Genomic DNA, 1,056,279 nt, shown 5'->3' with positions numbered 1-1,056,279 from the left:
GTGCCCGATCCAGAGTCTGCATCTCCTGACAACGATCCAGAGCCTGAGCCGCCTGTGCCAGTGCCCGATCCAGAGTCTGCATCTCCTGACAACGATCCAGAGCCTGAGCCGCCTGTGCCAGTGCCCGATCCAGAGTCCGCATCTCCTGACACTGTCCCAGAGCCACCAGTGCCGGTGCCCGAGCCAGAGTCAGAGTCAGTAGCAGAGTCGGTGCCAGTGCCAGTGCCTGAGCCACCTAGGCCAGTGCCCGATCCAGAGTCTGCATCTCCTGACACTGTCCCAGAGCCTGAGCCGCCTGTGCCAGTGCCCGAGCCAGAGCCTATATCTCCTGACAATGTCCCAGAGCCACCAGAGCCGGTGCCCGATCCAGAGTCAGAGTCAGTAGCAGAGTCGGTGCCAGTGCCAGTGCCTGAGCCACCTAGGCCAGTGCCCGATCCAGAATCAGCGCCAGTGCCAGAGTCGGTGCTAGTGCCAGAGCCTGAGCCACCTGAGCCAGTGCCCGATCCAGAGTCTGTATCTCCTGACACTGTCCCAGAGCCACCAGTGCCGGTGCCCAATCCAGAGTCAGTGCCAGTAGCAGAGTCGATGCCAGTGACAGAGTCGGTGCCAATGCCAGAGTCGATACCAGTGCCAGTGCCAGTGCCAGTGCCAGAGTCTCCCACGCCAGAGCCGTCACTTTCCGCATCCACACTGCCAGTACCTCCAGAACCGCCATCGCCATCGTTGAGCCCGGCTTCTACTTGGGGATCACCACCAGACCCAGTGCCAGTACCTCCGGTACCTCCATCTCCTGTACCAGAGCCATCGACACTAGGTTCGGTTTCCAGGCCGGAAGTTCCGTCGACGTTCCCAACACCAGCGTCGAGTTCACCACCGGTAGCAGTATCAGATTCCGTTCCACTGCCTCCAGCACCAGAGTCGTCACCAGAGTCAGCACCGCTTCCACTGCCTCCACTGCTGGTACTGGAAACAGTCTCGTCGGTGTTTCCAACACCAGCGTCCGGCTCGTCACCGGTAGTAGTATCAGTTCCGGTACCACTGTCTCCAGCACTCGAGTCGACATCGCTCCCACTGTCCCCAGCGCCGGCGGAATCGAGTGTCCCATCGCCATCGGTGTCTGACGCAGCATCGCCCGTGCCACCACCACCAACACCAAGGTCTGGGCCCCCATCGTCGTTGACGCTTTGAAGCTCGGCTACGAGCTCATCTCCAAGGTTGAGATCGGCAATGCCATCGCCATCTGGGTCGCCGACACCAGTCACTGCGCCTAGTTCTGTGTTGGTGGCGCCATCGCTATTGGTGTCTTGAGAACCACCACCAGTGCCGGCGCCAGGATCAGGAACGTTGTCGCCGTTTGTATCAGTAGCAGAATCAAGGGATTGGTCTGTGCTGGCTCCACTGCCTCCATCGGACCCAGCATCTCCTGGGGGTGGGACAGCCGAGTCCAGCAGCTGGTCTCCGAATGCAGGCGCGTCAGGGTTGCCATCGCCGTCGTTGTCGAGGGCAACGGGTCCTCCACTAGGACCAGCATCTGCAACGCCATCATTATTCAGATCAAGGCCATTGGGAGTGCCAATGTCAGGTTCACCATCGCCATCCGTGTCTGGCAAAGGGTCATTGGTGTTGATTCCTGTATCTTCGCTGCTGCCCGCCAGGTTACCTTCGTCGCCAGTGCCCGTACCACCACCGCCGCCGGTGCTGGTCAGGCTGTTATCACCAGGGTCGCCTCCGGCGCCAGAGCCAGAGCCAGTATCAATCAGAAGTCCGACGTTGGGACCATCGGGGAAATCGTTCAGCCAACTTGGGTCACCGGCAACAACCAGAGGTGAGCCACGGAATGGGACCGCAGGGAGGGTGAAATCGCCGTCATTGGCGTCAGCGCCGGGAATGAATACTCTATCACTGTCGATCGACGCAAGGTCTCCGATAATAGCGACAGGGCCTTGAGCGTTGCCAGAGGGAAGTAGAGTGACCTTGGGGCCAGTGGCACCAGGCGAGACACCAGGTAGCGTGACAGTGGGGATGGCATCTTGGAATCCAGGCGTACCAATGACAACGGTGGCTGGATCTCCGACGTTGATAGGACCGAGGGTGATGCGAGGTCCGTTCTCATCCGCGCCAGAGAGCAGCGTGGTGACAGCTCCCGGGATGTCACTGCCCGAGTCTCCATTGCCATTGGGCTCAGTGCCAGCAGCTGGGTTGCCGCCTTCGTTGTTGTTGTTGTTGTTGTTTATTAGATTCGAGTCTCTGTCGTTGCTGACGCCCAGCTCGCTTGGGCTACCCGCCAAGATGAAGGGGGTACCTCCAAGGCCGCTTCCAGGAAAAGTGACAGCTGAATCGCCGTCCTCGGCACCTGGCAGTGATACGACAGGCAAGCCTGAGCCTGCCCCTAGCCCACCAGTAGCAACAGCCTCGCCGATGACAACGACAGGCGACGCGCCTGGAAGAGGCTCGCCATTGTTACCGGTTGGCAGCAGCGTCCTCGTGGGGGCACCAGCACTGGCACTGGCGCCAGGGGCAGTGATCGTGGGAAGTCTGTCTGTGAATCCAGGCGGGCCAATGACCACAGTCAAGGGGTCACTGGGATGAGCACCAGGAATCGCGATGCGAGGCCCATCGGGACTAGCACCGGGCAGTATAGTGGTGACGGCGCCTTCATATTCGAATCCCCAGGGGGTCTCAGGGTGGTCCGGGAAAGATGTGATGTAAGCAGGCTCGCAGATGACAACTGTGCCCTCGCAAACATGGCAGTCTTCCTCGGGCAGAATCGTAGAAATCGTCGGGTACGGGCCGTGGCCAAACGTTGTGGTTTTTGTCACGTATGTGAGGTCCGTGGGCTCGTAGTAGAAGACTGTCTCCAGGCAGTCGTCGCATGCAGCAGGCTTAGTTTCGATCTTGCCCTCCTTTTCACAGATAGGAAGTGTGAGAGTGACTTGTGGAGTGTGTTGGGGATGGTGCTGATCAAGAACAGGAGGGCGGCCCTGGTTTCCTGGATGGCCGTGACCATGATGGGGCTTAGGATGCAGTGGAGGCGGCCCCATGGATCCGAACGTGGGTTGTGCAGCGCACACGTTCATGCAAGCATTGACGTCGTGGTAAGATGTGATCTCGACTGTGACAGTATGTTGTGCCTGGACCACTGCCAGTGACGATACGACCAAGATCGCGCCCGCTAGGGCCTTGTCGCTTGTCATTCTCGCCATGTCAGTGCGTACAGCAACAACTGTTGCTTTACCGAGGCGAAAACTAAGTAAGCGAAGGACTGTGTACGACAACCACCATCCGAGCCCAACCTCAACACGATGGGACGCAATATATGCGGGCCGCGCTCCATCGCGTAGGTTCATGTTGATACTATGAGAATATGAGCCATACCAGCGGGGACGGCAGATCACCAGGGTTGGAATGCTCGCCAGAGCCCATTGGATTTGTTATCGAGACTCAGAAACAAGTGATGCCGATACATCACAGAGTGCCAGGCGGGTTCGAGTCCCGCGGCACTCCACAGAGACCTTTCCAAGACATCTGAAATGAGGCTTTTCGGTTTCTGGCAATACGTGGATTCCACCGGCTCGATGATGGTGGGGTTGAAAGAACTGTCAAGCCTTAAAGATCTCTTGGAGATTGCCCATCGGTCTCTAGTGGCAGTGCTCGACCGGCCCAAGTTCTAGCCGGTGAGCGACAAGATACGCGGAGCGGCCATACGATCCATCCCCTTGCGCCATCTCGGGCCCATCCGAGATCGGGTATGGAGCCAGGTCTCGACTCTTCAAGGGGGTTCTCGCGTCGCGCTCGAGGAGTTCGATTGCCAAGGCGAAGATACCGAATCGAATGCCGAAGACCACTTGCTTGCTCTCAAGTTGCAGACTTGAGAGTGTCTATACGCACAAGTTCAGGGTCTCTCAGAGTGCGTTGAACGAATTGCTGGATGGAGTTACGAGTTGTGGCCATGGAGCGGGAAGCGCGCGGAGTGCGAGGGACGTTGGTGAAGCGCGTGGGCACGTGATCTCAGCATTTTGGTCAGGTGCACTATTTCTCGAGTTCGTTGGCATCCATTCAATGTCTGTTGTGCCGGCGGATTGCACTCCCTTGCCAAGTGTCTGGTCCCTGTCGTCAACACTCGCACTGGAATTGCCCACGATATTATATGCCATTTGCCTGCTTCCGCTCCGCTCTTGGTGGCCACTCGACAGACGCGTCGCGTATCGACCCACGACGCATTCAAGACATTGCGATCATACTGTTGATATTTCCGTGGTATCGAAGTCCCCATTCAAGCACCCACCATCCGCCTGAACCCGACGTTGGACACGATCCACGATCCACCGACCCTCTCCACGCCCTTACCCTCAAACTTGCCCTCCATCTTTCCCATGGCCATGTCGACCAAACCCCTGCCCAGCATCGGCGTCGGCGAGTGCTGGCTCGGCATGAAGCCCCTTATCAACGGTCCCGCCACGGCCACCATAGCCTTCATGGAGAATGGCACCGCGGGCACGTAGGGTAGGATGGCCTCGTGACCCTGCTTGTCAACAAAGGATGGCCGCACCGAGTCGATTTGGATGTGACCGCGCGCAGATATGACTGCGAGCTCCTTCTCTGTCTCCCCCTTCACGCGGCCAAAGATGGGCGTGAATCGCCCAGGGTTGTGTGTTGTGCCCTCGCCGGACACGTACACCATGCGGAATTTCCCTTCACTGGCCTTGATGTCCTCGAACACTCTCGCGGCGCTGAGCGCGTAGTCTTTGGTGATTTCCACATAGTCTTCTGCGCTAACGAGGTTTTGCGATATCCCCAGTGCCCACACGCAGCCATTGGCCCCTTGTAGCTGCTCCAGTAGGGACGGGTCGTACTGGTTGAAGTTCTGATGGAGGATGACGTTGACGCGAGGATCCGAGGCCTCTTGTGCGAAAGGGATGGGTCGTCGCGATAGGATTGTGATTTTGGAGATGGTGGGTGTGTGAAGCATCGCGTCCAGAGCAGCAGAACCTACAAGGCCTGTGGCCCCGGTGAGGATGAGATGCATGGTCTGTTTAAGTTTGATTGGAACTAGACGTGTTCGGATCTTGGGTTTTGTGAGATTCACTGGACTCTACCCACATGTGCGATGTGAGAAGTTGTCCCTATATACATGTGGTCGACGGGAGGCTGGCGTCAGCCGTCATGGGCAACCCTGAGTGCAGGCTGGAGTTAACAGCACGTATATCCGACAAGGTCCGTCGGCGTGCACTATGATCTCCGCTATCATCCCTACGAAGATGGTGAAAGAAAGTTATATATAATTCAATCAATAAGAGAGAACCACTGGACGACAGGAGTTGGGACTGCTAATAAAGCTTGTACGCGTCTAAGATTGTCAGTCAGGCCTCTTGTTCTTATGCTTACCCTGCACTAGTTCTTGCCGATCTTATTCTGACGGTATCGCATATTCTGACGGTATATACAATACAAAGAGGCAATTTGCATCATAACAGTACTTTATTGAAAAATACATAGAGCTCGAGACGCGTATGCATTACGTTTGACCATTCTTGTCTTGTTTATGTGCCCTCCTGCGCGATGCTTCCAGTCGATTATGGAGTGGGCATTAAGGGTCGAAGACCGTGAGCAGCCGTTGCCGGCCGTATTGCTAAGGCTACTCACTCCTGCAATGGCTACCGAATCCACAATTGCCCGTGTTATATCATACGGCATTCTAAGATCCTTTCAAATGTATAGATTCAATTCCACCGCCATCCCAATGCCACCCTAGACTCTGGTCTGTCCAGCCCATGCATCGCTGCAGGAATATCAAACGGCCCTCAAGATCCCAAGTCTACCCAAGCGGCCGTCCTCGCATAGCTCTCGTATAACCCTTCAGAACAAGTGATTAAAAATGTAGAAAAAGTCCGCCCCCTCACCCCTTCCCCCAATGAAGGCTCGAATAGGTCTAATTTGTTGTTTTCGCTCCCCATCCACTACTTCACAGACAACCGAGCCTGCCCCTTAGAAGCGGTGCTGGCGACCGACGGACTCGACGCGCACACCCAGCTTCTCCATCTCGCGCGAGTCAATGACACCACGGCCGTCAAAGACCCACCGGGGCTTGGCCATGTTGTCGGCAATGTGCACCCAGTCGATCCTCTCGCGGGGCTTGTACTCCTCTGCGCTGCCCATGCCGGTCGCGAAACCAGTGTCCTTGCTCTCGCGGTACTGCTTGCAGTCGGGGCAGTCCTCGGGGCAGTCGGGTTCAACGTTGTACCGGTCGAGAGGGTCGTCGTTGTCCTGGCCTTCGAGCTGGACCAGGTGCTTGTGGAGGGCGAGGAAGTCGTTCTCGGTGGGCACGCTGGGGGTAACAAAGGGGCGGGGGTCGGCCTTGGGGTTAGGCTTGCGGCCGAGCATCTTAGGCACAGGCGCGTCGGCAGCGACAGGCTTGGGTGTGGGTGCGGGCTGGTTGCGGAACTCGTCAAACTCGGTGGCGATGACGACGGCGGTACTGTTGTTGCAGGCGTCAATGGCGTTGCCGTAGACGTGGATGTTGCCCTGCTCGGCGACGGGGCCGAGAAGGAGCTGGATCTCCTCCTTGACAACCAGGGGGTTGCAGCAGGGGTCGAACACGGCGATCTCGCGGGGACGCTCCTCGAGGAGGGTCTTGATCATCTCTAGAGCGGGAGCCTCGCGGGTGTCGGACGTGTTCTTCTTGAAGGCGAAGCCCAGGATGGTGACCTTCTTGCCGACAAGGGTGTTGTTGAGGCACTTGATGATGCGGTTGGTGAAGCGGTCACGCGCGTACTCGTTCATCTTGACGACCTGGCGCCAGTACTCGCCGACCTCAGGGAGCCCCATGGTGTCCGCGAGGTAGACCAAGTTCAGGACATCCTTCTTAAAGCAGCTGCCACCGAAACCAATACCAGCGACGAGGAACTTGTTGCCGATACGGGGGTCGACACCGACGGCCTTGGCGACCTCATCCACATCGGCACCAGTCTGCTCGCAGACAGCGGAGATGGAGTTGATGGACGAGATGCGCTGGGCGAGCATGGAGTTGGCGACCAGCTTGGCCAGCTCAGAGGACCAGACGTTGGTGGTCAGGATGCGCTCGCGAGGCACCCACGAGGCGTACACCTTAACGAGAGCCTCGGCCGCCTTCTTGCCGGACTCGGTGGGGGCAGAACCGATCAGGATACGATCGGGGTAGAGCAGATCGCCGACGGCGGTGCCGGCAGCCAAGAACTCGGGGTTGGAGAGAATCTCAAAGTGAACACCGGGACGGTGCATGGAGAGCTAATGTGTTTGTTAGCAGGTAGCTGGAAGGAGCTAGTATATAAAACTCACGGTATCCGCAACCAGCTGAGCTGTCCTGCAGGGAACCGTCGACTTCTCGACGATGATGGCGCCCTCGCGGGCGTACTGAGCAACAACACCAGTGACAGCCTCGAAGGCAGTCATGTCTGTCGCGCTGCCAGCACCGACACCACGGTATTTGGTGGGGGTGTTGACGGCCACCAGGACAATGTCCGCCTCGGAAATACTCTTGCCGACATCAGTAGTGAAGAAGAGGTTGGCGGGACGGTCCTGGACGGTGGCGTCCTGGCCCTCGGCCGTGGGCTTGCTGGCGAACGAGGCCTTGCGGCCGCCGTCACGGGCGATGCGGACAATGTCGCGCAGGCCAGGCTCGTAGATGGGAGGGTGTTTCGAGTTCCAGCGACGAATGCGAGTCTCGTCACGGTCGACGACGGTAACTCGGATGTGAGGGTTCTGGAAGGCGACAACGGCAGCGGTGGGACCACCTGTGTCGTGTTAGAGATCTCGCGGATCCCACGTGTAAGAGGGGGGAGACGCACCGACATATCCGGCACCTACGCAGCAGATGTTCTTGACGACAACGTCGCCGAGCGTGCCATTGGTATGGGCGGAGGAACCATTCAGGCCAAGGCTCTTGACAGAGCTGACCACGGCTTCGGGGATGGACGACATGGCGAGGAGCAGAGCGAGCGGTAGCGCGACTTGGAGTTTGGCGGGGTGGTTTGTCGCGTGTCGGAGCGACGGCACAGGGTATCCTCTGGAAGGAACGGATCGAACGTTATCAGGTTGTGCAAAGACGAGGAAGAATACACGCAAATCTCCAGCAAACCGAATGTGAAGATGAGAATGAATAGGAAACAATCCGTCTCGAGAAAGGCGGAGGGAAAATTTCGGCGAGCCAAGAGCCAAGGGGAGTTGGATGGATGGTTGGATTGGACGTGAGCACTATCTATCAACGCAGCCCGGAAAAGGGGCACACCGCCGCAGGCAGATGCTGCAAGCATGCATGGCATTTCGAGGGCGGTCAGGCCTGTTCTGCCACCCAAAGGGTCCCCGCATGCCCGCTTTGGGAGAGCTGCCCCTGGCATTTCTGGTATTTGATTGGTTGGACGCCCTCTAGCGTGCTCTAACGCGCATTTCAATGTCGACTCACCCACCAGTAAGCTCATCCGCGTCCGTCGAACTGACCCCAGGTCTACCTTCATGTCAACGAAGAACCTGTCGAACCTGTCTTAGAGCGAGCGTAGATAGCTGTTGCTGACTATGGATAGGTATTCAACTATTTTCTGAGCATTCGCTCATAGGTACGACTCTTCAGACGGTCCAATGGGCGTCACAGGTGATACCCAGAGGCGGACTGTGGCGCCAAAGTGCTCCATGTCGTCTCGTGTCGTATCAGGAACATTATCGACAGCCTTATCGCTGCCTCGCCATCATCTCTCCCGAACACGGACAACCTGGCTTGGCGCTGGCGAGGGAAACGCGGCCTGTGGAATCGATGGACTGGAATGTGACGGCAATGTTGCGAACAGTGTCTAATTAAAGTCTGCGTTCGTTTGATCGAATTCGTGATTAGGCGTTGCTCTGAGGTGATTGCAGTGACCATCACTCCGTAAGTTCGTATCGAGGATCTTGGTGCTTGGCAGGGGCGGATAATTAAAATAGCTCGCCTAGCCTGGAGGCTGGAGGCTGGAGCTGATGTGAGCAAGATGGGCTGCGCGGCAGCCTCCATTCATTCAGCCGGCTGCAACCGACAGACCGGAAATGACTTGCTGTGCCGTTGACCAGGATGCAAAATTTGCCCTCATCAACAATTGACAAACACCCTGAATTTCGTTCATGTTTTGCCACCAGGGCGCGGCAATGTTGTAAATGCAAAGCCACAAAGGTCAAGGCGTCCGTCCATCTGACGCGCCTGCCTTATCCATGTGGCTAATCAGATTCCAGCGCGATCGCAATCTGAGGCCCGTGCGTCCTCCCGACTTCAGCTCCACTGCGTCTATGTCTGAGACTTTGAGAATCCATCGCTCTTCCGTTAACAATCATGAATCTCATGCCTCCGTTTGCCGAACGCATGGCGCAGGACCTCACAATCATTATTGCCAACCAGACCACATGAGTTTGCTCGGTGATTCCCGCAAGCATCGAACCTATGGTACTTCTTGTCAGGCTGGTTCAAGTGACTCGTCGTCCAGCTTCGACCATGAGAAACATCGTCAACCAGACAGACCACATGAGCAAAGTGTGGCCATCGCTGGAACATCCCTCAGGACTCCCCAAGCCAACCAGCTATGGCACGCGCCTTCACACAGCCATCCCAGCCGTTCGTGGTGTCCGACTTATCGGTTGGTTTCTACAAGCAATGTGGCCGCGTCCGACGCTCTGATTGGCCGCGTCAACGACACGTCGAACTCCTGTGGGCGCATCGCCAGTCTTCGGGCTGTACAGATAGTGTCTATGTTCATGGTTGCCAAAGCGACGAAAGGCTCGGATGGGCAAGCTTTTCGTCTTGCTATTTATCTGCAGAGACGAAGAAGATTGTTCTTGAGGCTGTGAGATCAAGCGATCTACTGTCGAACAACCGTCCTTGGGGAAGGGATACGATGTTCACCAGAACTTCCTATGCCTACCATAAACGTCAAGCTCACAAACCCTACCTGATCACCGGACCTACATACATGCCACTGTGCAGGGCGGTTTTCGTGCGCTAGATTGCCCCTCCCCCACCATCCCGTCGTTACAACGAACTGGAGCAAACTGCCGATGCTCGTGCCACTGCTTCCTCTGCTATTGTGACTTTGCCACGCGAGGCTAGATCCCTCCATCCCGGCGCATCGTGGGCCGCAGATTCAAGCACGTGTCGCTCCCCACGCTCCGAATGACCTCTCTGCCGCTGATAGCACTGGATAGATATGCTGGAATGCCCTCTTACACTGACTATGGACGGACCTACAACCTTAACGCATTCGAGACCATGCTCACCAGCTTCATGGCTTCACGAGCACTCATGTCGACGTCTTCGCGGTACCCCGAGCATGATCTCTCGGAATTTCCGACCAGCCTCAAGGGCAAGCGCATCTTGCTGTGCACCGAATCCTTCGGCCCCGTCAACGGCGTGAGCAGAACAACCCTCATGCTCGTCAACCACTTGCGCGCAAACGGTGCGCAGGTCGCCGTCGTGGCGCCTCACAACCATACCCAACACAATACTTTCACGCCGCCTCCGTCCCCATCGTTGTCGCCAGTCGACAAGCCGCAGCCGGAGGTGCGTGTGACGGGCTACCCGTTGCCTTTCAACCCCGAGTTGAGCATCGTGTATCCTGTGCGCAATTCGACACTGTACTCCAGAACCTTTGGGCTGGATGCGCCACCCGACTTGATCTACCTCGCATCACCAGCCAGCCTTGGCTTCCAGGTAATGCTGCAGCTTCGACAGCAACCCAAGGAGAACCAGATCCCGATTATCTGCAACTTCCAGACCGACTTGGCCGGGTACTGCCAGATTCTGTTCCCAGCGCCCCTCAGCCACTTTGCCGTCTTTGCCTTTGCGGCCGTGCAGAGCTACCTATTCCGCCACGCCTCCGTCAAGACCATCTTCTACCCCTCGCAGTTTGTGCGTCGCTATCTCGCCAGCCAAAATGTGCAGGAAGACAAGATGGAACTTCTGACGCGCGGTGTGAACACGGACATGTTCAACCCCCGGAAACGGAATGATCAACTACGCAAGCAGATTGCCCCCAACGGCGAGATCATATTTGTCACTGTGTCGCGCATCGCCGGCGAGAAAGGGTTCAACTTCCTCGCGCATGCGGCCAAGGAGCTCGACAAGCGTGGGCTGCCCTACAAGATGCTCATTGTCGGGGGGAACCGCAACCCCGACGTGGAAAAGGAGGTTCACACAATGTTCGAGCCGCTCAAGGAGCAAGGCAAGGTCATCTTTGCCGGGTTCAAGGTCGGCGAGGACTTGGCCGAGGCATATGCCTGCGGCGACGTCTTCCTGCACTGCTCTGTGACAGAGACATTCGGACTCGTCGTGCTCGAGAGTATGTCGTCTGGTGTGCCCGTCGTTGCGCGCGACGAGGGTGGTCCCTCGGACATTGTCCACGATGGCGAGACGGGCTACCTCGTGCCGCCGAATGATCTTGACGGTTTCGTCACCAAGGCAATGCAACTTGGCCAGGATCACATTTTGCGAGCACGCATGGCGGGTGCATCCAGGCGGGCGGCTTGCGAGGCGACATGGGACAAGATCAACAACAAGGTTGCGTGGAGGATGAGCGACACAATCGCTGAGCATGAGCTCGAACGGGGCAAGCCGCAACCGATCACGAAAGTGCCGAACGCAAGCCTCGCGGCGTCCCAGCTGGTGCCGATCTATGGATGGCTCATGATGAACGAAGCTGTCCGCCAGCAGATCACGCGAGCGATTATCGATGCCCGCTTGATCGGGGGTCTGGGTGTCATCCTCTCAGCGTGGGCCATGACCGGTCTGTACGTGCTCTTCACGGAGTGCCTTCTGTGGGCCAAGGGTCGCATGAGGAGCAGCGAGAAGAAGGCCGTTTAGCATGAAGGCTAGGTTCGTTGTCTTTGCTGGGCGAGTGATGCATTTGGCGTACGGCTGGCTTGTAGATGGTGGAAGCTGTGGACAGCTCCTTGATATTCTTGGATGGAATATGGAAATGATACCTATGACCGTGTAATAGAATGCCTGATGAATCCCGTTTTGATCCTTTTCAATTTGCCTTCGCTACCGCGTGATGTATAGTGCCAATTTCAAATGCCTGCTCCCCCTACTCCTCCCTTGACTCTTTCCCGGTAGCTTTCCCTGAACCTCCACCTCTCCACTGTGCCGAACGCGTAGACGCCGACCCCCAGTAGAGCCCAAGTCCCCGTGATGATCAGCCCAATGGGGAAAATCAGGATCTGTGTGCCGGGGAGGATGAATGCAACCTCGCCCTCGTCAAGCAATGCCAGTGATGACGAGACAGCTGCTTGCGCGAGCGAGAAGGATGACTGAGGCGTCAAATCGGAGAAAACGCCAGTGATGAAGGACGCCTCATTGGGGGAGAGGAGAGTCGTGAGGTTGTCTGAAGATTGAGGAGAGAGCGCGGTGAGTGAAAGTGTGGGCATGAGAAGAGCCTCAATCGCAGACCTGTGAGATTTAGCAGTGGGCCTTTGCCTAGGGGCACTATGCCTCCATAGAAGAATACGTACATGGTCATATTGGCATCCAGTTTATCCCCCTGGACCTGTCCGACGAGCATGTACCGCTGGAGCTCTTGCACTCGGTCGTCCGCTTGTCGAGCCTGCAGCTCGCCGACCATGCCAATGCCCATGATTTCTTGCTCGGTGACATTGCGGACTCTAGCATTGGCGAAGCCCACATTGACGTCCACGTCACCTGGCTCAATGCCTTCCCATGCGTCGCGTGGCTCTGTGACTTTGTAGAGTCTTAGATCGGCCTCGAAGACACCACTGGTGGTGTTGAGGGATGGTAGGTTGAAGCAGATACTCATGCCCGAGGGGGATGTTGTTCGTCGGAGGTTGGAGAGCCTGGACAGGCATGTAGTTGATGTGAGCTCTAAGAAAGAGGTCATATTGATCGTTCCGTCAGGTTTGAGCAGATTGTCGGGTACGTCGCCATCTGTCGTATCATTGTTGCTACTGGATCCATCCTCCTGGCGAGCGTCGAGTGGCGAAGCCAACAGAGAGGCATAAGGTTTGAGGAGTACATCGTCAGCCGTGACGAATGTAGCTACGGTAGATGCGGCAAAGGCGAGAAGAGCAGACGCGAGAAGCTGCATGATTACAAAAGAAGAATCTCAGCTACCAGAGCCGATAAAGAGATATCACACAAGGGACCGAACTAGCGGTACAAGAAGTAAAGAAGGAGCGCGCTGCGCCGAGACCTGTCAAAAGAGCGATGATGATGATTTGAGAGAAGACATCGTGAAGAGAGGGACGCGAGGAATTGACCAGGCCAGAAAAAGTGCAAGACACATGTCGGACTGGAGCCCTCTCCTGATGTGGGAAACAAAGGCCTGGGCAGTTTGAGGTGAGGAAACACGCGATGAATGAGCGTCAGGATACAGACTCCTGCGACAGTGACTGTAGGCGCAGTTGCAAGAGCCGCCCGCCTCTGACACTCTTCATTGCGAGTCACTTTTTGACTTCTCGACGTCTCGCCAAAGGCTGCACCAGTATGCCTGTTGAATCATACTCAAAGTCCCGACAGACCTACATGATTAGATTGGAGAGTATTTGGAGCTCAGCAAATGGAGATGCCCCAGAGAATCCTGTTCATCCGGTGTACGAAGGTGACGATTACCTCAAATGACGGACTGGATGGATGTACGTAACAAGGGGGTGTTACAGAACTGCCGCAGATGTGCATGGGCGCTCTCAGGTAGCCTCGCGCACTTGCTGAGTCATTTCCTGATAGTTCCGGTCCGTCGCGACATGTTATCAATCTCGTGGTCGCGGTCGGATGGATACTTTTGAGAGTCGGTTGGACAAAGGTGAGGTTCTCTTCTCGACGCGCGTTATTAGGATCAAATTACGTACTCTGTGCCAAGATAGATCCGAGTAGACGTGACGACCACGTGATGCCGGTTTAGGCCAAGTATCTACTTACCCTACGGCTGCATCAATATAGATTTCACGTCTCTGAACATTGAAAATATGCGATTTTACCCCTTCAAGACCCGGGTCGTTTCCATTGATCCGATTTTATCGGCCTAAGAGAAAGATCACGACTTATGGCCGATGGTTTTGCAAAAACGACAGACGGGTGCTTCCTCTGTGTAGTTTTTACGCTTCAAATTTACGTAATCTGTTCTGATGATTGCAGCTAAATGAATGCGAAATGCAATCTTGAACCACGGTGAACAGGGTCCGATTGTCACCGACGACCATTGCTTGGATGCGACGTGATGAGTTTGTCGAGCACGAGTGTCGCGAGTACGCAGACGCGCGTTTCTAGGTTGAGATTGTTTGCTACGCGTTGCGAACCCACGAATGCCACGGCTTGCAACGGGAAAGTGATGCATTTCGGGTGAGATCACTCACTGATCAAGTCGAAAATCGCCATTCGCGTTACACACTTAAACCTTACGCGTGCACGCCCATAGTGAACGATACGCGCGCCAGAGCTGGGTTCCGAGCAAGTGATGGCTTGGGTGGTTTGGAAACAGAGCCAGATGGTCAGCCAGATCACTGCTTCTTACGGCCAGCACCGAACCCGTTGCGGCCCGGCGATCATAAGCATTGGAGGAGCCACTGCACATACATACCACGAGAGTACGGGATTTCCCATTCCCCGCGAGGCCTTTTACTGGCATGTACAGAATGCAAGGCGTACTCTCGAACAACCTGCCTTGCAGGTCTTAGAGCCACAGCGCCAGAAGGCATGGGATCGTGTTCCCTCTTTGGATACCTCGTGTTTAGACTTTCGAGAACTCGGATCGAAACAGCATTCGGAGTGCCACGTTGGGTTAGCGAATTGCCCAAAGGATGCGCTCCGGCATATGCGCCCCACCGAGCTTACTATGCCTACTGGACCCCCAAAGCTCTACTACCCAATATTCAGTGATGATACACAATTAATACCGGCGAAAGGACCAAAAATTAGAGAGACATACTCATCGAGCTCAGAGCAACTATGGTGTTGGGATTGAAGTCAAGCCAAGCGGGACCTGAAACATGACTACGGTACAGATAACCTACGCACAAGCAATTCCAAAGTGCCGAGGCGGATTACGCGCGCTGCCCTGGGAACACCACACGTGCATGTACTCGGAGCTGTTATCAACCTAAATCTGCACGAGCGTATTATGCGTCAATTGGCCGGGGTTTAGGTCTGCTATGTTTACGGTGCACTGCAGATTGTTCCATGCAATACATCCTGCAGGAAGAACACCAACAAATTGGCGGGCACATGTCCCACGAGCCCCTGTCCGTGTGGAAAAAAAAAAAAAAAAACCTAAACTCAACTACTTCTTTCCGCCGGAGTGACTGGAGTTGAATTGAGCACCCTGTCGGCTCCATGTGGTACCTAACGGTTTTTGCACTAAACATTTGTCTGTAGGTGAATGTCAGTCCGGCAGACCCAAGTTTCCCGTGGCCCAATGGTGGTGCTGAATAACCTATAGTCTCGGGCAGTGCGAACCTGAACGAATCTCATAGCGAAGAATTTCGTGAAACCCATCAGGGTTCCATCAAGCATGTTCCGCGTAAGAGTTTACTTACACCGTAAGCACCTACTGATGTTCTACGCGCCTAAAAGATCGCAGCGCGAGTATTCCTGGGTGTGCATGAGCACCACCGCCCCTGATGTCGAATGTCTAGATCACAACGGTGTATAGCCCAGCAACTATGGCAATGTCGGTAATTAGGGATCCTTCCCTACTGCACAGTGATAAAAGGCGACGTGGATCTACAATTGGTTGCAACCATTATAATCCATTCCCGCGCGGATATCCTCGGGTAGCGCATAGTATATGCATGCGGTCCACAGGTCCCACATGCGAAGCAAACGCCACACGACGTGATCCGATGTACCACCCGCTGAAACCATCTGCTAACTAGAAGGCATGAATGAATGAAAATTATATGGCGTGGGCTCTCCTCCCCGTCGTCACAAGTAGTAAGCACGGACTTGGAAACAAAACCCAGCCTTAGCACCTGAGTGGACGTATTCGGTTCCGCATATGTATCAAAGGTGGCAAAATGTCAGCACTAATTCGAAATCGTTTGTTTAGCTTCGGAAAGACAGCCAGTGTCACCTTTGCACAAGCACAACAGGACTCCGCCGTGATTAGGCGCGAAAGACGCAATACGTCTGTGATGCACGTATGCACGTATCTCACTGTCGATAAGGGGTAAACGAAAGCCTGGAGTGACATTAGTCAAGAATAGAATTCATAGCATTGAGCCCTGTTTGTACCCATGAAATCGGTAAGCGGCGCCATGCAACTGAATCCTCCTCGGCCGCAGGCTGATGGAATCGGATCCTAACCCTAGGCCGCTCATTGGATTCCCGCGAAAAGCGGCGTTCGCAACGTGTGCCGATAAGCGCCCCCCGTCGTCATCAAGTTGGCACTGAAAGCCTGCCTGTATCCCTAGAGTGATTTTAACTTGATCAGTGCAGCTCTGGTTGCTGCCACCACTGTGATATGCTAAAACATGATTCTGAAGTCTGCGGCTCCAGTCTAGTCAAGGTGCTTCAGGTGAATATGGATAGAGAAGCTAGTAAAGAATAATAGCCAAGTCTCTGTTCTGCGCAGTTCCGAGCTGGGCTACGAGAGACGGCCTCATCGCACTGGGAAGACCGATAGAGTTGTAGACTTCAAACTGTGTTGTATTTATGTAGCCTCCGCAGTATGTACCGAAATATTCTGATAGCTTATACAAGAATGTATCTGTAAAGAAGCACGATCTCCTCTTCATTACGTATCAATAAGCTCAGTGACAATGATTTCCCTATCGAAGCCTTCAGCTTCTAACGACTCTAGGTCAATCTCCGGTGTCCTCCTCCTCACGAGGAGGCGTGCTCTGGGGTCTGGGAGGATGCCCATGCCGACAATTAGTGGTTTCAACTCGGGCGAGTCATCGAGGAGCTTCCACTCGTACTTGAGAAGCAGGTGACAGAGGGCAATCTTGATCTCGTTGGCCGCAAAGAACCTCCCCGGGCACGAATGCTGACCATGACTGAAGCCCATGTGATTGGCGCTCGTGCTCACCAAGTGCCCTAGGTGCTCCGACGACGGGTCCTCGCGCATCTTCACCCAGCGCCAGGCATCATAGTCAAGTGGATTCTCGTAGTACTTTTCGTCCCACATGTGCGTGTTTTCAAAAACGATGCGGGTGTCTTTTTTGATCAGAAAGCCATCGGAGAGCCGGACATCTTGGGTGGCCAGTCTGCGGAAGGTGGCGATCATGACGGGCTTTAATCGCTGCGACTCCTTCAGGACGCTGTCCATGAGCTTCAGCTTGTAAAGAGATGTCTTGCGAAGACCGTGCTCGCCGAGCACGCGGATTATCTCCTCACGCAGAGGGGCCAGAAGCTCTGGGCGGATAGCCAGGTCGAGCATCGTCTGCAGCGTCAGATCACTAGTGGTGTGGTTGGCGACCAGGGACAGCGTCATCTGCGAAACAGCGACGTCGTAGCCCTCTTCGTATTCTTGGCCGAACCACTCAATGCAGTCGTTGTACTTGAGGATCTTGCCCTGCTTCAGAGCGGCGGCTTTGGCATCTTCACGACGCTGCAGGTGCGGCTCTAGGGCCGCGCGAATGCGCTTCAGCATTTTGCGCAACTTCCAGCACGAGGGCATGAGCCAGTGGATGTAAGGTCTCATCCAGCGTGGGTATTGTCCCATCACGTCGCGTAGGTGGAATCCCAGCTTGATCCAATCGCTCGATGCTTCAATCCACTCCTGGTCGCGACACAGCTCTTCTCCCATGAAGACGAGCGAAGACATTCGCGCGACAAAGGTGTGTAAATCGTTCTTGGGTGAGATCTCGTGCCATTCTAGTAAAATTGGTTATTATGGGTCTCTTTGGATATTCGATGCCACAGGGGACTGCCATACCGGTTGAATCACCAAACAAGTCTCTAAGGGCACGACCAGCCTCTATCGACAAGGGTCCGGCTACTCTTGCTGCATGTCCATTGTCAGCATTATGATTCGTGGTTATTGAAAAGAGATACTCTGGCAGGGAATACTCAATGCTTTGGTCAAATACAACCTCACTACCCTGGCGAATCCATCTGTGGCAATGAAAGGGTCAAAGCCCGGGATGTACGAGTGCAAGTCGTCCGACGTGGGTATCGCAAAGTTCATGTGAGGATTGTTCCTGATCTCGCAGATATAGTCTTCATGCAGGACCACGACGTCTCCCCACTCACAAAAGACCCTGAATGGACTCTTGAGAAACCTGGCTCTCCCCTCGAGGAAGATCTCCTTACTTCGGCGACTAAAATCGACGAGACGGCCACGCATTGTGAGCTCAGTCATCCGCTTCGGGTTTAAAAGGTGCGGCTTGCTGCGCTCGGAAATGTATGACCATAATAGCATGGGAACTGCAATCAGCGCAAGTATTCCATGGATCCCAATCTGCTGAAGGAGACTCTGCAGCAAACCCTTTGGCGCAGAGACTAGCTGTTGGGGGCCATCAAGGCTGCTCGATGACGAGACGTTGCTCATGGCGCTGTTGGAAGGCACAGGGTGTAGATTGACAGGAAAAAAAAAAAAAAAAAAAAAGCCCCAACCGAGGAAAGATTCTACATGTTCATCCACGTGCTCTTGATCCTCGATTAATACTTATGCATGGAGGATGCGCGATAAGCCTCGCTGCGCTCTCCACGACGCACCGGGCAACTAATGACCCGCTTCCTTCAACAGGGCGTGGGGATCTCGGCTGAATCGAGCCCAGAAAGGGATTTCAAGGTTATGTATGTATTCTATATGTATTTCAATGCACTTGTCATCGGCTTCCACGAAAAGGGCACCCTCCGAGGGGTTCCAAATCTATTTCCTAGGTGGGCAATGCCCCTTCGGGCGAGCATCCTTCGCCATGAAAGTGCTATACCGACATTGCAGCTACCTAATCCAATTTACCGAGACCAAGACTTTTGGCGTGGCTCAGCATTCTATGGCAGGTGGGACTTGAGTTCATTCCTAGTCAAACTGCAGGCACCATGGTAGAGAGCACCATCCGCTAGGCAAGAACTTGGACTTGTGTTAGGGTAGTAAAACCATAATGCTTGATATCACGCGTGATATATCTCCACCCAAAGGCTCGTCCACAATCCCAGTAAGATAGAAGTCCGTTGGCGGATGGGGCTCACGCTCGGGGTGTACAACTAGTCTGACGCTGATATTTGACACTGTTGCGGAAAGGCCGATAAGTCCTTCGAGGTCGACAGAGGTGATCGTAGAGTCATGTCAGTACTTGGTGCAGTCAATTTAGGATTGGCAAGAAAAGACGACTCTAGCTTGATCACCAATCTTTGCACCGTGTTTCGATTATTATTCCATTGTACACCGTAAACATCACAATCATGACAACGATCATTGAGGAACAAGTGGCTTCTGGCTTTGGACACATTCGCCCTTGTTCCCACTCTTTTATCTCCCTGCCCCAAGAGAGCCAGCCACTTGACAGCAGCTGGCCTGCTTCCAAAAACGAGTCAGATGCGTCAAAGCCAGATACCTTCATGGCCGATGTGACTAAGGAAGCACAGCACAAACCGGGCGTTCCTGATACATACCACAGCGGACCAGGGTCTGAGGCTGCGGAAAAGGAGCCTCCAGTAGCCGACAATCAGACTGAAATACCGCCACACAGAATACTCAATGCACCGGAGGCTCTCAAATCCTTGCTTAACGACATTGATCCGCGTATTGAAGGCAGATGGACGACACACAAGGAGGAGACCATTCGAGGACCTTACGACTACATCAGCTCTGCGCCCGGCAAAAAGTTTCGAACACAACTCATCTGTGGCCTAAAACTTTGGCATCGCGTCCCTGTCGAGAGCCTAGAGACCATTACCAGTGTGGTGCGGATGCTGCACAACGCCTCACTCCTCATCGACGACATACAAGACAACTTTACGCTGAGGAGGGGGCGCCCTGTAGCCCACAGCATTTATGGAGTTGCTCAGACCATAAATTCGGCCAACTTTGTCTATTTTCTTGCTCTCGAGGAATTGCAAAAACTCAGGAACCCGAAAGAGGCCGTGGAAATCTTCACACAGGAGATGCTCGCTCTTCATAGGGGTCAGGGAATGGACCTCTTTTGGCGCGATAGTCTGACTTGTCCTACCGAGGCTGACTATCTCGAGATGGTCTCCAACAAGACTGGTGGTCTATTTCGGCTGGCGGTCAGACTAATGCAGAGCGAGTCCGACATGGGCGTTGATTGTATGCCCTTGATCAACGTGATGGGGCTCATCTTCCAGATCGCAGATGACTATAAGAATCTGGCGGATGACAATTACACACAGAGTAAGGGTTACTGCGAGGACCTGACGGAGGGCAAGTTCTCCTTCCCTGTCATTCACAGCATCCACAGTTCTCCGGGCAATCAGGTCTTGCTCAATATTCTCTCTCAAAAGCCCACCGAGTTGGAGATCAAGAGGTACGCCGTGGAGTATATGCAGAGCACGGGAAGTCTTGAATACACGAGGCGATTTGTGGAGGCTCTCTCAGTCAAGACCAAGGCATTAGCTGTCGAGCTTGATCTCAAGTGTGGCATAGACAGCAACGTGACCCTTGCCCTGGTGGACAAGATGGCACGGATCTGAGGAGGTTGGCCAGGGAATAAGTCTATTCTCATATTTGACAGTTCCAGTCAGAACGATTGGGTACATCTTTTGTGGAGTCGGGCGTTCCATACTTCGATCGTCCCGTCAGATCAACGTGAGGCGAGAAATAGATTGCATTGATCTCCACACTCCATAACAATAAGCTTTGCATTGCTAGCACTTGGTTCTATATAACCTTTTTTTGAATCTGATGCCCAATCTCACCGTAGATTACCTCTACTAGAACCGTTTCCTAAACACCATCTTTTGACGAGGATCAGGCTGGATGAGTCCTCCTCTGTAAATATTATCAGGTCGTTGGCTTTGACCCTTTGGAAAGGAAATGTCGTAGTTCAAGATGATGCTGGCTAGAACAGTCTTGATTTGCGTGCCGGCGAAGAATCGACCCGGACAAGCGGTCTTTCCGAACCCAAAGGCGAGATTGTCTGGGCCAATGGCGGCAAATGACTGGCGGTTTGCCTCCGACTTGTCGATGGTGGTGGACCTCTTCTCGTAGAAACGGAAGCCATCGAACTCGTCCGGGTTCTCAAAGTACTCCGGATCGCGAGAGACGGCCACGCTGGGCATTGTGATGCAGGTGCCTCGCGGGAGGACCGTTCCGTCTGCAAACTTGAGAGATTTTGCGAGCTTGCGATTGAACGTCACTGCGGGTGAGAAAATAATTGTTAGCTTCAGTCGATGAAAGGACACTCTGCTGGTTGGTCTTATTACTTACTCAGTACAGTCTGGTTTAGTCGTTGAGATTCCTTGATGAATGAGTCGACCTTCTTGAGTCGGCTCATGGCCGCCATGGTCCATCCATCCTCATCCGTAACCTGCTGGATCTCGTCCCTCAAGGGCTGTAAGAACTGCGGGTTTGCACAAAGGTCAAAAAGGGCGTGCATGGTTGTATTGGCGCTGGTGTGGACACCAGCTAGCGTCATGAAGAGCATGTTCATGGCCAAGACGTCCAGGTTTCTGTCGTTGCCTTTCGCGGCGTCGACCATCCATTGAACCATGTCGACAGGCTTATCAGAGTTGCCGGATTTCTGGTCGCTCTCCTGCTGCTTCTTTCGTTCCGTGAACTGACCACGGAATGTCTTCTGGGCGACTCCTAAGTGTTTGCCTAGTTTCTTCTTGCTGTCTAGAAAGGGTGACACAAACGGACGAAGAAGAGGGTGGAAGTGTCGCAGAGTCTGGGCGACCACGACAACGTCGTAAGAGTACAGCGCAGCGCTCTCGAGCCATTCTGGATCGCGACTGGCAACAGGTCCGCTGAGCATGCGGGTGGCTGTACCTGAGATGACACGAACGATGATGTCGTGGACATTCAATTCGGACTGGCCGTCACCGGGAATGCGCTGCTTGAGCCAGTACTCGGCTTCCTCGTGAAGGGGCGCTACGAGCTTGGGCAGATTCTGGGTCAGCGGACTCTTGCACACCTCGATGTGCATGTCGCTGTTGAAGACAACATCGAGCTTGGTGTAAGGCCCCATGAGCCTCTCAGAAAGTCCGTCTGTCACATTGAGTGTTCCTTCGGGGACACTTTTGTTGATTTCCTCAATGTACGACGGGCTCAGGACCACTCGCTCCTCGTTGAGAGTCTGCACCCTGAACATCGATCCCTTGTGCTATTCGCTCCGTCAGCATGCCTCCTTCGCTTCCACTGCAAAGATATGTGGATCAGAAAATTGCTACTCACCTTTAAATACGCTTCATTGAGAATTTTCAGGCCATTCTTCTTGAAGTCACGTTTCGCATCGGCAAGGCCAAGGCCAAACAGACTCCCGAGGAAACCCGGATGCTTACCAGCTCTGGGGATCTTCCGCAACGTGAGCGCGGGTAGCAAATAGAAATAGCTCCAGAATAATAGTGCCAAAGTAGCGCCGGCAACAGCGAAGCCCTGAGCCTGTTCCCGCTCCATCAGGCTACGGATGATGGCTGCCAATGCCTCCATCGTTTGAATCACGTTGAGACCTCGTCAAAAGACGTTTAGTTGGGAATAAGTCAGTGTATCTACGTAAGCAATCGATGTACTAAGATACCTGGGGCATCTTCACGAAATGGACGAATCTTGATGGCAAGGATGAAAGAACTTGGCGGTGGGCTGGTGACTCTCTGGCTGGCTCGTATACTGCCGCACGTTGTGGCGTGGACGGCGCCCAACAAGGACAAACCGCCCGCCTCAGTGCACCCCAAATCCTACAGTAAGAAACATTTCTCCCCTAGAAGAGCTCGTCAGCCGAGAGTGGCTTTCAAACATAGATCCCGACATGAGATCCGTTTTTGACTCCTAGAACGTGCAGGCCGAGGGGAGGGGCGGATGCCGAACCCTGCATTGCCTAAATAGGAAATTCTCTTTTCGGAGCGCCGAATGCCGTCCGTGTAAGCCGGACGTTGCTGCCGAGGGAAGCTCGTCAAGAGATAGACGGGACAACCATCGGAGTAAAACGTGAGGACTGAATGAGAAATGGATGAGACCTGCCATGTATAGAGGCCAAAAGGTCGTCTGACTGTGGCATGCAACGTGTAGCTTGCCTGGTCCGGCCTCCGCTAGCCTGGAATTAGATTATACCACACACTGGGCCGCATCGTAGTCTTCAGTTATTGATCCAATACAACCGTGAAAAGAATCAGAAGACAGTTCAATAGCAATGGGAGAAATCAATTCTCTCGTTGACGGCGTCAAGTCGCTGATGCAGCGAGCCTTGCAGTACTATGGTCGCGAGACAGGCTTCGGCACAATGAGTGCTGCGCCCTACGACACAGCCCGGGTGGCTCTCGTGGCGAAGGAGGTGGACGGGAGAAAGCAATGGCTTTTTCCCGAGTGCTTCGAATATCTTTTGGCCACACAGTCCAGCGCGGGAGGATGGTCGTGGACAAAGAACGCGGGCGACGCGAGCATTGACTCTATCCTCAATACGGCTGGCCCCCTCTTGGCTTTGAAACGTCACGCTGCCAACCCGCTTCAGCTTCATCACGATCCTCAAATCCTGGCAGAGCGCATATCAAGAGCAACAGAGACTCTCAGGTCGCATCTAGCCAACTGGGATGTCTCGACCACGGACCACGTTGGCTTTGAGATCATCGTGCCTGCGATGCTCGAATTCCTCGAGCAAGATGATGCTTCTGATTCCTCGGTCTTCGATTTCGACGGCAGAGCGCCTCTTATGAAGATCAACCAAGCCAAGGTGTCTAGGTTTCGACCAGAGTACCTGTACGGGTCACACTGCATGACAGCCCTTCACTCCTTTGAGTCCTTCATTGGCAAAATCGATTTTGACAGAGTGTCGCATCACAAGACGGGAGGCTCTATGCTGGGGTCGCCTTCATCAACTGCGGCATATTTGATGCATTCATCAACCTGGGATGACGAGTCAGAAGCCTACCTCAGGACAGTTGTCAGGCTTTCTGCAGGCCAGAACACAGGCGCCATCCCAAGTGCGTTCCCTTCTACGTACTTTGAGACGTCATCGTTGCTGTCGACAGTGTTGAGGGCTGGGTATACACCTGCTGAACTGGAGTCAGCCGAGCTTACGCAGATGACTGAGATACTACGCGAGGCTTTTGAGCATGAGGGTGGCGTGCTGGGCTTTGGTAAGTTTTTCTTTTGTTACCCCCAAGACGGTTTAACTCTCGCAAGTCTAGGATGAAGAGCTGATGGTGCCCCTCACAGCTCCGTTCTTTGAGCCGGATGTCGACGACAGCGCAAAGACAATCACATGTCTCACGCAATTGGGACAACCTTCCAGCTCACGAAAGCTTATCGACGTCTTTGAGGCGCCAACTCATTTCCGCACATATGCTGGAGAGCGGGACCCAAGCCTGACTGCCAATTGCAACTCACTTATTGCCCTGCTGCAATCGGATCCACTTGGTTCTTCTAGCCAGATCCTCAAGATTACAAGGTTTCTCAGTGATTACTGGTGGAAGAGCGACGGAAAGATCAAGGACAAATGGGTGCGTATCTTTCGCCATTCGCAATATCAAGACTCGTGGCAGTCGTGACTAACCGTGGTGTCGTAGAATACGAGTTACCTGTATCCATCAGTCCTGCTTGTGGAGGCACTGGTTGATGTCCTGACGGTAGTAGAGCAGGGCAAGTTACCAGACGTCCTCGACGAGGAGACTTTGAGAAGACTCGCCATCACTCTTTTTCAAGCCTGCTTCCGCCCACTTTTAGACCAGAAGCCTGGCGGCTCATGGAACAACTCGGTCGAGGAGACGGCCTATGGCGTCCTCATCCTCGGCGAGGCTCGCAAGTTGCATATGTTTGACGACCTCCTCGAGCCTCTACACACGGCTATCGAGCGCGCTGCCGCATACATGCGAGCCAACCAGGACCAGCCCGCTCGGTACATCTGGATAGAGAAAGTGAGCTATCCCTCGCCCGTTGTTGCGCAGTCATACGTCCTCGCCGCCCTACGCGTCGCCAGCGACACCTTGTCGCAGCGCAAAGCCCCTTCTATCGGCTCAGGCGTGTGGGACAGGTCTCACGCATCAGGCCTGCGCAAGCACGTCGAGCTCTTTTCCCAAGCACCCCTCTTTGCCGCGCATCCTCGTTGGGAGCTCGCCGGCTCCATGGTAGAGTCGTCCCTCTTCACCAACATGGTGCGCAACCACAGGACGGCCGTGTTTGACCGCGCCGACGTGGGCGAGGACAAGTACTTTGACGTGATACCTTTTTTCTGAACCAGCTCCAACAACCGGGCGCGCTGCTATGTGTGCACCGAGTTTATCTACGAAATGTCCATCATTGCGTTGCTGAACTTTCAGGTTGATGAGTTTATGGAGGCGACTGCTGGTCCAGGTTTCGTCGGTCAATTTGATCGTCTCCGTAAGCTTATCTGTGAAATGCTCGCTGAGGACCAGCCTGTTCCCATTGTGCCATACGAGACCCCAAAGTGCGTTGAGGACACCAAAAGTACTAACGGCACCGAGGGTATCAATAGTATCGATGATACCAATGGCACTCATGAAGCCGACGGCACACATGGCACCAACGGCACCCATTCCACCAACGGTACTCATGATACCAAGGTAAAACTTGCCAACGGCACCAATGGAATGAATGGGACCAGCAGCGTCAATGGAACCAAGTGCAACCTCCCAGTCAACGCAATCGACTTAACAGGCAGAAACCCTGCATACATCCGCGTTTTCTCCCACCTGTCCAAGTTTCTCAACTTCATCTTGGAGCACAGGTGGGTCAAGACGGCCAGCGAGTGGGATCAGAAGCTCCTCCGACGTGAGCTCAAGACGTACGTCTTGGGCCACACCCAGCAGGCAGAGGACAATCTTGGACCTCGAGACCCTGTCACTGGACGATCTCAGCCCGTGTCAACCAGGACAACCACGTTCTTCAACTGGGTCCGCACGACCTCGGCGGACCATATCTCTTGCCCTTACTCCTTCGCCTTCATCTGCTGCTTCATGGGGTCCACGCTCACCCCACAAGGTGGAGGCTCTGATTGCTTCCCCTCGGCGGGCGAGAAGTACATGGGCAACGCCCTGTGCAGGCACCTCTCGACAATGTGCCGCATGTATAACGACCTAGGCTCTACCGAGCGCGACCGTGACGAGGGGAATCTCAACTCGATTGACTTCCCCGAGTTTGCGTCTCACAAGGACGTGAAGAGTATGCAGAGGGCACTGTTGACGCTGGCCGACTACGAGAGACAGGCCTATATGGACACGCTGACGAGGCTGGGCAAGATTGGGTCCGATTACTGCGCCGAAGGTGATGTGAAGGATAATGAGGGAGCGAGGCTGGGGGCGAGACGCATGGCTATTTGGTCCATGTTCTGCGAGGAAGTCGACTTGTATGGGCAGGTGTATGTGGTGCGTGACATTTCCGCCCACATTGGCAGTGAGTGAGATGGACCGTGGGGATGTTTGTGTTTCCAACCCTTGGGTAGATGTAGATATAGATGTTCGTATCAGCGGGCAGATAGAAAAATCCGAGACCTTGATGACCTGCATATAGCCTTGCGAACATCCCTTTGCCATGAATTAACAGCCAGGCATGGAAGATTGGAACTCGGAGTATTTAATGACTAATTACACCCGCTCAACTTGACTTGGCAGCAGCCAGTGTTCGCCATCTTTAGTCTTCTTATCATCATAAGCATTAGTTCTGTGTTATCATGAAGAATCGCATCAGTTCTACTTCATTCCTTCATGATCAGAATGTTTATTCGAAACCAAGGACCCCAGGAGCGAGTGTTTGTTTAACGATAAACAACAGTCAACCAACCAGGTTCATATCATGCCAATTATCTAATCTACAAGCAATACTTACTAGTGTACCTCGGTAAACTGTGCAATCTAATCTCGGCGTGACGATTGGTCCCTCCAGCTAGTTGTCGTTCAACAAAGCAAGAGAACATCACATCCGTCGGAAGTGCGGAAATAAAACGACAGGAGAGCATGATAGGGTAGGTCAAAGCCGAGTACGAACGGGGGATTTAACACTGGCCGTCTCCAACGGCGTCAAAGCTTAATATGATACACAGTCAGACAAACAGCTTGCACATGCAGTATTTTGGATTCATCCAGAACCAAGATGCGATGGGAATGCAATCCTTTCGGGGCATTCACCAAGAACCGACACGATCTAAAGCTCAGGCGGCGTGCGCGCAAATCTCGATTCCATGCGAGCCGCGGAGATCGCGTCATCGAACCCCGACATGTCGCAGCTCCAGCAGTACCAGTAAGCATCTCGCATGCAATCATCTTCTCGCATTCTTCTTTGCCTCTTGCGGAACAGGGGGGCGAAGGATCATCAGAACTGTGGAACGAGCCAATAACTAGGTGCCGATCTCCCGCTTCCATCGCTCCTCATCCAAGTACTTGAAGAAGCTCATCGTCCAGCGACAAGCTCGCTGCGATCCAACAATGTCTCTGCGCTATTCGACCTTTGACAATACCCCGCGCCGACTCACGGGCGACGACACAATGGGCACTGACGACAATACCAAGGGGACACCGCCCACGTACGACCCTAAGGGCGAGCATGGCTCTGTTGCGCCGGACCCTAGTGTCGAGGATTCTGCGATCATACCAGCGGGCGTGCTGGATCCCGTGTACGACGCCAAAGCACGTGTGTTAAATCGTGCAGTACGTCTCATCCACCTCCGCTGTCTCACAGAGACAAACCAAACTGACGAGTCCCAGATCCAAGACATCGGCATGGGCTGGTACCAGTGGCAGCTCTTCATCGTCGTCGGGTTCGGCTGGGCCGCGGACAACCTCTGGCCAATTGTCACCTCCCTCGCCCTCACACCTATAGCCAACGAGTTCCAGCCTGCGCGCCCCGAGGTCTTCACCCTCTCGCAGAACATTGGCCTGCTCATCGGCGCGGCCTTTTGGGGATTCGGCTGCGACATCTTTGGGCGCAAATGGGGCTTCAACCTGACGCTGGGTCTGACGGCCGTCTGGGGTCTCGTGGCGGCTGGCGCGCCCACCTTTGGGGCGGCCTGTGCCTTTGCCGCCCTCTGGTCCTTTGGCGTCGGCGGCAACCTGCCCGTCGACTCGGCCATCTTCCTCGAGTTTCTGCCCGGCTCGCATCAGTACCTCCTGACGGTGCTGTCGGTGGATTGGGCGCTCGCGCAGGTGGTCACGAACCTGATCGCGTGGCCGTTGCTGGGCAACTTTACCTGCCAGCAGGACGCGGAAACGTGCACCAGGGGCCAGAACATGGGCTGGCGCTACTTTATCATCGCCATGGGGGGCCTGACGCTGCTCATGTTCTTCATTCGCTTCGTGCTCTTCACCATCTTTGAGTCGCCCAAGTACCTCATGAGCAAAGGTCGTGACGAGGATGCCGTCCGCGTGGTCCACGAGGTGGCGCGTCGCAACGGCACAACGTCTGAGCTGTCCGTGGAGGATCTCAAGGTCTGCGAACCACCGGGCTACGTCCGTAACACAGACGTGCGCACGACGCTCAAGCGCCACCTGGACAAGGTCAATTCGAACCAGATCAGGGCGCTCTTCTCCACGCGGAAGTTGGCTCTCAGCACGGGACTGATCATGGCCGTCTGGGCGCTCATCGGCCTCGGATATCCCTTGTACAATGCGTTTTTGCCGTACATCCAAGCCACCCGGGGCGTCGAGTTTGGTGACGGGAGCACGTACATCACCTACCGCAACAACCTTATCATTGCCACCCTTGGCGTGCCTGGAGCCTTGCTTGGCGGCGTTCTCGTCGAGTTGCCCCATGTCGGTCGCAAGGGCGCACTGTTTGGCTCGACAGCTCTGACAGGGGTCTTTCTCTACTGCTCCACCATTGCTCAGTCCTCGACAGACCTGCTGGGATGGAACTGCGCGTTCAACTTTACAAGCAGCATGATGTACGCAGTCCTGTATGGGTACACGCCCGAGCTGTTCCCGACGCCGCAGAGAGGCACAGGCAACGCATTGACAGCGACGTGCAACCGCATCTTTGGTGTCATGGCGGTATGTTCCTTCAACAAGTGAGACTCTGAAATTCCACTAACGCGGTTCCAGCCCATCATCGCCATGTTTGCTAATCTGGAGACGTCGGCACCTGTCTATACATCCGGAGCGCTCTTTATTGCCGCAGGCCTTTTGGTGCTGGCGATGCCATATGAATCGCGTGGCACGGCCGCCTTGTAACAAAGAAAACTACACACTCATCAAACACTCGTACATAACAGACACGAAGGAGGCGGTGACAGAGTCGAGGGGTAGTGGCTGGGGTCACTTTGGAAATTTGGCTAACGTGGAATCATATTAGGACATACTGCCTTAGGCAGAAAAATCTGGTAACAATCGAGGAGCCTCGTGCTCCTCTCCTTGCTCCCTGGTCATCCAGAGCCGTAGAAAACCCGTCGATGCGCACGCAGTAGCGACACGTCCGTGCGTGACATGCATGCGGGACGGACACAGTGACAATGACCAAGTAGATGGCAGGTCATGATAGGTACCGGTGAATGGGATGAATGTATTCAATGGTCCCAGCGCCTCGCTCACAGGCCAAATGCTATGCAAATCATACATGTTCCGTCATATAAATCATCCATCATTGCACCATTTTGATCCTCCCCTCCAACACCGGCGCAATCGTGCGTGTCCAGTCCACACTCATGGCAAGGTCCACACTTGGGTCACACGCGCTCTCCTTGAGGCCCGTCTTCCTAGCCCATCGATTGAAGAACTTTCGCATGAGCAGCATATCAAAGTCCATCTTGTCGTCGTCTACAGCCTCCGGGTCGTCATCCTCGCTGTCCGAGTCAGCGTCGTCGTTCACCGGCGCCTTGCTGAGTCCAATTCTTGACTGGAGAAATCTCGTCCACTCGTCTCCCGATTCAGAGGCTGCGGCCTGCTCTGCTGGATTCCGCACCGGTGGGCGTGTTTTCTCCCACTCGTCGCTGGCGGATGTGTTGGTGATGACGGGACTGAGCGGCGTGCATTCGCTCGTGGCTACGTCGCGCCAGTGGTCGGGAAGGTTCTTCCATTGCCCGACGGTGCGAAGGCCTGTAAAGTACTGGCGAAGCATGGTGGAGATGAGAATACCACTCTCCTCGTCGATGATCTCTTCCGCTTGGCCACCCTCGGATTGGACGAGGAGAGGCATGTAGCCATCTGGGCGTCGTTAGCATTTTCTCGCAATGCTACGCAAGAACCACTCACCCTTTCCTCTGCCCATGTAGCCTCTCGTCGCGAGCCTGTATTTCCTATCCTTCTCCCACTCCTCGCCATTGATCTTCAGCGATAAGATCCTTGAGCCGCTTTCCCTTTTGGGATCAAACTCGAATTCGATCCCCGAGACCTGAGGAAACCGTCCTTCCAGCGCAGGATATAGACACACGCCATTCTCAAGCGCATCCCAGATCATTTGTCCCGTCACCCTCAACAGCACAACAGGATCTTCAAAGGGGAAACATGTCGTGATATCCTTGATCCGGATCGCGCCGGGCGGATAGATCTGTCCTCCTCGAATGGTCCCGGACGCCATGATTGTGCAGTCGGCGCCATGATGCTGGCGCATCACATCACAGACGAAATTGCCCATGTTGGACTCCTTCATCCGCACCGTACTGAAGCGAGCGTCGAGAGGCGTCGCTGTCCAACCCAATGGCTTTGACAATGATTGTTTTAGCTTCGACGTCAGCTGACCGACTAGTTTGACGGCGGCAGGCTCTTCGGGGATCTCCGACGTCACGTCTCTCCTGGTAATGTCAAAGTCCCATCGCCCGGCGTCGTTCCTCCATGCTTCAATGTAGCTCATCTGCTGAAAGTCCGAGCCTGATCGAAGAACGTGGCTACCCTTGATCAGGGAATGTGAATAGTGATGGTCGTGTCCTCCGAGTATAATGTCCATCAGCCCGTCCGTCTTGTCTGCAAGCTTGTTGTCGTTGGGCTCGCGTTGGTGGCTGAGGCAGATGACAATGTCGGCCCCTTGCTCCCTCAGCCCAGGTACCAGCTCCTTGGCCGTTTCGCTTGCGGATTTGTAGATCAGGTTTGGTGGGAGACTGTTGATTGTCGCCAGCCACTCGCGCTCGCCAAGGCCGATGAGACCAATCTTGAAGCCATTCGAGGAGGTGAGCATGTGTGTACGTTTCGCGTTGCCCAATGGGACGTCGTTGCCGAGTGCTGGGTCGAGGACGTTGGCGAGAAGCCAGGGAAAGTTCGTCTTGGAGGCGAGGTTTTCGAACTGGCGGACGCCAAAGTCAAAGTCATGATTCTGGATTTAGTCAGCTCTAGTCCATTACATAGAGGGGACATGGGTGCAGTAATACGAACTCCAACACAGGCACAGTCTGTCCCAATCGTGTTGAGCACCGGTACCATGTGCCGACCCTTGGTGACCGTACTTTCCAGGCTGGGATTAAAGACGTCACCAGAGAAGAAGGTCAGAAGCTCGGGCTGATTCTTGAACTGCTCCCCCGACTGGTAGTCCTTGATGAGGCTCATGAAGCGCGCAAAGCCGCCCACGGGCTCGGCGCTGGACGGATCGACGTGGTAGACATCGTTGTAGTGCAAAATGCGCAGGTCGGGCGCTGCCTCATGCGGTGAGGCATGTGTCTTGGAGGAATTGGGCGGTATCTTCTGCTTGGAGGGCATGTCGAAGTTTTTTTTTAATATAGCTCTATGGGAAAGCGTCTCGACGAAAGTGGAGAGGAAAGATGAAGTTATGTTTGGGACAGTCTTGCGACGTAATGGTGGAATCAGCCCACGGACTGGAATGGAAGCTGGAAGCTGGAGGGGGTGTGGACTTGGAGGGGGTTCTACGGTGGAGGGGCAGCGGAAACTTGCAGCTGACCATTAACGATACAGACGCTGTGACTCGCTGCAGCCCCTGGAGAGCGCTCCACCAGACGCGGGGCTCGGGAGGACTGGAGTCGCTGGACCCTGAGATCCCTGAACAGGTGCTTTTCCAAGGTGGGATTTATTGTGCGAATGATCGTGAAAATGGTATCCTCACTCCTTGTTCCTCACTCTGTGTTAAATCTTTAAACCTCGCACGCTTGTCATCAGTTCTTGGACCCCAATGTCAACCCCAGCTCTTCCACAGTCTGGTCCCAGATCCTCTCACCCGCCGCCCGTCCTGTCATTGTGTACATGCAATTAGGCCACGGCTTGATCACGCCCTCGCTCACAAAGCTGCCATGCGACTCTTCCCCAGCCAACGCAGCGAGCAGATTAGCCCTTGCACCATCCTGGATACTGCGCCCTACGGCCTTCTTGAACAATCCAAACAGCAACGCGCCAATGCCCTCAGCAGCGCTTGTCCCCATGTTGGTGCCCTTGCAGAAACCAGGATTGGCTACGTTGAGAATGACATAATCCGGGTCAACGCTCTCGGCGAGTCTTGTTATACCTTGCTGAAGGAGAAGCTTGGTCTTCATGTATTGCTCGCTGGCATCTGACGTGGGGGAATCGAGGTCCCACAGGGACGCTGGTAGTTTCGCCCAGTACATGGTGTCGCTCCCCACCACTGTTAGGCGTGCTGGTGCAGGGCCTCGTCTTTTCGTGGTGAGAATGGGCACCAGCAGAGATGTGAGCAGGACGGTGGACAAGTAATTGACCTGCAACGACAATTCGTGCTTGGTCTTTTCTGCCTGGGCGTATGCGACGAGCTGCACGCCCGCGTTGAGAATGGCAATGTCCAGGTGCCGTAACTTCTCGCAGTCCTTGGCGAACTGCACGACGGATGAGGGATCGGTCATGTCCAGTATCATGACCTCCACAGTAGCGTTGGGGAACTCCGTGCGCAAGATTCGCGCAGCGCTCTCGCCTTTTGACTGTGAGCGCACGGCGAGGATCAGATGCGGCAGTTGGAGAAATAGCATCTGACGGGCAAGTTCGTAGCCAAGACCAGTGTTGGATCCTGAGATGACTGCTGTCTTGTTGGCGAAGTTTGTTGATGGGGGAGTAGCGGGGAGACGAGCGATGAGTTGCCTGTGGAGGAAGCCTGGGAAAGAGGTCTCCCATTTTGCCTGGGATTGGAGTTTGGAAGACATTGGTCGGATGGGCAGATGATTTTCGGTGGAAGATATGTTAATCGTTCTGTGCTGAAGGAAGATGGCAGTCACTGTTGTTGCAACGGCGACATGTTGCGGACTATATATGTGTAGCCGCTTTCAGCCTATCCACTCACTTGTTTCAGTCGGTAGCCACATGTCAATTCAAATTTCAGTATATGATTAAATAGCTAGAGCACAACGCTGGTTTGTGAGTGTTCTCGCATCGGGCCGCCTGGGCGTCATCTATATGTTGCTCGATTGGGAAGAGGTGCCCCACATTCGGCCGCCGAGTCGGCCGAGGACACGGACGAACCGCCCGGCCATGTTAGTGGTGACGTTTGTCCGCTGACCCTATGATATTTCGCGACAAGAACGAGATAGGACGTTTTTCTTTTTGTTTTTCGTGCGAGCTGGGTTCAATTTCGATCAATGAAGGGTCTTCGCGACCGAGTGGGCTCCCAATCAACGCCCATACACTCGTGATCACTGACGAGCGCCGTCACTAACAAACTTACAGAGTGCCATGTCCGCATTCCCTCTTTGGCGCCCTCAATGATTTAATAATCAGACAAGTCGTTGTAGGTACCATAGTACTCGTTATCCGGAGCCTCCGGCTCCCTGCTTCTCGACTTGTTCCTGGTCCTCATAGGAATAGCCTGCTCCACGTCCCCGCCGCGTCGGCCAATCCACTTGTTCCACCAGCCTTTCAGCATGATTCCGATAAAGACAATCGCCATGACGATCAGAACCGCAGCGAAGACATCGCATACCTCGACTTCGTTGTGAACGTTTAGGTGAGACGTAGCGGGCTTGAAGTGATGGAGCTCTGATTGAGGCATCGACGGTGGTCCCGTCTTGGCGGACTGCAGCGCGAACCGGCTCTTGGTGTGCTTCGAGACGCGCTGCTGGCCGAGCGCTTGCTTTGTAACTCTGAGGCGGCGACCCTGATTGGGTTGGTTGAACTGCTGCTGCACCACCATCTTGGGGGTGTCCTGCTCGACGTTGGAGTTGGGTGCCGTGGCCCTCTTTTCGGTCGGCATATTTTTCGTGGAAGAGGGAAGCATTGCGCGTCGATTTTGTGCCATATTAACGAATAATGGCTTCTTTGGATCCGAAATGGGGTATTGTTGCGTTGTCTTGGTTTTTCGGGACTGATTTTGGGAAGAACGTGATGATGGGTATTGCTCGTAAGTGGATTGCCTCCTGCTGATATAGAATTTCTTGGACATAAATGTTTTGCAGAGACGTAGCCTCAAATAGTCGATCAAGGGGTATTTATTTCTCCGTTGGACACTTGTCGACTTGCCCTGAACTTAAAGAGGCGAAAAGCTTAGATGGGCAGGGCTTCTGAGGCCCACGATGCCCTGTATCTCGTGACTTAGGGGGAAGCTTGATACGATGCCAGCCGAACGTAAATCTTGCAGATATGATAATTTCGTTTAACCTTTGCGAATAGTTGTACGCTGACGTGCACAAAGCGGCTTTCTGTTGAGAATCAATGGGGGCGGTGCATCATCGGAGGAGACGTCCTTCTTGGATTTCCAATATATACGCAGTGATACTCTAGATTGGCGACTAATAACATGCCAGGAATCGATGTGCATCATTTTCCACTCTAGGCACGGTATAATGCGATGCCATCAGGGTTATACTACTTCTAAGGTTTCGGACAGGCAGGGCTTCTTTAGTAGGGAAGAATTTGAGGATCAAGTTCGGGTTCAATTTGCACAGTCTCTGGGACATCTTTACTTTTTGTCTTGAATTTCTACATTCATAGGCCCAAGTCAACAGCTGCTATGGCGACGAGGATGCGAGAGTGCGGCCAGGCTGCAACCTGCGAAGGCGTTCAGACACGGGAGGCTCGACTAAAGGAAACCCGTATAATCTTTCAGAATAAAGGCGAGAGTAAGGAAGATGAAACAATTCCGGATCCTACCAGCAGTGCGGACTGCGCTTCACAGGAAGCTCCAATACCTACCGTGGTCGATATGGCAGCATCCGCCGCAAACAGAAAACACTCACGGTCTCCAACACGAGCTAAAGGGTTTTCCCGTGTTGCCCCGACCAACAATCACGATTCCCCTGATCCGCTTCCGCTTTCCTCTGTGGGTGTAAGAGTATGGCGTGGCAGCTGGGAAAGCGGGACAGTGTACGATGACGAAGATTTGCTCCCCAACGAAACGGCAAAGCAGCCTGGGGCGTCACAAATTGGCAAAGAGGTGCCGTTGGAAAGGGGTACGCATCGCTCCACATATGAAAGATTAAAGAAACCGCCCCTTCACGAGTCTCTTGTTGGCTGTCACTCACCTCCCATGACATGCGCGGATGAAGGTCGCAGCCAACGCGAGCCTCATGAGGATGCCGGATTGGTCTCAGAGTCAGGGCCCGATGTCCAATTTCGTCCTTTCCAGGTGGGCTTTGAGCACAAGCTCTACAGGTGCGAAGCGGAGACCATGATGGACCTAGCTAAGGTCCAAGAGTCCCACGCTGTGCACGATGCCCCGCGAACTGAGGTCAACCGTGAGGGCTTGGTCGTTGAGGCAGCAGCGTTGCCCGGGACATCTGGGGTTTGGAGGAATTGCCTTGAGTGGAACATTGTGCCATGTCCGTACCGATGGGCCACATTGATCTGGCGGGGACTCAGAAGCTTCCTTGCTCGATGGTCGCGAGCGAGGTGAGTTCAACCGCCTGGCTTCAGGATTCATAAGGGATGACAGTATGAAAGCGCCAGCACCTCGCCTGTCTGACCCGCTGGTAGCGAAGTAGACGTCGCTGAAGACAAAATTGGAACAGATAGGTATCGTATTGGTGAAATCACATCTTCTGCAGCTTGTAGGTAAGGACAATCCTGTCTTCCCAGCCATCCGCCGCCATCTTCAGCATCGCCCTCCCGACCTGCTCGGTTTTGATACCAAACACAAACGGACTCGCCATCTTCATCAAGAGCGACGCCTCGGGCGCTAGCAGATGACTGGGTCGCGCGATGAACACTTCGAACTCTTGGTGCCCCTCCTCGTCGGCCAATTCACAGAGGCCCTTTTCGACAGCGCCCTTGATCTTGCGCGTGTCGTTGAGGAACCATAGCTTGCGCTCCTGGTCCCACTCGGCCAGCATGCCGCTGCAAAAGACGAAGCGAAATGGCTGTTTGAGGGGCAGGTCTGTGGGCAAATGCGCGACGAGATGGTTGCGCATCGCCTTTGCAGCTGCCAGGGTGTAGTCTACGCCTACTTTGCGCGCGAGGGCCGCATCATCGCCAAACTGGTCCACGCGCCCGCCAACAGCCCTGATTCTTTCGTTAGTCATCTGTCACGATTGTCGCGCGGGAGAAGGACGCACCAGAGACACGCTTCCGCGCCCTCGAGCTTCTCAAGAACCGACGCGGGCCATGTGGAGAAGTCTTCGTGGATAATGACCTCGACCTTCTTGTGGGAGGCCACCTCTTTGCTTGGTTGGCGTCGTGTGAGGATGAGGATTTTGGTCACGCGGGGATCGGCCAGGCAGACTTGCGTAATGCCTCGGCCGGCGGTGCCTGTGGCGCCAGCGATGATGACCTTCATGATGCTGGCGGGGAATGATAGCACGCAGTGCGTCCGCCACTACTCCGCAACCGTGACTGGTATACTGGGTATTTTCAAGCTGATAAGGTGTCGACGGAATGAATCATGAAGAAGGAAAGGGACTGGAAGATTGGAGACTGCGTGTTTTTCAGCCCCCAAATGGGGAGCCACGCGCCGAGACTGCAAACTGCGTGTTGGTTATGCACACTGGTCGTGCTCACTGCTAATATGGTGTGGAAATCGCCTCGCCTCGCGTGGCCGAGGCCAATGCACGTGTGAACGCTGGGCGGCCCCCCTGTCTAAGGGGGCTTCTTGACCCATGCTCCGCGGTGATTCTGTCATGCGAGTCGGGGATTGAATTGAGGGGCGGACTGATGGGAGATTCCGATTTTGCCTGCTGGAGATTAACGGAATTACAATTGTAGGATGAGATTAATCTTGCTAAGGTACATGCAGTCTGGGCTCAGGGTCCTGTCATCATCATGGATTCAATGTTTGTTAGCGTAGACCTCGCCTCTGGTACGTACGTACATATGCTACGTAGTATTCGTTCACGCCGCTGACTCAAAGAGAGGTGCCAATCAGCGCCAGCAGCTCCTCGCGTGGCACATCAATAGTTTCGGCCGTGCGTATTGATTGATTGATTTATTGACATGTCTTAGATCTAGCCCCACCCGGTAGGCTAGTCGGTGACAGGCATGACTAGCATAAGCGGATGAGCGAGCGGACTGGCGGGGTGGATCCAGGTCCAGGATATACGAAGTACGGCGGCGTGAAGAGCGCTCTGGCCGTAATGGAATGCCAAATCTCACTTCTCGATATGGACGGAGAATACTAACTTGGAGGTTCTGTGGCAGACTCGCCCACGAATATGACTAGACTTACCATACTTTGGGAGAGTATATTAGAGGTGGCTTGGAATTGATCATAGGCATCTGGAATGTCAGTCTCTGTACATGGTTGTCATCATCGCGCTTGACAAAAAGGTCTACACATTCTCAACCACGCGTGCTGGGATGTGATCTCATGTCTCACACTCTTGAGAGTATGTTTACAAAGGATCGTGTTGATTCAACTCCATTGGTGATACGGATGTCGCCATTGGCTCTGGTATAGGGTAGGCGCTAACCTTAATTAGGGAGTTGTTAAATGAGGTACGTTTGGCATCACGGTACATGTACCGAGAGTGTTTTATAATTAGCAAGGGGATTTTTAAAGATTCTGCACGATGGTACTTAGTGTACCGGAGAGTGAAGAGATCCACAGCCTCAAAGTTGCTATCTATAGACACTGTAAGGATCGAGTGTTATGCCTGTGACATGGACGCGAGAGTTCACAGACTCCAGGAACACGCATGGAACTGTCCCTACCCGATTCCGCACAACAAATTGGATATTTGAAACTGTTGGCTACATCTAACGTGGTCCGTTGCCGAGTCTAAATGGAAACCTCATGCCAACATCTACAAGAATATAGACAGTGAAGGACCTCGTCCCAAGCCCCATTGCAGCCCTTTACGCATTGCTGTTGATGAACGAGATGAACTTGGCAATGCGCGTGTAAACACCAGGGTAGCCAAGACGAGCGCAGCCCTGGCCCCAGGAGACAACACCGAGCAGGTCACCCGAGTTATCGACAATGGGACCGCCAGAATCGCCCTGGCAGGCATCCTTGCCGCCCTCGGGCAGCCCAGCGCAGAACATGGCGTCGGTAATGTCGCCACCGTACGACGCGTTGCATTCGCCGCGGTCGACGACGGGCACGGAGACCTTGAGCAGTCGCGAGCTGCTTGCACCGCCCTCGCGGGTGATGCCCCAGCCCGCAATGGTGGTGGAGGATCCGGCGGCGGGGTCGGAGCCGGAAGAGGGCAGGCTCGCGTAGCCGATGCCGCTGCCTGCCGCGATGGGTCGGGACAGCTTCCAGATAGCGATGTCGTTCTCGAGCGAATAGTCGTCGTACTGGGGGTGAACGGCGATCCTGGAGACACCAACCTCAGTGCCACCGGAAGACCAGGTCTACAAAGGATGTCAGCGTCACTAGCATTGGGCAAGTGTGCCACTCGGAGAAACTTACATTGGTACCGGCGGTAACAGACAGGATGCCGACATTGACGTTGACGGAGCAGCGAGCGGCAGTGAGGACAGTGTCGGCGTTGAGGAGAGCACCGCCGCAGGAGTGTCTCCCAGAGCGCTGAAGAGAGACGATGTAGGGGAACTCGCCTTGGGCCGCAGGCTCGCCGCCCACGATCTCCTGGAGAATCTGGGGCACGGGGACCGCCCAGACACCAGTGAAGGTGGACAGCGCAGCGGCAGCGAGAGCGAGCTTGGAAACCATTGTGCTGGAGGTCAGCAGGATGAGATTAGGAGAGATTTGAGCTCCTCAAATCTCTCCAATGGTCTGATGGATGGATAGTCGAGTAGAACAGATTGTTGATTAGCGACGTCCTCCTGTTCTTATATCCAAAAGTCATCGGCACTCAGCCAACATTGCCCGCATCAAGTCCCCCTCGTGATGACCTTGGTTTGACCCAGCAATGGAGTTACATGGACGCTGCCGCGCATGAAGCTTTGCTCTCAACTCCCTCGTGTGGACAAGACTAGGAATTTCAGCGGTGCAGCTTCCATCTTCGTCGCCGCAGCGCAATACATCACAAAAGTGCCCGTCCATCCGCGTCGTGGACCAGAAACTGTAACCATATGATAGGCATGCATATGTGAATTCGACAACCAATCTCGTCAAAATCGATGAAAACTTTGACTAGAGCTTTTGTTGAAGCTACAGAATGAGCTTCTCTTAGCCCACATCATACGGTGTTTAGTAGCGGCAGTTGTGAGTCAATGGCGCAATTGTACTTGTTAGTTGCAGCTGTCAATGGGTATTGATGAATCTCACGCTGGGCTCCCCAATTTCTCGAAGGGAGGCATCTGTTCCGGTTGTTGCGTTTCGTCTGCCGCAGCATCGACCATTGCTCAAGGGCCTGTCCTCTCAAGCACAAGCTTTGCAAACATTGTAGATCATTTCCAACCGTCGCATCTCCCATTCGAAGCTTTGTGACAAGCGGGGGTGCACGTGCAGCCGGGCGATCACAAGCTTTTCTTATGCAGGTCACATCGACTGCTGATCCCATCATCAACCTTCCCGATATCGCCAGGTGCCGAAGGCAACTAGGAGCTGCAATACGACAGTGACTGCGGTAAGCAAGCAGAGGATCTGTGCGTGGGGGCACTCTGCAGGATTTCTCGCGTGAGGTCCTTCGGGGCTCATGGGGAACCGTTATCGAGCTGGTCGGTCGATGTTTGCAATGGTGTTTGTCATGCAGCTGTCTGTCCCTTGATGGATTTCGCAAAAGTGCACCAGAACACACGACTAAACAAAGCCTCTCGCTGGGATCTGCAATGCACGCATGCTCTTCGTGGGCCGAATGCGGCAAGTAGAAGTCGATGGCCTTGGATGATGATTTGAAGCATAAGCGAGTTGCGATGATCGCGAGAGTCTGGGCGATGAACTCGTCAAATGGACAGCAGAAAGTGGGATATTCCAGAGAGTCCGTTGGGATTAGCTGCGCAGCAGGTAATGAGTATTCTTTTATTATAATTTCTCCTCCACTCACGAGCCTGCCGTACTCAGTTGAAGCCAACGTTAGTGACAATGCCCTGCTCGTCAGTGTGGACTGTCAGCCGGTCTGGATTGATGTCTCTCGTCGTCCTTGTGTTGGGGCCAACGACGCGATGCCCCTCTGGAAGATCCTTCTTGGAGAAGGCCTAGCCATTGTAAGTATATCTTCCCTACAGAAATTTCTTCTCCAGAAACTCACGGTGGCGCTCGACTCGGAGTCTGAGATCGTCTTTCCCATGAGCTTGTTCATCCACTCCTCCGTCAAATCCTTGGGATTGCTCTGCACTGGGTTGATGAGAGGCATCTTGGTATTGTATATCGCGTAATATCGGGTCTAGTAAGTGCAGCTGGTATCAAGTATGGTAGTTGGTAATAGTTGATCACATGTCAAAGTAAGGTGCGGAGTCACTCCTTATAGGGTTGTGAACTATCGGCAGTCGAATAGAGCGATGACGTAGCCTGTCAGTCAACGGCTCATGCAAGTCACACAGGCGACAGAATGCCAACATCCACACCATCTCTACATCACACACTCAAGAAGTCATCACTGTCTTTGTCTCACTTTACTTCTGAGGCTTTACTAATCTCCTTCATAGATTTGAAAACCACTTCACCCGCCCCATATATAGCCAGCTCAGAGCTCAAAAGCATACGCAGCCGTGTTGACCTGTGGCTCGAATCAGAATGTGACCAAGTTATCCTGAACGAGGTGCTCATGCACTCCCATATCCGTGGGCTTCGAAACAATCGTTTACACATCTGGGCCTTTGAAGCGCAGGGTCTTAACCTGGACGCTGTCACCCTGGACACCGAGAGCGTCGAGCCCGGTCAGCGTGAGATCATACCTGCCCGTGGCCGCATTTGGGCGGACGGAAGCTAGGACCTTGGGCTTGCCATCGTCACGGGTGGCATAGACCTCAGAGGTCATTGTCAGAGGGCGCGGTGACCACAAGCTCTCGGTGGTGCATGAGACGCTGCCGGAATGGTGCTTGAGCCTTTTGGGCTGTACATGGCCACGCTAGTTCTGTGGGCGTACAGCTCCAGCCTCCAGCTGCCCATCGCCAGAGAGGCATAGGACAATGGTGGCTCGAGCTTGAAGACCCCGCCACGCCGTGACTCGAGAGACAACTCCGACCGTGATCCTACCTTTCTACATCTAGATCGACCGCTGGATGACGAGCTGGTCTAGACCTTTGTCAAGAGAGGCTCCCAGATGGCGGGTCATCTCACTGGCGTGGGTAGCATTCGCTCTACAGGCGCGGCCAGCAAGTTCCTACGAATTGGCGCTCGCATGCTGCCGGATGGACATGGACTACAGCAGCGTCTAGAACTGGGCCGTGACCACGCACGAGCCCAAGAGAGCGCGGCGGGGGCCGGTCCAACTCCACAGCAACGCAACCGGATCGAATCTGGGGGATTGGGGATGTCCATGCTGAGCGATTCCAGCGATTGATCCGGCCGACGGATAATTGAACGGCGCGGCGAGGTCACAGGACGTTGCGTTGCTGTTTCAAGGTGGGTGTATTGGTTGTCTGGTTCTCCGATGGGGATGGAGTTCCCCTTTTCCCCGAACCTTGGCCCCCGTGGGGACGTAAGCCATCCACCATCACCTGTACCCCGGATCGTTTGAGGCTACTGACTATTCGGCTGAGCTGCACGTCTGGAATTGCCAAGACCTAGGGGTTGGCTGCTTTTATATAATGGCAAGGCGTGCCACCAGCCAGGCCACGAGGCCAGAAGACAGACAGACGACTCAAATCACACTGCAGCACCATGACTTTCGGCGATGCAGAGAAAGCGACCCGTGGAGCACGCGATGGCGATCGAGAATGCTCCCCAAGGCTCGGATGGGACCAAGGAGAGGAGCATGGCCCAGGAGGCGGCTGACAAGGAGGACGCCCTGGGCCTGATCGATGCACTGCGACGCTATCCCCAGGCGGCCATGCGCGCCATCCTCGTGTCGGGCGCCATTATCATGGAAGGCTACGAAATTGTCCTCATCAACTCCTTTTCCCGCAGGAGGCCTTTCGCCGTAAGTACGGTGTCTACTTAGCCGGCACCGACTCGTTACCGCTGTACCTTTACTTGAATTTTGACTACCCTGTACCCCTGTTCACCCAGACACGACCGCTCTAGCTGATATTGTAATGCCCCAGGAGATAGACAGCACAAGTTGATTATGGGCGTCTGCGTGCTCTTTCAAAATAGTAGTCCTCTCGGTCCATGCTTTCTTCACTTGGCAACTTCGAGACATTGCCTCTACGTGTAATTACTCGCATTTTCTTCATCACCGTGTCTCAAGTCCTGGGCGGAGAAGGACTTGCGCTAATTTCCGCCGCGTGCCATCTCATGCGTTCTTGCGTAGTTAATAATCCATGAGCCTCAGATCAAGCCACTGGTTTCCAAAATTAATTTGTGAACAGCGGCTTCCATGCAGTTTTTGGAGTTGTTCCGAATCGCATGCAAGACTCCGACATAACGGGAGGCTGTGGCTCCGCGACTCCGGCCACGAGCAAGAGAGTACAAATAAGAGATCTTTATCGCGGGAAGTGACATCATGGAAGTAAGAATTGGGGTTGATTTTTCCAACTGCCGCCCGCGCGTCAGATACTAGTGGGTAGGTTCAAGCCTCATTATGCAGCTTTCCACGTGCGCAGTGCACTCCCGCTATTTGGGGTGCAAGAGAGAACATTGACCCTGAGAGGCACAAGGCACTGTGTACTGGATGGTTCTGACAGGGCTGGATGTGCTTTTCAATTTGATGCCAACGAGGACCAGGTGCGCTGTCGTATCTGTTGCAGGACACTGCGTCGACGTCGACACGTACTACGTACAATGATGACTTCGGCTCGATTTCGAGTCAAGCGGGAGGCTGCGATAAAAGCGTATCAGGAGTTATTGATTGGTCAATTCATTGCCACGATATCTTTGACAGGTGCCGGCCCGATGGATGGCGCTGGCTACCGAACTTGGCATCAACGAAAGCCAAGCGATCTTCTGCTTCCCAGTTGTCCACCATTCAATCCTGCAGTAGCGTCTCTCTGGAGAGGAAGATTACAAATACCGAACGAGAATGATCAATGCTCAATTTAACGGCGATAAGGCTTCATGATAAACCCAACCTCGCAGAATTTCAAGGACGGGCGAGTATTCCGGCTCCGTGACTCCGACACAAGATCTTTGCGCAATTATGGAGTCGCATAGACATCTTGCGAAAACCTCGACTATTATGGGGACATGACGAGGACGATTCTCGAAGCGTATATATAGAGCAACATGGCTTTTGTCAAAGAAGACTTGTCATCAGCTTCCACAGCTTCCTAGACTTCATCTACTCGAACGCCTCTACTCCCTCCTGAGCAACAACCACCTCTCTCCTAGACGACCTCGAAACCCACAGCCATGCCATCTTTCACCGTGTTCAGAGGCTCCAAGGAGGGCACCCCCAAGCAGGACCAGACCACCAAACCCGACCAGCTCACCGGCACCCAAGTCTTCGTCAAGGTCACCGCCTCCGGTCTCTGCGGCACGGACCTGCACTACCTGGCAGCCGACGTGGTCCTCGGGCACGAGGGCGTCGGCGTCGTCCAGGACGTCGGCCCTGACGTCCAGAATTTGAAAAAGGGCGACCGCGTCGGCTGGGGCTACGTCCACGGTGCCTGCGGCGCCTGCGAGCAGTGCATCAAGGGCGAGGACGTCTTCTGCACCCAGAGGCGCCTGTACGGTTTCCACGACACGGAGCAGGGCAGCTTCTCGCACGGCGCCGTCTGGCCCGAGAGCCACCTGCACCCCATCCCAGACTCCATGACCGATGAGGTCGCCGCGCCGCTGCAGTGCGCGGGCGCCACCGTCTTCACACCCCTCCACGACGTCCGCGCCGACGAGACCGTGGGCGTCATTGGCGTCGGCGGCCTCGGCCACCTGGCCATTCAGTTCGCGGCCAAGATGGGCTGCCGCGTCGTCGTCCTGTCGGGCTCGGAGAGCAAGAAGGACGACGCGCACCGCCTGGGCGCCACCGAGTTCATCGCCATGAACAAGCGCGACGAGAACACCAAGCCCACCCCCATTGACCGCCTGCTCGTCACCACCTCGGCGCTCCCCGACTGGGACGTCATCATGCCCTGGATGGCGCCCAAGGGCACCATCTACCCCTTGACCGTGTCGCAGGACGCTCTCAAGATCCCGGCCATGCCCCTGCTGCTTAGTGGCGTCGCCGTTCAAGGCTCGCTTGTGGCTACGCGCACCGTGCACAGAGAGATGCTGCGCTTCGCCGGTCTGCACGGCATTGCGCCCTGGACCGAGACGTTCCCCATGACCGTCGAGGGAATCAAGCAGGCGACCGATGCGCTGAACGAGGGCAAGGTCCGCTTCAGGGCCGTGCTGCTGCCCCAGTAAGGGCGTGTCTTTTATTGCATAGTTTAGCGAGCGTGGTATAGACTGTTGGTGTTCAGTGGGATTAGACATAGACATGGAATAGACAAAAGAGATATAAACGTTCACATTGGCAATGCTCAGGAACCTGCACGACGAACATACATCATAGTGTACAGCGACCGAAAAATGCAGTCCGAAAATCATGTCATCATTGGGTATCCGATCACGACTCTTAAGCCACACGGCTGCCCTCCAGGTTGTTGGCCGCACTCTTGCTCTTGGGCTGGTCTTCCCCGCCAAGGTGGCCGGCCTCTCCTCCGAGGCGCGCAATCTCCTCCTCACTGTGCTTCTTGCTCTCGTCGCTGGTGTCTGCGCTGCCAGTCAGTATCACACCTCATCGAACAGACTCATGGTAAAGTGCATACTGGGGTTGGACAGGTTCGCCTTGTGGCCCCGGATGGCGTTGGAGACGTCTTCCTTGCCCTGTCCGAGCTCCTGCATGTCGTTGGACATGACGGAACGGGCGCCTGCAGATGAAGACATTGTAATGTGTTGACGGAGATGGATAGACGAATAAATTGCTGGTGATTTGTTGTTGTTCTGAAGGTGGTTGATGAGCGCGATCGTCTTGCTTCTCGTCCACTTCTTATACTGAACGGTCATCAGCCTTGCGTCATCCCTGAGCTGCTAAACCTGTATGATATCTGCCGCGCCAGAATGCTGCCGATCGAGATGCACAGGACCCTTGGCTCCCACGCCCAGGGTCCCCTATGATGCAATAAGCCCCGTAAAGTTGGCGGCTGTGGAGTAGGAAGTTGGATGCTCCAGAGCAGGGGTGTGTGTGGCTACAGCTCAAGCCTCAATCGCAGCGCAAATAGTATATGCGGGGAAAAGACGTGAGATACGCGATAGCCTGGTAGTGCTTGGGAGGTTGGTTCGCTGCTCACGTAAATATCGCCGGAAGCGCCTCGCCGCTGATGCGCTGTCCAATGGTCGTGATAAACATCCACGTCGCCTTGGACAGGCTGCTGTTCGGCGCGTCCTTGCTGACAATCTTCAAGCGACTCGACGCCAAGACATAGCCGTTGGCGGCAATCTGCACAACACGCACGCTGGGATGGAACAGGTTCAGCGCAAGGTGGTGATCCAGATACCGTGCAAGAGCATTAGTGAATGGCTGCTGCTCGGTCGCTTGACCCGACAAGAGCCATGCCCAACCATTGTCAGAGTCGTTGCCCGCCAGTCTGCGACGTTCGCGATGATCGGTCTCCCAGGAAGCACCTGTCTTCGCTCGTGGCTCTGCGATGGCCTTGCCCGCGCGCACGAAGCGACGCAGATCTTGTGGCTGCATTGTAATGTCGATGGACCGCAGACCTGACTTGTACGACTGCGGACCCTCGTCTTCCTCGTCGTCGTTGTCTGCTGCTCTCGACGGATCTGCCAAGGGCGCGTTGAAGGCAAGCGTTATGACAAAGTCCGAGCCTCGGGCCGCAATCCCAATCGCGTCGATCCATTCTTCCCAGACGGTCACCAGGGTTCGCGTCCCAAGCGCCAGCTTGCTCACGCGGCAGTCAAAGGTTGTAGACAGCCAGTCGCTGATAATGTTCCTCAGTGCGAGAGGCATTCGGAAGAGCATGAGTGGGAGGTGAAGGAAGATGTCGTCTCTGGACGCGCTCTGTTTTCCTCTCAATCTGCTGTTGCCGGGCTGCATCTGCCATGCCTGGGGTGTAGCCTTGTCCTGTTGTTGGATGGTTGGGAGCAGGAGTGCATGATAGCTTGTATTCTCGTACTGGACGCTGATCCACAAACCTCGCTTCTGCTCGTCCGACAGGGCAGCCCATGCACTGCCTACGTCCTCGCTGTCCTGGACGCCCGTGCCAAAGACATCTTCGGCGCGGAACAGACGCACTCGGACGGCCTTGAGCACGCCAACCTGAGCTCCTGCTGCCGTCGCGCTCGATTCGAGTCCAATGTGGACACCACGCACAACGTCGCCGACGAGGACGTCCCGCAAGCGTCGCGACAGTGCGCCGAGTCGTGCTTCTGTCAAGGGCTCGTCGCCGACATGGAGAGGTGACACGCGGTAGGTCGAGAAGCTGTGGTTGAAGAAGCTGGGGATCGGATCTTCGGTCTCGATGTCGGTGAAAACGGTCGAGGCGTTCGAATCGCGGGGCGTGCGACGTCGAGACATGACGGCAGTCGGGGAGCAAGCAGACCGGCTGGCTGCTGGTTCACAGGAGGCTAGAAGAGCCGATGCATTGGAGTGTGTGGCTTGTAGATGTGGTGGTGCTGGTGGCAGTGGTGCAGGCGCGTGGGCGACGCGTTTTTGGAGTTTCATCAATTTGGTGGTGCCACACTCCAACCATCCCACTTTGCCTCACCCTACCTGACACGGCTCTGGCATGGTGCTCGCAACTTTCATATCAACATTATTTAGGCATATCAAATTGCTTTCCATCATTACAATGGCAGCGTCCTTCAGTATGCGTACCGCGTGGGCGTCAATAGCGCCCTTTACCTCGACAAAGGTCCCGATCCACCTTCCCGTTGGGGCGCCCTCTTGATTTTTACGATGCCCGTGAGAAGATGCGACACTTCCGTGCATGTTGCGACCGTATCCTTCACGTGGTACAACGGTCGCCAGAGTTTCTTCTGTCTTTCTGGAACCCCTAACGGAGTCCCGAGCCACGATTGCACGCCTGGGCTGAGATTTGAACCCGCCACCATGACGAGAACTACATATGGCGACAACCTGGTCGTCACAGACCGCGGCGGCGTCGTCGAGAACACGCACGAGATCCACGCAGCCGTGACAGACGCGGACGGCCGTCTACTCTTCTACGTCGGCAATCCCCACCGCATCACGCTGATCAGATCGGCGGCCAAACCGATGCAGGCCCTGGCTGTGGTCGAGACGGGTGGCGCTGACCAGTCTAGTTTTGACAGTGTGGACCTCGCTCTCATGTGCGCGTCGCATAGCAGCGAGGAGCGCCACGTCCAGCGGGCTCGCCAGATGCTTGTCAAGGTCGGCGCCACGGAAGACGACTTGCGCTGCGGTGGCCAGCCGTCCATCACGCCCCAAGTGACGGAGGGCTGGTGGAGGGACGGGGTCACGCCCACGGCGGTCTACAACTGCTGCTCAGGGAAACATGCTGGCATGCTGGCGGGAGCGAAAGCCCTGGGCGCGCCACTGACAGACTACCATCTACACGACCATCCCATCCAGCAGCGCGTCAAGAGAGCCGTCGAAGAGGTCGCCAGGTTGCCGCCCAGCGAGATCATATGGGGCATCGACGGTTGCAACATGCCAGCACCAGCCTACCCGCTCATCTCTTTGAGCCACAGCTATGCGTTATTCGCGAAAGCATCAAGCGACCTGGGGAGGGATGCAGCGACCACGGAGCGTGAGAGATGGATGGGGCGGATATACGACGCTATGGCTCGACATCCTGAACAGGTGGGCGGCGATGGTCGATTCTGCACGATGCTAATGGAGGCTTTTGAGGGGCGGCTCATCGGGAAACTGGGCGCTGATGCATGTTATGCCATCGGCGTCAAGGAATCAGAGGAAACGAGACGCCTCGGTGCCAGGGGCGCATTGGGGTTGGCCGTCAAGGTTGGCGATGGCAACTACAGCATCCTCTACGCTGTCCTGGCTCACCTGCTGGAGCAGCTCCGCATAGGCTCGTCGGGCGAGAGGGAGGCTCTCAAGGCGTTCCATGAGCTGAAGATGGTCAACAGCGTGGGCGTGCAGACTGGCACCGTCAACTTCCAATACAAGCTGCACTCGGTGCTCTGATTACTCGGTCATGATACTACCGCACAGGACTAGAGATCCGAAAGCGTCCGTTGCTCTTCCATGAGCATTCTGCCTTGAAATGCCACAAGGACGTTCCACGACAGAGCCAAGATGACTGTCCCGACACATGTTGCCATTGCCTTTGAGCACCATCACCATAGCGGCCTTTGGCATAGGCTACGCAAAACGTCGCCTCTCGTGGCATTTCGGGACAACGAATTCGACGACAACGTCATGAGTGCAGACATCCTATGAGGTTGGAGCGTCGTTTCCTGCACAGAAACGCGGACCGGAAGCTTATCACGTCGCAAGTGCAGAGCCCGTCCTCGCAGGGACGGCCATCATCTTCCACGGCCCTGACGACAATGTGCCAGCCACAGCTCCCCCCTACTGCATGCCTTCCAGACGCGCTGTTCGCGCTGGCTCTACCCGGTAGTCAAGAAGAACGTGATGGCCGTCTAGAAGCGTTAGGACAGCATGAGACCCGGCAGAAGGATCAATCGCAGAGACATGACGAGGAGCCAACCAAACATGTTGGGCCAGATACTCGCGAGTTTTGGGTGTGACTTGATGGGGAGTGGCCTCTTTCTGTGCTCAGTCCTTGACGCATAGTGCAGCCTAAATTAGAATCGTTTGCAGAGCCATCAAAGGCCACGACCTTCTTCATATTCATATAGAAGGATTGTCCGTTCTACCTGCTCCCTAGATGTCTTCCTCCTGGAGTCCTGATGAGTGTATAAGGTACTGAAATAACATGGATGTCTTGGAACATAACTATGGGGGAGTGCGTACCGGGGGCCGCCTACATCCACTGCTGCACACCGAACTAGCAAAGCGGGCCAGTCCTGTCGAACTTACTTGACTCGCAGCAATTGATGTGAGAAGAACTAAAACCGCAGGAGCCAATGCCATTGGTGTCTATCTCTCTTTGGCAGGCGATGATGAGGAGGGATGGGTGCACTAGGTGGTGGGCCCCTTGTCTCCAATTCCCACCCGCATTTTGATATCAGTGGATCTTCAACATGTGTGTCGCCGATTGCGGCTTGGGCCTCGACTCTCCATTCAGTTGACGTTCTTTCTCGGATGAACCAGCAGCGCATCGTGCGTAATTGACCGACTGTCAAGCCCCAGCTCGAACCTCACTTACGCCAGATCATTCCCTGCCATGGACCCTCAGGAGCTACCCCCCAACTACAGCGGCGACATATCCGAGGCCAACTCTCAGCAGCAGCCGTCGGCCCCGCGCAGTGGACCGAACCTGACCCGTCAGCGGGCAGCGCGCGCGTGAGTCTCGTCAATGCTTCCCTGGCATTTGTCCTCGAGCTGACAGTGGGCTGTGACAGGTGCGACGGGTGCCGCAAGGTCAAGGAAAAGTGCGAAGGCGGCCTGCCCTGCCGAAGGTGCGTGCACCTCCAGCGACGATGTGCCTTTACCAAGTCGACGGCGCGGGCCAGGGCGGGCGCGTCGGAGAATGGGGGCACGAGCGCACGGCAAGGCGCGGACGAGGATGTCGCGGAGATGACGAAGCGCATGGCCAACATGGAGCGCCTGCTGACGCACTTTGTGGGCAACGTGAAGCTCGATGGGGACACGCTCCAGCATCTGGCCGACTCGGTCGAGAAGAAGAGGCTCGATCAGATGCCGCCCGAGGAGGATGCAGAGGTCAAGTCCAACAGCTCAGGGGACGTCAAGCTCGATGAGATTACGGTACAACCGTTGGAGAACAATGCCACACGTGAGAGATGCTCATCCCAGACCGGGTACGATCCAGCTGACTGAGACGTGTATAGACTACTCTGGAGAATTTTCTCATTGGAATTTCAGTATGAGGTGAGAAATTGCCTTCAGTGGACTTGGCCCCAAGCGCTGACAGAGGCAGGATCAAGCAGTGGATAGAAGCCACTGGCCCTCACAGAACCGTAGGAAGCAGTGCACTCTCCTCACTGGATTTACTCTGACCGCAATACACAGGACGCCCCCGACGCCCCCAAGATCAAAGAATTCTACCGCTTCGATGAGCTTCAAGCGCCCCCCGATGCATCAGGCCTGTCGTCCTCGTTACCTCCTCGCCAAATCGCCGACGTTCTCACCCGAGCCTTCTTCTGCCACGCCGAGGGCGACTACTTCTTCGTCGACAGGACCTGGCTCAATCGCAAGATGGACGTTGTCTACGAGAATCCGGCATCACTGTCACGCCGTGACGTGCCAACGCTGGCAATCATCTACATGGTCCTCGCGGTGGGCACGCAGTACGTCTACCTGGACTCTCTAGGCGGCAAGACCAACAACAACGCGTCATTCTCGGAAGACGCGATTGGCATCAAGTTCTACCAGCAAGCCTGCAAGCTACTACCCGACGTGATCGCCATCGCCTCGCTCGAGAGCACCCAGGCATGTCTCCTTATCGGGCTGTACACGCTTCCTCTCGATCCGTCGGGCCTGGCGTGGACCTATATCAACCTCGCAATGAAACTTGCCATCCAAAACGGCATGCATCGCAATTACCCGGGCGAAGGTCTGGAGCTGGTCATTCGCGAGACGAGGAACCGCGTCTGGTGGACGCTGTACGCCCTGGAGAGAAGGGTCGGCACATTTCACGGGAGACCCGTGTCGGTGCTGGACGGCGAGATTGACGCGTCGTACCCAGTCCACAGGCAAGACATCTGGCCAGGCTCGCCCCCTCAAAACACAGCACAGTTCCACGCCTCAATTCATCTCTGCGGTTTCATCGGCAGGGTCAGGCATGAGATCTCCCTATTCAAGGCTGCCGATCGGCAAACCACATTCTGCGCGCTCGCACGGCTGGTCGACATCAAGGACGAGCTGCACAGGTGGTGGCAAACCCTACCCAGCGAGGTATGTTCGCAGAACCCTGCCATGGACGGCGCCGTGTCCCGCGCAGCAGTCCACGTGCGTCTCGAGTTTTGCGTTTTGCGCATGTACGCCGGCCGCATCTTCATCACGCCCCTCAACAACAACTCCATGGGACCCCGGTCCTCTTCCAAGGGACGGCCTTCCGTGGAGCCTGCCAGCAGCGAGGTTGGCGAGCCCAGCCCACGCTCCGTGTCACTAAACGCGCGACGGCGCTCCATCATGATCACCGACTGCGTGGACGCCGCCCTGTCCATCGTTGACCTCTGCCGTCTCCTGCAGAACACAGTTGGTCTCGCGCGGGCGTCCTACACTGAGTTCAGCGGTCTCCGCGTCGCGCTGCTCGTCATACTCTCCCAGTTCATCGAGAAGCAGCAGCAGGACGCCACCGAGCGACTGCGCCAACCGCTATATGAGGGGATCGCCATGCTGAAGAACATGGCTGCGTGGGGTGCTTCTGCGCGCTTCGACGCCTCCCTCATCGAGGCGTTTGAGCACGCCATTGCCCGTATGGACGTCCCAGACAACCCGCAGGAGCCCGCTTCTCGCGAATCCGACTACGAAATGTTCAAAAAGTGGCAGATGGAGTGGCAAGGCTCGGGCGTGACGTCGAAGCACGTCAACGGCGGCAGCGTGGGGGACGACAAGGCGTTTGATCCGTCGCTGGGGATCCCGTCGCTCACGGGGAACGCTGCCTCGGGCGGCTGGGGTGGTGTTGCTGGTCCCAAGGCGACGACGCCCCTGGCGATGCCGTCTGTGAACAATGCTGGTGCTTTCGGGACGCCGGCGGACTGGGGATCGAGCGGTGTGGCGACGCTGGGGGGATTGTCTGATATGCTCGGCCAAGGGTATGGATTCGACATTGACCTGGGGCACGCGCCTGTGGAGGGAGATGGGCGTGGGCCGGACGGGTGGACGGGGATGTTCTGAGGGTTTAGTTACTTGATTCGTTCGTCGATACTCAATTCAGCCCAGCGATTGCGTGCTCATAACATCGTCTTTTCATTCCCACGTTTCGCCACGACCGCTTCCAGTACTGTACAGTCTATAGCTCATCCTTCGCATCTGTCTTGTCCTTCTTCTCTTCCAAGCCCCTCTTGACCATGCTGGTGATCAGCTCGTAGCCAAGCTGGGCAGCCGCCAGCGCCGTACCTTCGACGCGGTCATCGTATGGAGGGCTGACTTCCACAATATCCGCACCGACAAGGTTCAGACCCTCCAGCCCACGGATGATGCGGATCATCTCGCGCGTCGTCCAGCCTCCAGGCTCCGGGGTGCCAGTGGCAGGCGCCATGCCCGGGTCAATGACATCAATGTCAATGGACAAGTACACGGGTCTCTCCGTACCGAGCTTGCCCATGATGCGGTCAATGACAGTCTGGACGCCAATGTCGTCAATGTCGTCGGCTGGAATGCGATACCAGCCCTGCTGGGTGTCCTCCTCGTAGTCAGCCCAGTCACCACCCGACAGACGGGTGCGCAGGCCAGCATGGACAGACGAACCGTTGGCGATGAGGCCCTCTGCGCCAGCCAGCCAAAAGACGCTGCCGTGGTTGAAGTAGCTCTGCGCAAACTCGACGTCGTCGTCGATCCAGGCAGAAGGGTACTTGGCTGGGTGCCAGGTGTCGAGATGGGCGTCAAAGTGCAGTACCGAGATGGGCTGGCCATAGCGTTCTTTAAGCGCCCTGAGCGCAGGCAAGGCAATGCTGTGGTCGCCTCCCAGACTCAAGAGACGCGACTTGCCCCTGTACCCGTCTGATGGGTTGGGAGCGTTCCTCTTGCCGAGCTCAATGTACGCCTCGCTCATCTGGTGGAGAGCGAGGGCATTGTCAAAGGGCGAGGCGGGAATGTCCCCACAGTCCACGATGCGCGCCCACGAAGTGTAAGGGTTGATGCCAGCCCGCGCATTGAAGCTGCGAAAGGAAATTTGGCGAGCCGAGTTGGCACGGATGGATCTGGGACCGAAGCGCGCGCCAGGTCGGTAGCTGACGGCGGTATCAAAGGGCGCACCGATGATGCCAATGTCAAAGTCCTCGTCCGGCTGTGTGAGACACTTGAAGTGTGGTAGATGGGCAAAAGTCGAGATGCCGGAGAAGGACCACTGCAAAGCACATGTCACTGCGTTAGCAACGGCGCGATTCACGAGTCAAGAGACTCAAGACTGAAAGCTGGGGAAACGTGGAACTTTTCGGCCTCGCCGGGGAGTCGACGTACATCTGTGCCCCATTTGGCGTGAAGCTGCTCGAGATAGGCAATCTTGTCCGCGTCCAGGGTGTCTGCGTGAGCGTGCGCATGGCCGTGGGCATATGCCAACGATGGGAGTAGGCATGCTGATGCCAGCAGGGTTGGAATACTGAGCAAGTACATGATCACGGACGGCCAAGGGCTTGTTGGGGTAGGGGCCGGGAGAAGAGGCCACTGAGAGGATTTGCGATAGGGACTTCCAGAGGCTGCGTTGACAGGCAGGCCCAAGAAAGATAACGTGGACTGCAAACCGGTCCTAGCTTGAACGTCAATATAGGCCTAACTTTGATAAAGAGTCATGGATAGGGTTTGTGTCAATTCAACGCTCAATTGAACAATTGAACATAACAATCTCCACTGTATTTGCGTGGAGTAACCGGGGATTGAGTCGCGCGTCCCTTCATCCGACTCCGGCCAGATCCATCCATCAGGTCTCGAATTCCCGGTTGATTCCTGGCTACATAGGAAGGGTGCAGTCGACAGAGCCTCCACGGTTATCGACGCCTACCTGAGGCTGCCGGTAGAGCCGGTCGGTCTGGCGAGGCCCGCAACCGGGGGGGGGAGCACGACTCGTGCGCGCTGTGCTCTGTTCTCGGTCCGTCACCGAGCTTATCGCTATTCTGCCGTGGCTTTGGTAAGGGAGCATCCTGTCCGAGCACGACGAGGAGCCGGTCAGGACGTCAGGGCCGGTATCGCCAACATCCACCACACAAAACCGGCCACCTCTGCCGGTCAGCGACTCCACATACACCTCCCACTACCGGTCCACGGCCGGCTCTTGGGCGACTGCTCCCCTACGCCACCGGGCATGGAATACGCTTAAACGAGATAGTTTATCAGCGTGGCAGCCAATGAGTAGAACCCTCGGATACCCTTCGGGGCGCTGAGTCGAATATTGCAGGCTGTCTCCTCCCTGGCGTTGCTTGTACGTAACACCCCAATACCCCACAGATCTGCCATGGAACACTTCCATGCGTTATCTGGCGCTTCCCCAGTGCAGCAGGGCTCCGCTAACGGACATGGATGGCTTGGAGTTCTCATTCACATTAGGTTGTGGGTTCCTGAATCCTGGCGTCGACCCGCTGATAAGACGCCATGGCCGCGACTCAGCTGAGGGACACTTGGGAACATGGTGCTGCTTGACATATCTGTATAAGAGCCAGGGGAACGACGCCTCTTCAGGAACCGATTTCGCCCTCCAACGGCAGTCTCAAACTTTAAGTCCTCCCTCCCACGCCTCGTCATCGTCCCTCTGTCGACCATGACGACAACAGAAGCCAAGGTGCCCCAGGGCCCCAACGACATCGCTCGCGTCGAGAGTGCGCGCCCGACGTCGCAGGTGGACGGCGACCTCAAGCAGCCCCAAAATGCCATCGAGGAGCAGTACGGCTCTACGCACCGCGGTCTGAAGCCTCGACATGTCCAGCTCATGGTCATCGGTGGCTCCATCGGTGTCGGCCTCTGGGTACGCAGCACTCCCCCGAGCAGACGTAGACGCTCTCATACTGACTGCGACAGGTTGGCGTCGGCACCGTCCTCGCCAAAGTCGGTCCCCTCTCGCTCATCCTGGGCTACGGCTTCTGGGGCCTCTTCTTCGTCTGGCCTCTGTTCCTCTGCGTCGCTGAAATGTGTGCCTACCTGCCCATCCGTGGATCCATCTTCGAAATCGCCTCGCGCGTCTGTGGCCCTGCCATTGGTCTTGCCATGGGTTGGACGTACTTCTTCGCCGGGACGATGCTCATCTGCGTCGAGTACAGCGCTGTGTCGACCGTCATGCAATACTGGGACCAGGACACCAATCCGGCCGCGTGGATCGGCATGGCCATGGGCGTCTGCATCTTTCTCAATGTCGTGGCCGTCAAGTGGTTCGGCGAGGCCGAGTTCGTCATGGCCTCCACCAAGATCATCCTGCTCGTCATGCTTGTCCTGACCACCATCATTACCATGGCGGGCGGCAACCCCAAGGGCGACGCCTATGGCTTCCGCAACTGGGACTCTGGTGCCATGAACTCGTACTACGCCGAGGGGTCGACTGGGCGCTTCCTGGGTTTCTGGTCCGTCGCCATCTACGCTGCCTTCACCATTGCCGGACCCGACATGATCGCTCTCGCGGCCGGTGAGATCCAGAACCCTCGTCGCACCATCCCCCGCGTTGCCAACCTCGTCTTCTGGCGCATCGTCGGCTTCTATGTCATCGGTGTCTTGGCCGTCGGCATCATCTGCTCGTCCAAGGAGGAGCGCCTGACTGGCGAGTCCGGCACCGCCGCTTCCCCCTGGGTCATTGGCATCGAGAACTTGGGCATCACCGGCTACTCCCACGTCATCAACGGCTTCATCCTGCTGTCTGGCTGGTCGTGCGGTAACGCCTACCTCTACTCCGCCTCGCGTACCCTCTACGGCCTCGCCCGAGAGGGCCAAGCCCCCAAGTTCCTCCTCAAGTGCACAAAGAGCGGTATCCCCATCTACTGCGTGGCGGCCGTGTCTCTCATCACTTGCGTCACCTTCATGGTCAGCTCCAACTCCTCTGTCGAAGTCTTCTTCTGGTTCGTCGACTTGACCACCACGGCTCTGATCATGACTTTCTTCCTCATGCTCATCACCTACATTTGCTGGTTCCGCTCCCGCAAGGCACAGGGCCTCACCAACGACATGCTGCCCTACATTGCGCCCTACACCCCCTGGACTGCCTACTGGGCCCTGTTGCTGGTCACCCTCATGATCATCTTTGTTGGCTTTGATGTGTTTTCGCCCTTCACCGTCCGCGGCTTCATCACCCGCTACTTTGCGGTCGCCTTCACCGCTCTGGTCACGGCTGTCGGCTGTCTCAAGTACTGGAGGGAGGGCCGCAAGCTGTGGATCGGTCCCAAGGAGGCTGACCTGTGGAGTGGAAAGGCTGAGGTGGACGCCGAATGCCGACACTGGGAGGAGGGTGGCATTGAAGAGAATGAGAAGGCCAGGCTGGCCGAGCTGCCTCTCATGAGGCGGACGTGGGAGAAGGTTTGGTCATAAACCGCAAGCTTACAATGGCCTGCGATTCCTGTTTAAAACATGCACTAGAGTCACTGCTATGCAAGAGTCGAAGCGAAATATCAATGCGTACTTTATTTCTCACAAGCAAATTGTCTTGGACCCCTTCCCTCCATCAATCCACCGACCACTCTTCCCTGGCAGCGACAACCAGCCTCGAGTTTCCTCGGGAGTATCCCACTTGATATGCACACGATTCCCATCCACCTTGAAGCTCGCTGAGAACTTGCCCAATTTTGTAGTGAAACCTGCCTCAGCCTCACCCAGTCCGTGGACCCCGGTCTCAGGGATAAATTGCCACTCCTCTCCGGCGGGCGCCGTCACCTGAAGACCAACAAGGCGCTCCGTCAAAGAAGACGTGGGCCCGCTGCTCCAGCAGTGCGCGTGGGACATGTACGTCTCGTCCTTGTATCCTCGATCAATCCGGTAGCCCCATGTCCCATTGACGCGGTAGCCTTCTGCGACAGTAGAGCCCGTGCCGTTTGGGTGGTTAATGTACCAACCCCATGCGTCGCGCATGAGCTGCACGGCACGCTCAGGGTGACCAGCTCGGAAGTGTCCAAATATCTCGATGCTCGTGATAAACGGGGAGATGTTTCCCAGTAGTTCGGGAACTTCGGGGCCGATAGGTGTCCAGTTCGACTCGAGATACGAGGAAACGCGCTCGGCTTCCTCGCTCCCTCTCTCGAGCACATCAAAGGCAAGGGACATGCTGTTGGCGTCCTGTGGGAATAGAGAGACGTCGTCAGGGCTCTCCCGGAAGGCTCCCGTCGTCTCGTCCCAAAGCTCGGCCATGATAGCTTCTCTGAGAGTTTCTGCTTCTTTTGTCCACTGTTCAGCTAGCGAGGAGGCATCAGGAAGGTCTGGATACCATGTGCCAATCTCGGCACCCGTCTGGAGAGCTCGATATAGGCTTTTAACCATCAGCATGGTTGAGCAGGTATGTCAAGGCAAAACTTACAGCACGCTGGCAGACGAGCGCTCGCTTGAGTACAGCCACCGAGCCCAGTCAGCTGTACCCTTGACGCTGACGATGCCCTTGTCATTCACGAGCCCGCGTGCATAGTTGAGGGCTCTGATATACTTGGGCCAGATTGGCTTCAGCCAGTCAATGTCATCTGTGTATAGCACGTAGTTGTAGACTCCAATCATAGTCCACATGTGGTAGGCTGTCACCGCCGTCAGCACTTGCAAAGATTCTGGCCCACAGCAGGGAGCTCACTGTCACTATTGTAAGCCAGGTAGGGAGGACCTGCCTTGGGCAGAACGTCGTCGTCTCTCAAATTGTCAAACATGACCTGCAGGGCGTTCCGCGTGCTCGCCATGTCGCCCGTGCTGACAAACGCGCTGGGGACGGCGGTTCCCATATCGCCAATCCAAACCCATCGATCACGTTTGGCGCCGTCCAGAAGCACCGTGCCGCCGGGGCCGACGAATGCGTCGTTCTTCCATCCTTCTTCGATGGTGCCGACGTCCACTCGCCCGGTGTTGCTGGGCACGGAATTTGTCTGCAGGGTGTAGGCACCGCTGTACCAGATCCTGTTGAGAAGCTCGTCTTCCGAATAGAAATAACCCTGGTACGCGCGCATGTCCGGCCAAGTAGGCTGGAAGCTGATCTCAAGTCGAACGTTGCGAATATGCAATGGCGCCGCACCGTCTTCTTCTTGGTACAGTGTCAGGTATCTGAAGCCACCCCGGAGACTGGCATCTGGCATCGTGTACGTCCCAGGACCAGTCGAGTTGATCTTGTGCTTCAGGTGCAGATCTGGGTACTCTGGGCTGCCGTTTGAGCTGTCCGACTCGTGACTGATGTAGTTCTTGGCTTCCGTGAAAGCGAGAGCCAAGGCTGAGGGGCCCTCCCCAAGCTGGTCATAGTCGAGAGAGATAATGCCGCCCACTTCACAGCCAAAGTCGAGAACGATCTCGGGAGTCTCGCTATTCAGCGTCCATTTCGCATTCTCGTCGTATGCGGACACAAACTCTCCGTCGGGGAAGGATACTACGTTGACTGGTGTGACAAAGCGCGTTGGGGGGGCAAAGTTGTACTTGTCCCACGGACCTGGGAAAGATACTGACCTTGGTCCATCACAGGGACCATTTCGCCAGCACTCGCCCAGAACGTGTGGGAGAAACGAGCCCAGCACCCATACGCCCCGATTGGGCAATGAAGTGAGCATGACTGGACGCTTTGTGCGTGAAATGACCGTACATGCAGAGACCCGAAAGTTATCATACAGGCCTTGACTATATATGGACGCAGTGTACTCGGTTCCTGGCCTTGATGATAACCCGAGAAGATCTTACCAACTCCCAGGTCCAGACTCCATCTCTGGGCCTGTAGCACTCCACCAAGCCGAGTAAAGAGTTGAGCCGTTCAGGCGACCCCATGGTCGCGCAATAGTTCGTAGGCTGACGCGGGGTACAACGTTTCCGTGATGGTCCTGCTGGGATCGAGCCAATCTATACAGTGCAGGATCAGCGTCTTGCAATCCCCGCATTGTTGCTCGACTGGGATATCGCTGGTGAGAATTCGGAGGTCGCGCTATTGAAGGCCGACTTCTTAGACTCTGCCATTTGAAATTATTCAGAGACTTCATTCGTCATTTCCTGCCCTTCTGTGCAGAGAAATGTGCGCCCTCTCCCCGCTCATGACAGCCTTGGCAAGGACCGCGATCGGGTGAAGAGGGAGCTACAGCCTGCAGTCCATGGGGCTATGCTGGAGTCTCTGACAAATTCAACTATCTACACAGGCGAATAGCGGCCAGTATGAGCAGCTGGCATGAACATGGGTACTTGCGATGAGTCGAATCGCAGGAGATAGTTGCTGCAGCCTGTCGTAGTGTAGGAAAGAAGGTGCGACGGGCCATGGACACGGACTCACGGCACTCGGCATCGGGGGGTCAGATATGGAGATGCGCAGACCGACCTAAAGCGGAATGGCGACGGACATCTACGGCCATTTATTGGTTCAATTCATCCAAGTCTTGGGGCACAGGGGGTCTACGGGGTCTACATGTAGCTCTGCATACGTCACTTGACTCTTGAGCTCGGCCCAAATTCGTCGTGTGTGTGAGTCTGTGATGGGCATTATGGCTAAATTGGACTTCCATTGTGATCCTCAGCATCCAGCAACAATGAGGACTGCCAGTGGGGTCACGGTGATGACAATCGACGCAATATATAAAGGGGATGCATACACATTCTCAGTGTCAGCATTCACACTGGTTTTTCTCAACAACTGCTGAATCACTGCACCGCAAGCTGGCAGAACGTCCTCCAAAGTCGCATAAAACGCGACACGGACTATTCTCACCAGCAAACCAGCCTCACACCCGTGCTGTATACTCGTAAAGCTCCAGCTGTTTCTAAACTTCATCGACCGACTCAACCGTGTGATGGCCGACAGCCCACCCGTCCAAGTCCTTGGTCTTGTCGGGAATGTTGTAGGTGTGGTGCCGCTCGCCACAGGGTAGGCAGACTATCTCATCGCCGGCCGACGGTCGCAAACCGACGACGGCCGGACTTCAAGAAGCCGCTCCCCCTCCCAAAAAAAGGGTTTGACCTAATTAGAGTCTGAGGAGGACATGCTTGATCCTTAGTATCTGTACTTATCGTACGAGACAGTACCGGCTTAGGCCCCGAAACGCCAAAATGGATGCGCTCGGAACCTCCACAGCTTGCATATGATCGCTTGCCCACTCAAAGTGACAAAGGCTTGGCCTTGAAAGAACGAGAATGGGGAGAACAGGAAGTGAGAGCCTTGCATGATACATTGCGTCAGTGACAGTCGAACGAGTGCTCACCGCATGTGACACCGCGATTCATCCCCGTCGACGGAACGGGACGGACTACGCGGAACGGCAGCTCGCATGCTAAACCCTCTTGAGACAGACCATCGGCTTTTCGTACAAGTATGGGCGTCGCTTAGTCGGTCGGCATTTGACCAGCCACCAGTGACCTCGATTTGAGAACGCTTATTATTGTCGATGACTTTGCTCTTGCGACAGACTCGATCCACGTCCCGTACGGTCAGAGAGAAGGGATTGTTGCGCAATTCGTAGGTCATGAGCAATCACCGTCACTCACGACTCATGGTTGTTCTGTTGCAGCCCTGAAGGATCGTCTCGAATAGGAAATACAATCCCGGCCCTCGGGAAGTTGACAATCGAGCCACATGGTTTTGACCGCACAAGCACATTCGTTAGTACAAGAGATTTTCACTAGCATATGACACGCCCTAGCGCTGGAGGTTGGCCATCATCACTAGTGGCTGAGGACGCCTTGGCGTCACCGCGAGGAAGGACACCACCACGAAGAAGCCGGCACCTCACTAGTGGGCAATGACACCATGCGAGCTGACAGGGCATCGATCCTTGACCTCGGCATGGCAGCCTATAGTTGAGTCACTACGTGTTCTAGCAGACACTATAAGATGTCCTTTTGTTGTCCAACAGGTGCAACGCCCTTGTGGTCTCGCTCCATCGCCAGACATTCAGACATATTTGATATCTACACATATCCACTGCAACCATGGCCCGTCGCAATTATGCTCACGTTGTCGAAGTGGCTTTCTGGGATTACATGACACGCATCGTGCAGACGATACTTGCACTTGCCTTGGTCATCCTCTCGGCGTGGCTGGTCGTGTTTGTCAACACCTGGCCAGACCGTCTGTCCCTCTTCGCCGTAAGTAACCAACAACCTGTCCTCACGGGCCAAACTTCACGCTCATTGCTAACTTTTTGGCACAGGCTGCCTGGGACCTGACGATTCTGGGCTATTACAACATCGCAGTGCACGGACTACCATTCATCTACAACTGGGCTGCCCTCGTCGTCACCGAGAGCCTGACACTGATATTCTGGGCTGTCTCATTCAGCTCGGTGGCTGCGTACTATGCCTATGATAAATACAACGGACGACTGAACGAGAAGATTGTAATCGCCGTCATAGCATTGAGTGTTTTTGCATTGTGAGTATCTTGGACCCCTCCCTGTTGACAATTACTGACCGAATCAGTGTATTGCACCTTGCAACGTATTGTATGTTTGCACGGGGGATTCACAAGCATCGACGAGCCGGCAGGCCACTGTTCAGCCCCCAGGGTAAAATGGGATCGTCATCGGAGGTGTAAGATAGACGGTCACAGGACTTTAAAACAAAAGAGTTTCGACGAATAATGAGGAGGATGTAATGGGAGGATCGCACAATTAGATAATTAACAATGATAAGGCCAGATCACAGGCCAATTGAAGTAAAATCGTAATGATAAACTAGACTTATTCTCATCGCTCAATCAATTTCACCCTGAGGAGTACTCGACCACACATGATGCACTCCAGCCTTTACTTCAGTCTGACAACAACCTTTGTGGCCGATACTCCATCTCGCAGCTTATCCAGCCCGGCCTGTACCTTTTCCAGTCCCTCGCCTACAATCTCCGCCTTTGGCTCAGCCTTCAGCTTGCCTTGGGCCAGGGCCTTTGGCACAAAGCCATTAAATATCTGGCTCGCGAGCGAGTTCTTGTAGATACTCAGGGACAGAATGGGCTGCGCCTTGACGCTCTCGGGAAGATTCTCCGGGGGCGCCCTGACGCAGACAATGTGTCGTTTCCCATCTGCATGCTCCACCGCCCTTGCTGCTGTCGAAATGGCATCAGGGGCGCCAATGGCGTCAAGCACACCGGCGAGCTTCTTGCCCTGGAGGAGCTTCGCGATATCGTCGACAACGCTAGAGGACTTGTAGTCCAGTGTGTGGTCGGCCCCGAGCCTCTTGACGTATTCGTGGTTCTTGGCGGACGCGGTGGTGATGACCTGGTAGCCGGCAGCCTTGGCCAGCTGGATAGCCGTTCCGCCCACACTCGAGGAGCCACCCCACACGAGCACCACCTCATCGATTTTCTCAGGGTTCAGGGAAGGCAGACGCAGCTGGAGGGTATCATCTCCAAAGAATGCATACGAAGCCGTCGCCACCGCCAAGGGCAGAACGGTAGCCTGCTCATAGGGCAGATCATCTGGGATGTGCGATGCACAGTCTGAGCGAATGATGGTGTAGTTCTGGAACGCGCCCTCGGCATTGTCCTTTGTTCCCAGACTAGTCGCGTAGCCAAGGACTCTGTCGCCAGGCTTGAAGTGGGAGACACCGGATCCGACGCTCTCCACGACGCCAGCGACGTCGGTGCCAATGATGGCTGGGTATTCCACCTCAAAGGCGGCGAATTGCTGGATGGCAATGTCCACGGGGTTAATCGCCACGGCGCGGTTGCGCACCAGGATCTGGTTGTCCTTGGGCTCCGTCCATGGCGCGGACTTGACCTCCAAGGGGATCTTCTTGGGCTCTGCGATATAAGCGGCGTTGTTGGAAGGCATGGTGACGTATCACTTTGGACTTTGAATTATTTACACGGACACAGATTGGCGATCAAGCATGGCAACACGGAGTCTATATATGTATGAACCGTCATCATTCAATTCCGAGAGTCCGTCATGGCAAGAAACGTCATAATTATCGACATTCAGTCGTTTGCAGGTGCCGGTGATACCGAGATCGAATCGGCTTCCATGCCGTCCACGGGCGTACCCGCTTCCAGTACATTCCAGACTCCAGATTTCGATCAAACGCAATTGACTTTTGTGTGAGGCTTCATTAGTATTCCATGAGGGGCGGCTCAGGAAGCATCGCAAGGAAGACGACGAAGTGAATCCAGTCTATTGAACGTGCCCAATTTTTAATTTTTAAATTAAATTTTTTTTTTGGTTATTACGAAAGTACCAAACAATGAAAGTATGACAGCATCTGATTCTCGCGGAGACAAAAGCAATCTCCGAGTCGTCCAGCTACGATTCTATCAATAACCGTACTTCCGTTATTGGTGAGTGCTCAAAAATGCGAAACTGATTGACCAAGAGATGACAGAAGGCTGAGTAGCACCCCCTTGCCGTGTTGCCTCGATACGCGATGCATGGGACGTCCAGCCAGCTGGGACCTTGTTGCACGATCCGCCTGGGATGAACTGTGATGAAAGAAAGCACACAATCATGAATATCTCTTCCCGAGCTACTCGTAATCAGCGAATAACCCCAAACTTACCTACCTAGCAAAAAAAACCAGTCTCACCTCATTGAGATGCGTGCATCCTCGACAACCCCCTATCTTTAGTCGAGAATCATTGACACGGTACCAACAATGATCAAGCCCACACACGTAAACGCGAGCAACCCAAACACTGGCCAGAATTTGCGACTCTGCCTAAACTCTCTTATAATTGCGACATGGTTTCGGAGCGCCGTCACGAGTCGTCCATCTGGTTCAGATGAGTCATCATCTGACTCTGCGCGGAGCTGGACAACGGTGGGAGCAGGGGCAGCGGGAACGCGGGCAAGGTTCGCCAATTCAATATCACCAGGGGCGACAGCGTCTTCAGCGAGGTTGATGTCTTGCCACCAGACGCCTCCCTCCATGGGAGCTGCAGAGTTATTGGGGCGAGACATGGTCTGGGTGGCTGTAAGTAGATAAACGACTGGGAGACTTACTGAAGGGGTATGATGTGCTGATGCTGTGTTATTTCTTGGGTTGGAAATTTGTTCGAATGTGGAATAGAACGTGGAATACAGATCATGGTCCGTCTTTTTATAATTCTCCCTTGCCATGTTTTCGAGCCACGAGGGGCAAGGTGACAGGGTCGACACCATTCTCTGTTGACTACAGTCTGTTCGGTTGTTCGCGATCAAACTATGTCGGTGTTTACACTGCTTCATTCGAGTTCTGCAAGGAACAGGTGGCTGAGTTTGGCCTGTTCGAGCTAGTCCATAACTCTATACTGCTTCTTGCCACGTTTCCAGCCATGTTGTATACATGTTCCCACGGCTGTCCCTCCGCGTCGGGGTCACCTTTCTGCATCGCGTCAGCAAGCCCTTGAAAAGCATGTTGCTACCACCACCCGAGCCACTCATCACCATTTTGAACACAACAGTACACTTGAACACTCATATAACATATATCATTATCTACATGGACTCATGCATATCTACGCAGTAGGCTCAGCCGTAGGCAAGCACGAGCACGCCGAGCTCACCCTGGAGATGACGTTGGTCGGGCACGCCTTCTTCAGATACGTGGGCACAGCGGCGACATCCGCATTCCAGCCGTCCAGGAAATCACCGCAGAACTCCTGGCTCTCCTCGAGACGGCCCTCGATGCTGTTGGCGCGCATGGCGCGGAGGCAGTTGTCCGCGTTGCAGGCGTGCTTCTTGGGGCACGACTCCTCCTTGGTCACCTTGACGAGGTAGCCGCCGCGCTCAATGGTGTTGATGAACATGTAGCCGGACGGCAGCTGGCCGTAGGAGGACCAGGAACCGGAGAAGGCGATGCCGCCGCCGCCGGGCAGGTCGTCGTCCTCGGGGTAAATGTCGAAAAAGGCCGTCTCGCAGACCGAGTCGCCGCTCGTGTCCTCGCCCGAGACGACGGACGAGACGTCAAAGATGCGCATGCCCGCGCCGTAGCAGGACTGGATGAGCTTCTGGCCGTCGATGCTCATGTACTGGTTGTGATCCACGCCCACGACGTTGTGCTTGAAGAGACCGGTCTGCTTGGGGGCCTCGAGGTCGGAGATGTCCCAGACGTAGGTGACGGGGTATCCGTCGAGGGCGGGGCCGACGACGTCGTACTCGTCGTACTCGTCGTCCATGAAGATGTACTCCTGCCAGTTGATGTCGTTGACGGTGCCCTGGTGGGTGTAGGAGGCGCCCTCGTACGAGGTGCGCGAGACGAGCTTGGAGTTCTTCTTGTCCGTCACGTCGTAGATGGTGAGGGTGTCCTCGTTGTAGCCGTAGCAAATGTCCTTGCCGTCGTAGCGCGAGTCAGGTCCGCGGTAGATGAGGCACTGGACATCGTGGACGTAGCCATCTGAGCCGTCGCAGCCCAGGTACTCGGGGTTGGAGGGGTCCTCGAGGTTGAAGAAGACGAGGCCGCCCATGCACCCGACGGTACGGGGGGCAGCGCCGACGGCGACACCGTACTGGGCCTCCTCGTTGACGTGGACGTTGTGGGCACGGCCGAGGGGCAGGGAGGTGTTGAAGTGCGAGGTCAGGTCAGCGTCGTTGCTGAACCTCTTGGGGGCGTCCTCGGGCGCAATGTCGAGCAGCTTCTTCATGTCAAAGATCTGCACACCGTTGCCCTCCAGCTCGGAACCAATGACCATGTAGTGCTTGTAGGAGCGGATCTCGGTCCAGTAGGCACGGTCGCTGAGGGGGGCGAACTTGGGGAGGAAGCCGAGGGACAGCATGCGACCCTCGGGGAGGACCTCGATGAAGCCGACGCCGTCGTACATGCCAGTGGCGATGAACTCGCGGCCCGACTCCTCGTCGACCCAGCCCCACGAGGAGCTGCCACTCTTGCCGCGGTAGTCGGCGCTGGGTGCGCCAAGGGCATCGTGCGACAAAAAGTCGTAGAGGTCAATGTTCTTGCACTTGAAGGTGTAGAGGGGGTTTCCGGGGATCGCCTCGGCCACGCCGTTGATGCACTTTGTGTAGTTGAGGCGCGGGTGCTGGGACGAGTCCATGAGACCAGCCTCCTCCTCTTCCTTCCAGTGGGCCTGCGAGGGTCGTGTGAGCATGGTCAGCTAGGAAAGGGGACAAAGGGCACTCACCATCTTCTTGCCCATTAGTTCCTCGTGGATGATGCCAGAGTCGTACAGGTCACGGCCACGGGCCTCGTCCTTGGGCATCTCCCTGCCCAGGGCGGGCGCGGCCATGGCGACGGCGCCAGCGAGAGTTGAGAAGCGCATGTTGGCGGTTGTGTTGTACAGGTGATGCGTAAGAACAAGCAGAGAGGGATGACGAGTGCAGAGCCTCTGGATGACGGGCGAGCTTCGCTATTTAACCCTTCCCGCAAGGCCCAGTCACTTGGCACGATGTGTGCTGTAGTATTGGGAACATGAAGGACCCTTTGCGTACGACAGGCATCGTCGTCCTGGAGAGGAAGCTGCAACATAGTCGGCCCTTGGCGTGCATGGCAGACCTCTGGGACAACAAGGTCCAGGTACGGGACTCGGAGGAAAACAAGGTGGTTTGCGCCCCGCGTAGCTGCGTATCTGCCGGGGTCGAGTATTGCCTCTACGCCGATTGGGGAAGGAGACGAGAACATCTTGGAAGGTCAAGAAGCTGCAGTGGTCCCTGGGTGTCGCTGAGGGGTGAAGGATGGCAGGTCGCACAGGGTTTTGCGTCGTGTTCGTTGAGGTGAGTGATTCGCTGACGGAGGGCGCAAGAACTGGCCTGCTGATGGATCCAGCTGGTGTTGTCTTCATCTGGATGAAGGAACGGAGTTCGTCCACTGTGAACGTCCAAGTCCCCAGCCGACAACAAGGCATTGATTCCCGTCCACCGGGAGTGCCCACCGAGATAAGCAAAAGATCCTTTCTACCCCATCTTCCACATCCGTTTGCGGTCTAGACGCCTCGGCGCCACCAAACAACCTTATCAAGGCCAAGTAAGCTTGCTTGCCCCGCGACCAATCAAGGCGTGCTTGAATCGCTGACCTTGCGGGTGGTGATGCTTAGGCCGCAGGCGTTGAGGAATAATGTTCTTTCTTTGTGGATGGCTGCAGCCAAGCCTCTCTTGATCCATCGCTCGCTGGGTGGATGCGGCTGGCGGCGGGACTGGAGAAAAGAAGTCGAAGAGGGCTTCCATGCGCGTGCATGCAGTCGGAGGGGCAAACGGTCGAGCACATGAATACGACGACGACCTTGGCGTTGCATGCTAATTCATAATTCTTCGGATTTGATGTCTGTCCTGAGAGCATGCTGCGATCAGTGGATGAGGGTCACCGTGTGAATGCACCAGGTCCAGAGAGGTCTAGAGGGTATGCTTTCCGCGACATCTCGCCAAACAGGAACCTCAGGGGGAATCTGTCTGGTGTGGATTTCGGTATTCCAGTAATTGACGGACATGAGGTTCGATCGTGCGGCGTGGTGTTGTTTGTGGATGATGATCAGCAACAACAAGTTCGCGTCTCCATTCCGTTGGTCCAGGGACCAGTTTGACTTACCCTAAATAGATCAACACATCAACTCTTCCATGCCCCCTGAGGGGGATCCAAATTCTTTAATAATCTTCTGGAATCATATTACTTGAGCATGCCGACGTGAAAAAAAAAAGGGGATCAATGCTTCCCATTCCTGCGTCTTTGTGTGCATAAATTGTCCCAGCCTAAAAGTGTTCGTTTGCCCAGTGTGCGAAAATCCAATGCAATGCTCATGCTCGGAAGCAGACAGAACTCGCCATCACTCATATGCAATGTCCAATGGCAGTCATAGCGAGTCTTCACATCCATAGCCTCATCTCGAGGCCTCGGCTTGTTGCGACGTCCATACCCGATTTCCCCAAGTCCTGCTGACACTTGAACGCGTCTCCTCCACAACGCGGGGACAGGGTGCGGGGACGCCTCGAGGCTGGAGGCTGGACAGTGGAGGCCCGCTGCGCTAGCTGGAGATGCCGAGGAAGCGACTGGAGTCACTGGACTCGCGAGGGGCGAGCTAACAGCCACAAAACTCCGTCATTCCATCAATGAGACACTTTGTTGCTGTCGGGGTTTCATATAATAGCCAAGGTGACCATCTCACACACTCACCATCCGCCTCACTTTCACCTTCCCCCTCCTCTCAGCCATCAACATGTCCGCACCCGAGGTCATCACGCCCCTATCAGAGCCCCCCTGGCTCTCGGGCGCCCCCTCGCCATACTACGACGACTCCCATCGTCGCCTGCAAGCCGCCTGTCGCCAATTCATCGGCGACAACCTCAGCCGCCACGCGCTCGAGTGGGAGACCGCCGAAGAGGTGCCACCTCACGTCTTTGGCGTCTTCGCCGAGAACAACTACCTTATTCCCGCGCTGCCCGCGCCCCTCCCCGTCGAATGGCTCAAGCGCATCGGCATCACCAAGATGCCGGGTGACGTCCCCGTCGAGCAGTGGACGTACATCCACAGCATGATCTACGGGGACGAGATGAGTCGCGCGGGTCTGGCCGGACCGGGCGCTGCCATCACGACAGGCATGGCGTTTGGCGTGCCCCCGCTGATCCACTACGGCTCGCGCGAGCTGCAGGAGACATACCTACCCGACCTTCTCACCGGGAAAAAGAGGACGTGTATTGCCATCACCGAGCCAGAGTAAGGGGACACACACAAGACACCTTTGAGTAGAGCAGGGACTGACGGAAGCAGAGCCGGCTCCGACGTGGCCAACATTACAACGACCGCCGAGACCAGCAAGTGCGGGAAGTACTATGTCGTGAATGGCGTCAAGAAATGGATCACCAACGGCGTCATGGCCGACTATGCGACCATGGCCGTGCGCACGGGCCCCGAGGGCTCGGGACCCCGCGGCATCTCCCTTCTCCATGTGCATCTCAAGGATCAAAAGGGCGTCTCACGTCGACGACTCAAGGTAGCAGGCCAGATTTCCGCCGGTACTTCCTTCATCGAGCTCGACGATGTATACGTGCCCAAGGCGAACTTGATCGGCAAGGAAGGCGAGGGTATGAAGTACATTATGACAAACTTCAACCACGAGCGGCTGTTCATCTCCGTCGGTGTCACGAGACAGGCTCGCGTCGCGCTGGCGGCCGCGTTCGAGTACACCATGAAGAGAGAGGCCTTTGGCAAGACGCTCATGGACCAGCCCGTCGTGCGCCACCGTCTGGCCAAGGCTGCTGCCGTTCTCGAGGCCCAGCAGGCCTGGGTCGAGTCGTTTGCCTACCAGCTCTCGCAGATGCCCAAGGCCCAGAGCGACAGGGAGCTCGGCGGACTGACGGCCCTGTGCAAGGCGAATGCGGGCATTGTGCTTGATGAGTGTGCGAGGACGGCTGTGCTGCTGTTTGGTGGTAATGGATACACAAGGACCGGTCAAGGTGAATTAGTCGAGAGTGAGTCTTCCTCCGTGTATCCTTTCAAGGCGGGATGACATGCTGACTTCCACATAGAGATTTATCGCGACGTCCCAGGGGCCAGGATTCCGGGCGGTAGCGAGGATGTCCTTCTTGACCTTGCGATTCGACAACTGGTCAAGTTGTTTCAGGACAAGGTCAAGACAGCCAAGTCGGAATCGAAGCTGTGATGAAGGAGTGGGAGTATACGTCTGTACTTGATAGCAATGGTCTTTAGGCTCTTGAAAGACGCTGGTCATGGCGTGCTCGTGTGGAGGATCTGCGTCCTCTGGCCTGTTAATTATCCAACTTCCACTGAACCACCCCTCCTCAATTGAAGCACGTCGGTTCAATCACAGGCTTACGGGCGACAGTCACCCGTCCCCACCTCCGGGTCACAGATCCCCGAGTGTGCGGGATGATCTCATTTGATGCGGGACGCCCCCTTTATGAGGGGTGAAAGTGCCCCCTCCACATCGGTCGCAACGGTCAATGACACGATTGAGGACACACTCAGTCTATATACCATTTAGAACCCGTTGCATTACATTCTCATTGTTACCCAAACCAGCCATGAGCGACCGCGACAACCTCTCCAAGCGGGCCATCCCGCACATGACCCTCTCCAACCCGACCACCCACCCCGTCCTCCCGTCCTCCGCCTACGCAGCCCCCTTTGACTCGAGCGCCGGTCGCTTCGCCGTCACAGGCACGGCCATTCTCACAGGAGGAACCGGGGAGATTGGTTTCGCCTCGTCACGCGCGCTGCTGCAGCATGGTCTCCATAATCTCATGCTCTTCGACCTCGCCCCCTCCGCCGACAAAGTCGACCAACTCCGCCAGGAATTCCCCCAGTCCAAGATTGAAGTTCTTCCCGTCAATGTGTCCGACGAGGAGGACGTGACCAGGGCTGTCGACCGCACAATCGAGCTGTTTGGCGAGCTGAACGCTCTGGTCTGTTTCGCCGGCATCGTCGGCTGTGTCCACGCTCTGGACATGCCTATCGCGCAGTGGCGCAAGGTTGTCGACGTCAACACCACGGGGTCCTTTATATGCGCACAGGCCGCGGCCAGGAAAATGGTCGCGCAGGGCAGCGGCGGGCGCATCATATTCACAGCGAGCATCTCTGCGCATCGGGTGAATTACCCGCAACCACAGGCCGCGTACAACGCGTCCAAGGCAGCGCTCATCAACCTCAAGAGCTCGCTGGCGGCTGAGTGGGCGACGTACGGCATCATGGTGAACAGCATCAGTCCAGGATACATGGACACGGTGCTCAATGAAGGCGAGGGACTGAAGGAGGCAAGGGACAGCTGGTGTGGGCGCAATCCTATGGGGAGGATGGGGTTGCCGGAGGAAGTGGCGGGTTCAGTGGTGATGCTGGTCAGTAGGGCGGGTAAGTACATTAATGGGGCGGATATCGTGATTGACGGAGGTGGTATCGTCTTCTAAGGGGCAGCGGGAAAATTGTACTGGTGAGCGAGGCATGCTCGCCTAGCGCTGTAGGGCAATCTGACGCCATGATACCTCTCAAGGCGTTCAAGAAACAATCCCTTTGTCATGTGATTTATTCCGTAATCAAAGAAGACGCTACACAGCAAAGAGAGCCATTACACCAAGGAGGCCGACGGAAACACTCACACCCACCGCGCTACCAGGTGGCAGCTGAGGTGTCTCCTCGCCGCCCTCCCCTTCCCTAGGAACTGGCATTGTAGCCCCATCTTCCGCGACAACACTTGCCAGTCCACTGCCCTCAATCTCTTCAAGAGGGGCGACAAACGCCATCTGGCTCCAGCTGAACTGTGTGTTCTTCCCGCCGTACACAAAGACCTCGAACCGACCAGCCAGTGTCCCATTGACCCACGCCACCGCACCATGCTCGACATTGGTACGGATGACAATCTCAGCGGGCGTCTTAACGGTGACGAGCTCGTGGGTAGATGTCTTGTTCACCCAGATGCGGCCAGGATGACCAGGGTCGAGCATCAAAGCCTCTTCGGCGGTGACTGAGCGAAGAGGGTAGATGTACCCGTCCTCGTTCCAGATCAAGTTACCATTTTCGTCGAGTGAGAGCCGATTATCATTGCTCTTGAGGACGAATGGTCCATCGGCGTTGAGGGTCATGGTGTAGTTCATACCCTTACTGCCGTATCCAAGCTTGACCTGATCCTCTGCATCGCCTTCGAAACGCTCCCAGCTGACAAGCGGACCGTCGCCATCGCTTTTGATGACACGGTCCAGATTTTGGTCAGGGGCTCTGGCTGAGAAATAGTCGACGGTTGGATTCAGAGTCTCAGGGTTCACCTCTGGCCCCCTTTTGCCACTCCATGACCGGGCGCCGACGAGAGCAATGCCCACTCGCATGGCGTAATACATCTCTAGCTTTGTCGACGCGTCCGGACCGTTGTCATTCCAAGCCGCCAAGATGGCACCCTTGAGCCTCTCCTCGCCCGCCTCCACCTGCTGCGTCGTGTTCACTTGGTTGAAATCCCATGGTGTCCATTGCCAGCCCTCCTCGCCTGCGAACTCGAGGATCCTCGAGTCGTTGAAGAATTGCGGGTACGTGGCCGGGAAGATGGGGGAGTGGTCGTTTTTGATACCCATGTACGCCCACCAGTCGTTCGAGTTGATCACGTCGTGACCCTTCTGTATGAGGTCAAGTGGGTCGGACTGTCCAAGCTGCCAGTGCTGGACGATGATGTCGGTGTCAATCTCAATGTCCTCAGTCGGCTCGTCCATGGGCGTGCCCCAGATGCGGGTCCTCTTGCCCGATGTCTCATTGATAAAGGTATTCATTTCGTTGACAAAGTTGATGTAGTCGTCTGCAAGGGTGGCGTCATACTCGTCCGCACCGACGTGGACTTCATTGACTTCGAACCAGGGGAGGAACTCTTCCCAGATGCTCTTGATGGTGGGGATCGTCTCCGGGTGGGATAGGTTGAGTAGGTCGCGCTTCTCCAGCGACAGCTCAGGCTTCCACTTTGTCACGTACAGACAATGGCCAGGGGCCTCGATCTCGGGGATCACAGCGATGCCACGTCTAGCACAGTGTGACTGCATGTCCATGTAGTCCTCCTTGGAGAGTGTCTCGTTCTCCCTGCCGTGTATGATGCCCAGCAGCGATTCATCCTCGGGCAGAAGACTAAAGTGGGAGTAGACGTCCTGCCAGGTGTCGTTCTTGCCACGGTTCAAGGGGTAGTTGTCGCTCAGATGGTAGTGAAACTCGCTCATTTTGAAGAAGGACGCGTACGAGCACATCTCCTTGAGGAAGTCCTTGGTGTACCACTTGCGTCCCGCGTCGAACATGTAGCCTCGCGTCGCAACGGCTGGAGCGTCCACAGCCGAGCCAGCAGGGATCGTCTCGTTGAGAAGCAGCATTTGCAGAACGGTCCTTGTGCCCCAGAACACACCCCTTGATCCAGTACCCAGGATGGATATGCCAGACGGGGCAATGCTGAGAGCATAGCCTTCCGTGGTGGGGTTGCCATTCTCATAAGTCAGTTCGTCGTCGCCGTCGTACTCCCCCAACAGGAAACCACCATCTCCTCCCTTGGGCAGTGAGTCAACTTGTTCGATACTCCAGTCGTCCCCGGTGATGGAGTGCAAGTCTTCTTGCAGAACCTCGGCAAAGTCGAGACCAGATGGTGGGATAAGGGTGAGGCCGTCGTCGTCCCTCAGCTCCGCCAAGCTGGTTGTAATAAAGATCTTGCGCGACGAGTCCGCAAGTCGCCACGATGGGTTTGAGTGCGAGAATGAGATGGCTTCCTGCTTGATGCCAGGAGCAGGTAGGAGCTCGAGGCTCAATACCACTGCGGGCAAGAACGCGTGCAGTAGACGCATTTCGGCGACAACGGGCAATGCTGGAAGAGGATTGTGTATCACATTGCGAGACGGCATGACTTTAATCACTTTCTGTGTCAGTCCGACATTTGACCTTTCCCCCACATTGTGATACCACTGGTGCGGAGACTGGAAACGCCGTCCGTTCAATGTAACGATGCTCAGGACGTGGGGTTGAGGATCGCCGTGATGTAACGTGAGGGTACATGCACCTGAACACGACTTGGCCTTATCTAGATCGCTTTGGGGAGGAAGTAGCTCGCCCAGCAACACCAGTTGTTCAACTCCACGCCTGGACAGATCCAATAGAGAATACCGAGCCTTCGGCAATGGGGACGTGTGACGGAATTTGGCTGGGCGTGGTTGTTGCATCTAGACCATATGGACAAGGTTAAGCTTGCATGGCTCACCGTCAACGGAATGTTGCTGTTGAAGATCAAGCCCATGATGGTAACAACGGGGAGCTGTGGATGTAGCTGTGCTGTTCAGAATTATCCTTGATGATATTGTGGTGAGCTACTATCTGTTGAACAGGTCGTCACATGAATACCTCACAAAGGCAAAATGGTATGTGAAGTTTGTTGCCACCTACCTGTGGGCAAGCAGCGCGTGGCTATGTCCAGCTTATAGGCTAGCATGAAGCTCGTATAGAATCAACCAACGATGGCTTGTGCTGCATTAGCCACGTATTTATAATTCTTCCGCGTCAACGACCAGAGGAGCTATCGGCGGCTACTGTATGCCTGCCGTTTCATCCGACCTGACAACGTCCATGCTGCAGCATCAATGCCGACTACCCCGTATGATGAGTGGCTAAGAACCAATTGCATATCGAGCTTCTGTATGCCATATGATGTAGCATCAATAGAGACAATCCAGTGTCATGGACAATGCACTCGAATGTCCTTATATGTACCTGTCACTTATATAGTAAACGACGCGGGGGCGTTAGGTTGTCGCCGCACTGCAAGTTCACCACTAACGTACATGCACGAGTCACGATCTGCTGCCCCACGCGCCCCACGGTTGTCCTTTGCGCCCTGTGCATTAGATGGCAAACGGGAAGACTTCCTGTTTGCTGTCATTTAGAACCGTCACTTTGTCCTTACATCTCACACACCATCAAAATGGCCAACCAAGCAATCGTGCGTCACGCACGCAAGGAGGGTACGTAGCGCCTCTCATCAATATGAGACGGGAAGCTCACCACACCAGACTGCCCTCTCATCCTGCAGCTGATCCAAGAGCTGGCCGACTACGAAAAGGAATCGGCCGCCAACCAGGCTACGGTGCCCACGCTCGAAGCCACCATTGCCTTTGCGCCCTCGGATGCCACTGGACCCAAGACCTCCACCACCCCCAACACGGAGCCCACCAGTTCGACCAAGCCCGCGCGATGCCTCCTCCTCTTCACACCAGAGGGCGAGTCCGCGGGTATGGCGTTATACTTTTACAACTACTCCACGTGGCGCGCCAAGCCTGGCATCTACCTCGAGGATCTCTTCGTGCGTGAGACGATGCGCGGTCGTGGGTACGGCAAGAGATTGCTTGTCGAGCTCGCCAAGGAGACCGTGGGCATGGGTGGTGGCCGGTTGGACTGGGTCGTGCTGAAGTGGAACGAGCCTAGTATCAAGTTTTACGAGAGCATTGGTGCAAAGGCCATGAGCGAGTGGGTGGGCATGCGGGTGGACAACGAAGGACTCCAGAAATTGGCCAAGTTGTTAGATTAGGTAGTCGATAGACAAGTCAAGAGCGTCCTTTGCTGCTGACCTCTCCTCGTGCTCTCACGCCTTGGAAGACGTCCATCTGCTCTGGGGCCGGACCGGGTGCCAACGGTGGTGCGCCACCCCAAGCGAACTTCTTCTTGAGTTTGTTTGGGTCCACTTCGACATACGCCGACTTGCGCCATGCTTGGCCATATGTGCGTCTGTACCAGCGATCGCTCACGCTATCCCTCTTGGCCCGGCCCAGGTACGGGTTCCCGGACAGGTCCCCGTGCCTTTGTCGCTGCTTGACCTGAGCTGCGCGTTCGATATGGGAGGTGGGCTTGACGGCATATTCCTTCCAGTCCCAGGCCGCGTCCGCAGTCTTTGCCGGCGTTCGTTTGTCAGGGATCCTGTACTCCTTGTCCCCCTCCGCTTGTAATCCGATGCTCAACTTCTCAAGCATCTCCCACTCTCCCCGACCCAGCGGTGGTAGAATCTTCTCGACGTTGCGCTTCCAGAATTTCGCTTGCTTGGCCCTCACGAGGGTCTCACCCGGGGGTTTCCCCCACTTGTTCAGTTCGGGGACTTCGTTGTCCTCCTTGACTGATTTGATATCACCAACGTTCCACAATACGCCGCGATCGGCGCTGGCAGCCCCCATTTGATCTTTCTGTGATTTGAGAAATCTGAGGAGTTTGGGTCGGTCCCATGCTTGCAGAAACCCGTATTTTTGCTTCTTCGACTTGAGGTGTGTCGCTTCGGGATTCTGTTCTCCTTCTGTTGCCGCCGTACTTCGCTGCACTGACTGCTGGTTGCCGCTGGTGAGGGCTTCGAGCGCATCCGAATCCTGGGGGCCCTCTGGGACCAAGAACTGCCGCAGCAGGGTCGCCCGTCTCTTGCCAGACCTGCCAAAGCCCTCATCTATGAGATGGCGCATGCATTTAGAGTCGCCATTGTTGGCCGCGGACAGCGTCCGAAGGCTTGCTTTTGCGCGAGCAATTCGTCGTGGAACATGGGTTTTCTGGTATCGGTTTTGTCGAAATGTCCGGCGTAACCGCGCCCGAAAGGTCGGAGACAGAACGGGTGGAAGATATGATGTTTGTCGAAGGAGATGACGGTAGAGATGGAGCGGATGCGAGGGCGCTGGCTGGAACATTGTGTGGTTTTGATGGCAAGATGATGTCTTGGAAGCGTCAAGAGCTGGACTTTTCGGGTCGGCACGATGTTCAGGGTAAGTGGAATTTTATGAGCGGCTGCGCGTGGCTGGCATCATCCATGGTTGCTGTGAATAGGTACCTAGCATTTGATCAGTACGCGCTTGCAATTGCCCACAAGCACTTGGTCAGATTGAGGAAAAAATGAAGCCAGCAATTTCCTAGCTTTAGGAGACCATGCGTTTGACTGGGCCAGTTTTAATTCTTCCGACATCTAGATACTTTACCGTTCAACTGACGAGCAGTGCTCCGCTGACTCAGCCAGGTTACGCGTGGTTGACACGGTATCACGAAAACGACACGTCTTTGGCGTCTCGACGCCAAAGAGTTTAATTGAACTGGGGACGTCGACGCGACTTTACATCGCGACCCGTGGCCCACGATTCGCATTCTTGGCATGACCGACGACTTCTCACTGATGGTTCACTGGCATCGGTAGTTTTATACGAGCTCCTCATTCCATCTGTTGCTGATATCGCCCGTTGTTCTCACCATACGCTCGCCATCTCATAAACTCCATCGGTTTACGAAGTGTTCGACTGGCGATTTAGCGGTTATCCGTCGGATTTACAGTTCGTGCTAGCGGCACAAATTAATTATTGCGTGCATTTGCATTTGCATTTGCTGCACGCACTTTGGCTGCACGCACAGTGTACCGCCGCCGCAAGCCCCGGTGACCGCATCCAGTCTGTCCATTGGCAAGGGCCGGCCAGTCCTGAGTCCAGCCAAGCTGGTGCCAACGAGCGTCCCGCTCCGCTGCGTCAAGGTCCACGCCCGTCATTTCTGCATCGCCATACACTTACCAACACTTCATTCTCAATCCTTTCCATGCCACGGGGTCGGACACTCCGCTTGTGAGAGCAACGAAAGCCACGAATTCGAGGATCGATTGAACACAAACTGCTCTCTGCGTCTCGGCGCGGTTGGTCCCCCAGAATGGCCTCCCAATCGTCACATCAGTCGTTCAGCATGAGCCAACAGTCGCAACCAGGCGCCATGGGCACCGCCTCCTTCAACAATCGCAGTTTCGCTAACAATATGTCTACGACTGCGGACCCTCAGATCTTCACCGCATCCTATTCGACCATTGATGTGTACGAAATGGAAGTCAACGGCATCGCCGTCATGCGCCGCCGTCACGACTCTTGGCTCAACGCCACACAGATCCTCAAGGTCGCTGGCGTCGAGAAGGGCAAACGAACCAAGATTCTCGAAAAGGAGATACAAACAGGCGAGCACGAAAAAGTACAGGGTGGCTACGGGAAATACCAGGGTACATGGATCAAGTTCGAACGAGGGGTCCAGGTCTGTCGGCAATATGGCGTGGAGGAGGTTCTTCGCCCTTTGCTCGAATACGATATGGGACAAGATGGCGGCGTCGCGGGGGGCGGCAACCTCAACACACCCACGAAAGAGCAGGCTATGGCTGCGCAAAGGAAGCGACTCTACAACTCCGGCGCCGACACTCGAACCAGTGGACTTTCGGGGACTTTCTTCAAGAACATTTCGAGTACTGCCTCGCATGCCGTGGCGGCCATTAGTAAAGCGCGCTTCGACTCGCCCGGTCCACGCTCGCGCAACGGGCCGACACGGGCACCTAGCTTCCAGCGTCAAACCTCCATGCAGAACCCCGACGAATTCCCCGGCAACTCGCAGCAAAGCTACGTTTCGGACCAGCAGCAACAGCCGGAATCGGCGTACTCGACGCAGACACAGCAGATGGTTGGGTCGCAGGAGACAGAACCCCCCAGGAAACGGCAGCGCACGACCATGACGCCGGTGGAGAGCTTCAATGGAAGCGCAGGATACGGCCAGAACATGGACATTTACGCCACGGCCTTCCCCGGATCACCCACAGAACCAAACGAGTCATTTGTATACACGCAGCAACAACCTCCTCATGACCAAACTCCCGACGACGAGCAAACGGGTGGCGCTTTACCACCCCTCGCTTACGAGATGTCACCAGACATGGAGCACAAGCGTGGGCTGCTCATGGGTCTCTTTATGGAAGACGCCGGCAACGATACTGCCAAGCACGAGATGCTTCGCGCCTTTGCACCAGCCGAGCTCGACATGCCTATCGATGCACAGTCCCACACAGCCCTCCATTGGGCCGCCACACTGTCTCGCATGCCCTTGCTACGTGCCCTCATCGCAGCCGGCGCAAGCCCACATCGCGTCAACAACTCTGGCGAGACGGCTCTTATGCGCGCCTGCTTAGTCACCAACTCTATGGACCACGGCTCTTTCCCAGACCTTCTCGAATATCTCGGTGCGACGATCGACGCGCGCGATCACAAGGGCCGCACCGTGCTCCACCACATTGCCTTCACCAGCGCTGTCAAGGGGCGGAGCGCCGCAAGTCGGTACTACCTCGAGTCTCTACTGGAATGGGTCGTCCGGCAGGGTAGCAACCCGTCCACCTCGGTGATACCCAAGATGGGCATCGCGCGTTTCATGAGCGAAATCGTTAACGACCAGGATTCCTCCGGCGACACAGCTCTCAACATTGCGGCAAGGATAGGCAACAGGAGCATAGTATCCCAGTTACTCGAGGTGGGCGCCGATCCCATGATTGCCAACCGGGCGGATCTGAAGCCTCTCGACTTTGGTGTCGGGGGTCAGAGCGAAGAGGAGAAGATGGCCACTCAGCAGAATGGGGAGCTAAGTAACGGGGTGGCCGCCTCTTCCAAGACCAGGGAAAGCAGCGATGAGATCATTGCGTGTGAGTATCCGGCCATCCAATTTTCAGATCATGAACGTCTGGGCTGACAAAAACAAATAGCAATCACACATTTGGTCACAGAGACGAGCACCTCGTTCCACCAGGAACTCAAAGCTAAGCAGCAATCTGTCGATGCACTCCACTCCCAGCTGCGGTCCACGTCGTCACAGCTAGGCGAAGCCAGACGGCAGCACGAGAACCTCACAGCCACCCTCAAGAAGCAGCAGGTAGCACGACAGATCATCTCCAACCTCGCCCAGTCGCGGCAGGAAGATCAACTACGCACCATGCAGGACGCCAGAGACACCAACCTTGGATCGTGGGAGACGGAGCTCAGCACCATACTCGAGTCAAACTCTGCGGACTTTTTGCCTTCGGCGCATGTCCTCAAGGCGCGCATCCAGGCTCTGCAGAACACGACGAATGGGACGAGGGCCATGGTCAACGGGCTCAAGTCGCGGTCTCGCGATGTGGAAGTCAAATATCGCAAGGTCGTCGCGTTGTGCACGGGTGTCAAGGAGGAGGAAGTGGACGCCGTCATTGACGGGCTGATCAAGGCTGTCGAGAGTGAGCGAGACGGCCTGGACATGGGACGCGTGAGACGGTTCCTGGGAGGTGTGGAGGGAGTGGTGCACTAGTGATGTTGCCCTTTGCTCTTCTTTTCTTTCTTTTCTTTTCTCTTTTATGGTTTCGGGGGATATATACCTTTTGAGTTGCATACGGCGTTATCACGGCCCTGGTATGGATAGGCATTCTGTTGCATAGGCATCTCTGCTTTCGCACGAAATGGATAGGTCACTCTGGAGTAATCAGATATATTGACCGGTTTCAAATTCTCATTGCTAATAGACTGCCAGTATGCCCGCTAGACAAACCCCACCAGAACGCCGGGCCAATGCGTGGGAACTCCCCCTCGTCACTCGAAATTCAGCCGGCATCCGTGTAGACACCTGCAAAGCGGTCTTCCAACTCGCCCACTTTGCCTCGGACGTCGCTAATCTCAGCGTCCAGCTCCTCTTGGTTCCGCGTCAATGCGCTGATCTCCTCGAATCGCCGACCCTTCGTTGCACCGCGCAGCATCTCCTCGACCATGAATTTTTGCTCCTCCAGCACGACGAGCCGCTCCCTGAGCGTCTTCTCCTCCGACTCCAGAGTGGACACGATGGTGCTGGCTTGGTCTTCTGACACGTCGGACTGCAGGTCGGACGGTGTGGCGACCTGTGAATGCCGCAGACCGGATGGGCCATTGCCGCTCGGGGACATGAGCCTTGCTGGCTGCGATGTCCTGGACGACGAGCGGAGGAGTGAAGGCAGCGACTTCAGAGGTAACATGTTGACGTGCAGAAAGGAGCTCGCGTATGTATACACGCCCATTTGCAGCTTCTTCTGCTGCGGTCCGCCCTCGAGATCACGCATCCGTTTCGCCGCCAAGCCGTATTTACTAAAGCTATCGACCAAGCGTTTCCGTATTTTGGCAGCTTCTTGGATCTGGGCATGAGTCGGCGGCGGCTTCGAGAGGTCCACTTCACCCGAGCTCGTGGTTTGAGGCTGTAATGCCAGCAGAGTGCGGTGAAAGGTGGGCAGTAGTGATCGGATGCCCCGTTCGAATTGGCGAAGCGTCTCGTACGCACGTTGGTCGGGGGGTTTATGTGCTAACGACACCGCAAACTCGCGCGACGAGAAGATTGTGTGCTTGCAATCGCGACACATTCTCACGTCTATACCGACCGTCGATTCCGACTTCTCCGTCGAGCCGTTCTTCCCACCAGCTGCCACGCTCAGTCCAACCTCTGATGAACATGCCGTCTGCGGATCCGCGCACACCACACGACCGCAAATCCGACAATGGTGCCTTCTAAAAGTCCACGAGCCGAATTCTTGCTGACACCACGGGCATTTCGGGACCGTGCTGTCGTCTTCCCAGGTGACAACCGACTGCTCGAGCAGTTTCCTTGTATTTTTCTGGCCAGCCAGATTGGTGACTGGCGAGAGTATCGATCCATTGGATGCCAGGCGCTCTGGTGGGTTGGCCAGTATTTGTGTCAGCTTGGTCAGTCTCTTTTCCAGCCTGGAAACTTCCAATGTGTGCCGCTCCACCCGTTCCCTTCGAATGGCGGCGAAAGCGCTCGTGTGGTCCACCACCAGGCCATTATGGTCATTATATCCTTCTCTTGATTTGTAACACGTCTCGCAAACCCGCGCCCAGTATCCTCGAACAGGCTCATGCTTCGCGCTCCGACTGAGCTTCATCTGATACATGGTATGTTCCTCGCAGAAGAGCAGTCCACAATGCCGACAATTGATACTGCCGGTGATGGGACCAAGATTTCGTCCGCATGCCGGGTCCGTACAGTGATCGTCCATCGTTGTGCGCTGCCAATGTTTCCGCGTGATGAGTTCGTCTGGGTCAACCGCTCCTTCGAGAGGTAGCTTCCCAGCTGCGACCGGCCCATGATGCGGTACAGGTGCTGGTGAGATCTCGTTTGACTCAAAGACCTCGAGGCCGCGCAGCTTCTGGTTGATCAAGGACAAAGGCTGGAATCGCTTCGCTTTCGAGACCTGTTTGTCGAACCAAGTCTTTACTTCGTCTTGTTCCTCCTCTGGTAGCTCCTGATGGTTGTCGTCGATGTGTCGGTTTAATTGTAGCAGTGTCATCATCTCTTCGTTGCATATCGGGCACACCAGCGCCGAGCTGTCGGCTGCTGCTCCTTTGGATGTAGCGCCAACGCTGATGCTGGATCCGAGGTCCTGCTGCGAAAAGAAAGCATCGGGCGAGCTCCCTGTCGCAGGCGGGGACATGGACACCGAGCCGATCGAGACGGTGCTTTCGGACCTCGGAGCAAAGGGACTGACGGAGCGCTGAGGATGAGGGATCCCATTGCTGGCGGGAGGGGTGGGTGGTGCGAGGCCCTTGCCGCTGCCCAGGATGCGCCCACCGCCGAGCGTGCGACCGGACATTGCGTCGTCTTCCCTACGAGGGTTGCATCTGAGGTGTTGAGGGGGAGCCTCAGTCGTCCTAGCCTGAGGAAAGGACGGTGTGGCTGGCAGTGGGACAGCCTGTGGATATGGACAAGGTGAGGAGTCCAGGAATCCGATGTTGGTTCTGGACGCTGGAGGCAGGCGGCAGGCGGCAGTGCAGACGAGGGGTACTTGGTGTGCCGAGCAGTGTGGGCGGTCGACCAAGTACCGCCCTTCGCTCAATCGGTGACGTTTTCGTCTTATCGCTTATCGCAACAGTGTCAGGCTCATGGACCCTGAAGCCCAAAAAGATTGTCGCTCAATCGTGCCATCCTCTTTACCTTTGGACCACAACAAACATGGCCAAGAACTTTCCACAGGTGCAGCCAGGAGGAAGCTTGATCCTCGCATGGCAGATCAAGGGCAAGAAGGTTCTTGTCGTTGGTGGCGGTGAGGTACGTCCAGTCCAGCTTCTCGCCATCCGTCTTGCTGGAGCAGACCACTGATGTTAAATGCATAGGTCGCTGCCGGGCGCATCCTCAACTGCCTCGACGCCGATGCCGTTGTACACGTCGTGTGCCCTGCAAGCGGCCTCAACGATGAGGTGGCCCATCGCGTCGCCCAGAACCAAGTCACGCATGTCGATCGCCTCTTCGAACCCTCCGATCTCGATGGCGCCGAGATGGTCCTCGTAGCGGTGGACGACCCGGCTGCCTCGACGGTCATCTGGAAGCTGTGCAAGGAGAGAAAGATTCCAGCCAACATCGCCGACGTGCCACCCGAATGCGACTTTTACTTTGGCAGCGTCCACCGCGACGGACCCTTGCAGATCATGGTCAGCACGAACGGGAAGGGCCCAAGGGTCGCCGCCGCCATTCGAAAGTTCATCGCGAAGCAGCTGCCCCGGAATGCGGGGAATGCGATTGAGCAGATTGGCCAGCTGAGGATGAAACTCCGAAAGATTGCACCGGATGCGGAAGACAGCCCCAAGCGGATGGGCTGGATGTCAAAGGTCAGCGATGCGTACAAGTGGGAGGAGATGTGCGATTTGACAGAGGAGGACATGGAGAATTTGCTCTTATTCTACCCAGCGAACAAGGTCCCCTCAACCGATGTTCTGAAGGCACTGAGGGGCGGCGAGCGAGATGTCCACGCACTGGACGTCTTCGATGGTGCTTTCGGTTTCAGTGTCGGTGCATGATAGGGACGGTACATAGCGAGCGAGCATGCCAGGCGTTATCATTGGTTTGACTATGCGCGGTGGTGTATATACGCTAATCAACTGTCCTCGGTGTTTCAACCGACTTGTACAATAATCTTGGCAAAGTGTTTGTGCGCTTCCATCCTCGCCAATGCGTCCTTTAGACCGTTCAACGTGAGTGATTGAGCGTCAGTGGCCATCTTGATCTGCTTCTCGCCCACAAATTCAACCATGTCCCTCATCATGTTGCGTGTTCCCAAGATGATACCTCTTGTGGTACACGGGTTCAGCAGGATGCTCATCAAAGGCACCGGGTCATCACTCTGGCCGAGCATGCCCGCCAACACAACCAGCCCATCAACTTTGTTCGCCTTCATCGTCTGCGACAGAGTCGAATGGCCGCCGACATCGACAATAACATCGAAACCTCGACCACCGGGCGTCAGCTTTCGCGCCTCCGCGCCCCATTCAGGGGTCGCTCGGTAGTTGATGACATGTTTCGCGCCCAGCTGTCGCAGTCTCTCCTCCTTCTCTCCGGTGCCTCCTGTAGTCGCGACGACATTGGCACCCACTGCGACCGCGAATTGCAGAGCTGCCACGCTGACACCTCCGCTCCCCTGGACGAGGACCCAATCATCCTTCTTCACCTGACGTCCTGGCAGGCCCATCAGAGCGTTCCAAGCCGTGATGCCCGAACATGACAATGTGGCCGCCTCCTTGAATGACAGAGCGCGGTTGTCAAACTTGACGAGGCACGACGCAGGAAGGATAGCGTGGGTTGTCAAGGTTCCGTTCAGCGCGCCGCCCAGTCCAGCCGTGATGTGTGCCATGAGCGGCAGAGTATCGTCGTCCAAGGCGTACAGCTCCTCAGATGGGAAATTTTCAGGGACGAGATGCGTCACTACAGTGTCGCCTTGGGTCAGTCCGTTGACGGACGAGCCAAGCTGCAAGACGACACCTGCTCCATCAGAGCCGGGAATTACACTGGGCGCAGTTGGTATGTTCAAGGATCCCTTGGGCATATTAGTCTTTGAAAGAAGAGAAGCACAGTTCTGACTTACCTTGACCATAACCACATCGCGGTAGTTGATTGACGCAGCCTTGATCTCGACAAGCACCTCGTTTTGGCCAATGCTCTCAGGCAGCGGGAGATCCTTCAAGACAAGGCCGGAGAGGTCCTCAGTTTGGGTGTCAACGACCCATGCACGGCGTGTTGATGTCATCTTGAGATCAATGAGATATGACAAAGTTCCAAATCGAAGAGATGTTGCTTCGCAATGGGTTCCCGAATTTATGGACAGCTTGTTCCACGCTGGAGATGCGAATGACTCGCGATTTGCTCCGCGGAGATCAGGGCATGAGTCGCGTGTGCATGCAAGTGGAGGTTTGGAAGGCGATACTCAACAGAGCATGTTCTTCACCAAAAAGTCTATGAAATGTAGTCAAAGGACGTCAACATATGTTGCTCAGCCATGGATTCGCACCGTCATGAGACTGAGCACATCAAAACACACAAACGCCCACAATGCTCAGTTCATATATGCCTGACGTGCTCCGAAACTCCGACAGCCACTTTGTTCATGATGGAGCCCGAGCACGGACAACATGTCCCGCAACTCGGGTATTTATATCATATGTCTCCCAGGCGTGTGGGGTTAGCCGCGTTTCTTCTCCACCTTACGGGTCTCCGCCAAAAGGATATTGTTGACGTTGCTCAAGGCGCTATTCGTCATGGCATCATGCCTTCATGCTTGCTCTCGCGAAAGAGGTCGCAACCACCGCTTCCTTCCGCTGCAGAAACCCGCTGAGCGTGCGCATCCTCACTTCCATCGGATTCTCCAGAGAAGATTCCAGAGGATCGCAGGTTCGTGGCCGGGATGCATTGTTGGATCTTGGCCTACTGCTTTATCGTCTACCTTGTCAAATATCACGACCAGACAAATGTGAACAATGCCTACGTCTTAGACTTGGAAGAGGATTCATACATGCCGGGCAAGTAGCTCAATTATCTCAGTACGTTCTGGACCGCGGGCTACATCATCGCCTAGCTGCCTTCACGGATCATCAATAGGCTGCCCCTCCATCTGGCTTCCTGCTACTACGCTGCCATGCAGTGTGGGTGCTCCCGTGAATCCATGTTAGTCACCTGGATTTGACAAAATTCTTGAGTGCCGGACTTGACCTTCGTCCACGTTTCTGATCCAAGCACAGACAGCCGTGACGAACTAGGCTGTTCAGTCACCCAAATTACCCGGCGATGACAGCAAGTGCCGCTTGGAAGAAAAGGGGGAATATCTTCCGTTGCCTAAGCTGTGGAAGGCCCCCTTCTGACATTGGCGCGGGAATATGACAACCCCGCCATGTACCCCATGGGGGAGTCGCTCATTCGCTCGGCAGTGCTGTGCATATGCATGAAGATCAATTCCCGACTGCTGGCAAGAGTATGGATTCATTCATAACAAGAGTATAAGTAAAGACACGATCACACGAAGAAATGGACATGTTCTGAGACATCCTACCTCACCAATCTCATCCATTCCATCATGAAGCTGCTCAACATCCTCAGCCTGGCGGCTGTGGCCGTTGGCCAGTTCACGAACCCGGTCATCTACCAAGATCTAGCGGACCTTGACGTTATCCGCGTGGAAGACACCTTCTACTACTCCGCGTCGACCATGCACTACTCACCTGGCGCACCTGTTCTCAAGTCGTACAACCTCGTCGACTGGGAGTTCATTGGCCACTCCGTCCCTCGTCTTGACTTTGGCGAAGCATACAACCTCCCTGGCGATCAGTCTGCTTACGTGAGGGGTATCTGGGCCAGTGGCCTGCAGTATAGGAAGAGCAATGGCCTCTTTTACTGGTATGGCTGTATGAGCGGCACCAGCAAGACCTACGTGTACACCGCCACCGACCCAGCTGGCGAGTGGACTCTGGCAGGCTCTCTGGACAAATGCTACTACGACTTGGGTGTCCTAGTTGATGACAATGACACCATGTATCTCGCCTACGGTGCTTACACCATTGGCGTTGCCCAGCTGTCCGACGACGGCCTGAGTGTCGTCAGAGACCAAACAGTCTGGGAGGATTTATCCTTTTACCTCGAAGGCGCGCGCTTCTACCACATCGATGGCCGGTACTACATATGGCTCACTCATCCGGCCGACGAGCAGCACGTTCTGCGCGCCGACAACCCTTGGGGCCCATACACGCAGCACACGATCCTCCAGAGCATCGCCGCGCCGATTCCGTACTCCGGTGTACCCCACCAGGGCGGCATTGTCGACACACCCAATGGTGATTGGTACTACATGGGCTTCCTGGATGCCTACCCAGCTGGACGTGTGCCCGTCCTTGCACCCATAAGATGGGAGGACGGCTGGCCATACCTCGTCACGGACAGCAATGGTGGTTGGGGGCGTGAATACCCAATGCCCGATATTCAGACCGACAAATCCGTAAACCCAGCAGGACCATTTACCGAAGACTTCCAAAACGGAATGAATGTTGAGTTTGAATGGAATCACAACCCTGACAACTCGGCCTGGTCCACTGGATCGGATGGTCTCACGCTCAACACGGCTTCCGTCACGAATAACTTCTACCAGGCACGCAACACTCTCACCCACCGGACCATTGGTCCCAAGAGCTCGGCCACCTGGCGACTCAACGTTGGTGACATGGTCTCTGGAGATGTTGCAGGCGCGGTCCTCATCAGGGATGAGTCTGCTTACATTGGTGTGTCCAAGGGCAGCTGCGGCTCAGTGTCCCTCGTCTTTGTCAACAACTTGATCCTTGAGGAGCAAAACGGTAGCTGGCAGACGACAGCGGAGGGCAACATTGTCGCCACCGAGACCCAGGGCTTACGGGATATCGCGTCGGGCGATAGTGACATCTGGCTTCGCGTCACTGCTGATGTTACGCCCACGTTCGGACGCAGCTCTACCAACAGCGCCATTTTCGAGTGGAGCACGGATGGTCAGAGTTTCACCCAGCTGGGTCCCGTGTTCCCGGTGCACAATCGCTGGCAGTTCTTCATGGCCTTCCGTTATGGCGTGTTCAACTTTGCGAAACAGCAGCTGGGCGGTAGTGTCTTGGTGAAGGAGTTTGACTTGCAGTTAGCGTAGTGTGAATACATACACAGATTGACAGTGATTAGAATTAATGACCCTATTGAGCTGTAATCAAATGCAACGAATAGGCAAGATAAACGGCAAGGTAGTCAGCCGTGACCGGACATGTGTCTTGTTGGATTTGGTAGTAGACGCTAACCAAGAGGCGGGTTCGTCGAGAGCAAGGGCAGGTGAGCACATGGATGTGCTCTTAACTATTGGGGCGTTTGGAATAAGCAGCGGCTCTCCCGGGCCAGAGGATATATTTTAAACCGATGCGGAACTCTTATTACTATGGCGTCTGATCTAGAGTTATACTTGGCATTGGCTAAGGTTAATTAAGCCCTCGCGTCCCGACTAGCCTCAGGACGAAATGTCAAAGTGATCAAAGTCAAAACAACAGCGTCACGCACAAACCTTCAGTAAAGTCCAAAATCATTAGAGTTCAGTGCTCAATGTTTGTTAAGGCCAGTAGACGCAGCCCAATTCCACAATCCATTCCAAATCTTTCATTTCCCGATATTTCATAGTCCAAAAATCTATTACAACGACACACTTTGGCACTCGTCGACAATATGAATCCATCATCTACGGTACTCTTCTTCGACCTGGACGACACTCTCTTCGATCGGTCCCGCTCGATACGGGCCGGTCTGGAGGCCGTCAAGGCCACCCAGCCTAGCCTGGCCGAGTTTGGGATCGAAAGGCTCGAGTACGTCTACCGAAAGAACGTGGACATGGGGTTCAAGCCTCATCTTGGGAGAGGAGCCAAACGCAGTGACGCCTGGTCGGAGCGTCTACGTCAAGTGTTCACCAAACTTGAGGTCCCAGCTCCGAGCAACGAAGAGCTGAAGACGCTGCTGGAAATCTACGACGCAGCGTACAAGGCCAGCCGACAAGCCACATACACCACGATTCAGACGCTCGAACAGCTGAAGAACAAGGGCTTTCGGCTTGCTCTGATCACAAACGGAGTGCAGGAGACGCAAGCCGAAAAGGCGAAGGCGATTGGCGTCTCTCACTTGTTCGAGGAGCTCGTCTCTTCAGAGGCGGCGGGGCATTCGAAGCCCAATGAGGAGATATTCAAATGTGCGCTGAAGAGAATGGGGGTCGTCAATCCGTTGAAATGCGTCATGATCGGGAACGATGTCGTGGCCGACATGAACGGTGGTTTCGCGGCGAACATGCAGATTGTCTGGTACGATCGCCGCGCGCCAGAGCCCGAGATCATTTTCTTGTTCGGCAGCTCACGGCCGGTTCCCGTGGTCAAGGAGATGCGCCAGCTTATTGGCTACTTGAAGAACTTGGGATACTGCACTTGAAGCAGGGGACAAGTTTCCGTCATGTGGCGTCTAAGAAAGGGCCTAGGCTGGTCAGGGCGGGCATGAGTATGTCAGCGCATCAACGACCGCACTGTCGACACATATGTATCACGAATGTATAGCAAATTCAATTTTCCAAAGGATCTTGATAGTTTTTCTTCGGAGTTGTTGACCTAGTTCAACCAGCGGAGTCCCTACACGCTTTCTTATCAAATTTTCCACGAGTCCACCACCACACTCTCGGCCACGCAAATATTGACGTTTCGAAATGGTTCAAATTGCTGGATCCTTGATTTCCCCGACGATAGAATGACTAGCGAGATTCGAGAACTATACATATATTCTCCTGTTTCATAGTCTTGTCTTTTTATTCCAATCCATTCATCGAAAGATATCTAGTGCCGCATTTCGATAAGTGGCGAGTGCCGGACAACTTAACTAGTTAACTAAGTATCGTCTAATGAACTACCCTATAGCACTACCACATAAATCTGTCAAGGGCTTGCAAGAACTCGATATTCATCGAAACTCACCTGACATCGAATCACCATATGCGAATCCCTCAACTCGGTCTGCGGCCCAGCCCGGGTCTCGCAGCGCCGAGCTCGCACCGATATATCCGACCACCTACCCCGGACACGGGCCACTTGGCACTCTGCATCTCGCCCACGCGCGGCACCTCCGCCTTTCGGAGCGTTCGCTATCAGCCGAAGCGCTGATATAGGGAGTTCCCTGTCCTTATTTCTTCTCTTTCTGCTTTATCATCACTATGCTCTAACCATGGCCGTCCCCAAGTCACTTGCCTGGATCTACCAAGAGTCGGGTATTGCCGCTGTCTACACCACCGGTCGCGATGCCTGGCTCCTCATCCTGTCGCGGACGATCCGCATGTTCGCCTTTGGCGCCGTGTCGCTTACAATAGCCCTCTTCTTCAGCGAACTCGGATTCTCTGATTTCCGCATCGGCCTCTTTCTGACGCTGACGCTTCTGGGCGATGTTGTCCTCGGGACGCTTATTGCGCTCATGGCGGACAGCATAGGCCGTCGGCGGGTGCTCCTCGCGGGCGGCATCCTCATGGCCGTTTCGGGTCTTGTCTTTATGTACTTTGAGAACTTCTGGGTCCTCCTCATCGCGGCTGTTGTCGGCGTCGTCAGCGCTAGCGGTAGTGACTTTGGCCCCTTTCGTGCGATCGAGGAGTCGATGCTGTCGCATATTACCACGCCCCAGACGAGGCCGTACGTTCTGTCGTGGTACATTACGGGCTCAGCGCTCGGTTCTGCAGCCGGTACGCAGACAGCGGGGCAATTTGTCGAAGCCTTGAAGAGCAAAGGTATGGTGCAGATCTACCATGCCACCTTTGGCATCTACGTCATCACTGGGTTCATGAACATGGTGCTGGCGTTTCTCATGAGCAGCAAGTGTGAGACGGAGAGGCAAGACCTGGTACCCGAACATGTGGATGAGCTAGCACAGGGCTTGCTCGAGGACTCGGACTCGGACGACGAAAGGGTTGGTCTAGACACAACAATGAACACGCGCCGGACACCTGTCGCGCAACAACCACCGTCGTCGTCGAACTGGACGTCCAAGTTTGCTCAGATTTCGGTACCTACGCGCAACACTATGTACAAACTGTGGTTTCTGCTCTGCATTGACACCCTGGCGGACGGCATGTGCAACCAGACCCTGACCAACTACTACCTGGATCGCAAGTTTGAGATCCCCAAGACGACCCTTGGCAACATTGTCTCGGCAGGTATGATTCTTGGAACAGTTGGAACCCTGTTTGCAGGTCCATTGGCGCACCATCTGGGTCTGCTGAACACCATGGTTTTCACACATCTGCCATCCTCCATTGCGGTCGCGCTGTTCCCTGCCCCGTCGAGTCTGGCCATCACAGTCATCCTTCTGATTGTCCGCATGGGTTTGAATCCAGTGGACCAAGCGCCACGGTCAGCCTTCATTGCTGCCGCCGTCAAGCCAGAGGAGCGGACAGCCGTCATGGGAATCACAAGTACGTTGCGGACTCTGGCGATGGCGGTTGGGCCCTCTTTGACCGGCATGCTAGCCGGAAGCAACAAGTTCTGGATCGCTTTCGTGGTCGGCGGTATGTTACGGATCATGTATGATCTCGGACTGTACGCAATATTCGTCAATGTCGAGCTGCACGCCCACGAGACGGCTAAAGACACACCGACGCGGGTATCGCTGGACGACGAAGAAGAAGCTGTGGAAATGCAATCTCATCCGAGGTGGAACGAGGGCCGATAGGGAAATGACTCTGCCGAACAATAGCAGTCTAGCAGTCTTCGAAACCCATATCATCAGGCACAACTTTGATCTGTACTGAGATGAGAATCACATCCATGCCCATCGCTGTGCGCATGCCCCTTTTGGGATCACCGTCCACCCTGATTACATCAAGTATATAGTCGACTTCAGTCCGCCTCAGAGTCGTGCCTTTCTCGCTTTCAAGCAAATGCTCGCTGTTCCCAGTTATCCTCCCAAGCACCCGTTGCGAGATGATTTGTCCAAGAGTGCATATCCCTGGTCAGGCGGTCTCCCACCTTGTCAATGTATTCACCCAAACCACTCTGCCAAGCGACCCCAATGCACAAATCCCCGTCCTTGACGCTCGCGGCGCTGACCATGAACAGAGACCTCGCCGCGTCGACGACGGCCGTGAAGACGGCGTGATCAATCTCCCAGCTGTCATTCGCCTTGCCGCTGGATTCCGTGGCCGCCCTCTTTCCGTCAAACACACCCAGATTGGTCACGCACCAGGACTCGACTCTTGCCTTCTTGCAGGACCGCTTCTTCTCCGACCGCCAGTCGGGCGCGAGCCACATGAGCTTCATGACATCGTTTTCGAGGCCTGCGTCGAGTTTTTTCTCAATATCACCGCGTGCGCTCTTGGCCACCGCCCATACGATATCCTCATAATGTCGGCAATCCTCCGCGATCTCGTCCAGGGGTCTCGACAGCTGCAACAGCTTCATCACAGCCACTTCATCCCATTCGTGGTCCACCGTGGAGAGCATGTTGACAATGGTCTTGCGTGGATCCATCTCCACGTCCGGCATTGTCCGTGGTTTGTTTGGCATGAACCTTCGGAGATTCACAGCACTGGAGGCAACAAACGACGGCGACTCTACGACAGACTTGCACTCCCACAGCAGCGACGCAAATATGATGCCGTGGAGGAGTCCCGTGATGGTGGTCTTGTGAGATCGGCACACGTCGACAATCTTCCGACTGTTGACTGCGTCTACGCGGACGATCTTGCGTTCCGTGCCGTAGTCGTTCGGTTTGAACGGCCCCCATGACGTCTGTGTCGCTGTCGGCTTTTGCATACACGCTGGTTTCAATTCTTTCCATGCTGTCGAGAGGACATACCCCAGGTCGATCTTAAAATCTCCAAATTCTTCCATGGGCGGCGGGAATGCAGGGCCATCGGTAGGGTAGACCAGCGTGTGTCCATTGGAGAAAAGGGGCGAGAGCTGGTCGTCCTTGAGAGAATGGTTGAGATGATCTAGCAATGTCCTGTGGAAGACCTTGCGGCTCTCACCGTCGAAACTAGTATGCCGGACGGCAAGGTGCGCGTCTAGAAAGGGTGACTGCTCAGCGCTCGTCACCACCAGCCTCCATCCGGGCAAGGCGTCCGGCCTGTCAAAGATCAAGTCCACTCGCTCGTTGACAATCTTGTCCGTGGCCATGGCGTAGTTACTGCATTCGGGGATTCTGTGCCATGTGACCAATTCGTCGAGGTTAAGCGAGTCCCGCCTCGCGAAGCTGGGCGATTTTGTATCGCCATGTAACACGACAGCCTGCAGCATTGGGTGGTCCAGTACTGTGAGAGCAACGGCCCGGAGGAAGCGCTCTTGGATATCGGCATATCTAGTATGGCCTTCTAGTTCCGAGGGCAGTTTGTAGCGACACGAGTAGCTGCTGCCACGAAGATAGCCCCAGTAGTAGTCAGCTTCCAGGTACCGCTCGCTTCCACGAGGTTAGTACATGGGACCATTTTTCATGAGGGTACTGCAATAGTGAACACATACAAGTGCCCAAGCGGCCGAATGACCGTCGGGGACGGCGCCCTTGGATCCTTTTCTTCAGTCATGTTCGTCGACAGCCTTGATCACGGCCTACTGGTCTGGCGAAGCAGCGAAATTTATTGACGAGACTGCCCATTTTCTTTTATAATCATCCAGAAAACTCCGACGGCTTAGTCAATGCTTGTGGAAGAGATATCCCTGAGGCACACCAAAGTCCGCTCCGATTCAATCATTTCCCCCTTGATCGGGCGGAGTCTAGCATTTGGTTCAGCGGAGTCTGAAGTTTTTGTCTCCTGTGTCAGCAGCTACTCCTGCACCGCCTTTCCTTTCTCACACCATTCTCCCTCGACCGCGAGGATCACCAGGCCGAGACCGCCAGCGGCAGAATCTCATTGACGTGCTATGACCACGCGATCCCACCGAGGGGCAGCGCATCAAGCTCCGCTAGATTATCAGCGGCCTCTTCCTCGACACACCTGTCACACGTGCACTTGAAGCGAAACTGCTCTCGCACATGCTCCTGTCTACTCGCCACAGTGTTACGCGCGGCGAGGTCAAAGTACGTGATGGTGAGCTCCTCGCCCTTGCCAATGTCTCGCGCCGCTGTATATACCATGCACCCATGCGTGTCCGGAGCATGCGCCACCTGTGTTCTCGGTTAGCCCACGACGCCATGCCTGCTCCCGACAGCGGTAGTACCTACACTTGGCTCACACGAGTGGTTGAACATGGCAGCCCTCGGATAGAGACTGAGCCCGTAGGATTCGCCTCTTGACAAACGCTGCCCGGATGCGCTCAGCGGTCCTGTCGCAGTTGGATACAGCCCAAAGGTATTCGTCTCTTCTTTGCAGATCAGCGCAACCATTTCGCTGAGATTGAGGGCACTCGGCAAGCACTCTTTATCCATCAAGTAGGTCTCCGCCAGTCGTTTCCAATGCATCAGCTGCTCCTCGGGCCAAGACTCGAGATAGTGGCAGCATTGCAGGACGGCTTCCCAGCCCCAGGCAAATCGGTCGTTTCGAGGGCGGCGACTAGCTGCCACGCCCGGCTGGAGCTCGAGGTTCCAGCCCGCCAGCAGTCGAACGACGTGCCATAGAGTGATAAAGTTGTAGTTGGACTCGTCTCGACGGCATTTCTGGCCTTGGTGCTTGAGCCATCGGCATTCATAGTTGTGTCGCTTCAAGTCGCCAGTGTGGCATTTTGATGAGCACCAGATCACATCACTGTCGCAGTTGTGGGCGCATTTCACTGTCGATGAGTTGAGAATTGAGCGTTGTGAGCACGATAAATTACTGCATAGTAACGACTGTCTGCTGTTGTCTGATACGGGTATCGGTACAGTGGCGTATGGTGTGTCTCTGAGAAGGATCGTGCCCGCCTCTATCGATGCTGAAGCGCGCAGCAGTCTGCCCTTGTGCGCATCGTTGTCTGGGATTAAGGTCGGATGGACGAAAAAGTCCGAGTCTTGTCGGTTGGCTGATGGTAGTACAGGTCTGAGACCCTTTGTGAGCCTAGGAGGCACCGCAACCTGTTGGGTCTTCATATTAGCGCGAGGTGATGATTGTGTAGAGGACAGGAAATGAGGAAAAGAAAAGGTAAAGGAAATGCCGCGGCAACTACAGATTACAAGCGGCGGTCAGGGAACAACGAAAACAGGCACAGTGATCGAGGTGTTCCAGGCCCTGAGGCTTGAGATCTGGTCCCTGAATCAGACCCCGTTCTACTGATTAGAGGCGGGACCCTGAATTAGAGACGAAGCCATCGAGGGATCCGCTCCCTGGCGTCAATCTTACCAATCAAACGTTGAGAGAATAGGAAAGGCCAAAAGAAACAGGGTAAATCCTGATGGAGGACTTTTCAAGTGATGGCTAACTGCATCCGGTCACAGGGAAGACCCGTGTCTTGAATGGACCGTTTGATTCGCGTGCGTCGACGATGCATTCTTTTCTTCCCAAACCCACCAATCCACTTACTCTTTTCGCCCTCCTCCGATCAAGGCTCAACATCACGAATGGCACCTAGAGTCATGTCGGTGAAGAACGTCACACCACCCGTCTTGGACGTTGTCGCCGCCCCGTCTGGCAGGTTGCAGAAGTCCTCAAACGCACCCGCCTCCTCCCACTTGGCCGCCAGCACCTTATCGTTGTACTTGTCCAATGGGCATGAGCGACCAGGGCCACACGCACAGCCAGCGACCGGGTACACGGCATCGTTGAGCAGCAGACGCAGGTACAGCGTGCCGTCGCAGTTGAGGCGCTCAAACGCAACGGTGCCGCGCATGGGGTTGTTGCGGCTGGACACGTAGATGCGGTCCTCGTCCATCGCATCCGCAGAGAGAGGAGCCTGGTGGTCAAAGACGCCGAGGCTAGACGCCAGTTGATTGATCTGGTTGTCGTGGGTGAAGGCGACCGTCAGCCTGCCCACGACGTCCTCGCCATTGTCGGCGCCTTGGAGAGGTGTCTCGGGACCAGATTGGAGAATGTCAATGACACCCTGGAGCACCGGCAGCATCACGGATGAGTTTTGGTAGCTTCCAGGACCGGTGCCATAGTAGTAGCGGAGATCCTGGCGGTATTCGTACTGCATAATCTCCTGCTCGGTGAATACACCACAAAAGGGGCTGGTCTGGCGCATGATCTGCGACTCGAATCCGCAGAGGTAGGGGAAGTTGCTCACATCGTTCGCAGTGAGAGTCAGGTCGCCTTCAACCAGCTTGTTGAGGCGCTCCGCGATGGGGGGCAGGTAGATCTGGTCCCAGACGTTTGTGTACCCGGCACCAGAGCGGTCGTTGTACGTGGGACAGGAGTCAGAGGTCGCCAGTGAGTTGCCCACAGCGGACGGGTCCTTGGCCGCGATGGGCTTGACAGTGCCCAGTGCGGTTGCGTTGGGCCCTCCATAGCCACGAGCAAAGAGTCTGGCCGAGTCGACGGTCCTCTGGTAGTCATTGGCCCAGACATGGAAGGGCGAGCCGTACTTGTACCAGCCTGGGTAGCGTGTTCTCAGCTCGACGCCAAAGTGGTATCTACTCTGTTAGCATGCAGGCCAGAGGAATGCATGTTCCATACGACTCACAACTCGTCATAGCCTCCCGGCGACACCTGCGCTATCTGTTGCGCCGGGTCCTCCAGGACTGGCTCCCAGTTCGGCAGGAATTCCAACGACCCCGAAGCTGTGAACTCGTGCGCTTGAAACTACTTTGTTCAGTGCTGTGTGCACATGATGATCATCGGAACGCTTACCTTCTTGTGCAGTTCAACCCAGCCATTGTAGGCACCAGGATCGGGGTAACGGCTCCCATGGCGCGTGATGTACACAGCCTGGTCAACCTTGCAGCCCTCTGGGGCCTCGCTGGAGATACCAAAGACGTTGGGACCTTTTCTTCTCAGTTTTGGATCGTCTCTGAAGGCTGATCTGGCGGTCACTTACCGGCAAACCAAGGACTGTTGGCACCAAGGTGGTGCAGAGGGTTGAACTCGGCCGCAGCAACGCCCACGAGTGTTGTGAAAGCAGTGATGGACTTCATGATGGTGAGTGTATCCTGTTTTTTTCGCGTGCCTGTGCCAGAAACATGCAACTGACGGCCAACGTCTTTGTTATATGCTGGCACCTTTGACCCTGGTCGGGTCTGCATTCGCCATATCATCACCCTTGGCCTCATGAGATATCACTCGTGGCATGGGTATGCTCCATGGACATACATACTTACATAGTGATTACAATGCAGTCCGAGCCACGTGGGTGGATGCCATATCCAAACGCCTCTACAGAGACTGTTCCTGCTGTACTCTGCCCTTTGGGTGACCAGGTTTCCATGGTTGTGAACCATCAATACCGCCTCTTCTTTTTGGCCGGCGATAAGAGATCATCTCTTGCAAAAGTGCAAAAGGCGCAACTGGCTCTGAGTTGCAGCACGATCTAACATCCACACAGGAAATCTAACGTGCAAAGGGAGGCGAGCTCGTGGTGTTTTCCGCCAAATGGTGCACGTTTTCTGGAGGCGGCTTACAAGTGGTTAATAATGCGTCATTGCATGGCATAGCATCGGAGATTGAACCTGCATACGTTATATGTCCCGGAGCCTCCATTTACAAAGGACGATGGCGGCAGATCCCACGGGTTCATGTGCTCAAGTTGGTTGGGTGGCCAAGAACACCGCAAAAGCCGGCATGAGGATGCTACCCCAGCGGCGGGAGCCAGGGGTATTGTGTGCCACATGTCAGGAACTTCGGCACAACAAACCAGCGATCGCGCCTTGACCCTGGATAAAAGAACTGCTGATCTGTCGATACCCCTCACAGATGCCCCGCGACATACATGCGTTGCCCTCGCAGGCAGTCCCCTCCGTATAATACTCAACTGCAATATCACGGCCTTCATGTCCGTATTCGGCAGTTGTCCAAGTAGTTGCGCACGTTGATGGTCATGTGCAGCACTGCCGCATGGATTGCTGCGTTTAACCCACCACGCATGCTCAATTGTATCTTCGGGATACGGCGAGTCGCCATGGCGTACGCAGATGACAACCTCATCTCAATCGCATATAAAAGATGGTAGTCGTCGCTGTCGTCAGTCCTTGTATCGTGAGGGAGACCAGAGTCCCCAGACAGATTGCCTGAGCCAAGAAACCATGGTCGCCCTCTTCGCATCTCTGTCCACGGCAGCCGTCCTGCTCCCTCTCTTCGTCCAGGCCTCGTTCGCCCAGTCCTCCGGCACATTCAACTTCTTGACCTACAATGTCGCTGGACTACCCCCCATCTTCAACGACAACGGCGTGCCGGGCGACAAGGGCACCAACTCCAACCTCATCGGCGCCCAGCTCGCCAGGGGCGCCTATGGCATTGTGCACATGCAGGAGGACTTCAACTACCACGCGTACATTTACGCCACGGACAACCACCCCTTCCGCACGCCCACCACGGGAGGTGTCCCCTTTGGCAGCGGCCTGAACACGGTGGCCAACTTTGACTGGGACAATTTCCGCCAGGTCAAGTGGAACAGGTGCAACTTCAACTCGGGTGACTGCCTCACTCCAAAGGGCTTCTCGTACATGCGTATGAAGATTGCTCCTGGCGTCGAGGTCGATCTGTACAACCTCCATGCCGATGCTGGGTTCGTGGTGTTGCTCGCCCTTCGAAATGTCGTACTAACTTGTCTTCAGAAGCGACACGGGTGATTCTAATGCCCGTCGCGCTGGTATCGAGCAGATCCTGAGCCACATTGACGCCAACGCGGGCGGACGTCCCGTAATCATCGGCGGAGACACCAACGACCGATGGACGAATGCCGCGCGCAGCATCGACCTCTTGACGGACGCAGGGTTCGCAGATCCCTGGGTTGAGCTCATCAAGGGTGGGAGCTATCCGACGGCTGGCTCGCCTGCGGATGCCTGTGCGGTGCCGGCAGCTTCCAACAGCTGTGAGGTTGTTGACAAGGTCTTGTAAGTTCCGAATCCTGACTCGATAAGAACGTGCATTGGAGAAAGCTGCTGACGGATCTTTCAGTTACCGCGCTGGCGATTTAGTCACGCTTGAGGCGACGGAATGGAGCTACCAGTCGAGCGTCTTTGTTCAGCCAGATGGTAATATCTTGTCGGACCACAACCCTATTCTGGTCGAGTTCTCGTGGACTTCGTGATTGGAGAGAGGGCTGGTCAAAGTTTTTGATGTCATGTTGCGTATATTTTGTCTTGAACAAGAGTCCGTGCGACTTGAAAATACAAATACGTTGAATCTGCTGGTTCTGACGTGCCAATGCCACGCATCCATCCCATTGCGATCCTGTGCACCATCCTCTCCAGTTACAGTGATTGCAGAATCCCTCCTTTTTGACCGCCTCACTAGACTCACTAGTCCAGCTCTACTATCACCGGGTTTCCGTTGAGCCGACTGATCCACTTGGCGCAAGATTTTATTTCTTTTCCGACTTCCGCCCCAACTTCCCAAGCCTCGACCTTCGTACCTGCATGTGGTCACTCGCGCTAAGGGCGCACCATTGATTTTGATGGCGATGGACTGATAATTGTCCAATTGGATCCTAATCTTCCTTTCGAATGCGGCCAGGCCACTACGAAAAGGGACGACCCAGGCGATAGTTGGTCTCGGATTCTCAGAGCATTTCCGAATGTCGCGCGTGGCGGTCTGGCGATCGATGGGCGACTTCTGGGCCGGTGAGCATCATGCCCTCATTGTCTCGTTCTTCTCAGACCCATCGCACGGACGTGGTGGTATGGAAATTGCTGGCTATAAGTTGCAGGTATCCCTCTGTGACAGTCTGCCATCTTTCCGCGCCCGAGCGAGCACCAACTCGACATGACTGTCATAACCAGGACCAACCCGATCGCGGGCCACCGCGCAGGAGGCGAGATACTGGTCACCGGCGGCGCGGGCTTCATTGGATCCAATCTAGTCGACGCCCTGTTGAGCGAAGGCTGCTGGCACGTCACAGTCCTCGACAACTTTGAGGACTTCTACTCGCCAGCCATCAAACGAGCCAACCTCGCGGCGCACCATGGCAACCCAAGCTTCACATTGTACGAGGTCGACATACGGCACAAGGAGGACCTGCGGTCGGTCTTTGAGGAGAACAAGTTCGACACCATTGTCCACCTCGCCTCCAAAGCCGGCGTGCGGCCCTCGCTGGAGCGCCCAGGCGACTACCTCGACACAAACACCACGGGAACGCTGAACCTCCTGGAATGCGCAAGGGAATTTGGCGTGGGCACCTTCGTCTTCGGGTCGTCCTCCAGCGTGTACGGCCTCAACGCCAAGGTCCCCTTCTCCGAGGCGTGCAAGACCTCGCAGCCAATTTCCCCCTACGCTGCGTCCAAGGCGGCCGCCGAGCTGCTCTGCCACACGTACGCGCACCTGTACGCGATCCGCTGCGTGTGTCTCCGCTTCTTCACCGTGTACGGCCCTCGACAGCGTCCAGACCTGGCGATTCACAAATTCGCAAAGTTGATTGCCGAGGGGAACCCCATCCCCGTCTTTGGGGATGGCAGCACGCGGAGGGACTATACCTATATCGACGACATCATCCAGGGCGTTCGGGCGGCGATGGACTATCGAGGCTCGTACTACGAGGTATTCAACCTCGGCGAGTCGCAGACGATTGAGCTGGGTCAGTTGATCGCCTTGCTCGAGCAGAGCATAGGGCGCACAGCTAAAATTGATCGTCGCGGCGCACAAGCTGGCGATATGGCTGTGACATTTGCCGACGTATCCAAGGCGAGTCGGCTGTTGGGGTATAAGCCCACGACGAACATCAGTCAAGGGATCCCCAAGTTTGTAGAGTGGTTTCTGGATCAGCGAGCGTAATACTGTAAAGACCAATGCACTAATATTTTCTTCTCTTTCCCCCAATCTGTCGCTGTGTGTATATCCATATATCCCCTTGCCGTCAATGTGTAGATAGACTCATGCATAAGATCCAAGCAAATCATTGCGCGCTCGCCATCACATACAAGTCAAGGATGTTGCCTCAAAGGGCTCATCCGGTAGATGTACAAGATTTCTCTCTTCGATCTTGCCCCTTCACAGGCAATTTGGTATATTCTCAAACGGGTTGATGTGGGCATCTTGGCGCCTCACTCTCGACTGGAAGGCTTTGGGGGGACCTGCCGTCCGTCCGGACATGACAGTCTGGTCGGGCTCGGATTGCTGCAAGTGCGTTGTAAACGTCTTGTGGCAGCGAAAGCCCGAGTCTCACTAGACGCAAACGCTAGCACCAGGCACCCTCGAGCAGTACATCTTCACGATGCTCGCCAAGAATGTCCCTTAATTGGATGCCTGCCAGGTGTCAGCATGAGTACCAGCTGGGCTAACACGCACTCCTCCACTCACTCGCTTGTCGACGGTAGATCCCTCCACAGTCTCCTCAGACGACTCGTCAGCCCTCGACTCCGTGGCGTCCTGTGCGAGAACCTCCAAGTCCTCATCCACCCGTTCCTCGCCGTCGTGCTGCTTCAGATAGTCCTCGACCAGAGCAGGATCATGCTCCTCGGCGGCACCCTCAATCGGTGCGGCGACAGAGGCATCAGAGTGCTCCCCTTCCTCCTCATCGTGCTCCGCGACATAGTCGGCCTTGGTGCCCGGCTCCGACTGGCCCTGGGTGGTGGTCTGGCCCGAGTTCTCAGCGAGGTCCTCGTGAAGCCCATCCCCGGCATCGCCATCCTCCAGGTGCTCCTCGATATGATCAATCTCCTTGAAATGCTCCGGGTCATGCGCCTTGACATATTGCTCCTGCGTCAATTCGGCGCCGACCTTGGCCTCCTTCTCCTCGGTCACAGAGTCCTCCGCCGCGGTCGCATCATCAGACGCATCCTCGGCTTCCGGAACGCGCAGCTCGGGGCCTGTCTTCTCGACCTGTGGCTTCACGACGTTGGGCTGCTCGCCATCCTGCTCGGGAGCCTGCGCATGTGACTGGGGACCCTGAGCTGTGGGGATCGCCACATCAAGCTGGGCCCGGGGCAGAGAGATGTAGATGAAGAGCGAGAGGGTGACCACTATGAAAATAATGAATGTGCGGGACACGCGACGCATCCCTACGAGGTTACTCATTGTTCACGTCCACCGAGACGTGTTTGATGGAAAGGTTCAATGAATGACGGGGATCCAGCCAACGCCCCTGAAAAAGGTGTCGCGGCCGGATCAACGTGCTCGCCGGATGTGTCGCGTGTCGCGCAGTCACGTGCTCGCAATGCACTACCTCATTCAGACACTGTTTTAGGGCATGTGATCGGTCAATGTGAAGGACGACATACTCCTTAGTCACATTGAGATTCAGACATATTTCATGTTGCTCATCCAATTCGCGTCAATCTCATAGATTATTCGATCGCTAGCTAATCACCGCCCACTACCAATAGACCTGGGCGCACCAGCCACACTGTTCCTCTCATCTAAGCCTGGGTCAGGAGACCAGGGCGGTAAGGCAGAAGGACATAGTCGCCGCCCGAGTTGGGGGCGTGACCCTGGTACAGGAACTGCAGCCTGCAGGGGTCCACGGGGAACGTCTCGTCGGCCGAGGTGCTGATCAGCTCGCCGTGGCTGATGTCGTTGGTCCAGGTGACGCCCGTGTTGGCCTTGCCGGCGAAGGGGTCCTGCTCGGTGGCGGCGAGGGGCGTACACTGGCCCGACAGGCTGCTGGCGGTGAAGGAGCGGAAGTAGCGGCCTTGCGAGCCGATGGCCTCGACGATCATGAGGCAGCCGCCCTGGCCCTGGAGGGAGTAGACCTGCACGGCCTCAAACAGGTTGTTGGTCGTGTCGCTCATGATGACGGTCGAGGAGCTGCCAAAGTTGCCGGGAAAGTTGCCAATGGGCATGCTGGTCCTGTAGAGCCATTGTCGCCGGCGAAGAAGAGATACATGTTGTTGGCGTCACCGATCAGGGTCAGGTCGATGCTGCCGGTGCCCGAGCCCGACATCCTGCCGGTGAAGAGAGGACCACCCGTTGGGGTTCGTGGGGTTTTTCGACGTCTTGTAGGAGAAAACGGTCGGTCCCCACTGGTACGCCAGGACCCAGATGTTCTTGGGGCGGAAGAAGAAGAGAGTGGGCTTGACGGTGCCCTGGGACATGGCGTTCTGGGACACCGAGCCTAGCTGGGAGACATCGCTGACGGGGCTGAAGTTCATGGAGCCCCACTGGCCATTCCAGTTGGCGGTCGTTCCGTACACGAGCTGCTGGCCATTGTAGGGCGCCCAGCCGTTCTGGGGCTGGGCCAAGGGACCAGACAATGTCCAGCGGAAGGACGAGGGCAGAGAGCACTGGGCCACAACCGAGGTCACCGGCGCAAGGAGCGCCAGGGCGTTCAAGACGCTGAACTTCATTCTGCCGGAGGCTTGGGTTGGAGAGTCGGATTGTCGATCAGGGTGGGAAGATCGTCTGGGTCGAGGGCATTCGGGACGCCGACACGCTGCGCCAGGTCATGCGCGATCACATCGCCACCGTGGCCGGCCGTTACGCAGGCAAAGTCAACGGCATGTTGTCCATGGTGGAACAGCTCGTCAACGCTGGTGTGCCTATTGACGGCATCGACTCCTAGACGCACATCTCGCCCGGTATGGGCTCGGCTGTCCAGGGTGCTCTCGAGCAGCTGGCGTCGGCGCCCGTGGACGAGGTGGCCATCATGGAGCTCGACATTGCCCAGGCACCCTCGGAAGATTACACGGCTGTGGTCCAGGCTTGCCTGAACATTGAAAAGTGCAGGTCCATTACCGTCTGGGGCGTGAGTGATGCTGTGAGTCTCTGGTCTTTGACGTGGATTGTGAATCTTGCTAACACCCCCGAGGACTCCTGGCGTCAGGGAGATAACCCTCTCTTGTTCGACGGCAGCTTCAACGCCAAGCCTGCTTACGATGCCATTCTGAATATTCTTTAAATGCGCTTTTCGTGATGGAGAAACATGCTCGATGCAAAGCTTTCCGCATTTCGCTTCATGTTTTGTACAAATGTTGGTGCTGCAGGGTTGTGCCCAGCTCGTTCAGTTATGACCAGTGTGACGAACTGTGAAAACACCACCTTTTTGAGCTTCTTGCGGTGCTCCGTGTGTGCTATCTGCATCTGTGATAACAAATGACTTTAGCTGGCTGGTACAGAAATGCATTGTTTCTGCCCGGAATCCTACTACTGAATTGGTGGTTTGGCGACTTCTCATGATCAGTGCCTGTCTGTTGAAAAGAATTGATGACTTCGCAAGGCGACAAGACGAACAGGCCTTTGATAGAGCTTACTCAACAATTCGTAATACTGACAATGAAATGATCAAATGGATGAGTGGCTCTTTAAGTTTCCATATGCGTCTTCTCGAGCCGCAGTTCAGCTTATACCCCTGGTTAATGCATCCCGCGTCGGAGGTTAATTCGTATGTCGTACGTATCCATAGTTCGTACCGTGTCCCCCACATGACCTACAAGGCCCTTGAATTAAAATTCCGATGGACTGGAGTCCTGGACCGAGAGCGACAGCGGTTCTGACTCCGACTCTGACGCCAGCGAGCCTTCGGAAACCCTCCCTACGACCACTGTCGAGGCGCCAGCCAAAGAGCCCACCGCAGAGCCTGCCGCAGAGCCCGACAACGAGCAAGGCGACGCCCCCGAGCAGGGCAATGGAAATGGCAAGGACAACACGGACGACGGAGCCGTAGTCGACAAGCCCGACTTTTGCATCCGCCGTCATCATATGAAGAAGCACAGCCGCGCGTTCAGACACGGACGCCGCCACCACCACCACCACCACCGTTGCTAATCTGGCCTTGCCAATCTCGACGTTGGCAAGCTCATGATCAGTGGCCGAAGACAGATTTTGAGCTGCGCCCATGCGCTGATTTATAGGTGTCCTGCTTGACAGGCGCGCCTTGGCTTCAGCAATGTAGATCTTCTTTTTCTTCTTGGTATACAGCACCAGTTCAACTCCAAATACATGTTAGTTGCATACACCACCAATGGTTGGTATGCTATTTTCTTGTGCTGTTCCTCGCCCTCGTGAACTAGTCTTGTGATACGTTGGATTCCACGTCGTACTTGACGTCGTGAACAGGCTTTGATGGCGTAGGTGTAATCATCGTGTGTAGTCGTGAGGCACGCACGTTGCGCTCTGTGTCCTGCGTAGGTCGCCCTCGAGTTATGCAGTTTCAAAAAAAGATCAAGAAGACGAACGATCATGGCTCAGAACATTCATCGCGCAGGACAGAGGATGGTCTTGTTCATTTTACTTTGCCATGATGATCCACGCGGTTCAGCTGCATGAGGAGCACAGGACAAGACTGATTTTGTCAGCGTCAAACTATCGAAGTGGATGACGAACAAGGAGCTGAGACGTGCTTTGTCAATGTCCTGACGAAGGCTATGATGAATTAGCATGGGACAGTCAACGACAATTTCTATCGGCAAATGCTGATCGATGTGCCAGCAACTTAGAAATTGATAGATTCCCCTCGACCGAATCGCACGGATATCGCAAGATGTAGCCCAGAGATCAGTCCGCCTGCCTGGCGATCTTATCATGCAGGATCAAACTCTGATCCCCGAATGAGCCTCGCGTTTTCCGGCCACCTGTTCTTTCGAGAAGACTGCGATGTAGTCGCCACTCACTCCCTGTATGAGCACCTGCCGAACAACACGCCACGATAGCTTCAATTCCGCCACACGTCAAGCATCGGGAAATTGCCACGGAGCGTCGATGATTATAACTTATGCGTCGGATGTGAGCCTCGTTGATCCCCGCCGTCCGTGCACTTTCGGCACCAGCCGCACCGCCAGTCTTCGGCTTACGGTGAAGATCTTCGTCGAATCGGCGGCGGCGAAACTGCCCTGTTCAGTGTTCACTGCACTTCCCTCGCCTGGCCTGTTGGTTTGGTTTGGCTTGTTCTGACGGCACGAGCTGACACGATCCAATTGGTGGGCTTGGTGCATCCGGGCGGGCTGCGATCCTATTCGATGCCAAGGCCAGGAACAAGGGAACGAACCAGATTGGGGACAGAATCACGGCTTCCTCCAGCTGACCGTGCCGCGGTCTGCCAGTTAACTTCGTTCATGCTGCCAAGGCGAAGGGCTCCCAGATGCAAGCCACTGGCTGATCAAGGCATGCGGTTGGCGGCCGCTCGACTCATCTCGTTGAGCGGCTCTTGTCGCGAGCTTGGCTTGCGTGAGCCGTATCCGCCACTCATTTGATCGCCCAGCTTTGATGCGGGCAGACACGAACGACATGGCAGCGTTGTGAGAAGCAGTGAAAATGTGGCGTGTCGCGCAAGGAAAGCGATCAACTTGCAAACATGAACCCAGTACAGAATATATATATATATATAAATTTTATTTTATTTTTTTTATTTTTTTTTTTCAACAAAGTACCTCATGTTTGATCTTTGAGAAGTAGGAGGGGCTGCTGGGGTTCGTGAGGATTGGGGCGTCTAAGATTCGACGGTCGATGGCCCTGCATGATGGGCTACAAACAAGTACGTACTAATTAATTAATACACAGTGCCCGCTGTATGTTTGAGGCTCCCAATAGAATTGTCGGTGCGAGAGAGACTGCGGCTGATACACTGCCGAGCAATGTACACGTAATTAATAGCACCTGACTGGAGGCTCGAGAGGATGCGAATGTTCCGTGTTCTTCGAGTTTGGCGATGCTGCGCGAGGGTGCGGTAGTGAAGGCGAAAGCACTTAACGTATCCGTACTGTACATACTTACGTAGCAGGAAAGAGGCACAGGAATGCATGCAGCTCGCTGGCGGGGGCCGATGCAAAGTCTGAGACACTAGACCGACCAACAAAGCACTCCGTAAGGCAAGGTATTTATTTATCAATCAATGGTCAGTGTTGCTTGTTGGTGATTGAGCCTCTGAGGTAGTATTATCAGAGGACAGCCTTGCATGGACTCGGCTCAGCGACTCGAAGCTGCAAAGATGGGCATCGCTCCCATGCGCGACTGGAGAGTTCTGTTCACCAACAAGACTGCCTGCCCATCGATGAGGGATGGGACCGGGTGAGGAGACGCTGCATCCATCCAAGTTACGCTGCCCCTCAACCTCCTCTTTCCCTTCCTCCATATCGCTCCAGTCGGGCCTGCCCCGACTCCCCAGTCCCCGGTCGCACCTGCTAACGATTAGGCCCATGTCCATGTCCCGTCTTCAGCCTTCGAGCCCACTTCAGTCAATCAATCCCCTTGCTTTTTCCCTTCCAACAACCACCCACTGTCCATTCCATTCCAATCGCTGCCTCCTCTTCACTTCTCCTCCTCAGATCTGGTTCTTCTTTCTTTTCACTCTGTTCTGTAAAAATCCTCCCGACCTCGACGACATCTACGTTTGCGAATTTCTCTCCGCCCAGAGACCCGCGCCCACGCAAACCTCTTCTCCACTGTGGGGGCAGCCATAGTGCTGTACCACAAGCACGACGCCCGCATTACGTCGGCCATCAGTTCAACTACCGAAACCGCGATCGCGCAAGCTCTCTGTAGGCGCAGATAAGCCACACGAACTGCCTGTCAACCTCCCCCCGCATCACCGACGTGGGACAGCATCGCCAACCGCACTCACCACGACACGCACGCCCCTCTGCCCGTTACCATGGCCGTCGTCAAAGGCACGGGCAGCCATGACCAGGCGCATGACCCCAACCTCCGCGACACGGTTCTACTCGACCAGCTCCCCTCGGACATGTGGACGGAGGGAATGGTGGTGCGCCCCAACGGCGACGTCCTCACCACGCGCCTTGAAGAACCCGATATGTTCTCCATCGACATAGCTACGGCCGCGCACTTCGAAAATGACGATGGCACTGTAAGACCGCGCTTATTAAAGCGCTTTCCCGACGCCAACGGGTGTTTCAACCTCTGCGCTCTCGAGGGCACCAAGCGCGAGGAGTACGCTGTGGTCACAGGATTTGCTGACCTCGCGCGGGGCCAGTTCCACTCCTGGGCGCTTTGGCGCATGGCCTTGCCGCCAGATGAGGGCGACGACAAGGCAGAATACACAAAGATCATGGATATCCCCGACGCTGGGTTTCTCATGGGCATCGTGCCCGTGTCAGATAGCATTGTCGCCATTGCCGACTCGATCCAAGGACGCATATGGCGCGTCGACTTGGCGAGGTCCGAATGCTCCGTGCTCTTTGAAGACCCGTCACTGGCCGCGCCTAGCGAGGCCAGCATCTTTGGCATAAACAAATTACGGTTCAGCGAGCGATTCGGCTGGTTCACCAACACCGGCACCGGCAAGCTCTATCGCTTCCCCATCGAACGCACAGACGATGGCAAGGATATCAAGCCTGTAGGCGACGTGGTGGAATTGGCAGCGGATCTCGAGAACGCAGATGGTCTCGTGATCACGCCCGATGGCAGCTCAGCATACGTATGCAGCTACACCGCAGGTCATCTTTGGCGAATCGACACAGATGGGGAAGCCGGCTCCGGCAGCAGCACCGTTCACTTTCTCCGCGACGACCTGGTGTCGCCTACGGCGATGGACTTGGTGTACAAGAAGAACGAGAAGCCAACTCTGTATATTATGTGCTGTGGCCGCGTCAACTCGGAGGTGTTGGAAGGTGAGAGGGGCCACTGGCTCAGCCTGGCCAATGTGGACAAGGATCAGCTACAGATTATGGTGACGGTGACCACAGAAGTCACATATGAGTACATTTGAGTGAGGTATTGGCCCGCCCGACCGTGGACACACCGGTTTCCTATCATCTTGGATAGATTTTGGCCATATATATGTTGTAAAGAGCAGCAGACAAGCAAATATACCCCCATATATGAAGTCGAGTCAGTTCCTTGTGCCCAGCTTCATACTCCGTGCTTCACAGCGGTTGTGCGTTGTCATCAGTGGAGACCGGCGTTCCATTTACCTGGGATTCGGCCCATTGGGTCACGGTGGGCTTTGGGTGGGGGAAGCGACTGGAGATCATACGATTTTGGTTCGACATGGAGGCGGCGAGTGGGGGATTTCCCCAGGTTGGGGATGGGGCTGAATCTGATCGACCTGGTCGTGACTCGTGCACATCGCGGCGGTATGTGACATGTCTGTCCCCTTGACATGTGCAAATCCCTCGTTGCGCCGTTGCAGACACGCAGAAAGAAGGCTATCCAGTACACCAGCGGTCCATTCATCTAGCATAAAGTACACGGGCGTAGCTCATACGTGGCCTACAAAAAGTCACCCCGGCTCACCAGTCATACTCCAGCGCCTGCTCTTTCCCTCCAACCACATCAGCCGCATAGGATCCAGGACCACACGGCCGTGTTCCTGCAGCTCTTCGAAAGACTTCCAGCCACACGCTTCCTCCTCCAGATGTGCCATCAACGCAGACAGCAAGCCGAATTGGCTGACACAGTCATCGGCATTCGGACAGTGATACCACTCAAACTCGTGAAACTCGCTATTCATGTGATCTGTGAGGGCGCCGACGGTCTGGAAACCACGTTCGCAAAGTGTACAGCTGAAAACCTTCGTCTCTGGGTTCCAGGAGCTCTCGCGCGTGGGCTGATGGAGCTTCAAGTTCGTAATGGTGCCCGTATCGTCGCACAGACATACGGCGTTGAATATGTCGCTGCGTTTGAGGTAGGTGTCTGGACAGCTGCCTCGCTCGAGATGCATGAGCACTGCGCTGATGCGGTCGTGGCCGACTGGGCAAAAGGGACACTGGACAGGCTGTCCGGGAAGTGAAGCAGCCACATGAACTTGATGCGGTGGTGTTGGCGGTGGAGTCGGATTCGCAACCGCACTGACGGTTGCTGGACCTTTGTTGCGCCGGACGAGGGAATAATTGCGGTCGCCTTTGTGTTGCTGGGAGTTCAGGTGCTGTCTCGAGTCAGCGCTAGTTGCCAACGATGAAGATGCCATGCGCGGGGGCTTACGCTCTTCACGTTGTTCACATTGTCCATAGTCCTGCCGCACGAGCCACAGAGGCAGTGCTTGAACGCCTCGTGGTCGTTTCGGTGCCTCGTGATGGCATGTCGTTTGCTGCATCTGAGAAGGCGGCAGGTGTACCCGTCATCTTCCGTGGCGAGGGCCTCGCACCAGCCTTCATGATCATCTTCCAAGCCGCATTCTACACACTCAAGGTCGGGCTTGCAGTGGCCTGTGTCGTTACAATGCTGGTCCCGTGCATATTCGCCAGCGGGAAAGGTTCGATCACACTTGCCGCATCCAAACATGGTGGAAGAACGGTTGGCTGACAAGATGACGAAAGTGTTGGCGCGACTACTCGTGGCTCACTTGCTAGGAGCGCGATGACGGTGATCAATGGCTGTGGATGTGGCGTCTCTCCTTCTCACGCCTCGTGATGCGCGTTCAAGATGGACCAGACTTACTGTCGGTTCAGTGGCTATGCTGGGGAGTGAAGTAGAAAGCAGGCTCATCGCAAATTGATTGAACGAGTCGATGCACTTCTCGCTGGACAAGCAAGACGCCCTCTGGTCACGATGAGGCGTTGAGCAGAGATGGTGGCTTTGGGGATACAAAGGTCGCACAGTATAGGATGGTTCGTTGAAGATTCAAGACAGCCTATAGGGGCTTAGGAGCGTGTCCCGGTCTTTTTAACTCATCTGCATGTGAAACGTGCCGTAAGGTGTACTGATCAGGTGCAGCAGAATTGCAGCGTCGTGGCCGACAGCGACCATTCATTGACTGCTGCCTCCTGGAAGGCTCAGTACAAAAGCCATTTCCAGCGTCTATATGCTAGTACTCAGGCAATCTTCCTTTGGCCCGCCGCGGTTCTGCCCATGACTTGAAGCTGGCAGTACGCACCTACACTTGACTTGACAGGCTGTGTTCCGATGGTCCACCGCTTCCTGTCGATAGTAAGACGGGATAAAAGCATTTCGTACTGTTCACGCCATGATCACTGAGTGACACCCTGGCAGTTTCAACAATGCCTGATGCATCCTGAATCCACCACTCAAGCTCAATTGATCAGAAAGTGAGAAGTATGTGAAGCAAGCATGCACAGAGACGGGGCACGTACGGTCGTCCGAAGCCTTGTAGTGTATCACGTATCACGTGCTTTCGTGCGTAGTACCTTCTCCCCCGACCTTAGTCATTCTCACAATATCCAAATTAGGTCTAGCGTCGTACTCGCAACGTGAAAACTCAAAGACCCTGGCAGCAATCTCACCTCCACAAACAATTCCATCCGCACGTCACAGCACCATCAGATTCGATGGACGACACTAAGCGACCAGGGCCGTATCGCCGCCCAGGCAAAGGAGGAAGAGGCGGACGTGGAGGACGCGGCGGAGGCGGACGAGGCAGAGGTTCGCGAAGCAACGGACAAGGCCAAGACCGCCATGCGCCATCTTACGATGACTATCAAGTTGAGCATGACCATGAGCAGTCGGCGCCAGTCAAGAAGGAGGCGTCCGCCCCCCAGGCGACGGGTGCGCCTACGACAAGCGACCGCCGATTTGCTGACCTACAGGGCGTTCATCCCCTCATCGTCAAGGCCATCACGGAGGATCTCAAGTTTGAGAACATGACGCCCGTCCAGGCCGCGACTGTCGACGAGCTGTTGCCGCCTAACCGCCATGACTGTCTTGTGCAGGCCAAGACTGGCACAGGCAAGACGCTCGCCTTCCTCATCCCCGCTCTGCAGACCATGATCACACAGAAGCGGCCGGCTGACGCTGGCATCTCGCTGCTCGTCATCTCACCAACGCGCGAGCTCTCCATGCAGATCGCCACTGAGGCGACCAATCTACTACAGAGGCTGCGGCAGTACCGCGTGCGCGTCGTCATGGGCGGCACCAACAAGAACGCAGAGGAGAAGCAAATTCTGGGTGGCTGCGAGATTCTCATTGCTACCCCAGGACGTCTCCTGGATCATCTTTCGAACCCGGATATCGTGTGGGCGGTGAGGAACGTGGACACGCTTGTCCTTGATGAGGCGGATCGCCTCCTGGACATGGGTTTCAAGAGGGATCTGCAGGAGATTGTGCGTCACCTGCCGGACAAGCAAAAGACTAATCGCCAGGGCATGCTCTTCTCGGCGACCATAGCTCCTCACGTACAACAGGTTGCGAGCCTGGTCCTGGACCAGGGCTACAAGTTCATCTCGACGATCCCCGCGGGCGATGTGAACACCCACCAACGTGTTCCCCAGTACCTCATCGAGGTGCCTGACTTTGGGTCAGTTACCCCTGCCATGGTGGGCTGCATTCAAGAAGAGGCAGCGCGGATGGATCTAGGTGGACCATTCAAGGCCATTCTCTTCGCCCCTACTGCGGCTCTTGCCGACTTCTACGGCAACATTCTCTCATCGCTGCCTGGTGTGCCCCCTATCCATATCCTGCACAGCCGCATTTCACAGAACCGCCGCACCAAGACCACGGATCTGTATCGCGCCTCGCCGTCTGCGATCCTCGTGGCCACCGATGTCGTTGCTCGCGGTATGGACTTCCCCGGCGTCACCACCGTGTTGCAGGTTGGTATTCCCTCCGACAAGCAGAGCTACATCCACCGCCTGGGTCGCACAGCGCGTGCCGAGGCAGATGGACACGGTGTCTTCATCGTCGCTGCTGCGGAAGCCTGGTTTCCCAAGTATACGCTCAAGGAAATTGAGTTCAAGCCAAGGCAAGCCAACATGTCGTCCGCAGAGAGGGTGATGGCGATCGCGACGAGGATGGAGGACCAGGAGAAGGGCAAGGTTTACCAAGCTTGGCTGGGCTACTACAACAACCACATGAAATCTCTCAAGTGGGACAAGGAGGAGCTCGTCCGACAGGGCAACGTGTATGCGCGCAACGGTCTTGGCGCGCCCGAGGTCCCGGCCATGGCCAAGTCGACGGTGGGCAAGATGGGCTTGAAGGGTGTCAAGGGGCTGAGGGTCGTCCCCGATCCGCCTCGACAGAGCAGGAACGGCGGACGTGGCGGACGTGGCGGCAGACACTAGGAGACTCCTCCTTTACTCACCTTTTCGACGTTGTCGATTTGAGCAGATAGGGGCGATGTTAGGCACGTGGTGATTGGTGACTTGGCAAGATTGATGTGGTGCTTGGTGGACATTACTCATGATACCCAACGAACGATAGACAAGAAAGGGCTTGGAGAGGGACTTTATGCAGATAGACTTTTGGAATTACGAAGACACGAATAGAATCTTTGCAGGCTACATTCTCTCCGCACTGATCAGGGCGTGATCACGTCCGCATCGAATGGGGGTTTCATGAGGTGCTGAGGCGTTATGTGATCTCCAACTTACCACTAACTTAAATTTGGTCAACTCCAAGGTTCCAAACTTGACACATCCCAGTCTAGAAACAAAGGTGGACATGCAAGCAAGAGAAGGACCGTTTGCCACCGCGTACTCCCTGGAGTGCTTCAAATTGGTGGGCGTGTTTACAAAACGTTCAAGACTTTTGATCTCAGCTCCTCGAGTTCAACCAGCAGATTCCACCCACTGGCAAATCACATCTAGCGTCGGATTCCTCGGTACAATAACAAAGCCGTTCTGAGCATGATCATTAGAACAGACACAGCCTTCATGTTGATAAGACGCCCAGGCGCGCGTAGGAGAGCTGGATATCTCCAGGGTAGCCAAAATTCTGCGGTTCCATTCTTCCGCACGGCCACTGCCACGCCTGGGATCCGCGACTCCAGAAGAGAGAGGAAAAGGGGGTCACAAAGCGACCGAGGAAAGCGCCAGATGTGGACTGCAGAGTCCCATAGTCGCACCGACATGAGTCTCGGACCGGGACATGGCCATGATGCCATACGTAGTAGATAGCACTGGTTGGACAGATCTATGCAGCATAATCCGTATGTGACCTTGATGTCGCAGCACACGTCATTGGTCACTGCAAAAGTGAGGCGCGCGCGAGATATTTTTGTTGTTTTTTCTTGGCTCGCACGGGGGAAAGTCAAACAAGATGGTGAAAAGGTGAATTGCTGATAAAGCAGTCAGTCGACTGTCCGGCAGTTGAGCCGAGTAACGGACCGAAGAAAGTGGCCCGGGACCCTCAACGGACATGCCGCCATGTGGATCTGCCGAAGACTTCGAGAAGGCCGTCTTGTGTAAGTCCGTGTTGAACAGCGTCGTGCGGTGGTTGTCACTTGTCAACTTGGCCTCGCAGTCGAATTCAGTACCCATGGGAATGGGGTACAGCGTGGGCGCGGGGTTATTGAGAGACGAGATGCCATTCTTTTGCTCGTTCTTGTTAAACATGCTGCGACGACGCTCGGAGATGGCTGTTGGCCAATGCTGACAGTGACAAATGGTGACGATCGGCCGCCCGCTCCGTCTCGGGTCCATACTAATTGGACAGTGGGACACTCAACGTGCAGAGAAAGCTTGACTCGCGACTAGTGAAACGGACGGGTCGCCCTATCCAGCGTGGCCACCATCCCGAATATTGAAATTGATTCCGCAGTCTATGTATGGCTGACAAGAATGACGCGCCAAGGAGGATTGCGATCATCAAGACGTCAATCGAAAGGACGTTGTCTGCCCTCTTAACTCTGGGCTAAGGACGCAACCTCCTCAGGAAGATCCCGTTAAGCTTAATGGTGACATCATCCAAGACGGTACGTAGTGCCAAGCACCGTCCATCCTCCTCCGCACGGAATGTGCGCTCAGTACTATGTAATGTACGTAGAAATAAGGCCGAGGTCTCCAATTTGCGCATCGACATTCCAAACGCATGATCAGAAAGTTTTGACAGACCCAGAAATGAAAGACGCTCCTCGCCAACAAGACTCTCCAGCAGCGAAATTCGCGACTCCGCTTGTCGGACCTACTCCTCGTTATGCGGTGGAGATTTCTCCAACAAGCGTCCACATGGGTTGACGCCAAAGAAGCGCCGCTGACATCGGGCCTTCTACTTGCGTAGTCAAGTGACGGAATTTCTATCCTGTGCGTGCGCTGATGTGAACACTGTAACTAGAGTGACTTCACACTGCATGACGAGGCCAAGGGTCCTGCGTCCTTGCTCTGATTGGTCCGACTTGGGTGCGTGCAGCCGGATTGGGGAAGGTGGCTTGACCTTGCCAAACGGAAAGGCCAACGTCTGGGAGATGGACTGCAGTGAGAAAGCACTCGCGAATCAGCGTAATAAGTTGATTGTGCATTGGTTGCAAGGCAGTGGTTACTCAAATGTTCAAACGACTTCCGTGGAATACACGTTCGGTGAGATACAGTAAGGTAGCACGAAGTAGGTACTCCTACCAGATGGTGAAAACAGGGCCCGCTAGGCTGGCAGGTGCCGTGCGCGTTGCTGCAGCCGCACCTGCACTGCCGGCTCCAGTATGTATGTCCATCGTCGATCACCAGTGCGCCGCCCGCGACATCACTCACTCATCGCACGCTAACGATCACACGCGCTGAGTTTACTGTGCGAGCGCCAGTCTGCCCACCGTCCCCAATTTGATGGCGCCGAAACGGCCGGTGGAGATCTCAATCCACCCCGGAGTTGAACGACACTCCATGACGGGCCCCCAGTCGGCGCCACGGGGCATCCTTGGCCCATGGGCACGCACGCGACGTACCTGATCCTGATCCTGATCCTGCTCCTGCTCCGCACCCCGACTGGCTTGCGCGCGCGCCCAACGATGAAAGCAGCAATATTTAACTTTTCTCAATCCTCGCCGCCGATGCCCAGGTCTCCCAGAACACCCCTCCCCTTCGTCAGCCAAGCCTTTCTTGTCGTGGAATCCGGGGTAAAACCAGTACTACTTAAACTGCGTCGCACCCTCTCCCCTCTGTCCACCTTCACCTTTACCCGACCCACGACTCTTCGAGACATCCATATCATCTCAGACACGCGGGTCGTGACGAAACGAGACATCATCACAAAGGCATAAGACACTCGACAGACAGTTGCCCAATATGTTGGGACGCATGTGCGTATACACCTGGCACTCCCATCACCACAACAGAGAATCTGACAACACAGGTCCGTCAAGATCAACGGTGCCGACTGTGGCGCCGAGGCCATCTTCCTGGGCGTCATCACGTCCATCGGTGGCTTCCTTTTCGGTTACGACACCGGTCAAATCTCAGCACTGCTAACCTTCACCGACTTCGTCAACCGCTTCGCACAGGGACCCGAGGGCGACAAGGCCTGGCAGCCCATCATCCAGTCCCTCGTCGTCTCCCTCATGAGTATCGGTTCGCTGATCGGCGCTCTGACGGGTGCCTACACGGCTGACTGGTGGGGCCGCCGCAAGTCTCTGACGTTTGGCGTCATCATCTTCATCATCGGCAATGTCATCCAGGTCACCGCCATGCGCTCGTGGGTGCACATGATGATGGGCCGCTTCGTCGCTGGTTTGGGTGTCGGTAACCTCTCCGTCGGCGTGCCCATGTTCCAGTCCGAGTCGTCGCCCAGGGAGATCCGTGGCGCCGTCGTCGCCTCGTACCAGCTCATGATCACCATTGGTATCCTTGTCTCCAACCTGATCAACTACGGTGTCCGCGAGATCCAGGAGCAGGATGCCTCTTGGCGCATTGTCATCGGCCTCGGCATCTTCTTTAGTCTGCCCCTTGGCGGTGGTATTCTCGCCGTTCCAGAGTCGCCTCGTTGGTTGGCGCAGCGTGGACGCTGGGAAGATGCCCGCACGTCCTTTGCCCGTCTCCGTGGCATGAAGGACGACCCCGGCAACCCGCTTGTCGAGGACGACATTAATGAGATGAGGACCATCCTCGAGAAGGAGCAGCAGGTCGGCTCCGGTACATGGCTCGAATGCTTCAACCCCAACACCGGTGTTCCCAAGCTGGTCTACCGCACTCTGCTCGGCGTTGGCATCCACTTCTTGCAGCAGTGGACTGGCGTCAACTATTTCTTCTACTATGGCGCCACCGTTTTCCAGTCCTCGGGTGTCGACGATCCCATCCTCGTCCAGCTCATTCTGGGTGCCGTCAATGTGGTCATGACGCTTTACGGTCTCTGGGTTGTTGAGCGCTTCGGACGCCGCTGGCCCCTGGTCATTGGTGCTTTCTGGCAGTCCGCCTGGCTGGTCGTCTTCGCCTCCATGGGTACCGCCATTGATGTGAACAACAACTCTACCGCAGGCATCGTCATGATTGTGTCGGCATGCATGTTCATTGCCAGTTTCGCCGGTACCTGGGGTCCCATTGCGTGGGTCGTCATTGGCGAGACCTTCCCTCTGCGCACACGTGCCAAGCAGGCTTCGCTCGCGACTGCTGGTAACTGGCTCGGTAACTGTAAGTTGGCTCACGTCTTTTGCCACTAAATTCTAGCTAACATAGCGCAGTCATGATCGGTTTCCTTACACCTCTTGCCACTGATGGCGTCGGCGGCAGCCCCGGCATCGGGTTTGCCTACGGATACGTCTTTGCGGGCACTAACTTTGCCGCCGGTCTCCTAGTCTGGTTCTTCCTCTACGAGTCCCGCACTCTATCGCTCGAGAACGTCGATCTCATGTATGGCCAGAAGGGTCTGAAGCCCTGGACCAGCCACAAGTGGGTGCCTCCCGGCTACGTCACCCGCATGGAGCGCGATACCAGCGCCTTCCGAAACATGTCTGTCAGCGGGCAAAATGGCAACGGGCATATGGCTGGCGAAAAGAAGAGTGATGAGAATAGCGAGGACTTTATGCCTGGCACTACGAGAACAGAGCATGCCTAAGCGATGAGGAGTGTATGAGTATACAAGTTTAGCGAAGGGAGCAAATACTAGGTCTTAGTTGCATAGCATGTACACGCATGGTTTATAAATCTCATGAACACTTCAGCAGACCAAAGAAGCAGCAGACCAAACAGACGAGATAACTTCTCACATTGTACGTCACTAGTGAGTTGTTCCCTGCTCAGTGATGAGAAGTGAACTCATGTGCTTGGTTTACTCTAAATATGATCTTGGTTAATGGACTGTGTTATGTTCTATGTCGTAAAAAACCATCTAGCTTTGTACCCTCGTCTTATGTCCAAGCACTCGGTCCAGTGCTGACCGCTTCATCACTGCTCCTCCGCCCGTGCGTAGGCGCCTGTTCCGGCATTGCCTGCTCCTCATCCTTCCCCTGGCGCGCCATGGTCTCCTCTGTGGGCGCGAACTTGCTCCGCACCCGGATAGGCTTGCCATACTTATAGAACACAAAAGGGATCACGGCGAGGACAGCAGCGAGGCCGCCTATGAGGGAGCCGCCGCCGCCGACGCCCATGGCGCTGAACATCTGGTTCACCCAGAGTGGTGCCGAGGCGGCACACAGAGAGCGGGAGATGGTGTTGGCGGCAATGGCGGAGGCGGCGTACATGAGGTAGCTGATCCTATGTTTAGTAAAGCAAACAGTGAGCGGCGGGATAGACTCACGTGTCAACGAGGTAGTTGAGATAGCCCACAAAGATGAGCAGCAACGACGTCGAGAGCAATGCCCCCGCAATGGTGGGCACGATCCAGTGGACAGAGTTGTACTGCGCCGACCAGGCGAACCAGAACATGGTGATGGGGAACCCGATGCCGCCCAGAATGGCCAGGGGCAGACGGTCCTCGGGCTCGAGATCCTCCATCTTGGCTTCCCCCTGCTCAATCTTGCGCTTGCGGCGACGCGTGTCGAGCATGACGATGAGACCGCCCAGGACGGCGCCCGTGACGGTGCCCAACAAGGGCAGCTCGCCGACGCCCGCGTTCCAGCCGCGCTTCTCCTGGAAGACAATGGGGTAGATGCTGAAGAGCATGTAGAGAAGCGTGTAGACGACGGACATGTAGACGGCGCAGAGGAAGGAAATGGTGTCGAAGAGGATGACCCAGGGTCTGATGAGGGCGACCTTGTACACGGCGAGGAGCGAACGGTCGCTGTCCTCGACGGGAGCCTTGACGTCCTCGAACCCTGGGATCTTGGCAGCGCGTATCCGCCTGGCCTTGTGCAGCAGGATGGTTGGCCCGTGCGTCTCGGGGATGGTGAACATGAGGACGAGTGAGGCGCCACCGAGCCAGAGCAGGACGTAAAAGGACCAGCGCCAGTCCTCCTTGAGCTCGAGGAAGCCAGAGATGACGGGGCCCAGGGCAGGACCGACGTAGACAAGAGCGCTAAAGGCGGCCATGGCGTTGCCGCGCTCGAGGGGGTTCCAGAGGTCAGCGACGACGCCGGGCGCATTGCTCAGGGGCGCGGAGACAAAGGTGCCCGTGAGGAAGCGTCCGACGAGGAGGCTGCCAAAGTTGGGGGCAAAGGCGCACAGAAAATTAAAGGCGAGGTAGAGGCTGAAGGAGAGGTAGAAGATCCAGCGGCGTCCGTAGAACTCGCTTAGGGGCGCAAAGACCAGGGGGCCGGCGACGTAGCCGAGGAGGAAGAGGGTGATGGTGAGGCCGGCGGCGACGCGGGAGACGCCAAAGCTCTGGGCGATGGAGCCTAGGCAGCCGCTCGGGGAGGAGGAGGCGAATGTTGCGTTCATGACGAGCCAGACGGCGGCGACGGTGATCTGCCAACGACGCGCGGTGCTCCAGTTCTGCGGGTTCTCAACGTCGTTGGGCGCAAAAGCGACATGGCCGCTGTTGTTGAGGTAGGGGGCTGGTGTCTCGAGGTGCTTGGTGCGAAAGGGCTTGTTGTTGGCCCGGGACAGGACCCTGTGAAGGCGGTCCATGTTGACTGAGAGGGGAGGTCTTAATCGATCAAAGACTCGTGAACGAGCAGCGCACACTGCACTTATAGCGGGAAGCGAGAGATGGGTGGACGGACGGACGGACACACTCACAAGAACGGACCTCGCGCTCCGAGGATAACGGGGAATGGGACCGGACTACTGTCCACGCCAGCTCGCAGTTTGCAGTTGTAGCAGTCATCGTTCAACACGAGCGAGCGGCGGGGAGCCTGGTGACTGTGTGGTTGTCGGCAGTGATGGTGCCGGGATGGTGCTGAGGAGGGAAGTGGTTGACGTCAAACGGCGGATCTCGCACGCAGGCATCGTTCATCGTGGCCGGCCCCCATAATTCATCAATCCATCAGCAGCCCTTCCTGCTGACGAGCGGCTACGACGGCATCGCGAGTGAAGTTGCCCATTTCTGGTCACCTCTTCTCACATGTACTCAGCGCTGTGGGATGGATGATGGTGTGCGCGGCAGCGCAATTGGGTTGAATGAAGTTGGTCATGGACTCACCCGGTTTCCGAGCGGACATTTCACTTTCGGGGTCATCTGCCCCTTGCAGACAACTACGATATGATGGGGTCCAACCAAGCGCATGCATGGCATGAAAATTGACACGGAAACGCGTGGTTACAGTTGATCAGCACACACTGTAGCACGTAGGGCTGGCTTTAAGCCATGAAGCAGTAGTCAACGCGTCCCACCGTGGGTCTGATGAAGGGAATGAGGATTCACCAATGAATTCCCAATACTACCTCGAATTTCCCAGTAGGCTATCCGTCAACGCAATCAGTCGTGTTGAAAGCGATCAGATCGCAGTCTTTCACAAAACGTCGACCTATGGGTGTCTGCTCCCGGGTAACCCAGAGCCCTCGGGTCATTGGTCACTTGAAAGGCAGTCCTCGAGCAGAGGTCGATGACAGCATAAAATGAAAGATTGCGGCTAGTGCCATTCATCAGGATGCCACTCACATGTACGTGTCGATTGGCCCTGAAATCTCCTAGGATCATCACGTTTCTGGCTACTTTAGCTAGAAGCGACAGGCGGCCCGCCCCGGAGGATTCGATTTCGGCTGTCGGAGCCAGGGACGTGGCGTCCACGCCTCTAGGGAATAGGCAGGAGGAGGGGTGTATTGTAAGCTGAGACTGCGGGCGCCGATCCCATGTTCGTACAAGACATGGATGTTTTACAAGGGCCTTGGCCCATACGTTGGATACAATACTGAACTCTGGCTAACATCCAGTGGTTGACCAGCATCGTCCCTTGGACAGCAAAGACAGCCTACCCTACACTCACTACGCCACATGGATACTCATATTTACAATGTATTCAAGTGCTGTCAATAGCACATGCATGGTTGCCCAGGTATCTAGTGTCATCAAGCATCATACAACCGCCCCTCCCACGCTCTTGACGGACCCGTCCTCCTCGGTCCGCCGACTCCCCATAGACTGGCCGCCCCGGACGTTGGTGACGGTCTTGAGTCCATCGGGCAGCGAGTCTGAGGACGCCATGCGCATCCTTCGGCCATCGTCGTCCTGCGCGGGCAGGGTGCTAATCTCCACCTCGTGCTTCTGATATATTTTGAGTGGGATGGGGTTAATGTGCTCCTCGCTGGCGGAGCGGTCCGTCTCGCCCAGGGACCCGAGGCTGTCGGCGCGTCGTCGGTGGCGCTGGCGGTCAATGTAGTTTGTCGAGCGGAACTGCGAGTTGGTCTGGACGCCGCCTGTGCGCGAGCGCTGGTTCGAGTAGTACTTTTCGGCAAAGCTCTTGAGGTTGAAGACGCGCTGCATCAGGGTCCACGTCAGGGGCAGGTTGGCGGCGATGAGGGCCGTCGACGACTCGCGAATGTACCAGAAGGTCCAGTCGCTGCCAAATGGCTGGTTGAAGGAGTAGTACTTGTTGAGCACGGCCGAGACAATGGTAAAGGTGCCAACGGCGAAGACGCCGCAGAGTACGGCCTTGCGCTTGGGCGACAGTGTCGACTTGAGGAAGATAGGCAGCGGGATGGCGATGATCATAATGTCTGACGAGATGTTGAAGACAGCATTAGTGATGAGGTGGTTCGTGGCGGCGGAGCACTGGGCTGCAAGGTGTCAGTAGGACGCATACAAGATGGGGACTGTCGGAAGCTACGCACTGCTCTTGGGGGGCACCGCCCAGTACTCGGTAAAGGGCCGGCACCAGACGCCCAGGTAGAGGACCTCCATGACGACAAAGGTGATCACGGCGTAGGCGGCGACGATCTTGACGGCCAGGTTCTGGCGCAGGGACATGGTGAGGCGGTGGTACATGATGAGCAGGCACGCCTTGACGAGCCAGATGGTGATGCACTGCATCTGCTCGACGACGAGGACCATCTTGGAGCCGAAGACGCGCTCCTGGATGTTGGCCTCGTCCAGGGGCGTCGGGTCGTTGGGGTCAATGAGGTTGCTCGACGTCGTCGATATAATGTTCATGCTGACCATGAGGACGGTGTCGGTGGACATGGCGAGCAGCATGAGGGCGTCCTCGACCTGCAGCTTGCGCCAGGAGCCCAGCAGGAGGCGGCGCGAGGCCCTGGATGGCGTGTGTCAACAAGGAGGATCCCAAGGAGTGGGAAGAACCCAGGGAAAGGGACGGGTTGTCATTGTCCGCGGGATGCACTCACATGCGGATCATCACCACCACCCATGTTACCGCATACCAGGTCCAACTTTCGGCCGTGAGGGTGAGCATCGACGCGGACATTTGTTTTGTGCGAAGGGGTCGTCGAGTCCGGTCTGGCCTCAGTACGGCATCCCAGGGTCAATGATATTTGATCCCCTTTTCCCCTGTTGCAAAACGCTCCTCGCAAGTAGGCACAACAGAAACAGCAAGAAAAGGAAGCCAAACGACGGTGACGGTGTTGGTAATTAGTACGTAGGTATTATGAGCAGTTGGTCGAGGTACGGCAGAGTTGGAAAGCGGCACCAGCGACGGGCGTGGGCGGTTCAAGGTAGTTAATAAGTGAAGATGGCAGCGACTGGAGCCTCCAACCGAACCGCCTACGTGATGCGATGTGTGTACGTAGTTAAAAGAACTCTGATTGAGGCCGCTGTTGGCGGCTTGCTGTTATCGACTCCATATTATTATCATTCTAGCCCAGCCAGCCGAGGACATGAGTGTCCACTGTCATGTCCACTGTCCACACCACCCTCAATTGACTCTTCACCAAACTCGCTAGCCGACCTGGGCCTAATCCAGTACAGTATGGAATCGACCAATCTTTCATTGGCGAGCCAAGACGCCAGGCCCAGGACATGACACGCCGCCGCCCCCAATTCCAGAAGCCATCCCCGACAATCCGAGCCAGGGACCCCCCAGCGTCCCAAGCCGCTGGGCGGCCGGCAAGTTCAAGTCGCTCAGCTGGGCTGCTGGAGCCTGGCAGTTCATGGATGACCCTGTCCATCTGGACTAGAACCATCTGTAGAATCCCACGGCATGATTAGTGCCTGCAGGGTGCGCCTCGGCTGCCCTTCCACGTGTGAGGGCATGTCGCAGAAGAAACGGCACTGGAAAAAGCTGAAAGCGAATCGCAGGGGCACAACCCCTGGCAGACAAGACATGTGCGCCGACGGATTGGGCCAACGACTTTGACACGAGCCCTCCGGGACCTGGTTCAGCAACTTCAGCCGCACGCATGGCGTCGTCCGTGCCCCATCCATCGAGGCACGACGATGGGCTGCCAACGGCCCAATGACGCACAGTATCGTTAATTACGATAGGTCATGATAACTCGAATCAACGGGCTAGAGGCCAATGACAACGGCACGGCTGGCGAAGATGGTGGATTGAGCCACTGGGACGGCGGCCCCCGTTTTTCCCCCATTGATCGACGACGTCCTCGGGGTATAATCCCTCATTTTTCATCGCCCTTCTCCTCACTAAATGAAAGGAGACCCCTCTCAGGCTGGAGATGGCGCGAGACGAACGTCTGTGGAGGACGATGGGCTGGGGAAGCGTGTGGGTGTTTGCGTCCACTGTGGCCTTGCGCACATGAGCTATAGTAACGAGGACACTAGTCATATCAACCTAGCTGTCTTGGCCTCGCCCCTGGTCCAGGGTTCATTAATTACGATTATACGAATGTCCGTGAGAGCCAGCGAGCCACACAGCATCTCCATTTATTTGGACCACTACAGTGGCATTCCTATCCGGCTCCCATCCCCGTCGCTCTGCTGTTCCGAATAGATGATTGATGATGGCCTGACCTGCAGCCATCTGACTCGCATTTCTCTGGGCGGCCGCACCTCACCTATACGTATCGCAAAAGAAACGTCGTTCGTCCCAGTGTCCGGCGCGGCTGGGGACCCCCTGGATAAAGACACAGTCATGAGTGACAGCGATACGTACGTATGATGCATCATCTGTCGGGGTTCCGGGTCAACAAGAGATCCGATCAAAGAGCATCAACAGCAGTCCCCCCAGAAAATGATTGATCAACTTCCGCATCCTTGGAGAAGCCTAAAAAGAGCATGCCATGACTACCGACTCATCAAGATGCAGCCCACTCTCCCACAGGGCCACAAACAACCCTTTCAACAGACGGCGCCCCACCAGCGCCACGCGCACCAGCCGTCTCGACTCACAACCCGGGATAACACCCCTTGTCGAGGAGCAGCAGCATGACATGACGCCTCGGAGAGTGTCTTCCACGTGCAAATATATCCGGTACCCCTAGTCCTGCCTGACGAGGCGTCGTCTATCGAGTCGGATAAAGATGCGGCTGGCCGCAGCGACGCACGAGGCGACAGGTCTCAAATCGCGGGACTCGGCGTATTTCGGTACTCTACCTATCTATCTACCTACAGCTGCTCCATCTCCAGGTGGGACTCGTGAATATGACATGAGGCCGGGGAGAGCTTATCGTCCCCCGAGCAGTGGGCGGTGGGCGGCGTACTGCAAAAGGGCCCCCCGCGCTGCATCGCCAATACGTACCTCTAGTAGTAGTTAGTAGCGTCCACGAGCGAGGAGACTAGGCGAATATCTCGGCGTATTCTGCCACTCTATGCACGCCATGTCTCAGCAAGGCCTCCACCGGGCGGAATTGCTTGTAGTGACGGCGCGCAGAGGTTCCTCAGATGGGCTTACCCACGCCCGTCTTGGACCTGAAGGCCGTCGTCTCTCTGGTGCCGTTGCGAAGCAGCAGCCAAGGTCTGTACGAGTAAGGTGGTGTTGACTTTCACAGCGGGCGGACGGGCGTACAGGGCCAGCATCGTCGGCTCTTCGATATCAGTCTTGTGGGCGACACTGCTTCATGTGGCCTGCTGGCGACGTGTAGGCATGTTTACAAGGTGCTGGAGGTCAGTGGACCGAAACAGCCAAGCATGAAAGAGGAGCAGAGCTCGACGACGTTTGCGCAGTATCTAGAAGACGACGACACCTAACAGCGCCGCTGCTTTTCTACAGATCCGCCTGGTCAAAGTTCCGCACAAAGTCGTAGTAGAACTGCACCATCAGCAGCTGGTCCTCCATCCGGAGCCTCTCGTCCACCGTGTGGATGTTGATGGCGGCATCCCGCGAGATGGGGTTCCAGCGGTAGATGTTGGGCGAGAGGTCTGTAGTCCCGGCCGTCAGTACGATGTGTGTGGCTGGCTAGTCAGGAGCGTTCGTTTACTCACTTAGGTAGTGCCTGGTATCCGTGTTGCCAAGCATAATCTCCCCCACAGGGACGACGGTCCTGCTGGCGTCGCCCGCTCCAAAGGTGTGCTGGATGGTCCCCGAGAAGACATCCCAGACCTTGCCCTCTGTCGGCGCGATAGGCGTGGGCTGGAACACCTGGTTCGCCTCGAGATACAGTGTTCCATTTGCGCTGGCGACCGCAGCCGAGGCCTCCCCCTCAGCCTGGAAAGCCTTGACGTCCAGCCCGTACTTGTCGACTACGGGCTTGATGTTGGCCAGCACGGTGTCCTGGATGCTGTCGATGCTGTCTTGCGGGGAGATGCGGTAGTTAACGCCCACGGCCACCGTCTCTGGCATGGCATTGATCTTGGTCCCGCCCTGGATCACGTCCACGGCCTGCGACGTCTGGAGCATGTATCGGCCCCCGCGCCCAAACACCTTGATCACCTCGTCCGCCAGACCTTTCAAATCCCCCTTCTTGACGAGTCGAGTGACCGTCGGGTTCGCATCGGGCGAGTAGCGGGCATTGCAGATCAGATGGCGATGCGTCGGTCCGTCCTCGAGGAGCTCCGGCTCAAACGGGTTCGCCTCGAGCGTGCTCACAATCTCCGCGGCGACGCCAATGGCCGTATGCGCCAAGGGCACAGAGGAGTGGCCACCGGGGAAGCTGAGCGTGAGCCAGATGTCCATGTGGCCCTTTTCCATCACCGACGGCAGGGCATATAGCACATTCTCCTCGGGCCCCTCGAAGCCCAGGCCACCCTCGTCCAGGATGACGGCGACACCGTCGTCGCCGTACTTCTCGGTGAGGAACTCGCCAATCTTGGTGGCACCGCGGTAGCCGGAGCACTCCTCGTCGTAGCCAAAGGCGAGCACCAGCGTCCTCTTGGGCACCCAGCCTTGCTCCAGGAGTGTCTCGACGGCGGACATGAGCGCGGTGAGGGAGCTCTTGTCGTCGGCTGCGCCACGGCCCCAGAGCCACTCGCCGTCAAAGTGCGCATCGAACGGTGGGTGTGTCCAGGTGGACGGGTCCGGCACGGGCACCACGTCTTGATGGGCTGTGAGGAGCGTCGGCTTGAGGGATGCGTCGGAGCCTGCGAGCGTGTACACCAGACCAAAGGTGTTGATCTTGTCCAGCTTGGCGTGATGGTGGCTTTGTATGCATTGTCAGTCCTAAACGAGACATGGCCACACAGGAGGGAGAGCTCACATCTTGGGATACAGCTCCCTCAGGGCATCATGCAGCGTATAGAACGGCTCCCATCGAGGGTCCTCCCCAGGCTCGCCATTGTCGTCGTACGAGACGCTCGGCACACGCACAATCCCCTGATGCCGCGCGACCAGTCTATCGAGCGCATCCCTGCCGGTGAGTAGACTGCTGGCATGCTCCAGATCGTCGCCAGAGGGTTCGAGAGCTGGGGGCAGGTCACATTTGAAGGGGGACGGCTTGGTAAGCTGGAACTGATCCTCTGCGAATCGCGAGGGCGTCACCCACGCTGTGGCGCCGGCGGCGAGGACGAGCGCTGCTTTGAGAGACATGATGGCGGTCCTGGTGAAGGAATTGTTGGTGATGTCGTGATTCCCAACGATGGAGGAGGATGTCGTGCTACGATAGGGAATATGTAGCTGATCATGGCCGACCTCGGCCGATCTACAGTGGGTCGCGGAGATACGGCATGCCCAGCATCAGAGGACGTTTGGTACTTTTGTGGTACTTTTGTTACTTCCAAGTGACCTCGAAAAGTGCCGTCGTAAACGATAAGAATGTAGAAAGAAGTATGAAAGACACATCGGAGACGGTAGGGTACGGGCTCGGGGGCTTCCGGTATGCTTGGTACATGTGGAACACGCCTACCCTATGGCACATGTCAGCAGCGAATCAATGTGTGACTTGTTGCAATGCTGCAAGGTCTTGAAGACGCTTGTGCCTGTGAATGCCTTTTAGGTGCTTCGGAGAATGAATCTCAATGTGCTTGACCTCGACCAGCCAGTCGTGGTGGACAGTTTCGTCAAGAGGCTTCACACTGGCAATGCATCTTTAAACCAACGCAAGATGTCAACTTTCCCCATGTCACTGTTCTAATCCACAGAAAAATTGGGGATGCCAGAGACACTATTCAGTCATTCTCTACGTATTTGAGCCTCCGACCGAGGTAGTACAGAGTCCAGTGACTAGAAACGCCCACCTAGCCGTGTCTTGAAGGCCAGGTACCCGACATACGCCGTGGATCCTGCCACGACCGTCTTCCCCACCAGACGGAACACATTGTCTAGTGACCGCTTGCTCGCCTCGTGACGCCACTCAACCATCGACCCCAAGAACGCCGCCGTGTCGTTCCTACGCGGAAAGGGCGCCTCGACCTCTTTGCCGTCCTCGTCGCGGTCCACGGGCACCGGGACGTCCAAGAACTTACACAAGGGGCCCCAGCCATCGGCCACTGTGAACTCGATCCTTCTGTCCTCGGGAATCTTGTCGCGGAACTCCTTGTACGTGTTCGCATACCACGCCAGCGCCTTGTCCTTCTCCGCCCGGTGATCGTAGCCAAAGTGGCCTCCGAACGCCATGGCGAACTTGATCCACGCCCTCGTCGTCGAGTCAAAGAGCATGCAGAAGAGCATCTCCAGCTTGGATGCCAGCGACCTCTTGCCGTGTATGCTGTTCAGCACGCTGATGTACCACTTCTCTGGGTCGCGGTTGAGGATGACGACCTTGGCCTCCGGGTACGCCTCGGCCAGCTCAGGCCCAAACAGCGCAGCCGGGACGTCGCATACGCCCTGGCATTCGCCCAGCAGACCGTCCCAGTCGCGGCGGGTGAGCGGGGCGGTGCCATTGTCGCTGTATTTGGCGTCAATGGCCCGGATCCACTGGTGGCCGTCCCGTTCGGGGTTATCGCGGACCGTGAGCATGTGGTAGCAGTCGTGAATGCCCAGTCGATAGAGCGCATGACGCATGCCTGGTGTCCTTGTTAGCTTGTGACGTTGGGCAAATGATCTGGCCCGGGGAGCGGTACTCAATGTGCCGGTTCGGTGGACGCCGCAGACGATAACGCGCATGGGCACGGCGCGATCCGAGAGCGCGCTGGGGTCGGCCATGTTTGCGACTCTGCGTGGACCTTGTTGTTTTGCAACTTTCGTTGGGCAGCGACGAGGGTCGGTGCGTTGGATCAGAACGAAAGCATCATTGGAGGTGGAGATGATGATCGCGCGTCGTCGCAGTCCGTTGCGAAGGGGAGCAGGACGGACGCTGCCAGGCCCGTGATCCTATTGGCAGAGAGACGGGCAGGCATCTTGCAGATTCGCAATCTTGAGGAAAGATGAACTCCGGGCAATCCGTGGAGACCACTGCATAAGAAGAAAGAAGGTCAATGTCCACGACCTCTGTTATATTGCTCGATGGGGGAAGTTGAGCTTTGTTGGTCACCAAGATTGCGTGATTAATTACTGGTTGCCAAGCAGCCACAAGAGCCCCGCAACACCAAAAAGCTCCCGCCACGATGGCATGAGCACCAGCATCTTGACCTCAGGCGCAGCTCCGGGCTCGACAAAATAGGCAAACCGAACCATAAGCTGGGTAGCGCTGCTCTGCCGTACGTCGTATTCCCGGCCACGATACCCACGGGTCCCGGGCCAGCCTAGATCTCGACAAGTCACCGCTAGCTCTTCGCTGTCTCCATCACGAATCCACGATACCAAACAAAGATGGAACCGCCATTTTCATTGACCCATCAAGCGGCAACGTTTGGGCACGCGCGTCCGAGCGCCAGCGTCTGAGCCAGGATTAGAAACCAACAGGGACAGCGACTGGAGACGACTTGTCAAGCCGGATTTTGCGCTGCCCAGTCATCCAAGGCTATCCAGCGCCTTCTCGAACACGACTGGTCGACGTACAGAGCCTTCACTTGACAGCCTTTTCCTCCACTCAGATTTCGTGGTGACGACAAGCTTTGCGTGGGCGGGTGGCCTGTGGCAAACAACTGCTCGTGGGGGTCACCTAGGATTTTCCAGGCACGGCTGTCAGTGGGCCGGGTGCCCTGGAAGGTGCGGCCCTAGTGGGAGGCGGCGCCCGTCACTGGAACCCGATACGGCTTCATGCCGGCGGCGGCGGCGGCGGGTGTGTGTGTGTGCATGTGCGCTTGTGCGATGCACCGCCCGAGTGACTATTGGACAGAGGTGATGCAATCTTCATGTGAAAGTGAGCCGAGTACCACTGCTGTTGGTGATTAGTGGCTCTGTGCTGTGCTGCGCTGATAGCATTTTGACAACTTGTGCGCCAGCAGGACGCGCAACACAGGCATTATGGGAAACCGACGTCATCGGGAAAGCGCTGCAGCAGCCATCAGGGATTGGAAGGAAGGGCCTGTCAACCGCCAACCCGTGCGAGGGATCTGCAATTATGGGCCCTCACTCACGATTTTGATAGCTTTGATACGCGTCGCCGCTGAGCCAGGATAGCCCCCCCCCCTCCCATCAAGGTTTTGTCATCCATGGACTGCATGCTTCTTCCCTACCAGTACGTGCCAAAAAAAAGGGCAAAACAGCGGAGCAGAGCACTGGCACGCAGAAACCCAATCTGTCTCGGTGCTCTCTCGGCGGGCACCACAAATACTTCAGGTTTCTTCGATTTTTATCGGCGGCACCAATGGCCGGGTCAGCGCCTGCTAGTCAAACGATGGACCGCCTGAACTTTCTGGCAAGAAAAGGCCCAACGCTCTGCTGTGACAATAATCCCTGCGCCTTCAATTCCGAGAAGTGACAGTGTCTAGCCCAGTCCTTGCGACTTCCTCCTAGCAGCGGATCGGTGGTATAGCGTGATCGGGAAGGACCCAGCGACTCCAGTTTTGATACTGCAAGAACTGTTTACCGCCCAAGGACCCTTTCAATAAAGGTATCGAGCTGGCTCCATCAGCCATTCTGTCTGTACCTCTGCTCCTCTTTTCCGATTGTCCATCAGACAACAAACGTCCTCCATCACCACCACCATCATCATAACCTCGCTCCCGCTCACAGTCGCTTCTAAGACACCTCGACGGTGCACTCCCTAGGGGTCTTGACCCACCCCAACAACACCCGTACGACGTACCCGGCACCTGTGGTATGCCACATCATTCTTTCCAACCCTGACGACAAGCATTCTCTGCTACACATCTTCGAGCCGCGAGACACGTCTCGGATATCATCATTACGGTTAACATTCTTCAACAAGCCGCGTCGGCGTTGGCTCTGTAAACGCCATGTCGTCGGGCGAGCAGCCTGACAGCGGCCGTGTAAGCGACACCACGACACCGGCCCGCAAGGAAAAGAAGAGAGTCGGATGGCGTAACCCCGACCTGAACCCCGACCTCAACCCCGACCTAGGTGTCAACAAGACAGCCGTTGAAGACTTCTCCACGCTCTCGCCTGGAGGCTCGCCCAAGTTCCAGCCAGCTGCCTACCCCCACGGTGCCCCAGACGCCCAAGAGCTCTCCGAGGCCCTTACCCGCATCCTCTCCCAGGAGCCTTCTCCAAACAAGACAACAGGAAAGGATGCCGCTCTCAAGTCACCACAAGACTCTCCCCCGACGGGAGGAGGCATCATGAGTCCCTTGCCCAGCCGCCCGAGACCCGCCCTCAGGCGCAACACTAGTTATGATGCGCCTCATGAGCGTGAGGAGGCCGACAAGGCAGAGTCAGAGGCCAACGAGAGAGTGCTTCGGTCCATTACCGATGCACGACTCCGTGCTGATCAGCTGGCCAAGTCAATCTCATTGGGGAGACACTCGGCCCCGGGTTCTAGGAGAAACTCGGATGACATTGGCGCCTCATTCCAGCATCTGGTAGGCGTCTCAGACGGCAGTTCGCGCGGACGATCGGCTTTCCGTCCCGCAGTAGTAGTGGACGACTATGATGCGGGCGAGTCCCTGCCCTTTGAGAGGCACGGCGCAAGGGCAACGGGTCTCACCACCGGCCTAGATGGCGCCATGGACAGCGAACATGGAGGAGGCAACGCGGTCCGGCATCGGGGACCAGCAGCTGCCGATGGGCCACAGCGTCTGGACACGGAGGACTCATATGACAACCACGACGTGGCGGCCAATATCGTTCGATCACATACACGCAAGCGTGATCTTTTTCACTCGGATATGCTTCGCGGCCGCCAGTCAGGCACATCAACTCCCATCATTGACGACCCTGATCTCGACTATGTCCCACGACCCAAGAAATACCATGGAGGCGTCCTCTCGTCACTCCTTAAGCTCTACAACGATGAGCAACGCCACAACGCTGGCGGTGCCGGATCAGGAGCTGGGGGAGGAGGAGGAGGAGGAAGCGCGGGCAGTTCTGGCCGCACGACTCCAGCTTATGCAACACCGTCTATTTCCGCCCAGTCCTCGCCATCCGCATCACGATCTACTTCACGAACTCGGCCTGCCCGATCCGGCCGTCCTAGCAGCGGTTTGTTCAGCCTCCACCGTGCCCATGGCTCTACGTCGTCACTCGCTCTTACTGAACTCATGAAGTCCTCGTCCATGTTTGCCGCGCCCGGCTCGAGCGTTTCCTCGGATCGTATGGCAGAGAAGGTCAAGGAGTCTGCAACCCCCAAGAAGCCCAAGAAGGACAAGTACCGCATCACTGTACACATTGCGGGCATCCTCGCCAGGCACCGGTTCCTCATCAAGCTATGCAGGGCCCTCATGCTGTACGGTGCACCAACGCATCGCTTGGAAGAGTATCTGAGCATGTCGGCGCGTGCGCTCGAGATCGAGGCCCAGTTCATGTATATGCCTAGCTGCATGCTTATCAGCTTTGACGACAGCACAACTCACACTACGGAGGTGAAGATTGTTCGGGTTATGCAAGGTATCGACTTGGGGAAGCTGCGCGATGTCCACAACATCTACAAGGAGGTCGTCCACGACAAGCTTGGGGTGGAAGAAGCGACGCAGCGACTCGACGATGTCATGAACAGAAAGGTCAAGTACCACGTCGCGTGGCGCGTTATGCTCTACGGCGTGGCCTCGTCGTGTGTGGCGCCGTTTGCTTTCCAGGGCCGCTTCATCGACATGCCGTGTGCGTTCCTACTGGGCTCTTTGGTCGGATTCCTGCAGCTGGTGCTCGCGCCTCAGAACGAGCTCTACGCCAACGTCTTCGAGGTCTCTGCCGCTGTCCTGACATCCTTTCTGGCACGCGCATTCGGTTCGATCAACGGCGGCGATACCTTCTGCTTTGGCGCCCTGGCGCAGAGCAGCATCGCCCTGATCCTCCCTGGCTACATGGTTCTATGCAGCTCGCTCGAGTTGCAAAGCCACAACATTGTCGCCGGCAGTGTTCGCATGGTACACGCCCTGATCTACACTCTCTTCCTGGGCTATGGTATTACCATTGGCGCCTCGCTGTACGGCATGATTGATCCCAACGCGTCGAGCGAGAAGGATTGTCGGGAGCCGCTGAACCGCAACTGGCACTTTTTGTTTGTCCCCGGTTTCACCCTGTGCTTGTGCCTGGTCAACCAGGCCAAGTGGAGGCAGACGCCCGTCATGCTGCTCATGTCGCTCGCCGGCTGGGCGGTCAACAGTTACTGCAGTCAGGTGTTCAAGGGGAACACGGAGATCTCGAACATGCTTGGCGCCTTGACCGTTGGCATCCTTGCAAACCTGTACTCAAGAGTGGGCCGCCACATCCAGAACGCGTGGTATGACAGTGTCGACTTCTGCAGCAGCACCATTATGCCTCGTCTGGCGCGCCTCACTGGTCGCAAGAAGGCTGCAAGCATGAGCTGGGACAGACGATCCGACCCGGAGTCGCGTCCTGGGTCCCCCATGGAAGAGAAGAAGCCCGAACGCAAGAAGCGTTCCGTTGGATACAGCCTCGCGGCGGCAGCCATGTTACCAGCCATCTTTGTGCAGGTGCCCAGCGGTCTGGCGGTGGGAGGGTCACTGCTGGCGGGTGTGCAATCAGCCGACTCTTTGACGTCCAAGGGCGGACAACACAGTGTCGGGCTCGAGGGCACGGCGTTCAACGTTTTGTTAAAGGTGATTCAGGTGGCGATTGGCATCAGCGTGGGCCTGTTCATGAGCGCGCTGATTGTGTATCCATTGGGCAAGAGGAGGAGTGGATTGTTTAGCTTCTGAGAGGGGGACAGACGTACAGAACAGCATGGGCTGGCTACGACAGCGAGTCTCGCGGGACTCTTGACGACTTGTTGCTATTTGATCGGCGTTTGGGTCTGGGTTGCATTGTTACAGGTCTGCATTGCTTGGGTTGGTCATTATCAGGCGGCAAGAAAACAAAGGTGTTGTTTATCGTTCTCCTGCTTTGGTGGGTCAGCTACTACTATAGATAATCTGGAACGTGAGCGTGAGCGAGCGACGCTTCTTTCCTTTGAGATTGCTTGTCCTGTTTCCTGTTTCCTGTGCTCCCAGTGCCCACTCATCATCTCGTCGACGTTGGACTTGGTAAAATCCTTGATCACCAACAACGCACATGACGTCAGAGCCACAACACCTACTCATCAGAGGCAGACGTCGGTCGTTTGTTGTTCCTCAAGCAAGCACTTCTCCTCATCACCACCATCACTTGGCCTATACTATAGCTGTTGTCCCATCAATTGAGTCGATTGGCCGCCATGCAAATTCGTGCGCCGCACATATCTGCCTCCATCGCCAAGGCCATCACCTTCCCGACCCTCTCCTCGCCTTCATCACTATGGTTCGCGCTATACATGCGCATCCTCGCCTTCACTCGGCTCCTCAAGCTGCATCTCACGCTCTTCCGCCCGGCGGACTTTACATCCCTTCGCAGCAACGTATGGAACATTGACGAGGATGACTACGTCAGCAGTTTCCAAGAGGGCGAGCTAGTACCCGTAGGCAATCTGGGCTACTCGGGCTCGACCTTTTTCACGACGCGCGATGGCAGGTTCCTCATCAAGAGCCTGCCGCGCAGGTTTGAGTACAAATTCTTCTCGGAAGACCTTTTTGTGCCGTACCTGGAACACATGGAAGCACACCCCGACGCACTCCTCGTGCGCATCACCGACATGCCCTATGCCAAGTACCACTCCGTGGGCGGGATCCTCGGCGCGGCACCCCCGTGTCACATTGTCATGGAGAATCTGCTGCAAGGCGAGGAGGAGTGGGAGACATTCGACCTGAAACCCAAGGATTATTTCTTTCCCGAGAGAGATATCGCCAATGGCGCCCTTGTGCGCGACGAGGTCATTGAAGGCCTGGTGGACGATCTCCCCGACAAGGCGCGTGTGCCGGCGCGTGCGCGGGCGGCGTTGCTAGCGCAGCTGGAGAAGGACACGGACATTCTCCAGGCGAACCAGGCGGTGGACTACTCACTGTTCCTGGCCCGGACACGGACGAGGGGGGATACTGACAACGACGACGACAGCGTGGGGAGTTGGCGCGAGGGCGTGAGGGGGGAGGATGGGTGGACGTACCGTGCTGTCGTGCTGGACTTTTTCTGGACAAAGAGTGCGGGCCAGGCCAAGGCCATGGAGGGTCTTGTGCGGGCGTTCAACACCGTGGCGGACAAGGGGCCCATGAGCATCACGGCGGATCCGGAGGAGTATAGAGAGAGGTTCCTCAAGATGGTTGGGGCGCTGGTGAAGGGGGTTTGAGGACACGTACAAGATACCCCGAGTGCTTTGCTTTGTATTACCATGCTATTAATCGACGACGCGGAGCATGGCATACGCAGGATGCCCAATCGCCTTCTTCACTGTGTTCAATGGATCCATGGGTTTCTTCTTCACAGTCGTCGTCATCTCCATGCCATCCTCCCCCTCCACTGGGTCGATCACCTCGGCCTCGTCCTCGTCCCCTTCCTCTTCAAAGCCCCCCGAATCCAAGAAGACCTTGAGCAGACCCTGCGAATATCCACTCACCATGGCCGTCCCCTGGTCCACCGTCGTCACAGGCTTGGGACTGACGCCGCCCCTCCCACCGGCCAGGTTCCAAAACACCAGCTCCGGCACGTCATACCCGAACCGGGCATACTCCTCCCGAATGCGCTCCAGGCTGCTCGTCCACTTGTTTTCCTCGTTCCGGACCCGCGCCTGGTTAAACTGCATGTCGCTAAAGACAAAAACCCGCTTGACCATGTCCTCCCGTCGAACCTTGTGCGCACGCGCCAGCGGGAGGATGCACTGCGTAAAGACGGCCTCAAAGTCCGTCGTGTAACCCCAATGCGCCTGGCGGATCGTACGGACCTGCGCGGAAAAGGGGGCCTCGAGATCAATCTTCTGCACGGTCGGTTTGTCGTGAAACGTGATAAAGGCGCCGCCAAAGGGCGGTTCAGTGACGGACGCCACGAGCAGGGACAGCCCAACGGAGGAGTCCATGGGGACCGTGCCGTCTGGGAAGACGGGGGAGCCCATGGAGCCGGACACGTCGCAGACGGCGATGCTGGAGCGTAGCGTGCCGGCGTCGCGGATGCGTTGGACGAGGGTCTTCCATTGGCCGTCGGCGACTTGCGCGGCCAGACGGGCCTTCCTGTACTCGAGGAGCTGTTTGGGCGTGAGCTTGGCGAGGTCGCTGGCCAGGCGAGGCGTCGTGTCGTCGTAGGCGCCGACGCTGTGGACCATGGCGCTGGGGAGGAGCGTGGCACCGGAGATGACGGTCTGTCCGCTGGCAACTCTGTCGAGGTAGGCTTCGAAGCGGTCGTAGTCGTGCGCGACAAACTGGGGCGTGTACTGCCGTAGGGCTTGGCTGGGGAGGCGCTCGTAGCGGATGGCGTCGTAGGTCTGGGCGGTGATGTTGCGCTCGACAATGTCGAGGTGGGCGCGGAGGGCCGAGGTGGCTTTGCGGTAGGCCTCGCGGGCGTGACGCAGGTAGACCTCGCGGGTCGTGGCAGTAGTAGTATGGATGGCAGACGCGGGGAAGAGGATCTCGGCAATGGAGGTGGCAATGAGGGTGTGACGGTCGTGAAAGCGGTCGTGGCTCGGCGCCCACTTGGCGCAGAGCGAGATGTCCCTTTGGAGTGTCCTGTCGTTGCTCTTGAGGCGCTCGGTGTCGATCTGGAGCTGCTGCGCAAAGAGGCGGGCGATGGCGAGGTGGAGGGCTCGGTAGACGGGGTCGTTCTGGAGCTTGCTGGCCACGCGAGCCTGACGTGCCTGTCGGGTCGTGATGCGCTCGTCCTTGGCGAGCTTCGAGGCGGCCTTGTCCTTGGCGCGGCGTTGGGTCTCGGGCATCTGCTTGGACGATGGTTCGGACTTGGAGGCGGTGAGGGTGGGTGCCCTGCGGCCGGATGTCTTTTGGGCGCGAGCGGACCAGGTGCGGTTCTTGTGCGTCTTGGTCTCCTTCTTCTGCCGGATGTTGAGGACGTCGGAAGGGTTGGAGAGCACGTGGAGCTCATCGTTGGCGGCGAGGGCGAGCATATTGAGCAGGTCCTTCCAGTACCCGTGGGAGACGCCATGGCGGACGTCGTACCTGGCCGGGTCGTTCTCGTCCTTTTCGGCCTCGACGATGACCAGGTCAGCGTCGTCATCGTCCTTCTTCTCCTTCTTCTGGATGACGGGCCGACTCAGCCATGGGAGATTGGCGACGAGGGTGTGGGGATGGTGCGTGGCCAGCCATCCGGCGCAGAGGTAGAAAGTCTTTCGGCTTGACTTGCCGAGATGAATGGAGCGTGCGTTGAAGATGACCTTGAGCGTGGTGAGGGGGTCGTGCGCCCATGCTGCGTGGAGGAGGTCGTTAAGGCGCGGGCCGGTGACGACGTCCTCTAGCTCGGCGAAGAGGTCGACGAGCGGGTTCGTGGTGGATGCGTTGGTGATATCGCCATTGTCGGTGAACATCTTGTTCTCCAGGCTGAGGGTGTGCTGCTCCTCGTCTTTATCCGTGTTGTCGAGCAGGGCGTCCATGAAGGGGTGACCCGTCGTCGTCTTGGCTTGTTCCTCTGTGCGCGTCGCGTCGACTTTCATCCTGTCCACGTCCCTGGCCAGGTCGGCTGCCGTTGTCGTGGACGGGGTGAGCAAGGTGAACGACTCTGATGTCGCCTCTGTAGGCTGCTGCTGCATGTGGTCGTCATCCATTGTGACATGGTCGCCGTCATGGCGCGAGGCGAGGTCCTTGCGGATGTAGGCCTCAAAGTCATCGCGTGAATAGGTCAGCGCGTCCAAGGTAGGAAGCAGGACGGGTGCGTTGGACTGAAGGAACCAAGGGGTCGCGCCCTGGGGCTGGTGTGTCGACGCCATTTGACTGCGCGTTTAGGAGAGGAGGTCCTCTGAAGGAAAGCGATTGACCCTTCTTCAATCTACGCTGTCGCTGCACTTATATATGGCCTGGAGTGGATACTTCATCGGTCGTAGGGCTGACCGGGTGAGTCAAGCTGTTTGGTTCATTGGCGCTGCGGACGATGCCAAGTGAAGCGTCGGCGGATGACTCGACGGTGAATGAATGGTATGATGCGGGGGGACCCCGACCAACGACCAAGAACGATGCCGATCGCTACATGCAGGATACACATGAGCGGGTTAATGGCTCGTAGACCGACTGGAGGACATTTTATGCGTTTTTCTCTTCTGTTGGTCTATGCTTACATATATATACAGAGTCCCTTGTAATGAGAGTAAAGTAAGTGACCTAACCCCCAACTCCATTGTATGCAAGCTCCATTAGGCACGCCTATAAGCGCTGGCTCATGATCTCCAGCAGCGTCTTCTCTTCCTGCGTCAGATACATGTGCTCTGGCACGGACACCTGGCCCCGGCGGATGATCACCTCGGACTGTTCAAGGTCTGGCGACTCTTCACCCCCTGGCAAGCCAGCGTCCGCCTCCACATCCCCCTTCTCACTCTCGCTGTCGTGCGGTGAGCGGTGCTGATTTTTGATCGAGCTGGCCCGTCGCTCGAACATGGGGCGCTGCCCGGGCTTCTTGCGCCCAACATCCTCGGGCGTCCACCAGTACAGCGGGAACCGCCGACCAATATTGTTGACGAGCATGGCGACGATAAGCATGAGCATGCACCCCAGCAGGATGACGAGCAGGTAGAACCAGCCCAGATTCACAATCGCGGGATCCGTGACCGCGAGCAGGGCCGTCGCGCCCGCAGGTGGGTGAACAGTCTTTGTCAGAGCCATGAGAGCCGTGGCCGCCGCGCAGGCAATGGCACCGCCCAGCCAGCGAAGGTGGTCAAAGTCGCCGAGCAGGAACAGCTTGCAGACGGCAACTCCGGTAAAGGCCGAGATGAGCTGGCCGAGGATGGCGTTGCGCGGCTGGGCGAGGGGCGAGTCGATGGCGTAGAACTCGAGCACGGCGGCGGCGCCAAAGGAGCCGACGATGAGGGGGGCGTCTCTGGCTTGGAAGGACGGTATGTGCATGTTCACGCCTTCGATGAGAGCGACGCTGCAGAAGATGCCGATAAAGGCCCAGAAGATGGGCTGGAGGTTGCCCACCTCGGCCGGTGTATAGCCTGGCGGTCGGTGGCCCAGGAAGCGGGCGATGGGAGATGGGATGAGGTGCCATGGCGGTGGAGGGACAAAGGGGTTGATGTAGCGGTCGATGGTGAAGGACCATGTCCGGGGATTCGATACCATGGTGTTCTGTCAGTGGGTGATGGCTAGCCTCTATCTAGGCTTTGCAGATCATCCTCGCCTGGTGGGATTGGCTCGTGGCGTCGCTATCGAGGTGCAGTCGCAGGACAGCGGGCGCAAACGAGGAGGATAGCAGGTCTCCTCGAGGACCCGCGGAGATGCGCGCATGTTGGTATTTGAAAGCAAAGACGAGACGTCGCACTGGGGAAGATCCGCACGTCATGCTGGGCCACGGAAATTGTAGCCGGGCTGAATGGGGTTTGGTGTCCATGTCGACGAGCCAGTCGGGAGGTTTCTGAGGGTTCGCATCGCGTAATGGGAACTGGGGCGGATGAGACTCGGCGTTCGGCAATGGACCGTTTACTGCCAAAGGCTTCCATAGCAAGGGAATAGCTGGTGAAGAATCATCGTCGACGGATTTTGCCGCCACGCTGGGCGAGACGCGTTTGCCATTGTTGCTAGTGCTGATGCTGTGGACAGCAGATGGACACTTGAGCTCCTATGTGAGTCAGTGTTGGTGTATGGAGCAAACATGCCTTACCCAAAGAGGTCACAAATCCCGCCAGCGCCCAAGACGCCGGGCCTCCTCCGGAAAGACCCGCTTTTCTGCAGCGCCTTCGGCTCCGGCTCCTCCCGGCCGGTCGTCCGTCCGTCCGTCCGTCCGTCCGTCACTCACGGCCCCAACTAAGACCTGCAGACACGATAACAATAGTATAGTTGTCTGGAATTGAACTGCTTGACTGCCAAGACCTAATGAACGCCCATCAAAACCACTTAGTTATACCGCCTCCCCCTCGAATCATACACAATCTTGGGCGCCCTCTGCCCTCGCTCCGCCTCCGTATAGTAGATCGCGGGCGGACCATCAATCACATCATCCTCCACCGACGCCCTGCTTGGCCTCCTGCTGCTCCTCCGCCTCGAGCTTCTGCTGCGACGGTGGTGACCGTGGTGGTGGTGGTGGCTGGGCGGCTCGTAGCGGACCTTTTCGACGGGCTCCCCCAGGGGTTTGTTGAAGTTGATGCACGACTTGATGAGCCAGAGGAGGATGAGCGTGCCGGCAATGGTGCCGAGGACGATGCCCGCTATGGCGCCGCCGGTGAGGTAGTGCCCGTTGCCCGAGGGGCCGTCTGCGAAGACGGTGACGGTGGCCTCGGTCTGGCGCTGCACGAGAGTGGGCGCATCAGGCGCTGTCGGGGAGGGCGCAAAGGGCGGCATGCTGGGGTATGCTTGAATTGAAGATGGGCTCAGGCTGTGATGTGTGATGAAGATCGCCTCGCTGCAAGAATCACTGCGAAGCCGCGCGCCAGGGCGGCTGGGCACCGCCTTGTCTTTATGCTGGACGCAGTTTCCTGAGGGCCGGAGCAAAGATCCCACTTTACGCGACGCATGCACGTCATGGCCACATCACATCACGATCTGACTATGGCGGATCGACATTGGATTGTCCAGTTGCTGGTGCATGATCACCCCTGTCGCACGACCTCGATGGGAAAATGGCCTTGGAAATCCGACAATGGCTTTTGCACGGTGACGTCGCGGTCGGGTCAATCGTGGTGGTCGTGGTGACCCCCTCTTCTTCGTCCCTCACCGGGTGGCTGGGCGGAGCCTGATTTGTCTCCGAAGGCACGGATCGCCCCTGGATCCCTGATAATGTGGTCGCATCAATTGCGCTATGGCTACCAAGTACAAAGTTTAATCTTGCCTAGTGAATTGTGTTCATGTTCAATGTGAACTTAGGTCACGGGTCCGAGGGTAGGAAGCACGTGGGCTTAATTAAAAAAGGGGAAGCCTTCGCTCCTGGAAATCAAACCAGAAGTCCAAAAGTCACAATGAGCTCCATGGCTAATAAGGATGATGACAGTACGTAGCCGCCCTAGAATACGGGAAAAAACAAGGTCTCCCCTCATGGAAGCCGCACACCTTGGACGCATGCTGACTCGTTTCGCGAGGAGTCTACCTCGGTGGTTGGGGCACCAACTTAAGTTAGTAGCTGCGTCACTGTTGGTCTGTACACTGGCTTTCTGCAAGGGCGTTCAGAGCAGCGAGTTCATGTTCATAAACGTATTTGTGTTCCGTCTTAAAAAAACATCAGAGCTTGGAACCAGCCTCTGGAACTATTGCGTGAGAGCGAGCCCCTTTGCTTTCTGTCTAACCTGCTACGGTGCGGATGGGCGGGAGGATGCATTGATGGTGAATCGGAGAACACACTGCCGGGCAATTTGAACAAGCTCGTCTACTTATCTTTTACATTAACAGGTTTGATGTCAGATTCACTGTTTGACTCCCAAGATATGAACTGTCTCATGCATCCAGTCCATTCTCACCCTGTTCCTTCGAGAAGCCCAGCCGCTGCCTCCCAAATCCTCGACACCTCATCCCGACTCATACGACATCCCCCGACCAGTCTTCTCTGGACTCAGCGCCAGAGCAAGGTCAAAGGATGCGCAGCCCAGTTGTACATCTCATCGTCTTGCTGGCGTGTTTTCACCTCATATGCCTTCTCTCCACAGAACCACTTGCTCAGCTCCCTTTGCTCTTCAAGGAGGCACCGCATATTGCTTCGCCTCAGCGAGCGCTTCTCCCAACTTACATCAGTTCCGAAAATTCATAAAGCACCTGGTAAAGTCTTCTAGGAATGCTCATTGAACATCACCATCCTCTTCATTGATGTCTCCACCGGACACAAGGAACCTGGCGACGTACCCAGCCCTCACGAGTCACGACCATACAGCTTACTCACGAGTACGAGATTCATCAAACTTGCTCCTTTCAGACATCGCAAGTTTTTACCAGCAAGATGCGTGTCACAGCACCCGAACAAGTACACAATGAAGCTTCCAAGCCCGTCCAACATCCGGCCCACGTCGTGATCGAAGCTGGACCGCATGAACAATCGATCCTTCACGACCGTCCCTTCGAAGCATCACTGGCCACTTTGCCCGACAACATCTCCCGCCGCGTCCTTCTCAACTACGTCCCCGAAACATGTCCTACCACCCAGGTCCTGCAAGCTGTCCGCAGCAACGTCGGTCTCGTGGACGTCTTCCGCTGCCCCCAACTCCTAGGGCAGCCTGACGACGCCCACTTCGACACCGTGGCAATCAACTTCTACGATCCCGACGACGCGCGCCTCTACGTGGCGCACTGCCGACAATACCCCGCCTTCCTCGAGGGCGCTGACCAGGTCGCCTATCAACTACACGTCCAGGATCTGCCCCGCTGTCCACGAGAGGCACTCGCCCAGTCTGTCGAGCGCATGGTCGACGAGGGCTACACCCGCACCTAGGAGGCGTCGGGGTTCCCTCAGGGGGCTGTTGGCTTCATTCTCGCGTCTCTCGGTCCAGATTCTCTTATTGAAGCCCACTACGACGCCACGAGACAGCTACTTCGCGTCGAATTTCGTACCGTTGCTGACGCTTACCACGCTGCCCAAGCCATATATGCCGGACGTTTCACGTATTTCAAACCGGCACAGGATGGGACTCACCATGTCGCCCTGACAGAAGACGAGGACGACGATGATAAGTCCCCCGGACCGTCTCTAAATAGCGTCCTGGACATGACGCGCGGTCTCCCCTTGCCACTGCGCGACAATGGTGTCGTCGCACACGTGCATATGAACCATCTACGCCAGCGCTTCGCGGCCACCGTCTACATGACCGACTGGCCCGAGAGTAGACACTGGAACCCCGACGCCGTTGAATACGGCGAGCTGGCTCCCTTTCATCGTCCCCTGCCCGGACGCACCACGCGCACCCGCCGCGCCATGATACAAAACGCAGGTTTCTTCCATCGCAAGGCCTGGACGTGGCAGGTTCCAGAGGACAGGAGAGCTGAGTACGACGCTATCCAGAAGACAATGTTTGATCGAGAGTGGGCGGCTGCCTGGGAGGGTTTCTTTGCGGACCACGCTGGTCTGACGAATAACCTCATCCATCATACCTGGTACGGTACGCTGGCGGCGCATCGTCGTAAGGTCACGGGGAGTAACGCAATGACCTGCAAGGGGGACTGTGGGAGCCAGGTGTGCACTCAGTACCTGACGGCTGCTCAGCAGATGGCCGTGCATCGACGCACTCGGCGCATTCCGCCGGAGGTCGTGGACAGGCTGCCTGACTGTCCCATTGACGTCTGAGCTCTGCCGTTGCATTTTCGTAGTGTTGGGGACTTGGCGTCGGGAGATACTTGGAGGGCAGGAATCAAAGGGCGACGGCGTTGATCTACATGTGTCTGGATAGGCGAGGCAAGATCTCGTAGATAGTTGCTTATTATAAGCCTACGGTACTCATGCAGCCCTTTTTCCCCTAACCACAATAACGCCTTGCCCGAAATGACACAACAAGTGTGCAATGCTATGCTCGCTTGAATCAAGAGTTGGGACCTCCCCATGGTCCCACGACCACGCCTCCACTCATGTCGAAACTGAATCGTGGTCGCTTCGCATTGTGCGGCGAACCGGCATTGTGCGGCGAACCGGCATCGTCCACGACCATAGGCTCGTCCTGCTCGTACTCACGTCCATTCCCATACTCAGCCGTCCCAGTGCCTCCGCTCCCCGCGTCATGAGAGGCATCCGCCTCGCCCAGCTCCCCGGCAAAGGCATCCCCGACACTGACAAAGTGCGCACTCCCACTCGCCCTCAGCAACGCCCTTTCTCGCCTCCGTTTGCGCGCCGCAGGCGGGAGCCGCGAGTAGCTCTTCTTAAAGTAACGCTTCACCAGCAGCGCGGGCAGGTTGTCCTCCGGCTCCCACGTCGGGTTCTGATCTGGTGGCCAGTCCCCCTCCCAACGCACCTGGAAATACCGCACCAGCCCACGGTCTTCGACCTGGTACGTCTCGTCGTCTAGGATCTCTTTGACGACCCACTCCTGGGCGCCGTTGACGAGGATGGGGGTCTGGGCGGCGGAGGACCTCGGTCGGGGCGTGGACTTTGCTCTCTTCTTGCTCCCGGACGCGGGGGAGGACTTGGACGGCTTGCGCGCTTTGTGCCTTGGTGTCTTCATATCGAGACTGCCTCTTGACTTGCTCTTCTTAGCCGACGATGAGCCTTGTTCTGCAGAGCGAGGAGGCAGCCTGGGCGAGGCGGAGGATTGTGAGGTCGACTGTGCCGCCAGTCCATGAGCTTGTGATAGCTTTTTTGATGACCCGACAGGAACCCATTGCGGGTAACCCGACTGGTGGTGCGGTCGTTCCATAGTGGCCGCGCCGTTGGTGTCAGCCGGCGTTGCTGTCTGAGCCTGCGTCGTCTCGACACTGGGCAGAGTACTGATCGGTACACGCCCAATTTGCGATTCCACATCGACCGCCTCATGCTTGATCTCATTGCCTGCGTCGTCGGCCGTCTCAGGCGCATCGTAGAATTCGGCCTTGTCGTCGTCCTCGTCGTCCTCGACAGCTACCTGCTGGTCGCGAGCACCATTCAGCCCGACAGCTTGGCTCATAGCTTCCACCCCTCTCCGGTAGAGCTCGCGCGCGAGCGCTCGTGTCGATAACTCTTCGTCCTCCTCGTCGCTGTCATCCTCGACTCCTTGCTGGCTCACGGTCTGTCCTTCAATATTGGTAGCTGAAGCAGCTTTCCCATCGTCCGCAGCTTCTTCACCCAGCAACCCATGGTTCCGCCCCGAAGTGTCCGTATCTTCTGTGGGTAGCTCCGTAGCCTCCCGGCTTGGTTCATCTCCCCATGGGTCGTCGAATGGCTGCGCTTTTGCCTTCCTCCTCGGTGTCGCGAGCATCGCGCCGCCTACCGCCATGGCAGAGCCAGCTGGCTGATCGCTGTCCTCGTCCACCACAGCAGCCGCACTCTCAATGCCCGCATGCTTTGGCGCTCGACCTCTTCTCTTGCCGGCAGGCTTCTCCAGCCCTTGTACTCGACTTTCTTTCGCCGCCTTGAGCTCCCTCCGTTCGGCATTCAGTTCCTCCTCAAATGAGCTCTCCCACTCCTCTAGTTTGCGAGGCGACACATATGTCAGGACATCTCGCGCTGTGACAACCTTCCTGGCAGCTGGTAAATCCGTCCACCCAATGATGTATCCAGGTCGTTTCGGTAGTTCTCGCCCATCCCGCCCTGTGCCTTTCGGTGGGAGGAAGATTCGCTCGACAATGTACGCGGTCGAGTCGTGCACGGGCTGGAGGGTGATCCGTCGGAGCGAAGGACCGTTGCCGCGTTTATATCTCAGTATACAAGGAATCGGGATCACAATCGTCGTTTCACCAGGCATCGGCAGCGTCGATGGGGGCCTGGCTGGGGGCGTATGGTGGGTGAAGGGCCGTGAGTCGCGCGGGGAGGACATTTTGAGGTCTCGCGCGCAGAGTCGCGCCGGGGGCGTTGGCACACCGCATGAGCCCGCTCGCAACGGTGACAGTGACGCACTCGAAGCGTGCGATGGATTGTGAGTTTCAGCGAGTTCGAGGAGACTGAGTAGGCGCGTCCGAGAGGCAGGACAGAATGTCGACTTGGTTGTTTTAGCAGTTGGTTGTTTGGGGCTGGGAGGATGTTGGTCGGCGCCGCCACTAAGCGAAGGTAGCCAATAAAAAACGCCCCTAACTCTCCCCAATTATGCAGCGGGGGCTAGTCACGTGAAGATAGGCTAGCCCGATATGAGAGCTAAAGCAATATAGCGTTATAGAGCCCTAGTGAGATAGACCAAGCTAGGGATAACTGATATAGAATTTGATTTAATTTGGATTGCCGTATTTTTATTAGTTCTATAAGTTAATCAAGTACTTGATACATTAAGACCCTAGTGACCGCTGAAATAGGAAGACAAGTCACGGCCATGGCAGCCTGCCTTGTGTCGAGTCAGCAAGTCAGCGGACGCTGACCGGATATCGGCGAGGGTGGGCAGAGTTTACCTACCCGGTAGATCTGACCCATCAGCAACTCCACGGTATCACCGTTTGACTTTGCACAAAGGCTTCCTTATCGGGACCTCACGCGTTCTCATCTTTTCGAGTCCAGCTGATGGAAAGTATCCAATGTCGCCGGAACAAGCGACTAGCAGCAATGCAACACCGCCTACAGCACGTCTGAGTCCGCGTGGCCCTCCTACCATCGGTCCCCTCGTCTCCAAGCGGTCGCATCGGCGAGGACCATATGCTTGCGATGAGTGCCGGCTGCGCAAGCGAGCCTGTGACGCGGCGCAGCCCTGCAAGCCGTGCCGGCGATCAGGCACAGGTATGTCAAACATCGCAGCGGCTTCGACACTGTGTTCACCTCTGTCCTAACTTCTTGTTCAGATTGCACATATGCGTTCCGCAGACCAGCACCGCGGCCCACGTCGAGGATACGCACCTTGCAAAATCACCTCCAACAGGCCCGGGGTTGGCTGCAGCACATCAAGGACAAGACGCCCGGCGGGATCCCAGAGCTGGACCTGGACGCGTGCTTGCGCTCCCTTGACTTTTCGTCTGCCAATGATGACCCGCCTCAACCTCGTCCCAAGGGCGACGACCAGGCGGCACCTCCTCAGCCTCCCAAGGAGGAACAGCATAGACCTCTCATAGGATCTGACCGCTTCGCGGGCCTCGAAGCGCGGCGACCTGCCTTTCACGGCGCATACTCGGACGTGTCCTTCATTGCGGGATCGATCGAGCTGCTGGAAACGCAGCCCTCTGATGCCCATGGCTCCAAGTCTAGGCTTGATTTCATATCGAGTCTTCTGAGTCGCCCACTCCAGAGCCACTTAGTCGACAGGACCTATGAACAGCAGGATCAAAGCTTGGTTGATGCTCTGCTAGATGGAGGCGATTTGATGATCTGTTTCCTCCAGGAAGAATGTTTGCGAGACATTGCTCAACACACACACGTACCGAATACGCCTCGATCCGAGGCCGAGCGCAGCACGCTGTGTCTGATTCATTTCGTCCTCGCGCTCGGGTACCAGAACGACGCTCGACAACATCGCGCACAGGGTTGCGATGACTCTGTCCAAAAGGCGACACAACACTTCTCGGTCGGCATAGCACTTGCTGAACCCGGTCTCTTTGCGCAGGACTTAACGTCCTTGTCGGCTCTGCTCGGCGCCATTGTCTTTCTCCTCTCATCCTACAGGACTTCAATGGCTCACTCTCTCATTGGCGCAGCGTGCTCTGCTGCCCTTCGCCTCGGCCTCCTGTCCACATCCTGCTCACCACCCGATGGGACCGTGCTTGGCGACAGCAGAGTGAGGACCCGTCTGCTGGCGGGTGTGCTCGTCGTCGACATGCTTGCCTCCCTTGTCCTCGATCTACCTACATTTATCCACCCCAACCAGCTGCCGCGCGCGAGGCTTGAGGAGCTAGCCACCGAGGCCGAGAACAGCGAGGACGTCCACACGGCAGCGTTGCTAAAGTCAGCGACGCTCCTCTCCATACCGCTTTCGCTTCGTGGGCAAGCGAGTTCCAAAGACGATGGGGCAGTCGGCGGCCGCTTCCTAGCGCTACAGAAGGCGCAAGAGGCCTGTCATGGCTGGAAACGGGATGTCGCCTCGCTCATGTCGAAAATGTGGCAAACTCCAAAGCATCGTGGGTACGTTGCCTCTCCCTATACGTGTGTTTTGTGTGTAGGGGTATGACTGACAATCCTGCTTTTTTCTTGTCCTACAGCGCAAAGACCGATCTTGACAACATGTTTAGACTATGCCAGATCTTCATGTTCCGGCCGCATCTGCACTATTTCCGTGACATGTACCTAGGAGAGACGGTGTCTGTGGCCGAGTCTTACTACGCGCTGGCATGTATCAAGGTGGCGTCGTCGACCATCCTGGCAGCGGAGAACCTTGCGAAGCAGCAGCCAGCTCCCTCCCCGTTTGGTGGTTCCTGGCTCACAACGCACGTTGTGTTCTCGTCGGTCATGTGCCTTGTGTTCTTGGTGGCGGCGCATCCGGCCACCACCTTGCCTAGTGTCGCGTGGCAGAGAGCCTGCAGGGGGATCAGGATCATCGCAGCCAATAGATGTACTGATAATATGTCTTCTGTGTGCTTGGAACTATTAAAGGTTGGTCTCATTCACTGACCCTCGCGCCAGGGTACTGACCGCGTGCTTATCTAGTTGATGACGCATTCTCTGAGGCAGACGATCTACATCGACTTTGATCAGATCGAGGCTACGACACTGAATCACTGCAGTGACATGGTTGCGCCTGTAAAATACGGGAGCAACCAGCAGAGCAGGGAGAACACGCCTGCCCTCGCCGATATTCCCATGGCCCAGCGGCCGGTCATGGCTACGGTTGTGGACCAGATCACGGCGCATGAAGACTATTTCCACGACAATCCATTGGAGGTGGAGAATGAGGCCGACAAGATGCTGGAGCAAGCCGAAGCCCTGTCGGTCGAGTTTCACCCCTACGATCTGTTGAATCTAGGTGGCAACGACGGAGACTGGGGGACGATGAGTCACTAGACGAGTGAGACTCGTCGCTCATTCACCACGTGCGCACAAACACACAGACGCACGCACGCACGAATCACCAAGAAAAGCGGCTCAAGTCGAAAAAGATCACAAAGGCTCAAATTGACTCCTTTCCCCCTGGTTTAAGACACCTTTGGCACAGCGGACAGCGATTCTGGTACATTGTGAGCCACTCTGCGAGACAGTCATCGTGAAACCCGTGGAAGCATGGCGTGATGCGGATGTCGTCCTCGTTCTGCGCCTCTCCCAGGCACACGGAACACAGAAAGGCGTCCGACCGCGGTCCTTCTGACGGAGCATGGACCTCCTGGACCGTGACACGCCCTGCTGTGTCCTTCTTCTCGTCTATCGGCGCCAGTGAAAAGACGGGCGGCAACTTGGGCCGCATCGATGGCTTGACGTCCAGTCTCGCGCCAAGCGGGAGGGCGGCGGCCGGTGGACGACGGATCTGGCCCAGGTCCGAGGTTTGAATGGTCTCTGCGGTGGGCGCGGATGCCTGTCCCAATGTCGTCAGGGGAGCCACGGCGTCGAGCTCCTCGGTGGTAAGCAGGTGCTCCTTTTTCTGCGCCCTTTGCATGTGCTGGGCCCGTCGGGCGCAGAACCGCATGAACTGTGCCGTGTCGAGGTACCTGGAGCGTTCATTGTGTGGCGCGCCTAGCATGCTCTCCCCTCGTCTGCTGCGCTTGGCGTGGCCGAACAGGCGCCGTCTGTGCGGAAATGGATCAGTCTTGTTGGGCGTGGAGGGGGCACGCATGGTAACGTACATGAGGAAGATGAGAATCGCAATGCCAATCACGCAGCCAATGATCACGCCCACATTGCGAGCACGGATGCTCGGGGGAACGGAGTCGTCTCCTCTCGGGCGAATCCGCAGGGAGGGCATTCGGGCCAAAGCTGGGAGAGGGCAAAATTGCAGGTGAGCTCGGGTGTGTGGTGACTTGAGGCTCAAGGTAGCTGTGGAGGTGGCGTTCGGCAGTGAGGACGGTTGCCAAGATGACAAGTCGTCGAAGAGGAGGGACGGGGTGTGCAGATCAGGTCTTGGGCGATAGATAGCCAGACAAGAAGACAAGTTGGGTATCTCTGTGCTCTGTGTACTCTGCTGCGAAGACGAGGAGTGGTGGCGGTGGGCGGCTCTTGAAGAAGGAAAAGGCGGGACCAGTCTTTGAATGGGAATGTGCTATGTAAGGAGTAATAATAGAGATCAGCACCGAGTGCCTGATGCACCATTGGCACCCATCTATCTACGTTAGGTACGGACGAGTTCACAGCGCGCGCAACATGGTGGTGGTCTGGGCCCACCGCATGCAAAGGAGAAAAGGCCTGTTCCGGCCAGCCATCCATCCATCCATCCATCCATCCATCCAGCACCAGACAGCTCACCTCATGCAGGAGGCCTCAAGGTCTGGTCCGTCCCTCACAAGTCGACAAGCTGGAGCGTAATTATGACACATGCGACCGGCTGGCTTTCGGCGAGCACATGTCGGCAACAGGAAAAAATCGATGCTTTCCCAGGGTCCACGAGATCAAATGGCAGACAATTAGCGGGAGGAGCACGATGACTGTTCCCTTGGCAGGCGAGGGCGACGTGGACTCCGTCTAACCGCATAGTTGCAATTGCGCGGGGCCCTCGACACTAGGAGTATGGGATGCGGGACGGACATGGGTGTTTGCTGCGCTTTTGCGCTGGATTCTCACCAATCCACGTTGAATTACGCGTACTATTCTCTGTTCACGTTGCTGGTCAATGTCTGGTATCAGACAGTCAGGCTAAGAATATTAGGGGAGAGTGATGCTATTATCGCCAGGCTGCGCCCTTCTCGTTGAGTACGAGGGAAAGCCAGAGGCAGGCTCCAGGGGGAGCGTCGACTGCACACCATGCGTGATGTACGTACATATACATATACATCCTTGACCGAGTGCGGCTCAGCTCGCCAGTGAATGATGCCGGCCTCTACACGCACGCACGCACGCATGTCCTGGAGGCTTGAGCTTGACCCATGCCCCTACATGTACATGGTGGACCTGCGATCGGTATGTGGGTACGCGGATCCCTGGCCGCTCCAGTCCGCCTAAGCGGCCATTTTTGATTGGCGTACATGGGGGCTTCCCTGTTGCACGTCGACGCCTCAAATGCCGGTAGCGGATCTGTGACAGGAATCACAGGTGCTGAACAGGAGGGGAATACCTGCATGGACGTACACGTGAAAGCTTGCGAAACAAAATTTCCATCGTGGTACGTAGTGAACGTCCCCAAAGCTGCCAAGACGAGGAACTTGGATAGGCCGCCGACTGCACGGTCCGCGACACTGGAATTGGGAATCCATTGCGCGTCTCCTGGCCACTGGTGAGGAGAATCCAGGCTGATATCAAGCCAGACTTACGGGGTATGCAGCACCAAGGAACAGAGCCTGGCTTCGGGAAAGGCTGTTGCTGTGAACGAGGATCAAAAGACGGTCCAAAGGACACTGCAAGCAGCAAGTCTACTAAAGTATACTCCCATCAAACAACGGACAGGTATGGGAGAGAACTCACGAGTAGTATCGTGAGCATCAGCTTCATTCTTGGAGCAACAAGCCGGCAATGCACGGTAGGTATGCTCGAGTTCATTGCATTGCCAACCGACCTGTCAGTGTTTGCCAACTCGGCACTCGGCATCTACAGGCCCCAGAGCCTTGGCCGTCATCGCACCGGTCCGCCAAAGGTGCGTGCCCCGTAGGTTTTGCTGTATGCTTTATTTAAGCTTCGCCATGCCTTTTGCGGGCTGATTACTACTCCTCCGGACCCAGGGTTGGTCCCAAATGGATCTAGACATCCAAGTTAGACATTCCGTTTCTAGCGCTCCATTTCGCCTCTCATGCTGCTGAACCGCCTGCGACGCCACGATTAGCGGCATAGGTCCATGTCTCTCCCGATGTCACCCTCTGCACGTGCGGAGGCAGCCCGCTGCCCACCCTCCAACTGACCTGACCACGATGAATGGGCTGATGATCGCAGCGGTACGTGGTCCAGACGTCGCGCCTTGCACATCACCACCATCTATAAAGTAAACCAACCGCCAGCCAGGAACAGGATTGTGCATGACCTCTTGACACTTCTTACTTTTGTCTTTATTCTTTCCCCTCTCCCCCCCCACCCCTCCACAGCGCCATCATGAAGACACGCACCGCCACCAAGGACGACATACCTGCTGTGACAGACGTCATCCTCGCGGCCATCAACAACGATCGTCTCTGGGCCAAATTCGTGCCTTCCAAGACCACACAAGACGATGCATACGTCCAGGAGATTGTCAAATTGCTCCTGGAGCACGCCGATTCCGCCAACAAAGACTGGGAGGTGCAGGTCGTCGATCTCGCCAGCAGCAAGAGCAGCAAGGACAAAGGCGACGCCAGCGAGATTGTGGCCGTGGCCGTCTGGGATGTTTCGAGCATGGCAGATACCAAAGAGACAAGTCAGTTATTGTTGTCCCCATTGCTTTTTCTTTTCACGATTCGGTTCATTAACATGTCACCACAGAGCCCCCCACGGTGCACACTGATCTGAGTGATTCGCGCACACAGGCGGTCGTGTCGCTTCTCAAGCAGGCCAAGACGGATTGCTTCAAGGACTATCCTCAGCATCGCTACCTGCAGCTTCTGGCGACGCACCCGCGCCACCAGAACCAGGGCTATGCTACCGACCTCGTCAAGGCTGGCATGGCCGAGGCGAAAAAGACGGGCGGTGTCCTGACGGCTGTCGCCGGGCCTCTGGGCTACATCCTCTTTTCTGGCTTTGGCTTCCATGACATTGGGAGCGTGACGCTGCCGCCCAGTAGCGCGACGGATACGCAGGCGGTCAAGGCCATGGTGCTGGTGGTCCCCAAGGAGGAGAGGCGGCGTAGCTTTGTGGATTCCTTGATTGACTACGTGTCCAACTAGCAGATTGATTGACCATCGTCGTTTCTCTACAAGCAAACAAGCAAACAGCAAGGACCATGATCGCTACAGTGGCCCGATCGTGCCAATGTTCACGTGCATTCGTTTTGTCTGCATGATGACGACGTCAGAGGCTTGGCTACGTGCCTAACCTAGACCCTTGGTCAGGTGGTCGTTCACCTCCTCACGAGAAGCATATCGACTGCGTTAATACCGGGTCATTTTCCACTGTAAACCCCATACTCAGAGTGGACCCGTCCTTTGTCTACGAGTATTTATCTCGGTGAATGTTGGAAACCCCTCTCTCCATCCTATTCCTCCATCCTGACCGTCCACGACAGGCCAGGTCATTGAACACCATGGCGCCCAACATCTGGGCCGTTCCCCTCGAACTCACCAACTTCAACATCATCACCTCTGTCCTCGGAGGTTTTGTGTCGTTGTTTGGTCTCGTCTCCTACCTACTCAAGGAGCACTATTTTATGTCGGAAGCTTGTGAGATACCTCCACCGTCCACCGCCAGCCCCCCTCACTTTTCTAATCTGTGTCGCTAGTGATCGCTCTCCTCGTTGGCATTGGACTCGGCCCTGCTGGCGCCAACTTTATCCGCCCACGGAGCTACGCACAGTGCAACGAGTATGGCGTCTCCGAGGCGCAATGCCAGGAGAATCTCGACTCCATCACCGTCAATTTCTCGCGCCTAGTTCTGGGCGTTCAGCTGGTCATTGCAGGCGTCCAACTGCCCAGCAAGTACCTGGTTCGAGAATGGAGGCCGCTCCTTCTGCTCGTCGGGCCCGGGATGGTGTGCATGTGGCTGTCTACCAGCCTCCTCGTGTATTTAATCGCCGGGCCACCGAGTTTCCTGCACGCACTGGCTGCAGGCGCGTGCGTGACGCCTACAGACCCCATCTTGTCCAACGTCATCGTCAAGGGCAAATTTGCTGACCAGAACATCCCCAAGGACCTACAGGACCTGATCATCGCCGAGTCGGGGACCAACGACGGACTTGGGTACCCCTTTCTCTTCTTCGCCCTGTACCTGATCAAGTTTGTGGGCGCGGGCGCCACCTCGGGCGGGGGTCTGGGCGAGGGACTCGGTGTCTGGGTTGTCTTCACATGGTGCTACGTGATCTTCCTTAGCATCCTGTACGGCACCGTCGTGGGCTGGATCGGCAAGGAGCTCTTGTACTGGTGCGAGAAACGCAACTTTGTCGATCGCGAAAGCTTTCTCGTCTTTGCGGTGGCGCTCGCTCTCTTCGTGCTCGGGACCTGTGGCCTCATTGGCACGGACGAGGTGCTCGCCTGCTTCATCGCGGGCAACGCGCTGACGTGGGACGATTGGTTTCGCGAGGAGACGGAGAGCGACTCGCTGCAGCCGACGGTCGATATGCTCCTCAACGTCTCCGTCTTCCTGTGGTACGGTGCGTACATGCCCTGGAACCGCTTCGTGGAAGATGCGACCACCAGCCTGGGCACGCTTTTCTTCCTCGCGATCTCCGTACTGCTTCTGAGACGGCTTCCCTGCATTTTCGGCATGCACTGGTGGATTCCACAGATTGCCGACAGGAGGCAAGCTGCCTTTATGGGCTTCTTTGGACCCATTGGCGTGTCTGCCGTCTACTACATCTTCATCAGTCTTGACTTTATCCGGATGCATCTGTCGGATGAGAATGGTGTGCCACGCAGCGACGTCGAGGACCTTGGTAGCTTGATCAGGACGGTCGTGTGGTTCCTCTGTCTCTGTAGCATTGTCGTCCACGGCCTCAGCATACCGCTAGGGACCTTTGGTTTCCTGGGACCATCTGCGTTTCGTGGTTCTCCCAGCCGGGTGAGTCTGGGCCACGATAGCCCTTAGGTGGAGCAGACTGGTGAGACTTCTAGGCGGCGGAAGTTGCGGCAAAAGAACCCTTTGCTAAGTTAAGCGAATGCATCGTTTTCTCTCCTGTTCAAACAAAAAAAAAAAAAAGCGCGTTCATTCCAGGTGACGCAGGATTCATTCAGCGTTGTGATCTTTTGGTTCAACTTACCCTATACTTACACAATCGCAAGCATTCCGAGCCAACTGGGACCCGTATTTGTCTTGACCGCCCAACCTCTGCGCTGTGATTCGTGCCGCTGAGGCTTCGGGCGCTACGCACAAGTTCCTCGGTAAAGATGCCGGTGTTAGTGCGTGGGAGGGGCCACGCATCGATCTTGTCCAGACGCGGGAGTCGGGGGCGCAACCAAGCTACGAGTCCTTTTACTAACAAAGAGGCAGGTCAGTGAGGGAGTGAGGTATTTTGTAGCGAGCGAAAGTGCCACAGCTTGCTGGCGGAACTCGCCTCCAAAGTATCCCGCGGCGCGTGATGCCTCGAGAGCTGCTGCGGTCAACAAGTCCTGCAGCCGCCATGCCCATGACGGTAAACAGAGGCCTCCCAGCCTAGTTTCGCAGGATGATTTTCAAGTACCAAAATTGGCCAACCGATGCAATGACTCTCATGTCCGGTACCTCTGTTCTAGCTGAGAGCACATCCAGGGCTTTGTCTCGCCAAGCCCGTGCCCGCCAGGTATATTAAGGACGAGAACAGCCTTGGCTCGTACATGCAGTGCAACTGTACTTAAACTCTAATACAAAGCTTCTTGAATCGCTTGCACAGCCTGCACTACTCGCCGTTTCCAAGTCCATCTCGAGACTTCTTTCCCAGTCATGGAGTGGTCACAGCTCAAGCCCCCTATCAATTTTGTGACTATTCACTGTCAGTGAGACTTGGCTAGGAGGCCGGTTGGCTTTTTTCGCTGACGGCTCGACAGATGCCTACATCATCTTCATGGGCCTTCTTTCCTTGGTCATCCTCTACCCGGCCGGTAATTTGAAAGCCATCGATGCCTACTTCTTTGGTGCCAGTGGATCAACCGAGTCAGGCTTGAATACGTACGTTTACCGCCGTTCCCCCAGCGGACTTACTAGCTGCTGACCTTGCACAGCGTCGACGTAAAGGAACTCTACTTGTACCAACAGCTGTACATATATTTCATCCCCATGTTCACGAACCTCGGCTTCATCAATGCTTTCACGGTCCTCGTTCGCCTATTCTGGTTCCGCAAACATCTCAAGAAAGTCGGTGCGTATACATCTTTCACAAGACACCTCAGCCCTTTGCTTTCATAACACTGAAATCCAACGCAGCGCCCAAGCTTCTCACACGCAAACGTGGTCGACAAACCCCAGAGCCAGAGAAGGATATCGAAGACGCTGAGGAGCCCAAGACTCTTGACGACCCTGAAACGGCGGACAACACTGTAGCAGCCGAGGCCCCATCGAATATAGGCCGACATATCACCATTGATCCATCTGCGAATCTCCCGAGGGAGGACTCGACTCTGTACATCCCAGGGCCTCGCGATCGAGAACATGGTGAGTGTGCTTTGTTTGACTTTGGGCTTGATTTTGTCGACTCCTTCCCAGTGTCCAGCACGACTAACAAATCCCCCGTACTAGGCTCGCCCTTGATGGAAGTGGACCGAAAGAGCTACGATGGTGCGTACACGAACATAACCTGGCATAGCCCTCACTAACCACGCAGACGATGCCATAAAACCTGTAGACACCATCGCGAGCTCTAGCAACGCCGATCTCCGTCGACGAAACCCCAAGAGCTCGGGTACCTTTGCTCCGTCAACCGGAAACATTGCCAGCGTGGCTCGATCCATGCTCATCCTCGACACCGAGCGGTCTCAGCATCGCAACTCCCGCGCCTCAAGCATGACGCGTCCTCCAGTCAAGGCCGTTGAGCTCGACAAGACTCTGTCCTTGTCTCGCCATGCTACCATTGGGCGCAACGGAGAATTCCAAAACCTGACCAAGGAAGATCGCGAGCGACTGAGTGGCATAGAGTATCAAAGTCTCAAGTTGCTCCTGAAGATTGTGTTTAGTAAGACCCCTGTCTAATTTGTATCCCTACAACAGCTGGACTGACGTGCTGAACCCTCTCGCAGCGTATTTCTTTGGCCTCCACATCTTTGGTGCGATCTGCCTCGTCGGCTGGGTCCAATACGCCAGTCCCAAGTACACGAATGTCCTGCAACAGGCAGGGCAGGACAAGAACTGGTGGTATGTGCCACGGAAACAATACTACTCCTGTCTGGTCCTTTTCCCAGTCTGACTTTGGCAGGGCCTTCTACTCGGCGCAGACCATGGTCGACAACTTGGGTTTCACACTCACCCCCGACTCCATGATCTCTTTCCGGGACGCCCCATGGCCCATGCTTATCATGAGTTTCCTCGCCTTCGCCGGCAACACATTGTACCCCGTGTTCCTCCGCCTCGTCATCTGGACCTTGTCCAAAATCGCGCCAAGGGGATCGTCGATTCAACAGCCTCTGCATTTCCTTCTGAAGTACCCACGCCGTTGCTACACACTCCTCTTCCCCAGCGGTCCCACCTGGATTCTCTTTGGCATCATCTTCGCCCTGAACTTTATCGACACACTCTTGATCATTGTCCTCGATCTGGACAACCCCGAGGTCAACGCCCTCCCCATTGGGAAGCGCATCCTCGCGGCCATCTTCCAGGCCGCCTCTTCCCGGCACACGGGCACGTCGTCCTTCAATCTCGCCAGCGTCAGCCCAGCCGTGCAGTTCAGCCTCATGGTCATGATGTACATTGCCATCTTCCCCATCGCGCTGAGCATCAGGGCGTCCAACACGTACGAAGAGAAGTCGCTCGGCATCTACCCGAATGAGGGCCCGCTCAACGAAGCAAATGGACGGTCCTATGTCATGACCCACCTGCAGAACCAGCTCAACTTTGACTTGTGGTATATCTTTCTCGGCATTTTCTGTCTGTGCATCGCAGAGGCGGAGAGAATCGCCAACCCAGACGAGCCCGTAAGTCTTCTTGTCTCGTCTTGTACTGGTCCTGAACTGACCCTGAGCGTTCCCGCATAGGCCTTTACTGTCTGGACCATCTTCTTCGAGGTCACCTCTGCATAGTATGTTCATTCCATGTGCTCTATTATGGCCTTTGGCATGCATGGACTACCACTGACATTATTACAGTGGCAACGTGGGCCTGAGTCTCGGTTACCCCACCGTCATGACATCCCTAAGCGGCATGTTTGGCGTCTTTGGCAAACTTGTCATCTGCGCTATGATGATTCGTGGACGCCATCGCGGACTGCCCTACTCCCTTGACCATGCCATCATGCTTCCCGATGAAGATCTTCTGCATATACAAGACGAGAGGGACGACGAACCGTGAGAGCTTGGGGAGGTCCCCCAACGCCAGCAAGTGACAATCTTGATATAGAGACATAAGGGGGTACTATCTGCTGTGCACAAGAGGTGGCCTTTCGTACATGGATAGAAATTTCTCTCAGACTTATTCCATGTTTTATTGAAATCCAATGTCACCCCAATGTTGGTGCCCTTTTGCTTCGTTCGTAGTAGACGGCTCTGGCGGTGTCTTCTGAGTCACCGTCGACCCAGCTACTGAAGCTTTTAAGCTGCTTATTTCAAGGCTCAGATAGTCAACTAAATATTTCATTAGACCGCCCTGGCGGTATTCGCACCCCCCAAGACGACCCCCCTCCTGTGGTTGCGGTGATGCTCGTATTAATCTGTCAACAGCGCCCTTGGACGTACATTTATGCGCGCCCTTCAGGCTACATGTACCGTGGACAAACATGACACTTTTAAATAGCTGTGCTTGTGCCACACATTGAGCATCCCTTACCAACCCTTTCATTCAGCCATCGCCATCACAATCACCATCTCTTATTCTCAACCTGCACTTTGATCACAGCATCGAATTTCAACCATGGCTGGTGAGCTCCAATTCCGCACCGCAACCGTCGACGATGCGGAGGAGCTCCGACAGCTCATAGAGGCTGCCTTTCGCGCAGAGGACTCGAGGGATGGCTGGGTCGACGATCTGGGCCTGGGATCTGGATTCCGCCTGGAGCTCGACGTCGTTCTGGGCATCATCAATGATTCAGATAGCGCCATGCAAATGGCCTTTGACGACAACGGCACACTCCTGGGTACTGTGACCGTCGCGCAGAGGGAGCAGGGGCGCGGCATGATTTTCCATCTCGCCATCCAGCAGCAACATCAGCAAGGTGGCCTTGGACGGAAGATCCTTGCCTACGCGGAGGACTACGGTCAGCAGCGCTGGGGCATCACGAGGGTTGGGCTCAACGCATTATCGACCCGGACATTGCTGATCTCGTGGTACATGCGCCGTGGGTACGTGAAGACGGGGGAGACGACCCCGTTTCCACGTGACAAGATCCCAGATTCCGTCACACCGGACGCTCTGTACTTTGTCGAGTTGGAGAAGATTGTGGGCCTAGAGTCATAAGGCAGCGAAGAGTTCAGCATTATGTCTATGATTCCGGCGCACAGCAGCTATGTCGACCAGCATCCCCATCCACCAGGGCACTCTTGTTCCGATCCTGCGTCGACTTCTGAACATCAATACCTGGGTTCCCACTGAAGAAGTTGACAGGCTTGAGCCCTACTGTCATCTTCTCGCTCGGCATGACAGGCCAGTCCTCGATCCTCGGATTGTGGGTGGACCCAAATGTGTGCCAGACCACAATGTCCTCGTCCCGCACAGAGCTTGAGCCTTCCGGATCGGCCTGACGACGCTGAATCGCCGATTCGATGCCATCGCCTCCCAGCGATTGCATGGTGTATCGACCTGACGGGAAGAGCTCGTCGTCTTGATAGCGCGTCACCCAGACAGCATGTTTACCAAACTCGGATCGCCTGGCATGGAAGGAATCTGGGTGCGCAAGCAGCATCTGGCTGTAATGGGGTATCAACTTGAGTCCCACGGGCGTGCCTGTGATGGGGTTGACCTTGTTCTCATTGATGATCTTGAACACTCTGTTCTTGGACACGTCGAGGTCCAGTCCGCCTTCTTCCTCAATCTCATTCTTCACAGCTTCGTAGCCCATGAAATACGGATTGTGCACATTGTCGTCGTCTACCGGGAGCGGACGTGATTCTTCAACTTGAAGAGTGTTCTTATGTCCATCGACGGCAGGGTCCAGCCTTAGGCAGAACATGTGCTGGTGGTATGGCGCCAGCACACCAGGCGCGACGACTGTCCCGTAAGGCACCTGTTCGCCGATGTTGATGGGCGCGGTGGATAGAATGCCAGTGGCGCGCACCTCGTAGTGGATGGACGCATCCTGGCCGAAGTGGAAGGCAAAGATGTACTCGTAGTTGCTGACCGTGATGATGGTTTGGAGCACCAGGATGCGGGAGCGCGTGACCACGGCGTTCTGCGTGCGGAAGTTGGTGTGCTTCCAGAGGATGCCGTCGTCTTGCTCGTGGCAGCAGACCACGTTGGGTAGCTTCAGGGGCTCGCCGGTACTGGTGGTGTGCCACGCATCAAAGTACTTGATGGTCCCCAGGCAATCGCACCCTAGCTGTAGGTTGTTGGCGTTGATCCCAGCCCCGTCGTTGCCGAGGTCAAACGCGCCTTTCCGGGGATACGGGCGTCGAGGATCGCCGTAGGGGACAAACATTTCGGATAGTGACAACCGGTAGAATAAGCTTCGCCCGTCGTATTTTAGATTGTGCAGCGTCAGCCCCTCCCGATAGTTGAACCCAACGTGCATTTCCCACTTCTCCCAGGTGAGAAAGTTGCCATCTGTCGCAAATGAAGGACCCTCTGGTTGATGCACCTGGTACGGCTTGGTCGTAGAGCGTGGGGGTGGTCTTAGGTCAGGATGATACTCGCTGGCAGCTGTCGGATGCACCTTGCGATGATCGTAAGGTCGGCCCTCGTCAGACGTGCGGTCGTGCTCGGACGATGGGAGGTAGTACACCTGGGTGACCACCAACCGTTCCGACACTTCAGCGCACAGGTCGAGGGGATAGGCATAGTAGTTGGCATCAGGACTCTCCAGCAGTCTCATGTAGAACCAGCACTATTCCTTTCAGCATCGCCGCCCACAACGCGGCTCAGTCAGACTCACCATGGACGTGCGCTCAGATACGTCAATCTCACCATCGGTCGCATAGGCCCAGGGTTCAATGACAACGGTAGCTCCGGCCGGTAGCTGCAGTTTACTGATCTCCTGCTGGACCCTCGAGTCGGCACGGCAAGCGGACTCGACGGCTTGCATGTACTCCGTGTCAATGTATGGGTGTTTGCCCGGCAAATGTTCCTTTCGCACCACAGTCAAACTGTCCAGGTCAATGAGCACTTCGTGCAGCTGTCCGGGGCCAGTGTCATCGCGAATTATGACTTGCACGCGGGCCGCCCGAGGTGGCTGCTCAACGCCTGGCTTTCCTTGCTCACCCGCTTCGAGCCATTGTATCATCAATTGCTTCGGTGGCTCTTGAAGCGTGATGACTCTGAAGTTTGGACTTTGGCCGGGGAAAGCGGCTCGTGCGACTCGAGCTGCCTGCTCTCGCGATATCAGCGGAGCTGTACTCTGTCCAGAGCAGGGGCATCTATCTACTGTACCTCGCGGATCTCGGCTGGACTGAGCGGCTGGAAAGGATGCGGTGGTGTCATGGCTTCACAGTGGATGAGGCGCCTTTGATGGTGAAAGCTGGTGAGAAAATTCTCTGACCAATGTCAGGAACAAGTTCTTGATACCAGACACGAAGTGTATGAATGAAAGTGAATAAGACAGACAGTCTTAATTACAGCGCCCAGGAGGACAAGTCATGACGAGCAGGGCGCGCCCAGCGTCCAGTGTCCAGTCCCCGCAGAGTGCAGTCGCCAACGGAATAGATCCGCTAGCGGATGCGAACCGCTAATCGATGGGGACTTGTACATATTGTGGAGTGGCACGCACTAAGCTAGGGACCAACCAAGTACAATAAGTGCGCGGGGGACTCGGGCAGTCTTGAAAGATGTTTTTCGGGTTCATGTTGAGTGTACTGTGTTGCTCTCCACATTACGAAGGTTTGAACTTGACCCCAGTACGTGAGCTCCGTGTCCGTCAGTGGTGGGTGGTGCCCCTGGAGCAACGACGTAAGATGGCAGAATGTAGCTGACAGATGTGCTTTCCTCTTTGGCAATCGAATGATCAAGCCATTTCCTATTAGGGATCAATTGATCAGGCGAAGCATTAGGGGATGTGTGCTATAGGGTAGGGCAGTATTTCGACTTATCTATCATATTCGTGACATCAAATTCATGAACAAAACCAACCAAAGTATTTTCGTATTTCTCTATCTAGTAGAAACGTGATATCTTGTCCACTGATACGTCACCAGGACATCAGGCAATGCACACCAAAAGACAAAAGGCGCAACAATGAGAGCTCATCCGCTGCCATTGTCCTTGGGACTGGAGCCCTGGGTGGCGCGAGTCGAAGACACGCCACTGTCTTTGTTTGTGGAGTTGCCGGTACTGCCTGACGTTGGCTCTCTTGACTGCCTTTCTGTCTCTGCAATGTTGTTCCAGGGGGCGTCGGTGCTGGACTCGGCCAAGAACCGGTCCATGGGAGTAGTAGTGTCAGTCGAAGCTGGTGACAGTGTCAGACACGGTCGAGTGATCAAACAAGCCAAACATGAGTCTCGAGGCTTACATTCTGTGGAGTACTGTTCCCTCTGAGTTGCCTGAGTCTCTTGGTTGGACATGCCGGCTTCGTGTCTGAAGATGAGGTCTCAAAGGTTTGGGGTCAGCTTATCTATTCGCTGCTTGAATGCTTGCTCTCTTCAAGTGAGTTCGGAAGGTGATGCAGCTGTACACTCCTTATGTTCTACTGACGGTCACCGCACCCCCTTTATAGTAGTAGCCGTGTCTAGACGAAGGTGCACAACGGAAAGGACTCTAGATGCTCAACTGGCTGTCCCCCTCCTAGCCAAGAACCTGCTGGACTTGCACAGCTTTGGTTTGACACTTCATCGGCTGCGTAGGAATTTCCAAGATGGCCACGTCAGAGCCCTCCATGCATCCAGCACTGCATGAAACTATGGCCTGCTGGTCAAATGTCCAAGCAACCGTGTCAGCCTCCTTCCAACCAGAGTCGGCGAGCCCCTTTTTGCGTTCATGCAAACGTCCTTACGTGAACTAAATCTATTCTCCCTTCTTATAGACATACATATAAAGACATACCCCCAAGACTATCTGCCAGTTTGAGGACGCAGAGGATCGTTTTCAGCGTTGACATTTGCCGATTTGGTTTATAATGGCCAGCTATAGACATGACATGTCATTTGATAACGCCGTGCGAGAACTCCTCGTCCGCAGTAGAGTATTGGACTTGCAAGAAGTTACACAGGCCAAGACTTCTGTCAGGTGAAGATGTCTAGCATACGCCAGATCTGCGGGTATCCGCGCTCATGGGACCTCTCTGCCGTCCTCTTGACCCAGAAGAGGCAAGGGAGGATGGACTCTGGGAGAGGGCACTGGGCAGCTGAATGATGACGCGGGACTTCGGCCTAGGTTCCACGAAGAATCCTTTTGCAATCTTCAAGATGGACTAGCGACCTTGTGTAACCTGAACCGCAGCCAGACCGGCTGTTGTCTACACCGACACTCTGGGTCGCATCGTCTCCTGTCTTCTGGTTTGTAGAGTCTGTCTCTCGTACCACTCTTGCGGGTTCTCGGCAGCACGGCATTAATATTTGCAACAAAATAGCGCCGGTGTTAGGGCAGCGGGGGTAATACAAAAAAGCCAGCCAGCACGGATATGGGTCGATCTTGCGTTGGGACTCACAATGTCACGCCCGTTGTCGCAGCTGCAGTTAGACATACTCAACTCTGCCGGATACGCTGCAGTCAATGACGTCCATCTCCTCCCGGCAGCCGGCCGGATGATCAACACGTGGCACTGGGCTCAGTAAAAGCCCGGGATGGCCGATATGAAATCACTGGTCATCGATCAGTATGGGGTTGGCACGGTTGCTTCCGCGGACGCTGGACCTTGTCTTGCATGGTGTAACGGCCCATGGGCTGACATATACCAATGATATGGTTCTCGCAGAATGCTGCGGGCGCTCGAAACGTGTGGATAGAGATGCAGGGCGTGTGTTGCAATTTGTTAATAGAGTCCGTCCATCGGATTCCTACATAGCCATCAACTAATCCTGGACGAAGCGATGACCCCTGCATTTGTCCAAGCCAAGTAAGTACTACGTATAAAAGCCCCAAATCCACACATCACCTTCATTGGATGGCGTAGAACTCGCAAAGTCTTAAAGGCGTGATCGTGTGGTCGTACAAGCCAGAGTGTTTTGCGTGCAACGCAAACCAGCTGCCGTTTCAATCAGACTGGCCAGATGGAACTACTCCAGGAGACGTGGAGCCTGTTTGTTCCTGCCAAGTCAAGATTCAATATTCCAACCGAAACGAAACATCATTCACCAAGCAATCAAGCCTACGATGTGCTGCGGTTGTCGGCCACTGGTCGGCGCCATCAGTTGTGGCGTGTGCGGACTCGACTGATTATCATGGGGGGAAGGTCGCTCTTGTGTGTCTTTCAAGTCCTGACAGAGATCTACCTCTGGTATTCTCAGCAACCACGCCACCCGCTGAGATGGCCCCCAATATGCGGGGAGGCGGTCAGGGTCGTGGTGCAAAGGCGGTCCCTCGAGCAAGTGAGGTTGGCACCTGCATGGTGGCGTGGTTGCCGCCAATGATCCATCACTATATTCGGCTTCTTTCAGGGACTTTGAACTTCCCAGGGCGAGGTCCTGGGCGCAGCCGTGCCCCGGTTTTGTGCTGGGACTCCGGGAGGGTAGCACTCGCGGTCCTCATCACCTTCTTTCGAGGCCGCCTTGAGACCTGTACGTGTGTGACATGATATATATGTGCTCTCAAACAGATCCGTGGCGTCTCCGCCCAGTAGCTCTCCGCCGGGAACATGAATCAGGTCAACCGGCCAGTCATCATACAAAGGCCCGACCGTCGCACCACAGGGACACTTCATTCTGCCGGTCACTCCATCCGTGAGCACAGATCCCGCGAGGAATGGCCGAGTCCCATGTTCGATGAATCACCAAGTCTCAGTATCTACTCATCGTGTGCTCGCTTCTACTACTCTAGAGAAGCCGTGACGTAGCAACTTTTCCCAGTTGAAAGAAAGGGCGTTCCCCAGTTCTTTGCTGCTCCGATAATCACAACTCACTGCAGTGGAACTCCCTTCCAAGCTGTTCATCACTTGTGCGCGTTTCACCATTTTCAGTTCCGAAGGAACACGCATGTCACATAAATCCAATCCTCAGGCTACAGCAGCCACTCCGAGTCGAGCAAGTGATTGATGTTTACAAAGCTCTCAAGACGGGTCTCCACTGTCCATAACTACCATATGGCGCAGACTACAAGTCGCCTCGAGCTGCCAAGACTCGGCGAAACCCGTCTGATAATGTTTTGCAATTGATCACTGCATTCCAGCTCTTCACAGTTATTCACAGGTCTCGCCTACAGCGTGCGCGGCCCAATCAGACATAAAATGACCTTTACTTTCCTTGGGAGCTTTCCTCCCAGCACTCACGCCCGCATCACACAAGTCCCGAAGCATTCAACTCAATCATTTCGAACTTTCACCTAAACAATCATGCACCTATCTGGTTTCTTCTGCGTGCTTCTGCCTGCCCTTGTCTTCAATCACACCGTTCTAGCTGTGCCAAGCGCCAACACAACCTGCGTCCGAGGCCCTCCTGGCCCAGGGTATTCGTCCATTGCAGAGGCTAAAGAAAACGGCAAGCGCAATCCAGACTGCTGTACTAAGATCGGAGGCCCTGGACTTGTTGGTTTCTTCAGAGTGTCGCAGTGCAGTGTCTGGGGCTAAGGTGAGCGCAGGAAGAGGACATGAAAGAATGTCTCGAATTTATCCGGGGCCACAACGCAAACATTACCGTCTTCGGCCGAGGCTCAGTCTTTTGCTTTCGGGAGAAAAGCATGGTCTACGGGCAGCCCCTCAGGTTCCAAGAGACTGTAGTGACCAGGTAGGACCCGATCTCCCAGAACCCAGAGACAAGTGACAAGGCTGACCCTTCTCGTCTCAGTGAGGACGTTGCCAATGCAGTGCAGGAAGTACTTGACACCTGTTACGTGGGCATGGAGCTCAGAAACGGTGGCACTCTTGTGCATGGATCAGCCGATGTTGTCGAGGTGGTCCTCAATGAATATGTGGAGGGCTTTGGCTTTCCCCCGTTCTGCTAGCCACCGAACTCATCACTGAGTCGTTGTTTGGTGACAAGCAACTGCTGTGCTCAGCTCAAGTCGAGCGGTAAGGGACACTGGCTCAAGAGGATTGGACTTCTTATCAACTGATGGACAGCATAGCATTGGCGGGGCAATGGAGCTTGCATAGGAGCCCACAGACTCGAGCTGCGAGGTGAAGGTGTGCGCGGGTGTGCGTCTGGCATTGGAGTGCAAAAATAAACAGTTTCGACGGCAAGGAGAGACACGCAACTCCCAGTGGACGAAAATGCAAAAAGGTGAACCCCCGGCGGGACTCGAACCCGCAATCTCTAGATAAAGACATATCTACAAAGTAGAAGTCCAGCGCCTTAGCCATTAGGCCACGGGGGCAGCCGTGAGGTTAAAATTTCTTAATGATATTTATACACCCTTCACTTGTTTTTGATTAAGTATCGATTGTGTTTGTTTCAACCCTTGCGATTTTTGTTCAGCCCATCTTGGAGCATTTCTGTGTTATTTTCTCATACTCATAGCTTGATACTCTGACCCGGTTTTTTTTTTTTTCTTCAATACTCCTCATTCGACCCTCGTATTTCATTGAGGTCCAGACGAAAGAACGAGCCGCTACTACATACACGAAGGAATCGCCTGGTTGCTGCTGGGCTGTTCTGCCCACCCTGCAGGCAGCCCGTGTAATGTCGTCTGTCGCTTCTCATACTGACATTCCGAAACCTATAGAGGCGTCACGACCCTGAAGTTGTGGCTCCTGGGCGTATCGCTGGCGTTTGAGTTTGGACTTGAGGCTTATACAATGCTCATTCATGGCATGGTGTTTTGAATCGTCTCGCTGCTAGCATAATCTTAAACAACGCTGGCATTGTTTTGCCAACAGCTAGTTGATTTTGCTCCCGACCAGTAATGGCATTCATAGTGTATCCTTGCAAACATGAAAGAAGCCCTGGCGAGCCTAGGTAGGCTGCGCATTATTCTCAGCTGCTCTAACCGTCTCTTCAGTACGTCCAGAGTACACACTTTATCCATCCCATGATGGTCTTGTTGACATTGTGCCAAAAAGGGGGCTGACTGCCAGTGGCTGGTATGCAATTGGGCCTTGGCACAGCGTGGCTTAGCGGGCACTACGAGGCACCGCACAGTCCCAGCACGGAAGGTGCCAAGCGTCAGCATGCCGCCGACCCGGGCGCAATAAAACTCACTCAGACGGCCGGCCTGCAAAGTAACAAGCATCCGATGCAGGGGGCAATGGAAGTTCTTTTTGCTTCGTTTCTCATGCTAGTGCGCCCTGCCTAATAGCACCTAATTCCATGCGTGTCTCTGGCATGAAAGCTAAACAAAGCTGATGAATCGGGGTTCACCGCTTGATTGATCTAGATCAGCTGGGCCTGAGCCTACCCTGACGTCAACGAGTTGCGAGCCAAGGACGTCGCCGGCCTGGGCGACAGCATGCTGTATGCTTGAGTGACATTATGGCCGGTGGTTGGGAAGCACGCATGCGTGCAGCGAGGTCAAAGGGTACTAGTAATGATAAAAGCGTCATCAGTCGTCTGTCCATGTCACCATGATGCTGCTCACTAATAATGGATAAGTTATTAAACAGAGCACTGGATCCAGGCACCTCGTGATGATGGGATACGAGAACCGCCGCAAACGACCACCGCAAATTGCAGCGTGTTGTCCCAGGCTGTGCCGCCTGTTTTGTGAAGCGTAATCACCTGCTGACGTTGGAGCCAAGCCGCCATGGTCGGTCGCAGCACACCCTCACTCGCTGTCGCTGTCTCCTTCCGTGGACAGCCTAATAAAGCCCTGAATGCTGCATTGATGTTCGACGTACCTACCGCTAACGACCAACACCAAGCTGGCCGCAGAAACCTTAACAGGATCAACACGCGTTCATCGAGGATTGGCTGCAGCCCGACTGCACCGGGACAGGCGCCGCCAAGCCCTGGATCCACCACGTCTGTGCTGGAGTCCTGCGACTGGAGAATGAGCATTCCAGGCCCGTAACCTTCTTTTCCCGCCGTCATCCACACCATCATTCCGTGCCATCTCACCAATATACCTTACCTTACCTTACCGTACCTTTAGGCACTTACTTTCTCGCACCCGTCACCCGTGTCAACTATCCGTCATTCGCACCGGTACTTCGCCTCTCTCCTTCTTGCTCACGCAACCCCCGGCCTTCGCGACACCTCAAGCATCGATCACCTTCCGCTGCGTTTGGCTTTACTCGAACGGAACAACCGGCTGACTGGGCCACGGATCGTACGATAACCAACACCGCCAACGAGACGGCGCGACGGCTGCCTCTCGCCTGTGCATCCCATCCCAGCCCCCGACAGAACTCACGCGACTCGAGCGAGCATCCCCTGACCACTGCCCGCGTGTGGGCACGCTGAATCCAGGCCACCGAACGATCCTCCGACCGATTGTGCACTGGGGCCGAATTGAACTCTACAACACCGTCTGCGCGTCGCCGGAGTTGGGCATCACCCCAACAACAGACCGTCATCATGAGTATGCTCCCCACGAGCACACAACGCAACAGCAAGACGAGTTACTGACAAGAATGCACCACCAGCGGCCGTCATGATCCCCGACTTTGGTATCCTACCACCATGCGCCGTCGACTGCGGCGCCCTCTACGGCGCCAACAACCGCTGCGTCCCGCCCGCCGTGCCCGCGTCCGACATGGCCACCTACACAGAATGCTTCTGCGCCGACTCCGCGGTGTCCTCCCTGGCGACGAGCCTGACCGTCTGCTCCGACGTGTGTCCCGAAGGGCAGTCGATGGGCTTGATCCAACAGTGGTTCCAGAGGACGTGCAATATCGCCGACTCGGGTGATTCCAACGGCAGCACGGAGGACGACACGAGCACAGGGGACGATACAACCACAGGGGACGACACGAGCGAAGGCGACAGCAACGGAGGCACCGGGACAACGGGAAACGAAGGAGGCGGCACGCAGGGCGGAAATGGAGGTGCAAATGCACGACCAACGACAACTGGCACGGCCGACTACTCGAACGCTGGTGGTGACTGGTACGTTGCCCCTGATATTCCCCCGTCAGCAAACACACTAACCGTCCTGGCAGGCTCTCCAACCACTGGCAGTGGATCGTCATGCTCGTCGTCCTTGTCGTCGCCATTGTCGGCATCTGGGTCGGTGCTTGCATCTGGCGCCGCCGATACCTCAAGAAGAAGGAGCACCAACGGACATGGAACCAGAAGCAGTCCGGCTCCCAAACCCGCCCGTCATGGGGCCCAGGCGACCCGCGCGCCGCCGAGGCGGGCAAGGTACTCGCCCGGCCGTCGATGGGCGGCCAACAACCGAGCGACTCCTCGGACCCAGCGGGTGTGTTTATGCCCAAGGCGGAAGCCCAGCCTGCGGAGACGCCCTCCTGGAAGTTCTGGAAAAGGTGATATCTGGCCCAGGGGGTTTTCTTGTATATGAAATATCACGGCCGGTCTTGCGCGTGCTTGCTTGCTTGCTCGGATGGACATAACTCATCGTAACTATTGTTATTGCTGCTTTGTGTCGCTCATCCACGGCGTTTTTTTCTTGGGAAGGGGTGTATTTGGGAAAACTCGGCACATCTGCCACTCGTTCATATTGTTATTCTGCGTTCCATGGACATGGACGTGTTACCATGCATGTTTAGATCACAATACAAATACGGACCATGCACACACACACATCAAAACAAACATGGTGAATGTCTCGGCAAGACCCAAGACACATGTCTCGTCCCACGCACGCGACATCATTCCATGGGCTCATTCCGAATCCATTATGTATCCAATCTTTTCACGCTGTTGATCTAATGCTAGCGAACAATGCTGATATCCCAAACTTGTGATCATCCAACCCCTCCTATTTGTCCTTGTCTTGCTCCTCGGCGGCATCCATGTAGAGGTCAATCAGGCATCCTGCGGACCAGGCTTGCGTCGGGCTCTGTAAGAGAGGTTAGCAAACAAAAACACCAAACACGTGCGTATGCAGCTAGGACACTTGGCAGGAATGGAATCGAAATACGTACCGAATCGGGGCAGTTCTCGCCATTCTTCTGCGTCAACTCGGTCAGACCGGCCCAGGGGCTGTCCTTCATCCACTGTTTGCACCCTGCGAGGCGCCTCGTCACCTGCTGGAAGGCTTCCGTCTTGCCAGCCTCGCTTGTCCGCCTCCCGAGGTCAAACTTGAGCAGCGCACGCAGGAAGTAGCCCGTCGGCCAGAGCCACTCGGGTCCCTGGTGGTAGTTGCGACCCTTGCTGGTCGCAAAATCCTCGCTGTCCTCGCTATTATGGTAGTACGGACGGTAGTTCAGGTCGGCCGGGTCCAGTGTTGCCATGCCGGCCGGTCCTCGGAGGGCCGTGTCGGCTAGACGCAGGGCGTGCAAGGCGTGCTCAGGGTTGAAAAGCGAGGGCGCCACAGTCATGGCGATGGGGAAGTTGCTGCGCAGCTGATAGTCCTCGAACTCTTTACCGGACTTGTACAAGTCCTTGTACATGCCGCGACGGTTGACGATGCTGGTGTTGACGTCGTACTTGGAGTCGTCCTCGGCCGAAACTGGAACGTAGTAGCAGCGCTCGAAATTGTCCCTGATGAGTGCCGCCCACTCGGCAAGTGTGATAGACTTGCCCTCTGAAGTCTTGACGCTTTCGTAAGCGTACTGGCCCTTCTTGTGCATCTCTGACAGCCAGTCCAGCGCGCTGTAGAGAAGGCCGGTGATCTCGACGGCAGCGCCGTCCCGGGGCGTTCCTGGCACACCCTTGGAGCCGGCCTTCTCGCTCTCGCCCATCTTGTCCATCCACGTGCCGCAGTTGTGCTGGTTACCGCCAAAAACGATACCCGTGCTCCAATCCACCTTGATTTCTTGATTGAACCCCTCATCTTTCATCTGCATGTCGATTCCGGGACCCGCGTTGGCTTCGCGGTACTTCATGCCAGTTGCGTGTCTCTGGAGCGCTTCTTGGATCACATCCTCGATGGTGCTCTCCGTCGAGTACGCGCGCTCGTCGCTCGTAGGGAACCAGGTGTCGTCATATGGGAGGAATCTCCGCTGTACCTTGGTCTTGAGAAGCGCGGCACCTTCGGGAGCAATCTTGACGTAGTCTTGAATGGTCTGCAGGAAGAACCAGATTGAATCGCGCGAGTTGTATCGCGGCAGGTCGCCACTGCTGAGTAGGTTGGGGATCATGCCATGCTTCAGCACGCTCGCAAAAGCCAATATGTGCTCCTTCGCTTCGTCAAAACGGCCTGTGCCGAGCAGAAGACCACGAAGTGAAATGAAGACATCACGTCCCCAGCACCTGGCCCATTCGACAGCAAAGTGAGGCAAACCAGCGGCCATGGCTGGCACGGGCTTGTTTGGCCAGAGAGACGCAGACTTGACGTATCCGTTCATCTGCACGCTCACCAGGGCCAGCCTCTGCAGGAACCACTGGCCGTGTTGAATGTTCTCTCCCATCAGCGCCAGAGCGCGTTCCGTGGCAGCCAGGTAAGCGGTGCGCAGAACGAGTCCAAAGTAGCGGGGCAACAGGAAGCTTGGAATTTTCCTGATGGCATTGAAGCGGTCTTTGAACCATTCGGCAGGCGCAGCGAGACGTTCGTGCCCAGACTTGACACTGATACGTTCCAGACGTCCAACGGTGTAGTCCAGAGCCCACTGTCCATCTCTGAGGTTCTGGCACAGCGGGTGGGCCAGGTTGTTCTCCCGAACGATGGTCTCGAGAATTGTCCACCAACCCTGAAGACCGGCGTAGATGAGCTTACCGTGGCCGGGAATATCATATACTCCGTCTTGGCCGCCGCTGGAGTCCATCTCCTCAGCCTCGCAGCGATACAGCAGGAAGTTGAGATCCACCAAGTCCAGCTGACCCATGGCCTCCTTCGCCCCCGAGGTGACATAGTTGTCTAGACCGGCTGAATGTTCGGCAGTGGGGATCCATGTCTCAAACAAAGCGATACTGCCTGGAGGGAATCTGTCGCGAACCGTGATGGTGGTGTCTTCGCCATTGACCTCCATGCGGATGCCTGGCAAATCAACCACACGGCTGGGCAAGCCCCTCAGGGACTTCTTATCGTCCAAGGTTTCCTTGGTCGCTTCGGCGCTCGCATCAACCTCTAGCGTCCAACTGCCCAGGTGACGCGCCTTGGTACCCGCGAGGTGCACGGCGCTGAAGTCTCCGTTTCCGTTCCCATACCCAGGGTACGCCGTGTGGGCAATCAGGAAGTAGCCCTTGCGTGACTCTGGATGCACACGATGCACGGTAATGTATTGATCCTCATGGTGCACGTGAGTCTCATCATACCCGTCCTTGCCCATCAGTGTGTGAATCTGATTCAGGAGCTTCTTCACGCCGCCGATGCCATTCTTTCCACGTCCGGAGCTCACAGAATGAGAACCCGAAGACTCGGACGTGTATTGACGTGTTTCGTTCACAAGGTCAACGAGCTTTGGGTAGATCTCATCGTATCCCATAACGCTGCCCGTCGCACTAGAACACATGTTAACGAGTGCCGCATTCGGCAGGGTGTCGCGGGCATCACGCTTCTGCGCAGGCGTCTCATTGTCGTGGGTGCAATCCATGAAGAGGGCATGGACCGGGGTTGGTTTGATGGTCCTGATGATTTCTCGCGAATACACACCACTCTCGTCAAGGGGATCCTTGTTGCCTGCCCTGGCTGGGGTGGTGGGTGGGCTCCGACTTTCAGGCCTGGACACCTCATCGACCTCAAAACTGCCAATGGGGCGTCCTCCGTGCCTGTGGACAAGGCGACTGAGCTCGGCGGTGCTCCATGCCTGCATGGCTTCGCGAATGAGAGAGCTGAGGCCCAGACGCTTGACGAAGACGTAGTCTGTCTCCTCCGACCCAGTAAAGAGTTCGGCGACGACATACACATCAGGGCGCACGCGGCGAGCCTCATCGAGGATGTGCTCGGCAACGTGAATGGGAGTTGAGTGGCAATTGTCGATACGCAGGCCGGCAAAGTACTTTGCCATCAGGCGAGCGTACTTGGTCATGTGCCCCCAGAGCCATGGGTTGTCTTCAGGGCCCTTGCCGTAGCGCAGCTTCACGCAATCGCCCCAGACGATGACTTCGCGTCGCAGGTAGACGCGAACATCGGGTCCAGCATGGTCTACCAGGGCGTTTCCACCCCAGACCCAACCGTTGTTGACGACAGCGAGGTCACTGGCAGAGTGTTTGGCGGTAGTGTCATTCTTGGGCAGGCGGGTGAAATATGACTCAATGAGGGGATTCTCGTCGGTGATGGGGCCGAGTTTGGGACCGTGGTCGTCGAGACGGGTGTACTTTGTGCGGTTGAAGACTTGGTCCAGAATCTCGTTCACGTCGGTATCGTACTCGCGGTAGAATGATACGTTGAGAGCGTCCAGGATCTCCACCATCTTGCCTCGCGCAGCTGCCTTGTCGGGCGCACCAGAGCTGTTGGCGTCATACTGGCCAAAGACGTAGGAGAGTAGGCTCGCAGCAACGGCCGGGTTGACGCGGCGGTAGAAGCGTCCCCCAAGCCTGTCCTTGCCCTGCACACCATACTGTTCCATGAACTCGACCTGTTGGTTCAGCGATGAGCTCTTGAGGCTTTCAACACGGGCGCCGTACTCGGCCACGTTCTCAGGAGAGTGCGTCTTGCCGGCAACCCAAGCATCCAAACTTGCATCGGCGTCACGCTCCACATGGAGCACAAAGTATTCCCACAAACGTATCTTGGCAATGACTTCCTTCTTTGCAGTCTCCATAATCTTCATGAGGTCGTCCGTCGACTTTAACTCGGTGGGCAGCCCCAGCTTTTCAAGGTTTGCACTCAGCTCGAGGAATGCGGTATCGAGTTCGAAAGCAGATTCAAGCCAAGGCGCGGTCGTCAGGTTGTAGCCAGCCTCGGGATGCTCCTCGAGCCATTTTGTGTTGTTGGCAGTGTGGTTGAGCACAATATCTGTCAAGCTGAGAAGGCTATAGTCCTTCTCCAGGCTCTCAATCATGCGCGCGACATCCTTCTCGCCGCCTGGGAAGCAGTGAGGGTCCCAACCAAGCTGGTCATAGAGACTGTAGGGCGAGTTGGATGACCCTCGCACCTGCAGAGGTGTGAAATGGATCATGTTGTACCCTCGGTCGCTTATCCCGTGGAGGTGTTTCTCCCAGTCTTTCGGGTAGGACCCCATGAACTTGCTGATGACAGAGAAGACGGACAGCGCTGGCAGGGGCAGCGGCCGGCCATCCAGCTTGAGACGCGGCGCGACATCAATGTAGTAGAAGGGGGTCTTCTTCAGTGTATTTTGTGACGAAGCGTCACCGGACAACTCTGTGCTCAGCTCAGGGAGCTCGGCGTACGTCGTGTAGAAGGCGTAGGCGCCCGCATCGTGGATGGGGATGGAGATCTCCAATGTGCGATTGAAGTCCGGGGTCAACCTTTGGGGACTTGTTAGTCTGCGAACGCAACAATCGAGCTATTTTCAAACTTACTTGTACTCTGTGAATTTGTCGCGACGAAATTCCTCGCCCTTTGCGGGGATGTTGACCCAGAGACTGCCATGACGACATATGCTCGACGTACCTTCGATCGCGAAGCGGATGGTGATGGGATCACCGCATCTTGGCGCCAGGTAAATGTACTCGCCGGCGACCTGGGGCGAACCGTCGTCATTTAGAGGCAGCAGGTATACCTCGTTGGAAGTCATTGTTCGCGGTATCATGCTGAAGGAAGAAGGAGACGAGCGACGGGCTGGAGCTAGCTAGAAAAGCTGCCCCGCGCTCGCTGCTGCTGTTTCGAATTGGCACAGGCAGGGGGTACGAGCAAGGCAACAACAGCGCGGATCGCGATCCACCACCGTAAATATGGGCGGTTTTTTTTTTTTTCTTTTTTCTTTTCTAGCTAGCAATTCTGATCAGTTCCGACGGTCGATGCTCCAGAAAAAGCCTTCGTTTGGTCTGAAGGATGCTTAGCTGGCCAATGTCGTGCAGAGGTGGGATGGGTATAGTACGGTATGGGAGACCCAAGGTCGTCTGGGCGATGGATGAGTATAAGAATGCACAAGAGGGAGAGATGAAAATGAGCATAAAACTGACAAAGCGGTCAGAGAAATGGGCTGACTCCCTCCTAAAAGGGCGGGCAACCAGAACGAGGAATCGAGAAGCACGGATAGGTCAGAGCAGGTAGGTAGGGTACGAACGATGTCAGAGGACCAAGGAACGGGAGGTATATGAGAGCAAGGACAGCAGGGAAGCAAGCAAGGCGATGGATGAGAGGCCGTCCACGAGCGAAAGCGCTATTATGGGCGGAAATCTCAGTTTAGTTCACGGGATGCAATAGGTGATCTACGATACCGCTAATCCCAACGGTCTTTCTCCTCCTCTTCTGACAGCGGTGGTGTATTGGATGCGCTGTGTTACTCGCACCGCCTGCCCAAAGCATCCGTCGCACAAGTCCACGGGTGCGTCGGATGACTGGGTTGTCCCGTTCTTGTTCAATGCCCCAAAGTGCAACGGAAAGGTTGACCAGAAAGTACGTGCATGTCAACAGATTAATTTGTTGGCCATGGATGGTCAGCGCTGAGATGACAGCGGCATGGTGAGGCACAGTACCTGAACGCGGGTAGCGATAAAAGCCATCACGGATGGGTGGCATGTCGACAATTGACTCATCCAACTTCTGCGCAATGTGTAGCCCATGCTGTGGCAGCCCTCGCTGTAAGCGAGCAGATGCAAAACTCGACGGACGCGTTGGCTCTTTCAGGTGAGAATTATTAACCACGCAGCATGATGGCAAAGACAATCGCGATCGCCAGCCTCGACGCCGATTCAGGCCAGGCACAGTCTCCATCAGGCAGGAACGAGCAAGCCCTTGCCGCGAATGGCATCTACAAGAGCCACTGGCAGGCGAGAGAGTGGATGATGCTGGTACCGCGTCAAGGTGGTGGGGGGGCCAGATGCTCCGGTCCTCGTCTGCTTATCGCGCACCGCATCTCCTGGCAGAGTTTCATTGACAACCCATGGAAATGCGAGGCACTTTCTTGTCTTTGCGGTGCAATCAGCTCGTGAACATGTCCTTTCGGATTCCCATGCTCAGTCTGCTCTTGGGCGTTGACGAATTCGAAAATGCAGTCGAGTGTCATGTAATTGATGTCGACGTCATGGAGCCTATCGATAAAGAATATCATGATCCATTAACCCAGTGCGCTATTGTTAATTTTTGACATGCACCATTGTTCTGGACTCCAGTCCAGACCATCTTCGAGACGCATCTCCTAGTGAGGTATATCCTACCCTACGCGACAACGGCGGTAGGCCCCCGAAGATCAATATGCAAGTCCACTTATACCACTCGCTCTATCTATTTGTTCTCGCGGTCTGGTGCAGTTCGTGAGGCAGCTTTTTGCCTGTCGCTCGCGTCTCCTGGGATCGTCATCTCCACGAGCGGCCCGCTCCGAATCAAGCAGTCGGATCCTATTCCGAAGCTGCTGCGTTCTTCTCCATCTTGGCAATCCTGTGTCTAGCCTCCTGGCGTGCTGGTCGCATTCATGGGTGATACTGGTTGGCTATGAGTAACATTGGACCTGCAATTACCCGGTCAACGTGTCGGGGGGTCACTGTACCGTAACTAGATAGCTGTGCCCCTGACTCCCTGAGTCCTGACTGTGGTAGGTGCACGTGCCCCAATGGAGGCTGCATTGGAGGCTGCAAGCCTGCAAGCCAAGGCCGAACAGATAATACACGCTGCGAGCAGGAGGTAGTCTATTGCAGATACGAGTATGTGCTCAAAATCTGATGCGCTACCGAGTGGCGCCCAACGAGGCTGCTAGTTGCGAGGGAGAGGAGGACAGTGACTTTGCTCATTGCAGGCACCTTGTAATCTGTCATTGACATTAGGCACACCTATTGTGAGCATTTTCATTACCGACTCAATGCCACAAGTGTCAGTAGCCTCCGAGAAGTCGATGGCCTCGTTCCCCCGGCCCGGCTGTGAAAGCCTGTTCCACAACCCTATTGCCTTTGTACTCCAACCCTCTTCTATCCCTGATGAATGACATGCCCAGCAGACAGATCCCCACCAACGGCACCTGAAGCGTGAAACGGCGTGACTGGTCGCCATTTCCGCGACCAGTAACTCTTTTGGAATATTCCCACCAAAATTGGGGATGATGACGGCCCGACGCGCTTTGGGGGGGGGGGGTGGACTTGAAGGACGATGAGCGTCGGCTGGAAGATACAGCCCGCGCCAAAATCAATGACGATGCAAGGGATAATGATGATGCCAGTGTGCGTGCTGCGAGTGTAGATGAGGGTGAGGCCGAGTCCACTGAGACAACATGTCAGTTGTTACATCGAGCCAATCGATACAAAAGCCCACACAGCGTCCTAGTGTGAAGCCAGCCCAAAGAACTTCACCGTATGGCTTGGTATAGGTGATATGGTAGCCAGTGGATATCGAGACGATGGCTTGCGAGGCAGGCAAAGGAATGTAGACCAATGCGGACGTGGTCATGGAGAATTCATGGGCGTTCTGCAGAGACATTAGAATGTAGAAGATCATGGACTGGAAGACCGCGGCCGAAGATGACGTACAGCAGAAGCCTGACCATGACCACTGGATTGGCGTAGATCTCGACTGTCTTTTGTCAGCATACTGGACGTTATGGCCTGAGAAGAGCACCTGCTCGGCATCATGGGCAGCTTGGCGACCTTCCACTCGATGAACACAAACAGCATGGGAGACAGGGCACCACTGACCGGCATGCTAATGACCATGTGTGAATCCAACGCGAAGTAAGAGCCACCGCAGAGGAACAGAAATGAGGAGGGAGATGAGACCTAACGACGACGTCTGCAGACTGCCATAGAGCATCTGGAATGTCGTGTTGGCGAGCAGCGCCGAGGTACCCGCCTCTGAGATTGTGTTCTTTCCGTTCAAGTCGCTCGCAATGATCGGTAGCGTGGTCGCGATGCCATAATGGTCAATGACATAGATGAGCAACGCGATGGACAGTGTCGCGAAGACTGTGAGCATTTGACTGCGGAGAAGAAGATTCTACTGTTTGTGAAGGGCACTTTCGGCCTGCTTGATGTCGGACCGGCGCGCCATGGTGGTTGTCTGTTGATGTGACCAGCTCGCATGGAAGGCCACTACAGAGGCTTGACGGTGATTCAAGTGTCATGGCGCGGAGGATCTAGCGAGGCAATCCGGGCATGGGCTTCTTTCAGTACCATGCCACTTTTACAAAGGATCTAGGGGTAGACGTGCAGAGGGCCGTTTATCGGGGCTGATCGATGGAGAAAGCCCACAATAAGCGGCGCCCTGGGGCCGCGCTCAAGGTCGGACAAGGAGGCGGCACTGTTGAATACAAAGGAAAGTATCTCCCATATTGTGACACGCATTGGCTTGATCGCATACAGAAGTGCCGAGACATAAGGCGCGCAAAGAAAGGGTATATCGACCTGCTCTGCCGAGCTCCGATTGTCTCGGACATGGGGGCAGTTCACCGAAGCAGTGGTATTCGCTGCTGCCCTTGGCGCATGGGAATCCTGGTTCAATACCCGATTGAAGAGGTGACTCGCAGTCGGACCGAACGAGAATCATGTTCGCGACCGGCACAATGGAAGGAGTCGATGCATGTAGACGGACGGAACTACTCCGTGTCGCGGGGGTGGAGTCGGCGGGGCCGCTCCGTGTCCGGTGCTGCCCGACTCCGGTTCCGGAGCGGGACTGGGCCACGCTTACACTGCTCTACTTGTAAGTCCCCGTATGCATAATGCATTCAATAATATATCTGTGCTTGAGATTTGTGTACTTCCATCGCCACTGAGCTGTTCTGCGGTCAAGTGCTGGATATCTGGCTAAAATGGTTGACTGTTAACTCGTGAGTAGGGAGTGGCGGCCACGAAATCGAGAGACTTCAATGCTACGAGGTCGTCGACTCAGGATTGTCCCGACGCATCCGTAATTGGAGACGCTCGCTATCTGTCCTGCTACCTGCCTCGATACGTCATCTCCTGTTCTGACTCGTGTCCGCGAGTGCCTCGGGCCTCCTTATCAGCGCCATGTGCGACCTATCAGTTGTGCCAGCCGCACGACAGGGCTTGGCACAGCCACGACGCTCGCGCGCCCATGTAGCCCAGAGATAAGGTTGCATCTACACGGTTGAAATTGCCTAACGGGGGAATTAACCTTATCAACAAGGAATATGGGGTAATGACCAAGGCATCGATGGGCGATGATCACTTGATAACAGTGACATCTATAGATGCATGGCCTTCCACGCGACTCTGGCGCTCTCCGGCCAATCTATCCTGAGTGCTTTCATCGTTGTTCTGTGTAACAAATCGAAACATTGTCCGAGAATCATCATGTCGGAAGGACTGCCCCCAGTCACAGAATGGCCCGACTACAGCAGCCAGCCACTGGGCGCGAACCCCATGGAGCAGGACATTAATGCGCCCTACAACAAGGTCACCAGAGCCCACCGTTATGTGACAGAATCGTGACTGACAAACCCAGGGCGACCTCTGTTGGCTCCTCGTGTCCACATGTCTTTGCTGGCAGATCACCCCAGCCATTGGCTTCCTCTACGCCGGCATGCACCGTCGCAAGTCCGCCTTGACCATGGTCTTTCAGTCACTCTTCTGCGCCTGCGCCGTAGGCATCCAGTACTGGCTGTACGGATACTCCCTCTACATGTCGCATACCTCGAACCCCATCCTCGGCAATCTGACAAAGGGCGTGCTGTACAACGTGTTGGCGTATCCCAGCCTAGCGAGCAGCGATGTGCCTGACATCCTCTACGCAACATTTGGCGTGACCTTTGTCACAGTGACGGCCATGATCCTGGCGGGCGCCATGCTGGAAAGGGGTCGATTGTTCCCGAGCATGCTGTTCCTCCTGTGCTGGACGACATTTGTCTATTACTTGTACGTGACCCTACCACTCTCCTCGCAACGCATCCCGTGACCTAACGCCCGCAGCCTTGCATACTGGGAGTGGAATCCATCCGGCTGGCTCGCCCAGCTCGGCGTCCTCGACTTCGCAGGCTCTGGACCCGTCCACATCGCCAGTGGCTTCGGCGCGCTTGCCTGGTCGTGCATGCTCGGCAAGCGCAGGGACCCACTGGGCGAGAGCCAACATCCTCGCATCCCGCACTTCCGGGGCCACAACCCCTTTCTCGTCGGCATCGGCACCGTCTTCATCTGGTTCGGCTGGCTGGCCTTCAACGGCGCGAGCACGGCCAACCTGTCGATCCGCAGCATCTATGCCGTGCTCAATACCAACCTCGCGGCCTGCGGTGGAGGCGTCACATGGGCTTGTCTTGAGTATCTGCACGCCAGAAAGTTCAGCATCGTCGGCTTCTGCTCAGGTATCATCAGCGGGCTGGTCGGGATCACCGCCGCCGCTGGTTTCGTCCCCGTCTACACATCCTGTCTCATTGGCAGCGTCACGTCCGTGGCGTGCTTCTACACGAACAAGTACAAGTACTTCATCTCCATCGACGAGGGTCTCGACATCTGGGCCATCCACGGCATGGGTGGCGTGGTGGGCGATATCCTCACGGGCTTCTTCGCGGCCGACTTTGTCCCTGCCCTGGACGGCGTTTCGACTGGAAACCCTGGTGGCTGGTGGAATCGCCACTGGGCGCAGATGGGATACCAGCTCGCTGCTGCCCTGACCTGTGCCGCCTGGAGTTTTGGTGTGAGCTGCCTGCTGTTGTTCATCATCGACAAGATCCCAGGCCTGCATCTTCGCGCCTCTGAGGAAGACGAGTTGATGGGATTGGATCAGAAGTACTTCTCTGATTATGACATGGAGATATATGGCATGGGTCAGTATGGTGCGAGCATTGAGGGGACGAGAGAGCATCGTGCCAGCAACACGGCGGGTGTCTCCGACAGGGCGTCAGACAATGTATCGCCAGCGAAAAGGGACTGAGAGTGAGATGGAGGGCCGGGCAGATGGATCTTGTCTTTGGACATAGGTGTGTGCTTGATAATCATCTGTGCATGCAGACGCATGCTGCATGTAAGCTTACCTGTACCTGAACCGTTTTCCTAATGTGGTAATTCGAGGACGTTCGCCTGTAAATGTGCGGGTCGGAGCTTCTATGAAGCTGCGGAGTTAGATTGGTTATATCCGTACTGTCAGCATTATGCATGTGCTGTATTGTCGGGAATGCCGGGTGGTCGTGGTATAAGAATGAAGATGTCCGTCTCGTAGAATTCCACGAATAAACTCAATCTGGCACAAAAGCTCTCTCCATACGTACAAGAACTTTTATACCTCACCATGTCTTCGTACGTTGTCACTGGCGTTGCAAGGGGCCTCGGTGTAAGCTGGACTCGACCCTATGGTGGTTCCATTGATGCTGACATTCGACAGTGGGAATTCCTCAAGCAAATCTCGGCCCATGCTGACAACTCTGTCATTGGTATCGTTCGTAACAAAGCTGCCACCGATGCCAGGGTGAAGGCCGAGTTGCCTGACCGCAACAACATCCATATCCTGGAAGCCGACATTACCGACTATCAGGCGTTGAAGGTACGTGGCAAACATCGAGGTTTGGGTGTCGAATATGGAGATTGTGCTAATGAAGATGTAGGCCGCCACTGACAAGATTGCCGAGCTCACCCAAGGGGCACTGGACTACATCATCGCCAACGCTGCGGTCTACACAGACTACGACGCATTCGCCGCCATCGGCAATCTGTGAGCTCACAAACCGTAGGCCGAACACCAAACAGTCTCAACTGACCCAACGGACCAGTGATCCGGAAGGCATCGAGCGCGAGCTCTTGATGCTGACAAAAGTCAACGTCATAGCCAACATCCATCTCTTCAACCTGCTCATCCCGCTCATCAAGAACGGAAAGGCCAAAAAGGTCGTCACCATCACCACGGGGCACGCAGACCTGGACGTCTCAATCAAGCACGACGTCGAGGTCTCCCCGTTGTACGCCGCCAGCAAAGCGCAGATGAACCTCATCGTCGGCAAGTTCAGCGCGCAGTACAAGCGAGAGGGCATTCTCTTCCTCAGCCTGAGCCCCGGCTCTGTGGACGTGGGAAAATGGGGGCAAGCCGATTGTAAGTGGACTCGCTGGGAGAGGTTGTGTGTTCAAAGGGAGGGGGGGGCAACGACTAATACGTCTTCTAGTGACGGAAGAACAGACTGCTGCCTTAGGCGCCTTGGCGCAGAAGTTCATGGCTTATGCACCGGATTGGAAGGGTCCCATCACACCCGAAGAGTCAGTCAGCGCTATGATGAATGTCATTGACAAGGCAAGCATTGAGAACGGCGACGCGGGCGAGTTCCTATCGCACTATGGCAACAAGCAGTGGCTGTGAGGGGTGTAGTGGAGGAGCACATGGACTACGAGATTGCAGGAGTACACGGCATGTCAGGACCACACTTTCATGCTGCATATTCATTATTGTCTTTGCTTGATCAACCGCGCGTGACTTGATTCCTATAGCTTACGCATGAGGATCTTCCCCTTGCTGTCGGGGATCGACTGCCATTGTCAGCACACTTGCCTCCCCCATTTCATGTCGGTCACTTACCTGCGACCCAAACGTCCAGTTGGGGATCCTCTCCTCCTGCCCCTCGACATTTCTCACATCATAATGCAACATAGCCGTGGCCATGATCATCTTGATCTCGTTCACGGCAAAGAACCTCCCAGGACAAGCGTGGCGCCCGTACCCAAACGTCAAGCTCGACGTCCCGACGCTGACAAACTGCGAGTTGGCAACAACCTCGGCCGTCTTGGTGGCGGACTCTTGCTCGCCCTTGGCCATGCGCATGTTGTAGTAGCGCAGGGCGTCAAACTGCTCCGGGTTGTCGTGCACTTCGGGGTCGACATTGACGCTGCCCGAGGGGACCTCGATGATACAGCCGGCCGGGATCACTTGGCCGTTGGAAAGAGTAAAGTCTTTGAGGACCATGCGCTGGAACGAGGCTACACCGGGGTTAGTGGGAGATCACCAAGCCTGTGTGTGGCACACATGTGGCATACCGGCACCCAAAGGATAGACTCGCAGGGTCTCCTTCAAGAAACTGTCGAGCTTCTTCATGTTCTGCATGGCAATGTTGGTAAACACCCCATCCGTTTCGGCGAGGGCCTGCTGGACATCCTCTCGCAGCATCGGTACGAGGCTGGGGTCGGCAGCCAAGTTAGAAAACCTGCCAGACTTGGTCAGTGCTGTCAGGATTGGTTGGCGCAGACCCGACCTACGCGTTCAGAGTGGTCAGGGTGGTGGTGTGAATGGCCGCAAAGCTGATGCCCAGCTGATTCTGCGCCAGCTCCTTGTCGTTCTTGGCACCAAACTTGGCCTGCGAGTTCATGAGCCACTGCAGCATGTCATCGGGCTCCTGGTAGTCGGGGCTCTTGGCCGCCTCCCTCCGCGCGGCCACGACAGGTCGGAGGAACGCATCCGCCTCCTTGATCCTGCGATGCAACTTGCGTACTGGTGGGAGGATCGGTGCGATGAGCGGGCGAAGCCACGAGGGCGTGAAGCTGACGAGGTGGACGGCCGTCATGAGGTCGATTGTGTAGTTGATCGATGCATCCAGGTACCTTTCGTCTCGACAGAGCTCGGGCCCAACAAAGATGCGACCAGACGCCATGGCCACGATACGGAGGAGCTTGTCGTTGATGCAGACTTCTTCCCAGTTGCTCGTCTGCGGCAGCTCCGTGCGCATCGACTCGCCGACTTCGTCCGAAATGGTAGGGTTGAGGCGGACAAGCGCAGGCGTGAGACCGGTCTTGACGACGTGGGGAATGGCTGGGACGTCGGCCTCCACGCCGGTGTACTTGGTCTGCATCGACTCGTCGACAGACTTGGCGAAGCTGAGGACATCGTCGGGGAGCTTCTTGAGTTCGCCCAGAAAGACGGGGGACACGACGACGATGGGTGATTCTGTGAGATGTGAGCCATCTTTCTCTCCAGTTGGGGGCTCGTCTAGTCCATACTCCGCGCGCTCTTGATGCGGAATGTGCTTTGCTTGAACTGTGCCCACGGTCAGCATCACTCTTTGTCTTCTTCCATGCAAAGCGACAATGTACCTTGCTGTAGCCTTGCGTGTAAACGTCCCACCCGTCCTTGATGAAAGAAAACTGGCCGCCCCGGACAAGTGGGATCGCCTTGAGATGATTCGTCTTCATCAGCCCGGGGAGAACGAGAGCCGCCAGGAGCGTCAGGGCCGTGATGGCAACGACTGGCCACCTTTCCTCAAGCTCATGGTGCAGCCTGCTGTATACTTCGTATGAAGCCATCGTGTTGAAGATGCTGGAGAGGCCACATGTGTCGCGTAGTGGCTGGACTCCTCCTTTACCACTGTCGTCTGGTGGGGAGGACCCCTTAAGTAGGATCGCCTCTGCCCGTCCCCTCCTCTCGACGGGGACTGCCTTTCCTAGACCTCATCCGGATATTGTGGTATCATCGTATGCGGCTTCAAGACATGTAGATGACGATTGTGGGCCCATGCTGTCGCTATATGGCATAGTGGCAGCGTACAGCCGGCAGGATGGCCTCGTTTGACGGTCATAATTGTGCAGATCGTGCATAACGTGCCCCGGCAGTGCTCAACCCCGATGAAAGAACTGGGGTCCAAGTTCCGCGCCGGGGCAATACTGCAGTAGACTAGTCGGCACATGGGGGTTGGGATCTTGAGATCTGCGGATTCGCGGCGGCCCCATCGTATTCGGGATGTAGGCGTCCGCACCTCGTCGTCCTCGTCTGGGCCGCCCACGTCAACCGCTTCTTGGCGAGGCGCACCAATAGACTCTTGCTTGTTCTTTGTGCTTTCCACGGACTCTCGGGCTGTTTCCAAGGCCCGCCATGTCGTCGGCACGGGCGCCAGCGCTCCCGAGACAGGCACACGCTTCCAATAACCCTCGCGGCACTCAGACGACTAGTGGTGGAGCCGACCTTCAACTACCGAGCGTGATGGGAGATGGTATGGAGTTGATCAATACGTACATTCGCTAGTCATATTCAGCTGAAGTGGGTATCAATCACATTGTTGCTCAACCTGGCCCACCCGCAACAATATCTTCTTGGCGTGGATCTTGCCGCTCATGGAATCCTGCAAGACACCCTCCAGCGCTTCCAGCCCCTCCTCGCGGACCTCAAAGGGGTGCGGCGCCAGCCAGCCCTCGGCCAACCCCAGGGCGAACAGGCGACAGACCGTGTAGGCGAAGCGCCTGCCGACATCGCCCCCCTGGTGCGCCAGCCCCGTGTACACCTCGGCGACCTCGACGCTCGTGTCGGCGGTGCTGTAGTTGTGCCCGGGCATCATGACCGCCATGCGCGGCCTCTGCCCGTCAATCGGCGCACCGGCCATGCTCTGCGCTACCACCTGGTCAAACGTGCCCGGGAGCGACACGGCGTCGATCGCGTGTCCCGGTCGGCCGTCTGGGGTCCCAGCATCGTGGAACGCCTGATGAATCGCTTCGACGAGGTCGGACGGTTTCTCAAACGCCGTGTAGTCGAGGAAAGCATCGCCCAACTCGGCTCGTAGATGTTTCCTCACAAAGCAGCTGTGCTCGCTCCCGATCGCGACGATGGGGTGGATGCTGGACGCGATGGCGAGTTTGATGGCATAGGCGCCTACGGCTGACGATGCGCCATAGACGAGGAGAGGCGTGGGTTTTTCGGGGGGCCGTTGCCAGGACGTCGGCAGTTGCAGGTTGTGGTAGAGCGCAAAGGCAGCGCCAAGACCAGTCAGTGGCACGGTCGCGCCCTGAAATGTACGTCAGTCTCGCTCTACTACAGTCGCTGAGCACATGCAGGGGAGGGGAAAAGGAACGCGCGCTCACCTCTTCGAAGGAGACCGTGTCTGGGAGTCGAAACGTCTGATACGCGGGCAGGATCGCATACTCGGCGTAGGCGCCGTGAGGCTCAGGGAACGCATGCAATCCCGCGACGCGATCGCCTAGGCGGAACTCCCATACCCCGTCGCCAATGGCCTCTACGACACCAGCGACATCATCGCCGGCATTGTGAGGTGTGTCCTCCAGAAAGGGGAACTTCCAGTCTTTCTGGTTCGTCCCGGCAATGACGACCCTCACCAAAAGCTCGTTGTGTCCTGGCTGGGGAACGGGACGCTCTTCAATGACGACCTTGCCGCCGGGGTGGACGATGGCTTCCTTCATCTTTGCGTGTTGGTGTTCCACTCCTCCTCCGTGTCGTATCTTGGCAGAAAACGAGGGTTCTATACGTTTGGAAAGAATGTATGTCAGATAGCTGTAATGTACATAAAGGTAGTACAGGTAGTACAGGTAGTAGTGTTGCGGGGAGGAAAGACTGGTGACAGCGACGACTGGTGACTAGCTCATCACATCATCCGGGGCCGTCGAGGGGGTCGTCGACGCTGGACAGGGCGACATGTCCCGGACCTGTGTTGGCTCGTCTGCGCCTTTGCCTAGAGCATGTCTGGACGACTGGGCTCTGCAATGGGCCCCCATTCATCCGTCTGAGTGGTGATGTCACTACAGTGCTTCAGCCAAGCCGGGGAAAAGAGGCCAAGACAAGTCGAATCAAAAGCCCGCGAATCGTTCCAGCTTCGGTAGCTGTCGAGTGAGTGAGTGAGGGCCTGTCCGCTCGACATGACGGTCGGTGGCTGATTCAATGCCCGATGCGGAACAAGGTTTGACGCCGAATAAATCAAGCGCAAAGTACGGGACCTATTGATGGTATGCCATTCTGCTCCGCAGATTGCCTGGCCTTGGCTGCGTCCAATTCATTGTTCTCGTAGACGACTGGATCGGCTGCAAGCGGACGCTACGGTCTTGTCTGGTGGTGACTGGTGACTGGTGACTGGTGACTGGTGACTGACTCTATGATCGCTATTCCGTCGCGCGCTTTTGAGCACGTGAGCCATGTGGCAGCGAGACCCCTATCATCGTCTGTGCGAATAAATCCATCGCCATCTGCTCGTGAAAGTAGAGTATCACCTTTCAATTGAGCCAGTCATTGACTGCGTTCAGTCCAGATGCGGAAATGCGTTGCTGCAAGGGGTCAGCACTGACAAGGACCCACGCATGAGTCACACTACGAGGAGCGTACACAGGCTGTTCAACTTTGATAACGATGTATACACAAAATGACTACTGCTGCGGTGGCGGCGGCGGCATTTGCTGCCCAAACAAGAACGGGTCCGCAGGGTTGCTCGCATCAAAGAACCTCTCGAAGCTGTTGAACTGATCCACCGACAACGCCCAGTCCATAAACTCGCTAAAATAATTGGGATCGCTCTGCTCACTCGGGTCCAGCCAGCCAAGCCCGTCGTCCATGGCGGGATCAATGGCTGTTCCTCCCGTGACGTCCAGCCCATTCGGCCCAGGGACGGGCGCCGCCGCCCCCGTCGTCGTCATTGACGACGACGACGCGTTGGGTGGCATCTCCTGCGGCGCGCCGCTCGTGATGCCGTACCGCAGACGGCCGGTGAGGAGGTCCGCTTTGCCCATGAGGTCGCGGATAATCTTGGCCGCGTCGGCGGCCACGGCAAAGTTGGCGCCGAAAATGTCAAAGATGGCCACGCCCTTCTCCAGGGCCAGCCGGGCGTTGGGCGTCGACGGGTGGATGGGGTACGCCAGGATGAAGCCGCTGATCGTAATGGCCGCGTTCCACTGCCAGAAGAAGAACTCGGACCAGCCCCCCATGAGGTCGGTCTCGGTGACGACCTGGTGCATGACGAGCGTGTGCGCAATGGCGTGGGACACGCAGGCGGCCGCGTGTCGCTCCGCGATGGGTGTGTAGGTTGTCGAGTTGGAGTAAAAGGTGATAAACGGCCGTGACAGATTGAGGATCTGCGTGTGGTACATGAGCTCGAGGCAGATGCGCTGCCGCTGGAGCCACATGGGCGCCGTGAAGTCGATGTTCAGGGGCGTCCGGTCCACGGAGAAGGCCTCGCCAGAGTAGCGCCGGCACATCTTGAGGCTGCTGGGCACGGCGTCCGCCCAGGCCGTGATGACCGGGATGCGCGTGGCGAGAAGCTCTGCGCACGACTCGAGTGCCTGGGGGTCCTTGTACAGGGATCCGGCGGGACTGCTGGCAATAGCCTCGCCGCAGCGGTCGTACAGCGCCGTGTGGACACTGAAGCTCACGTCGATGAGCTTGGTGAGCTGTAGGTTGTAGCTGAGCCAGGTGACGTTGCCAAACGACCCCAGCAGAGCGCCGTTGGCCGACGCCGCCTCGATATCGTCAGACGGCATCAGCGTCGACACTTCTGACCGGTCCATGCCCACGGGGCGACCGAGCTTGGCCGCCGTCTTGGCCTCCATCATCCACAAGATCCACCACACACGTCGTCGAAGCTCCTTTTCCGGACGCGACATGTCGGCGGCGGGGTCGTGGTGGAGGCCTATGATCTGCGCGGTCCGGATGGCCTGCGTCTCCGCCAGGTGCGCCATGTTGTGGAACGACGCGCAGCAGAGATAGGCAATGGAGAAGATGAGGCACTGCACCGTGTTGAGCGTCGGACTCTCGAGATCCGCCGTCAGCAGCGACTGGCAGCGCCTGTAGTACCACCGACCCGCCATGGTCGCGTCGTCCGACGAGGAGCTCCCCGTCGTCGCCTTGGGCATGAACGAGTATCCAAACTGCAGACAGACGGCCAGCACAATGTCCACCAGGGGCGACATCTTCCGGTACGGTCTTCTCGGCTCCCACAGTGACGCGTAGTGGCGCCTAAAGTCGGCCTCGTCCACCACCGGCGCGAAGCAGTGGTACGATTCCCAGAAGAGACTGAGAAAGTACTCCTCCTGCATCCGCGACATGGAGGGATTCTTCCTCCCATCCGTCCCGGGCGAGTGTGGCTCCCCCTCCTCGGCCGGGGCCTCTTCCGCCTCGGCAGGGTTCGTCATGGCAATGTTCTTCCTCGCCTCTTGCGGCTGCATGCAGCCCGCCGCGCATGGCTGCTGCAGAGCCTTGTTGAGGTACGTGCCGATGCGACTGACAAAGTAAAAGTGAGACGAGGGCCCATAGTAGGACGTCTGGTCGGACCGCGACGTCGCCAGCCAGATGCCCTCCCACTGCGGTTTGGGCTTGAGGGTGAAGGAGGGCGTGCCCTGCTGCTGGCTGTTGTGTGAGTTGTGCCGACTGGACGCCGTGGGGGACGCCGACGTGGTGGACGTCTCTGTCGGCGTGGGTATCATGGCTTGCTGCTCCTTGAGCTTCAACCCGGCAATCTCCGCCTGCTGCTCCTTGACTTTGAGCTTGAGCTTCTCAATCTCCCTGCGTCATTTGGTCAATCGCGGACGTTCGTTCACATTGATGACGTGCGTCACGGCTCATCCTCACCTCATCGCCTGCGGCAGCGTCCGAGGCTCATCAGTCCCCTTGTGGGTGCAATCGGCCCCTCGCGCCCTGCACGCTCGACACGGTCTGCCATTGTCGCATTTGATCCTCCTCGCGCGACACCAGTCGCATGCCCGCGAGACCTGCTTCCTCGTGGGCCGGACTGGCGGCTCCGCTGTGGCAGGGGTCGCGCTCACCGTGTCTGGGCCGTCTGGGCTGGAGGACGTTTTGAGTTGCGACGACGACGGGATACTCGTCATGTTGGCTGGCGGGTGAATCTGGTGAACGTCGTGCCCCCAGTGTCAGTCGCACTCTCAATATTGAAGATGGGTTGACGGAATTGAGCCAGAGAGGTAGTACGACAATTCCAGCACGGAATCGCGGACGGAATGATGGCAAACTCGTTCCGCGACTCCGGCCATTGTCGTGGAGGGTTGTCCTACCCCACAGATACATCGAAATCTTGGCCAAGCATCGCTTGGTCCGGTGGAGCGCTCGTTGCATTGCGCTCGCAGCACACATGACGCTGAACATGTAATTGTAGAAATGGGATCTGCAATGCCAGATTTCACTATGTTTCATTTCGCCTCATCAATTATGGCGGCATATTCCATTGACCCCTGCTATAACGTGGCACGCCACCTCATGTGTCTGAAACCAGAGCAGGGATATCGTCAACCTTCTTCTCGCCTCGCAAGATGCCGTCTACGGCCGTGAAAAGGGGATACTCGGCCTCGAGGCCCCTTGCTTTGAGGAAGCTGTTCACCTCGTGGGCCGTGGACGTGCCCTGCAGCTTCTGACCGTTGAGGTCCTCGCGCTCGACATCCTGCACCGAGACCCCCTTCTCCACGGCCTTGCGCGCGCAGCGAAAGTTGCGCCCGCCCGAGCTCGACGTGATCAAATCAGCCACGCCGGCCGAGGACTCTGTGAACGTGCCCGTGCGCACCGTCTCGCTAAAAAACTCCTTCCCAAACTTGACCATCTCCATCAGGCCAATGCGCATAATGGCCGCCTTGGCATTGTCGCCCCACCCTCGGCCGTCCACGAACCCGGCCGCCAGCGCGACAATGTTCTTGAGCGCGCCACCGAGCGACACGCCCGCCACGTCGGACACCATCTGGACGTGAAAGTAGGGACGGTGAAAGAGCATGCGGAAGCAGTTGTGGTCCAGGGGAGGGTACTCAATGGGCAGCGGGGTGAGCTTGGTCTTGGACTTGCGGCCCCGCGCGTCGAGGTGCTGGATCTCGGGTATCTCCCCCGCCGCATCGGGGTTGGGGCTCGCGTTCCTGGGCGTCGGCGCCCGGCTGTCCATGGGCGGAGGGTCATAGGCAATCGTAGTTTCGGACCACTTCTCCTGCGCAATCTCGCTGGCAATATTGGCGCCACTCAGCGCCCCGCAGTAGATGCCGAGGTCGTCGCCAATCCATTCGCTGAACAGGCTGATCCCATCGTCCGTCACGTTGACGCCCTTGATGCACGAGATGCCGCGCGCAAAGGGCATGATCTCGCCGCGAATGCCCTCGCACACCTTGCGGATGAACTGGTGGGGGAGGTTGAAGATGAGGATCGTCGAGTTCTGGACGGCATCGTTGAGGGAGGGGTTGGCGACGATGTTGGGGGGTAAGGCGACTCCGGGGAGATATTTCACGTTCTCGTGGTACTTGTTGATGACCTCGGTGAGCTTCTGGGGCGTATCGGCCGTCGACTCGTTGTAGTGTTTCGACTCCTTGGGTATCGTGACGTCCTCCTCGTATACCCACATTTGGACATTTTCCTCGAATACGTCAGTGTGCTCGCGCGTGTTCTCCGCGATGATTTTAGCAATGGTAGAGCCCCTAGCTAGCATCAGTTGTTGCGTCTCGCCGTGCGGTAAGGAATCCAAATTCACCAGTTGCCCGACCCTACAATGGTCACCTTGTGCTTGCGACTGTGTCCGCCTAGGAAATTGGAGCTGCCCATTCTGCTGGCGCCGACGAGTGTCGAAGTCGAAAAGTACTGGAAAGTAGGAGGACAGAGACTTCGAAAGGTGGGAGAGGAGCGTGCTGTGATAGACCGCAACATGAAGAAGAAGAGCGCCACGATAGTTGTTGGGGGAGGGGTGAGGATGCCTTTGTACCACCTGTATCTCAGTAGCCCGCATGTAAGTAGTACGTACTATCACGCAGCTTCTGGCAGGGTCACAAGCTTGTCGTCACGCATTTGGGCTAGACCAAATGGCAGAAAACGGTCCAGTCCTCAACAGCTTTCCTCACCGCTTGCCATATGCGGTAACACTCGCCCGCTAGCCAGGGCCCCCCGAAGTGTGGCCCGCGGGATTTCCCACCTTCACATGCGATTCACGTTCTTCTCGAAGGTCACTTTGAGCCAGGAACAGAAATCCCTTGTCACATGCAAGACGGATGACCGCCGATACGATGCAGTCACGCAATACGACAATCCCAACCCCTGATCTGCCCTGCAGCGGGCCGATTGTCTTGGTGAACCCTTGGGTCTCCGCACTGCTTTAAAGCTCGTCTGATCACTTGGTGCTCATAGGCACGAGGTCCAATGTGTTTGCTAGATGACTGCATACAAGTCTAGCGTTGCCCATGCTGAATGCCGAGGTCTTAGCTGACCTCCCCTTGCAGAAGACTCGTCTTCTCCTCATCTGGCTGAGGCTTGCCTATAGACAATCGCCGCTTGCTCATTGCCGATTGGCCCTCGTCCTCGTCCTGCGTATGCTCTCCATCACCAAACAACGGCTTCAAGATCCAATCGTACAAAACCCAGGTGGAATTGAAAAGCAGAGTCATGGTCTGCGCAACAACCCACGGGTACCGGCCGTTCTCGTCGGCTGTGTATTTGGCCAAGGCCATAAAGGTCAGGAACATGGGTCCAATCGTCGCCATCAGGACGAGCTTGCCAATCTTTTGTCTCGTTGACGTGACCGTGTACGGCTGCAACGAGTGTAGCCATTCCTGATAAGCAGCGGGGAGGTTATGCTCCTCTGCGCCATCAGTGATCAGCTTCAAGTAACGAGCGCTTGGTTGCGCATAGTCCGGGTCATTGCGGCGTGTCCTCGAAAACAGTCTCTTCCACCAGGTTGACCGGCCCGGGTCGTCGGATGGTAGGTAAGGCGCGTACAGGGTCCTCGCAAGGAACGGTCGCGGCAGTTCGGGCAGCGGAGGTTTCTCCGGTATGGAAGCTGAAGGCGGCAGAGGGACGCAAGGCACGAATATCTCTTGATATCCCGAACCTCCACCTTCCGTGGCCATGATTTTGCGGTAGTCCGACTTTGTCACCTCGTACACGACACCCATGAGTCCTCCGTCCCATTGTCCTTTCGAGTAAGCGGGCGGCTCGAATGGGAGTTTCGGATGGTCTGGCAGCTTGGGCTTCTCGGGGAGCTTCCTGAACGCAACGTTGCCAAAGCATGGTTCCGCGTACGGCACGCCAGGCAGGCTCATTGTCAAGCGAAGAGTCGGCGCCGAAACGTTGATTTCGGAAAGTGGGCGGATGCCTCGCTTGCCTCGAAAGGTTTCTTCGCACAGATTCGATCCATATGCGAGGTAAAGAATGGTTCCAGAGTCCGCTTCTAGATCCTTGTTGGAATCATCTTGCATTAGGTTCTCTGTAAGGCGCTCGATGGGCGTTTGCGGCGACTTCGTAGCGTGCGCGGGCGAGTTGTAGTGGGCGCTCTTGACTTCGTCCGGATGCACCGTCGAAGCGCCAGCATGCGGCGAGCGTTGACGAGACATGTTTCGGACTGGTGTTCATAAGAGCAGAGCCGCCGATGTTGAGTTCTAGATGGTTGGCATAGAGGGAACGTTGATGCTCACAATGACAGACCGTCGACGGGCTTGGTTTTGAAGGACGGGCCATCGGCGGCGCATGTTGATTGCTCATCACGGCGGAGTGGGTGGAAAGTGGGTGTAAAGCAGGGGTGCTTGTTGCTGAATAATTGCGGGACACGGAACGCCGCCAAGATCCATTGAAAGAGATCTCTGGGGTTGGCGCCGAACATGAGTGGTTGACTCTTCAATCTTCCGAAGCCCGGGTTTCATTCTAACCTGCGGAACGTCGCGCAAAGTCCGCAGGCAACTGTACTGCTACGGCGGCGTTCCCATCGAAGTGATGTCAGCGCAAGAGTGGCAGGACGAAAACATGCGCATGGCACCTCGATCAGGCGATCAAGGTTGCAGAGGTCGTGTAAGCCAGTCGGAGGTCCGCAAGTGCTATGCACAAGATCATGAAGAATCCTTTTTCCGATATCTGCTGCCATTGCAAAGCTGCCCTCCAACGGGGTGAACAAGGGAAAGAGTCCCCGAGTGGGCTTTGTTCCAATTGCAGGCACGTCGGCAGAGACGGTCACGCAAGATGGACGTGGGTAGTGTTGGCAGGAGCTCCTGCCTAATAACAGCGTCCGATGTTGTCGACACGAAATCCTGAGGCAGTCAAATCCCTAGGTCTCACGGTGTAATTGCCGCCTGAACTTCACCCCGCAAGCTAATCCACATCGCCAAAGCAAGTGCAAACTGACTGTCCTTGAGCATACACTTCAAGTCGCGCCCTACCTCGAGGCTGTTCTCACGATCCAACTCGTCCACGCGCCAAATGATCCTTCCTTCAAGAGTAAACGACTCAAATGGCACCTCAAACGAGAAGGGGCCGGCAAGCTCCAAACCATCGGCCAAAGTCCCGCGTGCACGCATATCCCCTCGAAGTCTCTCCCGCGAGTCCCAACATGCTGTCTCCCAAGCAGCAGCAGCTACCACTCGACAGCAAACGGGGCCGTAACGACCTGACACCTCACCTCGGCAAATCCACGCCAAAATTCATTCCCAGCCACGTTGACGTCTGGGAACAGTTCGGAGGGGATAAGCATCACCTTCAACACAACCAAGCTCCGAAGCAACGCAAAGCTAGCGTGGCCTGGTCAGAGGTCAGCGACGCATTCTCTACACGACGCAGCTCCCCAGCCAAAGAAGGCCAGACTCCAAAAGCGGATTAGGATTTTGCTTCTGGTCTAGGCACAGATTACGATAACTTTTCAGTCCCTCCCTCCTCCAGCCCAAAACCAGGGTACGATAACTTGCCAGATACCATTCCTCTGAACGACACTGTGCAAGGGTACATCGGCCAGCTGCCAGCGGTGGACTTCTCAGAAACAGCTTCGGTCTTTACTGCACGTCGAAGCTCGCCTGCTGTGGAAGACGGCGGAGGCGATGAGGAGTTTCTGATCGAGGACACCATCGGGAACCTTGCAATCCTTGCGGAAGGATTGGTTGACCCATATCACCTTCCTAGAGATCCAGAGCAGGCCACTGTTGATCGTGAGAGCACAAACGTCGATCTAAAGTGCAGCCACAAGCAAGGGTCTCATCAAGAGGAGTTTGAGGAGCTGCTCTCTGATGCCGCATGGGAGGAAATCCCAGTACTGAAAATCGACAAGTCTTCCAAAGCAGATGATTCAAACTCAGAGATAGTGGATTTCGGCCAGATCAAGAGACAACAGGCACTCGAAGATCGCATCAGCTGTTCAGGGGAAGGCGACCGCGCAAACAACCCGCGTCAGTCAAATGCTGTCCTCCAGTTCAACGGAAAAGATAAACAGCACCGTCAGCCTCGAGCTTTGATGGTGGAAGTAACAAATACCTCTTGTCAGAGTTCTAAGCTAAGGCGAACTTCCGAGACATCTGCAGAAGCAACACAATCACCTCAGCAGCAGTGTCCACAAGACACCAAAGTGGAAACTACCCCCGAGCAGATTGAAAGTCTCCCTGAAATGAAGACCGGGGACCCAAGCAGCACCAAGCGGAAACAGCGTCCCAAGCCGCCGTTGCAGTTCAACAGCGCCTCACAAGTTGCCGCAGGTCAACCGCAAGCTGAACTCGCGAAGCCTCCGGTACAGAACGTTTCACGCCATCGTGCCTCTGAGTTTCAACAACAGGTGGATTCACCCGTCGATGGTCAGGGGAGCAACCCCGCTGATTCGAAATCTCTGAAGAAGCCTGGGACCAAACAGGCGAAGTCCTCTGCCACGACTAGCCGGCGAAAAGGCCCCAAATTGGTGGGAAAGTCATCTTCAGTCAAGAATTCTGTGAAAGTCAAAGACGCGCCTATACTGAAGGCTGACAGCGAGGCTTCCGAGCAATCGTCTCATGTCCCTGAGCTGCCACCTACTTCGCTGCCCGAACCCCAGCATAACGACATGCCGCCGCCTTCCATCAACCCTCCTCGAACGAACGTGCGGACACGAGGTCAAGCTGCCGCTGAGGCTACTCGTAATCAACATGAAGCGGTGTCGGAGGAAGCTGTGCCTGTCACGGCTGATACCGCTCAAGCAACGACGAGCGACATGCGATCTGCGAAAGCCATTGGCTCTCCACCGGAAATGTTGAGCAGTCCGGTGATTGAGGACACATATGCAGATAACCAAATCCTCAGCGATTCATCCTCGCCCAGTGACGCTCCCGCGATACCCAACCCGATCGAAGTGCCAAGTGTTCTCGCAGTGGTGGTCACAGAGAAGATATCAAAGGCGGAGACTGCCCACAACGATGGTCCCGAATCCACTGAGATGACAACGGCAGACCGGCCACCCCTTGAGAAAGATGGAAAGGCTGTGTTTGATGATGTTATTGCGATTGAGAGTGACGCATCTTTTGACTCCGCCATATCGTCTGATGACGATCAGTCCCCTTCCATGGAAGCTGAAAGCGACAAACAGCAGGCTGCATTCCAAGCAGTCAAACTACATGATGAGTACCACGATGGTGACAACCGTGTGAGGGAGGCCCGACACGATGCCGAAACTGGGTCCTCCCTGCGCGACGGTTCCACGACGCTGGTCCAAACGAGAATTACCTCGGATAACCTCCGGCCGCAGGAAAGAAAAGTGTATCATCAGAGCACTGATGACCAAACCGTAAAAGCCGGGCCCGGTATAAAGCAGCATGTGGAGTCCACTGGTCTTACGTTTCCGACGCGGAGGAAAAGGGTCAATGAATCGCCGATGACTACGACCAAAGACACCAGCGAGCAACCTCTCACACAAGATCCTGGGGTCAAAAACCCGGTCAACTTCCGCGAATTCGCCAGCGGTCGGGAACGCCAAGGAATTGTTGGCGCAGAAAAGCCCTTTATGAAACCAAGAAACACGTTGCCTCTGGTGCAGCGCGAGCAAGCAGCCAAGAAGAATCTGCGGCAACTACGTAACAAACATTTCGAAGAGCGCTCCCAACGCCAGATTCGTCAGCTCCCAAGGCTGAAGAGTAGGTCTGTCAGCATCAACGAAGACGGGAGCCCCAGACCTCTTCTTCAGCCTGGAGATATCAGAGTCGCACAAGTGTACCATGATCCCGGACCAGGTGATGATGATCTGGAGACAGATTTGCTGCCAATCCGAAGACGCTCAAGCAAAAGGTTACTGTTTCCCAAGTCCATAAAGAGCGGCCAAGCCCCTGTCGAGCTTGTTGATAAACCCAAGCTTGCAGTGGTTGGCATTACGGGCGATGAAGCTTCAGGCTCGCATTTAGCGCGCGTATTAAAGCGAAAGGGGGGTTGCAAAGATGATGCTAGACCCTTGAAGAAGACTTTGCAACGGAACCTGGAAGATGTTTACCTTCGCGAGCCGCGAAGCACGACAAGCGCGGACGCTGGGAACCGCACAGACGAAGAGCAGACCTTAGTGAATACGCCAGGAGTGGAAATTGCGCATCAACTCCACGGTGTAGTCAAGGTTCGTCAATCGGGCAAAGTTGAGACCTGGTACGGACAATAACTAATGTTCGCACAGCTTTTTACAACACGCCTGGACAGCGCTACCAAGGCTGTCGATGAGGTCGTCGATGCTTACGAGAAGGGGACTTCGAACTGTCTCGACAGGATCGACCAACGTATCACAAAGGAGTTCGAGGCTTTGGGCGACGAGTGGACGTCTGACGCCCGCAATTTTTCCCGCGTTGCAGAAGACAACAAGGCCACCCTCGTAAGTGGGAATCAGTCGCGCAGAGATATCGCCGGCTTCTTCAAGTCCGTATCGGGTGATCGCCAACAACTCTACGTCAAAGCCGCTCAGAGCTTGCGATCGTTCGAGCGTCAGATCCTTGAGGGTGGATTTTGATCATGTTACAGGTTTGCGCGCGATTATGGGCATGTTTAATTTTTGGAGGCACCGAATCATGTTTGTTCGACATGTGATTGTGGTATTCTTCGTAACGGAGGCGCATATGGGCGGGTGGGAACTTTATGAATTTCGTCGTGACAATGTCTGGAGGGTTTGAAAAAGAGAGTCTACTGCAAAGAGAAAGAAACCCGACATTGGTAATTAATTCTATTATCACTTGAGCTTTGCTCGATTTGGTCACCTATGAATGAATGTTCGAGTGTCCGCGGGGAAGATCGAATATGATTTTCACATGCGGTGTAGGGTAGCCTGAGCTTTTCGTGGCAGGGCGCCAGTTGACTTTGACCAGAAGCGCAGACGATTGGAGCGTCTGCCCCAGACTGCGTACAGCACAGAGTACAAACGTATGTTCAGTTGCTCAGCTCGGTTCTAGAACTTCGATGCCTAGAAAGAGGGCTTTAGGCTGGGCTGTGTAACTGGTCTTTGAGGATAAGGTGCGCTGCGCCGTGACGTATGCACTTTTTAGCTCCATGTGCACCCCCCATTCCTGAAAATGACGGGCGAACGTGTTTAACCGGGTGTGACTCGTGCCCAAGAGATGACGAGCAGGCAAGCGTTTGCGCATATTAGCAATGTGATACCCATTCCCTGGCATTCTGCAATCCATCGTCGTTCTCATCATACGCAAATGCTATCTCGACGAATATCACCGAGCGACAGCTTGTAATTGCGCCGCCCGAATCAACGACAACCGACAGCTGTCTTTCGAACGTCTTCAACATATAACCCATCCGATTCAGGGCATGAGCACCTTTGACAACGAGGAGGCCACAGGCCGCTCATCATCGTCACCAAGCAGGTAAGAGACACGGCTTTTTCTCTGCACGTCTCTCCTTGCCCGCGTGTCCGATGCACTCTGCCATTTGCACGGAGATTGCCGTGTGCCAGTGCTAGCGAGTCTGGGGATCGGTGGGGAATGAAGGGACTTGACTGTGCCACCATGACTACGTGAGTGCCATGGTGGCGCAAAGCGCGTGGCAGTGACGAATCCGGTCTGGGCGTGCCCAACCGCCTTACCTTGCGGAGGGGCGGCGCGATCCAGGGTCCACGCAGAGCTCCAGCTGGCGCGCGCGCGAATCAACTCCCATCAAGCACTGGGTTATTTTTTCTGGTTACCACATGCTGCATATGTGGTCACGAGAAAATCCTCCATGTTTGGCCGGTTGATGGTTCGAGCGAGAGTTGCTTCACGAACAGACAAACGGAAAAAGAGAAACATTCCCTGGCGCCTGAGCGATCTCCAATTTTCAAGCTTCGTCATTCCCGCTCGCTGGCAGGTGCTGCTGGTCCAGAACCCAGGTCAGCCGCCCAAGGCCCGCCCCTCTTCCATCTCGGGCTCATCCCATTTTCCCTCCAGGACCGCCTCGCCTCGCTTCAGTTCCATTCCTCCCCCCCTGATCATTTGTTAATACCCTCACTTGGCAGCCGGTTTTCTCTCTCCTTTCTTCGCAAAAGTCGCAAAGGAAGCGCCAGCTCCGCCGAAGCGTCAACAACTTCGATCATCTCTCTTTTCTCTGACGGCGACGAAGACGACGCCAACTCGTCTGGAACCTCCTTACCCTCCGACAAGGGCAGCCCTGTGCCCCTGCGACGCAAGAGAATGCCGTTGCGCGACCGTATCGTGCGCCACTTTGGCCATTCACTCTCCCCTGAGAAACCCTACCTCAGCTATTACGATGTCCTACTCACGCTCGAGGACGTCAAGTCCCTGAAAAATGACTGGTTGACCGACAACAACATTGCCTTTTGGGAAGAGTATCTCGAGCGCGAAACGTTGCCAAAATTCCCCCAGGCACGCATCGTTTTGTTGCGACCGAGCATGACGTTCCTTCTAATGAAAGAGCCCGACCAACGCGCGATTCGCGCCGCGTTGCCGGACTTCTCCAAAGTCACACACATCTTCATGCCGATCAACGACAACCGCAATGTCTCCGTGGCCGAGGGCGGCTCGCATTGGTCACTCCTCGTTGTGTCCGCGCTCGACGGAAAAGCGTTCCACTACGACTCATTAGGTGGGGCGAACTATCACGAAGCCAAGCTCGCGACAACGAAAATGTCCCACATTCTTAAGAGACGGTTGGACTTTGAGAACTTGCGCGATGCGCCGCAGCAGGAGAATGGCAGCGATTGCGGCGTCTTTGTGTGCATCATCATGCGTCATCTCCTGGTGAAGCGGTTGTTGAGTGCGAACGCGCGCGAGAAAGTGAGCATGAGTATGGGCGGCAAGATGGTCGATAGCAACGGCGGGAGGAAAGAGATGCTGGCCATCATTGAGAACTTGCGCGAGGAAGGTGAGCGCAGGCGGTCGTAAGTCATTCTACTTGCTTCAACAGTACGTGGACTGGAGTGCCGTGACTGACCATGTACCAGGAGAAGCGCAAGTCCATTTGCATCAAAGACGCCCCCGCGAATCGAATAGAATGCGGCACGCTACGGCTCCCAGAGGGACTATGAGGAGATCTCGAATCACCTGCGCATGCCGCGCGTTGCCAATACGCCACCACGAAGCGATAGTCACCTGGCGCCTGCCCACAACGAGGCGCTGAGAACTCGCTGTGATCCGAAAGAGACACATGCTCTCAAAACGTACGGCACGAAGGGCTCTGCGAAGACATCGTACCCATTGGTCGACCCCCCACTAGATTCAGATGTATATGACTTTCCCGGGTCGTCACCGATATCGACCAAGCGCAAAAACGCTACTCCTCCCGATTCTTCATCTCCTCCTTATCTCTCCGCGTCCGCGGCATCGAAACAGCAGGGTCCGGCCAGTGTCTTTGCCAAGCTGCGAAGGCCAAAGAGTCATTCATTCCGATCTTACGCTAGAAACAAGATACCCATGCGCTGAGCGAGACAACACGTTACGGCTGTGTATAGGTCTCTTTTGTCGAGCGACTGATTCGTTATTCTTTCCCTATTGAGTCACTGGTATTACGAGCATATGAAAGGAAGCATGGTCCGCGGCAATGATGGGTGTTCAGGGCGGGTGAGCATTCTCATTCAAGGAGTTGGGCGGTTTGCGAATGAGTTCACGAAGTTTATGCGTTTACGAGCAATTATTTTAACTGCATGCATTGGCCTCCTCGGGCTGCGATACCAAACGCCTAACTCCCCCCCCCCCCGGTTCGTGACTTACGTCTTGCTAAAATAGTGTGAAAAATCCTCGGCTATAACACCATGACCAAGCCGACCCTACAATTTGTCTGCAAACGCAGGGTTCTGCTCCATCGTGGACGAGACATACCCCCTCAACGCTGCCCATCGACTCGCCCGCCCTTGGTCCTCTTTGCTCTTCACCTCCTGTCCCTCCATGGACTCTTGTGTTTTCGACGGTGCTTGATCAGCCAAGTTGGCCAGGTTGGCCATGTTCATCCCAAACCGCTCCATCTCCCCCTTCATCATCCTCTCCTTCCTCTTCAGCGCGCCCGGTCGGCTCTTGAGGCTCCTTGCACGGACCTTGCCCATTTCCGGGGCATCACTCACATCCGGCAGAGCATCCTCCAGTCCATCCAGCGCCGTGAGTTTGTTCCCCGGTCGCTTGTGCCGCCGGTGGCCGCTGCCGCCCTTGTTCTTGCCGACGCGGTTCTGCGCATGGGGCGTGGACTGGATCTTGGAGAGAAACGAGGAGTGCTTGATGGTCCGCTTGTCGCGCTTGGAGGAGATGAAGCTGTCGGAGACCTGGGCGTCTGGGCGGAAGAGCTTGCTGGGAAGGAGGGGGTGGATTTGGCCCGTGATGCGCTGGTGGCGGAGGGTGCGGGCGGATGGTTTGGAGGACGGGGGCGCTGTGGGTGCCTTTGAACTTGTCAGCGAACATGGCTGCTGACAGATTGACTCCCAGGGGAATCTGGGAGACATGGGACATTTCGCGAGGAAGCATACCATTGTGGTCGTGGATGTTGCGATGTCGACAATGGGTGAATGATGGTCTGCTGCTCGATGGCGATGCTGTAACCAGAATATTTTCGGTGAAGAATGTAAACTCACCGAGAAGCATTGGACTGGAACCTTGGCGGGGTACCTCACTTCGGTAGGTGCCAAAATTGAACAGACACTTTTGGCAACGATTACTGCCCCTCCAAGGGTCCAATCTAATGTTAGCAGGTCATTATTATTGCGTTTGATACTCTGGGGCTGCTCGAATTTCCCTCCAGAATAGGCCAAGAATCAGGATGGACCGTATAGATCATCTGCGCCGAGAGATCTCGCTCCGTGAGTCCGAGCTCGCGGAGCTGAGATCTCAACTTGCACTCGCTGAATCTGAGCATCGTCTCGCGAAGCAAGCCGAGCCCTGGGCTTGGCCTTTGAGTGGTGAAGAATACCTGCGCTATTCACGGCAGATGATCGTCCCCAACTTTGGTATCGAGGGTAATGAATCTCTTCGGCGAGCGTGGCGTCATGACTGTTGGCTAACATCTTCCAGCTCAACTTCAGCTCAAGGCCGCCAAGATCCTCATCATTGGCGCAGGAGGTCTAGGCTGCCCAGCGGCGACCTATCTTGCGGCCGCCGGACCTTCGCACATTGGCCTCGTGGACGGAGACACTGTTGAAAAGTCGAATCTGCACCGCCAATTTGCCCATGCAACCTCTCGCGTCGGACAGACCAAGGTCTCCAGTGCGATCACGTTCCTCAAGGACTTGAATCCGAACGTGGCGTACAAGGCATATCAAACAAATCTGTCAACGTCAAATGCCGAAGAGATCGTCAGAGAATGGGACATTGTGCTGGACTGCACAGATCATCCCACCTCGAGGTACCTCATCTCGGATATATGCACTCTGCTGGGGAAGAGACTTGTATCCGCCAGCGCCTTTCAAAAAAGCGGACAAATGATGGTCCTCAACGATCCACCCGGTCAGGGACCTTGCTACAGGTGTGTATTTCCCAAACCTCCACCGCCGGAGAGTGTCGTTGGCTGCGGTGAGGGTGGGATTCTGGGGCCCGTGGTCGGCACAATGGGTGTTCTCCAGGCCCTGGAGACTCTCAAGGTCATCAACAGGGAAGCGCCACCAGAGAAGAACATGATGTTGCTGTTCAGCGGCATGGCAGAGACGCCGTTTCGATCAATCAGGATGCGAGGGAAGCGCAAAGACTGCTTTGCCTGCGGGGAGAATCCTAGCCTGACCCTAGAAGGGCTGCAAACCTCCATGGACTATGTTCAGTTCTGTGGCGTGCGGCAACCGGTGTCTCTTCTACAGCCAGAGGAGCGTATCAGTGTCAAAGACTATGCTGAGAGTATCATGGGCAAGGGCCATGTCCTTTTGGACGTGAGGGAGAAGGAGTTATTTGGGCTCTGCCACCTTGCTGGGGCCGTCAACATCCCAATAGGCAGATTCATGAACTATCGTGGGGAAGAAGTGCCGCACTGGGTGACAGACACCATCCCTGGTGGTGAGCCAATCTACGTTGTGTGCAGAGTGGGCAACGATTCTCAAATTGCGGCGCAAAAGCTCATGGACATGGGATTGGGCAAGAATGGGCGCTTCATCGGAGATATTGAAGGCGGGCTTGTTGCTTGGAAACAGGTCGTTGACCCCGACATGCCCTTTACATGATGGGTCAAACACACAACGCGTTTCAAGCCATACTGTATCCGTATGGCCTTTCACACCCTCAGTCGCGCGTCGATCTCGAGGACGAGGCCCGGATAGAGGGGGCTCGGCGATGATCGAATCGCCGGGCGAGATCTTTGACTGCCCTTTTCGACAGCGTACATCTGCCCTAAGCACGCAAAGACCAGAGCAGACCTCGACGCATCGGCGCATCACTGGAAACCTTCACCAAGCGAATCTGCGGAACGAAACTCGAGGAAGAACAACAATTTTTTGCTCCTAGGCAAGAAGTCACGCCTCCACAAGGCCAACCAGGGAAGACAATCGGCTCATGGGGCGTCTCTGCGGTGTTTCTGGCCAGGCTTCAGTGCCCCTCTTCCCGCTGTATTGAGCTGGAGGCTTTGACGAGGCCTGCAGGGCTCTTGGCGCCCATTGCTGGTTAAGAGAGTGTTCAGCGAACCTTTACGAGGCGAAGCACTGAGAACGATTTGTATTAGGGGCTGTTTCCCTTTCGTGCTCAAGGCCATGGGTCTGAATGATCCGTATGGCTTACCGGTAGTTGCGATGTGCAAAATCGTATTATAGGACTCGGATTCTATACTTGCCAAAATTTTATCTACACCCCCGCAACACCTCTTCCGGCGAGACTGTGGCAGATGCGTTGAGCCATTTCGGCTGTTGTCCATCCTGTGTCCGCCGTAGCACTTCCATGATCTGCATCCTCAGCGACAGACCAATTTGCAATCCGAGAGGTTCGAATCTGTCATCAGCCGGGGACAACACGCACTGAGATAACATGGCGAGCCTCAGATATTGACTGGCTTGCATTGGCATTGAAAAGTACACAAACAATAATGCTACACTGATGATGAGTGGCGACCCTTTTTTCCATGACCCGAGCCGCACCATGAACATGTACCTAAGGAAATGATGCTTTGAGAGCTTGGTATTGCCCACCTCATATCAAGTTGGCAGACTTCTTGCGGTTGAAGGCGCGCTGATCCTTCAGCCATTGCCTGTATCCATGGACACTCTGGATCTTCTCGCCGTAATAGTCAGGCACTGCCGTGGTTAGCGTTCAGTCATTTTGTGAGCTTTCAAGATTGACAACTCACCAGGGTTCGCTGCACTCGAGTTGGTAGGGTCGACACGGTTCTTCTTGATCCGCGAAAAGAACTCCACCTCCTTCTTCTTGATCTGCCCGACGACCCGACGGTTGAGCAGATTGAACACCTGCCCGCCGATGCTAGGTCCGACCAGCCAGCCCACGCCCGCAGAAGCGAGGGTCAATATTCCGAGACTGAAGATGGGGTCGAGTGGGATCATGGCGACCAATGGCTCGCCCATGGCGGTAGGGAGCAGTGTCGCGCCAGTTGCGAACCCAATGAGACCCGTGGTCGCGCTGAAGGCAAGCTGGACGCGGCGGCGGCGCATGCGCAATTTGAAAAAGGTGTTCCAGTCTAGCGGAGGTGTGGTGTTGGCTGGGTTGGAAGGGACCTGCTCGGATGGCGGGACGGTGGACGAAGCACGTTGTTGGGCCAAATCTTCGCCGGTGCGGAAGGTGCCGGCGTTGATCTCTTTTTGCGCGGCATTCGCATGGTTGGATGAGGAGGTGGACTTGTATCGGATCTGGGCGAGAATGGCCGAGCGCAGAGGTGTTGAGACGGCGGATGAAGAGCTGCCAATGGAGCTTGCGATGCCGCGCGAGCAGCAGCTCGTCAGAAGGCCGGCGCGGCGCATTACGGCGACTGTGAGATTGACGACTCGAGGAATCGATGCGTCTGGTTGTTCTGCAGCTGGAGAACTCTTGGCAAAGGCGGGTTCCGTGGTGGTCGTAAATTTCAACTTGGCTTGGAGCAGTGGTCGTCGACGGTGGTGATCTCATTGCTTGATGTCGAAGATTATTCGGGTCGTCGCGTCACATGATTCGCTGTGGCCCGTGCGCGTTCTCCACGACTTTCAGCTTCCACCCCAGATTCGCGGTAGCCGACGACTTCAACTTTACCTTTGTGGTCAATTGGACTTCACTGTATGTATTACATCTGCGGTATACTGTTCGACACCTTGGTCGCCCCATCGCATGCCCATGCCTATACGGGACGCCCAAGACACGCAGCTTTTCACAATTGCGCTCATTGTTGATGCCGCAAATCAGCACGGCATGTACACGGATAAAGGTGCTCTTGTGATATTTCATGACCAAATTCAGCAGTTCCAACCCCCGTCAACCTGCTGCGATGACCCGGTAACGTAGCTTGCGGCATCAGACAGTAAGAAGATGACAACCTCGGCCACTTCTTTGGGATGAGCTCTTCGCCGCAAACATATCCCATCCTCAAAAGTGACCTTTCCATCTCCTTTGATATCCTCAGATGCTCGAATCATAGGAGTGTCGATCGGTCCCCTAGAAAGCATGTCAGCATGTAACTTCCGCGGGAAGTGGCGCACGTACGGGCAAACACAGTTGCAGCGGATCTTGCGAGGGCCGAGCTCCTTGGCTGCTACCTTTGTCAAGCCGACCACTGCGTGTTTCGAGGCGACATAGGCGGCATTGTTCTGGAATCCGATCAAGCCAGCTATACTCGCGGCATTCACAATTGAGCCTCCTTCGTTCATTTGCGGGATTTGAGCGCTGTGTTCTCGTCAGTATGGATCCGCAGCCCAGACCAGAGGGGATCTACCGAAGACAATTCAGCACGCCCTTTGTGTTGATACCAAGCACAAAGTCCCAGTCATCATCTTCAATCTCTTCGATGCCTCGGATGCCGATGCCCTTACCAATGACGCCTGCTATGTTCGCTGCGCCGTCCAGCTTGCCGAATTCCTTGACGGTGGCGTCTATCCAAGCCTCGACTTGTTTGCGCTCGCGGACATCGACGACAGTCCCAGACGCAATCCCGCCACTGTTCTTGATGTCATCCACGACCTTGCGAAGAGGGCCTTCCTGGACATCGGCTAAAGAAACCTTGACGCCTTTGGAGGCAAGAAGCTTCGCAGTCTCGAGACCTATGCCTGAGGCGGCGCCGGTAATCACCACGACTTTATCTTTCATCTCGCTGTTTCGTTGTTTCCAAAGCTCTTGGAAAGACGACCTGTGCGTGAAGAAGGCTTGCTTATTCCTCTGATTCTATCTTGCACGTGAGAGAATGAAAGAAAGCCTCTGCACTCTGGAGAATTTATGGTCGTTCCACGTTCCATGTACTTGGATTCCATCAAGCCGCGGATCCCAAATCGAAAAGAGCGCACCTCGTGTGCTTCCTTACCTCCCAGTATCGACGGACATATGGCATCATGCGGGGATAATACTTAGCGTGGACGGGTGATCATAAGCGGATGTTTGATTCCATCGGAAGGTCGCGCACCTGGGATGTGCTTGGGCGGTACGAATCCTCAAACCACATGTCCCATGGGTTTCCCCTTGGAACATGAAGGCTTTGTGCACTTCATCTTACAGCCTGCATGCCATTGTTCATGAGCGCATTCAATTTCCTGCACAGCTGTCCTCACTTTCTTTCACCGCGCTTCCAGAAGCTTGATGCGGAGAATCTGGAGAACAGTCCCCGTTGTGGGGAAGATGAAGGAAACCGCATGGTACCGTGCTGCCCAGGGAAAACATCTCCGTAGTTCGGAACCCACAACTTGACCTCGAACCTTAAGACCTCCAAATTCAGGCAGATCATCTTCCGGGGGGCAGTCATGTTCACGGCTTTTTCGGTCATTCGATGACCATGAGCTTGACACCATGACTTCGTCCTCAGATCAGACCTCGACGCCGGCAAGGCATCGTCATCGGGCAACAGCCGCGTGCACACAATGCCGCAAATCACGAATTCGTGTAGGTTGTTCGGATCAAGAATATTTGGTGACCATGGTGGTTGACTGCGGCAGTGCATCTTTGACCCCAAGAGTACCACGTGTGTGAACTGTAGAGACAGCGATTTTGTCTGCGTGTACGATGCCAAAGATGGGCGCAAAAGGTGAGAGCAAGAGGGGCCATGATTCATCGTGATATTAACCCATTGTGTAGCCGCGCATCGGCAAAAGCTGTCGAGACAAAGCTAATGCGGCGTATAAACGATCTCGAGAGACAATTGAAGGAAGCTCGGGCGACCGACCAAGACCTTCTTCCACCTCAAAGCCAGGTGACGCCATTAAGCCAGCCACCGCCCTATACATCACCGGACAGTGAAGATGAGAACAAAGAAATCAGACCAGTTGATTCGCCGGATTTGGTTGTCACTAAGCTTATGCCTTCTGCTATCCGTTTTGACATGGCCTCTGGCAGGGTGCGGTACTTTGGGTCGACGACGCACATGAATGTTCTCGCTCGCGCAAGCTCGAACCATGACGTTCCTGCTCGGCGTGATACCCACTGGCCAGTTGCTCTCCTCGTTCGCGATTTGTCATCTGAAACACACGACTACCTGATGGATATGTTCTGGGATCTACACAACTCCGTGGTCCATTTGGTACATGCTGAAACTTTCTCCCGAGACCAGGAACAAGGAGGAGTCGAGTTCTACTCGACGTTCCTGCACCTGACGATGTTGGCGACGGGATTTCGGTATGCAGACAAGACCAGAGGTGACATTCGACGGCTTGCGTTGCCGGGGTACGCCACCTCCACATTGCATGAAAAGGCAAAAGCGCTTGCCAAGCTTGAGGTCGAGAAGCCAGGGGGTATTCCATCCATTCAAGCCTTCCAGTTACTCGGAGGCTTGGAATTCTGCTGCGGAAACGATGATACCGGCTGGCTGTACACAGGCATGTGTTTCCGTATCATCTTTGATGCCGGTTTGCATGTCGACCCCAGTCAACTAGGTCTGCCGGAGAGAGATGTGCAGATCCGACATATGGTCCTCTGGGCGTGCATGGTCACAGACAGGCAAGCACACTATCACCAGCATGGCTCAACCTCGCTGACTTTCTAGGCTCTGGTCGCTGTACTTAGGGAGGCCCACGACGATCAAAACCACCGACGTTTCACCCGCCTGCCTGTCCTTCGATTTTGGCCGAATGATTCTCTGTAGACCATCATGGCATGAGAAGAAACCGACCACAAGGGTATATGAGGCTCTGCTCCAGATGATGGAGACAATCAGCCAGCTATGTGAGCTCAGGGGGCCAAGAGCGCCCAAGTCAACGGAGACGTACTTTAAAATGGCGGCCATCGATCAGCAACTCCGAGATTGGTGCGCTAGTCTGCCACGACACCTTCAGTGGTCCCTCGAAACCCAGAAATCGATGCCGCCATCGTATTACCTTCTTCAGTATGTTCTAGCACAACCGGTTGCCAGTGATAGAATCTGTTTACTGACCCCAGATAGCACGCAGTATCATGCAGCAGTCATATTGCTACATCGGCCATTTGTGCGATACAGCGAGAAGTCGGAAGCGGATGTGGGCAATCCTTTCACCAGCCTGTCCCGCACCAGTTGTGTCGAGAGTGCTGAGCACATTGCCACCATTTTCGAACAGTACCGCGCACGCTTCGACATGGCGCAGGCCTATGGCACGGCTGTGCAACATGCTGGCACGGCAGTAACAGCGCTCATGGGCGAGGTCATACTTCAGACGGACATGCCTCAGCGCGACAAGTTGATTGAAAAGATCACATCGCTGCGGCTCGCCATCAGCTTGATGGCAAAAAACTACCAGCCTGCTGGGTACATGACCAGCGTGGTGGACCAGTTCATTCGTAGCATGCAAAGTGCGGGCTTGGACAAGTCGGAACCCGAGCAACGAGCAGATGCCGAGAGCTCTGGTCCAGAAACGGCTGCGAGGGGGCCTGCCGGTGACCTCCCATCACAGCCCCATCATGACTTTGTGCCGTTATCGCAGTGCCGGACTAGGATGGGCGACTCGTTCGCATTTACGCCCACTTGTTCTGGATCCCAGTCGCCGTCGGGGCTCCCATTCTTGCCATCGTCGTTCCTTGAGGGTCTGATCATGGATGACACAATGTTCTCGGGCTTGGCTGGTGCTGCAGACGGAAATCTCCCCTGGGACTATCCGCCCGAGCTTTAATGAAAGAAAGGTTTATAGATGGGATAATGTCACTGTGCAAGAGTGACAAGTGAAACTCTGTTGGCCGTGTAATTGGTGAACGTCTTTGGCAGTTGGCTGCGTGACCTAATGCCCGATGGTGCAGGGCGCGTGAAGCCCTGCGCGGCTCGGCACGTGCACTACGTCACCAGAGCTGGTACTAGGCTAGGCACCCTGAACAACAGATGGGTTGCGACATGCAACCGCGACATTTGGACCCTTGACAACCATCAACCCAACTTCTCCCCATCACCTCAACGGTGCCATCACCGTCAACAAGGAAATAGGGAGAGCGGCGCCACGATGGACATATTTCGCGGACCCGACGTGAACGGCAGCAGCAGCTGCAACTCGACCGGCAGCGTGCACGTCACGCCCTCCAAGAGCCAGAAAGACCTGGGCGTGCAACTTGTTTTGTCGCTCGCGCTTGGTGCTACGGCACTCATCACCTTCTGTGTTGGTATTTGAGCTACATGCGCGCGTTCTCGACTGACCACTCCAGGTATTGCGCCCACGATGGCCCCAGCTATACGCCGCGCGCAAGCGACGAATCGAACCACAAATACAGCTGCCCGAACTGGGGACATCGTTTTTTGGATGGATGCCGAAGCTATACAGGATAACGGAGCATGAGGTCTTGGCAAGCGCAGGTCTTGATGCCTTTGTGGTCAGTAACACTTCTCCATGGTTGCTTGAGTCAGGCGTGCTGACGTGCGTAGTTCCTGAATTTCTTCAAGATGGCCATTCGTCTGTTCTGCGTCATGGGGTTCTTTGCCCTGGTCGTTCTTCTACCTATTAACAACCAATTTCGGCATTTCCGACCGACTTTTGGTGACAACAAAACTGAAGACGGAAACGACTTATCCCAGCTGGGCTTGTCGCCTACGCTCTTACCACTTGAAGACGACGACGACAGCAGTTTCGGCATGTACAAGGGCGGGCACCACAAAGACCTCAGCTCCAAGCGAACGTATCTATGGGCCTATGTTTTCTTCACGTACCTGTTTGTTGCGATGACAATGTATACCATAAATTGGGAGACAAACCGCATCATCAAATTCAGACAGGACTACCTAGGCTCTCAGTCGACTGTCACCGATCGAACCTTCCGTCTGACTGGTGTTCCCGAGGACTTCCGATCGGAAGGTCGTGTCAAGCACTTGATCGAAAAGCTCGAAATTGGGAGCGTCGAATGTGTAACCATGTGCCGGAATTGGAAAGAGGTTGATCATTTGATGGAGGATCGAGACAAGCTTTTGCGGAAGCTTGAAACAGCATGGGCCAGATATCTCAAATCGCAAAATCCAGACAAGCAAACACAACGGCCAGGCCAGGTTGCTGCACCTGCAAATGGGAACTCAACACCGCACATTGACGAAGAGGCCGGCGAAAACCAGCGCGTCCTCGAGGACAACACGGACAACCCCCACATGCTGGAGGGCGAGCGACCCCAAACGAAAGTTCGGTATGGGCCATTTCTTCTGCGTTCTCGCAAAGTGGATGCCATCGACTATTACGAGGAGAAGCTGCGTCGGATCGATTCGAAGATTGTTGCTGCAAGGAGAAAGGATTACAAGCCAACCGACATGGCCCTGGTCACAATGGACTCTGTCGCGTCCTGCCAGATGGTCATCCAAGCACGGATCGATCCTCGCCCTGGCAATCTCCTGACCAAAGCCACACCTGCGCCCTCGGATCTGGTGTGGAAGAACACGTACGCCATGCGTGGCATCCGTCGCCTCAAATCATGGTCCATCACAACCTTTATTTGCATCCTGACTATCCTTTGGATATTCCCAACCGTCTTCCTCGCCTCACTGCTCAGCTTCTGCACCGTGGAAAAAACTGCACCCGACTTTGCTGCCTGGCTGAAAGACCATCCCATCATGTACTCCTTGTTACAAAATGGTGTACCGACGCTAGTGGTGTCCTTACTTAACGTGGCAGTCCCTTACCTATATGATTGGCTGTCCAACTACCAGGGCATGATCTCGCACGGCGATGTCGAGCTCTCGGTCATTTCCAAAAACTTCTTCTTCACATTCTTCAACACGTTTTTCGTCTTTGCTATTTCACTCACTGGTCTCGACTTTCTGAGCAAGCTCCAAGAATTCCTCAAAGACACTAGCCAGATTCCCCGCGCCATATCGGAAGATGTCGAGTGGCTGTCTGTCTTTTACATCTCCTTCATCATGCTCCAGGGCATCGGCCTCATGCCTTTCCGCATGCTCGAATTCGGCAGCGTTGTGCTGTATCCCATCTACCGGGCGATGTCGTCCACGCCGCGGGACTATGCCGAGTTGGAGAAGCCGCCAGTGTTTCAGTATGGCTTCTACCTGCCGACGGCATTGCTCATCTTCAATTTGTGTCTGATATACAGCGTGCTTCGTTGGGGCTTTGCCATTTTGATTTTCGGCATCATCTATTTCGTTCTGGGGTATTTCACCTTCAAGTACATGGTCATGTACGCCATGGACCAACCCCAGCATGCTACCGGGGGTGCTTGGCGCATCATATGCTACCGCATCATTGTCGGTCTGATCATATTCGAGATTGTCATGGTGGGACAAATTGCGACCGAATCTGCGTTTGTGCAATCTATTTTCATCCTGCCGCTGATTCCATTCACGATATGGTACAGTTATTATTTCAAGAAGCGCTACGAACCCTTGACCAAGTACATTGCGCTTCGGGCAATTCGGTCAACGGAAGATCACGAGGATGCCGTTTTGATGGATGAGCAATTTGCTGATGAGGAAGAGTCGCGGCCATCACAGGCTCTCTTCCGAAGAAGTAGCACGCTCGATGAGTTCCGTGAGAAAGGCGTGACCTTTGTCAACCCCAGCCTTGTGGTTCCGTAAGTTGACTCGCTCTGAGTGATTGTGGCGCTCAACTGACTTTTTTCCAGTTTGAAACAACCCTGGGTATATCGAGATCCGCCGGCGCTTCCCACAGAGGAGGAGACCAACACATCGACAGAAGAGCTGCCCTCGCTGGTAATGCCTAACACCGTTTCTGGCCTGGGCATTGGTGATGCCAACGTCTGGCGTGATAGCGGTGCTGATGCGGCGTGAACATGCTTCCCGTATGTATGGCTGACATGGAGACTTTGTGTCGGCCTCGCTCTTGATTTCAGTTGCACTTGTTGGGAAGGAGATACCCAACATCTACTTTAGGTAGATTGCACACGCATTGAACGAGTATTCACATTTATCACATTGCCTGGGAATGCAGTCTATTGTGAACGTCGACCACGGCCCACTGACATCATGAGCACTCAGCGGGACTCACTCAGTTCAAGGTGTGGATCCGTGTTCCCGCGGCCGGAGCGGAATAAGGAACTATTTATGGGCCCCGAAGAGACCCACATCGGGTCCGGGTGGGTCTCACTGCCTGACCTCGAACTTGACGCGAAAAATTTGCAAGCCTTGTATTCGTGGGGAAGAACAACGTTCCTTGAAAGGTCATGACGGCAAGTTCTGATTCTCTAGTACAGTCGGGGCTCTGCAGTACAATGGCTCCCGTTTCCTGGAAAGCTGTAGCTGCAAGCGCGGGCCTGAGCGGGCCTATGGGTCCGCGCCAAGCACCAAGGTTGCCCCTGATGAAACTCGACCTACTATTGAGACGTTGCTCTTCGCACACTTTGCTCACGGGAATAAGGCCGGCCCTCAGATGAAGAAGCCTTTTATTTCAGAGTGGATAGCCATCAAGCACTTGGATCGGTAGTCGTGGTAGGAGAGACCCGGTTATGTGGGTCTCTGAACGGTTAGAGCGGCTCCGGCGGTTTGAGGTCGTGTACATATATGACCAGAATAGCCTCCCTTTCCGTTGAGCTTGCTACGTTGTGAGATAAGCATTGCAGCTCAGAGGCGGTCAATCTCATATATAATGGATTCTTCTGCTTCGAAAATACTGACACGAGAGGAGGGATTTTCCTCCTCGTCCGCTGCCTCCTCCTCCACGGCGGGAACCCAACGCCCAGACGAACAGGTGCCCACACAGCAACGAATTGTGGCTTTTGCTCCCGACGACCCTGGCAACCCCAAGAACTGGTCCAAGGCGTTCAAATGGTACATCACGCTCGTGGTGGCCATGACGTGCTTCGTCGTGGCGTTTGCGTCGTCCGTCATCACGGCGGATATTGCCGGCGTTGTAGAGGAGTTTGACGTCTCGGAGGAAGTCGCCCTGGTTTCCATCTCCATCTTTGTTGTGGGATTTGGCGTGGGACCCATGGTGTTTGCACCGTTGAGTGAAGTCTATGGACGGCGAATCATCTAGTAGGTGATCTGGTCTGGTGCCTGGGGGGTATTTGACGACTAACAGGGGCCAGTGGCACGACTTTGTTCGTTGCCGTCATCTTCATCATCCCAAGCGCTGTTGCTGATAACATCACAACACTACTCGTATGCCGTGCCATTGATGGGATTGCCTTTTCGGCGCCCATGACGCTCGTGGGCGGTACGTTGGCAGACCTCTGGAGGAACGAGGAGCGCGGTGTGCCCATGGCTGCCTTTTCCGCTGCCCCATTCATTGGGCCAGCGAGTAAGTGCCTTTCTATCTCGAACGAGGTATTGTCACAGTGACTAACCACTTCGCTTCTAGTCGGTCCTCTTGTTGGTGGCTTCCTCTCTGATTCTTCCGGCTGGCGATGGCTTTACTGGATCCAGCTGATCCTCGCCTTTGTCGTCTGGGTCCTCATCACATTCACGGTCCCCGAGACCTACGCGCCCACGATTCTCTCGCGCCGCGCCAGGAAGCTGCGCAAGTCGACAGACGACCCCTCGCACGTCACCGAGCAGGACATTGACCCGCGCCCCATTTCGGCTCGGCTGCGCGTCTTCCTCATCCGGCCATTCCAACTCCTGTTTGGCGAACTCATCGTGTTCCTCATCTCGCTATACATGTCCGTTCTCTACGGTCTACTGTACATGTTCTTCGTGGCCTACCCGATTGTGTACCAGAAGGGCAAGGGATACTCCGCCAGCACGACGGGTCTCATGTTCATCCCCGTCGCCGTGGGCGTCTTGCTCTCTGCGGCGTGCGCCCCCTTTGTCAACAAGCACTACCTCACGCTCGTTGCAAAGCACGGAGGCAAGCCGCCTGCCGAGACGAGACTGATCCCCATGATGCTGTCCTGCTGGTGCATCCCCATCGGTCTATTCATCTTCGCCTGGACGAGCTACCCCGAGCTCTCGTGGGCCGGACCCGCCATGGGTGGTTTCCCCGTCGGCTTTGGCTTCATCTTCCTGTACAACTCGGCCAACAATTACCTTGTCGACTCGTACCAGCACCAGGCCGCCTCCGCGCTCGCGGCCAAGACCTTTATCCGCAGCTTCTGGGGTGCCGCCGTTGTCCTCTTTACCGAGCAGATGTACGACCGCCTGGGCGACCAGTGGGCCAGCTCTCTTATTGGATTCATCAGCTTGGCCTGCTGCGCGATCCCCTTCCTGTTCTGGAAGTTTGGCGCGCGCATCCGGGCGAAGAGCAAGTACGCGTATGTCGACGAGGAGGAGAAGACGGACGCGGATGACGTGGAGAAGGCAAAGGTGGCGCAGAATCCCGTCGGTGGTATCACCAGGGATGACGAGTCCGAGGATGAGGACCTCAGGAGGGCGAGGAGCTACGTGAGCAACCCTTAAAGAATGCCAGGAGGTCGAAGGTGATGCACAGCGGAGAGAAGATTCATACTTGGAGTAAATATATAGCAGCGAACATAGGATACCCATAATTTCAGACACTACTACACGTTTCTCACAGGAAAAGACGTCTTCTCTGCTCCACTGTCCGTTTTGCCCAGCGCATTGGCGCACGATCCGTTTTTCATAAACTCTTCCAGATTGCGCAGCGAACACTCTGCGATCTCTGTCAAGGCCTCTGCGGTGAAGAAAGCCTGGTGGCCGCTGACAATCACATTGTGAAACGTCATGAGCCGCATGAGCACATCATCGTGGATGATTTCTCCCGAGTGATCGTTATAAAACAAATCGCCTTCGCCTTCATATACATCAAGAGCCACACCACCAATATGATGGGTCTTGAGGGCTTTAATGACTGCCTTGGTGTCAATCAGCCCGCCCCGGGACGTATTCACAAGCAGGACCCCCTTTTTCATCTTTGCGATGTTTTCCTCGTTGATGATATGCTTTGTCTCCTCCATGAGCGGGCAGTGAAGACTGATCACGTCGGACTCCGCCAGCAAAGTGTCCAGATCTCGGTACTCGCCATATTCCTCAAATGCCTTGGACGGGAAGGGATCAAAGGCGATGACTCTGCAGCCAAAGCCTTTCATGATACGCGCTGTGGCGAGGCCAATCTTACCCACGCCCAGAATGCCCACGGTCTTCCCGTGGAGGGTCCTTCCCAGAAGCCCATTGAGGGCAAAGTTGCCCTCGCGCACACGGTTGTAAGCGCGATGCGTGTTCCGATTGAGTGTCTGCATGAGCGCGACGGCGAATTCGGCGACAGCCTCGGGCGAGTACGAGGGCACGTTGGCGACCATGATGCCGTGCCGCGCAGCTGCGTCCAGGTCAACGTGGTTGAAGCCCGCGCAGCGAAGAAGAATAGCCTTGACGCCCCGTTCGGCTAGCATGTCAATGACGGCTCCATGGAGAGAATCGTTCACAAATGCACAGACGGCATCTGTGTCCTTGACGAAGGAGGCTGTCTCCTCGTTGAGGGGGAAATCGTGATATGTGACCTTGATGGCCTCCGAAGACGCTGTCCCGCGGTGGGCTGCCTCGAAGTAGGTCTTGTCATAGGGTTTGGCGCTGAACAATGAAAGCTTCATGATGAGGGCGATTTTTGGCTGACGATGTATTGTTTGTTTGAATGACGGGAGCATCGGGGAGACTAAGGCTGATCAGACAGACGTACGTACGTAGATGCGGGGCCGTACATGAATGATGCATTCCTCAGACCACATTCGTGCCGCCACTACGGGTGATCTGGTGTGCTGCAGCCAGGATGAGGCTTGGGGTAGTCGATCTGTCGGCTAAACACACAATCAATGAGTAGTTTATTTTCTGGTCATCATGCGATTTCGGGATGCGTGAGCCCAGGGAGGGACGAATGAGTTTTGACCAAGAAGCGGACTCTGACCGCAGAGCGTGCAGCGACTTTTGTCTAAGGGAGGCTTTGTCTTTCCCATATTCTCGCCGGGATCGCAGTGCTGTGATACGTGCCGGATAGCTTCGTGCTTGACGACTGGATGTAATCTCGACACGAGGTCATCAACGTCGTAGGGTTCATAGGTGGTGCTGAGCGACTGGTCTAGGTGACTGGTCAATAAGATAATATATGACATTTGTCCTATAGCTGCGAGTAATGCTGCCTCATTAGTGGTGAAATCCAGTGAACCAAAGGATCGTGCGACGCGGTCAATGTCAAGCACATGGTCACTATAATAAGCCATTCGACCACATGGAATACGGAGACAACATCAAGTCTTCAAGTCAGGGTGACCTGAAACAAGAGTAAGAAGTGAACAGCCCTGCCGATCGGCAATCAAATCGTACAACCGTCCGGGTAATAAAAAGGCAGTTGGAACGTCACCCGACTTGGCCCGCTTGAGTGACATTCGGGTGCAGACAGCGGACCCTGAATACGCCGGCCCGGACACGCCGATCCAGACGGGCATAGTCCGTAGAGACGGCTCTTGAGCTACATGCGTACGTATTGTTAACAGAGTGCCGTGAAAATGCCGATTCAGAGAAGCGATCGATCTTGGCATGTCTTTGTCTGAAAATGTATCCAAGATTACTGAAGCATGGCACTAGGCTGAGCTCCGGGGGCGGCTTGTGAATGTGTTGCTTGCCAGCGGCACCACCTCCCTCTGAGTCATTTTTAGGTTCAGCGAGCACCCGATGCCACTATGCGTACATATCACCCTTCCTTTCAAAGTTTCAAAAGGCCTCGTGATCTGGTGTACAAGGTCAATCCTGGACAACCAGCCTACGCCGTCGACGCCTCGTCGAGATAAGCAATTGATGACGGTACCCGCGAGGGAGATCAGAGCGCGCATCCAAGTTCTGCTCGCTCACCGCATTTTGATCAACGATGACCCCATTTATTTATTTACTACCTTAGCTGGGAGTGGTGAAAAGGCGGTTGAGAGCGGGACCAGCCCCTCCACCAGGAAGCTTTACCATGCATGGCGGGAGCCGAGTGTGGTGGTGTTGGATTTGCGACGGGTTGGACCGGTCAAGAACATGCGGAAGTCGAAACCCTGTAAGCCCAAAGGCTGCTCCTCGGTATGCGTATTGGCTTGCATGTGGACGGGCGTTTGCAGGAGGCGGTGACCGTGTAAGTGAAACTGGTTGTCAAAATGGACAACGGTACCATGCACAATCAACATAAAACACGAGGCCATCGAAACGTGTGGACGGCAAGGTCGAATCCACGTGGATTGCTATTGCTAAAAAGAGGTTGGCCAGAGTGCTGAAATTCATCTATAAGCAGTGAACCAATTGGCCGACCATCCATTGTCTTACACGCCATTGGGCTGGGCAAGCCCGCACTGGCGCAGCGCTACACGTACGTGATGATTCAACTCGAAGATTCGGCTGCCCCCGGCGCGTGCTCGATGGGGTCGCGATTCCGTGATCGAAATCTCGAGATTGTGAATGGCTGCGTCGCATGATGGAGGTCCACCAGACTAGACAATCAGCGACTCGATACGGGCGGCTGGATCCAGGCTGTTGGGCTCAGGATCCCGTCTCCCGTCTCCCGGGTCTCGCGTCTGTCGAGTGTCCAGGAAACATGGAGCTCTCGTCAGCCTGAGAGTCTCTGATGTCGACGTTGGCTAATTTTCAGTGACCATCCGCACATGTACACAATAACTCTCAACAATCCCCAGTCCTCGCTCGCAGGCTCTCACGTGCCCTTCAGCGCTCCTGGCCTGGAGCCCTGGGGCCTGGACTGGCCTGCTCCACTGGAAAAATAGCCTGGCGCCACCGCTAGCACCACCAGCCCCAGCAAGGATCTCAGCGGGCGTGACGCTAATTGGGTGCAGCGCCAAGGCCTTGCAGGCTTGCTCCGCCGCGGATTGAGCTCATCTCACCTGCAATTCTGCTCTTTGTGACTTCATCTCTCATCGTGGTCCTTGTTGATCAACAGCCGCATTGTTTATTCCTTACATCACAGTCGCCGGGGCCACGCGGGCACATTGCCGACATTGTCCTTTTTAAAATCACACATTATCCCCTGCTAGTTCCTGCTTCTGATCACTACTAGCCGCCCGAACTCATTCCTGAGGCGCTCTTTCCTCGCGCATTCCTCGCAGGTGCTTGCTTGCCATTAACCACCTTAAGGTGCCGTACGCAGCCTTGCGCAGCTTTTCGCCCTCGACTCACCCTTTGCTCCCTTTCGCCGCCTCTACCAAGTTCCAGCCGAATTGGTCCAGAGACCAGCATTTATTTCTCAAGCACGATACTGCACGCGCGCCGCCACAAAGCTCTCCCGAAGCGTGCCCCTGCTGTTGTTCTGGCGAGCGCGCGCCACGTTCTGCTACCCGCCATCATCTCCAGAAGCAGGCAGCCCCCCCAACCCTGACGAGCGAGGCGAGAAGATCAATTGCCAGTGGCGTCATTCAGGTGCTTGCCTCGCTGTCGCCCGTCCATCACCTGGCCTGGACTCGTCGCAGTTGTGATACACTGGCGCTCGGGGAACACGAACGATACTATGTCTGCGCCTCCTCTCCAGCTCATCTGCTCGCGGGCCATGGACGTCCGCTCTGTGCAGGCTTGACTTGACTGCTCTTCAAACAGCAAGATTTTCCACGCACGCTTGTGTAAGCCCTCTCTTAACATCGTAGAGTCGCCATGATAGGGCGTCTCCTTCAGTTCGGCTCCGGCGGCGGCCAGGCAGGGAATGCTGCACCCTCCGCCGCCCACGCCCGTCCGGTCTCCTCCCTCGACTCGGTGCATGAAGACATACATACGAGGAATCTCCTTTTCCCCGATCCTCGCGCTCTTTTCCAGCAAAACCGCAATGACCAGGTTTTCCCGCTGTCGACCACCCCGCAGACCCCTCCTGCATCCGGAGCGGCCAACGCATTCGACAGCAACGAGGAGGTGGACCTCGACACGCGTGACGTGCGTATTTTAGTTATGCAAGACACCTTGGGCCACATGGGCGCCTCACTCCTGTTCGACAGCCATCCCGTTCCCGACGCACCAGTCAGCACGGACCGTCCTGCAGCTGACAACAGGAGGGCCTCGACGACATCTCGTAAGGGAAGCCTAGGACAACACTCGAGACCCGTCTCGATCAACACGCAGAACCCGATACCCACTCGCCCTGGTGCCTTCGACAGGCGAGGATCGATGCATACAAGGACGCCAAGCACAATGGAGACCGAGGCCCAGCGTGCGTCCCGCGAGTATCGGGACGAGCTCGCCACCTTCTCGAGCTGTATCTTTGGCAACTCCGAACTCATGGCCCACAAAGGAACATCAACGAAAGTGCACACCGTCCCCGCCACGCCTCAACCAAGCGAGGCCTCACAGTACTACTCCTCTATCATCGGTGATGGCAGGACGTCCATCGGTCGGTCGAGTGGGAGAGCGAGCAAACTGTCGCAGTCGTTCACGTCACAGGGGGGTTACACCACCGCATTACCGCCCAGTGCCACATCCTCGGGGTCGAGGAAGAAGATATTGATCACAAGACTATTCCCCGTACACATCACCAACGATGATGTCACGTCCGATACGACGCCGCAGCAAAGTCACTACTCGGACGACAACACCGGCTTTCCCTTTCCGTCAGGCAACGAGGATGCGGCGAAGAAGCGAGTGCCGCACAAGCAGCGCCGCACTCCTATGTACGCCGTCGTGCTCGTCGTGCAACTGGCGAATACGAGGTCTTCGACTGTCGCCACACCACGTTCGCTGTTCAGAGAGCCTGGCTCCTACCCGACTGAAGACGTCTTTTCCTCCTCATACGGCTCCACAAAGCCGCAGTGGTGGGCTGGCAGTGTCCACGGCGAGGGGATGGAGCCGTCTTCCGCATTCGATGTGGAAGATAGGCTCGACCACATCACGCAGCATTGGGACATTGTCATGCGCACCTTGACGCAACTCCAGTCCGTGACAGGGACGACACTACGGGCGCTCCTGAAACAAGCTGATGTTGCCTCGCCAGAGCCAATGGCATCTGTACCGCCGGTTTCTTCCGCGCCTATGCGCGGTCAGGCCTCATCAGCTAGACGTAGCGGAGAGTTCCCCCGACCCAAGGCGTCAAAGGGAACGACGAAACTTGTCACCCTTGAGCCTGGCTGCTTGAGAGCTGACGTCAACATCGCAGCTGAGGTACATCTGGCACGACGGCGACTTGTGACGGGACTCAAGGCTTCCAGAGTCACGACAGGGCAGGGACGGTGGGGCATCTGGCGGGATGAGGCTATCTGGGTGTCCAAGTGGGCGCAGTCTCTAGACCAAAGCCCATTCTTCTACAACTTGATGACGGGCTTTCTTGCTACGCACACCGACTGGCTGCAGGCTCTCAGCCCTCCCTCCGTGCGCCGCCGCTACCTGACATGTCGGCATCGCAGGGAAGAAGAGGGCCTGTCGCTCCCTGCGCGCACGGTCATAGTGTCGGAAGACAAGATGGCGGCGCGCAGGATGATCTTCCTACTCTCCGCGTTTCTGCCTTCGAACTCGCAGGTGTCTTTTCCTCGGGCCCACAGGCCGAGCACCTCGACATCCATCAGTGGTTTCGCCCAGTCGCCGCCAATGTTCGTCGCGCCGATGCTCAAGGAGGAATCGTTGAGGCGCAAAATGAACCGCCAAAAGGGCCGAAGAGCTTCACATTCGAGGACGCATAGTCAGAGTCAGCGAAGCTCCATGGTCCCGTCGCAAGTCTCAGGCAACGACCGACGCCTGTCTGACGCCAGCTCTATCCGCCCGACAAGCCTGGCAATCACGAGCAATGATATCATGAGTAGAAAGAGCAGTGTCGCGACTACTACGACCGTTATGCCCGACACTACTGCGCCACACTTTTCTTCTGTGCAACGAGTCGACAGCATTAGGAGACCTCGACCGGACAGCAGTGACAGTGTGGCTACAGATGACTTGAAGAGATCTTTGAAGCGCGGGGAAGGCAGTGGTCATCACAGCACTGGAAGTACCGACTCCAGAAGTAGCTCTCGATGGGGCAGCGTGATAGGAAGCCTCTGGAGCCCCCGCCGGCGCGGCTCAACTAGCACGAGCTCACCTGGAGCTCCCAACGATCCAAAATCACCTACCAGGCCCATGCCACCCAGACTAGGCAAGTTGGCACAAATGGTGGAGGAAGCGACGGCCATGGAGGAGACAGATGCCTCGGAAGCAGGACGTGCTGCAGGAGCAACAACACCCAAAGACCAGCAGGGACGACCGCGACCATCTTTCAGCCTGCCGCACCGGACCTCTGAACAGTCTGCTCACTTTGACTCGCCTGTAAAGACGACAGTCAACGAGAAAGACGGCGTCATCGACGTCGACTTCCCGTTCCCTGACTATATAACCTCCATGGGCTCGGCCATCAGCTCTCCGTCTAGCAGTGGCTATTTGTCCATTCCTGGCCTGGGCGGAGGGTTGGAGTCGTTCGAGCAACTGTCACAAGCCACGCTGGACGGTGATCTTCACCTGAATGCCGCAGGATGGCTTACCCGTTTCCATCCAGACTTTACATTGCAGGCTATACCACCGCAACCTGATCTCATGGACAGCGTCAAGGCCACGCTCCGGGCAGAGCCTACGCCCACCGCAGTCCACTCTGCCGAAGGTCTAGCGGAGAGGTGGGTTGATGTAGGCTCAGTGGTCCTCGCCGATACAAGCGCCAATATTGTGCGGAGAGTCATCTGCAGGCGTCTGGTCAAGCAACGCTCGCCCGACGCTGGTCATGCAACCGCTGGAATGGGCTCTCTGACACCGTCAATCGTGCCATATGAGACGCAACTTGAAGAAGAATTCATCGAGGAGGTCATCTTCAAGGCCGATGATGTCCTTGTCGATGCCCTTGAGAAGGTGCTCTTGTGTACACCAGATGACAGCAAGGACAGTCCTCTTGCGCGCAGTGCTCCCAGCAAAGGCGATGCAAGCAGCACCCACACATTAACCAATGTACGCGAAGAGCCTGCGCAGCATGCGGCTGGCCAACTCAATGTGCCCCGTGTGCAGTGCAAAACGACAATACTGTCGGCACTGGAAGACATCATACGGGACATGATAGACCGCGATAGCCATCTTCGCGATGAGCCAGAGGTCGGTGCCGGGGGCCGCTATCAACTGAGCGTCCTCCAAGGTGCGGTCCGCGACTGGTTGGTCAGTCTCGACGGACCAGAATGAAAAGATTGCGTCTCTGACATGAAAAACGAGTTCCTCCCATTATCGCCAGCGTTCTGATTTATCCTAAGCGCATACTACTTGAAATTTCGGCAGATGCATACAGCGGCAGCCAAGACTCGGGAATTTCCCCCAGTCAGCTGGCCCTACACGATACCCCGGTTTTGATATTTCTTGATACCCAAGATCACTGGATCTAGGAGGCACTCTTCCGCGACTCGATTATCTATCCTTACTTGGGGTACAGGGAGTAAGTAGATCTTTTGGACGGACGGAGGTAGGTACACAAGTCACCAGGATAGATAGATGGTGCTCGGCATGGCGGCGGCGTTGAGGTATATGGGGCGCCTCTTCCAGGAGGGTTTGGCCAAAACATACATACATACATGCTTTACTGATAGATACGTTACCGCGTCTAGACCTGTGCCTACTACTTCCTCCTCTGCGGTCTTGCATTCTTCGCTTTCCGTTGTTGCTCGACCTTTCTCGCCCGGCGAATATCGTCCGCCCCCTTGAGTTCCTTTCGACTGCCCATCCCATCCTTAAAACGCCCGACCCTGTTCTCCCGCGCCTCCTTGACCCTCTTCTTGCGCACCTCAAAGTCATCACGGAACTTGTCCGCCTCCTTGGGCGCCTTCTCGGCCTTGTGCTTGTACCGCGGTCCAGACGGCAGGCCGGCATGCTGCGGCCCGCCGCGCTTCTCCTCCTCGCCGACCCGGGGCAGCCGGCCCATGCGCTGCTCGCGTTTCCAGCGGTCGAACCGTCCGCTCTGGAAGCTCGCGGCAATCTTGACGCCCGACTCGCCCATGACGAGCTTGCCACCCTTGCTGCCGTCCTCGTCATTGTCGCGCGAGACGTACTTTTTGCTCTTGGCGTCCCAGCGCATCTTGCTGCGCGTCGGCACGCCAAACGCCTTGGCCGTGTCGTCGTTGGTGAGGTCCATGGTGGCGTCGCGCGCGGCCTGCACAAAGTTGCCGCCCGAGTGGACGCCGTAGCCGCGCTCCTCGGCGGCGTTGGTCGTGCGCGGCGTGTAGGACATGAACATCTCGTTGTCGCGCCAGTCGGTCTTGTTGCGTTGCTTGGCGGAGGGGTTGGATACGGTGACTTCCAGGTCATCGTCCTCTTCTTGTCCACTCTCATCTTCGACCGCCTCCACCACTTCCTCTTCTTCATCATCGTCTTCTGCTTCGGGCGCAACCTTAGCTTGAGCGTCGATCATGTCCTCGTCGTCCGAGAGCCTCTCGACCCTTTTGTCTTGTTGCTGCCGATTTCTCGGTGTGATGTTGTGACGTAGCTTCTTCATAATCTCGGCTGCCTGTGACATGCCCTTCTTCCTGTCACCTTGGCCTACTTCAAAGATCGTCTCGTTGGGTTTAAACCCGCCGATCCTGGCCAGCATGTCTGACCGCGCGCGCTCGTCGTTATTGAGATCGTCGCCAAATAGCTTGTGCAGTTCTGACCAGGCATTCGACTTGACAAGATCGCGCGCTCGCTTCGCAGACTGTGAAGAGGCAGAGTTGCGTGTGCGCAGATAGAGTTTCTCTGCCTTGGCGGCGACTTTGCGCAGCGCATCAATGTCCTCCTTGTCGCCCAGAATCCTGTTCATCCATTCGACCTGTGACTCGACGTCGTCTCGCTTCAAAGCGCCCACGACAAAGTCCGATGTAAAGGAGACGTCTTCCTTCACCTGTCCAATGACGAGTTTACGGCCGAGGAAGAGCTGGAGATCGAGGAGATAGGGGGCGTCCATTTCGCGGACAAGACTGTATGCCCAACCGCGTTGGCCAGCACGAGCGGTACGTCCGACTCGATGCACGAAGACTTTGGGTTGCGTGGGAAAGTCGTAGTTGATCACGTTGGCGAGAACGGGGATATCCACACCACGCGCGGCGACGTCTGTCACTACCAGGATATTCGTCTTGCCGTAGCGGAAGTCTTCCACCTGGATACGACGCGCGACTTGGTCCAAGGAACCGTAGGCATGGGATACGGCAAAGCCAGCTTCCCGGAGCAGGGTGGCGATGTACTCGACATGATGCTTCGTGGCGGTGAAGACGATGGTCGAGTGTTCTGTAGGCTTTCCAGCACCTTCAGGCCCGCGTTTCCTGTTCTTCGTCCGCTTCTCGCCGGTGGATGGTGCGACACCCGCAGGCGGTCCTGTGGGCATCTTGATGACATTGTTCAAGATGTGGAGTAATGAGCCCTCCTTCTCGGCGCCCTTGACTGTGAAGAAGGCAGACTCGAGATCGGGCGAGACCTTGGTCTCAGCATCGAGACGCACAAGCTCGGGGTCCTGCAGACCTGCCCTGGCGAACTCGACCAGCGATCCCGGCAGTGTCGCCGAAAAGAGCAGCGTCTGTCGCGATGGCGGCAGCGCATGCAGAATCTCCGTGAGCTGTGCCGCGAAACCCATTTCGAACAGGCGATCCGCCTCGTCAAAGACCACGTACTGGACCGACGACAGATCCAGCGCCATCTCCACCTTCAAATGCAGGAAACGACCGGGCGTCGCGATGACAATGTCCGGGTTGGCCGACATGCTCGCAAACTGCTCCTCGAGCGAATCGCCACCGACCAGCAGGACGCACTTGAGGTCGGTTCCTTTACCCAGCTCCTTGACGACCTTGAGGGTCTGAATCGCCAGCTCGCGGGAGGGACTCATGATGAGCGCTCTGCTGCCGAACCGCGCGCTGTGGTTCTTGAGTCGCTCAATCATGGGGATGACAAAGGCGGCCGTCTTTCCTGAACCTGTACGTGCCATGCCGACGACATCCTTCCGGTCGAGCAGGAGGGGGATCGTCTTGCGCTGGATCGGTGTGGGCACGGAGAAGCCCTTGCGCGTGATGGCCTTGAGGAGGTTGGGGTTGAGGCCCATGGCCTGGAAGCCACCTCCCTTCTTCACTGTTCGGCCCTTGAGATTGGACGACTTGCGATACGAAGCGGCTTGCTGGAGGGCGATGAAGGCCTCGTCGTCGTCGGATGGGGCCACGTCGAGGATGTCGTCGAGATCGTCGGCGTGGGCGCCATTCGGGGCAGAGGGCGCTTCGGCAAGGGATGTGAAGATGTCGACTTCACCCTCGGAGGGGGTGGGTGAGGCGCGCATGGTGCCTTTTTTGTGCGTGTGTCGTTGCCGACAATAGGCAGTGAGGGATGGTGGATGGATGAGCTGCGACAGTTTGGCGGGCGCTCGTGTTGAGGTGAAGGTGTCTGAACTTTTTTTCTGTTATCGCGTTCTTATCTTATCACTATCGCGGGGCAAGATTATGCGAGGCGGGCGGGCGGGCGGTGGGTCCGGGGACTTGGAGTCGCGACCGGACTTGCATTCGACATACCTACTTCCATATCAAACACCACTCGTCTTAGAGCGCACAGATAAATCGCAGTCGACACTTCCAGTCTATACGCCAGAAAGAACGCTATAGCCATCAAACCAATTTTCTTCACAGGCCACGAAACAATGTCGGACGACGACAAGGACGCCCTCGATGCGCTCGAGCTTGAAGCGAAGGAATTCGACAAGGTGAGCCTATCCTAGCCAACTCGTCACGGTCTGTTCTAACAAGCCCGTAGGACGCTGAAATTGATCGCATTCTCAAAGCTTTTCGCCTTGATGCGTGAGTAGCATCCTCCTCTATACCCAACTCTACTAACATCTCCCAAGATACGCTGTTCTTGACCTCAACCCCGGTGTCCCCGACTCCGACATCAAAATCACCTACCGCAAAAAGTCACTGCTCATTCACCCGGACAAGACCAAGAATCCTCGCGCGCCGGACGCATTCGATCGTCTCAAAAAGGCTGTCTCGGAACTCCAGGACGAGAAGCACCGCGAGCGTCTCGACGAAGCCATTGCCGATGCGCGCATGCTCTTGATTCGGGAGAATAAATGGACCGTGGATTCGGAGGAGCTCAAGACTGATCAATTCCTCAAGGACTGGCGGAACAAGGCGAGAGAGGTTCTGATTGACAGCGAGCACAGACGGAGACGGCAAATGAAGGCCCAGTTGCAGGAGGAAGGACGCGAGCAGAGGAAACAAGATGAAGAGATCGAGGAGCGGAAGCGCAAGCGAGATCACGAGAAGGACTGGGAGCAGACGCGGGACGAGAGAATCAGCAGCTGGCGGACATTCCAGAAGGGGGGGAAGAGTGAGGAGGGCGGCAAGAAGAAGAAGAAGAAGCTGAAGCCCATCGGCTAGACTTTGGTCGGCTTGCAGTGGATGGAACGTCATCACAGAACTCGCCTCGACGAGGCAGGACGTTCTGCGGCCGGAGGACATACGAGATGGCTACACTGGTCAGTGAGTGGAATAACACTGTGAGGAATGACTCTGACCACTTCAGACTCGCAGGACGTGACGTACGTACACGCGAGCGCGCACACAGATGCATGCTCCCTCCCATCACAACGAGGTAAGGTCGTAAGTCGTAGATGTAGGTGAAGACGCTTTGAGGAGAGTGAGTGTTTTGTACCCGCTCCCATGTCTATACTACTCGCTAGTATACAACTGGCCAATACCAAACTCTGCAAAAGACAATAGATCTGGAGAGGTGTCGCGCGGCCACAACGCTTAACTAAAAGATAAAATTGCCAACCCCCCCTTTTAAACACCACCAATGCTATGTCCTCCACATGTACACCTTTCTTCTATCATTACATCGATGGTATAATACACTCAAGGAGGGGATAACTGCTGCTCATTTGGAGCTGGAGTCGGACTTCTTTTCGGAGTCGTTCTTTAAGTCCTTTTTGGCGTCGTCCTTCGCGGCGCCCTCCTTGTTACTCGAGGGGGAGCTGTCTTCGCTAGACTTCTGGTGCGCGGGATGGTTGGTGAGAGTGTGCCAGATGGACTTGAGGAAGCCTTCATTCTTGTGGGACTCGGGATCAGACGTATCGGTAGAGGCGCTGTTCGTTGTTAGTCCGGAGGTGAGTAGTTGCATATGTCCGTGGCAGCTTACCTCTTGGAGACATTCATGACCCTCTTGGCGCTCTTGTCGTCCATCTCCTCCGCCAGCATCTCCAAAAGCGTCCTCTGGTTCGCGCTCAGGTACTTTGGCATGTTGACCTTGAATTCCACCCGCAGATCACCGGATCCACCCCTGCGTGCGCCAAGCTTCTTCATGCCCATGCCAGTCATTGTCATCTTGTCGCCTGTGTTGGTGCCGGTCGCAACCCTGACGTTGACGGAGCCATCCAGCGTCGGCACCGAGACCTGTCCACCGAGCACGGCTGTTGTGAGGGGGATCGTGGCCGTGTAGAGGATATTGGATCCCTCGCGGCGGAACTTGGGGTCCTTGGCGACCTTGACAAAGACGTAGAGATCACCACGTTGCGACCTCGCGTTGGGGTCAGCCGATCGCCCTGTGGGTGGCGCGTCGCCTGCGCCGTCCACTCGCAGGCGCATGCCATCCTCAATGCCAGCCGGGATATCCACGGTGATCGTCTTCCGCTCCCTCACAACACCGTCTCCCGAGCAGGTGCGACACTCGCTGCCCTTGGGAATCGTCGTGCCAGTACCCTCGCAAGTGCCGCATGTCGAAGCCATTTGGAAGCCACCCTGCATGAAATGCACACGTGTACCCGTGCCGTTACAGCTCTTGCACGCTGACTTTTGCGTACCGCTCCTCATGCCACTTCCGTCGCATGTCCCGCAGGGTACTTGGGGTGTGAGATGGATCGTCTTGCTCGTTCCCTTGGCCGCTTCCATAAACGTAATGCTCGCCTGCACTTCCACATTGTCGCCCACCAGGATCTCCTGTTGGAACGGGTTCCCACCTCGGCCGCCACGGCCACCCCGACCGCCGAATGGTCCCTGCTGTCCAGTGAATGCGCTGAAGATGTCGTCGAAGTTGAAGCCCCCACCGAAGCCACCCTGGCCACCGCCGAACCCGTGGAAGGGATTGCCTCCCCCCGCGAAGGGGTCGCCGCCGCCGCCTGCCCCGTTGGGATCGAAGCCGGCAGCGCCAAAGGTATCGAATTGCTCCTTTTTCTTGGGGTCGGACAGAATCTCGTACGCAGACTGGATGTCGGAAAACTTTTCTTTGGCAGACGGATCTTTGTTTGTGTCAGGGTGGTACTTCTTCGCCAGGCCGTAGTAGGCCTTTTTGATCTCCGAGGCGGACGCAGATTTGTTCACACCAAGCGCGCCGTACGGGTCTTTCGAAGAGAGCGTGTTGGACGTGTGGAAGGCCTGCAATCGTTAGCTCAGTCGTGGCTCTCGCGGATAGATAGGGAAGCAAGACGCACTCTCTTGGATGATGGCACTTTGGCTGCTCGTGACAGGGGCGTCGTCTCGTCACCCCTGACGCGCACCGTCGCGCTCTGAAATGGTCGTCCGCACGTGGTCGAAGCTGGCCCAGAGCGACAGCTTTGCGCAAAGACTCGGGCCGGGCCCGCCGCCCTCGTTAACACGCTGGGGTTCATCATAAAGGCTGCAGCATCGGATTCGAAAGAGGGGAGATTTGTCTACGTGTGTCGTTCTGGTTGTTTGAACGGGAGCACGCCTTGGATGGACTGCGTAGAAAGACTTCGCGCGTGGAAAAGTCCAGGACGTTCTGGCGCCCCGGTGTCGTCAGAAATTCTTTGCGCGACATGAGTGGTCAGTTGCGACAATTTCCACTTTTTATCTCCCGTCAAGATGGAGTCCGGGCCGGCTCGGTTGCCTGAGGTTTACAATGCCGTCATAAGCCGAGCATCGCTGCCGCAGTCGACGCCAGCGATGCGCCTAGTTTTGTACCGCAAAGAAGAGGCCAAAGGATCATTGAAGACTTCTACACGCCTGTTGAGAAAGAGCCTTGCCGCACCAAAAAGGAGCGAAATCGCAGCCGATCCCGAAGACTTAGTGGTTGTCATCTTGAGTGCCATTGAGTTTGAAGATCGCCGCAAGTCACGAACAGATCCAACATTAAACATTTTTAATGCAAATGCTAATCCAAAAACGCCTTTCCTGTCCTGGTATCATGTTGGTTCTCAATGACCAGCTTGTTGATATAACCCAAACACCAAACACCACCGAATGCACACCTGATGACTCCAGAGGTAGAGGGGGAGCAATGCTCACCAGACCTTGTCACTCCGTGACGATGCTCGTCTTTTGGGGCCCTCTTGCCTTGGCCGCATCTTCGCTGCGAACCTTGTATATAAAGTCCACAATCACATCATTCTCTTGTACGCCCATCCCGTTGAAGTGCTTCCTGACGGTCCGCGTCAGGTTCTCCCGAGTTTGTCGCTGGTTTTTGCGCATTGTTGGCGAGTATTTTCCGATTCCAATGGGAGAGGAAAGCACCGTGCGGTGGAAGGACGACGTATAGGACGATGGAGTTTGGAGGGCGTGCTGTCGAGCGTAGGTGTGGAGCGTTTCGCGGGAGAGTGAGGCCCAGTTGATCTATACGGTTATTAGCACATCTTCTCCATGCCTCTTTCATATCCTCGGCCGAGGGTATGTGCGGAATGTTGCGTACACTGGGTGCCGTCGCCTCGCCGGTCTGGGTCATGGGCGCACTCGTCGCCGAGGCGTTGGTGACCTCGCGCAGCTGCGAGCCACCTTGCTGGCTTGTGATACGACGCATCTTAGCCGACGTGGCATTACCATTCTTTCCATTCCCTGTTGGAGTATCGGCCTTGCCATCGTCGGCGTCTTTACGTGCGGATTTGGCCGGTGGCATTCTGAGGGACGAGGGGGGAAGGCTGGGACAACAAGTTGAGACAGGCGGCTCAGGGAGGATCTGGTGACAGAATCTTGAGCAGTCGATTATCAGAAGTTGACAGACGCAGAAGAAGGGCCAAAATGAAGATCATTGATGGTAGACAGTAGTGGTGACGAGGGTGCAATCTCGGTGTCGAAGGGGGAGAGTAGAGGGGGCAGAACTGAACTTTTGGCGGTCGGCGGGAAAATGGGCTTTTGGCGACGGCTACGATGGGATATTAGATCAATAACTGCCACAGTGTTAACCACCAATTGCACACACGCACCTTCAAAGACCACATTGGCGGCCAGTAGCCGCCACACGCCTTATAAAAAAAATCAATACCATGATCTCGAAGCCTGCTATCATTAGATCTTAGTGAATTTATTTATTTATCATATAATTGAATTCTACGGTAAGGGCGGCGATTTAGGTGAGGCTGCGGGGACGAAGAATATCATTAGGCTCTTGCGGGTTGTTGCTAGCCTGTTAGCAGAGCTCTCGTGAGCGTGGATTCTGATATAGCTCTGCCACCGTCACTATCGATTGCATCATTAAGAAATTCAAGTATCTAGCTTAGATCGCTGAGAGGCCTTGATTCGGTATATTTAAATAATCATTGATATTCGTGCGTGGCGGCTGCTGGCCGCCAATGTGGTCTTTGAAGGTGCGTGTGTGCAATTGCTGTATTGATACTTTGGCAGTTGTTGATCTAATACCCCACCGTAACGGCAGGCACAAAGAGTCCATGTGTATTCCTCCTGTACGAGCACGGGTTCGAGAAAAGTGCACGCGACGTCACTTCCGGTGAGCGAAAGAGTGGGGTCTGCTTCTCCCGCCGTGCTTAGACTCAGGGTCCAAATTCCAATTGCAGCAGTCTCAGAGTATTCAAGTACATCTTGCTAGGAAAGATATACTCTTAGCGAGTGTGATGCTGTAGCATCCCAATGCTTGTGTTTCTTTCGACAATGTAAGAGAAGACTGTTTCATGGACTTGTACCAGTGTACGGCGAAATAGTAGAGTCGAATTGACCTGTTCTCTTATTTTATGCGCGCGTCTCGTTCGGCGTCTAAAATAAGCCCTTGTCTGTTTCTAGCGTGTCCCTACCCTGGAGCATCACACTTCAGCTTCTTATTCCGCGCAGAGCTTCTGCTGCTGGGAGTCCATAAAAATTATTTAAGAAGGGCTACGGAGTTTTTGAATTAGATGGGTTCATAGATTCTTCTAGTCCAATTTCATGCTGTATCGTATGTGCTGCTATCGGCCATCGACAAAGAACTAAAATTCGCAGCAACGGTGCGCAATGTGTTTTCATACCTCGGACAGTGAGTGGGAAGAACAGGCAAATGTGACTCACCCTGTTTTCCCACGAAACCTTTTCTCTCATTAGATAGGGTCGATTACTAACTGCAGCACAGATACCCGGATCTGTGGGTAGCTTCAGTCTTCAGAGCCCAATACCGCTCTCCGAACCTGACAACGGCACAGACGCCACTTGCTTGTGGTACAATACCACGTGTTATGGACATGTACCAAAGATCACGAGGCCATTGACCGGTTTCTTGTTTCCCGCACCAGACTACGCTGGAATCAGCGGCAGAATCCATGTCGCAGTTCGGCACCCGCCTCGACCGCTGACTCGGGATCGCTGATGACGCCTGTCATTGAGACCCCCACGCTGCTGATCTGGCAAGCAGCTTGGCGATTTTCCCTGTGGAGATGACGAGCATTGGAGGATCGACCGCATTTTATTTGTACGATCTATCAATTTCGTGTGTTTTGAAACCTTATCTGGTCGGGCGAGCAATTGTTGCCACACTCCAACATGATGGGCAAGACTTGCGGCAAATCTGAAGGCCTGCGACGATGTTACAATGTGACAGGGTTGGCGCACTGTACCCGCCCCCCTTTTTGGGCCCTGAAGGTAGTGGCTGGACTGTTCCTATGCATCGACGTGCAGTGAATTTCAAGACATTGTGACTCGCTAAAATTGCCTGCCAGAGACATGTCACACAATGGCCTGATCAGAGAGGCGAGAGATACGGTCGGCAGACGGTCGAGCGCACGGAGGCTACAATTCCGCGGCCACTTTCCAGATCCAACATCCGGAGGTGTCAGGCGGTGGGGAGTTGGTCGATATGAAGAACGCAAAGGTACTCGCGCAATGCAATTCTATAGTGAGTATCGGTGCTCTCAGCAGACTAGTATTGACTGTCGAGGTGAATGTCTTAGACCCAGCCTTCGAAACCTGGGAGTTTACTGGGTCCCCGACTCGCTATGAGCGGCCAGCCCAACCATTCAGTGCCTGAAGGTCAGCCGCAGCCTGTGCGTGCCAATGTGCGCTAATAAATTCCCACAAACAGGGTCTCTTCTGCAGCGTTATTATTGACCTTGCAGCCATCAGGACGTGTGCTTTGCGCCTCGCACTGGGATCATCTTACATGGACAGGTGTTTCTGAAGTGGCCCAACACAGCGGTAAGCGCATTGAATAGAATCATATGCTTGGCAAACACAGGCCAGCGGACTTCCGCGGACGAGGTAGAGGATTTTGTGAGGAAGATTGTGCATTTGGCAGTTCATTGTCACTTATGACCTGAAATCAGGGGCTTTCAGGATCAGAGTATGTACATATATTGTTAGGGGAGGGGCCCCTGCTGCATACTGCACAGTCTGGTGCTACAGCAGATGATCTGTGGACCATGCGTCGCGAGCTATGCATCAGTTGAAGATATTTGTAAAACTGTGTCACCCGTTTGATCAGCAGTACAGCCACTCATGTCTAGGTCACGCTCTCTGGAATCCGGGGGCAAAGTGTCGCTTCTTGGAGGATGACCCCCACCAAGCAGTGGCCCGGGCGTGGGAATGTGGATCATCCCACTTCCCCAGACGAGCGGCCAGTGGCACGACTCGCGAGGCGGACGTCACGGAGGCGAGGAACACTCAGAGAGCTCGCCTCGGTATGGATGAGTCGATGAGAAGTGACGAGAGCTCTGCGGGACGAGTTGAGATCCAGACTTATCAAGTGTCCTTGGGCACCAAATCATAGATCACGATGACAATTTCAGCCTCACAGCAGGCCTGTGCACACTGTCCAGTACCGTGGACGTAACCCCCCGATCCCCACTACGGCACCGGCCGTGGCCCGTAGAGGCGCGCTCCGACGAGTGCCTTTTCGGCACTGTGGCAGCCTGACAATGTGAACGAGTTGCGCGTCCTTGTTCGCGACTGATCAGTCACGCTGTGCCGAGGTGGTGGATGTCAAGGTGCCTGAAATCTACAGAAGAGAAGCTGCCTGTGAGGCTCTGAAGATGGAAGAGCTGTAGTAGGATGAGGCCATGTTGACCTGCGAATGCTTGCGTGAGATATCATACCTCGTACTGCATTATCTTACTTTTTGACAAATCGGGCCATCGGCGTCTCCGTCTCAGCTGCGCATGTTTCTGGCTCCAGGCTGTTCCCAGGCCCCTAGGTCCAGTCCCTTCAAGGCAAATCATACTTCGAAATCCTGGGCGCATTACGCAGCCTTGTACGACATATGTTGCCGATGGAAAAGAATAGTTGTTGAGCGGGTCATGCACTCGAAACCGAGTGACTTTTGACGTGGTCTGCTTTTTTGGATCGCTGTCAGCATCAATGGCCGGACCCCAGGACATGACTCCCAGGTAAGATGCGACCACCCTGGGGCTTCAGTCGTTGGGGGGGGGGGGGGGGGGGCGGGCGGACAGCGGGGCACAGCGCTAGAGGGCCCACTAATTACAGTGAGAATACAGTGCGGACGAGTCCACTCCACTCATCGCAGCTACGCTTGCCAATAGCAGGGCGCGACTCCCTACCCCCAAGTCGCAGCCCTCCTGCACCTCCAGGGCTGCACCTTCCACCCTCCAAGCAGGTCAAATCATCCGGGCGCGCGCAGCGCATGACCACTGCCACCACCCTCGACCCAGCTGCTCGCGACGTCTGTTCTTTTGTCTATTCTATCTTCTGGCAGTATGCCATCAGAGGCGTCTTCAAACCGGACCGAAATATCGTTGATAGAAGTCGTTCACTCGACACGGCACCAAGAAGCGACTGCGTGTTGGAGACGGCTGCATACACCTACTTCGCCACGGCAAGCACTTGCCCTATCTCCCACGACCGGCTACTTCTGAACACCCCGACCCTACGCAGTGTCCGGCAGACAGCTTTCTGCACGCCTACGCCGTGATGGTACATGGTCGCGCAGCCATCTGACGTGGACGAGCCGAACGGTGTTCGACGCCTACGCCGCGATTCGGATTGCAGGCCTGCGCTATAAACCGCGCGATCGACCGACGCAGTTATTGTCAACCGACGGCAACCTTTGCTGCTCCCCGTAACCACCACCCTCGGATCATAAGGAGGCGTACGAGTCACTACATAGCTTCGTGGAATGTCCTTGTGGTATTCCAAGGCAAGCGGAAGTATAGAACAAGGCTCGAAGCTATAGAGCGCAAGCCCAACGTTCAGCATTATGAACAACGAATCTGAACTTGCTATTGTCGGCAGCCAGTCGCCAGAAGGCGATATGGACGACGGGCACGATGACAAGAGCGCGCAGAATAGAGGCTCTTCAAATTCGGATGGCGGGCCGGCGCGCAAGCGCCGGCGCAGTCGCAAAGGACTCAGCAAACGTTTTGAATGTCCGACGGAGGGCTGCGGGAAAAGTTACTCAAGAGCAGAGCACCTGTGAGTACCAAGAAATTCCGCCTGAGCATCTCGCTAACTACTTAGCTACCGCCATCAGCTCAATCACAGCTCCAAGACAGTCTTCCGCTGCAGCTTCCCAGACTGCACTCGTACGTTCGTCCGGGGAGACTTGCTGAAGAGGCACATGGATCGCCACACGGCCAAGGGCTCACAGCTGAGTCGCCGTGACTCTGTGCTTAGCCACGTATCTCAGTCAGGCAATGCCTTGGGCTCTGCATCCCCCGAGACTGCAAGACCGGCACAAGACTACCAGCAGCAGCGTGCGCACAGTGGCTATCAGCACGATGGGTCGTACTCTCCGATCACACCCTCACAACCAGGGCCATACACCAATGGGGGGCAGGTGAATGGCCACCAGAACCTCGGCGGCTATCACTACCCCATATCTCATGAGCAGCCGCACTCACCTGTAGCACCAGCGCATCCTACCGGGGATCCACCCTATGGCGTTTCATCACCGGTGCCGAATCAGCAACAGGGTTTCGCCGGGTCCCCGCCCGTCGGCGGGAGCTATGTGCCTCAACATAGTATGATGTCCTTTGACCTCGGGCCCTCGCAGTACGGGAATGGTAGCGGTCAGCAGGTGTCGCAAGGGGGCGTGTCGCAGTCGTACGCTGCTGGCATCAAAGGCGAATTCACGGAAAGTCAACAAGCCACCGAGATGATGATGCTAGGTCAAATGGGTATGCCTGGCACTGTCCCAGTATTTGGGAGCGACATACTGAACAAGTCGCCCTACGCTGGGTTGCCCGAGGACTTCTTGTCTTATCTCTTCAACACAGCCTCACCCGGTGAACGATCACCGGGGCCAAAGGATATGATGCAGGCCCCCTACTCAAGCTATGGCGACTTGAACAACGCGCAATACTCCATCCCCTACGTTGGCCAAGACCCTGGATCAATGGGCTACTTTCCATCGGCTCCCCAGCAAGTCATGGCTGTCAACAATTTGCTCGAGCAAAACGTCCCAGAGGCCGACATCTCCGAGGAAAAGTGCCAAGAGCTGTTTGATCTCATTCGCGATCGATTCCACGAAAAAGACGAGGCGCCCATCGACCGCCGCCGCGACAGCATCCTGGACGGCGACCGTGCCGCCGAAAACCACGTGCTGAGCCAGAGGATGATCCAGGCCTACATTGGCTCCTACTGGTATCATTTTAGTGAACAACTGCCCATTCTTCACAAGCCAACCTTCTCGCCAAACAACACACCGAACCTCCTCCTCCTATCCATGATGACAATAGGCGCCGCCTTGCTTGACAGAACACACGGGACGAAAGTAGTCAAAGCAGGAGCTAAGCTCTCCAACTTTCTGGCCTGGCACCTGCGATGGGAAATCTTTCAAGACGTCGGCGCCCGACCCCCAGCAAAGCTATGGATTTTCCAGGCTCTGATATTGTTGGAGTTGTATGAGAAGATGTACTCGACACGAGAACTTCACGAGCGGGCCCATATCCACCACGCGACGACGATTCAGCTCATGCGCCGCGGTCGGGCGTTGATTGGAAAATCGTCCGTGGAATCGCCGCCCCATGCTATGAGCAGCCTCAACGGGTCACGTCACTCGTCAACTTCTGGCATTGCGCAGACAGCAGAGGAGTGGTGGAATCAGTGGATTACCAATGAAGCTACAAGGAGGGCTGCATTTGCCGCCTTTGTGGTCGACTCTCTGCACGCCACCATGTTTGGGCATTCTGGTGTCATGGTAGCTCATGAGATGAGGCTGCCGTTGCCTTGCGACGAGTCCCTGTGGCAGGCCACAAGCAGTGCCGAGGTTGGGCGACTAGAGTCGAATCTGTTCTCGCGCGGGAACAAGCCTGTTTCCTTCCTTGAGGGTCTGAAGCGAACACTGTGCGGCCAGGATGTGCAGACCAACTCATTTGGACGGACTGTGCTGATGACAGGACTGCTGAGCGTCTCGTGGCACATGCACCAACGTGACCTTCAAGTCAATGTGTTGGGACGTGGCGTAGGGTCCTCGCTGGGTGGTCGCGACAAGTGGCGGGCTACCTTGACTCGAGCCTACGACATTTGGAAAGCCGACTTTGACAAATCGTTGCCGCGGAGCGATGCTGACCCCTACCACCACAACGCGGCCAAGAGGAACGAGTTCAACATTGTGTTCGAGAGCCGGACTGTGCTACATCATCTGGCGCACATGGCCATGCATGCCGACATCGTGGACGTACAGATGTTCGCGCGAGCCAAGCGACTTCTCGGGCGAGCGATCGGCCCCCAGGAATTCAAAAGTGCAGAGCGCAGGATCAAGGACGCGTGGGCGCCGTCTGCTCGCGCTCGCGATGCCACATATTACGCGCTCAAGTTTCTGTGCTCAGTGTTGATCCCCGACGCGCAAGGACCGTCACTGGGCGGCGCTTACCACCACGAGGAACCATATCGTGCGCGAGATGACGTGCTGCTGAATCGGCCATGGGTCATGTACTTTGCCATGCTTGTCGTCTGGTGCTACGGCTATGCGTTGGAAGGACCAAGCTCGCACGTAGCATACCCCTCGTCTCATCATGAGAAGATGCAGCAGATGAGAGACTACTTGACTCGTTTCGGAAGCATATCCAACCCGCATGACCTCCAGCAGGCGAAGGGACTGAACTGCAACACGGCGTTGCTTCTGGTTCTGAAGGATACGTTTGAGGAGACGAGATGGGAGTTGCTGCACGAGGGATCGAACCTGCTCAACAATTGCATCACGTTGAATAGTGGTGGCATGGTGCCCTGAGCGCGGGATGCTCTTTTGGGCATCAAGCACGTTTGCGGCTCTGTTTTGTTGTTCAGCAGGGCCGTGCGATGATTGCGACGTCGAGATGTAGACATCATGTTGGAAGGAATAAGGATACCCCGTGCCCTGGCACTATTTATATAGAATGAGCGATTTTCCACTTGGCAGTGTAAATACAAGATCTGATACCCTGACCACTTACACAGTGACGTTCCATCGAGTGACTCCCGTCAAATTGTCACGTCGTTCTCAAACTAACGATGTCCAGTCCCCGGAATGCCAGGTGTAGAGGGGGTGAGGCTTGCCCCGCTTTTCCATTTAAGGAGTTGACGTTGACTGGAATTGGTAATGGTGCATTGGTGACCCCCTCTGTGACCTGTCTGTCGCCGGTTGCTCCTAAGTCCGAGCAGTTCACCTTGAACCACCAAAGTTAATTTCCTATATGGACTTCTCGACTACTGTTTCCTTCATCTCATCCCCTTCGCCAGCGAGAAGTCGAGAATCTCGTGATTGAGAAATCCAGCCGCGATCATGGCCCCCTCAGCCGGCCACATCACGGATCTACCGGCCGAGGTCCTCCACAATGTATTCGCCTGGCTTGACCCTGCCAGCGTGCTGACGTCGGCTCGGGTATCTCATCTGTTCCGTGACTTGATTGTTGGCAACGGGACTTTATGGCGAGATGTGTATCTGCTCAAAATGGTACGCCCTGCGATACACACCACGGAGAAAGGACGAGGATAATGTGCGTCTGCTGACTACCCACGATAGGATACGCCGGCACCAGTGGCGGGTATCGAATGGGAACAGGAAACGTTGGATCTGGTAAGACTAGACACTATCTTCCACTCCATGATCACCCAAGACGTGGATCTGTCCCAGCTGGAGTTTGTGGCCAAGACTTGCATCCGCATCCTGTCCCGGGCCTCGCACATCAACTCCCTGGAGAACCTCTACTCGGGTTCCTCGTCTGCCAACGTGGCCTACCTGCAGTCACTATTTGGTGATGGCATCACCGGCATGGCCTTTCTCCAGCAAAGCGGGCTGTTTGAGCACATTCGATCAGGGAAAACGTGGTATAGGCGTGGTGTCAATACACCCGGCGAGATTAGACGAAAGAGACAGCTAAGCGCCAAGCTACACACGCTTTATGGACAGCCCATCCTGAACTATGGACGGACGCGCAGCTGCAAAACTCATCCGTACGCCGTGAGCCGGGTTTACGATATCCGGGGGTTCACGGAGGACAATCGATGGGGCCCCTGGAACAGCGACGGGACAGTGGACTGGGAAAAGGTGGAGGCCATCAACATTGTGCTCGGCAAGAACGTCAAGGGCCGATGGCCGGGGGGCAAGATTTTTGACGAGGTGTGGGATTGTCCGTTTGGCGGTGCGTACAGGGGGGCATTTGTGCCCAAGAACGAACCAGACGACGACGAGCTGGATGACTTGGACAAGCGCGATCCGTACGGCGTGTCGGGATCATGGTACCGAGTGCGTTTCTCCCTGCGCGTGACGACGATCAAAAAGGACTTGCTGCTGACGACGATGCTATCAGATTGTGTGTTTCTTGGATTACAGCGATTTCTTCCACTTCAACTTTACGACACGAAACGTCCTGGACAGCGTCGCTATGCCTCCATTGCACGCAGGCGAAGCGACGCGCTTGATCATCATGGAGATCAAAGTGGTGCGGATCGAACCACCAGGACCGGACGACCATCCCTCCTGGCCAGTGGTTCACTACGAAGGCGAGTCACGCTCACTGGACGATATCTTTGACGACAATGCCAACTCTGATCTCCGAGGTAAGTCTGCTGGTTGCCCCCCCCCCCCCCCCACCAGATGAAAGAAGTGTGTAGCTGAAGGACCGAGCTGAACTGAGTCTTGTGAACAAAGGTACTGTCCGGATGACAAAGGGGCTTGACGTACGCTGGACGAGCGTCTCCGTGTTTGACGGCCAGGAGCGCTGGGCAAGCGAGGGCGTGCAAGTGGCTGGACCAAAGTCGGCGCGGGGTGTGCTGGGGACGTGGTTCGACCGGGACCACGATCCCCATGGTCCTGCTGGGCCGACGGCTTTTTGGAAGGCACGCGATCAGGAGGATCCGAGACGGGCGCTGAGAGAGGGCGTGCGGATTGTGAGAGGGGATCCCAGTTGGGTTGGTCATCTGCTCGGGGATGACGAGGACGAGGGCGAAGAGGTCGGGGTGGAGGGGATGATGGTGTTCGAGGATGACATCGAGGAGGACCTGGGCAGTATGGAGGAGGGTGAGATGGATGGGCTGCTGGAGGATCAGGAACGTGAAGTGACCGATTTGGCCGGTAGACCAGGGAATGGGCCCCCCTCAAGCTGACGAGGTGCGCTTTTAGAATCACATGTGTATTCTCTTGTTATTTACGTTGGTACTTGTAAATCTACAGTTTGGACTTGGCATAGTCTGCGTCGGTGTTGACCTTGCCATGTTCGCATACGGCCATCAACGCACCGTCCCTGAGGCGCCTCATCTCGCCCTTGAGGGTCGCAAGCTTCTTGCCCACCTGCAGGATGGAGACCTCGACGGCGACAACCTCGCCCTGCGCGACGGGCCGGAAGTACGTCGTGTTCAGGGTTCGCGTGACGCCCAGATACCTCCAGAATCCCGGCTTGTCGTTGACGAAGCACAGCGCGAGTGTCGTCAGGAAGTCAAAGAGCGTCGCCATGGCGCCGCCGTGGAGCATGTGATGGCGATTGCAGTGCTGCGACTGCGGCGTGAAGTGCAGAGTGATGGTGTTGGTTTCTGGTGACAACGAGTGCACGGTGACATGCGGCACCAGATCTGCCATCCAGTTCTACCGCCATCATGGGCATTAGTTGGTGGCTTGCGAGGAGGGGGAAGACAGGTTTGGAAGAGACATACACCTGATCGGAAACATCCATCGTGCTTGTTGATGGTGGGCTCGAGCCATGCGCGAATCTTCTGCTCAGGCGTGCCCTCCAACAGGAGACGCATCTCTGCAGCAGCCTCCTCTTGCTGCTTGTCGCTGGCCATTGTCTCAGATGTGAGCTGAGGTGGTGATTGTTGATTGGATAGAGGGGGAGCGCCTTCAATGTTATAAACGAGTGAGTGAATGTGTTTGAGCGTGCCGATGTTCAGTGTTTTTACTGAGAGAAAGCGATCAGCATAATGAAAGAAGTCTACATCATGTAATTGTCGTGAGGTAGAGCGCTGCGTTCGGCAACTCGCGTCGGGGCTAGTCGTCATGTCACGGTGGTGAAGACGCCAAGTGCCGAGGCAGTGGAAAAAGTGGACCGCTACCGGTTGTGCCTTCCTTCCCCAGATTCTCTCGTCACTTCCTCTATCGTCTTCCTTTTCAATTTCCACCGCGCAGTCCTCTTCCTCGCCCATGTCAACACAGCACATAACGGGGCGATAGCGCGAGCCAGGCCAACAACATGGAGTTTGTCACCGCCCTGCGTGGTACTTTTGACGACCAAAAACCCTCCCTCTTCGAGCTTCTTTCCGAGCAGCAACTCGCCTCCCTCCTCCCACCCACACTCCGCTACCTGCTCACAGTCGCGACGCATCGTCATCCGCGCTACCTCCTCCGAATCCTCAACTCGTTTGACGAGCTCTACGCGTTCTGTTTCCTCCTCATCGAGCGTCATTACTTGCGCACACGAGGCGGCTCGTTCACCGAGAACTTCTATGGGCTGAAACGAGATAAGGCATTGCGAGGCGAGATCCCTCGTGCTAGCGCTGCGGCACAAAATGTTACACGGGAGACTCTAGGGTTGAGCAACAAGGATGTGTGGAAAAACCTCGCGGTACTCGTCGCCGTCCCGTACCTCAAGAGGAAGCTGGACGAAGGATACGAGGTCAATGCACCCCGAGCGCTACTGGGTGCAGCGTACACTCGCATGCCAGAGAATCCGACGCTCAGGCAACGATTTCTGCACTACTATCGCTGGTTCCTGCGGAATGTGTATCCAAGTGTGAACGCGGGGTACTGCTTTGCCATGCTGGCATTCAACCTGAGCTACTTGTTCGACGGGAGTCGGTACCACAGTCCACTCATGTGGCTGATAGGGACGAGAGTGCGGCGGATGAATGGTGCAGATTATCAAGCCATCGATGCGCTCAACACGACGCAAGCTGGCAAGCTCAAGCGTGGCCATGCGCCAGGATGGACGAGCTTACTTAGCCCGAGGGAGCTTGGGCCGAGGATCCTGAGCGGATTGTCAGTTGCTCTGCCTATGAGCATCTTTGCGCTCAAGTTCTTGGAATGGTGGTATCAGAGCGATTTTGCAAAGCAGCTTACGCGGAAAGCTGCAGAGAACATTGAGCTCCCGCCGCCTGTTCTCACGACCCCAAAGAACAAACTGAACAAGAAGGTGGAGAAGAGGGAGGACGAGAATGGGGAGTTGATTGCCGAGAACGCACCCATTGCGACTCCTTCGATGCTGCCGATATACACCGTCGTGCCACCAGATGATTCGTCTCTTTGTCCGATATGCCAGGAAGACATCGTCACGCCAACAGCGTGTCAGACCGGCGTCGTGTACTGCTACACATGCATCCACCGCTGGCTTGAGGGGATGCACCCGATGCAGGAGGGATTCATGGAGAACAGGGATATGAAGTGGGAGAGCGGACAAGGCCGATGCGCTGTGACGGGAAGACGGGTGCTGGGCGGGACAGAAGGTCTTCGAAGGATCATGGTCTAAGGTGTATTGAGGTCACATCCCGTCGACTCTTGGGGCTATTGGCTTGCCCCAATGTATCAACAGTATTGCATTTGCGGCTTTAGCATGGCGTTGCGCGGCAGTCCACGCGACTTTGGGAAGGGCTGAAAATTCTAGAGACGACCACCTATTCTTGGGAACCCAATACTGCTCTATTCTACCTGGAGCTGGAATGGTATGGTGTCTCACTCTGCTAGTGATGTGAGGCTGGTGTGTCTCACGTCTCCTCTGGAACCCCCATTTTTGCAGATTTAACAGGTGGCTGATGTGGCTTGGACCATCTTCTGGAATGCGATAGCTTCTATTTCTCGCCTCTGGGCACTCAATACCGCGTGGCCGATGGGTAGGCTCGTGGTTGGGGCGCGTTCTTGGGCATGGACCGTAAGGCTGGCGAAGAATTCCTGCACAGGACTGGCTGTGGAAGACGAGGATAAAAGGCAACGACGTCTTCCAGTTGTGGCAGCCATTTGGAGATCGTCAGCATCAGCATCTTCAGCTTCTTCACAAGGAACAAAGAACAAGAAGATCTATCATCACTATGGCTTACACACTTGCGACATCCTATGTGGGCGAGTCCCTTCTCTCGGGGTTCGACTGGTTCAACGGCACTGACCCATCCAATGGTTACGTTGCGTACGTCCTCCCTCCCAACTTCCCTCTCTCCCCCCTTTCACCATCCCTCCTACCATTCAATGGTTTTTCCTGCACAGCTTATTGACATGAGGATACAGTTACCAATCTCGCGATGACGCAGAGGCGCAGTCCATTGTTTCATTGAACACCGACACCAACGTTGTCCGCCTGGGCGTTGACAGCACGAACGTCTTTGGCGAGGATGAGGGACGACCAAGCATCCGCCTCGAAAGCAAGGAAGCCTTCAATCATGGACTTTACATCGCCGATTTTGAACATATGCCCCCTTCCCAGTGTGGACTGTGGCCGGCATTCTGGACCTATGGAGAGAACTGGCCGGCGGGCGGCGAGCTCGACATCATCGAAGGCGCCAACACGGCGCACAACAACATTATCTCTGCACACACCGGCCCCGGCTGCGTTCTCGATCCCACCGGATCCAGCTCCACACCTGCCTTCTCTGGCGAACAGCGAAACGACGATTGCTTCGTCGGCGATCAGAACATTGGGTGCGGCTTCAACCCCCCTGACAGCGCCATGCACACCTATGGCGACAGCTTCAACGCGGTAGGCGGCGGTGTCTACGCCATGCAGTGGGACGATGAGTTTATCCGCGTGTGGCACTTTGCCCGCGACGAGGTTCCCGCCGACATTGACGCCGGCAACCCGGATCCTTCCTCCTGGGTGCTGCCCCAGGCCGTCTTTGGCGGCTCGCGCTGCGACGTCGACGGCTACTTCACCGACATGAGCATCGTCATCAACATCAACTTCTGCGGCGACTACGGCGATGGCAACTGGGACGCCACCTGCAGCGACCACGCGCCCACCTGCTCCTCGTACGTGGCCAACAACCCCCAGGCCTTTGCCAACGCCTACTGGGACGTCAAGTACATAAAGGCCTACACCTGGGACGAGGCCGCCGCGACCCCGGAGCCCACGACCACCACGACCATGACCAGCTTTTCGACCACCTTTGTCACTGTCGGTGGTGAATCGGCGACGCCGCTCCCGGCCCAGGCAACCTTTGATGCCAACACCCCCGTCGCCGCTGTCGCCAACCCTGCCGAGGTGGACAACCACGCCTCCATGGGCTGCTTCGACTCCACATCCTCCTTTTCCACCTTTAAAGTCGCCGAGGAGTCGGACGACATGACCATTGAGCACTGCGTGAGCAAGTGCGTTGGTGCCAAGTACGCCGGTCTCTCCTGTGGCCGCACGTGTCTCTGCGCCGCGTCTCTCGACGCCGAGACCCGCTCCACCTCGGACCCTTCGCTCTGCGGGGCGCCCTGCGCCGGCAACGCCACGCAGATCTGCGGCGGTGAGACCCTGCTCAGCATCTACGGCAAGATCGCGGAAGAAGTGATCCCCCAGCCCCCTGCCATGGGCGGACGGCTAGCGGACGTCTCGTACACGTCGACAGTCACCGTGTGCGCAGCGAGCCTTGCAGCGCAGAAGACGGCCACGCCTGCGGCGGTGGACGAGAGTCTGCTGTCGCCACCGCCCATGATCACTGGTGCCGCGCTGCCCAGTGGCAACGGGACGATTCCGTTTGTCGCGGGAAGCGTGGAGAGGAAGGGGCCTGGAAGCATGATGGTCTGGGGTGTCGTGGCCATGGGAATAATGATGGTGATCTGAGGGCACGACGCCTTTGGCTGTAAAGATTGATACAAGCGATTTGGTTTGGTTTGGGATACCCACGCATGCATGCATAGATAGATGGCGTTTTTTATTTTCTCTGTCATAGACATGGAGAGTTAATGTTATTGAGGTATGGACAGTTAATGATATTGAGTGTTCAATGACTTTGGTTATTATTCTGGTCAACAGTGGACGCACATAGGATAGATCGCGATTGCATTCTTTTTTGAGTTTTGTACCAAGTCATGGTGTACCCTACCTACCCAAACAAGGTAAACACCATTACAGCTTCGCTACTTCCAAATCTTGAACTTTGGCCAGGTGTTATTTACACAGCGCACTAGGTAACTTGGAAGAGTCTTCGGCCGCCTGTCCTCCTCAATTCACTCTTGCGCTGAAGTCTGGGGCAATGAACTACCTCTCATAGAACAGTTTCCCATAGCGGAAAATATCAGCGGATCCTTGTTGTCTCGTATGCTGACCAGTGCCGATGAAGCCTTGCAAGTTCCACGTGCAGTAGGACGACCCGTATGACACGTAAGATCCCCATCTCGATCCTTTTCTCTTCCGCAGCTGCCGTAACCTTGAGTGGTATCCATCAAAATTTCGTTCACAGCTCCTTCTGGGCCTGGGGCCTGGGTGCCTGCTGCTGAGACTTGCCCTTCCCCTGAACCGACTGTTTTTCTCGTCAGCGCATGTCACAACCAGACATGGAGGATAACTCACCTGCTCAATCATTCTGCGGCCCATGGTGATCGTCTCGTTCATGCCACGCTGGCGCTGCCAGAAACTAGGACTATTAGCACTCGTAGTAGCAAAGACAGGCAAATGCAGAACATACGCTTCCTCGGGTGTCCCGTGGCCATGTGTCGATTGTTTCCGTGCCTCCTCCTCCAAAGCCCCGCGCGTAATCTCCTCACCACCTTGCAGTCCAGGAATGGCGTCCTTCTCCTCGACGGTCTGCCCCAGCGTCTCCTCGAGCATACGCTTCTTCATCATGTAGCGCTCCTTGCGCTCCTGCTGCACGCCGGGCGACTCGAGTCTGGACATGACGTGGCGCACGACCAGCTGGACGACAAAGTAGAAGTGTTCAGCAAACATAACGCTGCCCAGGGCGCCGGCGAGGGTGATGTGCGAGGTGGTGCCGCGCGCGCCGTCCTGGGAGCCGCTGCAGAGGAAGACAATGGCGGACGAGGTGACGCTGCCGAGCCAGCTGAGGAAGCCCAAGGCTGTCATCCAGGGGCCGATGGAGTCGGCGCGCCAGGGGATGGGTCGTCGACTGCTGATGGCGATCTTGACGGCGTCGGAGCGTAGCTCGAACCAGTTGTTGATGAGGAAGCAGGTGGAAGCCAGGGGCCAGGCCACGGAGAAGAGCGCCAGGTAGCCATACTGGATGACCATCTCGCGGTAGTCGCCGCTGACATCGTACGTTTCGAGACCACACTCTTGGCGCACCCGCTGTAGAAACTCTGCCTCCTCGGGGTGATCCTGCACCTTGGGCTTGTCCTTTTGCTGAAACTCCTTTGCCTTGTCGGCGGCCTGGCGCTTGACGTAGGGCACCACGACCTCGGTGGCAAAGTTGACAATCTGCGCGGTGACGGTGAAGTAGAACATCTGGCTACTGATGCGGGCGGGGTTGATCTCAAACGTCTTTGTGGGCAGGGGCTTCTCGGAGAATGTGAGGGTCTCCGCAGTGGCTTGCCAGAAGTTGAGGAAGGGCACGAGGATGTGGCCAAAGGGGATGTACACAAATGTCGTGAAGAGGAGGGCCATGTAGGAGGTCATGAAGTTGAGGACGAACTGCTTCTGGACGAGAGCCGCGTTGTAGGCTGTCAAGTCAGCGAAAAGGCACGAATGTGTGGAAAGAAACTGGAGAGCTTACCGTCCACATTCTCATAGTTCTCCCACGTCGTGAGAGTCTCAGCCGCCTTCATCAAGAACCCGGATAAGAGTGGCGTCATTGTGCATAGGATGCCAGTGGGTAGAAAGGGCAGAAATTGCTTGCCGGGGCCGGTGTAGACCTCGTTGATGAAGACCTCGAGCGAGTTACAGGTCACGACCAGACCACCGAGGATAGCGACGCAGGCCAGTGCAAAGGGGACCTGCAGCAGCTGCGTTTTGAGTCTCTTCATGGGGTCGTAGACCTTGACCTTTTCGCCCGTCACAGCGTCCTCCCTCTCGTAGTCCCATTCAAACTCTGGTCGGGGACGCTGAATGTTGGATACGCCGCGGACGCCCCAGGAGACGGCGAGATCCTGCTCCTTCTTCTTCCAGTACTCAAAGAAGACGACGGACCAGAGGCAGCTCAGGAGCGCATATACCTTGGAAAATTGACCAAAGAACAACCAGGCCGTGAGGCCTACCGCCGAGGGAAAGATGAGAAAGCGGAAGTATGACTGCGTAAAGGCAAAGTAAAAGGCCACATCCTCGCCAAACTTGTTGCGAATCTCGTCCAGGTCGGTTTGGTCCAGGAGGTACTTGCGACTCCACTTCTGGATCCAGGCCTTGTTGAAGGCGTGGTTGTGCAGGGGAAAGATGCTTGCCACGTACTTCCAGCTGCCATTGCCCGGCGTGATGCCTGCACCGCCGTCTTCCGTAGGCTTTGTGAGGATCAGGTAGACGAGCCGCGATCGCTCCGCCTCGGTGACGGGCTCGTCCTCGAGCGCCTGCGAGATGTCCTTGTTAGGGCTGTCTGAGCGCACGCCCTGGAGCCAATCCTGCAGACGAGCGCGGTAGATGTGCTTCGCTAGGTACTCTGGCGAGGCAATCTTGACAAAGACGAGGAGGTCTGTGCCATCACCATGGCGGACCTCTGTGGCGAGACCAACCTTTGTGAGGGCGGTGATGAGCTGGATGAAGGCGGCCTCGGCAGCCTCGCGCTCCGCCGCTGGGATCTTGTGGTGGACGATATAGTCTACTCTGTGATGGGTTTCTCATCGTCAGCGTATCAATTCTTTTGGATTCGCAGCAGCAATGGTAGGCTGGCATGATGAAGAGACACTGGACGCACCCGTAGTTGGATTCGACCCCGCCATCGTCGCGTTTGCCATACAGGCCCTTGAGCGTGGACATTTTCTGTTTGCCTTTATCTGGGTCTAGACGACGATTGAGAATGAGGCAAGACAATTGAAAGGGAGGCAGTGATTAGGAAGAGGGCACGGGAAGTTTGTGAACTAGATCGAGGTCAGGGAAAGCTTGTTTGCCTGCCAACCTGCTCGCTTGCTCGCTTGCTTGCTTGCTTGACGACGGGCATCACCACAAAAGACGTCACCACCACCCGCACATGCCAAAGCCAGCTGAAGCTCCAGCACGTCGCCGCAGCTTGTAGCTGTAGCTGTAGCTGCTAGCGCTGAGTTAGTGCGCGCGTGCAGCCGATCATTCGCAGTTTATTAGCAGACAAGAGTGGAATTCCCGTTGCACTTGACAAACTGACAATTTCGAACAGTCGAGTGACAGAACTGAACTTGTTCATGTTGCCATCCCAAAATTCAAGCGCATCCCATGATTTTATATATCTGCTTCTTCATACAGATCTAAAGGTGCCTGGCGCACATTTGCATAGACCCACTGTCAAAGGGTAGATTTAGGGGTCGGCGAAGCGGGATGATGTCAGTGGCCCTAACTACTCCCTAGTTCGCCTTACCCTGGAGCTAGTATGCCTCGAACTTCAAGAGGCCAGCAATAAATTCACGTAATGTATCGCATAAGTCGTTCATGTTCTTCTCCCTTTACTTAGTTCATGATCGTGTTTCATCTTCAGGGGATAATCTGACATAAATAAAAGATTCAAAGAAGGTGTCTTCCCCGGGCAGTGTGCTGCGTGTTACTGTTTTGTGTAGGACACTACGACCTACACCTGGATCGGGAGAAACCAAAGTACACTGTCCGCATGTGTTGAAGCAACCCTCTATATATCTACATCGCTTTGCGCTTCTTGGGTGCTGGCCCAACCGCCTGTCCCTCTCACAAACCTAACCAGATATGGCGCTGCGTCCTCGGGCTCGTGCGAATAGCTTTCCGCCACCCTCTTCGGATATGTCACGCGCAGATGCACGTTTTCGGGCGCCATAGCCCATATTCTGGCCCGTCGGGGATCCTCCATCTCAAGACGCTCCTCGTCATTGAACCACGCCCGGCTGTAATCCATCCACATCTCTAGCTCCCTCAGATTCTCCATCGCGGCCAGCCGTGGAAGACTCGCCTGCCACTTGGCGAGCTGGGGGTTGAATGAGTGCCTGATATCCCAGAGCGCAATGATCCGCCGGATGAGATGTATCATGGGAAACTGCATTTTGAGGAATTCGGAAAGATGACAGGGTTTGGTGAAGCTCCATCGTACGTCTTCCATGATACTTGGCAGCACTTCGCCGTACATGCTCTTGCAGACGAGGAGCATCGCCATGAAATCGGAACGTTCCTGGGGAGGATCTGGATCGCCGTATCTGTCAAATAAGCATTCGTACGCTGCCTTGCACCAGTAGCACGTCTCCTCCCAGACGGGCTCCGTCCCGTCGACGAAGGATGAGTCATGGCGCCAAAGATGCTCGGCCGTCTTGCCAAACAGTGCTGATGAATGACTGGGTAAGGATATGTCTGGAAGGGCGTAGTCGGTTGTGCAGCGTATGCGGCGGATGTGGCCCACCTGCGTGGGCAGAGGCGAGGACGGAGAAGGGAAGCAGGTGGCTCTGACAGAGGGGGTGCGCGATGAGTCGGCCATGCTGTGGGCCGGTGAGATGTAGGGAGAACTGTCAGGGTGGTGTGCAAAATAGTCGTCTATGTCGTGGTCGGAGCCGTTCTCAATGTTGGCATCGATCAGACTCCCGTCTGTGTGGCTGGCACTGTCATCTTCCCTGTCGATATCCTCAAGTGCGTCTGCGTCTAATATACTCGCTTCTCGGGACTTCTCATCGCTTTGAGAATTCAGGTGAAATTCATCCCCTTGGCCCTCGCTATTCCAGCTCTCGGACATTGTTGGTATGCTGTCCCCCGGCGGCAGATGTGGTCCCTGAGTCATCAGTTCGTCGTCCCACACCGTTTCGGCGAAAATATGCTGCTCCAGACCGTTGAGGGACCATAGCTGACTGTAAATGACGCGCCGGACTCCAAGAGGAAGCTTTGAGAGAAATGGCGACTGGGCTTGAGTCGACGCATTGGAGAGGTTGATGGGCTGTACAGTGCGTCGCTTCTCGTCTTCCCGAAACTCTATCGGGTAAGACATTGTATAACATTGGGTAAATATGAGGGTGTAAAGGACTCGAGTGAGTGATTGCGACAGCTTCACGCGCTTCGCATTGTGAGGTCGATGGCCGGGGCGTCAAGGCAAGTTGACTCGTGTTTTCCTTTTGTCCATGAAGGGTGCTCATCTTCATTCTCGACGAGCTCCATGTCGCAGCATCTTGAACCCCCTCTCACTTCTGGGGATCAGATTGCGCTAAAAGCATTGATGTGAATCGGGGATAAGTCAAAGGTTGTTGGAAGAAGCCTGCAACTCGGGTGCACGAGTTGCCGTCACAGTCCACTTACCCTGCACCTGCAGCAATACCGTTGGATGATGTCAGTGGGTCTTCACTTTACGCCTGATTGTCTCACCAGCTTCGTCTCACTCACTACCTACACCTTGCAGACATGGGCCATCATCGCCAGTGACACTCAACCTCATCAGACAACCTACCTTCGGTGCAATGGGTCTTCTCCAATGCCTCGGTCTGCGCAGGCGCGACCAATGGCAGCCACCCACCCTTCTCGACTCCCTTCTTCTCTCGCCATTGACCTACCTCACAAGTCTGTTCTACCAAGTCGTGCTCCTCCTACGAGGTCACCCTTTCCACCCAGCCCGCCCCAAGATCCGCGTCGTCGCCATCTCGGACACCCACGACCAATTCGTTCACATTCCCCCGGGCGACATCCTGGTGCACGCGGGCGACCTGACAAACGAGGGCACCGTGCGGGATATCCAGAAGCAAATCGACTGGCTCAAGCGCCAACCACACGCCGTCAAGGTTGTCGTTGCGGGCAACCACGACTCTTGGTTTGATCCCAAGTCGAGGCGGGACGAAGATGTCAAGTCCGGGGCCCAGGTCGATCTGGACGGCGTGGTGTACCTCGAGAGCCAGATAACGGTGCAGGAAATCAGGGGGCGGAAGGTTCATATCTTTGGGGTCCCAGATATCCCCAACATCGGACCTCCTGAATTCGCGTAAGTACAAAGACGTCCATTGTTGTGTCACATGATCTGACCCGCGGTCCCAGCTTCCAATACCAGCCGGACGAGCACCCGTGGCTCAGCAAGATCCCCCCCGAGACGGATATCCTCATCACCCACTCTCCGCCTAAACACCACCACGATCTCGCCCTCGGCGACACAAATCTCCTGCGTGAACTGTATCGCGTTCGTCCTAGACTGCACATCTTTGGCCACGTCCACTTTGGCTATGGTTCGTCACCAGCGTACTACGACGACCTGCAGACGGCCTACGAGAGACTCATGGCGCGGCCCAAGCGAGGCTGGCTGAGGGAGTGTTTTCCCTGCGACCTGTGGTGGGACGTTGCGACGGTCTTGTACCTCGGCCTCGAGAGCGTGGCGTGGAAGTGGCTCATGGGCGGACCGGGCAGTAACAGGGGCGGGCTGATGGTGAATGCGGCGCAGATGCATGGGAACACGGGCAAAGTGCGAAGTCGGGCCGTCGTAATCGATATCTAGCCCGCAGTCATCCGTTTGGCATAGAACAGCCATTGTTGCAGGGTGGTCAGTCAACTTTGTCGATTCGTGGTATCAAGTGTGTGGCTCTATAATTATGACCCCCTTCTGGTCTGCAAAACCCCCATCTATGGATCCCGATCCAAAAAAACTCCCTTCGCTTTCTAAAGTGTCCCAAAACCAATAGTCTTTTCTCAATCACCCTCAATCAGACACGCCAATCGCCGCGACGAGCACATCGAGCGCCGCGCCCTGCGACATGCCCGTCGCCTTGATGAATGGCCCCGTCCACGCGACGCCCAGCATGCCCTGCTTGTTGCGGTTCTGCGCCCATATGGCATCGGCGTTCTTGACAATAAACTCCTTGAACTCGTCGTCGGGCGCCATGTCGTGCAGATAGCGCAGGTTGCGCACAAAGATGCCCTTGAACGACTGCCCATCACGACCACAGTGGCCGTTGCGCTTCTCGCACTTGTCCGTCTCGACGAGGATGCCTTCGTCATTGGCGAGCTTCTTGATCGCTGCTTTGGCAATGGTGTGCGCCTTGCGGAGGAGGTCCTTGTTCCCCGTCGCGCGGTACAGCTCTGTCAGACCACCGAGGATGACGCCCTGGTTATAAGACCAAGTCTGCATCCCATTGTTCTTGCACTTGCCGTCGAGCCCGTCGTTGATGAGATTGTCCTTGTTGATCATGCCGCTGTCCCGAAACCAGGCCCACTGGTCCCTTGCGATGGCGAGGTAATAGTCGCGGTTGGGCACGCGGTTGGCCAGTGACGCGGCGACCGAGAGGTAGAGCTCGTTGGAAATGGCGTTGACGTACTTGCGGTCCTTGTTCCAGAAGATGCCGCCGTTGCAGGGTCCCCCGAGACCCGTCTGCATGTCCTCGAAAATGGTCACGGCGGAGTCCAGATACTCCTGATCACCAGTCGCGTCCCAGGACCTGATCATGGCGAGAGCCCACCATCCCTCGTCGTCGTAGAACTCGTTGATAAAGTCGTCAAAGCCACGCTTCCCAAGAAAGTGCCTCTTCGTCGTGCATTTGACGTCGTCGTCGATGCAATATGACGACGTGACCATGCCCGCGTCGGAGAGTTGCTTGACTGTCTGGACGTTTTCGCTCTGCGCTTGGATAAAGGTGTTGCGCATGTAGCCGCCGACGTTCAGCTCATTGGCCTCGTCGAGACGGAGGGTCGCAAAGTCGGCGAGCGTGGTGAGCATGTTGGCCGAATTCCACCATGCGTTGTCCCATATGCCGGTGCGTAGATTGTACCATTCGTCGTTGAGTGTTTGAATGGCGCTCACGGCGTTGCCAACATATTCCTTTGTGTCTGCGCCAGCTGCTGAGGCAGCCAAGAGGGGCATCGCCGCCCAATAGTAAGAAGTGTGCATGATTAACCCCCAGTATCTGTGCCTGTAGCGTTGGCGCTGAACAGTGTGTATGTAGTAACGAGTGTCGGTTGAGCCCGTGGGCAAGTAGTAGAAGAGGCAAACAAAACGAGCGACTGTACTTCTATGGTCAACATCTGGGCCAACGGCGAGGATACTAGGTAATATATCCAGGCGCTTCATCATCACAGAAGCTGCCGACAAAGACACCAGGCGCGGGCCGGGCCCAGCGAGCCTCCTTGCTCATCTTGCGAGCCATGTCCCACGTCGGAGGTTGAGGTAGCCCAGTCGTTGGAGTGGCTCAGCCTTCGTGTCGGCCAGAGAGCCAAGCATCGTCCAAGACGTGGCAAAGGGGAGAGCTTGCGCCCAGAGCGGCTGCCACGTCCGTGTGCGGCGCCAGCGCGGCGGTAAGGGGCGCGACCTGAGGTGGTTGCGCGCTTGTCGATAGGGCAGACGAGGCGTTTCAGGATGGGGCTGGGCATTCAGAGCTGCCGCCGCCACCTGTTGGCGGTCTTGGCTGGGTAGTGCATGTTGGCGGGGGATCATAAATGGTCGCGAAGGGGGTTGCGTCAGAGGAAAAGAGAAGACGGTAGCCACCGCGATATAGACTGCATCGCTTTTTCGGTGACCGGGCGAGTTCATGCGTTGTATGTGGTGGGTGGGCGAGAAAGTAAACAACGCCTCGAGGGCTTCTGGATTTGAAGGGCTAACTTAACCGGGGAACAAATATGCATACCCTGTACACGGTGTGCCTGCTTGATTTTCACAGAACTCGAGCATATTCTTTTCTCATTGCTGATGGAATCCCGGACTTGCAAGGTTGATGATCGTTTGGGAAGACTCTTGGCCTGGCAACTACAATGTTCCAGGTCTGACTGCCGCCTAACCCTCACGGACCTACAGTCCTTGTACATACTGATTTCCAGCAATCTTATTTTGTACTCGAATAACTCTCATCATGTTGAATTCGCTTGACACAACAAGTTTCTCTGCTCACAACTTCGTACCGATGAGATGCAGTGACCTTCCAGCGACTAAAAGAGTTGGCTTGCACAATGCAGACTCGGCACTTCCACACGCGCAACCGCCCTTGGGATGCCAAGCATCGAAACGCCAACCCCAGCCAATCGTCCCCTGTGCGTTTCAGCTCGAACAAGTCACCGTGCCCGAGCCAACAGGGCCCAAATTCTTCTTATCATGGTCAGTCATCTCATGAAGACCGCTATAGGTCAAAGGTGGCGGCAGCTTTGAAGCTCTCAAAGTAAAGTTCATGCCTTCTTCGTGATGTGTGCGCCAGCCTGTCTTGCCAATTTGTTCTGCAACGCAACTTGATTGTCCTTTATCATATGCCAGCTCACATATGGCCGATCTCAGCTGGATTCTCATCTCCCATTTCGGGGACCAATCTTGCAAAGGCGCGTGCCCGATGCACCCAAGATGCACATGTTCGAGAGTACATACACGTAGCCAGTCTCCCTGCCAAAGTCACCCTCTCCGTAGCAGGGAGACGATGAGGACCACGGCCAGGGCTGAGATTATGAGCACGGCAAATGTGAATGGACGATGCCTCATCGCGTGCGAAACAGAGGCATCGCCCAGTACGCTTCATCATATTCTCACTTCGCAGACAGAGCGTGGCCTTCCACCACTTGGACCTGCTGAGCCCTCCATCGCATGCCATTCGCCATGACATACCACATGACGGGAACCACGACTGCATAAGGGATAGCGAGAACGGTAAATGTCCAACCCATTCCCAGTCCATCAATGGCAGGTGCAATAAACGCCGCAGTGGCTGCGCTCACCAGTCCTCGTCCAAGATTCGCTCCCGCTGTCGCTGTCCCAGCCCTAGCCGTGTGAATGTCCATCAGCAGCGCCCATATCGTGTTGTTGAAGACTGTCATCCCGAGACCCACGACGGCACTGATGCTACAAGGCGCTGCTAGGTGCACCCTGCTCTGCACCGCCCAGCCCCATGCCATGATGGCGACACCACTCGTTGCGAGAAAGGGAATCCCAATCTCGAGACGCACCCTCTCAATCGGAAACCCCAAGAGATCAATCTGCCGCGAACGATCGTAGGGAACGCCCTGGCGAGCGCACTGACGCTTGTAGTTCCAGGTCATCATGGGCCCCGCGAGGACGGCACCCAACAGAGTGCCTGCAACCATGGGCAGATACATGAGCCCAGTGTCTGTGGGACTCAAGTCGTACGCTTGCGCAAAGTTCGTCGCCAAGGCCGTTGTGAGACCCGTGTACGCGGCAAACAGCAGGCATCCGCTGCCCAGTAGCAGGCCCGTCTCCTTCTCCCACAACATGGCAAAGTTGCCGAGTATACTAGCCATGACAGGTTTTTTTGTCCTCTCCTCGCGCTGTTGCGGATGTTCTGTGTAGCTGTTGCCGGTTCCTCGTCTTTCTGCCGCCCATTGCCATGCCGTCCTAGACAACTTCTGTGGCGCCACTGACCCATCATCGACAAGGGCGCGACACGTCTCGGGGAGGAACAATAAGATGATCAATAGGCTGACCCCAGCCAATATGGTCAACACCCAGAAGATCCAGCGCCATCCCAAATTCTGCGACACGAGGCCTCCCACCACCGGTCCCAGCGCCGGACCGAGAACAGTCGGAATACCAGTAATGCTAGCATACGTCCCTCGCTCGGCGGACGTAGCCACATCCGCAATGACAGCACCACAGAGCGTGACCGTGGGACTGGACCCAGCCGACTGGAGACTCCGGAGAACCAGAAGCGCAGCGTAATTCGGTGCCTCGGCGAGTCCCATGTTGGCGGCGATGAAGATGAGACCACAGACGAGGTACGCAGGACGTCGGCCAAAGGTATCTGCCAGGGGCCCCACGAACATGGGAAGAATGGCCTGGGTGACGATGTAGGTGGTGACGGTCAAGTTGACCTGGGAGATGGAGAGGTCGAGGTCGCTGGCTATGGATGTCATGGCGGGGAGGTAGATCTGCGACGAAAAGGGGGAGAAGAAGGCGGTCATGGCCGAGCATAGCACAATGCCTCTTTTTGCCCATGGCGAGTGGATGGACCATTTTCGGTCTTGTGGTGTTGATACTGGGCCGCCTTCTGCAGTCGATCCTGGTGGGACCATGGCATTGCTGTCGAGAACTGATGCCTCAGATGGCGAGTCTTTCGTGACGGGCATGTTGAGTCACGGATGGGATAATATTGTCCTTACTCTGAGCATGCTTAATTGGCTGTCTGATGTATCCGTCGGGCGTCGTAACGGGCTTTGGCGATGGCTCGTCAATGGTTTGTCTCGGTGCGGGCCAACTGCGATCAAGCTACCGAGTGCTTGCCAGAACCAAAAGGACGAAGAAATCTTGAGGAATCCGCTAGTTATGTGCAATGTTCCCCACTGACGTGCGGACTCGGAGAATATGTGTAAACGCCGTGCCTGGTCTGGTATGACTTCGACCGAGGAGGAGGATGGTGCGAGTCAGTCCTGTGATTGATACAAAAGTGCCTCCTTTGATGAAAACCAACCGCTGCGAACAGTCTCCCTAACGACCCCATAGCATGAGCATGCGTGCGTGCTCAGGGATCTACATGTTGCTGCCCCCCAATTCCCAACAGTGCACTAATCATAAGCAACCAAGCTTGACTGGCTCATAGACAAACGTCCCATATGCACTTTTGGCGTGATAAGGATCACGCCAAATCAATTGAACAAGAAACGAATGTCTATGAAACGAAGCATGCGCGCGCACTGGAATCAGGGGTATCCCTCAAAAACACAAGACGCCAGATCTGCTCGCCTCCCCACGAGAAGCAAATTCCAAGGGTTCCTACGTACCTACCACGCATGTATAGTATGAGACTAGAAACACGCGACATCTGATCAACCAGATATACTGGTTGGCCGGCCCATGTTCTTGCGAATCGAAAACTTGGACAGCATCGACGACGCGGACCGCGCCTTTTCCTCGCTGAGCGATCCTGCACGGTTGGCCGTCGCCGTGCTTGTGGGCTCGGATATGGTGGCCGGGTCGAGAAAATCCTTGGGGAAGATGCCCGACTTGCCCTTGGCGTTGGTGCCCGTCCAGCACCAGTGCTCGAAATCGACGTCTACATGAACAGGTCAGTAAGCCCCCTTTGCGAAAAAGACGCACACGTACACGAAATATTCGTAATGATGTCGCCCTTGTCGAACTTGAGCCAGTCGGCATTCTTCTCCTTCTCCTTGACGGAAAACCGCCACCTCGCCTTGGCGCGGATGATACTCGATCGTTCATATCGAATCTCGCTCGTCGACGGGGCGTCCAGCTTGAGGAGTAGCGTGGGCACCGACGCATAGTGCGCGTCGTGCCATCCAAATGCCCACTCGCCGTTGTACTTCGAGGGCCAGGTAAGACCACTGATCCGCGCGCCTTGTGCGAGTTCGAGGGCAGGCGAGCGATCGTACAGAAGACGCTGTCCGTACATCCTCCGTGCCTGGTCGAGTGAAACGGCAGACGGGCGATAGATCAACTCGTCCGCCCGCTCAATCACGGGATGTGGCCGTGTGGGTTGCTTGAAGTGAATGTCGTAGTCGTTGCGGTACTTTTCGGGCAAGGAGCTGCCCTCAATGACCGTCACGCCTGGTACTTCCGGCAGAGGCCGCGGATGGCGCGCAAGGTGCTCAAAGAGAGCTTTCTGGTTGAAGAAGACGGTGGCGTCGCTGTCGTGGATGGTGCGCCCTGCCTGAACACAAAACATACATGCGTATTGCACGTCGTCTACACGTTTCGTCGAGACGTGGCTCTTCTGGAGGAAACGTACGCGGAAATTGATACCGTTGCGTTGAAAATTGCCCTTGTCTGCGGCTACTGTCAGTATTGCCTCGTCTCCCGAGGGATCGCGTCGTCTTACCCTCTCCGTTTACGTCGGTCTCAATCTCGGCAAAGTCAAGCTCATACAGACAGGCAAGACACCGCGCTACAGTGGCCGCGGTCGCGAACCCCTATATCAGTGTCAGCGCTGCAGTTCTTCCCAACCAGGGCACGAATAGCTACCGGTTTCTTCGTCCTCTTGACCCCAATGCCTCCGCGAATGACTTCCTTTGCCCCTTCACAGAAGCCCTTGGCCAAGAGGAACGAGCTCGCCTCGTCGATCTTGGCCCCCTTGAGCTTGCCCGATCCATCGATGGACGGTTTGGCCGGTATCTCCGTCTCAACGGGGATGGGCGCGCTTCCCATCATGGCGATCATCTCGGCGGAGGGCTGCACTATAGGCTGGGCGCCTGGGATGGTGGGTGTCGGTGGCTGCAGGGGGCTGGCGCCGATACTGGAGTTAAAGGAGTTGCCGCGGGCGCGCGGATCACCATGGGAGGGAAGGCTGGACAGGTCAGGCCGTGGGGGCTCGTCTGACTGCTCGGATAAGGGGAACGAGTGCTGTCGGGAGTGCTGCGACGTGGGCGAAAAGGGCTGTGAGGGCTGGAAGAACGGGATCGAGCCGGGTTGTGCCGAGGTCACCTCGTGCTCTGGGATTGCGCAGTTTGGCAATGTCGGCTGCCGACGTTGCGGGTGAGGCGAGTGATGGTGCTGGTGGTGACCATGCGCACTGATGGTGCTTGAACGGCGATCCTCCATCTCGTAGATTTGCTGAGCTGGGAACCCGCCTCCGGTTGCGCTGACAGGAGGTGGCAACACCACAGTAAACTTGCCATTTGGATCATCTTCGAGAGTAGACTTTGGCAGAACCGGCGATTCATTCTGCTCGGCTCTTCCGTCAACGGGTGACTCGATGGGACATCCACCATCGTCCCCTGCCTTGGCATTCCAGTCCGAATGGGTTGCTGACGTTGGCCTCGGCTGCTCCCGCGCCGCATTGTGGATGCTATCGTGACCCGTGGGTGAGAGCATGAGTCCTCGGAGCAGGCTGCTGGCATCGTTACTGTCAGCCATGGAGCTCCCTGCGGACCCCCGATGGGGCTGGCTTGTGAATCCGTGCATGAGTGCGGCGTGTGGCGACGTCGGCGTCGGTAACTGGGCAATGGACCCTCGCGAAGAGGCGGCGTCGCTGGTGGGCGCTTCGATCTTCATCCGCAGAAGGGCATCGGAGATTCTCGGAGCAGCTTTGCGTGAGAGCATTTGCAGCTCGGTGAACTTGTCAGCGTCAAAGTCGTCTAGCTCGACATAATCCTCAAACTCCCACAGCAGGTCGGTCAGCTGCGCTCGGAACGTGGCAATCTCATCGTTGTCCTTGAGGGCGGCGATGAAGCTCGAGCCGTAGTCGTCGAGGTGTCTACGACACTGCGGTTCGATCCTCCTGATGGCTCGCTCACCCTCCTTGAGCAGCGCCTGAGCGGCCTTGAGCATAACGGGGTTCTCCTCGCTAGCATTGAGCAGCGCTGTTCTAGCCTTGTCAACAATGTCCCGAAAGGATGTTAAGACAAGGTCGTCGACCTCTTCCATCATCTTGGCCTCCAAAATGGCAGCTCGACTGGTGTCGTCTTTTGTTGCCAGGTGGCGATTGTCTGGTTGTCCCCCTCTCTCTGTCGATTGAACTCAGGGTGTGGTCGCGCTGTCGCGGAATAAGGCCAAACAAGTCCGCGGGGTTTCGGTCTCGAGGTTTCGAGGCGCTCTGTGTGCATGTAAGCTGTATTATCGCCGTGACTCGTCTATCCTCGTCTAGGCTGTCAGGTTCGTTCGAGTGAGACTTGTGCGCATGAGCAAGCAAAGGAGAGGATCAGAAGTGCGAATCACTCAGCGAGAGAACGACGCCGCCGCCGCCGGAGCTGAGCTGAGCATGCAGGCGGCAGCGGCCCTCCGCGGCTGAACGAAGATCTGAGATCATCACACGAGTGACGAGCGTGATGTGCACGGGCAAGGGTGGGCGTCACGCCAAGCGTAAGTACCTTGGCCGCGTGAGACGCGCCGAAAGGTACATCAGGCCTTTGTTAGTCTCTGGGGACCACCAGCCCTGCGGGTTATTGAGGGCAACAACTGCTAGGAGAGGTGGACGCAGACGCAGTGGGAGAGAAACGTGCACGTGGGCGGTCGCTGAACTCTGGAAGTCTGGAGACATGGAGGGTGTGACGCCACGCAAACGCGCCACTCTGATTGAGCCTTTGCCAGCACCGGCTGCGCCAGCGGGCGGTGCCTGGGCGGGCCGTTAGGGGCGTGCCGATAACCGAGGACTGAGCTGAATATCCAGATTCCACGATTCCAACCCCTGTGTAGAAGGCTCTTTGAGACGCTATGCTCCAATACCGCATGTCGGACTAGACATATCGACCCGGACATGGTGCTTCCTCGGGGTCCAGGCGCCGGCCGCCGGTGCCTTTGCCACTTGGTGACTCGTAGATATCCTTCGCAATGTAGTCAGTCCTTCAGGTTGTATGGAAGCAGTCTTACTGAAAAGTGACCATCTATGATCACTTTTACTAACGTCACAGGGTTTTATCCAATATTTACTCAAGCTTGGTCTGGAAACGGCCCTACGTAGTCGAGAAACCAGGTAAACCTATGCCATGGACGCAGCTTTCCCATGAGGCTCCTCTTGACCTGCCATTGAAGCCATATCAAGTCTCCATTGCGCCTGCACATCCGCGAGCAGTCCAGGCTTCGCACATACATCCACCGCGGTCCCTGCTATCGCCTTGGCAACCCTCATAGCCCGCTGAAAAGCGTCTCGGGTGCGAGACGCCTTTTGAAAATCGGGACTGTGCGGCTGTCCGCCCTTCTCGCCTGGAGGAATGGCAAAGCTGACATTCATACTCGGCAGCGCGTAGCTCAGGTTCCCCTGGTCTGTGCTAGCCTTGACCAAGGTATACTGTCCAGGAGGCGGCAGCGGCGGATCAGGGGCGTTTGGCATCGCTCTCCAGTATCTTGCGTAGGATGTTGCCAGCACACGATTCGGGACGTGGTCCTTGTACCCCAGCGTCTCTTCAATGTGGACTTGGGCACCAGTGGCCTCAGCGCCAGCTTGAAAACACGCCACGACTCTGCGTCGAAGCTCTTGCAAACGACGCGAACTCGTAGCTCGGAGAACAGCAACACCAGCAGCGTGCGCGTGAATCACGTTTGGCCTATTCCCGCCGTCAGTGATCTGTAGGCCAATAATGTCGTCAGGGTGCGTCTGTTGCCGAAGCACCGAGACAGCATTGTACGCCACAATTAGAGCGTCCAGCGCGTTGATGCCACTCCAGGGGCTGTTGGCGGCATGAGCGGCGCGGCCTCGGTACGAAACATCGAGGTGTGTGTACGCAGTGGTTCTCACCGCGGGGCTATTGTTCAGGATCCCCGGGTGCGAGATGATGGCCACGTCGACATTATCGTACGCCCCAGCCTCGAGGCATTTGATCTTGCCGCCACCGCCTCCTTCTTCCGCTGGTGTCCCTATGACGAGGATCTTGCCGCCAATTTTGTGCTTTTGTAGAGTCTCTGCGGTCGCGATACCTGCTGTCACCGAAGCGACGGCGATGAGATTGTGGCCGCACGCATGGCCAAGATTCGGGAGCGCATCTTTTTTTTTTTCATTTCGAATAAGTGACCTTGCCGTCTCACATGGGTTTCCAAAGGCGCCTACCCATTTCTGCGTTGAACGCGATGACAGGCCCAGGCCTGCCTGTGTCGTATTCAGCGACCCAGGCTGTCTCCATGCCATAGGCTGAAGATGTGACCTTCCAGCCCGCGTGGGAACCCATGAACTTGGTCAAGGCATCGTGGGCCTTGTGCTCGGCGAAGCCAAGCTCGGGATTATCGTGGAGGTAGCAGCTGAGGGTCCATGAGAGGTCGTCTAGGTGGAGGACGACTTGCTCAATGTCCGACAGGTAGGATGGACAATTGTCGTCTTCGAAATGCCGTGGCACGAGGACGAAGCCATCAGCCTCTTCGTCCATGATATTGACAAAATGGTGTGAGTATGAAGCTGACGAGGTTGATCGGAGCAATAATTGGCATGTGGGGTGGTAAATTGGGGAACTGGAGGGGCAGAGCGCCAAGGCATTGAAAAGTTCCCGTGGCGCCCCTAGTCAGGACCCCTGAACAATTGCGACATGCCCCCCTGGGGCTAGCGCTCCCAATAGCCTGATCAAGCTCCGTCTTCGTGTCGTCGTGCCTTGGAGGCTTGGAAGCTGGAAGCTTCGTCATCTTCTTCGCACCCGGTCAATCTACTGTAGTTCGTCGAGTTTCCTGTACCCCAAATACACAATGACTGTCAAGAAACACCATGTGGCCTCAAAGCTCAAATACTGGGACGACCCAGGGGACGGCTCCAAGCCCACGCCCATTTTCATCGGCAAAGGTCACATCACCAACAAGCGACCTCACAAGGAGCATGAATTCACGATATCCGACGTCAGCGGCGATGAGGTCCAGTACACTCTAAACAGTCACGGATTCCAGTGGTGCGAGCACGCAAGCTGCGAAGACATGTTCACAGACGACGAGCGCATCAAGGCCGCCTACTACCCCGAATGCGAACAGCTCATCAAGTCAGTAACCGGGGCGAGGAAAGTGCACATCTTCAACCACAAAGTCCGTCGCGGACCGACGCAATGGCACTACCTGGGCCTGCAGAACCTCGCCAACCGAGGGCCCGTCACGCGGACGCATGTCGATCAGTCGTATGAGGGTGCCGAACGACGTCTGCGCTGGGAGTTCCCCGCCGAGGCCGATGCTCTCCTGAGGAAGCGTTATCAGATCATCAACGTCTGGCGGCCGATCCGCACCATCCTCAAGGATCCCATTGCCGTGGCGGACTCTACCTCCGTGCCTGATGTGGATCTGGTCGGGGCGGAAATGACAGAGGACGGTTTCATGGGGGAGTCGTGGGTTGTGCGTCACAACCCTTCGCATCGGTGGTACTACAAGTTTGGCATGACGCCGCAGGACGTGTTGCTCATCAAGTGCTTCGACTCGGAGGAGAAGGTTGCAAGACGCGCGCTGCACTCTGCGTTTGAGGACCCGGCGTACCAAGATTATGAATCGCGGCAGAGCATCGAGGTCAGATGTCTCGTGTTGTACTAGTCTCAGCGAGGTATCGCCAGAGATGTTGGTGGAACGCTCACGTTACAGCACAGCAAAGCAGCGCAGGGGTAGATGAAAAGAATGGCGGCTTCTTCCAAAGTAACGGGGTGAGGAAGACATTAAACTCTCTTGCGTGTCTGGTAGCATTGATCGGATAGCGACAGAGCCTGGCCCGGTTCATTTCGTGGACGATACGTGGTTGCAGAGAGGGGACATGATAGTCAAGTGGACATGGAGTAGCGACGGCATATCTACTCCTCCCCTGACAGGCAGATGCACTGGGACGACATGTGAGCAACGAGACCATGCTGCAGACTAGTCTTTTACTTGATAAACGAGATGTTGGCCAAAAGGGGGCCCTTTGTTCCGATTGGGTCAACATCAGTACAAGCAGCCCAGGCCCCAGGGGTGGGCTTTCACTTGGAAATTGAAAGTCGAGACGCTGGGACAAACCCACGATCGGTCGCCCAGTCGATCAAGGAGACAAAACCACGGCAAAGTCCATATAGTGCTGTCGGATATCTTAATCGCCATCATGTAAACAGGAACTGATTTGTTATCAAGCTCAAAAAAGGGGGGTAGACCCCTGATGGAGCGGGGTTGGGTTACGTACGTACCTGTACACCACGTGCATCCTCGTCCCTCGTCTTCTCCACCAACCCCCTCTTCACCTTGTCATCTCCAGTCTCGACTCTCTGCTTCAGAGGACCTATCCCTCATGCACGCTTGCCGGGTGGCTGAATAGCAAAAGATCTTGGGTCCACTGACGCGCAAGCGTTCCAAGACCTTCTTATCCTTATCTGGTAGCTGTTCATCCCGGAACGATGCTGCAAAGAGCATCCGCCGTAATAGTACCTCGGTATATAGCCATGGACTTCCTCGTTCTCTCACAGTGATCCTTTCTCCCCTGATCACCTCCGTGTATACTTCTGATCCAAAGTCACCATGGCTCCTCAACTTGATCCCCCGCAGACCGTCGACTGGATGGGCAAAAAGGTGCCCGTCTGGAGCATGCAGACCATCGACTACGGTCGTCTGCTCTCCCACGATCCCTCGGAGATTGACAAGCTGGTCAGCGCTTGCACGGACGAGGGCTATTTCTACCTCGACCTGCAGGGCATTGACGGCCGCCGCATGCTGGCCGACCAGCAGGAGACACTGAGGCTCATGGAGCGCTTTTTCGCTGAGCCCATTGAGGCCAAGAATGAGTTTGGCCTGATCTCCTCCCACCTCGGCTACGAGCCTGTGGGCAGTCGCACTGGCGTTGCTGCCGGCACCAAGGACGGCTACGAGATGCTCAAGGTGTCTCGTGACGAGATTCAGCGCGACAGCCCCAAGATTCCCGCCGCCGTCAAGGCCAGCGGTGACCTTCGGATCCTGGAGAACACCATTGGCAGCTGCAACACCATCACGAAGGTCATGCTGTCTTGCCTGTCGGACGGTCTCTTCTTGCAGGGCGCCGGCCGTTTTGAGAACCAGCACCGCAACGAGCGCCCATCCACGACTACGGTGAGTCTCTGAGAAGCCTTCCCTGCACAAATCTACGCTGACACCACTCGAGCTCTCTATGATGCACTATCTGCCTCACGAGGAAACTGGTCCCGAGCGCATCGGCCACCAGAAGCACACAGACATCAGCACCCTGACCCTCCTCTTCAGCGAGCAGTGGGGTCTCCAGGTCCGTCCCCCCGGCACCTGCGGCGCCCGCGAGATGGGCTTCGTCGCGCCCAAACCCGGCTGCGCCTTTGTCCACGTCGGCGACTCGCTGCGCTTCGCGTCAGGCATGAAGTTCCAGAGCTGCATCCACCGCGTCGTCCCCTTTGACCCCACCGAGCACCGCTACTCCATTGCCTACTTTCTGCGCGCAGAGGACGACACCATGTTCATCGACTCGGAGGGCCGCGCCATCACCGCGGGGCAGTGGCACGACCAGAAGTTCAAGGCCTTTACGGACCCGGAGATGTGGCAGGCCATGGCGCCCAAGTCGATGATTCTCGGCGGGATGAAGGAGGATGGCGAGGACGAGCCCATCAAGCCTCTGATGGAGACGACGACCAAGACAGCTGTGTCGACGCAAGCTTAAGGTTATGTAAAGTACAAATATGAATATACGTTCATGGATTATTGCCATCATAATTAGCAAACTTGTGCTGCTTGTGAGCCTAGGTAAATGTCGTGAGCTTTTCAGATAACCTGATCCTTGAACCTATTGATGGCTGGGATAAGGACCTACCTTTCTCCTCGATATTTATCAGTAGTCTGTCCACTTTGAAGTCGGTCTTGTCCTGAATATGTAAACATGCGCCTGTTCAGGATGTAGGCCATGACTTAGTAGGGTGGGCAGCTTTAAGTTATACATATAGGCAGACGAAAGGTAGGGGTGTGTCTATCAACCATTGTAGCCGCTAGGCCGCGGCCTTTTGTTAGTGGACGCCACCTCGCCTCACTAGCTTCAATTTAGCATCAGCCACAGCGACCGTTCCTGCCTTTGGTCGGTTCAATGCCCACGTGCCTTCCCAAGTTCTGAACGCAAGCGAGGCTGGGCGTCGATGCACCTTTTTACTGCCTCTAGGTGTGAGATTGCGCGATGTGACCTATCAAGCTTTGTGCTTGCACGTACTTGTTCACAGTGTTTGACTTTGACGTCTGGAACTTCAGGGCTCCGACGCACAGCAGATGGGCACCTTGCCCAGGGTGAGTGAGATGCATCAGATCACAAGATTACAGACGAAGAAGATGTGTCTTTCAATTGTTCACTGGTTCAACGACTGATCGGCACTATTTAGATAACATGCATCTAGTTGACCTTGTTTTACAGAATCGCAACAGCACAGCTCAACCGGTCGGCATCAATAGACAGAGTCAACTTCTCTCCGCGGCCGCCATCATATTATGGTCAGTCCCGCATGACCGGCTCTGAAACTCAACGCAAACGCTCCTATCTGATAAAACTTGAGCTTATGTCGATCATTCGCATCGACATAATTCCTCCACTGTCTGTCGATCCATGAGCGTCTCTCAGGGTCTTGGGGGACCAGGGGTCCGAATTGCCGGGGTTGATCAAGGCGAATGGGGGTCCAACTGTACTAGCCACGTGTGTGGCCGCCGCCGTCGGCGTATAAATCTGAGGAAGACTCAATCGTGCAAGTTGTACAATATTGACGCCTCCACTTTCTTGGAGTCCCCTATACCAACCCAGGAGATATATGTCTTGGGCTTCTTCGTCTCCTTGTCAAACACGGCGCGGACATCGGTGACTTTTCCTATCTCGGGATCCTTGGTGAGTAAGTTCGCCTTGGTAGAATACTACACGTTAGATCAAAACGAACCTCGAGAGCCCGAGACTAATTCGAGCAGAGCGATGCAGAACAGACGCACCGATCTAGATGGTGAAACAGAATTACCAACTCTCAATCATGAAGCTCTTCTCCCATTCAAAAGTCACGATCCCCGTCTCTCTCGTCCCAAGATACTCGCTATGGTTAGTAGTCCCGAGACTATTGACAGGTAGCGCTCTCGCTGAAGCAACAAACCAGCAGCCTCTGCTTCAAGAGCTCTTAGCTTCCTGTGATGCTACCGAGTCCGCAAATTTGAGGAGATGGATGCCGTACAGCATGTCAATTGGCCACAATCAGTGCAACGCCTGTCTAAAGCAGGGATATATTGGCCGCCATGCACAAAACGGGAACAGCTCGATGTTCCTTCTTCTCGCACGTCTGTGAGGGTGCCGATGGCGCAGAGGGACTTTGTCTGCGCATCCTCGCAGTACAGTATCATAGTTTCCATCAAGATCGACATATTCGATCTATTCACGCATCAGACGGGGACTGACATCTCTATAGAAGGAAAAAAAACTAGAGAAAATCGAAGTCATCAGAGCAAGCCAAGCCCTTTGGGACATCCTCAGGCGCAATTCTGATGATCATCACCCTTCCCGACCAACACCCCATCGCAAGGGTATTCCTTGATACTGCTGAGGTGTAGACTCCAGTGCTAATTGGCACGGAAACAAACCTGTGCCCGTTCCACGTAATCCAGCGTCCTATGTCGGCTTTGCGCAAGGGCCGAAGAGCTGGAGCGGGCACAGCATCAGCTAGTGGCTCAGCGGCAAGCCACTCGGGACTCGCTGCTCTTATGGCGAAATCACCGTGGTCAGTCTGCAAACGTGCGGTTCCGGGTTCAAATGATAGATGATGGGAGGTAAACCCGATGTTGAGGGTCTGTACGCAGCGGCCCGTACTCACGCGCCAGATCCAAAACCTTCCGTCGGAGAAACTCGACGCTATAATCTCCGAGTCGTGTGAAAAGGCAATGGACGCAACCCTGCCAGTAGCCAATGTGGAGTCAAGTGTCTGAGCGACGTTGCCCGTTTCCGTGTGGAAGATTTGTATCCTCCTTCCAGTGGCAAGAGCTAGCAGTGCCGCGTTCTTTGAGAACGCGGCTGTTTGACTCTGGGCCCACACACTGTACTGGTGCTTCGACGTCAGTGCCTGAATGCGTTTGCCCGTATGAACATGCCAGATTTCTGGGACCTTGTCATGAAAGGACAAGACTAGGAGTGCCGAATCGGGCGAGAACGCGGCTACTCGGATCTCTTTGCTGCACATGTATGCTAGCATTTGGACGCATTCGCCCGTATCAATATGCCAAACTCCCATTCCCTTCTGGTCCAGTTCTGTAGCTATAAGCGTCGAGTCTGGCGAGAAGCAGCAGAACATGCCCCCTAGGGTTTGAATGTGCTCGCCCGTGTCGGCACGCCAGACTCGTGTCGCCGTCTTTGAGAACTTGGAAGCAACAAGTGCCGAATTATCTGAGAAGGACAGCTCGTGGATCACGGGATTGCCGTCCTCAAACGCTTAGCTGTTCGCACCGATGCGCCAGATCCGGATCGTGCGATCCGATGAGCCTGTAGCTACAAGCATTGAATCGCGCGAAATGGTGACTGATGTCGCGGGGCCCGCATGGCCTCCGAGTATCTCGACGCACTCGCCAGTATCAATGTGCCAGATCAGCACCTCATCGTGCACAGAGTTCCAAACTATGAGCGCGCCGTCGAGTGAGAAAACAAGTTGAGTAGGATCCAGTCTGGCACCCCTAATTGTTTTTACACACACGCCTGTATCAGCGCGCCAGATCTTTAACTCATGATCAGAATAGCCTGAGGCTACAAGCGTAGAGCCATATGAGAACGTAACCGATCCGACACCCGGAATGGCGAGGAGCTCCAGTCTATGCACACACTCGCCCGTATCAATGCGCCAGATACACATCGTATAACCTTCAAAGTTCGAGGCTAGGAGCGCCGAGTCGTACGAAAAAGCGGCAGATACGACGTGATTATGAGGGCATTCAAGCGTCTGAAAGACCTCAATCGCGTCGACGTCCCAAAGTAGTATGTCCCCATGAAAAGTTTCCATAGACACAGGCGCTGAGTCATGCGAAAAGGCCAGCGGCCATATCTGTACAGACAGATCGTAATCTGTGTTCATGTATATCAGAGAATAGTCGCCTGTTTCACGCCGCCAGGATCGTCCTGTGCCGTCTGCACAGGCATAGTTAACCACCGCCGAATCACGCGAGAAGGTAACTAAAATGATTGCATGCTCATGACACTTGGACGTTTGAATGCACTCGCCCGTGTCCGCGCACCAGATCCGTATGTAGCAATCGCCGGAGCCTGAAGCCACAAACGCCGAATCATGCGAGAATGCAACTGAGTTAACCCAGTCTTTGTGGCCCTGAAGTGTTAGAAGGCATGAGCCCCATTGAGTTTCGACCTGTGGCAATAACGATATCCATGGCGGGATCTCGTGCTTGAACGTGGTGGATATTTGTCCGTTCCTCGGTGAGAACATGAGGAGAGACGAATATATCTCAAGTGGGTTAGAGTCGATAATTGCAGTATTTGCGAGGATGAAGCGCTCGGCGTCGTCGAGGAATCCGGAGAGTTGTTTGTGACCATGATTCCAGACCTGTCAGCCTGTTTATGTTCCGGTTATCTCGTCCCATTTCACGGACCTTGTATAGAGCCTGCAAGTCTTTGACCAGATGGACGCTCTCCCAAGCCTTTCTCAGGAGACTCAAAGATTCCAGCCAGTGGGTGAAATCTTGTTTCAGGAAGGCGTAAACTCGTTCGCAGTCACTGTGGTGATTGCTTGCGCCTTGGACGTGATAGACCCGATACACACAAGCGTACTGAACCTCGGATGGAAGACATTTATCTACCGTCAGAGGATCAATGTCCGATCTATCGGTCCCCGGCGCCTCGATTTGGCAGATATCTTGCTTCAGACATTCCATCACACGTAGACAATTGGCCGTCATTGCATCATGGGCCAGCTTCTCGCTTACCCAGAATTGATTCTTCTCTCGCTTCTCGGGGTCCAACAGGAAATCTCGAAAAGACAGATGGAGAAGTCTCACAGGTGCCCCCGAGAACGATGGGATGCTTAAGACAGAATGTAGCAAGTCCAGCCTATCGTCGACGGTACTTACAGGGATACGCAGGATCTGTCCGAGGGCGGCTGTCGACAAGGGTTTGGCGAGAATGATGATAGAGCCGATAATGTCTCGAAAATGTTGGAAAATCTGGTCACATTGCTTCGTATTTACCCCGTCAATCAGCTTGTTGAGCACGGGCATGTATGTTGCGTCCAATTGTGAAGCCTGGCTTTTCGTGCGGAAGAGGAGCACCTCGCCCAGCTGCTCCTTGGGATTTCCGCATCGCCGATCATTGACGAAGCGACATACCGTGGCGGCAAAAATAAAAGGCGGACTGGTCATCTGCACAAGAGATTGAATATTGGACTGACCGGGCCAGTCGGCGGCCAGTCGTCGGTATTCCTGGACGGACGTGTTGAATTCGCCTCGTATACTTGCCAGCTCGTGCTGTAGAAACACAGATATATCATGTTCCACCACAGTACTTGGTATATTATGGATTGTCAGGTCCTGGTACTTGCCTTCAACAACCTTGAAACCAAGACGAATGGGCAGTTCCGGCCGGCTCGTCAAAAAGACCTTAACCTGCACCGACTGGAGGGAACTGGCTTGGGAGAAAAGACGGATCATGAGTTTGACATCATTCTCCTGCTCGCACTCATCTAGTGCATCGACAACAACCACTAGGGACTGCTTTCTTGGCGTGATTGACAGCGGTTCTAGGAAAAGCTTATCGAACTGCTCTCGCATTGCTTTTCGGAAGATTGCAGGTTCACGTTCAATGACGCCCTTGAGGCAACGAGCGATGGCCGGTTCGCCCCTTACAAGGTCGGCAGCAATCGTCGGGAAGAACTTTGCCATGTTTCCCCGATCAGCCTCACCCCTTTTGAAGAAGAAGCTGGCGCCGAGGCGTTTCTCCTTTGCCAGAGACAGGGCCACAGTCCGCGATATGGTAGACTTGCCGGTCCCCGCCATGCCGTTGAGCCAAAAGACTGCTTCAGCGCTCGAATCATCAGCCCATTCTGAGATCCGTTGCAGGAGCTCGACTCGAGTATTTGGGAGACAGTTTGAGTTGTGTTCCTCTTCCCGAGAGTCTTCTGTGCCTCCTTGCTTTCGAATGGCCACTTGAGAGCACGGACCCCGAGTCGACGCATTGCCTGGCGCGCTGGTTTTGGGCGAAGTTTGTCGTCTAGCCCCCGTAGCAGTGTCTCGGACTCTTGAGCAGCTTCAGAGAGCTGCCTGGATGCTTTCAGTCTTTCCCCGTCTGGCCCACTGAGAAGCTCTCTGACGCCCTTTGCGACATCGGAGAGGCTGCCAACCTCTCTTTTTATCCGAGCAATGTCATATTTGGCGTCCAGGACGTCTTTTGAGTGTTGACAACACCGCTCTGCGATCTTGGCGGACAAGTCCACGACCGCGATAACGTTCGCGACGACGCCAAGTGCTTCCGTGGCCGCGTATGATCCAGCCGGTAGCTACGCATAGAACCATAGTGAAAACAGAAACTTGGGGGCAGGGCGGCTTTTTGATCGATGAGGGGTCAGCAAGTCTTCCAATTGCCTGGCAGGCTGATGGGAAGGCTGCATGCAACGCTGCGCCGCAGATGGCGACGGCTCAGTGCTATGGCATTGTGCATTTGATGCTGACGGCCAACGGCCCATGGCCGGGCGAGCTGAAGGAAACCCATGGCTAGCTGCATCAGCCGCAACAGATATGTTTATCGATCACATTGCGGCACGAGAAGCAGTCCTTTGCCTTGTTTGTTGTCATGTCCCTTGAGATGATGGCGGTTTCAAGTTTCAACAAAGTATGAGCAGGCGCAGGTGATGCGCCTGTCTCGTAGCGCATACAGTGCATCACACACAGTGTCGATGATCCGCACAGTGGAAGCTCGAGCAACCCACAATCATCGCCGGGCCTCACTCTCCAGCTCTCTGCTTCAGCTCACAGTCCGTCATACTAGGCAGCCAAACCTCGGGCTCGACGGCTTTTGTCTTACACTCAAGCCTTGAATTAAGCCTTGACACAGCCTGCAACCAATTCATCGGGATTTACCAGCATCATGGATGCCCCAGAGGCGGATTTCGACATCAAACTACAGAAGATCTCATCCGATCTCCTAGCCGACTTCAACTCCTTCCTCGACGTGCTACATAAGCCGGCCTCGCAAAATGGGGGCGAACGAAGAGTGAGATCTCGGGTCAAAAGCCGTGATGTGTACAACGCGACCCTATATGTTAGTATCTCCATGCTCCTGTGCAGTGGAAGGTGGAATATAGGTTGACAATTGGAGCAATAGTACTTGGATCCCTTCCAGGAGTTGCCGCAGCTTCTTGATCCTCATCTCCCCAAATGGATCCCTTTCTTGGCCAACACATATCTTGCTGCACGGACGACTCGCCACAAGAGCCCTGCTCTGTCTGCTGAAAAGGCAAAGCATTTCATCCCCACCACTTCAGCCATCGCCTTGATCCTATATACCTTCTGCAAGATCCGCGGAGAAAAAGTCATCAAACATTTTTTGAACGTGGAAACCAAATACCTGGAAATCCTGCTGTCAGCAATTGAGGATGCTGAAGGGAAGGGTACGTGGGCATGGCAGGAGCGGTACATTGTTCTTGTCTGGCTGTCTCATCTCCTCCTCGCGCCGTTTGACCTTTCTACCATTTCATCCGTCGATGTGGAAGATGCGCCTGCCATTACTGGCTTGGAACTGCGCGAAGGCCTTCCGGGCATTACCTTGCGCCTTCTGCCACTGGGCATCAAGTTCCTGTCCTCGCCAGGAAAGGAACGCGATGGCGCAAAAGCACTTCTCGTCAGGATCGCCATGCGTCAGGATATGCAAGATCTCGGTGTGCTCGATAGTCTCATCAAGTGGGCCCTCGGATCGCTGAGAGCGGACACTGAGCAGACCTCGTACTACTACCTCGGCATTCTCTCCTTCATAGGCGGTATCCTGCAGTCCACCATGGACACGGGTATTATGCATGGCCATCTCAGCGCCATATTCACCCGTGTCCACGGTGTTGCGACTGAGGAAGGGAATGCAATCGTTAGTTTTGCTCTGGCTAAAAAAATGGTCATCAAAATTATGAGATGCCTTGTCGTTTCTGCACTGAGGCAGGACAGGCTAGGCGGCGTGGCAGACGAAATCACTGAAATGACGATTGGATATCTTCTCGAAAGTCTCGCGGACAATGACACACCCGTGCGGTTGGCGGCGAGCAAGGCTCTCAGTGTCATCACGCTCAAGCTCGATCCGGAAATGGCCAGTCAAGTTGTGGAGGCCGTGCTGGAGAGCCTGAACAAAAACATTCTCTGGAAAAAGACAGCCCAGGGCAATGTCAGGGACTTGGCGACGGTCGATTCGCTGGAGTGGCACGGGCTGATCCTGACACTATCACATCTTCTCTATCGACGATCACCACCAGCAGAACAGTTGCCCGACATAATACAGTCTCTCCTCTTAGGGCTTGCGTTCGAACAAAGGGGCACTTCGGGCACGAGTGTTGGCGCTAACGTTCGCGATGCAGCGTGTTTCGGGATATGGGCCGTCGCCAGACGCTATACCACCGCTGAGCTTCTCGCCGTCCCAACAAGGACATCAACCTCGATCCTGCAAACAATGGGCACCGAACTGGTGACGACCGCGTGTATCGATCCGGCTGGGAATATCCGGAGGGGGTCGTCCGCTGCGCTGCAGGAGCTCATCGGACGCCATCCAGATACGGTAGAAAAGGGAATATGGGTCGTCCAGACGGTGGACTATCACGCAGTCGCCAGACGTTCGCGCGCCATGGAAGAGGTAGCACTCGGTGTGACCAAACTGTGTGCTCAGTATGGCGAGGCTATCCTAAACGCCTTGCTCGGTTGGAGAGGGGTTGGCGACGTCGACGCTGCATCGAGAAGAAGCGCAGGTGCCGCGTTTGGCGTCTTGACAGCAGCATTAGCCTTGGACGATGCCAAAGGCCCGTTTCCGAGATATGAGGCCAGTTTCCAGCTGTTCTTGGACAAATACACCACACTGGAAGCGAGGCAGGTCGAGGAGCGCCATGGACTCTTGATATGTTATGCGGCCTTGCTCGACCAGTTCCCGAAAGTCTCTGCCCGCGCAGGTAATCCGCGCATTGGCAAAGGGGGTATGAGCCCCTCTGCATGGGAAAAGATGCAGGCTATAGTCACGACCATGTTAACAAGCTACATGGAGAGCACGCACAGGCGCGCCGATCTCATCGCAGAAGGGCTCAGTCAAGTCGTCGTGTCGCTGGCACCGCTATTTCAGTCCATCATCTTGGGGAAAGAAAGCAGTCTGCCGCTCTACACTATGGCGCAGTTGCTAAAGTCCACCAAAGAGTCTGGCCACCTGGCCTTGGCCAATGCGTTAGACGAGCATGGCGGCTCAGACTCCGATCTATCAACTATCTTGGACACTATCAAACAAGTCGTGCCCATATGGCTCTCCCGAACCGAACCCGAAGCTATGGAGCCAGCTTCCTCGGCGGCCCTAACCCTGCTCATCTTCTCAACACCTCCAAATCGAAAGGCTATCATCCACGAGTGGGCAAAGTCAGTCCGTCACAAGCCAAGTAGCCGCACTGCCGCACAAGGCGAGGCTTACTTCTACACGCTAGCCCTGACGCAACCTCTGATCTCAAGCCAAGATGCCGATGTTGTTTGTGAAGCACTGACTAGTCGATGGGCTGATGATACCGAAGTTGCGACCCGGGTAGCTATTCTTCAGGGGCTTACTAAAAGTCGCATCCTGCAAGACAAGCCGCTCGCATTCCTGGGAATCCTGAAAGATGGGCTGAACGACTACACCACGACTGCGCGAGGAGATGTGGGCTCACATGTTCGAGTCCAAGCGTTGCGGGCAGTCTGTTTCCTGTGGCAAGACGCTGCATGCCTGTCAAAGGAGTCTATCGAGACCTTGTTGCACAGCGTACTGCGTCTGTCAGCCGAGAAACTCGACCGCATACGGCCAGAGGCGCAAAGCGCTCTCGCACTCCTGTTGTCAGGGCAGTAAGTATTGTCTCCAACCACCTAGCTATAGTCACAACTGACCAATGCCTCAAGCTCTGCGGACCATTTTCGACACAGCTTAACCTTTTCATCTCAAGCCTACTTCCACATTCTTCTCGCCCTCGCCTACAACACCTCCCTACATCCCTTCGCAGCCTCCTTTGCGGAGGATGATGAGACAACATGGATGGCCGCCTTGATGGCAGGCTTTGTGACGTCCGCCGACACCGGCAACGAGGAACTCGTCATTGCCAGCCGTGCGGCACTGACGTCCTTTGCCAACGTGTCTGCTTCTAATCTCGACCTCATCTACGGAGCACTGATTCAGAACCTCCGGACTCATCAAGGCAACGACCGCGTCCTCGTGCCCACCCTAGAAATCATCGCCTTCCTACTTCACGTGGGCTTTGTCGATACGGACATCAACTTCAAGTCTATGTGTTTGCAGACACAAAAGGCAGGATACAAAACGGGCAACGTCCGGAAAATTGAAGCATGCGTACGTGTGTATGGCGGGATCGCTGGGCTTGGCGACGAAAACATCGCGGGTGTCTCAGAGGCGAGGAAGAGACTAGGGGCGCTGCTGTTTCACCCCTGGCCCAAGGTGAGGACAATGGTTGCAGATGAGATCTGGGGTCTTGTTGTAGAGAGGGACGACACGGAGACAGATGACGGTTTACAGAGCAAGGTTCTAGGTGTCGATTGGGGAGCGGCGGATAAGACGAAGATACGATCACTTGTTCAGGATCTACATCTCAATTAGCAGGATAAAAGTTCCAATGGTTTTCAGAGAGAGATTATTGCGAAAGAAACTAGCTCCCGTTATAGCACGAGGAGGACCATTTAGCAGAGCATATTGGTGAGATACGCAAAGGGGTTTGAAGAGCACCTTGAAGAAAGGGGCTACGATGGGCTATACCGACGGGAGAGGCAGTTTGTGCTCCACAGGTCGACTTTTTCTTCCTGATCCTCGTTATTACAGGCAAGTGGAATGGCGGCAGCTGATGCCGCTAGAGCCGGAATATATCGGTTGATCTTAGTCAGACATCGGCCCCGTCACCGCATCTTTACAACCTTGAGACTGCTAGAGGCCAATAGTTTAAGCTACGAACAGATGGCGCCGGGCATCTTCGGATTCTCAACCCGAAGTGTGGTGACTTAAGCAAAGCGTTGACAAACGAAAACCCAATACCCCAGGAAAGCACCAGTGCGGAGTGTCCAATCACTGCACGAGATGGAAAGCCATTCCCCGGGATTTGAAGGAGACAGTAAATAAATTGTCGGGCCGAAGTATTTGGACAGTGAATTAGCTTTATTTGGACCGCTGACACTGACACTGGCATACTTGAATATGGATAAGTTGATCAAGGTTATGGCGGCTATCATGCCTCTTACCAAGATAGGCCGTGGGGGGCACAATCATTCGACCTTTTGGCTTTTGGCTGATGTTAATAATAAGATTCATTTCACTGAGTGTCAAGTGAACATCGGCCGGCTATGGTGTTTCACAGAACGGCAAGGCCCACGAAGGACGGCGCACACCATGACGCCCGATGCCATTCGCCTGATTTCAGCGGCCTGCCATCAGAGAGCTGACCGGGCAGGAGTTTTCCATCGCGATTGGTGTATAGAGCCACGTTTCGCGGACGCTAGTGTGATTTCGCTAGTCATGCTATGGAGGCTTCATGGAAGAGTGAAGCTTAGCGCCCGCGACAACCGATCATCTCGCGGCCGTGGAGTCTCAAGTCAACATGTGTGGGATGCACATTCGCGACGAGTCAATCCTGACACCCATCGGTGACAGGCATTTGCGTTAGCAGTGGCGGTTCCGCTCCCGGGGAGAGCTTGTGTCTTTCGACTTTGAGAAGGATGTGAAGCGGTGACAGGCCCTCACGGCCGGCGAATGAATTTATCGCTGATAGTGATTGGTGTAGGGTATCCGTATTCTACTTCGCACAGTATCTCTGTACCTTATTACCTATTATCTTACACGAGTTGCCCAGAGTGCCCAGACGTTGTCGCTCCACCCAGCACCTTTTTTAGACCGTTGCCTGGCCTGCCCAGCTGGTGTCGCGTGACGTCCGTACGACTCGTTGCGTTACGGAATGCAGCGTCAAACAAAGCCTGCTGCATGCGCGAATAACTATCGTAATATGTTAAAGGGTCAGAGGCTGAAGCTGCAATGCAAGCGCCTGTCTGAGAACGGCACTAGTCGTCCGTACGGATGCTTAAGCGCGGATTGCGTGCGATGCGGTGAGGCATTACAGGTAGTAATAACGACAGAAGGTGCTCGGTCAACAGGGAACGACGCGGGATGTGGCTTGGCCTGCTTGGTGAAAGGATGTTGGGCGGGCAATTAACGAGAAGTGCGATGCTGATTAAGGTACCTGGTCTTACCAGTGTCACCGTGTGGCGGTCGTACCTTCAACGCTCATCTGCTTTTGTTGCAAGATTAGGTACGTAGTGCAGGGGAAAACAGGCTGCATCCAGTCCCGAGTTCCACTGTCGTGTTACCTCAGCCACCTGGATTCTGTGATCTTATCATCATTCACCTTCATCAGCCGACTTCCCGCCCAAGTGCGATAGGAGCTAATTAGGTCGTCAAGAGAAACACCCCACAATGATATCCGTCCGTTTCTTACGGATAAAAATGCTGCCTTGCACGGTTGCATTACTTTGGCCAGCCGTAGCGACGATCCCCGCCACGCTGCATGCTGGGGTCCAGTGCATGGACCCCTAGGAACGCCTTGACAGTTTCAGTTGACACCTCGTCTTAGCCCTACACTTGCTGGATCATCACCATGACGCTATTCGGCCGCTTCTTGTTCAAATGAAAACCCCTTGAAGTGACGGGAAAGACGATGCGAAAGTTCGCTCGCGACTGCGCGCTAGAGCGATGGGACGACCCTTGACAATGGGCTTCCAATGGATAACGATTCGGGGTTCAAGATACGCCCCTACCCTGGTAGCGATTTGGAACTCAAGAAACACGTGAAGATTTGGTGGACCTGCAGTGCGTAGTCTGGACTTTGCACTCCTTATCTTCACGATCCAAGAGCTTTGACCACGTCTCTACAGCTCCTGGCAGCTACCACATCCCTGTCCAACTGTAATTCTGACACCAATCAGCGTCGTCCCTGCTCGACACCAGGTCAATGGTGGGTTCCAGGCCGCCAGGACGGTACGCCGAGACTCGAAACGAAGGCAGCTGATAACGCATTCCTGGCATCTGCTCGTGTGCACTGGCCCTGTGCTTGCCGCGGATTGCGGGATATCGACGAGCCATGGCTAAAAGGCCCTCGTGCGGTGGGCGAAGCCGAGACAGGTCCGGAATTCAGTTAGTGAATTTTTCGTCAGGCTTCAGAACATGGTGAATTTTGTCTCACAGCGATCTACGACACGCCGAACTTGTTGACTGCGATTCCCTCGGCCCCCCACCTTGGCTGCTTATCTGGGGGTCCCCTCGAGTCCGTCTCGGGTCGACAACCAACGTAAGTCTGATCGCGTGCAGATGCAGTAATATTAAGAGTGTTTGGGGCTGGCCTCCTCGAATTCAAGGCAGTGTCGGCACTACTGCTGTAATTAGGCGAGTTCGCTGCGTCCCGATCGTCTACATGTCTGGCCTAGACCAGTAGCGTGGAGAGGGAATCCAGATGCCTGTCGCACAAGACATGGCTCTACTCCGTACAAACACACGATACCCGCGGGCCACGATGGATGCTCTACATCTTCGACTGGGTTTTCTATGAGCATTGAGTCTTCAATCGGCTATCTTCGGCATCAGACATTGACAGTCTCCCTATTTCATGCCATTCCGTCCATGTGAACCTCAACGGGCCCTGACGCAAGGTCAACCCTACGTTGCGCAGGTGTGTGTGTGCGCGTGAGGTGTGGGTGCCAAGCCGTGTGGCTCCATGTCCAAGCCGCTGTAGACCCCACCGATAGATAGGCGGGCTAGGTGCAGTGGTGCACTGGTTCAAGGTTGCGCCGCTGGTGCCGACAGTTGCAGCCACTCGTCCCCGTCTTACACACACTCCGTCTCCTTCACTCGCCGCCCCGTCATCTTCACTCTGCGTCTCGCCTCGGACACGTACATGAACTCGCTCTTTGGAACTCTCGCCAGCAGTTTTGTACATCGACATACTGACCGCCGCTCGTTGCGCTCTCGATCAATGCCTGCTGTCGTACCCAGTAACCGACACATCGCCATTGCGCCCACTTGCCGCCCAGGCCCTCGGTGCCATCTCCACCGTCCCTCTCTCAACTGAAATCCAGGTTATGCGCCTCTCGCCACAACGACTCTTTCAACTTCCATGCCTCGCAACACGCACGGCTCTCCATTACGAACCAGTTCACCGCAAGACGCCCCTTTGAGCGTCTCGGCGCCACACCACAGGGTCGCCTTGTCCCGACGAATACTTGGCCTAGAAACGCACGGCGCAATCTGCGAAGCGACCTCCAATCCTACATAACCCTCGCTCGTCGGGTCCTCTGCGGAGGTCGACGAGCGTGGAAGACGTCTCTGCCGCTATGACGATCTACTCGGAGCCTCCCGGCCCTCGCGACTTTCGCTATGTCAAGCCCAGCCTGCTCGTCTGCTGGTGGGTGACCTCGTTGTGCGCCTGCATCATCTTGCTGCGGGTCACGGGTCGCTTCATCAGGACAGAGCGGTTGTTCCGAGAGGATCGAATGGCGTCTTTGGCCTTGCTGCCGCTCTTCATGCGCATGGGATGCGTCCACTACATCCTATATCACGGAACCAACAATGAGGACTTCACTGGCATCACAATGAGTAGTGGAGAAATTCGACACCGGCAGATTGCTAGTGGTCTTGTTCTTCTGAGTCGCATTCTGTATGCCGCGACGTATGTGGAATACATTCACCTATCATCTTGGTCGAGCCGACTAACATTCCATAGGCTGTGGATTCTTAAATTCACTATTCTCGAGTTCTTCCGCCGGCTCACTGGAGTCACATGGGAACGCTCGTCGCAAAAGGCACTCGTGGTCATTCGATGGGTGCTCATTATCACCTTCATCGCCGTTGTCATTAGCACATTGTCGGAATGCCAACCATTCACCCACTACTGGCAGATCACGCCCGATCCTGGGGGCCAATGTCGCCAGGGCTACGTACAGCTTCTCACCACAGCCGTGTGCAACATCCTCACCGATCTCCTACTCGTCTTCTTTCCGATTCCCATTATCTTGCAAAGCAACATGAAGATCAAGCGCAAGATGCAACTGACTTTGCTCTTCTCCCTCAGCCTGGGCGTTGTCGGCGTCACCATCTACCGCGTGCCGCACGTCATGTGGAGCCATGGCCGCCAACAGTACCGGTCACTGCTCGCCTCCGTTGAGATTTTGTTCGCCTTCACCGCTGCCAATGCCCTAGTGCTGGGGTCCTTTGTGCGCGATCGTGGCGTCAAGAAGCAGAAATTTCGAAGGACAAGCGTGGCAGACTCATTTGACCGATCCAGCGGCGCGAGACGGCCGACACTCCATCGCCAATGGGGCAGCGACGAAGACCTGGTCCGCGATGTCGGCATCACACTCGACCCTGCACTTCGGAATGCACCCCAAGGCACTGAGGCTCAGCCTGCGCCGGTGGCAGGGTCGCTAGGAAACAACATGGAAACCTGGCAATTCCCTAAACGACAAAACAGCAACACGGAGAGAAGCGACGAATCCCTAATCTCCTCGCGCGACCTCGCGAAGCGAGAGTCAGTGACTACACACAGGCGGGTCTCATTCTTTGATGTCGGCGGCTTGCTGGAGGACTCTGTGGGCACGAGCAGCAGCAGCTATCGTCGTGAGAGCCACTCCTCGAACGTCGATCCATTACACACGCATGCGCCTTCGCCTGCTCTGCCAGCCGGCACCTCGGGGTTGCGACGAGGCTCGAGCGCGCTGCTCCAGGACTTGGGTGGTCTGTTGACTCCGCATACATCCAATGCCACGCGACCCAAGTCGAGGAATGGCACAGAGCTGCAGACAATTCCTCAATCGCGACATGAACAAACCTACAACATGCACGGCAAGCCAAATCCGATTCTGAACGACCTCGGCGGCCTGCTGCAATGACAGCTTCTCATCAACCATTTACGATTTTCACTTGACAACATGCATTATGATACCAGGATCAGGCGTTGGGAAAGGCTTCATTTTTTTCACACAAGGTTTAATCATACCTCTTCTCGCGGGCGCCAAATGTTTGCCACAAATGCCCACGAGGGATCTTCATCGGTACATGTATATACTTATTCGATGGGATTCAAATTACATTGTGCACGATCTGCGATACAGCAAGACATACTCTGTGCTTTGCGGAGAACAGCGAGGAGCTAGGATGGGAGGATATATGCACTTTGGACTCAGAAGCAGCCAGCACAGTTGCGCAGTTTTTCAGCGATATGGCGCATCAGGTTAGCATAGCCGAAGGAACAGGCAAGTCCATTGTGACTTAGGACAATTGAAACACACTTTTACAAACAGTTGTATCATGCAGTCACTTCTTGCGAAGGGTCCCCTTGAAGTGGCGAGCACACCTAGTTCGTAAGGGCCGGAACTGCTGGCATGACATTCACTCTCAGCGCCCGAGCGTGTTTCATGGACTATAAGATTGCGGTTACGACGGCAGATTCCTGAATATAGATGATGACCTTCTATTTCCGAGTGATCTCAGATTTACGCATGAACCAAGCAATATCCCTAAACGCCAACTTAACCTTGCCCCCGAACTGAAAACACGCCTGCCGGCTTCTCCCTCCTCAGACACAGAGACGGTAACTTGCATATCGGCCTGCCGTCTCACTCGTCCTGATAATTTTGACAACCTGACTCCTCTGCAGCCCCAGATACCGCGCCACGGGATCCTTGCTGAGGATTCGGGGTAGCTGCGTCTCCTTGAGCCTGTACCGCTTCAACAGCGCCGCCTTCTCCTCCCGACTCAGGACGACGTGCTTGGGCACGAGCTCGTGGTGCGTAATGTTGACGAGCAGGTCGTCCTCGAGGAAGCACTCGATCTTCACCATGTTCTCCACGGAGACAAGCGACTTGCGCGCCGCCGACGAGAGCGCGACGTGGCAGACCATGATGCCAGCCTTGTAGTTGTTTGTGATAATGTACTTTGCAAACGCGCGGATCTGCTGGATACCAAAGGTCTTGTCGGAGAGGAACTCGACCCAGACGGGGCCGCAGTCGGGGCCCGGGTTCGGGTTGGCGGCTGTGGGCGCGGGTACGGACTTGCGCATCATGGATTCGCTGGGACGGGCGGAGAAGTTGAGTTTGGCGCGGCTGTGATGATGGTCAGTCCTGATGCTCTCATGGTTGTGGTAAGAAGTTCGGTCCTGTCGTGGACTGGCTAGGAGGGAAACTGACTTGACAGAGCCATCTGGGGAGCAGTATTCCTCGCGGAAGCGATCGAGGGAGATTTTGACTTCATCTTCGGACAGTTCATACTCCTGGTGTGGGCGTTAGATAGATCCAGCAATGGTCAGTGTCGAGGCAACGCACGCGATCCGCAATCATCTCGTGAACCGTCCTCCACGCGCGCCACAGGCGGACGACCTCCTTGGACTTGGCATCGTTACCACCAAAGTCGTCCATGATTCCGAGTCTTTCAATCAAGTGTCGTGTATGCCGCAGGAAAGTCGACTCGTGGAGGGCGAAAGGCGTGCGTGAATGTCGTTGCTCGTGGCGATCGCGAATGGTTGTTCAAAAAAATTGGCGGGTCGGTCTTCAAGCAGCCATTGCATGTGGTTCAGACCCGCCGGGTAGCCCAAAAGCTTTCGGCGCCTTGCACGGGACTTGCTGAGAAAGGCTGGGTTCTCTAGCACGTGATCTGTTTCTCACTGGCAGAATGGCACTTTGGAGTTGCGCTTGCACGGCCCCACTATCGGCCGCCCCACCTTTGCTAGGACTCGAGTCGACATCAGTTGGACGGACCTGGACACGCACTAGACTGGACCGCTAGAAATTGAGGAACATCTGGTGCCTGGCCAGCCTGGCAGGCGCTGCCCGCCTGGAAGTTGAATCTCACTCAGGGCCACTCAGGGCCACTCAGGGCCAGAAAGAACCCCCTGAAGGACTGCCATGCTAGACCCTTGGGACCAAAAGTGGTGCAGTACGGAGCCCGGCCGCACGGACCGTCTTAGCCCCAATTTGGACGTTGAGAACACGGGGCGAGACCATTTCACGATACTTTTTGTTGGCCTAGGAGCACAGGCAGTCCTTTTCTGCCACCTCACCCCAATTATTCTTCCACGCGCTGGTGTCGTAGCATCGCTATCGTCTTCTTCGCTCCGCTCTCCCCCTTCGTCGTCGCTCGCCTTGTCTCGCCGGCTCGTTCTTTCTGGTTTCCTCCTCCCCCCCATCCACCCCGTTTTCTCGTCACAATGGCCGACACTGAAGCTCCCGTCGCTGCCCCTGCGGCCGACACCACGCAGCAGCAGCGTCCCACCAAGCCCGACGAGGATGCCTACAACAAGTCCCTCGTCGCGGCTGAAAAGGCTCACAAGGCGGCCATGGATCGTCTGAATGCCATCAAGGCCAAGATCGACATTGCCATGCCCAAGAAGGACGCCGAGACTCCCACGCAGAAGCGCCGCAAGGAGCTCATCGCCCAGGCCAACGAGATCCGCACCAAGCAGGCTGGCGGTAAGAAAGCCCGCACGAGCAAGCTGGACCAGATCAAGAAGCTCGACGAGCAGCTGCGCAGCCGCATCCAGGAGCAGAAGAATGCCAAGGGCAAGGTGTCGTACAAGTCGGTCGAGGACGTCGATCGCGAGATTGCATCGCTCGAGAAGCAGGTGAACAGCGGAACCATGCGCCTGGTCGACGAGAAGAAGGCGCTGGCGGACATTTCCAACCTCCGTAAGGTGCGCAAGAACTTTGGCCAGTTTGACGACGCGCAGCGCCAGATCGATGAGACCCGCGCCAAGATCAAGGAGATCAAGGACTCGATGGACGACCCCGAGCAAAAGGCCATGTCGGAAAAGTACAATGCCATCCAGGCCGAGCTGGACGCCATCAAGGCCGAGCAGGACGAGGCGTACAAGAGCATCAACTCGCTGCGCGACGAGCGCACCAAGCTCCATGCCGAGCAGCAGGAGACCTGGGCCGCGATCCGCAAGATCAAGGACGACTACCACACCCAGCGCAAGGCCTTCAACGCCTATGACCGCGAGCAGAAGGACAAGGCGCGCGAGAGGCGCAAGGCCGAGCAGGAGAAGTACCTCCAGGACCGCAAGAAGGCCGAGGCCGAGACCGTCCTCGCCGAGGCCAGCGACCCAGCCTACATGGAGGAGATTCGTCGCGCCAACAGCCTGCTCCTCTTCCTCGACCCCGAGCACAAGGTGGAGAAGGGCCCCTTGATGGCTGAGTCTGGCCTGACGGCCCAGGCCACCCGCAAAGTCGAGGACGCCCCTGCCGGAACCAAGCTCCTCCGCAAGGAGGATCGTGAGGAGGACCTCTTCGCCCCCACCGCGAAGAAGGGCAAGAAGGGTAAGAAGGGTGGTGCTGGCGGCGCCTCTGCCAAGAGCTTCAACTGCCCCCCTTCGGTCGTCGAGGACTGCGCTTTCATGGGCATTGACCCGCCCATGAGCCAGGCCGACGTCCCCGAGGTCACCAAGAAGGTCCGCGCCAAGCTGGACCAGTGGAAGGCGGACCAGGAGACTCAGACGCAAAAGGTCAGTCGCCCCCCAATTCTCCACCCAACTAACTGATCGCTAATGGGGAAGCAGAACATTGAAAAGGCCAAGAAGAAGATTGAGGAGCTCGAAAAGGCCGACGCTAATGGTAACGGCGTTGACGAGGCCACCGAAGGCGTCAAGGAGACCTCTCTCGAGGATAAGCAGGAGTCGTAAAGACACTTCAGTCACAGCCACCGTACCACCAGTCCGCTCGAACTCCTCCCAATTATTACCGACATCACGCAACTCACCGAACCGTGCCTTTTCCAACTTATAGTTCGTTTCGGGGCGCAGGGATATATAAAATTGTGGGGCTATCGGACAGAGTCCTACACAACCGGACTTCACTATCATCGTTTCACATGGAGGCCAGGAATGGCGGTCATTATTCTTATGGGTATAACTACCCTTACACGGATCGCAATTGATGGGAATCAACATGAACACAACTCTTTCTTCCAATTTGGCTTCACTTGGCTCGATGATGATTGATGCAATTGTAAAAGGTTCTGAGCTAAGTAGCCAGAAGCGCCCAGTGCGGACATGCTCAGCCCCAAGCCTCTGATGAACTCATCTATGTAATGACATTTTTGTATAAATAGTAGGTCCCATGGTAAGAAACGCCGTACACCGATTTGCCAGTCTTGCTAGTCGAACATCTCGCATTAATCCTCCGTAGAACAAGGTCCGCCCCCCTTCTATGAACACTCGTGACCATGTATTCTGATTCGCCTCCCAATGCAGTCGTAATAGATGATGCTCCGTGTCATGCCGTTATCGTGTCGTCGTCGTGGCAAAACTCCCACAAGCAGATGAGTTCCTAGCCCATGTAGGGAGCATGATCCCGCTGGTAGGGCGCGTACGGTGCATGCTGTGGTGGTGGGGGTTGCGAGTACCGCATCCCGCGGTCCTTTCGTCCTCCGTGGCCGCGGCGCTGCTGCCTCTCCGGAGGCGGTGTTCGCGGAGGCGCATAAAGGCCCAGTCCGGTGTCGACACCGGGCATGTAGGGTGGCTCGTGATGAAAGTCGTTCTTGTAGCTGTTGTTCCTCCGGTTAGAGGGCGGTTTGCCCCGTGGTACGACCGCGCCGGATGATGTTGGAGGGTTCCGCACGGCAGGATCATCGTCCGCCGGCAGCGAAAGCTCCACTAGATTGAAGAAATGCTCCAGCACTTCGGGGTATCGGTGCACGCTCGACCGCCAATCCCCATCAATGCCATGTTTCAGCTCCATCTCGGCGTCTTGCAAAGTCCGCGGGTGAGGGGGCGCGCCATAACGTGCAAAAGCCTGTTCATGAACCTGAGCGAGCCTGTCTTGGTGCTGCTTCTTCCGCTGCTCTGTGAGTTGACGGAAATGCTCCAGAATGTGATCCTGAGCGCGCCTTCGCACCCATATGCTGAAAACGTCAGTGGACGGTGATTCATGGCCGCTGGAATAAACGTGCATACCGTATGTCTTCGTAGATGGAGAGCATAACTTTCTCTTCGGCTTGCTTGACAGCCACCTCGAGGCCCTTGGCCTCACAGTCGCAGGCGGCTTCGGCTGGTGCTCGGCATATTGCACAGTCAGGATCCATTTTGATGATGGTCCGCCGAGATTTCTGCCTCTTCAGATACATCTTAGCTTTAGTTCGGGAACGAGTGGAATCATGAGTAGAAATGCTAGTGAAAGGTGCCCACGTCGTCCCAAAACGTCGACCATCAGAGACCGCGTGAAGGGCCATGGGTGGTCGGACAGCAGCAGCAGGCCAGAAGGAAGGGGAAAAGACCAAGATTCAAGACGGGAAGACGTTGGAGAAGGGAGGGGGGGCGGGGGCTAGTGGAAGACGAAGATCAACTGACTTTAGAGCAGGTACAGAGAGCGGTAGCTGAGCTGAGAATGGAGGGATGGTCCCGGCAGACGGACGATAGCAGATTGGACGAGGGGCCCGACGTGCGTAGTGGTAACAATCGTATGCCGATAGAGGTTCCAGGAGGACTGACTGACTGGAGCTCCGTCGCCAGGCAAGGTAGAGTAGGACGTATGTATCCTGCAAGCCCACCTAAGCAGAGGTCGCGTTACGAGGAGACAAAAGGCAGAGACACGGAGGGAGGCTCTAGGAACCGAGTTGAAGATCTCTCAAGCGGGAGTAGCGTGGGGAAAAGCACGTCGAGCTGCGTGGAGAAGGATCGAATGAGAGAACCTAGGCGGACACCCTAGATGTCGTGGCTCGAATGCGGGCCACCGAATTGTATGCAAGCTAGCCCAATGGAGGGTATGTAATCGAACCCAATGGCGCGAGGAGTGTTGTTCTTGTGGAAGCCGGCAGCGAGCGTCGACGAAGGCGAGTGAGGAGGCGGGTGGCCCGACGTTTGGCTCCGCTTACAGACAGATGTCGGACAGCAAACAACAGTCGGGCGGAACCGTCAACATTCAAACTCTTTCTCAAAAGGTGATTATAATTAGATGTTTGTGGGCGTTTGTGTCTAGTCGGACGACTATGAGACCGGGGAGGAAAATGGACTATTCCAAAGTTCCAGCCTCCAATAACCGGCTACAGCGTTGGACGCTCAGTCCTGTGGCGCCACGTCGGTGAGCATGGCATTGCGCCGGTCGCTCCAGTCGCTTCAGAGACATGCAAGGTGGGTTCCTTGGGCTTGGGCTGGTATGCTTGGTTCACCGCATTTTACCGCGTCAGAAAGGGGGCCCGCTTGTTGAACAGCTGCACTTGCAGACATACGTCTGCATGTGCATCGTGCAGTGCTTTTTGCTCGCCTGATTGGCGACTTCCTATGTCCGACAGTGGTTGGGCTGGGAATGCTACCTACCATCTCACAGATCTGGTCGCATCACAAGATCAAATAGTTGTCGAGACGTCTGGTGGCACTGAACCCCAACAATGCTGTTCATCGGCTGGCCGCATATCAATGGTTTGCCGGTCCCAGTATCGCCAATCTCTCAATGCTTGGGGATCATGAAAGCGACCCAGGTATCACACAGGACGACGTGAGCCCAGTAAAGGAGAGCAGGGGTAAGGATGATGTTGCCAGTCATCCAGGGTAAGCTCATCGGGTCGATGGACTAGGACCTGAGGATCGCGACGCTGTGGTGCTTATCGATAAGCTAAAACCGCTTGCTCAGGAAAGTCTGGAGCTCCATCGAAAGCAATGCGCCGGTTCTGCATCTTCGCCTGGACATTGCCAGCCATGCTTCCTCGCTGCCCACCGGGCACAGCAACTCTCGCCCCTTTCCTGTACCCTTCACTGTACCTGGCGCGCGTCTCTTCGCGCATCACCCATTACCGATGCTCCTCGACAACCCAAGTCATCAATGATCTTCCAGAGTCACGCCTGAACCCTGCGCCAGACGACTATGCCAACCCCAAGTTCGCCGACAAAGCTGAGCTAACGCTATATGCTGGCCGAGGTGGCAATGGGTGCGTGTCCTTTTTGAGGGAAGCTTTCATGCCCGATGGTCCACCAAACGGCGGAGATGGAGGCGCAGGCGGAAACATCTACATTCAGGCTGCCCATGGCGAGACGTCTTTGCACAAGATTGCACGAAGGCGCTTCGTCCGGGCTGGTCGGGGACGGCACGGCCAAGGAAGCGCAAGAAGTGGCACAAAGGGTGAAGACGTAATCATCACGGTACCAGTGGGAACCATTGTTCGCGAAATCGAACGGCACGACCCTTTTGCTGAGGAGGAGATGAGCTACCGGGTCTTCAGGGGCTTGGAGAAGCAGCGCAAGAGGGAGCAGCGGGAGGCTGAAGAGCAGAGGAAGAAGCTTGCCAAGGCGGCCGAAGAAGAGGAGGACGAATACGAGCGCGCCATCATGCAAGATCTGCTGGAGAAACAGGATGAAAACGAGAACGAAGATGAAGATGCCTCGCCCCAGGATCCGAGGAACCATAAGTGGTTGCTTTACCCTGGCTTGTCGAAAAGCGAAATGGCCAACGAACAGTTCCCCAAGCTGCCCAAGCGGACCAAATACCTATCCCAACCGCCGGGTCCCATCCAGCTAGACCTGACGAGACCGACTGAGCACCCTGTCTTGCTCGCGACTGGTGGCATCGGTGGCCTTGGAAACCCGCATTTCAACTCACGACAACATCCTCGACCCATGTTCGCTACCAAGGGTGACGAGGCTGTCACGATGAAGATTGAGCTCGAGCTGAAGCTCCTCGCGGATGTAGGACTTGTCGGTCTCCCCAATGCTGGCAAAAGCACTTTGCTGCGGGCTTTGACAAACAGCCGAACCCGAGTTGGCAACTGGGCCTTCACCACTCTGCAACCCAACATTGGCACGGTGGTCTTGGACAAGTATACCGGGCGCCCTTCGATACCGTCGCGAGACCGCGCCAGTACAGCCGCGGATCCTCGCACCCGATTCACCGTCGCGGATATCCCCGGCCTGATTGAAGGCGCGCATCTGGACCGTGGCTTAGGTATCGCCTTTTTACGCCACGTTGAGCGCGCTGGCGTGCTCGCCTTTGTGATCGATTTGTCTGCTGGCGACGCAGTGACAGCATTGGATGCCTTATGGCGCGAGGTCGGTCTGTATGCACAGATGCGCGAGGAAGAGGATCGCAGCCGTGAAACATCATCCCACATCGACTGGAGCATGACAGAGGACGGGTCCACTCGGCCTCTCGATGTACTGAACGCGGATCTCACTTCGCCAAACCATACGCCTGCGGCAGCTAAGCACATTGCCGGCAAGCCCTGGTTCGTGGTCGCGACCAAGGCCGACAAGCCGGAAACAAAGGACAATTATCGCCAGCTGAGCACATATCTGGACAAGATCACAAATGGGGAGGTTGGTCATCCTAGTGGTGTTGAAGGCGCCTGGACCAAGAAGTGCACGGCCATCCCTGTCAGTGCGATCAACAAGCAGGGCGTCGACCGTATCACGCATTGGACTGTAGGATTATTGGATGAGTGAGAAAGACGTAATGATGTACAATTATAGTATACTACTAGTAGATTATCACCATTAAAATTCGATCAGGCAACAAACACTACTAGTCTAATAGATAGATATCTTCCACTAACGATAGAGGTTTCATGTCGCGGGGCCTGGTAGTGTCAATCGTAGCGGGGCAGCAGTGGACACAATAGGGACTGAACTTCTCACTCCAGGGTACTGCACTGGTTGCTCACCCTTAATTGTCGCATATCGGGCGTGTACAGGCCAATGGGTACACTGCGGACAAGCCCACCTTTTTTCTCCAACATCCCGCGCGCGCCTCCAAGCGTCGCATTTTCTCTGGGAAATTTTCACTTTCCGCATCCAATTCATCATATTGCCGACCTCGCAATCATGGGTAAAAGAGGTGGCTCTCGTGTAAGTGGCCCTGCATCGTCGCATGTCCCGGTCAATTGACTAACTCGTCCTAGGGTGGCAAGCGCGGAGGTGGCCGTAACAATGGCGAACGTACCAATTCATGGAAGGAGTATCCGGCCGTCGAAAAGCAGCACAAGAACTTTCAAAAGTTCTACGACGAGCTGCTCCAGCTCCCAGAAGAGGAGAAGAACGAGTTCTGGGAGGCGCTGAGGCGCGAGCTCCCCAACAGCTTCCGTTTCTGCGGATCAAAAGGGTACGTTGAGCGCTGGCCGCGACTTTTTCTGTACTGACACAGCCCAGCCACGCGCTCGCTGTGAAGCGCTTATTAGAAACCCGCTACATTCCCCAGATCACGGGCATCGAGTTCCACGACGGTCGACCCGTCGAGCCACCGAAGCCGGTTCCGTGGTACCCCAACGACCTCGCTTGGTGGATGACCACTCCCAAGAACGTCATCCGCAAGTTTCCTCCATTCGCCGCTTTCCAGAAGTTCCTGGTGTCCGAGACGAGCGTTGGAAACATCAGCAGGCAAGAGGTTGTCAGCATGATACCTCCCATGCTCATGGACGTCCAGCCAAACCACGTTGTCCTCGACATGTGCGCCGCGCCCGGTAGCAAGGCCGCGCAATTGCTAGAGATGATCATGCGTGGCGAGGAGGCTCGTGTGCGCAAGACTTTGCGATCGTTCGCGCAGGAAGACGGCCTGGACTTGGGAGCAGAGACGCAAGAGGAGCTCGAAGCCGACCTTGAGGCCGACCCAACCGATTGTGGCCGATCGACCGGCCTTCTCATCGCCAACGACTCCGATTACAAGCGCGGCCACATGCTGGTCCATCAGTTGAAGCGTCTGTCATCGCCCAATTTACTCGTCACGAACCACGACGCCACGCAGTTCCCCTCGATCAAGATTCCGAACCGCGAGAACCCCAAGGCTGCCAATTACCTCAAGTTCGACCGCATCCTGGCCGATGTACCTTGCTCCGGCGACGGCACCCTCCGAAAGAATGTGAACCTGTGGAAGGACTGGCAGCCAGGCAGCGCGCTCGGTCTCCATCTCACGCAGATCAGGATCCTGGTTCGCGCGCTCCAGCTGTTGAAGGCGGGCGGCAAGGTCGTCTACTCAACATGCTCCATGAACCCTGTTGAGAACGAGGCTGTGGTTGCGGCCGCTATCGACCGTTGTGGCGGCGAAGCGAACGTGGAGATTGTCGATTGCAGTCAGGAGCTGCCCAACCTCAAGCGCTATCCGGGCTTCAGAGACTGGAAGATCATTGACAAGAACAGCCGCATCTGGAACTCGCACGAGGAAGTCATCAAACACGCGAACGAAATGAACGGTGGCGTGGTACCCGGCCGCGTTGTCGAGACCATGTTCCCGCCCGCCGAGGGCACACTTGGCTTTGGGCTACATCTGGAGCGCTGTATGCGTGTGTACCCTCATATGCAGGATACCGGTGGTTTCTTCATTACTGTCTTGCAGAAGAAGAACGAGTTCAAGGCCCGTAACGAGAATGAACCGTCCACTGTCGTCAAGCCAGAGGCTGCAGGTCAAGAGTCCAGCAAGAAGCAAAGCGAGCCGACAGCAACGGAGGAGTCCAAGGCCCTTGCTGCTGCTGCTGCTGCTGATGGGCCCAAGGTGGAGGCTGCTGCCGACGAAATCAAGGTCGAGGTGAAGACTAAAGACGAAGTCATGGACGACGCTGAAGGCACAAGTAATAAGAGACTCTTGGACACCGAAGAGCAAGAACAGCCTTCCAAGAAAGTCAAGACGGAGGCAGACTCGTCAGCAGCCGCGACACCAGCTGCGCAGCCCGAGAGGCCTCGCAAGGGGCCAATCGAAGAGCCTTTCAAATATCTCGAGGCTACCCACCCAGTCATTCAAAACATCAAGGAATTTTACCATCTTTCGACCCGTTTCCCCGACGACCGCTACATGGTTCGCAATGAGATGGGCGAGCCTGCGAAGGCTATCTACTACACCACTGCTCTTATGCGGGACATTTTGACTGAGAATGAGGGGCGTGGTATCAAGTTCGTTCACGGTGGCGTAAGGATGTACATGAAGCAGGATGCACCGTCCGCTGACGTGTGCCGCTGGCGGATACAGAACGAGGGCATTCCCATCCTGCAGGGTTACGTCGGCGAACCTCGTGTGGTCCACCTGCAGAATAAGGAAACACTCCGTCGCCTTTTGATTGAGATGTTCCCTAGCCTCACCAACGACGGCTGGAAGGACTTTGACGAGATCGGTGAGCGTGTGCGCGATATTGGGATGGGCTGTGCCGTCTTGCGTGTCGAACCAGACGGCAGCGATCCCGATTTCACAGAAAGGATGGCACTGCCCTTGTGGAAGAGCATCAAGAGCCTCAACCTGATGCTTCCCAAAGAAGACAGAGCGGCCATGTTGCTGCGCGTGTTCAACGATACCTCGCCACTGATCAACACGACTCTCAAGCAACAGCAGGAGAAGAAGGCGGCAGCGCAGAATGGGGAGCAGAAGAAGGAGGAGGAAGACGCGATGGTTGAGGTGAAAGCTGAGGTGAAAGCTGAGGTTGAAAATGATGCTGCGGTCAAACCAGAGGAGGCACAAACGGTGGAGGAGCAAGTTGCTAAGGAAGATCTACCTGCGCCAGATGAGACTCCTGTGGCACCGGAGCCTGTTGAAGAGGCCTCATGAAGATTTTTTACAATTGTAGAGCCATCACATGAAATAGCATGACTTTGGATGATGAACACAATGTTCGTTTCAACATCCGTGGCGACAGGACATACCAGGTATTCATACAGGTACGAATTGGCCAACGTAAGCTATCCAAGAAAGACGCCAAACGATTCGAATACCAGGCAGTATCAAAGGAAACCCATGGGCATCGCTGACTTCCTTGACAAAGATGACCCGCACTTGCGTAAAATCCCAAGTGCATCGGCGCGCGCCATGAGACCATGTGCGTCACTGTTTGGACGTGGATCAGCATTGCATTGAGGAAAACCGGGTCCAGCCAAAGTTCTCGATAATTGTTGACGTCTACGCATCGATTCTACGCCGTCGACTATCTGCTAGTACCTAATTTTCATCCTAGAACGCCCAGCTTCCGGTCTAGACTTCAAGTCTGCCTCGCGCGCAATCTTTTCTTGCCACCGGACGCGACGACGCGACGAGCCTTTAAGACACCTGCTGCGCCCACTTCCCGACGTCTCTTGCATGAGCAGCTTGGTCGACGCCACGACAGCCTCCCCAAGGTACTACCTACCTACCTGCTCTCCTGCTGAGCTACGGCGCGGCGCGAGATTGTGCAGCTCTGCGCTGTCTCAATTGACGAGATGCGTCTCTATCTCCTCCCCATATCGACGCGGCGGACGCTGCTCTACGCCCAACGACTCAACATCAATACCTCAACAGCCCAAAAGTCGTACCTCGACAAGGCTGTCAACTACGCAGCCAAGACATGGGCGGCTTGGGAACAGAAAGACTCTGGCTGGCAGCGCAAGGTGGTTGACTACGGCAACCAGGCCCTGCGACGGATACCGTATGAAGAATGGGGCTTGAAGAGCGTCCCGCCATTGTCGGCGAGGCGACAAGCGGAGGAGATTCGCGGCCAGGAGAAGATCCAGCTCGTTTTCCCTGCAAGCGCATTGCCCGTGCACAAAGTGCAGGGCGTGATCCAAACGTTGGCGACAGAGAGGGATGGGCTGCACAGGAAAAGGCTGTTGTACTGCATCGTCGGCATGCCGTTGACAATACCCATCGGCATATTACCAGTGTGAGTCCAGCATCAAAAAGAAGATGGCGAAGCTTTCCATGTTCGCAGCTAACCATGGGTCAGGATACCCAATTTGCCCTTCTTTTACCTGGTGTATCGCGCCTGGTCGCATTGGAGAGCAATATTGGGGGGGAAGCACGTCAAGTGGCTCATCGACAAGCAGCTCCTGCAGACCGCGCCCTCCAGCGCATTGGATACACTGTACAGCGGTTCGTCTCATCTATATGACGCAAAGAGAGAGACCATGCTTCTACGGCAAGACCAGGTCAAGCAGTTCACGGAGACACTAGGCATACCAGCCCTGACCGTTGAGCTCGAGCGCGCCATATGGCAAGTCGAGACGGACATTAGGAAGAAAGACGAAGAAGAATCAAAAGCTCAAGCAGCAACGCGGATAGAGGAGGTGAAAGAAGACAAGAACAAGGATCAGTGAGTTGGCTGATACCGTGTACCACCATCAGGCATAGACGGGACGCTGGCGTTTATTCATGTACGAGTACATAGGTTCATGTTTCTTCCCCTGCTTCGCCTTCATGTATCCACGACAATGTAATCACACAAATTTCTCTCATTCTACCACCACGAGCTTTTGGCAATATTGACCTTCTCTGGCAGCATCTTCCTCCAGAAATGCAGCGACCTAAACAGCCGCACCGGCCAGAGGAGCCTCACGTAGGCAAGGGCGTACACGGCAATGGACGGGGTTCCCGCTTCACCGGATCGCCAGGTATGACATTCTGATCCTGCCGTCTCTGTGCCGCTCGCCAGTTGAGGAGAATGCGAAACTCGATGTCCTGGAACCTTATGCCGCGTTAGCCAGCCATGTCCACCTGTCCGTCTCGGGATGCGGTCATCAAGGGGTAACAACCACGCGTGCGGCCTTGAGCGCGTCAACAGTGACCTGCTCGTACTGGCACACTTGACGATATATAATCTCTGATTTCCACGCTTCTGCTGCCTTGCGGCGCAAAAGCTTCTCGCATGGACTAAGTGATGTACGCCCGCGCTGGGGTATGGCTTTCCGACGGCGTGCGCAGGCATGTGGGTTGAGAGGCGAGGACTCCATTGGTGTGTAAACTTCGTAGGCTGCTATTAAAGTCATTGTGTGAGAACTGTGCGTGGCAATAATTCTTGAAATGGAAAGGACAACTCGTTGCAGGAGCTTGGGGTTCCTCGCCTCAAGTACGCGTGTCTGCTCGCGCTGGAATGCTTCGCGTCGCGCGCCCCTAAAGTCAACATCACGACGAGGCCCCAGCCACATGTCTCATCTCAGAGCAAAAAAAATTCATTAAAGTATTATAGGTCGTAGCGAGTGAGAGCCGTCTCCAACGTCTACCCTGATTAGTTCATACCCGAATTCGAAGTGCTTACTTTCCTCTGCGCTTGTTTCATCAGCGCTTCCTATTGCACGATGAAAGTGGCTTCCATAAAGACCTGGCCCTCTTCCTCAATCGTCTCGTCCCCGATCTTGAGCTTGAGCGTCATCTTTGGCGTGTATTGGTAGATGTAGGGCTTGGTACCAGCGGCGCTAGCGACGATGGTCTTGACGAACCCAGGGACCTCGGCCATGACATCAACACGGTCTGTACGGTCTCCGATAGGGCCCTCAATCACACCTTCGACGGCCTTGCCTTCCTTGTTCTTTCCGTTCCACGTGAACCGCACACCTTTAGGCTCGGGCCAGTCGTTGTCCGTGTCTTCTTTCACGGCGGTGTGAGTAGCCTTGTTCAGGCAGCCCGCGGCGATGATCTCGCCATCCTTGACAATGCCACCAACATTGACTGTCGTGTTTCCATATGACTCGGGCGTCGTAAACTCCATCATGATGGCCGAGTACTTGGGTCCCTGGAAATTGACAAAGTTCCACTTGGCGGCAGCATGGTGAGGCTTCATACCCTGTATGGCATACGAGTACATGGCTTGACCCTTGAAATCAATAGGGCCTTCTTTGGTGGTGATGGTACCCTCGGCAGTGCAGCGAGGCCAGAATGCATGACGCATGGTGCCCCATGGGTTCTGGAGATCGGTGCCGAACAAGGTTTGGCCAGTCTTGCCGCCTTGGAAGCCCGGAGACGCCTTGGTGACCTTGAGGTTGACAATCGCACGTTCGTCGTTGGCGCTCTTGATTGTGTAAGAGTTACCGTCGGCCGAAAATTCGAGGGCACAGTTCTCGGCGAAGAAGGACGCCTTGTCCTCGCTGAATTCGATGTTGTTGAGGGGTGTCGAGCACCACAGATGCTCCTTGGTAGGGTCTTTTGAGAAGACCTTGCAGTTGAACTGGGCTGTCACACGAACGCCCCTTTTGGTTTCGGTTAGCTATGACTGTAGTATATTGTTCTGGGATTCGCACATGACGTTGCTGTAGATGACCTGGGCCATGCCCATTTGGCCACTTTCGGCAACGAAGTAAAAGGTCTCGGTCTCGACGTTGGTCGTTTCCAAGACCTGCCACTTGAGATCATCGCGCGTGAGTTCGGTGTAAGTACTTCTGTCAACCTCATCGCCGACAGGGCGGACGGCAGATGGTCCGTAGATGGGTTCTGCGGTGCCGGCCACATTGGCCAGCCTTTGCTTGTTAGCCTTCGTGACCAGTTGTAGTGGCGACGGCATCCTACTGTTGCTTTGCCCAGTTGAACATATTGTTGGATGGTAGGTCTGTAGTCGGATGTAGGCGCGTCTAATCCAGCGATCAGTTTGGTATACAATGTTGCAAAGTCCAAGTGGGAAACGGACTCAAGCTTGGCCTGTAGGGCACTTCACCGCCGCTATGGAGGGGCTGCGAATCGTGCCTGCCGGTCAGAATGACGCCGCTATGTGGCTGGTGGTGGGGCGCGTACCTTAGGCACATGGGAGCGACGGAAGGCGGGAACTATCCGGGATTCGTCGTCCAGACTGCAGGGCACGTAGGTATTCAAGCCTCGAGCTCTAATCCTGCTTCGAGCTGCTAATCAGAACAATAAATTAGTACGCAAGTACAAAAATCTTCATGGGCGACTTCTTTAGAGGCTTACCATGGGTCGTGATGCAGCGCTCATGTGTGGGGCTGTTCTTACAGAGCTGACAAGGTTAGCAAGAATCCAGTTCTAAAAAAAATTACAAATAGCCGCGCCGTCAAAGGTGACTGGTATCTTCTTGATGAGAATCAGCTGTAAGACTTGATGAGATTTTCTACAGTATAGTTTTTTCTCTCTCTCTTTCATCGCGACTGTGTATTATAACCAGTCGCTCTTGTTGTTCCGAGGCATATTGTGGCTCAAGTGTGGCTTATGTCAGCCTTCAGCCACGTCCGTACTTGGACATGATGCAAGTGCAACCAAATAGCTCTCAAGAATGAATGTGGAAAATAATGACCCTACGGTCATCACAGATCATAGAGCAGCCTACATATTTCTCGGGCAGTTTATCGGTAAGTGGGAAAAGCCTTTGGAGTTGCGTGAGGTACTGACGGCCAGCCCAGTCGGCCCCGGAAACAGCGCGCCAATCTTAAGGTCTTCTACGCAGTGCAAGTTGCCCTCAAAACAAATCTTTTCCCTCCTACCATCCGCAAACTTCTCAACCAATTCAATTGATCACGGCAACCAGCAACACGACAGTGCCTCCTCTGCGCACTATTCAACTCTACTGCAACACGATCTGCCTGCGAGAACTTGGTTCGACGCGCCTTGCCGCGACTCCTTTGTCATTCTAATCGTCTGTTATCGATAACCCAATCGTCAAATTCACGGACGCGCCTCGTCGCATCGCTTCGTCGCCGACATGGAAGACGTCGCGCCCGAATTGCAACCGCAACAGATCGACTCCAAGCTGCGACGCAATTCGTCATCAGCTGCCGCCGATGCTGTCTCGCAGTTGCTCGGAATGACCGGTGGCCTTCCCGATGCCAACGGGAGTGATGACCCAGCACAAGATCACGGGTAGGTCTAGAACCCACCCGCCCTATGCGATGCGATGCGCCTAGGACACTCGCGAGACCGCAAATTACTGACATTCATCAGCAGCTCGATACATACCTCGAATAACCAGCCCGACGCGCAGCATCAGCAACAAGCACCGCAAGCGCAACACGCACCACCGCCTCCGCCTCCGCCTCAGCACCCAGTGTCCTACAATGGCGCAACACCCGCAGCGACGGCAGGCGGCGGGAGCAGTGGCCTCGTAAGTTCATCTCCTTTCTTATCGCAGGGATCAGATCTTTACCCGCATCTGGCCGGAAGTATCGCCATGAAAGTTCTTATCAATTGCTCGATGGTTTGCATCACGTGCATTATCGCACGCCAGCCCACCTTCCCAATCACTCTGACGCATCCCACTCCACCACCTTATCAAGGCCCGCCACTGCGATCCGGCCTTGACATCCCCACGTCGGCCTGTCTTATCAGTGCTCCGATAGTATTTATCAGTTCATGCGCGCCAGTTGCGCCGCAGTCCGCCGCATGCTTGCGCAACTTGAGAGAAGATGGCTCCTAACGTATCGTCACAGCCTACATGTCAGAATTGTAGTACATCTACGACCCCGTTATGGCGTCGCGACGAGTACGGCAATGTACTCTGCAATGCTTGCGGGCTGTTCCTGAAGCTACATGGTCGGCCGAGGCCGATATCCTTAAAAACGGATGTTATCAAGAGTCGCAATCGACTTAAGGGCACGCGTAGCGATGCGCACGGCAAGAAAAAGGTGCGTGATATCTTGCGCGACTTGCGCCAATGCAACAAACTTGGGGGACCACATTGCTAACGCTACTTAGGCGACGCATCAAAGTAACGCTGCTCCGCGATCTGCGAATCTCCACGGAGATGGCCCCAATGGATCCCCCATTTCTCGAACCGACACGCCGTCCATGTATAACAATCCCCTGCCATCGTTCATGATGGACGATCCTTACTCCTCAAACTTTGCGCAAACTGGCGACGGGTCTGGATCGCCCATGAACGGCGACACGCCACAGACGCACGAGCAGCTCATCGCAGCCAACTCCAGCCTCAAAACCCGTGTACGCGAGCTCGAACTCATCAATGAACTCTTCAGGGGGCGATTAAGTCAACTGGAGCAACAGGAAGCTGCCGCACGTAGGGGTCATGAGGTAGCAGACTCGGAGCAGACGGGACTACGGACGCAACTGGAAGAGAGCCGAGGAAGCGAAGCGCAACTGCTCGCCCAGTTGGAAGAGACACACCGGCGGGAGAACAGCCTGAAGAGACGGTTGGACGAGCTGGAACTGGAGCTGAAGGCTGCTACGGCAACGAAGACCGCTCGAGACGCTGAGCATGCCCTTGAAAGCCAGCATGACGAGTCTGAGCGACCGTCCAAAAAAGTGCGAACCGCCAGCCCTGCGAGGGGCAACGAGTCTAGTACAGAAGAGGTCACGGTGTCGCTGCCCGCAGAGGAAGAGACTGGCCAGGCCCCCGAGCCGACCATGATGGTTGACACCGATGCATAGGGCACTTGGAGTGTCGCTGACCGATATACCTTGTCATTGAGGAAGAGACCAACTGGTGGTAATAGGAAAAGTAATACAGCATGAATTGGCCTGGCCATGAATCCCGCAAGGGCAGCTTGAACCCCATGGGAGGAATGAGTTCCACAAAATCGCATGCGTTTTTGCGCTTCCACTCCTGGTGATGTCTGCATCGACCCCTTGTGGTCAGATGGTAAGCTACCCGCAGTCACAGCGCGAGTTGGCTGTGGTCTTGCATAGTGCACTTTCGTAGGTCTATATATAGAAACATCCGCCTTAATCATTGATTGGACTTGTTTTGGATCACTTTTGCAATTGTGAGAGCAAAACTTACTTTGCGATGCCTGAGTCATCTGCTATGTTGTTCCTTCACTTCACTTGGGCTATCACATTCTCCCTCACCTCTTGTGACCGCCATCTCAGAACCTCAATGCAAACAAACCCCCCTGCACGTAGTCCCGACTTTCTCATACGCTACTTACTACTGATTGAATTCGCTCGACGCTACAAGTTCTGAATCGCTCGCCCACGCCTCTCTACCTTACGACGAGTTGGGTAAACGTGGATCCGCATTCCTCCGGAGGACGTCGTACGCTCTGATCGGCCCACACGAGCAGTATGGCTCGCACGCTGCCTTCTGAAGTTGGACGTGGTGGCCCAGGAAGCGCTCGTCATGCCGTTGGGGGCAAGACCATTCAGGGTCGGGGTGTAGCCCTACCAAAGCGTCATCGGTATGTGCCTTCGTTTAAGCTTGCTGTACTCGCATATTGACTGTTTCTCGCAGTAGGATTCTCAAAGATTCGATAAAGGGTATCAGTACGTGCTCATTGATAACTTTGGCCTTGTTCATTACGCCCGCTCATTCATTATTCCAGCTAAACCTGCCATCCGGTGCGTCTCGTCAGCTCAGCGCGCAGTCGAGAACTTTTAACTAATTTATTCCTAGTCGCATGGCCCGCAGGGGGGGAGTAAAAAGGATTTCTGGCATGATCTATGAAGAAGTTCGGAAAGCCCTTAAAGTCTACCTTGAGGATGTACGTGTTGACCCTCCAGGCAGGCCCTCGTGTCTAGCAACGTGGACTAAAGGTTATAGGTCCTAAGAGACTGTGTTACATACGTCGATCACGCGAAAAGACAAACTGTCACCGTTACAGATGTAAGTTCGCCTCGCGATTCAATACCAGCGCAGTGTACTAAGAGATGGCTACGCTAGGTGATTTACGCCGTCAAACGACGCGGTCGACCAATTTATGGCTTCGACCCCGAGACCAACAAGTCTACCAAGGTCGGAGCCACGCGCTTCACTTGACGATGGGAACTAGCGCTGGCGATGCTGCTGGCCTATGTGCGAAATGATTTGTTAGCGCTTGCCTTGTTGAGCATTTGACGACCTGGTTTTGTATCATTGCGAATGAACGACGTTTTGTGACTTGCATTTCCTCAGGAGGAGACACAGGGACAGAGGTTGGCCAATTGAGGATCTGTTTGTTTCATAAATTTGCTCTTCGTCACTGTGGATTTGCGGCAATGTCGTTAAAAATTGTCATAACTTATCAAGACTCGCTAGGGGGTATCTCTAGGAAATTCTCCAGGCACACATGTGCACATTCTGTCCTCCATCTAGCCTTCTTCTTTCCTCACAAATTAATCATCTTTTCCTCTTGCAAATATCCCATTCCGCGAGCGCCTCTTCCAGTGCCCTTGCTGCCCGCACCTCATCCTTCCTGAACCCTCCATTAAACACACGCGGCATGACCATGAGGCTGTTGGCGTGCTCCTGGGCGAAGCCAACTTCAGCATCCCGTCCGCACTTCTCCTTTGTGAAGCGCACGGCCTCGAAAAGCAGGTCTTTGCCCACTCCTGTGCCGCGGTATTTGAGATCCGTTGTCCAGGCGCGGATGATACCACGTCCACCCTTCAACGTCACAGAGCCGGACTTTTTGCGTCGGCCATTGTTGGAGGGGAAGGTGTAGCAGGGCTGTAGACGCAAGACCAGCGCCCCGACAAGCGTATCTTCGCACTTTGCCCCAAAGACAATGTCCTCTGCGCTTGTTTCAGGGTTGCGAAGCCAGTCATACCGCAAATTCTCGGCCTGCGTTACGTAGCGGGACGACATCCACCTCACAGCCATGAAGTAGGACATGATGATGCCACAAGATAAGACCAAACCCAAGCCAACATCCTTTCCGGTGATCTGGTATGCTACAGCTGCCGTGAGGCTCATTCCAGCCAGCGACAGAGGGTGTTTGATGGCGTTCTTTGCGGCGTGCTGCTGCATCTGCGCCACGCTGTCGGCCACGAGCTTCAACCCCTCCGCCTTTTCCACGGCTGTGTCGAGCGGTTCCAGAGACAATGGCGGGATATCATCATCAGGCGTCAGGGGTGGGTTGACGGCCAAAGGTGAGGGAGACGTGGGTTGGAAGCTCAGACTGGGTTGCATCGGGACAGCAGCGTCGAGGATGGGCGTGTTGGCGCATGAGGACATTGCCGAGGGGGACAGGACAAGGTTGGCGCGCAAGAAGGTGAAGAAGGCTGGCGGTGATTTGTTAGCCATGTCTGTGAGGTGACGACGCTGGACGTCGTGATGGGGAAGGGATGTGCATGTCGGTAGTTCAGCGTTGGCGGGGCTTTTTTTTTTGGAGGGGCAGCAGCAGCAGCCAAGGCAGGCAGCAAGGGTCCACCAAGGGAGGAGCATGATGGACAGTGATGGATCATGTCCCCTGGCTTGAACTGCGTGTGCGAGGACGAAATGACGAAATGGACAAGATTTCCGTAGGCCAATTTCTCGCGATAGCTCTGCCAAGCCGACCACATGCTTTGGAGGGAGAAAGGATGTTTTAGAAACATGAACGGAGTCAGCCCAACTCACCTGTACTGGTCTTCAACCCTGGTACGGCGTTGATGGTGTCAGAAAAGGTGTTGACATGGCAGGCGCTGAGATCCAGCTCGCGAACACCGACATGGAGGTTGTGCGCGTCGAAGTCCATGACAGGCAAGTTATCCAATTGTTCTCCGTGTGGGTGGTAGGTTGCTCTATTAGGCTGAAGGTGGGATAGTGTGGTCGACCAGCGACACCACACAAAAGCGAAGAAGGTATAAGGTATTATGCAAAGAGAATCGAAGACGAGCAAGTCGTGCAATGTACTTTCAGAGGAAAGTAAAAGAGGTTGAGCACAACGGGGGGGAGGGAGGAGAAAGGATCCCAAGTGGAGGACAAGAAGGCTTTTTTTTCCCCTGCAAGTCGTGCCAATGGCGGGATCTGCCTCCAAGTCGTTCGTCCTCGAGCCAACAAACCCAACGCGAAACCTGAGACGCTTCAGCTCCAGTGATCGCCGGGGCTCGATGCAGCCTTCGGGGGCCAGTGCAAAGCTGCGGAGCCGCTTGAGACAGACAGGCGCACAGCAACGATGGATGTTAAAATAGTAACGTGCTCGTTTGCTGTTGCAGCCAACAGGTTTTGTTGGTCAACGCAACAAGTTTAAGACTGGCAAACAAGGAGAAGAAACAGCGCCTGCCACAACGAGGCCGGAGACGAAGACTTTGCAATCTCTTAATATGCTCTTCTGGTCACGAGTGGCGTGCATACCATTGGACAGTGATGAAGGTAGAGATACCCAGCCGTGGTCTTGAGACGCTCTCGTGATGGGTGACCAACTGCAAGCCGGCCGCCACCACCAGAACTGACCTTGTCTTCTTGGCGAGATGCAGCATGTGTGTGTCATTCGCCGCCAATGGTAGCCAAGGACCCAGCATTCCGGACCCCATCACCATCACGATAACGACTATTAGCTTGAGGCTTCGAGGTTGTGTGCTGGTAGCCGCGAATCCGAGCACTTGCATCGCGTCACGCGCTTATTATTCCAGTGCAATTAAAATTCTTCACCTACTTTTCGCTTGGCTGCCTACGTATTGGCCATCCCTAGATAGTGAGTGCTAGCTAACAAGATCGCGCAAGGACTTTGCATCATTGCAACCGAGCCTGGTACATGACGAACGACGGGAGGTGGGATCGGCAATGTAAGGAGTCTGTTGAAGGGGCACCTGCGTACAAGTTTACGACGACTCGCGACGCGGCCAGGGGCGTTTCTTCCCCTCAAGCCAGACTCTAGACCCTCTTCATGTCTCTGGTCTGGTTCAGGGACTCCCGCCGGGCGGACACTGGAGTCTGGCACTATTGAATGTGGAACAAGAGTCAAGCGCCATCCACCGTTTGAACTCCACGTTCGACCAACAACACAAATGTCTGGGCTCTCCCCATCCGGCTGCACAAAGAACAGGCTCTCGACACATGCACGCAATGGCCAGCCGCTTCTCACTGCGCCTCGGGCGTGCATTGTGAATGCTCAACCGATAACAGTTCGGTTGGTGAGAATCAGAATGATTGGAAGTCTGAGCCGCTCCAGTCCTCCATGTCACCTGCAGGTTGCAGTGCTTGTATGACTGTCACGTCTCTGAAACGGCGGCTCGCGACCCCCTCAGAGATTATTGGCGTCAAACTCCCCCAGCTGTCCAAACTGAGAAGGAAGCGAAGTCGCCTACCATGTCCAAGCGGACGCTGCCGCAATTCTCAAACACGCGATAGCGCCTCGTCTCAGATCGCATCAGAGTTCATCAGCATCCAAAGTATCTTGCAAAACTGCAGAAGCGTAACATTGTGATGCCGAGGAAAACATTGCCCCCTTGGCGCTATTGGGAATGGGCTGCCTATGCCGCGGGGTCACTGGCCTGCCACATGGAGAAATGCTACGCCATTATCGCAATCTCGTCAATTCTCGCCATGATTCAATGTCTTGGCTGGTTATCAATGATGTCGTCGACGCCGCTCTTGATAGCAACGGGCATTCATTTAACTGGAGGAAGATGATCAGCTCTGCTGCATCCGACTCGCAATCCTTCCAAGTCTGACGGCTCACGCGACATCGAGCCGTGGCACAACAGAGTGATGCCTCACAACCCTACCAGCGCCTGCGTCTTCTGGGACCCCCTCGCCCAAGCATTATGACAAAGTCGACATGACGTTCAGACTCGAGATGCAGCGAATGGTCACTTGTCCCACATCCCCAATTGGGGGGACCTACTGCTACGTGTAGTAAGCCAAGGCGTGGGGACCTCAAGTGACCGCAAGCCACACTAGCGCAGACTTCCCCAACGGCAACAAGCACCGTTTGCTGGCTGGCGTGAAGGCGAGCCTAGAAAGCGAGTCATGGTGTTTCTGGTCTCGTGGTTAATGAGCGAGTGACGTGAAGGTGAATATCGTGGCCATACAACTGATTCGAAAGATTATCCATCGGCCAATCGTTCTCAGTATGCTATGAGCATGTCAATGCGAACACCATCAACCATGGCAATATTGGTATGGCAAAATGACAACCGCCTTATACTGCACTGATGCTTGTTCGTTGCAATGAGTTGAGTTGCGAAAAGAACCGACACCCCTCAATCACCACCTACTCAAGACCGATAAAGGGCCCGACTTTCCGAAACATGCGCTTGAGCTTGATGAACTCTTTAGTGCTTTCAGTTCAGATCGCAACTGATGAGAATGCGTTTACACTGAACCAAGTCACTGAGTCGTTACTAGATGGCCTAGGGTTGGCAGATACAGATTTGGGGGATGTTTTGAGCCAGCCTACCCTACATGTGCGCCTGGCAGGCCAAACTCCGAGTTATCCTACAGTGTACGGAGTATAGCGCCGGGTAAGCCAGCTCGCTTGTCAATCGAGCCCAAGGCGCATCCTGGTTCCTGCACCTCCAACATGTGACGTCGGTCGCCGGGTGTCAATGCCCGGCCTCCTCGCGGGCATACGAGTCACGACATTGAACTGGTGGTCAGCGTTAACGACCATGGCGAGATGAACCTCAGTTCTTCCTCTGTCCAAACTCCACACCCACATTGTTCTCCGATCCAGCCCAGACTTGGCAATCCGAAAGCGCTTCATCACAGCGCTTCATCACCTGTGAAGCAGCTTCACTCCCATCACAACCCCTCACCATGAAAGTCACAGCAGTACGTTGACAGACGATCACTCTCTCTTCTTTCCACGCTGACCAACCACCACCAAAAGCTCTGGGTCTACCCCGTCAAGGGACTCCGTGCCATCCCACTCACATCAGCAACCCTCACCCCGCAGGGCATAGCCCATGACCGCACGTTTGTGCTCTGCCGCCGCAAGGAAGACGGCTCGCTCGACAAGCTCCAGCTCGCAGGACATCCCGAGTGCGCCCTCTTTGGACAGGAGATTGTCGACGGGACGATCCGCGTCCGCTACCATGCGCCAGAGACGCCCATCGTCCCCCGCAGTCCGCTGCACGACGAGACGCTGGCGATCCCGCTGACGCCTGACACGGCGGGTCTGGACATGGAGGATGTGAATGTGCACATGAGCATGGTGCGCGCGTACAAGATGGGATCCAAGTACGATGAGTGGTTCACCGCCTGCTTCGGCTTCGACACGGTGCTGCTCTACATTGGCGACCAGAAACGGCCCATCCTGGGCACCTTTTCGCCCAAAGCCGCTAAGCCGCAGAAGGGATGGCTGTCGTCGGTCACGAGCTATGTCACCGGGTCCAATCGAGAAGAAGAAAAAGAAGGAGAAGACTGGCTCACCTTTACTGACTGCGCGCCGTACCTCATCGCCACCGAAGCATCCCTCCGGAACGTCAGGACGCGCCTAGAGTCTGGCGAGGTGGACATGGTCAAGTTCCGGCCCAACATTGTCGTCGACGGGGAGACGCAGTGGGACGAGGACTACTGGTCGGAGCTCAGTCTGAACGGCGGCGCTGGGTTCACGCTGTCCAAGCTCTGCGGACGCTGCACGTCTGTCAACGTGGACTATGACACAGGCCGCCCTGCCGCAGGCGAGTCGGGGACCGTTCTCAAGAAGCTCATGGCTGATCGTCGCGTGGATGAGGGGCACAAGTACTCGCCTGTTTTTGGGCGGTATGCGTTTCTGACCGATGGCGTGCACTCAAGCAGCATCTCCCTGGGTGATGAGGTCGGTGTCACAAAGAGGAGCGAGCAGAGACCTGTGTGGGATTGGCCGATGAAAGATCCTGCGGCGGCCCGCTTCTACGAGCAACGTGTTTAGAGCACGCGACGGTGGTGTGTGTAAGACTCGGGGGACAGCGTGTTGATTACGCGGATGCGGCAAAGGGAAACAAAGTTACGTTACGAGGCACCGTCGTAGGTTGCACGCGGTCCCTCTCAGGCTTCTTGATCATACGAAAGCACAAGTGGCTACAGACTGCCAATGACAGGAGGACCGCTCTTCTTGGGCATGATGCCCCTCCCCAAAGGCTAGTGGCCCAGTGGTATATACGTTCTCTTCCGGTATCAAGCAATCAGGAGCGCCACACGAGCAACGTCGCACATCTCCCATGTGTCACCGTTTTGCCGGTCATCCTCGCCTCCCGTCGCTGCGTCGGATAGACAGGGGGGGGGGCTTGGATCGGGGTGTGGGCGCACTACAGCGCGACTTGCACGATCTTGGTGTTACGTGGTAAAGGGGATGATGGTGTTGCCAACATCGAGCAATGTGCCCTGACGCTCACTGGCGTACCTAGTTGGAGGTTGTCGTGTTCGAGAACCGCAGCAATGGATTGCGGATGTGATTTCAACAGCCAGGGATGCGTTGGTTGCGAGTGAGGCCGTGGTCACAAAACGTTTGGAAAGTAAAGTAGAAGCACAGCGGCGTACCCTTCCAGACTACGAAATGGCTGACCGGGTCAGTATGGTACGTAGAAATGTTCGAGCCTGACTTGGCGCCAATTCAATCGGATTTGTTGAATGGAGCAAGATGCGCGTGGTCGACATCATCAGTCAAAGCCCTCGGGCGAACCGTTCCCGGTGAGGCAGAAGGGAATATTGAGTGACAGAGTCTATGCAATTCATCAGGACGTCTTCAGGGTGAAGTGTTCGTCACTCTGTCTGAGAATTTGACGCAACTATCACCGTGTCCTTCACCGAGAACTACCGCCTGAACAATCCTCAACATCAGATTGAAGACTGTGCTGCTCTTGATTCGCCCTCCACCCTTCACCCTCCACCCGATCCATCATCCGGGATCCAGAAACAGGAATCGAGGGCCAGGGCTGATGCAGACCAGGGATGTTAAAATTGCATGGGTCGCGAAGCGCATGAGTCTCCACGTGGGAACTGCAGCCTTGACAGGAAGTAGAAAGAGGGTCGCGGCCGCCGGCGGACTCGTCAATTTCAGAATCTGTCAACCCAACAACTCGCTCGCTTGCCACTGTGCGCAAGCTGTCGTCAGTTTGTAACCTGTGCCTCCAGTCGCGTACCGGGACAATGGGTCTGGGCAAACACCCGAGCCCTGCGCATGAGAGTCTACCATCCGGACAGCGTCGCTCTCCCTTTTTGTTTTGGTTGCGCCTTGCCCGTCGCCATCACATGCTGTTTGAGAACAGTGCAGCAGCTCCACGTTCCCGAGATTATGACCGAAAGATCAGACCAAAAGGGCTCTCATGCCGATTTCGTGCATGCGCGACACAACTGTAGCTTGCAGTAGGAACACTCAAAGATGGCCCAATGGGGACCAGAGCGGCAGAAATGGCACAGCCATTGTACCAGCGTCGTCTCCGACTTGATCATCTGGAACGAGTGCGCGCAGGCGACCGACATGGTGACCGACAGGTGTTCGCGTTGCTTCGGCTGGTGGCGGCTGCAGGGCGTCTGATACTTGCTGCGGGTGTTGCCGGGATATGATCGTGATTGATCAAGGGGGGGCTGGGCTGGATGCAACCCGATGCGATTCTGGCCTATCGTCAGCCTTGTGTCATGCAGGCATGTGTGTCTGCCGTTTGTCCTGAAGGAGGGGAGAGAGAGGCTTGGGTATAAACCAGTTCGATGCAATGCGATAGGGCTAACTGACGGGCAGAGCTCAGGACTACTGTGCTCGCGCTAGGAGTGGGTGGCTGCTTTGTTGGTATGTGCAGATACCATTCCCGTTCCGTGGGGAATTCAGACGGGATCTTGTTGTAGGTCCAGGGGGAAGACGAGGAAGATGGTGAGGCAAAGGTAATGTGAACAAGCGAACAGTTGAGGTCAGCCAATGTAGGCCGGAAGACACAAAGCTTTTATGGTAGAGACATGCCCCCATGAATAAGAACGGAGTCTTCCTCCGTAGTGCGACAGGTGAGCAGAAGCAAAGGAAACACGGAGAAGATGAGCGCGAACTCACAGATGACGAATCGGCCACGGAATTTAAACAAAAACGATCCGCATTGAGCGACGGCGAGAGGGTCCAGCCAGGGCCAGGTCCGGGTTGGAAACAGTATGGATACGGGGCGGATGATGACGGCAAAGGGAAAGATGGAGGATCGCTTTCCAAGTATCAAAACCGAGCTTACATGTGCCAAACTGAGATCTGATAAAGATGCTTCGGCCCTGGTCCGACGCGGCTTGCCAGGGATGTTGAGGGAACGGGTCCCGGGGTCGCCCAATATATGTGTTGCAAGTTGTCACAAACGTCTGTACTTGGACGCTTCACAGGAGCAGGTAGCCTGCCAGGCAAGAGGAAGCTTGCTTGAGTCGTGGACCAAAAGCCGGATTGCCTGACTGCCCATGAGATGTTGTTGAGGCCTGTGGAGAGGGAGCAAACCGACGCCCTTTCACCGTCCACCCGTGTACTACTCCGTACACGGACAGGTAAACGTGGGATCCGCGAATGCAACCATGGGTGACGGAACGGCGGGCAAACGACAAGGGCGCGGATTGTGCGAGGTGAGGGACTCACGATGGAAGCTGACGCAAAGTGAGCGGAAGCCCGGCTTATGTGCGCACGGGGGATTCCCTGGCAGAGTAGTGACATCGGGTACCTTGCCTCGGGGACTACTAGGACGTATCTGGTACTATTGTTGCAAGGTCAAACCTTAAAAATGGCCAGGGCAAGGCTGCTTGCCGCCATCCCGGTCCTTCAGCATCATCCATTCCGTGACGGCCTCCATTGCGCCCATTTGCGCTTTATCATGCTGATGGGCAGTGTCCATGTTTGCTTAGAGGCCCCCAAGCAGAGGTCGATAGGTGATGACCCAAAGAGGAAAGAAAGCGTGGGAGACCATGCAAGTCTCACACTAGAGGCCAGTCCGTCAACCCGAACGTCAAAAGCAAGTGCCATCAATCTTGGTGCCATCGGCGTGGGTCCACCCGACGTCTGTCGCGCGTCGTACTCGCGCCATTGTTCAAGGGCCGGGAGCTCGGGACTGGGAGAAAGCCTAGCTTTGCAGCATGGACCCGGCAACGCAACAACAAAAGCGGCAATGTCAGCAAGCTCCGCGGCCTCCGCCAGCGGGATTCCGTACTATAACTAACTATCTGTACCTTAGCAACGTACTTTGCGTTTGGTTCAAAGTTGAAACAGTAGCTTCAACTTTCTTCAAGCGACGCGGCTTTTGTGATTGGATCGTCGGGTCCGGCTCACTGTACCCTTGCCGGTTCCGCGTTGCGTTAGGCTACAACGGGACCGAGTAGCGATTTAATTAGCTTTGTCGGACCCTTGCTTTGACGTATTTTGGGGAAGTACGTAGCTTCTTCTTCCACTTCCAGTCCGCTCTTTCCCTCAATTGTGCATTCGAGACACACCTGGACTCCGGATGCTTCACCGCTCATGCGATCACCAACAATATCAACGTTGGGCTCTTCCCTTTTTGCTCGGACTGGACCTTTCACCGGCCGCAATGCATGGCGCGATCGCGCAGGGGCACAAACACGCGTGCCGAGTGCCTTGGTCCTGGGTAGGTGCCCTTGCCGCGGGCCTGCCGCCTGTCCAGCCCGGGATGAGGCTTGAAGTTAACTTTGCCATACCATCTGTTTCGACGTCTCCTTAGTCCCTTCCTCCCGGCACTTCAGCGGCGAGATAGTCCTCCGAGGTGTCCAGGAGGAATGGCACATCTGCAGAATGCGCACGCGTGGCCCGGACTCAGAAGTCGCAGAGGGATGGGTGGTCTTGTGGACTGACTGATAATTATCCACTCTGATGCATCGACCGGTGAGCAGCATCCCCGTCAACGACCATTCTGAGTTTCTGATCTACGTACTCCGTATACGATTTATCATCATTGTTCAAACAGCGTGCGCGGCACCTCTTCACCGCGCGGATACGGACAAACGTCCAGGCCCCAGGGTGTCGAGCACGCAACGCGTCTACGTACCACTGCCACTGCAAGGCTAGCATGTTGCTGATGCTCGCGAGTCGATACAGACCCAGGCGAAGTCCACGCAGCTACGTAGTATCCGTGAAAAGAATGCCAGAAAGAAGGTCACTCACTGGCGGATTCCGTGGCGCGGCCCGATGCCCATACCCCATATCCTACTCAGGATCAGCCTGCCTAGAGGCTAGCTGGCAGGTGCCAGAGGCCCAGCTTCCCCACCCAGGAAGCGATTCGCCAGTCCTCCGTACGTCGTGCATGATTACCCGGGTTGATAGACGCCACTCCCGTGTAGTGGACCGTGGTTATTTGACAACTTGACAAAACACCTACTGGTGTCAGTGGTGTGTGATCGTGTGAGCTACGTACCGTGGCACCACAAGGTCTCGAGAAGCGCCGCGGTCGTTCGCACCTGCTAGCGTAGACCACGCAGCCAGCTGCTCCTTGGACAAATGGATGGGGTCACTATGACTGTCCGGCATGCATCGTACAGCGTAGTGCGTTGACAGACGGCCTGGTTTTATCTGCCCGCTGCATCTATTCCGCGAGCTTCATCGGCATTTGCGGGCGGTACCATTTCTAAGCCGGCGCCCGTGAATCGTGATCAACCGCGTGGACACTCGGAGTAATTTGTGTGCCAAGACGAAACCACATGGCGCGAGTCTAGACTCCATATCCGGAGCATGGTACGCGAACAGGGAGGGGTCCCTGCCGCCGCGCACGCAGGCAAAAGGTGAAACCCATGACGCCCTCGATAAATTTGCGACGAGGCTCCATTGCCATTTGCTCGCTTCCCAATCCATCATCGGCATCTCCCCCGATCGGACGGGTGATGGAACCAGCCCTGAAGCAGGACGCGAGTTTCAAAGGCCTGTCTGCTGGTCCGGGTTGCTAACCTGAACAGACATTGATGGCCGCGTAAAAGTGGACGAAACGTACGACCTCAGGTCGTCGGTCGATTAATACTAATTGTGAGTGACTGGATACGGGCATTGTATGTAGCCGCATTTGTCGACTCGGACGGATACTGAACACGGAATGACTCGCTTCGGTATCATGTACTTTATTCAGCAGGCGCTCGTTTTCTATGCTATGGTTGCCCATAATATAATTTCTAATATAGCCTTTGGGGTTTGTGTAAGACGCTTCTAAGCATAGTTCGCTGCTTTCCTCAAACCCGGCATACAAACCGCTGGTGAAAAAATCCCCCTTTTCTGCGCAAGATCCTGCTAGGAAGCGCTAAGCACAGAAGAGTAACGCTTGACGGTTTCCGTGAAGGAAAATGTCATGGGATGGGCCTTCCAGCTTTGCTGGAAAACTCGAAATTGTTTCTCAGTCAAGGAGGACACTGTGAGTCTTTTGATCACCAATCGGGATTCACAATCTTGCCTCCCTCGGCCGTATTCGCAGGATTGCTGTCTCCTCTACCGCGCTGGCCTTGGGCCGGAGGCGATAGAAGCAGATCCTTGGACGGCGTGGCCTTCATCTCGAGAGCCTCGGAATCACTCGCCTGTCGTTCTAGCTCTTCAAAGGTGAAAGCCTCGGAGAGGTTCACGGCAAGGAACGTTTTGGGCAGTTTGACCCTTTGCATCGGTCAGTAAAAGCTGTCAAAAGGGATAATACTCGATAAGTACGTACTGGTTAAACTTGGCTCGCAACGTCTTGATCACTTGGAGCCAGTCGCTGTGGTTGGTCAAACTGCGCCTAGGCGCGCAGCCGATCGAATGGCGGCTATCTAGTTGGACATGGAGAGGATCATGGACATGGCAGCCCGGGCTAATGGTGATGCGGATGCTGTAAGCATATTTGGGCTCATCTTCCGCGCTGTCCAGGGGCTGTTTGATCTCTGATTCGTACAGCTCAAAGCTGATCTGGGAAAGGTAGTCGAGCTCGGGGATAGTAGCCCGTGTAATCTTGGTCTCGATACCTCCCTCGATGATGCAATTCAGCAGGGTGTAGATGTGCGACTCTTTGGTGAAGTAGAAGAAGGACTTGGCCTCATGGGATGCCTGCATCTCTTCTAGGTCCTGGACAATCTCCTTCAGTAGCGGGAGCGATGTCAGGAGACCAATTTCGAGCTTCTCGCTATCAGAGATGCCGTACTCTTGCGGGCAGATGAAATCAAAAAGCACCTTCGCAAGCTTATACAACTCCTGCAGTGGCTCATGCTTCTGCTCTGTTTTCGTTGCGCTGGTCTCGGTGCCCTTGTACAGTTTGAAGTACTGCTCTGGCGGAGGCTCCTCGCCCAGATGACGAAGCCCGTTGAGAAAAGACCGGCGCCTAAACAGCTTCTTAACTGTGCCCGATCGTTGGACAGGATCGGTACCTTCCTGGGGATTCTGACCGGCGATGCTATTGGACTTCTCTTGCTTCGGCTCGAGAGGCGCCTTCAACTCTTCCGTCTCTTTCGGCCTGCTTTCCTTGCCTTCATACTCCTCAAGCATGTGATCCGGAGGGGTGAACACCCATTCGAGGAATTGCCGATTGTGGAGTGAGTCAAACTTCATCGTGTCGTAGAGCTCGGAGATCTTGCTAGGGTCCACCTTCTCCCCATCACAGAATTCTGCAAACAGCTTCTCCCAGCGTTCCCTGAAGAGCTCAGCATCCTCGCCAGAGCACCACCGCGCCTGGATGCTGTTGACGGTATTCGCCTGCGACAGAGACGAAGCAAGCGACGAGGTCGAGCCTTCGCCAGATAACTTTTCCCTCTCTGTGGCTGGGTTTGAAATGCTGTTCAGAGACGTGGCTGCGCCGCTGAATATCTTGGAGTAGTTGTGATGCATGACACGACGGTGAAATTTCATCAGCTGAACAACACGCTTCTGCACCTCGGACGGCTCGGGCATCTTCTCGGGCCAGGCAAACTGCGCAGGTCGCTCATTGCCCTCGCGCAGCAGGCCCTTGAGCTTCTTCTTGACTTTGTCTGTCTCATCCTTGGCGGCGTTGGAGTCATCCAAGAGGTCCTTGCGAATGGTGATGAAGTCATTGGGTATGTCGTTCTTGCCGAGGAACGACGCGGCCCAGATCTGTGCGCTGGTCGTCACTCGTCTTTCAGAGCTGCTGAACACGTGAACTTCATCAAGCACGTCTCTGTTCAGGAGCATGAAATCGTTTCTCATGTTCTCGCCCAGCTCCTGAGCTTGGTAACGAGCAGCGTGCGTCGGCTCGCCGCCCCATTTGACAATGAGCTGGAGCTTGTCAAGAACAAGTCGCTCCTCTGCTGCCGTGAACTTGGACATTGTGACACCAGACAGGGAATCGTGACGCTTCACAGGTTCTCTCGGTGATGCTGCATCGCCGTCCTTGTGACCGGGGTTATTCTCCGCGTCAGGCGGGGGCGTTTGAACGTTCTCTGTCAAATCAGGCATTTCATCCACAGCATTCTCTGTCTTCTTCTTGCGGAACATGGGCTTGATTTGAATCTTCGTTCCCGCCCAGCTGCCCTTCTTGACCAGAACATTGCGAAGTGCCTTGAGTTTGCCAGGGTCCTCGACCCCTTCGAGAAATGCCGAGTCGACAGCGGAGATCACACTCGCCAGTGCAGCCTCGCCAATCAGCAGTACCTCTTCCTGGTGACCTTTGAGCAACGCAATGAAGGGTGCAGTATGGAAAGTGAATTTGAATTTCTGCTTGGGCGTTCGGTCAGCATGGCGGATGACCGATACCACTCCCTTCAACTTCCACGAGTGCTTAGGGGGTGGCGGCTGCTCAGCCTCACGGTCAGGCTCTTCACCGCCGCCATTTCCTTGTGATGTCGCCACAGTCTTCACAGATGCTGGGGCTGAAGTAGAGTTTGCTTGCAGAAAATCCGCAGGTGGTGGCAGCGATTGCGTTGGGGCGGCATTTTGCGTTGCGGAAGACAGCAAGTCCTCGACACGTGGGGAGGCCGCGCCACTGGGCGTCACTGATGCATCTCCGGCTTGGGATGTGTCCGAGGCAGTGGCCGAGGCAGCAGGGATGCTCTTTGCGTTTGCATGGTGTAGCGAAGCAGAGGAGTGGTCGCGCTCCCGGAGGGAAGTCTGTTGCTTGGACATTGGATCGGTTTCCGAGATGGATGGCGAGGGCGCCGGCGATGACATCCCCCCTCTTCGAAGTCTCTCCTTGACGAACAAGTCCTTCAAGATATTGGCGCATTGGTCGTAGTAGTCATTGTTGTCTTTGACAAAGCTCCAGCCATTGACGTCAATCACATAGCTCTTCCCAGATGCTCTGAGGAGGTCAAATCCACAGACTCGTTGGCCAAAAGCAGTCGCAATCTTGCTGGCAGTCTCCCGCTCCTCGGTATTCAGTGCAGTCACGTATCGAAGCTCCTTTCCATGCTGGTTTCGCCTGACCACACCGTCCACTACCGGCGATTTGCGTGTCTCCGCGTGACAGTAGTGTGGGCCAACAGTATAGGCCTTGATATCCTCGGCATTGTCGACCTGCATGAAGCTTTCGTACACGTAGCTACTCTCAGGCTCAGTGATGGCCCGAGGAACGTTGAGTTCAGGGATGTATTCGGAGCTTTTGTTGCCGATCTTTCTGAAGAGCTTCCGTGCGCCGCCTCCCGCTGACTTGGGAAAATAGATGACAATGTTGTGGTCTTCACCACTGGTCGGCTTCTCCACAAAAGGTTTCTTCAAAAGTGCACCGTCCACACTGATGACATCGCCGTCGTCGAGCAGCTCAACCTTCCGTGGTGGATTGTACTTGTTCTCATCAGGAACTGCGAGGTCAACCCCCGAGACATCCTTGATGTATTTCACCATGTCAGGGGTCAGGAACCCCGGTCCGCCATCCCGGTTCACTTCGACTCGGCTGGGGGTTCGAACATTTATCTCATCGAGGACTTGCAGGCACAAACGCCGATCCCACAGCAGCTTCTGCAGTGGCACGTCGTTGACGCAAAACGGTTTCCGTGTCTTGACATAGGCGATGGCCTTCTCTAGCGGAAATCCATCCGAGTAGAAGGAGATCAGATAATCGCTAAACAAGGTCAGTACTCGACGCAAAAACAATGACTGTAACCTACCAAATGGGCCAGTTCTCCACCTCTTCGTCGAGAATCACCTTGTCTCCAAACACGACGACATCGAAATCTCGGTTCGCAATGACACGGTTGAGAATGTTCCGGCTAGGTTTGCTTCGAGCTTTGACATCCAGCGCACATATACCGATGACGCCCCAAGGAGCGGGCTTGGACGCAGACTTGCCTTCTTCCTTCTCACGATGCGAAGAGCCCCGCTCACTGCCGGGGCTGTGGCTGCTATTCGCCGTACTGCCGCTGAATCGCCTCTTCGCTCTACTCCGTGAGCGATCTAGCTGGCCTCTTGAGCTACTTGGTGCAGGGGCCGGGGGGTTGGTTGTGGCATCGCTCCGTTGATTGCGCCTCATCAGGTCGAGAGGCTGCGAGTGCGGGTCGCGAGGTGCCAGGGCATGAGACCCAGAGGCAGGTTGGCCACCCTGTATACTCGAGGTCGTGACGGTGACATTAGACAAGCCAGCCTCCGAGGGCGTGGAGTTAGGACCTTTGTTGTTCGACATCAGGTATGATGTAGATCGTGTACGGCCACCTCGGCTCGGTTCCGATGTAGGCGCAGTCTGCGTCGCACTACGTGCAGCGGATAAGGAAAACAGAGAACTGTTGGAGGAGCGTCTGTTTTGTGTGTCTGCCGAAGATGTAGATTCCACCGCCGTGCCTGGTTCCTTTATCGTTGCAGAGGACGATTGTTTACCACTGATTGTGGGGCGTGGTCGAGGAGTGTTTTCGGCGCTGTCGGCAATAGCAGCGTCGCCTAAAATCAAATCTTCGCTATGGATGGAGTCTGATGTCCCGGAATAGCAACGCCCTTGTGATAGAGACGATCGCTGACTTCTCAACGGGATGTGTGGAGATTGGGACGACGCCGAGAAAGCTGAAGATTCGACGTGGACGTCTGTTGTACTTGGCTCAGCATAGCGACTCTTTCCGTTGCCGAAAGACGTATTTCTGCGGCCAAGGAACGATCTGTGCCCAGACTGAGATGCTGAACCAGAAGAGACCGTTCGTGAGTGAGTTCCCTTAGTGGTGGTATCAATGTTCGCTGGGGTAGTATTACTCAAAGAGCCGTCCAGTGTCGAGGTGAGCTGGGGGAGGGAAGTGTCATTGATGGCGGTGGGGGATTGCGCATCGTTCGAGTCGGCCATGGTACCCCCGTTGTCGGCATCAATCGACGCTATCGGTACTGATAGTGAGCCGGGATAGTACGAACTAGGAGCCTGGTCGGTCGGTAGGGCACGGATACCTTAGGGTTTGCTGGTCAATGGACGGTGGCCGGAGACGGACAGGTGGGGAGCAGAGCGAAGCGGGACGAGAGATGGGGAGGATGACGTCGCGATTTCACCGCGGTTTCGGCTATACTTATAGCGAACCTCCAGTTGCTTACCTGGGAAGGTAAGGACCGTAAAGTACCTTCCTTCACGTTAGAAACCCAGCCCGGGATCATCATACTGCTGGCAGACTTTCTCGCCTGCTCATAGAGGTGGTCACGCGACACATGCCGACAAATTGCGGTCGAAAACCTGGAGTTTTGGTATTGGGTAGTTTAGTGCTGCTAGCCGGATGCAGACTGTATGCACTTCAACGCACGTTGATGCGAGTTGACGCACTCTGCTGCAGAAGCCCAACAAGCGGCTAGCCCCAAGAACTTCCAACCAGAAAAGCTTGACAAGCTCGAGGCTTATGGGGCATCTATACGTGTAGACACATCTGCGATGCACTGGTGGTGCGGTGAACGAAGCACACCTCTGCGGAGATCCGACGCGGCTCCACAGTCAAAGCGCGGCGGCTCTTTCAGTCAGAGTCTCGGCCTTCGGCCTTGGATCATGTGGCATGCGTGGATTTGTGAGTTCAAGAGTCTGGAGAGTATAATCGATGCTGGCCTGCATTTGTGCAAGCTGAAAATGCATGTGTCAGAATCAAAGACAGGTCCAGGGACCAATTGTGGCTTGGCCCCCTCCATGTGGCGCAGTGTGGCGCTTACTGGCGGCAGAAAAAAGTGACCGCCAAAATTTCTCCAGTATGGGTTCAACCACCAGGCGCAGGCTTCACGATCCGGCAGCAACAAAGTCGATCGCCTCGGGACAAGAATTGACAGAATGCCGCACTCCAGCAATGACAAACCTCTGGTCAAGCGCCAGAAGGTGACGACGGTTGATAGAGCGACAAAGCCTGCTTCCAATGCCTCGAGGCTCTTTGCGCCGTTTCGAGTAAGTGCCTTCTGCCCTATAGCTGTCCCATGTCGAAATCTAAAACAAGGTGTAGACTGTTGGCCTCGTTTCTCCGACAAGCGTCCCTTTCTCCTCGATCCCGCTTGGGAAAACCACCTTCCAGATCACAACATCCGTCGGGCGAAGCCTACAAACATACGATCTGCGCCGCGGTCTCAATCTTGTCTTTGTGAGCAGGCCCCAAACGCCAGCTGACATTACCGCAACGTTGGCATGGAAGGAAAAGGTGTACGCAGCCTGGGGAGGGTCTCGCAAAGGCGAGGAACAGGGCATCTGGGTGATCCAGCGTGGCCGTAAGGTCGGGGAGCTTGCGCTACCCTCGGACATCACAGAACCGATCAGGCAGATCTTGGTGCTGGGAACATGGATCATCGCTTGCGCGTCGACTCGGATCGAGGTCTTCAAGACGGCGACTCTGGAGCACTACACCACCATCTACACCATGTCAGCAGCCAACAACGGAAATGAAATCTCTGGGGGTATTGTCAGCATGCCAACCTTCCTAAACAAGATCTTTGTGGGCCGCAAGGATGGTTGGGTTGAGATCTGGAACGTCAGCACCGGCAAGCTGATTTACACGATATTGCCCCCCATCCCGGACGCTGGGGCCGTTACATGTCTCGAGCCAACAACAGCACTGTCCATGGTTGCGATAGCTTACGCGAGCGGCACACTCGTCATCAAGAACGTTCTCACGGACAAGACCATACTCTCAGTCGAAGCTGGCAATCCCGAGAGCCCCGTCACCAGTGTCTCTTTCCGATCTGACGGCATGGGCGCTGGACAAGATGGGAGAAAGGACGGTGTTATGGCCACGGCAGGTCCTTCGTCTGGTGACATTACGTTCTGGGATCTGAACGGTGGCGGTCGCGTCATGGGTGTGTTGCGAAGTGCCCACAACCCGCCTTCCGGCGAGGGCAAGGCTGTTCGAGGGGGTGTGAGTAAGGTCGAGTTTCTCGTTGGCCAGCCTGTCATTGTGACCAGCGGACGCGACAATTCTCTGAAAACGTGGATCTTTGACGAGACTCCCTTCAATGCCATCCCCAGGATCCTCCACGAAAGGAGCGGCCATGCAGCCCCCGTCAACTGCCTGCAATTCCTGCCGACAGACTTTGACGGTGCCGATGCTGGCAATAAGTGGCTTTTGAGTGGCGGCGAGGACCGCAGTCTTTGGGGCTGGAGCTTACGCCGTGATGGTCAGAGCACCGAGCTGAGCCAAGGAAACATTCGTAAAAAGGCCAAGAAGGTTGGCATCCTCGCGTCGAACGCGCTCAAGCATGGGCCTACGACGACCTTGGAGGATCTCAAGGCCCCTGAAATTACGTGCATAGCATCGTCGTTGAACCGCGACGGTGGCATGGGTGCCATGCCGGGCAACCAACCTATCTGGCAGCGGAGCCAAACGAAGAAGCAGGCACAGGACGCTGAGATTAGCGGCATGACGGGCTGGGAAAGCGTGGTGACGGCGCACAAGAATGACCCACTGGCGAGGACTTGGTTCTGGGGTCGCAAGAGGGCCGGTCGGTGGGCGTTCCCTACCGGCGATGGCAGCAACGTATCGACGGTCACCATCAGTCCGTGTGGCACGTTTGCGGTCGTGGGTTCGGAGTCTGGTGGCATCGACATGTTCAACCTGCAATCTGGCGTACACCGTCAGCGGTTTCCCTCACGGTTGACACCTGCGCAAGCCAGACAGCTAAGGCTCCAGCAGTCGAGGCAGACGGACGATGTTGTGCACTTTCACACCGAAACAAGCAAATTCTCCGCCGGCATGGGCAAGCACACCAAGGCCGTCACGGGCATCGTCGTCGATGCGATGAACAAGACCGTGGTCTCGTGTGCGTTGGACGGCAAAATCAAATTTTGGGACTTCTTGACGGGGAACCTGCTTGAGGAAATCAACTGGGCTCCGATGACATTCCCGACGGCCATTCGATACCACGCGGCGAGCAACCTGGTCGCCTTCTCGTGCGACGACATGTCGGTACGCGTTGTAGATATGGAGACGAAGCGAACGATTCGTGAGTTCTGGGGACCAAAGGACACCATCAATGACTTTTGCTTCTCGCACGACGGGCACTGGATCATTGCCGCGTCACAAGACAAGATTGTCCGGGTGTGGGACCTGCCAACCAGCCATCTCATCGACGCGATCAAGCTGGAGAAGCCATGCAGAGCGTTGGCTGTGTCGAACTCGGGCGAGTACCTCGCAGCCACCATCCAAGATCAGCTGGGCGTCACGCTCTGGACCAACAAGGCACTCTTCAAACATGTTGCGACGCGACAAATCTCCGAGAAGGAGATTGGTCTGGTGGCTGCGCCGACAGTGTCTGGCGAAGGAAACGCGGGCATGCTCGACGGCGCGTTTGAGGACAGCGAGGAGGCCGACGATAATGCCGTGGTGGCCCCCAGCCTCGATCAGCTCAGCTCGGACATGATGACCCTCAGTCTGGTACCCAAGGCGAGATGGCAGACTCTGCTGCACCTCGATCTCATCAAGCAGCGCAACAAGCCCAAGGAGGCACCAAAGTTGCCCGAAAAAGCCCCTTTCTTCTTGCCATCCACAACCGGTGCCGCGTCAACGCAAGGCCAGGAGAAGGCCGATGGTGCGGTGGAGGACTTGGGACGATCACGTATCACGAAGCTCGACAAGGCGCGGCTTGAGGAGAACTTTGCCTCCAAGCTGCGCGAAGGCGCGGACTCAGGAAACTGTAAGAACGCTTTATCTCCTTTTCTTTTGACATGATGCTGACCATTCACAGACGATCGATTCATTGAACAACTCAAGTCCCTTTCACCATCGAGCGCTGATCTTGAACTGCGTTCGCTGGCGCCCGGCGACGGCGCATCCTCGTCATCGAACGAGTTGTTACATTTCATCCATGCCTTGACAGCACGCTTGAAGGTCCGTCGAGATTACGAGCTCACGCAGGTCTGGATGACGGTCTTCCTCCGACTCCACTCGGACGAAGTCATGGTCAGCCCCGTCCTCATGGAGGCATTGAGTGAGTGGAAGTCGTACCAGGAAAAGGAATGTACAAGGTTGGACGGGCTGGTAGGATATTGCAGCGGTGTCGTAGGCTTCCTGAGGAGCCCGCGGACATAGTAGCAGCAAGCATAAGAGCGATTGAAATTTATATTCTATACGTATACGTACACGTGCACACACTCTATTCGATACCCATCTCACTCAACTTCGTCTTGAAGCCTTCAGCCTCCTCCATCATCACCTCCTCCGTCCTCGCCTCGCGATCGGCATCTTCAATTTTGGGCATGCCGCCTCCCGGCTTCGGTCTTTGCATCTTATCCCACAGCGCACCGCCAACATTGCCATCCTCACTCGCCATGCCGACGTAAATGCCATCTGCCTGCTCCACGTCGCCCTTTGTCCTTGGTATCACGTGCACATGGACATGCGGCACTGTCTGCCCCGACTCAGGGCCATCCTGCACGGCGACCGTGAAGCTCCCCGCCGCAGCATCGTGAGGCGCGGGGAAGTATGCCTTTCCCAACAACCTCTGTGTCAGTTGGACCGTCGTGAAGAGATCACCTGTCTCGGCTGGTGTGAGGTCTGCCAGGCGACGATGCGGCTGCAGTGGACAGACGAGGATATGTCCCGGTAACAGAGGTTTCAGATTGACGACGGCAAAAGAATGATCGGTCTTGAGAAAGACTTGCTTCGTCACCTCAAAGGGGCCGAATTTGATGGGCTGCGCGCCAATGTTGGTCGTCGGAGAGGACATGTTGAGGAGGCGCGTCGTCGTGGACAGGGCGCGTTTTGATGGCTGTAGCAGCATGCTCTGGCGATGGTGTGGCCAAGATTTGCAATAAAGAGGGATCTATTTGCCGCAAAGTTTCCTGTATCTTTGTCCAATACAGGTGGGTGTGACTATTCTCGGTTGAGCCACGAGTGTGAGGTATCCTGTCAGTGAGGTTGGTTACGTCTTGTGGGGAATGATGCATTCGCCCATGCAACGAACCGCAATCATCGATCCGAGTCCCAAGTTTTCCAAGTTTTCGAGAGTCCAGACTCTCCCCTATTTAGATGAGCATGAGGCTCGTCAGATGCAGAATGCGGACGAGATGACGATTGCCGTCCAACTCGGCGCCAAGGCCATCGGCGTCGACAACCGCATTCATATTGTTGCCTATGATTACTTCTAGACTTGTTCGACTATGGACACAATAAGAAAGGCCTAACCAGCTGCTCATGTCCTGTTTCTTGCCACATCCTGGCTTCAAAATCATTTATCGTATATACTGAGTGGTCCTGAACCAGCATACGTCATGTATATCGTAGTTCCATAAATGCAAACCCCCGACAGTCCCAACGCCGTGGTACGCCTTCTCAATTGAAATGCATGCTCTCCTCTTACTCGACGCGGACCTGGTCCTCGTCAATGGGTAGATGATCGGTACTAGTAGCCCCAAAAAGTTCGCGACGCCTGTGCAATGGCGAACTTTCGCTTTCTTCCTGTTCATCCTCCTCATCGTCATAGGCCCAGTGCACTGACTACATTAGCATTAGCGCTCAGAGAAAGATGGTCATGCAAACTCACCGGCTGGCCGGATGGCAAATGTTGTTAGGAACGCGAAAATGAACAAGGCACACAGCACAACAAAGAAAGCCTGTGGATACGTCTTGACAGTTGCGGCATAGATCCCATTGAAGACCACAGGGCCAACGACCCTGCACAAGGCATGGAGCATGCCGGTGGCGCCAAGTATCTGCCCAATTTTACGTTGGGGAACATGCTTTGTGATGACAGCCTGGATGGTCGCGCTGCCTAGGCCACCAAATGCGGTCAACATACCGCTGGCGAAGAACACATTGTCGTGCCGCGCAAAGATGTAGCCGAGAATGCCTAGCACGTCAGAGAGGATGGCAACGCGCATGACCCAGATATCGACCATGTCAGCGCCCCCATGCTTCTCCCTCGTGACGACACCGTTGGCCTTTCGACGTTGTGCAGGCCGCACTCTGGCAAAATAATTGATCAGGGGGAATACCCCGAGCAAAGCAAACACCCTGACAAACGACAAGGCCGAGATGAACTGCGAGCTTTTGAGTGTCCCCCAGTGGAACATGTAGCCACTGTACAGGATGATGACGGCCCCGGTGGCGATGGATGAACCCAGCACGATGGTGTCGCTAATGGCAAGAGCCACAAGATTCGTGCGCAGCTTGGGCGAACTACCAGGACCAGTAGGCCAGAGAATAGCTAGAGGCTCGAATGGGTTGACCTCCTGAATGCGGGAGAGCCATGAGCCCATCATGTGCTCTCTGGACTCCTTCTCCTTGGCCCACGCCTCTCGGGCCGCTTCACGCTTGCTCTTGACAAGGCTCTCGGGGATGACAAATGCGAGCAGCAAGATGAAGACGGTGTGGCAGCCCACAACGACATAGAAGATGAAAAGGAGACTGCCCGTCCACTTGACAAGGTAACCAGCGAGGAGCGGGCCCAGCGCAATACCAGTGAAGAGACAGGCGTGAGTATAGCCGATGTAGACGGCCCGCTTGGACGGAGGCGTACAGTCGCTGGTGTAGGACTGGCTAAGGATGCTCCCGGCTGTTAGCGAGCCTGTGGCCCCATCAAATACACTGCCCAGAATGAGCCATCGATAGTCTATGACATCGGCGTATTTTGCAATGACAACGGTGAGGATCTCTCCCAGAAGCCCTCCAGTAGACGCGAAAGCCATCAGTCGCGTCCGGCCGTAGCGATCAGAGAGACGTCCAAGGCGTGGGGCTACCACGGCACTGAGTGCTCCAGTGACAAAGCTCATGATCAGGATAAACGTCGACACCTTTGCCTGTATCTCTGGAATCTGGCATTGTGGATTATCGCCACCGACAAAGACAGGAGCCACAGGTCGAGTGGAATCCCAAGCAGCTCGCTCGGCAAAGTGCTGTCGACACACGAGAGATAGGATCCTGGGGACATGGTTAGATTTCAAAGACGCATGAATAGGCTGGCTCCCCGAATACTCACAGGTTCAACTTGGGCACCATGATACCGCCAAAGGCGAGCGTAAAGAGGGCAAAGGGGCCCAGAAGCCAGAAGACTGATGGTCGGCGCCACCAGGGGAGCCCTTCGTAGTCCTTGTCGCCATCCCAGACAACCTCGGCCTCCTCCGATTCCCTGCGCTGATGGCCAGCACCAAGTAGCTGCGATGTTTCCGTGGACTCGTAGTCGGGTAGTTCGCGTATCAAAGGGCTTGTCCTACCCTCGTCGTCGTCGTATGACTTTGGCCCGGACATTGCGCAACGTCGAGATGCGCCTGGCCCGGCGCGTGGATGCTTCTATAAGACTGACGGAACAGGCGTATTTACTGCAGGCACGCGTGCTGTGCTGAACGTGACAAGAGATCAAGTTGAGCGGGCATTTCTCTCGCCTCGTACTGGCGCTTCTTAGATCAAAAACCAGAAAAGGAACAGCGAGAAGGGAGCCCGGATCTCTTGGATCAGTGCTTTGTAATGGACGAACTAGACTAGAGGATTGGGGTGCGGGACGGAGGGACCAAGTCGCCTTGCTCGTTGCACATAAGCGGCTCTCCACTGGGGATCAAAAGCTGATTTGGCGGCGAAACTACATTAATCACTGGACACTGGAAACCCGACTATCAAACCTGGCTACGCATCACTCCACTGCAGGAAATAGCGGGCGCTGATCCGCGCATCATTTCATTCAGAGCAAGGGAGCGGAGGCTTTGGGCCGTCAGCGAGGACATGGAGGAACTGGAGGCTGCGATAACATCGATGACGCACCCGAGGATGCGCCAAAGTAGGTAGGTACCTAGGAAACGCTCAATTTGGTAGGACAGACGAGCTCCCCAATTCGTTGACAAGCTCCAAAACCTGGAATCTGGCGCGCAGGGCAAAAAGCGACTCAAGTCCGCCAAGTCCGCAGCGCTTCTCCTAAAGTTGGTGGAGGGCGAGATCAAGCGAGGCGCAAAAGTTCCGACGCCGCGAGTCCGTGGCTGACACCACTAAATGTCGGTACGTATCTTCTCGGTGAGGTGGAGTGGGTCCCGGTGAGCCTTGTCACCGAGATTATTTTGAGCCAATAAGGTATGATCCTGCATTCTGACTCAGCATTTGTTGCTCGTCGTCACGGTCCTTCAATTTTCGCGACGCATTGAACTGCAGGCTGGCACCAAAGACACTGTCATCTCCTGGTCATCACCACCCCCGTCACCACCACGATGCCGGTCGTCAAGGGAGGAGTGTGGACAAATATTGAGGACGAAATTCTCAAAGCTTCCGTCTCCAAGTACGGACTCCAGCAATGGGCTCGCGTCTCCTCTCTGCTCGCGCGCAAAACTGCGAAGCAATGCAAGGCGCGATGGAACGAGTGGCTCGACCCCAGCATCAAGAAGACAGAATGGAGCAAGGAGGAAGATGAGAAGCTGCTGCATCTCGCCAAAATCTGGCCAGATCAATGGCGCACGATCGCTCAGGGCGTCGACCGGACCGCGAACCAGTGTCTGGAGCGCTACCAGAAGCTGCTCGATGAGGCAGAAGCCCGCGAATCCTCCGGCCTAGGTCTCGCTGGACCAGAGGGCGGAGAAACACAGGCACCCAGCGCGGACGATGTGCGACGTCTACGACCTGGTGAACTCGACCCCGATCCCGAGACGAAGCCCGCGAGACCGGACACCATCGATCTCGACGAGGATGAGAAGGAGATGCTCAGCGAGGCGCGTGCGCGTCTTGCCAACACGCAGGGAAAGAAGGCCAAGCGCAAGGCTCGGGAGCGTCAACAGGAAGAGTCACGTCGTCTAGCCAACCTGCAGAAGAGGCGAGAGTTGAAGACGGCGGGCATCAACATCCGGGTCACGCACAGGAAGAAGGGGGAGATGGACTACAACGCGGATATTCCTTTCGAGAAGAAGCCAACGTTGGGATTCTATAACACAGCGGAGGAAAAGCTTCAAAACGACCGAGAACAAGCAGCCTTCGATCCAGGGAAACAGCATCTCGCGAATAAAAGAAAAGGCGACGGCGACGAGGATGGCGATCGGAAGAGGAAAAAGACCGAAAAGGACGGACTGTCCGATTCGCAAAAGGCAGCCATCAAAGCTGGGCAGATGCAAAAGCTGCGCGAGGCTGAGCAGGTCAGCAAGCGACGGGGTCTCAATCTGCCTGCGCCGCAAGTGGGCGAGGGTGAGCTGGAGGAGATCATCAAGATGGGAAAGCTAGGCGAGGCTGCGAACACAATGGCCCGCGAGAGCGACAACGATGCGACGCGTGGGCTGGTCAACTCGTACTCCACGGTCAACAGCAGCGCCCCTATCCGAACGCCAAAGGTCGCTGAGCAGGACGACCACATCGCCAATGAGATTCAGAACATTCGCGCGTTGAAAAATACCCAATCTGCTCTGCTAGGGGGAGAAAACACACCTCTGCACGAGGGATCAAGCTCCACCGGCTTCGATGGCATCGCGCCGCGCAAACAGAGCATGGTCACGCCGAACCCTATGGCGACCCCAAGGGGACCCAATGGCGTAGCAGCTACTCCAGGCCGGCCTGGCCAGACACCGCGTGACGTATACGCCCTGAACGACGACGATGACTCCTTCAACGTGTCAGCAACGCCTCGCGACATTAGGCTGCGCGACAAAGGTCTGAAAGGCCAGCTGCGCTCAGGACTTGCCTCGCTCCCGAAGCCAAAAGACATCGAGTGGGAACTTGATATCCCCGAAGAACAGAAAGAGGCGATGCAAGTCGAGGAACTTACAGAGGAGGACGCCGCCGAACGCGATCGCCGAGAACGGGAGCGTCGAGAAGCAGAAGAAGCCCTCGAGCGCCGCCGCCGAACACAGGTCATGCAGCGCAATCTGCCCAGACCCCTGACAATAGATCTGAAAAGTATGACCAAGCGAGCCGAGCAGATTTCCGACCCTGGCGCCGCCCTGATCGCCAAAGAAGCCGCCGCTCTCATGGCCAATGATTCAGCGCGCTACCCCCTTCCGGGCGCTCAGATCAAGGGCAAGCCTACGCCGCTGCCAGTCCTTGACGACAAGGCGCTCGCCGAAGCGCGACTGCTGATACTCTCCGAGACGAAGCCACTACCCAAGTTCGACGAGGTCCGGTCGCTCTTTGAGAACCGTGCCAAAACATCGACTCTTCTTGGCCTTGGCTGCTATGATGATGATGAGGAAGCGCAAAAGGCCGCCATGCGAGTTGCCTTTGACGTACGTGTTTCCCCCGCTGCGCCTTATCATTTTTTTCAACACTAACCAGACCCAGGCTGTCCAAGAATCCATCATGTCGTCTGCCGAAGAGGGTGCCAAGCTCGAGAAGAAGCTTGCGCTACATCTTGGCGGTTATCAAAAACGACAGAAGCTGCTTCGGGAGAAGTACACGGGCGCATCGGACGCTCTCGAGAAGGCGCGCGACGCGCTCTCTGGCTTCCGCACCCTCGCCATCTCGGAAGACACCGCTGTCGAGAGGAGGCTCGAGGCGCTCCGGTCCGAGGTATCTCTGGTCAGCAAGCGTGAGCGGGAGGCACAGGACGCGTACAGACTGGCGCGAGACGAGGTGGAAGGGCTCAGGGCGGGAGGACCGAACGGATATCATCATTAACTTGTTGTATAACAATGTGTCACACAGCATCTGTCATTGGCGTTTCACGTGGATTGGAACTGTCTGGGTATGAGTTTAGGAATGGCAATTGACGTAATTTTGATCAGGTCACCACCGCACATGGCTACGCCTTTTCTAATCTCTCTTGGGAAGACGAGGCAGCTTGATGGGGATGATTATCAACACTGCGACCGCGCTCAGAATGCTCAGTGTCATGAACGTCAGCCGAATCGCCGCCTCGTAACTCATCACGACCTGGTCCCTCAGCGGCTGCTCCAGCTTGGCCACTAGCTCGACGGACTTTCTGACATTTTCGATCATCTCAGCCTTGTCCGGGATGTCGTCCACGTATATATTGAGATAGTAGCGCAGCGCATTCTGGACGACGAGCGACGCATACGCAACGCCGACGACAAGACCCAGACTTCGCCAGAGAATGAGAGTGCTCGTCACAACAGCCTGCTCCTTTTGCTGGGATGAGGCGAGCAAAGCCATAAACGTCCCCGAGAAGGCGAATCCCTGCCCGACGGAAGAAGGCACCAGGGCGAGGTTGTAGACTATCTCTGGGAGATCGCGCCGGAGCAGGGAGAGGGAGACACATCCCAAAAGCAACAATGACGAGCCGAGCATCGGAGGCCACTTGAGCCGTCGAGTCCAGGTGATGGCGAACCCGGTAAAGGCGCCGAAGACGGAGGCGACAATGGACGGCATGACCAGCCGGAGTCCCGAGTCTGTGGCGCTAGAGAGCAGGACAGCCTGGAAGAACAGGGGCAGGTTGAACGTCAGCGCGTTCATGAGCAGCGCCGCGATAAAGTTGGAGAAGACTAGGTTGGCGCGCGGGGCCATGAGGAGGACCTGCAAGGGCATAATGGGCCTAGTCGCCCGTCTCTCGACCCAGATGAACAGAGGAAACGTTATGGCGAAGACAATGAGGGACGCGATGATGAATGGGTGCTTCCAGGGCAAGATGTTTCCGCCAAGGTTGACGCCCAGGATCAGGGATGTGATGCAGCTGGTGAGCAGAAGGGAGCCCTGAAAGTCAAAGTCCTTGAGCTGCTGCGAAACGGTGCTCTTGCGATCCTCCTGAAGCCCCAGATCCGCCGGGATGGCAAGCAGGGCGACTGTAGTGACAAAGGCGAGGAAAGGTAACTGGATGCCGAATTCCCATCGCCAACCCAAGGACTCGGCTAGCCAGCCGCCCAGCGCAGCGCCGAGGGCACCCCCAACGCCGGCGGTGACATTGATGTAGGCCTGATAGGAACCTCGGCGTCTGTTTCCGTTGGTTAGCTACATTACACCACACATGGCAGGCTCACTTACTCAATGGGCACCAAATCACTCGTCATGATGCTGCCAATGGTGCCACCACCACCACCGGCGAGGCCACAGAGGGCCCTCGCAGCGATGAAACTCTCGATGCTTCCTGCAAGTGCGCACCACAAGGTCGCCAGGAAGAAGATGACAGCACATGCCACGAAGAGAGGCTTCCGCCCCACAGCGTCGGTCAAGCGTCCAAACAGCGGCTGGAACGCCGTCGAGGTCAGGAGGAATGATGTCGACAGCCAGGAGGCCGAGTTGGCGGCATGGAAGTGGGATGTGATGACGGGGTGGGACGAGGCCATGATGGTGCCGTCAAAGGCCATGATGAACAGGTTGATCAAAATGACGGCGAAGATCAACCAGAAACGCCCAGGGTTCGTGATGAGCAGGAATACCTGTGCTGTCTCTGCTGCCGGCGCTGTCTCCTCGTCCTCGCGCTCGCGGTCACCGAGCAGTGGTGAGGACTCTGTTGGTTGAGCCTCTTCGTCTCGAACATGATGACAGCGATGCTTTCCGTTTCCATTGGCGTGGAGAGGACTGGAAACGCTGTTCTCTTGGATGTCGGGCGCCAATGGACCTGGTTGTGAAGACAGTGATCGCGCAATGTCGTCTGTCTGTTCGAGGTCGCTACTGCGCCGGCCGAGTGTTGGGGTCGGCTCCGAAGGCGAATCCCGCCCAGCAGCGGATCGTTCCTTGGCCATTGGTCTCAACGTTTCGTGATGTGGACAGCCTCAATGAGTCATTTCAAAAACTGAAGGACAGAATGTCGAATGATTCTGAGGCAGCACAATGAAGTTTCGAATTTCCTTCGCTGAATAGAGTGATATGCCGCCAGGTACCAAACCTTAGCTCCTGGAGAGCAACCCCGAAACCCGCCACCCTCCATATCGTCGCGGGAGGGATTCCATACCTTACGCTGCAGGAAATGCAGTAGTTGGCTGAGCACCCCGACATAGAAATATGAGCTAATACTGCAGCAGTACAGAGGCAGCCCATGAGGCTCTGGTCTCAACTTCGTCATGAACACCTGCGTATACGAAAAGTCCAATGAGCACCATCCTGACCTGCAGGTGCCCATGTAGCTTGGCTCTTGATAGCTGCAGACCATCCTGATGCTATGAGTTACGCAGATGACCACAGTGCTACCGCTTACCAGCTTAGCGTGAGCTGTTCCATAAGTCTCCTATCTTCGCATGCTCCAAGTGCACATTATCACACATAGTGACAATCCATTCAATCGTGTATCGAACATCCCTTCTGCGCCTGCCATCCCTTCCCAATCGTCTTTCCCAAAAATCCTCACTCGACACCATCATCGAGTGTGCTATATTCTTTCCAACAACGCAGCAGGCGTGGTAGCTCCATAGTCCCGTCAACAAACTCCTGAACCACGTGAGCAGGCTGCTCCCGTCCCGAGTGTCGCGATTTCCCCATGCGCAGGTTGAAAAGAAGCTGTGCAAAGCCGTATCCTTAGACTTGCGCACTCTCACTGGCAGACGCTGCAGCCACGAGAATCCCTGCACCAATGACACCGCCATTGTGGCAGGGGCTCAGAACCACCTTGGCTGGACTCTGCCCGTTTCCAAATATCCTTGCCAGCAACTGGTCGATGAACGACTGGCAGTCCGTCAGGTAGTCTTGAAAATGAGTTATACAGCCTCCGGTGTATCCAACGCCGAGCTCGCTCCCACTCGGTGCAGCATCCGACGAACCTTGTGGAAGCTCGCCGCCCAGGGTCAGTAGAGCGACTGTGGCAGCAGCAACAATGCCAGCTGCACGCACTTCGATGGCTTTGGCTATCTTGAACAGAAATACCGCAAGCTCTTCAGTCCACGAGATACCATGAGTGCCTTTGTCGGTCGGGAATGCCTTCTCAAGCTGCTGCAACAAGAGCCTGGGCTCCAAGGGTTTGAAGTGGCTCAGGAAGCTGGTGCTCATGCCATACGGCTGCAATAACCGCTCTGGGATATCCTTCTCAGGCACGCCTCGTACGCTCGTGAGAAAGTCCACAAATACAACCCGACCTAGCTCGCCCAAATATCGTCCGGCAGTCATATACTCCATAGGCTGGAACCCCGGAGTCTCGTTGTGCGAGTCCACCACCTCATCCCAGCGGCTGATGAGATTCATCTTCCTCAGCGGCGGCACGGAGCCATTGATGCTCCATTCCGTGTTGATCGCTACCTTCACATCGTCGACGCGCTCGCCGGGTAACAAGCTCACATTGGCCGGCCGCTTGCTTGGTTTCAGCTGACTTAGCTTGAGAGGTATTGTTGCATTGCAGCCGGTACCTAGGATAAGGCCCATGCTGGCACGTTTCTTGACACTCTCATCAAATTCGTAAATGAATGATACTAGCGTGGAGACCGAGTCGTTCGCAATGGCAGCTATGCGCATAGGTGGAAGTCGGTCGCCCCTGGAGTTGTTGTAGCCATCAAGGAGCCGAGAGCCCAGATCAACATTGGCCGACACAGCAAAGCCCTTGCCCATTGTCATCAGTCTTGCTTCTGAAAGCGACGTCTGTTCCATTGGGAAGCTGAAAGTCACGCCGAGGTCGAGAGCTTTCTCCCTCGATACCTCGAGTTGAGAGCAGCCTTCCTCTACCACCGTGGCGATGCACTTTCCGATCCAGGCGAAAAGTTTCTCGGCGTTATCATTCTTCAAGTGTTCGTCTATGGACCAGTGCTGCTCTAGGAGGCGTCGTGTTCGAGGTGGTGTTCCATTCTCACCGTCGGATGGCGCCTGCTTTCCAAGCCGTTGCACGAAGCCGACCCGGAGATTGGTGCCCCCACTGGCAGTGTTAGCTACTGTGCGTAGTATGGGACGAATCTTTGATCCGTCTTGCCCAAGGAAAACTGCGATGGAACATCAACTCTTACATGTCTATAGCCAGATGGCTATCACATGCGTTAGCTTGCCTGGTCACCAGGGACGATTTGGAGTACCCACTATGCGTCCTTGTTACTGATGCTGACAGGGCGTAGGATAGAGTCCGAGATCGGGGTCGGCAGAAACTGAGATTCAGAGTGTGCGGCAAGGTCGTCGAAGTTTGAGAGAAAGAGCTGTGAGAGCTCATAGATGCCGTCTACGTCGACGTGGAGGGGTTGCAGGAACTGGTCGATAGGGACAGTTGGAGAAGTCATGTCTGCTGCTGTCGCATGGCAACGCGAGGTGTTCGTCCGTGAGCTCTCGCAAGGAAGACACATACATGTGCGCGAGGTCTGGTGAGAGCTGCCAATTACCTAGCTGTGGGGATGGTCAGGGGGAGCTGAGACGATGACAGCGGGGATTACAACGTTGCGCAAGCTATCTTCATGGCCAATGAATCACGATTCTGGCGAGCCGTGATGGACCTTGATTTCGGCTCTCAGAAGACAGGGTGAGCTCAAACGAACAAAACTAGTAGCTCTCGTCGAAGCTCTTGCGGCGGTAAGCGAGCGAATAGATGTACATGGACGTGAAGGTGGATTGAGGTTGAAAAGCTTGGCATCTCGCATCTGAGACTTTATGACTTGCGAGCGAGGCGGTGGTGCCATTGGTCCTCCGGTGGTGAGGCGATCGACGCTTCCTGTTCCCACAAGAAGCAGCTGCCTTGGCTCTGGTCTAACGTCCGGTCGTCTTCGACGTGTCGCCTTTCAAAGGAGATCATTTCAAATGTGAATCTTGGAGCGTGAAAGAGCTCTGATCCTTCCACGTCCGTTCTATTAGTCACAGAGGCACTTGGCCCAATTAGGAGAGCAATGGACCCTGCAGTTCCATGTCGCGCCTTCCTGGACCCTGTGGCGATCGACCTACCTTATGACCTTGGTAAGTCCTACATTGGTCCTTATCGACAGAATTCATCCGGTATTCGACTCAGTGATGGACTGGAGCTCCCGGCCAGCCTGTAACCCATGTTTTTGCCGTAGGTGCTTACAGTGGCCGCGCGGAGCTAGCAATAATTGTGTACGTAACCGCCGAGTCCAAGTTGGAGGTGGCTCCATTCGTCTTCTCCTGCAACTTGCCATGCGTCAACTCTTATCCAAGCCATCGCTGTTGCTCCAAGAATTCTCAACCTGCCCACAAAGAAGCTGGGTCCCAACTGGATTTGAGGGACTGGGGGCAGGTGACACCTACGTGTACACCCGGCTACAAGTAGACTCTGGACTGCTGACCCCTCCACACTTGGAGTCCAAGCACCCCAAACAAACGGTGTCTTGGCTGCATCATATCTGGCACCGTTACAGTCCCGACCTCCCCAAAACAGCATCATCCACGTAATTACGCCCTCTCGTTATCGGTAATATCCTCAGTCAGTCATCACACAATGGACAAAAAGAATCAAGCCGAATCCCAACGCACCGCCACCGCCGACCAGTCCAGCTACACCCTTAATACCACCAAGATGAGCAACCCTCGCACGGGCCGCCGTGGCCTCGCGCGCATCGTCGCCGCAACCTTTCTGACGGCATTTATAACATACTACGCCTGCTTCCAATGGTTCGGCATTATTCGAGCGGCGCCTTCGTATGCAGGCAACAGCGAAACAGTCCTCGGCAACAAAGTTCCTCTGGAAGCGCATATTATCAGCAAGTGCCCAGATACGAGGGTATGGCTCGTCTTTGTACCAACCGTGTCGCGGATACTGACTTCATCAGGACGCCCTCCGAGAACTCATCCTTCCTGTGATGCAACGTGTCTCTGACAAGGTTGACTTCAAAATCTCCTACATTGGAAAGTGTGTTTGCTCCCCGAACCCGCATTTAAACCAGAGAAGACTCACAATGATACGCAGGCCGGCTTCCCACGATGGCGTAGAGTGTATGCATGGTCCGTCCGAATGCATGGGAAACATAATCGAACTCTGCGCGCGAGAACTATACCCCGATCCCAAGCTGAGTCTCGGCTTTATTATGTGCCTCACTAAGGACTACAAGCACATTCCCGAGCGTGCTCTTGTCGAGGACTGTGCCCTGGAGCATGCTTTGGACTTTGACGCGTTGAATGAATGCGCAACCCGCGACGACGGTGCTCATGGACTGGAAATGCTGCGAAACAGTGTCACCAGGACAGCGGATGTACGCTTCCAAAACGCAACCGCCTACGCTCAGCTTGCTAACAATTGACAGGCTGGTGTGACAAAATCCTGCACGGTGCGACTAGATAACGAAATCTACTGCATCCGCGATGGCGGCGAATGGACCGATTGCCCTCATGGCGCTAGCGTCAACGACCTGGTCATTGCCATTGAGAAGCTTTCCCGTTCATCCTAAGCACTCCCTTCTTTCAAGGGACGAAACACCTTCTCCCACAACTCACTCGCTTCACCGAGCGTATAACTCATCGACAACCTATCCATACCGTCCTCCTTGCCGCCGTCCATCACCTCGAGCGTCTCGATAATCGACTCCAGCCCGACCGCCTTGCCAGTTGCCTGCGTCGCGCCAGCCTCCAGCGCCACATGTACAATGTGGATATGCAGGTGGTGATACGTTGGCTGGTAGTGTACATAGAGCTTGATCTGATCTCGGTCAATGGTCGGATACGTTTCTGTCGCGGCGTCAAGCAGATGCTCCTTCATCTTCTTTAGCCATCCTATATGCTTCTTTCGCAGGTCACGCAACGACCACAGATCTCGTCTCTCCACCAAGGCAAGAAGATGCAGCGCATCCAAGGTCTTGCGGTCCCAGTTCAGATCGGGCAATAGCAGAAACCCTTCCTTGTCGTCCTCAGCCTGTCCAGGCACGTCCCAGGGTTTGGCTCGAAAGATCACGTCCTCAACCTCAGTCTTTCCGTCGAGGATGTTGAATACCCAGTTTAATCGGCCCTGGTCGCGGTTGGTCTGCATCAGCGGCCGAACATGGTCTTTGTAAATAGAGGGCGTCTCGGTTACAAAGCGGACCCCCTGTTTGCTGTACTTTTTGACGTGCTTGTCGGTGCAAGGGCAGACTAGGTTGATCTTGAGATCTGCGTGGAATTCATCGTCCTTGTTGTCCGTGCTCCCGCCACTCTGTGCCATGTACCAGTGATAAATGTCGTTTGCCCCGAGGTTTCTGAGTCGGGCGAGTGACGATGGGATGCTGGCTAGGTAGTCCTCTGAGGTAGGAAAGGGGGCTCTCTCCAGTATGAGTAAAGCCGGCTCCTGATCAATTGTGCCCACAAGAGTTGTTCTACGCCCAGCCTGGTCTGCTCCAAAGTTAGCCCGCGTACTCGGCTGGTTGCTGTATATGAAATAGTGAGGTGACGAACCCTGATTCAAGACGCGCTCAAGCTTGAAGCGAGGCACGAGGGCCTCGGCATTCGCCTTGACCTGATCTGCCATTGCTGTCTGTTTGTGTCTGCTTCGGCTGGAAAAACAGAGGTCTCAATTGAAAACGTGTCGGAATAAGTGCCAGTTTGGAAGATTGTGAAAGGGTTGTCGAGATGAGAGTGAGGTGAGGTGCCCCTCCCAACCCCGCGTCGCCCAACAGCAATGCAAATTGTTAATTCAGTTAAGTACACAGTTTGGTTTGACAACCGTCACGCTTCGCTAGACAATCAATGCTTGAATATGTATGTGTGCGCCACTAACAATCAAAGTCGATTAAAGAAGCGCCCCCAAAATTCTGACTATGTAGGTAACATGCTATATACAGCCGTGAAATGCCAGACTAGCCGTCTAATTCGATACGTTCTAACATCCTCGTCGCTATAAAAACTCCAGTGGCAGCTAACTGCCGGGTATATAAGGACAGTCGTGAAGTGAAAAGAATGCGGCAAGGGCATCATCACCAGTGCTTGTGCCCCGGTTCGCCTAGGCCAGTATCATCTCGAGACAACAGACATCTGGCGCTGACTCCTCGGGCCCGGGTGGTTGCGACGTGCGCAAGTGGCGTTTGATAAGACAGAAAACATTAAGGGTGTGTGTCTTCCCGGCGTGCAACAGCTCGCTCATTGCCTCAAATAAAGGCTTCATGCTCGCTCAAGAGATATTCGCCGAGTGGCTGGTAGCGTCCAGCTCCAACATGAGGCAGTATCGTCACCCCGGCAGGCGCTAAGGAAGAATTATTCCATCAGTCTAGTGATGAGCAGAGAAGCCACGAATCCGCGTCCAAAGTAGCGCGAGGGGTTGTAGCCGATAGTCAATGTGCGCCGAGTACTCAATGAAGTAGGTCGAAAATGGGTTCATCACATTTGACCAGATAGGGGGTGGTTGGCATTGGATCCCACATCAGTTGATCCATCTCCTTCAATCGTCTTCCTCCAGTGGTCGGGCATGCAAACGCAGACCAGAGGGAACGCTTTGATCTCTCCGCTGGCAGAGGGCGAGCTGTCGCGACGGCCGGACGCATGGGACACGCCGCTATCACGCTGAGCCTGGCGCCTGATATCCCAATCGTCTGCCCGCTCATCAATCATGATGCCCGTGGCCCATCCATCGTCCCAGATACCGACGACCTTGAGCATGTCCCCACGTTCGAGAGTGAACTCGTCTGTAGCACGAGGCTGGTAAGCCCATAGGACAGCCACGCGGTCACCGGGGTGAATGTCGTCTTGTGAGTAGTAATCCTTGAAGAATGGCAGCTGTTCGGACTGCTGGCTACTAACACCCGGAGGAGACGAGAAGCCTTCTGGACTAGCGGGTGACTGCGGCACAGACGTCCCAAAAATGGAATTGCTGGAAAGGGAGCCGTTCCTCCGCGTGGCGCTCGGCGGAGGACGAAGTATACCTGTCCGAGGCTCGGACTCGGCATATTCATCGGATGACGATTGTGTGTTGCTATCCTTACGACGACCTCCCATGTAGCCAGCGGCAGCGCCGGCTGCTGCTGCTCCTCCTGCAGTCTTGCCATGGTGTTGCGGGGAAGAATCTCCAGAGTGTCCCTCGATTGCCGACATACGCGCAATGCGGCCTCCGGGAAGGATCTCGTAGCCTTGAGGAGCTTCCTGTGCCTGTGCCTGCGACATGGGACGGGCGCCTCCGCGGCTCGGCGAGGGCTGGTTGAAAATGCTCCCGTGCTGGCTGCCTTCCCTGCGCTTTGAGCGCCGGATACAGAAGAAGAGAGCAGCGGCAATGAGAGCGATTCCCGCTAGAGTACCAACGACGATACCTGCGATAGCTCCACCGCTGAGACCACCAGAGTCGTCGTCGTCTTCATTGCCACTGCTATTGCCGTTGCCGCTGTCACCTTCTCCGGACGATGATGAGGTGTTTTCAGGTTCCGAGGACCGCGTGGGACTTTCGAGAACCAAAGTGGAAGTGATGACGGGAAGCTCGACACCTTGACATCGTTCCTCGGCATTAGAATTATAACAGCATGTCTCGGTCGAATTGGCGCCGCCCTCTGAGCAATGCCAGCAAAGACCAATGGTGCTATTGCCGAATCCGCAGTTGTCCTCGTCAGGTCCGTTGTTGGCCGGGTTGATGCAGTTTTCGCCCAATGAGTCGTCGGGCAGGTGGCAGGTAACAAAGTCAGCTCGGATGAGCTGAGCTAGATTGTCGTTCGGTGCTGGGCAGAGATCTCGGTCTGATGTTAAAAATGAAGCACTCTGAGCAAACTCGGCGCATGCGTCCGCGCAGAGAGGTACAGCTTCATCGTCAGAGAGACCACACGGTGACCGAGACTGTTGTACGATTGAGTTGCATAGGACTGAAGTTGTCCAACGAGCATACCAGTCTTGACTGTCCGTCAAGTCGATGCCGCTGCAATCAAATAGACGCTGGTACCTAGGCGGGCATTAGCAGAGCGGATGGGTTGTTTGCTAAGTGCACGTACTTGTCGCGGATGTACGTCGTTTTGAGGTATTGGGAGAACTCCCTGTCGAAGGACTCTCTGTCTGTGACGAATTCCAAGAACGGACTGCCGTACTGTTAGCTGGGAAGTTGGGATGAAGCCTCATGCTACTCACAAATCATTTGTGAGATCTTGGCTTCTGGAGAATGATGCTGACTGCCACGAGGAGCAAAGTGAAGACCCCTCCAAGGAAACACACTCCTCCGACTGCGCTGTGACAATTGCCGGTGAAACTGACAGGAGCGCAATCAGCGCAGCACGTGTGGCCCGGCTATGCCGCCTTGTGGTGCCGTTGGGCTGCATCGCGTGGTACGGTGGGAACTGCGAGACACCGTGCCACGATGGATCTGAGACACTTCGAATGTTCCGATTTGTGAAAGTTCCAGCGGGCTACTTGTTCGCTTGACCACTGTGAGTTCGACGGAGAGATATTGCAGCAGTCAATGGATGCTCTGGACTGCGCCAAGGTATTGCTCTGAGGAGGGTCAGATCTGACTCTGGATTTCCAATTGTCGTAAATCAGAATAGACTGGTCCTTCTATAATGCCTAGAGGTTGAAGAGCGACTGGAGCGATGCTCGAATCGCGAATGGTAATTTCGACCGAGGCGAAGAAAGGCGGTGCCGTTGACGCGGTCTTGGGAGCTCGAAATGAGTGTCGTTCAGTTTTGGCGGCAATCGGTGTTTGGTGACCGCTGGAAGGAGATAATCGGGAAGAGATGGTAAGCGAGAGTCGCGAAAGAGAAGAGGACCAGATCAAAGTCTGGCAAAGGAGAGCGAAGAGCGACGCGAGGTGGTGGTTGTGAGAAAAGACTGGAGGTCAAAGCGAGGTCAGAGCGACCTGAGTAGTAGACCTGCGAAGATTGATGATGCGACTTCGTCCCCGTCGATGGTCGTTCCTGGAAATCTTGTCACCCTGTGGATTGAACCCAAGCTCATGGACGAGCTGGTTCTCCGGGCAGAGGCAGGGAGGGCACGGCGGGCAGAGGCGATTCTGTGCTTGACGTGCACACTGACGGCAACGGTGAACAGGAGGAGAGGAGAGGAGGACTGAACGTGGGAAATTGGCGCGTGAAGGTTGTTGGTGGAAGCTGCCAGGGGGATCGCCCGGGTGGGGGAGGTTGTTGACAGGCTGGGTCGCTGCTTCAGGAAGGTACCTGCAGGAACAGCACACGAGGTGCGATCTCACCAGGTTGCTGAGGTCTGGTTTTCAGTACTTCTGGCAAACCGTGATAATGAGACCAATTCAACAGTGATGAAGATAAAGCGCTTACATTCATCATTCTTTGAGTGCCTCGCCATCCAGACTGTCTGTCGAACGCAAACGTGTACCCAGTCGCAGTCAGTGAAGGTCTGTATTTGTCGCTTGATCGGGCGCCAAGCGTGGCCCCAGCCATCTCACTGAGTCAGGAGGTTTCTTCTCATACTGAAATGGCTGGGAAGCTACTTGCGCTCGCGAACGTGCAATCTTGGGGAACATGGTTCAGATGGACGCTGGCCGGGGCTAAAGTCGATTCATCCAATGGCGGTTGCCCACATCCGCAAGGAGTCCTTGCTTTTTGTCCGCTAGCGCTGTCTTGCTAGATGGGGTGTCTCAGCTTTTGATACGTGCACGGTCACGCACAGTCAAAACATCTAATCGAATATCGTGATATATGACCAAGTTTGAAAAGAGAAAATGAAACAAAGCAAGATCATGAACAGTATAACCCTCCGAGGTGATGAATTCTATTGGTACTCTCAGTTTCAGCCCGTTGTACATATTTACAGATAGCGCCTACGTATTCCACACTGGAAATTGGAATGCGAGTTCGACTGAGAACCGCACGGCTCGGGACGGACCAGCAAGCACTGACCCCAGTAGTGACTCACGCCGCCCCCAGCCATGAGCACAACTCAACAAGTCTCAAAGTCCAGACAAACATCAAAGGAAGCAGATCGTGGTGAATGCAACAGATGATGCGCCTTGACCTACGTGGATCGACGCATGGGTCTTTAACAACATTCCGCGAATGCCGGTAGCTCTGAACTCTGGTCTCTGGTCCTATGCTCTATTTTTGGTGGTGCACTGCGGTTAAACAGGGTCTGACATAAACTCGAAAGCCTATCAGCATACCCAAGTCATGTCCATCGTGCCACCAAGTGGAGGTGCGTTCTCACTCACGAGTTTGAAATTTGCATAGTGCAGCGTTACGAAATCTCTGGATTCAGGTGAATATATCAAATTGAGCAATCTCGGCGGGTCGTCAATCATCGCCCGAACCTCCTTGACGACTTTGGCCCCAACAGGAAGAACTCGTTGCAGATACAGACGTTGCGGCACGTCTCACGCAGCAGGCGTGCATGAGCTGGAAGATGAATGCCACGGCTAACCATACTGTGACAATGTATATACGTTTTGTGTCGTATATACGTCCGGCCTGTTACTGCCGGTAAACATGGATGGCAATGACACCTTGCGGTGTATTAACTCACTTCCTGTTCAACTTTATAGAATAGCAAACTGCGATTATTTATTCATTCCTCTCGGGGCTTGGTTGATCGAATTGATGAATATTCGTAAAAGTTGAGTTACAAAGTTAGGCGTGGCAGAGCTTCGATAGGGTAGCCTACGACATGCCATATGCCAGCAGCAATCAGTCGAGTACCATCCCCATACCTTACCTTTTACCTACTACACGTAAGCTTGATACTGCAGTTCTCCGCATCTGAGGAAGTAGGCATGCGATCGCTATTTCTCAAACAAATTGGAGAATTATATTATTCAAAAAGCCTCCTGTGCCATCATCATCAGTCTACCGAGTGCCGTCAAAGTGCGGGCGTCCAACCAACCGACAGGCGCGCCCTAGGATTGGACCATTGAAGCTCAACATGGCCGCCAGCCAAATGTGATCATAAGGAAGCGTTCGAGTCTGAATTTGAAAACGGATGGACGACAGCGATTGACTGAATATGCATGAATGGCAAGCTTGTGTAACGAAGCACACGGAATCTCAAAAACGAACGAGGGGGCAAATGAAGTTCGCGTCGGCACTCTAAGAAGCCGATCACCGACTCGATCGACGCCTAGGGTGGCCCGCTGTTAGCCGGACCACGACTTTGCGCAGACTGCTGCTAGCATTTGAATGCACTCCTTAGCCAGGGTAGATCCCGTCGCTGGCTCAACTCCCGACGTCCGATGTTGATCACCTAGAATCCCACGTACCGAAGCCTCCAACGTAGGATCGCAATGCACCCTTTGTACATTCCATGTCATCACGAAGCATCTCAAGGCCCTACGATGGCTCCCGAAATGCCGACTTGACGGGCTGCTGCCGGACCCGGGGCCTGTTGGTTTGGTGTCTCCCGCGTCTCAGATCTTCATATGAAGAGGCGTCGACGTCGCTAATGGTCGATGATAAAATGAAGACGAAAACCAGAGTCTTCGGTTTTCCAAAGACTTTTCAAATTACCAATCTGCTCCCAGCCGACTGCGCGCCTGTGGAGCGAGTTCTGTTTGGACACACAGCACATGAGACCTCGATAGGCATCAACAAGGTCAACCTCTCTCAAAATGTCTTCGCAGTCAGCACAAGGAGGAAGCGCCGGGGGACAGCCAGCTGAGGCCCCCTCTGGTCCCCCATATGTGTCTCAGTTCGCCCAACACGGCGGCATCCCGACAGTCAAGGTCGACGTGCCCATCTGCGCCGTCTTCCTCGCCTGCTTCCTCGCCGGCGCCATCTTGAACATGACCATATGGAAGCGCAACGGCAGACGAGGTCACAAGTTCCTCTTGTCGGCCGTCGTCTTCTATTTCTGCTTTGCTCGCATGGTCGCCTGCATCCTGCGCATCGTGTGGGCGACACGGCCAGACAATGTCCGTATCTCGATAGCCGCCGGCATCCTCTTCAACGCTGGCGTCCTCATCCTCTTCGTCATCAACCTCATCTTCCTGCAGCGGCTTACCAGGGCGTACCACCCTAATTTTGGATGGAGTAAGACCCTCAATTGGACTTTTTACTTCCTCTACTTTGGTATATTCGCCTGCTTCGTCATGGTTGTCTACGCAGTCGTGTCGAGCTGCTTCACACTCGACCGCTCCATGCTGTCCAATTTCGCCGACATTCGCCGCACATCAGCCATCTACATGGCTTTCCTCTCCACCATTCCTCTTCCAGCCACCCTATTGTTGCTTGTCTGGCCACGCAAGCGTGCCGTTGACAAGTTCGGTCAAGGCTCCATGACGGCCAAGGTTGTCATCTTGCTCATCACCACGTCGTTGCTCGCCACCGGATCCATCTTTCGCGCCTCCATCGGCTTCATGCCTAGACCAAAAGAGGATCCCGGCTGGTTCAACCACAGGGTAGCATACTATCTCTTCAATTACTTCATCGAACTTGTGGTTGTATACATCTTGGCGCTGAACCGCATGGATAAGCGCTTCCATGTGCCCGATGGCGCGAAACTGCCGGGTGACTACTCGAAGGGTGCGACAACTGCGGACAGAAATGCCGTGGACGACGAGGCTGTTCTGAACGAGGAAAAGCCTACCACGCCAGGCGAAGAGAGGAGCCGGGAAAACGAATGGGAGATGTCACTTCAGCGCGAGATGGAATATAAATAGGATCCTTGATGGGGGAAGAAGGGCTAAAGTGATATCAGAGAAGAGAGGAAAGTCCTGGAGATATAATGAAGAGTGGAAACAAACTTCAAAAAAGAGCTCGTTCCGCATGGAACCGGCGTTGGGCGTAGGGTAGCACTTGTTCGATGGCTTTACCCTCCTTGATTCAATACCCCTGAGCTACTCGTACCGCAAGCACACACATTAACTCGATAACATTGATCCATTTTTCACTTTCGTGCGTCAAGAGCGCACCAACAGACTTAGCACAAACATAAAGACCGTGGAGCCTTTTCTGCCTTACTGACTCCATGTTGCATAAGTCTAGCCGCCCCTGATAAAATGAACTCGGAGGTCGAAGATCTAGCTGGATGAACACTGTATTTGGTGCGGTGTTCCTTGAACTCAGCTGCGTGACGATGCGTACAGAAACCCCAAACATATATTCTCTTGCCAGGCCACTCCAGACCTCCACTGCGATGACCCAGCTTTGGACAGTTACTTCGAACATGAGTCGAGTTGCAGATTTAGAGGAAATAGTCGGGTGTTCCTGAAACAGGTCAGCATATGTTTTCTCTGGGGCAAAGACAGTCCACTTACGCCTCGACACCATCGGCTCGCCGGCTCTAGGGCAAGGGTCAAATTGCAAGCTAGCACTGTTAAAATTTGGATGCACGATGTTAATTTGATACACTTACAATGTGTACTTGAGGTGTTCATCGATCTCCATGATCGCTGCTTGATTACCGCATCGGTAGCAGTAGTTGGGCGCTGCACCGTCAGTACGAAAAACGTGGACACGAGTGGCTTCAACTCACCCGAGAAGATCGTCACCACGTTGCGATCTTGCGACCAGTTGTAACCTTCCATGACCAGCTGATGCGCACGCGCAATGAGCGTCAGGCCATTGTTATGGTTGAACGCCTCTGATATATCTTGGCCGAATGTGTATCCTGCACCACGGGGCGAGATGCCCCAGCCACATCTGTCATCGGGATCAGACCACAAAAGGTCGCACATTGGGCCTTCGTGAGGCACCTCCTGAATGCGATCAAGCGCACGGATGTTGTCGAGCGTGTCGATGCTCGGCGACAGGCCGCCGTGAAGGCAGAAGATCTGGTTCTCGATGAGGGCAGTCAACGGCAGGTAGTCGAAGAGGTCGGTGAAGTATTTCCACACATTGGCATTGCCGTATTTCCGGAGACACTCGTCGTAGAAGCCGTAAACTTGAGTGATCTGACGGGATTCGTGATTACCACGGAGGATGGTGATGCGCTGGGGGTATCGGATCTTGAGGGCGACGAGGAGCGTGACTGTCTCGACGGAATAATATCCACGGTCGACGTAGTCACCTGGTAAGTCGGGGTCAGAACAAGGTCTTGCAGCTAGCCGAGAGATCAAACAAACCCATGAATAGGTAGTTGGTGTCCGGGTTGGGTCCACCAATCTTGAAGAGCTCCATAAGATCGTGGAACTGGCCGTGGATGTCACCGCACACGGTGACCGGGCATTTCTGCGCCAAATGTGAGTATTCAGATCACGACTTCCTTCGCCATTAGAGACATACCACTGGCTGGACGTTTGACTCCTCCGTAAGGACTTCTCGCGCCTGTAGGCATGGGTCAGCCGTCGCTCATCTCAATCGTCGGTCACGCGAGAGTGCGGTCGCGCTGACTGGGCTGCTACACGCAACAGCAAAGATGCACAGGCCGTCACATCCCGTCGCAAGCAGTAGAAATTCGCACTGACCTTTTCACAAAGCCTTTGAACATCGCCCTCTGACAGCTGCTTGCAAGCCATGAGGCTCTCGATCCACCCATCTAGTGTAGGGATAGAGGCGGGCTCAGTCTGCACGGGCGACACGTCGGCAGGCGCCCTGGGTACGTCCTCCATGTTGGTATCCATGGCGTCTGAATTTCCTCGTCGCTATGAGGGTATTCGATGGTGTGGGCGGTTGCAGGAAAATGACGTTCTCGCGAGGATTCGAGGTTCGTCAGGTCGCGAGCAGCGGTGGGGCAACAGCAGACAGGGAGCTGAGCTTGCGGTACCGATACAGGTGAATTGCGGAAATGGAAAGTGTCTGCCGCGATACGGGTAACAAGTTCGTTCAGTCGTCTCAAGATCGTGGACGCGTCGAAAGGGGTGCCTCGCAAAAAGGCTGCCGATGGCAATGTGTTGCAACAGTATGGAGATTGCCAGGATGGGGGGGAGACGCCGCAACTGGAACTGGAAGTGGTGCAGCGCTGTGATGACTGGTGGATGGCGTAGATGCAAGGGCATGTGGCTGACGCTTCCCTTTAGCGGGCCCAAGCTCGCGCCTGCATCGACCGTCCTCGTAATTTGCGCCACTCGAGCTCCAGTTGCGAAAGGCCTCTTATTAAGACTTGTTTTGTGCCATTTCTCCTTGATGTACGTATAAGGTTCACGTTCAGGGACCAGTAGCATGCCGAAGACCGTTAAGAAGTTGACTAGCACGTCCAATAACGTGTTCACGAAGCTACCCCCAGACCAACGTCGCCGGCCGGCGCCGAAATTTGCTGCGAGTTCTGCTCATCGACATCCCTCCCCACAAGATCAGTGAAGTCCAGCCCAGCCTCTGACAGCATCGACGCGTGCTCTTTAGCCCTGTCTATGCACGTTTTCCAGACCTCACCACCTTTTTCTGTGCTACTAAGCTGCCTTGCCAAAACGGAGTTGAAAGCCTCAACCTCCTGTTTGGCCCACTTGACGCAGGTGCTCATCATTGGCGGTGGGAAACAGCCTTGAAAGCATTTGACGGTGTTGTGAATGACCATGAAGTAGACAAAGGATATTTGCCAGATGTACAGGTGAAGGTCGCCCTGGAAGATACATTGTCTGACACGCGTTAGCTATACAACATCATCGACCTAACCAGTTCACTGGGGACTCACCTCGCTCGTTTGTGAATTGTGTCACTTCGAGCTGCGAGGTATGCTTCCCTGGCTCTGTCCTCGAAACCCAACCTCGTGAGCCAGCTGACGTTGCGCCTCGTCTTGCTCTGCTCGTTGTGTGTTGTTTTCAGTTCTCGGATGAGAACAGTGCCTAGTTTACTACATCTTTCTTCGACCTTAAAGTTGATAAAGTCAACGGCAACGACGTTGTTCTTCAAACCCCTTGCCAACCCCCTGAGCTTTTCGACTCGTGCGACTGCGGGCTCAATCTCTTGCACTGCAATGTCAATGTCTAGCTCATCCATCTGGCTTTCTACCCATCGCAGGTTTTGTTGCTTGCCGTCGACCTCGATGAGCATATCTTTGACGTCAGATAGTGTTTCCAGGAGTTCCGTCTTCTGCAAAAGACCAGGGTCCCTTGATGCAAAGTAGTTGATGGTCTCGCGGGCTTTGTTGTTGGCCTCCATCTCCGACCGCAGACCTTTGCGAAGCTCCTCGACAGCTTTCCGCACATTGAGCAGTAGCGTCTTCTTCTCAGGATCCTCAGGCTTCTCAGTCCGGTAGATGAACGAGTCCTGGCCTCCACCGCGGACCATGATAGCATCGGCCAGCTTGTTTCGGCCACCCGAAGATTCACCTGTGCTGGCCATATCCACCACTTCAATGTCCAGTAACGACCAACACCTGTCCGCCACCATCTTGGACATTGGTCCCTTAGCGTCGATTGGTCCTTCAGTCTTTCTCTTTTTGCGCGAGGCTATTAGCAAATGGTCATTCAGCAGGAAGATCTGCATAGCTCTGCGCGCCTTGTACGTCGCATTGTCCAGCTCGATCCATGGGCCAGCATTCTGCACAACGTGGCGCCCAGGTGCGTTTGGTAGAAACTTCTGGGAAGCCTCTACGCTCTTGTACAGCGCCTGCATCTGCGAGTTCCACAGCGCGGTTCTATCCGCTACAGAGCTTCGCTTATCTCTCTTGCTGAGGCCCGTGGACATCTCTCCCAGGTCTGGACCACCTTCACCTTTGTTTGACGCAGATCGGAGGGCCGTCGTGTTGGTCTTCAACTCTGACATGAGATTCCTCAAGGCTCGCATCTCGCTCTTCAACTTCTCAGCTTCCTTACTAATCTTGATGAACTGAGTGCGATTCTGGAGCAGGTTCTGCTGGAGCTTCGTGGATGCATCCTGTTTGTATGATCTCAATTGGTCTTGAAAGTCGCGTATCTGGTTCTCAGTTGCGTCCCCGAGCGTGCCAGCAACATATTGGTCAGGGACCAGGTTCGGATCATGCAGCGCTTTCGGGTCAAAGTTGGGGGCGGCACCCGCAGCTCGAGCTGGCGGCAGACGCTCGGCGGGTGCGTATTTGCCTACGGATGGGACTGCTGGAACTGGAGGAGGTGCACTCGGATCAAAGTCCTGGTTGAACCGGGTTGAGTACCGTCGCTTCACAAGATCCGATGTCTACAGAGTCAGTTTCCAGGTATACTCAAGATCCGGTACGCAAACGTACCTTTCCGCCTGCGGATGGAGGTGGTCGCTGACGAGGTCGAGCCTGGGCATTGGGTAACGGAACGAGAGGTTGTGTGTGGACATCGTGCGGAATGGGGGCCGAGATCTTGGGCGCGCCCGTCGGTTTATTCTTGCGTTTCACGCTCCGAAGAGAGATCTTGCTTCGCTCCTCGGATAGTAAATTCATGATGAGTGCTGCCCCGACGCGTCGAGATGTTATGGTTCCCGCCTTGAGTAATTAGTAGCTGGCGAGCCGTCGAGTCGTGCCTCTAACGAGGCGCAGGTGCTCCCCAAGCTCCGTCCCATTGTGACAAGCCCGGCCGTTTCGAGTTTAGCCGACGAATTCACGGTCAGGGCACCAGCCACACTGCATCGCGACTCCAGCCACACTAAGCTTCCAGCCTGTAGGGAGCCGCGTTCGACGTCAAAAAAAATTGGTGATGCAAAGCAGTGCTTTCCGATCGAGCTGCAGTTACACGCCCATCCCATCCACCCAACTACTTCTATCGCTTCCAGGTCCATCGCCAACTGTTAGCTGTGCCGTTAGATCAGACGCTCTGTCGACAATTTGAACGTCTTCTACGTTTCCCCTATTACGAACTAGAGCCGCGCCATCATGGTCTCGACAACTACTGTCGTCACAGCTACTGTCGCAACCGCTGCGACGGGCATCCTCGGTATGCACGCGCCCCTTCCACCTCTATTCTCAGTAATCCAAGGTCTGATAAGGATACAGCCTATGCCGCGTACTTTGACTACCAGCGCCGAAACCAGGTCGAGTTCCGACGCAACCTCAGGAGGAACGAGCGCAGGCAGTTTCGGGCCGAAAAGGAGGAGCAAGAGATTTCGTCCCTGAAGCAACGAGCGGCCATCAAGTCGCTTATTGACGAGGCCAATGAGGAGGGCTTCCCCCAGGGCGTCGAGGAGCGCGAGGCCTACTTCAATGAGCAAGTCATGACTGGAGAAATGCTGAGCCAAGACCGTGAGTTCCTTCAGTCAATTGGCGATAATACGCAGTACTTATGGATAGCAGCTTCGAGAAAGGTTGAATCTGCTTTGGCGTTCTACAAGGGTCTCAAAGTGTACCCTGCGCCTGGTGATCTGATCAAAATCTACGACAGCACTGTGCCCAAGGTACGTCAACTGGCGAACAACCTTAAGTTGATGCTAACCCTTTACAGCCCATATTAGACATCCTAGCCGACATGATCGCCCACGACAGCTCGCTTGATATCACCGCCAGTCGTACCGGCGGCATCGACCTTGGCAACATCCCCAACGTCGGCCTCGATTAAAGCCCTGATACACCCATTGCGATTACGTCCTGTCGATGGTTGGCCGATCAGATGCTCTCACGCGAGGATGTCACAACTATTGACAAGAGGGATGTTGTAGGACTTTGATGTACCATACTTTGTACAAAACATGTCACGTTGAAATGAGAACGCTCCGGCGCAAGGGGAAAGCATATGGTCCAGACACGGTGCCCCATTCTACGTGGAAACCTTAGCCAAATAGTCTCATACAATAATTTTCGAAAGGCTCTGGCGAAGTCCTGGCTTATGCTTTTTTGCTCTGCATATCTATCCTGGACAGGTTTTTGAGTCCTTCCGTTGATGTCCAAAGATTCGGCGGCTTGGGTTGTGGAGCACATCTTCGGATCAACCCAAGTTGTCTGTCTTCTACGCATTCCATACCTAGACTGTTTGTGTTACATCCTTAGACCTCGAGATGGGTATGGCTTTCAGTATAGTGACCAACAAATCTGAGCTTTGTGGCTTTGACGTGTGAATAGGGGCCTTGAATACCTGAGAGACACTGTCTTTTCAATCCCTTAACTGGCTTCTTCACTCTGACTTCTCTCTCACAAGAAGGAACAACATTCATTTATGTACCAGCAGTTACTTTGGAACCAGTTGATAGCGGGAAATATATCGTGACAAGCATCCGAAGTGAAGTGGTATGCCCAAGACGCTGGCTGACTCTGCCACGATTAACATCAAGACGCTTGCTAGGAAATACATGTCAGCCAACATGATCCCCTTCCGCTGAAAGTTATTGTAACTTACAGGCTTGTGTGCGTTTAAAGGTTTTGACTCATATCGACTCATAGAGGCAAATCCAACACCAAGGCTACATACATTCCCAAGGGACCTTTCTCGCCTGACCACCGGCGACTCAGCATCTAGATGAAATACATCGTTTGCATGCTCAGCAACATTTGGCGTCACCTCATTACTCTACTTCTCGAGAACCAGCTAGAACAGCACATATTGACGCTGGCTCCCGATCATCATAAGATGCGAGAATCAAAACTCCAATGTATCAGGTACCTTGACTACCTATTACCCATGAATTTATCCCTTCAATAGTAGACATCAACGGACTCACCAGGTCGGATCATAACAGCTAAGCCCCGGCATATCACTCTGTTTAGACTCTGCTCCCGTTCAGCTTTGGTCCCCAAGAGCGCACTCTTGCCATAAAACAGTCGATGCCATGCGTGGCTGCTCACATCTTAAGGGGCAGACATATCAATACGCCGAATTTCACGGCAGTACAACCACCAGCATGTCGAATCTTGTTGCATTTCTATCGTGGCTACTTGTATGCAGTGTGATTCAGGCCGCTTCGAATCTAGACATCCGAGTAGAGACTGATAGGCCATATCAGCCGTGAATGCTGACCTTCCCAATTATAACGGGAGGGTTGTCTTCGGCGACCACCGCCACCCCTAATTTTCGAACACGACTTTCATAGCCACGCCCTTCTCATTTTGGCGGTCAAGCGTTGACTGGCCGAAGCCACCAAGATGCCATTCCACCAAGCGTCCCGCCTATGGCCAAATTCGTGGCGAGTTGAGGTCATGATTCCCTTCAGTCTCCCTCCCCAACCCTCCAGGACTGCATGTAGTGTCTGCCCAAAGTTGCGCTTGCACCTTATCACCTGCGACTGTACGGTACAAGTGATGATGTCTACAGCACAAGCAGGCAACCAAAGGTCCACTCACACGTATTACTGAAAGTGAGCGCCCGCATACGCCACGTCCGTCTGGAAGAGGAAATAGGAAACCCTGTCAGCCCGTCCAGGTCGCTGAACTTGGTCGAGTCTGTTGGTCATATGAGCGAGAGGGGGTGCGGCGGTTCGCCTCTTGCGATTGCAGTGTGGGTGGCTGCAGGCGCCGTGGTTGGCCGACTCTCACGAAATGAACCCAACACGATGGTACAGACGCAGCTCATCGCTCGACGCCCGTATCCCAATGTTGCAAATCATCAACAGAAAGGCACCCAGCGCCACGGTTTTTTTCCATGGTCAGCTCGCATTCGCTAATAGCCCCGGCCGGACTGCGCCAGGTGTGATTCGTTATCACGCTGCCTTGGATCTGCTAGTGCCGAACGCACGACGTGGGATCGTTCGTTGCTGACAAGATGGCGGAACGGGCCCAGATGCACGGGAACGCCGTCCTATCATCACTTCTTATCGTGGTCAGCCAGCCCTGAGTTGACGCTTCTAGACAGACGTCGAAGCGCTCGAGACAAATGTAGTACACCAGAGCGGCCTGAAGCACGTGGCCCGAAACGCGGGTGCTTCGATAGTCTATGGCTCTTTGCTGCGAGGAACGAGCTGGAGATGTTCTAGACGAGAATGGTCGTGGCCTGGCAAAAAGCAACGCAGATAGACATGACCGCTGCAATGCGTTGCTTTGCGTGCATGAAGCCACTCCGCGTTACCGTCTGATGGATTTGCTGTCATCGGGCAGTCAGCTAAGCGGACTGTCTAGCTACATCGAGAAAAGCGATATGATCATGGGCTAATGTGCTTCAGCACCTGGACGTCCGTCCGAGTCTTTTGCCTGCCGGTGATGTGATGCCTTGTCTGCCGCACGCCGTATGAGAGACTAGACAGTGACGCGCCTTCTGACTATTATTATGCTGCTGATGTGACATGGCAGTGACCAGACCAGGGTTCAGCCACAGTAATCGCTAAATAGTCGAGGCAATCGTTGCCCATTTCGCCCACGTCTGGACCTGCGGCGCCCTTTGCGCGAGCGGCACGGATATCAGCACGTGGTGCCTGTGAATACATTTCAGCGTGCCAAACCTCAACGATCAAAGTGACTAGTCTCCTTCGCGTCACTCGGTAGTGCTGTGCAGCCTTGCGGCCCTTGCCAGGGCCCAGGGAACGACGCACTTAAGTGTATTTGTCGGTTTGGGCAAGGGTGTCATCCTGATAGGGGGGTTGCTTACTGCGTGGCGTCGACTAGAGTTCCTGATCGCCAAGCCCACAGCAATTTGGCCATGGCAGGCTAGGCAGGCCATTCATCAACAAACCGAGGAGAGATGCTCTGGACCCTCATGTCGGACTACTGCCTCCAAAGAAGTTAGACAACTTTCGAAGTGGGCAATCTCAGTCACATTTTCAACTTCTCAACCCTGAGACGGGAATGCGGGGAAAACGCTGGCCAAGCCAACCCGCCAGGAGCGGCCTCGCAAAGACTTGGCTAACGATAGCGGCTGGGCCGCTGGCGAGTCCGCCCCCCCCCCTGGAGCGGACACTATTAGCATCAATTATTGCATAGCGCCCAGCTGAGCCCAGACCGAGCCCAGACCTCAGGACATGCAGCGGACAGCGGAGCAATTCCAACCCGCGTGTCGAGTCCGCTGGTAGGTATCTATCTGCCAGCCCAGCAGTATCAGCAACGCAATAATCTGCTGGGCGCGCGCGGAGCCTCCGCGCGCGAAGGGGCTTTGTTGGTGAGTGCGTCCACAGCCCGTAGCCTACGTAAAAGTTTTCCTCCCAGCCGGCCAGACAGTTCGGACCATGCGAACCAAGCGCTTGGCGTATACGTACTGTAACGGCATGGACGCTGGCTAGCCTTGAGCCAACAGCAGATTCTGAAGTCTTCTGTGCGTACGTTCTTAGCGCTGCTGCAAGAAAAACCGAGAAGGGACTGGACTGAACTGGACTGGAGATGAGGCACAGGCAGTGGACAGATCTGCACCAGCGGACCGTGCAGCTCCATCGGAACTCAGCAGCACTACCCCAATGTTTCTCCGTCAAGGGCTATTATCGCTGGATGTAAGCAAAAAAGACCACTGGGTGTTGTCCGGACTTGACTGCGTTCTCCGCCCAGCACGAAAGCAATTATTATTAGTCAATGCCAAGCCAATCACTCCAGCACCTCCAGCACCTCCAGCACCTCCAGCACCTCCAGCACCTCCAGCACCTCCACCACGTAAATCCGGGGGATCGGCATCTTGGTATGGTGAGTCCTTGTTGACCTTTGTCCCTTGACCACCATGATGGATTCTTCCATGGCAAGCGTAATGTTGTCCCCTGCGCGTTTGCTCCTGCTCCGATGACTCTTTGAAAACTTGCAAAGCTGCTGTGTTCGACAAGCTCAAGTGCCACACTTCGACAACCCAAGTGCGCTGGCAGTTTTGATCCAATATGTACCTACGTACGGAGTACATGCACCGGGCTCGTTGGACGCCCGGCCAGGTTCAGTCCCAGGCTGAGACAACCATACTTCAACAGCCGGGGTCCGGCCACCAACAACAGCGCAGTGACAAGGGCAGGCCTTGCGGCTGTTGGGGGCTCTAATGCCAGGCACCAAACTCCCTCCGTTGCGCATGAGAAGCACGGCAGGAATTTTCTTCCATCGTTCAGCGTAGCAGTGGAATACGTATTACTATTATTGTGCCGCCACTGCAAGCCACCACTGCCAACCGCCCAAGCTTGGACCAACGAGCGCCAGAGGGCGTTTGGCGGGCTGACTGATTGGCGAGATTAATCAGGTAGATCCGTACCGCAGGCCCGCAAGAACTTGGAGGGAACTTATCGGCCAGTGCCGAACGAAGCAGATGTTCCTCGGAACTTCTCTGGCAGTGCGGGCTGCAAAGACTGGACAAATGATGGACACTAGGCAAGTATAAAAAACAACCCGACGTGATGATTAAGGACAGGCTGCAGTAGGAACGCGATGATCCGGTCGCATTGTATGAGTGTTGTTATTAAAAACGATGATCTCATTGTCACCCTTGCAAGCGATCGTACATTTCCTTGGTCCAAAGTTGGCTAAGTTCTAATTATTGCACAATTGCCAGGGTTGAGTTTGTGCATTTTTCGCAGTGACCACTTGCGGGGAATGCAAGCCATCAGGGAGCAGGGAGGGCGTGCGCTGAAATTATGAAAATTCGCAGCGGCCCCTGGCTTTGCCAACCTCTTGGCCCGTTGCTGAAGCAGGGGGGGATTAGGGGCCTAAGCTACTTTGGGGCTGTCTACCCGGCGCATTCACTCTACAGTCTTGAGGCTATCGTGAAGCAGCTAAACTTCGCGAGATGGGGCTCTTATCACGTTGTTCTTGCCGGCGACGGTGAGTGGTCGACGATGGATCCGTTGACAGGCCCTGTACAATGCCTCTCCGCATGCACTGACACGCGGCAGCTGCGAAAGATCGCGGCCTTGACTTGTTATTACTGCAGCTGGTACGATCGCGGTAGCAACAAAAAGGCCGACTTCGGGACAGATTTACAACAAAATTCCCGCAGTGCCGATAACAGCCCAGGAGTCGTCCAGAAACACAAGTAACAATCTCAAGGTTCTCAAAAGCAACTTTGTGTGCGCTGTCAACCTGCCAAGCGTTGAGGGACCTGCAACGTCTGATATCGCCAGCCACGTAGGTCCACGTTGGCCGCCTAGTTCACACAGCATATCGAGGAGGATGCCCTTAATTATATGCCGCATCAATACTGCATTTTCCTTGTGCAGTTTGTTGTTCAATGCATTGCATGCAAGGCACAGGCCGCGGTGTACACGTATTCTCTTTGCTTTCATGTTTCCGTAAGACCTGCGGCCTGCCAGTGTCACTAGTGAATGCCGTCCGATGCCACGCGTTGCAAGGTTTTCCGGTGAGACATGTCAAGCCCTCCCTCTGCAGACATTTCTTTTCCTTTCCCTTGACCGGTCGGTTAGCGCGCCTTTCATACATGATGGACGCACAGATTCAACGACTGCCCGCACCAGGCATCGAAACTTTTCGCAGCCACTGAATGCCGACGGCGTCGGGACTGGAGAATGAGATCGTGCGGTATCTCGGTGTCGGTATGCCCCAGGACCCAGGCGCCGATGGTGGGCTTGGCACTGATGAGAATCGTTCCTCTGTTAGCCTTGAAAGCATCAAAATCAATACAGCAAAACTATCGTCTGAACGAAGCTGGTAATATCCGCCTGATACTATGTGTGGCATAGCAACGTTGGCATTGGCTGGTACCACTGCGTAGCTCCACCTTGTGATAGATATCAAGCCGTCGATGACTTCGCTGGCGTTGCTGAAGTTTTCGTACCTCCCGTATCTGGCAATGATCTGAGAACAATGTTTAAAGCCTCTCGTTCCCACCTCGGGAATAATGAATACGTACGACACATACATGCGTAGGATCTAATTACATACACGACCTTGCAAAGCAACAATGCAAACATAGGTACAGCCGAACGAACCCATCGTATCGAAGTCAAATGCTCCAGGCAACGTCGCAGAAGCACAGACTCTAGGGTAGTATGCGAAGCCAGATGCGTCTTATCACCGATCGAGTAGAGTCACCAAATCCCGAAGTGTGCTTTAAAATTACGACCGTAGGATCATGCGCCAGGGGCTTATTAATGATTGCTGTATAATAACCCCTGCATCCTGAAAGTCTTGGGAGTGGTGCATCGTCACAGATCCGGAGTCCGGACTGTTTTTGGCGCGAACCCTTGGCGAACCCTCGAAAGGAGCTGTGCTATTATCAATGGACACAGATTCTGGCTCGCACGTTCGTCAGCTGTCGTTTCGGGCCCCGCCCAGCTTTTTCTTAAGTCACAAGACTAACATACGTAGAGAGTGCAGTTCGCTCAGCAATCGGACCTAGGCAGTGCACAAGGATTGGCTGGCTGGAGTGAGACAGTTGCGCAACCTCCACAAACAGCGAGGAGTGTAGCCTGATGTTCACAGCCTTCCATGTGAGCCATGGTGCTATACAAGATCTCCCCGAGATGGCAACCACTGATTGTTATGTTTCCGCTTGCAATGTTGGCATCTGCCCGGTGTTGACAAGGACCCTTGCGACTGGCATTGCCTATCGTGGCCGATTGCCCGAGCAGCAAGGACCAGGTAGCGAAAGGCATGCATCGGCAAATAATGGGTCAAGAAGAACGGCAGTCCGCAGTCGGTGGGGTTCCTATTCACCTGGTGACCTGAGGGACATTTCTTGCATTTCTCTGAGCGGGAACACCTTCGTCAGCGGGCGTTAAGCGTGGGGGTTGGCTTCACTTGGGCTGGGACAACATCGTCAAGTTTTCTGCCAGCGTTGTGCCATTGGCCCAACAGCGTGTCCCATCTGCGTCTTAGATAGATCCATTGCAACATCAAGCGCCCGGCTAACGATTAGGATCAAGTTTCGTCGAAGAGTCAATCTCATGTCCACTTGGCCAATGGTGTGATGGGGATGCAATCCAGCTGCGAACCGTGGCATGAAGAAGTCGACTTTACTCCGTACGGAGTACGGATAGCGATTAACCATAGGCCGTGCGGTTATTGACATGGTTATTTGGTGGGAGTCTGCGACATGGCCCTGGTTCTTCGAACATCTGCCGCAAAATGAAGAAGTCGCTTCTCTAGTCCAATGCACAATGACACGCCACGCATTATCGTGACTTTGAGCTGCCCGACCAACCAATTTCTGGCGTTCTGTTTCTTGTGAAGAGGCGATAGGAAGCCAGACTATTCGTATACATCTCGCATCGTTCAACCCCGCTGTCTTGTATCACACACCATCAGACAGCTTCTCCCGATGGAAATTCTGTCGCGCTACACAGCAGCGGCCCTTGTGCTTGAACCGTGCAATTGGCGAAACAACGCCTGGGTGTTTGCCTCTTAAAGGCTGCATGCAGGCCAGTACAAATGGTTCGATAGTCTCAAGGGTGCAACCACACCAAAGAGGTATTATAGAGTCGTAGAGGCGAGTGCCGGCAATCCTTCTTCTGCGCTTGTAGACCCTTATCTGCGCCTGTCGCTGAAATGGCGCCCTTGCCACCAAGTGATTAGCAGCAGACTAACCAGCTTTCATGACCAACAAGCCTTGAGGAACGCGTTCTGAGCAACAATTGGCTAGTCGCGCTTGTGAAGGTGGTGTCAAGGAGTTCTATGCTGCCACATGCCAAGGACTGATCTGGTTTATGAGTCGCCTCTTGGGAACCTTCACGATGTGGGTGAAACAAAAAGTTTAGACTCGTCGAGCACAGTTGAGTGTGGTTGCAGGAGGAGAACAGAGAGAGGTGATCGATGTTTTCTTCATCTTGTGCGCCTGCATGTGTGGAAGGCTGTGCATAGGCCCCACCCGTCCCACGTCGCGCCGTTCAAGTTGGTCGTCGACACTGGCCAACCGTGTTGGGAGACATGCAACAATGGCGACACCCAGTACGTACACACAACTGTCTGGTGCACCTGGAGCACAGCAAGGTATGCTCATGAAATAGCAGGGGATCATGGCGGCTTGAGGGTGTAGCAACCGGCGAGGCTGGGGAATTATCAGCAGCCTTGTGATCTTGGATACGTACCTACATGGACAATGCCGAAGACACGCTAGCTTCGGAGCGAAGTCTCCAGGTGCCACTCGTCATTGATCATTGATCGACAGTCTCAATCGAGAAAATTCAGGACTCGGCCATTCCCATGTTGTACCTTACGGGAATGTGCGTTTCGTTGGCATAGGTCCATAGCGCGGCGAGCAGCTCCTGCTTATTCAATGCTCTCGCATCTCATCATGTGGCGGTGTTCGAGCTGTGGTACACAAGAGAAGATATTGAGTAGGCAGGCCAACAAGCTCCAGTCCCTTCGCAGAATGTCTGTGGCCCTGTGTGCGTCTGCACCAACACCCAAGTGACCCAACGCGGGTGACAGCGGTTTGGGCTTAGCGCATGTCCTTCCCGCACTTCTGCGATTGCTGGGGACCACATGGTCCTGCAGATACTAGTCAATTGGTGTGAAGCACTGAACACTGGGGGCCTGGGGTAACCGCAGTGTCCAGAGGTGATTCGAGTGCGTTATTCCATATGTCGGGCGACTTGGGAAGGTTTTGTTCGCCCCCTGCTGCAGCATGATGTCCTAGAAGCGTTGAACACGAAAGTAATTATGGATTGCAGATGCATTTCAGATCTCACATAGGGGTCCCCTTATCCTAGAAACGAGCTGAGCTTGGCAGTGATGGTCTGATGGAGCGTTCAATGATAACTGCTCTTTCGCATCCTAACCGTTTGCGCTGGCTTTCATACTCGATTACCTGGCCGTCGCATAGCAAGAGGACTGTTGAGCCCCCGCCTTGCCTGTCGGATCATGTCAAGCCATGATGTCGTTCGATTATGCCCCAACCCAAACGTACTGATGTCAGAGCAGGATAACAGACATGGATGCGGAGGCCAGGAGAATCATCTGCGGGGCAAGCCACGGCCCGTCCGTGCTTTGAATGGTTGGCAACTCTGGGGTTGGCCGCCAAGAGCCAATGAAAGCCGCTCGACAATGCAGGTGCACCAGCAAGAGGAGAGTTGCACTGCAGCATGAGGCATCTCCTGATTGTCTGAGAATAGCGAGGCATCTTTCTCGGACTGTTGCAGCATCCACCGGCGGGTTCCTGATAGTAGCTGCATACTGGACGTTGTGGTGGTCATGCCGAGAGGGACCAATGATGCAGACATCCACGCAGTGATCCCTTGCCTCTTGCCTTTGGATCAGCAGCAGCGACATGAGATATACGATAAATGCCTGGTTGATAAATGTTGCGAGGACACCCACGGGATAGCCGCTGCCCATTGCTTGCCGATCATCTGTCGAAGCGTTTCACCCAGGAGCAGCGAGTGGGTTTCGGGATGTGCTTCAAAGACCTATTATCTTGCGCCCTTTTGCGCATCGTCTCATACATACTTTCTGGCATCATTGCGCCTCCGGCTGGCGAAACATTGTACGTAAGCTGGAAGTCCCGGGACTTCACACATGACGCCAGGCAGAAGATCTTGTGAGGGAAGCAACTGGCCACTGGGCAACAAGTGTGGAGGGCATGCCGTTGGTGGCACGGATGCACGCTATGGCCAGGACGGCTTAGCGTCTTTCTGCAGCACAACGGCGTTTCAATGTTACACTGCCTGAGGCAGCAAAGCGCAAGGACGGAGCCTGGCGAATTCTGCATTGAACACTCCAGTCGTTGTTGGCACGACGGCTCATTCCAGTGTTGTCAGCCGCTGGAACACAGGACCTCTGCAGTTTTTTGTGCACTTCTCATTGTGGTGCTAGGCAGTTACACTGCGGCTATCTCAGCGCTGCCATGTTGACAACTCTGATGTGTGGACACAAGTGTGCTTCCTTTGCCCACATTGTCGTGTGCCTGTCCTCGAGTCTCGTTCATCAAGGTGGTGGTCGTGCGCAATTGGTGCAGAATTACGCGACGGGGCGAGAAAGCTGCCCATTGTCGCAGCAGACTCACGCCATCATTCACACGTGCGGGCCACCGAGATCGCTGTTGCGATATTTGTGCTCCATGACGGACATTAGAGAAACTGGTCACTTCACGGGACATGGCTCGAGGTCCTGCTCCCGTCCCTGCTATTTCCGTCTGAGTCACCCAATGCTATGATCACTGCCCCGTTCACTGCCGATAGACAGTCTCGTGAGTCGTCAAATCACGGGGGGGGTTGACGAAATTTTCCTCTCATCTTCGCGCACCCTTTCCTATCTACCTATGAAAGAAAGACATGGTCGAGATGAGGCGTTGCATGGCTTGAGTCTGGCCTCAAGAAGGTCGCCCAGACAGCACGGGCACCTACGCCCCCCTCAAGTTGTGCAGTCCTGCACAATTCTGCTCGAGTCTCAATCAGGTTCTGCGGCACACACCCTCTTGCATCTGGTTGATCAGCGCACCCCCCCTTCTTGGGCGCTAGGCAGGGCACGCCATGGGTGCTCCGCTTTGGACGCTGCAGGCCGTCATCCACTGACCACTGCTTGCCGCTCACCAACTCCACCAGGCTGTGACCATCTTTATACTTATTCCCACCCACCTCCGGCCTCACAGAACTCCTCCCCTCTCGATTCAACTTCACATTGACTTTCTACTTCAAGATATCCCTTTACCACTGTTGGTCTAATTATCACAGACGCAGCACCAAGCTTTCCTTATCGCCTTTCGCTAGACCACACTTGCTTCACGCCGCCTACTATTACCAAACTTTCAGGACCTGTGCCGACGACTCGTCGGGCCGATCCCTTCAGCAATCGCACACAGCAAATACACCAGAGCAACAATGGAGCATTGGTCGCATCAGTTTTGCCTCGCTTGCGACAAGCAGGTCGATTCAAATGCCGCCTACTGCTCAGAAGCCTGTCGCCTTGCGGAACTCGAGAGGTCGTCCACGCCGAGCTCGTTGGCCAGCTCACCAGGCATGGCGCCTTCAATGTATTCCCCTTGGGGCTCGCCCACGATCAAGGCCAACAAGTTCTTCTTGGAACCAGCGTACGATTTTTCCAACGCAAAGCCGTACGGGCCTTCCACGACCGCGAGGCGACACGCGCTGTTCGGTGACTACTCAATGTCTGCCTCCACCCAGTCGTCCAGCCTCACACCCTCGAGCTCCGGCACCAGCCTCTCGTCCATGCAAAGCGCATCGGGGACGAACGAGCCGAGCAGCATCTCTGCCGATGCCGCGAAGGAGTTGCGGGCTTACGCCATGGCCTTTGAGTACGCTCGTTCCCAACGAAGGCGATCATCATAGGCACAGCATATCTACCATGACATTTACGACCTCTTCCTCATCCGAAACGACCATCCTCTCAACTCATTTACGATCCAAACTACACATTACATCACACATCATCGCGTAACTCTTTGATCTCCTTATGTCGCATTTGTTGTAACAAAACAAGCATACCATTGGATACAAAAGTTTTTTTTCCTTTTTACACCTTTCTTCTACCATCATTCAACACCATTCATCAATGACCGCCGAAGTCATTCAATTTATTTTATCACGGGGCATCACGGAGTCAGGGGACCACATTGGGGGGTATTAACATCATGATATCAATTAGGACAAGGGAAGGGGCAATGGACGACAAGTCTGACGGCGCCAAAGGGAATTGAACAACTTTATATACACATATCAAGCGCGCGAAAAGAAGACATTTTTGTATTGGCTTGAGCAAGATTGGGCTATGGATTGAGTTTAGCACAGATTGCATGGCATTGCATGGCAATTAGCAGACGGCGGACACATACAACATCATCGAAATCAAGAGAATGATTCACTGCTGTTCAAGACAATTTCTCCTCTCCTTCTTCATGACCGGATGTTTGCCTTCCATTGCTATCAGTCTTGTGCTGTGTTCGCCGTGCTCCACCATGGACGCAGCAGTGCCTGACTTATTCATCGTCTCGTCTGCGAGAGGTGGACCAATCTTATGCCGCAGGCTACTACTCGCGACAAAGTTCAGTACGTATGTATGCATACGCGCACCTGACACGACATCTGATGCGTCCACCCGTATCACGGCACCTCACGCCGTACCGGACCGGCACCACGTTGAACCTCAAGCCGCCTATTCCCGTACATTCCTCTCTGCACATGCACCCACCCGTTGGGCACACAGCATTCGAGATTCGCCCCTCCCGACAGTGAGTGCATTGACCGGTCCGATGACTGGGCCTGTCCATTTTTTGCTGGAGGCGGCAAGAATAGCAGCAGCAGCAAGCCACAGGCAAGTTCTGCTCCGCCTATCCTCTGACTGACAAGAAAGAGAGAAAAAAAAACCGTGCCCAGAGCCCACTGACGGAGCGCCTCCCCGCAGCGGCGCAGCGCTGGACGGGCTGGCCGCAGAACAGCAGAGAACTTCAACGGCGCCTAGTATTATTCGGTGGGAAACTTCGTGGGGACTGGACCTGGACCGGGGAGAGCTCAGCAGCTTGCACAAGGCTGGCTGGGTCCCGTCCACTTGACGCTCTGGGGGCACTCCCACGAGCACCCCGTGAGGTGCTACGGTAGTTTGCCTACTGCGGAAAAGCCCACTGTTTACGCCCGTCTAAGGACAAATTTTCCACCCTCCACTGCTCCAGCCCAGAACTGGATCTTGCATTCTGTGGGTGGTCCCCTAACTCCTAAATAATAAGGTTCGGCCTTCAGGTAGCTTGGCTGCAGATACAAAGATCTATGTCGGGCCTGGCCTCCAGGCCCTCCCGATGGCAGCTTTCGCCCTGTGGGGGTTGGCGCGGGCGGTCCAGTGGTGAATGTGCGGCGTCCGGACTACGGAGAGTAGCGCGGGCTGATGGCGCGCCTTCAGCTGCCGATGGAGGGAGAATGGTCTGATCGTTGGAAATTTTGCTCCACGATGTTTCCTTTGCGATCAATCATCAAGGGTCCCTCCCCCCCGAGTAGAGGTGCGGGTTCCTGCGGCACGTTCCTGCTCATCAACCGTAGGGGGTGTGGTGATCCTTGCAGAGAGGAAGGGAGAGTGAAAAAAAAACTAAAAAAAACTTCTTCACCTTGGGCCTTGGCTTTGTTGGCTCCCCTGATTGCCAATGAATTCGGGTGGCTGTATGCAAATTCGTCATGGAGATTTCACAACTGGGTTTTGTCGGGCCCCCCTACGTAGCCCGTGCTCAATGACAATTAGATTACTGGTCCGATCCACGGCCGGCTCGGCTCTGAGCATACGGTGAGCGATCCGGTCTGGCATTGTGGGTACTAATTATCATCAGTCATCAGTCAGCTTTGTTGCTGTTCCCGTTTCTTGTCCATGAGGTCTTGTCAGCTCCGACTTCGCCGCGACTGATGACTGACCACGACATCACTCGTCGGTAATAGTTATTCACCTAGCCTCCCAGGCTTTCTTAGCTCTGCCCACTCATTGGGGGCGTGTGCTGTTTCAGCAGCGGGGCGAGGAGATCCATTTGACTTTCCCATGACAGCACAACAGGTCAATACGATGACGGATCGTGATCTGCGGAGTGCTACAGCACAATGGTGATTGTCTGTGGGGCAATTGTATGTTCTGGCACCACCTGCGCGCTCCAGTCCGCGCTCACCGAGGTCGGACGGTCACCGTACGTCAGGTATCGTAGCTGCCTCTAGAATTGATCACTGGACCACTGCTACGTACGTACCTTACTATCAATTGAGCTTCTCTGGATGAATAAGCCAGACAAGTCTAGTACCGTATCGTCCAACACTCACATTACACCAATTATTCGTCACCGTGAATAGAAAATTTCAACTTTGGCTTCCCTGTAATTGCTGAAGGCTTGTGCTCTCCCTGCTGCGCCGGTCCCGGACGCCTGTCCGTCCGTCCACCTCGATGAATAGCAATGTTCACAGCAGTAACAGCACTCGCATTGACGTGTCAGTCTCACTCGCCGCCCGTGTCCGGCATCTGTCTGCGACAATGACCACGATCTGTGCGACAGTCTGTTGACAGAAAAAATTTCTCCCTCTCCTGCTACCAAAGTTGTGGATTTGTTGTATCACGTTGTGCTGATGCTTGTGCCATGACCATCCACCATGTGCATGACGACCCAAAACAGGGTCAATGCGTGCGGCGCCAACTTGCTTGTTGCTGTCAGGTCAGTGCAAGTGTTGCTCAATGACCCTTGTCGTTTTACGTTTGCCGTAGTAGAGCCGTTGTCGACAAGGCACGACATGGAAGCCTATTTGCTCGTGGTGGGCGTGATGCTCGCCATTACTACGTACGCACTCCAAAGATCATGATTGCTTGACCTGACCTTCACAACAAAAATACACAAGGCCTTGGATCTTCATGTTCTCACGCGCACGATTCGACATAAGTGCAAGTCTGTCTCTGCAGTTCCGTCGCACGCCCAAGTGCGTATAGCCATCCCACAGCCACAGCATTCCTCCCTTGCACACATGCATGCACCCAGCACCCGCGCATACGTCTAAGTGGTGGTCTTGCCAAAACGTGTCAGCCACGCACCCAGTTCCCTTTTCCTGGAATGAGGTGGGCATTCCGGTCAAGTAGCGGTCAGCCATCATCAATTGTCCGGCATTTCGTCATGTGCTATTCGTGCGCTGCAGCTTTGTGTCTCGAGAAACGTGCTTTGCATGTCGTCGACATCACCCTCCACTCACACCTCTTGCATCCGTGGGAAACGTGGTGCAACGTGGTCAGGAACCCGTAGAGTGGCGCCTGTGCAGCCAAAAGTACACAATGTTAAGGCTATTCATGTCCTTCTGTGCGACTTGCGCCTTTGCAATCCCGCTTCGACGGGGCCATGTCTTGCTTGACTATTCGAATTCCAGCACAAGTGGCAGCCAGGCTGAGCCAGCTACCCGTCTCTGGATCTGCCTCGTGAGACACGGTTAGCCTCGATCGGGTAACGAGTCGCTTTCCCGGGCAGCGTGGGGGGCTGAAAGAGTCAAAGAGACAGTCATCTTCCGTGCTGAGAGTAGCTGATTTGGGTCTTGTCTCGACATGACACGAGGTGCGCTCACTCACACACCCACAAACGGAAAGACTACGACGTATCATGTCCAACGAGGTGTCCACCACTGCCGGATGGGCAATAGCCTCTCCCTGAGGCATCTGCTGAAATACCTATTCACCAGGTCATTGACGAAGAGCTCTGACCAGCATCTCACTCGCTTTCACAAATGGGCGTTGGATTATCACGCTTTGAGCTAATGGTGTCATGACCAAGACACTTTATTGCGAACGGGTAGTAGCCAGAGAATCCCAAGTTTGTACGTATTCGGGGATCTAGAACTAGCTAGCTTTTGCGGGCGGAAGTGGCGCGTCGCAGTCCGAGACTGATGAGCGCGGAAGTGAATGACTGCCCTATGACCTGAAACCGTCCATTATAGCGCTGAAGCATGGATTGGGTTAAGCAGCCTTAACGGCGGGCTCGAGGCGGCAGAAACCACCGCAGGTGGCCACCTTCTCCTGCAGAGCGACCATGCGCTTCTGGTCACCCGTGGGGTCGGCAGACTCATCGTCCAGAGCCCATTCGAGGAACTCGTTGGTGTAGTTGGGCTTGAAGTCCTCGCTCAGGACGCCGAGACGCTGGCCATAGCGGGTGACCTTGGTCCAGTCACGGGCCACATTCTTCATGTCCCGGGAGAAGTAGGCGTAGCTGCGCTCAAAGATCTTGCGGTCCAGCGCCGTGGCCAGGACGGGCTTGAAGTCAATGTACTCCTCCCAGGCCTGGGCGGGATTGGCCAGGACATAGTCGGTGGCACGCTTCGTGGCACGAAGGAAGGCGCGGACCTTGTCCGGGTTCTTCTCGATAAAGGCCTCGTTGCCAATGTACAGGATGGAGCAGAAGCAGCAGCAGCCCAGCTCGGCGAGCTCGTCGATGCGGAGCATCTGGACGTCGGTGCGGGGACGGTTCTGCGCGGCGAGCCACTCCTCAAGCTCAACCATCTGGACGTTCTCAAGGCCGATGCCGGCGTCAATGTCGCCGCGGATGATGGCCTTGGACACATTCATGCCGCAGCGGACGGCCGTGTAATCCTCAGGGGTCAGGCCGTAGTGCGAGGTCAGCTCGTCGATCTGGATCTTGCCGAACTCGCCGACGTAGCCGATGCGCTTGCCCTTGAGGGAGCGGAAGTCAGTGGTGACGCCAGAGTCCTTCAGGTAGACGACGCCGGTGAAGGGTTCGTCCAGGAGGGAACCGATGGACAGGACTGGGAAGTCGCGAGCCTTGGCCTGATGTGTGTTAGCGGGTACTTTGATTGCGTGTATGACAGGTAACGTACAGCCAGAGTGTGTATCATGGCCTTGAAGCCAAGATCGACCTTGCCGGTGCCGATGATCTCGGTGACATCCTGGGAGAGCGTCAATACAAGCTACAACATCGGGATGGTCAAGACGCACGCTGGGGTCGTTGGGCTCCAGCAGAGCAACCTTGATGCCCTCATCCTTGAAGTATCCCTTGGCTTGGGCCAAGTACAGCGGGGCGTGGTAGGCAGTGGCGTGCCTGTACAGATTTAATGACCATTCTCAATGTCTTGCTAGAACAGCGTTGCTACCAGTTGGTGAGAAAGGTAATCTTATCAGTCGCCATGATGTCTGATTACGTTTCAAGTGCAATGCTGCTTGGGGTTAGTTCGCTCGGGTCTTCGGAGGGGGGTCAGAATGGGGTTCGAAGAAGCATGTCCTTTCGCTGGTATTATCCAGATCAAGTTCGGCCGGTATTTCTCAGATCATCCACTGCCACTCTTCGAGCCTCCTTTGTGTGTACGTACAAAGGGGGGGGTTGAAGAGTGGCAGTGGTGAACACCCGGATGCATTCTTGTTCCTCGGATTTACCTTGATCTCTGCCCCAAGGGCACGATCCTTGCGAGAGGCGCCATAGCTTCTCCGACGCAAGCGCGTACCGATTTTGTGAAGTAAAGATATAGTATAATTTTCGGGTTTGATAGAGTGAGATGAAGATGGCAAGAGCTGGAAGCTGTACCGGTCGTGGGGTTGCGTGCTTTAATACACACGGGCCCCCATCCCCCGCAGTGACATGATGATCCCCTCATTCTCGTGTTACGCACGCAAAGCAGCAGCAGGGATCGGGTATTGGTCCCAGAATTCGAGGAAGCTTGTTGGTCAGTACTTTGCAGCTGCCCGGATACTCACGTTAAATTTAACTTGATCGAGTATTGACTAACAGCTGCTTGGTGATACTGAGGGCTGGCCCTGGCCCTTGTCGCTGCTTTAACTGCAAGAGATAGACTGGAGCTACCTTGACAGCTACCCCTCACAATTACACCTTGATAGCAATTGTATTTGCTCGTTATCGGAGCATCGTCGAAAATTTTCTGCCATCACACACTTTTTGGAAAACACCAATGTACTGGAGAAACTTCGAAGGTGGCTGGCCACATCTTTGACACTCAATGCTGTCATTCGAAGCTGGTCACGGATGATGGTGCTCCGTCCAATTCGCGCCGTAACAAGTACATATGTAAGTTCTGAATGCAGTATTCATTGAGATATTATTTGCAAAGTCGTATTGAAAGCATCCGACTTCTACAAATCTCGTCTAATGTCTCTATTTCATGGTAACCAATTCTTCCGCACTGACGGGGTGTATCGCGCATGTTGCGTCAAAGTCCTTCTTGGTTGCGCCCATCTTAATAGCAACAGCAAAGCCTTGGAGCATTTCCCCACTGGACAATCCAATGATATGCATTCCAATAATTTTCTCATCGGGTCCTTGGCAGACCAGCTTGTAGCTGGTGGGCGCTTTGTCCTCAGGGTCCATCATGGAGTAGAACATGGCCGTGAAGCTCGTCTTGTAGACCTTGAGGTCGTCTTTGCCGTACTTCTCAATAGCCTGCTCCTCGGTAAGGCCCACGGAACCAATTTCAGGGTGAGCGAAAACAACCGAGGGGACGTTGGTGTAGTCCATCTTGGCGTTGGCGAACTCAGGGGGGCCGAACAAGCGGGCGGCGAGCTTGCGACCGGCCGCAATGGCGACGGGGGTCAGTTCAACCTCGCCGCTGACATCACCGAGAGCGTGGATGTTGTCGACGCTGCTGTTCTGGTACTCGTCGACAACAATGTGGCCCTTTTCGCTGAGCTTGACGCCAACTTCCTCCAGGCCAATGCCGTTGGTCTCGGGGACGCGACCGACGGCCCAGATGAGGTGGTCCACCTCGGCAAAGCCCAATTCCTTGCCCTCGCCATCCTGGTATGTGAGATTGAGCTTGCCATTGCTGTCCTTCTCGACCTTGGTGAGCTCACTGCGCTTGTGGAGCTTGACGCCAAGACGCTCGTACTCCTTGGTGGCCACCTCCTGGATCATGGTGTCAAAGGTGCGGAGGAAGGTGTCGTTGCGGATGAAGAGATGCGTTTCGACGCCGAGAGCGTTGAACATGCCAGCGAACTCGACTGCAATGTATCTGTCTCGGTTAGTGAATGCTCCCGCGATTGTCCTCAAAGAGACTTACCCAGCACCAACGAGAGCGACCTTCTTGGGCAGCTCAGCGATATCGAAGAAACCGTCACTGTCCATGCCGTAGTCGGCTCCAGGAATGTTGGGGAAGGGGGCCGGTCGGCCTCCAACGGCGACAAGAATCCTCTTGGTGTTGATGACGACCTTGGAACCATCGTCCTGTGTAACCTCGACCTCGTTCTTGGACAGCAGGCGGCCGTGGCCGTGCAGGTATTCCACCTTGTCGTTGTTGAGGTTGCGCTCGTAGATGCCGTTGAGGCGTGTAATGTAGGCGTCGCGCTTCTTCTTAAAGGTCGGCCAGTCAAAGGGCGCCACCTGCTGGACGTTGAATCCATACGCCTTGGAGTCGTGGATCGCCTCGCTCAGGGCGGCCGCGTTGTAGGTGACCTTCTTGGGCACGCAGCCTACGTTCACGCACGTCCCGCCCAGACGCTTGCCTTCAATGACGATGGCCTTGGCACCGTACTTGCCGCTGGCGGCACGCGCAGAGGCGAGACCACCGCTGCCGCCTCCCAGGACGACAATGTCGGCTTCTTTGGTGGTGGGCGCCATGATCGCTGAGGTGGTTGTAAAGTGGCGGGACAAAGAGTTTATCCGTAGCGATGCAGTAGAGTGCGCGGGTACGGCAGCTCTCGACGTGGCAGCGATGGAGCGGGTGAATATATTCATTGGTGGAGGGGTAGAACGGAACGCCAACAGTAGGCAGTTCAACTCGGCGGGGCGCAGATGACGTCTTTAATAGGACGGTTATGGCAGACGTGCGTCGCGAAGTGTCTGGTCCCTCGAGTTTGAATGCGCGTGGATTTGAAATCCGCTAAAAAAAAAAAAAGGTCCAACACCGATAGATGAGAGATCGCCGAGGTACGAGGTGCCGGAAGTGCCGGGGGTGGATAGCACAAGATACCAGTGATGATACAATAATACAATTACAATTTCGAGGTAAGAACTGATAGTGTTTCCAAAGAGAGAGGAATGGTATGTCAGCATGAAGTTTCAGGGGAAGCTTCAATTCCAAATACGAAGGAGGGAACTTGCCGGGTAAGTAAAGTTGCGGGCTAACTTTGGCTGACTTATGTAATGGCATGCACGCATACGCTCTTCTAACGTGGCACTTGTTTCGATCATCGAACGGGCCGCGGATATCGGCAGAAGGACGACATGTCTGCCATTGCTCAGTAATATGAGTCTGTCTGTGGTGATAGCGGTCCCAAAACACCCGCCATCGACATTGACTCATTTGCCTTTCGACTAACATAACCAAGTTAAGTTACGCAGTGTCTGGATAGGCTACCCGGTACCCATCCATCCAGACATCACCAGAAGTCAACTGTTTTGGGGGAGGAGAAAGCGAGGGAGGTAGTGGTCTGTGACTGTCAAGCATTCGACTCTGCAAGTTCACTTCTTCATCCTACCCTTCCCTCGCATACATGGGCCGTGCCACCAGCCAGTCCAACGATCTGCCGCAATGCAAACGTGATACGGATATCACGTCGACTGACTCGTTGAGGCCGAACGCTATGAGGGACTGCCCGCGCAGAACGCCGAACATCTGCACAAAGAGTCATTTCTGGATTGCTAACTCGAGATGCTTCCCTACAGAGGTCTCTGTCTAGCTGGCATCATCTCCTTGATCTTCGACAGCCTTTACCGCAAGGGTATGGCCATGGTGGCGTGCACGATGTTGTACGCGCATGATCCATTTGCCAGTGCTCTCGCGCTCGGCGTCGGATCTCAGCTTCGTTGCCCGAGTACACCCAGACAAGGCAGTCGCACGCCCAGGCGAGGCACACACAATCCTCCATCTTCTTTGATTGGGACAAAAGGATCACCTGGTTGGGGCGCAAGTGGCACAGCGGCTTACTTGTATGTGTGAGATGACGATGGCAGCGACACAGCTGGGGCAACCTCCATCGCGCCAGTTCAATACGACCGATAGAGAACACAACATTTGCCTATATATGAGTGCTTTGGTGCTCCCCATTATATATGCTACATACCTTAAAATTGCAATCCCAAAGCATACCCGTACTGCCTAAGCACACATTCGGACATCGGCACAGCCAGCAAAAATGGGTTGCTCTCACTCCACAGAAACCGAGTCCAGCCAACCTCGCGAAGTGCAAATTGCACAAGAATGCTCACGTGGGTTCCGTGGTAATTCAGGTGGTGGGTATGGATACGGCTTAGCCAGCCGTCACGGTGGACATGTAGGGGGACTTGTAGGTCTCGGAGGACGCGGAGGAGGAGGAGATGGCGGCGGCGGCGGCAGCGGCAGCGGCAGCGGCAGCGGCAGCGGTGGTGGTGGAGGTGGCGGAGGCTGCTGATCTCCCTTACGGTCGGGAAGGCGATGATATGAGCCTGAGCAAAAGCTGTTACACACAAGCACAACCCTAACTTAAAATTCAGAAGCTCTACACATATTTCAATCTTCCAAGCCAGCAACATTATTTCAGGTAATTACCAGTTATATGGCCAACCTGTCTCAGGTACGTTGTACTCCGTACTGTAGATCGACATTATGATGAGTGTAGGGTATGTAGCTTTCTACCGCGCTGGTGGAATTTCACCCCGCCAAAGAGCAAAGAGGCGCGGGGCAAAGCAATGAAATTTAAAACTTCCGTTTCCAACCATCATCCGACCGCATTGCTGGGCACGCGATCGACATGGACTCTCTTCCGCAGCACAATGGCCCTCCATCGGGCACGGGAATTGACAGTGAGTGCCGGCCATCCGAGTTAGCGGTCTAATACTAACTCTGTGCAGACATCGTGGAGATCTGGCATCTCTACCGAAGTCCCATTATCCTCGCCGTTCTCGCTGTGCTCATATGCGCTCGCGTCTATATCCATGCCACAGAATCAAAAGGCGAATTGGTAGCTCTACCTCGAGCATATGCCGCGCCACCTGAAGCGGCCCCGGTCACCGAGCCAAAGCCTGCGCGACCGGACGAGAAGAAGCCCACGAAGTCCAATGGCCCAAGGAGAATCAAGGGTGGCATGGTTAAACGACCTTCTCAGAACGACGACGACGTAACCGTATCGGACAAGCCCGTCAAGACGCTGGTGTTCTACTCATCCGTCACGACCAAGACGCACAAAATCGCCGAAGCCTACATCGAAAAGCTAGCCACTTCCTTCGAGGCGCTGACCAAATCGACTGGTCGCCAGTTCCTGCAAGCCGAACTTCTCAATCTCGAAGACATTGAGTTCGACGACTACTTTGTCTCACTACCATCTTTCGATGGCGAGCCGGATGTCTTCTACCTTTTCCTGATCCCGAGCTACAATATCGATACGATTACCGACACATTTCTGCAACATCTCGACGAGACCCACCATGATTTCCGAATCGACACAGGCTCTCTGTCGTCCATACTGGGATACTCGGTGTTTGGATTTGGCGACAGCGAGGGCTGGCCCACTGAGAAGGAGGGATTCTGCTTCCAGGCCAAAGAAATCGACAAGTGGATGGCGAAGTTGACCGGACGCAGAAGGGCTTACCCCGTCGGTATGGGCGACATGAAGGGCGATCACGCCGCGAGGCTCTCGGAATGGTCTGCTGGTGTTCTAGACGTACTGGAACACGTGGCCAAGACTGGTAATCTGGGAGAAGGCCTCCCGGGCAGTGGAGACGCGGAAGAGAGTGACCCCGAGGATGTGGCAGAGGACGACGATGGCGAGGTCGTGATTGGCGATGAAGGCGACAGCACGCAGACTGGTGATTTGGGCGATGTCGAGGATCTGGGCAAGCTGGTGCGATCATCTGACAGTGACAAGTCTCGCCCCAGCAAAGGTGCTATCCCGGTCGACTTCACATCGTATGGGGCCAAGAAAAGTAAGCCGGTGCCCGCAGGGCCCAAGGAAATGGTTGCCAAGAACTCGCCGACTTACGCCGCGCTCACGAAGCAAGGATATGCCATTGTCGGCTCGCATTCAGGAGTCAAGATTTGTCGATGGACAAAGTCCGCTCTGCGCGGACGCGGGAGTTGCTACAAGTATTCTCTCTACGGCATCAATTCGCACCAGTGCATGGAGACCACGCCATCGCTCTCATGCTCGAACAAGTGTGTCTTTTGCTGGCGAGGCGGGACGAACCCCGTCGGTACCACCTGGCGATGGGTAGTCGATCCCCCGGATCTGATTTTCAACGGCGTGAAGGAGAATCACTACAAGAAGATCAGGATGATCCGAGGCATGCCTGGCGTCCGGGCGGAAAGATACAACGAAGCCCTCAGGATCAGACACTGTGCCCTGTCCTTGGTCGGTGAGCCGATATTCTACCCGTACATCAACCAGTTCCTTGCGATGCTGCACAATGAGAGGATCTCCTCGTTCCTCGTGTGCAATGCGCAACACCCAGAGCAGCTGGCAGCCCTGAAGGCCGTTACACAGCTGTACGTTTCGATCGACGCCTCCAACAAGGACTCCCTGCGCAAGATCGATCGGCCCTTGCACCGAGACTTTTGGGAACGATTCATGCAATGCCTCGACATCCTGCGCGAGAAGCGATTCCGCCATCGAACCGTCTACCGCTTGACCCTGGTCAAGGGCTTCAATGTGGAAGAGGAAGCGGAAGGGTATGCGAAACTTGTCGAGCGTGGCCTGCCCTGCTTCGTCGAGGTCAAGGGTGTGACATATTGCGGGACACCCACGTCTTCCAACGCGGGACTGACCATGGGCAACGTGCCGTGGTACTGGGAGGTGTGCGACTTTGTGCGTGCCCTCGAGAAACACCTCAAGGCCAGGGGGTTGAACTATGGCATCGCCGCGGAGCACGCGCACAGCTGCTGCATCCTGCTGGCCAGCGACCGGTTCAACGTCAATGGGAAGTGGCACACGCACATTGACTATGAAAAGTTCTTCCAGCTGCTCGAGGAGAAGGGCGTAGACGGAGACTGGGCCCCTGAGGATTACATGGGACCACCGACCCCTGAATGGGCGCTCTGGGGCAACGGCGGCTTCGACCCGCGCGACGATCGTGTAGACAGAAAAGGGCGGAAGATTGACCGTGTGATTGTACGTGATCGTCCGGAGGAGGTGGAGGTGTAATGCACAGCACGGGATATCTATCACAAACAACCGGACCTATCCCGCAATCACCTTGGCCTAGGCGCTTTTAATTCTCGTCATGTGATCTACAGACACATATAGCGACTAGTCTAGAATACGCTACCTCGTATGCTCCTATCTTCCTGCTCTTCCCTGCCTAGCTCGTCCTCGGGCGCCGAAATCGATGGTGCATCGCCTAGCCTCATCACCTCCCCCCTGGCCACTGACTCGGCATTCGCTATCCTTATCCGCGTATTGAGCGAGGGGATACGCCGCGTGCGCTGGAACCTCCTGTGCTCGTCCTCGGAAATGTCGTCCGTGTCACTACCAGCGGTTGACGCATGGCCCGAGTACGTGCCGCCTCCGTCGCGGCCCACGTGCAAAGCCCGCGCGGTGGCCGGGTCTAACAATGAAGTAGGCGTGTGGCGCTGCGACGACGAGTCACTATCCTCCGTCGTTGTTGTCACCATCCGCACTAGAGGTGACGGGCCCTTGGCCGGGGTATCATCCTCCTCGTCCGAGCTCAGCGTGCGGCGCCAGTCGCTGACGGTCGTCCGGGTCCAGGTCTTGTCGGTGGTGGCATTTGCATGCTCCACGTCTCGCTGGCGCAGGAGTTCGAGATCCTCACGCCTCTTGAGGTAGTGGCTGCTGTGGTTGCACCCGTTGGGACAGCCGCCCCATCGCCTCGTCACGGTGAACGTCTTGCTGCGGGCGAGGGTGGTGGAGGATGTGACGGGGGCCCGCTCCCTTTCAAGCCCGTCATCCTCCTTCTCGGGCCCGTCATCCTCCTTTTTAGGCCTGTGGTCGTCTTCCTTCTTCGTGACGACCATGCTTGTGTCGGGTTCCGGGGCTTTCGCCTCGCGGGCTTCCTTCAGAGCTCGCTCGCGGCGGAGATCGGACCAGGTGCGCAGGTTGTTTTCCAACAGGTACTTCCCATTGTCATGCCGTCGCATGATGAGAAACTCGCAGTGGTTGACGTTGCGTAGATCCTCAAAGTACTCGACCGAGAAGTGGTACCACTTCATCAGGAAGACGCGGGACATGAGACCGTGGGTGACCAGCACGCAAACGCTCGCAAAGTCGTCCTCGCCAAACTGGCGCCAGAGGGACTCGTTGAACCCGGAGATGCGGTCGTAGGCGTCCGCCGCGCTCTCGCCGTTGGGGATGCGGTAGAAGAAGTGGCCATAGTCGGCACGTTCCTGCCACATGCGCTCCATCTCGGCGCTGCATGGCTGGAAGTTGCCAAAGTCCTGCTCTCGCAAGCGGGGCTCCTCGTAGACCTTGATGTTCGCCCGTCGAAAGGGCGACGGGGAGTCTTCGTCAGAGGTGAGCGTCTCGAGTATGCCTTCAGTCGTCTCGCGCGTCCGTCGATAGGGCGAGGTGAAGAAGTGGAGGGTGTCGGTGGGACGGAGGAGTTCCCGTAGTCGACGACCTGCTTCGCGCGCCTGGGTCTGTCCTTCGGGTGTGAGTTTGACCCGGTGGTCGGGTATGGACTGATGGACATCTCGGTTCTCTGTGCTTCTAGTCAGTGCTGTGGCCTATTGTATAGGATCGACGTCCTCACTGTTGCCCTCGGACTGCGCGTGCCGAACCAGGATGATCAAGCGCGGTTTCGCCATTGTTGCGGTCAACGATGGACTGATGCTAAGGAAAGCGAGAAGGTGACCAGGTATACGATGCGGGAAAGAAGCAAGAGAAATGCCAGCTCGTCAATCATACGGAAAACCATGGAACGCAATCGTGGAAAGTCATGGGCCAGGTGAGTGCATGGCATGAAACTGAATTTGCCCTCCCTGACCAACGGAAAGTTGGAGATCTACCCAATCTGTAAGCGGGCGGCTTCGGTGCCCCTCCATTGTAGAGAGACTGAAGCTGTACCTCAAGGTAAGGCATGCTCGGTGGCGAGTCATGCTGCGCAGCGGCAGGTTTGGTCACGAACGCGACATCCTTTGGAACGCAGAGTGCTGTGGCATCGGTTTGATATGTTTAGGAAATCAAAATATGCCCTTGTCTGACATGGTTATACAATAATATCGAGGTCCCTGCAGAAGGTCACGCCGGCAGGGGAGCCGGTAGCGGAGCCTCCGCGTGGGGGGAGGGCGGACGGACTCCGGTGTAGACGCGGATGCGCAAGCCACACTTGAAGACGCACCAGCCACAGGGTCAGATGTACTCAGCCTCTGGCAACGCTGGGTTGCGCGAAGACGCCAACCTCAACTATTTTCTATCGAATTCTCTGCGCTCGCTCGTTTCTCTCATATCAAGTTCCGACGCGCACAAGATCTACTCCACCAGAGACCTGATTGCCTTGTCATCTGCGCAATCAGAAAACACTTCAGCGCAGTGTCCAGAGACCTCAAGCGCAACCGACGACCACGCTTCATCGTGCACGAAAACCCTCCTACACTCGCCATGTCTGCTGGCACCCAAGATTCGGTCCCCACGTCCGCGGACCCCAAGTCGCATCGCCCGACCAAGCGACGTGCTCTACTCTCGCCCACAGCCCAGCAAGCGTCCTCGCTGGACGCCCTCTTTGCGAAACCCCCACCACCACCCACATCCACCTCCCTCACACACTCTTCTGGTGTGTCCGCCCCGCCCGAGATCGTCAACAATGTGCAGGGCTCCTCGGCCGGCGCGGGCAGTGGCGAGTTCCATGTCTACAAGGCGCTGAGGCGGCGGGAGTACGAGAGGACAAAGGCCATGGACGAAGAGGTCAGGCGCGAGAAGGAGAATGAGCAGTTTGAAAAGGAGAAGGCGGAGCGGGAAAAACGGGACGAGGAAAAGACAAAGAGGAATCGGGAGAAGAGAGAAAAGGCCAAAGCAAGGAAGGGAAAAAAGGGCAAGGGGGGAACTGGAGGTGGTGGTGCGGATCAGGCGCCGCAAGACGCAAAGTCTAACGACGCCAACGGAGCCAAGATTGTGCCACGGAAGCTCGAGGCTAGAAATGGAGAGACCGATGGGAAAGAGTCAGGAGACGGGTCCAAGGAGGGCGAGGAGGGCGAGGAGGGCGCAGAGACAACACAGCCAGACGAAGGTCTGGTCATCCACGATGATGACTAGATTACTGAGTAGGCAAGGGAACACACGGTACCGAGTGACCTTGTGTACATACAACACCAAGATACCCATAGAACATCACACCAACACTCTTCATTGAGCCTGCCAATCTTTTGTCTATCTCTCCCTGAACCCCCAAGCCGGCCGCGGTCATGTGGTTTGCCAGATCAAAAACAAGGTGAATCGCAAAACACCAAATGTGCATCGTCACAACAGCAAAGAGGCTTTCCATTCATACATTTCTTTCATTTGACTTTGTCTATGCATTACTCCTCGCCGCCAGCGCCGGTCCCGGGCGCCATGCCCTGCTGGCCCTTTCTCGCGCTGCAGATATCGTCGACTCTGAGGAGTAGGCATGCGGCCTGGGACATGTTAGTCACGGAAAAGAAAGGGTGGTCAGATGAAGGGGAATCGTCTTACCTCTACAGCGGTCTTGATGCTCTGCAGTTTGATGGCCTCGGGCTCCCACACACCGTACTCGTTCATGTCCGCGATCGCACCGGTGTCACCGTTGATGCCCCAAGAGCTCTTGCCCTCGGCTTGCTTCGCCCTCAGATCCGTCAGCACGCGCACGGGGCTCTTGCCGGCGTTCTGCACCAGTGTCCTGGGGATGACCTCGAGAGCGTCGGCAATGGCCTTGTACGGCCATTGTTGCACGCCCTCGATCGACTTGGCCCTCTCGTGCAGGCGCACCGAAACGGCCATCTCGGTAGCACCGCCGCCGGGGGAGAGGCGAGGGTGGAACATGACGTTGCGGGCCACGCCCATGGCATCCTGGAGGTTGCGCTCAATCTCGTTGAGGATGTCCTTGGAGGGGCCGCGGAGCAGGACTGTGCACGCCTTGGGATCCTTGCACTTGGTCAGGAAGGAGAAGTACTCGTCGCCAATCTTCTCAATCTCAAAGAGGCCGCAACCGGTACCGACGTCCGACTCGGTGAGGTCGTCCACGCGGTTGACGATTGTCGCGCCGGTGGCACGAGCTATGCGGTTGTTGTCGGTCTTGCGCACGCGGCGCAGGGCTGTGATGTTGGCCTTGATGAAGAAGTGTTGCGCCAGGTCCGAGACACCCTTCTCTGTGATGACCAGGTCGGGCTTGACGGCGATGATGGCGTCGCACATGGCCTTGACCTGCTCCTCCTCGATCTGCAGGATGCGGTTCCAATCCTCCTCCTTGCTGATCTCAATGTTGGTCTGCGACTCGCCCTTCTTGTACTCGAGGGTGCAGTCGAGCAGCACCACGCGCGGGTTCTCGATGCGCCGGCGCATCTTGGGGTGTGTAATGTCCTTGTTCAGCATGACGCCGTCCAGCACGGTGCTGTCCTCAATCTCACCGCCGGGCACCTTCTCGACACGAGCGTAGCGCTTGATGTCGACCTCGGTCTTGCCGTTGCCGGCCTCCCATGTCACGGTGCGGACAGCCTTGAGGGCGAGCGCGCACATCTGGTCCATCCATCGCGAAACGAACTTGGTCCCGATCGAGGAGGAGATGAGCTGGGCCATGGCCTTGTCGTCGTCAATGTCGATAGGGTTGGAGATCTCGTGGATGATCTCGATGGCGTCGGCGAGAGCCTTTTTGAAGGCCGAGATGATCACCACGGGATGGATGTTTCGCTCGAGCTGGGGCAGCGCGTGCGCGAGGATTTCACCCGCTTCGACGTATCAGCTTTGCTCGTTCTCACGTTCTCTGACAGATTATTCCCTGGGTAAACGTACCCAAGATAATGACTGTGGTTGTACCGTCGCCGACCTCTTCGTCTTGCGTTCTGCTTAGTTCGATCATGCTCTTGGCTGCGGGATGCGAGACCTCAATCTCTCGCAGAATGGCGTGTCCGTCGTTTGTGAGGACGATGCCACCCATGGGATCCAGCAACATCTTGAGCATAGCCTTGGGGCCCAGACATGATCGAATGATATCGGCGACGCTGTGCACTCGGTTTTAGTGGGGGTTCTTTCTCGGGAGGCGGTGATGGCGGGTATTGTGGGAGGTGCGTACATCTTTGCAGCAGCAATATTCGACATCTGAGCTTGACGGCCAACCTGCCTCTCTCCGGAGTTGGTGTCTGGGACAATGGGTTAGCTGACGGGTGATTGCTTTGGGCCTGCCTGTCAGGAGCTGGAGGAGCTCCAGACAGCAAAGGGGCAAAGTGGGACGGCTCACTCATGACCACCACGGGGGCCTGCATGATGGGCAAATGATTCTCTTGACCTCTCTATGCGTCTTGTAAGATAGAAAGAGTCGAAACGAAGCTTCGTAATGTCCGTTTCTAGAGGAGGTGAGCGCGCACGACTTGGGAAGTTGCTTCTAGAAACGGTCAAGGCTTGCTTGGAGGGGCACCAAAAAGTTACCGTCCGCCGGGGGCAGCTTTTTCGTGGGGACCGGTATTCTGCCGGAGCCTTGGTTAATCCGCGCCGTGCCTGTTCATCGCCTGGACGACCGAGATCCACGTCAATTCAGGGGCAGAGTCGCAAAGGGGGCAATCAGGCCAATCAATATATGGTGATAGTTCTAGTCTATCTTCGCTCAGTATGTTTGATAAAGAAACCAGCGCTGGAACCCAATTGTGTCGTTGGTCAATCGCTGTATCCCAAAACAAAACCCACGCGCTCGTGTCGTCGCTCCCATTGCTTCTTGTTTATATCGTTAACTCGTTAACTCGTCTAATCGTTACGCTTCCATCTTCAGTGCCCAGAATAAAACTGTTCGAATACCCGTTCCAATGTGCAAAAGCCTCAGCATAAACCGTAATTAACGAGCGTTTTGGGCAACGATGCGCCCTTTTTAGTCCGTGGCAACAGATGCTTTGGGCGGCAGTACGACCCAGTCAACACCTTTGAGCGCCTCGACCTTCAGAATGCACTCATATTTTGACATGGCTTCCGCCACCTCCTGCCAATGCCATCGCTGTAGCCGCACTTGTCTATCAAAAGCATCCCACCATTGCCTCACGCTCATAGGATCAGCGTCATGCTGGCCGACGCCGGTGATGTGCAAGAAATCGTGTCTTGCAGCGTAGCTGGCGATCGCGGGCTTGTCCGAGAACCCAAACGACGGGATGCCGTCCTTGCTGAGCTGAAAAGTCAGGCTGCGTTGCGAACTCGGGCTCACAGGTGTCGGCGGTGGGGTCCCATGGGCCGCATGCGCCGGCCGTCGGAAGACGAATGCCTTTTGCCCAGGCGGGGTGGGCAGATGCTCAACACAAGTGATGTATTCATCGCCGAGCAGGGCCACCTGGAGCGAAGGCACTGCCATGATGAACTCGGAGTCGGGTATATCGCTTATTCCGCCCGGTATGCCGGGACCCTCGTGGTGCACCATGGGTTTGCGAATACGAAGCCACATCCACGTCCTCGTGTTGCCGTCGGGACCTTTGACGTTGGTCTCACATAGTTGCATGGATAGCGGGCCACTCGATGTGAAGGCCATTGGAGGCAACTTGTCTTTGGGTCCGCGGAGCTTGGCACCTGGGTAACGCCAGTCGCCAATCTTATTTGACAAGAACCCGCGATCTGCGGCGGAAAAGGTGCACGAAGCCAGCCCAATGCCTCGGAAGCCGTTTTTCTCACTGGCAGTCTCGAGACAACGGCGTAGGTCCTTGAATTCCACACCGCAAGCGAAGAGCATATGCTCGTCCACCACAGGTACTTGTGCCCATGACGCCTCATGTGTCTGTGGCTTGAACACGAGGGTATTCCTTGAACCGGTAATCATTTGGAACCTCCGGCCGGCTGAGGATCTATAGAGATGAGTGAGACATTCCCATATACATTTTAGTGCGGAAAGACTCACATCGCACGGAGGCATTCATGGCAATGTTGCTTCTCATACCATGGCTGTGGCGGGCCTGCTTGATGATGCCCACACTCCTTGGGTCGATACTCATCTCGCTCGGAATCCTCGCGACCTGGGGGATGCATGAGCGAGCTGATCTTCATTGAGCCGGCCTGGCGGCTCCCCTCCGCTCGAGCGCGGTCAGTGCCTTTTTCCGGTGCTGTTCGGGCCAACGGGGACTTATACACCTGGTCGTGATCACGCTGGCCAGGGGCGCTACGCTTTCGCTTCAGTGATGAGGGTTCAGAAATCTGAGGTGCTGGACCCCCCCTCAGACGGTTTCGGACGCCTTCAAGTAGAATCTGATGAACAGTTTTGTGTGTTGGCGAGTCATCCTGTGCTGTACTAGGCGCCCCGAAGCCCCGAGCCTTTCCCAGTGCTTTCATACTCGCAGCAAGTTCCTGGTCTCTTTCCAGACAGGGAGGATCTTGAGATGTCTGCTCCAGTTCGTGTGCGTAGTATTTGGTGTTGTAGTGGTCTTGTCTCGAAATGCTGAGGTCCGGAGGTAGCTCGTCCGCAACCATGCGAGATGGTTGATTCGCCGAAGGCCCATCGGGCTGTGTTCTCGGCTCCTCCACAACTGGGTTGAATAAGAACCAAGGGTAACTGCTGCCACTTTGCCCCCCATACCGTGGTGGCCGCTGTGGTGAAGATGAAGAAGCCGGTGGGTAGGCCATATCTTCCGCCATGTCGGTGAAGTCGGTCGGCATACTGGGTTAAGCGCGGAACAAGTTCAAAGCGAAGGGAAGAGAACACCTTGTCTGGAGAATCAAGGGAGAAAGCGCCAGAAAAAAACGTATATATTCATTGCTCTGTGCGTCCAGTGACGAGGTAAGAACAACGCTTAGCAGAGCAAAGTTAAACTAAGGCACCTTGTAATCAGGCGCTGCTGACGAAATGCCCTTCCTGCTCACTTGAGGCTAGCAAATCAAATGATACTTCCTTAAGCAGGGCTTAGACCAGTTGTTTTATTGTCCTTGGCTCCAATAATGAAGAAAAGCGCCCCTCCGTAGTGCTGTGAGGCTGGTGTGAGATGAGCTGCACGAGGGCGATTGGAAGCTGTGAGAACAATAGTATCACACTCAAGCACAGGTATCAATGAGCAAATTATTTGCTCAGATGACTGCTCTTCTCGAATGGTTGGTCTCGTTGCGTGGAGAAGTGAAACTGATGTGAAGGAAACGTCAGTCCAACCCCTGACAGCTTGTCACACGTAGCAATGTCACAGTATGTGCCACTCTAGCAGTCATGATGGTAGGTAGGTACATGGGCAATATATGGAACACGGCTCATCATGTGTTTACTAGCCCCAATGGTACTCAACCACATGACACTGAGAAGGAACAGTTTCCCATTAACACATCACAAAGCGACGGGATGTTCAACACTTGCGTACTTGACATGAAGTTCCGAAGGGGAGAAGACCGATCAGAAGCTAATGATACGCCGGCCTCCCCTCGCTGGGATGGTGGTGAAATCGAATGAAGAATTACATGTGGTTGAAGAAACACGACGATAATGACAAAATCATGAGACGCCTGTAAGACCCGTAAAACCCTGGCCTTAGTGCTCCCGAATCCATGCCTTCGCCTATAATGTTCCAAAGTTATGCTGAGACAGACCCGTCTCTCTAGTCTCTTCGGGTATCGAGATGGCGCGCTCACAAATGAGGGTGAAAGATATAGCGCCCTTTCCGTCAAGAAAGTACATCTAGATGTCTTCAGTCGTGTTCGTAAGTTTTTGTCTATCAAGCCCTGGAAGGCTGTTGACCCCAGTGTCGAGGGCCGTTTCTATGCAGTCGCTTCTCTCAAAAGAACTTGGCCATGGCCCTGCTGAGATCGATGAAATCAACCGGCTTCGTCACGTAGTCGCTGAATCCTGCCGCGGCACACTTATCTTGCACGTCCGACATGACATTGGCTGACAAGGCGATAATGGGCATGTTCGGGAACTTGGCCGATCTCTCCCAGTGTCGGATTTCGCGGCAGGCTTGGTAGCCATCCTTGCGCGGCATGTGGAGGTCACACTGGTACTGTTAGCTGAGAAATCATTCAGATCAAGTTCGAGCAGCTTACCAAGATCAGCGAATAATACTGGTGAGGCTTGGACAAGACCTTGTCGGTGCATTCGGCGCCATCGACCGCAACCTCGACGTCTACGCCGATCTTGTTCAGGTACTTCATGAGCACCTTCTGATTGACTGGATTGTCTTCCACGAGAAGCACCTTGTACCCCTTGTTTCCCATCCGCTTCTCGATCTCCAGGTAGCTGGCCTTTTGTGTCTCCACCATCTGTTGCGCAGTCGACCGGTTGCGGTCAATGCTCAAGTCCCGGACCTTGTCAGGGTCGAAGATCACGGCAAAGCGCGAGGGCTTGACTGGCTTGTATATGAAGGATATTTGATTGTCCGCGAGCAGCTTCTTGTGAGTCTCACTGCTGGCGAGCTTCAGCACAGCCTGTCGCTGGACCGAATCAGACAGCACCAATATTGTTGTGTTGTCGGCCTTTTGTGTCTTGAACAGTTGATCCATCAGGTCCAGCACGGCCTCAGCTGAGCCCAGATTGATGACGATATGGGTGAACTTGATGGGGTCGTGTCCGCCAATTAGCTCCTGGGCTTCTTCGACGCTCCCAAGAGCTGTGATTTGGTGGGGTACATGAGAAGGCAACGTCGTCTCAATGTGCTGCGTGGTGGCCTCGCGACTGAATTTCTGAGGACAGATAAGGAGGATCGAGTACATTGGCGGGCGGAACTCCTCCGGCGACGGGTGATCTGCAGGCGCCGGTGTAGGTGTGCGGCCGGGCGAACTCCTTCCAGAAGGCATTTCGAGCTTCATCTGGGAGAGGTCCTGACCACTGGCCTTGGCAGCCTCGCTGAAGCGGGCGAGGCCAGTGTGGACCGTTGTGATTGAGGACTTGTCCGTAGCATGCGATTTCCCCGACAGAACAGACGGGTTGGAGCTTCCGTTCGACCCCACTACTGGGGAAGATTCCTGCTCCGAAGCCGCCAACGGAGATCCTTCGACGTTGCGTAACTGTTTTGGCGGTGGCAGTGGTTGGAAATTACCTGGGACGCTCTCCGTGGAAGGCTGTCGTGACGTAGCGGAGTACATTGTTGAGACTGGACTCCCTGGCAGATCGGGGTGATCCTCAGCAGTAGGTAGCGTGAATCGCGCTGTAAACACAAATTTGGATCCCTTTCCTGGTTCGGCTGTCCCATTCATCTGGCCCCCATGCAACTCGACCAGTTGCTTGGAGATGACCAGACCAAGGCCACTGCCACCATGCTGTCTCGTGCTGCTGCCATCGATTTGACTGAAAGGCTTGAAAATTAACTCAGCCTCTTGCTTCGTGAAGCCCTGCCCAGTATCGATAATCGAGTATTCCAGCATGATCTCGTGGTCGCCGCTATGGCCATCCTCTTGAGTGTACACCCGACAACGACTGAATACCTCGCCTTGTGTGGTGAATTTGATGGCATTACCGATGACGTTGAGCAGCACTTGGCGAATGCGTACCTTGTCGCCCTTGACCCAGGCGGGCACGTCGCTCTCTACGAGGTAGTTGAGCTCCAGGCCCTTGGCAATAGCCATGGTCGAAACGAGCTCATTTACATCCTCGATGAGCGAGCGTGTGTGGAACCACTCGAACTTGAGCTTCATCATGCCCGCATCGACCTTTGAAAGATCCAGTATGTCGTTGATTATCATGATCAGGCTGTTAGCGCTGGTTTGGATAGTGTTGGTATAATCGCGTTGCTCCTCGCTCAAGATGGTGTCTTGCAGAAAACTAACCATCCCGGAAATGCCAATGAGAGGTGTCCGAATCTCGTGTGACATGTTACTGAGGAAACGGCCCTTGGTTTCCATAGCCTCTTTCAGCTTCGTTTCAAGGATTTTGTGATCATTGATGTCAGTGGCGGAACCAAAATAGGAGCTGGCGCCGCTGCCAAAATCGATGGTGTCGATCTCTACACAGCGGATAAGATGCCATCGATACTCTCCGTTCTTGGAGCGGAGGCGAACTTCGGTCGTGTAGGAGAGGCGCCCGTTACTATCGGTGCCGACCTTGATGATGCCCTTCCTGGCTAACTCGTTTAGATCTGCCGACGGCAACTCATAGACTGAAGAGTTGCCAGAGCTGTTGTGACGAGAAAGCGCCTTGTGTACGCCGCGAAGCGAGGCATCGGGTGTCTTTACTTGTTTCCCAGGGAGAAGTGTGTCTGTCGATGGGGCTTCTGACGTCGGTGTGCCCCGAGTCTTCTTGCTCGATTCGGGCCCTAGTGGTGTGGGAGGCGCGTCTGTAGGGATACGGCATTTGGCCAAGTCCTCGGGGTGTACATAGTCAAGGAAGCCTAGACCCAGTGCATCATCAAAGCTCTGGCCTGTGTATGACAGCCATTGCTCATTGGCGAAAGTAACACCGTCCTCCTCCGTCGCTGTGAAGATGATCTGGGGAATAAGATTAGCCAGAAGCCGGTGTTTAGCCTCAGAGGCTTCAATCTCTTCTTGCCGGGCCGCCCTCAACTCGGCGATGTGTTGGTCGTGAATGTCCATGTAAGACCCGAGGAACTGCATAATGACTCCACGTTTATCCTTTGAGGCTACAGCTCTGGCGTAGAACCACCGGTACTGACCATCAAACCGTTTGATGCGCACCGTCCTAGAGAATTGCTCACCCGTTCTCAGGGAATGGCCCCATGCCTTCAAATATTCGTCACAATCGTCTGGGTGTATGCTGCCCCATGGATCTTCCGCCAAGTCGGCTACTGTTTGACCGCGGTAAGACAGGTACCTGCTGTTGACCCAGACAATTTCGCCAGTTTGGGGCAACGCGACGAATACATGAGCGGGGAGTGCATCAAGCATGAGTCCCTTGAGTCTGTCTGACGGCGGCGGCATGTCAGCAGCGCCAGGGGCGAATGACATCGTCCGCGCAGGATTGCCGCTGGGAGGTGCAGGCCTGCTGACGAGGCTCGAGCTCGGCGGCAAAGACTGAAAGGTTGAGGAAAAGTCCGCGCCGTAGGTATGCAGCATTGAGTGCCTACTATGTGCTTGCTTGCTGTCGAAGCGTCCGGCGTCGGCTACTTTGCTGCGCATTTCCTCTGTTGCATCTTCCGCTCCGATAGAGCCACTTCTCTGAGTACTCTTAGACATTCGATGAGCGGCAGCTGCCGCCAGGGCTTCTTCCATGTCTGCCGTACCCCCGTTGATAGGCTCGGTTGCGTTACTGGCGGCATCGAGGGGCTTGGTTGCCGAAAGTCGAGATTGCGGTCGCTTCTCGGTGGGCGAGTCTTCTTTGGGCCCGCTACGACTGCCCGATCCACTTCCAAATGTCTCGTGGCGGGAAGTCGTTGGTCGTTGTTTACTACTGAAGTAGCTCTCCCCCATATGAGCAAGAGCTGACGGGCTGGCGACTGGTTGCCTTCTATCGATGATGCTCCCGAGAGATCCAGTTTCCCAGCCCGGTGTACCAGCAGGAGAGCCTGTCATGCTCTTGGAGACGCAAGAGTACTCACTTGGACTTGTCATAGTGGTGCCTGTTTGGGAAGTATGACGGCCTAGATCGGGGGCGTTTGGATATGGTGTGGTGGCCAGGGGTCGACCATCTGAAGCCACAGCGCCGAAGCCAGTTGTCGATGGCCTTCGGCGATTTAAGCCTGCTATTTCCGTCTCCAGGTTCTCGAAGTGTCTGCACAGAGAAAAGGAGGTGGCCATATGCGGAGCTAGGTGCTCCAGGGAGTGGCGCAAGTTCGAAGGGTAAGGGATTACGGGGCTGAGAATAGAGAGAATCGCGATGGGGGCAGGGTTGGCCCTCACTGGACTTGATGGTTCATCCGAGTCACTCTTGGATTCGTCTTGGTTGAGCGCTTGCATCGTTTGATCGATAGCTGCAGTATTGAGTCGGAATGCGCGGCTAGTCTTGGACAGCACCAGGTGAGTTAGGGGTATGTGCATGACGGTCCAGGAATTGTCGACACCAATAGCTTCTTGCGGGGGCAGTCCTGTGTAGACAGCTGGTGAGGCACCAGGATTGAAGCTGTCTTCATCGACTGTTGCATCCGTGAAAAAGGGGTTGTCCTGGGGATCGGCCCGAATGGCTGGCGAGGGAGCAGGTGATTGTGACCATGGAGACGGCGGCGCCTGCTCATACTCTTCGTACTTTGGCGTAGGTGGCCGTGGTTCGTCAAAGTCTACCCGGCCCTTTAAGCCTTGCGCATGATCCCCAGAGCCAACTTTGCCCCCGGCAGGATCCTGGGAGGGCATCGAGGTGCCGAAGATGGCAGAGCGCTTCGTGGTTGGATCAGGCTTTTTCGCAGTAGGCTTCTTGGTGACTTCTGGTTTCGCAGGCTTTGCGTGATCCTGCGACGCTGTGTTGTCGAGATAAGGGTAGCTCCTGGTAAGCGTGACTGCTTTCCCCCGTTCAATCACTCGCAAAACGCCAGCATGGTCAATCAGGGGATCAGCCTCGTAATTGAGCGCTTGCAGCACCGGTAGAACGCGACCTCGACTGTTGTTCGGCGTCACAAAAGGAACTTCCCACGTGGGAATGCTGCGCTCATGTCCCTCCTCTCGGAGCTCATGCTCCTCCAGAGCACCTTCGCTGAGACGTGACTCCTCCTGCGTATCTTCGGCCTGCACTCTCGGCAAATAGCTCCTGCTGCGTGCTAAATATGGGGGGCGATGTGAAGATACAGTTGAAGTCTGGTCGCGAGACTTTGTCCTGTTATCTTCGTAGGATGTATACGAGTGACGACTGGCCAGCCCAGGTCTCGAAAGGCCTCCCGGCTTTAGTGGATCTTCTTGTGTGAAAGAGCTCAAGGGCGTTCCTTGGTCGCTCATGGGCACGCCACTTCCCCCACTCTTCGCCATATAGCCCAGGCTAAGCTCATCTTCAGAATGCTCATTGTAAGTTGCCTTCTGACCCCATGGTACATTCTCAATATCTGTCGAGTCAGCTGGAATGGACAATGTCACCCTTTCAGCCAAGTAAACATCTCTCATGATTTGTACAACAGTATTCCACCAGGCGTCCAGCCCTGGCTCAGCGGACAACATCAATGATAGCTCATACAGATTCGGATTGGGATATTCGAGGCTCTCGGCCTGTGGCGAGGCACCTGCTGGGTTGAAGGCAAACGTTGATGCCGGTGTTGACAAGTTGGATAAGACTCGGTCCAGGGCTCCTGAAGATGGTTGGAACGATGCCACATGCGAAGGTCGATAATTGCCTCCTGAGGCTGAAGCAAACCCTCTGGAGCCCAAACCTCCCGACGCCATTCGGGGAAACGGGTAGGAAGGCGTGCTTGCTACATTTGCTGGTGTCATCCCTCCACGGACCGTATTGCCAGATTCAGTAGAAGCGTTCGTGGCGGTTGTGTTGAGAGCCAGGGGTATTGCCAAGCCTGACAAAGCCTCTTCGGGGATAGGAGACACCCGCTTATCCGAGGGATTCAAGAATAACGGTCGAGAAGACGTCTCTCGACGTTCCAGGTCGCGTGCTAGCCTCTCGCGATATTCGTTGAGTTGCTTTTGAGAGGGCGCCATGCCTCGCGCTTGGTCGTCCATGACGTATTCAGATTCAGTGTCATGGGGTTGGAACGCCCGCCTGCTTGGACTGGCCAGGCCACCACTGTTGCTTCGATTTGTGCTTATTTGCGGCGTTTTCGACGAGGATTCGGTTCTTCGCCCCGCGGGTGGCTTTGAGCTTTTGTCGCTCGCCATTGCGTCACACGCCCCTGGTCCAGACGACGCATTGAACAATCTCAACGGCGCATGATTTCCGTTCTCGTTCTCAACGGTCACTGGGAATTTTTTGTTCAGAGGTGAGTTTTCTCGGTTGTCGGATCGGTACGACTCTAGCCTTGGCGCTTTTTGTTCGTGAGAAACGGTCTGGTGGCTGGGCATGCCTTTCGCTTATGGCTGTTGGAAGATGCAAAAGAATCCGTACAACGAGGAAATTTAGTTGAGGGTCGGCGTCGAAACTTTGCTGCACAAGCTGAGTGCCACATGCTCCGATGTAAATATCAACGCATTAGAGCCAAGGAAGGGGAAGCGCAATGTCGAGGTTGTTAGGCGAGGGAGGGGGTCGATGTGATGCCGCAATGAGGCGCGTTCCAAAATGGTCGGTCAGCAAGGGTGTCCCGGCGGATCGATGAATAGATGTCAAAAACGCGATGCGCAAGAACGCGATCAGATCAGTATCCCGAAGACTGAAAAGGGACTGGAGACGGGGAACTTGGGGGGGCAACAAGTCAGAGAGGTACGAACTATGAAGTCCAAGTGACAGGCAAGAGGTGGACCAGGCGACTGGTTGTGTCCAGCGCTGGTTCGAGGCTTCGAGCCCATGACTCCAGTCTCCAGGTACCTACTGTTCCAAATGCCACTGAGAGCCGTCAGGGAACAGTCGCTCAGGAGCCACTGGATGGCAGCGAGTAGGTGCACCACCAATCAAGGCAGCGTCCCACGTGGGTCGTGGCTGTCTTCCAGCAGCCCTGGCAATTATGACACCATTTAGAGGCCATCGCCTGCCGCGGATGGGATTACTTGACGTCATCGCACCGTAATATATGGTGTCGCCCCCATCATTGGGCGAAAACTACAGGTACGGATACCCGTTCGATAATTATCAATTAATACTGCCTTACCTTAATTCGTACTGCACGAGTGAAGGTCAACCGTCAGAGCATATCAGCTGGTCGATACGTTGACCAGCGACCCGCGAAGATTTACTTCGAGAGATGCAGATTAATATTCCTCCCACACATGGTCACGCGAGAAGCTCTTAGCGAAGCAGGGCCGCATCACTGCCGCCAGCATCACAAAATCCGCGCAAAGTGGGCTTCCAATATGCCTTGAATGCATTTGTGTTCGCATTCAGGCCCAGGAAATCCCGACATGGAAGAACAAACGGCTCAGTATTCATCGAGCCTCGAGGAAACCTGGATCAGCACCGATTAATTCGGCAAGCCTACATAGAAACCCCATAAAAAGCTATCCACCACGCATGACAGCCAGCACACCAACTTCGCGTCGTTCGTCATCTGACACGTGCCCAGCGACCGACAACTCTTAACTTCCCGTCTTCACCGATTTTTGCTGCTGCGACTACAATCTAGTACCAAATAAAGAGCTGAATCTGCTCCTTTCGTTTTACCAGATCCACTCCTCAGGCCAGGCCAGGCTGGCTTGAATAAATGTGGGACAAGTCGGATCTACGGACACTGCACGCCATCGAACAATCGACGTTTCGCATGCCGACAATCAGGGGGAAAGCCAAAGCCCCATGGATTGACATGGAATTCTACAAGCCCCTTGTGTGGACTTTGCAATAATTCATGCTACTACTGCCCCCTGTCGACGCTTCTTTCGGCGCGCGCTGGCGGTGATTCGTGTTGTCTCCCCACGCAGCTTGTTCAAGATGGAGTCATGGACCGATGCTAGCAGCATCGGCGATCCCGAACATTTTCCATACGTAGCCTGCAATATTCGATCAAACACCCGCGTTAGATGGCTTGCGGTCCAATAATGGATTCATTGCAAGATGATCTGATTCTTAATGCCTCTTTGGGAGCGTCTTGTTCGCTTTTGCCGTGAGGCTGTGATAGTCGAATGAGGGCCCTTGAGGTGACCAATCAGAATTGCGATGCATGGCTAGATGACTTCAAGACTCCAGGTTGTAAATCGTGAGGCTGCTTCTAATTACGTGCCGGATCGAGCGTAAATGCGGTGTGCATATAACATAAGTGCATATGATTCCAAATAGTATGAAAGATTCCCGCATTGCGGCATGTCTGACAGGCCCTCGATGACTCAGGGAACGTTCGACGCTTTGAATCGCAAGACCCAACGCCGGAGTGCACCCAAGTAAACAAACAATGTGCCCACGGTTTCTTTGACCAGTCAAGGCGATCTTCACATTCCAAGCTTCTGCTTTTGGATTCGAGGCAGAGTACCCGTCAGAATCAGGACTGACAAGAGTATTGTCGCCCACAACTTGATCCCCAGCACGTTCTCGTTGAACTCTGTTTGAGTCGCCGCGATCACCGTCACGAGGAGCAAGACGAGGATAAGGTATCCACTCCAGCGATGGTATTTATAGAGAGATTTCGCATTGTCCACGCCTCCATACAGTGAGGGCACTGCCCACATTGTGAAGCCAACCAAGTACTGCAGGGCGAGGATGATCGAGGTGATGACGCCGAGATAGCCATGCACGGAGTGGAAATGATCATTGTGGTTGACAACCTTGTTGTACTCGATGATGGTGACGCCTCCAATCAGGCAAAGCAAGGCGAGCAGGTTGAGTGAAGCGTGAACGCGTTGACCGATGCGCTTCTGGTCGGCCGTGTGTGTCGGCTGGACGGATAGGATCGACTGAATCAAGACCAGCACGCCTGTGGCTTGGAGGAGCGGGTGACCTGAGAACAGGGACACGGGTTTAGTGAGAGTAGCCACCCAGATCATAATGAACAGCAGAATCGCGCCGAACTGGGTGATGGCAGCGGTGCCTAATTATTATTCCGTTAGCCCAACTGGAGACCCCTGTCATGATGGGCCTTACCCATAATGAGATTCCAAAAGATAGAACCACGACGAGGCTGGGTAGCGTCGCCGGGTCTGCCCAGCAAGGGCTCAGATTCGTTGCCGTTGGGCGCAACCACATTGTCTTGACCTGGAGGCCTTTGGGGCAAACCAGTGGCGCTCATGGTTGTAGTTGGTGGTCGGATCGGATATGTCCTTGGCGTCGTCCTGTTTACACCGGGTTGGAAGCTGGGTCAGGGCGGCAGTTCTTGTTGCTGGTGTCTTCACGTCTCATGAGCGTGTAACCACCAAGGTCTCTATGGGTCCCGCGTCGGGCCTTTATAGAGATTTGAATCAATGAAGTCCGAATCAACGCCGGAGATATGCAACATATGGGGAATGAAGGGATCGATGACGGCTCAAGGAGTGTTGTGTGATTTCATGTGAGCTGTGGCCAATCAGCGCGTGCCGATATACAGGCGGGCTGACATTTGAATGCGGGGGAAGCGGCGGAAGTGACACCTGAGATTGATCACTGCTTCAGAACAACTACGTAGTTTGTTCAAGGGGGGCTTTTGCCCTTGTGACCGCATGTTGCACCAGGCACGCATCGCTAGCCTTCGAATATGATGCGTGCTCCTGTGCGTCAGATCGGACAACATGCATAGGTTTACAAAACATGAACCGTAATGCTTTGCCCAATAGACCAAACACCAAGGGTACTTGATATGTTGCACCACAACAACAGCCTGACCAATGGAACAAACTTGTTCCATAATTGTAGTTATGAATCACACCTGCCTGGACACATATGGACCGCTGCCTAGGGCAGCCTGGCTTTGTCCAGTGAAGCACCTTGTCTAATTAGTAGGGTAGGTAAAATGGCTAAACAACGGCGAAAAGCGCATGATCTACCGCCAAGTCGCACATAGAAGCCCAGATAACCTATTACGCCCTTCGTTGAACCACTTGGCGAGCAAAGTGTCCAGTTGGGCATTTTCATCATGCAAACAATATAATTTATCCGATACTTTGTTTACCTTAGGTTGTAAAAGGGTCCGACGCTCTCCGAGTCCTTTGGTGATGATGCGGGGCATGGCGGGGTTCTCCAGCACTGGCAAACATGTTTGCGGATTCTGGACGCCCAGACACGAAATTGTTTATTTCGTTATTGTTTAATATATGTCCTCGGAGCAAGAGCGTTTGGCAAGTGGTTCGAAATGCAGACAGACTGCCTGGGGGTGCACCATGTATAAGGTCATCATTACTCGATAGTATCGAGTCAACCCACCCAGTGGAGGTCTGAGATAGGCTTCAGCAAGGCACTTTCCGGCAGACAGCCGATGGCCGGCGGCCAGCGACCATCGGAAGCGCCCGTCATGTTGCTCCCTCTTTTGCCTGCGTGAATATACTCATGTTCGCAACCCAGTCTTACAAGCATACATTTCGAAGCTGAGCGAAGCGAGACATCCCTTTCCGGAAATTTCAATCATGGCCTCTATTGTAGACGAGATCGAGTACAAGCTCGACAATGTCCCGGTCACCCCTGTACCAGCCGACAAGATTGATGGGACTTTCCGTTCAAGCACTATTGGTAGGACCACACATCAACTCCTGCAAGTCTCAGCAGCTGAACAATCTAGACCTGATCTCTGGGACATTGGGCGGCAAGATCCTGGCCTTCTCAGATCAATGGTTTGCCGAAGCCTCCAACCTCCTGACACCCACGCCCCCCATCAGCCAGCCGGGCAAAATGGTCTTCACTGGCGCTTGGTACGATGGGTGGGAGACTCGCCGCCACAACCCAGAGCCCTTTGACTGGGTCATTGTGCGCCTTGGTGTCGCATCTGGTACTGTCGAGGGCGTGGAGGTGGACACTGCGTTCTTCAACGGTAACCACGCGCCCGCCGTCTCAGTGGAGGGCTGCTTCAGCAAGAACGACGATGAGGTTGTCTCTTGGAAGGGCGGCCGCGGCAAGTGGGAGACTATCCTGGGCGTGCAAGAGGGAGGTCCCTCGCAGCGCCTGGGATGGAAGCTCAACTCGCCTACTGGCAAGCGGTACACTCACGTGAGGCTCAACATGTACCCTGACGGCGGCATCGCGCGTTTCCGTCTCTTCGGACACGCCGTGCCAGTCTTCCCCCAAGACACCAGTGCCGTCTTTGACCTCGCTGCTGCGGTCAATGGAGGTGTCGCGGTTTCTTGCAGTGACCAGCACTTTGGCACGAAAGATAACCTCCTCCTACCAGGGCGCGGAAAAGACATGGGCGACGGCTGGGAGACCAAGCGCTCTCGAGGTGACCACATTGACTGGGCTATCATCCGTCTGGGGGCGCCAGGCTATATCGAGAAGTTTGTAGTCGACACAGCACACTTTCGAGGGAACTTTCCGCAGAAGGTGGCGGTACAGGGCATCAATCACGAAGGGGGCGGCGACCCGGGCGCAGATGCTGAAGGTTGGGTGGAAGCTGTCGCGTCGAGCAAAACGGGACCTGACCGTGAGCACGAGTTTGAAAGCGCCGCCAGCTCCAAACCCTTCACCCATGTTAAGCTAATCATGATTCCCGACGGTGGCGTCAAGCGACTAAGGGCTTATGGTAAACGGGTCGTTTGAAGACGTGTGACAGGTTCAGAGCTTAGCATGCAGCACTCGAACACGCTCATCTGCCACCAGTGTAGCGCAATACAATAGCATGACGTGTCATATTGCGCCCAGTTGAGAATGAACGAGGTTAGGCTTCGTCAGGCGCGAATGTTATTTGACAATATTACATACAACCTTGAGTGAATAATAAGAACTTGAGGCAAGGCCGGGTACTTGGAAATGGGATTAAGTCCTGACGTAAGCGCACGAACCACCCGTCTGCCGGAGGGGCCACTAAAGCAGCACGTCGAACTTCCACGCTACCTACCTGGTATTAAGAGCTTCCCTCCTGGAATTACAGAGTGCCATCACCAACCTGACGTGGCAAGTCCCTCACACGATCTCGACGCGCGCTTGATGCGCGCCCCGCGACGAAAGCAGCGATCAACTTGAGGAGACCCTCAGTTCCCGCCATATAGTCGAACGACGCGGCCTATGAGCCAGGTGTCCTGGCTCTGCCCCTCCCTCCATAGCTATGGACCTTGGGGTGTCTAGCGCCGACGAGAGCGAGCAGAGGCCTCGCCCTCTTCCTGACGACTTGCCGAAATCCCTGAACGATCGACGGCATGCCTCAAAGGAGAGCTATGTGCCTGATACGGAGTTGTACGACGGCTGGCAAGGTGGGCTTCCCGTGTCGCGTGATGGCAACTAGACGTACTGACTGGCTGGAAAGGAGAATCACAATTTCTCACAACACCCGCTTTGGCCAAGCCTCTCAATTTTGGCAACCTGTCTCTCAACGATTACGAATACGAGAAAGACACAAGCAATGCGCCCAAAGACAGCGACACTCGGCTGATGGAGATGCTGGCAGCGCAGGCGAACCACCTCTCTACCGAGCTAGAAGACGAGCAGGCTATCATCGATAACGAGACGCTGTCCGATTCGGAGAAGAAGGACATGCTACAAAAGGCTTTGCATACGGCGGCAAGTAACGGCGATGTTGACAGACTCAACAAGCTTCTCGATGGCAGCGCCAAGGACTTTGTGGATGTCAACGCACCTGATGAGGACGGTACGCCACCTCTGATATACGCTAGCTGTTTTGTAGGTCTCCGAGTCCCGGTGGTGAATACGACGTCTAATCAGTGTAGGGCCACGAAATTGTGGTACAGGCTCTGATCGCAAAGGGCGCCGATGTCAACAAGCAAGACCGAAATCAGTGGAGTCCTCTAATGTGGGCAATGACCAACCGACACAAAGGGATCGCCAAGGCTTTGCTGGACAACGGTGCATCAGGAGACCAGAGAACATCAAGTGGTCGCACCGCCTTTGACTTCGTGCCGCCTGACAGCGAGATGTCGTATTATCTCAGCAGCAACGGCTACAGTATTGGCAATGCCGGCATGGATGACGATTTCTACAACCCAGGGTTTGGCCAAGACCGATTTGAGGAGGAACTGGCCGAGATGGAGACACGGAGAAGACTTATGATGGAAAGCGCTCGTGACCTAGAGGTTGACCTAGGCAATGTAGGCATGGACGACCAGCCAGAGGTAAGGCCCCCCAGTCGCATGGTCTACACCCTCGCTAATTGGTCAACTAGCCCGTCGAAGAATTCGAGGAAGAACAGCAGGAGTTCGACTGGAGTCGTTGTCTGCACGACCAGATGTTTGTGTTCCAGGAGCACGAACTTGATCATATCCTCGATATTGTCATCACGAAGATGACTCCTCAACGATCACCGTCACAGAAGCCCGTCCCCGCCAACATGATCTTTCTCAGCGCACGGTATGCCCACTATCACTCAAGTCCAGAGCTTTTGGGTCGCCTGTTAGTGTCTGCCATGGACCGGATCAACGATGTGGTGGAGCGATGCCAATGGGACATGACGATACTTGCGTTTTGGATATCGAACGCGACTCTGCTGTTGCACTATCTCAAAAAGGATGCAGGGCTTGTCGAAGCGACGGTCGAGTTTCAGGCGCATCTCGCGGAATTGATCAATGAGATATTTATCCTTATCGTCCGTGATGCGGAGCGACGGCTGGACAAGGTGCTCGACCCGGCAATGCTCGACCATGAGACTATCCCGGGATTTGAGGATATCACATTCCAGAACGAGTGGAAGATCTTCAAACGCAAAACTACTGTGAAAGAGGAGCCTCTCGAGAAACGATTTCGACCACCCTCGCCGAAGCAGCGCGCTAAACCAGCGCCCCGGAGTGTCACCTCGTTATTGTCGTCAACCCTTTTCGTGCTAGACCTTTACGACATTCACTCTGTGATCACGGCGCAAATCATGTCGCAGCTCATTTACTGGATCAGCGCGGAGCTTTTCAACCGCATCATGTCGAATCGGAAATACCTCGCGCGAACGAAGGCCATGCAAATACGAATGAACATCTCGACGCTGGAGGAGTGGGTGCGGACAAATAACCGGCAGGCTGAGCACTACGAGGCGGGGAATACGGAGGCAACGGGCGAGACAACGGCGGATGCCGCTCGCCAACACCTAGCACCGGTCATACAGCTCCTACAGTGGCTACAGTGCTTCTCCTCGCTGGATCCGGACGACCTCGAAGCACTGATTGCGACCCTGCAACAACTCAAACGATTAACACCACAGCAGCTGATCCACGCGGTCAACCACTACAGACCCGAGGTCGGAGAAAAGGGGCTGCCGAAGAGCGCCATGAAGTACTTGCTTTCCCTACAAAAAGAAGCGGCAATGAAGCGGGATCGGCGGCGAAGCAGGAATATGTCACCGATGCCTGATACCTCACCCGTGACGCCCGTCAAGGGCAAAAGGTCTAACAGTGCCCACCTAGAGACACCGGGAAGCATTCAGGACACACCCGGAAACGACGGTCACGGCGGGTCAGATGACGACGACGATGCCCCCGAGCACCTTCTTATGGACCCCGCCATGATGCTACCATTCACGTTGCCTTCCGTCACAGACATGCTCGTCTCCTACGGCGCGGGCTTAGGCGGTGTGAACAGGGAGAGAGAACGTAAGTATATACCATCGGTGCCCCCCGAGTTCCTCGAAAAGCTCGAGGTCAGCGGTGCAAGGAAGGGGCCAATGTTCGAAGAGAAGGACTGGGAGAATGAGGAGGTCTGACGGGTTCACGACTCTATCCTCTTCAGAGAGCTTCCTGTGGATCAGAAAAAGTCAATGCCACATCTGGAGGGGCTAGCCGAGCTGCATGCTGCAAGGAACAGGAAATGTGGCGGCCAGTCCATGCCTCTAGCGCAAGGCCCGAGGATACCACAAGAAGTTGTCATCTCGTTACTTCTGCTGCGACCCGAGGACCGGGTTTGTTGGCGGGGGGCGCCTTAACCAATCTCATGGCTTCTAGAGCAAAGAGACTCGCTCTCTTCATTTTGCAAAGCCGGCGCAGCCAAGCGAGTCAATAGGTTGAAGAGGCATTGTCCAGATGTATCATACGGCGCCCGGACTTGATGGTGAATGGTAACGTCGGCGCACAATATTTCCTTGTTCCCTCTTTCTTTCAAGGTGACGGATGCAGTAACAGTTGAACGTGCCGTGATAGGTTGGACATTGATGCGCTGGCTGCCGCCACGTCGAGCTACAGCTGCAGGATGCCACCAAACAGGGCTCGTGGGCGCCACATGAGATTCCTTTTGGGCAACGGCTAGGAAAAGAGAAGTAATCCAATTGCTGCTTTGGGCACGGCCTGGATCGGCCTATCGCACCTTTTTGGGAGGCAGTTCAATCGGTGAGAAGTGTTTGTCTACCTTTCATGTGTCGACATGTCGTTGGACTCGGGCCACCACCACCTGACACCGTACTCATCACATGCACCCGTTGGCTGACACAAACAATGATTGCAGCTCAGTTAGTAGCACGCGCAAAAGACTGCTCCATGGGAAGGGTGTTATGTGCGGCGGGCGGAAATGCAGAAGCGATTCACTATACGTGGGACCGACCAGCTGGTTGACGGCCCATTCATCTACACCTCGGATGACCAGCAACTCGTTGTTCAAAAAAGTCCTCCACCTAACCTCCCCCCTGAGAACTCTGTCCAAAAAAATTAAGTTACTATGGAGTCTTGTCAAAAAAACAGTCTCTTCCGGTGCTCCCTTGCATTGTGATTCGACGAGGCCTCGTTGATGATGTGGCGCTCACATTGGGTGCGGATGCGTTTGTGCGGTGAAGCAAGGACACACGTCGCCTGTGGTTCGTTCTCTAGTTGCGCTTGGGCCCTGCTGGGTGTTTGTCCCTCAAGGGTCCGGATCTGCCAGTGCGCGCAGCGTGTCTACGAGAGGAGGAGACAGCAACACTCGATGATGTGGCAGTAGGTGGATGGCCGTCCGAGCACATGGTACACGAAGTCCTCACCGTAGTTGTCAGTCATGACTGAGTGGTCCGTATGGGAAGGTACTACCCAAGGTACCTTTCTTTTCTGATGCCGTCCCTTGATCGATTTGGATTATAATATCGCAACCTTCTTGAATTGTTCCTGCATTAATCGCAAGCCACTTGTTACTTTATTGTGTCTATCAAGCATTAGCATCGTCGTTGGTTTTTCCCGGACCTGTCCATCCCGAGCAAGATCGCCTGGACGCACATCGCATCCGCGGAAACGCACCAGCCGTGGGAAAATCAGGAATCGGATACTAATAAGCAAAGCTACTGCTGAGTGATCTCTCGGCTTGACTTACACGGACGATCAAGAGCAGAGCCCCATTCGACCTCACCACTCTGCGCGCTGTATTGCCGAAGACAGGCAAGAAGCCATTTGTGCTCTCTCTCAGCTGAGGAAGTACCAGACGACGCCCACCATGTCTTCGAGATCCGGCAGTGTACGACAGAAGAATCGACCAGCTGTGCGCAGACCGTCATTCCGTGACGAATACAGCCTTGTGGGGATCCGCTACGAGAAGACGTCTCAGGGCGAAATGCCCATACCCATCACGACGATCAACCCTGTCCGCTCGCCATCGCGACCGACATCATCGGAATCATCAGCATCGTCGGGCGCCTGTGCGATCACTGGCGGCAGCCTGATCATAGTCAGGCCGCGCAGGACCGCGCCGTCCATTGACGAGCACCCTGCACTGCGCACTAGAAAGGCAGTGCAACAGCAGTGCAAAGACGTGTGGAAGCGGGACTCTGGCCACGGGGCGAATAGCTTGTCGTCGAGCACGCCAACCATTGATGAGGAAGACGGTGAAGACGGGTCGTTGTTTGACAGGCACTCGGCGCTGTTGAAGAAACACAGACTCTCGTCAGTGTGCGTGTCAGGCTCAGGCTCACCTGCCGTGCTACCGGCAGATCACAATCATCTCCGGCAGGCCAAGCAGGGCAAGGATCAGGCACACAATCATGTTGCATCTGACATGCTCGCTTGCCGGGTCGCATCCGACACGTCCGTCCTCCCATCGCGTTCTCCGTCTGTATCAGCGCCATCGTCACAATCGCCGCCAAAAAAGCTCGCCAGAGGCCTGAGCATTCGCTCAATCTTCTCAATCACCAATAGTCCAAGACTGTCTGCGACTGCACGGAGTGCTTCCACGCCAATGCGGGACCAGGTCACGCCCGAGCCCGTAAGGGAGCCCCTAATATGGGGCTATCCGTCCCCTGAAGCCGCCATCACCAGCGCTAGCGATGAGCCTAACAAGAAGACCCCTAGCACGCCAATTTCAACGCCAAAGGTCGCCGCCCGCGAGTCCATCGGGTCCTCCTCTCCCAAATCGCAACCGCAACAACGCGACTCGGTCGAGACCATCGAAGCCACTCACTATTCTCCTCTCGACCTGTCACTCCCCCCGGACGGCTTGCTCGACGATGGTTTCCTAGCCAGCTTATCCTTCTCTCAGCGCGGCAGTGTCATGTTTGGTGGGCAGCGAGCTCTAGCTTTGGACGATGCCACCATGGCACATCAATCAACATCGCACGCGCAACCACCCCTCGAAGACCCGCGCACGAGCGTCGACAACGATCCCAAGCCGTCGCCTAGCCCGGCGACAAACCTATCGCCAAGCGCTACACCCGTATCAGAGACAATCCCTGGCTCAGGGACGCCTGCGAGCGACGCGACACCAGACACTGGCCATGCCACTCCCGATGCCAGTACGCAGGGGCAAACCTCCGAGCCTGAGCGACCGGCCGAGCCCCAGTCACAGACACAATCTGAGCCACCACCACAAGCGCAACAATCCACACAATACCTGAACGTACCGTCGGATATCCGCCTAATGGAGCCCGACCTCGAGAAGGAGTCCCGAAAGGTGAGATCGCTCTACGCTGCTGACGAGACCCCTCGATGGGAAGACGGTGCCCTGCCATCCTTGTCAGGACGAACGGCCTCTCCCATCGAGGAGGTGTCGCCCGAGGAGGACGAGAACGACCCGTAGGATTTCCTTGTCTCCCGTGTCTCATGGTAGCATACAAGCTGACTTGTCCCCTTTTCCGGTCGTGTAGGTCTCACGGTCGCCTTGGTCCCGTCAGAAGTACCCCGTGCTCCGGCGCATCCTCTTCGCTCCGACCTAGCAGCGCGTACAAGACGCACAAGGATAGTGGTGTTAATCCCGAAGACGGGGACGACTTTGAGGGTGTTGAACTTGACCGATATGGGTTCATCAGGGAGACGAAACGCCCAAATTCATCGAGGGTCGGCACGCCTACAGAGATGAAGTCAGCACTATTCTCGCCTAGAAGAGGGAGGAACGTACTGCAGAAGAGGGACGCCTCTGGTGTCGGATCCCCCCTAGGAACAATACGACGGCCACCCAGCCGGAAAGTGTCGGCGAGATCGCTCAACACCCAACATTCCGAGCTGTCGACCACCTCTTTCCGATCACAGCGCTCTGCCATGCGTCATGCCAGCAACTTGCTCCCTCACAATCGCGACCGCCGGTGGATGGACGAAGCGGGCGATATGCTTACCGTCTCACCGAGTCTTCAAAACGTTGCTGAAGAAGCGCAAGTCGAGAAGATCTCGGAGGCATTGAAGCGGAAAGAGTGGGAGCGATCGGAGAAGTGGCAAAAGATGGCCAAGAATATCAAGAAAGGAGCTCAGGGGGAGGGCATGGAGTTCGAGTTCGACGCCAAGAATCCAAAGCTCATTGAAAGGACGTGGAAAGGCATTCCTGACCGCTGGCGGACGGCAGCGTGGTGGTCTTTTCTCGACACCAGCGCCAAAAATCACCCCAACTCGCGATCTGTGGACGAGATCATCGCCGAGTTCCACAAGCTCCAGTTGAAACCATCTCCAGACGACGTACAGATCGACCTTGACGTTCCGAGAACCATTGGCCGACACATTATGTTCCGTCGACGATACCAGGGCGGCCAGCGGCTGTTGTTCCGGGTGTTGCACGCAATCTCGATATATTTCCCCGAGACCGGCTATGTCCAGGGCATGGCCTCATTGGCGGCGACGCTCCTGTGCTATTTTGAGGAAGAGAAATGTTTCGTCATGATGGTCCGCATGTGGGAGCTGCGAGGCCTCGACCGCCTCTACCGCCATGGCTTTGAAGGGCTGATGACTGGCCTTCAAGAATTCGAAATGTTCTGGCTCAACAAGGACGTTGCCAAGAAACTGGTAGGTGGCCGTCCGCCTCCCTGGTTTGCAAATACTAATCGTGGCACAGACGGAGTTGGGAATAGACCCAACAGCATACGGCACCAAATGGTACTTGACCTTGTTCAACCTTTCACTGCCTTTTCCTGCGCAGCTTCGTGTCTGGGATGTGATCATGCTGCTGGGCACATCAGGTGAACGCGAAATGAAGCCGACCAAGAAGGCTACGAAGACTTTGATGGGACCACCCACAGGCCTCGATGTCCTACATGCCACCAGCGCGGCGCTGATCCACGCCATGCGGGAATTGCTGCTCGACTCGGACTTTGAGAACGCCATGAAGGCGTTGACGTCCTTTGTCACCATCAAAGACGAGGATCTACTCATGAAAGTCACAAAGGCAGAATGGAAGGCTCGTCAAGGCAAGCGAAGGTCGTAGCAGGCCTTCCCCTGCCATTCACATAATTCACCGAGCCGCCACCGCTGATGATGGCGAACTTGAAACAGTCATGTTCTTCTCGTCTTGCGGCTTTTTTTGCTTCTTTGTTTGGGAATAGCGACGGATGGGGCATCGCCCAACTGTTTTTGCGAAAGCTCTCGATACCCCCTGGAACGCTTGTCTTGTTTGAAATTCTATTTTTCTTGTTCTCTTTTCCTTTGCAGCGCTACGGCTAACTGCGCGCGCCTTGACGGCAGTCTCTGGTTTTCCTTTGTCCGTGGGAGATGACTGTATGTAAGTGAGCATCGGCTAGCAGAGAGCGCACGTGTTGGGCTGGGCTTGTTTCCACACAATATACCCCTTTGAAGATTATTGGCGGAGTGGCGTGCTATGACAGGGCGGTAGGATACGTGCTTGGAAGGGGCTTCACGAAGGCAGGCTGGCTGGGCTCTTTCTCTTAATGAACGCAGAGAACGACATGTCGGAGGTGGTGATTATTAATAGAGTAATTGACGACCTGATTCTATCAGAGCACCGCACCGGTGCTGCTGAAGACCCCGTGAGAATGTGATCCTGGCCGGCGGGTCCGTGCGCTACGCTCCATCGGCGCCGCGTGCCATCCATGTCAGATGGGGGGGGGGGCCGCCCATCCCCGACGCCGAACCGAGCCCGGCGCGATGATTTGCGCTCCAGCTCAATCGATGGCCTTGTCAATTAAGTTACGCCACAGAAGGTCCGTTGAAAGCCGCATTCCAGTCTCGAGCCACGCGACCACGTGCCAGCCACACTGCGCACTATCGTCAAGGAAGCTCGCGTGGAAAGTTCTAGACCGAGGATGCACACCGCTGTGACCGACCCCCCGGAGCCAAGAGCGCGGAACGAGAGGACAGCTTCCCCGCGGACGTCGTCTATTCAACCCCCGAGATAGATTGGTCAACGGCCGGAGCGTTCCTCAGGGGTTGTCCATTGCCGTCACGTAGCCATTGCGCCGGCGTGTAGCTTAGCTCAGCTCCATATTTGTATGTGTAACTTCTGACGTTGGTTTTCCCCCCAGTATGCTACAGATGACGCTGCCTGAGCCTTTATATCGTCGTGCTTATCCATTGTGTCGTGTTCTCGTTCCATGCCCCGTGTCCCAAACCGTAACGGCCGTTGATGCATACCTACAAAATGCAAGAAAAGAGACAATTGTCTAAAATCTCGAAATCAGGGAAGATTCGTGACAAGAAAATGGGAAACAAGGTGTTTCCGGTACATTACAATAGCTCGGCAACGTCAGTGGCCGCGTCATTGACGCTTGCCTCGCTGGGAATCATGCCCTTGGGAACGAGGGTCAGATTCGACAGGCGACCCTGGTCGTGTGCCACGGCCACTCCCGCCGCCGCCGTAGTACGCAGACGGACTCTGCCACGAGTGGGTGCGTGCCTCGGATGACTGCTCGGCCGGATTGCCTGACAGCAAGGACGACACCGAATGTTTCCCAACTTCGCTCCGCGCTCGTTCCCTCGAGACTCGCACCGGCGACTTTTCTTTCGCCGATCGGTCCGACTCCTCTGCCCGTTCTTGTGTCGTACTCGATCGGTACCATGATAGATCGCTCCGTTGGCGTTTGTGGCCTCGCCTGTTGGAGGATGGCTGCATATGGGAGGACGTGAGTGATGGGGGTGACCGTGGTGGTTGATCCATCGTCGAAGAGCCCGTCTTTCGCTTCTTGGGTATGTCTCCTAATGGCGCGTTGCACATTAGTCAATGGGCTCTCGCTTCCGTTTGATCTGTGACGAACCAGGAGGACTGCTGGGCTTATTGGTGCTGGCACTCGTCGAGCCGCCGGCCTGCGACGTCGGGGGCTGCCAGTGATGGAAATACAACCCGGGGCCTGATTCTTGCGACGACTGTTGCCCTTGCGATTGGCCATGTGGTGGGTGTGTCGATGGCCCTGCTACGAGCCCGCCGCTCACAACGTTCGTGTTTATGTTGGGCGGGTTTGCCATGGGCTGGGACTGGTGCGCCGATGGTCCTCCTATCGTTTGCGACCTGATTCGAGACGGAGAGCCTGGCTGTGTCTGATACGTGGCTGAGGGATGAGGCGGCGCCTGAGCTGGTACTCCAGATCCATATGGGCCAAAGCTTTGCCCCGAGGGGTCTCGCTGGTGGCGAGGGGAGGCTTGACCTTGCGGTGGCATGATCTGTAGATGATGGCCTTGAGCTTGAGCGGTGTTCATGAATTGCTGAGCCCAATCGAGAGCGGCCTGAGGTAGGACGCCACCTGCTCCCATCCCAGCAAAGACAAGCGGCACCATAGGGGGCGGTATACCGCCACTTAGAGATGCTCGCAACATGTCGGACTCGATTTTCCGTTGCTCGAGGCGCAAAGTTTCCTGTCTAGTCCTCTCTTCCTCCTGCTTCGTCCTCTCTTCCTCTGCTCGAGCTTGCAGCCAGTTTTTCATGGACTCCTCTGAGCCTTGCCATTGGTGAGGTGGTGCTGGCAGAGTCGATGGCTCCTGGGCGGCGTTGAGGTGACTTTGCCCCCCTGTCCCCCCTGGCGGCGGCGGTGGTTGTTGATGAGAATGTGACTGCTGCGGGACTACATGCTGAGGGTGGTGATGAGAGGGAGGAAGAGCGTGCGGTGGCGCGTGTGAGCTCACGGATGGCCCCTGTTGTTGATGGGGAGGCAGGGCCATGGCTGCCGGTGGAGGCAAGCCACGGTGAGAACTTGACATTTGTTGTCGAGGTGGAGGAGGGCTATGACTCCGTCTTGCCGACTTAGCGCGCTTGAATGGGTGGTCTTGATACGTCCCAGGAGGTGACGATCTGGTGTATGGTGGCGTTGGAAGGTCATGGACTGATGTGTAGCCGAACGCCGAGGCCTGCTTTACGGTAAGCATCTTATCGACTGAGAAGATGGTAGTGAGGTAGGTGAGAGTGACTGGGTGTGTGCAAGTGAAAAAGATCGCGAAGGCAATGAGTTTGCATCCAGACTGGGGGCAGAGCTATGCTCCAGTGGGTAGAGAGAGCCTATGGCTAAAGATGGATGCGAAGCGAAGAGTATGTTTGGGGGACAGATACGTCGAAAGCAGACAATATAAGTGAGCGGTTACAACCTTTGTGTAGAATGTGGTGTGCCAAGCGAGCTGGATGGGTCGACCAGCTCAGGAAAGGGTAGTAGTCGGGACGAGCAGGGCCTATGGGATGGAGGGGCTAGCTAGCAGTTCCAACCTCATTTGCTATCACAAGGGTGCCGATGGCACGATGTCAGTGGGTTTCGACCGCTGCGGCTTAATCGATGTCGCGGCCTTGCCCGAGGCCAAGCAGGGGAATAGGTAAGGTAGTGGTACTGAGACGGGCTGCTCAGCATGTACGGATTTCTCCTGTGCCTCAATCGCTGCACCTGTGACGGCGAAGGACTAGCAGGGCCTTGACCAAGGATATAAGCAGGATGTGAGAGCACTCGTCTGTTGCGTGACGACAGTGAGCATACAGACGCGGATGAGGATAGGCAGAGGGGAGATGGAGAAGGCCCAGCGAGCTATGGCTCCCGAACTCGGCAGCAATCGAAGGGGGAACAGACCATCAACAAGTGGCAGTTCTGGAGATCGCGGTAGCTAGCTAGGATACACCCATGGCAGTCTGCTTCCTGTACAGACGGGACCGGCAAGCCAAACGCGCGGCAGACAGTCTCGCAAGGCTGGGCAACCAGCACTGAGCAGGGGAGTCGTCTTTCTCGGTGAACGGATCCAAGTCCTGCGCGAGGCGAATTACTCAGTTGGGAAGGAGTGCAAGGGTTGCCGCCAACTTGTTTAGGTTCAAGAGTCGAACTTGGGGTTTGACGTTGCTGACAGGGCGGTGGTGGCGTCTGTCTGTTTGTCTGGGGTTGCGCATGAAGGGGCCTTGGGGCTGTACCGGCAAGGTGAGGAAACCGACCTGGAGATTGGAGTGAAGGACCGGATTTTACTGTAGCAAAAGTGCACCAGTCGCCCTCGTCATGAGCAGCTTCGGTCACAGATTAGGAAAGGGAAGGTTCAAAGGAGGATGTGCGAGGCAGGCAAGGCAGGCAGGCAGGCACAGAGGGGAGGGACGTTGGGAAGGATGGATGGGGTCCATTCGTCAGACGAGACAGGAGGAAAGACCACAAACCTCGACTGGACCTTGACTTTAGGTCGGCCATAAGCCACCGGCGTCCTTGGCCCACTGTTAATGCCACCGAGGAGCAGGCACAGACAAAAAACCCTTGACCATGTCTGGACAAGCCTGGCCCAGGACCGGGCTTGTAGCTTGACGGCTAGGCCTGTGAAGGCAGTGGGGGCCGATCTGCTGGTCCGCCCGTAACACCAGTGAAGTTGTGAAGGGGGGTCCTTTTTGTGAGTTGTTGGGTGGAGGGGTTCTCGAACCACAGGTTGGCGTGGGCCACCCAGCTTGCGAGTGCTCCATATCGTTCGAGTGCGGCGACAATGAATAATTAGCGGCTGATGGGAGCTTGCACACAGTTCAGGGCTCTGGCAAATGCAGTACTGTGCCCAAATCACAGATAGATTTGCTTCTGTTGTGCAGTCTGCATCCCCTTCGCGTTGGCTGGCCCGCAGTGTCCTAGATTAGTCCACCCTAGACACTTGCTGGTTCGCCGGAGGTTTCATGTAGCAATCAGGAGCTCGCGAAGTTGCGTGTCTGCAGCAGACGCCTATGCACCATGGAACGATTGCCTCATTGGGTACACTAAGGCGATCTGCTACTGTTGGGAGGCAGGGGCCCCATGATGCATGATCCGATACATTTGTCGATGCCATTCAACCCAAACTGATGTATTTAGTAAATCGGCGTGCTGAGACAGCCAGCTGCCGGGACTGCGCTGGGTCAAGGTCAACAACTCTCCAGCCATGAGACACTTCAGCCATGTGACGCTTCAGACGAGCCGTAGAGAGCTATTAATTGCCGCCTTCAAGGTTGTACTTATGCCAGAGCCAGTGCCAAGCCCAGTCGGTTGAGTTACCGAGCTTTGGGTTACATAGGCCGGGGACCAAGGTCATAGTGTCTGTTTTAGCTACAGTTCAATAGCTTCCACCATGGCCCATCGAATGAAGCGCTTTTCGGAACCTAATTATTAATCTTCCTTAGCAGAGTGGATGAAAGGATCGTTCCCTAGAAAAGCAGGCTTGCAAGCCTCTAATTCAGTGGGCCAGTGGCGTCCTGTATGGCATCGCGTCCACAACCGCGCCCGCGCTATTTTGTTGTTGTTGTTGGCTTGTCGTACGGGGGCCGGAGGGAGGATGGAGACGGCATGACTGATATTGTCGCCTCGTGCGGCGATGCACAGCGCGTACGAGCATAACACGAACTCAAGCACGCCGAGCGGCCACGATGCAGGTCGAGCTGGGTGGTCTGTGCAATCGGGACAATGCGCGCTGATGCACAAGTGAAATAAGCTCCGGGCTGGGACTATTACGCCTGCCGCTGTCGGATGCCGCTTTTTTCTTTTTTTGGATGCCCAACTTTGCTCGCGGCTTTTCGCTGCGAGCCTGCGATGCAGCTGTGGGCACTGGGCATCAAGCCGTTGCGGTCGTCGCGGTGTGGGCGGGTCTCCAGTCGTCTCTGCTCTATTCTGGTCGATGCAGTCTGTGTCCAGTTGGGCACAATTGTATTAGTCCAAGACCAGGGTTCATTCTTAGATATTCGGCGTTGTGGACGGGGTCCTGGTTCAGCTTGCAAGTCGAGGCTCTAATTAGGCTCCTGATTGTCGGTGGCTTACCTGCTGCTTGTCTCCTTCCAGACATTTATTAGTTTGATCGGGTCTTTTTCCAGGCAAGCGCTGTTGCCTAATTGGGCGGCAGGCCACGAGGCAGCTGAGCTACCGACCGACGTATCGGTCATTGCATTCCAGCTGTAGAAGCGAAACATCATCAGTGGTGACACAGCCGTCGTGACTGCTTCACACGACATGAGCGCACGTCCGAGCATCTCGATTATCTAGGCCTGGTACCATACTATCTATCGTTCAAGACCAGAAGACTAGCTGTGGGGCTCATTCCCTCCCTTGCCCACTGCCAGTGGGACTGTGGAAAGCTACTATTATAACTACATATTCATTGGTAGACGTACCTAGCTAGTACGAGGATACGTGCATCTATCCGCAAGGAAACCAACATGACCATTTTGCACAGTCCAACCGCAAACAAGGACTGTGATCTTCCACCTCGCAAGGACCCGATCTCCTCTTGGCGCCAGCATGCAAGATCCTTACCATTCATTGCTCTGAGCTGGCGGTGTGCACACCGACTAAAGACGACACAGGATCTCAAGTGCCACAGGGTAGGCTGGCTCACCAAGCCATAATTCGGAATGAGAACACTGTGTACAGACCGTGATGCATTTCCAAGCATTTTGCCAAGTAGGAGCATATGCATATGATACGTACTCCTAACAAGTATGTAATTATGCCGTGCACCGTCGTCCCCGCGAGCTTCCACGCCATGAGCCGTCAATGGTCAATCCGAATCGGTCCAGCAACAGCGGCATAAGCTCGTATTGCAGATAGTCGCGAACGCGCTAGGACATTTCCAGCTACAGACGTGCAACTCTGCGCGTTGTGGCCTTTTCTCGGATCCCTGCCACGTCGAAACTGGGCCATCTGAAACAGCGCGGCTGAGGCTATCGCTGCGACCGCCAGCCAACAACAATTCGTAACGGAGTACGACTTTGCACTCTGACTCGTCGTCTGCCCGCTTCATCAGACCCAGAGAAGCCTGACGCTAGACCTCAACCAACAAACATACGCCGCCCAGACTTTCATTGTGGTGCTCCTAGGCCTCGACTGCCACCAAACGGCCAGTCAGGATCGCCATACGCGCAGTCGTTGCAACTGCCGTGCCAGTCGCACAATGAGCTGTCACTGATAAATGACAGCTCAGTCAGTATTAGATACTGTGGAGAAAAAAGAATGCCTTGATCACCGCCATGGCACCACAACGATGCTCTGTTAGCATTCGGGTCCGAGCATACATGCTCGTAGGCTGTAGTTGGGATGCGTTTCAGAACTCCAGATCGAGAAATCGCAGAGTAGGAACGCGGTCGGATGATGCATCTCCTACTCTACGTACTACAGTAGTCTGTCACCCTGGACCCGAGTTGGAACGCTATATCCACGATCAGCATCTCAATTTACCCAATACTATTAGGGGCAGATTCGACACAGAGAGGAAACTTTTCTTTCATCCGCGGCACGGCTTCACATGCTTCACATGGCCACATTGGGAGTCCGCAGACAACTCGAGACACATGTCCGGGCGAAGTGGTAAGAAACTTCGGAATCATGAAACAAATAGACACGGCCAACAAGTCTCGACAATGGGCTGCACATCATCAAGCGCACGGTAATCTGGTGGCGGTCTCATCTGCACAGGCCTCCTCCGAGGCTGTGCGATCCGAACAAGGACGCTCGCTCCGGTGCTCGTCTCATTCTGACGCATCATGATACCGAATGGACGTGCGCTGGACGGCTCGGCACGCAACCCAGTCTGGGAAGGCTCCAGCGCCTCCTAATGCACTTTCTCCTACACTCCGTAAAAGGACCTCCACATTCTGCGGTGGCTGAGCTTCAGCACGGCTGGGAATATGCATCGTACCGATCCAGGAACAAGGTAACAGTCATGAAGCAGCAACAACCACAGCACCTCGGCTCACAGACAGTTGCGAGTCTCGGACTGAATATTGCGCAAGGTAAAGTACCTTGCCTTACTGTAGGTCCTGCAGGCTGACCGGTTCATTCATGCAGAAGCACGCACTGATCCTACTCGACCCTGACCGTGCGCCCTTTCCTGTACATAAGAATAGTAATTCTCGCGCAAGCCTCTGCACAGTGTGCCTATGTAAGGTACGGATATACCTGGCACATGTCCGCAGAGCATCTTCCTTCGGCTTCGAGTGACCTCCATCCGCTCGCCAAGTCCAATCCCTTCACCAAAGAGTCTTCGGCGTCGACCTGCCCATGCCAGACTAGTACCATGTAGTAGCGAGTACGCACGGCTGGATTCCCCGGCTGCAAGTCGCCTGCCATTGCATGTCGATCAGACCGAGGGCCTGCCGGCGCTCATAGGCATCATAACAATAACAAGACTGCGTCACGGTGTCAGAGGCCCATTGAACCCACGCAGCAGCAGGCCTCTCTATACCCAGAGGCGAGGAATGCCTCGGTCGATTCTGCGGTCAATAACGCTTCCAATATGTACTCGTCGTGTCTAGAGGATACGATACGGCACCCTCGCACCAAGGCAGATGGAGGATGCCAGAGCGACGTAATACTGCGACTTTCCACGCTCCGAGCGTAGTGTTGTAGTGCATGCAAGGGCAAAAGGCCCTTGGCCGCGCGCTTCTCCAGTACATGTAGTCTGCGGCTTGCCTGCTGTTGGTTGTACATGCTCATTGCAGGTCAACCAGGCCTTGGTTCATGGGTGAACTAAAGTGTCTCCGTCAATGTCGCAGCGCATACGTCCCGCGTCCCGTAGAAGATGCATGACAGACAACGGAGCCATCTCTAGCCACCGAGCTTGCTCGCCAACAGGCTAGGGAGGATATGGTAGAGCTTCTACGTGGGGCCAACCGCCTCCCGGACAATCGACGACTGAGAGCCTGGCCTGGCCTGCCAGCCATTTCATTTCACATCCTACTCTTATGAATGCATGCTCCGTGCATCTTCAACGGACCTCTGTGAATGTCTTCAAATCGCTCATCGAATCCTTCCAGTAGGCTGCAAACGGAATCTCAAAGCTCCTTGGTCCATTTTCAGACACAGTCAATCCCCAAAAGACGCTGGCAATAACGAAATATTCGCTCCCTCAAAGATTGTGCTCGCCCGATGCCTATGCAGTCTTCGTCTGACAATACTGAGATACCAGTGGAAAAGAGTAGCCCGCAGCTCCACGACACCTGACTGACGCCGGCAAAATTTCCCCATGTTATATACCTTTGATGCTCCTTATGTATGTGTGAAATGAAAGCACCTGAACCAACCCCTCACTTCTTCTGCGGTGATAGCCCATGACTATTGTAGGGACATGTTGTATATGGTACGCGGCACTCTTTCACTGACAAGTATTGGGGAAGCCCGTGTCTCGCAATCAACGGCCTGCTTGCGATGGCCCGTTTTGTTCGTCTTCCCCGTTCGTACCAACCGAGGGCGTCCCGTCAATGCCCTCTGCGTCTTCCGTGGGCGTGCCTGTGCCCCTCAACGAGCGGTCTTTCTTCACTAGGACACCCCGAGGCCGCTCGCTGGCCTTCTCGGAGGCTGCTTTGCTCTTCACCAAGTCAGTGATGGTGCGGTTCGGAGGCTTTTTGACGTCTCGCTGCTCTGGTGTCGAGTCACTGTTGCCCCGGTTCTTGACCAGTTTGCGAGGCTGCCTCTTCTGCTGCTGTGTGCTGATTTCTTCGCTGTTGGACACGCGGCTCTCCAGTGATGTACAACTTTCAGCGGGACTGACGCTCGAAGTGTTCCGCGGGGCCCGGCTTTTGCTGGTGTCAGGGCCTGACGTCTCGCTCCGCCGCTTCTCGAGCATGGGCGCGTCTTGTGCCTGCAGGCTTGAGTCGTCGATCGGTTGGTTGAAGATAGCTCCATCCCGCATCGGGTCGTCAACGATTATATCTGGCTTTCCCTCTTTAGCCGGAGGCGGGGCCTCGACAACCTCGACCGAGGGCCGGGACGACGGTGTCGCACTGTTAGGCGTCTCCGATTCGGGTTCCACGTCAGGGTGCTGAGAAGACTGGTCAGTGTGTTCTCTTTCCACCTTCCCCGCTGCTTACTCACCTGCTTGGTAAGGTACGCGTCCAGTTTGTTTTTGAGCACATCAGCCCGAACCGGCTTGGCCAGGTAGTCGTTCATACCAGCTGCAATGCACTTTTCGCGATCGCCCTGGATCGCGGATGCCGTCATGGCAATGACAAGCACCTTCCGGACCGCTTCCAAGGGATCCTTGCGGATGAGTCTCGTTGCCTCGTATCCGTCCAACACGGGCATCTGTACATCCATCAGCACCACATGGTACGGATTGCCTTCTCTGGCCTTCTGCCGAAGTCCTTCGACGGCAACCAGACCGTTCTCGTAAGCCATAATGTTAGAGTAGCCGAGGCGCTTGGTATACTGTATTGCAATCCGCTGGTTGATCGGGTTGTCCTCGGCGACGCAAATACGAAGGTCTTCTTTCGACATTGTCGAGAGATCGAGGTACGGGTTTGGCGAGGCCGAGCGGCCACCCTCAACAGCCGCAGCCGCCGACGAGCGCTCGGCATGGTTGGCCCTTGACTTTGACTGCACATCACCGGCTGAGACATTCGAGTTGGCCTTGTCAAACGTCACGGTGAACCAGGCTGTTGTGCCGACATTTTCCTCGCTTTCCAGTTCGATCTTGCCTCTCATCATGGTCTGGATGAGCGATTTGCAGATGCTGAGACCCAAACCGCTACCGCCATACTTCCGGGCCGTACTGGCGTCTGCTTGGCTGAACGGCTGGAATAGCTTCGCCAGTTGCTGTGGTGGAATGCCGATGCCGGTATCGCGAACCCAGAAAGTGAGCGTGGCACTCTCTTCCGTCTCGGAATCGAGCTTCGCGCCAATGGTGATAGAGCCGTTCTCCGTGAATTTGAGACTGTTGCCAATGAGGTTTCCGAGCACCTGGTGCAACCTGATAGGGTCGCCGAAGATGAGCATTGAAGGTAGGTCAACGCTTTGCACTATCGACACGTTCTTTTTCGAGGTCTTCTCTCGGTTACTGTACGAAACAGCCCGCACGACCTCTTTGATCATTTCCTCGGGGTTGAATGCAATGACGTAGAGTTTCATCTTGTCAGCTTCCATCTTGGAGAAGTCAAGAATGTCGTTGATAACTGTCAAAAGAAGATCGGCGGACACGCGGATCGAGTCGGCCATCTCCATTTGCTCCCTGTTGAGTTGGCTGTCGCGCAAGAGCTCCGAATTGCCAATGACACCGTTCAGGGGAGTGCGGAGCTCGTGCGACACATTGGCAAGGAAGATTGACTTTGCCTTGGCCGCCTCCTCCGCCAGCTTGACGTTACGCTTGGCCTCAGCCTCGGCGTCCTTCGCCTTTTGCTCAGCAGCTACGGCCTTTGCCAAGGCCTTCCTCTGCACCTCAACCATGGACTTGTTCTTAGCTGAGATCTTCTCAATGTTCATCATGGCCACGGCGTTGGAATAGCTGATGCCGAGCTGCATCACCAGCAGTTGCAAAACACTGACATTGCGGTCGGCGAAGGAGCCGGATTCGCCTTCCAGGTAGAGCACGCCGTGGAGCACGTCCTTGCCCGTTTCGTCTTTGCCATGTATGATCGGAATAGCGATGATGGATTTGCCGGCTGGATTCTTCTGCAGCCACGATTCGCTGACGTTGCTAAACCGTTCGTCGTTACCAAGATCTGACACGAAGACAACCTCCAGGAAGCGGGTGCAGAAGAGCACCACGTTCTCGTTGATAAGTGACTCTTCAGACATCGAAAGCCCTGGCTGGTGTGACGAGGCACCTTGCTCAGGGTCACCGCTCGCAGCGATAACCCACTTGTCGTTTCTTGGATCATGCGGCGCATGGACTTGCTCCCGAACGACAATGGCGGCGAGCGTCGCAGAGCCGCCGCAGGTCTGCAAAATAATATCGCACATCGTTTTCAACAGGTGGTCGACACGGAGCACCGATGAAATGACCTGGGAACTGTGGAGGATAGCATGCAGGTCAATCATGTCGAGAGTGGGCAGTCCAGCGCCACCTTCAGCTTGGACATTGACGGATCTTCCCCAATCGGCCACGCGCTCTCCAGTGATCTCTGTGAGATTGTTGTTCGAGGTTGCCGGTGCGAGTTCAGCACCAATCTCCCCGTTTGCTTGCCGGAACTGGCCGGGCGCCGTGTCGGTCACAAAGTCTGTTTGCGCGGCGGCATCAACCATCATGTGATTACGGGTCGGACCGTGAAGCAGCAGAGAATGCTGCTCCTCGATAGTCGCCGCAACGCCCGTAGCAGATAGTTTTCGGTAAAGGCCGAGGGCCTCGACTAGCGCGCCACGTGCTGAGCGACGCGCCTTGCGCCTGACGAAGAACCCAGCCATGAGGTAGTCCCCCAGTGCCTCTTCAAAGGTCAAATCATGTTCAGTGGCATGATCCAACGCTTCTTCATAGTGCCGTACAGCTTCTCCGTGGAGACCGGTAAGCTCGACTGTTTGAGCGTCCAGGAGTTTATGCCATGCAAAGTAGTTGATGTCAGACGCTGCGCCCCAGTCCTTGATCATCTGTGTGAGCTTTCGCAGGTCTGCAACAACGTCCTCGACCTCAGCACCGTGATCTTGTGACTGGTACCGGGGGTCTTGCATCTTGTTGAAGAGTTGACCGGCACGGGCCAAGCCATAGAACAACAGGATCAAGCGGCTATTGCGCATCGTCCATAGCATCGGCAGGTTGGCGACACAGCGCTGACCGACCTGAACGGCCTGATCGTAGTGGCCAAACAAGAAGAGGGGAACCAGTTCCAAACTCTCGTACAAGAGAGTGGATCTGTTGCTGTGACAAACCGTCGAGTCCAACCACGTCTTGTACTTCACGACATTATGATGCTCATCGCCAAGCACATCCAACGGGTTGTCTGTATTTGTCTTGCCTTGCAAAGCCCGGCAGACTTGCTGCATGACAAGAAGCAAGACGCCTCCGCGCGTGTCGTTGGTCCACGACACGACGTCGTCACAGCCGTATTGGCAGAATGCCTCCAACTCTGCAAAATTCTCGCTAGAGTAGAATTTAATGAGGGCATGCAGACCGTAGCTGAGGATGGTCGACATCCGATCACCAGCGGCAGAAGCGAAATCTACAGCATCCTCCATCTGCACGAGTGAGGCTGGCATTGCGTTTGTCAGGTGGCCCAGAAGACAGGGGTAAAGCATGAGGCCTCTGGCAATGGAAAAGGGGTCTTTGGCCCTGTGCAAAATCTCCTGCGAGATACGACCCATATCGACCGCGAACTGCGCCCGGTTCCAACGGGCGAGGGCGATGACAGCAAAATGCAAGAAAGCCATGCCCGATTGCGGGAACAAACCTTTGTCGAGATGTGTCTCCATCATGACCATGGTAAGGTAGTAGTACCGGAGGCAGTCACTCCACCAGGCAGTACTGCATGTTTCTGAAAGTACGGCACCGATGGATGCCAAATTGCAGTCCACCGCCTGGTCTAGGCTCATGAGCGTGGCTCGATCCATTGACAATATCTTTGCTGACAAGATCTCAAACTTCTCATCGCACTTCTCGTACGTCGGTTCATCGTCGAGCTCAACATCAAGAGTCGCCAGGCATTCCCTCAACGCGACGACCGCGGCCTCAACGTTGCTGCTTTGAGAGAAGACCCTGGACTGAAGAACGTATGCCGGTGCCCTGTCAATGGCAGTCTTTGCATTCCTGAAAATTACGGCGAGAACTTCATGTGCTCTCTGGTGTTGCCCCATGAAGATATGGCACTCAGCAGAGCGAAGATACAGTTGAATAGTCTCCGCGTAGGATCCGTCCTCTTGACTCGAGTCCCATGGAGAATCTTGTAGTAGCTTCATGGCATTTTCGTACAGTCTGCATGCGGTAGGCCGAGCTCCATTCTCGGCAGAAGCCAGAGCACGGTCGATGAGAACTTTCCGGAACGGGCGTCGGATCGACACTTGAGCCCTGATAATGTCCACCGCTTGACAGATGTGGAAAGCGGTGGTATCCCAAAGTTGCGTGTCGTCAATGTAATATTTCATCAGCGTTTGGGCAATGCTAAAGTGCATGCGCCGCGCACTGCATTCCTTCAGCTTGGAGGCGGCGTGGATGTATCGATCATGGGCAAAACGGAACCGATCATCATGCTCGGTGGTCACAATGATATACGCCTGTATGGCACTTTGCAGCCCGGCGATAGCTTCGTGTTGCGAATATGTGCGCTTGCGGCCTGTGGTGCAGCAAGAGGGATTGTCTGGGTCCTCCACAGGAAACTCGCCACTCATCAGCCGAGATACCAATTCAAAGGAGAATGTATTGCCGAGCAATGCAGCCCACGCCAGTAGCTCGCGAGCTGCCGAGCGTAGCTCGTCAAGCCGACTAGTGATGAATCCTGTGTCGAGAACATCGTAATCCTTTTCTCCTCGAAACTGTTCGAAAAGTCTGTCCAGGTCGTAATGCCACATGTTATCTTTGTAGTCGTACCAGATGCACTTTTTGCGATGGCATGCGCTCAGCATCTCGCGGATATAGAATGGGTTGCCAGCCGTCTTGGACTGTATCACGAGGGCCAGTGGGAGTACCTCCTCTTCCTTCCTGCAGAGGGTCTTGGAAACATACTCCACAATGTCGGTCTCAGTAAGAGAGGCAAGTGAAATGCGAGTGATGTTCGGAGCCCCTTGGCGCCGAGAATCGTCCACATCTGAAGAGTATAGGATTTGGTGCATCTTCTCGGCCGGTAGCTCGTCAGGCCTGTGCGTCAAGATAATGGCCATCCTCATACGGGTGCCGATAATTTGGTTTATCAGCTCGAGCGACTCATCATCTGCGAAATGCAAATCATCCAAGCAGAAGCATATGAACTTGTGTGTGGTGAACACCCTCAAAACGTCCAAGAAGATGTTCATGAGGCGGGTACTCTTTGTAGCCGCGCCGGCACGAAGAAATTCCTGTGTTGATTGAGAAGCAATGCTAGGATTCCTCGTGAGAGGCGCGGGTGACAACCTGTCTGGCGAGGAGCCACGGCGTTGCCTTGGACCACGGCCGTTACGGGGGAGAGAGCCTTGTGAGGAGGATATTGAGCGAGCTACGACAGACGATGCGTCCGGTGGCCCAAAGAGGAACTCGGGTAGTCCAAGTGTCTTCCACAGACTCGGCCAGACGGGTCCAATGTACTGCTTCAAGCCCTGGTGAAAGGGCGTCTCCGTGTTTCTCTCACCCCAAACCTGCTTGAACAGCGCTGAGAAGAGTTTGATCAGGGGTCCAAAAGGTGTACGTCTCGAGGTATCGAACTTTGCTGTAGCGCAATAGCCGCGGCGGCGCGCCTGACTCAGGACGTTCTGTACCAGGCAGCTCTTGCCCAACCCTCCAACGCCCTCAATAGTGATGACCTCGCAATGACCACGCCGCCTGAACTTTGCAGTTCCTAGTTGGCGCGACAGCCCACCTGCAGACGACTCCCCGATGCTAGGCCGGGTATCGGTTCCAAAACTCTCAGCAAGACTGCGAGCCTCGATGGACATGGAATGATGGCGCTCGAATGGTCGGGCACCTCGAGCGTGCGCTGTTGACTGACTAGATGCGGTGTCTCCCGAGATGGTGTGCGCGTCGGACTGGAAGGATTGCTGTGGCGTCCGTTGTCTCGATGGATCTGCGGAGACAGTCTGGGTGAACGATCCGCTCTGGCGATTTACGCCATCCAAGGAGCTCGCACCCTCGCTAGAAACGTCGTCCATTCCCTGACCGTCTGTCGACGGAACGGAGCCGTCTGCAAAGCGGCTCGTAGCCAGTTTCCCCCCCACGGCATGGCTTTTCGCAACACGATCAATGACCCTCAATACCTCGTTCATCTCCTTTTGTCGACCAATCATCGTAGTCGGTAGCATAAAGAAGGAGGAGACGTCCTTACTCCCAATCTGAAACTGTTCGATGGCCGCAACATCACCGACGCCGAGAAGGTGCTGGATTGCCATCAAGTCGTGCCGTAGTCCGCTCGCTGAGTTATACCGATCAGAGATGTTCTTGGATGTGCATCTCTGGATGATACGCCCTATAACATCAGGGATATCAATGCGGACATCGGAAACGCTTGGGATCTTGCGCCCGAGCACACCCTGCACAATGTCTAGCGGCGTGTCGCCCTCAAAAACCGGTTTCTGGGTAAGAAGCTGCCAGAACAGAACTCCACTGGCGTAAATGTCGGTGCGGGAATCGGGTTCAGCTGGCATCCGCCCAGTCTGCTCCGGGCTGATGTAAAGTAACTTGTGCCGCGCCCCAAGCTCTTGCGAAATTGTTGACCATCCGATGCTGGTCAAACCGTGCTCAAACGAACGAATGCCCGAGCCAAAGGACAGGACCCTGACCTTGTTCTCTTCCAGGTTGAAATGGAAAGCATCGCTGCGGATCTCACCGTGTACCATACCATGCCTATGATGCAGTATCTCCAGACACTCAGTGACCCCGATAGCAAAGTCAAGAAAGCGCTCCAGGCTGATGGGTGGCTGGAGTTTGAAGTTTGGATTTCGGTAGCCTCTCCACGCGTCATTGTACTTGCGCGCCGTGAAAAACGCAGGGCCCATGTCCAACACATTCCAGAGGTGATCTTGTCCAGGATGGTGATATATGGCCACCGTGATCGGGCCGCGATCGCCAGGCTGTGGCGTCAGTCGCACAAGGTCAATAGGCTTAGCTATGTGGTTCCCTTCCGGGTCGGCGGACGTCGTCAAGCTTCTCGTGATCTGAAAAGCCCGTTCTTCTCTGAGACCGTGGTAGGAAATCCGCGCGACGACTGGCTCGTCGATCGATAACATATCACCACTGAAGCTGGGGCTTTCATCGGGTGTAGCGTCTTGGGATTCTGCTGAAGTCGGGTATTCGAAAGCACCTAATTGTTCTGAAGGGGATGGCCCACCAGAGGGGAGCCTTGCCACAGATGCTGGGCTGGAGACATTTTGCGACGAAGTCGAAAATGTCGAAGCAGTAGACACATGCCGACTCCCAAATATGTGCCTGCAGAGTGGTCAGCCACCATCTCAGTTGGTGTACTTGTCTTTGCTCACCAGAAGTCATATGTAGAATGGAACGGGTCCTGCTGCTCGTCCCAGGTGTAGCCAGCGATGTGGCGGAGACGCTCAAAGATACGTTGCGGTGGATCGAGGAGATCATTAGGCATGCGAGCGGTGCTGTCCATCTTGCTGCAACGCTGCCACGCTCAGATGTCGCGGGGAGGCGAGCACCTTTCGCTTGCTTCCGCAATGGTCGCGGGACAAAACCTTCCCTTCGAACACTCTCACAACTATGATGCTGTAGCGGCGTTCATCCAAGACCCGGTGATGCGCCCATTCTCGGTCGTGTTGTACTTTTGCAAAATCGCTCGGTTGGGAAATTGTCGGTGCACTCGCAGTAATCAGAAGTGAGCAAAGTGCTGTTGCCAAGCACGCTCGTCGAACGGTCGGGCGCGCCAGGCTTCGAAGCACGAGAGGTGATTCGTGATGTTGGACTGTTGCGACACAATCTCCGCTGGTGTGACTTGTCAAACTGGCGCTTCGTCTGGTAGATGGGTCGGCTCACTGTAGATGGGAAAATGGCAGCCCAGCGGCAGACTGGACTGGACTGGCTGGATCCGTGGGAATGGAGATGAAATGGGATACTGAAAGTGGATGGATCCGAATGTTCCATGCGCGGCTCTGGTTGGTTCACAAGTGACCCTCATGCCTGGGCGGGCGGGCCATGGTGCTATCAGTCAAGACAGACTGGAGGGGAAACTTCCATTACCCTTTGAATGGACCTGCGCGTAACGCTGTTAGCTCCATGTCTAGTTCCCGCACTGGCGACTTCCTCCTGGCCTACAATACAGTGTTTCCTTTCGCCAGGTATGTACATGGCTGCTAGCAGCATGTCAATCACATGGCAGCTGCACAAAGTTCTACATAATGAGCGTCAACCCAGGCAAACCTACACTTAGCGCGGTTGCCACAGAGCCCAAGTTAGCCCAGAAGAATATTGATAAATCCCTAGCCACGTGTAGCCCGTCGACAACCTAATATCAGAGAAACAAAACACCTCAACGGTTCGCGATTTCGTAGCTGCATCACCTCTATCTTGGACTCGGCAAAGCTGGGCGATGATGTCAGTGTCTCTGATATTGTTCGGTCATGCTGTGCTATGACAGCATCCCGCGCCTGCCAGAAATGCACCTCACTTTGCTTTTGGCAAGTTGCGGATGAGAGGCAAACTGAATAACGTCGTTCCGACTCGAGCCAGGACCCGAAGTCCAATCAAACTCAGTTAAGCTTGTACAGGACCAATGAGCCGGCGAGAAAGCAAAGTAATCACAGCGTTCAAGTCTATCTCTATTTGAGTCTGTTTATCGCATTCGCGGGTGTATATCTTAAGCTCATGGCGACAGTGCCGATGACTGCCCAATGTTGATGATGCCTGCTCACGCTCCTGAACGTGCATCCAATTCCGGCGCAATGCGCTAACAAACCCTCGCTCATAAGCTCACATCATGCTCGTCTATCATTCAATCTAGACTTCGGGTATCCCGAGGTCAGGCTCTCAAAAGCGCCCTACGCCTTGGGGCGAACAGGCATGGTCTTGCCACCGTATGTGAAGTCCTGGGTCAACCGCCTCTCGGTGTTCTTGCGGGTGTTGACAAAGTCAGGGTAGTTGAGAGTCAGCTCGACTCCACCCTGCACAATGGCATCGACAGCCTCCACGCCGAGCATGAACGAGTGGTCCTGATTGCCGACCTCGTACCTCCAGCTGCCAAAGCGGCCACGCGAGTAGATGCCCATGTCCTGGAGCTTGGGGAGGAGCTCCTTAAGGACACCCTCACGCTCGAGCGACGGGGTAGGGTAACCGTGGTCGAACTTGCGGTGGTAAGTGGACACGATCTCATCATCGGGCTTGAGGAGCTCGGTGTTGACGAGGCCCTGGATGCTGTCGCGGAGGATATTCTCCTCGTCGACAGGCTTCATGGAAGACTGGGAGACCTCGAGCATGATGGACCAGTAAGGACCCTCCTGGGCCTCAGTAGACTTGGGCTTGCTGCCGTCAGCCTTTTGAAGAGTGGGAAGCTTGGCATCCTTCTGAGGCTGGTTGTAGGGGGAGTAGTTGGAGAAGATGGTGGCGCGGTAGAAGTTGCAGTTATCCTCGGGGAAGTACAACCAGCACTTGTCGCCAATGCGCTCGGGACGCTCGCCACGGATGCCAACACCAATGACGTGAGTCGACGAGTAGAAGAGGCCCTTTGAGAGCTTCACAAGCTCTTGGTTACCCATCTTCTCGACGAGGTGGTCGACGGCCATGGTGTTCACGAGCTTGCCGTAACCGATGGTGGTGCCGTCGGCAAGAGTGACGGTCTTGCCCTCCGCATCAACCTTTGTGACCTCGCCCTGCTTGTTGAAGCGCTTCTTCTCCTGAGGGATGGTGTCGGCGACAGCAGTCCAAATTCCACCAGTACCGTCGCGGGCAGGGAAGCGGAAAGTGGCATTGGGGCCCCAGTTGCCGGCGGTCTTGTTCAGGATGACGTTCTTCATGACAGACTTGACATCGGGAGCGGCAACGCGCTCGCCCAACCAAGCAGCTTGCATCTGAAAAGGTTAGCGAAGGACACCCGGGGAAAAGGGGAGCGAACGAACCTTGGTGGTGGGGACAGCCCAGACCTTGAAGTTGTAGGGGCGCATGAAGATGTCGCAGATGCCCTCACCCATCATGCGCATCATCCACTCATCGAAGTCCTTGGGCTTGGTGTTGGCGACACGTGCGGTCAAGGAAGCATCGACGAGACCATCCATGCACTTGACCTGATCCTCCTTGGGGAGCATGGAGATGTTGTTCTGGAAGGGGTAGGGAACCCAGAGGCCCTTGTAACGAACGTATGACACACGCTCGTGCGTGAACCAGTCGTCATCCTTGGGCAAGGCCTCGTCAAGGCAGTCGTCAAAGTACTTGTAGTGGGAGAAGATAACGTGGCCGCCGACGTCGTAAAGCTGTTTGGGTCTAGTTAGCGTACTGACGCTACCAAAAAGTCTATTGTGTAACTTACGAAGCCCTCATCGGTAACATCAGTGCCAGCAAGACCACCAGCCTTCTCAGCGGAGTCAATGATGAGCCATGAAGGGCCGTTCTGTAGCTCGTGTTAGCTGGAGTCGCGCACAGCAGCAAGCGAGCGGTGAGAACCCACGATTTGATTCAGACGCTTGGCGGCACCGAGACCAGTAGGTCCCATGCCAATGACGAGAACGTCAACATTGCTACAAGACCATGTCAGCATGCGTGTTTATCGATTGAAGCATACATCATCCTCTCTGTGGACCTGCTGCGTTCCAGTTCAAGGGGTTGGTACTCACATGTCGGCACCCATGGTGGGGAGTTGTTTTTCTGGTAGAGCTTGGTGGGGGTTGGGATGCGAAGACAAGAGGTCGTCGTCGTGAAGGCGCCGAAACGTACCAAGAACGGGTATGCGAAAAGACGCTGAGAGGTAATTATAATCAAGGACGAGGTTCGCGAGGCAAGGCAGGCAAGCTTCGTAGGAGGTTTGGCCGAAACGATGGGGTTGGGTCGCTGGCAGAAAAAGGAGACTGGAGATGGGGTGGTGGCTTTCTGGTGGGAGCGGTCTGATCCTGTCTCCATAGAGGGGCTAATATTATTCTGGGTCTCCATTTGGCGAGGAGCCTGAGGGAAGGGGGCAAACGCATCGTCCATGCGGCAACCGCTTCCAGGGGCTCAAGGGCCCTTCAGGACACTGCCAAACTTCCACATAAAAAAGGGGCCAGCGTCACATTAATGCGCGTGACGCTCCACACGCACCACCCAACGAAGATCCACTCAGCCCACCCCTGACTTCCTCATCTAATCACCTCAATTCTCATTATCCTTGATCAGCAACATCTTAATTAGCGGTATCTTGAAGTTGAATCCGTTGGTCTCCCACCTGTGGTGCCCTCACGGTTGGTCGCCGGTAGCAACCAGCCACGGCAATTCACAGTCTGTACTCCGTACTCTACCAGCTTCCCCATTGCTCGGATCTTCCGCGAGGATTTCCTCACTGGTGAGTAGCGCGGGGCTCGAGCTGAGGTATCTACGAGCCTGATGCCAAAAACGCCGGGTACGGGACATTAGCAGCGACAATCACACCTCCAATGGGTACCATCCCCTATCGAGGATCACCACCAAACTGCAGTACGTAGTAGAGTGGCTGAATATTGCTCGGCGGAGACCGGCGATAGCTTGCCAACTCGTGGCGGCACGCAATGGCTTCACTGGCTATCAGATGCGAGAGATCGCAGCAAACGTTGACCTTCACCGCCCCTGAATCTGTATTCGCCCACACACACAGCCTACCAGCCTCTAGTCTAGACTGTCTAGTCAATATCAGCCTGCCACTAACATTTCTTGCAGAACCGGGTAGCAAGCAAAGAAACCGAAGCTTGGCCTGCGAGACCCCGCTTTGATATTTTAGCGCCTGGATCCCTGCGTTCTAGCCGCCCGGTGCCGACGCCTCCAAACAGCCGCGAGGCTGATGAACCCTCCTCGATGCTGGGCATTCGGGATCATCAGGTGTAATTATAACCGATTTGCTCAAACCTCGAGAACGCGCAGGCCAAGAGCGAAACATCTCCTCCGCTGTCACCATATATTGCTGACAATCACAGCCAGTCCACCTTGAAATTGACTCGAACAATGGTTCTGCCGACTATTGCTTGCTCTGGCGCGAAAACTGCCCCTCCACGACCTTGTTACCGCAATCTCCTGAGATGAGGACAATTCCCTCACATATGAGGCTTGAGCAAGGCGATAAACAATAGTAACTCATAACGGAGCGAATTCGTGAAGTTACGTATGGTAGGGGGCTTTCCACCGGTAGGATCATGAATCAACTGAGACTGAAGCAAGCAAGAACGCTGAGCCACAAGAAGACATTCCATCATCTTCCTGCCATACTGTACATATGTACTCACTGCCATTCCGGAAAGGCACATACAACGGTATCAACCACTCAAAGGCACAAAGCGGACTTTACTCCGGATTGACAAGCATCAAGTAAATGCAGCCCAACAACGGTAGAGTCGTCATTGATTCATCCCTCCACATATTGTCCCGGATGTGAAACAAGCTTCGAGTCAACCGAGCTTGATGCTCGGCATCTTCTTGGCCATATCCGCAGTCTTGGCCTGTAACCATCCGACAGCGGGGAACGAGATTCCGAAATTGTTTTAGTCAAGAACCATCGCCGTCGTCATGTTCGCCCTAGGATGAATTCGGAAGTGACTCAGAAGCGTTGCTTCATCCAGTGTGAGTAAGAAGTGCATCAGCTTATAGCCTCATATAATTACAGCTTGCGCCTTCTCTTACCAGCCTCGGGCTAGATCCCACTAACTCGACTATTATTAGATGTTGAAGACGAGATTGTAGTTATACGCGTCGGCAAAGTGCTCACTTCATTTTGAAAGCCTTTGTTTCTCGACGGTGCGAGGATCGATTAAGCAGTGACAAACAGTGGCCATGCCGCCGGCCCGGAGCACTGATTCGATCAGCAAGTTCAAATGAGGCTTTGACTGTCTGATCAGCAGTTCGAATATTTACATAGCCACGGTTTGCGTGGCTTCCGGCATGCTAAAGCCGTGATCCTGAAACAAGAGCAGATCATGCTTGCTCCATGCAACATTCCCCACCCTCCAAAAGCTTGGATTGACGTCGGCAATAACGAGTAGTTGTAGCGAAGATCTGCGTTAGGTCGTGGTCCCGATGCCACGTAATCCTCCCACTTCTAAGTGCGTACGTGAGCCCGAAGGCGCTCTCACAGCTGAGGATTCGCCCTGTTCTCGCATGCTCGGTCATGTATTTGCGCGTGGTGAGAGCGCTGGGAAATGGACACGGACAGCGCTACAGCGTTCTTGGTGTCCAGCGGCGTGAGCATCGTCGCAGATTTGCGTCAATCGAGAGAAGGAAGTCTCACCATGACGCCCATGAACCCAGCATGATCAGTCCAAATTATCAGTCTGCATGTGATTGCTGCTCGCAAAGCAGCAGAAAGCATTATTTTTGGCGAGTTGGCAATAATCCCGACAAGGCAATCTATGCCAAGCTTCTTTGACAAGATCGCGTGTCCGGAACGTAGCGTCGTTCTGCGAACACGGTCGCTTGGCATGCCGCTTGCGCCAATAGATAGTGTGGAGGATCTATCCGTATGAAAGCAACCAAAAACAGCCACAGCTCGCGCAAGACGAGATTGACTTCGACACTTGTTGTCGGGTGACAATTAACGAGTACCAAATATATACACAAGAATTGTTTGTTGCGCATGATTTTGAACTGACTCCGGGGGATAACCTTGCGAGAATACGCAGGTACGTAGCTTGTGTCATCCCACGTGATCGACCCTTTGAGGCTAACCTGCTGTCTCGACTCTCGAGCAAAAAAATTCGCTGTTCTCGACTGGCGGCTGGTGGCTGATCACCCAACGTGGGCCACTGATTCGCCAGGCCAATGTCTCTCGAAGTTCTTCAGCTCTGGACGAGTCAACTGCGATAATGCAGCAGCCACTCACTGGCTGTGCGTACGTGTAGGGGACAGGTTTCTGAATCCGGCCAGAGGTGGCCCCACCCACCCCCTGAGCTGCGGACCGGAGCCCACTCGCGGGCTGGTAGTTCAGTACAGATACAGTACTCGCTCAAGGGCAGCGAGCCGCATTCGATCCCGTGTCGAGCGAGTCCAGCACAAGTATCCCTTATGTATCTGCAGGCAGCGTGCAGCAATCAATTTCCAGGGGCCTACCGCTTTTAATTGCCTCTGCTGCTCGCCTTGTCGACCCCCTAGCCTGGCTCCTTGATTCTCTGTCTTCATCTTATACGCTGCGTTGGAGAAGAAAAGACCTTGGCTCCTCTTTCACTCTCTTTTTCTCTTCAAATCTGCTCCCTAAGACAAGCTTGTTGACACGCACATTGCGCTCTCACGACGCTTGCAGGATTGATTTTGGTGCCTGCCTGTTTCTGCTCTCGAACGCAGTCCCCGCCAATTGCATATTCGCCGCCCCTCCTTTATCCGACCCCTTGAACTCTGTTGCAGGACTCTTGGCTGTCCGTCCGCTCGTTTTGCGCGTCTCCCCTAACAGGTTTTGTCTCTGCTCAGCAAAGTGCCTTCGCCTCGTGTCATCCACGCGAACGCCAGCACCAGAGCATCAATTTAACGACTTCACATCGATACCACGCGACAACGATTTTAATCACTCCTCAACCCGAAACAACGACCCTCCGTACGCGAAAACATCAGTCACAATGTCTGGCGAAGAGAAGAGCCGCATCTCTGGCGATGCGCCCCGTCAGAGCAATGGCCCTGTTCTGCCGACGGTCAACCCCAGCGCCGAGAAGACTCAGCAGCCTGGTTTCTCGTTGCACCCAACTATCTATGTAATGTAAGTCCTGACGATGGAAGGCTGCAGCGAAACGCCATCGGAGAGCCATGGGCTAACAATCGACTGAACAGCATCTGGATCTCGTGCAGTTCCTCCGTTATTCTTTTCAACAAATGGCTGCTGGACACGCTCAACTTCCGTATGTGCTCCAAACGCCCGCGTGGCTCGCCTGCTATAATCTAAGGACGATTGCTGACGAACTGCTCGAACAGGCTATCCCGTCATCCTCACCACGTACCACTTGTCCTTCGCCACCCTCATGACCCAGCTGATGGCCCGCTTCACTACTCTGCTTGACGGACGCAAGAGCGTTAAGATGACTGGTCGCGTCTACATGCGTGCAGTGGTTCCTATTGGCATCTGCTTCAGTCTGAGCTTGATCTGCGGCAACCTGACGTACCTCTACTTGTCGGTTGCTTTCATCCAGATGCTCAAGGCCACTACGCCCGTGGCCGTATTGATGTCCAGCTGGATCCTTGGTGTTTCAAAGCCCAATCTCAGGCAGTTCCTCAACGTCTCCACGATCGTTGTTGGTGTCATCATCGCTTCGATCGGCGAGATTCACTTCGTCCTGATTGGTGTTTTGTACCAGATCGCCGGTGTCGTGTTCGAGGCCCTCCGCTTGACCATGGTCCAGCGTCTGCTCAGCTCGGCTGACTACAAGATGGACCCTCTCGTTTCGGTCTACTACTTCGCGCCCATCTGCGCGTTGATGAACGGTGTTGTCGCCCTGATCTGGGAAGTCCCCCACTGCACTATGCAGGACGTTTACAACGTCGGCTTCTTCACCTTCTTCCTGAATGGAATGTGCGCCTTCATGCTCAACGTTTCCGTTGTTCTGCTGGTACGTCTTGCATGCCAAGAAAGCGAAGAATCGCGACATGGCTAACTGAATTTTTAGATCGGCAAGACTTCCGCCGTTGTCCTGACTCTCTGTGGTGTTCTCAAGGATATTCTCCTGGTTCTGGCCTCCATGGCTATTTGGGGCACTCAGGTGACTGGCCTCCAATTCTTCGGCTACTCCATTGCACTGGGCGGCATGGTCTACTACAAGCTTGGCTTTGAGCAACTGAAGGGTCACATCGGCGAGATGAACCGCCAGTGGGCTGATTTTGGCAACCGCAAGCCAGTACTCCGCAAGCTCACCATCATCATTGCTTCCGCCTTCCTCATCTTCACCCTCTTCGGTGGCTTGGCACCCACATACGCGCCCGAGTACGACCCCCGCAAGCTCGCTAACGAAGCGTCAAACCGCTTTGGCATGCACGCTCACAAGTACTGAGCAAAGGATGAGTCTGGCTCTCTATAAAATGGGAGCCACTTGTCTACAGAAGTTCTCGTCGTGCAGGCAATGACTATGAGGGGCCGTCGCACTGCATGTCTGTTTCCGCAGCGAAATTGTCAAGACCTGTTTTCAACATACAAACTTATTTTCGCCTGTCTCTCTGCAGCGCCCGCCGGTACAGACACCGCTTACATTTTCTTTTCTTCTGATTCTTGGAGAACCGTTGAGAAATTCTGCTTGGCTTGGACGTACACAATGTATTGGTGTGTGCGGGTCCTTTGTTTTACGAAAGTGTATAGCTATAGAAAGCTGGGCGCAGAGCGCACAAGGCTCACAGGGATACGAACGGAATCATTCTGGGTTGTCGGCATGAAACTCTGGGGGATGGGTGTTTTTAATCCCTTATAAACCAACACTCTAGACGGCGTTGTAGTCTTCGAGCATAGAAACGTAGAAACGAAATTTTAACTTCACGTTCTCGTTTTCACGTTCTCGTTCCTTGGTTGTGCTTTTCCAATGGCTAGTATTGGTCAGATTACGGTGCCCCAGTGTTGCGTGCTTGGAACTTGTCGTCGGGTGGGCATCAATGCAAAAAGCCAGTAGGAGCCAGCGACGCAGGAACACGACGGGTCAGTGATGTCGGACTGCACAGAGATTGATCTCTGTTCCCTATTGTACACATCAAGACCCGACAGACAGGTCACAGACGCAGAATTCGAAGAAGTCGTCAATTGCGTAGCCAAGACCTATTTAGCCCGGCGATTCCCAACTCACTTGGCCTTCCCATCCGTCCGAGCTTCCATCATCATAAAATAAAGGCACACTCCTGAGGGAGCACCATGCTCAGAAGCCATCATTGCTCATACCTCCTGATCATGTACATGCGTTCACGCGACAGCCAGTATGTATGTGGAGGGTGATGTTGTGAACTTTGATTCTTTTTAGTTCATAAACCGTGGGATTCCGTTAAAGCCACCCGATGCTCTATACATCCCGCAAAACTCCCTAACCATGACGGAGGAAACGATATTTTTAAAAGCCTGCCGCGTGTTAGTGGTGGTGATTCGCAGGTGCGCGGGCAGACGGGACGTACGCAGAGGGGTGAAGAACCACCTGTTCTTCCCGGAAGTGTAACGCTCCTCAAGCACCTTCTTGACGGTCTTCTTGGCATCCTCACGCTGGCTGACCTCCTTGAAGGTGTCGGCCGAGATGGTGCCCTTGAGGCCCTCGAGCTCGAGGGTGTAGCGGGTGGGCATCAAGTGGTTGTAGTTGATGACCTTGATGAAGGGCTTGATTTTCGAGCGCTTCTCCTGGCGGGCCTTGGACATGCGGCGGGTGATCTTCTCGGGGTAGCGCTCGATGCCAGCAACGACGGCGTGGCCGAAGGGGTGAGGCTTGTTGCCGTTGTCGAGGGGCTGGATGATGACCACCTACAAAAAGGGTCCAAGTCAGCGATTCTGTGATCTTGTAGTTATACGGCAATGAACGTAGTCGGTCGACGTCGTATGCGAGCGCTTGTGTAGGTCTCCTTGCTCTTGTTCCTTGTGCATCCGGTCTCTTCGTCTCCTCGTCCTTCACCCGTGCCCCTCAATGCGCATTCGTTTCGACGTCGACCAGATCCAATTCAAGGATAACATTCGAGGAAAATCGTACCTTCTTGCCGGCATACCTGCCACGGGTGATGATGGCAACACGGCCAACCTTGAGGAACTTCATGATGGCTGCTGAGGTGTTGTGGTGGTTAGTGAGGTCGGAGGTGTGATGAGGGCAGGTGGTGAGTTTTTTGCTGTAGTCCGTCGCCAATCCGTGACAGGGGAATTTGGTGGAAAATTCACGGGTTTGTGGGCTTTGCATTGGGGCACGCGTGCGGCTGCGAAATAGGTCACGTGAAATGTGGCTGGAGCGGGAATTGAGCCTGATACTGTGGCTGGTGCAGAGAGCCCCACCCAGACCTGGGTCGCTGCCAAGCTCCGAACCGGGGCTGTTCTCACGATACTTTCTGGGGCCTGGGATCGCGTTCCTGAAGCACCATCCGTCTCTTGCTTCTGTCAGAGCTGTCGCCCATTCGACACTTGCACGACATAATGGCTGCCCCAGCGTACGTCATCTCCCGGGTTGCTGATCCGATCTTCGCCGTCGCGATTGGTATTGGGGCTGCTGTCACCCGCATCAACCGCGAGGAGAAGGAGAAAGGCAAAACGAGCAGCGAGACGTGGCAAACAGCTCTTCGGTACGTGGGAATAAAGCTCGATTGCACCTCATTATGCTAAACATGAAACAGTCGCATTGGACTTTCAAAGACGTCTTCATAGTCGATCGCGACTCGATTGCCCTACGATACCCGACTTGATTGCTATGCTAGTATCCAACATTAAGAAACATTATTCATTCGCCAAATGATGGCCCGTACTCCTTCTTCATCGCCTCTCTTACGATCTGTCCGCACAACTTGGCTGTTGGATTGGTGCTCACGGCCAGGCCCTTTGCGATTGGATTTCCATAACGGCCTCCTAGTGCCAAGTCTCGCGAAGCGGCTTCTTCAAATCTCAATTTGTCCCAGCTTGCCTCGTGACGCGATCCATCCATATCTAGGTCTCGATATGGCAAGAGTTTTGCTGTCTTGAGATATATCGCAGCGCGCTGTGTGTGCGCCATCGACAATGTCCGCGACGCCTGCGACGACATGGGCGCACTCACAGATGCAGGGGATAGCAATCGAATGGAGGTATCGAGGTCTTGCAAAGCCGCCTTTGCGGCCAACCTCTTTTCGCCTTGATTGGGATTCTCAACTAGTGGCATCGGCATACCCTGGATTTGAGACATGAGCATGGCATCGCCATATAACCTCCGAGCGATCTGAGCCCTGTTGTTCCGGGCACTGGCGTAATCGGGGTACTCGGCTACCAGGGCATCGAAATCGGAAGCGCACTGCTGGTATTGTGCAATGGCCGTGTCGGATGAGTTCTCCGCCATTGACTGGCTGAGCTCGATTTCCAGCCGCTGGATATTCTGGATGATGCGGCGTTCCTGAGCAACAACTCTGTCGTAGACACTCGTGTCAACGATGTTCGGGTCACGCGGCAGGGTCTCGTCTATAAGCACACCTGCCGCGGGATTGAAATCGGGATCTTTGATCTTCTCGAGCACGTTCATGTCGTGCGAGGTGAGAGTGACCGCTGCCATGATGCTGGCGTTTTGTGGTTATCGCGACCAAATGATGGGTTTCAACACTTTGGGGCGTTGCGTGTTGCGAAGCTAAGCAGAGTTCACGAATTGTGCTATGGGTGCAAAGAAACAACAAAGTGGTCGGTCGGGTCACTTTCTACCTTATCATCAAGGAAGTTCTACGTCTTCTCCATTTTACAACAATTCCGCCTTCAGCGCCTGTCGGTCAAAAGTGCTGAACTCAAGCAGCATATGTCATAGGCAATGATTTATGCGGCGACAAGGACGCGCAGTACGGCCAGGCGCGGCTTCGGTCGGTTAGCCCGGCCCACGGCGTTGTTCCGCCTCCCACCCTGCGAATCCGAGGCCAGTCCGTCACTGTCATCACTGATCGAGCTCGGGTTTGCTATCGCTGCTACTACTACCCATTATCCACCAAACAAGGCTGCACATAGATGCTCTGGAGGCTGTCAACAGTGGTTTGAATGCCGATTCGCTGGCAAGGATTTGTATGCCATGGGCATCCATCTTGCACATTGCGGCAGCAGGTAGCAGAATGCTACAATTGTTGCGACCATTGCTTGTCATGAATACAAGAATGATCTCCCGGGCTTCACGGCGGGCCCACGCTGAGCCGCGAAAGCCCCGTCAGTAGCCGCCGGGCTACCACCACCACCACCACCACCACACTCGAACACCTAGAAGGAAGAGATCACCAGATGCCGACGAGATCCATCCCCCAGAACAAAGCTATGTGCGGACCATTTCCGAGAGGTAAAGGTTACCTTCAAGGCCTACAGGGCCCCACTATCGCCGGCGGATGATTCGGTCGGGCATGTCACAGCCTCTGACCAGTCACTTATATACGACTGCTACGTCTCACTATTAGCAAGAAATCATCCTGAATCATAAACAGCAGTGTTTCGATCTTAAAGACGACTCTCGAACCCCCTCAGTGATTCAAACAACATCAGCAATCATCACAGAATCATTGGTCGAACAACCCCTTTACACATTTCTTCTTAACCACAATGGCTCCTTCTGCCATCTCCAACTCGCCGCCATCAAGGCCGGCGGAACTCGCCACGTCGAATGATACAACCTTTGCCATCCAGCCTCCTGCAAACTTCGTTGGGTACGACCACGTAACATGGTGGGTTGGCAACGCAAAACAGGCCGCCTCGTACTACACATCCCTCTTCGACTTCAAGCACGTTGCCTACCGCGGCCTTGAGACGGGGAGCCGGTACTTTACCTCATACGTTATTGCAAACAATGATGTCCGCTTCGTTTTCACCTCGCCCATCCGCTCGGCCGTGCACTTGCCCGCGGACGAGCCCATCTCGGAGTCGGATCTTGTGTTGCTGAAGGAGATGCACGCGCATCTGGAGAAGCACGGTGATGCTGTCAGGGACGTCGCTTTCGAGGTGGACAATGTGGAAGCCGTATACAACACTGCTGTGGAAGCAGGCGCCAAAGCTGTCCAGCCCCCGCAAGTACACAAGGACGCGGACCATGGGTCCGTGACCACCGCTTCCATCTGCACATACGGCGACACCACACACACTCTCATCGCCCGCAACTCGTATACAGGACCTTTCCTGCCTGGCTTCAGAGAGGGAAAGAAGGTTCAGTCCTCTATCAGCATGCCGGAAGTACCCCTTCGTCGTGTGGATCACTGTGTCGGCAACCAGTCCTGGAACGAGATGGTGTCCGCGTGTGCCTTCTATGAGAAATGTCTCTCCTTCCACCGCTTCTGGTCCGTCGACGACTCTCAGATCTCCACTGAATTCTCAGCACTGAACTCGATCGTAATGGCGAGCCCCAACAACCTCGTCAAGATGCCCATCAACGAGCCCGCACCTGGCAAGAAGAAGTCCCAGATCGAGGAGTACGTCACATTCAACTCGGGGCCCGGCGTCCAGCACATTGCCCTCCTCACCAAGGATATCATCACGTCGGTCTCTGCGCTGCGCGCTCGCGGCGTGGAATTCATCAACGTCCCGCCGACCTACTATGACACCATGCGTCACCGCCTCAAGACTGAGAAGCGCAACTGGGAGCTGATGGAGGACTTTGAGACCATTCAGAAACTCAACATCCTCATTGACTACGACGAGGGCGGTTACCTGCTACAGCTGTTCACCAAGCCTTTGATGGATAGGCCTACGGTCTTCATTGAGATTATTCAGCGAAACGACTTTGAGGGTTTCGGCGCAGGGAACTTCAAGAGCCTGTTCGAAGCGATTGAGCGTGAACAGGCTGAGCGTGGTAACTTGTAAGCGATAGCAGGAGAGAAAAGATGAGGATAAACATGGGGCCCATTTCATGGCGCAGCGGTAGCGTACTTGCTATGTTGAGTTTCTGATACCATTCATTCTAATTGAGGTACCTGTTCATACCCGAAGAAGTGCCAATAGCAGTAATTAGTTTAACCTTTCCCAAAATCCCATTGTTCCCCCGGATGTGATGCTCACTACCGTATGCTCCAAACTCCTCGGCGCAATGCAATCAGACGCGATCCGCAAATGCTGTATTCTCGTCACTCGTCCACCGCCATGGGCTCATGACCCCCGTTGACTCCGTCTTCTATTTGTGCTGGTACAGTGCTCTGACATCCGGGACAATTGTGTACGACGCCATGCGCGAAGACGTCGCAGTCAATACAGAAGTGGTTCCCGCACACCTCGCACGCATATCGTCCGCTCTCGCTGACGCCCTTGTACTGTTTCTCCCCAGGCTTTTGCCCGTCTGCTGCCGACTTCGCCTCCGGAAAGGGGCACATGCACGAGAAACACGCGGTTGACTTGCCAGCATCGGCCCAAGGCACTTCTTTCCAGTTCCGCAAAGGAAAGAGATGATGGTACGACCTTGCCAGATGCGTACTCAGAATGAGTGTGAGGCTGCACGACGGGCACTCGGCTGGCAATCGACACACCCTCACGCCGCAGCGTGTGCACGAATAACCCTCCCTGACCGGCTTCGAGTGACAGGCACAGTGGCTCACAGAGCCGCTCGGCGCCAACGTCCTCGATGGGAACCCCATCATCAGCAGACTCGCCACATTCTGCTCAGCCGTACGCGTGACGGGGGGTGTTGTGGCCGCGAGAAAGAGCTCTCTGAAATGTACCTCGTCGAGTATTACGTTGTACTGCGATTCGTCGCCGGCGTTCGTCCGAGAGCAGAGTTCGGCACAGATGGCGATATGGGCCGACAGCCCAACGATAGAGACGCGTATTCGATCGGTGATGAGGGATGAGATGGTGTCGTGGATGTCGCCCGGGTCGCTGGACAGCAATGCGCCGTAGATGATGAGGACCTCTCTCGTGCCGTGGGACGGAGCGTGGCTGTGGTAATATTTAGCAAGGCAAACCGTGCCGCTGGTGACCAGTAGGCCAGACTCACAAGAGAGCACCCCGACACATTTCCAACGCATTCTGCAGACTCGGGTGTCCTTTCGGCTCTTCCTCCTCCAGCTTGCGCAGCTTGGCAATGTGTTCACTGGGATTTCCACCCAGATCGCTGATCCGCACCGCGACGCCGCCCTTCATGCCAATGATGCCCAGCTGCGAAATAGGATTCTGCTCAAAGAATTCTCGGACGAACGTGACCGCGTATCGAAGCGTCAGACGGTATCGATTCGGTAGCAGATCCTTCTCCTCCATGGCAAAGCTCATGTCCAGCACGAGGACCAAATGTCGAATGATACCCCTCTGTAGCGGCGTAGTGTCCCGTAGCACGCGTCTTCGCTTCTCCGCTTCGAGGGCGGAGAGGTTGAGGATGCCGTCCTGGTCTTCGTCGGGGAGGTCCGTCTCCCATGATCGTTTCGCCGTCTCCCACTCGCGCGCCTGGTCTTTGCGATCGCGGCGCTTCTTGCGACCCTTGGTAGCACGCGACACGGATTTCGAGCTGTGCAAGACACGAGGATGGTCGGATGGATCGTCATCCGGATCGGGCGCGCCCACGTCGTGGTCCAACACGTCATCGGACATGTTGTCGTCGATGAATTCATCATCCGAGTCGGCAGCCATGGCAGGCGTCTGGTCGGCGTAGTTCGCAATATCGTGCCGCAGACGAATATGTTGTTGAACGAAAGTCTGTTCCTAGGCGAGAGGCTGTGTATTTTAGGTTCAGAATGTGGGGGAGTAATCAAGCTCTTTGGGTGTTGGGCAGCGTGATGAACTGCAAAGGCAAGTCGGCGACAAAGCTGTCGATCATGCTGGCCTTGCCGCTGGGTCCACCATTACTTCGGCACAGCGCGGCATAGCAGGCCGCGGATTGATGAACATTAAAGTATCTGCTGTTGCTCCAGACGACATTCAACGAGGGCGGTACGAACAATTAGCAGCCATGCTGGCTCCGGTCATCGACTTCCTGTCCAGAGTGGTATCTTCAGGAGGTATCGCAACATACCATTGTCCCTGATGCCATCCAGTACGCACGCAAATGATGGGTAAATACCATATTGCGATAAAAGAAGCCCATCAATGATATTACTATTTGTTCAAGCACATTGCTCCCTAGCTGAAAGGACGTGAGTCATGCATGATCTGCCTGCCCCCTTGGGTATACTAAGTACGTTATTCGTCCTTCATCTTGTAGCCAGCCCTGCTGATGGACATCAAATCCAGACACACAAATATTATAATCCCACTAGTGGGACGGTCCTTGTGCGAGCTGATCCCCGTGCGCGCGTAGGTCCACGTCCTCCTTCAAGCGCCGATGCGCGTCGTCCCTGGGCACAAATCTGGCATGCCTTGTAGCGTTGTCGAAACGAGCATGATCGTGTGAAATTTCGTTGTCGCCGGCGATCACATAGGGACATATGGTGAAAAAGGAGAGTCGATGCTGCTACCATCCATGAACGCCAAGTGAAAGAAATAAAAGAGATAGAGGCTGCGTGTTCTCCAACGTTTCAAGGATATGTCGTACCGACAGGCATCGGCCAGTCGTCCTCCGTGATGCTTGACCAGAAAATCCAGACGGCAACGACGGATAGATAAGTGAACAGCGTTTGGAACATGGATCCGTCGATCTTTCCATCGGTTCCGTCGCAGATGTACTTGCTGATAACATAGTTGAAAACCTGCCCAGCGGCGAAAAGTACTGCGGCGGCAGTGAGGTAGATCATGGGCCGAGTCTCGCCCAGTACGCGGAGAACGAGGATGGCCTCGAGCACATAAAAGGCGACGAGGAAGATAAGCGGGACCAGTTGGTAGAGGACGTAAAGGGCAATGTGGCGGTTATCCCCTGTATAGCTGTCCTCCCAATAGCCAGTAAAGTCGAATCCTGTATCGAGAGCGATGTAGCCGGTACCGACGAACAAGGCGACTGCCGTGACTAGGCAAAGGCCCAGGGACAATGCGGTGCCGTCGTCGATAAACTGGTATCCAATCAGAGCGTTCATCACGAGAATCCACGTAGTTGCAACGATGGCGCCAATGTGCACGGCGGTGAATCCCTATATCCCTGTTAGTGTTTCGATTTCTGCAAAGCAACGCGAAGCTGACATACATCGCGAGCATCCTTGGGAAAGGGGAATTCGCCGACTGAGAAAATCTCGCAAATGCTGATGAGGATGTAGCCCAGCAAGAACAGCTGCATTTCCCTGATGTATGTTAGTATTGCGGTTGTTTAGTCCAGCCAGCCAGAGAATCACGAACCTTCGCCCAACAGCCGCCTTCTTCTTCTCCGACTTGAGAAGCAGAAAAAGAGACGTAATGATTGCGAGACCGCAGAGGAGAATAGCACCAAGGTTGCCCAGTTTCCTGTCGCCCGAGAGCGGTATGCCCTTCAGCTCACAGCCACCCCACGGCCCATCTTGACCATTTTGATCTGACAAAATCTGGTACGCAAAATAATCAGCCAACGAGTTTTTCAAAGCACAAGAAGCTCGCGCAATATGAGTGTCGAATTTCGACACTGAAGTTTCGACTGGGGAGTGTGGGATCGAAGTAGTCTCGAGTTTCGGGTTGACGTACGTTGCAAATTGGAAGGGTCGAGTCTCTACAGAAGTCCTATAATTGCAAAGGGCCCAGGTCAGCAATTGACGGTTCACGAGGCCATCCAATTTCATGGAGAAGGACGACGAACGTGAAAGTTGCCAAACTCGGTTGACCCCATCGTGACTGCAGACGCCCCCCGAGGCGCAACAAGACGCAACCGCGCCTGATCGGAGACGGGAAAGTTTGTATAGATTGTTCGACAAGAGAAGCTTTACTCAGTCGACTGAACGAGCGTGTCGACGTGAGGAGGCCACTCGATTGCTGAAGAGCTTTGGACGACAGATGCAAATGGAGACTGGACCACAAGGAGAGTGAAGAACTGGAGAGTCGAAACGGGGCGCACGCTTGCCGTCCTGGTCCAGAGAGCCTCAGCGCACGACAGGACCTTCTTCAGGCGCAGCAGAGACAGATCGCTCCTGGGAAGTGGTAATTTCCCAACTGGACCCGTGGTTCGATCCGTCCGGGGTGGGTTCCACAGTTCCTCGCACAGTCTCAACCTGACTCGATACGGCAACTGTGGCTCAACACCGTTTGGTGAGAAAACTAGCTGGACAATGTACAGGATGGTGAAGGAATTGTCGTTCAATGTGGATAATTGAATTGCGGACGAGGTTGCGATACTAGATGTGCCCGCGCATTGAAACACTTCAATGTGGATGGATGGGCGACGGGACAGGACAGGGAGGGCCATGCCGCCGAGAAGAAAAGCCGGTTTCTGAGTCCAGCTCTTGCTTGATCGGTTGCTGGGCGATGTAACTTCTTGGTGTGGGCTCCATGGCCTTGGCTTCTGGTAACGACACAGGCTGGGGCCGCCGCACCATGTACGGTGGGTCTCTAGGGCAGGAACGGCCATCTGAGTGGCTGATCAGCATTGCCAGCAGTCTCTAAAATCGTGTTTGCGCACGCTCATTGGCGCATTGCAAAGATATTGGAGCCGCGTTAAGGTCAGGGTCGACACTTTAGTGTGCCTGCTTTCCATCAACATTGTTGTCATTCACACTGTGAAGTCTAGAGGCTGGTCTTGGCGAGGTGGGATTCTTCGACGTGAGACCTTCTTCAGCCATCGATGACATCGTTTCGACCTCTTGGAATGCATCATTGCCGTGTGGAAGGAACATGGGGTCGCGTCAATCGGACTCATACACCTGCGTAACGCGTTTAACCCCAAACGAAGCGTGTAATCTGTAGGTAGTTGCCTGACGGGTGAACACTGCATCATCGCTCTGAATTCTTGGAGCTCCTGTATAACATCATAGGGCATATGTTATGCACGATGTGCTGGATCGCCCATCATGACTGGAGTCGCGCAGCTCGATCTCGTTCATCGAATATGGCACAGCTATTGTTCAGCCACAGCACACGAGCGAAATTTCCTCTAAGGAATTGAGGGTATTGGTATCAGATGTCCGAAAATACCGTGCACGACATGCTTGGTCATGAAAGTGTACAAAAGCCACGGTCGACCTCGACGAGTGCAGTACATAAATATATCCAGTGCTTCAAGACATCATGCATTCATCCATCGTCAATATGCGTAAATATCCACAGGATATATTCATGAACATTAATACGTTGATGCTTGGGTTCATTTCGTCTTTCTCCTCGCCTTGAACGTCTTCAAGGGATCCCCTTTCCGTGATCCGGCTCTGAAACTTCTCTTGCCCTTCTTCTGCCTCCTGTCTCCCTTCTTTCTCATCGGCACGAAACCAATCTCCTCCGAGGTTAACCCTTTTTTGCCTTCCTTGGGGAGGAGATACTCGGGCACGTGCTTGAGATGCGGCTGTGATCTCGCTGTGCGTAATTCACCGTCGTGGCGAACGTGACTCAGCTCGTTTGGGTTCTCCTCGAAATATCTACTTGTTGTTAGTGAGGTGCCTCTGTATCACTTTCATGGCTGCACGAACCTCTTGAGCTTCTCGCTCTTGAGTAGCTCCTGCCTCAGCTCACGCGTCCGCGCCTCACGGACAGCGACCTTGGTGACAGCACGTAATGCGTCGTTCATACGGTATCGGAAAGCCTCCACCTGCTCCTTGTTGAAGTTGTAGTCTTTGACCTCTTTTCCCTTCTTCTTTTGCTGGCGGGTGATTTTGGCGAGTACTCGCTCGTCATTCTCCGCAGTCTTGACTGTGGTCGGCATGTGCTTGCGGTAGAGGCTCTCGGGGACGACGAAAGAGAGTGCCATGCCATTCTTGCCGGCACGAGCTGTGCGGCCTATGCGGTGAGTATAGGACGAAGCAGTCGTGGGGAGATCAAAGTTGATGACGGTGGCGACGTTTTTGAAGTCGATGCCTCGTGAAACACCATACTCAGAGTCTCGCTTGGCAGTCTTCCTTTTCTTCGATGGTCGTTTGCCGTCCGCACCCTTCTCGGCATCTGCGTCCACCTTGCCTCCTTCACCGTCCTCGTCGTCGTCCTCGCCATCGACGTTGAGCATTTCGCTCTTCTCATCAGAAGCGATGATGATGTCGTAGACATTGCGGTTGAACTCTTCGACGACGTGGATCCTGGAATTGACAGGGAGCTCCGAGTTGAGAATACAGCTGCGAATACCAAATTGCTCGAAGAAGAGCTTCAGACGATATGATCGATCAATGTCTGCGACGAAGATGATGCATTTCCCCTTGATGAGCTGGAGCTTGAAGATGACATAGGCCATCAAGAACTTCTCATCCTCTCCACATTTAGTAACATAGTGGGTGATGCCCTCGCCGTCGGCCTCAGGTTCCTCCAGATCCAGCAGTGTTGGCTCACGGTAGAAGATGCTCTTCAACGCATCGACCTCCGAAGATAAAGTTGCGCTCATCATAACAGTCTGCACGCCCTTGGGTATCGACCGCGATAGGTTGTCCATGTCCTCTGTGTAGCCATAAGACAGAATCAAGTCTGCCTCGTCAAGGACAAGGAATTTCAGGTTCTCCAGCGAGAGGGCCGACGAATTGACATTGTTCCATGCTCTGGCAGGTGTCGATATGACAATGTCGGGCGAGTTGGACAGCAAGCTCCTTTGCACAGCATCCGACAACTTATCTGTGAGCTTGACAGTCTGCAGATCTTTGGCGCAGAATGCGGAGAATTGCTCTATGGATTTGAAGACTTGGTCTGCCAGCTCGCGGGTGGGCACGAGCACGAGCGCTGAGGTTGATGGTGCTGATGAACTCTGCTTCCTCAGGATCGAAGCGAGCAGCGGCAGGATGTATGCTGCTGTCTTCCCCGAGCCCGTCTTGGCTTTGCAAAGGACATCTTGACCAGCTAGACCCAGGGGAATCGCCTTGCGCTGGACAAGCGTGGGCTTCTCGTAGTTCTGCTTCGCGACCGCCTGGAGTAGTCGGGGATCGAGGCCAAAGTCTGCGAACGAGATGTTCTCCTCGGACACAGGCGCTTTACTCGGTTCGTCGGATTCTGGTACAGTCGCCGGCCGGTCGTTCTGATCGAGCTTGCGCTTCATTGTGAATGTGAGATACGGGGTATCGTAGATTCTGTTGGAGTTTGGTGTGGTCGATAGAAAGGCTCTGCTGCAGGCTCTGGAAAATTTCCAGGCAAAGGCTCTGGACTTTTTTTCTGGGGTCCTGCACGGGGGCGGGGCTGTTGGATTCGCGCCTTCACCTAAGTTAGTTCGCCGCGGTTTGTCGTACCCTACGCTCGACATTTATCTGCTCCATGGACTGCAGCATACGACAAGGTAAGTGAAATCGCATTTCTCACATGATGCCAGACTGGATGGCTGCTGTTAAGTTGCTTAGAGGCTGTGCTTTTTAGTACACAGGCGATAGCAAGGTGATAGGTCGAGACATCAACGGTCGCGATTGCACACAGTTTTTTGATAGTTATTGGGCAGACAAAACTTAGCTGACGTGCCATCAATAAACTGTGTAGGAAATCACGCGCCAATCAAGGATAGGAAATAGACACACAAAGAGTGATTACTTTTTTCTCTCTTTGATCGATCAAAGCTCTTTGCAAGTGCCTGGCCTACGACTCATAACCGCTTCCCGAACCTTGTAAAACAATGAGGTCATATATGAACCATCGCCATGGAGATGGTCTATCATTTCAGTGCCAACTTGGAAAGTTCTTGAGGTATTCTGCAGAGACCGAGCTTCGAGCATCGATGGACGCCGAATCTACCCATTGGAGTAAAGGTTGTGTTAGCATGGTACTACGCTTTCTCAAAATCGCGGTGGGTAGTAGCCGTAGGCCAGTACATGCCCCAGCATGAAGCCGAGCTTTCCAAATTGAGCCAACTATTCTCTAAAAGCATATCAACTGCAGCAACTCCTCTTGAGATGGACTGGGAATGTAGAACCACGTGGGACTGGCTTGCCTCAGATCAAGAATCACAGCACCTGCCCGTGGTGTGACACGTACCACTGTACTCATGCGGATTTTAATTCAAGATTTAGGGCGGCATCTCCAGCGAAACATTGCCTCACCATGGTTCCCCGTGCTTACGTTGACACCAAACTGGTAGGTACGTGTGTAGACAGAGACATGTGCCCGGCATATCGGCCCCGCTTTAACGGAAACCAGACCCGGCAACGGTCCGTTGAATGTGCGGAGGTTCACGGCATGAGACCGATAAGCCGGTGGTTCTTCCGCTCAACGGTCGAACTTATCTAGTATGTACGAGATTGTTGGGGCCCAGCAGTTCCATGAGATATATCTATGAATCAAGTCGGTATGGCAGTCTTCATGTACAGCGAGTGCCGCGCCACACATACAATTCAACGTTTTGACAGTTCAAGTGGCACGAAGGTGGAATTCATTTTGGCATTATTTGTTTTGTTTTGTTGCTCGGTAATTTGCCAATGCCGAAAAGCCCTCAAATGAAAGTCACAGTTCCTCCTTGATAGTACACCTACAAACTCACGGAAGTCTGCACGGTGCATCCCACAGGGCTACAGGTGCGGCTGCAGTCTGACGTCGACGCCCCCACACGCGACTCGCCGCGCCAAGTCGACTTTGTGCTCTGGCGTTGTGTAACTTGTGTTTTCTGCATTCTGCCTCAAGTCGAAGATCCACGTGAGACTGTCGCAGTGTGTCATGCGGAATTTGATACTAGTCAGTTCAATGCGGGATCAGCATCCAGTATACGATGGTGCCGTTAATCGTGAATCGGTGCGTATCAGTACCTATACACATGTAGGCATACTTCTATGTACATTAGTCCTAATTAGTGTATCAGTGTGTTTCAATTAGTCTGTCAACTTTATTCGTCAATGTAGTGGGATCATGCCGGTGAACATGTATTCACGACGGGCTTCATGCAAATTAATTACACGACATGAGGCCAATCTTCCTTATCAATGACATAACAGACATCGCTGCCTGTGCTGATGAGGCGGCCGCAAGGCTGGAGGCGTGTAGCCAGCCCCTGTCGCAGTGGAAAAACGCCATCCCGTCCCCTGAGTGCGTATCCGTCGCCGTTTGCGCCGAGCGGCCAGCTCCAGTCCTGGGTGACTGCACTGATGAAATTGAGAGATTGAGAAACGTCGTCTTCCTCATCAATTCATCTCGAGAAGCTGTGTCTCTTCACGTGCACGATACCTTTTGATTCCGCGTCCAGTGGTTCACCTGAGCTCACTCTTTAGTCAATCTTTCCCTCGCTTGTGGCATCCGCGTGTCTTAACCGCCCCGACCGCGCCAACCCACTCCAACGTCTCATGACCTTCGAGGTCAGTCGCGCCTTTTTTTATTCATCAGTTCCCCAGCCCCCCAGCTCCAGCCTCCAGCCCCATTGCCGTGTGCGCCTACTCCGCTTCTGGGCATCATCGTGCAGGCGTCATCCGTCAACGCGACCTCCCCAACCCCAGACCATTGGTCAGGCAGGGTACCTGGAGTTCTTGGGCAATTGCGAGGTGTCACCAGTGCCTTTTCCCTGGTGGTCATCCGTCGAGGTCTCTCGGCTCACCTGAGATAGCCGGCTGCCTTCCGCACTGTGCAGGCGCACTCTATACACACTTAGCACAGTGCGAAACGTTTCACCTGCTAACAGAGATAAGCAACCAGCTGAGGCCGAGCGATAGCAGCTGGTCAAACAGTGTCTCGTCACGGGACCCATAATTTTGTCTCCGCTCAGCACATGCGCCGACGTTGAGCGTCCAGTCCAGGTTCCTCTCCGTCCGCTGCAGCGTCCTCTTCGTCACGGGCTGGCTTGATCTTTTCTCCATTCCCTTTTACCCCTTCTCCCTCTTTATTGTTTTGCAGGTGGGCGCTGCTGCTTTACAGCCCCATAACCACCCATCATTCCCTCGCACAACCCCTCCCGTCTTCCTTCCAACATCCCCCTTCGCACCTTGCCCTCACGTTCGGGCCACCACGATAGCGACCAGACCTCGACGTCATTGCTAGCGTCCCACCAACGCTCCCAGGGCTCCAGCGCCCGCTACCGCGACTACGACCAGCATCAGCCAGGCTCGTCATCACGGCACCGTCTGTCCGAGTCGGAATCCGAGTCATCGTGGACGGACACGGGTGACATTGGTGAGCAGAAGGACGACGACGACCCGGTCCGGCTCCAACTCTCCAACGACATTGAGGAAGAGCTTCTCGCTGGCGTCAACCACCGAAACCGCAGCATCAAGACCCAGAAGAAAGTTCGCATCCAGGATCCTCACTCGGGACACCCTAGGCGCCCACAATCACCCCCAGCTGTCATTGACAAGGAGGCCATCGAGGTCCCTGACGCCGTCATCCGAGCACCAAGTGCCGTTAGTCGCTGTCTAGGCTTCATAATGGCGGGGCGAATGGGTGCCGTGCATGGCCTGACGGGCAAGCCCCTGCTTTACTTCACGAGTATCTTTGTGTCTCTGGGCGTGTTCTTGTTCGGCTATGACCAGGGCGTCATGTCGGGTATCATCACGTAGGTTCCTCAATGGCAACACCGGGAATGGAACCATACTGACTGCACGCAGGGGCCCGTACTTCATTGACTACTTCGACCAGCCCTCTCGAGCTCATGTCGGCACCATGGTGGCCATTCTTGAGATTGGCGCTCTTATATCGTCGCTGGCAGTGGGCCGTATCGGCGACGTGATCGGACGCCGCAGAACCATTTTCTATGGCTCCTGCGTTTTCCTCGTCGGTGGTGCACTCCAGACCTTGGCTGTCAACATGACCGTCATGATGGTGGGCCGCCTCATTGCAGGCTTCGGCGTTGGTGCTCTTTCGACGATTGTCCCTGTATACCAGAGCGAGATCTCGCCGCCACACAACCGCGGCAAGTTGGCTTGCATCGAGTTCTCCGGCAACATCATTGGCTACACTACCTCGGTGTGGGTAGATTACGGCTGTGGCTTCATCGAGAGCAACATGTCTTGGCGCGTACCACTGTTCATGCAGTGCATCATGGGTGCACTGCTCGGACTGGGAAGTCTCATCATCGTGGAGTCACCGCGATGGTTGCTTGACAACGACCACGACGAAGAGGGTATGGTCGTTATTGCCAACCTCTACGGAGGTGGTGATATCCACAATACCAAGGCGCGCGACGAGTACCGCGAGATCAAGATGAACGTTCTGCTCCAGCGTCAGGAGGGCGAGCGATCTTATCGTGACATGTTCGCTCGCTACTCCCAGCGTGTGTTCATCGCCATGTCTGCGCAAGGTTTGGCCCAGCTCAACGGCATCAACGTCATCTCATACTATGCGCCTTATGTTTTCGAGTCAGCAGGCTGGGTAGGCCACGACGCTGTTCTGATGACAGGCCTCAACGGTATCACCTACTTCCTCTCCACCATCCCGCCGTGGTATCTCGTCGATAGGTGGGGCCGTCGCAACATCTTGCTCTCAGGTGCAGTAGCAATGGCCGTCTCCCTCTCCCTCATATCGTACTTCATCTACCTCGATATCAAGTGGACGCCAAGGCTGGTAGTCTTGTTCGTCATGATCTACAACGCTGCCTTCGGTTATTCGTGGGGTCCGATTCCTTGGCTGTACCCACCGGAGATCCTGCCTCTCAGCGTCCGTTCAAAGGGTGCTAGTCTGTCCACTGCGACCAACTGGGCCTTCAACTGGCTGGTCGGAGAGATGACGCCCATTCTGCAAGAGTGGATCAAGTGGCGCCTCTATCTTGTGCATGCTTTCTTCTGCGTTTGCAGTTTTGTCATTGGTAAGTCACCCTGGAAGGATTACCGTGATGCAGCTGACACCTCCGCTAGTCTGGTTTATCTACCCCGAGACTGCTGGTCTGACACTAGAGAACATGAACTCCGTATTCGGCGATGGATCCACTGTAATGGGCACTCCGTCTCTCCATGGCGACGAGACCGGTTCGCTCATGCCCGGCTCGCCTACTGAGTCTGCCCGCGGCGGACCGGCTGGTTTACCCAACCTCAACCTCGATGGCGACATGGACGAAGACAACAAGTCACAGATCCAGACCTCCGGGGGCGAGGACCGCAGCGTCGGTGGCTGGTTGTCACGGGTAGTCGGACGTGGACGCGCTGAAAGCAATGGGAGTGGACAGGGACGATACACTGCGATTGGCCAGAATGAAGAAGGCACACGCAACGACAGTGCCAGCGGCCGCAACATCTAACAATGCCGAAGGATCAGCTGAACGACCCTCGTGTTGCATATAGAAAATATATTGGACACGCACAGCATGCGGGTATCACGCAAGTGAACACCGTCTTGGGCTGCGCAAACCCCGCAAGCTTCAGAGCGCGGCGGCGCCACGAGACGCCGTGCACCAGGCGTCTGGGGATGGCATATTGATCGCATTTAGACTGTGGATTTTCATGTTGGTGTGGACGCGCCTGCGCAACTCGTGAGCAGGCCAGACTCTGGTATAAAGAATTCTGTTAGAGAGGAATAGAGTACAGCTCTGTGCACATAGTTTCTTGTTTGAGGACGATTTGACTTTTGACGTGTGTGTTGTACTTGACTTTTTTTCGTGGTGGTGAAACGACGGTGTCTGCTGACTCATCCGTCTTCCTCATAACGTCAACCACGGCCCCAAACTTTTGTATTGAGCGACGACAACCATGTCGACTTCAGAGATCGTGCAAGCATACCGCACGCTTTATCGGAAACTCTTAAAAGGCGTGCAACATGCCCGCCCCGCGCGTTACACTGTGATACAAGCTCTGCGCTCTGCCTTTCGTGAGCCGAAAGCACATTTTGATAGGGAGGCCATCAAACGAACGACTTGGTTTCTTGAAGCAGCAGCGAAAGAGCGGGGCATTGAGCACCAAATATTGAAAAACCTGGTCAAAGTCCGAGGCTTGAGGGGCAAGAAGGAGCCATGGCGGAAGATGTATAATGAGAGTCTCAGCAAGAGGCCGTAAGTTGGCAAGACGAAGAAGTGAAGAGCTTAAAGCGCTAATACATCGTAGTGATATCAGCAAAGACAATGCGTATCTGCATTACGACATGACAGTCGCCATGTTGAATAAAACTATGGGTTTGTGTCTACGGTGAATACGGAGTAACTAGCGAGCGGTTGATCGAGCACATTGCAATGTAACTTTACTACGGCACTTGGCGCATTTTTGGCACAGCAGGGAACAAAGCGATTCACCGGAACTGTAGGAATCAAATCTTTACAAGAAGGCTTCGTGCATTCCATGATGCTACTTCCTTCCGAATGCCATGTTGAAACTCCAAGCTATGCCGTTAGTGATACAAGCCATTGATACATGTGCATTAGACCGCAGGCCCCCGAGGCTTCTAACCATGGAGAGGCTCTTGCAGGTCATAGCCCAACTCTTCTAGTATCAGGCTGTCTAGCGTCGACCCGTCGCGGGCGTACACCCAGTGTCCAGTCGCAGTGCCCTCCTTGTCGTTTTGACCGTCGCCAAAGATGCACCAGTCGTATCTTTTGGGGCCCGAGATTGGTGAAGAGAGCCAAATTTGTTTGTTTGGCGGTTGCTTGTTGAGCACATAAGTGCCTTTCTCAGGTACGCGGATCGTCATTACGCCAGACTATCACATGTTCGTTAGCAACGTAAAGCTGGCGATAGAAAGATGGAAGGCAGGAGGGGCATACGGCGAATTCTACGTCAAGCTCGTCGGCCTGGTCCTGGATCTCTTCAAACTTCGCTAGCGCACGATCGAGGTAGTGGTCTGCAACTTCGTGGTACTCCGCTTCGGTGAGCTCGACTGGCTTTGCGGGACCACCGGAGGTTGTATCTGCTGAGGGCTTCGCAGGGTTCTCGGTATCGGGCATAATGCCCTTGAACCGCGGGGCGCACGTGGAGAAGGAAGAGGCACGAGCTGATGAGGCGACTGGTTTGTAGGCGTGCGATGAAAGGCTGGCAGGTCGAGCAGTGTTGGCGTTGCGCGCAATGCGCAACCAGGGTCTCAGCGACTGGCGAAGATTCGTGCGAGACATGGCTAAAGATCGTTCGAGGCTCGCCTAGTGTGTTCAGTTTGTGAATGTGCGGATGGGCGAAACACCATATGCGGTCATGAGTTGAGGAAACAAAGCTGCCGGCAATTGAGTGCGCCTGGACCATCACCGGTGCCGAACAAGGCCCGCCAAACGTGACGCGCTCCATGCATGAGCTCTCACCAACCCCACCACGTCGAGCCCAACCCTCCATCATCAGCCATTAATTAATCCTTTACTTCTTGGGGCACCGCACTGCGCAAGGTGCGACGACGCTTACCTCTGCCATTATGATCAACGCATTTCTAGTGTTCAACGGACAGGGCCAGCCTCGTTTGACAAAGTTCTACACGCAGCTTGTACGCTCCTTCTGAAACGGCAACCAAGCGCCACGACATGCGACTGACCATCCCACAGGAAACAAGCATACAGCAGCGGTTAATCTCGGAGATATTCACACTTGTAAACAATCGGCCCGCTGGATCGTGCAACTTCCTACCGCTACCACCCCTGCTCGCCGCATCGGGGACCTCACAGACCTCCTCGGAGGAGCAGAACGACGTTCCAACCCTCGTGACCTACCGGTCCTATGCGACCCTGTTTTTCATCATCATATCGACATCGACCGAATCGCCACTTGCCCTGATCGATCTCATCCAAGTCTACGTCGAGGCCCTGGACAAGCTGTTCGAGAATGTGTGCGAGCTGGACCTCATATTCAACTTCGAAAGCCTGCACGCGACACTGTCGGAAATGATCATAGGCGGGGTGGTCATTGAAACAAATCTGGACCGCATAGTATCTGGTGTCAAGGCACAGGGCACAGTGGCGAAAAGACCGGTTAACGAGGGCCGGAGTACTGGTATCGGCGCAGGGCTGGGCATGGGCTCGAATTTCGCGTGGACCGGACGGTGACAGATTATATGATTTGCGATTTGCTCCAAAGCGTCATATATACCAGCGTACCAACAAACAAGACTTGACACCACAACGCCGGGGAATGCAAGAATATTGTACATGGAGTTATTATGCTTTCGGCGCAGGTTCAGGGCTTTTGGGGTTGATGGGAGGCGCATCTCTACGCCGCTCATATCGTTTCTCCGGGTCCATGACACCGAAGATTGTGCCGACTTTCGCGACAATCTAACTTGTCAGCATGAAACAGCTCCTTCTGTATGTGAAGACTCCTTACCTCATCAGCTGGCTTGTACTTCTGGCCGTAGAACTCCATTTCTGCGAAGAAGAGCGCGTAGACCAACGCAGCTGCTACTGGTCAGCACCCACGGTCACAAAGTATGTCTTGAGCAGCGATACGAACCGGACACCATTGTAAACCGCAGTATCTTCGTGCCCCTGTCCCATTTTTCAGAGTACTGAGACTGCACCACTCTTCGCTTGTATTTCTTTTCGAACCGCAGCTGCTGCTGTGGCGTCAAGTCGGCAAAGTTGGGCGGCCATACTTTCTTCGCTCTGTAAGGGTTGTTGGCGATTGTCAACTTCGATCGTGACGCGGTCGTCGGCGCAGATGTCTCGGCTGTTTGCGCCAGCCTTCGAAGAGTAGTCCGAAACATCTTGGTGAATAGCCGATAGTCGCCAGCAGTCGGCGCGACGATAGGTTCGGTGGTTGAAAGCCGCGTTGCGGTTCGCATCGACGCAAATGTGGCTGGCCAATAGCTCATCAGCCACACCTGGTCCCTTAGCGCCACTCAACCCCTGCAAAAATGCCCCGCGATGAATTTCCACCCCTCGCCGCTCTGTTTGGTTGTGAAGGACCTCTTTCTTGTGACTCAGATTTTCTTCTAAGGGAGTCCATCAGTCAAGTCATCCTTGGTTCTGGCTCTGGTATCTTCTCGGACCTTACGTGCGTTAAGTTACCGCGCGAATCACGTTCAAGATGGCTACAACAAGTGCTGTCCCCGAGGCTCTGGAGAACCTGCACATCTCCAAGACCAAGGAGCTCAAAGGTGTAAGTACTGGACTTCTTTCTTGAGGAAATTTAATCGGCTCACACCTACCAGACCGAGAAGCGTGATACCCTGATCGCCATCGAGAAGAAGTACCAAGCGAAATGGCAAGAAGATGGCATCTTCCAGGCCAATGCGCCAACGACAGCCGAAGTGCCCCTGCACTCGATTTCTGCCGCCGAGCTTCGCGAGAAAGAGCCCAAGTGGTTTGGAACCATGGCCTATCCATACATGAACGGCACTCTGCACGCAGGTCACTCGTTCTCCGTCAGCAAGGTCGAGTTCGGCGCTGGTGTTGCTGCCATGCAAGGCAAGCGCGCCCTGTTCCCCATGGGCTTCCACTGCACCGGCATGCCCATCAAGGCGTGCGCAGATAAGCTAGTGAACGAGGTCAAGATGTTCGGCAAGGACTTTTCGGGCTACAAGGCACCCACCGAGGCTGTTGTCGAAGAGAAGAAGCCGGAGCAGGCGAAGCGAGAGGATGTCACAAAGTTCACAGCGAAGAAAGGCAAGGCCGCGGCCAAGCAAGTGAAGATGCAGTACCAGTTCCAGATCATGCAGGCGGTCGGCGTACCGACAGAGGAAATCCACCTCTTTGCTGACCCTCAGCACTGGCTGAAGCACTTCCCACCCCTGACAATCCGCGATCTCACCAACTTTGGATGCCGAGTGGATTGGAGGCGATCTTTCGTGACGACCGACGCGAACCCCTACTACGATGCGTTTGTCCGATGGCAAATGAATCGTCTGAAGGAACTCGAAAAGATCAAGTTCGGAAAGCGATACACCATCTACTCGATCAAGGATGGCCAGCCGTGCATGGATCACGACCGCGCAGAAGGTGAAGGTGTTGGTCCTCAAGAGTACACAGCCCTGAAGCTCAAGGTCAAGACATGGGCGGACAAGGCTGGGGAGACCATTAATGGCCTCAAGCTCGAGGGCGCCAACTTCTACCTGGTTCCCGCCACACTACGCCCCGAAACGATGTATGGTCAGACCTGCTGCTTCGTCGGTCCCAAGATCAATTACGGAGTTTTCAAAGTCAACGACAACGATTACTTCGTGATCACCAACAGGGCTGCTCGCAACATGGCATACCAAGGCGTGTTCGCCAAGGAGGGAAACATTGAACAAGTTGCTGAAATCCAGGGTGCCGATCTTGTAGGCACCTTGGTGAATGCTCCTCTCTCAATTCACAAGGAGGGTGTTCGAGTCCTTCCCATGGAGACTGTACTGCCCACAAAGGGTACTGGTGTCGTCACTTCGGTGCCCTCAGACAGCCCTGATGACTACGCCACCATCATGGACCTCGCGAAGAAGGCTGAATACTATGGTATTCAGAAAGAGTGGGCGGAGCTCGAGATTCCTGCTATCATCAACACTCCCTCGTACGGCGACAAGTGCGCCGAGTTCCTTGTCAAGAAGCTCAAGATCTCGTCGCCTAAAGACACCAAGCAGCTAGAAGAGGCAAAGGAGCTCGCCTACAAGGAGGGCTTTTACCAGGGAACCATGGTCATTGGTGAATTCAAGGGTGAAAAGGTTGAGACCGCCAAGCCCAAGGTCAGGAAGCAGCTCATCGAGGCTGGAGAGGCATTTGTATACTCTGAGCCTGAACGCAAGGTTGTCTCCCGTTCCGCAGATGAGTGCATCGTGTCTCTCATGGATCAGTGGTACCTTGACTATGGCGAGGAATCGTGGAAGCAGACTGCCCTCAAATGGGTCGAGAATGAGGATGGCAAGGGCATGGACACCTACTACGTCGAGACCAAGAACATGTTCGAGGGATCCTTGAACTGGCTCAACCAGTGGGCGTGTGCTCGCTCCTTTGGTCTTGGGTCCAAGTTGCCCTGGGACCCCCAGTTCCTGGTGGAGAGTCTGAGTGACTCGACCATCTACATGGCCTACTACACAATCGCTCACTACCTACACAAGGACATCTTCGGCCGTGAGAAGGGTCTTGGCAGCGTTGGTCCCGAACAGATGACCGACGAAGTCTGGGACTACGTGTTCTGCCGCAAGGATCTCGACGACAAGATTCTCAGCGAGTCCAAGATTCCCAAGGAGACTTTGGAGAGCATGCGCCGCGAGTTCGAGTACTTTTACCCTCTCGACCTGCGGACATCGGGCAAGGATCTCATTCCCAACCACTTGACCTTCTTCCTCTACGTGCATCTGGCCATATTCCCGCCCGAGTACTGGCCTAGGAGTGTTCGCACCAACGGTCATCTCATGCTCAACGGTGAAAAGATGAGCAAGAGCACAGGTAACTTTATGACCTTGCACGAGATGACTGCCAAGTATGGTGCTGATGCTTCGCGTATCGCCCTGGCCGACGCTGGCGACGGCTCGAATGACGCCAACTTTGAGGAGGATGTTGCCGATAACAACATTCTGCGTCTGTTCAACCTCCGCGAGTGGTGCGAGGAGCAGGTTAGAGACCAGGACCAGCGCCGCTCCGGGGAGCTCAACAGCTTCCAAGATGCCCTCTTCCAGAACGACATGAACGCCATTGGCCGTGAAGCCGTCGAGCAATACACTGCCACCAACTACAAGCTTGCCCTCAAGGCTGCTCTGTACGAGCTCATCAGCGCTCGTGACTTTTACCGCGAGGCTTGTGCAGCTGGTGGCATTGAGATGCACAAGGATCTTGTCCTGCATTACGTTGAGCTGCAGACCCTGCTGTTGGCTGTCGTCGCTCCTCACTGGGCCGAGTACATGTGGCTCGAGGTCCTCAAGAAGCCAGAGACCATTCACCGAGCTCGCTTCCCGGTGCTCCCCGACGTTGATGCGACGCTGTCGACCAAGCGTGATTATGTCCGTAACACCGCCTCCAGCGTCACCTCCGCCGAAGGGCAGCAGTTGAAGAAGAAGGCCAAGGGCAAGGAAACCTCGTTCGATCCCCGTAAGCCCAGAAAGCTTACTGTATTCATGACCACCACCTGGCCGTCGTGGCAGGCCAAGTATCTTGACCTGCTCAAGGAGATGTGGGATCCCGCCACGCGGTCGATCAACGACAAGGAACTGGGTGCCAAGATTGGTAAGATGGGCGAGATGAAGAAGGCCATGCCCTACGTGCAGGGTCTCAAGAAGAGGCTGCAGAGCGGTGAGCCAGCGGACGTTGTCCTGGCACAGAAGCTAGGCTTTGACGAGAAGGAGACACTGCTGCAGATGGTGCCTGGCCTGGAGAGGACCTCGGGTCTGACAGCTTGCGATATTCTGGAAGTCGACGAGAGCGGGAAGAAGGGAGTCAACGCGGCCACTGGGCAGGAGGCGGAAGTCACGGTGCCCTTGGCGGAGAATGCGCGCCCCGGCCACCCAACGTTCTTCTTTGAGAATGTCCAGGCATAGAGTAGAGATAGATGATGGCATGTTTGGTAGATGCGTAAAAGATAGCCTTTGTGTATACAACTATGACCTCGATGACAATCACTGCGATTGGCCGTTGTGGACTGAGTATGATTCTGCTTTATAGAGATCGCCTTCCCTCACGATGCCATGCGTCTTGATGAGTCGCAACTACGTGTACATGTTTGTCCAGAACGACGTTGCTAGTGGATCTCTTCCAGATAGCCAAACAGACATTCAGAAAGCCCTCAACGTCATTGGAGGCATTGGGCAACAAGCAAAGTCTGGTGGCCTTGCATCCACGATCTTTTACGCGGTCATGCGGCTGACGCGGCTCTGACGGTGCTGCCACGCACTACGTCACTTCGCGACTGACCAAGAAAGGAAGCATGCACAGCATATCAAACCCTTGTACATCGACGAGCAGGGATAGGTCCCCACGCAAGATAAGAAGCTGATACCAAAACAATGAACTTGAGCACCTCAGAAGAGCTGGAACCTGGAATAGGTAGACGGGTCAATTTTTGTTGCTGTCGGATTTCTTTGGCTTGTTCACAAGAGTATTTTGCTTGTTGATACGGCACAACATGGCCGAACTAACACGTGACCCGTGATGATCGTGAAACAATACACCCCCACGACCGTGTTTAGTCGAACTTGATTGATTGACGAGGCAATCTGCCGCGCCAGCCAACCCACATTGGTGATACTGACTGGGGAAGAGGAGAGTCTCCAGGAAAGAGTGTATGTGTCTAGGTGGAGAGGGCGTCGATGCCAGGCAGTGATGTTCATCTATCTTCTTTTCCATTCTCTTCTGAACGTCTCTCTCACAAGGACGAGCAGCCACTTGACTTCACCACATTGCCAATCAATAGGTCGACTATTGCCTGCAGGGAGGACAAGTTTGCATCCAGTTACTGTTCTCGCCAAGTCACTGCAGCCTGCAGGAGCCGTTTGTGGTGGTCTGTACATCCAAGTTTGCAGACTGGGAAAATAACTTTTCGAGTTCTTGCCTCCCCCTAATCAGGCCAAGCCATCAATCATGGCAAAAAGCCACACGGAGAGTTGTAGCCATCGAATGGCTTCTGTGCGTGGATGGCAGGTCCACACCACCACCAGCATCGGCGATGCAGGCGGGACTCGCCAGGCCTGCGGCTTTCACACGCATCTTTAGCCAGTGTCGGCCCGCCGTTGCTAAGCAGTGGCTACCTTACCCATTGACCAAGGAGACGCTGCATGCATGATCACAGTAGCGCGGGCTGCTCTGCGAAGCTAGCTAGCACGATGGCATTCTGACAGCTACTGCGAATTGGGGTTTGGATCATGCTGAGGTTGTGAACATCCACTCATCCATTCATCAGAGATCCCAAACTGGCGGCCAATGGAGGATGGTGCACGACTGTCAGGAAGGTAGCGCCGAACTTCCAGGGAGGGCCCGTTGGGAAAGTTGAGAACAACAGCCGTTCAGGGGCCCGGTGCAGGCCGTGCGTGCAGCCGTGCTACATGTCCACTTGTCCAGTCCATGGTTTGGTGGGCCAGGCCCAAGTGTTCAGGGGTCCGTATTAGTGCTTCCTAGTCGAGACCCAGATGGACAGGCTTAATCGCGCTCCAAGCCTCCTTAGTCCTCCGTCCATGCGCCTCTGTGGGTTTTATGGTTGCAACGAGAGAGCCGTATTCCTTGACCTGGTTCTTGTTTTTTCTTCACTGATCCCAGTCTCTCCTCATATTTGCCAACTTGCACCCGAGACAGATTCAGACAAAGTGCCGCAGGACGTCACATCATCTGCTGACACCGCACTTTCTCGTTTGTTACTTGCAGAGTTGAAATATCCGCATCTGGACCCGGCGAAACTCTTGCGTCAACAGCTGCTGTGCAGCCATAATAACACAAGAGTCGCAAAACAACAACACCTTCACCCTAACTATTACACATTAATTAATCACTGGCGACTCAGCACCTGTGTGCTCGACATACATCTTCGCCTCTGTCACTCGACTAAACCTAGTGTTTGTGTTGAGCACCACCAAACACTCAACTCAGAACACAAGTTGCCGCCAGCGCTTCGAAGAAGCCCTCTCACAAAATGCGCCCATCTCATATTCTCGCCATATCCAGCGCCATTGCTGTCCAGGCTACTGCACTTATGCCTGCCCATGAGGTCGAGACGACCGTGGCGGTGGAGGAACACGAGCCGCTCACGACGCACGTCAGACATGTCGTACCCGGCAACTCAACAGAAATTCCTGCCCATCCGACCGCAGGTTTCATCAATGTTACTGGTAAGACCTTTGCAACACCCCATTGGAGTGGAACATCTCACTAAGCGCTTTGTATAGGCATCACGACAACCACCATTGCGGCACCTACAGGATCGGGTATCCCATCTATACCTGACATGGGCGCCTTCTCTCAGCCAATGAAGAGCTCAATGGCTGGCTTGTTAGGCTTTTTCATCGTTGGCCTAGTGCTTTTATAGCCCTGTGAGCTGAGCACGACGTTTGGTCTTCGTCGCGCCAGAGGAGACATTCGCATACGAGGGGCGTTATTTCATGGCACGGTTGCCACGCATTCTAGATACCAGGTAGAGGGCTTCAGGCGTTTCAGAGGGTCATTTTTGGAGAACAGCGTCGTTAATGAGGCATCAGCGAGCACATTGCTAATGCTTTCGATGGTAATGATAAATGTTTCAACTATTGAACAGAAACGTTTCATCTGCCCTGTTCCGTGTCATGCGTATGTTTATTGGCTTCACCCTGCAAAGCATACATCGCCAGTCATGTCCCTCGGACACTGGTAGGACTACCATCCCATGGGTCTGCAATCGCGGTTGTGCGACCTTGCCGAACAGGAGTCGGCCTTCTGTGCCCTAGACCCAACAGACATCTTGCGGCTGCGGCGACGGCGCCCGACTGAACCGGTAGGCTAAGAAGTCTGACCAAATCTGGCGAAGTTCGCCGCTCTAGTCCTGAGACGATCGTATCGTATGCCGGCATACACGTGTGTAGCACAGGTCAAGGGCGCAGTGCGAACCCGAAGTCGGGCACCGCGCGCAAGGCGAAACATGAGGTGATGCCCTGAGCGGAGACTTCCACTATATTGCTGGGCATCACATGCTGTCTTGAGGTGTGTATTGTTTCTCGAAGTTCTTAGGCGGCGATGGGAATTTGGGACCCCGAATCACCAGACGGCGGAGGCTTAGGGAGGTCATCCTGTAGATGGTTAGCTTCGCCTCCACAACAGGGTCATTTCTGGCATACCAAGTCGAAGATGACGCGGATCATCAGGCTGCAGCTCGGGCAGACGGCAATATCTTCTTCGTCGCGGAGGTCGTCGAGTTGGATCTGGAATCGATCGCCACAGGGACACGGGTAGTGGTACATCTGCAGCGCCTCGTCAAAAGTCATGTCCTCTATTTCGATTTCATCGTAGATGGAGAGGTTCTCGTCGTCGGACATGATGACAAAGTGAGTGGACGGACCGATCTGGAGGGTAATCACTCTGCGATGGCAAAGGAGCAAGAACTTCTTAGACTGCTGACCGCGACGATGCCCCGCGACGAAAATTTACCCCACAGATATGGCTGAGTAGCGGGAGTCAGGACTGTGGCGCAGCGTGTGGCTGGAATCACATGTCGAGCTATCGCGTGGGGACGGCTGCCGTTCGCAAATCCGGGGGCCGCCGTCGTGATTATACCGAGGACCTTAGAGCTGCGCAGCGCAACCGACCCCATGATGGACCGAGCAATTGCTTCTCCAACGCTGCTGACTCGGGACCTCTGCGACATCTGAAGACACTTCACGCGTCCACGTGCACTTCACTTCCTGAAGTGTGTTTACCGTTTGTTGCTTTCAGAATACTTTCTTGCGCGTGGCTTCCTTCGACAGTGCCATGTTGTCACAGACGACATAGTCACTCCGAGTCAAGGTCATTGCTGCACCTCCACAAGAATCGTCGCATCGTCTAGGGACGCATCATTTTGAGAATGGCAGCTCAGTCCAAGATCCCCATTCCTCCAGAACGGACACTTCGAACCATCGTGTCCCGCCTGACCAGCCTCTACGTGTCGAACCGAACGCGCATATCACGAGCCATCTGGATTACCTTGTTCATTGCTCTTGCAAACCGCATTCGCTATGCCGTATCCGAACAGAAGGCTGCGTCGGCACGCGATGCTGCACAGCGGGAAGCGCGGCGTGGCGTCACATCGTCCACCGACTCGAACGAGAAGGATGACGGGAAGCCGAGGAAGAAAGTCGAGCTCAACAGGGAGTTCTTTCGCTCGCTTCTCCGATTGCTGAAGATTTTGGTACCTGGGTGGCGCTCGCAAGAAGCCAGATTGATCACAAGCCATACTTTCTTCTTGGTGATGAGGACGCTGATTAGTGTTCGCGTCGCTGAGATGGATGGAGCGATCGTCAAGGCGCTGGTAAAGGGCCGTGGCAAAGAGTTTCTAAAGCGCATTGCCTGGTGGATGATTATTGCCGTGCCGGCGACATTCACGAATTCCATGGTTAGTACAATACACGCGACCGCCGACCTTGCACTGACAAGTCGCAGCTTTCGTATCATCAGGCGGAGCTCTCGCTCAAATACAGGACGCGCCTCACCCAACATATCCACGACAAATATCTTTCGCAACTCACTTTCTACGGGATTTCGGCGTTGGACGACCGAATAAAGAACCCCGATCAGCTGATTGCAGTAGACGTTTCCAAGTTTTCCAACAGTCTGGCAGAGCTTTACAGCAACCTGGCCAAGCCATTCCTCGACATGGTATGTATAGGTTCCCTCTGTCTGTTTGCCTGTGACTCACCAGACTAGACTATTTACACATACTCCTTGTCCAAGAGCGTGGGAGGAGAGGGTGTCATCTTCATGACGCTGCTCGTACAGCTGTCTGCTAATGTCATGCGGGCACTTACACCCCCATTCGGCAAATACGTGGCCGACGAGGCTAGACTCGAAGGCGAGTTCCGATTCCAGCACTCGCGTCTGATCGACCACAGCGAGGAAGTCGCGCTGTACGGTGGGCACATGGCCGAGAAGGACACGCTTGACAAGGGCTACTTCACACTGATCAAGCATGTCAATTACATTCTTCGACGACGGTTTTACCATGGATTCATGGAGGACTTTGTCATCAAGTACTTCTGGGGCGCGCTTGGCCTGCTCCTCTGCAGTGTCCCGGTGTTTGTCAAGATCCCAGGGCAGGTGGCGATGAATATGGGCGATCGCACCGAATCGTTCGTCACGAACAGACGCATGCTGCTGTCGGCATCGGATGCCTTTGGCAGAGTCATGTTCTCCTACCGCGAGATTATGGAGCTGGCCGGCTACACGTCGCGAGTCGCCTCCCTGTTGGACGTCATGGACGACATTCAATCTGGCCACTTTGAGAAGAAGTTGGTCTCGGCCTCCAGCGTCGAAGGGAACGAAGCCGTGTTGAAAGGTCGCGGTACTGTTCACGAGAGCAGCGACATTACTTTTATTGATGTGTAAGTTTCACATCCCCTAGGACATTAGTACCTTTGATCACTGACCGCATTTCAAGACCCATCATTTCGCCAAACGGCGACGTTCTCGTGAAAGCACTGTCCTTCTCTCTCAAAGACGGCGACCATCTTCTCATAGTTGGACCCAACGGCTGCGGCAAGTCATCGCTATTCCGTATTCTTGGTGGTCTGTGGCCAGTCTACGGCGGAACGGTGTACAAGCCACCTTTCAGTGCGATCTTCTACATTCCCCAGCGCCCCTATCTATCGCGGGGATCTTTGCGTCAGCAAATCATATACCCGGACTCGCTGCGCCAGATGCGCTCTCGTGGTGTTACCGATGCTGACCTGCTATCCATGCTGAAGCTTCTCGGTCTGGAACATCTCGTGGAGCTGTACGATGAGGGCTGGGATGCCGAGGCTGAGTGGCGGGACGTTCTCTCCGGTGGTCTCCAGCAACGCGTTGCCATGGCTCGTCTGTTCTACCACCGCCCGCGCTATGCGATTCTTGACGAGTGCACCAGCAGTGTCACCCTGGACACCGAGAAGGCCATGTACGACAACGCCAAGGCATTGGGGATTACTCTGATGACGGTCAGCCACCGCCGCAGTCTTTGGAAGTATCACACACACATTCTGCAATTCGACGGTCAGGGCAATTACGTGTTTACCAAGTTGGACGCTGACAAGCGACTTCAACTCGAGGATGAGAGGGAAGATTTAGAGGTCAAGTTGAGACAAGTGCCCGAGCTAGAGAGGCGGATGGCTGAATTGGAGGAAGCCCGAGCTGTAGAAGTCGCCTGAGGGCGCGAACCGCAGTGAAGATGAACATATTGCAACATGAAACTTCTCATGGCCATGCTTGAAGAGTTGTGTCACACATTCAAGTCATGCTCGTAGGTAGCTACCCGGCATGGAAGTCGATTATTACATGGGCTTACTGTCGGGCCTATTATACATATCGTCTCCCTCTTCCCAGGTAGCGTCTCCGATCTTTGCATCTCCTGAGCTGATGGTCTCTCCAATCCAAAGCCAGCTGCATGAGATTGGGAGCCACTTGCTTATAGTGATTCCCGCCCCCTGAGTTCTTCATGTCCCACCCAATGACATGGACCTGAGGACAAGCAATTTCCGATTCAGTGTGGCCTGTCATAGGGTCATATCTCTCGATTGTGACCTTGGGACACATGGCGCAAATGTTGAATAGCTTTTTCTTGACTAGAGGGTGGCTAGCCTTGTGTCGGTCCTGCTGGGGTCGTGACCACGGAGTCCACTGTGCACATGCATCTACGCACAGCATGTCGTCTACGTTGTCATAAAACTGGCTGCTGGCGACAATGTTTTGGTTGAAGTCATATTCCAGGAATGCGTTGAGCTCAAGTCTGACGGAGCTTCGGCTGATGATGCCCTTGAAGTGCAACTGAAAGGCTGGTTCAAGACATTCAATCTTGAGCATCTCGGCAAAGGGTAGTATGCTAGACTTTTGCTTGGGGTTCCATCGGTGCAGCAGGAATCGAAGGTGCCGAGAGAGTGCCTGGCTCAAATCATCAAACCGTCTTTTTTGTCTTGCGTCGAACTCGTTCGATAGGCTTATAGCTCGTACGGCTTGGTATGTCCACTCGTGGATAGAAGTTGAGTCTGCCAGCCAAATTAGCAACACGCTATGGGAAATGGGGGCTCACGGGGGCTACGTACCTCGCTTGTCCCATTGCATTGATGTCCTTACAAACTTCATGGAATCCAGCTCGTCCTGGAGCAAGTCTGCCAGGTCATCCGTGAAGACAACGCTGATGATGGCTCGCCAGATGAACGAGGCGATGATTTCTTGATCCGCGCCGACGAAGGAGGACGCCATGGCCAGGTCTGGAAATATCTCAAGAGCCTCACACATGCTTTCCAGTCCGCTGTCATGCTTTTCGCTCGTCTCGAGGAAGTTCTCGTGGAGGATTTCGTAGAAATGTCTGTCTGCTCTTTTGGCAGGATACCAGCCTTCTAAGAGCTGTTGTGTGATTTTCTCTATGCCGATATCTATTCGCTGAACCAACTGCAAGGTACATTGTTAAATTCTTTCTGTTAATATCAGTTCAAGGTGTGACTTACATTCTGCACCGTCTTTGTAGAAAGAATTTCCGGGAATGGGTCGCCATCTTCGTCGACTTCCAAGCCTGAGCCAGGATCATAACCGACTAATGCGTCCTGGCTTGACAACGGGACCGATGACAGTTTGATCTTTTGAAAGCTAGATAGTACGTCACAGAGCCGATGTAACAGCTTTTCTGAGCAGTCCTCATGGCGTTTGGGGTCATCAGGGAGCGCCGGGCTACTCTTGTATTTCTCCTTGTGGTTGGAATCGACCGACTTTTTTACATTCTTCGCCACATACCTTGACTCGTACTCACCGAATGCATCGCAAGCCGGTGTGAGAGATGTACAGTCGTCGTTCGGACAGTATATGCAAGCGTCTCCAAGTGAAGTATTCGGACTGGAACGAACCTCATCCCAACGACAGCGGGAGAGGTCCGGGTATGAAACTCTCGAATCGCCGTACAGGTGCCCATTGGACTCTGGCATAAACGAAACAGTGCGCGATAGTGAAGGGTTTGCGGTAGAGAGATGTGTTCCGCAGTCTCTTGATTCCTGCGCGTCGGGACCGATAGACATGCTGTGCAAAGCTATGAAACAGGCTGAAATTGATCTTTCTGCAAGAACAGTGCTAAATGGCAAAAGTAAGTCGATAGACGGCCTTATGAATGCTACAAAAGGCGAGTATCCGCCATGGTACGACCAGGCGCGGCTCACTCTTTCGCTGTTGTTCAGGGCGGCGTTTCTGTGGCTCGTTATGCAAACAAACGCCCTGTCGGTGGTTCAAGACTTGATACGATCCGTTCTTGCTTTCATGGGGGGTTTTCCTCCAAATGGTCGTCATTGGACAGTGGTGGGCATCTTCTTGTTGCAAAAGCTCGGTTACATTTGCTTTGTTCGTCGCCCGCTCCCTTCACCATTGTCGTTTACCCACAAAGGAGGCCCTTTTCACACGCTTTTGTGCTTCCTGCGGCGCTCTCGAGCAAACTTACAGAATGACAAGGACTCTGCAATTGTCGATAAAGAAAAGGAGACTAGCTGAGGAAGCAAGGCCTCAAATGGAGGCACCCGGTCCATCTCCAGCGACTACAATGGAGCGGTCTCGCGAGCAGATAACTGACAATGCCCAGCCTATTGTTCCTCTTTTCACGATTGCAGCAGGAAGAGATGCGGACCAACTTGTCAAAGCTTCGCACTACAGAGATGCGAAATTAAAGTTCGGACACAGCACAATCAGCCCCGGTGTGTCTGCCGACGATGTCATTCTCGTTGTGATTTCAGAAGATAGCTCGATGAGAATCATCGAATACGTTGTCGCCAAATCAGCAGGCGCGGACGTCTATCTGGAACAGGTCGGGGAGAAAGACAATGTCCATGTTGCTTGGGGCGCGGATGCTCTCAATGAGAGCTTCGTGCGATTTCTCGACACAAAGTACGGCAGTTTGGGTGTCCTCGACAAAGAGGCCAGCGACATGGCGTTGGAGCACTTCAAATCCAAGGTCTGATGTCGATCCCCCTGTTGAAGGACAACAATGCTCCACGAGCACGGTTTGGCTGACAGAGGAGGCAGATCAAATGTGACTTTGAAAATAGCTTGGACGACCCTGAAGTCGCGACCTGCTTGCCAATTAAGACTCAGTCGAGGCAGGGAGTCGAGGTCATCTGGGATGCCCTAACGGCAAGAGAGGTTCGAATCGTTCTGGACCCTGTCGTCGAGGAGACCATTTGCTTCTTGAAGGGCAGCATCTGCAACCGCGAGAGATCAGTCTGGGCAGTTGTAGTGGTCGGGCCCCTTTTCCGCTGCACTTATCTAACGACTTGTCTTCAGACCGCTTTGCGGCCTGCAGCTTATGTGCCTGTTCGAAGCATGCCAGTGGCTTCTTCTCCGGAGTCAGACAAAGGCGCAGCGAAGTCATTGAGGGTCGAGACGAGCTATGGCATCTGCATTTCTGAGAAATACATTGAAGCCCTCCACGGACACTTGTCAAGCAGCAAGTATCGCTCATCATTGAACGAGGATATTGGCATTGAGCTGATGTCTTGGTTCGTCAAGAAGGTGAGTTTCTTGTTGGTATTGCGACGTGTGGACTTGCTCTGATTTCTCCATAGGGCGAGACAGTGGCCGAGAACGAGACAAGATCTATTGAGTTTTGGCAAAGACGCCTCTGTCGGAGCGGAAGGCCAAAAGACCTCGGATTTGTGATTCTCTATGACAACGCTGGCCGCGAATTAACTTCTCGGAGCATGGAGATTGACGAACATATGGCAGCCTTGGGCACAGTCTATGCAGACCTGAGTGCGGTGCCAGAGTCAGAACTTCCCCGGGTCCAGGGGTCCGATGGGCAGTGGTACTATGAGTTTGACGTGAGGATCGAAGTCACCTTTCAACGAGAAGGAGTGTCGTGTTCGATACTTTGCAACGGTTTGTCTGACCCACGCAGAAGTGATGTTCTTACCAACTGATCAGCCCCAAGACACTCAGTACGACTCAACTTTCCTCGGCTACGAGCTAGGCATCAAAAGCAGGGCAATCTAGAGTTACTGTGTCGCATCGATCGTAGAATATGGTTCGCAAAAGTCGGGACGTCATCGTCGAATACGACTGAGGGGACTTGCGTGATTCCGGTCGCTTCTGGGGATACGTGCGAATACAATATGATGGTACAGTGTACATGATCGCTTTGCGAGCCCATACTATACATAAGATACAATCGTCCCGGCCGCGCCGCTTCATGACTTCCAGTCCTTCATGTGGTCAAGGATCATCCTGGCACCCTCATCAGGAGAGTGCTGCCTTCCAAGCGCCTCAACAAAATCACCTTCGGGATCCATCAAGTAAAAGTAAATGCTGTGATCCACGAGGTAGTCTTGTCCGGGCTTGACGTTCTGAGGCGTGCTAAAGTACACGCGGTACTTCTTGCACAAATCCTTGATCTGGTCGTAAGTGCCAGTCAGGCCGACCATATCAGGGTGGAACTCGTCGAGGTAGGCTTTTAGAGCCTTGGGGTCGTCACGCTCGGGATCGCAGGTGATGAAGATGGGCAAGAGATTGGACTCGGGCGCCTTCTCCTTGACAATATCGAGCATGCGGGCCATCTTGTCGAGCTCCTCGGGGCAGATATCGGGGCAGCGTGTGAATCCAAAGTAGACCTGCTCTGTCAGCTTGCTTTCCGCGCAGTCGTGGTATTATATGTGGACTCACCAAAGAATGCTTGCCCTTCATCATCTCGCTGGTGAACGTCTTGCCATTCTGGTCCAGAAGCTCGAATGGTCCGCCCACCTTGGGTCTACCCATGCCCTTGGACGCCTCTGCGATACGCTGCCTTTGCATGCGCTCCTTCTCGAATTCAAAATACCACATCAGGCCAGCGCATGTACCGACAAAGAGCAAGCCGGCTTTCCACGAGAACGGCTATCCTCCCGTTAGCAACTCTGACTCATATGGGCGGCGCGTGACCCGTCGACCTACCCCAGTGCTGTACCGACTCTTCGCTTCCTCGACCGTCTTGTATTTCCATCTCTTCTGCATGACGGGCTGTCGTGATTGCATCGGCGCGCCAGGAACCGTCGGACGAATTTGCTTAGGCTGCAGGGCGCTGCTCGCGTAGCAGCGCTGGCACTGCCGCGCAGAGAAACGCGCAGCGACGGCTGGCATTGCCTTTGTCGACGAAACGACCGCGTTGGACATTGTGTGTTGGCAGTACGTACTCGCGTAGTGCTGGCCAAAGGTTGGAAAAAGGCTGTCATAGACTGCTAGACCATGTCGAGCCAGTATTGGTAATGCACAAAGCTGGTAGACCCACTTTTGCCGCTAAACGGGTACCGTGACCAGTGCCGGGTAGGCAAAACAGATAGCTTAGTCATCTCACTTATCTCGACTTGAAGAATGAGGCTACTTCACCTTGAACGCGTCAAGATCAACGCGTCAAGCACAATATTATCATTGTTTGATACCTATGAGATATTCTGAAGGTTATTTGGTAGAATTGAAATACTTTGCGAATCGAACGAGTAGCCGGGCTGCTCGGCCCCTCAAGGTCCAGTCATCAATCACATTCAACGACTCTGCTTTACGCATCGTCCCACTCCCACAGACTGAGCTATGGATTCAACAAACGATGAGCAAGCTCGCTTTGAGCTTATAGACGCACACGTCAAGAGCGAAAGCACACCGGCCGCGTCACCGCAGCCTTTCATCGCCGACTCGACGCCGACCACAGACTCAAAATCACACAATGCACCGACACCTTCGGCAGAAGACACGGTGGCGACCAACGGCGCACAGCCTTCCAAAAAAAAAGGCACAGCAAAAGCCACACAGAAGCAGGTCAAGCGGCCGAAACCTTCGGGACCACCCAAGAAATCCGCCAAGAGAGTCAAGGCGGACGACGCACTCACGGAGGAAGGGTCACAAGCAGAGATTGAAGACGGCTCCGACGATGACATATCAGATGATAACACCTACTGTATCTGCAAGGGCAAGGACGACCATCGATGGATGATCTGCTGCGAGAAGTGCGAGGATTGGTTTCACGGCGAGTGCATCAACCTGTCCAAGGAGGTCGGGGAGACACTCATTGAGAAGTTTATCTGTCCGAGGTGCACAACCGATACATTCACGTCACTCTACAAGAAGACGTGCGGGCTGAAAGGATGCCGCGAGCCAGCCAGGTTGGCGGCCGATGGGGATTACAGTGTATTCTGCTCGAATGAACACGCCCAGAGCTGGTGGGAGAGAATGGTGTCGCGGCTGCCCAAGAGCCGGGGGAAGACGGGACTAAGCGACGAATTAACACAGGACGAGCTCATGGCGCTCCTGGCTTGTGGTATGGGGACTGTGGGTGAGGACGGTATGTTTCGGCCGGTAAAGACACCATTCCAAGATGGGGTGCCCAAGCTGGCGAACGGCGATGGCGTCAACGACGGTAAATGGGCGTGCGGTCTGTCGCAAAGGCTAGACTAACAAGTACAGGTGACTCAAAGGAGGATTTGTCGCATATACTGACCGCTGAAGAGACAGCCATCCTACAGAGGGCAGAAAGAGCCCGGTACAGCATGGCGCAGGAGACGATACTGTGTGATCACATGCGGACCTTGATCGAACTAGCCATGAAACGCCACCGACTTGCCGTCAAGGCTGGACGGCTCGCGAAGAACAGTTGTGGCTACGACCATCGGCTCGACACGGTCACTGCACCCAACGCCTTTGCCGCGTTTATCAAGACCCCCGAAGGCGAATCGATTCTCAAGAACAAGAGTCTCAGCGGTGGCGTCGACAGTGATGACGACGATGACCTGCGTGGGATGTGCGAGGCGAGGCCTTGCAAGGCGCATCGGGAATGGGCGAAGATACTGATGCACGGCGTCAAGTGTCAGATTCGCGAAATGGTCCGTCAGTCAGCCGAGATTGATGAAGAGGAGAGAGTTGTGCGCGATGCGGCCAAGGAGCGGTGGAAACGAAAGCTCGCTGAGAACAACTGGGTCGAGGCCATTGACGACGAAGACTGATCACCCGACGTCTGTTTCGCGTGTTGTTTTTTTTGCCCACAGAGAATCATGGCATGGAGTTCAGACGTTTGCGAGCGGCAAGCCAGCTGAGGTTAAGCTTACCTTAGTGTTCGCCCGGTCGGAACATGTTCCAGCAGCTAAATCTTATTGCTGTTCAGGGACCTTAAACCTCGAAGGTGAGGGACTATCGTACCGCCACGGGGTCCTATTCCAGGGCGTTTGCTGCCATAACGCCCATTATCCAGCCGAGGACTGTCAGAGTCCATTCAATTTTCGACGCACAATTGGAAAACTGGAAAGCCTCACGGAAATTTTGAGTTGCCTCGTCTTGCCTCATGTTGCTGGGACGTTTAAAAGCAATGACCCCTTTGCACTTGCCCGTCTCCTTCACACAGATATACCACATACGCATTCGTTTCTGATCGTCGACACATTCATCAATTCTCCATCACCCTTCTTTTTGATACCATCTATCCCTAGCTGCTGTAGCCCTTGCCCCGAAGTATGAGTACCAACCGTATTCGATATATCCCCTATCCATCGCGCCCCCGCGCGTGGGTACGCTTTGAGCGCTGTGGGAATGGGGACATCTGGGAAGCACGGGGCCTGCTTATCATGAATGGATCCGAAATCCAATATCACTCGGAGAATCTCCCGCACGACCTTGCTCGATTCGTTCCCAGCGGTTCTACCGCGCTGACCCCAATGTAAGACTCACCTCCTGCTGGCTCACAGATATTCTGGCTCAACTAAAAAATGGCAGGACTTCTGACCAACTACGTCGCTTGAGTATCGCCGTGGATGAAGTCGAAGCCTTTCTCCGGGAGCAGAGAAATGACCACGGATCTTCGTCGGACTGCTCTGAGTGTGGGAGAGAAGCTCTGCGAGACCACATCCCAGGGGACGAATTTCTACGGGCCTACCCAATCTATAGGCCGCGCGTTCCACTTACGCAGGCGAGCCTCGCGGAGCACAACAACGGTTTCCGCATGTTTTACGTGCCTCATCCTCGTGTGGACGAATCAGCGAGTCCACCAGCACCACCAGCATCCCCGGAGCCGACCGCGACCCCGGAACCGTCAGCATCCCCAGCACCACTAGGCAGCGCCCAAGACGGCGACGAGGACGATGAATATCCTGACTCTGTCACAATCGCCGCAACGAGCGACAGCACATGCTGTGACATGTGCAGTGAGTCCTCTATCGAAAGGAGGCGGGCGACGCAGAGGGAGCAACGCATACAGCAACAGGAAAGGCGCCGCGAGCGTGCTGACAGGCGCCACGAGCGTGTTCAGAGGCTGAGGCGCTTGGGCGGTCTCCCCGTGGGTGGTCTTCAGTAGAAGGGAAGTTGCCATTCCACGTCCGAAGAAGACGGCCGCCCGTCCAGAAGGAGACGTCTATTGTGGTATTGTGATATTGACCGGGCGCCCTGGTGTCTTGATAATATAGCTGTCAAGCCCAGCGACGTACACTATACCCCGGAGAGAATGCGTTGCTTTATACAAAACTACAGCGAACGCCGGAGGGTGCGTATAATGCACGTGGGCCAATTGACTTCTTCTAGCGCAACGAAGACTAATATGCTGATCTGTATGCAGAATCGCCAATGCTGTGGTCAGTTGGAACTTGGAGTCGCTTGCCAGACACACTCGCCAGAGTCTGAACTGTAGGCTTGTGGTTGCGGTTGCGCATATGTGCACGAGGATAGAATTTTATTACTTGCGCTCCGGCTTAGAAGCGAGAAAATAATGTTATTATTACCATGTTCATCTCACCTTGTCGTCCATCACTAAAGTCCATCCATCGTGCAAAGACTACGCTCCCGTGGGGTGTCATGCGTAGGAGGTACCTACTTAGTGGTCGATCCTTAAAATTCATAAAGGCTATCTGTATAAATGCCAAATGTTTGCTATCAACCATGCGCCGGATGCGAATCTACGAGGTCATGATTCTGTGAAGCATATCCTGCCACGTCCTCATCGATCCCTGCGACAGGAGCGCGTCTGCGGCGCCTGCGGCGTCTGCGCTCTGGTACAGGAAGCGTGCATATGCAGTCCTCGCGAGTCGCAAGAAAAGGCCAGTCAGTGGTTGGGCCAGTTACGCGCTGTAGGAAGAGAACATGTGGATCCACTGCTTCATTATCTGGGGCTCCTCTGCTCTGTTGCGAACTTCTACGAAGGATCAGATACGTAGCATGGAGCGTTTCAGCCCTGCAGGTGCTCAATCAATGATCCTCCACCTCACTGCCGCACCAGCACCGCTGGCGCAATCGCGTGCGGTCTAGTCAATTGATGGGGAACTTCAGGTCTTCGATGAGTCAACTGGATCAATAAATACCCTGTCAGCGCTGTACACTGTCATGCACACGCGCGGGCCGGACCAGGGTGAGATGAACGCTGTCGAAGCCGCAACGGTGTCCCGGAGGACCCAGCTTCCGTCATACCTTGCTTCCAAATCAAGGCACATGATCCATTTCTCACTCTCAAAGATACGGCAGTTGCAGATCTCACCTGTGTCCACCCTCCTCTCCTCCTCTGTGTCGTCTCCTGTTGATTCGAAAGGCGTCTGCGTCGACGCATAGCTCCAGCCAGCCCGCGCCGGACACGGGCTTTGAAGTGTGAACGTTCGTTCCCCTCTCTTTCATAATGTCCATCACGTCGTTCGAAGGCCCCTTTCCGACCGAGTACTCTGCCCCGGCCGATTGCTCCCACATTACGGGCAACTCGATTTTCGGCTTCGACTTTGCATCGTCATGCTTGCCCGACGACTTCAATCCCGACCCTCAAGCATACTACTCGCCAGGCACTGGCTGCCCGAGAGGCTACACCGCACATGAAGACTGCACCCGGTCCAGCGGAGGGACAACGACGGTGACGTGCTGCCCGTCTCGCGGCGACATAGAGCTATGGTGTGTATCCGAACCGAGCTCTCTGGTTGGGCCGTGGGAGTCCATGCAGTGTACCTGGAGTGCGGGCGACACGCAGACTGTGCTTCTGGTAACGACAGATGACGGAGCAACAGTGGCCGTCACAATGACGGGCGGTGATGGGATCAACGCCTACGGGTTGAGAATGGTGTATGAGGCTAGTGATCTGGAGGAAACGACGGCAACAACGACAGAGGCCAGCTCGACTGAGCAGCGCGGTTCTTCCACACCACAACCGACGGATGGGGACACTGACGGAGTGGATGGCAACGTCGGTGAGAGCTCGGACAAGGGCTCGAACAACACTGTCACCATTGCAGTAGCAGTTGTCGTACCTGTGGTTCTCCTTGCATTGGGCATCGCCTTCTTCCTGTGGTACCGGAGGCGCAGGCTAGCTCAGAATGCCAAGTTACCTGCTGCCGATTCGGGGCCTGACATGGGTCAGCAATGGCCGTATCATGCTGGGAACAATGCTGGATCCCAATATGCCGCGGATGGAAGCTTCAGCACTAGCCCAGCGCAACCAAGTGCTTACCCCACGTCCAACCACATCTACCAACCGAATGAATTGACAGGCGACAATGGGCACTCTCCTTCTCAGATTCAGCCTGGCTGGTCTCAACAGGCACAACCGCCTAGGGTGTACGAGATGATGGCTGCTCCGCCGGCCAGCGAGCTTCAAGGCGATGAACCGCGCGGCTCATTTGAACTAAAAAAGACACATGGCACGGCTGTGTCGGTTCAAAGTCTCCCTGGGGAGGCTGGGGAGGCTAGTTTCGGTCCTTATGGTGATAATTTCTCGCACAAGGAGTCGCAAGCGTATCCGAACCATGGGCGCCTGTCATGATGTTTGTTAGGGAAGACTTGGTGATTTGGTCGAGCTTGGTCTTGGGCATGCTGCTCTGCAGTAATCCAGCCGATGTTTGTTTTAACCGCGCATGTGTAGCAGCCATGTGTAGAATACAGCAGTGCGTCCTTAGCAACCATCAGCTGCGTTCAGAAGAAGCATGATGATAGTGTCCTGCCTGGGAGTGTGTTCTTGAAGGGGCTAGGCCTTTTGAGGGTACCGGAACAGCCCGCGGTGCTCCCCGTCGTACGCCTTCCGATCCACGACCTTTGCTTTGACGACGGCCTCCGAATCTCCAGACCAGAACTTTGATATGATTTTCTCTGCCTCGGGTAACAAGGACCACGCCGGCAAAATGTACGCCTCGAGAAGGAAATACATAGCGTTGACGGAAGATAGGCAATACCAAAACCATTTTCCGCCCGAGTCCCATGTCTCCTTTATGATCCTAGTCAGACTAAAAGCGTGAGCTAGGGCTGACTGTTCTTCCTCTTCGAATATGCGAAGAGATCAAACCTTGGATGGTTTCCCTTTGTGACCAGAGATCTTAGACGAGTCTGCTCGCCGCAGGCCCGTAGGTGGACCAATTGATAACATTGGTTTCTTGGGCGAGGGCCCAGTCCAGTGTGACAGGCCCCTGTCCTGAGAGTGCCAGTGTCCTTGACATGTTGACAAAGCAAAGGATCCTGATGAGGGTTCAGCTCTGGGGTGATGAGGCGGCTATAAAATGAGACCCAGTATTTTGGCGATGAAGCTATACGGCAAAGTCTACGCGTGTGGAGTGTAGTCCGCGTACGTGCCCCCATGAGTGTCGCCACATGAACATGACTGGCAGCCGGGTCACTGCGAGCCGGTTGGTCGCACAGTTCTGAGCATGTTTCGTTTGATCTACCGGAAAGGCTTGTTTGGTGTATGGGCAATGCTGATATGAACAGTGTCTCGAGACTTCCATGTCCAAGTCGTCAGTATCGAACAGGAGCTCTAGATGGACATATCGATTCGCGCTTCAAAGGTGGTGAAGTGACCGGGGGATGCTTCGCGCACAGAGCAATGGGATGACATTTCGAGAGCAAGGTCATACTGCTCAGAGAGGGCGACTCCATGTCCTTGAACGAACTCACCCTGCACGTTCCACGTCCCAAGAGCGCGGGAATTGGTTGGTGCGGAAGTTTCCGCACATTTGAAGGGCGTTGGTTCCAAGTAGTTTTCGGGATGACTTTTATTAGACGAGTAGACCACCACCACAGCAACTCAAGCTGCTGTACGCGAGCAGCCCAAGATACTTGCCTGTTGGTATTCTGATGAGGAGTGGACTGGCGAGGAACGCGATGTTGCGGGTAAGAGCCTAAGACAAGAGGTCTCGTCCCAGATATCGCATCACGTGACGCAATTCCGCCAGCGACGGAGGGGACCCTGCACATGGAAACAATTTACAATCAAGCATTCTCTTCAACAACTGCTTATCAAGCAGACCAGCTCTGACTCTTCTCGCCGGTCACGTCTCTCCAGTGAAAAGACGTCTATTTCTGTCCACTCCTTCATCCAGTCAACCTGATTATTACATTCCCTACCTGTACAACAAGCCTACCACACGGTCGATTCACCCCTCCATCCAACCCCCACCATGGCCGCTCCCCGCGACAAGGGTGAAAAGCCCACCGAGGACCCGTCGCTCGCGGAGAACGACGATGACCTCCTCGACGCCGACGATGCGGAGGAGGAAATCGTCGAGCAGGGCGATGGCGACGTCCCCATGGACTCGGACGACGACGAGGACCAGGACCAGGACCAGGAAATCATCATGCAAAACGACTCCATCGCCTACTTTGACGACCCGCGCGACTCCCTCTTCACCATTGCCCAGCACCCGAAACACCCTTCCCTCGTCGCTGTAGGAGGCGCTGCGGGCCCCGAGGACGACGCGCCCGGCGCAGGCTGGGTGTACGACTACTCGGCCGCCCAGTCGAGGCCCGTCCTGCCCGCCAGCTTCGCCTCGGACCCCTCGTCGGCCGCGAACAACCAGCAGACCACGCAGCTCCAGTCCCTCTTCTCGCTCGAGGGCCACACAGACTCCATCAACGCCCTCGCCTGGACGCAGCCCGAGGGGGAGGTGCTCGTCAGCGCCGGCTTGGACGGCAGGATACGCGCCTGGAAGGCGGACGTCAAGCCCAACGTCCACGCAAAATTCACCTTTCTCGGCGAGGCGCAGGAGGTGGAGGAGATCAACTGGCTGCAGGCCTGCCCCTCGCCCTCCAACCCCAACGCGGTCGCGCTGGGTGCTTCCGACGGCTCGGTGTGGGTGTACACCATTGACCCGAACGACACAGCGAGTCCCCTCCAGATTGCCCAGTCGTACTTCCTCCACACAGCGTCTTGCACTGCTGGTGCGTGGACGCCCGACGGCCAGCTGCTGATCACCGTGTCGGAGGATAGCAGTCTGTATGTGTGGGATGTCTGGGGCAACGCGGCGGCCAAGGGTCTCGTTGGCGACAATGGGCAGACGGCCGTGTCGATGACGGGCGAGGATCAGCGCTTCGAGGTCGAGGGCGGTCTATACTCCATCGCTGTGGATCCCAAGGGCGGCTTCGTCGCCGTCGGCGGTGCAGGCGGCCAGATCCGAGTGGTGTCCCTGCCCAGGCTCAGCGCCGGGACACAGTCCGCCTCGCAAGCGCGCGGCGCGCAGCGCAACAACAAGACCGCCGCGGACCCCACGAGTGGCGGGCAGATCCTGGCGTCGCTACACGTTCAATCCGACAGCGTGGAGAGTCTGGCGCTCAGCCTGGCGAGCACGACGCCACCTACTGTCCTCCTAGCGGCTGGTGCCGTCGACGGCTCCATCGTGGTGTTTGATGCGACGCGCAAGTTCGCCGTGCGGAGGAACATTGTCGGCGCCCACGAGGAACACTCTGTCGTCAAGGTGGAGTTCATCAAGGACTCGTGGATCCTGACCAGCTGTGGTATGGATGGTGTCGTGAGAAGATGGGACATCCGTGGCGGCGGCGCGACACCACAAAACAATGCCGGGTCGGCCGACGCCGGTCTGCTCAAGGAATGGAAGGGCCACCGTGGCGATGGCGAGGGCGGCGGCGTGCTGGGCTTTGTGCAAGGGCAGACGGGCGAGAGGGTGGCAACCGCAGGCGATGATGGTATCAGCCTGATTTTCGAGGCATAGAGGAAGAAGAACATGCAACAACAAAACAAAAAGCGCAAGATCAAAGTATAAAGCCACGAGAGTTCTCGCCCCCAGTGAACATTGAAATTGTAGCCTGTGCGGCCTGGTGATGTCTCTCATCTATCAAGTGTGTGTGTATGTTAAAAAGAGCCTTGTTCTCATCAATCGCCCTTGGAGATACCCGGAAGGCCCCCCTTTCTAAACGCCCAACTCGCAAATGTTGAAATCGAGTTTATGCTTGCTATTTATCCCAAAAGTCAAGAAACAACAAATATGATCATCAACAAGTCAGAATGCTATGCGGTGTATCCGAAAATGGTTTGTCAACGCAGGAGAGTTTAGTCCTGCTCTGTCGTGTCCTCGACAGGAGGGCACGTGCAGAAGAGGTTGGTATCGCCAAACGCTAGCAAAGAAGTCAGTATATCAGGGCTGCCAGTCAAACAGAGATGGATGGTCACTCACCGTCATCCGCGCGGCCGACCGTAGGCCAGAACTTCTTCTCCACGAGGTACGGCAGCGGGTACGCCGCCTTCTCCCGGGAGTAGGGACGCTCCCACTTGCCCTCGCCATCGCCCTTGATCACGTCGACCTGCGGGTGCGGCGACATTTTGAGCACGTTGCCCTCGCGGGGCTGCTTGCCCTCCTCAATCTCGCGAATCTCCTCGCGGATGCTGATCAGGGCATCCGCGAAGCGGTCCAGTTCCGCCTTGCTCTCGCTCTCCGTCGGCTCGATCATGAGGGTGCCCGAGATGGGGAAACTCATGGTCGGCGAGTGGAATCCGTAGTCCTGCAGACGCTTGGAAATGTCGGCGACGTCAATGCCGGCCGACTTGCCAAACGGTCGAATGTCAATGATGAACTCGTGGGCGCAGCGACCGGCCGCGTTGGTGTAGACGATGGGGTAGTGGTCCTTGAGGCGCGCGAGGAGGTAGTTGGCGTTGAGCAGGGCGACCTTGGTGGCCTTGACGAGTCCCTCGTCGCGCATCAGGCGCATGTACGCCCAGCTGATGGGCAGGATGCTGGCGCTGCCGAACAAGGCGCTCGAGACGTGGTTGTGCTGCTTGCCCGGCAGGTAGGGCTCGAGGGCCTCGGTCACGCAGATGGGGCCCACACCGGGACCACCGCCACCGTGGGGGATGCAGAATGTCTTGTGCAGGTTCAGGTGACAGACGTCGGCACCCAGGTAGCCTGGAGAGGTCAGGCCAATCTGGGCGTTCATGTTGGCACCGTCCATGTACACCTTGCCACCGTGGTCGTGCACCGTCTTGCAGATCTCCATGATATCAGGCTCGAAGACGCCGTAGGTGCTGGGGTAGGTGATCATGATGGCCGCGAGCTCGTTGGCGTGCTTCTCGCACTTGGCCTTGAGGTCCGCGAGGTCCAGGTTGCCAGTCTTGGTGTCGCACTTGACGGGCACCGTCCGGAGTCCAGCCTGTGTCGCCGAGGCAGGGTTGGTGCCGTGCGCAGACATGGGAATCAGGCAGATGTCGCGGTTCTTCTGTCCGTTCGCTTCAAAGTACTTGCGGATGCATTGGAGACCGGCAAACTCCCCCTGGGCGCCCGAGTTGGGCTGCACTGACGTGGCGTCCAGACCGGTCAACGTAGCCAGTTGCCTCGAGATGGAGGTGATGAGGTTCTTGTACCCAGGGACGTCATGCGGAGACGCCGCAGGGTGCACTGAAGCGACCTTGTGAAGGCCGATGAGCTCGAGCTGGGCAGTGCCATTGAGCTTCATTGTGCACGATCCCAGAGGGATCATAGAATGCACTTGTGACAGATCCTTCGACGCGAGGTGGTGGATATACCGAAGGATCTCTGTCTCGCTGTGGTGGGTGTTGAAGACGGGGTGGGTGAGGTAGCTGGACGTGCGGCGAAGAGCCTTTGGGATGCTGTCGAGGATGCCTTGGTCGGAAACCTTGTACGACTGGTTCCAGATGCGATCAACGAGCGCGAGAACATCGTCCTCCTTGCCCAGGTGGTTCTGGAGCTGGGTGGCCAGTTTGAAAAGCAGGGAGTGCGTGACATTGCCGGACACGGCGCATGTCACGTAGCCGGTAGGGTCCTGCGATGATCGGTAGGCTCCTACGCCGACACCAATGTCGGCGTTCTCCTCGAGCTTGGTCTTCAACTCCCACGCGTCTGGCACATTGTGGAGTGTCACAGTGTCTGTGAAGACGTCCTGATCGGGGCACGACTGGGAGGGTCGGACCTCGAGCCCGAAGAATCGGCCAACCTCGGCAATCATGCGCGCACCTCGGATGTTGTCCACTGCCTGGCCCATGAGCTGCTCGGGGCCATGGTAGACGGCGTACATGGCAGCCATGTTGGCGAGGAGAGCCTGGGCGGTGCAGACGTTGCTGGTCGCCTTCTCACGACGAATGTGCTGCTCGCGGGTTTGCAGGGCCAAGCGCAGGGCAGGACGACCCATCCTGTCCTTGGTCACGCCAACGATACGGCCCGGGAGACGACGCTTGTTCGCCTCCTTGGTCGCGAAGAAGGCCGCGTGGGGACCACCGTAGCCGAGGGGGACACCAAATCGCTGCGAGTTGCCAAAGGCAATGTCGGCGCCGAACTCGCCAGGAGGCTTGAGGACGGTCAAAGCGGACAGATCCGTGGCGACGCTGAACTGGCAACCAAGGTCGTGGGTCACCTCGGCCACCTTGTCGAGCACCTCTGCGCTGCCCTGGTAGTCGGGGTACTGCGCCATGACACCAACCAGGTCGTTGCCAATGCTCCTGATGCCTTCAACGTCGCCAATGTCCATGCGCTTGATGTTGACACCGAACCCCTTGGCGCGGCCCTCAATCACCCTGAAGGTGCGCTTGTGGACCTTGTTGGAGATGACAAAGGTCTTGTTCTTCCCCTTTTGGCGCGAGGCCGGCAGACAGTTGAGAGACATGATCATGGCCTCGGCACCAGCTGTGCCCTCGTCGAGCAGACTGGCATTGGCAACGGACAAGCCAGTCAGGTCCGACACCATGGTCTGGAAGTTCAGCAGTGACTCGAGGCGGCCCTGGCTGATCTCAGCCTGGTACGGGGTGTAGCTGGTGTACCAGGCAGGGTTCTCTAGGATGTTTCGCTTGATGACGCTAGGCGTGGCGACGGGGTAGTACCCTTCGCCGTTCATCCACACTCGTGTCGCATTGTTCCTGGTGCTGCCAGTCCATTCGGCCATGATGCCCGGCTCATTCGTGTGCATCTCGGGCACGATCCGCTCGCGAGGCGATGATTGCAGGTTCTTGGGGATAACTTCGGCAATGAAGTCATCCATGCTGTTGTTCTTGGCGCCGACCGTGGCCAGCATCTGCTCCACGTCCGAGTCGCGAGGTCCAATGTGGCGGTTGACAAAGTGATTCCATGGCCCCTTTGTGGCCTGGTCGTTCACCTGCACCCTCTGCTCCCAAGTCTGGTCACCGGAACGCGGCCTGCCCTCGGCTTGGTGGGCGAGAAATCGCCTCTGAGTCGGTACCGCAGCAGCTCGTGATGTCGTGGCGGACAGGACTGTGCGACGCCCGGCAGCCGCTCGGCAGCCAGCCGAGGTGACTGAGGCCGCAGCGCCCTTGCTACACGCAAGACGAGACGCCATTGTGCCTGAGAAAGGGTCTGAATGTAGAGGTGGAAGGATGAGAAGGATGAAGAAAGACACCCTGCAACCAGAAGAAATCAGAGAGAAAAATTCTGAGCTGGCGCAATTCTTAATTCTTCATATCGCCACCGGATGTTAACCACAGCTTGCCTCTGTCTAAGAGGAGGGTCAGTACACGGTGTGACAGGCCCATTGGTTTCCGCCAAGACCTACCTGCAAGTCAAATTCCAAGAAAGAGGGAATGTATAGTGAGAGGAGTATGGAAGAGAAGAAAAGATGAAGTCGGTGAGGTCTGAGATAAATAAACTGTGCCTCTGTCGGCGCTCGGCTGTCATCCGTTCGGCAGGGCCATCCATACACGCAGACGGCGCGGAAATGCTGGGTTATCTTATCGGGTCCCCCGGCCGTGAGCCGACGGTTGCCTCCATGGTCTCCACCCTTATCGTGGAGACATGGCGTTCCTTATCGATGCTTACCTTATCTGTCTGCAGCCACTGGCTCCACTCTTTTGGTCGTCGCGAATCCAGCCTGAAGTTTTCGAGGTGACAACAGCAGCTCCCTCTGCGCATCGCGTATCCACGTCCAAACCCTCCAAACCGACACCGTCATCGCATCTCGACGAGCTCAGTCAGGCTTCTGTGCTCAAGCCCGTCCCAACACATACAACAAAAGATATAATCCGGAAGGAAAACGATAGAACGCCGCCACAATGTTCGGAGGATGTACGTCATGTCGAAACCGAACAGAGAGACGGAGGATATCAGTACTGACCAGTCACCAGTCGCACCACCCCAGCAGTCCCGCGAGGAGATCCAGGCCATGGAGGCCGAGGCTGTCTTCACCGTGCAGCAAGTCGCCGCCACCGCTTTCCTCCTGTACATGTGTAAGCAAGCCCTCAACTGTGTCACACTTCACCCATCTCACAAGTCGACAGCCCCTTTTGCCATTGATATGGTCAGCAAGATCTTCTAAACGCAGCGGACTGCACGTTTATCACAATGTAATAATGTATACTATGTCAACAGCAAAAACGGAGCAAGCATAGCATGCGGGTGTATGATAGACCACTAGGAATGGGGGGGACAATACCAAGCCGTTTGTTTGTTGCATGCAGTCAAAACCGTCTGTCTATCCACCCAGACGAAAACTCCGACAGGCCGTGGATGTCTGAACCTGGACCCAACTCCAAAAAGATTACAGCTATCGCGACATGTGCCCGTGCTACCTTGCCGGGTTACGGCTCTGCTCCCATGCCATGTAGTCCTCTACCAATGCCTCGGTTTCCTTCTTGAGATGCTGCAGTTGCTTCTCGTAGTCTTCGAGCACCTTAAAAGTCTGTTAGCCTGTGGATCGTGCAGCGTCAGCACAAAGTCACTTACCTTCTTGGCCTGCGCCTCGGTTTCCTCATCCAACCCATTCGCGCCATCCGCAGAGGGCTTCTCCTTTTCCCTCATCAGCGCATCTGCATGCCCTCGCAAGACGATCAACCTGCTCCATAGCTCTTCCTCTCTCGCGCCCACAGCTGGATCTTGCACTGCCCTCTCGAGAGTCTCCAGCCTCCTCGTGAGCTCGTCCTCATCAGCACTGAGTGCGTAGCCCCTGTTTCGCAAAACTTGCACTTTAGCAGCGAGAGCCAGGCTCCGCTCCGCCAGTGCCGCAGACCGCCTCTTTGCTGCCAACGCGCGAACCTCAGTCTGCAGCTCGTGTCGCTCCAGAATCGCACCCAGACTGGCATTGATCTGATGCAACCGGGTGTTGAACTCTGTGATGGCGCGCTTCTGAGTCTTAAGACGGTCTGCGAGGGACTCATAGCCCGAGCAAAGAACCGGCATGTACCCCGGGGCTGGCTTGTTCTGGAGGGCCTCTTCCCACCCGCGAGGGTCTTCGTGCGCAGAGGGCTTGTAGAACGGGATATGCGATGGGTCGACTTTGTTGTAGAAGTAGTGCTTGAACACACAGCTGGGGTTCGCAGGGTCCCATTTGTCTGTCACGTCCTTCATCTGGTCGAGAATCGATTTGGAATCTAGCAACGTCAGCTATGCGCAAGTGGAAGGCCATGCCGGGGTTGCATACGGTGTGTATCCTGGCCCGGTTCCCATAAAGAGCCTGCCAACTGGGCTTGTGACTGTGCTAACGCAGGCATCTGCGGCGTCTGCTGTGACTGGCTCATGGTGTTTCCAAAAGCATTCTGCTGGGGCTGCTGCTGTTGCTGTTGCTGTTGCTGCTGGGGCTGCTGTTGTGGTTGCTGGTTGGCAGTCGACTGGCCGAAAAGTCCACCTCCCTGCTGCGGTTGGGATGTCTGAGCGGTCTGCGTCTGTCCGAAGATACTGCCTCCAGCAGGCTTAGCCTGCCCGAAGAATGACATTTCGCTGTCGTTGCAAGCGAATCGCGTGATGAAGCAGAAATGTGTCTACGCCTGCAAGCTCTGCGTGTATCGGACGGGTGGTCTCTTCAGAATGCGGTCGATTAATCCAAAATCGTCCTATGCGGTTCGCTGCTGGGGATTCAAGCTTGTCGGTGCATGATGCAGAAAGTGAGGTCAAATTGGCATGCTCTTTGCGCTTCGCGATGCAGCTACCTTCTGTGCCTTACGCGAAAACAAAGTCCAACAAAGCTGCAGCCAGCGGCACCTCAGCCGCCCAAGCACCGCGGCCAGCCTCGCCCCCACCCAGCAGCCAATCACAACGAGTCAATTCCAACCTCACCTCAAATCATCCCAAAGGCTCGTCTTCACGACATAACGCATCACACCACGCAGCCTGTAGCCCACGGCCGCACACAGTCGCCCAACATGTCGACACGAAAGCCCTTGTACGTTTGACAACTCCCGGCCGCCCCGGCGACGGCGGCGTCGGGGAGCAGCACGCACAATGGCCAGAGACTAACGGGGCGGGCAGCTTCAACCAGGAAAACCTCATCGACACGACCCCCCTCCCCGACTCCGTGCCGAAAGTCCAGGAGATTGGCGCGACATCCGCCCCCCTCCTCTCGGCCTCCTTCTTCATCGGCAACCGCTGCCAGGACTACAACGATGACTACATGCAATGCAAGAACGAGAACCCCGGTCGCGGCGAGTTTGACTGCATGAAGGAGGGTCGTCGGGTGACTCGCTGCGCGTCCAGCGTGTACGTTCTCCCTAAATGACCATGCGGATGCGTCATGAAAAGACAAAAGTGGCACAGATGGACCGCGAGGCTGACCAGCGCAGGATTGACGACCTCAACAAGAGCTGCCTCGAGCAATTCACCAACCACTGGAAGTGCCTCGACAACCACAACCAGCAGCTCTGGCAGTGCCGCCCCTTTGAGTGGAAGCTGAACCGCTGCGCCTTCGAGAAGCTGGTAGGGTTTTCCCTCCTCTGCGCTGCCTGCCGGCGACCGGGAAGCCGTTGCTAACCACCAGTCGCAGAACCTGAAGAAGGTCGTCCCCAACCAGCCTGACAACGTCACTCCCGTCGAGCAACGACCGCAGATGATCATGTCGGATCGCAAGTTCCGCGCCGTCGAGGGCAAGCCTTTTGTCCCCGGCCAGAGCGAGGAGGCCAAGCAATAAGCCAGGGCCAGGGTGGGCGAGCGAGCATGGGATGAGGGAGGGTTCATGTTGGATCACTTGTTGGTACAGTGTATAGTTGAGCGAGAAGTGCTCCGATCAACGATTCATTTGTCTTGACTTACTTTATCGCACCATTGGCTCATTGCACGGACCGGCTTCGTATCGGTGAGGACCGTGACTATCAACGTTTGTGATTCGCAACTTGTGAACATGGTGTGCCATCCGCGAGTTACAGAATTGACTTGATATACATTTCCACTGCCACTTTCCGGGAACCTTGGAGATTCCTACGTCTGCCAATCGACATGATTTGTGTTCCCCTAGTTAGCACCTTTCAGTTTGAGGCTACCCTGCAACTCCCAGAACGGGGCACCGAAGGCATCGCTAATTTGCGAACGACAGAATAAACAATGCCTTGAGAGCGGCACCATTGTTCTCATTATTTGCTGTGCTTATGTTGGTCCGTCGCAGCGCACGCGTCCAACACAATGCACAGGTACCTCTTATCTGACCAGATAGTGTTGACGGCTGACTGATGATCCTGAGCATTATTATGATACAAAACACCCCTTCAAAGTTCCCAAAAGCATGTTGACCCGCAACGCAGAAGAACACTCAGTTCTGTTTAATGGGGAAGAAGAAAGGAATCAGTATAGCGTCAGTGCCCACGCCATCTCATCCATAGGTGCCGTTACTTACGAAGACTTTCGACAATGGTATCTAGGTTTACCATTCTGATCTACAAGAACGGCACGCTCAACCACCCCTCTATGATGGAACCGAAAGCCACAAAGCCACTAGCAAACGACACGTTCTTCTCTGGTTGCTGGACACACACGCGAGGCTGTTCCGTGATGTGCTCACTATCATGACGAGCCCTCTTCTATGACTGCCGCATGCTGGCCGGGAGCGGAAGGGGCGGGACAAGGATATTATGGAAGATGTGAGGATGCTGAAGCATGAGTCGCTTCCCCATGCCGAGAAATCCGGACCCCCTAGTCTGTACGTGTAGGCTCCTGGCCATGCTGGGGTCGTCACATTCACTAATTTTACGTGTTCCCACACTTTCCTGCTCCAGCGGAGGCGGAAGACGACATCCCCATCAGCTGGCACCGCGGGGAAGGCGACGTAACAAAGCGTACTGCTATCAAGGCCTCGGAAAGGCCTGAATGTCATCCGGCATCACACACAGGATCGTAGCATAGGGCACTGGTAGCGCACACGGGTTAGCATGTGCCATCGGACGGGCTAGTCGCTCGTGGCATACGCGCAAATGAACAAGGCTGGGCATATCAGCATATATGTCCTCGGGCGAGAGTCATGCGGATAGGTTAGACTGCGCAACCCAGAGTGCTGTCGACTGCTGAGCGTTAGGCATGACTCGTTAATCTAACCTGACAATGGCGGCTGACAACACCAGCTCAAGTTTCTCGCTTTGTATCCAATGCCAGGCGTACTGGCAACACGAACGGCCGCAAGGAATTCGACCATGGGTGCGCCTTGTTCCTAATTACCGGCAAGCGCATTCGATTTCGTGAGAGCCTCGCTATTGCATCCTTCTTGGGTCACACGAGCGACGTCCGCATAGGGGTTGGCAGACTGGGGTTGGCACCAGGCCCTTGAAAGCTTGCCCAAGTTCTTCTTGAGGAGCCCGAGTGACTGGTCCTCGCAATTCTCAACAATGGGATTGCAGTGCCATCTTGTAAGTTGTCAAACAAAGAAATTACTGGATCAGCCCGATTTGCTTTCATCAGTCATAGAAAGCGCGATTTACGACGTCATGGCCTGCGAGCGTTTGATGAGGATCATAGGGTTGGTCAAGGGGGTTTGTTCCTTCAGGGTGTGCACGAAGCGATGCGGCTCCAGTCCCGTCCCGTCCAGTCAGCGCCGGCCAGTGTCGCAGTACGTACCCGCAATTGTTTCAAAGCCAGGGGGGTAACAACACAACGATCCCGCATTTGCTGCCCTCAGAGATTTTCTATCGACGCTGGTCAGACTTGGTTGACCAGCTACCAGGCCTTCTTCCAGGCCACCTGGGTTCCTCAAGAATTGAAAGAAAGAGCAAGGATGAGCTGCACCAGCAGTCATGTCTCACTTATTATTATTATTATTTTTGTTTGCGCTGAAGGCCGAGAGCGGCCAGTGAGGCGTCTCGATGTCGCATGGTGAGACAGATTTATGGTGGCGATTAGATGGCGCTTGGGCTGTCAGCATTTGCAAGTCTACCTCCGTACTCACATCCAGAATCTAGACCTGTGGATCGTGGTGAACCGAGCCCTCGTGGTCCCGGCAAACGATGTGGCACGACAGGCATTAGAGGCGGGTACTTCACAATTCCTGTAGACATCCAGGACAACGTGTATCCATAGTGCGTGCGTGGTCTGGTCTTTGTCACGTTGTCAACCGTGCAGAAACGGCACGATAGCAACTCCAAGGCACATATGGCCCACTTGAAGATAACTTCTCGGAACTATGCATGAGGGTATTTATTAAAAAGACGATTGATGAAACAGCCACAGAGCAGTGGTACGACACGCGGAGCTGGGCTAGACTGCTGCTAGTGCTGGGTACCGTGGGGTAGGTAGGACAAAGGGCGCTGGCAACTCGAAACCTGGTTTCTTCTGTTGGACAGCCACCCTAGGTCCTGGTGCACGAACAGTCGAAAACGCAAGCATCGATATACAAATTGCCAACGAACAATGCACCCGCTGCCACAGCTTGGAATGGTATTCTAGGGACAATGCATGCGTGGCCTACGGAGTACATAGTGCCTATATATATATACATGTAGTTTGAGGAGCAGTGTCTGTCTTCGCCTAGCTGTTGGAATGCGGGGTGGTGACCTTGAGCTTCTATTAGCCCCAGTGCCGTCCTCCGAGACTCCTGGAGAGAAACATCGTTCTTGGCGGATGCACACAGGGATCGCGCCTAGGGAAGCTGCTCACACCCGGATTCCAACTATCGATTGCCTTCAATATGCGGCCATGGAACGCTACGTCGGTAGTGCACAGTCAGCCGCCAGGCTGCCTCACGCTGACAGTAGTTTGTCTCATGTCTCATGCTGAAGGATGATTCTGTTTTTCGACGCTTTACTTGCGTTTTGATGAGATTAACGCCGTTGATGATGTATACGTACGCACTCCTTCCTAAGCAATTCCATACCTACGGTAATTAACTCACTCACTCGGAGGCCTCGACTCTCTGTTCATTTCGCAGGCGCATTCGTGCAGCTTGACCTCGAGATTGGCGCCGTTTCAGAGTCGCCCGCGGACATGAGGGACCCAGTGGACCGAGCTTGTTTAATGGAGCCGCCGCGCATTCGTTGGCTCCCCAAGTTTCGGAAGCTGGGATCGCACGTAGTGGTGGGCGCCATCTGCAAGGCACGCGGCACCCCTCGTTGGTGCATCTGGTGGAAAGAAATCCTCCTGTCCAGTGCTTACATACTGCTTAGCGCTGGGGGGCCGGCATCGATGGTGGCCCGACCTCTGCTGGCGCTTCATTGCACAAGCAAGCTAATTCCAACATTGTAGTGCATCGCTGGAGCATTTAAACGCAGTTCTGAGCTAGAGGCCTGCTTAGTTAGCAATCTGCCAGCGACACAAGCGTGAACGTGGTCCGTCGCTGGCTCACACACAGGCCAGAGGTCAATTGTGCGGATAGGAGGCCTGGCTGGCGATCTTCATCTATATGTAACCGGCAAGCGAGTTGCGGACGTGCTCTGTCGGCACATTCAATGCACTTGTAAAGGTGGTGTGCGAGCTGGGGTTTCTACAAAATCTTGTTCTCGTCAAGGACCCTCTGATGTCTGTTGAGGACTGAGCGGCACGGGAGAGCTGGCTCGAAATCTGTAACAGGCCGCCTCGTCGTGCTTGTTTGAGGCGGAGGGGTCTGTTAGTGCACGCTAGAGTAACACCCCCGCTACCCCCTGCAGTGGCGCCGACAGATGGTGGCTTTTGGCGGCTGCTGACCGCCGCAGGAGGGGTGTGTCCTCTGAAGACAAGCGCCGGCCCTAGCAATCTCGATGCCTGGACATGCCCCTTTGTCCATCCCCTCGAGCAATCTCTGGGCACCCATTCCACTGTCCTTCATCAACGACCCCCTGCAGTCTCTCGTTTGAAGCCGAGTCCTTGATCTCGGCACCCCAGTCCAGTCGATCGTTTTTAACGCATGCACTTCCTCTCCCACCCGCCTCTCGCTGATCCGCTCTCTCACCCTCCTCCCACAGAGTCTAAAGAGTCGCTGGTATCGCTCCGACCTCACTTTTTCTCTTCTTCCACTCCTTACCCGCCGGCTAACACGCTCCTTTCTGGTCTTTGGCGTCGTCCACTGACCCATTACGCTCCTTTTTCCCAAACCGCCGCGCCTTCTTGTCCTCGGACCACCCACACACTCCCTCAACCCACCAACGTGTCACGCAAGTAGAAAAGAGACCTGTGGTCCATCGCTCAAGAACCCTCTTTGTTGCAGCAGCATTCAACTCTTCCGCAGGCGGTAGCAAGCAGCAAGGTCCATTGTCGACTCTTGATTCTCTTACGACACTCACGGCTCTCTCCTTGAAGGAAGTATCAACTAGCCCGCCAAACGTCAGCAGTGCTGCCCCAGCTGGTTCTGAAACGTCCAAAAAACAAACTGCTCAATAGATCGAAGACGATTGTACGTATCTCCATTCGTTGTTTGTCCATCAGTGTGTTTCGCGTGGTGGTAGAAACAGGCGACAATGTTTCGCCTGCTACCATAACCCCCCTTGCGTCGTCTGCTCACTCCGCAAGCGCGGCCGTCAATTCTCTTATTTTTCATCAGGAAACCATCAGTCAGGAACGCTCTCGAACGCAAACAAACTTTTGGGAGTCCAGAACAACTTGCTACCCCGGATTGAGCCCCTCGTCGAGTCTACACGGGGTTTCCGCCCCTGGACTGAGACCATGTCTCATACCACATTCCTGTCTAAACAGCATTCCACAACTCTCATGGACTGAAAGCGTTGGACTTACCCAACACGCATCACATTTTTAGCTGAAAGCAGTGCCTCCGACTGAAACAGAGGATACCAGCCACCTGGAATATGTCCCCATTCCGATCAACCACGTTTTTGACGACCCTGAATCTCATGCACTGCATGACGTAGAAAGCCTCACTGACACCCTACTTATACAGACAAACGAGCCTTTGGATAACCCAGACACACTCAAAAATCAACGCGAAAAGCAATCACTCCAACACGATGAAGGCTTCCATGTTTCTCGCCGCCACTGGCGCTGCGCTGGCTGTGGCTAGCCCCATCCGTGCGCCCCTGGACAAGCGCGCCATGGAGACCGACTGGGTCGTCGAGGTCGTCACTGTCACTGTCACCGCTGGCCAAGAGCCTGCTGCTGCCTTTTACGAGGTGCCCACATCGACGACCTCGGTCGAAGTTGTCGAGCCCACGGTCGTGCCTCAGGAGAAGACCCAATATATTCCCAAGAAAAAGCCCCAGCCTCAGCCTGCGGCCCCGGTCATCACAACTGTTGTCGTGCCCGAGCCCAGTGTCGAGCCCCAGCCTGAGCCTGAGCCTCAACCCGAGACCACCACGGTTGAGCCTGAGCCTGAGCCTGTCCCTGAACCCGAGCCTACTACTGCGCCCGCGCCCGCGCCTGCGCCCGAGGAGCCTGACACGGACACGGACAGCTACGAGGGCGTGATGCTCAAGCACCACAACATCCACCGCAGCAACCATTCGGCGCCTGACCTCTCGTGGGACTCGACTCTTGCTGGCTACGCCAAGACCATTGCCGAGGGTTGCGTCTTTGCGCATGACATGGACCAGGGCTCCGGTGGCTACGGCCAGAACCTGGCCTCGTGGGGAACCACGTCTGGCCTGGACGGCCTCGTGAACGAGATGGGCGCCAGTGCCGTCACCGAGCAGTGGTACAACGGCGAGGTGAACGCCTGGACATTCTATGGCATGGACGACCCTCCCGCGAGCTCGCCTCTCACCGCATGGGGCCACTTCACCCAGGTCGTCTGGAAGTCGACCACCAAGGTTGGCTGCTACACGGCGAGCTGCCCCGCTGGTACTGTCCTGCAGTACCCTTCGTTGTACACTGTCTGCAACTACGACCCCCCTGGTACGTTGGCCCGTTTGATGCGAAAGAAATGGAAATATGCTAACAAAAGTTCACAGGCAACTACGGTGGTCAATACGCTGAGAACGTGCTCGAGCCAATCGGCATGGCCACTACCAATGTCTAAGCACTAGACATCTGGACCTCTCCCAACGTGGGAGAAGAAACAAAAGGTGGAGGCCCATTGGTGATGAGACGACAACCCACCCAGCACGCCATTTGGCACTGTTCTCTTCTATTCATTTTTGCTGCTGGGATGGTCGAGATGGGCGTCCTCCTTGTGTGTGCAGAGCAAGACCGTAGGGATTGTATCCGAGGATGCTCAAGAGAGAAAAGAAAGGCAACACGAAACATTCTTCTTCACTTCTTCAGTTGTACGTTATGCCAGTCGTACTTAACCATTTCACTTTTGCTTGCCGTTGGAGCAAGACAATCTTTTTGCCCCTTTCTGGGGGTATCATTTCATGCATTCCTTGTCTCACGCATGGTGATGGCTTCATGGTCATAACACGACGGAACAACTTGAAGAAGGGAGCATGTGACCATGGGTATGCATCTTCAACTTGCGTGGCTAGAGGGCAGGTACCTCAGCTCCTGTTGCTGTTGTGTAAACCAAGGTTGGGTGTTGGTACGCTAGAGCGATGAATTTGAAAGATTTCAATTGAGTAAACGAAGTTGTGGTATCATTTGATGTCTGTGGCTGAAGGGAGTTAGTTGGTGGCGCGGACGCGCAGAATTCTCAACTCATATTGCCACTTCCGACATCGCATGCTTGTCCTAGCCTTGGAATCGGAACACAACACACAGGTATTAAATGTCAGAAGAAAATACCATGTCAAGTGATCATAGACTGCAATCAACCTCCCTTCATAAGCCGGAGGGTCAATAGCGTCGCTCGGGAATCCCCGCTTACCAATGACCAATGAATACTAGCCGCGCCACCGCGCGGATAGCGAGTCGGGTGCGGACCGCAGATGATGCCGCCGAAGGCGCGGACACGGGCTTCGCTGGTCCTGCTCCTGCAAAGCCTCCGCCTGTGTGGATACGAGACGCGGCAATGACGGAGTCCATGTTGACTGATTGATTGACTCTACGCATAATACATACTACGTACTGCTAGTGTTGGCCACGCCGCGGTACGGGTCTGAAGACCAGAGCTGGTGGGAACGTGGCTGGGGGCTGAGACGGTATTTCGAGACGGAGGATGCTCGGGTTGTCGGGCGTGGTTGTGGCACCGATTGGAGAAGATGCGTTTTAGCTTGCCTCGTGATGGGGAAGGGACGAGGACTGGAGCTGGGCTGTGATGATGGGCTTTTCCCATGGACGGGTGGATGGACTGGCAGGAAAGCACTGGATGATGGGGAAATAGCATTTCGTCCAGCCAGATCTGGTGAAACCGCTGTCTTGTCGACGGGAAGTTCTCGGGAAATCCCACCCACGGCTGCATGGCGCCGGAATTACGCACCAGCCCCGTGGCTTTACTGGTTCGGCGTTTTGTACAGAGTACCGTGTACGGATACCTGCGAATTGAGTTGATCGTCATTATTAGTGAACATGACCAAGCGTGTCTGTCCGTGGCGTTCCGCCGATCCGGATGGCCAACAAGCCAAGCAAAGTTCAGACAACCAGGTGAGCACACCGCTCCGCATGTCGCTCGCTCACGCTTCCGCCAGCACTGGCCCGAGATTGTGTCCGCCACGAGCTGATGAAAGGTCTGCTGGCGGATGGCCGCAAGAAGGCAGAGACCAGGCAGATGCTATCGAGACATCGGCGATGGCCTGACGGACAGGTTGAGCTGTCAATGGGAATTGGGATGGTGGTGCGGAAATAGTATTGCGAAACCTCCATGACCAGCTGGAGGCGGGCCCGCCCGTCTCAGTGGCCGATGCAGCGAGTCGAGTCTAACAAATAGTATCTCACCCAACGACTGTCCACGATTGTTTGCGACTGCCTCCTGCTTAATAGTACGATCCGGAAGCTTCGAGGCTCGACTCAGCTCGTCGATTGATGGGATTATACGCACGGACGTGCTGGCGATGATGACCAGCGAGATTTGGACCGAGGTGCTATTATCTTCTGGTGGAGAAAGGCCCGGCCTCCAAGTATGCCCACTGTCCACCCACTGGAAAGCCGCCCCCGAGACCGCTGGAGCCGTCTCTCACTGCTGCTTGCTTCCATCAGGTCACCGTGCGATTTGAAATCAGTCCACCGCCTGACTGGACCTCTCAGTCTGCCATATAACGTTGGCTCTCGGTCTCTCGCGCGGGGCTCTTTGCGTCAAGAGACATTGAATACATTCATCCATTCTCGCAGCTGTCATCCTCTTCTTCACATTGTTCTCCTTGCTACGATACAAGAGCCCGGACCATAAGAGCAATTCGGGCATTATCCCGACTCCGACCACGGCTACGTTCAGCCATATCCAATATCTGTGCTGTGCCTGGTAGTTTAGGCCGTATCCGCCATTATTAATTGCCGACAACACCCACTACCAATCTCAACTGCCATCGCATCACACCTCTTCTAACCCTGCCTGCCTGCTTTGCTATTTCTCTCGCAGGCATACCAGATTCGAGGAAGAATAAGGAGCAGCGCAACTCGCAGGATGAGCAGCACGGTCTTTGTCGAACAGCAACACGTGCAGGACTCATGTCTCGGTAAACGCATCTCGCCCCCACCAGTCAATCTACATCTTGGACCGCCCACCAGCAGCGGCGATAGCATCAGAAAGAGACCCTGCACAATGGCGGCTCGCGCCGCTGTCGCCGCAGCCGCCACGAGCCTACACTCGACCTCGGTACAAGGACACCACCCACAGCCAGCCTCAGCAACGACGACAACACTGCCCACGCTGACGAGACAAACCACGGCAGAGTCGGCGGATGGCGTCTGGGGACCGGCTGATGACGGGGCCAACAGCAGTGAACAGTTCGACATGAGCCACTTGTTGCCAGCATTGCCGTTTCGCGGCGAAGGAGAAGGCGAGCCATGTCCGTTGGGCAAGTATGTTGAAACGTGTGTTCCGGGTAGTCTCGTTGCTGACACAACGGGCAGAACGGTAGACGAAACCTGCCGCCGCGCACTCGACCACTTCCCCTGCCCCAATGTCGCCTTCCCGACGCCGACGCTCGAGTTTGACTTTCGCGTCGCAGTCGCTCTGAAGAATGAGCCGTCGCAGGTGCAAGGCCGCGCCCACAAGGAGATCACGGCCGTCTCCTCGGGTTCCTGGTCCGGGTCCTTTGGTCACGGCAAGGTCATGGCGGGAGGCTACGACCTCGGCCAAGCCAGGGGGTTCCGTCCGATCCGCATCGTCGAGGGCGCCTTTATCATGCAGACCACAGATGAGCCACCAGCCACGTACGTCCAAGTCCCTCTCTCCATGTCTACTTTGACTGACTGACCCGTCAACAGCCTGGAGATGCGCACCCGTGGCTCTCTCTCGGGACCCTGCGATATCCTCGATGCCCTGCTCAGCACGCGCTCGGCCAACACCATCGACCCGCGCAAGTATGGCTTCCGCATGTTCCTCACCATCAAGACGGCCGACAAGCGATACGCCGAGATTGTCAACTGCGGACTGTGGGTCGCCAGTGGCGTCTGGAAGGCGGAGGAACTGATCATCGACGCATACCGCGTGGCGTGAGACGGACAATCTTCTCTTCTCTCCTCTTCCGCTCCTCTCCTTTGTACTGCACTGGGTTGGCCACGGACTTTAGGCGCAATGGTTCTTTGGGCATAAGCATGGGGAGGTCGCGTGACTGGTCTGGGGGGACAGAACCCACAGACCGGCCTTTCGTCGCTGACGGAGTTTTCTTTTTCTTTTGCTGTTTTGGGATGCATGCCTGAGCAGACAGGCAGGCGCGCAAGCATGGACCGGCGTTTTGGGAAGGGGGACGGTGTGTGCGATTTCGGTTGCGTTGTGTTTGATGATTAATGAAGGCTATGATGACGCCAGCCATCGCGTGCCCCGTGCCTTTGGTGATTCATTGTCAGCAGGTCCCCATGTCCGTGTTGCATGACCTGAGCTGCTTACCGCTGCATGTTATTATCCATCCCTTGGTACCTTTCTGCCGCGCTGCCGCGCGCAGAGCCTCTCGGACCGAACCAAGCAGCTTACCTGAGCGTGATCGTCACCTCGAGGGCGCTCACTCTCCTCACCCTGCTGCTCTCCTCCTCTATGCCTCCGTCATTGTCGTCGTTATCGTCGTTTTCATCTGGCCCAGGAACAATGTCGTCCACAGCTCCAATACTCTTGGTCCTCATCTCAACACCAAACTGAGGTTCGTCGTCAAACCACCCTGCCACACCCACAACTTTCTCTATCGCCCGCCCCGTGCCCACCACGGTGACGCTGCGCTGCTCCTGGCCCTCGTCCACGTTCTTCTCGAGGTACGCTATCCTGCTCTCCAGGCTGGCGTTCTTGGGTGCCGAGCGGGCTTGTGACGGGGAGTGGAGGAGGGTTTTCCGAATGCGTGTGATGGTAGCCATGAAGGGTGTTCGCGTGCTCATGTAGATGATGCGCGCGTTGGCCGAGGAGGGCGGCTGGGAACGCGTCAAAGGGCGTTTGCGTACTCGATAGCCTATTCTTGTGAGCGGGCATTGAAAGGGACGGTAAATGCCTGCGCAAGCGATGGAACTGACTGACCTTCGGGAATGCACGGTAGCTTGTCATGAGTGGCCGACTTGGCATTGGGCTCCAAGTGCGCCATGGCGACATTGGGGGAGGAAAAGTGTGTATGTTGACTTGAGTTAGTTTGAGTAAATCATGAGCGCTCTAGCATTTGTTCAAACAATGAGTCCTGCTTGTGGCTGCGCGGTGGTTTGGCTTGTTTATCTGGATCAAAAGTTTGGCATGAGCGTGGACTGGGTGGGGTCACGTGCACATTTGGCTGTACCAATCTAAGGTATCTTTAGTAGGTACTCCGTACCTGATAACCTCAACCCAACGTCCAGCCTCCGAGTCCATCACAATCCTACTCTCTCCAGCCTTTTTCTTGCGGCTGCCAGTGCGGTCAGCCCGACAATCGGCCCTTGCGCTATGTCATAGAATGGTAGCACATAAACTCGCTAAAGGCAGCCCTTCAAAGCTGCGACACACGTTCCTTGGTCACATGAGCCAGTGATGTGAAGGTGAAGGCTTGGGGAAAGGAGAGCAGAGATTTATCCCGATCTATCTTCTACATACAGTTCCATTGGGTTCACAACCCCTGGGAAGCCCAAAGACTCCGCAGCTCACTCTCCTGCGCCAGCAGCACCTCCGGCCTCCCAGCCTCCAGAATCTTCCCCTCGCTCATGACAATCACAAGGTCGTAATCTTTCAAAACGTCCAGTCGATGGGCAACCTCCAGGACAGTGCGTCCCTCGAAATGATGCCCCAGCACCTTCCTAATATCCATGTCGCTCTTCACGATCCACGCTGCCCGTAGGTTCGTCAAGCAGAAGGACCTTGCTGCGCGAGAGCAGACAGCGTGCCAGGCAGAATAGCTGCTTCTGCCCGGTGGACAAGCGGATTTCAGCCATATCCGCATTCAAACCGCCGCGGGCCTCCACGAGAGGCCAGATATTGGTCTTGTGCAGAGCCGACACCAAGGTCTCGTCGCACTGTATCTGGGTCTCTGGGTCGAGGTTGGCGCGAACGCTGCCCGTGATCTCAATGGGGTCTTGCGGAACAGTGGCGAGGTGAGACCGGATAAGTCGACGTGGTAGAGTGGAGAGGTCGACTCCGTCTATTTTAATCGCACCGTGCTGCAGCTCCAGCAAGCGGAGAGTTGACTGTAGCAGTGAAGACTTCCCACTGCCAAGTACTAGCTCGTATGTCCGCGCTGATGGCCACACACAGCCAGCTTACCCTCCAGACCTCCCGCAAATGGCGACCTTTTGTCCCGGTGCAATGCTGAGAAAGATTTCGTGCAGCACAGAATTTCCACCATCACTGTATGCCGACGTGACCCCCTGGGTAGTGATGGCACCTCGCACAGGCCACTCACTCGAAGTGCCGCCGACTTCTTCATTTTTGTCCTCGCTTGGCGTTTCTTGGACAAACAGCTTCAATCGAGCAATGGCGCCAAGCGAGGTCTCGAGTTCAGTCCACTGACCAATCAAGATGGTCAGCGTCTCTCCAAAGTCCAGGAGATTGACCATGGCCAGGGCGATAGCCCCCTGGGAAGTCGAGTTCCTGACCTTGAGCGCAACTGCTACCAATACGACCGCCAAGCCGGCGACGAACATGTCAAGAACCAGCTGCAGCCACAGCTGCAGGCACATCATCAGATAGTATGGCTTCTGCGAGACATCGAGCTTGCGCGTGTTCGCCTCCTGGAATGGCCGTGCCCAGCCAAATGCGCGAATGGTGGCCACGCCTGAGACGGTTTCTGTGAAGTGCGTATACAGGGGCGCTTTCATCTCGAGGTCGAGGAAGCGCATTTGTCGCGAGGTGCGAAGGTAGTACCTTTGAAAAAAGAAGAGGGCCATGGCGATGAACGGGATGACGGCTGCGACATAATTAGCTCCAGAGGCAATGATACCTGTCTGAGCAACAGCACGTAGCAAGACTTGTTGTATGTCAGTGCGTTTGAGACACTTGTGAGGCTCAACAACTCACGCATGGCTGTCATGTAGGCTGCGAAAGGAAGCACCTGGTCTATCAGAGTCATGTCCTGGCTGAAGCTACGGTGATGTCAGCTAGGATGTTTGGCCTACACGCGCCCCTGGGCCTACCGGTTCAGTATTGTGCCGCTCTCAGTTGTCGTGAAGAAGTACAGAGGTGCGCTTCACGTATCAGCCTTCATGTAGCGATCTTCATACCGGTAACAACTAACTGGCACACTGTTCGCAACAATGTTTCGTGAAGAGAGCTCGCCGATTTCTCAAAGCCCACCATGACGAAGACCCTGTCAAGACGTCAGTGACAGACGTGGTTAACCTTTTACCTGGTCATACGTACCCAAGAGAGGTGACCCCAATGAGAACGGCTGCCACAGCGAATGCAACGTAGCCTGCAGTGTAGCCTGCGTCTTGGGGCGCTGCACCCTTCTCCGTCCATAATTTGAGCCATACCTTTGGCATAATCTCAAGTCCAACTGCGGCCGCGATCATGACAAAAGACAAGCCAGCAAAGCGCCAGCTGAGTGAGCGGAAGTAAATCATACAGCACTCCCAATCACCAGTTTGACGTGTCAGATCGTGCTCTTGAAGGATATCTTTCGTAGCGCTCGCCAACTGTCCGATACGTTTTACGGCTTCGTCCTTCTTCTCATCTGCTTCAGGAGCCTCGGGTCCATTCGTAAGAGCGCCCCAATCAGAAGGCTTGAGAGAATCGTAGGGTACCTGATTCCGAGCGATGTGGCCTTCGAGCATGGTGATGTGGTCAGCGGCAGCGAGCAAGTCGGCTAGTTTCGGTCAGCAAGGCCCATTCCCCAACCTTGTAGTTTTTAGACTCACGGTTGCTTGTGGAAAGAACAACAGTTGCTTTGCTCTTCCGGAGTAAGCCATCTGGGGCCAGTAGCCGTTTGAAAACAGTGCGGGAGGTTTTGTTATCCAGGCCGCTGAAGACATCGTCTAGAATGACCAGATTCTTCCGTGAGTACACTGCGCGAGCCAGAGCCTGCCTTGGTCAGCCATGAAACGAACGGCGTGTCGATGTCGCACGCGGCATGGCACTTACAATTCTCTGCTTCTGGCCGCCGCTCAAGGCGATACCACCTGAGCCCACCAAAGTATCCTCGCCCTTGGGTAGAAACGACAGATCACGGTCCAATGCACATGCTGAAATGACTGTCGAGAGCCAGACCTCGTCGAGTGGAGTTTGTCCAACCATGTTGTCTTTGGTACTGATATTCTGTAGCCAAGGCGCTTGATCGCAATATGCGCAAGATTTCCAGGCTGATCTGACCTCGCCTCTGTCTGGGGCAAGCTCACCGACCATGGCTTTGAGCAGTGAGGACTTGCCGCCTCCGACACGACTGATGATCATTGAAACTGTCTCTCGCTGGACCTCTATACTGATATCGCGCAGCAATGTGGTTCCTTCACCGATCTTGAACGAGGCGTCAGTGATCTTCACTGCGGACCCAGTGGCTTGCAAGCGTGAGTTATCGTTGTCCACTATATCCTCCATCTCTAGAGATCCTAGGAAGAGTGCCTTCGCAGGCGGGTTGTCCTTCTGGCGCTTCGTCTCAGGGGCCACAGGGGACCTGGGATCTGCATGCTTGTTTAACATTAAGAATGTCTGAATCCGGATGAACGAGCCGCATATGCCAGCGGCTTGCGTCAACGACACAATAATCATGATGATGGGTTGCGTTGCTAGGGAGATGATGGATAGCGAAGTGAATGCCTCGGTGATGCTCAATCCTTCCCCAGCCTTCGTCCAATAGATCGCTGCCAGGATGACAATCAGCGGCGTGACGTCCCACGAGACGCTACCTGGGCACAGTCAGCGCTTGAGTTGAGGAGCAGAAGGAGTCGTATACTCAGTGTGGTGAGACCAGTGAGGAGCCAGCGCACCCTTCTCGATATCTTGATCTCACGAACTCGTAAGCTCCGAATCACCTGTTGGAAATAATCAGGGAGCCCCATTCCCTTGACTCCTTTCATCTGACGGAGCATACCGGATGCCTGTCCAATTCGCTCCTGAACAGCTGCATTCCATGCCATCTGGGCTGGTTCCATAGCCGGGGCCAGAGCGCCACTTAGAAGAGTTGTGACGATTGTGGGGATCAAGATGAACAAGCTCGGCAGTCCGACTTGACGGTATAAAATGTAAATTCCGACCGGGAGCTCGATGAAGCAAGCCCAGATCTCGTGCAGGCCAGTTACCCCCAGCAATTGCTCAACGTCGGTTGACATGAGCGTGACCGGGGCGTTTTCCTTGATGCTCGTCGTCTGCAGCTCAAGGGTCTTTTGATAAATTAGCGAGACTAGGGAGGCCCTGTACATGGTCACCATCTGGTTCACAGTGTGTCTATACCATAGACCAGCAATAGCACGGCCAACAAAGATGAGGACCGTTGCCCCTATCAGACCGCTGGCAACCTGGTTGGACCATTCTCCATCAGAAATACCGATGAAGGTGATTACTTCTCGAATGAGGAAAGACTGTGCAAAGTTGAACCCTGCGTAGAAGAGTCTCGGGATCACGCCAGCAGCGAATTGCCACTTGTAGGTACATGATAGCAAGGCCAAGGAACTCTCCTTAGAGTCTGTGCAAATTAGTCAACATTGCTTTCCGATTGAAAAGGCATGAGATCTTACGGCTTTCCCACCTGGCGCTCAGTCTGTCATGAAGTGACCCTGAACTCAGCTTGTGGTTGATGTTGTCCAAATCGTCAATGGCAAGGAGATGTTTTGCGCCCCGGTAGAACAGCCCATTCAACCACCAGAAAAGGCTGCGGCTAATAACTCCTGACGATGTTTCTTTCGAACATGTCCTGTCAGCCAAGAGAGGTGACTTGGGGGGCTCCTTTGCACAGCGACGACGTGGTGAAGACGCCTGCGATGGCGTTGGCGCCATCTCGGATCCAGAAGGTTCGCGAGAGGGCAATGTCAAGGATTATGGTCAAGGCCAGATACCCGTTGAGGAGGACAGATGGCCGCGTGGATTTGACATGCTCGAAATAGGACAGTACGGCTATGACGACTGCTTCTATGACTGCAACTGTTGGCTCCGCAACGGAGGTTCTTGCTTTTGTCTCGGGGGCCTTTATCCAGAGGACAAAAAGGATAATCTGAAGGAAGGCATACACGAAGATTGCTGCCTAGTAGACAGGTCTAAGTCAGCCTGCAGAAGTACGAAGACTGCCTAGTTGCAGTATACCTACTTCTTTGGAGTACAAATGCTTTCCATGGGCGACCTTATGCCTCGTCTTCGCCAAAGAAATGATGCGCAATGGAGTTAGCAGTACGAATAAAGTTGTTGGCAGCAATGACAGAATACTTTGCTCAAAGAGGACGGTGAAGTCAAAGAGGACCGGCAGTCGAGGACCGAAGTGCTTGTCGCTCGCCATGTCGTTGTTGGCGTTTCTAGACTAGAACACCGCGCGACACAAGATTGTGTCCACGGCTTGACAGATGTACGCGATCCTCAGGTATAAAAGCATCTCTAGGCGTAGCAGCCATCCTCAGGCATTGACAGGTATTGTGCTCAGAGCCAACAGTACAAGCCGCTGTGACCAGTCAGAACCCCACGTAGTGTGTGTCCAGGCGGCTGAGCACTGGCATTCTACAGCATGGCCAATCAAGATGAAGCGAAGCTGAGGATGACAGACGCGGAGTGAGGATCGGGCATGACCGCACGAGAAAGAAAGCTTGCCTTGTCGGCATGATTGCCAGGCTGCAAGAGTAGCGCAGCCGCAGTGCTTGTCTTGACTGCTCGCCTTGACATGTCTACCTTGCCTTGAGTGGACTCTTCCTGATAGGCGCAGTCACCGCCCACGTGCACTGAGTACTTTGTGGCCGTCGAGTCTGGTTTGCCACGCGGCGAAGGTATACATGGCAAGTAAAGCATGTCTAGGTTTGATCGTTCGCTCAAGCTCAATAGGTATTGAGAGCACACCACAATTGCGCGAAGTTGCCAGTGGTGGTTGTTGTGGGGTGACAATTGATGGGCGCCCTGCTGCGGCGGCTACCCACAGTCCCCACCAACCTTAACGTCACCACGTATTTGCTCGCGCTCCAAACCACTTAGCTTGCTTCACCGCAGCAGCAGCAGCAGCGAAAGATCACCGGCATGGCTGCCTGCCATTCAAACGGCCAGATCACCTAAAGCCCAGCATGTCACTCGACGTCTGGCCACCTATCCCGCCCGCCGACTTGAGGCTAAAAGAAGCCGAGACGCAGGTTCGTCTTTCCAACCATTGTCCACCACAGTGCCGAGCGAGCGCACAGGATCACCAGAAGGAGCACGATGCTAATTGACTTGAAGGCCCGCGAGCTGGGATGGATCACCGCCGAGACCCTGCGAGTCTGTAAAGAGCTCAAGCATGGCCTGGAGGATTGCTACGCCCTCCTCGCGCCCGTCGATCCCGGAAGCACCCTCGTCATGAGCACCGCCCGAAGCGAGAAAGTCAAGGGAACAATTACCCGCGTGGGCACTCGTATCGTCAAGGGCGTAAGTTGACGGACTCTTGGGGAATCGCAAGAGCTAAACGATCGCAGACCCTCAACCTCCAACTTCGAACCATGCCTCCCCACAACCTCCAGCTCTCTCCGCAACACTCCATCCACATCCCCGCCCTCGACAAACTGCACAATCACCTGAATGAATCACTCGATTTGCTCTCCGTCATCCTCTCGGCAAAGCAGCCGCCCGACGCCAAGTCTCTCGCGCAGACTTTGACTCTCCTCTCCGAATCCATTGCCGCGTCTGCAGCTCTTCTCAAGGGGCCTCCGCTTACAACACCCGACCAGTCGTGGACGACATCATCATGTCCTCCCGGGATCTTTTCTCCGCCCCTTGCTCCGAACATTAGCTTCCATATCGGTCTGCAGGACAGCTGCATTGTCTTGCTGATTCGCGCTCTCGAACCATGCCAGGCAGCTGTGCACACTTTGACCAAGCTCGGCCTGGCCATCGGAACTGTTCGACGCCTAGAGCACGACGAAATGGACTCGGTATTCAAGTACAACGTCAGCGGCTACGCAGAGGCGGGTTCGAGGGGCCATGGTGGACAGCGTAGCTCCGAGGCAACCCGACAGCCGCAGTATGCACCAAACGCGGAGGATGTGTATGTCCGTGAAAAGGTGCGCGTCGAGAGCGGCGATCCCAGCTTGATATCTTTGTACTCAAAACTAGGCTTCTTGAGTCATGTCTTGGGCCAGACGAGACGGAATCTGGCGGCTGTGATCGGATACGATATGGATTGATGCAGGTTGATAAGGTATCGGTGACCCTCGGATCATGCTCTAGCCTTTCGCCTGGCATTATTAGAGCGTTTTATGGTGTGAATGAATACTGTTTAATGCACACACTTGGACTAAGGAAATGATAATGCAGTACCTGTACATGTAGCAGTATGCGCCTGCGCGCCCATGTGACCGTACAAAGAAACTTGTGTGCCCAACCATGACCACATCAACTTCCCCATGCTTATGCCACGGGGGACCATGGCATGGGAATCAACACCCGCGACTTCATCTCCTGGATCAGCGGCACTGTCTTGTGCACCGTGTCGCTCCAACCTTCCACCGACCAGCTCTGCTCGCGCCTCGCCCTTCGCTCCTCCAAGTTGGCAAATTGCCAGAGATGGTGAACCGTGTTGAGCTCACCAATCTGGACAAACCAAGCGCCAACACCCTCCATGACCTCACGGCGAGCCTTCAGGCCCCGCCTCCAATGTGTTTCCCACTCCAACAGGTTGCCAGGGTGCAAAGTATACGATCGCAGCTCAAAGACGCCACCCAGTTGGCGTGGAGGGGTAGTGGGCCAGAAGGAGAATTCCTGCATGAGAGATATCTTCTTGGAATTGATCAACATGGCGAGTTTACGGTCAAAGTCGGCGAATTCGGGATGGTGTGTGATTTGATGGCGCGAGTCATGGTATCCTTCGTACTTTTGGTATTCCCAAATATGAACTGCACAGAAAGTCAATTAATTAGTACGAACGTAGCAGGGTACTTGTACTCACCAAAAGTGTCGCAGTCCCCGACCTCTGTCCTCCAGCTGCCAACCAGGTGCACCTTGTTCTCGGGTAGGTTGGCCATCTTAGGGTACCACTGGCCCACGAGCTCGACGTACTCGTCCACCTTATCGGGCTTGACTTCGTGGAACACAATCGAATGGACATACTTGCCCCGGGCAAGTACTTGACTGAAGCTGGCCTCGATCTGGGCATCCATCTCACGGCCCTCCTTCGTACCGTAGATGAGGTTTGTCAGCGCGCCTGACTTGCGCTCCGACTGGTGCTCTTTACTCTGAGCCGCGGTGCCTGTTGTCTCATTAGCCGTCTGGCTCGCAGCCTGCGTCTTCCCAGTCGCAGGACTAGAGGTGGAGGCAGCCGGTTCCTGGCGGGCCAACGCACGAGCTTCCCGTTCCTTCTGTGCTTTGATCAGCTGCTCTCTGAACTGCTGCTGCTTCCTATTGAACTCGTCCACGGTCGTGCGCGAAGGGCTGATGTCGCCCATGGAAGGGGTGGCGGATTGCTGCAGCGCGGTCGAGCTCAGAGCCCTGACGCCGGAACGTGGAGCCGCTGAAGCTAGACGCGTGACGCTTCGAGACAACATTGTCATTTCGAACAATAAGTTTTGGAATAGGCGTGTTGTTGAGGGTGTTGCGAGCTGATACCCTCCAAAAAAGAGCCCGAATGGCCCTCTTTGCGATCAGAGAGGTACAGTCGAGTAAAGCGTGGAGCAGTTCAGGCAGCACAGGTCTAGAGAGCAGTGGCCTAGATTGGTCGGCGGCACAACAGGAGGGGAGCACCGAGCGATGCGAGTGACGGACGGAAGGACGCAAGCTTGTCGCGCGTGCGTGTGTCTGCGGGTGTCTGTGTGTGTCTGTGGTGTGTGGTAGCTGCAAGGTAATGAATTAGGGAGAAAGGCAGGTGAAAGGCCCAGGTGCTGGATGGGAAGGATGGTGGAGGGTAGTGCCGGGAATCGATTGGACGGCTGGGATGAAGGGTAAGGCAAGCAAGCTGCGCACCCCGCACTCCAACGAACGGAGGAATGTGTTAAAGGTGGTCTGGATACTCCGTAGTGCGAAACAAGTTGCACTCGGAGATGATTGAGGCTTTGGATGAATGAGATATGCTCGCAAGTCGGACGCGGTCTGTTGATTTACGAGCACCTAAAGTACGATCTGAGACGGAGGCTAGCAACCCCAATGCCTGCAGCTCCTTCTCCAGCTCACTCCGCATTAAGGGATGATGTCACAAACCCAGTTTCCGTAGTCACGTGTTATCTGGCAGCCAGCCAAAACGCGGGGTCGGTAAAACGTTTGTACGAGGTCCGGCCTCACTGGGACTCGGGAGTACTCTTGCCTGAGGCTGCCAATTCAACGACTGGTGCTGGCGGCCGGCTGCGGGACAACTCGCCGGAACGGCGATTGCTTGGCAGTGCATCGGAAAAAGGCTCGTCGTCAACGGCTACCGCATCTCGACGATATCCCCAACCACGACATCCCCGACACCGAATCCCTCGTCGACTCATACCCAATTGCCATCATGTCTTTCCTCGGCGCTGCTGCTCTCAAGAAGTTCCCGGCTCCTTTCCGTGCGTTGGCCCCATGGAAATTGAACGCGAATCACGGCAATTGCTAACCGATGCATCAGTGAAGCCTCACCTGCCCTTCTTCGTTGCTGGTGCGTATAATCAGATGTTGTCGAACAGTTCCCGGCGGTTGAGGGAAACGCGAAGAAAGGTTCACAAGCGGACGGACATTGACGGGAATGATAGGTCTCGTTATCGCCTACGGCGCCAACTCTGCCCAGAACGCCATGATGGCCTGTATGAACTTTCGAACTCCTGTGGACGAACGCAGACTAACTCAGAGGCAGCCGACGAGTGGAAGAACGACCCCCGCAACCCCAACGTCCGCTCCGGCGGTCACTAAATGGAGGACTGTTACGATGGCATATGGGAGGAGCGAGCGCTGGCACCTCGGCGATACCAGAACAACGAGGCCGATTGTCGTGGAATTGTATGATAGACTCGCGAGGGAGGAGTATTCTATGCGGCGAGATCTCGGCTCGTCAATAAATTCCTTATGTGAGAGATCTAGTTCACTAGCATGATGACTGGGGTACCTGGTTCCCGGGACTCGGCGCGCTCTTAAGAAGGACATTGCATGTTGAAGCATCGGTTGCATGGGAGCTTCATACGCGTTCACTGATTATCTCGAGGGATATGGGGGCTACATCATGGAACCGAATAACTCCGTAGGTGGAAACGCAGGAACACGGCTGAATTCCAAGAACTTGTGCAACAAGGTCATGAACGCGAATGTATGACTGAACATGTTTCGAAGATGTAGTCGCAGCGACGCGACGCTGGTTCCAAAGTCGTGAAGTAATTCGCGAGTTCAGCGAACTCGTCTCGCTTCCATTACTAAGCTCAGGATAACAAGCAGCCTCGGCAATTGAGTATAAACTAACAAGTCTCAACAACGTCTCCGCCATCGGTACTCGGGCATATACTATTCTCGCGACGAATGTGGCTTATCAGGCACGCTGCTGGCAGAACAAGAAGTTTTCGTTCTACATTCGCGCCATCTCTTCTCACGACTGTGCCTTGCCAGCGCCGCAACATGGCTATTGATAACCAACTCAGCGCGGGCACGGCGACGACACCCAAGGCGCAACTTCCCAAGGGCAAGACAGAGGTTAAGATCTTGATGATTCATGGTACGTCCCTTCCCATGCCGGAAATCAATACCGCTCGTGTGATATACGTGGTTGGCATCCTTTATACCTCATTCAAGCGTGCTCATTCATCATAGGATACACTCAGTCTGGCGCCCTTTTCCGTGCCAAAACTCGCGCCCTTGAAAAGCTTCTCGCCAAAGTGCTATCATCCGTTTCCCTCCATCCCACGCTGATCTATCCTACTGGTCCCAACCGTCTCCTACCTCGGGACATACCCGGTTTTATCCCCAAGGATGATGGTGATGACGATGAACAGGGTGATTCATGGGCGTGGTTTCGCAAAGACGAGTCTAGCGGTCAGTACAGGCTCTTTGATCAGGGCATGGACACTATCGCCGCGGTCATCCGGGAGAGCGGAGGCATCGATGGCGTGGTCGGTTTCAGTCAAGGCGGCTTCATGGCCGGCGCAGTGGCGAGTGCACTTGAAGAGACCAGGGCACCACCCGAGGGACCAGACGGCGACTGGGCGAGGAAACTCAGGGAGGCAAATGGAGGCAAAGGGCTGAAGTTTGCTGTGCCATATTCGGGTTTCTATGCGCCTGTGGAGTCGTTGCAATGGCTGTACGAACCCAAGATCAAGACCCCAACCCTGCATTACCTGGGAAGCCTGGACACAGTGGTGGAAGAGAGTAGAAGCATGGGGCTAGTAGACAGATGTGAGCAGCCTGTGGTGATCACACATCCTGGTGGGCATCACGTCCCTGTGTCAAAGGAGTGGGTGATGCCGCTGGCTGGTTTCATCAAGCAGCATGCCGAGGTGAAGCTGCAGGCTGGCCTATAGAGCGAGATCAAAATAGAGACAAATACAATAGACTAAGAACATGTATGCATTGTACACATCCTGGCTGCCGGGACCATCTGTCTTTTGCAATCGTCATGCTCTGCCTATTGACCCAACCCGGCGCCGCCATCTATTTAGCCCGGAGCGCCAAAGAGCCAACTTCCTATTTGCTCGCAGGCTGGATCCGAGCCATCATCTCCTCTTTTGTAATGAGGTGATCAATCCGCTCCAAGTGACCGAGCAAGCTCTTCATGTTGTGACTCCACTCGTTCAGAACGTCATCAGCGTCTCTGGGCTTCGCAAAACTGACCACCCGCGCGGGGCGGTCAATCTTGGCGTAGATAGTCTTTGCTGTGACAAGCTCGCTAATGTACTTCTCGGTCTCATCCTCCGTCAGGTTCAAGAGCTGCGTCAAGCGCGTGACCTGGATACGGGTGTAGTATTTCGCGACCACCCGGACGTTGTGCTCAATGACCCGCTTGCGCAGGTCCTCCCACCTTTGCCGCGCCTTGTCTTCCTTGCTAGCTTTAGCGTCGAAGACGTCGGTATTGCAGAGGTGTGGGCCGAATTTCTCGGCTACCTCAGGCCATCGCATCAGCTCATGGACTGTGAACAGCTTGAGGAGCTCCGCTTCCAAGGGAATCTTAGCGTTCCTCGTGTCCTTGTGGATGCGGTGCAAAAGGTCGTGCTGCTCATTGTCGTGGGGCGCGAGGATGACAAAATAGATGATGCGTTGCAAAACCTATTGACGTTAGCATGCCGTAGAAGGACATTCAGAATCAGTAGGCTTACAGGGTGGAGCTTGGCAGGGTCCTCTTCCACAGCCTCGGTGTCAAGGACTTGGCGATAATGCTTGCAGGCTTCCAGGTACTTGTCGTCGTGCTTTGCAAGCTGAACCTGTTGCTCGTAGAAACGCAGCTTCAGATCTGTAGTGTCATCCTCTACCTCCTCGACCACCTCCTCACCACGCGCTTTCTTCTTCTCCAGCTCCTTCTTTTCCTTCTCCAGCTGCTCCTCTGTCTTCTTGGGCTTGCGCGACAGGTAGCGGGTACTGATCTTTCGAGCGAGAATGCCAGCCTGGGCCCAGTCGCCGGCCTCTATGCACAGGGCCACTTGCGCCAGGATGAACTCGGTCTTCTCTCGTCTCGACATCGATCCGAAAGTCTCGACCTGCAGCTCGCACAGTATCTCCTTCGCCTTCTCGATATCGCCCTCCTCTTTCTTGATGTCTGACAAAATCTTGGTCACACGCGCACGCTCCACCTCGACAAAGATCTTGCCCTCCGTAACCGTCCGCAGCGTTTCAATGACTGAGAGCTTGGTTTTGAGATCGGGTGTGTCGTCGAGGAAGCCAACCACGGTCTGGACCATCTTCGTGATGGCCTGCTTCAGCTGGCTGTGTTTCTTCGAGAAGACCAGCGTTTGGTCATTCATTAAACTCCAGTCTCCCGCATCTTTGCATAGTGTGACGATTGCGACGAGGACTCGCGATGTGGAGGCGAGATCAGAGGCCTGCTAATGTCAACATGTGCGAAGGGAGCTAGTGGCCTCATGCTCACTTGACGGGTTTGTTTCTCGAGCGCGGTAAGCTTCTCAACTGCACTTTGGAGGTTTGTCTGCAATCAGTTAGTTATCGGTACTGTCTAAGGGACTGTTTCCCTGCTCGAGGCGCACCTTTGCAAGCTGCTCAGCGTCTGGTAGTTGGACGTCGACTTCCTTGGTGAAGTCCTTCTCGGGCTTGAGGAGCCCCTGCTCAGCCATGATTACGGTTCCGAGGTGAAAATTGAAAGCTGCCTTATCTATAATGTGGCGATGCCAACTTGAGCTTCGTACTGTCGGTGCGTGGCAGGTTGGCGATTTATCGTGGGGTTGTTTGGAAGCTGGAGGTTCGATGAGGTAGGCTAGCAGGCAGTCGACGCAACAGCCGCCTGCCTGCAGCTCCCGGCCGACTTCGATGTGGGTCCCTTGTTTTCTGACGCCAACACTCACAAGCGTGCAAGGCGGCAATGCTCGCCTACCCTAAAGCCTAAACAGACAACTGGCGAGCGCCATGTGTGGGCAAGTTGGGGGTCAATTTAGTTGTAAAAAACAGAATAGCGAGCAGTATAAATTACTTGGGCAGTTGCGGACATTGTGTTGATTACCAAGCTTCATTGTGCCGCGGTACAATCTTGGAGCATGGAAGGGAAATGAGATCACCGACATGTAAACCATCTATCACAACGGAAGAGAACAACGAATAGTTCACGTGGATTCTCACGCGGCCAGAGTGGTCAATAGTGTGACAAACAGAACGCCAGATGCTGTATTTCTCCCAAAAGTGATATAAACAAGTTGCACTATTAGCACTGGTAGCACCATCACCAGAGACGTCCCCATCACTAATGAGCCTGACCAATAGGTCCCTCTTCCCAATGGTCTTCATGCTCCCACGATCTCTGCCTTTCTGTCCTGCGCCCTCCATGTATGTGTTCATTTCCGTTGTCGCTACCCCAGTCTAGAATGTTCCACCTGACACCTTCTCGCCTCAGCGAAGGGGCAGGCGAGACCGGCTCAACGTGTCCAGAACCTGGTTTCATACAGCTGTCCTCCTCCGTGAGGGACTGTACTGTCACACCAGAGCTAACGGAATGCTGCCGATCGGTGTTTTCGTCGGGTGGTACATTGACGACTGTTGTCCGATGCCGTCGCCGCTTCTCACGGTCCAGTCTGCGTCGACGACGCTTACGGAACGCCAGACAGAACGCGAGGCACATAAAGTATATGCCCATGATGACAACGATAGGGATGCCAATGGTGTTATTCCAGCGGAGGCCCTCCTCTTCGCCCTAAAATTGGTCAGTACAGTGATCAAGTGGCTGATCGATGGACAAAAGAACCTTGATTTGCGGTGTCCAAGGCGGCGATACCGCCCAGTGCACGCCGTCGTCGTTGACCTGTGTGACCCAGATTGCGTACAGATCATCCTCTTCTAATCCCTCCGGAAGCCAGGAGCAAGACCGTCTTCTCATAAAGGCTATGCCCGTCAGTCTCAATTTTTCCACACTTCGCCCTCACCACACTTACCTGTCAAGTTCGAGACCAGCTCAAACGAGACAGCCCCTTCCTCAGGGTATGTTATCTTGAACAACCTCAGATCTCCCTCATCTTCGATACTCTCGTTCCATCGCAGAGTGAACGGTGACCCGTTGGCGATGCTCCCGTTCCAGTCGTCGTTGATAAAGCGCAGGCCATGGTCATCCGTCGTGGAGGACGACGTAAGCTCTCCTGGAAGGGCCATGTACCCATCCACATCCTCAAGGCCCATTTCATGAGTACTAGGATCTTATCTCTCACAACTTTCATGAAGTGCCTGGAAAGATTGCGATCGAAAGATGGGGGTCCCCGGATACGGTATGTAGGTTCAAGCAAAAAGTGCGGATGGAGAAGTCTTTATGCCAAGCACCGCAAACTGTGGTCTCTACACTTTGAACATGGTATGGGGCCAGTGATACGAGAAGAGAACAGACACCTGGAGGCTGGTTAGGGGGCCACGAGGTCTCAGTCTGTCAAGGGAGGCTCAGTCGAGTTTAGTCATGCCGGACACACGAGGCGTCACGGAGCGCTGGTAGATCGCAAGCTGCCTCGCGCTGAAAGTTCGACCAGACGCAGCTAGACTCTTCCAGACTGGCGAAAAGTCCCGGGCCCATTTCGCGCTGGCATCGCGATGAGTTCCTGAGGAGAATGCAACGCTCGCAGGGGCCTATATTCCCAGGTCGACGAGGTGGTTGATGAGGTACAGGTGTTGTAATCACTGGATCCAACTTATCTCGATAGGATGAATCATGTATCGGTCACAAACCAGTCTTTTGTTTGTAAAACCACCTCAGTCGTCCATGTAAACACGCGAAAGCTTGGCGAGGTGAAGCCCCCGGAGCTGGCTTTACACCGAGAAACGAGGTGCGCGTCCTTCATGGAGGGAGTCGCTGCAACAAGATTGAGCTGCTGCATAGCAATTCCCGGCGAGCATTCCAGGTGATCACTGTATTTGCAGCTTGAAATTTTAAGTTATGTGAGTGAGACACGGAACACATCGATGAAGAGTCGAAAACCTTCGCCCAGTGGACCGGAGGTTCCTCCAACGTGGGGTGAAAGCTGCAGGGTAATCAGCAGCCACCCGTTTCATGGCGCGCGGGGTGTCGCAACCAGACAAACCCCCCGTGGACGCGTTTGCTCTGATGCCATTCAACATTGTGACGAGGAGACCCATCATATATCGAGACACGGCACGGCAAGGCTTGCTGCTCATGTCCGCAGCGCCGGCGTTGATTACTTCGTCCGCACAATGACTTCTTCTTACGCCGATTGCGTAGCTTGTCTACGGACCTCGCTATCCTACCTCGAATCCTCCGTCGAGACATTAGAGGATGGCGTTTCGGATTTTCCAAGGCTGGGCGGTGTCTTGAAGACAGTGAGGGTAACTATACTCCTTGTCCGCGGGCCTGGGAAGCGTGGAACTGATGCACAATCTTGTCCAGCACTATGAACTTATCCCCCAGTCCACTCTCGCAGCAGCAGAGTCTTCCCTTCGTGATGAGATAGGGCCCCATATCGCCCTTCTCCTGTCTCGTGCCGACGCCCAAATAGAGCGACAGGAACGCCGTATTGAAACGCTCAAAGCACGCGCCGAACTGCAGCAGGGCAGACTTGCTGACGACGGGAGTGCGTCCTATGGCAAGGCCAAGAAGGCGAAAGGACGCATCTTGAGTGGCGAAGACAAACTACGCGCGAAGGCGGTGCGTCAGAGAAAAGAGGCAGCGCGGTACGGCGTTGAGAGGCTGGAGTTGCAGGTACTGCAGAAGGAGAGGGAGCTGAGAAAACGCTTGGATGAGGATGGACGACAATAGTCACGCTGACAGGATGATGGTTAATCTGAGTTTATGATACCCTGATGTGAGATATCTGTTTCTGACTTATTTGACGTCGTGTGCTTCTTGGCATGGTTTTCACGTGGAGCGATTGATCTGCGAGCTAGCCCCTGTCTTAGCACTCGCTTTGATCCGATCCGATATCGAGGTAGGATCACCGATTGGCATGCAAGGCTGGAACGCCGCAATGCTAAGGCCAAGAGCAGTGATCTGCACAAAACCGCAACACCAACCGGCACAGTCCCATGCGGCGGTTGTAGCATCTCCATGCGCAAAGTCATGCTTCGATGCGAAGTGCACTCGGGCGCCGTCCACGCCTGACCGTCTGTTGTCCCTGCTCATCCCAAATATACTCCGTCAAATACAAGCAGGTGCGTAAAGTGTTCCTGGACCCAAAGCTGCATAGAAAACGCACGTCGTCCGTCGCCAATACTTGACTCAAGTCAAGACGTCATGCGCTGCGAATTCGAAAACAAAACGACCATGAATAAAAGAGAAAACCAGCAAGACCGACGAGTCTTTTTTTCCACACACGCATCCTACAACCATTCATCTTCTTGTATTTCGTTGCTCATAACAGGATGAGGTAGTTACTAGGCGCGATACCCGTCTCACCACTCTCTTTGCGTGCTTGCCACCACCGTCCGCTGACGTCTGATACTTCAAGAATCTCGTGTTTTGCAAACGAGATCTCGTTGGCGTCCTCGGGGTTGGCCTCGTAGCTGTAGATGGCCTTGGCGCGATAGGGGTATTCGGTAGGCGGCACAACCTCGGTATCAGCGCCGGGCGAAGCGGAAGGCTTGGGAGGCTGATTCGAGGAGCCGTAGGCGCCCATGCCAGAATTGCGCGCATTGTTGGCTTGCGAGGTGTTTCCAACGGGCGAGGGGTTCTCGAAACCGTTGAGTTGGGCAGAGGTCGTGTACATCTGAGGGGGCTGGACAGAGTTGGATGTCTCGGGGCGGCCGGTACCTCCGTAGGCGTTCATGGTTTGACGGTGCATGGTCGCAGACTCCTTGGTCAGAGCGAAAGAGTCGAGGAAAGCACGAGGAGTCGACGAAGGCGTTGACCCAAAGTAGAAAACCCAGATCATCTGCGCATCATGTTAACGATATGGAATCTTGTTCGCAACGCGAAGACGTACCTGGATCATGCTAAGAAGAACGAAGCCTGCAGCAGAAGCTTGCCTAGCGCCATCGCCGCTGTTGTAGATCAGCGGCTGGATCGCAATGCTGGTCAAGACGACGCCAGCAGCGCAGTATGCTGTGAGAGCGACATGATAGGTGTGAATAGTGTCACTGGACACGACCACAAACACCATGATGTTCAGGAAAAGGCTGTACATCGCGGACCACCATGGGAATTTGTAGTAGTCGTTCTCCCCAGACTCCACTGCAACGGCGATGAAGCCTGCAAAGGCGATAATCCAAGCCAGCATAGAAATAGAGATTGTCGCGAGCGCGAAAGGGTCACCCAGGATATTGCCGAGCTGGATGCCCTTCCTCCGGCTACCGTAGCCTCTGTGGTCCATTTTCTTCAGCGAAGGCGAGCGCAAAGAACCGTAAGGCATAAAGTAATGAGACGCGCGTCACAAATACTGTGAACGGGCACTAGGCGACGGTTCAAGCGCCTCTGTGGCTTTGTGTCCGGCGAGTGCTGTTGTTGCCTCCTGTTGTGAAAGTGTGCGCTCGAGTCGCGGGAACGTGTTGGAATTCAATGTGTTGTTGAGTCGGTACGTCGCGATGCGGTGCGAGGGTTGTACAGGCGCGCAAGATGTGGCAACGCGCGTAGATAGGCCTTTCTCGTGCGATCTGAATGGTCGAAATGAAGACGGGGTCTTGAGGTAATTTGTGCGTGGGTTGAGGCCGTGAGCAAAGTTGATTACAAAGGGAGCGATTGAACTGGACGTCGGTGACGAAGTCGTGGCAGAGGCGCAGGATCGAACGTCGTGATTGAGGGGGCTGGTTGGTTGGTTGGCTGGCTACAATGTCTCGCTCTGTTCGGGTTGCGTTACGGTCAGGCTCAACGACTGTGACTCCTTGGGTGTCTCGTCTGTGTTCTGCGTGCCAGAGCTGAAAACCAGGCGGCAGGGGCGAGTAGAAGGAGGGTGAGCGGCCTGTTTCGGAATCCAGCGGGTGGAAGTGTGTCGCTTTGACCAGCAGCGCGATTGTCGCGATTCGACGTAGATGCGACGCGATAAAAGAGATGTAAAGTAAGTACGGAAAAGAGCGAATGGAACCGTCCTGGGAAACGAGCGTTGGATGAAAGGAGAAGAGGGCGCAGTGGGAGAGAAGAAGGGGGGCTGGCCCGGGTGACAGGAGCACACGCTGCAGGACGCCTTGCGATTGCTAGAGAAGGATTCGGGTTAAGACTGGACTGCACAGCAGCGGGAGAGCTTAACTAGAAGGAGAGGAAGAAGTCAAGTGCACTGATACCCTGATCAGCAGATCTTTGGATGAACATGAAAACACGAGCTCCAGCCGTCTTACTGTTAAACTACACGTAGTTCACGTGCAGGTCCTCGAGTCTGTTCAGTTTGCTTCAGCTCAAAGCCAGGCCCCAGTTATGGGCGTTCTTTGGGTTGGAAATGAAAGGCTGCTGGCGCGGCGTGTGCTGGCCTGGGCTCACCGTCCGCCGCACGGTACGCAGTACACCATCAGATCGGAGCTTACCACTGCGAATGTTGTCCGGTCGAATCAATTTGCAGTGCTGCCTGGACATCGCCTGACGAACCAAGGGCTCGCAGTTGTGCCTCCTACATGTACAGTGATCTGGACTGTAGGGACAGGACGACTGATGGCTACAACGCACCGTCACTCCCTCTCCTCATCACAGCCTTAAGAACATGAGACGACATCCTATCTACCTAAGCTACACAGGAGCCTCAGAAGTCGAAACTTGTGGCCCGGCTTGACTCTCGGCCGCTGCAGGGGGTTAACGCGCGGCTGTCGACAGTCGTTTCACAATTCTTCAGTCTTTCTCGCTTGTTCTCGCACCGGCATATCTAGACCAATCGGCGGGCGGATACGGTATCCAGTGGAACCCTCGCCTGCTCATTCAAAAAGTCCCACGCTTTTACACGCATCAAGTGGTGGAGATGTCGTGAAGCCTGAGATCGTCGACGATCAAGAAGCCCACAACATCTGCGGAAATTTATAGGTTAACGGACAGATCGTCGGGTTCTCGCTATTTTGACTTTCGGAAGCGTCGCATGCTGTTCAATAGACGACGCGTTGCCGACGCGGATGAGTTCCTTGCCCCTGGAACACATCTACCAACGCCAGTATGTTCGCACTGTGGCGCACAACCCCTGACGGATCTCTATTACACTCCGTATCCATCCGTGCTCATCACTCTCACGGCGGAAGATCACTGGGCCATCAGGTGTAAAAGGCTGCTATTGACATTCCATTAAAAGGAGGAGAATATTCCCAAAAGCCGATAGCGCCTGCCAAACGCAAAAAAGAAAAGAGGATATGTGCTGTGGTGGGTGTCTAGTATGTCTCGCCCAGGTCCTCTAATTTCTGACCTTTCGATATGCTCGGTCGTCCGATCGCGGCCCCTTGGCTCGTCCTGCGGCTTCCACTCTGCCGCCGAGCACCCGGCACTGGTATCGAGCTCGTAGGTCCAGCTATGCTGCTTGTGCTCGCTCTTGGGTCGAATTTTGAGTACATGCCCCTTCGGCTGGGCGTTCTGAACTCGCCGTCTTCATCCTCCTCTTCTTCGTCCATGCGGCTTACGCTGCCCGAGTGCCCATGATACGCCCCGCTCATAGACGAGCGCGGTCGTCCAAGGGGCGTGCGTGAGCCACCTAGCGACGACCTTGATAACGGTCGTGGCGGTGCCATTTCGGTTCTCGACGCTGGCCTAGCAGACGACATACTAGCACGTGAACTAGGTCTGCTGATATCGGACTCCGGACCCCTGTTTGGTAGAGGGCCATAGGATAGCCTACTGACCCTGGATTCGCTGAGCCGGGGAACGTGGCTCTTTGAATGTTGCGAGAGATGTGGGTTTGTGGGTGTAGTCTCGTCACCTGCCACGGACGATGCCGAGGACCCAATGGTCCGCTTCCTCGAACGGATAGTAACCGTTGAAGGAACACTGGGCCCACCGCTGACGGACGAGCGAGGCGAGGCGCGAGGAGGTGTGTAAGTAGGCGCTGGAAGCTTCGAGCGAGCATTTTGCACACGTGCTTCGAGGCGCTGCATCTGGGCAGTGAGACTTCGGATGTGGTTGAGAGAGTTGGAGTTCGGGATCTTGTGGGTTGTGCTGGCGCGAGCAGTGACAGACCGGTGAGCAGGCGTACGCAACGGCGGGTTTCCTGTAGATGGGCGGCTGCTGATCGTACGGCTTCCTGGAATCTTCGCTGACTTGGTTTTTGTGGTCTGTTCGACCGAGGGGATGCGTGTCCTGCGCAGAGCGCTGGCCGGAGTTTTGGCCGAGTCGCTCTCGCCTCTCTTGGGCAGCGGCGCAGAAGCGTCAGACATGGGAGGCGACGGTGGATCGTGCTCGGAGAGGTCGTCGGCCAGCGACATGGACTTGCTGTCGGGCGGCGTCGTGACGAGTGGGGAGCTGGCAGTTGAATGGGGTGACGATGGCTCGACGCTGCGATCAAAGGTGGGTGACTCGGGCACCGAAATGTCGGTCGAAATAGTCGAAAGATGGCGCGCCTCTTGCTTCTTGATCTTGTCCTGAAGCAGCTCTGCCTCAATTTTGAGGTCCGAGTACTCCTCGCGCAAGCGCTGGGCTTCGACACGCATCTTCTCGCGCTCCTGCTCGCCTATCTTAATCTCGTCCTCCATCATGACAGCCCTCTCGATCGCTTGGTTGTATTTGGACTCAATATCCTCCAAGGATGAAGTGGTGTTGCGTGCTTGGCGCTCGTAGTCGTCATTCGCGACTTCAATATCGCGCAGCTTCAGTTGCAAGCTGCGGTTCGTGTCTCGTAACGTCGTGATCTCCTTCTCGAGAGAGGCCTGTGCTGAAGCCGCCTCGGTCTTTGATTCTTTGTATTTGCGTTTCCACTCTTCGACTTCGTAACCCAAAGTTTCGGCCTTCTCCTGCAGAATCCTTTCTTGCTTCTCTGCCCTCTCGATATCCTTCTCAAGCTCCGCTTCTAGCTCCTTACTCGACTCTCGGAATTCGGCGAGATCGGCTTCGAGCTGTTCGTATTGAGACTTGTACCAGGAAAGTGCGTCCGAAGAGGTCGCGCCCTCGCCAGGTGGCGATGAAGGCGGCTCAGCCATGTTGTTCGGTAGTAGAGAATGTAGATTGGGTCGTACGGCCTGGGTGTCTCGAAGTGCGCAGGGGGGAGCCTCAATAGTAGAATCGTAATCGTTTTGAATTATTGAATTGAATAGTCGGTAGGGTGGAAAGGAAATGGCGGTGGTGATAACGTATTGGGGGTCTGAAACAACAAAAGGACTTTGTAAATAAGGAGTGCCGACCAGTGAGGTCGTTGGGTATCGTGAAGCAAGAAGTAAAAAAGAAGAGTGATAAAAAGGACGAGCAATCGTTTGTCTAACGACTTGAGCTGTCAGTAGCAACGCATGAAGTGGAGTGCGCATCATCTTGCTGGCGCCCAACACAAGGGGAATCACTCACTGGTTGCTCGGCCCCTCGCTCAGTGCTAAGGAGAAGAATGCGCCCAAATCAATTTGGCAACTGCGACCTCTCAAATGAGAAAGGGCAAGAGCCAAACTTGCTGATCTGCTTGACCTAGGGGTTAGTAGTCGTCTTCGCGAAGCCGCGGAGCCAAGGGGCGTCTTGAGCTCTGCTGCGCTACGTCGAGAGCCGTTGCATTGATGAGGATGGAGAGATGTTTTGGCTCGTGACGGAGTCCATGTTGATGCAGACGCCCTCCGCCTGAGCGCTACTGCCGTAAAGGAAGCAACGACCATTCCTGTTCTGGACTAGCGCAGTCTCTTCCTAAGCAACGACCCCTACGCCTCTGAACAGCTGGTCACGTGCGCCCCCAACATGTATGATATGTACAGTTCGATACGGAGCATCTTAGCAAGCTGCGGAAAATTGGCTGTGGTCCATGAGAGACCATAACGTTACTCGCTCATCTGTATTCATCATCGCTCTAATTACAAAGCTCTCTCTCGCGCTAGGCAAGTCTGTCTGACCTTATGCCGCCCTCCTTCAATCCTTCGTCGTTAGTGGGGGTATTCGTCGCTCGTCATTATGAATCGTCAAAATCAAGCCACGGCGGCTCCAGGCCTCAAGACCTCGTTCTCTTCGGACACTGCCTGTCCGGGCACACCATCGTAGTTTTGGAGCTGCTCTCCCACCAGGTATGCATCGTCACGCACCTGAGCCCTCAGACTGTCCAATCTTCCGCCCATCTGTAGAAGCCACCTCAAGGTCACGACCATAAGTGCCGTTAAAGGATAAGATGCGCGGTAACGCATCATCTTCTGCACAGCAACTTGGTTAGGATCTTGACTGTTCAGTATTTTGAAGCCACCGCAACTCTCGAACAGGCCAACGAGAGCACCGGGAACAAAGATTGCCCAATATGCCACAATGAGGCTCGGAATGACAAAGGCTTTAGTCAAAATTCTGATGTTGGGTTCGAACCACCCGCGTCGAAGGACAGAACGTAGAGCTCGGGCAAACCGAGTATTTCGGGCGAGCGAGTTGGTCATCTTGACCGCAAGACGCATATACAGCAAGCCAAGGGTCCACGCCTCAACAATGCGGATGTTGTGTTGGCTCGAATCCTTCCCAACACGCAGAGCAGTGCTTCTTGGGGGGTTAAGGAATGTATGAAGAGGTATGTTGATGTACAACTCGATCAAGGCAGCCATGACAAGCGGGCATACGACCAGTATATATGTGTACGTGTAGAGAAGCCCTGCAAGCCGCGTGAAAAACCGCACAAGATCAGCAGGCCTTTTGTAGAGTGCAGTTAAACTGTTGTCCGTGGCACATTGTTGAACAGAATGCATGAGGCTTTTGGCGTGGAACAAGCCGTATGCAATCAAGCCCATGACATGGATACCGATACAGAAGGCATATATGTCGTTTGTGCGCACGAATGAGGGCAGGACCATTTTGAACATCATGCGTCCCAGTACCAGCGGAATGATGGTCAAAGACACGCCGGTAACGGCAGCAAATGTCCAAATGAACATGATGAACAAGAAGATCCGCGTTCTGAACCATGGTGGGATATACACCGTCTTGAAGTCTGCGGTGCCATGGAGGCCCTCCACGCGTCGGCCACCCTCAAGTCTACCCCGATCATCGACAGGCAGGAATACTTGTGTTGGTTTCATGATTTTGACCCGATCAGATGCAGGCGCTTTGACGAATCTGCCGTCAGGCACTAGCTGACCTGATCTGACAAGAATGCCTTTGGCGTCTCGCAACATGTGAGTTTCGCGCGCGTTGAGCTTGGGAGGGTTCGTGTCCACGCCATCCAAAACCCGGCTGAGGGGATTGGGAATGACCTGAAGCTGACTCGAGTCCAAGCCCACAAACATTTTCCTCAATACAGACGCATTCCTATGCTTCGAGTCTGCAGTTATGTACAGGACGCCTTCCTCGTCGATCCGGCGCTCCCCGAATATGAAGTTGGTAAGACGCAGTATACGGGCACTTTTGCGGAAGCACCACTTGTACATGAGCTGGAGGCCGTTGCCTGGCTTCAAGAGTCGGAAGGCGAGGGGCATGAAAAAGTTGTAGAAAAGTAGGTCAACCGGAAACTCGAGAACTGGCTCATTCGATGAGTAGTGAATTGGCAGGATGCCAGGCGCAGCCGCAGCCAAGCCCCATACCACGCCACCCAAGCACACAATGACCAGGCCACCGTAAACAAGGGCCGAAAACATGATCTTGCGAAGTTGGTTGATGAGGTTCCTTTCGAGTACATCGCGCACAGGATGGAACTCGGGATCGTCAGGATCTCTAATAAAGTCTACACCGGTAAGCTCATGTTCGCATCATAAGTGGAAGAAATGGTCACTTACACAAGACGCCGGGTCGCATGATCTTGCGGCACATGGAGACAAACAAGGCAAAATGGAACATATAGCCCGTGCCCACGAACCAATGTATGAAAAGCGATGTCCACGGGCTTTGGTATGTAAACAGCCAACGGGAGGCGATCGAAGTATCCTTGAATAGTGGCAACAGTGCGCAGTCGAGCAGCATACCACAGTACAGAGGAAATACAAGCATCTCGATGCTGATGATAGTGATGACCTTCATAATGCCACTAGCCTGGTTGATCACGTCGATTATGGTGGCCTCAATGTCACCCATCGCGGTGGTGCGGGCCCTGCGAGTGCTGAACTTATGGTACAAAGCGGCCACGCCGAAGAGCGTCAAGTAGCCAGCCAAGATAGCCCAGGTGATGTCCGCAGTTGACCATGTAGCATGTCTGAGGTCCAACAGCTTTATCTCGTAGTGGGGAATGGCGCCAATGTTAGCAACATGCTCTTTCCAGTTGGATAAGTAAGCATAAGAGTTCGTGGCGGAGAATTGGAGCCGAGAAGCACGAAGACCTGCTAGGAGCCGCCTCAGTGGTGTCGGGTCGTTGAAGATTGCGTAGATGATGTCGACAAAGCAGGCGGTGAAGGAAACGACAAGTTTTCGAATGCTGATGAGTGCTTCACGGCTGATGGCCGACCAGTATCGCATGCCATGGTCTGTTGCTGAGAGGTCGAAAAAAGCTTCTTGGCTGAAATCCCAGATTCTGGACGCAGCATTGACGAAGAACGTGTAGGAGATTTTACGCCCTCCGACAACATTGCCTGCGACTGAATCTCCCAGTATGCGAGTCATGGTGAACATGTCCACGAGATTGAAGACAACCCATGACACAAAGCCCCCAGCAAGGAAGCAAAAGTCCTGGAGAACGATGGACACGCCATAAAATATGCGAACTATGCGCACAGGCCTTGCAAGCATCCAAATGGTTATCCTTCCGAGATTGAACGGGACGAAGACAAACCCAAAGAGAGCTGCTTGCACGAGAATTGCGCAGAATATGACATTCTGGAAAAGATTCGTGATGGGACCTCGCATGCCGAGAAGTTCCATCACGCCTTCAAAGTCTTCCATGTCCTCAATAGCTTCAGGATCGAGGCCATCATCTGCATCTGCATCGGCAGCGCGATCTGCAGCGCGGAAATCGAGATGCGGCCCATGATCTGGCTCGTCAAAATTGTGGCCATTGTCGCCTACTGCAGCGCCTGCTTCGTCTACTAGCGGCATATCCCTCCACTGCGCATGATCGGGATCATCTTCAAGATCGACGACAGCATCAACTGCTGCCTGATCAGAGTTGTCAATATCCGCCCACATGAAATCGGCGACCCTGTCCTTAACCGGTCGGTTTGCAGCAGGCGGAGGTTGCGGAGTGTCTGGCTCAGTTGCATGAGAAGATGATGGGGTGGGTGGTTCGCGCCTGAGGTCAATGCTATTGCGAGTGGCGCCTTGCCAAAGCGGGGATTCATGCGCCTCTTCATCACTTCCCGTTTCTTCGTGTGAGCCAACTTCATTGACGTTTGGCTGTGCGCCGTAAGCTCCATCTGACGTATCGGCGCGAGCGATGTGCTGTCTTCCCGAGTCTTGGCTAGCCGAAGAGCCTGCATCAAAAGACCACGTGTTGTTGGCAAGGGGATTGATGTTTGCTTGTACTTGCGGTCCGTCAGAGACTGATCTTGGACGCGAGGGCCCTGCATCAATGTTGGTGTCGTTGGTACGAGGCATATCATCAAGACTCGCCATCCATGGCCGGCCGTGTGTGTACTCCAAGATATCCAAGTCCGCATTTGACTCGCTCTGAGAGCAGTCAGGGGTCGCAACTGCACCACTCGAGCGACTGTCACTAGATTGGTTGTTCGAGCCTGTGTCCTCGGCCCACTGAGGCTCTTCAAAATCAGCGCCGTCGGCGAAGACATTGACAGCACGATGGGCCCCATGCCCTTCAGCTGCACCCATGTGACCTTGTGCTGTGTCATCTTCGTTTGGCGGTGGATCGTAGAGGCCTGGATCCACATCATCGGGCGTGTCGCTCTCGTTCCCGTCCTGCAGAGGAAGTTGTGCAGGCTCAACAGCAACTCGGGGCTGTGCAGGCTGTTCAGCATCCAAAAGGCCAGCCCGGATGTTCAAGAGTTCCGGTTGTTGTTGGACAACGTAATCGCGTACGAGAATGACGAGAATGAAACTGACCATGGCCACAATCGTGAGAATTTGGCCTTCGAGTATGTTGATAAGGCACTGGTTCAACTGAGGGCTGCGGGTGAGGCTTCGGAGGAACCTGACGTCGCTGAGAAAGCTTTCAGCAATGTCACTGTGCGCACGTACAGGACGTGGCACAGATGGGTTCAGCACATGCGCTGATGTCAGTTCAGCAGGAAGTGGCAATCCCGTAATTTTGCACCAACATCGCAACAAGAGCCCCGACAGCGTCTGACTTCCTCCCCAACCCATCATTTTGGCGATGTCTCCGGCTGGGGTGGTCGTTGGGGCGTAGAACGGGCTAGCAGGACACATATCGAGACCCATCAAAGTGGACGAGAGGTGAACCACGCCGGCAGAGGAGTCGGTCCCGAAAGACGAATCCGGGAACGAGCCTGTCCAGTTCTCTTCGCTAAGCCAAAACATAGTTGCCCAACCTCGCCGCATGACATACGGTAGAGCAATGAGCCAAAAGCTGCATGCAATGAAACCTCTGAGCCAATTGAGAGAATTCTCCAGGACGTAGCGTGAGACCCGATCTACAAAGACGAGAATCGGCACATGGTCTGGCATTTTCGGATCATAGTATTTGGTAAACCGGTAAGGCGTTTTGCACAGCTCGCAATACTTCTTCTGCGAATGGGCTAGCCAGTCCATCAGGCAGTTTTGGTGTACATGCTGGATGCTGCCACTGCATCGGCATGGGTGGTATAGCGGATCATGTTCGTCACCTTCGCCTCGGCAGATTCGACATATCCCTAGCATGGTCTGGGGCTCGCGCTGCGCCCTCTCGGGCGTGCTGTTTGTGTGATGTGAGGTCCATGCAGAGGACTTGTCCTCGCGAACATCTCTGCCTAAGAAGTCGTCCATGGCTGGCGTGCTTGTTTGCTTGCTGTGGCTACAGCTCGGTCGTGTTCGCACCGCAGGAGTAGCGGGCCTGCCCGCGAGGGGCGTCACTGACGAATGTTGCTCGAGAACGATGCTGCGAGCGTGGCGCGCGAGAAAATCCCGTTGGTATGCGGCCGTCTCCGCTCGAAGGCACAGAAGCTTTCAGCGCCCAAGTTAGATGCCGCGACACGTTGAGCGGATCGACTCGGGCGGCGTCGAGTTTCGGCTGCTGTCTGTGTTTGGATCGACGGGACGACTGGGGGGCACCCTGCACAGTCTCTTAAGGCGAGTTTATCGTCGAAACTTGTTGCAAAAGTACTTTGCTATGTATAAGGCTAGCAATGTAGGGATTCGGTTTCAAATAGAGAAAGTAAAGTGATGGTGGAGGAGAAGTTGTCCGCGTTGGCGGTCTTGATACTATTTGCTCTAGGACGTAGCTGCGTAAGTCCGCCTCTGGTAGTTCACTGCCGGGTACTGGAGTCACCTGGGGGTTGATTCGCACAGGACGCTAGGCCTTTTGGGCTTAAGGCAGGAGCCAACCTCCTGGGGCTTCAAGTGCTTGGGGAACAGCAGTCATGTGTCCAGAGTCCCAAAGGTATTTATTAGCTTCCAAGGATCGAACATGGATATCGAATCGATGCACCGCAATCTTGCTACGACTGGTCTACCGATCAGTTCAGAGCTTCGTGGGCGACACTTCTCTTCACCGCGGTGGTCTCAGCTTGAGCGCTAGATTAGCACCCTGGGCTCCTGGAATTCAAGGTAGATACGCACCACCACAATGCCCTCCACCAAGAGTCGAGCAGCATTATCTCACGTGCTTTTTGGCATGGCCAGCTTCCGCGAATCATCGCAGAACACTTTGAACTCCATAGTCTCCTAGACGATATATCGCAAACCCTCCGCCATTTCAAAGCCTCTCAGCCTGGTGTTTAACATGATACCGGACCCATGTTTGAATTGGGCGCTGATACAGGGTCTGTCCGCGGGTAAAGGTTTTGCGGAGTCGCAGCGGCCGCACGTGCAGATTCTTGGTCCCTCTTACCACAAGACAAATAAATAATAAGGGAATACCTGGTACAAGTGTGTGGTTATCGGGAGGGCGCCACTCCGGATGCTTCTCTATAGGGTATGTGTGACCTCTTAGCAAGAGAACAGAGCCATGGGACGGCGGCTAACAGCGAAAACCAGCAGCTTTCATCCTAGAGTTGTTGATAGCATCGTAAGCTGGCGTAGTTCCCTTCTAGCGGTATCAGAAGCCTTATGAAAACATCCGCCAACTACAACCCACGAATGGCCTAGCGCATGATGCTTGGCCCAGGCTTTGCTGTTGCGCAGTTCTGCATATCTATCTGATCGAGGAACGGATTTCTTCGAGAACGGTCGGACAGTGCTTTCTTCGAAGCGACGTGTGTCTACTCTGCATGATCCCCGAGAAAGATTATTATACGTAATATTGGAGGCTGGAGCGGACTTCTAAGTAACTGTCTTAGGTGTTGGGAAGCAGCCTTGTGGTGGCTTGTCTCACATCTACCAATCAAGACCTGCAGACCAGGCTTCAGAGCGTCACAGCACTGGCACGAAAGTGCTGCACTGCTGCTGAAAGCCCGAAACTGGCTTCTAATTATGACGTTTTGGCGCCATGATGACATTGTGGAGGCAGCAGGAGCGACAATCACTTGCACCTGCTGCGATAACACAAACCTGAATCGGGACTCAGCACAGGCAATTACTACCGTCCAAGATCCATCAAGATTGACCGATTTTCTCTCCATCGACCTACATCCTTTGATAATTTTCTTCCATCGCCTCCGTCTCTTAACTTCCAAACCAAGGTTCTCGCATCGACGCCGTCCTTTCTTCCATGCTTCGCACACGAGGCCGGAGGCACTCGACGAACCCCTGCTCCACGCTAGCTGTCGCGGCTTTGCAACACTCAGCGGCACAATTCGAGGTCCGAAGCTTGTGAACACGACCCTGTCCGCGTCTGAGATTGCCAGCGTCGCAGACCCTTCCCAACCCTCACCACTACTTTGCAGATTCATCCTTTGGACGTGATCGAGCCTGGTCGAATTTCGAAGCTCCGAGACGATTCCCACAATGGCCGCGAGCGAGCCAAACGGGCCGCTACAGACGAGCAACGGCCACACTAATGGTTACACGAATGGCCATGCCAAAGGCGTGAATGCAAAAGCTGCAGGACCAACAAAGAGAGTCAAGACGACCAAGAGGAAAAACGGATTCACAAAATGGATCGTGGGCGCGGCGTCCCGGTAAATCCATTGCAAATAAATTCTCGGAAACGTCGCTGACTATCACACAGGCTGCTTATCTGGTATACGATCGCCACCGTCCTGTTCCGCTGCCCTTCAACGCACGAAGCCTGCGACGAGTCTTCCCCAGCGGTTTGCGACTACTACTTTAGGGCCAAGACCGCCATCGCACCTCACGTCCAGCCTCACTACGAGCAATACGCAGCCCCGTATGTCGAGGTTGCTCAGCCTTACTACGACGCGGTCAATGGCAAACTGCTGAGTCCCGTTCGATCGTACGCTGTCCAATATGGGGGCCCCTGGGCTACGAAGGCTCGCGATCAGAGCTATGCCCAATGGGAGAAGTATGGCCAGCCTCAGCTGGCACGAACCAACGCTGTTGTACAAGAAAACTACGACAAGACCCTGGCGCCCCATGTACGCAGTTTCAACCAACAGCTGGGTCCGTACTTGGAGATTGCTCGCACAAATGTATGGCAGGCGTACTACGAGTACATTGTTCCTAGCTATCGATTTGCCCAGCCCTACGCGGTGCAAGCATATGATACTACGTCTGACTTCACAAAAACCACTGCCCTACCTGCAGCGTGGTGGACCTGGAACAAGTCGCGCGCCTTTCTCGACAGTGCTGTTTGGCCCCATATCCGCCTAATCTATCTCCAGAACGTCGAGCCTCAACTTATCCGCATCGGCGAGCGTCTTGGCCGGTATAAGACCAAGGTTAAGGCCAAGTCGACGCCGAAGTTGCAAGAAGCGTACGTACTATGAACGTCTGTATGGTCAAGCTTACTGACGTCTTCCAAAGTGAAAATATTTTGACGGAATCGTCCTTCAGCAAGCCGACTCAGGCCAGCGTATCTTCGTCATCCAGCGTCGCCGAGGCAACTCACTCTGCTGTGGCTGACGAGGCCGAATTCATTTCCAACCCTGTCGAAGCCCCCCCAGCTACCGGGAACGAATCAGACAAGCGCAAGAAGGTGCGAGAAATGGTGGCTGAGGACCTCGAGCTTTGGCAGACCAAGTTCGCCGAGCAAGCTGATGAGGGCGCCAACGATATGGAGGACCGCATCGACGACATCGCGAAGCGTATGGTTGACGAGCATGCTCAAGTCAAGGGCAAAGAGCTCATGGACGTACTCGAAAACACGATTCGCACACAAACAGACAAGCTCAAGGAGACGATCTCAAGCATCGTGTCAAGCGCGTCCGACACCCTAGAAGACGCCGAGGGCCAGGCTGTTCAAGCGGTTCGGGCTGCTGGCGTCACAATTAAGGAGCAGGCTAAAGCTGTCCGCGACTGGCGTCAGTCCTACGATGCTGAACTTCACGATACCGTCGTGAGAGCAGCAGACGTTCACTTTCAGATCTTGGACGAAACTAGGAACCTTGCCCTGCAGAAGATCGGCATGAAGTGGGCCTGGGCAGATGGTGTGACCTACAAGGACTGGGAGAAGTATCACGAGCTGAAGAGCACATTGCGTGAGTGGACTGAACAGTTGAAGCAACTGATCGTCAGCCACCCCAGTCTCTTGACAGCTCAGGAGGCTTCCGCTCAAATCGAGGACGAGTCGATGGAAATGGCCGCAGCTGCCGCCAAGGAGCTCGGGAGGCTCAAGGAAGTGGCCCACTACAAGATCGTCGCCAAGGACGCCACTGATAACTACGAGACCGAAGCCATGCGACTGGCTGCAGATGCCGCCGAGCAGGCATCTCTCGCGGCGGCAGCAGCATCTCAGAAGGCGGCCGAAGCCAAGGCGGCGATGTCCAGCAAAGCCGCTGAGGCTGAGGCGTTGGCTTCCGAAGGGGTCGCAAACGCCAAGTCGAGCTTTGCCGACAAGTTTGACGATGCATCCTCTGCTGTCTCCGACAATATGGCCGCCGCCTCCTCTGCTGCATCTAGTGTGGCCGATGATGTTACTTCTTCCGTTGCCGGAACCGTCAGTGCCGCTAGTGCCAAAGTCGATGACCAGAGCACGGCTGCCTCCCAGAGCGTCTCGAGCATTCTTGTTGAGGCAGAAAAAGCCACCGACGAGGCTCGGGATGAATTGTCCGAGACCTCGGCAACTGCTTCCAGCAAGGTCGCAGAGGCTCTGAGCGTAGCTTCCGAGTCCGCGTCCAATGCTGGAGACAGCTTCAGCGGTGCTGCCGACGATGTCAGCAGCGCAGCTGAAGACACTGCCTCTATCGTATCCGAGTCGATGTCGAGCTTCACGGACGATGCCGCTTCTTCGGTGTCTAGCTTCGCCGAGAGCGAAGACAAGCCCGAAAGTTCTTTCATGTCGGAGGCGCCCGAAGCCTTTGTCGGTGACGCTGAATCTATTGTGGACCATGCTGGCAGTGTTGTGCCAGACTTTGAAATTGAAGAAGACCCGTCCACGGAAAAGGATGATACGCCCATTGCGGACCATACAGCGTCAGTCAAGCCTGCGTTCCTGGGTGCCGCCGCTCAAGCCGTTTCGGACCGCAAGCCCATCCTCGACGACTACGATGAATCGGATGCTAACGACATTGTGTCACGCGGGAGAGCTTCGGCCGAGGCTGCGTACAATGATGCCGTGGCTGCTGCCAAGGAACAGTACGCGAGTGCTGCCTCGGTCGTGTCGGCGCAAATCTACGGCACCCCCAAGCCTGTTCACGAGGAGCTCCTCTCCTCCTTGTCTGCTGGCTATGACGGAGCCGTAGCAGCAGCTTCTTCTCGATGGAACGATGTCATCTCGGGAGTAAAGCCTACCACCACGGCTCCTCCCGCACCGACAGCCTACGTCGACTGGTCTAAGGTGGAGTCCATTGCCTCGCAACGCCTTCAGGAGGGGCGTCTATGGGCTGAGCTACAGTACCAGAGTGCAGTCATCGCGCTCGGTCTGTCTAAGCCTACCCCGTCCTCGGTGCCCGACAAGTATCTGGACGAGGCCAAGAAGAACTACTATGCCGGGTTGGGAATGGCCCAGGAACGCTACTCGAACTTCATTTCGGCTGCTTCTTCGGCCATGTCCTCGCTGACGGCGACGCCAACCCCCACGGACTTTGCTGGTACGGCTTCCTCCATTGCCTCGGTCGCCCGCGAGTCCGCTTCCTCTGCCCTCAATGCGGCGGAGCAGGCTGCTGAGTCCGTGTACTCGGATGCGACGGAAAATGTGGCCTCAGCTATCCAGGCAGTTGATCAGGGGATCTATTCGGCCATTGATGCGGCTACCGAGCAGATGTACCTGACCGGGGCTGCCCTTGCCGACACGTGGGACAATGTTGTTGGACAACTCAACGGACAGATCTACGGCGAGCAGAAGCAACTGGGCTGGTACGACAGCCTTTTCAATGACGCCAGCTCTGCTGCTTCGGCTGCCACTGCAGCTGTCGCTGATCAGGCCACGGCGGCGACCGACGCTGCTGGTGATAATGCTGTTGCCGCACAAAGCGAGGCTGCCAAGCAGTACTCTGCTGTCAACAATCTCGTGTCAGAGCTGGTCAGTGGCAAGGAGCCTTCGTTCACCGAGAGCGTGCTCTCCCGTCTGAATGCCGTCTACGCCACGGCGGCGTCCAACATTGGTAGCTATGCCAGCGAAGCAAGCGAGGCCGCTTCCTCGGTTGGTGGCAAGGTGAACAGCGCCGTCAACCAAGCCGCCGAGGCCGTCAAGGAGACTGTTCAGAACGCCAGGGACGAGCTGTGAGCACGCAGACAATGAGAAGCGAAGCGCGCGACATTCCATCTTTTGAACGATACCCCCCAAACCCAGATCATGTTTGCACAAGTGGTGGATGAATTTTACGAAGTGATGCACATTTCTTTTTTTATCGAAGCACGGCAGATTGGTTCCATGACAGCAGCGACAAGAGCGGCGCGATATACATAGCGAAAGTGGTCAGTGCTCTCTCTTACGTGGTGGTGGTAAGTAACAAAGGTGCCGGAGGAAGGAAAGGTGCGTGTTTATGGTCGCGAGCGTGTGCTACGGCAAGCTGTTTCGATTTCTCGAGTCCTTGCAATGAAATGTTCTTGATGCTCTACTGCTTTTTCCACCGCGATGGTTTTCCAAGGGCTCTACTGCAGCCAGCCTGTGTGCTGTCTGTCCGTGATCATCACCATGAGGAACTCGTCAAGTAATCCGGCGCCGCCTTGCGAGCTCACAGGGAATACATGTGACGGGGCGGAGGATCGACATGCATGGTATGGTGCGCACATGTTGCCACCAATATTCGGCACTTTGACAGGGCCAGCGAGTTCCTAGCCTCGTTCTCACCTCGCCCCCAGTCGGGTGCCTAATCCATCCATCGGCCATCGGCGATACCGGCCACAGTCACGCACGTTTCCTACATTCGAGCCTGGGACACTGCAGACGAGGAGCGAGGGGTTCAGCAGTTGTTTATCCCGCATCGCGACGATGATCCCTACCGCAAGACCAAGTTTATGGGAACCTCTAAGGCCGACAGGGTCGCTTGCTGAACGTAGTTGGGGATTTCCATCGGCGCCATCCATCTCCACATGAGGTCGGCCCCGTACAGAGGAGTACAGCTTTACGGCGGATACAAGTGGGATCGATCCCACGGGACCCTAATAAGATAAAAAGGCTCCTCGCACTCACATGCGATTGATTTGCCCCGGGCTGCTGTTGTTTCACAGATTCCTCGGTCAAATACAGAGAAACAATCTGGGCGATTGTGTCCCCATTCTCTCTCAACAGCATCCAGGACGCATGGGAGTCGCTCTCGAGTGCTCTCGCCTCCTTGCGCCTCTTTGCGAAAACACAACGCCATACCAGCTATCGAGCAGCCGCTCATACCCCAACAAGTGATCAACGAAGCCTAAGAAACCACCATCATGGCGACGCCGCTCCACGTCCAGACGACGCCCACGTACGGCTCGGACAGCGAGAAGGCTCCTGGCACTGCGGATCTGCCCCAGCGCCTCTCCCTCTCTGGCTCTGGCGACGGCCTCCCGAACGTCTCCAAGCGTGATGGCACACACCGTATGCTCAAGGCGCGGCATATCCAGCTCATTGGCATTGGCGGCACCATTGGAACCGCACTATTTGTGCGTCACATCATCCATTCCCAGGCCAGGCCTCACACTCCTGCGCTGCTCAAAGAGCACCCCCACCCCTGAGACCTCATCGTACAGTACGCTCATGGCCGTCTTTGTGTACACAGGTTCAAATCGGCCAAGGTCTCCTCAACGGCGGGCCGGGCTCGCTGCTGATCGCTTTCTGTAAGTCTCGGTGGGCGGGTGGGACGACCACCCTGGTGTAGTCTATGTAGCCCTCCTTACTGACCTTACTGACCGGACCCCCAGCCTTCTGGTGCTCCTTTGTGCTCGCCGTGACCATGTGCATGGCTGAAATGGTGACGTACCTGCCCATCTCCTCGCCCTTTATCCGCTTCGCCGGCCGCTACGTCGACGAGGCGTTCGGCTTCGCCGCGGGCTGGAACTTTTTCATCTTCGAGGCCGCCCTCGTGCCCTTTGAGATTGTGGCCTGCAACCTCATCCTGCAGTACTGGACCGACGCCATCCCCGTGGCCGCCGTCATCGTCCTCGTCTCCGTCCTCTACCTGCTCATCAACGTGCTGGCCGTCAAGTACTACGGCGAGACCGAGTTTTGGGCCGCCATTGGCAAGGTCCTGCTCATCATCGCCCTCATCCTCTTCACCTTTGTCGTCATGCTGGGCGGCAATCCAAAGGGCGACCGCTTCGGATTCCGCTACTGGTATTCGCCCGGTGCCTTTGCGGAACTCTACTACACGGGCGCCCTCGGAAAGTGGCTGGGTTTCCTGCAGTGTCTCATCCAAGCCTCCTTCACCATTGCCGGGCCCGACTACGTCTCCATGGCCGCTGGTGAAGCGGAGAACCCCCGCCAGGTCCTCCCGCGCGCCTACAACGCCGTCTTTTACCGCCTCACCATCTTCTTCATCCTCGGTGCGCTCTGCGTCGGCATCCTCGTGCCGCACGACTCGGAGGAACTCGAGGGCGCGCTGGGCGAGGGCAAGCCGGGCGCCGCCGCCTCGCCCTACGTCGTGGCCATGCGTCGCCTGGGCATCGGCGTTTTCCCCCACATTGTCAACGCCCTCATCCTGACATCGGCCTTTTCGGCCGGCAACTCGTACGTCTACTGCGCCTCGCGCTCGCTGTACGGTCTGGCGCTCGAGGGCAAGGCGCCGCGCTTCCTGACCATCTGCACACGCCAGGGTCTGCCCATCTACTGCGTCCTCTTTGTGCTCGGCATCGGGCTGCTGGCCTTTTTGCAGCTCTCCGAGAGCTCGGCCGTCGTCCTCAACTGGCTCGTGTCCCTAGTCACGGCCTCGCAGCTGATGAATTTTGCCGTGACGTGCGTGGCCTACATGTGCTTCCACCGGGCGCTCAAGGCGCAGGGGATCAGTCGCGACACGCTGCCCTACAAGGCATGGTTCATGCCGTACGCGGCTTGGTATGGCTTCGTTGGGACATTTACCATGGTCTTTGTGGGAGGCTACACGGTTTTCCTGCCGCTGGAAGGCATGTGGAGCGTTCCCAACTTTTTGTTCTCGTACGTACTGGTGCTGTTCGTTGCGAAAGGGGGTGGCTAAACGAATTTTAACATTTTTTTAGATACACAAGCGTGTTCGCCTTTCCCGTCTTCTACTATGGCTGGAAGTTCTATCACAAGACGAAGCTGTTCAAGCCGCACGAGGTGGATCTCGTGAGGGATCTGGATGCCATCACGGAATATGAGCAGAATTTTGTGCCGGAACCTACTACGTAAGTTTACATGCATCAACGGAGTGCGACGTTCAGCTGCTAATCATGTCAAGAAACCCTGCGATCCGCGTCTTGGACAAGGTCTTCGGTTAGGGAACGATACAGGAGGGGAAAGTACACAAACGATCTATTAGCAAGTCCAGCTCGCTTCACATACCTTCTTCTATCTTACGGATACTTCACTCCCCACGGTCCCACTGAACCCTTGTTAGCAAACGATTCAATTGTCAGTTTTGCCGGCGTTGGCCATCGAGGCATTCTTCGCCTCGGCAATCCTGGCACACGAGCTGCATGGGCCCAGCGCCAGGCCGGGCCACGTGCGACGCACCACCCGCGCCTTTGCGTCGTCTGGCTTGATCCAGCAGTCCATGTTCGTGGACAGCGCACGCATGCAGCGTTGGAGGTCGTATGTGTCGCGTGAGGCGACGAGGTGGCCGCACTGGGGGTACGTGTAGGCCACGGGCTGACACATGCTGCTGGACTGTGGGTTGTGGATAAGCTATAAGATTGGAGGTACAGAATTGGAAATGAAAACCAGGAAGTAGTACTAGAGATACTGATGAATATATATATATATATGCATACATCTGCTAGAAGGCGTGTGATGGTGAGGTTGTGACAGACAGCTGCGAACGCCGTAGAACTTTGATCGAAAGGCCCGATGAAGCGCCAGGGTCTGTTATATTCCCCAACGCACCGGAACTGATCTAACTTCAGCGGTTGTCAGTGCTATATGAGTTTCCGGTCGGTGTTATGTTATGTTCGTCCATCTGCTTTGGCACTCGGCCTGCGTTCGCCTTGGTTCCGGCAGAACTTAACCAACATGAACATGTATACTTGGACACGATTGTTTCGGATGTAGCATGAAAAGAACTCTCGAAATGTGGAAACGAGACTTATTGCATTCGGTCGGCCATGGCTGGGTTGAGGCGCATTGCAAGCTCTCGAGATGCCATGTGCTCACAGGACCGGCCAACGCTTGGTGGATGTCTGGTTGAAACAAGCAGATAACATGGGCCAAACGGACCGATCTGCGCCTTGTCCAAGTTTATAGCTAACACAGGTGGTGCGGGGGGTGATTAACCATAAATGCAAACGTTAGAAAGTAGCCCCATCACGGATACTCGACCGTATAGATGGAAGGGCAGCGCGATCGAACCAGAGGATTCTTGGTAAGATCAGCAGAATCATCCAGGCTTCATTTTCCAGCAACCTTGGCTGCCGTGCTCCTTAGCAAAACCTCTGGAAATACTAGTTGGTGTTTTCCCTCTCCTGCAGAGGGTGGGAGATGCCCTAGAGGCCACTATGCGAGGCACACACATGACAGGCTTCACAGCCACTCACCGTGCGTTCTCGTCTTCGTCGAGAGCGCATGAACTTCCACTGGCCAATATGGCTGGATTAGAAGAGAGATATTCGGGCTGATGACAGCGGTAACCAATCCCAGGCGCAGGCGTCAGCGTGCACCGCCGCTGCTGCCTGCCCGTATCGATAAGAGGTGACCTTTGAACTTGCTCATCTCCATGTCCCGTCAGCCTCACATCCCCTAACTTTCCCTATCCTATCCATCCTCCTACGTACCTACCTTAGACATCAAAGCCGCCACAATGCAGGTCACAAGCGCCCTCGTCACCCTCGTGGCTGCGACAGGCGTCGTCTCCTCCACGCCTCCCGCCGGCGTCGCCGCCCCAGCAGCAGCCTACCCGCTCTGCCCCGAAGGCTACACCACGAGCTGCTGCTCCCTCGTCTTCCCCTACTCCAACTCATGCCGTCGCGGCAAGTGCCGTGCCGGCTACGGCTGGAGCTGCATCAACGGGCCCGGCAAGGTCGAGTCCATCCGAGAATGCCGCGAGGACTACGAGGACCGCACGGCGTACTGCAAGAAGCCAGGCGAGCAGTGAGTGTGACCATGCCAGCTCCTCCTACAATGGGCTGACCGAGAGCGCAGAAATTTCCCTTCGCTTCTCAGCTGGGAGAATGGATCCTTCAAGCCTCTGATTGAGCCGGCGGACTATTCCCACTGGGTTCGCCCCGGGATGGAGGAGCCTTGGACGCCATCCGACAGCGAGATTCGGTGGGAGGAGAAGGCGGACGTGGAGACCAAGGACTCCGCCGAGGGCAGCGAGTTGAAGAAGCGTGCATCTGAGTTCAGTGACGTTGACCTTGAGTAGACCTCCTGTTGGTATGACAGCTTCGCTGAGTAGATCATGTGTTTGCCGTGTTTGTTGCCCCTGAACAGCTTGGAATATTCATTCAGACCGAATGTTCGCGGTGGTGTACTGACGCCAATCCAAGACAATACATAGTAGCGGTAGGCAATATTGCGCTCTTTCATTCACGGAGATGTTGCATCACAGGCTCACGTGAACCCTCATGCTGTGCACCCCGAAACTCAGTACCCCCTCATAATCTGCCATCCACCGCTCTGAATCGATCGTCACGCTCCCACAATATTATGCTCCTCCACCTCAACCCCACTACTTATTCAAAGACCTCGCTATCCCAGCTCGTTGCTCGGTATCCCCACGAGGCCTCGAGCTACTCGCCGACCCTGAATCAGCACTGGATCCAGCAGAGATATCCGAGCCATTCGCTGGTCCGCATTCGACGACCTTGCCTTTATCCAACCGCAAACACCAGTTGGCATCCGCGACAGCCTCGAGACGATGGGCAATCGTAATCACCGTGCTCTCCGTCAGCTCCTCTCGGAGTATGCGTTGCACCCTCGCAGCGGTCGGCCGGTCGATGGAAGCCGTTGCCTCGTCCAAGATGACAAGCCCGCTGCGTCTGAGCACAGCCCGCCCAATGCTGATCAGCTGCCGTTGACCTTGGCTTAGGTTGTTACCATTTGCGTCGATCTCCATGTCGACGCTCCAGCCGGGGCCCAGGACGAGATTGAGCGCGTTCTGACATTCGGCATCCGAGTACTTCCCCTCCGGGTCCAGATTGGCACGCAGGCTTCCCGGGAACAGGATGGGGTCTTGCTGCACATATGTTACCTGGCTGCGGAGCGCTAAACGGTCAACCTGCGCAAGGTCGACCCCTCCAATCATCACCCTGCCTTGCGATGCGGCCTGCGTGACGAGTAGCGCGTTGGCAATTGTCGACTTGCCCGACCCAGTTCGCCCAAGTACGGCGCACGTCGACCCCCCTGGAATCTCAAAGGTCACCTCGTCGAGCACGGTGGGTAAGCCCTCGTCGTACTGAAACGACATCTTCTCGAACCTGATGCCGTCCTTCGGCCTGGGCCAATCTTGGGGCGGTCTTTCTGAGCCTCGTGGCTCTTGCGGAATCTTATTGAGCATGTTCACGCGCTCTAGCGACACGGCGTCCAGCTGGAGCTGCGCAAACTTCTCGCAAAGCTGTTGCACAGCGGCCATGGCCACGTTTGTTTGCGTTAGGACAAAGCCAACCGCGCTAGCTGGCGTGCCATACCAGATCATGAACAGGATGAGCGCTGTGCGCGTGGTGGCCGACGAGATGCTGAGACGAAAGTCGAGCCAGAAGGCCATACTCCAGAAGAAGTGGTCCTGCTTCTGGAATTCGTCCACGGCCTCCAGGTGCTTGTCCTGGAAGCGATGCTCCAAGCGAAAGGCGCGGATCGTCACCAGACCGTGTTGCATGATACCAATGTTGGAGATGATGGGCGTCAGGCAGGCCATTTCCATGCGTCGCAAACACCGCGAGATCGGCACGTACAATCGGAAGAAATACATGAAAAGCACGGCCACGACCACGAGGATGATGAGCAGGGCTGGCTGGTGCGACATGATGGCGATCAAGCTGAGGCAAAGCGCGATGAACTGGAAGACAAAGCCCTCCAGAGGCTGGATGATGCCGCCGTCCACCATGCCCATGTCTGATGTCAGTCGATTTCTCAGTTGGCCCGTGGGAGTAACATCGTGATACCGGAACGTTGCTCGGCAAATTCTGTCAATGGCCCCTTTGAACAGCCCTTGCGCCGCTCTGATGCAGATTCTGGCTAACAGGATCTGCGCCACAGCATAGCAGACGACTTGGCCGAGGGAGATGCCGCCGAGGACAAGAAGCCACGCGCCAGAGTGCGTATGCGGATCTGGAAGATTCATATACCCCCTACCGGTGACCTCGATGTCAGAGCGCGTGGCATTGCCCCAAGCCTCCAGCAACCTCGCCCTAGAGATGTCGAAGTATCGTGACAAGCCATAGAAGAGGGCAAGGATCGCCCACAGGTACCATCCCCCAGCCCGCATGTAATCCGCATAAAGCGACAGCGGGACGCTGCCGGTGGCCACGTTGTCGTGGAGCTCCTCCTTGACTTTGGCAAAATCTTCGTCAACAGCAGCTCGTTGTACGTCCAGTGTCTTGGACTCTTCCACTTCCTTGTGGATAGGATGCAGCAGCTCCTCTTCAATCTGCTCGGCGGAGACGATCTTGGCGTGTCCCTGCTCAATGTCGATGACCTGATCAGCGATACGCAGAACCAGATCGTCGCGATGGGTGACCATGACGATGGTTCGGCCCTTTCCGAGTGGCCCTTTGATGAACCTTTTGACAATGTTTGTGGCCGTGTCGTGGTCGAGGGCGGACAGTGGATCGTCGAGAAGCATGATACGGGCGTCGCCGTACATGGCTCTCGCCAAGGCCACACGCGCTTTCTGGCCACCGGACAGACCAGCGCCACCCTCTTCAAGTCTCATACCATCTGCGCCTGGCAGATCGTTCAGATCTTGGTCCAAGGCGCAAGCGCGGATGACAGCATTGTAGCGACTGGCATCGAAGCGCCCGTGGAAGATAATGTTCTCGCGGATCGTCTTGGTCTGCAGCCAGGGAAGTTGCTGGGCGTATGCTATAGGCTCGTCGGGACGGTGGAGATGTCCCCCTTTCATCTCCATCTCGTTGAGTGCCGCCAGCAAGAGACTTGACTTGCCTGCGCCGACAGGCCCGCGGATCACTGTAAGGCCAGTGGGAAAAGACAGGTTGATGTTGTGCAATACGGCCTTGCCCGAACCTGGCCAAGCAAATGAGGCATTCTCAAAAGTCAGGCTCCCACCCTGCTGTCCCAGGAATTCGTCTACATCGCGATCTGGCTCGTCGAGATACTGGTGGACACGCTCGAGGGGAACGACAAGCCTCCAGTACGCCGAAATCAGGTCAAAGGCCTCCTTGACGCTCGCTTCAAGCTGAGCAAACAGCTGCAACGATGGCCAGATGACAGCATTGGGCAGTCCGTTGCCCAGGACCATGGTGTACAAGCAAATGCTGGCCAAGGGATACGAGGCGCCCCCCATGACGTTGAGGGTCGATATCGCTGCCCCGATGTACTGGATGTGAAGGCGCTTGCGCATTTCGGCCGCGCGCACCTTTAGGATCCGAGCACTCCACGCTAGAGTCCATCCATTGAACTTCAGTGGGCGACTAGCGTCCACAAAATGGTGGATGGCCTGGCCGCGTTTGTCCGACAGAAGATTGCGTTCGCGCTCCATGCCAATCCATTTCTTGACAAGGACCGAGTTGATGCCCATGAAGAAGAACATCAGACCAAACCCGACAGACGAGGGCCAGCCCATAATGTCGATGAGATAGTACATGGTGAAGATAACCTTGATAGGCTGGGACACCAGCCGCCGAAAGTCCCAGAATCGCTGGGAGATCTCGTATGTGTCGCCCCTGACCAGATTGACCACTTTAGCATTGGACGCTGACTGGGGCGGCTTGGGCTGTGCGGGCTCTGAGTTGGTCGCTTGGTACTTGCGACGTCCACAGCAACGGGCAAAAAGCCTGTTCAGGCGGGTGCCATTGTCGAGTTCTTCAATGTCTTCTCCAGTAGTGCCCACCTCGTCATCGTCTGCTTGCTCTGTCTTGTCAGAAGCCGATGTCAGGCGGGTGATCAGCTTGCTGAACAGCGCGATAAAGGTCTCGCCGCGGGACCTTTCGTATGCCTTGCGACTATACCAGTCGGACGTAGTCTTGGCGATCTGTCGGAAGCCATCCAGGCACAGCATGACGAGACACCAGAAAATGGCCTCATCCATGTTGCTGGCGTCCAATGCCGCATACAGTTTGCTTGTAAGCCGAATGTTGGACACCTCTGATACCTTCTCAAGTACAGCTAGTACGGCCGAGATGGCTAGATCGAGACCATTGGCTTCGGCCAGCCGGTTGAAGAACTTGCCTTGGAGGTCTCGAAAAGCGAGATATAGGCGAGAATGCTGGTAGTCGTACGGGAGCTGCCACACATCTTCCACAGCCAGATCGCGCACGCGGCTCATCTTAATCATGGACGCTACCCAGCTCATCGTCCAGAACTGGAAGAGCGTGAGACTGTCTTCAGGGCTGCGAAGATGGACGGTGGGCTCCCTTCGCCCATGTCCAATCTCTGATGAGTCTGCGGCCGGGCTACGGATTGGCATGTTGCCAATGGCGATGATGGCGAGGCCGCAGATGCCGATCTGCGAGATCTCGAGAGGCGACGTGTGGCGTAGGGAATGTGCGAGAAATCGAACGGAGTATTGGGCTAGCCCTGCTAGAGCGAGCAAGAAATACTGGAACAAGAGTAAGCGAGGTGTCGAGTTCGGCCTCTGATAAAGGGTGAGCAGCGTTGCGGAGAGCCAAGGGATGATGCTCAAGATGTTCACAGCGCTTGTCGGCTCCAGTACTAGCCCCACGATGGACAGTACAAGTCCTACCACAGACAGGAGAGTCAGACAGAGCGTCCAGAAAGTCCATCGACGTTTGGGGGCAACCAGCTTCTGCTCCTCCTGAGCAAAGGGTCTCAGCCAGTGCGGGAGGCGAGCGGTGATGATGCTTTGCGAAAGATACACGAAGAAAATGATGGGCGATATGGCGGCCAACGCGATGTAGACCTGGATTTCGGGTTGAGCAAGTGGTTCCCCTGAGGAGGGATTCATATCCGTCCTCTCTTGCTGAAAGAGGCTGACGCCGTGCTCATGGCTTTGATGGTGCAACGCCGACGAGCTGAAGCCGGCGTATGCCAGCGCTGCTAGGGAGTCCATGCTGTCGGGGACTTGACTGGCTTACGACCAGGAATCTTTTTTCCAACCAAGGGAGGACAGTGGCGGAGGTATCAAAAAGGTATTGCTGGGCCGGGGAGTTCAGTATGTGGCAGCGCGGACAAACAGCCCATGTATGCAAACTGGGGAACGTTGTTCAAGGCCCGGGAATACACTCTGACGCAGCATGACGAGGAGTGAGTCGGGTGACCGTGACGAGCAGATCCCATGCCAAGGAGGAGAGAACCCTTGAATAGAGTGCTCTGAATCGAGGCAAGCGAGAGCAGGAGGACAAGAATCACGTTGGTCGGAGGAGGCCGTGTGACTGTGAAGCTTGACGATGTCGAGTTTGGCGCCGCTTCGACTCCGCATGTGAACGTTGGGGTGGTCGGGAGATCAATTGGCGCCCGAGATTGGCCAGAACGTTGTATGAAGAGTGGGTTCGTGCAGGTCGTCGACGGTTCTCTGGGGGTTGCGGTGAGGTCGGATAATGAATGTGTGATGGTGAAATGGGTAGACCTGGACTTTATTTGGTTGTTGATGTCCACGTCGTATCAAGGTTTGCCGCGACTGAAACTTGGGGAGTTCAAGTACCAGGCATTATTTTGGGGTTTCATCATTGTGCAAGAGCTAACCTTTACGTTAAGGAGAAGACACTGGGGCGCAACTATGGTGCTGGGAAGAAGGCGACAGAAAGTAGGACCCTCTCGTGTCTAATAGTAGCCAAAGGAGTCTTTTCCAAGCTTTCACTTTACTATAAGATACGATGGGTGAGGGTTGGAACTGAAGGTTCTCACAGGTCGGACTGGGGTACAGGGTAATCTAGCTCAACTAGAAGGGCGTTTGAGTCGACGAGTCCATTCAATGTCCGCTTTGTTCTAGACGACTTCTTCAAGTCGCCGATTATGACTTAGCCATCAATGGTTGGGCAGTTTCCAATCCAACGAAGCTTTGCAGAAACATTAAATATTTAAAATTTTCGCCGCGCTCAGCAATGCTTCTACTCGACGTTACGGATACACGTGGCGTGGTGATGGCTCTGGTTGTGCAGGGTAAGCCAATCAACTGCACAAAGATGCACGCAGCACGATTCACGTCAAAGCGACCGACTGGAGGGAGAGCAGCGAGCACCACCACACATTGAAACGACCAGACGGATGGAATGAAATCATGGTCGCCCCAGAGAATTGAGCAAAGCACCATTGTTGAAAGCTACTTGCTCTAGGGGTCCGCCAGTCGGTCCCTTCTCCCCGCGGAACCGAAGTCTTGCCATCCCTGCAGCCAACACGCATGAAACTGAATCGCCGCCTCAGGCCCACGCGCATCGGCTCCTCGAACTCGGATCTCGCCCTTGCTTCTTCCTCACCCTCAATCGCGTTCAATCACCACTCACTCACTCATCATACGTCGGCGCTGCCTCGATACCAGGCCAGCTCGGGACGTTAGCGGTGGGCGGACAGGTCTCCAGTATCGACAGTCAGTCGCCGACGACGCGAAGTCAACCACAGCCAAGCCTCAACAGATAAGGCCCCCTCGTGCGTGGGAGACACCTGCACACAAAGCGTACCCCATGGATCGTGAACGAACGCCCGTTCACCCCCATCATCGCCGCCATGTCGGCCCACGCGAGATGCTTCTCGCCTCCACCCGCACAGCCGCCTACCTCGTTGACCTCGCGGCGCTGCTGGCCATGGGATACTTCATCTGGCGCTGGCCGAGCACCGCTGGCGCCGCAGTCGGTGGCCTCATAGGCGTGCGTCTCCCTCCCCCCCCCCCCCCGTCTTACCCCCAATGATGGCCGCAACCAAGTGATATGCTAACAACCAGAAACTATAGTGCGTCGTGGCGGCGCTGAACGACAGCTGGGAGATGATTGCGCAGCTCGACCCCACGCTCAACTTCCCGCCCATCAAGGCGGCGCGCGTCGTGGTGCACGACCTGCTCAGCCTGGCCATCTGCGTGGGCGGACTGATGCTTCTGCTCTTTATGGATCTGCGTGAGAGGAGAGAGGCCGACGACGCTGCGTACGACCGCGGCAGCGACTGGGACACCAAGAGGAAGGTGGTCATGGTGGCGCAGTGGCTGGTTGGGGCCGTTGCGTGAGTTTAACCTTTGAAGAGAGACACGGCTCTCTGGACCATTTTTGCTAATCGAGTGACAAGGATCATGAGGTTGGGTTTCGTGTTGTGGAACGGCTGCATCTGCTCCAGCGAGCGACGACGGGTCGTGGAACGACGACGACGACGACAAGAACGCAGGAGGATGAGAAGAGGACCGACAGAGAGAACCGAGTCCGACACAGGCTTGGCAGAGATGGGCATCCGAATCTCACGATGAACAAATTTTCTAATGAGAAGCTGACTTTGAATTATAACCGACACAGTGAGGCCACCCCGTTGCTCTGTCACTTCCATAGCCATCCCTTGCCGTTGGGTGCGTACGGTCGCGCATCGACACTCGAGATATATGGCTTGACGCTCTCCCAGAACTTTGTCACGAGCGTCTCACGCAGCCACCTCTCCCAGGCTTCGCGCGACGTATAACGCGCAAAGAGGCGCGCCCCTGTCTCGTTGTCCAGCGACACGAGGCCCAGAAACGAGAGCACCTCGCCATCCTCGCCCGCCGGACCTTGTCGCTCGTTGACAAGTGTGCAGAACAGCGTGAGTGCGCCGACGAGACTCTTCCTCGCCTCGGGGCCTGTGCACGTGATCTGTACATCGTGGATGATGCCGCACTCCGTCTTGTAGCCTGACCGATCGAGGAAGCTACCCTCGACGGCCTCATAGTGCGTCAGATCCAGTCCCGTGCTCATCGTGCGGCTCGCCACGGGGAGGAAGCCCTCCTGCATGGGCTTGGATTGGAGGTGAACATCGTACAGGGCGGCGCGGGTGGCATAGGCTTCAAAGGCGAGCATGGAGGGTGTCGCGCTGGGGTTGGCGGCGTACTCTAGGGGCAGGCCGAAGTAGTAGGTGAGCGTGTCGGGCTCGTTGGCCATGACGTGCTCGGCGAGCTTGTCGTACGCTGCTTGCCACTGGATGCCCTTTGTTAGTCTCGAGGCATGATGGGACCCGGAGAGGAGACGATGGGGACCTGCCTCGTCATAGTGGTCTGGCACCATATTACAGTTGCCAAAGATGTAGAAATGCTGGTGCGGCGCGCGCTGGATCGCCATCTTTGCTGATGAATGTCGAGGTACGGCGTGGGGGAGAGGCTCGAGGGCGTTGGTTGACACAGCTACAGGGACACACGGAAGCAGTCTGTGCGCAGGCGATCCAACACATTACATAGACCTTTGGTCATCTTGACTTGAAGAGTGGTCACTCCTCCTGCTGTCTCGAGCACCTTGAGTGCTTGCTTCTCCGGACATTGGATTTCCGGGACCCTTTGTGTTGGGCTCCCCATTTTCCAGCTCGACTTACTCAATTCCTGTGATCGTCGTTAGCGTCGTTAGTGTCCGCCCTGTGATGCTCTCCCCACTGCGGGGCGCCGATCCGGAAATCCAACAGGGTTTGCAAGTGTTGCTTCTGACGAAGGGGCCCCAAGGCGGCATCGGGTTCCTTGGGGAGCACGGGAGACATTTCCCGGCGGCGGTGTGGTTCACTGGTGGCTGCTCTAGACTTAGGGATCTGAGAGTGTTCCGTGCTGCTGAGGAGATTGTAATTGACGAACGAGAGACGGGTCAGTCGCGGGACGGAAGAGCTTGCCTATAGATGATGCTCTAGTCTGGCACAAAATTATCGGTGCGATTTTCTGGGGATGCTGGGTGTTGTGCAGCTCCGTCTCACTAGGCTTCTCACGCGTACGTGTGAGATTGGAAACAGAGAAAATCACGAAGGATGCTTCGGTAATAGATTATATAAAACGAACGCATCAAACATCGAGCAACGGGTATCAGCGTATTAATACAGCCACCTGCGAGCCGCCTTGTCCTCCAATATGGCACTCCAGTCCCGGCAACGACCATGATCGATGCCTCCAACGAGTCCAACCTGTGACTTCAAACCATGATAAGTTCAGATCAGTGGAACCTGTTCTTGTCGGCATTCTCGTCATTCTCCAGGAAGATCTCAATCTTGTTGTTCATCTTGTGCTCAATGTCCTGGCAGAAAACGCAAGCTAGACCACATATTAGCCTTCACATTCCACAAACACAAATAGAACCACTCACCAATGATGCCGACGACGCCAAAGCTCAACGAAGACAGACACGTCGTCCTCAAGCCCTGGACGTAGCTCTGCTTCCACGCCTCGGACGCCGCGGCCACAATCTCGTCACTGATACCGGACACCTGCTGAATGGCCGCCGACCCGAGCGGGAAGGCCGCCAGCAAATCGGCCGCCGACGACGCGGGTAGGCCCGCCGCGATGGCCGCCTCGGGTACCAGACGCGCCGCCGCGTTGCCCTGCACATTCGACAGGATGGTCTGGTAGATAGAGATGGCGACGGAGCCGCCCGCGAAGCGCGCGACGCCAGCCAGGCCACCCGAGATGCCCAGCTCAACCTGATCGGTACCGAACTGGATGTACGCAATGCTCAGGTACTGCGCCCAGCCAAAGCCGACCTCGGACAGGAAGATGAAGGCAATCACCATGCCGAAGCGGTCAGGCGTGGCGAGGGCGAGCAGCGCGCCAAAGACAACCATGATAGTCACGCTCGCCGTCAGCGTCCAGCGCCAGTGCCCGACCCAGGAGCCGAGGCAAGTGAGAAGCACGGCGCCAAAGGTCAGCCCTAGGTTCTGCGGGAGCGTGAGCACGGCCGCGTAGCGAAAGGACGTGTTCTCGTCGGTGAAGAAGACGGCGATCATGGTCGGGTACACGACGTTTAGGCAATAGTAGAACATGGTGACGACAAAGCCCACGATAAACGGCGCCGTGAGCTCGCGGCCGTGGTCGCGTGTGAAGATGCGCGTCGGCGTGAGCGGCTGCTTGAGCGGCGCAAACGTCTCCCACAGCGCAAAGGCTACGAGGCACCCAAATCCGGCACACAGCGTGCCGATGACCTTTGGATTCGAAGAGGGCAGGGTGGTTGTGTAGACGATGCCGACGAGGACGAGAGTCGTGGCGAGGATGAAGAGCACGGAGCCGACATAGTCGAGTTCGCGAAGGGCACGCTTGGTGGGGAGACCGCGAGGATGACGGGGCGGAAAGTAGAAAAAAAAGAGTCCCACGAAGGAGAAGACGACAGCGATGGCCGGGCCGTAGAAGAGCCAGCGCCACTGTTGAGGTTGTTAGCTTTGTCCGAGAGGAAGAAGCACAGGAGACAAACGTTATCACCGTGCTGGGCTGCGAAGCGGCCGGCCACAGGGCCAACGAGAACGGCAAAGTAAACGCCAATGTCCGCGAGCACAATGGCCGAATGGCGCCATTTGTTGGGTAGCAGCTCGGGGAGCGCAAAGGCGGCCAGTTGCGCGTTACCACCGCCAAATCCGATAAAGGCGTTGCCGACAATGACAGAGGTGTTGTTGCGCGCAGTGCCAGCGACAATGAAGCCGATGAACATGAGGACGTTGCCCATGAGGATGAACCAGCGTCGGCCAAAGAGATCAGAGTTGGCGCCACAGACCCTGTTCCTGCATCAGACTGGGCTGCCGTATCGTCGAGGGGACGCTGGGTTACTCACATAAACGCCATGGTGACGGTCATTGTGTACACTGGGATGTACCATGTCTGCTTGCTCGGGTCGCCCAGCTGGGTGGCCATTAGGGCCTGGACGCCGCTGTAAGTCGGTACGATCCAGAAGGAGATGCCATAGGACCAGGCCAAGATCTGTTTCTCCCGTCAGTCTGCTGCCAAGTCTGTCCTATCTGTGTCCAGAAGGAAGGGGATTCGTCCACTCACCCAGACCACAATCCACGTTTTGAAGGTCACATTGTACTCCTCGTCGCTTTGGGGAACGTACGATGACCCAGTGACAGCATTCTCAGCGTGCGCATCGTCCTGCATCGGCTTCTCCATGGATACGGCTGGCTCATGCTTCTCAGCATCGGCACTGGGCCTGTGGGTGCTCGTCGTGTCAGCAGTCATGGCGTCTTTCTCTTGCTTCGACAAAAAAAGGGCGAAAAAACTTGCGGAATACGCTGGGGACGTAACAGAAAGGGATGGCAAGGGTTCATTTATTGCATGTTGACCAAGCTCGTTGCCACTACCTCGGCGATTGCACCTGTCCACTAGCGCGCGAAGCTCTAGTGGACAAAGTCCACTAGCGCGCGAAGCTCTAGTGGACAGACGGTTGACCGAAGCAAAAGTGTCGAGCTATCCTGTTAGCCTCATGCTAAAATGATCTCGACTGTTGCCCAATGTGGCAGCAAGGTGGACATTGGCGTACCCCGGAAAAGGAGTTCCTGATGATAGCTGGGTAGCGTGTGGGGTCCCCACACGCGGGATACGGCAGTTGATGTCCTTGAAGTGGATCTCGGCGTGAAGAAGAAAGCCTCTTTGCAAGTGCGTTGCTTGAACTTTATTTCAAGGTGTTGATGGAAGTCTGGTATCCCCCCAAGGAGCTAGAGAGGAAGTCGTAGGTAGGTGTTCATGACTGTTGGAAAAGCATGTCCGCAGAGCCTGACTTGGGAGTGTGTCGAGCCAAACTGAAACTGGCGTGGTCAGCGTTGAGGTTGTGACCTAGACGATCATGCAGCCAGGGTGCAAACGAGACCCAACCGCTTGGTGTGTTGGAGCATGTCCACTACCAGTTTAAGTCCAATAGCGCAAGCTTCGGCTGTCAATAAGCGGGCAGCTGCTGTCTCAAGGCTTCCTCGAGCTGGCCACATGAAAGATGATGTATGCAACCATTTCTGGAAATAGCTTGCGGGTATGTGCTTGCAAGATTCAGATGCCAAGTGAGCTCCTCTCAATACCACCCCATCTTGACGGCTTTCCCGAAGAGCGTGGGCATGAAGAGCCGCAAGAGGCCATATGTGCTATGACTGTTCTTGTCGCCTGACAGGGTCCCGCAGCCCGGATGAGGAGAAGGGTATCCGCGGGGCTCTTGTACAGAAACACATAGTGTGTGAGCATCGGTGATTCTCAGTTGAAAGACGCACCGGCATCAGTTGCAGACGCATGCCACCAGCGGAGACCAAGTACACAAAGTGACGCGATCATCCTCAGAAGCCAGTGCATTCCGTCAGCAGTGTGCTCATTCCACCATGTCGTCAAGCAGAGTAGCAATCGTGACGGGCGCCTCAGTATGTGTTCTGTCCCATTGACACGTCGTCTGCAGTGCTAACAGCATGCGACTAGTCAGGCATGGGCGAGGCCCTCGCCGAGGCTCTCGCGTCCAGAGACTGGCTCGTTGCCATGTTTGACATTCAACCCAACGACACGCTTGCCGCTCGCCTCGGCGACAGGGCGAGCTACCATCACTGCGATGTGTCCGACTACGACAGCCAGGCCAGGGCGTTCACCGAGGTGTGGGACAAGTATGGGCGCATCGATGCGCTCTGCGCGAATGCAGGGATTGTCGATAAGAGGTTGGTAATTGCCTATTTGAGAATGAGAGAGAACGACTGACAGGACCAAGTTCGCTTTACATCCTCAACCACAGAAACTCGGATGAGTGAGTCCACTCAGTACGAGTAGAGGAGCAATGGCATTGACAGTGACCTCGAGGATCCCGCCGAAGCCGAACCTGCTAACGACGGACATTGACTGGAAGGGCGTCGTGTACGGCACCCAGCTCGCCGTGCACTTTATGCGCAAGAACAAGGTGCCAGGCGGAAACATCGTGGCGACGGGGAGCGTGGCGGCTGTGGTGCCGCACGAGACATACCCCGAGTACGATGGCGCCAAAGCAGCGGTACGAGACTGCCAAATTAAAATGAGCGAGGTGCTGATGGCCTATAGGTGGTGAATTTTGTGCGAGCCTCGTCTCGGGTTTTGAGGATTGTGGGTAGACTCCCCGTTATCGGGGCGACTGGCGGCTAACGGGTGATACAGAAGGAGAACATCCGCATCAACTGCGTTCTGCCTGGGATCGTGGCCACAAAAATCATCCCCCCGGAAATGGTGGCAGCCGTGTCGCTGGAATGGTATGTTCTGTCCTGCCCTACCGTCTACACGTCAGGCGCTCACAGGGGCAACACAGCCTGACACCCGTGTCGACTATCGTGAGAGCTTACAACAAGTGCCTCGACGACGACAGCCTGGCCGGTGAGGTCTTGGAGTGCTCTGTGGAGGAGATACTTCCTCTGCCCGTTCCCGAGCTGCGGAACGGCAGGTTCTCCAAGCGGGCTGTCACGGTGTGGGATCCATTGTTCAAGATGTACCACGGTGAAGAGTCGGGGCTGCCCGATGCGATTCCTTGAGCGGGCTATGTGCTGTGCGTTGGCAGCTAGGGTGTGGTTAAAGTATCTTTGAAGCAACCTCATTTAAGGGTCTTGGGCGCGTATTGTTTCGGCGAGAGCGGCTGAGCCGGATAGCTGGGACAGAGCTGGGTGTTGAGCGTGAAACCTGGCCACGAGCCGAGTGGCCATGGCCTCGAGATAGGTCGACCATGCTGTACGGTAGGGCTGGACCTCATAGGATTCGCGCAGAAGACGCCCAGGATGGAAGCTTTTCTAGAGACGCGCTGCACCGTAGAAGGACGTGGTAGAATTTGCCGCTGGCAGTCATACGGCGACTCACGTAGCCATACCACCTCCCATTCTCGCTTGAATCCTGCTTTGAAAACGTGAGGCCATTGATCGCCCCCCCCATGTGGAAAGTATAAAAAGGGTCGCAAGGGGCCAGGGCGCCCAGCTCGCTCGTTTCAGGACATGATCGGAGGCTTTACGTTGACTGCGGCATGCCCAGCGACAGAATGATTAGTGATGACGGTGAGGCATGGCTCCTCTGTGTGGCTCGACAAGTATGATCAGACGTGAAGCAGAACAGCCGCGACCAAAGCGGAAAGAGTCGCAGACAGACGCGGAAACGGAGCACGGCACAGCTTGGCAGCACAGCCACACTGCCCGGTCTCGAATCCTCGAACTAATTAGAGGATCTGCCTTGTAGGGCTGATTACCGGATTAGGACGCTGCTGGGACAATTTGATGATGTCGAGATGGCGCTTGGCTTGGTTTCGGGACACTATGCTCGCGGCGATGTCCGGAAGAGAAGACCACGATACGGCCGCGTCAAGACTTGGGTGGTTACGAACTCTGCAATCCTGTTCGTCGACGTGTCCCCTGCACAACTGGCATAGGACATCCATCAGCCTGTTCTGCCATCGTGTAGTACTGTAGGACTTGGGGGCAGCGAGGCTTGACGAACCTTCTAATCTAGGCACAGACGCGCGGCAAAGTTGAGATTGAAACATGAACGGTCTTGAGGAACGTGGCCGGTGGCTGCCAAGGGGCCAATGTTCTCATTCTGGGCAGAAGGGTTGCGAGATCGCGGCTCGTCCTGGAGTCTTGTTGGTCCTTGGATGCAGCTGCCAGCGACGGCGGCCATGGACGAATGGTGCGAACGAGCAATGTCCCGCCTGCAGGCAGCAAGCTGTCAGTCATCAAGCGGCCAGTCATTGGCGATGATGGATCGCCAGAAGCGTATGACTGTTCGGAGAGTCTAGAGCCGCTGGTTCTGCTCTAGCGTCCTGCGCGTGTTGCTGCAGGTCATTTGGCAATGGAGACAGAGCCCAGAGAACGCAGTGGAGGCCATTGAGCGCTCGCAGCCAGTCGAGTCATCCGAGTGGCGTGTGCTGCTTGGGACAATGAGACGCATGTCAATTCAGGGAGGTGTTCGATTGCATCGTACCGCACCGATTGACAAGGACCGCCAAGTTGACATGTTCACTGTGAACGCGACTGAGGTCAAGCCTTGGAGGCGGGGGACCTTGGGAAGGAGATTGAATTGAAGCCATAGCTGCCTGAGGCCATCCATCCAGTCGTGATGAGCAGCCACAGCAGGCAGGCAGAGACGGACACCAGCCACAGCCCACGAAGCCGCACACAACCTCCAGTCCAGTCTTTGACGTCGGCCCCGAACATGACTGCCACAAACAAACAAAACCTATCAACTTAGACGGCCAGACATGACGCTGCAAGGCTGCACTCGCACTCTGGGCCTCGCATCCAGTATCAGTCCGCCAGGGTCCAGAGAGGGGCTTCAGAGTCCCGTTCCCGTAGGGCAGAGGCGGAGTCGTGTGACCCCTGGACCCCGGGCAGCCTCAAGCCTCCAGGCAGCACAGCCGCCCGTTTCCCGTTCCTCGCTCGCTCGAGCGAACGACGCCCATTGGCGTATCCGCTGCTGCATGTCCTGAACAGTCCTTTGCCAGATTGGGGACGGCCTGCCACTGGCAGTCCTACTCATACGCCCTTGAGTGAGTCAACGGCCAGTTCTCTGTCTGTGCCAGATGGATCCCATGATGCGCCGCGCAGGACGCTGCAGATAGGAGGGTGGCCCGAGTGCAGGCGACCCCCTCTGGTGTCTCAGAACGCGCTTGTCTGCAAGATGGACGTGTCGAAAAGACAGCCTTGAGTACGCCAGACACTGACGACACTGATAATGGCCGCCACGAACCTTGGGCGTGATGTGCGCAGAACTGTTCGGTCTATCCAGAAGTCGGTTACGGACACATTCCCCATGCAAACGACGCATCTAGACGCACAGATCCACGGTTCGTGCCGTCAGGCCCGCTCTCAGCATATCCTGCAATGACGTTGGTGCCCCTATCGCGGATTCAATCGCGCTCCAGGGGAGGAAAGGCGCTCTCGTCGTGGCTCAGCAGGCAGCTCAGCCCACGGGGATCCATCGAGCAACCCCACCATGCAGCCACACATGCATGGGCTGCAGCCGGGGGAGTCATCAGCACTAATAAACTAGTAGGGAACTGTCGGCGACTGGTGACTGGCGACTGGCTAGCACCAGGCTGCAGCGAGCAGGGAAGCTTGACGACGGTCGTGTTCGCCCATATACGTCCGTACTCCCAATGCTATGTAGGCAGCACGCCCTCCTGACGCCCTTGATGGACTCGACTTACACGCAGCTCCCTGCCTCCCCCACACACTGTTGTCCGGTTCCAGCAGGGGCGTGTCTCTTGCAACTGCAAGCTGGTTCTGTCCTTAACAAACGCCCCTACCCTTGCCGGCAGTCCTATCACAAAGAATACTTAACCTCGAGTTCGTCCTCGTATTTCGAACTTAAACCTTCATTCTTACAAAACAAACAACACACCATACCGTACCAGACCATACTCTATATCGTTCACCACACTGGACATACGTGCCACCAAGGCCTTCACGTTGGCGCCTCTTCAGATCACCATCCAAAGTGAGACTATCAACCGCCATCATCGTCGACGGAACTCAGTCTCTCACTACCGTCCTGATCCAGACACCTACCACCACCAGCAGCAGCAGCAGCAGCAGACGCCGACACCACCAAGGACTGCTCGTCCTGTTGTGATCCATCAGCGAGAACCACCCATACGTGCTGCAACAGGACCAGCTGCACAAGAACCAAGACCCCGACGCCGCCACACACTCACAGACACAACCGCCGCCATGTGCGAGTCCAACCAGCACACCTGGGTCTACCCCGACGGGCGACGCAAGAAGCAGCCCCTCGAGACCGTCTACCTGTGCCCCAACGCGCGCCACGGCCGTCCCTGCACAGAGAACACCATCTACCGCCACCCAGCGCGCCCAGCACCATCCTACAGCACCTCGGCGCCGTCCCCCTCCTCCATGTCGCCGTCCTCCTCACCCGCGGCCTTCCTTTTGCCCACCCAGTTCCCACCCACACCCAACTACACACCGCGCTCGGGGACGCCCAACTACTACTCGGGCAACGACTCGGACCGCTCCCACCACAGCACCGGCTCTGGCTCAGCGCCACGAAGGACACGCTCCCACCGCACACCGCGCGTCTACATCAACGGACAGGAGGTCTACAGGTCACCATCCCCCTCGCGCTCAAGGGACCGTTACGTTCTTGCTAGCAGCAGCAGCAGCCACACACCACCCCAGCCAACCTCCAGGATACCTCACAGCGCACCCAACTCACCATCCTCACCATACGTCTTTGAAACCAGCAACCACCGCCGGACATCCTCATTCACCCATCAAAACACGCAGCGCCCCGTGGTCGTCCACGAGCGGCCGCACGTGGAGTTTGACATTCGCGAGCCGCGACGCATGCACACGCGCGATCCCTCCTCATCCTCGGAGGATCACTCATCTTCTTCCTCGCGACAGGCGCGTAGCAGAAGACAGCAGAGCCGGCAGGAGAGAACGGCGGACCGCATCGCACAGGCCAATGCGCAGATTGCGAACCGGCCCGTGGTGCCGAGGGCATCTGGGCACCGCGCGCCAGAGCCGCTCGCGGACGCGATGAGGCGGATGGACCTCAACGACGAGGCAAGGGAGAGGAAGAGGCAGGCGAGGAGAGAGGAGAAGGAAGCGGCGCAGCAGCAGACGGAGAGGTTGCGGGAGAGGCTGTCGCGGCGGGCGACGGTGCAGTACGGGGAGGAGGGACGGTACAGATGAGGAGGGATTGTGTTTTTTGTTTTGTGAGGACAGGAAGCGTCTTTGATACCTGAGCGGGACGGGTTTTGTTTGCCGTGCATTTGATCTATAGACTCCGCAATACAGAAGGACTTGGTCAACCTCTTTTGGTTACTAAGTACCAAGGAAACCCATGTGACTGGCCTTGGGGGGCTCATGGAGATGCAGCGAAACCGGACAGACCTGGCCTTGTACTTGCGCAGTGCCTGTCAAGCCACATGACTAGATATGCGCCCTCTCTCCGCATGTTTTTTTTTATAGCAAGCAAGGTGCCTCGCCAAGGGACGCAGACCAGCCGCCACCCGACTTCTTCTGCCTGCAGCCGTATAAGTCTGGGCAGCGGCATCGGGTTGATGGCTGGCAAACGCGCACATTCATGCGAGATGGCGACTGCCAGATACACGCATCGCACTTTGCGCAAACAGGTGTCCATACATTACTCTCTACTGCGTCAACACCCAGACACCAGCCACACGATCCTGTCTGTCCTGGTCACGCTGGCCAACACATGCACAGATGAGACATACGCGAGGCTACACTGCAAGGCTACGAAAAGTGACCTCGTCAAGTAAAGGTAGAAGGTGAAATTTCGTGGTATCATCATTACATATATGTTTATTTCCTCCCGCTCACTCGCTCATGACTGCCTCAGCACCTTATCCAAGGCGCCGACCAGCGTGGGAATGTGCGCCTCCTCAAAGATGAGCATGGGCCTCAACCGCACCGTGCAGACACCACACGTCCCGATATTCACGCCCAGGCTCTTCATCCCCTTGACGAGCGCGGGCGCGTCGACCGTGTCAAAGGCAATGTACGTCCCCTGCCCCTTGCCGCGCAGGTTGCGGATGTGGTCCGGGTACGTGCGCGCCAGGGCCTCGAGTTCCCCGTACAGAACGTCGCCGACGCGCGCCGTCTGCTGCACGAGGTCCCGCGACACAATCTCCTCAATGACGGCCTTGCTCATGAGCACGCGCGCTGGGTCGCCGATCCAGGTGTTGAACTGGCGGTACGCCTTGTCGGGGACGAGCATGGCGTCGCCAAAAAAGTAGCCGGCCGTCTGGGCCTTTTTGGAAAAGGTGACCATGTCCGGGGGCGACGTGAGCTTCCAGTGCTCGTGGCCCCAGAAGGTGCCGGTAGCGCCGAAGCCGGTCTGGACCTCGTCGACGATGAAGACGACGTTGTGCTTGTGTGTAATGTCGCGCAGACCCTGGAAGAAGGCGGGCGAGGCGTGGTTGTCGCCGCCCTCGGACTGGATGGGCTCGACGATGAGGGCGGCCACGGGGCACGACCACTCGGTAATGAGGCGCTCGACCTCGACGAGGCAGGCGGCCTCCTCGGCCTGGTTAGCCTCGACGTGATCCTCGAGGGGGTACTTTAGGGCCGGGAAGGGGGCCTGGGGCCAGTCGAACGAGGGAATGTCGAGTTTGTGCACGGCCTTGCTGCGCGTGCACGAGAGGCTGCCAAAGCCGCGGCCGTGGAAGGAGTTTTTAAAGCTGAGGACGGCCAGGTCCGGGGAGCCGGGCTTGGCGTTGCGCAGGCACGAGTTGATCTCGTCGGCAGACCACTCGACGCCCTCACCACGCTCGCGGCGGCGGCGCAGCATGAACGCCGCCTTGAAGGCGAGCTCGTTGGCCTCGGAGCCGGACTGGGCGGTGAAGATCTTGTCGAGGCCCTGGGGCGCGACGCGCAGCAGGCCGTCGCGCAGGATGGCGGCCCAGGTGGCGCTGGGAAAGTTGCCGAGGGCAGGGCGGTTGACAAGGGCGGAGATCATGTCGGGGCTCTTGGCGGCCTCAATGAGGGTGGAGTTGTTGTAGCCGACGGGGATGGAGGCGATCTGGGAGTAGACGTCGAGGAAGCGATTGCCGTCCACGTCGACAATGTAGTTGCCCTCGCTGCGGTCGTAGTCGACGACAAAGTGGACGGCGCGCGAGTCGAAGACGGCGTCGAGCTGCTTGGCCGCCGCCCGTGACTTGGGGCCGGGCACCTCGGTGGTGACGGCGTGCTGGAGGAGGCCGGGCATGTTGCTCTGTGTCTGTGCTTGCTGTACTTGGTCCTGGAATGTGCCGGAGAGGAAGGCTAAGGTTGGATGTTAGTCAGAGGTGATGGAGAGGAAGAAGGGGGACCAGCCTTTCCAGGATGACGACGAAGACATGGCTTTTAATCGTGCGCGTGGGCGACGTGAACCCGGGCGAGGCGTGCCGGTTCCTGGCACGTCACTGATGAGAATTGCATCGTATGGAGAACTTCCATGCAGAAGCCGCATCCAAAATTGGAGCTGGGGAAGCTGGCGTCGATCGGGCTCGGGAGTGTCTGGGTGGCACCGGCACGACCGGCTGTGCGGGTGGCCCAGTTGGAGATGCTGCCGCCGCTGAAGAGACTGAACTACTAATTTTCCAATGCCATGCGGCTGCCGTTGTGGTTTCATCGACTGCTCCATTGTTTGCTGCTTGGGTGATAGATGCGTGGAGGCCGTGATAGGAGGAGACCAAGTGAAGCTGGGCAGCCGCTGCGAGTACTCTCACATCTCGCCTGGAACCATGATCTACACTGACAATTCATCAAGAAAATGTTCTCTACTAATTACGCCACAGGCCTCGCATTTGAGAACTGGAGACTGAGGGTGCCCTTGGCGTCTTGGGCACCGGCCCGGTGCGCCAAGACGGTCTGCCGGCCCCACTCCGGTCTCCGACGCCGGAACCGCCAGGCATCTGAATCCGCCTTGGTTCGTGCCGGCAATTGCCTCTGATCTTTCTACACGTAGAGTTTTTGGATAAGTCGTTGGTCATCTAGCAACTGACAAAGTCACCCCGGATCGTTCCTCTGCTGGACGTGAATGCTGCATGTCTCGTCCGTCCATGCAGTCCTCGACGCTGGACGCACACATGACCAGCCGGCACACACCACCCACGCCACGCCAAGATGACGGTCGGACTGTCTGGTTGTTTCCTGTTTGGTCGACTTGGCAGTTGGATATTGGTGCGAACAGAGGCTGGACCTTCTCGGGCGAGTTCCCATCACTGGGCGAAGCATCCCCTCTGTCGTGGTTCACGCCTTTGGCCTTGAACACGACACGACCATGCTTTATTTCCAACAAGTCACTTTCCTGTTGGTCGTGGTAAATGACTCCAAAGAGAACTCTCCTGAGCCTTTTGAGCCTTTTGAACCTTTTGAGCCTGTAATGAAGCAGCCCACGCAGTAGGTACTCGCTGGAAAGGTGCACTTGCGCTAGCACCCGGGCTCCTCTCCTCCCAACAGCCTGCTGGATCCAACTCGACGACAACCAAAGGCAATTTCGGTCAGATTCCTCGTACCCATAGGCGACTCAGTGAGACAGAGCTTGCCTCGCGCGCCCGTATCACCAGCCTCATGACCGTGGTCGCCATGCATGCACGTTGTCCCCCGGTCCCACGACCGATGCTCCCCAACACAGTCACCAGGGCACACACACCTGCCGTGGTATGTAACATGAAAACTAAGAGGCATGTCTCTCCGCCTTGTATTTCACTCTAAAATGGGTCTCGGGTGTTGTACTCGAAAAATAAGTGGCAGTCCACAGTTGATATTAACACCATAAGGGTATCCAACGGTATATACGGAACGAGTATATCAAAGAGAAGAGAAAGTAGACGAGTGAAATAAAGACCCAGAGACGCCAACCATGCTTAGTGTGTACAACATGCCAAATCAGACGCAGATCTCACGCAGCGCATCAACCCAGCTCGCGCCCATGCATATCTCGCAGGACTCAAATAACGCCCGCAACAGCACTATGCCTCCACCTCTGTCGCCGACATGCTCCGCGGTCTCCTCGGCTTGAGCAGAGGCGGCACGTCCGCGACCAGGCCGGCGCCGATCCGGCCGCTCCGCAGGGCTATCCAGTGCTCCCGCAGCCGCTCCTCTTTCATAACGAGCTCAAAGCCAGCCAGGAAGCAGAAGCTGATCTCGAGCCGCGCCAGCTCGGACTCACTGACGCCACCGACGCGGGCAATCTTGCGGTGCAGATAGGGCAGATCCTCGAGGGCCTTGGTTGCGATGCGCAGCGCCGCGAGCACGAGGCGGTGCACATTCTTGCGGGTCACGGGGATGGCGCGCTGGTCAATGGCCAGGGTGTAGATGTAGAGCGACGCGGCCAGGTAGACAGCCGTGCTCATGGGGCAGAACCGGTGCAGGCGCGCGAGGTACTCGGCGATGCTGATCGGGGGCTCGAGCTTGCTGTAGAACTTGCGCGTGATGGCGCCGTGCTGCGCGTTGAGCACCGACTGCTCGTCCGCCGTGATGACGGCCGGGTACTCGAGGGCGGCGAAGGAGGGGGACGCCGGGATCTTGAGGCGCACGCCGTCGACTTCGACGGGGGCGGCGGTGGTCTGCTGTATCATGGCCTGGCTTGCGGCCTGGGCGCGGCTGAGGTTGGGTGCTGCCTCTGGGTGTTGCTGGGCGAGGGGCACACGATCGGGGGTCGCGGTGCGCGAGGGACTCGACCGCGCGATGCTGTCCTTCTCAGCCTGGAGTCCGGTCATCTGGGGGTCGGTGGGCGTGCGCGGCGGCGGCGTGGGGGGCACGTCGCCTGTGATGCGGACGAGGGTCTCGAGATTGGCGCTGAGGAGGTGCAGGGCGTCGATGGCGGGCAGCGTCGCGAGGTTGTACTCCTCGTGCGGGGTGAGCTGGAGCATGGCCGGCTGGGTCATGCTTGTGTCTGTGTCTGTGTTTGTCGAGGCGGCCATTGTCGGGGGGTGCGTCTCTGTGACTATGGGCGAGCGAGGGATGGACGTGATCCGGCCGTTGGCATCCTCGGGCGGCGGGCGGCGGGCGGCGGAAAGCTGATAAGACGCTCGCAGAGAACAGACTAGATGGCGCGAGGATCACGGGCTGGTCGAGCGAAGGATGATGATGGACGAGGCAGAGTAGACCGACAGAGAGACAGGCAGACCCTGGCTGGAGTCCCGAGCCGTGGGACGAGATTGGAGTCGAGATGGCGGGGCTCGGTCGCTCCTGCTTGTTGTTGAAGGTGACCAGTGGCTGGGCGAGTGAGGGGTCCAGCCAGGCGAGCAGGCAAGAAGGCAGGCAGGCAGGCAGGCAGGCAGGCAGGCAAAGTGCATATGCAAGTCGCGTGTGATGGAGAGTGCAGGTCCGGATAAAATCAAGTCAAGTCAAGTCAAGTTCAACGAGCACAAGTCCAGTGATGGCCCTGATTGATAATAATATTTTCATTTTTTGTACCGTCCCAATTGCGGAGCCGACAGAGGGACAGTGAGGAAGATCGGAGCCCAACGCACGCACAACTCGTGTAAATGGGGCGCGTGGACCGGCTCTCCTCACATCGTGACATTCGCCCCTGCGGCCACGCACTGGGCCATCAATTTCTACAGCGGACAAAGGCCGACTCCCTCAGACTTCCATTCGTCGGCTGGCTGGATCTTATTGGCCTAGCTTGCTGTGCTCACCGACGACGATGCTGCTTTCGGTCGCGGGAGGCGCCGATCTCGCGCTGGTCACTGGGCTCTAACGTTAGTAGTACTACCGATGTCGACTCTTCTTCTTCTTCCGGACGACGGCCTTCTTTGACCGCGAGTCAGGCGCTGGCTCTCAGTGATTCCCAAGAGGTGGCACGACAGATACTCCAAAGTTTTCATGTGACAGACCGACCACGCAGGCGTTGGAGGCTTTTGGAGAATGGCAAATGGCTAGCATGCCAAGCTGGATCAAGAGGCACCCAAAAGCTTGGCCGCAATAGCAACGCGCTAGCATCGATCACCGGGCGTTCTGGAACTTTTCTGCCCTCTTATTTCCACCGTGGACAAGACGGCCAGCAGTCACAATCTTCACGACGACCCACGGGCTCTCCCTCGCCACATGCTTCCTGCGTACCCTATAGGCCAGAGCTTGCGAGTCATGGACAGTCTTCATGAATCAAAGACCGCCCTGTTCCAATCAGGCAATTGAAGTGCATTCGCGCTCCGGCCCTCATCAGCCCTCGTCTGGCTACTACGCAAGTACTACCGAATCGCGCAGTCCACGACAGCCGCCGTCCCAGCCTTGACCCTCTCCACCGCCTCACGCAGCACGTCCTCCAACGACTCCGCCCTGTCCACGCGCAGCGCATGTATCTTACCATGGCTCGCCGCCCGTGCGATGCCCGCATAGTCCGGCGGCGGATCCAGCGCAATATGCACATCCGCGTTCGTCGCTCGCGACGCGGGCCCGTCCGGGTGCACCAGCAGTAGCGACCGACGCGGCGCGTGCCATCCCTTGTTGTTGAGCACAATCGTTAGCACGGAGATGTCGTACCGCCCGGCGATCCAGTACACGCTGCTCGGCACGCTGAACATGTACGTCCCATCGCCGACGATCTGGACTACGAATTGGCCTTTGTTGACACCGCCTGCCTCGGCGTCCGTTGCGAGCTTGATGCCTAGCGTGGCGCCGCCTGACCAGCCGAGGCCCGTCCCGCCGCAGTTGAGGTATGTGCCTGGCTTGGAGAGCTGGAGGGCGTCGTGGATGGCTGTCGTGGTCGTGACCGCCTCGACCGCGTAGATGGTGTCCTCTGGCACCAGCGTCTTGAGCACGCGCGCTAGGTAGCCTGCGCCAATGGTGCCATCCTCGTGGGGAACCGAGGTCTTTTCAATGTGTGCGATTCTCTTCTCGTGGGATGCGCGACGCTGCTCTCCGGCTTCCGTGTGCGTCGGGTGGCCGGGCGCGTTGACCGCTGGGCCATGCTGCCGCAGCGCCCTCGTGATCTGCTGCACGGCCGTCAGGGTATCGGCGCGGTACCGTCCCTCGGCTTCAAAGTAGTACAGTTGCATGCTCGGCTTGAGAGGATCGACGTCGATCTGGAAGATCTTGGCGTCTTCGTTGGGCTTGCCCAGCGTGGGCACCCAGGGCATGTCACAATCCAGCACGACGATCACGTCTGCCTCGGGCACGGACCCGTCCACAGCGTATCGTAGTCCAAGCCATGCCGGGTGGTTGGCGGGAAACGACATGTCGCTGCCGCCTGCGTCGATCACCCGAAGCGCAGGCACAGCATCAGCCAGCTTGGCCAGAGCACCGGGCACCTCGTGTCGACGACCGCCATACCCCGTGATCAGAAGAGGTAGCTTCGCCCCGGCCAACGCCTCTGCCACGTCCGCTGCTGCGTGCTCAGGCAGGCCTCCTAGTTCAACAGGCTGCCACTGACGTTGCCTTACCTGGTACGGCTCCATCTCTTGCTCTAGCACCTCCCTCGACGCACACAGATACACTGGTCCCTGTGGCTGGCTCCTCGCAATCTGGATGCCCCTGTTGATCATCTGCTTGATATTGAGACCTGTTTTCACCTCGGCCGTGTACCGACAGTACTGGCTGACAATGGCCTTTTGGTCGGGCACATCCTGCATCCACTGGCTCCATTCCGTGCGGGTGCCGCGCAGCTCGCCCTCCTGCGTAAAGGCCGACTGGCCGCAAAAGACAAAGACGGGGGCGCGTCCCGCCGAGGCGTTGTGCACGGCCGCCCCCAGGCCCTGCGTGCCCACGTCGACGTGGATCAGCACGCACTGCGGCTTGTTGGTCACGCGCGCATAGCCATCCGCCATGGACATGGCCACCATCTGGTCTGTCAGAAACTGTAAGGTCGGCCTTCTTATGGTCGCTTACCTCGTTGGGGCAGGTGATGATGCGCGGAAAGTTGGTCTTGCCCTTGCCCTGGACCATGGCCTCGAGGATCGCCGGGTGGTCGGAGCCCAGGTTGACGAAGCAGTGCGTGATGCCGGCGTCCCAGATCGCCTCGAAGAAGGCTGTCGACGCAGTGTAGCGACCCTCGACTGCCGTCGTCGAGGAGGCAGTAGTCGAAGAAGCGTGCCTGCGGACAGCAATGGGGCTTCTGGGCTCGCCATGGCGTCGTCGGCAGCGACCTGATGTGGCCATTGATGTGGGCGTAATGGTACACGCGCTCATGGCGCGTGCTTGGACTCGCAAGGCTGGCGCCAGACCAGCGAGTCCCGGTCGTTTTGGGAGCATCTTGGCAGTCTACCTCGATACAACGACAGGCTGCCAACCAGTATCATAGAGATTGGAGTGAAAAGAGAAGGAAGAGTCCGAGAAGTAAAACGAAGAGTCCCAGACGTTGACACTGATCATGGCATGGCGTCGGCCAATGCCGCCTCTGCCCGCACACCCGCATGCAACCCCAGTCCAGTCTCCGCCTGCCGAGCCATTAAGTGAGGGGGGCCGATAGACTAGACTAGACTAGTATGTTAGGCTGCTCCTCTCGTCGGGGTTCTCGGGGATTATTCATACAATGCAAGATAGTATAACTAACAGGATATGATATAGTACAGCACACAACCCTCACAAAAAAATGTCTCTAGGACACCATTCCTGCTATCGCCCTTTCTTTGCTTACTGCCGATTGCCTGTCCTCTGCCCCTCGCTCTACTACATGCTATCCACCCATAGCTCTTCAAGGGTTGGTTTGGTTTCAGGATCTTCATAGCACCGAGGAAACCTATACTTAAACGCGAGGGCGTCGAACTCAATCCCGGATCGTTTCCTCGAGGCGCAACTCCAACCCCAGAGCAAACCGCGCAAAGACGTTGGTGGTGACTTCCTCGTACTCTGTGAGATCCATTGCCCCCTCCTATCTCTTCAGGGCCATGGACGGCAGCGAGACGGCGACTGCGTTCCGGCACGACTCTACGAGCATGGCGGATTTCTCTTTGAGAGTTTCGATGACTATCTCGTCGTACGTCCCTGAGATGCTCCCTGAGTAGTCAAACTCGAGCTCGTCGAGACGGGGGCTGGCAAATTGATCGCCACAACAGATCACGTACTTCGATGTGAGCAGGATAAAGTACGGCGACAGGGTGAGTATTCTGAGTCGCGAGAAATTCCAGAGGGTGAAGCCATTCACGGAGATGAATGTGCGATGAACGTTTTCGCCGGGCAGATAGATATGCTCGAGGGACTCGGCCAGGTCGCGGTTGGAATGGACCCCAAGACCGGCCACGTTGCCCGAGAACGGCGACCGTCCGTCTTGGACGATCAGCCTGAGGACCTTGATGTTCGTGCACTGGCGGAGGAAATCCCCCGACACTGGCGTCGAAGCCTGGAACGGCAATGAGCTGCATCTCAAGCTCCCGCACGCTGAGCGGACCTCCTTTCCGCTGCTGTCGTGGAGATCTCGAGGTCAGCCAAGGAACGAAAGCCGTACGTACGTGCGTGCTTGGGGGCTAGTCTCTATCGAGAAAACTTACCTTCACCTTCATCTCAGCCGGGGGATATATGTGGCCCAGCGAGGCAGCAACTTGAAATCCCCTCACGATGAGCTTGTCAAGGTTTCTCATGTACAACTTGTCCTCATCCAGATTCGAAGGCAGCGCTAGAAGCGACGCAGCAGACTTTCTCATGGAGGCGTACGACTTTCCATACATTGTCATGCCTCCCTCAAGCGTCAGCTTGGTCACAGGCCAGTCCCGGACATGCTGCAGGTCACATCCCATCCAAACATGCTCCTCCTTCCCCCTCGTCGGCAAGGAGCCCGAGGATGTTCACATGCGTCACAGATCGTAGCATTCGAATCACAGCTTCAATGTTTTTCGGGTTCACGGGCTTTGCAAACTCATCCTCCTCGCCAGTGAGAGGAAGGCTGTGAGGGCTCTGGCGGACCATAAACCCTAAGGCGTGGTAGAAGATGACTCTTTTGACCGCATGGCATCGGCCTGGCCGGCTTTTCAGGGCCTTGAGGATCGTGGACGCGCTGCGCTCTGACCATTTTCCTGGGTCCTCTGCCTCGAGAAGCAGGCGATCGGTGTCCAGTGCATAGCCGATCGACAAGGTGCTCCATGCGATGCTGTCTCCCACGTCGCGGAAACGCTGACAGGTCAGGAGAAGCGGGAGTGACGCCCTGTGCCGTTTCCATTCGGCCTCAATCACTCTGTCTGGTTGTGGTAGAAGGTGAGGTCGTGCTCGAGGGTCATTTTCAAGATGGTGTGCAAGACCTCGTTGGGGAGTCTGAGGATGTGACATGGAGGCGAGGCGCCGTCCATCCATGGCGCTGATTGTCGGTTGGGAGCCATGCTGAAAGCTCGTTATGATGATGAGAAAGAGTCGACCTTGAGCATCGTGAGGACTGAGGGTTCAGGAGTCTGGAGACATGGACGTGGGTTTGATGACATGACCAGGGTCCCCTGAGGCCTGTCCCCGTTTAACCCACGATGTCCTGCCTACACTAAATAAAAGCGAATGTGTTCATGATGTCCAATCCAACACTATTTCTGGCCGCGCGGCAACGGCTAATTATAATGAGAATAAAAACACAGGGGCCGCAATCACCAAAAACGAGACCATCAGCCATGTACCTGGCCGCAAATGGCCCATGGCAGCATCCTTGGCAGTGTTCTACCCTGCCGGCTCGATGCTCTGAGGGTTACGAAAGACATTCTTCGGATCCCACTTTGCCTTGATCTCACGCAACCTCGTGAGATGCTCTCCCCAGTAGAATTCGTTCGCCTCCTCCCGGGTGAGCGTGGGGTCGATGTAGCCGGCATATGTCGAGTTAGCGTTCGGGGCGCCCTCTTGTATCCTCTCCTGCAGTCCGTCCACAAAGCCATGCGTAGCACTTGTGATCGAGGGGAAGCCGACGACGTAGGATTGGTACATGATGACTTTGTCGCGGTGGGGATAGGAGTTTCCTTCAATAAAGTCGCCCATGGCGCCACCTTCTGAGTTCCACATGATCACCCAGGCAAGGGTGCCTTTGTCTGCATCCTCAACATACTTGAAAATTTCGCCTATTGCATCGTTGTTCAGCAGATCGCTCTCTCTAAAGGCAAGCGAGCGGCTAGTAAAGGCCGTTGGTGTATGCGCAATTTGTAGACCGCCGAGCTCGGCCTGATGTGCCAGCGAGCCCACCCAGCCAACGAGCTGGAAGTTCAGATCACCACCGCCAGGCAGCCTGCCGGCTATACCCGTCTCCTCGTATTCTTCTGCAGTGCCGTAGAACGTCCCCGTCACGAGAGCGCCCAACGGATGGACTATGAACAGAGTAGAAAAGCGTCGATCAAGGTCAGGGTCGCCCGCAAGTGCTTGCCAGTCTTCGAATACATCTGCCATCTCTTCCGGTGAGCCAAAGGTGATACTGTAGGTATACTCGACGACCTTGCCAGGCTCCGTATGCGTGTGGATCTTGAACTCAGTGACGATGCCGAAGCTGCTACCGGCGCCTTTGATTCCGAAGAAGAGATCTGCGTTCTCGGTGTAGCTTGCTCGTACGATGTCACCGTCCGCGGTGACCAGCTCTACCTCTTCTACGTGATCGAGAGCGCTTCCCCACATGCGCGACATGGGGCCAAGCCCGCCCTGCGCACGTCAGCAGTAGAATATCAAGCGCATCCCAAAGAACTCACGATGGTCGCATGTCCTCCGATCCCTACGCTCGGACAAGTGCCATGCGCCATTGCACGCCCGCCATTCTCGTGAAGGTGCTTATCTAGTTCTCCCAGTCGGAATCCGGACCCGAAGCTTGCCTCCCAGGTATCCTCGTTCATCTTGAAGTCTTGCAGGTTGACCAGATCCACCATGACGGCTCCATCCTCGCCTCCCGTGCCGAAGTTACTAGATTAGAAACATCAGCAATGATCTCGTTTCGTCCAACAGGCAACCGACGCGTAGGAATGACCCCCGGACTTTGCCTGCACAGCTGTGTCGTGTTTACTCGCGCACTTGACGGCTCCAGCTACATCCTTAGCATTGTCGGGGCGGATGACAGCGGCAGGTACGACGGGGAGATCGAGGTTGTAGGGCTTGACCCAGTCTAACTGGTAGAACCAGATGGTTGGGAATGCGACACAGTCGCTGCGGCCGTCACAGACGGCCTTGAGGCAATCTGCGAGAGACATTTGTTGTTTGGTGAGGTAGAAGGGCTAGGAGTGAGTTATAGGACATGTGCATGTTCATGGAAGGAAGAGAAGTCGGGGAAAAGTCCTATTTCACAGGTCTCCGGACACGTGAAGCATCCAGGAGCAACCATGAGCAGTCGCCACCGAACGGTACCTGCCAATGTATCCAAACTTTCACTTTTCAGGTAAGCACGAGACTGACTCTGAGGAATCCGCCTCCATGATTGACAATGCCAACCGCTCAATGATAGGTCATGGCTGTTTTACAGCTTGGCAATGACAGCCTTGTGCAATCAAGCTGTTTCGGCACTGAACATTGCGGCTGCTGGTATCAAGTTGCCAGGTTCACAACGCTCTTTGGCGGCTTTGAAGGAGAAACTCGTGTAGCTCGCCTGGCGGATGCAACCGAGCCCAGTGAACTGCCGAAGCACCTCGAAGAGGGTTCTCCAGCGGGAAAGGGAAGGTAGGCATATGTGCCTTTTTAGGGTCGCTACTCAGGTCTCTGCACTTCTTCAGCGAGCGTATCAACAACATCTGGCGAGTGCGTGTCTCAGTAGATCATGCTTAACGAGATGCGCAAGGGACTCAGGGCTTGTTCTCGAGCTTCTTCTGGGTAGCTTTTGTTGTGCCTTGTGGCTTCGCCCATCTTCGCCAGTCGCGCTCTTGTACGACAGAGGCGACGCTAGGGGACACACCACGCCTTGATCTCCTGATTATTTGGCCCAAGGACGAGGTGTGAGATTGTAACGTTCTCGCGCTTCACACGCAGAAATTCTAGACGCGGCTGATCGAGTTTCAGGGTGCACTCGCTCTGGTCGTCGAGGCAGAGAACAGCCAAGTCACGAACGTCAGCACGTTGCGTCCAGGCACTGTCAAGCTGCAGTCGCGCGAGCAACCTCGAAAAGAAGAGAACTGACCAAAGTGTGTGACATTGCGCTGGAGGAGGGGGGTTCAAAGTCAACCTGTGACGCCATGACGCAGCCTTGCGCGCCTCTGCCAGCCCGCTCGCGTGGTTTGCCGTGGACTGGAATTAGCCGCCTCTAGTCAGATCGACGTCGAATGTGAGTGTCTTTTGGCGACTGCTATCTTGAATTATCTTGAGCTTCGGCATCCTCGATGTACATTTAAATGATAATGCGATTGCTACTAGAATATAATCCCAGCCCAGCCAAGCCTTGAGCGTGGAGCCCAGAGGGAGCAGAGCAGCGCGACGTCATCGATACCTCACAAAGCCGCGCGATCTTGATCATGGCGACATCACGGCAGAGTGGGATATTTGACGCGTCCCCTGCCTCAGCCTTCATCTTTTCAACTTCCTAGGAACCAAGACAGTCGCCAGACAGTAGACCCCACACGATTCCACGATGCCTGGCGAAGTGATAGACCAGCCCAACCCCCCGGCTCTGCCCAGTCACCTCCCAGACAGAACCCTGGAGCTGGCTGTCAAGGTTGACAAGACACTCCTCAGGAAGGAGGATGCTCAGTCACTCAATGACTTTCAACACGCGGCGTGCTACATTGCTGGCTGTGAGTACGACGACATCTCTCCAGGGTACCTACGTCTAATATGACCACAGCCATGATCTTCCTCCGCGACAATGTGCTCATAGAACAAGACCTCCAACTTGAGCATGTCAAGCCAAGACTCCTTGGTCACTGGGGTACCTGTCCTGGTCTCATTCTCGTCTGGTCGCATCTCAACCTTCTCATCAGGGATCATGGCATGGACATGATCTTCGTCATTGGACCAGGCCACGGTGCCCCCGCTGCTTTGGCTGCCCTCTGGCTCGAGGGATCCTTGGAGCGATTCTACCCCAAAAAGTATACCGTCAACAAGGACGGCTTGAAGAATCTCATCACAGGATTCTCCGTGCCCGGAGGCTTCCCTAGCCACATCAATTCCGAAACGCCCGGATCCATCCACGAGGGTGGTGAGCTGGGTTATGCCTTGGCCGTGTCTTTCGGTGCCGTCATGGACAACCCCGATCTCATCGTTACTTGTGTCGTTGGTGATGGTGAGGCCGAAAGCGGTCCCACAGCAACAGCGTGGCACGCCATCAAGTACATTGACCCTGCCGAGTCTGGTGCCGTGTTGCCCATTCTGCACGTGAACGGCTTCAAGATCAGCGAGCGCACCATCTTTGGCTGCATGGACGACAAGGAGATCGTGTCTCTCTTCTCAGGCTATGGCTACCAGGTCTGCATCGTAGAGGACCTCGAAAACATTGATGGGGAGCTGCATGGCGCCATGGAATGGGCCGTTGCCGAGATCAAGAAGATCCAGACTGCTGCGCGCTCGGGCAAACCCATCGTCAAGCCCCGCTGGCCCATGATTGTCATGCGCACGCCCAAGGGCTGGACTGGCCCCAAGAAGATTGACGGAAAGTTCATTGAGGGATCGTTCAATTCTCACCAGATCCCTGTACCCTCAGCCAACAAGGACGAGAAGTACCTGAAGCTGCTCCAAGAGTGGTTGCAGAGCTATGATGCCGGACGCCTTCTCAAGGGCAGCAAACCCATTGACAGCATTCTTTCAATTCTTCCCAAAGACAGCTCCAAGAGGCTTGGTCAGCTCAAGATGACCTACGATCCACACAAGGCTCTGGACCTGCCAGACTGGAGGCCCTTGGCGGTCGAGAGGGCCCAACATATCAGCAGCATGAAGCAAACGGGCAGGTTCCTGGATCAAGTTTCCCAGGCGAACCCAAAAAGCTTCCGTGTCTTCTCCCCCGACGAGCTCGAGAGCAACAAGCTGAGCGCCATCCTGGACCACACCGGCCGCAACTTCCAGTGGGATCAATACTCCCGCGCCCAGGGCGGCCGCGTCATTGAGATCCTGTCGGAGCATTGCTGCCAAGGATTCATGCAGGGCTACACGCTGACCGGCCGCACCGCCCTCTTCCCCAGCTACGAGGCCTTCCTGGGCATCGTCCACACCATGATGGTGCAGTACTCCAAGTTCAACAAGATGGCGCACGAGACCGACTGGCACGGCGACATTAGCTCCATTAACTACGTCGAGACCAGCACATGGGCGCGCCAGGAGCATAATGGCTTTTCCCACCAGAACCCCTCCTTCATCGGAGCCGTGCTCAACCTCAAGGCCGAGGCCGCCCGTGTCTATCTGCCCCCGGACGCTAACTGCTTCCTCAGCACCATTCACCACTGCCTGAAGTCCAAAAACTACGTCAACCTCATGATCGGTTCCAAGCAGCCCACGGCCGTCTATCTCTCGGAGAAGGACGCTGCCGAGCACTGTAAGCGGGGCGCTTCCGTCTGGAAGTTTGCCTCTTCCGAGGAAGAGGGCCAGGAGCCGGACGTGGTCCTCGTGGGTATTGGTGTTGAGGTGACATTCGAGGTGATTGCTGCCGTACAGGTCCTCAAGAAGCTACTTCCCAGCCTCCGCGTGCGTGTGATCAACGTCACGGATCTGATGGTCCTCGCCGCCGAGTCACGCCACCCGCACGCCTTGCAGCGTGCGAACTTTATCGACATGTTCACCGACGACCGGCCAGTGCTCTTCAACTACCACGGATACGCCGCGGAGCTGCAGGGTCTGATCTTTGGACGCCACAGGCCGGAACGCATGTCTGTCGAGGGCTACAAGGAAGAGGGCAGCACAACGACGCCCTTTGACATGATGATGCTGAACCAGGTCAGTCGGTACGACCTGGCCGCCAGGGCTCTGCGTGCCGCGGCTGGCAGAGACGACAAGGTCAAGAGCAAGCTCGACGAGCTGGTACGGAAGATCGAAGAGGAGGTGGCCGAGATCAGGGAATATATCACAGCCAATGGCAAAGGTAAGCTGGCCGATCGAAACGTGGTGATCAAGACTGACAGCTACAGACCCCGATGACATTTATGAAATGCCGAATATTTAAGTAAGGAGCGATTCAATAAGGTAGTTATAGCCAGAGGGAGTGATTGAACGCCAAGATAGCACTGTGAGACAGGGGACGAAATCGGGGCTTTGTGCTATTGACAACCTATACATATTTATGTTATTTGTCGGTATGTTTGCCTTGATTAGTTATGCTATATATTCGGCTTATACCACTACTTGACGCTTTTTTATGTTTTTTTAGTATTAGTATCTTCTTTAGATAAAGAATAATCAAACGGCCTCGACTGTTCTCTGGAGCACTTCCCCTCATCAGGCACCCTATGCATCAGGGAACATTGCGAGGTGTACACAGTTCAAGACGGAGATCCATGCGGCTCGATCAGATTGGCCAATGACATCAACAAAGCCGAGTTGCGAGCCTGGAATCCAGACATCCATGGACGTTGTGACAACATCGAGGACAAGGTCAATCAGACGATCTGCGTTTCAAACTCTCTCGGAGACTACACCGTCCCCGATAACAGCCCCTGAGAAACTCCCGCACCGGTGCCTGATAATGCCGACAGTCTGGGTTCCCCCCAGCCCACGAGCACCGAACGAGACGGTAGGTTGCGTTGCCTGATTCCCTGCCATCATCAGAGATCAGCGATTCTTCGACCAAAAAATGTGAAAGTCGAAGTGCTTTTTGCTTTTTCTCTGACTTGGGCGAGTATTGTAAGACCTGTACACCACCACCATCACTAGGCTCAAGCAATACAATGGAATCTCGTCAGGCACTGGGAGCCTATTATTCTCATCGAAAATGGGCTCTCCAGTGGGACGCACGATGGTTCCATCGACAAGCTCCTCAATCCTCAGGGGGCGGCTAGCGTGAGTGAGGAATTGCAAGAAGCGAAATGCCTTGGCCAGGCGATTTGAAGAATCGAATCGATGATACGGGTGTAGGTTTCATCCAAAGACGGGGGGAGCGACTGGAGCGCATCTTCAAGCTCCTGGTAATCGCAGCACCCTTCCAGCATTGCGAGCTGGCAGGTGGCCGAACGAAACCTGCATAGGCGCGTCAGTCGGGGTCATACTGCTCAAAACATCCTTGGGGTTGATGAAGCCACATACATCCCGTCTCTTTTTTTCTTTCTTTTTTTTTTTTCTTCTTTTTTTTTGGTTTTTTTTTTCGCAATGCGGTCACAATCTTCGTCAAGACAGTTGGCCTCTTGCGGCAGTGACTTAGCTCTTCACCGTGATATACCTTGTCGTGGATGACCTCGCATATGCCTGGGTCAATGAGACCGGCCCCGAGGAACACATCTGCCCTCGGAGGAGCCCAGCTTCGGATGGAAGATTCAATGTCATGCGTTGGGCGGCTGGTTGTGATGAGTTGCAAGTGCGTATTCCTCCCGCATACGTCTTGCAGCCATGCAAGCAGCATGTTTTTCGTGATACATTCATCGAGTGCATCTATAACCACGCGTAAACGCTCCACTGCGCCCGCTATGGCACTGAAAGTCGAGATCATCTGGGCAACGCTAGGCTGTGATGGTTCGATGGAATCGAGAAGTTCATCGAGCGGTTTATGGGTACTGGGCGATATGCAGTAAAGCTGGTACAGTAGCGAGTGCAGCATGTCTTCAAAAAATTGCTTTGCTTTGTCGCTGAAGTCGAAGAAGAAGTACAGCAGAATCCCCTTTTCTTCGAGGAGGCTCTGGATAATTGTCGAGCTGAGGACTGTTTTGCCACAACCAGCCATTCCATGAAGCGAGAGAAAAGCATGAGAGGACGGTTTTGTTCGCCAAGCTCCGTATTCTTCGCTGTCGAGAAGCCATTGCCCCGTTCCATGGAAGCGAGCGGACAGAGCACGGTTGTAGTTTGTGGATGGATCACACGGGGACAGCCACTGACGGATTTTGTCTATTTTCGTGTTTTCGATAATGACGTTGGTCAAATCTCGGACCTCTTGAACTGACTCTTGAACTTGTACCCGTCAGCCTTTGTCTTCCCCTGCATAGAAGCGTCCAAGACGTCATGTAGTTCGGCGCCATCTCAATCTGATAGAGTCGCAGTACTCACGGTCGAGCAAGACTCTGTTCTCAGCATCGACCCGCTGCGGGCTGATCCTGCCAAGCAGTCCCTTCGCATATGCTGCAGCTGTCATTGCTGCGTACCCTTGCCAGATTTTGTTCTTGTGAGAATCTGAGTAGTCACATATCCCTCGGATGGCCAGGCACTTGAAGGATGGCATCAGCCCAGCTGCCTCCATCTCGAAGCAGAGGACATTCCTTTCCCCGGCTAGTGCGTCACGTATCTTGGTTTCAGGGTCAGCGTCTTCTACCTGCGTCGCGATGCGGAAACAAACCTTGGCGTCTTTCATTAGCGAATTGCTCGACGCGATGAGACCGTAATGGATTTGGGTGCCCTTTTCGTAATCAAGCCTGTCCGGTCTCGTGATAATCACATCCGACGCATTGCCACACCCGGTCATGCAAGATTCGGGCGCCTTCCCGTCCGTGTGGACGACGTCGCTGTGGTACAGCAGATCTGACTCGGGGTCCGGCTTCTGGCACTGCTTCTTCGCGCGAGGATTGGCGGCAAGTATACTTGTAATCGTTTCGTCGATGGTGTGGCCATTTATCTGATGTTCAATGCCAAGATTCTGCACAGCAGATAACAAGATTTGGGGCGGTTGATTCAGATGCCCCGTCATTTTGAATTGCTTTCCCTGGATCGTCTTCCCAAAATCGTACTGCAGCACAGCGCCGTCGGCACCATCAGGGGTGCTCACCACAACATCACCAAGTCGAATGTCGTGGGAGCTCGTGGGAACACCGCCGCCAATGCCGACCATGAGCCCGAATCGCATATTGGTGAAAGTGCGGAGCATGTCCTTGGCGACATTGGCTGCGCTCACAGTACCGTATGAGCCCTTTGGTAAACAGGCTATGGCGATTTTATGTTCTCCCATACGACCAAGCGTGTACACATTGTCATCGTTCGGGTTTTGAGTTTTCAGAGGTGCATACTCTTCATCGAGGAACAACCGTGCAGCCAGATATTCGACTTTGATCGCACAGATCCATCCGACACTGTAGTCGTTCGGAGATGTCATTGAAGGGACAGAGGTACTTGTCGAAAGCTTGGGGATGTATTTAATGTGCAGAAGGAAAAAATGCACAGCAGGATGGACCTGATTTTATACTTACCTGTGAGGCAGACAACCTAAAGAGTCCTAAATGCGTCCTGTTTCGCCTTCCTGGCTGAATAGCAATGTGCATCTTTCGTGGCATTCCTTCATTGGAATCTGGTCCTTTTCCGTAAGCGCCGCTTCCCAAATGCAATCTTTAAACACGAGGCTGACGGCAGCACGCGCCTTGCAGTGGTGCGCCTACGGGACGGGGAGTGTTGATCTTGTGAACTGGCCGCGTGGAAGTGCACCTCTTGTGTCGGCTGCCCTGGCGTGAAACGGACATGGGGGTTCATGGTTGAGTGTGGTAAATTTCCGACAGGAAGAAGACGACGCCTGAAGAGCCTGTGGCAAGGAGGCTGATGAGAAGGATTTTACGTCGAAAAGATCACACTTTCCCTTGATCTTGGTGCGTAGCTGCTATCTTACCTCACCTGTACCCTTCCAGGTTACTGGCAGGCGAGCCTCACGCCATGTGTTGCCCCATGGTCCCGAATGTGTCTTCATAAAGCAGATTCAGGTACTTGTACCCTCAGGCACCTGACCAAAGTGCACTCGGGCAATGCGATCCATGATAACCGCTCATGAGCAGCCACCATGGGCCATGGCCAGGCCCACGACCCAACGACTGGACATGGAGGCCCGCAAACGCGGTCAATCGAGGCTGGACATAGGGGTGCAAAGATCAATGGCGACATGTAAAGTCCGGACATGTCGCTTGAGAGGCCAGGGCGGCAACGCCTCGTGCACGCGCGTGGAGGATTTCTCTACGTCGTATCGTCCCTCGGCGGCAAAATGCACGCGAACCGCCTTGGTCAGTACAAGTCGCCAACAACTTGTGGCGGCCGAGGCTGAGGGCGTGCGAGTAAAAGGAACCCCTGCCTCCCTGGGGCCCCTAAGGCTGACATGACTGACGCCTGTATTGACGATTCGACATGTCCCGATCCGGATTGCACAGACAGTCGTCCATCGCTTGTGAAGTCGTGAAAGTGGGGCGACAGTTGAGGCAGGCCTCGTTACGACATGCTCCTACGGATACAAATTCAATAATTGCAACTTTGCAGGGCGCTTGTCGTCCAAATGGTCCAAGATCTCGCTTTATTCCCGCGTTACACGAAATGCTTGATTACCCCACTGTTATAGGACGTGGGCGGTGGAACCCCCATCCCCCACACTCAGTCCCCGATCGCATAGCGGGAGTCGTGGCATATGTCGTGTAACTTGAATCACCTGACACCACATCAAAATTGACCAAATATCGAACTCACGCTCGCCTCTCCTTCCTGTATGTGATATCGACTTGACAGAAGTAGAACATGGCGTACGCAGGACGTTTGGCGATCATCTCCGGAGGCTTAGGTGAGTTGCACTCCCGCTCTACCCTGCCTGCCAATATCTCTGCTGACGAACACGAACGATCCCAGGCGGCCTCGGCTCTTCCATTGGATTGAGATTACAAAAGGAAGGCGCGCAATTAGCGTTGCTATATGCGCCTTTCGAGGCATCCCGTCGTAACGCTGTCCTTGAGAAGGTATATGGGGGCAGCAACCCAACAGGCGTAACAGCTGTCGAGTGTGATATTGCCTCCGACCCCAGTGTCAGAGATGCATTCCCAAGGATCGAGCAATACGTCAAGGAGAACGGCCTCTTCCCATCCATTCTCATCAACGCGGCCGGTTATGTGTCCGTGAGCCCTTTGGCCGAGACGACAGCCGAGGAGGCGACCAAAAACATTGTGCCCAACTTGTTGGGACCCATGTTCGTTGGCCAGGCGTTTCACAGATTGTACACATCCTACCCTTCCACGCAAGAGAAGCCGCCGGGCCGCATCGTCAGCATCTCGTCGCAGGCTGCACACGTGGCGCTCGATGGCCACGGGCCCTATTGCGCGTCCAAGGCGGGTCTCAACGCTTTAACGAGAACGATGGCGCTAGAGTGGAGTCCTTTGGGCATCACCTGCAACACTGTCAGTCCTACCGTTGTACTGACAGAGCTGGGCAAGAAAGCATGGGCCGATCCGGTCAAGAGACAAGCCATGGAGAGCCAGATCCCCACGGGCAGGTTTGCTCTGCCGGAGGAGATTGCGGGCGCTGTCGAGTTCCTGTGTCGCGATGAAAGTGGCATGATCTCAGGAGAGGACTTGAGGGTAGACGGCGGATATACTCAGCGTTGATCAGCCTGCCTGCCCATGAGAAAGACTATGAATTTATCCAAACAGAAAGTGCTGTCTTCACGTAAACCACCGCTCAACATTCGAGATACAACGCTGTTATGCCAATAACGCCACGCAATGCCGAGGAGCGCGAACAAAACGCCCGCTTCCTACATGGTAATCAAATCCTCTTGCGCCGGCCCTACGCCCCGTAAGAGCACAATTGTGTTGCCGCTCTGCAAGGCTGACCCGACCTTCTCATTGAACTCCAAAACTCGCCCACCCTCCACGTGAAAGACCCGCAGCTTGTCCTCCTCCTTGGCGCTCTGGTTGTTGACGTTCTGAACTTGCAGAGACTTGGCCGCCGCATCCAGGACCCTGCCGACCACCCAGTCCTGCGAGTAAAAGAACTCACCCTTGGGGAACTTTGCTTTTGCCGTCTCCGCCTCCGCCTCCACCTTGAGGTAGATTCTCTTCTCGGGCGCCAGTTTCGCATCGCCCTTTGCCGTTTTCTTGAGCTGGTTTACGGCCGCGACACGCGCAGCAGCGGAGCTAGGCTTTGGTTTTGGCAACGCCCTGCCTGCCTGCTCCTTTTGCTTGGTGCCCCAGGCCTTGAAGCGGTCCATCACTGACTTGGTCTTTTGTGCGACGTCGATCTGTATCGGGCGCGCCCCGATCGGCACGAGGTTCTTGCAGTCATGTTCCTCCTTCAGCCTGTGCTTCAGACAATAATCCCGGTTACATGACGAACAGTGGACGCCCGGGGTCAGCGATGTGCCGACCGTCGTTTTGCATGCAGGCGACGCGCAGGGCTTCTGTGACACGCGGTCGTTCAGCGTCTTGCCGGCGCCAATGACAGGCTGCGCGAGCTGTGCCTTTCGCTTCCTCTCCGCCCACGCGCCGGCTTTCGTACATTTATGCGATGTCTCGGTGCGGTGGTCGAGACAAAAAGTGTGGTCGCATGATTGGCAGCGAAAAGGTAGAAAGTCAAGTTGGTTGCAGTATTCGTACTGGCAGTGGGTGCCTACGAGAGTTGCGTCGTGTCTGTCGTGCATTTGGACGTAGCTAGTGCCTTGCTGGCCGTTGGAATCCTTTGATGATGCCATCCTGCAGATAGTATGGCCTCGGTCCCCTTATAAGTGACTTGGTGCGAAGGGCGCAGGGCGTGAATGCGTAATGCGCTTGGTGGCGTGCGTGTTGCTGACTGAAGCAGGCGGCGAAGCCTCTAGAAAGGTCTGGCCTAGAAGCGGAGATAAGGGCGCTGCAAAATGAATGTGGACAAGGCACTCTGCTGTCACGTACAGCTGATGCGGTCAAGAGAAGGCGGGCAAGTGGTAACAAAGGAGACGGAGAACTGCCTAGATTGAACTGTCTTGTGATCTGCTTTTGGAGATTCGTCGGTCTCGGTGGCATCTTGGCGCGTGCGTGCGCGTCTTGCGCATTATACCTACCCTGGGCTTATTCAAGGCCGAGTCAATGTTGCACCTTTTTAGTACTGTACTCGCGCGGGGGAGGCTCTAGGAGCATTGGTTCATTCTGATACAGGCCTTGATGATGGCAAAGCTGCACATAGAGGTTGAAACCTCACTACACTGCAAAGAGTGTTTTTCTCGTCTACATCGTCAAGGGTTTCAGCAAGATGCGTTTTGTGAATTACGAGTGACCGCGTCCGGTCGCGGAATCATCAAGGTGAGCTACGCTAGAAAGGAATAAGATAGAACACGATAAGACGCGATAAGCCGAGGGGCAGCTAAATTTTTGGAGGGGTTGCGAGTCACGTTCAATTTATATCGTGTCCGATTCGTATCGTCGCCAGTCACGAAATTCATTCCTATCTTTTCCTTGCGCAAGAGCACTGCGACTTGCGACATTGCAAATACTGACCGCCGCCGAAACCCCTATCACAATGGCACCCAACACTGAGGGCGAAGCGCCCCACAACAACTTCGACGTACGTACCACCGGTACCCTGCATTGGCTGCGAATTGCGAGCGAACCCTCTAGACGGACTGTGGAGGCGGAATTGATTCGGAAAATAGGTCATAGGCTGACATGAGGATGTATAGACTATACTCGTTCTCGATTTCGGCTCTCAAACAAGCCATCTGATCCTGCGCCGGCTGCGCTCCCTGGGCGTCTTCGCCGAGCTGCTTCCATGTACCACCAAGATCGCCGAACTCACATGGAAGCCCAAGGGCATTGTGTTTTCCGGAGGTATGCAGCCTGTTGTGCCATAGTCTGCGTCCACTTCTGACAGAAATCCAAGGTCCCGCCTCTGTCTATGACGAAGGCTCGCCCCGTGAGCTGCCCGTCTCCCGAACGTCCAATTCCTCGTACTCATACGTGTAGATGTGGACCCCGCGGTCTTTGATCTGAATGTGCCCATCCTGTGAGACAATGCAATCGACTCTTCTAGTTTCAGGATGCAGACTAACACGGAGTCATAGGGGCATCTGGTACGACATGCTTCCCAGCTTTGACGCCCGTTGCGATTCTAACAGTACCGACTCAGCTATGGTTGCCAGGAGATTGCGTGGCGAATCGACTCAAAGAACGTTGCGCGCGGAGAGGCACGAGGTTCGCAATCCTTTGGTCATCCTCTGAGACCAGCGCTGACCTTCGTAGAATATGGCCACGCTGACGTCAACGTCACCAAGGTGAACAGCCATGTCGACCGGCTCTTCGCTGGGCTGGGTGACAGCGTCGCGGCTTTCATGTCTCACTTTGACAAGCTGATTAGCCTGCCCAAGGTACATGATCGTAGTTCAAATTCATGGACGAGTCACTCACTGTAGCAGGGCTTTGTGGTGATCGCTGCCACCAAGAACTCCGAGTTCGCCGGTATCGCGCACGAGGAGAAGCCTATCTTTGGTATTGATCTTTCTGCCGCCAACCTTTGATCATGAAGAAAGTCTGCTAACACAGCGACCAGGCGTTCAATTCCACCCTGAGCTGGAGCACGTACGTAATTCCCGAGTCTCGCGATAGACTCGCCCCTGACCTTCGATCGCAGACACCCTGTGGAACCGACTTGCTCCGAAACTTCAGCGTCGATATTTGCGGAGCGAAGCCAAACTGGAAAATGGGCGACTTTGTGCAGCTCGAAATTGCTCGCATCCGCGAACTCGTCGGCGACCGGGCACTCGTCCTAGGCGCTTGCAGCGGTGGTGTAGACAGCACAGTGGGAGCCGCGTTGATGCGCGAGGCTATCGGCGACCGCTTCAAGGCCATCCTTATCGACAATGGTTGCATGCGCCTGAACGAGTGCGAAGAGGTTAAGGAGACCCTCGGAAGGCATCTTGGTATCAACCTGACGGTAGTCGACGCCGAGGACCTCTTCCTGAGCCGTCTGGAGGGCGTTTCTGACCCCGAGAAGAAGCGCAAGATTATCGGCTCGACTTGTACGTACCTTGAAATCTCTCAGGTCCACACAGTGGTACTGACTCAGTACAAGTCATCGATCTTTTCGAGAAAGAGGCCATCAGGGTACGCCCAATTTTGTCTTACAGCACTCTTGACTTGCTAACAGGACGTTTCAGATCGAGAAGGAAGCAGAGAACACACCTAACAGCGGCAAAGTGGAGTGGTTCTTGCAGGGAACACTGTACCCTGATGTGTACGTCTCTTCCGGGGAGGTTGCCAATCCCAAGCTAACGCCACGGTAGGATCGAGTCTTTGAGCTTCCGGGGCCCTTCTGCCACTATCAAGAGTAAGCGAGCCATTACATCTGCGGAAGCACAGGGGTGCTTCTGAACGCTGCCCCTATTGCACAAAAACGCGGAGCGTTCAAATGCTGACAGGGGAAACAGCCCATCACAACGTAGGCGGTCTGCCCGAGGTAAGCAATCTCTGCGCACTCGACCCAGAAGCATCTTGGCTAACGAGAATGTAGAGGATGATGAACGGTGTAAGTCGAGTAACCCCCGTGGGTTTTGGTACGCACTGACTGACACGGCTTGTTTAGCAAGGACTGCGTGTAAGTACATGCCTCGCTTGCCGTAGCACATTCGAACTGACTTGATTTCTCTCACAGCTTATCGAGCCGCTCAGGCTCCTGTTCAAAGACGAAGTGAGGGTACGCTACATCCAACAGCGGAGCATCCAAGCTTTCACGTATGCTAAATTCTGCAGGCAATCGGTCGTCAGCTCGGCATCCACGAGTCCCTGGTCAACCGCCACCCCTTCCCCGGCCCTGGCATCGCCATTCGCATCCTCGGCGATGTTACCAAGGAGCGAGTAGATATTGCCCGCAAGGCCGACCACATCTTCATCAGCATGATCAAGGAGGCCGGGCTCTACGACGAGGTTTGTCCTTGATTTGCCGCCCAAGACAGCCGCAAGCTGACAGTTCTTTCCTAGATCTCACAAGCCTTTGCTGGTCTCGACACGAGCCGCAGTGTTGGTGTTTTCGGTGACCAGCGGGTCTGGGGCTACATTATCATTCTCCGCGCTGTCCGTACAAAGGACTTCATGAGCGCGGAGGTGTTCAACTTTGACAACGCCTTCCTTCAGGTAAGTCAAATCTAGTTTGTTCATACGGCCTCGATCCCCAAGTCTCCCATACCACGGCATTTTCTCTACTCACATTCACTCCATTCTTCCCTAAAGTGTGGCACCGTTCCGTACTGACCTGCCTCTCAGGAAATTTCCCGCAAGATCTGCAACGAGGTAGACGGCGTCTCTCGTGTGGTGTATGACTTGTAAGTAAAAATCATCACCTTCGTTGGGATCGAGCTTCGAACTGACCTTGCATTATCAGGACCTCAAAGCCCCCTGGCACCATTGAGCTGGAATAAACGACGCTGTGAGGGGTTGCTTGGCAGGTGGTAGAGTGCATGTAGTTGCCGGCGGCAGCTAGCAAGTAAAATTCGACTTTTGGCGTTTGAGGGTTGTCTGGAAAGGCATATAGATTAGGTAGCGCAGGAGAGGGTTAGGAGAAATGCCAGTGTCCACGAACGAGGTGCAAAGCCCGATTACGTTAGCCATGTGATGGTTTTCTTCAATATCGCATGACTACGCTCCTTGAATAATTCGCCAAAATGACTGCCCTTGGGCCGGTACCTGTGGGAAGAATTTGTGAGCCTTCTCGAACACTGGGATGACTGGGTGTTCCCGGCCCTTGTTTCTGGCAGCGAATGCAAGTAGCACTTCATTGTGAACAATTGTTGTGTTTAGTTCTCATCACTCCGTGGGCATGACTGACTCGGTGAAGAGGCCGCTCCATTCTCCCTTAGCGGACATCTCAGCGGTAGATGACAGCAGAAGTCTGAACTCGAGCAACGTAAAGGATACATATACTAAAGTTTGGCAATAGTTTGCAAGGCTTGGTGGCAGAGTGGTCTAATGCGCAAGACTAGAAATCACAAGATTAAATCTTGTTCCTTCGGGAGCGTCTGTTCGAATCAGGCCCAAGTCGGTTTCTCTTTTGCTCTCTTACACAAGAGTCTGAGTCTTCCTTTTGTCCTCCCGCGCCAGTCATGTACAATGATCATAGGAAGCGATTTTAAAAAAATCCATTTCGCGGCGTAGTGGCGGAGTGGTCTAACGCGCAAGACTTGAAATCTTGCTCCTTCGGGAGCGTCTGTTCGAACCAGGCCTACGTCGACTTGCTTTTTTTTCTTGCACTATATTGATTGATTGTTCTTCGAGCGACTTTGGATAGCCGAAGACTTGTGGACGCCTTGGAAGGACAGGCGGTTCGGACCCCCTTGAAGACAAGCTTGTGTCACTCGTTGCCCCCCTTTTTTGCAGAACTTTTCTACTTGCAGCCTTCCCCTCCTCCAGCAGCCGTCATAGATGGCATGCCCTGACTACTTATCTCTATTATCAGGCTTGGTGGCAGAGTGGTCTAATGCGCAAGACTAGAAATCTTGTTCCTTCGGGAGCGTCTGTTCGAATCAGGCCCAAGTCGATAATTTAATTTTGCTGTCATCCTCAACGATGCCGGTCTTTTTGCATGGGCGTACATGCGGCACAGGCAAGCAGTTGTTGTGACGAAGAATGCCTGTGCGACAAGTCGTGGGTGGATAAACTCATGATGACTTGCAAGCCTTTGGTGACGGGAGAAACAAGTGTCCAAAAGAAGAGTGGTCTTATGTCTTTCCCTAAATCAACGCTGACTTACATACCGTTTACTTGTACAGTCCATTACAACTCCTTCTCCTTTGGCTTCTTGCTCAGAAGGTCTTCGCGGCCTGTGACAGGCGCATTGCCAACATATGACTTGCCCCCGTACGCCTCGAACCCCTTGTGGAACAGCCACTCGACAGCATTCTCGACTGGCTCGTCAAAAAGGGTAGGAAGGAATGGCACGACAGCTAGTCCGAGACCAATAGGGCCCCATGTTCGCACTGTCTTGTTTTTGGCATCCTTCAGTGCCCTGCCCGAGTATCGCACAACGCTGTGGATAGTAAAGGCTGGCAGACCCATGGACGCCAAACTCTGGAACAGACCGCGCTGTACCATGACCGTCCGGTAATCCTCCAAAGGTGACACGGTTCCTGGCAGCTTCGTAGTGTCCGTTTCCACACTGGGCAATCCTGTGACTTTCCCTTGGCGTTCAGAAAGCTCGATACTTGGGTTCAAAACCCGTTGATTGTGCCAGTACGCACGGTAGCCCTCGTGCGACACATCTCCCAGGATGTACAACCAAGAGATACCGTACGCTGCCCGTACAATGTTGGGGTGTGCCACAGGTCGAAAAGATTCGCCGATATCCGAGGTGTAAGCAACATATCGGTGTGCCGAGAGCATGATCGTTCGTATTCTTGTAGCGTAGGCGGCGTATCGCACATTGCTCTCAGTTGAATCTGGTCCACTGCTCCGTGTCAGCACTGTTGGACTCAAAGGACACTAGAGTCACTCACAATCCCTCGGCTACATTGTCAAAGAAGCTGCTGTCTTTGTCGGACTTATCGACAATACTTTGCATTGCCTTGGGCAGTTTGCGAGCATCGGGGAGTTTGTCGGGATCGAAGTTCGAGGCAGGTTGAGGTTGCGACGTGGTCGCAGTTTGCTCAGGCTTGGACTCTTTCGAGTCTGCGGATTTCCCCCACCACGGCATGTCGAGGGTCTGTGCGATGAACTAACGAGATTAATTTGGGAGGCCTAGCACGAAATGAATGGTGTTGGGCTCATGAAGCTGGCGGAAAATAATTATTGAATATGTCCCTGTCGCGTCGAACCGGGACGGCCAGGCGCCCGCGCAGCTGTGACGTCGATTCTCTATACGCCAAGTAGAAGCTGGCCCACATCTGCTGGCCGGATTCTGTCCATCTTCTCAGGCCGTTTCTTTCCGGTGTATATCCGTGGACCCTTTCGGCCTGGCTTCTGAGGCACGAGCTTAGTGCTGTAGGGAATTTGAGATCTCGGTCCATCAAACTTCAATCAATTGATTCCCGACGACGCTCACTACCACCTCCCACCACAGTCGCATTCCATCAACAAAATGGCTGGCGTCGCATACTACACCATTGCTGGCCGTCAGGTCGGCGGACACTATGTACGGCCCTCGCGATTTCGCATCCTCCCGACACCAATCGCTGACTGAACCATCTAGCTCGCCATGGGCGTCCTCGGCTCCTTGTTCGGTGGCATCTACTACGCCGCGTCTGGTCCTTCCAAGCCTGTTGCCGCTGCCAACACCCCTCCCCTGAACGCCTCGAGCTCCGATGAGGCCGACTTCATCAAGTGCGTGTCCTCGAGTTCCAACTACGATGCGGCGTTTGCTAACAGACACCTCACAGGAAGTTCCTCGAGGAGCAGGATAGCGGAAAGAAGCACTAAGCCCCGAATCGATGACGAGAGAAGCTTGGGTGGCGTGTACGACGCTTGTACATATAGAGGGGAATGGGTGAATCACAGCTACTCGTTCGAACTTCTCCCTCGCTTCAACCGTATTTGTGCCAACATGAATCAATTCTACGTCAAGGGGATAGGCATAGTGCTATGATGATAGAGGCGGACATTGCGTCCGCACCTTGGCAATCTTCCGGCAGTACGTTGTCGACTTGAACGCGTGTCGGATTGCTAGATGCTACCACTTCGGCCGACCCATCACCTACACTGGACCATGTTCTCCGTAGACAGCGGTATACGCTGCTCAGGGTTGAACCTCTTCGCAACTGTGACTATTTGACAAACATATCGCGCTGTCCAATGAGTACTGGTATTGTGCACTACAGTGCCAGTACCGCATTTGATGCTCCAGCGATTCAACCACCCCCTATGTGCTACATTGATGTCGTCAGTGGTTCACTTGCGTGTAAAAGCCCATGTAGTAAATCCCATTGCTTAGCTACACGCTGTCGTGGCAACAGCAAGTAGGTCAGCAAATGTGTCACGTGAGGGTGGGGATTGGCGCCAGCCCCCCCGCCAGCCGCATCTCTCCGTGCATCGTCCGCTCGCTTCCTTTAATCGAATGCAAGCTCCGCCTCGGTCTACCGCACTTCGCTTACAACGATTTGAACTCGACGCGCTCCATTTGCATTGAATACCGGGGCTCACAATGACCGAGGTCACCACCGATCCGGCTCTTGTCCTTGTTCCCGGCAATGAAGACACCAGCCACATTGACACCAGCGCTGCAGATACTTCAAAGTCCCTCCCGCCCAAGGAACGCCATTCCCTGACGCTCGATCAAAGACGCGCGCTTCGAAGATGGGCCAATTCGCAATCTGTCCGGCCTTCGCACAAGGCTTGCATTGAGTGGTTCCTTTCTGAGTATGGTCAGCACATTAGCCAGTCGACCGTCTCGCACTCTTTATCGCCAAAGTACTCGCGCCTCGATGGCGAGGTGCAACACATGGCGGGGTCGCGTCTGCGCTTTGGGAACTGGCCCGATGTCGAGAAGCTCGTCCTGAAGTGGTACCAGCAGGTGCAGAACACTGGTCGGCAGCCCACCAATGAAGAGCTCGGCGAGAAGGCCAAGGCTGTGTTCGCGCAGCTCCCTCGTTACAAAGAAGACGCGCCGCCCGAATTCTCGCCTGGCTGGATACACAGGTTCAAGAAGCGATACGGCCTGCTGGTCAGACGTCAACGCCGCCAGGGCGACCCAGGGCTGGACATGGCCGAGGACATCAACTACCTCGCAGAGTGTCTGCCACGCTTCATGGAGGTATCGCAAGGAACGAGTCCAGCGGCTATCAGGGAGCAGATCGCCCGAGGCGTAGGCGTGGAACCGTCTCTCGGCATCTGCGCCTTGGTACGCGATGAGGTGATCAGGCGCATGTCACAACAGCAGTCCCTCCCGCCACCCATGTCAGACACGGAGCCTCCCACTCTTCCACCGCCACAGCCGGAGCAATCATTGTACGGAGACGAGGATCCTGACATAGTGTTACAGAATGCCCTCCGACAACTGCAGCAAGAGGAGGATGCTGCTGAGCAACACGCAGCCGCGGCTCGTGAGGAAAGAGAGCGCCACGAGCGTGCAGCACTCACGCACCCCATGGAGTCAACACCCGATGGCTCCCAATCGGTGGTTGGGCGTTTTACCAGTCCTGAGCATGAGATTGGTCCTCCTCCTGATCTCACCTTGACGCCGATTCAGGCCAATCAAACCATGGCAGAGGAGGAGTCACCTGTTCGTTGCCCATATTGCATCAACCAACGGATGCTGCGGACGATAAAGGAAGCTGTAGAGCACTTGTCAACCCATGTTGTCGTCTGATTAGATGATGGTTGTTTCACATTGCTAGTTTATGGCGTTGGCAGGTTTGGGTCACAGGGTAATGAAATCAATCTCTGCCAGGGTATGGTCAAGTTCGGAAAAGTCTTTATTCATGTATTCATTGTAGTAGGCTACACAAGCCCGCTTTCTTTCAGATTCCTGACCACTGCGTCGGTCTCTTCTTGTGCCTTCGTCTTCATCGGTTTGATGTCACCAGTGTCAATATAGTTGATCCAAAACTTTAGGCCCTCGAGCCCTTCCTCACGACACACAGCCCCGTGTTCTTCGGCCATGAGCAACTCCTCCTCGGCGACACCCAGGCTCCATCCAAATCGAGTGGCAGCTTCCTGGGCGGTGACGCCCTGTCCAAATGTTCTCCAGTCCCATGGCACATCTCTCTCAGGCGGGAACTCATGAAGATCTTGTAGCCATGATAGGAGAGCCTTGATGGTGGTTTCGTCTGTCCGATCGCGTCCCTGCACGACCATGACGCCACTCCGGAACGTCCTGAGACGGACTGGCAATTTTAGACTTTCCCACAATCGAACGGCTTTCTCAAAATCCATCGGGCTGACCAGTTCAACGCCTCCCCGGGCGCGATTGAACATGGCCCATAGATCGACAAGGGTAATGATGCCGCCCTCTTTCTTCAGCACGCCACGAGAGTCGTCTGTCAGAAATTCCGCAAGATTCCTCGCAAGTTCTGATAAGTACAGAGACTGCGAGCTGCCGCCGCCAACAATGTCCTTCGTCGTGACCAGTCCCAATTGACTGGCCGATTCAGCGAGTATGGCATTTTCCTCGACTGAGATACCTTCACCGCCTGCGCTGTTCTGACGCGCCAATCTCTCAGCGAGGGCCACGACGTCTTTCGCAGATGCCATCAGCGCCTCCAGGTCCTCAAAGGCATTACCAATGATGAACTCGTTGTTTTTTCGCATGTTCATGCCTCGCTGCTCCAACCCCGCAATGCCAACGGTTTTATGCTTTGGCGAGCTCTGCCCAGAGCTGGACTGGCCATCGTCCATCAAGTGACCGCTCTTTGGTGGAGGAGGGGCATTCTGCAGCAGCCACTTACGCTGGGTCATGGATCCTTTGAGCCTCTCGTAGAAGATTTGGGCGCCCCCTCCTCGGAATGAGATCTTGACGCTGTCTTGGACATCAATACCACCAGGTCCGGAGGCCTTCATGCTGTCCATTGCTGGACCAGGTGATTGCGGGCGGGCAACGTCTGCCAATGGTGTCACAGGTTCAGGCTCGGCACCCTGTCGGTAGATCAAAGACGCGCCGCACATTTCGCAAGATAGTAATGAGGGGTGATTCGAAAAGGTGCATCTCGGACACTCAAACGTTGATGCCGCTTCCCCGGGCGCAGTAGATGACTGCGGGCTGCCTGTTCTGTCGGGAGATGAAGCTTCGCTGAATGATTCCCTGGGCGACTTCGAGTCTAGCAGCTTGGGTCGTACTGGCAATACCGGGCTTGAAGTTGCTGGCGTCGGCGAAGGCCGACTGTTCGCGCTGGCGATTGCAGCTTTCAGAACATGGCTCAGTGAGGGTTTGATGCCACAGGCGAGGCACGGCGGCAAGGGGGTGTGTACGTTCGCCGCTGAGGGGTCAAAGTTGGATGGCACCGGATTCGAGAAGCTGCAGATGGTACACACCCATGTTGCTGAACTCGCGACAGGTGTCTCTGGCTTTGGGCACTGTGAACCCTCTGGTCGAGGAGAGTTTGGATCTTGGTTACGCCGGGGTGCACTGGCACTGGAGACAGCGTGCCGGAGAGATGCCCTTTTCGGCGGTTTGGGGACAATGGTGACCTTGGGCGAGGACTTCCAGAAGCCGGCGTAAAACTCATGGCGCTCTACATCCTTCAGTTCCAACGCAACCGAACGCTTGCGTGGCTCATCTTTATCGACGTAACATATCCGATGCGACGTCAAGTAGACTTGGCCGTTCTGTTGATCGGGCAGCTTGAACTTTCTAGGTTCGTTAGCCATTAGACCCCTCGGAAGATGTAACAGACTGACGTACCCTTCGTAAAGACCCACATTATCCTGAACAAATAGAAGTACCTCATCGGGCAGATACGAAGGCCGCAAGGCCGTCGTCAAGTCTATGTGTTGGAGAAACATTCGTCATGCCGGAGATGTTGACGCTCAATGTGAGGGACTGTGGTGAGCTGCGTAGTGAGGTGTGGAGGACGGAGGACAGTGCCCACGTGCGTCAACTCGTCAACTCGTCAACTCGTCAACTCGTGAAACGTAAGAAACGGCCTCAAAGCAGAGTATTTTATGAACAATATGGATCATGCAAGCGCGATGGACGCCACAAAAGTATTCAATATCACAAATATAGACATTGCCGACGCTGTGGCTCGAGTGACCTTCGCCTTCATGGCGACTGTCAGTGATGATACGTGGGATCCAGTTTTACATAATCCCCGCGAATGATCAACACTATTAGCCGGGCCTTTGCCGGCCGACTCGCACATCCCACAGCCATGCTCCGAAATTCACCGCCTGCGTTCTTTGTCATCTGCACCTCGCCCGTCTGTTCGCTCTGTCGCACCCACCAAGAGCCATCAAGAACTCATCCCAGCGACCGGCTTCTTTGTCTAAATCTTGTCGAGAACACTTTTTCCGCTTTGTTAACCTAGTCTTTTTGGTCAACATCGACGCGATGATGCCTAGTTGGACGACGGCGCAACAAGCGTCGGGCGTGGCCCAGCCTCCGCCACTTTCCCCCTATGCCTACCCACCCAGTGAGTTCACGCATCGACCAGCGACACTATTTCATCTGTACTAATGGCTTTCACAGATCCTGCATACACAGCTGTGCCTGTCCGCCAAGGTTTTGGCACCTATCCCCCACCTCCACCTCTCGCGCACGCTGCTTACGCTGCTCCCCCGACGCTCGCACAACCACCATCCAGTGACTCCTCCTCCGCCGCTGCGAAACCTGATTCGAAACAAGGCAAAGTAGTCTGGCCTGATTCTGTTCGCAACTACGTGTCCCGTTCTTTTCACCCCGATAATAGCGATCCTTCCGTGACACGCGCAGAGATGGAAGTCAAGCTGAAGGAAGTCATTCGCGCTGCTACGGACAATAACACGCTTAACACTACCGAATGGGATAACATGCCGCTGCCGCAAGCCCTAGTCAAATTCGAACGCTCCACTGCTACGGGGACCTCGTCGCCATTTCATAACAAGAAGCGGAAGTCCTCCGAGTACGCTGGGGCTGGCGAAACGCAACCTCCGTGGGCATCTACTAACACGTCTCGCTCTCTGGGGGAACGTATCTCGTCTCCTAGTAAACGCATCAATGCCGGCGCCTTCAAGTCAAGTAAGTTCGAAACCGAAGCCAATAAACGCAAGCGACGGTTCGAGAGCGAATACCAGGCGAACCGCTCGCCTAGCCCGCCCCCTCCGTCAGACGGACCTGTTGTGGGAACGTGTGAGACCTTGGAGAAGAGGTACTTGCGTCTCACTTCCGCGCCTGTGCCATCCAAAGTCCGGCCTGAGCGAATCCTTCGCCAGACTCTCGAGCTTCTCAAGAAGAAGTGGAGAAAAGAAGGCAACTACTCGTACATTTGCGATCAGTTCAAGTCCATGCGTCAGGACTTGACGGTCCAACATATCAAGAACGAGTTCACAGTCTCTGTTTACGAGATTCACGCGCGTATTGCCTTGGAGAAGGGGGACATAGGTGAGTATAATCAGTGTCAGACCCAGCTTCGATCGCTGTATCAGATGGGTCTGAAGGGAAGTCCCATCGAGTTCAAGGCATACCGCATTCTCTACTTCATCCACACGGCCAACCGCAGCGGCCTCAATGATACTATCGCAGATCTAACCACAGCTGAAAAGACCGAACGGCCCATCAAACACGCGCTCGACGTCCGCTCCGCTCTCGCGCTAGGGAACTACCACCGATTCTTCCAACTCTACATGGACACACCCAACATGGGAGCATATCTCATGGATATGTTCATCGTGCGGGAACGCCTGCATGCCCTGTGCAACATTTGCAAAGCGTGAGTTCCCCTCTCTAGCTTCTACAGCCGGATGCTAACCCCTCGCTAGTTATAAACCTGATGTGAAACTTCGGTTCATCACCGAAGAGCTCGGCTTTGAATCCGATGCTGATGCTGCCCAGTTCATTATCGACTATCAGGGCCAGCACCTCCTCGAGGATCGGACCGAGTACATTGCCTTCCTGACGGGCAAGGCTGGTGGCTTGTTGGAAGGCGCTCGTGCGGCAGCATTCCAACGGGTCGACATCAAGGGTCAGATTTGAGCTCTGCCTTATGATGGTGAATCCTTGTGCTACTGCGTTCTTACTGGTGACGAAGATTCCGGTTTCTTTGTCTTGCGCCTTCGATACCCTTGATCTGCTATTGTTTCCTCAGTTTCGCAGTATGGCCTTCTTGCTTCGAATGCAGCATGCAAACCCAAGGAAGGCTCTCATGCCTTGGATGGTCATGCTCTTGTTCAGCGTTGAGGACCAGCTTGCAGTCATCATAGTTGACTCTTGGCTGCGACCTCATGACACAGTTTTCGTCCCAGGGGGCTTGGATGGCTTTTGAACTCAAACAGGGCTATGGCGGTGATTCGCACTGCCCTTCAACAGCGCCTGGTTGCATAGCGCTGGCGTGGCGCATTGGAGTTTGATGTGACGACGGGTGATAATGGAATAAACTTCTATTAGGAGACGGCTAATATATAAGAATAAACAGTCAATCCAGTTGTCCTGCTGTCTTGATGCTCACATGTCGCAATGAATTCGCTCGGTTCATGCATTGGTCAGTATTTGTCAGGACCCGGACATCTCGTTGCCGGACGTCTGACAATGATGAAAGGGGGCTTTGGGTAACATCCGGAGGCTGGAGATGTCACCACAGCTCCAAGTCCATGCTGTCTTGAAATTACTGTTATCTACATCGTTTCCTCGCAAATGGGCCATATCATCTAGATCTCGAGGGTCGTTGGACGACACATGGCCCATCTCTATCACAGTTGACTTGGCACAGACCCATTCTCGAGAGCTAAGTAAACAGCATACGCATGATTCATGCGGAGAAAAATGCGCTAGTGTCTTCGAGGCTTCATGTTAATTACGAGCGAGAAAAACTTTGCGTGCGCTGAGCAGATCAGGGGCTGACGAGTCCAAGGTCCTGGCGCATTCAGTTCAATGCCAATTGCGAATATCGGGCATGGGTGAATGCAGCTCGAACATACTATAAAACATTACTGGCAAAGATGATGCAAGGACTCAAGGACTTTATCCAACTTGGTGTCTTGGACAGGAACAGTTCCTCGAGACTAGAAGAACAATAATGGGAAATTACTACAGTAGTCTATTGCGGCCACGTGTTGAACTAGCGAACGAATCGTGCCACTGACGAAGTCTCGGACCGGAAATTGTGAGAGCCGTTGGGCACCGACGAACAAGGTACCTACCTACCTGACTACTACCATGATAAGCATTGACTATTAAATTTTCGCACTCAAGTATCTTCCACCGGGGAGCGCTCTGAAACAGACCAACAAAAGCAAGGGTCTGATGAGTGAATTCAAGGTTGTGACTAAGTCGAAGGCGGGGTGGGAGAGGAACCATGGGATAGGAACCACAAAGGATCGGTGGATCGGACAGCGACATCTTGGTTGACAGTGCCCATCACGGTTGAGGTTTGTCCAGGGGTTATCACGTCTCATTCCCAATGTGAGGAGGCATCGTTAATTAGTGAGGGACTGGTCCTAGGTGGCAGGAAGACGTGAGGATTAGAACATGAACATGAGGTGGCATGACTTTAGAAAAGTCCTTTTGGAACCCCTGAGTGTGTGTCGTCTAGCAGTTGTAGGACCCCGCCCCTCCTCGATGGAAGCGCCGGCGGGGCGTGCAGTCACTCTCAAGTTAGTGACTGGACCTTGGATGTGCTAATAAGGAACTACCAATCAATCATCCAATGTGCTAGGTGCTGCTGCCAGGCGCATGCGTGGAGGCCTGCATGTGTGCCGCGTGCATTCCATTTTCACATTGCATTCCCACCCGCTGTCGGCTTCCTTTGGTGCATCATCCATCCTCGTCCTCCAGCGCTTCGATCTACGAACCTACCTCCGAGTTACACCAAACTTCGTCAGCGCGACCATCCGCTCAAGGCGATTCTGGACCTTACTCGAGCCACGGTCACCGCAGATCTCGCTTCGATTGTCGATTCCATCGAACCCCGGCCTCGAGCAGCCGTCACACCAGCCAATATGAAGGTTCGTGCTCCTGCAGCCCACGGTCCCTCTTTGCGCTGCCAGCCTTTGCTTTGCCGGCCCCCCCTTTGCGTCGTTCACGGAAAAAGAAAGAGCTGTTTGATGCGAACCCCTTTTCGCAATCGCGCTGCGTGTTACGTCCCTTCAATCTCCTGGTCACGATACCTCTGTGTGGCCAAGTGACGGCCGACGTAATGCGCTGGCTGGGCCCCGCATCGACAACGACAGCAGGCACAGCATATGCCCATATCGACATTGCGCTCAAGGGACTCAGCACGCGATACATCACAGACTTGCCAGACCATTGCAAATATGATCGCATCAGACGAGAAGCTAACGGCCATGCGCTTTGTCCAGGCTCTTCGACGCTCTATCAAGGGCGAGAAGGAGAAAACGAACTCCCATGTCGCGCCGAAACATGCCGTCGCAATCGTCCCCCCAAAGAAGGTACTTGGGGCTCTTTCCGATCTCGCGCTCTCGAACCCACGGTGCTAATGGATCCCAGGTCATCAAGGCGCTTTACGACTATGAAGCACGGTCAGATCAGGAGCTTGGCTTCTCTCGGGGCGATTTCTTCCATGTTATAGGCCGCGAGGACGACACAGACTGGTACGAGGCATGCAACCCCGCTCTGCCCGATGCGCGAGGTCTCGTTCCAGTCGCCTTTTTCCAGTCGCTGGGCAAGACAGAGGGCGACGACGGCAGCAGCGGGCGCGTGCCTAGCGCAGGCAAGATGCCAAACCACGACTCGGGTTACAGCGACTCGCACGGCAGCGGCGGCGGCGTCCAAGGGAAAGGAATATCTGGTCCCATCTCGGGACCCATGCCTGCAGGGCAGCGCAAATCGCAACCTGGCAAGAATGGACCCATGGTCTACGGAGTGGTCATGTTCGACTTTGCTGCCGAGAGAGCTGATGAGTTGGATGCGAAACAGGGCGAGGCGATCATTGTCATCGCGCAGTCCAACCCAGAGTGGTTCGTCGCCAAGCCTATTGGTAGATTGGGCGGTCCGGGCCTGATTCCCGTATCCTTCATCGAGTTGCGCGACATGGCGAGCGACAAGCCTTTACCGAATCCCGAGGAAGCATTACGCAAAGCCGGCGTCCCAAAGGTCGAAGAGTGGAAGAAGATGGCGGCCGAGTACAAGAACAGCAGCATCACGCTGGGCAAATTTGAGGTCGGGTCGGGTGGTGGTGGGCAGCCCATGGAGCAGTCGATGGAACGCCTGAGCATTCAGCAAAACGGCCGCCAAAGCAGCCAGACCAGCCTACAGCAACAGCAGAATGTGCGCACCAGCCAGCGGTCGGCTGGTCACCAGTCGCAACAACTCCAGCAGAACCAGTACGCTTCAAAGTCAACGTCGCAATTGTACGCGCCCATCCAAGCCCGCATACCGCGGTATTGCTTTGCGGAGGAGAAGTACTGGTTTGTCATTGAGGCGATGCTGGAGGATGGCCGACAATGGGTCCTCTCGCGATACTACGAGGACTTTTACGACTTTCAGATTGCACTTCTGACAGAGTTTCCGGCTGAAGCTGGCAACACCGGCACCCAGAAGCGGACTCTACCATATATGCCTGGCCCCGTCAACTACGTAACCAATGCGATTACCGAAGGGCGATTGCACAATTTGGATGCGTATGTCAAGAACTTGCTCAACCAGCCACCCTACATCTCGCGATGCCTGCTAGTGAAACAGTTCTTTGCGCCTCGCGAAGGCGATTACGAGCTGGAGCTCAACCAAGGCGCCGGGGACTATCGCCTGTCACAGGGATCACAGATGTCGTCAAACGAATCACCAGCCGATGGATCCCGTCAGTCATCACGGAACAATCTGAATGGCGGAGGATATGGTGGACTCTCAGCAACGCCACGCCAGATGGGCCACCAAGGTACGTTTTGTCTCCATCATGCGGCAACATCCACTAACCGCCCGACAGCCTCCCACTCCCACTCGCAATCCCAATCACAGCCACAGGGCGCCGCGATGAAAGTCAAGATGTACTACAATGGCGACCTTATCGCCATCCGTGTACCGTCTGACATTGCGTATCAGCAGCTATTTGACAAGATCCGCGACCGACTCAAGGTGCCAGACGGTGATCAGATTCAGCTGTTCTACAAGGATGAGGCAACAGGCGATAAGCCCAACCTGATGAGCGACGACGACCTTGACTACGCGCTACAGCGCAACGAAAAGCTGCTTCTGTATGTCGAAGTGGTATGAACTTTCTATGAACGGACGATATCTGAGCGCTGCGTGACTTGAACCCCCATCTTCCCTTTGTTATTACGAGCATTCGAACGGGAGTATATACCCCTGTGCAATTTTATTCTTGATGGACGCAACGCCAATGTCCCTCACGATCTTCATGACTTTGCATTCAGCACTACTGGCTGCCTCTTGATGGGTGCGAGGAGCCACGTTCCAGTCACAAGGCAGGCCACACAGTCAGTCAGGCAGGGCATCTTGGAAACTGCTGGCAGAGCGCACGGCTGGCGGCTGGCTCTGCTGATCCAGTGTAACCGACGCTCGTTTTCGTGGATTATTCATTAGTATCAGTATCTTTACCCAGGCTCCCAAAGAGATCATGGAGGGGCGTTCTGGACTGGAAAGGGGCAAATGGGAAACTGATGTTTTTTCGGCTGCTGTCTGCAAACTACGCTCAATAACAAATATGTCGTGGAGGAACCTGCCACCCTTTCTTGTGTGCGCGTAAGTATTATCTTCTTCATTACCTCAACCCTAGTACCTGTCTATGTGTGTATGTCCAGAGCTCTTTCTATGTATGCTACATCCTCGAGCCTAGCCGACCCTATGCAAGCCGAGTCCTCAATGTCGTGAGGAAATATCAATGTGCCGTAACGCCAAGCCGTGAGTAGTCGTACAAATGCATGCATGAGATGCAAGGTCGCCAAAAGTTTACCATGTTCTCGTTCCCATGCCTCTTCACTCCAGCCTCTCCATCAACGATCGCCTCACTTTGGTGTTCACAACACCGCCCACGCCAAATGCAGGTACGATGCGACATATCCTCGCCATGGCACTCGGTGCCCACGTGCGCCGTACCTGATGCCATCGATCCCGAAGACTCACAGGCGAGCGCGGCCCATTGGGCCGGTTATACATGTCCAGCCCCAGCAGATGGAGCGGCGTGCTGATGAGCTGCACCGCCGCCGGCGCGATGAACTGCGCGCACGTCGCACCACTCAGACGTTTCTTCCACTCCGCAGACAGGCAGCCCTCGATCTGGGGCGCGAGCAAGGGGGGCACGTTGAAGGAGGCGAAGATGGTCATGCAGTCGCGCAGCCCAAAGAGGGCGTACGAGATGCCCGGGACGGCGCGGGGGACGACGCCAGGGGGGCCAAACATGCGCACAAAGACCTGGTCCTTGTAGATGCAAATGCCGACGTTGGCGGCGCTCGAGGCGGCGAACTTTGTGGTGCCGGCCGTGACGTGCGAGGGTTTTTGGTTTTGGACGGTCGAGGTGGCCGTGTCGAGCATGTTGGCGGTGATGTAGGTGCCGCCGTAAACGAGGAAGATGAGGGCGGTCGGTTTGGAGAGGAGGAGGGTCTGGGGCCGGAGGAGGAGGGAGCGTAGGGAGGATTTGATCGAGTCGCCGAGCGTGCTGCTGCCCGAGGCGTTTTCCATGATGCTCCTGTTGGAAGAGTCAGTGGTGGGCTCTATGCCCAGACATTAGGGAGCGAAGGTTGCATACCTGTCGATCATGGAGATGATGGGCGCCACGAGGGCGCCCGCGCAGGAGGCGCTGAGGAGATCGGAGCCCAGGCGAAGGCCGAGCTTGTCCGAGTTCCACGCTTTTTGTGCATTCTTGGTCGGTAATTGCTGTTGTTGCTGTGACTGCTGCTTTTGCTGCTGCGCTGGCGAAAGTGAGGGCGCCATGACGGAGGGTTTCGGGGGAGAGATGGGCGCATGGGACGAGGAATCTAGAGAGAGGCTGGCGGCAGACAGAGAGAGAGGCTCGGATGGTTTCATTTCATCAAGAATCTATATTGAACGGTAGAAACACTCTGCTGGCTCTCTACAACGCCGACGGTGCAGCTGGCAAAGCAGCACACGGGAAAGAATGGGGTTGCGCGGAGCTTACGAGCAGCGCTGCATCATGATCTCCGGGGTCTGAACGGGGGAGTTGAGCGATTGCGAAGTCAATTCTGGAGATCGTGAGCGGCTGGCTGAACGAGCGAGCGAGCAAAGAATAGTGAGGATACGAGGATTGGGCGAGCAAGGCAGAAATGGGGACGTTGTAATAAGACGAATGCACGATGATGACAAAAATTTGGGGGAGCGACCAAGTTGCTGACGGACGGACAGGAGAAATAGAGGCCGACACCGGAGACGGGCCCGGCAAAAGACCGTTTTGCCGACGGACGGGCCCCCGATAGTGATATTTTCGGACCCTTGATTTCCGAAAGAGTGGCCTTGTCAATACAATTGTCATGCCACTTATATTGTTCTCGTCGAGTCTCTAACACCTCCAGAGGCATCTTCTCTCGTATGTATGTTCCATGCAGCCCTGCTGCGACGTCATGCGAGAGGGTCGAACCACGATGACGATGTTGTCTCGCGTCGGGCACACCACCACCACATCGCGAGCTAGCCACATGGTCACTGGTGTGAGATGCGGAAGATAGAGTCCAGCGCCACGCACGGGTGGGCGGCAAGTTGCCGATCTGGCTGGTGCTTGGTCAATAAGTACTCCAACCACGATAGTGGTTTCCAATGGCTGTGATTAGCCCTTCTCGAGAAACGCAGTGGTTTCTTGTGACGTCGGACTACATCACATCATATCGCAACCCTAAGCCTTTTTGACTTCCACCAAGGCAATCATTATCATCACTGGGTCATCTCCGAGGCCTTGGTCATCTTCAGCTGGATGCATGGACAGCGTAGGGTCAAGAATCAAGGTCGTGAGTGGCCTCGCCTCTGCACTTCTGGACCACTGTTTGACAACCGCTGCAGGGTAGCCTTCAACTCTACACGTGGACACGCTGCCAGACAGTAGGTATACAAGTGTAGCACGATGCTCCCCAGGCATCATTCTTCGTTCCACTTCACTTTGGCCCAAAGTCCGGGCTTCTGGCCATTGGCTTGAGAAGTCAATTTAATGGAAAGAAATCTGGAAAGGCTGCCTACAAGTCCTGAAGCGCCCAATGTGGAAGGTGATGCCGCTATGCGTGGCTGACATCCCTGCCCATGCCTGGTTATCCCATGGGCCGTGATTTCCGTCTTACCTCGACGTCGCGATCCGTCTTACTGCGTTGACATCTGCTTCATCGCCATCGCCATCAGGAACTGCCATTCCAAAGCGAGTTGAAATGGTGCAGGTCGAAAAGCTCACGGCAAAGACCGTCCTCGAGGCACCCAACTACTCCCCTCCCGTGCCCAACGCCAATGGCACCCAAGGGCTGTTCACAGTCTCGTCGTACGATTTCGCGTCAGGGAAGCACACGCAGCATCTTCGGGTCATTGATCTCGCGGGACTGGGCGTTTCCACCATTGCCAGCGGCGAGAATATCCACGATGCCCATTGGATCCCCGGGCCACATGATGAGATCCTCTACCTGCAGTCCGATGACAAGGGCAAGACGCAGGTGAAGATTGCGAGGACGGGCGACCTACCTGGGGACCACGACTGGGTGAGGCAGATTGATGCGCCCATTGCAAACTTGAAGTTAAAGCTGTTGAGAGAAGGTCAAGTGGCATTCGTGTTCACAGGACTCGCAGGCGATGACGGAGAGCTGTTCAATGAGGAAGCTGTCGAGAAGAAGAACGCTGCTCGTGTGTTCGACACAACCTACGTCCGTACGGTAAGCACCCCCTTGGCTAGTGTACTACCTGGGGTGAAAGTCTGACACAACCCAGTGGACGAGCTACTACAAGCCACAACGCTATGGTCTCTGGTACACCATCCTCTCCAAGAAGGACGGCCCCTGGGAGCTCAAGTGGCCCTGCCATAATCTCCTACACAACTCACCAGATATCGAGCCTCACTCCATGTACGGCCCGTTTGGAAATGCATCCACTCACTACGATATTGCACCAAACGGAATCGCATTCAACGCGCGCAAGCTGGAAACCCACGATCTCCAAGAGAAGCAGAACTCGTATCCGCACTATTGCCCTCTTGCCTCGTACGGAGCGCCGCCGGTAGCAAAGCCCGAACCCATCGCCTTGCCAGGGAATGTCAGCGCCGGGCAAGCGTCCAACATGCGTCTGTCCCCCAACGGCGAGCACATTGGCTTTTTCCACGCCTCGGCCGACGATATTATCAACATCAGACTGTACATTGCCTCCACTACGGATCTAGCCTCGTATGACGCCTTCAAACGCATCGATCCGGATGAGGATCCTGAACACTATGAGCCGCCCGCCAGCTTCGAATTCGCCGGTCGCTCAGACACCATCATTATGCAAAAGAAGGTCACGGGCCGCATGGCCCTCGCACAGCTCGTCCTTAAACAGGGGGAGAAACCACGCTACTTCACCTTTGACGATACTGTAGCGTCGTATGCGCCTCTGCGAGCGGGGGATTGGACGACGCTGCTTGTGGCTAGGACGAGTTTTCTCGAGAGCGCCTTGTGGCAGATTGTCAACGTTCCTGGTGCGAGTGTCGACCATACCATCTTCTGCGCCACCAAGAAAGGGCGCAAGTACGGCTTGCACGAGGACATGGTGTCGGATATCTGGTTCGAGGGTGCCGATGGGCTCTGTGTCCACGCGTTGGTTGTCCGACCGAGCACGTTCGACGAGGACAAGAAATATCCCTGGGTGCTTGCGCTGCACGGTGGTCCGTTGGGGGACTGGTCAACGGGGTGGAGTCCAGGAGTACGTGATGGAGGGGACGCATCATGACAACTGCTAACAGTCCATGTCTAGTGGAATGCAGCCGCATGGGTTGAGCAAGGGTACATTCTCATCCTGCCCAACATATCAGGCAGCACAGGCTACGGCCTCGACTTTGCCAGACGTAAGAAGCCCAAACCGCCCCTTTCTGCATAGCAGAGCGTTTCCCTTGGATAACACGCGACAAAACAGGCGTCAACGATGAATGGGGCGGCAAACCCTACCAAGACATCGTGAACCTCGTCGAGCATCTCGAGCAGATACCATGCCTGGACCACGCCAAGGGGATCCTCACCGGTCAGAGCTACGGCGGGTACATGATGAGCTGGCTGTTCAGCCACGAGGTCTCCAAGCGATTCTGTGGCGCCATCTGGCAGGACGGCATCTTCTCCATACCGACCATGCTCCTGCAGTCCGACGTCTCCCTCGATACGGCGGCTTTTGGGACCAAGCCCCCCTATCCGTGGGAGAACGCGGCGCATCTGGAAAAGTTCAACCCCGCGAGACCGGAGCTGCTACGCAAATGGGCTGCGTGCGCGCCGCCGACGCTCGTGGTCCACGGGGAGAAGGACTATCGGTGCCCCGTGACAGAAGGACTGGCCGTGTTCAACACGCTGCAGACGCAGGGGGTGCCGAGCAGGATGTTGCTGTTTGAGGATGAGGGCCACATTGTGGTGAAGCCGGAGAATGCGCTGGTCTGTTATGAGACTACGTGGGCGTGGATGCAAAAGTGCGTTCAGGGGGAGTTTGACAATACTCGGAGGAGTTGATGCGCACACATTGTCACCAATTTATATGACTTCAAATGAAACAGTGCGTGGAGCTGCACATGATGATCATCGTATTCAAGGCGGGTGTATTTGATGCTCAAAATCCAGTCCAACGAAACCTCACCCCCATATTTCATGATATCGACTACCGAGACCCGTTGCTCTAGTAGACGTAGTAGTTCTGCGTCTCGTCCTCGCTCTGCCTGATCTTCTTGTTCTTCTTCTTGACGATGATCTTGGTGATCCACGCGATGGCGGCGGTCATGGCGCTAAAGGCCGCGGACGACAGCATGGCGATCAGGTACCGGGGCTCGTCGCTTTCGGGGTACAGGTACGGCGTCCAGATGAAGGAGATGTTCATAATCATGGTCACCATGGAGATGGCGACGGCCTTCTTCTCCTTGGTCTGCCCGCAGACGGACGAGCACCAGCCGAGGATGAGCGAGTTGACGCCGTACGTGCCAATGGTGAAGATGACCATGGACACGTAGCGGCCGGCCGTGTTGAGTGTGGCGCCCGCAGCAACGAAGCCGACAATGGGGACGGCTTTGGAGATGGTGATGTGCCACGTTCGCTCGTTGAACTTGCCCGACGACCAGGAGACGGCGATGGTGACGACGCCGGCGATCAGGTACGGGGGGCAGGTCAGGACTAGAGTGAGTGTCCTGCCAAAGCCAAGTGTCTCGACGACGGTGGGGAAGAAGTTCTTGAAGCCGTTGGCCGCCAGGTGCATATGCGCCATGAAGCAGAAGAGCCACACGAGAGGGTCGCTGGCGGCTTGCTTGAGACCCTCCTTGGTGCTGGTCTGGCCCGAGTTCTGGGTGGTGTCGAGCTCGATGCGGTTGTAGGCGAGATCCTTCTCCTCCTGGGTGAGCCACCAAGTCGTCAGCGGGGTGTCGGGCAGGAGGAAGAAACCGATGACGGCGATGACAAACGTGACGGCACCCTGCAGTATGAACAGCCACTGCCAGCCAGCGAGACCGGCGAGGTTGTCCATGCCGTGGAAGATACCAGCGGCAATGAGACCGGCAAAAGCTGTCGCGAGGATGTTTCCCGTGTACAGGATGGCGATACGTGTGGCGACCTCCTTGCGTGTGTAGAAGAGCGACAGGGTGTAGACGGCACCGGGGTAGTACGGAGCCTCGGTGAGACCAAGGAAGAAGCGCGTCAGGAGGAGGCCGATAAAGTTGCGCGAGACGGCAGTCAGGCCGGACACAATGGCCCAGAGCATCATGGCGGTACCCATGTAGCGACTGGGCCGGGTCCGTGTAAGGAACATGTTGGACGGCACCTGAGCGAGCACGTAGCCGACGAAGAGGATAGATACGCAGGTTTGGTACTGGGTGCCGGTGAGATTGAGATCTTCCTCGAGAGTGTTGATCCGCGCTAGCGCAATGGCATTGCGATCCAGATAGTTGAGCCAGTACATGCTCCAGAGCATGGGCTATAAAAGAGCGCTGTTAGCGGCGGGTGACTTGGGGCCGGCTGGAAGATGAGCGGCATACCATGATCCAGCGGTCGAGCTTGCGCACAAGCCTGATCTCCTTTGGGTCGGTCTTCTCGTGAGCCCCCGAGTAGTCGACCCTATCCACAACGGGGACAGGTTTCTCGCTCTGCTCAAAGCCTGCTTCACTGTCTTTGGTCTGCGCAAGCCGCAGCTCATTGTCGTGCTTCTCGCCGTGGGTGGACGCCATGATGACCGTATAAGTGGTGCCTATGGCAGGAAGAACTGCAATTGCCTCTTGGGAAGTGAACGGGTAAACGGGCTGTAATGTCTGATAAGTACGGCTTGAGGAGGCTTTGTGGCACCCGTCAAGTGTCAGGGAGTCACTGCTGGACAGGAAGAGACTCGAGAATACGAGTGGCGGACACTCTCTCTTTATACTGCCCCGGGCAGCAAACAACAGCTTAACATAATCGAGGCTGCCCTCAGAAAGAGGAGAGATTGGGGGACCAGAGCTGGGAATGGTGGGTTCGCGCTGCGACTCCAAGTGTCATCCCCACGCGCTGATCCCCTTGCGGAGAAGCGAGATTTAAACATGTTCAGGCGTACCCGGGGGATGATCCCTGAGACAACCTGGGGCCAGCAAGAGAAGAACGCGGAGGTTCTGGGGTAGTATTGGTTGATACACGAGGAGCAGAGGCGCTCGGACGCCCTGACTAGACCAAGTATTTCTCGATCCTCCCCAAATCCCTCGTGGGAGATGACCGAACTATTCCGACTCTTTCTCGGCGAGATACCTTGGTGCGGGTCTTGCACAGGGGAAAGAGACGCTTAGGATGCCATGAATCATGCTACTGCCTGTCTGCAGACGACGAGGATCTAGAACGCCCGCTCCGTGATCGTTTAAAGAGCACCATCCACGACCGTTAGTGATCCATGACCCGAATTGTGTGATGATTGAAGTAACCACACGCTGTAAGTTGCCAGCGTACGCATAAGCGTCGAGAGGCATGAGGGCAGTGGCCAGCCAGCATTCAACGACAGCATATTCAGTAGAGGGACGGGCGATAGATGGCGACTTCACACCCTCATCACCTATTCCGTATGTTTGCACTTGACACAGCCAACGCGGCTGCATGGGCGTGGGTCGTCCGTCATCGCTGTTGGGAGCCTGAGCAGCATTCGGCAGTACATTTGGCTTCCGCACTCGTGAGGGGATCGACCGTTGTTCCAGAACCAGATGTCACCATAATTCATGTATGCAAACTGCTGGTAGACATGAACTATTCGTCCTTGGCTCTAGACCGGGAGCGAATTGTCGCCCTGTCACTTTCGTGTGGGATCTTGCCGCAGGACATGGTAGAGACTTCGGGCCCTTGCTCACCGGCAGTTGTGCCTTTCTGGTGACTGGGCTTCGAGGGAATCCTTCGAGAAGCATGATTCGCGCGGAGAGGCCGTGGACCCTCGAGGGCTCCCCCGGGAACAGGGATAATATCTACCCACCCGCATCCGTCGATTACCCCAATAAGACTGGGCCCTTGGATGCTTAATAGCTAATGCGTCCACCTCGTTGGCTGACGCTTCAAACTTTATCCGTTAACTCTGTATTGCGGACCAGGAGGGACATGGAGCAACGTCTGCGTTGACACGGCGGTCTCGCCTGCTCCGACGCTGGCTGGCGATGACTGCCCTGCTGATTCAGAGCGTCAAATAACCTTCGAAAGCCAGGACATCACACAATCATCGATATAAGGCGCGCCGGCTAAGACAGACGGAAACCCTGGCGTATGCCCCCGTGTAGATGATGCAAGGTGAGCAGGCGCTGGTTGGCCTGGTTAGGATCATCCCCTCGATCATTCGGCGCTCTTCCAATTCGCAGCCCGCACACCAAGAAGGCGCCACAAGCCGTCATTATCGAGCCGCATCTATTGATTTTCCTGGGCGTGCTGTCTGATTCCTGCAAAAGATCCGTGGCGTCTTCGTCACGCCCCCATGCATGAGGAGCAACAGCCACCGCAGGGTCGCACACAATCCAATCACAGAATTCTCGCTGCCTAACCCTGCTGGAGGAAGAGCAAATGATGCTGGGCACGATCTTCGGTACTGATCTCTTGACGAGAGCCGGATGGGAATAGCGCTGGGTTGCGTTTTGATCTGGCAGAGGTACGACCTTCTCGCGTCGTCCACATAGCGAGTTATGGTGAGGTACGTTGTTGGTTGCAAAGCGTGGCTTGTCGTTCGTGTCCAAATATGGCAATGGTGAGCGAGCTAGAAGCATTCCATGGAACCTCCTGCTTCCAAGGGCGCTACATGTCACCTTGGCCTCGGAGTCCAGACTCCACAAACATCAGGTTGGGCAACTTGGCGACGATGCGGGGTCCTCCTTGGAAGACGGAGCAGCGGCAGCTGCACGCGGCTGACGCGTCTTTCATTCGCCGAGATGTGGTTTATCGAGAGGATATGGTACAAGTGCCGTGCGCCTCGTCCATGATGTCGGTAGAGCTTCGCTGCTGCCCGCCAGTCGATCGAGTCCCACCTTCCGGAGTCCCAGGTTCTCAGCCTTGATACTGCAGACTGCTAGGTCAGTCACAATAAGTACTGCTTCGCTGCTCAGCTCAGTGCTCAGACTTGCCATCACAGTCCAGGATAGACGCGCGGCGAAGGACCCGCAATCCTCAGAAGCCTCGTCGAAGTCCCACGGAGTTTGCCTCTAGAGTCCATACGTCCATCGTCTCGCACCCGGCTCCGTTGCTTCCCCGCCTTCGGCCAACGTCCGCGCATGTTTCGATGAATCTCCGCCGAGGTATCCCGCATCAAGGGGTTCCACATACGCGCACGTTCTGGTTGGTACAGTTCCTCACGAGTACCATTTGGCATTCAACTTGCTAATTATCGTGGATCCTCCAGCGCGATGCTTCCCAAGGTTCCCCTCGAATCTTGTACAATGGGGCGAGGGCTGCAATGCACAGCGGATGTGCCAAAAGAAGCGGTCATCGTGACCGTCGGACTCGCCCTGCCCACGATGAAGTGAATCACTACACGTCAGGGCGTCTTGCACGATGCAGATAGTCGCTGGAGGCGGTGTCGTCCCCATACCACTGACAAAACACCTGAGCTGAATGTCTGGACCAGATTTGGTCATGCAGTGTGCCCGTCTGTGTGGAAGCTACTGCATGATTCCGATCATTGCGCCTAGTAGCGTCCGGTAGACATAGCGCGTGTCGTAAAAGGGACTCCGGACTTCTATTGGCCCTGCGAAGCGCGGGCTCATGTCCCGTGTCCGTGAGATGCGTGGAGCAGCCCGGCGTGTCTGTGCTGGACCGGACATTGTGTTGCACATCCGCCATGTCCTTTTATAGCGACGGGCGGATGCGCATGCCAGAGGCACCGCATTCCTCCGGTTGCTCGATTTTGGACGAATATCGAAGCTGTGGCGGAGTGGACCCATCGGCCTCAGTCTTCGCTCTCCTTTGACGACTCTCCTGCCTCGTCTTCACGTTCAGTGTCAGTGTCACGAAGTCCACGTCGTGTTTGTCTCGTAGACCTTCTCATCGGCCCTGGTCGTTGAGGGGAGGTGCTGCTCCGCGCATTCACGACCGCAATCATGCCACCTCCTCGGACTCTCCTAGATGGACGTTTGCGAGGCTCACCGGCTTCTTCCGACGGCGCTCTCTCCGGCTGCTGGTCCTCTGGTGAAGGAGATACTGACAAGGGTGTTTCCACAGTGTCCAGCTTACCCTCGCCCTGATGATCCTCCATAACCAAGTCATCGTGCCCGTCATAGTCCTCGTCGTTATCGTGTGCTGCTGTTGCGAAGAAACCCGAGGTATGGTGAGTAGCAGCACGAGCATCGTCATCGTTGCCCTCCTCCTCTTCTTCATAGCCCTCAGGAAGGAACCCACCGGCTGTCTCCTCGTTGTCGTGAGCCTGGGGTACCGGCTCGTTGTGTATCGAGTTCAATCCCTTCTTGGGCCCAAACACGGAGACATTAGCCCCAACCTGGCCATACTCCTGCTGAATACGCTCGACGATGCGCATGCCCATGATGAACTTTCGCCATTTGCCCAGGGCAACCTTCCGACGCTTCTCGTCCTCTTTACGAGCGCGTTCGGCCTCGTCCTTTTCTAGCTGCTCCATTACCTGATCGTGGTATTCTTCAGCAATGACAACTCCCCGGATCACAGGCACAGCCATTCGATGGCCAAACTCAAAATCAACTACGGCCTCGGCATAGTCAATCCCCAGCTTCTTGCAGACCTTGACGGCCCCGCGGTAAGGAATGTGCACAGCTCCTTTTGGGCACATGTGCTCCGCAAAGAGATCAATATTGCTATTACCGAATCAGTCAGCTCGTTCTGCGAATGAATTACTTTGACATACCCGTAGTCATTTTTGGGAATGACACCGTCCTTAATTGGAGGCGGGATAATCCAGTCGGTCTGCCCAATACTGAACAAGCCCTGGAGGACCTTCTGGCCCGTGGCCGCCTCTGCTTCGGCGAGTTCTCTGCGTCGATTTGTCGTGGCGGCGCGATAAGGCACACGCTTGAGCGGCTGCTCGCCAGGAAGTGGTGCGCGGCCTTGCTTATGCCATGTTTCGGCACTCTTCACGTTCACTACGTCCTTGCGCAAGTAAACGTCCTCTTCCTCGATCTTGCCACCTTTCGCCTTGTTCTTGAAGATCTTGACTGGCTTGGCACCGGGTTTTAGCGCCTCTTCTCTTTTCAGATGTCTTTCTAAAGCGAAGTCCTTGGATTGTTTGTAATATTGAAGGGTCTCTTCACCTTCTTTGATCTCCTTCTTCTCAGGCTGCGCAGGCTTCAAGTCCGTTGCTTCTTCTAGTTCGTCAATTTCTGTTATTGGTACCGATTGGTGGCCTCTGGTATAGCCAGACAAGGCTGTTTTGAACCAATCGAAGTGCTCATATCGCTTGACCTTGCCGTACCGATTATGCACTGGTATTTTTTCAAGTCCCACCCGATTTCCCTTTGTTCGTCCGGGAAGCATCTGTCGCTTGAGGTATCTCACAGTGAGATCTTTGGCGGTGCCGTCTGAAGAGTAGCCAACAATGTACGCCATTATCTGGCGGGCCTTGTCAGCCTTGGATCCTCGAGGCTCAAAGCTTTCGACAAGCTCCCTGTTGGTGGCGACAACGCTTTTGACAATTGCATCCACAGGCAGATACTTCTGGGTGACAGGAGATAGGACTTCGGTCCAATAATGAGGATACTCAAGATCTTCGTCGAATCTCTTTGTGGGGTTTGGGTGCCTTCGAGGTAGGACTTCAAGCTCCACCACGGACTCGTCGTCCGTATCCTTGAATTCGAGGTCGAGGTCGTCGGAATCGTCTATCACGATCGCGTCGGATTTTCCAGTTCTGCGGCCAGTGCGCTTTTTGGACCCCGTCGATGTCTTATTGGTCTTTGGTGTCTTGCCCTCTTCGTTGCCAGGGGCCTTGCTCTTCCCTGTGCTAGTAGGCGTCACACTCACTTTCTTTGGAGTTGTCTCGGTGGCGCCATGTGCCTTGGGCTCTCCAGCGTCCTCCAGCTTGGTCCAACCAAACCCCAGTGTTTGCAAGTTTGCTACCATACGTGCCTCCATGCCGAGGCCCCTCAGGAGCGCAGTGAAAAGCTGTGCGCCAACATCCCTGCTTCCACGGCAGCTTCTGGCGCACCTGCGGAAATCGTCTAGAGTTGGCAGCTTCTCGCCGACCACGCTGGGGTTATACATGTCGTTCTTCCACGCTTTGGTCCAGCGATCCAGGCGATCCAAGGACATGTAGCCGTATTTGCGGATACCGGGCGTCGTGATCTTGAAGCGCTGCTTCCACCATGCTGAAAGGGTCTGCATCAACCGGACCAAGGGATCGCCTTGACTCATATTGACGGCACCTTCTTCAAGCCTTTCTGCTGCTGACCCCCAGTCGCGCCCTTCTGCTGCCGGGACGGCTTTGCCCTTGCCTTTGCCCTTGGTCTTTCCCTTGCCCTTCGCACTTGTGACGGGCCTGGGGGGCTTTGGTGGCTCTTTTACCAAGCCACTGTTACGCATCCATCTCTCGACCTCTTCCCACAGCCTAGGGGTCAGGTGTGAGATCATTGTCGCCTGTATCTCCATGTCACAGACCCAAGCATTCCGGATGGCATTGTGCCAGAGAAGGGTAAGCACGTGAACTCGATGCGCGGCATTGCGGCCCTGCCGATCCCGTTTTGTCGGCCCCTTGTTGTCTCCATAGTACTCGTGGTACAGTGATTTCCGGTCGGTTGGCTGAAAAGTCAACTCCAGATCACCAGAAACAACGGGTGCGTCCTGTTGTTCTACGTTTGGAGCCGCCACATCTTCGAACTCGACATCCTCATCATCCTCCGAGTCTCCAGCTTTGTCCGCGACGGGGGGTTTGACATCTTCAAAATCGGGGTCTGAGAGCGAAGTCAAGGAGCTGGAATCGTCATCTTCACCGTTGAAATCATCCAGGAGTGAAGTGGACTGCGGCGCATTTGTTGCATCTAATGCGTCGTAAAGCGTCGATTTCCGCTGTTGACCAGCCTGCGTTGAAGTTGCACTACTGCCCTTGGACTTCTTCGATAAACTGTCACCAGAAGGCGATGAGCGCAGACGCTTGCGCGGCACCACGGGAGGCATTGTGTGCAGCTTGGGATTTTGGCTGCATCCTTTCAATATCTCTTGGGCTCAGTTCAAGAGGTGGTAGGCGTGACTGCGGCAGGAGCCTGTCTGGCTGCGTCATCGAAGCGCGCGCTGTCGCGAGTGCACGTGACCTTTGTCATGGCGTTCGTGGCCTCAACCTCGGTGATGCCGCTATGCGTGAGTAGAAGCCTCCTCATATGAACCAGAAAATCTGAGTAGATGATCCGATGCAATACCTCCACACATCAGAGCCGCTCACGCGTGAGAGGCTACAAGTTATCGTGAACGAGGACTGTCTGTGAGGATCGCAAAGGGATTTGAACACGAGCCCTGCGGCGCCGCCATCTTGGCTAGCCACCCCCACCTAAATTTTTCTTCGACATGAATCACACGAGGGGCACTTCAGGGTCCACGGCAGTCATCCTCACTCACATGTGCAACCCATTCAACAATGTCACCATCAGCAGAAGCAACCGCAGCCGGGTCGGCGGAGGCCACTATTGTCAGTCTTCGCCAGAGCCTTTGCTCTGAATCGACTCCTCTACCCATACGATTTAGAGCGCTGTTCTCACTGAAGCATGTTGCGCAAACCTCAGACGACCCCGCCAAAGCAGACGCAGCGATTGAAGCCATAGCAGCTGGCTTTGCCACACCATCTGCGCTCTTGAAGCACGAGCTGGCCTATTGCTTGGGCCAGACAAAGAAGGACGCAGCCCTCAAGCCATTGCGAGATGTGCTCTCAGATCTAAATGAGGATCCAATGTGTAGACACGAGGCTGCTGAAGCGCTCGGTGCGCTAGGCCACTCCGAGAGTCTGGAATTACTCAAGCACTTCCGCGATCGAGAGGGAGAGGCAGACGTTATCACAGAGACCTGCGAGATTGCGATTGATCGCATCGAATGGCAGAACTCAAAGGAGAGAGAAGCAGAGAAGCTGCGCCAAAGGTTTGCAAGTCTGCTTCATGTCGATGTGTCCTTAGTTAACCTGTCTAATAGCGACTTTGCCTCTATCGACCCAGCGCCCCCCATGCCCGAGGCTGGGAACACGATCGAAGACCTCGAGAAGACATTGATGGACACCAAGCAACCACTTTTTATGCGCTACCGGGCTATGTTCGCTCTGCGCGACCTCGCTTCGCCTCCCGACCTGCCCACCGCGGAACAAGCCGTCTTGGCTTTGGCCAAAGGTTTCTCAGACAGTTCTGCCCTCTTCCGCCATGAGATCGCATTCGTCTTCGGCCAGCTGTCCCATCCAGCATCGATCCCTGCGCTGACCGCGGCCCTCAGCGACGTGAACGAAGCGAGTATGGTGAGGCATGAGGCTGCTGAAGCTCTGGGTAGTCTTGGCGAAGAGGAAGGTGTCGAGCAGACCTTGAAGAAGTTCCTCCATGATAAGGAGCGCGTAGTGGTCGAGAGTGTCATCGTCGCGTTGGACATGGCCGAGTACGAGAAAGGGACAGACGCAGAATATGCCCTGATACCGGAGACTGGCGCGGCTGCTGCATAATTTGATATCCTTGAAATAGACTGGATCAAAGTACTTTGATGGTGATTTAGTTGGAACACCCTAATTGTTCTCCTGCCATCTGTCGCAAACGTTAGCACTCAGGGTAACTTGCTCAGTGTGTTACTTACGATTCTCCACATTCGCAGGTGTAGATAACGGTAGAGCCCTCGTCCGCACCGCGAAGCTGGACGTTTGCGTATGTCACTTGAGTACCGCCGCACTTTGGGCATGTCTCGTCCGCTTTGCTGCCCCTTTGTATGGTGTGTCGCTCGACATTTTGCACGTTGGACTGGAGCTTCTGTCGCAGAAACGACGGGAAATCGGAAGGCTTGCTTTTTGTCAAAATCGTCTTGGTGCCGGTGTCTTTGTAATGTTAGACGGTGGCTCATTCGCTGGGCTCGAACCCAGGACGTTTAATCCAAAGCATACCTTGGTTCTCTGCGCCACAGCAGTCGCAAGTCAGGACATTCCTGTCGCTCCCTTTGGACGCCGGTAACAAATTACCACAGTCTGTGCAAAAGACGAGCGAGCCGATAGCAGCCATTGTGAGTACCTTTGCGACGAATATGTGATGCTCACTAAGGGCCAAGCGGCTGCGACAAAAAATTTGGTCCGCAAGAAGTTTCGCGATGCAAGCGGGCGATAAGATAAGACGGGCCGGAGAAGGTGGGCGGCCAGGTGTGATCGACTTTAGTGGACCCTGCCGTCCCTGACTTCATGCACGGCCCAATCGCGTCACCCTCATGCAAGGCTAACAGTGGCAGCTGCGATGCGACTTGGATCGACCTAACTTGGGTGCCGAAGTTCACGGTGCTCGCAAACTTCCTCCATTTTGCACCTGCAAACGCCATCTTCACCGACCCAAATCTGCCGCTTGCTCGAGCCTCAACATCAGACGGCCGACCCAAAGAGCTTGCTTTCCGCAGCTGCGACTAACGCTTTGCGGCGGCCTCCGCTGAAGTACCTAATCCAATCCCGCGGCCGACCACGAGTGATCTCAGCCATGCTTCGCGGGAAGCTCAGGTGACGAGGAAGTCAAGACAACAATATGGACAGGTCAAAGAGATCCAATGTGAATGGTATCGAGGAGATCAGGCCACGATCAACCTTCGGATCTCTCCCAGACACCTCACGTCCAATCGAGTTCCGAGATGCATTACCATTTTCTCCCAACACTACCACATTTCCCATTGCTCCTGGTGAGGTACAATTCCATCTCGACGGAACATTCACTGACGACGGCAGACCTAATACCGATGCCCACGGTCAGGCCCATCCCGTCTTCCCTCACGCTGAGAAACAGTGTTCCATCGAACGCGCTCGACAGACTGAATTCTGAGGCTACGCAAGACGAAGGCCTCACACCTGACGGCAGGCATGCTATCGACAATATCGTGAACGACTTGAAGCTCTCCCAGCGCATGCAATAGTCAGTCCCAAGACCGACTAACTGTCGGTGGGCCGTCAGCTAACTCGTCGCCAGTCAATTCAAGAACGTACCGACGAAGCCTCCGACAACATCGAAAGAAACAAGATCTTTTTCAGAAAAGTCCTTCCCAATGTCAAAGGCTCTGTTTGGTCGCGTCGGCGACTATTTCAAAGCCTCCAAACGAGACGCGGCAGGCACTAAAGCACCACCAGCCACCAATGGTTCAGCAAAGAAGCAGTATGAGAAGAAGCTATCTCACGTCCCACCAAGTTCATCAAACACAGCTCCCAATATCCCCCAAGCCAATGGACCCCTTGAACATAACAGCATAGCGTGGCATAATAATGCGAACTCTCGAATGGTTGGAGGATCAATAGAGCCATTCAAGGCTTTGGAACCGAAGGCTTTCGTCGAAAATGGGAAGCAAGAGCCCAGTCATTCTCAAAATCAGCAATCGCATCAGGTCATGAACCAGCTGCAGTTCACAGCACCGTATAAGCAGCTCGAGAAAGTGCACCAGCCCTCCATTCCTTCCGTAAACCAGCCGGCATTCACCATCGAAATCCCTAGGGCGCATATTAATCGCGACGAGTACATTGCCACTGACGAGGTGTCAGAAGAGCCGGCGAAGCTGTCGCATAAAAAGGAACGCCAGAGCCTCACGGGAACCCTTGGGCCCATGGAGGAAACACTCGATCAGCGTCAAAGAGCAGAAGGTGCCTTGAAAGACTTGTTGCGACGAACCTCTAACATCAATCGAGCTCTACATGCGGTGTCCACGATGGAGCCAGGCTTCGACCACATAGTCGCAATAACAATGGAACAGGAGCCCGCTATTACAGCAGAGGAACATAAGAAGATATACTCGGCCATCAACAAAGTCATTTTGCATCGCCGCTTCGACAAGGTCCCCGTCGACGATTTGGTGCAAATTCTGCGCCTCAGCGAGGCCAGTATCAGGGCAGCTTCTTCTCTGGAATTGCAGGTCAACCACGAGTGGGATGACGGATCCGCGGCTGCTTGGGTCGACCAGCTGCCTAGTCTGGATGCAGGACTTCGAGCCGCACGGACAGCTATGCAAATCCTTACCGGCGGCCGCGAGGATCGCCAGCTGTACTCGGAGAGCTTGATCGAGAATGGCATCAAGATTTTCCAGAAGGCTACCGAAGACGTGGTGACACCTGTTGTCGAACTACGCAATTCAGGGCCGACAAGCTCAATTTTCAAGTTGCTTGTCAGAAACAAGAAGGACATCGCCATGATTTTCAACAGCTGCCAGAAATTGCTTGCTGTCCTCGCAGACCTCGTGGGCAAGGTTCAGCTGGCTGATATGTCGCTAAACACCTTGGAGTTTGTTTCCTCGAATTTGGTGTTTGTCGATAATGCGTATTACGAGAAGGATTCTATCGTTGGCGTACAGAAATTCGATGGGATTCGCACAGCCGCGATGGATTCGCTATGCCAGATATTCCTTACCAAGCCCGAGCAGAGACATGGAATTCTCAACGAGATCCTGACGTCTCTCTCGAAATTGCCTGTCACAAAGCAAGGGTCACGTCAGTTTAAGCTTACCGAAGGTGGCAATATCCAACCCGTCTCGGCACTTGTCATGCGTCTTGTCCAAGCAAGCTCCGTGTCCCAAGGAAGGGACAGGAACCCGCATCGCCAAGATACACCACAAAGGAGCGATATGGAAGCAGATGAAGACGATGAACTTCAAACGCCCCAAAAGCCTGCAGCCAATTTTACTGTGAATTCAGAAGACAATGGTGCTCAACAACCTGAGCTCGCCTTTGATGATCTCGATGCGGTGCTCAAACCCCTTGAGGCAGGCGCCTTCCACAGTGCAACCATGGTTATCGGCTTCTTAGTCCAACGCGCCGCTGTGTCTACCAAAACTGGTGATTCACCCTACAGGAATCTGTTGGACCTATGTGTCGAAGATTTTGCTCTGTGCCTCAGTTCACAGGACTGGCCCGCTGCCGAGTTGCTACTTCGATGCCTCATGTCCCAGATGAACACCCTATTTGAAGGGGAGAAGACTGCGGCACCTGCCAAGAGCATGGCTCTTGAAGTCCTTGGTGTCCTTGCAGCGACTGTCTCGCGGCTGCGTTCACAGGTGAAGAAGCTGTCGAGCAGCACAGACACGAGCGGTGCCAGTGATCTATCTTTTTACCTGTCGGATCTCGCCACCCATTGCTTGGACAGGACGGGTCGCCACGGTCAGGTACTCGCGTGGACAGGGCCTTATCGAGTCGTCCTAGAGGCTATTGCCAAGCAGTCACTACAGGACGCTCACAAGACAGGCACGACCTCGTTTGTGACGATCAGTTGGGCCGGCCGTTTGAGGAACGGATATAGCAATGCGACTGACGAGCACGAGGATAAGGAGCAAGAGCTTGGTCGTCTGGCATACCGACTCAGAATGATGATTCAAGACCAGGGCTGGCTTGCCAGCCATTTTGACTTCACCCTGGGCACGGAGACAGACTCCAAACTATCATATGCCATTACGTTGCTTGGCCTACCTCTCTGCGAAGCACTTGATCATATGCTCAACATCCTGCTCAGGTCGATGACAAACGATCAAGTCTCCATTCGCAACAGAAGCTTGAAAAGCATCAGCCAGGTCGTTGAGACTGATCCCTCAATTCTAGATGGCCCCCTACTTGTTGACCGAATCATCGAATGCGCGAACGATGCCTCAATACAAGTCCGCGAATCTGCTCTCACTCTAATGGGCAGTTGCATCCAGATAAGGCCCCGGTCAGAGCCCGACTTTGCTCCAGAGATCACAAAGCGCATCAGCGACACCGCTCCTTCTGTACGCCGTCGCGCGCTAAAGCTTGCTCGCGACATCTACCTGCGTAACAAGGGAGCCGGACTTCGGAGCAGCATAGCGTCGGAGTTTCTCCGCCGCGTGTCCAGTGAACCAGAGGAGTCAGTCCGCGACACTGCCCGACAAATGCTGGAGGAAGTTTGGTTCGCACCGTATTACTCCATGGAAGACACCCCCAAGTTCCAAGCAGCGCTTGCCGATCATACAGCAGTGATGATACGCACAGCTAATGGCGCTGACAAGCTCGAGACAATCTTTCAAACGGTTCTGAAGGCGGCGAACCCCGGGCTCTCTGGCCCATTCGCCTTGTGTACGAAATTAGTGGCCAACCTATTCGACTTTATCAACAACCCCGTGTCTGATGACCCGAATGTTCCCTCAGGTCAGGATGCGACAAGTCTATTGACAACCTTTGCAAAGTCGGACCCACGTCTTTTCACCTTTGAGCAAGTTCGACTTCTCAAGCCCCTGCTCGCGAGTAAGGATACCAATGATGCGGATGACCTCATTGCATTCCGAGGTATCCTCGCAATCCTACGCAATGTATTACCCCAACTGTCATCCGTTCACGTCGGTTTCATCACTGAGCTCAAGACCTTGCTTGTGCCGAAAGTCGGTAAAATCTCGACTCCTGCAGCGCTGGACGACCTATTATCCTGCTTGCGCGTCATCCTCGACCTACTGAAGGACATGCAGCCCGCGATTGCCTTGACCAGGTCCGTCCTGATGGGCCTGGGAAAGATGGCTCAGGTACCAAATCAACAGCCATCCAAGAAGCCAGCAGCAGCTCGGATCGTGGAGCCATCCGAGTCGAAAAAGTTCATTGTCTACACCTCTCTTCTCGGTAGACTCGCCCTCCACTTCGACGTCGAGAGCTTTCAGGCGCTCAAGACTGAGGGAGAAAACAGTTCGGTCTCACGAACCATGGTGGATAGACTTGCGCCCTTTGCATCTCAAGACCAGCTCGTCGAGGTGCGCAAAGCGGCTATTGGGTGCTTGGCAACTGTTTGTCAAGCCTGGCCGCGTAACTACACTCTACCCAAAGTCTGGTCCCTATTCCAAAAGGCATTCATGGAGAGGAACCCTGAGCTGGAACTTGTCATCCTGAGCTCTTTTAAGGAATTCTTGCTCACTGAGGAGAAACGTTCGGAAGCAGCGAGCATGGTCTCGGAGGGTGAAAAGAAGAAACTGACTGTCATGGGCGGTACATCATACGACGATGTGGCGAGTGCTACGACGCAGCGCTTTCTCCCCGACATTACACGCATCTCCTTGTCTGGTCACCAAAACGCGTTCACCGCTCTCCAGGTCCTGGGCAGCATCAACAGACAGGGCTTAACTCATCCAAAGGAAGTTGGCGTCACCTTGATCACGCTGGAAACCTCCCCTCACCACGTTATCGCAAGAATGGCCCACAAAGAGCACAAGGCCCTACACGAGAAGCATGAGTCCACCCTGGAGCGAGAGTACGCCAAAGCCATCCAGTCGGCTTACGAGTACCAACGTGATGTCTGCCAGGACACAAGAGGTGCTCGTCTTGAACCAGGCGAGGCGAAACTGCATCATTTGATGGATATTCTCAAGATCAGCAAGATGAAGAATCGACAGCGCCTCTTTGAAAAGCTGAGCACTTTGGTCCAATTCGACCCGTTTCAATTCGATGCGACCCCGGATATGCCATCTCAGGTCGATTTCACAAGGTTTATCATGGACAATCTTGCTTTTATTGAATACCAGACGGTTGGCGAACTTCAGACAATTGTCCGCAAGCTGGAGCAACTTGTCACGTCTACAGGTGCGACAGTCGCACAGGTCATTGACTCGGAGGTTTTCAACAACAGGATTGAAGAAACCTACGATGATCAAGGCCAAGACCAGCTCAATCAGCAGCTGAGTGGCGAAGGCACCGAGACAGAGGTCCCGCAGCTACCTCACAGCGTTGAGCCCGCTCGTTTGCGACAGCTAGCTGCTGCATCTGTGATCTTGCTCATGATTTGGGGCACACGCACGTATTTACGAAAGCTGTACGGAATGGGCACATCCCGAAGCGACAGCAAGGCCAAAGCATTGGCCAAGGACCAGAACCGATCACCCCCGAAAACCCAAGGTGTTCACTCTGACCGTTACTGGGATGAGATTACACCGCTGCCAAACAGCCTTCAGTCCAGAGATGACATGATCAGAAAGTGCAAGGACTTGGTGGAATTGATGAGCATTGACAGCGAATTCAAAGTCGGTGATGAGGACGACATGGACATGGATGACCCCGGCACTCCTTCGCCCAATGAAGATGGCGAAGATAACGAAGATGGCGCACTGGGCAGGAAAAGGAAGAGCAACTCGGCTACCCCTAGCGGCCGGAAGAAGAGGGCCAGAGAGAGCTCTCAGCTTCGCAAGCGAGGGCGGCCGCGCAAGAATCCTGTTGTTGAATCTTCGTGGGCGACGGCGGGCGATTCAGACGAATAGTGGATTTGACTTGCACACGGAAGCGACGGCGTTGAAAGATGGAGGAGCAACTCGAAGGCTTTCACGGTGATCATTTAATTTGGGCGTTGCGCGGATCTGGATCCTGGGATCTGGGATTGTCATTGTGATTCGGAGATACCTTGCCCAACTAAATTTGCTGCAGACAGAGCGGGCGGAAGTGAACGCCCATGCGGCATTCACAGACCAGACTTGCTAGATGGCTAGATTATACAACACGACTGCCTACTCACCCTTCTTCGACTTGGAGCTAGTGCTCAAGCCTAGTCCTTCGAGCTGAACACTGCCCCTTCTAAGGAGTGACATTGGACTGCCCATTCTCATACTCGCACCACCTCCACCAGGATAGTTACCTCCGTCACCGCCCAGCACGCCAGGCGGCAATCCTAGCGTGGGGATGCTCGCTTCCGGCACAGCCTCCAGGTTGGACAGCGGTCCAATTGTAGATGGCGTGCTCGGTACGACGTGTCCCCTTTCAGTAACCTCTCTCCATAACTCCTCCAGCGCCGGGGCATTATAGCAGAAGGCCTCAAATTCCTCCTTGATCGTCTCCGGCTCCGAGATGATGGGGGCGGGCATACTGTTACCGGGTACGGGCTTGAGCGCGGGCGACTGGTGGTAAAATGCCGGCTTGACCATGGGTGAGGGTATTGGTGTCGGTTCGGGGATGTTATAGGCACTGCTGGGTCCGCCCGTGGATATGGCACGCCCACTGGTGCCAATATGTGCCTGTTGGTGCTCCGATCGATCCGTGTTGTTGTTGCGCATTTGCTCGCGAAGATTGAAGGCGCGGTTGTTGTACAGACGGTTGGCTAGCAGGAGGATGTCGCCATCGTCATTAATCTGCGCAAGGAGGCCGCCGGAGCGATGGATGTACTGGGGATACCTGTAGTCCGGCTTGCCCCAGGAGTAGCGCACGTCGACATTGGAGGGAAATGCCGACGCCGCTTCAAAGTCCAGTACGAAGTCGAATTTCTTGAGCAGCGCTGTTTGATAGTGATTTTTGACAAACGACGGCGGCTGAACTGGCGACTCCGAGGAAACACTGGATCTTTCCGTGTGGACATCAGGGGGTGGCGTTGCAAGCTTGATCAGGTATGGCTTTCGAAAGGGGTTGGTGTCTGTAATTGTAGACGCTTCTCTGATAGGCACTTCGACTAGTCGAAGTCCATACTGGCTTGCTTCTCTGGCCCATGATTCGACTGCATCCTCGACCAGCTTCGATGTAGCGTTCATCCAGTCAATTCGGATGTGGTAGCAGTTGTCGGGGTTATGGACACGGTCATAGTGTAGGTTGATCTGCTCAGGCCGGTACGACCTCTTTCGATGATCCACATCATACCTTATCATCTTGCTTAGGTCAACACGCGCTCGCTTGGTGCGGTATTGCCCGCCGAGCATAGTGGGCGTCGTAGACGAGGACGTAGGGGAGCCCTCGCTTAGCGTTGGCTTGGTGCCTGAGCGAGGAGAATCGCGACCTTGACCGTCCACCATTGGTGTGGCCGGGAGAGAATTGTCGCGGCGTTTGTTGAACCAGCCAGGTTGTGGCTTGGATACCTCGCTGGCGAATTGGTAGAAGTAGTTCCCGTCACGGAACTGATGCCGCTTCTCGACGTGCACGAAGAGGCCCTTGATCTTGTTGTCAGCCTTGTGATCGCCACCTTCCTTGTCCTTGGCCTTGCTTTCGTCAGGTACCATGAGCGCATTTCCCAATGCCTCTGCATCTTCGCGGCTGTCGAGGTCCTCAAAGTTGTCCAAGAGCCACGTGGTCATGTCAGATCCGATAAAGGAACTATGGTGCAAGCGCAGATGCCACCTTCGATTCTTCAGCGGGACGCCCCCGTTTTCGACGGGTTGCTGCATCGCCTCGGCCAGTGCAGCAAGGTTGAGCTTGGATTTCTGAAACTTTTCCTTGCTTGAGATAAGCTGTTTTCTCCGGGAGCCCGCCTCCAAGCCCTCTGTGAATCGCAGGGTCTCAAGTTCAGCATTCACGACTACGGACGGGTCGTCTGTCTTGTACACGATGCTGAGCGGACTCGACTCCGTGCGCCGCTTGTTGCCGCTACCAATAGACAGAAAACGACGTTCTGACGGTGGGATGTAGCGATGCTTCTGCCACAACTGTGCGAGGCGATTGATTCCTTCGATGCGCACTTCCTCAGGGTTGTCGCCAAACTTGGGGTTTGTATTGGAGACCTGCTTATTCAGGAGTGGAATGAGGACGAAGCGTGCCCTCCAAAACCTCAAGCTCTCCATCATTTCATCATGGTGACCTGCAAGATATGAATCGATGGTGTTCCAGTTGCGTTCTGGGTTTGGCCTGAGAATATCGATCTGCTGCGTCCGGTACGAGTCATCGAGCAGGGTACGGATCGCAGGCTTGTAAATCTGGGAGAAGCCCTGCGAAGCGGCGGAAGCTTTTGGCGGTTTTCGCACGTAGATGTTGATCTCCACTTCCGTCCCATTCACGCAGGAGAGTTCGTGGATTGTGTTGCCAACAGACATGTAGACGCTCGTCCCATCCTCCAACGGTTGGTCCCGTGAGAAAATGTCGGCAAGTTTGATGACCTTCTGTCCCAAAGCACGCGCCACAGCTGGGCCGATGACTACCTGAAAGCCTTGCGAGAAACGCAATCCGATCAGCTCTTTCATAAAATCTTGTCGCGTTTTCGGTTCCTCTGCCATCTCGTCGTCCGGATTCTGATCGACATTATATGGGTGACGCTGGTATTCTGAGTCAAATTGCGCCTTGGAAGGGAAATACTCTGTCGTCAACGGTACAGCCGCTGGACAGCACAACGCTTTCCACTTCTGGACCTTCATCTCAGATGTTTCTGGGAATACATGCTGCCATCGACTGTAGAGTACTGCGTCATCGATCCGGTGTCTGTCCGGGTTTGACGGGTTCAACAGCGTCAACCACGGCGTGACAGCTGTCGTTGGAGACAACTCAAATGTTTGTTCGGGGACAGCACCAGCTCGTAGCTTGTGGGTATACACCTTGTGTGCATCCTCCGCTCTCAAAGCATTAGAGTGTTGGACATCACGGTCCTCGCCATACCCATCTCGGCGTGAGCTTAGTATCGAGGCTGGTCTTGCCGCGACTTTGGACTGGCCGTCTCTTGATTCAGGTCTGATCGTATTAGCTGACCCCTTGATAATAGGTATACTGGGTGTGGTTGCGACGTCCTTCGAGCTTTTTTCAGCCGTTCCCGTCATCGGCCGCCGGGTGGACACAGAAGACGACCGACTCGCGATTGTCTTCGGTGACGACGGCCGCAGGTTTTCCAGAGCAAGGCTGTTAGGCTTGGTCTCTGTTGTCAACTGTCCCGGTGCCACCGTCTCGGTCGACACCTTTGTCTCAATAGCCTTTGGGGCAGCCAACCCAAAACCACGCTGACTGAGGCTGAACTGTCTCATGAATTTGGGCAGCTTCGCAGAGCTTGTGCCCGTCGCCGAGCTAGTAGCCGTTTCTGCAATTTTGCTAGTTTTGGGGGGCGGTGCCATCGGACGCACTGGCTTTTCCAACTCTGTCAAATTCATGGAAAGCTTCCTTGTCGAGTTCCCAAGGCCTTTCATCTTTGCGTCAGGTAGAGAGGTACCAAAGAGCTTGGCGTCATTGTTCAACTGTCGCCTCGTATCATCGTCTAATTCATGCGCGTGTCTCGATGAGTGCATGGTTCTCTTACGACGCGGAAGCTTGGCCCTAGTGTCATCGTACTCCTTCAGCTGCTTCCACAAAGATCTTTCACCTGGCCGATCGTGCTTCTCTGGGTGAAATTTTTGGAATCCGTAGACATGGTCGAACAATCCGTCCGGTATGCGCTTATTCGGCACGTATATAACGTCGTCAATGCTGCTGTTTCGCCGCATCTTAGGCGAGGTTGGCTCCAACGCTGCCGACGGAAACGCAGGGTCTGACTGAAGAGATTGCGTCTCGATCTCATTAGTCTCGAGAACGCTTCTCATTTGCAAATCGTACATGCGACATCTCATTGTGTACTCGTCTTCCTTGTCCTTTTCAACTTTGTTGGAGACCGAGAGCGCGATCCCTTCGTACGAGAGCGCCTCATCGGAAGCTCCTGTCCAGAAGGACACGTGCAGCCACTGGGGTAACGCATAACACCACTCATCCTTCTTCATTGCCGATGGCGCATAGTGCTGGCGCGCTGGGCTCGATGACTTTGATGGTGAAAATGACCCAGACTGGTAACTCCCAACTGTAGGGGTCTGGAACGCCGGCGTGCTATCACGACTGTGGTACGATCGAGATAGAGAGTTATGGCGATCGGCAGTCTTGTCGTCCAGATGTGGATTGCGATATTTGAACAACGGTACTGAGTGAAGTGGCATCCTCGGCAAACATATCAGGTCAATGCCAATACCATTGCCTACTAGTGCCTCGGTTGTCCTTCTGAGGGTTTCATAATCGACTTCGTAGACACCTGGTCCGGGGCTGATCACAATGATGGAGATGCCCGTCCTTGTTAAGTCCCTGTCGATGTAGTCATGGGCAAATTGAGAGGAGGCGAGATGGATGGCCTCTAGAACATTGCCATACATGGAGAGGGTTGGTTCTGCCTTGACGAAATTCGAGGGGAGGTCGTCCGGTATCTCTCCGTCGTCATCATTGTGGTTCGTGTTGGATTGCGACCTTTGATGGTGTAGACTGAAGTCTCTCCGAAATGAGTTGAATTCCTTCTTGAGTTGATGCAGAATCGTCGTCCACTCTCCACTGGCCATGTCACTCACAACTACGCGATAAAAGTCCTTGTAAGGTCGTTTACTCCCTGAAGGTTGAATGCCAGTGTAGTAGTCGTCATTCAATCCTTCCCCTGCGAAGTCCGTAGTAAGGCCAGTGTCGTACTCCACACGCGCGAACATGACGATGCTGACGAGGTGCTTCACCTTGAGCGATGCCCATCTTTTGAACAGTGCCGGCAGGAATCCATTCACAACCTTGTTGAACATGATCTCGCCAGAGTTTTCTGAATCGAAGTCCCACATCTCCCTGGACATTTGGATGAAGAGGACATATCTCGCTGATTCGCTCCGGAAAATGGGCCGTGTATCTCTCGTAAAGAAACCGGAGTGCACGCGTCGACCTCTGACAAATACCGCCGTGACCTGAGCCTTGATAGTGCCCATGAATAGAACGGACTGCCCCTTGTAGATCGTACGTTGTGTGAGCTCGCCGACTGTTAGCCTCCACAAGTCTGCTCGTGAGAGATACTGGTCTCTGAAGAGAAGTTCGACGTGGGTTGCTTCTATTGCCGGGTTATCGTCGTCGATCTGACCTGGGTTAGCTCAGATAACATGAATAGTAAGGGATTACGGACTGGCGAAAGGATGACCTGGACGCCCTTTTTCATCCCGAATGCGTCGGCAATGTGCCTTGCCACACATATATCCACCTCTGGCTGCTTGCTCTTCATATCCTTGGACATATCCTTCGCGATGAAGACGTAACGACTGCTGATGTAGTCCTGATCTAGCAAAGAGAACTTGCTGTTGCCGCGACTGCTTGGCGCTTTGCCCAGACTCCCGTATAGCGTCTTTGCTTTTGATGACTCGTCTCTGATTGCCGTGATCGCCATAAGTGATCCGGGCCGGACAAAGGTGCTCAGCCGGTCGAAGTTGAGGACGACCTCATCCTTGGAATAGGCATCATTGACGTTTATCGTACAGTATCGCTCCCTTGGCGGCGGACGCGCTTCTTTGATAGTTGAGTGCGTCGAAACGCTGCGTATCGAAGAGGGAGAGTCTACCGAGGATCGATCGGGACTCGAGGCACTGGACTCGCCATGGCGCAGGCGCGACCATTGGAGTCCTCTTCGTGGGCCGGCGGAGGCATTGCGAGACATGGGGTCGGCGCGGGGCTTGTCGCTTAAAAGCTCAAAGTGGGATGTGTCGCATGGCTTTGGAGCTCATGTGTTGTTCACACAATTCAAGCTGGGAGTACAGATCACCCCGAGTCGCGACGATGGACGGCGGCAATGTGATGATGGCATGCACGGTGGACGACGTCAGGCTGCACGGCAGAATGACAGCTGCAGGTACCGTTCTGAGGTACACCGCCTTCCTCTCCGAACTAATTTAACACCACCGTTGAGCTTCTGAACGTGCACCCCAATAAAAATTCTATAATTCTACTACATGAAGTCTAGTTTAGCTTCTTGGAGCCTTCGCGATACATCCCTCGGCAAGCGATAGGTCGCGGCCGATGGTTCGGCGAGGACAATCGCTTCGGGCCTTGGTAGTAAGAGGCACCGAACTTCAATTGGATTACGACGAGGCCATTCGCCATTCATAGGAACCATTCGTCGAATGATGAGGCCACAGCGTTCCATGGGTGTAGTCACTTGTCCTGCGACCGGCTCGATGCCGTGGGGGCCTTGGGACATTCTAAAAGTATTCAGAACAGGCTGAGATAACATTGATTAGGGTCTCTGGGGGATTCAATGAGGCCTAGTCAAACAGCCGCTGATGAGCGCAGCTGAATACTGTCTGATTCTTCTCTACAAAATGATAACAAAAAACGCGTCTCTGTTGAAAATCAGCTTGGACGGCTAAGGCGGTGTTGAAGAATACCCTTCCGTCGACAGTGGAAGTGAAAGGACATGGGCTCCATTAAGGGGGCGCATGTAAAGCTCGTGTGGTGTTGAAGCAAGCATGGTTTGCCGTTAGGTCGTGTTGAACATTGAGGTTGAATCGCCTTCCCTAATAGTCGCTCCCACGACTCAGGATTTCCTTGGCCGACTCGCGAAGCAAAATTGTCTGGTCTCGTTAGTTCCAATGTGCAGTACGTATATCAGTGGAGTCGACTCACGTGTTCGAACTGCGCGGAGTAGGAACCCTTGATATCTGCCAGCGGCTCATACGGTTCGAGCACACCGTTGGAAACAAGGCTGTTCAACTTGAATAATAGTCAGCGCCACGCAGAAATTCATAGGAAGAGGGGTACGAACTCCTGCCAGGTATTTCTCCTGTCCTAGTCGTTCAAGATAGCGCCGACACCAGACGATGGTACCAAAGTTCTCCCGAATCACCTTATAGAGTCGATTTGCGGAGGCAAATGGCAGTGACACATGCTTTGGTCTGTCCGTGCCCAGCCCGTAGCCATAGATTCCGACGTCGCTCGTGGTTCTCCCGCGGCCCGTGCTACCGAACGTCTCAATGGCAAATACCTCGCCCTCTTCCATCTTGGTTTGATCCTTGTTCTTGACAAACGGGATCGACTTGCCGCCGTGGATGTGGTACTGCTTGATGTCGTGGGCATTGAGAGTACGGACCGGCTTGACTGGATACGACTTGCCGCCGATCTCAACTTCGTAGCTTTCCATGGTCTCTTGAATAGCAGCGCTCACGTCGCAGATGCGGACATCAATGCCGGCGGTCTGTCGGGCGTTAACGAAGAACTTTCCTTCTGTCCAACGGCACTGACCTTGATACCAGTGTTTGTGGCATCCTTCACAGCATCCAGGAGGCTGTCGTAGACCGGATCAAAGGACATGGTAAAGGCACTATCGACGATCCACCCATTGATGTGCACGCCAAAGTCTACCTTCATAACATCCGAGTGCTGCAGGACGACAGACTTCTGGCCAGGGTTAGGGGTATAGTGGGCGACTTGATGATTGAGACACAGTCCAGTAGGGAAGCCCATACCAGATCGGAGGGCAGATCCGGTCTCTAGACCCTGATTGCCGAGCAATGCACGTACTCCATCCTCGATACCGTCAGCGATATCACTGAGCTCCCAGCCTGGTTTGACGGTGTCCTGCACCCAGTGGCGGACCTGACGGTGAATTTCAGCAGCCTTTCGGTACTCGCTGAGAAACTCTGGGTCTTCAAGATGCTTCCTACCTCGAAGGCGCAGTTCCTCGGGCGTTGTACGAGCAGTTATGTAGTCCTGGCATTCGCCCTTGGGGTACTCTGCCGAGGCAAAGACGGCGCTCAGCGGCACCCTTGGAGGGTTTGACTGGGTTGTCGCAGACTTCTTGGTTTTCTTCTTGCGGGGCTTTCTCTTCTTTTGCTTCTTGTCGGTCGCGATCAGCGACACGGATCCAGCTTCTTGGTCGTCGTCGTCATCGTCGTCGCCGCCTCCGTCTCCAAGGCTAGCATCTCCATCACGGGCGAGGTGAGCACCTTTGACCTCCCCGCCCACGGAACGAGGTGTACCAGATGATGGGTCACCGCCTGAAATGAGTGAGCACGTGCGCGCTTGATCATACATGAAGCGAGAATACCGTTGCCCTGATTCTTTTCGTCTTCATTGAATTTAGCGCCCATGGTGACATGAGCTCGAATTATCGACCTGATTTAGATATGGTTGAGCCGGGTTGTAATCAGTTGGTTGAGAATAAGGATTGTTGACGGCGAACGGGGGATTTGGCTGTCAGCTGTAGCCTGTCAGACGAGTCCCCCACTCTGGCCGAATTGCCAATTGAGCTTGAGGATTAACGATGATGGCGCTGCAGGATAGGTGTAGTTATTGAAACTAGAAGAACTGTGCTTTGATTACTTTTGCAGTCAAAGTGGTAATTCCTAGAAACGACTCAGCGCATTCAAACACCTGTTTTGATCTGATCATCGCCATCTCACGAATGGAACTTTTAATACATCTTTACTGGTACATGTGGTATTAGTTGGTGGTCCGATTGCGGAGTGGTGTGGGCGCCAACCATCTCGACTCTGGTTTTCATGAGCATTATTAAGCTCTCAGTTTCATTCGCCACACCATCTACCTCAACTCTGACTACTCAGTTGAATAACCAGACTTTCGCGTCGACAATAACATCGCCACATTAGAATTAAGAACAATGGCCCCATCACTAGAAGAGCCAGAGCCGGTCGAGGACGTCCTCGCCAACCCGATGAAGCAGAAGCCCAATCTGGTGGCCCCAGAGCCTGAACATTGCCCTGGTCCAGAATCGCAGCAGGCTGGGCAAGCAGATTCCTGCGCAGGCTGTCCCAACCAGGCCATCTGTGCCTCGGCGCCCAAAGGTCCCGACCCCGATATCCCGCTCATCTCAGCGCGCCTGCAGGATGTGAAGCACAAGATCTTGGTGCTGAGTGGCAAGGGCGGCGTCGGCAAAAGCACTTTCACAACGTTACTTGCTCACGCTTTCGCGACGAACCCAGAGAGCACAGTAGGCATCATGGACACTGACATTTGCGGCCCGAGCATTCCCAAAATGATGGGCGTTGAGGCGGAGACGATTCATGTCAGTGGCACAGGGTGGTCACCAGTCTGGGTCATGGACAACCTTGGTGTCATGAGCGTTCAATTTATGCTGCCGAATAGGGACGATGCCGTTATTTGGAGAGGCCCCAAGAAAAATGGGCTTATCAAGCAATTTTTGAAGGATGTGGAATGGGGCGAGATGGACTTTCTGCTTGTCGACACACCACCAGGAACAAGCGATGAGCATCTCAGCGTCAACTCCTTCCTCAAGGAGAGCGGCATCGATGGGGCTGTCGTCGTCACCACACCTCAAGAGGTCTCTTTACTCGACGTACGCAAAGAGATTGACTTTTGCCGCAAGGCTGGCATCAGAGTGCTAGGTCTAGCAGAGAACATGAGCGGCTTTGTCTGTCCCAAGTGCTCGGGAGAGAGTCAGATTTTCCGCGCAAGCACCGGCGGCGGCAAAGCGCTCGCAGAAGAGATGGGCATCCCATTTCTGGGCGCCGTACCGCTGGACCCCAGGATAGGCATGGCCTGCGACTACGGGGAGAGCTACTTCGATTCGTTCCCTAATAGTCCTGCGTGTTTAGCCTTCCGCAACGTGGTGAGGACCTTGGCGGAGCAGATGGGCGTGGATTCGAAGGATGTTTTGCCGGAATAGAGATCTTTCATCGGGAGCTACATTACCCTTCCAGCTTCTTTGGGATATCCTCCAGGTCTTCCGTTGACTCTACGTCAATGACCCGTCCGACCTCGCTTGTATTCCGCATCAGTTCCTTCGCGCCGGCGTACAGCATTCGCGTCTCGGCGTTACATGTGATCGGGAGGTAGTAGAGGAGCACGTATGGCACTGACATACGCCCGTCCGGCTGTTGCGCGCATAACTAGTCAGCCAATGTTCGGGATTTCTATCCCACATTCAAAGACGTACCAGGGTCAGGGGGTAGCTCAAAAGCACGAATCGCGGCGCATGATCCGGCAGGTCATCGGCCACCTCGTCGAGGGATTTGTAGACGACCTTGTCCTCGTCTTGGCGGATCTCGTGAGTGTTCTTGTCGATCAGGTCTGCGTATTGGCAATCAGCGACTCTTCCCCTTCGCTGCAATTCGAGTATCCAGTTTCGTTACGGGAGCTTCGATAAAGGGTGAGGATCATGCAGGAGACGCACAAATGACTGCTTGGGGCTCTTTGGCACGCGAGGTCGTGAGGCGGAATTTGCGCAGGTGCTCTTTGCTCTCCCCCGAGAAGGTGTATAGTCTCGATTCAGAGGCCTACCCTATCAGATATCTTCGATATAAAGAGATGTGTGCATACCTACCATCGTGTGTTTGGGCGCCGCTACCAAATTGCTGTGAATGTTGATTGTCGCCAGATGCCTCGAAGCCTGAGCTCCAGTCGTTGTGGCTGCCCCGCGATGCTCACTCAGGGCCCCCACTTAAAGCCGGCTTGGTCGACACAATCAGTCAGCAGTATTTCGCGCAGTAGTCAATATGCGTGAGATGATCGTCTTATTCTGTCGAGTTTCTACTACGATGACCTCATGATCCTCGCTCGCGACTGGTCGTAGCATTCCGACTTCGGATTGTTTTCACAACAGCACTCAATTGTCTCCTTTTCCCCCAGTCAAAGAACCCTGATGTTCTCCCGAATCTCACAGATCACGCGGCACCTCTCCCCATCATTCAGCCAAATCACTCAACGCTCGTTCCTTAGCAAAATGGCTTCGGCAGACCAGCGCAACCTGCGCACCATCAACACGGCTGCATGCTTGATCATTGGAGATGAAGTCCTCGGCGGGAAGGTTTGTGGCTCTCCAGTGTACTGGCTTCCAATTTCTAATTACTTTGAGTGAAGACAGTCGATGTGAGATCACCCAATGAGGAGGCAATATCGCTGGTAGCTGATACGTGGTACACAGACCAACTCAGCGTACCTGGCAAAATGGTGTTTCTCGCTGGGAATAGTATGTTGCTGTGCTCCGTTCTCTCGGATTCGTGCTAATGCAGTGCTACAGAGCTTGAAAAGAGTCGAGGTCATTGAGGATGATGAGAGCGAGATCGTCGAAGCCACCAAGCGCATGAGCGAACGATATGACTTTGTCGTTACGAGGTACGTGACGGCTACCTTGACGAGATCGATACTCATGCTAATCTTCGCAGTGGCGGAATTGGACCTACGTGTGTCACCAGAGTGCTTGGTCAGGGATGAACACTGACAGCCGCCACAGTCACGACGACATCACGTACCAGTCGATTGCAAAAGCCTTCAACCTGCCGCTGAAACTGCACAAAGAAGCTTTTGAGAAGATGAGGCGCATGTCCAAGACGACAAAGCAGCAGCCCGATTTTGACTGGGACACGGACTCTCCAGCCCTCAGAGCCAAGCTGCGCATGGTTGAGCTACCTACCGACGATTCGCGTGACGTGAACAAGCAGTTCATCTTCCCTCATGAAGATCTGTGGGTTCCCGTTGCCGTCGTTAATGGAAATGTGCACATCTTGCCCGGTGTACCGCGCCTCTGTGAGTTCTCGTTTCGCTGGCCACAATGCCACTGATGTTGGCTAACAATCTCAAGTCGAGAAGCTTCTCGACGGCATGAAGCCGCATGTCACGCCGAGGCTGGTTGACCCTGAGGGCAAAGGCACTCATCGCGTGCTCTTCTCGACACCAATGTCCGAGAGCGCGGTGGCCGGATATTTGACCGAACTGGCTGCCAAGGTTGGTGATCGCGGCATCAAAGTTGGCAGCTACCCGAGATGGGAGAACAAGCGCAACACTGTGACCCTGGTCGGAAGGTGAGACAATGTGACGCCAGACTCCGCATCAGTTTCTTTTTCTGACAAATCCAGGGACCTTGCGTACATGGAGAGCCTCGTGGCCGACGTAGAGAAGAACATCAATGGCAAGCGTGTACATACCGAAGGTGAAGACGATACAGGGGATGAAGCGGAGGCCAAGCCTCAAAGCTGATCTGCACTACATCTGGTTGTGTAATATCGATACAAATCTATTCAAAAGTCAATAGTACGTCTTTACATACCTTTGTCTAGCGTGTTGCATCATCAAGCCGCCTGGTCTTGGCCATCGAACCACGAGGAGGATTGTGCACGACTCGCGAAGCGTGCGCGCTAAATCGACATGACCAGTCCAGATCGTACTGTACTTATCAGGTCCCCGGCCGGCTATTAGCCATCGCGGGGTCAGTTTGCTCAAACACTAACCACCTAGAAGGGCGTGACGACGGAGAGACAACCTGTTTCAGCTTCGCAACCCTCGCCCACGAAACACCGCCGATAGATGCATCCAGCCTGATGACTTGTCCCAGAAGTGATCTGTTCGAAAGACGCTAGGTGGCAACCAACTTTATCGTAATTTAATTATCTGAAGTCACAAGGCTTGGCGGAGAAGCTAGCCGATTGGGTAATTAATCTGCTGCCGTCAACTGTAGGGGTCATCCAGACGACAAAAATCAAACTTCAGTGTTGCCGGTGGCACGGTAGGTACATCGTCTGACGGCCGAGACCTTGTGTCGAAAAATGATCTGGACATTCACCGGACCAGGTCCGGCTAGTGTATCGATCAAATAGAAGGGCGCGGTACTTCTAGAAGCATTTTGATCTCCTCATTGCGATTAGTCACGAGCTCGCAGGAAGCTTCCGTGTGGAGTACATAAGTCTATTCTTTCCGAAGACGTGGGAACGGAAAGGATCCGTTCGTCTGTCTCCAATGCGCAAGCTAAGTTAGTCTAGATGATATCTGTCATGCATCTTACAAGTTATGGAGCGAAACGGGGGTTGCTTGAACGCTGTTTCTGCATCCCCCGAGTATCATGCAAGTCACATGCTGCTGATCACTTCAAGCTTTGCGTGTGAGGTCATCTAAGATCCTAAAGGAGAAGGCTAGACGACGTCGATAACGACGCGTCGCATATAGGATACACTGCGAGCAGCTACGCCGCATACGCAGCACGCTGAGAATCCTAATTAGATGTTTTAATCTGCAACAAACCCTTGTTACGTTCATCCGGGTCTAAGCCGTACCAGGTGATCATCCGCTTCGCGCCAGCGGTACGCATTGGTTGACTGAATCTGCCGCGGCATCACCAGAACCCTACGTGTGATCGCTCTTCCTTGGATTGCCCTGTCACACTCGGAGCAATTTATTATAGGTAACTGGCTGCGTGCGTAAACCAAGCTCGTCCCATGCCACTGAGGCTACTCAGTGGTGCGTGGATGGGGCTGGCTGGCGCCTTTGCAACGTCGTTGGGGCCAATGGATCTCCTCGAAGCAAACCCGAGGCAGGACACCAATGGTTTGAGGGGCAGTGACGCTGACGCCGGAGTGCTTCCACGAGAACGGCTGCCGTGGACCACTCACAAAGTAGACTGGGCAGTGCTCGAATTCTTTCTTGGGGGTCAAGTCGTGCGGATGACTACCTTATTACTCTGTAGAGGTTGTCGCGTTGAAGGCTCCCGCACTTGGGCGGCGGATTGATGAGTGGGCACGGGAAAGTAAGAGCTGCGGGTAGGGAAGGCTGCCTGCAGATATTTCTGTCACCCTGGGCGCTAAGACCACCGACCATCAGAAAGAGCCCCACTGGCAGGCGGTCTGCCACTTTGCGACTGGGTCACGGTGGGCAGCTCCACGTCCACTGAGATTGTCCCGCCGCCAGTCATTCGACCGGTGTACCTACGTAAGTAGCTACCTGCTGGTGCCAACCCGCGCCCAGCGAGCGCCAGTCTTAGCAGCCCCCTACCAGTCGTGGTGGCCATTCGCAAATCAATTGAATCCTCCACGACCTGCTCGGTCCAATCCCAACCAGCCCTCCCGTGCCGTCTCCTTCTTTTTCCCGTTCGCCGCTCCTCTCTATTCCTCTCCCCTACCATTGTCTAATCTCCTTCTTTCGGCCTGCTGCTGGTTCTTCGAATGCACGATTGATTCCATAGACCCTCGCTCGCTCACGCTGTCCATCTCCCCTTGAACCTCTTGCGATCCATCGTTCACGACAGTTTGCTGCCGGATACGCTAGTGGATTACCCAGGCGCGACCCAAATTCCCCCCTTTGCAGCTCGTCCGCCGAGCTTCATCGCGCCAGTCAACCTTGCTTTTTATAATTCACATTCACAGTCGCATCTACGATGGCTTCATCCAACAACAAGGTAAGCAGCGCCCACACCGCGCTAGCTCTCTTTCGATGGCAACTAACATGGTCTCCAGTTCTTGCGAGAGTACAAGCTCGTCGTCGTCGGCGGTGGCGGCGTCGGTAAATCGTGTTTGACAATCCAATTGATCCAGGCCCATTTCGTGGACGAGTACGATCCGACAATCGAGGGTGAGTACCCATATTGGCCGCCTCCCCATGGTTGGTATTGCATTAGCTCGCAAGGTGCTAATAGTTGCTAGACTCGTACCGCAAGCAGTGCGACATCGATGATGAGGTCGCTCTTCTCGACGTTCTCGATACCGCTGGCCAGGAGGAGTACAGTGCCATGCGCGAGCAGTACATGAGGACGGGCGAAGGCTTCCTTTTGGTCTACGACATCACATCCCGCCAGAGCTTCGAAGAGATCACCACCTTCCAGCAGCAGATCCTGCGTGTCAAAGACAAGGACTACTTCCCCATGGTTGTTGTCGGTAACAAGTGCGATCTCGAGGGCGAGCGTGAGGTCTCTAGGCAAGGTACGTTTTACGACATACGAGTGGCATCATCGTGGTTGCTAACATCCGCACAGAGGGAGAGACGCTCGCGCGCCAGTTCCAGTGCAAGTTCATCGAGACGTCCGCCAAGTCGCGCCTCAATGTCGAAAAGGCTTTCTACGACCTTGTTCGCGAGATCCGCAGATTCAACCGCGAGTTGCAGCCCGGATACGCAGCTGGCAACGGCAGCGGGCCCGCCCCGGCAGCGAAGTTGGACATGGACGGCAACGAGCAAGAAGCTGGCTGCTGCTCCAAGTGTGTTATCATGTAAAACCACACGACGTGCCAAAATTTGGCGCGCATAGGGTCGGGAGAATCCGATTGGTTCCCACCAAGTCAGTTGACTTACCTGTACGACTGAAAGCGATTGGATCGATGATGCCCGAAGCGAACACGATTCATTACTTTTCTTAGCATCTCATGAGGAGTCGGGGTTCTGGTCGGGCGACTTGACAGACTTTACCATCATGTTGGGCGCAGTGGGCTTGCATTCGCTGGAACATGCGATATATATCATGCAGCGACTGAGACCCCTGGCGGTTTTGCGGAAATTAAAACGAGCCGACCAGGAACGCGCACCACCAGCGCAGTCACAACGAGCTGGGGGAGAAGAGTGCGTGGGTAGAAACAAAGATCAGCGACAAAAGCATCGCACGGTGGCTCCTTGTGCCATTGGGAATGAGCTACAGTGGCCACAAGAAGCCATCTCGGAGGACTTTTTTTCTTTACCTTTTTTTTTTCAATCTCCTCTTATTCTTATTACATATTGGCTGGTCATCTCTCGTTTTGCGGTCTTCTTGTGTCATTCTAGTCTATATCCGATAGCCTCAACGTGTAATTCTTGCAACCTGGGTCACACTCACTGGCAAAAGATCACTTTCGAAGTTCAGCGACTTGTGTATGGCCTCTTCCTAGCCACTTCCATTTGATTGTCTCTGGCTTGTAAAGCTCAATCCTGAATGATCAGGAAGGTCCCTCTCGATTTTGCCATATCAACTGTGGTCTTAGTAGACAGGTTTCTCTTCGTCCGGTTCTCGCAATATTACTGTTGGAGTACGCCAAAGTATCTCGAGGGGATGCGCTATTCCAAGGAGCCCCAAAATGTGCAGCAATGTTGCTAGATCCTACATCAAGACGAAGAGAAACAAGGGCGTACAAAAGTAACATGTCTTTCGTGTTCTCCAAAGAAGAAGAAAGCAAAAGCAAAAGCCCAAAAAAAGAATAAGGCAGGTCCCAGAGGGAATTGAACCCTCATCTCGAGAATCAGAATCTCACGTGCTAACCATTACACTATGGAACCGGTGTTGTCAACTCCGGTCTGCCGTGCTGCATGGAGATCAGTCGAGTTAATCTCAGTTTATACAGCTAATCCTTTGTTCTCCCTTCTTTCTTCCCATCACAACCGAGTGGGACAGCATCAGAGAAGCACTGAGTGTCCAAGGTCTCACAGTCTTTGAGATTATTCGCTCCGGCTCATAAGACACCAATCAAGGTCACATCAGGCCCATCAACCAGTAGCAGAAGTTCTGTGTCTCGTATTCCTGAGAAACCATAGGTCCGTGTAGACAATAATCGAACACTAGAAACCCGCGAAGGACTTTGGAAAGCATGAAGGTTTTTAGGTTCGATAAGAGCCATACTCTGTAAATGATTTGCTTGCCTAGCTTTGTGTTCCTGGTATCAGGGCGGCGTGCGCCTCGTATGCGATACCCCAGTGATATCCTTCTTCATCATTATCACAGGCATCTGCACATTTTCTTCCACATCATCCGCCTGCCAGGGATAGAATTCTGGTTCCGGCATGGGCACAAGAACCCAGCCTTGCCGAGCATACCATGACTCCGTCGAACGCAGTACCTTGGGCCGCACGATGCCTCGGCGGTCGTAGAGGCGTGCCAAATGCATTTCGGATGTCTGATACGAGCCGAGCATTGTGTCAAGTGCTAGATTGGTTGCGAAATGAGGCGCTTCAGAAGCCATGCGTTCGGTCTGAGCCATGGCACTGCGGCCAAAGCCTGCGTCTTGCAAGTTCCTATCCGGCTGTGAACAAAACGTCCCCCCATCCCATACCTTCGCCGTGACAATGGGCTGGTCGTCACACATACCAGGATATGTAGAGGGACTTTACCCAAAGTGTTGACGGCGGATGGCCGAGTTTCTGGTCCAGATCAGGGCATCGCTCGAGAGCGACATGTCCTATGGGGGTGAAAGGTTTCTCGCTTGGTTCCCTAGCGGTGATTCCTACTGCCCTCACGGTATCAATAATAAGTTTGCTTTCCTGCAGGCGTCGAGTCAGCAAAGAAAAGCTGTTGGTCGCTGTGTTGTTCTCACTGTGGGATATTTGTCGACATGTCGCTGTAGCAAATTCTCCTTGTCTGGGAAATCGTCGTGTATTACCTTAAATCATCAGCATCCATCCAGTGCCCACCTTGAGATACGGGGAGGAGTCTTACAACCCAGTACAGAAACTTGGTGCCTTTTAACTGCTTCTCTTTCCACTCTGGCAGTTCGTCCGCACGCCATCCACAAGCAATGCGTTGGTCGTACATGCGCTGGTACTGCTCATCACCGCAGGCGTCCCAGGGAATAAGGACAATTCTCTCGTCACCCGCCATTGTGGCTATCTCATGAAATAAATGAATCAGGGACGGGTGTGAGAGTACAGTCTGGGGTCAAAGAAGACTTCACTTTCAAGGCTTACGTCGGCCTTGCGATCCGCTAGTGCCTCGGGTGAGTCGCCAGGTTCCGAAGTCGGAAAATTGTGACTGCATGCCGATGGCTATCTCGCCATCTAAGCAATGATACGCAATGGCTCTTGCCTACTTATGTGACCGCCGGGACTGTCAGCATCATGGCACACCACGCCGTGATACGGAGATTGCCAAGGAGCGGCATTTCCCCACCGAGCATCAGCATCTTGTCAGCGCGCTCAACTTGTGAGCGGAGGCCGCCAAAGGGGTTGGTCGCTAGTCGTCCACGGTCTGCTGGAACATGTCGGCTGCATTCTAATGCGCTGTCAGACATAGGACCTCTTCCGGATACTGAGCAGTTGACCATGGAAGCAACCGTGTTGTGGGGTCGGTATGTTGGGCCGGCAGTGGTCTGGGTCTTTGGCGAAAGGAAGCAATTACGTATATATTATTCATTTTGAACACAAATTTTTGTTAAAGCGTGATTGGTTTAGTGGTAAAATTCTCCGTTGCCATCCGCGTAACGTCGGGGAGCCCTGGGTTCGATTCCCAGATCACGCAGACATGGCTGTTTGATTTTTGCCTCTTTTTTGCCATGTGCATCTTCCTTATTCCTGTTCACGATGCTTGCTAGCGAATGTTCGCCATGCACAGACATTGGCGTACATTATTAGTTGGTCTACCATATCAAAATAGCGATGCATTCCTGATCCATTGAGTATGCGCTTGATTACTTTTACAAAGCTGTCCCCCGAGCTGTAAGCTTCCATCCGAAGTCCAGACACTAACGACTTGCGAAACTCCTAACGTTACTCTCCGAGAATTTGTTGATACAGACAATGGTGGTGGTACAATGGACAATGACGAGCCCGCCAGGAGATCCATGAGTCGTACTTGAAAAGCAGCCTCGCAGAACAACGCCAAGGCATTCAAGTGCCTTCCTCCCCTCCCATCTTGGAGATCCATTTGTTCATGCCACGGTACTTCTCCTCGAATGTCTTCTGTAGCTTCTCCCCAGCCTGGTACATTGGAGTGTCGCGCTTCCAGTAGGCAAAGCAGTTCTCGAAAATCTGGCGCATGTCGGTCACGAACTCTTCCTCGTTTGCGTACTCTCTTCGATCCATCTTGATCTTGATGGTGGTGAGATCCATCGGCCGTTTCACCTTGTCGAAATAGTCCGGCACACCATCTTCTGCCGGCATGACTGGTTCTTTGAAGGGTCCGACAAGACGTGTCCAGAAACCTGTACAAATTAGCTTGTGCTTCCATCAATCTGTTGACAAGACGGGGGGTTACCTGGTCCAGATAACATCCTTGCTAGCAGATCTGCGCAGAAGTCTAACTTCTGTGATGTACTGTAGTTTCTCTCTCCCAACACGTGTGCACTAGACCGTCGCTTGACCTTTTGCATTTGCCCATTGAGCGAGGGCCGAGGGTTCCGTCCCAGACTATTGGCTGCCGTCCTAGACTCTGACAATGCACCCGGCACAGAGAGACCGCTACTTACGCGACGGGACCGCTTGAGACTGTTCAAAGCCTCCTCGTCACTGAGCGAGTCGAGATAGTGAACGTTCTTTCGTGGAGGCGGGGCTGGCATGTCGGTAGGGGGGTAAACATCTTGGAGAGGCGAGTCGTCAAAGGTGCTCATCGTGACAACGAGCTCCGCAAGAACAGACTTGGGTAGAGATTGCGCAAATTCGGCTTTCGAATCAGAAGACCGCATGTACTCGGCAGCCCATGTGAGAAGGAGCTCGCGAATGTTACAGCCTTGGGGGCAATCCCGCCAAACCAATATGAGCAGTGGTGTTGATGGGATCTGCTGTGATATTCGCCTCCGCTCCTTCATCGCCTCCAGCGCCTTTTCTCCTAGGCCTTCGATTTTGAGGACGTAACTCAGCTTCCACAGCTCGATCAGGCTCTCGAAGGACGGCGGCAGCCCAGCGTCCGCCGCTACTTGGTCGGTATACAGGTATTTTTGGAGCAGGCCAAATACCTCTACTGATGTATCGGGCATATTGAACAGAGGCTGGCTTTTGTTGCCCTTGCGCTCGCGCTCTTCGAAAACATTGCGGAAGTATTCGCTTCGACTAGTGAGGAGGTCTCGGTGCACATTGAACTGTGTGGCGTCTTTGGAGCCGAGGCCTACGGTGACCATTTCAGGATGCGAGTCGCTTTTGTGGTTGATTAGAATCGACTGAGTTGGAATTTTTGCAGTCTAATACTTACAGCCATGAGAATGGTTTGGGCCTGGGCTGTTCGGCTTCGCTGGGTTGTTGCTGGGATACTTGGGCTTCATTGCCATTTGCTGCAGGCGATGGCTCGGTTGAAGGCTGTGAAGGGAGCGCTTCGGCGCTGTTTGCATGCTCCTATGATTGTCAGTTTCTAGAATTTGCAATTGCTGCGTGTATGTCAAGGGTGGCGGTCGTTGCGCGGCAAGACCTGATTGTGGCCAGAGGCAGATCACAAACAGCGTGCGTCGAACAACCCATGAGCGCCATGTAAGCATCTCAGGAGTGAAGTCCCAGGACGTTTGACATAAGTTGGTGATTTGTTTTCGCATCGCGCGGCGATCCGTCTCTTACCTCAGACATGGTCACGACCTCCTCACAAGGATGTTGGCTTCCGCGCCTCGTCGATCGGTCTTCTTCGTCCAAAGGCGGCACACTCACTCACTGGGTCTTGCTGAATATGATTCATTGATTAGCGATGAGGTTCGATGGTCATTGGGTGGCGCTGAATGAAATGCACAGCAAACGGTCGCGAAAAGCTGGTGAAGTTCTCACCCGTTGTCTCAAATGAGGATCGGAAGGTGCTGGGGGCCTGAGTTCTCATTGGTAGAGACAGCTTACATCATCATCACTGGAAGACTCCCCAACAAAGCAGACCAGATTGACCATAATTCTGGGCAGAAGTACTTTTCTAATACAATGATGAGGGTAAAACACGTCTTGATTCTCCATTTTGTGTTCTTTGCCAATGAAGTGAGCATCAAGCTGGACGAGGTGGTGACACTTGGCGGGTTGTGAGGCACGGCCTAAAAAGCTAGTCCAAAGGGTCAACGCGTGATTTGAAATACCCTACACTGAGCCTCAATCTATGTCATATGTTACGAAAATGAACAACCACATAGGTTTCCCACATTTGGGCTTCATTCAGTTCCTATAATATATTTCTCTTTGATTTTCCCTGCCGATTCATGATCATTCAGGTCACATCAGTCTACCAGAACGTCATGGATCTCTTCATCATGAATGAGTTCCTCGCCAAGACCAGATACTCCCCAATGACATGGCGTTGGACCCAACGTCACCACAGCTGGACACCAAATGAATATCACTGTAATAATATACTCTCAACCTCCCAATTTGTCTGATTCATAAGAATACTTCCATTTAATCCCATGATGCAATCAAGCTATCGATCTGAAGGGTGTAATATGGAGTGTCGTTAGCAGATGTCTGCATCAGCTCGCCCACACGGAGGCACACTGCAACAAGACGCATCGAGACTCGCCAAACACTCAAGGTCCCCAACGCAATGAAGAAGCCTTGCAAGAAGCCAGACTTGGCGTTACGCTGGCCCCAAGAAAGGGCCGTTTGCTTCGGCACTGGTGCCGACATGCACACGATGAAGGCTTGCAAATACAAGCCATGGCGATGCGTTCGATACGCGGCCTCCTAGCGCATTGCCCACAAAGAGAGAATTTGATCGTCAACGATCGCCCGGCACTGGACCGCGCGTCCTAGCTGATCTGCAGTTGCAGACTTTACCAAGGGACGCGATGCTGGAGTGGACTCATCTGTCGAGTCATACCTTGAAATTTGCGACGGGTACGGGAAATTCGAGAGAAATTCTCCTTGTCGGAGATGTAACTACAATTGCAGGCGTGCGCCGCTAATGGTGCCATTTTGTAAGAGCTTGTCTATTTTTAAGGACCACAATCGTCGACAAGGCATGCGTCTGTCGATGACGATGTAGACTAGTCTAAGTTCTTTTTCGCGGTTGAATCGTGTCGGAGAAGCTCCATCGCCGGGCATATTTTTGTCAGACCGACATTCGGCCGATCGCCATGTTGGCAAATTTGCTCCCAGAGGAGATCCGGCAGCGAAATTTCGAAAACGTGGGGAGTGGTGGGCTGCCAGGCTGGGTGGATCGCAGCTGTCAATGCAGGTAGGTCCTGATTGAAGATTTCCTGCTGCTCGGTCCTTCAGCGGCGTGGCGCCCCTGAATTCGGGGAAATCGGTCTCGCAACACCGACTTCGTCTTCTTCGTTTTCGACGCTATTGTCGTCATCGCTCTGGCCTATCTCGTGACCGAGAATGACATCCTCACTGCCCTGCCATTGTGAGGGCGGCGGAGGCATTGCAGCCTCGTCATCTTCTGCCCAGCCGTATTCGTCGTCTTCACTGTCGGGCACCTCAAAGCCCGTGTCAGCTATCTTGCGTTTCGTTCTCGTCTGTCCCATCGCTTTTGTTGTTGTATCAAGCAGATAATTCCCAACGTGTTGGTGAGCAATGAGACCGCCCTGTGTGTTCTCAGATCAGCTGGCTCGCAGAACCTGACGTCGGTACTTACATTCGTAATTTCGAAGCTGGTGATCTTCCCGGAGGAGTCTTGCAATGATTTGCCGTCGAGCTTCTGAACTCCAACCAAGCATATCGGTACTGGCTTGTTTTCCTTCCAATGCCAATTTCGGAAGAGAGCTAGGCGTGTTGAGACCCCTTGATCCCACAGACTGCCGTTGATACTGGGCACCAGAGTCGCTCCATGCTCGCTTTGCATCTTCGTCGAGCATTGGGAGAGGACGACAACAGCGCAATTCCTGGTGGAGGCCAAGGTTTGGAGCGACTTCATGATGCTCTGCAGCGCTTGCCGGCGCTTGGCGGTGGATGTTGATCCTGAGTATGGTCAGTCACGACTCCAGGGATCGACTCAATACAACGTACCTCGATTCAACTTGGCCTGAAATCTTCCATCTGGCGCCTTTGGCAGAGCCGAGTTTATCAGCACTGCTATTGAACTGATGACGATGAGGCTGGTAGATTCCGGAAGAGCTTTTGTCGTTGGTCTGGAGATTAATGCAATGAAGTGCGGCAACGTCAAGCATCTGTAATGGACAAAATGATCCAAGCCTGGCTCAGCACCGGAAACCTTCCGGGTAGATGGGCTTGACGAGTCTTCGTTGTGATGTTCTAAGACATCTTTCAAGCGACTCAAGGAGACGTCTTGGAAGCAGTCTACACGGAGTCAGTATCTGGTCCGATGCTGTTCATAAGCACACGCTACTGACCCAGCCACGCAACGTCGTGATGATCTTTGATGGCATTTGCAGCTAGCTGTAGACTGGCTCTATATCAGCAGTGTTGACGTGCCTTGAGAAGTCGGTAGGACGTACGAGAGAGCAACCTTGCCTGATCCTGGAGGCCCCCAGATCTCGGTGACCTGGCCTCTCTTGATGCCGCCACTCGTGGTCGTAGAATCGGTCGGCTCAAGATCCTCTGCCGCAAGCAGGCTGTCTAAGTCACCGATGCCTGTTGATATATGCGTCGCGCGACCCTCGACAAGCTCTTCGAGTGCCGCTGACGCACTCACTGTCGGGAGGCGGTCTATCGCAGTATTGGCGGATGTTCTGTTCGCTGAGGAACGAGGGACTTACGAGAGCTGGGAACGTCAAAACTGGCGACATCATGGCCATGCACAGCATGATAATCCATAGTCCATTCAGCTGATCAAGAAGTTGATGCCTCGAGTCGCGATTGTGGTGGGGCTGGGTTATGCCATCACGACCGCACGTGACTCCGCGTCACTAATGTGTTCCTTCTCCTCACTTCTACGAGGACATCTAAGCACCTGCACTCTCCTCCAACCCCAGCGCAGTGAAATGGCATCTTTGTTGCTACTCGTTGGCGGCGATTTGCAACTCAGGGGTGCCGAGGAGTTCAAGCTCCTAACTAACACGTGTCGAGCGACCAGCCCGCACGACGACTTCCCCGTCACTTCGACCTGCCATCGACGACAGGAGTGACGCCCACGATATCATCGTCGCACGCCACGGGCGCAGAACTGGTTACCTTGACTTGTGATTTCAGGCGCATTGTCTCCAGCAAAGCGCCGAAGCCTGTCCATCTCTACGGGGGAAGCGTCTTCGGACTGTCACCAAAGCCCTTGATCGTACCCGATTCTGGGTCGAGGCATCAACTAGCGGCGGTGCTATAACCGAGGGCCCCTGAGGACAGCGGACTTCCCAGCACTAAGCCTCATGATGCCATCAGCGTCGGTTTGACGGTTACCGCAGACATTTGTGAGACCAAGTAATACCGTACGTCATGAGGCTGGACGAATCATTGGATACGTGCCCGTCATTGGGAACATTTCTCAGATGAGCCAGCTGGCTGAGAGACGCAAAGCTTTTTCCTCTTGCAATAAGAGCTCACTCATTAGTTCGAGTGCTGAATGTTTGCAGGACACTTTTTCCTAGATCCAGCATGACGAGCGAGGCTGGAGGAGTGGGGTTTGGAGCTTCTACATGTAGTGTGATCCCCACCAAATGGTGATCAAAACCCCAGTGGCTTGACTTGACCTCAGTAGCCGGCAGAGCTTCAGGTTGGGAACACAAAAGGTCCGCGAGTATATGTAGCTGCGAAGACAACCGATATCAGATACTGGAGCTCAGCACCTCTTATTCCCACGGTCTAATACACCAGGCCACATCCAGCTGATCTTGGACTCTCCTCGCACCGGGAAAAATCGGGGAGCCACTATCAATCGCCGAAACTTGGGAGGGTGGTGATAACACCACGGCCCGACTCGCGAATCTCCACCATCGAGACTTATCTTGCATCGATGTCATGCGAGTGGGACGTGGTTAGGCTTCAAGCGGGCTTTGTCCGCCGAGATTTTGGTGCTCGTCGTCAGCATTTTGTAGCGGACGCCGGGGACAGCTGGATTGAGCGCATTGATGTGAGCGGTAGGCTCTATCGATTGGGCACAACTGCGCTGAACTGTGTTACGTCTGCGTACCTGAACTTAAACTTTTGAAGTGGACATTCTGGAGCCCCGGGAAGCTTGTGGAGGACAAATTCGGCCCGCGCGAGAACCAGTGCAAGGTCTGTCCACGCTGCTCAGACCACTCACCCAGGGAGCGCGTTGTGCCCAATGTTCATGGATTGGAGTAAAAGCTCGTCTTGGGCGGGAGAGCATAATGAGGCGACCTGTGACACCGTGGAGCACTGGTATGACCGGTATCAACAGGTTGGTCCCATGAATTGTGCTGCTACAGAAGGGTCGACTACTAAGTATTCTCGAGTACCTGCCTGTACCGCGCGACAAACACCGCTCTCCGTAGGTAGGTAAACTTGCGCACCTGACCACGGTGAATCGAGAACCCTAGGCGACTGCACAGCGCAGGCGTAGTGAATGTCGCGAAAGACAATTGATCGAGTGTCAGTTGTCGCGACAAGTCAACAAGATCATGGTATCGGGTGATGCAGACCGATGCAACCCTTCGCCTGTTGCGCGGCCAAGAGTTTGGCCCAGCCAGGCACAGGCAGCAGCCTACCACCACCACCACCAAAAGGTGCTGTAATTCCCCAGGTATTTCACCGATGCGGCGTTGCAAGGTGGGGTTACATCAAGTGTTCCTTGGGCTTCCAAAAAGCTTCTCTCAAAGCCAGCCGTCAACCCCGGACGTGTGGACGGCTATCAGTGATCACTATCCCTATCATGGCAGTCTCCGCATTCGAGGACAGGCGTCATGTCCTTTCGACGGGCGCGAACTCGCAAAAGGCCGTCAAGCTCAAGCCACGCCCTGGCGCCGAGGCTTCCTCTCCACATTGTTGTCGGCGCGACAAGCGCGAGAGCGAGCGAGCAGAGTGGCAAAACAGTATCCTCCAGACTCTTGCACGTGGATGGCTTGACGCGAAAGAAAGTGGACTGAATTGATAGGTGCCGCCGCACTGTCACCGAGGTCTGTCCGGTCAACAGCCCGCAAATGTTATTGGGGGAATCGGTGACAGCCCGTCCCCGAATTATCCACGGCGGACTCCACGGGAAAGGGCCCCCTTCGGCAAGGCCGAGTGATGACACTATCCTCGCGAGAACGCGGGGCAGAACCTGGAGGCGGATGCGGATGGAACTGATTGCGGCGTTCTCACCGTTATTACGTGGTGCGAGGCTGCATCGATTCTTGCACACCTTCCTAGGTAATGCAGTGGCTTGGCGGCCGCCTTGTTGCCTGCAAAGGTTCTTCTTGGGCGAAACATCGTGTCTGGAGTCCTGTCTGTCCTGGACTCTGGAATAGGGCTACTACTGCAGGTCCCGAGTCCCTGCTTCACATGCTGCGCAGCTGCTGCGAGCCTGCGAATGCATGCCTGATCTTATCATCTACGCAAGTGCAGGATATTAATAGTGGTGCTCCGAACTTCCAAAACAACAGCATTGGATAGGATAAAGTCCATAGTGAGCTGGAGTCTGGAGCCCTGAGGCCTGGCCAACTGGCGGCTGGGGAAAGAAACGTGAAGAGGCCACACAGGGACGTATTCAACATTCGGTTCGTTGACTTTCACATGCAGCTTGACAATCGGTACCCCTGAAGACCACACTGTTCTCTAACAAGCCACTTTCTGACGATAAAGGGAGTGTATAAAGTGCGACAAGCCCAGTCCGGGGCGGGTTATCAGTTGGAGTATTCCGGGGAAGCCAAAAGAATCAACAAGCCATGGTCACCCTCCACCGGGGATGCCTGCGGCGGGACGTGCGCGGTCCATGTCTGTCTCGGCGTGTGTCTGCGCGAAAACCCGAAGATTGAGCGACAGGAAAAAGAGGCAGTGCTGGAAGACTGCACCCCAGGCAGGTCCGGGGATGATAACTGGAATTTGGCCGAAAACCTGCGCGGCGCATCTCGCAAGCGGCGAAACAAGCTATTGACCATAGAGGAATTGCAACATGCCCCGGATTCACGATAGCAGTACGGTCTGAGCTGGGCGCTCGCTGGCTTGCATGTGCAGTGAGCCGGAGGCACCTTCAGCGACGTGTGCAGATATGGCGACTGTATGCCAAGAGATCCCGCCAAAGCCATGGAGGGAATTGCCAATTAGGGCATGGTACTAATTCGGCTTGGACACTATCTGTCTAATAGCGTTCCAACACTCATCCACTGCTCCTGGTGCCACAGACTCGCGGAGCAGCGGCTCACATCAACCGCGGGATCTTGTTACCCCAGACATTGAGCAGTGTCTGCCACACAAACTCTGGAAACTACTAGTCAATTATGTTCTAGACTAGAAGTAACTGCATCAGTGCCATGTCGCCAACGCACCAATTGTAGGCGCAGCCAGCTGCTCCGGATCTTGTCGTCCTGATCCCCTTTACCCTCTGCCCGTGGGAAGATCGGCACGATGATCAGGATGTGCAGCGCAGACCCCCACGCCATGGACATTGCTGGGCAAAGTGCGTGCAAGAGTCAGCTCAGTCGGCTGAGCAGCAGCCGCGAAAATCTGGAGTCCAGGGGCAGGGAGGGAGGGAGGGGACAGGGCCAAGTCCGGGGTGACGCACCACGGAGTGGAAAGATTTCCCGTGTAGCCGCCCAAGGACACAGTACCACAGACGCGCACAACCGCACTCGACCACCAAGCGGATTGTACAAGCACAACTGGCGATGGCCTACATCGTTGCCCTCTATAATAGCGACTCACAGGCCTCGGTCGGCAGCTGAAACAAATCTCTACGACTCGCATTTGTCATTGTCCTGATTCAGTCTCAGTCCATGCGGAGGCACGAGAGCAGTAGGTAATCAAAAGGGAGCGGGACCTGGCTGGAAGATAGGGGCATTTGCGCTTGTTTCTAGAAGGGGAGCTGATACGACCTGCTGAGGAAAAGGCCTGGTCGGCCTGTTGTACGGAGTATTATCCGTACGTGCGAGGCCAATACGAGCGGCAAGGCGTATCTCTCGCTCATGTACTGTTCTAGTTCAGCTCGGAGGCGCGTTGTGGGCATGGCGCACCCCTCTCAGGAGCCTATCTTAGATCCCCCACATGTCGTCCATCACATGCTCCCTGATTTCCTCGTGGTCTTTCAGGGGCGCCATCACGAGGTAACGACGAGTGATGGCGGAAAGGAGTCGGGCACCACATTGAAAGCAACAGTGGCAATCATGCGCAGACGATGAGACAGGAAATTTGTGCCCCGAGGATAGAAAGAGTGCCAATCAATTGTCTCATCTTGGCCGGCCCCCAGGAAAGCCCCCACAAGAGGCCCCGGGCCATCACATCATCACTCAGCTCTCCACGCATAATCATCCAGTGTACGTCGCCCCAGGTGGCGTGCGACCTGAGGCCAAGATGGCTTCTTTCTACGTACGTACGGAGGACTTACGTACTAATAAACACGGAGCAGTGAGATGGCCGCACTGTTGTCGCAGTATCATTGCGTACATAGTACGTGTGCGCGCAAAGGTGCCAGGAGTGAGTGGTCTAACCCAATCCAGGGGGATTGCCAGCCTCGGATGATGCCCACACTGCACAAAGAATAATAATACTATGCAATTATTACCCCGTGCTTGTACTGTACGTACAGCTTCTCAAGGTAGGCGAGCGCCGCACGTTGTCAGACTTCTCATCTCTTGTCGCTCATGACGGCACGACGGCGAAGAGAGTGAGGGTTGTTGGGTTCGGGGAGGATGCCGTGAGTGCCGTACGTAGTGTGAATCATGGCAAGTGATGGGGACCGCTCCTAGGTACACATTGATTATTGCCCACGGCCGTGAGTGCGCACTCGTTTCTTTGTCGCTTTGCACAGGTGGTTAATGAAGTGGTCCATGCTTTGAGGCAGGGCGACAAAAGAAGGAAAAGTGAGGCGGTTTGTGCAACATCCCCATCATTAGGCATTCCCCAGCCCGAAGGCGGCGCCAGCAAAGCAAAGCAATTCTGGGGCAGGCCTGCAGGTCTCAGCTGTGCGCCCGTGGCTTCGACACTCCGTCATGTACCTATCAAGGACAAGAAAAGAGACTATCGAGCGATGGCTCTCTCTCTGGATGCGCTCAAGTCAGATTGAGTCGCTTATCTCACAGTCAAATCCGATCCATTGACGGCGCCTGGGGCCCCTGGTGGGGCCGGCGCCTGCGCCCAAGCCCGTGCCTGGACCGTCCTCCAGGGTATCTCGGCGGCTCTAATGCCCTCGCGTCCAGCCCATTCTCCATCCCTTGGCAGAGGACGTACGTACACTCCTGTGGGGTACAATCGCCCGGTGAGCCGGCTGGACGCTCTCAGCCAGCCAAGAGCGCACACGTTCGCTGGTTTAGGCACTTGCACGGCAACACACAATAACCGCGCATGCAATGACTAACCTAGCCTGTCGCTGATTTGGCCGAGCGCAAATTTGTCCGCAGTGACAGACAGGCAGGTAGGCAAAGAGCTCACCCGGTAATTTTGTCTGTGCGCGTGTAGGTGGTCCTTAGGATCGTGGTCCATGCGTGAGGGCCAGAGTGGTGAGCATCATCACATCTTGCTCGGCTGCTGAAAGGGGTGACAAGGTGAGCGAAGCTCGCCGGGCCGAGACCCAGTGAGAGTGTCGGCTCTGTTCTCCGAGGCGGACGCGGACGGTATCTGGCTGGAAAGAGGGTTCCCCAGAGAGATGATCTGACTTGGATTTTGGCTGAATTGGCTCCTGCCTTATCGCTGAGCCTGCCCACACCTCTCCTACGCATTCTATCAACTGTCAGTTTCCTTTATCTTCACCTGTGACGCCGGCTGTATTAGGAGGCTGCGCAGGCCGCGCAGCAGTGAGTCCTGAAATAGATTGAACGACTGTGAAAAGCACATGTTTGCCATCGGCGTTAACTAGACGGGAACAATAACCACAGTAGGGTAGCCTTATTGTTCGCTGGTCCCCGAACTGGCCAGCCTGCTTGATAGTGGAGGAGGTGACACCTTGACGTGCCTAAAATTTACTCAGCAGCCTTCCTTTTCCGACTCTTTCTCGGTGATGCGCACCTTCCTGTCCATCGCCCTCCACATGCAACCCCACTCACTGACTGACTCGAGACACCCCCCACGGGCCTTCCAAAGCGGCTGTTCTCCAGGTGCTACAGCTACCCCACTATCGCGTCCAAATTTTTTCTGCACGCCTAGTCCCTCCATTGCCCGAATTTGCTCGCTCAGCGCCCGTCCAGGGCACATGCTCCCCCAGCAGCGCCTCGTGAGTCGCACGCCCCCCCTTCTCAGGATCCATGGTTCCATTTACCGACCCCGGCCGAAGGCTCCTACTCTTTTTAAACCATCTGTCTCCCCCAGGCTTCTTTGACACTCCTTCCTTCTACGAATCTTGATTACTCCAGCTTTTTACAAGACGGCACCTCCCCAGCTTCCCCAGCATTGAACGGCAGAACAACTTTTTGATCAACAAGACCGCCAATCACCACTACTCGACCATCAACGACCACCTCTACCCGCGGCTTCTGGTCTGCCAATTTGAATATCCCTCATCTGCTCAGCAGGTGAAGATCACATGCAACGATCACAGTCAGCCGTCGACGTCTCGCGGCTACTTAACCCCGACAACGTGGAGGATACCAACAACAACGGCCAACAGGCTGCAGGTGATATGGCCACCGCCGCCACTGTCCCCGTGATCAAGCCCAACGGGCCCTTGCCTGGCGCACAGAGCAGTGAGACCACTGGCGAGCTCCCCCGGCCCTACAAGTGCCCCCTTTGCGACAAGGCCTTCCACCGCCTAGAGCACCAGACCAGGCACATCCGTACACACACCGGAGAGAAGCCCCATGCGTGCCAGTTCCCAGGATGCAGCAAAAAGTTTTCTCGTAGTGACGAGCTGACTCGACACTCGAGGATACACAACAACCCCAACTCGAGACGCGGGAACAAGGGGCAGCAGCAGGTTCAAGGACAGCAGCAAGCGATGGCGGCAAACATGGGGCACGATGGCATGATGGCACCGCCGCCAGCCCCCAAAAACATCCGCTCAGCCCCCTCCTCGGCTCTGTCATCCCCCAACGTCTCTCCACCGCACTCGTATGCTTCGTTTGCTCTGCCGCAGCCCAGCATGCACCGCTCTGGCGACATTGACATGTTGGCCAAGGCCGCCCAGACGCTTCACCAGAGCCATGGGCCTGCTCACCACGCGCCTTCCCGGCACCATCCCTATCAGTCTCACGCGCCGCGCGGTCTTTCCGCGTACTCAATGTCGAGATCGCACAGCAACGAGGAGCATCACGATGAGCATTACAACGGTGCTCTGCGCAACATCAAGCGATCAAGACCTAATTCACCAAACTCCACGGCGCCCTCCTCACCCACATTCTCACACGACTCGCTCTCGCCGACTCCTGATCACACACCTATCGCTACGCCCGCCCACTCTCCCCGTCTGCGACCTATTGGTCACACAACGTACGATCTGCCCGGTCTCAGGAGCCTCTCTCTGCACCACACCACGCCTGCTCTGGCACCCATGGAGCCTACCTTTGACTCGAACGCGCAGTTCCACGGTCCTCATGGCCCGCCCCATGGCAACCCCCCCAGGAGCAACGGCATCTCTTTGACTGATATTCTCAGTCGGCCAGATGGAAGCCAGAGGAAGCTGCCTGTTCCCAAAGTGGCTGTACACGACATGATGAATGACACAGGCTTCACCCACAGCGGACGGAGTTCCGCGACAGCCAGCCTGGCGGGAGGCGACCTAATGGATCGTCTGTGAAGAGCCGGCGATGAGCTCCTGAAGCCAAGGCAATGAGGCGACATTTGGAGGCAGACGCTACGATTTTAATGACATACCACACACATACACACACACACATACACAAACCACACCAACAACGTTGTTCTATAGACTACGGGCATAGAAGGGAGACAAGGGACATTTGGCGTTTTGCATGGCATACATCCAGCGCAGGAGCTCGTTAAAGGGTCCAAGCTGATTCAGGACCTCGACTTTATTTTGTTATTTTGTATTAAGCGGCCAGGTGGCCTTATAGAGATTCACCACTTCACTGAAGCTACATGCTTTTAGCAGATAATTAAACCTGCTTATTATCTGGTACCAAAACCTCTCCCACCCCGATTTTCCACAGCCAAGGCTTGAGGTGACTGCTCCTAGCTTGAGCATGCCGTGACTCACACTGCACACTACCAGCTGCATAAGCTTTTCCACCCCACGGCTTGTGGCGCCCGTGATCTTTGGATAGACTCTCACGTGTCCCCATTTCGCCCGGTCACGACTGTCTTAGCATCCCCAAACCAAGAGGGTGGGTGATTCATCCCGCACCAACCAGTCTACTGGCCGCCGGCTACTTGGGCTTTGAGAAAAATGCACTTTTCATGAGACAAGCGGTAACGCGCAACGTTTGGAATGTACAAGCGCCTCTGCGTACCCAGACATTTGCCTTCCCGATGCCCCCCTCCCTTTCTTCCCCACAGATTTTCCCATGGGGTTGCATTGCCTGAAATTGGGCGTGTACTCACTCACGTCAGCCTTGCGTCGCCGTTACGAGCTGGGAGACGTGTGTGAAACAAGAAAAGAAAGTAAGAAAAAGGCACTGCTGCATCTGCCTAGTCTACGCGCGTCCCGATGGGAGGAGACACGGCACCTCTGTGGCAACGGGGCGCAAGGGTGGCCAGACAAAGAGCTGAGGTGTCATGTATAGGCGCCTGGCCTGAGCTGAGCAGTGCCTATGCTGCGTCGGGCAGTGCTATGCGTGTCAGATAGCATGTGAAACGGGCTGCCCTACGGGCTCAATAAGAGACAATTCATTGGATCTCCCTCCCGTCCACCCAGGGTGGTGACGACTGCTGTAGCAAAGCTTGTCGTCCATCGGAAAGCCACCACAAATGAGGCTTAATTACAGTTGCGAAGGAGGGGGTTCTGGACCGTTTTGTCACATGTGTGGGCAAATGACTGTCATGAGTAATTCTGGGAGAAGAATAAAGCAAAAATGAGGGGGTGTTGGTGATGCGATGACATGTCTGGGCCGACGGTGGTGGCCTGTTTTTACGTGATTACAATTTCTCTTCGCTCTTTTCTCTGGACGAAGACGTGTCGTCTTCACCGCCTGTGTGATGCGAAGTGCATAAGGTACTAATGAGATGTTGCGTGTGGCACGTTTGCGCTGCGAGTTACGGTTTTGTGGCTTTGCCGTTTGTCAACAAAGGGGTGGGCGGGCAGTTGATCATCATGCTCGTTGAGTGGGGGTGGCTTTTCGTCTTGGATGCATGTTTTTGGGCACATGCCAGTGTTGAGGGGAAGGAAAGGCTAACAATCGGGTAAGAGAATGTGTTTGCACTTCTGAAGATGAGTTTCACATCCGTTGGTGCGAAGTCTCGGAGTACAATGTGTGCAAAAACGCGTCAGCAGTGTTGCTGTTGATCGGCAATGCTCAGAACCTTAGGAGACTCGCTGGCTTGTAGACTCTGGGGAGATGAAGCCAGCGAAGCCCGCTGCCGAATGACTGCCGAGCGCTGTCTCATAGAGCATGAAGCCAAAGTGGACTGATCATCAATCTAGCGCCGCACATCGTTGAAGTAGGAGCACTACGGAGTACGCAGACTACTCCTGGAGACATACACTGATCATGCCAGGTGGCAGTGAGGAAGCCGAGACTGAGAGCGGCCCGATGGGTCGTTGGAATTGGCTGAATGGAGAAAAAGAATGTGGGGTGTGGGGTTAACAATTCCCATGACTCGCACTTGCACTCAGTCTCGGCGGACGTCCGTCGACTCTGGGGAAGGGCTACGTGTAATATTCAGCGCACCAGTCATCAATACCGAGCGGAAAATCCCGCTCTGATAACGAGCGATTGCAAGCAGCCACAGACAAGCCCATGCCAGAACACTATGAGATCTTGACTAATAACTTAGTGAACTTGGCTGCGGTGCCCAAACGAGCGACTGCATCAACCAGGGATGGTGGCGTGGCCGCATGGCATGGTGCCCTTTTGGCGGCAACGCGCCGATAAGGACTTGCACTCAACGCACAGCAGCATTTTTGCTTGTACCACCACATGATGGGTCTTCTTATCGCTTTTCCGTCCCAAGGAGCGATCCCCAGTCACGACTCGAATCCAACGCAACTGTTCATGCCTATCGTCATCGGCCCACACGCCGGCTTCCTCAATACAGACATCCCGAGTCCTCCGAACGACGATACAGACAGGCATATTCCTACTCAGGAAAACCCCGCCGCTGCGTCGTTGACAGAGATTTTCATGGCCCAGAGGCCCCAGACCAGGGTCCTTCCCATTGGAGGCTGGGGAGGGGGGGTGTGCCCGTGGGATTTTCTTTGCTTTGTGGGGAAGGGGCGCCCTGCCCTGAGTTCGTCGATAACGCTTGCCATTTCCTTCTTGAGCCTGGAGGAGGAGCGATGAAGTCATCCCGCGAAAGCTTGGCTTCCCCAAGTGTTGCGTGATCATCATCACCTGCCTGCCTGCGCATCGAAGTCTCAGAGCTGTCTGGCCCGAGTCGCCTTCCAAGTTACAGCACCCCACCGGGAGCGAGTTGACAAACGACTCCGACTCCGTCCTATACGCGCGCCTACCACAGACACGAGACGCGGCCGTAGGCCAAACACGCTGCACTGCCGTCAATGGATTGCTGCTGACCCGCTGCAACGAGCCCGTGGGCCGTATTTGCGCGCCGAACCCCGGCAGCCTGCTGCTTTTTGCCCAGGAAACACAACGTGGTCAATGACTGTTTGGCTGGTGCCTGAGCTTGGCTGACGAGAGCCATGGCTGCTGCTGTTGGTGGCGTTGTTGCTCTGTCCATTCCCGCGAGGAGGACCAACACATAGGGAAGCTCAAGCTCTCAGGCACTATCAGCACACGTGGCCCAACTCCAAGATGATGCTGGCTATCCACGGATTTTCCTACATCTGGTTATCTGCCGAGGCATACCAACAAAGGTCTCGACACTCAACGTGCCCGATCCAGTACTGCGGATGGCATCTCGTCCATCGAGGAGAGCCGCCGAGCCGATAACTCCAGTCTGAGCAGCAATAGCGCACTGCCATATGCCACAGATTCTTAGAATGCAGCCACACGAAGCCATTTTGTTTATTCTGGATTTGTTAACCGGTCTGCAGGATGTGCATCGTTGCGAAGTGGCGTCACAACTTCGGCTGTTCACTGCATATTAATATCGTGCCGCGCACTCTCCGATCGGTTATCTCGCCAAATGTGGCCTCGCCAGACATGCCAGTTTGAGGCATTGGACGGTGCAATGTTTCCTGCATCTGCCTGCACGCAAACGCGGCAGCGACTGCCAGCATCACAGAAGAATTGGTGTCTTCTAGCGGCACTTGGTGGTGTTGAGACACACAGAGCAATGCAAAGACAGGACCGAGAATGGCTGCAGCATGTGTTCTGTGAGGCGGCTTGAACCGCTACCTTCTACCTACCACACCAATGCTGGGGTCTGATAGTGAGCATGCGCTCTGGTTGGGACCTACTATGATGTGGCCGCGATATCCAAAAGAGCCAAGCGATCAACACCGCTTGGTACGGTCACTGTTGCGCTGTTTGGTCACAACCATAACTGCTCGCTGGGGGGCAGAAGGGCCGCAGCCCGCGTCCTGCTTTGAGCTATTCCACATCGCTGGCTGACTGATCTTGAGCAGCAGACCGGTTGCTGGAAGTTAGGTTACTTCTGTTAATTTGATAGGTGCTCATCGGACGCACATACTGTCATGAAACATTGCCAGTCTGCAACGCAACGCAACCGTATCTGTCGGTGAGCACATCCACCTATCTTGAAGCCGGAACCTACTTGGTGTGAATACTTGCCCCGGTCTTGGCTGCGTCAAGGTTCTGGTTTGCTGCACGCACCAACACCAGGGTCCATCGTGAATCGAGCCACACGGATGTGTGAGCCTTGCCTCTGAAAGGGAGTACTTGGACCGATATTGAGCCGAGCTTCTTCCTGGCGCCGGCTTCGATACGAAGGTGGCTCGTCCAAATTCTACCGCCGAACCGTACGAGGCTGGCTCATATCAGGTACCGCACCACGTCAGAGGCTAAGCGTGTCACCACAAAGTCAATTCCTAGTGATCAATCAAATCCCTTTTCAGGGAGCGGAGGTCGTTACAAGAATAGACTGACTTTGGAAACGCGTAGATATGCTCTCGGAGTACCTTCCGGAACCACCCCTCAACCAGTCGGATCTTCTTGAACTCAGGGGCACTCCGGGGCACCACCCTCGACCAGCGTCCTGCATTCACACCCTGACCGTATGTTCGGCTGTCGCTCACGAGTCTTTATCCCAACGGCCTGAATGGTCTTTACCGCTGTGTCCTGCATGTGCAGCGTTTCATTCCGAGCCGCCGAAAGCCAATTTTCTTAGCGGACGCGCGTTGCTTGCTCCCCGAGGTGCCATTGCGTCCTTGGAGAGACCCTTCGCAAGCCAGTCCAGGATCGCAAACGCACTTTGACATACTTCAGTCTGCCGATGCCCTCGGTACCTGAATCTCCGTTCGCCAGGTACTTGCGTTTACATGGCGTACATGGGGTGCGCCTTTTCCCCGGCCGTGCCTGGCTTCAACCGAACCCCGCGTCCAGAACCACAGCTACGTACCCCCAACGTGCATATGTCAGGATGTTCGGGCCGAAGACTGCCAAGGCATGTCCTCATAGTGGCATGATAGGAGGACGGGTGGTTGCACTTTGAAGTGCTGGGCGTGCGCGGTTGATTTGAGCAGAAATACATCACGAGAGAGCAAGCAGCTCGTGATGGTGGGTGTAGATGGCAGGAGAGATGTCGTAGTGAGAACAGGATACGAGGGAGGATTACGTATATGCCAGTAACACTCTGTCACACGGCGGAACTAGGTTGGTGTGATAAATGAGGACACAACTGGTGAGAAGCATGTGCCAATGCCGCGACGCCCTGGAAGCCAAGTGCAATTGTTCTCAGCAAAGTCAAGTCATCCTTTGACATTTCAACTGGTGTCCACCGGAAGTATTGTCTTGAGCTAAGGGTTTGAACGCATGAGAGGATCCCGTTGCACTTCCATTTATTCCATAAATGTTGGAGTCCGCTGGGCATGCATGCCATCATGCCATCATGCCCTCGTCCTTGTCCGATCCGAGCGCACAAGCCGAGCGCCCCTATTCTACATATATCCATGTACACTATCTTACAGCCTGATGTTTGAGGGAAAGGTCATGCCACGAAGAAGCCCAGCTGTTTTTGAGCACCCTACCATTTGATACCGAAAAAGCTCAGCTGCTTCTTGCCCTTTACCTTGGACTCGTCCTGTTTCTCCAAGTATATCCTTTCATGCCGTTTCACGTCGAGGAATAGATATTTGTACTCGAACTCGCTCATGTCGGGGCGTTTGAACATGTGTAGTCGGACCGTTCCGTTGTCCTTGGGACCTTGTACCTGTGCTGATGTCAATTTTCGGACTTGAACGATCAAAGAACGGCTAGTGTTACGTAGAAGTGCATCAGGAGATGCTCCGTGCCATCTGGGTCCTGCCTGTTCATCGACCTGGGGCGCGCATGTTAGCATCCTCAAGCTGCCCGGCTAAGCAATAGTAGACTCACGACACCGGTCGCGCCCTGCGCCAGCTGTTGAATGTCTCGTCTCCATGAGCAGATATTTTCTTGCCGCGACCGAGAATCTCGAGACAGCGGGCATCTTGGCGAACCTTGTCGACTGCGCGGTTGAACTGTGCGGTCTTGCCGTCTGGTGAGAAGACGTCCGACCACAAGAAATAAGTGACACCACCCTAACTCTGCATCAGCCTGGGTATTGATGACTCCGTCCGCGCTTTAGCACCCACCGTTAACACAATTCCCACAATGACGAGGCCAAAGTTGAAGCTCTGCTGTGTCGCGCGAGCTGTCTTCTCCCCCGCTGAGAGCTGATTCCAGGGCACGCGGCCATCATCGTTGAAGGCTGTGACCTTGCGACGTCGAGGACCGGGCTGGGCTGTGGTGCCTAAGCTGTTCTGGGTCGCATACTGTCGTGCGCAGAGAAAAGGCCGGATCGCTGGTGCGGTTGCGATTGTGGTTGAGGCGGGCCTGATGGCCAAAATCGACATGGAGGGCTTCATCCTGGTTGCAGGCCGACAGCCATCGTTCAAGGACCCGTATAGTCCTAGCGCTGGCGATATGCTGGAGGAAAATTGGTGCTGTGAGCGACGGGGATTTGGCTTTGCGCTCTTCTGTTGTGAAGCATCAGCAGCTTTCGGTCAGTCTGCTCGAGTTATCACCGCCCTCGGCAGAACTAACAAGGTGGAGTCGTTGCGCCCTCGATCGGGACTAGCGTGACCATACATGCCACTTCACCAACGAACGACCCTCCGCTTGGGCGAGACCGTCTCCTGAACGTTCCGTACACGAGTCCACATTCGCGCGCGCAGGACGACACTCTCCTAACCTCGTCCAGACCTGCTCTCCCTCGAACAACCATCGCTGTCGCGCCCGTCGGTGCTCTACTATTCCCGCCATGGCTGCCCTCGCGTCCAAGCAGCAGTCGCTCAAGATCTTCGACAAGCTCAAGACCAAGCCGGCAAACAAGGTATTTATTTATCTTTCCGCGCATGCCGCTGGCCCAGAACATGGCTCACCGCGCGCCTCTTTAGATCTGCTTCGACTGCGGCCAGAAGAACCCTACATGGACGTCCGTACCCTTTGGCATCTATCTCTGCCTCGACTGCTCCTCGAACCACCGTAATCTCGGTGTCCACATCTCCTTTGTCCGCTCCACAAACCTCGATCGTATGTATTGGTCACACCAGGGAGTCAACAGGACGGTGCATCTGGGCATTGGCTGACAGAGGACAGAGTGGCAATGGGATCAACTTCGCGTGATGAAGGTGGGCGGCAATGAGTCTGCCACCAAGTTCTTCCAGCAGAATGGCGGTACGGCCGCCCTGAACAGCAAGGACCCCAAGACAAAATACCAATCCAATGCGGCGACCAAGTACAAAGACGAGCTCAAGAGGCGCGCTGCGAGGGACGCCCAGGAGTGAGTTTTTTTCCGTCTCTTTTGGATACGACATGATTGACGAATGACTAGCTTCCCTGGTGAGGTTGTTATTGACGGCGCTGACGCTGAGGCTGCCGGTACCCCTGCTGGCGAGCCCGACGACGACTTCTTCTCCTCCTGGGACAAGCCGGCCATCAAGCGCCCCACGCCCCCCATCTCGCGGACGGCGACACCCACCGGCCGAACACCGTCGCCCTTCCTGAACACCAACAACGGCAAGGATGTTACCCGCTCGACCTCACCGCTCGCCAAGACCGAGTCCGGCGAGGCGGCTGCCGCCAGGCCTGCCGCCGGGCGCATCACGTCCTCCGCTGCCCTGCGCAAGACAGGCACGGCTGGCGCTCCTCGCAAGGCGAATGTTCTGGGCGCGAAGAAGGTGACCAGCAAGTTGGGCGCGAAGAAGGTCACCAGCGACCTCATCGACTTTGACGAGGCGGAGAAGAAGGCCAAGGAGGAGGCTGAGCGCATCGAGAAGCTCGGATACGACCCAAATGCCGAGGAGGAGAAGGTTGACGAGGGCAAGGGCGCCACACCCCTGACGTCGCCCACGTCCGTCAGCCCATCCGCCGCCACGACCAGCTCACATACCCGCCAAAAGTCAAACGCTGAGGTTGAGCGACTGGGCATGAGTGTTGGACGACTCGGTTTTGGTCAGGTTGGAGGTGGAAAGGCTGTTGCGCCGGCGGCGAAGAAGAACGCTGGTGGCTTCGGCTCGGTGGGACCTGTCAAGGCGTCTACTCAAGGTACCCATCTGTGCACATGTTTCGGCATAGTCATTTTTGCTAACTCTACTCTTCCCTCAGATGAATCCGAAAACTTTGCGCGCTCCAAGTTTGGCACTCAGAAGGGTATCTCGTCCGACGAGTACTTTGGTCGCGGTACCTTTGACTCCAACGCGCAGAACGAGGCCAAAACGCGACTGCAGGGCTTCGAGGGCGCCACATCCATCTCGTCCAACGCGTACTTTGGCCGACCCGAGGACGAGGATGATGGCGAGGACTATGGCGATCTCGAGACCGCTGCCAAGGACTTTGTGCGCCGCTTTGGCATCACAGCCGGCGACGATCTCGAGAACCTGAGCAACATTGTTGGCGAGGGTGCTACGAAGCTGCAGGGCGCCATCCGGTCATACCTCGGCAGCTGAAAAGGGGGCGGGGGGCCCTCGGGTTCATTCATACGCTGTCCATGTGCTGCTGAAGAAAAATCAAAACACTTTGCTGGGAGGTCTCTTTTCTCGACGACTTGTTTTTGTTCCAATGGGCAGGTGTTCAGGGGCGGTAGACGATGTACATGATGACGTCTGCGCGCGCGCGCGCGCGTGTTCGCTTAGGCACAGGCTGGAATGGTAGCGCGGATAGACAATTCTCTCACTCTGATTGCTAGAACTGCATGCATGCTGTATATGAAAAGCAAAACGAAAGGGAAACGAGGTTCCCGTCATCTACATAATCATCATGATATATATAAAACAAGCGCGTCTCGAACGGGCTCTCTCTTTACAGCTTGGCAATCATCTTGCTGCCCTTTTGCATCCAGGCTACAGCATCGTCGACAAACTCGTCCACCACGGCGCGTGCCGGCTTTTGCTCGTTGACGACAGCGGCGCACTTGCCCATGAGGAAGGGGCGGAACTTCTCGAGAGGGTCGTCCTCGTCGTCGTCCTCGGTGCTGTTGTCGGTCAAGCTAGTCTTCTTGGCGTCGTCATCGCCGCCCATGACCTTGTCAAGGTCGGCCTCGTAGGGGATCACACCCTTGGCGGCGAGCTCCTTCATCTCGGCGGTGCGATTGGTCTCCCAGTCGTTGATGTAGTCGTTGTTGCGGACGCGCATGGGGCGTCCGGTGAAGATGATGGTGCGGACGTTGTCGTCGTGCCCGGCGGTGCGGACGGCGTCCTTGTGCGACTTGGGCGCGCCGGCCTCGTCGGTGAGGATGAAGCGGGTGCCGACCCAGACGGCGCCGGCGCCCATCATGAGCGACGCGGCGAGGAGCTGGCCGTTGTGGATGCCGCCGGCGGCGACGACCTGGACGGGTCCGCCAGTCACGGGCGACTTGGCGTTCTTGCACTTCTCGACGACGGCGGGGATGAGGACGGTGGTGGGGATATCACCGGTGTGGCCACCACCCTCGCCGCCCTGGGCGCAGATGATGTCGACGCCGAGGTCGAGGCACTTTTGGACGTGCTTGACGTGGCCGATCATGTTCATGTAGAGCACGCCGTTCTTGTGCAGCTTCTCGACGACCTCCTTGGTGGGCACGCCGACGGCCGAGACGAAGACCTTGGCGCCCGACTCAATGACAATGTCGGTGAGCTCGTTGAGCTTGCCCTTTGTGTAGTCGTAGTTGGTCTTGCGGGCCGAGCCGCCGACCTGGGGGAGAAGCAGGTCGACGCCAAATGGGCCGTTCTTGTCGTCGAGGTGCTCCTTGAGCTCGGCAATCTGCTCCCTGAGCATGTCGGGCGTGTAGCCGACACCGCCAATGACACCAAGACCGCCGGCGTTGGTGACGGCGGCGGCGAGCTTGGGGCCAGCCGCGACGTTCATGCCGGCCAGAAGCACGGGGTGCTTGATGCCGAACATCTCGGTGATGGGGGTGCGGATCTTCTCTGCAGGCGCGGCATGTTAGCAATGATCAGACATTTTCTCGTGGCCGCTCCCTCTCGCAAGCGTGATCACATGGGAGAGGAGGCGGATCAAGGACATACGTGGGGAGGCCATTGCGACGGTGGTGTGTGTCGGAGATTGGAAGAGCGTGGGGAATATGGAAAGGAAAGAGTGAGGTGAGGTTCGTCAATCTTCGAGGAGGTGAGGATGTGGAAGAAATAAAGAGGAAGAGGAGCCTGGGGCGTTGGGATGACTATGGATGGATCCCTAGGATTGTAGGCGGGATGGATGGTTCGACGCTCTCACATGCCGAGGCTCACATCTGGGGGATGCCACCAGTCAGCCCGGCCATCCCCTTCTGGACTAGCGTGTTCTGCCATAGAAGGGGCAATTCTGGGGAAGTTGCCGAGGCACGCTTCAGGTTCCAGGTCCAGCCCGTCCCAAGCCCGCTATTTTTACCGTCATGGCCGCGCCGGTCGTTGCGATCCGGGGCGTTGCAGGGCAGGTGACTTTTTACTCTTTCCGACTGTCTGACATGGGGCACGCTGCCAAACGACGCGTGTCGACGGAGGCGCTGTCAGCTGACTCGCTATTAAGAACACAAAGTTCACAACGTGATCGATCAGCGGCCGCTCCCAGCTACTAACCTCTTCGGGACTAGTGTACATTTGATCTGGCAGCGTGTGTCTAGGGTGGGCAATCTGCAGCCTTGCGCGCCAAGTATGTCAATGTGGGTCGCTGTTTCCCGAAATTCAAGATCGATCAGGAGTTCGTCAACCTCACCTCATCGAATTCGCCTCTTGCTCTTGCCTGAGTTTGCCTACTTGGTTCACCCCACGTGACCATATTTGCCTTTTCTTCCATCATGAGGGTTTCCAGCATGCGCAGAACCTGGAGTTCTGCCACTGGATGTGTAGCCCTCCGCCCAGCAACAAAGAGCGCGTCCTCTACATTGCCCATGAACCGAGCACCAAGGGCAGGCATCAAAGGCGTGCCCTCTCGCGTCACTACTGGCCAGGGCATGGGGTCTGCCGTTCGTTCTTATGCGTGCGGATGCCAGGCAGCGAGACCAACCAAGAAGACGGCGTATATTGCCCTGGGGAGCAATCTCGGGGACCGCGTTGCAGAGATAGAAAAAGCATGTCATCTCATGGACAAGCGCGGCATTCGCGTCATGAGGACAAGCAGTCTCTACGAGACCGAGCCCATGTATGTCAAGGAGCAGGACCGCTTTGTCAATGGGGCATGCCAGGTTCGACACTATTGCCATGGTCCACCAAGCTGGCGCTGACTTTGTCCGGACAGGTTGAGACCGATTTGACACCGCTGGAGCTTCTGGATCAGCTCCAGGCCATCGAGAATGAGATGGGTCGCCACAAGGTCATAGACAAAGGGCCCCGGAACATTGACCTGGACGTCCTACTGTACGGCGATGAATCGTTTACGCATGAGCGCCTCAACATTCCGCACATTGGCATCCGTGAACGTGAATTCGTCTTGAGACCGTTAGCAGAGTGAGTGTGCTCCGGAGCTCCTCTTGTTCAAATATTGATCCCCACAGGATTGCTGCGTCAAAATCTTTGGAACCCTCCCGACCATGGAAGCTCATACAGGATTATCTCAACGAGCTCCCGCGTGGCGAGACCTTATCGTCTTTAACACCTCTGTCCCCTTCGTCACACACATTGACGCCGACCCTGCCTCGCAAGACCACCCAGGTCATGGCGATTCTGAACCTGACCCCAGACTCGTTCTCCGACGGAGGACTTCATGATCCGCAATCGCTGGTCGAAACGGTTCGTGGGTTCATTCGCGACGGTGCGTCCATGGTTGACATTGGCGGACAATCGACTGCACCGAACCGTCCGCAAGCGTCCGCAGAAGAGGAGCTGGCGCGCATCTTGCCGTCGATCGAGGTCATTCGCTCCATGCCAGAAGCTCGAGACATTGTGATCAGTATCGACACCTACCGTGCCTCCGTGGCGGAGAAGGCACTGGCGGTGGGTGCAGATATCATCAATGATGTGTCCGCGGGCGCACTGGACCCAGAGATGCTGCCCACCGTCGCGAGGCTGGGCAAGACCATCTGCCTCATGCACATGCGCGGGACGCCCGAGACGATGAACAAGCTCACCTCCTATCCCGACGGTCTGATTCCCACCGTGGCCTCTGAACTGGCCGCGCGCGTGGCGGCCGCGGAAGCTGCTGGTATTCGTCGATGGCGCATCATCCTCGACCCGGGTGTCGGCTTCGCCAAGACCATGGAGCAGAACCTCGAGATCCTCCGGCGCATGGAGGACTTGCGGCACTGGCCTGGCCTCGAGAACCTTCCTTGGCTCGTGGGAGCCAGTCGCAAGAAGTTCATTGGCAGGATCACCGGCGTCGACAAGCCCTCGGAGAGGACATGGGGCACGGCGGCTACAGTGGCCGCGGCGGTCCAGGGAGGCGCGGACGTTGTCCGTGTGCATGATGTCCCCGAGATGACCGCCGTGACCAAGATGGCTGATGCTATCTGGAGGCGACTATCTTAGTCTCGGGAGGGGAGACATTAATCTACCTAATACATCGCCCACTACTTACTTGACTCGGATGCCTCTATGGATATTTGTCCGCCTTGTTCCAGTCTTCCCCACCAGTCGATTCCGGTAGGGTGCCAAGGTGTCTTCGCACCCGTGTGGGCTGTGCCATGATACCTTTGTCCGGCACTTGAGAGCTATATCTGCGTCCTTGGATGGCATCACTTCTTCACCGAAATGCCAGCGCGTCAACTGCCAAGTGTTGGGCCATGGCAGCGGTGGGAGGCTCGCCTGGATTTACTGACCCAGCCGCGCGCTGTTGACTAGGTCGAGTGAATGCGACTTGCATTCAGCCGTACAGAAGGTCAATTTCCCCATGTGTCCCGCCTCGGGCTTTCAAACTCGCCCATGGAGGGTCCGTGGTAGTTGGAGTCACGTTGGGCGTGTTTGAGTGGTGGCCTTCATTCCGGCAATGGCCTGCTTCGAGAAGACGTCAGGTATCAATGCACGGATAATATCAGCAAAGCCTACAGAGCCTGCGCGCTTTATCTGCTGGCCAATCTGTTCCACAAAGGTGACATTCAACACCACCAGTCCAAGGGTCGGGACGAAGCCATGTCTCTTGGCGGCCATGCGGTCATGCAGGCTGGACCAAAGGATGTAGAGCCCATCGCTCACGCCGATCACCGGTGTACTGAGTGTAGTCCAGTCGCCCTGACAAACCCACGGCTTCCTCCCCGTCGTCTTCACAGACCGGTCAGTGTTTCGGGCTCGAGGCAGCCATCCATCTTGCGGCTGTCCTCTGAGTCGGTGACCCTATTGGGGGGCTCCCTGGATGCATACGTGTAATTCGGAAAGACACGTCTAGGTACTCGAGGTACATTGGGATACATGTCGATACCCTGGGCGCACTGCTGCGACATCTGGCTCGTGACCTTTGTGGCCGCGCGCAGTGCTTGCTATGTCTGTCTGATCCGTACGCAGATTGCACCTTGTCGAACCCATGATTTTCCTCTGCAGGCACCCGTCAATCGTGCAGTGTGCAGTTCAGTCGACTCGTCACCGCTCCCGGATGCACACACGTGGACCCACGCACGGTGCCATGCTGTCATGGCTCGCCTCGACAGCCGGCGCCAACAGTGACTTCCACCGGGACGGCTGCTCAATGGGTCTTCTCCCTCATAATGAACGAAACGCGGAAAATGCTTTGGCTTTTACAGATCGCCATCTTTCCTCATTGTTGCCTACACACAGAGGCATTCGCATCCTAGTTCGACCTACATCACTCACATGCGCCCACGTTTAGCCTAGACTCGATCCATGTTGTGCATCTTGACATGTCACCAACATCGTAAAATCCCCAGGTCCTGTTTGCGCGCAAAAGATCATTTCTGCGCCCTCGGGACGCACGTCTCGCGCGGCTACTCGAAGAACCTTGCCAGCTAGACGCCGTACGACCCCATGCTCGAAGACGGCGCATCTTGGATCTAGGGCTCGCTCCTTTGTTTGTCCCACGGCGCGCATGGGTGAGGAATCACATGAACTTGGGACTGTTAGTCGTACAACACTTGTACAGGGATAGTCAGTATTCGAACAGGGATTGCGAGGGTAGGGAAGCCGGTCAGGAGGCGCGCGGATACACTGGCTGGGCTGAAGAAGTACTTGGAAAGGAACAGCGTCTGGAACAGTGGTTGTCACCAATTTAGAAGAACCAAGGCAAGCCCGCAGGTACCCATCGAGTAATCGAACCGGTGAGAAGCGACCGTTCCAACCGATGGAGCCAATATCGAGGGATCCCCAAGCTTGACAGGAATCAAGAAGCAACTCAGATGAAGAGACATAGTATAGCAAAAGAAGTACCGCGTCGCAGTTCCCATCCTTAAGAAGTAGCCCTATTCGCAACCACCAGAAGACGAACAAGAGAGAGTAAATGCCCATCGTGAAAGGGGCGAGCCATGTTGATGTGTAGTCTGTGCGTCCGACGCCTTGCCATGCAATTACCCCTTTTCCCCCTTCCCCCCTATCCCATACGCCTACCCGAGTCTTCTCGCCCTCTCTCTACCCAGACATGACGATCGCGCGGCGGAGGGGACTCTGGCCTGTGTCCCATTTCGTTCGTAAATCCAATTTTCCTGCTTGCGCCCAGCACCCTTTCTCATTCTATATCTTTCTGGTTCATGTCCCAATGAGGTGCTGTTCGCCCCTCCCGCTACAATGACATGTTCACGCTCGTCGGCGAGAGGAGCTGCGGGTACGACCCGTTGGACGAAGACCGGCCGTAAAACGTACGGCACGGCCGGTTCTGGTCGTTGTTGTTGCTCAGAGAGGGCGGGTGCACGAGGCGAGGTAGCGTAATGTTTTCGTACTCATGCTTGACTTTGCTGTTGATATCGACGCCGGCAATCATGTGCGAGACAGACTCGGGATCGTGGTGGCCCACCCAGGGCTCCGTTGTGTTGTGGCTCTGGTAGCTGCCGTCCATGGCCCCGGGGTAGTAGGTGTAGTGCTTGGCCACGTCCATGGGCTTCTCTTCTTCCGCCGGGAGCATAGCCTCTCGTGACAAGGCGTGATGCTGTTGTTGTTGGTGATGTCGCTGATTCGGGTCGTAGAGGCCATGGCTGGCGTCGTAGCTTCCAAACGAATGGATCTGTGCGCCACCATAGCCACGAGGGCCCCCCATGGGCGCGCCATAGATCGCAGGTTGATTGTCCGTGTTACGAGTTCCGTCACGACTGTGGCTCCGCTCGGTCTGGTAATGACCCGGCGACCGTCCTCGGACAATGAGCTGGGCCGACTTGCGATGGACGACCTTGTGCCAGTCGGGGTTGTTAGACGGCGAAATGTTGACCCACAACTCGACCAAGAGATGGTAGAACTGCTGCTGGGCTCGGCGCTTGCCGTTGTTCTGCGTGGCCTGCTTGAACTGGATCCGCTCAAACGTCCACTCGGTCAGTGTCCCGATGCCACCCGCCTCGGAGGGCACCCAGGCGTCTGGATAGTTGCGCGCCGGGATGCTGCTGTCCTCCAGGTTGAAGTAGCCGAGGTTGATGACGTCCTGCTTGGCCATCAGGGGCATGATGGACGGCGGGGCGGTCGGCCCCTTGTCCCGCTTGGGCGTGTGCTGGACGAGCTCAACAACCTGCTGCTCGTTGCCGGCCACGACGGCTGAGATGCTGACGCCGAACTGGTGAACCAGGAAGAAGCTCTGCCCGCCCGCCGGCTTCACCTCGACGGGGGTGCCGGGAAAGTAGGGCCCCAGCGAGAAGGAGCAGACGCACGAGAAATAGTTCCGTCTATAGCAGGTCCACCTATCGTCCGCGATGAAGAACTTGTCAATGCTCCCGTTGATGGTAGCATGACACGCGGTCTTGGCCGTGTCCTGGTACCGCAGCTCGCCAAAATGCGTGGGACCTTCCAGGGGAGGGCTCGTCTTCTCGGACGCCGGCCCCGCTCTGGATGGCGAGTCCATCCTGTTAGTGTTGCCCGGGATGGTCCCGTAGCTGACGACCGCACTGCTGCTTGGACTATTGGAGACTTGTGGGCGACGAAAGTGTGCGCCCCCGTAGGACGAAGAAGAACGCGTCGGATGCTCCGATTGTCGTCGGAAGGAGGGCGTCGCGTGCGCGTACTGCTCCCGCGTACTCATGTGGTGGTTTAGTGGTTGCGGTAGTAATGCAGTGCGTGGTGTGTGGTCCATGCTCGTGGAGAACGGAGTACTGAGATGTGTGTGTTAGTGTGCCGTTCTTATGCAAGCGTAGCAGGAACCTGAGTCATGCCAGAGACTACAACGGGTGTATGAAAGAGTGTGTGTCTGTCTGTAACTCACCTAGGACCGAAACTGGGCCTGACGTCAATCGAGGAGTAACCGTGAGAGGCAGCAGCCGAGTAGTAGCCAGTAGTGTCTTGATGATAGTGCGTGTTCGGGTCCAAAGTGGGCGGCGGCTGGTAGAGCAAGTTATATGGTTGACTTGCCTCGACGGTGAGTGGTGTAGTTGTCGTCGTTGTTGGTTGCTGGTTGTATCTCGAACCCTTAGTTAGCGGGAGATTTGAGGCATACATGGAGGGGAGGATGGAGAGCACGAGAATGCTGTAGTACCACCGCGTCTAACGGTGTGACGGCCGGCGATGAAGGTAACACAGGAGCCCCAAGGCCGGGCTGAGGGGGCCCTCTTGGCTTCCATGCTTCACTGAAGGCGCTTTAGAGTCTCATGACCATGGTGCTTGTGATAAGATCTGGATGATTCAAGAAGGAAAGCAAGAATTCAGTGGTTCGGCATGACCGAGGACTGAAGAGATGGTGGTGGTAGATGCTTTCTCGATGATGCGTTGCTCGTGCATGATGAAAAACAACGGAAGGGGCATCGACTCACTGCGCTTGGCCCCCGAGGCCATTCAGGTGGTAATCGAGGCCCGATTCTCCCTCTGGCACCGCGGGCGAGGCATACTCCTGCTTTCACCTGTTAGAAAGCGTGATGAACTCTCGTGCGACAATGCGGTGGTTTGTAATTGGGAGAGGGGGTGCAATCAGTGTTCTGGGGAGGCATGACTGCTTTCGTCGGAGAGGCGGCGCGTGCTGGATGGGTGATGAAGAGTCAATGTGTACATGTACCCTCCAGTGAGCAACGGCGCAGTTGTCAGGCTGACCTGTCAATATCCTTCTACGCCATGTCGCACTGCTGGTGAGACGGGAAATTAGTAAATTTCATACGCTTGGCATACAGACGCGGAGGATATGATATATGTAGCGTAAGGAGAACGCTCTGTGTAGAGCGTTTGGCTCTCGAGCGAGAGGCGAGGAAGATTGTCGAGATCAGCCCGCCCGAAAGGAACAAAGGGGGGATGTGCATGATGCGTTGTCGTCTCTCTCCTCGTCTCGGAGGCAGGTCAACGTCAACAATGGGCTGGGCTGGGGGCACTTACACGTCCAGTACCCCGAGTGACAACTCGTGACGGGCCGGACACATGCCTGGAGGACTGGACTGCGTCGGGAAGGAGTCCCACTGTGACAACATGGCGCGTACCACGTACGGGCCCTCGGATCCGGTAGCACCATCTGTCCAGCGGGAAGAGAGGGCGGATGGGGTTGCACAGCGAGCAGGGTTTCGGCTGTGATTTCTCAGTCCCCCATGTCGGGCAGATTGCTGTTACGAACAACGCATCTGCTTCCGAGAAGCCAGTACTGTGAACTCTGCCCATAAATTGCCCTGGCCATCTCTTTCTTGTGCAAGAGCAAAAGAAAGGTGCTCGTCATGAGAGGTCATGGGGAGCCAGGAGGGGGGAGACGAGGGGGAGACGAGCCGATGCGACAAGAAGACAAAGACAACGAAAGCATATATTGCTCCAAGACGCATGCAGACGGGAAGCAAACACACACAAACGTACCTGAGGGACCGGAAGACAGCGGCGGCAGCTAAAGCTCGACACCCGCACCGCTACGGCCCAGCTGACCGGTCAAGGACCCTTCCTCCAAGGACGGTCCGCGATGCGACGACTAGGTACGCTGGGGGAGACAGACCTAGGGTGCCAGGGGTGCCTGATTGGTCTCGAGTTTGTCGACACGCTGCAGCTCATCCCACAGCCCGGGATGTTGGTGCTGCTGGCTGCAGTCCCATTTCCCGCAGGACTAGCGCTCTTTGACGGACTGTTCTTCCTTGTAGCTGTCCGATAGGGCCTCGCCCCCTTGTCGAATAGTCGGTGTCTTGGATTTATATGACAGTGGCTCCCGAACCAACAGGCGGCACACGCGCGCGCAGCAGCAGCGACTCGAAGGACAGAGGTATGTGGAAGGGCTTTCGTTGTCAATCACCTACCTTTGTTGAATACTGAGAATTCATACGTTATTGTTGGCGACAATAGGCTTGTCGCGAGCTGACAGGGTGTAGTCGGTACTTTCAGCCCGCTGGCTCGACTGTCGAAATCGAAGCCCCTTCTCAGTCGTCGTCCTCGTCGATTGTTCGAGATACCCTTCTCCATTGCGTCAGTCCATCTCAACTAGGGCGCATACAGATGAACAATGAGGCAGTCTGCTGGACTGCCTCATTGTACATCATCCTGGCTGGGTCCACCAACCTGGAACTTCGTCTCGAGACTGCAGAGATATGTGTAAGTACGTACTGTTCCCTGCTTCGGTACCCCTGTCTATACAACACCCACGCCTAGTCGGTTGGTTCGTCGTGTCGATGCGTCACTGCGCACTGATGTCTTCAAGAAATTCGCTAGGACAAGAGAAATGTTAGCCTCGGGTCAAATATGCGTCTGATCACCCATGATCGAAACGACGAGCCTCGCTCTGTGCAGACTGTAGGCCATCCATCGTCACCAGCCCAGGACGCACACAGAAAGAAGCTGAGGCATTCCAGAGCAGAATACCCAAGCCTTTTCGTGTTGACGCAGGGCTCTGCTGTACAATCGCCCGAATAGCCATTAAGCAGACCGCGAGGGACCGTTGCTATTCGCCTGGAGGGACTTACATGCGTGCGCCGTGACGGGTAACCGCTTTTTTGTCCCTGCAAGGCATGCTCATCAGCGTCTGGCTTTTTCCCTAGAAGAAAAAGAAAACACAAAATGTTTGATTGGCACGGTAGCCACCACGGGTACAATTTGTGATGTTTGGCCAGGTCCGCCACGTACTCGTGGTCTTCGGGGGCGTAGGACCTCCCAAGTCGGTGCCAACGACTTGTTGCCTTCGACAACACTATCTCTTTCAAGATCGAGAAAGATATGCTGGCACCGTTGTTGCGCTGGACGGCTCATTGTCGGGCCTGTGGCTGATTGTGATGTGACGGCGTGCAAGAAGAGATCTCACCTATCGTTTATCGATGTCGTTCCGCTAATAAGCTGATATGTGCCTCCGAGGGTTGTCTGGACGCGCGTGTCAGTCAGTTTCGGCGTGTTTGTGCGACGGCAGGGAGATGAGCTGTTAAAAATGGTAGGTTGTCAACAGACTGATGTGGACGACGTGCGTGTGCTGGTATCAGAGGACAATCTCGGTCAGGAGAGCACGACGTTCGAAGACGCCACATATTTGTGCAAGTACAGGATCTCGTAGGGTTGCTCACTATATATCCAGTCTGCGACGCAGGTAATGGTTGATATGTTTCTTGGATCGTACAAGTTCCAGAGTTGCGCTGCTGAAGGTGGCGCGCAGGAAAGGCTCGCGATAGAAAAGATTCGGATGATGAAGATGATCTGGATGGATGGATGAGACGATCCTATGGGGTTCGACTGAGGCGGCTGAGTCCAGTGGCGCAAGGGACAGAGAGATGATGTGAAGAAGGTGAGGCAGAACTCGAGGATTCCGGCTGGCTGGAGAATCACAAGCTTAAGACGAGAAGTTTGCGCAGTCATGGGCTGTGCTGGTTGGGGAGCCGGTCAAAATACACCCATGAGGTGAAATCTAGGTGAGCTGTACGTGACAGGAGTATGGTATATGTCCACGGGGTTGGCCCGTGACTACACGCCCAGAATTAGATCAGTAGCCGGAGCCTCGCTCTCTGATTCTCATACCAGGGAGATTGCAGTCGGTCAAAAAGCGGACGCTGGCAGCTACCTATCATAGACGTAGTCAATAGCAGGACTGGAGGCACGTCACGCTGCTCACACCCCCGTGGGTCGTTTGTTGATCAGTGATGCGCTGCTGGGCTGGGTTGGACTGGCTGGGGTGGAAGCTGGAGCCAACAACATCAGCAGCACTCTGGCCCACCTCATGCCGGCAGAGCCTGGACTTGGGGCCAGCGAGGCGATGATCAGGGTTCACCGGGGACTCAGCGAGGACCTATGCTGCACAAGGCCATGTCGCTGCCTTTGACGGCAAGGGGTATCTTTTCCTAGGGCCTTGGTACCAACGAAAAGCGACCAACGTACCGCACTGCGCATAAAGAGCCACACCTTTGCGTCGAAGAGCCTGGTTATCGTCTGCTGAGGAGAGCATGCGCATTTCACTCTGTCTCTCTGACAAGAGAGGGAGAGCCTGACGAGGCCACCCCTAACCGTTCGTCATTGCGCTTCTCTCCCTCCATGAGCAATGGCACCATCATAGGCACCATGTGTTTCCCCAGACGAGTGATTCAGCATCCATTCTTGGACAGTCGTTCACTCGGGCCACGCCAGGTGATCAACGACCACCCCCCCTTTTTTGAATCTGCGACAAAGTATACGCAGCTATCCGTGACGGCAGTCCGCCAAAACTACTGGCAAACGCAGAGACATGATTGGGCTCGATTGTCCGTTGGCGAAGAGACCACGCCAAGCCACGGCTGGCTACATGGCCTCATGGCAAAGTCGCCCTCAAGGCAACGTAGACCGTAGCATTGTCTCAGCATGATGAAGAAATCGGACCCTCGGAGTATGAATATCAAGAGGTAGCGTTGAAATGCCTCCAGGCTCAGTGCGATCTATGATAGACTCGGGGGCGGTTGTGGTCTACACCCAGCGAGTGACTTGCTGCAAGTCAGGCGCACCTCTGTCACTCACTCACTGGAGTGTGGTGTTGGTGAACCAAAACAACACTGGGTGCCAGAAATGCCTTTCTATAGCTTTAAATTGATTTTTGCCCACCAAGAGCGAACTAAGTCGAGGACTGAAGGCAAGGGCGCCTAGTCTGGCTCGCCAAGGCTTGGGCGACCACATGTACCTCGAGCATTTCTGCACAGACGTAGGGGCTTGATGGGAGCAAGTACGATGAATCAAAAAGACTTCTCCCAGTCTCCCGATACATTGTTCCCAGACGAGCATGGTCGTGCGCACTCGACTGGAGCAGCCAATGACAAGAGCACACACCCGAGGGGGGAGGGGGTGCTTCACCTGCCTCACCCTTCAGTCGGCAGCGCAGTGCTTGCGTGTCATTATTTTCCTGATCTTTCCGTGGCCGACATTACATCCTATGCCTGTCGCCTCGACAGCAACCATCCGGATCCATACATCAGGCCGGTTGCGAGGACGGATACTGGAAGAGCCAAACTCCCACGCATCGCCAGCAGGGATCCGATTTGCCATGGCACCTGATGGCGTCGCCAGGACTCAGCAGGACCCTATAGTCATCGCTGAAACTAGTTTCATCGCGTGTCCGGCTCCCGCTGCCGGGATCAAGTGCCAGCCATGTCTCCGTATCCGCTAGGGCCCATTCGCTTAAGAATGCGGCAATGCAGATGATAGACACATGTTCGACACGATCTGGATCTGGTGCAATGTGATACATCACAAAATGAAAATGTCAATGTCAAAGTTCACGGTCCCGTTTCATCCCTGCAGCCCATCTGCCGTAAGCAAGCCGTCGCGCACGGGTTGCATGGTGGCGTCTGTATGCACATGGCAGCAAAGGCGAGGGGGAAACATCTTGTTGATGGCGAGCGGGCGAGCGAGCGAGCTAGCCAGCTGGGTACGACTCGAGATTGCTGTCTATTCCCTTCGCCAGGAGGTGCCAGCCAATATTTATAGTGATCTCCCTGACAGGTTCATCTGAGCCATGCAGCCGAGATCGATGTTGTGCCCGTCCAGGATGCGCGAAGCCCACGTTCTTGTGAGCCTCTTCTTGCCAGAATTTATGCTGACTCGGACACCCATGTGCATCCCTTGCAATGTGCATCCCTTGCAACCATGCCCCCGAGAGTACAGCAAGCGCCCGTACATCTTGGGGACTTCAGCTTGGCTGTCGGGAGCGCTGAATCAAAGACTCGAAAAGGGGGCCCATCATCTCGTGATAGTGGATCTGCGCCTGACCACTCGTTCAATTGACAGTCGAGCATTGGCGGACGACCACGTTTTTCGACGGCTGCCTGCACAATGGCGGTATGTCGATTCCATGACATGGTCCACCAAGTCGTGCGCCAAGCTTGGCGTCTTGGACTGGCGGTCTGGCAGTATGCCATGCTTCGTTTGAGGATGGCAGATGAACCAGCATCAGACGTAGCTCGCAGGACCCAAGGGCAGGCTGGCTGACCCATGAGGCACGGGCAGGACGGCAGCACGTGGCACAATACAAGGGCACCATAATCAGTCGAGCGCATGAATCTTGTGCAAGAGTCCTGTCAACGTTTCAAGTCCACCCTGGAATATCGTCCTGCGAAGCATGTGCGTAGGTAACGAGAAGCCATGGGGATAGAAGTACTGCCATGAGTGGTTTTGGCGCATCGCTCGACGCCCACCGGTCACAGATGCAGGTCACGGCGTTTCCATGCTCAACTCCATAATCTGCGAACCATCATGTTATTTTGGGTGCACCGCGCGATGCATGTTTCACGCAACGATAATGCAAGTGGCTTTGCGACTGAAGCTTGCCGATCTCGGCTGTCGCCGAATAACCCAGTCGGCGGATGTGGTTGGAAAAGGGGTCTTAACGCATGCATACCAGCACACTGAAAGACACTGCTTAACGGCAGGACATAGTCTGCCTGCGAATAAGCCCACAGCAAAGCAAAGCTGAGCACTCGATTGGCAGCGAGAGTTTTCTGCTTGTTGCGCTGGCAAAGGATATATGGACCACACTGGAAGTAGTCATCGTCCAGACCGCAAGGCGCGGATCAAACGAGCCAAGCGGGCCATAGACCGTGATACTTGCCTACGACTGTTGGCAATAACATCTGTCTGCCTACTAGAACCAAGGGCAAGTGACAACATGACGCAGGGCCATTGCCTGATTCTGCCTGTCATGAACGACTGACCTATCCGGTAACGGACTGACGAGACAAGGCGTCGTACACTGGACCCTCTGTCCGGACAGGGGCTCCATTTGACGACGTCAGGTGAGCTTACTACGACAAAAAAGTGATCGGTGCTTCTCTCGGTGAGAAAAAAAAGGTGTTCCTCTAGGATAGGAGGGTGACAGGCGAAGCTGAATCACCATCCTTTCGTGTATCCGGGGCAGCAGCAGCGACATTGCGATTCTAGGTCCGGACAATGCATGTTGCCTGTCTGCATGCCCTCCTTGTTGCAGATCTGCCTCAGCTGTCTCTTGGTGCCACTACGACCAGCTCGACACCAAGGGGGGAGAAGTCAACATTGAGCCTGGGGAAAGGGCACAGCATGAACAGTACGCCTCTCTGCCAGTACCCAGCGATTCTGGAGTCTGCGAGCGTACGAGCAGGGCATGGATGGCAGAAGGCATCTCACACTAGGTTGCATGGAATCTCCCCCTTCCGTAGAAGTCTTCCCTATCCGCTCGCTTGCCCAACCCCTATTCGGGTCTGGGTGTCGGTGAGACAGGGCCAAGACTACTCACTGACGGAATGCCAGTTCACGTCGCCGCCATGCGGGTGGCGCCTTGCAGTATTCCGCGAACCGCTTCGCTGCGCAAGGAGGCGTCGGTTGGCAATGGGTGTCGGCACGCCACGCCTCTCATGTGACAGAGGAGAACAGCCTGGCCTGAATCGACGGCGCGCGCCACCCACAGACCGGCCACGCGTTTCCAAGGAGACGCTAGAGCAGAGCGATCCCATTCGTCGCTCCTAGGCGAAGCGAGTCGTTTGTTGGCTTTGTGCGAGAGTGTGCGTCTGGAGGAGCCCAGGCGGTCTGCTTGGCGGGCTGCGCTCAGCCTGGCATGGCCATGGTAGAAGCAAATGGAATCAAGTTGAAGACATCTTGTGTTAGCCGCACGCACTGGCTCTTTCCTCACGTCAATGGGTGTCCAGTGTGTGATGTGGGCAGGAAGGCGCGTCCGTGTAGTGACACAAGCGCGTGGCGACCTTGCGCGATGCGAACTCGGACTGGCAGGCTCCAGTCGTGTGTCGTACGCAAGAGGTGTAGGCCTTGTTTGCGCGTAAGACAGAATCCATCCAGCGCATGGTGTCCAATCGATATTGTGTCTTGATTTGAGACCGCCCTCACGTTTATTGACGGCTTGGGAGAGTTGCTGCTCCCAAAGATGGAGTGGCCGGGATATGCACAGACGAACGGAGGGTTGATGACCTCATCTTTGCACGTAGCAGTACGAGGAAAGACTTCTGAGGACCATAGAAGATGTTCAGAAATGGAAGTGTGCTCCAGGAGGCGAGTGTTGACAGTTGATGAGTTCATGTACTTGACCTGAGTGCATGTGGGAGTCGGGCAGCGGGCAGTCAGCCACGCGCTAAGTGGTCGTGAATAAGATACTTACCCTGTACTTAGGAACCGTCGCAGAGATGAACCGCCAGCCTTGCATCATCAATTTTTATAGATACTATTCTTTTCCTTTATTTTTTTGGGTATTGCAAATATCTGGTACAGAACCATATCGCATGAATGCTCAATGGTGACAGCAAGATGGCTCACCGAGGATCTCGTGTCAGATTGTGGGCCCGCCTTTAGACTCATCGTGACGATGAATTGATGATCCGTCGGTGGTGGGGCGACTCCGTGTTATCCATCAAGACTCGACATTTTCATCATTCCACAGATTTGAGTGAACTCGGCTATCTTGGAGACTTGGACGGACCCTCCACCGCAACTTTGCGGGTATGCCAAAGAAACGACAATACCAGCATCTCAAGTCCTTCAAACCAATCGCGCCCGTGTCCCCAGCGCTCAGCTCATCGAGCAGCCGCGGGTCAGATAGCAACGCGCCAGCCAAGGGCGTCAACGAGCTTCTCTCTGGCCTTCGTCGCTCAGCAGCAGGTTCTTCATCCGCATCATCGCCACATCTGCTGGCCAACGGCCCGAGCGTGCACCCTGATCTTCGCTCGATCCTCCAGATCCCCGACACCCCGCCGCCAGCACCGAGGAGGCCAGTGCGGACTCGTTTCGATGCCAGTGGGAGAAGACTGCCAGCTGGCCCCCCTCCACCGCGGAGCTGGGTTACTACCAGGGGTCAAGATGTAGACTTGAGCCATCGCATGCGAGGACTCAAGTTGAAAGACGCACCCAGTGATCACAATGCACTGCCTGGTGCTTACCTGCCTGGTCGAGGGAGTTTGATAGACCGCGTTCTGCGCGCCATTGCATCCGACTGGGAGTTTCAGCGGGCTTATCAGCAGTATCATCTGTACTTCTTGCCAAACCACCTCAAACCAGCTTTGCTGCGGCACATTGGTATTTCGGGCGGCGGTGTGACGCTGGCTGATCTAAAGCTCATACTGCTGCCTCCCACAGACCTCTATGAGCAAGGTGAACTGGAGGCAGATTCCCATACGACCAACGAGGTCAGCTATCTCGACCTGTCGAGATCACTAGGACGCTCCATTCGTTTGAGAGACGTCACGAACTTTCTGGTCCCCCCCGCCCCACAAGTTCACGACACCCATCTCGAAGATTCCTGGGACGCTGCCGTGGACGCAACACCAAGCCCACCTCGCGCCTTACTACCCAATCTCACGCATCTCTCCCTGGCGCTATCACCGGACGACGCGGAAGGCGGTTCATGGCGGCATCTCCTAGACTTTGCCTCCAAGACATCGCACATTACGCACCTCAGCCTCGCCTACTGGCCTGATCCATGCCTCGCCCCGCGCGCGCAAACGTCCAAGGTCACGACGCCCCAGGGCAACAAGATCTACTACGGCGGCACCAACTTCTACTCCCACTCCCTGGACCATGACTGGAGCGAGGCACTTCTCGTGCTGCGCAAGCTCAGCCGGTGCTTCTACGAGTTGGAATACCTGGACCTGACGGGATGCGGGTCGTGGTTCAAGGCGCTGATGCTGGAGACGGAGCACGATCACGTCGACTGGGCCGTTCATTGGGGCAAGGTCACGGATCTGAGGCTGTACGCTGGGTTTCCGAGACAAGAGGACATGGCAGCGGCCGAGCAGGTGGCCTTTGCTGAGGTGATGGAGACGGCTGCCCTGGTGGAGAGGCACATTCGGCACATGCGCGCTGGCAAGGGACGCTTCATCAACGTCGAGAGGGACAGGCCGGCGACCTGAGGTTAGACTAGGCAGGAAAACTACTGTAAAAAATGAATGCCGTACATGATTGACGGTTGGGTTCATGGACGCTCTTGCTCCTGTGCTGAGGAAAACACCAAGAATGACTCATTCTACATCATCTCCGACCCTCCACAAAAGTCGCCTCTGGGGAACTTGGAGTTCATTAATAAACATGAAGACAGCAATTGTTTTCCCAGCGGCAGAGATATACAATAATACATCGTCTGGCAGGCTCACATACTTGCTCACAACCCAGACTATCCCAATTTGTCCTTGTCTCGCGTTGTCATTGAACTTGATCGTTATCCTACGTCCAATTGCCGACAGGCCACCCTTCCCAAGATGACGTCGATGGACTCGGAGTCGGCGACTACCATCCTCTGCACATCCAAGCAGACGCGCTTCGACATACAATCACCCAACTACCGCGAGGTATGCCCACTTGCGCAGTTATCTTCCGCGACCTATCCTGACAGAGCGCAAGCTCGACGTCGAGGGCTTGCAAATCACCATAGCCGCGGCCAAGCCTGCCGATGGCAAAGCCACCAAATCCAGGGGCAAGGCCAAGACAGATGGACTGGAAATCCTCAGCAACGCAAAGCTCCGTCTCAAAGAAGGCCAGCGATATGCCCTCGTGGGACGTAATGGCACCGGGAAATCCAGTAGGCCACCTGTGATGAAAACATCGTCCAAAGCCCAAGCTAATGAAGAAAGCGCTGCTCAAGGCCATTGCGGAGAAATTGATCCCTGGCATTCCAGAGGAAACACGCATCGCCATTCTTCAGCAAACCAAGCTGACGGATGATGAGAATCGCGCTCAGGACCAGGATGCTAGCCAGACAGTCCTGCAGAGCGTCGTGGACAAGGCGACCTCCAAGTCTAATGTCGAGCGGGAGGTCAAGGGTGAGCTTCTTCGAGCAAACCGCACAGCCTAGCTCCCACGGCTAACGGTGAGCAGCACTGTCTACTGGCGTCGAAGCGACGGACCCTCACGCCCCTGTCCGTGCGCTGCGCAAGGTCAAGCATGAGCGTCTCCAACAGAAGCTATTCCGTCTAGACAAGGACGCTCGCCTCAGAAGCGGCGCCCGTGGCATGGCGGTCAGAAAGACCCTCGTGGCGTTTGAAAAGGTCGTCGCTGAATCTGACGGTCTCATTGAGCAGCCTGGCGACGAGATTTCGTCGGAGACGCTGCAAGCCGAGACGCAGGAGGCCGTCGACATGCTCGCCGATCTCCAGCTGCAGATTGAGCCAACCCGACTGCTAGAGGTCGAGGCGCGAGCAAAGTCCATCCTCACGGGCCTCGGGTTCACGGACGCGCGCATGGACCAGCCCATTGCCTCGCTGTCCGGAGGTTGGCACATGCGCGCGTCCCTCGCCGCGTGCCTCCTCGCCGAGACGGACATTCTCATCCTAGACGAGCCGACCAACTTCCTCGACATGCTGGGCATCATTTGGCTGCAGCGCTACATCGAGGCCATGGCGGACAGGCCCGACCCGCCGACCCTCGTCCTCGTGACCCACGACCGGGACTTTCACAATCTGTGCACCGACCTCCTCATCCTCAAGGACAATGACATTTCCTACTTCCACGGGACACTGCCGGTGTACGAGTCGTCCCAGGCCGAGAAGCGGGAGTATCTCTTGAAGATGCAGGCGGCGCAGGACAAGCAGCGTGCGCACATGGAAAAGTCCATTGCGGCCAACAAATCAGCCGGCAAGGAGAACAATGACCAGAACAAGCTGCGCCAGGCCAAGTCCCGGCAGAAGAAGCTCGACGACCGCATGGGTCTGCAAGTGTCCGCCCGCGGCGGTCGCTTCAAGCTCAACCGCGACCACGTGGGCTTCCAGCTGTCCTCGCGCGCCGAAATCGACATCCCACCCGAGGCGCGCGGCGTGACCATGCGTCTTCCAGAGCCCCAGGAGCTGCGGTTCCCGGGCAGTCTCATCTCCCTCGAGAAGGCAGGATATCGCTACAAGCGCGGGGCGCCCCTGACAATCCAGGATATCACGCTGGCGATAGGTATGGGTGACAGAATTGGGATCGTCGGTCTCAACGGCGCCGGCAAGTCGACGCTGATCAAGCTGCTGGTGGAAGAAGCGAAGCCGACCGTTGGGTCCGTGACGACACATCCGAGGCTGAAGATGGGCTATTACAGCCAACACGCCGTGGAGCATCTACAGTCCCTCGGCCGTGCGGACCCAACGCTCACTGCGTTGTCGTTACTCACAAAGGAGATTGACGGCGCGCTGGACGAGGGTTCGACCAGGGCGTTGCTGGGCGAGCTAGGTCTGGGAGGGCGCATCGCATCGGACGTGCCCTTGACTAAGCTCAGTGGTGGACAGCTCGTTCGGTGTGAGCTGGCACGGTTATTCTGGAGGAGGCCCCATGTGCTAGTCCTGGACGAGGTCACGACACATCTCGACTACGAGACGGTCACGGCCCTCCGTGAGGCGATCCACGAGTGGGAGGGTGCCGTCGTCCTCGTCAGCCACGACCGATGGTTCATGCGCGGTGCCATTGAGGGCACCATGGACGACGAGGGTGAGGGCATGGAGGACAGCGATGACGATGATGAGAAGGAATTGGCCAGGCGGAGGGCCGTGTACCGACTAAAGGGGGGTAAGATGACCCTGTTGGAGAACGGGGTGGACGAGTTTGAGAGGATCGTGGAGAAGCGAGTGAGCAAGCTCCTCGCCGACTAGTCTAGTCTATCTCACCCCTTTATTTACTAAGATGCGCAACGGGCTCTCGTGCAGCTTCTTGACCGTCATTGTGCCTCCTGTCGGTACGTCGACAATCGTCCCGTCGATGCAGACCTTGCGCCACCGCTGATCCGTTTCCTTGACCGTGATCCTGATCTCGTCTATGTCCTGGTAGTAGATCCTCTCGCCATCGTCCCACTTGACATCTACATGCTTTCCGCCGTCGTAGGCTTTCATCATGGCATCTAGAGCTCTCTCGCCACCGATATCACCAAAGTGCACGGTCCGAAGCTGCCCATCCAGAGGTTTGCTGGCAGGCGAGATGGTAAACGTCTTCTCCAGATTCGACAGCAACGTTGTGAGGAGATAGCCGTGCTTCTCCCTGTCGAGCACCTCGCGATTTGACGACGTCCCCGTCCCCATGCGCTGGATCGCGACGTGGGCCGAGTACGCATGCGCCTCGCGCAGTAGTTCCTGCGCCACCATGCCGAATCGCTTGTCGCCGTGGACGCGGTGCGCGGGCGTGTCGCTCTCGTACACAACGCTGGCGTGGAAGCCGTAGCTCGCGACGATGGCGCCGTCGAGGTGGCTGACCTGCCTCTGCCGCTCGTCGCCGTGGACAATGTGCGCGCCAGGCGTGAAGGAGGCGCGGAAGATGGGCAGGGCGGCGGCAACGCCCTCGACGAACAGGGTACGGACGCCCAGGACGAGAGGTGAGGGGCCAGAGGGTGTGCATAGAGGTTTATGGTTTGAGTGGAAGAGCGCATTCCCCGTGCCCATGGGTAAGAGCGCAATGGTTGGTCTCTGCTGGCTGCCCTCTTGTCGCCCGTTCAGAATGTCCACCATGCCGCCATCGCCGCTGAGGAGGATGACCGTCCGGGTTGGAGCGGCCGGCGATGACCAGAGTTGGCGTGCAAAGTCGGACACGCTCTCGGCAGATTCTGTGACGAGAATGTTGGCCTGGTCGACCTTTGCCTCGGGGAACGTCCTTGCCAGGGTGGACAGGAGAGGTTGGAGGACGGTCGACCAGAAAGGCAGAGCGAGGTGTGTCCCTGACTTTGTGGACATGACAACGTCGACTTGGTTCCACGCGTCGTGGACAAGGTATGGCGGGAATTTGTCGATCAGATATGCGTCGGATAGCTCGTCCGAGATGGCGTCGCTGTGGATGAGGACGAGTTTGAAGGGCTCACTGTCATCAGGTGCCACTGCTTCCTTGAGGGCGGCGGTGGTGAAAGACATTTTGTCGCCATTCTGCCGCAGTGAGAAGAGAAGATGTCTCGCTTCAATGGCGCTGTTGAAGTCGCCAGCTGCCTCTCCCAGCGTCAGCTCGCCGCTGGCGATGTCTATCGATAGCTTGCTGATGGTGAGCTCGAGCGGACGAGGTTGACTATCCGTCGCTGCCGCCGGCATGATTGCTTCGACGCGGATTGGACGATTATCCCAGTCACGGGCGTAGGTATTTCATTCAATGTAGCTAGAGCAAATGACAAGATTGATGACAAGAGGGTGAGATTATGGCGCGCTTGTTGATGCAGTCAGATTGTCCGTCCCCGCAGGACAAGGAGTTATTCAGATCGTCAATTGCGCTTTAGTAATGATTGCCTTCAACGCCTCTAGCTCGCACAAACAAACATGACCGTAGATACGCTACACAGAATCTACCCAAAACTCCTACCATGCATGCATGCCCTCTCCCGCTGCCCGAAATCACTGCCTCTTCGCCTTGACCATTGGCCCCCAGTTCTCGCGTGGATTTGTCTGGTACCGCACCAGCTTCTTCTGCCCCTGATTGCGGCGGCCCAGCGCAGCCAGATCCTCGTTGAACAAGAGCGTCTTGCGCAGCTCGACCTCCTTGAAAGCAGCCGCCGCCTTGTCCTCCTTGTCCTCGGCTGCAGATGCGCCCTCCTGCTCAACGTCCGTCTTGTTATTAGCGACAGACGCCACGGCGGCATCGTCCTGGCCACTGGTCGCGGCCTCCACAAGCTTGCTATCCTCCATCTGCACATCGTCCCCGTCCTTGACCAGCGCTCCTGGACCAGCGGCCACCACCTCGCCGGCCTCGTTGAGCTTCAGGATCCCGGCTTTTTCCAGTATCCTGAATCCAGCCGTCCGCGGGCGCACATTCTTGGGCGTGATGGGTGCCTTTTGCCGAATCCACTCGAGGATCACCCACCATATCGTCGACCACGGCGCGTCCGTCTTGACACTGCCCGCGCGGCAGTGGCTGCGCGTGTGGCGGTAGCCGAGGTGTGTCAGGGCACCGCGGAACATGTCCGTCGACGGGCCCACGGCACACAGAACGCTGGCGATCTTGTGCGGGTCCACGTAGAAGGGATATGGCTCAACAGCGGCATGCGCGTCGTCGCGGGGGTTCACGGGTGGAAAGGAGCCTTCGGGGAAGGGCAAATCCTCCTCCAGGGCGGTCTGCAGCATGCCCTCCAACCGCGGGATCGTCCCGTACACTGTCTTATCGGCCTCGGGCAGTTGGGTGAGCAGCCTCTTGACGAATTCTGGCGAGTGGAGCGGCCCGCCCCATATGGGACCGTTGATGTGTGTCTTGGTGTCGCAGTGTGCGCAGTGCTCGTCTGTCGTGGGGCCCTGCTTGAGCGTGTGCTTGTAAAAGTGACCCGAGCCCTTCTTGTTCTCGGCGACCTTGTTCTTCACCAGATACTGTGTCTGGAAACTGCCACACCCCTGATCGCAGGTGTAGAGCATCATCGTCTTTCCTCCCAGGAACTTGACCGCCGATGGCGACTTTGTGACCTTGACAAAGACCTTGGTGTAAAAGTCGATCGACAGGGACAGCTGTGGCTCGATGGAGAGGCCATATCGGCCGGCTGCCGTCGCAATCGAGTTCAGGATCAAGCGAAGGCCGTACTCGTGCGAGTAGGGCGCCTTGACGGGCGTCCCTCCGTATAGGGAGTATGTCTTTTCGGGGTAGCTGTGGCCGGCCCAGACTGCACTGTCGGTGCATGTGACGCATAGGAGACCACCATCGCTGCGCACAGACTGCACGGCCGCGTCGAAGAATGGCGCCGCCGTGCCGTACGGGTCCAGATCGACCACGTCCCACCTGATCGAGTCTGGGGACGCTCTGCCAGGGTGCTTCCTGGCGGCCAGGGACAGACTGTCGGCTATGGAGCGATACATGAGGGCCAGTGCGTCGTCGTTGGTGACCTTGATCTTGTCTTGCAACCCATTGTACGCAATATTGGCTTCGATACTTTTGGCCGCGGACGAGGACAGGTCGTTGGCCGTGACTTCGGTCACGAATGGGATCTCGTGCGCATAGCGTAGCGCTCGCAGACCGGATGCTGAGAGGGCATCGAGTATTTTGAAGTCGGGCGCGACAGTTGAGGCCGGTTCGCCAGTCTCAGGCGCGGTTTCGGGCTCCGGCGCAGGTTGGCGCTCGTCGACTTGAGGGTGTGCGCCGTCGTCCTTGCTGGCGTCGTCTGTCTTTGCGCGCTTGCGCTTCTTGGATCGCTTGTTGGCCTGCTGTGCCCTGCGCTTTTCCACAATCTCCTCACCGTAGGTCTTGATTGCCAGGACAGACAGATCACGGTTGAACTGCTGGATCGGGTTGTAGAAGACCTGCTGCACCTCGCCCTGCTCTTTCTTCCCCGCCGCCGTGGACGCTGCCTCGGGGACAATGATCTTGGCCTTGCCTTCTTGGATGGTCTGCGGCGCCTGGCCGTTCGCTTCGGTCGCCATGGTCCGTGTTATCGAGGTGGGGTGCGAGGGTCGAAGTCGAGAGGGTGACGACAGGCGCAAGCAGGGCTGCCTGTTGGAGTGCGCCAGGTGCACAGAAGAGTGGTGAGCCCAAAATAGAGGTAATCGCAGGGTTCTGCACGTTTCGACGACCGTGAGCCTACGAATTGAGCGCGTAGGGTTCATGTGGAACACGCGCGCATCGGCCCAGCGTGGAGAGAGCTCGCGGCGACCAGAGCAAAGTCGAGGCCAGAAAAATTGGGAAATTCTGCCACTTGTGCCGCCGGGCGGTCGGTCAACTAGGTCAGAAAAAGCAAAAAGTGAGGGATCGACCGGATTTGAACCAGTGACCTTAGGATCTGCAATCCCACGCGCTAACCGCTGCGCCACGACCCCACATTGCGATTATCGATTCCTCTATTCCAACTCATATAGACTGGAAACCGAACCTGCAGTGAAGCCGAGCATTGGCATTGGTTTCAGCACTTACCAATGCCAAGCTCCAGACATTGAGTCCCTAGTTAGGAACTGCATTTGGTATATGATGATACAGGGCCATATGAACCGCCCTCAACGTTGCCGTTAAGCGACGTCTCGAGCCCTGGGCCCCGCTGCTAGTAGTAGTGCGCGATACGGGTTAGCAGACAAATTATTTCAGGGGATCTAGACCCTGAGAAAGCATGTGTCGCACGAAACCATTGAAAGGCTGATTCGAATCTGTACATAGTACTCCGTACTGCAGACGGCGCGCGCACAAGCCTGAGTCTTTGCGGGCGATATCTTGCGAAACAATGGCGAGGCTTCCGATGGCGGCGCCGCTAATCACTCCGTAGTCAGCCAGCTTTGATGATGCCAAGCACATCAAGGCCCGTATATGTAGAACTGTGAGATTTGCTCCGGCACCTCATGACGGCTGGCCCGTTAGATACTTACGTGTATGTTTGAGGACCTGCCAAGACGGGATAATGAATGAGCTGTGTTTGCCTAGTCTGGCCAAGCAATTACACAATCAGCGCCCTCTGACAACCAAATCCGACCAGCAGCTAGCCTTGGATGTGGTGTAATTTCCTGCAGAAAGGATGCGCGCTCGATGGAACATGTCGCCGTTTATGTAGCCAATACAAGATAGTAGAAGATTGTCCGTATCGGCAACCGCATAGAACTAGGTTGGTCTCCCACATCGCGAACCCCCTCGCGCTAGAGAAAGCCATCTACGTACATAGGAGTCCGGGACACGGATGTTAGATCGTCGTCGTTTTCAAGGATCGCAGCAGAGCAGCCAAGTCCGTTCCTGACTAGCAAGGCTGGGCAAAGTGGAAAGCCCGCTTGCGCATGCGACAGTTCACGACGCCAAGCTGTCCTGTCCCAGTCAGGGGTGAGCTGAGGGGGAGGGGCTGCACAAGAGGAAATACGCACGGAGTGATTGAGTACGTACAACTAACTGTATACGTACAAGGCGAGGGCCCAAGGTCGGTTTAATTAGGGGGCTGGCTACTGGCGATTAGTGCCAATTCTGTATTCTGTAGCGAATGCCCACGTCCCACCTCGGAATCACTGACGGTTTCACCTCGGCAGGCCCAAATGACCTGGGGCTGCCCGTTTTGACACAGGATCAGCGGCGCCAGCAGCTGTATCCGAATCGCTATGGATGAGGGATCCATCCAGTCCCCTTCTGGTTGATGATCGATGATGTGATTGATGAATTGATTCATTCCCATGTTCACTGTTCAGTGTTCACTCCGGCGTCATCGTGCCTTAACCACTTAACACTTCACACTTCACACTCCAGTCGCTCATTCCTTTTCGCGTCCGACCACCGTCTCCCACCCTTCGTCGCTCCTTCTCAGTCGCACCGTCTAATTATCTTTTAGCCGTCAATCGCGTCGACCGCCTGTCTCGCCATTTTTCCTCAGCTCCAGTCGCAAGCACCGGACGGACACGTCGCGCTTCAGTCTCTCCAGCCCACCGACTGCAGCATGGAGTAAGGCGCCGCCAGAGCGCGCACGACACCTTTTATCTTTATTTTCATCTCACGGCCTCACTGAGCCTTCACCCGTCCGACGTCGGGCATTGCGCCGCCTGCCATGCCTTTCATCAAGGGTCCAATCTCGCTGCAGGGCCGCAGCTCACACATTGTCCTCACGCTCGTCCTCATCGTGCTCTTCCTCCACACGATCCGCATTGTCAACCAGCCAAAAACTCCCAGCGCCTTGCTACGCGATGCAGAGATACTACCAGAGGGCAGCACATCGCCCGAGGAGCTCTACTTGCAGCGATTGAGCAAGGATCTCGGTCTTACGAGTGAGCTCTCATGGCGCGCATGGCGCATTGTTCCAAGCGAGCAGTCAGAAGACTGGCCCTCCGTCACAGAGGTCAACCTAAAATTTGAAGCCGTGCAGCCAAAGCTCGTCGACACTAGCGCGCCCGACCGCCTGGACTTGTACGCCAAAAAGCGCATGGAGCTGCCCGTGCCCGCGAGCCCCTTGCTGGGTCGCGTAGACGCGTCGGATTTTTTATTCGGTGTTTCGACGACGTATGCGCGCATCAAGGATCGCGACTTTGCCATGATCAAGGCCTGGTCCCGCTGGCTCACCGATGGTCACCACCACAGCAACGGCGCGAGTCTGGTGGTTGTCCTGAACCAGGCGCGTAACGATGAATTGGAGGAGATTGACATGACGCTGCAGGCCACGGGCATCGATGCCTGGGTCACGACGACAGAGGAACCCATGAGCATGGCCAGGCGATACTTTGAGCTTTCACGCATTCTCAAGACATTTGCGGCAAACTTGGCCGCCAATGGCCAGGACAAGAGGTGGTTCGGACTAGTGGAGGACGATGTATTCTTCCCGAGCTTGTCGCACCTACGGGACCGACTCTTCTCCTACAACACCGATGGCCAGCATTACATTGGTCTACCCAGCGAGCGACTAGACTGGGAGGCAAGCGACGACGACCAAGGGCTCAGGACGTATGGAGGTGGCGCCGTGCTCCTGACAAGGCAGTCCATCTCCGTGGTGCCTACGCTGCCCTGCTTCGAATCGCGCGCCACCGGGCCGGCTTTCAGAGCGAAGCGATGGGACCAGCTTCTACATGACTGCCTCATGCTCCATTCCGAGATCGACATGCATGTTCTGCCCGGATTCTACAACCCAAAGGACGACACATACGACCGGCAGCTGGACAGCTATGAGACGGGCCAGAAGCCGCTCCTCCTGCGTCGCTACGCCCAGCGACACCTTCTCAACATCAACAAGGCACACCTGGTCACGAATGTGTGTGGCGAGTCGTGTTTCATGCAGAGGTACCTATTCGACGACAAATGGGTTCTCGTCAACGGTATCTCCATTTCTCACTATCCCGATGGCGTCAAAGTGAGCCGTCCCCTGCCGCCAGGTTCGCCCGACGCCCCAGCGGCATCGCCTGGCAAGCGTGACGAGGAACCATCGCCAGACACACCTACCGAGGACGCACCAACACCAGCAGAGTCGGGTGCGGTTCCAGTCCCGGAGCGGGTGGTCATTGATGACGAGCTCGAAGGTATCGACAAAGCCTCCCTCAGTTGGACGGGGAGGAAGAACATGTGGCGCCTCGTGGACTCGGCCATGAGTAAGGATCGTGCCGTGTGGCAGGCCTATGTGAAGAGAGCAGATAAGAGGGATCCGGAAAGCGACCAACGAGATTCCGTGATTGTACTGATTTGGGAGCACGGGAAGATGAATGCTTGAAGCAAAAGCGCCTCTTCTATTTTTTTCACTTTGGTATTTTTATACCTTTCTTTGTTTTTCGAACGGCGTTTACCCATGGGAAGACCAACGACTTTTTGTATATACATTTGTCCGAGAAAGGCGGGTTACACGGGGATGGAGAAGAAGTATGAACCAGATATATGGTACATTGTGACGAAGACATAGCAAAGATACCTACGAATTTTCAACGGCTACCTGAGTACATACCCATCACATTGCTCGAGCCTGCTTTCGCCGTACTTTATTGTATCCCAAAAGTTGTCTATACGTCAATTCATATGCGCAAAACGGCTGAGCCCATTGACTTGCATCTTTGTATTACACATGGATTTATTTGCGGACCGTTTCAACCAACTACTCCACCGACTTTTTCGCATCTTTGTTGCTCCTCAGCACCCGTCCCTCTGTCCCGGAAGCACTGCTCTCCCTTGCCAGGGGCGACGTCACCTCGGGCGTCACGCTCCTCGACTCGGTGCCCGATCTCTTGCCGCCCTTGGCTGCCGCGATACCTCCAGCGCCAGGGGACGAGATGGACGTCCTCGCCTTCCTCCTCTTCTCACTCGCCGAGCTCGTTCGGCGAGACACGGATGGCTCCTCGACGGACTCGAGAGCGGGCGTCTGCGGTCGCGAAGAGCTCATCGAGCCGCGGCGCACAGAACTACTGCGACGTTTCCGCTCACGCTCGACAGCCGGGTGGCGATGATGATGCGGCTTCGGCTCGTGATGCTCGCCGTGGTGCATGTGGTGCGCCGAGCGTATGCAACGAAATGGCAGCCACCAGAGCCAGCCGAACTGCTGCTTGGCCAGTTTGCGGTCGTGCTCTCGCACCTTCTTGCGCAGCAGCGCCCTCCGTTCATTCTCCCTCTCCCAGTACTCTGTTCGGTAAAGCTCCCAGTTCTCTCGAAAGTTGGATGAGAATGGCTTGGCTAGCAAGAGGAGCTTCACGTAGTCTCCTCCCGGCGCCAGGTCCTCCTGATGCCCGCCCTTTTCTTCGTCGTCCTGCGGCAGCACAAGCGTAGGATGGGCATCCGTTGTCAGGGACAGCTCACGCTCCACCTCCCGCAGAATCCCTGGTTCCACATGTCGGTACGACGAGCTAGCGGTGTGGGAAAAGAGTCCATACGTCAAGAAGAACCCCACGGTCGACAGGGCCTCGGCGTACCAGGAGCTGCGGATGAGGACGAGCTTGCAGTTGAACCCACGCAGGCCGCGGTTCGAGATGGCGAACCAACGTCGAGGCCAGCGGATACCACGCTCCCAGATACCAACGGACCAGACGAGGATGGCCGTGCAGATACCACCCATGAAGCAGACCTTCTGGACACCCTCGAGTGCCCAGTAAATGGATCCACCCACACCCTGGCCGTCTTCCCGAGGCGCAAAGAAGAGCTTGTATGTGAAGAAAACGATCCACACGCCGAGAAGGGCGAAGAAGAAGGTGTGGTGCCTGCGACGGGCGCGGAGTTCGAGGAACTGGGCGCGGAGGGACGCTTCGAGGATCAGGAGGTTCAGGTAGACCATGGACGGGGAGTTGGGCGCATTGTTCGTCGGGTCGCTCGAGGGTTTCATGGGGTCGACGTGGGAGGAATGATTGGCATGCTGAATGGGCGTGGTGCCCGCCGCAGCTTTGGCGGCTTCGGCAGCGGCGGGTTGGGGGGCGGCGCCCTTGACCATCGAGTCGAGGTCGGACGGCATCGTACAGTACAGGTGGCTACGAGAGCCTGTGGTTTGCAATTGCCATGCGCTGGTGGATCAGGAAACGAGTGGAGGCCACGGTGAACGTTGGGCTGTGGCGTCGTCGCGTTGTGCGCCCTGTGCGCGTCGAGTCTTGTCGGTTTGTGATGAGGCTTGTGACGATGTTTGGCAAACGTCATCTCACGGGCGTGATTCCAGCCGGGACATTTGGCTGTAGGGTAGGTAGGTAGGTATGTAGGTAACTTAGTTAACTTAACGGTAGGTGCAAATAGATCAGCCACGGCCGATATCCACCACTCCGCAGCATTGACGCACCGAGTCCAGTCGCGCCATAGGACCACTCACTACAGGCAGCCAACGAAGCCTGATTGAGGCCGCACGTTGGTCCAGTCCTGCGATCCCCATGGCTACTAGTCTAGTCGGTACTTTGACGCCCTGATACAGTTCTATATGGCCAACACGAGGGCTTCATGGGAACTTCAAAAGGCCCCCTCATCCCCTCTTTCAAGTGGTTTCTTTAGAATTACAAAAAGAGACACGTCCTGCTTCTGCTGCCTTCTACGCATCATCATCCAGCCTTCGCATTCGCATGCGTACCTTAGCTCGTATCTCTAAGGACAGGTTTGGTAAGGCACGGACGGACTCGGGGCGCTCCATTCCCCAAATTCCGTCCTTAACCCCGAATTCCACTCGTGCCTGTCATCAAGACCACATCACCGACAAATCGAGTACTGGTAGGGCTGAGCACGGGCGGACTTTGTTAATAAAGCTGGCGTGTCGCCGCTTCTGCTCCAGTGTCGCCTCCGACATGCTCAAGTCCCTTTTTCCCAGAGCTGCTTTGAGATCCAGCGCCAGAATTGCGCCTTCATCGCGTCACCCCGCCACACTGTTCCCAACTCCGATCTTACACCAACAAGACCAGTTCGCCAAAATGACAACCAGCGGCAGTGCGGGTGCTCCGCCGGGGGAGTACAAGCAGCAGAACCAAGAGAAGGCGCCAACGTCCAACTTTTTCCCTCTGGGTTACAAAGACGCTCTCTACCAATGGGTATGTTGCAAGACGAGAGTCTCCCGTCGTCACAAGTGTACTAGGCTGACAGAACCAACCCACAGTGGACGAGCGTCACACCGCCGATTGCTGAGCGCAATGTCCTGTCATTCATACCTCACCTCAAAGAGGCGGTCGATACCCTCAAGAACCCATCGGCGGACGACAAGGACTACCCACCTGGCACCCGCGTGTGGCGTCGCGAACTCGTCCAGCTGCCGGGGAAGAACCGCGCCCTGAACGAAGTGTCTATCGAGCGAGTGGGCGAGGAGGCGGACGACACGCTCGTCATGGTCCATGGGTACGGCGCGGGCCTAGGCTTCTTCTACAAGAACTTTGAGGCGCTCTCGCGGCGACCAGGGATGAAGCTGTATGCCCTCGACATGCTGGGCATGGGCAACTCGACACGACCGCCGTTCAAGATCCACGCCAAGACCAAGGAGGAGCAGGTCATTGAGGCAGAGAACTTCTTCATCGACGCCCTTGAGGAGTGGCGACAGGCCCGCAAGATTGAGCGCTTCACTTTGCTGGGCCATTCTTTGGGCGGCTATCTCGCCGTCTCGTACGCGCTCAAGTACCCCGGGCATCTGAAGAAGCTCATCCTCGCATCACCGGTCGGCGTCCCCAAGGACCCTTATGCCGTCAACGCTTCAATGCCTGATCCGGACGATCAATCGGTTGCCGAGGAATTCATTCAAGAAGAAGAGGCTGTTTCGCCACCGCCCAAAGACGGTACGCAAACCAAAAATGCGTCAGGTGCCAACACGCCGAAACGACCTCTGCCGGGCTGGGCTGTCTGGCTCTGGGACGCAAACGTCTCTCCATTCAGTTTGGTCCGCATGTCCGGTCCTCTAGGTCCCCGTTTCATCTCAGGATGGACCTCTCGCCGCTTCAAGCATCTCCCGACCCCCGAGGCCGAGGCTCTCCACGACTACACCTTCTCCATCTTCAAGCAGAAAGGCAGCGGCGAGTACGCTCTGTCGTACATCCTCGCACCAGGCGCTTATGCTCGCCGCCCCGTCATCGATCGTATCCAACATGTCGGCCGCCAAAAGCTGCCCAACTCGGACAAGAAGGAGACTGGAATCCCCATTGTCTTTATGTATGGCGAGCAAGACTGGATGGATGTGGCGGGCGGTCTTGCCGCTGAGGAGAAACTCAAACAGACACAGGCCAAGATCCTGGCCAATGCCACCGAGGAGGAGAAGAAGGCTGAGAATGGGAGTGTCAAGGTGGTCATGATTCCCAAAGCGGGGCACCATCTCTACCTGGAAAATCCAGATTACTTCAACGAAGTGATGATGAAAGAACTTGCATCGACACAGCAGGACGATGAGAAGAGAAGGAATAATCAATAAAGGAATGCCGGTTTCACTCGCATAGCTGGCGTTCGGGCACGGATGGGTTGATATTTTGAGTAGCGGCACATCGATGCATTTATACATGATAGGATCTCTTGATAATTTCAGCGCGACAATATTCACAAAGACATCATGTGGTCTCGAGAAAATCGTCTAGTAATTGTTCTAATCGCGGTTACTGATCGAGTCTAATGACGTGTGTAAGGATATTCTCCATGTCGCAATGCTTCAAACACAAGGCCACCCTGAGAAGATATGCGGTAACAGGAAAAGGGAAACGCTTGCAACCAACCACCACCGGAAAGCCGGTCTGAACAATCTCTACAGATTGATCACATCCACTTCAGAAAAGTCGGGCGGATTCTTTCCATAGACGACACGCGTCTTACTGTCAAGCGCAGTACCCTCGTTGCTGATCCAGATGTTCTCACTGTATGCCTGCGTCCGACGAATCTCGTCGTCACTGATACCCAGATCATCCCGTGGGATCCACACTACAGGACGACGAGCGCGCAGGGCAGAGTGCTTGAATGCGTGGCGGACGAGGAGGTCTCGCTCGTCGGGCGTCAGATCTTCAATGTCGTCGTTCATCCCGCCATACAGCGCGTCTCCGATCGCACGCTGCGCTTCGAGGTCCTTGGCATGCTGCTTCTTGCGATATTGGACCGCCCTTTGGTCTGTGCGTGTGACCTTGCGGAACTGGTTGCCGCCCGCCTTTGCAAAGGCGCCAACATGTTTGACCGGGTTGCGCATGCCCTTGCCGCCGGCGTGCGAGCGCCTTCGCTCACGAAGCTCCTCCATTTCAATCTCCTCTTCCTCCCGACTACCCAGTCTTGGCGTACGCACGCCATTGGGGCTGCCAGGAGCCTCGCCATCCTTCTCCTCGTCGTACTCCTCCTCCAGTCCGAGGCGCTTGTTCTGTGCACGCTGGAAAGCTTCGTCTCGCAGAACCGCCTCGTCCTCAAACGTGATCGGCAGATAACGGAAGAGCGGAGAGAATGAGCGATTGAGTAGGATCTGATACAGCACGGTGAAGCCCACCACGACTAGCATGACGACACCATGCGGCGTGCAAACATTCTTGCCATTTGGGTCCTCCACAATGAAGAATAGACCCGCAACGCATACTTCCATGAAGTAGATACCGGTGAATGTCTGGTTGATCGCGCGGGGGTACAGAACACCGCCTGTGTCGTGCTCGAAGCGAGTCACATAAAGCATACTGTATCTCTGGGCAAGCCAGAGCAGACTGAAAGTAATGATGGCGAATATGGATATCAGAGGGGCGATGATGCTGTAGATGATTCCAATGCAGGCAAAGTTGGTATAAACGGGGAAGAACTTGCCCCAGTTCACCGAATTCAGCGTCGTGTTCCTGCGCCATTTGGCGCGGGCAGTGCTGTCCATGATGCGAGCCAAGATGAACCAGATAAATAGTGTGCCAATTTGCAGCAATGTGCCGGAACTGGTGGATAGGGCCTGCAGAATCATGTAAGAGAAGAAATAGTTGGCAGCTTTGGGGAGGTTGATGGCCAGCAAGTTAAGCACAGCCGAAACACTGCTCAGCTCTTCGAAGCTCTGGACCAGCTTGTCAATGCTAGCGGCAAAGAATGACGCCACCGAAACAATGAGGAAGACTTGAACGAATAGGAAGAAGAAGTAGAAGATCTGCACAAATTCGGCCTTTTGCGCACCGGTCTTGGCACCCCTAAACTCCCCAAAGAAACCAAAGATGATCGGCACGAGGATGAGCATGACCGCGAGCAGCGCAGCGGGTAAGACACCAGCGACAGCTTCGGCGACCGTTCTGACTGTATCATTGGAGTCCAACCAGTACAGCCATTCGTTCTTCGCAATGAGCTCATCCAGCTGGCCAAGGGTCGCGGTGAACGCAACGGGAGTGGCCCAAAGAATGACCATGGCAACAATGAGACTGACGACGCCAAAGGAACGAGCCCACTTCTGCCACCATGACATGGCCATGTTTTCCCAAATAACGTCGCGAGGCGAAATCTCCACTATGCGAGGCGACATGTGCTTCGGTAGGTGGTGCATCGTACTCTGGCAGGCCATGTGAGCTGCTACCTGCTGCTCGAACTGAATAAAAGCAGAGTTCATCAGAGGGTAGCGCTCGACGTGCCTCTGGTCCTCGTCAATCTCCACGTTGAGGCGGGCTAGCTCTTGTCGGCAGTAATGAATCGTGTCCACTTTCTTTGTGATGAACGGCAGTCCAAACAGAGCAGTGTTTCCGAAAAGAGGTAGACGATGGGTTGGTCGATCCTTAGACTTGAGGTACTTCTCCCATACAGCGCCGGTCTCGTCCTGCTCCTGATGGTCGGGGTTGTACGCTTCCTTGTACTCAACAGGCGCCAGCTCCTGAGACATCAGAAACGGAACAGTCTCTTTGAACTTCTGCCAAGGTGTCCTCTTATCCGCAGCCTCCTTGGTCATGTAGTCGGCTGCCTCTTGCCCTTGAGGAACAGGTGATGCATACCCGCCGGTCGGAGGCTTCCAGAATTGCCAAAACTTCGTCTCCTCTCGGACAAATTGGTCCTCAATGTTGTCAAGCTGGCGGACCGTATTTCCAGCTGGCCCCTGGGTTACATTCTGCGTTTTCGGCTTCAGGGAGCTTTCGGAGTTGGCCGGCGAGTGGTGTCCGTTCGTTTTAACAGTCGATGGGGAAGACATAGGCGCAACCTCGCCCTGGCCGAGCACACAAACCCGCCGATGCGCCGCATCCTGATCGGGCTCCTGTGTGGCAGTGAGACCAACAAACCCATTGGTCGTCTCCAGCGTGTTCCCGACATCTTGGCCAGCTCCCTTCACACCATTCTCCGCCTTGTTGACGACCCCTTTGATACCGAGGCCAACCTTTGCGAGCGGATCCCCGAGAAGGGGCTTCTTAAAGCCCTTGTGCCCCTGCTTGTCGTGCCCAAGCTCTGCCTGCTGAGTGTCTTGCGCGGGATCAATGTCGATGTGAGGGACCTCATGCGTGTCGCCAGCATTGATACCCCCATCACTGTTCGCCATCTGAACGGCTTTGGCATCCCTTTTGGCATCATCGGCGGCTCTCTCCTTCTTATTCATGTGTGCCGTCTTCTTGCTCTGTGATTTTTCCTGTTTCCGTTGAGCCTTTACGGCTGCTTTGATCAGATCGGTCTCGGCCTGCTCCAGGGTCGAGTGATACTTGTTGCGAAGGGCTATTTTGTCAAGAAGCTCTGATAGGTCGCGATTGAGCCAGATGTTGCGGACGCCTCCAGGGAAAACATCAAAGAGACCGCGAAGGGCCTCCTCGGTGAGCCACTTGCCAGGTATCTCGCTCACGAGGACCGTCGTGGCAGAAGCACGGAGACGATGCTCGGCGCTTGTCAGATAATCCTGTCGCACCTTGACGTATACTTTGAGCTCAAAGAAGAATACGGTGCAGATCCAGATGACAACCAGTATGGCCATTATCAGGTGCGCGGCATAGCGGCTCGAGTTCTCGGGCTTGACATTGCCCCAAGCCAACGTATCGAGCCCAATGACGGTCTCGTTCGAAGTCTGCTTCGACTCGTTTTCGTTAACGTTAATATTCTTGCCTCTGCCGTCCACATAATTGAGCGGGATCAGCACGGGGATGACCACGCAAGCGATGGGAATGAAGATGACCAGGAGAGTGCGCAAGTAGCGAAGGAAGAAGTAGGCATCTAGGCCACATTTATGGATGACATTGCGATCGGGAAACGAGAAGAGCGTTTTCACCAGTGGGAAGAAGCTCGACGGGGGAGAAGGCGTTCGCTCGCGCTCAGGGACGAGGTAGGTTTTCGGTTTGCTGCCGCGAAATTAGCGTTTTGTGGCCATCACGGGCATACCACTGTCCTGCGAGGAGGACTAACAAGATGCGGGCGAGCTTATTTCGAAGGAGGAGGAAGAAACCACTTTGAACGGTGAAAATGATCGACGCAACGACAAACGCAGTCAGGAAACTGACGATGCCAATGCCCTGATCCTGTTGCGCGGAGCCTGCTGAACCCTCCAGATCGTCCTGCCGTCGCGAAAGGCTTTCCACACTCCGCGACAGGAGGTGGTGAAGCGTGGTTGGCTTCATTGTGCTTGAGAATCAGATGTAGGGCGGGTTCGAGGGTGTTGTGTAGGCGGCCGTCGTGGCCATACTCGGTGGCGAAACAGTGTTGAAGGACAAATCAATATCGAATCAAGGCTGAATAAGAGTAGCGATTGTGTTTGTCGGAGACCTTCCTCCTCTTATCGGGATATGAAGAGAATACACGGGGTGGTCAAGCCAGACACCAAGCAAGCGCGGTAACGATTGGCATGCGACTTTCTGGGGCCGGTCCCGCCCTGGCGGCAGGTTGACACAATAAGGTTGCAAACGGTGAAGGTGCCATTGCACCACGTCAAGAACGGGGTCGTGTTTGCTCCCACAAAGTCGGGGGTACTACAAATCTGGAGCTCCATCGAACAAACAAAAAATGATTGAATGAACGCATACACGCCCTTGTTCCAGCATGTCACGTATTCATTCAGTGCGGCCAACCTTACCATGTTCGCAATGAGTTTCGACTGTTATCTCTATGAGCCTTGTCTCAACGTAGGATGGTGTTGCTTTAATTTTGTCGACCACCGATCCATTGTCGAAAGCGCCAGCCTCCAGGCAGCTGGTGACATCAGAGGCGTCATTGGCCATTGCTAGTTCCTTCCCCAAAACCCCTGGGCCCTGATACGCGAGTTGACGCCCTCATTGGCAACCTTTGGCGCCGGTCGCAAAGACTTTGTTTCACGTCCATCGCCATCCGAGGGCGCGAAGCGCTCAGTCATGTGCGTTTGTTGCCGCGAGGATTGCCGAAATACGCCCGTGGAGCACTGGAGTATTATCATATCCAGTAATCAAAATAAGGGGAACGCGTCCACGCCGTTGGCTTGACTGCGGATCCGCCAAGCAACCCAACCAGCTCTCGATCCCATGATCTATTACCCGCGAGTCGATGATGGATGATGTGGCTCCGTTCAACAAGTCTCTCCCGCTCCACCAGTCTGAAGAAGGAAGTTTAATGACCCTCCAAAGACGCTGATGCAGCGCTATTTACTACATTACCATAGACTCGCAGTGAATAGGTGTGTCAGTACGTACGTACTCCGTTGTGCTACAGGGTGGACTTGCCCGATTCGTGATGCTCGAACTATTCTCGAAACTATATCGTCACCCCCCTGCCAACGTGTGTGGGTCGTTCCGTTCGCTTGGAGTTCGTCATCTGAGCTTTTAATTAAGTACCTGTAATAAGTGCTCGTACTAATACGTGTAACATTTACGAGACCGAGGCGAAGTAAGGTGCCTATAAGGCACGTACTAACGTAATGTTATTTTTCTCTAAATGACGTCAGCTGGGTCAGGTATCCGTAGGGTGCTGTACACAGTAGAATGCCTCCAGCGGCTTTCGAATTTACCCACACAAGAGATATTGGAAAACGTATTCAAACCCACGGTGTCTCTGTTTTTCATTGCGACATCCTGTGCAGTGGAAATATGGAGTAAGTGATATTCTGATTAGGATGGTTGAATAACTATGTGGCCTAGTCTAATGTATTCATACCATGGACGTTCACATCTTCCACAATGAACTGCGCATTTACTCCATGTTAAAATTGGCACAGGATGATACAAAATGGCATCATCCTCCGCAGCACGGGCTGTGATTTCAATTCTTGACTGATGTATTGAAGATGTGATCATGCCACTGTCACCATGTTGAAACCAAGCTCAGACCGCGGTTGTTCTCGTCTTGTTGTACCCTAGGGTAAGTGACTTCGAGGGCGCCATGAGACTGTATCGCATGGTATCTGATGTGCCCAGCTGGTACTTGGTATCGTAAGATTTATACATTTCACCCATGGCCCGACGTGAACCGACACAGATGTAACTTGCTTGCTGGTTGTTTTCCTCGGGCCTCGTGATATCCGAGCTAAGCAGTGTCTGGCGCAACCACTCGTGACACCTCCGTCGGCTTTAAAATTGAGCAGCCGCTCAGGAAAGCATGCTTATCAAAAAAGAGCATGCCAGGACTGCAATATATACTCTCAAGTGTCCAGAATCCTGCAGCCTCTGGCTGGAATTCGAAAAGCCTGTTGCGTAGCTGGACGGCTGCGTATAGGCCCAGAGGTTCATGAGACCTGGATTGTTGAAGGGGGATAGGCCGAAGGGAGAAGATGAGCTATATCGAGGCGCACCATAGCTGGATATGCTATAGCCAGATGAACTATAGCGAGCCGAGTAAGGTCCGGGATTAGGGTCACCAATTCCTGGGCTGTAAACTGATGGCGTGCCGCCTTGGCCATTTTGGTTGTTTCCGGGTTTTTGTACATTTGATGGCTGCCATGCGGGTGATTCGTGTTTCTGATCTGGGAGACCGTCTGCGTCCGTGGTGATGGAATTCTGCGTCTGGCTGTTCTCGCTGTAGGGCGGAGGTTGATCCTGCTCGCTGTAGGGCGGCGGTGCTTCGTCGCGTTTGACTAGCTTGTCGCACATCGTATCTAACAAGCCGCATAAGGCACGCGGAATCGGGAGGCAATTTGAGATTGGACTGTGGAAGCTGATCAAGATGACACGCTTGTTCGGTCTGAGTGAGGCAGCGCAATTTCCGAAGTAGGTCTGAACAGCTGTCAACGGCGAGTTTATTGACAAGTCATGCCATTGAAAGGGGCTTCCATTGTGACCTTTATACTCTAAAAAGCGTGCCTGGTCTCGTAGTGTACATCTTCTCCCCGAGCTCCCGAATCGCCCTAGGAGAGGGCCGCGCCGTCGTTGGCGCAACCATCGCGGTCACCAGGTCCTGGGCGTCTCGGCACGCCAGTAAATTTAGAATAGAGTCCGCGTTAGAGAGACCATGAGCCTCATTGAGAGGAACATGAGGCAAGCGTGGTCAAATACCATAGCGAAGGTGTCACGGGCAAAAGGAGCTTCTTGTTTGGTATGACGGACCTGTGGTATCACTAGGTACATTTTGCATCGACCGTGGCGGATTACGAGCAGTAACGTATCATGTGAGAAACCGGCGCAAACCAAGCCCAAGTCAGAAGTGAGACGGGCGAAGCTGCTTGAACCCTCTTCCCGCTCTCGCCATAGCGCGAGGTTAGATATCGGGAAGTCACGTGATTATTTTATGCGCCACATCATAGCCAATTGTGGCTTGTGGTAGCCCCGCCACTATCCAAACACACCACGAAAAAGTGAAATTCAGCCATCATCGAGAAACCCCACGATCGCTCGCACAGACGCCCGCGCACCCTTTGCAAAAGCTCAAACCTTCAGGAGGCTATCGCAAATCGAAATAAACGACATTCAGAATATCGTCATGGCCGCCGCCGTGAGCAACAAGCCCCAGTACGTCTCGCGCTGCGGGCTTTGCGCCTCTGTATTCCCCCTCGGTCCTCCTGGCTAACCCCACCAATAGGCAAGATTGGGCCGACGACGACGATGGTATCGAGGAGCCCAGCTCTGAGCTGCCGCCCGTTCAGACCATCTCCAACAAGGACGGAACTAAGACTATTATCTCCTATCGCATCAACGAAGATGGCCAGAAAGTGAAAACCACCCGGCGCGTGCGGTACATCACCCAACGAGAGACCGTCAACCCCCGCGTCGCCGACCGCAAGTCATGGGGCAAATTCGGCCAGTCAGAGAAGGACGGTGCTGGCCCTGCCCCGGATACGACCTCCATCGCCGAAAACATGATCTTTAGGCCCAGCATCAACTGGCGCAAGGACGCCAAGGAGGAGATGGGCGAGCAGGAGCAGCTCAAGGACAAGCTGAAGGACAAGAAGGTCAAGTGTCGTATCTGTAACGGAGAGCATTTCACGGCACGCTGTCCGTACAAGGACACCATGGCGCCCGTCGGAGGCACGGCGGACCCAGCTACGGCACCGATCGGCGAGGATCCCGCGCTGTCCGCCGGCCCTGGGCCTGGCGCCGCTGGCGCAAAGAAGGGCTCCTATGTGCCCCCGGCGCTTCGTGGAGCTGGCGGTGCTGCTGGTGCGGGACGTGGTGAATCGATGGGCGGCAAATTTGGCGATAGGGACGACCTGGCGACCCTGCGTGTCACCAACGTAAGTTTCCTTCCATGGTATCTCTGGGAAACTCTGGCTAATTGGGTGTCTAGGTTTCCGAAATGGCAGAGGAGGGCGAGTTGCGTGATATGTTCGAGCGCTTTGGTCGCGTCACAAGGGTGTTCCTCGCCAAGGATCGCGAGACTGGGTTGGCCAAGGGTTTCGCATTCATCAGCTTCGTGGACCGCTCCGATGCTGAAAAGGCCTGCGCCAAGATGGACGGCTTTGGTTTCAAGCATCTCATTCTTCGTGTCGAATTCGCCAAGAAGGCTGCTCAGTAAAAGCAATATTGGGTTTGGTTTATTTTGGACTCGGATGACCATTGTAGGGCACTTGGGCTAGGGACGTGGATCAGTTCATGCATCACTGATCAATATCATGGCGTTTGTGTATTGAGCATTGAAGTCGCTGTCGCAGCGGATGTTACCCCGAGTCTTGACGTGAGGTCAATGGTGATGTGGTTGAGTCGGTCATGATTGTGGATGGCAAGAAGCAGTAGGTGACAAATTCTCCAACATTAACATCGCCATCAAGCCGTCTCGTGCCATTGGCCCCTGGGAAATGCTCGGCGCCAACTAAGTAGATGTTCCTGGATTATCTAGACATCTTCTCGCGCAGGTATTTGTGAGGCGGGGTTGGTCCATTCGAGCCACGTATTTGATCGGACGTAAATTACCTGGGACATAGCACTAAAATTACCGTACGTAGCCCGAGGTGCAAGTACTTTCCGTTGATGAATCCACAGAATCTCACAATGACCGACAAGAACGAAATCCGGTTCGGCAACCCCTCAGAAGCTGCACGACCCACGACCCGAGCCCTGCAAAGTGTGGCAGCCATCAGAAGCGCCGACTCGAATCGGGGCTCTGATCGATTAAGAAACGTGTAGCGTACGTTAGATGGATGGCATTTAAAGATAGCCACCACTTGTTGCTTTGATGGTTGTCTCATCTGCGCGCCCTCCAGGCGAGAGTGAGTTCATTAAAGCACAGGAGCATTTGCACGTGAAAATAGGTACGGTATCTGTTGAGAGGACGCGCCAGGCGCGATTCGGTCTCCTTCTCTCCCCACCATGTGACGTTTGTTGCTGGCTTGGCATCATTCGTTGAGGGGACCACCACGTCAAATTCCAGCTTTCACATCCATTCTCTCCCACCAAAGCAACACTCGAGGACACTAGCACGACGGTATCCTGCAGCTGCAACTGGAACCGTACGCACACATCCCACGCTCAACGCGCCCAGGTTAGACGTGGTCTCAACACCAGTCTGCTCGCGACCCTGGCACTGTTACTGCGCTGTTACCCGCTTATTGAACCGCTGCGGATCCCCAACTCGCATCACTGTTCGACAAGCAGTTCAGTCCCCTCACGGAGGGCAATTGAAAAGAACCGCGAAGAAACAGCGTGATTTAGACGAAAGAAAAAGAAAAGCATACATAAAAGAGAAGATCTGAGCCCCTTCAAAACGAGCCCAAAAACAATAACAAAGGATCGCCCTGCTGCCCACACTGCCCATCTCCAAGATCGAACGACACACTGAGCATTCTGAAGTCATCGAGGACAGCTTGCCTTGACAGCCTGCAGCTACGACCCCATCGTTAATTAAGTCTCCTTGCGACCGTTCATACAAGCTGAATGTACCAGTCGAGTCCCGTGTGAGCCTGGCCCACACTGCCACTTCTTCCAAAATCTCGCAACCTCAACCATTTCCCCAGCCTTTCACGATTTTACAAAGTCAGCCGACAGAGCGTCCCACAAACAACCATTGAGCTCAAACATACACCATGGGTAAAGAAGCTCCCGAAATTTCCGAGCTTCGGAAAAGAGCTCCTCACCCGTCCACCTCCGCAGAAACTGGGGTTGGTGTGGAGGGGAATGTGGAGGATCGTGCGGCGGCTGATGAGCAACATGCGACTGAGCCTACCAACGATTTTCGAGCCATCAAGGTGGCGGAAGAAAAGTCCAAGAAGACTTATGGGCGAACCCCAGATGGCACCAGTAAGTTGATTGAAAGAACATGCACGACACAATGTGCTCCGATGGCTCACATACAATGCAGTATTCGTTGTGCCAGTTACTCATGATATGGTTTCACAACTCCTTGATCCACGACAGCCAAAGAATTTGTCAGATATCATCGTTCTAGCCGTTCTCGCACTGCATGTCCTCGCCGCGTGGCTACTGCCCCAGTCCTGGAAGCGCCCTGTCTTTGTTGTGCTTTTCGCATGTTGGCGTGCAGCCTACAATGGTGGCATTGGCATCTTGCTCGAGAATCAGTCTCAAAGTAGACAGATGATTACCTGGGCTCGCCACTGGAGGCTGTTCGAGAACCCGGAAACTGGCAACAACCCACGGCCATGGCTATACAAGCTGCTCAAGAGGGAGCTGGAAGCCAAAATCCCCGAGGACTACAAGTTTGAGGAGGCGCCGATTGAGTACAACACCTGGCTTGTTTTCCGACGCGTTGTCGACTTGATACTCATGTGCGACTTTGTCTCCTATTGCCTCTTTGCAATGATCTGCGGCCACCGTCCCGATGGCGAGAACATCTTGATGGGACTGGGTCGATGGTCCATGGGCATCGCACTCGTTCTCTTCAATCTGTGGGTCAAGCTCGATGCGCACCGTGTTGTGAAAGACTTTGCCTGGTACTGGGGTGACTTCTTCTACCTCATCGACCAGGATCTGACATTCGACGGCGTCTTTGAAATGGCTCCGCATCCCATGTATAGCATCGGCTACGCTGGGTACTATGGCATCTCTATGATGGCGGCTAGCTACGAGGTGCTTTTCGTCTCCATCATCGCTCACATGTCCCAGTTTGCGTTCCTTGTGCTCGTTGAGAACCCACACATTGAAAAGACGTACAACCCTCCTGCCCCACGCAAGAGAGAGGAACCGAGGGCACAAAGTGAACCATCGATCGTGATAGATTCGCCGTCAGACCAGCAATCACTCGGAAAGTCTCCCGACAAGGAAAGCTTAGCGCCTGTTCACAACATGGTCGGCTTGAGCAACATTGACCTGTTCCGCGTGACTGACCTCGCTGTCATCTTGCTGCCGGGATATGTAGCTGCTTTGACCCTTGCTACGCCTTCGACGGCCTTCTGGCAGACACTGTTCGTACTCCATGCGCTTTCCTGGCGAGTATGGTACCACCTGGGCCTCGGCCTCATCCTGGACCAGCAGTCCAAGAACAAGATGTGGACTCGGCACTTCCTCAAATTCGGAGAGTCTAGTGCTGAGGCCTGGCGTCAATGGAAAGGGATGCATCACATCAGTATGATCATGGCGAATGCGTCCTTCATGGCAGCATGCTGGAAGATGTACAACTTTCCCGCGGACTGGACGTATGGTGGCGTTCTCTTGAAGCACACCATTGGATTCAGCCTGGTTGCATTGCAGCTGTGGACTGCTTTCAGTGTCTACGAGTCTCTAGGCGAGTTTGGCTGGTTCTGCGGCGACTTTTTCTTCGACAGCCAGGCCAAGCTTACATACACATCTATCTACCGTTTCGTCAACAATCCCGACAGGGTTTTTGGCATCGCGGGTGTTTGGGGCGCCGCTCTCATTACTTGGAGCCGGTCCATCTTTCTCATGGCTCTAACAACGCAGCTGCTCACATTGTACTTCATTGCGTACATTGAGCGGCCCCATATGCAAAAGATCTACGGCCGATCCCTGCGCCAAGAAGCTGGCCTCACAAAGTTCATCAAGAAGTCCATGCCTGCTAACGTCAAGACCTGGTCCGACAGTGTGGACAAGGTATTGGATGACACGACTCATTTCGTCGAGGACTTTTTCGAGGCAGCTCGACCAAAGTTCACTTCTGGCATGAAGACCATCGTACGAGACACAAGCGCGCTGTTCAACGTCGCGCCCGCTCGCTTGACCATCACCCGTCTCTCGGAAGATCTGGCTGGACTCAACCCCAAGGATTACTCCATGACTGTCTCCGGCACAACCGTCATGGAAGCTGCCCTGAAGGAACGGGCTACCGGGAAAGAGAGCGTGACGGGCCGGTTCCCTAAGGAAGTCAAGACCCAAGCGTATGAATACGGCACGTCCTTGAAGATTGCATGGAGGGCACCCGCGAACCATGCCAAGGGCGACTGGATTGGGCTGTACATGGTCACCGACAATCGCTCCAGGGAAATGACCGAAGTGTCATCCCTTGGGCGCTGGTCACCTACTAGTCAAGGCGTCTATGACTCTATGACGGCCGAGAAGAGCATTCTCGTTGATGAACACCCCATACCTGCTCAAAACGGGTCGGGTACAGACCTGGTGGAGGGCGAGGTCGTCTTTGAGGGTGACAAGCTCTGGTGGACTCAGGGCGTATATGAATTCCGCTACCACCACGACGGCAAGCACACGGTCATGAGCATCTCCGAGCCTTTCGAAATCCGTGTCAGCAAATTCGACGACGATGCCGCTGACACGGGGGCAGATGAGACGTACGAGCGAGCCGTACAGCAGGCCCTACTTCCAGTGGTGCAGAACTGTCTCGACCGTGACCCGGATATTGCGCCCAGCAGCATCGACGAGGCGTTCGGCAACCACGTCGAAAGGGACGGAAAGTACTCGCGGCGCGTGGTGTATGCCATTCGTGAGATGTTCGGAATCGAATTTGCCCCCGCTGTCGTGCTAGCTGACGGCAACGTGAGGAAGCTGTCGTGGAGGATACGCAATGCGAAGCAAGTCTTGGTACGTGAACTTCCAGTGAAGCTCCTTGGATGCAACTAATTAATTCTCAGGCACCGTACAGCATGTCAGTTTCCAGGGGGACGACGACGCCGATCAACCACTGAGGCGCGGTGTCACATGTTGCAGCTGGTAGGGAGCCGCAGCCATCCGTTGATAAAGGCTGCCCATATGAGGTTAAAAGAGCAACTGGCTCCATTTTGGACACGCAGTTGGAGAGCTATTCCTGATTGTGTATTGAGCTTAATAGAACAGTAGATTGAGAATGCTTGCGTTTCATGAATACCTCTGAGTGCCTGTGACGAGGTCCGTGACCAGCCCCTCCAGCTGCTCCTAACACCAGTACCAAGGTCTTGGGCAATGGCTCTTTAGTATTGAAATAACGAAGACAACAGGCTCAAACTCTTCACCTGGGGCATATCACGTCACATGGGCGTTCAAAGCACGGATCATTAACGTCGTATTCATCATAATGCACAAGGAGCAAGAAGCAGATAACGCAAGAGCAAGATAGCAGCGTGTATATGACCGCATCGAGAACTCATCACCTCACCCGGAAATCATCCGCTCCTCCGGAATCGTCTCTGGGACAATGTACTCCTCGTGGGCTGCCGCACCGGCGTCCACATGCCTGCGCCATTCGTGCACCCTGCTTTTGCCCTCACCTCCATGCGAGCTCAAGCCCGCCATGGACGACGACCGCGGCCCGGTGCTGCTTCTGGGACTACTGCCGTGATCGTAGTCGGACATCATGCTTCTCGCCGGCGGTGGCTGGTAGTGTATCGCTTGTGACGGATGCGGTGGGAAGCTCCCAAATGGATGTGGAGGAGAAGACATCATAGGAGGGCTGCTCGTTAGGGGCACACTACCCATGGGCATGCGCATCTGGTGAGGCTGATGGTAAGGTGTAGGACCCATTGGAGGAGGCGGTACGACCTGCGGCATCATGCCCGCAGGGCCACCATGGGGCGGACCTGGAGGGAACCCCATGGGCGGGCCTGCGTTGGGCCGGGGCTCGGATAGTCTCTGCGCAAGGCGTCGCTCCATTGAATCCTCCCTGAACGAGTCGCTCCTCAATCCTCTCGCGCGTCCAATTTCCGAGACATAGTTGCCTCTGTCATAGACGGACCGCGGAGGAGTTTTGTAGCCGGGCTCATGGGCTGGAGGCGATTCTCGTGGCTGGGTTCTGTTTCGCCCGCTGCTGTGACTGTAATGCGTGTTGCGTCGACGGCCTGACGAAATACCTAGACCATCTCGGTCCACTCGGCCCACTGTAATGTCGTATTCTTCATTATCATCGTCTGTATCTTCTAATGCCATGTCTAACTCCATCTGTCGTGCCAGGTCTTCATCATAGTTGTCTTGCACTTTACGTTGGCGCGGAGGTTCTGCGTGATATACGCGAGGTCTAGCATCTCGACGACCCGCATATTGTCTGACAGGAGGGTCATCATCGCTCTCTGATTCCTCATCAGCAACTGTCCTGTCAGCGTAGTATTGCTTGTTGCCGGTGGTGGTGATGCTGGGTGGGCATCTCTGCCGTCCCGCATCCCGAGGGTGCCTCGCGTGATTGGGCCCAGCGGCTTCGGCTTGGCAGTCAGGCGCCGCATGCCACTTGCCATTGCAAGAAAGACAAATCTTCTGATTGCATGTGTCGCAGCGGGTGCTGTTCCGGACACCGTCGCTCTTGACGAGGTTTGGTACGAAGGACTCGCCACATGACCTTGAAGGACAGTATAGCCGACTTGGCGTCGCCGCATCCCGTGATCTGCGGTAAAAAGCCTTCTTGAACAATGTGTCAAACAGTGGTTCAACGTAGTCATAGGGAATGGCCTCATCAGTACAGCACGTCGGAGGCATGTACTGCGGGTTTTTGCAAGCCAATTCGAATTTATGCTTCAAGCAGCTTTGGCACATTTTGTGACCGCACTGTAACCTCGAAACTTGTTCGATAGGTTGGTCAGTGTTGCAAGATAGGCAACTGGTTCTGGCGAGCTGTCAGCCGGGTTGGCATGGTGGGACGGGTGCAACTTACACTCTGGCAGGCATGGCAGGTCGGACCTTGACTCTAGGCTGATCGGCGTGATAGTGCGTGCCGGCCCCGCCAGAGACAATGCTCGACAACCTGCTGGAATCGCTGTGCGATGGCTCCCTGCGTACCTTGCGAGGACTGACGCGCTGCTGTAGAACAACGGGCTCAGTGCGCCTGGAAGATCTTGGAGGCAAGTTAGCGTGATAGCCACAACCAAGCTCAGAAGACGAACCGTCTCGTGGACCGCGGATTTTGTTGCTCCACAGGATCGCTAGCTACCCTCGAGCGGTGAGACTGTGGCTGCGACGGCGCGGCTTCAATGAGCCGTCGCCTCGTTCTCTTGGTAGAGGGCGAAATGTCCTCGTCACGGCTGGAGGTGGAGGGCGTTCTCAGCTCAGCTCCACGAGGGTCATCGTCTTCCGACGACTCGCCATAGCGTTCCCTGTGTCCACGAGCGCGAGCGGGCGACGAGTCGTCGTCGTCGTCGTCGTCGTCGTCCGATTCCGGCTGTGGAACAATTGTATCCCTCCGACGTCGTCTGGTGTTGCTGATGGTGACAATCACGTCGCCGTCGGATTCATCCGAGTCATCATCGTCATCCTCAGAGTCCACTTCTTCCGACGAAGAGGTGAGACCTGTCGAAACTCTGTTCTGGCGGTACTCCTTGTCCACACTCGGGCTGCTCTTTCTCCGGGCCCGGGGCGCTGCGGGCTGGTATGCGTGGCCGTATCTAGGAACATCATGCCCGGCGGTGGTGTATGCAGTCGGTCTCCGGTACTCCCTGCCATCTCTTCCTGACGAATGCGCAACATATGTCGAAGCGGCCTGCGGTGGCATGGCGACTCTTGGAGGTACAATGTCCCCAGAACGACGCCTGTCCCCGCCTCTTGAGGAACCCATGGAGGTTCTGGTGTCCTCCCTTTGTATGGCACTCCGTGCGTCTCTCGACGACAAATCAGAGGGACGCCTGGGACGCCGATCGGAGTCTCTCGGCATGGTGTGGTCCAGATCCCTCCCAAGGAGAGGGCGGTCTTTCGGTTGGGCCTCGACACAGGAACCGACCCAATGTCGGTAAGGTTTGTAGGGCAAAAGAAGGTGTGCAGGTGGGATTGGATTGGATCGGACGAGGGTTTAGGGCCAGTGTCGGGCCAGTCAGACGTGACCACGCTGGCAGAGCAGAGAGTATGTCGGTAGAGGGAAGAGGCGAGGAGCGTGTGATGAAGGGTGGCCGGCGCTGCTGATTCGAAGTTCAAATCAGCATTGGCGATGCGGGGAGATGGAGATGCATGATCGCGGGCCACAGGCCACACGTAACGATCTGCTGCCCTGAACCAGCTGTGAATGTGAGGCTGAGAGGGAGAGAGACGTGGAAAACGCCTCGCGTTTGCTTGGCTGTCGCAGAATGAGTCGGCGTGCGAGTGATGAATCAGATGAGGAACTGGCAATGGCGGGTGACAATGGATAGGCAATGCCAGCAGTCGATCGGAAGAAGGGTCGAGCACGTCGGCAGGGGGTTATCGATTGAGCATTGAGGAAGAAGCGGAGGTGGTGCAGTGCAGGGACATGGATTGGCGGGCTCATGCCGCTACCTACCCACCGGGTGATCCACTGGGGCATCCGCAGCTGGCGCTCACGGTGAGATTCGCCTGCCGTACCTGGCGATGGAGCTGAGCCACGGCAAAGTGAAGAATGAGGGGGAGTCTGGATCAGAAACAAGACAAAACTAGGTCGGGTCGACGTCCACTGACGAGCGAGGAAGCCGGGCAGGAGTCCCAGCCTCGCTCTTTCCTAGGCTGCACAGAGCACTGGCCACATCACGTGCACCCATCATTGTCAATCACAGCAGCATGAATCCATGCCAGGCGAGCCTCATGATCCCCCTCACAGCTGGTCCCCCGCCTCTCATCAACCGCCAAGTGAGGATCAGCCTAGCGATGTGCGCGGGCAGGTTGGGGGGGCTTGCCGTTGGCTTGAGACATTGGGCGTTTGGTCGTGTTGCATACGACCTGACCTGCTGACCTGCGATTATCCAAGGACAGCAAATGGGACGCGACGCAGCACAAATGCCCCCAAGCCAGCCAGCAAACGCGTCCTCGCTAAACGCTGTTTCCACTCTGCGGTGGAGTAGCAAGTGCACGTACAGGTACGAGCCGACTCTTCCATCGGGGCGCTTGTTCGTCGGGGTAATTACACTTCAAGGCCGGGATCGGAGACCGCCGGGCTTTTTATGGGTCTTCTGAGTCTGTCAAAGGGCCGGGCCGGCTCCGTGTTGATTAGACTTTCGGGCACTCCACGTGGATTGACCTTGGGGTAGCGCATCATGCGGTATATCCAGGGCGGTTCATAGCAGACGGAGCTGACGTACGGACCGAGAGCATGTGCTGGTGGCATTTCACATGTTCTACTGGAGATGGACTAGCGACCTGAGCTGGATGGAAGACTTGCTTTCTCAGTTGTCCCGCTGAGCTCACGACATCGACACTCACCAGAGGCTGCAGTAACAAAAGAAACTGTCATCTCGCTGCTAGAGCTTGCTTCGATAATAGATGTCTGGCGATGATTCTTTAAACATACGGACTACGAAGCTAAAAGATTATGTATTTCCTGATCATACCTCGTCGTAAACTCCGGGCCTGCTCAGGCCATAACCCAAGTATGCCCCCTGTCAACGATGAGAAAAGTCCTGCCTACTAATAAGGTATACAAAGTGTCTGCCACATCGACCCGTCCGGGTTTGCTACTTTGGTCCAGGTCTACCTTACCTAAGGCAAGCTCCATACGCAGAGGCGACGACTGTACAGAAGATACGAAATGCAGCGTGTCTGATACAAAACGGCAAGATGCTGATATTCTCAAGCATGCCGAGCTGGGGGTGAAAAGAAAAATAAAGAATCCCCAAGAAATCTCTCAACTCCCAGAAACACGTCGTCCGTTGTATCATCAGTGACGGAAGGGAACCTGAAAGGGTGATGTGGTCGGTAAGTCGGGCCGCAACGCCGCCAGGTGCGGCATCCCCCACGTCGGAACCCTGTGCCTGGCGGGCGACTCACGTTGGCAACACGGTGCGTCATGACAGCCCTCAACATAATTCGCGCCAGGCTATGCAGATGCAGACAGCGGCGAATCGTGCCATCGTCATCTCGCGGTAGCTCCGCTGTTCAATCAATATCTAGATGCACAGCTAGGGCAGTGTAGTGCACCATTACGCGAGGAACATGATGCCACCACCTGGGGTTACAGATGGTTCAAGATGGTGTCTTTGCTGGGGCCCAGAGGATTGGCTTGGCTTGGATTAACAGATGTTGACGGTAGCAGGAGGATTCTGGTCCCGTGATAGGCCACACGCCCAAAACGATTCGGTCCTCCTTTGCAAGCCCCCCCGTCTCCTCCTCTACCCCAAGCTCAAGAACATGGAGTCCTTGGTCCCGCCGCCGCGCTAGTGGCGGCACGGAGGGCTCTCAACCAGCGAGAAACGTGCGTCTCCTAATCTCAGCCTCCTTGATAATCTCGGCCGCGAGACCCAGGCTTGGCGCCAGGAACGCATAGCGCTCGACCTCCATGACGACATCGTTGATGATCTGGTCCAGGGCTTCTCGATGCGGCACGAGGGTGAGGAGAATGCTCAGCAGGGAGGGGGACATGGACGCTCCCATCACCAAAAGGGTCTGCGAGACCATGGACAGTGCGCCTTGCCAAATGTACGGCATATGGCCAGCATGACTATACCGAGTTAGCGCCGTGATCTACAGAGAAAGCAGAAAAGCATTCTGGATCGGCGGGTCTACTTACTGCTCTCCGATATGCTCGAGTTGCCTAATGGAGGCCTCGAGGCACTTGTGGCAATTTTCTCGCACCGCGGGGTCCAGCAGTGCCTGCTCATTGTCCAGCACGGCGAGGATGTAGGGCCGGTAGATGATTGTCCGGCAGGCGAAGAACCGTAGTCGCAGCACCGTCTGCACGGGGTCCTGCAGAATGGTTCGGGTAAAGGGGAACTGCAACGGTAGTGGTAGGCTCTCGTACCATTGTGTAAGCTGGTAGTCGAGCTCAGCCACGACAGGCTCCAGGCTCTGTGTGGACGCCATGGAGTCTTTTGAGTAGATGAGCTGGCTGACCCGGTTCAGCAGTCGTCGGAGGGCAATCTCGGCCAGAAAGTACCACAGCTCGTCGCGGCCCACGCCCTCGCCCTCCTCGACCTCGAAGCCGCCGGGCAGGCCGACGTTGTCTTCGAGCTGCACGACCCCGGAATGGGGTAGATCCAGCTCGGCAAGTAGATCGCTCTCGAACAGCAGTGCGTTCCAGTAGATGCGCTCCACCAGTTCCTTCTCCTTGGGAGGCACCCGGTTCGGGGTCATGAGGAGCAGCTGCAATTTGGTGCTGGTGCTGCACAGAAGGTTCCAGGCCTCCATCGGCCGCACCAGGTAGAACAGGTAGGCGGCCGCCAGCAAATGACACTGCGTGGCCAAGACGGTATTTGTAGTCATCATGCTTGGCAGCAGCGACCAGGCGGCCGTAAAGTACTGCAGACCAGGCGGGTCGTCGTGGGACATGATCCTGGAAATGCTGCCACGCAGACTGGCCTGCCCGAGTGCCAAGACGAGGAGCACGATGCAGCTCTCCGGGCCCTCGCGGAACCCGTTGGACAGGGCAGTCATGTACTGGCTGCGCCAGGTGTATGGGTTGACGCAGGCATACCACACGTTGACGCGTTCAAAGTATGCCTCAATGTAGGCCTGCGTGTTGGACAGGTCGACGCAAGGTGTCTTTGTGAGCGAGTGAAGCGGCTCTCTGTCCATCTCCAGTTGTAGCAGTATCTGCGGATCGTAGGGGCGCGAGACCAGATCACGTATCAGTGGCCATTGCAGGAGGTGCATCGCGGCATTGGTATGGACTTTGGGCATAGTGTTGATGTTGGTTGTCGTTGGCTGTGTGGTCCAAGTCCCAAAGCCGCCGTTTGGTATAACCGAGACGAATCCGTTGTTCGAACCAGCCATGAGCCCGTTCTCGCCGCCCGAGGCTGTTCCGTTGCTCATGGGTGGTGATTCCTGGTTGAGGTTGATACCGCTAATCTGGCCGCCGGACATGTTCATCTGGAGAAGGTTTTCAATGTGATTTAGGCGCTCCAGGATCAGCTTGTCCCCGGCGTCAAGCTTGATGCCAGGTTCGCGGTAGACACACTCTGCGCCCAACTCTGTGCATAGTTTGCACTTGGGCTTGTTGCCGTCGCATCTCGATTTGCGAGAGCGACATACTTCGCACTATCATCGAGTCAGTGCCTCTCGCTAGGACAGGACTCCATCACGGGGAGGACATACAGCTATTGTGGCCCGTCGCCGGGGATAGTCGACGCCAACGTCAGTCGCCGTGTTCCTTCGCTTGAGCGGGTTGGAAGCTTCGTCCTGCATCAGCTTTGCTAAGCCGTTCGACTGGTTCTCATTGGCCTGTGAGCCGTTGCGCCCCTTGCTGGTTGATCCTAGGATCCCCTCCCGGCCGATCGAGGGCGGCTGTATACTTGGTGTGCTGATGCTGGGCGTGCGCTGGACCTTGAAGTCGTTTGGCGACCTCATGGGGTGGGAGCCGTTGGGTACCGCGGTTAGGGTCGCATTGGGCATTTCAATAGTAAATGTTTCGCGACTTTGCGCGGGGAAGTGTCTCATGGAGGCGTTGCCCATGCCGGAGGGCGGAGAGTCGCCCGTCGAGGACGGGGACATGGTGCGTCCGTTCAGCCCAGGCACGAGTGAGCCTGAGACCTGGTCCCAAGGCGAAGCTGTCTCGGCAGGCGAGCCTTGCGCTTCAACCGCCAGGAGGACTGGAGAGCCGACTGCGTGGATATACAGTAGTACGCGCTGGACTGATGTAACGAAAACGTGGGAGGCTGCAGGTAAATTACCTTACCATCAGACAGGCGACATGGCGGGGGACGGCAGAATATTGGGACACAACTGGACTAGGCAGGGCGATTCGAGTCGAGTCGAGTCGAGCCTGGCGCAGTCTGGTCTGGTCCTGCTGACGACTGGACGATGGGCTGTGGTGATGTCTTGGGGAGGCTTCGCGCCGTCGTCTACTCGCTGAGGGTGCCGTATTACTTTACGTAGCTCAAGACAAGCCAGCCGTTGATGAAAGAAAAGTCTCGAGCGGACGGACGACGGGAAATGACAGAGGGGACATGGACCCTTGATACAACATTGAGCCGAACGCAGTCAGGACAGGACATGGACTGAGGACTCGGGAGCCACACCAAACCATACCATACCACACCACACCACACCACACCACACCCGTCAAGCGGGCAACGAAGCGCAGTCAGTAATTAGACGAGACCCGGCTACGGGGAGGAAGTTGACAGGTAGACCAGGAATGCGAGAAAGCGATTGGTGCACCGCCTGGCGGCTCAAGGAGTCGAGGCCGGGGTTCGAGCGCTGCACTGAAGTCTTGGACGGACTGGAGGCACGTCTAGTCCCCGGTGGGGCCCCGGAGCTACAGCAGGAGGTTTCAACCCTCGCACGGTCAGAGACGGGCTGACAGCGGGGTGCGTGAGGGTGCGTCCACTGTTCATGCCACTGCAGCAGGCGCCCGTCCCCGCACGAGGCCGATCGCCTTGACGGTATACAGTGCGTACACTGTGCCTCCCGCCCTCCTTCAGGCTTCGAGTCCTTTCATCTTGGTCCCCCCGACTTTCTCTCCACGGTCCACCACAGCACCACCCGACAGGCTCGACACCGACCTCTTTGCATCCATCCTCGCGTCGAGTCGCGCGCGAACCTCTCGACGCAATGTACCCTCGTTGCAGATGACCAAAAGCTTACCCATCGCGAATCTGACTGGCACCTGTCCCCAGACCTCAGCCTTGATCTGCGACACTCGTTGGTAGTTTGCACGCAATTTGACCATGGCCTCTCTGTTGGCTGCCTCGCTGAGTGATTATCGTTTCCCGCGGCTGCCTGCCCGTCCGTGGCTCATGCGAGCATTATGTATCGTTTAATCATTCCAGCGACGGGATTTGCTAACTCCGGCCCGGGATTCATGAAGATTCCACCAATATTTGTGATGGCCCTACATGTACCACGGAGACATGTCGCCAGCGATTCACGAATCACGACCACCCGGTCACCCGGTGGGCTGAGGAATATCTCGCAAAATCTGGGCACGCAACACATGACCTGACCGCATACGTACTGCCACGGACCGAATTGGAGAAGCACTGCGCTTGCCGCCCCCTGGCTGAGCCTATTTTGTCTGGGGTGTCCCGGCGCGGGCCTTGCGCTCAAAATCCGGGGGGGCGGCCAGCGTGTCTCCTCATCTAATGGGAGAGGCATGCATGTCCCATACATGTATCCGTAGCAAACAAGGCCACATTGAAATGCAAGGACGATGCACTATTGATTAAAGAACTGCAGCTTCAGGTGGAAAAGCCACGTCGTGTGCTCCCCCACGTTTTCACCGTCGCTGCTGCTACGGACCTGGTCCATGTCGCCATGTTTCTGGCGACCAGCATGTGAAGTTGTGAACGCTCTTCCGCGTTGCAGGGACCATAATGTCCCAAAGAGCAGTCAAAAGTTTTCGGTACCCTGGACTGGTCAGCAACCTAGCAAGGAGTCCTGCAGAACAGCCCTTCACCTACTCCGTATAGGAAACTCTATCGCTAGCTTCATGTACGTGTAGGTTCCGCTGGCTCTAGCGGTGTGCGAACCTTTTCGCAACGTATCCCCAAAAGGAAAACAGTTACATGAGTAACAGAAGCATACAGCAACTGATATGCGCAAGTCTCTTGAAGCTACCAGGGCCAGGGGACTATAAAACTCACGGTGTGCGGATTCCCCCAACCCATGCACGTCTTCGGTTCTGGCTCTCCACATTCTGGCCGGATAGTGCAATAGTGGGACAGTAAACTCACATGTGTGTTAGATGAGACCATACCAAGTCTTCGAGTGATGGTCTGCTATAAAAGCATCACAGAGCTTCTGGGGAAGACGGCTGGTATTCGCTCCAAATGTGCCTCGAGGAAAGCCAGTCATCGTCACGACAGGGTCGTCGGACCTAGCAGCAGCGAGGAAGTCATCGATTGGCATCCTTGTCTATGCGTGCATGGCGTTTATCGTCGGGGAAATAAGTTAGGTTTCATCACCCTATAATCACCACTTAGTAAGCACATTATCATGCTGCCTACCTTGGCATTGCGCGACCACATGCGACTGTGTCACTCTCAGATCATTTGATCACTTTCCAAATTTTCATGTTTTATTCGATCAAGCAAACGTTGGAGACCCCTATGAAACACCTTCGGCATCAGTCAGCCAAGCCCACATCATGTCGGCGCCCCTCCTTGCAGACGTCTTTTCGCATGCCGATATACTGGACGCTGCCCATGTGCGCACATTCAACCAAACGCTGGAGAACTTGCTGTCCACTGAATGTGCTGAGTTTGCATTCTCTCAGTGGCTAGAGGGACTACCAACTGAAGCCTCTATGCGCCAGAGCTTTTGGTACATGAAGTCTCACTCAGTGTATCAGCTTCACCATGCCGAAGTGTCAGACAGTGCGCGGACAAAGTTCAAGGAGCTTAGATCTACATTCGACAAGTAGCGTTTGTGTTTGATACCACTGGCGGGTATGTCTTTCATTCGTAGTGGATTCCTTTGGCTCGTCCTCGTAGTTAGTCAGGCAGTTTCAGGACACCACACCTGGCTCTAACGTCTTCAACCTACGACTCGTGGAAATGGTCGTCACCGCCTTTCATCAGGTCGCCGTGCATATCTACTCGCTTGATGCAGGGAAATACAAGCAACGGCTACATGATGAATGGCGCGAAGCTCAGTTACCCTCCACCAACAATGGTCGACACAGCCATGGTTTCATGTTGCCGTACACAGCATTTGTACAACGGGATTTCCATGCTCCGGACAGATACCCTCACGGTCTTCCCGATGCAGCCGCGTACTGGCTCGAGGGCGAGATCTATGGTGCCGTCAGGCTCTTTGACCGAGGAGAGTCGGACACAGATGTAGGTTGACTCCTGGACCTCATGTCACAGATTCACCTAACATGGATAGTGCAAAGCCATGTGGATGCAAGATCATCAGATACATGGACTTTCTACTTTTTATCCTCCGACAATGTCTCAACTTTATGCACTCATAAGGTTCTTGCTGAACGACCCGGGGTTTCTCGCAAACACCTCATGCCTCTTTTCCCATTCACGCTACACGGGGAAATAGACCGCGGTGGGACACACTAGATGCGTTCACAGATCACCATATCTTCAGAAATCGCTACGAACGGGAGCCTAGGTCACCGCGTATCTCTCAAGAGGCACCAAATCGCTTCTGGTGTAGAAGAGGACCAAGCATGCTAGACTGGTCCGAGTGCGAGGACGAATGGACACTTGCGTTTCGAGAACAAGCCCAGCGCCGTAGAGAGCAGATCGATGTGACAGTACGGGCAGCTCCTACAGAAGGGCTAAGGCATATATGACTCCATTGTTCGAGCGCGGAGGATAGCCAGGGTTGCAAGGAGTAGATAACTGAGACGATAGTTCCGAGTATACGTGTAAAGAACACGGGACGTCCCGTAGGGGAAAGTACTTCATCATCGGCGAGGACGCGACAGAACGACGTGATGCGCTAGGGGCGGCAGACGTATGCAGCCAAGGCGAAGCCGTCTTGTTCTGCTAGGGATACCCATGGGTATCCGTGCAGGAATGGTAATGTGAGGTTCTCCCGGCCGCACCCCGTGCCACACGATCGGTCCATCTTCATTAGGCTGAATTCCCCCATCCCGTGCATGAATCGCAAATTATCCTGAATGTGAGGTAGTAGTCGGCATAATTCGGTGCAAGCTAGCAATCTCACCTGGTCTCGCCAATTTCAAACTCGAATCTTGCATGAAGCCACGGGCGTCAGGTCGGTCGACGAATCGACGCTACCGCCCTTTAGAAAGCTAGCGCTACCAAAACTCCCGGCAAGCTGAGAACGCTCCCTGTCTCGGCGGTAGACAGGGCCAATGCATGTCGTTCGAGCCTGGGGGTGCTCCGTGTCCCTAGCAGAGGATGATGGACCACCTGAAATGAGGCTTGTGCTTTGTATTTGACGTTTCCATACGTCCGAAGCCCCGAGTACGTAGCTAGCCTGTCTATGAAACCACCCTGTCGAGCACGGCATCCCACTGACAGCACTCCATCTTTTCAATGTTCCTTCTCAAAGCTCATTCCAGATCACGGAGACGAGCTCGCCCTCGACATCAAGCCACGCCACAGAGTCGCCCAGCATGCCCGTCTCGACATCGCGCTCGATAATGACCACGCGACTATCGCGTTGCAGGCCAACTGCGACGCGAGAGCCTTCGGCGTTGGTGGAGAACTGGCGAGGCTGAATGCCACCGGCAGGCACCGTCTGGACAAGTTCTGGCACACCGGTGCACTGGTCGATGGCAAAGTTGGCCAAGGTGTCAGAGGAAACTGATCCGTCTCCGCCAAAGGCGGGAATTTCAAAAGACTTATCCATGCGGGAGGAGAGGATGACGTTCTTCTGGTCAGGCTGCCAAGTGTCAGCGATTACCCTGTCATTCTAGTTTCCCTACTGATAGAGCTTACCGTGACGAAGATTTCGGCACTGGTGACCCCCTCGGGGACCTGGCCGTCTTCACCATAGATGCTGCTGCGGTAGATCTCGTCAAAGGACATGCCTCTGTCGGTGTACGTGACGGTGTATGCAAGAATTGTGTTGGCGAGCTCGTTGAGAATGTAAAGATACGTGGCATTGTCGATGACGGCGAAGGCAGCATGGCGCGGGCCACTGCCAGCAGGAACCTCGAGAGGCTCATCAGGCTCCAGTGTAGCGTCGCTGGCGATCGAGTAGACGCGGACAATGTCGGCGCCCAGGTCGGGGGCCAAGACGTACTTTCCGGTAGGATCCGTGATGACCTGGTGAGGGTGCGCGGCCTCCTGGCGTTCAGGATCTGCGCCGGGCTGTTCAATCTCGTACAGCTCCTGCTGGATCATGGATGGGGCCGAAGGGTCGGCAATGTCCCAAGCCGAGATACCGGAACCAGCGCTGGAGACGTCACCAGTCGGAACGCGTGTGGACTTGCACGACAAGCGACTTACTAGTGGGCAATAGCGAAGTGGGAGTTGTCATCACCGTACACGACAGTGCTGACAGAACCAACAAGTACGTCGTTGACAGCACTCAGCAGCGAGAGTGAGCCATCGTCGTTGGTCGAATAGATGGCTGTCGTGCCATCTGGCCAGGTCCGCCAGCCCTCGTCGACGCAGATCAATGTCCCATCGTCCTTGAGGGTGAGCCACGATGGAATGGCACCGCAGTTGTTGTCTTGGGCAATGATGTCGAGGTCGGTGCCGCTCTCAGTCTCGGTGAGGTTCAGCGTCGACACGAAGCCTGAGTAGGACGCGACATAGAGGTACGTGGCCGACGCCTGGCCTGCCAGAAGAAGAACAGCGAGAGCACTCATGGAGAAATACGGCTGGCCTTTCAGGAGTACGGAGAGTGGTCAGCCTGGGGCCCTGGGACGAGAAGAAATGGGCGTTTTCTGATTTACTGCCGAGCGCAGATCCGTCACCGCGTCCAACCTGCTCGGAGTGCAACGTCCTTTTTAAAACGACAGCCTCGTCATGTTCTGCCAGGTGGTTCAGCCGGGTAAATTGGAGCAGTTGATTCATGTCAATCTGCCGCACTGTCCCGCGCGGTGCGTTTCACGATCCACGGACGTTAAACGTCCGAAACGGCCATATCTGGACGTGACCCACGCCGCAAGGAGCTGTGATCTACATAAAGGAATGCCAGAGGCTGCAGAAGATGCCTGATGCCTAGTCCCCGCGGGGTTCAAGCAGATATGGATGAGGCGGGCATAGATAGCAGTTACCGAAAGCTTGTTCCTCTGCGAGTTGCCTGATCTGTAGACTTGCTAACGCGAGAGGCAGAGAAAGCGATCGTGGCTTGCATTGGCCATCCATCTCCGGTATCCGATCCGATCAAGCCACAACCTTGGCTCCTGGCTGCAGCCGTTGAACGCTCGGCATTGGACTACAGCACATTCTGACGCGTGTTCGGGCAAGATAAAGTCATTCTGAATCACTACCGCATAACAGCAGGCATACTGATCCTTGTGCTCGACTGATGGTGTGCCTCGCGGACGCCCCGTCGTGAGAGAAAGCCTTCAGCATGGTGGAATGGTGTAGCATGTGTTGAAAATACCCAATGTGTCTCGTGCGTTTCGTTCCCAAATCTTGGCTGGCCTAGATGAGAGTGTAGTCGCGCTGCCGGTTGCTCTAGGCTCGCTGACGACAGCAGGCGGATTTGCTGTCCACCAGGTCCTTGCTCATCGAGGCCGAATGTGTGAGTCAAGCGGATTCGTGACATGCGAAACGTCATAGTCAACTTTCTCACTGCACAAGAGACCGGCAATGCGAAGCAGAACATAACGCGAGATGCACCTACTTTCACTGAGCAGGCTGACCGGGTGTCGAAGGTGGAGTGGCCATTCCCACTGCCTTTGCTGGGCATCCGACGATTACTTTGCCCACAGCCCTTCAACGCTGCCAGTCACCTGCAGCCTGTAGCAACGAGTGAGAGTGTGGTCTTCGTCCAAGGCATCATAGTGCGCAGAAGATTTGGACAGAGGGTTTGGCGTTTGTGCAGGTCCTGATCTCGACGCTCCAGATTCACCTTGCAAGAGATGGGCTAAGGGAACACCGGGTCCATTGATCGATCTTTTGCTGGACTCGAAGTCGAAGGCAGACTTGTCTTACAAATTGTGCAACTGGTTTGATATATGTGCTCGTGTGGCTGGACGGTAGTCAGAAACCTGGGACAGACTGGTGATGACCGGCTCATGAGCCAAACGACTGGCCTGCTGCGCTGCGATTTAGTGCCCGCGAAGTGCAGTGACTGGAGTTCCAGTGGCTCGAGACAGGAAAAGAACTTGAATAATTGGTCTCATAATGACAAACGACACCTCGTTTTAGGTTCCATGGACCGTCAACTAGTCGTTCAGAACTTAAGGACACCGGCGTGCGGCCTGTAACAACACTCTTGACACAACTGAAGTCGTCGGCTCCTGGAGTGCTCGAGCCGCGAACGCAGTTCAAAGAGCCATCAGAAATGAGTCGGCCACCACACTCACTGCCGATTGGCTGGCTATTCATCACGCGACCGGGCCACGCGACACTGGTCTTGCTCTGCAAGCCAGTCGCAACCTGGTACGCAACAATGAATGATCGCGAATGATTGGATGTCCGAGCCTGCGATGTCGCTCACGTTCCGGCATGTTCGGGTTCTGTAACTTCTGTAGGGGTCCGAGGGAGCAACACTGGCCGGCTGCCCATCTGGCTATGCCAGCTAGCGCTTGGTGACCAGAACATGCGCTTGCAAAAAAAGGCGATGTCGAGGCCCAGCTCTCATGTTCTTGAGTGTGCAATGAGTACGTCTTCATCAATCGAATTGCACTACCACTTGGGGCGAAGTAGTTTTCGTAGCGCCGAGTAGCGCTGAGTAAGGTAGGAGAATATAAAGAAACGAGGGATGACGTCCATATGTTGCCATGAATACGCTAAGTCAGGGACCAGAGTTATCGATAGGCCCCTAGTATCCCGCCAAGATCATTCTGCGCTTCTATCGGCGGCCGATCCGACTTCCCCCCACCACCGCACCGACAGCTGTCGCCGTTGCCGTCACCTCCTGTCAGGTCACGCGCACACGGACGAAACCTGGCTCGCGCGAGCTCGACCGACCCCAGTCATCTCCATCAGCGCCACTTGGCGCTCAGATCGTCGGCTCGAGCCTGTCATCATCAAAATGCTTCTCGTGCACCAGACAGGCAGCGTCAAGGTCGGCGAAGTCATCCGCTACACCGTCACCTACACGCCATCGCAAGATCGCATCCTGCCCTCCCCCGAGAAGCTATACCTTCGAATCAAGAATACGTCTGCGATCGCTCTCCGCGCGGCTTTTGTCCACGGTCCCTACACGCTCTCTGTCGCTGCCTACCCGCAAGGCTTCAATCCAAACGAGAAATTCGCCAGCTCCAAGTATGGCGTACCCGAGTTCGAGCCCATGGTCAAGGCGGGAGGATCCTGGGAGTGTGAGTTGATCGTGCCAGAGGACATTCGACAAGGTGCGGGCGCGGGCGCTCACGGTGGATTTGGAAAGAGCCACGACCATGACCAGGAGAAGGCGAGCTGGGTGGTGGAGGTCTCTTCCCAGGTCATCTTCTCCACTAGCGCCGCCGTTGGTTACGAAGTGCTCCTGGCGAGGGACAAGAAATCCCTGAGTCTCGGTGGCGCGGTCCCTGGGATGTCAAACCAGAACCATCAGTCGCAGCCTGGTAAGCTCGCAGACCACCAGCAGAGCATCGGGTCGAAGGATGGGCATCATGCTGGGCAACCAAAGGGTATCTTTTCCGGGGCCGTACAACTCTCGGTGGAGGATACTGCGTCGCTCTGGAATACACCGCGGCTACCGGAATGGGACGACAAGGGCGACGAAAGAGTTGACAAACGTGGGGCCTCGGATAAGCCGGTAGAGAGCATGGTCAACACGGGAGATAAGGAGACGCAGGAAGATCACATGCCACAGAAGCAGAACAAGGTGCACCTAGTGGTCCTGACGCACGGGCTGCACAGCAATCTCGGAGCTGATATGCTGTTCATCAAGGAGAGCATCGACGCCGCCGTCGCGCAAGCAAAAATCGACCGCAAAGAGAGGCGTGCCAGGGAGAAATGTTCCAGGAGGACATCAGACGACGAGCGAAGCGCCACCCCAACAGAGCCTAGGTCAGCCCAAGACCAGGAGGATAACAAAGTTGTCGATGACGGCGATGACGGCGATGACGATGATGAGGAAGTCATTGTCCGAGGTTACTCAGGTAATGCAACTAAGACGGAGCGTGGTATCAAGTACCTTGGTAAGCGACTGGCACGATATGTCCTCTCCATGACGTATCCCGATCAACCTTTTCTGCCCGTGGGCAACGATATGACCGACCACAGCGAGTATAACACCAGGGTGGGCAAAGCGGCACACGACAAGACCAACGAAGGCAAGACAACGCACAAGCACAGCACTGGCCACACGGGGAGGCATCACCATGCCAAAGAGCACCGGCCATACAAGATCACCAGCATCAGTTTCATCGCGCATTCCCTGGGAGGCCTCGTGCAGACCTATGCCGTTGCGTACATTCAAAAGCACTCCCCAGAATTCTTTACGCGCATCACGCCAATCAACTTTATCGCACTCGCCACTCCATTCCTAGGACTTAGTAATGAGAATCCCATGTACGTCAAGTTTGCGCTGGACTTTGGTCTTGTGGGCCGCACAGGAAAGGACTTGGGCTTGACCTGGCGGGCGCCGACCTTGGCCAGAAGCGGATGGGGCGCCATTGTGGGCAATCTGGGCGAGACCGCGCACAAAAGGGTCTATGGCGAGTCGCAACCAGAGTCGAAACCGCTTCTCAGGATTCTGCCCACCGGCCCGGCGCACACTGCGCTTAAGAAGTTCAGGAATCGCACGGTGTACTCGAACGTCGTGAATGATGGTATCGTCCCCTTGCGAACGAGCTGTCTTCTCTTCCTAGACTGGCACGGCCTGGGTAGAGTCGAAAAGGCCAGAAGAGATGCTGGCCTCGTCGAGACGATGGTAGGCTTTGGCTGGGCTGAGCTGACGGGGACAAACATGGCGAACACGAGGCTCAGGCAATCGCTTCCTCCAGGGGCGTCAACAAACGACCAAACGACCGATTCTGGAACTGATACGCCCAGAGGCAACATGTCTCAGGTCCCTCAACCGTCGACAAACGCTGTCGAGGAGGACGACCGCGTGAGCTTAGAATCAGTGGTCTCGCCGCAGGGCGAGAACGGGCCATCTGAGCAAGCGTCTCAGCAAGGCGTTCCGGGCCCCTTGTCAGGCTTCTTCAATTTTTTCCGAAGCAACGACACCAAACCTCCCCCAATGACCCACAAGCAGAGGCAGATCTATGATAAAAGTCAGACCAAGAAAGGTGAGCTTGCATCTAGCACTACGCTCACCTCTGGGACGTCGGAGTCTACCGAGGTTGAGCCTGCACGGGCCCAGGGCAAGGCAACGACAGGCCAGGAGTTTGAAGAGGAGATCAACGCCCTGAATACGCCTCCCCGCACTACTTTCTTTGAGGCGGCAGGCGATCTCCTCAACCCACACGTGCCGGATGTTGAGTATTTGGTCGACCCCGCGAAGCGGCCCCGGACCATTTTCCACGATCGTGTGTATCACCCGCAAGACATCCCTGCGCCGCCGATGAAAAAGCGGCCTACGCCACCGGTACGCCGGAGAACCTTTGGCCGGTCGAACACGGGAACGCTGTCGAATACTTCATCCTCCGCACATGGGTCGTCAAAGTCGGATGAATCCGACACGGCGACCAAAGACCAGGAGGCTCATAGGGTATCCGGCCCAGAGGAGCCAGGAGCCGAACACGTCGTTGATGCGTCGAGCATGCGGGTCGAAGAGAAGATTGCTCGCGGCTACCACAGAGACCTCTCCTGGCGAAAGGTGCTTGTCAAGCTCGAGCCGGATGCCCACAACAACATTTTTGTGCGACGCATGTTTGTGAATGCATATGGTTGGCCTGTTGTTAAGCACATCTGCGATGCACACTTTAGCGACTCGGCAGCGGCGCGCATGCGTGATGAAGACGAGGTGTCCGGCGAGCGTGCCCTGGACATGAACCAACCACCGCACGAGGACGGCGGGGAAACCAAGAGCGATTCAAAGAGCGCCGAGCGCAAGACATCCGAGGCGCGGACAAATAGCGAATCCCGCGAGGCAGAAGATAAAGTCCCGGACCTGCGCAGCACCGCGCCCAGCTCACCCGGCCGAACGAAGCAGGAGTCGGAGCCTCGGCCGTTGGAGCGAGGTGATTCCATGTCGTGGTCCGATCGCGACTGGGTCGACTCTGAAGTCGAGAGTGATGTCGATTTCGGGGAGGCGAGTCCGACCAAGGAATGGAATTGGAAGGAGAAGATTGTGGGCAAGGGAGGCAATGCGAGGCCGTCGGGGGCCAAGAGTCCCAGAGCCGCATAGAACGGATACGATGGAGGGGACAGGGCTCTGATGTGTAGACGGTGAATACTGACTAGAGTATAATGTATGTACGGCTATTCTTCATAAGCGTTCCATTTGCATTGTCTGGTTCTGCAGGGGTTGTCGGTGTGTACTCTTTGTAACTCCTTGTCGTGGACGAGTCTGCTGATGGTAGTTGAGATCGGTTGGCGTGAAAGTCAGCTCGAGTTACGGTCCGTTCGCAGCGCGCTCCCATGTAGGTTCAAACTGCTGAACTGTCAATGAGGAATGAATCTAACACTCGCCTTAGTTACTTCTCACTTTCACTGTCACCAGTTCCTCGGCGATGTTCGCCCCTATGAGCCCCCAACCTCCTTCTCAGCTCTCAGTCTGACCCTCACATTGTATTTCACCTTCTCAACCAATTCTTTTGAATTCTCCTTCCACAACTCTTTAGTCACCAGTATCTAGCACACTCACAATTTGAATCATGTTTCGCCCTTGGATCGACGAGCTCGATCCGCTCCCTGAAGACCCAGGCTTCGAACTCCGCTTGGATAGCGATGGCCGGGTAAAATGCGACGATATCAAACAACTTTACGCCGATTGGTATTCCAAGCACGAAAAGAGAATGACGCTTGAGGAACGCCAACACGCGCAGTATGCGTATGACCACCTAATCCCTCCAGACCTTATTACCAGAAGGGTTGAGTCTGCCCCCTCGGAGCATCACCTGCACCGAATCTTCCTTACAAAGAACTACTACGACTACACGTACCCCATCTTTGCCGCACTGAGGCTCTACTACGTTGAGCAACACAAAGACAATGGCTTCCACGGACAGCATCACTTGAAAGCGCTGACCACATTCAAGCGCGGGAGAGCAGCAAAGCTCATTGCGCAGCGGTACAATCTGGGCGGTAACGAAGACACGTTTTGGGGTGACTTTAAAGAAACATTTCCAGGCCAATGTCCCCCACGACCAGAGAGCTGGCCATGCATCGACTTTACCGGGGCTCAAGACATCTTGGCAGAGAGGGAAGCATCCGTCATTGACCTCGTAAGCAGCGACGACGAGGATGAGAATAACAGTGGGATCGCTGAAGCTGTCGGCATGGCATTCTCTCCTCCTACCACCAGCAAGGCAGACATCATGGAGCAGGGGAAGAGATGGATGGAATCGGTACGTGCTTTCAGTTCCCGGCTGGACAACATGCTAACCCATTCGCAGAATTGGTCGGACTGTTTCGAGACTACGGGTACGGCTTGGCCCATCAAGCCGACTGGAGTTGGAGATGTCCATGTCGACTACAAGAAAAGCTGCAAGCGACCGCAAGGTGATGATGCAGTCATTGAGGGAGAGCAGGGGACAGGCGCGGTAAGTGCAAGCCCCAACTTGGTGTAGCAAGCACGCAGCTAACAGTCCGACAGGAAACGCCCAGCCCAGAGAAGAAGCCCAGGAAGGCTATGAAGATGATCAAGAGACGTCTGAAGGAAGCGGAGAACAAGATCACCCAATTTGAACAGCGTGAGCATGCGACGCAGACGGCGCTGGAGGAGGTCAAGCGTGAACTAGAAGCGCAAAAGGCGACTGCCGCTGAGCTCAAGCGATCTGTTCAGCATGGCAGCAAGATGCAGCTGAGGGTGGCTCTGATGGACATGGCTCGAAGACTTGGTGTTGAAACCTTGGCATGAGGAGAGGTGGAGAGGACATGTAACAGGTAACCGCGTTGTATCAGATATTGGAAAGGTGGTTGGACTGGCGACATCCCAGACAAGGAAGGATTCTGGATTGAAGAAGAACACGACTTCAAAGAAGAAAATGGGTCACATGTAAAGCTAGAACAGATATATAATGATATTGTTTCGCTAGGAGCCAGGTCGCTGGCACCGCGTAGGCCAAATGTGATGGTGTTGAAGTTGAGGAGAGTCCTGGCTCATGTGTTTGGACACAATCATTACTGCAAAATGCGCAATCCCATCTTTGCGGGAAATGCCACGAATTTGTCCAGTGATAGGGAATGTCGCTCAGTTTGATATAATCAATGGACAGTGGTCTTGATGGCGTCGACCTCTCTCCTAGGAGACCACCGGATGGGACGTAATAAAGCCGGAACAAACATCGACAGTTTGACGCGCATAGAAATAGCCATAGTAGATGCACTGAAGATCAGATCCGGGCTGATAGTCGCCGCTCTGACAAGTAAGGTAGCAGTCCTAGGAGGCTGAACGGCAAAGTAGAACAAAGAAGGGAGAAAGAGCTTCGAGGCTCAATGATGATGGCTCAGATCAAACAACGGCAAAGACATCAAGGGTACGGCCAAGTTGAGACCAATCACATTTGACTACAGCAGAAAGATTCTCAGTGAATGCACAATTGTCCACCAGTCTAGTGCCCACCGAACTTACATTGGCAGATTTGAAGTTGACGATGACGAGTCCCAACTGACATATCGCCCACCGTTGACGGCACCACGCAGTAAAAGTCACTCATCCCAGATGACGGCCTGCTGCCAACCGTCTCATTCGGTCCCATTGTCAGGGGGAAAATCTCTGTTTGCTAGCCATGAGTCAAACATAAAGGAAATCTCAAAAGCACCCAGTCGCATCCGGTGGGCCCACGAGGTCACCAGTACTCACGTGGCGCGACATGAAGCGTCCACGTTCCTGCATCGCCAGCAGCTATGCGGTTGCATAACAGCGCATCTCCAGTCCATATGCGCGCTATCAACAACTCTGCTTGAAGCCAATTGAACGCGGAGACCGTCAATAATAACTCCAAAGACGAGAACAAATTAAGATTTAAAAGTGTTCCACTTGCCTGCGATGTTTGACTGAGCCTGGGATCGAATCAAGATTTGCAAGGTTGTCTGCAACTACAAGTATCTACCGTGGAGGGAGGCGTCTACTCTCCAATCACCGTGCAAGACGCTGCCCGCTGGACATGAAGCCAAGATGGATGGCGATCCCTGAATGGCTTAGCGCCAGGCACGCGACATGGATTCCTGCTGGAGCACGGGCCACCATCTAGCGCCAGGTCCGCTGTACACCCAAAGCGTCCAGCGGGTGGCCGACGCTGGGGAAATGAGAGGCCAACCAGCGTCTGGCGCCGCGCCCGCCTCAGGAAGATTAAGGAGATCTCTCTCGACGACGACCCACCATAACCCTCGCAGCCCCCCGTCTCAGCTCGCTCATTTCGGTCTCTTGTCCTGCTTCCTCTCTTTCATAACTACAACAGCAACATCCCCTCGTGTCTCACGCTCACTTTTCGGCCTTTGTCGCCTCATTCCCTCTTTTCAGAGTTCCTAGAGAATCTCGTTCCGCTCTTTCAGCACCCCACGCTCACACACCGCACTTGGTTATCTGTCTGCTCTCTTATACGCGGCTCTCATAAACGCCCTCACAACACCACTTTCAAAATCACATCAAACGCCAAAATGCTCTTCCGCACTGCTTCCGTCGCCGTTCTGGCATGCGCCGCCCACGCGGCTGCGAAGCCCCAGCCCTACAAGCTCGCCGTCATGAACGTCCCCAACCTGGGCTTGTCCCGTCGCGACACCTTTGGGTACCAGCCCGAGGAGATTGTCTGCAACAAGGGCGGCGAGACCTGCGCCGACGCCTGCGATGTTGGCTACGTTCAGTGCCCATCCAACGATGCCACCGTCCACTGCTACAACCCGACTGTCGACCAGCTGTGCTGCTCTGACGGCACCGGCAGTGAGTGACACGGCCCTACTCGAGAGGAAGAGCAATGCTGATTAAGTTCCAGACTCCTGCGACAAGGGCTACTACTGCACCCACGACACTCAGCTCGAGACCTGGTGCTGCCCCGACGCCATGGACCTCGAGGAGTGCGCCGCTGCGTACGGTGTTGACGGTGGTCTCGAGACTGCTACCGAGTCTACCTCCAGCACCACCACCACCACCACGTCGGAGCAAGAGTCCACTACCAGCACTACAAGCACGACCAGCACGACCTCGGAGGAGGAGACCACCACCGCCGCCGTTGTTGTTGTTGCCGAGATCACCCCTACAACTACCCCTGAGCCTGAGACTACCACCACCACCACCACCCCCTGCGAAACCCCCACCATCTCCAGCGCGTTCACTAGCAAGTGGACCGGTACCAACAGCACCAGCGCCTACACCTCGGCCCACGTCGTGACCTCGACCAAGGTCGTCGACGCGCCTGTGGACACCACCTCTCCCCAGGAGCCCGACAACACGGATGAGCCTGGTGCTGCTGCCACCTCTGGTGTCAGCCTTGCCCTACTCATCGCCGGCGCTGGTTTCGTCGCTCTCTTCTAAGGCAACCCGAACCGCGATTCTGACGAGGTTTATGAAGACAAGAGACCACGGTGCGACATGACGCCGGTGCCTCTTGCGAACATTGCACACAATGGGGGTGAGATGGTCCCAACTTAGGCTTGTCTGCGTATGAAAGTCTTGTCGAGACCACCTCCCGTGTCTCATAGCTAGGAGTTGGGAAGGATTTGACGTGATCTCTCGAGCGAACTTTTTTTCATGGTGGCTGCCCTCAACTGGCGGGATGTATGGCTTTTGTTTTTGGATTTGGTACATATTTCTTTCGCATTATACCTCCTACCGCACGCGCGGTAGCTCCTCTTCTTGGTGGGCGCAGAGGCATACGGCTCTCGCGTCTCACTGGTTTGTACGTATTCACCTAATGGACCTGATATACACGGACGGCTTTGGCGTTGATGTGCACTTGATGACGGCCCGCTCGCTTGGTGTAAGTGAGACATAACAGCAGACCCCACGTCGTAGATCCGCAAAGGGAAAGCGTGTGTGCTCTGGAATGCGGGAGCCGTTGCCGCGGCATCGGCAATTCGGGCGCCGCCAACGTAATCGAGGTACGTAGCGTCTGGCGTGGGAGACCTGCAGAGCTCTAGCTTTGCTCCGCTGCCCCAGTCCTGCTTCATGCGAAATACAAGTGCGATAGGCGGCCGTTGTGCTTGGATCCTTGTATGTCGCGCGGGCTGTTGGTGATCGACGCATTTCACACCGTGGAGAGGCGATTCTTATTTCTTAACCAGAAGTTGTGCGAAGTTTAGCAGACATCCCCTGCACTCGCTCGCGGACGGTCTGATCGAAGCTCACGTTAGTGCGACAACTCACAGTCCTACTGATCAGCTCCAGGGAGCTGCCGAGTCCGAAGTCATGCAGTGAAATAGGTCTTCTTCTCGGTGTGGTCATTGCAACGCAAAGCGCAACCAAAGATATGCAATCTATTTGAGCGCGATGAAATTATTCAAATCTGCACCCCGGGAGTTCGCTACCCGCCCTTGATCACGAATGCAGCATTCTTCAATGCGTCTATGCGCCAACCGCCTCGGGCTCCTTGTTCGCGTCGTAGCCGCATGACGCCTTGAGGCTCTCGACGAGCTGGATGTACTGCTCCTTGGCCTGGTCGGGGGTGGTGCCCTCGTCAACGACCTGCTGCCACGCGTTCTTCTTGGCCTTGCCCTGGTATTTGTGAGTTCTCTTGTTCTATCTGTGGGGAATCTCGCAGGGGCGGGGTGTGGGAATGAGAGGTGACCGGGGCGGACGGACCTTGAGATCGAACATGCCGGGAGCGGGCGCCTTGGAGATATCCTCGCCGTTGGCAACCTTGAAGAGAGCTGCAATATTCATGTTAGTGACTGTCTGTCGTCTGCATGGCGCCCCTGTGTCGAGGGCGATGGTGGGCGCATGGAAAGACTTGCCGTAGAGCTTGAGGAGGTCTTCGTTGCCAGGCTTGCTGGTCAACTTCTTGGAGTCGGCGACGGCGGTGTCAAAGTCGGACATTGTGAAGTGAGTTTCTGGTGTGTTGTCGCGGTGAAAAAGAGTGATGATTTTGTTTATTGTCGTCGTTGGTGAGGATTTGTTGGGAGACTTCAACTGTGGAAAAGGAGGGGGAGGGGAATGTTAGCGAACGGGGCCAGGTGACGTCGGGGTCTGGATTACTCTGGAAGCTCGTGAATGTGGGGCGGTAGGTGACGATCAACCTTCGGGCACCACAAGGTGGTCCACTACGCCCTATAGGCCTCTACACGTAAGTAAATCGAGGTTGCACGTGCGAACACAAGCCAAGTCCATATTCAAAGAGCAGAGGCTCTCAATCAAGCTCTACCAAAGCATGCTCTTCATGCTCCTGCCTTTGACCAACCTTAAGATAGCTAGTCCATGCCCTTTAGTAGTTTATGGCCGTTGCATTTCGCAAACGCTGAGAATCTTCCTCGTCTTGCTTGGGTAGACTCACCTCGGCACAGCAAGGACGAGCCATGGGAGGTGTGTAAGGTAACTTGAGACTTCAGATGTCGCCCGAGCTGTTGGTGAGACGCACCGGGTAACACCCGGCCAGTGTGACAGAGTGGGCACCATCTCACAAAGGGTGGTACTGACAATGGTGTTATTCAGACGTATTTGCACAATTCAATTCGCGTTGGAGATTGAGGCTTCATGCACCGTGTTAAACATGGACAACAGCTTCTGGGGCAAGAGGCCGTTGTTGTCACCGTACCTTCAAATTCACAACGGTTGCCACGTTTGTATTGCTCGTGCCGCCACTGTTTAGTGAACGCACATCAATAAAACGATTTCGTCTTGAGCAGCCAAGAACAACGAATTTCTCGCACAAACTCTGATTATCACAGGTTTGACAACCGCTCAGCGGCTAGTGCAGCAAATTATAGGGCCAAATGCGCTGGCAAAGAGGTGCAGGGTAGGCAGCGTCTGCGCCTCAGAGCTGCGTCGGGCATTGCATGGAGCACGCCTATTGGAGGTTAAGAATGTATTGAACGACTACAGCTTCCAACGTGTGTAAGTTGACGGGACTTGTTCGGTCTTTTCGGGAGAGAAAGAATTCATATCTATGATGTTGGTGCCTTAGGCAATAGACTTGACTGCAGCTATCCGCTAATGTGCTCCGTCCGCCGCCAGTGTACTAGTCCCGTACGATTCATCATCACTCCGCCCTTGTGTTTGGGGTCTGCTTCATCATTCACAGATTCACCACACAGCTGGCAACGGTCGAATACAATCACCATATTCAAAATGTCGAAAACCATAGTTGTGCTTGGCGGCAGTATGGCCGGCCTGAACATTGTCCACCGTCTTCTAAAGTACACCTTGCCCCATGAGTCTGACTTCAAAGTGATCCTCGTCTCCAAAGTAAGGAACCATGTGTTGCATTATAGAACTCGACGCTGATTTATATCCAGAACAGCCACTTCTATTGGAACTGCGCCTCGCCGAGAGGTGTCATCCCCGGACTCATCCCTGATGAGGAGTACATTCAGGCCATTGCTCCCGGTCTGGACAAGTACCCTCTCGAGAGCAATGAATTCATTGTCGGTAGTGCCACGGGCGTCGACAAGACGTCCCGCCAGGTGACCGTCTCGACCGCGGATGGGACCCGTCAGGTCAAGTACGACTACCTCGTCATCGCCACTGGCGCACGCTGCACTGAGGACACGCTCCCTTGGAAGGCCAACAACACATACGAGGAGCTCATTGAAAGCATCCACCGTACGCAGGAGAATATCAAGCAGGCAAAGCACATTGTCGTCGCCGGCGCGGGCGCCACGGGTGTCGAGCTTTGTGGCGAGTTGAAATTTGAGTACGAGGACAAGCAGGTCCTGCTCCTCTGCGCGGATGAGAAGCTGGTGGGCGGTGATTCGTGCCACGCATCCATGGAGAAGGGGCTCAAGTCTATGCATGTCGAGATCAAAAAGTCTGCTCGGGTGGAAGGCACCAAGACACTCGACAATGGCAAGACGGAGATCACATTGGGCAACGACGAGAAGATCACGACGGACTACTACGTGGCAACAATGGGCATGGTGCCCAACACAGAGTTCCTGCCTGCTGAGTGGTTGACTGACAGGAAGTATCTCAACGTGGATGATAATTTCCAGGTCGTGGGCGAGAAGGGGGTTTGGTCGCTCGGTGATGCGGTCTCCAGGCCAAGGGCGAGCTTCCCCGAGACAGAAGCCCAGGTGAGTCTTATCTTGTGTGTTTGGGTGCTATCGCAAGGGTAACTAACAGTCAGCAGGGTGGCGCTGTGCACAAGAACATTGAAGCAGTTCTCAAGGGCAAAAACCAATCTCGGGTCAAGGGCCTACCGGCCGATGTCTTCGTCTGCTCCATGGGTCGCAGCCGTGGCGTAGGTCGCATAGGCTGGGTGCCGGCTCCCTCCCTCGCCATCTGGGCCATCAAGGGCCGCACGCTTGGTCGCGAGAGGACGTCCAAGTACGTCGACGGAAGTGCGTTCTAAACCCACGGAGGTTGGACATTGAATAAAGGGCGAGTCGCAATAGAATATGTCCTTGAAGATTTATGCCCCGCTGGTCTGTATGCTCTCACCTCCCGGCCTTCTCATTCTCAATCTCCTGCCGCAGCTGCTCCAGCACCTGGTTCCTGGACGCGAGATGTGACTCCAAGCCCTCCACTTGCTCGCGCACTGTCTGCAGATCCTCGCCAATGCTCTTCAGGTTGCCGCCCGTGCTCTTTGACGAACCCTCCTCCAACTCGCGGAGCTGCCGCCTCTTGTAGTCCAAGAGCTGGTCCAGTTCTTTCTTGACGAGAGCCGGCTTCGAGTCCCGCTTGCCGCCCGATTTGCGCTCGGCAATCTCCTCGACTTTGCGAATCTTCTCCTCCAGATCTTGGAGCTGGCGCTTCAGGCGCACCTCTTCCCAGTCTTCTGTCTTCTCCGTTGAGAAATCTGTTCCCTGCGTCTTGAACCCGCTCCGTCCCAGTCTGGATAAATACTGCTCTCCAAACTTTGTCTTGCGACCCGTGCTGGTCGAGTCGTCAGATTTCGTCGCCCATCGCGAGCTCTTCTGGTTGGCGACTTGGTAGTCGATCTGATTGCGCTCGAAGCTGGATCGGAGAGACGCAGGCACTGTGCGCGGGATGCGGAACCCGTCGTGGCGATTGTTGAGTATGTGGAGGAAGGCAAGGGCCGCGTCTTTACTGATGGTCGAGTGCGCGGAAGGGTTGACCAGGTTCCACGCGGATCGGATATCTGTGTCGGGTACATCGAGCGATTCGTACAGGTCTTCCAACGCGCCGACTACTACCATCAGTGGATTTTCCGGCGACGCAGAGAGGCACACCCACATGAGATCTCGCCGCGCATGTCGCGGTTCTCCTGGTAGATGGACTCGTACTTGGCCTTGTCCTCGGGCTTCATATACCAATCGAAGCCGTCCTTGAGGCCTTGGTCATCTGAGTCGTCCTCGACTTGCTCGAACTGTGATTGTTTGCCGGTGAGCGCGTGCGACGCCTGCACGAGATGCGCTTTGGACTCTGGGACTAGCCAGTCGGGGATCGATGTCGGGACGTCCGAATATTCCTGTATTCGTCAGCAACGAGATAGGACAGCTTGGTGTGCTCGGGACAGGCGTACGCCGTTGAGGATGTCAAAGATGATTCGCATAGCCACGCAGAACTCCTCGAAGTCGAGATTGCCGTCATTGTCGACGTCTGCGAGGTCCCACACTCTTTCAAGTTGATCATCGCGCAGGCTGCTGTTTTTGAGAACTGGCGCAGCTTGTTCGCCCGTCAGGTATTTCCCCCCGCCGGTCCGCGCAGAGAAGATGTTCCAATACGTCTCGATCTCCTGGGGCTCGATCTTGGGTGCCATGATGCCAAGTCTAATCTGCTTATGTCTCGCCGATAGTTACAATCTGATCGTCTGAAAAGTGGCGCCAATGTCTGCAAAGCTCAATTGTAGTCGGACAATGTCAAGCGCCTCGGTGATGCCGGTAAATGAGCGACGGGGGATGGGATGGCGTAGGCGACTGTCGTCCGTCATGAATGGATTGGAGCTGCCGCCCCAGCCTCCGGAGCCCGGGTGGGTGACCAGCGCCAACGTGGCTGAGGCACATTCGGCTTGGGTGATATCTCGTGTATGTGCATACAGCAGGATGGGCTCCGAGAGGTCAAGAAATGGGAGACATACACGTAGAGATGATGGTCAGAGCACCTAGGCTCAGTGCCTACATGTACCTTCAAAACTGGCACATCCTCCCAGCGTTTACTTTGACGCATTGCAGCTGCACACAAAGGCTCTCAATGATACATGTACCTGCATGTGATGGGCTCAAGGCCAAGTACAACCACTCCCCCCAAATTGCACGCAGTGACTTCAATACCTTATGCTACATGATCACAGGGCTACAAATCGGAATGCACTGCTTTCCTCTATTCCGTACCTCACAACAAAGCGGACAATAAGGGCGAGTACAAGGCGGAGAACCACTATCCCTACGATGGACCGGACCCTGGGTTCGAGGTACCCTCAAGTTGAACGAGTTGAGGCGGCGCCCCAGTGTGACCAGGGGATGAACCGAAGAATCAAAAACAAAGACACTGGGCAGTGACATAGATATTACCCTGTTCGGCTTTTCTATCATTCATTATCAGATTGTCTATGAGATCAAGAACCAACCGAAGCAAGATGTGGCGTGGATTCGGTGTATTGTTTTACCCCACAATGGACTAGCGGCGGAAGCTGGAGGGGCGCCAAGCGATTGACCGTTTGTCCCTCCTTTTCCTCTCCTGGTAGAGGGGCAAATATTCAATCTTAATCACCGTGGCACGACTTCCCTCGGCATCCTCACAACAGATTGCAAGCTGGTTCTATTTACTATTCTGATTTCGAAATTGCATTTGGCGACCGCGACAATGTCTCCGACCACGACAGGGACCACCACCGGCATCACGGCCGAGACGATGCTCCGGTTGTTCCCCGACATCGACACCAGCTCCGAGGCGCTCTCTGGCCACGATGAGGAGCAGATCCGCTTGATGGACGAGGTGTGCATCGTCACCGATGAGAACGATGCGCCTATCGGCAAGGCTAGCAAGAAGATCTGTATGTTGGCAGGAGGCACGAACCCCGGAGAACCTCGGTTTCTGACCATGACCAGGCCACCTCATGTCCAACATTGACAAGGGCCTCCTTCACCGCGCCTTTTCCGTCTTCCTCTTCAACGATAAGAACGAGCTCCTCCTCCAGCAGCGCGCCTCCGAGAAGATCACATTCCCCGACATGTGGACCAACACCTGCTGCTCGCATCCCCTCAGCGTCCCCAGCGAGACGGGCGCCAACCTCGAGGACGCCATCGAGGGCGCGAAGCGTGCCGCGCAACGGAAGCTCGACCACGAGCTGGGCATCAAGGCCGAGCAGGTCCCCGTCGACAAGTTTAAGTTCCTCACCAGGATCCACTACAAGGCGCCCAGCGACGGCAAGTGGGGAGAGCACGAGATCGACTACATCCTCTTCATCAAGGCCAACGTCGACCTGGCGCCCAGCCCGAACGAGGTGCAGGCCACGCAATACGTCTCCCCCGAAGTGCTGAGGAAGCAGTTTGAGGACCCCTCGCTCAAGTTTACGCCGTGGTTCAAGCTGATCTGCAACTCGATGCTGTTTGAGTGGTGGGAGCATCTCGATGAGGGGCTTGAGAAGTACATGGGCGAGAAGGAGATCCGTCGCATGTTGTAGGGTGCCTTTTGGGACATGGATACGTGTCCGCGCGTACCCGGACTAGCACATAGTTTTCGTTGATGAGAGCTCATGGCCTGTTGAGCAATGATGCCCTTTGGGCATGGACACGCGCTGAGGAACATGAAGCTGCGCTGGTGCTCCCCAATACATGATACCCTAACGTTTTGCGGCCAGTGGCTACACCTCCTCGTTGACTGATGTCAGTCTCTTAGCATAAAGCAGGCTGTGGAAGAGCCAAGAGCCCCTTTCCAAGGTGACCACCCCCGCAAAGGTTCGCTGTCTTGTGTGGGACGCTGGAGAGAACACGCGGGGAGTATGCCGTTATTCTGCGACCACCACATACATGTTGATTACGCACCACACACAGCCCAGCGCATACATCACGATGCTAACCAGGCATGCGAATCCTCCTGTTCGCATGCGTTTAGCGGAATTCTATTCCGTCAGATGGCATGCTGCGGTGTGCCCCACCCGCCCAGGCAGCAATGTACGTGGTACATTGTCTCTAACAGCTGAGCAGGATCAAGAACTCGATACGCTTGTCGCATTGCTTGCAAATGGCTTTGGACATTACCATGTGCAATCTATTCTCGACAAGGACTCTTTACAACATTGAGTCAAGCGCGTCGTTGTCATACGTGTAGCCTACGGCCATGTCTTGGCTACCCTCGCGTCTGCCCTTCCTCAAGGGCCCAGCGCGATCACAGGTCCCGATTGTGACAACCGACGAGATCGTCCCAGTGCATCTGTTCGACAGTACCACGGCACTGCAGTCATGCATCCTTGTGTGGCTGTTCCGCTTCAACGAGCGATTGGACCCCGACAAACTTCACGACTCCCTCTCACGCGTCTTCCAGAGGGAAGGATGGCGCAAGCTAGGGGGCCGATACAGGCGTCGAGTATGTTGCTGGCCTTTGACGTATCATTCATTGACGACACTAACATGGTGCACCCAGAGCAATGACGGAAAGCTGGAAATTCACATACCCAAACCATTCACAGCCCAGAGACCACCGGTCCACTTCACCCGAGAGACGTTCAACACACGCATGGATGAGCACCCGTTGGCGTCCAAGCTTCCTCAGGCCACTGGAAAGGTCACCACATTCCCGGGCCCACGGGCCTTCAACGCGCTTGCCATGGGTCCCGGGTCACCAGCTACGTACGATGACCTGATCTACGACGACAAGCCCCAGTTCTCGCTCCATGTCACCAACTTCACAGACGGCACCCTCGTCGGGCTGGGCCACTCCCATATGACCGCCGACTTGCTGGGCCTCACGGCTGTCATTGAGGCATGGTGCCAGGAGCTGGCGGGCGAGTCTGACAAGATTAAGCCATTCGGAGGCGTGGAGGAGGACGGCATGAAAGGTCTGTACGAACCCCCGACGCAAGAGAAACATATCCTAGCCGGAAAGGAACTCCAGGGATCAGGCCTCGCGTACTGGGGGCTGCGTGCGGTCTGGCAGGCAAAGAATGCACGCCTGGCTTCACGCACGCTGTGCATCCCCAAGACGACAATGGAGAAGCTGGCCACGCAGGCCAAGAGCCAGATGACGAGGCAGCCGTCGGACACCCTTCCGCCAGACGGACGCGACGCACACTTCATCTCGGACGGGGACGTGCTGGCCGCTTTACTGTGTCGTCTCAACGCCCAGAACCAGTCGACGATGAGCAGGAACATTGTGACCATGATGGCGCTCGATCCACGCACACGCGCCCCCTCGGCGTTTCGCACCGACGTCGCGTACGCGGGCAACTCACCAACGGCCGTCTTCTTTGAGTGCTCTGCGCAGGACGCCGTCGACATGTCCCTCGGGGACCTCGCCCTCTGCGCCCGCCAGGCGATTGCAGCACAGGCGACCGAGGAGCAGATGAAAGCCTATGCCGCCCTTTCCGCGGAGTCAGTGCGGGCGAGGAACATGAATGTCATGTTTGGTGACAGGAACATGGCCTTTCAGCTCATGTCCAACTGGCTCAAGGCGAGTCTCTTTGAGAAGATTGACTTTAGTCCGGCAATAGTCGAGGAGGCATCGTCGGCGGCCAGAGCGGCGAGCCAGCACAAACGGGGGCATCCGGTGTATTATCACTCTGCAGACCCGGGCGACGTCGAGGGTCCGTATGTTATGCATCTGGTGGTGGTCATGGGGGCGGATCACGATGGGAATCTCTGGATGTCATGCGTTCTGCCGGAGACTACGTGGTCAGACCTGGTAGGATTTCTGGACTCCCTCTGATGTCCAACCAAGGTTGTCCTCTATCGTCATGTCGATCTGCCGTGCTATCCAGCTTTAGGGCCCGCGCTCCCAGCCAGCAGCCTCGTCTGAGCTATTTGAGTTGGACTCTCGACAACATCCTTGGTGCTGATATCGTAGCCACGGGAACGGTACTTCTCAGACAACAGCAGAGCCGTGACTACGTCCGCTCCACGATCCCACATTGTCGGTGACTGCGCGTCCTCATGCTCTGTCTGCCCTCCTGGCGAAATACCCAACTCTTCCCATGCTTGCGCCACAAAATTTTCCACCTGAGATGAAGCAACTTCTTCCTGACGTGTGCCATTCGACGCTGCCGCTGCAGATGGCACGTCGACAGAAGGGTAGGAAGCACCGCCTAAGGCCTCGCTAAAGTGCCCAACACTTTGATCCAGACAGGATGGCAAAAGACGCAGGATCTGCTCCAGTTTCGTGCTAATCCACCGGATCCTCTCGTCCGAGAACGTGGCCGGCGAGTAGAGTAATGTGACGGCAAGGTCGTTACCATGAGGCATCGCCACAACATGGAGATCCGTCGCATCGCCAAGCTGTCCTTTCACGGTAAGCGTACAATCCACACCGCACATTTTATGTGTCTGATCAAACACCACAGAGTGGTGGTTCTGATACACGAGAGCTGTGCTGAAGCGCGTCCACGATGGCCAGGGGCTGCATTCCTGGATGATGGTCCGGGTCCCGACGTGATGATGCGGCAAGCTAGCGAGGTGCTGCTCGTGGATTGCAGCAACAAACGAGGCGAGTATGGTGCTTTTGTTGGTCTGGGTCCTTATGGGTACCTGGTTCACGCAAGGACCACGGACCTCTTCTACACCGGCGAGTGGTAGGTAGCGGTTGGCGCTGACCTCACCAAAGACAACGTCGTCTGTGTCGAGAGCCTGAGAAAGGAGTAAGGCCCAGGCTGCTTTCAGGACGCTGGAGGGTGTCGCCCGAGGAATTGCCTTCAAGCCGTCAAGTGGCACGCGAATGTCCTTCTTGTGGTCGAGAAGCTGTTGGCTGCGTGTTGCGCCCTTGGGAACGGGCACTAGGGAAGACATGGATGCTTCACGCAGCGCCGACGTCCAGAAAGCGTGTGACTGCGTTTTTTTGAGGGTTTGCACATGTGAAACCCAGCGGTGGAAATCCAAGCCACCTTTGGGGGTAGTTTCGGTCGCCATGTATCCTCGGTGTAGATCTCCCATGATGAGCCCCATGGACACGGCGTCGTACAGAGCGTGGTGAATCTCTAAACGTAGCGCCTCGCATCCCCCCTGAGTCGCAGCAACGACGTGGAAACGAGCCAAAGGATCGCCTTGGCGAAAGGACAGCTGCTTTATGCCTGTGCTCTGATCATCTGCCTCCGCAGTGACAACTGCCACCATTTTTGCTGCCCAGCTGCTGCTGCTGTTACAGACAATCTGATACAGCTTCCGACCAACCCGAGCAAAGACTGTCCGCAATATGGAATGCTGCTCTATCACTTGCACGCAAGCCCGTTGGAGCCTGTCCTCGTCAAGACCCGTGTCAAACTTCAAAACAAAGTCGACGTAGTACCCGCGCCCTCCCAACTCCCCGACCGCGAGCATTGTGGCCTGTCCATCCGTTGCTGGAACAACCGCCTCAATGTTGTCAGGTTTGAGATCCATCTTGAAGTCCAGGTCGTCACGGTCCAGCAGACGCACGTTGGAGGGCCCCTCATCCTCCTTTCCTTGTATAGGATCGACATGGTTTCTTTGCGAGGCCCTCGCGTTCTCAGCAATGCAGCGGAGCGGTAGATTCCGCAACAAAGACACTGTTGTCACCTCGAGACCCCTTTTCCGGCATTGACTGGCAGCGTGCATCGCCAGAACCGAGTCCCCGCCCAAAGTGACGAAGCAGGACTCGCGACCAATGCGTTCCCCTGGTATGCTCAACACAGAAGACCACACGGATTGGATAAGCTCTCCGTCAAGCGTGTCCGGAGGCGATATTGCGGTTTCGCTGCTCGCCAGGGCGTCCGCGGATGCTTTCACGGCAGCACCGAGATCCTTTCTGTCCTTGACCCATTGCTTGATACGAGCGCGGTCAAGTTTCATTGACGAGGTCTGAGGCATCCTCTCAACGAACAAGTAGGCTGTTGGTATCATATAGGAAGGCAGACGAGTCTCGGCGTGATTACGGATGGTTCGGAGGTGGCCGGCCACGATTCGTGCGTGTTCTTCTGGCAGCTCTCCCAATATACGCTCCCGGGGTAGGTCAGGATCCATGAGCGCAATGACGGACAACAGATGGGTGCGGCCATCGATAATCTTTGTGGTGGCGAGCGCAGTCCGCACCATGGCGCAGCTGCCGAGGGCGCTCTCGACTTCTCCCAAATCCAGACGCTGGCCGCGAATCTTTACCTGATCATCTTGCCTGCCAACGAAGCAGATGCTGCCGTCTGGGTTGTATCGAGCCATGTCCCCCGTTCTGTACAGAAGACGGTCTCTTGGTCTATTGGTGTCCGGAGATGGGAGCCAAGCGGGCCGTTCGATAAAGGCGGCTTTTGTCTTCGCGTCATCCTTGAGGTAACCTTGTGCCACGCCAGGCCCTTCAATCAGGATCTCGCCAACAGCACCAATTGGTACAAGCTGCTTGGGGTTCTTTGGATTAGTGAGCCAAATGGCACAGTTTGCTGGGAGGCCAATGGTCTCTGGATAAGGGGCATCTGGCCGAAGTGCCGCTACTGCGCTGACGATGGACGTCTCGCAGGGGCCCCAGCCGTTGAACAGATCGAGACGTTTCCCCCACGTAGTGAATGCATCAGAGGCCACGGGTTCGCCGGCTGATATCAGCGTCTTGAGTGTAGGTACCTCATCCGGCGCAAGTGTGCGGATCACGGTTGGTGTGAGCCATGCACAGTCTACCCTGCTCGACGTGATGTAGTGTGCCAGCCTGGACCGCCGATCCTCTTCAGAGGGTATGCAAAGGATGCCTCCTGATAGCAGCGCACCAAAGGTCTCTGCTAGATGCATGTCCCAGACGTACGAGGCGAACTGAAGCATGCGGTCGCCAGCCCGCCAGCCGAACCGTTGGACTAGGCTACTGACTGAAGAGCTGAGGTTGCGGTGGGACAGCATGACGCCCTTGGGCACACCTGTGCTGCCGCTGGTGAGAATGACGAATGCGAGGGATTCTGCGGATCTAGGTGCAGTAGCATCGCCTTCGTCTTGAGAGCCGGTGGACAGTGTTGAGACTGACGATGCGCCCACCTCCATCACGTCCACAGGAAGATGGGCGCAATTCTCGGTTTCAGAGTCAGACACTAGAAGATGCTTGATCGAAGCCCGCGTGATAATGTCCTTTTTACGGGCCGTAGGATCGGAGGTTGAAAGGGGCACGCAGGCACCCCCGGCCTTCAGGATGGCAAGCATGGCGACGACAGCCCAGATGGACTTTGCGAAGCAGAATCCAACAAGTTCGCCCGAGACGTTTCTTTTCTGCAATTCATGGGATAGGGTGTCGGATATGTCGTCCAGCTCCCGGAACGTAGCACGTCCATCCCAGGCGTCCACCGCCGTCAAAGTTGGTGTTCTCTTGACCTGAGAGCGGAAGAGATCGTGAAGACAGACTTCAACTTCTGTCCAAGGGCTACTCCTATTCCAGCTCTTGATCTCATCGAGGTCAGCTGCGCTGAGAGGTGGGATGTGTTCCAGCTTTGTTTCATGGCTGGCCTGTGTGATTGCCCTTAGGTAGTGCTCGAACTGCGATAATATCCTCGCCAGCTGCTGCTGAGGTATGACGGTGGGATCCGCAACCGCGTTGACACGTAAAACGCCGCCTTGGCCTAGGTCGCAGTTTAAGGTGAGAGCAAAGGCGCCCGTCGGCTCCTCCATATCCCGATAGGTCACCAAGGGCTCTGCGCTGCCGTCACCATCAGAAGCGTCGTGCCAGCGAGGACGTACGTTGAGTAATGTTTGAAACCTCGCGGCAGCACTCGCGGCATCGCTGGCCATCTTGATCTGGGTCAACCCATATTGGAGGGAGGGACTGTTCTGCAACTGCCGGCGCGCTGCAGCCCTTGTCTTGAGCATGCTACTCACCGTCATGCCGCGACTGAGGCTGATCTGCACGGGCACAATAGCAATGGTAGGACCCAGGGTCGTGGCGGCAGCAGGACACGCAGTCGCTTGGCGACCTGAGAGAACGAGCCCGAAGGCTATGTTTTCGCTGCTCGTGTAGACGGCAGCTGTCATGGCCCAGGCAGTCTCAAGAAACGATGGGATGTGCGCTGCTGGCACCTTGGAATCATCCAGAGCAACCTCGCGAGCCATCTTGAGAGTTCCCAGTGGCATGTGTCCGCGGTCCACGGGAGGGAAGACGGTGGGGACGCCCTGGAATTGGGATTTCCAGAATTTCCTTGCCTCTGTGTCATCAATGTGCAAGCAGTGATCGACAAACTCCGTGAAGTCTGCACGCTGCACAGGCTGATGTCCATGGTAGACGTCGAACGTGTCCAGAAATAAAGGGGTAAGGGAAGCGTGGTCCATGATGGCATGATGCATCGTCAGGACCAGATGGGATCCGACAATGGCAGATCGGAAAAGCGGCATTGCTAAGCCCAGTGACTGTGCTTTGTTCTTGGCTAGATACCGCTCTAGGTTCACATTGTCTTGTTCTGCCTCCTGGAAGCGTAATGTGACGTGTTCCTGGTTCATGACTACTTGAAGCAGTCCCGAAGGGCCATCGACGAGCCTCGTGCGTAGTATGGGGTTCAGGGAGACAACCTGCCCCAAAGCCTCGCACAACCGATCATTGTCGACCGACGAGGAGAGTTTGAGGATGAACTGGAAGACACTGGCGCCACGGTGAATCGTCGACTCGGCCATGGCCGCTGTCTGGAGCGGCGTGCACTCGTAGACATTGTCAATGTCGTTGGGCGACACATGACACGCCGTAGCCACCGCGGCCAGTGTCATTTGATCGATGTCCTTTGGCGACATTTTGGAGTTGATTTCCATCAATCTAGATCATAATACTCGATATTGTAGCTTTCTATCCCAGGTACACTCTCTGTCTCTCCCAGGCAACCGACCCAAGCTGGCATGTGTACTGAGCGTAGGGTGACCAGCCCCCCAACCCCCTCAGACGCGCGACTGGAGAAGAGGAGACAGGACTGTGTGGTAGACCAGACGTACCTGGTCTCTGCTTCATCGTGCCCGTGTCGGACTATGAAATCAGGCAACTATGAAATCAGGCAACAGTATTCCTGCTTGCGCCCGGCGCTGGTGGTCTGTAGCGCTGATGTCGTGCTGCTTGCGGATCATCACATGCGGGAGGTGAGCGAAAACGGCGTTGTGTGCACCAACCGCGGCGCATCTACTACATGTAGACAGCAGATCCTCCATTGATCGCGCCTGACGCGCGATCAATGGAGACAATGTCCCACGAACCTCTACACGATAGATGACGATGACGGGCAACTCGAGGGGGGTAACTAGGGGGAGAGTTCCCCATCAAAGGATCAAGATGCGTCTGCGCCGCACAAGTCCACGGATCCTCCCATCCATCCATCCATCCCCACACGCACCATCCATCGCATCGCGGGGATATCTTGTCCGTCTGCTAGCTTGCACCCCGCGGCCGACTGCCGTGGCCGGCACCTGAGAATTTCATCTATTTGATGTTGGCAGTGGGGGTTGGGCGTGGGTAAAGTAGCAGGGTCAAGACCATGTTGAACGATGCCGGAAGCCGCAAGGGGTCGGGCATATCCACAAACTACTCGTGAAGACAAGGTGGACGGAGCCTAAATTGGGCGCCGCAGCTTGATGCGTTGGATGTTACTGGATAACTTGAATTCAGCCTGTCTCGAATACGAAGCGTCACGTCAAGTGTCATCTACGTGATAGTAGAGACATCTTGATGACCCCCTGCCTGCAGTCATATAGGAGAAACCCAACCCAATACAATACGTACATGAATGTATGTATGTACGCACGTACGCCAGCATGGCCGGGAACAGCCAGAAGTAGCACAGGTAGCAAACGTACATGTAGCATGCCACCATCTGTCCGAGACGAACACCAAGTGGCTCATCTTCCTGGCTATCCATGCCTCTCCACATCTAGGCAACAGCAGGAACCCCTAGTGCCTCATGGACATCACATCATCACAACTTAAATACCGACCTACACATGCTCATCAGCATTACCTACGCTCCCTCCCCCCTACCTTCCCCCCAAGGTCCTCCTCATGCCTCCACAATGAGCATGGACACACCACATCCCTCCCCCATCGCCGTCATAGGACTCTCCTACCGCGCCCCAGGCGTTGGACGCAAGGGTTTGTGGGACTATCTGGCCGAGGCAAAGTCAGCCTGGTCCACGGTACCACCCAGCCGCTTCGATTACGATGCCTACCATCACCCCGACAAAGACAAGGCCGGCTGTATCGCCGCGGCGGGTGGCCACTTTCTGCCCGAGGATGAGGACATTTACACCTTCGACGCACCCTTCTTCAACCTTCGACCCGAGGAGGCGCGTGCCGTCGACCCGCATCATCGCATGCTCCTAGAATGCGCCCTCGAGGCCGCCGAGAGCGCGGGCGTCACCCTGCCGCACCTCGCCGGCTCCAACACCGGTGTCTTCTCGGCCATTGGCTCCCCCGAGCATGGCCACATGCTGGGAGAGGACATGCCCGCCTCGTCCACGTGGACGTGCGCCGGTGGCGCGCCGTGTATGTTTGCGAACCGCTTGTCGTACTTTTTCGACTTGCATGGGCCGAGCATCGCCCTCGATGCGGCGTGCGCGAGCAGCACATATGCCGTGCACATGGCCTGCCAGAGCCTGCGCGCGGGCGAGTGTGACAGTGCGTTTGCGAGCGGTGCTGCGCTCCTCATGGGACCCGGGCAATGGAGCTTCCTAGACACAATGGGGTACATACAGTCCCACGCTTCCTTTTGTCGATGTTGAGCATGTGACTGACGGAACCTTTTCTCTGTGTAGCGCGTTATCGCCAGAAGGGCGGTCCTTTTCGTATGATAGCAAGGGGTCAGGCTTTGGTCGAGGCGAAGGTGGCGCATGTCTGTTGCTAAAACGTCTCGACGACGCAGTCCAAGCCGGTGATCCCATCCACGCCATTATCCGCAACTCAGCCTGCAACCACGGCGGTCGATCGGATGGCATCACCATGCCCAGGCAGTCTGCGCAGGAACAGCTTCTATGGCGGGTCCATCGAGAAGTTGGCCTGAGCCCGAACGAGACGCCGGTCGTCGAGGTACGTATACCTCGTGTATCGAAGAGTGACATTGCTGATACCTGTCATAGGGACATGGAACAGGTACTCGAGTCGGGTATGGCTGCTCGTGACACTACGCCAAGTACAAGACACAGTCCACTGACAGATAAAGTGACCCTATCGAGGCTGGATCTTTTGTCAACGTGCTCGCGACTCGCAGGGGACCTGACAACCCGCTCTACATCGGGTCTTTAAAGTCCAACTTTGGGTGAGTCGGTCGGGCAACGACGACAGCAATATCAGGTTACTGACACGATTAGACATCTCGAGGGTGCGAGTGGCATCCTCGGTATGATCAAGGCCATCATGATGCTCCAGAATGGCCATGTGTTGCCAAACGCCGGTTTCGAGCGGTTCAACAGGAGCATCAAGGGCAGCGAGAGGCTTCGGGTGGCTCCTACGAAGCTACCGTGGCCAGCTCATGAGCCTCGACGAGTCTGCGTCACCAATTTCGGCTTCGGTGGCAGTAACTCGGCCATCGTCATGGATGAAGGGACGTGCACTACTTCAAAATTAACCAACGGCGACGCCGCGACACAGAACGGCGTGCATCATGGACCCAAGAACCGGGTATTCGTATTCTCTGCCAAGTCAGAAAGCAGTCTCAGCGCTTACCTTTTGTCATTCAAAGAGTACCTAGAGGGCGCCGTGTCGACAGGGCAGCAATGGCTGGATAACCTCGCGTTCACACTCGGCGAGCATCGAACGCACCACTCTTATCGTGCGGCCGTGACAGCCGCGTCGTTGGGTGGCTTGAAGACACAGGTATCTACGGCGAAGCCGAGGAAGAGCAGAGAAAGGACAGTGTGCTTTGTCTTTACCGGACAAGGTGCCCAGTAAGTGAACATCCGCCTCATTTCACGCGGCTCCGCCTGACTCAAGCTCTCCCACGCAGACACGCGCAGATGGCAATGGCCCTACGCGTCTACCATGTCTTTGCTGCGGCCCTGGATGAGGCGGAGGCGATTCTGACAAAACTGGGTGCTACGTGGTCCCTCAAAGGTACGTTCGTCCTCGTCAAGACACTGCTGAGCAAATTAGTAACATCAAATGATGAACAGAGGAGCTCGCCCGCCCACCGGACGAGACACGCATCAACGAGGCGGAAATCAGTCAGCCGGCGTGCACCGCCGTCCAGCTTGCCCTTGTGGCTCTGCTCAGATCCTGGGGCGTTGAGCCAACGGCGGTCACGGGCCATTCCAGTGGAGAGATAGGTGCTGCATTCGCCGCGTCCCTCGCCTCTTTCGAGTCCGCCATCGCCATGGCCTATTTCCGCGGCCGGGCCACCGTCCAGCTCGTCCAGGACAAGAATCTAAAGGGCGCCATGTTGGCTCTCGGTGCCGGATCTGAGGCGGCAAATGGACTCTTGGAGCCGCTCGACCAAGAGAAGGAGGGATACGTCACAATCGCTGCCATCAACAGCCCCTCGAGCGTGACGGTTTCGGGCGACGAGGCAGCCGTTGACAAGATCCACGAGCTCGCCAAGGGGCAGGGTGTGTTTGCCCGAAAGCTCAACGTCGACGTGGCCTACCACTCGCGACACATGGAGCGCGTGGCCGACACGTACCGCGCAGCCATTGAGCCGTACTGTACTGATTCTCCCTCTGTCGACTCTGTGGAGCCGTCTGGCAACCTTAAGAGGCCGAGGTTCGTCTCGTCGAGCTCACCAGCCCACAACAAAGGTGGTGATTCTGTCACCACGCCGCTGGATGCATCGTATTGGGTCAACAATCTTGTGAAGCCTGTTCGTTTTGCTGAGGCCGTGGAGAAGACGTTGGACATGGAAATCAGTGCCACCCGACTCAAGCCTTCCCATGTCATTGTCGAGATTGGCCCACACTCGGCGCTCAAGGGTCCAGTCCAGCAGATTGTGGACCGCTTGCGAGAGCGGCAAAAAGACCAGAAGCAGCAGAAGCAAGTGAGCTACCTGTCTTCCCTTGAGCGAGGCACGGACGCTCACGAGGCCATCCTCAACCTCGCCAAGGGCCTCTTCACCCTGGGCGTACCCGTGTCCCCGGGTGCTGTCAACCAGACAAACGGCGAGGATAGGGGTGCGCAGATAGTTACCGACCTACCACCGTACGCCTGGGATCGTGCAGTCCAGTACATGCTCAGGTCACGCATCACCCAGGCCAAGCTGCACCCCGGCCAGCCGTACCACCCACTGCTCGGGTGGAAGAGCCCCTATGACGAGGGCAACGAGACCTCCTTCCGCCAGGTGTTCACGCTGGACGAGATGCCGTGGATAAGAGAGCACGCCGTCGGCGGCCAGGTCATCTTCCCCATGACGGGCTACCTCGCGCTGGGCATGGAGGCGCTACGGCGAGTCCACGTCGCTTCCGCGTCGCCATCGAACAAGGGCATTGGAAGTCTCGTCGTATCCGAGTTCCACGCCAAGCGCAGTCTCGAGGTCGACGAGGACGAGCGGGTCGACTTGACCACCAAGGTTCGTCCTGCCTCGTCTGGGACCGAAATCTTCTCCTCCACGTCGTGGGTCTTCGAGGTCTGGAGCTGGTCGCAAGAGTATGGGTGGACATCTCATGCTCACGGGCAGCTCGAGATTGAAGGGACGGAGCCGAGTGCGTACACGCAAACGCTGCAGGCGTCGCTGCCCCTGACTGACACGCGCCAGCTGCAGGAGCGCGATCCCGAGGCAGAGTACCACAAGGACCACAGCGAGGGCACCACATATGGCCCTGCCTTTAAGCGCATGAGGCGGTTCTGGGAAGGCCCCGGTTTCACCGTCATGGAGACAGAGTTGCGAGAGCTGGACGTGATAGCAGCATCCCGTTCGCCGTTTGGATCGCCCGTCTGCGTCGACACACCGACCCTCGACAGTTTCCTGCAGGGACTCGGGCCGCTGCTGGAAGCCTATGGAGAGAAGCCTGCCATGATGCCCAACTATGTCAGTCGCCTGCGCATCGCCAACAATATCCCTGCCGATCCAGGGCTGCGCCTGACAGTCGTGACTCGCCTGCTCGACTATGACCTCAAGGCGGGCCTCATGCGCATCAGCGTGGCGGCCTTTCAAAGGGGCGATAATGACATCAGCACAAATGCTTCATCTTATTCTTCCACCCTGACCCCAGTCGTCGAGTTTGAATCTGTCTCGCTGCGCGTCGTCGCATCTGGTTCCTCTGGAAACACCAACGCCGGCTCGACGTCGTCAACGTCCAAGAACATCCCGGCAAGCTACTTCTGGGATCTGATCCCCAGTCTGCGCGACCTCTCAGACAATGACAAGCTGCGCGAGTTTCTGCAAGTTGGTCCCACGCCGGACGCGGAGCGTGAGCGCGTGCATGTGCTCAACCAGGCGGCCATCCATTTCATGCAGCAGGCCTTGGAGGCAACAAGAAATGAAGAGCTTAACTTGCCTCCCCATCTTGCTCGATTCCATACATGGGCTGTAGCCAGCGTAGAGAGGGCAAAGGATACCAGCCTGCTGGAAGGCGTGGACACCGCATCGCTCGTCAAGACAGTGGCCAGCTCCGGAGGACAGGGCGAGATGGTGTGCGCCGTGGGCGAGCAGCTCTCCCACATCCTGAGAGGCGAGTTGCAAGCGCTGGAGATCATGCTCAAGGACAACCGACTGGCGCGCTACTACGACGACGACCTCACCAATGTGCGCCTCAGCCATGTCCTCGCCACGTGGGTGCGTCACCAGTGCGATGTCAAGTCGAGCCTTCGCGTGCTCGAGATTGGGGCGGGCACGGGCAGCGCCACCCTGCCTGTGTTTGAGGCCATATCGCGTGGCCAGGAGCGGCTGCCCGACGATTTCCACTACACATACACCGACATCTCGTCTGGCTTCTTTGAGTCGGCCCGTGCTAAGCTCGCCAAGTGGGCGCCCTACATCACATACCAAAAGCTGGATGTGAGTCGCGACCCGGCACAGCAGGACTTCACACTCCAGGAGTACGACCTTGTCATTGCCTCGAACGTTCTGCACGCCACGGCTGACATGGCTGCCACTGTGGACCATGTGCGTTCCCTGCTGAAACCCAATGGCCAGCTCGTCGTACTCGAGGCCGGCCTGCATGCACCTCTCGTCCTTCCTTTCGCCCTCTTGCCGGGCTGGTGGCTGGCAGAGGACGAGTACCGCAAGCATGAGGAGGGACCATTGCTGTCGGCGGATGCTTGGGGTGGACTCTTTGCTGATCGAGGCTTCTCAGGCGTTGATGGCGTGATCGAGGGATACCCTGGTGACCCAAACAACATTCTGAGCATCATCACCACGACGAGGGTGGGTTTGCCGGAGGTCATCGACAGCGCAGCATCCGTCACAGTCTGCGGACCCATGTTGGATGATGACGAAGTCGAGTTTGCACAGACCGTGGCAGACCTCCTGGCCGAGAATCTGGGCTGCCAGACCGAAGTCAAACCCTTTGCTGAGGTGGAACCCGACGACGACCCTTTTTGCGTGTTCATCGACTCCTCATCGGGCAGTATCTGGAACGACGTGTCCGACGCCACGTTTGACAAGGTACGCGACCTATTCCTCCGCGTGCGCGGCATGCTCTGGGTGATCCCCGAGAACCACGGCCCCGATGCCGATACGGTCAAGGGTATTCTGCGCACGGTAAGGCTCGAGCTTGGTTCGAGAAACTTATTCCTCCTCGAGGATCTGCCCTGCACGCAAGCGGGGGCACCCGCCATCGCCCAGCTTTCTGAGAGATTACGCGACAGTGAAAATGAAAGCGCCGTCGACTTTGACTTTACATGGCGCGATGGCACCCTGTGGCTACCGCGGTACCGCGCCCTGCCTGAGGCCAAGGAGGTATTTGCGGCAGAGGCAGGTATCGAGACACGCAAGGAGCAAGCTCTGGGGCATTTTGGCGACGACGTGGCGCTCGAGATGACGGTGGAGGCCGCTGGAAGTCCCGACTCCATCTACTTCCAGCGTAGCGACGCGCTGCAGCAGCCCCTGGCGGACGATGCCATCCTCGTCAAGGTAGAGGCGTCTGGCGTCAACTTCCGAGATCTCCTTCTCGTGCTGGGCAGCATTCCCTGGACACGGCCCGGTTTCGAAGGTGCAGGTGTCGTACTCCGCACCGGTTCCGCGGTCAAGGACCTGCGACCTGGCGACAAGGTCTTCTATGGGGCGCTCCACGGCGGCAGCTTCGCAACTCATATACAGATGCCCTCGTGGCACGCGACCAAGCTTCCCGAGGACAGATTCACTATGGCTCAGTCTGCGGGTCTCTCCGTGGCTTACTCGACGGCCGTCATGTCCATTATCCGCATCGGACGTCTTCGGCCTGGAGAAACGGTCCTCATCCACGCTGCCTCAGGGGCTGTCGGACAGGCTTGCATCGTCCTCGCGCAGCACATTGGCGCAGATGTCTACGTGACGGTTGGCACGCCCGCCAAGCGCTGGTTACTTCACAAGGAGTTTGATATTCCCGAAGACCACATCTTTTCGAGCCGCACCAACGCATTCCGCGATGGCATCATGGCCAAGACCCAGGGCCATGGCATCGACCTCGTCGTCAACTCGCTCAGCGGTGCCCTGTTGCAGGCCACGTGGGCCATCGTGGCCGACTTTGGCCGCTTTGTCGAGATTGGCAAGCGAGACGCCCTGCAGAACAGCCACCTGCCCATGCGTCCGTTTGATCGTAACGTGACCTTTACAGGCGTGGACCTGCGCACCATGTTCCTCTCGCGCCCGCACGAGCACCGTAGCTGTCTCGGTGACATCAACGACCTCGTGGCGCGTGGCGTGGTCAAGCCCATCTGCCCGGTCACGGAGATGCCCGTGTCACAGCTGGGTGCGGCCCTGCGAAGGCTTCAGTCAGGCCAGAACCTCGGAAAGATTGTCATTACCATGGACCCGGATGCGCGTGTCGTGGCGCAGGCGGCGCCTCCGCGTACCTTGCAGGGTTCGACGGGACAGCAGCTCTTGCGTCCGGACAAGACGTACGTTATCACCGGAGGAACAGGCGGCATCGGTCTCTCCCTTGGACCCTGGATGGTCGAGCACGGGGCCAAGAATATCGTTCTGTTGGGTCGCAGTGGCGCCTCACGCCAGCCTGTGCAGCAGGTGCTCGCCCGGTACCAAGACACTGACGTGTCGATGCGCGCGATTGCCTGTGATGTGGGCGATCGAGACGACGTTGCGAGCGTTGTCGACGCTATCAAAGACCTTCCTCCCGTCGGTGGCGTGATCCACGGCGCCTTGTTCCTCAAGGACAAGTTGCTGAGCAACACGTCTCATCAAGATTGGCTCAACATTGTGCTCCCTCGCATCCGCGGTGCGTGGAATCTGCATGAGGTCCTGCCCAACAATCTTGACTTTTTCGTCGTCCTCTCGTCCTTCATCTCCGGCAGCGGTAACATGGGCCAGTCGGTGTACTCGGGCACGGCGTCCTTTTACGACACATTCGCCGAGTATCGCAGTGCGATGGGCCAGCCAACCGTCTCCGTGGCGCTGCCAGTCGTCCTTGACGTCGGCTACGTGGCCGACCGTGACCTGGAGGGCAAGCTCACCAACGCCCTCGGCGCGGTGCTGTCCCTCGAGGACCTGCAGACCGTCATCAAGGGGACCATAGTCGGCGCCTCATCAGGTCTGCACCGCGACAGCAAGGCCATCTCCTTCAGCTACGCGCGCGGCGACGACAGCAGCATCCTACCGTGGCAGTGCTTCCATCCCAGGGCACTTGTGGACTATATCCGTTCCGGGTCACGCGCCAACGGCGGCACCGTCAACGGGGTCGGCGACGGCAGCAAGGCCAAGACCAAGTCAAAGGGCCTCGAGCTCGCGAACGAGAGCGATCCGCTGGCTGCGCTGCTGGCTACGCTCATGGACAGGGTGTCGACCATTACCATGATCGAGAGAGACGAGATGGACGCGGATGCGCCACTGTCCAACTACAGCCTCGACTCGCTCGTGTCTGTTGAGCTGCGTAACTGGATCAAGAGAGCGACAAACGTCGACCTCTCTCTGCCCAAGATTGTCAATGCGGCCAACCTACGGTCGCTCGCGACGCTGATCCTCTCCCAGCGGGAAGCTGGTATGAAGAAGCAGCAGAAGGAGGAGTGATAGAAGCCCACTAATAGATGGAAACACAATAGAGATATTTCGTAGCGGCATTTTCCCACTTGTGCTCTTGCCCTAAACATCGTCCACCGCAGGCCATCCTGGCGCTCCGTGCGATGCAAGCTCTTCGTTTGTCCAGCGCCATAGCTCGTCCGTTAAAGCCTGGTCCTGAAAGAACTTCTTGTCCTCCGTCAGCACACCCACAGGTTCGTAGTAGGCACCATTCTTGGCGTCCTTGGTGAAGGCCACCCACAGGCCATTCTCCGCCCCCTTGTCCACGCTGACGCCTGTCCACCACAGAAATGGCGTGCCGACAAACAACATGAACCACTTGTTGATGCCTGTCGCTTTCTTGAATAGGTCCGTTTTGACCTGGCCAGGGTTAAAGGAGATGGACCGTATGGAGGGGTAGAGCTGGGCGAGCTTCCGGGCAAACAGGATGGCGGCGAGCTTCGTGTGCGCGTACCGCTGGTAGGGCGACGCGAGCGAGTCAGCGTTGCCCTTCATCTCGTCGAGCGCGAGGCCAGATGGTGGGGGGTCCATGTGCGCGGCCATGGACGAGGTGATGGCGATGCGGACGTCGTGGCCCAGCTGCTGTGTGGCTAGGAGGGGCGGCATGAGGAGCTGCGTGAGGAGCGCGTGACCCATGTGGTTGATGCCGAATTGGCTCTCGTAGCCGTCCTGTGTCAGCGCCGGTGCGGTGGTGGAGATGCCCGCATTGAGGAGGAGGAGGTCGAGACGCTGTTCCTGTTGAAGGAAGGCGGTGGCGCACTCGCGGACGTTGGCGAGCGAGGAGAGGTCCAGAGGGAGGATTCTGATATTAACATCTGGCAAGGTCTGCCTGATGGTTGAGGTGAGGGTCTCAGCGGTAGAGATGGACACGGGGCGCACACAGAGATAGATGGCGGATGGGTTGTGGGGAGCGATGGCCTTGATTGTTGCTGCGCCCAAGCCTGCGTTGCCTATCGTATAGATGCGAAGATTAGTTGCACGATTCACAAGTGCGATACGATTTGAGTGGGTGCTTACCTCCGGTGACGAGTATCACCTTGCCAGCAAGGTCTGGGATATCCGTGAAGGCATTGAATGACATGGTTGAACTGGTGCTGATGAATTATGGGGACTGGACGGAACAGACATTTGGGAATCGATGGGGTGCCGTCTAGCTCTTATGTTGGTTTAACGGCCCCAGAGATGATGGGGTGCATTGCATAGCGTCTGCAGTCGAACATCCTTCATGATCGTGAGTTGAGCCAGGCAACAGCATTTCACGTATTCCAGGCTGTTGGCGGCGATGTTGCTCGATTATGTCCCGGGTAGACTTATCCGCTTTACAGCTGCTCGGCTAGTAGGATATGCAGTACAGATGCATAAGAATGTATCGGAATTTTATTTCCACATTGTCCCGATCTCTGATGCGCCCAATCAATGGCAGCCTCCGTGGCAACTATCGATGCACTAAACGCACCAGCCCCTTTCTTGGCTGCTTTTTTTGGGCTGCTTTTGTTCTTGGCTGGCACTCAGTACTCCATCATGGACTGACCCGGTCTTTTCTCCCTAAGACGGGGAAAAATTACTTGACAGAGATCGTCTTGATTGTCTTACCTCCGAGTTATCTCGTCGTCCCGCGCCCTATCTGTGTAGCTTCTAGAAGCCGCTGCGTCAAGGCACCATGGACAGGCTTCAGAGACTGTTGACATGGACGAGGGGTGGTTACGAGCAGCTGGGCCATCCAGGTTCAAATGTTCCTAACCCCATGGCCCTATTTGTGAAGAGATCGTCGAGGGTGCTCATTTCCGTCATTTTCGCAACAATCCTTGCCTTGGTGCTCTTTTCGTGGTCTTCGGTACGTGAATTCGATTCCTAACCCACCGCGCGGAGTGCCTCGGAACCAAGTTGCTGACATTGACTAGGGAGGTTATCCGTACGGCGAAACTGTGGTGACGGACAATGGCATCGTCCTCCCGGATGCGCCAGTGGAGAAACCAGCGCCTGGTCCGAAGTTGACAGATGAGCCGACTCATGACACCGAGGCTGTTGTGCCCATCGCTCCTCCACCTGCCGAGGAAAAGAACGATGGGCCAGAGCCGCCGGTGGTGCCTGACGAAGCACAACCAGGCGAACCTGGCCCAGAGCCTCACCCCGAAGAGCCTCACCCCGAAGAGCCTCACCCCGAAGAGCCTCACCCCGAAGAGCCTCACCCCGAAGAACCACAGCCCGCCGAACACGTGGAGGACCCAGCTCCAGGAGAGCCTAATCATGTGGTTGAAGAAGACGCCCCTACACCACCGGCTCCCAATCAAAAAGACCGTCGTCTGGTCGTTGTGACGCCTGTCAACGGACCTGGTGTCAATCTCTGCAAGTTCATGATGAGCGCGATCGCGCTGGGCTATCCGTCGCCGATTATCACGAACTGGGGCCGCGATCCCTTTGAAGCCTCCAAATGGGAGGGCGGCCCCAACCTGGCCAAAATCACCGGCATCTTGCGCTACCTTGACGCGTCACTTGACGAGGGGGCCCATCCTGACGACAAGTTGCACGAGGACGACATTGTGATCATCTCTGATGGTTTTGATGTCTGGTTCCAGCTGCCCCCAGAGGTCCTGCTACAGCGCTTTCACGAGATCAACGCGCGTGCCAATGCGCGGCTTCGGGAACAGTGGTCCCAGGAAGACCCCATGCCGATGGAGCAGACCATTGTTTTTTCCGCGCAGAAACGGTGCTGGCCAGGCATTCGCGATGGCTATGATCTACATTGTGATGAGCTTCCCGAGAGTCCTTTCCCCGCCGACTTGTACGGGGATGCAACCGACATCATCATTGAGACAAATAATCCCGGCCAGCCAAACTTCCACAATGTGCGTCCACGATTTATCAACGGAGGCACGTACATGGGTGCAGCAGGCGACCTGCGGCGCGCGTTTCGCCGTGGCTTCGACCAGCTCGATAGCAAAGCTGAATCGGGCATCAAGCTCTCCAGTGAGCAGGGCGTCTCTGGTCAAGTCTTTGGTGAGCAGGAGGTGTGGCGCAACTGGAGGCGAAAGCAGTCGCTTGAGGAAGGCAGCGCGACCATTCTGATGGAAAGGGACTTCGAATATCACATTGGGCTGGACTACACACAAGAACTGTCGCTGGCCACGTGCCACTCGGAAAATCACGGCGACATTGTCGCCTTGGGTAACCAATCCGCCGTCGACGAATACTCATCCAAGGCTGGGCTAGTACAGGCTCGAGTTCAGGGCGTACCCGAGGACGTTGTCCACGTGCGCAACCCTTTGGATGGTTACGCACCCGAGACGCAATGGGGTGACATGCCTCTTTACACGGATTTCTACACGCAAGCTGTCCCCGCCATGGTCCACCACAATGCATGGCAGCACGGGCTGAAAGAGCGCCGCTTCACTTGGTGGGATAGAATGTGGTTCTTCCCGTATCTTCGCGACATGGTGGCGAGCCGACTGAAGCCAGCCCCCCTGGAGCCCCTGGCGACGATCAAGACGGATGATGGCGATGTTGTGTACTGGGCGCCCAAGTCGGATGAATTCAAGAGAAAGCCGAGGCTGCTGGTTGGCAAGACTACGGAGCCTCTCGAAGAGGCTTCATTCGACGTGCTGTGCGCCGTGCCGTCGGATAACGAGGCCTCAGACTCGCCGTGGTGGGATGAAGTATTCCGAGATGATAAAGGGCCATTATGAGAAGGCTTGGAAAGAGATACTGTATAAGATTTGTACATTTCCTGCTTAGCCGTGCGTGGGACAGATTCGAGAGAGCCACTACGAAGAACGGGTCGGCCCAAGTCGAGCCATCACATCCGCGGCTTATGCACATGGCACACACTCCAAGGCAAAGGAGATGGGTATCTTGATATTATGTATATAATTTTCTTCTGATTCACATTGCCTTATCATTTCGTGGTTCCCCTGCGTGTCCGCCCGTGGTGACCGTCGTGTCGACCGCCCGCGCCGTCCTGGCCCGCAACGGATCAACCTGGTCTATCACGTACGAGTCCTGGTAGTGGTGACTCTTGTCAACCTCCCTCGATCCCTCTCTCCACAGTCGCTTCGTCCCGTCGCTGCCGTCCTGGCTATGCAGACTTTCCAGTCGTTGAAGCTGCATATCGCTCGAGTTGCGGGCCGCCACCGATACGTTGATCTCCCGCGTCACGAAAATGGCCTCGAGGCGGTTTTTGAAGACGGGCCAGAAGACGGGAATCGAAGCGCCGATGCAAGCAAAGTTTACCTCGAGCATGCCTAGCATGCAGAGTGCCGGCGCGTACCATGAATGATCAAAGGTTGGGTAGCTCATGGCCTTGTGCCTGACGGTTTCCGCAAGGCGAAGCGCGGCGAGCACGTTCGTGCTACGCTTGTCAGCTTCATCAGTCCATCACATTCCCTTGCAGGAAAACTCACATGACACCGAGCATGATAAGGAATCAACCCGAGCTTGGTGCGGTGCTGGGTGCTCAGCCTGAAAAGCAGGGGCAGCAGGATAGCAAAGATGATTAGGTCCAGGCTCATGTTGACGATCGAATGTGTCAGAAAGGTGGCGTAATGACCGCTCAAGTACTTGGATCCGTATGCATAGCACTTCTTGTCCTCGACAGACCAGTCCCAGAACGCGTGTACAGGAAAGCAGGGCACCCACGCCATGAAGGAGGTGACCAACGCCCACAACCCCACGAGGATAAACATGGCAAGACAGACACGACGCTGTAAGCCACGATCGAAGATTCGCAGATACTGTAAGAGCAGACATAACTTGATGAGCGCCACCGTGGAGACGAAGCTGCCATCGGCGACGTAGAACAGCTTGAAGTACGTCTGTCGCTTCGCATCCGACAGTTCAAGCAGATGGCTACCGATTCCACCAAGGCCAGGTACTGGCCATCAAGAGTCAGCTTGTTCGGTTCCATGTGTCCCAATGACGCTTGCTGGCAGCATGACTAAAACTTACACATGCACAGGCATACGGTGCCAACACCGCCCATGGTCTATTGTTCATCAGTCAGCCATTGTAAAGCTTCTTGAGTTCACGCTACTTTTGCACATACAATAACAAAGATCATGCAGTAATCGTCCCATCCTGCCATGTTCATGATGCGAAATCTTGCATACAATCGTAACAGGACACAGGTTGACGTGATGGCCTACAGAATGGGGTCAGCGAAGCTGCACAAATCACGGTCGCACGCTTCTTAGTGAGTAACCCACGGTGAAGACAATCGTCATTCCGATAATGGTCGACTCTCGATTCCAGACAGGCAGAGGGGCCTGGAGATTGTCGACCGCCCCAATCTGGCCTTGAAGCGTGCCATCTTGCGCCATGTCTGATATGCTCACAAATTGCAAAGCTCAGTGCCGGACTCGAGGTGTATTAGAGAATCGGGAAGAAAGGGACGACCGGGCCCTCAAGAAACAGCACAAACATGCCCCTGCGTTATCGTAAAAGCATGGGCGATCCTTCTTCGTTCGAGTCTCGAGGCATGGACCATAACGACAGGGATCCCAGACAATGCAGTCCGTCGACTCTCCACATCCACGGGGGACATGGTGACGGGGGCCAATCGTGTGCAATGCTAGCCCACGCCGCCGCGGCTCGAAGATGAGGGAGGGTATATGCGGGCTCTTACAAGCTGTCACGGACGATTGCGGTTTTTGCAATCCTGCTGATGATTGTCCAACGAGCGGCGAGTGATGGGTGTGGTAGCGTCCGGGATGAAGCTCGGCATTCAGATTACACGTACGGAGTCGACTCCTTGGGGGAGGGGTCAACATGCAGCTTAAGTGCTCAACCCCTGGGGATAAGCAACGAAGAGCCACTCGAGTCCGTCGCTCTGCCATGCCACATAAGTCGGCTGCGCTGTCCCCCTGGACAGCCTTGATTGCAGCCCCGATCGCCCTCTTCCCCAATTCTTGGTACGGCGCGCATACCTATCGACATGAACCTATCCTCCACTTCATCGTCTATTCTTACAAATTGCTCCTGATCCCCAGCCTGCCTTGAGCAATATATTTTCAGTATGCATAGGAAATGGAAATGACTGGAGACAAACAGGCACTTACAGTTCAGGACGTGGCGTCTGTGTCGTATATTATTCAGTCGTCATTGCTTTTTCAAAAATCTGGAAACTTCACACCGCAGTAGGACGAGACTAGAGGTGAAACGGACATCTCACTGCTGGCATAACGTCCGGATCGTACTTGCTCACGGTACTGCGAGAGGATTAGCTTCGGTCGTCCGACTCGACGACCACCCGATTGGAACATAGGCCGAAGCTATGACACTTCTCCACCAGTTGAAACTGCTGTGCGTGCCAAGGGAGTACTCTAGAGTCATCCTGCAGAGTATACAAACGAATTCAAGAAGCCTTCGGCCGCAGAGGAGTGTTAAGGACGCTGGACTATGAAGAATGGAGGGGACGGGCCATGTGCCTGTCTCGTCGAAGCAATTTACCTCTTCAGATGTCACAAAACGGACCACTTGTTTTGATTATCTTGCATTCGTCTTTTGCTCGCTGGCTTGAATGCACTAATCGCGCCTTTGCTGGATATCCCTTCTCTCTCCTCCATCACTCTCCTTCACTCCACTTGAGGTGCTTCAGGCTGTCGAGTCCATGGTGGCTTCTATTGACTCCACCAAACCTTGACTGATCCCTTGTAGCGAGCTTTCATGCATTCAGAACATTCCACGTCGGTTGTCTGTGAGGTGGTCCTGGCGCCACCGACGCACTGACCGAAGCCTTTATTGACACCCGCGTCACAGGGGGCCTGGATAGTGTTGATAAGCTTGCGCTTTCGGCAACCCACGCAAATAGAGTACTCTCGCATGGTATAGCACATCTTGTACGCTTGGTATTGGACGCTGTAGGGGTATTCGTTGTGTGAGATGGTGTGTTCGCTCTCGAGAAGACTGTACTCGAAGGTGAAGATAGTCGGGGCTTGGTTATAGCGTCCTAGGTGGCAATATAGGCACCAGCACCCATGGGGACTCATCGTGAACATTTTACTTCATCATACTCTGGTATACACAAACAGCATGTAATAGGAATCCTGACGAGCAACCAAGGAGCGTACGTGAGCCTGGGCAGGGACATCAAATTCCATAATGACACTATCAGGTGGGCGAAAGTTAGACTACTCAACAATATGTTATCGTCCCTGGCTGTTTGTGCGCGCTGTTGACTTCCAGGCCGTCACACTTTCGTGAAATTGTTCGTCTTCTGTTGGTTCTTTCCACCAAACGCGTGCGGTGCCAGCGAAAAACTAAATGAATGGATATTACCAGCTAGCACACAATCTTCCTCCATTCCTCGGGATACGACCTTAGCTCATTGTTTGTTCTCCACGTTTATCAGGCTTCAGACACATGTGGCATGTGCAGATACTCAAAGTGCTACGTCCAAGGCACATCACACGTTGAACAACTGTGACAAGAAAACTTCTGAACCCACACTCTGGTGTGCAGCAATACTTGTGCGCTTGTGGTCGTGAGACTTCACGTATGGGCTGTGCAGAACCACCCAGCTGATTCAAGGGCCCGGAATGCAAATCAGCTGCTTTCCTTAGGCGCCCACAAATGCATTCAGAAAATAGTTCTCAAGCCAAAATTCGTAAAATACACCATGAGCAACTTAAGGAGTGATCCGTTCAAGACATTTTGGCTCGACCAATGGCTGATACCAGACCATTGACACTCGAAGAAAAGTTCCACAGTGACCTAAACTTGCCCACCGATGTTATCCGTTCAGTTACGTATACTGCAAGGCTAATGTGTATGCAAGACACCAAAGTAACACGACCTACGGACCCCGGGCTCTAATCTTCTTCCTCGCCAGACCGAGGGCACTGTCGTCTTCAATTCATGGCAGCAGGGTGCATGAAGCTGGGGCATGTACCAGAAAAGATTTGGAGGCAGGTGAATGTAGAGCTTTGCTCTGGTTATGACGAGCTGGAAACATTGTCGCTGTTCCGAACAACAGCAAAGCTACGGTATCAAATCTGGCCTGTCACACATGGCTTTTTTTCTCTCCAAGGAGGGACACATTCCACAAGAAAGCTGAGAAAAATCAACAGAATCACCCTCTCTGTTGAATGAGAACTGCTTGTCCTCGGAATTATCTCGTATTCCCTGTTCTGGCCCCAGCTCTGCTTGCCGTAAGGCCATTCTCTCTTGTTTTAGGGGGCCGCCTTTTTCGTGAGAAACTCCGCCCAGGCCTGTCCAATCCTCTCTTGTTCGCTAGCCCTCTCTTCTTCCTCGGCCGCATAAAATTCAGGGCACGTCTGACTGTATACCTTCCTTCTCTGTTCGATACCGCTACGACATCGGCCAAAGCTGTTTTGATCGCGCTGCTCGCAGGCCACGTTGATGGTTTTCAGGTGTTTTGTCTCGCCGCAGTCGCAAATTTGAGTGTGCTTCATTATATAAAACATATAGTCAAGGCTTTGGTTCAGGTATGTTGTACGATGGTGTTCGATTGAATATTTTGCTGCTGTCGAGAGATACTAGACGTCTGGGTACCGGCCAGCCCTAGGAACTATATAGGCACAAGTGGCCCCAGTGATTGAACGTAAAAGACCATCAGGGCTGCGGTTCAATCAATCATTCCAAATCTGGGTGTCTCGTCTGACTGATTGACAGCTATCTTGCACAGTTTTTGACTATTTGGTCTGATACTGAGAAATGTGAATCAGATTTGATAGAATACGTCCGTGGCTAAATAAACTAAGTGACAGATAATAGAGAGATCGATATGAATAGAAAGAGGCTTGTTGCAATGAACGGTTGGCAGCTATGTGTGGTTATGAGGAAAGTGAATCGTGATGGCCTGAGACGACGAGTGGCCGGCCGCCGAAGTAGGCACGTACCTAGGAACACAATGATCACAAAGGTTCGTGTGACGCTAGAGGGCACTATGGCTCTGTTTATGCTACTGTGGACATGCAAGTATCTCCCGATATAGGATATAGTAATATTAATCAGCCAAGTATCGCCCACTTATTATCAAGCGTCGAGGAACATCCGAAGGCGAGACAGCTAACCAGAGACCCGTTCAGATTGATTGATTGAAGGCCTCAAAATGCCTGATCTTCTGAAGGTTATTTGCAAAAGAGGAAGATTCTCTGATTGACCCGCAGCCCTGAAGACCATTCTCTCCTGTCGCAGGGGGCCGCTTTCATGGGAACTGCCACTAGGCCTTGCGCCTCTTCGCTTTACGATCCCTCTCTTCTGTGAGAGCTAGAACACATGGAGGGCACGTCTGTTCGCGTACCTGTCTTTTGCAATCAAGACCGACACGACATCGGCCAATGCCGGCTCTGTCACCCTCTGCGCAGGCCGGCCCCAGGAACTATATAGGCACGAGTGGCCCCTGGGACTCATCGTACGTCCATTTTCATGCCTGTTCCACTAGACCATGCGCCTCTTGGTGTGTTGGTCCGACTTGTTGTGAGCTGCCTGTTCTGCTCGTCTAGCTGAAATACATTCATCGCACGGCTGGTCGAATAGCTGGTCTCTGACTTTGAGACCGACATAGCATCGGGCCAAGTTGTTGATACGGCCCTCTTTGCAGTACCAGGTGGAGACGCCCTGGTAAGTTTTCTTGTGGCAGATGGGGCAATAGAGATACCGCATGTGTTTGTTGCACATGATGAAAGCTTTGTTTCGGGAGTTTGATACGATGGTGTGCGATTGGGTATTGTGTTGCTGTCGAAAGATGCTAGACGTCTAGGGAACCGGCCGGCCCTAGGAACTATATAGGCACGAGTGGCCACTGGGATCCAACGTACGTCCCATGTTCAAACCTAATCACATGTGTACAAATACAATGAGTGTTCTGTGGTTTCACGCAAAGTGAATCCAGTAAGTCGGTTTCTCAGCTGTTCGTTGGGCCATGGCTCGAAAACCGTGGACGAGCCTGAACAAACGAATGCACGGTGGCACGCGCACACGAGCGGGCATGTGGTCACTAGTAAGATGCCAAAATCCATGATCAAGACAGCAGAATCTCACCAGCCAGGGCTGTAGAACCGATGTGGGAGGTTGTTCACTGTCCCACGACAATGATGTTGAGGGGCAAGGGGCGTCACTGAAAGACCGAGGCAAAATCTTTGAACCACTGAGGCAGCTATTCCAAAGCCATCAAACATGTTAAAAACTTGGGCAACGCCCACCTGGTCCCGCATCTCAGAACACCGATGTCCGGCAAGCACGCAGCCCCTCCCAAGACATTGGTTTTCATAAGCATCTTGTTTGGTTCACACCATACACCAGACACATGAAGTAGGTGTGACTATCTCAAAAGGCCTGGTCTGAAGCTCCTTAACACCGTGCCCGACCTCATGTCTCATGAACAGTACTGCTTCTTCACAATGTCACATGCCCGTTCCCGTCCCGGATCAGTACTCCAAGATCGACCAAGTCTCGTCATCTACAGTCGTGTAGATCAGTCCTTGTCCCAACAACTCCTCTGCCGCCTTGAGCACGTCATTCATCGACATGCCCGTCCCACTGACCACATTGTTCAGATGCACACCCTCATTCCCGCCCGACGCAGAGTTCATGTACGTGTGCATCCGCCTCGCCGGGTTGGAGCACCCGGACAGTTTGCTGTTGGACTGTCCGCCCATGCCACCCGCGCCAGCTCCACCATCGATGAACATGCCGTCGCCATCGCCACCAGTATCGCCAGGTTGAGGCTTGGTGAAGTACAAGTGAACATATGTCGCCTCCAGCATATGGTAGTTTACCTCGTTGGGATCTGTGATGAGGCGAATCAGGTGCGCGCTGGCGTAGCGCTTCCCACTGAAACTCTTCAGCCGCCCCCACACGCGGACGTGCTGGTCCACCTCGAACCCCGGGTTGGTCGCCTCGTGCTGCTTGTCGACGTCGATAAACTTTTTAACCTCGAGCGTGCCGGTGCCATCGTCTATGCGAATCGTGATGTTGGTGGGCTGCGGGTTGATTGAGCGGACTTGGCCAACGGCTGTGATCTGGGTGACGGGCTGGCCGTCGATTTTGAAGTCGGCGCCAGCAAAGGCCTCGTCGGCTTCGAGGATCTGCTTCACCGTGACGGGTCGTAGAGACTCGTCCTGGAAGTTCTGAAGAGTCAGCTTGGCTGTTGGCACGAGACTACGGTATTTGAAGACGCACTTTTTGGCCGCCACCGCCTTGGCTGCCTTGCTGTGAACCTCCCGCAAAGAAACCGCCGGAATCGTCACCACCCTGGGCACCATAGCCCGCCTTTGAGTATCCACCGTATGCTGCTGTAGAGTTTGTCAGTATCTGCGTCCTCCACGGCCTCCATGAGGGGAGAACCTACACATGATGAGAGATGTGTGCGATGAGCGTGAATGATGTTCAGATTTGGGGAGACGCGTCGTAACGCGTTCCCGTTAAGTGCTGGCAGCAAGTACCCCGCGATCGTGGCGCCACTGGATCATCAGCCACAGCACCAGCCACATCGTATGTCGGAGCTACCTTACGTACTCGTTCCTCTCGGCCACGAACTCTAACCAACATTGAGGCACAGTCACGGTCTTCAGGTTGATGGACAAACATTCGAACTGAAAGGTGACTATCGGTCTTCATGCGGCTGATGATGAAAATCTATAGTCCCTCGGAACAGAATCACATTGTTATTACATGCAATACAGCGTGGACCAGTCGTCAAGTCCAATACACCAGAAATCACCTCTCACAGCGGTAGCATTGGAAATCACTGAATGAATGTCAGCCTCACAAATCACTGCCTTGTACAGTCTCTCTGAAGACCGGCAAATCGACAAGTCGAATGTCCAGTGACGAGGACATTCGATGAGAATCGCGATCATTCTGCGGAGTCTTGGGGATTAGCCTCGGCTGGCAGGGGTCTTCCGGCCCGGCGTGATCGGCCCCAGAACCAGGACGCATCACGGATGCAGCTGGCCTGCTCCCAACTCCCGACATCAACAAGTCATCCAAACCTCCTCTCCGTACCTCGCTGTTGTGCATCTTAACCCACAAAATCGCCAAAGCGCTCAACATTTATTCATTTCGAGTCTCCTCAGCCGCGATCCGTGTTTACTCCGAACAAGACGTCATATCACCATCGACACCAACCTCCATCCAAGACACGCAATGGTTAGACAGACTGCGAGTCTGCCCATCATCCCCCTTCCCCGAGGCAGCGTCCTGCTCCCCGGCCTCATCCAGAGAGTCACCGTCACATCGAGCCGACCCGACATCCCCGCCCTTCTCGCGCACGTATACGAACGCGCCGCAACAAAGGGGCCCGATGGTCGGATAGATGCCGTGCCCATCGCGTGCGTGCCGGTCGCATCGCCACATGTCGGCCCCAACGGGCAGCTCCTCATCAGCAATGGTGAGGAGGTCGACAGCACGCAGTTGGCGGATATCAATCCTGCCACGGCGCGCAAGTCTGACCTCTTCAACTTCGGTGTGGCGGCAAGGATAGTTGGCATCGACGGACGGGGTCAGGGCGAATTCGCTCTGCGGGTCGAGGGCACGGCTCGTATCAGGCTTGAAAGCATCACTCAGGAGCGGCCATTCTTCGAGGGCAGTGTGACGTACTTCAACGATGACAGTTCGTCCATCCACGCCCCAGGGCGGTCTTTACCATGCTAACTGGGAACCAGTTTTACCTGCCGATAAGCAGCTGCATGAGCTCTTCGCGCTCCTCAAGTCGCGGGCCCGCGAACTCGTCACAATTCTTCGAATATCATCTCTACTCCCAAGGGCAAAGGGTGGCCCTCCGTTGGCACCATCCGTTACGAAGCGTCTCGAGACCCTCATCATGCGGCGCGAGTTTAAGGAAGCCGGCCTCCTCGCGGACTTCATGGCGAATCTGGTGGAGACCACTCATGAGGAGAAGCTGGAGGTCCTGGCGGCGCTCGATGTCAAGGTGCGCATCACCAAGGTCATCGAGCTGCTGGAGCGCCAGGTTGGGGGGATCAAGAACAACTTCAAAATCACAACCTTCACCTCAGTGCCGGTGCAGATCCTCGACCGGCTCAACGAGAATCCCGCCCGCAGGCAAAACCAGTTCCCAAACATGCCAGGTGTTGGGCTGCTCCCGCCCCAAGGTCAGATGCCAGGGGGCAACGACCAGGACGGTGACCAAGAAGCGAGCGAATTGGACGAGTTGAAGCAGAAGCTGCAGAACGCCAAGCTCCCGCAGGAAGTGCAAAAGACGGTCGATCGCGAGCTCCGGCGCTTGCAGAAGATGATGCCGATGAATCAGGAGTACCAAGTGACGCGCAACTGGCTCGAGACCTTGTCCGAAATCCCATGGGCAGCGGTCACCGACGATCGACTCGATCGAGACACTCTAGCCAGAGCCCGGAAGCAACTCGACGATGACCACTATGGTCTGGACAAGGTCAAGAAGCGCCTGATTGAATATCTCGCGGTCCTCCGTCTCAAGCAGTCTATCAACGATGGCGTCAACGAAAAAATTCTGAAAGCGGAGCAAGAGGAAGGATCTGCTGTGTCCACAGAGCAGGTCGAGGAGATTGAAAACAATGCCCGAGAGCGTACTCCGGCCCCCGCTCACAACTCGCCAAAGCTTGAACTGCTCAAGTCACAGCGCATGGTCGACAAGTCGCCCATCATGCTCCTCGTGGGTCCTCCAGGAGTCGGCAAGACGAGTCTGGCCAAGTCTGTGGCGACTGCACTCGGTCGCAAATTCCATCGCATCTCACTGGGAGGCGTACGAGACGAAGCAGAGATCCGTGGTCACAGGAGGACATATGTCGCCGCCATGCCTGGCCTCATCGTCCAGGGTCTGCGCAAGGTGGGCGTTGCGAATCCGGTCTTTCTGCTCGACGAGATCGACAAGGTGGGTGTCGCGAGCGTGCATGGCGACCCGTCTGCCGCCATGCTGGAGGTGCTCGACCCCGAGCAGAACCACACTTTCCACGATCACTACGTGGGCATGCCCATCGATCTGTCCAAGATTCTTTTTATTGCTACTGCCAACTCCCTCGACACAATCCCCGCACCACTTCTGGATCGTATGGAGACCATCTACATCCCTGGCTACACGACGCTCGAGAAGCGTCACATTGCTATGCAACACCTTGTTCCCAAGCAGGTCAGAGTAAACGGGCTGGCTGAGGATCAAGTCATCTTCGATCAGGACGTCGTGTCTAAAATCATCGAGGCGTACACTCGTGAGGCAGGCGTTCGCAATCTCGAGCGTGAGATTGGCTCCGTGTGCCGCGCCAAGGCTGTGGAGTTTGCCGAGGCCAAGGATGCCGAGCAGCTCGACTCATACAGAGCCCAGCTGTCGGTCGACGATGTCGAGAACATTCTAGGAATAGAGCGTTTCGAGGAGGAGATTGCAGAGAAGACCAGCCGTCCCGGGGTGGTGACTGGGCTCGTCGCGTACAGCTCAGGTGGCAACGGCAGTATCCTCTTCATCGAAGTCGCAGACATGCCTGGGAGTGGTCGCGTGCAGCTGACTGGCAAGCTTGGCGATGTTCTCAAGGAGAGCGTCGAGGTCGCGCTGACGTGGGTCAAGGCTCACGCTTTCGAGCTTGGGCTCACCCCGGAACCGACAACGGATATCATGAAGGAACGCAGCATTCACGTCCACTGCCCCTCGGGCGCCATTCCAAAGGATGGGCCCAGCAGCGGTATCGGTCAAGCCATTGCCCTCATCTCACTGTTCTCTGGCAAGCCCGTCCCGCCGACGATGGCCATGACGGTATGATCGCTATCCATTCCATCGTCTTTTTCGATGAACATGTACTAATGTTGCCGTCGCACAGGGCGAGATTTCTCTCCGTGGCAAGGTCACAGCTGTCGGAGGCATCAAGGAGAAACTAATCGGTGCGCTACGGGCGGGTGTCAAGACTGTGTTGCTCCCTGCCCAGAACCGAAAGGACGTCAAGGACCTGCCCGCAGAGGTCAAGGATGGGCTCGTAATTCTCCATGTCAGGTGAGTTCCCTTCATACATGCACCGCGCCCATGCACTAGAGAACGTTTATCGCTGACGCGCCGCTTTCACAGCCACATTTGGGAAGCCATCCGGCTGGTCTGGCCTGACTCGCATTGGGCTGCCGACAGCAACAACGTGGGCATCGAGAGTCGTCTGTGAGATGTATATGTGTCGCGTGGCGATCTCACACGTGGACTCGTGCCATCCCCAGAAAAGAGCTTGTCACATCTGGTAAACTGGGAGGCTCTCGCGAAGAATAGTGTGTGTAGCGGTGCGGTGCGGTACGGTGTGGTGTGATGCTATGTGGTATGGAGTGGCGTGGCTCCTAGGAGGGTGAGTGCCTCCGGTCGTCTCCAAGCCAGCACGGTCATGTTCTTCTTGTCTTTGTTTCAGGCGCAGCTCATTGAACCAGAGGAATCATGTACAATCTTATTGTATCATATACAATTGCTCGCCTGGTATTGATGTGACTCTCGCTGGCAGATAGGTCCTTACGTAGTACCCTACCCTAGATCTAGTTCACAGGTAGGTACGTAACACGTACGTACTAGCAGACTGTCATGACTCAGTCTCGCATGATTAATCTTCGGATGAAACAGCGAGACCCGTGGCTGTCGCTTGCGCAAGTCAATGACGTGCACTTGGAGGGGGTGAACATTAAAGATGCATTTGCCAAGCAGTGTCTAGTCGCCGGAACTTTGAGAAGCATTGTGAAATTAGGCTTTTGCTGCCACGCAAGTCTCGACCGGCCAGGACGTCATTGGATTTGGTGGGACCAGGGAGGGCCCAGACTAGCGGGTTTGCTGCACGTAGCACCATATGCTGTACATGTTGCCGGGGGCACTGATTACCTACTCCGGTGAGAACGGTCGTCCAGACGGAAGAATGTGATGAGATGTGGTCGGGTCCTGATACATTTATGTTCGTTCCCCATTGGCTTCTACGAGGACGTGGTATCGGCATCTGTTCCCGACAAACGCGCCTACTACGGAACTGTCGCGAGACTGATAGACTGACTGGGACGCATACGAGGTCTCCGCATGTTGTCCTTCAGCAACAAGGTCATTCCCAGGTAGCAGCGGGGGTTTTGACGGTGGACACGGCGGAGAGATTGTGTGGCCCCCCCTTTCGTTAATTAATATAATTTTTCCGAGCATTTTCGATCAAACTGCAGGATTGGTCGCTGAGCTGGTTGCCGGAACGAGACATGCAGGGATCATCTGACATCAAATAGTACTAGTCGACCCGAGGCATCACATTCATGATTCGAGGGCGGCTCGTGCGTAAGTTGATGGAGGGCAGATGCTGATCAAACACTAGACCCAGCTCTGCGTATTTTTTGACAGGTGACAAGACATGTCCCCCCCCCCACCATAGTTGTCACTGCATTAGAGGTCGACACTTACAAAAACTCATCTACTGCAGACGCTAATCGCGCGGAAGATCACGTAGGGCTCCCAAGTCTTGCCATGCCCGGCACCCTCCACACAGCGTGAGTTGCAGGGCAATACCCTCCGTACTGAGCCAAGACAATGTGCACACGCCTGGGGTTCACGCGCCAATGCCATTTGATACTACAAGCAAGCAAGCAAGCACCTAATAAGGTCAAGGTGGGGAGTCTGGAAGATGGAGTCAAGCTGTGAACGCCCAGGCGACCTGTCACACGCATCTTCGACCAAAAAGGGCAAGCGACCCACGTACATGTACTCGAGGCTGGACCAGCTCAGAGGCACACTTGTCATTGACAAATGTTCATTCAAACCGAAAAGCTGGTAATTATGGCGTGGACTGATTATACGCAGTTGTCGTGTAGACTGTAGTTGCTTCTCAGAGAGGGCGGAAAATGATTCGTCACTTGCGCAGGGTAGGATCGTGCGGTTCCGAAGCAAACTACGGGGTAGTTAGACATTTCAGCATTATGGCCCCTATCAATGACTGGAGCTTCTGGGTTGAAGAACTTGAATTCATGACTGTGATGAGTAGTACGTAGGCTGTAGCACTCGCCACACCTCCCGTTTGCCTAGTCAGGCACCTGTCCTGATCCTGAGGGAGATGAGATCTGTTCGTGTGGTGTGGAGAGGTGGGATGGACCTCGTAGATCGCATGCCATGGGTCATGGATGGTGGCACATACACATTGGCATGCGACTAGGGTAGCCATGCATCAAAAACATCTTGTGACCTTGATATCTGCTTGGCTACCTTTGGAACGTCCCTTTTAATGCAGTTCAGAGCTTCAGACTTTGATTAACGGCCTCGTACCTTTAATTATGTCGTCGTCTTCGTCCGTGTCGACCACTGACAACCACCACGGTGTGCGTACGAGAATCCGAGTAGGGAATCAGCAACCCTCAGGGGATCGATCCCTAGCCTGGTACCAGACATGAACGGGCCAAGGCTACGCTCAAATCTTTTCGTGCATGCATTACCACCTGCGGACGCAGGGTGGCTTGACTATGTGATCAAAGTCCAAGGCACACGGCGAGTTCAGAAAATAAGTAGACGAGCGGTGGTGAATACACACTAGACAAGTATGAGGGCTTGAAACGTTTATGCTCTGTACAGACCAGTTGCGGAGTACCCGTGACCCGCTGGCGGGGAGCGGTTGTCATTGGACAATTTGTCGGAATGCCTGGGGCTTCTCCTTCGGATGCAGGTGTGCCCGCCGTCAGAGATCTTTGCAGTCGCAGGCTCGCAGCGAAACGGACATCTTGAACGGATCGAGTGACACATGCATGTGGCTGTCGAGTCGGCGCAGTCTCAGGTGCTGCATGCACATGAGATTCGACGCATCTTGGCCGAGTAGGAGCCTCCGCGTAATTATGGCGTGGCCGGATTGTTGAGATGAGAAGGGGTTTGGCGGCGCTTGGGGGCGGCTCGAGCCATGTCTGCCTGTGACACCGGCGGGTGGTAAGGGCCATCTTGGGCCGTGTGGGGTCGGTATCTCGCTGGCGGTTTGACAGAGAAACGTGCTGCATACCCGCTAGGATAGCGTGCTTAGCGCTATGTACAGCACACAGCTACCAGAGTAAATCCAGGTGCAGTGGTTCATCGGATCCGGTCTGTTCCGCCACGCCAGTCCCAGCCTCCAGGGTGGCTTTCCAGCCCTCGCACTTCGGCACGATTCCCACTCCGAAAGACCCACGTCGTGGCAGCCGCGGCCGGCATGAAAAAGACTTAAATACCTACTACGTAAGGACGTACTATTCGGCATCTCCGCCACATGTTGTTGAACCAAGGTAGTATTGGCGCTGCTGTACAGATTGTTAGTTCCCAGTGCGTCTGGCTCGGTTCGGAGCTTTTCGCCTTGCGGGCCAAAATACGGAGCAGGTGTCGATCTCTCAGCACGGCGAATTTTTTTGGGATGGTCTTTGGAACCTGATCAGGGTGCTTGCAGTCTTGCAGACGGCTCCAGCGCTACAACGACAAGGGTGGTCTGGACGCCACTGGACCTACCTACTAGGCTACTTGAGCACTAGGCCAAGCAAGTCCCTACCTAGCAGGCTACTAGTGGTACTACGCATGTTGTCTTGCGTAGACGGGAATGGATTGATCAAGTTGTAAGCTCATTCTTGCTCGGATGATGATGAGCGTGAACTACCTTACCGGAGCGAGACAAGCCAAGTGAAAGTCCAGTCGCTCTTGCCAACGGCGGCTGTGAAAAGTGGAGAGGCGGAAGATCACGAGACGGGGCAAAGCTCACCCGAGTTGTCGAATTCTGCACATTCCGATGCTGCCAATGTCGTGGTCGCGGACAATTATTACTAGCCCAATCGACTGGCAGACCGACCCAAAACAAGTTGCGCCCACATGTCAAGGGTCCCAAGACTGTCAAGTTTGGAGCAGCCGATCCACGGAGGGATGTCAGCTCGGCAGACGTCGTGGACAGATTACGCCAACGTCCCAGTGTGGCGGGGATCCAGTCACTTCCGCAGCCCGCACCCCCAGTCCCGGCACGCTGGCTCCTAAAAGACGGGCGGCGCTCGCGCCGTCTCCTGCAGACTGCAGTTGCCAATCGAACGCGACGGCTTGGGCAGACGGCGGAAGCACGTATGTTACGTTCTGACATGCGCGTGAGCTGCTCATCTTGCATCAGGGGAGTTGGGGCTGGCAATTCCAGTGAGACAGACAAAATCCAGAGAAACCCGAAGACGATCGGCCTTTCCGACGTCTCCTTCCAATTTCTCATGATTCTGTGTACAGCGTACTAATTAGTCTGGTCTAGTAGCCAGGAGCTAATCGCACTCAAGATGCAGACACCTCCAACACAGACTTTTAGTGGTGTTTGGCTTCGGGATCTACTAGCGCGAACGATTGTCGCCGACCACTTCTCGCACCGATACTTTACGAGGCGCCCGCCGCTGGCTGTACGTGGGAGGGTCGAGCGAGAAATTCCATGCCATCTGTTCGGAGTATACGATCTTGCACTGTTCATCCGTACCTTTGGCTCATTAATACGTAACAGCAAGACAGACGCAGATACTTCCGCATCCCGGATGCACCACCTCGGGGCGAAGGAGCACCACGTGGACTGATAGCACAGCCGCAGCCTCTTTTGGCTTGGCCGGCGTAAAGTACGTACTACAAAAGTCAATCTAGAGTTGAATGCGCCTCGGGAGCGACCCTGTGCGGCGTTCCCACCAGAGTCGCCAATGCAGTCGCTCTATTACATTTATGCCATGGCCCTTGGCTTGGTGTCAAGTTTCAACATCCGTCCGTGGCAGCTTGCAATTGCAATGATTATTAGACCATGATGGAACATACTTGTGCTAATTGATTGTTTGATACTTGTTGCTCTGCAAACATGAATGGGCCCTCCGACATCCCACACCCATCTGGCCAATCTCGCCATGCCCTCCTCACTCGGTTAGTCCACCTCCACCTATTCTGGCACGCTCTGCTCGTGCCAGAATGCTCAGAGAAGAACAAGTGGAGCCAGAATTGGGTACGTATCGGCGACCATGAAAAGTTGGGATTCTTGAATCTGACACTGACAGTGGGAAGATTTTCCAGCACCTATTAAAGCGTGAGAAGGTCTCATTCGCCACACTCGGCTGTCCATTGAGCACTGTCTCCTGTCGGACCCGCCAATCCTCGCACACTTCCACCATCCATCATACACCATACCTTTGGCGCCACGCTACGGCTACGCCATCTTCATGATCTCGCGCTCTTTGCGCACATGTTGTGGCGGCAGGTTGACATGTCTAGGACCCAAGCTAATTTGTAGATCACCAAATTCGCCCAACCTTCACGGCGCAACGTGTCGACCACCTACCTGACTGACACATCCACACCCTATCACTGACTGGAGACGGGGCTTTCAAATACGTAGTACAAGTTGTTCCTTGCTCCCTACGGCCAATAGAAAGGTCACTATCACAGCGTTCTTGTTACTTTTAAAGTACAACGACTACTACTGCAGCGTCTTGATTGGTTCACTCGCCTGTTTGCATAGGAACCTTCACAGTCGTTCCTTGATGACTTGCGTCTCCTTTCAGCTTTCATAGCTGCCCGTCAGTAGGGGATCGCAGGTGAGGGAAGGCATACCGATTCTTCTTCGGCAAGTCCCAAGCCTAGGAGAGAAACCTTCTAGCTCGATTTAGGCATGGACTGATGGCCAGGCGACCTTGTGGAGTTATCAGCCACGTGATCCTGTAACTGGGAGCACAAACTCAAGTGACAAGGGAGGCCGATAATTATTAGTTAGACAAGTCCGGCATCCATCTTGGACAGATTTGTGGGTTATCACTAGCAGCCCGTCGCCAAGGACCCCTGAACATTTACCATACCCTGGCTCGCAAGCTCCAAGCTTTATCACCACGCCCCCCCACCCCTCGACAACGCCAGCCCAGGGAGCTAGGTATTGCACAAAAACTGGCGAGCCGCCTACTTGGATCACCTATTGGCTGCGAAGAGCACCTCTTCTGCTTCCCGACAACAAAACCTATTCATCGTCATCTGCGAGACAGCCTTCCTAGCTGGTTTTCGACGTCGTGAAAGCACTTGACGCTTTCCGCTCTTACCACAGGCGTGTGCCGCATTGTGTACGAGTACTGGAACAAGAGTGCCCGCCCAGTACAACAATCGAGCCTGCAGTACCGCGTTATCAGACCAAAGTAGGTCGGATTGCAATCAGAGTACGCCAGCTCCGCCACACATGCTGTACGACTACGAGGAGAACATCGCTCTTCTGCCAGCACCACGATTCAGCAAGCTGTACTATTTCTGAGCATAGTAACACACCGGGATTCGTTGTATCTTGGGATTGTTGACCAGGACGCATTGCCGCCTTCAGGCGCGGGCCTTGCCATCAGAAGGGAGGACAAGAACCCTTGGAGTCTTGAAAGGGGACATGCATAACGATCTGACAGATCTTTGGCCGTTGCAGAGACGTCAGAATCAGGGCCAAGGCATGGTAAAGCGCAAATCAACGTTTGGATCGAGCGAACCATTCAGCAACCAGATACGACTTGCCCACGACAAGCACGTCTTTCAGTGCCAGTGACGCCGAGCACTCGAGAAACGCCGATGCCACCTGGCAGCACATTTGCCATCCTCATTGCGCCGAGGTCCCACAAGCGACTGGCCGGCAAGCCACTCCCGCTGGTCTGTCTCCCATGTCAACGTCGCCCCCCCTCCGGAGCGCAACATCAGCTGCTGAGAGCCGACCACAACAACTTGCACATTTGCCGCCACCAGCACCAGCACCCACACTAGCACCAGCACCATCCTTCTCAGCTGGCCAGAATGCCTATAGAAGACCACCATCTCAGACCCCGAGCATCGGCAGCCAGCGTTCCCGGGGCTACACGTACCACCACGCCGAGTACCAACGATCAGAGGCCCCCGAGACCAGGGAGATGTTCCAACAGCCGTACCGAAGTCCGGGCAGCTTCCCGCGTCCCGCCGCGCTCCCGCCACAGACACTGCCCAGCATGTCCCAGGCATTGCCTCGACACGCGTATCTTCCAGCGTCGACATCCCTGCCATCTTCAGGGGTTCCAATGAGCAATCCGCCACCGGCGACGGGGAGCTCAACACCTGCGTCTCCGAAATCACAGAGAAAAGCAAAGGGCCACGTTGCCTCGGCCTGTGTTCCATGCAAACGTGCACACTTAAGGTAAGCAAGCGTTCTCCGGCCGTCGCTGGTCCATGTAGACAGGAAGCTGACATTGAGACAGATGCGACGGTATGTTCTTTTCTCTACTCGATCAAACACTTGCAACTATCTTGGGTGCCTAGACACTCTCAAACACAGCACTTCTGCGAGACTTTCTACTGTTTACATATGCGGAATTGTTTGACTACCAGGAAACTGACTTTGAGTTAGCGCAGAGACCTTGCTCGAGATGCCTTAGTAACGGAAAGGAGGACACCTGTGTCGACGTCCAGCACAAGAAGCGCGGACGACCTCGGCTACGAGACGATCGCGAGACACGCTACGAAGTATCAAGAGGTCCGGCCTCGCATCATGACGCTGGCCTCACCGGACCCACCAATGCATACGCGCCCGGCAGCTCTGCGGTAGGTCCGGGCTACGATATTGCCCTCCATCATGCACAGCAACAACGACTGGCGAAGCCCGACCCGAGGGAGTCCATTCCTGCGCGGTACCGACCGCCGCTCTCCCTCGCCACGCAGGCCGAAGAGCCAGTAGCCTACCTGACACTTGGCTTGCAGTTCCTACGAGTCTCTGACCCGTTTCGAGAGGCCATGGGCGGCCTTGGGGATCGACGATCTTTGCACGACGTGGTGATGTTGGGGGACCGGGACAGGGTGCTCTCTTTGCAGGGCGACCTCATGGCCGAGCAGAAGCAGATGGAGCCGAATTATCTCCCGCCCATTTTGGATCGAGGCGAGCAGATTCTGGGGCGCCATGGGTTCAGTGCGAGGGATGTATCGGCCTTTAACCTCAACCGGCAAGAGTATTTTGGATTCGTCATTGGCGAGGGGAAATGGCGGCAGTACCCAGTGAGGCTGGGTCTGGGGAAGGAGGGATCCTACTTTTTCGTCGTTATGGCACTGGCGGTCATGTCGAGCCCACACACTCTCTCGCCTCTCGAGCGGCAGCCGGGACTCTACGGGTCGTCGATGCCCTCGCAACCACCGCCCGGCTCCATGGCCCACGACCTCCACAGACACCGCTTGAGCGAAGGCTCAACGCAACCACGTCCGATCCTCAGCTCAGCACCCCAGTTGCTGGGTGGGCAGAGCGAAGGGCTTAGTCCGATCGGTTACCCCCTCTCGACGAGCCGTCCCGAGTATACAGGGCCTCCGAGCTTCCGGTCGAGTCAAAACGATAATTTGTATCAACTACCGCCCATCCGGTCACAGCCTACTAGGGAAGATAAGACAGCATGGGTTCCCAGCCGGAGTGGCCGTGTTGACATTGGGGGTCTGATTGAGAGGCCAGAGGGGCCCAGCCGGCCATGACATTCTACATACGTGTTGGCCAGCTGTCGCCCACACTAGGCGAACTGGATTTTCTTCTTCCAAAAGCATCGGTTGAAATGTTTCACAGATAATGGGGCGTTAGGCGGATCCTCCCTCATAGTACCAAATTTGTACATTCGGAGTGAAGTGGGCGAAAGCAGGGCTGGCCAGCTTTTGAGACTGCCCTATATTTTGCCATGGACAATCTTTCCTGCTCTTTTGATCATCTTGCAGAGACATGACAGATCCATCACAGTGAGCGTCTCTCACCGGGCGGGGAGCACTATCTGTGCTAGAGCATCGTCTTTGTGGACGCGGCCTGTTGGACCGACCCCTGGCAGCGGCATCTCGCAGGGTAGAAAAACCACTAGGGTGAGCGGCCGACTCCAATGCAGCCCAATGCACGACCTCTTGCAGATTGTGGACAAGCCGGTCGAATCATTGACGTGCATCGAAGGACGGGGGACAGAACTCGTCAGACGGTGAACTGAACGGTGTCAGTGTGGCTAGGTAGATCCAGCATCCCACGGCATATACATGCACGATTCGAACTTTGGAAACTACGTCACGCGATCGGGTTAAGGGAGTTGTACTAGCTGAAATCTACCATTGAAGAATGTTCTACGCGTGCGCCAGAAGATAGATGCATGGTTTACGTGGAAGCGGACTGGAACCTCGGGGCGGATGGGGAAGCGAATGACCAGACACGATCTTGTCGCCAGGGTTCAGAAAAGGACATGCATGCTTCTGCAGATGCAATTGATGCTGCTATTGATAGCAGAGAGGTGTTCCTGTGGGTCGACAACAGTCTAATAGCTTGAGGTTGCTCTGCCTGTGGTTGTCAATTTCTTCGGGTGTGGTAGTCCGCCCGCCCGCAAGCACGTGCTGGTCGCGTGAGAGGACCTGGGGCGTGTTGGGTACCAAGGGAACTTGGCAGGCATGACCATGCCCACCGATGGCAGACCGTGACCTACGACAGCTACAACTGCCCCGCAACATTTTGGCCTAGCACACCACCTTTTCGACGACGGAGTCTAGGAAACAAGATAAGCTTTTGAAGACGCGCAGGCAGCTCCGAAAGTGCGTGTTGCGATCTCCCTCCTCGGCTAGCGCATGTGTAGCTCCAAGCAAGCAACATGGAGATCTTGTCCCGCGCCCCTCTATATTTGCGCATTGGCAATAAAGTCAAATTGACCCAGATTCATTGGACACGTTGTGTGGCTTAATGCGCTAAGCCCGGAATGAAAGCCCGAGGTGGGGGTGCAGTGCTCCGGCGCCTCTCGTCCATCGAAATTCGCTGTGACTAAGTTCTTAGTTGATACGGAGAAGGGGCGGCGCAGAAGTCAGGATCTCGCGCCTCCTCCTCCCTGTCTTGCTTGCATCGACCAAACCTCGAGTGTACCGACTTTCTTTTCGGTGATCGCCTTTGCGGCCGCGGTCTTTAATTTTTTTTATCAGTTCGAGGGGCTTTTCAGGTTCATTGGCGTTTCTTGCTGCCACAGACGACGGACGCGACCGCGACACGTGCGTCTCCTTTTCGACCTGAGTCCGACGTCTTGACCCCTGGGCCACGATATGGTGCGGCATTGACGACAAACATATCGACAACACAGCCCATTACACCCAGATCGAAAACATGGCAGGCGAGGACTGGTTAGGCGATGTGCCCAAAGATGGCTGGCAGGCCACCCACAGCTGGAAGATGCCTGAATGGGTCGAACCTATCGTAGGTTGCGGTTTGCGTTGTGCCAGACAGCTGGTCCTAACGTGCTGCAGATCATCATTCTTATACTCTTCCCGTCCATGTACCTTACCAGGCGTCGGAACTACAGCGTCTTCCGTAGAGACAAGGACCACACCTACAAGCTGCTCGACGAGGTGGAAGCCGGTTCACCATCGCCTCGGAGCTCGAACGAATTCGAACTCCTCCCCAAGCCGGACGCGTTCCCTCCCAAGACTCGCTCGCTCTGTGGCTTCATGCGCATCCGCACGCCCAACTCCTCGCGCTTCGCGCGCAACGTGCACTCGCGCATCCTACAAAAGTTCCCCTTCCTCGTGGAGATGTTCTACTGGGCCATCGCATTGGCACTCTATCGTGGAACGGGCGCCGTAGCTCAGCTAATCTACGGCGGCCACCGTGAGATGTGGGACTCGGCCGCCGACCATGGTCTGGCCCTTCTCGATGCGGAAGCGTACTTCTTCGGCAACGGCCACGAGGGCCCCAAGCGCTGGCTCGAATGGCGCATTCAGCGCTGGTTCCTGCACGGCTCCGAGGCTGGCGACTACCGTGTGTGGTTTTTGACGATCCTCAACCGAGGATATGCTCTCATCCACATCCCCGGCACCGTCGGCTTCATCTCATACTACTACGCCACTGCGCCTACCCACCGCCGCTTCTGTACCGTCCGCCGCACGCTCACCCTGACCAACATGCTCGCCTTTGTCAGCTTTATCCTCATTCCCACCTGCCCTCCTCGGCTCTTGGACGAGAAGTACGGCTTTGTGGACACTGTCAACCTCGAGTCGGCCGAATCCGTGTGGATGAGCGGCAAGTTTGTCAACAAGCTCGCTGCATTCCCCAGCATGCACTTTGGCTACGCCTTTTGCATCGGTTGTGTGTTCATTGCGGACAGCGGTGTTCTGACCGGCTTGATCAACAAGGCTTTCAACTACGTTTTCCGCAGCAGCGACCCGGACGCAGATGCAGAGGAGGAGGACGACGAAGATCTCCTGCTTAAGAGACGCAGCCCACTGGTGCGAGGCCTCATGTTCGCCTTTGGCCTCTGGTACCCGTGCTGGATCCTACTTACCATTGTGGGCACCGCCAATCATTACTTCCTTGATGCTTTGGCTGCGGTCTTCACTGTCATGGTTGCCTACGTCTTCAACCGCTTCCTGCTTGTTTTCCTTCCTTTGGAGGACTATCTGCTATGGGCCTGCCGCATGGATAAGCCCATTCCTACCACGGGGCGCATGAAGAATCTGGTGGTTGAATGAATGTCGGGATTCGAGAGAAGTTGGGTGTGCTTATTACTATTATAAACGGGGCGTCTTACTTGCATTATGGAGTTTTCTGAAGTGCTACGATGGGAGAATCTACCCGGGCCCTTTGTACATGTATACATTATGTAATTACTATTCATACATGCATCCTATCCGCATGGTCCCATCGTCACTAGTCCGTGGTCTTCGCGTTATGCTTGGTGGATGACTCAGCCGTGAATCACCCGGCAACGGTCCACGTGCACTAGCGCCGACTTCCCAACATCGCGTCTCATGACTCCAGCCTCGTTATCGGTGACTTGCGTTCAAACCTCGCCACTCTATCCAAGGCATCATGGCGCGTCTATCTGTTGTGGCTGCTCTTGCATTCACCGGTGCTGCATCTGCCTTGCAGATCCCGCTCCAGATCCCAATCAACACGCCTTGGACCGAGACCCCTGCAGTCCACCAAGACGATGGCGATGAGCTCCCCTTGATTGACAGCAAGACCCTCCAGGACAGAATCGCCTCCTCCTCTCTCGAGGCTCGCGCCAAGGTCCTTTACGACTTGGCCAAGAGGAGCGAGGATGAGTACAACCACCCCACTCGTGTCATTGGCAGCAAGGGTACGTATGATTCGCTGCGGGAGAGCGCTCTCGTGGGCATGAGGCTGACAGACGGCAGGACACGAAGCTACTCTGACTTACATCCAGTCAACTCTGGCCCAATTGGGTTCATACTACAATGTCTCGTCGCAGAGCTTCCCCGCCGTGACTGGCAACGTCTTTGAGTCTCGCCTGGTGGTGGGTGCTGAAGTTCCATCCTCTGCTGCCCCAATGGGGCTGACGCCTCCTACTCGGAACAACGAGCCAGTTCACGGACAGGTGATCCTCGCGGAGAATGAGGGCTGTGAGCCTTCTGATGTCCCAGAGCAAGCATCTGGGAACATTGTGCTCATCAAGCGCGGCACTTGTCCCTTTGGCACCAAATCCGAGAACGCTGGCAAGGCGGGTGCTCTCGCGGCCATTGTCTACAACACCGATCCCGAGCCAGTGCAGGGGACCCTTGGCACACCATCGCCTGACCATGTGGCTACCTTTGGCATCGGCGGCACGGAGGGCTCCAAGTATGTTGAGAAGATCAGGAAGGGCGAGAAGCTCGACGCCATTGCGTACATTGATGCTGAGGTCCGCACGATTGTCACTACCAACATCATTGCGCAAACCCTGGGCGGCGATGCGGAGAACTGCGTGATGGCCGGTGGGCACAGTGACAGTGTCGCCGAGGGGCCTGGCATCAATGATGATGGCACGGGCAGCTTGTCTCTCCTCGAGGTTGCCGTGCAGCTCTCTCGCTTCCGCGTCAACAACTGCGTGCGCCTCGCTTGGTGGGCGGCCGAGGAGGAAGGTCTCCTCGGCTCCGATTACTATGTGTCCCAGCTTTCGGGAGAAGACAACCAGCGCATCCGCCTGTTTATGGACTACGACATGATGGCTAGTCCCAACTACGCCTACCAAATCTACAATGCCACCAACGAGGAGAACCCCACCGGTTCAGCCGAGTTGAAGGAGCTGTACATTGACTGGTACGAGGACCAGGGCCTGAACTACACGTTCATCCCCTTTGACGGCCGCAGCGACTACGATGGGTTCATCCGCAACGGCATCCCGGGCGGCGGTATCGCGACCGGTGCCGAGGGCGTCAAGACGAAGGATGAAGAGGCCATGTTTGGTGGCAAGGCTGGCGACTGGTACGATCCCAACTACCACCAGATTGGCGATGATCTGAGAAACTTGGCCCTCGACGCGTGGGAGGTCAACACCAAGGTACGTTTTCTTGCTGCTCGCGTGTGTGCGATTTTGCCGATAACCGGATGCTAACGGGGACAGTTGATTGCGCACTCGATCGCTACGTTTGCCAAGTCGTTCAAGGGCTTCCCGGAGAGGAATGCGGATGCTGAGATCAGCTCGTACGGACGTGATGTCAAATACCACGGTTCCAAGCTTGTCGTTTAGAGGGAGCTGTATTTGTAGACATCTGGCGATAGATTTCTTGTCGAGTTTCTTTCTTGTCGGGGATATGTAGAGAGTAGAGTTTGGAGGGTCAATACACACACCATGCTATAGATGCATAGTACTCTGGTAGCATACAAGAAACCGCAAAGGCCCACGTCCAACTCCCTCTCGCTCGCCTTTAGCCAATAATACGATGCAACCCATTTCCATTCCCCGACCCCAATGCGGAGGCACGACGCTTGGAGTACGCGCGGGTGTAACGTCGCTTGGGCTGCAGGTGACCAAACGCAGTATCACAAGACTAGCCTAGCCGACCAAGCAGGTTCTTCCGTTTTGGAATAAGCACTAGAACGGCCCCGGAGGCTTCCACGCGAGCGCCCGGGAAAGGGGGAAGTTAATATCAAACCGGGGAGGTGGCGGGGCCCAAAGAGGCAACCAAGCGTTCATCACTAACACCATATGGCGATCTACCTGACCGGGCTCCAGAAGTCTAATCCCAACCTTGCTGGGCAAGGCATCAGCCCAGAAACAGCCAAGACATGTTGGGCGCGCTGGTTTGAGCTTGGCTGTACAATTCACGGATCCATGACCCATCCATCACCATAGGTAGAGTGGACTTGGCCAGCCCAGGAACGTTGCCCATTTCGACTACGGCGATAGGCAGGACGGTGTGTCGCGGGCTATTCTACTCCGTATTGCCTTCCCAATGGCTAGACCAACACGACGATGCCCTCCGTTTATTGGGGAACGAGCGACATTCGGTCGTTCTTTTCTTGGCATACTTGACTTGGGAGCTGCATGCCGTGCCATTTGGGGTCCAAGTCGATTTTAAACATTGGGGGTTGGCACGGCGGATGAGCCGCGTTGGTTAAAAGCTGTCTGATGAGGAGATATTGCTGGCTGTCCGGAGAAGTGAATAGCCCCAACCGGAGTTTATATACTCATTGATGTTCAAAATCTCTAGTACTGCTTCCGATGCACTTCAATTGTATCTAAAGTAACAGCACTAGCAAACTCAAGTAGTGTTGCGGTGGTCACAAAGGTAAGATAATGGTTTAGGGTAGGCTCGTGTTTCAACTACCACGTGATCCGGATCGGCTCGCCAAGGCACCACTCCGGCTTGCAGGCCACGGAATGCAAGATAAAGTGGGTGCGCTCCTTCCCCAGACAGCCGATTCCCAACCGGCTGTTGATCCTCCATCACACCTCAGGCAGACGCTTGATCTGCCATATTGATGCTTTTTTTTGACGTGCCTCGTCTCTATCCCGCGTCAATCGAGTGCCATCGCGGGCATGCAACTCGAATAGTATTTTGTCGCCCCCTACATTGAGGTCTATTCGCTAGGCATGACGGGCACCAACAGCTCTCCTCTCGTCTCCCGTCCTCGTGCTCAGGCGAGATTGTCGCTGCTGGCTTGCGCTATCGATCGTAAAGCCTCCAACAAGTATCCACGTAAAGCCATCGATGACTGACCATGTCACGTCTCCAGCCACGGCTCCGAGGCCTGAGCTGATCGAAGCAACGGCGGCACCTCCGCCGCGCTTGACCCGCCTTTCTCCCCAATGCCGACGGTACCCCATTCAAGCTTGTTTTGTGCCAAGGATCTTACCGACGGACAATCACGCACCTCGGAGGCTCAGCAAGCAATGCCAGTCCTCGAGAGCGGTCGAGCTCAGAGGAACTTGTGCTGGAGAGCGAGGTGACTGTCTCATGTGTGATCACTGCCCGTTGGCGAGCTGCTGTACGTATGGACAGCGATCAATGGCAAGTGGGAAATCCCCCGCAACCTCCAAGGGGCCGCCCCCAGACTCTCGCCCACATCACATTCATCCATCCCCACAACAGGCTATTATCCTAGTTTGAAAGCCTCATGAATTCAGCCGGCCAATCACGGAGTTTCAGACTCCTCGACGTTGCGGTCTGAATGTTTTCTCGGTTCGCGGGGCCACTGTGGTCCTCCCTCTGGAGTCAGGAGGCACGCGGAGACTCCCCTGCCAAAGACGCATGGGCCATGGCCGGAAAAGGGCTCCTTCATCGCTCCGTGGAGGAGACACAAAGTTATATTAAGCAGACCCCCATCCGCGGCAGCTTCGACTTCCTTCGTTGTGCTCGACCAAGCCCCCTTCGTCTCACCTCTTCTCCTGGTAAACCACGTTCCTGGTGAATCCGTGTGAGCGCGTCACGCTCTACCACAACCGCCGCCATGTCCAAGTTCACCACAAAGTCCGCCCAGGTCGCCGTTGACCCCATCATCGAATCGATTGTCAACGAGGACAAGGTGCCGTGGTACTCCAAGCCCAACCTGCGATGGCTCTACTTCATGCTCTTCCCCACCTGCATGGGTGTCGAGCTGACTTCGGGTTTCGACTCGCAGCTCATTAATGCCCTGCAGATTGTGGAGTCGTGGAAAGACTACTTTGACGATCCTGTCGGTCATTGGAAAGGCTTCATCAGCGCCTCGTACTCGCTCGGCGCGCTCATCAGTCTTCCTCTTGTCCCCTGGTGCAACCACAAGTTCGGTCGTCGTTGGTCCATCTTCATTGGTTCCTGCATCATGATTGCCGGCGCCATTGTCCAGGGCGCCTCTCAGCACGGTAAGTCGTCTTGCGTCGCTTGATTCCCGAGGGTCCCAAAGCTGACAGCCTCGTCAGTCGGCATGTACATTGTCGCCCGTCTCATGCTTGGTTTCGGTATCCCCGTCTGCATTGTTGCTGGCTCCGCCCTCATCGGAGAGCTGGCCTACCCCAAGGAGCGTCCCGTCCTCACCTCGCTGTTCAACGTCAGCTACTTTGTCGGTCAGATCATGGCCGCCGGCATCTGCTACGGCACAAACCGCATCACAGGCAATGCAGGATGGCGAGTTCCATCCTATCTTCAAATCGTCCCTTCGCTGCTCCAGGTCTCCCTTTGCTTGTTCCTGCCCGAGTCGCCTCGCTGGTTGGTCAGCAAGGACCGTATCGAGGAAGCCAACGCCATTCTGGTCAAGTATCACGCCGAGGGTAATGCCGACTCCGAATTCGTCAAGGCTGAGATGACCCAAATCACCGAAACCATCAAGATCGAGTACGAGGCCTCCAAGGAGACATGGTTCGATCTCCTGCGCAGTGCTGGTATGCGCCGCCGCGCCCTCATCACGGCCATGCTTGGTCTCTTCACCCAGTGGTCTGGCAACACTCTCATCAGCTACTATCTCGGTAAGCAGTGGCCTCGCGCGCCTTGTGCCGTGATGAATCGTCTTCTAACGAAAAAAAAACAGGTGACCTACTCACCATGATCGGCTACACCAACTCCCAAACCAAGCAGACCATCAACCTCGTCAACGCCTGCTGGTCGCTTGTCATGGCCTTCACGGTTGCCATGTTGGTTCGAACCTTCCGTCGTCGTGTCATGTACATGACTTGCGTCTGCGCGTAAGTGGCAAATGCCCGCAGTGCAATGATCCAGTCACAATTAACACCACTGCAGTCTTCTCTGCGTCTACATCGCCTGGACTATTTCCATGGAGCGTGCGGTTACCGCTCAGGAGAACGGCGGAACGAACAAGGCGGCCGGGTGGTCCACGTTGATCTTCATCTTCCTCTACGCGCCTTGCTACAACATCGGTTCGTCCATTCTCACCCGCTGATATATACCTGCCCCGCTAACACGTCCCAGGGTTCAACGCCTTGACCTACACGTACATGGTCGAGCTCTGGCCCTACGCCCTCCGCTCCCGTGGAATCTCCTTCTTGTAAGCTCCGTCGGATCACGGTAACCAAAACATTCCGCTGACTCCTTTACAGCCAGGTCTTTGGCCGCTTCGCCGGGTTCTTCACTACGTTTGTCAACCCCATCGGTCTCAACTCCGTCTCGTGGCGCTACCTCATCTCGTACTGCTGCTGGCTGGGATTCGAGGTTGTGTTTGTCTACTTTATGTTCCCCGAAACGTCCGGGCTCTCACTCGAGGAGTTGGCCTTTATCTTCGAGAGCAAGGATGTTGCCGACCAGGTCACCGCCAAGGTCGAGAAGACCATCCACCACGAGGATGCCGAGGTGCAGCGCGTTGGCGACGCCCCTGTCGAGCGCAAGGTCTAAAGAAGTGACAGGGCACTGTTTTGGGTCTGTCATTCTTTGAAGACGCCAGAAATTGTTTCGTTGGGTTGAAGCGTACTGCTTCGTTATGTGTTTTAAGACCTGACTGTAGGAACGGACTCCATCTGGCCATCATTCATTCTCATTCAGTCACATTCGTCCACAGTTTGCCCCCCACATATCGGTGCTCCATTTGAAAATGGACCTCGTGACGCATGGGCTCAAGACGGCCGAATCAGCCACCATGAGCGAACCCATTCTCTAGGTAATGACCCAGTGCATCCAGCGCTTCTTTGAGCACCTTGGTGCTCGATACGTATCCGAACCGCATGTATCCTTCAAAATACTCCCCACCCCCGAAACACGTTGATCCCGGCATGACCAGCACGCGCGTCTTCTCCAACACCTCGAGACAGAACTCATCATCTTTCACCGACTGGCCCCTCCTCTCGAAGCGGATCATAGCCGTGGTACCGGCTGCTGGTTTAGTCCAGGAGCATATCTCACTGTACTTGTGAACGAATGCCTCGAGCAGTGCGAGATTGGTCTGCGCTAGCTCGATGTTTCGTCTGAGGAGACTTGGCCGCACGGCCGCAGACAGGGCTAGCCCTGCAATCTGGTCGTCCAGCTGAGAGACGGATATCGTGGTGTAATTCCTAGCGCTCTTGATGGCTGTCATAATCTCCTCGTCCCGCGTTGCGATCCAACCGAATCGAATGCCGGCCAAGGACCACGCCTTGGACATGGACGATGTGGAAATGGTCTTGTCGTAGCCAAGAGAGAGGATAGAAGGGGGGCTTCGCTCGTGTTCGGGCAAGCTGTGGAAGAGAGGACGATAGACCTCATCAGCCATCACGATCAGACCTCGTGGTCTGGCGAAATCAATGATTTGGGTGAGTGAGCCCCTTGGAATGGTCGTTCCGAAGGGGTTGTTGGGGTTGTTGATGATAATCATCTGTCACGCAATCAGGTATCTCAGCGAGCGACGAACCCAAGGAGACAAGCAGCGCACCTTTGTGTTATCCCGGACCAACGACTCTAGCTGCGTGGGGTTCGGGATATATGAGTCCTTCTCTTCCAGACGCCAGAGGGTGACATCGGCACCGATACTCATGGGCACCTCGTAGAGCTGCTCGTAGGTAGGGTAGACGCAGATGACATGGTCCCCAGCGCTGATGAGGGCATACAACGTCAGGAAATTGGCGCCAATGGCACCTTGCGTCACGAGCACATTGTCCACATCTAGATCTGGGGCGCCATCGTCCCTGTACAGATTGGCAATCTTCTGCCTCGTGTTGGGTGAGCCCTCTATGTGGCCGTATGTGAGCTTTCGGGAGGTGAGGTCCAGGGGCGGGGGACACGCGTCTCTGTCCGCGAGCTTGTACAGATCTTCGACGGAGACCGATTCGCAGCAGGTTTCGGCAATGTTGAGGACGCCTGGGGTTGTCTCGAGACGATCCATCCACTCCTCCACTTTGAAGGGACTAATGTGAACCATTGTGAGATCAGCAATGAGCACATGCAAGCAACTGAGCCGATGGAGAAGGACAGTAGGGAGGATCTAAGAACAGTATGCTGGAACCCGTCGTTGAATCATGTGGCTTTGGAGAGGAGGACAGTATTGTCGTGGGTTGGTGCTACGAGTCTACGACATGCGCGACCTCGTACTCGTAGGGCGCGGATGACTTCCTCGAATCCCCACACGATTGGGGCGGCAATTCCAGCATCGCGCTGCTGGGAACGTGAACAAATCGCTGCTCGCCAGCTTACATCTTTGCATCCCAAATTGAGCAATCACACGTCGCGTCTCGTCCACCACGTTCTTTCACACCCCTCCGCACAGGATTCGCCATGTCTGGCGCTCGACAGTTCAACTTCAACCCCTCAGCCAGATCATGGACGGCGCCCGTCGCGCCCAACACAGACGCCGTACTCACCTTCCACCAGTCACTCCCCAACTACCAGCCAACCAATCTCGTCTCACTAGATGAGGTCGCAAGAGAGTTGGGAGTCAAGTCCGTCGTCGTCAAGGACGAGACCAGTCGCCTTGGCCTCCCGTCGTTCAAGATTCTCGGCGCATCATGGGGGACATTCCGCGCTCTCCTCAGGGAGCTTCGTCTTCCAGAGACTGCGACGTTTGAGGAAGTCAAGAAGCAGCTGGAAGGGACACCAGTCAAACTACACGCTGCGACAGATGGGAATCACGGTCGCGCTGTTGCGCGGATGGGCTCGCTCCTGGCCATCCCGGCAGAGATCCATGTGCCTCGTCAAATGTCGTCACAGACAATAGAACTCATCAAGAGCGAGGGCGCGCGTGTCATTTCATCAAACGGAAGCTACGAGGATGCGATAGCTGCGGCGCATGCGCGAGCCGATGCTGACGAGCATGGCATTCTTGTGCAGGACACTGCGTTTGAGGGCTATGAGGAGATCCCAGGTGTAGGTATCCCATGCTCCCTATCCAGTACATCATCTGACCGTGTGATGTAGTGGATTGTTGAAGGCTATGCAACCATGCTACGCGAGATTGACGAGCAGCTCGGCGACGAGCACGTCGATCTGGTCATCTGCCCCGTCGGCGTCGGCTCGCTAGCACTGTCAGTCCTGACGCATTTCAAGAGAGAAAACCGGCGAACCGCCATGCTCGCCGTGGAGCCTGACACGGCGGCGTGTCTCTGGACGTCCGTGGCCAGGGGCGAGTGGACTGCCATCGAGACGACGCCCACCATCATGGCTGGTCTCGACTGTGGGCAGGTTTCGACCACCGCCTGGCCCCTTCTGAGGGATGGTGTCGATGCGTGCCTGACCGTGTCAGACTACGAGGCGCACATGGCGCTCGTGGGCTTGAAGACTGCCGGCGTCCATGCTGGGCCCTGTGGTGGCTCTCCGCTTGCTGCTCTGCGACGTCTGCGTGAGGAAGATAAAGCAGTCCTTGGGTTGACTGAAAAGTCCACAGTTGTTCTCGTATGCACCGAAGGGACCAGAGAGTATATGATTCCAAGTGAAAATAGTGGACTCGGGAATGTAAGTTAAAATGAACACAGGCGGCCTCGATGAGACGTGAACGTCCATCTCCTACAGTCCGACCCTACCCAAGACCGTATATCTAGCATTTAGCCGTGGACTCCGAAGCCACCACCATGAGCCGTATTTTAACGATGAATACTTCCTACCCTCTGTCTGGGGACTCCATGCTGAGATTCGCTCCTCTGTCGCTCCAGTCCCCAATCCTCCGCGCGGGTTTCCTCTGGGAGCGCTGGTTTCCCGCCCAGGCTCGCGAGGACGACATCATTCGTGACCGTAAAGTCATCCAGGACCTGGAGCTCCTCCAACGTGAACCATCGAGGGATGAAAATGATGCGTGCGGGGATCATCAGAATAATGAGCACTGGGAACCCAATCGCAGCAATCGTCTGCGAGATGGCCACGCAGGCGAATACAAATGCTAGTTGGAGAGCAATCCATAGCATGATCTTGCGACGTCGAATGTGGAACATGGGATCGCCTCTCTGGATGAAGCGGCGCTCGCGCTGCAAAAACACAAACTTTTGCAAGATGCCGTTTGATTCAACGGATCCCCACTGCACCATGGTCAGTCAGTCTGTCCGTCGGCAATGCAAAAGAGGGGGAACGTACGCCAACAACAAAGAACACACCGGCAAAGAGGGCGGAGGGCATGGTGTGCAGGACGGTCAACAAGGGCCCTGTCATGGTGCCAATGAGGGCCAGACCCATGACAAAGTGTGAGATGCGCTGCTCAACCACGGCTGTGGCCTTGACGATTGGTTCTCGGATCTCCGTGCCCTCGCCTTCGGTGGTGGGTATGATCCTGAGTTCCGTCTCGTAGATTGTCAAGGAATCGGTGTGAACGGGTGCCTGTGCCATCAGCATACATCAATATGGCCTGTATTCTTGGACTTACCTGTGGAACAAGTCCATTGGGCAGGGGCAGGCCGAGGATGCCCGCGACAAAGGTCGTGCAGCCGAGGAGAAAGAAATCCCAGTGGAAACCGCCTGGCTTCTTGAGGGGGAACTGGCGGGCTTGTGCAGTAATGCTGCTGACATTCTACCGGGCTTTTGTGAGTCCAAAGATGAAACGAGCGTCTGGAGCAGAGCGGTCTTACATGATCGTAGTAGAAGAGAAGCATGATGAGAAATCCGAAAGGAATGGCGACAAACACCCACTTCACATCGAGATTCCAAAAGTCAATGAGCCAGGACCGCGGCTGCGTTGGCTTGAAGGCGTCCGTGACGGGTAGCCGCATAATGTGCGTCATATCGATATTTCCAGGAATGTGGGAGAAGCCAACCCAGAAGATGGTGCCAAACTGGAACACTGTGAGCGCACTTGATGGTAAGGGTACTTGACTCGTAGTTGACTCACCAGGTATGCATAATCAGCAAGTATGCCGCGCACGCCAGCCCGCCATACGGTGCTGGATCCTAGCTTCTCGAGCAAGTAGACAGTGCCAAAGTAGAGAATGGCAATCATGGTGGCTAGGAATCCTGCTGTTCGCCCTTCTTGCGCAAACTCATTCACCAGTTCCTCAACACCCTTGACTGCAGAGAGAAGGTAACGTCAGTGGCCCGCGAGGCTGGCATTCGTTTTGGGCGAGATATAACATACTGATGTAGATGATACCAACATACATGCCGAACGCTTCGCTCGAAAAGTCAGTCACGTAGCGCATGTAGTCGCAGGCATTGCCGAAGGACACGAGCCAGTGGAAGATGGCACCCCAGATGCCCACCCAGGCCATGAACTGGGGATAGATGCTGACATCGTAAATCTGGATAATGTCGTAGATTGTGTAGTTGAACAGGGCGATCAGGCCAGTCACGCCCACAATGGTCAGGGGCTGGGCGGCGAGGATGCTGAAGACCATGGCAGCGAGTGCCGACGCAAAGAGGCCTTCGTTGATGCCGAAGAACTCGCCTGTCCGGCGATACATGTCGAGTGTGTAGGCGATGGCTGGAAGGAGGCTTGTTTGATCGTCAGCTATCCGTGTGTACCACAGACAGACAGAGTGAACAAGATTCTGTCCGCCGATGGGGAGCAGTTAGTTCAAGGGGCAGACTTACTTGACAAAGTACATTCGAACGATGCTGGCAACGGTGCGGTAGGTGAAGGCGTCCTTGATGTCCGACCAGTAATAGGGGAGTCGCCGCCTCACGTCGTGGTACATGCCTCGCCCAGGCCGTAGGAGGCGCCAGCGTCGCCAACCGTCCGCACCCTCGTAGGTGTAGGACATGTTGGACTTGCTGGGCTTCATGCGGGTACCGTTGGCTCCCATGACGTCGCAATCCAGACTGGACTGGCGTAGGTGATGTGTTTGTCCTAGCTTGGTCCTCCAGGAAGGGGACTCTGAAGGCTGTCAGTTTGAAGAGAGAAAAGGTTGATGAGACTAGCAATGAGCCGAGCAGGGGAGAGTAGAGGCAGAACGTTATTTATATCTCCATTGCCAAGGAACCTTGAACGAACGTTTACGCTCGGCACTTATCATCATGGCCCCATCAATATTAAAGTATTTAACATTATCCAATGGTCCACACCACCATCCCAAGACATCGGGGCTACCCGGGAGTGAGGGCGCCAAGGCCAATCAGTCACCGCACACTTGCGTCATGGACTCCAGTGAGTCCAGTCTCATACGGGGATGCAAAATTCTGCCCGAGCAGAATTTCTCCCCTGCACGCGTGTAAGTCGCCTCGACACTCACTTCACGTCAGCAGCCCGTGTGGTCGTGATTGCGTGCACACTCTATCCTGGTCAATCGATTGGATAGAAGCCAACTATTAGATATGAGGCAGGCGTCTCCCAGCCTTTGCGCTGTCTTCAGCGATGCCCTCCTCGACGATCTTGTCGCAGCGCTGAGTGGTAATGCCCAAGTCTGCTCATCCATGAACAGACCCCATCTGCTCATCACAGCATCCATACAAGAAGCAGGTGATGATGGCACGGTACTACCTACAAACGGGGGCGACGCGAAACATGGACCAAGCACAATCTTCAAGGTACCTGACGTTGCACCACACATAGAGTCCAGGGCTCATGCCACGCTCATTCATTGCTAACCATATACAGCGCTCAATAGACATACAATCCATCTTACAATCTGGAGTGGCCCTCGCCTCAGAGTCACCAGTGTCACCGACACCTAGCCAAGACGAAGATGAGAGCTTCATCGAGTACCAAGGCCCTCAGAAACGGATACGTCCCAGAAGCACAACCGACACAGATACATGTAGCCCAGGCCGAGCGAACAAGGCACGATGTGTCGAGTCTACGCACGCTCGCAAGTCAAAAGGCTCACTCCGACCCAGGACTACGATCCTCCCAGCAAATTCAGCCAACCATGACAGCCAACGGCAAATGGCCATCACCAAGAACGCATTCCCGCGCCGTGCCAAACCAACCACGGACCTGGCGCCCACACCCGCCTCATCCTCCCTCGCCAAGTTCATCCAAAGCGTGTGGGAGCAGATCCACGGTGGTATATCACTGGAGCCTGCCATCTTCGCTGCGCAGGCCACGGACAGGCCAGGGGAGTCTACTGGAGGCACCATGAGGCTGGCAGCGCCCCTCCACTTGTCGACTCCATCCTCCAGCCTCGTCAGTCCCGGGGGCCAGACGGACGTGAGCCCAGAGTCCTTTACAAGGGGCAACGCCTTTTGCCGTCAGGTTCTGCAGACGAGCCGCGCATGCAGATCTGTCGAGGTCATTGTGCAAGCGCGGTGGGTCGAGCTCTTTGACGCCTACGTCGCGCATCTCACCAGGACAGAGGGCCTGTCCGCCCTCCGGGGCCGCATGGCCGCCATGGGGGAGGCGTGCCGGGATTTCGGCTGGGCCGAGAAGGAGATGCGCAACAAGATGGCTGTCTGGCGGGGCTACAAGGAGATCAAGGACGTCGGTGGCTGGGTGCCCCTGGTCTTCGCGGGCATGGGCCTGTATCGGATGTGCAAGTATCGCGTGGGCTTGGAGCCCGGGTCTCTGTCGTCGCTCAAGGCCATGCGCTCGCGGTTTGAGATCGCGGCGGACACGATCCGTCCCGAGTGGCGCAAGTTACTCGTGGCCGTCGGCGAGCCGACGCAGCTGCACTATCGGGGTCATCCGCACGACTGGGTGGCCCAGGCGGACGATGACGATCCGCTTCCCCTGTCGCATACGTACCGTCACCAAGAGGTGCCCTTTACGTTTCGTCAGGTGGATGAGTGTCTGGTCGACGAGCAGCACTGGCCGGACGATGACCCTCGACGGGTGCCGATGACGACCATGATCACCAATGCGAATGCTGCGCATGTGTGCGACACTTGCGGTCAGCCGCAGTCAGACGATATTAAGGACAACCAGTGTCGCTGTTTTCCAAGTCTGTTCGGTGGCCAGAGACAAAAGCCACCAGTGCAGGTCTTCAGGACCAAGAACGGGCGCAACAACGGTGTGCAAGCCCTTTTGCCGTTCTCACGGGGCAGTGGCATCGGCGAGTTTGTCGGTCTGTTGACGAGCGACATCCAGGGCGTCGATGTGATGAACAGCGCCGTGGGCGCGCGCAAGTATCAGATCTGGCAGGGTCGAGAGGGCAACTTTACACGCTTCGTCAACCACAGCTGCAATCCCAACGCACTCTTCCACAAGTTCACCTGGTTGGGCATGGAGAGGATCCTGCTGGTCAGCAAGGGGATTGAGGCTGGTGCCGAGATCACCGTGGACTATTCGGACAGTTACTGGGAGGGACTCGACAAGGTGTGTCTGTGTGGCGAGGCGTGCTGTCGCTATCAAGGGAGGAGTGCAGCATGATGAGTGGTACTCACTGATGGGCATGAGGATCTGAAATATCGCGATTAGAGGAGCTCTCAAGCCTCAAACCCACTTCCATATCTATACAATTCTTTTGGAGGTTTCCTAGCAAGGTCATCCGAGGAACTCCGGAGATATTAGCGGCATCCGTCACAAATCTGAGCCAAGATTTCATACTGGAGATGAGAGGTCAGATCTCGGTTGGGGTTGATTCTGGTCGGAGATTTCGCCAAGACCAAGCAAGCACCGAACGATGTAACGAACGCCTTAGTCAATTTCATCGCACCAAGTACCTCGAACTAATGATTACCACTCGCGAGCTTGAGCACAATCCCCATCATCTTTCTCAGCAACTTACCCCCACATCTCCCTTTATGTGCCATACCCAACCCTCGGAACAGTAAATATACCCCCCTTTACAAGCCGCACCTGCGCACGACAATCAAAACAGAGGACCTTGCGACAGTCCAGACAACAACACGAGTACAACTTCAGCGGATTGTGACAAAGACCGCATACCCCTTTATACTTCCCTGTACGGAGATGCTTATGACAACAACGATGCATGCCCTGTTGTCCACAGCATACGACGGTGGGAGTGGTCTGCTCAGAGGCTGTATTGGAGTCGGTAATAGAAATCTGCGCAGTGTCTCCAATGTTCAGAGCATGAGTGCGACGAACTTCTTTGTCCAGTCGCTCCCATGCGGCGACTTCTTGCTCCACTTGCTCGAACGAAGCGTCAAGGGGTAGCGGTAACGATGCTGGCACGGGCGGCGGGCGTGGGCGGTCGTGGTGCAGGGAGCCGACATACGAAGGTCGTTTCTGATATGGCACATCGCTGGGAGAAACAATCTGAGTCGCTGGGCTCATACGACGGCTTGGACCCCCGCCTTGTGTGGCCGTTCCAGAAGAGTGCAAAGCGCAGTTTGGCTGCTCCACCACCTGAACAGGGCTCCTTTCCTGCTCGTAAGAGATATTCTCAAAGGTCCTGGCCCGCCTAGCTTCCAGCGCATCCTCTCTACGCACTTGCTCAATGTCAGGAGCTGCTCTGACCAAGAGGTCCTTCCACCTATACGCGCCATGAGCCCCCAATTTGTATGTATGCTCCCATCGGTGCAGCGAGGCTTCTATCTGGCGAGCAAGGTGTTCCCGGGGCGAGAGATACCCCTCTCCGTGGCTTGAGGTGCCCTGACGGGGGGAGCGAGACTGTACCGGGGGTTTTGAACGGCGGATTCCGCGCTCATCGCGGTGGAATGTAGCGGTTGGACGGGCAGGGCCTTCAACTTGCAAAACGTCAAATTGAGGATGCGGCCCGAAAGGCTGCTGTAGTTGAGATGTGCCTTTGCGGAAGAAACCAGCGCGTTGAACACACCAGTTCCATGAGGAGATAAACCACTTGGGCATGTGGCGTCGTAGTACGCCCACCCATGTTCGCGGATGAAAGGACGAGATCGTGCGGCCGATCCAGTTGACGAGCAGAGTCTCGGGCTTTCGCAGTATGGCAATGGGGTCGCAGGGTGACACAGAACGGCTCAGGCTGGTCATGTTCCGGGCCAGGGACGGCATCCATTTGCCACGTCGCTTCTTCTCGCAGTGCTTGACTTTGTGGACCCCCATCTTAGTGGTTGGCGATTGCAGCTAGAGCTAGTTCTGTGCAGGCTCAGTCTGTCTGTAGGTTTGTATTGCGGAAGGAGTGAGAGGGAAGGATTGGAGAGAGAACGTTGTACGAAGTGAAATGGGACTCTTATGCTTCTGTCGGCCACTCTTCAGTCACGCACCATTGTTGTTCTGTGGTCAGTGACTGCTGCCGCGAAGCGCAGTTATCCGTTTGCCAAGAAGGACGAGCGAGCCCCTGGGCTCATTAACCCCATCGTCGCACCATGTCTTCCTTTTTCTCGCTTTTCCCGTCTCCCTTCTTTGTGTTGCACTGATCAAGCCTGGATTTGATCTGTTGTGTCTCGCTTGACAAGAAGGCGATGGACTCTTCCATTTCAGGATCCATCAGCTTGACATTGCCAAATGATGTCTCAGCAAACACGCCATCCTCAACGATCTGAACAGCACGCTGAAGGTCATCCAGATACTTCGTGGCCGTCGCTTCAAAGCTCTCGTGGGTACTGTGCGCGACGTCGCTTGCTTTTGCCGAGCGGTCGGCCAACGCCTTTGAGAGTGACTGGATTTGTTCTTGGTGACTTGTGTCATCGTCAATGTAGAGCGCCAGTGTCTGAAGCAGCGTATCAATTGGTGGCTCCTCAATTACGGCAGAAGACCGCCTCCGCCCGCCTCCTTTGGTGGTATATGCTCTGGGTCGAACAGGTGACACGGCGGGCTGTTCCGGCGTCATTCGACGGGGTGGCTCCGTCGACGTCGATAACTCTTCCTTTGCCGTCGCAAGAAGTGACGCCGTGGCAGTTTGATGTGAAACGAGCTCTTCAAGTCGGCCACAGAGTAGGTCTGTGCGCCCCAAGAGGTAATCAAGGCAGTCGTGTACATAGGACACAGCTGAGGCCGATCGGCCCAGTGATTGTCCTCCTCGCGAGGACATGAGCTGCAAAGTAGGCTCTAGATACTGCTGCTCCACAGACATCTGCGCCACAGGCAGGATCTCTGAGTACAGTGATTCTACCTCCTCGCGCAAAGCTTCCACCTCTGTGCTGGAAACGACGTTTGATTGCCCTCCATGGTCACGCTCGTTCAACTTGTCAAGGTATATCCTGTCCAGCCTTGTTCGCAACGTTTCGACGGTATTCTTGATGTATCTGCGGATATGTGAGCCCTGAAGCTTAGCATTTGCAGGACCGTGACGTACCGCATGCAAATGTCGCGCAGCTTATCACTTTTATGATCCTCTTTGGGATCTTGCTGCTTGAGCTCCCGGCCAAGTTTTTGCAAGCTTCTCAATAGTTTGTCATCCGAGGCTAGCAAGTCCTTGAGAATGTGGCTAATGGTCTTTCCGGAATCGTCGCCTTGTTGCTCCAGATCTGAGATCCGATATCCAAGGCTCTGCGATAGATCTTCAACCTATGGAGCGGTCAGCTGAGAAACACCGGGGCGTATATGGAAGCTCACCTCTGCTGCGATGTGCTTGCGCTCGGCTTCTATACGTCTTTGTCTCGAGAACTCAAAGTCGCGCCGACGCGCCTCGCTTTCTGCCGTCCTCTGCATGAGACGAGCCATCGCTTCTTTTTGCTGCTTCATAGTCTCTGTCTGCTGAACGATAGCCTCAGTCGAGGATTTTAGTTCCATAATGGCCCTCTCGAGGTCATCATCGGTGATGGCCCGTACTTCAGCCAGGTCATGTATCGCGCACAGACTGTCAACATCACCGCTTTGGTCCAACGCATGATACCTATAAATTGTGGTCAGCAGTATTTCTGGCAATCAGTGTCGCGATAGAACTCACAACTCTAGTTCATTCGCAGTGAGCAAATTGGACGGTCCCAGATGGGCCAGCGCCCATTCGGCGAAAGCATGACCATGCTTGGGGTCTGACAACAGACGCCGAAGCTCCTTGTCGGATACAGTGATATTATGCGACTTGACGGCGTGGCTCAGGAGAGCTTGGGCGCTTTCGCCTTTCGCAGCGACCATGTCGACGGCTCAGTGACGAGGCGATGGTGGCTGACGTTGCACAGTTTCTGGAAGCAATCTGTCGCCTCACACGGCCACCACCAAAAGTAACAGACCGGAGATATGGTGGCAGATGGCGCAAGTTACGTAGTATCCTGTCGAAACGTGCGCCGCCGGATGTCAGCCTATTGGCCTGTTATTGTTGACTTTTGGTGGGCTCAGGGGTACACGAGTCGCGTCGGTGCGACTGGAGCTTGAGATCAGATCAACAGGTAACGTAGTTTTCAGCACCCGGATCGCTTCCGGGACACCTCGCATTTGATTCGCAGTATATCCAAGTTGCGATAATGACAATTCAGTCTTCAAAGGGGGTTTGGCATGGGCAGGCGGATGCAGAACATCTAGGACGTAGCAATGGCTCAGTGAAAGAGAGGCTGTCGCTGGAGGCAGGAAGGAGCTGGAGTTGAGCTATCGATAGGCGGTAGCCAGATGGGGCCAGTGGACACCGGGTCACTGGCAGGCTTGGCGGCCTGAGGACACACCCGGACATCGCCCTCACTCTTGTCGTACTGTCAGTCTACATACAAGATCTCGCAACCCCGACCGTAAGACGAATATCAAATGTGATGTAATTTTGGATGAACGAAAAGCTGGCTGTATGGCATTTACCCGTGTTCACAAGCCATAGTTGTGGTCCGCGACCATCTCACGTGATCTCGCGACTAAACGCGTCAGGCCCGAGTCCTGACGACTTCTGGCCCCTGGGCCTTGTTTGCTTTTGGTATCGGCTGGCTGCATGCCGTAGCGTAGCAAAAGCAGCGCAGTCGACGCATCACACATGCTACCATGTACAGGCACCTCGAAGACAGTCTGACGATTCTGTACCAGAAACAAATGCATAAGGTACTATCTGTCGGATGTAGGCAAGTTCCGAGTGCGCTGCTCCACAGCACACGTCAACTACACTCGTAGCATGTGCGCAAACGACATGCTCCATGCAGTTTGCTTGAGCGCCACCGACAAGATCCGCGAACGTGCCGGCCAATGTACCAATCATAGTGACTTGTCCATGGAAGAGAAGCAAAAACACATGTATCGAAAGGCTATGTTCAGCAGCTATGTTCTTCGATTCGATTGTGCCGTGTCGAGATTCGGCTTGGGTGAGGTGCCGGATGACCACAGCGTACACATCATCCAAAGATCCCAACGTTCGGATACATACGCTTTCCCTGCTGTCTGATTTCCAGCTACTGCACTAATACAATGCGTCTCTGTCAAACATTGGATGTTCTCGCCGGAACACTTGGAGTAGGTTCTCGTCTCACCTCGCCAGATGCTTGTTCATCGCTGTTATCTACCATGATCGCATCCGAACTGACTACCAACTCTGCCGGAGTGAATCACCTGCTCGACCAGAATCTCCATTTCCAGAAGCTGTACAGTGTCGTACTACCCTCGAACAGCTTCGCGTCGCAGAGCGATCATGATGCATAGGTGATCTGCCCTGAACGAGGTCCCACAGACAGCTTTAGAGGCCCCCTTTTAGCGGCTGAGGATTTCGGGCAAAGCTCTCCTAGAAACAAATCAATTCTGTTGAAAGCTGCTACGCAAACAAAGAGTTTGGAAGAAGGCACTATCATCTGGTCTGATCTCGCGGCAACGTCGGATTGCCCCTGACCTGAGCCTCACCTCAAGGTACCTCGAGGTACCTCAAGGTACACTGGGTCAACAGCACATCAGCGCAGAAACACTCTTATGAAAGCTGTGCGTCTTTCGACTACTCAGGGGAAGTGTGGTCATCGTCTTTTGGCGTCAACCTCAACGTACTGCCAGCCTGCTTCACCAATGTGTGGGCTACCTTGGCCGATCAATTCGTTCTCTTGAACCAATTCGAGCATATCACATTCCTTACTGCCTAACATGAAGGACTGCACAAGAAACTGCGTCGATCGCTGCCATAGAACAGCCGGGGGAGTCTGCGACCTTCTCTGGGTCGTCGGCCTCTTCCTTGCCGCTGAGCTGGTCATCTGGGCCATCAGCCTCAGTCTCCGACTGGTATCCGTTCCCTTTTTTGCGTCCATTATCGGCATGCTCGCCGTCTTTGCCTTGACAACTGGCTGTCATTTTTTCAACAAGCGCGTTGAATCCTTCTACAACACATGGCTCAAGCACAAGATCAACTTTATCAACACACACATGGCTGTGGGATTCCCAATTCCTCTGGTCATGCTGGACCAAAGCGAGATGCTCGATGCAACACACATAGGCTATGTCATTGCCAACTTCCTCATCACCAATGTGGTTTCGTGGACAGGCACCTTTGTCGTTGGCTTCTTCGCTCTCCACGGCTACGCTATACTGCACGATAAATGGGAGGCACGCAGCCAGACTCCTCCCAGCAAGCGACCCTGGATCGCTCCGCCGCCAGTCATCAATTTGAGCTTCATTGGCGATGACTCGATATCGAATGACCTGCACATTCCCAGCCCCAGGACACCCAGTCTTTTAGTTACCGGATATACCCCAGCCACTTCAGTCTTCGACTTGGCTGCACCTCTGAGCGAATTGACTGCCACCACGAGCAAGTCCCCTTCATTGCGCAAAGAACGCCGAACAACGGCGCACAAGATTCTAGAACAGTATCCCAGCCTGCTTGCCATGTTTTTCCTGTTGGTCATTGGCGTGCCAGTCGCCGCTGCTACCGGTGAAGTGCGGATCCTCGACGGCTGCGCTGTGTGGTTCTCCTGGATCACAACCGTCAGAATGCAGAGGCTCTTCAAGAAATCCTCTGTATGCGCCAAGCGGCCTCGCCTCAAGAACACCATTGCCACCGTGATGAACTCCGTCCTCCTCACGACACTCCTCTTGACGGCCTATATCCGCTCGCGAGCCGTGGCCAGCCCATTGTATGATCTATCCCAGGTTCAGCAGCTCTTCTCGCGTGGCAACCCTCTTTACGCGGTGTGGACCGCCTCTGTTCTCCATGAACCCATCATTTCCAATACAAGGGCATATTTCGGCGCAGGCGATGCTGCCCTTGCGTTTCTTGAAGTTGGGATTGTCGTCTGGGGCTTCAAACTATTCGAGTGCCGCAAACAGCTGTGGAGTGTTGCCGGTGTGTTCACTGTTACCGTCTCCATAGGCATCGCTGCTGCCAATGTCTTTCTCAGCGTGGGATCAGCTCATCTCATCGGCTTGGATGGCTCCGAGGCACTGTCTTTCGCGGCTCGGAGTGTGACGCTGGCTCTCGCCAAACCTGCTGTCGAAGCTGTAGGGGGAAACCTGGCGGTAAACGCCGCGGTAGTCGTGTCAAATGGCATCCTTGGACAACTGATCTATCCTTTCGTATTGGATAGAATGGTTGCCCGGACAGACAGCACTGAAGAAGAGGATGACAGAAGCCTCAATGGGCCGGACGATCCGCTCACTATTGCCACTGGCATTGCAATCGGGATCAATGGTGCCGCCATGGGCGTTGCCTACCTGTATGGAACCAGAAGCCGCGCCGCACCATATGCCGCGGTGGCAATGACGGTCTTTGGCGTGATGACCGTCGTGTTCACGACTGTTGAACCGTTCAAAGGGGTGGTTCTTAGTCTGTCCGGTACCTAAGTAGAAAAAAATAAAGTGATCAATCTTTTTTTACTTCCGGCGCTTTAGTAGTTCAGAGCTTTATTCAGGCCGACAGTGGAGTGCTGGAAGCGGAGTTTGGGCGCAGATAGACTTGCCACTGTAGATCAACGTTTGACACACATGTCCCAACTTAATCAGCCTACAGTAATTTTGTGTAGTTACTAATACGTCGGTTTGCGTTGCAACTAGAGTCGCGATGCTATTCCAGCCTGTTCACAATCAGCAGAGCTCACAGAGTGACATGGGCGGCGACAAACCTTTCAATCAAGTGCAGCCCACTGGCGGTCTCGACGACCGAGCTCATCTCGCCGGGCTTGAGGCCGAACGCTGCCTCCTCAAACTCCATCTGCATCTCGCCCTTGCCAAAATAGCCCAGGTCGCCGCCCTTGCGCGCCGACGAGCAATCCGACTCGGTTGTGGCGAGGCTGCCTAACGGCATGCCCCCGTTCTTGATCTTGTCCTCGTGTGCCTGGATGATCTTCATGGCCTCCTCCTTTGTGCGCGTGATTTCAGCTTCGCGCCAGCTGCTCGGCCGCCTCGAGTCCTTGTGCTTGACGAGCAGGTGCGCAGCGCGGATCTTGCCCTCGGACGCCCCAGGCGCGGCGCCGCCGGCACGGGTGCCTGCGCTGTGGTGGGTGGCCATGTAGTGCTTGAGCTTCTCGGTATCGGTGCCGGCTGGGGGCTCCCATCGCGAGACCTTGTCGGCCGAATTGAAGTAGTAGGGGAGGTTCTTGGAGTTGGAGTGGCGGACCTCCCAGTTTGCGGGCAGGCCGGCGTCAGTCTATGTGTCGCGTGTCAGCAGTTTGGCCCGCCATGGGGGGGCACAAGGGAACGGCACGGACCATGATGGGCGGCGTTCTGGAATGATTCTGGTGTTTGTGGGAGAAAATTGTTTAAAGGTCGCGGGAATCGGGTGTAGGATCTCGGGGAATGTGGTTCTCTACGCTGATCATATATGCGCCGGATGATGACGTTGGGAGGGATGGCTGGCTGAGCTGAGTGAAAATCGCCCCGTCAAAAGTCAGTTGGACACCCCCAGCAACGGCGCAGCAACGGGGAAGTGGGAGGTGGGTGGTTCAAAATGCGGGGAGTTGGCGTCTGAGCCAGGGGATTTGCCCGCCTGCGCATGCAACCCCTACGCAGGTTCAGTCACGCGGCACGGATTGGAGGCTGAGAGAAGCCGTTGGACTGTGGAGCTGTAAAACGATTTCTCAGATGGCGACTGAAGGGGTGTCACGTCGTTAACTGCGAGTGGTTTATACCTACCCTGCAATTTCTTTCGAGACTGCGTGCGTGTGAATATATGTTTCGGCCAAAGCAGTGAATGCTCGAACTTCAGGCAACAAGCGCTTGAGGACATCAGTTGCATCAAAGGAAGCAGAGAGATGTTGGATTGTTCATGCTGCTGGTTATGAATCGATGGTCTCGCTGCTTGCTATTACAGTCCGCAATGAAACCCGGATATTATCATGACCAGTGATTTCATCTTCATAAGCCAGACTTGGTGTCACATGCAGGAACAACACTTCTACGTGTCAGGTACTTGTGCCTTGCACTTACGGAACACGTAACATTCACGCTACTAACCATGTGACTCAACCTTTCGCTAAGGAAATGTCATTGAATGAGCCAGAATCCACAGCGCAATTCCAACTGCCGCATCCACGCCGCTCACCTCTAGCAAGCAGCCCCACCAAAAACTTGCAGCCTGATCGTGACTTCTCTTTCATTATTGCTCGCGACCAACACATCTACTTATCTCCATCAACTACGCAACAACCGAGCTCAACGTCGCCTTGAAGGACATCAACGCGCTCTGAATAATACATAAATCGCTACGCACCGACTATATTGACTGCGCCCGTCCCAAAGCGAACCCTCTCCGACACGAGCCGCGCTTACCGACTACCATCCCCCGACATCGACGTGATGGCTACTCCCCAATCCACAATGTCCCACGACGGTGCCGAAAAGAACCAGCAGGTGACCTTTCGCTTCTGCTCCGAATGCTCCAACATGCTGTACCCCAAGGAGGACGAAGACTCCCACAAGCTGCAGTTCACCTGCCGGACATGTTTCTACACTGAGGATGCGCAGACCACCTGTGTCTTCCGCAACGTCCTCAACCAGTCAGCTGGCGAGACGGCTGGCGTGACCCACGATGTTGCCTCTGATCCTACGGTTAGTGATTCTTGTTGCTCATCTCCCCTTGTTTGTCTGGGATGCGGTCAGGTAGTCCAGTGTGGAGCATGCGGGCAGTCTGTGGACACGACCGCGATTCTTGCAAAGTTGTATCGCAACAATGAGCCCAGCGACAAGAGGACTCTGACCGACACCGGAAATACTCAGCGCGACCGCGTTCTCCAATGTGAATCGCTCGACGAGCTGATGACGGCCGTTGGCTCTGGGTTCGACGAGAAAGACCCGTTTGACGAATACGACGAAGAGCCACTGTATGAGCCGTACGGCGCGATTATGAGCGACTCGGACGACCATTCGATATGCACAGACGGCAGCGATGTCTCAAACGACGGGGCTATGGTTCTTGACTGGTGAACGACTGCTGAGATACCGCTCCTGGATTGACCTCTGTACCACTTCACTTGGATACCCATCTTGGCCGCAGTTTGGATCTGGACGTGGATGCGTTTGCTTTTGCATGAGACAAGACACACTTCCACCTGCTTAAGAACTGCTGGCTGACCATGTCTTTCTTCATCGCGAACAGCTTCCTCGTTCAAATAAGGCTTGCGCAAAATGTGGCGGCGAAGAGTCCGTCTTCTTCCAGTCACAGCAGCGAAGCGCCGACACGGGCATGGTGAGCACCACGGCTCCCCGCGGAAAACCCATCCGACTGACGTGGCCAGAAATTGTTCTACGTGTGCTGCAATTGCGGCAACATTTTCCAGTAGTGTGAGACGAGACTGGAGTTGTCAAACTTCGCTACAGCAATTTTTGGGTTAGAACACGAAGCCGCGAAGCTTCCGGCGTTTGAGCGACATTTTCCGAGATAAGCTGCATTTGATGGTCCCAGACGCAGTGGCCACAGCTGACCCGGCGTTGGGCGTGGGAGGAAATTGATATTGTAAATACATGCCAAACTCAAGCTGGCAATTTATTCTCCAACCATCGACGTGAACATATCGTTTGCGGCCAAGCGGCCGTTAATTTCGTAGTATTCGTGGTTTTTGTACAAGAACGCCGTGACAATGCCCCAGGCTTCACGTAATGTACAATATTTCTCTCGTACAGTAGCCCTCTTCTTAAACGCCTCCTTGGGCGACCATGCCTTCCGATTCGCAACCCGTTAGACGTTCATGGGCGCCATGGATAGAATCTTGCTCCACTTCTTCCTCTTCAGCTCAGACCCGACAACACCGTTGATGCGCGAGCCGACCGGGTCGCCTGCCTTGTTCAGGAGCACGCAGGCATTGTCGTCGAACTTGACCTGCGAGCCATCGCGGCGCTGCATGGGGTACTTTGTGCGGACGACGACGGCGTGACGGATGTCGCCGCGGCGGACTTTGTTGGCGGAAGACATGCCCGTCATGCCCGAGGCTCCGGCGGATCGATGCTCCTTGACGACAACGACGATTCGGTCACCTGTGGAGATTAGCACTATGTTGTTGGCTTCGGTTGCTGATGATTCGTACCGACTCGTGCGGCTCGCTTCTGGCCTATGACGAGGGCGCACTCGACGAGCGCGGCGCCCGAGTTGTCGATGCAATTCAATATTGACTGGGAAAAATCAGTATCAGCCGCAGTGGCATTCCAGGGCGTATATAGTACCTTTAGTTGAATCATTGTGACCGCTGCGCAGGACTCGTCTAGCACGACGCGATCAGCTCTATCACGAAACCCAATGCCTTGGGCGCTGAACATTTTGGAGACTCACGTCACGTGTCTGGATCTCGGATGCTGGAGCAACAGGTGATGATTGGTCAGTCTGTCACTGCGGGTCCAGCCCCCCTGGAAGATCAAATGATGGCCCCGCCGGTCGCCTGGCCAGCCGCCAACACGACTCGGACCTTCCCAGGTGGCTGGACGTTCAGGATTGGAATGGGATGAGCGGCCCAGGCTCACCCTCACCTCATCTCAACCTCCCTCATGGCCAGCATGTTGCTTGGCTTGGGCTCTGATCTTCTCCTTTGTCCCCGATTATCCGTTACTCACACTCAACCTGCCTAATTGCTCACTCGCTCACCTCGAACACGTTGCCTTGCACAGCGAAACTACGGCTTCTCTCCCCACTACAAACAAGCGCATTTAGCCAAGGTCTTGCGCGCAAACTAGCAGTGTCGTTCGGCAACAGCGGCTTGGATTTTCGCTCCTTTTCGCCTCCAGCTGCGGTGGAGAAAGACAAGTTCTAACTTGTCTCATTGACTGATTAAGCTCCTCGAGATCAGAGCTGTTGATACCTACTGCTCCATTGGAAGCTCCGCTGTTGTCTGGGTTGCGCCCCGGAGCACCACCAACAGCGCACAGTCGTGGAGGCCATGCCTCGGCCCAAGAAGGAATCGCAGCCGCCGGCCAAGAAACGCCTGACTCTTGCTCAATTGGCGGCATACGATGACATGCTCACGGATGCCCTGGTAGACCATGTACGTGGGCTAGCTACGCAGGTCAATGGACACACCCTAATCTCGGTAGGTATACTACTGGACGTCGATACCGAAGAACCGCTCGACGTACCATCCCTCTCGAGGAATTCGCGAAGAAGACATCGCCAAGATTATCCAGGACGAGTTGGTACTCAACAAGGATATCGACCAGGCCGAGCGGCGGTTACTCGGAACTGGTGGCATCTCCAGATTTGTCAGCGCTCTGAAGACGGAGAAGGAGAAGGACGATTTCCGGAAGCACCTGCGGCGCTATGCCCAGATGTATCTTCCCGATTGCCCTTTCGAGGTCAACACGACAAACCGCTACACGATTGTCTCCCATGAAGCTGCGGTCACTGCACGACGATTCATCCGGCGCAACGAGCCCGTCAAGTACCTTTCCGGCATTCAGGTCACCATCACCCCAGAGGAGGAAAAGGACATGATGACGCGCAAGAAGGACTTCAGTATTGTGGTGAGCTCCCGGAACAAGACGACCAATCTCTTCATGGGACCGGCCAGATTCGCGAACCACGATTGCGACGCAAATGCCAAACTCGTGACTACGGGTCACGCCGGCATTGAGATCATTGCAACCAAGAACATTGAAGCGGGAGATGAGATTACTGTGACGTACGGCGAGAATTACTTTGGCGAGGACAATTGCGAGTGCTTGTGTCAAACGTGCGAGGACCACAGGAGAAATGGTTGGGAGCCCGAGGAAGGCCAGGCCGAAACGGCAGAGCTCCAGGACATTGTCGAAGCTAAACCTGACGTCTACTCCCTTCGGTTGAGGCGAAGGGGAGACAGCATGGGGGGATCTTCGCGCAACTCAAGCGTCACTCCGGCCGCAAGACCCAGGATCCTAAAAACAAAGAAAAAGTCCCGACTCAGCTTCCGCGATTCCTCAAACGCTGAATCGCCTATGCCCGAAACGACGCCTCACGGGCGAAAACGAATGAGGGACGCACTTGCCACTCCTCCGGTTACGCCGGCCAAAAAGATGAGACACGCTCCGGAAGCAGCCCCTGCAAACGAGCGCGCTCTGTCTAGTAGCAGTTCGTCTCCATCGAGGTGCACCTCTGCTAGTACCACCGGAGAAGCAGTCGAGACCGACGTCACGACGCCAAACCAGGATAGCCCGGAACCACGGTTCTTCACCCCCAACCAGAAGCCAATGGCTATTGAGTCGATCCTGAACACGCCTACAACAGAAGAAGAGCCGACGCTTGCAATCAGTATAGAACACGCGGAAGAAGAAACTATTGTGCAGGAAGACAAAGTGCAGAAGGTACGAAAGAAGTACGAAAAGCGAGTCTTCATCAAGCAGACGACACCACCAGCAAAGCAGCGAACCCCAGGCGATTATGTCCTTACGCCTCTGTTGCTCTCTGAGCCCGAGATGGCCTGGATACAGTGCTCTAACTGTCCGACATACTTTGTGCAACAGAACGCATACTTCACCCGCTTTTCCTGCCCGCGATGCGAGCGCCACTCCAAGATTTACGGATACATCTGGCCAAAGACGTACAAGGCTGGTCCCAACGACAAGGAGGAGCGCGTGCTGGATCACCGCACGATCCATCGCTTTTTGCACACGAATGATGAGCGCAAGATTCGAGGTCGGAAGCCACTCTGGGAGTCCGAGGAAGAGCAGAGCGAAGAGGAAGCGGAGGCTGAGCAGCCAAAGCGTGGCCGGCGTGCCAAGCGAGAGGAGACGGTGAAGTCGAGGAAGACGGTGACAAAAACCGCCACGAAGACGTCCACCAACAGGGCCAGAGCGCCGAGCGCAGCGCGCAGGCAGAAGGCCAAACAGGCAGTGAAGGACTCGCCCGAGACCGAGGAGGATACCACGGAACTTCGTCGCAGTGGCCGACCGCGGAGAGTTAGTAGCCGACTTCTCTAGTTGAAACCCCGGCTACCTTCATTCTTACGTCACCGTATATATCGCAAGATGGCCACGCAGCAGGACGTTGAGCAGCGTTAGACGATGGCAAGGCCACGGTCATGGGCCTCTTGGTTTTTAAGATAGCCTTGCATTGGATTTTAGTTTAACATAATCGAAGCAAACTTCATTGTAGGTGGAGATGGTATCTATGGTCACAATCTCTAGACACATTGCTCTCGTTGAGTCAAGCAACTCGTCCGGCTCTGAACAACTGACACAGCAAAAAAGGAACGATATCAAAATGTCATTACATGGTCTGCATGTTATTGCCTCCCGTCCTGGGAATCTTAGCAAGAGATGGCACACCTGCGCGCCTCGAGATCTTGACGTCAATATCGTCGACAAAGGTGAACCACCAGTACCGAACGGACCACTTCTTGGTAGGATCGGCCAGCTTTATCTGGGAAATGTCAATACGGAGCTGCAGAATCCGAACAAGGAGGAGTCACTTACATCGTATCGACTGAAAAGTGTGGCGATGACCTTGTGCATCTCGACCATGGCCATGTTCCTACCCACGCAGATGCGGTTTCCAGAGCCAAATCCCAGATCAGCGTCCTTCATCTTCTTCAACCGCGCGTCGAATTTCTCCTGGGGCTCGTCGGGACCCTTTATCCAGCGCTCGGGGCGGAAGGTGTTTGGCTCAGGGCCAAACGTCTGCTCGCTGCGGTGCACAACCCAAGGGTTCATGCCGACCTTGGTGCCAGCCGGAATGACACGGCCGTCTGGTAGAGTGAGACCGCCCGAGGGGACAATGCGCTCCAGTACACCGCTGATGACCGGGTGCAATCTCATCGCCTCCTTGATGACGGCGTTGAGGTAGGGGAGGTCCTTGGTCTCCTCATACTTGGGGGGGAAGCTCAGCGCGACGCTGCTGAGCTCCGCGACGAGTTTCTTGTGCGCCTCGGGGTTGGACAGGAGGTGCCAGGTGATGGACTTGATCTCAATGGCCGTGGTGTCGGCGCCCGCGAGGACGTTCATCATCAGGTAGCTGACGACTTCATTGTCGCTGACAATGTCCGGGTGTGTCTCCTTGGCCTCGAGGAAGTTGTCGAGGAAATCGCCCTGGCCCGTCTTGCCGCTCTGGATGCGCTCCATCACGCGCTGGAAGCAGTAAAAGGCGCAGCCTTCGAATGTGGCGAACTTGATGGGGCAGTAGGGGTTCTTGCCGAGCAGCCTGTCGAGCCAGGGGATCTGGCCAACCTGTCATATTGTCAGCCTGCGGCGCAATGAGCAGACCCGAGAGAAAGAATGGAGACGTACGCAACCGAGATATCTCATGACCATCTCGCCCGTGTGGATCATGCCGTCAACGTCGGTGCCAGACTTGAGAAATCCCATGTCCTGGCTAAAGGTCATCTCCCAGTCCAGGTCCCAGGCTGCGTACTCGATCCAGTCGGCCAGGTCAAACATCTTGTTCTTGTTGTCACCATCGACGAAGCGGGTCTCGAGCTGCTCGCAAAACACCTTGGCCATGTTGTCCGCGAGATGCTCCTTGCCGAGAATGGTGGACATTGAGAAGAACTTCTGATAGGGCTTGAGGTAGCGCGCATGAAAGACATTGCTGCGCGTGCTGAAGACGTTCTCGAGACGCTGGCCTTGCGAGCTGGCGTCGGCGACTTCATAGAAGTTACTCTATCCGCACGTGTCAGACAACCCCCTCGATACTGCTCGGTAGGGGAGAAGGCAGACAACCTACCTTGTGGAAGTCTCCGCGGGTCGAGTACACTTCCCTGATCAGCTCAGGGTCGTTCAAGGTGACCAGGTTGGGTCCAATGCGCACGGCAGGTCCGTACTTTTCGTGCAGCTGGCGGTGATTGTTGGTGTGTGTGCAGGCCATATAGTCCCAGAACCGCCATAGGTCTGTGAACTGGGCCACGAGTGGACCGGGAAAGGCCTTGAGAGGCGAGGTCACGTAGGCGATGACGAAACGCAGGACGACGGCCATGAGACCCACGGCAAGTGCCTTGAGGGCGAGGCTGTCCGAGGCAAGCATCGCGGATTGTTTCATGTAGGTGGTCCAGCGGAATGGGGACTGGACTCTTGACTCGCAAAGTGGTACTCAAACAAAGAAGAGGAGGAGGAGGAGGAGGAGGAGGAGGAGGAGAAGGAGGAGGGGAGCAGCAACGAACAGCGAGAGGAGAATGAGAGACGGGAAGCCGAGATGGACTGCCGCTTTGCCTGAGCTTCTTTGAGGGAATCAAAAGCAAAGTCTCCATATACGCGACAGGTCCATCAGGTCTATCACATTGTGGGAGAGGCCGGACCAACAGATATGTTCTTCAGCATGCACACTGTCCGTCCCCTGTCGAATGCGGCATCTCTGCTGCGTAGTGATGGAGGATGTCGAGACGAACGGACGCCGCCGAGTGGACCGTCTCCTCTCCCGCATGCACTCCTCGCACGGGACGTGGTTGCGCTCCACGTCTTCTGTCTACTGAACGGGGAGAGCTGCTCGTGAAAGCTATGTGTGATAAAGCGGCCCGGTCTGTGAGCATGGCACGTCGCCCGTCACCACCAGACTACACGAGCCCAATCACAAAAGCAGCTATGCAAGATTTGGGATGGGCGAACTGACGCGCTGCCGCAACACACAAGGTGGACAGCGACACCGCAAAGAAGAACCCTGGTGCCGAGCTGGACCCCAGTCTAGGCTTGTCGTTCATGTTGATGACTTGCTGCCGATTGTGGAACCTGGTACGTGCGCGCTGAGCATGCGTACATCCATCTACACTGATCAATGGGACGCATCGACCAATTTGGCGGAGGACTGACTGGACTTTGGACGTCTGAAGGGGACGTGAGGAAGGACTGGACAGTCTCATCACGGGGATGCACGCAGTCACTGTTTGGCGCCCAATTTCCAGTGCTGAGACTGGCCATCCACTGTCCCAACAGAACAACGAAGATCGTCGAGTCACCTCCAGTCACCCTCCCTCCTTGCCGTGAATAGGATAATCAAGTCGACAGCAATCAATATCACATCCACTGCCCATCCATCTTGGGCTGTGCCCAGGCAACGCTCGGCTGCGGGTGATAGGATAATTAACCCCTGCCTGACATCAACGCCAATGCACGGAATACATTGACAGGATTTATTAACGACTGTCTCGCTGCTCGCAGGCCAACGTTGACCGATTGAGCCATACAGCGGCGCCCATTTGTTGCATTATCTCAGTCCACAACACCGGGATGTGTCTTCTGCATATCCGTGCCGACTTGCCCCTGTTTCTCCCACCCCCCACCCCCAACTCGGGCGGCCCTGTCGAGCGCCTCGGCCCTTGACGGGTGCGATGATCAGCAAGGACAGGCATCTATCTAACCACCGAGCTCTGTTTCTCGTCAAACTAAGGAAGGTCCCTGGCAGGCCCCGCAATGCTAGACTAGGGATCGCGGTCGGCAGGCGATGCGCGCGCAGTCGCTTGAAATGCCTCGCAACTCGTGCGGACATGCAAGAACTGGGAGGTATGACTGGGCAATATATGCAGCCGTCAGTTGGGAAAAAGCAACGAGCGTTTCGAAAGCGGCGTATCCACCGGCCCGCCCGTCACGGAGTGGACTCTTGCGGTTGACGACACCTGATATATGATAGAATGATGCGCCGCCGACCAGTGCGTGCGGCCGACATGGCTGAGACTCATAGGACAGGCATTTGTTGCTCTCGAGAAAAGAGATCATGAGAGTCTAGGGGGAACATGTGAAATGATGGTAAGTAATTTGTGCTTCGTTTGCATCGGTCGAGTTCATTCATTCATTCATTCACTCATTCACTCATTCATTGCAGGATCGTCACGCATCTTCCAACTTGATCACCGGCTACGCGCATATAATTACCACGAATTCGACATGTTCTATACTCTGTTCCAAGTATTGACCATCGCAAATTACCCGCCACCAGCTGAGTGAACAGTATGAGACTTCATTGGGGTACGGCGGCTCAGCTGACAAGAACAAGAAAGAAAATTGACATCTGATAGATCCAGGATGCAGGCACAGCTGAGCCCCAGTCGTGTGCAGACAAGGGCATTACATACCTATATGTGCATGCTCGGCTCGGAGATGCAGATGCCCAACCTGAACACAGCGGGAAGCAGCGGACGGCCACTGTTCCGCCCGTACGTCCGTTGCCAGATCCTGCGTTGGCATCTCACACACCACAGGCAGACCAACGTCGAGCCGCAGCAGCAGCCCAGCTCAACGTGGCCGGTTTGACCCCACGGCGGCCAGGCACAGTACGAGACACAGACAACACCTGTCACGTTTCCTCTGTACAGACTCAGTCCAGGTGCCGCCATCACAGTGACATCTCTCGGACCAGACGTGTGCAGAATCATGGACCTTTCACTCGTTGATCGATTCAGGACCGATCCTTGCCGCGCTACACATCACACACACACGGGAGCAAGGGATCCGCCGTGCGGACGTAAGACTATCTCTTCACTCCCGTTGCCGTTCTCCACACTAAACGGGGGTGCTTGATGTTTCGACGCGATAGGTTGCGTCCTGGACGTGCGGGAAGGATACCCCTGGCTTTGACCCTGAGGTTTGACCCGTCGTAGGCGGATAATGGGTAGTTTCCTTGCTTATTGCAGTCTGCTTACATCTGCTGCTCCACGAACAAGATCATCGAAATCTATTCTAGGCCAAAGAGGCGCTTCTCTGCCCTGGTCTCGACGCAGACCTGTACTACATGTAAGGCGTTCGTGGATTCAGTCTCTTACACACTCTGTCCATGTCTTTCTCCACTTCTTAGCGATCACCGTGCCGAATGGATCTATCCGTCCAGTGGCTTCCCGTTGTCATCTCGTTCGTCCCCCCCTTTTTGCATTGTCGTCGCCGCCGCTGTGCAGCTCGCTCGCGTCTTGTGCTACATTCGGCAAGCGAGTGACAGAGTCCAACGGCACCTGAGTGACGCTCGATTTTTGTTATATCTGATAGAACTTTCAATCCTTTCTTTTCTATCTCTTGTTGATGTCTAGAGGCAAACTGACGTTTGCTCTTCTGGCCTTTTTCACGGGCTGACATTTGAGTCTATTTGAAGGGCATCGAATCCTGTCTGTCTGTCTGTCTGTCTGTCTGTCTGTCTGTCTGTTTGTCTGTCTTTCCTCTGCGAGGACTATCTGCGAGGACTAGAGCCTGATTGCAACTATTGGCTCGTGCCTCGTCTAACATACGTTCTTTCTTTGTTTGCCATACCTCGACCAGCAGCCATGACTCCGCAACCTGACTCGTACGGTGGCCGTGGGCCGACGTTAAATGCCGTGCTTTGGACGGAGACTGTCGTGGCGACCATGTTTGTCTTTGCGCGTTGCTACACTCGGCTCTTCATTCTACACAGCGCGGGATGGGACGACTTCTTTCTTGTCCTAACACTCGTAAGTGAAGCCAACATCCAGACTTTATCTTTGGAAGGTACTGACTCGGGCAGCTGTTGCTCGCAGCATACTCCGCATGTATCAGTGCCGGCACTGCGTACGGCATCGGCCAGAAGCGTGCTGATATTGACCCTGCCGACTATGTGCAGGCACACATGTTCGAAATCATCGGGCAAGGCGTCTGCATCTTCAACATTGCCATCAGCAGGGCGGCGGTCGCCTTCCTGTTGCTGCGCATTGTCAACCGCGGCTGGCACAAGACCTTTATCTGGGCCTGCATCGCCACCAACTCCATCTTGGCCGTCTTTTGCACTATTGCCGTCTTTATCCAGTGTCTACCGATCCAGGCCGTCTGGAACTCAAGCGTCAAGGGCAACTGCTGGCTGGACTTTGCCAAGGTCGGGTTGACCACGTCTGGTAGGCTAGCTCAGACAGTGTTCCTTTCCCAGTGACCATGCTGACCGTTGAACACTAGCGTATGCTGTGTGCATCGACTTTGCTCTCGCCATCATCCCCTGCTTCATTGTTTGGGAACTCAAAATGAAGAAGAAGGACAAGATCATCACCATCATCGGCCTGAGCCTGGGTGTCTTGTACGTCTCTCTCTGCCGGTCTTCAAGGAACAGGAACGGAAGCTGACCTCGACAGTGCCGGCATCTGCGGTATCATGCGCACGACTGCTCTTACGAGCTTGACGTCGTTCGAGGAATACATCTGTACGTCTGTCCAAAACATCCCCCCCCCCACGCCCAACCTGACTAACATGCCGCGGATGATACCGTCGACATGCTCATCTACTCGGGCACGGAGAACTTCGTCTCCGCCCTGTGCGCCTCCATCCCCGTCATCCGCCCCCTCTGGAACAAGGTCATCCACGGCTACACGACCCGCGACGGCTCCTACCCCGAGCGCAGCTACCAGCTCAGCGATCATCCCAAGAACGAAGACCTCTCCGGCAAAATGAACTCCCGCGGCCCAGGCCCCGAGACACGCATCTACGCCAGCGCCTTCAACCCCGACAATGCAAGCGACGAGACCATTCTCCGCGAGGGCAAGCACAATGACAGGACGACCGTGGTGGAGGGCAACGACATCTTCTGCCAGACGGATATCTCGGTCAGGTCCACAAACGACATGCACTCTTCGTCCTCAGACAGGGTCTAACCGAGACACACACCTAGCAGACGTCCTTGTGTATTGATGTGGGACTCTGCTTTTCTTTTCAGTCTTCTGTAGCATGGGCGGCATGTTTTGACATATCTTCTGGCACCCGGAGGGCGGCTCTTTGACAATTTTTGAATCTTGGGTGGGCGGCTTTTTGGCAAATTTTTTTTTTTTTGCTTGTTCTTGTTCTTGTTGAGAGAATGACGGATCCAACTGGGAAAGACACGCAGAACTGCTTGGGCGGCTTGTTCGTTTTGCTTGGTCTACTGCAGTAGTACGCGGAATGGAGGATACTCGTACACGTCTGGCCTGGCTCTGCATTTGCCTGAAGCCACGTACCTAATCTTACAGTTTTGACGAGCGTGTCTTCTTCTCATAGAGTGATACTTCCACCCCCTTGATCCCGCCGTCCTTCATCACACGCCTCAGAATCTTGCCACTGGGTGATTTCGGTATCTTGTCGACAAACACCAGCCCGCCCCTGAGCCACTTGTATTTGGACGTCTGCCGCTCCACGAGCAGCCGCAACCGGTGCGCGAGAGCTGTCAAGCCATCTTCACTGACAATGCCTTGGCTCGCTGCGACGACAAAGGCACGCGGCCACTCTGTCGCTTCGCTAGCATCGTAGGTCGCGACCACGCCGGCATCAGCCACCTCGTCGCTGCTGCAGAGGATCGCCTCGAGCTCAGCGGGCGGAACCTGAAACGCTCGCACTTTGATGAGTTCTTTGATCCTGTCACTGATCCTGAGCGTGCCAGTGGCGTCCAGCGAACCAATGTCGCCTGTGCGGAACCACCCGTCATGCGTGATGGCCGCTGTCGTTGCGGACGTGTCAAACTTGTGTCCTCCCGCGAACGCGTTCAGAGGTAGATACCCCATCATCAATCCCGGGGACCTGATCAAGATCTCGCCAGGCTCGTCCATCGGCATGACCTGCTCGCTCTCCTCGGGACGAGCAATCTTCAGCTCCACGCCCCAGTGCGGTCGGCCCGTGTCGTCGCCCTTGTCTACATGTGAAAGACCAGGCTGTACGGTGACGCCGCCGGCTTCCGTCAGTCCGTAGCCCAGACGGATGCGGAAGCCAAGGCGCGCGTGGACTTGGGCGACGACATCATGGCCCAGCGGGGCACCGCCCGTCACGCCGGCCACGAGACTCGAGAATTTGTTCCTGCCCTCCGCATCGCGCTTTGCGTATGGCTCGACCATGGGTGATTTGGCCAGAAAGACGGCGATCGGGGGTGCCATGTGCAGGTAGGTGATTTGGCGCTTGGGGATGGCGGCTAGCATCTGGTCTGGGTTGAAGGAAGCCATGGTGTACACGGTCGAGCCGGTCGGGATGGCGACCAAGAACAGGTTCAACAGACCATAGACGTGGAAAAAAGGCACGAAGCCGAGCCATCGCTCACGCTGTGCCCGGTAAAAGTCGGCGTCGTGCCAGATCGACGCGGTGGAGAAGGTGAGTGCGTGGTGCGACAGCATGACGCCCTTGGAGCGACCGGACGTGCCAGACGACCAGAGGATGATGGCAGCCCGTGCGGCCGCGTCAAACTGGCGCGGCTGCTTGATGGCCGCCTGGGACTTGGCCAGTAACCTCGTCCAGTCCTGCGGCGAGGGTTGCGGTGGCAGCGCGGGATAAGGGTCCTGGCCCACATTGACGGTGTACACGGGCACACTGCGCGCGAAGGACTGGTCTTGCTGCTGGTCAAGTGCATGCTGCATGGCCGGCACGCAGCCTGTAGCGGTGACAATGATGTGCGGTCGAGAGCTTTGCAGGACCCATGCCAGCTCCTTGTCCGTCAGCGATGGGGAGACCAGCGTGGTGGTGAGGCCTGCGGCGAGCGCGCCCAGGACGATGGTGGCAAAGGGCAAGCAATTGGGCAACTGCACCAGGACAATGGGCGCGACCTGGGGAGCAGCGCGTCTTGGTGTGGGAGGTAGGGCGTGGACATTGTCTGGATCGAGTTGATGGAGGTTCTGCAGGCCAACTGCGAGGCGCAGAGCATCACGTCGCAATTGTCCGCGCTCGAGGGTCCGGTCGGTTTCAACGTCAGAAAGGGGGAATTGTCAATGCAGGGGGCGAGCTCACCAGTTGCTTCGTCGATGAAGACAGGGCGCTCGTCCTCGACGTTGGGTATGCGGTTCTGCGCCGGAGTGAAGCTGCTCTCTGTCGCAAAGGGGCTGCTAAAGAGCCAGTCGAAGACGCTGGCTGGTGTGAAGCAAGCGTTGGTCGACGACCCAGCATGTGCCAGCTTTGAAGCCGGCGTCGCCTCTGACATGCTTGGCTCGCTCCCACGGATGGATTGGCAACAGCCTCAGAAGATGCTTTCGATTGAACACCAAAAAATCGGCCTGCTGAACTGATGACGGTGAAAAGACACAGATATGAAGCAAACAGGGGGGGCGGCCACGGTGCAGTCAGTCTTGAATCTGCTCTACGTCTATGGAGCAACCATGAAATTATCCGGGTGTCGCCAGCCGGCCCCAGTCAGGGACAAGATATGGGCTTGCGGGGATTTAACACCCCACGTCCTTCGGCAATGAGGGCGGGAGTTGAACTCGAGTTTGGACAAGTCTGTCAGTCGTCCACGGTGACGAATTTATCCTGCCTCGCCTCACGTTGAATAGCATGCCAGAAGTCGTCATGCTGGCTGGATATTCGTCGACCTGTGGGTTGTATCCGTATACACGTCTCACATAACCTTGTCCCTGGCTGGGCTGAGCCTAAAGTCAGAAGCGTTTACAGGATACCACTTCGCTCTGCATGTTCAGAAAATCAGGAGACTTGTCTCCCAATTGTATGCACCACCTTGTCCTCACGCTCTGCCTCATCCCCTTCCCCTTCGCGGCCCGTGTTACAGGGTAAGCTTCCTCCCACCCCTCACAGGCTCTCCCCCTTGTCACGGACATCGTGCCCCCTTCCATTGAGAAGCCACTTCTCAGCTCCGACAATCTTTTCTGGCAGATGCATGCCCACGCCAAAGAACACAAACAACGCCCACTTCCAGCGGAACGGGTTGAACGCCACGCAGAACACAAACCACCACACGAGTTCGAGGTATGTGAAGAAGTCGAACGCCCCCGTCGGACTCGACATTTTGAGCACCTTGGTCATATCGATCCAGCGCCGCATCCAAAAGCCCCTCGGCCGCGTGAGGGGATCGACGAGGAACATGAGCAGAATGCGCGTGTAGATGCCAATGTGCCAGTTGCCCACCGAGCCGATCGCTGCGACATACGTGCAGTTGATGGCACTGACAGAGGGGTGCTGAGGTGGGAAGGTCTGCAGGTACCAGTTCGGGGGATCGTACGGCTCCTCAAAGACGTCGTCGGGCAGGAACGAGAGAGAAGGGCGGCTGAAGCCCGTGGCCAACACGACAATGTCCGCTTCCACCAAGGTCTCGTGACCCGGTCCTCCTTTGGGTACCCCCTTGGCCCGACGGTTGACCGTGACGCCGTTTTCTTCAAACTGGACAATGTCGCCTCGTATCCATTCAGCTTGTCCCTGACGCAGCTTATCCATCACATCCGAGTTCACCATTGGCGTGTCCATGAACAGGCCCTTGTCACTGGGCGCCAGGAACTCGAGGTCGCGGTAGAAGAGCTTGCGCAGGAGAAACTCGGGGATGAATGACAACGTGGTTTCCTGGCCGAATATGTTGAGAGACAGAAGAGTGTCGACGAAAATGTTGCGCGGGATGATCCATTTGTCAGACCGGGACAGGATGGACGTCTTGGCCGTGCCTTTGGCGGCGGCGAACTCGAGAGCCTCAACTGCGGAGGCGCCACCGCCAATAATGGCCATCTTCTTTCCCTTTGCTTGGATTCTACGCGGATTAGCAATGGCTTTTATAGGAAACAAATTCTTGTTTGACTCACCCATCGAGCTCCGACGAATGGACAATCTGTCCCTTGAACTTCTCCATGCCCTGCATGCCCGGCTTCTTAGGGGCACCACATGTCCCCACGGCAGCAATGAGGCCCTCGAAGCGACCGTTGGAAGGATTGTTGATGATCCACCGACCCTTGTCGTCTTGATATGTCTTGTCCACCTTGAAGTTGAACCTAGTCTTGTCCTGCAGACCGTAGCGCCTCCAGAGATCGCGCACCGCATTCAGAATCTGGGACTTGTCGGGATATCCACGCTGCCACTGAACGGAAGGGTGGAAGCGATACATGACACTGTGGATCTGCAGCCCGGACGTGTCGTTCACTTTCTATATTCAAATCAGCATGGGCGTGTGGGACATGGTGAGGGTTTTGGAAACGTACTGTCCAGATGCCACCGACGCTGTCCTCGGTACCCCGTTCGAAAATGACAACATCGAATCCATGGCCAACACAATGCGCCGCAGATGTGATGCCTGTGATGCCAGCGCCAATGATGGCGATTTTGGGCCTGTCCAGCTCGTTGTTTGACCTGGGCGGATTGGGGGACAGCGCTTTCGCGATGAGGTACTGCAAAACCTGATAGATGAACAGGAGAGGATGCAGGATGGGATTCTGCAACCCCGATTTGGACGACATTTTTTTTTTTTCTCAGGCTAGTATCTGCAAATCAGATGAAAAGAAGGAACTGGCGAAAACAGAGAGCGCGCGCGAGAGATATCGTTGACCTTTATTTACTTGTCTGGACAGCTCGGAACGTTGGGTGGAGTTGATCGTGACGTCAAGCTTGCGAGGTTTCACATGCTAAAAGAATTGGGTGGGATTATGCGAACAAAGCTCCTCTTATTCTTCATGTAGGTACGTATTATTGACAATCGAATCTCCATAGGTAAGGTAGCAAGTCGGGAAAGAGATTGTTGCAGAGGCACGTCATTGCGCTTTCTAGGTTTCACATGTCAGCGCCCACCACCCTCCTTCAAGATCATTCATGCGACTTTCCTCCCTGATCACCACCCACCATAAGTGATACTCAAAGACAATCATTGAGGCGAGTGAAAGATTACTTCAAATTGCCCAATTGCCTCATAATGGAGCACCCAGGTACGCTGTCGTGCGCGCACTCACAATCCCCCCCCCCCCAATCACTAACACGAACACAGTTCGCGAGATACCAGAGGTCATCACCAACCTCACAACTGGCTCCCCGGACGTCCAGTCCCATACTCTCCAGACATACTTCACATCCGACGCCAGCTTCACGCATCCGTTCTGTCGCGTTCCCTCCCTCCAAAAGGGCGCAATCCCCCTCCTACACTGGGTAGACTCGCGATGGCTCATCCTGGGCATCTACCGGTGGTACAGGACCCTCAGTCCCAGCATCAGCATCAACATTGATTCAGCAGGTAAAGTACGCCCATGCGACGGGGTCTCGCAGTCCATTGACAGGCTACGCAGTGTTTGACGAGAAAACCGGCCTCCTCTACGTCACAATCAACCAGACATTCGCACTGTGGTTCGTCCCGTTCTACAAGGCGCCCGTCCGTCTCGTCAGCGTGCTGCGCCTGACGCAGCGCCAGCAGCAGCAGGCCAGTTACGCCCAGGCGGCGGCCGTCGACCACGACAAGGCCAAGTACTACATTGCCAGCCAGGAGGATTTGTACCAGGTCAACGACTTTATCAACTTTCTGATGCCGGGCTTTGGACCGACTTTGTGGTGGCTCTGGCAGGTCTTCAGTGCGCTCCTCTGTGTCGTCGGATCCTTGGTGTTCCTGCCGCTGTACTTTATCATGAACTGAGCGCCGGCGGGCTGTCTGTAGGGCAGAAGTGAAAATGCGCTTTTGTGAGGAGGTAGACATTGTCCGAGGAGTGTAAACGGGGCCATGCGGACATGGCAATGATATTAATATAAATATAGGCCAATTGCCGTCTCGTCGTTATTCATTCCTCTCTCCAATCAATGCAATCAACCAGCGCTTATTGTCCACACCGAAAAGCCGTCGCAAGTATACATACGTAGGTGCTCTTGTCCTCGCCACTACACCTCCTCGGAACCAACAGCTTCATAGCCGTCCCTGCCTCGTCGTCCCAGGTTCATCATGGTCGGACTCTCATACATCATGGTGTAGTCGACGCGCTCCCCACCCAACGCCGCCACGCCATTCTCCCGACGGCCAAAGACAGGCGCAGGGTCGCACCAAAAGTCCTTGCAATTGGCAATGAGGCCCCGGCTGTACGGGTTCTTCTTCTGCTTCCTCTTGCCGCCGCCGACGGCGCCGCGTCCAGCGATGGTCTCGAGGAAGGGATCGATACCAAGGAGACGGCCCCATTGCTTGATTTTGCCGCCCTTTGCCTTGTGGTTGTGGCCTCCGACGCCGGCGCCGCCTGGGGCGGAGACGGACGGGTGGTTGGGATCCAGGGGGTGACCGGTGGACGTGAATGCCAGGCCGCCTACACTGTCGTGCACGCCGTACATGTTTTCATAGGTGGTCATGGCCCGAGCGACCTGGAAGGACTGTGTGAAAAGCAGCATGGTCACCCAGGTGAGCTGCAGTGTCGCCCAGAGCGAGAGAACCATGCTGTATGCGTCGGCGTTGACAATCTTGCAAAGGTTGTCGCTGAGCACGTTGCAGCTCTCCGAGGCGGTCGTGGAGATTGTGGTAAAGTCTGCTAGTGTCAGAGAAGCGCTCCCAGTGTCTGCGGTGGCTACTCACAGTAATACAAGAGCCAGTCGTAGGACAAGATGCCAATCGTCAGGCAAACGAGGTAGAGGAAGAAGTGGCGGTGGTTGTTGACTCCAACGCAGTTGTAGACCCAGGGGCAGTGGCTGGTCGTCGTTAGCAAACAGATCATTGTTGAAGCCTCTGTGGTGGACATACTGGTCATGCTTGGCCACGCAGCGCTGGCAGGCCTTGCAGTGCTTGCTTCGCAATGGTGTCCTTATCATGCATTGCACGCAAAAGTTGAATTCATCATACTTCCACGACTTGAGCAACTCGTCAATCACCGCCTTTTGCTCCGCGATCCCGTTCAACTTGGGCACGAAGCCAGGCTCAAACCGCATCGAGGCCACGTAAAAGTAGGTCGTGAGGCCAAGGAAGGTGGCGAATATGATGTTCAAGATATAGTGCGTACCGCCGGCGGTGTCGGCACCCGTAGTCGTCGCAGGCAGGACGACAAAAAGCCAGTTGAGGCCTACGAGGAAAAGGGATCCCGCAAAAATACCGGTGAGCCAAGGCTGCGAGGGTCAGCACAGGTATACACGAGGGGGGGGGGGGCACAGCACGTACAGTCTTGTGGAAGGCCCTCATAGTCGACGGCGCATACTGCAGTACTTGCTGCGCCGAATATTGTATGCTGAAACCGACGAACAAAGCCAGCGGTATTCCCAGGAACACCGGAGAATGCGAGAGGACCATGATCATCGCCCACACGAGCAGGAAGGGCATAAGAAAGGTAAACCTCAGCACAAAATTCCTCTTGTCCTGCAAGAAGTAGGTCGCGCCCGGCCATGGGGGCATCACAGGCTGACCATCTTCGTCGTAGCCACACTCCCTGAGCGCAGAGTGCCACGCCCGGTCAGTGCCCAACTCCGTGGCGGTCATTTCCGGCGTTTTGCCCGCCTCGGTCTTGGCAAATCGGTCCGCGCCGTATTCAATCAGCTTCATCACACACATTGGGTTGCCCTTAACCAAAGCCCAGTGCAGAGGTGTGAAGCCCTGTTCATCGACGCCGTGAACATCGGCACCCCAGCGCAAGAAGACGTCGACGCACTGGGGAAACCCCTTGTATGCCGCCCACATGAGCGCGGTGTGGCCAAAGCTGTCGAGTACGTCGACGGGGATGCCCTGGTGGAGCAGTAGCACTATCAGGAGGACATTGCCATTGAAGGTCGAGATGTGCAGTGTGTTGTAGCCCTGGGCGTCGGTGATCAGAGGGTCGGCGCCGTGTTGTAGCAGGAGGTTGACGGTGTAGTAGTGGCAGCGCTGCGCAGCCCATTGCAGAGGCGTCGCAACAGACTCGCCGCCCTTTCGGTTGATCTCGGCCCCGTGTTCGATGAGGAATTTGCACATGGCGTACTGATTGTTGATAGCAGCCCACTAGCACATTTGGTCAGCTTCCACAGGTCAAGCTTGCGCGACAGCGGACCTACGTGCAACGGCGTGATGCCTTCCTCGTCTGTATATGTGGCGTCGTAGCCGGCGGTCTCAAACAATTTCTCCATGCCTTGGATATCGCCGAGGCGCGATATCTGCATAATGTCGTCCTGCCCATCCTCCCGGGCGGCGAGCTGGTCGGAAGCCATGGTGCCCATTTCCATGTCACTATTGAGCTGGGGCGCTGCGACGGAGGCTTTGGACGACGGCTGGCGGGGCGCAGCTGGAGAGCTGGCTTGGGTAGGAGAGGGAACCATCAATGTCGCTTTCGCGGAACAGTTTCGTGGGCGGTCCGCACAGCGGCTTGCGGGCAGGAGTAGAGCGGTCCAGCAGCAGATTATTGATATACAAGGAACGTACAATGCAACACGAGCATCATAATATGTGCAAGCGAAGGTTGGTGCAAGCGCCGGTATGAGAAAAGTCAGCCAGACGCTATGCGCATGCAGAGGAGAGAATGGTGACCCGACAGGAGTCGAAATTTGGTCTCGAGGTCAAGACTAATAAGGAAATTGAGAATGACGACGCGGCCTGTCGTGGAGTCGCTCCTTGCTAAGCCCCGAGCGCAAGGCGAGTCCCCTGCCATCTATCCCAGAGTGGCTTAGCTCTGCCTCTTCCGCCAGGATGCCGGGAATTGGCATATCAATGGTTCGTAAGCCTTGACTTGAATTATGCCTGAGTCCTGAATACTTCAGACATCAACGCCAAACGCAAGGTAGTGCGATGATGTTGTCGACTAGCGACATGTGGTGCAGTTGGCTGGCTTGTGTCTCTGTTCGGCCACAGATGGCCAACTTGTAGCGCCTTATCCATTCGGCATCCTGTGCCATGATTGAAGGTGATTCAAGAGGTATGGGTGGCACTGAGTTTTTAGCAGTGGCATGTTTGACTCGGATGAAGTGTACAACGGTACATGAAACACAATAGAAAAGAAAAAAGAAAAGAAAAAAGAATCACATTGCACGCTATTCCCACGCGGAATCCTCTCTTGAATGTGTGTGGTGTATCCTGACCTCCAGTTGCTGAAGTTGGAGCTCATACAGCCCCCGGGTAGCCTGGATCCTGAGATGTGGTGCCACACAACCAGACCCTCACTCTGTCCCGCCATAATCTCGCATCCCCAGAGTCTAAACTGTCCAGAGACATCCTCCTCCAACCACGCAAGTCCACAACAGCTTCAGCGCGATCAACCCGCACGAACGACGCGCAACGATGGCTTTCGCCGAATTCTTGGAAGCGCTCCTCACGCCGTCCCTGCCCATCCTCGCGCTGGGCATCCTCATCATCATCGGCGCGCCCCTGCTCCTCCATATCGCCCTCGCCTCGTCCTCGACCTACATCACGCCGCCGACCGTCCTCCTCCTCGGGCCCCTCGCCTCAGGCAAGACGTCGCTCTTGACCCTCTTTGAGCGCGGAACGCCCGCGGAGACACACACGTCGCAGTCGACGACGAGCGTCGAGCTCAATGCCTCCACGGACGCGGACTCGAAGCAGAGTTTCCGGAACCACGACGACACCAGTGGGACGCACACCAAGTTCATCCTCGTCGACACACCGGGGCATGGGAAGCTGCGCAACTTGGCGTTCGGCAAGCTGGAGCGCGCAGAGACGCTCAAGGCGATTGTCTTTGTGGTGGATGCGGCGGCCCTGAGCGAGCAGGATGTCCTGTCGACCACGGCGTCGTACCTCTACGATGTCCTCCTGCTCCTGCAGAAGAGGGCCTCGGACAAGAGCAAGACGAGAAAGAGCGTTGTGCCGGTCATGATTGCGGCGAACAAGATGGATCTGTTCACGGCGCTGCCGGCTACAATGGTCCGGACGAATCTGGAGGTGGAGCTGACGAGGATCCGGGCCACGCGCAGCAAGGGACTTCTCGACTCTGGCGTCGGCATGGACGATGTGGGCTCGGAGGACCAGGACGCCTGGCTAGGCGAGTATGGCTCTGAGAAATTCTCGTTCAAGCAGATGCAGGAGTTTGACATTGACGTGGATGTCCTCCCTGGGAGCATCACTGGCGAGGAGGGCACTGGTGCGGACAAGTGGTGGTGGTGGATCGCGCAGAAGATAGCAAATGCGTGAAATGTAAATTATTCAATGGGAGACGTTGAGTCTCGCAGGCCGTTCCTTTTCTATTTCCCGACTCTCGTATCGCTGTTGATGCTGATTTTCCCAAAAACGCCGTACATGATCCCGTCCAGATGATTCATGACAAATATCCTCCTCTGTTCTCCCATCATAAATTAGAGCTTCTTGTTCACCATCCAGGTCAGAAGATCGACCTTTGTCACGATGGCAATGGGCTTGGAGAGCTTCGCGTCCTCGCTGGTCTCTGTGACGACAGCCGCGCTGTTCCACTCAAAGAACTTGCTTAGCTCGGTGAGAGACGTCTCACGCGTGATCTGGACAAACTTGCGCTTCTTGTCCTTCTTGCCCAGGGCGGCGTTCTGGCGGGGGTCCGTAATGATCTCGTCGAGGTGGGCAAAGTCAAACATGACATCCTTGACCTGGCTCTCTCCCGTGGCGCGACCGCGAGAGATGTAGCTGAGCAAGTTGCCGAGGGTGACGAGGCCGACGAGCTTGGAGGGCGTGGTGGAGGACAGCACGGGGAGCTGGTCAAAGCCCTTGTCGCGCATGGTCTCGATGGCCTCGGAGCAGGAAGCCGCCGCAGAGATGGACGTCACCGGCTTCAAGCGCAGCGAGGCAATGGTGGCGCCCGCGTAGGGGTCAGTCTCCTTCTTGTCAGCCGACTTGTCGACCTCGACGCCGTTTGTGGGCAGGAGCTTGTTGGCGGCGAGCCAGTCGTCGTCGGCAAACTTGCTGAGGTAGCTCCTGATGCTATCGGGCAGGATGACGACGACAACGTCGCCCTTTTTGAAGCCATACTCCCTCACGGCCAGCACCATGGCGGCCATGGCCGACCCAGAGCTACCACCGACCAGCAGACCCTCCTCGGAGATCAAGCGACGGGCGAGGAAGAAAGACTCCTGGTCGTCGGTCTTGTACCACTTGTCCACAGTCTCGCGGTCGAGCACGTCGGGGATGAAGTCGTAGCCGATACCCTCGACCTTGTACTGGGCATTCATGTGCTCCTCGTTGAGCGACTCGGGGACGGCGAGGATGCTGCCCTGGGGATCGGCGGCAATGATCTTGACGTCCTTGCTGTGCTTTCGGATCCCGCGCGCCAAGCCAGTGATTGTGCCGCCCGTACCAGCGCCAGCGACGACGGCGTTCAGCTTGCCGCCCGTCTGCTCCCAGATCTCCTCCGCCGTACCGTACTCGTGGGCGAGGGGGTTGTTGGGGTTGCTGTACTGATCGAGGATGTGGGCGTTGGGCATCTCCTTTTCCAGGCGGCGGGCGACGCCAATGTGCGACTCGGGGCTGTCCCACGCCGCCTGGGTGGGGGTGCGGATGATGGTGGCCCCCAGGGCGCGCAGCACCGACACCTTTTCCGCCGACATCTTCTCGGGCAGGGTGATGATGGTCTTGTAGCCCTTGATGGCACCAACGAGGGCGAGGCCAATGCCGGTGTTGCCGCTGGTGGGCTCGATCAGGGTGTCGCCCGGCTTGATGCGGCCGCTCTTCTCGGCCTCCTCGACCATGCGGAGGGCGATGCGGTCCTTGACGCTGCCGCCGGCGTTGAAGAACTCGGCCTTGACGTAGACATCACACTCGATCCCGAGGGCCTGGGGGATTCTGTTGAGGCGGACGAGGGGGGTGTTGCCGATGAGGTCGGTGGCCGATGCGACAGTGGGCGCATTGCGGGGGGTGTGGGCGACGGACATGGTGGGCTCGTCGTTGTTTGATAAAATGAAGGAGCGGTAGAGAATTCACGTACGGGAGGGAGGTTGAGGAGCAAAGACAGAGCCTCACAACGCGGTCACCGTAGGGAGAGAAAGAAGAAGATAACGTTCAGCTGCCAATGTCGCCATGCATTCGCTGCGAGGGGGATCAGATCATGCGTTTGCTAGGAAATTCATTTTTTTTGCCCCGCGCTTAGCCGATTCGAACCGCACTAATTCGTCTAGGGGACGGCAACCCCCGAAAACGCCGCAAATGGCATGATCATTGGCATCTGACAGCCTGTGATTGGAGCCTAGAGTCAGTCACTGTATTACTCATCAACGACTCAATAGTACAGTCATGCTTTTGTCCACACCAGCACTCCGCACAATCACTGTTCAATGTTCAATGTTCATGTTCATGTTCTGGACTCTTGGAGGAAGCACTCTTCGGTCTTGGTATCGCTACGCGAGAGCCCCGTTGCGCCACTGCACGTTGTCTGACAGACGCTTCAATTCGGGCCCTTGCCCACAGTAGTCCGGATGCTTTCCTCCTGGACAGCAAGCAATCCGTTCGCGACCCCAGAGAGCGAGGAAAGATCTTGTAATAAGTGTCCAACGTGTTAGCGTAAGGAGCCTCGAACAGTCTCATTCACGTTGGGGCCCTTCTGCCACTCTGCCATGACAGCGGAATGTTTCCTGTCGATTTCTCCGCACGCCCCAGATCGCAGAGCCGCCAAGGGCGCCAAACAAAGGGACCATCTCACAACATTGCCCTTTCCCATCGAGGCAGGAGATCAAGCAATTGGAGCGCCACACTGTCCCCTCACCGTAGTGTCCGGTACTGGCCGGTCCAAGTGAGTCGATGGTGCAACCTTATCGTGAGTGGTTGGTTAATAAAGGCCAATATCGCACTCAAGAGCAGGGATGCTTATCGCGCGGGCGATTGCTGGAATATCTTCACTTACTTCCCCAAGGGCATGGCAGGCCAGGGCCTCAGAGATTGACGGTCATTGACCAGCTACTTGTTCAACAGGCTGGCGCATTCATAACTCCCAAGGCTTGGAAACATTGCCTCCACACTCACAGCACTCCTCTACGCTAATTCCCGAATACAACCATGCAGTTATGCTTGTTCCTGGCGCGATCGCTCCGCGCCACTCAACGCACCCCGCCGAGCACCCAATGCTGCGACCTGCCTCTTTGGACCACGGCCGACAACTTGTATGGGGGATCTTTCGCCTCCCCACCTATCGACAAAGAACCTCACAGGGATTTTTTGGTAGGAGGCGTCGCCACGGCAAGGCGAGGAGGCACCAATTGCGCAGGTGAGGCCAACAGGTGCTGGAGCCTCGCGCCTCGCGCCTCGCACCTGCTGCCAGTCACTCCAAGGTATTTAAGGGCTCCTGTCCCTTCGCGCTGGTCTCCAACTTCTTGAGTCTCTCACCGACATCGTTGTTAAGCTCCGGTATCGCCATCACTTTCTCAGGATGAAGACTACCAGCTTCCTCGCCGCCGGCCTTGCGGCTTCCGGTGCTGCTGCCACCAGCAAGCTCACCCCCGATGCCATTGAGAATGACATCCGCACAGACAAGTCAGATACCTGCCATTAGAGTCTGCGAGACACACGCTGACAAGACTTAGGCTCCAGAATGTCCTCTGGAACTTCAACAAGATCGCCCGTGACAATGGCGGGAACCGTGCCTTTGGCTTCCCCGGTTACAACGCCTCGCTCGACTTTGTCCTCGAGCGCGTGCAGACACGCTTCGGCAAGCACCTCGACACCTTTGTCCAGCCCTTCACCCACCTGTTCGCCACGACATATGAGATCTCCGTGACTGGCCCTGACGGTGACCTGGAGAACATCCTCACCCTGCAATACAACAACCCCACCCCAGAGGGTGGTGTCACCGGCGAGCTCGCCGCCTTGCCCATTGACGACGAGCGTGGCTCCGGCTGCTTCGCCGACCAGTGGGAGGGGACCGATGTTGAGGGCAAGATCGCACTCATCAAGCGTGGCGCTTGCGCCATCTCGGACAAGCTGAGGCTGGCCAAGAACAACGGCGCCATTGGCGCCCTCCTCATCCACAACGTGCCTGGCGACTCTATCACCGCCGCCACCCTGAGTGCGGAGAACTATGGCCAGATCTCCCCCGTCGCTGTCATCACCCTTGAGCAGGGTCTCGCCTGGAAGGAGGCAGTCGACGCTGGCGAGACTATCGAGGTCCACCTCCTCGTCGATGCCACTGCCGAGGACCGTGAGACCTGGAACATCATCTCCGAGACCAAGGAGGGCGACGCCGACAATGTCATCATGCTCGGTGCTCATCTCGACTCCGTCCAGGAGGGCCCTGGTGTCAACGACGACGGCTCCGGTTCCGCGGCTCTGCTCGAGCTCGTCGGCTCGGTCAAGAAGTACAAGGGCTTCAACAACAAGATCCGCTTCGCCTGGTGGGGTGCGGAGGAGAGCGGCCTGGTCGGTTCCACGTACTATGTCCAGAGCCTCTCCGAGGAGGAGAAGGACAAGGTTCGCTTCTACTGGAACTACGATATGATCGGCTCCCCTGAGCCCTTCTTCAACGTCTACGCCGACGACGATGCCGACAAGACGGGCGGCAAGTACATTATCGACTACCTGACCGAGAAGGGTTTCCCCGCCGAATACGCGTGAGTTGAGTGAAAGCGCATCGTTGTGACATGTGACTGATCGAGTACAGTGCCTTTGGTAGCTCCTCCGACTATGTTGCCTTCCTCGAGGCTGGCATCCCCTCCTCTGGCATCTTCACGGGCGCCGGAGCTCCCCAGGATGCCTGCTACCATCTCGCCTGCGACGACATTGACAACATCAACTACGAGGCGCTCACAGCCAACGCAAAGGCGGCCGGTCGTGCCCTCGCCGAGCTCGCCAACGACCTTTCCGAGGTGCCCCCTCGCGCCACGTCGTCGGTGAACCCCTCGAGCAAGCGTGGTGTCGCCCGCGATCTCACCAAGTGGAAGCGCGTGGCTGCGGGCGTCGAGAAGCACCACTCGTGCGGCGGCGGCAAGAAGAACACTGTATAAATGATGACGGGATGACGATGATGATTATGAAAAGCGGGTTGAGCGTTATGTGAGCGGTTGTAGCATAGAGGCGTTGTGTGGGCGGATGTAGAACAAGCGACTGCGAATAGGATGTATATTCGACACGACTGCGACATTCAGTACGTGAACGATCTCTGCATGGAAACCAACCTGAAACCCCCGTGCAATGTTCGGTCACTAGGCTGCCTGACTTTGACGCAATATCACAAGAGGACCTGTCGGATTTTTTGTTTCCTATAGCACTGACATCCCATACTGTTGCGACCACTCAAACCCTCAAAAGTCTTCGCGTACAACAACCGACATCTCCCTCCATCTGCCTCGTGTATGTTGTAATCATTATTCATTCCACATAACATTAAATACAGCTTTCGGCACCAACCCTCAAGCCTTATGCTTGACCTTTGGATTGTTCCTCGGGTTCGGAATCGGGTTCGCCTTGTACGTCGGATATTTCGGCCCCCCCGGTATCCTCTCCGAAACCCTCACGCTCGCCCCGTAACTCTGGCTCACACGCACAGGTGGAGGTCTTGCGGCTCGTGGTGGTGGCCGCACAGGCACGCCGCGGACGGGTCGTCGTGCATCGTCCTCCTCACTGGAACTTGACGACGACGAAGAAGACGTGGATGCGGCAGAGGAGCGGTGCCGTCTTCGATGAAACATGCGTACCTCGCTCCGGTAGCGACTCCACTTGATGCAGCAGAAGATCATGAGGAGGATCAAAATGATACTACCCACGACAGAGCCAGCGATCGCGGCGCCTTCGCGATCTGTGAGGCCATCTGACGTGCCGCGGGTTCGTAGAAGGACGGGGGCGGGAACCATTGTATTTTGAAGCGCCGATTCACAATCTGCGACGGTCAAGAAAGAAGGAACAATGTAAGACAGTGTGTATTGAGAAACCGCTGACAGGGCTGAAGGAGACATCAGACATCTCCGTCTGAGACTTATGGGCAAGCCTGCTCCCTCCCCCCCCCCGAGGTTTCCAGGTAGTACAAACCCTCCGGCCGTGACGACAAGGCAGACAAGGCAAGGCGGCGACCCCGTCATCTGACTCTCACACGGGCTGGCCGCGCTCTTCTCGGCGTCGAAGATGGTGTGCATATGTGGTCGTGAATGCGACCGGCAGGGCTGCATCTACATGGCAGCTCGACGAATGGGCGGTGGGTGTTGTGTATGCAAGTGAGCTGGCTTGCAGCACGGCTACTTACACGCATATCAGTAGAACTGGTAGGAGGTGGTGTGGAGGGACTCTTCAAAAGGCGTTTGGGTCATTCGGTGTCTTATCATGCGAACCAGAGGGACATGCACATGGCGTCGGACTGGGTGGGTGACTGGACAGGACAGACCTGCAGAGAGACGTCGCACGAATACAATATCATTTCAAGGCTCTGTCTATGCCATCCACTCCTTCACCAGGCTCCTCTTGCATTTCCCGTCACAACCAGGAATGGTTTGCGCGTCCACGCCGCCGATCGTCGGGACAACCTTCTCAAACAGCCCCGTCCACTCATCAATAGTCAACTTGTCAATGGTGACCTCCCTGTTCGTGCCGTTGCCGTCGGGAATCTTGAAGCGGTGGTACACAATGTACCACTCGTCGGTCTCGGGGACGTTGAGGACAGAGTTGTGTCCCGTACCCAGGATCCCCTTTTCGACGTCCTTCTCGAGGAGGACGCCGCGGTACGTCCAGGGACCATCAGGGCTAGGGGCGGTGGCGTACCCGACGCGGTAGTTCTCGGAGCGCGTGTCGTCAATCGAGTAGGTCATGTGGTACACGCCGTCGCGGTAGTTGACGAAGCTGCCCTCGCGGTAGTCTGTCAGGCCCTGCTGCTCGGCGGCGGTCGACCAGTCGACGCTGACCATGTCGTCGTTGAGCTGCGCGTACACGGGCGTCCCGTTGCCCCAGTAGATGTAGTACGTGCCCGAGACGGGATCCTTGAAGACGCACGGGTCGATGGAGCCGCCGCTCGTCGCGACCGCCTCGGTGCCGGTGACGAGGGGCTCGGGCTGCGCGACAAAGGGGCCCTCGGGCGAGTCGGCGACGGCCACGCCCATGGTCTTGGCGTTGTACTCGGGGTTGTTGCCGCTGAAGTAAAAGTAGAACTTTCCGTCCTTCTCCGCAATGGTCGGCGCCCACGCGTTGCCGGTGGCCCAGGGGACGTTGCCGTTCTCGCCGCCGAGGGTGAGGAAGGGCTGCTCGGAGCGGACCCAGTCGACGAGGTTGGGGGACTTCCAGACGTAGAACTCGAAGCCGCCCCAGCCTGGCGTGCCGTCAGTCGTGGCGTAGATGTAGTAGTTGCAGTCATTGGGGAAGGTGGCAATGTTGGGGTCCGCGTAGTAGCCAGGGAGCAGGCCGAGACCCTCGCTCTGTCGCTTGGCTGTCGCGAGGGGGGCGCGCTTCGCTGGCTGTTGAGCGCCCGAGTGGAGGGCCTCGAGCTCAGCGGCCGTGACTGGCAGCACGGTTCCGTGTCGAGGGCTTGAGGGCAGGCTGTACTCGGCAGAGACCTGCCAGTCGGGGTTGGCAATGTCGGCGGTCTCCAGGGGGATATACCCACGGTCGACATATTCGTCTACGAAGAGATAGAACTTGTCGCCGTGCACATCGCCGGGGTTCGACTTGAAGGCAGTCGGTCCCTCCACGGCCTGGGTGCCAGCGTCACGGCCGATGCAGGTGGCAACGACGGTCCAGGAGTCGAGTTGGCCACGCAGGGTGGACGAGCTTTCCTGGATGATATCAGTGCATCCAGTGCCCCCCGCGCCCTCATCCTTGGTGAAGCGGTAGTACGTGTCAGAAGCCCTGAGGACGGTCGAGTCGATCCTGGACATGCCATTGTCCTGCCAGACGACCGGCTCGCCAAAGGTAATGAAGTCGCGGGTGGTAGCATACATCATGCGGTGGTAGCTGTTGCCGGTGTGGTCGGGATCATTCTCATTGTCGTAGAGCGACGAGGCCCAGAAGACAATGTACTCGCCGATGCTGTCGTCATAGTACGCCTCAGGGGCCCAGGTGTTGCCTGCGTTGTCGGGGGCCACCTTGACGTGGCGCTGCTCCGACCAGTTGACCAGGTCGTTGGACTCCCACACCTCGAGATAGAGGCTGCCTTTCCGGACGGCATCACCCCATGAAGTCCCGCTGCCGATGGAAAGGTCCGTGGCAATGAGGTAGAATGTGTCACCTTCAGGCGACCTGATGATGAACGGATCGCGGAGCCCGCCTGTGCCCTTGGATGAGGTGAGAACCGGCTGGCCGTCGTTGAGCTCGGTCCACGACAGAGCGTCGTTACCGTTACTGGCCGCGAAGAATATGTTCTCCCCTGCGAGCGAGCTGCCGACAAAGTACGAGAAGGCATAGCCCTCAAAGGGCTCCAGCTGCACCGCCGGCTGTACCGTGGTGGTGATGGTGTGCTGTACGGTCTCGCCATTCGAGGTCACGGTCGCCGTCAGGTTGACTTGGGCCTGGGATGATGGACGCTTGACAACGCCCGAGTCGGAGATGATGTCCGCGTCCGATGAAGACCACTCAATGTCATGTCCGTCGACGCTCGAGGGCAGAGTGACACTGCCTCGAATGTCGTCCGCCTTGTGGATGTTGATTGCCTTGAGGGACGACGCAATGCTTGACGCAGGGGCGCCTACCGCAAGGCCCAGCAGGCCGAGCAGAGTGGCGGCTGGAGTGATGGGAGGGGTTCTCATGATGGCTGCTGAACAGGCTCTTGTCCCGATGCCAACAACTTCCTTGATATCGGCCATCGACCCATCTTATATAGTCCTCTGGACCCGCCAGCGCGAAGGCACTTGATGAGTTTCGGCCCAACGGGAGCCGAGGGGAGTGTGTCGCTGGGATACGAGGCATGATTCGACACATGGTCAGCGGCAAGCATCACCACCCCCCATGGGGAAATGCTCCGGCATTTGCGTTCCTTAAGGAGCGAGCAGCGAGCTCCTACTGCCGGCAAAGTGGACGCCATCGCCTTGGCGGCCAGCACTAGCGCCAGACTCCAGTCCCCTTATAAAACCATCACCATGAGCTTAAAAGGTTACGCACGCCACCAAAGGGGCTGCTGCGGTTGTCAACTTCCTCTTGAGGAGATCGGCTCATGCGCGCGCCCAAACGTTTCCAGCAATTGGCGCGCGTGGACTCGTCCCCACGGCGCCCCCCTGGTCAAGATCGCGGGGACTAACTCGGGGGATGATCATCACGCTCGGCACATTGCTCTCGCTACTACCGAGCCAGTGACGTCGAACGACACGGGAACGTCTTGGAGAACTCTCGCAATTTCCCGCCATGTTTCCCTCCCCGCAGTTTCGTTGTCCGGAGGCCGGGGAACATTGTGTGGGGTTCGTACTCTTCGGCACATCAGGAAGACTATAAGTAGCTGGCATTGCGTCGCCCTCTAGACAGAGTGTGAAAAGGCATTGAGGGCTGGAAATCTCGCACATTCTCAATTGAATCATGCTCGGGCTTGTGACTGGTTTCCTGGCTGCTGCCACCGTCCTCGCGGGCAGCACCGCCGGCGCTGCGCTTGAAGGACGGTCGTATGACACAGACCTGAACACGTACGCTCTACGTGAGGAACAATGGCCCTATGGGCCTGCCCACACCGAGGGTCGCCATATCGTCAACTCTCGCGGTGATAAGATCAAATGGGCGGGCATCAACTGGCCCATGTCCGGTATGGCACTCGGGTCCCATCTGCTGCCTTGTCCCTTCACTTTGCTGACCAAATGTCCCAGGTGAGACCATGGTACCCGAAGGACTCGAGAAACGTCCGGCAGGCGAGATCTTGGACGATCTCGGCTCGATGGGGATGAATTTCCTTCGCATGGGCTACTCGGCCACCATGGTTGACGAGGTGTACGAATCTGACCAGGACGATGTGCCCCTCGAAGCGGCCATGATCAAGGCCCTGGGCTACTACAATGGAACCCGCGTCACGTCCGATGTCGTCAAGCACAACCCCTCGTGGAATCGCACCACGGGACGCTTCCAGATCTGGGGCGACATTGTCGACATGGCGGCCGAGAGGGGCATGTTTGTCCACCCAGACATGCACATTGCCAAAGCCGGCTGGTGCTGTGGCCACGACGATGGCAGTGCCTGGTTCGGCGACGAGAACTTCAACGTCAAGAACTGGACGCGTGCGCTGTCCTACGTCGCCGACTGGGCCAAGGACTTCCCCAACATCGTCTCCATGGCGCTGGTCAACGAGCTGCGCCAACCGTGGGTCGATGACTACCCCAAGTTCGGTTACAACTGGATGACCCTTGTCGGCAACATGACCCTCGGCTCCGACGCAATCCACGAGGCCAACCCGGACCTGCTCATCTCCTGGTCTGGTCTACAGTTCGACGAGGATCTGTCTGCGCTCACCAGCGGCACCAACCTCCTCACGTCGCCATGCTACATGTGCGTATCCGTGCAGGACTCGCCTCGGCGAGACCCAGTCGTCTTCAACCTGGACGACCACGCATGGGGTGACAAGGTCTTCTACGAGCTCCACCTGTACACCATGACCGAGGACCTCGACATTGGCACGTGCGACATTATCAAGGCGCAGCTGTACCGCGCGGGCTTCAACGCGCTGGGCATGGACAGGCCCAAGGACTGCGATCTGCTCGAGAACCACCACCTCGGCCCGTGCCGGGAACCGTCGCACCTCACGCCTGTGGCGATGACCGAGTTTGGCACCGCGCAGGACGAGACGTTGCTGAACAACAGCTACATTGACTGCCTACGCGAGTTCACCACCGAGAACGACGTCAGCTGGGCCATGTGGTCGGTGGCCGGGTCGTACAGGGTGCGCTCGGGCGGCCAGAATGTCAACGATACCTGGGGTATGATGAACTTTGACTGGGACGGTTTCCGGTTCGAGGAGGGCGTCGAGGAGATCTGGAGGCCATGGGTCCAGGAGACAAACGTCACAAAGAAGGACTAGAGTACGCATTAACGGTGGGGAAAAAAAAGTGATATTGATCCAAGTCGTTGTAGATGGAGTTGGTACTGCGAGTACCTAGGATTCCGTCGTGCCGCCCTCGGCAGCCGCTGCTCCGGTGCGTATAGACTGATTCTGCTGCATGGCCAAGAGAGCGGTTGTGATATTGTCGATCTTGCTGTTCAGCTCCGCAATCTGCGCCGCCAACGACGTGTCCGCATTGACATCCTCGTCGGCCGCATCCAACTTTTGCTTGCCCATCTTGCCGAACGCGCTGGCGCTCAGGAGGGGCATGGTGGGCCGATTGTAGGCGGAAGAGGGTCGAATCTGGGGCATCGTCGGCCTGCGGTGCGTTTCGCGCGGCTGCTCAGCGGGACTTTCGAAGCCAGCCAAGAAAATCTGGGACTCTCGACGTTGGAGGCACTCGTACGCCTTGATGACGGCAATAATTGGCAGATGAGAAATCTTCAATGCCGCAATGCGGGCCTTGAGTATGCCGGGGGAGTTTGGGAACACGAGAGACCACGGGCTGAACAGGATCCAGGCGATAAAATTAAAGGGTGGATAGAAGTGGATGAGTCGGTTGCTTGTCGATGCCTCCAGCACGTACACCGCGTAGACGTAGAGATACTCCTCTCGAGCATGGTTGATGACGCGGGAAAAGCTGTTGGAGAGGATACCAGTCAAGGAGCTGAGCAAGAGGATGTTGGAGAAGATGACGAGGATGATCATCAACGGCGGTCCAAATATGGGATCGATTTGGTCCATGACATCGAAACCAACGTAGCTGGATCCGAAGAAAATTCGGGTGAGGATGATCGACATGCTCCCGAGCCTAAAGTTGCCGCGACCAATGAGGGAGAATGTGGTCAAGAAGCCCAGGAAGAAGATGGCAAGCAGTACCATGAACTTGCAAAAGTCCTTGCCCATCTCCTTCAAGCACGGAATCAGCGTTCCCCAATACGGACTCAAGCTCAAGATGGAGCAGATGCGCGGGATAAGAAACAGGGCCTCCAGTGCGAGTATGTCAAAAGCCCAGCCACTGAGCTCCTGGCTGTTCTGGCTGAGGCCGACGATCCCTTTGACCATTGTCAGCTGGTAATGTCGAGCATCTGGCAAGTGACTTACGGAGGATGATAAAGACAACTCCAATCAGAATCACAATCATGTCAAAAAAGTTCCAAATATCCGCCGTGTATATGACGCTTCCCGCATCGCCCCATTCGCTCAGCTCGTCAAAGAGGAACGCAGCGAACCAGAACCACAGGGCTAGCTCGACTCCTGTAAGCCGATCTCTCGGCGGGACGATGAGCACAGCGTAGAAAAGGCAGAGGAAGATGCCAAAGAAGACAACCTCCCAGCACTTCATGTACTTGGGCACCCTCAGCCGCGCGTAGGGGTCGGCTCTGTTGGGGTGATAGAAGCGAGGCTGTTTCCTCGCGTGGAGTGACAAGGCGTCCCAGTACACAATTTGCCCGTTCCATATGCCAGTCAGAATCTTCTGTACTACGTGCTGGCTCAGGAACCGCTTCGCGTCCGCCACGGCGGCGATCTCGAGCGCGTTCAGCCCTTCAAAAGCAGCGCTCGGATCCTCGTCGTCTGGGCCCGCTGAACTGGAGTCATGGCTCCCTTCTGTTAGCCTCGACAGCGAGAAGAGCAGTTCGCTTCGCTTGGTTTTGCTCCCTGTTGGGGCCGATACTGAATTGCTCCGATCGGTCTTTGCCGAGAAGCGTGACAGCAAAGGTGCTAGCTCTGCGTTGTCCTCGGGGTCCTGCGACGTCTGGGCCGCCAGTGGGCCCATCTGGCTCGGGAGCTGGGCCTCTGGGATCTCATACAGGCAGAAGTCCAAGGCCACACGCTCTGGAAAACGTGTCAGGAACCTCCATGCGACAATCTCGCAGGCGCTCGACCGCGACGGACCGAGCCCCTGCTCGTTTTCTACATCGACAGCGTAGTGCCATTTCAAGGCCAGGAGGGCGTTGACGATCGCCTGGTTCTCGCAATTCTTGGCCAGATGGTCGACCAAGACGCGCAGACAGTTGCCAGATGACGTTGTCCGCAATTGCTCAAATGTGCTGGGCAGCTCAATGACTTCCTCAAAGTACCTAGGGTGCGATGCGTGTCAGCTCAAACCTGAGGGACTCGTGGGGATGTATACGCACTTTGAGAGCTTTCTCACCACAGTCCGAAAGGAATCAAGTTCTTTGACGTCGGGAAGCTCAATGTCCCAGTCGTCTGCCGGCGACTTTGCACCTGCAGGTGCTCGTAGAGGTGGCATCCCGAGCCAGCGGAGTTGGTGTGAAGGACGTCAGGGAATTGTCGGCAGATGAATGTCTTAGCTGCAGGGATGCTAGTGCTCTCTCTGACTACTGCGATGAGCCCGTCGTATACTGGACTCAATTGCAAGAAATTAAGAATGCAAATATGTGAAATGTTTTCTGCGTGAGGGATGTCTTATTTGATCTCCTGGTGCTAAGATTTATGATAGAACGCAAATCATCAACGTTCCTGGCTGCGTGTTTAGCACTAACCCCGCTGTTGAGGAGGTTCAGCTCCGGGTATCGTGATTTTGTCATCTGGGAAAAAGAGCCACCCAAGGTGACGGCATGAAGGGCACGTGACGCCCTCCCGAGATGGCAGCAGATTTGGAGATATTTGACTACAATGACCCAAGGATTGAATCGTTCCCCGTGCAATCAGTACATGGTAATTGCAACGTCGACGATGGCGTCAATGCGTCACGAGCCTGCGCAAGGTCCTGGCGTATGGCGAGAGATCCTAGGATCATCTTCTGCTTTGTTGCTGGCAGGCCAACGCATCAGACTGGATTTGAAAGAGATAGCACATCGGACTACCTCCATCAGGGCGTGTCCATACAGATGAAGAGGTCGATGCGATGTAACAAGGAATTCAATGCGCGCTGTGCAGAGATGGTTGCGGATTGTCAATTGAATCTATATTTGGGCCGCACCGCCACGATGCGGCACGTCTTGGCGTACCATCTTGAGCAGCTCTATCTCTTTGCGCACTGTACGAGGCACGTCCATTGCAGAATACCTCACAGTGCGAACTATGTCAGCCTTATGCATCCACTCAGTCTCGAATTTGGGGGTCGCTGCACTTTGCTCAAGTCGCACTAGTAATAAATGAGCGAGGCATCTCGCCTTGATCATCTCTGTGCGACTTGAACGTTGACTGTTCTCGTTACTAACTGCCAACATCATTATAAAAAAAAAATCAGAGAGGTAGAAGTGAAGAATCAAGACGCTGAAAGAACGGGCCCCCCGTCAGCTTGTTGTCTGGGTGGACCCTGCCAGCGCTGTGCTCCCCCGTTGCCCTGGGAGCTGAGCCTTCTCTTTTCTCAGGCCGAGTTTCAAGTCTGTTTGCGCTCGCTCTCCTTCGTCATCCCGTCGCCAGCCTCAAACTCCCCGGTGACGACCTTTCTCGTTCTCCGGAGCTTTGAGTCGTGACAATCCAAGGCCAGCGTCTTCGTGGCGCGTGTTTGAAAGTCTACCTAAGACAACAACCATCATGACCCGCCGGCGATCGCCACCGTATCGAATACATGAGCCAACGACCTTTATCATTACGCTCCTCACAACCACGTCGGCGCACATTCTCCCACAACGGACTACAGCATTGCCGTACCAGACACTCAATGTCCTCCCATATCCTATACCCACAGCTGCCTTGTTCCCCCGGCAACAGGCTCTCAACACGATATGCGGGTACATTGGAGGTGACCCTGAGCTGGCTGCGACATGCTCAGCGGGATCACACTGCGCTGTCGATGTCGTGCATAATGCTATAGGCTGCTGCCCGGATGGCGATGTCGCATGCACAGCTGGTGTCTACACTGACTGCGTTGACAGCGACAGTTCCCCGCAGAATGTGATTGACCCGTACGTCTTCACCTGCGGCAGCGGCGATGGTGGCTGCTTCAGGAATGAGTTTGAAGGGGGATACTTCCAGTATGGCTGTGGAGGCAGTGCCGCCACGGTGAAGATGACTGCTAGCGGGAAAACGGACGTCGAGCTGGGGACTGTGAGCGTCGAGTTGACGGAACAACCTTCCACGCTATCAGAACCGACGACACTGGGAGCAGGCACAAGGACGAAAAGCGCGACACGGTCAACAGATACCACAGAGAGTGACAGCTCAAGTAGCGCCACTGAGGGAGAGTCGACGACTGCAACGAGGACAACAGAGCGACCGAGCGCGACTGAGACGAGTGACGGGGCTGACAATGACGACACTGACGCTCCCGGAAACAGTGGCAACGGGCCGAATACTGGGGCTATCATCGGAGGCACCCTGGGCGGCGTGGCTTTTGTTGCCATGGTGGTCGTGTTGGCGCTGTATCTCTGGCGACGTCGGAAGGGCAACTCCAGGCAAGGGCCTGGCCAACAGGGCGACACCAAGTACATCAGGTATAGCGTCTCCGTCACGGCACTTGGATCTGCGAACAAGACTGACAAAAGCAGCCCCATGACCGACCCACGACATCCTTTCGAGCCCCTATCTGCTGTGCAAGAAGTCGACGAATCCCGGCTACCGCGGGACGGTCCCCGTCCGACTGATGGCGCCGGCGCCGGCACATCGCTAGGCGTACCAGACGAGCCGCGTCATACGGTTTCGCCATACTGGTCATCCGTCTCGTCGCGCGGCGGCGCCGTCGAGGGCTCTGGGTATCAAGAAAAGGACAGCATGCCCCTGACTAGTGAGATGGGCATGAGTCCGAAGATCGTCCGGTCAGCAGACCATCATCCGCATCCCGTGGCGGCGCAATTCATGGATGGCCGAGAATTGGAGATGACGGATCGCGGGGGCGCCGCCGACAGCAGTAACAATGAGTCCGGAGACAGCGACTATGGGACGTATCCTGGACCGCGTAGAGGCGGAGGCGGCGGTGCGCTGTGGCAGCAGAACCGTGTCCAGACGAAGAACATGAATTGGCTGTAGAGGAGGCGACTACCTGGCTTGACGAGATTTTTTTGTTTTTTTAAGAGTAGCATCAGCATGGATACTATAGCTTAGCATTAGAAGGAGTCAGATGAGGGCTTAGGATAGCAGAGCCATGCTTCAATGATGATGGCTTCATGATTGATGACTACAATGATGACGGCAGCACCTCACTTTGGCACGTCGATTGAACTTGCTCTCAATTGCATCATATGTTGGCGTTGCTTTTACAAGCTGTCGGTGCCCTTGGATCGTCTCTTGACGCTGCTTGCGGACTAGTCTAGACGCTGAGTTGGTGTGACTCAGGAGCGTGTCATAGACTAAGGTAACTTGTTAGTTGCGGCGACACTACAACGTTCGTGACTATAAGTAGACTGAAACTATGCCGATGTCCCTCGGCCAAGATCCCAATTTCTATCAATATTCCACGATTTCCTTTGCCCACACTAGAAATACACTCAAGCTCCAAGATGACCTCTTCCAAGGGAAAGCCCACCGATCCCGAGCTCAGGGAGGAGCTCAAGGAAGGTGACCACAGTAACTATGCATACATGAAACAACAACTCGCTGACACGGAACCATAGAGATCAAGCAAGAGCCTAACAAGTCCGGCGGCGGCCAGGGCCAATGGTCCGCGTGGAAAGCAAGCAAGCTGGCCAAGGAGTACGAGAAGCAGGGCGGTGGCTATGAGAATGAACCCGGGTCCAAAAACAAGCCTAAGAAGGGGGAGCCGGAGCCCAAGAGCGAGTCGAAGAAGCAGAAGGAGACGGGCTGATGGAAGTGGTAGTTATCTGCGTTGGGCGGGTGTCTCTGTTAGTCACATCGTCTACTTGTGGGTAGTACCGTGTATTGGCAGCCCTTGCGCCTCAGTGTCCAAGTCGGCGGACTCCTCTGCTTGTGAGGGCGCAACAGACCATAATTTCAGTGACGAGTCGTCCAGAATGGTGCTCCCGTCCGTCTGCAGGATGTTTCCCTTGTCCTCCTCACCAGCGCCGGCGTCCTCGGCGATGCTCGCAGCGTACTCCCATCCGCCAGAGCACGTTGCAACAACAGAGCCGCTTGAATGAAGCGCGACACTACCCACGGATGCATCATGTGCTCTCCAGCCCCAAGTCTCCTTGGCATCAAAGTCGCCATGAAGCCCGACGCCCTCCCAGACACTAACCCTCCCGTCATCGCCGCCAGCCCAGACCTCGAATCCCCCGCCCTCGCCTCCGGGAAAAACGTCCACGTTCAACTTCTGCTGGGTGTTGGCCTGTCGACCCTTGAGAATGCTGAGAAGCTGTCCTGTGACGCGGACGTCGTACACCAGTAGCCCGGGAGCATTGCGTTCGTTGACCAGGAGGTACCGTCCACAATGCGACCAGATCGTCTGCACGATGCCCTGCCCAGGGACGCCGCCGTCGTCGGCGGCCGCCGCGATACCCCAGTTGGCGACTGTCTTTTCAGACCGCGAGAGATCGTACATGCCGACCCATCTTGTCCTCGTGCCGGCGGCGATGATTCCACCCTCGGTACCGGCAGCGGAGGAGCTCAGAGCCGAGACGGTGCCCTTCATGCCGATCCCGTTGCCCTTGCGAATGTGCCGCTTCGACGGGATCGTCGGCACCGTCGTCACAGGCCCGTCACTGGAATGACCCGTGATGTCGAACAGGTCAAGCCGGTTCGTAGAGCCCACGACAAAGTGCGTCCCCGGATGCTGCCATAGGACGGACGAAGGCGTGATGTACGCTTCCGTCTCATGCTTGATGAGCTTGTAGCCCCGTATAGGGGCACATGCCTCGTCGTTGGGGAAGCAATTGTACAGCTGCAGTGGATGATCACGACACCCAGCGAGAAAATGCTGCGTGGTAGGCTCCTGGAGGGAGAAATACGGAGCTGGCGCGATGATCTGTGACGGTTCTGGCAGGGTGACCTCTCCCTGCGCCTGAAGAGTGGTCTGCGCTCCTGACAGCAGATCGTCCGGCAGTGCGAACGCGCTGATCACTTGGTCCGAGGAGCTAGTGAGGACGGTGGTGCCATCGGCAGTCCACTGCGCGGAGGTGTAGAACGAGGTGCCAGGGCGAGGATGGTTACACTGCGCCAGAAGGCGCGTGCTGGGACTCATCCTTCAATCTCGACGACGTGAAGGGCTCATATGCCGCGCGATGGGGATGAGCTGTGATCGGCCAAGGCACACTCCTTGTTCATCTCCGTCGTCTGCAGGCTAGCAGTCTTGGCGGCTCAATTGGCAACGTGCGTGCGTGCGTGCTCGCTCCCACTTGATTCTTCTTCTCGTGTGGAACGGGCTAGTTGGCACGGCGAGGGCCTACCGGGACACGAGTCTTTGTCTTGGCTGCCGTCTGGCTGGCGCAACCTCGTGCAGCAGCAGCTGAGTGTCCAAGTAATGGAGAAGAGTCCGCACGACGTTGGCCAGGGTGGACTGATTCGTACATAGGATGGCGATATCAGGGACCATGGGATTGTTGGCGGCTGGGATGGGCTTCTGCGAATTGACTACCTGTAGCATGGAAAATTCAGCGGCAGGGACGCCCCAAAGTCTGATGGATTGAAGGGTCAGTAGCGGGTACGATCAGTCACAGAAGGTGCGCGCAGAGGCCTGGAGGTCCACCGCTGCTCAGTGGATGCGGGCCCGCTATGCTCGACGTCATCTGGATGCCTACATCAGGGTACCCGTGCTGATCCCGTGTCTGCTAGTTTCATCCCACGCGCGAGGTACATCGCCCGCCTCCGAGGCGTGGGCAGTAACCTGTGACCCTAGCACCTCCGAGGTCCCTTCCGATGCACTGCAGCGGGCCTGCCGCGCTCTTAGTGGATTGGGCCGACCTCTATTGGCTTGGCATTCTTTGGGCGTTCGACCTCCAGCCTCCGGCTGCCAGGCACGCATCCGCTCCCATCGTCCGGCCTCACCTCCATGTCGTCTCACCCTGCCTCACACTATCTCATCGCGGCAAGGCTTTTGACCGTGCGAATCAACACATTAGTACACAGCACCGCGCTGCTTCACGTCGACCCTTAGGCTTGGTCTCCCGCGCCGCGACGCTCCTTTGCCGACAGCCTGCCCGACACGTCATTGTCTGCAATCATCAAACCGACGCGCCAACCGACAGCTCCATCTGCGACTTCTGCCTTCACTACACATCTTGCCGCATTCTTATTCTCGGGCCATCGCTATCATGCTCTTCTGAGCAGCCGCTCATCCCCTACACGGCTGCGACTGAGGCACTGACGGCCCGTTTGCAGAGTGAAGAATTGTCCATCACCATTCCAGCTCGCTCATCTTGTCTACGCCTGGGTACCGGATCAACGCATCTATACATAATTTTCGCACCTTTGACCGATTAACCATGGACCTCTTGGGAGCCCCGCGCGACGAGTGCGATGTCTACCGAAACCCTGGCTACGTCCAACTGTTTGTGTCGAGGTTCGTCAGACGACGACTCAACTGGTCCTCATCCATACTAACCTGCTCACAGTATCCTGGTGATAGGCATCCTCTTCTCCTACCTCCCCCAGCATTATCGCATCATTTCGCGCGGTACTTCTGAAGGGATATCGCCCTACTTTGTGCTGCTGGGGACGACTTCTGCAACCGCCGGTTTCGGCAACATCCTCAGCACACAAGAGTCCCGCACGGCCATGGGATGCTGTAAGGAGCTCGACGGCTACCAATGCACAGCCGGTCTCTTGGGCGTCGCCCAGTTCGGCGCGCAATGGGTCTGCTTTAGTCTCATGTAAGTCCGACTCTCAATCTGATTTGTGGGCTGGCTTCTAACCACGCAACCTACACAGCTTGGTGCTCTTCCTTATCTTCTTTCGCTACAAGGAAGCGACCGTTCCTCAGGAGGAGCTTCGAGGGCAAGCTCCAGGTTGGCGCACCGCCATCACCGTCGGGCTGGTTTGTGTCATACACGGCCTTTTTGTCATCATCTTGACGGGATACTTTTTCCTCGCGCGCCCCAGAAACCTCAATTCTTGGGCCAACTTTCTCGGCATCATGAGCACAGCCCTTGCATCGATTCAGTACCTGCCTCAAATATATACAACATATCGCCTCAAGCACGTAGGCAGTCTCAGCATCCCAATGATGTGTATCCAGACACCCGGCGGCCTGTTGTTTGCGTTCAATCTCTACGTCAGACTGGGCTGGGGGGGTTGGAGTACATGGATGATCTTCCTGTTCACTGCCGCCATGCAGGGTGTCGTGCTCTTCATGGGCATCTATTATGAGGTGACCCGTCGTTCTCCTCCCGAGAACGGCGGTGGTATTACATGGGTCGACAATGCGCCCAGCGTGCCCGGGTCTCCCGACGAGCAACACCATCCGCGCCGCCGACCGCAACCGAACCGCACATACTCGGAAGGCCTTGAACGTGGCCTCCCTGGGCCCTTTACTGGCCATCCCGAGCTGTACGCCGACAACGAGGATGAGCTGGAGCAATTACACGAGCGCGAGCAGCGTGCCATCCTTCGCGAATCTCAGCCGCTGCTCAAACCAGGGGGCATTGGCCACCCGCGACGAGACTACAGCGGGTAAAACGGAGTGTGTATGGCGCGGCGTCGAACGCGGGCTTGGCTGTCTTTGTATATTTATTTCCCTTCTCCGCACATATTACGGGCGTTGGGTCACTGTGACTCACTGCCGGAGGGGGAGAGCATCTGTGCGCGCATGCAGCTCAATGGTACGGAATAGTAGCTTCGATTGTGGCACAGATGCAATGGAGGGGGGTTATCCATACTAGCACGTCTGACTCATTTATTGTGGTTTATACATGGTCGTCTGTATCAGTGGTGTTGGTGCTGCCTCCCTCCCTCGCGACTTCACCTCACACGAGACGCTTGCGTGAACCTTAACGTCACGCACGGGCGATTGTGAACATCTCTGGATACTGGACGAATTGGTGACGGATGTCTCGGGGGTGATTCACATTGTACGGTCACACCGATCTTGTAACAGCAAGCTCTGCGCATGATCCCCGTCACATGACATGCGGCACAGGGTAGCCCAGTCACAGGTGGTAACTTACCAGACAGGGGTTCAAATGCACCCCGAACCAGAAACCCACCCCCTGCCATGCGCCCCAACCCTGATTGGCCACCACTGTGCCCTATCTCGGCCACCTTGTACGGCTCGCCGCTCATCATCATCATCCATATGGACCATATCTGACTCCTCCCCGTCCATCCCTGTCTCCTTTCCACTATCTCATCGATTGCTTTGCTCTGTCTTCGTCCCTTAAAAGACACTCTTACCGTCATTCTTATCTAGTAGGCTGCTGCTTCTCGTGCTCGAAAAGCGATCCCCATCTCCACAATGGCTCTCTACAACGCCGTCCCTCCACCACCTGAGCTCGCCTCAACCTCGACCCCTCCACCTCCGTCCTCGGCCACGGCAGCTCCCCGAGCAGCTCCCACCACGCCTCTCCGGACCCAGACGTCCGCGACAGGCATTGACATTGATGCCTGGACCGTCTCGGCCCTGCAAGCTCTATCCGTCTCCCCGGTGGCTCGTGGCACCGGCACGCCGCTCTCCATCTCCCTCGACGCTAAGGCTGCTGCCGCCGCCGATAAGGCCGTCAAGTTCCAAGAGGGCCATGCTGAAGCCGACACACCCCGTCGACCCCTTTCGCGACGCGACTCCCTCAAGAGGCGCGAGGCTCTGCTCAAGGGCAACGAAGGATCGCGACAGAGGCGACGATGGGAGAACGACCGCCTTGTCGGCGTGCCGAACGCGCAGCCCCCGCTCGAGAGCGACTGGGCGCCGCGCGCGACGTACCCCACGCGCAACGTGCCGTACGCGCTCGCCAACTTTTGGGACATGGGCCTGCGGCAGAGACAGGACGACGAGGCCATGCAGAGGCTCCTACAGCGCAAGGCCAAGCAGGTCTCCGCCGGGCGCGCGACGGGCACGCGCAAGGGAGAGGTCTCGCGGGATCTGAGGGAGACGGTCAAGAGGAGCCCCATTGTCAAGACTTGGGTGCGGGGGCTGGAGGAGCCCGTGCGTGACTATCTGCGTGGCGAGTGCGAGCAGGACACCGACTCGGAGGACGAGGAGATTGTCTTTGTCGGGAGACGGGGCGCCGAGGAGAAGAATGGCGGCAGCCGGTGGCGCATGGCCAACCGCAACGTGCAGAAAGAGATGGTGGAGCAGGGCATGGTGTTTGACGACTTTGGCGACGGCGAGGGTGCGTCCTTCAAGTGAGTTTTTCTGTCCCCTCTCCTATGGTGTGCTTATGACGGGAGACTGACACGCGTGTGCAGGCGCTGGCTCACGCACTCCATCTCGGACTACTATGGCCTCGAGTCGCGCTCCGTCGTCCTGACGAACCCCTCGCGCAAGGTCGTCTACGTCGGCCTCAAGAAGGTCCAGCAGCGGGACGGCCTGTCCATGAAGCACTTTCCTCGGCCAATGTGGGAGCTGTGCTGATCGTGAGATCATCATCGCGTAGAGTACTTATACAGATGTAGATGTGTGACACCGCGGGGGGCGATTGGATAACAGAGACACGCATCTCCCGTGCCCTCGCTCTTGTTCATCACTCACATGATTGATCTAGCGTGTTACTGAATTTCGCCAACAGCTTTGGCCCGCCCAAAAACGACCCGTACGTGGCTATTCGCTGCTCTACGGACATGGCCACAAAATCAGCCAGTCCTTGATTGCCCATTCTCTGATGAAGTACTCCCGCCGTGACCTGAGCTGCCAGCACGTTCATGCCACCTCGGCGGAAGTATATCTCCCATGATGTTTCCTGTGCTTGGATAAACATGGAAACCTCGCGATTGCGAGGAGAGTGCTCGCACATGAACTTGAGCACCCACTTGGCCAGGATGCCCTCAGCTCCGGGAACCAAGTGCACGGTGACCCCAGCCTGCAGAGCAGAGGCGAACCGCACAAACTCGGCGTATGCCTTCATGTCCGACGACGGGTGGTCATTGGCATACTCGCCAGCTGTGTTGCCCTCCGACACCAAGACAATGAGGGACTCGTACTTTCGTGAGACCCCGAGCACTCGTTCCCGCAGCTGAGGGAGGGCTTTGGCGTTGGGCAGTGATCGCTGTTTTACTTTGAGCAGAGTGGTGACGATAAGGCCCGTCGTAGGCGTGAGCGAGATGTCTGCCTCGTGGGCCGGAGGTAATGTTACCTCTTTTCGTCGAGCACTGCCCGGAGACCAAGCCAAGGTGCTCCGATGTGAGTAGTCTCGGTCAATCAGATGTTCTTTTGGCCAAGACTGTTCAATACGGCGAAGCACCGCTCTAGGCAAAGCGAGGGAGAATACATACGTCCCTTTTTTGGCGGCGGGTATAGCGAACTCGGGGGCCAATACTGGGGTCTGATTTTTTGAGCTTTGTTCATCCGACTTTCGAGCTGGAACAGGCAAATCGACCTCACGAGGCACGTTTCGACCTTTTCTGATGAATGGACCATGTTCATTGTCATGACTTGAAGTCTGCCGTCCCCTCAGTTCCATGAAGCCTGAGAGAAGTCTCGACGTGGCTTTGCTATCACTAGGAAATGGTAGGAGATTTTGGTTGCTGATGGCCACACAGTGCAGGGTTGAAGCCTTGCGCTTTGAAGCAGCGGCTTTGACCAGGTCATCAAGACCTTTGACCGAGGTAGCCTCCGGCTGTAAGGAATCTGAACGCCGCGTGCGAAAGTGCGACGACGCTCGAGGAGCACTAGCAGCACTTTTTGTAGGGCCTGATTCAGGCGGTGCTTCAATATCGTCGTCTGAGTCGAGTTGAGCAATGTGTAATGCACAGCCTTGTCTTACCAGATTTCTGCTGGTAACCAAAGGTGCTTGGGTTTCGAGCAGTGGACGAAAGGCATCTTCCGGGATATCAACACTTTCACTTGTCGACACACACCCTGCAGTCGGCGCGAATGGTGCCCATCCGAGCATCGAGTCGTAATCTTTGGACATTGGGTGATATTGAGCCGACTGTACCCAGGCAGCGTCGTTCAGAACCCACTCAAACATCTGTCGGCTCCCCTGCGTATGCTGCTTCCACAGAGGTGGAGGAATCATAAACCCCATGGGGGGTACTCTGATCCGCGCGATCGAGTCTACGGGGTCGAAGCGTTCCTGCTCGACTGTCCTCATACACGCAGAGCGACGGTCCTCCAGGATTGCTGCGAAAGCCTCGTCAAAGTAACCATCAGCTGGCTGATCATCTATGATGACATCTTCCTCACATAATTCCAAGACGGGTAGGTCTTCAGACGGATATGTTTCTCCTTTCGCAACAGAGATACCGTTGACCCTTTTGTCAACTATTGGCTCATCCAACATCAAGTCCCTAGGGTTCACGGCCCTGCCTGGGTGAAAGACAGGTAAGCCGGGCGATGCAGTCAAAGAAGCAGCAGAGGCAATATCAGAATCGAGTTGCCCAATCTCCAGGCGGTCTCTGAACCGGGCTTCGGATGATCTGGAGGGGCTTTGTGGTTCAGAGGTGAAGTCAATCTGACAAGCCTCTGTACTCGGTATGTAAGGACCGGCCTCCTCAGCCAATGGCGTGAGAGGTGGTGTGCTGCGCTGAGAGTGAGATCTATGCCCCTGAATCGGTCAGTGAATAATCGCCCAGAAAATGGACTTATGCTCACATTGACGTATGTGTTCGGCAGCTGACCCAGGATAGAGGGGTGTTCGGGGTCGTCAAGCAGAACACTTTCACCTGAGTCTGGCACCCTTTCGCAATCGAGTTCTCTGAGGAGCAGCGCTCGCAATCTGCTTGCGTGCTTCGGGAACTGGAGGCCTTCATCCTTCTCGACCTTGGTTGGGCTCAGAGGCAGCCACTGAGTAGAGAGGTTGCTGGCCAACCTAGATCGCACCATTCGGACGTACTCTTCGACATCGCCGTCCGGATTGCTCGTCAGCTCAGGTAGCTCAAGTCGAATGTCGCTGTCTCTGACAAATGAAAATTCGGAAAGAAACAGCATCGGACGCTTGTTGGACGCTGTGCGGCAAAGATCCTCGGCGCGTCGACAAGCAACGGGGTCATCCCCGCTGCCGAACTTGATTTTGGTGAGCGGGAAAGAGGCCGCTGTGAGGTCTGGCTGGTGGATGATGCCGCTCGTAGCTTTCAGCTGGAGAATTCTCAGGGCTTCCTTGAAGCTGAAAGCATGGGACTGATGGTCGATGAAGTAGCCCTCGCGACGGCCATAGGCGTCTGCCGCCTCTTCTACTCCCATTTGTGCGGGCGCGAGAGAACTGAAGGGAAAGATCACGCAGCCGCAGGTATCTTTGGGGGTGGAGAGATTTTCTCTGAGTTTGCTGCGCAAGTCGACGTGGCATTGAGGGCCTGACATGTAGAATGTGCGTGGCCGACGGCAGGAGCACCCGTTGACATGGGGAAAGAGCTAAATGAGCGCCCATCACTAGACCGACGACATCAAAACGAGTAGATTGCGTCGATATAACTTGTATATTGAATTTGTGTAGCAGAAAACTCAACTTTCTGCATCTATCATAAATCAAGCCCTGATAGGTCTTGCTTGCATGTTGAATGAAAGAAGGAGACGTAGTGACGACGGTTGAATGCCTGGACGTGGAGCCTGGGTCCAGCGACAGCTCCCTTGGCAGAGAGAGGAAAGCCCTCTAAAACTTGGTCCTCGGGTTCCAGCCCGCAGACAGAACCCTCGCCGCTAGATAGCAACACAAGGCAATTGCGTAGGAGAGGCCGGAGAAAAGGATCAGCGCTGTCCACCCGAGCTTGTTCTGGCCCAGACTAAGCAGGGCGCCACCGATAGGCACACTGCTCAAGGTGCCAAAGCTCGCGACCATGTTCGCCGTAGCAAAGTATCTTCCGAATTGTTGCGGATGGCAGAACTGGCTGAAGCAGACGGGGATCAGACCAAGGTTACTGCCGGAAGCGAAGCCGAACAGAATACAAAAGGCGACCAGGACACCGAAATTACCCTGGCAAGGTAGCCAGATACCCAAGACTGTGACGATGCAGAACCCAATGGTGACAATGATGACGTTGAAGCGACCGACCCTGTCTGCTAGCAGGCCTGGCAGGAAACGACCCAACACAGATCCGGCGTTGAGCAGTGACAGCATCATGGACGCGTCCTGAGATCCAATGCCAAAGGCCAGAGTATACGAGATGATGTACGTGATGGGTACGAAAAGGCCCCATTCCATAAAAAAGAACCCAGCGCACGTAATGGTGTACTGTAGTTCACGAAAGATGGTAAAGTCTGGCCAAATGGATTTCGGCTTGCCGCTTTCAGCGTTCTGGATAGCATCCCTGCTCCTGATGAAGAGGTTGGCAGGGATGGACAGACCCAGCATGATGAAGCCGAGGATTCGACAGGCCCAGGGGAAGCCGACGCCGTTCTCTGCGAGCAGAGGTTGCAGAATGAGAGGGAAGACGATGCCGCCTATGCCACCTGCTGTGGTCGCAATGCCCGTAGCAAAGCCTCGCTTCTTGTCAAACCAATGGGTGATGGCACTGTACGCCGGTGCGTTGAGCAGAGCGCCTCCCAGACCACCAAGTACAGAATAAGTGAGCATGATCTGGTAATACGCTAGGAACGTTAGCCCTGAAAAAAACAAAGAATAACGAGCTGGCCAACTGACTCTCAGAGACACTGAGCAACATTAGACTCGCTGTGATGCAGGAGGTGCCAGCCGCGACTAGCCATCTCGGTCCGAAGCGGTCAAAGAGTGGCCCAACCTGGACACCGACGAAGAACACTAGGAACAAGTAGAGACTGAAGATCCAGCCAATCTCGGAGTGATTATAGTCAGAGAGTTGGTGAGTTCTGAAGTAGGACTCGAAAACGGCAGACGTGTTGATAAGGCCATAGATGGCGCCCATGGCGCAGAACGAGCCAAAGACGACCAGCCACGCTTTCAACCCACCGTCAGGGTGGCCCATTCCAGCCTCAGAGGAGGGGGAAGTGTCGACATGATCGGAATTGTTGGCGGAAGCTATGCACTTCTCAACATCGTTGCGAGGTGCCGGGGTGGGAGATGCAGCAACAGCATCACCAGGACGAGGTCGGGCCTCGCCCTGGGCCTGTTGTGTAGGTTGGTTGATTAGGCAGGTGTCCTCTGCATTGTGAATGACATGCGGCATATGGGTGTCACAGAGGGTGACGATTGCTTGTGTCCAGCTTTGAAATGATTTCAATGTTCAATGGTATGGAGTGTGGGGGAAAGAAGAGGAAAATCGAGAAAGCAGGGAGAACAATAATAAAGTCACCCGGGGTGGAGAAAACGTTCCTGGACTAGTGCCACTAGCGTCAGCCACCACCCCACACACTCTGGGGGTCGGCGGTCGCCGATGAGTAGCTTGAATACATTTCGAACTTCAAAGTTAGGTGTACATAACAGCGTTCGCCTGCGGCTGAATATAAAGGCGCAATCTAGCGCTGTAAAACTTGGGGTATACGCAGCTCATCCCTCTGGTTAGGACGACGCCATTCGCCCCAACGACGAAGCCTTCAAGGCAATGTATGGGAGAGGTTAATGTGAGGGCGGAGAATATATTCGATAGGGTACAATAGCCGCCTATCTATCTAACTTTCGCCCCAAGCACAGGACGATTTTAGATCCCGCCACTTTCCAAAGTCTGATTGATTATGGAGAACTCGATTTCGACGATAAGGTATCGGTGACAGCAACAACGAGTACCTTCACCTGGCTCCGTGGTGAGAATGGCTTCCCTGTGGCTGAGAGAGCCATTCGTCAACATAAGTGGATCAACAAATTGGAGTCGGAGGATGATAGCCGGATTGAGGGAAATGGCCTTTCTGTGTTTGGAGGCGGAAGACCTGGGCGTTGGTAGCTAGGTCTGTCGATGTATAAGTCCAACAACTCAGTGTGAATATGAAGTAATCACGACGGGCTGTGGCGAGCGCCTTGAGGAGCCAAAAAAAAAAAAAGAACAAAATTGTCAAGCTCCACTCATTGTTCCCAAAAAACTCCAGTGACAGTGAAGTGATCAGGCTTCACTCATGTCGTACGCAAGATAAGATGGATTGGTTCATCTGGCTTGCGCTAAGTCAGCGACAGTATTCCAGCTCTTAAGAGACACTGATACACGGAGAAATTACCAGACTCATACAATGCGAGACGTGGATCCATCACACAAAGAGCGTTCGTCCATTCACCTGCCTTCAGACCAATTCGATCTATCTATAACCCGAACCAGCAAAAGGGACTCATCGCTGTCTTGTTTACGAGACTGGGCGGGAATTTTGAGCCATATCTTCTCTCATTGGGATCGTGAGGACCGCAATCGGATTCTTGCAGAGGCTGCGTAGTGGCGAACGGTACTCTTATACAAGATACGCTTTTTATAATAAAGATTCGCTCTGTGTGTTTTGTCCCCTGCGCCCTGACGTGGGAGCGTTGGCGTTGTGTGGTGTTCGGATGTTCTTCCGAGCGATGTACCTAGGGTAGCTCGACTCCCTCCAACGCGTGGCCCACTGGATGTTATCGATAAATGATGAGTGGCGGTCCAGCAGCTGCAGCTGTTAACTCCGGTCGGTGGTGTCCGTGACGCAGTCGAACTGCTCTTCTCCCGCGAAGCTCGAGCTCCTGGAAACAGGTACACTCTAAGCTCCCCGCGACGCCCAATTCCTCCTCATGCCATGGCGTACGTTGCGCCCGTCCACAGGGCGACAAGCCCGCGTCATGCGCTGCGAATGCACTTGAAATCCCCGGACGAGGAGGATCTCATCATCGCGTAAGGCTAGACCCCTCCAAGGACGCGAGACGAGATGGAGACGAGCCGGTAGCTGACAGGGACACCACAACAGAAAAGCGAACCGAATCGAAGTTTGGCGATGTACAGAGGATGGTCTGCTATGTACTGATACGCGAATCATATATGGCACAATCGTCATGCTACAGAGACTACAGCCCAAAGATGCTCCGGAGCTCTTGTTCGTCGGCACCGATCGCCAGCAGTACTTTACCGTGCTCTGGAACCACCAAACCAGAAGACTGGATACGGTCAAGGAGAATGGACTCGTCGATGACTCGGAACCCTATATGCGACACTCGCTATGCCAGAACCAATGTCTGGTAGACCCTACCGGCAGGTTCATGGTGATGCATCTTTGGGAAGGCGTGCTGAATCCCTTTCGGCTGAGGACTCGCGCCCCCGAGAAGCTCAAGCTGGACATGCAGGAGCAAGTACGCCTGACTGAACTCTGGATCAAGGACAGCATCTTTGTACACACGCCCGACGGACACCCCACGATTGCGTTCCTCTACAACAGTCGACTTCACCAGGAAGAGGCCCAGCTCGCTGTGTATCGCTTGACCAAGGACGACGCCGGCAACAATATTTCCAAATTTGATCCCACCAAGGATCGAACATTTCAAGCAACAATCGAAGACCACTATGCCAGGACGTTGATTCCAGTTCGCATCCCTGATGAAAAAAGATACCAGTCTCGGCAAAAAGCAGACGCAAAGCCACTTCTAGGTGGTCTGTTAGTAGTCGGAGAGACGCTTCTGACATACTTTGACAGCACGTATTACAATAAGATCTCGGTGGGACTGAGGGAGCCCAAGCTTTACGTGGCCTGGGAGCAATATGACGATAGGACATATATACTGGCGGATGATTACGGTAGACTGGATGTCTTGACACTCGACACCATGATTGAGCAGGCCGGCGAGGTCGTTCAGGGAATGACTGTCACCAAGCTTCAGCTCTACTCGGATGACGGCGAGACCGAGCCATCCAGGGCATCACAACTGGTATACCTGGGCGACAACAAACTGTTCCTGGCATCTCGGCATGGTGACTGCCAGGTGCTGCTGCTAGATCTTTCGCTCAAGAGAATCCAGATTATCGACACCATTCGCAACAACGCGCCGATTCTCGACTTTGCGATCATGGACATGGGCAACCGGGAAGGCAACAATCTTGCCGGCAATGCCTTCTCATCAGGTCAGGCGCGCGTTGTTGCCGGCTGCGGTGCATACAAGGACGGATCACTGCGAAGTATCCGCAGTGGTGTTGGCTTGGCAGACACGGGCATGTTGGACGAAATCGAAGGCACGCGTGGATTGCACACCCTCAGACTACATGGCGCGGCTCCACACTCCGTTGTTTTGGTATCGCTGCTGAACGAGACTCGTGTGTTCCGCTTCAGTGACGATGGCGAGAGCATTGAGGAGGTGTTTGAGTTTGGTGGGTTCGCGCTCGATGCCGAGACGCTTCTGGCGACAAGCCTTCCAAGCGGGCTCTTTTTGCAAGCGACTCCCGGTTTCGCGAGGCTGACCGATGGAGAGAGTGGCATGACTGTTGCACAGTGGGACACGCCACACGGTCAAGCCATCACGGCAGCTTCGGCCAACGACCACTGGCTACTCATGTCGGTCGAGGGTACGGTGCTGGTGTCGCTGGACCTCACAAAGAATCTAGCGGCCAGACAAAAGGACACATCACAGAATGCCTCGGTTGGCATACCTGAGCAAATGTCGTGTCTTCACGCGAGCTCGTGTCTGACTGACATTGGCGTCGTTGGTTGGTGGACATCAGGCACAATTTCTCTAGTGAGACTGGACACGCTCGATTCCATTCGCGGCGAGTCGTTGCGGCAGACAAGCGATAGTGCCGCAGTGCCACGAGACGTTGCCCTAGTCCAACTTCACCAGCCTGATCTTTCGGGGCCAACCTTGGTTGTTGCTAGCGAGGACGGTAACATCATCAGTTTCGCTGTCGGCGCCAACGGATCGGAGTTGTCGGGTCGAAAGACTGTAACATTGGGCAGCAGAGCAGCAAGACTGCACATCCTACCACAAGACTCGGGAGTCTCCAACGTGTTTGCCACGACGGATCATCCTAGTCTCATCTACAGCTCTGATGGTCGTCTTGTGTACTCAGCAACGACAGCCGATGACGCGACTTTCGTGGCCCCCTTTGACTCGGCAGCATTCCCCGATCACATCATACTGTCCACAGATCGTCACGTGCGGTTGAGCAGAATTGACAAGCAGCGATTGACGCATGTGAAGCCCCTAACCGTGAGCCAGACGGTTCGCAGACTGGCTTATTCACCGGGCTTGAAGGCCTTTGGGTTGGGCTGTATCAAGAAGACGCTGCAGAACAACACAGAAATCGCGAGCAGCTCCTTTCAACTTGTGGACGAGGTTGTCTTCAAAAAACTAGGGGATCCGTTTGAGCTGCAGGTGGCAAACGATGGATTGGAAATGGTAGAATGCTTAATTCGTGCTGAGCTACCAGACGCCAACGGCACACCCGCTGAGAGGTTCATCATTGGCACCTCGGTCCTCACAGACAGCGACGATGTCGAGGGCGACGGTACACGAGGCCGTATCATTGTCATTGGCGTAGACGAGGACCGGAAACCTTACCAGCTGCTCAGTCTCGGACTCAGAGGCAACTGCCGCTGTCTCGGCGTGCTCGACGGATACTTGATCGCGGGCCTCAGCAAGACATTGGTTGCCTTCAGCTACCAGGAACGTACCTCAGCCACCGCGTTTCTCGAGAAAATAGCTGCTTATCGGCCGTCCTCGATGCCCATTGACCTCGATATATCAGGGAACATGATTGGAGTCGGTGACTTAATGCAGTCGCTTACTCTAGTGGAGTTCCAGCCACCGACAAACGAATCCAAGGCCAAGCTCATTGAGCGCGCCCGGGACTACCAGCCAAGTCAGACTACTGCGATTTGCCAATTGGGGGGCGATAAGTGGCTCGAGGCGGACGCTTTGGGTAACCTTTTGGTGCTTCGGCGGAATGCTGAAGCCCCTACAGAGCAAGACCAGAAGCGGTTGGAGATCACCAGCGAGATGAACCTAGGCGAGCAGATCAACCGCATACGGAGCCTTCAAGTCGCCCCTACCGAGAACACCCTGGTACAAGCCAAGGCGTTCCTCGGATCGGTGAGTCGACTCAACTACGCATCTCCGCCATTTTCACGATCACTAATCCAGTCTAGGTTGAGGGTTCCATGTGGCTATTTGGTGAAGTGCAGCCCGGATCGGAGAAGCTTTTGATGGATTTCCAGGACAGGCTAGTTCAGCACATGGACACCCCCGGTGAACTTACATTTGACGACTGGCGCGCGTATAGAGGTGAGCACAGGACGGGCGAGAAGCCATATCGCTTCCTCGACGGCGAGATACTGGAAAGATTTCTCGATCTCAACGAGAGCCAGCAGGAGGTGATTTGCGAAGGGCTAGGACCAAGCTCGGAGGAGATGCGCAATTACGTAGAAGAGCTGAGGCTGCTGCACTGAGCATGAGCAAATCTTAGCAATCGAATGTACCACCATCAGCATATAGACGATGTCACGAGCAAATAAAAACGAAGAATCAACATGATGTAGTCAGGCCAAGTGTTTCTTGACGTCGAGAACTCGAGACGTACGTTCATCGCGGCAGCGGAAGAGATCGGGATCCACTCCACGGCTGCAGCCAATCGTAGCGAATCAATTTGAGCTCTCGCACGGGATATTGTCGCCTCAGGCACCCCCGGCCAAATCCCAAAACTTTCGGCAAAGCAAGCATCATCAAACACCTCAACCTCCAATTGCCCGCCGCCCACAATCTCGCACCCCCCCAATCCACCAAACTTATCCGACAGCTCACACAATGGCGGCCCTCACCCACGCTTCCCGCGCGTGCCTCCGCGCCACCTCGTCTTCGTCGGCTGCCGCCCCCGTCCGCGCCCTCAGCACCACGGCCGTCCGCAACGACAATGCGACGACATGGACCTCGTACAGCAGCCCCTTCAAGGCCGGCACCAGCAAGGCCAACAACGTCCCCGACTTTGGAAAGTATGTCTCGTCGGCCAACCCCGGCAAGAACAAGCTGTTCCAGTACTTTATGGTCGGTGGCATGGGCGCCATCACGGCGGCTGGAGCCAAGAGCACTGTGCAAGGTGGGTGGCTTCCCTTTGGAAACAGGCCAATTCGGGTTGAAATTACGATCGATTGCGACGCGATGCAGCCAGGGGGAAAAATGGCCGGAGAGATGGAATCAGAGTGTGCTGACGAGTGGAAACAGAGTTCTTGGTGAACATGTCGGCTTCCGCGGATGTTCTGGCCATGGCCAAGGTCGAGGTTGACCTCAACACCATCCCCGAGGGCAAGAACGTGAGTCACGCACAGACATGTTGAGGAGGCACATTTCTGACATGCAGCAGGTCATCATCAAGTGGCGTGGCAAGCCCGTGTTCATCCGCCACCGTACCCAGGACGAGATTGCCGAGGCCAACAAGGTCAACGTCCAGTCGCTCCGCGACCCCCAGAACGATGACGACCGCGTTCAGAAGCCCGAGTGGCTCGTCATGTTGGGTGCGTTTTTCCAAAGACCACGGTCTTGGACCAAGGGGCTGGATTGATCGCAATGTGCTAACTTCTTGTCACAGGTGTCTGCACTCACTTGGGCTGCGTGCCCATCGGCGAGGCCGGCGACTATGGCGGCTGGTTCTGTCCCTGCCACGGATCTCACTACGATATCTCCGGCAGGATAAGAAAGGGCCCTGCCCCTCTCAATCTCGAGGTTCCCGCATACGACTTCCCCGAGGATGGCAAGCTGATCATCGGTTAAGCGAGCAACAATGGCAACAAGAACAACTATAATCATGTTGTGTACGAGTATTGGATAGCGGGACCGATCGAGAGATTAGATTGTGTGGCGGTAGACGCAGCTGAGGCAGAGGAAGAGAGAAGAGAAGGGGGAGCCTGGGATCACGGAGGCCTGCTCACATTGTTTTCTAGACGTGCTGGCGGAGGATCAATGTATAAGACAATACAAAATCCTGAAAGTTCCTTTTGTTACGACTCAGCATCACCAAGAACATGTGGGCATGAAGACTGCGGCGAGGAGAGGACTCTGATTCATCCGTGGTCATCGTGACCGGGCATCTCTTTTTTCATCTCTGCTTGTGATTCTACATTACGCCTCTAGTGGCCGTGTCCATCATCCTGCGGTTGCTCCGGATCCAGCTTGATCAGGGTGTCAATGCGCATGATGCTGATGCAAGCCTCGACGGCGCTCTTGAGCTGCCGCACCTTGCTCATGCTGGGCTCCAGCACACCAAGCTTAAGCTCGTCCACCACCTTGCCCTTTGTCAAGTCCAGACCGTAGTTGCGGTACCCCTTCTTGCGGGCGAGCGTCTTCTCGTCCTCGCTCCCGTCACCTTCCTGGATGCGCTGGCTCAGGGCGTGCCGCGAGCGCAGCTGAGCCACGAGCTCGGCGGCGTCCTTGGCAGCATTGACGGCCAGGGTCTTGGGAATGACCAGGAGGGACTGGGCGAACTCGCCAATGGCAAGCTGTTCACGGGAGCCGACTGTGCCGGCAAACTCCTCGAGGTAAATGTGAAGCGCGGTCTCAACAGCACCTCCACCGGGCACAATGCTGCCACTCTCCAGCGTACGCTTGACGGCGCACAGCGAGTCATGAACAGAGCGCTCCATCTCGTCGAGCGAGAAGTCGTTGGGTCCACGCAGAATGATCGACGCCGAAGAGTGAGACTTGGTACCCTTCACGAGGATGCACTCATCGTCCGAGATGCGCTCCTGGACAACCTCCTCAGCGTGACCCAGGTAGGACGGGTCGAACTTTTCGTCGCCGTTCAGGTCTGAGAATGTGCTCAGCAGAGTTGCACCGGTCGCCCTGGCGATTCTCCTGAGATCTTCCTTTTTACATCGCCTGACACCCATAGCTCCACGCTCGACGAACATCTTCATGCACATGTCGTCAATGCCCTTGGTGGTCAGGACAACGTTAGCACCGGCCTTGAACATCAGCTCGATCCTCTCCAGCATCATCTCGGACTCGCGAGCGCGGATCTGCTCGAGCTGTTGCGGGTCGTCCACGGTGACATGCACACCGAGCTTCATCTTCTCCTTCTGTAGGTTCATGTCGAGGATGGCAATCTTGGCATCCTGGATGCGCGTAGGCATGGCCTGCGACGCAACTGTGCAGTTCAGAGCGTAGCCCTTGACGAGCGTCGACTCCCGGACACCCTTTCCGTGGGCCTTGAGGATGTTGACCGCCTTCACCGGGTACTTTGTCTCGTTGCGGTTGTTGGTTGACTTGACAGCCTGCATGGCATCCACAACCATCTCGGCGAAGAAGTCGGAGTCGGCGCCAATGATTTTGCTCGACATGGAAGTCTTGGCAATGTTGATGAGGGACTCGCGGCCAAGGTTCTCGACCTTGATGCTCACATTCTCGCTCAAGTACTTGATAGCTTCGCGGAGGGCAAGGCGATACCCCGTGATGATGGTGGTCGGGTGTATCCTGTTTTTCATCAACTCGTTGCCTCGGCGGAGGAGCTCTGCGGCAATGAGGACGACAGAAGTGGTGCCGTCGCCGACTTCCTTGTCTTGCTGTTGTGCCAGGTCGACTAGGATTTTGCCTGCAGGGTCGTCGACATCGAGGAGGCTGAGAATCGTCGCACCATCGTTCGTCACGGTAACGTCCTAGTATTGTTAGGCGAAGGTAATTTGGCGGATAGCGTCCATCCTTACACCAATGTCATCCACCATCATCTTGTCAAGCCCGCTGGGGCCGAAAGAGCTCTTGACGACATTTGCGATCGCTTGCGTGGCCAGCACTGTAGAATATCAGCCTTGAAGATTCAGCTCGCAGTCTTGGGATTATCGTACCGTTCTGGTCACGAATGTCGGATCCCGAAATCTTCTGGCCGCCCAAGAAAAGGGTGCCGTTGCGGGGCTGCTCGAACATGGAGGCCATCGTTGTTGCAAAGGTCGATGGGGTTTGGAGGCAATCGTTCGATGAGGAAACGAGGAATTATTTTCAGATGCTCGGGGTAGAAGGGCAATCGTGCTGGCGCCTTTCGTATGTACCTCCTTCCTGAGCTTAGTGGGCTACTGCTGGCAAGGAGCTCTCACCGGCCTACTGATCCAATGTTTGTGCCCCTCGATTTTTTTGTCGGCGTACGGTGTCGGATTAATCCAGCCCACAAGACGCCAAACCCCAATAAGACTAGCGTCACTGTCTCCCACATATCCAGAGCTTCCCTGAGTTTCGACGTGGACCTGCTAAGCGTTCTCAACCGTGCGTTCACTTTTCTCGAAGCAAATTGCTCACCACTACGTACACGTATCAGTACACTGGATTGAAACTATCACAGATTAGTAGCGAATCTGGCCAGCTTCAATCAAGAGCTGTCACTGCTGTGCGATCAATCTCGAATTGCGGGAGGCACCCAGCCGCCCCGACCCGGAACCCATTGCGGCTGTCGATGGACCATTCGACCTTTCCTTTACAAGGCGACATGGTATGAGAATGCCATAACGTGGCCGAATCGGCAGAGCAATCTGTTCTGAGACTGTAGCGATTCTTGACTGTATTCGTTGTCAATCTATATGCCCCATGAACGGCTTCAACAGGTAGTTGATGGTAAGCTGTGTTTCTGCCGGTGTCCTGAGATACCTCCAACCTTAATCAGATTTAATGTCCGGCCATTCGCAGTGCAAGAACTAAAAACGGCATGAAGCAAAGTCAATGGCATGATCCCATGTGTGCACAATCCTTTATCGCCAGTACCCGCAATCTCGACGCGGATAACTGTTTGCCTGGGTAAAGTTGATGCTGGCTGGTGATTGAAGATAAGGCCCAGCCGATAACGGGCACGCGATCGCCGCAAAAGGCGTATCAGTCAAGCTTCTGGGCCATTCCATTGGACGGCGCATATCTGTCAATCGGAGCCTTCCCATGCGAATTTTTGTGAGTGCCCCTCATCGCACACACCACACGTCAACAAAGTCGGGAGGCAAGAGCGACTGCGGGGCGGTCTCGCCTGCACAACTGCCAGTTCAGTGGCAGTTCTAGCACTAGCCATCGGCCTGGACCTGCCTGGTTTAGGTGCCCAACCTCGAGTCACCCGGTGTCACTTTTTTCTCGGGATCCCCTCCCGATCTTTTCTCCTCCCTTTAGTTCTCCCTTCCTGCTTGAGAAGTCATTCGCCGTCCTCAAACTTGTCGCCGTTGTCATCCAGGCGGTCGGAAGCCGAGCATTGTTTCTTCTCGACCTCTACATCCAGGTCTTCGCCGTAGCACCTTCACGCGCCTCATCGAGATCCTTTATCAACCGTTCACATCAAGATGGAGACCAACGGTCAGGACAAGAAGCAGGAGCCTTCCAAGAGCGCGCTCAAGAAGGCTGAGAAGCAAGCCAAGCTAGCTGCTGACAAGGCAGCCAAAGCCGCGAAGCAAGCCAGTTTGGCTATCGTGGGAGGCAAGAAGGAGGGCGGCGGCGGCGGCGGCGCTGGTGTTGGCGCTGGTGTTGGCGCTGGTGGTGGCGCTGGTGGTGGTGGTAAGAAGCAGGACGACATTATAGGCATTACAGTGTCCAAGTCGGTCAATTTCCCGCAATGGTACCAGGAGGTTGTTCTCAAGGCCGAGATGGTTGAGTACTACCAAGAGATCTCTGGGTTCTTTGTACTCCGCCCCTTGACCATGCACATCTGGAGCACTATTCGCAAGTGGTTCACCAGCCACATTGAGGAGATGGGTGTTGAGGAGACAAGCTTTCCCATCTTCTTGTCTTCCAAGTCTCTTGAGAAAGAGAAGGATCACGTCGAAGGATTCGCCCCCGAGTTGGCCTGGGTCACCAAGGCGTAAGTCTCCCTACTTCCTTGTCGTTGCTAGCCTGATCCCGCTAAAACCCATTTACAGCGGCGACAAGGACCTCGAGGTGCCTGTCGCTATTCGTCCCACATCCGAAGCCGTCATGTACCCCTACTATTCGAAATGGATCCGAAGCCATCGCGATCTGCCCCTTCGACTGAACCAGTGGAACTCTGTCGTGCGCTGGGAGGCCAAACAAACAACCCCCTTTTTGCGCACGCGCGAGTTCCTGTGGCAGGAGGGTCACACCGCGCACTTGACTGAAGAGATGGCAGGCAAGGAGGTTCTGGAGATTCTCGAGCTATACGCCGGTGTCTACGAACAGCTGCTGGCTGTCCCTGTCGTGCGCGGCCACAAGACGGAGAACGAGAAGTTTGCCGGTGGTTACTATACCACCACTGTAGAGGGCTACATCCCCTCTAACGGTCGTGGTATCCAGGGCGCGACATCCCACTGTCTCGGACAGAACTTCAGTAAGATGTTCGACATCACCGTGGAGGATCCCAATGCCAAGGGCACCCATCGTCACGTGTGGCAGAACTCGTGGGGTCTGTCTACCCGTGTCATTGGTGTCATGGTCATGGTCCACGGCGACGACAAGGGTCTTGTTCTGCCTCCCCGCGTGGCCAAGATCCAGGCCATCATCGTCCCCGTCGGCATCAACAAGAGCACCACTCCGGAGGCCAAGAAGAAGCACGAATCCGATATTGAGGACATCCGGGCCAACCTGAAGAAGGCTGGGGTCCGCTGTGAGGTCGATTTCCGTGAGGGCTACACCCCTGCCTGGAAGTTCAACGACTGGGAACTCAAGGGCGTGCCCCTTCGTATTGAGTTCGGCCCCAAGGACGCCGAGGCACAGGTCATCAGCTACGCCCGCCGCGACACAGGCTTCAAGGACAAGATCGCGCTGTCCCACGCTGCCGAGAAGGTGCCCGAGCTGCTCGAGACCATCCAGACCGAAATGTACGCCAAGGCCGAAAGGTCGTTTACCGAACACCGTCTGCAAATCACCGAGTGGGAAAAGGTCATCCCCGCTCTGGACAACCGCAACGTCTGCTTGATCCCATTCTGCCTGGGCATGAAGTGCGAGGACCGCATCAAGGAGCTCACCACGCGCGCCGAGGACACTTCAGACATCCCTGAGAACCAGAAGCTCCCAGCCATGGGCATGAAGAGCTTGTGTATTCCCTTTGAGCAGCCAGAGGGCATTGTCGCGGGTGAGACGGAGTGTCTCAACCCCGAGTGCCAGGAGAAGGCCCAGAAATGGGTCATGTTCGGACGCAGTTACTAAAGACAACGCATTCCCCCCACCCCATCCCGTCGACTTTTTTTTTCTTTTTGCGGGATCGTGACATGCAATGCAGGTAGACAGACCAGGATTGGGCATTTACAGGAGCGGGCGTGGTCGTTTTACATTTGTCATCATCATTTGATTTCCGGCTAGGGGAGGGCAACAGGGCGCTCCGGCAGGACATTAGGACCATTTTCTTCTCTACAGGTAGTACAAGGTGTTGACGGATGCTTACGAGGCCGATGCGGATCAATGAGAAATGGTGTCCGATGTTTGCATCTATGGCGAGTGTAGTAGAGCTTTGTGTATGTGGGAGCCGCAAAAGTCTTTCTTCCTCAGCACCATGCGTACTTTTCGCTCCAGATCCATTCAACGTCTTCGGCGGGCCCCTTTCCGAACCAGTTCAGGGCCGGCAGACTGCCCTCTTCCCTGCTAATGTACTTTCCCCCTAGTGCTTGGGCGGCAGCCTTGGTCTTCACGTCTGGATTCCACATCTCGACCTTGCCGCACGCCCACTGGCCGGCGAGACTCCTTGCAATGTGCGTGATTCCCTGGAGAGCAGTCTTCAATTCAGCGTCGGTGATGCCGTCCTCGACCACCAAGCGAAGAAGGTATAGAGTATTCTTCTCCGGCTGATCTACTTTGCCAGAGTAACTCCTCGTCCAAAGAGACCAAACCCTCTTCCCAGTCTTAGGGGAAGTATATATGGCACCGTGGCTGGGAGAGCCAGTCTTCTCAGGAAACAAGGACTGCGAGACGAAGCGTTCGCGGAGTAGATGCCAGTGGATCTGATCCAAGGAGGGCAGCAGCGCGACCTGGAGCTTGGGGCCCTGTGCGGCCGAGTCGAAACGGGCCCGGAGGATGGCCTCGTCAGCTTCGACAAGAGGAGCTAGACTCTCCAAGCTGTCAAGGGTCTTGATATTCTCAGGGGTGGTCGCGGGCGTCGGGAGGGCGGGGAACTCGACGTGGTTGCTGTCAAAGGGCTGCCATCCACTCCTGGCATAAAACTTCTTGCCAATGTCTGACCAGAGAACGGAGCAGATCGCCGAGCCCTCGCTCGTCTTTTCCTTGTCGGCCAGGGTCTCCGAGAGCTGGCTCATCATGATGGAGGCATAGCCCTTGCCTCGATGTTCGGGCTGCGTGAAGACACTGGCCACCCCATGCGCGGTTCCTTCAGTAACCTTTCCATCCTTCCCTTTCACGAGAACTCGTTTCTTGAGCGTCTCGCACGATGACAAGATGGGATGGGGTGCGCCTGCTGGTGACGCGGCCTCGGTGAGAATCCAGTTTGTCAAGCCACCATTGCGCGCCAGGGGAATGTCGAGCTGGCGACGCTCCCTCTCCAGGTAGTCCTCGAGAGTGAGTGCCGCGCCCCAAAGCTGATGCGTCCCGGCCCAGGTCTTGACGCGTTCGTCATCCGTCGGGGCAGTGATGATAAGATCTCGTGCGGACATTTTGGCGCGGGGGATGTGTATCAGAGGGATTCGCAGTTCGTGAGACCGCCGGCGAGTTGCCACGCACGCACGTTTGTACATTGTCCGCGAGGCGCTTAGAAACTGCGCCAACCCTAACAAATAACCCCTCATCGAGTCATCGTGGGCTGTGGATGAGTGACTGTGAGTCCCCGGACAGTGGGATCTCCACCGGGCCGGGTGGGGAAGACATACGGGAAGGCATCCGGACGTTAGCAGCACCTCCCGAAGGCCGCACCTGGTTCTTCTCCTCCGGACCAGTGCAGGGCTGCGTGGATTCTGTAGATGGCGTGCCGCCACACCTTGTGCTGCTGGGGTTCAGCAATCTCTATGCTGAGCCACCTTGGATGCTTGTCATTGTGCATACCGTCCACCCAGTCACACATGCGCGGGAAAGATGTTGCAGGCTTGAGATTGGGCATCAGCCTATCAGAGGTGCGTCCGCCATTCTGTACGTCAAGCTGGAGAGGGAGGACATTTGCTCTCTGCCATGGGTTTAGAGTAGCGGTCGAAGCGGGGCCTCGGCTTGACCGACAGCCCTGCAGATGTGAATGTTGCGCACCGCGCAGGCCATAGTCGTACGGAGCACAACGATCCAGCACTCCGTAAGTTAGCATTGGCTCCTCAAGCAGCCACAAGTCCACCTTTTGCTTTCGATCCATCCGCTGTCACCACTGGAATACATGCCACGACGACCAGGGCGTCGTTGAACATAGAGCATCCGTTGGCACGCAACGTGCCCCGATGTGGTGAGATTCGCCTGCCGGTACAAGGGCCTTACCGAAAGGCTCGCTGAAACTTGCCCAGCCAATCGAAAGTTTTCCTGTCAATGTCTCTCTCCTCTATCTTGCACCAGTGGGGTCTCCGAACCTCAGTGCTGACAGGGCTGAGCATAAGGTTGATTGTCGAAACCTGTTGATCGCTTTGTTTGCGTAGACGGGTATCACGTTTCTCACGGTCATCGGGGCGGCGTTGACGAAATCCGCGGCCGATGTCCATCGGGTACCAATCAACATCTCTGTGACACTCACGGCGATGCTCGGCTTGGTGTTTTGCAGAGAGCGCCCAGTGTGGTACATTCACATGGCGTACCAGGAAGGGCGGGCATGAGCGCGCATTCGACCATCCCACATTATCTGCAACCTAAATTGCCCTGCCCTAGGCATCAGGAATTTGTCCGGCTGTAACATGCCACCTCGCACGGAGTTGTATATAGCATTATACTATCCCTGAAGATAGGGTCGAGATCTTGCCATGCCCATGGCCGATAGCCAGTTCACTTTCGTTACCCACAGGCACATTTGTTGCAGAACACATACATAGCCCAAGTCTACTTCCTTGATAAAGCGGCTCCACGAGCAAACGAGCGGTCGTAGCATACATTCTGTGAAGCATGTAGGTCACCGGGGTGTTTACGCGCAGAGATCGATCGGCACTGACTAGATCTCGTCTAGGGCCAATTCAAAGGAGCCTGATTGTGGTACCTCCATATTTGCGCTCTCTAACCGGCCAAGAGCTACAAGAGCCATGGTGGCTAAGGTCCGCACTGGTTGCGTTACCTGCAAGTGAGTGCCAACGGGAATGAGGTTGGCTTCTTGGCGGAACTGACCTTTGACAGGAGACGCCACGTCAAATGCGACGAAGGTAAACCTGGGTGCCAGCGCTGCATCAAGTGGCAGGGACATTGCGACGGATACGAAGATCCGCGAGCGCAAATCAAGTCATCTGACGTGTCGAAGCGGAAGAAGCCGCGAACTGCGTCACCCGAGGACAAGGGCGAGAAGCTTAGATTACCACGGTGGTTCCGTCCCCTAGCCGAAGAAAGCAGAAAGTTGGTCACCCAGGCTCAGGATGTGTGCAACGAATACCCAGCCCCCGGTGTGGACAATTGGGGCAACAGTCTGTTCCAACAGAGGAGCCCATGTTGCGGCAGCTCCGAGGGCGGCTTCGAGAGTGGATTCTGGCAGACTGTGGTCCCGATGCTGCTACGAAGCAGCACCTCGGTCTGGTACTCCAACCTCGCCATACACGCGCTCATAGACTCGAAACAGCCCAGCTGGGGAGACGAGGGCGACGAGCATGCGAATGCCTGTTACCGCCGAGCGCTGAGGTACCACGGTCTGGCTCTGAGCCAGCTGCGCAACGAGGCCAAGAGTGGAGGCGATCTTGAGTGTGCTACTCTCTGCTGCTTCTTCTTCATCATCTTTGAGATGATGCACGAGGATGACAAGAGTGCGCAGGCGCACATGTACAATGGGTGTCAGATGCTCGGTGAACTGCGCGGAGACTCCCGAGGGCGGACACTGACGCACGCTGATGTCGATGCCATGTTACACGACGAGCTGCAGAAAGGCCTCCGATTCATCGCTGGGCAAATCACTGGCCCAAGCCAGGACTTGTTCAACAACCCATTGCTCGGATACGCTTGCTCCCGCGCTCTGAGCGTGACGAGCAGCGAGGCTGGCAGTGGTTTCTGAAGCGCTAGAAAGTGGTATTGATTTGCAGGTAGACAGGTCGAGGTCGCAGAGGATGGAGGACGGAGAATTGATGGACTGAATGAAGCCTGAAGTACCGACTGCCTTCGGCATTGACAAAGTCCGAAGATGCCGCACTCAGGCAGGCACGATGGTGGTGGTGGTGGTGGTGGTGGGGCACGGCAAGTGCTAAGGTATCTTAGACGAGGGGCACCGTAGGACAGCTCCGCAAGGAGTAGACATTTTGATCAACGACAGAACATAGTCCTGTATTACAACAACAAATATAGACTGAACGACAATGGCATCGCCTCTTCCCCCGGGGCTGGCCCCCTCAGAGATTGCGTTTCTGTGCGAAATGGAACTGATCACCATTGTGCCCCGCCAGAAACTGGAGAGAATCGATCTTCTCTCGGTGAGTGACAGCGCGTCTTGACGCGTCGCCAGCTAGCCTCGTGACGCCCTTCTTTCTGACTGCTCCCAAGGGCACGACACCGACACTGCGACCTCCCCGACGCGAGAACGTGCCCCTGTGGCTTGCTCTCTTGCTCAAGAAGCAGCGAAGAGCCAACATCCTCCCGCCGCCATGGCTGCATCCCGACTCGCTTGACCACATCATCAAGTACGAAACCAAGGTTGACCCTGTCGGATGGGCGCCGCCACCACCTCCGTCTGCACGCGCAGACGGGCGAGGTAATGCACGAAGAACAAATCGACCGGGCACGGTGCCTCTGTCTGCTCCCTTCCTCTCCTCCTGTACATCGGACGCTCCCAGCGGCGCCATTCCATACCACTGGTTTGAGCTCGCCGAGATGCTGCTCGCGCATGCAGCGGACGACATCACATCCTCGGCGGAAGTGCGAGGCCTGCTTCGCGACCTACAAGAAGTGCGTTCTGCCAAGTTGAGAGCCATCCCGGCGCAGCTGGAGGCCGGCATTGATGGTGTGATGAGTCTCCGCGGTGTGGGCGCCATGGAGCTGGCGGAAAGCCGAGGTCTGATCGGCGGTGTCATTGAGGGCGTACGCAAGATTGGCGCAAGTGCCGAGCTCTCGCGCCGTGAGGAAGAGGAGCAACGTGGTGACGCCGACATGGACAATGAGGCCAGCGACGATGATGGCATGGGATTCTAGAGAGAAACAAAAGGTGAGCTACGAAGTATGCGTCTTGGTCACGGATCAACTGACAACAAATCAGATCACCGAGGGGAGACTCCTTGCCCTAATAGTCGTATTCCTCCTCTTCGTCCCAATCGGCCATATCCTCACCCTCATCCATTGATTCTCCGGTGTCCGACTCACGACAACAATCCCAGCAAGCGTCAGGTTGTGATGGCAGAACCAAGCCGCCCAGAGGCCGGCCTTCGCTTTTCCTGGAATCAGCGACTCTACTGGATTTTCTCACGAATGGCGCCACCTTGTCGAACCAGTTCTTTGCCCAGCCGGCGCAATCGGAAAGAGGAGATGTCACTTGATCAATGTCCATGACAGTGGCCAGGCTCTTTCCAAGCTCCTCCAGATTGATTTCCTCATCGTAGGCAACACAGTCTTCCAACAGCGACCTGCATTCGCTGAGCGTGGCATCCATGCCCAGATACGCAACTGCCGGATCATATTCTTCTTGAAGGGAATGCCCTTCCGGGTCGTATGGTTCTGACTTACCTGGCGCTTGGCATGGGTCGTACCCGTCCTGTGGGACGTCACGGCAAGGGTCGTACGCAGGCCAGTGATGATGTTCAATACCCTGACCAGCATCGTCATTTACACTCACCGTGGCTGGAAGCGCAAGTTCCAGGGTGAACGGGCCACAATAACTGGACTGTTCCTCGCTCGACATTTCCTCTTGCATGTCGCTCAACATAACCTGGTCCGTATCGTTGTATGGTTCGCACCAGCCGTCGTTAGATAAGTTGTACTGTGTCCAGCGCACGCGCTTCGATGGTTTGCTGTACTCTGGCTCGCACTCGTCCTCACAGCGCCGTCGCTTGAGGACGCTGTGTCCCGGTCGACCGTTGGTATTAGAGTGCTGACCTCTTGGGGCGTTGTTGCCACAGTCAAACGAGGTCCAGGGAGAGCCGCTTGTCGACGAACGGGGCGAGTGGGTTGAGAGGGACTCGTTTGTCTCGCTCTTATCGCCATCGCTTTCTGGCAAGCATTCGTCTACAGTCGCTGTTGCAACCATCGCCTTGTCCGCATCGGCACTTGGTGCGCCGTCATCTTTTGTATCGTGGCTCGGTTGCGGCAAGCCCAGGCCTGTAATGCGTCTTGCAGCTACAATGGTCTCCTGTGCCTCCTGTTTCTGATGATCACCGTTTGAGTCGCTGCTGCACTTGTCGCTGGGCCTCCTCTTGAGCGCCCGTCTCACAGGGTGGTTATCGATATGTTCCGCAAGCTGGCGGTCCGTCGTTGTAGAGGCTGTATTTGTGGTTGTCGGACAGCCCGCCCGGTTGTCCTCGTCCGCCGTGACCATGGAGTGTCGAGTCTGATCAATCTGGACAGTGTTTCGATCAGTGACGGCGGGCAGAGCATTTGAAAATGCCGCATGAGGTGGTGTTTTCTGTCTGAACGTTTCAGCGGCCACTCTTGGAGCTGCTGGATGTGCCACCAGCTGGACATCATTCGGTAGAACCTCTTGCGCTTTGCCTCTCCAATCAAGACCCGTCATCAAGGGTGAGCTTCCTGGGAGCTTGGCTCGACGCCGTGTCTGGCGCGCCGGTGTAGATTGATGCCTTTTCTTGGTGATCCGGGGTGGCTTGCCAGCAGACATAGGGCTGTTTGTTTGGGATATGGTGGTCGACATTGCAGTCAGTGGTTGCTGTTCTTGTGTGTCGAATGACTATACAGTGCATTTACGACGGCCAAACAACTTGAAAACACATCCATGCACATTTCCAATGCCTACGGGGTTTCAGGTTCTTATGAATTGCTCAGTGTGTGTTGCTGCCCAGTCTTTGTGGCTGTTCGCGAAAATGAACGTCTTTGTCTGGCTTGAGCTGCCAATTCGGGAACAGACCGCAGACACTTGTTCGATTCATGAATACAAGTGATTTGCGTGAAAGATATGCACAAAGACAGGGTCTCGTTTCCGAACCATTGTTGCCTGTTTCTGGCGCCACAGTACACGTCGCTGTGCTGATGGTACGAGAAGCGCCTGGATGAACAAGTTCATGCTAACAGCGGAAAAAGCAGAGACGTAGATCTAGAGTTCTGAGCGTCTGTGCTGGCTGTGACGCATTCCGCTTTCGAAATAAAGTTTAATGAGGCAAGTTGAAATCATAACTATACAAAGGTCGGAAGTTGAGCGTAGGTATGATTGACGCTGTCGTGTTGAGTGACCAAGGAGACGAAGCGGAGTTAGGTCGGTCGATACTAGTGGAATCAAGATACACATAAGCTTACGGTCTTTTTAAACTCATGTATGAACTCTTGTCTATATGAATAGGTGAGCAGGAGAAAATAACAAGTAGCCTGATGATCTATGTCATCCAGCCACGCAATGCTCGCGAAATACAACAAATGGTATCATCTCCGTGACCACAACCTTGACAGTCGATCCCAAGAACGCCAAACAATGCAAATTAGATCAGTCCCTCCTCGCTTCTTCTTCCTCCTCTTCTTCACCCTCCCCTTCAGAGGTTGTGCAGTCCACCTGACAGCCCATCCGGCCATCCCTCACCTGCGCATCCCGCACAGCCACTTCAACCGCCTCCCACAGATCACCATGGAAGAATGGCCTATCGACGCCCCAGACACTCGCCATGCCCCTTCTAGCCTGGCGAGAGCTTGCCGTCAACGTCTTGATATCGCCATCCTCCACCTCCACGGCGGACTTGTTCCTACTCTCCGGCCGCAGCTCCTGGTCCAGCACCGCCGCAATCGTGTACGTGGGCTGCCACGAGCCCAGTGCCTCGTCGTTCTGTGAGGAAGGGTACCCGAACCCAGACACGGCAAGCGCCCGGCGCGTCCAGCGGTTGTGCACATTGGCAAAATGCAGTTCCGGCGCGTCGGGGGCGCAGTACCGCTCAAGCGTGTTGCGAAAGTCAATGAGGCCCTGGATGCTCGTGATGTCAATGTTGTTCACGGCGGCAAAGTCGAGGATGACAGCGCGCAGCAGCGGCAGACTCTTTTCGTCCTGCTCCCTGGTTGCTCTAGGGCCAGGGTCGTTCCAGAGACGGTCAGAGGGACTCTCAAAATGCTCTTCCGAGGTCCGCTGCGTGTTCTCCATGATACACCGCGTGAGCACGTCCATGTGCAGTGCTTGGTTGGTGTAGTTGTATCCTTCACTGAACCGGTAGATGAAGACACCGGGATAGGGAGTGTCGATGACAATGTCAGGGTTGGAAGCATCACGACGGCTGAGCGGTAGGAAGTGGTCGCGCTCAGACACTGGTTCGCAGCTAGTGCGCGATAGACGAGGCGAGGCGCTGGAGCTGACCTTGCACCTGGTGTTCGTGTTGTCGTTGTCATTGTCGTTGCCATTGTCGTTCTCGTTGTCCATGGAGACAACACGGCGTGTACGTGCAATTCCCAGGAACTCACCCTTGGTACGAGCGAGACGCACGAGCAGCATGACAAAGGACAGCGCAATGCCCACGTATATCGAGGTCTCGAGGGAGTCAAAGATGGCCAGCAATACGCCGACGATCCAAATGACAAGCTCGAGAGGGGCGAGCTGCCAATACTTGTGCAGGTTCTTGGGTGGAGTGATCAGGTTGCAGACGGCATGGATAATAAGACCGGCAAGCGCCGCGTTGGGGATGTACTGGAACACACCCGTCAAGACGTACAGCGCCAGAACGAGGATACCCGCGCTGAAGAGACCAGCGAGGGGCGTGCGGCTACCTGCCTTGGACAGGACAGCCGAGGCGCCAAACGACCCGGTGCAGACGTAGCCACCGACAAATGGGCTGAGCATATTGGCCGCACCGAGGGCAACGATCTCCTGAGAAGATGTGATGGTGTAGTTGAACATGCGGCCCATGGCCTTGGCAATGGCAATGTGCTCAATGATGAGAATGATGGATATGGCCGGCAGCTCCGGCAGAATGAGCTTGAGGAGCTTGGCGTCTGTTTGTGGCAGACCAGCCCGCTGAAACCCAGGCTCAATGCGGCCCACGATGCGGAACGGCGAGTCGTCGAGGTCACGCGTGCGGTTGACGAGGTAGCTCACCAGCGTGAACAGCAACATGACAAACGTGAGACGCAGCGAGGAGATGAAGGACCACGTGCGCTTGTTGGCGGGCCGTCTCTTCTCCATAAAGGAGCAGAAGTCGCGGATGGCGAAGAGGATGACAATGGAGCTGATGCCAATGGCGGCGTCAATCTTGGTGTCGGGTAGCGCCTTGAGAGTGGCGATGATGACCTTGTACGGTGACTCGCGGGTGTCGATGCCGGACAAGCCTAGAACGGTGGGCACCTGCGTGGACATGATGGTGATGCTGGCGGCTGTGACAAAGGCCGAGATGGGGATGTAGGGAATGAATTCAATGATCCAGCCGAGCCGCAAGAGACCAAAGAAGAGCATGACAGCGCCGCCGAGGAGGCTGAGAGCATGGGCGATATTCTCATTGCTGTACTCCCCTGGTGCCTTCTCGTGAACATGACTGATGACTTGGCCCACCAGCAGTGAGCCGACGGCGGTTGTCTAGATTTCAGGTTAGCGTAAGTTGCAATCATGAGGGACTCGAATGCGACCTACCCCAATCACAATGTCCTTGGACGTTCCAAACAGCCAGTAGAGCACAGCACCTGTGAAGGATGTGTACAACCCATACGCAGGGGTCAGCTGCGCCAAGATTGCGTACGCCATGGCCTGTGGCACAACGACCAGCCCGATCGTCAAGCCGGCAATGAAGTCTCCCAGCAGCCAGCGCCCGCTGTACCGCCTGATCCACGACGAGCTGGGGAAGAGACTCTGCATGTAGTTGACGGCAGCCGCGCGTGTGGGCGCCAGCTCCCGGAGGAACTCATTGACACTGGGCTCTTGCTCGAGGTAGATATCGGCGGGTTCGAGGATCTGGTAGGCTTTCGTGCCCAGGTGGTCGGGTTGGCGGACGTATCGCTCGTTGGTGTCGATGCCGAGGACAGAGGACGTGATGAAATGACCGGCACGAGACATCTTGGAGGGCTGTTTCTGTTGTTGGTGTTCTGTCCCTTGATCGTCTGCCATGGTGGCGGTGAGGCCGTTGTCGTAGAGGAACGACGACTGTCGATGGTACTCAAAGTAAGAGGGGGCTAATAGAAATTGTGATGATATTCGTAGGTCGTGGCATGCATAAGATCACATGAAATCTATTACAAACACGCTGAACGAAAATGGATGAGGATGAATTCAGAGGAAACCAAGCATCCAAAAAGGGAGAGTGAGTCGAAGCTCCTGGGGATGCACAGGATCTTTAAAGTAACCTTGCACCGGAAGCCGTCTGGCTGTCGGACGGCAAGCCGCGCACCTCGCGCTGAGAAACAGCCTTCCAAAGCAACGCCAGCCTTGTTCCCCGGCCCTGTGCCCGCTTCTTTGGCACTTAGCCCTCCCGGCAGGGCGGAGTTCGGCTAAGTAGGCCCCATGTTTGATGCAATCAGACTTTTCGCCGTTGCTGATTGGCGTTCCTCGAGTCATGGCGGTCTGGCAGGGCACCTTGGCATTCCCCGACCGGCCGGCGGCAGTCGTCGGCCGTCGGTGGTAGATGCCGGAAAGAGATCCACCTTTCCCGGCTGAAGGGCTCCGCTCTCGGCGCCGGACACACCCCGCTCCCGGTGTCCGAGCCGATCCTATCTAATAACCATATTCCCCCATTGTGAGTGGGACGGGAAATTCGCGGAAGATAGACACCAAGTTCACTTTGCAGTAAGCTCATATCCATTTCTCGTCAGAGAGGATGTTTGTCGGTGACCCATCAGGCAAGCAAAGGGAGCCGTCGGCATGCGATCACGGGGTCGGCAGCGTCGCTTGGACACCTCCTCCAACACTTTCGATAGGGCCAGGACAAGCATTCGGGTTACGTAGTGAAATTGGCGGCCACTGCCCAATGCTGCATTGGGCAGCCACAAGTTATAGTGTTCACATTCAGAAACGAGTTCCCTCAGGCCTCGGCCGCTGGACCGTCGACATCGGCAACTAATTCCCATGCGCTGCGCGGCAGCCTGAGACAAGTGCATCGGATGCCCTTCTAGGCTTCTAGGGACTAACACTACTATCCTCTCCCTCTTTGCGCCATTCTCAGGGGTTATGGCAAACATCAATCATTCACATTCCCCAGGCTATCAAGGCCACGCGTCATCATAAGCAGCTTCTTCAAGTGCCGGGTCTGGGAACCCTAAAGTAACGGATCTACGCTCGCCTAAAGGCGCTGTCAGAGCAAAACGACATTGCTTAACAAAGGGGAAACATTGTCAATTGAATTTATGGACGCGACATGCGACACATGATAAAAGTTCGCAGACCCATCCAATGTATTGAGCCTGTCCCCCGACTGAGATCCCCCGACTGAGATCCCCCGACTGAGATCCCCCGGCTGAGATTCCCCGACCGAGATCCCCCGACCGAGATACCCCACGTTGGTGCAGCTAGCCATCGGCTGCCCCAGTATCGCCGACTGCCTTTACAGCTTGGACTCCCTCGATTCCCGGCTCACTTCATCCTTGGTCTCCTCGCTTCCCCTCAGTGTTGTTCCCGACGTACTGCCGGCATCGACTTTTGTCGGCACCCGCTCGCTCGTTTCCGCCTTGAGGCTGATGGGGTCGCCGAGCTGAGACGGGTTCTCGCCGTTCTCGCCATGCAGCTCGCGCGCGGCTTTCGTCCGGAGGGTGTCGCCTTGCTTGTCCTTGGAGCGCTGCACCGAAGGATTGGCCTCGGAGCCGGTGCGCATGTTTTCCTGCAGGTAGTGCTGCTGCACCTTCTTCTTCTCCTTCTCGTCTTTGCGGGAGACCATGGTGGAATGTATACAGCCGAATAATGCTAGGAGTAATGATGCCATTCTTCGAGAACGACGGTTTTCACGTTGCGCTATGGGTTTATAACAGGGCGTGAGGTGGACATGTGACGACGCTAGATTTGGCCTGTGTGTTAAGGTCGAGGTCGTGATGGCCGCCAAGGCCTAGCACTTGCGGCGGTCATCGATGACCTCACGACTACCGCACAATCGCCGAGGGCCATCGATCGACAGTGTTGCGCATCAGCCACAACGCACATGTTGAAGGTCTGTTCAATCTCTCTTTGGGAAATCATTAATTTCGGTACTGAGGGGCGAGCGCAAATCGATGGGACGTTTGCTTTACTTTTTCCTCTCCAATAAGCAGTGACGTCCCCACTTTCGCATGTACTTGTCGGGCACAACGGCCAGGTCTGGAATCCACAAGATCCGCGACAGAATGTGCGTGTTGGCAGCATCGAGGAAAGGCTCGCAGCGGACAATGTCCCACGTGTCCACGTCGGCGATGTAGTCCGGCTCGTTGGGCGGCAGGGGCTCTGTCCGCTCCGGGTACTGGGTGTCGACAAGAAGAGAGCACATGGGCAGCTCGACGTATTTAGTCAGGTCTTCCTCGTTCCGGTCGTTGAAACCACTCGTGGGAAGCCATGTGCCGCTCCAGAACCCAAAGCCGGTACGCGCCTCCGAGAACTCTCCGGGGAGCAAACCTCGGAACTCGGACCGCACAAATTTGGCGTGCATGTCGCGTGGAAGGAAATATGACGAGGGAAAGCGATACCACTCCTTTCCCAGACATACCAGGTCTCCGTTACGACCGACATCCTGGCGCAGAGGATCGTAGACCTTCAGAGGTGCGGAAAATCCACTGTATTGCCCAAGTGCCCGACCGGCGGACAGCAAGGTTGATAGCCCGAGCACCGACCCGACGGCAAGGACCTTGAGGCGGGCTGGGATCTTGCCGACAAGCGTCGTGCGGTCGGAGGACCCGATGGCCGTCAACATGATGTGGAGAGACAGGGATGCGTTGAGAGCCAGGAAGGGGTATGCCGGGTACAGGAAGCGTTCTTCCTTGTGCGGCTGAGATGTAAAGATGGCCAGCCACATGTAGAAGGGAGCGGTGAAAACAATGGTGCGAAGACCGGACGATATACCCTGGTTGGATGGCGCCACCACCTTTGACAGCACGAACAGTGGCAAAGCCAGCATGGCCAAGATGAACCAGATGTTGAAGTTGAGGAGGAGGTTCTTGAAGTAAAAGGTCCACGGCTCAGTGCCGTACAGATCAGGGCCCCTGTCGGTGGAGAAAATATTGTACTTGACAATGTTCCAGGGGACAATGACCAGCTTCTTGTAGAAGAAGAGGTTCACAAGCGCGTCGCCAATCTGTCTCTGTTAGCGCAGGGACTGGCAATTGACACAAATTATTTACCACGACGAGTACGCCAGCAATGACGCCCTTGCCCAGCCTGATAAAGGACTCGAATAGAGCGTTGGAATCACCAAAGGCCATGAGAACAATCTCCTCCAACACGAATGGCGCACACAGGGCCGAGGCAAAGGGCCATCCCAGGACGCCGGCGACGGCAAACCACGTGATTCCCTGTGTCGTTTTCAGTCCCCCGCGCCAGTTCATGAACGCTGCTGCGCCTAGCATACACATGTACATGGCGAAACTCGAAGGCAGGTAGGCTGTGCTAGCGTGGAAGTTGCCAGGACTGGTGATGAGAGCAATGAGGAAGATGAAGCCGATCCGACCATTGATGGCCAAGGTCACAGACTGGTACATGAGGGTCTGGCAAAACGCGCAGACAAATGCTAGACCGATGCGGACAGAGTAGAACTCGGCAACCTAGATACAGTCAGCCCCCTTTTTGCGATACTGCAAAGACAACGCCTACCTTGTCGGGGTGAGGCAGAATGCGCCTAAAATTCCCCACCACCGCGTGCAGGGCAATGTACAGCCAGCTCCGGATGGCATAGTCAGGGGAGTACTCCCAAGTCTGGAGCCCGTAGCCATGCGAGAGGTAGTGTGTGGGTTCCCAGTAATTGAAGGTCTCGTCGCAATCCTGTATCGGCGCGAAGAATGCGGAGACAAGCGCCGCGGCAAGAAAATATCCAAATGCCCGGATTGGCTTGATCACGTAGACGCTCGGGAGTCTGGGATCAGATGGTTAGCGTTGGGAGTCCTCGAAGGTTTGGAGACGCCTCAAACTCACTTTTTCCGAGCGTGCGAGGCCTCGGGATGCACGAACTCGGGGCTCGCGTGGGCGGGCGGCATGTTTGCTGCTGAATCTGTGGGAAGGGGAGGGTGGTGGATGTGAAGGTGAAGGTGAGGGTGAGAGGAGAAGGCGAAGATTGTGAGAGGTTGAGGCGCATATGTCATCTCCCAACTTTTGGGGAGGTACCGAGTCCACTGCTCCTGCCCTGCCCAAGCTACCCCTGCACTGAAGGTTCGGTGAATCTCGGTGAGGAAGACGCTAATGCAGGTGTCGTTGCCGCCCCACCTTCCGTAGCCAGTTCACCTGGATTTTTTTTCCAAGGGTCCATGTCCGACATCATCGTCCGCCTGCAATTTTTATTTTTCAAGGTTCTGACTTTTCCACTGAGGGCTCTCATCACTTTGTTCCTTCTCACTCTAGTTCTCAGTCGATTGTTTGTATTGTCTCAGGGCGCACGCCAATTCTTTTGCATTATACAAGCGCAATGTCTGGCTTCCAGATTCCAGGCTTGGGTCAGGCCCAGCCAAGTCCGCTTCCCACAGACCAGCCGCAGTCTGGCTCGACAACCGATGCCCAAGCCGTTCAAAGCCACAACGACAATGTGGTCAATCCTGATGCGACCACTGCGGAGCAGCCTGAAGGCAGTAAATCAGCCGTCCAGTCCAATCGCGAACAACCGACCACCAGTCCGAGTCATGCCATCGCGACAGTTCCAGCGACTTCGGCCGCGCAGAATGAAGTGGTGATGGGGGATTCAACTGAGCCCCTCGCCCCAGAAGCGGCGAACAGCACAGATGCACCTGCGCAGCAACAGGACGCCGTTGCGACCGACGACGCGATGATGATCGACCGGCCAGCGAGCCCCCCATCTCTCACAAGTGCGTTGGAAGCAGCGCTAGGTGGCCTTCAAGGCGACGACGCTGAAGTTACACTCCCTGCACAGCAGGGCAACTCGACAAACGAGCAGCAACCCGCACAACAAGATACCGCCCCTGCTACAGCCAGCGAAAACCCGGAATTTGAGGTCGACTCGTCACCCTACGTCAGCTCCGACTCTAGCAGTGATTCCTCCGACGACGAAGACTCAGATAATGAGGGCTACGAACTACTCGGGGTGGAGGAAACAGCTCGCATGCTCATGGAAGCGGAAGGCGGGTCGGACGACGAGGGTGACAAGGGCGGCAAGTCAGGTGCGGGCGCCCATCTCCGTACCAAGAATGAGCTTCCCGAAGAGACGATACCACGACCCGACGTGACCATCACGCCTGAGATGAAAATTGAGGAGCTCGGTGCGGTCGAGCATGTTGTCGAGAACATGATCCTCATCAAGGCCTTCACGCCAGGTGAGTACCAGGTTCTCGACACGGGGTCGGTAGTCTGCAATGAGGAGCGCGTCGTCATAGGCGCCATCGCGGAGACAATTGGCAAGGTACTGCAGCCCATGTACACGATGCACTTCAACTCAGCCGAAGAGATCAAGGAGCTGGGTGTCCAGGTGGGCACAAAGGTCTTTTACCCGGCAGAGCACGCCAGCTTTGTCTTTACGGAGCCGCTCAAGAGTGCCAAGGGTACGGACGCCAGCAACATCCATGACGAGGAGGTTCCAGAGGATGAGATGGAGTTCTCGGATGACGAGAAGGAAGCGGAGTACAAGCGCGCACTCAAGGAGAAGAAGAGGAAGAAGCACGGCGCGACCCGAGGAGGACGTGAGCAGCCCGCAACAGCTGGCCAGGGCATGGGACCGAGCGGCGAGCTAAACTACGACGACGATGATGGGCCGTACAAGCCTCTGTCTAGACCGCCCGGGTTTGGCAGCGGTCCTGTCTCGCAGGAGGAACCGGGCAGACCGAGTCACAGGGGCAGGGGACGAGGCGATGCGCGAGGAGGGAGAGGCAGTCGTGGGAGAGGTGGACGTGGCGGCGGCGGTGGTGGTGGTGGTCACAGCGGGCCGAGGGACGGCTTTTCGGCTGCTCCTCAGGGGTATCAACAACAACATCACAATCAACATCAGCAGCAGCAGTACCCACAGCCACCTCAACAGCAACAGTCATTCCAGCCACCACCTCCACCCGGGTGGAATGGTCAGGCGCCGGCACAACCACCCGCCATGCCCAACTTCGGGTTCCAGTTCCCTGGATGGCCACAGCCGCAGCCAGGTCAACAACACGCGACGCCTCCTCCTCCCCCTGGCTGGCCGGGCGCGGTCCAGGCGCACCACCCGCAGCAGCAGGAGGGTGGCAACAGTGCTTTCATGAACCCAGCGCTCATAGCTGCGTTAGTGAACCAGATGCAGGGACAGAATCAGCAGGGCGGGCAGCAGCCGCAATGGCCGCAACAACCACCGGGGCAATGAGAGGCGGTATACTAGGATGGAGACAAAGAAAATCGCACATATCAATGATACCCTGGCAAGGTGATAACATAGGATTCAAACGCTCAGTATCTAAGTAACTTCTAAGGCGAATCGCTCTACAGCTCGTCGCCGTCGTCCTTCTTGCCGTCAAAGTCGTGGTACGCCAGCTCGTACACGAGACCCAGCGTCATCCTCGCGTGCTCCACCATGTGCTGGAACGAGAGGTGCTTGATGGTGTCGTCGGTCGTGTGGATGTGGGGGTTCGAGTCCTCGAACGCAGACTCGATAGCGAATGCCGAAGGATACCCGTACTTGGAGGCCGACGCATGGTCGGAGCAGGCGTAGCCGCACTTGGTCTCGACCCAGGGGATGTTGCAATACTCCTCGATGACGCGCTTGATGAACTTTGTCAGACCGCTGTCGACAAAATCCATGATGACACCGATGCTCTCGGGCTTGTTGGCGTCGAGAGTCTTCTTTACGTAGCCGGTCATGTCCTGCTGGAGCATGGCCTTGACGTCGCGGCCGTTCTTGTGGTAGTCGGAGAAGATGGCCTCGCTGCCGAGGAGACCGGCCTCTTCGGCACTGTACCAGTGGAACTCGATGGTGTTGCGAGCCTTGCCGCCGGTAATCTTCTCGTCCTGCAGGAGCGCTTTGAGAACCTCGAGTATGGTCACGGTGCCACTGCCATCGTCGTCGGCGCCGGGCGCCGCAAGGATAGTGGGCAGCCACAGGTTCGTCGAGTCGAGGTGGGCGCCGACCACGACGGTCGAATTGGTCTCGCCGGGTATGGTGACAATGACAGAGTGCTGCTTCCAGCTGTGATCGAAGCCAACGGCGTCCGCGCTGTCCGCCTCGGCCGCAGAGAGCAGGCTCTTTGCCTTCTTGAGGACAAAATCCGACGCCTGGAGGCCGAGATCAGACTTGTAGTAGCGTGTGTGGAAACCACTCAGGCCCTCGAGGTTGGCCTGAATGTTGTCCTTGTCGAGATGGCGGAAGAGCGCGTTGACGTTCTTCTGCTGAGTGCACTTGGCAGGGAAGTCCACGGTAGCTGGGGCGACAGCTTCGGCGTTAAAGTCCTGGTACTCGGTGATGTCCATAAAGTTCTGGCCGTTCTGCGCGATGTTAGCGAGCGTGTCAACGGCATTGAGGCGTGCCTCCTTACCCTGCGCAATTCCCACTTCTTCTCCTCGGTCACCCATCGTGTCTCGCCCGGCGAAAGCTCAATGAGGAACTTCTCGTCGCTGACAGCGGGGAAGACCTCGAAGGCGTTGGCCTCGTGCTTCTCGATGAAGCGGGCGGTGGCAGCAGACGCGTAAGCCGTCAGGAGCGTAGCGCGCGAAAATTTCATGATGATGGATCGCGATAGGAGCTCGGAATAGGATACAAAATGGACGTGATGTTGGTTGTAGAAACAATGAGCACAACGAAGCGATGAAGGTGGTAATGATGTCAGGCGTCGCAGCCTGAGACGCGGCCGGCCTCGGCCGACCAGGCTGAAGTAGCACTGTCAGCTGGGTGGCCGGGAAAGTACCATTAATTGCTGCATGCGGCTTAGTCCTGACCATCCCGAGCACCGAGCTGGAGCGGTTTAGCTACCCTACAGGTCTGCATCAGACTGACCTTCCGCTTCACCACCGTTATTCCATAAATGTACCTTTCTTGGCCCAGCTACATGCTCGACCTCGATACGTTGGCAGGGAAATGCGCGGAGAGAGGGAGATGGTCGTTTTTCCTGTGATGGCGTGCCGCTCAAGGCGAGGCGAAGAAGTCATTATCCCCTTTCTTCCATAATTGCACTTTGCTGACGAAAGCAGATGGCTGGAGAAGTTGCGAGTCCTGGCAACGCCGTAGCCATTCTATAGGCCCTTCTGGTGACGAAAAATGGCCAATGCTATTGATCAGATAGCCTGGCTCTACTGTTCCACCTCTAATGTTCTCGCGAGCATAAAGCCCTGTTCCACCCCTTCCCCGCTACAACAGCCCAAGCTGGTGAAGTAAAGGGCCAGGTATGTCGTTTGGTAATGTATCAAATGCGTCAGTTCCCTTGCTTATCCGGCGGTGGCGTATGGTCCAGGAATCGGATCGAACGATTGGGGAGCTCTGGTATTGGTGCGAGTGGTCCCTGATCCTGATCAACTGGCTTGTCGCCGGATTGGTCTGCTGCCGTCGGTGGTAAAGGGATGACGGAACCACGCAGTCTGGGGCCCATACGAATATATTCATCATCAGCTTGCGTCTGTGCTTGTGACTCAGCATCGCCGGTTGGTTGCTTCCGCGCAGCTCGATTCCTGCTGAGTGGGAATGAGACTCTACCGCGGACTCGCACGGCCCGCTGATTCGTGTCCGCCTCGTCGCCGCTCGTGACGGAGAGATTGCGAGTTAGGGTGCGAGGAGCATAATACCCAAGCTTTCCCAGGGGAATGCTCAGTCCGTGAACGACCTAGAATAAAGTTAGCATAGACCTACAATTGCTAGCGTCCAACAATACATACAATGCTACATACGGCGAGGAACCACACGACAACGCGGACAGTCTCCTTGAATTGATCCAGATCCGGTGCAGGGTTGGAACCCTCCGCAAGGCCGTCGATGAACTCGAGGGTAACGTAGAGATAGAACACGGCGGAGACTCCAATGGGACCAAAGAATCCCACAAAGATAGCCTGCTTCGCCTGCTCAATCTGCGGGATCCAGCGATGAACGGCGAATACGAACGGCAGGCGTCGGAGCATGAGAGCCAATACACCCAAGGGGATCAGGCGATAGATGGGAATCACATTGTTGTGCACAAACTCGTGCCACGGGATCACTGCGCCATACCACATGAAGATTGTGACGTTGAGCAGCATATCAATGGTCGGCTGGAACGAGTCGTCCGCGGTCTCCAGGCGGAACCAGTCATCCCAGGTGAAAGCGTTGCCGGCAATGAAGCAGGCCAGGACGTCGTCGCTGCCAATCATGCCGCACGTTCCGACGATGAAGAGTGCGAGAGAAATCGCAAAGACGAGAAAGCTCTCTCGGTCAACATACTTGCGATCCTCGGCCCACTTCAGCAGTACCTTTGCCAGCAAGCCGGTGGCTGCGCCATAGATGATGCTCAGAAGAATGGTATAGCCCCAGGTCTCACCAAACCAGAGACCTATTGCCGTGCCAGCGCCCGCCGCCGATCCTTGCTCGCCATGTGCGCCGACGTGCTTGATGAGGTACAAGGCCAGGAAGAGGAAAGGATAGCCCAGGCCGTCGTTGGCGCCCGACTCACTGATGATGAGGTCTTGAAGGTCCTTGGGGATATTGTGGTCGGCGAACCGGCCCTTGACAATGACATTGGACAGGACCGGATCGGTGGGCGTGACGCAGGAACCGACGGCCAAGGCATAGAGGAACGGGAAGCTGGGGACCATGGCCCAGACGAGGAGGCTCGTGGAGAGCCACATGCAGGTCATGACGAGCCCGACGAGCAGAGTCATAGGCCTCCACTGGACGCGCAGGTATTTGCTTGGCAGCTGCACGCCAGCGAGCACGAACTGGACGCCGAGGACGAGGCGGGAGAAGGCCAGGGTGACGGCCTCGACGTTGGCCTGCGTGCCTGCATATTCGAGCGGTCTGATCAGATTCGCCGCGGCGGGAGAGAAGGCAACGCCAGCTAGGAGAGATATGACTGGGCGGGCATCAAATGTGAGCATTCCATATATTGGGAAGAGGATGGAGGGCATGCGTGCTTACGGGCCTCGGAGAGGTAAAAGGTCTCTTTGCACAGGAACGAGACGAGACCAAACAGGGAGATCCAGCCGCCAAGGAAGCCCACCAGAATGTTGAAGTTTGTGAGCGCCAGTGTAGGCATGATTGTGATCTTGGCGCGCAGCAAGTGCCTGGAGGGTCCCGTCCTCTAGTATGCAATTGCCCTAGGCTTGGCGATGCTCATGTTAGCGATGCGTGACCTGGTGTTGAAGACGCGGCGTGTCAACAGCGGCACGAGCGTGCGCGAACGAAGCGACAATTCAGGATCTCAATAATCGCGCAGAGAATTGTAGTCTGCCGCGTCATAGCTTTTTACCATGGACAGTTAACAGCTTAATACCCGGTGGTGATCCGCTCTCACGGCAAAGTCGGCAGCGAACGCGCCATTGTGGTGGCCGAGTCGGCTCGCGGGCTGGTACAGGTCCTGTCAGTGACAGGGACATGCCTCGAGCTCGCAACGGGCAATGCCATAGCGGTACGATTTGGCCTCGATAGGCAGACTCAAGAGGGCCGATGGGCTTCAACATTCGGATTTGGATTGAAGTGCCCTACGGCCTTGTCGAGTTGGTGTGACACGCCACCAGGAACTTTGTCGACAGAATGTGTCGAAGAACGACGTTGGGACAGCCATACCAACATTGAGCACTTCTGATCGCGTTCAGGTCGGTGCGGCAAATCGTAGTTGAATCCATTCAGGCTCGTGCAAAATGATGGTCATGGGCTCATGTCGAGCTGATCACTATCCGTTTTCGACAGGGTATCAGCGCTCAGATGGTATGCTCGTTTGACATACCCGGTACTTTTTAATGCGGAAGAACGCGATAGCCTCGAACGGCTACTGCTACCACGCTCAGTGCATGTACGAATTAGTGACCTAGGGGGAGGATTACTCCGGTCAACAAATACTAGGACATTCAAAAGTTATCGAAGATTCCTTAGGTCTAGACAGAGAGTGATGATTAACACACCCTTCTCGAGCCTTATCAGCACGTAATCCCTTGGACTAGACCCATCCCCCATCGATACGTCACCCCACCTCTGGCACATTTCATCCTCGGGTCGATGTCGACAAGGACCGACCTCTCTCATCGCTAGTTCTTACAGCACCATCCCCATCCAGATCCAGATCCATTGTTTATCGCGCGCATACTCATCCGTCGCACAGAAACCCAATGGCCCGCTGCCTCATTGCGATGCAAACCATTAGCTGAGTGCGGCGCAGCTGTCCTATCAGAAGCCCATCCACCCCCATTTCAGCTCACTTCTTCCCGGCACCAGCCAACCGATTACGGTCATCAATCCAGGAACCGCATACGATTCCTTTCCAATGAACAGAATCGTATGACTGTGTGCCAGAAGACTGGTTCAGTCAATTCGTACATAGCCGATATAAATATCACAGCTCGGGGGCCCTGTCTGCCTGGCTCGATCTTGACTTGGACAACTCTCCGGGCCAGCTTTGTTTTGCAAGGGCACTCGTGTTGTTTTTGTTGCTTGTGCGATACCATATCATGGCGCTCCACCATGGGCGAGCGACGTCTGTCGAGACGCTGCCCAACGAGGTGAGTTGGCCGTGCACCAGGCAGTGGGTAGAGGTGCGTCCTAACAAGCCATCCCCAGATCATGGTCGCCATCCTCGACCCCTTTGCCACAACCGAGCTTCTCCCGCTAGCCGCCGTCTGCAATCGCTTCCATCTGGTCATCACGCGCCTCCTTTATCGTCGTCTCGTCAACGTCTCCTCCCTGCCCAGCAATGATCTCATCCTCGAGTGCTATCATCCAAGCGCCAAGATCACGACCCCTTATCTTGCCTGTCGTCATCTCGGCACCTCCACACGAGGTGATGAGATCAGGAAAGGGGACCATGTTGAGGCGAGTGATCTGAAAAGGATGTATTCGTCATTCAAGCCCGTCATTGCAGAGGAGAACCGTCGTCATCGGCTTGACGGTGAAGTCGTCGACGACACGGCAACGGAGATGATCTCGCTCGACGAAGGCAGTCTCTTCTCACAACTCTGTGCGCAGATCAACCTCGTCAAGGTGGGACCCAGACCGGGTCTGTTCACCAGCTGCGTGCCCATGAGCGAGGGCGTTATCAGAACTTGGCGGGAGTGGCTTGCGCAAGAGGCAGACGGCCGTGGCGACGGTATCCTGTGGCTGGGAACCGACCAGGGCGTTGGTCTCCGATTCCGCGTCACGCATGGCGCCTCGGATCGGATGCCTGTCATCTCTGGGCCAGATGACTACCCGCCCATCACGTACAGGCTCGAGTACCAAGGTGCGTGCTTTGTCCAGTGATGACACTGGTGCAAGGGCAATGGAATAACCCCTCTCAGAACTCATCGTCCGCACGCGCAAGCTCCTCATAGCAGCTGAAGAAGCCGAGGTCCAGCATTTCTCGAATTCAGGTAAAGCCATAGTGATCGCTTCCATGTAGTCGGGTGAATGAGGAGATGGGACAAGTCAACAAGGACAAGAGTTCGCAGGGATTCAAAGACTATTTCATGTCTGGGGTGTGACAGTCCTTTTGCTTACCGCTTGCCTTAGTTCAAGAGCTGTACACGACGAGCCACAGCCTGGGACTACCAGTTTCGACGCTTTTTACGCTTGATGCAGCCACGGAATGGTTTCCAATGCGACCACCGCCAACGGGAAAGTCTCTCGCGGTCTAGAGGACATGGACATTATGCAACACAGCGATGACACAGGACTTCGTCTTGACGGGACGGCTTGTGCCTTGATGGTGGGCAGCCGAGCCTGATGGTCCTGGACCAGAGTTCTATCGGGTGTGGAAAATAGAAAGGACTAGCAATACTGGAGAGGCATTGCTACATGAGCGCTCTGTTCTCGCCAAAACATAGCTTCTCATCAAAGCATGCCCTCACATCCCCGTGCAGGCACCCAAATGTACGTCCAAATACTCCAAGGGTCTTGAATAGATGAATCACACACACCGTTTTTCAGATCAGAATCTATCGGAGCTCTTTTTCGTGGAGTCAGTCATTCCTCTCAGCTCCACATCGCTGCTCATCGTGCCCATCTCGCCGTCGTCGCTGCTTTCCTCTTCATCCCGCTGTCGCCGGGCCATGTTGCTGGCGATCTGCTCCAGCCGCGCATCCAGGTGCTGCGACACGCCGTTGCGCTCATCTCGCCAGCGGCGCCACGCGTTGCGAAGCATCTTCTTGCTCGTGATGAAGAAGATGACGGCGTTCCAGAGTCCCTGCAAGGGCAGCACAGCGGCGGTAGCGACGTGATACCCATACGGCGACGAGGCTGTTCGCCAGCTGTGGATGCGGTTCATGCTGCTGGGGATCCAGGTCACCAGGACACTGATCGCGAATAGCACGCTCGTTCGTAGATAGGCGCGCTTTATGGGATCAGCGATGCCGAATTTGGCCAGGAGACCCATGTACTTCTTCTCCTTGGGCGATTTTTGCATGGGCTGCGCAGGGGTGGCTGTGACAAAGGTTGAGTACTGACTCGGCACCGTCGGCACCTGTCTCTGCGTCGGGACTGTGTCTGCCATGGTCCTGTCGCGGTCGAGTGAAGGCAGGGCGGCCCTTTTCGGTTCGGAGGGCGGGTTCGGCATCGTGGCCGCTGTGTGAAATATCTGGACCTCGGTGATAACGGTGCCGTAGAAGCCATCGCACGGAACCTCTGGCAGCTTCAATGACCCTGACCATTGTCTGGCAAGCCGGAACTGCCGCGAGGAGAGGAGATGAGGGGGGCAGTCAGGAGAGTTTTTGACTGAGTCGTCGGATGTGTGTTGTAGTAAAGTGTTGGAAAAGGAGTGAACTTTGTTCCGCGTGCGCCAGACGAGATAGCCGACGGCAGTATAGAGGCCAATGGAACCGACAATGCAGATCCAGATGAGCATGTAGTACGTGTAAATGCGGATATCGTCCCACTCACGGTCTACCCAGCACCAAATCTACACACCTGTCAGTCCGATCCCCAGAATCACGAATGTTGGAAGTATCATACAGTGGCCTCACCATACACCAAGCCCCGCTCATCATCTCTGATGACCAGGAGAGTCAGGGCAATGCAAAATGGTCCCCCGTAGCAGACAATGCAGTAGAGCCACCACCACCGTTGGAACGAGTCTGGTTTGGCGCGGAAAAAGAAGACGAGAAAGACATTGACGGCCATGGCGAGCGACCACCAGGGGTCGCTCTGCATGAACATCTCGAAGAGGAACGCCTGCGTCTGACACAGAGAGGATTCCTTGCCAGCATTCAGCCCGTCCATGGCGATGATGCTGGCGATGCTGGCGCCCACGTTGGCGACGCTCGCGAATGCAATGAAGCGATTCTGTACATTGCGCACTTCGGGAGCAAGGTAGTAGGTGATGAATATGAGAAAAACGGCGACCAGGGAGATGCAACCGCCGGTGCGTTCAAGTGAGGTGAGTGTCGTCGCCTGCCAGTCGTCGAGTTGTTCCGACGCGGGAATGTCGGGCAAGCCTGCGCTCGACATGGCGACGGCTCAGGGCAGGAGCGTGTACTGCCAGGTACGCAAGGAGAACTTATCGACTAACCATTCATTTGCGTTTGAAAGGGGGGCCCGTCATAGAGGATCGTGCTGACGATGAAGACCGAAGTTTGCGTAGCGAGATGAGGCTGATTGTACTGCGCGGTAACCCACAACGCAGCAACAGAATCGTGACCGGCTCCTGCGATCAGTAGGTGCGAGAGTCCAAAAAGAATGGGAGAGACGCAAAGACAAAGAGGTGAGGGAAAACGTCCGAAGGCAGGCGAGCCATCGCCACCTCAGACGAACTGAAGGGGGGTGATTCACGCGTTACATACGGGAGCAGAATTGTTGTACAACATGCGGCCATCCTGCATGCTTGCTTGCTCGCTCGCTTGTTTTCTCTCTTCCCGAGCGTAGAACACCTCATCTTGATCGCGTATTCGTCACCTTCGAGGGTCACAGGAAAGAGATGCATTCTCCTCCGATAGAACCCCAGATCCCGACCCAATGGACGACGGAAGATGTGTATTGACGCACAGGCCCGGCAAGGCACACCCATCTCCCCCAGCATCGAGATGAAGCCTGACGAGAGACGGAATTGGGAGACAGCAGGTTGCTTGCCCAGACATGCTGCACTGGGCAAACATCGGCGGACGGCGGATCGATTCTGGACCTGCGGCTCCGAGCAGGCCCATCCATTCCCGAATCTTTAGGAAGAGGACGTCTTCAGCACGAAGCCACGAAGACTGAATGCGAAAGATGGTCCACGGTTCTTTGCACGCACAAGCCACCTGTGAAGTATGGAGCTTGGGTCAGGGACCTCCGCTTTCCCACCATTCAGCCTCATCTGCAACCACCCAGAGGCGATGATGTAGCTTGAGGGGCAATCCCAACTTGCAGCACCAACAATGCGAGCATGTGTTTGGAAGAGAACCAACTGCAATGGTATCTGGATAATACCGTGTCTTTGCATCAATTTTGCCCGCCGCTTCTGCAACCAGGCTGCAGCTTGCCGACTCGGTTGGCATGCAAGCTCCAGCCTGGTTGCGCAAGGTGACACTTGGCTGCCAACAAATTCCCTTTGCACAAGCCAGGGTGTGACAGCGCCCTTATAATGGCGAGACAAGTGCTGCAGTCGGTCAACACCCAGCGCCACGCTCTTATGTTCTGTTCGAAGAGTGAGGCTCGTCCACTCGTCCCAGCCAGTGCCGCCTACGCTGCATCAAGTGGAATCCACCAGCATCACGCGCCTAGTATCGACCGCGTAAAAAAGCAAAGCAGAGTAAATTGCATGCTCGCCATCCGTATCTACCATAAAGCATTCATACATCGAGCGCAGAGTCCCCGGCCACGCCAATCATACCGCGTCATCGTGCGTACATAGTGCCTATCGTGCAGTCCCGAAATCATCCAAACAACGCCATTCCGATGCGATTTCCTCGCTCATTCGCCCGTTGCTCCGTGGTGCCAGTCTAGTTGGCCAGAATGGTTCTGACCAGGTCTGTGTGCTCTTGTCAGCTTGAGCACGTTCAGAAAAGGCGGGCGGGGCGGGGCTTACCTGTGTAGTTCACCTGCCCTGAGCTCGTGTCCACCGCCTTGAGCAGCTCGTCCACCTCCTCGTCGGTCATCTTCTCGCCCAGGTTGGTCAGGATGTACTTGAGCTGCCCAACGCCGATGAAGCCCGTCATATCTTTGTCGAAGACCTGGAAACCTCGGCAGTACTCCTCCGGCTCGCCAGGGTCGCGGAAGCCGCCGGGGCGGTTGAGCACACGCTGGAAGGTCTCAAAGTCAACTGCAACGACGTCAGCACCCGTTCAAGTCGCCATCTCCAGAGGAGCAGAGGGGAGCGGCCAGGACGTACATTCTCCTCCCACGTTCTTCTCGAGATCCTGAATCTCGGAGAGTGTGGGGTTCTGACCGCACGCGCGGAGCAGGTCACCGAGGCTGTCGACGGTGACGCGACCGTTGCCGCGCTTGTCGAAGAGCGCAAACGCCTCCTTGTAATTTGTGGAAGCCTGAGAATCAAAGTTGTTAGACATCGTGACTGAGTTGGTGCTTGTGCAGTTTGAATGAGAGTGTGAATGTGCAAAACGAATGCGCGCGCGAAATTGTCGAGAAGAGTAGAGGCGGCGCTTTCTTAGTGGGGTTGGTTCGGGTCCTCCAGCCCGGCCTTGTTTACGTCTGCGCTGCGCTGGTCGTTCGGACGGATGGTTGATTGGTGGCCGGGGCAACACCGTCTGGCGAAAGGGGGGGTGTCAGTGGTGCGGGCGAGTTCTTACCATGGCGTGCGTGTGTGCGTGTGTGCGTGTGCGACTGCAAAGGCTGCTGGGGAAATCGAAGCGGCGAGGGATACTGCAAGATGGAAGCAATTCGTGATGATCGAGGTCGGAATGTTTACAGGAGAGGAAAGAGGGATAATGAGGCGGCAGCCCAAGACTTTTGTTGCTCCACGTTGCAGCGGTCAACATGCCGCTGCCTGCACAACTTGGAGCCCCTGTCTAATCGCAAGTTGTACATTTTATGGATGTTTTGCCGCTAATGATCTGCTGTCCCAGCAACGAACGCCCGACCGTTCTCCAAGCCTCCAATGCACGCCTTAGCTTAGTATGCATGAGTTGCCGACGCATTATTATTCCGCGACTCTGTCATTATTTTGCGGTTCTTTTCATGGCCGAGTTGGCTCTTGCATTGCATTCGTCCCAGGCGGTTTGCCTCGGGATGTCTCAAGCTAGAGGGCACAACACAAACGGATGTCTCCCCCAGCACATTTGCACTTAACAGACCAGTAAATATCAACACGTCCTTGCTTCGTGTAGCCTGTGACTAGAGGCCATTGAGTGGTGTACGTGTAGTCTGCTAGCACAATCTCGTAACAAGATGCGTCGTGATGCTTACGCTAGGTCTGTTACAGTTGTCATCCGACCGACTTGAGCCGACCCCGCAGGCCGGCTACGGTCGACGGCGTGTGTCAAACATCTTTCTACCATTGTTGATTAGCATTCATCATATAACTCAACGATTCATTGAGATGGCTTCCGAAGCAACTGCGCGCAAATTTTTCACCGCCTCCGCCTTTGCCGTCGTTGGTGCCAGCAGCAACACGGCCAAGTTTGGCCATAAAGGTACGTCTAGGGTATCTCAATCAACTTCGTCGCATCGTCATCTCTGACTGCACCTAACAGTGTTCGCCTGGTATCTGGCCTACAACATGCCGGTCACACCGATCAATCCCTCGGCGGGCCATGTCACCGTGCAGGGCAAAGACTACGCTGCTGTCCCTAACCTCACCGCCCTCCCCAACCCCAGGGAAACGGCTGTGAGCATCATCACCCATCCAGCCGTCACGATTGATGTGCTCAAGGAGGCAAAGAAGGTGGGCGTGCCTAGTATCTGGCTGCAGCCGGGAACTTGGGACGATGCCGTCCTGGCTTTTGCGAACGAGAAGGGCAACTTCGAGAATGTCGTCTATGGTGACGGAGGTCGGGGAGGCGAAGGGTGGTGCGTGCTTGTTGACGGCGAGAGAGTGGCCAAAGCCGCTGGAAAGCTGTAATTAGTGAGCACGCTCTTTTCGGGAGGCTGGCAAAACCCAGTTGAAGAATCGTCTTGTGTGCGAATGTCTCCCTGGTCAGTGCTTCGAACGTTCTCCAGACAATCTGCGAGAGGCCAGAGCGGTATGAGCAGATCAAGGCAGCGACATTGACTGCATTCCCCTTGAAAGATTCTGATTCTAATTATGAGCGGAGAACAAGAGAAAGTTTGTTCAATGCATCTGCTACGTACTGTGCTTCAAGTTCTCAACAGCCGATGGATCAAGATTCAAGGCGGTACCTGTACCAAGTAGACTGACCCAGATGGCCCCACTTCTTCCAAGTAAACAAACGCGACTCCACCCATCAAATCCCCGGCCACCGCGACGCCACCACCACTATAGCTCCTCGTGTCTCCAACTTCACATCCAGCACTTTTTGGACCGTTAACATTTGCATTTGTAGTGGTGGGACGTCGCTCTGATTGTGCTTCTTTCTGGTTGAAATTGAACTTTGTTATTAGGCCCTACAGCTGGCACACTCGCTTTCGCATCTCCATCTTCGAACAAACGCGCTGACAACAGGCGCGTCGCGCACTCACGACTCACGACATCACCTTTACGCGACACGAACGCAACACTTTACGCAAAATTGCGCGCAAACGGACAGAAACCTCCTCTGAAAGAACTCAACTCAATATGGAGATCGAACCGACGGACGACGTGTACTTCACCTTTGAAGGCCGTCTGGCCTCCTTTCAGAAGACCAAGAAGCGCGGCTCGACCGCCAAGGGAGCGCGGGCGTTGAACTGGCCTCATAAGAAGATCGACCCAGAACAGGTAGGCCGCTGCGCTGGTTTGATTATCCACTCGATGCGGTACTGACAATACCAGCTCGCTCGCGCTGGGTTTTTCTTCCAACCATGGCCCGAGAACCCCGACAATGTCGCATGCTACCTCTGCCACAAGTCCATGGATGGCTGGGAAGAGGGCGACGACCCGCTCATTGAGCATCTCAAGCACTCCACGTCGTGCGGCTGGGCGATATGCGCAGCGGTGGAAAGCGAGGTGGAGGGATTCGCGCAAGCGCACCCTGCAGAGAAGGACATGGTGGAGGCTCGAAAAGCGACATTTGCTGGGCGGTGGCCACACGACGCAAAGAGGGGCTGGAAGTGCAAGACGAAGCAGGTGAGTTGTTCTTGCCTTAACTGCCCGTGATAACTCCTGCTGACGGGGGATGGCGCACAGCTTGTTGATGCTGGTTGGAAATACACACCCACGCTTGAGGCGAACGACAACACGACATGCACGTACTGTGGTCTCGGGCTTGATGGCTGGGAACAGAACGACAAACCATAGTTGGATTCCCTCCATGCTGCTTAGCCATGCCAATATGCTGACAATGGCAGCGACGAGCACTACAACCGATCACCGCACTGTCCCTTCTTTGCCTTGTCGGCACTGCCGAAGCCAAAGGCCTCCCGTGCAAAGACTGCCCGAGGATCCAAGGTGTCCCGGCTCTCTACGCAATCTATCGCGACCTTCACCTCTGAGGCTCCTTCACTGGCCGAAACGACATTTGCCACGGCAGTTGGTAACGACACTGTGCTATCGACGACGTCTACAATGGCAACGAAGAAGGGCCGTGCGCCCAAGGCGGCCACAACGGCCAAGGGGAAGAAGAGCAAAGCAAAGAAGGGTGAGCCTGCACCGGAACCAGAAGAACAGGTCCCATTCGAAGAGGTCCAGCTCGAGGCAGATCGAGAAGTGACCCCAGAAGCTCCGCCCCCCAAAAAGGCCACTCGCGGAAAGAAGCGTGGCAGTGAAGCTGTAAACGACTCTATCTTGACTGTAACCTCGGAAGTGCCCGCGCGGAAGAAGAGAGCCACCACGACGCATGGCAGCGTGGCTGTCGACAGCTCTGTTGCTGAAGCGACGGATGACTCGCAGATGACGGACGTACCGGCGCCAGCGCTTAAGAAAAGGACTACAGCTAAGAAGGGACGCGCATCCGCAGCCAAGTCACGGAAGGCTTCACAGTCGAAACCCCTGGCGGTAGCGGAGTCTCCTGCCCAAGAGCCTCCGGTGATGTTTCCCGACGATGACGAAATTGAGAGACAGCTTGAAGCCGACCTTGAGCGCCCTCTGACTGACGATGATGACATTACCGCCGACTCAGATTCGGAAAGGAGGAAAGCCAAGGCAAAATCCAACCAGGCCAAGGCGGCAGGGCAAGAAAAATCCGCCGACTACGCCATGTTTGATCCCTCACCGCCGGAGGAGCTTCAAGAAGCGGAGGTCGACGCCGAGCTGGAAGCCCTGCGCAACGAGATGGAAGTAGAACCGGTGGAGTCCCAGATCCCGCCCGGATCCTACTCTGACTTGGACCGCGAACCGGCTGTGCCAGAGGAGCCGGAACAGCTGACGGTTCCCAAAAAGGGTCGCAAGGCTGGCACAACGAAAGCATCAAAACAGACCAAAACGAAAAAGGCAAAAGTTGTTACAGCACCCGTGGCAGAAGAGCCCGAACCAGAACCTGAGCACGGATCTGAGCTTGAGCCTGAAATTGAACCTCATGATATCGAGGCTCCTGGTGCGAGAAACGAGAGTATTGGCAGCACAGACACCGTGGTCAAGAACACAGAGGTGGAAATCGAGGAGGAATCTGATGGGCGCCCATCATTCCACTCCGCCGCCTCTCGGAAATCGACCACGGCGGAGAAGCTTGTGGAAGAGCCTGTGGTCAAGAAGAAGCCTCGGGGTCGGCCCTCGAAGGCATCGCTCGCATCGCAAAAATCAGTGGAGTTTGTAGACGTGCCGATCGAAGCTCCAGAACCCATTGCTGAGCCCACTGCCAACATCAAGAAGAAGCTCACGAAGAAGGCTGCACCAGCCCCCGAGTCAGCTCCAGAAGCAGCCAGTGATGAGATCGAATTTCTTGAACCTCCTTCAGCAGCACCACAGCCAGCCAAGCGCTCCCGCGGTCGGCCCTCGAAAGCCTCCCTTGGAGCTCAAGCCCCCGTCGAGAGCACTAAGCCGGCGGATGATCCGGTCGTGGTGGTCGAGGCGGTGCAAAAGCCAGCTAAGAAGGGTCGTGGTCGGCCATCGAAGGCGTCCACTGAGGCCCTGGGAGAGCCAGCAGAGGCAGATGAACCCAAGGTCGAGCATGTCGCGCCGGTGGAAGCCCCGGCGCCTGCGAAGCGCGGCCGAGGACGTCCGTCCAAAGCAGTCCAGGAGGCATCTGCCGCTGCCGCTGCCGCTGCCGCTGCCAGCTCACAGCCTCAGCCTCAGCCGGCGGAGCAAGCACCCAAACGCGGGCGTGGAAGACCACCCAAGAAGTCATCCATTGAAAGCAAGCCCGAAGAGGTGGAGGCTCAACTCCAACAGGAGGCCATGGATGCTGAGGCGAGGCAAGTTCATCCGTCACAAGATGACGACTTGGAGATACTGGAGGACGAGCCTGACCTGCCGCCTACCCAGGAGGCAGTCACTTTACCGTCATCTCCGCCAGGCAGGCAGGCAGCCCACCCACCTTCGACGCCAGGCCTTAGTGCTACGTCGGCGCGTCAGGCCGGTCTATCCCCCTCGCAATCACCCCAGTCGTCCGATGCCGAAAACCAGCCGCCTAGCTCGAGACCCACGGGCAGCGTCACCACCCAGCGGGTTGCGCTGGCGCCCATGGCGGCCACACCGACGCGGCTCTCCCCATCGAAGCGAAACATCTTGTCCAACCTGCAAAGTAAGACGCCGTGGAAGGCCGTCGACCTCGATGCCGTCCTCGAGTCACCTCTCAAGGGAAGTGCCCACCCAGACGAGAACACGGTGGATCGCCTCCTGCGCAAAGGCGGCGACCTGACAGCGAAGGAGAAGGGTATGACGGTGGAGGAATGGGTCCACTACAATGCCAGCCTGGCGGAGGATATGCTCAAGGGCCAGTGTGAGAAGATGGTGAGCCGCTTTGAGAGTGAAGGTGGGCGCGCAATGAATGTTCTCGAGAACATTGAGGTGGAATAGAGTTGGTATAATGACCGTTTGGGCTAATGAGGCGTTACGGGTGTCTTTGTCAATGATGACGACGATGATTTTGATGAACGGCCTGTCTGCTCATGCTATTTCTTGTCATGCTCCATGTGCAGATATACGAGGGGTGTCAAAGCATGAGGATGTACTTGTCAATCATTGTGTATTCAAGAGCTATCAGAGCCTCCTCCTCTTCCAAATCATTATGCTTGCCATCAAATCTATGTAGCATTGGCGCATCCCATACTCAAACCCAACCTTGCTACCATGCATGCCATTTCCCATAAAGAGCGTCAAGTAAAAAACCAGGGTATCATTTGCGTCCAAGCAGAAAAAGGGGGTTTCGTATGCGCCCCTTTTCTTTTTTCCCGCGCCGCTATGTGGAGAAGATATTGTATCGTAATTCTTCTTTTGCGTATGGACCGACATGAATGTATGAACGGGTCTCGTATATACGTTAAAATCAGATATCCCCTTTCTAGCGAAGAAGAAGCTTAGGCGAAGAGGAAAGTGAGGATAATGGCACCCAGAGTCAAGATGGGCGCGCCACGACCGGTTCGTGCAGCTGCGCCGGGGACTGGGGTGGGAGTTGGCTCGTCGCCGCCCGTGGGCTCGGGTATCATGGGGATGGTGTGAGTGCCCGACATGGTGTAGACGGACGTGAAGGTGTCACTGTCGTCCTCACCATCGCCGGGCAGAGGCTGCCCATCATCTCCGTCCTCGGGAGTGCCGTCGTCGCCGTCGTCCGTGGGGAGTGGCACAGGCATCACCGTCCTGTCACTTGTGTTCAGAGACACGGGGACAGCGACTGGGGTGCCGTCTTGGGTAGTGATCACGACAGGAATCGAGATCGGCGTACCGTCGACGGTGGTGATGGAAATGGGGGTCCCGTCCTCGATGGTGGTGATACCCTCGGGTAACTCGGTAGGAGCGAGAATGACCGATGTCTGGGTGCCGGTGGGCTCGTCGGTAGCGGTGGCAGAGACTTCCTCGGTAGTGCTCGTGATTTCGGGGTAGCTGCTTTCATCGGACGATTTCAAGCTGGTGTCGGGCGCGTCGGACTCCTGGCTGGTCAAAGTAGCTAATTCTTCGACAGTGGTGGTCTCTGTTACTTCATCGGGGGCCGTAGTGGGGACTGGCTCGATGGTCGTGGGTTCGGCGATGGTGGTGCTCGACGCAGGCTCTTCACTGAAAGACTCAGTCGATAGAGTCTCCTCGGCGATGGTGGTGGCCGGCGCAGGCTCTTCACTGGAAGACTCAGTCGTAAAAGACTCTTCGGCGGTGGAGGTGGAGGTGGAAATGATGGTGGTCACGACCGTCGTGGTAGGCTCAATGGGCGTAAAGGTACCCGAGCTCACCTCGTCCTGGCTGGTGGTGCTGACCTCCGGTTGGCTGGTGACAGCCGACTCGGGGGGCGTGACAAAGGTCTCCGTGGGCTCGGCATCGCCGCCCGCGCAGTGGTCAAGGAATTGCTTGAACTCGGGCACGATGTAGTCACGGACGGGATCCTTGGTCTCGTCGCCGTTCTCCACGACGCAGACCTGGCAGACGTTGTAGGCATTGAGGAAGGAAGAACCGTCCTCGCAGAGGTCATCAGACTTTCCGAGCGATAGGGCGATCTTCATGGCATTGTTGCAGAGGGCGAAGCAGACGGCCGGAGTGTCCACGTCGCGCTTGTTGAGCGTGCGACGGACCAAGCGGTAAGGCTCAGGGGTGGCGCTTGTGGTCGTGGTAGTGGTAGGGCGCGGCCAGACGCTCAAACTCGCCTGCGACTCCCAGTTGCCGGTGGTGACGGTAATAGTGGTGCTCTCCTTGACCTGTTCGTACACCTCGTACTCGAAAATATCAAACGACAACCCGAATGCCTCGGGGTTCAGATCAAAGTAGCCGTAGGTTGGAGGGTAGTAGCTGGTCTCGCCCTCTTCCCAGGTCACGTTGGGGAACGGGGGTGCGAGAATACACTCCTCAGGCTTGCACAGGTAGTCGGGCGACGGCAGACCGGGCCAGAAGTTGCAGCCGGCGGGCTTGGCAGGGTTGCAGACATAACCGGGCGCACAGCCAAATGTGTCCTCGCTGTCCGTGCTCAGGGGCGCCGACGCACCCGTCGGGGTGGGACAAAGCGTCACTTCGAAGATTGGTGTCACCGTGATGACCTCACCGGGCTGTGTAATGGTCTCAGGGGGTGTGACGATTGTCGTAGTGATGGTCTCGCCGTCCTCAGTGACGGTGACAGTGGTAGTGGTGCCGGGCAGAGTGATCACCCCACCGGGGAGCGTAATGGTCTCCGGAGGAACCGTGACCGTTGGCCCAGGCTGGGTGACTGTCGCGCCAGGGCCGGTAACGGTCTCACCAGGCAGTGTTTGGGTGACTGTCGCGCCGGGGCCGGTAATGGTCTCATCAGGCAGTGTTTCCGTGACAACATCCGTGATCACGTCGGTGATCCATGAAGTGACGGGGTAGCTGCTGACTGTGCTAACTACAGTCTCATACTCGGTCGTGGTGGTCGTGGTGACGATGGTGTTGTCTTCAGTAATAGTGACAGGGATTTCTGTGGTGACGGTCGAGGTTGTTGTCGTCGTGACCTCCTCCCAGATCGTTGTCGGCGCGGTGCGAGTGATAAACTCGGTTCCGATGATGGTAGTGGGAATTGTTGTCGCGATCGTCGTCGGCACCGTCACAGTGGTCGCGGAACCGGAAATGACAGTTTCGATCGTGGTGAGGACGGTTGTCTGCCAATCCGTGACGGTGATATAGCCACAAGTGGGTGGCGGAGGCTCACAATAACCGCACTGGCGTTGCTCAAGTTCTCCGTCTGCTTCACTGCCATATGTCGGGGCGGGCTCAGGCTCGGGCTCGGGGTAACCATCGGTCGGATAGCCTGTCCCCGGCTCGACACACTCAACATAGGTGCTTGTGACGATCGGATAGGAGAGCGTGTAAGTCTGGGTTGCCGTCTCAACAACAGAGACAGTGGTCCATTGAAGACTCTGGGTGGCGCAGTCGGAGTTGGTAGCAGTGGCAGTGTCAGTGGCAGTGACAGTAACCGTGACTTCTTCCACTGTTGGTTTGGCAGTGACAGTGACAGTGACTTCTTCGACTGTTGGCGTGGCAGTGACCGTGACGGTGGTAGGGTCATCGGAGACAGTGACTGTGGGGCCTGGGACGTTGACGTAGCTCTGTCGGCGTTTTCATCAGTAAGATTTCTCAAAGGTTATTTCCTCAGGTCATTTCACATACAGTAATCTTTACTTGTTCTGTGATAATTACAGTGCACATATGCGTGCATGCCTGAATAGCCGGGTCACCGGCCTCGAGCTCACCGACACCATTGATCGAGTAAGCCATGTATTCACCAGCAATTGTAGTTGCAGTGGCCTGTTCGGGCGCTGGTGTTACTGGTGATTGCGCGAGTGCGATCCCAGCGAAAGCGCTCAAGGCGCTGAGTATGTACGCAGCGCGCATTCTGATTGAAGAAGCGAGTGTAATGCCAGATCCGTGCCAAGTACACGAATGAGGAGGAGAGTCGGAGTCGATGGACTAGAGGAAATAGCAGGTTAATATCATGTGGAAGAGACAGACGCCAGTCCGATATGTTGAAGGATAAAACGGGGATGTTTGCGCGACGCAAGCGAGTCTGCGAGCCTACGTACCTTTGGGGTCCTATGGAGAATCTCGCAAGCACCGGCTGACAGCTCTTCAATGTATGATGTATGTGACCGTGCTCCTCTTCGTGCGATAATTCAACGAAGGCGCAACTCGGTCGGACTGGAACCAACAGGCTGTGTTCACAGTTGGCGGTCCAAGCTCCAGAGGCTTGTTGCGGCCTATTGAGCAAGCCACCACCGCAGACGACGACACCTTTGTATCGTAGTGACAGACGCCAAGGCTCTCGAGCAAAGATGCTAATGCAGGCCCGGGTTCAGTCAATGTGCTGGCTATTGTCAATTGTGAAAGACAATGCACCAGTCACGATTCGAGGTCGACTGCGGGAGGCTTGTGGCTAGCAGCTCGGCAGCAAGCGAGGGAAGCAACTGGTTTGGAGGATCAGAGAACAGCCGCTGCGTACCTACTTATTGAGCTAAAGTCAGGCCATACAAGGGACCGCACTTTTATTTAGGTCGAGGAGCAGCAGTAGCAAGGAAAGTGCGCAACATAAGCCCGTAGACGTAGGGCTCGGCATGGCAACGACGAGAAGGCTTCGCCTCTGCATCCCGCCACGACATGCAGGCAAGCATCGCCGCTCATTCAGACATGGATACGACAGGACATCGACATGGGTTCCATATTGGGTCGTAGACGGTAGGGACCGCCGCCAGACACAAGTCGTCAGAAAAGGGCAAGCAGTCAGCAACCACGGCGACATGGACGGAGCAAGGATCATTTGGGTAATCAGGACCCTTGTACGGATACAGCAAGTGGTCGAGGCAGTCTTACTCATCTGTTGTCTCACATAGTGTCTGTCAGACCTCGTGGGACATAGGACCAGACTGGTAGGCTGGTAGGCTGGTAGGCTCGTCAGCTCGAAGGAGGAGACCTCCGGGACGGCTAAGTATCTGGTGCCAAGGAACAGCGACGCAAATGGTATGGGAGCAGCCACCCAAGCAAGGTACTTCTCAGGCGCGATCTGCAGCCGTCACCCAGGCACAGGGGAGCGGAGAGGGGGCAGAGCAGGGGTGCCAAAGTGGCCATGAGTGCCTCACAGGAGCAGTCCCGCATTTGGCTTGCCTCGGTGGAAGCATAACGGCTTCTTAATGGAATCAGGTCAGAGTCTGGCAATGGCGAGGCATCGTGCCAGAAGACGACCTGAACTCGTTCAAGAGCGAGTCTAGAGTTCTAGCCCAGAGCAGCATTTTCCGGCATCGAATACGCAACGTAAAACTCGGTTCCGTACTACAGTGTCAACTGTAGACACTGAGTCGGGCTGCGGGCACCGCGATGCTTGTTTTCTGCTGTTTGTGGACGAGGCTGTCCGGGGAAGTACGTGTACGGCGCAGCAAGTTAAATGTATTGTTACAATAATGCGGGTGGCTCACGGACCCGGATGTCGTGCGTTGTGTGAGTGAAGAGTTGAAGAACAAACGGCCAACAAGCATGATCATCATGATCATATGCGAGTGGAGAGCCGAAAGAGGTTGGGGGATTGCCTGATTGGACGTTCGCCCTCAGGAAGCTCCGCTCCCCATAGCTCAGGCTGCACAGGCAGGCAGCTCGATGTCTCGCCCAGCAACACGGCCCGTGCTCTGCGGTGGAAGGAGCAATCCGGTCTTGCTTCATCGCGTTACTGACCGCTGACCAGTTTGCGGGCACCAGGTCAGCAAGAGAGCAGGCAACTCAACATTGACAGATAAGGTACCTATGTGAATTCGCATTCATTGCCATTTCTCTAGTTGTCTCTCCTCTCGTGCCGCCATGACTTCTCAACGTCTTCCCTGCGGCCTGCCTGCCTGCCTGCCTGCCTGCCTGCCTGCCCTGCCCTACGAGGCTACAAGGAGCCCCCACTCCAACCTCGTGAGGGGAAACGATGGAAACATTGCGGAAACGAACACACCTTACTGCCATGCCAAGACCAACCTAACACTTACATGTTATGAGGACTTCGCGATACCTAGACTACCTTCAGAGTCTCGACAGATATCTCTGTGAAAGGCTCGGAGGTTGGCTATGCGGAATAGCCATAGTACTCACTGGCCCCATCAGTACGGAGTACGTCGATACAATAAAATAAGAGACTGGTGAACCGGTGATCAACGCCGCATCACAGGTGCACGTGCCACGAGTACACACAGGCCTGTTCGTACTCACTCTCGGAGCCTGGTACGAACAAGAAATGGTGTACAGCTCAACACACTTGATCATGATTCGCAGACTGGGCCATGTGAGCACGTACAAATGCCAGCACAGCCATGCATTCAAGACCGACGATCTCTCGGGGTTGCAGCTGCATTCTGCAAGCCTGGAGAGGCTGGCCGCCGCCTGCCTCGCTGCTCAGGCAAGATAGAGGAAGAAGAAACCCCCAATTCTTCACTGGCGGGTTCAAGGTCTGCTGGTCGAGAATCATTCTGTCTTCTCCAAGATTGAGTCGCGGCGAGGCGCCGCCACGACACCCTCTTCCCTATTGAGCCTTCTTTTCGAACGCAACCACAATAGCTTGTGGCGACCACATTCATGTCGAGTCACAAGGCGGCCCGCGCGCCCCATCCCTTCTGCAGGTCTACGTCTAGTAATTAAATTATTGCTTTCTGGATGTGAGCAACGATCCCTGTTCATGCATCGATATACATGCCTGTCGTTCGCGCTGAGGTCAGCACCATCGCTGCTTGGGGAGGCAAAAGACCCACCATGGATGCTGGCAATTCCGAGGTTCCATCTTTTGAAAGCATCAGTAGTAGTCAATCTTGCGGCAAAGGCGTTGCAAGGTGCCTGCAGCTCCCGATGCGTCTGGATTGACAATGCCCGAGCGCTGCGTGCAGCGTGCTCGGGCTGCACGCAAGTACAACTTCTGCCGAAATCCTGGCTGAGCTGTGAGATGCACGAGGTGCGTGCGTGCGTGCGTGCGTGAGATGGAGGAAACTGCAGCCTCATCTAATTATTGCATATGCTGGTCGCATCCACCGCGGCTGTTCTTCGCCCGCAGTACCAACTTTATGTACATCGACCAACGCCGTCAAGACTTTAGTCCCCCTCTTGTGGCGAGTGTCACTCTGATATCGAGAGAGGTGTGAGTGAGTCTCGAACGGGTCGCAATGTGCTCTCACCCACCCAGTCACTGCAAGTAGGCTTGAAGCCATCCGTCATACGGACGCTCTGGCGATCATTTCACTGGAATTGCCCTTTGCTGGTGGCTGTCAGCGAACGACACACTGCTGAGATATTGCCGTATCGTTGGACTGTCAGCATCAGCCGGCGAGGTTGCTAAGCCGCCAACCATCCGGAAAGTGTAGCCCGGACTCGCTGAGCATCACGTTTTTGTTCCAGCAGCATGCACTGTTGCCGCCGTTGCGGATACTTATCTTTGTGTTCTGCCACGGCGATTTCTTTTTCTTTTTTCGAAAGCACTATGCGTATCAACACTTACACTTTTGCAGCACTCGCGGCCAGCGCCAGCGCACAGTGGACGGGATGGGCAAAGGACCAGGTCAACACCAGTATCTGCATATGGACGCTACCAAGAGGTATTATTTGACCTTGTACCTCTTTTTGTCGCCAACTCATGTATTGCAGCTGCGCTTGTTCGCGACACCGTGTACCTGGATGGCGGAGAGATATGGTGGTCGCGCGGCCTGGCCGATGGCCGATATGATCCCGCATCCGATACGGGCAACTTCCAGGGCCAGATCTTGACATACAATTTCAGCAATCCCTTCGAAGCAAAAGATAACACGACAGGCATCTTACTGAACAATACCATCTCAAAGGCTCGAGGTGGATCTGGCAATGCCAACCGCGCACCGAACGCCGTGGATGGCGGCATGTTGGCGAATGACTACCAGTTCTACATGTACGGAGGCGCTGTCCTCGTCGTCCCTGAGCAGTACGATGCGCCCGAGGAAGACGACATTCTCGGCTATCAAGTGTACCAATACGGGCCGGACAAACCTGCGTGGCAGCGTGGTTTTGATGAGCCCAAGCTCAACAATAATGTCACCCGCTACGTTGCCTACGGCGCGGCCGTCAGTGCGCCCTCGGAGAACAAGGCGTGGTACTTTTCAGGTTTGACGACGAAGAATCACACCGATATTTGGGTCAACCCAAACGTAGACGAAGCAGAACTCGCCAGAGAAACATCCGACAGACTAATCGAAGTTGATATGAAAGTCCAAACTTCCTTGGAGTGGTCCAACAGCTCCCTTTCTAGTGGTGTTGAAGGACGCTCGAACGCGGAAGCTGTCTGGGTGCCTGTTGGCGAGAAGGGTATCTTGGTCGTCCTTGGAGGTGCCACCCACCCATACTGGGCCAGCTTGACGCAAAAATCGAATGACCAGGAGTCCAGTGTGAGTGCTTCGGGTTGGGGGATGATGGCTACCACTGACGGTGACGATAACAGGAAGACGAAAGCCCCGAATTCATGAAGACGATTGACATTTACGACGTTGCGGGCGGCGATTGGTACAAGCAGACCACGGAAGGCGGTCCCGGCACACGTGCTCGAGGCTGCGCAGTGGTTGCTGTCGCGCAGGACTCTTCCAGTTACAACATCTACTACTATGGGGGCAACGACGGGCTGCACCCTCGTGAGCCCTTTTACGATGATGTCTGGGTCTTGTCCCTGCCTTCCTTCACTTGGACGCAGTTGAACAGGGGCGAGGATATCCATGCTCGAGCGGGGCACAAGTGCTTCAAGCCTTACGATGACCAGATGATGATTATTGGCGGCGAGACTGCCAAGGCTGGCACCTCCATTTCGTGCCTCAAAGATGGTCCCATTGTCATGTTCAACCTCACGAGCGGCGAATGGATGGATTCGTACCATCCAGATGAGTACGGTGCTTACGGCGTGCCTGACAAGGTTCGGGATACAATCGGTGGCGATGCGACTGGCGGGGCCACCATGACTGCCCCTGAGCCCTCGGGTTGGGATGATGATGGGCTGGAGAGCATCTTCTCCGAGACATATGACATGTCCAAGATCTCGACCTGGGGGCCGTATGCAGCTGAATCTGAACAGACCGGCCGGCCTGAACTGCCAAACGACGGAGAGGATGTCGGCGGAGATGGTGGTGGTGGCGGTCTACCTAGCTGGGTCGCCCCCGTGCTCGGTGTTGTTCTCGGTTTGATGGCTGTCACGGGACTCCTTGTCGGATGGTGCTTGATGCGCCGTCGGGGGATGTTCACAAGCCCTTCCAGCGACTACGGCACAGAGGATCCTGGCAATCGCATCGTGTCGTGGATCAAGGGTCAACCTACGGAGAAGGCGCCGACGGCGACCACATCCGACTATGCGCCCCTGAGCCCCCACATGGTGGAAGTCAAAGCCGAACCCATCGCGCCGCAGCCCATGCACTCGCCGCCCCCGACGACCGTCGAGGCCGCGGGTACACCCATCGCCGAGCTTGACGACACCTCGCCGCCTGCCGAGCTCTCCGGCACGGGGCTGTCCCACAGCGAGGTGATCGAGAAGCACTCACGTGTCGCTGGAGCTGGCACGGCATCGCAGCAGCGCACGTTGTCACAGTCGTCCTTCAACACGACCAACTTTAGCGGTGCCAGCTCCCTATCGCGGTCGTCCGCGGGCGACCTCGAGTCGCCGGCCATCCCAGTGTCACCCGAGCCGGGACAACAAGCGAGCTTTGGCCAGCATCAGCACATGCGCTCCATGTCTGAAGCGATGGAAGGCTACGAGTCGCGCCCCAGTCCTGGGGAGAGGCGTGTCAGCGATCAACTGAGTCCCATATCACCTCCCACAGCGGGCGATGCACCTGCTGACGATTACCTTGGTGCGCGGACGGCAATGGTCAGTCCTCTCCGAAGAAGCATTTTCCGTGAGAACGAGGACGATCTAGTCAAGGACAAATGACTAATGATATTGAACGTCAAAATGAAGAATTTGGTGGAATCTGTTCCCAGATACTGCACTGGGTAGCGTCGGGTACCGATAGGTTTTCTTTTCTTTGGACATTTGGTGTTGTGTCATGTTCAGATCTATACCTCAACGATCTCGTCTTCCTCATCCACAACCTCTTGAATCTTCCTCTCCGTTTCCTCGCCCTCGCCTTCCTCGTCACGCATCAGGACTTGCACCAGACGGTCACATGCCTCCTTTACATCGGCATCCTGTACGCGGGCGTGTGTCTCCCTCACAATGGGGTACACCTTGACCTCGCGCATCAGTTCTCGCCCCTTTCTTGTCGTAGTCAGAAGCATGAGTGTATCGAGATGCGTGACAATGATGGTGTTGTCGGGTTCCCGCTTCTTGTCAGGCGGCAGCAGCTGTAGATCCGGCAGCATGTCCATCGACTCGTCGACATCGTACTCCTCGCTGCCCATGATGGGCAGCAAGACATAAGTCAAGATACCAATCTCACTATCCGACATGAGCTCTGGGTGCGCGTGGACTTCGAACGCGACGTTTTTGATGGTGCTGGCGACGCCCTTTCGTCGAATCTCGCTCTTGTGCTCTGTGAATACGAGGAGTTTGCTAAGCGGCACAACGTCGTCGTACTCTTGCTTGGTGAGAAAGTACTTGCGTATCGACTCGTGCTTGGCCAAATCAGCGAAGCAGTAGGCCAGGTAGTCGTAGTCGGCGTGCTTGTTGTATGTCCCGTCCTGGCCCTTGACGAAAAGATCCATGAGCTGGTCCAGGATGAAATGGCTCTTGGAGAGGTCGTCTGGCGAAGGCTGCTTCTTTGTGTCGATAGTGGCGAGGGCTGCACTCTTGGTGAGGTTGGCGAGGAGCATGGTCAAGAGGTTGGCGTTGGGTTCCTCTGCGTTCTGGGGGGGGAACGCTGCGTCAGCAAGTATATAGTACGTCAGGGGCAGGGAGTTGTCACATACGACTATTTTCTGAAACAGAAGCTCGAGGAATTTCTCGTCCGTGGCGAGCATCTCTTGCACGGCATCTTCGCCGGAGAGGTTGATCAGCATGGTCAAGGCATGTTCTGCGATTTTCTGCCATCCATCATCAGCGTCTTCTTGTTCCGTGTCCGACTCCCCCTTTGCATTTTCGAGAGGTTGGACATACCGGATGGTCCCGGACAAGGACTCTCAAGTTTCTTATCGGGACATTGTCATTGGCTTTGAATATGCTTGGTTCCGATGTTGAATATGGCACCAGGTTCTCAACAGCGAGTTTGCGGATCTGCGGGTTTGGACTGGCGATGAAGCCAACGAGCTTGAATGGTGTTAACCAAGTTGAAAAAGGATGAGCCCGCCGTAGGGTATGAGATTTCTTCACTGTACCTCTTCAAGTTCTGTCGGCATTGTGAGACTGTATGTGTGCTGTGAAATGTCTTGTAAGAAATTGATTCTCAGTGAGACGAAATTCTTGGAGGGGCACTTTGACGTCGACGTGGGGTCGGAATTTTTCCAGGGGTCCTTAAGGTGGACTACCCAGCGTCATAGGTAGCTCGACTGAAAGATTCGTAGATCAGGGGCAGAGCCCCAAAATACGATCGCGTTATGCTTAATATCATTCGAAATTTGGCATTGTGAGTCCTACAGGCGAGGCCAGTGGAACACTTGACTCAGGGCTCGGTGAGCCCAACACATCCAGGCCGATGAGTCAACGGCCGGGGACACTTGAGTGGCTTCCCATGAGTCCGTCACCCAACGCGACAGTCACCCGGCTGACTTTACGCCAGAAATACATTTAAGTATTCAACGTATAATTCCTTCTCGCAGTATCGTTGACAAGCACGACTTTTAGTAGTGTACAGATTCAGTCACGTAACTTGCTTTGAATCACCATGGCCCTCAAGGTCGTCTTCCTCATTCCAGCACTAGTCCCGATATGGAAAGAGGGGTCCAGCTCTATCGATAAGCCACAAAAATTTGAAATTCCTGGGCAACTCCAAGATGCTGCTCCAAGTCCGCCATCGCTAGAATCGTCGTCTTGTCCAATTCCTCAATTCTGTACTCATTCACCATGCCCAAGGCCACTACCCCAAAGGGCCGCGATGCCCGTCGTCACAATCCGCTCGAAGATGACATTGTTGCCACCGGCGTCCTGCGCACCAAGCCTGGCAAGCGTAAGTCTCGCGCCGACAACGAAGACGAGAGCTTTGTCGACTCGAAAGCATCCAAGAATATTCTGCGCATAGGCAGAGAGCTAGCAGAGGAAGAGGATGCTTCGCGACCGAGATCACAAGCGCCAGCCGGTGCAGACAGCTTTGGATACGACTCCCGATTCGAAGAGGAGCAGGTCTATGGCGACGACGACGACGACGTGGCATGGGCCGATCAGGATGATGAGGAAGTCGAGGAGATCGAGGTGGATCCCGAGGATCTGGCGACATACCGAAAGTTCATGCCTGACGAGGAGGCTGATGACTTGCTTAAACACGGATGGGACCAGAAACCTTCAGGGGAGGAAGAGCACGAGGAGCCGGTCAATCTGGCTGATCTGATTTTGGAGAAGATCGCGGCCCACGAGGCCACTGAGGCGCGGAAAGCAGCAGGCGTCCCAGACGAGGACTACGAACTGCCGCCCAAAGTTGTCGAGGCGTACACCAAGTAAGGGCTTTCCCTTTTCAAACAGTAAGATCGAAACAGCTGACGTGAGCAGAATTGGCGAGATTCTCGCGCGCTACAAGTCAGGTCCTCTTCCGAAGCCCTTCAAAATTCTCCCAACTGTGCCTCACTGGGAAGACATCATCTTCGTTACCGAGCCCGAGAAATGGACGCCCAATGCCACATTCCAAGCGACACGGATTTTCGCCTCGAGCAAGCCAGCCATTTGCCAAAGATTCCTCGAGATGATTGTCCTCGAAAAAGTTCGAGAGGACATTTACGAGAACAAGAAGCTCAACGTGCATCTCTTCAACTCGCTCAAAAAGGCCCTGTACAAGCCATCGGCCTTCTTCAAAGGCTTCCTGTTTCCGCTCGTGAGTAGTGGATCCTGCACACTGCGCGAGGCACACATTATTTCTGCAGTCCTTGCCAGGGTTTCGGTCCCCGTGCTCCAGTCCGCGGCGGCGCTGAAGGGTCTCTGCGAGATTGCCGCCCAGGAGGCTTCGCAAGGCACCGAAGGTGGTGGCGCGACCAACATCTTCATCAAGACCCTACTGGAGAAGAAGTACGCCCTTCCATACCAGGTCATCGACGCACTCGTCTTCCACTTTATGCGCTTTCGCAGCATCGATCCAGCGAGTGTACAGGCAGGCAGCGACCCAATGGCTGGAGTGGCGGAAAACACGAGGAACAAGCTGCCCGTCATTTGGCATCAGAGCTTGCTGGCTTTCGCCCAAAGGTACAAGGGGGACATCACCGAGGATCAGCGCGAGGCGCTCTTGGACCTTTTGTTAAGCCACGGACACTCCGCCATCGGACCTGAGGTCAGGAGGGAGTTGCTTGTTGGGCGTGGGCGAGGTGTCCCCTTGGAAGCGCCGACAGTAGGCTTGGACGGCGATGATACCATGATGATTGATTAGGCGTGCCAGCGAGGAGGTGGCTATAGAAGCGACGACATGATGAACGGCGTTTGGCGCATGGAATCGGCTTGGACTTGGCATCAAAATCCGCAGCGAAAAGCTGGACGACAATGATATCATCTTTCACCTCACGCATGGACCCGTAACTCGAACATGATACGTGAAGACATTTTTGGCACATTTGACAATGCCGGAAGACCTCGCTCAGCAGCAACCTTCCTTCTTACCATTCTTCCGGTTCTGTCCCTTAGATGACGCAGGACAGTTGCTGGGAAGGCAAGACCAGATGTCTGCCCTGCCCTCCTTCCCACGTTCAAGGATATTGAGCGCCTGAAGGTAGGTATTGACAATTGTCTGGACTCGTGGTCCTTTACGACACCCTTTCCCATGTTCACGAAACCCTAAGGTGCTATACAAGGTCCCGAACCTCTGTTTTTGCCACTTTTCTTTGTTTATCTATATTCTTAGGTCCTCTACTTGCACAGTCAGTCTTTTCCCTGTACGTCTACGAAACGAGGTTCCCTGGCGCCGGTGCTCGACACCTTTCACGCCGCCTATGACATGCCTGGAGACAGGCCACTGTTCTCATCTTCTTGCTCCTCACCGACAGTAGCCGGGCCTGGTCTCGAGTCGTCATTCCAACAAGTCTCGGAAGCGCCTGTTCAGCCTTCCCTCACCATCGGCGAACAATCGCATCGACCTGACTCCCAAGCCATCCAGCCGTTCCCAGTCACCTCTGCGACCAGCACCGCGCAGCCCGCGTCATCTCTTCAGGTCGACGACGTCGATCCGCCTCGTCCACCTCGTGATGGACATGAATGGGTATGGTATCCTGACGGCTTCTAGGCGGAACGTCAAATTGGGACTTTTCCACAAAGCAGCGCCTCGTCTATACTGTGGCGTTGCAACTCTCGCTCCGTCTTCTCCACTGGTGATATTGACAGCTCGCCCGTCCACCTACCTCTTGTCAGACCAACAACGCCTGCGCCTGGCTCTCGAAATGAACCCGTCTTTGTTGCTAACCCGTTCTTGCACGAGCATACACATGTACGATCGCTACAGCGGCCACATATCGAGGCTCATCTAGCTCACCTGAATCATCGGCGCGATCACGGTGCGATCAGCTTCCCTCAGCTCAACACAACTGAAGAGACAGTCTCCAAGGACACAGATAGTGCGCTGCACCGGGCTGCCAAAATCAAGTCTGGTCCCAACCACGGCACGGCGCGAAAGCTATTCCTCAAGATGAAGCAGGGTCTAGAGGCCAGACTGAGAGCAACAACGCAAAGAGAGACGCCCAGCCTCCCCAAATCGAACGACAACGTAGCTCAAACGACCGCAGTGATTGACAGTGCGAGGCAGAATCGCGGTGTAAAAGTAGTTCCAGGGATGGAAGACGACAGGACGCAACCAACTGCCTCGAGAAAGACCTTTAGGAAGGCGCCTTTGCATCGCAAAGAGTCGGGTGAAACTCTGGGCAGTGTGACCAGTTCCGTCAGGGAATTCATGCGCGCTGATACTCCTTCTTGCATCCCCACGTCAGATTTGACATCGCAGCGTAGGTTCCTCGATTGTTTGTACCCCCTCCGCGAAGTTAACGCGTGAGCAGGGACGACATCGAATCGCTCTATATCATACCCTGGCAACGTACGTTGACCCATACATGAACATAGAAAAACAAGCTAATGAGGTTCAGGAGGCGGTCAGAATACCGACACCGCCACTTGACGAACCTATGCCCTATGGCAGGCCTCGAGGCTACTTCAACTCGACCACGCCTCCACGTATGGATGGGAGCGGCAACTCCAGAGCGAGATATCCGTTTTGCTCCCCCGTCACAGAAGGTCGCCGAGGCGGTAACACATCTCGAAGCGGGGCTGGGGGGCCCCATGAAACGTGGGAGTGGCTGCCCGAAAGGCCAGTCCGCCGCGCTCTATACACTCAAGCTCTTTGGGATATTCAACGTCGATCCTTTTCAGAGGGACACCCAGCCAGGGCATTTGAGTTTCGCATACGGAGACATCTGCCTGACAGTCCTCTCTGCCCATCCAACCATAGCCTCCCAAGGACCTGTATGGGAGTGTGCGTTTATCACGGCCGACGGAAAGCCTCAATAGCCCTGCAGGACAAGTTCAGCGGCGTCAGTCTTGCCTGAATGGTGGTTACGAGGATGCTCCTATATCTAGTACCCCTAAGATATCGCCAAAGTCCACCTCAAAACATAGAGTCCAGTGAATCATTCCAGCTTGAGATCCTTGCTCGAGACACGCCAGCCCCAACTTCACGAAGTCGTGGCAAAGCTTTGGCAAATCAGTTTGCACATTAGGCACTTATATGCAGCACTCTCGACATTCGAGCCCTATGGGAAATCCCTCCTTGCCATATTTACAGCGTCCACCATTTGCGCGCCCGACGCAAACCCCGAGTACCCCAGGCCCTCGCCCCACGAGACGCCGATGGACAGCGCGCCCCAGATCCAACGGTCCATATTGCCGTCCAGCTCCCACAGCGGACCGCCTGACTGTCCGCCGGAGGTATCAGCATCACTGTACACAGGCCCGGTGGCGTCGCAGTCAAGACTATTGCTCGAGTGCACCGTCACGTCGATGATGCGCTGGGGTGTGCTGCCGCCGTCCTTGTCACCAGGATAGCCGAGATGGTAGAGGGCAGGTTTGTCGAAGAGGGAGGCGTCGGGCACCTTGACACCAAAGTACCCCAGTTCGTCGCCGAGTTTCTGGTCCAGCACGAGGATAGCCCAGTCGGCCTTGGTCTCGCACGACCCAGGCTGCTCGCCGTCTGTCTTGAGAACATGCGTGATTGCCGCGTGACCGAAGCGCTCTCCGCCGTCATACCCAGGTGCAAAAGTCCCGCTGACGGAACCTTCTTCCGGTATACAGTGACGCGCAGTGAGTACATGACGAGGGCCGACGAGGGCACCCGAGCAAAAGATACCATTCGCCCACACGAGTCTGCCGACGGAGTGGAAGGGAAACTCAGAGACACTCCAGCGGTGGCGGTCATCCGTGGTGCCAACGATGAAGCGCTTGACAACCTCGATGAGCTGGCCCGCATCAGGTGTGTACGGCGTGGCGATGGGGTACTCGCTGCGCACCACGTTCCCGCTGGTAATGTGGTGAGTGCTGGGGATGATGGGCTCCTCGCGCCGGCTCAGTGTCTTGTCGGAAGTTACCACCAGCGTTTCGTCGAATCCAACAAGATCGTCTATGATGGGGTTGTAGACACTGGTCCTGTCGATGGGTTTGGCCAGTACCCCTGTGTGGAGAGCGAGCGCAGCCACAGCTGCACATCTAATCAAGCTAGCCATGTTGAAGAAAATCGGAGGAACTGTTGTCGTGAATGTCTCTTGAAGGTCTTTCACACGAAGGACCAAGACCTGGTAACGAATGAACTATAGAAATGAATGGAAAGAGACCAGCTCGACGTTGTCCAGATGCAACGATGTAGAAAGGAATGTATGAAAGAGAAGGGAAAGCACGAGAGAGCAGAAGACCGCGTGGTACAATGAATAACCCTGGGAAGGTCGATGGGCGCCAGCGCCTGTCGTCGTCTTTATATGATATGGTGGGCGTCAAGGGTGGTCGCCAAGGAGGTCGCCTCTGACTGTGCGTTGTGCTGCTACACAGGATGCACGAGGCTAAGGGCCACTGGCGGTACGCTCCTCATTATTTCCTCCAGGATCGCGGGGATTGATCATGCATGCATGAATGTACTCTATGCAGCTATCACCAGAGTCCAAGCGAGGATTGATATCTCTCTGGGCCTGGCATGATGGAGAGATCCAGGGATGACATGGTAGAACCTAGACATTATGGGAATGATGAAACAAGTAACTTTGCAAAGCCGCCAGTAAGGTTCAGCATGCCATCCTTGCGCAATGCCCAGTCAAACTGACACAAATCATTACCCAGAAACAAGGCAGGCCTAGTGCAACCCTTAAAATGCAAAGCCAGGCCAGCTACCTCGAAGGCATTCCGGAACAAAGCGTGCAGTGTTGCATGGATCTTTGAGCTTGTTTCGCCACACCCGCGTTTGATCTGCGTCTGAGCACGCGGGGTGGCCTTCGTTTCGGTCTTCATCGCATAGGTTAGCCAGGGAATCAACCCATGTGCCTGCATACTGCTCGTCGACGGCCTACGTAGTACACGATGGCAGACAGATTAAGGGTCGGTCCAGAGGCTGGCATGACTCGGCCACGCGGTGCGACGCATCTTGGCTGTTGGCGGATTCCCCGCCAAGGTGATTCTAGACTGTAAGCTAACAATAGACTGGTTGGCGACGTTGCTGAGTCTACGTGTGTCGTGTGGACTTGGCCGACGCCCGGCGCTTAATCTCATGCAGACGATACGTTGTCGAGGCGCGTCGGCAGTATCCGCTAGGGCAATGCACTGTGACTGGATCTTGGGTCCTTGCCATGAAACTGTGTTGCAAACGCTGGCTCGTCTCAAATCAATGCATGCTGTGTGTGTCGACTCAAGAGGATAATGTTTGTTTGGGCAACTTTTTGACAGGCCTAGGCTGCCTTTTGCAGCCCCCATGATCTCAGTCAGCTGCACAGCACGATAAAGGCATCACGTGACAGCGCGTTGAGACATGGCATCTCCATGACCGGTGCAGACAGTAGGCAAACAAAGTGACTGAGAGGTCTGGCATTATTGGTATTGATATTGTCTACAATATTCATATCTGCCGTTTTTTGGATACAAACGTCGAGATAACCTAAGCACGGCCGCTTGGCCGAATGGCGAACAAAGAAGCCTATCGTGTAGGGTAGTCAAGACACGACCCTAGCGATCTGTACCCCGAGCGCGCCTGACCTCGCTCGACGCGTCTTTATCTAAGAAATTACCTGTTACTGAGCGCCAGCTTCCAATCTATACAATCACGCGCTACATTTCAACGATCGCCCGAAGAAGACGCCTGAGAATCAGATTCAAGTCCCCAATGCGATTTTCGCCGAAGCCCGATCGATGACGATTTCCAGCAACGAAGCTGTGAGCCCTAGCGGTTCGCAGCCTGTTGACTCTCCTTCCAAGACCACCGTTTCAGCAAAGAAGCGGAAGCTAGAAGAGTTCACGTCTGCGCCAAACGATTCCAATGCGTCACAAGCAGGTTCTCCCGCTCCCAGCAATGCCTCCGTGCCGTCCCCAGCCAAGCATCGCCGACCGCCACTCGACTTCAAGACAGGGAAACCAGTGGGCGACAAACCTCGCCGACCACCACTCAATTTCAGGACTGGCAAGCCCGTAACGGAACCGATCAAGGGACAGCCAAAGTTCTCAACTGAAAAGGGCTCCTCGCCAGTCAAATCGCCAGCGAAACCGCCAGCCAAGTCACCAGCGAAAGCCTCGCCCACGAAGGCAACACCCACAAAGGCAACGCCCACAAAGAGACCAGTGGGGAGGCCGAGGAAAACGCCAATCCCGATAAAAAGAGTGGAAGAAGGCGACGACGATAACGAAGATGTGCTATCGGCGACTGAGAATTTTGGGACGCCGTCTAAGAGCACGGGGAAGCGACTCTGGGGTCCAACAGCAGCTTCCGCCACGCCCCGAGGGATTCTGACACCTTCGAAGAATCGGGTAGTGACGCCCAAAAGCGTTAAATTTGATAAGCAAATTGGCACAGAGCTGTTTTTCGCGGATCTACCAAGCAAAGGGACGCCGGCGTCCACTAAACCCCAGCATGAAGCTGAACCGGCGGCTGATATCGTCTGCGGCGTGTGCCGCAAGCCACAATCGAAACCACCGAACGAGATCATTCTCTGCGATAATTGTGACTATGCTGTCCACCAGCTCTGTTGCGGTGTTGAGGAGATACCCGAGGGCGACTGGCTGTGTAGAAGTTGTTCGCAAGAAGATGCTATCAACACTACACCAAAAGCAAGTGCCCCATGGGCATTGAAAGCCACGGTGGCACCAGTGCCCACAGCTCCAGTTGAACTGCCAGATATCCCGAATCTGGAGCAACATGTGCGGTCATTGCAGCGCGTTCTCCTGGACCGGTGCCTGGGTCAACGGAGGATCGAAATGTTTGGGCTGCACGAGGTACGCGAGAAATGCCACCAGATGATCGAGCAGACCGTGGTAGCTGGTGAGGGCAACTCCATGCTGCTCATCGGCGCCAGAGGCAGCGGCAAGACGACCATGTTGGAGAATGTAATTGACGACATCCACGAGGAGCACAGTAGCGACTTTCACGTGGTACGACTAAACGGCTTTATACACACTGACGACAAGCTCGCATTGAAGGAGATCTGGCGTCAGTTGGGGAAGGAGATGGATGTGGAAGATGACCTGATGAACAGGACAAACTACGCCGATACCATGGCGTCGCTTCTAGCCCTGCTTTCTCATCCGTCAGAGATTCTAGGCACCGACGAGGGCGTCACATCCCAGTCCATCATTTTTGTCATTGACGAGTTCGACATGTTCGCAGCGCATCCCCGACAGACGCTACTATACAACCTTTTCGACGTAGCACAGTCTCGAAAGGCGCCCATCGCAGTATTGGGTTGCACAACACGGCTTAATGTGGTTGAGATGCTCGAGAAGAGAGTCAAGAGTCGCTTCAGCCACCGCTACGTCTACCTCACCATGCCTCGGTCATTGCCAGCATACTGGCAGGTGTGCAAGCAGGGATTGCTTATCGAGGAGAAGGATGCGAGCAAGGAGGGCCTTGACGTGGACCTAGATGGATATGCGCAATTCCACCAGTACTGGAACGCGAAGATCGAAGGCATGTACAAGCTCCACGCCTTCCAGGAGTTGCTGCAATATCACTACTACACGAACAAGTCGCCGTCAGCTTTCTGCAACGAATGGGTGCTCCCTTTGGCATCACTGTCGACGACGAATCTAAACCTCGAGATCCCGTCCATCGCCTCGCAACTGACATCCCTGAGCTCGCCCGAGTCGAAATTAAATCTGCTTCCGGCTTTGTCGGACCTTGATCTAGGCTTGCTTATCGCTGCGGCCCGTCTGGACATTGTTGCTCATACAGACACGGTCAACTTTGCAATGGCCTATGACGAATACACTTCACTCGTGGGCCGGCAGCGCATCCAGTCTGCTTCGTCGGGAATGCTGGCGGTGGGAGGCGGTGTCCGCGTGTGGAGCCGTGGTGTCGCGGGCATTGCGTGGGAGAGACTGATCAGCCTGGGCTTGCTCGTCCCTTCTGGAATCAACGGAGGCAAGGGCATGGCACATGGAAGCCTAGAGGGGCGGATGTGGAAGGTTGATGTAGCGTTGGAGGAGATACCCCTCGGTGTGAAGCTGAGCAATGTGCTGGCCAAGTGGTGCAAGGAGCTGTAGGTGCTCAGACAGGCTGGCTGCTACTATACTTCTGGAAGGTGGACACATAGAAAGACATGGATGAATTGATGATCATGCTGGGCCTCAGAGAGACTGAGTCTGGTCCTGGACCCTGAAGCTGGGGCGGGTGGGGCCCGCGTCACCGCCAGAGCTCCTCCGAGTCGAGTCGTGCATCATGATCCACCCGCGCCTGCAGCTGCAAGCAGCGTCGCCTTTCCCCAAGGACAGCATCTTCGTGTCCTCGCATCATCCACCTTTTGAAACACTGCTGCCGTCCATTGGTTTCTGTCTTCCTCGCACAACTGACCCCGCCTTCGCAGCCACCATCGCACCAAGCATCATCGACCCTGGCGCGTGTTACGTGCAGTCCCCGCCGCCTCCTCCATCTCCTCACCCTCCTCGTCCTCCTCCTCGCCGTCACCCTGGCTTCACGCGCCTTTCCCCGTCTGTCCTCTGTCGTCAATCACTTCAGACCACCCACTTTCCAGTCGTTTCTGCCCATTCGCTCTGTCACGACAAGTACCATGGCCAGCGCCAAGTTCAAGCAGCCGCCGCAGGCGCCACCACTCTTCACTCACACGGCCGAGTCCATCATCAGCGAGACCGAGCGACTGAATGCTGAGTACAAGAAGGACCTTGACGACATTGTAGCAAAGGTCAAGCCTGAGAATGCCACCTTCAAGAACACCATTGGCCCCATTCTCGTGGACGACGACGGTTCGGCTGTCCTCCGTCGAGTCCTCAACTTCTACCAGCACACCAGCCCCGATGCGAAGCTGCGCGATGCGTCGACCAAGGCGGACGACATTACGAGCGACTTTGATATCGAGTGCAAGATGCGCCAGGACGTCTTTGACGTTGTCGAGGCGGCCTTCAACCAGCGCGAGTCTGAGAAGCTGGACAACGAGTCCCTGCGCGTGCTGGAGAAGGAGCGTAAGAGGTACGTCCGCAATGGACTGCTGATTCCCGACGGCCCCAAGAGGGACCGTTTCAAGGAAGTGCAGAAGCGCCTGGCGCAGCTCTGCATCCAGTGCCAGAAGAACCTGAACGAGGACAAGAGTGCTATCTGGTTCACTCCTGAAGAGCTGGATGGTGTACCAGAGGACGACATCAACATTGCCGATCTCGAGAAAGGCACGGGCGAGAATGAGGGCAAGGTCAAGTTGACCTTCAAATACACTCACTTCTTCCCTGTTGTCAAGTACGCCAAGAACGCGGAGACGAGGTCGCGCTACGTAATCGAAGATGCCAACAAGGCCAACCACAACGTGCCGCTCTTCCAAGAGATCCTCGAGCTGCGCGATGAAGCTGCCCGCTTGCTCGGGTACCCAAATCACGCGAGCGTGAACATTGAGGAGAAGATGGCCAAGTCGCCGGCCAAGGTCAATGAGTTCTTGGGCGATCTCAGGACCAGACTGGCCGAGGGTGGCAAGAAGGATGCCGCTGCTCTGCTCGAGTACAAGAAGAAGGACTACGCCGAACGTGGGGAGGAGTTTGACGGCAACTTCTACATGTGGGACACATCCTTCTACTCTCGCATCATGAAGGAGAAGGAGTACAATGTCGACGAGATCAAGATCTCACAGTACTTCCCAGTCGAATCAACCTTTAACGGTATGCTCAAGATCTTTGAAGAGATCTTTGGTCTGCTCTTTGTCGAGGTCACGGGAGAAGACCGCAAACAAATCAGCAAGACGGGCAAGGCCGAGGACATTGTTTGGCACGACGAGGTCCGCCTGTACTCTGTCTGGAACGACGAGGCCGATGGCGGTGAATTTGTTGGCTACCTCTACATCGACCTGCACCCCCGCGAGGGCAAGTACTCTCACAACGCCAACTTCAACCTGGAGCCTGGCTACGTTCGCACGGACGGATCGCGCAATTACCCTGCGACCGCGTTGGTCTGCAACTTTAGCAAACCATCGGGCAAAAAGCCCTCTTTGCTCAAGCATAATGAGGTGGTGACGCTCTTCCACGAGCTGGGCCACGGTATCCACGACCTTGTTGGCCGCACCCAGTACAGCTACTTCCACGGCACGAGCGTGGTGGGTGACTTTGTCGAGGCACCCTCCCAGATGCTGGAGAACTGGTGCTGGACACCGTCCGTGCTCAAGTCGCTGTCGCGCCACTGGGAGTCTGGCGAGACGATCCCCGACGACCTGGTGTCGAAGCTCATTGCGACAAAGAACCTCAACTCGGCCACGTCGAACCTGGCGCAGGTGCTGATTGGCACCTTTGACATGACAATTCACAGCCCCGAGTCGCACGAGGCTATCAAAAAGATGGACGCTGGCAGACTATGGAACCAGCTCCGTCACGACATTTCGGGCATCAAGGGTCCAGAGGACATTGGCAAGGGATAGTAAGTCTTCCTCGTGTACGCTGAACCTGCGCTAGAATCACACTAACGACTGCAGTAACTGGGGTAATCGCCATGCCAACATCGGCCACTTCATCGGTGGCTACGACGCTGGTTACTACGGCTATCTCTGGTCCGAGGTATTCTCTACCGACATGTTCCACACGCATTTCAAGGCGAATCCCATGGACAAGGAGCAAGGTCGTCGGTACCGCAAGGTCGTGCTGGAGAAGGGCGGTGCCCAGGACGAGATGGAGTTCCTGACAGAGTTCCTGGGTCGGGCTCCCAGTACAGAACCCTTCTATCGCGAGCTGGGCTTGGCGTAAGGGTTGGCATTCTTTAAATAGATATTAGCACGAGGCTGGGTTCAAAAGGCCTAGTGAATAAGTTATGCGCCAATATATGAACTACCCTAGACCTTGGGCTTGTCGACGCCGCTGATCGATGGACGACGTCTCCCTACCCTGTCTTGCACTATCTACTCATGAGTATGCACAATGCCAGACAACGAACGACTTGGACAAGTATCCGGGAATTGAGGCATTCGACTGCCCCTATGGTACGTACGCGTGCTGAAACAGCCCATGGCCTTGTGTGCGGTCACGGGGTCGAGATGAGACAAGACGGACAGGACGGCACTGCCGCCTTAGTGCTGGCATCACAATTAGCTGAGCTTGGTAGGATTTGACGCCAATGCGGCATCCTGGTTTGTTTTCGGCCATAGCGTCGACAGACCTTGATACATCTCGCTCTCCCATCCGTCCCCTCAAACGCAACTGACCTCGCTCACTCACTCACTCACTCACTCTTCTCTCATTTCGTCCGTGCCTTGCCCACAGTGAACGCTCATGAGCAACCCTGCAGCAGCATGACGATGCAGAAGCGCACCACCTTCACGAGCATAACGCCACTGCCACCTTCCATCAACCGCCAGCAGGCCGTGGCGTTCCTTCACGACCATGGGCAGATGATCGACCTCAACCCGCTGGTCGTCAAGCACAATGTCATCCCGCCGCCCGACCACGCACCGCCCGAGGAGGCGCACTGCGAGTGGCACTCCATCACCGACAGGATCGAGTACATTCCCGGCGTGACGGCGCTGTCCGGCCTGACGACATACACGTGCTGCTTCCACGACATGGCCTGGGGTCTCCAGACGCACTGCTACGCCGGCTTTGGGCTCGAGATTCGCGACAAGTGGAGCGTCGGGGGCAACGAGCCCGGCGAGGAGCCCGAGCGGCACGAGATTGGCATGGGCATCCCCGCCGAGGGCCTCTACCTCCGCGAGGAGGTGGACTTTACCTGCAACGTCCTCATGGCTGCCTTTGTGCGCAAGACGATGAAGAAGGCCCACGCGCACCTCGTCGAGGCCCTAGCCAACAAGGCCGATCGCGAGACCCGCGAGGGAGACCTGGTGGGCCCGCAGAACGGCGGCGCTTTTGTGTCAACGAGGGCAGGGCAGCAACAACAGCAGTATCATCATCAGCATCATCATCGAGGGTCGGTGGGAGAACTGCATGGAACTCCGATTGCGCTTGCCGAGGCCCCGGGGAGCGAGCCTGCGCCGCGAAGCCCCATGCATCGGCAATGATACGAAGAATAGGCCACTGTCATCCCGATGCGAGCTGAGAAGGGACGGTGCTCAACAATCACTACCAAGGAACAAAGACAACGATTTCGGAAATTTCAATCATTTTGGATTTTCTCGCTGCCCATCTGGACTATAAACCCCCTCCCCCCCTCACCAACAAGAAAACCATGAAAACGAAAATAAGATATGCTGTTGCTCTCCACAACTGTGTGCTCCTCATCATCGGCGTGCCCTTACAGGAAGAGACCAAGAGCGGCGAGACCAGCCATGGCGGCAACGCCAACCTGCTCAGCACCAGCCACGAGGGTAGGCTCGGCAGGGCCGTCAGTGGTGACGACGGGGACAACGGGCTTGGTGATCACGGTGGGCTTGCCGGGCGGTTGCGGGATGGTGGCGGTGGGCTGGACCTCGCACGTGTAGCAGGGCTATGGATGTTGTCAGCGTGGTTCGTTACATGCCTTCTGGGGGGGGTTTCAGAGTCTTACCTCGACAATGGTGCAGGGGCAGTCGGTGATGGTGAGGGTGGTAGCCTCGGTGACGGTGTACTTCTTGTCGCCGAGCTCGAAGATGGTGGGCTCGGGGCAGTAGGTGGTGTACACGTCGACGACCTTTGTGGTGGTCACGACGGTGCCGTTGTGGGCGGCTGAGACGGCGGTGGCGGCAGCGGCCAGGGTGAAGAGGGCAGTCTTGGAGAACATGTTGAAGTTTTGGTTGGTTGGGAGGATGGTTCGATTGAGTAATATCCGAAAAAAAGAACTTGATAGAGTGGCCAGAAAAAGAGTGACTGGAGTGAGTGAAAGACGGTTGCTTAGCGAGTGGATGATGGGCTGTGTGTGCTGAGGAGGCAAGAAGAGAACCGACCTGGACCGGTTCACCAGACGTCCTTTTATGTCTTCATCGAGAGAGCTCTTGTCGCGTACTCGACACAACAAGGTCAACAATAACGACCCGTAGATCCGTCCAGGCAAGACAACAACATGGCGTTGGCATTCGCTGTGGGCCGAGACGGTATCGAGGCTCTCGCGTCGCCATTCCAGCTCGCAGCACGGCAGATTACGAGGCATGCCAGTCCACAGGCAATTCCCATCTCGACAATTATGCAACACCGCGTTAACGACGGTCCCACATTCCCAGCTGAATGCATGCGATTCTGGAATAGGATCATTCATTGGGACCTGGGTTGGTTGTATTGAATGGGGGGCCCGTCCTCGCCCTCTCTCTGCATAGTTCGCTCTATGTACGTACATGTAATGTATATCCACGACAAGCTTTCCCGCACACGGTTCATCCATCCATCCAACCTGGCCTGACTGACCATGTCTCACCAGCCGCGGCTGTGCTCCCGGCAGCTCAATGCTGGTCATAAGGGGTCCCCCATCTTCCGACAGCTTCTTCCGCAGGCGAGCCATTCTACAAGTCGAGCCGCTCGGGCAAAAACAATTATTCTCGGGAAAATCCGTGTCGATGACAATGGCCCTGTCCAGAGCGCATCGTTCTATGCCGTTTCTCAAACGCCTTTCGTATTTCGTTTCCTCTGCCTCTCCGGTGCACAAACAAAATTCCGCCAAAGGGTGCTTTGACGATCGCGAACCGTCAGCACCAATCCAAGCAGCATCACGACAGATACGCCTCTCGTGGTCGCAGCCAGAGAGCCAATGCGATCGCAGATACAAAAGCCAGGCTGGCCATGAAACGAAGAGTGAATGGGAAAACAAAAGGAATCAGAAAAGAAATAATAATAAAAAATAAAAAAAATCGACAAAACGCCACTGATGCATATGCGATATGCGACATGGGTGTGAGAAGAGTCTATACGCGTGCACGATACGTGAGTGCCGGCAGTCGATGGAGGGCGGCAGTCGAGTCGTTCGTGGAATCATCTGGCGCCACAGGGCTGACTGGCTTGCTTGTTCCAGGACTGGAGCCCTGCCTAGGCCTGGCTCTGCCAATACAATGTCGCCAGTTCAGGCGACTCCCAAGGCGGGCCGGGAGCGAGCGACATACTCCTCGAAGCTGGGTCGCTCGCCAACAGCCCAGGTACAGCTGCAGCCAGCGCGGACGTCTGACTGACTGTACAGTGCGCCCAAGTCAGCGCCAACATTGCACTTCTTTGGTGTCCGCTAGGCCACGAGGGAAACCATCGCAGCCAACGATCAAGGGGAAGCGGCCCGCGACGAATTCTCGTCGGGTCGGCCGATTACTTTCGGTTTGACCGACTCTGGCTGCGCTCTGGGCCGCGGCCTAAATTATCGAATTCGTTGTTGCGTAATTGCTGTTCGTATTTGGGGCTGCGAAGGAACTTGGGCACCGAATCCTATAATCGGGTTAGTTCCTATAACGAAAGAAACTCATTGGTTCCACTTACGCTAGCCATTAGCTTGAAGACGGCGTTCTGCGCATCCTCAAAGAGGGAGGTGACCTCTTGCAGCGTGTCGACCATGGCGACGTCCTGCCCGACCGCCTTGGTCATCCGGGTGGCCAGGTTGTTCCTCAACTGGTGATCAATGTTGAGCTCGCAGGGCGAACCGGGCGCCAAGAAAGCATTGTAGATGCCGTAGGCCTGAGCCATAATCTCCTTGACGCTGTCGAGCGATGTGGCCGAGGGGTTCTTCTGCGCGAGCCTGATGGCAGCCTTGCACGACCGGACGAATTCGTCAACGTCCTTGTAGAAGGACAGGTTCTCCTCGCAGTGCGTCTCCCGCAGGTTCTCGCGGAAGAGCAGACGCAGGGCAGGATCCGCCAGGATCTTGTCCAGTCGCTGCGTGTTGGAGTCCCTTGTGATGGCGTTGCGAGAAGAGCTACCGCCGCCCTCGCTTTCTGACTGGCGGCCCCGGTTGTGGCCGGCAATCACGTCCTTGCCACGCTGGGTGATCTGGTAGATGGCGTATTTCGTCGGTTGGAACATGTTGCTCCCCGCATTTTGCGACATAAAGTTGCGATCCTGCGCGACGGGCTCCATGAGGTCGTACTCGACAAACAGCGTCGCAATCTCCATGGTCTCCCGGCGGTCGACAATGGTCGAGCAGTCCATGAGCCAGTCTGACGCAGCCTTACCCGTCAGGGTCTCGCGGTATGTCTTGCCGTTGATCTTGCGCTCGGCCGCCATCTTGACGCCCGTGAGGCCATCCCGATAGTCATGCAGCGACTCGGAATCGGCGGCGTTGACGCTGGGCTTGACATTGCGTCCCTCGGCGCCAGCGAAGCGGCGAAAGATGACCTCGATGGTGCTGCGGTCATGCATGAGCTTGTCCGTCTGCAGGTCACGCTCGAGTATCACGAGCTGCGTCGAGTGCAGGGCCGTGAGCTCGGCCACCTGCTTTTGCTGGATGCCGTTCTTTGAGCAGAACCTGTCCAGTACCGTGACGCCCTTGGGGGTCAACTGCCACACGGAGCCCTTCATGTTGTACACCTGCTGGTACTTGCCGTCAGCGCTCTCAATGAAGCGAGCTTCGAGGAAGCGCTGGCAGATGGACCGCGCCATGTCCTTGGCCATGCTAAAGGTGGTGGTGGTCGTAGTGGTCACAATTCGCGACGGGTCTTTGGGGTCTGGCATGCGGTTGGACTGGGAGAATTTGAGCGAGCCGAGGTTGTTGATAGCATCCTCTGACAAGAACGTGTAGTCCACCTTGGACAGGCGGACACGGTGCGAGGAGAGCGGCAAGAGGCTGACGATGAGGGTCGAGAAGAGGTCCTTGAAGTCCTGGGCTTGTCAGCGGCGGGGCACAAGAAAAAGCAGAACACCACTCTGCCCAGCAGGGACGGTCTTTACCTTTGTAAATGGACGCTCATCGTCCGTCATGCGCAGTAAGCGCGAAGACGTCTGGTGCATCTTGCTGTCGCGTGGGGAGACCTTGACGGGTGGTGGCGTGTTGGGGTCTGTCTCGGAGTAGGGCTGGGACAGGAGTTGCTGCGAGTCCGTGCCGGCGGCGGGAGTCTGGGTCTTGCCTTCAGCAATGGGACCGTGCGCGAGCGATTGATTCGACGGGATCCGAAAGATGGACTTTCTCGCCGGGCTCGTGGGCTCTGAGCTTGGGAGGTGGCCAGGCGTGAAAGAGAGCCGGGCGAGCGAGTGGCGGGGTCGGACAGTTGTCTTGTCAAAAGCGGCGGCGGCGAAGGAAAAGATGCCGCTGGGGGAGCGCTGGGGTGTCCTGCCAGAAGAGAGGGACGGCGAGCTGGAATGCCGCAAGAATTGAGTTGGTGGAGGCGCTGAGGTGGAGTTGTCGCCGTCCTCAAGCTGCTGTCCGTCTTGAGAGGGTTGAGGCTGGGATTGCGTACTTGCAGCAGTGGCCGCCGTGGTGTGAGGTTGATGATGATGATGAGGCTGGGTGGAAGAAGAGGGGGGGGAGGAGGAAGAAGAAGAGAAGTCCAGTTCCAACGTCAGTGAATCAGGTATCGAAGGTCGCGAAACAGCGGCCATCTAGGTGGGAAGAGGCTAGTAGGGGGCCTATTCGCTTTTGGGGGATCGGACTGGACTGGCTGGCGGAGGGCTGGAGAAGGTTTAGGTAGCAAACAGGTCCAGGATGATGGACGGGGGACTGGAAAGTAAGGTCAGGCAGACAAGCCAGCCAGGAGGATGGATGAGATTTGAGAGCTGAGGAGTGAGCCCCGAAGAATGAGAATAGGCGTGTGTTTTAGTGTGGGTGGGTTCCCTTGGTTTGGGGACGATGGAACTGGACGACTGGAGGCGTGGACAACGGACGGGACCGACTGGAGACAAACCAGACAAACTCCAGTCCCAAGCTAAGGTAAAAAAAAAAGTAGGCAACGGCGGTCACGTAAAAGGATTTGTTGTTGCTGGTGCTGAACATGGACAGCGCTCGCTCGGATGAGTTTGCAAGGAGCAGAAAGGGCAGCGGGACAGACACAGAGGAGGAAAGGGGATCAGCCGGCTCCAAGGCAAGATACCTACGACATATCTCGAATGCATCTCTTCACGATTACTAGGTTGATTCGTCTTAATTACCTAGCACTCTACAGAACACTGTCCATTCCGGACAGTCCACTCCAGTGCCTCATCAGTCGCTGGAGCCGTCCGCACTTTTCAGGCACTGCACACGCGCTGCAGGACCTGGAGGGGGTGCGGTGAGAATGTGGGTCGATGCATGCATTGTACAGTGTCAATACACCCACAATTATTACCACCCCTCCGGACTGGTCCCTTTATCATGTCTCCAGTACAAAGCCCCTCCACAGGGCGAGCTGTCAACGGCGGGAGGGGCAACAATTGATAATTATTACGGATTGAAGACCTCGAAATGTCCGCCCAGTCATGCTGGTCGGGTCTTTTTGACTGATTAGCGGGGCGCCAACGATTCTCGCGGTCTGGCAAAAGCCGCAAAGGCCCAACATCCACGTGGCAGCGTCTGGCATCTGCGACATGACCGACGACTCTCTTTGGCTGTTTGTCCCTGCAGATTGACCAATCCGAATACCCTATAAATAACCATCAAGCAAATGTTGGCTCAAACATCATGGCCCTGCTCCGCTCTAACAACGAGTAGAGGAATATTGTATCAGGCACTGGCGGGAATATCATTGCTTGTCGAATTCTTGAAGAAGGCGGTCTACAAGTACGTACCTACTTGGTACACATACTAAAGCTACTGTAACTTACTTGGGCACTAGACCTCTAGTGCTGTTAGATGCGACTGCACGGTGCACCATCTGCACGTGAAATCGCATCAGAGTGGAGGGACGAGGTCGGTCACGTAGGTCAGGTCTCAGCAAGTGGTCGGCTGTCAAGGGCGGGATCTGGTTCTGCCCCATAGTCGTCACATTGATGATTGATGAGGGTGTCCCTCAAACTTGCTGGCGAGCGCTGCCCCTCAGCCAAACTTGGGGTCATGCACCCCGATACCAGAGTTCCTACGTACGTAGGACTCTTGATAGAGGTCGGCTGTCGCCAGCAGCGATTGCAGCACCCTTCCGTGGCTTGCACATAGCACCGTAAATGGGCATGGCTGACGGTTGGTCACAGAGAGACCAGGCAGGCATGGCGGTGCGCGATCCCAGCAGACTGGACCTGACGGGCCAGGGAATCAGCGTTGAAACAAGCAGATTTTCGGATTCCACCTTGCGAGGCGTCTGCTTGACTTTGATCGTCAACAATCTCCTCGTGAACACTGAAGTGTTGATCCACCGGCAGAGGAGACGGGTGACAAAAGATCCTGCAGAGCACGGGACAGCCGACCGCACCAGCGAAATGCCGCCATTAAAGAGTCCAGTTCAGCCCCGTCCCGCTCTCGGCGTCCAGCACAGATCGGCGCGTGGCTTTTCAGCAGGGCACGCACGCACGCACGCAAACGCACCCACCCACCAGACAGGCAGACCACTGACCACCCAAGTTTTTCTCTGCACCTCCGCCGCCTCCGACCGCCGACATCACGTTGCGGCCACGCAGCCATGTGCATCCATCCCTGATCCCTGTCGCTTTGGTGGACCGCCATGGACTGCACGCCCTCCTCTCCTCGCCTTGGTGCGTCCCAGGCGCGCAGCGACGTTGGCGGTGAACGCACATCAATCAAGACCGTTTCCGAGTGTACTGTACAATCCAACCAATGCTGGCATTCGTTACGGACAGAATAATTGACCTGATCAACGCTGTCGTTGATTCTACGAACGCACTCTGCCCCGGCATTTGTGCCATCGGCCAGCTAGGCATAACATGTGAGGTACGCATCGCCTCAAATGTCTACAACAGGACGCCGGCTCCCGTGAGCTAAAGTCATCAGCAAATAGGGATCACCGATAACGAAACTTTTTTACTTTCTGACGAGCCGGTCCCAATAAGCGTGCGGCCGTGCCTGTTCTGGAACTTTGCTCTACCGCATGGCTCTCTTCATGGAATTATTAATCAGCAACTCTTTGTTAGGTCCAGTGCGAGGTTATTAGGGTGTTCCCATTGAGTTTAGCCTTGCAGGTTCCAAGGGCGCCAACAAAACTTTGTATTCAATCTCGCCGTTCTGGGAGACACAGCCAAATCACAGTCGAGTTGGGATGTCAAGGTCGCCCAGTCATGGCTCACGGTCCATGCATGATACATATAGCTTGATACCGGATGTGTAGATTGATGCAGAGGATCAGCCGTCATATACGTGTACGTGCCACGGATATAAGCAATCGGCTGCGAGACCCAACTTGCAACACACCGTCCTGGACGGCGCCATCTGTCGGCAGCTGTTAGCGCCGCAATGCGTGCCTCCGTATGTAGTACATGTAGCGCTGGACGACTGGACTCGCTATATGCATACTGATATCCACGGAGCATCAACAAGCAGTCCGCTTGCCGTGATTGATTTAATGAATCACGCGGTTTTCAGGAGAAATCAGCAGCCATGCCGACCCTCAATTGGCGTTTGATTGACCTTGGGGGTTGTGGCGCAGAATTGAGTCGGGCAGAGCGTGCTTAATGATTTAGACGCATGTACATGTATTGCATTGCAGGGTCGCCGGACGGGGTTGGCGAATCGGGACAAGCGCCTAGCCGAAGCCGCAGGCCCAGCCAATGCCAAGCTGGACGTCGCTGTTCCAACAAGTGCGAATGCCGCAGGCATGATGGCATCTGCTGCAGATTGAGTGTCAGTGCAGCTTCGCACACCTCTAACTTATCAATTGATATTACATGTACTGTACTTCACGCACCTCAGCCAGATCGCTCCGTGACGGCTCTATCCGTATGCTTACTGTCGCCAGGTCTCATTACGCGCGAGATGCCTCGGATAGCCCACTCCTCCAGCAACAGCGAATCCACCACGGACCTGCACGACATGCTCCGCTCTGCCGCCATATATTGCCGCCTGTCGAAACGGAAGCGACCGGCGGAGGGGAGGGCAAGCAGCCATGCCTTGACTGCATTCTTGGTCAGACCGCATCTAGGATGAGAACCAGGTATTCAGGATCATACTGCAAACCCAGGCTGAAACAACTTCCCGCAGAAGGGCTTGTTAAACTCACCAGTCTAATACAACGTTTGGCTGAAAGACGTGCAGCCTGTCACTGAACGCCACCTACACGCCCCGTTTTCGGAGAGGGCAGGACGACATTTGACTTCCTCGAGCAGCGATGCCTTCGTCCAGCACGGCAGCATTCAGCACAATGCTCGGCCGGCCGGCTTGCCATTTTGCCAATGAGCAGTGGCTATTACTTGCTACTTGCCGTAATAGCTAGCGTTACCTTGGACAGCATGTTCAGTTCAGCTGCCTACGTAGGTTGAAGCCCACAACGGGTGCGCACCGCCAGATCGACCGGCCCCAAGTCCCGTTACCGCCGACTAACAAGACCACCGCTTATCCGCTCCGTCCCGGAGCAGCACTTTTGTCGATTGTGTGGACTGCCTGTGCCTGTTCGGGAACCGTGTGAGCCTAATATATTGCACGTGCGTGAGACGACATGCTCTCTCAAGTCTGCGTCGGTGGTGTCATCGCGGCCTGTCGCCAACCAGCCTGGGATGACGCGACGCACGTTGACTGCGACGCTGATTCATCCAGCTGAGATCGTCAAAAGGAGGGCGGGCGGCTGGTTGTCATGATCCGGGGACGCTGTCGTCCCCGCATCCCACCAGCACGCAAAACCGTCCGTCATACTTGTCAGACTCGCGTAATTCATTCATTATTTAGTAAGCAATCTCTTCTTTGATGGGAACCATCTTCTGGAGGAGAGGACCGTCCAAACAATAGGCGTTGATGGGCGGCTCGGAGGATACATGTATCCAAGCGAGATGCACGTACCCCGACGTGGCGCATAGGCGCCTGCCTCTGCCGCGTCGTGAGGAATGTAGCGCAACTGACCAACTGCATTCCCGCGCGTCTTCGATGACTGGAGCGCCCGCAGCTGGATAGATGGCTGCTGGAAATCTATTCGGGTATCTCACGATTGAGCGGTCACTGCAGATCGATTGGCAGCGTAAGAAGAAGCGATAAGACCTTGCGATGATGTCTGTGAGGCACCTCCAATTCTCCTCGGTAATTGCATAATCTTCGGTCGCGGCATTCATGAAAGTCCCACGTGGCCGGCGGCGGATGGAATATGAGGTACGGTGTCTGGACCGCAGCCGGCCATTTTTATCATAATTACGTACTCCGTAGTGTTAATCAATTCGCTTGAATTACGAGCGGCAAGCCACCGAGTGTATTTGACGACACTGTGGCGTCTAACGTGAGTAAAATTCTAATTGTTCTGACGCTGCACTCAATTCTTTACAAGATTTTCCCGAGACGAAGCAAACTCAAGCCGTATGGCACCTAAGCGGCTTCGAATATCCGCAATAAGGCGACCGTAGGGTAACGCAGCCACATGGACAGAACGACAGAAGGGCGGTATGGCGCGAGTTGGTGGAGGCGTGTCACTAAGCACTAGTACAGTGCACACAGTAACATGCACTGTGTGTGTCAACGCTAAATGAAAACCAACCCCTGCAAGGCTGCGATGGGTGGTGAGCGCTTCAAGCAGCAGCCCAGCGGCACTCACCAACACAGCCTGACCTAGGGTGAGTGGGACCGCAGCCACGTGGAAAAGACAGAGCCCTCGCGTGCTCATCGTCTACAGGGATGGATTTCAGGGGCTGACAGACAGTCTGCAGACATTCATCGGCCTGGCGAGAGGGGAAAGCCTCCGGACGAGGCTGAAGAGCACAAGGAAAAGAGGAGATGGCATGACCAGCATGCGCAGTGGGACCTTCAACAGCTCCATCCCTTGACTCGAGAACTGCATGAACCCTGAAAACGTGTAATAATTGCCATCACTATCGTCAACATCAACAACCCTCGACGGCAGAGTGACCGAGTGAGTGCCTACTACGTAGAGCCAGCGTCTTGGGTCGCTCGACACGCTGCATGTTCTTGCAGATGCAGTACAGTACTGTCGACAGGACAGTGCGCACAGCACCACTACGATGACCGCCACAAGCCACCTACTGTACCTCATGCAGTCAGCATCGTCCCTCTCTACCTGTACCGCCATCTGAGACGACAGAGACGACGGTTGCAAGCGACTAACAAGGCTGCGGTATCGTATACACAGTACGATCCATGTCACCGAGCGCCACCAGTACAGCTGTTGGTGAGGCATCACCAACCACTGTCCGTACAATTGAAAGACATGGACCCATGCCAACCAGACTCCTCTCCGTGTCCCTTGCTAAACTGTACGAGTATTGGACGCCGATCACCCACAATCCACAACAAGAGTCAGTGACCGACAGGTCGGTACCCATGGTTCGTGGAATATGATTTATGCGACAGGGGGACGAGAAACAACCGAGGCCTTTGGAGGGTTTGACGCAGAATTGGAGAGGCTGAAAATGCAATCTCCCTGGACGGGGGCCCAGCCTGCCGATTTTAGTGCGTCCCCCTACCATGTGCCACATGGCAGCAGCCGATTAACCAAACCAAAAAGCCTCTTCTTACATGTATTCACACGGTGACATGGTGAATCATGTCAGCCCCAACATCCTTAGCTTTCTTTGTCATATCGTTCTAATACTCCGAAAAGCCCGCCATTGGACGGCCGCACCAGGATATGCCTGGGCTTGTTCACAATGATCAACGAGCACATGAACAGTTGCGGGCGCTTGGAGGATTGTTTGTTACACTTCACACGGCGCCAGAAGATCCATTGGACGGGTGCATGTTCGCGCTGATCTACCACTGCTATGTCTCAGAACAAACGTTGAGGGGAAATTATGGACCATCAAACAGCAAGGCCACGCGCGATCGCATATCCTCCTTGCCCGCAGACGCAGACATGAATTCTCAAACCGCACGAACATTCCAGAACCCTCACAGTGGATGATGGCCCGCAAGCCAAGGAAGCCATTGACACGGGCAATGCCGCATCCGACAGGCAATCGCAACTATCGGACGATATATCAGCCGACAGACGGGCTAGAACGCCGCCGATGACAAGGTCGCTGCTTTCCTGAAGGCTGAGGGTCTCACGGACGACAGAAAAACGGCACTGACGCTATTATTCATTGGGCGGTGAGATTTGTGCAAAGATAGATCCCTATGCGAGCGGGCTTAGTATATACGTGTACGTACTGGACCTACGGAGTGCGGAGTACGGTCCGTACCACGAGCATGAAATCTGTAAGCCCCAGTGGGTACAAAGTGGCCATGTCCGCGGGGCGGTCAGGCGACTCACGGTGGGTGTGCGATCCCGCCCCCCAGACGACAAATCGATAGTTTGTTGGTTGTGAGACCTGCTTGCGGCTTGCGCGTCTGAGATGCGTCTGTTGGGGATGCTGTCACCCATGTGGCCGCCTTACGCCTACTCTACCCCCGGGCTGGCTGGCGGCGGCTGCCAACCAGCCGCTGGAGGTTGTCGAATAATGCCACGCGAGAGTTGAGCATGGGCCGCCAGCCGTGTCACGATTCATCTCGACACGATGTGACGGCAACGGCAGCGACACCGAGTGCAATCGCTGTACGGAGTACGTACGACACGATCACATTTCACACCGTACGAAGTAGCATCTACGGTAACCATGGCGAGCGAGCAGCGACGATTCTCGCCCGCATAACGCCGACCGCACAGTCCGACCAGAGCCCCTTGTACAAGATCCGCATGGCCCGCCGTGACGGAAGCTAAGCTTTTACCTCGCGCAAGAGCAAGAGCCTAGCGTCGGACCGTCAAGCGGAGCCCTTTGAAAAGCACGAGAATCAGGTTGAGGCTTTGAGCACCAGTCGCTGTTGGCAAACATTCGACCCGAGCCTATGTCCTGAGCACAAGCGCGCGTCGGGGGAAACGGAATTCTCTCATCTCGAATGCACCGAATGGTCGTGCAGCAGGCTGTGGCACGGGATAATCATGCGGTGAGATTCTCAGGAAACGTGTATCTCGTCCACAGCAGGGCCGACGCATGGCTTGCCACGTTCTCGTGACACTCCAGAACGTGCTCGCGTTCGGTCAAACCCGAGAAGCGCCGTGAGCGTGAGGAAAGATTGCCGTCTCGCCTTGCCTCGGGGTCGTCTGCCCGGCGCCCGCTTCAAAGAAGGGTCTTGTTGCGCCAAGACTGGTTTCAACAAGAGCCTCTTAAAGTCCCGAGACGGACGCCGATACCCAGGTCTCGGCCGAAACGTGACAGGGCACAACACTCAAGGTGCATACGTACATGCCTGCCTGCTCAAGCTTACAGCCCCAAGCGTCGTCATAATAATCATGTTCACCAAAGGCCAGGCTCATTCATCACACTCGCTGTGTCGTATTGAGCTTCATCGGACGAAAAGCAACATGTTGATGCTTGACCACTCTCTACCGTGCAGCCCTCCATCCCGCCAATGTAGGCAGTATATGAATCGATCGAATCCTAACGCCATCGCTATTCGACTCGCCAAACCGACGAGGCCTCATTTCTCCAAATGTTGTACAGTAGTCGCCCGTTTCAGATGGAGGACGGCGCGGCATCCTTCCTCCACCCCTTGTGCACCATGGCGGTTTCGATCGCCTTCCAGATCTGCTCGGTGATTTCCTTGTCTCTGAAGCGCGATGCGTCATGGCCATCGCCCCTCCATCGGTCGACCGCCGTCGAGACGACACGGTGGCCCCAGTCCTTGACATTATCAGGCGGGGCGTCGCCTCGCCAGCCCACATACACGCCCAACACGTGCTTGAACAGCTCGTTCGGACTGCTCCATTTGTAGTTCTTGAACTGCCATGTCTGCCCAGTGGTGAAGACGGCCACGACGCGGTTCCAGTACTCGGGCTTGAACTGCTCCGGTCCCTCCACGAGGATGAACCTCAGGGGCCGGTTCGGGTCGATGCTCGGCATGCTGCGCTGCACGTGGAGCATGGACGCTGTGGAGGCAGCCGTGTCCGCCGGTGTGAACCTTCCGTCCTGGAGAAAGGAGCGGATATTGTTCAGGCGCAGGAGAGCAGAAGCAGAGGGCGAAAGGAGAATAATGGGGTCGGGACGACGCCCGGACACCTTGGAGGATACAGACGTGGTCGGGTTGGCCGTGGTTGATATGGGCGCAGACTGCGACTTCTTTGTCAAGAATGGCGTGGCGAGCTTGCGTACGTGCGAAAAGTCCTGGTTTTGGGTGTCAGCCGAGCCCAATTCCACCAAACTCGCATAGCCTCTGCGGCAGGATAGTATCGTAGCATACCGTAGGTTTGATCCCCCGCAGGACGGTGTTGCGATCACCCATCTTCCTCTCGCCATTGTACACACTGGCCAGCCTTGGGTCCAATGTCCCTTTGCCAGCTCTGGCCGTCGACGCCGCTGCACCAGCTTTGGCTGTCGCGGCTTCTCCTCCAGCTGCCGCCGCCTCGCCTCCCGCGAGCGGAACAATGTATTCACTCTCCGCGCCCTCGAGCCATGTGATGAGGTCTAGCTTCTCAATGTACCCCAGGTTCTGGACTTTGCCCTTGTCCCCCAAGGATTCGTTGAGCGCTGTCGCTTCAGCATTGTACTGAGGGATGAGCTGGTCGCGGTTCAGCCACGCAAAGTAGATGGAGCGCAGGTCAAAGGGCTTGTCATTGGAAATGAAACGCGTCGGCGTCGCGATGGGCAGGGCGATTCCGCGCGTCGGGAAGGCCAGATGCGTCGCTTGGGCGAGCTCGACCCGTGGCGAGGCTGGGTCTGAGGACGCTGTAGGGTGGTATGGCCCTTGGGTCTTGATCGCTTCGCGGAGCAGAATGAGGGGGTCTGAATCAGCCATGATGGCGACGTTCTCGGGAGGACTGCGGTGAGGACAGAGGCGCGCGTCTTCAATGTTGGAGATGGACGAGGTTGGAGCTTTTCTCAAGATTGAGCTACCATGCAGCGATTTCAGCCAATCAGGCTCTGGCGCGTGACAGCCTCACGCCTTCACACAGCACGAGGCTTCTGAATGCAATATGCTCGATTGACAAATTGTGACTAGCCGCAATCATCTCGCAGCAAGTTCCGTACCTCAATCAGAGCGAAGCAAACCACAACAAATTACACGCGGGTCTGTGGTGAAATTTGACCACCACGATTATGGCACTGGAGCGCGATGCGAGTCTGGCCTCACATTTACCAAGACTCACCTACCCTAGAGTAACGACATGATCGAATAATTGAGGACTGGCGGACCTTTCCAGCTTGTTGAAGAACGAGATGAGTATCACGACTGATATACGATTGTAGCTTCGCAAAGCAGACTCTCCAGTTCGTTTCCAGAGTCGCTTCCTGGAGGCTCAATCATTGGAACGACGTGCTGTGGTTCTGTTGCCTTAATATACCTTCTAGAATCCACACGATTCTTCCCATGCATGCTCTATGCGAACCGATTTCAGATGACACTAATGTTTCCCCGTCAAACGCCGATACACCTGTCAGCCGTACGCGCCCTCTTTAAATACCCATCAGAAGCTTCGCCCGCTCGTAGGTATAGAAAGCCACGGCAGCCATGGGCATCACCTTGACGTATCCAATCGTCAAGCCCACGAAGTAGCCCCTGACACCTCTCTCCCTGAATATCATGCGGGCTGTCTCGCCAAGCCCAAGCCTGCGCCCATCGCCCACCGCACCACCAACTTGCATTCGTCGACGGATCACCTCGAGAGGGTACGATGCCGTCTGCGAGACAATACCAGCTATTCCTCCCGAGGTGAGCTCAGCCCACGACCGTAAGGCAGCAGGTTTGTCTTGTGGGTGGTTCTTCTTCCGGGGTAGAGTCGTCTGCTGCGCTATCGAGGGGTGACGCAGGAGGTCGCTCACCGTATCGTGTGTCAAGAATGACATGCCGGCATAGGGGAGCATGCCGAGCACGGTAGGGAAGAAACCACGGTAGAAGTTGCCGATGCCAATGCGGGGCGCCACCTTTTGTATCGTCTCCGCGGCGGCCTGGACCGGCTGCGGCGCATGAGGTAGTTTCGCCGTGGTTGTGTGGTTGATCGGGGACTCGTTGTAGATCTGGCGACATGTGGATGCCAGTGATGACCGCCCCTCGCGCTTGGTCTCAAACGCCATGCGCACGCGTATGACTTCGAGGGGATATGTGAAAAAGACTGAAGTCACACCGGCCAAGCTGCCGCTCACTAATCGTCGCCATGACGTCTCGTGATGTCTTGAGGGGATGATGATCGATCGAATTTGCTCATAGGCGAGGAACTTGATGCCGGCGTAGGGGAAGATTCGAAGTAGAGTAGCCGAATGGCCACGAAACAGGCCCCGGCTTCCATCTTGTCCATATATATCTTTCATAGCAGTCGCGACACCGAACCATGAGCCTGTGTATTTCGCAAACTGGGGACTGCTGGCCTGGAAGAGAATCTTGACGCGATCGAGAGGCGCAACGACGGTTTTACCCTGTATCGGTCAGTATGCCTCGTCGCACCGCATCGTGGGAATCATATCGACCTACCGCACATCCTGCCAGACCACCCGCGACTCCGGTTCTCCAGACATAGTCCCAGGTTCGCGTGCTTGCCCGGCTGCTGGTGTCTGCGCTGGCTGGTCGTGCCTGCTGCGAAGGCGTCGCTACTGGTCGCCCAGCTGTGTCATCCCTTGTCACCTCGGACATGGAGGAGGCATGGCTCATGACCAGAGAGTAGGTGCTGGCTGGCTGGTGTCGTGATTCTCCACGTGCTATGGGAGTGGAGGACTTGGTCGTGCTATGAGACTACCATGCCTGATATGTAGTGCGCAACAGAACGGACAGGCAGCTCCAAATGTACGAAAAAGTCTGAAAGTGTTTGAGGCAAGGAAAGTTGGGATGTGTCGAGGGTTTCGTCGGCCATCCGCAACTGGCCTCGAAATTGACGATTGGGTATTGTACAAGACTGGCGGCGGGCCGGCCAGGGACTTTACTGACATACCGAAGGTACTGGACGTCATGCGGGCGACTTTCCTGGTTGTATAGACGCCACACGATTCGCTGCAGACCGTAGGCCCCCACAGAACATAGCGCACTCACTACCAGCGAGGGGCATCCAGCCACTAGCCGAGGATTGCCGAGCTCAACAAGTCTTGCCTTTACACTCTTACTGGCACTTTTCCGGACGAGAAGACACAAGCCGTGCGGGAGGGTCATGGAAAGATCTTCAATTCTGTATCAGAGCGATGACGGGTCAATACTTGTTCTCGACATTCCACGGTCACTGGAGGAGAGCCAGACGCTGCCTGGACAGATCCCTCTCTCACGACGCCTCATATCGGCTCAACCCATCACCGAGCCATATGTGACGCCTGAGCCGAAAAGGGTTCGTGGCGGTCACGCGACGCTTGCCGGAGCCCAGAACAAGTCGCCTGCCGCGCAGATAGCCGACCTCATGACTGGAGCCGTGGCTCAGGATGCCCTGGACTATTGCAGTCACCATTTCCACGCAGAATACTGCTTGCCTCGACTGCTAGAGGGTCCGCCTGTAGCCGGTGAAATCTTCACGCCTGCTGGTGCACGAAGCCTCCATGGCTCGCTGCAAGAGCTGAGCGACCACGTCCGAGAAGACGCACCAGTATTTGATCTTATCATGATGGACCCGCCGTGGCCGAATAGATCTGTCCGCCGCAAGACTGACAACTACTCGACCGTCTACAGGCTTGAAGATATGCAGCACCTCTTGCACCATATCCCAGTGCCATCGCACTTGTCACATAGTGGCCTGGTGGCCGTGTGGATCACTAACAAGTCCAGCATTCTCGACTTTGTCAAGGAGCTGCTCGCGTCGTGGCGGCTGGAGCAAGTAGCGGAGTGGACATGGCTCAAGGTGACCGCCTCGGGCGAACCAATCTATCCCATCAATTCAGAATGGCGCAAACCCTGGGAGAAGCTCGTCATTGCCAAGCGCGTTGGTGCGGCGACGCCCGCTGGACTACAACCCAAAACGATCATTGCTGTCCCCGATCTTCATTCAAGAAAACCCAACCTGCAGCGACTCTTTGCAGACATCTTGCCTCCCCAGTATCGGGGGCTCGAGGTCTTTGCGCGTAACTTGACGGCTGGCTGGTGGAGTTGGGGCGACGACGTGCTCAAGTTCCAGCAAAATGTACATTGGTCTTCGCCGGATGATGCAGACCGCCCGTAAGTAGCCCAATTACAGTAATATACATCTCGTCGTGGTACAACAACGCTTGCGACAACCTGCCAACCTAGTCCCTCACCGAAGGTAACCATTGTCCCTTTTGCGCCTTGGCCCAGCGCTTCTGCACCACCGTGGAGCTCTTCTTGTCAGGACGGGCGGCTGCTGCACGGGCCGGGTTCTTCGCAGACTTTACTTGGCCAGCCTCCATTTTCGCCGTGACCCGATCGTCGGCCGCCCGCTTGTGCACAATCTCCTTGGAACCATCCTTCCTGTTCGACGTCGTCGCGATGCCGTTGAATTTGGGATCCAAATCGACGCCATTCTGCCACTTTTTCTTGCCCATGAGTATGTCTTGAGCAGACTTCCTCAACTCTGCCCTGTCCTTATCATCCGGCTTTGGCTTGCCATTTTCCACAACAGCCTTGGATGGAATCTCGCCCAGGCCAATGTTCCGGCTCATTTGGCGATTTTTGTAAGCAGCTTCATCTCGTCGATCGAATAGCTCCTTCATGAACGCTTCGGGGTTGTTTGGTAGCTCGGGCCATTGGAAAGGCTTGGCCAGTTGTACGGTCATGAACTTATACGGTTGGGGACGGTACACTGATTGCAGGCCAGTGCGGTGGATCAGTGATTGTTGCTTGACCATGACGCCGACCCTGGTGACCTCGACATTGTAGAGATTCCACAGATAATCGCGCAGATCGAACTTTGTAAACGTCAAGGGAACTTGGAAGAAGGCCTCGTTGGGGTGCATCTTCTTTCTCCGGAGTAGGGTGACGAGATGGGAGGGCCTGCACAAACAATGAGCGGTTGACTGGGGACAGTGCGTGCTTGACCACTCACATGTAGACCTCTTTCTTTCCCAGGCGGAAGCCCGGCGCTGAGAGGCTTGCCGCCGCCTTCGTCGCTGGAACGGCCATGGTCGTGGCTGTGATGTGTTGATGGAGAGGGCGTCGTGGCAATGTCGCGATGTTGAAGAATTTCGAGATGCGTCGTTCAGCCTGGCGCGTCTGATTGGCCTGACCTCGAGAAGTGGAGCATCCCGTCGGGATTGGTCCCCTGGCAGCTTTAATATGGAAGGGGCGGCCCACCTTTGACATGGGCCTCAGACGAAGGTCGGTGAAAGACCTCAGGAGTTGCAGGCTTCTCACCTCTCACTTTCCCACATCACCTTGAATCTGGATTGGATGCACTTGCGCTTGACTGATCGCGACTGTGGTGGCTGGACCACCTTTCATTGTTTCTTCTCACGACTTGAGTGTTCACGGCTCTTACACGTCCTTTGTCGCCTTTTGTCTCATTTGAACGCCCACTGGTCTAGCTTGAAGTACGAACAAAGACAGCCAGCATGTCTTTCACCACAAGAACGAGAAGACGGCTCTCAGGCTGGTCGAACAACTTTCGGAGGTTGTTCAAGATGGACGACACAAGCTCAGGTATAAGTACTGGAGGAGTCTCGTCATCGCCTGGGGCTCGTGAAGAGCCCCTTTCACGAGAGCCTGACGTTGACTCACAAAGTGAGCCAACAAATAGACGGAACAAACCCCTTGTCGAGAAATCAAAAACGTCACCAGAATCGGAAGGAACAGACGCAGAAGAGGAGCGAGACGGAGACCAATCGACCTTACCATTGACTGAGGAGGAGATCATGAAGCTCACGTTGGAGGAGGAGTTGGCAGAAGCCAAAGCCAAGTACAAAGGCTGGGAAGACTGGGCCCCCGATGAAGAGAAGTTATTTGGAATCTTGTTCATGCGACAGAACCTTCCGATCATGCCCCAGCACTGGTTTCTGGATTTCCGTAACTTTCCAATCCATGAGAAGGTTTTTGATACCCAGGATTCCGAGCCTATTATCTACGCTCATTGTAATAACGGCATGACTGAATACCGAGGTGGGACACGCTCTCCGTTATTATTTGTTTCTTTTGGAGTCGAGACTAACGTTGTGATAGCTACAAACGCAATCACACGCATGATTGACGTTAACCTCGCAGTGAACTCTCTTCTCGAATCAACGCCGATGAAGAGTCAGAAGGAACAGAAACGTCTTCGCTATCGAGGAGCTCGTCTCATTACAGACGCCATCGAGAATCTCATTGACTGGGCCGCGCGCGATGGTGGCTACGAGAAACGCCGAATGCTGCCCAACGTGGTCGTCGAGATGGTAGACGTAGATGGAAAAGAAGAAGACATTGTGGAGGCCGTCACGACACATATGCGCTCTTTGATTAAGAAACACCGAGAGTACTATCGTGTCGACCGGAAGCCCAATTTTTGGAACCACGCCGATTTGCGATTCACACAAATGACGCCGTTGGGCCGCACCCTCAGGAGGAAACGGTCAATGTGTCTGAAGAGGAAGAGGCCGCTTTCTGCGACACCAGAATTGGACTTTGAAGACGACCTAGCCAGCGAGCAACCCGAGTATGTGGTTGAAACGCCGAGGCGCCAACCAAAGCGCCGCCGCTGTGGCAGCTCGAGAAAGGGTCTCGCAGACGATGTTCCTAAGTGGGACAAGGCGAAACCTAGCATCGAGACAGACACCCCCGATCCTTGGCTGACGCCGCACAACGTTGCTGTTAAAGTGGAGGACCTTTCCGAGGACTCCTCTCCGTACATGGTCCCTCGATATACACGGTCACCTACTAGCGACGTGGCCATGTCTCGGAGGTGCCCAGTGGTGTACGGCCTGTACGTGCTAGGCCTGACCGTTGTGGTTGTGACAGCCGACGCGGAGAAGGGTGTGAATGCACCCATCAGTTTCCAAGTTGACTGCCGCTTTGACGACAAGCACCAGAACGTCTGGAACGCCCTGACCATTGCAACGGTGGTCTGCCTGGCAAGAGACGAGCTAATGTCCCGGATCGATGACTTTGAGGAGGTAGATACGACTTATGACAGCGACCCCGATGCCTGATCCGGTCGGCGTGGAAGAGGGTATGTGGAATTTATATTGCATGGCGAGCGTGGCGAGGGCTCTACGAGATATAACGAATCATGAGAGTGAAGCATAAGCGCCATTGTTTCTGCTGCTAGCATAGCCTTGTATACAATTGAGACTTGCCGGGCTGAACATGACATTCTCTCATGTCTATCGATAAGTGTGTGCATATGTGTTGTGTGGGTTATTTGACAACAATGTGTCGAAGCTCTATTGTCCATCCCCTAACGCCAAACGATGCCGGGATTGTACATGCATCCTGCCTGACCTCTAATCTTCCATCCGTCTATATGGTAGTTGTACATATTCACAAAATCGCCAAAAGATAAACTCTGCTGCCCCTCCCTCAAATGGCCCTGGACTCGTCTTGCTCAGGGAACCAAGTATCCATCTGCCGCAGGAGTCGCTGGTACAAGAACAGCATACACCCGCTTTGGATGAACGTCCACACACCACGCGGCCCCACGCCCCTGAACCAGCCAGCTATGCCCTCGCTGCGGTAGAGGACGTGTAACCCCTTGATCACAGATGACGTGTGCAGCGCGGCAGCTCCTGGTTTCGGTCGATGCGTGTTGGGCGACGACGTCGAGATGCTCCTGCGCTGCGTACTTGCGCCGGCCTCTTTTGCGAGAGTACTGGAGCTACTGGGCTCATTGACCTGCGTCTGCAGTCGGGTCTTTACGACGTCCAGCGGACAGGTTATCACACCTGCTAACCCACCGGCTAGGCCGCCCGTCAGCAACTCGAGCGGCACACCGACGTCGCGACTTTGCTTGTACTGGCGCGCCCACGCGTGGAACTGCTCCCAAAACATGAACTGCAGGGCAGAGAAGGGCAGATCACGATATAGCGTGGCCTGATATCCATGGAAAAGCGCTGCTGTGCCTTCAGTGCGCACAATGGTCCGTGCTGCGTCGATGGTCCCGCGGTAGTTGTAGCCGGATTTGAAGTGAGGGTTGTTGTAACGACCTTGGAGCTGGAGTCGGGTCTTGAGTACTTCAGAGGGAACGTAGACGACGGAGGCAGCCAGATCGCCCAAGAAACCTGCGCTGTTAGCTCCTTGTGCGATGTAGGATTTCTCGGTCGACCTTACCAGCTGAGAGATAGGCCAGATGCTGCTGGCACCCATGGTCCAGGAGGAGTCGTTTACTCCACTCATACGTGCCGAAGAACATAACCGTGCCCGGGAACGAGCCTCCAAACGCTGGTAACCAGCCGCCGTACAAGCCCCTGCGAATGCCCTCCTGCCGCCATATCGTCCAGTACGTCTGACCGAGCGAGGTGTATTTGCTGGGAATGTGGGGATCGCCTTGCTGGCGCGTCTTGACCGTGTCGAGGGAGTGCATGAGCATGTCGCCTGTCGAGCCGCCTATGCCACCGGCAACCATAGCCTGTGATGGGTTAGTTTCTGTTGCCTTGGCGAGATGACGTCGGGGCGATCGATTCGTACATGAAGAAAGGGCGGCCGACCCTCGGCCTCAATGTCCTCGCCATCGGAACCCATAGCTTGTGCTCGCGCGCGAGCCTTCGATTGTCCTCTGGGCTTGCGTTGTGGCCCAGTCTCCCGCCGTCAAAGGCTGTTATAGCTGCCACGACTGGTTTGGGCCTTTGCGACAGAGGGTTCAGTTCGAAGTCCACTGGTTGTGCAGAAGGACGGAAACGAGTGTGGGTCGGATAAATGTGAAGCACTCGAATTTGAGAAGAACAGTCAATGATTCATGCGTGGCGCGGCTGGTAAATTGGTGGGCGTGCTCGCGTGGCCCGTACTGTGATGTCGTTGGGAGAGAAATTTCCCAAGCTCTAAAATCGCCGTCCGGTTTTGCGGCGCCCTCCCCGTTATCGCCGGGCACCATCATTGGCCCGAGCTCGTACGCAGAGGCGAGTAAAGCATACAGATGTGTTGGTCGCAAAATTGATTGTTGGGTTGTATTGAGTATTGCGTCGATTGCTGAAATTCTTCTAACCAATGTTTCTTACGCTTTTAGTTTGAGCTGGGCTACCAAGGCATGCAAGCGCAAGAGCGTCATCAAGTCTCCGGATGTTATATGAATCGTACACTACTCGGACATTCTTTTCCCTATTAATACACCAGCGGCCTTTTATGATCGCTCCATTCAAGAGGGCCGAATTTGTTGAAAGGGTACAGCACGTGTGTGATCCTGCCTGTAATCAGTTGCTTCGACACAGGTCCATACGTGTTGCTGTCCAGGCTCGTCCCTGGTGGCCCATCGCCCTCCACCCAGACATGTTCTGCCGGCACCATGACCGTGGCAACGGGATACGGCGTCTTGGTCCTGATGACGTCCCCTTCCAGAGCGACGACGCGCTTCACGGCGATGTTCTCAGGTTGAGTTGGACTCCTGTCTGGGTCAGCAACCTCGCGTACAATCTCAGTGGTGAGCACCGTCACGTACCGTAACGTGACAACCATGCCCCTTTCCAAGTCCTTGTTGGCGCCCCATTTCAAATTCAAACATACATCTCGCCGCAGGGTGCTGTCCCGGTCGGCGTTCATAAACGGATACATGGACTTGCCGTTGATCCTGGTGACTTCGGCAACGTAAAGGTTGAAGCTGGCGATGACGGGGAACCAGCTGACCAACCCCAGGAAACTGTAGACTGCGGCGCGAGATTGGCCTCTCCCAGGTCTCCAGAAGGAGCGAGCGCTCATGATGAAGCCTCTGTCGGCGGGCACACCCAGTGGTGCTGCAGTTGCGTCCAATGCGAAGCGAGATGCAACTGTGAGAGTGAGATGGCGCTAGTGTCGCCGGGTGGTTTAACTACAGGGTTCGCCAGTGCTACGAATCCTCCTCTGCCGTGGTCTCATTGATGATTCAGCAGCATTCACGACGTTTGACACATTGCACTCCACGACAATCGACTGGCAGGTTCACTCACTCCTCTCCAAAATGGTTTCACTTGGTTGGATTACTGCAGCTACAAGTCGCTATGTGGTTTGACGCTTGGACACCTTTTCCCTGGCACCCCCCACAAAGAAACACTTTTGTAGTCACCCGCGGATGCAGCCTCTAACTTCATGCCCTTCCAGAGGCCCTTCCGTGGACGCCCAATGCCATTATGAGCCAAAAAAAAGTCATCAGTCTCGTGCGATTCGTGACAGTCCCGGCTCGCTCTAAACAGTCTCGGGAATGTTCTCGTCGCTATCACTGACACTCTCGTCACCGCTGACCTCGGCGTTCTCACGCTCGCGCTTCTCCATGAGGGCTTGCAGCTCCGCATCATCGCTCTCGGTGACAGCCTTGGGCTCCATCTTGACGGACAGGTTGCCGCCTGCGGCTTCGATGCTTTTGCGCACATCCACAATTGCCTCCTCCAGCAACGTGATGCCTGCTGACTTGTCCAAGCAAGTGTTGGTTAAGACGTACAGCGGTGGCGAGACCAGCTTGACCTTGACCTGTGAGTCTTCCGTGTTCTTCTCCTCGGCCTTGCGCAGGGCCTCCTTGACAGCGTCAATGCCCTCGTATCCGAAGCACGTGACCTCAATGTCGGCTCGGACCTTGGTAGGCTGGGGTGTGAGACGCTTGCCAATGTAGGACTTGAGCTCGTCGGCAATGGGAGTAGTGGGGAAGGTAATGTCGTTCCAGACTTCCGGGTTGCTATGTTTGTTAGCCTTGAGCCTGGGAAAGCTTATAGTGAACACGTACGTGATCGACAGCTTGAATGCGTCAATAGCATGGCCGAACTTCTTGTTGAGAGGCCATGCTATGCTCTCGTATAGGCTCTCGATGGGAGTGTTGGTCTTCTCGGCGACGTGGCGCATGATAGAGTGGACCATCTTGCTCTTGTTGTAGCGCTCCTCGCACTTGACAATGTCCTCGGGAGAGACACGGCGTTTTGAAAGATCAATGTAACCTGAACGTCTCGTCAACATGTCGTTCCCCAAGTTGCCAGTGGTCGACCATACCCTTCTCCTTGTCCACACGCAGGACCACGACAACCTCGTTGCGCCCAACGCGGATGAGCTTCTGGATAGATCTGATACGTCGACGCGACAGTTCGGAGAGCAAAATCATGCCATCGATGTTGTCGTACTCGAGAAGCTTAACGTAAGCACCCATCTCGGCGATCTGTGTCTAGCAGTCAGCCATTGTGTTCCCTCCCTCACTCCATAGCGGTGATTGGAAATATCCACGCGCCCTGTTGTATGAGCCCCACGCACCTGCTTGACGTTCACCATGACAAAGCTGTCAATTTCCGGGAACTTCTCCTCGTAGAAACGGCAATTCGATAACGACATGATGGCGGTTGTTTCGGGCGACCAAGAAATTCGAAGGTGGGCGGTGTTCAAGTTGTTCGAGGCGGGGAAGGAGCCCGGGGACGCGGGTTAAGGTCGCCGATGTGTATGATTCCTGTAAACCTGGCTTCTACAGATTCGATGTAGATGATATGCGGAGAGTGCTACAAGTTGACTCTAAGATCGTGTAGGCGCAGATGTTCGATGGCTCGTGAGATGCGGGAAGAGTCACAATTTTGACATTTTCCCACTGAGGCCCGATGGATGGATGGTGGGGTGTGGCGTTGGCGGGGTGCTACTGTGGCTGACCAAGCTACTTCAGCGGTAAATCACGGCAGAATGATGTGGCTGCTGACTGTTGAACCTCGAGCTTGAGGCTGCGTTTGTCCGCAGTTTCATGGGCGAAGCAAATGCATCGCACTGCAATGTCCCGATAAAACGATCGATCAAATCTACGTTCATTAAAATTTAATCTCTTTAAACTGGTTTAATCGTCCGATCGCAAGGGTTTAGGGAGCGGCGCTGCTGACTAATCCGGCTTGGAGGCCGGCTGGCGAAGTAAACATTTGAATTCTCCAACGACAACGAAGGTACCCAGCGACAGTCGATAAACATGGCTCCAGGTATGTTCGACAATTCAATCACCAAGATATAGGCTTTGTGAAAACATGCTGATCCTTGCGCAGCAACGCAGTACGAGCTCTCGCCGCCGCCGGGCGACGCGATCTCGGCGCTCGCATTCGCGCCCAATGGTTCGACAAAATTGCTGGCAGCTTCATGGGACAAGCAGCTGTACGCCTACGACGTCGCAAAACCTGATTCGAGCCTCATAAAGACATACGAGCACCGTGCGCCCGTTTTGGACGTATGTTTCGGCGACAATGAGAATGAAGCCTACACGGCTGGCATGGACTGCGTGGTAAACAAGTACGGCCCCCCCCCCTCCCCCCCCCGAAGAACACACGCGGACATTGCGACCTGCTAACGCACTGGCAGAGTCAATTTGGAGACTGCAGAAATGACGGAGATGAGCAAACATGCTGCTCCGGCGCGTTGCGTGGTATACAGTCCAGCCCATGGTAAGTGCCATTGTGAGCAAGGCCCCCTTCGAATTTGGTAGCTTACGAGTATACAGGTGTCCTGATCTCTGCGTCCTGGGATTGCAGTCTCAATCTTCACAATGTTCGCGAACCCTCGAGCACGCCTATCCGCATTGCCCTTCCTGGCAAGCCACATGCTGTAGCTGCCAGTCCATCCAAGGTGGTGGTGGCCATGACCGGGCGGATCATCAACATCTACGACCTTCAAACAATCCAAAACTTGTTCTCCTCTGGGCAAAGCGAGCTCAAACCATGGCAGCAACGCGAGTCGTCACTCCGATATCTGACCCGCGCCGTGGCCTGTATGCCTTCCGATGCTGGCTACGCAACCAGCAGCATCGAGGGTCGTGTGGCGGTGGAGTGGTTCGAAGACACAGCGGAGTCCCAGGCGAGAAAGTATGCCTTCAAGTGCCACCGACAGCCTGCGCCGGATGGCGACGGCGATATAGTGTACCCTGTCAACGCACTAGAGTTCCACCCAGTCCACGGCACGTTCGCCTCCGGCGGCGGAGATAGCACAGTCGCATTGTGGGATGCGGAGGCAAAGAGGAGGCTGAAGCAGTACCAGAAGTTCCCAGACAGCATTGCCGCCATGGTGTTTTCCAAGGACGGCAAGTACCTTGCCATCGGTGTATGTCCCGGGTTCGAGACCGGACAGGAGGATTACAGCGGGGAGGGCAAGACTTCCATCCTCATCCGCGAGCTGGGAGACAACGAGGCGAAAGGGAAGGGGGCAAAGTAAGATGTATAGTAGGGTGTTTTACGCGAGTCGGCGTTCTGGGTTTAGGCAAGGGACTGAATACTTTCAAATGCATATCCTGCTGACCAAGTGCAGCGCTGACAATGACAGACGATAGATGCTTCCTGTCTGTGCGGCGTCATCCACCCCTGGGAACGACACACCGAGGGCAACATCGAAAACATCTAACTTAGTTCCCCAGCATATGCAATGGGTGGACGATTGCATACCACGTTCAGCGCGGCATCACTGCCTTGTATTTATTCACATCTTGAGGGGATGTCCCAGCAATCTCCCGATTCTCGAACCTATCTCGGCACAGGAGCTGCCTGTTGTCCCCCTTGGTGCTAGGTATTTTCGCCATCGGCATTCGATAGTCCCGTATCCTAATACCCCGGCAAAAAGTGAATCTTCCTTTGTTCTCAACAAGCTTCGGCGCACTGTCTGGAACCGTTTTTAGAGCCTTCTGCGGCGCCGTCTCGAAGCCTCCGACGCCTGAGGTATTGCTATTTGACCTCTGTTGGTCTGGTATGTCGTCTACGATAGTCTCGATGTGCTTCCTTTTCCTCGTAGTTATCAAGGACAAAGACGAGTCTCGTTCGCGCGCTAGCCGAAGAAGCGGTGTTCCTGGCGACTTGCCTGCGACGCCTACTGAATGAGCTTGCGATAATGGTGGGCTTTGTGGGACCCTAGACACAAGATTTCAGCATGTGTGTGGTAATCCCTGGCTGCTTGCCTACCTGTCGAACAACTGATCCTCACATAACCCTATCCATGGTCGCTCATCTTCCAGTTCTGGGTCTGCTCTTGATGCGCAGACTGGCTCAGCCTGCTGGTGTGTGCTTCGATGTGGCATGTGTTGCCAATTTTCCGTACAACTCATATTGCAAGAGGTAAGGTGTAACATTTAAAATGGCCATACTCAACCAACACCTAAGGTACCTTGAGGTATTACCTGAGGAAGTAACAGATGTCAACCCCCACCATTAGTACCTTCTTGCGACACGCAAATCAGGAGCAACAAGCGAGGAAAGAGCCGCTCAGGGACTTGCCACTCCAGGGAACCGCCAAGACTCAACGCTCGAGATAGGGGACTCTAATTGGATTGAAGATACAAGTATTGTCTGTGTGCACCCAAGTGGACTGCCAAACAATGTAATAATGCAATCAACATGTGGAATGGACCATCGCCATGGTCTCCGGTCAATGGCGCACCCTTCCCGAATTTCATCACCGATATGCTCGCAGCCAAGATGACCCGAAGTTCGGCTCATTGACATGGTGTTGAGTACGGAAGGCTTCTGAATCCCACTTCCAGTTGAGACCGCCCCCATAAGCCCCCTAAGCTCCTCTTTTGGATGGCACGACTGACTATGGCTTGTTAGTATAGTTCTGAAAACGGGTTGATAAGCATACCTGTCTTTCCGGAACGTAGTCAAATGTGCCGGCCATTCTCAATAAGGTGACTTGCTGGTTATTCTCTGGAACCTCATTGCCCCAGAGCATGCTGTGAGGGAATCCGAGGTCGAATGGAGCAGCCGATTCGATCTCCTCAATATCTTCGCGTGAAAGCTGCAGCGTGAGCGCTTCAATGTTGCCTTTCAAGTGATCCACCTTGCGTCCACCGACGATGGGAAACACGTAGGGCGCCTTGTGCATGACATATGCCATAGCAACACTAGTAATGGCTGTGTCACGACGTCGGGCTACATTCTCGAGCGTGATGCTGATTTTGATGTCGTGGTCATTCAGCTCGACCGCCCGCCCACCCTGGGCATTCCGCTGCTCCTCGCTCTTGAAGCGGCCTCCTCCAAGTGCCCCCCACGGGGCGATGCCCATACCTTCGTCTTTGCACATCGGTATGATGTCCCTCTCAAAGTCTCGACTGGCTGCCGACCACCGTCCCTGATACACGGAGAACTGACGCAAACCGTGGTTCCGGGCGTACTCATTGGCCTTGCTGACGACCCAAGCTGGCGCATCGCTGATTCCCAAGTGCAATACCTTCCCGGCTGCCACAAGGTGGTTCAAAGATTGCATCAATTCGGGAATCGAAGTAGAGTAGTCCCACCAGTGGACGTAAAGTAGGTCGATGTAACTCGTCTGTAGTTTCTGGAGACTGGCCTCGACTGACAGATGGAGACTTTTGCTGCCATTGCCCGAGTAGTTGGCTTGGATATGGGGGTGGCCGGGGCCCCCTTTGTAGTTTGTCGTGTACTTGGTCGCGATGACTGCACAGGTCAGGTCATTCAGTCTCATGCGTGCGCGAAGATGTCTCACCCATCTCGTCACGATTCCCACGTTGCTTCATCCATTCTCCGATCCATTTCTCAGATTCTTCAAATTGATAGTTGTTTGCAGTGTCGATGAAGTTGCCTATTCATTAGCACAGATTCTCGAGCCCGGCGCATAACACACTACACACCACCCTTCCCATCATGTCAGCGGATGTCGAACGTGAGTCTCTGGGAATCACACCTGCTCGTAGAAAAAGTCCAAGATGCTCTCGGTGGTCGCGCGGTCGCAGGTCCCCATGTAATCCTTCCTGGCAAATCTTAGCCTATACTGAGTAACGAATTGGCTGAATACCAACCAGGCATTGCCGAAGTTCATGGCACCAAGGCATATCGGACTGACCCGCACCGCAGCATTGGGAGACAGGAGACGATACCGGCCCAGAGGGCTGGTAGGAGTTGGGGCCGAGGGCAGAGGATTCATAATGGCTATTCAGGCAGAGGCACGTCAATGATGAAAAGTGAGGTAGCAGGACGGTGCTGAAGTTTGCTAAAGAGGGTTTATAAATCTAGCAGGTAGAGCAGGCGCGGATGGCTTTTATACTTCACATACGAGCAAGGTACCTTACTTCTTCCTCCACTGCCAACATCGTTTGACCTGCACGGAAATGCGGCCGCGATTGTTCCCACAGCTCTTGCCTAACCCAACCCAACATCCGCGACTCCGCATCTACTCTGGATGAGATCATCTGTCCCGCATCGTCAATATGAGTCAAAGACTGATTGGTCCAGTTCGTCAGCCGTTGTGGTGTGAGGAGAGAAGTTTGATGTCATGACCCAAGTTACGCAAGGTGGTTTGGAGGCCTCGGACATTGGAAGCTCAACCTCCTTAACTCCGACAAAAGAGGCCTAGTCGGCGTTCAAGGAAGCACCATAAGGTAAGCCATGTGCAGCTGGAACTTTCTGCTGTTCCAGTGGCGGTCGCAAGTCTTGTTGAGCTGAACAGAAGAAACCATCTTCGCCAGCACGCTGAAACGCAGAGTCTAGGCTGACCCTCTAGTACTGTGTATTGGACGTGACTTCAGGTGGACAAAAGATTCCGCCAACGGAGAAGTGGATTGTGTACTGTGCTGGGCTTCACGAGCCGGGCATAGACTGGCTACAATTCAATTTGATGCGAAATGGCATATTTGATGACTGACGATCTGGACTTGCAAGATTGTTAAAAGCGTTTGACCGATAATAGGCGACTCGAGGCACCTTCAAGTCCCCACCTCTTTCGTGGATGGATGATGCCGACATATTGCCGGTCCGGATTGGCCTGCCTTTTTTCCTCAACCTTAACAACATGGTCTGATTAGGAGCTCATCGACCACTCGATATCGACATTTCCATACCCAGAATTACGCCAATGCGTCGAATCGCCAATTGCCTTGATCGGAGGCATCATTATCTGCAATGACCGTACCAAAACCCGTCCCTTCCCGAGCGGCGCTCCATGCCTTAAGGGGCATCGCCTTTGGCACTTCCTGCTCAGTCGTCTTGCTGGCCGAGGAACGTCGAAGACGTACAGAAATTGCGCGTGCAGCCATAGACAACGCACGGAAACTGTCTACCCTCAAGTGCCAATTCGGGTCGGTGACGCACATGGAAGACGGCCAGCCGTCGCGAAGCAAAACAGCGCTTCACGCCCAACCGGCAGACGCGCCGCGTCGAAGAAAACGACAAAGCGCGAACCGAGCCCGCTTAGATGATGCCACCGACGATTCGATCCCTGCCGTCGAGCGAAGGCCAGCCGCAGGTCCCGATCCCGCTGGACTGAACCGTCGCCAACCCTCCAAAGGCCTCGGCATACAAGACCCATTATCGAAGGCGGTTAGCTATGATGCTCTTCCCTACCGGCTCATGCAATACGAGAGCAAGGAATTGTCAAGGCGACCCAACACACGAGCAATGACTAGCTCCGCGGGCTCAGGGCCGAAACCTTCCTTCGACATGGCCGTGGATCCCAAGACCGTGCCGGCAAGGGTGGACGAGCTCATTGCTCGGGAGCCTTGCACCAATATCGACACCGACATCAACTGTTTTCTTGGTATTCTCAAGACATTTGTCCACTTATTGGAGTCTCCGGCCTGCACTTCTCGTGCAACTGAGACATACTATAGTCACTTGAACAAGCTCCTGCAACATTGCAACATCAAAGGCCTGGAAGGGGACCATTTTGTCAATTTCGATCATGTTGCCGAACGGCTTATCCAGGCAAGCATCCGATCCGACACTGCACCCCTCGAGCCGTGCTTTGAGAAGCTCAGACCTTTCTACCGCGACCCAGAGCTGTTTCTAGTCCGGGTGCTGTCTTGTCTGCCCAGTGTTGCCACCGACAACACCTCCAAGCGCCTGCTTGCGTGGTGGGGCAAAGACAAGAGGTATCCGTTAACCGCGACGGCAGTGTTTCGTGTTTTGAAAAGGTATCAGTACGACTCGAATGTCAGTGTGGAGGACACACAGTTCCTTTTCGAGCACCTGCAATCTGTCGGTCTTGGCTCTTGCGTCGAGCTTGATTCAGACTTTACATTCAAGCTGCACAGATGGCTTCTCCATGTGGCCACTCTGCAGAACGATCGGGCGGAGGTCCTGTCCCAAAGCCAATTACTCAAGAAGATAGATGCAGCCCGTGCCCTCGAGGATGTATCGATCCAAGTTTCGGTATTGTGCGCCAGTGCCTGCGCGCAGCATGCGCGGAATTGTGTATCAAATTTTACCGAGCTGAGCCGCATTCTCCAGGATAGCGATCCGCAATATTCTCGAAGCTCGATCAACAAGTTCATCGCCGCTTGGATCCCTTTCATGGACGTCACGGAGCTCGACTGCATCATCCGCCATGCAGTGGACCGACACGGGATCCCGATCAAACGTCAGTGGCTGATATCGGTGCTTGAGCGCTACTCTGCTGCGATGCAACATGAGAAGATGCTCTCATGGCTGCGCTTCTGCTTCGATAATGGCTGCAAGACCGATAGCAACTATCTACACTTGATCCTGCGAGAATGCTACACGCATTGGCGAGTTGGCGGAGAAGCCTTTAAACTCTTTGAGGAGCGTCTGCGCCAGCTCGATCCTAGCCTATCCAAGATGCGCATGTTTTCACTGGAGAAGAGGGATTGGAAGACAGCATACATCAGGGCTGTGGAGAGGAGTCCCTCTGGGTCGCTCCCGCACGAGCCTCAGGTCTTCGCGCTCATGCAGAAGGCAGCCCTGAAGCAGTCGTGGCAGGTAGTGTGGGATGAGTTTTGTGCTGCCCAGCCTAGCGTGGACGCAACGTCAGCGAGGTGCTTGTCATTGGCTGTCATGGCGCGCATCGAGCTCGATGCCGGGGAGACCAACAGCACCGAGGCACTGATCAAGTCGGCAAAGACCAAAGGCAACCCCGTCGGCCAAGCATTGACGCCCTTCCTGATGGCTCAGCTAGAGCAAGGGAAGGACCCGCTGCAGGTTCTGCAAAAGCAACTACATCTCGGGAACTACGTGCACGACATGGTTTTTACCACGGCTGCGCGATGCGCCTTGAAGCAGGACCACCACGAGGCTTTGGTGGAGATCTGCGAGATGGCAGCCCGCGTCAAAGGCAGCAAGACCACAGGAGAAGTTGACTTCCTACATAGCGCTCACAGCTTCTCGAACCTTTTGCAGGCGTACAGCCGCGCGGAGAAATTCCAGAAGATGCATTCCCTGCTGGATCAGTTCCAAGAGAAGCCACGCGCCTGGGCAACCTGCAACGCGAGCAGACGGGCGATCAAAGCTGCCACCAAGCTGATGGCGAAGCGACTGAGCTGGGCGCGGGACAATGGCAAGGCCACCGAGTGTTATGCGTCCGGGGTGACCAAGTTGGTCCAGGCCTATGACAGTGTGTTTGTGCGCCGCCGCACCAGGGCTCAAAAGGAAGAGCTGCTGCAGGCCGTACTCGACATCAGCGCTTCGTCTGTGAAGCCCGAGGAAGAAGACGTTGCGAAGCCCGTGCCTGTCAAGGTGTTGGCCGAGTCCAGCAAGCGCCTCGATGATGTTGGGAAGCACGAGGTGGCATCGACGTATACTCGACCGGAACTGCACCGAGGTGTGCTGTCTTGGACACGCCATTCGCAGCATCACGTACACTACCCCGCAGAGCAGAGGCATGCCGTGGCCTTGGGCTAATTGGAGCCTTTGTGGAGATGACTACTCTGCCAGGCGCCATTATACTGAACCATGTGAAAACTATCTAAATGATACTGTACGATACTGTGGTGGCATCAACCGCTCCCACCCGTGTTGTATACTATGTAGCTTATCAATCGCGAGATCAAGATAATCTGCTGTCTCGCTCCCATGTCACCATTCTCGTCCCTGCTCACAATCCGACATTGATCATTGGCGAGAGTATGATTTGATATGATGCGTGCATGCTTACCACCTCTTCGAATCGTACGATACACCTCGTCAGACAATGACATGTGCTTGCCGCATGTCAATATACGAACGTCTACCGCGCTCATGATTGGCCAGGCGGGCTCGGCGGTCAGGAGCAAAGTGGCGCCATCATGGCCCAGAGAAGGGAGCCTAGAAGGGCAGAGGGCCCTGAAGGGCCCTTCCCCCCCCTGGGAATCCGAAATTAGACATGCCTGGCAAAATTTCTGGGTATCATCTATGATACTTGGATTAAATTGCACCCATCGCCATCGCACGACGCATGTACGTATGTATTCGTATACATTCAGTTGCTGCCCGTCGCCTATGCGCAGCATTAACGGATCATACTCAAACAATCTATTCCGCACATTGCGCAGTACTCACTGCCACGCGCCGTTTCAAGCAAGCAGCCTCTGAGATCACCACTGCTGCGAAACCCGGTCCCGCTTCCGCCTTGGTCCCATCGGCCATTCGAATCAGCACTATAATACTTTCGAACGTTGCTGCCGCCGACGAATCCTCTCGGCCCCCAGTCGCCACCACACTTTTGGTCCCTCACATTCCCAACGTCGAGTGAGAAAACCGCACGCCATGGACGACACTGTAGAGCGCAACCGCCTGCGACGCGAGCAAGCGCACGAGGCCGATGTCGTTGTCGTCGGCGCAGGTATCTTTGGCTGCGCAATCTCCTACGCCCTCGCGAAACAGGGGCGCTCCGTCATCCTGCTCGAACGATGGATGCACCAGCCAGACCGCATCGTGGGCGAGCTGCTCCAACCGGGAGGAGTAGCAGCGCTCAAGAAACTGGGATTGGGGCACTGCTTGGAGGACATTGATGCAATCCCCTGCAAGGGGTACACAGTTCTGTACCATGGCGTGCCAACCAAGATTTCGTATCCCACAATCGACGACGACGGTCAAGTTATTCATCAATGGGGCGGATCAGGCAGAGAAGGAAAGAGGCCTGTCGGACGGGCTTTTCACCACGGCCGGTTCATTATGCAGCTGAGGCGAGCGTGCGTGGCGCACCCCAACATCACCGTGGTCGAGACCGAGGTCACGAGCACAATACGGAGCGAAGTGAGCGACGAGGTCCTCGGCGTCGAGACACGGACGACGAACAAGGAGACGGGCGAGAAGACACGGGACTGTTTCTTTGGGCAGCTCAACATCATCGCGGATGGGTACGCCTCCAAGTTTCGCAAAGGGGTCCTTGACGCCACGCCCGTCGTGCGCAGCAAGTTCTATGCTCTCGAGCTCATCGACTGCCCGCTCCCCGAACCCTTCCACGCCCTCGTCGTGATCGGAAACGCATTCCCCGTACTACTCTACCAGATTGGCAGCCGCGAGACGCGCGCGCTGATCGACGTCCCCGCAGACATTCCCGAGGCCAGCCCCGCGGCCGGTGGTGTCAGGGGTTACATCAACAACTGTGTCCTGCCCGCCGTGCCGGAGCCTATCCGGTCCGCAATGGTGACCGCACTCGCCGACGGCAAGATCCCCCGAAGCATGCCCAACAGCTGGCTCCCGCCCTCCAAGCAGTCGACCGATGGCCTCATCCTCCTCGGCGACGCGATGAACATGCGTCATCCACTCACGGGTGGCGGCATGACAGTCGCATTCAACGACGCTGTCATGCTGTCCGACCTGCTCCACCCGAGCCAGGTCCCGAGCCTGAGTGACTCGCAGGCCGTCCGGTCCGCCATGGACACGCTCTACTGGAAGAGGAAGCGTCTCACTGGCATCGTCAACGTGCTTGCCCAGGCGCTCTATGCGCTGTTCGCCGCCAATGACACCCAGCTGCGCGCGCTGCAGCGCGGCTGCTTCGGCTACTTTGAGCGTGGCATGACCGATGCACCCGCCGGCTTGCTCGGCGCCATCCTCCAGCGCCCGGTCGTGCTGGCCTACCACTTCTTCAGCGTTGCCTTCCTGGCGATCTGGATGAACGCCTGCGATGTCGTCGGGTCCATTTGGGGTATATGGAAGGCCCCGCTGGCTCTGATCGACATGGTCCTCATCTTGTGGAAGGCGTGTGTCGTGTTTGTGCCGGTGATGTGGCGCGAGGCGTGTAGGTGAATACCCCATCGCAGTATTGACGATTACGATGAGCGTTGAATTTGGATCGGGTTGGCGGCATCGTGCATATTCCTATCGGCGTTATTGGCACCTCTTTTAGGGGGGAGAAAGCATGCTCTTAGGCGAATTCGATGGGAGTCCTGGATGTTATCGCGATATTTCAGCTGCTTAGACTTGCTTGTACAATTTAATCATAATGCACACGCACGTACTCCTCATGGGGTATTTCTGCCGTACCAAAGGTTCTACCTCTATCCCAAGGGACTTCCTTCTTTTCAAGATTCTACCGCTAATGCGATTGATCTTGCCCTTTGTAGGTCACGCGTGGCGTTGTGGATGCCTATGTGAGTCGTCTTCTATAGACCCCCATCATCCAGCTCGCCCTCAGGACCGCGAGGCCAATGGCCATCTTGAGGCTGTCCTGGACCACATTCAACTTGCTCCCTTCGACCTCGTGCCACTCGATGGGCACCTCGGCCACCTTGATGCCCGCGCTGGAGCCGATGACCGACCCGTCGGAGCCCAGGATGGGGATCGCCGGTGCGGACTCGGCGAGCATGAGCATCTCAATGTCAAAGATCCAGCCTTCCGTATGCATGTACGGCACAATGTGGGGCAACGCAGCGCGCGTAAACAGCTTGAAGCCACACTGAGTGTCGCGGATGCGTGACGTGGCCGGTGGCGTGAGAATGGTGAGCACCAGGTGAAACGAGCGCATGAGGAAGTTTCGCAGGGCGGAGCGCTATGACATGATGTCAGTGGTGTGATTCTCTCCTGCCTGCATGGCATCCCGAACGTACCTTGACCACGGCGTCGCTACCGACCAGGTGAGCGCGGCTCCCAATGGCAACGCCCCTATGGGAAGCATCGACCACCTCCTCACAGCCCTCGATGAGCTTGCCGACGTCGCTGAACTTGGAGGCGCCGTCCGCATCCGCGAACAGCACGTACTCGCCCCTGACATGCCGCAGGCCATGCGTGACACCGCCGCCTTTGCCACGGTTCTTCTCTAGCGTGACGATGCGGATCACATCATCCAGTTTTCTCTCGCGCGCAAAGTCTAGGATGACCTCCACAGTCCTGTCCGTGCTGCCGTCGTTGACAATGATGATTTCGTAGCCAGACGTATCCTCGTCATGCGCGTGTCTACCGCCAGGTTGTCTCTTAGCACCGGTGGTCTCCGCAGGGGGCGCGCCGGGTCGGCCGTAATGCTCGTCAAGATAGTCCACAGCCTCCTCCAGAGTAGGTATTACGCGCTCCTCTTCATTGTAGGCGGGCAAGACGACGCTGAGTCGCAGCTCAGCTCGCTCGATGGATCCGATCTCGTGGGCAGGGTCGTTTCCCGCATCACTGGGAGCGAGTCGCTTCTTCTCGCTCAGGTGGCGCTCTGCCAGCCATCTGTCGTACCAGCAGGGCAGAATCCGAGGTACGGTGTTCTTCTCGGGCGAGTTCGACGAGGAGGTGATGTAGCTCTTCTCAGACGGGAGGACGGGTCGTGGTTTCGGCGCGACGAGATGGAGAACGACAAAGAGCTACAGCCGTCAGTCAGAGTCTTGCAAGGCCATGGCGTGAGAGCCACTCACGGAAACGAGTGAGAATAGCACGCACGCGACGAGCAGAGCGAGCAGCACGTGGATGGGTGTAGCTTGAATCCAGGCGTTGAGGGGCCCAACGAAGCGCGTTGCCAGCGCCGGAAGCGCGTCCATGACGGGCTAATGGAACGCTATGACAACCGCATGCGTACAGTACAAGCTGAGACAATGCAATAGGCGTGTTGCGAGATGTCATGTGAGGGCGGAGGTGTGAGGGAGGGATCGTGCTGGCACAAGGAAGATTAGGGGGATGAAGTAAGAACAAAGTGAGACCGGCATTCAGGGACCGCCATGCGCTGGCCGGGGATCGACAGGGCCAATTTCTCGGGGTTGGAGCCTTGGAGGGGCACTTGGTGCCGGGTGGAGATGGCCCGGGCCCGCCGCTAGTGCCAGTGATTCGTGGTGGGGTTCCAGTCCATGTCGCGTCGTCACAGGCATCACTGGAACCTCACAAGTCGCGGGGTCTTGGTCTCAGTCTGGCTGTTTCTAAATACTCATCCATTTTCATGGTTGCCATTGGGCAACGATGCTGTATATTTCCATGCTAATGTGGGCTTCGAAGCATCAGCATCTCTACGAGGACTGCTCCATTCGCACTTTCTACTCCATGCAACAGCCCGAAAGCCCTGACTGACGAGAATGACGCTTGCCGTAGAGTTGTGTCACAATCCTCGCACAGCCACAGCGGCAACGTTGATTCCGGGAGGCAGCATGAAGATAACCAGTTCGTCATGTCGTGTAATCTAATAACTTATGCTCAAGCGTGGATGCCCCGAATGTCCCACGAACAAAGCTCCCAAACCTGCCAGAACGCCAGCTAACGAAACAACCCACGTCAACGCAATTATACCCAAAAATCCCGTGTACCATTTTCATGCTCTACATTGCAGCAACCTGACTTGCGCCACGGTTCTTCTTCACCAGCTTCGCGCCTTTCTTGCTCGATTTTTTGCTGCTTGGAGCGACGTCTGCCGCAAACTCAGGCGTTCCTTGTGCAGCGCAAAATTTCTCCATTGGGATATTTTCTTTGAAGCGAGTCTCCCGTAATTCAGATTTCGCCATTGTCTCAGGCTCATACATCGCCACTTGCTTGACAGGCTCAGCGAAGTAGGACATGTTTGAAAACGACGCGGCGTCGCTTGAGTTCAAGTAGAACCCTGAAGCCGGTGCATCAGACGGCGACAGTGACGGGGCCACGGAGGGCGAAGGATACTTGGATGAACCAGGAGTGAGTGCTGGCAATGACATGGCTGAGTTATGACGCGTAGGGCCGGCACTTGGGATGGCCATTTCTTCGGACCGTGGAGAGATGATATCCACAGGCAAAGGTACTGGCGCGGTCCCAACCGCAACTGGCGTCGGGCTCGCAGTATTTCTGACGAAATTGAACCCACGGACAGATGGGGGCGGTCGAGTGTCCCGCGCCGCAACTCGGTGGTTGGTTGTGCTCGACATTGCTTTCCTGTCGAGAGACGCATCTGAAGCTTGACGAGAGCGGGATCGAGGGTGGAGTCTGTGAGAGGGCGCACTTGACGATGGCTGTGATGATGCTGCGTGAGCCCTGGGTGCTCCCAACTCCAGATCACCGTGCGAGCTTGTCGAATCAGAGTTGCTTTCCACCGGGGAGCGCTCACCAAAACCTTCCGGCTGGGAGCGGTTGACGTCGGGAATCGAATAGATAACATCGCGGCTACCATTGTCATATGGTGAAACGCCCGTGTGGCTGTATGCACGAGGCAGACGAGCCGAGGCGCCTGGAGTGGCCTGCCAAGGATACGACACATTCGATAGACTGCTCCCCACACGCGGGAAGTTGGGACCAGGCATGCTGCCGTGGTGAGACACCGGGGTCATGGCGCTTCGTCTCCTGTTCTGCTCAATGATCTTGGGCCGGTCAGTCGCTTCTCGCCATGCCGGCGGCGCACAGTTGTAGGCGTCCGTTGCTGCGTGTGTAGGGACATGTCGGTAGGGTGTGCGAGACTGTTGTTGCTGTTTCTGCTCGGCTCGTTTCGTATTGTGCTCTTTGGCCGTCTGCCTGCTTTTACGGAGATTTGAGAAGATGGACATGGTGAATTATGTAGGCGACATCCAAGCAGTCGACGCGTCGTCCGTCTCCTCGCAGCCACACGCTAACGGTAAGATCTGATGAAATCGAAAGTTTGTAATTTAGACTTTGATTGCTTTGTGGCTTTCGAATGTTCGGAATGCCTTCTGGAATGGCCTCGGTGTGCAGCCAACTGCTTGATGATCGATCGTCAGGCACGGGCAGCGGTTGTGGCTGCGGCTAAGGTAATAGTCGTCTGTAGCTGGGTCTTGTCTGGGACACGCAGGACGAGGTAGTGAGCCGGATGGGTTGGGCTGTGGTGTCGGCAAGGACTGTGCGGTGCAGAATGCTCGGGATAATTCTTCACGACGAGGAAAGCCGAATTCGAGGGAGGAGAATGAGCAGAGAAGACATGATGGCCATTGATCTTTGTATTTCTTGGATAGTTCCGTGCAGCCGTGCTCCCCTTTAAAGCAGGATCGGGGATTCGGGGCCCCTGCGGCGGGCTTCTCCTGCTAGGTTCAGGCTGGACTGGACTCGAAACCGCTGATACTAGCGCCAACGGTGGAGTGTCTTGGGCCTCTTGGCTCCGACACGGGCGCCGCGCGCAAGGCACGCAACTGGACCGTGGCGCCATGGGTTGGCTGCGATTGAACCGGTCTATTGGCTGGGATAGTTGAGCCGGCAGTGGAACCTTTTAAAGATAACTATTAACAGATCCTGGATCTTGCATGTTTATCGTATTCTCCCGGTTCTTCAACCAAGCTTTCTCCTCACGACAAGGAGCCAGCCTAGGCACTATTGGGAAGCTGCCTGCACCACTCCGCCCTGCACTATTGGCCGTTTTCTTGGCTGCCTCGTGAGCGACGATAATGACGACACCTTCGCAATTTTGTTGAAGAATTCGTAGCTGCGGTCAGGAGATCCCAGCTGCTCTTAGGTAGTTACCGTGCTGCAGGTTTGGTGAAAGCTCGTTCGGGTCGTCCCAGAGATTAGAACCCATGCGCCGAAATGGTGTCTTGGCGAAGGACGGTATGGAGTCTACTGTACGTACCGTGTACGTACTTCGAAGTAGAAAAACCTGAGAAGGGATCTGGTGTGATGGCTACAAGCCACGTTCATCGAAGTCAACCCCCCAGGCGAACCAAAGGTATGGTTGTGGGAGAATTTACAAGTTTCAAGCCACCATGAACTTACTCACAGACCATGATTTGACTGCAATGAACCCAGAGCGAGGGAGGAGTAAGTATGTGTTAGGTGTGCTCACTGATTGACCCGTGTGAGCGCTTCTTCAGATGACAGGACAGCCTGGGAGGCAACATGACGAGACTCGCACTGCTTTGCTCCGCGCCACATCGTCCATGAATTCATAGTGCTTGTCTGCAACTCGACTGTGAGGCCCAGAACGTGTTGTTCGAGTGCGCCAAATCTTTAGTACTGCAGAAGTAGGCGAGTCCTCGCTATATGTCGCTGGAGAGGCTGGACACCCTTTCCATCCTCGATGACGCTCAATGTTTATACGAGTCCAAAGACGCACTTTGTCTTCAAGTGCTGGCGCTAGCGGGGATTTGATCGCCTACATGTAGTGGAATACCATATGTGACCTCGAAGAAAGTTCAAGGTTCGTGAGCCGCGTTCATTCTCACTTACAAAGTCGCAGACTCGCAATGCTGCGCTCCGCTAAATATGATGGGCGACTGTGGAGGTTGCATGCCGATTGGCTGTGTGCAGGAACGATAACAGCATGGAGTCTGAACGATTGACTGTAAGGTAGCCATGCGCTGGTCACGTGCTGGTCGGCCCGCCGCCAACGTGCCCGCCCCGCCCGTTAGGCATCCGCTCTCGCCACTGGCTGCAACAGGTGCCTTTAACGCCGGTGGTTCGTACGGTCTGGCCAGGCCTGCATAGCATTGCATCACCTCTAGGCGGGCACACCTCACCACACATTGACACCCGACAGATAGACTGAGCCTCCATCCGTGGAGCATCCTTGGCCTCCACATCTAACTCGCCTTTTTCCATGTCGCATTGAAGCACCGCACCCGCCTCACCTCGTCCGCAGTAGCGCGCGCACCTTGCTCAACGTGTCGCATTGCTTGCTCTCTCCTGCTTGTGTGTACTTTGCCGCTCGACCAGCCGATTGATTTTGCGCGCGTCCGCGGCTTCGCCCTCGGCGCACCCTCTCCAGAAAACGTGGCGGCGCTCACCATCCTCTCCTCCAGCGACACAACCACCGAACTATCCCTTCAGCAGCACCTCGACATTGCTCCCGACCTGGTCGCATATAATCACGACCTCCCTGCGGAGGGCGATACCGAGCCTTTGATGATGGCACAGCCGGTGCCTCATCACGCTACGGACAAGAAGCGCGTCAAGGTTTACGAACTCCGCAACAATGACTGGTTCGATCGCGGCACCGGCTTCTGCATGGCGAATCTCGTCCAGGTATGTCGCTGCCATATATCATACGTCGTCGCGCTCCCCCGCTTGGCGACGGGTGGGAGTGGCTTGCTGCATCAAAATGTCGCGTGACTGACATTGCATTGTCCAGAATGCCGAGGGCCGCAAGGAACCCAAGGTCATCGTCGAGTCGGAGGACCAGCCAGAACGTTTGCTTCTAGAGACAAAAATCCATAAAGAGGATATGTTCCAGAAACAGCAAGGTGGGCACCTAGTCACGTTGGCTTTCAGATGCCAAAACTAACGAACCGCGCCACCAGAAACTCTCATCGTATGGACAGAACCTGTCAACGGGATCGATATGGCGCTCAGTTTCCAGGAGTCCGAGGGCTGCTCTGCGATTTGGAGATTCGTGAGCAACGTGCAGCACGCGCTGCAGAACAATCTTGGCGGAGTAGACGATACGCTATCTGAGGATCTCGCGATGGACGGGCCCCCCACAATCAACCTCCCCGCTGCCGAGCTGGGCAACCTGAGTGATATCGAAACCAGTATGCGCATCATGGGCTCTACTGTCAACGGCCGGGAAGCGCTCACCAAGACCATCATGGCCGAGGATTACATTGGCAAACTCATTCCCCTCGTGGAGATGGCGGAAGATCTGGAGAGCCTCCAGGATCTGCATCGCTTGTGCAACATCATGAAGAGCATCATTTTGCTCAACGACACGTCCATTATCGAGCACGCCGTATCCGACGAATGCGTTTTGGGCGTGGTCGGAGCCCTCGAATACGATCCCGACTTTCCCAGCCACAAGGCTAATCACCGTCATTGGTTGGATAACAAAGGCCGGTATAAGGAGGTCGTCCCGATCGAAGATGAGGGTACAAGACGGAAGATCCACCAAACATACCGGTTACAATACCTCAAGGACGTGGTACTGGCCCGTATACTCGACGATCCGACTTTTTCCGTGCTCAACTCATTGATCTTTTTCAACCAAGTGGACATTGTGCAACACCTCCAGGGCAATGCACAGTTCCTCAAGGATCTTTTTGGCATTTTCGCAGACCCAGACACCGATGCCAGCTCAAAGAAAGAAGCGGTTCTGTTTATCCAGCAATGCTGCGCGATCGCGAAGAATATCCAGCCGCCCTCGCGGCAGAACCTGTACAACAACTTTGTTTCCCACGGCTTGTTACAGGTCATCATCTACGGTCTCAAGCATAGCGATGTCGCTGCGAGGGTGGGTGCCACGGACATCCTCATTTCAATAATCGACCACGATCCCCAGATGATCCGCCAGACAATATACCGACAGATGAACGAAAATCAGCCCCCATTGACCGATTCATTGATCGAGCTCTTGCTTGTCGAAGTGGACCTCGGAGTCAAATCACAGATCTCAGAGGCGATCAAGGTTCTCTTGGACCAAGGCATGATGATGCAGCAACAAATGCCCGAAAAGTTCCAGCAGGCCGCGGCAAATGGGGACTTTCATGGGAGACCGAGGCCACAGGCGGATCCTCAGCAGGAACTGTTCTTGCAGCAATTCTACGAGCGCTCGGCTGCAAAGCTCTTCAAACCCCTGACAGACTTGGAAAATCGATCGGACATGCATTTCTCGGTCCAGCAGGCGTCCATGTTCAGCTACCTGGTGGAGATACTGTGCTTCTTCATCCGCCAGCACCATGCTCTCAGTCGATATTTTGTCATGAACAATGATATCGTGGCGAGAGTTGCGCAACTTCTCCAGTCGCCCGAGAAGTTTTTGCAGCTCGGTAAGGACTTCGTCCTCATGTCTATGAATATCTTGCTAATGTCCAGTAGTTGCGATCCGATTCTTCCGTGCACTCATCGGCATGCAAGAAGAGTTTTTTATCAACCACTTGACAGACAAGCGCATATTCGACCCTGTTCTCCAAGTGGTGTCAAAGGCCATCTCCCGCGATAACTTGCTCAGCTCTGCGTCGTTGGAGATGTTCGAGTTTATCAAAAAGGAGAACATCAAGAATCTAGTGAAGCACCTTGTCGAAAATCACCGGGAGCAATTGTTGAACCTGAGCTATTTACAGACATTCCGCGAGCTCCTTCAGCGGTATGATCACACGCAGGGATACACCATCAACATGGAGCTGTTCCTCGAGACAGATGATGAGTCGGGAAGGAGGCAAGCCCCGAACTCGAGGATGATGGAGCACATCACTATGGATCCCGCGGAAGAGGAGTACTGGAACACATCAGACCCTGAAGACGAAGACGAGGGTCCTGAGCGCATCGGGCAGAAGACGCTGGGGAGTAATGGACCGATGACACCCACCAAACCACTGGTTGACTACCCCTCGGACGAGGAAGGCGATGAGAACGCCGACCCCAACGCTCGACAGCCAGGTGATCTCTCACCGAGTAGCGAAAGCTCTGACTCGAGTGCAAGCGCCGGTGGCCCGCCAGAACGCATTGCCGAGAAAAGGAGACGTGAGGAGGATGAAGAGGACGAGATCGACAAACTCATGCAGAACAAACGGCGCAATAGCACCTCGTCGTCAGGCTCGAGTGCGACAGTGTCGGCCAGCATGGGTCGACGGCGGAAGAGCTTCAGTCCCAGCAGCGGCAACGGGGCGCCCAAGAAGATCGCCATCAGCCTCTCGCCGACTCTCAAGTCCGGCGCGGGCGACGCGAGGACGGACGGTGACGCGTGAGCGAGGGGCATGGACACGCGGCGAACATTCAAAGGCGAAGGCGTTTCGGTCACTTGTTGTTGTTGTTGTTGTTGTTGTTGTTGTTGTTGTACGAAGAGACTGGTCATTTTTTTCACAAATTGGCATGGAACACACAAACCATTGGCTTAGATGGTATTTGAAGCGAAGCCGGATGGAGGACGGACGGGCCGCCCATAGGATGGCGTCTGGCCGGCGTTGAAACGATATTGACATTTTTTTTCCCCCTCCCGTCTTCTTGCACAACCTTGACGAGGTATATGACTTGGCTTTGTAACGGTGCGAGATGGTGTGTGTGCGCGCAAAGTGCGCCAGGCTAGCGAGCCCGAGGAGGGTCGTACGGTATCTATGTGGCGGGTGAATAGAGTATAGACACTCTTGCACGTACATCTTTGGCATTATACATGACGTTTCTTCTTTTCGTTTCGGCCCTCATGTACCTATTTACTCTTGAATCGTTGGGCCCATCTCTCATAACCATCAATCATGTCTTTCGTGATCCCCTTGGACTGCTGCGCCATAGCCGCCAGCAACCCGTCCATGGAGATCTCCAGCTCGCCCTCGCCATCGAGATACCTTCTATGCACCTCCTCCGCTGTCTTTGAGCAGATGGACGCGATCTCGGCGCCTGAGTAGCCCTCCGCCAGACGGGCTAACTCGGCAATGTCGACATTTGGGGCGAGCGTCTTGCCCCTGAGATGGACGTTGAACACGGCTTCGCGCGCCGCTTGTTCGGGGGGTCCTACGTACACAATGTGATCGAAGCGACCGGGTCGGAGGAGCGCAGGGTCCATGGCGTCCGGCCTGTTTGTGGCGGCCAAGATGAGCACGCCCTCGAGGCTCTCGAAGCCATCCATCTCCGTGAGGAGCGAGGTCAACATGTTGACGCCACCGGCCGTCTTGGCAGCCCCAGGACCGGCGCGGGTACCGCCCATGGAGTCTATCTCGTCAAAGAAGATGATGGACGGCGACGCGGCGCGTGCGCGCTGAAAGAGATCACGCACCGCGCGCTCCGACTCGCCGACGTACATGTTGAGCAGCTCGGCGGCCTTGACGGCGAAAAAGTTGAACGAGGCCTCGGTGGCCATGGCCTGCGCGGACAACGTCTTGGAGCAGCCGGGCGGGCCGTACAGCAGCAGGCCCTTGGGGGGCTTGGGGAGGAATGCGCGGACCTTGGGGTCCGTGTTCTTGGTCAGGCGGATCATGTGCGAGAGGCGCTTCTTGACCTCTTCCTGACCGCCGACGTCGGTCCAGTGCACAATGGGGGGCTGCAGGTTGATGTCTCGCATGGCGGCTGGTCGGATCCCTCGTTGCGCCGCCAGCATGTCCTCGCGCGTGACGTAGTGGTTGGTTTGATCGTTGGGCCCGTCGGGTTCGGGTTGGCCGTTGGGCCCTCCTTCTTGGGCGAGGGCCGTCTCCCGCAAGGCCATGGCGTCGCTGACAATGTAGCTGAGATCTTTGCAGTTGTACGCGTGGGTTTTGTTGGCGATTTCCTCCAGGCAAGCGTCTTTCTCGGCCGGGTACATGGGAGGATCGTGGTACTTCAGGATCTCGAGACGTTCAGGGGCTCGGGGTATGGGCAACGCAACATTCGCCCTCAACCTGGTGATGTTCTGGAGTTCGACCGGAATGTCCGTATAATAATCGGTGCATGTGACGACGATCACCAGCTGCGGCAGAGCCTTTAGTGTTTTTGTCCTCGCGGAGAGACCGTCGAGCTCATCGGCCAGGGTCTCTATGATGGCGTCACGGTTCTGTCGATCGGAGGGGATCAGCTTCTCAAAGTCGTCGATGAGAACCATGGACGGCTGCTGGGTCTGCGCCTGCTTGAAGATCTCCCTGATGGCGGCGAGCTTGTCTGACGGCTTGATCCAGTGCACTTTGCCCCAGTTGGTCTCGGCTATGCGCTCGAGGATGAAGGTCCTGCCTGTGCCGTGCCCGCCATGGACCACGTACCCGCATGATCTGCGCGCGTTGGGAAACGTCAGCTGGCGGGAGAAGTTGGAGAGGAAGTTATTGATATGTTTTGTCTGCGTGGCCATTCCAGGGACTGGTGCAATGGAGAGGTCTCCGCGTGGTTGAACAGCGTGATCGGCCTCGGCTACATCCTGCTTGACGATGCGTATCGCAGTTGATCCCGTCCGGAAACGTGCGATGCTGGCTCTCCGCGAGTTGGCAGAGAGGACTTTGAAGGTTCGACGGAGTTTGCTGGCATTCGCTTCCAGCGTCATGCCAGGGAACACTTCTCCCGCTTTGTCTATGAATAGGGCATCAGCAGGTAGTCACGGGGGAAAATTCAGGATCACGTACTCAGTAACCCAGCAATGGTCGACTCCCAAGACGGCGGGTACTTCCAGTCAGAGCCATCTTCATCATCCTCTGTGGTGTCCTGCACAACGATCTCCTCGGCGTCCTCCACTTCCGTCTTTCCTTCCGGCGTCGTGATCTGAACAGCATCTCCAATCTTGAACCCGGTGGCCTCCTGGAAGGCTCTGCTCATCATGACAACGTTCGGGCTGATATTCTTGTCCGTCAAGACCCAGAGGCTTCCCTCTCTTTTCAAGGGTACGTCGCCGTCCGCTCTGGCCACAAAGCAGGGTTTCCCATTATCCAGGCTTCCCGTCAGAGCAATAAGGGCATCGCGATTCACATAGAGCCTCGCAGCGCCTTGCAGACTCGCTTTCTCAAGACTTTGATTCGCCAAGGGCCGAACCTTTGCCTCGACAGTTTTCGTCGGCGGCATGTCCGGGGCTGGTGAAGGAAAATTCAATATCCTGAACAGATTTCTTCTAGTCCCTGAATTAATAAAAAGGTGATGACAATATTATTGAAATATCACAATGATTGTGTTTTTCATGAGTTTCTGTTCGCGGCGTATGAGCAAAATGAGATGGATGAGCGCGACCCACTAAAATCCTTGAGCAACTCGTTGTGCCGTGAGGTGAAGAATGTCGCGAAGCGACCGATGCTCGCTCGTGAATTATCACCCACAGCTCAACGCGTCAAATGTCCAAATATTCCTCCCCTCGAATGACCGTGCTGCGGTAGTATCTCCACATGCGGCTATCCGGCAGACTACTCGCCAGTGAAGCTTTCGGCCATGGCAATCAGCGCAGCCTTGGTCGAGCGCGACTGACGAAGCCTCGATCCAGGTCCCAGCCATGGGAGGTTGATGCCCCCAGAAAGCCGTTCAGCCCTGGTGGACGGGGCTCTTTTGAGCAACGCCAGGAGAACAAGGGTGTGGAAACACGCAGCTGGGCGCAAGAGGCATGGCCCTTTGCAACGCGACGACAGAGACCTGAGCAACGCCCCTGGCTGGATTCACACAGGCGATCAGAGGGCCCTCGAGGCAGGACTGTACCGAGCGTCGGCATACGACGGCCAGATGAGCAAAAACCCGTCAAGACTGGACCGATGGAGGGGGAGCTACGGTTTACGTCCGAGGGAACAAGTAAACAGGCGGGCGACAAGGCGGAAACGGACCACAACAAACACATGTTGGTCATCTCAGGCGTCAGCACTAACCTGACTCCGAGCGACTTTCATCGCTTGGCCCCCAAATCGCTCTCTGCGTGGAACGACGGTGTCAAGATGGGTGCGCAACCGATCCTCTCGTCCACCCCCTCGTGAGCACCTGCTGACCAAGCCAACAGTGACCCAACTACGCTGTGCAGTAACACTCAAACCCAAAGGCTGCTACCTCGTCACCTTTGCGAGTGCGGAGGCCGCGACGGCGTATTCCCTCAAGCTGCAGCGCCTGCAAGCTATAGCGCGCTGGAAGTATGATGTCCCGAATGGCCTCTGGGAGGCCACGCTCCCTGCCCATCTTCACTCACCAGAGGGGTTGCCAGCCGCGCAGGAACTGTCCGCGCTGACCATGGTCACGCCTTCGCAGCCTAGCATTATGATACAGAGGAAAAGGACCAGCAATAAGCCAGCAGCGTGGCAGAGGTCGTTACAGCTACAACTTGAGGCGGCTGGCCACGGCACGAAGCCCCCGACCGTGATCCTGGAGATGATGCCGGGAAGGATACATGAAGAAGCCCTCAGGGGAGAGATTGAGGCCGATGGTGCACAGAGAGGCGAGCCTTGGGACGTGGCGGACCCCGTCTGGCTGCCAAACACCAAATCATGGACCAAGGCTGAGGATCACTGTACATCGCGCTTCGCCCTTGTGTGTGAGACGGAGTGGGAAGCCAGACGATTCCAGCGTCATTGGAACGGGAGAACGCTGGCATGTGCTAATAAGGGAGGTCAAACGGCTACACAGCAGCGCATGTGCCGCGTCGCGGTGCTCAATTGGTAGCAGAGGGTGCGTGTGGCCTTGTCTTTACTATGTACGATGCTGTATATCAGTGTAAAAAGAAGTACCAAAATCGCACGTTGCGCATACCAGGGAGGCCTTTTTGTGTCAAAGACAATGAACGACGGATATTCGCATTAGCCCCCAGCTCAAAAAGGAATCCAGAAACTCCAGACCGGTATCTGCTCGAAAGGGGGTCGGATCGCAAACGGCGATGAAGAGACCAACTCAGGATGGCTGTACAGCAGCAGCAGCAACAACAACGACGACGACACAAATGAAACATGGTAAACGACAGGCCTCCCTCCGCTTTGTCTTCTGGCCGGCGTGAGCGGCTCCCGGGCTGTCAGTCTCTCCTCGTAATTGCGCCAACGGGCAATCCCATTGTGGCGACACCACGCAGCGCGCACTCGCTCGGGTTCCTCGACTCGCTGCCCCTCGGGTTAATGTCAGAGGCTAACCTTGTCACAGTCCTCCTGATCTGTACTCCCATGGTAGGTATTCGTTCAGCAGCACTTGCTGCCACCGCTGCTCGCCTTGTCGCCGACGTTGACGCCTGTGCTCGCCGACTGCTCGCTCTTGGAGTTGTCGACGAGACGCTTCTTAATGTCGGCGGCCAGCGAGTAGAATGCCTTGTCAATGTTGATGTTGCTCTTGGCGGAGACCTCGAGGAAGGGGATGCCGAGCTCGTCGGCGAGGGCTTGGCCCTGTTCGGTGCTGATGACGCGCTTGTCCTCCCAGTCGCACTTGTTGCCAATGAGAATCTTGTTGACGCCCTCGGTGGCGTGTTGCTCCACGTTGGCGAACCATGTGCGGATGTCTGTTGTTGCCAAGTGTCAGTGATCAATAGCGTTTTCCTGCCAAAAGGCGGGGTTTCTTTTCATACTGTTGAATGATCGCTCGTCGGTGACATCGTACACGAGCAGGATGCCCATGGCACCGCGATAGTAGGCGGTGGTGATGGTGCGGAAGCGCTCCTGGCCCGCCGTGTCCCAGATCTGGAGCTTGACACGTTTGCCGTCGAGCTCAATCGTGCGGATCTTGAAGTCGATGCCAATGGTGGTGATGAACGAGGGGGTGAAGGAGTCCTCGCTGAAGCGCAGGAGACAGCATGATTTGCCGACGCCCGAGTCACCTATGAGGAGGAGCTTGATCTAGAGGACGAGCGCGCGTCAGCAGGAGGCCACGAAGAAGGAGGGTGTCGTATCGCGGATGTGGGTATGGTATGGGTATAGTAGATAGGGGTCTTTGGTGGGTGGGTTTCCTTGCGCTGCTGCCGCCGCCGCCACCACGCGGGCGACGATGCTATCAACGCGGCGTGACGGAGGCAATGCGCGCATGGCGGTGGGAGACGGCCTGGTTTGTGCGTACGAGAAAGTCATAGTTGCGATTACTCGACATGATGGGCGAGTGCGTCCGTCCGTCTGCTTGGGAGATGAGGCGCGGGTGGTTCTGGAAGATCGGTCGGGCGTGCTTTCGTGGGGGAGACTTCGGTAGAGGTCGCTTGGAAGGCAGGCAGGCAGTGAAGGAGTCGTTGAAATCGGGGGCGCCGCGCTCGACTGTGTTCTGGACTTGGCGGCGTGACGGGCAGGTCGATGGCGATGCAGGTGAACGACTGGAGCAGACTGTACGCACGGGGACGAGGGACGGGCGGGCTCAACCTGGATTCGAGGACGGGCTGGAACCTGGAACCTGGAGATCCAACCTCCCAACTGACCGTCTTCGGTCCAGTGGGTCGCCGCCGACTACAGCGGGTGTGGCAGTGGTAGGGTATCCATATTTTAGCGCTATCTGCAGACTGCACCTTAAGACACATTCATTGCCTTACATATTCAAACTCCTATGATCCGCCGCATCTTGACTGCATCTGACTTACCTGCTGTGATCCGGCTTCACAGAAAGCAGCTACGCGCATGCCGTCATCTGACAAGCGGAAATACATGTTCCCTGGAAACAGTGAAAGCGTATCTGTTCAGGTCCTGATGCTGCCTACCAGCTAAATAAGGCAAGATCCTGTGGTTAGTTGACCCTCTGGCATCACCGATGGCGTCACCGTCGAAGCCAGACATGTGGCTGGTGGTCAACATGCGTCCGTACAGGTAAGTAGCACCAAGCCTTGTCCTCGACTGAGCGTCGAGTATTTGTATTGACTATTGAATGAGACCTTTCCAAACATGGTTCGAATGGCTTTCGTTCATAGCCTCTAAGCCCGCCCATCTCCCCATCTCTCATCTACGTCGATGAGTCTGAGCCTCCGTGGCACTTATACTCGTAGCTATCTAATAAGCCACATGTGTCCTGGAGCCGCAGACACCCTTAGTATCATTCGCAGATGCCAAGCAGCTCTGGTGCGGCTTGTAAAGCACAATTTTTCGGGCAGCACATTGAGTCCGAGCGACAGACCGCCCCGGCATTCATGCACTTGTTCCGATCTTGAGATCGCTGGCACTTGTTGGCCCTGAATCTCTCGCAGTACAACCAAGGAGCTAAAGGAGTTGCGTGGGCAGTCGTTGTCGGATCCGCAAGATTTGCCGACGCAGGCCGACTCGCTGGTGGTGGACATGTGGCTGTACCCCTTTTCTATCTCCTTGTCAACATCCACAAGCTCGCCCTTGACGCTGCCAGTGAGGTAGCCGACGGCGTAGAGACTCTCCGGGGTGCGCTTGTACATGTCGTAATGGGAGCGTTGGTAGGTGACAGAGCTGTAGATGGCGTCCGCTTCCTTACAGTCCTGCGTCCCGTGGCATCGAGTCAAAGGGCCACATTCTCGTGTGAGCCACGCGCGAGATCCAAGAAGAGCAAAAGATGTACCGAAAAAGGGTACAGATGGCCTTCTTGCCCACAGGCAGGTCAGATCGGCTGGGAATGCCGATGGACCCCAACCTCGTGGAAACTATGCGTAAAAGGAGCCATGTTAGCGATTTCATATACACGTTACCGGAACGGCTAGGAAGTCTTCTCACAAATCTCGCCCCCGCGCGACGCAGTTATTTTACAGCTTGATATCCATTTTTCTGCCGCAGAAGTCCAGGGTCTAGTAGAGGTAGGCAACCTTGTCCTCGGCTTGGACTGTCGCAGCCAGCACAAGGACCGTGAGTCCCGCCTTGGACAGCATCCTGGGTATTTATGAGTCTGTGAAGTAGGGGGGAAGCAGTATCGTTAAGTTGTATGGATTGCAAAAGTTCCTTATACTCCTTGAGCGCGACACAGTCGTCCTCGTGACGAACGATGTCTGGTTTACACCAGGGAAGATCGAGTTTACGACGCATGCTGATCTCAACACAAAAGCTGAGTCGAGCTGATGGAAATAGATTGGATACACTTCCAGACTTGTGCTGAACCGTGCCTAAGATCTCCTCGCCTGTGCCGTGCCGTGCTGTCTTGTGCCTTGTGCGTCCCGGTCCTAGGCTGCGAGGAACACAAGGGACGCTTAATGAATAGAACAGTCATTTAGAATTGACATTCTTGAAAGTCTCGATCATTTGCCTTGATATCCTGTCAAGTACAGAGATCTGAAACGAAGGGTCTGCGTGCTAGTTTCGGGGCACTGGTGCGCGATAGTTACTATACTTCTGGCTCCGACAGCGCCTGGCTCCGGCAGCGATAACACACGCGTGCAACATACCCTGAGTATCTACTCAGATTGAACTGATTACTTGGGTACTTTCTGAAATTTATTTTTAGGTGGCAGGGAATACTTCTGCGTCATTCTGTTCAGAAGGGGACATTTGGCCTGGGTCATGAAACCAGGCCAATTGAACCCCTTTTCTCTGTTGACTATCCTTTGTCCTAGAGTCGTGCGTCGAGTACGTTTTGCCACCTCCTACAGGCTGGAACACTCACTCGTTCACTGTTTCCAGTGTAAGGGAAAGAAATAAGGAGGCAGGTTGCCAGACAAAATACATGTACCAAAGTTTGCCTACAAAGTCCCAGCTTATGTGTGTACGTCTAGCCCTCAATGAACATTCCTCATATTGTCATATACAAGAATCGAAGTGGGCCAGATATTTCACCTTGCATGGCAGACCAAAACAAGTACTGTCGCAGTCTAGTACTGACGACACTCGCCAAAGGCGGTCTGGCACCCGCAAGTGCAGTGCCTGGTCTTTCGCCCACAGCGTCCCTTTTTGGAGCAGCAGTCGCCAAAAGAGCTGCCTACACAGGTTTGGCCAGTCTCGCCACCACAGCGACCGTCTTCAGAGACCACTAGCTCAGGCTGTTCAGGCTCAGGCTGTTCAGGCTCAGGCTGTTCAGGCTCAGGCTGTTCAGGCTCAGGCTGTTCAGGCTCAGGGGCAGGGTCAAGCACGGGCTCAGACACGGCTGGCTCCTCGACATCCTCGGGCTCACTGGGTGCGGCCTCCTCGTCCTCGACCACTTTGCCAACGCCAGTGGTGACCTTGGTCGTCTCAAACACATTGCCATAGGATTCGGGGATCGCACCCGGCAAAGGCGCAAAGACTTCCTCGCCGGCGAACTTGGCTGGACCGTTGTAGTCGCCAGCCTCGCATGCCGAGCCAAGACTCGTGCAGTAGTCGGCCCAGACTTCACAGCCGGCGCCACCGGACACGGGCGCCGAGTCCCAGCACTGCTCCGCCTGCGCCCAGCAATCATCGACGCTGTCCCAGCAGCTCTCGACGTCGCTGGACGCGGGCACCGGTTTGGCGCACCAGTTGCCGTTCTTCAGGATGCAGCTGTCCGGGATGGCTCCTTCAGACTGAATCTGCTTCTTGCCAGAGGACGACGAGACGGGAATGTACACGGGTGGCCCGGGGATCTTGTAGTCCGTCGGCGAGTCCGAGTACAGGTTGAACGTCAAGCCGGGGTGATCCGCCTCGATGTAGCCGGGGATGCTGACCGCGTACTCGCTTGGGATGGCGAGCTCGGTCTCCGGCCCGTTCTCAATGAAGATCTGCGCGCAGGACTGGTAGAACTGCGGGTCCCCACTATACGCTTGGTGCAGAGCCAGCAGCTCCGGACGGGCGAGGTAGTAGCCGCTCGGGAGGCCAGTGGGCAGGTCCACGGACAAGAGGCCATTGTTTTCGATGAGAGTGTCGACACACCACTTGCCCGTGTCGGCATCGTAGCCGTCCTCCCAGATCTTGAACCAGCCGTCGCCGGCCGCAGAATCGGAGAACATATCGTCTACTTTTTTCAGGTAGACGGAGCAGGGCCCCTGGTGGGATTCGTCAATCGACCCAGGCTTCTCGGCGTTGGGCCATTCGCGAAACTCAAAGGTGAGCGTGGAACCACCCGTGGCTGGGCAGATGAATGGCACGGCGTCCTCGCCATCACGACCTGTGAAAGGTTAGCAGACGGAATAACTTCAGGAAAGGGGATACTGACCGCAGGCCATGTCATTGCCAGTCAGTGGATAGATGGGTGCAGTCGATGTTGCGCCGTCCTTGGGCATGCGAACGCAAGTGCCGTCGCCTTGATTTTCTCCATCTACGAAGAAAGTTGTAAAAAGAGTATGGGCACTGGACACAGAGGCCAGGCCAAGAATTGTGATGACAGACTTCATATTGTCAGGTATGAAGGGTGATATATAGGCGTAGAATCAAATCAATGATGGTAGTGATCGTCAAGATCAGGGGTATCGTAGCTGGGCCACAACGTCAAGTTGGACTGGCGAGATAGATAAAGACCTTCAAGGCCGAAAGAAAAAGAGTGTTGGTTGAATGAAGTTATTGAAAGAAGGACGAGAGAAGGGAACGCAGACAGCTGTCAACGAATGTTGTGGTTCAGGCTGTTGAACCAAGCACAAGGGAAGGCCAAGCAGCATGATATTATATACCAGGCGTTCTCTCCTCGTTGATGGTACGTACAAGTGCACAAAAGTCTTTGTGTGAACAATGGCACAGCCAAGGCGGCAGCCACTTGTTTCAAGACCAGCTCATGCGCGCGGCGAAGATGCGTAGGTAGGAAGAAGGTTAGACAGCGATGAAACGAAACGCGTCCTTCTGGCGCGTGCAGTAGTGCGACATAGCCGCCGACCGAGGCCACAGGGGCTTGCCGCTTTCATGTTGGCAAGTCGATCACGGAATTCACGTAGTACATAATAGACTTGGGCGGCTGACCAGGCCAGCTGGGCAGAAGTTGTTTCAACATGAAGTCTGCGCGACGGGTTCGGAGTTTAAATCATCGAGGTGAGTTCGCAGTGGGAGAAATGGGCTCTCATGGCACCGCCAAGGCTACTACTGCCAACCAACATGCTGGATCTACGAAGCGACGTCCCACAGCTGCTGCTGAGCATCAGGGGTCGAAGGATCGCCTGAGCTTGAGCTAATGTTTATTGCCCCGGATGATGCGTAGGAGCTAGTTTGTTTCATGCGACGAAGCTAGTCTGTGGGATCGGATCGACATGCCTGGCCCATCTCCTCCAATCTTAAATCCCCAGATGCACGAGCACGACACACCGGCTTGGGATTGATCGGGCGTCTACGTAGTAGCTCCGTACGACGTGCATGCAACGATGGGCTGGCGGCTCCGCCTGGATGGCGCATCTCCTGTCTCGGGGAGAGACATGCTTATTCCGACGTTGACAGACATTGAGACTGCCCAACCGCGCCGAGGAGAAGGAAACACCAAGGCGACTGTAATGCAAAGCTGTCCTCTCCCTTGGTCGGTGAAAGTACACACACAGAGTCGAGTCAAGGTCATTCGATGCGCATTGGGATGGCGCTGCGAGACGACGATACTGGAAGACAGCCCATATATTACACCATTTCTCTATGCAAACAGAACACGCTCCTCCTATGACATGACATGACATGGGTTTGTCCTTTTTTTTGTTCCCTTTTTGGTACATATTTATTGGTACAGCAAGCCTCTGCTCGGGACTCCAGATTTCGAGGTTTTTGTTGCGGTTATTCGTTGATCTTGGCGAGGATCCTGTTTCATCGCGCGTTAGTTCTGGTGTGCCCGCATGGGGGCCCGATTGGATGTGTAACTCACTCGCTATCACGGAAGAGCTGATATTCCTCTTCGCCAGCCTTAACGGGGGAGCCGCCAAACTACAACGTCGGATTAGTACGTCTCTTCCTTGTCTAGTGCACGTGCATTGCATACCTGGGGAATCAGAACACGGTCGCCCTCCCGGACGCCCATGGGCAGCCTGTTGCCCTTCTTGTCGAGGGCGCCGGGGCCGACGGCGAGGACCTTGGCCTCGTTGAGCTTCTCGACGGCCGACTCGGGGAGGAGGATGCCGCCGGCGGTCTTGGTCTCGGCCTTGATGCGCTGGACGAGCACGCGGTCCAGGAGAGGGGCGAGGGAGCGGATGGAGCGGATAGAGGTGGCCTGCCGAAGACTGTTAGTTGACATGTCCGATTGACTGACGGACAGCTTTCGTCGATGCAGCGCGTCGCATAGCCGAGGGGAGCCGAAGCCGCGATAGACAGCTAGACAGATAGAAAGGGGAGATGCGTACCATTGTGAGAGATGTGAGTGTCAAGAATGGGCGACGTAGACTACCGTTCGAGCTGAAGTATTAAGCGATTAAGGGTGATGGTTGTACAGAGCGTTGATGCAGAGGAAAGGAGGAAGAGAGAGGTCGAAGGCCAGAAGCTGAAGAGTGTCGCGATGTGGAGCTTGGGTTGGACTGGACTGGACCGTGGAGCTTTCCAACGGTTTCCAGAATTTTTTCCAAGCTTCACTTCCTCGGCAGGCGGGATGACCCGTTCCGGGCGAAGCATCACAGCTTGGTCAGTATGGAACACCTATGTGAGACAAGACAATCTAGTGATGGTATATTTATCAGCCGCCGCTTCCATTCAGCTTCAGACGCATCAGCACCTGGCCATGATCCGTCTCGTCGCCTGGAAGCCTACCAAGCAGTCCGCTCCTTGGAAAGACGCCCGGAACACTCCATCTCCTCCCCTTGTAGCGCGACAGAACACATCTGATCAGATCCCACGCTTGTCCCTGGCCTCTGCACTCCTCCTCGACGATCAGACTGGCAAGAGAGACCGGCTCCCCCGACTCCTCCTCATCTGGGTCCGAGATGGCGCAGTACGCATGACCCAGCCTGAAAGCCCTCTTTGCGGAACGTTGCGAGGATAGCATGTATGCCTGCCAGGGTAATCGTTCCTTGTCCCCGTGCTCCTCAATAATTCGTTCGACTTCATCCACCGTGGTCTCCTTGAGGGTGGCCCTTCCTGGGTCTTCGTGCCACTCCATTTGGTCAATGACCTCGCTCTCCCATTCGGGCATCTCAAGCACAGCCTGGAAACGCCTTCTTTGGTACATGGTGAGCGCTTTGGTGTCGTTGACCAGACACTCGAGCTCCAAGATCTCCGTTCCGGAGGCTCGCTCTGCTGATATGACCAGGTCGACGCCCTCTGAGCCGTAGCCGTGCCCTTGTGCAGTAGGGATGATGCCAATCATCGCCAGGCGGGAATGCGTCGGCTTATCGCTCCTCCTGGCGACGAGGGCTATGCCCAGTGCCTCGTCAACCCCGTCTGCAGAATAGAAAACGTGACTACGCTGTAGGGAGATGCGGTTTCTGCTGAGCCAGGCTGTCATGGTCTCGGCATCAAAACCGGGCGATCCAGATGGATATACCGAGTAAGCAGAATTGAACAAGGAGGCCAGGAGGCCTGGGGATACATCATTGGCAGGTCTCGATTCCATGTTGACGTTGAGTTTCGTTGATCAGTATTTTCAACAAGAGACGCTCGTTGCCAACAGGGAGACCGAGGAGAGTGCGTGAATAGTGCCGCGCCGGCGAGGAGTCATCCGGTACAGGGTAATTCAGGCCTGCACGACGTCAGCGTCTCCAGAGTCAAGCTCAGTCAATGCACAACGCTCTATTCAACCGCTACCTTCCCACTGTGACAAGTGGTATCCCCTACAATGGCGAAGACATGTCATGCTATACAATCGCTATATCTTGTCCCTGTGCCTGGACCCGCGTCCCATGTCCCAAGCCAAGCCAAGTAGATAGGTGCTGTGCTCCCTTGATCAACTAGGCAGCCGGCGGGTTGCTCGGTGGCTGCAGGGTGTGCTCGTGATCCTCCGCCAGAATGACCGTCCCGTCGTCCGTCTGCTGGCAAATCAGAGAGTCGGCCACCCAGGGTTCGGCGAGGATCTCTTCCATTGTGGCGCGCGTCTTGGGATTGATGTCGAGCATGCGCCAGATGATGTATCTGCTCTCCCTGGGCAACAGCCGCAGAATCCTCCAAGGCCCCTTGATGATTTCCTTCTTCTCGCCTTGGCCTTGCTGGCCCGATGGAGCGTGTGAGTTATCATGCGGACGTTCCCGGTCCTTCTTGTCGTGTTCGTCGGCTGGCGCCTTGCGCGACGGCTCCTCGTGCTTGTGCTCAGGTCTCCGCTCGCTCTTGTTCGCATCCTCCTCGTGCGCCGCCTCGGAGAGACTGCCATGCCTCCGGCTCGGATGTACCAGCTTGGTCGGGTCGTGGCCAGGTGTCGGCTCGGCAGCAAACAGCTTGTACGAGTTGTCTTTGTCCTCCTGCGGGAGCTTCCACGGAAACCTCCGCAAGGTCATGCAGCAGAAGATGATGGCCAGCGACCAAATGTCCACCGCCGCGGCGTCGTACTCCTTGGACTTGTACACCTCGGGGGCGAGGTATGGATCCGACCCAACAATACCTGCAACGGTTAGTCACCACGCCCGGAACGTCCGAGTCTGGGGGAAAACCACTCACCCTTTGCCGGCACAATGCCCGACTCGAAAGGATACCTGAAGACGTGGGCGCTTCCAAAGTCGATGATTTTCATGATCCCCTTGTCGCTGATTACCACATTATCCAACTTGAGATCCCGATGCGCCAACCCAAGACTGTGTAGATATGTAACGCCATTCAAAATCTGCAGGAAACAGCATCTGATCTCCTCTCGCCCCATCTTGCCCGTCATGACCGTCGCGAACAGGTCAAAGGGCGCGTACTCCATCACCTCGTACCAGCGGCCCTTTTCCTGGACAATGTCGAGCGTCTCGATAATGTTGCCGTGGTGCAGCGTGGAGCCGACGCAGAATTCGGCCATGACCTTTTTGTTGTACTCCTTTTCGGTCTCGTACTGATTCCGCGCGCGGAACTCCTTGACAGCAAAGACAGTGTTGTCCTCTTTCCGCTTCATCAGCTTGACAGAGCCGCCGGCGCCAGAACCCAACACCCGCCCAATCTTGCCATATTTCGTGGAAAGCCCATGGTCTTCTGCGAAGGGCAGCTGCTGGGTGGAGCGCGCGGCAGGCGGCGTCTGATAGCCCGTCCTGGAGGACGAGGCGGGCGACGCATCACGCTTGTGCTTGTGATGCTTCTTCCCACCCTTGAAGAAGCGCTTCAGATCAGACATGGATCCGTTGCTCGGGTTTTGCTGGTGACCGGCCCCCGACGCGCTCTCGCCCTCGGCGAGTTCGTGACTGGAGTTCCTACTGAACATCCCAGAGGCTCGCTTCTCCGAGATGCTGTTCTTGGAAGAGCTCGGGGGCGAGGCGGCCTTCTTCTTCTTCCGGCTGAAAATGAACCGGGGGTCAATGTGCTTCTTGTTGTGATGGTGAGAGTGCTGCTGGGGGCGACGTCCCTTGGCGTACGGGTCGTTGGCATCGCCGCCAGGGGCCATGGGCCGCGAGTAAAAGTTGGACGCCGCGTTGCGTGATGGACTAGATTCGCGCGAGACGGGCACGGAGGCGCCTCCCCCAAACATGCCTCTTCTGTGGGACCTAACGTCCACGTCATGGTCTTCGGCCGAGGCCGATCGTTGTAATTTATGGTTGGGCGAGGCGGGACGATGTGGGAGAGTTTGACCTTGGGATGGTTGCTGCTGAGGTGACTTGTCTTGCAACTTGTCGTGGGACGTCGAAGCTTGAGGCGTGATCGCTTGCGGATCGTTCACGTCCAGCGTCTTTGGCCTCGACGTGGGCGCCTGGGTCTTCTCGGCCGCGCCAGCACCGCCTGACCCCGATGGTGTCAGCGGCGGTGAGGCTATGGCCGAGAGTCTGGGGCTGCCATGGGGCGACTGTTGGAACTGGCCCGAGGCAGGCGTTGGTAGACGCGAGCTGTCCGGCGAGTCTTCCTCGCGCGAGGGTACCTGGATTGGTTGTTCGTCAGTCCGTCATTCTTGCTAGCTCTGGCCACTACACCCTCCGTGGCAAGGGAGGGTATTCCATGGGCGATTCACATACTCTGGACGCCGGGAGCGAGAAGGCTTCGAATTGGAAGGTATTCATGCGCCTTTCCTGCAACAGAGGCCGTGCGTGCAGCGACTTTGTGTACTCACGCAGCTGGTCAGCTGCAACCTCGGGAGACTGGGGTCCAGAGCCAGAGGCATCGGCCGGCGTTGCGTGCGCTGCGTTGGGGGCAATCTCTTCAATGGCGGACGAGAAGCGCACGGCGGGGACGTCATCGTTTGGTCTCTTGTCGGTGGTCTCGCTCGTTGCTGACGCCGCAGTGTCGTCTCGGGCCGCTGCTTCAGGCGGCATGTTAGCGACTGATTGGCCTTGCACCATGAATGTATGGGAGCGGTCCGCGCGAGAGGTGCAATTGGTGATGATTACTGCAGTGAAATAAAAGAGTCAAGCGAGCGAGCGAGAAGCGCTGGGCAAGACGGGATGGTGGGACTGGACTTGGACCGGTTGCGAGCATGGCGGGGCACTGACTGCAGGCCAGTGGCAGTCGGGCATGCTCCTCTGGCGGATACGCGGTCAATGTAGTCCGTCGATGGATTACCCGCGCAAACGGCTCAGTCCGGACCCCCGGAAGGGTCGGCAAGGGACCAGTCATTGGGTTCGGTAGCCAAAGAAAACTGCATAAGCAGGAAACATACGTACCAGCACCTCCGTGGTCGTTTGAGTCAGGAGTCGAAGCCAGGCGCCGTTGCGCAGCCTGAGCTTGGTGCGATGGAGCCATGGAGCTGGTAACTTGAGTGTGACGTTGGGACAGACCCAGCAGTCAGGACAAGATACTAATAACAATGACGGGATGAACGTGTTTCCAGGTACAATGACAGACAGACAGACGCTCGGGAGAAGACAGCTGGCTTGGTGCAAAGTTGAATCACAATCGCACAAAAGGATGAAAAGTGGCGATACTGCGTAAGGCTTCGCTCGCTCGCGCACTGCTCACGAGTCTGAGCCCGATCGAGGTTCTCTGTCTGTCTGTCTTCTACAGTAGCGCCGATCGCCCGACGACGTGGTGCCCGTTAGTACATTTGATATTATTTCTAGACGTGGCTGCTGGCAGACGGGTCTGTTTTTGACAATCTTTGACAATCAATTGTCCTCTCAACGGAGATAGGAATCAGCCGGCTGCATGAGATCCTGTACTCTCGACGCTCGCCAAGTTCACCAGGGCCGGCTGCAGGCCGCGTATAGCCTAATCCGGCCTCTCCCGGTGCTCCTGCAGTCCGTCTGCGGCCAAGGCTACCCTGGGGCACTCGTAGACTACAAAATGCGCATTCGTTGGCGGGCTGGATATGGTTGCATTCTCCTCCGACGTCCTCACGTGCTGGTACGTGAATCAAGCAAGGTCTGGTCGATACCCGTGTCGCTCCCCGCTCATTGGACATGCTCGATGCCAGCGCACCCAAACATACGTGTGCAGTGCCTCTGATTGAAATGTGCAATTGCCTTGCTACAGCCGTCCCGATGCCTTATGATACACGTAGTTGGTACACGTTCTCAAAACGCCATGAGATCCCTTCCGACATCTTCGATCCGCCTCACGCCACAACGCCAATGCCCATCGACTTGCACTGGTGTATAATGGCGCGGCACATGCCCTTGAGCGACAGCCCCGACAGGCGCATCTCGGTCTGCTTGATCTTGGCGATCTCGTACACGTGCTTCAGGCTGATGGTGCCAATCGTCTCGTGGCCGGGCTTGCTGGCCGCCTTGAGGCCCTTCTTCCCTTGCGGCGCGTCTACGGCGTTCTTGAGCAGCCAGGAGGTCTGGGGTGTGCGGACGTCAAAGTGGAATGATCGGTCGGGGCGGACGGTGACGCGGCAGGGCATGGGCGTGCCGACGACGATGTGTGCTGTGCGTGCGTTGAACTCCTGGATCGTGTTAGAGAGTCAAAAAGTCCCCTCAGGGTGCACCGACTGGCTGACCTTGCAAAAGTCCATCGACTTGACACCCTTACTACCCAGCGCAGGACCGACGGGCGGGCTTGGACTGGCTTGCCCAGCCCCGACTATGAGTTTGACAATCTGGTCGACCGCGGCGCCTCCCTTTTTCGACATGTTGACGGGACTGTGCTGTGTGGATTGGGAGTGATGAAGCAAGCGATCGATGGCACTCGCGACGCGCGCTGTCGTCGATGGGAAAGATTTCCAGAGCCTCTGCGATCCGGCTTGGTCGTGATTGGTCGCGAGCAGGGGGGTTCCTTGACGTTCCCCCACCTGCAGTCGATGGTGCCACTTTAAAGTTTCTCGGCCTCGTCTCTCTGACCAGAAAAACTGGGATTCGGTTCACCAGACGGACATCTGTCTATCCTCATCCTCTCCTTTCCTCTCCTTACCTCTCCTTACCTCTCCCGTCCTCACCAACATTTTCCCGTAATCATCTAACAAAACCTCCAAGAACCCGATCACGCTCGCCTTTCGACAGCAAGACTGCACCGTCCACACCCTCAAACCGAATCATTACGATGCCCTCCACGCACAAGAAGGACAAGCCGTGGGACACGGACGACATTGACAAGTGGAAGGTGGACGCGTTCACGGCCAAGGACAACCTGGGCGGCACGTTTGCCGAGGAATCCTCCTTCGCCACCCTCTTCCCCAAATACCGCGAGGTCTACCTGAAGGAAGCATGGCCGCTCGTGACCAAGGCCCTCGAAAAGAACGGCATCGCCTGCACGCTCGATCTTGTCGAGGGCTGCATGACCGTCAAGACGACACGAAAGACGTTTGACCCCGCCGCGATCCTCAACGCCCGCGACCTCATCAAGCTGCTCGCGCGCAGCGTCCCCGCGCCGCAGGCCGTCAAGATCCTCGAGGACGGCGTCGCATGCGACATCATCAAGATCCGGAACCTGGTCAACAACAAGGACCGCTTCGTCAAGCGGCGCCAGCGCATCCTCGGGCCCAACGGCACGACGCTCAAGGCCCTCGAGCTCCTGACGCAGACGTACATCCTCGTGCACGGCAACACCGTCTCGGCCATGGGGCCCTACAAGGGTCTCAAGGACGTGCGCCGCGTGGTCGAGGACTGCATGGCCAACATCCACCCCATCTACCACGTCAAGGAGCTCATGATCAAGCGCGAGCTCGCCAAGGACCCGGAGCTCGCCAACGAGAGCTGGGACCGCTTCCTGCCCAACTTTAAGAAGAAGACGCTCAGCAGGCGGCGGCAGCCGCTCAAGGTCACGGACAAGGCCAAGAAGGTGTACACGCCCTTCCCGCCCGCGCCGGAGAAGAGCAAGGTGGACATTGAGCTCGAGAACGCGAGTTACTTTATGAGCAAGGGCGACAAGGACCGCGCGGCGCAGAACGAGAGGCTGGAGAAGCAGAGGGAGCGCAAGGCGGAGAGGGAGAAGGAGCGGGAGGCCGAGTTTGTGCCGCCCGAGGAGGCCGATCGGCCCAAGAAGAAGCGCAAGAAGAGCAAGGAGGAGTAAGGGGGGCGAGAGGTGCGTCGGCGAGGGAGCCCGGGAGCCGGGGATGAAGAGGGTGGAAAGAAGATATACCCAGACATTGAACGAAATACACTACATGAATGGTCTATCCTACAACTTGGGCGAGGCGTCCGTGGCAATCTCGACCACGAGCTTGCCGAATTGCTTGCCAGCCTCCATGTCCGCAAACAGCCCGTCGATCCCGTGCAGGTTGTCCAGCCCCTTGACCGTCTGGCTGACGACGGGTTTGATGCTGTGTTGGCCGACAAAGGCGATCATGTCCCGGAACTCCCGCTTGCTGCCCATGGTGGTGCCCCTGAGCTCAATGTTGTTGAGGACCGCGCTCATCAGCCAGTTCATCTTGGGCCCCACGGTCATGCCGTACTGCGAGATGATGCCGCCGGCCTTGAGCAGCTTGACGCTCTTGGCCACGACCTCGCCGCCGGCCCCGTCGACGACCGCATCCAGGTACGGTCTGTCACGCGGCAGCATGGCCTTGAGCTGCTTCTCCCAATCCTTGTCCTTGTAGCGCACGCCGCCCTTGGCGCCCATCGTCTTGGCCTTGTCGATCTTGGCCTGGTCGCCCGAGGTGACGTAGACATTCGCGCCAAAGGCGACGCCAAACTGGAGGATGTTGAGGGCGACGCCGCCGCCGATGCCCGTGACGAGTATGTTCTTGCCTGGCGCGGCCGCGTTGGTCTTGGTCACGAGGGCCCTCCAGCCCGTCAGGCCACAGAGCGGCAGGGCGGCGCCCTCGACAGGGGAGAGGTGGCTCGGCATGAGCTCCACCTCGCTCTCGTGCACGACGACGTAGTCCTGGGCGCAGCCGACGTCGGTGAGCGTGGTGCTGCCGGTGACGGGGACCATGCCGGACTCGGGGGTCTCGGGGTCGCTCTCCCACCCGCGCATGGGGGTGAGGACGACACGCTTGCCCTGGAGGTCCCGGCGGGTGGAGGAGGGGCCGACAGCCTCGACGACGCCGCAGCCGTCGGCGAGCATGGGGGCGGAGAAGGATATGGCTGGGTACTGGTGGTGGCGGATGAAGAGGTCACGATGGTTCAGGGCCGCGGCCGTGAGGCGGACGAGCAGCTCATTCTCGCCGGGCGTCGGCTTGTCGACGGTCTTGATCTGGAGGCTGAATGTGTCAGTATCATCCGTCCGTGCCATGGGCGCGGAATGCTACGTAGTTGTTTGGGTCCAAGAAGGTAAGGTAGATGAACTCACGGATAGTAGACCTCGCCAGGCTTCCCGTCCACTTTTTTGATGTGCAGCACACGCGACATTGTGACCAACTGTTGACTGCTTCTATGAATGATGTTCCTTTCCATGCCAGCGAGCAGCCGAGTAGTTCTGGGATGAGGTCAAGGCGTCGGCTAGCCTCCCCCGCAATGTCGCAGTGCCGAGGATCTCGAACCGTAAACCGGGGCATTGGCACGGAGAAACGGACCTGTCGACACAGGCGCCCATTCTGTTTCGGGCCTGAACTTGATTGTAGTGTAGTGGGTAGTCTTTGTCTTTTCTTCCGGACAATTCAGTCTCGTTGGAGCCGTTGTCACGCTCTCAAACGTCGCTTCATACCGCCGCACACGCTCTCGCCACTTCTCTCCTCGCCACTTCTCTCCTCGCCACTTCTCTCCTCGCCACTTCTCTCCTCGCCACTTCTCTCCTCTCCTCTCCTCTCCTCGCCGCCTCGTGTCAATGCGTGTCTCGTCCGTGAACAAGAGCCGAGACAAGTTCGGCGACTTCACGACTGCAAGGCGCCTGTCTCGGGCTCCACTTGGTCCGTACGTAGGGGCAATGAATAATGGTCCACGCCATGATGGGTCTGGCTAGTCCAAGCCCGGAGGCCCCATCAACCGGCCGGGTCGGCGATCAGTCAGTCAATCAATCAATCGATCACTCACGGTCCCGTCGTCGATGGATCTTGGAACAGCAGCCATCATATCATGGAATGGCCAGGAGAAAATTGAGGGCCGCCGGTGGCGCTAGCGAGCCACTCTGATAAAGCCGCCGCCATCCCTCGTGGAAGGGACACAGTTTGGACACCATCATCCTACAAACGTGCCTCCAAAGACAACCCGACATGGCCACATTCCTCTCCGGGGCGGCCTTTGGCGCCGCCATGCTCGCCGCTGGCTTCTACAACCCGGCCATTGTGCTCGCCCAGCTCAAGTTCGAAAACAGCCACATGATCCAGGCGTTCCTCGCCGCCACAGCCGCCAGCGCGTGAGTACAACTGCCAATCATCTATTCACCGTCATGCCCATTCTGACACAACCCGCAGCGTCGCGTACTCCGTCTTGGAGAAGCTCGGCGTGGTCTCCCTCAAGCCAAGGAGCAACTCCCCCCTGGGCGTGCTGTCCAGGTACGACGGCAACATCACCGGCGGCTCCCTCCTCGGAGCTGGCATGGCCCTGTCCGGCTCGTGCCCCGGCACCATGCTCGCGCAGATGGGCGCTGGCGTCACGACGGGCTTCTACGTGTTCCAGGGCGCTGTCCTGGGCGGCATCCTGTACACGGGCTTCATCGCGCGCGCCGTCAAGGTCAGCAACGACAAGGCCGGGACCAAGGCGGAGGTGTCGACCCTGAACGAAGCCCTTGGCTTGTCGAGGACGGCGACAGCGGCCTTGCTCGAGATGGCCTGCGCGGCCGCCGTCATCGGGACAGTCGTGTACACCAGCCCAGCGCCCGGACTCAAGATCCCCGGCTGGCAGGGCGGTCTGCTCATCGGCTGTGCCCAGCTCTTCTCCATGCTCACCCGGCGGAGCATGATGGGCGTGTCCGGGTCGTACGAGGAAGCGGGTAAATACGTTTGGTGGCTCCTCGGCGGCGCGGACTCTGCGTCCCAGCCCGGCTACGCCAACATGGTCTTTGCGGGCGGCGTGGCCGCTGGCGCGTGGGCGTTGGGACGACTGGTGCCCGGCATCATCGTGGGACCCGTCCAGGAGCTGCCCCCCGCCCTGGCGATCTCTGGTGGTGCCCTCATGATCATCGGGTCGAGGCTCGCGGGCGGCTGTACGTCCGGGCATGGCATCAGCGGCATGTCGTTGCTCTCGACCTCGAGCGCCATCACAATCATGAGCATGTTCGGGGCCGGGTCAGCTGTAGCCCTCAGCTTCCTCTGAGATGCTTGCATGGATGATAGACTCGGCTACTCTTGCTGCCTGCCTGCTCCTTTCCTGGCCGTCACTTCAATCTCAATCTTCATCTCGTCCTTCATGAGGCCAGCCTCTATCATCATCGCCGCAGGACCAACCTCACCGAACCATTTCTTCAACACGGGCCAGGTCGCGGGAAAGTCGGCCTTGTTCGGCAGGACGTACTGCACTCGGACGACGTCGGCCATGCTGGAGCCAGCCTCTGTGAGGGCCTGGGAGATGTTCTGGAGGGTTTGCTCAGCCTGCTCGGCGACTGAGCTGGAAATGGCGCCTGTGGAGTAGTCGTAGCTATCCAGGTCAGCTATCTGATTCCAAGTCCTCATGGCGCGGGATGGATGGATGGACAGACCCCGTGGTCCCCGAGACGAGGATCCAGTCGTCGACCACCACAGCGCGTGAGTAGCCAATCTGGCTCTCAAAGGACGATCCGGACGCGATGTTGGTCCGATGCATGCTGTCACAAGCGTACCGTTGTCTGTATAGCTTGCGGGATTAGAATAGAAATGAGTTTGGCGAGGCCTGGGATTTGTTATGTGGACGACTGGAGTAGGTGACTCAGGTCCCTCCGACCATCGGCAGCAGTAGACATAGACGATACAGCCCGTCCACATTCCCCCCTGATACTCCCATTCCGACTCCCTAGTGAAGGATTGATATGTATTGTTCATTCCCATTACATGTTGTGGTACATTTCGTCCAGTCCATATACTACACTTTCGTACACAGGCCCGCTGGCCTTCCTACTGCTCCTGCTGCTCCTCCCGCTCCTGGATGGCCTTCTTGACCATGGAAGATAGCAACTGCGGCTCAAAGATCTTGCCAGCCGTCGCCGCCTTCACCTTGCCCATGACCCTGCCGACGAGGACATTCGCCTTGGCACCCGGCTCGTAGAGCGCGTCGACCTGCGCCCGGACCATAGGCTCGAGCTCCGGCGCGCCGAGGACCTCGACGCCACTGAGCTTCTCCATCTGCTCGTACATCTTGACCTCCTCGTCCGCCTTGGTCGCCAGGTCCTCCCGCCCGACCTGCTTCGCTTCGGCGCGGGCGTCCTCGACGGCGCGACGCATGCGCATAATGGCGAGGACGAGGTCGGCGTCGGTGCGGAGCGGGGTCTTGGTCTTGGAGGCGTTGAGGTTGTGGGACATGATGGCGCGCAGGACAGTGAGGCGGAGCGTGTCCTTGTTGCGCATCGCCGTCTTGAGCTCCGTCTTGAGCGTGGCCATAAAGGGCGCCGAGGTGGGTGCGTTGCTGCTGCTGCTGCTGCTGCTGCTGTCGGCGGTGGCGTAGAAGCGGCATGGTATCGAGGGGGATATGGAGACCCTACAGCGCGCTGTGTAGTGCTGCGCCGGGCGGCGCAGGAGCTGGAGAGAGAATCGTGAGGCCATGGCGGATTGTCGCTGTGTGGTGGTGACAATGTTGAAGCTCCCATTCGATGCAGCTTTCTCCAATTTGAATCTTGGTCCCCGGTCCGGTCCCGGTTGCTGTGGATCCGTCATGCATGCGCGAAGGACAAGGGACCACAGTACGGGCGCGGTTCGCTTGAACACTCACTGATCATTCTCATTCTGATAAAAGGCATATCGTCGGATTTCGTATTACAAGAACCATGCCACTTGTCTAGTGCATGCAATGCTGTCCACGTTGACCTGTCCATGCCCCACGATACTCGAAAGCGAACCCCAAGATCATGAACCAACCCCGCCCTTCTCGAACGCCTGTAAATGAAAACATCCCTCTATCGTATAATGTGCGTCCCGTCCACGTAGACCACGAGGGGTTGCACGGTGCAATCAGACACGCCATCCGGGTCATGGAGCACGACTCAGCACCATGTGAAGAACGGGCTGGTCTTCACAGCTTCCAGACGCTCCACAATGACCTTTCTCTGATTCCCCATCTGCCCTTCTGCAGCGGCATAACCAATGTCGCCTTCCAGGTCGTCCCCGTCGTACAGCTGCCGGGCGATGCTGCCGTTGCTCCGTCGACGCGTCGGGGTGAACGAGTACCGCCGCTGACGGCGGCTCTGGGGCGATGGCAGTGATGTGCCATGGTACGTGGGCATCTGGTGCTTCAGATGCGCAGGACGCTCTAGGGAGCCGAAGCTGGCCTTTCCTCGCTCGCTGGTGGGCGACGTCGGCTCCTCCGTCGGCGAGGCAATCTCGAAGCGGCCTGGGTGTGGCATGTCCACCGGCGCACTCCCCAGGCCAAGGAGGTCGTCCACCTTGGCTTTCCCTATCGGTGCAGAGGCGGCGATGTCCGCCTCGTCCATCGACTCGCGGGTGGGGGCGTCCCAGGCGTGCGCCTCGGTCCCAGAGGTGGCCATTTGCATCGGCACCGCGACGGGCACGTCGACGAGATCATCCCACACACAGACCTTTGTGCGGCGTGTCAGCTCGAGGGGGCCGTGGTCGGGCTGCTTGAGGGCCTCGACAACGTTCCACGCTTGGCCCTTCATGACCGCGAGCTGCTTGGCGAACATGCGCTCCTTGAAATCATTGTCGTTCTGAAACACCCGCTTGAGTGCCATCGTCGTCTGCGTCCACCATGCAGTCGAGGTCAGGAGCGGCAAGAAGTGGTCGCGCGTCTTTTGTGAGAACGGGCGTCCAATCAAGTCCACTGGGAGGAAGAGCCAGCCAAAGGGGAAGCTGCTGGATGTCAGTGCGTGTCTCGCGAGGGCAGAGGAGCCTTTACGTACCTTCGCCATGCATCGGGGTGCTTCCAGGGCCATGAGAGCGAGTTGTCGATGGCTCCGATAACGATCGATGGCTGGTTCCCCGCTGGTTCTCTGTTCTTCGCCTCCATCGGCTTGTGGCTCTTGTAGGGATTGGCGGCTCGTGGTGTAGCGCCGGCGCTGTGGCTCCGTCCTGCGTGGGCTGGCCGTGGCCCTTCTTCTTCCGCCACGGGCTCCATATTCATGCGGACTGGATCCGACACAATCGACGCTTTCCCCGTCTCCCAGTCCACCTTGATCATCCAATTGTCCAAGCCTCGATCCGTGTTTCTCATGATGTAATCCAAAATCACCAGCTTTTCCAACTCTTCTCGCAATGACTGCTTCAAGGGCTCTGTCCAGACAAAACGCTCTGGCGATGGCGAGAGGTCAGACTCGAGCTGATCCTCGTCATCACTGTACGACACATCGTTCGGTGGTCTGCTCGACGGTCGACAGTTTTCAGTCCACCTCTTCTTCTTCTTTCGATGTGCATCATTCGTGCGCAGACCCGACCAGTACTGGTCTGGCCAGGGGTTCTCCCTCAGAAACACGTTGGCGTCCTTGAAGCCCTTGAGGAAGACCTGGAAACTGCCTGGCTTGGCGGGCAATGGCCGCTTCTTGCGGTTAAACTTGCGTCGGTCCCAGAAGGGGTAGTGGAACGATTTCGAGGCAAGCCAGACGACGTCGGTATATGGCACGAGATGCGTCCGCAACTGGCAATCGAGGACGTAGGCTGCCGCTTCGCTCACGTAGGAGAGATTGGGAATCAAACTGCACGGATCATCAGTCTTCTGTAGGACGCCAAACGGGGACAGACGTACCATGCTCGCCCAAAGAAGCACGGGAACAAGTTCCTGTGTATCCACTTGTTCCATTTGGGGTTGCCAGCGGCATAGGGCTCCTCGTCCTTTGGCTTGAAGACACCCACAATCTTGCCATCTGGATCACGCGCAAAGTAACTGCCCGAGCTGCCCTGGGAAATCATACTTGGGTGAATCTCTTGGCCGATGGCCGTCCGTACGCTATCCACGATGCGCTCAAATTCGCTCTGCGCCATGTGGCCTACCTGCAGGCCCCCCAGTTCTTCCGGGGACATTGGCCTCACGCCCTCGGGTGGCTGGAACACCGAGTGGTGAATCTCAAAACGCTCCTCCTCGCCGACTTGGTGCTTCCCACGCCCCCGCTTGAATCTTGATGCGATCTCATCCGCCCAGCGCTCCAGCCGGGCATTGATCGCCTTGAGGTCGACACCCGCGGCGCTTCCTGACCGGTGGTGGATGATGGGCCGCGAGGAGGCAGGCGTGTGCAGACCGGAGCGATGCGATGGGCGCGGCGGGTTCGAGATGGGTGCATAGCGAGGCGCGGAGAGGGCGGCAGAGGGCTGGTCAATGGCGAGGTCGTCATCGTCCGAGTCGGAGAGCTGGTCGGCCTGGGCGAGGCGTTCGTAGCCCGTCGTAGCCGGGCGGTCGCGCGGCATTCTGTCTGGCTGCTTGTCGCCTGTGCGAGGTCCGTCGTGATTTCTAGAGACTGGACGTTCGCTGAATGTCGGGAAAGGGGGTTGACGCGGGCCCTTGACGCAGGGAGGATACGTCACGGACGATCCGTCGCGGCCGGCCAGAAATGGTAGAAGTGATGTGGCGGCGAACGGAACAGTCTGGCGATGATGAGCCCCCTTCTTCCACTACCCGAGCGATGCAATGGTGATGTGTTTCTTGACCTACGACGCGACGGTTTTCCCACATGCCAATTGCAGATGCTGGCTGCGGCTTGTCGTCAGGGGACTGGACGTGGAGCTGCCTGCCGGGCTGGTCAGACTGAAACGGTTCGGTGGAAACTTGGCAGCTCCAGCCTGTCGGAAGCTAAGGTAAGCGAGCGACCGAATGTGGGGCTCCGGCTGCGCTCCGTCAATCGTACGGAGTACATGGGTTGCAGAAAAGGATGCTGCTTGGTATTGATTGAACGCTCCCAACATCTTCTGAGAGAATCTCCTACCACAAGGGTCTCATCCGAGGCCTCTGGAAGCTGAAGTAAGATGAGCGAAGAATACAGACGCCATTGCGTGATTTTCGTCCCAGGTAGTCTTCAGCAACCTCGAACTGAACGTTAGGTACTGTTTAGGTAGCGTCTTGGAGGTGCGCTTGCCACAGGGTTGCCGAAACGACCCTTCTTTTGCAAGTACTCCATAGGTACCCTATAGACGAGAATCGAGCGTACAGATGGAGACGACACAAAAAAGACAGGAGCATACGACGCAAACGCTTGCTTTGCAATGTATCAAATGTTCAGCTCCTGTGATATAACGTCGAGGAACTAGTTAGAATATGTTCGATCCGGACGGTGATAGCAGCCCCGATCCTCGAGGTTCTGGCCAAGCCGCTTCCCCAGATGTGATCAGCGAATCGATGTCACTCACAGTCTTAACTCGTCACGCGGGTGGGCGATCAGCAAAGCGACCCCAAACTCTATTCCATCACCACACTGGCCCCCCCTCAACGCCACCAAAGTTCCGTGTCATCGTCCGTCAGATGCAGGCCGGAGCAACCATCACGAAGGCGCGTTGTTGACCAGCTGGAGACAGCGGGCGTCTGAGTGTGGAAAAAGAAGACAAAACCACAGACATTGATGACGCAATAGCAGTCACGGACAACCTCGCAAGCAGTCAAGATACGGTGTACCAAAGGGGCTGTCTGGTTGTGATGGTGGTGTCGCATATGCCCAAGTGGCCCTGATTTGGCAAGGGGAAAGAGAGGACGCCGGCACCATCGGTTCATCGTACCCAACTCTCAGAGACGGATCCGCCCCTAAGAACAGCCAGATGGAAAACGCTTCTCGAGCGAACATCCTTGTGAAAGTTTCGTGGAAGGGGTGGTACGTATAGGCCCGTGCAGAGAACATAGTCGGTGCTCCGGAATTCCGCCACACTCTGATCTTGGTCACATTATCACGTACTTGCGCCTCAAAGGCGATGGGAGGGTCCATTCCCAGTATGGTGGAGCGCGGTGAGCCGCGTAATCCATTGACAACTTAGTATGGGGTACGGACTACTATGATCTGTTTTCCTGTAGACAGGAACGACGGTAACGTCAGGAGCTGACAGCCTGACAGTACGTGTATCCATCAGTCCTCGTTGATGATGCTTTCTGGGTGCCACGACGGAGGCCATGTGGTGTAGTTAGGGTCGGTCAAGCAAATGGCTGGGCGAGTCTCCTACACCGAATGACCCCGTCGGCAGTGCGGCACTGCATTGCCAATTCATCAGATTCGCTGCCCAACGTCAGATCAGTTCGCCGCGCCCCTCCTCGAGGGCCATCATGCCAGTTGTGAAGGTGTCTCGTCTACGGGTACGGAAGTGGCCTAGTAGCCTAGTACTTGGAGGTAGTCTAGACTCTAGACCCATGCAGCGCGGCAGGGAGACAGCTTCCCCGCGTGGGCTCCAGTTTATGTTGGCACTCGGGGTCTTGGGCACTGAATTGTTGTGAGTAATTAGTACCTTATTAAGGTATGGTCGGACCTTGAGAGGCTGAGTGTTGAAGTGATGTAGGAGGCACGCACGCGGCTTGGGGCCTTGGGCTGGTGCGAGGCCAATCCGCCGTCCTTCTCTGACGCCCGCTGTTCCATCCATCCATCAGGTGATCCCCTCCTCACAGACGGAACAGTGTCTGTTTGTTGACCAATCTTTTCTCTCGCCCTTGGTCGACCTTGTACCCTGTCCGGTTGCTAACAGTTTCCATTGATAAGACCAGCCCACCCGTCATCCTTGGATTTTGACTGACTCATTTCATTCTTGGATGCTTGGGCCATCTTGGTTGAAAGTACCCCGGAAGCATTACTTGCCTCAGGTAGCTTATCAACTTTCTTATAATAGTCCGGACAAGCCACTCCCAGGATTCCGGTACCCCCATATCTTTGTTTCAATTCATAACCCTGGCTTTCACTCGTAACTTTACCTTGACCAACAACCTTTCCTTATTCCCATACCAATACCTTTCGTTCTTGCCCATCCCGACCTACTACGTACCTACCCACGCCGCGACACCCAACCGACCATAGAGAATGCAAGTCGTTTCTCGTGGCATCGACGCCTCCATCACCCACTCTCCCATGCCAGGCCCCGACACGACGCGAGGTCGCACCCGTGACCGCAGCCACCCCAGGGCAGCTCTTGCTGGCGAACGGTTGGACAAGGTGGAATCTAGCACATTCAGAGGTCGTTCCCGACAGCGAGCATCGTCCCCCCCATGCCCTGCGTCACGCAACCCATCGCGCTCCATGCTCTCCCCAACACGCCAGGTACTCCTGCACAACCGGCTGCGCGACGCCCGTCGGGAGCACTGTCCCTCGCGCCCGGCCAGAGACTCGTCGCCGTCCAAGACTGCGGCGCTCCAGCAACGACGCCGCCGTACCAGAAGCCGCAGCCGGGGCCCTCGACGAATGGAGGCCGACTCGCACCACAAGGCTGTCGAAACGCATTCCTCTCTTCGGCACCAAGTCCGCGTGGACAACGAGCCTACCACTTCCGCTACCTCGTCTCCCAATATGCGAGGCTGATTGTATCCACAAGCTGCATCTCGGCTAAGGTCGGCGTCTGAGCGTCATCCAACGATGATGCTCTCCCTCCACAAAGGAGTACCGCTTTTCCGAGCTGGAAGCTCGGAGACTTTTCATGTATTACTAAAAATCCGGCACGAGCGAGAGGAAGAAAGAAAAAGATTGAGTCGAGCAAGACGACATTCGAGATCAATTGCGGGAGACCGGTACGACGGGGATACCTCAGTTGTCTTTACGAGCGGAAACGGGATTGGTAACAGGGCTCGGCGTTTGTTTTGCATTTCATTGCTGTACGAGATAATGATGCAGATTCGCATTAATGATCAATGAGACCAATTTTACATACTGGTAGTACGGATGTGGAGATCGTTGTGACATGATGACAGTACTTGGAGTGCATTCAAGATATCTGATGATTTGACACTGGTTGTACGGGTAATGCACCTAGAGCTGGCTATTAAAAGTCGATCAGTCTTCGCCGACAATGGACCGCCGCTTCCAGAATTTATTGTGTCGCCCGCTCAACGGCTTTCGGAGCGACGCGTCCATTGGCGCGAGTAGCTCGCCTAGGCCCCCACTCATGCATCGGCGACTACGCTAACAGCTTCATGAGCCGATTCTCCAAAAGTTTTTGACGTCGTCCATTTTCCCATGCCACCCCTTACCATCCCGCGACCAGCTACTGCACAACGCCTCCAACGCCTGCAACTGGTTCGATAACGACCAGAAGGTGCGGTATGCTGCAGAGAACGGCCGCCCGACTCGAATCAGGCCGTCATCTTCGCCGAATACTGACCCGATCGACGACGCGACCCTCACGGCGGCTGAGGCTGCTCCAGAATCTCGCACACAGTCATGGCGCCCATACCAAGGCGATAGCACGGAGGAGATCGAGTCGGAGGGATAGTGACGTGCCTTTTTCACGGCCGTCGAACTCTCCGTGGCTGGACTTCCTGTACCCGAGAGGAACATACGGGTTGCTTCGCAAGGAGGGGTCTTCTATCCCGCGAAGTAGACGGGCGCCTATCTGCTGGAGCGGATGCGTGCGAAGGCTGCACTCGACCAGTGATGCTGTCAGATCGCATGCGCCCGAAGAGGCAGAGCAACATGTCACCCAGCCTGGTCGCGGCCCCGCAACCCCTGGCAGTCTTCAGCAGCGGGATTCCATCCACAGGCCACCGTCAATATCAGAACGACATCGATATTCGCGCGCGGAAGGAACAGAGAGGATACGGTCATCCCAAACCGCTGCATCAGATAAGAACAACGACGTACATACTCCTAGCGCCGACGTCCACGAGGATGCTGAAGCAATCGCCGATTTGGTGGAAGAGACATCACAAACTGCACACGAGTCCCCAGACCAGGGCTCGCCAACCTCACGGGAATCGAGGCTAAATCGATTCGAGGGGGCCGATCTTTACACTGATGCACCTGAGCCAGAAGATGACGGGTGGCCGAATTCAGCAGACGAGTCAAAGCCAGCGCAGATTTCCCGGGCGGTCGAGCCACGGAAGGCCGTCATGTGGGACCATCAAGTCGAACGTCAAGGTCGTGAGGCCCAGCATAAAGAAGCCATTAACGACAACCAGGAAGGTACAGAACAGGCGCTCTATGACGATGCCATGGCCCCAACGGCAGGCTGGGAGTCCGAGATCAATGTACAGCCCGTCGACGTCTTTGCGCGCGCCCCATCAGCGTCGCCGGAGAGACGCGAGTTTGAAAAGAGCGCAGAGGACATGGCGGCTGTCTTTGTTGGCCGAAGCCGGATAGCCGCCGCCAAGCAACACCTCGAACAGTACCTGGCCGACCCTGAAGGGGAGCGTTATCGCGAGGTTTGGGATCTTTACCTGCTTCTACAGGATCATGATCGGCCGATCATGCGGCCGAAAGTGGTGGCTTACCTATCGAGGGCAGACAACATCGTCGAGCGCGATCGTGTGGCGTCTCTCATACCAAAGACAGCTGTGGAGTATTGGGACAATGAGTATCTTTCTGCCGTGGTCCTCGTCCATTTGCGCAACGGCGACCAGCAGGCCGCCATCGAGATCTTCAAGAAGGGCATTTCTGAGAAGGACCTGACGGGAGGCCTGCAATACCTTCTGATTGACTCCATCAACAAGCAACAATGGACGACGATGATGGACGTGTGGTTAGCCAACACAAGATTGCTGGCGCGTCACAACCAGCAGGATACACTGGACACGAGGCTACTGCAGCCAATCTTTGAGCTTGACAAGCTGGCCGGATTGTACTTTTCGTTCGAGCGATGGCTGGCGGCTGACGATCGACTGGTGGAGAGGTGGCTAGAGTCTGAGGAACTCACCAGGAAGTCGTTGCTGGTCCTCCGGCGAGCATTCGCAGTGGCCACTCTACAAAAGCCCTGCGCACCGACACACGCTCGCACGATACTGGCGTTCTGGCAAAATCATGATTGGTACGACGAGTACCTCTGGCGGATGTTTGACCGATGGTATGAGAAAGTGCACGACAAAACCACAGCATACGGCCTGTACGGAATCTACCAGGACTACCGAGTCCTACCGGAGGCGAAGCCGAACTTCTTCGCTCTGCGTGGTGTCTTCAAATTGCACTTTCCGCAGAACAAGAAAGCCCTTGAGCAGCTACGCGAAGACTGGATCTCGTTCCATGGCGAGCTCAGTGATTGGGCCTTCAGCAAATACCTCAAACTCTACGCCCAAGAAGGCAATGTCCAGAAGGTGACCGAGCTGTGGGCTCGCTACGTGCAGGCGCTGCCTGACAAGCTGACCAAGCCTAGAGGTTTCACTAGCCTGCTCAACGTTCACGCGCAAGGTGGTGATGTCAAGGCTGTGGAGCGCCAGTTACGGATCATGAGGAACGACTACGGCGTCGAGCCCGATATCACGTGCTGGAACATTCTTCTGAAGGCTCACATACGGCTGAGCAAGTGGGACGATGCTATGACCTGCTATGACCACATTTGCAATGTTTCAGAGCCCAGTCGCCAGACGTTCTCGCAGCTTATGGCGATCCCGGCCAAAAAGGGAGATGTCGAGACGGTCCTGGGATTCTTCAATGAGGTGCAAGAGCGGCGCCTTGGCCTGGACAAGGAGGTTGTTCATCCGCTGATCACTGCGTACTGCAAGAGTGGTCAGACGAGGGCTGCCGAAGCCATTTGTCGTGAGCTGCACGGCCGTCGCATCAATGTGGGCACGCACAGCTGGAACGCGCTGATCCTGCACTACGGTCTCGAGGGCGAGACGAAACGGGTCTACGATATACTGGCCACCATGAAGGAACTCAAGTACGAGTGGGATCGTGACACCCTTGCGTGTCTACTCCGAGCCTTGACGCAAGTGCACTCGACCGTCCAGGCCATGACCATCCTGCGCGATGCGCTCAAGTATTCGCCTTTCCTGGTGGATTCGGAACACTTTTCGATTCTGATGGCTGGTGCTGTCCGCGGCAACAATCGGCCAGACGCAGAGCGGTTGATGGTGATGATGGAGAATCATTCGATACCGATTCCCTTCAACGCAATCGTCTCTTACGCTCAGATGCTCCTCAAGTACTATCCATCTGCAATTGACGTGAACCAGATATGCGAGAGAATATTTGGGTCGCTACGGAGAGAGGTGGAACGGCAGGAGATCGCCAGTGACGTGCGCCGTCTGCGCATCGTCACCCAGAACATTGGCCAAGCAGCTCGGCTTATGATTGACATGAACCGGCCGCACCTCGTCGATGAACTCGTCGGCCTGTATTCGGAGCTCTTTCCGGAGTTGGAGAAGGGCGAGATGCTCCCTCATACGCTGATCACCTCCTTGATGACCAGGGCATACAGAGCCGAGGACTACGACCGTGTCCAGGCGATTTGGGACGATACATGGCCGAAGCTACTCAAGAAATGGTGTCCTCCCAACAATGCCAAGGTCTATCCGGGCTTCAAGTACGACATCAACCCCATGCTTCTGCGGTTCACCGAAACGTGTGCGATGCAGAACATGGGCAGGAAGCTCCGCGAAGTCGTCGACGAATGCCTCGAAGTGGGCTTCATGCTCACCTGGGTCGTGTGGAAACGTGTGCTCAAGACCATGCTCGATAACGGCGAAGCTGATCGCGCCATGGAGCTGACAGAAAAGTACCTCATGCCCACGTGGACCAACTGGTGGACCATGTTTCCTACCCACGATGAACGTCGCAAGACTAAAAGCACTCGGTTCCCCAAGGTGCCGCCCCTCCTGATTCAAGAAATGCGCAATGTCTGGGTCGACGCCACGCTGGATGCTCCTCTGTATGCCACGGCGATGCGCCGAGTGAAGCGTATTGAGGCCACCATGCCCCTGCTGAAGCGAGCCTTTAGACGCTACGAGCCACCACCTGGCTCCGAGCATAAGGTCAACCCGAGCATGCGCGTGCACAAGGCAACGGTGAAGATGCTGGCGACCATGTCTCTGGGCGAGCTGCGACAGATGGTAGGCGCGCTAGAGCGGCAGCTCGAGGAGATCGACGCTGTGGCCATGACAGACTCTGACATGTCGGAGAAGATGGTCAGGGCAGCGGTGGCACCCGAGACCTATGAGGACACGTACGAGATGTACAGGATTCTGCGCGATCATATCAGCAAGCTCACCGACCCCGTGCGCGTGATCACTCCTCGCTCGCCCGAGCAGCTCAAGATCAAGAAGCTTGGCGACGCACTCTTGCACCAAGAAGCGCGAGACGAGCAACGCGCGGAGTTACCCGCCGATCAGCGCCCGCCTAAAGACGTAGATGAGACGCGGGACAATCTGCCGGCCCAGTCATGGTATTGGTCCTCGCCCCTCCGCGAGATCGCCGACAGACACCGACCGCCAACCGTCCAGTCGCGACCCCCCGGTCTCATACTGGACTGGGATCAGATCCCCGTCAAGGACAAGAAATCCTTCTCGTCCATCCGCCAGAGACGTCTCGCGTTGCAAAGCCCAGAGGCAGAGGACCAACTCAAGACTGCCGATCCGACGGGGCGGAAATTCACCCTCAACTATCCACCCCTGCCTGCGCCTGCCGAGCCGTTCGATCCAACAAAGCCCAGCAAGGGTAAGGGCAGCCCCAAGGCGCGCAGGACTGACTTTTGGAACAATGTCCGTCGTCGACAGAATGAGCGCATGAAGAAGATTGCGTATCACCCCAAGACTGCCTCCTCCGTCTCGGATGCCATTGCTCGGATCCGAAGGATACTCATCGCCTCTGGTGATCCACCGTATGATCCCTACGCAGAGGAGGAGCAGGAGCTCAAGCCACGGGTGGTTCGTCGGCCCATTGTTCATCTCAGCTATGATGCCCCTGTGCGGGAGGACGAAGGCGACGAGGCGGATGGTGTTTCGTCTACCAAGAAGAACGTAAAAAAGAGGAACAAGCAGAAGCAGCAGGATGCAAAGAGTGACGATGCCAGGATCGATGCCAGTGTGTTTGAGGAGAAGTTCTTTGGCAGCGGGGCCAGTTAAGCGCCCACATCACGACTAGGAGCATTTAGTGGGCGGGCATGATGTATTACCACGACTGCTTTTCAAAGGCGAGGTGTTGTATATTAGCATTGTACACTTTAGTACTGGATCTGTATATCCATTTCGCTGGTACATGGAAGAGGAGCATATAAATGTGTATCATTAATTGTACATCAGGGCTGGAATTATAATACACGCTCGCGCTTTCCGAGCGATTTGCAACGCTGTGTTTAAGTACCCATGGATGTTATGCGAAAAGTACCAGATGAAATATCAAACGCTTGAGCACGACCAGACCACTCGAAAGCCCTATGATTCCGTCTGGCGGCGAGAAGGCCACTCAACCTTCATCAGATGGCGAAGTCGGTCTCAACGATCGCAGCCGCTGGGAGAGCAATCCTTCTGAGCTTGGGGACCCAGAGGCAAATCCATTAATACCGTACCCTTGGTCGCCCTTGCTAAGCTTTGCGTATTGACCGGCCTCCCAAACCGGTTCAGCACTCGAAGCACTGCTTGAGGGACGAGTCATATCTCGTGATTCCGGCAATCGGATGCCCTCCATTGGGTCATTGGCCGCGTTGCTTGCTTCACTGTTGGGCCGCTCTGGCACCGGGAACGTGAAAAGGATCGGCTCGACAGTAGTCGCATGGCCCGAAGCCAAGGTTGATGCGAAGGGATAGGGGGTTGAAGGGGACAAACCGCCCGACAAGTCACGCGGGATGTTGGGAAACGAGATTCCCGAGCTTCGCCTCCGGAAGGCCTTGTCTGCAACGAGAGCTGCCCCAGCGCCAGCTCCTGCAGACATTGGCGGACACATCACCCTGATGGCTTTGTAAGGTGTAAAACGAGGCTCGGGCCATGTTGTCTCACTTCGCAACCTTTCCTTCCCGTCAGGTACCCGGTTTGCAAAGACGACCCGAACGCTCTTGTAGAGATAGAAACGCCCTCTGGACGGCGAGCAGATATGGAGATGAATGAGGTAGCGCAGGGTTTGTTTATCGGGAGGACCAGGGCCAATGGGCGGTACGCCGTCGATGATCGGGCCGGCAGAGAAACAGCGCTGACGGACAAATGTCTTGGTGCCAGGCTCCATGTCAGCAAGGTCATAGGGCACTAGGAAAAGTTTGACGGCAGTTTTGTTTTGGTTTTTGATGATGATCTGGAGCTGTCCCTTTTCGGGTATGCGATAGCTGCCCCCGGGTGGTGCTCTAGGTGCAGCAGATGTTCTCCTTGACTTTTGAGGTCGATATGACTCCATCTCTTCCTCGCATGCTGAAGAAGCTATCGCCATGTCCATGGAATTCCGGCCGCTGCACCGGCTTTGCGCTTTCCTCTTTGAACGGGAATCATCCTGGTTCGGAAGCCCATTTTCGAGGTCGATTTGTCCAACATAGGGGCTGGGGCTGTCATCAGACGAAGGTCGACCATGGGAAGTAGTGTTGTAGCTGTAGTAAACTGCGTGGAACGGAAGGGTGACGTGCGCTGGGCATCGCAGACTCGACTTGCACTTTCCCATCCCCAGAACCGCAATTTGGGCCATAAAGTCGAGTGGTTTGGACGGTGTTGTTGACATGCGTCCGCGAAGTATGCTCTCCTCATACGAGCCAACCATTGCAGCGTGCCGCGAGAGGGGTGAAACATCCGTACCAAATGATGACCGACGGGCAGCCCGCATCATGTTTGGTGTAGGCGGTGACAGCGTCGCCTCGCCGCCATTTAGGAAGCTCAAAGACCGCCTGGGCTGGTGTGCTTGGGTGGGAAAGGATCCTTGGCGTCTGTGGGTTGGCATGTTGGAATACGACGACATTCTGGCAGAGGGCGATTCGTAAGGCGAGGACTGTGCAGCGTAACACGTATGCCTCCGCGTGTTAGGCGTCGGGGAAGGAATGTCCATATGGTCCAGTGCCTCAGCTATTTGTAGATCCTCGTTTGTCTCTGAGCACACCAGAGGGCTCGTTGGCGGTTGGAAGGCAAGGCTCGATGAGAGGGAAGAGGATATAGAGTGCGGCGAAGTGCCCATTGGTATCGATTTACGATGGCGAGATCTGGAAAGATCTTGGCCTCGGCCATGGCGCAAGTATGGCGTGAAATCTCGAGGCGGCGAGGTGGCTGCCCATATGTCGACCTGTGGTCGGCGCGGATGAGACCCCCTGTTTGCATCGTTGCCATCGTCGTCCGTGAAATCCCCCGAGTGCAAGGCCGACCCAGGTCTCTCCAGACTCATGCCATCTCGAACCCTCGCGTCGGGTGCTACGTGCGACTTGATGTTGTCTGGTGTGATTTCCGCTGCGGGTTGCAGTTCTGAGGATTCGGCTAGCGCCTGGGTGTTCTTTGGACAATGAGCTTCGGGGTTTTGGCGGCGCAGGAGGGATTCAAGCTTGAGAAATGTGAGCCATGGCTACTAGGTCATATTCTGGGAAACATACGTGACGACTCGGTACCCAGGTCGGGCTCTCACCCTTCTTCAGTTTCTCAATCAGCTCTTCCCGACTAGAAGTCATATCTTCGTCCGATTTGCGACTAGGCGTCATTTGCGGGCTATCCGGGATAGGCCCCTCGCAGAATTCAGTCCTCAAACTCTCCTCTGACAGGCGGCTCAAGGGCGGCCGTGGGCGGCCGAAGATCGTACGCTCCGTGTCGTGGGGTTCGGAAACATCGTCATGATTGTTGAGGTCGTCGTGTGCGATAGGCATGATTACTGGTCTGAACCACAGCGAAGCTGCGGCTCTGAAGCTGTTCTGACTTCCGAGAAATCATGTAACCGATGGGGGTGCAAATTTCGTCTTGCTCGCTGCCCAGCGTCGTTCTTTGACTGTCGTGTGCCGTACGTACTTCGAAGCGGCAGCGGTTGGAACCAACCAACGGATACGGACGGATGCAGGAGATGTTGGCGCGGCCTGGTGACTCTGGCAGAACCAGGGTTTAGATGAATAAGCGACGAGTCAACACAGAATTTGTAAAAGCAACTCAAACAAAGCAGAGAGAAAGAGGGCGAGGCTACGGGAAGCTGGATGAAAGACCGCGGTAGGGACAAGCTATGATCATGGGTGATTTCGTAGAGGTGATGAAAGTTGATCACCAGCAGGTGACACATCCATCCTGAAGCGGTGAGCGGACTGAAAGGCTGAAGCGCTGAAAGCACACCTAAGGTAAAGTAACAATTACGCCGCGTCCCGCATTAATTGCCCTTGATTCAGGGCCTTATGCCGTCATTCTGGGGCAGCTGCCGCCCATTAGCGCAGAACTTAAGTCGTGCATGCACTGGCACAGCATTACCAAGCACTCCTTCGTCACGCATGGCGATCATTCTGCCGCAGGCCCTTTAGGTACCGGTGATAATTGAGAGTAAAAAAGGATCAAGTAGAGAGTCCAGTCCAAGCGCAACTACATACCACCCACAACAGAGCCCAACCCGCACACAATATGTTGCAGCCCTTACGGTATCACTGTACTGCCGGCCTGGCGAAGCCCGTAGCAGGTGGGGCTTGGGGTCCTGTGGCAAGGCGCACCACTGCACAAGGCAGCCCATAACAGTATCATTAGTGACTGAAGAAGAAAGGCTAGGCAGGAGTGAAGCACTCGGGAAAAATTGAACATGAATATTGACTGGCAATGAATGCCAATATCAGTCGGCTTCAGAAGTCAATTCCTAAGTAGTAGAGATCTAAAGGCGCCACTTGTCTGTCACGCAGGTACTCACGGCGGAGGACAGCGAGATGCCAGCACCACGGTTCATCCGTTCCTCAAATCGCATCTCAAAAAATTTCCGTAGTTCACATTTTCGACAACAGCTCATCGACCCAAGCACAACATGGCACCCAAACGCCCTCTAGACGATGCCAAGTCATCGCAGGAAACGAAGAAGCCCAAGAAGGGATTTAGAGTCGGGCCAGATAATCTGCCAGACGGACCTTGGCGACGGAAAGGTGAGCCCTGCTGTCGCATTCACTCACACTACGGGGAAGCTCACGCGACACAGTCACCAAAATCAAGCAAGACTTAATCCACAAGGCCAAGGTCAAGAAACAATACGCCAAAGTCAAAGCTGAGGAAGAAAAGAAGGAGAAGGAGCAGGAGCAGGAGCAGCAAGATGAAGTGCACAAAGACAAGGCGCACAACGATGAGGACGCTGGTGAAGCGCTCCACCCCACGAGACAGCTGATGCTCAAGGACGAGGAAGTAGCTCAGAAAAACGCCATTGCAAACGGCGAGCCAGTTGACGCCGACGGCCACCGTCGCCGCACACGGCGTCCAGGATACTACGACAAGCAGTTGGCCAAGGCTAAGGAGCACAAGGCTGAGATTGAGGCACGCAAGGCAGAGGCAGCTCACCGGCGGGCAGAGCGCGAGCAGAAAATTGCGGAGCGGGAGAGGTACAAGAGAGCCATGGCGAAGACAAGGGGCAAAGACGGCAAGAAGAAGCTGGGCCGCGAGAGCGGTCTCCTGCTCGAGAAGGTGAAGAAGATGGTGGGCGAGTAAAGTCATGATTTTCAGTTGGAGTCGAGTTTGGCAAGGCGTTTCGCGTTTTACAATGCTGCCGAATCACATAGCGGTCCTAACCAAGTAGGTAGCACTTTGCGATGGGCTGCAACATGTTGTGTTTGATGCGACGTCTGGTATTAAGTGGTTTGTGGCCCCAACTGTACCATCGTTCTCAAGACATTGCGGTCGTCTTCGCACACAAAGCCATGTCATCGAGGTACGAATATTAGTAGTATCGACCAATGTGCATGGCACTCACGTGTGATACCTAATATGCTCAGCAGCCCTATCCATATAACACACGGGTCATACCGTCATCTATCACAACAGGCGATCGTCACCGCCTGTGCTGTAGATCCGGCAGTGCCAACCTGATACGGCTCTAGTTGTTTCGGGTAGTAGTCTGTGCGACAGAGAACGATGGACCAAGCCCCTGTCACATCATCTGTCCTTTTTCCATCATTATCGATCATGGCTAACAAATTGGATCGGTCACGAAGCAGCGGCTTGGCATTGACAGGAAGAAGCCACACCACCGCCAGACGAGAGATCTGTCACTGAGACGTGGTGTTGAAGATGTTTGAGACATGGTGTGAAACATTGGCCCGGCTGTTAGCTTTCCACCCACTTTTGCTGATCGCGAAAGTCATACCCGACTGAGGGGGTCTTGCGGTCGCCTGTCTGCCTCGTACGTCCGCAGCGAAAACACGGGGTTGCCTGTTGCGAGCCTGGCTCAAATTACAATCACCATCGCGGCTGTTTCATGTTCTCCTGCTGGGGTTGTTGGGCCGTTTCGCGACAGGGGTACTAATTGTGGAAATCCCGCCAGGGTTCAAGATTCATGCTAGTGACTCCGCAATTCTTGCGGGGGCCTAATTATCATTATTAACCACTGTTGGTTATAACGTTGGCTTCGTGATTGGCGTCGACAGCTCAAAAAAGCTGATATGGTTTTGCTCAATGCGCTTCGTTGTGATCTCTTGCGACGCAGGTCTTCCAGAATTCAGAGACAGGAAGGTACTATAAGACCCTTCTCGTACCACGTCTCTACATTCCCCCGGGATTCCAAATGCACGTGCAGTAGCGATTATGCCGGCATGAGCATCAAGTCTGTGCCTTGTACTATGTACGTACTTACCTTACCTTTATGATATCGTGGAAGTGATTAGGAAATAAGCGGTGGAAGATGTAACCAGAGCCCTGCTTGGCATACCTTACGGATAGCGAGTACTAATGTACACATGTACACAGCGATCAGAACAAAGAACCACAGCTGCCGACATCACTTGACGCGAAAGGTTGCCAATGGCTGACGATTTCATCCGGTGGAGTGTGCTATTGTTAGTAGAGTCCCTACTTCCTAATGATGCCTGAGGGAACCAGAAGCGTGCAATGCAACAAGCGCGAGTACGACCCTGCTAACGTGAAGCATTGAGGAAGAGAAGGGTTCCGCAAGTTCGCGGTTCGCCACCTTCACTGCCGGTGCGAGAGCAGGCAAATGAACGGATAATTAGATCACCTGCTTCTTACGACTTTCTGTTCAGGGGTGGATGATGAGCTGCCTCTGGCTCGAGAGCCCAACAAGTGCGAGGTGCGAGGCTCTGTAATGTGCTCGAAGGTCCGAGACAAAGGGACGGACCCTCCCCTGCCTCCGTGTGAGTCCCCACCCACCAAAACCCCGGCGTATCTCCAAAGCGACTCCACTGCGACTTTGGTCACGGTGCGGCACTGCCGACGGCTAACGTCGAGACTCGAGCACCAGCAGCATCCCGTCGTGAAACCTCGCATGAGGTACTTAGGATGGGGTAGTCTGTAGCCTCGAGAGATGCCGTCTGACGGAGAGAAGGGGGTGGGGGAATTGTGGATGGTCTTCCTAAGGCAAGCAACATATACTTGATCTCTGTTGAACAACAGCCGACTCGTAATTACAGTGGAAGCTGAGCTATCATTCTGCAGGCACGGGGAGACGTGCGTCCCAACTCCCAAGTCCCAACACGATACCTACAAGGGCACAAGCAGCTGTACGGCACGGACTCTGCTGCACTTGGAGTGGTCGGTCCTCTCATCCTCTGGGAATCTCATGCACTCCGTAAAGGACGACACCATTGCAACTGGACAGACAAAGGGCGGCGAATAGCGCAAGACCAGTGTCCTACTGTTAGTCTCCGATTCCACTTTAGGCCCCGGCCAGGCTTACCAGTCTAATGCCGTTGACTCGTTGTCGAATGACCAGGATACAACGTCTGAACGGGCTCTCGTACTTGCGTTGTCTGTCATTCAATTGTAATAATATTTATCTCTAGACGACAAGGTGGTAGGTATTAGAGGGCTGGCAAGTTGTCTGTCGTTCATCCAGGGACGAAATGCCAGGCCCGACCCCTGATACGGATTGAGAATGGCGGTTATTAGCGAGCGTCCCCACCCTGCGCTAGTCACGGTGCCACAGCCTACAGGCAGTGATTCCCACGCTAGCGGCCCCCTGTGTGCGTGGCCACTGGCGCCAGATGGATGTCCAAGATTGCCCTTTGTCCACGTCTGCGCGCATGGCGGCACCATCGTCTCTCCATCCTCCAGTCCCTCTGTGCGTCTTGTTTTGCTACAGCGCTGTACTCATCCTCCTCTTTGGAGCGTCGTGCCGTTCTCACAGCTTCTGACACACAGAACGCCCGCGTCACGAAGCCTTGTGCGCCATCCCTCGCTCGCAACTTGAACGCCACTTTTTGGAGCAGCACCCACACTCGCTGAGGAATGAAAGCCACGCCCGCATAGCTACCACATCGAACTCCTTCAGCTCCCAGCCAGCCTCGAGCTGTTCACGCCCTTTTTCGCATTGAGGCTCGTCGCGTCTTGTGTCCTGAGTCCTGCCGTCGTTGGATTTCCTGGAGCAATTCCGTCACACGCAGACCCGAGCGAAAACGATCGACTCCTTGCGAGAAACCCCTCCTGCCTGACCTGACTCGATACACGTCCGCCCTCGCCTTCCACTCTGCGCAGTGCGCAGCCCATAGCAGACATGACCAGTGTCGTGGACGACTATCTCGAGACTCAATCGACGGACAATGATGATCTGTACCCATGCAAAGGCTGCGGGGAGATTCTCGAGGAGGGGAAGGCCTTTGAACTTGGTGCGTCCATCCCTCCTCCTATGTGGTGTCTGCCTGTGGTCCCTTTTGCGCGCCCTCGGGCCTTCACAAAACCTTTCACCCCACGGCGTCGCACGACACTGGGCGCTCACAGACATATCTTGACAGTGAACCGCTGCTAACACTGGCTCACAGCTGGCCAACGATGGCACCTCGACTGTTTCCGCTGTCATACCTGCGGCACGCTCCTCGACTCGGACGCCAACCTCTTGCTCCTTGGCGATGGCTCCCTGATCTGCAACAACTGCACATACAGCTGCAGTGCTTGCAACAACAAGATCGAAGACCTCGCTATTCTGACGGGCGACCAGGCCTTCTGCTCGACTTGCTTCCGATGCCGCAACTGCAGGCGCAAGATCGAAAACCTACGATATGCGCGTACCACCCAAGGCATCTTCTGCATGAGCTGTCACGAGACGCTCATGACGCGGCGGAAAAAACGGTCCAAAGCCGCGGCGGCCGCCAAGGGGCGAGACAAAGACCACTCGTCTATGGTGACGGAGAAGTCCTTGCCTGCTTTGCCGCCCAATGTGATACCCAACAATGCCTTCTCGAACGACCGGGTTGACCCCGACTCTGACACGCCGACCGAGCTCTCGGCGCCCCCGCGGCAGGGGAACAAGCAGTCAGAATCGTCTTCCAGGAGTGGCTCCAGGCCGACCGCACCATCGCCTGACCATGGCGCCAAGCCGGAAGGGCTGGGGGCCTCCTCTCTTCCATACCGCGGCAACCGTAGCTCGACTATGATGAGCAGCGAAACGAACGGGGAGGACGGCTTCCTCATCCCCGTTGGGCTTGACCCAAGCCCTGTCCCTGCTTCAAACTCGAACACACGTGGCTCAGGACACGCGACCGACAAGAAGAAGGACTACTTCAGCGTTCCCAAATCTTCCTTCTCGTCTGAGAAGCGCACTGAATCACAGGGTTCTACACCCCATATTGCTTTCCAGGACAAGGGCCGGCAACAGTCATCAGACTACAGCAACTCGCAGGCCGGGTCGCTGACACGGAATCTTTCCAAACAGTCAAAGCAAGAGGAAGCATCGCCCAAATTGCCCCCGAGGAGAAGGCAAGGCACCGGCGACTTCAAGCTGCAGGATGCTCCTAATACGCGCAAGGCGACTTCAGACAATGGCAGCAGCACCTCCTCCGATTACAGCTCTACGCCGCAGCTGGATTCTCGCAAGAACAGCGAGAATGTTCCCCCGCGGCGATCGCAGGATACGAGAAAGCCTGAAACAGCAGATGGCCGCCCGTCTCTGGACTCTGTCTCAAAAGCGCCGTCTCAGCCGGAAACCAATCGCGCAATCGCGAGAAAGGAGGTGCCCTCCGCACCCAAGCCTGGTAAGCTCATCCTTCTACCAATAGACGTGCATACGAGTGCTAACCCTCGGAAGCTCCCGCCAAGTCGGCAGACGATGTCAACCGCCAAAAAAGGCCGCAAGTGGCGGGACGCAGTGGTAAAGACAGCTACACGACCCCCCGAACCGCGCCCGTACCTCCCCAGGCTGGACAAGACAATGCCGAGCCCAAGACATCCCCCAAGCTGCCTCGATGGAGCAGCGGCGGCGACTTCAGTATGGATGAAGATATGGCTAGGATCCTAGGTACCGACGAAGGTTCATCATCCATGATGAGGCGCGCGTCAAACTTGGTACGCCACGGGCGGACAAGCAGTGTTGAGTCGACCGCGCAAACGCCTTCGCGAACAAGCCATGCACGCAGCGTGAGCGAGACTACACGGGGGACTGGCTCGCCCCGTTGGCAGAGAACCATGTCCATTGATGAGCGCAATGGGAAGGTGTCTGATTTCGCTAGTCCGACTTCCCTGTCGCCAGGTGATGATCCTGCTATCCTCAAGCGTCAGCTCAGGTCTTCCGAACTCCGCGTAGCTGAGCTGGAAAGGCGATTCTCCACCGAAGCGGATCTGCAAAACGCGAGCAAGAAGCTTATGGAGAAGAAGAAGATGGTGTCCGAGCTGGACACGCAAAGCGAGATTATGATTCGCCAACTCGAGGTCCTCACCGGGTACGTCGAGAAGGCCAGGGAGACCAAGACGCCGGTCGATGCCCGCATACTCGAGGATTCGACCGTCAAAGACTTTGTACAAAAGCTCGAACGTGTCAAGAACGACATGTCGGAGAGCATTGAGCAATTGCTCAAGGAGCGCGACCTCCTGGTGGAAGAAAAGCTGAGGGCCACTGCGGAGCGCGACCGGGCTCTGATGGAGTTTGAGCAACTGTCCAACAAGAATGCCCAGCTCGCGGACATGAATAATGATCTTACGCGAGAGCTTCAGGGACGGATGAAGAACAGTTCCATGGACAGTAAGGCACTCAATGGCCTGGGCATCTACGGCGATCCCAAGGCTGCATCCTCCTCTGTCAATCTGGACAATGCCAGCCTGTCTACAGGCCCAACCCTCCTCGCCGATGAAGAACCCATCGTCGAGACGGGACCAACCGTCGTCCAGGTGCGCAAGGGTCAAGTCAAGAAGTTCAACTGGAAGAAGGGCTCCAAGGGCCTCGCCCAAAACGTGGCGAAGGGTGTCAGGGGCGCTGTCGTGGCCTTCCAGCAGAACGACCGAGGGGAGCGTATTCCAACCACAATGGCCGGCGGCGACATTGGCATGCCGTACAACGCAACGGTTGCAACCGTGGAGTCACCGCCCGTCACCACTCCAAATGGGGCAACCAACCCCCCTGCCACCAGCAACCACCACCACCACCACCACCAGAGACAGCAAGATCAGGGGCGCCAGGGCTTCGGGTTCTTCAGCAAGAAGAACAATGTGCCCAAGTCGCAGTCGTCCAGCGCCGTGTCCACGCCAATTCCTGTACCCGATGCGTCCACCACTCTCTTTGGCTCTGACCTGAGCGAGCGGGCCGATTTTGAACGCCGACAGATCCCCAGCGTCGTGACCCGCTGTATCGAAGAGGTCGAGCTCAGGGGTATGGATCAGGAAGGCATCTACCGCAAGACAGGCGGCAACTCGCAGGTCAACATGATCAAGGACGGCTTCGACAAGGACGAGAGCTTTGACATTTCCGACCCCGACTTGGACATCACAGCCGTCACGAGTGTCTTGAAGCAGTACTTCCGCAAGCTCCCGGTGCCCTTGCTGACGTATGATGTGTATGACCGGGTTCTGGAGTCGACGAGTAAGTGCACCGCGCCAAGAGGGTCTGTTTATTTGTGATCATACTAACGGATGACAGGCATCGTTGACGAGTCGGAGCGATGCGACCATCTGCGCAAGACGTTTGCGTCGCTACCGCAGAGCCACAGGGACTGTCTGGAGTTCCTCATGTTCCACCTCGATCGCGTCGCCCAGCGGCAAAACGAGAATCTCATGACGCCCAAGAATTTGGCCGTCGTTTTCGCCCCTACCATCATGTTCGACCGCAGCATCGAGCGTGAGATGACGGACATGCACGCCAAGAACCTGGCAGTGCAGTTTGTCCTCGAGAACAGCCGCACTATTTTTACAGAGGCTTGAGATTTATTTACCTGCTCATTTCTCTCTTAGCTTATGATACCGGGCTTCTGCATGGCCCCATCGCATGTTTGCTCTTCTTCTTCATCTTATGACCTGGATGCATATGAGTCTTAAACTCTGTTTTATATGATCACTTTCTCCTTCATTGCTCTGGAGTTTTGATGTGTTCCCCGTTGGCAGAGGAGGGGTTTTATTGGTAGCGTACATATCGTCACATGGTAAATCTACTCTCGATGTAACAGGTGCTTCATCATAGGTGCTTGATTGATGACAGATGCAAACAACACATTGTCACTGTGGGCTGGTCTCAGAATGCTTACCATTTTCCAACGACCTGACGTAATCCTCCCAGAGATCCACGACCGGCCGCCCTACAAGCTCGGTCCAGAAAGCCTTTTCCTCGTACCGTATCAGGCGCAGCTTCTCATTAAGTCGACGCACAGTGCCTTGGCCAAATCGCTGCTCGAGGTACTCGAGAAAGTAGCCGGTGTGCTGGTACCCTGCGTCCCATTTTCCACTGCCGTCCCTCTTCCAGTGAGGCGGGCTGAGATCGCACCGTAGACGGACCCAGTCGGCGACCCCTTCTATCAGCCCCCCCGGGCACGTACCGTGGCCATTGTGCTGGAAGCAGTGTACCAGCTCGTGCGTGATGACGCCCTCAATCTCCTTGGCCTGACGGGTCTCGGGGCTGATAGACGTTATGTAGCGCAGGGAGAGGTGGATCTCCTTGTGGTCATTGTCCAGCTCCGTGCCGGTCGTGTATGCTACGCCTGGCATGTCCCTCAATATCAACGTCACGGAGCGTGTGGGGGGAGCGCTCGTCGTCGAGTCGTGAGGGGACAGGTAGAGCAGCTTGAGCACGGACTGGCATGCCTTCTGTAGGACGTCCACTGCGTTCGTTGTGGACAGGAAGATGGAGGACCCCTTGTGTGAGAGGTCACGCACTTCAAGCCGTAGTTTGGGGAGCTTGAAGTGGGACTGCTCCTCGCTTGGAGGAGCGACGGCGGGAGACATGGCGACGAGGGGAGACTGGGGCGCTGGTGTTGTCTGGGGTTGTATGGTAGGCATTTGTGAGTTGTAGCTGGAGGAAGTGACCTGTCGCGCGGCGGCGGCTCAGCGCCGTTCTAAGGTTGGGATTTAAAGAGCTAAGACGCCACGATCCCAGCTGCTTCTTGAGCGAGAAAAAGCTTCGGCTGGCAGCAACTACGCATGTCAAGCTAGTGTATGGTTCAGTTCATTTGAACAATTGATACGTACTATTACCTATGGTCCGCGTTCATGTCGTTGTTGACGTTTGAGAGGCGGTGCGCGCGGGGTGGTGCGCCTACCTACCCTGCAGCCCCGCTGTGTTGGGCGGTGCACAACTCAGGTGGCCCACGGAAACCCCTGGCAACGTGCGTGGGTGCCTGCGAGTCTAAAAAGCGGCGCCAACGTCAACAACGGAACCTCATCGACTATCAACACCAGTTAGCTATCATCCATTCGTTCACCAACGACATCTTGCTAGTCCCCCCACTCTGCCGCGCGCACGCTCCTCAATGCACGTCACACCCAGAGAGACACATCGCCTATTCTGCCTCTATTCATAAGAGTCATCGTTGCATTCCAGTCCTGCCCTTCCCTGGCTTGGGGCTGATTTTCTGTGCGTACCCCCAAGTGCCCCTATCGGCGCATCTTGCCGCCCGCGGAAGCACGATGACCACCTGGACTATCACGACTAACCCCTCGCGCGACAGTTGCCCATGGCTGACGGAAAGCTCACCGACCATCAGGTCATAGACCTGACGACGATCCTCCGCTCCGATCAAAGCCTAGACGCAAAGGTCAACTACCTCAACCTGATCAAGTCCGGCATCAAGCAGCACAATGTCCCCGAAACATCGGTAGCGCAGCTCTTTGATGGCCTGCGGGCCGCGTCCTCGTCGCAACACACGTCCATCGTCAACGTCGGCTTCACCTCGCTGAACCACCTCATTACGCGATTGACGCGACAGGAGCCGAAATACCTCGCCAAAGAAGCTGCCCGCACGCTACCCCTCATTGCTGAGAAGCTGGGCGACCAGAAAGACAAACTGCGGACAACAGCGCATGGCGCCCTGTGCACATACTACACGGTCGCGCCAATCGAGGTCGAGAGGGTGATTCGGAACAATGCGATGACGGGCAAGAACCCGCGCGCCAAGGAGGCCGCCATGGCATGGCTCTTGCAGATGCACCAAGAGCAAGGCCTCCAGTTCAGGAGCTATGTCCCTCTCCTGATGGAGCTGCTCGAAGACGCCGACGGCATGGTGCGCGACGCGGCAAAGAGCACAGTCATCGAATTGTTCCGCAACGCGCCAGGCGCGGCAAAGTCGGACCTCAAGCGCCAACTCAAAAACTTCAAGGTGCGGCCCGCGATCGAGCAATCCATCGTCAAGGCTATCGCGCCAAACTCTGCCTCTGTTTCCACCTCTGCTCGACCCGAGACGCCGGCAGAAGCTGCTGCCCCTGCCCCTGCCCCTAAGAGACAGGCACTGAGCGCCAGCACAACCTCGACGTCGGTCGACCGGCCCATCACCCCGGCACTGGAAGTGCGCGCGTCGGAGAACATTGAGCCCCAGTACGTGAACACCCACCGCGAACTCGACGACATCTTTAAGGGGATGGCGTGGTGCTTTGAGGGCAGAGAGTCTGAGCAGAATTGGGTGCAGCGCGAGGCCAGCATGGGAACCCTGCGAAAGCTCAACGCGGGTAACGCGCCGTCTGATTTCCCAGAGACCTTCCTGACGGGCTTAAAGTCTGTGTTGGATGGAATCATCAAGTCAATGACCTCACTGCGAACAAGTCTGTCAAAGGAGGCCTGCGCCCTGGTACAGGATGTTGCAATCACCTTTGGGCCTGGCATCGACCCTCTGGTGGAGCTGCTCATGCAAACACTCGTCAGACTATCCGCGGGTACCAAGAAGCTCAGCTCCCAACTGGCGAACACGACCATTGAGACGGTACTGAACCGAGTCACCTACAGCCATCGTCTGATGCAGCATATTCACGGCGCCGCACAAGACAAGAACGTGCAGCCAAGGACCTATGCTACAGGCTGGCTCAAGATCATCCTGAAGAAGGAGGCAGGCCACAAGGGCCACCTCGAGCATTCCGGGGGTCTGGACTTGATTGAGAAGAGCATCAAGAGGGGACTGGCTGATGCCAACCCTGCTGTGAGGGAGCGCATGCGATCGACTTTCTGGACTTTCTGGGGGATCTTTCCCGCTCGGGCCGATGCATTGAAAGAGGACCTGGATGCTACAGCTCAGAAACTATTGAACAAGGATCCCAGCAACCCCAATGCGCCCACCAAGGCCGAAGCGCCCGTCGCACCTCGCCCTGGTCTTGGCCTCTCCAAGAGTACCGTGACCAAGCCCAGCGTCCGAGAGCACATGCTTGCCCAGAAGAGGGCTGCTCTCGAGACCAAGAAGCTGCCAGCCAGGCCCGGGTCTGCGATGGCGCACATCTCGCCCGTACGCAAAGTGTCAGACCCAAAGCCGACCAATGCTGCGAAACCTACGGGTACTAGGGCGCGCCCAGAGGCAGGCACCATCTCGGTCAATGCTAGCGGCATGTCGGTGGCTCCTATGCGTCCGGCACGCAGGCGACCAGAGATGGCTGCTCGTCCGGCTACTGCAGGCCCTTATTCTGTTCGCGAGCACCCCACTGCGATGGAAGCCGACAGCCCGGGCGCCACCAGGAGCAAGGCGCCGCCGTCACGACCGCAACGCAAGGACACGCCTCCTAGAAGGACGGCTCAGCGACCAAGGCCCGGCCATGCCTCGCACGCGAGCGAGTCGCACGTGAGATCGCCGAGTGCTAGGCCCAAATCGGCGCTCTCTACGCGTGGCAGCCCTGCGAAGATTAAGAGTACGCAACCTGCTGCAACAGCCGCGCCAGCAGTGTCTAGTTCCGTGCAAGGGGAGAACGAGGTACCCGAAACGATCCCAGCCCGGGTGAGCACGGTTGAGCCACCAGCCCCCGAGCCCGCAGCGGCGTTGGAGGAAATTTCAGATCCTCAGCCAGAGCAATTGCAATCTCCTGGCGAGGCACCCCCTGTTGAGCCAGAAGCCGAAGCCGAAGTCGAAGTCGAAGCTGAATTTAAAGTCGAGGAGTCTCTCCCTGCGGTTGTTACCCCGGAGGACGACCGTGAGCCTACTCGGTCGCCGACACCGGCCGTGGCTGCGCCCGAATTCACCCTTCCCATCCACCCAGCGCCAGCTGAGCATGAATCTCTCAAGGTGTATGAAGATCCTTTCGTCGAAGAGCAGCCGACATCCAAACCCACCATCGTCACGCCTGTGCTGGAGGATAGGCCTGTGAACGAGGGCGCTGCTCTACAGCCTTCTGCCAACATCCTGGATGGCACCAACGACTCGCCCGAGAAGGCCCGTCAGAACTCTCGCCTGCTGGACAGTGGCATTGCTAAGATCCGAGCCAAGTCTCTCGAGGTGCATGGCTTTCGCAAGCTGCAGTCTCTTGTCCGCGATAACAAGACGGTCCTGAACGACGAGAAGTCTGAGGTGCTCTTGCTGGGTCTCTTTGAGTATCTCGAGGACCCCCTGTCTTCCGTTGCAGCGGATAAGGTGCAGGACGTCAAGGCACAGATCTTGACCACAATCAAGCTCCTGCTGAAGAAGGATCGAGAGAACTTCAAGCCGCACGTGTCCAAATGTCTCGAGTCTTTGTTGAAGACCAGGAGCGCCTACGACAACCGGTCTCACATTGTCAGTGGCCTGGAGCTATTGTCCGACACGCTGGTCTCGCTAGGCGACCCGGCAGAGATCATCTGTGTACTGGCAGGCCGTCTCAACAAATGTTCTGACTCGTCGGTTGAGGATTGCCGGGCACTCAGCATGGGCTTGCACATTTTGAAGACACTCCTGGAGAAGCAGCCTCAGGCGGAGAGCATCCTTGGAGACAGCGAGATGTCCAGTCTTGGCTCGCTGGCCGGGCGCTGCCTCGAGAGCTCCGACTCGGGCGTCAGGATGGATGCCGTGCAGCTGTGCGTTGCGCTGCACTCCAATGTGGGAGAGGCGACGTTTTGGGCAGTGATGGAGGGTGTCAAGGACGATCCCAAGAGCTTGATCACGTATTACATTGTGAAAAAGCAGCGTGAGCAGGCGGTATGATCTGTCAAGGGGGGAATGAATGGGGAGGCTTGCCGAGCAAGTGGTTCCCGACTTTTTTCGTGCGTAGATATTAAGACTTTGTAATCAATACATGACGTTGAGCTTCAGGCAACCTTTAGCCCCTTGTTGAGTGAGCGTTGGACCGCCCAAGCTCTCCTCCTCTTGGTATCTTGACCAAGCAAGTATTGACCCGAGGCTGTTGAGGATAGTTGCCGCAGGGCCCAGGGCCCATCGGTCTTTGATGGAGTCGATGCCCCCACCCCTTTTCCGCCAACCCGACCCGGCGGCGGACTGGACGTCATGCACGACGATAAGTGAGGTCGAGCTGCGGGGGGCAGCGCCACGTTGACTCCAGGAACCTTGGACGAGCTAATGACTAACTATTTTGCCGCCCTTATCTCTCCATGTTTTGGAGTAATTACATGCGGATGGAGTGCGGGTGGCTTGCGAGGTGTGTTGGAGGCGTTGTCGAAGCCGTACCTCCAGGTGCTTAATGACGACCAAGATTCCATGTCCTGATGTCACGATTGTTTGCTTCTCAATAATCTCATCTTGCCTTCAAGTATTCACGCGAAAATGATCTGGGAAGACACTGCTGGCGCCGAAAAGGCTCGTCTCGAGGCCTCCATTCCCCAAGAATGGAGAGTCACCATCCCCCAGGACGTCAAGTCGACCCTCTCTCTTCCCCAAGACACCAACGTACTCACGGAGGCGGAGCTCCGCATCACCAACGCGTCCGCCACGGAGCTGGTAAAGCAGCTGGGCGCGGGCCAGCTCACCAGTGTCGCGGTGACGACTGCTTTCTGTAAGCGGGCGGCCCTGGCGCACCAAGCGGTGAATTGCCTGCACGACTTCTTCCCAGACGCCGCGCTCGCTCGTGCCAAGGAGCTCGATCAGTACCTCGCTGAACATGGAAAGCCCGTCGGCCCACTGCATGGTCTGCCCATCTCGCTCAAGGACCAGCTGCGCGTCAAGGGCCGGCAGACACACATGGGGTACACCGCGTGGATCAACAAGGTGGACCAGGACTCGTCCGTCATGGTCGACTTGCTCGAGCGCGCCGGTGCCGTCTTCTACACCAAGACGAGCGTGCCGCAGAGCCTGATGGTCTGCGAGACCATCAACAACGTCAATGGGCGGACCGTGAACCCGCGCAACAAGGACTGGTCGTGCGGTGGCAGCTCGGGGGGCGAGGGGGCCATTGTGGGCTTTCGCGGTGCCGTCCTTGGTATCGGCACGGACATTGGCGGTTCCATCCGTGTGCCTGCGGCCTTCAACTTCCTGTACGGTCTGCGGCCCAGCCACGGGAGGCTGCCATACGCCAAGATGGCCAACAGTATGGAGGGCCAGGAGACGATCCACAGTGTCGTCGGCCCCCTTGGGCACACGGTGGCAGACTTGCGACTGTTTGTCGGGTCGGTCCTCTCGCAGCAGCCGTGGGCGTATGATCCCAAGGTGATTCCCATGCCCTGGCGCCAGAGCGAGGAAGAAGCGGCCAAGGCCAAGATTGCCTCTGGACAGCTGACGTTGGGATACTACGAGTGCGACGGGAATGTTCTTCCTCACCCACCCATTGTGCGTGGCGTCAAGACTGTTGTCAATGCGCTGCAAGGGGCTGGCCACAATGTTCTGCCCTGGGAGCCTTACGAGCATCCATATGCCGTCGATCTCGCAAACAAGGTCTACGCCTCTGATGGCGGCGCGGTACGTCTTCCATGAGACCCTACGACGGGGGACTATTCCTACTAACAGAATGTGTAGGACGTCTATGGCGTTCTCAAAGAGTCGGGCGAGCCAGCCATCCCCAATTTCCAGGACCTTATCAACCCGTCGCTCCCCAAGCTCGACCTCAACGAGGTCTGGGACGCGCAGCTGAAGAAGTGGCACTACCAGATGGCGTATCTGAAGGCCATGGAGGCCTTTGAGAAGAAGCATGGTCGGGAACTCGACGCGATCATCGCGCCCATCACGCCGACGGCCGCTGTCCGCCACAACCAATTCAAGTACTACGGATACGCCACCGCGATCAACGTGCTCGACTTTACCAGCGTCACGGTGCCCGTCACCTTTGCGGACAAGGGTTTGGACAAGGTGAATGACACTTTCAGTCCCTTGACAAAGATGGACGAGGCTGTCCAGGCGGAGTGTGAGTGCTACAGAACATTGAACGCTGCAGGCTGGATTCCTATACTGACGAGACCATCAGACGATCCGGAAGCGTACCACGGTGCCCCTGTTGCAGTCCAGATCATCGGTAGACGCCTGACTGAGGAGAAGACGCTGGCCATTGCGGAGGAGATTGGGAGGTTGCTGGGGAACGAGGTGGCAAGCTGACGTTGCGAATCGCTTCAGGGTCCGTTGTCTTTGGTATGCCGTGGTAGCAAGTAATTTGGATGACTAGCTCAATACGATGCCCTAAAATTTCACTACACATTGCTGCGTGATTAACATGTACCGTAAACGCACGTCCTACCAGAATCGTTGGTGCTAGAGTGAGAGTGAATATTGGCTCTCGAGTCAGGGGTCCAGGGGGGGAGGGGGGGGGATTCGGAGGGCTTTGCGGATGAATTTCTATCTTACACCATGCTGTCTTTGACTTTCATGACTGCTACTAGAGGCTTTATTCTCAATTTATCGGGTCTAGTCACCATATTTTCATTACTCCGTCACGATCATTTCATGTGATATAAGTCAAGCGGTGCCGAGCATGACTTCATCCCAAGTCCACCTGCATGCTGCTAGAGCACAAGAATTTGTATTACTGCCCTTCTCCTCTCTTTTCCTTTTTTTTTTCTCTTTCTCTTGTTTATTTTCTCCTGCCGTCAACGCCTGGCACCACCACCACACCAAGCACATATTGCGCCGATACCTCAAGTGCGTATTCCCTCCCTGTCTACGTACAGTATTCGCCTGCGACCTCGACTGTATCTGACCTCATCAGAATGGTGTCCGCGGAAACCATGTTGTGCATTGGCATCGTCATAGTATGCAGCGCCATTGCGCTGTTATTCATCTCCGAATATGTCGAGGGGAAGTTGGATGAGCAAAAGACTCCTCGACAGGCTGCCGCCGACCAAAGAGCCTAAGGAACGCTGCGGATGAGCCAGAGAGGTATGTGATATTGTCTGCCTTTCCCGCGACCTTTATCGACCGAGAACAGAAACCCTTCGGGCAAGGAGCGCTGCTCAAAAGGCCAACAGCGACGCCGCCCGCGCCCGGATCAGGGACACAGCCATACTGCAGCTTGAGCAAGCCTAGAATGAGAATAGGGAAATCCAGGCCCAGATCAACTCGATGACAGAGCTTGCCGCTACCAGAGCCGAGGAGGTGATGGGGCTGAACGAGCGCTTGGCTGAAAGCATGGCCCTCGCCGCGCAAAGACTTGCCCCAATTCAGAAGCTACGGGAGGAGATTGCGGAGGTGAATGCTAAGAGGGCCACGATTTCAGGACAGGGTGGCAGGCACTGGTAGCACCGGCACGGGCTGGAAGTCAAAAGTCACGTTCTGCCCTGAAGTACTGAGGTTTTAGAAGTCCGCGCACAAATGGAAGAGGCACGGTCCTATACAATGGACCAATACAAATCAAGTTTTCATTCACCTCACATCCTTCTATTCCTTCCCCTTTACCCAATAGTTGCACTTATCCTTGATCCAAGTTCACTCCAAGATGGAATTCGACAGCTTCGGTTGTCCTTCATTCGATTGTCTCACATCAGAGATCCAGAATAAAACTGAACTCAATATACCTTAAAGGAAGAGGCGTAATATACCTCTCCTTGGGTGTTCCGGCAATACATGTCTCAGGCGGTGCTTGGAGAGACTGGGCTTGGTGCATGGCCGCATGCAGTCTCTGGAGATCATACAATGCCAATACCCGTCCTGGGCTCAACTACCCGACAAATTCTGCTCCTGATAATGAAGCAACTGTCAACAGACTCTGTGTGGGCCGTCAGGAAAACATCGTCAGTGTTCTTTAGGATCTTCGATTCAGAAGGTTTCTATGCCTCTCATGAAGACCCGACCTTGAAAGACCGCCACGTGCCCTTTTCGTGGGAGTCCCCGACGGCGGACCAGAGACAGGTTGTAAGGAAGCACTTGCGGGCAAAGCAAGGGAATCGCTGTGCCTCATTCGCCGAGGTCCGCCAGCGCGGCGAGCACGACCCCCGTCTTATTAATCTACGCCGACTTTACTTTTGCGACGCCTGCGAAGAAAACCACGCAGGTATCTTTTTTCCGGCCCAAAGCCTTCGAAACTATCTCGACAAAACGGGTGATAGCCTTGTATGTATCGGAAGGCTAGGGCTATGCACACTTTGCTCCCACAGCTCGCATGCGCCTGTCACTTGGGATACCGTGGAGCAAGTCATACACGTATCAACCAGGGGCAGGCTATCAACCGGGGACAGACCCAAAAAGAGCACATACTGTCAAGACCCCGATCACGCCGTAACTTACCGGAAGACAGACCCGAAGTTGAAGGAAGTCGCGTGCGCGTTTCCACGCTTGGAAGTGATGAAATTAGCGAAGCACGCGGATCTCCGATTTGAATGGGATCTTCTCCTTTTCGACATGGACGCTGAAAACCCACCGCCTCTCCCCGACGTTCTACGCTTTGCCGCGGAACTCATCGCAACGGGGCACTATGTGGTCTGACATGCTGCCAACATGTGGTGGACGGGGGTCAGCTCCAAAACTTTACATCCAGTATCTGCCTTTGCTTTGAAAAGCCGGGGAACAGCGAAAAAACCTGGCGATGATGATGCTTGCTACCTGGCCGGTCAGACAAGCGCGAGCCAAGGCCGACAAATTCTATAGTGTGAAGAATGCGCTGGGGAATATGCTTGGCGATTAATCTCAGGGAGGCTGTTTCTAAGCTACCGCTACGGCTGGCAGGTGGTACGGCCTGTCAGCCCCAGGTGGCTTGGGATTCTGGATGGCGTTTTGGCCCTGGTATATAGCGAGGAACAACAGGCATCTGCTCTGGTGCGATGAGCCAGCTTGCTCGACGGGCCAGGGGCAAAGATGGATGGAGATGGTCAAGGAAGAGACTTGGCTACAGGCTTTCCGGTTCGGGTACAACGAGAAGCTCGACAAAGACTATCAGGTTATGTGGAACAAAAGTTAACATTGCCATCAGAATCCAGGCAGAGGGTATCGAATGCCTCTCCCATACGCCGGTGCCTCCACTTTTACCAAGCGACATGATGCCGCTGAGGAGTTGCTGCGTCAGCTCAAGGCCGCGAGGAAGCAGGCCATTGCGAGCACGACCCTGGCCTTTCGAAACTGACCTACCTAGGTCGTACTACCAAGGCTCGATATAGTTTACTGCATTTCAATATACCAAGTCATTGACATTAAGATTAGATCTTAGCTAGGAGCATGGGAAGCTGTGAGGATGGTGAAGATGAAGGAGTCGAGCTCGCAGGCTCCGTCGTTAAGAAGCGTGTGGCCTAAGCCTATCTTTTCTCGATACTCCATCAAGCACTTTCTAGACGACATAGCGCCTGCTTCTGGCAGCATCCGTGTCATATTCCTATCAGATCATTGCCGAGGTCGTCTGATGGAAATAGTATTCATATCTGGTAATTGTCACAGCTCAATCAATTAACCAGCGAGCTTCTGGTAATAGTCGGGCGAATGGTCTAGTGGTATGATTCTTCCTTAGCATGGAAGAGGTCCAGGGTTCAATTCCCTGTTCGTCCAAACCTTTTGGTTTCTTACATTTTTCAGGAGTTTCTCCTAATGAATCTTTTTGTTCTCCTGGTCCAGCAAACACTTTGTACTGACATGCCGTCAAGTTGGATTCTCAATGCGTCAATAGTCCACAAACGCCGCCACTCTCGCAGTGATTGTCACCGGCAGCGTTCAATGAGAAGGGAGAACTTTGAACATTGCTCGCTCGGAGGAGCCCTGCAGTCGACTTTTACTTGATCAAATTTCTTGTACCGCCATGACATTAAACCCCCCCCGGGTGGTGGCCGTTTTAACATACGTACTTTGACGGGACAGACTGTGAAACCAGACCAATTCGTTCCTCCCTCGCTTGCCCAGTATCATAGCGTCCGTCATGCCTCTCTGCTCATAGTCATACACTTTAGCTTGGCATGCCAGATCTTCCTATACATCTTGTACATATCTTGTTCCGTAGCACCTGCAGTACCCTGAGCGATCCGGAGAGCGTATCTCTTCCGCTCGTTATCAATATCCGTCACCTCCTCATTCTCTTTCCCCTCGTCAATCTTGGCTTTCTCTGCATCGAAGAAGTCAATCGCCTCGCGCAGCCTATCGCGTTCTTGCCGCCGCTGCTTGTACTGTTCTTCATATAGCCCGGCGGTGGCCTGCTTCAGGTAGGCAAAGGATTCGATCTCCTCTTGGAGCTTGTGAATCTGCTTCTGCAGCTGGTGGATTCGGATGTTCTGTGCCTCGATTGTATCGCGTAACCAGGCTGTCTCTTTGGCTGGGCTGGACCTGGACACCACCGTTGTGGACGAGTTGGTTGACGGCGATTCGATGGCGGTGGAGGTGTTGAACACTGCGCCGAAGTACCTCTGTGATTCGAGCTGGCACTGGGTGAGGTCCATGATGGCGATTTCGTCCCCGTTTGTAATACTTTCCTCGCACGCACTTTCCGAGAATGTGATCCCTTGCAGAAGAGAAGCATTGCCCTGTGAGTGTAAGTATTATGCATGCAGCTATATCAACTCGCCATGCAGCCGCCAATACCTCGCCATGGGAAATCGTCAAGCACTTGACGGTTGGTGCCGCCATCTGAGTATTCATCAGATCGCTACTCGCCGACCTGATTGCGGTCAACGGCTTGAACTTGACGGGGCAAAGTGGAGGATCTGACCAGATAATTTCATCCATGTTAGCGATATTTGAAGCATGCAAAGGGGAGATCTGCTGAGGAAATACAGAGAGGCTGGCGCGAAGCGCGACTGGACAGGATTACTGGCACTGGAACAAATACGGGATGACTGTTGCCAATGGAACGAATCCATCAGTGCTCACGGGCACGTGAGGCAACGTTGAGAGCAGCCGATAAGCTTCACCGGATGCAATTGTCTACCTATGCAACCTCATTGATTTCCCAGGTATACCATACCACCTACGACACATGCCCTCAAGACCCCAAAAAACGACCAACCCGCTTGAAAATGCCTAGAACCTCCCAGCAACAAATTTCCATAGTATGTAACATTTTATTTACGCCTCTGAAACTCAACCCCTCTTCCCTCACCCGGAGAACTGGAACCGCGAGGCCTCGAGCTGACCCAGGCCGTCCCTCGGCGCCACGTTGCGCCGCCTGTAGGTGTTGGTAAAGTCCTGCAGCAGCACGCGCACGCCCCGGATACCCCCTTCCTCGGGACGCTGCAGCTTCTCCTTGATCTTCACCAGCAGGCGATCAGCTTCGGCTGGTGAGACGGTGCCCTCGGGCAGAAGGTGGATCGTCTGGGAGACCCATTCCGTAGTCTGTTGGGGCAGAAGCTCGAACAGAGCGAGTAGTACCCCACTGCCATCCGCGAAACAGTCTTCGGGAAAGGTGATCATCATGCCCGCCATGATCTGCTTCACGAGACCGTATCCATTTTGCGCGAGAAGCTGCTTCACAAGCTGTTGGAGCTGCAGCCTATCCGGCTCCGGTATCCTGTGGCTACTGGCAGGGTTGTCACCACCGTAGGAGAGCAGGTCTCTCAGGAAGTGCAGTGTCGAGGAGAGGGGGTCGCGTTGCTCCAAAGTCAGCGCATAGATGGCGGCCTCGAAGACGGGCCCCATCAAGGGGGAGGGCACCAGACGCTGAGGGTAATAGAGGAGGGCGTCGATCATTAGGCGGAAGAAGTCGTCAATGACATCTGGCAGCTCGCGAGGTTGCAGTGCAGACAGCGCTTCCAGAAAGACCGTAGTCTGGGCCTCGAAGAATCGGTAAATGTCGTTGGTCGTGCTCGGCTCAACTTGCTCGCGGTCCTCTGAGAACTCACGAAGGATGGCCGAAGTGACCCACAAGAAACAGCCCTCTCTAGAAGCACTGAATCCTTGCGCGAGCTTGTTGGCCATGCTGGGGAGCAGGCTGGCCATCGATGTCCGGTACGAGATGACCATGTTCCTCCAGCAGCGGCAAATCCTCTCGCAGATGGGCGAGAAGTGAATAAAGTTCTCCAAGACAGTGGCGAGCACGTTGAAGTTCTCCGCCCAGTACTTGACTGCGGGATTCTCCTCTCCTGGGTTGGTCGACGGTACGACGTTCTGGATGAACAGGGTCAAGAGTTGCAGGTGATCTATCGAGTCCAGTCAGTACAACCCGCATGGATCAAAGGGTGCCAACTTACCAGCCAACGCGAGCTTATTCTCCTCGTCAGTAGCAATGTTCGCCTTGTTCATTAGACGCTGCATCAGGGGATCGCAGTACGTCTTGAGCAGACTGTATATATCTCCAGAAGCCTGCACCGCCACGACGCTGGCCACGCCATCGGTGATCTCCTCCTTGCTGACGTCGGGGAGCTTGTCCAGGACCGAGTCGTAGAACGTCTGCAGCTGGAGGACCTGGCCGCTCAACAGGTGCTTGCAGTCCTGGCAGAAGAATTTCATCGACAAGGCGGCCGCGCGCGTGATTTCCTTGGAGTCGGATTCAAATGCAGACGTAATGTACTTGAATTGGTCCTCGAGGAATTCAGGGTGAGCGGCCGTCCATTCGGTGTAGCGTCCGAGCACCATGATGGTGGCGAAACGCAACTTCTCATGGGGAGGGATCTGGACGAGCAGCGGCATGAGCTGGGGAAGCACGATATTCTCCTCCTGGTCGACCATCTTGCCGAGGGCACGCACACCGAACAGCGGTGCCTCGAGCTCCTGCCAATGCGGTACGGAGGCCCCTGACGCCTGGCTGGCATACTTGCCCATCCAGGATTGAATGGAGTTCAGCACCTTGTTCAGGCATTCAGTGACGCCGAGCACCTCACACGCATCCTTCAGGGTATCTCCCATGTGGTGTCGGAATTCCCTGAACTTTTCCTCCTGCTCGCGATCGCCGTCGAACAGGTCGGCCTCGTTGCCGTCCTCGGGTTCGGGGTATTGTAGCTGGCTGAGGAGGACGTCGACCAGTTGCGAATAGACGTCGACCATGGCGACCCTACTCTCCACGTACCGTTCCAGTACTAGGTACTGCTTCATATCGTACCAGAAGTTGAAGGTGTACTCAATTACGTCCTTCTCCTTGTCCTTGGCGGCACATTCGAGGACAGCACCCACCAGCGGTTTGAACTGCTCCGGCTGACGCGCGATCGCGACCACCCAGCACTCCGCTGCCGTGGCGAACACCTTGGTCAACGACTTGAGTCGCTCCGTGTCCTCTTCTTCGACAACCTTGTCGATCTGTGACTGTAGTGCGATAATTCGAGGGAAGAGCACCTGGATGACATCCCGGCTCTCGTCCACGTCGCCCGTCTCCCGCAGCACTGTGGTGAGGCATTCGGCAGCTTCTTGCGCGCAAGAGTCGGATGTCAGCCCGTTGAAGATCACGTCGAGGAGCGGCGAGTTGACAATGTTCGCGACCGGTACTTCACGCAACCACGAGGTCAGGCACTCCATGAGTTGGGGGTTCTGCGCAGCGGCCGCTGGAAAGGTCAGTTCTACTTGTTCATCAAGGCGGGCGCGAACTTACGCGATGACTGAGAGTAGTTGATGAGGAGTGAGACAACTTGTTCGGCGTTGTCCGCCAACAGAGATTGTGTCCTGGCTGCAAGGTCGTCTTCCTAGTTCCCGCATTAGACTATGCTCCTGCTGACACCGATTGCCCGAGACCAGGTCGATTCGGATGGTGCCTCGGCTGACGATTCCGTGTTCCACATACAGACAAGGTGATTTTGCGACCTTCGGTGACCTCTTCGGGTAGCACACGCAGAAAGTCGAGGATGGCGGCGTGGCTGCCCTCGCCGCCGCTGAGGGCCTCGACGACCGAAGAGAGGACATCGTTCCAGCCCTTCATTTGTATGGCCAGGATGGCCAGGCAAACGCATAGCTGTACTCGGATAGGCTTGGGTCCGTTCGCATACCGCTGGAGCAGTAGAAGGATCTGGTTTCGGAGGGCGGCGAGCTCGCCGGCCGGGACCTGTGTTTGGAGGTCGTAGGTAATCTGGAGACGTCAGTCTGCTGGACCGCACGCGGGTCGGACTGCCTACCTTTCCTCGAAGTGTGATAGCCGCGAACAAGACAGCCTCGGGATCAGCCTGTTCTTGCAGAAGACCGACGACAGTAGCCCATGAACCTTTCTATATGCCTCACGTCAGTCGACCCAATATTAACCACGACGCAGAGACAGAGCCGTTCCTACCGATTTCTGAAACTTTTCGAGGTACTCGTGCGCCTTCTTCTTGTGCTCCTGCTGCCCACCCCGCATTGTCGCGACCGCCGCGAGCACATCGGCTGCCGCGAAGGTCGGCTCGCTGCCGTTTGTGGCCATTTCGTATCGTGACGAGCAAAAAGAGAAAAGCTGACAAGACAAGGTGTGTGACTTGAGGACACTGTACACCGCAACGCGGTCGGGTTGGCTTTGGAGGGTCGAGCCGATCTAAGCTTCGCTGGATGCGCGGGGAGAGAATGCCAGAGTAGAAATGTTCTTGACAAGAGCGCGACAAAGGCCACGACAAGTCAGGGTCTCGAAGATTGCGCGTGTAGGGCAAGTGAGGGATCGGACCCAAGTAGGGATGAATGAAGAGGGATAATGCCAAAGGAAACACGCAGCTGCCACTCTAACTCTTAACTTCAAAGTCAGGCTCCGACCAGCAGTTGTTTGCACCTTGAACGCTGCAGTGATGACATGTGGAGCAGGCAATCTGGCGGGGCAAATGAAGGCGCATGGCAACCGGCGGCTGGTTGATCCGGGCCGCGCATCATCTCAGCTAAGGTACCTTAATCTGGTACAACTTGACTTCAAGGTGGTTAATTGTTTCATTTCCTTAAATTTATACTTGTGAACGAGTCTCTCCGATCCGCCCGTCACCGAGGAGCAGACCGTGCAGTCGTCTATCCTGTGGCCCAACCGGGACTTCCTCGCCAGAACCTGGAGCCAACAGCTGCTCTGATAGGGACAGGCCCCAGAGCTGCAATGAAGAGTCATCGTCCGGGTGTAAACCATGCTGCGCTAGGTAGCGGTTCAGGAAGAAATCGTAGAAGCCCTTCCCGTGGCCCAGCCGACGTACGCCGCCTGACGCGTCGTAATCGAATGCCACACCAGGGAGCAGCATCAGATCCAGTGTCGAGACCTTGTCGCTGTGAGCCTCGGGTTGGCCCAGGATCCGCTGCCTGTTGTGGACTGTGGCTGGGTCGACACTTGGAATCCCCCATTTGTCTGGCTGTAGACTTTCATAATCCTGTATGCTCTCGAGCAGCACCATGTCCATGACCCGGGAGGGTGTGTCCGGGATCTGCAGCGGTGATTTGTGCAGGTATGGGATGAAGACCTGCTTCCCCTGGCTCAGCGCGTGACGAACGATAGCGTCAGTCTGAATCTCCGCAGCGGGCATGGACAGGTAGACGCTGATGCTTTGGGCTTCCTGGTAGGGCTTGAGGCCTTGCAATGTGTTGAACACGTTTGCACCTTTGGCACGTCAGACACGTTCCATGTGAAGAAGATCCAGTCATGACTGACTTTGCGTCCGAACCGTGTCCATCGATAGCGAAGACAACCTCTGCTTCATAGCAGCTCGAAGCAGCTTCTTTGCTGCCGTGAGTGACGAGTTCATGACTGGCTCTGGAGTATTCGATATACTTTGGGTCATGTCCACATTGCCTTGTCGTTGAATTGACTGGTGCGTTGACATTGAGAAGGGTACGGGGTAGGCAGAAAATATCAGGTTAGTTGGGTCGGACAAAACAGCCTCACCTCGCACCTCCACTTTCATGACTCCAGGCGTGAGTGAGTGACTCCATGTCCTCGATCGAGTGTGCCTCATAATTACCAGGTACCCATGCAGAAAGGACATATTTTGGTCGCCCACCATGTAATATGTTCAGGCAGAACCACACGGCTCTTCTCGACGGCATGACCATCTCTCAACTCAGCAGCACGCATCTCGCCATCAGATAATCAACAACGAGGCGTCACGCACATGTGCTCCTGATAGGCAGGCCCTTGAGTCCGAGTCGCAGGGGTGTGGTCCAGTAGTGAAGGTGGACTTAAGAGAAGTCTCGTACACCGTAAAGCGGAATTTATTTTGGTGCAAATGATCTATTGTATCTCGTGATTCATCAAGCTGAGTCTCAGTGAGCGGATCAGATCCATAGTTATTGCGTAGAACCATTCCTGCTTTCCTGGCGCCTATCTAGATCTATCGATACCTTCTAGGTAAGTCAAAGTGCAACAGAGCTTGGGCACTCCTTGACGCCGCGGGCACAACGTGCTCAAAAATACTGCCCAGTGCAATCTTATCTGATCAGATCAACACAAGGTCCAAGGCAAGGAAGGCATTACTTCATCGTAGCGCTGTGAGTCGTATTGTCAGTGCCCATGACGGGCACCCACACCACCTGCACAAGCATCCCGAAGCGGCCCGTTTTCGTCGTCTGCATGGAAGACTGGGATCGCCCAACGACCCATGTTTCTACGTTTCGGCACTGTGAACAGCCTCAACCAGCCGTCTGGCACTGTACATATAATTGCATCAACAGATCTCCTAACGAGCGCGGTTGGAAGGATCGCCCACCTTCCACGCGGACTTGTGTGAGACACGTCGAGACACTCTCTGACTTCACAGTCCCGTCCGTGACCGCCAATCCAACAGTGACCAACCGCCTGCTCCACAGCGACGACACTTGCGCCGCCCCGCCATGCGACAGTCGCAGAGTCACCACCAGTCCATCTCCCGCCTTGCAGACGACGACTCAACAGCATCCACTCGCGCGCATACCACCACGCAGGCGCATCTGCAGGACAGCGCGCAGTCTACTGACGCTGTGCCTCTGCAAACCCTTCCATCTCGTCGGGCCTTGCACCACGTCGACAATCCTGCGCAGCCGCCTGACTCCACTGCCGAATCTTCATCAGCCTCTCCAGACGCCGCCGCTCCGACTGCTTCTGGTCCTCGGTCGGCCCCATCTCCGACATCCCAACATGGTCAGCAGTCCTCGACTCCTGGCGACGAGGCGATAGCACCCTCCGCCTCTGCCCCAACCGTTGACGTCGACGCCATGGCTTCTCACCAGAGGTCGCCCTTCCTCGACTCGCATGGCACCAGCCGTATAGATGGTCCCTATGGATCTGTGTCGCAGACCCCCAGTCGCAACTGCTCGCCCGTGAGCGACAGCGAGACAGAAGACGACACGCACCCGTTGCGTCAAGTGTCTGGCACGTCGAGAAGCGCCCGTTCGAGACGGTCCGCACTCTCCAAGACGTCTTCCCGCATATCGGAGGAGCTTGATGGCGCCATGCTCGTGTCAGGCCTCGAAGGCCGCTTCGGCATGGCCGAGGCTCCTATGGCCGGCGGTATGATGGAGGAGGATTTGAAGAGCGACGCCTCGGACGTGCCACTCTTTGGCGAGGGGGACACTATCCAAGACGACGAGTCCACCGGCTCCCTACACGACGCTGCCGAGAACTCACCCCACGAAGCTGTCCGGGCCTCGGTGCCCCCAACGGACGACACGACGCTATCGATCAATACGCCGCGAATGTGGTGCTTGTCTGTGCTCTTCTCAATACTCGGGTCGTCCACCAACCTGTTCTTCTCCTTGCGATACCCAAGCGTTGCCATTACGCCTGTCATTGCGCTCTTGCTCGTCCACCCATTGGGCCACCTGTGGGACATGGTATTTAAACGATCGCATGATATCCGGGAGGAATTCATAGACGGAGAGCGTACGCCGTCCGTCTTGGAGCGGGACGACCCGCTGCGGCCAAGACCAAGGCCAACATCGTGGCGTCTCTGGCTGGGCCAGGGGCGGTGGAATGAGAAGGAGCATACTTGCGTCTATGTGAGCAGTAATGTTGCTTTCGGATTCGCATTTGCTACCGATGTCATTGTCGAGCAGACAAAGTTCTACAACCAAGAGGCGCCTATTCTGTACCAGCTGCTCTTGACGATATCGACGCAGATCCTGGGGTACGGTTTCGCGGGCCTGACGCGACGCTTCCTCGTCCGTCCCAGCGGCATGATATGGCCAGGCACGCTCATGTCGGCAGCCATGTTCGGCACCCTCCACAAGCAAGACAACAAGCCTGCCAACGGTTGGAAAATTAGCAGATGGAATTTCTTCTACGCAGTGTGGGCGGGGGCCTCCTCCTTCTACTTCCTGCCCGGTCTTCTGATGCCAGCACTGAGTTACTTCAACGTCATGACCTGGTTCGCTCCCAAGAACGTGGTTCTCGCGAACCTCTTTGGCGTCTCATCCGGCCTCGGCTTGTTCCCCGTGACGTTTGACTGGGCGCAGATCACATACATCGGGTCACCATTGTTGGTGCCCTTTTGGGCCGCGGTCAATGTCATAGGAGGACTTGCCGTGGTGATGTGGATTGTCGCCCCAATCATGTACTATACGAATGTGCGCTATACCTCGTACATGCCCATCATCTCGACTGCCGTGTTCGACAATACGGGCAGCCTATACAACGTCACAAGGATCCTGACGCCCGAGTTCGTCTTTGACCGCGAGGCCTACCAGAACTACAGCCGCGTCTTTCTGCCTGTTACGTACATGCTGAGCTATGGCGTGCAATTCGCTGGCCTGGCTGCTCTCCTGACACATACCGCATGTTGGCACGGGCAGGACATTTGGAGGACGTGGAAGAGGGCACTGGCCGAAGCCCGGGAGGAGGGCAAGGAAGCTGCTTACCAGTCGCTGCCTGGCTCTGCAGATGGCGAGTCGCCCCGTGGTGATGGACCGCGCTTGTCGCAAGCCTCCTCCCACGGCGACGGAGGGCTCATGAGCCGGGAAGACATACACTGCCGCTTGATGAAGAGATACCGCGATGTGCCCATGACGTGGTATCTGCTCACGTTTGTATCCATGGCTGCCATTGGCATGTTCATCGTCGAGTAGTACGTTCAACATACCGAAAACCTGGTTCCCTAACTGACCTCTCGATAGCTACCCCGTCCACCTGCCCTGGTACGGGCTCCTGCTCTCCCTCGCCATCGGCGCCATCTTCTTCATACCCAACGGCATCATCATGGCCGTCACCAACCAGCACTCCTCCATCTACCTCATTTGCCAGCTGATCTGCGGCGCCGTATTCCCCGGTCGCCCCATCGCCAACATGGTTTTTGTCACCTACGGCTACATCTCCTCTGCTCAAGGCATCAAGTTCGCGTCAGACCTCAAGCTCGGCCACTACATGAAGATCCCCCCCCGCACAATGTTCACCGTCCAGGTCGTCGCCACTCTGGTGTCGTCCGTCACGCAAATCGCCGTCCTCAACTGGATGTTTGCCAACGTCCGGGGTCTCTGCACCTCGGAGGCTGTGAACGGATTCACATGTCCCATCGCCCGTGTCCATTTCAACGGCTCCATTCTATGGGGTGTCGTGGGTGTGAACGAGTTCTTTGGACCCAACGCCATCTACCGGGCGCTTGTCTGGTGTTTTCCGCTCGGTGCGATCCTGCCCATCCCACTGTGGCTGTATTCCAGAAACAAGAAGCGTTCTATCATTCGCAAGGTGAACCTCCCCATCATCTTCGGCGCCATGTCCTGGATTCCGCCGGCGACGGGTCTCAACTTCTCCGTCTGGGCTCTGGTCTGTTACGTATTCAACTACCACATCAAGCGCCGCGCCAACGCTTGGTGGGCCAAATACACAATGACGCTCAGTGCAGCCCTGGACTCGGGCCTGGCGTTTGGCATCCTCACTGTGTTCTTTGGCTTCATCTACCCCGGCTGGATGAGCAACTTCAGCTGGTGGGGGACAGAAGTATACAAGCAAGGCTGCGATTGGCAGGCTTGCTCGTACAGGACAGTCCCGGAAGGGGAGACATTTGGTCCGGACAAGTGGTGATTTGGGGACTATATGGTAGCACATTGCGTAGCGAATAGCATATATGATTCACGACAGATTACGAAACCCTACCTTTCGTCACAGTCCACAAGTAAGTAGTTGAGGAAATGTCACTTCCTGCCATCACGAGCATGTGCATGTTCCGAGGCAGCTCGGGCTACTCCGCGGTGTTTGTGGATATGTTAATAAACTTCCGACCTGTACGCATAAATTACTGTACAGTATCGCTCTTGGTCTCATTTGCCATTCAAAGTTTCCCAACTCCAGCCCATGCCTCTGCCGGTCTATTTCTCCTCTTCCCAATCCGGGTTCTAGAATCGTTAGTCTGAACTCTCGTTACCGTGTACAATTCGACATACCTTTTTCAAGATGACCAAGCCCTCTAGCGTGTTGCTCAGGCTCAAGTATTCCTCATCCTCGAGCTCGGCCCTCTCGCCATGGGCCAGCAGCACAGGCGTGCTCTGTGTCTGCCATCCCGTAATAGTTTTGGGGCGACCGGCTTGTCCTACCACGTCCACAGCCTGACCAACGCGGACATTGACCTTGAGTGGCTCCAGGTTCTCGTTCAGCGTCACTAGGAAGCGAGGGTGCATGGCAGTGATCAGGTAGTAGAGGAGGTAGTGGTGCGAGGAGGTGATGAATTCCTTGGGCTCGATCATGGCGACAATTGTCGACATGAGACCGGCCGCAGCGACCCGGGACAGGATTTGGCGGTCGGTGTGGAAAGGGTTTAGCGACATAGTGCCCTTGCCCATGTGCAGGAGGCCCTGAGCGATACGCACCATGAACAAAGCATCCTGATCGCGGTGGTAGTAGCTCGCCAATTGACGAAGCAACTGCGCAAGCCTGGCGTTGTTGGTGCCGGCACCCAGCATGCCCATGGCGAAGATGGCGTTGATGGCTACTTCAGGGTCGTTGTCGTGGCTGTACCTCGACAGTGTGTCGTAGACTTTCATCTGGGGGTTGCTGGGGCTGATGAGACCCATGGCGAGCGGCACTGCCTTGCGAATGTTGGCCTCGCCATAGTGCATCAGGTGGCCGAACTGGCGCAGGACCATCTCCTGGCCAATGTCCTCACCCATCGCTACGAGCGCAATGCCAAGAACAGCATACGACTGCAGCAGCTCGTCGCCCTTCTTCTCGTCCGACTCTTCTTGGTGCTCATTGCAGATGTGCAACAGCTCCTGGATCTTCAACACAGCACCAGTGCCGGCCCAGGCGCAAATGTCCGCCAGCACAGCTGTGGATTTCGCCATAGGATGCTCTATCACTCTGAGAACGTCCAAGATCACGTCGACCTCTTCTTGCCGCCCAAAGAACAGTAGTCCTAGACCGAGACCCAAGAATCGAGTCCACTTGTCTGTAAGCTGATCCTTGCGGTCGTCGTCCATCAGCGTGTCGACAATGGCCTGGCTGATTTCTGGGTTGGACGTGCCAACGTAGATCAGACCACACGAAAGAGCCGCCATGGCCGAGGTCTGCATGCTAAGGCTAGAGTCTGAGATTTTGGGCAGCAGGTGCTCGAGCACTGCTTCCTTGCCCGCACCAGCATAAGATACGCCAAGACCCATAATTGCTGCCGTCGAGATCATCGAGTTGCTGTTGTCAAGCCTGTCAGAGTCTGTTAGAAGAGCAATCGCCGGCTCGGCCTCTGACTGTACACCAGAGGTCATGATACCGATGGCAAGCGCGGCGCCAGCCTGAATCTCTGGCTCGGTGGCGTAGGTGTACTGATCGATCTTGTCCAAGCCGTTTTCGAGGTCCCACGCGAGCAAGGTGCCCAAGGATGCCACTGTTGACATCTGGCCATCACCCTTGGTCTTCCAAACCCACGGGTCCTCTTCCACCAGCATCATCTTATCCTCTCCAAAACCAGCGTTCACGAACCCGTTGACAAAAGCAGCCGCAAGGTTGTGCTTCGCAGAATCCAGGTTCGTCATGCCGGCCACACGACTGCTTTCCAAATGGCTCTTGTAGATGTCTTCTGTGGTCTTGGGCTCCAAAATGTTGAGTTCTTCTCCTAGCGACTTGAAATACTCGGAAAGCTTCATGTTGCCAAGGCACTCATTCTCGGCGTGGTCCTCAACTTCGGCGTCCAGAACAATCTTCTGACGAGCGAGGAGGAATGCCAACTGAGACTTCAATGCGGGATCTGTGACCTCGTTGTAATCATTGCTGATGAGTTCACTGTCGTGCAACCGGATAGCCAGGACCATAGCCTGCGTGTATTGCTTGTTCTTCATGTAGATCGTATGCGCCGTCCGGAGGAACGTCTCGTTGTCGGGGTACGTCAACAGGTTCACCATGCTCGCCAGGTACAAGCAAACCCGGGGATAGGACTCGGTGTCGACATACTCGGGAAGCAGCTCAATGATGTCCAGCTCGCTCATTAGATCGACAGCGTCGGCTTCAGCGTTGGTCTTGATGAACAAGGGTACGAGAATCAATGCAAGATCAACGAGGTCCTTGGTCGGCTCGTCTTCCGCTAGGCGCTTTGCGTGGACTTCGCCGATCTCCAGGGCCAAGTGCCGCACATACTCGTGACCCCACGATGCAATGTCGGACGATGGCGCGAGCAATCTGTACTTGAGTGTGTCCTGCCTGTCCTCGTCCGAGAATGTCATACCAATCACCGACAGCACATCTGCCAGAGATTTCTTGTCTTCGCCCGCGGGCCATTCGTCGTACAATTTCGTGAGAGTCTCATAGTGTGGTCGGAGGAACTTGAGCGGCTTGGGCACTGCTGTCATGGACGAGGTCGATGTCTTGATCGAGGTCTTCATGGCCTCTAGCGAGGGCTTGTATAGTGGCGTGTTGGATTCCTGCCATTGTATCAGTCTCTGCGTGCGTATGCTTCAGTGCTTCGTATGAACTGACTGTCAAGCGCTCCACGATCATGTCGAGCTCATTCTTGAGTTGCTGGTCTTCTTCATTCAGCTCCTCGCCAGTAGCTGCACTGGTCAGTCACACCATAGAGCTCTCGCAGCAATTTCACCTACCATCCTTCTTTTCCTCATCTTCTTTCTTCCCGTTGGCGACTGACTTGTCGTTCTTGGGCTCTTCGACAGCTTTACCCTTGCCCTTGTCGGCCGACATGGGCACATCGCTATCTTGAGCCATGTTGACGTCGTTATCAAGATGTATAGAAGGCAGAGAAAAATGGATAGTGTGGGTGAAAATTACGTCGCGCAGTGCACTTCTTCGTGAGCTCGTGTCGCGAAGTGAGCGCGCAAATGCTTTTTGTGGTAGGGAGAGAGGTGATGTCGATGATGGAAGCTGATGGAGCCGATCTCCAAACACCGACAGCTAGTCTGAGCTCCGGTTACGTGAGGCGCTGCCGCCTGCAGAATCGGACCAGTAGGAGGGTCACGTGCGATTACTAATCACTGGAGATGTCAGAAATCCTGGCATTCGGCCAAAAGTGGGTGGATTAAAAAAAACAAGCGAAAGGAACATTTTCAGACTTTGGTAGATTAAGTTCCAAGTACCAGAGAAGCTGATATGTCGTGTTCTGCGCGCGCAGAGATGTGCGCAGTTGTATACCTACGTAGAGGCATCTTCTGATCAGATCGCGCGGCGCAATCGATAAGACCCGTACGCTATCTTATCAGACATTTTTCTTTATCCCCCGCCAACCCTCACCAGACACGACAGGACCCCACGATCTACGACATTCCTTCATCTACTGGCCCTGCATCCACCAGAAACTGTCACAGAAGACCTGTCAGTATGAAGCTGGATACGCGCGCCATGCGCCACTTGGCGTCAGAGGACTGGCGCGTTCTCACGGCGGTATGTTGTCGGCCCAGGCTAATCTTGCCCAATCCATCCCACTAACATGCCTCCTTAGGTTGAGATGGGCAGCAAAAACCACGAGATTGTCCCGACGCCACTGATCGAGAAACTATCTCGACTACGCGGTGGTGCCAATGGCGTCCACAGAAGTATCTCAGCCCTCGCCAAAGTCGGTCTCATCGCGCGTGTCAAGGAGGCCAAGTATGATGGGTACCGTCTGACCTACGGCGGCCTGGATTACCTCGCTCTACATACATATTCCTCACGCAAGGAGGTTTACAGCGTCGGCGACCGGATAGGTGTCGGCAAGGAGAGTGACATCATGCTCGTAGCCGACCACAACAACGTACAGAGGGTACTCAAGATCCACCGCTTGGGCAGAATATCTTTCCGATCCGTCAAGTCGAACCGAGACTACCTCAAGAACCGCCAGGCAGGATCATGGATGTACCTCTCCCGACTAGCAGCCATGAAAGAGTACGCATTCATGACAGCACTGTTGGAAGAAGGCTTGCCGGTGCCGACCCCAATTGCACAGTCACGACACACTATCGTCATGTCTTTGATCGAGGCCTTCCCTCTTCGCCAAATATCCAGCGTTCCCGACCCAGCATCTCTATACGGGGAGCTAATCAGCCTGTTGCTTCGGCTGGCAAAGCACGGCCTGATCCACGGCGACTACAATGAGTTCAACATCCTGATCAAGGAGAACACATCTGTGGACAAGAACGGCGAAGAATCAATAACACTAGAGCCCATCGTCATCGACTTCCCGCAAATGGTATCGATGGAGCATCAAAATGCGGAAATGTACTTTGATCGGGACGTGAACTGCATCAAGCGCTTCTTCTCACGGCGGTTCGGCTTCACCAGCGATGCGCCAGGGCCCTTCTTCAAGGATGCAAAGAAGACAGTTGGAAAGGATGGCGCGAAGCGGCTTGATGCCACAGTGGAAGCATCGGGCTTCACCAAGAAGATGTTGAAAGACTTGGAGGCAGCCATCAAAGAGAAGGCCGGCAACAAAGAGGAACGGGCTTCCTCGCATTCCGGAGTGGAGAGTGAAGTAGATGACGAGACTGAGGATGAAGACAGTGACCACAGCGAAGAAGATATGGACAATCTCGGAGAGGGCGCTAGCCATACGGAAGAAGGCGTTGGGGCCGACGGATCTTCAAAACCTGGCGAATCTGACCTTGATAGCCTTGGGAAGCCAATTTCGCAGCTCGACCTGTAAGGTGCAATTCATTTATTGCCATGAAGATACCCAATTTATACACAATGTCACCAATTGTCATGAGAAGCCGGATTTTGCGAGATTGAAATTATTCATCTCGTGATGCCACGCGTCTGTTTTCCCCTGGATCAAGAACCCCTCCAAAAAGTAAAGTACAGAAGTATAAGAAATGAGCCATTACCATAATCCCCCAAGCTGTATCAGCACCTCAGACCATCAAATGTTCCTTGATGGCTTGATACCTCAACGGGTACATCTCGATGGACCGTCCAAAAAGAAAACATACTCAACAACAAAAGTGCGATCATTGCAACAAGAAAAGAGCCATAAACCGGCAACGTTGACCACATAGTCCTACACAACAGGGGAACAGTGTCGAACGGCTCCTAAGTCTCCTTCCGGGCTGTCGTCACGATCACCTCCTTCATCTCCTTCTTGGGGGAAGGAGACGACTGGATGCTTGCGTTGCCGTCAAAACCGGCGAATGAATCAGCATTGATGGTGGCACCCTCATCGCACTCAGAAGAGTCTGGAGTGGTGACAGTAATCGCAGCCTCTTCACTGGAGCTTCTCGCCGTTCTGTGAGTACAACGTTAGATCGTTTAGTGACGTTCACAGTTCGAACCATACCGGGAGCCATCAGGCTGAGATGCCGATGTCCCGTTGCCTCGAGTGGCGGCTGAGTCGTCACTATAAAGGGTCAGGCTTCTCAATGTTGACTTGCTGCCTGACGACTCACCTCCGGGTGGTGCTGTAATTGCGACGCCAATCACTGTGCTGGCCATGCAGCGAGTTGGCGATGCCCACCAAAGGGGTTCCATAGGCACCGATGTTGTACTCGTTGGTTCGGAACTGGCGACGCTCGGCAGTCACTCTCTTGAGTTCCTTCTGGGCAGGGGTGTCCGCGAACCGAATGTTCATGAGTAGACCTTCTTCACCAATACCAACGCCGTTGAACTTTTGAATGATATCGGCACAAATGTCGCGATTCTCAAAACTGTTTCAAGGTCAGTTGGTTCCCGATGATCAGTGAGAGATGGCCTTACCGAGCAAAACCAACCCCACGCGAGTTACCCATGTTGTCCCGAAGAATTTTGCTGGACAGAATGTTGTAGCCCAAGAAGATGGTGCCGAGCTCCTATAGCGAGTAGTCAGCAGGTGTTTGTGAACAGGCAAGCGGTGATGCTCTTACCACTTCGGTCAAGGTCTTGGGAAGATTCGAGATGTACAAGTTCGTGGAGCCCTCATCGCCCTGAGCCTTAAGACGGGAGTTGAATGACTCCTGCGAATGGTCAAAACTGCCCGATCAGAGGAAATGCATTTGTACGTACGCGAGCGAAACCGACTTCGTAACCGAGGCGGTGGAAGCCGCGGATGCACATCTCAGAGTCGCGGACGTCGAAGAACTTGGCAAACCCAAAGCTGGAGGTCGTTAGCAAAGAACGGTTCATATCAATCACTTGCCACCTACCCTTTGCAAGCACCAGTGCCGGTGTCAATGATAGCCTTTGACGTCTCGACAGGACCAAAGCGAGCGGCGAACAGATAGAGGAGCTCGTCATCTGTGGTCGGATGGAGGCCACGGATATAGACATTGCGGTTTCCTGGGATGCGATTCTCCAGGCTCTGATCGACAGACTTTATCTGACCAGTTGGCGTGAACACAGCGGGAACGGCCTTGGGAATGGGGGGTTCCTTGACAAGAAGCTCCTCGAGAGCAGACTCAGAGATGGCAGGTACAGAGGGCTTCTGCATTTCATAGTGAACGGACACGCCGAGTTGCTGTGGGGAAGGAGTCGTATAGGCAGAGCGGTCATGGCTAGCAACACGTATAGCGCCCTCACGCTGACCAAACCCAGCCCAGTATGGGGTAGTGGGCGTGGACTCGGTAGTAGAGTACGAACCACGACGGTTCTCAAGGGCCGGAACATCAGCGTACCCACGCTCAAGACGCGGAACATGACGACCGGGAGTGTAAGGCATCATACCCATGGCAGGCATGGGCACACCGTAGTAGGCACCGGGGAAGCCAGGGCCAGGCATGTGAGCGTAGTGATGATCTTGGGCCAAGCTCTGCTGGTGATGATATAGTGGGTCAGTCATGGGTGCCAGCCAGCCGTTGCCAGAGCTCACAGTCAAGGGAGCATGGTGACCTCCATGCATGTTCATGTTGCCAAATGATGCAATCAACCCAGAGGGATCATGCACGTATGCCGGGTTGACAGCGCGCCCGGAAGGGGTGTTTGAAAAGGCACCGTTGTTGCCACTGCCGTCCATATTGACTAGAAGTGAGTCGTGAGGATGGTAAGTGTGGTATTTGCCTGTTCTCGCTAATCAGCAGCTGTCAAGACCATGTTTTACATCTGCAGACATTGGAAAGTGTTGCGGTTGTCATCCCGTACGTCCACATACCTTTATCACAGGAGATGTCTTGACTGAAAAATGGAACAGTCGATGATGGCTGGTAGAATAGCAAACTGAGAGGGATTTGTGTCATTAAACGTTCTCTCTCTGTGCGGCACAGATAAGATGAAGTGCCGGCACGGAATCGAAGCAGGTTTGCGGCTCTTGAGCATGTCAGAAGCACTTGCGTCTGATGGCAGGTGACTTGCTGAAGAAGATGGGTGCAGTGCTTTAATCGGTGCCAACAACTTACTCTAGCTCAGACTCCAAGCGTCTGTGAATGACACAAAGACTCAGCCGTGGCCAACGGGGGAAGCGTGGCTACCGGGACTGCGAGATGAAGCGAGAGTAAGTAAGATAGAACAAGCTATCGAACAAGACGGAGAGGGTTGCAGTAGCAAAGCGACCGTCTGTTGGATTTTGGGGAAAGACGGTGAGTGACACTGTGAGGACGGGAGCAAAAGAGATGGATGAAGAAGAAGAAGAAGGAGAAGAGAGAACGCGAGGCAAAGGGATAGAGGGGATTAAATGGATGCGAAGCAGTGCCTGGACAGGAAGCAGTACGATGGGAAGCCACCAACCTGTTCTTGCCTCTCGTGGATGTAACAGAAGGCGTGTTAGCGATTACAGTAGTGTATCGGAAGGCGGAGGGCTCTAGGATCGGTAGGTGCGGTCTGAAAACGCAAGATTAAAGTAGGGCGAGGCTGGTATGCACACCTGTGTAGAAGTTGTCGCAATGATATAGAGAAGGTACGTTTGAAAGAATTATGCCAAATAGTATGACAGGTTGTGACAGTAAGCACCAGCGTGTGCGATTGTTGATAAAGGAGGCAGGTAAGCTTGTTAGAAGGTCGGTAGAGAGGGCCGCGCAGATGGTTCGCAAGGCTGCTAGTGAGGTTGAGGAAGAAGAAAAGAGAAAAGCTGCGCGAAGGTCTGTCAATTCTTCAAAGCCACAGAAAAGCTCTCAACTCAACGAAGTGGATGAGTCACCTGGCAACGAGAGTCCAGATGAATTTGGCTCCTATGAAAGCGTATAGTCGACCAAGCCAGTATCCACAGGCGATAAGAACTGCCTCAGTGTTTGTGACTTGATATCGTTGGGATGAGCAGTCTGAGTTGTCGGTGAAAATTGAGCACTCTTGTTCCTCGATCTCGCATCGAGGTCTACTCGCGCGGAATGAAACAACGGGAAAGGCAAGACCTGCCAGAGGAAAGTTGTCTGGGGCGGTCCAAGGCGCACCTAGACTTGCATGAGAACGAGTGATCTGGTGAATTTCAAGCCACGAAGAGTGTGCGTTGTGTGTCGATATTCCCTTTGGCCACGAGCCGGGACTGGTGATTGTTGACGGGGGCCCCTTTTTGATATCAGCTGAGCGTGCCTTCTCCCATGAGACGTCAGAGGCAAATAACCTCGTCAACCAAGCAAAAAGAAGTCTTGGTCAATACTCAGCTTGTGGTATCGTATAACTGGACTTTGAGGCTTTTCCTTTTGCGGTGTTCAGACTCCCGTCTGGCAAACGGCTGCAGCGTCAGTAAAGCAGTACGCGAGGCTGAGTATAAAAGTTCCTGCGAATGCAAGTACAAAGCGAGTCAGGTCGACTAATGATGATGGTGAACAAGGAGGCAAATCAGACAATCAAACAACATCCGAAAAGCGAAAGGTGTCGATGAAGTAGCAATGAGGATGTCACCCATCTTATGGGTGGCTTCATCGGCATTGCGGAGCATACATTTAAGCCTTGTCTCGACTCCGCTCTTGGGTCTACTAACAGATCGCCAGACATGCATTCTCTGAATCAAAAGATTTGTATCCCTCCAGCAAATGCAGCCAGCCACATGCGTCCAGGACGGCGGCAAGCGACCAGTGCCAAGAGCCAGGGGCCATGAAAGTCTGTCAAGTTGGAAGAATCCAAGATAGTGTGCCGGGTCTCTTCACCTCATTGGGCGGAGGTAAGGGAGGTCCAAGGGCAGGAGAAGCTTGTCCCAGGCTGAGTCGGGAACGTGAGTTACTTCTGGAAGTGCGATGTCGTGTGTTGGCTCCACAGTCTCCTCCAGTACAGGAAAGACTCCTGACAAGTTGACTCCTTGAGAGACCTAAGGCACTTCGTAGTCGTCAGGGGTGATGCTGGCCAAACGCGTGAGCGCTGCCAGCAACTTCGGTATCTGAAACTGTACGAGATCCATTGCTTAATCTGTTGTGCAGTCTGCCAAATGATCATCAGCGTTTTAATTTTTGCCGAACGATTCGACGCACGCCTTGAGCGCGACACATCCCTTGCGGCTGGCCGCCTTGACTCCTGCAGGGCAAACCCCAGTTGCACAAAAAGCAATGACTGATCTTGTCCGCGCGTATCTGGTGACTCGTTTGAAAAGTGCATTGTCAAATTACCAGAGAAAGCAAAACGCAGAGTAATTCTGTCCGATTGTGGTGATTGATGAAGCGACGGTCCTTATGGCTTGGCCCAATTCACGAAAGTTGTTCAGTCACCACTGTACCTAATTCAGCAATTGACGAGTAGTTTTGACCAAGCGTCGAAGCAAACCCTTGTCTCTCTCTTTTACCTCGATCGGGGACATGAGGACAGCTTGGGCATGTCGCATCATATTTTGAACTTAGTTTTGCAGCATCCACGTGCGAGGTAAGCCTAGGTAGGCTTCGTGATGTCCAACATGGATAGCCATCACGATGGCCCGCATGTAACTTCGTCAAGAAGGCCTTCACAATCACAACCCGGATCTGATTCCCCCTCTATAATTCATTTACCAACGGGAGGCGACGCGCAGACGCCCGGGTGTTTGTTCTGGGCCAAGTGCAGCGCTGTTTGTCTCGCTGCGCCTACATTTCCCAGGAAGAGACAAACATGACGAACCAGGTTCGACAGAAAATATGTGTGAAGCCTCGCTGATCAGTGTCTGTATGGGTGAAAGCGGCAGCTATACCCTACGGAGCTCGCGGGTGCTTACAATGAAAGTCTATTCATCAAAATCCGGCGAACATGACTATCAACATTACATGTTGCCCATCGCCCGTGGCCTCCCATAGTATTCTTTCGACGTTTTATCCCCAAAACCGGTCCCTTTATACGTCTTGTTCTAGCTTCGAACCGGGTCCCAGAACACCGAGTCGCTAAAGAAGCTCAATCTGCCACCATGCAATCGCCATGAAGATCCAAACCAGATGCCCGCACGTGTCTCATGACCAAACATCCTCCTGCAACCCATTAGCATCACAATCACGGCACAATAGATAAATAAACTTACCTGATACTGGTTGGAAGACCTCATGCTTTTGACAATGTCCTCGCCCTTGGCCTCTGTCACGCCACGCTCGGTCGAAATGATTTTGGCCAAGACAGCATTGACTTCGCGAGCCATGTTGGCCGCATCGCCACAAACGTAGAAGAAGCCCTTTTGCGAAAGGAGCTCATTGACTTCCTTGCCATACTCCTGCAGGCGATGCTGAACATAGACTTTCTTCTTGGTCTGCCGCGAGAAGGCAGTCACGAGCTCAAACTTGTCGCCAAGAGCCTCCTTGTACTCCTCCCACTCCTTCTCGTACATAAAGTCCTCCTCTGGCTTACGACACCCAAAGAACAAGAGCGTCTTCCCGACGGGAGCGCCGTTCTGAGCCTGCTTGGCACGCTCTTGCACAAAGCCACGGAAAGGAGCCACACCAGTGCCGGGGCCGATCATGATAACGGGCTTCGAGGGATCAGAAGGCAGCTTGAAGTTGGAATGGCGGACGTGGACGGGAACATGGATGCCGTCGTACTTGTTGCGGGGCCCGAGCAGCTCGTATGTCTTGCCGAACGCTTCGGGGTTCGGGTCGCCGTTCTGCTTCTGCTTGAGCGCGAGTAGGTAGTTGGTGGCAACACCGCGGAATGGTTCCTCGCGACCCGGCACCATCTGGTTCTCGACGACTGCCGTGATGGAGATTTTCTTGGGCTGCACGAGGGAGGACGAGGAAATAGAGTAGTAACGGGGCTGGAGCTTGTTGAGGCCTTCGATAACAGCAGAGAAGGGAATACTTGTCCACTTTTCCCCGTTGCTGACCTGGGCAAGCAGACCAGCGATATTGAACAGCTGTGGAATCGTCTTTTCGTGGAAGTAGTCCTTGTCGCTGCCGAGCTTGACCATCTCAGCCTTGGCTTCTTCATTGGGAGCGAACGCAGCCAATGTAGACACAAATTGACGAGAAACGGGAGCACAGATCTCCATATGGTATCGGACAATGGCGTCGTAGGTTGTTGGAGTAGGGAAGGGAACCTTGGCGGTGGGCTCGAGGGCCTTGACGCTGATGACGTTGTGACGCTTCTCCTTCAAGCCAAGAATGTCGAGGAACCTGTCGACTTCGTCGCCGGCATTCGTAGGCCAGATAGCAATGTGATCACCAGTTTGGTAAGACAGGTTGGAGGCGCTAATGTCGACTTCGACATGTAGGCAGTTCCTATCCTTGACCGAGAAGAGTTCACGAGATTCGACAATCGGGGCAATGTATGGGTTGTGAGCGTTGAATGGGCCCTTGGCCGTGCCCTCGAGGTGCATCTTGTTGGGCTCGCCAAGGTAAACCTCGGGGGATTCAGCGCTGAGGTTGTCGCGGTCGACGATACCGAAGACGGGCTCATAAACGGCCTCGCGCTCTTGAAGACCCATCTTGTCTGCCAGCGCAGACCACATGGGTTCCTTCCAGGCCAGAAAGTCCTCCTCCATAGTTCCAGCGCCGTCGTCACCCTCGCCGGCCTCGCCGATGCGGTGGGCGCCAAACTTGGTGAATGCCTTGTCAACGTTGCGGACCATGGAGTTGTAATGTTCGTAGGTGTTGTTACCGAGGCCGAAAGCAACGTAGTTGAGGTTGCCGAGCGCAGGTTCGTTGCTCTCAGAGAACGCAGTGTCCTCTCCAGTGACGAACTCGTAGAAGTCTACAGCGTTATCAGTCGGCTCGCCTTCTCCATAGGTGGCTAGGATGAACATGGCCACCTTGTCGTTGGGGAATGTGTCGAGATTCTCAAAGTCGTACTCCTCAAGATCGGCCACCATGGTCTCCAGGCCGAAGCGGCTCTTGCCCTCCTTGGCCAGTCGAGAGGCGTAGTCCTCGGCAGTACCGGTCTGAGAGCCGTAGAAGATGACACAGTTCTTGCCGGACTCTTCCATCTTCTCGACAATGTTCCTCGACTTGCCAGCCTTGGCGCCATTCGCATTGGCGAACACATTGGCATAGGGATCCTTGGTGACACCCCAGTAGGTGCCCTTTGTGAAGTAGGCGAGTGTCCCGAGCAGGATTGCTCCCAGGACAATAATGTCCAAGGTGTCCAACTCTGCCATGTTGTCCTTATCGTCGAGGGGTACCTATGCAAGTCGCTCTTGTCGGGACGTTCCGAAACGGAGGGGCAGAAGGTAGGATCTCGGTCTCGCAAGTTGCGCGTACGAATCCGTGGGCCGTCGAAAGTCTTGTCCCCCAAGGCTGCGAGGCTTTCGAAGAGCAAAAAGCAACGACAAGCGCTGATATTTGTTGCGCGGGATTCGTGGCAGGATTCAGGAGGGGGCACAGTAGTTAAAGGCCAACATGTGTGGACTCCAGTCCCGAGATGCGCTGTCGGGCCTAGTTGTGGGTCCAGTACCTCGGGGTCTATCCGTACCAGGTACACACTTTAGCAGTGCAGTCGCTGGCGTCGGGCGAGGGAGGGGTCCTTCACTGCGTGAGCCGGCGGAAAGCTCGTTGTACCGGAACACCTTAAGAACATCCTTCGTGATACTCTATCCACGTACTACTAAGGTAAGGTAATCCTTAGACAACTTTTTCGGTCTGATCAGTGTATAATTGTGGTGCGCAACACTTTCCTGGAGTTCATCTATTGCAGGACTTGGTGTCGCACAATGACTTGAATCCCATCATCATCGACAGCCGGTCATGCGTCACTACTACCTATTTTTCGAGATCGCTTAAACATTCCCTTGGCTTTGACTGACAAAGGTGGGTCAGGACACTGGAAAACGACGACTATCAGCCCATTCAACGTCCCGGACAGCCGTATGCCGAAAGGATATATGGATTGCGATGGTGGGTTTTCGGCAAGCTATGCGCCTCATAATGCTAGTCTGTTGGGGAGCATGTGGCTGCTTGATACGAACACGATAGAGCCACTGGGATAGGCGTTTGCTACGGTCACAATGTCGGACACTTTGCTGTGCGGCTCACGTCGGAGTGTTCCTGGTCAAGGAATGCGCCAGATGTGGAAATATTCCGAGCTACGGATGCCAGTGGCCTCGTCGAATTTCCGTCCGTCGGAAACTACATCCCATTCTTCAGTGCGCCGCCTAACCTATAGTAATACAACAAGTTTTTTTTTTATCCCTATTTTAATTGACTAACGATTATGCCATATACTAATAATCCAGGGAATTTGCCTCGGATAGATTATAGCCTGTTCATCGTAATGCCATTCAGTTGATGCTGAGAGCTCCTTGCGTCTTCACCATCAAATCCTAGTGACCCCTCGGTCAAAAGCTTGCCGCTTTCCGAGTTCAAATCAAGCATTCTCGAAGCCCCAAAGAATTGAGCAGATAAACCTCTGCCACCGAGGGCACGGGTCACAAATGTTCACTGTAGGCTAAGTACTTGTAATCACAACAGACTGATGATCTCAGAAGTCAGAACTGGACTGCAGTCTGGCTGCTGGCATTTGGCAAAGTCGCGGTGGGCTCATCTCCAGACCCCACATCCACGGATCTCCGCAATAGCGCGCTCAGACACGCGCTCAGAGCCTCTGACTGGCTATGGCCCTTGCATTTTCGCGTGGGCACTGGAAATAGCAAGCCCAAATTTATGTTCGACGACCCCTGCGGCTATCAACAGCGTCATCCTCGCTTCGACCTCGTGCTCTGGGACATTTGGCGTTGCTCTTGACCTGCGCTGAGCGACTTCATCATGCCTTTTAGCTGAAATGAGGACACATTCCCCATTGAATTCGACGCTGTCATAGCCAGCAAATTGCGCGCACCCCCCTCGCTCTCTGCGTCTACCCGTTTGCACGACCTCAAGTCCCGCTCCTACTCGCCCTCGAGTTGCCGCCAACGATTGCTGGGCGGCTCGTTACGCCTACCGCGAAAGCCATCGCGCTTCGAGAACAGAACATGAGAATTTCGATCGGAGCGATCTGAGATGGGTGCGTGTTTCCCCTCGAAAGAGTGCGCCCCTCTCCTGCACGTTGCCATGTTCAAGTTTCACAATTCTATGGTCCTCCTCATCTGACGTCTGACCCATAGTACCGCCGCAATCGTTGCCGGATCACCTTCAGGATCCTTCAAAGTATGCCGCACGAGCTGTATCAACACTCGATGAAGAAGATGAACACGCCGACAACAGTGCATGGCAACATACTGTGCGACCCCCGCCACCTCTCGACCCTTCCCCCTACTCGATCCGACGACCAACACATTCTCGAGAATCTTCCGCGGAGAAAAATGCGAGCTTAGCTTCACCGCGCGTCACGGCCTCGCATTCGCGGGAGCGCGTCGTTGACCCGAAAAGCGCCATCTACGGTCATCACCGACAGACCTCGATCGTGCATGGCATTCAGCACTCGAGAAATGGAAGCCTTGCAAGCTCGACATCAAGTCCTCTGAGCCCTAAGGTTATAGCCGCTGCGGGGGGGAACTTTGATACCATGCATTCGGGCTCTTCGATGGTACCGCCAAGTGGGTTTCCTCTTGAGAGGACGGCCTCGGCGGGTGATCTGGCCCTGAACGGCGCGACGCAAAGGAGGCCTGAGCGAAGACATAGTAAACCTCGCCGAAATCCTCTGCTGAGCCATTCTCATTCCAAACTTCATCGAGAGGAGCAGAAAACCGTGGGCGAATATGCCCTACATGTCTTGTTTACCTCCTTCATCGCACAGGCGGAAGAGAAACTTACCGAATGTATCACACCTGCGAACGAGCTAGAGCCAAACGTGGATAATGTTTGCGGTCCGGGAGTCGATCCAGCCTTCGACCAACTTATCAAGGCTTTGGGCCACATCGCTAGCCCAAAACCAAAAGCTCTCATTGACTCGATGATGCTATGGAGGAAAAACAAGAGCGATGCAGCATTAGAAGCTCGAAACCAGGGGCAACCGCGGAGCGTGACACAGGCAGCGCCTCTCTTGCGCAGGAATACGGAACCGGTGCAACCAGGCCAACCTGGCGTTGGCGTTGGGGAGAACGCACTTCCACACAGTCTTTCAGCATCCGCGAAACAAGAATTCGTCGCACAGGCTGAGCGACGATCAACGGTCTCCATATACATTCTTTGCCGAGTCCTGATCGAGGTGGTCCGCCAAAGCAACTTGCGAGCTATTACCCCCGAAATGGAAGATAAGCTGGAGGACATCATCTTCGCGCAGCTAAAGAACGCAGACCCTGATCAGTTGTTTGTTTCGCCACTCAAGCTGGCCAACTGGAACCTTTTCGCCCAGCTCCTTGGTTACATGAGCGAACTCAACTTTGTGTCGGTGACGCAACGATTCCTTGAGGAAATCGATTCAGCTCTGCAGGAACGTGGGCTCCGAAGCCCTACCACGGCAAGCGGACGTGACAACGAGGGCAAGCTGGAGGTCGTGCTTGGGGGCATGAGGCATCTGCGCATCAGGATCCTACCAGAGGATGCCTGGGAACACTCTTGCGATTTTCTTGTTCGGCTAGGTCGACTATTCAGCAAATCTCATGGCCAAAGGGTTAAGTGGGCCTTTTGCCAGATTGTTGACACACTCGTCGTACCAATCGCTGCATCTGCAAGTAATAGCCATTTGATGCATCCCAAGTGGGCTGAGGTTGTTTCTTCCATCTCTTCTCGAGTTGGCCAGATGTTCACAAAGCCGCGTCACTGGAGTGTGGCTTTTCCCTTGACAGCTACTATGCTCTGTGTATCACCGCCAGAGAGTTTCGGGGTTCAGTGGGTTCAGCTTGTGATGACGACCCAGACAAAAGTCAGAGATCGATCTACCAAGCCCCTCTGCCTCCAGGTCATTTCTCGTCTATTGTGGACGTACATCTATCGCATCAACGATACTCCACAGGGCGCTATCCGGAAACTGGACGAGATCTTGAAGCTGGTGCTGCCAACATCCAGACGGAGCATTGTCGCATCCGACGCTGCTGTCACCGAACCTCTCATCCAGATCATTCGAACCGTGGGGTTTCGGTACCCGGAGTACTGCTTTCGTCAGATTATCTTCCCTCTGATCAACGCCGACCTCTTTGCGAATACCAAAGACCTGAAAGTAGAGCAGCTTGACCCAGACCGTATAGTGGTCGGAATCCGGGCGTTCTTGTGTATCATGTCAGATCTTGAAAAAGGGGAGCAGGGCCGGCCGCCATTTCCACAACACTATAACAGCAGTTCCGCTGACGTCCGATCGCCAAATGGTGCCCCGGTTGGTTCGAAGGAGGATGCTATCTCGAGGCCTGTACTCACTCATGTTCTATCTGACACCGTCAGAGACTACTATCTCAAATTTTGCGATATTCTGGGCAAGATCACGAGGATATGTGACAATACCTTCGGAGGCCAAGCAACGCTGGACGAGAAATTTGGCAGTCCAGGGCCCAAAACGCCCATTACGGACACATTCAACTTCACGCGCCGTGAAGATCAACAGAACACCCCAGATCAGAAACAAGCTTTCTATGAGCTTCTCCACGTCGCCGTGCAAGCCTTGCCTCGCTGCTTCTCAGAGGATATACCATTCAACCCCCTGATCAATTTGCTATGCACTGGCACTGCACACATTCAATTCAATATTGCAGAATCGTCCGCAAACTCCCTGAAAGCTATAGCACGCCACGCCCACGCGCAAGGTGTCATCATGGGGTTCTCAAGGTTCATCTTCAATTTTGACGATCGATACTCGACCATGTCCGACGGCGGCATGCTGGGGCCGGGTCATATTGAAAACACCCTGCGTTTGTATGTTGAGCTGTTGCAGATCTGGATTGATGAAATCCGGCAGAAGATGAAGGATGCCGCAGCTGAGGTTCCTGGAGCGGGCACTTCGGACAAGCGTGCACTCAAGTTGGATCTGTCCAGCATCTGGGCTGAGGTAGATCAGGCCGAAGCACATGGCCTGTTCTTCTTGTGTTCCCAATCAAGACGCGTGCGCTACTATGCGATCACTGTCTTGCGACTCATTTCTGAATTCGATAAAGCCTTGGGGAAGGAATCCTCTGGCGAGGACTCTGGCAGACTCATCAACATACTCGAGAACGACGCAGATGAAGTCATGAGTTTCAACGAAGACCATCTGTCGGTGGCTGAGCGCAGTCGTCTGCACCGTGGACTCAAGAATGCTGGCACCAACAGCACAGGAAGCAAGGGGGCTGTAGTGGAGCTTTGTATCAGTGATGTGTCCTACGACACAACGCTTTGGTTCAAAATCTTCCCCAACCTTGTCCGCTTAGCGTACGAGAAATGCCCCTTTACTGTGGCTATATGTCGGGACCTTGTGTGCGACCGGACTCTACAGATGTACAAGACCATTGTCCATCTGTCTGAGCCATCTCGTGGATACTACTACGGCAGTGAAGCCGGAAGCGCGAGGACACCCGCTCGATCACCCACTGCGCACCCCGAGGTTCTCATTGAACAATGGAAGCTGTACCTGATTTTCGCCTGCGCTACGCTGGCCGAGACTGGCAGCAACACCACCTTTGGCAAAGACCAACATGCCCGCAAAGACTCAAAGTCAAGTGGTGACAAGATTGTTACAGCTCGGACGCTGTTCAAGTATCTGTTCCCGCTCCTCTCGGCATCATCGGCGTCGATCCGAGAAGCCATTGTTGTTGCGATAGGGTCCATCAATAGACACATCTACAGAACACTCTTGGAGGAGCTACAGGCCCAGGTCACACGGCTGAACGATGATGCCAGGGCACGGATTCACCAGCGTTCCAACAGCACACCCCCGCGTAATCGCAAGTTGGATCTCCTGAGGACCGAAATTACCCATGTGTTCAAGGTCACCTCTCATTTCTTGAAGGAGCCCGAATTCTACAACACGGATTTCTTCTTGGGAACCCTGACTGCTTATGCCAAAGATCTGAAGCTCTTCTTGATGGATGGAGATGTGCAGATGGATTGGGAATTTCAGAAACTGCGACGACACTACTGCGGCCTCATGGAGGTGCTCTTTGAGGCAATCAACCGTACCAAGGATCCCTCGCGATGGATGACTTTTGAATCACGCAAATCCGCTTTCTCTCTGATGGAGGACTGGTGTGGCTTTTCGCCCAACCATACGCAAATCAGAGTTCGTGAGGATACTATGCGGCAATCTGTCATCGAGCAGCAGTCAACGGCTGAGCGAGGCATGGTCACAGCTGCCATGGAAAAGGAGAAGCGAGACCTACGCACGGCAGCCCTGAGCGCCATGGCTGTTTTGTGTGGAGGACCAATCGGCGTCACGACCGAGAGCGGTGTCACCCTGCAATTCGATGTGCGGCGTATGCTCGCCTGGGTAGAGGCCATTTTCAATTCTGGCAGCGATCGAATGAACATCATCGGCCGGAAAGCACTCGAGAACCTCATCGTGCATAACCAAGAATACCCTTATCTTCTGGAGCATTGCATCGCGCGATGCTACCTTGCCAGTGTACCCAAGGTTCTCGAGAGCTACTTTATTGTTACCACCCTGGTACTCGAGAACTGTCCCAGCTACCCGTGCCCCTTTTGGAAGCTCCTGGGGCTTTTGTTGTACACCTTGGGGAACGATCTGAGCGATGTCCGATCCAAATCATCGTCGGTGCTGAGAGCTCTCGAGGTCAAACAGCAGAGAAACTCCAGACTTCAGGACTTTGACATCAGCATCTCGGACAAGACGCAGGCCGTGTACAAGCTCGCGCAATTCGAGATTTCCCAGAGATTGGCGACGCAGTACACTGAGCTTGCGTTCTACGTGTTCGCGGAGTTCACACTATATTTCAAGGACTTGCAGCCAGCCTCACAGAGAAACATTGTAGCTGTCATGCTACCATGGATACAGAGTGTCGAGCTTAAGGTGGACCCCAATGGAGGCCCTGCGGCCGAGTCGTACGTCTTTCTGGCAAACCTCATTGAGCTCACTATCAAATCCAGTGGCGCCTTGCACAACGAGGTACAGGCTTTGTGGCAAGCGGTTGCTACAGGCCCATTCCCCGGCAACGTTCGTCTGGTGATGGACTTTGTCATCTCTTTGTGCTTAGATCGACGTGAGCAGAACTTTGTCGAGTATGCGAAGCAGATCGTGGTGTTCCTGTCGACGACAAATAGCCCCCCGGGTGTTAAGGTCATTGAGTTTCTTCTCATGCACATTGACCCCCGGAGCATGGTTCCTAACGAGAAAAGAGAGGCTGTCCCACCGCCAAGCGACGTGTCTCTCTTGCCGTACTGTGCGGATCTTACGGAGGTACTGCCGGTCGGTACCAAACAAGCTGGGTTTTCTTTAGGGCAGCTGTCCATGATTTTGCTTGTCGATTTGATGGTGGCGCCATTGCAGCTTCCAGAGGAAAATGTGCCGCTACTGCTGCACGTTGTCACCGTACTGTGGGATCACTACATGCCCTTGGTGCAAGAGCAGGCCCGAGAGATGGTGGTGCACTTGATCCATGAACTTGTTATTTCAGCAATGGATGATCGGACACCGCCTGCTCAGAAAGAGACCATCCAGGACTTGATTGACCGTGTCAGACGTCACGATCGCACGGTTGTCTGGGGCTACGAAGACAGTAATGGCAAGGTTGATGATCACGACAATAAGGTCCCTCCGGGCATGGAGTACTTGACCACTGAGCTTGCGAAAACCTTTGAACACACGTATCCGAGAGTCAAGGAGCAATGGAGCAAACTGTCACTGACCTGGGCAACAACGTGCCCTGTGAGGCACCTCGCATGCCGGTCGTTCCAGGTGTTCCGGTGTGTGCTGACTTCGCTTGACCAAAAAATGCTCGCGGACATGTTGGCCAGGCTGTCGAACACGATCGCAGATGAAGATCCCGAGATACAATTCTTCGCAATGGAGATTCTCACAACACTAAAGACGCTCATCGACAAGCTTGAGCCTGAGCGGCTGATCAACTTTCCGCAGCTATTCTGGACGACGTGTGCGTGCCTGGACTCGATCAACGAGCGCGAGTTCCTCGAAGCCGCTGAGATGCTCAATGTGTGGTTGGTCAAGGTCGACTTTCGCTCGACCAGTGTGCGACGCATCCTCGCAGATGGCCAGCCAGCCAAGTGGAACGGATCGTACGAAGGATTGCAACCGCTGTTGCACAAAGGTTTGAGGTCGTCACTGTGCTGGCAGCCCACGCTCGACATCATGGACAAGTTGGTGCAGCTCCCCGGTGATGGGCTGATTGGCGACGATGACCGTCTCTTCTACTCAGTGTTGGCTAATTTCCCGCGTTTCCTCGAAGAGCTCGACAATGGAATCCCCAACGAGCTCACGCTTCACACAGCGCACATCTTAGCTGAGGAAGCTGGTCGGCAAGGCCTGGAGATGATAAGCAACACGCTTGGCGAATACACCGCTGGCAATTTCCGAAGCAGCGATGAGTTCTTGGGGCAGATGTTTGTGTCTATTCGGGAGTACTATCTGCCTCACCATGACTTCAAGCTCATCACAACGCTGGTCGGTCTGTTGACCAACTCGCTGTCTTGGGTCAAGGTGCAGACTATGCGCATTCTTTGTGTCACGCTCCCCGAGATCGACATGCGCAACCCAGAACTTGCTGGTCACGGGTCTGACCTGATATCGCCGCTGCTTCGGCTGCTGCAGACGGAATTCTGCATGGACGCTTTGAAGGTGCTGGACAATATCATGACCATGTCCGGAAGCCACATGGACAAGCACCACCTGCGGATGAGCATGACAAGATCGACTTCTCGAGCTGTCCGCAAAGAGTACGAACGTACACAGAGTCTCTTTGGCATTCCGGAGGCATCAGGATGGGCAATACCCATTCCTGCAAAGAAGACGGAGCTGACGCGGTCCAACATCCATGCAGCGTTCTACATGTGTCAAGGCGCCGAAGGGACCCCACCTGAAGCGACGCCAACTGCCGGCCTGGAGTTCGAAACAGATGATTTCCAGTACAGCTACTGGGATGCCAGCAACGAGTCTCGAACAGCCACCATGCTGTCCGATGGCGGTAGAGACGAAGGACCCATCAGTGACCTGGTCACCAAGCTCGACAGCCTAGACGAGTTCTTTGACGAGCCCCCGAGCCCGACTACGGATGACGATCGCGAATCGTCGCGCACACTCACCGAATTGACACCGGAATCGTTCGAGTCGGGTGCGCAGTTGTACGACGAGCACATCTTGCCAATCCTTCGAGAGGCGACGGTCAACAATACAGCGTTCCAGAACGGCTTTGCCGACCGCACCCACGTCAATGCCAACACGATGACTCCGGGTGCGTTTAGCGCTACTGTTGTGCCAGCGGCGCGCCCTGCCTTACACAACCGCTCCATCACATCGCCATCCATGCCTGCGTCGCAGCAGATGTCCGTGGCAGAGGTCATGTCTGACGATGAGCACCTGAGTGGAGAATTGTCGGATGGAGACGACGAACGACCCGTGCGCAGCAAGCCCGGCAAGGTCGGCCCAGGCCTACAGGAGTCCGCGGTGAAGCCGCAAACACAAGCATCACGCAGCACGCAGCGCCCATTTGCCAGCAGGAGCAGGTCTAGAGATATTCCGCCGGTGCCGTCTCTGCCGACGGACAGAACGATGTGATGAGAAACATTTGCTTTTTTTTTGTAGCCAGCATGTTTGCGCGGACCCTATAACGATAGAGAAAAGACCATACCCTTATTCTGTCTTGTGCAAGCCGTGAAGATGCATGTAATACGAGACGACGTGGTGTGAGGGAGCACGCATATATGCTTAATGTGATAATATGTATACATGCATAAACTCATCTCAAACCGCGACAGCTCATTCTTGCTAGTTCACAGCATTCAACGACAAACGAAGCACCATGCTTCGAAAATACGTCGGGCTAGCATGTAGGATCATTTGTATCCCAAGACAACATCGAGCACCTCCAAATCTCTCTAGATGCTTCTCCACGGCGAGCAAGGGGCCCAGTGTACCCTTGGTATATCCTGAGCCACCCAGTGCGCACCACAATAGTCTCGAATCGTTTCTCGCCTATGCCGAACGCTGGCAACTCGACAGAGCCTCCACCGTGTACGTGGGCACACTCTACGAGTACAGCATCGCCAAATCGCTGGAGCGCTACGGCTTCCACCTGAGGCGCGTTGGCGGCGCGTCAGATTACGGTATCGACCTGCTGGGGGAGTGGAAGCCGCCCTCCACGTCCACCTCTCTTCGTGTCCTCATCCAATGTAAGGGCGGCGCGCAGCGCGTTGGACCGAATCTCATCCGCGAACTGGAGGGGGCCTTTGTCGGCGCGCCTGCTGGATGGCGCGGTCAGGGCGTACTGGGGTTCATGGTCGCGCAGAGGCCCGCGACGAAGGGCGTCCGTGACTCGCTTGGGAGGAGCAAATGGCCCATGGGCTATTTGTTTTGCGAGGGGGAGGGCGAGGTGAAGCAGATGATTTGGAACCGGCGCGCAGAGGAGGAAGGCTTGGAGGGGTTCGGTGTCACGACGAGACACGTCGAATCGAAAGGGGAGCCGGAGTTGGCGCTGATGAAGCAAGGCAAGCTTTTGCCTCTGGTCACGACAAATGGATAAGGAACATGGGGGGACGATGTTACGCTACAATATCTGCTCCTTTGGGACTTTTCTTTGCGTTCTGCTGGGTGCTATCCGGTGACGACGTGTTACTGATGCGGCGCCAGTACGTATGCCGACCCTTAGCTTCGTCCCTTGGGACAGGTTCCTGGTTGAAAACCGCTTGGATGAGAAGACGCTCTCCCAGGAATACAAATTCAAGAACAAGTGTCCCAATCTGTACAACTGGATTGAGCGACTCAATGAGCTCGAGGCTGTCAATAAGGTATACGGCCTGTGATGGGACGAAAGGATGGCATTTTTCCCTAAGGAGGAGGATAGGGGCCAGCCCCGAGAAGACATGTTTTTGAAATTGAAAAGCCCAAGATATCAATGAATAATGCATACCTACAGATGCTCAGTCATCCCATATCGCCGCCTTTGCCTTCTCCGCCACCTCTTTTTTCCTTGCCTCTTCTCGACGTGCCTCTTCCCGGCGTCTTTTCTCCTGCTCCCTGACTGACTTTTGATACTCCCGCTGCTCGTCCGTCTGCTTGGGTGCCTTGAGACCAAGGCCGGCCGCGATCATTCGCCGCGCCACGGCATCCGTCTTCTCTGGCCTGCGCTCTGGTGGTGCTTCCCTTCGGCTGGCGTAGCTCATCCCGGGGCCACTGCCCTGGTCCAATGTGGTTGGCGTGATGGGCGTTGGAGGCGGGGTACCCAGCGCAGCGGGCATGGTTGAGGATGAGGATGAGGATGTGTTTGTGTTCATCGGCTGAGGGGTGTTGCTTTGCGCGTCCTTCTCATCCTCTGAGGCGATTTCCTCGTCATCCCACGAGTCGACAACGACGTCCTTTGCCTTTGCGCTGGTCATGGCTACAATATGGTCCCAGGCAGGGACAATATTTTTCGCAGTGACTTGGAACTTGGTCCCTGTGATGAATCGTCTGAGATGGGAATTGTGGCGAGGAAATTGATTTGACTTGAAATTGTGTTAATTGCTTGGTTCTCAAAGTTTATCCTGGCGATGAGCATGATCTTTAGTCTGTGGAGGACTCCCCGCATTTCCGCGCTGCCTGGGACTCGGCAATGGCTTCGATGAAGCTCTACGAGATAGCTAAAATACCGCGCTCGGCAGAGTGAATGTGCTCTCGCAGTGAAGCAGGTCTGACAACCATACAAGTGCGCATTAATAGGGTATCTGGATCATGTCTCTTGCCGGCTCTTGTCGCTGCGCTCAGAGCACGTGCACTAACACCGACCAGGTAGGAATGATTGGCGCGCCCTTGCTACACTTCTTTTGGCTACACGTGATCTTCCAACTGTGACTTTGACCCCCATCAGTGAGTCATCGGGCAATCCTCGAAGATGCACCTTCAACGTCTAGATAAGTATTAATTAGGTACCAGCACTTGAAGTCAATGGGGAGGTGGTGCGAGACGGAATGATCAAGCTACTACGTATTCGGGCCCTGCAGCCTGTGGTTGGCTGCATGTGCCGAATATCAGCCGCCCGGGGTCACTAAATTTCGAGATGGATGATGTCGTACTTGCCGCAGCCTAGCCGAGCCTGGACCTAGCGTCAGTAGTGGACGGACGACAGCTTCGACGTCTGACGCCGACATCGTCTCGATTTCTTACTAATTCGCCTCCACACACCGCGGCAACCGTGACGAGATCGAGGGAGCTCAACCCAGTCCCCTCACAACTGTCGCAAACTTCTCTCTCCTCCTGTCGTATTTCTACTGTACGGCTCGACGGTTGTATCACACTTCTCCGCATTACTTTCCTCGGTGTCACTCGCTGTCGCTGCCCATCGCGTGCGCGCCTTTGCTGGTCGCGAACTCTTCGAACCCCTCGACCGGCCGACAGCGCCATGATCCCCAGGTCGCGCGCCTCTGGACGCTTCGTCCTCCACAGCACCGCAGTCCGCTCGGCAAGAGCTTCATCGCGGCTACCGGCGAGGACATGGCACTCCAGCCCTGCGTGCACATGCCCCCATGTCTGCAGTCGAGTGCTGCCCTCGCTCCGAGCCTCAGGACAGACTGCCCCCTTCTCAGCAGCCGCGCAGCTCCGGGACAAGAAGGACAAGGATAAGGAAAGTTTCTTCGACTCCTCCATCGAGCCACCGACCGAACCATTGTCCGAAGAGGAGGCCAAGCTAAATCAGGACAGCCGCAAGGCAGACTTGGAGGAAAAGAACGAGGCGAAAAGCACGGGCGGCGACTCGTCGGCAGTAGCAAAAAGCGAGAGTGCAGGGCAGGAAGGCAAGGGAAGCGCTGCTGGTGGTGCCGCGGGCAACTCAGGGTCGGGCGATGGATCCGGCGACGGCGGCAAGAAGGGCAAAAAATCATCGGAACGAGCCCTCTCCAAGCCTGTGGTGCCGGATGTGTACCCCCAGGTTCTGGCCATTCCGATAGCGCGGAGGCCGTTGTTCCCGGGGTTCTACAAAGCCATTACCATCAAGGACCCCGAGGTTGCGAGCGCCATCACCGAGTCCATCAAGCGAGGACAGCCATACGTCGGCGCGTTCCTGTTCAAGGACGAGAATCAGGATGACGATGTCATCCGCAACGTCGACGACGTCTACGATGTAGGTGTCTTTGCGCAGATCACGAGCGCTTTCCCTATCCACGGACAGGAGGGCGCTCTCACGGCCATTCTCTACCCCCACCGAAGAATCAAGCTGTCCAGCTTGATCGCCCCAAGTGCAGAGGAGGCAAAGGATCCCAAAAAGACCGACAAGGTGGAACCGACCCCGCCCGAGCCCATCCCCCAGAAGACCATTCCAGAGGAGCCGCAACAGGCGCAGACTGATAAGAAGGGCGACGTCGTTGCCAGCTTTGAGGAGGGCGCCGTTGAGAAGAAGCCCGACCAGCAGGCGGAGAAGTACGAGCCAACATCCTTCCTCAAGCGCTACCCTGTCAGTCTCGTCAATGTGGAGAACATGACCGAGGAGCCCTTCGACCCCAAGAGCCAGGTCATCCGGGCGGTCACCAACGAGATTGTCAACGTCTTCAAGGAGGTGGCGACCATGAACAATCTCTTCCGCGACCAGATCTCGACCTTTTCCATGAGCCAATCCACGGGCAACGTCACGTCCGAGCCCGCCAAGCTGGCCGACTTTGCGGCCGCCGTGTCATCGGGCGAACAGACGGAGCTGCAAGAAGTCCTGGCGTGTATGAACGTGGAGGAGAGGATGCAAAAGGCCCTCACCGTGCTCAAGAAGGAGCTCATGAACGCGCAGCTGCAATCCAAGATCAGCAAGGACGTGGAGCAGAAGATCACCAAACGTCAGCGCGAGTACTGGCTGATGGAGCAGATGAAGGGTATTCGGAGGGAGCTCGGCCTCGAGAGCGACGGCAAGGAGAAGCTCGTTGAGAAGTTTAAGGAAAAGGCAAGCAAGCTGGCCATGCCCGAGGCTGTGCGCAAGGTCTTTGACGAGGAGCTGAACAAGCTGGCACACCTCGAGTCGGCGGCTTCCGAGTTCAACGTGACGCGGAACTACCTGGACTGGCTCACCCAGATCCCCTGGGGCCAGAGGAGCGCGGAAAACTTTGGCATCCCCAATGCCCAGAAGGTTCTGGACGAGGACCACTACGGGCTGCAGGACGTCAAGGATCGCATTCTCGAGTTCATCGCTGTCGGCAAACTCAGGGGCACTGTGGAGGGCAAGATCTTGTGCTTCGTCGGCCCGCCCGGTGTGGGCAAGACGAGTATTGGCAAGTCGATTGCCCGAGCACTCAACCGCCAGTACTACCGCTTCAGTGTTGGTGGCCTAACCGATGTCGCGGAAATCAAGGGCCACCGCCGAACCTACGTCGGTGCTCTGCCCGGTCGCATCATCCAGGCGTTGAAGAAGTGCCAGACCGAGAACCCTCTCATCCTCATCGATGAGGTTGACAAGATCGGCAAGGGATACCAGGGCGACCCATCGTCGGCTCTACTGGAGCTGCTCGACCCGGAGCAGAACAGCTCGTTCTTGGACCACTACCTAGATGTACCCGTGGACCTGTCCAAGGTTCTCTTTGTCTGCACAGCCAACATGACCGACACCATTCCGCGACCACTTCTGGACCGCATGGAGCTTATCCAGCTGTCCGGCTACGTCGCGGACGAGAAGAAGGCCATTGCCGACAAGTATCTCGCGCCCGCCGCCAAGGAGGCCGCCGGGCTGCAGAATGCCAAGGTAGAGCTGACGGAGGACGCGATCCAAGAGCTCATCAAGTCCTACTGCCGCGAGTCGGGCGTCCGCAACCTCAAGAAGCAGATTGAAAAGGTCTACAGGAAATCCGCCCTCAAGATCGTCAAGGATCTTGGCGAGGAGGTGCTCCCCGAGGAGGAGGCGTTGACGGAGGAGGGCAAATCGGCCCTCGAAGAGTCCGAGAAGAAGGCCGAGGCCACTGAGGACGCCAAGGAACCCACCAAGGAGCAGCAGCCATCACCAGAGGCGACTGAGGCCGAGACGACCGAGAAGCCTCGCAAGGCCCTGCGCGTACCCGACTCCGTGCAGGTCACCATTGGCAAGGACAATCTGACCGACTACATTGGACCCCCCGTGTTCACTTCGGATCGCCTGTACGAGGTCAGCCCGGCCGGTGTCGCCATGGGCCTGGCGTGGACACAGCTGGGCGGTGCGGCCATGTACACCGAGTCGATCCTGCAGGCACCTCTGCGACCGGAGAGCCGGCCCGGTCTGGAGATTACGGGTAACATCAAGAACGTGATGAAGGAGTCTACGACGATTGCCTACTCGTTTGCCAAGTCGTTTGCCGCCAAGCACTTCCCCGACAACCACTTCTTCGACAAGGCCAAGATGCACATGCACATGCCCGACGGGGCCGTGTCCAAGGATGGGCCCTCTGCTGGTATCACCATGGCGACGTCGCTGCTCTCGCTGGCGATGGACACGCCGGTGAACCCCACCGTGGCCATGACGGGCGAGCTGACCCTGACTGGCAAGGTGTTGCGCATTGGTGGGTTGCGGGAGAAGACGGTCGCGGCGCGACGGGCAGGTTGTACCACGGTGATTTTCCCGCGGGACAACCTCTCAGATTGGCTGGAGCTGCCACAGGTACGTTGTGTGCATGAACTATAGTCTCCTTGGGACACTGCTGACAGCCACGACTAGAATATCAAGGAGGGCATCGAGGGCCACCCCGTCGAGTGGTACCCCGAGGTCTTTGACATTGTGTTCCCCGATCTCGACAAGGCCAAGGCGAACGAAGACAGGGTCCAGCCAGGCAAGGACGCCAAGTCCTCCGAGGACGATGACTAGTCTAGAAAGAACTACGACGTGCGTCATCCTCGCTGTACAATGTATACAAATGAGCTAGCATTAGATGGGAATTGGTTCTGGGCGACGGTATATACAGCATTTGCATATGATACAACTCTTCTCGATACCATCATGACATTTGGGTGCGGTACAGGCGCACCTCGTGTCCGCCGCCATCGTCCCCCCCCCCCCCCCCCCTTAACTATATGCAGAGGTCCAATGACACGCCGACGCTGCCCAAGTTGACGCTTCCTGCAGGCATACCCAAGACACTGGCGGTGCAGGATGGCGCAACCCCGCATCCCGTCTGCAGATGGCGAGGCGAGGGCCGAGCAATTGGCCGTCGTGAATGGTGACGTGGAGGATGTCAGATGTTATGTATGGGGGGACAACCCAAACAAGGAATGAGACATACATATTGTACATGGCGATTGCCGCTTTAAAGTACGCACACGCATGTAAACAAAAAAGAAGAATGGAATTTCCCTTTGCGCCCTGGCTTCCAATAATGGCAGGAGAATAATTGGCGCGTCCTCCTTCTACCCGAGCGGTCCCAGCGCAACAGTCGCCCCCGTGATCAAGATGGGCTGCTGATCGCTAAACATGGCCGTGTTGCTGCAAAGGTCCTTGGCGGCAGCGCACTGCATCGCATTCTGGTAGCACGCCTCGTTCTGAAAGGTGAGGATGCTGCCGACGCTGCTGCTGCACGAGTGCCCCTGGGCCCCCCCTTTGTCGTCGTCCTCGCCCTGCCGGCCCGGCGCGTCGAAATGCATGACTTTCCAGTGCACGAGGCCGAGCGGTCGCCAGATGGTCTCCACGCGCGGCATGTGTGTTCCGAGGAAGTATTCCATGTCAAAGTGCGCCTCGCTGGCGTTTGGGTAGATGATCATGAGATTGTAGGCCATGATGATGGTGATCTCAGATGGTGTTGGGCTCTGGCCGGCGGTGCCTTCATTCGTAAGCTGGTTGATTTGTCACGGCGAGTAATCTTTACAAAGGGCCGATGTTCTGGGAACGCCGATCTTTGCCTTTTAGTCAATATCGCTCTGCATCAGTTGTCTTTCCGAGTCCTTGCGATGCCGGCTGGCTGTCTCCTGGTACGCTCCGAAGGTCCGGGTCGGAGCTTCGGCAAAAGTGGAGAATGCGGGAGGATGCGGCCGGAGGGGTTTGACGTATATGTAAGATTCGATGGTCATGGGCTGCCGAACGCGCTCGTGGTTGTTTTCTCACGGCAGATGGATGGGGGTTTGCAGCAAGAATGAAGAGAATGGCGTGTGTTTCAAAGCGCCTTGCCAACTGCTGATGATATATGTAAGCGTGCCCGTTGCTGAATGGGAAATCAGTCCGGTCTACACTGCATGCCCGCAACTCCGCGACACGTGCATCATCATCACGGCTCCGCAACTCCGATACGAGTCTGAACTCTGAAGCTAATGACGATGACCTGGTCCCTTGATGAGAAAATCTGGCGAATGCTTATTTTTTTTCTTCACCTGGGCTCGCCGTATAAATAGACATACCGTCGCGCCAGAAGGGGGATTAAACCTCACATCATCTCTACGAACAGACAGCAACTCCCCAACACACATAATCATGGGCTCACAAATCTCGCCAGCCGAATCGAAGCTTTTCAAGCCCCTCAAGATCGGCAACTGCGACCTGCAGCATCGCATCGCCCTCGCACCGCTCACACGGTACCGCAATGGTGATGGCGACCATGTTCCCCTTCCATTGATGGAAAAGTACTATGCCGACCGCGGCAGCGTCCCGGGAACTCTTGTCATTTCCGAGGCCACAGCCGTCGCCCATTCGGAGGAGGGGCAGCACAACAGCCCCGGGTTCGTCAGCGACGCGCAGGTCGAGGGGTGGAGCAAGATCATCCAGGGTGTGCACGACAATGGGTCATTCTACTTTCAACAGATTTGGGCCATGGGCAGGGCCGTGGACCCCAGCTTTGTCCAGGGCCGGGGCTACGACTACCGGTCGAGCAGCAACGTGCCCATGAAGCACATTGGCGTCGAGCCTCGCGCCATGACGGAGGAGGAGATCCTGCAGGTCATTGACGACTTTGCGGCCACGGCCAAGAAGGTTGTCTCGGCGGGCGGTGACGGTGTCGAGATCCACTCGGCGCACGGCTATCTGCTCGACCAGTTCCTGACCGAGGGCGTGAACAAGAGGACGGACAAGTGGGGAGGGTCTGTCGAGAACCGCGCGAGGCTGACGCTCGAGGTCGTCCGCGCCGTGACAGAGGCCGTGGGCGCGGAGAAGGTGGGCATCCGCTTCTCGCCCTGGGCCGGCTTCCAGGGTTCCGAAAAGGGCGACGTCGAGCCTCTGTACACGTACATCATCGACGAGCTGAAACGGATGGACGTCAACCTGGCATACATCTCGCTCGTGGAGGCGCGCGGCGACCCGGGCGAGCTCATCCTTGGCACCGAGGCCATCAACAAGGGCAAGACGCTCGATTTCATCCTCGAGAACTGGAACAACAAGTCGCCCGTCATGGTCGCGGGCGCGTACCGGCCGGAGACGGCAGCGCAGGCGCTGGAGACGCGCTACGCACAGTGGGATATCATGGTGGCCTTTGGGCGGTACTTTATCTCCAACCCGGATCTCGTGTACAGGATCAAGCATGACATCCCCCTGGTGCCCTACAACAGGGACACCTTTTACCTGAACAAGCAGTGGACGGGGTACAACGACCAGCCTTTCAGCGACGAGTTTGCCGAGGCGCATCCTGAGGTTGCGAACAAGTACCCCACGCCGGCGGATGTGCAATAGACCATGTGTGTCATTGATGGATCACAGACTAAAGACTATAAATTACGAATAATGATAGACAAAAGTATAGGATTTAGTAGACTTCATTGTTAGTGTATTGGCTTTCCTCGATCCATCGCTGCCAGTCAGGGCGGCATCGCGCGCTAATCCCGATTGGGCCCGCGATCTACGCGGGAGCGCTTGTGCCTTTTGGGGCCCCTACGGCCCCCCTGACCCCTGGAGCCTTGGGGGTGCCCACTGCCAGCCCGCCAACTCCACTATGCCAGCTGGCGTCCGCGGGCCCAGCCTCCAAAAAACGTGCCTTTGCTCACCGCTAATTAGATCCAACCAGAGCCAAATGATCGGAGTCTTAGCACATCGGAAGGGTCTCTTATCACGATGCGTGCTTGGGAGGAGGCTGGGGGCCGCTGTCTGGTGACTGTCAAGGTGGACAAAAACTCTGTCTGGCAATTGCTGTATGTCTCTTGGGCGCTACAGCACGGCGCTATATCCCCCAGTGTCCATTGGCTTGTCTGAGGTGTGCTTGTGTGAGCATCGCATCACCAAACCACAGGGCAGGAGCTCACCCACCAGCCCAGCCAGTCAGTCCATCGAGCATCTCACATCACCCAACCTCACCTCACCTCACCTCACCATCAACACCACCATCGCTCTCCCGACGTGAGCAAATCACCTACACAAGTCCAACCGCGCAGCGAGACCCATCAGCGGCAGCCAATACGTCGCGCCCACGCGCGCGCAGCATCGTCGTTTCCTGCAGGTGCACTATTGTGGGCTGGTCGGGACAGGTCACGGTCAGGCACTCATGCGTCTGTCTCACGATCCTGGACGTCTGTCTCCCTTCTCTCTTTCCACCATCTACGGAGTACGAACGTACGCAATAGCCTGTCCGGATTACCCCGGATTCTCTGTTCGCGCCTCTTCGACTTGCATCCCTCGGCGCACACAAACATAACGACAGCTACATCCTGCGGCGCGACAGCGTGTCCGTCGTCCTGTGTCACTTCCTGGAGCGACAGGGACGCTGCGGTGCCGGAACGGGCCTTTGGTCTTGCATGCAAGCGCGCTGCAGCAGGACGCTGCCTTACCACCGACAGATAAAGACGTCTCTGTCGACTGCATCGACAGCATCGCCTCATTTGCAGACTTTTGCTCTTGCGTCTCCCCATCCATGACCTCGGGACTATCTCTACTTTCTTGAGGAGGAGTAGTACTATTTCCGTCAGACGTATTGGCCCGCCAGGAACCGTTGACCGCCACTCCCAACCCCCCGCCTTCCGGCCTTGTCATCACAGCATGGCTCAGCCCGATGACCCACAAACCGAGCCGCCGCCCACCGCCAGACACAGGCACTTCTTCTCCAGGCTTCTGGATCGCGCGCATCAGCGAGGGCGCTCCGAGTCGGTGCCTCCCAAGGCCTTTGCTGGTTCTCAGGCTGCGCCTCAGCTGCAGTCTCCGGAGGAGACGATCTCGCCAGACCAAAATCATGACCCCGTCAAGGGCGCCGGCACCGCCACGCGCCGCGTGTCGAGGAGTGTCGTTCCTGGCCTGCCCCGTGTGAAGACTTTCAAGCGCCAGCTGTCGGAGGATAGGGACCGTCTGGCGCCCGTCGAGCCCACGCTCGAGGAGAGAAGGGCGGTGTCGATGGATAGGCGTTCTCATGCCCTTCACACGCGGCATCAAGGGCAGACAGATCCACGCGCAAGCGCCCCGGACCACGTCAGCTCAGCAGCAGCTAATCATGAATCTGCCCCCTTTTCGTCGTCAACGCTCGCCCAAGACACCACCGACACCGATCCGCAATTGCTGGGCGGCGAACCCTTTGGAGACGACTTGCAGCAACCTCGGGGCTACGAATCGGAAGCCATGACAGAGGATGGATCTATAGCACCCGTAGAGTTCGACGAGTTTGACAGAATGCTCCGTTATGAGCTGGAGACAACCTGGATTCTCAACCTCAGCATGCGCTACAAGGACCGCTCCAATCGGGAAAAGTTCTTTGTCACCTACCGTGAGAGCGAACAGCTGTGGCGGCGTGTCACTGTCACGCTCGACTACCGGAATGCGCCCGAGGGCTCGCTCGAGGAGGAGCTGTTGGGAATGAAGTACCAGCGCGACAAGAGCTCCAAGATTTACGAGTCAATACGTCAAAGCCTGCCAGAGATCCAGTTCTACGATACTGTCACCAACCTCAAACTCGAAACGACGGATGACCGGCTGCATGTGCACGTGGTGGAGGACGGCAACGAGACCTTCGACTACCCCCCAGTCCAGCAGGTGGCACACCTCGGGTGCAAGCTTGTGAGGGAGCGAGAGCTGTTGTTCGACCATCACATGTCCGGGTTTGTGTACAAGGTCTCTATCGACAACCAGCCCCTAATCAAGAAGGAAATCCCCGGGCCGCAGACGGTGGAGGAGTTCCTCTACGAGATCAATGCCTTGAGCAGCTTAACGTACTCGGACCATGTGATACAATTTTTCGGGTTGGTGGTAGACGATGAGCGCGAGTGCGTCAAGGGTCTTCTTATCAGTTACGCAAACGGCGGTGCACTCGCCGACATCATCTACGACAGTTGCAAGGAGAGGAGGCAAGGGCTAGCGCAGTTTCTCAAGGAACGCTGGGCGAAGCAGATCATCCGCGGTCTGGCTGATGTCCACGAGTCCGGCTTTGTGCAGGGTGACTTTACGCTGTCCAACATTGTCATTGACGAGTACGAGAATGCCAAGATCATAGACATCAATCGAAGAGGCTGCCCGGTCGGGTGGGAGCCTCCCGAGGCGACGGCCCTGATCGAGTCCAATCAGCGCATCACCATGTACATTGGTGTCAAGTCTGACTTGTACCAGCTCGGTATGGTGCTGTGGGCACTAGCGATGGATGAAGACGAGCCGGACAGGGAGGGACGACCACTCATCCTGGGGGACGATGCTCAGATAGCCGACTGGTACAGGAAGGTGACCAACATTTGCCTCAGCCCCGATCCTCGGAACCGCCTGCAGGCTTCCATGCTCGTGCAGCTACTCCCTGACGATCCTGTGCCTGCCACGAACCTCGCCCCTGCGGACGACGCCCTGCACGCAACGCCGCAGCAGGAATACCACCCGGACGGCCGGCCGAGGATCAAGGTCAATGACTTGAATAGCCGATGGTTCAGCCCGGATCGCTCCAATGGGCCGAGCGATTCGCGAGGTTATCACGCCTGGCAGCATTATGCCCCCCGAGGCCGCTCTCCTCCGAGTCCGATGCCAAGCAACGTCGACAGCGGTTCCAAGTCTCCACGTAGATTCCACACAGAGTCTGCGTGGGCTGCGAACAGGAATATCCGGCCTTGCTACAGCGACATTGGGGCGGACGAGGTGGTGCAGCAGCTCACACCGAGCGCCTCGGGCGAGATGCCCACCTTCTTGCTGCCGCAGGAGATGGACGGCATGGCGGGTTGGATGACTGATAACCAGCTTCTTGGTTCGGCAGACGCGACGCCATGCCCCACCAAGGAGCGCTCCTTTGAAGACGCGGTTGCCAGCGAGGCGGGGGCGCACGACATTCAAGATCCAGAGCATCTCAACAAAGACGCTCTGCCGTCGGCATCGCACCCTGAAAACCCGACAGCAGAGGATGATGAAGCCACGACACCCAAGGTTCACGGGCCAGCAACAGACCCTGTCAAAGACCCTTTGGACAATGAGGCTGAACTTGTCGAGAAATTCGCCGATCCGGGTCAAGATGCAGCAGAAAATGTAGAAACTGGTACCGCCTCGCTGGCAGTTCGACAAGAGCCTGCGGAACCCGTCACCACCAGCCCCGAGCCCAGCGCCGTGGCCGCGGAAGCCGGGACAGACGGCAGTATCCTCGACCGGTCCGAGTGCTTGTCAGACAGCGCGGCACTTCTCGGTGTCGCCCAGCTTGGCGAGAAGATCTTGGCCGGAAAAGCGTCGTCTGGAAGTGACTCGGCCGACGAATCTTCGGCCGTGGTTGAGCAGGTAGGAACTGAAGATGCAGCGGTCAAGGACGATGAGCCAGCCTTGACTGATATACGTACTGCTGCCGACGTTGTCGATGCCGATGTCAGGCCCAAGACGGCCGTCGAGGAGCCGTCAAAGGCATCAAAGGCGCCAGAGGCGCCTGAAGGCGATCTGCCATCCAGCTCAACAGATGTAGAGGCGGCGCATGGAAATGAAGTGGACAGCAACAAGGGAGCGAGTGAGGCTGGTCCGACAGTTGACGGCCCAAAGGAACCCTCCAACCTGTCCATGCCAGGACATGAGGCGTCCGGGGACGTCGACGCACAGCCGAACTACGAGTTCAGCACGACGCCGAGAATCTATCCTTGCGAACAACAGGACGGATTGGACTTTAGGGCTGGCGACCTCACGCCAGAGAGAGATCCGATGCGGGCAAAAGAATACGAAGGCAACTTTCACATTGTCTCGAGACAGGAGGCATTCTTAACGACAGATGGACGTACATGATTTAATGACCACATTTCCTTTTTTATTAGGTCATGCAGGACGAACGGAAGGGCGATGGCTACATGGTTGTGTACTATGTGGGCATGGTTTTGGCATAATGAGCGCAATGAACAATGAGAGAGACACGTTTGAACGCATTGCCACCTTCTTCGCGCCTTCTGGAAGCGCCAATGTGGGCCCCAGGATTCTGACAGCTGGGCCACGTGACCCAGCCACAGGCACGGTGGCGCACCTCGGGATTGGACCCCTGAGAGCAAGCGCCCGCTTCCCCGTGCCGAGCATTCCCTTCTGGTTCTGGCCCTCGGCGATTTTTCTGTTGGGGCTGCTTGTTGTCGTCGTGTCGGTGTGTTCATGCAACAGCGACGAATGACTACGTGCCGACGATATTAAGGCCAGGTCAGGTCATCATCATGTGGCATCATTGTAGAATAATGGAACGACGAGTGCATGTGAACCCGAGGTAAGGAAGGGCAAGTACTACGTACGTAGAGAGACTCGGTGCCCGTGGGGATGCGATACGCTCGTCTTGGATGGCGTAATGTTGGGCGAGCGCAACTGCACATCAGTCCGGTCTGATTGGGCCACGGAATCGTACTCTATTTCACTATCTCGGTAGCACAAAACACTGTGTTGGACATCATTGTCTACAATTTAACTATCATGCCATCCCGTACGTACGTACGTGTAGTAGCGCAAGATCAATCGCAACACTCTGGCAGCTTTTCGCAATCTGATAGAATGTTGCTGGGCTCGATTGGGGAAATGTATCCCACCGCGAGAATAAGCGGGAAGATACTTCAATGCGGAGTGATGCATCGCCAAGACTTTGGCAAAAGGGACTCGGCCCAGCCTTGCCACCGGCTGACCAATCAGAGGGGCTCCGCTGGCGGGGCTCGACGCTCGCAAAGAAAAGTTGTTGGGGAAGCCCAAGGAAAGGGACGAGGAATTTGCGGTTGAGTTTGCGATACACAGGCAGCAGGGGTGTCGTTACGGAGTGAGCAGGCGTGGAAGGATTGTTTACACGTACACGGATGATGATGATTGCTGATGGTGTCAAACTCCAGAGCGGCCTGTTGGACAGCTGATAATCATGACAGACCTCAACAACTCAACTGAACGCATCGAACCAGGAAAGGAAGTATTCAGATGATACAAACTCTTGCAAGAGGTACCATCCTTCACGTTGTTCCATTAAATCCGAGCTTCCGGGGGGAGTGTAAAGGGGGGTGGGGGATCTCTCTCAGAAACTCACTCTCAGTCCCGGTTCGTTCCAGGTCGACGTCGTCCAACATTTGCAACAACAAAGGCCGTTTCCACTTTGCAAGTTTGCCTCACATCGACAGGCTGGAATCGCTTGCCTGGTCTCAGAGTGGCCAATCTCACGATCCACGTCCCTCATCGCCTGCCCAGACTCTGGAGCCACGCCGCCACGCCCAGCCCCAACCCACAGGACCCAGCCCAACAACCACGCTCCACCCCATATTTTGATATCTCTCTTAAACCGTCTTGGCCTCACCTCACCCTCCACTCGCTTCTCTGAACTATCCTCTCACTAACCCCATCTCCCTCCGTCTCTTTGCTTTGTTTGTTTGTGAAATCTATCCTCTGTTGGTTCACATCACATTACAACACATATTGAGACCTCTCATCATGTCGACCTCAGTGCCCCAGGCCGTCCAGGCCAAGGCCTTCCCGGATGGCACGACCGACTATAAGTCGCTGCGGAACAACGGCGCCAATGAGAAGAAGGTGCACATTGCAGATACGCCCATGACCTGGTCCAACCTGTACAAGCACATCGACTGGCTCAACACCCTCTTCATCGTCATTGTGCCCATCCTTGGATTCGTCTCGACATACTGGGTGCCTCTGCAATGGAAGACAGCTGTCTTCTCGATCATTTACTACTTCAACACCGGCCTCGGTATCACAGCGGGTGAGTAGTCTGCCACGGCACGGCCATATTGCATACTAACTCCTGTAGGCTACCACCGTCTCTGGTCTCACACATCATACAAGGCCACGCTGCCTCTCAAGATCTACCTCGCCGCCATGGGTGCTGGCGCCGTCGAGGGCTCTATCCGCTGGTGGTCAAGGGGTCACCGTGCTCACCACCGCTACACCGACACCGAGAAAGACCCCTACTCGGTCCGCAAGGGTCTCCTTTACTCCCACCTCGGCTGGATGGTCTTCAAGCAGAACCCCAAGCGCGCAGGCCGCACCGACATCACCGACCTGAACGAGGACCCGGTCGTTGTGTGGCAGCACGTCAACTTCCTCAAGTGCGTCGTGGCCATGGGCCTCGTCTTCCCCACGCTCGTCTGCGGCCTTGGCTGGGGCGACTGGCTCGGCGGCTACGTCTACGCCGGCATCCTCCGCATCTGCTTCGTCCAGCAGGCCACCTTTTGCGTCAACTCGCTCGCCCACTGGCTCGGCGACCAACCATTTGACGACCGCAACTCGCCCCGCGACCACGTCATCACCGCCCTTGTCACCCTCGGCGAGGGCTACCACAACTTCCACCACGAGTTCCCCTCGGACTACCGCAACGCCATCGAGTGGTGGCAGTACGACCCCACAAAGTGGGCCATCTGCCTCTGGAAGAAGCTCGGCCTCGCCTACGACCTCAAGGAGTTCCGCGCCAACGAGATTGAAAAGGGCCGCGTCCAGCAGATGCAGAAGAAGCTCGACCAGAAGCGCTCCCGCCTCGACTGGGGCACACCGCTCGAGCAGCTGCCCGTCGTGGCCTGGGACGACTTTGTCGATCAGGCTAAGAACGGCAAGGCCCTCACCGTCATCGCCGGCGTCATCCACGACGTCGGCGACTTTATCAAGGACCATCCCGGTGGCAAGGCCCTCATCTCCTCCGCCATTGGTAAGGACGCCACCGCCACCTTCAACGGTGGCGTCTACGATCACTCCAATGCCGCTCATAACCTGCTCTCCACCATGCGCGTCGGTGTCCTCCGTGGCGGCTGTGAGGTCGAGATCTGGAAGCGCGCCCAGGCCGAGAACAAGGATGCTACCTACGTCAAGGACTCGACCGGCCAGCGCATCTATCGCGCCGGCAATCAGGTCACCAAGGTTGTCCAGCCTCCCAGCACTGCGGACGCGGCCTGAGTGGATGGTGGACCTCTGACGATGATGACGACGATGGGCGAGAGTTGTAATTGGGGCTTCCCGCTGACGGAAGCATTTCTCCATGACTGGCGTTTAGGGACAAAAGAGAAAGCAGAATGATTGCTTGGTGGCGTCCTTTGGGTTGTTGATTTTGTTTCATTGCCGGCGAGTTGATTCAGATATTCCTTTCCTTTCCAAGTACAATAACAACACTTTTACGTGCATACTTGTTCCCTCTCCTTGAACTTGTGATTTTTTTTTTTGTTTTTTCAATTTTTATGTTTGGTACGAAGTATAATGTCAAGGCACTGCCATGCGCGTCTTCATCATGGCCAGCTCTGAGCTTTTTGCCCACGTCCCGTCGGGCTTCTGCCGGTAGCACAGTAGTTTGCCATCATCCCCCGTCGTCGCCAGGATCTGTCCGTCGTCATCAAAGCCGACCCGCCATATCGGCGTGCGGTGGCTTTCCAGCTTTGAGATCTCCGTGTACTCGTGCCTCACCTGGCCCGGCTGCCCCGTCCACTGCCGCTCGGCATTGGCACCCGACTTGGCGAGGCTGGCGCTCAGCGTCGAAGGGTGATGCCCGTGTGCCTTGTCTGACGCCTCCCGCTGCGCGGTTGAGGCCGCTTCGCGCTGGGCTGTGGAGTCTGGCTTGAGGAGGGCCGTTGCGGACCACGACTTGCCGTCCGCGTCGGCCACGTCTAGGGGAGTCTCGAGCTTGAATACGCGCGCGTAGCCGTCCTGGCACGCCGTCGCGATGATGTCGTAGCCTCGGATGTTGCCCGGCGCCCACGCCACGTCCCGCACCAGCCCTCTGTGCCCCGTGATCTCGGCCGCCAGGTAGAACTCCTTGGAGGTGGCCTGGACGCCGTAGGACGTGGTGACGACGTCGCGCGAGCGGTAGACCTTGACGGTACTCATGCCCGCGACGACGAGGCCCAGCGCATCCGAGGGCACACCCGCCCGGATGGCCGCGTAGCAGGGCTCGGGGCTGGGGTCGAAGCGCACCGTGAAGGAGACCTCCTCGCCTCGCGCGGGGCGGGGGCAGATGAAGAACTCGTCGACGGGCGTGTACTCGGTCAGGTTCTCGGGCTGGTCGTTCTCAAAGATGCTCAGTCGGCCATCGGCGGCCAGTAGGGCGAGGTAGGTGTGCCGGGCGGCGCCATCGTCGACGTGTCGCACGCTGAAGCTCCTGTAGGGCGCCCTGCCGGCGGAGCGCGTGTCAAAGGCCGGGCGACCGGTGGACTTTTGGCCACCGCTCGAGAAGCGTCTGCCGGGGGCGGCGCTCGGGTCCTCGGCCCAGAGGCGGAACCAGCCCTCGATGCCGAGTGAGGCGAGCAGGTTCGGGTAGACGGTGGCGGGGAGCCACTGGAGCTCGAGGACGTCGGCGCCGTGGGCGGTCCAGGTGTCGCAGAGGCGCCATGTGCCGTCGCGGGCGCGGTTGAAGACGCGGATCGAGCCGTCGACGGAGCCGGTCGCGCAGCGGTCGCCGTAGGTGTTGAAGGCGATGGACTGGACGAGATCCTTGTGGCCGTGCTGGAGGTTCAGGTCGAACGAGGGCTTGTCGTCGCTGGGCGAGGGCGGGGCGGAGATCGTCCCCGACATAATGGTGTGCGTAGGATGGGGACGGGTCACATTGGGGTCTTGGGATGGCGGTGCGCGTGTCCTGGGTGGACATGTAGGGTGTACGGTAGGACGTGGACGAGTTGAGATTGAGCGGAAGCGGAACTGGGACCCCAAGGAGGGGGCCCCGTCCCCAAAGCTGCAGGTCCCGTCCATCGTCATGCAGCTCCGAAAACTCAACACCAACAACCACCATCACCGACTGCACCGACATGGCGCACCTCGTCAACCCTCTCGCGTCACCTGCCCAGCTCTATAACCTAAAGTCCTCCTCACAACTACCGGAAGACCTGCAAGAAGTGATCTTCTTCACCACACAATGCCTCACGCAAGCTGCCGGCTTGCTCTTGGAGCTCCCCCAGTCCACCACCGCACAGGCCAGTGTCCTGCTCGCCCGGTACTGGCTTGTCGACTCTCCCATAATGCATGAGTTCAGCGTAAGCTCGCGAAACAGAGACACGACAAGCAATGGCTGACCTGGCTCGGAAATATAGGACGCCTCGGCAGCCGCCCTCTTCATCGTCTCCAAGATGGGTCCCCTCCCACAGTCCGCACGCGACGTCGCCAACGTCTACGCATATCTGCTCTCCTCGCAGTCCCCCCTCTTGCGCTCCGAGAAACCTGCAGGTGGTGACCCGGCAGAATACTACCTCACCGAGTCGGACTACTACGCATTCCAGAACCGCATCCTCGCGCTCGAGGCGCGGATCCTCTACGCCCTGTCCTTCAACGCCCACGTCTCCCTGCCTCACCCACTGGCCATTACGTACCTCCAGACGCTCGACTTTCTCGGATTGGGGGACAAGAAGGACATTTCTGCTCGCGTGGTGCAGCACCTCAACACAGCGCTGCTATCACCGCAGATGCTCTACGTCACCCACCAGCCCCACGCCCTGGCCACTGCTGCCATCTACTGCGCGGCACGCAACGTTGGCGCCAAGATGCCCGAGTCCGCTTGGTGGGAGGTCTTTGACGTGGACAGGGAGGAGTTGGGTTTCCTCGTCGTGGGTCTCATGAGTGTGGACAATATCATGAGGAAGCGAAGAGAGGACATGCCGTGGATGAACGAGGGCGCCGTCACGCGCAGCAAAGTCGAGGCGGAAATGAAGCAGAGGGGCCTGCGCCTTGGGAACGGCACCAAGCGCGGCAACAACGAGGAGGACGAGGTCATGCGGATGATGGACAGTCGGTGATGGTGATCCCCGAGCGAAGCTGCTTGAGACAAAACCTTGAGGGCCGGGTCCCAGCTGCGACCGGTCCGCGTGGTCCGTCACTTCTTCTTCATCGCCGAGGCAGATGGCCAAAAAAGGTTGTGCCTGCTCCAGACTAGGGATGGCCCGGTCTTGCGTTTGACATGTTGGTTTGCTGCGGCCTCTTTGGAAGACCGTCTAGCTTGCCAAACAGACCTCCAGCTCTCGCTGCTGTCCGGTGATCGAAATGTCACGCTTTATAGCCGTCAAGGGACGATTCCTCTCAGCAGACGGCCAAGCACCCGCACCGTTTCTCATGCGCCTCGCTCGACAAGAGTCGACGAGCATCTACGCCTACGCCGCCTGACCCTGTATCGTTTGCCCCGTCTACAACACAGAACAGCTCGCGCCTGGGGTATGTGGAATGATCCGCCACGACAGCCATGCCGTCACAGCCAGACGCCAACCCCCCCCCCCGCCCCGGTCAAGGTTTACTCCCGGCAACACGTATAAATCACAACCGGAACCCTCTGTCTCGGCTCAACCCCCTGTGCCCATGCGAACCATTCCTCTGCCATTGAACATGAACCATTTCTTAACCTTTGCTGGCTGTACAGCCGCCAACACAGCACCATGTGGGCCACAAGCAACGCCTCGCAGCCCATGCCCAACCCCTCGTCTCGCGACCTGAGGAGCAACGGCCGCGTCGAGGTCCACCGCGACCTTGCCGTCGTCGGTCCTGTCACGTTCCAAGCACGGTCCAACGACCAGCTGTACCAGAGCAGCATCATGACCAGGGAGCAGCTGTGAGTGGGCCCCCTTCCGGCTCATACCTGGCAGGATGGGGCGCTGACGACGGGTGTGCAGAAAGGGGCAGAAGACGGCGCACTTCAGGGAGGACATGAAGCGCATGGCTGACGAGGACATAGGCCTCATCCCCAAGGGCGATCCCAGGGCCTCTAGGGACGCGTCATCAGTGGATTCGTCGACCACGGCGGGTGCTTTAAGTACGTTGAGCGCGTCAGGCACGTCAAGTGCCGCTCACAACGATTCGACCGCGCCAAACTCTGCCAAGGGCTCACCTTCGTCTGGGGGACCTGGGGTCAGCCAAAAGGTCGTCAGTCTTCTTCCGCCTCTCGACCAGCTAGGGCCGGGCGTGGGTAAATGAGTATAGTTAGGTTGGAGTGTCAAGGCTTTTCGAGCGGTGGTCCCTGACAGCGAACATGAGATTATTTACAACAGCTGATTCGTAGCCATTTTGACATGACGATTCTAAAACATGGTCTTTTTGGCCAGTGCAGGCTGGCGTGTGCAGGGTAGGTAGGGAAGACGATGGCAGACGGCCGGAAGCTGTGGAGTTTCATGGGGTGCCGCCGCCGTCGCCGCCGCCCATGTCAGTGGGGCCGCGATCATGCACGCACTATACGTAGACCATCTTGATTTAGCTCATCAATGTTGAACTTGACGCCGACGACAGATCAGTGAAAGGATCATTACGGCTCCTTCTGTTCATCTTGCCTTGACTCTAGACCGGCAAGGCTTGACCTCAACTCCAGGAAAAGGGCTGGCGACGTATCATACGCCTCAACTCATCATTTTGCACCGCCACAGGCTGCGGCTCATTCCAGTGACCCTAGGCCGGCCCCCCAAGCTCCAAGTCCTGTCTCTCATCCGTCACCTTCAGTCCACCGTCCCTCACCTTGCCCCTCACCCGCAACATTATCGACCAGCAGAATCATACGATCCTGTTGTACCATCATGCCGCTTCCGCTGGCGGTCAAAGGTATGTCCGATCGACCGTGCATGATATGATATGCAGCGTCACCTCCCAGTGATGGGAAATTGCATCGAGGCAGACATGGTGATTTGACGAAACACAGCGGGCGATCCATCACCCGCCCCTCCAGAGTCCCAGTCCCCCCAGGCGCATGGACCAGCCATGGCAGCAAGCAACCAGACCCTGGAGGTGGCAAAACCACTTCCAGCAACTCCAGTCGCCTGATCTGACCGCGACCTGTCCACGCCATCTACTAGCTGCCTTGCTTGCTATGACTTTTATCCTTTCATACTTCCTTTTTCCCTTCACTCTGCTCGCACCCGCACAACATGCCTCCTGCTAATCACGCCGTCCTGGCTTCAGGTGCCGCAGTCGCCGTCTCCGTCGCCGTCGCCGCGGCCGTGGCCATCTACGAGTCGCCCGAGGTCCGTCGCTACGCTGAAGATGTCCGCCGCAAGATCGCCGTCGCGCTCTACTCCATGGGCGATGGCATAAACCCGCCCCAGTCCGAGCCGCTCTTCAACCGCCCCGAAGACTTGCACGGCTTCCTCCAGTCCAGCGCCGAGCCTGGCGTCGATGCTGACGAGGAGACCAGGCGCAGACAACGGGAGGAGCTGCTCTACTGGAACGCCCAGAGGCTTAAGCGTGAGCAGGAGAAGCAGGAAGCGGAGGACGAGCAGAAGCCGAGGCACGACAGCGGTACCTTTGATGGCTTTCTCGCGCGCGATGCCAGCGGCGAGGAAGGATCCTACGTGTACAAGTCAGGCGCCGACACGGGCTTGCACCATGATGGTATGCGCCAACGTGGCCAGCCCCCGGCTTCCCTCTACGCTAACCCCTTTGCCGACGAGCATGGCATCGCCTCCGATGAGATGGACGACAGTCACATCGCCCCCACCAAGGACGAGACGGAGGATCTCTACAGCGCCACCACCGCCGACGAGCCACGGACACCCGCTCCCGAATCGGTCGCCGACGTGGCGTCGAGTCGCTCCGAGACCGTGGAGCCCGAGTACCCGACGGCCGGACAGGACGACGGCGCCTACGCCTCCATCCAAGCCTGGGCGCAGAGCTCGTCCCACGACCTGTACTCCCCCATGCCATCCACGCCCGCGCCCGCCTCGGAGCCCGAGCTGGCCAGCGACGACGGGCAGCTCACGCCCACCGACAGTATGTCCATCATTGACGGCGCCGAGGGCATCGAGGACCGCTCGCAGGACGGCGTCATTAGCGAGAGCGACGGCATGATGACCCCGTCGAGCTGGTCCGAGGTCGGCAGCGTCATCAGCGAGAGCGACGCGCCCGTGCCTGCTCCCGCGCAGGCATGAGCCCTCTTGCTTTTCTTCTCGCACACACTGTTCAGTCCTTTCGGCATGGAGTTCAGGTACACCAAATGGGATGGATATTTCAGGGGTGTGGGATATCCGAGGGCAAATGTAAAAGGCGTTTAGGTTGTGAATTAAAAATTTTTTTTAATCGTCTCATTGCGGAAACATTAAGTCGTGTCAGCCTGTACGGAGTACCATGAAGCGATGTTCTGTCCTGTGTGCATTTTACGTGGCAGGACTGAAGTCGGGGTGTAGGATAGGTGGTGTAGGGTAGTCTCGCGCAGCCTCGTGGCCGCTTGGTCTTGGCGCGATCACCGGTGGTCAGACGCATTTTATGTGTTTGCAGCTAGGTATCTTTAGGATATGGATGCTGCACCTAGCAGCACGCTTTTCCATGCCAGCAAGGACTCGATAACAAGCGGGCAGACGGTATGCGGCCATCTCGAGAGTGAATCAGTATCACGCAGCGTGATACTGATACAATCTCAGATCTACCGGCAGGTGCCGAATATGAACCCAACAACCTTTAACTTAGATCGCTTCAGGCCTCAATTGAAATCGCATCCGGGCTTACACTCTCTAGCGCCACGCTTGACGTACAGTGCCAGGCAGTGGCTCAAGGCCGCATCTTTGATCTTGTAGTTAATAACTGCCAAAGATACTGCACCCAGATCTTGCAGCGCCTTATCAATAGCGCGATAATCACCCAGGAGTAGTTCGATGCGCTGGAGGCAAAGGGATTTGAGCCGCTCTTCTGAAAGAGCAGGTGTGACTTGGGCATGCGAGTCGATGGTGCATACTAGATAAAGCATTCTGGAGAAATTGGCATGGCCAATACTGTGTCGGTCATGCTATCTTCATTCTCCAGGACAACGTCGCGATGCTCAAGCAGGATCATTGGGGCTGTCGCGAATGGGCCTCGATAGCGATCCACACGCTCGGTCATGACGCCAAGGTCCCGAGTGTCCTTAGTATAAGAACTTGCATTGCAATATTTCAAAGTGCTGGCCGTTGGCCACGTCGATTTCCCTGGGCTTTCACGATTGAAAACAAGGCTGCATCGTGTCCAGCTTAAACGTGTCCGGCCCCTGATGCACCACACCAGGGCTTACATAGTCCGACCTGTCGAGACCATCGATTAATTACTAGACATTGGGACTGGTTCACACATGGCTATTGTTGGGCTTACCACCGACAATTTTGCGATCCGCGTTGATTGAGTCAAGAATTGGGGCGAAGTCGATCAGTCCGTTCCATCCGAAACGGTCGACGTCGTTGCCATTATGTGTGCGATTCCATATATCCCATCCGTCGAAGCAGACTGATGATAGTGGCATCTTTCTGGATCCGCTATCAATAAAGCGACCTCCTTCTCGAATGCTTCGTTTGCGACGTATATTGCGTTGGCGATGTTCATCAGTAACCTGGTTGGCTCGCTTTGAGTACGTCCATCTTGCTTGCGAGGGCACTGGGCCACGCGAACCAATTGCAGAGAGACCGATCGAAGTGGGTTGGAATAGTGCGGCGGCATCCAGATCTTCCTTCGCGTGACCACCTCGATCTTGTTGATTCATCTAATCGTGCTCAATAACTACAATCAGTTACCCTCGACCTGAGAGGGATCTCTGTGTTGAGTCGCAATTCAAATGTCACTAAACCAACCGTTGATGAAGCTATAGACACAAGATGCATGTGCGCTGGCGGTTTGCCTCTAGTAAGGCAATGCTGTTCACGGGACTCGTCAAGATTGACCAAGCACTGTCATCTTACCAAACACTGACGGCAGGTACTGGCAGAGCGCTGAGCACGCTGGAGGCGACTTTCATCTTGGGTATATATTTGGTGTACCAC

At 55.5% G+C, this 1,056,279-nt stretch overlaps 373 protein-coding genes across 373 annotated transcripts; 181 read left to right on the top strand and 192 right to left on the bottom strand.

The window, feature by feature from the left end:
• Nucleotides 1-90: 90 nt before the first annotated feature.
• On the bottom strand, nucleotides 91-3,423 carry J7T54_007184 (uncharacterized protein; the record flags this gene model as incomplete). Its single annotated transcript, XM_051510864.1, has 2 exons — nucleotides 91-3,179; nucleotides 3,376-3,423. Coding segments are annotated over 2 exons (3,137 nt in total), but the record flags the coding sequence as incomplete, so codon positions are not given.
• Nucleotides 3,424-4,273: 850 nt separating this feature from the next.
• Nucleotides 4,274-5,026, bottom strand: J7T54_007183 (uncharacterized protein; the record flags this gene model as incomplete). Its single annotated transcript, XM_051510863.1, has 1 exon — nucleotides 4,274-5,026. One exon carries the CDS (start codon nucleotides 5,024-5,026, stop codon nucleotides 4,274-4,276), a length of 753 nt encoding a protein of 250 aa, XP_051366396.1.
• Nucleotides 5,027-5,985: 959 nt separating this feature from the next.
• J7T54_007182 (UDP-glucose 6-dehydrogenase-like protein) lies at nucleotides 5,986-7,956 on the bottom strand (the record flags this gene model as incomplete). Its single annotated transcript, XM_051510862.1, has 3 exons — nucleotides 5,986-7,263; nucleotides 7,315-7,769; nucleotides 7,824-7,956. The coding sequence occupies 3 exons, from the start codon at nucleotides 7,954-7,956 to the stop codon at nucleotides 5,986-5,988; spliced, it is 1,866 nt and encodes a 621-aa protein (XP_051366395.1).
• Nucleotides 7,957-10,162: 2,206 nt separating this feature from the next.
• On the top strand, nucleotides 10,163-11,848 carry J7T54_007181 (uncharacterized protein; the record flags this gene model as incomplete). The annotated part of the gene is made up of 1 exon (XM_051510861.1): nucleotides 10,163-11,848. The coding sequence occupies one exon, from the start codon at nucleotides 10,163-10,165 to the stop codon at nucleotides 11,846-11,848; it is 1,686 nt and encodes a 561-aa protein (XP_051366394.1).
• A 209-nt stretch (nucleotides 11,849-12,057) lies between these two features.
• On the bottom strand, nucleotides 12,058-13,088 carry J7T54_007180 (uncharacterized protein; the record flags this gene model as incomplete). Its single annotated transcript, XM_051510859.1, has 2 exons — nucleotides 12,058-12,436; nucleotides 12,499-13,088. 2 exons carry the CDS (start codon nucleotides 13,086-13,088, stop codon nucleotides 12,058-12,060), a joined length of 969 nt encoding a protein of 322 aa, XP_051366393.1.
• A 3,642-nt stretch (nucleotides 13,089-16,730) lies between these two features.
• On the bottom strand, nucleotides 16,731-17,762 carry J7T54_007179 (Fumitremorgin C monooxygenase-like protein; the record flags this gene model as incomplete). Its single annotated transcript, XM_051510858.1, has 1 exon — nucleotides 16,731-17,762. One exon carries the CDS (start codon nucleotides 17,760-17,762, stop codon nucleotides 16,731-16,733), a length of 1,032 nt encoding a protein of 343 aa, XP_051366392.1.
• A 1,739-nt stretch (nucleotides 17,763-19,501) lies between these two features.
• Nucleotides 19,502-20,593, top strand: J7T54_007178 (Geranylgeranyl pyrophosphate synthase-like protein; the record flags this gene model as incomplete). Its single annotated transcript, XM_051510857.1, has 1 exon — nucleotides 19,502-20,593. The coding sequence occupies one exon, from the start codon at nucleotides 19,502-19,504 to the stop codon at nucleotides 20,591-20,593; it is 1,092 nt and encodes a 363-aa protein (XP_051366391.1).
• Nucleotides 20,594-20,833: 240 nt separating this feature from the next.
• Nucleotides 20,834-22,550, bottom strand: J7T54_007177 (Ent-kaurene oxidase-like protein; the record flags this gene model as incomplete). Its single annotated transcript, XM_051510856.1, has 3 exons — nucleotides 20,834-21,258; nucleotides 21,330-22,224; nucleotides 22,296-22,550. 3 exons carry the CDS (start codon nucleotides 22,548-22,550, stop codon nucleotides 20,834-20,836), a joined length of 1,575 nt encoding a protein of 524 aa, XP_051366390.1.
• A 697-nt stretch (nucleotides 22,551-23,247) lies between these two features.
• J7T54_007176 (Copalyl diphosphate synthase-like protein) lies at nucleotides 23,248-27,309 on the top strand (the record flags this gene model as incomplete). Its single annotated transcript, XM_051510855.1, has 5 exons — nucleotides 23,248-24,190; nucleotides 24,270-24,553; nucleotides 24,620-25,267; nucleotides 25,328-26,462; nucleotides 27,221-27,309. 5 exons carry the CDS (start codon nucleotides 23,248-23,250, stop codon nucleotides 27,307-27,309), a joined length of 3,099 nt encoding a protein of 1,032 aa, XP_051366389.1.
• A 181-nt stretch (nucleotides 27,310-27,490) lies between these two features.
• Nucleotides 27,491-29,230, top strand: J7T54_007175 (putative MFS-type transporter-like protein; the record flags this gene model as incomplete). Its single annotated transcript, XM_051510854.1, has 3 exons — nucleotides 27,491-27,712; nucleotides 27,770-29,050; nucleotides 29,102-29,230. The coding sequence occupies 3 exons, from the start codon at nucleotides 27,491-27,493 to the stop codon at nucleotides 29,228-29,230; spliced, it is 1,632 nt and encodes a 543-aa protein (XP_051366388.1).
• A 406-nt stretch (nucleotides 29,231-29,636) lies between these two features.
• J7T54_007174 (Trifunctional nucleotide phosphoesterase protein-like protein) lies at nucleotides 29,637-31,681 on the bottom strand (the record flags this gene model as incomplete). The annotated part of the gene is made up of 3 exons (XM_051510853.1): nucleotides 29,637-30,199; nucleotides 30,248-31,301; nucleotides 31,361-31,681. The coding sequence occupies 3 exons, from the start codon at nucleotides 31,679-31,681 to the stop codon at nucleotides 29,637-29,639; spliced, it is 1,938 nt and encodes a 645-aa protein (XP_051366387.1).
• Nucleotides 31,682-32,091: 410 nt separating this feature from the next.
• J7T54_007173 (uncharacterized protein) lies at nucleotides 32,092-33,081 on the bottom strand (the record flags this gene model as incomplete). The annotated part of the gene is made up of 1 exon (XM_051510852.1): nucleotides 32,092-33,081. One exon carries the CDS (start codon nucleotides 33,079-33,081, stop codon nucleotides 32,092-32,094), a length of 990 nt encoding a protein of 329 aa, XP_051366386.1.
• Nucleotides 33,082-33,641: 560 nt separating this feature from the next.
• J7T54_007172 (uncharacterized protein) lies at nucleotides 33,642-34,148 on the bottom strand (the record flags this gene model as incomplete). Its single annotated transcript, XM_051510851.1, has 1 exon — nucleotides 33,642-34,148. The coding sequence occupies one exon, from the start codon at nucleotides 34,146-34,148 to the stop codon at nucleotides 33,642-33,644; it is 507 nt and encodes a 168-aa protein (XP_051366385.1).
• Nucleotides 34,149-35,898: 1,750 nt separating this feature from the next.
• Nucleotides 35,899-36,641, bottom strand: J7T54_007171 (uncharacterized protein; the record flags this gene model as incomplete). The annotated part of the gene is made up of 2 exons (XM_051510850.1): nucleotides 35,899-36,367; nucleotides 36,421-36,641. The coding sequence occupies 2 exons, from the start codon at nucleotides 36,639-36,641 to the stop codon at nucleotides 35,899-35,901; spliced, it is 690 nt and encodes a 229-aa protein (XP_051366384.1).
• A 1,514-nt stretch (nucleotides 36,642-38,155) lies between these two features.
• On the bottom strand, nucleotides 38,156-38,975 carry J7T54_007170 (trypsin-like serine protease; the record flags this gene model as incomplete). The annotated part of the gene is made up of 2 exons (XM_051510848.1): nucleotides 38,156-38,656; nucleotides 38,715-38,975. The coding sequence occupies 2 exons, from the start codon at nucleotides 38,973-38,975 to the stop codon at nucleotides 38,156-38,158; spliced, it is 762 nt and encodes a 253-aa protein (XP_051366383.1).
• Nucleotides 38,976-40,264: 1,289 nt separating this feature from the next.
• Nucleotides 40,265-40,560, bottom strand: J7T54_007169 (uncharacterized protein; the record flags this gene model as incomplete). Its single annotated transcript, XM_051510847.1, has 2 exons — nucleotides 40,265-40,402; nucleotides 40,456-40,560. 2 exons carry the CDS (start codon nucleotides 40,558-40,560, stop codon nucleotides 40,265-40,267), a joined length of 243 nt encoding a protein of 80 aa, XP_051366382.1.
• Nucleotides 40,561-40,890: 330 nt separating this feature from the next.
• Nucleotides 40,891-41,184, bottom strand: J7T54_007168 (putative glycoside hydrolase family 39 protein; the record flags this gene model as incomplete). Its single annotated transcript, XM_051510846.1, has 2 exons — nucleotides 40,891-40,923; nucleotides 41,014-41,184. The coding sequence occupies 2 exons, from the start codon at nucleotides 41,182-41,184 to the stop codon at nucleotides 40,891-40,893; spliced, it is 204 nt and encodes a 67-aa protein (XP_051366381.1).
• An 858-nt stretch (nucleotides 41,185-42,042) lies between these two features.
• Nucleotides 42,043-42,433, top strand: J7T54_007167 (maltose permease MAL31; the record flags this gene model as incomplete). Its single annotated transcript, XM_051510845.1, has 2 exons — nucleotides 42,043-42,288; nucleotides 42,413-42,433. 2 exons carry the CDS (start codon nucleotides 42,043-42,045, stop codon nucleotides 42,431-42,433), a joined length of 267 nt encoding a protein of 88 aa, XP_051366380.1.
• Nucleotides 42,434-43,658: 1,225 nt separating this feature from the next.
• On the top strand, nucleotides 43,659-44,651 carry J7T54_007166 (uncharacterized protein; the record flags this gene model as incomplete). Its single annotated transcript, XM_051510844.1, has 1 exon — nucleotides 43,659-44,651. One exon carries the CDS (start codon nucleotides 43,659-43,661, stop codon nucleotides 44,649-44,651), a length of 993 nt encoding a protein of 330 aa, XP_051366379.1.
• A 211-nt stretch (nucleotides 44,652-44,862) lies between these two features.
• Nucleotides 44,863-45,173, bottom strand: J7T54_007165 (uncharacterized protein; the record flags this gene model as incomplete). The annotated part of the gene is made up of 2 exons (XM_051510843.1): nucleotides 44,863-44,999; nucleotides 45,056-45,173. 2 exons carry the CDS (start codon nucleotides 45,171-45,173, stop codon nucleotides 44,863-44,865), a joined length of 255 nt encoding a protein of 84 aa, XP_051366378.1.
• Nucleotides 45,174-45,573: 400 nt separating this feature from the next.
• On the bottom strand, nucleotides 45,574-46,821 carry J7T54_007164 (uncharacterized protein; the record flags this gene model as incomplete). Its single annotated transcript, XM_051510842.1, has 1 exon — nucleotides 45,574-46,821. The coding sequence occupies one exon, from the start codon at nucleotides 46,819-46,821 to the stop codon at nucleotides 45,574-45,576; it is 1,248 nt and encodes a 415-aa protein (XP_051366377.1).
• Nucleotides 46,822-47,355: 534 nt separating this feature from the next.
• J7T54_007163 (uncharacterized protein) lies at nucleotides 47,356-48,429 on the top strand (the record flags this gene model as incomplete). The annotated part of the gene is made up of 1 exon (XM_051510841.1): nucleotides 47,356-48,429. One exon carries the CDS (start codon nucleotides 47,356-47,358, stop codon nucleotides 48,427-48,429), a length of 1,074 nt encoding a protein of 357 aa, XP_051366376.1.
• A 1,165-nt stretch (nucleotides 48,430-49,594) lies between these two features.
• Nucleotides 49,595-52,230, top strand: J7T54_007162 (uncharacterized protein; the record flags this gene model as incomplete). The annotated part of the gene is made up of 4 exons (XM_051510840.1): nucleotides 49,595-49,713; nucleotides 49,773-50,136; nucleotides 50,220-50,252; nucleotides 50,401-52,230. 4 exons carry the CDS (start codon nucleotides 49,595-49,597, stop codon nucleotides 52,228-52,230), a joined length of 2,346 nt encoding a protein of 781 aa, XP_051366375.1.
• Nucleotides 52,231-52,345: 115 nt separating this feature from the next.
• J7T54_007161 (uncharacterized protein) lies at nucleotides 52,346-53,667 on the bottom strand (the record flags this gene model as incomplete). The annotated part of the gene is made up of 2 exons (XM_051510839.1): nucleotides 52,346-53,401; nucleotides 53,515-53,667. The coding sequence occupies 2 exons, from the start codon at nucleotides 53,665-53,667 to the stop codon at nucleotides 52,346-52,348; spliced, it is 1,209 nt and encodes a 402-aa protein (XP_051366374.1).
• Nucleotides 53,668-54,805: 1,138 nt separating this feature from the next.
• Nucleotides 54,806-56,553, top strand: J7T54_007160 (uncharacterized protein; the record flags this gene model as incomplete). Its single annotated transcript, XM_051510837.1, has 2 exons — nucleotides 54,806-55,009; nucleotides 55,063-56,553. 2 exons carry the CDS (start codon nucleotides 54,806-54,808, stop codon nucleotides 56,551-56,553), a joined length of 1,695 nt encoding a protein of 564 aa, XP_051366373.1.
• A 99-nt stretch (nucleotides 56,554-56,652) lies between these two features.
• J7T54_007159 (bacterial alpha-L-rhamnosidase domain-containing protein) lies at nucleotides 56,653-58,669 on the bottom strand (the record flags this gene model as incomplete). The annotated part of the gene is made up of 4 exons (XM_051510836.1): nucleotides 56,653-57,484; nucleotides 57,533-57,740; nucleotides 57,794-58,579; nucleotides 58,648-58,669. The coding sequence occupies 4 exons, from the start codon at nucleotides 58,667-58,669 to the stop codon at nucleotides 56,653-56,655; spliced, it is 1,848 nt and encodes a 615-aa protein (XP_051366372.1).
• A 2,432-nt stretch (nucleotides 58,670-61,101) lies between these two features.
• On the top strand, nucleotides 61,102-61,547 carry J7T54_007158 (uncharacterized protein; the record flags this gene model as incomplete). Its single annotated transcript, XM_051510835.1, has 2 exons — nucleotides 61,102-61,257; nucleotides 61,323-61,547. 2 exons carry the CDS (start codon nucleotides 61,102-61,104, stop codon nucleotides 61,545-61,547), a joined length of 381 nt encoding a protein of 126 aa, XP_051366371.1.
• A 369-nt stretch (nucleotides 61,548-61,916) lies between these two features.
• Nucleotides 61,917-62,939, bottom strand: J7T54_007157 (uncharacterized protein; the record flags this gene model as incomplete). Its single annotated transcript, XM_051510834.1, has 1 exon — nucleotides 61,917-62,939. The coding sequence occupies one exon, from the start codon at nucleotides 62,937-62,939 to the stop codon at nucleotides 61,917-61,919; it is 1,023 nt and encodes a 340-aa protein (XP_051366370.1).
• Nucleotides 62,940-64,597: 1,658 nt separating this feature from the next.
• Nucleotides 64,598-66,355, bottom strand: J7T54_007156 (uncharacterized protein; the record flags this gene model as incomplete). Its single annotated transcript, XM_051510833.1, has 2 exons — nucleotides 64,598-66,163; nucleotides 66,218-66,355. The coding sequence occupies 2 exons, from the start codon at nucleotides 66,353-66,355 to the stop codon at nucleotides 64,598-64,600; spliced, it is 1,704 nt and encodes a 567-aa protein (XP_051366369.1).
• Nucleotides 66,356-68,239: 1,884 nt separating this feature from the next.
• On the top strand, nucleotides 68,240-69,682 carry J7T54_007155 (Long-chain specific acyl-CoA dehydrogenase-like protein; the record flags this gene model as incomplete). Its single annotated transcript, XM_051510832.1, has 3 exons — nucleotides 68,240-68,736; nucleotides 68,791-69,491; nucleotides 69,549-69,682. 3 exons carry the CDS (start codon nucleotides 68,240-68,242, stop codon nucleotides 69,680-69,682), a joined length of 1,332 nt encoding a protein of 443 aa, XP_051366368.1.
• Nucleotides 69,683-70,064: 382 nt separating this feature from the next.
• J7T54_007154 (Sorbose reductase SOU1) lies at nucleotides 70,065-70,943 on the top strand (the record flags this gene model as incomplete). The annotated part of the gene is made up of 1 exon (XM_051510831.1): nucleotides 70,065-70,943. One exon carries the CDS (start codon nucleotides 70,065-70,067, stop codon nucleotides 70,941-70,943), a length of 879 nt encoding a protein of 292 aa, XP_051366367.1.
• A 138-nt stretch (nucleotides 70,944-71,081) lies between these two features.
• J7T54_007153 (Beta-hexosaminidase-like protein) lies at nucleotides 71,082-73,331 on the bottom strand (the record flags this gene model as incomplete). The annotated part of the gene is made up of 1 exon (XM_051510830.1): nucleotides 71,082-73,331. The coding sequence occupies one exon, from the start codon at nucleotides 73,329-73,331 to the stop codon at nucleotides 71,082-71,084; it is 2,250 nt and encodes a 749-aa protein (XP_051366366.1).
• A 1,127-nt stretch (nucleotides 73,332-74,458) lies between these two features.
• Nucleotides 74,459-75,061, top strand: J7T54_007152 (N-acetyltransferase-like protein; the record flags this gene model as incomplete). The annotated part of the gene is made up of 2 exons (XM_051510829.1): nucleotides 74,459-74,498; nucleotides 74,547-75,061. The coding sequence occupies 2 exons, from the start codon at nucleotides 74,459-74,461 to the stop codon at nucleotides 75,059-75,061; spliced, it is 555 nt and encodes a 184-aa protein (XP_051366365.1).
• A 16-nt stretch (nucleotides 75,062-75,077) lies between these two features.
• On the bottom strand, nucleotides 75,078-76,193 carry J7T54_007151 (uncharacterized protein; the record flags this gene model as incomplete). The annotated part of the gene is made up of 1 exon (XM_051510828.1): nucleotides 75,078-76,193. The coding sequence occupies one exon, from the start codon at nucleotides 76,191-76,193 to the stop codon at nucleotides 75,078-75,080; it is 1,116 nt and encodes a 371-aa protein (XP_051366364.1).
• Nucleotides 76,194-77,220: 1,027 nt separating this feature from the next.
• Nucleotides 77,221-79,617, top strand: J7T54_007150 (Start control protein-like protein; the record flags this gene model as incomplete). The annotated part of the gene is made up of 2 exons (XM_051510826.1): nucleotides 77,221-78,979; nucleotides 79,040-79,617. The coding sequence occupies 2 exons, from the start codon at nucleotides 77,221-77,223 to the stop codon at nucleotides 79,615-79,617; spliced, it is 2,337 nt and encodes a 778-aa protein (XP_051366363.1).
• Nucleotides 79,618-79,906: 289 nt separating this feature from the next.
• Nucleotides 79,907-81,937, bottom strand: J7T54_007149 (Vacuolar segregation protein-like protein; the record flags this gene model as incomplete). The annotated part of the gene is made up of 1 exon (XM_051510825.1): nucleotides 79,907-81,937. One exon carries the CDS (start codon nucleotides 81,935-81,937, stop codon nucleotides 79,907-79,909), a length of 2,031 nt encoding a protein of 676 aa, XP_051366362.1.
• A 359-nt stretch (nucleotides 81,938-82,296) lies between these two features.
• J7T54_007148 (Siroheme biosynthesis protein-like protein) lies at nucleotides 82,297-83,138 on the top strand (the record flags this gene model as incomplete). The annotated part of the gene is made up of 2 exons (XM_051510824.1): nucleotides 82,297-82,392; nucleotides 82,458-83,138. The coding sequence occupies 2 exons, from the start codon at nucleotides 82,297-82,299 to the stop codon at nucleotides 83,136-83,138; spliced, it is 777 nt and encodes a 258-aa protein (XP_051366361.1).
• A 95-nt stretch (nucleotides 83,139-83,233) lies between these two features.
• On the bottom strand, nucleotides 83,234-84,361 carry J7T54_007147 (Zinc-type alcohol dehydrogenase-like protein -like protein; the record flags this gene model as incomplete). The annotated part of the gene is made up of 2 exons (XM_051510823.1): nucleotides 83,234-84,082; nucleotides 84,200-84,361. The coding sequence occupies 2 exons, from the start codon at nucleotides 84,359-84,361 to the stop codon at nucleotides 83,234-83,236; spliced, it is 1,011 nt and encodes a 336-aa protein (XP_051366360.1).
• Nucleotides 84,362-85,681: 1,320 nt separating this feature from the next.
• J7T54_007146 (putative beta-xylosidase-like protein) lies at nucleotides 85,682-87,265 on the top strand (the record flags this gene model as incomplete). Its single annotated transcript, XM_051510822.1, has 1 exon — nucleotides 85,682-87,265. The coding sequence occupies one exon, from the start codon at nucleotides 85,682-85,684 to the stop codon at nucleotides 87,263-87,265; it is 1,584 nt and encodes a 527-aa protein (XP_051366359.1).
• Nucleotides 87,266-87,825: 560 nt separating this feature from the next.
• Nucleotides 87,826-88,572, top strand: J7T54_007145 (uncharacterized protein; the record flags this gene model as incomplete). Its single annotated transcript, XM_051510821.1, has 1 exon — nucleotides 87,826-88,572. The coding sequence occupies one exon, from the start codon at nucleotides 87,826-87,828 to the stop codon at nucleotides 88,570-88,572; it is 747 nt and encodes a 248-aa protein (XP_051366358.1).
• Nucleotides 88,573-89,352: 780 nt separating this feature from the next.
• J7T54_007144 (uncharacterized protein) lies at nucleotides 89,353-90,843 on the top strand (the record flags this gene model as incomplete). Its single annotated transcript, XM_051510820.1, has 1 exon — nucleotides 89,353-90,843. One exon carries the CDS (start codon nucleotides 89,353-89,355, stop codon nucleotides 90,841-90,843), a length of 1,491 nt encoding a protein of 496 aa, XP_051366357.1.
• Nucleotides 90,844-91,043: 200 nt separating this feature from the next.
• Nucleotides 91,044-92,408, bottom strand: J7T54_007143 (uncharacterized protein; the record flags this gene model as incomplete). The annotated part of the gene is made up of 1 exon (XM_051510819.1): nucleotides 91,044-92,408. One exon carries the CDS (start codon nucleotides 92,406-92,408, stop codon nucleotides 91,044-91,046), a length of 1,365 nt encoding a protein of 454 aa, XP_051366356.1.
• A 619-nt stretch (nucleotides 92,409-93,027) lies between these two features.
• Nucleotides 93,028-96,150, bottom strand: J7T54_007142 (multiple inositol-polyphosphate phosphatase / bisphosphoglycerate 3-phosphatase; the record flags this gene model as incomplete). Its single annotated transcript, XM_051510818.1, has 6 exons — nucleotides 93,028-93,273; nucleotides 93,331-93,875; nucleotides 94,646-95,649; nucleotides 95,700-95,818; nucleotides 95,867-96,000; nucleotides 96,054-96,150. The coding sequence occupies 6 exons, from the start codon at nucleotides 96,148-96,150 to the stop codon at nucleotides 93,028-93,030; spliced, it is 2,145 nt and encodes a 714-aa protein (XP_051366355.1).
• A 1,104-nt stretch (nucleotides 96,151-97,254) lies between these two features.
• Nucleotides 97,255-98,261, top strand: J7T54_007141 (uncharacterized protein; the record flags this gene model as incomplete). The annotated part of the gene is made up of 3 exons (XM_051510817.1): nucleotides 97,255-97,736; nucleotides 97,786-98,064; nucleotides 98,129-98,261. The coding sequence occupies 3 exons, from the start codon at nucleotides 97,255-97,257 to the stop codon at nucleotides 98,259-98,261; spliced, it is 894 nt and encodes a 297-aa protein (XP_051366354.1).
• A 674-nt stretch (nucleotides 98,262-98,935) lies between these two features.
• Nucleotides 98,936-99,940, top strand: J7T54_007140 (NAD-dependent epimerase/dehydratase family protein; the record flags this gene model as incomplete). Its single annotated transcript, XM_051510814.1, has 1 exon — nucleotides 98,936-99,940. The coding sequence occupies one exon, from the start codon at nucleotides 98,936-98,938 to the stop codon at nucleotides 99,938-99,940; it is 1,005 nt and encodes a 334-aa protein (XP_051366353.1).
• A 459-nt stretch (nucleotides 99,941-100,399) lies between these two features.
• Nucleotides 100,400-102,450, bottom strand: J7T54_007139 (alpha-l-arabinofuranosidase axha-2; the record flags this gene model as incomplete). The annotated part of the gene is made up of 4 exons (XM_051510813.1): nucleotides 100,400-100,411; nucleotides 100,466-101,127; nucleotides 101,544-101,953; nucleotides 102,005-102,450. The coding sequence occupies 4 exons, from the start codon at nucleotides 102,448-102,450 to the stop codon at nucleotides 100,400-100,402; spliced, it is 1,530 nt and encodes a 509-aa protein (XP_051366352.1).
• A 233-nt stretch (nucleotides 102,451-102,683) lies between these two features.
• J7T54_007138 (endoxylanase) lies at nucleotides 102,684-103,001 on the top strand (the record flags this gene model as incomplete). Its single annotated transcript, XM_051510812.1, has 1 exon — nucleotides 102,684-103,001. The coding sequence occupies one exon, from the start codon at nucleotides 102,684-102,686 to the stop codon at nucleotides 102,999-103,001; it is 318 nt and encodes a 105-aa protein (XP_051366351.1).
• Nucleotides 103,002-103,416: 415 nt separating this feature from the next.
• Nucleotides 103,417-103,867, top strand: J7T54_007137 (uncharacterized protein; the record flags this gene model as incomplete). Its single annotated transcript, XM_051510811.1, has 2 exons — nucleotides 103,417-103,484; nucleotides 103,615-103,867. The coding sequence occupies 2 exons, from the start codon at nucleotides 103,417-103,419 to the stop codon at nucleotides 103,865-103,867; spliced, it is 321 nt and encodes a 106-aa protein (XP_051366350.1).
• A 2,821-nt stretch (nucleotides 103,868-106,688) lies between these two features.
• J7T54_007136 (uncharacterized protein) lies at nucleotides 106,689-107,762 on the top strand (the record flags this gene model as incomplete). Its single annotated transcript, XM_051510810.1, has 1 exon — nucleotides 106,689-107,762. The coding sequence occupies one exon, from the start codon at nucleotides 106,689-106,691 to the stop codon at nucleotides 107,760-107,762; it is 1,074 nt and encodes a 357-aa protein (XP_051366349.1).
• A 513-nt stretch (nucleotides 107,763-108,275) lies between these two features.
• On the bottom strand, nucleotides 108,276-109,480 carry J7T54_007135 (MDS1 and EVI1 complex locus protein; the record flags this gene model as incomplete). The annotated part of the gene is made up of 4 exons (XM_051510809.1): nucleotides 108,276-108,920; nucleotides 108,977-109,200; nucleotides 109,338-109,368; nucleotides 109,433-109,480. The coding sequence occupies 4 exons, from the start codon at nucleotides 109,478-109,480 to the stop codon at nucleotides 108,276-108,278; spliced, it is 948 nt and encodes a 315-aa protein (XP_051366348.1).
• An 800-nt stretch (nucleotides 109,481-110,280) lies between these two features.
• J7T54_007134 (uncharacterized protein) lies at nucleotides 110,281-112,008 on the top strand (the record flags this gene model as incomplete). The annotated part of the gene is made up of 1 exon (XM_051510808.1): nucleotides 110,281-112,008. The coding sequence occupies one exon, from the start codon at nucleotides 110,281-110,283 to the stop codon at nucleotides 112,006-112,008; it is 1,728 nt and encodes a 575-aa protein (XP_051366347.1).
• Nucleotides 112,009-112,597: 589 nt separating this feature from the next.
• On the bottom strand, nucleotides 112,598-113,280 carry J7T54_007133 (uncharacterized protein; the record flags this gene model as incomplete). The annotated part of the gene is made up of 2 exons (XM_051510807.1): nucleotides 112,598-112,768; nucleotides 113,053-113,280. 2 exons carry the CDS (start codon nucleotides 113,278-113,280, stop codon nucleotides 112,598-112,600), a joined length of 399 nt encoding a protein of 132 aa, XP_051366346.1.
• Nucleotides 113,281-114,939: 1,659 nt separating this feature from the next.
• J7T54_007132 (High-affinity fructose transporter-like protein) lies at nucleotides 114,940-116,701 on the top strand (the record flags this gene model as incomplete). Its single annotated transcript, XM_051510806.1, has 3 exons — nucleotides 114,940-114,953; nucleotides 115,007-116,277; nucleotides 116,328-116,701. 3 exons carry the CDS (start codon nucleotides 114,940-114,942, stop codon nucleotides 116,699-116,701), a joined length of 1,659 nt encoding a protein of 552 aa, XP_051366345.1.
• Nucleotides 116,702-116,993: 292 nt separating this feature from the next.
• J7T54_007131 (benomyl/methotrexate resistance protein) lies at nucleotides 116,994-118,650 on the bottom strand (the record flags this gene model as incomplete). Its single annotated transcript, XM_051510805.1, has 2 exons — nucleotides 116,994-117,333; nucleotides 117,383-118,650. 2 exons carry the CDS (start codon nucleotides 118,648-118,650, stop codon nucleotides 116,994-116,996), a joined length of 1,608 nt encoding a protein of 535 aa, XP_051366344.1.
• Nucleotides 118,651-120,037: 1,387 nt separating this feature from the next.
• J7T54_007130 (uncharacterized protein) lies at nucleotides 120,038-121,382 on the bottom strand (the record flags this gene model as incomplete). The annotated part of the gene is made up of 3 exons (XM_051510803.1): nucleotides 120,038-120,738; nucleotides 120,793-121,211; nucleotides 121,339-121,382. 3 exons carry the CDS (start codon nucleotides 121,380-121,382, stop codon nucleotides 120,038-120,040), a joined length of 1,164 nt encoding a protein of 387 aa, XP_051366343.1.
• Nucleotides 121,383-124,076: 2,694 nt separating this feature from the next.
• Nucleotides 124,077-127,388, bottom strand: J7T54_007129 (uncharacterized protein; the record flags this gene model as incomplete). The annotated part of the gene is made up of 5 exons (XM_051510802.1): nucleotides 124,077-124,231; nucleotides 124,295-125,448; nucleotides 125,506-125,946; nucleotides 126,517-127,249; nucleotides 127,307-127,388. 5 exons carry the CDS (start codon nucleotides 127,386-127,388, stop codon nucleotides 124,077-124,079), a joined length of 2,565 nt encoding a protein of 854 aa, XP_051366342.1.
• A 2,138-nt stretch (nucleotides 127,389-129,526) lies between these two features.
• On the top strand, nucleotides 129,527-132,403 carry J7T54_007128 (Uncharacterized UPF0442 protein-like protein; the record flags this gene model as incomplete). Its single annotated transcript, XM_051510801.1, has 1 exon — nucleotides 129,527-132,403. One exon carries the CDS (start codon nucleotides 129,527-129,529, stop codon nucleotides 132,401-132,403), a length of 2,877 nt encoding a protein of 958 aa, XP_051366341.1.
• Nucleotides 132,404-132,897: 494 nt separating this feature from the next.
• On the top strand, nucleotides 132,898-133,899 carry J7T54_007127 (uncharacterized protein; the record flags this gene model as incomplete). Its single annotated transcript, XM_051510800.1, has 1 exon — nucleotides 132,898-133,899. The coding sequence occupies one exon, from the start codon at nucleotides 132,898-132,900 to the stop codon at nucleotides 133,897-133,899; it is 1,002 nt and encodes a 333-aa protein (XP_051366340.1).
• A 48-nt stretch (nucleotides 133,900-133,947) lies between these two features.
• Nucleotides 133,948-136,473, bottom strand: J7T54_007126 (uncharacterized protein; the record flags this gene model as incomplete). Its single annotated transcript, XM_051510799.1, has 1 exon — nucleotides 133,948-136,473. One exon carries the CDS (start codon nucleotides 136,471-136,473, stop codon nucleotides 133,948-133,950), a length of 2,526 nt encoding a protein of 841 aa, XP_051366339.1.
• Nucleotides 136,474-136,903: 430 nt separating this feature from the next.
• Nucleotides 136,904-137,815, bottom strand: J7T54_007125 (Transmembrane protein-like protein; the record flags this gene model as incomplete). The annotated part of the gene is made up of 1 exon (XM_051510798.1): nucleotides 136,904-137,815. One exon carries the CDS (start codon nucleotides 137,813-137,815, stop codon nucleotides 136,904-136,906), a length of 912 nt encoding a protein of 303 aa, XP_051366338.1.
• Nucleotides 137,816-137,849: 34 nt separating this feature from the next.
• J7T54_007124 (uncharacterized protein) lies at nucleotides 137,850-139,030 on the bottom strand (the record flags this gene model as incomplete). The annotated part of the gene is made up of 2 exons (XM_051510797.1): nucleotides 137,850-138,311; nucleotides 138,686-139,030. The coding sequence occupies 2 exons, from the start codon at nucleotides 139,028-139,030 to the stop codon at nucleotides 137,850-137,852; spliced, it is 807 nt and encodes a 268-aa protein (XP_051366337.1).
• A 1,582-nt stretch (nucleotides 139,031-140,612) lies between these two features.
• On the top strand, nucleotides 140,613-141,101 carry J7T54_007123 (uncharacterized protein; the record flags this gene model as incomplete). Its single annotated transcript, XM_051510796.1, has 1 exon — nucleotides 140,613-141,101. One exon carries the CDS (start codon nucleotides 140,613-140,615, stop codon nucleotides 141,099-141,101), a length of 489 nt encoding a protein of 162 aa, XP_051366336.1.
• Nucleotides 141,102-141,255: 154 nt separating this feature from the next.
• On the top strand, nucleotides 141,256-141,950 carry J7T54_007122 (uncharacterized protein; the record flags this gene model as incomplete). The annotated part of the gene is made up of 2 exons (XM_051510795.1): nucleotides 141,256-141,271; nucleotides 141,319-141,950. 2 exons carry the CDS (start codon nucleotides 141,256-141,258, stop codon nucleotides 141,948-141,950), a joined length of 648 nt encoding a protein of 215 aa, XP_051366335.1.
• Nucleotides 141,951-142,182: 232 nt separating this feature from the next.
• J7T54_007121 (uncharacterized protein) lies at nucleotides 142,183-144,105 on the bottom strand (the record flags this gene model as incomplete). The annotated part of the gene is made up of 1 exon (XM_051510794.1): nucleotides 142,183-144,105. One exon carries the CDS (start codon nucleotides 144,103-144,105, stop codon nucleotides 142,183-142,185), a length of 1,923 nt encoding a protein of 640 aa, XP_051366334.1.
• Nucleotides 144,106-144,790: 685 nt separating this feature from the next.
• J7T54_007120 (uncharacterized protein) lies at nucleotides 144,791-147,197 on the top strand (the record flags this gene model as incomplete). The annotated part of the gene is made up of 4 exons (XM_051510792.1): nucleotides 144,791-144,989; nucleotides 145,052-146,321; nucleotides 146,399-146,789; nucleotides 146,844-147,197. 4 exons carry the CDS (start codon nucleotides 144,791-144,793, stop codon nucleotides 147,195-147,197), a joined length of 2,214 nt encoding a protein of 737 aa, XP_051366333.1.
• Nucleotides 147,198-147,303: 106 nt separating this feature from the next.
• On the bottom strand, nucleotides 147,304-148,089 carry J7T54_007119 (uncharacterized protein; the record flags this gene model as incomplete). The annotated part of the gene is made up of 1 exon (XM_051510791.1): nucleotides 147,304-148,089. One exon carries the CDS (start codon nucleotides 148,087-148,089, stop codon nucleotides 147,304-147,306), a length of 786 nt encoding a protein of 261 aa, XP_051366332.1.
• Nucleotides 148,090-150,356: 2,267 nt separating this feature from the next.
• On the top strand, nucleotides 150,357-151,123 carry J7T54_007118 (uncharacterized protein; the record flags this gene model as incomplete). Its single annotated transcript, XM_051510790.1, has 2 exons — nucleotides 150,357-150,657; nucleotides 150,723-151,123. The coding sequence occupies 2 exons, from the start codon at nucleotides 150,357-150,359 to the stop codon at nucleotides 151,121-151,123; spliced, it is 702 nt and encodes a 233-aa protein (XP_051366331.1).
• Nucleotides 151,124-151,479: 356 nt separating this feature from the next.
• Nucleotides 151,480-152,975, top strand: J7T54_007117 (ankyrin repeat protein; the record flags this gene model as incomplete). The annotated part of the gene is made up of 2 exons (XM_051510789.1): nucleotides 151,480-151,615; nucleotides 151,675-152,975. The coding sequence occupies 2 exons, from the start codon at nucleotides 151,480-151,482 to the stop codon at nucleotides 152,973-152,975; spliced, it is 1,437 nt and encodes a 478-aa protein (XP_051366330.1).
• An 831-nt stretch (nucleotides 152,976-153,806) lies between these two features.
• Nucleotides 153,807-156,359, top strand: J7T54_007116 (trk family potassium uptake protein; the record flags this gene model as incomplete). Its single annotated transcript, XM_051510788.1, has 10 exons — nucleotides 153,807-153,855; nucleotides 153,911-154,031; nucleotides 154,085-154,221; nucleotides 154,287-154,514; nucleotides 154,599-154,637; nucleotides 154,684-155,031; nucleotides 155,096-155,210; nucleotides 155,272-155,986; nucleotides 156,047-156,090; nucleotides 156,158-156,359. The coding sequence occupies 10 exons, from the start codon at nucleotides 153,807-153,809 to the stop codon at nucleotides 156,357-156,359; spliced, it is 1,998 nt and encodes a 665-aa protein (XP_051366329.1).
• A 558-nt stretch (nucleotides 156,360-156,917) lies between these two features.
• Nucleotides 156,918-157,460, top strand: J7T54_007115 (uncharacterized protein; the record flags this gene model as incomplete). Its single annotated transcript, XM_051510787.1, has 1 exon — nucleotides 156,918-157,460. One exon carries the CDS (start codon nucleotides 156,918-156,920, stop codon nucleotides 157,458-157,460), a length of 543 nt encoding a protein of 180 aa, XP_051366328.1.
• Nucleotides 157,461-157,485: 25 nt separating this feature from the next.
• Nucleotides 157,486-159,635, bottom strand: J7T54_007114 (primary-amine oxidase; the record flags this gene model as incomplete). The annotated part of the gene is made up of 3 exons (XM_051510786.1): nucleotides 157,486-159,042; nucleotides 159,091-159,522; nucleotides 159,585-159,635. The coding sequence occupies 3 exons, from the start codon at nucleotides 159,633-159,635 to the stop codon at nucleotides 157,486-157,488; spliced, it is 2,040 nt and encodes a 679-aa protein (XP_051366327.1).
• Nucleotides 159,636-166,750: 7,115 nt separating this feature from the next.
• Nucleotides 166,751-167,662, top strand: J7T54_007113 (uncharacterized protein; the record flags this gene model as incomplete). Its single annotated transcript, XM_051510785.1, has 3 exons — nucleotides 166,751-166,754; nucleotides 166,819-167,281; nucleotides 167,335-167,662. The coding sequence occupies 3 exons, from the start codon at nucleotides 166,751-166,753 to the stop codon at nucleotides 167,660-167,662; spliced, it is 795 nt and encodes a 264-aa protein (XP_051366326.1).
• Nucleotides 167,663-168,113: 451 nt separating this feature from the next.
• J7T54_007112 (Glycogen debranching enzyme-like protein) lies at nucleotides 168,114-172,935 on the bottom strand (the record flags this gene model as incomplete). The annotated part of the gene is made up of 3 exons (XM_051510784.1): nucleotides 168,114-168,194; nucleotides 168,280-172,666; nucleotides 172,721-172,935. 3 exons carry the CDS (start codon nucleotides 172,933-172,935, stop codon nucleotides 168,114-168,116), a joined length of 4,683 nt encoding a protein of 1,560 aa, XP_051366325.1.
• A 2,800-nt stretch (nucleotides 172,936-175,735) lies between these two features.
• Nucleotides 175,736-176,261, bottom strand: J7T54_007111 (major facilitator superfamily domain-containing protein; the record flags this gene model as incomplete). The annotated part of the gene is made up of 3 exons (XM_051510783.1): nucleotides 175,736-175,757; nucleotides 175,820-175,862; nucleotides 176,087-176,261. 3 exons carry the CDS (start codon nucleotides 176,259-176,261, stop codon nucleotides 175,736-175,738), a joined length of 240 nt encoding a protein of 79 aa, XP_051366324.1.
• A 1,337-nt stretch (nucleotides 176,262-177,598) lies between these two features.
• Nucleotides 177,599-179,171, top strand: J7T54_007110 (ammonium transporter; the record flags this gene model as incomplete). Its single annotated transcript, XM_051510781.1, has 3 exons — nucleotides 177,599-177,700; nucleotides 177,750-178,159; nucleotides 178,214-179,171. 3 exons carry the CDS (start codon nucleotides 177,599-177,601, stop codon nucleotides 179,169-179,171), a joined length of 1,470 nt encoding a protein of 489 aa, XP_051366323.1.
• A 354-nt stretch (nucleotides 179,172-179,525) lies between these two features.
• Nucleotides 179,526-180,581, top strand: J7T54_007109 (uncharacterized protein; the record flags this gene model as incomplete). Its single annotated transcript, XM_051510780.1, has 5 exons — nucleotides 179,526-179,567; nucleotides 179,619-179,777; nucleotides 179,839-179,945; nucleotides 180,004-180,320; nucleotides 180,418-180,581. 5 exons carry the CDS (start codon nucleotides 179,526-179,528, stop codon nucleotides 180,579-180,581), a joined length of 789 nt encoding a protein of 262 aa, XP_051366322.1.
• Nucleotides 180,582-185,347: 4,766 nt separating this feature from the next.
• On the bottom strand, nucleotides 185,348-187,798 carry J7T54_007107 (putative transcriptional regulatory protein-like protein; the record flags this gene model as incomplete). Its single annotated transcript, XM_051510779.1, has 3 exons — nucleotides 185,348-187,475; nucleotides 187,542-187,607; nucleotides 187,662-187,798. The coding sequence occupies 3 exons, from the start codon at nucleotides 187,796-187,798 to the stop codon at nucleotides 185,348-185,350; spliced, it is 2,331 nt and encodes a 776-aa protein (XP_051366321.1).
• A 383-nt stretch (nucleotides 187,799-188,181) lies between these two features.
• Nucleotides 188,182-189,497, bottom strand: J7T54_007106 (Glycerol-3-phosphate dehydrogenase [NAD(+)]-like protein; the record flags this gene model as incomplete). The annotated part of the gene is made up of 2 exons (XM_051510778.1): nucleotides 188,182-189,373; nucleotides 189,427-189,497. The coding sequence occupies 2 exons, from the start codon at nucleotides 189,495-189,497 to the stop codon at nucleotides 188,182-188,184; spliced, it is 1,263 nt and encodes a 420-aa protein (XP_051366320.1).
• Nucleotides 189,498-190,144: 647 nt separating this feature from the next.
• J7T54_007105 (uncharacterized protein) lies at nucleotides 190,145-191,275 on the bottom strand (the record flags this gene model as incomplete). The annotated part of the gene is made up of 1 exon (XM_051510777.1): nucleotides 190,145-191,275. The coding sequence occupies one exon, from the start codon at nucleotides 191,273-191,275 to the stop codon at nucleotides 190,145-190,147; it is 1,131 nt and encodes a 376-aa protein (XP_051366319.1).
• Nucleotides 191,276-192,261: 986 nt separating this feature from the next.
• J7T54_007104 (uncharacterized protein) lies at nucleotides 192,262-195,642 on the top strand (the record flags this gene model as incomplete). The annotated part of the gene is made up of 5 exons (XM_051510776.1): nucleotides 192,262-192,459; nucleotides 192,529-193,135; nucleotides 193,220-194,791; nucleotides 195,191-195,258; nucleotides 195,316-195,642. The coding sequence occupies 5 exons, from the start codon at nucleotides 192,262-192,264 to the stop codon at nucleotides 195,640-195,642; spliced, it is 2,772 nt and encodes a 923-aa protein (XP_051366318.1).
• An 806-nt stretch (nucleotides 195,643-196,448) lies between these two features.
• Nucleotides 196,449-198,016, top strand: J7T54_007103 (NEDD8-specific protease-like protein; the record flags this gene model as incomplete). Its single annotated transcript, XM_051510775.1, has 2 exons — nucleotides 196,449-196,504; nucleotides 197,161-198,016. The coding sequence occupies 2 exons, from the start codon at nucleotides 196,449-196,451 to the stop codon at nucleotides 198,014-198,016; spliced, it is 912 nt and encodes a 303-aa protein (XP_051366317.1).
• Nucleotides 198,017-198,897: 881 nt separating this feature from the next.
• On the bottom strand, nucleotides 198,898-199,587 carry J7T54_007102 (uncharacterized protein; the record flags this gene model as incomplete). The annotated part of the gene is made up of 2 exons (XM_051510774.1): nucleotides 198,898-199,497; nucleotides 199,585-199,587. The coding sequence occupies 2 exons, from the start codon at nucleotides 199,585-199,587 to the stop codon at nucleotides 198,898-198,900; spliced, it is 603 nt and encodes a 200-aa protein (XP_051366316.1).
• Nucleotides 199,588-199,874: 287 nt separating this feature from the next.
• Nucleotides 199,875-201,258, top strand: J7T54_007101 (Adenylyltransferase and sulfurtransferase-like protein; the record flags this gene model as incomplete). The annotated part of the gene is made up of 2 exons (XM_051510773.1): nucleotides 199,875-200,070; nucleotides 200,126-201,258. The coding sequence occupies 2 exons, from the start codon at nucleotides 199,875-199,877 to the stop codon at nucleotides 201,256-201,258; spliced, it is 1,329 nt and encodes a 442-aa protein (XP_051366315.1).
• A 955-nt stretch (nucleotides 201,259-202,213) lies between these two features.
• Nucleotides 202,214-202,995, bottom strand: J7T54_007100 (Presequence translocated-associated motor subunit-like protein; the record flags this gene model as incomplete). The annotated part of the gene is made up of 2 exons (XM_051510771.1): nucleotides 202,214-202,317; nucleotides 202,371-202,995. The coding sequence occupies 2 exons, from the start codon at nucleotides 202,993-202,995 to the stop codon at nucleotides 202,214-202,216; spliced, it is 729 nt and encodes a 242-aa protein (XP_051366314.1).
• A 465-nt stretch (nucleotides 202,996-203,460) lies between these two features.
• J7T54_007099 (3-oxoacyl-[acyl-carrier-protein] reductase-like protein) lies at nucleotides 203,461-204,307 on the bottom strand (the record flags this gene model as incomplete). The annotated part of the gene is made up of 3 exons (XM_051510770.1): nucleotides 203,461-203,659; nucleotides 203,708-203,887; nucleotides 203,937-204,307. The coding sequence occupies 3 exons, from the start codon at nucleotides 204,305-204,307 to the stop codon at nucleotides 203,461-203,463; spliced, it is 750 nt and encodes a 249-aa protein (XP_051366313.1).
• Nucleotides 204,308-206,499: 2,192 nt separating this feature from the next.
• J7T54_007098 (regulatory protein CefR) lies at nucleotides 206,500-207,282 on the top strand (the record flags this gene model as incomplete). The annotated part of the gene is made up of 2 exons (XM_051510763.1): nucleotides 206,500-206,525; nucleotides 206,583-207,282. The coding sequence occupies 2 exons, from the start codon at nucleotides 206,500-206,502 to the stop codon at nucleotides 207,280-207,282; spliced, it is 726 nt and encodes a 241-aa protein (XP_051366312.1).
• Nucleotides 207,283-207,603: 321 nt separating this feature from the next.
• On the top strand, nucleotides 207,604-210,374 carry J7T54_007097 (Calcium permeable stress-gated cation channel-like protein; the record flags this gene model as incomplete). Its single annotated transcript, XM_051510752.1, has 3 exons — nucleotides 207,604-207,756; nucleotides 208,020-210,157; nucleotides 210,209-210,374. 3 exons carry the CDS (start codon nucleotides 207,604-207,606, stop codon nucleotides 210,372-210,374), a joined length of 2,457 nt encoding a protein of 818 aa, XP_051366311.1.
• Nucleotides 210,375-211,188: 814 nt separating this feature from the next.
• Nucleotides 211,189-212,939, top strand: J7T54_007096 (uncharacterized protein; the record flags this gene model as incomplete). The annotated part of the gene is made up of 3 exons (XM_051510741.1): nucleotides 211,189-211,577; nucleotides 211,631-211,842; nucleotides 211,903-212,939. 3 exons carry the CDS (start codon nucleotides 211,189-211,191, stop codon nucleotides 212,937-212,939), a joined length of 1,638 nt encoding a protein of 545 aa, XP_051366310.1.
• A 101-nt stretch (nucleotides 212,940-213,040) lies between these two features.
• On the bottom strand, nucleotides 213,041-214,087 carry J7T54_007095 (D-lactate dehydrogenase-like protein; the record flags this gene model as incomplete). Its single annotated transcript, XM_051510730.1, has 1 exon — nucleotides 213,041-214,087. One exon carries the CDS (start codon nucleotides 214,085-214,087, stop codon nucleotides 213,041-213,043), a length of 1,047 nt encoding a protein of 348 aa, XP_051366309.1.
• Nucleotides 214,088-217,118: 3,031 nt separating this feature from the next.
• J7T54_007094 (uncharacterized protein) lies at nucleotides 217,119-220,631 on the top strand (the record flags this gene model as incomplete). Its single annotated transcript, XM_051510719.1, has 1 exon — nucleotides 217,119-220,631. The coding sequence occupies one exon, from the start codon at nucleotides 217,119-217,121 to the stop codon at nucleotides 220,629-220,631; it is 3,513 nt and encodes a 1,170-aa protein (XP_051366308.1).
• Nucleotides 220,632-221,058: 427 nt separating this feature from the next.
• J7T54_007093 (ATP-dependent RNA helicase-like protein) lies at nucleotides 221,059-223,731 on the bottom strand (the record flags this gene model as incomplete). Its single annotated transcript, XM_051510708.1, has 1 exon — nucleotides 221,059-223,731. One exon carries the CDS (start codon nucleotides 223,729-223,731, stop codon nucleotides 221,059-221,061), a length of 2,673 nt encoding a protein of 890 aa, XP_051366307.1.
• Nucleotides 223,732-224,085: 354 nt separating this feature from the next.
• On the top strand, nucleotides 224,086-224,824 carry J7T54_007092 (uncharacterized protein; the record flags this gene model as incomplete). Its single annotated transcript, XM_051510697.1, has 3 exons — nucleotides 224,086-224,148; nucleotides 224,199-224,242; nucleotides 224,290-224,824. 3 exons carry the CDS (start codon nucleotides 224,086-224,088, stop codon nucleotides 224,822-224,824), a joined length of 642 nt encoding a protein of 213 aa, XP_051366306.1.
• Nucleotides 224,825-225,323: 499 nt separating this feature from the next.
• On the bottom strand, nucleotides 225,324-227,219 carry J7T54_007091 (uncharacterized protein; the record flags this gene model as incomplete). Its single annotated transcript, XM_051510686.1, has 4 exons — nucleotides 225,324-225,531; nucleotides 225,585-226,816; nucleotides 226,873-226,976; nucleotides 227,141-227,219. 4 exons carry the CDS (start codon nucleotides 227,217-227,219, stop codon nucleotides 225,324-225,326), a joined length of 1,623 nt encoding a protein of 540 aa, XP_051366305.1.
• Nucleotides 227,220-227,695: 476 nt separating this feature from the next.
• J7T54_007090 (uncharacterized protein) lies at nucleotides 227,696-228,290 on the bottom strand (the record flags this gene model as incomplete). The annotated part of the gene is made up of 2 exons (XM_051510674.1): nucleotides 227,696-228,010; nucleotides 228,087-228,290. 2 exons carry the CDS (start codon nucleotides 228,288-228,290, stop codon nucleotides 227,696-227,698), a joined length of 519 nt encoding a protein of 172 aa, XP_051366304.1.
• A 4,512-nt stretch (nucleotides 228,291-232,802) lies between these two features.
• J7T54_007089 (Zinc finger protein-like protein) lies at nucleotides 232,803-235,775 on the top strand (the record flags this gene model as incomplete). Its single annotated transcript, XM_051510663.1, has 2 exons — nucleotides 232,803-233,017; nucleotides 233,063-235,775. 2 exons carry the CDS (start codon nucleotides 232,803-232,805, stop codon nucleotides 235,773-235,775), a joined length of 2,928 nt encoding a protein of 975 aa, XP_051366303.1.
• A 531-nt stretch (nucleotides 235,776-236,306) lies between these two features.
• J7T54_007088 (uncharacterized protein) lies at nucleotides 236,307-238,129 on the top strand (the record flags this gene model as incomplete). Its single annotated transcript, XM_051510652.1, has 4 exons — nucleotides 236,307-236,477; nucleotides 236,547-237,269; nucleotides 237,334-237,583; nucleotides 237,675-238,129. The coding sequence occupies 4 exons, from the start codon at nucleotides 236,307-236,309 to the stop codon at nucleotides 238,127-238,129; spliced, it is 1,599 nt and encodes a 532-aa protein (XP_051366302.1).
• A 61-nt stretch (nucleotides 238,130-238,190) lies between these two features.
• J7T54_007087 (thioesterase family protein) lies at nucleotides 238,191-238,804 on the bottom strand (the record flags this gene model as incomplete). The annotated part of the gene is made up of 2 exons (XM_051510641.1): nucleotides 238,191-238,604; nucleotides 238,673-238,804. 2 exons carry the CDS (start codon nucleotides 238,802-238,804, stop codon nucleotides 238,191-238,193), a joined length of 546 nt encoding a protein of 181 aa, XP_051366301.1.
• A 404-nt stretch (nucleotides 238,805-239,208) lies between these two features.
• J7T54_007086 (Peroxisome assembly protein-like protein) lies at nucleotides 239,209-240,480 on the top strand (the record flags this gene model as incomplete). The annotated part of the gene is made up of 1 exon (XM_051510630.1): nucleotides 239,209-240,480. One exon carries the CDS (start codon nucleotides 239,209-239,211, stop codon nucleotides 240,478-240,480), a length of 1,272 nt encoding a protein of 423 aa, XP_051366300.1.
• A 556-nt stretch (nucleotides 240,481-241,036) lies between these two features.
• Nucleotides 241,037-242,766, top strand: J7T54_007085 (putative endo-1; the record flags this gene model as incomplete). Its single annotated transcript, XM_051510619.1, has 2 exons — nucleotides 241,037-241,131; nucleotides 241,230-242,766. 2 exons carry the CDS (start codon nucleotides 241,037-241,039, stop codon nucleotides 242,764-242,766), a joined length of 1,632 nt encoding a protein of 543 aa, XP_051366299.1.
• A 613-nt stretch (nucleotides 242,767-243,379) lies between these two features.
• J7T54_007084 (uncharacterized protein) lies at nucleotides 243,380-247,987 on the bottom strand (the record flags this gene model as incomplete). Its single annotated transcript, XM_051510608.1, has 8 exons — nucleotides 243,380-243,445; nucleotides 243,496-243,559; nucleotides 243,611-244,598; nucleotides 244,652-245,688; nucleotides 245,780-245,864; nucleotides 246,053-246,090; nucleotides 246,741-247,054; nucleotides 247,109-247,987. The coding sequence occupies 8 exons, from the start codon at nucleotides 247,985-247,987 to the stop codon at nucleotides 243,380-243,382; spliced, it is 3,471 nt and encodes a 1,156-aa protein (XP_051366298.1).
• Nucleotides 247,988-248,450: 463 nt separating this feature from the next.
• J7T54_007083 (putative rhamnogalacturonate lyase C) lies at nucleotides 248,451-249,469 on the top strand (the record flags this gene model as incomplete). The annotated part of the gene is made up of 2 exons (XM_051510597.1): nucleotides 248,451-248,965; nucleotides 249,019-249,469. 2 exons carry the CDS (start codon nucleotides 248,451-248,453, stop codon nucleotides 249,467-249,469), a joined length of 966 nt encoding a protein of 321 aa, XP_051366297.1.
• Nucleotides 249,470-249,670: 201 nt separating this feature from the next.
• J7T54_007082 (putative mannan endo-1) lies at nucleotides 249,671-250,828 on the bottom strand (the record flags this gene model as incomplete). The annotated part of the gene is made up of 1 exon (XM_051510587.1): nucleotides 249,671-250,828. The coding sequence occupies one exon, from the start codon at nucleotides 250,826-250,828 to the stop codon at nucleotides 249,671-249,673; it is 1,158 nt and encodes a 385-aa protein (XP_051366296.1).
• A 1,640-nt stretch (nucleotides 250,829-252,468) lies between these two features.
• Nucleotides 252,469-254,022, bottom strand: J7T54_007081 (uncharacterized protein; the record flags this gene model as incomplete). Its single annotated transcript, XM_051510577.1, has 1 exon — nucleotides 252,469-254,022. The coding sequence occupies one exon, from the start codon at nucleotides 254,020-254,022 to the stop codon at nucleotides 252,469-252,471; it is 1,554 nt and encodes a 517-aa protein (XP_051366295.1).
• A 696-nt stretch (nucleotides 254,023-254,718) lies between these two features.
• J7T54_007080 (uncharacterized protein) lies at nucleotides 254,719-257,275 on the bottom strand (the record flags this gene model as incomplete). Its single annotated transcript, XM_051510565.1, has 5 exons — nucleotides 254,719-254,945; nucleotides 254,996-255,560; nucleotides 255,639-255,676; nucleotides 255,729-255,819; nucleotides 255,872-257,275. The coding sequence occupies 5 exons, from the start codon at nucleotides 257,273-257,275 to the stop codon at nucleotides 254,719-254,721; spliced, it is 2,325 nt and encodes a 774-aa protein (XP_051366294.1).
• A 1,048-nt stretch (nucleotides 257,276-258,323) lies between these two features.
• J7T54_007079 (Peptidase M20 domain-containing protein 2) lies at nucleotides 258,324-259,701 on the bottom strand (the record flags this gene model as incomplete). The annotated part of the gene is made up of 2 exons (XM_051510554.1): nucleotides 258,324-259,258; nucleotides 259,389-259,701. 2 exons carry the CDS (start codon nucleotides 259,699-259,701, stop codon nucleotides 258,324-258,326), a joined length of 1,248 nt encoding a protein of 415 aa, XP_051366293.1.
• Nucleotides 259,702-260,011: 310 nt separating this feature from the next.
• On the top strand, nucleotides 260,012-260,830 carry J7T54_007078 (methyltransferase; the record flags this gene model as incomplete). Its single annotated transcript, XM_051510543.1, has 1 exon — nucleotides 260,012-260,830. One exon carries the CDS (start codon nucleotides 260,012-260,014, stop codon nucleotides 260,828-260,830), a length of 819 nt encoding a protein of 272 aa, XP_051366292.1.
• Nucleotides 260,831-261,775: 945 nt separating this feature from the next.
• On the top strand, nucleotides 261,776-262,913 carry J7T54_007077 (2OG-Fe(II) oxygenase-like protein; the record flags this gene model as incomplete). Its single annotated transcript, XM_051510532.1, has 2 exons — nucleotides 261,776-262,339; nucleotides 262,392-262,913. 2 exons carry the CDS (start codon nucleotides 261,776-261,778, stop codon nucleotides 262,911-262,913), a joined length of 1,086 nt encoding a protein of 361 aa, XP_051366291.1.
• A 4,030-nt stretch (nucleotides 262,914-266,943) lies between these two features.
• On the bottom strand, nucleotides 266,944-268,246 carry J7T54_007076 (uncharacterized protein; the record flags this gene model as incomplete). The annotated part of the gene is made up of 2 exons (XM_051510521.1): nucleotides 266,944-267,051; nucleotides 267,326-268,246. The coding sequence occupies 2 exons, from the start codon at nucleotides 268,244-268,246 to the stop codon at nucleotides 266,944-266,946; spliced, it is 1,029 nt and encodes a 342-aa protein (XP_051366290.1).
• Nucleotides 268,247-269,333: 1,087 nt separating this feature from the next.
• Nucleotides 269,334-273,056, top strand: J7T54_007075 (Tubulin-specific chaperone D-like protein; the record flags this gene model as incomplete). The annotated part of the gene is made up of 4 exons (XM_051510510.1): nucleotides 269,334-269,459; nucleotides 269,571-270,323; nucleotides 270,396-272,293; nucleotides 272,348-273,056. 4 exons carry the CDS (start codon nucleotides 269,334-269,336, stop codon nucleotides 273,054-273,056), a joined length of 3,486 nt encoding a protein of 1,161 aa, XP_051366289.1.
• A 3,767-nt stretch (nucleotides 273,057-276,823) lies between these two features.
• On the top strand, nucleotides 276,824-278,377 carry J7T54_007074 (uncharacterized protein; the record flags this gene model as incomplete). The annotated part of the gene is made up of 2 exons (XM_051510500.1): nucleotides 276,824-277,158; nucleotides 277,213-278,377. 2 exons carry the CDS (start codon nucleotides 276,824-276,826, stop codon nucleotides 278,375-278,377), a joined length of 1,500 nt encoding a protein of 499 aa, XP_051366288.1.
• A 686-nt stretch (nucleotides 278,378-279,063) lies between these two features.
• Nucleotides 279,064-279,901, bottom strand: J7T54_007073 (DNA-directed RNA polymerases I; the record flags this gene model as incomplete). Its single annotated transcript, XM_051510490.1, has 3 exons — nucleotides 279,064-279,589; nucleotides 279,674-279,756; nucleotides 279,809-279,901. 3 exons carry the CDS (start codon nucleotides 279,899-279,901, stop codon nucleotides 279,064-279,066), a joined length of 702 nt encoding a protein of 233 aa, XP_051366287.1.
• Nucleotides 279,902-280,689: 788 nt separating this feature from the next.
• Nucleotides 280,690-282,159, top strand: J7T54_007072 (Chromosome segregation ATPase; the record flags this gene model as incomplete). Its single annotated transcript, XM_051510479.1, has 2 exons — nucleotides 280,690-281,982; nucleotides 282,037-282,159. 2 exons carry the CDS (start codon nucleotides 280,690-280,692, stop codon nucleotides 282,157-282,159), a joined length of 1,416 nt encoding a protein of 471 aa, XP_051366286.1.
• A 646-nt stretch (nucleotides 282,160-282,805) lies between these two features.
• Nucleotides 282,806-283,559, bottom strand: J7T54_007071 (uncharacterized protein; the record flags this gene model as incomplete). Its single annotated transcript, XM_051510468.1, has 2 exons — nucleotides 282,806-283,364; nucleotides 283,432-283,559. 2 exons carry the CDS (start codon nucleotides 283,557-283,559, stop codon nucleotides 282,806-282,808), a joined length of 687 nt encoding a protein of 228 aa, XP_051366285.1.
• A 1,609-nt stretch (nucleotides 283,560-285,168) lies between these two features.
• Nucleotides 285,169-286,905, top strand: J7T54_007070 (GTP-binding; the record flags this gene model as incomplete). Its single annotated transcript, XM_051510456.1, has 1 exon — nucleotides 285,169-286,905. One exon carries the CDS (start codon nucleotides 285,169-285,171, stop codon nucleotides 286,903-286,905), a length of 1,737 nt encoding a protein of 578 aa, XP_051366284.1.
• A 378-nt stretch (nucleotides 286,906-287,283) lies between these two features.
• J7T54_007069 (uncharacterized protein) lies at nucleotides 287,284-289,984 on the top strand (the record flags this gene model as incomplete). Its single annotated transcript, XM_051510445.1, has 3 exons — nucleotides 287,284-287,307; nucleotides 287,361-287,560; nucleotides 287,608-289,984. 3 exons carry the CDS (start codon nucleotides 287,284-287,286, stop codon nucleotides 289,982-289,984), a joined length of 2,601 nt encoding a protein of 866 aa, XP_051366283.1.
• Nucleotides 289,985-290,628: 644 nt separating this feature from the next.
• On the top strand, nucleotides 290,629-291,744 carry J7T54_007068 (uncharacterized protein; the record flags this gene model as incomplete). Its single annotated transcript, XM_051510434.1, has 4 exons — nucleotides 290,629-291,068; nucleotides 291,132-291,277; nucleotides 291,329-291,497; nucleotides 291,684-291,744. The coding sequence occupies 4 exons, from the start codon at nucleotides 290,629-290,631 to the stop codon at nucleotides 291,742-291,744; spliced, it is 816 nt and encodes a 271-aa protein (XP_051366282.1).
• A 725-nt stretch (nucleotides 291,745-292,469) lies between these two features.
• Nucleotides 292,470-293,678, bottom strand: J7T54_007067 (Survival factor-like protein; the record flags this gene model as incomplete). Its single annotated transcript, XM_051510423.1, has 2 exons — nucleotides 292,470-293,367; nucleotides 293,419-293,678. 2 exons carry the CDS (start codon nucleotides 293,676-293,678, stop codon nucleotides 292,470-292,472), a joined length of 1,158 nt encoding a protein of 385 aa, XP_051366281.1.
• Nucleotides 293,679-294,824: 1,146 nt separating this feature from the next.
• On the top strand, nucleotides 294,825-296,506 carry J7T54_007066 (uncharacterized protein; the record flags this gene model as incomplete). The annotated part of the gene is made up of 3 exons (XM_051510412.1): nucleotides 294,825-294,982; nucleotides 295,067-295,223; nucleotides 295,814-296,506. The coding sequence occupies 3 exons, from the start codon at nucleotides 294,825-294,827 to the stop codon at nucleotides 296,504-296,506; spliced, it is 1,008 nt and encodes a 335-aa protein (XP_051366280.1).
• Nucleotides 296,507-298,172: 1,666 nt separating this feature from the next.
• Nucleotides 298,173-299,511, bottom strand: J7T54_007065 (uncharacterized protein; the record flags this gene model as incomplete). The annotated part of the gene is made up of 2 exons (XM_051510401.1): nucleotides 298,173-299,056; nucleotides 299,394-299,511. 2 exons carry the CDS (start codon nucleotides 299,509-299,511, stop codon nucleotides 298,173-298,175), a joined length of 1,002 nt encoding a protein of 333 aa, XP_051366279.1.
• Nucleotides 299,512-302,516: 3,005 nt separating this feature from the next.
• Nucleotides 302,517-303,612, top strand: J7T54_007064 (Mitochondrial amidoxime-reducing component-like protein; the record flags this gene model as incomplete). The annotated part of the gene is made up of 2 exons (XM_051510390.1): nucleotides 302,517-302,531; nucleotides 302,590-303,612. 2 exons carry the CDS (start codon nucleotides 302,517-302,519, stop codon nucleotides 303,610-303,612), a joined length of 1,038 nt encoding a protein of 345 aa, XP_051366278.1.
• A 5,438-nt stretch (nucleotides 303,613-309,050) lies between these two features.
• J7T54_007063 (Inositol hexakisphosphate and diphosphoinositol-pentakisphosphate kinase-like protein) lies at nucleotides 309,051-313,213 on the bottom strand (the record flags this gene model as incomplete). Its single annotated transcript, XM_051510379.1, has 3 exons — nucleotides 309,051-309,270; nucleotides 309,326-312,655; nucleotides 312,702-313,213. 3 exons carry the CDS (start codon nucleotides 313,211-313,213, stop codon nucleotides 309,051-309,053), a joined length of 4,062 nt encoding a protein of 1,353 aa, XP_051366277.1.
• Nucleotides 313,214-314,806: 1,593 nt separating this feature from the next.
• Nucleotides 314,807-318,018, top strand: J7T54_007062 (uncharacterized protein; the record flags this gene model as incomplete). The annotated part of the gene is made up of 4 exons (XM_051510368.1): nucleotides 314,807-314,917; nucleotides 314,973-317,649; nucleotides 317,701-317,943; nucleotides 318,008-318,018. The coding sequence occupies 4 exons, from the start codon at nucleotides 314,807-314,809 to the stop codon at nucleotides 318,016-318,018; spliced, it is 3,042 nt and encodes a 1,013-aa protein (XP_051366276.1).
• Nucleotides 318,019-318,108: 90 nt separating this feature from the next.
• Nucleotides 318,109-318,735, bottom strand: J7T54_007061 (uncharacterized protein; the record flags this gene model as incomplete). The annotated part of the gene is made up of 1 exon (XM_051510357.1): nucleotides 318,109-318,735. The coding sequence occupies one exon, from the start codon at nucleotides 318,733-318,735 to the stop codon at nucleotides 318,109-318,111; it is 627 nt and encodes a 208-aa protein (XP_051366275.1).
• A 575-nt stretch (nucleotides 318,736-319,310) lies between these two features.
• On the bottom strand, nucleotides 319,311-321,200 carry J7T54_007060 (putative membrane protein-like protein; the record flags this gene model as incomplete). Its single annotated transcript, XM_051510345.1, has 3 exons — nucleotides 319,311-319,447; nucleotides 319,498-320,873; nucleotides 320,932-321,200. The coding sequence occupies 3 exons, from the start codon at nucleotides 321,198-321,200 to the stop codon at nucleotides 319,311-319,313; spliced, it is 1,782 nt and encodes a 593-aa protein (XP_051366274.1).
• A 944-nt stretch (nucleotides 321,201-322,144) lies between these two features.
• Nucleotides 322,145-324,527, top strand: J7T54_007059 (Pre-mRNA splicing factor CEF1; the record flags this gene model as incomplete). The annotated part of the gene is made up of 2 exons (XM_051510334.1): nucleotides 322,145-324,136; nucleotides 324,192-324,527. 2 exons carry the CDS (start codon nucleotides 322,145-322,147, stop codon nucleotides 324,525-324,527), a joined length of 2,328 nt encoding a protein of 775 aa, XP_051366273.1.
• A 135-nt stretch (nucleotides 324,528-324,662) lies between these two features.
• Nucleotides 324,663-326,548, bottom strand: J7T54_007058 (uncharacterized protein; the record flags this gene model as incomplete). Its single annotated transcript, XM_051510323.1, has 2 exons — nucleotides 324,663-325,797; nucleotides 325,848-326,548. The coding sequence occupies 2 exons, from the start codon at nucleotides 326,546-326,548 to the stop codon at nucleotides 324,663-324,665; spliced, it is 1,836 nt and encodes a 611-aa protein (XP_051366272.1).
• Nucleotides 326,549-327,317: 769 nt separating this feature from the next.
• J7T54_007057 (Hexokinase-like protein) lies at nucleotides 327,318-328,990 on the bottom strand (the record flags this gene model as incomplete). Its single annotated transcript, XM_051510312.1, has 4 exons — nucleotides 327,318-327,484; nucleotides 327,560-328,638; nucleotides 328,727-328,744; nucleotides 328,797-328,990. 4 exons carry the CDS (start codon nucleotides 328,988-328,990, stop codon nucleotides 327,318-327,320), a joined length of 1,458 nt encoding a protein of 485 aa, XP_051366271.1.
• Nucleotides 328,991-330,153: 1,163 nt separating this feature from the next.
• J7T54_007056 (uncharacterized protein) lies at nucleotides 330,154-330,952 on the top strand (the record flags this gene model as incomplete). The annotated part of the gene is made up of 3 exons (XM_051510301.1): nucleotides 330,154-330,435; nucleotides 330,485-330,564; nucleotides 330,622-330,952. The coding sequence occupies 3 exons, from the start codon at nucleotides 330,154-330,156 to the stop codon at nucleotides 330,950-330,952; spliced, it is 693 nt and encodes a 230-aa protein (XP_051366270.1).
• Nucleotides 330,953-331,095: 143 nt separating this feature from the next.
• Nucleotides 331,096-332,148, bottom strand: J7T54_007055 (m7GpppX diphosphatase-like protein; the record flags this gene model as incomplete). Its single annotated transcript, XM_051510290.1, has 2 exons — nucleotides 331,096-332,012; nucleotides 332,076-332,148. The coding sequence occupies 2 exons, from the start codon at nucleotides 332,146-332,148 to the stop codon at nucleotides 331,096-331,098; spliced, it is 990 nt and encodes a 329-aa protein (XP_051366269.1).
• An 845-nt stretch (nucleotides 332,149-332,993) lies between these two features.
• J7T54_007054 (Carcinoembryonic antigen-related cell adhesion molecule-like protein) lies at nucleotides 332,994-334,903 on the bottom strand (the record flags this gene model as incomplete). Its single annotated transcript, XM_051510279.1, has 5 exons — nucleotides 332,994-333,643; nucleotides 333,707-334,353; nucleotides 334,480-334,533; nucleotides 334,583-334,666; nucleotides 334,716-334,903. The coding sequence occupies 5 exons, from the start codon at nucleotides 334,901-334,903 to the stop codon at nucleotides 332,994-332,996; spliced, it is 1,623 nt and encodes a 540-aa protein (XP_051366268.1).
• Nucleotides 334,904-338,151: 3,248 nt separating this feature from the next.
• J7T54_007053 (uncharacterized protein) lies at nucleotides 338,152-339,201 on the top strand (the record flags this gene model as incomplete). The annotated part of the gene is made up of 1 exon (XM_051510268.1): nucleotides 338,152-339,201. The coding sequence occupies one exon, from the start codon at nucleotides 338,152-338,154 to the stop codon at nucleotides 339,199-339,201; it is 1,050 nt and encodes a 349-aa protein (XP_051366267.1).
• A 524-nt stretch (nucleotides 339,202-339,725) lies between these two features.
• Nucleotides 339,726-341,103, bottom strand: J7T54_007052 (Serine/threonine-protein phosphatase PP2A catalytic subunit; the record flags this gene model as incomplete). The annotated part of the gene is made up of 7 exons (XM_051510257.1): nucleotides 339,726-339,748; nucleotides 339,799-339,824; nucleotides 339,897-339,969; nucleotides 340,017-340,550; nucleotides 340,606-340,711; nucleotides 340,766-340,807; nucleotides 340,948-341,103. 7 exons carry the CDS (start codon nucleotides 341,101-341,103, stop codon nucleotides 339,726-339,728), a joined length of 960 nt encoding a protein of 319 aa, XP_051366266.1.
• A 584-nt stretch (nucleotides 341,104-341,687) lies between these two features.
• J7T54_007051 (Exocyst complex component-like protein) lies at nucleotides 341,688-343,669 on the bottom strand (the record flags this gene model as incomplete). Its single annotated transcript, XM_051510246.1, has 3 exons — nucleotides 341,688-342,054; nucleotides 342,111-343,570; nucleotides 343,616-343,669. 3 exons carry the CDS (start codon nucleotides 343,667-343,669, stop codon nucleotides 341,688-341,690), a joined length of 1,881 nt encoding a protein of 626 aa, XP_051366265.1.
• A 565-nt stretch (nucleotides 343,670-344,234) lies between these two features.
• J7T54_007050 (Protein import receptor MAS20-related protein) lies at nucleotides 344,235-344,913 on the top strand (the record flags this gene model as incomplete). Its single annotated transcript, XM_051510234.1, has 4 exons — nucleotides 344,235-344,295; nucleotides 344,355-344,600; nucleotides 344,652-344,752; nucleotides 344,800-344,913. The coding sequence occupies 4 exons, from the start codon at nucleotides 344,235-344,237 to the stop codon at nucleotides 344,911-344,913; spliced, it is 522 nt and encodes a 173-aa protein (XP_051366264.1).
• Nucleotides 344,914-355,945: 11,032 nt separating this feature from the next.
• J7T54_007049 (uncharacterized protein) lies at nucleotides 355,946-356,413 on the top strand (the record flags this gene model as incomplete). The annotated part of the gene is made up of 1 exon (XM_051510223.1): nucleotides 355,946-356,413. One exon carries the CDS (start codon nucleotides 355,946-355,948, stop codon nucleotides 356,411-356,413), a length of 468 nt encoding a protein of 155 aa, XP_051366263.1.
• A 4,117-nt stretch (nucleotides 356,414-360,530) lies between these two features.
• J7T54_007048 (uncharacterized protein) lies at nucleotides 360,531-362,002 on the bottom strand (the record flags this gene model as incomplete). Its single annotated transcript, XM_051510212.1, has 4 exons — nucleotides 360,531-361,355; nucleotides 361,406-361,474; nucleotides 361,524-361,626; nucleotides 361,959-362,002. 4 exons carry the CDS (start codon nucleotides 362,000-362,002, stop codon nucleotides 360,531-360,533), a joined length of 1,041 nt encoding a protein of 346 aa, XP_051366262.1.
• Nucleotides 362,003-362,691: 689 nt separating this feature from the next.
• J7T54_007047 (glutathione reductase) lies at nucleotides 362,692-364,149 on the bottom strand (the record flags this gene model as incomplete). The annotated part of the gene is made up of 2 exons (XM_051510201.1): nucleotides 362,692-363,544; nucleotides 363,593-364,149. 2 exons carry the CDS (start codon nucleotides 364,147-364,149, stop codon nucleotides 362,692-362,694), a joined length of 1,410 nt encoding a protein of 469 aa, XP_051366261.1.
• A 2,111-nt stretch (nucleotides 364,150-366,260) lies between these two features.
• J7T54_007046 (S-adenosyl-L-methionine-dependent tRNA 4-demethylwyosine synthase-like protein) lies at nucleotides 366,261-368,645 on the top strand (the record flags this gene model as incomplete). Its single annotated transcript, XM_051510190.1, has 2 exons — nucleotides 366,261-366,312; nucleotides 366,361-368,645. The coding sequence occupies 2 exons, from the start codon at nucleotides 366,261-366,263 to the stop codon at nucleotides 368,643-368,645; spliced, it is 2,337 nt and encodes a 778-aa protein (XP_051366260.1).
• A 110-nt stretch (nucleotides 368,646-368,755) lies between these two features.
• Nucleotides 368,756-370,264, bottom strand: J7T54_007045 (phosphoglycerate mutase family domain-containing protein; the record flags this gene model as incomplete). Its single annotated transcript, XM_051510179.1, has 2 exons — nucleotides 368,756-370,138; nucleotides 370,202-370,264. 2 exons carry the CDS (start codon nucleotides 370,262-370,264, stop codon nucleotides 368,756-368,758), a joined length of 1,446 nt encoding a protein of 481 aa, XP_051366259.1.
• Nucleotides 370,265-371,057: 793 nt separating this feature from the next.
• J7T54_007044 (DUF1168-domain-containing protein) lies at nucleotides 371,058-371,708 on the top strand (the record flags this gene model as incomplete). The annotated part of the gene is made up of 1 exon (XM_051510168.1): nucleotides 371,058-371,708. The coding sequence occupies one exon, from the start codon at nucleotides 371,058-371,060 to the stop codon at nucleotides 371,706-371,708; it is 651 nt and encodes a 216-aa protein (XP_051366258.1).
• Nucleotides 371,709-371,971: 263 nt separating this feature from the next.
• Nucleotides 371,972-373,888, bottom strand: J7T54_007043 (t-complex 1 subunit gamma; the record flags this gene model as incomplete). The annotated part of the gene is made up of 5 exons (XM_051510157.1): nucleotides 371,972-372,067; nucleotides 372,126-373,354; nucleotides 373,419-373,627; nucleotides 373,699-373,765; nucleotides 373,864-373,888. 5 exons carry the CDS (start codon nucleotides 373,886-373,888, stop codon nucleotides 371,972-371,974), a joined length of 1,626 nt encoding a protein of 541 aa, XP_051366257.1.
• A 596-nt stretch (nucleotides 373,889-374,484) lies between these two features.
• On the bottom strand, nucleotides 374,485-376,058 carry J7T54_007042 (uncharacterized protein; the record flags this gene model as incomplete). The annotated part of the gene is made up of 2 exons (XM_051510146.1): nucleotides 374,485-375,439; nucleotides 375,493-376,058. 2 exons carry the CDS (start codon nucleotides 376,056-376,058, stop codon nucleotides 374,485-374,487), a joined length of 1,521 nt encoding a protein of 506 aa, XP_051366256.1.
• Nucleotides 376,059-377,341: 1,283 nt separating this feature from the next.
• Nucleotides 377,342-383,102, bottom strand: J7T54_007041 (Peroxide stress-activated histidine kinase-like protein; the record flags this gene model as incomplete). The annotated part of the gene is made up of 3 exons (XM_051510135.1): nucleotides 377,342-377,560; nucleotides 377,610-382,169; nucleotides 382,875-383,102. The coding sequence occupies 3 exons, from the start codon at nucleotides 383,100-383,102 to the stop codon at nucleotides 377,342-377,344; spliced, it is 5,007 nt and encodes a 1,668-aa protein (XP_051366255.1).
• Nucleotides 383,103-385,448: 2,346 nt separating this feature from the next.
• Nucleotides 385,449-386,242, bottom strand: J7T54_007040 (uncharacterized protein; the record flags this gene model as incomplete). Its single annotated transcript, XM_051510122.1, has 2 exons — nucleotides 385,449-386,044; nucleotides 386,098-386,242. The coding sequence occupies 2 exons, from the start codon at nucleotides 386,240-386,242 to the stop codon at nucleotides 385,449-385,451; spliced, it is 741 nt and encodes a 246-aa protein (XP_051366254.1).
• Nucleotides 386,243-387,548: 1,306 nt separating this feature from the next.
• J7T54_007039 (Allantoicase) lies at nucleotides 387,549-391,768 on the top strand (the record flags this gene model as incomplete). Its single annotated transcript, XM_051510112.1, has 6 exons — nucleotides 387,549-387,651; nucleotides 387,701-388,654; nucleotides 389,175-389,321; nucleotides 389,375-389,748; nucleotides 389,817-390,197; nucleotides 390,248-391,768. 6 exons carry the CDS (start codon nucleotides 387,549-387,551, stop codon nucleotides 391,766-391,768), a joined length of 3,480 nt encoding a protein of 1,159 aa, XP_051366253.1.
• A 1,685-nt stretch (nucleotides 391,769-393,453) lies between these two features.
• J7T54_007038 (TBC domain-containing protein -like protein) lies at nucleotides 393,454-396,636 on the top strand (the record flags this gene model as incomplete). The annotated part of the gene is made up of 3 exons (XM_051510101.1): nucleotides 393,454-395,024; nucleotides 395,096-396,218; nucleotides 396,268-396,636. 3 exons carry the CDS (start codon nucleotides 393,454-393,456, stop codon nucleotides 396,634-396,636), a joined length of 3,063 nt encoding a protein of 1,020 aa, XP_051366252.1.
• A 9,104-nt stretch (nucleotides 396,637-405,740) lies between these two features.
• On the bottom strand, nucleotides 405,741-413,541 carry J7T54_007037 (Two-component system protein A-like protein; the record flags this gene model as incomplete). The annotated part of the gene is made up of 3 exons (XM_051510090.1): nucleotides 405,741-406,370; nucleotides 406,424-413,360; nucleotides 413,411-413,541. 3 exons carry the CDS (start codon nucleotides 413,539-413,541, stop codon nucleotides 405,741-405,743), a joined length of 7,698 nt encoding a protein of 2,565 aa, XP_051366251.1.
• Nucleotides 413,542-414,922: 1,381 nt separating this feature from the next.
• J7T54_007036 (uncharacterized protein) lies at nucleotides 414,923-416,721 on the bottom strand (the record flags this gene model as incomplete). The annotated part of the gene is made up of 5 exons (XM_051510079.1): nucleotides 414,923-415,948; nucleotides 415,997-416,347; nucleotides 416,404-416,484; nucleotides 416,542-416,611; nucleotides 416,708-416,721. 5 exons carry the CDS (start codon nucleotides 416,719-416,721, stop codon nucleotides 414,923-414,925), a joined length of 1,542 nt encoding a protein of 513 aa, XP_051366250.1.
• Nucleotides 416,722-420,634: 3,913 nt separating this feature from the next.
• On the top strand, nucleotides 420,635-422,053 carry J7T54_007035 (Triose-phosphate Transporter family; the record flags this gene model as incomplete). The annotated part of the gene is made up of 4 exons (XM_051510068.1): nucleotides 420,635-420,771; nucleotides 420,843-420,910; nucleotides 420,984-421,615; nucleotides 421,673-422,053. 4 exons carry the CDS (start codon nucleotides 420,635-420,637, stop codon nucleotides 422,051-422,053), a joined length of 1,218 nt encoding a protein of 405 aa, XP_051366249.1.
• A 1,035-nt stretch (nucleotides 422,054-423,088) lies between these two features.
• Nucleotides 423,089-423,772, bottom strand: J7T54_007034 (60S ribosomal protein L27-A-like protein; the record flags this gene model as incomplete). The annotated part of the gene is made up of 3 exons (XM_051510057.1): nucleotides 423,089-423,096; nucleotides 423,150-423,486; nucleotides 423,710-423,772. 3 exons carry the CDS (start codon nucleotides 423,770-423,772, stop codon nucleotides 423,089-423,091), a joined length of 408 nt encoding a protein of 135 aa, XP_051366248.1.
• Nucleotides 423,773-424,441: 669 nt separating this feature from the next.
• Nucleotides 424,442-425,239, bottom strand: J7T54_007033 (uncharacterized protein; the record flags this gene model as incomplete). Its single annotated transcript, XM_051510046.1, has 1 exon — nucleotides 424,442-425,239. The coding sequence occupies one exon, from the start codon at nucleotides 425,237-425,239 to the stop codon at nucleotides 424,442-424,444; it is 798 nt and encodes a 265-aa protein (XP_051366247.1).
• A 1,013-nt stretch (nucleotides 425,240-426,252) lies between these two features.
• J7T54_007032 (4-hydroxyphenylpyruvate dioxygenase-like protein) lies at nucleotides 426,253-427,503 on the top strand (the record flags this gene model as incomplete). Its single annotated transcript, XM_051510035.1, has 1 exon — nucleotides 426,253-427,503. The coding sequence occupies one exon, from the start codon at nucleotides 426,253-426,255 to the stop codon at nucleotides 427,501-427,503; it is 1,251 nt and encodes a 416-aa protein (XP_051366246.1).
• A 260-nt stretch (nucleotides 427,504-427,763) lies between these two features.
• Nucleotides 427,764-431,344, bottom strand: J7T54_007031 (TFIIH basal transcription factor complex p47 subunit; the record flags this gene model as incomplete). The annotated part of the gene is made up of 8 exons (XM_051510024.1): nucleotides 427,764-427,982; nucleotides 428,229-428,568; nucleotides 428,627-429,324; nucleotides 429,635-429,642; nucleotides 430,154-430,682; nucleotides 430,736-430,829; nucleotides 430,885-431,066; nucleotides 431,315-431,344. 8 exons carry the CDS (start codon nucleotides 431,342-431,344, stop codon nucleotides 427,764-427,766), a joined length of 2,100 nt encoding a protein of 699 aa, XP_051366245.1.
• A 1,467-nt stretch (nucleotides 431,345-432,811) lies between these two features.
• On the bottom strand, nucleotides 432,812-434,671 carry J7T54_007030 (ATP-dependent RNA helicase-like protein; the record flags this gene model as incomplete). Its single annotated transcript, XM_051510012.1, has 2 exons — nucleotides 432,812-433,079; nucleotides 433,131-434,671. The coding sequence occupies 2 exons, from the start codon at nucleotides 434,669-434,671 to the stop codon at nucleotides 432,812-432,814; spliced, it is 1,809 nt and encodes a 602-aa protein (XP_051366244.1).
• Nucleotides 434,672-436,886: 2,215 nt separating this feature from the next.
• On the top strand, nucleotides 436,887-439,762 carry J7T54_007029 (sugar porter (SP) family MFS transporter; the record flags this gene model as incomplete). Its single annotated transcript, XM_051510001.1, has 5 exons — nucleotides 436,887-436,898; nucleotides 437,329-437,430; nucleotides 437,595-438,085; nucleotides 438,138-439,333; nucleotides 439,383-439,762. 5 exons carry the CDS (start codon nucleotides 436,887-436,889, stop codon nucleotides 439,760-439,762), a joined length of 2,181 nt encoding a protein of 726 aa, XP_051366243.1.
• A 1,036-nt stretch (nucleotides 439,763-440,798) lies between these two features.
• On the bottom strand, nucleotides 440,799-441,559 carry J7T54_007028 (uncharacterized protein; the record flags this gene model as incomplete). The annotated part of the gene is made up of 3 exons (XM_051509990.1): nucleotides 440,799-440,833; nucleotides 440,901-441,150; nucleotides 441,215-441,559. 3 exons carry the CDS (start codon nucleotides 441,557-441,559, stop codon nucleotides 440,799-440,801), a joined length of 630 nt encoding a protein of 209 aa, XP_051366242.1.
• Nucleotides 441,560-441,846: 287 nt separating this feature from the next.
• On the top strand, nucleotides 441,847-442,471 carry J7T54_007027 (AP-3 complex subunit sigma; the record flags this gene model as incomplete). The annotated part of the gene is made up of 2 exons (XM_051509979.1): nucleotides 441,847-441,915; nucleotides 441,974-442,471. The coding sequence occupies 2 exons, from the start codon at nucleotides 441,847-441,849 to the stop codon at nucleotides 442,469-442,471; spliced, it is 567 nt and encodes a 188-aa protein (XP_051366241.1).
• Nucleotides 442,472-442,582: 111 nt separating this feature from the next.
• Nucleotides 442,583-443,205, bottom strand: J7T54_007026 (uncharacterized protein; the record flags this gene model as incomplete). The annotated part of the gene is made up of 3 exons (XM_051509968.1): nucleotides 442,583-442,699; nucleotides 442,749-442,819; nucleotides 442,875-443,205. The coding sequence occupies 3 exons, from the start codon at nucleotides 443,203-443,205 to the stop codon at nucleotides 442,583-442,585; spliced, it is 519 nt and encodes a 172-aa protein (XP_051366240.1).
• Nucleotides 443,206-443,450: 245 nt separating this feature from the next.
• Nucleotides 443,451-446,868, top strand: J7T54_007025 (Leucine--tRNA ligase; the record flags this gene model as incomplete). The annotated part of the gene is made up of 2 exons (XM_051509957.1): nucleotides 443,451-443,522; nucleotides 443,575-446,868. 2 exons carry the CDS (start codon nucleotides 443,451-443,453, stop codon nucleotides 446,866-446,868), a joined length of 3,366 nt encoding a protein of 1,121 aa, XP_051366239.1.
• Nucleotides 446,869-450,012: 3,144 nt separating this feature from the next.
• J7T54_007024 (Diphthamide biosynthesis protein 3) lies at nucleotides 450,013-450,321 on the bottom strand (the record flags this gene model as incomplete). Its single annotated transcript, XM_051509946.1, has 2 exons — nucleotides 450,013-450,075; nucleotides 450,124-450,321. 2 exons carry the CDS (start codon nucleotides 450,319-450,321, stop codon nucleotides 450,013-450,015), a joined length of 261 nt encoding a protein of 86 aa, XP_051366238.1.
• A 527-nt stretch (nucleotides 450,322-450,848) lies between these two features.
• Nucleotides 450,849-453,162, top strand: J7T54_007023 (ATP-binding cassette sub-family D member-like protein; the record flags this gene model as incomplete). Its single annotated transcript, XM_051509935.1, has 4 exons — nucleotides 450,849-451,376; nucleotides 451,424-451,639; nucleotides 451,688-452,361; nucleotides 452,418-453,162. 4 exons carry the CDS (start codon nucleotides 450,849-450,851, stop codon nucleotides 453,160-453,162), a joined length of 2,163 nt encoding a protein of 720 aa, XP_051366237.1.
• Nucleotides 453,163-453,576: 414 nt separating this feature from the next.
• On the bottom strand, nucleotides 453,577-454,213 carry J7T54_007022 (uncharacterized protein; the record flags this gene model as incomplete). The annotated part of the gene is made up of 3 exons (XM_051509924.1): nucleotides 453,577-453,604; nucleotides 453,654-453,996; nucleotides 454,054-454,213. The coding sequence occupies 3 exons, from the start codon at nucleotides 454,211-454,213 to the stop codon at nucleotides 453,577-453,579; spliced, it is 531 nt and encodes a 176-aa protein (XP_051366236.1).
• Nucleotides 454,214-455,498: 1,285 nt separating this feature from the next.
• J7T54_007021 (uncharacterized protein) lies at nucleotides 455,499-456,976 on the top strand (the record flags this gene model as incomplete). Its single annotated transcript, XM_051509913.1, has 5 exons — nucleotides 455,499-455,939; nucleotides 456,011-456,205; nucleotides 456,269-456,496; nucleotides 456,550-456,804; nucleotides 456,908-456,976. The coding sequence occupies 5 exons, from the start codon at nucleotides 455,499-455,501 to the stop codon at nucleotides 456,974-456,976; spliced, it is 1,188 nt and encodes a 395-aa protein (XP_051366235.1).
• A 194-nt stretch (nucleotides 456,977-457,170) lies between these two features.
• J7T54_007020 (uncharacterized protein) lies at nucleotides 457,171-458,095 on the bottom strand (the record flags this gene model as incomplete). The annotated part of the gene is made up of 3 exons (XM_051509901.1): nucleotides 457,171-457,590; nucleotides 457,643-457,852; nucleotides 457,910-458,095. 3 exons carry the CDS (start codon nucleotides 458,093-458,095, stop codon nucleotides 457,171-457,173), a joined length of 816 nt encoding a protein of 271 aa, XP_051366234.1.
• Nucleotides 458,096-458,542: 447 nt separating this feature from the next.
• Nucleotides 458,543-459,948, top strand: J7T54_007019 (Set1 complex component-like protein; the record flags this gene model as incomplete). Its single annotated transcript, XM_051509890.1, has 2 exons — nucleotides 458,543-459,290; nucleotides 459,461-459,948. 2 exons carry the CDS (start codon nucleotides 458,543-458,545, stop codon nucleotides 459,946-459,948), a joined length of 1,236 nt encoding a protein of 411 aa, XP_051366233.1.
• Nucleotides 459,949-460,563: 615 nt separating this feature from the next.
• Nucleotides 460,564-461,288, top strand: J7T54_007018 (uncharacterized protein; the record flags this gene model as incomplete). The annotated part of the gene is made up of 2 exons (XM_051509879.1): nucleotides 460,564-460,655; nucleotides 460,712-461,288. 2 exons carry the CDS (start codon nucleotides 460,564-460,566, stop codon nucleotides 461,286-461,288), a joined length of 669 nt encoding a protein of 222 aa, XP_051366232.1.
• A 1,305-nt stretch (nucleotides 461,289-462,593) lies between these two features.
• On the top strand, nucleotides 462,594-463,721 carry J7T54_007017 (uncharacterized protein; the record flags this gene model as incomplete). Its single annotated transcript, XM_051509868.1, has 1 exon — nucleotides 462,594-463,721. The coding sequence occupies one exon, from the start codon at nucleotides 462,594-462,596 to the stop codon at nucleotides 463,719-463,721; it is 1,128 nt and encodes a 375-aa protein (XP_051366231.1).
• A 1,624-nt stretch (nucleotides 463,722-465,345) lies between these two features.
• Nucleotides 465,346-466,893, top strand: J7T54_007016 (uncharacterized protein; the record flags this gene model as incomplete). The annotated part of the gene is made up of 1 exon (XM_051509857.1): nucleotides 465,346-466,893. One exon carries the CDS (start codon nucleotides 465,346-465,348, stop codon nucleotides 466,891-466,893), a length of 1,548 nt encoding a protein of 515 aa, XP_051366230.1.
• A 338-nt stretch (nucleotides 466,894-467,231) lies between these two features.
• Nucleotides 467,232-470,479, bottom strand: J7T54_007015 (putative glycine dehydrogenase-like protein; the record flags this gene model as incomplete). Its single annotated transcript, XM_051509846.1, has 2 exons — nucleotides 467,232-467,296; nucleotides 467,356-470,479. 2 exons carry the CDS (start codon nucleotides 470,477-470,479, stop codon nucleotides 467,232-467,234), a joined length of 3,189 nt encoding a protein of 1,062 aa, XP_051366229.1.
• A 709-nt stretch (nucleotides 470,480-471,188) lies between these two features.
• Nucleotides 471,189-471,451, top strand: J7T54_007014 (uncharacterized protein; the record flags this gene model as incomplete). The annotated part of the gene is made up of 2 exons (XM_051509835.1): nucleotides 471,189-471,201; nucleotides 471,261-471,451. The coding sequence occupies 2 exons, from the start codon at nucleotides 471,189-471,191 to the stop codon at nucleotides 471,449-471,451; spliced, it is 204 nt and encodes a 67-aa protein (XP_051366228.1).
• Nucleotides 471,452-471,700: 249 nt separating this feature from the next.
• Nucleotides 471,701-472,844, bottom strand: J7T54_007013 (Nucleoporin-like protein; the record flags this gene model as incomplete). Its single annotated transcript, XM_051509824.1, has 3 exons — nucleotides 471,701-471,814; nucleotides 471,859-472,502; nucleotides 472,553-472,844. The coding sequence occupies 3 exons, from the start codon at nucleotides 472,842-472,844 to the stop codon at nucleotides 471,701-471,703; spliced, it is 1,050 nt and encodes a 349-aa protein (XP_051366227.1).
• A 426-nt stretch (nucleotides 472,845-473,270) lies between these two features.
• Nucleotides 473,271-474,031, top strand: J7T54_007012 (NADH dehydrogenase (ubiquinone) 1 alpha subcomplex subunit 8; the record flags this gene model as incomplete). The annotated part of the gene is made up of 4 exons (XM_051509813.1): nucleotides 473,271-473,290; nucleotides 473,377-473,604; nucleotides 473,688-473,820; nucleotides 473,888-474,031. 4 exons carry the CDS (start codon nucleotides 473,271-473,273, stop codon nucleotides 474,029-474,031), a joined length of 525 nt encoding a protein of 174 aa, XP_051366226.1.
• Nucleotides 474,032-479,252: 5,221 nt separating this feature from the next.
• Nucleotides 479,253-480,259, top strand: J7T54_007011 (uncharacterized protein; the record flags this gene model as incomplete). Its single annotated transcript, XM_051509802.1, has 2 exons — nucleotides 479,253-480,135; nucleotides 480,192-480,259. The coding sequence occupies 2 exons, from the start codon at nucleotides 479,253-479,255 to the stop codon at nucleotides 480,257-480,259; spliced, it is 951 nt and encodes a 316-aa protein (XP_051366225.1).
• A 2,616-nt stretch (nucleotides 480,260-482,875) lies between these two features.
• Nucleotides 482,876-483,775, top strand: J7T54_007010 (uncharacterized protein; the record flags this gene model as incomplete). Its single annotated transcript, XM_051509790.1, has 3 exons — nucleotides 482,876-483,135; nucleotides 483,187-483,489; nucleotides 483,544-483,775. The coding sequence occupies 3 exons, from the start codon at nucleotides 482,876-482,878 to the stop codon at nucleotides 483,773-483,775; spliced, it is 795 nt and encodes a 264-aa protein (XP_051366224.1).
• Nucleotides 483,776-484,245: 470 nt separating this feature from the next.
• Nucleotides 484,246-484,841, bottom strand: J7T54_007009 (uncharacterized protein; the record flags this gene model as incomplete). Its single annotated transcript, XM_051509779.1, has 2 exons — nucleotides 484,246-484,712; nucleotides 484,778-484,841. 2 exons carry the CDS (start codon nucleotides 484,839-484,841, stop codon nucleotides 484,246-484,248), a joined length of 531 nt encoding a protein of 176 aa, XP_051366223.1.
• A 676-nt stretch (nucleotides 484,842-485,517) lies between these two features.
• On the bottom strand, nucleotides 485,518-490,136 carry J7T54_007008 (uncharacterized protein; the record flags this gene model as incomplete). Its single annotated transcript, XM_051509768.1, has 11 exons — nucleotides 485,518-485,858; nucleotides 486,120-486,656; nucleotides 486,734-486,798; nucleotides 486,850-486,900; nucleotides 487,076-487,520; nucleotides 487,573-487,735; nucleotides 487,796-488,556; nucleotides 488,742-489,332; nucleotides 489,385-489,518; nucleotides 489,601-489,887; nucleotides 490,083-490,136. The coding sequence occupies 11 exons, from the start codon at nucleotides 490,134-490,136 to the stop codon at nucleotides 485,518-485,520; spliced, it is 3,429 nt and encodes a 1,142-aa protein (XP_051366222.1).
• A 766-nt stretch (nucleotides 490,137-490,902) lies between these two features.
• On the top strand, nucleotides 490,903-491,994 carry J7T54_007007 (uncharacterized protein; the record flags this gene model as incomplete). Its single annotated transcript, XM_051509757.1, has 3 exons — nucleotides 490,903-490,968; nucleotides 491,054-491,239; nucleotides 491,287-491,994. The coding sequence occupies 3 exons, from the start codon at nucleotides 490,903-490,905 to the stop codon at nucleotides 491,992-491,994; spliced, it is 960 nt and encodes a 319-aa protein (XP_051366221.1).
• A 223-nt stretch (nucleotides 491,995-492,217) lies between these two features.
• Nucleotides 492,218-493,356, bottom strand: J7T54_007006 (Protein NipSnap-like protein; the record flags this gene model as incomplete). The annotated part of the gene is made up of 2 exons (XM_051509746.1): nucleotides 492,218-492,702; nucleotides 492,756-493,356. 2 exons carry the CDS (start codon nucleotides 493,354-493,356, stop codon nucleotides 492,218-492,220), a joined length of 1,086 nt encoding a protein of 361 aa, XP_051366220.1.
• A 2,011-nt stretch (nucleotides 493,357-495,367) lies between these two features.
• On the top strand, nucleotides 495,368-496,266 carry J7T54_007005 (uncharacterized protein; the record flags this gene model as incomplete). Its single annotated transcript, XM_051509735.1, has 2 exons — nucleotides 495,368-495,464; nucleotides 495,560-496,266. 2 exons carry the CDS (start codon nucleotides 495,368-495,370, stop codon nucleotides 496,264-496,266), a joined length of 804 nt encoding a protein of 267 aa, XP_051366219.1.
• A 163-nt stretch (nucleotides 496,267-496,429) lies between these two features.
• On the bottom strand, nucleotides 496,430-499,573 carry J7T54_007004 (26S proteasome non-ATPase regulatory subunit-like protein; the record flags this gene model as incomplete). Its single annotated transcript, XM_051509724.1, has 7 exons — nucleotides 496,430-497,008; nucleotides 497,059-497,778; nucleotides 497,826-497,882; nucleotides 497,941-498,065; nucleotides 498,995-499,094; nucleotides 499,146-499,282; nucleotides 499,333-499,573. The coding sequence occupies 7 exons, from the start codon at nucleotides 499,571-499,573 to the stop codon at nucleotides 496,430-496,432; spliced, it is 1,959 nt and encodes a 652-aa protein (XP_051366218.1).
• Nucleotides 499,574-500,590: 1,017 nt separating this feature from the next.
• J7T54_007003 (DASH complex subunit SPC19) lies at nucleotides 500,591-501,152 on the top strand (the record flags this gene model as incomplete). The annotated part of the gene is made up of 2 exons (XM_051509713.1): nucleotides 500,591-500,722; nucleotides 500,784-501,152. The coding sequence occupies 2 exons, from the start codon at nucleotides 500,591-500,593 to the stop codon at nucleotides 501,150-501,152; spliced, it is 501 nt and encodes a 166-aa protein (XP_051366217.1).
• Nucleotides 501,153-501,744: 592 nt separating this feature from the next.
• On the bottom strand, nucleotides 501,745-502,701 carry J7T54_007002 (uncharacterized protein; the record flags this gene model as incomplete). Its single annotated transcript, XM_051509702.1, has 2 exons — nucleotides 501,745-502,263; nucleotides 502,315-502,701. 2 exons carry the CDS (start codon nucleotides 502,699-502,701, stop codon nucleotides 501,745-501,747), a joined length of 906 nt encoding a protein of 301 aa, XP_051366216.1.
• A 1,825-nt stretch (nucleotides 502,702-504,526) lies between these two features.
• Nucleotides 504,527-506,419, bottom strand: J7T54_007001 (Nuclear distribution protein nudE-like protein; the record flags this gene model as incomplete). The annotated part of the gene is made up of 4 exons (XM_051509691.1): nucleotides 504,527-504,542; nucleotides 504,700-504,868; nucleotides 504,911-505,037; nucleotides 505,130-506,419. 4 exons carry the CDS (start codon nucleotides 506,417-506,419, stop codon nucleotides 504,527-504,529), a joined length of 1,602 nt encoding a protein of 533 aa, XP_051366215.1.
• Nucleotides 506,420-507,376: 957 nt separating this feature from the next.
• Nucleotides 507,377-512,240, bottom strand: J7T54_007000 (ERAD-associated E3 ubiquitin-protein ligase-like protein; the record flags this gene model as incomplete). The annotated part of the gene is made up of 5 exons (XM_051509680.1): nucleotides 507,377-507,423; nucleotides 507,491-507,595; nucleotides 508,183-509,100; nucleotides 509,153-511,458; nucleotides 511,825-512,240. 5 exons carry the CDS (start codon nucleotides 512,238-512,240, stop codon nucleotides 507,377-507,379), a joined length of 3,792 nt encoding a protein of 1,263 aa, XP_051366214.1.
• Nucleotides 512,241-514,358: 2,118 nt separating this feature from the next.
• Nucleotides 514,359-518,196, top strand: J7T54_006999 (uncharacterized protein; the record flags this gene model as incomplete). The annotated part of the gene is made up of 3 exons (XM_051509669.1): nucleotides 514,359-514,531; nucleotides 514,582-515,286; nucleotides 515,337-518,196. 3 exons carry the CDS (start codon nucleotides 514,359-514,361, stop codon nucleotides 518,194-518,196), a joined length of 3,738 nt encoding a protein of 1,245 aa, XP_051366213.1.
• A 1,145-nt stretch (nucleotides 518,197-519,341) lies between these two features.
• Nucleotides 519,342-521,345, top strand: J7T54_006998 (uncharacterized protein; the record flags this gene model as incomplete). The annotated part of the gene is made up of 5 exons (XM_051509658.1): nucleotides 519,342-519,554; nucleotides 519,671-519,728; nucleotides 519,813-521,040; nucleotides 521,103-521,252; nucleotides 521,306-521,345. 5 exons carry the CDS (start codon nucleotides 519,342-519,344, stop codon nucleotides 521,343-521,345), a joined length of 1,689 nt encoding a protein of 562 aa, XP_051366212.1.
• A 127-nt stretch (nucleotides 521,346-521,472) lies between these two features.
• On the bottom strand, nucleotides 521,473-521,724 carry J7T54_006997 (PPIC-type PPIASE domain-containing; the record flags this gene model as incomplete). Its single annotated transcript, XM_051509647.1, has 1 exon — nucleotides 521,473-521,724. One exon carries the CDS (start codon nucleotides 521,722-521,724, stop codon nucleotides 521,473-521,475), a length of 252 nt encoding a protein of 83 aa, XP_051366211.1.
• Nucleotides 521,725-522,859: 1,135 nt separating this feature from the next.
• On the top strand, nucleotides 522,860-523,423 carry J7T54_006996 (uncharacterized protein; the record flags this gene model as incomplete). Its single annotated transcript, XM_051509636.1, has 2 exons — nucleotides 522,860-523,149; nucleotides 523,201-523,423. The coding sequence occupies 2 exons, from the start codon at nucleotides 522,860-522,862 to the stop codon at nucleotides 523,421-523,423; spliced, it is 513 nt and encodes a 170-aa protein (XP_051366210.1).
• A 306-nt stretch (nucleotides 523,424-523,729) lies between these two features.
• J7T54_006995 (ABC transporter) lies at nucleotides 523,730-528,247 on the bottom strand (the record flags this gene model as incomplete). Its single annotated transcript, XM_051509625.1, has 1 exon — nucleotides 523,730-528,247. One exon carries the CDS (start codon nucleotides 528,245-528,247, stop codon nucleotides 523,730-523,732), a length of 4,518 nt encoding a protein of 1,505 aa, XP_051366209.1.
• Nucleotides 528,248-529,874: 1,627 nt separating this feature from the next.
• Nucleotides 529,875-530,347, top strand: J7T54_006994 (uncharacterized protein; the record flags this gene model as incomplete). The annotated part of the gene is made up of 2 exons (XM_051509614.1): nucleotides 529,875-529,997; nucleotides 530,081-530,347. The coding sequence occupies 2 exons, from the start codon at nucleotides 529,875-529,877 to the stop codon at nucleotides 530,345-530,347; spliced, it is 390 nt and encodes a 129-aa protein (XP_051366208.1).
• Nucleotides 530,348-530,648: 301 nt separating this feature from the next.
• On the bottom strand, nucleotides 530,649-531,416 carry J7T54_006993 (uncharacterized protein; the record flags this gene model as incomplete). Its single annotated transcript, XM_051509604.1, has 1 exon — nucleotides 530,649-531,416. The coding sequence occupies one exon, from the start codon at nucleotides 531,414-531,416 to the stop codon at nucleotides 530,649-530,651; it is 768 nt and encodes a 255-aa protein (XP_051366207.1).
• Nucleotides 531,417-532,262: 846 nt separating this feature from the next.
• On the bottom strand, nucleotides 532,263-534,268 carry J7T54_006992 (putative transporter-like protein; the record flags this gene model as incomplete). The annotated part of the gene is made up of 5 exons (XM_051509593.1): nucleotides 532,263-532,360; nucleotides 532,413-533,460; nucleotides 533,511-533,808; nucleotides 533,865-534,010; nucleotides 534,083-534,268. The coding sequence occupies 5 exons, from the start codon at nucleotides 534,266-534,268 to the stop codon at nucleotides 532,263-532,265; spliced, it is 1,776 nt and encodes a 591-aa protein (XP_051366206.1).
• A 1,121-nt stretch (nucleotides 534,269-535,389) lies between these two features.
• J7T54_006991 (uncharacterized protein) lies at nucleotides 535,390-536,547 on the top strand (the record flags this gene model as incomplete). Its single annotated transcript, XM_051509582.1, has 6 exons — nucleotides 535,390-535,428; nucleotides 535,484-535,713; nucleotides 535,764-535,799; nucleotides 535,853-536,039; nucleotides 536,180-536,271; nucleotides 536,328-536,547. The coding sequence occupies 6 exons, from the start codon at nucleotides 535,390-535,392 to the stop codon at nucleotides 536,545-536,547; spliced, it is 804 nt and encodes a 267-aa protein (XP_051366205.1).
• Nucleotides 536,548-539,724: 3,177 nt separating this feature from the next.
• On the top strand, nucleotides 539,725-540,708 carry J7T54_006990 (uncharacterized protein; the record flags this gene model as incomplete). Its single annotated transcript, XM_051509570.1, has 1 exon — nucleotides 539,725-540,708. The coding sequence occupies one exon, from the start codon at nucleotides 539,725-539,727 to the stop codon at nucleotides 540,706-540,708; it is 984 nt and encodes a 327-aa protein (XP_051366204.1).
• Nucleotides 540,709-541,363: 655 nt separating this feature from the next.
• J7T54_006989 (uncharacterized protein) lies at nucleotides 541,364-542,746 on the bottom strand (the record flags this gene model as incomplete). The annotated part of the gene is made up of 1 exon (XM_051509559.1): nucleotides 541,364-542,746. The coding sequence occupies one exon, from the start codon at nucleotides 542,744-542,746 to the stop codon at nucleotides 541,364-541,366; it is 1,383 nt and encodes a 460-aa protein (XP_051366203.1).
• Nucleotides 542,747-544,493: 1,747 nt separating this feature from the next.
• On the bottom strand, nucleotides 544,494-545,447 carry J7T54_006988 (uncharacterized protein; the record flags this gene model as incomplete). Its single annotated transcript, XM_051509548.1, has 1 exon — nucleotides 544,494-545,447. One exon carries the CDS (start codon nucleotides 545,445-545,447, stop codon nucleotides 544,494-544,496), a length of 954 nt encoding a protein of 317 aa, XP_051366202.1.
• A 1,272-nt stretch (nucleotides 545,448-546,719) lies between these two features.
• On the bottom strand, nucleotides 546,720-548,625 carry J7T54_006987 (Benzoylformate decarboxylase-like protein; the record flags this gene model as incomplete). Its single annotated transcript, XM_051509537.1, has 2 exons — nucleotides 546,720-548,309; nucleotides 548,356-548,625. The coding sequence occupies 2 exons, from the start codon at nucleotides 548,623-548,625 to the stop codon at nucleotides 546,720-546,722; spliced, it is 1,860 nt and encodes a 619-aa protein (XP_051366201.1).
• A 712-nt stretch (nucleotides 548,626-549,337) lies between these two features.
• Nucleotides 549,338-550,775, bottom strand: J7T54_006986 (uncharacterized protein; the record flags this gene model as incomplete). The annotated part of the gene is made up of 4 exons (XM_051509526.1): nucleotides 549,338-549,805; nucleotides 549,954-550,181; nucleotides 550,282-550,549; nucleotides 550,633-550,775. 4 exons carry the CDS (start codon nucleotides 550,773-550,775, stop codon nucleotides 549,338-549,340), a joined length of 1,107 nt encoding a protein of 368 aa, XP_051366200.1.
• A 322-nt stretch (nucleotides 550,776-551,097) lies between these two features.
• J7T54_006985 (putative FAD-linked oxidoreductase-like protein) lies at nucleotides 551,098-552,596 on the bottom strand (the record flags this gene model as incomplete). The annotated part of the gene is made up of 3 exons (XM_051509515.1): nucleotides 551,098-552,057; nucleotides 552,105-552,312; nucleotides 552,421-552,596. 3 exons carry the CDS (start codon nucleotides 552,594-552,596, stop codon nucleotides 551,098-551,100), a joined length of 1,344 nt encoding a protein of 447 aa, XP_051366199.1.
• A 1,364-nt stretch (nucleotides 552,597-553,960) lies between these two features.
• Nucleotides 553,961-556,971, top strand: J7T54_006984 (uncharacterized protein; the record flags this gene model as incomplete). Its single annotated transcript, XM_051509504.1, has 3 exons — nucleotides 553,961-554,123; nucleotides 554,174-556,396; nucleotides 556,793-556,971. 3 exons carry the CDS (start codon nucleotides 553,961-553,963, stop codon nucleotides 556,969-556,971), a joined length of 2,565 nt encoding a protein of 854 aa, XP_051366198.1.
• Nucleotides 556,972-557,424: 453 nt separating this feature from the next.
• J7T54_006983 (uncharacterized protein) lies at nucleotides 557,425-559,540 on the bottom strand (the record flags this gene model as incomplete). The annotated part of the gene is made up of 3 exons (XM_051509493.1): nucleotides 557,425-557,487; nucleotides 557,687-558,162; nucleotides 558,505-559,540. The coding sequence occupies 3 exons, from the start codon at nucleotides 559,538-559,540 to the stop codon at nucleotides 557,425-557,427; spliced, it is 1,575 nt and encodes a 524-aa protein (XP_051366197.1).
• A 1,391-nt stretch (nucleotides 559,541-560,931) lies between these two features.
• J7T54_006982 (uncharacterized protein) lies at nucleotides 560,932-561,788 on the top strand (the record flags this gene model as incomplete). The annotated part of the gene is made up of 2 exons (XM_051509482.1): nucleotides 560,932-560,974; nucleotides 561,181-561,788. 2 exons carry the CDS (start codon nucleotides 560,932-560,934, stop codon nucleotides 561,786-561,788), a joined length of 651 nt encoding a protein of 216 aa, XP_051366196.1.
• A 149-nt stretch (nucleotides 561,789-561,937) lies between these two features.
• On the bottom strand, nucleotides 561,938-562,822 carry J7T54_006981 (uncharacterized protein; the record flags this gene model as incomplete). The annotated part of the gene is made up of 1 exon (XM_051509471.1): nucleotides 561,938-562,822. One exon carries the CDS (start codon nucleotides 562,820-562,822, stop codon nucleotides 561,938-561,940), a length of 885 nt encoding a protein of 294 aa, XP_051366195.1.
• An 851-nt stretch (nucleotides 562,823-563,673) lies between these two features.
• J7T54_006980 (putative gmp synthase protein) lies at nucleotides 563,674-566,563 on the top strand (the record flags this gene model as incomplete). The annotated part of the gene is made up of 21 exons (XM_051509459.1): nucleotides 563,674-563,718; nucleotides 563,834-563,981; nucleotides 564,034-564,066; nucleotides 564,117-564,156; nucleotides 564,215-564,223; nucleotides 564,280-564,344; nucleotides 564,393-564,517; nucleotides 564,566-564,638; nucleotides 564,700-564,728; nucleotides 564,781-565,168; nucleotides 565,222-565,253; nucleotides 565,307-565,383; nucleotides 565,433-565,476; nucleotides 565,577-565,605; nucleotides 565,660-565,674; nucleotides 565,732-565,743; nucleotides 565,801-565,842; nucleotides 565,899-566,072; nucleotides 566,127-566,279; nucleotides 566,409-566,467; nucleotides 566,527-566,563. 21 exons carry the CDS (start codon nucleotides 563,674-563,676, stop codon nucleotides 566,561-566,563), a joined length of 1,629 nt encoding a protein of 542 aa, XP_051366194.1.
• A 1,351-nt stretch (nucleotides 566,564-567,914) lies between these two features.
• J7T54_006979 (Mitochondrial fission process protein-like protein) lies at nucleotides 567,915-568,830 on the bottom strand (the record flags this gene model as incomplete). Its single annotated transcript, XM_051509448.1, has 2 exons — nucleotides 567,915-568,584; nucleotides 568,634-568,830. The coding sequence occupies 2 exons, from the start codon at nucleotides 568,828-568,830 to the stop codon at nucleotides 567,915-567,917; spliced, it is 867 nt and encodes a 288-aa protein (XP_051366193.1).
• Nucleotides 568,831-569,214: 384 nt separating this feature from the next.
• On the top strand, nucleotides 569,215-569,552 carry J7T54_006978 (F-type H+-transporting ATPase subunit k; the record flags this gene model as incomplete). Its single annotated transcript, XM_051509437.1, has 3 exons — nucleotides 569,215-569,253; nucleotides 569,326-569,456; nucleotides 569,513-569,552. The coding sequence occupies 3 exons, from the start codon at nucleotides 569,215-569,217 to the stop codon at nucleotides 569,550-569,552; spliced, it is 210 nt and encodes a 69-aa protein (XP_051366192.1).
• Nucleotides 569,553-570,273: 721 nt separating this feature from the next.
• On the top strand, nucleotides 570,274-571,437 carry J7T54_006977 (CENP-B-like protein 1; the record flags this gene model as incomplete). The annotated part of the gene is made up of 1 exon (XM_051509426.1): nucleotides 570,274-571,437. One exon carries the CDS (start codon nucleotides 570,274-570,276, stop codon nucleotides 571,435-571,437), a length of 1,164 nt encoding a protein of 387 aa, XP_051366191.1.
• A 131-nt stretch (nucleotides 571,438-571,568) lies between these two features.
• On the bottom strand, nucleotides 571,569-572,636 carry J7T54_006976 (Vacuolar protein-sorting-associated protein-like protein; the record flags this gene model as incomplete). The annotated part of the gene is made up of 1 exon (XM_051509415.1): nucleotides 571,569-572,636. The coding sequence occupies one exon, from the start codon at nucleotides 572,634-572,636 to the stop codon at nucleotides 571,569-571,571; it is 1,068 nt and encodes a 355-aa protein (XP_051366190.1).
• A 145-nt stretch (nucleotides 572,637-572,781) lies between these two features.
• J7T54_006975 (uncharacterized protein) lies at nucleotides 572,782-573,569 on the bottom strand (the record flags this gene model as incomplete). The annotated part of the gene is made up of 3 exons (XM_051509404.1): nucleotides 572,782-572,955; nucleotides 573,099-573,417; nucleotides 573,469-573,569. The coding sequence occupies 3 exons, from the start codon at nucleotides 573,567-573,569 to the stop codon at nucleotides 572,782-572,784; spliced, it is 594 nt and encodes a 197-aa protein (XP_051366189.1).
• Nucleotides 573,570-574,116: 547 nt separating this feature from the next.
• On the top strand, nucleotides 574,117-575,736 carry J7T54_006974 (Protein of unknown functionlike protein; the record flags this gene model as incomplete). Its single annotated transcript, XM_051509393.1, has 3 exons — nucleotides 574,117-574,198; nucleotides 574,255-575,473; nucleotides 575,523-575,736. 3 exons carry the CDS (start codon nucleotides 574,117-574,119, stop codon nucleotides 575,734-575,736), a joined length of 1,515 nt encoding a protein of 504 aa, XP_051366188.1.
• A 2,276-nt stretch (nucleotides 575,737-578,012) lies between these two features.
• Nucleotides 578,013-579,927, top strand: J7T54_006973 (uncharacterized protein; the record flags this gene model as incomplete). The annotated part of the gene is made up of 3 exons (XM_051509382.1): nucleotides 578,013-578,147; nucleotides 578,206-579,592; nucleotides 579,641-579,927. 3 exons carry the CDS (start codon nucleotides 578,013-578,015, stop codon nucleotides 579,925-579,927), a joined length of 1,809 nt encoding a protein of 602 aa, XP_051366187.1.
• Nucleotides 579,928-580,650: 723 nt separating this feature from the next.
• J7T54_006972 (uncharacterized protein) lies at nucleotides 580,651-581,604 on the bottom strand (the record flags this gene model as incomplete). Its single annotated transcript, XM_051509371.1, has 2 exons — nucleotides 580,651-581,359; nucleotides 581,420-581,604. The coding sequence occupies 2 exons, from the start codon at nucleotides 581,602-581,604 to the stop codon at nucleotides 580,651-580,653; spliced, it is 894 nt and encodes a 297-aa protein (XP_051366186.1).
• Nucleotides 581,605-583,037: 1,433 nt separating this feature from the next.
• Nucleotides 583,038-585,335, top strand: J7T54_006971 (oligopeptidase family protein; the record flags this gene model as incomplete). Its single annotated transcript, XM_051509360.1, has 4 exons — nucleotides 583,038-583,529; nucleotides 583,585-584,547; nucleotides 584,599-584,689; nucleotides 584,758-585,335. The coding sequence occupies 4 exons, from the start codon at nucleotides 583,038-583,040 to the stop codon at nucleotides 585,333-585,335; spliced, it is 2,124 nt and encodes a 707-aa protein (XP_051366185.1).
• Nucleotides 585,336-585,498: 163 nt separating this feature from the next.
• On the bottom strand, nucleotides 585,499-587,029 carry J7T54_006970 (MFS transporter; the record flags this gene model as incomplete). Its single annotated transcript, XM_051509348.1, has 2 exons — nucleotides 585,499-586,779; nucleotides 586,841-587,029. 2 exons carry the CDS (start codon nucleotides 587,027-587,029, stop codon nucleotides 585,499-585,501), a joined length of 1,470 nt encoding a protein of 489 aa, XP_051366184.1.
• Nucleotides 587,030-590,232: 3,203 nt separating this feature from the next.
• On the bottom strand, nucleotides 590,233-593,417 carry J7T54_006969 (DNA repair protein-like protein; the record flags this gene model as incomplete). Its single annotated transcript, XM_051509337.1, has 3 exons — nucleotides 590,233-590,270; nucleotides 590,430-591,109; nucleotides 591,160-593,417. 3 exons carry the CDS (start codon nucleotides 593,415-593,417, stop codon nucleotides 590,233-590,235), a joined length of 2,976 nt encoding a protein of 991 aa, XP_051366183.1.
• Nucleotides 593,418-593,852: 435 nt separating this feature from the next.
• Nucleotides 593,853-594,927, top strand: J7T54_006968 (Deoxyhypusine hydroxylase-like protein; the record flags this gene model as incomplete). Its single annotated transcript, XM_051509327.1, has 3 exons — nucleotides 593,853-593,922; nucleotides 594,017-594,365; nucleotides 594,417-594,927. The coding sequence occupies 3 exons, from the start codon at nucleotides 593,853-593,855 to the stop codon at nucleotides 594,925-594,927; spliced, it is 930 nt and encodes a 309-aa protein (XP_051366182.1).
• Nucleotides 594,928-594,987: 60 nt separating this feature from the next.
• Nucleotides 594,988-595,471, bottom strand: J7T54_006967 (transcription factor S-II; the record flags this gene model as incomplete). Its single annotated transcript, XM_051509316.1, has 4 exons — nucleotides 594,988-595,006; nucleotides 595,056-595,290; nucleotides 595,357-595,365; nucleotides 595,432-595,471. 4 exons carry the CDS (start codon nucleotides 595,469-595,471, stop codon nucleotides 594,988-594,990), a joined length of 303 nt encoding a protein of 100 aa, XP_051366181.1.
• A 712-nt stretch (nucleotides 595,472-596,183) lies between these two features.
• J7T54_006966 (uncharacterized protein) lies at nucleotides 596,184-601,661 on the top strand (the record flags this gene model as incomplete). The annotated part of the gene is made up of 2 exons (XM_051509305.1): nucleotides 596,184-596,356; nucleotides 596,411-601,661. The coding sequence occupies 2 exons, from the start codon at nucleotides 596,184-596,186 to the stop codon at nucleotides 601,659-601,661; spliced, it is 5,424 nt and encodes a 1,807-aa protein (XP_051366180.1).
• Nucleotides 601,662-601,904: 243 nt separating this feature from the next.
• On the bottom strand, nucleotides 601,905-607,543 carry J7T54_006965 (uncharacterized protein; the record flags this gene model as incomplete). Its single annotated transcript, XM_051509294.1, has 4 exons — nucleotides 601,905-604,696; nucleotides 604,931-605,152; nucleotides 605,369-606,971; nucleotides 607,019-607,543. The coding sequence occupies 4 exons, from the start codon at nucleotides 607,541-607,543 to the stop codon at nucleotides 601,905-601,907; spliced, it is 5,142 nt and encodes a 1,713-aa protein (XP_051366179.1).
• An 856-nt stretch (nucleotides 607,544-608,399) lies between these two features.
• Nucleotides 608,400-609,971, bottom strand: J7T54_006964 (putative methionyl aminopeptidase; the record flags this gene model as incomplete). The annotated part of the gene is made up of 5 exons (XM_051509283.1): nucleotides 608,400-608,456; nucleotides 608,509-608,587; nucleotides 608,697-609,076; nucleotides 609,124-609,878; nucleotides 609,929-609,971. The coding sequence occupies 5 exons, from the start codon at nucleotides 609,969-609,971 to the stop codon at nucleotides 608,400-608,402; spliced, it is 1,314 nt and encodes a 437-aa protein (XP_051366178.1).
• Nucleotides 609,972-610,501: 530 nt separating this feature from the next.
• Nucleotides 610,502-611,527, top strand: J7T54_006963 (Cytosolic Fe-S cluster assembly factor-like protein; the record flags this gene model as incomplete). The annotated part of the gene is made up of 1 exon (XM_051509272.1): nucleotides 610,502-611,527. The coding sequence occupies one exon, from the start codon at nucleotides 610,502-610,504 to the stop codon at nucleotides 611,525-611,527; it is 1,026 nt and encodes a 341-aa protein (XP_051366177.1).
• Nucleotides 611,528-611,549: 22 nt separating this feature from the next.
• Nucleotides 611,550-612,187, bottom strand: J7T54_006962 (uncharacterized protein; the record flags this gene model as incomplete). The annotated part of the gene is made up of 4 exons (XM_051509261.1): nucleotides 611,550-611,735; nucleotides 611,798-611,931; nucleotides 612,035-612,137; nucleotides 612,185-612,187. The coding sequence occupies 4 exons, from the start codon at nucleotides 612,185-612,187 to the stop codon at nucleotides 611,550-611,552; spliced, it is 426 nt and encodes a 141-aa protein (XP_051366176.1).
• Nucleotides 612,188-612,583: 396 nt separating this feature from the next.
• J7T54_006961 (uncharacterized protein) lies at nucleotides 612,584-613,836 on the top strand (the record flags this gene model as incomplete). Its single annotated transcript, XM_051509250.1, has 6 exons — nucleotides 612,584-612,667; nucleotides 612,785-612,829; nucleotides 612,881-612,975; nucleotides 613,094-613,386; nucleotides 613,442-613,661; nucleotides 613,716-613,836. 6 exons carry the CDS (start codon nucleotides 612,584-612,586, stop codon nucleotides 613,834-613,836), a joined length of 858 nt encoding a protein of 285 aa, XP_051366175.1.
• Nucleotides 613,837-616,003: 2,167 nt separating this feature from the next.
• J7T54_006960 (Ras-like protein) lies at nucleotides 616,004-616,833 on the top strand (the record flags this gene model as incomplete). Its single annotated transcript, XM_051509238.1, has 4 exons — nucleotides 616,004-616,024; nucleotides 616,083-616,197; nucleotides 616,269-616,544; nucleotides 616,598-616,833. 4 exons carry the CDS (start codon nucleotides 616,004-616,006, stop codon nucleotides 616,831-616,833), a joined length of 648 nt encoding a protein of 215 aa, XP_051366174.1.
• A 3,348-nt stretch (nucleotides 616,834-620,181) lies between these two features.
• Nucleotides 620,182-621,949, bottom strand: J7T54_006959 (TFIID associated protein; the record flags this gene model as incomplete). The annotated part of the gene is made up of 5 exons (XM_051509227.1): nucleotides 620,182-620,495; nucleotides 620,655-620,700; nucleotides 620,760-621,423; nucleotides 621,479-621,618; nucleotides 621,926-621,949. The coding sequence occupies 5 exons, from the start codon at nucleotides 621,947-621,949 to the stop codon at nucleotides 620,182-620,184; spliced, it is 1,188 nt and encodes a 395-aa protein (XP_051366173.1).
• Nucleotides 621,950-623,459: 1,510 nt separating this feature from the next.
• Nucleotides 623,460-624,947, bottom strand: J7T54_006958 (DNA recombination/repair protein RecA/RadB; the record flags this gene model as incomplete). The annotated part of the gene is made up of 6 exons (XM_051509216.1): nucleotides 623,460-623,777; nucleotides 623,828-624,150; nucleotides 624,199-624,489; nucleotides 624,543-624,595; nucleotides 624,648-624,783; nucleotides 624,845-624,947. 6 exons carry the CDS (start codon nucleotides 624,945-624,947, stop codon nucleotides 623,460-623,462), a joined length of 1,224 nt encoding a protein of 407 aa, XP_051366172.1.
• Nucleotides 624,948-631,753: 6,806 nt separating this feature from the next.
• Nucleotides 631,754-632,962, top strand: J7T54_006957 (DNA-binding protein-like protein; the record flags this gene model as incomplete). Its single annotated transcript, XM_051509205.1, has 1 exon — nucleotides 631,754-632,962. The coding sequence occupies one exon, from the start codon at nucleotides 631,754-631,756 to the stop codon at nucleotides 632,960-632,962; it is 1,209 nt and encodes a 402-aa protein (XP_051366171.1).
• A 5,486-nt stretch (nucleotides 632,963-638,448) lies between these two features.
• J7T54_006956 (import inner membrane translocase subunit tim-21) lies at nucleotides 638,449-639,310 on the bottom strand (the record flags this gene model as incomplete). The annotated part of the gene is made up of 4 exons (XM_051509194.1): nucleotides 638,449-638,634; nucleotides 638,688-638,742; nucleotides 638,799-638,983; nucleotides 639,038-639,310. The coding sequence occupies 4 exons, from the start codon at nucleotides 639,308-639,310 to the stop codon at nucleotides 638,449-638,451; spliced, it is 699 nt and encodes a 232-aa protein (XP_051366170.1).
• A 395-nt stretch (nucleotides 639,311-639,705) lies between these two features.
• J7T54_006955 (ADP-ribosylation factor GTPase-activating protein-like protein) lies at nucleotides 639,706-641,392 on the top strand (the record flags this gene model as incomplete). Its single annotated transcript, XM_051509183.1, has 5 exons — nucleotides 639,706-639,777; nucleotides 639,842-639,977; nucleotides 640,044-640,227; nucleotides 640,279-640,991; nucleotides 641,052-641,392. The coding sequence occupies 5 exons, from the start codon at nucleotides 639,706-639,708 to the stop codon at nucleotides 641,390-641,392; spliced, it is 1,446 nt and encodes a 481-aa protein (XP_051366169.1).
• Nucleotides 641,393-641,744: 352 nt separating this feature from the next.
• J7T54_006954 (nitronate monooxygenase-like protein) lies at nucleotides 641,745-642,962 on the bottom strand (the record flags this gene model as incomplete). Its single annotated transcript, XM_051509172.1, has 2 exons — nucleotides 641,745-642,850; nucleotides 642,950-642,962. The coding sequence occupies 2 exons, from the start codon at nucleotides 642,960-642,962 to the stop codon at nucleotides 641,745-641,747; spliced, it is 1,119 nt and encodes a 372-aa protein (XP_051366168.1).
• An 844-nt stretch (nucleotides 642,963-643,806) lies between these two features.
• On the top strand, nucleotides 643,807-645,379 carry J7T54_006953 (dihydropteroate synthase; the record flags this gene model as incomplete). Its single annotated transcript, XM_051509161.1, has 3 exons — nucleotides 643,807-644,100; nucleotides 644,154-644,362; nucleotides 644,410-645,379. The coding sequence occupies 3 exons, from the start codon at nucleotides 643,807-643,809 to the stop codon at nucleotides 645,377-645,379; spliced, it is 1,473 nt and encodes a 490-aa protein (XP_051366167.1).
• A 2,194-nt stretch (nucleotides 645,380-647,573) lies between these two features.
• J7T54_006952 (Meiosis-specific transcription factor-like protein) lies at nucleotides 647,574-649,010 on the bottom strand (the record flags this gene model as incomplete). The annotated part of the gene is made up of 1 exon (XM_051509151.1): nucleotides 647,574-649,010. The coding sequence occupies one exon, from the start codon at nucleotides 649,008-649,010 to the stop codon at nucleotides 647,574-647,576; it is 1,437 nt and encodes a 478-aa protein (XP_051366166.1).
• Nucleotides 649,011-657,792: 8,782 nt separating this feature from the next.
• On the top strand, nucleotides 657,793-659,196 carry J7T54_006951 (uncharacterized protein; the record flags this gene model as incomplete). The annotated part of the gene is made up of 1 exon (XM_051509140.1): nucleotides 657,793-659,196. The coding sequence occupies one exon, from the start codon at nucleotides 657,793-657,795 to the stop codon at nucleotides 659,194-659,196; it is 1,404 nt and encodes a 467-aa protein (XP_051366165.1).
• A 345-nt stretch (nucleotides 659,197-659,541) lies between these two features.
• Nucleotides 659,542-661,902, top strand: J7T54_006950 (ABC transporter F family member-like protein; the record flags this gene model as incomplete). Its single annotated transcript, XM_051509128.1, has 4 exons — nucleotides 659,542-659,631; nucleotides 659,684-659,840; nucleotides 659,914-660,102; nucleotides 660,158-661,902. The coding sequence occupies 4 exons, from the start codon at nucleotides 659,542-659,544 to the stop codon at nucleotides 661,900-661,902; spliced, it is 2,181 nt and encodes a 726-aa protein (XP_051366164.1).
• Nucleotides 661,903-661,908: 6 nt separating this feature from the next.
• On the bottom strand, nucleotides 661,909-663,315 carry J7T54_006949 (uncharacterized protein; the record flags this gene model as incomplete). The annotated part of the gene is made up of 1 exon (XM_051509117.1): nucleotides 661,909-663,315. The coding sequence occupies one exon, from the start codon at nucleotides 663,313-663,315 to the stop codon at nucleotides 661,909-661,911; it is 1,407 nt and encodes a 468-aa protein (XP_051366163.1).
• A 297-nt stretch (nucleotides 663,316-663,612) lies between these two features.
• Nucleotides 663,613-665,616, bottom strand: J7T54_006948 (uncharacterized protein; the record flags this gene model as incomplete). The annotated part of the gene is made up of 1 exon (XM_051509106.1): nucleotides 663,613-665,616. The coding sequence occupies one exon, from the start codon at nucleotides 665,614-665,616 to the stop codon at nucleotides 663,613-663,615; it is 2,004 nt and encodes a 667-aa protein (XP_051366162.1).
• Nucleotides 665,617-667,697: 2,081 nt separating this feature from the next.
• Nucleotides 667,698-669,341, top strand: J7T54_006947 (uncharacterized protein; the record flags this gene model as incomplete). The annotated part of the gene is made up of 1 exon (XM_051509095.1): nucleotides 667,698-669,341. The coding sequence occupies one exon, from the start codon at nucleotides 667,698-667,700 to the stop codon at nucleotides 669,339-669,341; it is 1,644 nt and encodes a 547-aa protein (XP_051366161.1).
• Nucleotides 669,342-669,716: 375 nt separating this feature from the next.
• On the bottom strand, nucleotides 669,717-671,057 carry J7T54_006946 (Sporulation-specific protein-like protein; the record flags this gene model as incomplete). The annotated part of the gene is made up of 1 exon (XM_051509085.1): nucleotides 669,717-671,057. The coding sequence occupies one exon, from the start codon at nucleotides 671,055-671,057 to the stop codon at nucleotides 669,717-669,719; it is 1,341 nt and encodes a 446-aa protein (XP_051366160.1).
• Nucleotides 671,058-671,988: 931 nt separating this feature from the next.
• J7T54_006945 (cardiolipin-specific deacylase-like protein) lies at nucleotides 671,989-673,463 on the top strand (the record flags this gene model as incomplete). The annotated part of the gene is made up of 2 exons (XM_051509075.1): nucleotides 671,989-672,105; nucleotides 672,171-673,463. The coding sequence occupies 2 exons, from the start codon at nucleotides 671,989-671,991 to the stop codon at nucleotides 673,461-673,463; spliced, it is 1,410 nt and encodes a 469-aa protein (XP_051366159.1).
• Nucleotides 673,464-673,787: 324 nt separating this feature from the next.
• On the bottom strand, nucleotides 673,788-677,556 carry J7T54_006944 (uncharacterized protein; the record flags this gene model as incomplete). The annotated part of the gene is made up of 2 exons (XM_051509064.1): nucleotides 673,788-677,280; nucleotides 677,345-677,556. The coding sequence occupies 2 exons, from the start codon at nucleotides 677,554-677,556 to the stop codon at nucleotides 673,788-673,790; spliced, it is 3,705 nt and encodes a 1,234-aa protein (XP_051366158.1).
• Nucleotides 677,557-680,815: 3,259 nt separating this feature from the next.
• On the top strand, nucleotides 680,816-681,847 carry J7T54_006943 (translation initiation factor 3 subunit G; the record flags this gene model as incomplete). The annotated part of the gene is made up of 3 exons (XM_051509053.1): nucleotides 680,816-680,844; nucleotides 680,915-681,566; nucleotides 681,620-681,847. 3 exons carry the CDS (start codon nucleotides 680,816-680,818, stop codon nucleotides 681,845-681,847), a joined length of 909 nt encoding a protein of 302 aa, XP_051366157.1.
• Nucleotides 681,848-683,351: 1,504 nt separating this feature from the next.
• Nucleotides 683,352-686,378, top strand: J7T54_006942 (Phosphatidylethanolamine N-methyltransferase-like protein; the record flags this gene model as incomplete). The annotated part of the gene is made up of 3 exons (XM_051509042.1): nucleotides 683,352-683,565; nucleotides 683,627-686,274; nucleotides 686,325-686,378. The coding sequence occupies 3 exons, from the start codon at nucleotides 683,352-683,354 to the stop codon at nucleotides 686,376-686,378; spliced, it is 2,916 nt and encodes a 971-aa protein (XP_051366156.1).
• Nucleotides 686,379-686,820: 442 nt separating this feature from the next.
• Nucleotides 686,821-689,140, bottom strand: J7T54_006941 (uncharacterized protein; the record flags this gene model as incomplete). Its single annotated transcript, XM_051509031.1, has 3 exons — nucleotides 686,821-687,994; nucleotides 688,307-688,486; nucleotides 688,536-689,140. 3 exons carry the CDS (start codon nucleotides 689,138-689,140, stop codon nucleotides 686,821-686,823), a joined length of 1,959 nt encoding a protein of 652 aa, XP_051366155.1.
• Nucleotides 689,141-691,761: 2,621 nt separating this feature from the next.
• J7T54_006940 (Quinic acid utilization activator-like protein) lies at nucleotides 691,762-694,011 on the bottom strand (the record flags this gene model as incomplete). Its single annotated transcript, XM_051509018.1, has 3 exons — nucleotides 691,762-692,023; nucleotides 692,093-693,558; nucleotides 693,616-694,011. The coding sequence occupies 3 exons, from the start codon at nucleotides 694,009-694,011 to the stop codon at nucleotides 691,762-691,764; spliced, it is 2,124 nt and encodes a 707-aa protein (XP_051366154.1).
• Nucleotides 694,012-698,493: 4,482 nt separating this feature from the next.
• J7T54_006939 (6-phosphogluconolactonase-like protein) lies at nucleotides 698,494-699,766 on the bottom strand (the record flags this gene model as incomplete). The annotated part of the gene is made up of 3 exons (XM_051509007.1): nucleotides 698,494-698,832; nucleotides 698,889-699,348; nucleotides 699,402-699,766. 3 exons carry the CDS (start codon nucleotides 699,764-699,766, stop codon nucleotides 698,494-698,496), a joined length of 1,164 nt encoding a protein of 387 aa, XP_051366153.1.
• Nucleotides 699,767-702,108: 2,342 nt separating this feature from the next.
• Nucleotides 702,109-705,372, top strand: J7T54_006938 (putative lipase-like protein; the record flags this gene model as incomplete). The annotated part of the gene is made up of 1 exon (XM_051508996.1): nucleotides 702,109-705,372. The coding sequence occupies one exon, from the start codon at nucleotides 702,109-702,111 to the stop codon at nucleotides 705,370-705,372; it is 3,264 nt and encodes a 1,087-aa protein (XP_051366152.1).
• A 469-nt stretch (nucleotides 705,373-705,841) lies between these two features.
• On the top strand, nucleotides 705,842-707,046 carry J7T54_006937 (uncharacterized protein; the record flags this gene model as incomplete). The annotated part of the gene is made up of 3 exons (XM_051508985.1): nucleotides 705,842-706,534; nucleotides 706,583-706,729; nucleotides 706,783-707,046. 3 exons carry the CDS (start codon nucleotides 705,842-705,844, stop codon nucleotides 707,044-707,046), a joined length of 1,104 nt encoding a protein of 367 aa, XP_051366151.1.
• A 1,742-nt stretch (nucleotides 707,047-708,788) lies between these two features.
• J7T54_006936 (uncharacterized protein) lies at nucleotides 708,789-709,659 on the top strand (the record flags this gene model as incomplete). The annotated part of the gene is made up of 2 exons (XM_051508974.1): nucleotides 708,789-709,068; nucleotides 709,121-709,659. The coding sequence occupies 2 exons, from the start codon at nucleotides 708,789-708,791 to the stop codon at nucleotides 709,657-709,659; spliced, it is 819 nt and encodes a 272-aa protein (XP_051366150.1).
• A 1,029-nt stretch (nucleotides 709,660-710,688) lies between these two features.
• Nucleotides 710,689-711,159, bottom strand: J7T54_006935 (uncharacterized protein; the record flags this gene model as incomplete). Its single annotated transcript, XM_051508963.1, has 2 exons — nucleotides 710,689-710,838; nucleotides 710,926-711,159. 2 exons carry the CDS (start codon nucleotides 711,157-711,159, stop codon nucleotides 710,689-710,691), a joined length of 384 nt encoding a protein of 127 aa, XP_051366149.1.
• A 1,248-nt stretch (nucleotides 711,160-712,407) lies between these two features.
• J7T54_006934 (Apoptosis-inducing factor-like protein) lies at nucleotides 712,408-713,629 on the top strand (the record flags this gene model as incomplete). The annotated part of the gene is made up of 3 exons (XM_051508952.1): nucleotides 712,408-712,524; nucleotides 712,575-713,351; nucleotides 713,408-713,629. 3 exons carry the CDS (start codon nucleotides 712,408-712,410, stop codon nucleotides 713,627-713,629), a joined length of 1,116 nt encoding a protein of 371 aa, XP_051366148.1.
• An 85-nt stretch (nucleotides 713,630-713,714) lies between these two features.
• On the bottom strand, nucleotides 713,715-715,000 carry J7T54_006933 (actin cytoskeleton-regulatory complex end3; the record flags this gene model as incomplete). Its single annotated transcript, XM_051508941.1, has 3 exons — nucleotides 713,715-714,427; nucleotides 714,475-714,709; nucleotides 714,764-715,000. 3 exons carry the CDS (start codon nucleotides 714,998-715,000, stop codon nucleotides 713,715-713,717), a joined length of 1,185 nt encoding a protein of 394 aa, XP_051366147.1.
• A 1,043-nt stretch (nucleotides 715,001-716,043) lies between these two features.
• Nucleotides 716,044-716,863, top strand: J7T54_006932 (Isopentenyl-diphosphate Delta-isomerase-like protein; the record flags this gene model as incomplete). Its single annotated transcript, XM_051508930.1, has 2 exons — nucleotides 716,044-716,233; nucleotides 716,289-716,863. The coding sequence occupies 2 exons, from the start codon at nucleotides 716,044-716,046 to the stop codon at nucleotides 716,861-716,863; spliced, it is 765 nt and encodes a 254-aa protein (XP_051366146.1).
• Nucleotides 716,864-717,519: 656 nt separating this feature from the next.
• J7T54_006931 (uncharacterized protein) lies at nucleotides 717,520-719,103 on the top strand (the record flags this gene model as incomplete). The annotated part of the gene is made up of 2 exons (XM_051508919.1): nucleotides 717,520-717,765; nucleotides 717,823-719,103. The coding sequence occupies 2 exons, from the start codon at nucleotides 717,520-717,522 to the stop codon at nucleotides 719,101-719,103; spliced, it is 1,527 nt and encodes a 508-aa protein (XP_051366145.1).
• Nucleotides 719,104-719,147: 44 nt separating this feature from the next.
• Nucleotides 719,148-724,079, bottom strand: J7T54_006930 (Nonribosomal peptide synthetase-like protein; the record flags this gene model as incomplete). The annotated part of the gene is made up of 1 exon (XM_051508907.1): nucleotides 719,148-724,079. The coding sequence occupies one exon, from the start codon at nucleotides 724,077-724,079 to the stop codon at nucleotides 719,148-719,150; it is 4,932 nt and encodes a 1,643-aa protein (XP_051366144.1).
• Nucleotides 724,080-725,339: 1,260 nt separating this feature from the next.
• J7T54_006929 (Lovastatin nonaketide synthase-like protein) lies at nucleotides 725,340-733,411 on the top strand (the record flags this gene model as incomplete). The annotated part of the gene is made up of 7 exons (XM_051508896.1): nucleotides 725,340-725,943; nucleotides 726,188-726,351; nucleotides 726,402-726,427; nucleotides 726,485-726,580; nucleotides 726,633-727,208; nucleotides 727,268-727,374; nucleotides 727,434-733,411. 7 exons carry the CDS (start codon nucleotides 725,340-725,342, stop codon nucleotides 733,409-733,411), a joined length of 7,551 nt encoding a protein of 2,516 aa, XP_051366143.1.
• A 72-nt stretch (nucleotides 733,412-733,483) lies between these two features.
• Nucleotides 733,484-734,501, bottom strand: J7T54_006928 (uncharacterized protein; the record flags this gene model as incomplete). Its single annotated transcript, XM_051508885.1, has 2 exons — nucleotides 733,484-734,370; nucleotides 734,438-734,501. 2 exons carry the CDS (start codon nucleotides 734,499-734,501, stop codon nucleotides 733,484-733,486), a joined length of 951 nt encoding a protein of 316 aa, XP_051366142.1.
• Nucleotides 734,502-735,080: 579 nt separating this feature from the next.
• Nucleotides 735,081-737,103, top strand: J7T54_006927 (uncharacterized protein; the record flags this gene model as incomplete). Its single annotated transcript, XM_051508874.1, has 2 exons — nucleotides 735,081-735,254; nucleotides 735,322-737,103. 2 exons carry the CDS (start codon nucleotides 735,081-735,083, stop codon nucleotides 737,101-737,103), a joined length of 1,956 nt encoding a protein of 651 aa, XP_051366141.1.
• Nucleotides 737,104-737,299: 196 nt separating this feature from the next.
• J7T54_006926 (uncharacterized protein) lies at nucleotides 737,300-738,732 on the bottom strand (the record flags this gene model as incomplete). Its single annotated transcript, XM_051508863.1, has 5 exons — nucleotides 737,300-737,765; nucleotides 737,846-738,287; nucleotides 738,362-738,398; nucleotides 738,459-738,554; nucleotides 738,619-738,732. 5 exons carry the CDS (start codon nucleotides 738,730-738,732, stop codon nucleotides 737,300-737,302), a joined length of 1,155 nt encoding a protein of 384 aa, XP_051366140.1.
• A 5,070-nt stretch (nucleotides 738,733-743,802) lies between these two features.
• On the bottom strand, nucleotides 743,803-744,729 carry J7T54_006925 (Replication factor A protein-like protein; the record flags this gene model as incomplete). The annotated part of the gene is made up of 3 exons (XM_051508852.1): nucleotides 743,803-744,504; nucleotides 744,557-744,666; nucleotides 744,726-744,729. The coding sequence occupies 3 exons, from the start codon at nucleotides 744,727-744,729 to the stop codon at nucleotides 743,803-743,805; spliced, it is 816 nt and encodes a 271-aa protein (XP_051366139.1).
• Nucleotides 744,730-745,522: 793 nt separating this feature from the next.
• Nucleotides 745,523-748,506, top strand: J7T54_006924 (Lon protease 2; the record flags this gene model as incomplete). The annotated part of the gene is made up of 4 exons (XM_051508841.1): nucleotides 745,523-745,988; nucleotides 746,041-748,112; nucleotides 748,177-748,346; nucleotides 748,419-748,506. 4 exons carry the CDS (start codon nucleotides 745,523-745,525, stop codon nucleotides 748,504-748,506), a joined length of 2,796 nt encoding a protein of 931 aa, XP_051366138.1.
• Nucleotides 748,507-754,877: 6,371 nt separating this feature from the next.
• On the top strand, nucleotides 754,878-756,782 carry J7T54_006923 (uncharacterized protein; the record flags this gene model as incomplete). Its single annotated transcript, XM_051508830.1, has 4 exons — nucleotides 754,878-754,955; nucleotides 755,233-755,469; nucleotides 755,531-755,538; nucleotides 755,708-756,782. 4 exons carry the CDS (start codon nucleotides 754,878-754,880, stop codon nucleotides 756,780-756,782), a joined length of 1,398 nt encoding a protein of 465 aa, XP_051366137.1.
• A 1,636-nt stretch (nucleotides 756,783-758,418) lies between these two features.
• J7T54_006922 (uncharacterized protein) lies at nucleotides 758,419-759,779 on the top strand (the record flags this gene model as incomplete). The annotated part of the gene is made up of 2 exons (XM_051508819.1): nucleotides 758,419-758,508; nucleotides 758,559-759,779. The coding sequence occupies 2 exons, from the start codon at nucleotides 758,419-758,421 to the stop codon at nucleotides 759,777-759,779; spliced, it is 1,311 nt and encodes a 436-aa protein (XP_051366136.1).
• Nucleotides 759,780-760,119: 340 nt separating this feature from the next.
• J7T54_006921 (Aminopeptidase Y-like protein) lies at nucleotides 760,120-761,779 on the top strand (the record flags this gene model as incomplete). The annotated part of the gene is made up of 3 exons (XM_051508808.1): nucleotides 760,120-760,390; nucleotides 760,449-761,590; nucleotides 761,654-761,779. The coding sequence occupies 3 exons, from the start codon at nucleotides 760,120-760,122 to the stop codon at nucleotides 761,777-761,779; spliced, it is 1,539 nt and encodes a 512-aa protein (XP_051366135.1).
• A 2,204-nt stretch (nucleotides 761,780-763,983) lies between these two features.
• J7T54_006920 (High-affinity glucose transporter-like protein) lies at nucleotides 763,984-765,854 on the top strand (the record flags this gene model as incomplete). Its single annotated transcript, XM_051508796.1, has 6 exons — nucleotides 763,984-764,374; nucleotides 764,432-764,974; nucleotides 765,037-765,190; nucleotides 765,246-765,382; nucleotides 765,435-765,510; nucleotides 765,563-765,854. 6 exons carry the CDS (start codon nucleotides 763,984-763,986, stop codon nucleotides 765,852-765,854), a joined length of 1,593 nt encoding a protein of 530 aa, XP_051366134.1.
• Nucleotides 765,855-766,086: 232 nt separating this feature from the next.
• On the bottom strand, nucleotides 766,087-767,349 carry J7T54_006919 (Aspartate aminotransferase; the record flags this gene model as incomplete). Its single annotated transcript, XM_051508785.1, has 2 exons — nucleotides 766,087-766,806; nucleotides 766,864-767,349. 2 exons carry the CDS (start codon nucleotides 767,347-767,349, stop codon nucleotides 766,087-766,089), a joined length of 1,206 nt encoding a protein of 401 aa, XP_051366133.1.
• Nucleotides 767,350-767,702: 353 nt separating this feature from the next.
• J7T54_006918 (Diaminopropionate ammonia-lyase-like protein) lies at nucleotides 767,703-768,915 on the top strand (the record flags this gene model as incomplete). Its single annotated transcript, XM_051508774.1, has 3 exons — nucleotides 767,703-768,290; nucleotides 768,342-768,756; nucleotides 768,896-768,915. The coding sequence occupies 3 exons, from the start codon at nucleotides 767,703-767,705 to the stop codon at nucleotides 768,913-768,915; spliced, it is 1,023 nt and encodes a 340-aa protein (XP_051366132.1).
• An 88-nt stretch (nucleotides 768,916-769,003) lies between these two features.
• On the bottom strand, nucleotides 769,004-771,145 carry J7T54_006917 (uncharacterized protein; the record flags this gene model as incomplete). The annotated part of the gene is made up of 7 exons (XM_051508763.1): nucleotides 769,004-769,432; nucleotides 769,488-769,727; nucleotides 769,774-769,917; nucleotides 769,976-770,179; nucleotides 770,236-770,411; nucleotides 770,479-770,834; nucleotides 770,934-771,145. 7 exons carry the CDS (start codon nucleotides 771,143-771,145, stop codon nucleotides 769,004-769,006), a joined length of 1,761 nt encoding a protein of 586 aa, XP_051366131.1.
• A 1,079-nt stretch (nucleotides 771,146-772,224) lies between these two features.
• Nucleotides 772,225-773,646, top strand: J7T54_006916 (SET domain-containing protein; the record flags this gene model as incomplete). Its single annotated transcript, XM_051508752.1, has 1 exon — nucleotides 772,225-773,646. One exon carries the CDS (start codon nucleotides 772,225-772,227, stop codon nucleotides 773,644-773,646), a length of 1,422 nt encoding a protein of 473 aa, XP_051366130.1.
• A 1,861-nt stretch (nucleotides 773,647-775,507) lies between these two features.
• J7T54_006915 (uncharacterized protein) lies at nucleotides 775,508-777,237 on the bottom strand (the record flags this gene model as incomplete). The annotated part of the gene is made up of 4 exons (XM_051508741.1): nucleotides 775,508-776,405; nucleotides 776,456-776,667; nucleotides 776,716-776,995; nucleotides 777,050-777,237. The coding sequence occupies 4 exons, from the start codon at nucleotides 777,235-777,237 to the stop codon at nucleotides 775,508-775,510; spliced, it is 1,578 nt and encodes a 525-aa protein (XP_051366129.1).
• A 1,899-nt stretch (nucleotides 777,238-779,136) lies between these two features.
• Nucleotides 779,137-780,828, top strand: J7T54_006914 (uncharacterized protein; the record flags this gene model as incomplete). Its single annotated transcript, XM_051508730.1, has 1 exon — nucleotides 779,137-780,828. One exon carries the CDS (start codon nucleotides 779,137-779,139, stop codon nucleotides 780,826-780,828), a length of 1,692 nt encoding a protein of 563 aa, XP_051366128.1.
• A 250-nt stretch (nucleotides 780,829-781,078) lies between these two features.
• On the bottom strand, nucleotides 781,079-781,694 carry J7T54_006913 (peptidyl-prolyl cis-trans isomerase ssp-1; the record flags this gene model as incomplete). The annotated part of the gene is made up of 2 exons (XM_051508719.1): nucleotides 781,079-781,630; nucleotides 781,692-781,694. 2 exons carry the CDS (start codon nucleotides 781,692-781,694, stop codon nucleotides 781,079-781,081), a joined length of 555 nt encoding a protein of 184 aa, XP_051366127.1.
• A 1,105-nt stretch (nucleotides 781,695-782,799) lies between these two features.
• J7T54_006912 (DNA-directed RNA polymerase II subunit RPB9) lies at nucleotides 782,800-783,405 on the top strand (the record flags this gene model as incomplete). The annotated part of the gene is made up of 2 exons (XM_051508708.1): nucleotides 782,800-783,030; nucleotides 783,139-783,405. 2 exons carry the CDS (start codon nucleotides 782,800-782,802, stop codon nucleotides 783,403-783,405), a joined length of 498 nt encoding a protein of 165 aa, XP_051366126.1.
• Nucleotides 783,406-784,156: 751 nt separating this feature from the next.
• On the bottom strand, nucleotides 784,157-784,731 carry J7T54_006911 (54S ribosomal protein-like protein; the record flags this gene model as incomplete). Its single annotated transcript, XM_051508697.1, has 3 exons — nucleotides 784,157-784,452; nucleotides 784,503-784,587; nucleotides 784,639-784,731. The coding sequence occupies 3 exons, from the start codon at nucleotides 784,729-784,731 to the stop codon at nucleotides 784,157-784,159; spliced, it is 474 nt and encodes a 157-aa protein (XP_051366125.1).
• Nucleotides 784,732-785,345: 614 nt separating this feature from the next.
• Nucleotides 785,346-787,356, top strand: J7T54_006910 (Histone-lysine N-methyltransferase-like protein; the record flags this gene model as incomplete). Its single annotated transcript, XM_051508685.1, has 2 exons — nucleotides 785,346-785,450; nucleotides 785,500-787,356. 2 exons carry the CDS (start codon nucleotides 785,346-785,348, stop codon nucleotides 787,354-787,356), a joined length of 1,962 nt encoding a protein of 653 aa, XP_051366124.1.
• A 289-nt stretch (nucleotides 787,357-787,645) lies between these two features.
• Nucleotides 787,646-789,394, bottom strand: J7T54_006909 (Pisatin demethylase-like protein; the record flags this gene model as incomplete). The annotated part of the gene is made up of 4 exons (XM_051508674.1): nucleotides 787,646-787,798; nucleotides 787,852-788,601; nucleotides 788,662-789,033; nucleotides 789,098-789,394. 4 exons carry the CDS (start codon nucleotides 789,392-789,394, stop codon nucleotides 787,646-787,648), a joined length of 1,572 nt encoding a protein of 523 aa, XP_051366123.1.
• Nucleotides 789,395-792,608: 3,214 nt separating this feature from the next.
• On the top strand, nucleotides 792,609-793,412 carry J7T54_006908 (uncharacterized protein; the record flags this gene model as incomplete). Its single annotated transcript, XM_051508663.1, has 3 exons — nucleotides 792,609-792,773; nucleotides 792,827-793,190; nucleotides 793,249-793,412. The coding sequence occupies 3 exons, from the start codon at nucleotides 792,609-792,611 to the stop codon at nucleotides 793,410-793,412; spliced, it is 693 nt and encodes a 230-aa protein (XP_051366122.1).
• Nucleotides 793,413-793,559: 147 nt separating this feature from the next.
• On the top strand, nucleotides 793,560-793,937 carry J7T54_006907 (uncharacterized protein; the record flags this gene model as incomplete). Its single annotated transcript, XM_051508652.1, has 1 exon — nucleotides 793,560-793,937. One exon carries the CDS (start codon nucleotides 793,560-793,562, stop codon nucleotides 793,935-793,937), a length of 378 nt encoding a protein of 125 aa, XP_051366121.1.
• A 345-nt stretch (nucleotides 793,938-794,282) lies between these two features.
• On the bottom strand, nucleotides 794,283-796,213 carry J7T54_006906 (4-coumarate--CoA ligase-like protein; the record flags this gene model as incomplete). Its single annotated transcript, XM_051508641.1, has 2 exons — nucleotides 794,283-795,922; nucleotides 796,024-796,213. 2 exons carry the CDS (start codon nucleotides 796,211-796,213, stop codon nucleotides 794,283-794,285), a joined length of 1,830 nt encoding a protein of 609 aa, XP_051366120.1.
• Nucleotides 796,214-796,815: 602 nt separating this feature from the next.
• On the bottom strand, nucleotides 796,816-798,461 carry J7T54_006905 (putative monooxygenase-like protein; the record flags this gene model as incomplete). The annotated part of the gene is made up of 3 exons (XM_051508630.1): nucleotides 796,816-797,761; nucleotides 797,814-798,151; nucleotides 798,207-798,461. 3 exons carry the CDS (start codon nucleotides 798,459-798,461, stop codon nucleotides 796,816-796,818), a joined length of 1,539 nt encoding a protein of 512 aa, XP_051366119.1.
• A 449-nt stretch (nucleotides 798,462-798,910) lies between these two features.
• J7T54_006904 (uncharacterized protein) lies at nucleotides 798,911-799,618 on the top strand (the record flags this gene model as incomplete). Its single annotated transcript, XM_051508619.1, has 3 exons — nucleotides 798,911-798,923; nucleotides 798,983-799,225; nucleotides 799,278-799,618. 3 exons carry the CDS (start codon nucleotides 798,911-798,913, stop codon nucleotides 799,616-799,618), a joined length of 597 nt encoding a protein of 198 aa, XP_051366118.1.
• A 239-nt stretch (nucleotides 799,619-799,857) lies between these two features.
• On the bottom strand, nucleotides 799,858-802,233 carry J7T54_006903 (Palmitoyltransferase-like protein; the record flags this gene model as incomplete). The annotated part of the gene is made up of 5 exons (XM_051508608.1): nucleotides 799,858-800,486; nucleotides 800,534-800,646; nucleotides 800,699-801,057; nucleotides 801,110-801,919; nucleotides 801,973-802,233. The coding sequence occupies 5 exons, from the start codon at nucleotides 802,231-802,233 to the stop codon at nucleotides 799,858-799,860; spliced, it is 2,172 nt and encodes a 723-aa protein (XP_051366117.1).
• A 955-nt stretch (nucleotides 802,234-803,188) lies between these two features.
• On the top strand, nucleotides 803,189-804,055 carry J7T54_006902 (uncharacterized protein; the record flags this gene model as incomplete). Its single annotated transcript, XM_051508598.1, has 1 exon — nucleotides 803,189-804,055. The coding sequence occupies one exon, from the start codon at nucleotides 803,189-803,191 to the stop codon at nucleotides 804,053-804,055; it is 867 nt and encodes a 288-aa protein (XP_051366116.1).
• Nucleotides 804,056-804,216: 161 nt separating this feature from the next.
• Nucleotides 804,217-805,758, bottom strand: J7T54_006901 (cystathionine beta-synthase; the record flags this gene model as incomplete). The annotated part of the gene is made up of 1 exon (XM_051508587.1): nucleotides 804,217-805,758. The coding sequence occupies one exon, from the start codon at nucleotides 805,756-805,758 to the stop codon at nucleotides 804,217-804,219; it is 1,542 nt and encodes a 513-aa protein (XP_051366115.1).
• A 1,487-nt stretch (nucleotides 805,759-807,245) lies between these two features.
• Nucleotides 807,246-808,815, top strand: J7T54_006900 (leucine aminopeptidase-like protein; the record flags this gene model as incomplete). Its single annotated transcript, XM_051508575.1, has 3 exons — nucleotides 807,246-807,349; nucleotides 807,400-808,422; nucleotides 808,473-808,815. The coding sequence occupies 3 exons, from the start codon at nucleotides 807,246-807,248 to the stop codon at nucleotides 808,813-808,815; spliced, it is 1,470 nt and encodes a 489-aa protein (XP_051366114.1).
• Nucleotides 808,816-810,231: 1,416 nt separating this feature from the next.
• Nucleotides 810,232-812,532, bottom strand: J7T54_006899 (Xylosidase/arabinosidase-like protein; the record flags this gene model as incomplete). The annotated part of the gene is made up of 1 exon (XM_051508564.1): nucleotides 810,232-812,532. One exon carries the CDS (start codon nucleotides 812,530-812,532, stop codon nucleotides 810,232-810,234), a length of 2,301 nt encoding a protein of 766 aa, XP_051366113.1.
• Nucleotides 812,533-813,292: 760 nt separating this feature from the next.
• J7T54_006898 (uncharacterized protein) lies at nucleotides 813,293-814,775 on the top strand (the record flags this gene model as incomplete). The annotated part of the gene is made up of 2 exons (XM_051508553.1): nucleotides 813,293-813,512; nucleotides 813,574-814,775. 2 exons carry the CDS (start codon nucleotides 813,293-813,295, stop codon nucleotides 814,773-814,775), a joined length of 1,422 nt encoding a protein of 473 aa, XP_051366112.1.
• A 75-nt stretch (nucleotides 814,776-814,850) lies between these two features.
• On the bottom strand, nucleotides 814,851-817,050 carry J7T54_006897 (Calcium channel-like protein; the record flags this gene model as incomplete). The annotated part of the gene is made up of 3 exons (XM_051508542.1): nucleotides 814,851-815,851; nucleotides 815,901-816,877; nucleotides 816,935-817,050. The coding sequence occupies 3 exons, from the start codon at nucleotides 817,048-817,050 to the stop codon at nucleotides 814,851-814,853; spliced, it is 2,094 nt and encodes a 697-aa protein (XP_051366111.1).
• A 1,253-nt stretch (nucleotides 817,051-818,303) lies between these two features.
• On the top strand, nucleotides 818,304-819,734 carry J7T54_006896 (uncharacterized protein; the record flags this gene model as incomplete). The annotated part of the gene is made up of 1 exon (XM_051508531.1): nucleotides 818,304-819,734. The coding sequence occupies one exon, from the start codon at nucleotides 818,304-818,306 to the stop codon at nucleotides 819,732-819,734; it is 1,431 nt and encodes a 476-aa protein (XP_051366110.1).
• Nucleotides 819,735-820,204: 470 nt separating this feature from the next.
• J7T54_006895 (uncharacterized protein) lies at nucleotides 820,205-820,509 on the top strand (the record flags this gene model as incomplete). The annotated part of the gene is made up of 2 exons (XM_051508520.1): nucleotides 820,205-820,262; nucleotides 820,319-820,509. 2 exons carry the CDS (start codon nucleotides 820,205-820,207, stop codon nucleotides 820,507-820,509), a joined length of 249 nt encoding a protein of 82 aa, XP_051366109.1.
• Nucleotides 820,510-820,560: 51 nt separating this feature from the next.
• Nucleotides 820,561-821,841, bottom strand: J7T54_006894 (Guanine nucleotide-binding protein negative regulator-like protein; the record flags this gene model as incomplete). Its single annotated transcript, XM_051508509.1, has 1 exon — nucleotides 820,561-821,841. One exon carries the CDS (start codon nucleotides 821,839-821,841, stop codon nucleotides 820,561-820,563), a length of 1,281 nt encoding a protein of 426 aa, XP_051366108.1.
• A 1,240-nt stretch (nucleotides 821,842-823,081) lies between these two features.
• On the top strand, nucleotides 823,082-824,271 carry J7T54_006893 (uncharacterized protein; the record flags this gene model as incomplete). The annotated part of the gene is made up of 3 exons (XM_051508498.1): nucleotides 823,082-823,158; nucleotides 823,211-823,468; nucleotides 823,527-824,271. 3 exons carry the CDS (start codon nucleotides 823,082-823,084, stop codon nucleotides 824,269-824,271), a joined length of 1,080 nt encoding a protein of 359 aa, XP_051366107.1.
• Nucleotides 824,272-825,048: 777 nt separating this feature from the next.
• Nucleotides 825,049-826,161, top strand: J7T54_006892 (uncharacterized protein; the record flags this gene model as incomplete). Its single annotated transcript, XM_051508487.1, has 2 exons — nucleotides 825,049-825,932; nucleotides 825,996-826,161. The coding sequence occupies 2 exons, from the start codon at nucleotides 825,049-825,051 to the stop codon at nucleotides 826,159-826,161; spliced, it is 1,050 nt and encodes a 349-aa protein (XP_051366106.1).
• A 109-nt stretch (nucleotides 826,162-826,270) lies between these two features.
• On the bottom strand, nucleotides 826,271-828,927 carry J7T54_006891 (uncharacterized protein; the record flags this gene model as incomplete). Its single annotated transcript, XM_051508476.1, has 3 exons — nucleotides 826,271-826,895; nucleotides 827,604-828,292; nucleotides 828,340-828,927. 3 exons carry the CDS (start codon nucleotides 828,925-828,927, stop codon nucleotides 826,271-826,273), a joined length of 1,902 nt encoding a protein of 633 aa, XP_051366105.1.
• A 406-nt stretch (nucleotides 828,928-829,333) lies between these two features.
• J7T54_006890 (transporter-like protein) lies at nucleotides 829,334-830,822 on the bottom strand (the record flags this gene model as incomplete). The annotated part of the gene is made up of 2 exons (XM_051508464.1): nucleotides 829,334-830,268; nucleotides 830,321-830,822. 2 exons carry the CDS (start codon nucleotides 830,820-830,822, stop codon nucleotides 829,334-829,336), a joined length of 1,437 nt encoding a protein of 478 aa, XP_051366104.1.
• Nucleotides 830,823-832,594: 1,772 nt separating this feature from the next.
• J7T54_006889 (DNA damage-binding protein 1a-like protein) lies at nucleotides 832,595-835,971 on the top strand (the record flags this gene model as incomplete). The annotated part of the gene is made up of 4 exons (XM_051508453.1): nucleotides 832,595-833,109; nucleotides 833,230-835,385; nucleotides 835,488-835,615; nucleotides 835,672-835,971. The coding sequence occupies 4 exons, from the start codon at nucleotides 832,595-832,597 to the stop codon at nucleotides 835,969-835,971; spliced, it is 3,099 nt and encodes a 1,032-aa protein (XP_051366103.1).
• A 355-nt stretch (nucleotides 835,972-836,326) lies between these two features.
• J7T54_006888 (Cytochrome b-c1 complex subunit Rieske-like protein) lies at nucleotides 836,327-837,286 on the top strand (the record flags this gene model as incomplete). Its single annotated transcript, XM_051508442.1, has 4 exons — nucleotides 836,327-836,615; nucleotides 836,741-836,829; nucleotides 836,880-837,030; nucleotides 837,105-837,286. 4 exons carry the CDS (start codon nucleotides 836,327-836,329, stop codon nucleotides 837,284-837,286), a joined length of 711 nt encoding a protein of 236 aa, XP_051366102.1.
• Nucleotides 837,287-837,642: 356 nt separating this feature from the next.
• J7T54_006887 (T-complex protein 1 subunit alpha-like protein) lies at nucleotides 837,643-839,440 on the bottom strand (the record flags this gene model as incomplete). Its single annotated transcript, XM_051508431.1, has 3 exons — nucleotides 837,643-839,166; nucleotides 839,230-839,300; nucleotides 839,353-839,440. 3 exons carry the CDS (start codon nucleotides 839,438-839,440, stop codon nucleotides 837,643-837,645), a joined length of 1,683 nt encoding a protein of 560 aa, XP_051366101.1.
• Nucleotides 839,441-840,813: 1,373 nt separating this feature from the next.
• J7T54_006886 (putative proline--tRNA ligase-like protein) lies at nucleotides 840,814-842,629 on the top strand (the record flags this gene model as incomplete). The annotated part of the gene is made up of 2 exons (XM_051508420.1): nucleotides 840,814-841,328; nucleotides 841,387-842,629. 2 exons carry the CDS (start codon nucleotides 840,814-840,816, stop codon nucleotides 842,627-842,629), a joined length of 1,758 nt encoding a protein of 585 aa, XP_051366100.1.
• A 335-nt stretch (nucleotides 842,630-842,964) lies between these two features.
• Nucleotides 842,965-844,083, bottom strand: J7T54_006885 (Lysine acetyltransferase-like protein; the record flags this gene model as incomplete). The annotated part of the gene is made up of 1 exon (XM_051508410.1): nucleotides 842,965-844,083. The coding sequence occupies one exon, from the start codon at nucleotides 844,081-844,083 to the stop codon at nucleotides 842,965-842,967; it is 1,119 nt and encodes a 372-aa protein (XP_051366099.1).
• A 1,545-nt stretch (nucleotides 844,084-845,628) lies between these two features.
• Nucleotides 845,629-846,578, top strand: J7T54_006884 (uncharacterized protein; the record flags this gene model as incomplete). Its single annotated transcript, XM_051508399.1, has 2 exons — nucleotides 845,629-845,666; nucleotides 845,720-846,578. The coding sequence occupies 2 exons, from the start codon at nucleotides 845,629-845,631 to the stop codon at nucleotides 846,576-846,578; spliced, it is 897 nt and encodes a 298-aa protein (XP_051366098.1).
• Nucleotides 846,579-846,876: 298 nt separating this feature from the next.
• J7T54_006883 (DNA replication complex GINS protein PSF2) lies at nucleotides 846,877-847,705 on the top strand (the record flags this gene model as incomplete). Its single annotated transcript, XM_051508389.1, has 2 exons — nucleotides 846,877-846,990; nucleotides 847,061-847,705. 2 exons carry the CDS (start codon nucleotides 846,877-846,879, stop codon nucleotides 847,703-847,705), a joined length of 759 nt encoding a protein of 252 aa, XP_051366097.1.
• Nucleotides 847,706-847,793: 88 nt separating this feature from the next.
• Nucleotides 847,794-849,338, bottom strand: J7T54_006882 (uncharacterized protein; the record flags this gene model as incomplete). Its single annotated transcript, XM_051508378.1, has 1 exon — nucleotides 847,794-849,338. The coding sequence occupies one exon, from the start codon at nucleotides 849,336-849,338 to the stop codon at nucleotides 847,794-847,796; it is 1,545 nt and encodes a 514-aa protein (XP_051366096.1).
• Nucleotides 849,339-850,154: 816 nt separating this feature from the next.
• On the bottom strand, nucleotides 850,155-852,740 carry J7T54_006881 (Sulfate permease-like protein; the record flags this gene model as incomplete). The annotated part of the gene is made up of 2 exons (XM_051508367.1): nucleotides 850,155-852,215; nucleotides 852,270-852,740. 2 exons carry the CDS (start codon nucleotides 852,738-852,740, stop codon nucleotides 850,155-850,157), a joined length of 2,532 nt encoding a protein of 843 aa, XP_051366095.1.
• A 1,429-nt stretch (nucleotides 852,741-854,169) lies between these two features.
• On the bottom strand, nucleotides 854,170-854,499 carry J7T54_006880 (uncharacterized protein; the record flags this gene model as incomplete). Its single annotated transcript, XM_051508355.1, has 1 exon — nucleotides 854,170-854,499. One exon carries the CDS (start codon nucleotides 854,497-854,499, stop codon nucleotides 854,170-854,172), a length of 330 nt encoding a protein of 109 aa, XP_051366094.1.
• Nucleotides 854,500-854,841: 342 nt separating this feature from the next.
• Nucleotides 854,842-856,774, bottom strand: J7T54_006879 (uncharacterized protein; the record flags this gene model as incomplete). The annotated part of the gene is made up of 4 exons (XM_051508344.1): nucleotides 854,842-855,879; nucleotides 855,938-856,345; nucleotides 856,395-856,653; nucleotides 856,713-856,774. 4 exons carry the CDS (start codon nucleotides 856,772-856,774, stop codon nucleotides 854,842-854,844), a joined length of 1,767 nt encoding a protein of 588 aa, XP_051366093.1.
• Nucleotides 856,775-857,199: 425 nt separating this feature from the next.
• Nucleotides 857,200-859,068, top strand: J7T54_006878 (H/ACA ribonucleoprotein complex non-core subunit-like protein; the record flags this gene model as incomplete). The annotated part of the gene is made up of 1 exon (XM_051508333.1): nucleotides 857,200-859,068. The coding sequence occupies one exon, from the start codon at nucleotides 857,200-857,202 to the stop codon at nucleotides 859,066-859,068; it is 1,869 nt and encodes a 622-aa protein (XP_051366092.1).
• A 116-nt stretch (nucleotides 859,069-859,184) lies between these two features.
• Nucleotides 859,185-860,419, bottom strand: J7T54_006877 (leucyl aminopeptidase; the record flags this gene model as incomplete). The annotated part of the gene is made up of 2 exons (XM_051508322.1): nucleotides 859,185-860,183; nucleotides 860,234-860,419. 2 exons carry the CDS (start codon nucleotides 860,417-860,419, stop codon nucleotides 859,185-859,187), a joined length of 1,185 nt encoding a protein of 394 aa, XP_051366091.1.
• A 687-nt stretch (nucleotides 860,420-861,106) lies between these two features.
• J7T54_006876 (sodium/hydrogen exchanger family protein) lies at nucleotides 861,107-862,912 on the bottom strand (the record flags this gene model as incomplete). The annotated part of the gene is made up of 3 exons (XM_051508311.1): nucleotides 861,107-861,511; nucleotides 861,576-862,729; nucleotides 862,795-862,912. 3 exons carry the CDS (start codon nucleotides 862,910-862,912, stop codon nucleotides 861,107-861,109), a joined length of 1,677 nt encoding a protein of 558 aa, XP_051366090.1.
• A 1,408-nt stretch (nucleotides 862,913-864,320) lies between these two features.
• Nucleotides 864,321-865,246, top strand: J7T54_006875 (uncharacterized protein; the record flags this gene model as incomplete). The annotated part of the gene is made up of 3 exons (XM_051508300.1): nucleotides 864,321-864,371; nucleotides 864,430-865,087; nucleotides 865,146-865,246. The coding sequence occupies 3 exons, from the start codon at nucleotides 864,321-864,323 to the stop codon at nucleotides 865,244-865,246; spliced, it is 810 nt and encodes a 269-aa protein (XP_051366089.1).
• Nucleotides 865,247-865,774: 528 nt separating this feature from the next.
• Nucleotides 865,775-867,288, bottom strand: J7T54_006874 (Cyclic AMP receptor-like protein A-like protein; the record flags this gene model as incomplete). The annotated part of the gene is made up of 2 exons (XM_051508289.1): nucleotides 865,775-866,740; nucleotides 866,794-867,288. The coding sequence occupies 2 exons, from the start codon at nucleotides 867,286-867,288 to the stop codon at nucleotides 865,775-865,777; spliced, it is 1,461 nt and encodes a 486-aa protein (XP_051366088.1).
• Nucleotides 867,289-868,757: 1,469 nt separating this feature from the next.
• On the bottom strand, nucleotides 868,758-869,324 carry J7T54_006873 (uncharacterized protein; the record flags this gene model as incomplete). Its single annotated transcript, XM_051508278.1, has 3 exons — nucleotides 868,758-868,786; nucleotides 868,844-869,077; nucleotides 869,147-869,324. 3 exons carry the CDS (start codon nucleotides 869,322-869,324, stop codon nucleotides 868,758-868,760), a joined length of 441 nt encoding a protein of 146 aa, XP_051366087.1.
• A 989-nt stretch (nucleotides 869,325-870,313) lies between these two features.
• On the top strand, nucleotides 870,314-870,835 carry J7T54_006872 (uncharacterized protein; the record flags this gene model as incomplete). Its single annotated transcript, XM_051508267.1, has 2 exons — nucleotides 870,314-870,407; nucleotides 870,468-870,835. 2 exons carry the CDS (start codon nucleotides 870,314-870,316, stop codon nucleotides 870,833-870,835), a joined length of 462 nt encoding a protein of 153 aa, XP_051366086.1.
• Nucleotides 870,836-871,510: 675 nt separating this feature from the next.
• On the top strand, nucleotides 871,511-874,825 carry J7T54_006871 (uncharacterized protein; the record flags this gene model as incomplete). Its single annotated transcript, XM_051508256.1, has 3 exons — nucleotides 871,511-871,651; nucleotides 871,706-871,999; nucleotides 872,195-874,825. 3 exons carry the CDS (start codon nucleotides 871,511-871,513, stop codon nucleotides 874,823-874,825), a joined length of 3,066 nt encoding a protein of 1,021 aa, XP_051366085.1.
• A 500-nt stretch (nucleotides 874,826-875,325) lies between these two features.
• On the bottom strand, nucleotides 875,326-878,176 carry J7T54_006870 (uncharacterized protein; the record flags this gene model as incomplete). Its single annotated transcript, XM_051508244.1, has 2 exons — nucleotides 875,326-878,007; nucleotides 878,069-878,176. The coding sequence occupies 2 exons, from the start codon at nucleotides 878,174-878,176 to the stop codon at nucleotides 875,326-875,328; spliced, it is 2,790 nt and encodes a 929-aa protein (XP_051366084.1).
• A 3,712-nt stretch (nucleotides 878,177-881,888) lies between these two features.
• J7T54_006869 (RING finger protein B-like protein) lies at nucleotides 881,889-884,345 on the top strand (the record flags this gene model as incomplete). Its single annotated transcript, XM_051508233.1, has 3 exons — nucleotides 881,889-882,003; nucleotides 882,053-882,822; nucleotides 882,876-884,345. 3 exons carry the CDS (start codon nucleotides 881,889-881,891, stop codon nucleotides 884,343-884,345), a joined length of 2,355 nt encoding a protein of 784 aa, XP_051366083.1.
• A 125-nt stretch (nucleotides 884,346-884,470) lies between these two features.
• On the bottom strand, nucleotides 884,471-885,748 carry J7T54_006868 (FAM203 family protein -like protein; the record flags this gene model as incomplete). Its single annotated transcript, XM_051508222.1, has 4 exons — nucleotides 884,471-885,259; nucleotides 885,323-885,436; nucleotides 885,510-885,659; nucleotides 885,728-885,748. The coding sequence occupies 4 exons, from the start codon at nucleotides 885,746-885,748 to the stop codon at nucleotides 884,471-884,473; spliced, it is 1,074 nt and encodes a 357-aa protein (XP_051366082.1).
• Nucleotides 885,749-886,412: 664 nt separating this feature from the next.
• On the top strand, nucleotides 886,413-887,916 carry J7T54_006867 (uncharacterized protein; the record flags this gene model as incomplete). Its single annotated transcript, XM_051508211.1, has 3 exons — nucleotides 886,413-886,999; nucleotides 887,052-887,370; nucleotides 887,452-887,916. 3 exons carry the CDS (start codon nucleotides 886,413-886,415, stop codon nucleotides 887,914-887,916), a joined length of 1,371 nt encoding a protein of 456 aa, XP_051366081.1.
• A 2,359-nt stretch (nucleotides 887,917-890,275) lies between these two features.
• On the bottom strand, nucleotides 890,276-891,241 carry J7T54_006866 (Glutamyl endopeptidase-like protein; the record flags this gene model as incomplete). Its single annotated transcript, XM_051508200.1, has 1 exon — nucleotides 890,276-891,241. One exon carries the CDS (start codon nucleotides 891,239-891,241, stop codon nucleotides 890,276-890,278), a length of 966 nt encoding a protein of 321 aa, XP_051366080.1.
• A 1,663-nt stretch (nucleotides 891,242-892,904) lies between these two features.
• Nucleotides 892,905-897,932, top strand: J7T54_006865 (Saccharolysin-like protein; the record flags this gene model as incomplete). Its single annotated transcript, XM_051508189.1, has 3 exons — nucleotides 892,905-895,243; nucleotides 895,615-897,609; nucleotides 897,665-897,932. The coding sequence occupies 3 exons, from the start codon at nucleotides 892,905-892,907 to the stop codon at nucleotides 897,930-897,932; spliced, it is 4,602 nt and encodes a 1,533-aa protein (XP_051366079.1).
• Nucleotides 897,933-898,474: 542 nt separating this feature from the next.
• J7T54_006864 (uncharacterized protein) lies at nucleotides 898,475-899,197 on the top strand (the record flags this gene model as incomplete). Its single annotated transcript, XM_051508180.1, has 1 exon — nucleotides 898,475-899,197. One exon carries the CDS (start codon nucleotides 898,475-898,477, stop codon nucleotides 899,195-899,197), a length of 723 nt encoding a protein of 240 aa, XP_051366078.1.
• A 233-nt stretch (nucleotides 899,198-899,430) lies between these two features.
• J7T54_006863 (Cell wall protein-like protein) lies at nucleotides 899,431-899,895 on the bottom strand (the record flags this gene model as incomplete). The annotated part of the gene is made up of 2 exons (XM_051508169.1): nucleotides 899,431-899,622; nucleotides 899,683-899,895. The coding sequence occupies 2 exons, from the start codon at nucleotides 899,893-899,895 to the stop codon at nucleotides 899,431-899,433; spliced, it is 405 nt and encodes a 134-aa protein (XP_051366077.1).
• Nucleotides 899,896-901,394: 1,499 nt separating this feature from the next.
• On the bottom strand, nucleotides 901,395-903,614 carry J7T54_006862 (Developmental regulator-like protein; the record flags this gene model as incomplete). The annotated part of the gene is made up of 3 exons (XM_051508158.1): nucleotides 901,395-901,511; nucleotides 901,563-902,897; nucleotides 902,967-903,614. 3 exons carry the CDS (start codon nucleotides 903,612-903,614, stop codon nucleotides 901,395-901,397), a joined length of 2,100 nt encoding a protein of 699 aa, XP_051366076.1.
• Nucleotides 903,615-911,576: 7,962 nt separating this feature from the next.
• J7T54_006861 (Cell division control protein-like protein) lies at nucleotides 911,577-912,855 on the bottom strand (the record flags this gene model as incomplete). Its single annotated transcript, XM_051508147.1, has 2 exons — nucleotides 911,577-912,224; nucleotides 912,301-912,855. The coding sequence occupies 2 exons, from the start codon at nucleotides 912,853-912,855 to the stop codon at nucleotides 911,577-911,579; spliced, it is 1,203 nt and encodes a 400-aa protein (XP_051366075.1).
• A 659-nt stretch (nucleotides 912,856-913,514) lies between these two features.
• Nucleotides 913,515-914,999, bottom strand: J7T54_006860 (Mitochondrial carrier protein LEU5; the record flags this gene model as incomplete). Its single annotated transcript, XM_051508135.1, has 3 exons — nucleotides 913,515-914,471; nucleotides 914,527-914,723; nucleotides 914,981-914,999. The coding sequence occupies 3 exons, from the start codon at nucleotides 914,997-914,999 to the stop codon at nucleotides 913,515-913,517; spliced, it is 1,173 nt and encodes a 390-aa protein (XP_051366074.1).
• Nucleotides 915,000-915,193: 194 nt separating this feature from the next.
• J7T54_006859 (Methyltransferase-like protein-like protein) lies at nucleotides 915,194-916,186 on the top strand (the record flags this gene model as incomplete). Its single annotated transcript, XM_051508124.1, has 1 exon — nucleotides 915,194-916,186. One exon carries the CDS (start codon nucleotides 915,194-915,196, stop codon nucleotides 916,184-916,186), a length of 993 nt encoding a protein of 330 aa, XP_051366073.1.
• Nucleotides 916,187-916,250: 64 nt separating this feature from the next.
• Nucleotides 916,251-917,103, bottom strand: J7T54_006858 (large subunit ribosomal protein L23; the record flags this gene model as incomplete). Its single annotated transcript, XM_051508113.1, has 2 exons — nucleotides 916,251-916,974; nucleotides 917,027-917,103. The coding sequence occupies 2 exons, from the start codon at nucleotides 917,101-917,103 to the stop codon at nucleotides 916,251-916,253; spliced, it is 801 nt and encodes a 266-aa protein (XP_051366072.1).
• Nucleotides 917,104-918,155: 1,052 nt separating this feature from the next.
• J7T54_006857 (uncharacterized protein) lies at nucleotides 918,156-919,100 on the top strand (the record flags this gene model as incomplete). Its single annotated transcript, XM_051508102.1, has 1 exon — nucleotides 918,156-919,100. One exon carries the CDS (start codon nucleotides 918,156-918,158, stop codon nucleotides 919,098-919,100), a length of 945 nt encoding a protein of 314 aa, XP_051366071.1.
• A 370-nt stretch (nucleotides 919,101-919,470) lies between these two features.
• On the bottom strand, nucleotides 919,471-921,795 carry J7T54_006856 (uncharacterized protein; the record flags this gene model as incomplete). The annotated part of the gene is made up of 5 exons (XM_051508091.1): nucleotides 919,471-920,168; nucleotides 920,218-920,515; nucleotides 920,575-920,662; nucleotides 921,320-921,484; nucleotides 921,539-921,795. 5 exons carry the CDS (start codon nucleotides 921,793-921,795, stop codon nucleotides 919,471-919,473), a joined length of 1,506 nt encoding a protein of 501 aa, XP_051366070.1.
• Nucleotides 921,796-922,257: 462 nt separating this feature from the next.
• Nucleotides 922,258-923,382, bottom strand: J7T54_006855 (Eukaryotic translation initiation factor 2 subunit alpha-like protein; the record flags this gene model as incomplete). Its single annotated transcript, XM_051508081.1, has 4 exons — nucleotides 922,258-922,741; nucleotides 922,790-922,997; nucleotides 923,050-923,212; nucleotides 923,305-923,382. The coding sequence occupies 4 exons, from the start codon at nucleotides 923,380-923,382 to the stop codon at nucleotides 922,258-922,260; spliced, it is 933 nt and encodes a 310-aa protein (XP_051366069.1).
• A 610-nt stretch (nucleotides 923,383-923,992) lies between these two features.
• On the top strand, nucleotides 923,993-925,221 carry J7T54_006854 (Mitotic checkpoint protein BUB3-like protein; the record flags this gene model as incomplete). The annotated part of the gene is made up of 4 exons (XM_051508070.1): nucleotides 923,993-924,002; nucleotides 924,066-924,306; nucleotides 924,376-924,458; nucleotides 924,515-925,221. The coding sequence occupies 4 exons, from the start codon at nucleotides 923,993-923,995 to the stop codon at nucleotides 925,219-925,221; spliced, it is 1,041 nt and encodes a 346-aa protein (XP_051366068.1).
• Nucleotides 925,222-926,559: 1,338 nt separating this feature from the next.
• On the bottom strand, nucleotides 926,560-927,502 carry J7T54_006853 (uncharacterized protein; the record flags this gene model as incomplete). Its single annotated transcript, XM_051508059.1, has 3 exons — nucleotides 926,560-926,589; nucleotides 926,635-927,449; nucleotides 927,499-927,502. The coding sequence occupies 3 exons, from the start codon at nucleotides 927,500-927,502 to the stop codon at nucleotides 926,560-926,562; spliced, it is 849 nt and encodes a 282-aa protein (XP_051366067.1).
• Nucleotides 927,503-929,405: 1,903 nt separating this feature from the next.
• Nucleotides 929,406-931,643, top strand: J7T54_006852 (uncharacterized protein; the record flags this gene model as incomplete). Its single annotated transcript, XM_051508048.1, has 1 exon — nucleotides 929,406-931,643. One exon carries the CDS (start codon nucleotides 929,406-929,408, stop codon nucleotides 931,641-931,643), a length of 2,238 nt encoding a protein of 745 aa, XP_051366066.1.
• Nucleotides 931,644-932,486: 843 nt separating this feature from the next.
• On the top strand, nucleotides 932,487-933,971 carry J7T54_006851 (Squalene monooxygenase-like protein; the record flags this gene model as incomplete). Its single annotated transcript, XM_051508037.1, has 1 exon — nucleotides 932,487-933,971. One exon carries the CDS (start codon nucleotides 932,487-932,489, stop codon nucleotides 933,969-933,971), a length of 1,485 nt encoding a protein of 494 aa, XP_051366065.1.
• Nucleotides 933,972-934,311: 340 nt separating this feature from the next.
• On the bottom strand, nucleotides 934,312-935,677 carry J7T54_006850 (Dolichyl-phosphate beta-glucosyltransferase-like protein; the record flags this gene model as incomplete). The annotated part of the gene is made up of 3 exons (XM_051508025.1): nucleotides 934,312-934,713; nucleotides 934,772-935,503; nucleotides 935,555-935,677. The coding sequence occupies 3 exons, from the start codon at nucleotides 935,675-935,677 to the stop codon at nucleotides 934,312-934,314; spliced, it is 1,257 nt and encodes a 418-aa protein (XP_051366064.1).
• Nucleotides 935,678-939,351: 3,674 nt separating this feature from the next.
• Nucleotides 939,352-942,706, top strand: J7T54_006849 (uncharacterized protein; the record flags this gene model as incomplete). Its single annotated transcript, XM_051508014.1, has 5 exons — nucleotides 939,352-939,372; nucleotides 939,744-940,052; nucleotides 940,159-940,270; nucleotides 940,328-941,788; nucleotides 941,838-942,706. The coding sequence occupies 5 exons, from the start codon at nucleotides 939,352-939,354 to the stop codon at nucleotides 942,704-942,706; spliced, it is 2,772 nt and encodes a 923-aa protein (XP_051366063.1).
• A 458-nt stretch (nucleotides 942,707-943,164) lies between these two features.
• J7T54_006848 (ATPase family like-protein) lies at nucleotides 943,165-945,467 on the bottom strand (the record flags this gene model as incomplete). The annotated part of the gene is made up of 2 exons (XM_051508003.1): nucleotides 943,165-944,981; nucleotides 945,035-945,467. The coding sequence occupies 2 exons, from the start codon at nucleotides 945,465-945,467 to the stop codon at nucleotides 943,165-943,167; spliced, it is 2,250 nt and encodes a 749-aa protein (XP_051366062.1).
• Nucleotides 945,468-946,219: 752 nt separating this feature from the next.
• J7T54_006847 (uncharacterized protein) lies at nucleotides 946,220-947,030 on the top strand (the record flags this gene model as incomplete). The annotated part of the gene is made up of 2 exons (XM_051507992.1): nucleotides 946,220-946,319; nucleotides 946,399-947,030. The coding sequence occupies 2 exons, from the start codon at nucleotides 946,220-946,222 to the stop codon at nucleotides 947,028-947,030; spliced, it is 732 nt and encodes a 243-aa protein (XP_051366061.1).
• A 503-nt stretch (nucleotides 947,031-947,533) lies between these two features.
• On the bottom strand, nucleotides 947,534-952,437 carry J7T54_006846 (endo-beta-glucanase D-like protein; the record flags this gene model as incomplete). The annotated part of the gene is made up of 6 exons (XM_051507981.1): nucleotides 947,534-947,847; nucleotides 947,914-948,181; nucleotides 948,399-948,593; nucleotides 949,564-949,758; nucleotides 951,187-952,322; nucleotides 952,371-952,437. 6 exons carry the CDS (start codon nucleotides 952,435-952,437, stop codon nucleotides 947,534-947,536), a joined length of 2,175 nt encoding a protein of 724 aa, XP_051366060.1.
• Nucleotides 952,438-953,893: 1,456 nt separating this feature from the next.
• On the bottom strand, nucleotides 953,894-954,456 carry J7T54_006845 (10 kDa heat shock protein-like protein; the record flags this gene model as incomplete). Its single annotated transcript, XM_051507970.1, has 4 exons — nucleotides 953,894-953,918; nucleotides 953,982-954,040; nucleotides 954,096-954,323; nucleotides 954,454-954,456. 4 exons carry the CDS (start codon nucleotides 954,454-954,456, stop codon nucleotides 953,894-953,896), a joined length of 315 nt encoding a protein of 104 aa, XP_051366059.1.
• A 323-nt stretch (nucleotides 954,457-954,779) lies between these two features.
• On the bottom strand, nucleotides 954,780-955,655 carry J7T54_006844 (uncharacterized protein; the record flags this gene model as incomplete). Its single annotated transcript, XM_051507959.1, has 1 exon — nucleotides 954,780-955,655. One exon carries the CDS (start codon nucleotides 955,653-955,655, stop codon nucleotides 954,780-954,782), a length of 876 nt encoding a protein of 291 aa, XP_051366058.1.
• A 334-nt stretch (nucleotides 955,656-955,989) lies between these two features.
• On the bottom strand, nucleotides 955,990-958,891 carry J7T54_006843 (Serine/threonine-protein kinase-like protein; the record flags this gene model as incomplete). The annotated part of the gene is made up of 4 exons (XM_051507948.1): nucleotides 955,990-956,633; nucleotides 956,690-958,073; nucleotides 958,168-958,451; nucleotides 958,813-958,891. 4 exons carry the CDS (start codon nucleotides 958,889-958,891, stop codon nucleotides 955,990-955,992), a joined length of 2,391 nt encoding a protein of 796 aa, XP_051366057.1.
• An 811-nt stretch (nucleotides 958,892-959,702) lies between these two features.
• On the bottom strand, nucleotides 959,703-960,221 carry J7T54_006842 (54S ribosomal protein-like protein; the record flags this gene model as incomplete). The annotated part of the gene is made up of 2 exons (XM_051507937.1): nucleotides 959,703-960,035; nucleotides 960,090-960,221. The coding sequence occupies 2 exons, from the start codon at nucleotides 960,219-960,221 to the stop codon at nucleotides 959,703-959,705; spliced, it is 465 nt and encodes a 154-aa protein (XP_051366056.1).
• A 407-nt stretch (nucleotides 960,222-960,628) lies between these two features.
• On the top strand, nucleotides 960,629-961,597 carry J7T54_006841 (KRR1 small subunit processome component-like protein; the record flags this gene model as incomplete). The annotated part of the gene is made up of 1 exon (XM_051507926.1): nucleotides 960,629-961,597. The coding sequence occupies one exon, from the start codon at nucleotides 960,629-960,631 to the stop codon at nucleotides 961,595-961,597; it is 969 nt and encodes a 322-aa protein (XP_051366055.1).
• A 108-nt stretch (nucleotides 961,598-961,705) lies between these two features.
• On the bottom strand, nucleotides 961,706-962,877 carry J7T54_006840 (putative zinc-type alcohol dehydrogenase-like protein-like protein; the record flags this gene model as incomplete). The annotated part of the gene is made up of 2 exons (XM_051507914.1): nucleotides 961,706-962,729; nucleotides 962,819-962,877. The coding sequence occupies 2 exons, from the start codon at nucleotides 962,875-962,877 to the stop codon at nucleotides 961,706-961,708; spliced, it is 1,083 nt and encodes a 360-aa protein (XP_051366054.1).
• An 800-nt stretch (nucleotides 962,878-963,677) lies between these two features.
• Nucleotides 963,678-964,719, top strand: J7T54_006839 (uncharacterized protein; the record flags this gene model as incomplete). The annotated part of the gene is made up of 2 exons (XM_051507903.1): nucleotides 963,678-963,820; nucleotides 963,879-964,719. The coding sequence occupies 2 exons, from the start codon at nucleotides 963,678-963,680 to the stop codon at nucleotides 964,717-964,719; spliced, it is 984 nt and encodes a 327-aa protein (XP_051366053.1).
• Nucleotides 964,720-964,745: 26 nt separating this feature from the next.
• J7T54_006838 (uncharacterized protein) lies at nucleotides 964,746-965,205 on the bottom strand (the record flags this gene model as incomplete). The annotated part of the gene is made up of 2 exons (XM_051507892.1): nucleotides 964,746-965,040; nucleotides 965,102-965,205. 2 exons carry the CDS (start codon nucleotides 965,203-965,205, stop codon nucleotides 964,746-964,748), a joined length of 399 nt encoding a protein of 132 aa, XP_051366052.1.
• A 287-nt stretch (nucleotides 965,206-965,492) lies between these two features.
• On the bottom strand, nucleotides 965,493-966,137 carry J7T54_006837 (uncharacterized protein; the record flags this gene model as incomplete). The annotated part of the gene is made up of 1 exon (XM_051507881.1): nucleotides 965,493-966,137. The coding sequence occupies one exon, from the start codon at nucleotides 966,135-966,137 to the stop codon at nucleotides 965,493-965,495; it is 645 nt and encodes a 214-aa protein (XP_051366051.1).
• Nucleotides 966,138-966,574: 437 nt separating this feature from the next.
• Nucleotides 966,575-968,942, bottom strand: J7T54_006836 (Phosphatidylinositol 4-kinase-like protein; the record flags this gene model as incomplete). Its single annotated transcript, XM_051507870.1, has 3 exons — nucleotides 966,575-967,397; nucleotides 967,448-968,236; nucleotides 968,287-968,942. The coding sequence occupies 3 exons, from the start codon at nucleotides 968,940-968,942 to the stop codon at nucleotides 966,575-966,577; spliced, it is 2,268 nt and encodes a 755-aa protein (XP_051366050.1).
• Nucleotides 968,943-971,518: 2,576 nt separating this feature from the next.
• J7T54_006835 (Pentatricopeptide repeat-containing protein-like protein) lies at nucleotides 971,519-977,481 on the top strand (the record flags this gene model as incomplete). The annotated part of the gene is made up of 4 exons (XM_051507859.1): nucleotides 971,519-971,672; nucleotides 971,756-972,042; nucleotides 972,693-972,865; nucleotides 973,080-977,481. The coding sequence occupies 4 exons, from the start codon at nucleotides 971,519-971,521 to the stop codon at nucleotides 977,479-977,481; spliced, it is 5,016 nt and encodes a 1,671-aa protein (XP_051366049.1).
• A 3,811-nt stretch (nucleotides 977,482-981,292) lies between these two features.
• J7T54_006834 (uncharacterized protein) lies at nucleotides 981,293-981,960 on the top strand (the record flags this gene model as incomplete). Its single annotated transcript, XM_051507848.1, has 2 exons — nucleotides 981,293-981,407; nucleotides 981,461-981,960. The coding sequence occupies 2 exons, from the start codon at nucleotides 981,293-981,295 to the stop codon at nucleotides 981,958-981,960; spliced, it is 615 nt and encodes a 204-aa protein (XP_051366048.1).
• Nucleotides 981,961-984,976: 3,016 nt separating this feature from the next.
• Nucleotides 984,977-988,605, top strand: J7T54_006833 (N-chimaerin-like protein; the record flags this gene model as incomplete). Its single annotated transcript, XM_051507837.1, has 5 exons — nucleotides 984,977-985,088; nucleotides 985,242-986,450; nucleotides 986,504-986,760; nucleotides 986,875-988,267; nucleotides 988,325-988,605. The coding sequence occupies 5 exons, from the start codon at nucleotides 984,977-984,979 to the stop codon at nucleotides 988,603-988,605; spliced, it is 3,252 nt and encodes a 1,083-aa protein (XP_051366047.1).
• A 291-nt stretch (nucleotides 988,606-988,896) lies between these two features.
• Nucleotides 988,897-989,673, bottom strand: J7T54_006832 (uncharacterized protein; the record flags this gene model as incomplete). Its single annotated transcript, XM_051507826.1, has 1 exon — nucleotides 988,897-989,673. The coding sequence occupies one exon, from the start codon at nucleotides 989,671-989,673 to the stop codon at nucleotides 988,897-988,899; it is 777 nt and encodes a 258-aa protein (XP_051366046.1).
• A 674-nt stretch (nucleotides 989,674-990,347) lies between these two features.
• On the top strand, nucleotides 990,348-993,758 carry J7T54_006831 (Protein STU1; the record flags this gene model as incomplete). The annotated part of the gene is made up of 1 exon (XM_051507815.1): nucleotides 990,348-993,758. One exon carries the CDS (start codon nucleotides 990,348-990,350, stop codon nucleotides 993,756-993,758), a length of 3,411 nt encoding a protein of 1,136 aa, XP_051366045.1.
• Nucleotides 993,759-994,334: 576 nt separating this feature from the next.
• On the top strand, nucleotides 994,335-996,092 carry J7T54_006830 (uncharacterized protein; the record flags this gene model as incomplete). Its single annotated transcript, XM_051507803.1, has 3 exons — nucleotides 994,335-995,462; nucleotides 995,520-995,904; nucleotides 995,965-996,092. 3 exons carry the CDS (start codon nucleotides 994,335-994,337, stop codon nucleotides 996,090-996,092), a joined length of 1,641 nt encoding a protein of 546 aa, XP_051366044.1.
• Nucleotides 996,093-999,823: 3,731 nt separating this feature from the next.
• On the bottom strand, nucleotides 999,824-1,000,339 carry J7T54_006829 (uncharacterized protein; the record flags this gene model as incomplete). The annotated part of the gene is made up of 1 exon (XM_051507792.1): nucleotides 999,824-1,000,339. The coding sequence occupies one exon, from the start codon at nucleotides 1,000,337-1,000,339 to the stop codon at nucleotides 999,824-999,826; it is 516 nt and encodes a 171-aa protein (XP_051366043.1).
• A 655-nt stretch (nucleotides 1,000,340-1,000,994) lies between these two features.
• J7T54_006828 (uncharacterized protein) lies at nucleotides 1,000,995-1,004,214 on the bottom strand (the record flags this gene model as incomplete). Its single annotated transcript, XM_051507781.1, has 6 exons — nucleotides 1,000,995-1,002,034; nucleotides 1,002,086-1,003,369; nucleotides 1,003,417-1,003,507; nucleotides 1,003,606-1,003,887; nucleotides 1,003,934-1,004,023; nucleotides 1,004,086-1,004,214. 6 exons carry the CDS (start codon nucleotides 1,004,212-1,004,214, stop codon nucleotides 1,000,995-1,000,997), a joined length of 2,916 nt encoding a protein of 971 aa, XP_051366042.1.
• Nucleotides 1,004,215-1,004,716: 502 nt separating this feature from the next.
• J7T54_006827 (5-formyltetrahydrofolate cyclo-ligase-like protein) lies at nucleotides 1,004,717-1,005,496 on the bottom strand (the record flags this gene model as incomplete). The annotated part of the gene is made up of 2 exons (XM_051507770.1): nucleotides 1,004,717-1,005,351; nucleotides 1,005,403-1,005,496. 2 exons carry the CDS (start codon nucleotides 1,005,494-1,005,496, stop codon nucleotides 1,004,717-1,004,719), a joined length of 729 nt encoding a protein of 242 aa, XP_051366041.1.
• A 1,084-nt stretch (nucleotides 1,005,497-1,006,580) lies between these two features.
• On the top strand, nucleotides 1,006,581-1,009,740 carry J7T54_006826 (Glutathione transporter-like protein; the record flags this gene model as incomplete). The annotated part of the gene is made up of 2 exons (XM_051507759.1): nucleotides 1,006,581-1,008,787; nucleotides 1,008,837-1,009,740. The coding sequence occupies 2 exons, from the start codon at nucleotides 1,006,581-1,006,583 to the stop codon at nucleotides 1,009,738-1,009,740; spliced, it is 3,111 nt and encodes a 1,036-aa protein (XP_051366040.1).
• Nucleotides 1,009,741-1,010,024: 284 nt separating this feature from the next.
• Nucleotides 1,010,025-1,012,860, bottom strand: J7T54_006825 (26S proteasome regulatory subunit rpn-1; the record flags this gene model as incomplete). The annotated part of the gene is made up of 4 exons (XM_051507748.1): nucleotides 1,010,025-1,010,051; nucleotides 1,010,100-1,012,562; nucleotides 1,012,618-1,012,691; nucleotides 1,012,740-1,012,860. The coding sequence occupies 4 exons, from the start codon at nucleotides 1,012,858-1,012,860 to the stop codon at nucleotides 1,010,025-1,010,027; spliced, it is 2,685 nt and encodes an 894-aa protein (XP_051366039.1).
• Nucleotides 1,012,861-1,013,469: 609 nt separating this feature from the next.
• On the top strand, nucleotides 1,013,470-1,014,769 carry J7T54_006824 (uncharacterized protein; the record flags this gene model as incomplete). Its single annotated transcript, XM_051507737.1, has 2 exons — nucleotides 1,013,470-1,013,532; nucleotides 1,013,591-1,014,769. 2 exons carry the CDS (start codon nucleotides 1,013,470-1,013,472, stop codon nucleotides 1,014,767-1,014,769), a joined length of 1,242 nt encoding a protein of 413 aa, XP_051366038.1.
• Nucleotides 1,014,770-1,015,155: 386 nt separating this feature from the next.
• J7T54_006823 (RNA binding protein MSSP-2) lies at nucleotides 1,015,156-1,017,046 on the bottom strand (the record flags this gene model as incomplete). Its single annotated transcript, XM_051507726.1, has 7 exons — nucleotides 1,015,156-1,015,348; nucleotides 1,015,400-1,015,459; nucleotides 1,015,509-1,015,766; nucleotides 1,015,816-1,015,907; nucleotides 1,015,962-1,016,051; nucleotides 1,016,101-1,016,191; nucleotides 1,016,241-1,017,046. 7 exons carry the CDS (start codon nucleotides 1,017,044-1,017,046, stop codon nucleotides 1,015,156-1,015,158), a joined length of 1,590 nt encoding a protein of 529 aa, XP_051366037.1.
• A 3,319-nt stretch (nucleotides 1,017,047-1,020,365) lies between these two features.
• On the bottom strand, nucleotides 1,020,366-1,022,494 carry J7T54_006822 (NADPH--cytochrome P450 reductase-like protein; the record flags this gene model as incomplete). Its single annotated transcript, XM_051507715.1, has 2 exons — nucleotides 1,020,366-1,020,383; nucleotides 1,020,434-1,022,494. The coding sequence occupies 2 exons, from the start codon at nucleotides 1,022,492-1,022,494 to the stop codon at nucleotides 1,020,366-1,020,368; spliced, it is 2,079 nt and encodes a 692-aa protein (XP_051366036.1).
• A 3,023-nt stretch (nucleotides 1,022,495-1,025,517) lies between these two features.
• On the top strand, nucleotides 1,025,518-1,032,883 carry J7T54_006821 (Cell morphogenesis protein-like protein; the record flags this gene model as incomplete). The annotated part of the gene is made up of 3 exons (XM_051507704.1): nucleotides 1,025,518-1,025,851; nucleotides 1,026,059-1,031,915; nucleotides 1,032,244-1,032,883. 3 exons carry the CDS (start codon nucleotides 1,025,518-1,025,520, stop codon nucleotides 1,032,881-1,032,883), a joined length of 6,831 nt encoding a protein of 2,276 aa, XP_051366035.1.
• A 397-nt stretch (nucleotides 1,032,884-1,033,280) lies between these two features.
• J7T54_006820 (uncharacterized protein) lies at nucleotides 1,033,281-1,033,736 on the bottom strand (the record flags this gene model as incomplete). The annotated part of the gene is made up of 1 exon (XM_051507692.1): nucleotides 1,033,281-1,033,736. One exon carries the CDS (start codon nucleotides 1,033,734-1,033,736, stop codon nucleotides 1,033,281-1,033,283), a length of 456 nt encoding a protein of 151 aa, XP_051366034.1.
• A 1,001-nt stretch (nucleotides 1,033,737-1,034,737) lies between these two features.
• On the top strand, nucleotides 1,034,738-1,038,139 carry J7T54_006819 (Lon protease-like protein; the record flags this gene model as incomplete). Its single annotated transcript, XM_051507682.1, has 2 exons — nucleotides 1,034,738-1,037,935; nucleotides 1,037,993-1,038,139. 2 exons carry the CDS (start codon nucleotides 1,034,738-1,034,740, stop codon nucleotides 1,038,137-1,038,139), a joined length of 3,345 nt encoding a protein of 1,114 aa, XP_051366033.1.
• Nucleotides 1,038,140-1,038,678: 539 nt separating this feature from the next.
• On the bottom strand, nucleotides 1,038,679-1,039,044 carry J7T54_006818 (uncharacterized protein; the record flags this gene model as incomplete). Its single annotated transcript, XM_051507671.1, has 1 exon — nucleotides 1,038,679-1,039,044. The coding sequence occupies one exon, from the start codon at nucleotides 1,039,042-1,039,044 to the stop codon at nucleotides 1,038,679-1,038,681; it is 366 nt and encodes a 121-aa protein (XP_051366032.1).
• Nucleotides 1,039,045-1,039,732: 688 nt separating this feature from the next.
• On the top strand, nucleotides 1,039,733-1,040,920 carry J7T54_006817 (uncharacterized protein; the record flags this gene model as incomplete). The annotated part of the gene is made up of 1 exon (XM_051507660.1): nucleotides 1,039,733-1,040,920. One exon carries the CDS (start codon nucleotides 1,039,733-1,039,735, stop codon nucleotides 1,040,918-1,040,920), a length of 1,188 nt encoding a protein of 395 aa, XP_051366031.1.
• A 1,296-nt stretch (nucleotides 1,040,921-1,042,216) lies between these two features.
• J7T54_006816 (Maternal embryonic leucine zipper kinase-like protein) lies at nucleotides 1,042,217-1,045,390 on the top strand (the record flags this gene model as incomplete). The annotated part of the gene is made up of 1 exon (XM_051507649.1): nucleotides 1,042,217-1,045,390. One exon carries the CDS (start codon nucleotides 1,042,217-1,042,219, stop codon nucleotides 1,045,388-1,045,390), a length of 3,174 nt encoding a protein of 1,057 aa, XP_051366030.1.
• A 1,650-nt stretch (nucleotides 1,045,391-1,047,040) lies between these two features.
• On the top strand, nucleotides 1,047,041-1,048,510 carry J7T54_006815 (Acyl-CoA desaturase-like protein; the record flags this gene model as incomplete). The annotated part of the gene is made up of 2 exons (XM_051507638.1): nucleotides 1,047,041-1,047,326; nucleotides 1,047,375-1,048,510. 2 exons carry the CDS (start codon nucleotides 1,047,041-1,047,043, stop codon nucleotides 1,048,508-1,048,510), a joined length of 1,422 nt encoding a protein of 473 aa, XP_051366029.1.
• A 300-nt stretch (nucleotides 1,048,511-1,048,810) lies between these two features.
• Nucleotides 1,048,811-1,050,115, bottom strand: J7T54_006814 (Nucleoporin-like protein; the record flags this gene model as incomplete). The annotated part of the gene is made up of 1 exon (XM_051507627.1): nucleotides 1,048,811-1,050,115. One exon carries the CDS (start codon nucleotides 1,050,113-1,050,115, stop codon nucleotides 1,048,811-1,048,813), a length of 1,305 nt encoding a protein of 434 aa, XP_051366028.1.
• A 230-nt stretch (nucleotides 1,050,116-1,050,345) lies between these two features.
• On the top strand, nucleotides 1,050,346-1,051,690 carry J7T54_006813 (Cyclin-L2-like protein; the record flags this gene model as incomplete). Its single annotated transcript, XM_051507616.1, has 3 exons — nucleotides 1,050,346-1,050,570; nucleotides 1,050,628-1,051,318; nucleotides 1,051,587-1,051,690. 3 exons carry the CDS (start codon nucleotides 1,050,346-1,050,348, stop codon nucleotides 1,051,688-1,051,690), a joined length of 1,020 nt encoding a protein of 339 aa, XP_051366027.1.
• A 266-nt stretch (nucleotides 1,051,691-1,051,956) lies between these two features.
• Nucleotides 1,051,957-1,052,491, top strand: J7T54_006812 (uncharacterized protein; the record flags this gene model as incomplete). Its single annotated transcript, XM_051507605.1, has 2 exons — nucleotides 1,051,957-1,052,129; nucleotides 1,052,191-1,052,491. 2 exons carry the CDS (start codon nucleotides 1,051,957-1,051,959, stop codon nucleotides 1,052,489-1,052,491), a joined length of 474 nt encoding a protein of 157 aa, XP_051366026.1.
• Nucleotides 1,052,492-1,053,429: 938 nt separating this feature from the next.
• J7T54_006811 (uncharacterized protein) lies at nucleotides 1,053,430-1,054,428 on the top strand (the record flags this gene model as incomplete). Its single annotated transcript, XM_051507594.1, has 1 exon — nucleotides 1,053,430-1,054,428. One exon carries the CDS (start codon nucleotides 1,053,430-1,053,432, stop codon nucleotides 1,054,426-1,054,428), a length of 999 nt encoding a protein of 332 aa, XP_051366025.1.
• Nucleotides 1,054,429-1,056,279: the final 1,851 nt, after the last annotated feature.

Source organism: Emericellopsis cladophorae (genome assembly GCF_022114955.1).
Source record: "Emericellopsis cladophorae strain MUM 19.33 chromosome Unknown NODE_2_length_1295279_cov_118_880017, whole genome shotgun sequence".
Taxonomy (NCBI): Eukaryota; Fungi; Ascomycota; class Sordariomycetes; order Hypocreales; family Bionectriaceae; genus Emericellopsis; species Emericellopsis cladophorae.
This window is presented reverse-complemented; position numbering and strand designations above follow the sequence as displayed.